The 1,048,204-nt window shown below is 40.3% G+C and overlaps 8 protein-coding genes, 2 long non-coding RNA genes and 2 pseudogenes across 27 annotated transcripts; 6 read left to right on the top strand and 6 right to left on the bottom strand.

The window, feature by feature from the left end:
• Nucleotides 1-2,827: 2,827 nt before the first annotated feature.
• Nucleotides 2,828-5,835, top strand: LOC100739080 (mast cell protease 3). The gene is made up of 5 exons (XM_003482253.5): nucleotides 2,828-2,907; nucleotides 4,032-4,179; nucleotides 4,647-4,782; nucleotides 4,970-5,224; nucleotides 5,558-5,835. The coding sequence occupies exons 1-5, from the start codon at nucleotides 2,853-2,855 to the stop codon at nucleotides 5,717-5,719; spliced, it is 756 nt and encodes a 251-aa protein (XP_003482301.3). The 5' UTR covers nucleotides 2,828-2,852; the 3' UTR covers nucleotides 5,720-5,835.
• An 11,065-nt stretch (nucleotides 5,836-16,900) lies between these two features.
• Nucleotides 16,901-19,577, top strand: LOC100154047 (cathepsin G). Its single transcript, XM_001926764.5, has 5 exons — nucleotides 16,901-16,985; nucleotides 17,711-17,858; nucleotides 18,326-18,461; nucleotides 18,624-18,878; nucleotides 19,325-19,577. Exons 1-5 carry the CDS (start codon nucleotides 16,931-16,933, stop codon nucleotides 19,496-19,498), a joined length of 768 nt encoding a protein of 255 aa, XP_001926799.3. The 5' UTR covers nucleotides 16,901-16,930; the 3' UTR covers nucleotides 19,499-19,577.
• Nucleotides 19,578-24,768: 5,191 nt separating this feature from the next.
• Nucleotides 24,769-34,509, top strand: LOC110261589 (uncharacterized). Of its 2 annotated transcripts, none has more exons than XR_014809246.1 (4): nucleotides 24,769-24,863; nucleotides 25,331-25,448; nucleotides 26,623-26,770; nucleotides 33,779-34,509. It is a non-coding gene; the product is annotated as an uncharacterized LOC110261589 (long non-coding RNA). The 2 variants fall into 2 exon arrangements; XR_014809247.1 differs by lacking the exon at nucleotides 33,779-34,509 and adding an exon at nucleotides 27,404-29,858 and having other exon boundaries at nucleotides 26,623-27,106.
• On the bottom strand, nucleotides 30,684-33,350 carry LOC106504460 (cathepsin G-like; annotated as a pseudogene). Its single transcript, XR_014809245.1, has 5 exons — nucleotides 33,266-33,350; nucleotides 32,394-32,541; nucleotides 31,806-31,940; nucleotides 31,389-31,643; nucleotides 30,684-30,940 (listed from the first exon to the last, which is right to left on the bottom strand). The product of XR_014809245.1 is annotated as a cathepsin G-like (transcript).
• Nucleotides 34,510-53,786: 19,277 nt separating the features above from the next.
• On the bottom strand, nucleotides 53,787-61,177 carry GZMH (granzyme H (cathepsin G-like 2, protein h-CCPX)). Of its 3 annotated transcripts, XM_084966084.1 has the most exons (6): nucleotides 60,945-61,177; nucleotides 57,260-57,516; nucleotides 55,720-55,880; nucleotides 55,063-55,198; nucleotides 54,599-54,859; nucleotides 53,787-54,057 (listed from the first exon to the last, which is right to left on the bottom strand). In XM_084966084.1, exons 2-6 carry the CDS (start codon nucleotides 57,311-57,313, stop codon nucleotides 53,914-53,916), a joined length of 756 nt encoding a protein of 251 aa, XP_084822210.1. In that variant the 5' UTR covers nucleotides 57,314-57,516; nucleotides 60,945-61,177; the 3' UTR covers nucleotides 53,787-53,913. The 3 variants fall into 3 exon arrangements, with proteins under 3 accessions (XP_084822210.1, XP_084822211.1, NP_001137165.1); XM_084966085.1 differs by lacking the exon at nucleotides 60,945-61,177 and having other exon boundaries at nucleotides 54,779-54,859; nucleotides 57,260-57,606; NM_001143693.1 differs by lacking the exon at nucleotides 60,945-61,177 and having other exon boundaries at nucleotides 53,832-54,057; nucleotides 57,260-57,467.
• An 11,338-nt stretch (nucleotides 61,178-72,515) lies between these two features.
• GZMB (granzyme B (granzyme 2, cytotoxic T-lymphocyte-associated serine esterase 1)) lies at nucleotides 72,516-75,806 on the bottom strand. Its single transcript, NM_001143710.1, is given in 5 exon segments — nucleotides 72,516-72,740; nucleotides 73,626-73,883; nucleotides 74,087-74,222; nucleotides 74,689-74,836; nucleotides 75,684-75,806. Coding segments are annotated over 5 exon segments (747 nt in total). The 5' UTR covers nucleotides 75,745-75,806; the 3' UTR covers nucleotides 72,516-72,596.
• Nucleotides 75,807-127,240: 51,434 nt separating this feature from the next.
• On the bottom strand, nucleotides 127,241-127,395 carry LOC146401693 (large ribosomal subunit protein eL39 pseudogene; annotated as a pseudogene).
• Nucleotides 127,396-230,818: 103,423 nt separating this feature from the next.
• On the bottom strand, nucleotides 230,819-487,235 carry STXBP6 (syntaxin binding protein 6). Of its 11 annotated transcripts, none has more exons than XM_084966582.1 (8): nucleotides 487,074-487,235; nucleotides 459,527-459,658; nucleotides 457,793-457,847; nucleotides 416,151-416,339; nucleotides 285,093-285,223; nucleotides 283,996-284,161; nucleotides 239,113-239,270; nucleotides 230,819-233,827 (listed from the first exon to the last, which is right to left on the bottom strand). In XM_084966582.1, exons 4-8 carry the CDS (start codon nucleotides 416,302-416,304, stop codon nucleotides 233,804-233,806), a joined length of 633 nt encoding a protein of 210 aa, XP_084822708.1. In that variant the 5' UTR covers nucleotides 416,305-416,339; nucleotides 457,793-457,847; nucleotides 459,527-459,658; nucleotides 487,074-487,235; the 3' UTR covers nucleotides 230,819-233,803.
• LOC102166701 (uncharacterized) lies at nucleotides 239,201-250,639 on the top strand. 2 transcript variants are annotated; one of them, XR_014809242.1, is made up of 5 exons: nucleotides 239,201-239,337; nucleotides 240,375-240,467; nucleotides 240,817-240,901; nucleotides 244,101-244,234; nucleotides 249,069-250,639. XR_014809242.1 is itself a non-coding variant. In XM_084966984.1 (5 exons), exons 2-5 carry the CDS (start codon nucleotides 240,417-240,419, stop codon nucleotides 245,705-245,707), a joined length of 351 nt encoding a protein of 116 aa, XP_084823110.1. In that variant the 5' UTR covers nucleotides 239,201-239,337; nucleotides 240,375-240,416; the 3' UTR covers nucleotides 245,708-248,846. The 2 variants fall into 2 exon arrangements, 1 of the variants encoding a protein (XP_084823110.1); XM_084966984.1 differs by lacking the exons at nucleotides 240,817-240,901; nucleotides 249,069-250,639 and adding exons at nucleotides 240,930-241,040; nucleotides 245,653-248,846.
• Nucleotides 267,078-276,263, top strand: LOC146401692 (uncharacterized). 2 transcript variants are annotated; one of them, XR_014809244.1, is made up of 4 exons: nucleotides 267,078-272,313; nucleotides 273,158-273,204; nucleotides 275,628-275,739; nucleotides 276,077-276,263. It is a non-coding gene; the product is annotated as an uncharacterized LOC146401692 (long non-coding RNA). The 2 variants fall into 2 exon arrangements; XR_014809243.1 differs by lacking the exon at nucleotides 267,078-272,313 and having other exon boundaries at nucleotides 273,124-273,204.
• A 2,872-nt stretch (nucleotides 487,236-490,107) lies between the features above and the next one.
• LOC110261585 (uncharacterized) lies at nucleotides 490,108-974,841 on the top strand. Its single transcript, XM_084966983.1, has 5 exons — nucleotides 490,108-490,318; nucleotides 491,420-491,459; nucleotides 639,643-639,899; nucleotides 970,561-970,651; nucleotides 972,406-974,841. The coding sequence occupies exons 3-5, from the start codon at nucleotides 639,709-639,711 to the stop codon at nucleotides 972,529-972,531; spliced, it is 408 nt and encodes a 135-aa protein (XP_084823109.1). The 5' UTR covers nucleotides 490,108-490,318; nucleotides 491,420-491,459; nucleotides 639,643-639,708; the 3' UTR covers nucleotides 972,532-974,841.
• LOC146401691 (uncharacterized) lies at nucleotides 524,234-532,362 on the bottom strand. 2 transcript variants are annotated; one of them, XM_084970409.1, is made up of 2 exons: nucleotides 532,225-532,362; nucleotides 524,234-524,807 (listed from the first exon to the last, which is right to left on the bottom strand). In XM_084970409.1, exons 1-2 carry the CDS (start codon nucleotides 532,303-532,305, stop codon nucleotides 524,520-524,522), a joined length of 369 nt encoding a protein of 122 aa, XP_084826535.1. In that variant the 5' UTR covers nucleotides 532,306-532,362; the 3' UTR covers nucleotides 524,234-524,519. The 2 variants fall into 2 exon arrangements, with proteins under 2 accessions (XP_084826535.1, XP_084826536.1); XM_084970410.1 differs by lacking the exon at nucleotides 532,225-532,362 and adding an exon at nucleotides 531,625-531,817.
• Nucleotides 974,842-1,048,204: the final 73,363 nt, after the last annotated feature.

The raw sequence follows: 1,048,204 nt of genomic DNA, 5'->3' as shown, positions 1-1,048,204 counted from the left end.
GTCTTGCTCCCTTCCCTGCTGCACCTGAGTCCACCTGTGTGGCCAGATGTCTGTGGGAAGTCATAGGGATAAAGCATTGGCGTGCATATTTACTGCTGGTTACCCTCTGTGGAGGTGTTATTACACGTGGCTTCAGAATAGCAGTCGTTTGGTTTCTAGACATGAAGATACCGCTCTGCTCACTCTGCTCACATCCTTGTCCCCTGGAGGGAGGGGGAGGGCAGGGAGGGCAGCCTTGTTTCATTTACTCCAAAACTAGCAGGTGTGTGTGTGTGGGGGGTGGTCCATTGGAGGATAGAATTAACACGTCCACACTACTATATATACAATAGATAACTAACACGGACCTGCTGCCCAGCACAGGGAGGTCGACTCAATGTCCTGTAATAACCTGCATGGGGAAAAAGAACGGATATATGTGTATCTATAGCTGATTCTCCGTGCTGTAAACCTGAAGCGAATAAGACATTGTATATATTCCCCAGGAAATGTTGAAAAAGAAAAAGAAAAATCACAAAAGTAGCAGGTGTAAATGTCATTGCATAGATTCAAATGGTAGGAAAACCCATACGACATGTTTGCTGGAAGGCCATGAGAATCTGTCTCTCAACAGCCATCTGGGAGGATGCTCCAGAAACATGATCCCTGTCATTAGTGCAGGTCCCTGTTCAGAATCAGTCTTGAATCGGGGAGGCCAACGTGTCTGGAAAGATGGAGAAACCTCTCTGCTCTTTAGGCCACTGGGGTCACTGCATCCAAACAGTCCAAGACGACCTCGACTTTTCAGCCTTGGGAAGTTCTTGGCTTGGAGGCCACTTAATGAGTATGTGATTTTGCTGAGCAAGGATCTCCCTGGGCTGGACTCGCCTCTCTAGACACTGTCAGCAGCCATCTCTCCAAGGTCTCGAACTACTGTAGCACACTGCCTGAGAGCTGAGCTTGCGTTCCAGCTCTGCATTGGTTTTGTCCTGCCTCCAGCATACCACTATGCTGGCATGGGGTCAATACTCTTGGATCGCATAACCCTCAAAGGCATGCCTTTTCACATCCTGTGCATGAAGCATGCAGCAAAACAATCTCTTAATGATCTTGAGCACTGTATAAGGCAAGAGCAATGACGTCCCAGAGCTTCTGATTTAGAGCAGGAAAATTATCCTGTATCTAAGACATACTGAGGACCTAGCTTCTTGATTGAGAAACACAAAAAGGAAAATGCAGAAAGTAAAACAAAAGTAGTATTTAAAAAGGTTGGCCAGACACATACATATTCAGCTTGAGTATAACAATTACTATGAGAAAATGGTCCTGAGGTTTAAAACAAGTTTGGGAGTCTTTGCTGCAAACCCTCATCCTCCTTTGACAGATGCGGGAGACAAGGTCTCAGAGGGGGAGTGACTCACCGGAGGCACCACGAGGTTAGGACAGAGCCTGGACTGAGCCAGGCCAGCAGAAGTCTTCCATGTTTTCTGACCCCACCGTGGGATGACTTCCTGGCATCCCTGGACAAGACGGCAGCCTCGGCTCAGACACCTACCTCCCTGGAAAGCAAGCCTCTGGCTCCCCCAGCAGCCATTCCCTGACAAGTATTCACGGCGCCTTCCTGGTGAGCTGGCCTGTCTGCTCACGGGCACATTCGGACAGAGGTGGCCAGCACCTTAAACATGGCCATTCCTTCACATCTTCTTGTCTATGGAAGTATCCTCTGTCCCCACCTTCAAGGAAATAATCTTCCCCTGGCTTCAAGATCTCTGTAATGGAAATAAAAAATTAAAAAAAAAAAAAGAATATTTGTCTGTAATGACCTCCAAGGAAATGCCTCTACTCACCAAATGCCTCTTCCCCATCCCATCCCCCTCCCTCTTTCCCCTCAGACCCACTAGAAGAGTCAGGTCGCAGTGTGGCTGGGGAGGGCCAAGCATCTTACATTTTGTTTCGCTACTATAAGAAATTTTCTTTTTAATCATGTCTTTAAACTGGTTGTTGTTTATATATGTGAAGGCTATGGGTTTCCTTTTAATTTAATTTTTTTTTTGCTTGCAAAATTTTCTTGGGCCAGGGATCAAACCCAGCTTCTGCCTGGCTCGCTTTTTAGGAGAGTCTCACTCTGGGGAAGCTGACTGCCATGTTTTAAGGGAGCCAAACAACCCCACAGACTGAGAATACTTGAGGGGCCTCCATGCAAAGAACCGTCGTGCCCAGTGGACAGCCAGCACCAACCATGGGTGTGTGTGAGTGAGTCTGCAGGTGATTCAGCCTCCAGGCGTCAAGCCTCTCTGACACCGGTGAGGGTAGAGGGGAGCTATCCACACTGTACCCTGACCACAATGCAGGTTCACAGGTAAAAGCAATGTTGTTTTGAACCACTCAGTTCTTTAGGAGCTGGAAACTCTTCAGCATCATTCTCACACCATTCCGTCCATCCCACACTAGGGATCTTACCATCCGTGTCTGATCACTGATGGTTTTGTCTCCACCAGAATCAAGGCATCTCATCTCCAGTGTCTCCCACAGTCTCCCAGAACAAGGGGCCTCCCTAAACTATCACCCTGGCGATGTAAAGAGAACCACGGAAATGAGGATGTTCTTTGATCTCTCATCATGAGATCCAGGTTTTTGGGGGTAAGGGACCTGAGCCTGGCTGATGAAACATCCCCAACCACCCCACTGATAACTTATCAGAAGCTTTTGTTAGCATCTTACTCAACTCAGACCTAAGAAATTGATCAAAAAGTGCTGTGAGGCTTTCAGAGAAGTCTCATGTGATAAAGATCACAACACAGGAGGAGACACTCAGGGTTAAAAGACCAGAAGGAAGCACCAGCAGCTCAGATCTGGGCAGCCTTCCTGGAGAGATGTTCCTCCTCTTGCTCCTAGTGGCCCTTCTTCCACCGCCCCCTGGGGAGGCAGGTGAGTGACTGTCCCCACCATCGGAGGCCCAGTCCCATTCCCCACTGGCACAGACCTGCTCAGATGCCACACTCTTAAACGTGCTGGCCCTGGTCCAACCCCAGGAACTGTCTGAACTCAGGCCAACTCCCTTTTTGACCAGCTAATCTGATGCTGGATGAAAACTCAGCAGGAATGGAAGGTAGATGCTCTTCTCCTTAAGGTTCTGTGGGTATTATTCTCTACTGCCCTATCATTTGGAGAGAGAATTCTTACAAAGGCATCTGGAAGGAAGATGGAAACTAGGAAGGAGATGTAATTAATTCTCAGGTCAGGGCAACTTGGAGAAAGGGGCTGGCTTCTATACTCAAAGTAAGGCCCACTCCCTTTCTAACTCCATGCCATACAACATACCCTCAATCTTCACTCTCTTCTCTAAGGTCTGTCATTCCCTTGATGCCCAGGAAAGAAGCCGAGAATCCAGGTGATCACAGAGTAGTTGGTGGCATCCTGGTGCACTTAACATTCATGCATGGATGGTTCAATCTCAAGTTCTCTAGGGTAATATTTCAGTACAATGGGCACAATGGCTCTGGCCAGTTACATCCTCTCTGCTGAACCCCAACCAGAACTCCAACCCTCATCCAGAGGCCAGTTTGGAACTATTCATTCATGCAGCCAAGACATTTCCTGGACATCTATTATGTGTCAGGTGCTAGAGGATAGAGATCAAACACAACCCAGCATCTTCAGCTCATGTCCTGAAAATTAAAAACCTGCATCAGCTCAGTGAATTTTTAGAAACAAGAAAGGAGAGAGAACCAAGGGGTCGTCAAGGAAAGGATTTTCCAGGATGTACAGGGACTTCGCTGCTTGGTCCCAACACAAATCCTACCTGCTGACATGTGTGTGCAGGAGGATGAAGGAACAAGGACTGCTGTTCTCTTTGTCAGAAGCAGATCTAGCCTGTGGGTCACTGGGCCAGATATACTGCCCTAGGACCTCCTGCTTGGTTGCTGCTGGCAAATTACAGACCCAGTGTCTGCCACCCTTGTCCTTCCTTCCCTGCTGTAGTTTGTCCCTGCCTTCCCTCTCCAGCCTTTGGCTCCATGAGCACTGGGCAGGCTGGAATCTTTTTCTTTCAGGGAAAATCATTGGAGGCCATGAAGTCACACCTCATTCTCGTCCCTACATGGCATATTCTGTGTCCAAGACTTCAGGGAGGACATCAGTCTGTGGGGGTTTCCTTGTGAGCACAAACTTCGTTCTGACAGCAGCCCATTGTTGGGGAAGGTGAGGAGAAGCACTGGGCCTCCACCCCCTGTGGACATCTCCCAGGGAAACTGCTTCTCAGGGGCTGCAGACCTTGGCCACCTAATAATATAGAAGAGCCTTGCAGAGGACAGGTAAGCTTGGGGGAGAGAGGGACAGGTCAATGTGAGTGGCCCATGGAGAGAAGGAACCGATCAAAGGTGGGATGGAAGGAAGCCGAGGTTGTGCCCCGGAGCGCAGAGTGCAACTGTGAAAAAGCCACGGTTCTGCTTAGAGAGAGTCAACCTCTGTGCAGGACTGAACACTCTAAATGGGCTTCAGGAACTGTCACCCAGCCCAGGTGGCCAGGAAGCAGACAGCAGGGATGCTCAGCGCCAGGACCCCATCTCCTGGAATTCTTTCCCTCCAGCCCTGAGCTGTGCTCTTTCCTTCACGGCTCTTGGGCTGTAACCCCTGTGACTCCACTTCCTCCTCTGCTGTCTGTGCAGCTCAATCAAAGTCACCCTGGGAGGCCACAACATCCAAGAGAAGGAGGAGACCCAGCAGGTGATCCCGGTGAAAAATGCCATCTGCCACCCAGACTATGATAGTAAAATCTGTGCTAACGACATCATGTTACTGCAGGTAGGGCACATGCTAGTCCTTGCACACTCTAATCCCAGGGTTTTGCATCCCCCATGACCTCGTTCCTATCCCTGCTTCCAGTATGACCCTTTCAGTTGTCCCAGAACTGAGAAGAGGGCAACCCCATGATGGTCCCTGGAGTCTTCACGGAATGTCAGTAAGTCAGAATTCTTTCTTCTTCTTTCAGCTGATGTGGGCGGCCAAGCTGGGTCCTGCTGTGGGATTACTTAAGCTGCCCAGGTACAGGGAACTGGTGATGCCAGGGACAGTTTGCAGCGTGGCTGGCTGGGGCCGCCTCGGCGTCAACAGCCCCTCTGCAACAACACTGCGGGAGACAGACGTTGAAGTCCAAAGGGATGAGCAATGCAGTGGCCGCTTCAAGTATAACTCCACTATCCAGATATGTGCCGGGAGCCCAACAAAGATGAATAATTCTTTTTTGGTGAGATTCCCCAGCATTATGCAGGCAAAGTCCTGGGCACAGCCAAGCTGTGAGGATCTGGGGCAGTGGGCTGTGTCCTAGCCTTTCCACATATCCAGTCTCCGGTCCTGTCTCCCTGGGGGGTTGGAGACTGTCCCACAGCCACACATGGGTGGCTTCCTGGGGAGGAGAAGGGGGTTTGTCAAGGCCTGGCTGAAACCTCAGGACCATCAAGGCCTTGATCTCAGCTAGGGCTTCCTAGCTGAGACCACCTACCCCCTCGCTGGCAGGGAGGGCCAGACCAGAAGAAGGTCCAGCTTAGCCCTTCCTCTCTCTTCCTCTCTCTGCCCTCAGGGTGACTCTGGCGGTCCCCTTGTGTGCAAAGGTGTGGCCCAGGGCATTGTCTCCTTTGGAAAAAAGGATGGAAGTCCTCCAAGTGTCTACACCAAAATTTCGAGCTTTCTGCCCTGGATAAAAAAAACAATGAGAAACCATACACAGCAGGGGCCAGACTGAGGTGCCCCCAGGATGGGTCCTTCTGTCTTCTCTGGGGCAGAGGCCAGAATGGCACTGGGCAAGGGCGGTGGGGGGGCTGACTCGGACTTAATAAAGTTTCATCTCTGGAGCAGAAATCACTGATTCTTCCTTCTTCAACTTAACACAGTGGTTAAGTACCTACTGGGTCTGGCAACCCTCTGTTCACATTTCTGGTCTGTTACGGGCTTCCCCTCCAGCATACCCGACTTTCCACATCTGGAATTAAAAAAAAAAATCAAGCTGCATTGACAGCCAGCTCCCTCCAGTCACTCGTTCCCAGTGCCCGCTCCTGCTGCCTGGCTGACTGTGAGCGTCGTCAGAAAAGGGAGACGCCTCCTCGGGGAAAATGACCGTCTTCGAGAGGACCCTCTTACCTGCACAGCACCCTCCTCCTGGTCCACACCCCCACCCCCACCCCACCCCATCCAGTGCCCATAGGGCGACAGACGAGAACCCACACCGGGAAGGAGGATCACCTGAGAAGATCTGGGGTTTTGGGGGGCACTTCTCCACCCTAACAGAAATGGGGGGAGGGTTTGGAAAGATGTAGCTCACCCCACACAGCCCTCCCTCCCCACATCAGAGCAGCCAGAGCTCGGAAGCCTGAGCGAGGTTCAGGGGGTCCTTCAGTATTCCCGGGCTCCGCTCGAGGGCCTGTCCCAGTTCTGTCTTGGAGTCTAAGGCCCAGGGGCCTGTGCAGCCTCTGGTGACCTGACAGCACATCTTCCTTCAGCCCAAGTGACCTTGAGGGTGCTCTTGATCTTGGTCTGAGCCAGCCTCTCCCCACCTCCACTGTTCCCTTGCGTGTGTGTGTGTGTGTGTGTGTGTGTGTGTGTGTGTCTGTATCTGCATTAGTGTGTGTGTAAATATATTTATCTTCAAAGGAAACTCATTGTAATGAAAAGTATTGGTCTCAAAGCTATCCTAATATTTCTTTTTTTCCCTTTTTTTAGGGTCACACCCATGGCATATGGAAGTTCCCAGGCTAGGGGTCAATCGGAGCTATAGCTGCCGGCCTACACCACAGTCACAGCAATGTGGGATCTGAGCCACGTCTTCAGCCTACATCACAGCTCACGGCAACGCCGGATCCTTAATCCACTGAGCAAGGCCTGGGATAAAACCAGCATCCTCATGGATACTAATTGGATTCATTTCCACTGTGCCACAATAGGAACTCCTTATCTTAATATTTCAAAATGTCTTTTAGCCTATAGCTTATTTTTTAATTTTTTTTATTTTTGTCTTTTGGTATTTCTTTGGGCCGCTCCCGCGGCATATGGAGGTTCCCAGGCTAGGGGTCGAATTGGAGCTGTAGCCACTGGCCTACGCCAGAGCCACAGAACTCAGGATCCGAGCCGCGTCTGCAACCTACACCACAGCTCACGGCAACGCAGGATCGATAACCCACTGAGCAGGGGCAGGGACCGAACCCGCAACCTCATGGTTCCTAGTCGGATTCGTTAACCACTGCGCCACGACGGGAACTCCCGGCCTATAGCTTATTGAGTAAACATTTTACTTCTATTTTTCAACAGTCTCTGAATTTTTAAAATATGAGAATGTATTCTGAAAAGTAACCTCATTTTAAAAACATGAACTTTGGAGAAGGCTAGGCTGAAGAAAAGGAGTGGTTTGCAGAATGTTTGCATTTGATGAATGAGCTTCAACTATGGGAAAGTGAGTTTGGGTTATAAAAGTAACACATATTCCTCATAGAAAGATGGCTAAATAGTATATAGAAATAAAAAAATTAAAGCTGCCAAGAATTCCACCACCCTGAGATCATTATCATTAATGCTTAAGCATGTTTCCTTCTACTCTTTTTCTATTTATTCATGAGATGCTGTTTCTTCAGCTGCACTGGGATCGGGTTGTTTAGAACTCCTCCTGCCTTCCCTTCCCTCCCTTTCCTCTGTCCTCACCCTGGTGACAGTGTTGGGATAATCTGCAAATGTGTATGCCTGCTGGGCCCAGCGACACCAGACATGTGGCTCTCTGGACACTGGACAGAGAAGACTCAGGGCAGAGTCACTGGTAGGATGATGGGCCTCTGTTTCCCCCAATACTGCACCAGACTGAGCAGCACTGCTTGAGGGGAAGCCCCTCCCCAGTCAGGGGCACCAGGATTTGGGTGGGAGAGCCCCCACCTCAGCTCCAGGGGTGCTAAATACCTCAGCACAGCAGAGCCAGGCCTCTCCATTGATGGTTTGTTTTGGTCCAGTGAAAATAAGTCCAGGACTTTTGTTCAAAATTGTGGGATAAGAGGAGATCCCGTTGTGGAGTGGAAATGAACCCGACTAGTATCCATGAGGACGCAGGTTCAATCCCTGGCCTCACTCAGTGCGTCAGGGATCCGGCTTTGCCGTGAGCTGTGGTATAGGTCTCAGATGTGGCTCAGACCCTGTGATGCTGTGGCTGTGGTATAGGCCAGAGGCTGTAGCTCTGATTTGACCCCTAGCCTGGGAACTTCCATATCCCTCCAGTGTGGCCCTAAAAAAACAAAAAACAAAACAAAACGAAAAACTGTGGGATAAGAAAAACTCTGTAAAGAGGCAATTCTAAATATTCCAAAAATATGAGGCTGGATTGGTGGCAAGACAGGCAACGGAGTTGCTGTTCGGAGTATGCTGTTGGGGGCTGCGTCCAGTCTGCCTACTCCTAAAGCAAGTCCACCTCTAAGGGCACCAAGTAGGGCCCCTCGCCTTCATCCTTACGTTCTTGTCCTCTAACCACAGATGCCAGGTCTGATCCAGCTGACCATCAACTTCTCAGGCTGTGTCTCTCATATCCCTGAACCTAGCCGATGAAATAGTTATTCATGATTCCATCAGAATTGAAAAAGGGCCAGGAGTGGAGAAATGGAGATATTCTTAATTTAGTCATGGAGGGGGCTGCTGGGGATCCAAGCCCCTCTGCTGGTGTGATTGGGAAGAACATTTTTATGCTCTTAGAACTTAATCACTAAAGGAGTGTTGCCTGTAAGTTTTAATTATACATAATGGCCCACCTCTGGGAACCCTGCCTCCCAAGTAATACGCCTTGAGCTAAAATACCTGTGTTTAGCTTGCAGGAAACTTCCTGATGGGGTCCACCTGTGAGGGACTTCAGGGAGGGAGAAATTAACACCCCCCCACCCCCACCCCCAAGGCTGGTGGGAACCAGGAAATGCTTGACTTTATGCCCTCTCCTTTTAGTATGAAAGAAGCCTGAATTCTGATGCAGGCAAGATGGTTCTTTGGGGCACCAGTCTCTCATCTTCTTGGGCTGCTGGCTTTCCCGATTCTTTGCCCCAACAATGCATCTCTCAACCTGCCTGTCCTGCAGGGAGCAGTATGAGCTTGGACTTGGTAACACTGGCTGCACCACAGCCCTCGCCTTCAGGTTCTTTTCTTCTTGCTTTGTGACAGCAGTGGGAGTGCCAGTGCGGTGACAGTGCTGTTCTCACCTAACCCACGGCAGAGAAGGGAACAACCACGTTGCACGCAGACACCCTCCTCAGGGGAGCACAGGGCTGGGAGGCACCCAGTCTCTCCTCCTTCGTTCCCCTGGGCTCCGTGTCTTCGAGGAAGCAACACCAGTAGCTCGGACCTGGGCGGACTTTCAGGGAACATGCAGCCAGTCCTGCTCTCATTGGCCTTTCTTCTGTCCCCTAGGCTGGGATGGGTAAGTGACAATCCCCATTCCTGAGGCCTGAGCCCCTCTCACCAACCCCCCTGTACTCCTGACCCCTCTGCTCCACTCCGATTTCTGCCCCCAGCTCCCATCCCAAACCCCAAGTTCCAAGCTGCAGAGACACTCAGCGGGGAGGGATGGCAGGAAGGACAGGGCTTCACCAGCGCTTTGGTGGCTCTTAGCCTGGGACCTCTGGGAAGGTGGGCTGTGTGCTTGGCAGAGGATGGGAAGCTACCGAAACAAGCTACTAAAACCCCTCCTTCCAACCCAGGAAAGGGCAGCTCAGGTGGACCCACTTCAGTGTGGGGGTTGTCAGTGGACCGAGCTCAAGCACCGGTGGCATTTCTCCATGTCCTCTACTCCTCAGTGCTGCCCAGGAGAGGAGCCCAGGGCCTGGGGTGCTGCTCAGAAGAGGCTAGATGACAGCACCCAAAGCTCTCCGGGTGCCTTGGCTCTGCCCCCAGGCCCCAAGTAGCCCACTTTCAGCGCCACTGGCCCTGCCTCCCAGGCCCTCAGCTGCCCCACTGTCTCTGGCAGTGCCCTTCCCCATGCCCGTGGTCTTGAATCCCACCAGTGCCATCCTCACCAAACCTCAGCGCAAAGCGAATCAGAGGCCATTCACTCATGCACCAAAAGATGTTACCTGAAATCCTAGGATGTGTTAGGCCCTGGGAGGGGAGGATTTTAGAAAACCCAACTCCATAAGCTCACAATGCAAACTCAGTTAATTTCACGTATTGCCTGAGAAAGCTCCCAGAAGCCCTTCCCTCAGTCATTGAGAAGTACAGGCCACAGAGTCACTCAGCCCCAGGACCATCTGTCACCTCAATTTCCCCTCAGCTGCAGCCCTGCCCTGTGTCACCTGCCCTTCACAGCTCCTGGGCTGTATCTCCTGCGACTCCATGCTCCCCACACCCGCCTCTGCTCTCTGCAGCTCAATCAACTTCACCCTGGGGGCCCACAACATCAAGAAGCTGGAGAGAACACAGCAGGGTCAAGATTATTTTCCACGTAGGAGGTCTGTGTCATTATAGGACATCGTAGACACATTATTCTAGCACCACTTATTGAGAAAAAAAGAGAATCATTTTTTCCCCCACTCTCTGCCATGAAACCTCCATCATAAATCAAGTGATCACTATGTGCCTATCAGTGTCCAAATGTGTGTGGGATCTTCTGTGTCTGGTCCACTAGTGTGTGTCTCTATGCCCCCATCAGCACCACACTATCTTCATTATAATTACTAACTTCATTTGCTAAAGCAAGACCTCCCACTTTATTCCTGTTCTTCAAGACTGTCTTGGCTATGGTTCGCCACTGGTTTTTCCATGTCTATTTAGAATCTCAAGTTCTATGAAACACCTCTTGGGTGCAATGAATCTATAGATCATTTTTTGGAGAATTGACATTTACAAATTTTTTTCTCTTCCAAACACCAGCATGAAATATCTATTTATGTTTAGGTCTTAAATGTTTCTTAATACCATGTTGTAACTTTTGTTATTAAAAAAAAAAAGATGTGCAAAAAGATGTCTTGCACATCTTTTTTTAAGACTTTTATTTAGTTATTTGGTTAATACGACTAATGTTTATTTTTTTATTTTTTGTCTTTTTGCCTTTTCTAGGGCCACTCCTGCAGCATATGGAGGTTCCCAGGCTAGGGGTCTAATTGGAACTGTTGTTGCTGGCCTGCACCACAGCTCACAGCAACGCCAGATCCTTAACACACTGAGCAAGGCCAGGGATTGAACATGCAACCTCATGGTTCCTGTTAACCACTGAGCCACTAAGGGAACCCCATCCTAACATGACTAATGTTTAAATTGATGTTATGCCCAGCAAATTGTCAAACTGTCTTGTTGGTTGTAGAAATTTATCTGCAGGTTTTAGGCATTCTCTATGGACACTATGGTATCTCAAATATTCACAGTTTTATTTCCACTTTCTCTGTCCTTATACCTCTTTCTTCTATTTCCTTCTTAACTGTACTGGTGAAAATCTTCAGTATAATGTTAAAGAGAAATGATGATTTTGTTTATCCATATGGCCTTGTGTTCTTTTACTCTCAAACAAAAAAACATTCTACATTTCATCATTAAGTATGATGATTGCTGTGGGATATTTGCAGAGACCTTTTATCAGAACAAAGGCACTCTTTTCTACTCCTTGTTTGCTAATAATTTTTTTGAAATGAATGAGGGTAAATTTTGACATATGCTTTTTTTTTGCTTTAATTGAATTATCATACAGAGTTTCTTCTTTCATCGGTATGTTGTATTATAACAATTGAGTTTTGAATGAAAAACCATCCATCCTAGGATAAACACAAATTAGAAATAATGTAATATTTTTGTTTATTGACTGATTTGGCTTACATCAATATTCAAATAATATTAGCCTGCAATGTTCTTTTCCCATATTGTCTTCATTGGGTTTAGCATCAAATTTCTCTAGTCTCATAAAGGAGTTGGGTAGCATCTGTTCTCCAGGAGAAATCATATAGTGTTCGTTTTTTTTTTTTCTTTTTAGGGCCACACCTACAGCATATGGAAGTTCCCAGGCTAGGAGTTGAATCCTAGCTGTAGCTGCAGGCCTACACTACAGCCACAGCAGTGCCAGATCCAAGCTGTGTCTGCAATCTACAATGTAGCTGTGGCAATGCTGGATCCTTTACCCACTGAGCAAGGCCAGGTATTGAACCCGCATCCTCACAGACTCTATGTCAGATTCTTAATCCACTGATCCACAACAGGAACTCCCATATGTTCTTTGAATATTTTTACAGATTTCCAGTGAAGCCATATAAGCTTATACCTATCCTTGATGGAATATTTTTGAAAACTGAATCAATTTAATGTTTATAGGAAAATTCAAACTATGTTTCATTGTTATATTTTCTAGGGATTTGTCATATCCATGTAGATTTTCAAAATATTGTCTTCCTGGTGACCTATAATATAGATATTCCAGATATAAACATATATTCTCCAGATATAAACCCTTTCCTAGTTATTGTAAATGTCTCCAACCCTGTGGTTTTACATTTAACTATCTCAGTAGTGCCTTTGGTAATTAGAATTTTTATCTTTATATATACCCAACAAATTTTTACTGTAGATAAATTTATCCATTATTATTGATGGTCAGTGTTTTTATTTTTTCATATTTTTTCCCATTATGGTCTATTGTAGGATATTGAAGATAGTTTCCTGTGGTTAGTGCTTTTTATATCTTGTATAAAATTGTTTTCCCAAAGTTAAGTGTATAAAGAAATTGTGTCTTCAAAATTTTGGATTTTTACCTTTATATTAATTTGGGGTCTAGTATTAAATGGTTGTTTCATCTTTATTCGTATATACACAAAAATTATTTTTTTGGCTGTGCCAACAGCATGCAGAATTCCTGGGCCAGGGATGAAACCCAAGCCACACTAGTGACAATGCTGGCTCCTTAACTGCTAGGTCACCAGGGAGCTCCTACACAACAAATTTTACTATAAATTATTTTCCATCATTATTAAACATTTTGAATTCATTTTTTATTTCCATTATGATCTTACTCATGATTTACAGTTGACCCTTGAATAGCATGGGGCTAGGGGCATTGACTATCCACCTAGTGGAAAGTCCATGTATAGCTTAGAGTCAGCCCTTTCGTTCTGCAACCAGCCATGGATAGTGTAGTATTGTAGTGCTTACTACTGAAAAAAAAAAAAAATCTGTGTGTAAGTGGATTGTCCACTTCAAAATGCGGTTGCCTGTCTCTCTTTCTTTCTCTCTTTATCTCTTTCTTTCTCTTCCTCTTTTGCAACACCCACAGCATACAGAAGTTCCCAGGCCAGGGATTGAATTTGTGCCACAGCAGCCATCCAAGCTGCTGCAGTGACAGCACAGGATCCTTAACCTGATGAGTCACCAGGGAACTCCTATTTCTTTAATTTTAAAAATATAAGGATAGGAGTTCCTGTTGTGGCTCAGTGAAAACAAATCTGACTGGTATACATGAGGATGCAGGTTCAGTCCCTTGCCTCACTCAGTGGGTTAAGGATCCTGCATTGCCGTGAGCTGTGGTATAGGTTGCAGATCCAGCTCTGCAGCTCGGATCTGGCGTTGCTGTGGTGTAGGCCAGTGGCTACAGCTCCGATTCGACCCCTAGCCTGGGAACCTCCATATGCTGCAGGTGTAGCCCTAAAAAAAAAAAAATATATATATATATATACACACACACACACACATATATATACATATACATATATATGGATATTCTGCTCATATTCTTGTTATGACATTCTAGTTGGAACTCAATGTGTCATATAACAAATGATGTATCATTTTAATCCTTTAAATATTTTTTTTTGTCTTTTTACCATTTCTTGGACCGCTTCCCGCGGCATATGGGGGTTCCCAGGCTAGGGGTCGAATCGGAGCTGTAGCCGCCAGCCTACGCCACAGCCACAGCAATGCAGGATCTGAGCCATGTCTGCAACCTACACCACAGCTTATGGCAACGCAGGATCCTTAACCCACTGAGCAAGGCCAGGGATCAAACCCTCAACCTCATGGTTCCTAGTCGGATTCGTTAACCACTGAGCCACGACGGGAACTCCCGCCTTTAAACATTTTTGAGACCTAACGTAAAACCTAATCTATGGCCAACATCTATAGGTGCTTGTAAAAATATGTATTCTGCATTTGTTGGGTAAGCTGTTCTATATATGTTCATTTTTTTCATCAGCTATTCATAACTTCTATACCAGTACTAATCAATTTATAAATGTGATTTAAAATCTTCCCAAATGACTTATAAAGATGTTTCTTCCTTTCACTGCTGCAGCATTCCATTCACTGCTGCTGTTGAGAATCCAGCCTTGGATCTGCCATTCATTTGAAAGTAATCTTTCTTTCTCTAGGTGCTCTTAAGGTTTCTGTCACTTATGAAATGGATTTCTCACTGTGGATTTCCTTTTATTATTTTGCTTGAGATTTGTTGGCTTTTCAAATCTCTACCATTATTTTTGCCATCAATTTTAAAAAACAAAAATCTCAGCCACTACCTTAATATATATTACCTTTTCCCCCAGTTTCTCTCGCTCATCTTCTAGAACTTTAATTCAACATATGTTCAACTTTCTAATTCTACTTTTTTCTATGTTTTTATCTTTATGCCTGTCTGTGCTTCCTGCATGACACTTCTTTCTGAGCTATTTCAGGTTAGAAATTCTCTTTTCATCTTTTTCTAATCTGTTATTAACTATTTGATTTTGGATTTTCATATTTTTTAATTTTAGAAGTTGTATTTAGCACTTTTTCAGATGTTATGTCACTTTTTTAAAGGTTCATATCTCTGGTGCTCCTTTAAATCTTGTTTTAATTTCAGCATTATTGTTTTATAATCTGTATTTCATTATACTAATAATATTATCCCAATAGCTAAAGTCTTTTCTCCATGTGTATGATGTATTTTTTTCTCAGTCATGGAGTCTTATATCTTTGTTTGCATGTTGATCTGTTTATATTTGATTATGAGCTTGTCATTATACTTGAAAAAGAATATCTGGATGTAATTCAAATTCTGGAGTTAAGTGAATTTCCTCGAGATTTGCATTTGATTCTGCCAGGTACTTTGGGAAACAGTCCATAATCACATTAGTGGAAGTTCAAGGTATGAGAGTCCATAAAAAGACCAGGTAATTACAGTCTTTCATCAACTTATTTGCAAGAATTCGCCCAATACCTCTTTGGTGTTATGCTGAGGGTGTAGACTCTGCAGTTCCCAGCTGATTGTGGGGAGGGCCTGTGGCACCTGCTTGTGTGGCGCCTGGTCTTTGACTTCTCCACCCACATCTTCTCTGCTCATCCAAACAGAAGCGTGCATTTTGTGTGTTCAGCAAACTCCCTCCGAAAAATAGTTCTGTGCATCTGGATTCCCACAAGTCCTCCCATTTTTTTTTTTTTATCAGATCACCTCTCCTGCATTGGCAGTTCATCAAAGCTTTCAAGGTTTTCAGACATTCTAAACAGGTTTCTTTTGATCCTTTTTAGTGGGACGATTGGAACGAAATCTAGTCACTGTTCATGAAAGCCCCTCTCCACGTCTCTATTAGGATCACTGGGGGCCTATAGCTTATTCCAATTTTTTCTATATGGACAGTCTGTTTTTTATGCTTTCCCCTTTGTTTAAGTGAGAGTAACATTTTAAAAACAAAATAAAGGTTTAAAAATTTAAGGAACAATAAATTGCCATTATCCAAATGCCCAGGCACTGGTACAGCGGTTACACTATTTTCTCCTCCCCCCCCCCGCCCCGTTTTCTGCATATTACTTCTCAAGTGCACGAAGACCTGTCATGACGATGCAATCACAAAGCACACAGTAGAGAAAGGAACTGAGCTCCTTGCAGCTCTGAAAATAAGCGGTACCCTGTGTATGTTTAAGCACAGGGAGATGATCCTTAACTGTCACTAGAATCTCAGGTGGGTTATCACACCCATAAAAGATTGAGAATTGTATTCATTCTCAAGTCGGACATTTCCGCAAAAGTCTGACTGCACTGTCATGCTTTCTGGGCCAACACTAGTCCCACAGGTATTTCTAAGCGCGTCTACCAGCCCGGTGCTGCTCTGCAGGACTCTGCCTGCGTTTCCCTCAGTGACTAACGCAGCTCCCCTTCCTCACGGGTCACAGGCAGCACAGCAGTGATGTGCCTCCTTCTTGGCCCCCACGCCCGGGGCAGAGGTGGGGTTAGGTTGACGGGTCTCACACATCACAGATGCATAGGGTCTGTGGTGTCTGGCCACCAGGGTCTCACTGCTCTCCACAAAAGCAAGTCCCTGGGCCTTTTCTCCACGCAGGGCCGCTCCTGGGACCCAAAGGTCTTCGCCTTGAGTAGGAAGCAGGACCCTAGAAGTCATCCATCTCGTTGTGATCTCCACTGAGAGTTTGTTGGGGCTCACGAGGGAGAGTAACAGGCGGTGGCAGAGCTGTGTTCCTCCCTCGACCTTCTCTGGCCGTGCCCTCCACCCACGCAAGAGAGAGCCGCTCAGTCCACTTGACAACTTCTAGAAAGAAGTGGGAGCAGCAAGGGTCTCAGCCGAGGGCCAGGGGCCACAGGGCGGGGACGGGCAGGCTCCCACCTCGCAGGGAGAAGAGATGAGGAAGTAGCTGCCAGCTTGGATGCTTGTAGGGATATTATTGAACCTGGTGGGACAGGTTTCGGGGACACAGCGCCCCAGCCCCCGGCCCTGCTGCCGGGGCCCCCTTTTCTGCTGCACACTGACTCAGCAGCAGTGCGGGCTGTTGAACGGATGGCTTGGGTGCCTCTCTTTCCCGGATCACTGGCAGTTGGTGGGGAAGCCTCTTGGGCAGCCGTGGGTGATGAAACCTATCGCAGCAGCAGGAGAATGGGACCGCGAACTCTCCAGCCCCCCACGCCCTCCCCTTCCTTCCTCTCCCAGGGCCTCAAAGGCTGGCAGGAGGAAGCACAGGCAGCAACCGACTGGGCAGCCCTCCCGGGAACATGCAGCCACTCCTGCTCCTGGTGGCCTTGCTCCTGCCACCTGGGGCTCGGGCAGGTGAGTGACCGTCCCCACCCTCTCAGGCCCACCCCATCCCTGAGCCTCTGGAGCCAGACCGCCCACGCACTTCAGGCGTCACTGAGCAGCTCCTAGGAGTCCCCAGTTCTCAGCTTTCTCATCTATAAAGCAGGAATGATATCAGTGCCTTCCTCATGGCCTCGAGATGGGACTTCAGTTACTTAGTGCCCATACAACTCCTGGACCTGCCCGGCAGGGAGCACTTCTCCATAAACGTGCTCTCTCAGCACCTTCTGCAGCTCACGTGGCAGGGCCTAGGAGGTGAAGATGCAGCAGTAGCTGCCCCATCTGCTCAGCCCTAGACCCGTAAGGGTCATGCACTGGCCATGGCTGGACTCAGAGGGGCCGGGACAGTGGCTGAGAAAGAAAGCACATGGGGCTTCAGGGAGGGGCCCCTGCAGAGGGCTCAGGATTGCCATCCCCACAGCAGAGACAGCCTCCTCCTTATGGAGGCTGCAGCTGGCCTTGCCTTTTGGGGGTGGGGGGGGGAAGCGGAGGCTGGGATGGGGAGCTGGCGGCGCATCCTGCCGAACCAGGGAGCCCTCTCCCAGGGCTGGGGCCCTGTGGACCTGGCTCTCACCGCCAGCTTTTCCTGGCCCTGCATCATCTCTCCTGCCTCCCCAGCTTCCAGCCTTTCTGGTGGCACCCAGCTGATGCCCACATCCCCGCCAGGGCTGAGCTAAGTGCCTGATGCTTGCTTCCAGGGGAGATCATCGGAGGCCAAGAGGCCAGGCCCCATTCCCGCCCCTACATGGCGTATATGCATTTCCAAAGTGCACAGGGTCAAAAAACTTGTGGAGGGTTCCTGGTGCGAAAAGACTTTGTGATGACAGCAGCTCACTGCTTCGGAAGGTGAGAAACCAAGGAGCTTCTGGGCACCACTAGAGCAGGATCAGCATCAGCAGTAAACCAGGTTTCTGAGAGGATCCATGTGATAGCAGGGTGCTAAGCAATGAAGGGGAGAGAAAGGACCAGGTAGGCCCGGGGGGTGGGCAGGGGACAGGACAGTGTAAATGAGGAGTAAGGAGGATGTGATCAAATCAGGGGAGATGGAAGGCTCACACTGGGGCTCAAGATGTGTCTCCAAGGCCTTTCTCAATTTCTTCCCGGGGGGCGGGGGGGCAGTTAAGTCACCATGTCCCCCACCACTCTCTGCTCAAGGCAGGGTAGATGGAGGACACAACTCAGCCCCAGAGCCCTCTCATCCCTCAGAGGCCCCAGCAGCAGTCCTGCTGCCCTGGGCTGTCCCTCTGACCTGCAGACCTGGGGACCACAGATCCTGTAGCTCATACTACCTCCAGGCTCCCTCTCCTTTGCAGGCAAACAGTTGTCATCTTGGGAGCCCATAACATCAGGAGGTTTGAACGGACCCAGCAGCGTATATCTGTGCTCAGAGCCATCCCCCACCCCAGATACAATCCGTACAATCACCTGAACGATATCATGTTACTTCAGGTACCGACCCTGTGGGTCTTCAGCCCAGGCGGCTCCCTCCCAGCTTGAGGGTCAGTATCTGGGCCCAGGAGGAGAGAGCTGGGGGACTCCTAGGGTGCTGGGGGGCTGGGTGGAGGTGAGCAGAGCACAGACAGTCCCTGAGGCCTGCACACTCCCCACCAGCTGGCAAACAGAACCAGACAAAATCGATTCGTCAGGCCAGTGGCTCTGCCTCGGACCCAAGCCAGGCTGAGTCCTGGGGCCCGGTGCACTGTGGCCGGCTGGGGCCTGGTGAGCCTGAGCAGGAGAACAGACACACTCCAGGAAGTGCAGCTCACAGTGCAGAGGGATGGGGAGTGCCACCGACGCTTCGATCACTACAACGGCCGGATACAGATGTGTGTGGGGGATCCAAGGGAGAGAAAGTCCGCCTTCTTGGTAAGACCACGGGCATCTACCAACTTTCCCGAGACAGAGGGGCCTGATAGGCGGGGCAGTACACACAGACCGCATCTCCATTGCCTCAGTCTGGGTCCAGGACCAGAGTGAGTGGGACTTTTCCCCACCCATCCATTCTCTGGGGGAGCAGAGGGAGCAGCAGACCCCCGTGACATGCCTGGGCAGTGTTTTCCGGGGGAAGGTGAAGGCACCTTGAGCTGGGTGGGGCTGCACAAGCACCCATAGCCAGGGCTGGAGCCCAGTGATGGAACAATCCAGAAGCTTGACTTCTGCACCCTCTCCCACCCTCCCATCCCTCATACCCCCACCAGTAGAAGGGCACCCCAACCCTGCCTTCTCTGAGGGCCAGGCCTTAGGGCAGCAGGAGTGGGGAGGCCTGGAGAAGGGAGGCCTGGCTTAGTGTCCCTTCCTCTGTCTGCCCACAGGGGGACTCCGGAGGGCCCCTCGTGTGTGGCCGGGTGGCCCAGGGCATTGTCTCCTATGGAAACAGACAGGGGACACCCCCAGCAGTCTTCACCAGGGTTTCCAGCTTCCTGCCCTGGATAAGGAGAACAATGAGTCGCTTTCAACAGCGGGGCCAGGCTGAGATCCCCCTGTGATTGACTGTCCTTCTCTGGGGCAGAGGCCAGCTCCAGGGCACTTCCAGAGGCTTAATAAATGTCCACATCTAGAGTGGAATATCTGATCTCTCATTTGTTCATTAAACATGATTCGGTACACAACCAGTGTATGCCAGGCCACGTGTGAGCTCCTCCAGGGAAATGGGGTCACTTCCCCAGGACAAGGAAACCCCTGTCCCCACCGTCTTGGGGGTTAGAATGAGCTTCTTTCCTCCTCTGAGCCATCCCTGCTTTGTTCCCCCTCCACCCACAGGCTGGAGAGTGATGGAAAGACAGCTCCTCCCCAGAGCAAAGCACCTCACTCTCCACTCCTCCAGAGACTCTGCGCTAGGTATTAAAATGCACCCCAAAACCGGGTGCCATTGGCATGGGTAGGACAGACAGCCCAAAGGGACAGAACTGACATACCATATGAGACCCAATTCAATAGATGGTAAAGAGGCAATTTGAATCACTGGGAGACAGTGGACTTTTAACACCTGCCCTTGAAACAAATGGTCATTTGGGGAACAAAAATAAAGTTGGATCCAGGCTTCTTATCATCATCCAAAATAACACTCAAATGGGGTCAAAGATGTAAATGTAAAAAATCATGTCATACAAGTACTAGAAGAAAAAAAGAGAAGTATTTAATTTCTTAAAAACATCCAACAAAACCCTTACTGAAAGCTGTGCTGTTTACAGTGGCCCAGAAATGGGAGCAACCCACATGTCCATGTACAGCCAGAGTCTTTCTCCTGAACCCGTACGCATGAGCATCTCACTCTAGTATAGACAAATGGTCTCATGTTCTCTCTCTCTTTTTTTTTTTTGTACTCACATCAGAAGGAATTGAATCTGAGCCACAGCTGTGACCTATGCCACAGCTGCAGAAATGTCAGGTCCTTAACCCACTGCACCACATCAGGAACTCCCCACTGTTCTCATTTTCGATATGACAAGGGTCTCCTTCTGGTTTTGCTATCCTGAAATTAGAAAAAACTCCACAGAATATGTTAGCTAAAATAACATGATTTTTACACTAAAGATTAGCACATGACTAATACATCCATATTATATTCAAATAAAATTTCTGAAGTCACATCATTTAAAACTGTTAAAACACCTAAGGTAACAGTGAAGAATCAGCTGAGAGGTTCTTCTACATCCATCAAAATGTGAACTACTCACAGTGACTTTTTTTTTTTTTTTTTTTTTTTTTTTTTGTCTTTTTGCCTTTTCTAGGGCCGCTCCTGTGGCATATGGAGGTTCCCAGGCTAGGAGTCGAATTGGAGCTGTAGCTTCCGGCCTACACCAGAGCCACAGCAACACGGGATCTGAGCTGCATCTGCAACCTATACCACAGCTCACAGCAATGCCAGATCCTTAACCTACTGAGTAAGGCCAAGGATTGAACCCGCAACCTCATGGTTCCTAGTCGGATTCGTTAACCACTGAGCCACCACGGAAACTCCCTCACAGTGACTTTTACCACCTGAATTTTTACAGTTTTCACAATCTTCAATAGAAATATCCACAAACACATAGAAAATCCAACTGGCTATACACAGATATGCCTTGGTAAGTTTGTCCCTGACTTTATGGGTACTTGTTGTCAGGAAGTCTTTTGCCTAATATTCATTATAAGGATTTTGCAACACTGTTTTACTCAACAATAAATCTTTGATAATACTCGTAATTTCTTCCTACCACCTACCCATAGGAACTATCTCTTACTCATATGCTTGCAGGGATAACAGGCTCATTATTTTTTTATTTGTCTTTTTTTTTAGGGCCACACCCTCGGCATATGGAGGTTCCCAGGCTAGGGGTCTAATTGGAGCTGTAGCCGCCGGCCTGCGCCACAGCCTCAGCAATGCCAGATCTGAGCCATGTCTACAAACTACACCACAGGTTGCAGCAGTAGCCCCCGGCCACAGGGGCTACAGCTCGGATTTGACCCCTAGCCTGGGAACCTCCACATGCTTCAGGTGGGCCCCTAAAAAGACAAACAAACACGCATTTTGCACCCTGAAAACTAGCACAAAGGGATACAATTCCTCTCACTTGCTTTCTCTACTTTCAACCTCTGTGCTTTGGAAGCTCTGCTGACTTGACCGGAAAATCATAAAACCGTGACAAGCTCATGGACAGAAACCCCACCAGGGACTTCCCTCCTGGCCCAGTAGCCAGTAGCTAAGGCAGGCTTCCCATCCACAGAAGCCTGGTGCCTGTGCCCTGGGGCAGAGCATGGAGTCAGGAGGAGCTAGACACTGGCGATTCATCCTAACTAGAGCAGAATCACTGAAGGGAGGGCTGGTGACCCCGATAACAGTGGTCTGAGTTTGTCTGGGAAAAGCGGGTGTCCCAGGAGAAAGCCACCTCCACCCTGAGATACAGAAGAGGGGGGCAGCCCAGGGCTAGTCCCAAGAGCTCAAAGGAAATGTCTTCTTACACACACGTGAAACACTCTCCGAAATCCACAAAATCTGCCAAGTACATTTGGAATCATTTCAAGATTTTAGGTGGCATAACCCCCAGAACAAAATTCAGGTGGGTTTATTTGTGATGACTTGTCCCCTCCCCAGCCAGCCCTTCATCCCTCCCACTTTTCTTACAGTCTCTCTTTGCTGGGGTTTGCCTCCTTATTAAGGTAAGTAAAAAATGAGGTATAAGGCTGAAGAAACGACCATGCTTCAGGCTTTTGCATTTATGTAAGGATCTCTTGCAAATTCTCAGACACAAAGTATGATGGTGACTCCTCAGGGCTAGAGGAAAGGGGTAATTAGGAGGTACTGTTTAATGAGTTCAGAGTTTCAATTTGGGAAGATGAAAATTTAAGGTGGAAAAGAGCACAACAGTGTGAATGGACTTAAGGCCACTGAACTGTACATTTAAAATTGTTTCATAGGTAAAATTTTACATTATGTATATTCTTACCACAATTTAAAACCTAATTGAAAAAAGAGTCGCTTGTTGGAGTTTCCACCCTGGACTGGTGGGTTAAGAGTCTGACTGCAGCAGTTCTGGTCCCTGAGGAGGTGCAGGTTTTATCCCTGGCCCAGCACAGTGAGATAAAGGATCTGGCGTTGCCAAAGCTGTGGCTAGAATTCATTCCCTGGCCCGGGAACTTCCATATGCCATATGCCACAAGTGTGGCCATCAAGTTCAAAAAAAAAAAAAAAAAAAAAAAGAGAATCCCTTACAATGCAATAAAAAAAAAAAGCTCTCATGTAGATGATGTTATTTGGAGAAGGTGGGCAGCTACCTCCCGTGCACACGTGCAGCAGTGTTGGCATTACTTTGCCTTTTCGAGCACTTAGGTTTCTAGGTTAAAAAAAAAGAAGCATCATGTCTCAATGATGTCATAGACCCCAGAAGTAGTTCCATCTCAGCACTTCCCACTTGTGAACATAACACAGAAGATTTTGTGGGAGAGAACGAACCAGGGGTGCTATTTGAAGAGAGGCTGGGCTGGCAATGAGATGATGAGATCTAGGATGGAAGGGAAGGAGGCATAGGGGAAATCTTGCCCATTCAGCTATGATACTTTCTCCTACTTGGAGTTCACTGAGCTTCTTGGTTTTGGGATTAATGGTCTGGGTTTTTATCCATATTTTGAACTTTTCACCTGTTATTTAATCAAATATTTTTTGACTTCTTTCTCTGTCTGCCCTCCTTCTGGGTCTCCCCTTACAGGTGTGTTGAATGTAGTGTTCCACACAATTCTAACACCCTTTTCATTTTCCGTCTTCCTTTTTAATTTCTAGTCACTGAAAATCCTAAAGCAATGGCAATTTTTTCTTCTTCTTAGGGATATACCCACGGCCCTAAATTCCCAGGCTAGGGGTCGAAACAGAGCTGCCGTCCTACACCACAGCCACAGCAACACCAGATCTGAGCCTCGTCTGTGGCCTACACCACAGCTCACAGCAACGCCGGATCCTTAACCTACTGAGCTAGGTCAGGGTTCAAACCCACACCCTCATGCATAGTAGTCGGGTTCTTTATTGCTGAGCCACAATGGGAACTCCTGTAATGACAAATTTTTTAGTGATAACTTCACAAAACAAGCTAGCTGCTCTCCTGGGACAATGGCTAAGCTAAGGCACAGGTGTCTTCTGTCCTTGGTCAGAGCAGCAGAGCTAGATGTGGTTCATGTGAGACAGGAGGCAGAGGGGAGTGGAAGGAGAGCCAGAGACATGTCTGTGTTATCTGGATCTGGGGGAATCTTGGGAGAAGGGAGCCCTGAGCCATGTGTAGGATCCAAGTAGAGTCCAAACAGCTCAGAGGAAAACTATCTGTCAGAAAGATGCGATAGTATTGCCAAATGCACATGAAACCAGCTACAGAAATTGTGAAAACTCTTGTGATCCTGTGTGACAAGATTCATTAAAATGATAAACACCTGCTTTGGGCTAAAATTAGAGTCAATCATCTTTGATTTGCTACAGTTCCAAAACATTATAAATAATATTTTGTAGGTACATTTAAGCCCAATGTATCAACATGAATGTTTAATAAATTACTACAATATTGCTGAACGTATTTGTGGTTTGCAGATTGGGGTTGGGGAGGAGAGGTAAATCATCAAAAATAAGAGGCAATAGATCCCCTTAAAGGAACTGTCATGCCCAGGGCAGAGAATGAAAATGAGACGACACTTTGCATGTTCCACCTTGTGGGTAATCCAACAGATGCAAAAGCAGCATACACATTATGTCCTGTTCATGATAAGGGTCCAGAAATCTTCTCAGGTCTAGATTAAACTATAAAAGAACAGATGGAAGTCATCCAAATTGGCAGGCTGATCGCCTGTATTCTAAGTAGAATCATAACTTGGAATTTGCCCTTCCAAAGGCTGACAACCCACTTGTGTGCAGAGAACTGCATGAGAAAATATGCCTGGTTCCTCACCAGGGACAAGGAGCCTCCGGGGGCAGAAACTTTGCCCACATCATGGTCTTCCCTGGGGCCCAGATTACTTGGGCCAGGTAGGACAGGAATGACTTGGAAAACTTAGAATGAGTGGCAAAGATATGCTTATCCTCTTTCAGTCTCTACCTGCATGCCTCTGAACTGCTTTAATATTGGGGCCTTTTAAATCTTTGAAATATCCACAAGTTGAGAATAATATTGGCTCTATAAGGGCTGCAGGGGACTGGGCCACACAATAAATGCAGGTGTATTTGTTTGTCAAATCACTCTTCTTAAATTCCCCTATTCTTTCCTTACCTTACCTTCCTGTTACTCTCATCAACACCCTGTCTCCACTTCTCCTACCTCTGTTCCTCCGCCCCATTCTTCAGCGTTTGCAGCTGCATGAAATGACCGAAAAGTTGATGGATGACTAGACTCCTGGCTAGTGAGTTTTAGGAAAGATTGGTGCTTGCTGCTCTTGCATTTATAATAACAACAAAAAACCTCTCAGCTATTCCCACCCACCTGCCACCAAAAAGAAGCTCTGCAGAAACTATAATCCAATGGATGCATTTTTTTTTTTTAAGGAAGTAGACAGTTACCTAATGACAAATTCAAGCATGGTGGGGTCATATTTATGGTCTTGGAGGATCAGACTTAGGGGAAGGGGGACACCATTTCTGGCTAATGCCAAAACCCACAAAGCCCCTTCCTCCATTCGGCGAGTCCAGGGTTTTCTCTAGGTGAATGTGGTCATGCGAACTACTGGTGGCCTAAGAACGTGGTTCTTGCAACACCCTCACCGTACAGACCTTTCTGTGTGAGGAGAAGAGGGATGCGATGAAAGCTCCTTCCTTGAGAATCAATAGAAGCAGGAGTAAATTGGTCTCTGAACCCGCCCTTTCAACACAGGATTGAAAAAGCCTGGAAGGAGACACCACCCACCACTTCAGACCTGGTCAGCTTTACAGAGAAGATGCCGCTGCTCCCGTTCTTATCGGCCAATCTCTCACCTCCAGGGCTGAGGGAGGTAAGTGACTGTCCCTTTCCTTAGAGGCCTGGCTTACCCCAGCAGTGACACTTTCACAGTGCCCCCATGAGATTATCACTGTGATCATTCCTTGTCTCAGTCCATTCCCAGCAATGTGCTAAACCCCAGGTCCGTCTCCGGATACGTAATTGTGCAGATCACAGAAACCTTCTCTCATGGAGAGCTGGTGGGTCTGCTCCCTTCCATAGGTTACACCTTTGCACGTGGAAAGTTATTTATAATGAGGATGGCCCAGGATCCTGGTGGAGAGGGCAAGCTGAAAATGAGGGGTCTAACTTCCCATTCTCCACAGCTAAGAGTGGGTTGCTCTGTTCTAAGAGTTGTGGTCTAGACCAGGAATGAAAGCTTATCTTACACTCAGCTTCGGAGATGTAACCCTCTCGCTGTCCCTGCCTTCTTGAGCCACTCTGCTGAAAATCTAAGGGAGCATCTCAGTGTCGCCTCACCACTGATCCCGTGGCCCTAAGAGACTGGCTCCCACCCAGGCCCCCTCCTCCCGTTTCTCCATCGCACTCTGATTTCTAATCCTTTGCACTTGTCTGTCTTTACCTTGATGGCTAAATTCCTTACAAAGCTACGTCTGTGCTGCGGTTCAGACTGCTTGAGGACTGCTCCTCCCCAGCGACTGAGCAAAGCCATTTGGGGGGCTGTTCATTCTCATATGAACAGGCATCTGTGGGACATTTACTATGTGCCTGACTCATGATGGGAGAGAAAGGAGCCAGAGTATTCTGTTCTAGGAACTCAGGAATCTCAGGCCTTAGAAAACAGCCTCCTCCTGGAAGTAAGTGGGACACAGAGGCTCTGAAAAGCTCAGAGGTAAAGAGGTAACCAGGGCAGATAAGAGGAAGTAATTTCCAGCTCTTCTAGATGGTATATCCTGAAGACAGACCCCTTCCCCTTGACATATATTTGAAGTTCTCCAGAACAAGGGCTGAGCTCATCTCTATTGTGAGATCAGAGCTAAGCAAGGAAACAGGTCCTGCTGCAAGCCCACCAGGCTGCCCAGGGAAGCCTGGCGCCCCATCTCATCGTGCAGGGTGAGCACTGCAGACTCCCCCTCCTCTGAACATCCCATTGTTTTAGGCCACTAGGCTGTGCCCATCCTCTGTTTCTTATGAATACAGAGATCCAGAGAAATTGTTTCTTTCAGGGGCATCAAATGCAACGGAGTCCAGACTACACTGTAGGCCCTACAGGACATCTGTATGTTGCCCTGAAAACACACAAGGCTGGAGTGCGTGCAGGAGATTCCTGGTAGGAGACAACTTCATGTTGACGGTGGCTTACTGTGATGGAAGGTGAGGAGCAAAAAGAGTCTTGTCTTTCTGGGAACCCCTAATACTATCTCAGGGCTTGTAACTCAGGACGGTTCCTGAGAGCCAATGGCTAATCAGAGGAACCATCTGATCTGCTTGGGCCAGAGCACAGTGAGTATGGGATTCTGGAGTGGAGTGTGTGGGGAGATGCCTGTTAAATTTCCAGATGTTGAAATGGTTTGTTCATTTTCTGTACAACAGAACAAAAAAGTAATGTGCAAAAAAATGAAAGTAATTGCCCATGGAATTTGCTGTGGGTATTCTCCTACTCCGTGCTGTTTTGGGCACCGTGGTGGACGCGTCTTCATGGTAGAAAAGGTGAGGTGGCTGCAATTCATCCTGGATTTTATTAGTCATTCTGGTCCCTCCTTGCCTCGGGAATTTCTTTCACTTTCCAGTGTGACTACCGGAAGATGAGGTCATTAAGGCTGTATCAGAGCTTGACTACCACTGAACCCATTCTAACAGTCAGCATAGTAATTGCATATTCAAACACTAACAAGGCGAAATTTGTGGATGGTTGAAATGATACAGTACTTTGCTATACACAAAACATTGACTCATAATGTACCTTGGGAAAATTAAACTTCTTTCTTTCCTTTCCTTTTTTTTTAGGCCGTACCCACCGCATATGGAGGTTCCCAGGCTAGGAGTTGAATGGGAGCTACAGCTGCCAGCCTACAGCACAGGCACAGCAACTCAGGATCCCAGCGGCATCTGCAACCTACATACACCAGAGCTCATGGCAACACTGGATCCTTAACCCACTGAGTGAGGCCAGGGATCGAACCCACAACCTCATGGTACCTAGTCAGATTCGTTTCTGCTGCACCACAACAGGAACTCCAGAAAATTGAACTTCTGAAAATTCAGTGAAAAATGGAAAGCGTAAGCATGATAGGGTATCAATCTAATAGAGCTTGTAGTTGTTCTGGGGGTTATGCCACCTAAAATCTTGAAATGATTCCAAATGTACTTGGCAGATTTTGTGGACTTCAGAGAGTGTTTCACGTGTGTGTAAGAAGACATTTCCTTTGAGCTCTTGGGACTGGCCCTGGGCTGCCCCCCCTCTTCTGTATCTCAGGGTGGAGGTGGCTTTCTCCTGGGACACCCGCTTTTCCCAGACAAACTCAGACCACTGTTATCGGGGTCACCAGCCCTCCCTTCAGTGATTCTGCTCTAGTTAGGATGAATCACCAGTGTCTAGCTCCTCCTGACTCCATGCTCTGCCCCAGGGCACAGGCACCAGGCTTCTGTGGATGGGAAGCCTGCCTTAGCTACTGGCTACTGGGCCAGGAGGGAAGTCCCTGGTGGGGTTTCTGTCCATGAGCTTGTCACGGTTTTATGACTTTCCGGTCAAGTCAGCAGAGCTTCCAAAGCACAGAGGTTGAAAGTAGAGAAAGCAAGTGAGAGGAATTGTATCCCTTTGTGCTAGTTTTCAGGGTGCAAAATGCGTGTTTGTTTGTTTTGCCTTTTTAGGGGCCCACCTGAAGCATGTGGAGGTTCCCAGGCTAAGGGTCAAATCCGAGCTGTAGCTGCCTTCCTACACCACAGCCACAGCAATGCAGGATCCGAGCCACATCTTCGACCTACACCACAGCTTTGCAGCAATGCTGGATCCTTTAGCCCAGTGAGTGAGGCCAGGGATCAAACCTGCATCCCCATGGATACTTAGTCGGGTTCATAACCCCCTGAGCCACAGTGGGAACTCCCTGCAAACTGCTTTCTTGCCAAAGCTCTTCTGCTTCATAGGGAAGGGTGCCGAGCTGTGAGAGGTGTTGGCCAGGCTCCTGGGATGGTCATGAAGGGCACTGTGCTCTGGCGGTGAGCAGGTGAGGTCTGTAGGAACCTTCCCAGCAGGGCCACTGGAGGCAGAGAGCTGCCTTGGACGTGCTGAGTGGCAGGGAACGATGTGGAGGAGAGATGGGTCTGTCCCAGGCGTTTCCTGGGACCGTGTCCTGACCTGGGTGGTGCTCTGGGCTCTAAGGAAATGTCACAGAGATGAAGGGCTGGATGGGGGCTCCTCCATGCTCTCTCCTCCCCCTTCCGCCTTCAAGCGTTCTGTCCATCGTCTAGTGCAAACATTTAATAATGAGACTGTTATCCCTGTGAGCGTATGAGTAAGAGATAGTTCCTATGGGCAGGTGGTAGCAAATACAGGAAGGAATTACTGAGTATTGTCACAGATTTATTGTTGAGTAAAAGAGTGTTGCAAAATCCTTATAATGAATATTGGGCAAAAGACTTCCTGACAAGTACCCATAAAATCAGGGACAAACTCCCAAAGCATGTGTGTGTATAGCCAGTTGGATTTGTTCTGTGTTTATGGATCATTCCATTGAAGATTGTGAAAACTATAAAAATTCAGGTGATAAAAGTCACTGTGGGTAGTTAGCATTTTGATGGATATAGAAGAACCTCCCAGCTGATTCTTCACAGTTACCTTGAAGTGTTAAAAGCATGGTTTTAAATGATGTGACTTCAGAAATATTTTATTTTTTAAATATTTTTTTAGGGCTGCACCCGTGGCATATGGAGGTTCCCAGGCTAGGGGTCAAATCACAGCTATAGCTGCTGGTCCACACCACAGCCACAGCAACTCCGGGTCTGAGCCACGTCTGCAAGGTGCACCACAGCTCTCCACAATGCTGCATCCTTAACCCACTGAGCAAGGCCAGGGATTGAACTGACATTTTCATGGATTCTTGTTGGGTTCGTTAACTGCTGAGCCATGAAGGGAACTCCAGAAATCTTTTATTTGAATATAATATTGATATATTTATTCATAGGCTAATCTTTAGTGTAAAAGTCAAGTTATTTTATCTAACATGTCATGTGGAGTTTTGTATAATTTTAATGTAACAAAGCCAGAAGGAAATCCTCATTGCATTGATAATGAGAATATTGGTTTTTATACAGTGAGTGTTGTTGTGGGTAAGGGTTTAGGAGAAAGACTCTGACTGTAAATAGATAATTGGGTTGTTCCCATTTCTGGGCCATTGAGTATAGCATGGCTTTCAACACAAGTTTTGTCAGTTGTTTTAAAGAAAGTATATCTCCTTTTCCCCTTCTTCTTGTATGGTTTGATTTTTTTACATTTACATCTTTGACCCCATTTGAGTGTTATTTTGGATGATGATGAGAAGCCTGGATCCAACCTTATCTTTTTTTTCCCAAATGACCATTTGTTTCAATGGCAGGTGTTAAAAGTCCATGGTCTCCCATGATTCGAATTGCCTCTTTACCATCTATTAAGTTGGGTCTCATACAGTATGTCAATTCTGTCCCTTTGGACTGACTGTCCTACCCATTGTCACCCGGTTTTGGGGTGCAATTTAATACCTAGCGAGGAGGAGTTCCCATCGTGGCGCAATGGGAATGAATACGACTGGGAACCATGAGGTTGGGGGTTTGATCCCTGGCCTTGCTCAGTGGGTTAAGGATGCGGTGTTGCCGTGAGCCATGGTGTATGTTGCAGGCACAGCTTGGATCTGGCGTTGCTATGGCTGTGGTGTAGGTCAGCAGCTGTAGCTCCGATTAGACCCCTAGCCTGGGAACCTCCATATGCCGAGGGTGTGTGGACCTAAAAAGACAAAAGAAATACCAAAAAAACCAAAAAAACAAAAAACCTAGCGAGGAGTTTCTGGAAGAGTGGAGAATAAGATGCTTTACTCTGTGGAGGAGCTGTCCTTCCATCACTCTCCAGCCTGTGGGTGGAGGGGGAACAAAGCAGGGATGGCTCAGAGGAGGGAAGCTCATTCTAACCCCCAAGACGGTGGGGACAGGGGTTTCCTTGTCCTGGGGAAGTGATCCCATTTCCCTGGAGGGGTTCACACGTGGCCTGGCATACACTGGTTGTGTACCAAATCATGTTTAATGAACAAATGAGAGATCAGATATTCCACTCTAGATGTGGACATTTATTAAGCCTCTGGAAGTGCCCTGGAGCCGGCCTGTGCCCCAGAGAAGGACAGTCAATCACAGGGGGATCTCAGCCTGGCCCCACTGTTGAAAGCGACTCATTGTTCTCCTTATCCAGGGCAGGAAGCTGGAAACCCTGGTGAAGACTGCTGGGGGTGTCCCCTGTCTGTTTCCATAGGAGACAATGCCCTGGGCCACCCGGCCACACACGAGGGGCCCTCCGGAGTCCCCCTGTGGGCAGACAGAGGAAGGGACACTAAGCCAGGCCTCCCTTCTCCAGGCCTCCCCACTCCTGCTGCCCTAAGGCCTGGCCCTCAGAGAAGGCAGGGTTGGGGTGCCCTTCTATTGGTGGGGGTATGAGGGATGGGAGGGTGGGAGAGGGTGCAGAAAAGTCAAGCTTCTGGATTGTTCCATCACTGGGCTCCAGCCCTGGCTATGGGTGCTTGTGCAGCCCCACCCAGCTCAAGGTGCCTTCACCTTCCCCCAGAAAACACTGCCCAGGCATGTCACGGGGGTCTGCTGCTCCCTCTGCTCCCCCAGAGAATGGATGGGTGGGGAAAAGTCCCACTCACTCTGGTCCTGGACCCAGACTGAGGCAATGGAGATGCGGTCTGTGTGTACTGCCCCGCCTATCAGGCCCCTCTGTCTCGGGAAAGTTGGTAGATGCCCGTGGTCTTACCAAGAAGGCGGACTTTCTCTCCCTTGGATCTCCCACACACATCTCTATCCGGCCGTTGTAGAATCTGAAGCGTCGGTGGCACTCCCCATCCCTCTGCACTGTGAGCTGCACTTCCTGGAGTGTGTCTGTTCTCCTGCTCAGGCTCACCAGGCCCCAGCCGGCCACAGTGCACCAGGCCCCAGGACTCAGCCTGGCTTGGGTCCGAGGCAGAGCCACTGGCCTGACGAATCGATTTTGTCTGGCTCTGTTTGCCAGCTGGTGGGGAGTGTGCAGGCCTCAGGGACTGTCTGTGCTCTGCTCACCCCCACCCAGCCCCCCAGCACCCTAGGAGTCCCCCAGCTCTCTCCTCCTGGGCCCAGATACTGACCCTCAAGCTGGGAGGGAGCCGCCTGGGCTGAAGACCCACAGGGTCGGTACCTGAAGTAACATGATATCGTTCAGGTTTTTCTGCTGATCGAATCTGGGGTGGGGATGGCTCTGAGCACAGATATGTGCTGCTGGGTCCGTTCAAACCTCCTGATGTTATGGGCTCCCAAGATGACAACTGTTTGCCTGCAAAGGAGAGGGAGCCTGGAGGTAGTATGAGCTACAGGATCTGTGGTCCCCAGGTCTGCAGGTCAGAGGGACAGCCCAGGGCAGCAGGACTGCTGCTGGGGCCTCTGAGGGATGAGAGGGCTCTGGGGCTGAGCTGTGTCCTCCATCTACCCTGCCTTGAGCAGAGAGTTGGGGGGGACATGGTGACCTTAGCTGTTGCCCCCCACCCCGGAAGAAATTGAGAAAAGCCTTGGAGACACATCTTGAGCCCCAGTGTGAGCCTTCCATCTCCCCTGATTTGATGACATCCTCCTTACTCCTCATTTACACTGTCCTGTCCCCTGCCCACCCCCCGGGCCTACCTGGTCCTTTCTTTCCCCGTCATTGCTAGCACCCTGTGTTCAGATGGCTGCTTTGGTAAACTCTGCTGATCCTGCTCTAGTGGTGACCAGAAGCTCCTTGGTTTTTCACCTTCTGAAGCAGCGAGCTGCTGTCATCACAAAGTCTTTTCGCACCAGGAACCCTCCACAAATGGTCATACCCACGGGAGTATGAATCTGAACATATGCCATGTAGGGGCGGGAATGGGGCCTGGCCTCTTGGCCTCCGATGATCTCCCCTGGAAGCAAGCATCAGGCACTTAGCTCAGCCCTGGCGGGGATGTGGGCATCAGCTGGGTGCCACCAGAAAGGCTGGAAGCTGGGGAGGCAGGAGAGATGATGCAGGGCCAGGAAAAGCTGGCGGTGAGAGCCAGGTCCACAGGGCCCCAGCCCTGGGAGAGGGCTCCCTGGTTCGGCAGGATGCGCCGCCAGCTCCCCATCCCAGCCTCCGCTTCCCCCCCCACCCCCAAAAGGCAAGGCCAGCTGCAGCCTCCATAAGGAGGAGGCTGTCTCTGCTGTGGGGATGGCAATCCTGAGCCCTCTGCAGGGGCCCCTCCCTGAAGCCCCATGTGCTTTCTTTCTCAGCCACTGTCCCGGCCCCTCTGAGTCCAGCCATGGCCAGTGCATGACCCTTACGGGTCTAGGGCTGAGCAGATGGGGCAGCTACTGCTGCATCTTCACCTCCTAGGCCCTGCCACGTGAGCTGCAGAAGGTGCTGAGAGAGCACGTTTATGGAGAAGTGCTCCCTGCCGGGCAGGTCCAGGAGTTGTATGGGCACTAAGTAACTGAAGTCCCATCTCGAGGCCATGAGGAAGGCACTGATATCATTCCTGCTTTATAGATGAGAAAGCTGAGAACTGGGGACTCCTAGGAGCTGCTCAGTGACGCCTGAAGTGCGTGGGTGGTCTGGCTCCAGAGGCTCAGGGATGGGGTGGGCCTGAGAGGGTGGGGACGGTCACTCACCTGCCCGAGCCCCGGGTGGCAGGAGCAAGGCCACCAGGAGCAGGAGTGGCTGCATGTTCCCGGGAGGGCTGCCCAGTCGGTTGCTGCCTGTGCTTCCTCCTGCCAGCCTTTGAGGCCCTGGGAGAGGAAGGAAGGGGAGGGCGTGGGGGGCTGGAGAGTTCGCGGTCCCATTCTCCTGCTGCTGCGATAGGTTTCATCACCCACGGCTGCCCAAGAGGCTTCCCCACCAACTGCCAGTGATCCGGGAAAGAGAGGCACCCAAGCCATCCGTTCAACAGCCCGCACTGCTGCTGAGTCAGTGTGCAGCAGAAAAGGGGGCCCCGGCAGCAGGGCCGGGGGCTGGGGCGCTGTGTCCCTGAAACCTGTCCCACCAGGTTCAATAATATCCCTACAAGCATCCAAGCTGGCAGCTACTTCCTCATCTCTTCTCCCTGCGAGGTGGGAGCCTGCCCGTCCCCGCCCTGTGGCCCCTGGCCCTCGGCTGAGACCCTTGCTGCTCCCACTTCTTTCTAGAAGTTGTCAAGTGGACTGAGCGGCTCTCTCTTGCGTGGGTGGAGGGCACGGCCAGAGAAGGTCGAGGGAGGAACACAGCTCTGCCACCGCCTGTTACTCTCCCTCGTGAGCCCCAACAAACTCTCAGTGGAGATCACAACGAGATGGATGACTTCTAGGGTCCTGCTTCCTACTCAAGGCGAAGACCTTTGGGTCCCAGGAGCGGCCCTGCGTGGAGAAAAGGCCCAGGGACTTGCTTTTGTGGAGAGCAGTGAGACCCTGGTGGCCAGACACCACAGACCCTATGCATCTGTGATGTGTGAGACCCGTCAACCTAACCCCACCTCTGCCCCGGGCGTGGGGGCCAAGAAGGAGGCACATCACTGCTGTGCTGCCTGTGACCCGTGAGGGAGGGGAGCTGCGTTAGTCACTGAGGGAAACGCAGGCAGAGTCCTGCAGAGCAGCACCGGGCTGGTAGACGCGCTTAGAAATACCTGTGGGGGAGTTCCCGTCGTGGCACAGTGGTTAACGAATCCGACTACGAACCATGAGGTTGCGGGTTCGGTCCCTGCCCTTGCTCAGTGGGTTATCGATCCGGCGTTGCTGTGAGCTGTGGTGTAGGTTGAAAGACACGGCTTGGATCCCGCGTTGCTGTGGCTCTGGCGTAGGCCCGGTGGCTACAGCTCCGATTCAACCCCTAGCCTGGGAACCTCCATATGCCGCGGGAGCAGCCCAAGAAATAGCAACAACAACAAAAAAAGACAAAAAAAAAAAAAAAAAAAAAAAAAAAAGAAAAGAAATACCTGTGGGACTAGTGTTGGCCCAGAAAGCATGACAGTGCAGTCAGACTTTTGCGGAAATGTCCGACTTGAGAACGAATACAATTCTCAATCTTTTATGGGTGTGATAACCCACCTGAAATTCTAGTGACAGTTAAGGATCATCTCCCTGTGCTTAAACATACACAGGGTACCGCTTATTTTCAGAGCTGCAAGGAGCTCAGTTCCTTTCTCTACTGTGTGCTTTGTGATTGCATCGTCATGACAGGTCTTCGTGCACTTGAGAAGTAATATGCAGAAAACGGGGCGGGGGGGGGGGGGAGGAGAAAATAGTGTAACCTCTGTACCAGTGCCTGGGCATTTGGATAATGGCAATTTATTGTTCCTTAAATTTTTAAACCTTTATTTTGTTTTTAAAATGTTACTCTCACTTAAACAAAGGGGAAAGCATAAAAAACAGAGTGTCCATATAGAAAAAATTGGAATAAGATATAGGCCCCCAGTGATCCTAATAGAGACGTGGAGAGGGGCTTTCATTAACTAGATTAATCTAGTGACTAGATTTCGTTCCAATCGTCCCACTAAAAAGGATCAAAAGAAACCTGTTTAGAATGTCTGAAAACCTTGAAAGCTTTGATGAACTGCCAATGCAGGAGAGGTGATCTGATAAAAAAAAAAAAAAAAATGGGAGGACTTGTGGGAATCCAGATGCACAGAACTATTTTTCGGAGGGAGTTTGCTGAACACACAAAATGCACGCTTCTGTTTGGATGAGCAGAGAAGATGTGGGTGGAGAAGTCAAAGACCAGGCGCCACACAAGCAGGTGCCACAGGCCCTCCCCACAATCAGCTGGGAACTGCAGAGTCTACACCCTCAGCATAACACCAAAGAGGTATTGGGCGAATTCTTGCAAATAAGTTGATGAAAGACTGTAATTACCTGGTCTTTTTATGGACTCTCATACCTTGAACTTCCACTAATGTGATTATGGACTGTTTCCCAAAGTACCTGGAAGAATCAAATGCAAATCTCGAGGAAATTCACTTAACTCCAGAATTTGAATTACATCCAGATATTCTTTTTCAAGTATAATGATGAGCATATAATCGTATATAAACAGTTCAACATGCAAAGACATGGCACCATGACTAAGAAACAAATTGATGAGATTAAAAACCTTTAACTATTAGTATAGTATTAATAAAATATAGATTGTAAAACAATTATAACAATAATAAAAACATACCTTAAAAGTACACCAGGGTGCATGAACCTTAAAAAAATGACATAACTTTTGAAAGAGAACTAAAACAACTTCTGAAAGTGAAAAATACGGAAAAACCAAAATTAAAGTCTCAGTAAATGGAATTAATAATAAATTAGAAAAAGATGAAAAGAGAATTTCTAACCTGAAATAGCTCAGAAAGAAGTGTCAAGGATGGAGTACAGACAGGCATAAAAACAGAAAATTGTAGAATTAGAAGGTTGAACATATGTTGAGTTAAAATTCTAGAAGAGAGGGAATGAGAAAAAGACAATGTATTGGAGATAGTGGCTGAGATTTTTGCATAACTGATGAAAAACATTTAATCAGAAGTTAAAAATTAGGGAGTACCCTTCGTGGTTAAGTGGTTAATGAACCCGACTAGGATCCATAAGGTTGCTGGTTTGATCCCCAGCCTCGCTCAGTGGGTTAAGGATCCGGCATTGCCGTGAGCTGTGGTGTAGGTCGCAGATGCAGCTCAGATCTGGCGTTGCTGTGGTGTAGGCCTGCAGCTGTAGCTCCAATTCAACCCCTAGCCTGGGAACTCTGATGTGCTACAGGTGCGGCCCTAAAAAGCAAAAAGCAAAAAAAAAAAAAAAAAAAAATCTCAAGCAAAATGATAGAAGGAAATCCATAGTGAGAAATCAAAAGTCCATAGCCAGAAAAGTTATGAGCACCTTCAGAAAGAAGGATTACTTTCAAATGAACAGCAGATCCAAGGCTGAATTCTGAACAGCAGCAGTGAGTGGATGCTACCCAGGAAGAAATATCTTCATTATCATTTGGGAAGATTTTAAAACACGTCTTATAAATTGATTTGTACTCAGTGGGAAAATAAAATAAAAAACAAAATAAATTAAGAAATATAAAAATAAATTGATTTGTACTGACATAGAAGTTAGGCATAGCTGATGGAAAAAGGGAACATAAATAGAACATCTTGGCTAACAAAGGTAGATTACACATTTTACAAGAACATGTGGATGCTAACTACAGATGAAGTCATGTATTGGGTGTCAGAAATATTTAAAGGATTAAAATGATGCATTATTTTTTGTAGGCCACAGTGAGTTTAAGCTAGAAACTCATCAAAAGAATATGAGCAGAATATCCTTATATTTTTAAAACTTCAGAAATAGACTCCTAAATACAAGTGACCCTTGAATGACATGAGTTTGAACTGCAAGGGTCCACTTATAGGCAGTCTTTTTTCAATAGTAAGTTCTATGGTACTAAACTCTCCGTGGTTGGTTGCAAAACCACAGAACAGGAGGACTAATTCTATGTTTTCCTTGGATTTTCTACTAAGTAAAGGATTGATGCTCTTAACGTTGCATTGTTCAAGGCTCAACTGTAAATAATGAGTCAAAATAAAAGTCATAATGGAAATAAAAATTGAGTTCAAAGTTAATATAACTTTTAATAATATAACTTTTCATAACATTTGTTGGGTAAATATGAATAAAGATGAAATGATTATTTAATGCTATAACTCAATTAAAGGAAGAAATCAGAAGATGGGAATATCTTTATAAAATTACCATTGGGAAAAAATTTTGATATAAAAGTACTAACCATCAAAAATTACAAAGGCACTCTCAAAATCAAGTCTAACCCTGTTTCTCCAGTACTTAGAATCTTCACATGGAAGTGGGCTTAGCCAGAAAGACCAGGTGGGACAGAGGAAAGGTATTCCCAGTCCAGACACAGCTGGAGCAAAGGTCTGGAAGCGACAGAGGAAGGCTGCAGAGGTCCTGGTTTGGGGAGAAAAATCCTACACATGCCACAGGACAAATGGACATTATGCAGCCACAGGCAAGAAAGAGCCTGAGTTTCCTCATCTCTCAAGTGGAGATAAGAGCTGTCCTGAGGAGTCACTGGCTTCTTGCAGGACACAGCTGCATCCTCAATAGAGCTTCTAGGATTAATTTTCAGCATTTTAACAAAATGTTAAAAGAGGAGTTCCCGTTATGGCTCAGTAGGTTAAGGACCTGATGTTTCTGTGAGGATATGGGTTCCATCCCTGGCGTCGCTCAGTGGGTTAAGCATGGGGTGTTGCTGTGGCTGTGGTGCAGATTGCAGCTGCAGCTCCAATCTGACCCCTGGCCCAGGAACTTGCATAAGCCACATGTGTGGCCATTAAAAGGAAAAGCATACATATTTTTAAAAAATTATGGTTGATTTATAATGTGCCAATTTCTGCTGAACAGCAAAGTGACACAGTCATAAATATACACACATTCCCTTTCTTATATTATCTTCCATCACGGTCTATCCCAAGAGACTGGACATAGTTCCCTGTGCTATACAATAGGACCTCATTGCTTATCCATTCTAAATGTAATAGTTTGTATCTACTAACCTCAAACTCTCCATCCATCCCACTCCCTCCCCCTCCCCTTTGGCACTGTGAGTCTGCTGTTTATGTGTGTGAGTCTGTTTCTGTTCTGTAGATAGGTTCATCTGTGCCCTATTTTAGATTCCAGATGTAAGTGATATCATATGGTATCTGTTTTTCTCTTTCTGACTTACTTCACTCAGTATGAGAATCTCTAATTCCTGCAAATGGCATTATTTTCCCCTTTTTATGGCTGAGTAGTATTCCATTGTGTATATGTACCACATCTTCTTAATCCATTCATCTGTCGATGGACATTTAGGTTATTTCCATGCCTTGGCTATTGTGAATAGTGCTCCAATGAACATAGGTATGCATGCATCTTTCTGAGTTATAGTTCTTTCCAGATATATGCCCAGTAGTGGGATTACTGAATCATATGGTAGTTGTACATACTGTTTAAAAAATACTGGAAGACAAATGAGACCTAGAAGGACACATCAAACTGTAGACTGCTTGTGATTATGGATAACTTTTAAAAAAATTTTATTGGAGTAGAGTTGATGTAAAATGTGTTGGTTTTGAGTGTACAGCAAGGTGAATCTCATGTATATATGTATATAGATATAGATATCTATCTCCATTCTTTTTCAGATTCTTTTCCCATATAGTTTATTATAGAATATTGAGTAAAGTTCCTTGTGCTATACATATCCTTGTTAGTTATCTGCTTTTTGTGTAGTAGTTTGTATGTTTCATCCCAAACTCCTGATTTGCCCCTTCCCTCCACATTTCCCCTTTGATAACTGTAAGTTTGATTTAGAGATCTGTGAACCTGTTTTTGTTTTGTAAATAAGTTCATTTGTATCATTTTTATTAGATTCCACATATAAGTGATATGATATGGTATTTGTCTTTCTCTGTCTGGCTTACTTCACTTAGTATGAAGTATGATCATCTCTAAGTCTGTCCTTACTGCTGCAAATGTCATTGTTTTGTTCTTTTTGTGGCTGAGTAGTATTCCATTGCATATATGTACAGCATCTTTGCCCATTCCTCTACTGGTGGACATTTGGGTTGTGTCCATGTCTTGGCTATGGTAAATAGCACAACTATTAACATATGGGTGTGTGTATCTTTTAAAATTATTGTTTTCTCTGGATATATGCCCAGAGTGAGATTTCTGGGTCATATGGTAGTTCTATATCTAGTTTTTCAGGGAACCTCCATGCTGTTCTCCATGGCGGTTGTACAAATTTACATTTCTACCAACTGCTTGGGAGAGTTCCCTATTCCCCACACCCTCTCCAGCATTTGTTATTTGTAGACATTAATGATGGCCACTCTGACAGGTGTGAGGTGGTACTTCATTGTAGTTTTGATTTACATTTTTCTAATAATTAGTGATATTGAGCATTTTTTCATGTGCCTGTTGCCCATCTGTATGTCTTTGGAGAAATGTCTATTCAGGTCTTTTGCCCATTTTTCAATTAGGTTGTTGTTTTTTTGCTGTTGAGTTGTAAGTGTTGTTTGTATGTTTTGGAGATTAAGCCCTTGTCGGTTGCATCATTTGCAACTATTTTCTCCCATTCCTTAGGTTGTCTTTTTGGTTTTATTACAGTTTTCTTTGCTGTACAAAAGCTTTTAAGTTTGGTTAGGTCCCATTGGTTTATTTTGTTTTTATTTCTATTACTTTAGGAGACCTAAGAAAACATTTGTACTGTTGATATCAGAGAATGTTTTGCTTATGTTCTCTTCTGGGAGTTTTATGGTGTCTTTTCTTATGTTTAAGTCTTTAAGCCATTTTGATTTTATTTTTGTGCGTGGTGTGAGGGTATGTTCTAGTTTCATTGATTTACATGTACCTGTCCGGTTTTCCCAGCACCATTTGCTGAAGAGACTGTCTTTTTTCCACTTTATATTCTTACCTCCTTTGTTGAAGATTAATTGACCAGAAGTGTCTGGGTTTACTTCTGGGTTCTCTTCTGTTCCACTGGTCTGCATGTCTGTTTTGGTACCAGTACCACACTGTCTTGATTACTGTAGCTTTGTAATATTGTTTGAAGTCTGGGAGATTTATGCCTCTGCTTGGCCTTTTTTCCCCCAAGACTGCTTTGGCAATTCTGGGTCTTTTGTGGTTCTACTTTTTGGATTGTTCTAGTTCTGTGAAAAATGTCATGGGTAATTTGATAGGGATTGCATTGAATCTGTAGATTGCTTCGGGTAGTATGGCCATTATAACTATATTAGTTCTTCCAATCCAGGAGCATGGAATATCTTTCCACTTATTTGAATCCTCTTTAATTTCCTTGATTAATGTTTTATAGTTCTCAGCATATATGTCTTTCACTGCTTTGGTCAGGTTTATTCCCAGGTATTTAATTTTTTGGGGGGTGATTTTAAAAGGTATCATATTTTATATTCCTTCTCTAATGTTTCATTATTAGTATACAGAAATGCCACCAATTTCTGAATGTTAATCTTGTATCCTGCTACTTTGCTAAGTTCATTGATCAGTTCGAGTTTTTGGGGTGAGTCCTTAGGGTTTTCTATATATAGTATCATGTCATCTGCGTAGAGTGACAAATTTACCTCTTATCTTCCAATTTGGATGTCTTTTATTTCTTTTGCTTGTCTGATTGCTGTGGCTAGGACTTCCAATACTATGTTCAATAAAAGTGGTGAAAGTGGGCATCCTTGTCTTGTTCCAGATTTTAGTGGGAAGGCCTTCAGCTTTTCTCTGTTGAGTATTATATTGGCCGTGGGTTTGTCATAAATGGCTTTTATGATGTTAAGGTATGTTCACTCTGTACCTACTTCTGTGAGAGTTTTGATCATGAATGGATGTTGGATTTGTCAAATGCTTTTTCTGCATCTATTGAGATGATCATGTGGTTTTTTTACTTTTCTTTTTGTTAGTATGGTGTATGATGTTGATTAATTTGCATATGTTGAACCATCCTTGTGAATCTGGGATGAATCCCACTTGGTTGTGGTATATGATCTTTTTTTCTTTTTGCCTTTTCTAGGACGCACCTGCAGCATATGGAGATTCCCAGGCTAGGGGTCTAATTGGAGCTATAGCTGCCAAGCCTATGCCAGAGCCACAGCAATGTGGGATTCAAGCTGCATCTGCAACCTACACCACAGCTCATGCCAACATCGGATCCTTAACCCACTGAGCAAGGCCAGGGATCACAACTTCATGGTTCTTAGTCGGATTCATTAACCACTGAGCCATGATGGGAACTCCCAATATATGATCTTTTTTATATGTTGTTGGATTCGGTTGGCTGAAATTTTGTCACGAATTTTTACATCTATATTCATTAAAGATATTGGCCTATAATTTTATTTTTTTGGTGGTATCTTTGTCTGATTTTGGTATTAGGGGGTATTAGAATGTCTTTGGGATCATTCCTTTTTCTTTAACCTTTTGGAAAAGTTTAAGAAGGATAGGTATAAGTTCTTCTTTGTATGTACCTGTGAAGCCATCTGGTCCTGGACTTTTGTTTGTAGGTGGTGTTTTTATTACATGTTCAATTTCATTTCTAGTGATCGGTCTGTTCAGTTGATCTATTTCTTCTTGATTCAGTTTTAGCATGCTATATATCTCTAGAGCATTTCTTCTAGGTTGTCCAATTTGTTGGCATGTAATTGAGATTTATCCTTTTTTATTTCTTATTTTCTTTTCTTGAGTGTTTTTTTTTCTCCTCTTGGTGAGTCTGGCCAGAGGTTCGTCAATTTTGTTTACCCTTTTAAAGAACAAGCTCTTGGTTTTTTTCTATTGTTTTTTTAATCTCTATTTTACTGATTTTTCTCTCTGATCTTTATGATTTCTTTCCTTTTGCTGACTTTGCATTTTGTTTGTTCTTCTTTTTCCAATTCTTTTAGGTGGTAGGTGAAGTTGTTGATTTGAGAGTTTTCTTCTTTTCTGAGAAAGGCGTGTATTGCTATGAACTTCCTTCTAAGAACTGCTTTTGCTGCATCCATAGATTTTGAATGGTTGTGTTTTCATGATCATTTGCCTCATTTTAATTTCCCTTTTGATTTCCTCATTGACCCACTGAGTTTTAGTAGCATGTTATTTAGTCTCCATGTAGTCAGTTCTTTCTCATTTCTTTTCCTGTGGTTGATTTCCAGTTTCATGCCATTGTGGTCAGAGAAGATACTTGAAATAATTTCTATATTCTTAAATTTGTTGAGGTTAGTTTTGTGGCCCAGTATGTGGTCAATCCTTGAGAATGTTCCATGTGCACTTGAAAAGAATGAATATTCTGTTTTTTTTTAATGTAATGTTCTGAAAATGTCCAGTCTAAGTTTTCTATTGTGTCATTTAGGATCTCTGTTGCCTTAATGATTTTCTGTCTGGAGGATCTGCCCATTGATGTGACTGTGATGTTAGAGTCTCCTACTATTATTGTATTCCAATCAATTTCTTCTTTTATGTCTGATAATATTTGTTGTATGTAGTTTGGTATTCCTGTATTAGGGGCAGGTTATATTGATGAGTGTAATATGCTCTTCTTGAATTAATCCTTTTATCAGTAAATAGTGTCCTTATTTGTCTTTCTTTATGGCCTTTGTTTTAAAGTCTATTTTGTCTGATATGAATATTGCAACTCCTGTCTTCACATGAATTATCTTTTTCCATCACCTCACTTTCAATTCATACATGTCCTTTGCCCTAAGATGAGTCTCTTGTAGGCAGCATATTGTAGACTCTTGTTTTTGTTTTTTTATCTAGTCTGCCACTCTATATCTTTTGATTGGAGCATTCCATCCATTGACATTTAAGGTAATTATTGATAAATATGTATTTATTGCCATTTTAAACCTTGTTTTCTAGTTGATTCCATGTTTCTCTTTTGTTCCTAACTTTTTTTAGTTGGATAATTTCCTTTTATTTTATGCCTGTATCATCTTCCTTTTAGTTTTTGTGAATGTATTGTTTGGTTTTGATTTGTGGTTGTCCTGTTTTTCAAGTATGTTAACCGCCTCCTATATGTGCTTGCTTTAGCTTGTGTTTATCACAGCTTTTACAATAGGTCCCCCCACCCCCCGCTTTTAGATCTGTATACTGGCTTATTTAAGTGTTTGATTTCCAATAGTGATTTCCTTCATCCTGTTTCTCCTTACTTCTTTCCTTATTTAGAGGAGCCCTTTCAGTATTTCCTTTAGAATGGATTTAGTGTTGCTGTACTCTTTCAGGTTTTGTTTGTTGGAGAAATTCTTTATTTCCACTTCTATTTTAAATGATATTCTTGCCAGGTTGTTTCCCTTTTAGAACTTTGAATATAACTTGAATATACTCTCTTCTGACTATAGTGTTTCTGTAGGAAAAAAAAGCTGATAGTCTTATGGGGGTCCCCTTAGAATTAACTCTTTGTTTTTCTCTTGCTGCCTTTAGAATCCTCCCTTTTTCTTTAACTTTTGCCATTTTTATTATAATATGTCCTGGTATAGGCCTGCTTGGGTTCAACTTGTTTGGGGCCCTCTGTGCTTCCTGTATCTTGATATCTGTTTCCTTTAGATTTGGAAAGTTTTCAGCCATAATTTCTTCAAACATATTTTCAAGCCCCCTTTCTTCTCCTTCTGGAATCTCTATTATGTGTAGATTGGCCCATTTTATATTATCCCATAGATTTCTCATATTGCTTTCATGTTTTTTTCATTTGGCTTTCTGTCTGCTGTCCTGATTGGATGATTTCCATATTCTATCCCCCCAGTCACTAATTCGTTCCTCTGCATTATTCATTCTGCTCTTCAGTACCTTTACTCAGCTTGCATCTCTGAAAATGTATTTTCTAATTTTTCTTGGTTCCTCCTTATATTTTCTATTTCCTTTCTAAAGTAATATGCATTACTGTTCATATTTGCTTTTAATTCCATCAGTATTTTCACTATCCCCTTTTTGAATTCAGTGTCTGTTAGACTGCAGAGGTCTCTTTCATTGTTCCTTCAAGGGAATTCTCCTGTTCTTCTAACTTGGAATGGTTCTTGAGCTTCTTCATTTTGCTTATATTTTTCTTATTCTGTGAGTTTAGGTAAAACCAACTACTGTAGTCTTGGAGGGCTATGTGTATGCAAAAGCACCCCTGGGTATTTTGTGAGGGCTTACTCTTTATTTTTGGCTTGAGGGCTGCTTTTGGTTTGGATGCTTTGTGTCTCTTTCCTCAGTGTGTGAAGTCTGTTATTTCCTTGATAGTGTATTGCACGTGCTTTCAGGGAGATGGAGGCAATGGGCAGGGCTAGTAGCCAGCATCTGGTTGGCAGGCCCTTGACAGTGGCAAGCACCTGTGGGAAGGTGGCACAGGCTTCTCCTAGTTGCAGGCCCCTGGGAAGTGCCGGTGACCTTCAGACAGGTGTAGGTGGCACCTGAAATGTTTGGCAGTGGCAGGGCATGTGTCTTCCCAGGGGGAAGAGTGGTGGTGGCCATTCTGACAAGTGTGAGGTAATAGCTCATTGTAGTTTTGATTTGCATTTCCCTGGATGACTTTGTTTTTTGCTGTGTTTACTTGTGTGTTTTTCTATTTCCTATTATGTGTATGTTAACTTTTAAGAAATAAATGTTACTTTAAAAATATAAAAAAGTAATTACAAAGAAAAAATAGATACATTGACCTACATTAAAAATTTGTTGGGTATATATGAATAAAGATGAAATTATGATTATCAAAGACATTACTGAGGCAGTGAACTGTAAAGTCACAGATTAGGACAAGATATTTGCAATAACTGAGGAATGTTTTTCTATTTGGGAGATATAGGTATATAAAAATCATATCTATATTATCTTTTGTGTCACTGGGAAGCAATAATTTTGAAATGCATGAAATTGACAAATCCCTACAAAATATAACTTAATGAAATATACCCAGAATTTAAAAAATTCCTATAAATATTAAGTACTGATTTAATTTTCAAAAATATTCCATCAAGGACAGCCACAGACTCATAAAACTTCACTGAAAATGTCTACAAAATATTGAAGGAACACTATAAAATGACTCCTAGAGAGCAGATGCTACCTATTTCCTTTATGAGACTAGCAAAACCTCAATGTCAAACCCAATGAAGGCAAGATGGGGAAGGAACATTACAGGCTAATATTATTTGAATATTGATGTAAGCCAAATCAGTCAATAAGCAAAAATATCATATCATGACTAATTTGGGTTTATCTTAGGATTGAGTGGCTTTTCATTCAGAACCCATTTGCTCTAAGACAACACATTGACTGATGAAAGAAGAAACACCATATGATTATTCAATTGAAACAAAATAAGCATTTGCTAAAATTCACTCTCATTAATTAAAAAATTCTAGCAAACTAGAAATAATAACATCTTTCATCTGATAAAAGGTCTCCATAAAATCCCCGGCAATCATTGAACTAATAGTGAAATGTACAGTTTTTTTTTTCTTTTACAGTGTTTTTGTTTGAGAACAAAACAGTACAAGGATATGTGGAAAGCGATAATCACCATTTCTCTTCAACATTATACTGGAGACTTTTATCCAGTGCAGTTAGGTAGGAAATAGGATTTAAGATATAAGTATAGGAAAAGAGGGAATAAAACTGAATATTTGAGACACCATAGCATACGTAGAGAATGCCCAAGAACCTGCAGATTAATTACCACTATTAATAAGATAGTTTGGGAGTTCCGGTCATGGCTCAGCAGAAACGAATCTGACTAGTATCCATAAGGATGCAGGTTTGATCTCTGGCATCACTCAGTGGGTTAAGGATCCATGTTGCCATGAGCTGGGTGTAGTTGCAGACATGGCTAGGATCTGGTGTTGCTGTGGCTGTGGCACAGGCCATTTGCTACAGCTCCGATTTAACCCTTAGCCTGTGAACCTCCATATGCTGCAAGTGCAGCCATAAAAAGATCAAAAAAAAAAAAAAAAGAAAAAGAAAAGAAAAGAAAAAAGAAAGAAAGAAAGATAGTTTGACAAATTTGCTGGGCACAAAATGAATTTAAACATTAATCATATTTCTATATATGTACCAATAGTGCTAGAAAATAAAAGTTTTTAAAAGTTAATATTTAAATCATAAAAATGATTAAATAAATAAGTATAAACTAAAAGAAGATGTGCAAGATCTCTTTGGTGAAAATCATAAAATGGTATTAAGAAAATTTAAGAAGACCTAAACATAGAGATATAGAGATATTCCATGTTAGTTTTTGGAAGAGAAAATATTTTTTAAATGTCAGTTCTCCAAAAAGTGATCTATAGATTCATTGTACCTAAGAGGTATTTCATAGAACTTGATTCTAAATAGATGTGGGTGGAGTTCCCGTCGTGGCGCAGTGGTTAACGAATCCGACTGGGAACCATGAGGTTGCGGGTTCGGTCCCTGCCCTTGCTCAGTGGGTTAACGATCCGGCGTTGCCGTGAGCTGTGGTGTAGGTCGCAGACATGGCTCAGATCCTGCATTTCTGTGGCTCTGGCGTAGGCCGGCGGCTACAGCTCCGACTGGACCCCTAGCCTGGGAACCTCCATATGCCGCAGGAGTGGCCCAAGAAATAGCAACAAAAAGACAAAAAAAAAAAAAAAAAAAAAAAAAAAAGATGTGGGTAAAACCAATGGCCAACCGTAGCCAAGACAGTCTTGAAGAATGGGAGTAAGGTGGGAGGTCTTCCTTTAGCAAATAAAGTCCCAGTAATGAAGATAGTGTGGTGCTGATGGGGGCATAGAGACACAGACCAGTGGACCAGGTATAGAGGATCCCAAACACATTTGGACACTGATATATACGTACTGATCACTTGATTTATGATGAAACCTCTTTCATGGCAGAGTGGGTAAAAGACTGTATTCTTTTTTCTTATCAGTATGTGATGCTAGGTTAACAAATGTGTCTATGGTACCCAATAAGGATACATATTTCTACATGGAAAAAAAAATCTTGACCCTTATTTCACACCATTTCCAATAATCCATTTTAGGTGGATTATGGATCCAAGTGTAAATGAAGATTTGAAAATAATGTAATAATATCGTTATGATAGGTAAGTATTTTAAATACTGTACATAAAAGTACTTATCATTATGAAAATGATTGATGAATTTGACATTAAAATAAAAAGAAACAAAAGCCTGAAGGTGGGAATTAGAACATTTGGATGGAGGCATTCCCGTTGTGGCACAGCAGAAATGAATCTGACTGGGGACCATGAGGTTGCAGGTTTGATCCCTGGCCTCGCTCAGTAGGTTAAGGATCCAGTGTTGCTGTGAGTTGTGGTATAGGTTGCAGATGTGGCTCGGATCTGGCATTGCTGTGGCATAGGCTGGCAGCTGTAGCTCTGATTGGACCTCTAGCCTGGGAATATCCATATACATGGTGGGTACGGCCCTAAAAAGACAAAAGACAAAAAAAAAAAAAAAAAAAAGAACATTTGGATGGAGAGGGGATATATGACAGTAGAGAAAGGTACGTATGTTTTTATTTTCAATTTTAATGAAAAAAGTGTGATATTTGAACAAATACAACTGTGATATGTTTCACAATATCCATAACTAGTTACATCTACTTTGGACTGTTTTATTACATTTCCGTCAGTTACAATTTTTTTCTTCTCTAGGATGTTGAGACATTAGGTTGGGAGTTGGGCACCTCCTCCCTGGGCTCTAAATGCTGCCAACAATGCAAGTCTTCAGGGCAGGCAGTTGCCAGGTGGTGCTGGGTCACATCCTCCTCTCTCCTTCTGATGTTACGGTGGTCAGAAACCAGCCTAATTGGTCTTGGCTTCTTAGGAGACGAGTGTACTCCCGAGGCATTCTGGACATCCTCAGGGCTGCCTTAACACCTCTCCTAGAAGGATGTTTTGGAAGCTCCTTGGGTGGTTTCTAGTGAGGAGTTTGTGATGCTCTGTCATTGTCTTCCCACCACATGTGAAATGAAGATGAATGAAATTGAAACACAACACTCCAGAATCTATGGGATGCAGCAAAAGCAGTTCTAGGAGGAAATTTTAATCCATATAGGCATTCCTCAAGAAAAAAGAAAACTCCAAATAAGCAAACTCACATTTTACGTAAAGTCATTTGAAAAAGAAGAACAAACAAAGCCCAAAGTCAGGAGAAGGAAGGAAATACTAAATATCAGAGAGGAAATAAATAAAATGGAGTTAAAAAAAAAACAATAGAAAGGATCAATGAAACCAAGAGCTAGTTTTTTGAAACAATAAACAAAATGGACAAACCTTTAGCCAGGCTTACCATGAAGCAAAGTGAGAGGATTAAAATAAACAAAATAGAAATGGAAGAGGAGAAATAACAAATGATATCACAGAGATTAAAAAAAACCCCAACTATGTCTAGTCATGTATGATGAAGCATGATAATATGGGAAAAAAGAATCCATATGTATGTGTAACTGGGTCACCATGCTGTACAGTAGCAAGTTGACAAATCTCTGTAAACCAGCTATAATGAAAAAAATAAAAATCATTATTAACAAAAAAACCCCATAAGAGAATACTATGAAGAGTTGTACGCCAAACATTGGTCAAGCTGGAAGAAATAGACAAATTCCTAGAAAGACAGCCTGCCAAGACTGAATCAAGAAGAAACAGATTATTTTGAACAGATTTATCATTCGCAGTGAAATTGAATTTCTAATTAAAAAAAAAAAAGTCCAAGCAAACTAAAGTCCAGAACCAGACAGCTTCATGGAGAAATTCTACCCAACATATAAATAAAAGCTAATCCTTGTCCTTCTCAAACTACTACAAAAAATTAAAAAGGATGGAACACCCCCAAATTCATCATATTAAGCTATCATTACCATGACACCAAAACCAGAGATACCACAAAAAAAGAAAATTACAGGCTAGTATCAGTGATGAATTTAGGTGCCAAATTGCTCAACAAAATTCTAGCAAACTGAGGAGTTCCCGCTGTGGCTCAGTGGAAGCGAAACTGACTGGTATCCATGAGGACATGGGTTTGATCCTTGGCCCCGCTCAGTGGGTTAAGGAGCTGGCATTGCCTGAGCTGCAGTGCAGTTTGCAGATGCAGCTCAGATCTGGTGTGGATGTGGCATAGGTCAGCAGCTGTAGCTCCAATGTGACCCCTAGCCTGGGAACTTCCATATGTTGCAGGTGCAGCCCTAAACAGAAAAAACAAAACAAAACAAAACAAAAAAAACCACTAGCAAACCGAATCCAACAATACATTAAAAGGACCATATACCATAATCAAGTGGGATTTATTCCAGGGATGCAAGGATTTTTCAATATCCACAAATCAGTCACTGTGGTAGACCACATTAACAAATTGCAAAATAAAAAACCATGATCATCTCAACGGATGCTGAAAAAGGTTTTGACAAGATTAAACATCCACTCATGATAAAAACTCTCAGCAATGAGAGTATACAGGAGCGTATCTCAGCATAACAGAAGCCATTAGTGACAAGCTCATAGCTGACATCATACTCAAAGGTAGAAGCTGAGATCTTTCCCTCTCCGTTCAGGAACAAGTCAAGATACTCACTTGGCTGTAGTAATTTCCCTCTCAATTCAGGGACACGTCATGGATACTAGTCAGGTCCTTATCCTGCTGCACTACAGTGGGAACTCTTGGAAATGCTTTTAGGGCACTGAGCCTGGGTCCCTTATCTTCTAATGTATTCCCCAAACTGAGGCAGTGGAGAGAGAGAAAGGGGGCGCTGCTCACCAGGAATACTCACTTTGGACCGTGCCTGAGCAAGAAATAGGTTTCTACTGTGCTAGACATGAAATGCTAAAGTTGATGTGTTAGAATAGTTAAGATTACCTTAACTTGACACTTGTGCCAACTTCTTTAAGCCTGCCTCTCTCTGACATGAACTATTTAAAAAGCAATCTTAATAATGATACAATTTAAGATAGCAAATAAATTAAAAAAGAAGAAAAAAACGTTGGCCTTCGTTTCCTATCCAACGGACCACTATTGACAGATGCATTTCCACCCGGATTTTTTTCTCGTTTAAGTGATTTTTATTTTTTCCATCATAGCTGGTTTACCATGTTCTGCCAATTTTCTACTGTACAGCCAAGCGACCCAGTCACACTTACATGTATACATTCTTTGGGGTTTTTTCTATGTGTATTTTTCTAGAGGTGTGATTCAAATGAAAAGATGCTCAACATCACTAATTATTAGAGAAATGCAGATGTAAACACCAGTGAGATACCAGCTCATATCGGTTTTGAATCCTATCATTCATTCAACAGAAACTTTTCCTTCATTTTACTAAAAATATGTTAGTGAAGATCCTTTTAGAGTCTTATTCATACTTAATAAACAGGCTTTCAAGGTATTAAGCAATGCATAAAATTTGTAGACAAATTAGGAAAATGGATGGGTGGGAAAAAAAAATAGCCTCAAAGGAAAATGAATGTGTCAAGGAAAACTGACTGTAGTATATGCTGCTTTTAACCTGTTTTGACTTAAATGTAGTGAATATTCTTCCTTGTGGCAAATGTGATTCTGTCTTGTAACTTTCAAGTTCCCAGAACGGTCGAAGCCATGAAACTTGAAGAGAAGCTCATTCCTAAACCAGTGCTGGATGAGGTGACATTTCTAAGATTTGGCTTGTATACCATTTTAGATATTACCTTCTCCACCTTACTGTGTATTTGACAGCTCCTTTAAGACTCCTTGTTACCTTCTTTTTGTTTCAAAGGACATTTGTGTGCAAGGTGTGAAAGTGCGGTTTTCTTGGTGTCCATTAGGAATCTCATCATCCTTTTTGTCCACCTTTCTCAATCAGAGAAGCAAAACAATTATTTCTGTTTGCATTGACTAATGAGTGAGCTTTTACGTTTTCCCAAATGTTTATTCAGGTTTTTAAAAAAGTAACTTGCCCGTTAATGTTCTTAGCCTAGTTTACTTTCTTTTGTTTCCTCAACCTAGTTTTGGGGAGGCACAGCATAGGGGGGTTCCCAGGCTAGGGGTCCAATCGGAGCTGCAGCTGCAGGCCTGCGCCATAGCCACAGCCACGCCGGATCCTTAACCCACTGAGCGAGGCTAGGGATTGAACCTGCAACCTCATGGTTCCTGATTGGATTCATTTCCCCTGCACCATGGCAGGAATGTATCTCCCTCTTTTGGGCACTAATACTGATTCCAGTTTGAGGTCTGTTATTAAATCTGCGATGAATATCTACATGAATAATCCCCCCCCACATATTTTAGACCTTATGTAGGATAAAGTACTAGAAACAAAAATCACTGAATCAAAAAGAGAAATGATGTAAACATACTTAGAAATCATTTCAAGGAAACATGTACCAGCAAGGGCAGTCCGGTGTTCATGATGCTGCCGTCGTCGTAACGTCATGGTTTTTCTTCCCAATGTACCTCATGCTATGTCAAGGGCTTCTATCAGGTGTAAGTGGGAAGACGGACCCATCAGGCACGGTGGTTCAAAGCCACCCTTGCCCCAGTGGCAGATTTCCCTGGCCACTCGACTGCTGGCTTTGGCTTACACCCTGGGGTTCTGTGCAGCTCTTCACAGCCCGCTTTCTGGGGTCTCTACATTCCTTTTGTGTGATGGCTTTTCCTAAGAGTGTCCTCATTTACTGCTGGGACCTGAAGTTGCCCCCTGGCTTGTGCACATCTTACCTTTGGCTGGCGTACATTCAACTCTTGTCTCACCTGTACCTTGATGGCACTGTGAGCTCCAGGAAAGACTTGATAAATGGACAGAGGGACACAGAGTCTTGTGTGAAAAATCAACTTTTGTTTGCTTTCTGCCTTAGTTCGTGCGGAATTTGCTTTTCACCTTCATGCTGCTTATTTGTCATTCTCTTTAGTGAAGTTCCTTCTCTTTTCTTCGATGTTGATCTCAGCGTTTGCGAAGTTGTTGTGTTTTGTCACATATAACTCACTGGTGGTGCTGATGAAAGGATGCTGGATGTCTAGGTCACAGTGAACAGTCTTGCCCTTTAAATGTGGCATTTCGTGTGTTTGTGGACTGAGCTTCATGCTTCCCCATGTAAGATAAATAAAGATCTGGCTGCCCCATCTGCCTCTTTCTTTCCTCCTTCCCTCACCTCTGGACATGGACTCCACAGAGACCAGGTTAGAAGCCTTGGGACCTGTGGGTCTCCAAGCCTCTTCCAATTTCACACTGCCTTTCTGGAATCAGACAGGATCATGCACGTGAAACTCTAATGTGCAACCCAGCTAAACTACAAAGAATCTAATTATTTTTAAGACACAATTTCTTGCAGATCCATCTGTGTCCAACTAAGCTTCTTGGTGGAAAGAGAGGCAAGGGGGGCAAGAGGAGATCTTTCATCACTGTGTTTCCCATGGCAGGGACAGTGCTGGCACAAAGAGAGAGAGAGATCAACATCTGATCTGCGGATGGCTGTTTTGGCGCCCAGCATTCCCGGAGTGCTCTGGCTCACAAGACTCATAATCCAGGTTGCCAGCAGGGGAAGTCTGGAGTCCGAGCCCAGGCCAGGCTGAAAGGGCTAGGTTGCTGAATGAGTCCATAGGCTTTGGTAACAGCTGAGCTCCTGGGGGATGCTGGGCTGCACCCAGGGCCAGAGCTGGTTCTACCCAGGTGGAGGTGGGTATGGCTCCTCTGATAAGCATTAGGTGGGCTGGCAGCTCAGGTATGGCGGGGATGGGCAAAGGAGAATCTTTTTTTTTTTTTTGTCTTTTGAAGGCTGCACCTGTACCATACAGAAGTTCCCAGGCTAGGAGTAGAATTGGAGGTGTAGCTGCTGGCCTACTACAGCAGCTACAGCAACGCGGGGTCCCAGCCATGTCTGTGACCTACATCAAGCTCATGGCAATGCAGGATCCTTACCCCACTGAGTGGGGCAAGGGATGGAAACTGCATCCTCATGGATGCTAGTTGTGTGTGTGTGTGTTTTACCACTGAATCACGATGGGAACTCCTAAAGGAGGAGAATTCACATGGGGCACTGAGAACTCTGTTAGGGAGACGAGAGGGCGGATGGCTCAAAAGGGGGTGAGCTAGAAGGGAAAGGAGCTGGTGTCCAGGGCACTCGAACGGAAAACAGGGGCTGGTATGGGATGGCTACGGAGCAAGGTTGACTGAGCTCAGTTCTAGACCTGGGCTGGGTGGGGAGATGAGACCCAGGTGAGGCTGAGGGCCATCGTGGGAACATGTCAGCCTCCTAAGCCTGTTTGTGACAGTCCTGGTTATGGGAGGAGCCTGCTCTCACTAGAGACAGAGGCCCTGGCAACAGGAATCTGAGTGCCCGTGGCATGGTGCCCTGACCTCCTGCATGCCTGGAGTTACTCTCCTTCCATTGACCCGCTCTTTGCCAATTTGTTGGGGGCTTGGTGACAGTGTTTGGCTTGGAGAAGGTAAGAAATGTCTAAGTCCCTGAGAGGACCATTTGGAAGAGAGAAGAGTGTCCTTGTATAATGGACAGCCTTTTAGACCCTTTTAGACTCAGCCCTTGCAGAAGGCTCCACACCACAGAGGTGTGATTGAGAAATCAATGAGCCTCTATACGGACAACATGGGATTTAGGGATGTCGGGATGTAGGGAGGAGTGAGTGGGGAGAAAGGTGGCTGCAAAACCCGGACCGGACAGCAGAGGGCGGCAGGGAGTAGTGCTGGTGCATAGCGAAGTGGTTCTACAAGTAAACAGGAATTCTGTGATAATCACCCTGGAGATCCATTTATTATGGCCCTGTGATCCCAGTGCCAATCCCCATGGGAGTCTCGCCGCTGCTCCGGAACAGTGTCAGCACGGAAAAAGGTGATTCTCCAGCTAGCTGTTAGAGGGGCTTCATTGTTTTCTTTATCCAGGGCAGGAAGTGTGAGACCTTGGTAAAGACTCCGGGAGGGGTCCCATCCATTTTTCCATAGGAGAAAATACCCTGGACCACATTTTTGCACACGAGGGGCCCACCGGAGTCGCCCTGTGGGCAGAGAGAGGAAGGGCTGAGCGGTCCCCTCACAGGCCTGCTGTCCCTGCTGTCCCTGGCTGGGTGGGCTGGGCGTGGGCTGGGGATGTCTGTGGGGAAGATCCGGACCAGAGCAGACCCGGTCCCCTCCCTCCATCGCAGAGCTCCAGCCTGGCTCTGACTGCCGTTTTTTTTTTTTTTTTCCTTTTTTTAAAATTACTCAAATGAATTTATCCCATCTGTAGTTCTATAATGATCGTAACAATCTGATTTCACAGGATTTCCATCCCACAGTCCAGGCACATCCCCCCACCCTCTGACTGTTGATTACTGCTTGGCTTGGGCCAACCTTTCTCTCAGTCTTCCTGGAAACTGATGGTAATGTAGCTGCTGAATGGCCAGTCCTTCCTCCCCCTCCCTCCTGACGCACTCAGGAGAAAACTGAAGCTTGGACTCATAGATCAGGTGCCCGAGCACTCAGGCTGAGGCATGAAAGCATGGCCTCTCCCCTCCCCAGACCTCCCTGAGTCCCTCTCCCCAGGGCAGGAAACCTGACCTTGAAGCTGGTCTTCATGTCCCTCGGGTTCCCCACACAAATCTGGGAGGCCCGGTGGTAATAGCCGCTGGGGAAGGGGAATTCGCACGCCACATCGTCCTGCACCCTCAGCTTTGCCTCCTGCAGGGTGGAGGTCTGAATGCCCCTTGCCACCTGCCCCCAGCCGGCCACACTGCACACCTGTCCCGGCTTCACCCTGGCCTTGGCCCCGGGCAGGCCGAGGGTCTTCACAGCCTTAGTCAGCTTGGCCTTTCTCTCCAGCTGGTGGGAAAAGGCAAGAGAGTCCGCCTCAGCCAGTGGCCTCAGGCCCAGACGTGGCGCCGAGGCTGCACTGATCTCCCTCTGCCCCGAGCCACTGGGACTGGTCAGGTGGCCAGGACAGGAGGGAGGAAAGGGACAGGTGCCAGTGGGAGGGGAAACCACCTGTCCCCAGGAGAGCAAGAGAGGCAGGGAGGTTTCCTTGCCTGCAGTAACATGATGTCATTGGAGATGCGCTTCTCGTTATAGTCTGGGTGACGGATGGCCTTTCTCACTGGGATCACCTGCTGGGTCTCCTCCTGTTTCTTGATGTTGTGGGCCCCCAGGGTGACGTTGATTGAGCTGCAGAGAGAGCAGAGCGGGGGGTGTGGGGAGCACGGAGTCACAGGAGATTCAGCCTAGGAGCCGTGAAGGGCAGGTGACACAGGGCAGGGCTGCAGCAGAGGGGAAACTGAGGCAACAGATGGTCCTGGGAGCGAGTGACTCTGCGCCCCCGTGCTTCTGAGTGACAAAGGGCAGGGCTTCTCGGAGCTTTCTCAGGCAATATGTGAAATTATATCCAAGTGTGTGTTTTGACACTCAGGGCATGCTTTCATCCTCCACTGATGCTCTCCTTGGCCAGTGGGGGCCCTGGCTTCTCCCCATGCCTCTTGCTCTCACCTCTGAGTCTCAGACCTCAAAACTTACCTGTCCTGTGTCTCAGCTTTATGGCACCTTAGTCCTGCTCTCAGAGGGCTCCTCTGATGAGCCGTCATGATCCTGAGTTCCCAGGTGCTCAGGGGCCTTCCTGGCACTGATCCCCTGGGGAGAGGATGGGGTTCCCTCAGGACTTGGGGAGGGGGTAGGCTGGCTGCTGCCCTCACCTTCCCCTGCAGTGAGCAGCTGTCAGAACAAAGTCCTTCCGCACGAGGACTCCGCCACACCTCTTCACACTCTCCTTGTCCAGAAACCGAACGAAGGCCATGTAGGGGCGGGAGTGGGGCTTGGCCTCATGGCCCCCTATGATCTCCTCTGCAAGAAAAGGCTGGAAGATGGGGTGACGAGAGGCTCAGGGACGTGGCGGTTAAGGGGGGTCGACAGCACCCTGAAGTGGGATAACCTTTTTTGAACCTCGAGCCTCAGTAGCCCCCGCTGAGAAAGGGGTTAGTGCTTGTCCCCCACATCCTCCCTCTGACGCGCACATGGAGGGGCAGGGTCTGCCTTCAGGACGGTGGAGCCGGAGGACCGGGGATAGGAGCCCGCATTGAGCCCTCCCTCCCTCTCAGTCTCCCTCCCGCTTTGGAACTCTGCTAACATCCTGATTGGTGTCATTTTCTTTCTTTCCTTCTTTCCCTCTTTCTTTCTTTCTTTCCCTCTTTCTTTCTTCCTTCCTTCCTTCCTTCCCTCCTTCCTTTCTTTGTCTTTTCTAGGGCCACTCCCTTGGCATATGGAGGTTCCCAGGCTAGGGGTCTAATTGGAGCTGTAGCCACCGGCCTACACCAGAGCCACAGCCACAGTCACAGCCACAGCAACTCGGGATCCGAGCCGTGTCTGTGACCTACACCACAGTTCACAAAAACGCTGGATCCTTAACCCACTGAGCAAGGCCAGGGATTGAACCTGCAACCTTATGCTTCCTAGTTGGATTCATTAACCACTGTGCCGCGACGGGAATTCCTGGTGTCATTTTCTAAGAATCTACGTATGAACGTATAGAGTTGGGTTTTCTAAAATCCTCCCCTCCTAGGGCCTAATACATCCTAGGATTTCAGGTAACATCTTTTGGTGCATGAGTGAATGGCCTCTGATTCGCTTTGCGCTGAGGTTTGGTGAGGATGGCACTGGTGGGATTCAAGACCACGGGCATGGGGGAGGGCACTGCCAGAGACAGTGGAGCAGCTGAGGGCCTGGGAGGCAGGGCCAGTGGCACTGAAAGTGGGCTACTTGGGGTCTGGGGGCAGAGCCGAGGCACCCGGAGAGCTTTGGGTGCTGTCATCTAGCCTCTTCTGAGCAGCACCCCAGGCCCTGGGCTCCTCTCCTGGGCAGCACTGAGGGGTAGAGGACATGGAGAAATGCCACTGGTGCTTGAGCTCGGTCCACTGACAACCCCCACACTGAAGTGGGTCCACCTGAGCTGCCCTTTCCTGGGTTGGAAGGAGGGGTTTTAGTAGCTTGTTCTGGTAGCTTCCCATCCTCTGCCAAGCACACAGCCCACCTTCCCAGAGGTCCCAGGCTAAGAGCCACCAAAGCACTGGTGAAGCCCTGTCCTTCCTGCCATCCATCCCCGCTGAGTGTCTCTGCAGCTTGGAACTTGGGGTTTGGGATGGGAGCTGGGGGCAGAAATCGGAGTGGAGCAGAGGGGTCAGGAGTACAGGGGGGTTGGTGAGAGGGGCTCAGGCCTCAGGAATGGGGATTGTCACTTACCCATCCCAGCCCAGGGGACAGAAGAAAGGCCAATGAGAGCAGGACTGGCTGCATGTTCCCTGAAGGTCCGCCCAGGTCTGAGCTGCTGGTGTTGCTTCCTCGCAGACACGGAGCCCAGGGGAACGAAAGAGGGGAGGCCGGGTGCCTCCCAGCCCTGTGCTCCCCTCGAGGAGGGTGTCCGCGTGCAACGTGGTTGTTCCCTTCTCTGCCGTGGGTTAGGTGAGAACAGCACTGTCACCGCACTGGCACTCCCACTGCTGTCACAAAGCAAGAAGAAAAGAACCTGAAGGCGAGGGCTGTGGTGCAGCCAGCAGAGGGGCTGGATCTCCAGCAGCCCCTCCGTGACTAAATCGAGACTATCTCCCTTTCTCACCTCTTGGGCCTTCTTCTTTTTTTCTTTTTAGGGCCACACCCATGGCACATGGAAGTTCCTGGGCTAGGGGTTGAATCGGAGCTGCAGCTGAGGCCTGTGCCTCAGCCAGAGCAACACTGGATGCAAGCCGCATTTGTGACCTATGCCAGAGCTCATGGCAATTCTGGGTCCTTAACCCACTGAGTGAGGCCAGGGATTGAACCTGCGTCCTCATGGGTACTAGTCGGGTTCATTTCCACTCCACAACGGGATCTCCTCTTAGCCCACAATTTTGAACAAAAGTCCTGGACTTATTTTCACTGGACCAAAACAAACCATCAATGGAGAGGCCTGGCTGTGCTGTGCTGAGGTATTTAGCACCCCTGGAGCTGAGGTGGGGGCTCTCCCACCCAAATCCTGGTGCCCCTGACTGGGGAGGGGCTTCCCCTCAAGCAGTGCTGCTCAGTCTGGTGCAGAATTGGGGGAAACAGAGGCCCATTATCCTACCAGTGACTCTGCCCTGAGTCTTCTCTGTCCAGTGTCCAGAGAGCCACATGTCTGGTGTTGCTGGGCCCAGCAGGCATACACGTTTGCAGATTATCCCAACACTGTCACCAGGGTGAGGACAGAGGAAAGGGAGGGAAGGGAAGGCAGGAGGAGTTCTAAACCTGATCCCAGTGCAGCTGAAGAAACAACATCTTTTTTTCTTCATTTATAAAAGTTTTATTGAAGTACAGTGGATTTACAGTGTTGTGCCGACTTCTGCAAAGGGACCCAGTCGTACATACACATACAGGCCCTTTTTTTCTTTTTTTTTTTGTCTTTTTGCCATTTGTGGGGCCACTCCTGTGGCATATGGAGGTTCCCAGGCTAGGGGTCTCATCGGAGCCATAGCCACCGGCCTACACCAGAGCCACAGCAACACAGGGTCTGAGCCATGTCTGCGACCTACACCACAGCTCACGAAAACGCCATATCTTTAACCCTCTGAGGAAGGGCAGGGATGGAACCCGCAACCTCATGGTTCCTAGTCGGATTCGTTAACCACTGCGTCCTGACGGGAACTCCCATCCAGTCCCTTTCTTAAGGTATCTTCCATCTTGGTCTCTCCCGCGTGTAACTGAATATGGTTCCCGTGGTCTAGAATAGGCCCACATTAGGAACAGCATCTTATGAGCAAATAGAAAACGAGTGGAAGGAAACATGTGTAAGCATTAATGATGATGATCTGAGGGTGGCGGAATGCTTGGCAGCTTTAATTTTTTGTATTTCTTGCCGAGTCCAGCGCTGCAGGGCAACGGGAGATCCTGAAAGAGGGAGGCCGTGGTGTATCGAAACACACAACTCTCACATTTAGAAAGTGGGGCACCAGGAGGCACTCTGTTCTGCACAACAAAGGCGCCTAGGCTTTAGCCCACATGCCACCCCCCTTTTTCTTGTCTTTTGTCCTTTTAGGGCCGCACTGGGGGCATATGGAGTTTCCCAGGCTAGGGGTTGAATTGGAGCGGTACACACCAGCCTATGCCAGAGCCACAGCAACGCCAGATGTGAGCCGCGTCTGTGACCTACACCACAGCTCATGGCAATGCCGGATCCTTAACCCAGAACCCGCAACCTCCGGGTTTCTAGTCGGATTCGTTTCCTCTGTGCCACGACAGGAACTCCCCCATGTGCCTTTTATTAAGGAAGGTGCCCTGTGTAGGTTAGTGAGCAGGAACAGGCACAGGCAATGACAAAGCTCCCTCTTAGCGAATAACAATGGAAACTATTAGCACTGGTGCATCCGTCTAGGGCATAGTGAGCTGCTTCTAGAAGGGCATGGTTTCTGCATGACTCCCTTATCTTTTCTTTGAGAGACCCTGTGCTTGAGAACTCTGCATCAGCAGATATTTGCCTTCTGGAGAGGTCAGCCGTTCAGTGGGCTCCAACAATTTCTATGTTCTGTATTTAGCTGTCTTTCTCTGAGGACTGTGTGTTACTTTTATGGCCCAACTCATTTTCCCATAGTCGAGGCTCATTTATCAAATGCAAACATTTGGAAAAAAAAAAAAAAACTATTTAGTAAATTGGTGCAACCACTGTGGAAAACAGTATGGAGATGCCTCAGAAAACTAAACATAGAACTACCCTTTGATCCAGCAATCCCACTCCTGGGCATCTATCCTGGGAAAACCATGACTCTCAAAGACACGTGTACTCCAGTGTTCATTGCAGCTATTGGCTACAGGACATCTTTGGAACAAAAGGATAACGTTGAGACCAATACTTTCAGGTAAAATAAGTTTCCTTTGGATGGAAATATATTTATTTACACACACACACACACACACACACACACACACACACACACAAGGGAACAGTGGAGGTGGGGAGAGGCTGGCTCAGACCAAGATCAAGAGCACCCTCAAGGTCACTTGGGCTGAAGGAGGATGTGCTGTCAGGTCACCAGAGGCTGCACAGGCCCCTGGGCCTTAGACTCCAAGACAGAGCTGGGACAGGCCCTTGGGCTGGGCCCGGGAATACTGAAGGACCCCCTGAACCTCGCTCAGGATTCCGAGCTCTGGCTGCTCTGATGTGGGGAGGGAGGGCTGCGTGGGGTGAGCTACATCGTTCCAAACCCTCCCCCATTTCTGTTAGGGTGGAGAAGTGCCCCCCAAAACCCCAGAGCTTCTCAGGTGATCCTCCTTCCTGGTGTGGGTTCTCGTCTGTCGCCCTATGGGCACTGGATGGGGTGGGGTGGGGGTGGGGGTGTGGACCAGGAGGAGGGTGCTGTGCAGGTAAGAGGGTCCTCTCGAAGACGGTCATTTTCCCTGAGGAGGCGTCTCCCTTTTCTGATGACGCTCACAGTCAGCCTGGCAGCAGGAGCGGGCACTGGGGACGAGTGACTGGAGGGAGCTGGCTGTCAATGCAGCTTGATTTTTTTTTTAAATTCCAGATGTGGAAAGTGGGGTATGCTGGAGGGGAAGCCCGTAACAGACCAGAAATGTGAACAGAGGGTTGCCAGACCCAGTAGGTACCTAACCCCTGTGTTAGGGTGAAGAAGGAGGAATCAGTGACTTCTGTCCCAGAGATGGAAGTTTATTAAGTCCCTGGAAGGCTGCCCCTCCCCAAACACACCCAGTGCCCTTTTGGCCTCTTCCTGCTGTGCTCCTGGAACCAAGGCCTGGAGAAGGGAGATGGGACCATAGTTGGTGGTCTTTGAGAGAGTTGGACCTGGGCTCAGAAATTCCTGGGGTTGGACCAGGGCCAGGGCGTGTGTGAGTGTGGCATCTGAGCAGGTCTGTGCCAGTGGGGCATGAGACTGGGCCTCTGATGGTGGGGACAGTCACTCACCTGCCTCCCCAGGTAAGGACAGAGGAAGGGCCGCCAGGAGCAGGTGCAGAGCATCTCTCCAGGAAGGCTGCCCAGATCTGAGCTGCTGGTGGTTCCTCTGGTCTTTTAACCCTGAGTGTCTCCTCCAGTGATCCTTTATCATCCAAGGCTCCTCTGAAAGCCTCACACTATTGTCTCATCACATCCTCTAGTCTAAGTGGCGTACAAAGTTATCAGTCCCTGCAGAAGCACATGCAGCTCTTGGCTCAGTGCCATCACAGCAGCATAAACAGGAAATGAAGCTACAAGTAGGGGTGGCTGGATGGTGTAGCAGCAGGTCCCTAGACTCAGCAACCGGGGTCTCATGATGAGAGATCAAAGAACCTCCTCATTTCCGTGGTTCTCTTTACATCGCCAGGGTGAATGTTTATTGAGGCCCCTTGTTCTGGGAGACTGTGGGAGACATTGGCGATGAGAGGCTTTGCTTCTGGTGGAGACAAATCCCTCAGTGACCGGACGAGGATGGTGAGGTCCAAGGTATGGGATGGACTGGACAGAACAGTCTGAGAGTGATGCTGAGGAGGGCTTGTTCCAGCTCCTAAAGAACTGAGTGGTTCAAAACAGCAACCTTGCTTTTACCTGTGGATGTGCATTGTGGTCAGGGCACAGCGTGGAGAGCTCCCCTCTGTCCCTGATGGTGTCAGGGAGGCTTGATGCCTGGAGGCCTGAAGACTCTCTCACACATGTCCCATGGTTGGTGCCGGCTGTCTGCTGGGCACGTTGGTTCCTTCCATGAGGGCCCCTCAAGTGGTCTCAGCCTGTGGGGTTGTTTGGCTCCCTTGCAACACGGGGGTCAGCTTCCCCAGAAGGAGCCTCTCCTAAAAATCGAGCCGTGCACAGGTGGCGTTCTTTGAATTACCTAGACTTGAGTGTCACGTGGCATCTATTCTGCTAGAGTCCACTGTTTGGGGCAATCAAGAACTCCTACCGGATTAAAAAGGAAAGGCCAACTATCATTTAAAATAAGTAAATCTTAAAGAAAAAATAAACAGGAGAGGCCGTAGACCCCACCGCACTGGGGGAATGTGGCGGTCACGTCCGAAGTGCCGGTGGGATGGGAGATACTAGCGGCAGCCACAGCAAACACACTCTGCCACCCGGGTCTGTGGTGCCTGTGGAGCTGTCTGAGCCTAGGTTGAGGCTTTGTTGGGGTCTGCTCCGTGCAGCCTATGTGTACTGAGAATGGATGGTTGTTGTCTGTCCCCAGTGTTACTCTAGTTGATGAATTACCGATACCACGTGAGGTGGGAACAGATGCCAGGGAGCCAAGCAGAATTCCCTCACTGCTGTCTGGGAATTGCATTCGAATACCCTTGTATCATTTGCTAAACAAATCATCTGGATCACGTCCTCATAATGAAAAAGGAGGAGGGAGTCGTGGAATTAAAACTACCATTTGTTCTAAACATCTGGATCCCAAGTCTTTTATTTTTTTAATTTTTAAATTTTTTATTATAGTTGATTTACAACCTTCTGTCAATTTCTGCTGTACAGCAAAGTGACTGGTTTTATATATATATATATATCTCCAGGTTTCTCACTGAGGATTGGTTTGGATTGAATATATATATATATATATATATTCTCTTTCTGACTTTATCTTCCATCAGGTTCCATCATAAGTGATTGGATATAGTTCCCTGTGCTCTTAAGCAGCATCTCAATGCTTATCTACTCCAAATGCAATAGTTTGCATCTAACCCCAGCTCCCACCAAGTCTTTTCAAAAGCAACCACATCTTAATTAAAAGAAAAAGGACACTGTCAGTAGTGATTCTGACAGGGGAGCCACCGCAAACCAGAGCAGAGTGTCCAGGCCAAGCCTGTGAGGGGTGAGGAAGGCACTCAGGCCAGGCCTCTCTCGTATGTGGATCCACTCTTCACCCCACAAGGGTTTGGACACCCTGCCCTGGGCAGCCTGCTGAGGCATCAGAATACTTGTGAGGCAGGGAGTAGATGCCCAAGAGGGGTGAGGAAGTATTCACACCCCTGGTAGGTGGTGTCCAAGTTCGAGGGAGACCTAAGGGCCTCCACAGAGGGGCAGCTTGATGCAGTTTGTCAGAGGAGGCCACATAGGATGAGGGGGCATTAGTAGGAAGGGGCTGCCTGATGAGAATCACCAAAGCCTGGGTGGGGGGAGCAGGGAACACACTTGGGAAAGATGGGTGAGAGATCTGTATGTGACCCTCTGAGGGGACTAGTCAAATAGGTAAACATGTTTAGGCCAATGGGCCAGGTTTCTCAGTGAGGACTGGATAGTATTGATGACATCAATGCTAATTTCCTGAATTTGACGGTTGGATTTCACTAGGGACATTATGATATTCAATCCAGCCCCTATCAGTAGTTGCCTTAAATATAAGTAATACCCTGAAGGGCAGAGATAGTCTGGATAAAAAATGCAAGGGTCAATTCTGTGCTGTTTACAGGAGAAACATTTTGACTAGGAAGACCTGGATAGAAGGAAAGTAAAACTATAGGGGGTAAAAAGATAGATCCTGCACATCAATCAAAGTAAACAGCCTTGGAGTTCCCGTCGTGGCACAGCGGAAACGAATCCTACTAGGAACCATGAGGTTGCGGGTTTGATCCCTGTTCTCGCTCAGTGGGTTAAGAATCTGGCGTTGCCGTGAGCTGTGGTGCGGGTTGCAGACGTGGCTCGGATCCTGCATTGCTGTGGCTGTGGTGTAGGCTGGCAGCTGTAGCTCCGATTGGACCCCTAGCCTGGGAACCTCTGTATGCTGCGGGTGTGGCCCTAAAAAGCAAAAAAAAAAAAAAAAAAAAAAAAAAATAAACAGCCTTGCCCAAGGCCTATACCGTTTAATATTTGGTTTTGGCCATCCGTGAGATGAGATAGAGTACAACAATTATTTCCTTTCCCGCATATCTTATTTCCATTTATCTTACTAAAAGTGAAGTGGAGAATCTTTCCATTATTTTATGTATATATTTGTATAAATTTATATTAATACTGTTACTGGTCAGGTCTTTTGCCCAGTCTTCTATCAGGTTTTTGGTCTGTTTCTTCTGGACTTAGGGATCTTAATATATTAGATTAGTTCTTTAATCGTGACATGTGCTGCAATAATTTTTCCAAGAGCGTGGAATTACTTCTATGCATGGATTTACTTCTGGGTTCTCTTCTCTGTTCCACTGATTTAAGTGTCTGTTCTGGTGCCAGTGTCATACTGTGGATTATTTTACTGTGACTGCAGTGTGGTCTGAAGTCACAAAGTGTGATATCTTCAGCTTTGTTCTCTTTTCTCAGGATGACTTTGTCTATTCAGGATCTTTGGTTGTTCCATATGAATATTAGGAGTATTTTTTCTAGTTCTGTGAAAAATGTCCTGGGTATTTCGATAGGGATTGCATTAAATCCATGGATTGTTTTGGGTAGTGTGGCAATTTTAACAGTATTAATTCTTTCAGTCTTTCTTGAGCGGAAAGCAGGCAGGTCTGTGTGCACACTCTTCAAGAGTCAAGTCTAAGATTCTTAGACACCTCGAGTAAGCCCCATGGTTTTCAAACCAGCTGAAACATCTCATCTTAAAATGTCTCATCAGGGCTGGGCTACCTAAGACGGGGCTCAAATCCCTCTCTTCACAAGGAGGATCCCTGAGTCTGTGATATCCCCCTCCTTTTTGGGGTCATTGCTGGGTGTGGGGTGTGGGTCTTGCCTGGATATTTCTACCAGATTCCTTGTGGCTCTTTCTTTGTAGCCTTGGTTGTAGCAGAACCATTCTGTTAGTGTTCAGGTCACTCTCAGCAAGTGTTGCTGTATATGTAATTGCAGTTTTTTTTTTAATATATATATTTTTTATTTTCCCACTGTACAGCAAGGGGGTCAGGTTATCCTTACATGTATACATTACAATTACATTTTTCCCCCACCCTTTCTCCTGTTGCAACATGAGTATCTAGACAAAGTTCTCAATGCTATTCAGCAGGATCTCCTTGTAAATCTATTCTAAGTTGTGTCTGATAAGCCCAAGCTCCCGATCCCTCCCACTCCCTCCCCCTCCCATCAGGCAGCCACAGGTCTCTTCTCCAAGTCCATGATTTTCTTTTCTGAGGAGATGTTCATTTGTGCTGGATATTAGATTCCAGTTCTAAGTGATATCATATGGTATTTGTCTTTGTCTTTCTGGCTCATTTCACTCAGGATGAGATTCTCTAGTTCCATCCATGTTGCTGCAAATGGCATTATGTCATTCTTTTTTTATGGCTGAGTAGTATTCCATTGTGTATATATACCACATCTTCCAAATCCAATCATCTGTCGATGGACATTTGGGTTGTTTCCACGTCCTGGCTATTGTGAATAATGCTGCAATGAACATGCGGGTGCATGTGTCTCTTTTAAGTAGAGCTTTGTCCGGATAGATGCCCAAGAGTGGGATTGCAGGGTCATATGGAAGTTCTATGTATAGATTTCTAAGGTATCTCCAAACTGTTCTCCCTAGTGGCTGTACCAGTTTACATTCCCACCAACAGTGCAGGAGGGTTCCCTTTTCTCCACAGCCCCTCCAGCACTTGTTATGTAATTGTAGTTTTTAATGTGTTCTTGGTGGAGGGTGAGCTCAGGGTCTTCCTACTCCACCGTCTTGATCCTACATTTTACACTTTTATTTCTCCTTCCCTCCCCTGCTTACAAATGCAGGGTCAGTTCCCTTTGGCCTGAAGAACTTGTTTTATTATTTCTTTTTTTTTGACATTTTATTTATTTGTTTTTACAGGATAAAATACATATATTTAAACCCAATTACATTCACACAGATTGTTATATCATGGATCTTAAGAAAGAGATTAAGTGACTCCCTTTGGAGAAGTGGAATGGAAAATATGCTGAGACAAATAGGAAATGTATTCTGTACTTTATCCCATTTTGCATGGCTTTCATCTTTACTATTTAGTATTTTCTATTACATTTCAATTTTTCTTTAAAAATTAGCATTATATTAAAAGTGTGTATATTATGCAACTAAAATTTTTAAGGAAGAAAGCTTTATGTACCATTAAATATTTTATATCACATAATAAAAAGACTAACAACTGGTAAGAATAACAAAAATAATACACCCTCTGAAAATAAGTAAAATATAAAATGCATAAATTGGTTAGAAAACAGTGTAACTATATAACTATGTCCTTACAGTTTGTTACATCATATTGAGTCTTCAATATAGGCATTACGCCATTCGAGGTGATGCGATAAACAAGACGTTATAGACCTTACATTGTACCATGGAGAGAAATGGTTATTAATAATACAATTGTAGAACTGTATTATTTAATTGTACAGTGGCATTATTTAATTATAATTATCATAAATTCTTTGGAGAGGAAATCAGAATCAGATCAAAGAAGACTTCAGCCTTCCAAGAAGGATGTCAAATGACCCCCTTCATGGTGGATTATGCACTTATTTACTATGAGATATATTTCTTCTCCAGAGATTCCTTGTTTGTGTATCAATTGTAGATTTTTGGTTTGCAGTTATTCTGAAGTTTTGATATAAGAGTCTATATGTATGTGAGATTGTTTTAAGTTGTTGTTCTCTTAATTGCAAGTTCATCTCCAGTGTCCTGCATTTGTACCCACCTCTTCTCATGATTCCTGATTTTGATGGTGTAATTGTGCATGGATGATTTCGTATCTTTATTGTATATATACCTTTCCTGGTGAGCCTTGTCATTTGCGGAATTTTTGTTTCCTGTTTCTGTCTTTTCCGCCTAGAGAAGTTCCTTTAGTATTTGTTGTAAGGCTTGTTTGGTGTTGCCGAATTCTCTCAACTTTTGCTTATGTGTGAAGGTTTTGATTTCTCCTTCAAATCTGAAGGAGAGCCTTGCTGGGTAGAGTATTGCCTTTCATCCCGTTAAGTATATCATGCCACTCCCTTCTGGCCTGCAGAGTTTCTGCTGACAAATCTGCCGATCACCTTATTGGGGTTCCCTTGCATGATACTTGTTTCTTTTCCCTAGCTGCTTTCAAGATTTCCTCTTTGTCTTTAATTTTGGTCAGTTTGATTAATATGTGCCTCGGTGTATTCCTCCTTGGGTTTATTTTATATGGTACTCATTGTGCTTCCTGGATTTGAGTGGGTGGTTAGAATCTCCTCGTCACTTAGCTTATTTTCTGGGGTTTTTCCTCTCTGTCTCATCTGAGTTATAGTTCTCTGTCTTTTCAATTTTTATAGGTTTTTGGTGTGGTGACCTTTTTACAGATACTAGAGTTGTAGCCTCTCTTACTTCTGGTGTCTGCCCCCCTTGTGGCTGAAGTCTGTATGGGGGCTTGCTGTAGGCTTCCTGATGGGAGGGGCTGATGCCTGCCAACTGGTAGGTGGAGCCGATTCTAATCCCTCTGGTGGGTGGGGCTTATTTAGTCTCTGGATGGGATTAGAGGCAGCTGTGTGCCTGAGGGGTCTTTAGGTAGCCTGTTTACTGAGGGGCGGGGCTGTGATCCCACCTGGATTGTTGTTTGCCCTGGAGCTTCTCAGCAGCTGACTGATGGGTGGGGCCAGATTTTCCCAAAATGGCCACCTCCAGAGAAAGGCAGCTGCTGAATATTCCCAAGAGCTTTGCTTTCAATGTCCCTCCCTCACAACAAGCCACCTTCACCCCTGTTTTCCCAGGATGTCCTCCAAGAACTGCAGTCAGGTTTGACCCAGATTCCTATGGAAGCCCTCGCTCTGCCCTGGGACCCAGTGTGTGTGAAAGTCCATGTGCGCCTTTCAAGAATGGGGTCTCCGTGTCCCCCAGTCCCGTGGAGCTCCTTTGCACAAGCCCCACTGGCCTTCAACGCCAGATGCTCCAGGGGCTCTTTCTTCCAGTGCCAGATCCCCGCACGTGAGGGTTTGATGTGGGGCTCAGAACTCTCACTCCTGTAGGTGAGTCTCTGTGAACCAGTTAGTTTTCAGTCTGTGGAGCTTCCCACCTGGGAGGTATGGGGTTGTTTATATCACGAAATCGCCCCTCCTACCTCTTGATGTGTCCTCCTCTTTTTCTTCTGGAGTAGGGTATATTTCTAAGGTTTCTGGTCCACTTGGGTGGAGATTGCTCAGCCTTTAGTTGTGAATTTTGCTGTTTCTAGGAGAGAAGTTGAGCTCCAGTCCTTCCATTCTGCCATCTTCTGTTTTATTATTTCTTATAGTGCAGGTCTGATGGCAATAAGTTCTCCTGCCTTTGTTTTTCTGAACATGTCCATTTTGTTTTCATTGTTGGACAATATTTTCACCGGACAAGGAATTCCAGGTTGAATTCTGGAAATAGGTTGCCTATTTTTTTCCTCTCAATCACTAAAAAATGTCATTTCCCAGCCTTCGGACTTCCATTGTTCCTGATGAGAAGCTCATTGTGATTGTCATCCATCCTGGAGTAAGGTGTCTTCTTTTCCCCTCTGCCTGTGTTCTCCTTTTCTCTCTTTGTCTTTGATCTTCACTCATGTGATTCTTCCGTGCTTTGATGTGATTTTGTTTGTCTCACCCAAGTAAGGCAAGTTCACTGAGCCTCCTGACTCTGAATGAGAAATGTAGTCAAGCAATACGCCTATGAAACAAAAAACACACCTGGTGCTGAACTTTTTTCATGGTGAAATGTGTTTGTTGGTCCCAAGCAGGACTGTGTGGGATAACAAGACAGGAACTCCCTGAGAGCTTTGCAAGTCTACAGAGGGAGGCGTCTGCAGAAGTAGGTAGAGGGTAGAGAAGGCAGAGCCATCCTAATACATGGTCCCAAAACAAATTAGTAGTCTTGAACCCCTTTAGGTCCATTACCACCCAAAGCTGGCTTGGCCCTCCCCAGCCACGCTGGGACCTAACTGTTCGAGTGGTTCTGGGGGGAAGGAGAGGCTTTTGATGAGTAGAGGCATTTCCTTGGAGGTCATTACAGAGAAATTTTATTTTAGCTCATTTGTTATTTCCATTACAGAGATTTTTTTTTTGTTTTGGCCGTACCCTCTGCGTATGGAGTTTCCCAAGCCCAGGGTCCAATTGGAGCTGTAGCTGCTGGTCTATGTCACAGCCACAGCAATGCCAGATCTGAGCTGTGTCTTTGACCTACACCACAGCTCTCGGCAACGCCGGATCCGTAACCCACTGAGCAAGGCCAGGGATCAAACCCGCAACCTCATGGTTCCTAGTCAGATTTGTTTCTGCTGCGCCACGACGGAAACTCCTCCATTACAGAGATCTTGAAGCCAGGGGAAGATTCTTTCCTTGAAGGTGGGGACAGAGGATACTTCCACAGACAACAAGACGTGAAGGAATGGCCATGTTTAAGGTGCTGGCCACCTCCATCCTCATATGCCAGACAGGCCAGCTCACCAGGAAGGTGCCGTGAATACTTGCCAGGGAATGACTGCTGGGGGAGCCAGAGGCTTGCTTTCCAGGGAGGTAGGTGTCTGAGCCGAGGCTGCCGTCTTGTCCAGGGATGCCAGGAAGTCATCCCACGGTGGGGTCAGAAAACATGGAAGACTTCTGCTGGCCTGGCTCAGTCCAGGCTCTGTCCTAACCTCGTGGTGCCTCCGGTGAGTCACTCCCCCTCTGAGACCTCGTCTCCTGCATCTGTCAAAGGAGGATGAGGGTTTGCAGCAAAGACTCCCAAACTTGTTTTAAACCTCAGGACTGTTTTCTCAAAGTCAGTGTTATACTTGCTCTGAATGTGTGTATGGCTGGGTGACTTTTTTCTGCCACGCCCACTGTATGTGGAACTTGCACCAGGGATCTGAGCGACAGCTGCTGAATTCCCAGCCTTTATGCCATCAAGAGCTCTGGTGGGTGACTTTTTTTCCCTCCGATTTTGGCCGTGTTCACAGCATATGGAAGTTCCGAGACCAGGGATCCAATCCGAGCCACAGTTGCAACCTACACAACAGCAGAAGCAACACAGGATCAGTAAACTGCTGCCCTGGACCAGGGATCAAGCCGGCGCTGTAGCACTTGGATCCTTAACCTGATGTGCCACAGTGGGAACTCCCAATGAGCAACTTTTTAAAGTGCCATTTTTGTTCTGGTTTCTGCATTTTGCTTTTTGTCTTTTTCCATGAAGGAGTCAGGTCCTTGGAATTCCTTGGTAGCTCAGTGGGTTAAGGATTGATGCTATCACTGCTGTGGCTCCGGTTACTGCTGGGGCATGTGTTCTGTCTCTGGTCTGGGAACTTCTGCATGTCACAGGCATGCCCTCCCCCCCCCCAAAAAAAAAACGAGGAACCAGGTCCTCAGCATGTTTTAGACACAGGGTGTTTTTAGCTCTACATGGAAAGCTCTTTGACGTCATTGCTCTTCTCTTGCAAGAATGCTGAGAATCACTAGGAGGTTGTGCTGCTGCATGCTTTGTGCACAAGATGTGAAAAGGTGTGCCTTAGGGGGGTTACATGATCCCAGGGTATTGACCCCATGCCACATTAAAAACATAGCAGCCTGTGTATGGGCCCAGTATAGCACCAGTGCAGAGCTGGAACTCAAGCTCAGCTCCCAGGCAATGCCCCACAGTAGTTCAAGACCTTGGAGAGATGGCTGCTGACAGTGTCTAGAGAGGCGAGTCCAGCCCAGGGAGATCCTTGCTGAACTAAAATCCCATACTCTTCACTGGCCTCCCAGCCAAGAACTTCCTAAGGCTGAAAAGTCGAGGTCGTCTTGGACTGTTTGGATGCAGTGACCCTAGTGGCCTAAAGAGCAGAGAGGTTTCTCCATCTTTCCAGACACATTGGCCTCCCCGATTCAAGACTGATTCTGAACAGGGACCTGCACTAATGACAGGGATCATGTTTCTGGAGCATCCTCCCAGATGGGTGTTGAGAGACAGATTCTCATGGCCTTCCAGCAAACATGTCGTATGGGTTTTCCTACCATTTGAATCTATGCAATGACATTTACACCTGCTACTTTTGTGATTTTTCTTTTTCTTTTTCAACATTTCCTGGGGTATGGTTGATTTACAATGTCTTATTCGTTTTGGGTTTACAGCATGGAGAATCAGCTATAGATACACATATATCCGTTGTTTTTCCCCATGTAGGTTATTACAGGACATTGAGTCGACCTCCCTGTGCTGGGCAGCAGGTCCGTGTTAGTTATCTATTGTATATACAGTAGTGTGGACGTGTTAATTCTATCCTCCAATGGACACACACACACACACCTGCTAGTTTTGGAGTAAATGAAACAAGGCTGCCCTCCCTGCCTTCCCCCTCCCTCCAGGGGACAAGGATGTGAGCAGAGCGGTATCTTCATGTCTAGAAACCGAACGACTGCTATTCTGAAGCCACGTGTAATAACACCTCCACAGAGGGTAACCAGCAGTAAATATGCACACCAATGCTTTATCCCTATGACTTCCCACAGACATCTGGCCACACAGGTGGACTCAGGTGCAGCAGGGAAGGGAGCAAGACCATTTGGATAAAAGTCGACACTGTCCGTTTCACCTGGATTCAGACGATGCCACCTGCCTTGTGCCCACTGTCCAACCTCAATGCGACCCTTGGTAGGTGCTCCATGGGCTCTTGTGTAGACTGATGCAAAGGCTGTGCTCTTCAGTCCTCCTGGAGAGAGGAGCCCTTTTTAATGCAAAAGGCCCCGGGTGGCCAGCCAGGAGGCTTAGCCTAGAGGCCAGCAGTGACGGAAGGGACAAGCTGAAAGGGCCTCAGGCGACTGAGTGACCAGGTGGTCAATGGAGCCTGAGCACATGGGGGACCCTGGGCCAGATGGGAGGGGTTGAGCTGCCCCTGCCCAGGTGAGAGATGGGACCAAGGGATCCAGAGAGACAGCCATCCATGGGCCCCCCCTGGTGCCAGCACAGGCCTGGTTCCTCGGATTCCCCTGCTGCCAGGACAAGAGCGGGGCTGGCATCTCGGTGGGGAGTCCCTGTGGGAACCACATGGGGCGGGGGGAGTCCTGGGTGGGGGGATCTGAGGCGGTGGTCAGCTCAGAGTCCTGTGGTCTGGAGGGGGCTGGGGTTGGTGGCCTCTGAGCCGCGCAGCAGTGCACAGAGATGGAGGAGGAAGGGCAGCCAGGACCCTGGAGGCAGAGCTGAGCTCTGAGTGTGGAGGAGGGCAGGGAAGGACCCTCAGCCTAGGTGAGATATGGGGCTTCTCATCTCAGGAGACCCCCCTGTCCTGTGCCAGCTTCCCAGCTGTGCAAGAGAAAAAGTCGGCTCAGGAAGGCCCTGCCCTGCCCAGCTGCCAGGGGGTGGGACTCTGTCCTGAGCTGCCACCCAGCCTGTGCCTGCTTGGTGTCCAGGTCCCATGTGTGATCCCATCACCGTCATATAACACGGGGCAAGGAGGGGAGAAGCTCCCCTGAGCCCAGGACCAGAGAGGCACCTGTTTTCTCCCGATGGTGCTCCGCTTCAGGCGTGGGTAACAGGGACGTGGGGAATGGCTCTGCAGGAGGTTTAGGGGACGAGATGGAGGGAGGGGGAAGAGGAGGAAGCAGAAAACAGCAGAAAGGTGTCGTTGGCTGTCCAGGCACAGAGAGGGTGCCTGCCAGTGAGGGTCAATGAATAACAAGAAAGCAACGCTTCGTGCTCAGCTAAGAGACATTTATTCAGCAGCCGGCACCCCAAGCCCCCGAGTGTGACTCTGGATCAGCTCCAGGCAGGACAGCTGGTCCCTGAAGTTAGAGGCTTTTCATGATTTTCTTTATCCAGGGCAGGAAACTTGAGACTTTGGTGCAGGCTCGTGGAGGTGTTCCATCCTTTTTTCCATAGGAGACAATGCCCTGGGCCACATTGTTACACACGAGGGGCCCTCCAGAGTCCCCCTGAGGACAGAGAAGGGGAAGGACTGAGCCAGCTTTTTTTTTTTTTTCTTTTTAGGGCTGCACCCTCTGCATATGGAGGTTCCCAGGCTAGGGTCCAATTGGAGATGTAGCTGCCAGCCTATACCACATCCACAGACGCCAGATCCGAGCCACCTCTGTGACCTACACCACAGCTCAGGGCAACGCTGGATCCTTAACCCACTGATTGAGGCCATGGATTGAACCTGCGTCTTCGTGGATTCTAGTCTGGTTTGTTAGCCACCATGGGAACTCCCAAACCATCTCTCCTCTTAATCCTGCCATGTCCCGCCCCCCATCAACCGCGCCTCCACCATGCTAAGCTGCAATGGAGGAGGCCACTCTGCATGGGGATCTGAGGACAGGGCAGGCCCCTGTGGGCCCCGTGGCTCCCAAGCCCTGACCCAGACATTGTTAAGGCTTCACTTCACCTCAGTGGCAACTCCCCTTCCTCCCCCATCAGCCTACGAAGGGGCTGTGAAGCTGTTGGCGCTAGGCTACTGCTCAGGAAGACAGAAGTAGGTGTGTGGGGCTGACACTCAGCCTGGAGGACGAGCCCATGAACCAAGGAAGGTCCAGTTCTGCAGAGCCACCTGGTTTTAACTACCACACACTCAGGAAGCACAGCTTTCTAACCGCGTGGCCTCAGTGTGTTGCGAATTCCCCCTTGTGGAGGAGCATCATGTTTGGGTTCACTCTAGGTCACTGGAGGCTTGCAGAGCCCTGTGCCCTCCCCCTTCACTTCCTGGAGAGAAAGATCCCAGTCTAGAGGGTGAGCCCCTCCCCCACTGGCTGGGTCCCCAGGTCCCAGATCTTCCACAAACACCCCTCTGCCCAGAGCCAGGCAAAGTGGATGGGCATTCTCACCTTAAAGGTAGCTTGCTTTTTCTTTGGGTCTCCTACACACAGCTGGGTGTTACCGTTGTAATAATTAGGCAAGTAGGAGTCACACTCTTGATCCTTCTGCAAGGTCAGCTTTACTTCCTGCAGTGTGTCTGTGTAAATGCCCCTCTCCACTTGCCCCCAGCCGGCCACACTGCACACCTGTCCTGGCTTCACCCTGGCCTTGGCCCCGGGCAGGCCGAGGGTCTTCACAGCCTTAGTCAGCTTGGCCTTTCTCTCCAGCTGGTGGGAAAAGGCAAGAGAGTCCGCCTCAGCCAGTGGCCTCAGGCCCGGACGTGGCACCGAGGCTGCACTGATCTCCCTCTGCCCCGAGCCACTGGGACTGGTCAGGTGGCCAGGACAGGAGGGAGGAAAGGGACAGGTGCCAGTGGGAGGGGAAACCACCTGTCCCCAGGAGAGCAAGAGAGGCAGGGAGGTTTCCTTGCCTGCAGTAACATGATGTCATTGGAGATGCGCTTCTCGTTATAGTCTGGGTGACGGATGGCCTTTCTCACTGGGATCACCTGCTGAGTCTCCTCCTGTTTCTTGATGTTGTGGGCCCCCAGGGTGACGTTGATTGAGCTGCAGAGAGAGCAGATCGGGGGATGTGGAGAGCATGGAGTCACAGGAGATTCAGCCTAGGAGCCGTGAAGGGCAGATGACACAGGGCAAGGCTGCAGCTGAGGGGAAACTGAGGCCACAGGAGGGCCGGGGGGCTGAGCTGTCTGTGCCCTTGGCTTCTTGACAGCCAAGGTCTAATTCTGGAGCCACTGGGAAAGGCACGGTGGTTCTCAAGGGACCGTTAGGCCCAGGGACACAGGTGAAAGGGCACAGTTTGCATTCTGATACCCAGGCTTGCCCTACTTCTAATCTTAGCTCAGCAGGGTCCCGGGCACTGACCTGCCCCCCTCCGCACCGCCCGCTTTCTCACCCTCTCAGGAGCCCTCCTGGCTCATGTGTTCCCAGGAGCCTGGGTTGCTCCTGGAAAAGAAGGCAGAGCTCCTGTGAGGGGTTTTCAGAAGGGTGGGTGCTACTTGCTGCTTCTCACCTTCCCCAGCAGTGAGCGGCTGTTAGCACAAAGTCTTCTCGGATCAGGAACCCACCGCACCGACTTCGATTATCCTGGTCCTGGATCTGAAGATACGCCATGTAGGGGCGGGAGTGGGGCTTGGCCTCATGGCCCCCGATGATCTCCCCTGAAGAAAAGGGCTGTTCAGCTTGTGTGCACCCACCAAGTGTCCCAGGCAGCCATGGGCTTGATGCTCAGAACAGTGGGCCACTGGGGGTCCAGCCCAGCCTGGAGTTGGGAGGGGTGGGGAGAGCGTCAACTTCCTCTTCTCCTGACTGCGCTTTGTTTCAAGTGAGGTCCTAGGGGCCCCATCATCCCGTGAGCTCTGGGACAGCCCTGCTTTCCGGGGCACAGGACTTCAGTGTAGGAATCTAGCCACGCCAGAGCCTTCCCCAGGGCTGACGCCTAGTAAGTGCCCAGTAAGTGCTTGTTGACTGCATGAAGGACTGAGCCCCCAGTGGGCCTCTGGATGAGGGTTGCTGGTAGGGCCAGTGCTGGTGGGATTCTGGAAAGCAGAGAAGTTCAGGTCTGCCAAACGGTGGCTTCCTCCTTGAAAGGGGCAACCCCCAGTGGCTGAGGAAGGCAAGCAGAGTTGGAGAACAGGACTGCAGGGCCTTGGCATTGACCAAAGGCAATGGCGCCAAGTCCAGGATCGGCTGAGCAGGTGCTGAGGGGAGCATCTCTCTCATACTAGGCTCCCCCTGCCCTCTGCTGGAAAATTTTAGGATTTTCTGTTTTCCAGGTAGGGCCCAAGGAGGAGATGGTAGCCATGGGCTCCTCTTGAGAAGAGCCTATGCTCTGCCACACCTTCTGGAAGTGTTTCCAGCATCATATCCAGGGGTATGAGGTAGGGCAGGAGCTGGTGTTCAGAACAGTCCCGGGGGTGGATGGCTCAGGGATGTGCCGAAGGGGCAGGAGATCTGTGCCGACCGGGGGCTGGGGCTGGGCCTCTGAGGGTGGGGATGGTCACTCACCTGCCTCTGCCCTGGGGGGCAGTAAAAAGGCCAGTGAGAGCAGGAGCAGGAGCGGCTGCATCTTCCCAGGAAGGCGGCCCAGGCTGGAGCTGCTGGCGCTCCCCACTTGCTCTCTTTTAGTTCCCGGGGAGGAAGGAGGCACAGGTGGGCTCAGGGACCTCGGGTTGCCCTCTGGTTTTGTGGTGCTTCATCCGAGAAGGCTTTCTATGAGTGTTGTCCCGCCCCCAGTCCATCTGCCTGATGACGTTGGCTGGGTGGTTGTGTGAGAATCAGGCAGTGACCACACGGGTACCCGCAGATGATGACTCAGGGCAGACCACTTGTTCAGCCCAGAAATGAAACCCAAGCCTACAAGGTGGGGACCATAGGAAGTGCTATCAACCAGTAAAGGTCCTGGAGCCCAGAAACCTGAGTCCTCATGGTGGAACCACCATTGCCTTATTTCCTGGCTGCCAAGTCCCTCAGGATAAACGCAGAGGTACGCCTAGGCTCTTCTCTATGTGTGATCAGACACACTGGAGTGGTGTCTCCTTCCCTTAGAGAGCTGAGCGTCTGATAGAGAAGAAGGAAACATCAGTGACCAGAATGCAGCGCAGGAGGGGCCAAGGTTGAGTGAGACGCAGGCCAATCACAGACCATGGCTGTCATATAAATCCATGCAGTCACCCATTCATCATCTTAGCTTCCTTTCCAGGGGATGTTTAACACCTTCTAAAAAACTACAAATGCTCAGAGTGATACAGTCCACTTCTCTCATCAATGTCTTTGACAAAAGTCCTGCATTTGACATTTATTGGCTTAAATTAACAAGTTGTTATGACCCTAGAAAATGAAGTCATGGATTGACTTAAGCCTAGGTCATTCCTACTGTGGGTGGGTTGAGATTGGTCTCACCTAAACCACATGACCTAAGACAGGGGAAGGACTGGTTTGCCAAAGGAAGTTAAGGGTACTAAATTACCCATATCATGTGAAGGGGGAAAGCATGCTGGGTGATCCAAAACCAATAATTGTCCTTCTGATATTCTCTATACACTGTCCAGAGAGCCACCCTTCAGGTATAGCAGCCCTGGCACATGGTAGGCTCACATTTGCCAAAGGAACTCTGCTGATGATCTCGTTTTAATGGAAGTGAAGGGCCATTGCTTCTAAATAGCCCAAGCCTAGTTCTGTTGAGGAACAATAAGAATCTGGGAGAGATTTAAGTTTCTTTACATTTTTTGTACTTTTCACTTTTTCTATGAGGATCTCTGTGTTTCTAAAGACATGATGATTCCAGTGTAAATATCCTCCTTATCAAACCAAAGGCATTTATCAAACCTCTACTTTTTTGACTTTAGCTTGCCCAGCAGTAGACATTTAAAAAATAAAACTAGCTTTTTGATTTAAGTGGTAATATACATTCATTAAAAAACTAAATATATAACTGTCATATGACCCAGCTGGTCATATATCCAGAGAAAACCATAATTTGCAAAGATATGTGCACCCCAGTGTTCCCTGAAGCACTATATTTACAATGGCCAAGACATGGAAGCATCTTAAATGTTCACTGACTGGAAAATTGATAAAGATGGGGTACATATATCCAATGAAATACTACTCAGTCGTAAAAGCATGAACTAATGCCATTTGCAGCAACATAGATGAACCTAGAAATTCTCACGCTAAGTGAAATAAGTCAGACAGAGAAAGGCAAACATCATATGAGATCACTAGTATGTGGAATTGAATAGAAATGGTACAATTGAACTTACACAATAGAAACAGACCAAACATGTTTACCAAAGGGGAAACAAGGGGAGAGGGAGGGATACAGGGTTGGGGACTGATACATATGGACTATTATATATGGAATAGACAGATAAAGGGAACCTATTGTATAGCACAGTAACATTTACTCACTCTTGTGTGGTAGCTTGTTTGGGAAGAAAACATGAAAAGGAATGGACATAGGTGTATGTATAACTGATTTACTTTGCTGTGTGCCTGAGATTAACACAACTTTGTGAGTCAACTGTATTCCAATAAATTTTTTTTAAAAAGAGAAAATTTGGAAGGTAGAAAGGAAGAATATCACGTGATTGCCTAGGTCCCACAGACAAACTGTTACCATAAACAGTGCATTTTCAGTATTTGGGATCATATCATATATGCAATAAAATTTTCTTTTATCCTCACTTAACCCTGCAACTGAAGCATTTTCCCCTGCTCTTAAATATCTATTAGTCACTGTCCCTAAAGTCTCTTTTCCCTCGTTATAAGAGTTTTAGCACATAATTAATTTCTAAAATAGTTGGGTATTTAAAGAAATAATTTAAGCAAAGAGAAAATAATTAAAATTACCTGATTTCTTATCACTTTTTTTTTTTAACATCTTGTAGCGCCCCTCCCGTGGCATATGGAGGTTCCCAGGCTAGGGGTCTAATCTGAGATGTCGCTGCCCATTAGACCCCTAGTAACACAGCAACGCGGGATCCGAGCCGCGTCTGCGACCTGCACCACAGCTCAGGGCAACACCGGATCCTTTAACCCACTGAGCAAGTCCAGGGATCGAACCCCGAAACCTCATGGTTCCTAGTCCGATTCGTTAACCACTGAGCCACGACAGGAACTCCCTCTCACCACTTCTTGATAATCATCTTTTAATGTCTTCAAGTGTCATCTAACATATTTCTCTCATGTAAATCTGCACTTTTTAACATTTAAAGGGGATGTGCTAAATATAAGGCTGGTACCCTTTATTAAAAATTGAGGTGGGAGTTCCTGCTGTGGTACAACAGGATTGGTGGTGTTTTGGGAGGCCTGGGACACAGGTTTGATCCCTGGCTGGGTACAGTGGTATTGAGTGGTACTGAACATCAGTGGTAAGGGACTGGTGTTGCTGAAGCCGAGGCTTATGTTGCCACTGTGCTCAGGTCTGATCCCTAGCCCAGGAACTCCATATGCCATGGAGCAGCCAAAAAAGAAAGGGGGAGGGGAGAAGAAAGAAAAATTGAGATGAAACTCTCATAACACACCATTAACTACTTTCGAGTATACAATTTAGTGGCATTTAGTGGATTGAAAAGTTGTGTAACCACTGCCTCTCTATAGTTTCAAAACTTTTTCACAGCCCCAGAAGAGCATCCTATCCACAGGTCGACAGCTTGGTTATGGTGTGTAAACCTTTTACTGAGCTGTTGGATTCAATTTGATAGTATCTGGTTGAGAATACATTTTCATAAGGAATATTGGTCCATAATTTTCTTTTCTTTTGGTATCTGGGTACTGCTGGCCTTACAAAATGTGTTTGAAAGTATTCCCTCCTTTTTAATTTTTGGGGATGCGTCTGGGTAAGATTCATTTTACCTCATCTTTACATGTTTTGTAGAACCCACCAGTGAAGGCATCTGGTCCCGGGATTTTTCTTTATTAGGAGATTTTTGATGATTGCTTCAATTTCTTTACTTGTTCTAAGTCTGGTTAGATTTCCAGTTTCTTCTCTAGTCAGTTTTGGTAATGTCTGTGTTTCCAGGCATTTGTCTATTTCATCTCATCTAATCTGTCGGTGTACAAATGTTAATTGTATTCTCTACTAATTATTTAAAAATCTCTGAGGTTTGTAGTAATGTCCCCCTCTTTCAGTTTCGATTTTTAGTAGTGTGAGTCTTCTCGCTCGCTCGCTCCCTTTTTTTTGTTGGTCTAGCTAAACATTTGTCAGTTTTGTTGATCTTTTCAAACCAACTTTGGGTGTTGTTTATTCTTTCTATTTGAATTGTTTTGATCTCTCTAATTTTCATTGTTTCCTTCCTTTGAGTGGCTTGGGTTGTTTGATCTATTTTTAGTTTCATGAGGCTTAAATTCTGTTGTTGACTAGAAGTGTTTCTTATTCACTGTGGTCATTTAAGGCTCTATGCTTTCCTCTGAGCATTGCTTTTACTGCATTTTATACATTTTGGTATGCTGTATTTTCATTTTCACTTGTCTCAAAATATTTTCTGATTTCTCCTGGGATTTCTTCTTAGACCCCCTGGTTACTTAAAACTGTGTTAAGTTCTGTGTATTTCCATGTTTGTGAAAGTTCCAGTTTTCCTTCTGCAGTTGATTTCTAGCTTCACTCCATTGTGGTCAAAGAAGATAACTTGTATTATTTCAACCTTTTAAAATGTATGGAGGAAATGTTTGTAAAATGTATCCTATTGGTGCTCAGTAAACAAATATTGAGAGAATTGAGGAGAGAAATAATTTCATTAAAAAAAAAACAAAACCAAAAAACAGTTGGAGGAGTTCCCATCGTGGCTTGGTGGAAACAAATCTGACCAGCATCCGAGAGGACACAGGTTAGCTCCCTGGTATTGCTCAGTGGGTGAAGGACCCAGTGTTGCTGTAAAGTATGGTGTAGGCTGGCAGCTGCAGTTCAGATTCGACCCCCTAGCCTGGGAACCTCCATATGCCTTGGGTGCGTCTCTAAAGAGACAAAAAAAAAAAAAAAAAAAAGTTGGAGATTTCAATACCTTGCTTTCCATGGTGGATAGAACAGAAGATCAATAAGGATATAGAGAACTTAAAACAACAAAATAAACCAATTAGACCAAAGAGACAAATACGAAACACTCTGACAACGGTAGGATACACAGGCCTCTCAAGTGCATTGGAAGAATTCTCTAGGATAGACCATAGGTTAGGCCCTAAAACACTTCTTAAAACATTCCTTTTTGTTTTCCTCTTAGGGCTGGACCCGGGGCATACGGAAATTCCCAGGATAGGGCTGAATTAGAGCCACAGCTTCTAGCCTATACCACAGCCATAGCAATGCCTGATCCAAGCCACATCTGCAATCTACACTGCAGTTTGTGGCAATGCTGGATCTTTAACCCACTGAGGGAGGCCAAGGATGGTACCCACATCCTCATAAATATTATATTGCATTCTTAATCCACTGAGCTATAAGGGGAACTCCAGATCATATTTTTAAATTCATTCTTTCACCTTTTGTCTTTTAATTGGTTAGTTTAATCCATTTACAATAAAATGATTACTGATAGTGAAGAACTTTTGCCTTCTTGCTATTTGCTTCTTATATGTTTCATGTATTTTTTTGTCTCAGTTCCTTCAGTCTTGCTTTCCTTTGTGTTTGGTTTCTTTTTTTTTCCCTAGGGTACTATTTTGAATCCCTCTTCATTTCCTTTTCTGTATATTTTTAAGTTACTTTCTTAATGGTTATTATGATGAACACCCTAAATTTATATCAATATAGTTTGACTATATACCAATTTAGCCTCAACAACATGTATTAACTCTGCTCTTATCCAGCTCTGCTCCCCATGTTGTTGTTGTCCAAATTATATCTTTATACATGTGTGTCCATCAACATAGGCTGTAATTATTGTTTTACACATTTTTCTTTTAAATCATACAAGAAACACAGAGAAGTTACAAGCCTAAAATACAATTCTACTAGCTTTTATATTTATTTATATAGTTTTTTTTTAAACCAGATATCTATTTTTCTACATTTGGGTTCAAGTTGCCAACTGGTGTTCTTATGTTTCAGGCTGTAGGAATCCTTTTAGTATTTCTTGTAGGGCAGGTCTACCAATGATTAATTCTCTTCACTTTTGCTTATGTGGGACAACTTTATCTTTCCTTTTTTGAAGGGCAGTTTTTCTTTATCTTTTTTTTTTTTTCTTTTAGGGCCACACCTGTAGCATATGGAAATTCCCAGGCTAGGGGTTGATTTGGAGCTGCAGCTGAAGGCCTATGCCACAGCCACAGCCACACTGGCTCTGAGCCACATCTGTGACCTACTGCAACCTATGCCTCAGCTTTCGGCAGTGTTGGATCCTTAACCCACTGAGTGAGGCCAAGGATCAAACCTGCATTCTCATGGACACTATGTCGGGTTCTTAACCCACTGAGCCCCAGTGGGAACTGCCTGAAGGACAGTTTTTCCAGATATAGAATTCTTGGGAGTTTCCTGGTGGCTGTGCAGGTTAAGGATCTGGCACTGTCACTGCGGAGGCCCTGGTTACTACTGTGGTGTGGGCAGGTTTGATCCCTGGCCCAGGAAATTTCGCATGCCATGGGTATAGCCAAAGAAAAAAGAAAAAAAGAAAACGGAACAAAGAAACAAAAACACACACACCAAAACAAACAAACAAAAAATCCTAGAAAGCCAACAAAACAAACAAACAAAAATAGTTCTTGGTTGACAGTTTTTATTTCCTTTAGCACTTTATACATACTATCCCACTGCCTTGGGCCTCTGTGGTTTCTGATGAGAGATTGAAAATCACTTGTCCATGGTAAGTCACCTCTCTCTTGCTGCTGTCTAGACTTTCTCTTTGTCTTTGGCTCTTGACAGTTGGTTATCTTTGAGAGTATCCAGCTTGGAGTTTGTTGAGCTTCTTCAACATGTATTTCTTGTGTATTGCCACACTTGGGATATTTTTGGATATTATTTCTTCAAGTATTTTCTCTGACCCCTATTCCTTCTCCTCCCGGGGCTCCCATAATACAGATGTTGGTACTTTTGATAGTGTCTTATTGGTCCTTTCAGGCTCTGTTCATTTTTCTTCATTCTTTGTTCCTTTCTGCTCTTCAGACTGGGTTATTTTATTTTCCCTGAAGGTTCACTGATACTTTCCTCTGCCTGGTCATAGCTACTGTTGAAATTCTCTATTGAATCTTTCATTTCAGGTATTGAAAATTTCAGTTCCAGAGTTATCGCTTCTATCTCTTTATGGGCAGTCTCTACATTTTCCTGTATTGTTGCTGACTTGCTTTATTTCCTTTCATGGTTTCCTTCAACTCTTTGAGTCTTTTTAAGATGGTCAATTTAAAATGTTTGTCTACTCTAGTAAATCAACTATACTCCAATATAAAATTAAGATTAAATTGAAAAATAAAATCAAAATCTTTGTCTAGCATAAACAATATCCAGTTTCCCTCAAAAACTGTTTTCTGTCCAATGTTTTTCCCCTTTGTGAATGGTCCATACAGTTTTATTTCTTTGCATTTGCATATTTTCATCGAAAACTGGATATTCTGAATGCAGTGCTGTGCTATGGGAGTTACAATGTCCTCATCCCCTAGGGATTGCTTGTATTGTTTGTGGAGTGGTGCAGTTATCCATTTGTCTAGTGACTTTTCCAAACTGTTTTTGCAAGGACTATAGTCCTTCTTTGTGTGGTCACTGAAGACTCTGTTATCTTATGTCCATCAAGTTGTGCCTGGGAAGGCTGGCTTAATGTCTGTAAGTACAGAAACCAGAGAAATATTTCAGAATATTGTTCATGGCTTTAGGTGTTGTCTGAGGACTGAAGTAACAGGTCAGTTCCTTGACAAGACAAGGAGTGACAGAGTCCCCACAGCACAGCTCTGTGCAACTTTTATTTGTTCTACATGTGTGTGTGTGTGTGTGTGTGTGTGTGATTTTGCCGTCTTTATGCTAGAGAAAATTTCAGGGTTTTGTGCCCATCCTTGCCCAGGCTGACTTTCCCCTGAATTGCTAGAGGTCCCACAATTTCACTAGCTACTTGCTTTATTATCTTTGGAAAGGACCACCTCCTCATGCAGGAAGGAGATATTAGAGGAGGACATTAAACTTCAGGGTCTCAGGTCCTGATCTTTCCTGCCACCCTCATTTCTGCCCCCCACCCAGGTGGACTGGTCAATAAAGAGTGGGGCTGAGGTCCTAACCATAGCCATGCTGCCCTGATGTGCTGATTAGGCGGAAGAGGGAGAAGGATGGGGATTACCAGAAATATTTTCTTTAAATGCCAGTGGCTAGTCAAATGGCCAAGGTTGTGTAGGAAAGGCCTCTCATGTCCAGAAGCAATAATACAAATTTAAGGCACATGAAAGCTGACTGAGCTGGCACACATGTGGAAAAGAGCATTATACAGCATTCCCACATGGAAAAAGCCTCAGTGGGGAGACTAAATTTCTTCTCGATGTGACTGAAGGGAGCCACACTAAGAGAGTGAAAACCATCTGTGACTTGTAATTTTAAGAATCTGTGTGTAAGTAAAAATAAAAAAACAATAAATTTTTTTTCTGGAAAAGGAGAAATGATTAATCAGTTTGTGGAACCAATGAGAAAACAATCTCCAACATTATAATGCTGGTTGATATTTGTTGATCACGGACCATAGATCCTCATTCCACCCTCCGAGGTAGCTACTGATATTTCTTCCATTTCACATGAGAAAACTGAGACCTGAGAAGGTAAGGAACTTGTCCCACCTCACTTAGCTTACAACAGTGGAAAGATCTGATGCAAATCTCTAAACTTATCCACAGCTTGACAAATTTGATCATTTCGTATATTGCTTCCCCCCACCCCCCTATTTTGTTCCCTCTATATGAGGGGGAATAGTTAAAGGGGTGCCAAATAATAACAATTTCTGTCTCTATCTGTAATGTGTGACTCTGGTTCTCTTAGAAATGAAAGGCTACCATATTGTGGTGGGTTGCAAAATTCATTCAATTCACACATTCTCTTTGATTTTATCCTTTCTACCCTGATGTTTCTCCCCATTGTGCACGATTATGTCATGCCTGGCTCATAATGGGCAATCGTAATCCCTTGGGCCATAGCCTTTCAGTGGCAGTTGGCAGGGCCATTTGTTATAGGCAGTGACTCTGGCACCATGACAGGACATTGCCACACTCTCACCTTCCCCCACTCATGAGTGAGTGGCACTTGAGTCTTGCTACAAGTCAATTTCCCGGAGCCTGATCATTCTCTAAGTTATGCCTAAAATTGGAACCTATAGGCAAAGGGGTCAGAAGTTGGCCCCAGCTGGTTGACCATGAGACTCAGCCACGTCGTTGAGGAGAGATTCCTAGTCAGTTAGGAGTTATCTCTGCAGGGCTATTGAGAGTCTAGGATGATAGTCAGAATTTCTGGGGTGCTTACGTGACATCAAGATGAGTTTTGAGGGAGGGAGCTGTCAGGGAAGGAGCACCTAGGCCATGTGATAGAGTGGGGCAGGGGTACTTGGCATTTTGTGTCTGTGGCAGTAGTGATGGCATGAGAGGGCAGGGGCGTGAAGATGAAAATGTCTATGGGATAGTTGGACATCTATAGGATTTTGAGAATTTTGGTAAATACGAGAATACCCTTTAATTGTGTCTTGTTGCCTACTCTTATCATTACCCAGCCACCAGAGAGGAAGGTCTGGATGTCGGACTGGGGATAATGCAGTAAAACTCTTACTTTTTCTTTTTAGGTCCATACCCATGGCATATGGAAGTTCCCAGGCTAGGGGTTGAATCGGAGCCACAGCTGCCAGCCTACATCTCAGCCACAGCAGCGCAGGATCCACACGTCTTCAATCCATACCACGGCTCATTGCAATGCTGGATTCTTAACCTACTGAGGGAGGCCAGGGATCAAAGCCACTTCCTCGTGGATACTAATCATGTTCGTTTCTGCTGTGCCTCAATGGGAACTCATGGTAAAACTCTTAAGTGGTTAGATATCTGTGTTGATGAGTAGGGAGAAGATTACAGAGGAAAGGGGAGCAGAAGTGGGCTTGAGTGAGAACAGCAAACTGAGGGCAGACAAAAATGTAGAATCTGAAATATCAATTGGTGTGGACTACACTTCTGGGCGGGAGTGTGTTAGAAGGGAGTCGTGTTCTGGGTTGTGATGTTGCCTTTGATGTGACCTTGGATCCCACTTAAGACCCTCCGCCCCTCCACTGCCCACCTGAGAATTTTTATCTCCCCAAGATCTTGACCACCCGGCCATTTCCTTTCCCCAAAGCGCTTTGTTCCCACAGGGTCTAATGGTCTCACCTTAACCTCCTGGAGTGAACGGGTTCTTTCTCGTCCCACCTTGCTCAGGGTCTAGTGCCGTGTCCGCTCTTACCCTGTCTGTACGGGATGTGGTGAATGGTTTGGTTTGGGGTAAAGGTAAGAGGGATGCTGCTGAATCATTTAGCAGACCCTCCAGCATTTGACTGCAAAACTGTTCAGTCTCTTTCTCTAAATCTAAGAGTTTTTGTGTTGCACCACCTATCTGTCTCCTGGTCTTGGTCTTGTCATCTCCTTGTTGTTGTTCCCCCACCCTCACGATTTTGTTCCTCTGCCTTTGACTAAGTACTAGGAAGCATACATATGAACAACGCAGGAGATCTGAACCCTTCCAGCCAGTGCTTCCAAGTCTGCCCAGGAGAAACCAGGCAGTTCAGAAACCTGCTAGGCCAGCAGGAGCATTTTAGCAATGGCGCTTGGCAGGACAATGTCCTCTGATACCAGAAACCATGTTAGTGTCTCTGTATTCTCTTATCATTCACTTGCCAGAACTTCCAGGATATGACTACAGAGTTCCAGACAATTGTTTTATGTTCCTCTACCTCAGGTGTCTAAACCTGGAAGACTGAGGCTTGACCTGTTGCTGGACCATGCTTAATTCACTAAGGCATTGAACTCTACCTTTGAGTCTTTCCAGCCCCCTTTGGCATCACATGCTAAGATTTTTGGCTGTGCAGCTACAAGCATCTTAAATACCTTCACTTTATTGATTGATTGATTGATTGTCTTTTCTTGGGCAGCTCCCACAGCATATGGAGGTTCCCAGGCTAAGTGTCTAATCAGAGCTGTAGCCGCCAGCCTACGCCAGAGCCACAGCAATGTGGGATTAGAGCTGTGTCTGCGATCCACCACAGCTCACGGCAGTGCTGGATCCTTAATCCGCTGATCAAGGCCAGGGATGGAACCTGCAACCTCATGGCTCCTAGTAGGATTTGTTAACCACTGAGCCACGACAGGAACTCTACCTTCACGTAGATATGTATAAGTTAAGTTGGTAACTTCTTTTTTTTTTTTTTTTTTGTCTTTTGTCTTTTTGTCTGTTGTTGTTGTTGTTGCTGTTGTTGCTATTTCTTGGGCCGCTCCCGCGGCATATGGAGGTTCCCAGGCTAGGGGTTGAATCGGAGCTGTAGCCACTGGCCTATGCCAGAGCCACAGCAACGTGGGATCCGAGCCGCGTCTGCGACCTACACCACAGCTCACGGCAACGCCGGATCGTTAACCCACTGAGCAAGGGCAGGGACCGAACCCGCAACCTCATGGTTTCTAGTCAGATTCGTTAACCACTGCGCCACGACGGGAACTCCTAAGTTGGTAACTTCTGAGAAGAGAATGTGGATCAGAATCAGCAGAATTAGCATTGGCTTGTGTCCTGTGTCTGGGCCCCTTTCTCCTAGAAAACTCGTCCTTGCTAGTGTCTTACAGAGCCAGGGAGATCAAATCTTTTTCTTGACTCCATAGAAAAAAGGAGAGGAAAGCCATGTCCTGAATGGGTGTCTACCCTGAGCTCTGCTCAGTGTCCACAGGAGGGGATCTTCACTGATAAGGTAACTCCCAGCTGACTCATGTAGGGAAAAATGGACTGAGGGATGGGTGCATAGCATAGCTATCTTCACATATTTTGAGGCTGTCATTTAGTGATTTTTTTAAAACAAAAATATAGCGTAGGAGAAGTCAGGGGAGAGAGAAGGCAAAGGGCATTAATATTAATCCATACCTGAGTATGTTCCAAAGCATGTATAATACATATTTTCTATCTCCTTGAATTCTCTACCTTCTATCTGGATATTACTAATAATCACATTTTAAAATGAAACAGACTGAGAGATATTAACTGATGTGCCCAAGGTTACATGGTTACAGAAAGTGTACACACACACATACACACACAAACACACACACGAGAATGCATACCCGCCAAGCTGCAAATTTTACTCTATACCACTCTTAGAAGTGGTGGAAGTCGCAGTAGAGATTTCAGCTCAGCAAAGGAGAATGTTGGACAGAGTTCGCATGGAATGACTGCTCAGGTGCTTCCTCTGCAGAGATTGTTGTAGCAGAGACTGAAAAACGCCTTAGTCAGGAGGTTATTATGGGCATGGGAATAATCACTTTTAAGACCTTTTGCAGCTCTAAGCCTTTATCTCTCAGTAGGAAGATATCTTACTTAGGGTTTAGGAGCCTTGGTCCCAGTTCAGTTATGTGGCTCAGGTGCCAATTTCTGAGCCTCATTGTCTTCAATTCACAAAAGAGGATTGATCAATGGCGTAGGCTTTTTCAACATTGTTAACCATAGAAACTGTTCTTCAGATGGATTATATACATGCCAAGGTAGCTTTTTGAAATCATGTACCTACATTTATACTTTTATCTTATATCTATATATGTTTATACCCATGTATCTAGACACTTGAACACATTTTTGTTTTTTCCTTTTTTAGGGCCACACCTGTGGCATATGGAAGTTCCCAGACTAGGGGTTGAATCAGAGCTGGAGCTGCCAGCCTATGCCATAGCCACAGCCAGGCCAGATTCAAGCCATATCTGTGATCTACCCTGCAACTTGTGGCAATGCTGGATCCTTAACCCACTAAGTGAGGCCAGAGATCGAAAGCACATCCTCATGGATACTAGTTGGGTTTTGAACCTGCTGAGCCACAAAGGGAACTCTTAATACATATTGTTATATATGCACATTTTTCTATGATCACACACACATATATGTGTACATGCATTATTTGCGAGTGCTTGTGTGTATAGTTGTTTTTGTTTCCTTCATTTTCCCTCAGTGAGCATAATCTTGGGGCATTAAAAAATTATTAATAAGGTGTAATCTACAATATAAACAAATTAAAATTTCACAAACTGAATACACCCATGTAACCAGCATCCAGACCAATAAACCCAACATTACCAGCCCCCTACATTCCTGTTACTTTGTGCTTCATTCCAATCACTGTCTCCCAACCCAAAGTATTAACTTGTCTTCAAGTGACATGGATTAGTTTTACCTATTTTTGTTAAGTAAATGGAATCAACCAGTATGTATTCTTCTGGTCTGGTTTATGTCACTTACATTTTTGAAGTTCATTCACATTGTTGCATTTAGCTGGAGATATTATGGACTAAAGGTCTGTTTGTACCCCTAAAATTCATCCATTGAACCCCTAACTCACGGGGCTGGGTTTGGATACAGGGCCTCCAAAGAAGCAACTAAAGCTAAATGAGGTCTTAAGGGTTGGGCCCCACCTAATTGGATTAGGGTCCTTAGGAGAAGAGACATCAGAAACCTTGCTCTCTCTTCCCCCTTAGACAGTCACCAAGGAAAGGCCATGTACAGGCATAGCAGCTGTCCATAGGCCAGGTAGAGACCGCACCAGAAATCAAATCAGAAGAAATACAAATTTATTTTCTCAGTTCAATAGGCTGCAGGTCCAGCATCATGTTGCCAGCAGGACTGGTTCCTTCAGAGGTCTCTGTCTCCTCTTTGCTTGCAGAAGGCAGTTTTCTCCCTGTACCTTCCAGGATCTTCCTTCTGTATATAGATCTGTATCCAAATTTCCTCTTTTTATGACATCAGTCAGACTGCATCAGGGCCCACACTAATCATCTCATTTTAACTTAGTTATCTCTCTAAAAGCTCCATCTCTATACAAATCCACATTCTGAGGTACTAAGGGGTAAGGACTTCAACACATGCATGAATCCTGGGGCTGGGCAGGGTTGGGAGGGTGGGGCTACACACAATGCAGCCTCTGGCAGATGAGAACAGCCTAAAGATCTCACATAGGTCCAATTATCCGTCTGCTTCTTTATTGAAATGTTTGAAGTCTTCTCTGAAAAAATGTTCGAGGTATTGTTCTGATTTTGGATAATGAAGATCTTAGGCATCTACCGTCAGTCTGACAATAATAGTGCCAGCAGACCCACAAAGGTACAGCTTCTCAAACACTGTAAAAGTTTCTTCTTTAATCCTGTAACAGTTTAGGAAAGATACAAATGATGGGCAGGGTGGCTTTCTTCACAGCAGTCAATCTGATGGAAGCCCTGCCATCTTCAAAACATGGCTTTCCAAGTTACCCTAGGTGTTTTCTAACCTAGTCCACTGGAAGGGAGAAAAGAGCATGGCAGTGTGAGAGGGACCAAGCCAAGATATGACACACATCATTTGTACTCACATTCCATTGATTAGAACCACATCGAACAGCACAAGCTGTGAAATGTAGTCTAGCTGTGTCCCCAGGGAGAAGAAAAACAACATTTTTGATAAACTGGTAGCAATCTGCAATAAGATTCAAAATGCACTGCTGATAAAAAGATGGATATATTCAACTACATTAATATTAGGAAAAGACAAAAACAGGCACAGTCATGTAGATGAAAATATACTTATATTGGTAATAAGAGAAATGAAGATTAAGCCACAGTTAGATAATGTTTCACATCTTACAGATTATCAAATCTTTCAAAATCTGTCCTTACTAAATCTGCCAACAGTTAGGGAAAACAGTTGGCATCACTTCTTAAAATTAAAAATATATATATATCTTATCTCTAGGTCTTTTCATAGGAAACCAAGAAGCATAGTTTTAGGCAAACTGTATTTTTTCCCTTACTGACCCCATGTCCCATTAAGACTAAAGACTTTAGCAAGTGACTGCTGTCTTCTTGTGAGAAGGCTTGAGAAGGAGGGCAAAGAAGCAATTCATCCACCTACTTCAACAAAGTAGACCCTCCAGAGAATTGTATATCAACCAGATCCATCTTCAGGATTTGTGAGCAATAAGGCCTCTCAGCAAAAACCTGAGGCGTTACTGTCCAGGTGAATTGTTTTTCTTCCCACCTGAAGGAAAAAGGTGTTAGCTAGCTTTATCAACTGGAATACTGAAGGACGCACTGCCTAAGGCACTCACAGCAGAGAATTTGCTTTCAGTGGAAATGGATGTTACCAGCTTATGAGGGCTGGGAACAACAGAGTGTCAAGAGATAACAACTTTATTGCCTGGAGGTCCCGCAAACCATCCTCCACCCTGGTGTTCTCACCCATGAAACAGGAGTGTTGGAGTTCCTGTCGTGACGCAGTGGTTAATGAATCTGACTAGGAACCATGAGGTTGCTGGTTTGATCCCTGCCCTTGCTCAGTGGGTTAACGATCCGGCGTTGCCGTGAGCTGTGATGTAGGTCGCAGACGTGGCTCAGATTGGATCCCGCATTGCTGTGGCTCTGGCGTAGGCTGGCGGCTACAGCTCCAATTTGACCCCCTAGTCTGGGAACCTCCATATACTGTGGGAGCAGCCCTAGAAAAGGCAAAAAAAAAAAAAAAAAAAAAAAAAAAAAAAAAAAAAAAAGGAGTGTTACAGGAACTAGTACATGGGATAATGAGACCTTGAACTGTGTAATCTTCTATTATGGGCTTTTGCCTTGAATGACTTCATTGCTTACATGGTATTAATTAATTCTGGGGAGAGGTTTGAAGGGATCCATTTGAATCATGATGGGAGGTGTGCTGTGAATTTTGCCAATATCAGTTGGAAGTTTTGCCCATAAGGAGGGTAGTAGCAGATTCAATAAGGACAAATGATCAGTGTTTCCAAGAATCAGCTCTAGTACCATCAGAGATGGAGCAAATAAAAATGTCAAATGGTCACTTAATTCACCTGATGTTGAATTGTCAAATTCTAGACTTATTTACCCCTTTTGGGAGAAAAAAATTCTGACATGATAATTCTCAAAGAAATCTCAGCCTGATATAGGGATGGGGTAGATAAGCTAAGGAGAAAAGGGGTGTGTGTCTCTTAAAGGGCCTCAATAAAAGGTAATAAGTTCAGAGACAGGAATCTTTTAAGGTTTATTAGAGATTCCCATCACTTGAATTGTTTTGGTGCTCCGAGGCAAGGAGTATTTTTTATAGTGCTGGGGTTGAGCACCAGGAGTGTGGCTCTAGTGTCAGTTAGAACTGGAAGAGATTTATCCCCAGTCTGGAGAAATATTTTTCCAAACCAATTAAGAGAGAGGTCGGAAGAGCTGCTGTAGTTCCTTGGAGCCCCATCATTGAGAATTGGGAAGACCTTTGAAATGCTGGTTAGTGCGCTGCAGGTGTCTGAAGCACTTACATTTGTAACAATTTCTTTTCCAATGTCTTGTCTTTTTACTATAACAGCAGAAGCTAGGAGGGTTTGGTTCTGATTAGGGGCCTTCGTTTGCTGGAGTTGAAGATTAAGAATTTTAGCTATCTTCTTTTTAGATGACTCATCTAGAGTGTAAGGGAGCTGGTTTGACAGATTAACGAAATCTGGAGTGTGTAAAGTTATCCGCTGAATCCTGGTCCTTTTTACCTGAAGGGAATGGTTCCAGTTCAGTGCATTAATAAACATGGAGTTAAAGTCCACCAGGGTGGAATCACCATCTGAAGGGAAACCAGAATTTTCTTTAAAAATAATCTGAAGTCAATTGTAATAGTCATGAACGGGTACTTTATATTTTTGTGTGCAAGCCTGAATTTTGTTCCACTCAACAGTCTTTGGGAAAGCCCTGGGAATTGCCTGATAAAACTGCCTAACAATTTCCTGACTCTGAACATAAATCAGGTTGTTGGGCTAGTTTCTCAGTTGTAATTCTAGAGACTTTTCAGGATTTTCCCAAGTAGCAGTTTTTATCAAATGACTGGGCCTGGCATTCACTGACCTGCTCTATCCCCTATGAATGAGCTGATGATATAAGCCAGAGATACCAGCCTGATAAGTTTGAATAACTATATTAAATTTCTCAGCAAATCTGTGAGGCTCTTTGGTTAATTCGGGAAAAGCTTGACCATGTTTCACAGTTCAGCTTTAGTCCAGGGAATATAAGAAAGTAGGGATTTAGCTGCTGGATCCTCAGAAAGGTTCATTTTAAAGGGACGGGTTCTGATAGGTTCCAGGGAAATCAGAGTGGGGAGAGTTGCAGGGAAAAGGGGAGGTGCAGAGAGAGAATTAATATGGGGGAACTGAGGGTACAGAGGAGGTATAGGTGGTTTAGAAGAGAAGGAGGATGCTGGTGCTGGAAGTGGGGCCTGAGTACAAGGAACCAGGGAAGAGAAACAAGATGATGCCAGAGGTGGCACCTGAGACAAAGCCAGGGGAGACACCATCCTATCTTTCTTTAACTGTTGTTTATATTAGTTATTCTTAAAACCTTATTTTGCAGAGAAGTAATTTTAGGCTCCCAGTAACTTTAGGAAGCCTTGAAATACCAATCAAGAGAGGAGTCCCATTCAGTTTTGGAAATTTCCATAGGGAGGTTTTAATACAGCAAAGGTCAATTATTTGAAAAGTTTAATAAATTTGACAAACCTCTGGAGAAACTCATCAAGGAAAAAAGAGAGAAGGTGCAAATATTTAGTATCAGGAATTAAAAAGGGAATATTTTAGCCAATGCTGCAGACTATAAAAAGTAAGCCAAGAATATTATAAAAAAAATTCTGCTAATAAATTTGAAATTTTAGGAGGTCCCGTTGTGTGTAGCAGAAATGAATTCAATTGGGAACCATGAGGTTGCGGGTTTGATCCCTGGCCTCGCTCAGTGGGTTAAGGATCTGGCGTTGCCGTGAGCTGTGGTGTAGGCTGAAGCGGCTCGGATCTGGCATGGTGTGGCTGTGGTGGAGGCCAGTGGCTATAGCTCTGATTAGACTCCTAGCCTGAGAACCTCCATGTGCTGCGGGTGTGGCCCTAAAAAGACAAAAGACAAAAAAAAAAAAAAAAAAAGAAATTTTAGACAACATAAAAATATGAGTGTCTAAGACCTACTGAAGAAGAAATTGCATACTTAGGTAATACTAGAACTATTAAAGAATTGGATCAACAATCGGAAATTTTCCAAGTGACCTGGATGGCTTTACTGTATATTTCTACTGAAATTCAAGGAAAGAAAATTTTAATCTATAGACTCTTCCAGAAAAGAGTATAAGAAGGAATACCACCCTTCTCACCTTGTAAGGCTCGTTTAGTCCTGAACAAGTAACAAAATAAGGGAGATTTATAGGTTAATATCATACATAATTCACAGACACAAAAGGCCTATCCAAGTATTAACTCTCAAAATTAGTCCAACAATACATAAAAAGGTTAATACACCATGAGCAAGTTAGGTTCACACTAATATAGATCTCATTTAACCTTAGATCAATTAACAGAATTTGCCATACAGATATAAGATAAATCATATTATTGTCTTAATAAACAGAAAAGCATTTGATAAAATTCAACATCCACTCTTAATAACAAAGATAACATTTTAGCAGAACAAAATGAAATTTCCTTAATCTAACAATATATTTAAAACCCACAGAAACCATTTAATCCACAGCTTATCTAGTAAAAAAAAAAAAAAAAAATGGAGGGGTGTGGGGCTTCTCTTTCCCAAAAGCATGCAAGAAAGCCCTTCTCTTCAGGCTGCTTTGCACACATAATGTGTGATACTGGTATTCTTTTTCCCAGATCTTTCCCTTGGGAGGCTTGAGTTTAGAAAATATCCCAAGTGGGATCCTTTTGCTGCTGGAACTTGGCCTCTGTCATCAGTGTGGAATAGAAACTCAGAGATAGAGTTTGGGGCGAAGGAGAAAAAATAGCTTTATTGCTTTGTTAGGCAAAGGAGGGTCACAATAGGCTAGTGCCTTAAATACTGTGCCCCTCTTAGGAGAGATTGGGAGGTGGTTTTAGAGTTTTGGGAGTGAAAAATAGGGCTGCAGATAAGGATCAAGGTAGAGGCAAGCTTGCGTTGTTTTCAAAGCTGGGGTTCAGAGGTCTAGTGGTCTTCTTTCCGGAATAAAGAATGCTTCATTAACATCTTCCATTTGTTGGGGGTTTACTTCTGTAGAAGAACTCAAAGATATTGCTATCCATATTCCTTGAGGAGGGACAAAGACCCCGCCCCCAAAGCTGCACTATTGTTTCTTTTTTTCTTTCTTTTTGCCTTTTTTTCTAGGGCTGCTCCTGCCACATACAGAGGTTCCCAGGCTAAGGGCTGAATCGGAGCTGTAGCCACCAGCCTTTGCCAGAGCCACAGCAACGCGGGATCCAAGCCGTGTCTTCCACCTACACCACAGCTCACAGCAATGCCAGATCCTTAACCCACTGAGCAAGACCAGGGATCAAACCTGCAACCTCATGGTTCCTAGTCGGATTTGTTAACCACTGAGCCACGAAGGGAACTCCTGTACTATTGTTTCTTGATTGCTCCTCTCCCCTTCCCTTCTCTGCATCCCCTGCCTTGCCTGATTAGCAACCGTTTGAGCCTGCCTTTGGATCCCTGGGAAGGCCATGGAGGCTGAAGTTTATTCCCTAAAAACAAGCAGTGGGGGACACAGAAAGGTGTGTGTGCCTAGGAGCCCCACAGGGCACTAGCTTGGTTATACTTTCAGGGGACATCTATAGAGAAAAAAAGAGGAAGAATGTAAAAATTAGATCCAAGGGATAAAGCAGGGCTGAAACAGAGAAGGGGACAGTTTGAAGACCTATGGGCTCTTTTTCTTTAAATCCAGTTCCCTAGACCTGGTGATACCAGAATCCAGGTTCTTACTCACGGCAGTCAAAGAATGAACTCTGCAACCACACAGGCAGCAGGCAAGCAAAGTCTTTATTAAAGAAAAGCAAATAGCTCCCAGGGCTGCTGGGAGAAGGGAGAAGAGCCCCCTTCTTTTTTGTCCTATAGAGGTTTTTATTCCTTAAAGATGGGAAGGGGCACCAATGTGGGGTCCAGAAAGATGTGGTTTTCTCCCATTGGCTCTGCTCAATTACCTACATCAGTCCTTGTCCCATAGGGCTTTTAGGGGTGGAAATGTCCCCATAAGTTGGTGACTTCTTTCTCCTTCTCTTCCCTTAGACTAGGTCACCATTCCACTCCTTCCTTTTCTATCAGTTGAGGAGTAGGTTAGAGATTATGGTCTATCTGGGGGAAGGCACATTTTCTATAATAAAACAAGACCTGTGGGGGTGTTACTCCCTGGAGCCCTTAAGCCATAAATGTAAATCAATAGCCATATCAAAGAATGTATTGGAGCCCATGCTCCTACACTAACTACCTGAGTTGTTATTCTGTCTCACTGGTGCTCTGACTCTGATGTAGCTCTCTGTGTTTGGTGCTCTGAGGTTCTTGTTTAGGGGTGATCATCAGGGCACAGAGGCCAAGCTCCACTTCTGCTCTGATAGGACTCACCTGCAAATTACTGTTGGGTAGTGGGTCTAGGTGTGGTAAGCTTCTGGTGACAGCGGTCATTGTGATGCTCCCTCTCTGAGCTGAACAGAGAAAAAGCTTTGCTGCTTCTGCACGTTTGGACAATGAGAATCAGACATGAGGGTAGCAGTTTGGGTCCAAGGGATGTGTTCATTTTTGAAGAAAAACTGCAAAGGAAGGATTGACAGTCCCAGTTATTCTGAGACTCTATTCCCTGTGGATAACCCCTTCTTGGAATTCTCTCCAGGAAAAGTTTGTGCCTTAGTCCTTATTATCCAGGGCCAGGCTTTCTAATTCACCTCCTAGCTTCCTGATAAAGCCTCCTTTCCAGACCAAACAAGTTGTGTTCTCTCTCTCTCTCTCTCTCCTTCCACTCTCAGCTGACGCCCCATCTATACTAGCTGTCCCTCCATTTTGGACTTGCATTAAATAGCACGCTATGAGGCATAGAACTTGGCTTTCTGAGTGGCAACTAAGGGGCCAGATAACCCCAGCCAACCAGCTACAACCTCATCCCAACATCCATCCTCCCATAGCTGAGAGCCAGCCAGTCCCCAAACATGCCCATTTCTGAAAGTCCACTAATTTCTGGAGTCCACATTTCTCAAATTCTATGTCAGATTAGCTCTTGCTTGGTTCAGAGACACTGTTCTTTACAAGTATAATTTCCCTTGCCTTGCAAGCAATAATTCAGATTTTTGTTTCAGACATTGAATGCTACTTCCTTCTTGTGACACTCCTTGCAATTAATTGTTCTGGAGAAGTCCCAGGTGCTGAGTGACCAAGCTTGTTGAGCCATTGCCTTGTCTCTTAGCAACTTGTTGTGAAGTAGTGGCTGGCTGCAGTAATATCACATATCACATTACGCTGCCTTTTTCCTTGACAGCCATTCTTTTCCTCACTGTCACTGCCCTGGGTTTGTACCTCCCAAAGAAGTTGTTATTCCTGTAATCCTTGCTTCAGGCTGTTTTCTCTAAGAGTCAGGATAATCAGACAAAATGGTAAAGTACAATCTGTGGCTTTTTTTTTTTTTTTTTTCCTGGTACCTCAGGCTGGAAGTTAAGGGAGTCTTCTCATAAGTTCCAAAGAAGATACGTCCTGGGAAATCCTTCCATTGACATCTTTCTTCCTGGCAGTCTTTGGCTATTTCTCCCCTCTGTTTAATCAAAATTTATGATAGAAGGCTTCTTCTTATTCCTTTTTTATAACCTGTTTCTGGGGGACTAAGCAGGGATTTCACCTAAATACTTTCTATTGGTAAAGCCAGCACTGCAGCCCTGTAAAGCACATTCCAAGATTCTCAGCCCCACTGAGGGCAAGAAGCGTATCCTGTGCCTTCTAAAGGTAAAGCATCTCATGGGGAAGATGAGAGGTCTATATCGGCAAATACTTAGTCATAAAGGAGGAGTCAGGGCTCAGTGCTACAAAGTCACCAGCAAAAACTGCTGGGCTCGAAAGAGGTTGTATTTTCCGTCACTCTCCTATATTCTCCATTCTTCCTGTTTTATAACTGTGTGATTATCCAACCAGACGGTGACACAAAACAGGCAAAGAAAAACTGAATGTGCACTCTGGTTATGCTCAGTGACAGCCTTGGTGACAATCCACATGTACAGCTTTACTTAATGCCATCAGGAAACAATGGTGATGATAAAAACGAGACAAAACAGAAAAGACGTGAACTTTAAGGCTTGGGATGAAGCTGGAGCAATAAGGAGAGGGATGGTGAGAAATAAGCTGAGAGTTCATAGATTTTATAGTAGAATCTCAGGAAACTGTTAAAGAATCAGTGATAGAAAAAGACAATGACTTTCCAGGAGCTTCTTGGCACCTCCAGGGAATCAGGCTTGGCAGACTCTTTTTGAATTAATTCATTGTCTCCAAGCCCTCTTTTTTTGCATTTTTTTCAATCCATACAACGAAAACTTCATCTCTTACTTTTCCAGACTCTCTGTAGGTTGCTTCATTTCTGGCATTTGATCTCATCCTCTTTGCCTTTTTTGGATTGCTTTTAAATGGTGGGCTGTGCCTGCCCTTTCCTGCGTATCATGACTTTCCACCCTTAAGTTTCCTTTCTAGGAGGATGACATTCTAAAAGTAGAGACCAATTGTGTAGCCTCGTTTTCCCTTCTTTATATAAAATGACTGTACATCACATACCTGATGTTCCACATCAATTACCTTCTAACTTCTTGCTCTCAACCCAAACTCTGGCCAGACTGAGGGAAGGAGGGGTGTGATATACTGTGACAGGCCGACAATGAATGTTACGGGTGCGGTCCATATTTGACAATCCTGTGCTATAGCATCCAAATGGAAGGTAAATATTCAAACTTGACCTAACTGGTCATAATATAACCTTGACCTTCCTTTCATTGCCCTAAACTTAATAAAAAAATAATATAATCTCTTGAAAATGTGTCATAATACAAATAAAAAAATGCTCGGCGGGTGAGTTAAAGCTGAGAACTCCTTTTGATGAGTCAATACCTGCAAATCTGCAAGTACCTGCTGTCACCACAGATCTGCCTTCTAGGGTTTATTATGTTGAAAGCATTGATGATGACTCATTACAGCCATTGTAGCCACAGTGGGAACCTCATAAAGAGATCCTTAGATGGAAGGTAGAGATGCTGTTTTCTGCAAACTCTGAGCCTTTCCCCAGCTTGAACTGACAAGGGGAAGCCAAATCCTGGGAAGCCTGGAGGAGAAGTCCTTAAGGGAAGAGTTTTAATATAATATAGATGAAGATGGAATGCCCAAGCCTGGGCAATTCTTTCATTCAAAATTGTGTTTTAAGTACATTTTCTGTGTGTGGCACTCTACAAGTCATTGGGAATCAGATGGTGAACAATAACAGAGAAGAATTTCTAATCTTGAGGCGTGAGACATCCATTAGCCCCATAAACACACATGTATGTGATTATGAATGGTGGCAAATACTCAGAAGGAAAAAAAAATCACTGGAAAATGTGACAGGCTAATTTGACCTTTTATAGAGGTTGGGAGAGACCTTCCTGAGGAGGTATTACACAAACATGCAGTTGAAGATGGGAAGTATGCTCTGATATGTTCACGTAATTATCTTGAGGTGACCACACACTCAGAGGTTCTGGAATGCCTGGGCATTATGAGAAATAAGGAGGAATTTTACCAAAAATTAATTGCTTCTATTTTCCAGAAAATATGTGCAATTTAAAAACACTGGACATAAATAAATAAATTGGGGTTTTGAAAACTTCAATCTTCTGTTTAACCAAAGGCATCATAATACACACAAAAAAAAACCCTGCTTTGGATTGAAGGATGATATTTACAATATTTGTTGAAAAACTGATATCTAGCACAAACTATCTCATTTAAAATGGATAAGCAATGAGGTCCTACTGTACAGCATAGGAAACTATATCCAATCTCCTGGGATAGAACATGATGGAAGATAATATGAGAAAAAGAATGTATGTATATGTATGACTGGGTCACTTTGCTGTACAGCAGAAATGGGCATGGCATTGAAAGCCAACTACACTTCAATAAACAAAGAAAAATTGATACCTAGAATATCTAAAGGAGACATTAAAATCCTTAAGGAAAACAAAAACCTCAAATGTACATGTGCAAGGTATATGACAGACAATTCACAGAAGAGCAAACTCAAATGACTGATAAATATTTGAGGAGAAAATGAAACTTACCAGTAGTCAGGGAAATGGTAATAAAAATCACTATAATTTACTGTTTCACACCTAGTAACCTGACAAATATGATTAAGCTTTACCAATGATTAAACAATACCAAGTATTGTTGGGAGTTATCACTTGGAACAATAACTTTGTGAAGCCATTGGGCAATTGTCAAAGACAAGTGAAGGTACATATGTATACTCTATAACCTGGCCATTCCACAGTAAGGATATACCCTAGAGAAATTTTTGCACATGTAAACTTAGAGCCATGGTGAAGAATGCTCATTGCAACTTTTTTTATTAGCAAATATTGGAAACAACCTAAATTTCCTAAGAAGGGGTAAATAAGTTGTGTTGTTTGCACATATTTGAATATTATGCATTCATTAAAATTGTACTTACATGGATCAACATGGATAAATCTCAAAACTATATCACTGATTTGTTTCTCTCAAGGGAGGGAAACAGGATGACTAGGACTCAGAGGTGAGAAGAGTATTTTTACTTTTTTATGCTTTTAGAAGCTAAACTTGGTACCAAGTAAGCATAGTTCTTTAAAAAAAATTACAATAAATTCAATTATTCAGTAAATTCACTTGAATTATATAAAGGATGTAGAAGGCTGGTCGAGGACAAATCATTTTTTTAAAGTTTAAAAAGCAGACACAATGAAGAGCAACCAGCTCTCCTCTGCTCCCCTCATGGTTTTGACAAACCAGACTGTTCAGAGTTTAACTCAGAGGCCAGACTCCCGCACTTGTTTCTAAACCTGAGCCACTGCATTGGCTGGAAACCAAAGCTCTTGCTTTTCTTTCATTTTTGCTTCTGGCAATAAAGACAACAGGGGAAGAAAAATCTAGCGAAGACCAGGGAGAGATGAGAACCAGTGAGAGATGAGCTGGCAGAGGCTGGGCCCTTGGAGTCCTTTCATGGCTGAAGGCAAACAGCTTGTGTGCCAGCAGCTCCTGCTCTCGGCAGCTTCTCTGGAAACTCCAGCAACCTGCCGCTGAGCTGATCTTATCAGCTGTTCTCCTTAAGCTTGTTTACTTCCTTCTGTCAGAAAACTTGCACAATATGCTGGCTGAGTTAGAACAAGGCACTTTGCTGAAATGTTTATACATTGTCATAATAAATCTGCTGATGTCTACACTGTGACCTGCTCAGATCTCTAAGCCCTGGTGTTTCTGAGTTCAGCTCTGTAGGTGATGTGTCTTGAGCCCTTCCAATGGGAGGATAAGGGCTGAGCTTGAATGCTTAGTCAACCGGCCCTCAGATGGCTAGCTCAATCTCTTCTCTCATTAGTAAGTCCCTCTTCTTTGCCTCCCACTAGCTGAGATTTTTGCTTCCCACTGGAGGCTCAGCTAGGCTTCAGATTTCTTAGAGAAGTTCATGGAGAATTAAATCCTCCTTTTCTTACTCCATTGAATGTCTACTGAATATCCTAACCTCGTGCTGGTATCTCGTGATCTCTAAGGCCTAGAGTCACTCTATCTATACCCCTAAGGTCAGGACAAGGTGGCCCCCCCGGGCCTGCTCACAGTTCCAACCTGTGCAGGAGCCGGCTCTTGCTTCTATCAAGGCCCATGTGCCTTCTAATTGGGTTGGTGTTCTTGTTTCCTGAGTGTCTGAGCGCTGGAGGTGATCTTGAACCTGAGACAGAGAAAGTTGAATGTCTCAGGAAGGAGATGTCAAAAAACTCCAGGTGACCTTGAAATGTCTCCACCCCATTTTCCTCCCTCATTCCATTTAAAATCTTTGTCATTGTCATTCTTGGAGTTCATGGCATTGGAGGTAGGCAGGATCCTAAAGTAAACCCCAGCGACTCTCACTCTTACATAATCTCTTCCCCTCCGAATGCAGTTGGATCTGTGATTGTTATGTTATGTGGCAAAAAGGAGATGATCCAGGTGGGCTTAATTAATCACATGAGCTCCTCAAAAGCAGAGAGTTTTTTTCCAGCTGGCTGCAGAGGACAAAGTTATAGAAATCCTAAACATACATAGGGTTGATGTACAATTGCTGGCTTGACAATGGAGGGGGCCACGTGGCAAGGAATGAGGAAAACCTCTAGAAACTGAGCAGTGTCATCCCTCTCCCACCTGCTGCTGCTGAGAGCCAGCACGGAGATGGCACTTCAGTCCTACAGCTACCAGGAGCTGAGTCCTACTGACATTCTGAATGAGCTTGGCAGCTAATGCTTCCCCAGAGCCTCCAGTTGTGAGCAAGCCCAGACTGGCTGACACCGTGATTTGGCCTTCAGAGACCTGGATCAGAAGACCCAGTTCAGCCCGCCCAAACTTCTGACCTACAGAACTGTGAAATCATACATGAGTGTTATGTTAAGCTGCTAAATTTGTGGTGTCTTGTTACACAGCAGGAGAAAATCTTCCTCTCGCTTTATGGTGCATTTCAGCTTTCCTTTCTTAGAGAAGCTCTGGGGGGAGCAGCAACCCAGAGGGGTGTGAGCTGTGAGCTCTGATAGCCTCTCTAAGGAAGAATGCGATAATGACGAGCAGATAATACTTACTGAGCACCTCTTCTGCCGCAGGTATTATTTCAAGCACTTTGGATTCCTTTAATCCAACCACAATCCCATGAGGTTGTATGATTGTTATCACCATTTTACAGTTGAGAAAACTGAGGCACAGCCAGGTGAGGCTGCTTTTCTGAGGTTGTGGATTTAGGCAGTGGTGGAGCCAGAATTCCCACTTCAGCGGTCTGGCTGGAGGGTGTGGACACTTAAACTCTACCCAGAAAATCTTTATCCGAGTCAAAATTCCTTTTGGGGAGTTCCCATGGTGGCTCAGCAGGTTACGAACTCAACTGGTATCCATGAGGATGTGGGTTCAATCCCTGGCCTTGCTTAGTGGGTTAAGGATCCGGTGTTGCCATAAGCTGCAGTGTAGTTTGCTGATGCAGCTCAGATCTGGCGTTGCTGTGGCTGTGGTGTAGCCCAGCAGCTACAGCTCCAATTCAACCCCTAGCCTGGGAACTTCCATATGCCCCAGGTACAGCCCTAAAAGGGAAAAAAATTCCTTTTGAGAAAACTTAATAGAGTGCATGCATCCTTATGAATCCCAGGCCTCCTGAACATGCTCTCTACCACCTGCATAGCGACTGACCCCCGGTCTTCTTAGAGCTGCCCTGATCTCCAGAAAAAGTTTGGGTCTCCTGCACCTCCAACAGTGGTAGAGAGAGAGTCTTAAGTGATTTTCTTGTGTCAGGAGTATCCTTGAGCAGCTTTCTGTGTTAAATTGAGAGAGAAAAGTCTCAGAAGTTTTACAGCTCACGCAGACTCCCAAGGGCAGCTAGGCTAGCCCAGGAAGGAGAAACAATTGGTCAAGGAACAAAGGAGAAAGTGAGAAAGTAGTGGGATTGGAGGATCTCAGAAGCTTGCCACTGCTCGGACCTGCATCTTGAGATTCTGAGGGACACCACTCCCACTGCCCAGGTGGGGAGAGCCAACTCTGCCCAGGCCAGTGGTCCAAAGTAAGAAACCTCCTTGAGGTCCCAGAGCAGGGTTCCTATCTCTGGCTGGAGAGACACCCTAAGACCGTAGATGTTTAGACATGATAGTGCAGGAGCAAAATGACAGGCCGTGGCTTTTCCCACTAACTCTTCAGCTGCCACCACCCAAGGACTTGGTGGGGCAGGGTTGTTAGATTACTTCCTGTGAACAACCTCAGGTCTAGTTGCATGAGTCTCCTTCCTGGTGAGAGAGCAACCACATCAAAACATCTCTTGTAGCTCCAGGCTCTAGCAGTGTTTCGTTATATACAGGTGGCAAATTTGAGGTTCAGTTTCATTTCAGAGTCCATTCATGCCTGCCATAGGAGGTAAGTTTTATTAAGATTCCCTCAAGCAGCCCAAAGATGTCCTTGCTTCTGTTTGTGGATAAGGCTTTAAGAGCCATTTTAAAAATGGAGAATACTCTTTGTGGCTGGCGTTGGGAGTTGCCTGCCCCGTGTCCATTCTTGCTTCTTCCCCACTAAAGGACCCCACTTTTGTTCAGAACAGTAATGCACCCAGCTAAGTGTATGCACCCTCCTAGATTCCTTTGCTCATAGGGGTTTATGTGTGACACCGTTTTGGACCATGAAAGTCACTGAACAGGGCTTCTGGGAGAGATGGTTAAAAGGGGATCTTGTCTTCAGCCTTCTGTCCCTTCCTTTCATGCCTGAGAAGGAGTACTGCTTATGATGCCTGATGGTGAGGTGACAAGATAGAGGACTTCTCCCTCCCTCTCTCTCTCTTTTCTCTGCTCTCTCCTTTCCTCTCTGTCACAATGTCTTGTTTCCATTGTACGTTTTCTGCCCATGAAATAGCTGCTGATGCTTATGGAGAAAACGCTGGGATTCACCCTCCTATTACACCTTCCAGACTGTCACTTAAAGAGCATGAATGCTGAAGAGAGCCACAAGATCGAAGGAGACTCTGCAGAGAGGGCAGATGTGGCAGCATGAATGACTGCTGATGACACGTGACCAGAGAGAGATCCGGTCCTGGGCCTGGCCATGTTGAAGACCCTGGAAATAAGACATGACCTTCACATGAAGTTAGTCCCAGGAATAGCTAACTAAGGTTAAATTCTCTGTGAGCTCAAATCAAAATTACATCAATTTATAGAAAATAGGAGAGCTGATAGACTTCAGATGCTGCAGCTTTAAAATTGTACACTTGTATAGCCATATTTTGAGTGCCTGGTATGCAGTATATCAATGCAATACTTATTAGTGAAAAAAAAATCACTGGACAATCTAATAGGATCTACAAACCAATAAAAGTTCAGCAAGATTGCTCATACCGGGATAGAACATGATGGAAGATAATATGAGAAAAAGAACATATATATATATTATATATATATAATATGCATGACTGGGTCATTTGCTGTGCAGCAGAAATTGGCACAACATCATACATCAATTATATTTTAATAAAAAGATTTCTGGGTACAAGATGAATATAGAAAAATCAGTTGGGTTCTAGACACCTACAACAAACAGTCATAAAAATTATTTTTAGAAAATATATTATTTATGATAGGAACAAATTCTCTAAGTTATCTTGGAAAAAATAAAAAGTACGTGAGACTTTAATGGAGAAGGCTATCTTTTCTTTCTTTCTTTTTTTTTTTTTTTTTAAGGGCAGCACCCATGGCGTATGGAGGTTCTCAGGCTAGGGGTTGAATTAAAGCTAGAGTCACTGGCCTGCACCACAACCACATGCATGACAGATCCAAGCCGCATCTGCGACCCACACCACAGCACATGGCAACGCTGGATCCTTATCCCACTGAGCGAGGCCAGGGATCAAACCTGCGTCCTCATGGATACTAGTCGGATTTATTTCTGCTGAGCCATGACAGCAACTCTGAGAAGACTATTTTTTAAAAAAGAAAACTATATTGTGAAACATACCTTGTCCTTGAATAAGAAGATTCAGTATTCCTAAAGATGTCAATTCTCCCCAAATTAACTCACAGATACAATAACATTATTTTTATTTTATTTTATTTTTTTTATTTTCCCACTGTACAGCAAGGGGGTCAGGTTATCCTTAGATGTATACATTGCAGTTACAATTTTTTCCCCCACCCTTTCTTCTGTTGCGACATGAGTATCTAGACATAGTGCTCAATGCTATTCAGCAGGATCTCCTTGTAAATCTATTCTAGGTTGTGTCTGATAAGCCCAAGCTCCCGATCCCTCCCACTCCCTCCCCCTCCCATCAGGCAACCACAAGTCTCTTCTCCAAGTCCATGATTTTCTTTTCTGAGGAGATGTTCATTTGTGCTGGATATTAGATTCCAGTTCTAAGTGATATCATATGGTATTTGTCTTTGTCTTTCTGGCTCATTTCACTCAGGATGAGATTCTCTAGTTCCATCCATGTTGCTGCAAATGGCATGATGTCATCCTTTTTTATGGCTGAGTAGTATTCCATTGTGTATATATACCACATCTTCCGAATCCAGTCATATGTCGATGGACATTTGGGTTGTTTCCACGTCCTGGCTATTGTGAATAGTGCTGCAATGAACATGCGGGTGCACGTGTCTCTTTTAAGTAGAGCTTTGTCCGGATAGATGCCCAAGAGTGGGATTGCAGGGTCATATGGAAGTTCTATGTATAGATTTCTAAGGTATCTCCAAACTGTTCTCCATAGTGGCTGTACACAATAACATTCTTATCAAAAGCCCAATTGAGTTTTTCAAGCAACTTAACAAATTGTTTTTAAAATTTAAATATAAAAGTAAAAGGCCTAGAATAACCAAGAAAAAATTTGAGAAGAATAACATGGGGGCTTACTTTACCAAATATCAATATTCGTTACAAGGCTAGAGTTATTAAGACAATGCAGTATTTATATAGGAATTTTAAAAAAAGGACCAGTGGAAGAAGGTTGAAAGTTCAGAAACAGATTGCCTCCCATTTAAACGCCAAAGATGACAGGGGCACGAAAAATTAGTGGAGGAAAAATGGACTCTGATCAACGGCGCTGGACAATTGGTTATGCATGGGCAGTGGGAATTAAATTATATCCCCAATTCATGCCATCACCAAAAAGACATGAAAGATTGTTAGAGACATGAATATAAGAAACAAACGTTTACAAGTCTTAAAGAAAATATAGACTATATTTGTGGCTTTGGGGTAGAGAAGTTTCTTGAACAAGATAGAAAAAGCCCAAATCATAAAGGAAAAGACTAATATATTTGCTTAAGTGAAAAAAAAATCTACACACCAAAGAAACCATAAGGACTGGCCTGCTCAGGCTGGATGCCACCCTGGCCATGGTACTCAAAGGCAATGTCAGGAGGGCCACAGGCAGGTGCTGTCGGCAAGGCCTGTCTCAGGACCAGCATCCTACAGATGAGGCTGCCCTGGAATGCATAACAGAGTGGAAGAGAGCAGCCTGCTCTCTGGGAAGCTCAGCTTATAGGTCGGGGAGGTAGCCCTTCTCTATGCGAAATGTAGCTATGTGATTGAATGCCCCCCCCCATATTATTTGCAGAGATATAGAAAAGTTAATTTTATCACTTTGGGCTACAGAATGCCTCCGATTTCAAAGTTCTTACCCAAGCCAGATTTCACCTTCGTCTTTTATGGACCCAAGGGATAGTCGCTAACCACCTTCCTACCCCACATTATTTATTGTAACCTAAGGCATTGTGTGTTTATTTTTTATTTTTTAAATGAATTTTATTACATTTATAGTTGTACAACGATCATCGCAACCCTCCTGGCATCGTGTGTTTATTCGGAACAGGAACTATCCCCAAACTGATCCATCATGCAGGCACTAGTCATGTCTGAAACTTCCTATCTTAGCGCCTGGAATAAAACTTAAGTTTAATACACCTGTGTGAAATCTAAATGACTATCGTATTAAAGAGTCTGTTAAAAAGTTCTTATAGGAGTTCCCGTCGTGGTGCGGTGGAAAGGAATTTGACTAGTATCCATGGGGACGTGGGTTCCATCTCTGGCCTCACTCGGTGGGTTAAGGATCCAGCATTGTTGTGAGCTGTGACATAGTTCGCAGATGCAGCTCAGATCTGGCATTGCTGTGGCTGTGGTGTAGGCCTGTAGCTGTAGTTCCGATTTGACTCCTAGCCTGATAACTTCTATATGCCATGGGTGCAGCCCTAAAGAGCAAAAAAAAAAAAAAAAAAAAAAGTTACATTTTCAATATGTAAAATGTGGAGAAAATGGCACAATAAATACCCATACCCTTCCCACGCAGATCAAACAATTATCAAGTTTACCGCATTTTCTTTTTAAAATGTGACTCTAAATACTATTTGTGTCCTGAAATTTTGTTCCAGTTCAAACATCAGAAAAAAATTGAGAAAAATGTATGAGCCAGCTCTGTCAGCCACAGCATCACTTCCCACATCAGTGGGCTCTCCAGTAAGCGCACCACCAACACCTGGGATCAAGTGCTGGGAAAGGCGAGGGAGGACCCCTGTCACACTTCATGGGGTACAGAGATAAAAGCTGAGAAGGAGGTGCCTGTGGTCAGTTTCAATGATGTGCCAAACCCACGTCACATTTTTCACTATGCTGGTACGTCAGAGAAAGCCAACCACAACAGGGCAAACGCTTTTCTGCAAGGTGAAAATTGACATACCACACTCCACTTTCATTTAAAACAATGAGTGAGTATAAAGCCAGCACCACTGATGAAGCTTTTCAAGGAAGAATGATTCAGGGCCAACGATGGGATGTCTTCCCCTGGGGCCTATAGTCTACTCCATTTGTGCTCAGGGCTCTGGAGGGCACACAGGCTTAAAGATTCAACCTCCACCTCTAGCCTGATGATCCTCAAATCTAGAGCTGCAGTCCAGATGGGTGATCTTAGCTGACTTCTAGCACCTTCACCTGGATGCCCTAAGGATGCGTCAAACTCAGAGGCCCAAACCTGCAGTAATTATTTCCACTTCCTCTCCAGAGTTCTCTTGAAAACCCAGTGTTTTCAGATTAACTTTCACAAATGACTCCTAAATGGTGATGAAAATCTCTGACATTTTTTTTAATTGAGGCAAAACTCACGTAATGTAAAATTAACCATTAAAGATTTTAAAGTGTAAAACATGATGGCTTTTAGTACATTCCCTGTGTTGTGCAGCCATTACTTCTATCTAGTTCCAAGATGTTTTCATCACCCAAAAAGAAATCCCACACCCATTAAGCAATAACTCCCCATTTCCTCTTCCCTCAGCCCCTGCAAAATCCTAGTCAGCTTCCTGTCTTTATGGATTTGCCTATTCTGGATGTTTAATGTAAACAGAATCACGTGATATGTGATATTTTGAGTCTGGATTCAACTCAGTAAAATACTTCAAGGCTCATTTGTGTTGTAGCATTAGGACTTCATTCCTTTTTTGTGGCTGAATAATATTCCACTGTATGGGTAGACAGCAGTTTTATCCATCAGTCTGTTGGTAAACATTTGGATTCCCCACTCCACATTTTTGGCTTCTGTGTGTAGCAATATTTGTTGGAGTACTTATTTTCAATAATTTTGGGTTTATACCTATGAGTGGAACTGCTGGGTCATATGATAGTTTTATGTTTAACTTGTCCAGCAACTGCCACACTGTTTTCTGTGGCAGCTGCACCATTTTACATTCACATTGTACATTTTGCACTCCCATAGCAATGTACCAGGGTACTAATTTTTACACATCCTTGCCAACACTTATTTTCCTTAAAAAGAAAACAAACTTCTAGCCATCCTGGTAGGTATGAAGTAGTATTTCATGGTGGCTTCTTTTTTCTTCCTTTTATGGCTGCATCTATTGCATATGGAAATTCCCAGGCTAGGGGTTGAATCGGAACTGCAGCTGCAGGCCTATACCACAGCCGTGGCAACACCAGATCTCAGCCGCATCTTTGACCTACCTGGATCCTTAACCCACTGTGCAAGGCTAGGGACCAAACCTGCATCTTCTGGACACTATGTGGTGTTCTTAATTCACTGAGCCGCAAAAGAGACTTCTTTCATGGTGGTTTTGATTTACATTTTGCCTAATTACTAATGTCATTGTTTGCCATTTGAATATCTTTTCTGTATTCAACTCCTTTGCTCTGTTTTTAAAAAGTCTCTGACTTTTTATTGAGATCAGAATTTTAAAAAATATTTATTTTATTGAAGTATGGTTGATTTAAAATGTGTTAATTACAGCAGAGTGGTTTGGATTTATATATATATATATATATACACATATATATATTCTTTTTTATATTATGGTTTGTCACAGGATATTGAATATAGTTCCCTGTGCTGTACAGTAAGTCCATGTTGTTCCCTTTTCCCCCACATCCTCTCTGGCAATTAGTCTTATCTCTCAGCTATCTAGCTATACTATTTAAAAATTTTTTTACTTTAAAATTTGAAAAATTTCAGTTCTTTTTTTAAATTGAAGTATATTTGATTGACAACATTATGTTAATTTCAGGTGTACAGCAAAGTGATTCAGATATATATATCTGACACACTTACTTTCAGATTATTTTCCATTATAGGTTATTACAAGATATTGAATATAGCTCCCTGTGCTATACAGTAAATCCTTGTTGTTTATCTATTTTATATACAGTACTGGGTATGTGTTAATCCCATACTCCTAATTTATCCTCCTCTTTCCCCTTTAGTAACCATAGGTTTGTCTTCTATATTTATGATTCTGTTTCTGTTTTGTAGATAAGTTCATTTGTGTCATATATTAGATTCCACATGTAAATGATATCATATGGTATTGGTCTTTGTCTGACTTACATCACTTGCTATGATAATCTCTAGGTCCATCCATGTTGCTGCAAATGGCATTACTTCATTCTTTTTTATGGCTAAATAATACTCCATTGTGTATATGTACAACATTGTCTTTATTCATTCAACAGTCAATGGACACTCAGGTTGCTTCCATGTCTTGGCTGTTGTAAACAGTGCTGCTATGAATATTGGGTGCATGTATCTTTTCAAACTAGAGTTTTCCTCTTTTCTGGATATATGCCTGGAGCAAGATCACTGGATCATATGGTAATTCTATTTTTAGTTTTTTGAGAACTCTCCATACTGTATTTCAGAGTATGGAATTTACATTCCCACCAACAGTGTGGGAGGGTCCCTTTCTCCACATCCTCTCCAGCATTTATTAAACTATTTTTAAATGGAATTTTATTGGAAGTTCTTTTCTATAACCTACAATTCTAGTCTAACAATAGATCATGACCCTTTCTCCTTATGATTTACTAGACTTGCACGGCTGTAAGTTTTTATGGTGCTGAATATACCATTATTTATTCAACCAGTTACTTATTTAGGGATAAATTATTGGCATTTTTCACTGCTTTATTAGTATTTGTGCTAAAAACATCCTTGGACTTACAGTTTTGCCCTTATCCATGACTAAATGTTTCTTGATTGTACCCAAATGGGTGGTACGTGTGATGCTTGATAAATGTTGCTTGATAAATGTTCCTCTGATCATTGAATGGAAGAAGGAAAGTGCAGAGGCTACAGGAAGGCTCTTCAGAAGCCGTATTGGGGCCTGAAAGAGCTGGTTTGAGACAATTTAAGGTTTCCTAGGACAAGAAATGGAAGTGGAATGTGTGAGGGGGCTAGATTCAAATTCTGTAAAATTGAGGTGAGAAGCCAAATGAGGTTACGCACTTGGGCCCAGCCAGGGTGGTGTCTTCCTTCTCTAGAAACTAGATGAGGGACTAAAGCAACCCCTTTTATTGAAAGCTTCGATGTGGAGCACCAGGCTTCAGTTAAAGGAGGAGGACTATTGCAAGGAGAGAGAGAGAAGGACAGGGGACAGCACAGGGTCTCTGCCTCAGCTCAGCCAGAGGAAGAGAGAGGTCTGAGGAAAACCAAAAGCATTCTTGCCCCTAAAATTTTTTGAGAGACACCGAGGCCCAATCAGAATTGCTTTGCTGCTGGAATATCAAAGTCCTTTACCAAGGAAGAGGGGAGGAGATGCTGACATCACAGAGGCAGGTGACACAGTGGGGTTTGGGTGCTTTGAGGACTTCAAAGAAAACACAGCCTTCTTTTGGTCTCAATGGTCCATGTCACACATAAGACATTAAAGAAGATGAGGGCTCCGTGGTGACACCACAGAGGGCTGAGGTGCTTTCTCGGGTTGTCAGGCTCGGCAAGGAAAAAGAAGGCAGTGCTGGGAGAAGAGGACAATTGGAGCTCCATGGTAGATTAGCAAAGTGCTAGTTCGTGAGCCCTTGCGATATAATTCCTTTCAGGGACTTCCAGGGAATTATGGGGCCAGAGGAAGAGGTGAGGATGTGAGTGAGGTACTTGGAACATGACAGTTCTGTGTTAGAAGCCACAAAACACAGATAACACAGATAACTCATGGACCTGAGCTCCAGGGGCTGGGGCCCAATCACAAGCCTGTGGAGCAGAGGGTGTTCCCGGAAAAGGTGGCTCACCTCCGTGTGGTGCACCATCACAGCAGTGGTTGGGGGAGAGGCACCTGGTGAATCACTTATCAGAAGCCCCCCACGAATAACCAGAATCTGGTGGTTATTTCTGGGGAAACTCAGCCTCTTTTCTCATTTCGAAGTGAGTGAGGGAAGCCAATTTTCTCCTCCACCCCCATTCCCACTGCCTCCCACCCTAAGCACACTGAGGTAGATTCTTGCCCCTGACTTTGAATCAGCTCTAAGGAAGCCCACTCAGCATCCTCCTCCATGTCTATTCAGTGTGAAGGGGGAGGGTGGGGAGGGGGAGGGGAAACTGGGGCCCAGACCTCTGCTGAGGAGCATGTCTCCAGAGTCTAAATAAATGCAAAGGGGAGCTCATGGGGGTGATTGCGGTGTCAGGAGGGGGACAAATGCAACAAGTAAAGCAAACAGCTTCTAGGTGTCTGGGTTGGTCCCAGAAAAAGCCTTAAAAAGCCAAGAAACGGATGTGGTAGCTTCCTGTTTGACATTTCACATAGCTCCACACAGAACAGCAAGTTTTATTGCTCACAACTGTTTGCCTGAATTTATAAATTAATTTGTGGACACCTGCCCTCTTTAAAACATTGTTCCGAGCTGCAACATTTAGCAATATTTTTGGGTTCAAGGAAGAAAAGCCTGATTGACTGTAGTGCAAACAATAACGGTTTATGTTTCCCATACGACAAGCAGTCTGGAGGTGAGTGGTCCAGGGCCACTGCAGTGACTGCACGATATTTCTCATAAGTAGAGAAGAAGTCTTTCACCTCCTCTCTCTTTACATGTTGATTGTTCATCCTTATGTTTATTGTTGCCATGTCACAAAATGGCAGCAGCCATTCCAGGCATCATATCTGATTTCTATCAAGAAAAAGGAAGAAGAAAGAGGAGTGATGTCTATGCCAAGAAAGCAAAAGAGACAAACAACAAAAACAGCAAAACTATTTCAGACATCTGTTTGCCTCTCATTGCCTAGGATTTGGTCAAAAATTTTTATCTGCAAGAAACTTTAGCAAGACACAATCCTATCCCTCTATCTACCCATTTCTGGTTTTGTTAGCAAAAAAGAAGGTGGTGAATAGATTTCAAACAGGTAATCTGTAGATTTTTTGCTACAGCAGATCCACCAACAATTATATTTTTAGAATTTATTCAGTCCTCTTTTATGTTCTTCATCAGCTTTTATTATTTTGACCTGCACATGTTTTACATATCTTTGTAGGATTTGTTCCTAGGAAGCCTATAATTTTATTGCCATTGTTTTTTTTTTAAATACATATTCTAATTGGTGGTTGTATAGGAATTGATTTTTGTATATCGATTTCATTGAGTCTAATTAGTTCTATTAGTGTGCAGATTCTCTTGTGTCGCCTAAAGTGAGGTAGACCGTCATATCATTTCTGAAACTTGATTATTTTATTTCCTTTTCCAATCTTTATAATATTTACTCCCTTTTCTTGTCTTACTAAGTCAGGACTTCAGGAGTTCCCATCGTGGCTCAGTGGTTAACGAACCTGACTAGTATCCATGAGGACGTGGGTTCGATCCCTGGCCTTGCTGGGTGGATCAGAGGTCCAGCGTTTCCGTGAGCTATGGTGTAGGTTGCAGACTCTGCTCAGATCCTGAGTTGCTGTGGTTGTGGTGTAGGCTGGCAGCTACAGCTCCGATGTGACCCTTAGCCTGGGAACCTCCATGTGCTTTGGGTGTGGCCCTAAAAAAGACCAAAAAAAAAAAAAGTTAGGACTTCAAGTACAATTTTTTAAGAGTACCAGCCAGGGTACCCTACAGAACTTATTCATAGTTTTCCAATTATTTCATTAATGTCCTTTATAGCCAAAAAAAAAAAAAATCTAAGATTATGACTTGTATTCATCTTGTCTCTAGTTTCCTTTAATCGGGAGCAGTTTCTGGATCTGTCTTTATACTTCATGACCTTGACAATTTTTTAAGAGTACCAGCCAGGGGAGTTCCCATCCTGGCTCAGCGGAAACCAATCTGACTATCATCCATGAGGACGCAGGTTCAATCCCTGGCCTCACTCAGTGGGTTAAGAATCTGGTGTTGCCATGAGCTGTGGTGTATGTTACAGACACGGCTCGGATCCTGCGTTGCTGTGGCTCTGGCGTAGGCCAGCAGCTGCAGCTCCAATTCAACCCCCAGCCTGGAAACCTCCATATGCTGTGGGTGCAGCCCTTAGAAAAAAAAAAAAAAAAAAAAGGGTACCAGTCAGTTACTTTGTAGAAAAGGCCTCCGTTTGGGTGTGATGTTTCTTCATGATTAGATCCAGGTTATGGACCCCTTGCCAAGATATCATGGTGAGACGCTGAGTTCTTTTCAGTGCATTACATCAGGAGGTACTTGCTGTCAATTAGTCCCATTACTGGTGATGTTACATTTGATTATTTGATTAAAGTCAGACCTGCCAAATTTCTCCAGTAAAATACTAAAGTTGCTCTTTTATCTCTTGTAGTGTATAGGTTTCTTGTACGGAGATACTTTGAAACCCTGTAATATCCCATTATTCTTCAAATGTTCACTTACCAGTTGTGATGGGTTTTGCCTAAAAAAATCATTAGGATGGCTGCCAAGTGGTGATTTTACAATTCTATCATTTCTTCTACATTTGTTAGTTGACTTTCTTATGTAAGAAAACATCTTCTCTTAGCTCCTGTTTATTTATTTCCATATACATTCATTTATCTACATCACTGTGGACTTGTGAAGTTTTACTTTATCCAGTCCTTTACTGTCATTTGTTTTGATGCTCAAATTTTCCCATATTTGGAAAAGGAGTTGATTCTAATGACTAGGTGTTTGAATTAAACAACTGACAGGTAAGTCCAAATTTAATTGAAACCAAGGAGGAGGAAAAAAATGTTTCCCATTGTTTCCCATCTTTAATTTGCAGCCTCTTTATTTTATTTACATCTATTTACCCCCTTTGGTGAAGTGTCTGTTCATACCTCATCATTTTCATCACACTGATGACCTGGTAGCACTCTAGCCTGGTACATCACAGAGCATTTGGGACTCTGCAAAAGTCACATACAATATAGGTCTCTGCTTGTGTTTGGGCTTGTTGAGGATAAAATGACATCCAGCAGGCACCTGACAAGCTTCAGACACTTCACGAAAATAACATGGGGGAGAATGAAGAACACTGGGTAAGAAAAGCAGCCTGGGAAGGCATTGAACTCTCACTTCAGGAAGCCCACTAGTCTCTTTACTTGGGACACAGAAGGTTCAAACAGATGGTCTCTGAGGCCCCTTCTGGTTCTGAATTTCTGGAATTCTCCCACTCCCCATAGCAGGCACCTCTTGGTTTACCTTTTACTTATTTTTTCCCTCTTTTTCTCCTTTATGTTCTTCTTCTTCTTCTTTTTTTTCTTTTTAGGGCCACACCCACAGCATAGGGAAGTTCCCAGACTAGGGGTTGAATCAGAGCTGTAGCTACTGGCCTGTATCACAGCCACAGCAATGCTGGATCCTTAACCCAGTGAGCCACTGAGCGAGGCCAGGGATCAAACTCGCATCCTCATGGACCCTAGTCGGGTTGGTTACTGCTGAGCAACTGCAGGAACTCCTTTATGTTTTTATTTTCCTTTTTCTTCTCTAGTGAACATGAGCGTTGCCAAGGACTTGCTCTAGAAAAACCCTGTCTGGCCCTGTTAGGCCCTGCCCGAATTGGTCACACGCCAATGGCCTGGGGACTGCCTTCCTTGATTCATGGTCCTAAGAGCCCTGATTTACAAATTAGCAGAGAGCGAAAGGAAGGAATCTTTCTCAATCGCCGCCTTTTCAGTTCCCGCGCGCACTGACTGTCTACATGGCGCCCTCTCGTGTCCAGATCGAGTTCCTTCACGTCTAGTCCAGAACAGATTTTTTCCCCTCACACGAGGGAGCTATTCAGGCAAATGAAAACTACTAGCAGAAGATTTACTAATAGTAGTTTTACTGAATTTTAAGAGAGATGTGCATTTTTAAAACTTCGATTACCCAATTTATTGACTAGAAGATCAATTAGAACGTGAGAAGAAAGTTTTAGTTACTAAAATATTATGAACACAATGTAGCAACTGAGAGGAAGCATCCAGCTCTTTATTCCTCATGTTCACACAGCTTTTTAGACATCCCCATGTGTGTGCAAGCGTTTTTAATCTCAGTTCAGCCCCAAATAGCTGGAGATACTATCTCTGACTTTGATCTTTCCTCTACACTCCGATTGGTCTGTCCAAACTCCCCAAATATATCTGGGAGGTATATAGCACATGCAACTGTGTGCAGAGCAAAACTTCTGATTCATCCTCACCCTCCCAAACCTATTCCTCCCTCTACTCGTCCTTCTTTGGCACCACAATCCTCTTAGCTACACAGTCCTGTGGGTTGCCTTTTTTTTTTTTTTTTTTTGCCAGGGGCCGGGGGCCGGGGAGGCTGCACCCAAGGCATATGGAAGTTCCCAGGCTAGAGATCCAGTCAGGGCTGTAAGTACTGGCCTACACCACAGCCACAGCAACTCAGGGTCCTGAACCCACTGAGCGAGGCCAGGAATCGAACCTGCATCCTCATTCCTCCTAGTCAGGTTCATTACTGCTAAGCCACACTGGAACTCTTCACATCCTACTTCTAATTCACTAGTAATTCCTGTTAGGTCCATCTTCAAAATATATTCCAAATATAACTCCTTCTTACCATTGACATGGCCGCTATCTTGGTTCAAGCCACCGCTGTCTCCCTCCTGATGACAGCAGTAATGTTTTAAGTGGTTTTCCTCCCTCTCCTTCCTCTGCTCCCCACCCTGCCATCGTCTCCAACAACCAGGGTGATCTCGTAAAACACGCAGTTCGATCATGTCTGGCCTCTGTTTGAAATTCTCCAGGGACTTGCCATGTAACTTAGAATTGAACTCAAAAACCCTTCCTCTCTGACCTTCTCCTCCTCCATCCTCCCCATCCCACCCTCTCTTCCGGCTACACTGACTCCCTGCTGTTCCCTGGGCCTTTGCCCCTGCTCTTTCCTCTTTCTGGAATGGTCCATATTCAGAACTTTGTTCCCTGCTTCCATCAGGTCTCTATTTAATTGTCACCTCCTCAACAAAGGCTTTCCCAACCATCTGGACAAATACTCTCTATTTCTTTGCCTTGACTTTTGCTTTTTTTTTTTTTTTTTTTTTTTTAATAGCCACACCAGCAACATATGGAAATTCACAGGCCAGGGAGTGAATCTGAGCTGCAGCTGTGGCAATGCCAGATCCTTGAACCCACTGCACTGGACTGGGAATCAAACCCAAGCCTCTGCAGCAACCTGAGCTGCTGCAGTTGGATCTACTGCACCACAGCAGGAACTCATCCTTTGCCTTGATTTTCCTTTTTAACGCTTATCACCTGGTGATAGATTACATCTCTCTCTCTGTGTTATTTATCTACCCTACCCTATAAGATTCATGGCCAGAAACTTTGTTTTATGCCTTTCTGAACAAAATTCTCATCTCTAAACACATAATTTACACACAGTGATGAATAAAGGATTGAATTAATCATTAGTTTGAATTATGTGAAATTGCTGACATTCTAAAAATGCTGGCAGGCAAAAGTAGCAATCGAAGTAGTTCACCTTCAAACATAATATTATTACCACCTTAAAGATAGTGAAACTGAAGCTCGATAAAGTAAATTGACTTCCCCAACAGTGATGTTGTGATATACTAAGAGAGAGATGTATTTGGTCTTCATCTTCTGTTTCTGGCACAGAACTTCTAAAACCCTTGAAACTTCCTGAGTGGTGGGATCGTTTTTTGCCATTCAATAACAAACCTCTTTCAACCATCCCTGAGCTTATATTAATGAAATAACTGGTGGCTGGAAACCCCTAGATAGCTTTGGGATGGGGAGATGGTTGCCAGGGAAACCAACCATGTGATTAGAGGGTTGGAACTTTCAGTTTCACCCCCCTGACCTCTGGAGAGGCGAGAAGGTATTGCGTCCATCATCAATTGGCCATGATTTAATCAATCATGCCTACGTAATGGAACATTCATAAAAACCCCAAGTGAAGGTGTCTGAAGAGCTTCCATGTATCCATGTGCCAGGAAGATGGTGCAACCCAAACTCCATGGAGACAGAAGCGCCTATACTCAGGGACACTTTAGACTTCACCCCAGTACCCGTTCATCTGGCTTTTTATTTGTATCCCTTACAATATCCTTTAAAATAAAAATGATAATGGAAAGTAAAGTGTTTCCCTGGGTTCGGTATGCTGTTATAGAAATTATTGAACCTGATAAGGAGGTCATGGGAACCCCTGACCTGGTAGCCAAATCAGACAGAAATGTGGGTAACCTTGTATCCACTAGCAATTGGAATCTGAAGTGGGGGACAGTCTTGGGCTGAGCCCTTAACCTGTGAGGTCTCATTAACTATGGGTTGTTAGTGTCAAACTGAATGCCATTGAGACAAAGGTCTTGCCCTGCCTACCTCCAACTCATGTTCATTGCCTTTGTGTCTTTAGGGTCTCCCATCTGCTCCAACTGGCACGGCTGGGTGGGGCAATGCCGCGGCTCTGCAGAAGGGCTAGTGCAGGCCAGTGTGCACTGCTTCCCATTGCCTCTGGGACTCCTGTAGCTCAGGGGATCTGCCTGCGGTGGCCTTGATTTCCTTCCTTCTGGTCCTGGAGGACATGTGGACTGCCCTCCCGTAGTGTTGGCTTTCTGTCCATCCCCAGCATCCTCTTCAACACCGTGAGGCTAGGAAGGCCCACACATGTCACCCTGTGCATTTCTGATCCATCCTAAGAGGCTCTGGATGGGAAGCCACATTGATTCTCCCAGTTCTTCATGCTCAATAAACCATACATGCATTGGGAAGGGCATTTAGAAGTGGGGAGGGGAGAAGGCTGACCTGCATCACCTTAACAGCAAAGGATGATTTGAGTCAGGAGTCATGTACAGGGCTGATGTGCATGAAGAGTTCCCGTTGTACCTCAGTGGGTTAAGAACCCAACATAGTGTCCATGAAGATGTGAGTTCAACCCTTGGCCTCGATCACTGGATTCAGGATCTGGTGTTGCTGCAAGTTGCAGTGTAGGCCACAGAGACGGCTTGGATCTGTCACTGCTGTGGCTGTGGTGTAGGCTGGCAGCTGCAGCTCTGATTCAACCCCTAACTTGGGAACTTCCATATGCTGCAGGTGCTGCCCTAAGAAGAAAAAAGAAACCAAAAACCAAAACAAAACAAAATGTTCACAAAACTTTTCTCCTCCAGACTGCTACCCATCTAAGTCACCGAGGGGAGAGTGTGTGAGAGAAGGAGAGAACGGAATGAAAAAGCCACATCATAGCCTCTTCCTTTTAACCCTTTTCCAAGCTCTCTATAAATGTTCAGCTTCTCTCCTTAGTCATTTTCCCTGTCTAATGTTTTTTATTCAGAATTAGCTAGAAAAGTTCTGGTTTTCCTTTTAAACCAGCAATTTGCTTATCCTATAGTTTATTGAGCTCAAGGGAATTTATGCCCTATAAATAAATAAAATATTATTATAATGTAGCTCTATTCAGAGCATTAGTTGAAAGGGAGAAGTGACATTTTTCTTTATTTGCTTAAAAATGTGTTGCAGTCACAATAGCTCTCCTCCTGCCTTGGATTAATGGTGTAATTATTCACACTGGGCAACAGAGATGGAATGGGTTTGAACTTGGCATGAATTAATACCCTAAAATATGCCTCCTGTTCTCTCTTATTGCCTAATTAATTCTGAATTATGAAATCCTCTTGGAGCTACCCAAAAAGCATGGTCACTGGATTCGGGTGTAATTATGCTTTCTTTGCAATAAAAATCAAGTGATTTGATAATTATGGGCTATTTGGAAAGAGAATGTTTATTTGAGCATCCTGGGGGGGAGAGAGGAAACATCATAAGGGACTTTCTGGAGGTTTTATGGTGAAGAGCCTATACATGGTGGGTGCATAAGGGTCCCAAAGGAAACCGAATTTTGCAGGAGTGAGATATATGGTGAGGGAAGATGGAGGGCTTCGGAGCATCACCCCAAGTCTTTCTGCCAGTCTTGTGCCTCCACATCTGAAATTTCCACTAGGAAGGACATGCATTTGGATTAGGACAGGGTCTGCAGAAGTTCCTAGTTGAATGTGAACAGGTTGCTCATGGAGAATAGCCCAATGATTCACCTACACAGGGCGAGGAGAACTTGCCATGTCAGGACCAACTCTGCCTACATCCTTGTAGCTACCTCTTTAAGAGAAGAAGAATCACTAGTGTGAATTCTTGGAACTCAAGTCATTGACAAGTCCTTAATAGGTTATGGGTGGGGCATTGTGACATGAGAAGTACAGACATAGCCCCTTTCCCCTTGCTCTCTCTTCCATGTGGGGGGAGATGGGGCAGGCAGAGGTAGGGAAGCTCTGAGGCCACTGGGAGGCAGACCCCTCACACCCCGTCTCGGTGCCACTCTGCCATTTGGCTCACTCTCCTGCTGTACCGTGCAGTGTCACCATGTCGCTACGGTCACTTGTGTAAGTGGATTCAAGACCTTGGATTCTGACCACTCACTTTGATTGACTTTCTTCCTGAAGTTTTCTAGAGAGATTAAGATACCAAAAATGAGATTCAGGACTTGAAGGAGAGGCCTGAGCTGTAAGGTCTTAGTCAACCATTATTGGGACTTTGGTGTATTGGGCGCTTAAACAACCATTTAAATTATTTGTTATTCTTTGTCTGTGGGTTTCTTAGGATTCTCAGGAAACTGGTGGGAAGAGAATAACTGGCATTGCAGGATTTTAATATTTTTCTTTGGATTCCTGGCAATGGTATGTTTAAATGACATCAATATAAAAACTAGAATGGTGGAGTTCCCTGGTGGTGAAGGGCCCACCACTGCTGTGGCTTGACTTGCTGCGGTGACATGGGTTTGACCCCTGGTCTGGGAACTTCCTCCTCAGGCCATGGTGGAGCTAACCCCTACTCCAAAGCTCCCCCAGACTGAAATAGAAAATCTAGTAATATTCATCACTCATTTAATTAGTTTATCATATTACCTTGAAATGATAGCTTTCTGCTGGATTTTCCCCATCAACATGTAAACATTCTGTATTATTTTCATCCGGAAAACAAAACAAAAGTCCCAGAATTGCCTAAACCTCTCAACTCTTTCCAGTTACCTCTGCTTCCGTTTATGAAAAATTTACTTTAGAAATGTCACTTGTACTTATTACCCCCTGTTCTGACCTCATATTCTATCCATTTTTTGCCAATTAACTTTTTCCGCAATTCACTGAGATCATCTTTGTCAAACGCATCGATGTTCTCCTCTTGCTAAATTTAAGGTCATGTCTTATGCCTTTTTCTTTCCTGTACCCTCAGGTCTATTTGATATGGACTTCCCTCCTGAATTCATCACATTCTTGCCTGTTTTCATAGAGCATTTTTTTTCTAAATTTGGCCCCTAGGATAGCTCTCTTGTGACTTGCCTCTTATATTTTTGTCCATGGCGATTAAGTCTGTTTTCCCGGTCTCTCCTCTTTCCAGAGCTCAGATTTTTCTTTATATGTACTCCCCAGATGATGTCATTGAGGACTACGGCCTGAAATACATTGATGACACCTGTATTATCAACTCTTTATACAGCAGCAGAGAACTCCAAAATCTCAATGCCTTACAATAAACATGCTTTTCTTGTTAATGTTACATGAATGTTGTTGGTCAAGTGCGGCTCTGCTTGAGGTGGCTGGACTTGGTGTGACTTGTTATTCTAGACAAAGTAGACTTTCTCTGGACTGTGTTGTTCTGTATTGTGGAGGGCAGAGCCACAGAGTGCAACACTATGTAGTCACATCTAAAGCTTTTGTTCAGACATGCACATGCCCTCACATTTCCTTGACAAAATCCTATCTGTATCCATATACAGGGATGTATTTTCCCTATAGAGGGTGCAACAATAACTCACATGGCATAAAATGAGTGAGGATAAACCATCCTACTAGAAGGCAGGAGCCAGTAACTGAGAACAGAAGTTCCATCTACCACGATCCATTGTTGATCACATATATTTACTGCCCTCCTGAATTCAGCACATTCTTGCCCATAGAAAAATTAGCCTAAGTGTTGTTTTGTATTTCAAATGTTGCTGTAGGATAGCAGCATTTTTTTTTCAATTTTTTTTTTTTTAGGGCTGCACCTGCAGCATATGGAAGTTCCCTGGGCTAGGGGTCAACATTGAGCTGCAGCTGCCGACATACATACACCACCACTCACTGCAATGCGGATTCTTAACCCACTGATCAAGGCCAGGGATCAAACCCACATCCTCATGGGTACTAGTTGGGTTCATAGCCACAAGGGGAACTCCTGGTAGAATTTTGACAATATAATTCTCACGGGCATTTTGTTGTGGTGGCATTGTTTTAATCTATTTTTTTTTTTTTTTTCTGGTTAGGCCTATGTTCTAGTAGACACGGTCACTATTTTCTTCAAGACATACTTCTTTCTGGACTTGATTACTTGATTACAGGTACCTTGATCATAAAATGCTTCCACGGGAACATACTGTTGATCTCTTTTCCCTGAACCATTTTTTCCAATGGGAAAAATTACTGGGAGCCACGTTAATCCCGTCAACCTAACATAGGTCCGCTGGCAACACCCTTGGTTTGGTCTTTGCTCTGAGATGTGGTGTTAAAAAAAGCTTTTTCTATTTTGATGCAATTTTCAGTTTTATCTTTTACAGGTGGGAAGTGAGCATGGTTTCACTGTTCAGCTTTGAGGACCCAGAATTTCTGAGCTCTCTACTTTATTTTCCATCCATTGAAATGGGCAAATTCTCTTTGAGCCCACCTCTTGCTCATATTACCAAAACTCACTCTTTCAATTTGTTTGCACATGCACAATAAATTCATTAGAAACATTACCAAACCATTCACTGCTGTACATCTTGATTTTTGTTCTTCCCAGACTGGGTCCTCGTGGATGCATCCCTCACTTTCCCTTCATTTCAAACAGTAGGACCTGAGAAGTCTATCCATGAAGCGCTGAAGGGCTCTGTCAGCTTTATTTTCAGACCTTCTCAATTAGAACTCCCAGCCTGATCCTCTAGGCAGCAGCTCCTCCCTGCCTTCCAGAACAGGAACCCAAGCAAGTACTTGAAGCTTAATTGATCTGGATGTTTGGAATCAAACTTCATTAGCTCAAATTACTTCCGTTTGCCTAATTTGTTTCTCCATGTGAGCTCTGATAAGCTTGGTTTAACATCTTCTAAACTGTGGTGTTTATCATCATCAGTGCCTGCTCAAATTACCCCTGCAGAGTCATGGACCAGGAGAGAAATGGTTTAAAAGGTATAGCTCCATTGTGTGGCTGTTTCTACACCCATGCACAGAATGTGGACTCCAAGTCACTACAGAAGTGAATTTCTTTCTTCCTTCCTTCCTTCCTTTTTTTCTTTCTTCCTTCCTTCCTTTTGCTTTTTAGGGCTGTACCTTTGGCATATGGAAGTTCCCAGTCTAGGGGTCAAATCAGACACAGCAACAAAAACGTGGGATCTAAGCCTCGTCTGCAAACTACCACAGCTCATTGCAATGCCGGATCCTTAACCCATTGAAGTGAGGCCAGGGATCAAACCTGTGTCCTCAGGGATCCTAGTCAGATTTGCTTCCGCTGAGCCATAATGGGAATTCCTACATCATGGATTTTTAAATAGTAAAAATATATGTAGTAAAATTTTCCATTTCAAGAAGTTTTAAGTGTATGTTTCAGTGGCATTAATTACATTGAAAATTTTCTGCAACTGTCACCACGATCCATTTCTAAAACTTTTAAATACCCCCCCATAAGAAACTCTTAACTATTAAAAAATAGCTCCCTATTTCTCCCTCCCGTAGTCCCTGGTAACCTCTAATCTGCTTTCTGTTTCTATGGATCTGCCTATTCTGGATATTTTGTATAAGTGGAATTATATGATATTTATCTTTTTGTGCCTGGGTTCTTTCATTTAGCATGATACTTTCAAGGTTCATGTATTTTCTAACATGTGCCAGAACTTCATTCCTCTTTATCACTGAATGATATTCCATTGTATGGGCATATCACATTTTGTTTGTCCATTCATCTTCTGATGGACACTTATGTTGTTTCTACCCCTTGGTTATTGTGAGTAATGCTGCTTTGACCATTGGTACCAAGTATCTGTTGAGTCCTTGCTTTCAATTCCTCTGGGTATATGCTTAGGATTATATGCTAAATCATGTGGTTATTCTTTATTTAGCTTTTTGAGGAACTGCCAGTTTTCCCCAGCAGTTCCACTACTGTACCAGCAATGCAAGAGGGTCAATACTTTTGCTTTTATGCAAATGGTACCCCCACCCCTACCCCAAGGCAGGCAAATTCCGATAGGTCTCCTTGGAAGAGGCAGCTTCAGACGACAGTCACTAGTCCACTGGCATTTGTTTCACTGGTGGATGTTCAGAGGCGCCCAGTGCCTCATTGTAATCTGGCTTCTTTTTTCATCTTTTCTAGGGCTGCACCTGTGGCATATGGAGGTTCCCAGGCTAGGGGTCTAATCGGAGCTACAGCTGCCATCCTACGCCACAGCCACAGCAACGTGGGATCCAAGCCATGTCTGTGACCTATACCACAGCTCACAGCAATGTCGGATCCTTAACCCACTCAGTGAGGCCAGGGATCAAACCCAAAATCTCATGGTTCCTAGTCAGATTCTTTAACCACTGAGCCATGACGGGAACTCCTAAGCTGGCTTCTTTTTATTCCTCCAGTCTGGTCTGTTGTGCCTGACCCCTAGCCATTGATAACTCTTTGGTTCTAGTCCCAGAAATCCCTTAAGCCTTAATGCAAATCAGTCAATAAACAAAGACCCTACAGGAGAACACCATTGCCAGCCCTATACCCAAATCTCCACATGGGTTCTGTTGGCAACACCTTGTAGAAGTGTTTCCACACAGAGACTGCTTGATGGCTCTAACTGAATGAGCTGAACAATGAGAAACAGCCAGTCATTCATTCATCTAGAGATGGTTCACAGTGGCATTGCCTCCAGGAAGCAGGCATCTAGATGGGATGTTTAGGGAAATACCTGCGAGGAAGGGAGGAAGATGTTGCTGAAATATTGGTTGCCTCTGTACACCAATGCCAAATAGAAATGTGGAGACAGGGTTGGAGGAAACAGAAAAAGTAGCTTTAACTGCCAAGCAAAGAGGAGAACCCAGCAGGCTTGTGCCTCAAGGACTGTTCCCTCTGCCCTGCAGAGGGAGTAGGGAGGGATCTTAGAGTTTTTGAGGACAGGGCCTGATCAGCTTGTGGACATTTTCCTGATTGGTGGGTGGTGAGGTAATTGGGAGTCGGTGTCATCAACCTTCTGGTTCCAACTGGTCTTGGGTCCATGTGCTTGTAGGCAGTATTCAGTTGACTTCTTCCACTCGGTGGGAGTTTCAGCACCAGCAAAACTGCTCCAAGGACATGGCTCAGAATATTATCTATAATCTTTGAAGAACTAACTAAAGGTCTTGGACTTTGTTGAATGGCTAAACTATTATTATTTTGTCTTGCTTGACTGTTTTCCATTTTCTCTGTATTTTCTCAGTTATCTGATTGAATTGATTCTTTGATTAATTTCTTTTTTTTTTTTTTTTTTTTTTTTTTTTTTTTTTTTTTTTAGGGCTGCACCTGAGGCATATGGAGGTTCCCAGTTTAGGGGTGAAATCGGAGCTGCAGTGGCTGGTCTACACCACAGCCACAGCAACGCAGGCTCTGAGCCACATCTGCGACCTATATATACCACACCTTATGGCAATGCTGGATCCTTAACCCACTGAGTGAGGCCAGGGATCGAACCTGTCCTCATGGATGCTAGTCAGATTTGTTAACCACTGAGCCATGATGGGAACTCCTGATTAAAGTTTTTCTATAGATAAAAAGGCAGGTGGAGGACATGAATAGGGGTTCACTCTGGGGAGGCCTCATCGGGTCTTGCTTGGTTACAAGGGGACTCAGGAGATGCTGCGAGAGCTATCAGTCTGAGATGCAGTTGACCCCTGTGGAGGGAGGAAAGGAAGGTTGATGGAAGCTGGAGTAGACTGCTGTGCAGTTAGGGAAATCTGGTGAGGCTGTCGGCTGTTCTCGAGTCAAAATCAGCCATTAGAGGAGTCCCACATTTTCTAGAAAGGCCTGCCACAGTATACCTGTCATGTTCTGTTGTGGCTGAAAGCAGCTGGGGGAGGTGTGGCCTCCACACAACTCAGTGATGGATTTCAGAGCACCCCTTAGGGATGCATTCAGAGGGAGCTCTGAGAGGCACAATTCCTAAGAAATGATCAAGTGGGTTTATGTGTGGTGACATTTAGAATGATTCTTAGGAGGTTTGTGAGAAAGACATTCTCCTAGGAGGATCTATTGCCATTTCCTGTTAGAAGTCTCCTCTCCAGGACATTCATGCTGTAAAACATTTACTTATCACAGCCATCGGGGGTCTGGGGACTGCTGTGCATGAACCTTCTTGATCAGGGTGGGAAATGCCAACCATGCCAGCTTTAACAGAAAATCCCTCAGCCCTGTGACTACTGAGTACCTGCAACACTGGAAATGCTTTAACAACTCTGCAGTCTCTTCATTCTGCTTCCCCAGAGGTCAGACCTGGAGCCCAGGGCTGCTGACTCCTAATTCATCAGTCAATATCTTTGGATGACATTTCACCATCCTCTTCAGTTCTCATTGTTTGGTGGTGGTTCGTACCCCTGAAGACCTCAACCTGGCTTGTGATTTCACTCCAGAACCCATGAGTGTGCATCCAAAAGGAATCTTGGCCCCATGTGTGGGATGATCTGTCCACACTCTCTCCCCTTGTCTCTGCATACTTCTCATTAAAAATCTTCACCCAAATTCTCCTTTGCCCCCAGCATCCTGTCTTGATTCTAATGATGCACCTTGGCCACATCATTGCTGTTGCATTAGGCTCTCCTCTCTTCCCTCAGAGCCCCACTGAGCAGATCAACCAGGAGCTCAGCCTCGGCCTGCCCATCCTTGTGTGAGGGGACCTCATCTAGGAAGGTCAAGACCTTCAGCTTGGCCATGTATTGAGGACAGAATCATGGATGTGCATGGAACTGGCTTTTGGGCTCAGTGGCCCTAAGACATCTTCCAGCCTTTAGAATCCATAAACCTTTAGAGCTCTATTCATAGCAGAAATATACACTTCCATGTGGCACTGAACTAAATTAGAGATAATCCATTGGCTGTGGACAGGCCTGGAAGTAGTTTGATTAATTAGGGGCCAATATCATGCAGGCAGTGTACCTTCACTGCTCCTGCTGTGGCTGTACATTAGCATTCAGCTGTGGCAGAGATTTGAATAGTACCTGTTTCCCTGAAGGAAAACTTCAAGGTCTATTCATTTGCTAAGGGCTAATATTTTTCCCAGGGGATAAAGTGCTAGGCCATTAGCCCTGGACTTGGAGAGACTGTGTTCACACAGTATAAGGAGAGCCTAAGGGGATTTCCTCGCCCCTCCCTGCTTTCTCTGCACCCTCCTGGGAAGGAGTTTTGTGCTTCCCATGCTGCCTCTCTTTGGTGGGAGTGAGGGTGATGTAGTCTTTGCTCTTATGGGAAAACTTCTTCCCTATGAGACAATGAAACATCCAGCTGTAATTCAATCTTGCTCTTGCTAAAAAAAGATCAGATTATTGAGACTTTTTTTTTCTTTTTGGCCTTCACATATTTATTCTTGAGGCAAAGCACTATACAGAAACAACAACATAAAGAGAACCCATTTCCTGATACATCCAGCTGTGGCTGTGCTGTTTTCAGTGCGATATGGGAAGATGCAAGGACGTGACCGCCATGCAGCACAAACACATGCACCACCTCATGTGCGGAGGCTCCTTACAAACCCAGCTTCGTTCTTCTCCAATGGCTTCTGTTCGAGTTGTGCCTGATTTTATTACCAGTTTTCATTCAAATCCATTGGGGATGGGACGATTCTGCTTTTGCTTCTTGGCCAGGAATCGCTTGATCTTGAAAGTCTCGTGAGAAGACATGGCAAAGAACTAATTCAACTGCACATAGGATGGCGGAGAAGAGAAGAGAGCTATCGAGACTTTTTTTGGTCAAGCAAGTTAAGGATTAGGACTGGAAAGGGTAAACAGCAATGACAGGACTCTATGTTTGTAGAACTGAGCACAAGTTAGAGCCTTTTCCCACTCAGTAATTTATTGATTTTTTGTTCTCAAGTTCTTTTTGTGATTTCTTATTTTTACAGATTATACTCTATTTAAAGTCATTACAAAGTATAGGCTATATTCCATGTGCTGTACAATATATCCTGGTAGCTTATTTACTTTATTCATAGTCGTTTGTAGGTCTTAATCCCATAGCCTGATCTTGCCCCTCCCCCTTCTCTCTCCCCATTGGTCTCATCTAGTTTATTCCCTAGACATGTGAGTCTGTTTCTGTTTTGTTATATGCATTTGTTTGCCTTTTTTAAAAATTTTAGATTCTACATATAAGTGATAGAGTATTTGCCTTTGTCTGACTTATTTCACTAAACATAATACCTTTTAGGCCCATCCATGTTTTTTCAAATAGCAATTTCATCCTTTTTTTTATGGCCAACAGTCCATTGTGTATACATACCATGTTTTCTTCATCCAATCTCCTCTTGATGAACACTTCGTTTGCTTCCATATCTTGGCTATTGTAAATAATGCTGCTGTGAACACTGGGGTGCACATATTAGTGTTTCAAATTAGTGTTTTTGTTTACTTCGGATCCCTGGCCTTACTCAGTGAGTTAAGAATCCGGAGTTGCTGTGAGCTGTGGTGTGGGTCACAGATGCAGCTCAGATCCAGTGTTGCTGTGGCTGTGGCATAGGCTGGTGGCTACAGCTCCGAATGGACCCTTATGTATGATAAGAATGCAAGGTGAGGTGGCTTAAGATGTTGCCCACGCAGAGCCTCCCTTTTTTGCTTCGGATTTTGAGCCTCCCTTTTAATTCCATCATTTCTTCAGAAGGAAGGAGTACAGTCTTCCACACTTGCAGAAGCCTTGGCAATGTTCTTTCTGGGGGGCAGGGAATCCTCTAAGTGTCTGGGGGCCACAGTAAAAAGTGAAGAAGCTTTCTAACTCTGTATTGGCATGCGTGTCTCCGAGTGTGTGTACAGATGTGTTTGAGGCCAGTTGGCAAAAATCAGATCACAAAACTCCTGGGAAAAGTCCCAGGTAGTGTTTCTAGGATGTTTCAACAGCCCATATGAAAGGAAAAAAAATCACTCTCTATATATCTATATCCTTACCTAAATTTAAAGGATATGCTTTAAAAAAATTACTTGAATTTACGAGATACTTTGCCATTGGGTAGATATATTCTGGTCTAAATTTTGCCCTAACTTGGCACCTATTGACTGCTCTGACCTTCAATGTTATCATATCCTGGTTAGTGGTAAGTGGATCATCATCTATAGTTTTCCAGTAGCTTCACATTTGAGGTTGTTTTGAGCATTTCCTTCTAAACAGGAAAAAGTCCTTGGTTGCAGGTCCTAGAACTATCTTGCCTCTGTCCTCTCCTTGTGGAAGTGATAATAGCTGTGGAATAGAGCTGACAAATCCTGCTAGGAGATGCTGCCAGGTTCCAACGAAACCCACCTAAGTTCGAAGCTTTTGGTTTGCAAAGTACCTACGTATTTGATAAACCAGAAAGGGAGGCAAGCCATTGACTTAAAAGTACAAATGGCTATCAGGGTCTTTGTTACCAAGCTATTGCCTCTTGAATGGTATTGTCCCCAAGTGTGAGAGCAACTGATCCAGGAGGCAAGGGGAGTAGCCTTAAACCTCACTGCATTAGGCTGCTAGACAGAATTCGATGAGGCTCCAAGATATGCAAACACATTGCATAGCCCATAGGGCCATCTGACTCCTTGAAAACACTTTATTGAAAGAATCCTTCATTGTAAAATTTCTCCAAGAAATGTGGTCTTCTCAATTCCTTAATACATCATCGTGTTCTTTCTCAGTGGACAATGTGGACAGTATTTACTTGATTTGAATAAATGACTAGCGAATGCATAAGGAAGCTCCTTGTTAAAATGCATCAATTGATTAATGACTTGGGCAAGAATCACGTTACGGCTCTTTGCTGCATTATTAGTCATTTTACAATAATGGCTTCCTGTCACTTTAAAAGGCAATTTTCTTTATGGAAACTCAGTTATAATCACATGTGTTTGGAAAGGTTAGTTAGTTAGTGAATATGTGACTATCCTTGCCCTGTGACCATTCAGTGACTTTGGCTTTGCAGGAAAAATTTATGAAGTTTTTGAACAGGATGCCCTTGAAGAGGAATGCCTAGCAATATGTAGAATCATAGAGCTGGATGAGCCCTTAGATATTCTCCTGCCAAAACCCTTAATGTTATAAAGGAGGAAACTGAGGTACAGAGGTGACGTCATGGCTGCTCACTCTATATCAGCATGTGTTTCTCGGACACCTCTGCTGTGCCTTGTACAGCACTAGGTGCTGGGGGAAAGGCACGGCTTTGGTCTCGTTTCCCCTGTAGGTGCAAAGATTAAGCTGCACATACAAGCATTTTAAGATAGCATATGGCAATATATCAAGTGTGAGCAAGTGTGGTGCAGGCTGAGTTTTATAGCCAAGCTCCACACTGGGATCATTCCCTGTGCCAGGGTGGAAAATGGAGCGGGCTTTGAGACAGAGCAGAGCAGTGGGAACGTCATCCTGTGGTGCAACATAAAGCTGGACTGTGTGCAGCTTCCGTCCAGGTCATGTATGCAAAACTCTTGGGAGGGTCAGAAAGTCACACTTAGAACTACTGTGCCTATAAGATGAGAAAAGCCTGAAGTTCCTTCCCCATGGGATCTCCTTCCTCCTCACTCTGGCAGTGTCTTTACACATGGGAGGTCAGTACAGCATAGCAGTTAAGAGCACTGGTTCGATAACCAGATGGACTCAGATATGGGTCCCGACCTTGCCACTTTGTCATGGGATGACTTTGAGCAAATTATCTCACTTGAGTTTCATTTCCTCATCTGTAAAATGAGAATAATAATGAATGACTGCCTCACACAATTCTGTGAAGATCAATTGAGATAATGCACGAAAGTAAAACACACAGCCCGGTGTCTGACACAGAGCTATGCTTATTATGAGGATCCATTATTAATAGACCCAAATCAACTATGCTGTTAGCACATTTGCTGCTAGCAATGAGAGAGAGAGAGAATGTGTGTATGTGCTTTTATACACCATGTTCTGGCTATTTCAACCACCAAAGAGAGATCTGGGTTATGGAATCCAATTGGTTGGACAATGAATAGCTCTTTAAATGGCCCCAAGCAGCAAATGGTGTAAGGTGGAAACAAAGTACATCTCCTTTGTAAGTGGTCCTGTCATGTGTTAGCTGTTTGCCAATCCATTTCTTTTTTTCTAGGCACAAAGGAAGACTACATTTCCCAGACTCTCTCACAGGTTGGTTCAGACCCTGTGACAGCAATCTGGCCAATAAGATGTGGGAAGGAGTGATGTGCTCTACTTCTGAGTTGCACATAAATATGCCTGTGTGGTCCCCACCCTCTCCATTCTTCTGTCTTCCTCCATGGTCACATGTCCAGATGGTATAACTACTGTATAACCACAAAATGGAAAGAACATGCACCCCTGGGTCACTGCTTCCAGTAGAGTCTCCCCTTCACAACCATGCTAATGTTCAGTGAACTATTACATTACTGGAGGAACTTAGAATACATCCCTTAGATTATGTATTTGCAACAAACCATTCGTGGTCATTTCAGTGGCATTCTTCATATTTTTGCTAGCTTTTTACCTATTTGTGGCTGCCAAAGGACATTTGAACTCCTCTCTTCTGTATTTACTCAAAATTGTTGAAGAACGATGCTAACTAAATATTTTTAGCAGGGTTAAATAGCGATCTTTTGTGGTTATCTGTTTACTCCTGAACTCATATTAGATTTAGGAATGATTAGAATTGATGTTGAAGATGGTTTTATCTTATCCCCCAAACCCACATGCCTGTATCATGTAAATGAGAAAACTGCAGTTGTGGTGAGTTGCCTAGGAGAACCTGGATCACTGGTAGAAGCATTGGGAGGTGACTTTTCATTCAGCGCTCTTTCCACTGCCAAGTGCTGCCTCCAGTTATCTAATGGGGTCAGGAGGAAAGTGGGACTCAAAATAGTGAAGTTCTGTAAGGGATGTTAGAGAAAAGTAGAATCTGGGTTGTGGAAGAATTTGAGGGTAAAGGCAACAAACAGGAGGAGAGTCATGGGACTAGGTCTGTAGGAGTGGAGAGGCAACTTTGTCTAACTTCACACTGAGGTCCAAACTGGTTATGGCAGATGGCACATTCCAAAGACATATTGCATGTCTCACAAGCTCTTCTACAGGATGACCTTATCATCTCCCCATCCATCAAGCAGTAGGTGTCTAATTCCTCTCCTTTGAATTCGACTGGCCAATAACTTTCTAGTGATGAATTGAATGTGTCTGAAGTGATGTGTGTGACTTCCAAGGTTAAGTACAAAGAGGCTCTGCAGGAGTTCCCGTCATGGCTCAGTGGTTAACGAATCCGACTAGGAACCATGAGGTTGCGGGTTTGATCCCTGGCCTTACTCAGTGGGTTAAGGATCTGGTGTTGCCGTGGGCTGCAGACAAGGCTCAGGTCCTGCATTGTGGTGGCTGAGGCCTAGGCCAGTGGCTACAGCATCGATTAGACCCCTAGACTGGGAACCTCCATGTGCTGAGGGAGTGGCCCTAGAAAAGGCAAAAAAAAAAAAAAAAAAAAAAAAAAAAAAAGGCTCTGCAGTTTTTGTCTGATTCTCTTGGAACACCCACTAATGGACTATCCAGCCTCCATCTAAGAAGTACAGCTACTCTGAGCCCATCATGCTTGTGAGGCTGCATGTAGGACTCCAAAGTAGATAGTCCCAACAGAGCCCAGCCTTCCAGCCAGACATGTGAGTGACCACCTCCCCTCCCCCTGCTCCTTGGAGTCTCTAAACCATTACGTCTGCAAGCTGAATATCACTGAGTAACCTCAATGATGCCACAGGAAGCAGAAGGGTTGCCCAGTCAAACTTGATTGAATTCTTGATTGATGTAACCTGTAAGATATTATGAAATGGGTGTGGCCACAAAGTTTTGGGGAAGTTTGTTACACAGCAACAGTAAGTGGAACACTAGCTTCTCCTATGTTTATAAACATATCACTCAGGTGTGAGAGACTCATTTGCTTTGCTCTGGGGATATAAGTGCAAAGTTGCATGCCCAAGTTTTAAACAGGCTTGGACCCTGGAAGACTCGTGGATGTCACTGAGCCCCCCCAAAAGGCCAGTGAGCTTCTGTTTGCAAGTGAGTCCTTTTTGTTTTTGGCCACACTTGTGGAATGTGGAAGTTCCCAGGCCAGAGATCAGAACTGGGCCACAGCATCCACCCAAGCTGATTCAGTGACGACGCTGGATCCTTAACCTGCTGCATTGTAGGAGAACTGCAGGTGAGCCATTATAAGGCATGGCATAACTCAATGGTAAAACCATTTTCAATTCAGAATACAAATAGGAATTGATTCTAATCTGAAAAGGGAAACTAAAAACACCCCACACATTGCCACAGTGCAAAGAAGAAAGCTGATTGTGGAAGAGAGAGTAAAATACCAAGGAGCACTGACTTAGAATGTTCAGCCCAGAGAGGGAAAGAATGATACTGTCTTGCAGCCATGAATTAATCAGGCAGCATGCTCCACAAAGTCTAATAAAACAGGCTTTCTAGGAGTTCTCATTGTGGTGCAGCGAAAAGGAATCCGACTAGTATCCATGAGGATGTGGTTGGATCCCTGGCCTTGCTCAGTGGGTTAAGGAACTGGCATCGCCATGAGCTGTGGTGTAGGTTACAGTCAAGTCTCAGTTCCCGAGTTGCTGTGGATGTGTCATGGGCTGGAAGGTGCAGATATGATTTGACCCCTATATGTTAAAGGTATGGCCCTAAAGAGCAAAAAACTAACAAACAAACAAATAAAACAAAACAGGCTTTCTATCTAGAATCCCTTCCAGGTATAGAAAGTTCCACAGCTTTTATGCTTGTGCTGAAGTTCTGGAAGTTAGGGCTGGGGCTGGGCACGGCATGGATTTGTGGAACGTTGTATCTCCAGAGATGACTGCAGTGGCTACTTTTGGTTCTCAGCAACTCTCCCATCAAGAAGGGAAATCTTTTTCTTCTCCCTTTTTGAATCTGCACTGACCTTGTGACTCCTTTGACAGACACAGCTTTGTGATGTTTTGGGACTTCTAAACCCAGGCATTAAGAGGGCCTAGCAGTTTCTACTTTTGCTCCCTGGAAGGAACTGGCTTTCATGAAAGAAGTCCAGCTATGCTACTCACAGGGCCATGCCAGGAGAAACTCAACTTTGCCATCCAGAGAGGCCACATGGAGGAGAACCCAAGGCCCTGGCTGACAGCCCCACCTGAATCCCAGCTGCCAGCCAATGCCAACTTTCCAGCTGTATGAGTAAAGCCATCTTCAAAATGGACTTACCAATGGCAGTCAAGTTGCCACAGCTGCCAGCCCATGGACCAGCTTACCTGCGAGATCTGCTCAAATTGAGGAATCATGAACAGATAAATGCTATTGTGGCACCATGAACTTTTGAGGGGGGTTGTTAGGTTGAGAACGATAACCAAAATAGTAGGAAGAAGGCATAGGCTGGCCTGTGCCTTGAGGGCATGGACCAGTGGAGTTCTAAAAGCAAGTGCCAGGGCAAAAGTTTAGGAGTCCAGGGACAGGCCACAGCATCGGGTTCAAAAGGGGTGGCTGAGAGACACAAAACAGATCCCAAAAGGAGAGTCTGAATCAGAAATGAGACACAGTGGAAGAACAGGGGGAAGGGCCAAGGAGAACAGGCCCAAAACCATGGTGAATGAAGCAGGTTTGGGGCTTTTTACTTGTCAGAACAAGAAGAATTTTCAGGTTTTTTTTTTTTTTAATAACCCCTTTATAAAAGTTGTTTAAAGAATACAACTAAAGTGGGTACAAAAGCAGGCATTTCTGAAATATCTGTGAGTTACACAGGGCCTTGAAGCAAATGACCATCCCCAAGTCCGGTGGCGGGGGCAAGAGTGGTCTAAAGTACAACAGAGAAAGGTCAACCATTGTAGAACATTGGTTGTGCAGGGTAGGGTTCCCATGGAAGTTTTTTTTTTTTTTTTTTTTTTTTTTTGCTTTTTTTTTTAGGGTCGCACCTGAGGCATACGGAGGTTCCCGGGCTAGGGGTTGAATCGGAGCTACAGCTGCTGGACTATGCCACAGCAACTTGGGATCTGAGCCGCATCTGCGACCTACACCATAGCTCACAGCAACCAGATCCTTAACCCACTGAGCAAAGCCAGGGATTGAACCTGCATCCTTTCTAACCTGCTGAGCCGCAATGGAAACTGCCCCTGTGGAGTCTTAACAGCAGAGGCAGAACAGATGATGGGGTCATACTCTACCAAGCTGTTGTTTATACAGTAAATTATGTGTGGGTGTGTGGGTCTAATTTTTTGCAAGGGCCTATCAATCCTTTGTTATCTTCATAAAGGTTTGAGTTAAAGAATCCCTCTAGGGGAGTTCCCACTGTGGCACAGCAGATTAAAGATCTGGTACTGCTGCAGCTGTGGCTCAGATTTGATCCCTGGCCCAGGAACTTCCATGTGCCATGGGTGCAGCCAAAAAAGGAAAAAAAAAAAAAAAGAATCCCTCTAGGTACTGCTATATAGAGACATAGTCAGGAGGGATCCTACTAAGGTGAAATTTATAATACTCAGTATTTGTAAAAAGCCAGGCAAGCATCACCTTTTCCAGAATTTTATCTTAATTGTGTTTATTTCCAGCTAGGTATACAATGTGGTACATTAGCATAATTGAAGTGCTCCCACCTTAAAGAAGTTGGCTTCTACCCATCTCTTGCTTCCATCACACAGTTGCCAATGTTTAAATACCATCTATTTGCATTGCTATATTCATTAAGAATGTTTTACATTTCTAGTGTCTTGCAAAAGCTGTGCTCAGGATAATGCTGGCTCTGTTCCTAAACAGAGCTGAGCCTAAGATGAAGTGTGGAATGTCCCCAGGGTGTTTCCTCTTTCTGCACCCCTCTTTATAACATTGCCCTTTTCCCGAGACATAAGAACAGCACCTCCCCCCATAATTAACCCTAGTTCTCTGATGCCCTTAGAGGTCTGCTCCCTCTGAGGACCTTAGAACACTAGCTCATCCTGATGATGAAATGTTATGTGATATACATATCTGAGTAATTTTTATTGACATAATGAAATGCTCACAATATCATATTTATTTATTTATTTATTTATTTTAGGGCTGCACCCACAGCATATGGAGGTTCCCAGGCTAGGGGTCTAATTGGAGCTGTAGCTGCCAGCCTGTGCCACAGCCACAGCAACATCCTACACAAACTGCATCTGCGACCTACACCACAGCTCACGGCAATACTGGTTTTTTAACCCACTGAGCAAGGCCAGAGAGCAAACCTGAGTCCTCATGGATGCTAGTTGGGTTCGTTAACCGCAGAGCCATGACAGAAACTTCCAATATCATTTATTTTTAAAAGAGTCTAAAACCATGCAATAGCCACTGTATCAAAAAATGTACTAGTGCACGTTATCTTGTGGCTCAGCCAATTAAGGCTCCATCATTGTCACTGCAGCAGCTCGGGTTGCTGCTGGGGCGCAGGTTTGATCCCTGGCCTGGGAATTTCCTCATGCCATGGGTGTGGCCAGAAAAAATGTAATGGGATGGAAGTTTTATTATCTTAACTGCCGACAGTAACATTCCTCTTGGGGGGAAAGTATCTGTGCTTTAGAAAATACTCTGATATAAGCCCTTGAGTTAGAGGGAAGGCCTGAGGGTAGGAGAGGTTATAGAAGCTCTAGCAACAGCAGGAAATGGCTGAACTGCTCTGGAGGAGGCCAGGAGCAGGGAAAGTGAGCAGGGAGTTACAAGGACAGCAGGGCAGATGGTGGCTGGTGGGAATTCTCTGGCAGAGAACTCTAAGAGGGCCTGACTGATGTCTTCTTTGAAGCTACTTGCTGCAGTGTGCAACTTTCCTCCTCAGGCTTCAGCTTGCAACAGGCAGAAGGTTTGATGTGAGTGGGTTTGTGTGTGTGTGCGTGCATGTGAGCAAATTCACACATGCATGGGTGTGTATGTTGGGGGGCAGGAGGCAGACCAAGTAAAGAGCAGAGATAGCATTTGTTGAGGTAAAATCTGGAACTGACTATGAAAAATAAACCCCTCAATCTAGAAATCTGAGGGATGGCTTTGAACTTCTACAACGACTGAAATGAGTCCTAGACTCATTTAACCTAGACTTCAAGATCTACAATTATACGGCTGGAAGGAAAAAATCAAATTTCTGATGAGTTATCTCAGGGTTGGGATAATTTCCTTCTCTATTATTTTCTCTACTATTATTATAGAATCTTCTCTATTATCCATGTTTTCTACAATGAGGATTTATTAGTTTTAAAGTCAGAAAAGTTATTTTTTAAAAATGTGCTCATTCTGAGCCTCCCTGGCATCAGCCATCAAGTTAGGAAGGATTTAACAAATCAATCTCACAGTGAGTGTTATGACTAATAAGGAATGAGGCTACATGAGCAGGAACACACACATTTTTTTTGCTGCGGACTCTTGGAGATGGTAGTTCCATAAGACAAAGGAATATAATTTCCAGGAGAGTAAGACAAGTATGACACAAACCAAGCAGCTCCTTATCCTACCCACCTGAAGACTGTTTCCCTTTAGCCAAAAATACGGATAAACCCTTGAAATTGAAGGAGGAACATTGTCTTTCATGAATGATGTCCAAGGAAAGAAGAGCTCTCCAAGGCCTGCAGACACTCACCTGTGGAAACTCTGGTTCTGTTTGGAAGAATTGGCACTGATATTTCCTATTGGGTCTTGAACTATCACAAATTGTTTTGTCTTGGAATTTTTTTTTATCAGTTGTTGGGAACATTACTCTTTTTTGCCCTCCAGTATGGATAAAATCCCAAATATCTTGAAGCCCAGGATTTGGGGATGTACTTTTCATGAGGGCAAGAGACCATGTTTATCTTCCCCAGCTGCATCCCTAGGACCGAGGATGAAGCCTGAGACATAGAAAAAGATGTAATAATGACTAATCATAACTACTGTTGTATTTACAAGAACAGGTCTTGTTCTAGATAATTTATTTTTTAAAACATTTTTTTGAGTGAAAATTTAAATTCTACTCTCTTAGAGAGTAGAGGCAAAGAGGGAGTGAAACAGGGGGCTCCTGTTTGGACTTGCTTAGTTCTGTAAATTATTTTTCTTCTCCTACCACGAGGATGTGGTAGAAGTCAGTAATTCCTTCAGAATTCACCTGGGAACCCCTTGGAAATGAACTATAGAGATATTTGTGCTTCTCTGCATGTGAATAAAGGTTTGGATCTCTGGAATCCCTATTCCAACTTCACACATAAGATGGATTATTTGGATCAGCTTTGGTTTGGGATTTGTTTGGAAGCATAACCGCTAAGAGGCTGGGAGGCTGAGCAGGTTCCTGAAGAGGTTGCTCCCATCCCTCAACACAAGAGGGCAGTGTTTCAACAGGCCTGAGCTTTTGAACACATCATAAAGTGTGCTTCCACTATCTTCAGCAAAAAGCCTGTTGGACTGATTATTTCAGCTCAAGAATTTAGAGTCCAGGGGAGGATGCATTTTAATGACTCCAGGGAACAGATCAAATTAAACACATTATCCCGGATTTTCTTCCCTCGCCTCCTTTCACCTGCCTTCTCTGCGGAGTCTGTCTGCGCAGTGTGGGTCTCGGCCCCTGTCCTGAATCAGCCCCTCTGCAGAGCCACAGCCTTTGCTAAGGAAGGAAGGGCCAGAAGAGATTTCCACAGCTTGTTTTGGTGTACTTTCTCCAAGGTCACCTTCCAGCAAGATAACCTTAGGAACCGCTGAAAGTTGCCTGATCAGCGGGCATGTCTACAGCTGGATAGGGAAAACCAAACCCAGACCCGAAGCTGGCCCATCCTGCTGTGGGCTACCTACCTTTCCAAGGCTTTACATAGATCATCTCTAATCTTCCTAACAGTCTTGCAAGAAAAATAGCATTGCCATGAGGCAAATGAGGAAACAAAGATATAGAGGTTAAAAAAACCTTCCCAAGGTCATGAACTATTAAGTGCTGAGCTGGGACTCAGACCAGGATGTCTGGTTCCAAAGCCTGGAAGATACATTACATTTCCCTCAAGCTAGGTCCCTACTTCCCTTATCCCTGTAAGTAGCCCGGGACACTTGACTAGAACATGAAGTGCACACACTAAATTTCCCTATTTGGGGGCAAAAGCTTAGGCTGCTCCTTTGGGCACCTTGAGTGTCAACTTCAAGTTCTTTTTAAAATTTTAATGATTTTTATTTTTTCCATTATAGTTGATTTACAGCATTCTGTCAATTTTCTACTGTATAGCAAAAAGTGACCCAGTCACACATACATATACATATATATACATTCCTTTTCTCACATTATCCTCCACCATGCTCCATCACAAGTGACTAGATATAGTTCCCTGTGCCTATACAGCAGGATCTCATTGCTTATCCATTCCAAATGTAATATTCTGCCTCTATTAATTCCAGATTCCCAGTCCATCCCACTCCCTCTCCCTCCCCCTTGGCAACCACAAGTCTCTTCTCCAAGTTCATGAGTTTCTTTGCTGTGGAAGGTTCATTTGTGCCATATATTAGATTCTAGATATAAGGGATATCATATGGTATTTGTCTTTCTCTTTCTGACTTACTTCGCTTAGTATGGAAATCTCTAGTTCCATCCATTCAATTTGAAGTTCTATTCACCCTCCATCTTCTGCAGCTCCTGGAATAATCTGGCATTTAATGGGTGCTCAATTCTGTGCAGATTGACTAACTTGCATTTCTGTGATCCCTTGGGTTATTTGACAGATTTACTCCTGATGCAAACATTTTTGTTTCCATCTCACCTGTTTATAGAAGTTGTTTCTGCCCAGCTTCTCATTGAAACACTCTCAGAAACTTACAAGGAAGTGTTGTATTTGCTTTCTCAACTTTATTTTCACAGATAAAATTTACAAGTGATTTTTTTTAAAAAGAGGCCGAACTAACTAATCAATCAAAACAAACAGCTGTAATCTGATTTTAGAGCAATCTGCATGATAAGAACTGACCAAGGGGAAATAATTTCCTATCACAGTGGGATAACATGCAAATGGAATTTAAACTCCAGGCTCTCTCACCTCACAGAATGTCAGAGAAGTGCCAAGCAGAATGTGTTTATGAATGGAAAAGTCAATGGTGTTATATTTTCTCTTAGGGTCGTCTCAATCTTATTTTTTGTAAAGGACAAAATAGCTCTAAACATCTCTAAATATTTCACTCCATATGGCCTGAATCCCAAACTTAAAAATATCTACCAACTGCCCACAGAGAAGGTTTTTAAAAGAAAGAAGCCATTTTATTGGACTCTCTCCTCAGAAAAATTTTCCCCTGGGTAAAATACAGGCTCCTTGCAATGTCGCTGAATCTTGCAAAGGCTGGATGCTTGTTAGCTAGCTGTGTTATGGAAGGTGTCCCACTAGGTGGAAAGTTGGACCAGAGGACCCCTGGGGAAGGTTCGGAGATTCTTGTGCATGAAGCACATGAATGGTGATTGCCTGCAGTCTTAACGTCTATAATAGTATCTTGCGAAGCACCAGGACCAGTGACCTGACCTGCTTGCCCTGTATCCGAGGGCTCTTCAACTTTCCCCACACCCACTTTCCAACTCCTACAAATCCAGAGAGGCCACAGGCTGTGAACAACACTTCAAAGGAAAATGAGAAACACTACAATCATTCAAAATGGGTTGCCACTGAGAGAAATGGGTTAGGAAACCGTAGCTGTGCCTAAAAACGAGAAAGCTCCATGGCTCTCTTCGCTATCTCAAAAACCAGCTGGTACACGACAGATGCAATTTTCAGCCCAAGTCCTATAATTCTTTTCAACCTGTAGCCTGCACATCGAACACCTAGCAAAGGAACAGCCAGGCTGATCCACTGATGCCTTCCTCCAAAGCCTGCAGAACACTGCACATTTGTGGTCACTCACAGGTGGGTAGAGCGGTGGCCCCCACATCAAGTGGCGCTGGACATTTCATCCACTGTCATGCTTTCCTTCACCTGTTATATTTCTTGAGCCTCTGTTGATGTGCCAGGCACTGTTGTAGGTGCTTGGGATACAGCTATGAACAAGGAAGGGAAGATTCTTACATTCTAATAGGAGAGAGAAACAGTAAAATAATGAAAAAAAAATTAAAAGCCAATAGTAATAATTTCAATGAAGAAAATAAAACATGGAAGTGGGAAAGAGAGGTTCAGGATAGCTTCTTTAGTGTGGCCAGTGAGGGAAACTTCTATGAGGAGTGGACTGGATGAGAAGAAGCCAGCCACTGCTTCATTAGCACCTTATTCAGGGTACCAGTTAGGACACAGCTATAGTCATGGTTGACACGAATGGCCAAGATCCCCTCGGAATGATCCCTCGCATGTGAGCCTGGAATCTAAAAAGTCATCTGGGGGAGGAAAAAAAAAAAGTGCTCTTGTCTTTCACCAACTTTGAAAAACCCATCAAGCAGCCATTTGCTCTGGGATTGCAAGTGCAAGGCCAGTATTTCAAAATCTCCCAAGCACTGGTAATTTTTCCGATTATATCTCTAAAACCCATCTGAGGGTTTTCCTCAGAGGCCAATCAAAAAAACACTCTCTGCTGATCTGAACATTTGAAAACATCGTATTATTACAGCTAACGAAAGAACAGGCCAGAAGGGGAATGACATTAGTGGTGGGATTTTAGTAACTGCCACAGCCTCAGACTCTGCCAAATGCAACTCCACCTTCTCAGCATAGGCATTCTCCTCACTGCCAATTGTTTATATTACACTGTATCCTATTCATAAAAGTAGGTGGAAAATTCTTAGTCTTGGAACATAGCTCTGAAGGAGAAACAATCAAAAGGCATCTAAAGAGAGCCCCCCTGAGACCTGGTGCTTTAGAAGAGTGACCTGCTCACCCACACATAGAGCAAAGCAGGCCTACATTCCTCTTGACCTCTCTCTTCCATCTTCTCCCTGCAGCCCTTTCATTTTAGAAGGATGCATGATCCCTGCTTTGACCTCTGCCCTGAGGTCAGTGCTCTGAGCTGGCTGCCAACCAAGCCTGTAAAGTCACCCCAAGCGATGGTTCAGCCGCCTGGAATTGAATCCTAGCCCTGCTTCTAACTAGCAGTGTGTCTAGGACCTGTAGCTTAACCTCTCCCAGCCGTAGTACCTTTGTTTTGTAAGACCTGACTTAACTGCCAGCACTCTTTGGACTGGGCTCACTGGTGAATGGTTTTCCTTGCGTTATCCAACGTTAATGGAATGGGTGTTGAGAGGGATTGTGAATCCTTTTGGGATAGTGTGGGCCAGCCTGTGTACTGACCCAGGATTCTGAAATATTCATCTCTGTGCTCTCTGTACTTTGTCATATGTCTGGACCCTTCTTCGCATTCGAATGGAAAGAGAAAGAAATGGTTAATAATCAGTTTTGTCTTTTTTTAGGGCCGCACCTGCAGCATATGAAAGTTTGAGGGCTAGGGGTTGAATTTGAGCTGCAGCTGCTAGCATCCTCATGGATACTAGTTAGGTTCTTAACCTGCTGTGACACAACAGGATTTCTGGTTAATATTCATTTTTGTTTGACTTCCAGATGAGGCTCTTAAGAATTGAAAGGAAAGTCTTTGAGGGGAGCAGAGCATAGTGTGTGCCACCACAAAGATTAGTAAGAGAGGGAGGGTGGGGCTGACGGCCATGCCTTCCTCTCCAGGAGAGAGTGTGAGGGTTGTTTGGGGTGGGGAGGGTGCAGAAATCAGAAGGTGATCCTGGACACAACTGTGAGGCAGCTGGAGGTGGTGTTAAGAAGTAGCTGACTGAGGTGAGGGCCCCCACAGATAAGAGCAATTACTGCAGACACAGAGCAGAGCACCGCCTGCTGCTTTGCTCTGCCTGTGGCTCAAACAGCAGAGGGACACCCACTGGGATCCTTGATGAGGCCAAGCCTCCACCAAACTGTCCGGTGTGGGACATCTCCCACCCTTGAGACCATTTTGTAACACTAGTAAGCTCCTCCTTTATGAGACAGAACAAGGGATTGTGACTACAGAGGGGGGAATGGTGTAGAAAAAAAATACTGAGACCTGTGTGGGGCTGGGTTGAGGGGAAAACAGGCCTGTCTACTTTTGTGTAATCAATTATGATGATTGGCATTGGACCAGGAGGATGACAGTTTGAAGGAATCCAAACTTTCCCCCCAGTATTTGGAGCATAATCCAGGCAGCTTGAGAGGCAGGCAAGCAGTTGAATTTGGGGACCCAGAAACATGAGACTTTGATTAAGTGGCTTTAGGCCTTAGGTTGAATAAACATGAGTCTGTTTTTCTTTTTTTTTTTTTTTTTAAACTTTGGGAGTTCATAGGGCGTTGTTGTGATGCATGGCTGGTTTTCACAGTTATGTGATGGTCTTTTGACCATTGGGGTTGGACTAGCAGCTTAAGGCTTCAGACTTTAGTAAGCACAGTCCAATGGGATTTTGACCTAGCGGTTAATGGCAACTCAGGCAAGTAGCTGTTTTTAAACAGGCAGGGCAGCAAGGGCCAGCCTTACAAATATGCAAGAGACCCACAGGCTTCAGTAAACACAAGATGCTGAGGCGAGTTTTTGATTAGAGGGAAAAGAAAATGATTTCTTGAGTCAGCTTTTAGGTATAGGGAATGAAACAACTTCTGTTGTTGTTGTTGCTTGGCTGCAAATCTACAATCCAAGACTTGAAAAAGCAAAAGAAGGTAATTTCAACTGTCTTAAAACCATTTATGTGTCTCACTTTAAAACGATGTGCCAGATATCAATAAGCAAGGCTAATTAGGCCGCACAACGTCCCATCCTGTTGTATTTTGAAAATTAGAGGGACATTATATAATGATCATGTGGTCACTCTACCACAAGCCTGTATCCCTTTTTAATGGCTATGAACCTAATAACTGAGATTCACACCCTGGAGGATAAGCTCTCAGGTACAGGCCGTGGGTGGGGCTGCTTGACAGCACTCTCCCCCCACCCCCTCCCCGGGGAGGGGGAGAGGGAGGGGGGTGGAGGTCTCCTGAGGCCGCGCAGGCGTGCTGCTCACGCCCCATATTGCAGTGCGAAGCCCAGCGTCTCTGCACACGGGCCCCCGCGGCCATGTTGGATTGGAGTGCGGGGAGCTGGGGTGCCGGGCTTCTGCATCCACTCCCGGTAGCTGAGGTGTCCCCCGGAGTCCTCTGACAGGAAGAAGGCTGGTCTGAGGCTTCTGCCGGCAGCGTCCCGTGTTCAGGTCAAACTAGAGGAAGCACAAAGGAAAAATAAAAGGTTAGAGTGTATTTCTCTACTCAGATTCAATTTTTATTTCCCAGGTATTGTTAATGAGCTTTGCTGGTGACAGCAGCTTTTCAAACAATAATCTAATTCCTTTTATAGACATAGGTTATCTATTGTTTTAGGTTATCTAGTTCTTTTGAATAAATGATGGTAATTTGAGTCTTCAAGAAAGTGAGCGTTCATTTTAAGCTGTGGAATTTATTGACTATGCTATTCATTCTTTTCTTTAATTATCCTTTAATATCCCCCTTTTTGGTTTCTGATAGTGGTCGTTTGCTTTTTCTCTCTTGTTTTGCAGGTAAGTCTGACTAGAGGTTTGCTTATTATATAAAAATCTATGAAGATCTTTGAAAGGGTTTGTTAGTTTCCTATTGCTGTTAGAATAAATTACCACAAACGTAGTAGCTTAAAACAACCTAAGTTTATTACCTTACGTTTCTGGAAGTCAGGAGTTCAAAATCACTCCCTTTGAGCTGTAGTTAAGGCGCTGGCAGGGTCAATTGCTTCTGGAGGTTCTGAGGGGAACATCCATTTTCTTGCCTTTTTCAATTTCTAAAGGCCACCTGCATCTTTCAACTTCTTGCTTCTGTTATCACATCTCTAACTGTGATCCACCTGCCCTCTAATAAAGATGCTTGTGATTCCATTCGGCCCATCCAGGTAATCCAGGGAAATCTCTCAGGCTTACAATGATCTTTAAGTAATCACACCTGTAAAAATCTTATTACCATGTAAAGTAGCTGTTCTCAGGCATCATTACTCAGCTTATTACAATCAGCTTTTAATTTCATTGCTTTTCCCAACTGTATGTCCACTTCCTATTTTACTAAATTCCAATGTTATCTCATTTCCTTCTTTTTGCTTTAGGTTAACTTGCCCTCTTTTTTCCTAGTTTCTTAAGGTGTAAGTTTAGATTTTTTTATTTGAGGTAGTTTTTCTGTATTAAAAGCATTTAATGCTACACATTTCCCTCTAAACACTGCTTTAGGTACAGCTCAAAAATTTTGATATGTTGTATTTTCAGTTTCATTGAGTTCAAAAACATTAGGTCTTTGACCCGTGTGTTATTTTTAAAATGTTTTAATTTGGAGTTTTCTAGATTTATTTCTCTTGTTTATTTCTAATTAATTTTATGTGTGCTAATTTAATCCTCGTATGAATTTGAGCCTTTTAAATTTAGAGACTTATGACTCAGAGTTTTGATGGATATTCTACCTTTGAAAATGTGTGTTTTGCTGTTTTAAAAAAAGAATGTTCTGCTGTTTTGGAGTGAAGTAGTCTATCAGTATCAATTAGGTCAATCTGACTGATAATGATTTTTATCAGCCTTACTAATTTTCTGTTAACATTTTCTTTCAGTCATTGGGGCAGGCATATTCAAATCTTCAACAATAATTGTGGATTTCTCCTTTCTTTTAGTTTTGTAAGTCTTTATGGATTTTGAATCTCCATTTTTCATTCTTGGAGATGTGACCACATTAGTCATTATGTAATGTCCCTCTCTATCCCTGGTTATAGTCCGGTTAATTTTCCAAAATAGTATACAGTAGGACCAGAAGCTGTGTGGCTGATCTAGCCCTGCCGATATAACGTAACTTCATTTGCTTTTTAATGCCTTAGGTTGCAGATTTGCAACCAAGCAACAACAACAACAACAACAACAAATAGATTGTTTCACCCCTATACTTAAAAGCTGTGGCATAGGACTGAAAATGCCCCTTCACAGGATGGTGGATACTGAGTCACTGGGCAGAACCCCCATTCACTTCAGCAGTGGGATGCCAGAAACACAGGGCTCCAAAGGCAAATGGAAATTAGGATGTTTTCAGTATGTTAGATTGGAAATAAAATAAGATGTAGTGCCTGGAACTGCTGCCTTGACAGGGTTTTTAAGTTTTTTAAAAAGGAGGCATGTCTCAAATTCTACCCTCTAATTGCTGAGATGGTGTGCATAAATGACTTTCCCATCCCTTCCCCATGACATGGTGAAAATGGGGCCATAAAGGTCATGTTCTTCCAACAAAGACATAGAATGCCAGCATCATGGCAAAGCTGCAGTCAAAAAATCTCTCCCATTCTATTTGCCCTCTCTCAGATATCACTGAATCTCTGCGATGGTCTTTTGGCAATAGTAAGTAGAGGGTCTGGGATATGATTTTGTCTGGGATATCTGCTAACTGCCAAAGATTAAAGGGGTTTCTAAAACAAGTGGATGAGAGACTGATAAGCTTTGGTGTTCTCTTTGGTCTCCTCAAAAGTGAGGTGCATGTGCGTACAGTTGGACTTTTAAGATCCTAAGAGAACTACACCTATGCCAGTGGAAGAGAATTCACCTGCTGCTGCTAAAAGACTCACAGTCCTCCCCAAACAGGGATATATTTCTCTAGAAGGACTCAAAAGAATAAGAAATAAGGAGGATAGAATTTGGGACTAATTTCTTTTGGCTTTTAACACAAAGAAAGATAATTTGATTTTAGACTTTAATATTTAGGGAATTTAATTTTGGAGTTGTAATTTCAACCTGGGAAATTCATGATTTGGAATATTTTTATTATTGGCATTTTATTAGAATATCTTAATGTTGTCATTTAATTTCACTGAAGAATCTCCAGTGAGCTCTTTTGGATAATGTGGCTGGACTGAATTTTGGATAGGAGATAGAATAGGGAGTGCTTGTGGCTAGTATGACTTTGAGTTTTAAAATTTATGACCAGAGTTCCTGTCGTGGCTCAGTGGTTAATGAATCCGACTAGGAACCATGAAGTTGTGGATTCGATCCCTGGCTTTGCTCAGTGGGTTAAGGATCCAGCATTGCTGTGAGCTGTGGTGTAGGTTGCAGACACAGCTCGGATCCCAAGTTGCTGTGGCTGTGGCGTAGGCTGGCAGCTACAGCTCTGATTAGACCCCTAGGCTGGGAACCTCCACGTGTGCCTTGAGTGCGGTCATAAAAAGACAAAAAAAAAAAAAAAAAAAAAAAAGAAAAAAATTATGACCCGTTACATAGATTTCTGGGGCAAAAATCATCAGTGTGCATAAACAGTGCCATGAAAGAATAGTGGTCAGTATTGAGGGAGAAGCCTCATGAACTGGGAGCGATGCTGTTCCAATAGACTGCTGATTTCTTTCCCTGTTGGAGTGCCACATCTCTGCTAGACCATAAAATTAGCGGTTAAACCAGATGGGTTAAGAGGGGGAAAAAAAGCTGAGGAATGATAGGAGGAAACATTGCTTTCTCTGATCCCATTGCTTGTCAAGGTTGAGAACCATTGCATTAGAGCAGTGACTCATTACCTCGGAACTTGTTAGAAATGCAGATTCTCTGGTCTCACCCATCCCCACTAAATCGGAAACTCTTAAGTGGGCCCAGTGATCTGTGTTTTTATAACAAGCCCTCCAGGTGATTCTGATACATGCTCAAGTTTGTGAACCACTGCAGTAGAGTAACTCAGCTAGTCTTATGCCACCTTCTTGCCTATTCCTAGTGACTGGGAGGAAGGCAGGAGAGAACTTTCAGATTAATATATTTGAGAGGAGAAAGTGGGCATGTGAGACACTTCTGGCACTTCTTTCTTTAGTCCCTTTCAGTTTCTCTTTCTTTGGCAACTGCATGCCTATGGAGAATAGGCTGTTTTGGGGATCCACTGTGTGGCAAGCCTGAAGGGCAGATGCTGCCCCTTGATCAGAGAGGCTTGAGACTTGGCACGTTTAATTTAGGCAACACTAATAAGTCCATTTGCCTTTCATGCCCAACCAGGTTCCCAAGACCTGTATCATTAATTGTTGATTTCATTCTCTTTGATACCTGTGTCTTTGATTATCTTTCAGTTGGTTCTGAACTTTGGCAGGGAAGAGGGATGATATTTATTGGGTCCCCTCAGTTCTTACCTAGGAGGGAGATGTGCCATCCTTCACTTAAGATGTTTTGAACCCTATTAAACACCCTGCTCTGTGAAGGTGCTTGGGTATATGGATAAGGAATGGGAAGCAGACAGAAATCACTTGCTGTGTCCTGTCAGAGCATTCCTAAACATCTCCACTACCATGAATTCACTTGTTGAAACAGAGTCAAGAAGAATATTATTTGCATTATAGGCTGGAGGTTCTCTGTTAGAAATTGGTCAACAACAAGTCACAAAGACTCAATCAGTTCATTATGTTGTCTGTTAGACCCAGATGTGCTTTCAAAAGTAGCTTGTGTCACCTTTTGGATTCTCTCTGGAATGTGCTACTACTATCCATTTGTGATCACAGATAAGGAAGGGTCAGTCAAACTTGGGAGAGATCTAAAATGAAAGACATTTCCAAAATTGGATAGAAGCAAGAGCTCAAAAACTTCTTCAGCCTGATTTCCATGTTTTATGATTGCGAACATGTAAATTTCCCTTTCCATGACAATGTTTTGTGATTAACTATGCAGTTTCTTTTCTTTTTATAGCCTCTGGGTATCTTAGATTAAATTAGCTACATGTCGATTAACTCTATGCTTTCATTATTTCAACAAACTGTGCCACTTCCTAAGATTCATTGTTGAAGTTCAGGTGAGGACACAGCTTCTGGGAGGAAGAAAAAATATTATGGAGGTTAAGTGCAGGTTTTTGTGTCTCACTGAATCTTCTTTCAGGGGATTGGTCTCCTAACTTTTTGCCAAAGTAAGATTTGGTCAGAATCAGGCATTCAGGTTATTAACGTTCAGAGCCTAGAAATATAATCTTTCATAACTGCCCACCAGGATTCTGTGTAAATAGGCACAGCACTAAGGCTCACCTTTAGGATGGATTAAATTAAGTAAGAAGGTCAAAGTGATGGCAAGACTCACCAAGCGTTGACATCTAGAGAGAAAATCAGATCAAAAGCTTACTACAGTATGTTCTTGGCTTGTGAACATGCTATGCTGATTGTGCTCCAAATCTTTATTTATTGTCAGTTGTTTTCGAACCTAAAATGCTTGAAAGTATCTTATCTGCAGATATTAGGGCCCTTGTCTAGTCTACATTTTTTTTTTTTTTTTGGTCTTTTTAGGGCTGCACCCATGGCATGTGGATGTTCCCAGGCTAGGGGTCAAATCGGAGCTGTAGCTGCCGGCCTACGCCGTAGCAACATGGGATCTGAGCCGCATCTGTGACCTACACTACGGCTCAAAGCAACGCCAGATCCTTAACTCACTGAGCGAGGCCAGAGATTGAACCTGCGTCCTCATGGATGCTAGTCAGGCTCATTAGCCTCTGAGCCATGAAGGGAACTCCTAGTCTACATTTAATCCATAATTTGACTGCATCTTTATAATGAAATACTATACACTTGCAATAAAATGGTTATTTCTATAGCTAGTAATTCAGCAAAACAAAAGAAATAATGAACGTAAAATAGCTGCTGTTTATTTTGAATGTTTTGGAGGATAAAGAGAAGAATGATTTTGATAAAATTCTGAACAAAATTTCTGTGCACTTTCAAATGTTCTGGAATTTGATGACATGGATACCTTCAGGGTAGTTTTCTTTTACCTAAAAATTCCAGAGAACTTAAAAGTTTGCTTTTCATTTTTCAAGACAAAATGCCTTTTAAGGGGGTGAAAAATATTTCCTTAAGGTAACCAGGCCAGAGCTGAAAGAGAGAGCATAAGGAGGAATTGGGTTAAGTGCGTTGAAGAATCATGACAAGTAGAGAGGCTTAGAATTAACTGAGTCTGAAAGCTGGTAAGTCTAAAGAAAAGTGAGAAGAGTAGTATGGGCAGTCTGCTACAGGCAATTTATAAAAGAAGAGAAAGATGAGTTCCCATTGTGGCTCAGTGGTAATGATCCCAACTAGTATCCATGAGGATTTGGGTTTGATCCCTGGCCTCCTCAGGTTAAGGATCGAGGTTGCTATGAGCCATGGTGTAGGTTGCAGAGGAGACTTGGATCTGTCGTTGCTGTGACTGTGGTGTAGGCCGGCAGCTGTAGCTCTGATTCAACCCCTAGCCTGGGAACTTCCATATGCCTTGGGTGTGGCCCTAAAAAAATAGGAAGAGAAAGAACACCTGATTGAACGAACAAGATATATAGTTTATTGAATTGCCCCTAGATGGTGTTCATCCATTTACTGCATCACTTCTTGCTTTGGGTAGTTTCTGGGTAGCTAGGTAGTAGGTGTCTTGCAAATGTCCATTTGTGCATATGGGAGTTCCTATGGTGAAAGTTCATAACTAGGAGGATACAAGCAAATTAATTTGCATATCAGCTAGACCAGCTAAGTTTGAGGTACGCCAGTTCTTTTTATCCTTTGGTATTATAAGGAGACAGATTAGAAGCTTCTAGATCCTTATGGTGCCTTGAAGCCACCACTGAATTCTTGGCCTGTATTGATTTCCCCCTTTCTGTATGGGCTCAGCCAGCATCTCGGTGGCAGGGCAGTTAGAGCACCAAGGGGAAGAACTCTTTCCTTTTTATACATTGCTCATGAATTTTCAAGTGTGCCTGTTGGCCGCTGATAGTGGCAGCTTCCTTAGACCTCCTACAGGATAATGTTTTTGGATACGGTTGCTGGAGAGGCAGCAAATGAACTGAGCTCCTTGTCCAGCTCATCAGATCAAAAGCAAACGGGCCGGACTGTGCCAGGTTTAATTCACAAAAGTGGCCCCAAGGAAATGAATGCATATGTAAACCCAGCTTCTCTCTGTAAGGAAAGGCAGTCCCTATATGCTTTGTGATGACATCTGCTGAGCACATTGTTTTGGAATTGAAAACCAATTTGAGGAAAGGCAGATACCTTGGGGTTAGCACTCAGATAGGAACTCTCTGTTGTAGTAGAGCGTGAGAGAGGCCCTCAGCTGACAGGAGACCAGAATACTGAAAGATTCATTTCTGAATTGCGAAGAGATGAGTATACATGCATATATTTTTTACGGACTCATAACTTGAAAACAAATTCTTTTTGTAAACATGACATTCTTCTTTGCATTGTTTTAAGTGCCTTTTGATAACCAAGTCTAATAGAGTGAGTTAATTCTCAGTCACTCTTCCAAATGAGTTTTGAGTCTTTCGGAGGAAGGCCCTGAATCCAGCTGAAAGAGGGACAGTTGCATTTAAATGGAAAATCTGATGCTCCTATCTGAGAGCATCTGGCATTTCCACTTTGGCTTACTTATTTGCAAATTAAACTTTACAGAAATCTCATGGAGAAACTCAGTGATAAGGTTTTGTTCTTTTCCTATGAATATCAGCAATGGCCTTATCCCAAAATTAATAAAGAGGAACTGTTCTGATTAATAACCTTAAGTACTCACAAAGCCCCCAAAAAGTTCAGGAAATTTTGTGATGACACAAGCATAAATACAGAGTGCTTTTTACTACATTGTGGTTCTAATCTGCCCTATTGGAGTCAGGGCTCTGGGACACTATGTGCCATTTTTACCAAGGTAAAATTGTTAGCAGTTCCTTGGCATGGGGGGTTAGCAATTATTCTGAGCTTTTTCCATTTCTTCTTCTCTCCACCTTTTGAATTATTATTCTGCCTTCTTTCTCATTCTTAGGAAGCAGCTTCCAAATCACTTCAATGATGAGTTGCTAATTGATGGGACCTGTCTCTTTGAGGATGATTTTACCTTCTTTCTTTCCATGAAGTCCCCTTAGATTTCAAGTCATTGGCTTAGGGGTAATTTTCCTACTGTCCTTTATCCCCTCTGGACATCTTTGGCATCTAGCTTTGTACAAAAGCTACCTCAAAAAATTAGCCCAATCACTTTGTGAAACCTTTTGGAACTATCTTAGAAAGCTGATCATACACACATCCTGTGACCTGGCAGTTCTACCACTTGGCTTGTACAACCAAAACAATGGGTATACATAAGGGAAATGTATATGAATGCTCATACCAGCACTATTCAGAATGGTAAAACTGGAATCAACCCATCATAAGTAATCATAAAAATTGTATATTTATAAATGAAATACAGAAATAAGAATGAACAAACAGTAACAACATGAATTAACATCACAAAAATAATGTTGAGCAAAAGTAGCCAGTGGCAAGAGTGCAGTTTGTGAGTGTACTTGAAAATGACAAAACCAATCTGGGGTGTTAGAAGTCAAAATGGTAGGGATAGGGGTCAGACAGGAGACACCAGTAGGGCTGCTGGGGTAATAAGATGATCTGTTTCTGGATCTAAGTGCTGGATATACAGTTGCATTCACTTTGTATACTTTTTCATTTGCATGTTATATTATGATAAAATATGTCTTTAAAAAAGTTAAACACTGAAGATCATTCTGAGATACATTCATCTTTTCTCCCAAATACAACCATTTCTGTGCAAAACTTAACCAAACAGGAAGCTCAATTCCACCACTGAGGAAGCTACCCTTGGCTGTTACCTTAACAGTCATAGTTATTAGTGTCAGTGGTAAGTCTTTGCACCTAGCTGAAAGCATTTCTAGGATCAGTGAACATAATATCTACAAAAATACAACAAATATTTGGGAGCCTGTTGTGTACCAGGCATTGTGTCAGGTACTGGAGTTAGAACAAGGGACAAGACCCTGCGCTGCCTTCGAGGACTCCTTTTCTATTCTACTTCTAAACTTTCCTACTCTCCTTCTTTGCTCCACCCAGGCCCCACCCCACACACTGCTGAGCCTGCCATGTTTCTCTATCTTCCTCTTCTTTTTCCTCCTGTGACTACATCAACTTTACTCTCATGGAGCCATGTTGCATTGGAGTTGAAATTGCTAGGGCGCTGGAGCAAGAAGCCAACTGAGAACTGGTTTTCAGGTATCACCAGTACTGTACTACTTCTTCCTCTCAGATGCATGGATCTCAACCACCACAACCCCTATTTAGCTCCTCATTGTTAGAAGCCAATACCTTAAAAACTCAGCTCTGATGTTTATGATTCTGGATGGTGTGTTAACTTTTTAGCCCACTATATGACAGGTTATCACACCAAAGTAATTTGAAGAATTATAACCAAGTGGCAGAAAACACACAGCATCATTCACAAGTGCTTACTAATAAAGTGAAAATTTCTCAGAAATTTGCTTATTGTTTAGATACTGAGGACTTCTAACTCTGTGATCCTAAATATGGGGCCCTTGGATCTCTAGGTAGGAACCAGGTCCTTCAGTTATTTGTAGTATGTTAAAAGGCCTCACAGAAATTGCGTCCTCCCACACAGTAAGGTTTATAGGCTGGGTAAAGGTAAAATTTTATGTTAGATTAGAAATAAATAATCTTTGTAAAAGGAGACTTGATTATTGAACGTTGATCACAAGTTCAAATTGGCAGTTTTCTATTACTTTGATAAATGCAAATTGGTAAAAAAGAATTAATAATTGTCGATCTTGAAAGATAAATTTCAAAATGTGAGGTCCCTGAAATGAATGAAATAATAAAATGGCTTTGTGATAATGAAAAGTTTGGCCAACTGCTGATCTAGTGAAAGTGTCTTGCTTGCCCTTTTGTAGAACCAGCAGAGGGCGCAAGAATTAAATCTTTCCCTAGAGCCATTCTTGTTTTCAAGAGCACAAGATAACAAAGGGAGAGGCCCCTGCAGAGTGGAGAGTGACCACACTGAGGTGGCAGCTCCATTTCATGTAAGAGTTTTTTAAATAGTGGGAGATGTTACATTCAGCAAAGAAAGAACAGTTGTTTTTGTGGTGGTACTTTTTTTTTTATTATGGTCTATAATTGCCCATAGTTGTTCAGAAATAGGCCATCCTTAGTGTTTGTCCATTTAGGGCATAGCCTCATGGAAAAGTCCACTTCTGAGCTCCTGAAGTGTCATTATCATCAAAAGGAATAGTTCTGAGCTTTTAAAATAGTGCAGTTGTCTTGGCATTTCTGGGCTTTGTTCCTCCTCCTCCTGTCTTTCTCTCCAGGGATGACCCTGGCAAAATTATTCTAGGCAAAAATAAGTAGGAAACCGAGACTTTTTTTTTGGTTGGGTATAAATCTTCCACTTCTTCCTGCCCAAAATGTATAAGGAAGGTGCAACCTGCCATGTCATCTGGAAGGAGGCTTTGCTGCAGGGAACACTTGTAGTCAGGATGATCTGGACTCCATCGTTTCATTTCCTCTGCGTGACTGATTATCTCTTTTTGGAGAAACTGAGCGTAGGTCATCTTGTCTCACAGCTTTTTATAACTACGCATTCTATTAATTACTACTCTGCAGTTTCACATTGCGTTTCATTAAGGCACTTAACCTACTTAATTATAAGAATTCTTGTACTCATCATTTCTTCACATTTTAAATGTTCCTACAGTGCTCAAATTTGTTTACTCAAGCTGGATACTTGACTTCCAAACTAATTTTCTGTATTTGAACTTCTTAAAATGTGATTTTCTTTTCTCCTTCTATTTTTAATAAGTGCTACATGATGGGAAATGTAACCCTCATGTTCTGAGTCCATGTAAGAGAACCTGAATGGGCAGCCCCTTCTATAGCATCCCTCATGGCTCAGTCATCTTCACATTTGAATATTTCCAATGATGGGGGCAGGGGAAGATGCTCCAATAGGGCAAAATTTCTCATCATCTTGTGTTAAATAGAAGTCTCCTTCTTTGAATTATCCAACAGTAGACATAACTTCTGATCTTCCTCTCATTTACCCTTCAAATCTTTGGAAGGCACTATCCAATTCTCCCTCCAATTTTCTCTTCCTGAAGACTGAACATGTCTAAGATCCTTAATAATGTCTTATGTGACATGAGCTTCTCTTCTCTCCTTTGTCATCATGATCAAAAATTTTCTGTTTGTCAGTATCTCTTAAACTCTGTCCATACTTTTCTACCAGCTAAGCAGATGACTAGATTTTGGGGGAATTCAAGGAACTTAGTCTGGTATGGAGTTGAGTCTGGGCTGATTAGGGGGTGGCAGAGTTTGTAGCAAATAGAAAGCCAGAAGTTAGCAACCTTATGCAAAGTTGCATAAGGCAAGCTGATAATTCAAGTACAGCATATGAATCTAAGGTAGCTGGACCAAGAAGCAGAAACCAGCTAAGAGATGGGTTCAGAGCAATGCAGAGAATCCTTGACAGCCCCTATTGTATCACACTAGGGTGAGGAAAGGGTTCTGTGTGCTTAAGTAGTACCTGTCACTGTGTCCACAAGGGTTTGATGGACTCAGCTGGAGCTGAGATGGTCCTCTTTTAAAGACACAACCAATAGTTGCTGATGATTAGTGATGAGCAGCAGGTGATAAAGGTTTGCTTTTAATGGTAAGGGTTTTTTTTGAGCTCAGTAAAGATTTTGTGGGTTTTCTGTCACACAGGGATGTGCATGGTGGTTTTTCTGACATCAGTTCTGACATGAAATATGTATTTTATTTATACACTAATCCTTCAATTCTCTGACACCAACTTGCTGTTCAACAATGCAATACAATTTTGACACCATCCAGAGTTACCAAAGACCCAACAGATTGAGGGTTCTGTCCCAGAAGACTGCCCCCACTTCAGACATCACCTGCATGTGGGGTGCTGGCTATTCACACTTCTGTCTGGCTGAATACAAATTTGGGGGTTCCCATGAACCATGCTTGGGATTGATAATTTGCTAGAATGGCTAACAGAACTCAGGACAATAATTTACCTAATGTTTACCAGTTTATTATAAAGGATACAGCTCAGGAACAGTCAAATGGAAAAGATAGGGCGAGGTATGCAGGGAGGAGCACCAAGCTATCATGCCCTCCCAGGGTGTTCCACCTTTCCAGCACATCAGTGTGTTCACCAAGCCTGAAGCTGTCTGAATCTCTTTGCTCTAACAAACTTGAGAGCAATAGATCATGTTTAGAGGGAATCAGGTGCCAGACAAAGGCCACTGACTAGAAATGGATGAAGGTCAGGTTCTCACCTGGCCAAGATGAATGGGCATTCCCTGGAGGCTATAGGGCCAGTGAAGAGAGGGACTCACTCCAAAGTGTGACTTGAAAACTAGTGTCAAGAGCCTGGGGGTGGGGACTCAGTTCTGGCCTTGGATGCCAAGTGTTTGACTTTGGGCCATGACTTAGTTTGGCTGAACCTTAGCTCCCTCATAAATAAAGGAGATTAGAAGAACTCCCTCCTGCCTCACAGGAATTTTATGGTGATCAGGAGATAATGTGCCTGGAAGTGCTTTGTAAATTGAAAATCACTAATCAGATAGCAGAGACTGTCACCCTTGTTCTTCCATTAATATTCTCAGCCTCTGCTTGCTTTGCCTGCTTTTCCTTCTCTTATACGCCTTAGGTGATGTGATGTTCTTTAGATACAGGCAGAGATTATAGTGGTAAGCTCTTGCATTTAATAGTGCTTTCACATGTACAGTCCTACCCTGTATACCTCATTACCAGTCTCGCAGTAGAAATTTCTCTCTTCGTTTTAATAACCCAGACCTCACAAAACATGCATATTTCTTAAAATATTTTTTTTTTGTTTGTCTTTTTGCCATTTCTTGGGCCGCTCCCACGGCATATGGGAGGTTCCCGGGCTAGGGGTCTAATCGGAGCTGTAGCCGCCAGCCTATGCCAGAGCCACAGCAATGCTGGATCCAAGCCGAGTCTGCGACCTACACCACAGCTCATGGCAACACTGGATCGTTAACCCACTGAGCAAGGGCAGGGATCGAACCCGCAACCTCATGGTTCCTAGTCAGATTCGTTAACCACTGCGCCACGTGGGGAACTCCCTCTTAAAATATTTTTGACTGATGTTTACATTTTGAAAATTTATATTACCCCCCCATCAGTACATCGCATTTAACAAAATGACATGAAGGAAAAGTATTGACTGCCAAATATAATTAGCAGAGCACCAGAATCTCATGTTTTGGAAAGCACATGCAGTGCCATCGTAGCCTTGCTGGCCCTGAGGGGCTGAGTGACTGGTTATATAAACCACCATTTGTCAGCAACCTTATTAGTTGTTTGGTGATGGTGGAGTGATGTCTCCAGTGTTTTCCATTCAAACGTGAGAGAATATTACTTATATTTAGGTGTTTTAGTTTGGCTTTAGGAAAGTGAAAGGACGTTTTGGTTTCAGGTATATTGCTAACTTTTCCATTTAAAATTATAAAAAAGAGGCTCTGCATTAGTGTTTTCTTACATAAAAGTCCCAAATACATTACTGATTTTAAGCATGAGAAATATGCATTATTATTTGATTTTGATCCTCCTTGTTTGTAAAGTTGAAAAGTATGAGGCTCATGGGAATTCAGAATTTTTCCCAGAGTCCCACAGCTTCTTGTGAAGAAAGTCTTAGCCAACTGTGACACGTCTGTGCTAATACCTTGGCCTGCTGTCCCTCCAGTTCCTTCTGGGAAGGACCTGTGTTCTCCTGGCAGACTCTGTTGGGGACTGTGTCTTTGTGCAGAGGCAGCTCTGCAGAACCAAACTTGATCCCCTCCTCCTCAGCCTTGAGAGAGCTCAGGTGTCTGAAGAATGATCTCTCAAATGATGTAGATAGGACATTCGGTGTCTTAGCTTGGGCTGCTGTAACAAATTCCCATGGACTTGGTGGCTTAAACAACATCTATTTGTCACAGTTCTAGAGGCTAGAAATCCAAGGTCAGGGTGCCAGCTTTGTTGGGTTCTTGATGAGGGCTTTCTCCCTGGTGTGCATTGTGTCTTCACATAAAGAAAGGGTAAGGTCTAGTCTCTTCTTATAAGCACACTAGTCTCATCTTGGGGACACCACTTTCATGACTTCTAAGCCTAATACCTCCCAATACTATCATACTGAAAGTTAAGGTTTGCATATATGAATTTTGGGGGAGACATAAAGTCCATCACATCCTGAGACAGATTTTTATCTACATAGATACCAGCTAAATTCTCTTTAATAGCATTTTCTTTGGCCTTTATCCTGTATTTAAGCCTGAGGTTTCAGATTGATTAGCCATTGGGGGATAGTAGAAATTGCTAAAAAATCACATTAGCCAGAACAGTGAAATATATTTTAGATTGTTGCATTGTGGGAAAAACTGAATTAACTGATTTAAACAAACAAGCAAAAAAGAGATAACGTGATAGCTACAGAGCCCATGGACTAGAAGTCCAACCGGGGCTCTTGAAGTAGGATCAGTTGGCCAGGCAGCAGTTGCCATCTCTTTTCCTTTGCAGCCACAGTCTCTCACATCTGTGTGCCTTTGGGCAAGTGTTCCTTTTATCTCTCTTTTTGCCACCACCTTTCTCTGCTCCATTTGAACTCAGGTTGAGGGTGGCTTCTCCAGCCCTAGTTCTAAAAGTTCCCAAAAGAGAGTAGTAATGGCCTTTGTGCACCAATTCCAAATTCTTGGGAGGCAGAAGCTGTCTGATGTTACTTGAGTCATACAGTCACCCTGATGATCAGTTATCACAGTAGAAGGGATTATGGATATTCATGTCTGCAGAGGTCCACTCCTACCAGGAGGTAGGGATAGATACCTGGGAGCTAGAGATTTGTCTGAACAGACAATCCCCCAAACAGATAACAGTTACAGACACATTTCAGATTCCTCTCTTGGTGCTAAGGGGAGATGGGGAGATAGAAAAAGGAAAAACAGGAGAAAAAAAAGACAGACACGGCCTTTAATCATATGTATATGTATGAAGATATGTATATAACTTGCACACATGCATATATCTCTCTAGAATTTTGGGATTGTGGGTTTTATTTATTTATTTTTTGTCTTTTGTCTTTTTAGGGCTGCACTTGTGGCATATGGAGGTTCCCAGGCTAGGAACCTCCTACACAGCAGCCACAGCAATGCCAGATCTGAGCTGCATCTGTGACCTATACCACAGCTCACAACAATGCCAGATCCTTAACATACTGAGCGAGGCCAGGAATCAAATCTGGGTCCTCACGGGTGCTAGTTGGGTTGGTTTCTGTGAGCCATGACGGGAACTCCGGGATTGTGTTCTTAGTAAAGTAAATCCTCTCCACCCCTCCTTGCTGCCCTTTCTTTTTTTTTTTTTTTTTGTCTTTTTTTTTTGCTATTTCTTGGGCCGCTCCCGCGGCATATGGAGGTTCCCAGGCTAGGGGTCTAATCGGAGCTGTAGCTGCCAGCCTGTGCCAGAGCCACAGCAACGCGGGATCCGAGCCGCGTCTGCAACCTACACCACAGCTCACGGCAACGCCGGATCGTTAACCCACTGAGCAAGGGCAGGGACCGAACCCGCAACCTCATGGTTCCTAGCGGGATTCGTTAACCACTGCACCACGATGGGAACTCCTGCCCTTTCTTTATACCAGTTTTATTGCCTTGGGTAGAGGTCTCCTTCAGGGCCAAGGTCAACAGGATAGATGGCAGTTTCTTGGGGTGCAAGTGACCTAGATGAAGGGAGTGCACAGAACCAAGGTGAAGCAGAGTATGGGGTGACATTTGAAGGACAGTGTCTTGTCTTGGTCACTGCACTACTTTCTCAGTCCCCAGTACCAGAACTAGGCCTGGCAGATAGCAGGCACTCAGTCATTTTTAAGGAGTGAATGACTGGAGCCTGAACAGTTCACCACATTGAAGTAGATAACCAGAAATAAAATCAGAACACCAGGCCAGAGAGCCCACAGAGTGATGAGAAAGTAATCCAGGAACAGGCTAGCAGTCACCCAAAGCTGCCTGTATGCTCCCTTCCTGACACATTTGAGGGTACAGTGAAGGAGGAGTGAGGACAGATTGCATTGAAAGAGACATGGACAGGGCAGAAATGATGACGAAATCTTTAATCTTGTCTTAAAGTTGCTTTTTGCAAGCTTCTTGAGGGCCAGAGTGGTACCTGATTTATAAATCTATCCTCCTAGCTCCAAATAATAATATATACACAGCTGGCTTTCAATAAATATTAGTTGAATGAATTAATTAAAATTTTAGGAAACTAAAAAAAAAATTCTCAGTTGATTTGATACAGCATTTTTAGTATAGAAAGTGAACTTTAATGTATTTGTCCTCAAGAACTCAAATATTTGTCAACAATGTAAGAATGTTGGGGGATAATTATTTTTGTTTACTTAAAAAAATCGTCTGTAGACAGATGACTGTTTTGCTTGAAATGTGATATACAACTGATTTCAGCACTTCATGTTGAATGAGAGCGTCCTCCTAGCTTAATTTCCACTTGTCATACTAACTGTATGTTTTGTGTACTGTACATTTAGTCAAACAACATGGAGACTATCTAAATGATACTGTTTCTAAATAAGCTTTGGTTGTAGCCATTACACAAAATAAGCTGCATCTAATATTAGCTGAAGCAGTTTACTTTTTATATTGAACTTGTATCCTATAAACTTGCCAAACTCATTTAGTAGTTCTAGTAGCTTTTCAAAATAGCTTCCTTAATATTTTCTATATATGAGCATGTCTTCTGTGAATATGGAAAATTTTACTTAACTCTCATCCAGAAAAAGGCAAACAATTCTTTAGAGGAGTGCAACAAATCTAGCACTCAACAGCATAAACTTACCAGTGTTCAGCACCCAATTAAAAGTTATTAGATACTAAAAGAAACAGTAATGTAACACATAACCAGTGGAAGAATCAGTCAATAGAAATAGACCCAGAAATAACACAACTGTTTGAATAAACCAATAAGGACTTCAGCTATTATGTATCCTCAAGGATTTTAAGGAAAACCTTTACACAGTGAGGAAAAACATGGAAGATATTTATAAAAGAACCAAATGAAACTTTTTGAGATTAAAAGTACACTAGCTCACATTTAGAAATAAATACTGGGAGTTCCCTTCATGGCTCAGTGGTTAACGAATCCCGCTAGGAACCATGAGGTTGCGGGTTCGATCCCTGGCCTTGCTCAGTGGGTTAAGGATCAGGTGTTGTCGTGAGCTGTGGTGTAGGTCACAGATGTGGCTCGGATCCCGTGTTGCTGTGGCTCTGGTGTAGGCCGGCGGCTACAGCTCCGATTAGACCCCTAGCCTGGGAACCTCCATATGCCTTGGGTGCGGCCCTCGAAAAGGCAAAAAGAATAAAAAAAAAGAAAAAAAAATAGAAATACTGTATGGGATTAACATTGATATTCTGCTGGCCTCTGTTCCTCTAGGACTTTAGTCCACTTTCTGTCATTTGAATTCCCTCTACTCCTCTGAACCAAAACAGGCTCAGGCATGACTCCCCTCCCCACTGGAGTTTGGAAGGCAAAGTCTGAGGAGGCAGGGCTGCCGCCAGCCCCACCATCTACAGAGCTCTGTGATCATCTTATTCTGCAACATTCGGGGTAGCTTATGCCCCACTCTGTATTTGAGACAGGAGGTTTAAGGGAGGAGGCTTAGATGATTATTTCTATAATTTGTTTTGATTTGATTCTTTTTCTTGATACCATTTATTTATAGCGGTTTCCAGTGTTGTTAAGTAACTATTTCGTTGTCCTCAGTCTCTCCCCTGTTATAAGATGGTAGATTTACAGGCAGGATCTTTGTGAGGAGTCCTGGTCTCTGGCTGGGGGTTGCTCAAATTTTCTTCATAAATTTTTATGTTAAATATAACCATTTGGCCTCTGCTCTTAGAACTAGGGCAATCAGAATCTTGATTATGGACACAATTGTTAAAAATGACCTTGGAATATCCTACTTTTACAGGTATATCCAGAAGAGATGAGAATTAGACCATAAAATCTATTTCCCAATTTTCAAAAAATTTCTTCCAGCATCTCTGTAAAGAGCTTGTGTGACTAATAGGCTATAAATAAATATAACTTTGATGCATTATGCAGCATGTAGTCTGACTGGAACTGAGACAAATGAGGCAAATAGATGCTCTATTCAGAATCATCAGAATCTTTAATGATAAAAGTTCAGCTAAAGTATATGTGATTTTTTTTTCCCCAGGCCTGAGCATATGTGAAGGAAGTACTTTTGGATAACTCTGATGTGCAGATGTTAAAGTCCATGTATTTTTATTTCTCCTTTTTGTAAGATAGAGAAAAATTGCAAATTTATAAAAAACATCTAAGAAATTTGGTAAGCATTTCCCAAAATGTGTTATTGGGAAGTGGTTCCTTTTGAGTTTCCCATACCTGTCTTGTTTTTATTTTTCATTATTGTTTTAATTTAGTTTTAATAGGTAATATGTTTACATGGTTCAGAAATAATATATAATTGTATACATGTGTTTGTGTGTGCATATATGTATATGTGCATGCATGGGTATACAATAAAGTGTCTCTCTCTCAACGCGTTTCCCATCTGCTCAGACCTGTACCACCAGTGGCACCACGGTTATTGCTTGTTTAGCCATCTAGCACATCTTTCTTCAGATTCAAGCTGATACCAACATGTATTCTTATTTTTCCACTTTTTACCCAAAAAAATAATGTACTGTTACACTATTCTGTACCAGTAGCATGCCAAAGGCAAGGTGGTGGAAGCATCTCCTGTAGACTTAAGAGAAACATCAATAGTTGTCTAGAACTTAGATCAATAAAAGAGTTCTGGAAGAAGGAGTGTTTTCCTGTATTGCTTAGAATTATTAGCACATCGTATTTTTTTTTTAAAGATCAATCTTTAGTCAGTTTTTAAAACTTTAAATTTCTACAGACAGTGAAGCTTGGATAACCTGCATCAGTGGCCAGGTGCTCTCCCCACTCTGTTCTTAGTATATCAGTTTTCTCAATAATCTACAGATCTTTCCATATTAGTAGAGAGAGGACTCTGTTTTTAGAGCTGCATAATATTCCATTATGTGGAGGGGCAACAGTTTATTTACCTAGTCCATCTAGGACATTTGATGATCTTTTAGGGTTTCTTACAGTCTTTTGTTTTTACAAAGTATGCTGCAGTGAACAACTCATGTAATTTTGCATGCATGCAAAGTATCTGTAGGATAAATTCCCAGTGATGGAAAGCTGGGACAAAAGATACATACATCTGTAATTTCAATGGAAATTGATAAATTTCTTTCTGTAGGAGAGAGTCAGTTTACTCTCCCACTGACAATGTGCAAGACTGCCTGTTTTCCTCATGCCCCACCAAGAGAAGATGTTATCAAAATTGCTTTATATTTGTTAACCTGATGAGTGAAAAAAGATGTATTTCAGTGTATTTAATTTTTTTTAAATTGAAATATAATTGATTTACAGTGCTGTGCAAATTTCTGCTGAACAGTGACTCATTTATATGTACTTTCTTTTTTTATATTTTATTCCATCAAGGTCTATCCCAGGTATCTCAATGTATTTTTAATTAAGATTTTTATTATGATTTAGTTTGGACATCATTTCATTTCTTAAAGGTGGCATTTTATTTATATTCGGCTTTCTGTGAACTCTTTGTATATTTTACTGATTTTTCTGTTGGCTGATTATTCTGTTTTTTCCATCTCTAGGAGTTCTTTACATACTAGGGAGATCAGCTCTTTGTGATATGTGTTGCAACTTTTTATCTGGCTTATCATTTGTATTTTAACCTTGCTTATGGTATTTTTGATCATGCAGAAGTTTGTGTGTGTGTTTTGAGGGGGGCAGTTCAGTGTTGTGCAATGTTGAAGTTATCAATATTTTCATTATGAATTTGGAGTTTGAATCCTGCCTTTCTCCTATGATCTCAGGGTACCTTAGGGCAACCAAGTAGTTGCTGATGGGAAATTTTTCTTTATGGAAGTACTCCACCTAAAAAGTGGAAAAGAATGACAGTATCACTGTCTGCAAGCCCTAGTGGGTTAATGAATCTGGGCACTGATAATCAATGACTGCTAATATCACAAATAGGGAGAGAAGCAGGCATCATTGCCTTCTAGTAGAAATGATAGTCTCTGATGAAGTGGTCTTGGCAAAATAGTGAATCTGAATCCAATCAAGCCTGTAGATCTAACTATTAATTTAAAGAAAATATAGATGAGAGTAAAGGATCAGCAAAAACATTTATTCTTCTCCCTGGAAGATCAGTACTTGGTTTAACTCTGTTTCCTTGAAAAAGAGTTTGTTCTACCATAAGTCTAAGAGGCCAGATCTTAAGCTAACTCTATCTTGGAAAGATCAGATTAGCCAATTGTTGAGTCGTCAGAACATTTTAGTTCTTCCTTGTTAATAACAAATACAAGCCTTGTGCCTCCATGGGGAAAAGAAATATCCATTTCAGGGACTCATGGGAAAACATTGTGTAATGGAATTGCATGGGCCCTGTGAGCTCAAAGTCTTTTTCTGAAACCCTTTCCCTCTGTGCCCATAAAGTCTTTAGAGTAAATCCTTATTAAACTGATTGCTATTATTCAAAATAGCTCACATTTCAGAGCAATTGCTATTCCCCAGCCAACTAAATGCCCAATTAGTCTTTAATAATAACAGCACCTAGCACAGTGCCCAGCAGAGAAAGGGTATTTAACAAATCCTTTATTGCCCAATTCATTTAACTTGGGTGACCTACATAAAATTTATACAATTTTTTTTTCTAAAATAAATAATACCCATGAGTTGACTATAATGGAATTATCTTAAGTCCTTTGTTAAAAAGAAAACTAATCTGCGACTGGAAAGACATAAGCATTATTCCTTTTGTCCTCACATTATCCCTGGCAAGAATAGGAGAACTGGTCATCAATATCATTTTAGCATAGATTCATTTTAGGGCAACAGTTGTGCAAGTTTCCTTTCTTGGTTCCAGCTCCCACTCTCCCTCTCTCAAAGGTGTACCATAGTGCAGACAGTCAGGGGTAACTGTCCTCACTTGAGCATCAGCAGCAGGAACATTGGATTGGTAAACTTCATGGGGACACTAACACTATTGTATTGGGCTTTTAAAAATAGATTTATAACCAAGAGGGTTTCTTTTGAAGTGAAATATCAAAATGGATATTCTTTAATGGATTCCTCAAATCAGCATTTCAACAATTTTGAACTTAATTTGACCAGCAATTCTTCCTGCCAGAGAGCTGGCAGATGCTCTTTATTAGGAGGGTCCTGGTATAGTGTCCATGTCTTACATCTCTATCATTATGTGTTAATATGTTTTAAAATTTGCGGAGGACTCAGAAGATTCCCTCCTCAAGGTATTCAACGTACAACTCTTTGGTTAAGAGAGATTTGCTATGCTTGCTGTAAATTCTTATAAGGGAATTTTCCCCCTGCACATGGCAATAAACATGCTGCTTTCCTCTTTTACTTTCTGCCTTGAGCTTGTGCACAGGGCTCTCTGATGTGCTGCTTACCCTTACCACAGTCTCACTCCTACCATGTGCTGCCTTTTTGTGCATTTGCAGCAGAACAGTCTCTTCAGTCTGTTGTTCATTCTGAGCTGACTTGACCTTTGATGGGGGCAAGCACTCTTTTTTTTTTTTTTTTTCCGGAGACATAGCATGCTGTTTTGGAATGAGCATGGAACCTGGGATTGAAAGACCTGAGTTCAAATCCCAGTTCTGTTGCTTACTAGACATATGACTGAACAATTAATGTTATGGGCTCCACTTCCCAAATCTCTTAAATAGGAATATCACCAACCTTGTTCAATCTTGTGATGATTAAGTGAGATTATATGTAATCGTTCTAATATATAGTCCATGCTTAATACTCTACTTCATTGATTATAAACAAACCGTTATGGGTTGAAAATATTTTCTGAGAGTAGGATTTAACATCAGAAGTATATGTACCAGAAAATCCTGTGCATTGAAAGAAAGCTGGTGACTTGGAAAAGTAGACAAAGGACAAAACTGGGAGTGTAGAGGGTTCCAAGGAAAAGTTTTACCTAGTTTTGCCTGGCCTAGGAGATAGAAGACAGTCTGAAATTTACAGTTCTTTTGAACCATGTTTTGGTTTCCTGCAATTCCTGGCTGCATTACATAGGACTATTTTGACTACAAAACAAAACAAAACAAAAAACCCAAGAGATTTCAAGGGTTTTTGTGTAATTCACAAAGTCCAAGGTGAGGTGTGATGGCCTGAGATTACTATCTTCATCTAGGATATCTACATGGTTGGCTTCCTACAATCTCTTCTCCAGACATTGCGGCAAATGTGCTCTCTCTGCGCTTCATCCCTGCAGCAGTAGCTTCTTCTTTTTGTCCTTTTAGGGCCACACCCATGGCATATAGAAGTTCCCAGGCTAGGGGTTGAATCAGAGCTACAGCTGCTGGCCTACAACTAGCTCACGGCAGTGCTGGATCCTTAACCCACTGAGCAAGGCCAGGGATAGAACCCAGGACCTCGTAGATACTAGTTGGGTTCATTAACCACTGAGCCCCAACAGGAACTCCAGTAGATTCTTGTTCACATGTAGAGGAGGGGGAACAAGGGGGCTGAGATTTGAGTGTGGGGCCTAGGGGAAAAGGAACATGGTAGCCTTTTTTTCTGCTTTGATTCAGGCTTTAGATTTGTCTCTAATCTACACAGAGATTCCCTGGTCACAAAGAGACAACTTGGGCTTGGAGGCAGCCCACTGAATATAACATTTAAGGACTCAGGATCCTGTTTCCTGATCTTTTTCTTTTCTTTTCTTTCTTTTTTTGCTTTTTAGGGCTCCACCCATGGCATATGGAGGTTCCCAGGCTAGGGGTCAAATCAGAGCTACAGCTGCCAGCCTACGTCACAGTCATAGCAACGCCAGATCTGAACCGTGTCTGCGACCTACACTACAGCTCATGGCAACGCTGGATCCTTAACCCACTGAGTGAGGCCAGGAATTGAACCCGCAACCTCATGGTTCCTAGTTGGATTCGTTTCTGCTGTGCCACGGATGGGAACTCTTCCTGACCTTTTTCAGTGCCTTCCTCTTGGCAGCATCTGGTGTACCTCCATGAAGGAAAAGACAGAGTGGTGTGAATCAAAAAGAATCAAATTAGTACTTTTAATGGTTGAAAGGACAGATAGAGGATCTTTTAATTCAGAGGCATCGAGAACATCTGTGATAAGTAAATGCTGTGTCCTAGTTACACTTAGAAGACACTCTGCCCTGCTTTCTTTCTTGGCTTCTCCTTTTCTATCACTCTAGCACTACTTCCACTTACTCTAATTCTTGAAACATTCAAGGAAGTTTCAGATTGTCTGAGAGAGATTCTAGGTATAGCTTCTTTTCCATCTTCGGTAGAACAAATGATATCAGGAGTTTGCCAAGAGAATCTTTGAGCTTAGCATCCGTCAGACTATTTATATCCATCAAAAAATGCATCATGTTATTTCCACATCCATCAAACCATTTACCATGAGGCAGTCTGTGGCTTCCCTCACCAGGGGGAGGACCTCAGTCAAGAAGAGGGAAGAGGGATGAGTGAGGGCCAGGGCTATTCAGTATTGCCTCAAGATAGCAGTTTTGAAGAAGTAGTAGCTTCTTACCTCACAAGGAAAGGTATCTAGTGGGGCTGCATTCAGGAGGGATGGAAACAGGTAGTAAATAAAACAGACCAGAATACATAAGCTACATAAGCTTAGGCCTGGGCAAAGGGTTTCACATCTTAAAGGTCAGAATGACATAAGAATAAGGTCTTTGCCTTTGTAAGGCTAAGCTTAACTAGCTGTATCCAGAAGCCAGGGACTCCCAATGGGTATGAGATTCTTTGGGAAGAAATAAAATGATTTCTCTGTCTTTTGCTCTAAGCTCTGAAATCTCCCAGCCTGCTCACCAAACTGCTGCATTTTGTGTTTGCTGACGCAGAAGAATAGCACTTCCCTATAGCATACCACCAGATGGTAATTGGATTCTATTAATGGAACAAAATACAGAGAATTCCCACTGCTTGGCTAGGTTTTAACTGATGTGACAGCAGAGAGCCAGTGTGTGCCTGTGTGGGGAATCAGCTGTGAATATTTTGGCCTGTTAAACCCTCTTAGAGGAACTAGGTTGGTGGAGGAGTCACACACTTACTGGTTGGGGTGGCCCCGGGGGCTCTAGCTTTCTCTTTTCTTTTTTGAAAAAATTTTGTTATAGCTGATTTACAATATTCTCTTAATTTCTGCTGTATAGCAAAGTGACCCAATTAAATATATATTAAACACACATATATATTAAACACACACACACACACTCTTTTTCTCACATTGCCCTCTATCATGTTCCATCACAAGTGATTAGATATAGTTCCTTGTGCTATACAGCAGGATCTCATTACTTATCCACTTCAAATGCAGTAGTTTGCACCTGCTAACCCCAAACTTCCAGTCCATCCCACTCCTTCCCCCTCCCCCTTGGCAACCACAAGTGTGCTCTCCATGTCCATAAGATTATTTCTTTTCTGTAGATAAGTTATTTGTGCCATATATTATATTCCAGGTGTAAGTGATAATCCTATGGTAGTTGCTGTTCTCTTTCTGACTTCACTTAGAATTAGTCTCTAGTTCCATTAGTATTGCTGCAAATGGCATTATTTTGTTCTTTTTATGGCTGAGCAGTATTCCATTGTGTACCATACCTTTTTAATCCATTCATCTGTTGATGGACATTTAGGTTGTTTGTTTCCATGTCTTGGCTGTTGTGAATAGTACTGCGATGAACATACGGGTTTGCAGGTATCTTTTTCAATTAAAGTTTTATCTGGATATATGCCCAGGAGTGGGATTGCTAGATCATAAGGTAGTTCTATATTTAGTTTTCTGAGGTACCTCCATCCTGTTTTCCATAATGGTTGTACCAATCTACATTCCCACCAACAGTGTGTGGGGGAGTTCCCTTTTCTCCACATCCTCTCCAGCATTTGTTATTTGGAGACTTACTAATGATGGCCATTCTGACCAGTGTGAAGTGGTACCTCACTGTGGTTTTGATTTGCATTTCTCTAATAATTAGTGATGTTGAGCATTTTTTCAATGGCCTGTTGGCCATCTGTATGTGTTCTTTGGAGAAATGTCTGTTCAGGTTGTCTGCCCATTTTTCGGTTGGGTTGTTTGATTTTTTGCTGTTGAGTTGTGTGAGCTGTTTATTTTAGAGATTAAGCCTTTGTTGTTGGTTGCTTCGTTTGAAACTATTTTCTCCCATTCTTTAGGTTGTCTTTTTTTTTTTTTTTTTAAATAATGGTTTCCTTTGCTGTGCAAAAGGTTGTAAGTTTGATTAGGTCCCATTGGTTTATTTTTGGTTTTATTTCTATTGCTTTGGGAGACTGACCTAAGAAAACATTTGTGCAGTTGATGTCAGAGAATGTTTTTCTTATGTTCTCTTATGGGGTTTTGTGGTATCTTGTCTTATGTTTGAGTCTTTAAGCCATTTTGACTTTATTTTTGTGCATGGTTGTGAGGGTGTGTTTTGGATTCATTGATTTACATGTAGCTGTTCAGTTTTGTCAGCACCACTTGCTGAAGAGACTTTTTCCCATTTTTATATTCTTGCCTCCTTTGTCAAAGATAAATTGACCATAGGCGTCTGGGTTTATTTCTGGGTTCTCTGTTCCATTCCATTGGTCTCTGTGTCTGTTTTGGTACCAGTAACACACTGTCTTGATTACTGTAGCTTTGTTAGCTTTCTCTTTCTAGTTTGTCTGTAGATTACTGTCTGCTTCTTGTATTTTCAGAAATGCCCATGCAGGTTTGGGCTTCTGCATTTGAAGCCAGCTCTTTTCTCTTCTCTGCAGTCTCAGTAGGGGGGCAATTTTCTGAAGCTAGTGATTCAGCCTCAGGAAAGAATCCAATTTCTTGTTTCACCATCATCCTCAGACAATATCCTAAGGATGTGGTTCTTCCCAGGAAAGCCTCTGACACAAAACATAAAAAAAAAACCTGTTTTTTTCCCCCCCAGTCTTGATTAGAATTTTTGGAAAAAATGGGAATTGTGCAGCTTGTGTATGGAAATAAGCAGCCTGTAGCACATCTCAATTTATCTATGCTACCTAGAGGTCATTTTCTCAGGGAAGCTGATCAGGATGAGTAAGTCTTAAGAAACTTGGACTCCTCTGAAAAAAGAGGGCCAGCCAATCAATGCTGTCTCTGTTTACCAGAACTCATTTCTGAAAATATACCCATGATGGCAACTCACTAGATCAGGGCCCACCTACTAAACAATTAGGACTGCAGAGGCACCTAAAATAATCACTGATTTCTTAATTCATCTAACAATGTAAAGCCACTAGTATTTGCTCACAGTGCTGTAGAAACTACTCTCCCTCCCCCCCAAAAAAAAAATCAGGGCATAAAGTCTGTGACCTAAAGGAATTTACAGCCTGAATCATAGACTAAGCCTCAGAAACCACACAGACCACGTTTCTTTTTTTGTGGTAGAGGAAAATGTGGATCAGATAAGTAAAGTGACTGGTTCACTCATGAAACTAAGTCATAAAAGAGCCAGGATTGGCATGTAATTTACAGCTCATAACTGTAATTGCAGTGCAAATCTAAACTATGTGTGCATGGAATAAACTGGAAAGGAAAGGGGGATGTGAGCGCAGGGGGAAGGCCAGAAGGAAAGTGTCTTCATGTCTGACCTCTGTGGTTATCCTTGGGTGTGACTGTGGACAGCCTAACAGATGGTTTGGAGAACCTGAGTGCAGACACTCACAGAGAAAGGAAACGAACCCTACATGTGTGTGGCCTTTATAACCTCTTTGCTCTGTAGGATCAGAGAGATCATTTTAAGCTGAATAATGAGAGGAGACTCCTGGAGGTAGGAACGTTCGAACTAAGCTTTGAAGGTTGACTACAGTTAAGATGAAGAGCAAGATTAGGACCAGCAGGCCTATTCTGGGCCAAAACATGAGTCCTAGACATTTGTAGAAGGGCTATGGTTAATACGAAGTCTGGTGCACTTTTTGTTTGTTGTTTGTTTGTTTTTTTTTTTAGGGCTGCACCGTGGTGTATGGAGGTTCCCAGGCTAGAGGTTGAATCAGGGCTATAGCCGCTGGCCTGTGCCATAGCCACAGCATTGCTGAATCCAAGCCGTGTCTGCAACCTACACCACAGCTCATGGCAACACTGGATCATTAACCCACTGTATGAGGCCGGGGATCAAACCTGTGTTCTCATGATATTAGTCAGATTCGTTTCCCCTGAGCCATGACGGGAGCTCCTGGTGCCCTTTTAAATGTAACCAGAGAGAGAGCTAAATTGCCTTATTCAAGAAAAACATTAAAGGTGCTAAAATCTATAGGTATTAAACATTAGTGTCAAGAATGAGAAAGTCTGTTATCTGAGGCAGTGGTAGGAAGGACTCAAAAATGTTGTCATTTAGAAGTTCAGTTTGGCTCTGAATCTGAGTATTTACATGTATGCAACTGTATTTCAGCATCCATTTCTGCAGGAGACCAGACAGTTTAAAGATTGATATAATAATAGAATTCCTGTGTTGATTTTGGAGATTGAATATGAGCCGGAAGGAAATATCTAGTGAAGAGCAGAGGTTAGCACTCATGGAGCTAGATATCCGTTGGAGATTTGTGTTAGTGAATAAATTACTTCGGAAATTACATATACAGATGTTTCCTGCCTAATATGACCTAATATGAGGTACTGGCTGTCTTCCTTGAACCAGCCCCAAAGATGTCACATAAACAAGTTGATGCATCTAATAACATGGGAAGGAATGCATGAATAAAAGATCCTGGGGAGGCAGAACATGATTGGGTTGCAGAGTGTGTGGCAGGGGAAAGGGTGGTGATGGGGACAGGAAGGATGAGGCGAGTGAGTGTGAAGAGGGAGAAAGGATCTGGTACCATATTGGAAGCAGATTATAGAAGTTTTCCAGTTGTATCCTGTTCATTTTCTTGCATTGCTGGGGCAGAAAATTGCTTGCCAGGCAGAAAAACAGCTTTGTTGGCCCAGTACCAGTTAGAAGCATCAGGGTGACATCAGGGAAGTGCTGGAGCCCACTTGGGTGGAAAGCAGATTATAAATGGGACAACAGAAGGCCTGGGACAGGAATGTCATATAAAAGTAAATGCGTAGTATAAAAGCTAAGAGCATGGGTTTTAAAGCCAAATGGTCCAGATTTTAATCTTGTCTCCACCACCACTGCTGTGACATTAGCAGAGTTACTTGCTTTCTATCTTTGTTTTCTCATCTCTAAAATGGGCATTGTAACCCTGTCTAACTCTTACTGTGACTTAAAAGATGCAGTATAGATGAAAGTGCTTAAAGCTGGACTGGTGTGTACCAAGCACTCAAGAAATTTAGCCATTATTTTGAAAAGTGGTTTAACTTGCCTCAAGGGGTAATGTCTGTTGTTTTTCTGGCAGGGAGTTTGTAGTGAATAGGGAATGGTGGAGTCCAGAAGTACATTTTTGTCGGTTTCCTAGGCTCACCAGAAAAGGCATAGGCAAGGACCTGAGCTTTCACCCTTTATTCTAGATACTCACTGTCAGCCAAGGCACAGTCCATACTCCCAGAGTAATTTGAGTCCCAGGAAAAAGGTGACAATATATTTATACTCTCAAAGAAAAACTACAAATGGAAAACATATAGCAAAGGATATAGAATTAATAAACCAGACAGAATCAAATTTAAAAATAAGTGTAGAAAATACCCTCAATAGGATAAGGGAGGATTTTGGAAAACATGAAGCAGGAACAAAGAATGAATGAACATGCTAAGAGTGAAAAATATAATTGTTTAAATAAGGAACTCAGTGGATTATTTGGATAACAGAATGGCCATTGCTACAAAAATGAACAAATGAAATGAAGACTCAGCTCAAGAACTCTCCTGGAAGATTTTAAGAAAGATCAAAACAGTTGAAACTATAAAAATGAAAGTTAGAATAAATGAAAGAGAAAAATAGAAGTTAACATCTGTGTGTTAGGGATCTCAGGAGAGAGCAAAAATAAATAGGGAAAAAATAATCAAGACGTTTCCAGAATTAAAGGAGAATATGCTAGATTTTGCAGTGACGGTCCCCAGGTCATTTCAGCTCCCTATGTCCATGACTGGTAGTAGTCCCCTCCACACTGACTCTAGGCTTGGCCAAGGTGACTTGTTTTAGCTAGTGGGGCAAGAGAAAAATTGATAAAAGCAGAGACTCTAAAAGTGCTGCATACTGGAACTTAAGAACTTCTGTTGTTTTTAGAAGACCAAGCTACTATATTAACAAGCCTAGGATACCAGATGGGTAAGGAAAGACATATGGCCTGTGTGACCTGTACTCCTGCTGACATCTAGCTGATAGCAAGAAGAAGAACCATTTAGCTGATTAGCAGCTCACTACAGAGAAAAGACCATCAGAATCCAGCCCAGATTGCCAGCCTATAGAATATAAGTTGATAAAAGTTTATGCTTTAAGCTGCTATGTTTTGGTGTGTTTATTACATAGCAATAGGAAGCCGATGTAGAGTATATTCATAGCTCAAGATTGAAAAGGCTCCTAATGGATTATGTAGGATACACACACACTCTCAGAACAAAAACATAAAAGGCAAAGGGAAAATTTTAAAACAGATCATTTTCAAAGGAAAAGGAATCAGTTTAGCATCAAAATCTTAACAGTCCTGGATATAACAAATTGATTATTTATTTATTTTTGGTCTTTTGTCTTTTTAGGGCTGCACCTGCGGCATATGGAGGTTTCCAGGCTACGGGTCAAATCAGAGTTGTATGCCAGCCTGTGCCACAGCCACAGAAATGTGGGATCTGAGCCACATCTGCAGCCTATACCAAAATTCATGGCAACACCAGATCCTTAACCCGCTGAGCAAGGCCAGGGATGGAACCTGTGTCCTCATGGATACTAGGTTGGGTTTGTTAACCACTGACCCACAACGGGAACTCCTGATAATTTATTTTTAATTTTGCCTTTTTAGGGCCACACCTGTGACATATGAAAGTTTCCAGGCTAGGGGGTGAATTGGAACTGCCGTCACTGGCCTACACACAGCCACAGCAACACCGTATCTGAGCCACATCTGTGACCTGTGCTGCAACTTATGGCAAAGCTGGATCCTTAACCCACTTAGCCAGTTCAGAGATCAAACCAGCATCCTCATGGATACTTGTCAGTTTCTTAACCTGCTGAGCCCCAGTGAGAACTCCAATATTTTAAAGTATTAAAAAAAGAGGAGTTCCTGTCGTGGCGCAGTGGAAACAAATCCTACTAGCAACCATGAAGTTGGGGGTTCGATCCCTGGCCTCGCTCAGTGGGTTAAGGATCTGGCATTGCCGTGAGCTGTGGCGTAGATCACAGATGCTGCTCAGATATGGTGTTGTGGTGGCTCTGGCGTAGGCCGGCAGCTGTAGCTCTGATTTGTCCCCTAGCCTGGGAACCTCAATATACCACAGGTACGGCCCTAAAAAGACAAAAAGACAAACACACACACACAAAAAAAGACCTTCAAATCCAGAATTTTACATCTAACTGGTCATCAAAATATGAGGGTAAAATGAAGATATTCTCAGACATCCCAAGATGTCTGAAGATTTAACATACATAAACTGCTTGATAAAATCACTAAAAGAATTATTTGAACAAGAGGAACAATTAAAATCAAAGGCTATGGATGTGGGAGTTAGAAAATAAAACAAATTTGTTTTGTTTGAATAAACACTGAAGAAAGGGAGAAAGAATGAAAAGGAAGAATAAAGGGAGGGAAGAGTGGGCATATTCTTAATAATCCAGAAGTAAAATTTTGGGTGATAGTAGAAGGAAAAGACTGAATGATATAGTAAAGAAGTTGGACTCTAGAACCAGATGATCTGGGTCTAAATCCTGCCTTGGCTGTTCTAGCTGTGTGACTTTAGGTGAGTTCCTTAACTTCTCTGGGTCTCAGTTGCCTCATTTGTAAAATAGGATTAATAAAACAGAACCTATATCATAGAATTATCTTGATAATTAAAATAGCCTCGATTAAAAATCCTTGGATTCATACTTGGTTTATAGTAAGCTTTCAATATATGTTTGATGGGGAGGGGGCTAGAGAAATATGGGGAATATTTAAAATAAATGATCCGAATGAACCATATTAATTTACCTAGAGAAAATCACTTTGAAGAAAATGACTTGAATAATATGCGGATTATGGGTACAAAGTACCAGGGACAGAACACCACTGCCTTAACACATTCCTGGGAAGGCCAAGTCGTCAGTGAGGAATGACTCATGCTTTCCAGAGAAGTACTGCCACAGAGAGAGCACTCAAAGGTGTAAAGATTCCTGAGCCTATGTGTGGTACAGTTGCAGCAGAGCCTAATTTCCAAGCCATGTGACCTTGCAAGATGATGGTCAGCAGTGACCCAGGGTTAGTTGCCAGAGAGGCCTTCCTGAATAGCCTGCTCTGAAAAGAACTTGTGGGTTTCACATGTCCCTGGGGGTAGGGCAGGAGGAGAGAGAACCCTAGCAATGACTAAAATTGAATTTCCCACCAGTTCAGAGGGATGGGGACCCTAAAGTCAGCTTCATTAAAGAAAATGTCACATTTGTTGCATGTTCTAGTTTGTGCAGTAGGTTTCAGATGTCAGCTACAGAGACAATTCTTTAACTTCCTTGTTTATTCTACTTTTCTTCCTCTCTCTTCAACCCAACCCAGTAATAGTCATATTTGAAGTTATCTCTAGGAAGGAATGCATATTATTTTGACTGGATCCAGGAAATGGTGTTAATTACTAAAATACCTTGTGACCACAGCTGACTTTTTTAATCATGCTGATGTCTCATGGGCTCCTGTTCCGCTAATATCATGAGGCTCAAAACAGTCTCTCTTTAGAGTGAAGAAATCTTTCTGAAACTTATATTGAAAGTCAAGTAAGAAGCTACTCTAGGTCTCTATTCAGTAGGAAAGGTGACAGAGCTTCTTGAAGAGGTGATCATGGCCACCAGCAGCAGCATTGTTCTCCTGGCCCCACTTCTGATTCAAAAACCGGTTCTGATTTTTTTTTTTTTTCTTTTTGCCATTTCTAGGGCCGCTCCTGAAGCACTTGGAGGTTCCCAGGCTAGGGGTCGAATTGGAGCTGTAGCCGCTGGCCTACGCCAGAGCCACAGCATGCGGGATCCGAGCCGTGTCTGCAACCTACACCACAGCTCACGGCAACGCCGCATCGTTAACCCACTGAGCAAGGGCAGGGATTGAACCCGCAACCTCATGGTTCCTAGTTGGATTCGTTAACCACTGAGCCACGACGGGAACTCCCCGGTTCTGATTTTTAAGTAATGCCTATTGGCACCAAACACTTATACCGCCTGTGTTCCTAATTTCACCAGTGACTTCTGGTCTCTGACCACTCTAGTGTCAATGTTGGTTTTTTTTAGAGCTTAGCTCAGTCAGAATTGGCCACATTATTTGGGAAATGCTTACTTAAATCTTCCATTGGATTTTCAAAATGTATCATTGAAAAAATGTTATCCACCTGGCTAATTTTGTAGGGATATTATAGCTCCAAAAGTCTATGGCTCTGCATATTTTATTGTGTGATTTTAGGGAAATTAACCTCTCTAAATTCAGTTTATTTGTAAAATGGAAGAAGTAACAGGATTCATATTATAAGATTTATGATGAGATTAATACATGTAAAGCACTTAGTAAAGTGACCGATTCATACTAGCTTAAAGTAAATGCTTAACAAATTTTCGTTGCACACGGCATTGGTGGAAAGGGAAAGATTTGTATCAGACAGGGCCCAATAGGGAAAACAGAAGTCATGTTATACATTCTGGGAATTACAGGTCTTAATATAGAGAATTAAGGGCTTATAAAACCACTGGAATTTTGAGGGGAGCCAAAGGTCAGAGAAGCCTTTCCTCAAATCTCAGCCTGAAGCATTCAAGTGTATACTTCTCAGAAGCTCACCAGAAACCATGGCACTTCTCAACAATTTCTGGGGCATCCCCACCAGTGATCTCATCTGAGTCCTGATGAACATACAGACACCAAGAGCTCGCTGGGAAGCTGCTGAGAATCCCAGATCTGCCAAGTCTGGTTGCCACTCCCTGCAGACAGTAAGGCCTGATCTTTTCTCCCACCTGTCTCAGGTGAGAGCCTCTCAGAGGTAGACTCCAGCCAGGAACTAGAGGGTAGTTCCAATGCTTTGTTTGCATCCATTCCAAAGCATGAACCAGAATATTTCTCAATAGTCAACATTAAGTGGTTATATTTTCTCTTTTAATATATCTACTTCACATAGAGCAGAGTCCAGAATCAAAATATCTGAGAATAACTGAGGTTTCACTGTAATCTGCCTAGACTTTTTTTTTTCTTCAGAAAGAACTCTTCTTATGACTTAGGAGTGTATTATTAAAATAATGATTCCTTGTATTTATAGATCAGCTTTCACTTTGTGAAGAATTTCCGAGATTGTCATTGTTTTTACCCTCACAACAAACCAATGAGATAGATTTATTTTAATTGAAGTGTATTTGAGGAGTTCCAGTCGTGTTTCAGCAGTTAACGAACCTGACTAGTATCCATGAGGACATGGGTTCTATCCCTGCCCTCAGTGCATTAAGGATCTGGTGGTGTAGGTTGTAGACGTGGCTCGGATCCTGCATTGCTGTGGCTGTGGTGGGGGCTGATAGCTGTAGCTCTGATTCAACCCCTAGCCTGGAAACCTTCATATGCTGTGGGTGTGGCCCTAAAAAAAAAAAGACAAAAAAAAGATAAAAATAAATAAATAAAATGAAGTATATTCGATTTACAATGTTTTTTTTTTTTTATGGTGTACAACAAAGTGATTCAGTTGTTAATACATATGTACCTATTCTTTTTCATATTCTTTTCCATTATGGTATGTTATACCATATAGTTATAATACATATAATTATATGGTATAATAGCTATATGTTATGTATGATATATATTTTATAAGTATTTCATAATATAGTTCCCTATACTATACTGTAGGAACTTGTTATCTATCTTATATATAGTAATTTGTGTCTGCTGGTCCCAAACTTAATTTATCCCCCCCACTTCAGTAACCATAAATTTGTTTTTTGTGTCTGTGAGTCTGTTTCTCTTTGTAAATAAGTTCATTTGTATATTTTTTTTTAGATTCCACGTATAAGTGACATCATATTTGTTTTTCTCTGACTTAACTTAGTATGGTAATCTCTGTATCCATCCATGCTGCTGCAAATGGCATTCATTCTTTTTAATGGTGAAGTAGTATTCCGTTGTGTAGTTATACCAGTATTCTTTAAACCTTCATCTTCTTTTTTTTTTATTTTTATTTTCCCACTGTACAGCAAGGGGATCAAGTTATCCTTACATGTATACATTACAATTACATTCCCCCCCCACCCTTTGTTCTGTTGCAACATGAGTATCTAGACAAAGTTCTCAATGCTACTCAGCAAGATCTCCTTGTAAATCTATTCTAAGTTGTGTCTGATAAGCCCAAGCTCCCGATCCCTCCCACTCCCTCCCCCTCCCATCAGGCAGCCACAAGTCTTTTCTCTAAGTCCATGCTTTTCTTTTCTGAGGAGATGTTCATTTGTGCTGGATATTAGATTCCAGTTATAAGTGATATCATATGGTATTTGTCTTTGTCTTTCTGGCTCATTTCACTCAGGATGAGATTCTCTAGTTCTATCCATGTTCCTGCAGATGGTATTATTTCATTCTTTTTTATGGCTGAGTAGTATTCCATTGTGTCTATATACCACATCTTCCGAATCCAATCATCTGTCAATGGACATTTAGGTTGTTTCCATGTCCTGGCTATTGTGAATAGTGTTGCAATGAATATGCGGGTGCATGTGTCTCTTTTAAGTAGAGTTTTGTCTGGATATATGTCCAAGAGTGGGATTGCAGGGTCATATGGAAGTTCTATGTTTAGATTTCTAAGGTATCTCCAAACTGTTCTCCATAGTGGCTGTACCAGTTTACATTCCCATCAGCAGTGCAGGAGGGTTCCCTTTTCTCCACAGCCCCTCCAGCACTTGTTATTTGTGGACTTATGAATGATGGCCATTCTGACTGGTGTGAGGTGGTACCTCGTGGTAGTTTTGATTTGCATTTCTCTAATACTCAGGGATGTTGAGCATCATTTTTTCATGTGCTTGCTGGCCATCTGTATATCTTCCTTGGAGAAATGCGTATTCAGGTGTTTTGCCCATTTTTCCATTGGTTGATTGGCTTTTTTGCTGTTGGGTTGTATAAGTTGTTTATATATTCTAGAGATTAAGCCCTTGTCCGTTGCATCATTTGAAACTGTTTTCTCCCATTCTGGAAGTTGTCTTTTTGGTTTCCTTTGCTGTGCAAAAGCTTTTCAGTTTGATGAGGTCCCATGGGTTTATTTTTGCTCTAATTTCTATTGCTTTGGGAGACTGACCTGAGAAAATATTCATGATGTTGATGTCAGAGAGTGTTTTGCCTATGTTTTCTTCTAGGAGTTTGATGGTGTCCTGTCGTATATTTAAGTCTTTCAGCCATTTGGAGTTTATTTTTGTGCATGGTGTGAGGGTGTGTTCTAGTTTCATTGCTTTGCATACAGCTGTCCAGGTTTCCCAGCAATGCTGCTGAATAGACTTTCTTTTTCCCATTTGATGTTCTTGCCTCCCTTGTCAAAGATTAATTGACCATAGGTGTCAGGGTTTATTTCCGGATTCTCTATTCTCTTCCATTGGTCTGTCTGTCTGTTTTGATACCAGTACCACACTGTTTTGATGACTGTGGCTTTGTAGTATTTCTTGAAGTCTGGGAGAGTTATGCCTCCTGCTTGGTTTGTGTTTCTCAGGATTGCTTTGGCGATTCTGGGTCTTTTGTGGTTCCATATAAATGTTTGGATGGTTTGTTCTAGTTCTGTGAACAATGTCCTGGGTAATTTGATAGGGATTGCATTGAATCTGTAGATTGCTTTGGGTAGTATGGCCATTTTTACAAGGTTGATTTTTCCAATCCAGGAACATGGAATATCTTTCCATTTCTTTACATCTTCTTTGATTTCTTTGATTAAAGTTTTATAGTTCTCGGCGTATAGGTCCTTTACCTCTTTGGTCAGGTGTATTCCGAGGTATTTGATTTTGTGAGGTGCAATTTTAAAAGGTATCGTATTTTTGTATTCCTTTTCTAATATTTCATTGCTGGTATACAGAAATGCAACTGACTCCTTAATGTTAATCTTATATCCTGCTACTTTGCTGAATTTATTAATCAGTTCAAGTAGTTTTGGGGTTGAGTCCTTAGGGTTCTCTATGTATAGTATCATGTCATCTGCATACAGTGACAGTTTTATCTCTTGTCTTCCTATATGGATGCCTTTTATTTCTTTTTTTTGTCTAATTGCTGTGGCTAGGACTTCCAAAACTATGTTGAAGAGCAGTGGTGAGAGTGGGCATCCCTGTCTTGTTCCAGATTTGAGTGAGAAGGCTTTCAGTTTTTCCCCATTGAGGATTATATTTGCTGTGGGTTTATCATAAATGGCTTTGATTATTAAGGAATGTTCCCTCTCTACCCACTTTGGCGAGGGTCTTGATCATGAATGGATGTTGGACTTTGTCAAATGCTTTTTCTGCGTCTATTGAGATGACCATATGATTTTTGACTTTTTTTTTGTTAATGTGGTGTATGATGCTGATTGATTTGCGTATGTTGAACCATCCTTGTGAACCTGGGATGAACCCTACTTGGTCATGGCGTATGATTTTTTTGATATGTTGTTGGATTTGGTTGGCTAAGATTTTGTTGAGAATTTTTGCATCTATATTCATCAATGATATTGGCCAATAGTTTTCTTTTTTGGTGGTATCTCTGTCTGGTTTTGGAATGAGGGTGATGGTGGCATCATAGAATGTCTTTGGGAGTATTCCTTCTTCTTCAACCTTTTGAAAGAGTTTCAGGAGGATGGGCACCAATTCCTCTTTATATGTTTGATAGAATTCGCCTGTGAAGCCATCTGGTCCTGGACTTTTATTTGTAGGGAGTGATTTTATTAACTCTTCAATTTCATTTCTAGTGATTGGTCTGTTCAGTTGGTCTGTTTCTTCTTGATTCAGTTTTGGCAGGCTGTAAGATTCTAGAAAATTGTCCATTTCTTCCAGATTGTCAAACTTGTTGCCATACAGTTGTTCATAGTATTCTCTTATGGTTTTTTTGTATTTCTGCAGTCTCCGTTGTGATTTCTTTTTCATTTATAATTTTGTTTATTTGGGTTCTTTCTCTCCTCTTTTTAGTGAGTCTGGCCAGGGGTTTGTCAATTTTGTTTACCTTTTCAAAGAACCAGCTCTTGGTTTTATTAATTTTCTCTATTGTTTTTTGAGTCTCTATTTTATTGATTTCTTCTTTGATCTTTATAATTTCCTTCCTTCTGCTGACTTTAGGTCTTTTTTGTTCTTCTTTTTCTAATTCATTTAGGTGGAGGGTTAATTTGTCAATTTGGGATCTTTCTTCTTTTTTGAGAAAGGCCTGTATTGCTATAAATTTCCCTCTGAGCCCTGCTTTCGCAGCATCTCATAGATGTTGAGAGGTAGTGTCTTCATTATCATTTGTTTCAAGGTAGTTTTTAATTTCCTTCTTGATTTCCTCATTGACCCATTGGTTTTTTAGTAGCATGTTGTTTGATCTCCATGTAGTAGGTTTTTTCTCTTTGCTTTTCCCATGGTTTATTTCTAATTTCATGGCATTGTGGTCAGAGAAGATACTTGAGATAATTTCTATGCTCCTAAATTTATTGAGATTCGCGTTGTGTCCCAATATGTGGTTGATTCTTGAGAATGTTCCATGAGCATTTGAGAAGAATGTGTATTCTGCTTTTTTTGGATGTAGTGTCCTGAAGATATCAATTAAGTCTAACTTTTCTATTGTTTCCTTTAGGATCTCTGTTGCTTTATTGGTTTTCTGTCCAGAGGATCTGTCCATTGATGTGAGTGGGGTATTAAGGTCTCCTACTATGATTGTATTCCCATGAATTTCTCCTTTTATGTCTATTAATATTTGTTGTATGTATCTGGGTGCTCCTATATATGGGGCATATATGTTGATGATAGTAACATCATCTCCTTGGATGGATTCCTTAATCATTAAGTAGTGTCCTTCTTTGTCTTTCTTTATGTCTTTTGTTTTAAAGTCTATTTTGTCTGATTTGAGTGTTGCGACTCTGCTTTTCTGTCCTGTCTATTGGCTTGAAATATTTTTCCCCACCCTTTCACTTTCAGTCTATATGTATCCTTTGTCCTAAGGTGAGTTTCTTGTAGGCAGCATATTGGAGGTTTTTGCCTTTTTATCCACTCAGCCACTCTGTGTCTTTTGATTGGGGCATTCAGTCCATTGACATTTAAGGTGATAATTGATAGATGATTATTTATTGACATTTTGAACCTCGTGTTCCCATTGATTCTATGGTTCTGTATTCTTTTTTTTTGGTTGGATGGTCTCCTGTTATTATCTGCTTGAGTGGTTTTTTTTTTTTTTTCATTTTTTGCAAATGCAATATTTGGTTTTGGCTTGTGGTTGCCCTGTTTTTTAAGTATGCTAACCCCTTCCTATAATTGTGTGTTTTAGCCTGATGGTCCTGTAAGTTCAAACACTTCATTACTATATTAAAATTAAGAAGAGAAACATACAAACAAACGAAAAGGGTTATTTATTTTCTAACATCCCTTGCCCACATTTTATGATTTTGATGACTCTTTTTTATTTTTTTCTTTTTAATTTTATTTTGTTTGAAGCATGTAAATGGTTAAATCTGTATGCTGGCTTATTTGAGTGACTGCTCTCTGATTGTGGTTTCCTCAGTCCTAATTCTTCCTCTTCTTCTTCTTCTTTTTTTTTTTCTTTTCTTCCCTTTCCTTCCTTTCTTTTTGGTTTAGAGAAGCCCTTTCAGTATTTCTTTTAGCCTGGGTTTTGTGTTGCTGTATTCTTTTAATTTTTGTTTGTTGGAAAAAATTTTTATTTCCCCTTCTATTTTATTTATTTATTTATTTATTTTTTGTCTTTTGTCTTTGTTGTTGTTGTTGTTGCTATTTCTTGGGCCGCTCCCGCGGCATATGGAGGTTCCCAGGCTAGGGGTCGAATCGGAGCTGTAGCCATCGGCCTACGCCAGAGCCACAGCAACGCGGGATCCGAGCCGCGTCTGCAACCTACATCACAGCTCACAGCAACGCCGGATCGTTAACCCACTGAGCACGGGCAGGGATCGAACCCGCAACCTCACGGTTCCTAGTCGGATTCGTTAACCACTGCGCCACGACGGGAACTCCTCCCCTTCTATTTTAAATGATATTCTTGCTGGATAGAGTATTCTAGGTTGCATATTTTTTCTTTTAGCACTTTAAATATCTCTTGCCATTCCCTCCTGGCCTGTAGTGTTTCTGTAGAGAAGTCAGCTGATAATCTTATGGGGTAAACCTTCATCTTCTGATGGACATGTAGGTTCCTTCCATATCTTGGCTATTGTAATGAGTGCTGCCATAAACATTAGGATTCATGTATCTTTTTGAATTAGAGTTTTCTCTGGTTATCTGAGGAGTGGGATTGCAGAATTATATGGGAACTCTGTTTTTAGCTTTTTAAGGAACTGCCATACTGTTCTCCAATTTACAGTCCCACCAACAGTGTAGGAACAGTCCCTTTTCTCCACACCCTGTCCAGCATTTATTATTTGTAAACTTTTTTTTTTTTTTGTCTTTTTGCCATTTCTTGGGCCGCTCCCATGGCATATGGAGGTTCCCAGGCTAGGGGTCGAATTGGAGCTGTAGCTGCTGGCCTACGCCAGAGCCACAGCAACACGGCATCCAAGCTGCATCTGCAACCTACACCATGTGGCTCACGGCAACGCCGGATCATTAACCCACTGAGCAAGGGCAGGGATTGAACCCGCAACCTCGTGGTTCCTAGTTGGATTCGTTAACCACTGAGCCACAATGGGAACTCCTGTTATTTGTAAATTTTTTAATGATGGCTAGTCTGACTGGTATGAGCTGATAGCTCATTTTAGTTTTGGTTTGCATGTTTCTAATAATTAACAGTGTTGAGCATCTTTTCATGTGCTCTTGGCCATCTGTATGTCTTTTTTGGACAAATGTCTGTTAGATCTTCTGCCCATTTTTTAAACTGAGTTCTTTAATTGTTACTGAGTTGTGTGAATTATCTATGTATTTTTGGAATTGATTGCATCATTTGTGAATATTTTCTACCATATTATAGTTATCTTTTAATTTTTGTTTATGATTTCTTTGCTGTGCAAAAGCTTTAGAAGTTTGATTAGGTCTGATTTGTTTATTTTTGCTTTTATTTCTATTGCCTTGGGAGACTAATTTAAGAAAACATTGGTACATTTATGTCAGAGAAAGTTTTGCCATGGTGTCATGTCTTATATTTAAGTTTTTAAACCATTTTGAGTTTGTTTTTGTGTATGTTGTGAGGGAGTGTTCTAACTTTATTGATTTGCATGTGGCTCTCCAACTTTCCCAGCACCACTTGCTAAAGAAACTGTCTTTTTTCCATTGTATATTCTTGGCTCTTTTGTTGAAGATTGATGATAGGTACATGGGTTTATTTCTGGGCTTTCTCTCCTGTTCCATTGACCTATATTTCTTTTCTTATGTGCCAGTGTCATGCTGTATTGATGATTGTAGCTTTCTAGTATTGTCTGAAGTCTGAGAGGGTTATGCCTCCAGCTTTGTTATTTTCCCTCAGGATTGCTTTGGCCATTCTGGATCTTTTATAGTTCTAAATAAATTTTAGGATTTTCTGTTCTAGTTCTGTGAAAAATGTTCTGAGTAATTTAATAGGGATCACATTAAATATGTAGATTCTTTGGATAGGATGCCTATGTTAACAATACTAATTCTTCAAATCCAAGAGCATGAGATGTCTTTCCATTTCTTTGAATCATTTTCAGTTTCGTTTATCAGTGTTTTATAGTTCTGAGCATGTAAGTTTTTCACTTTGGGGTTGGATTATTCCTAAGTGTTTTTTTTTTTTTTTTGATGGAGTTTCAAAAGTTTTTTTTTTAATTTCCCTTTCTGATATTTCCTTGTTACTGTAAAGAAATACACCAGATTTCTCTATGTTAATCTTATATCCTGCTACCTTTCTGAATTCGTTTATCATTTCTAGTAGTTTTTGTGTGTAGTCTTTAGGGTTTCCTATATGTAATCTCACATAATCTGCATATAATGATAATTACCTCCTCTCTTCCAAATTGGATACTTTTTATTTCTTTTTCTTGTCTGTTTGCTTTGGCTAGGATTTCCAATACTATGTTGAAAAGAACTGGGAGAGTGGGCATCTTTGTCGTGTGACAGATCTCATTGGGAGGCTTTTAGCTTTTCACCATTGAGTATTACATTGGCTGTGGGTTTGTCATAAATAGCTTTTATCGTGTTGAGATATGTTCACTTTTTACACACTTTCATAAGTTTTTTTTTTTTTTTTTTTTTACTATGAATGGGTGTTGAATTTTATCAAATGCCTTTTCTATATCTGTTGGGATGATCATGTTGTTTATATTTTTTCTTTTGTTGTTGTGGTGTATACCATTGATTTGCCTATGTTAAACCATCCTTGTGACAAATTTATCATGGTCTGTGCTCTTTTTTAATGTGTTGAATTTGATTTGCTAATATTTTGTTGAGCATTTTGTATCTATATTTGTCAAACATACTGGCCTGTAATTTTTTCTTATTTGGTAGTATCTTTTTCTGGTTTTGGTGTCAGGCTGATGATGGCTTCATAGAATGTCTTTGGAAGTGTTCCCTCCTATTGAGTCTTTTGGACAAGTTTGAGAAGGATTGGTATAAATTGTTCTTATGTTTGGTAGAGTTCTGCAGTGAAGCTATCTAGTTCTAGACTTTTGTTTGCAGGGAGTTTTTTTTTTTTCTTTAAACATTTTATTTCACCTTTAGTGATAGCTCTGTTCAAACTGTTTATTTCTTCTTGATTCAGTATTGGTGGGCTGTATGTTTCCATAAACTTGTCCATTTATTTAGGTTGTCCAATTTGATGGCATATAATTGTTCATAGTATTCTCTTGTGTTTTTTGTATTTCTACAGGATTGGTAGTTATTTCTTCTCTTTAATTTCTTATTTTTTTTTGGGGGGGGGTCCTCTTTTCTTCTTCGTGAACCTGGCCAAAAGTTTGTTGATTTTGTTTACCCTTTCAAAAAACAAGCTTTTGGTTTTACTGACTTTTTCTATTGTATTTAAATTTTTTTGATTTTATTTATTTCTTCTCTGATCTTTATTATTCCTTCTGCTGACTTTAGGTTTTGTTTGTTTTCCTAATTGTTTTAAGTGGTAGGTTAGGTTGTTTATTTGATTTCTTTCTTTCTTTCAAGACCTGTATTGCTATGAACTATCATCTTAGGACTGCCTTTGCTGCATCCTATAGATATTATATGGTTGTGTTTTCATTATTGTTTGTCTCAAGTTGTTTTTTAAATTTCCTTATTGACACTTTGATTTTTTTTTGGTAAAATGTTTGTCTCCATGTAGTAGGTTTTTTCTCATTTCTTTTGCTGTGGTTGATTTTTGATTTCATGCCTTTGTGGTCAGAAAAGATGCTTGAAATAATTTTTATGCTCTTAGATTTGTTGAGGTTAGTTTTGTGTGCCCTAGTATGGGATCAATCCTAGAGAATGTTCCATATGCCCTTGAAAAGAATGTATATTCTGTTTTTTTTTGGATGTAATTTCCTGAAAATATCAAGTGTAACTTTTCTATTGTGTAATTTAGGATCTTTTTTGCCTTATTGATTTTATGTCTAAAAGATATGTCCATTGATGTGAGTGGGATGTCGAAATCTCCTACTATTATTGTCTTCCCATTAATTTCACCTTTTATGACTGTTAGTATTTGTTTTAATATTTGGGTGCTCTTATAGTAGTTGCATATATGTTAATGAGTGTAATCTCTTCTTTAATTGATCCTTTTATCATTAAATAGTGTCCTTTTCTATCTTTTTTTAAATGCCTCTGTTTTAAAGTATTTTGCCTGATAGGAGTATTGTGACCCCTCCTTTCTTTTCATTTCCATTTGCATGAAATATCTTTTTCTATCCCCTAACTTTCAATCTATGTGTGTCCTTTGCCCTAATGTGGGTCTAAATTGTAGGCAGTATGTTGTAAGACTCCTGGGGTTTTTTTAATCCAGTCAAGCTACTCTTTGTCTTCTCTCTTTGTTTTTTGATGGGAACATTTGTCCATTGACATTTAAGGTTGTTGTTATTATTGTTAATTTTATAGGACTACACCCACATCATATGGATGTTCCCAGGCTAGGGGTTCAATTAGAGCTGCAGCTGCTGGCCACGGCCACAGCCCTAGCCACAGCAGTGCCAGATCTGAGCCACGTCTGTGAGCTACATTGCACCTCATGGCAATGTTTGGGATTGGACCCTCATCCTCTTGGATACTAGCTGGGTTTGTTACCACTGAGCCACGTTGGAAACTCCTGACATTTAAGGTAATTATTGTTACGTATGTATTCATTGCAGTTTTAAACCTTGTTTTCCAGTTGATTCTATGTTTTCTTCTTTGTTCCTCTCCTTTTCTTTTTGGAAGTTTGATGATTTCCTTTTTTTTATGCTCGTGTCATCTTCTTTTTGGTTTTTTTTTAATCCATTGTTTGTTTTTGATTTGTGGATGCCCTTTAGTTATGTTAAGCCCTTCCTATATCTATTTGCTTTAGACTGGTAGCCATATAGTCAAACACATTCTAAGAAATAGTCTAGATTATTGTATTTCCCCTATTTTTATTATTTTGATATCTTTTTTTTTTAAACTTTTTTGCATTTACCCTTTGGCTGGTACTTGTATTAAGCATCACGTTGACAAATAGGTTTTTATCTTTTTGGTCTATGTACAATTTACTTAAGTGATTGCTTTCCAATTATGATTTCATCCATCATATATCTTCTTAATTTTCTGTTTAGAGGAGTCTTTTCAATATATCTTTTAGAATAGGTTTAGTATTGCTGTATTCTTAGTTTTTGCTTGTCTAAGATATTTTTTATTTTTTCTCTCCTTTTTAAGTTTTATCCAAGTGTAATTTACAATGTTGTGGTAATTTCTGCTGACAACAAAGTGATTCTTTTATACATATATGCACATCTATTTTTTTTCAGATTCTTTTCAAATATGGATTATCACAGAATATTGGATAGAGTTCCCTGTGCTCTGCAGAAGTTCCCCATTGGCCAGTCATTCCATATACCACAGTGTGTATATGCCAATCCCAAACTCTCACTGCATTCCTCTATCCCACCTGTCCCCTTTGGTGACTGTAAGTTTGTTTTCAAAGACTGTGAATCTGTTTCTCTTATGCAAATAAGTTCACTTGTATTTTTTTTTCAGATGCCACATGTAAGTCATATCGTAGGATAACTTTGACTTAATTCACTTACTATGACAATCTCTAGGTCCATCCATGTTGCTACAAATGACATTATTTCATTCTTTTTATATATAATGATATTTATATTTTTTTCATTATACCTGGTTTACACTGCTCTGTCAGTTTTCTACTGTATGGCATGGTGACCCAGTTAAACATATAACTGTACAATTGTTTTTCTTACATTACCATGCTCCATAATAACTGATTATATATAGTTCCCAGTGCTACACAGCAGGATCTTATTGCTTATCCATTCCAAAGGCAATAGTTTGATTCTATTAACCCCAAATTCCCAATCCATCTCTCTCCCTCTCCCACGCCCTTGGAAACCACGAATCTATTTGCTAAGTCTATGATTTCCTTTTCTATGGAAAGGTTCATGTGTGCAGTATATTAGATTTCAGATATAAGTGGTATCATATACTATTTGTCTCTCTCTTTCTGACTGACTTCGCTCAGTGTGAGTCTCTAGTTCCATCCATGTTCCTGCAGATGGTATTATTTCATTCTTTTTTATGGCTGAGTAGTATTCCATTGTGTATATGTACCACATCTTCCTAATCCAATCATCCGTCAATGGACATTTGGGTTGTTTCCATGTCTTGGCTGTTGTGAATAGTGCTGCAATGAACATGTGGGTGCATGTGTCTTTTTCAAGGAAAGTTTTGTCCGGATATATGCCCAAGAGTGGGATTGCTGGGTCATATGGTAGTTCTATGTATCGTTTTCTAAGGTACCTCCATACTATTCTCCATAGTGGCTGTACCAGCTTACATTCCCACCAATAGCGCAAGAGGGTTCCCTTTTCTCCACACGCTCTCCAGCGCTTGTTATTTGTGAACTTATTAATGATGGCCCTTCTGACTGGTGTGAGGTGGTATCTCGTGGTAGTTTTGATTTGCATTTCTCTAATACTCAGGGATGTTGAGCATCATTTTTTCATGTGCTTGCTGGCCATCTGTATATCTTCCTTGGAGAAATGCGTATTCAGGTGTTTTGCCCATTTTTCCACTGGGTTGTTGTCTTTTTTTGCTGTTGAGTTGTATAAGTTGCTTGTATATTCTAGAGATTAAGCCCTTGTCCGTTGCATCATTTGACACTATTTTCTCCCCCTCTGTAAGTTGTCTTTTTGTTTTCTTTTTGGGTTCCTTTGTGGTGAAAAGCCTGTCAGGTTGACCAGGTCCCATTGGTTTATTTTTGCTTTTTATTTCTGTTGCTTTGGGAGACTGACCTGAGAAAACGTTGGTAAGGTTGATGTCAGAGAATGTTTTGCCTGTGTTCTCTTCCAGGAGTTTGATGGTGTCTTGTCTTATGTTTCAGGCTTTCAGCCGTTTTGAGTTAATTTTGGTGCATGGTGTGAGGGTGTGTTCTAGTGTCATGGATGTGCATGCGGCTGTCCAGGTTTCCCAGCAATGCTTGCTGAATGGACTGTCTTCTTCCCATTTTATGTTCTTGCCTCCTTTGTCAAAGACTAATTGACCGTAGGTGTCTGGGTTTATTTCTGGGTTCTCCATTCAGTTCCATGGGTCTGTGTGTCTGTTTTGGTGCCAGTACCACACTGTCTTGATGACTGTGGCTTTGTAATATTGCCCGAAGTCTGGGAGAGTTATGCCTTCTGCTTGGCTTTTGTTTCTCAGGATTGCTTTGGCAATTCTGGGTCTTTTGTGGTTCCGTATAAAATTTTTGGACGGTTTGTCCTAGTGCTGTGAAAAATGTCATGGGTAGTTTGATAGGGCTTGCACTGAATCCGTAGATAGCTTTGGGTAGTAGTATGGCCGTTTTTACACTATTGATTTTTCCAGCCCAGGAGCATTGGATATCTTTCCATTTCTTTGTATCTTCTTTGATGTCCTTGGTGAATGTTTCATAGTTCTCAGCATGTAAGTCCTTTACCTCCTTGGTCAGGTGTATTCCCAGGTATTGGATTTTTGGGGGTGCAATTTTAAAAGGTATTGTATTTTTTGTATTCCTTTTCTAAAGTTTCATTGTTAGTATACAGAAAGGTGATGGATTTCTGAATGCTAATCTTGTATCCTGCTACTTTGCTGAATTTGTTGATCAGTTCAGGTAGTTTTTGTGTGGAGTCCTTAGGGTTTTCTATGTATAGTATCATGTCGTCTGCATACAGTGACAGTTTTGCCTCTTTTCCTCCTATTTGGATGCCTTTTATTTCTTTTGTTTGTCTAATTGCTGTAGCTAGGACTTCGATTACTATGTTGAGTAGCAGTGGTGAGAGTGGGCATCTGTGTCGTGTTCCAGATTTCAGTGAGGCGGCTTGCAGTTTTTCTCCATTGAGTATTATGTTTGCTGTGGGTTTGTCGTCAGTGGCTTTGACGATGTTAAGGAATGTTCCCTCTGTACCCACTTTTGTGAGAGTTTTGATCATGAATGGATGTTGGACTTTGTCAAAAGCCTTTTCTGCATCAGTTGAGGTGATCATGTGGTTTTTGACTTTTCTTTTCTTTGTGTATGTTGAACCATCCTTGTGAACCTGGGATGAATCCCACCAGTCATGGTGTACAATCTTTTTGTTGACGAATTTGGTTGGCTAAAATTTTGTTGAGAATTTTTGCTTCTGTATTGTTCAAATATATCGGCAGATAGTTTCCCTTTTTTTGGTGTTATCTTTGTCTGGTTTTGGAATTAGGGTAATGGGGGCATCCTGGAATGTCTTTGGGAGTGTTGCTTCTTCTTCAACCTTTCCAAAAAGTTTAAGGAGGATGGGCACCAGATCGTCTTTGTATGTTTGGTTGAATTCGCCTGTGAAGCCATCTGGCCCTGGACTTTTATCTGTAGGGAGTGTTTTTACGACATAATCAGTTTCATTTCTAGTGATCGGTTTGTTCAGTTGGTCTGTTTCTTCTTGATTCAGTTTTGCCAGGCTGTATCTAGTAAGTTGTCCTTTCCTTCTAGGTTGTCGAGTTTATTGGCGTACAATTGTGCATAGTATTCTCATATGGTTTTTTGTGTTTTTGCAGTATCCACTGTGATTTCTCCTTTTTCATCTCTCATGTTGTTTATGTGGGTTTTTTCTCTCCTCTTCTTGTTGAGCTGGCCAGAGGTTTGTCAATTTTGTTTACCTTTTCAAAGAACCAGCTCTTGGTTTTTATCATTTTTTTCTCTTGTTTTTTGAATCTCTATTTTATTGGTTTCCTCTTTGATCTTTATCATTTCCTTCCTTCTGCTGAGGTTAGGTTGGTTCTTTTTCTAATTCATTTAGGTGGTGGGTTAAGTTGCCAGTTTGAGATCTTTCTTCTTTTTTGAGGAAGGCCTGTATTGGTATGAATTGCCCTCTGAGCACTGCTTTTGCTGCGTCCCATAGATTTGGGAGCGGTTGTGTCTTCATTATCATTTGCCTCGAGGTATTTTTAAGTTTCCTTCTTGATTTCCTCATTGACCCATTGGTTTTTTAGTAGCATGTTGTTTGGTCTCCATGTAGTAGGTTTTTTCCTCATTTCTTTTCCTGTGGTTGATTTCTAGTTTCATGCCATTGTGGTCAGAGAAGATAGGTGACATAATTTCTGTACTCTTAAATTTGTTGAGGTTAGCTTTGTGCCCCAGTGTGTGGTCAATTCTTGAGAATGTTCCACACGCACTTGAGAGGAATGTGTACTGTGGTTTTTTTGGAAGTAATGTCCTGAAAATGTGAAAATGTCGATTAGGTCTAACCGTTCTATTGTGTCCTTTAGGATCTCTGTTGCCTTATTGATTTTCTTTCTAGAGGATCTATCCGTTGATGTGAGTGGGGTGTTAAAGACTCCTGCTATGATTGTATTCCCATGAATTTCTCCTTTTATGTCTGTTAATATTTGTTGTAGGTATCTGGGTGCTCCTATATTAGGGGCATATGTACTGATGATTGTAATATCCTCTTCTTGAATGGATCCTTTTACCATTAAATATCATCCTTCTTTGTCTTTCTTCATGGCCTTTGTTTTAAAGTCTATTTTGTCTGACATGAGTATTGGAACTCCTGCTTTCCTATCCTGTCCATTGGCTTAAAGTATCTTTTCCCATTCCCTCACTTTCAATCGGTATGTGTCCTTTTTCCTAAGGTGAGTCTCTTGTAGAGAGCAGATTGTAGGTTTTTGCTTTTTTATCCAATCTTCCACTCTGTGTGTTTTGATTCGAGCATTCAGCCCATAGACATTTAAGGTAATTATTGATAGATATTGATAAATTACATATTGATAAGTATGTATTTATTGCCATCTTAGATCTTGTTTTCCAGCTGATTCGTTGTTTCTCCATTCTTCCGGTTTTTTTTTTTTTTTTTTTGGTTGGATGGTCTCCATTTATTTTATGCTGAAGTACTTTTGATTTTTTTTTTTTTTTGTCTTTGCTATTTGTTGGGCCACTTCTGCGGCATATAGAGATTCCCAAGCTAGGGGTCTAATCGGAGCCGTAGCCACCAGCCTACACCAGAGCCATAGCAACGCGGGATCCGAGCCACATCTGCAACCTGCATCACAGCTCACAGCAACGCTGGATCATCCACCCACTGAGCAAGGGCAGGGACCGAACCCGCAACCTCATGGTTCCTAGTCGGATTTGTTAACTACTGCGCCACGATGGGAATTCCGTACTTTTCATTTTTTTGTGAATGTAATGTTTGGTTTTGATTTGTGGTTGCCCTGTTTTTTAAGTATGGTTAACCCCTTCCTATAATTGTGTGTTTTAGCCTGATAGTCCTGTAGGTTCAAACACTTCATTATCATAATGAAGTTAAAAAAAAAAGAAGAGAGAAGAATCTATTTCCTTACTTCTCTTGCTCACATTCTATGATTTTGATGTCTCCTTTGTTTAAATTTTATTTTATTTTAAACATTTTTCATGATTAGATCTATGCTGGATTGTTTGAGTGCCTGCTGTCTGTGGTTTCCTCCATCCTAGTTCTTCCTCTTTTTTTTTTTTTTCCTTAATTTTGAGAAGCCCTTTCAGTATTTCTTTTAGAATGGGTTTTGTATTGCTGTAGTCTTTTAGTTTTTGTTTGTTGGAAAAATTTTTAATTTCCCCTTCTATTTTAAATGATTTTCTTGCTGGATAGAGTATTCTAGGTTGCAGATTGTTTCCTTTCAGAGCTTTAAATATCTCTTGCCATTCCCTCCTGGCTTGTAGAGTTTCTGTAGAGAAATCAGCTGATAGCCTTATGGGGCTTCCCTTATAATTGACACTTTGCTTTTCTCTTGCTGCCTTTAGAATCCTCTCTTTATCATTAACTTTTGCCATTTTTATTATATTAGATCTTGGTGTGGGTCTCTTTGGGTTCAACTTGTTTTGGGGCCCTCTGTGCTTCCTGTATCTTGAAATCAGTATCCTTTAGAATTGGAAAGTTTCCAGTGATAATTTCTTCAAATATATTTTCAACCCCCTTTTCTTTTTCTTCTCCTTCTGGAATTCCTGTTATGTGTAGATTGGCCCGCTGAAATTATCCCATAGATCTCTTACATTGCTTTCATGTTTTTTCATTTGATTTTCTGTCTGCCATTCTGTTTGGGTGATTTTCATTCTGTCTTCTACATGACTAATTTGTTCCTCTGCGCTATTCATTCTGGTTTTTATTGCCCTTAGCTCAGTTTGTATCTCTGCAAATGAATTTTCTGGTTTTTCTTGGCTTCTCCTTATATTTTCTAATTTCTTTCTGAGGGAGTCTGCATTACCGTTCATATCATCTCTTAATTCCTTCAGTATTTTCACTATCTCCCTTTTGAACTCCAAGTCTGTCAGACTGTTTCATTGTTGACTGCTTTAGGTGAATTCTCCTGTTGCTTTAGCTAGGAATCGTTTCTGTGCTTCTTCATCTTGCTTGTGTGTTTCTTATTTGGAGCCTAGGTCTCAGCGCCCAGCCCTCACCCAAGCATCTGTCTTTGGTGTCTGTGCCAGTGGTTCAGATGGTCTCTACCGCTCTCACTCTGCTTTTCAGTTCTCAGACACGCTACTGCGCTTTCCCCAGCATATTGGAGATCCCTCCAACCCGGCTGATCTTTCACTTGGTTAGGTGGCTTCCCAGGGTGTGGGTTCCCTTTCTCCTTCACAGCTCCCTCTTGGGAGTGCTAGTACCATCCTGATTCCCATTCTCTCTCTCTCCTCTTTTCTTTTGTTTTACCCAGTTATGTCAAGAGATTCTTGCCATTTTTGGAGGTTTAAGTTCTTCTGCCAGCATTCAGTTGATGTTCTGTGTAAGTCATTTTATGTGTAGGTATTTTTTTTTTGTTGTGTTTGTGGGAGAGGGCGAGTGCATTCCCCTACCCTTCCGCCATCTTGCCTCTCCTCCAGTCGAATATGATATTCATGAAGCTAGGGACAGTATATTTCAGTGCTGTATCTCCATGGTGGTAGTTTCTAGTGCCTGAAAAATAGTGGCTACTCAATAAATACTGGTTAACAAAATGAATAAATGAGTGAGTGAGAAGAGAGCTGTAGTAAAGTCTCCTGCAGAGAAGCTTGAGAGCCCTGCCAGGAAAAGTGTTTCCTACCCCTGTGAGATCATTTGGGGTAAGAAACTTAAGATATTTGAAGGGAATATGACTCTGCTGCCTGCTAAAACCCAATGAAGTCCTTCCAGGTTGCTGACACCTAAGAATAGTTGGGCATACTCTCAGGCCCTAAAACCATGATTATTAAGAAAGACATGGAGTTAAATCTGGCAAGAAGTCAAAAGAAGAGTTCAGACGGCTATCAGTGCATCCTCCTTCTGCAACGTCATCAGCACTGTCAGTGGTCTTGGCAGCAGCGGCAATACAACCAGACAAAATGAATTAAAAATTCACACACAGAAGTGTCCTGCTGAGTACTGCAGAAGGAAAAAGTGATTGACACTACAGTCTCAACTTCTGGAAGCTTATAGAGCCCTTCTGTAATTCCAGTTGATGTGGTTCACAGACTCACAGCTAATAGCCATGTCTTCACTTCCTCTTCCCCATTAAGAAATACTGCCAGCCTTTCCCTTTCTAAGATCCTAATTAAATCATAAGTTGATTCAGACAAAATTAATAACTAAATAAATAGAATTTATATGAATAAAAACAATGTAAGTATATAAACATAAGGGAGACAAACATATAAATACATATAGTTTTGTATTCAGGTAAACTGAAGTATTTTCCAACAGCAGAAGTAGGAGAAAGAGGTAACTTAAGAGAGTGGAGGAGGGGAATGAAAGAAAAGGGTTTAATAGAGTAGGAGGTAGGAAACCCAGCACTGAATAAAACTCGCCCAGTCATAAAATTCCCTCAAGCTGGGTTCTTTGAAATATCCCCATTAACGAAGATAAAGCACCCACAGATGTTCAACCAGTCTAAGCAGTTGATTAGCAGAACATCTAAATGTCTCCATTATGAAAAGAGATACTTGCTCATTCAGAAGCAATAATTAGCTGTTTCCTATTGATTCCAGTGAGAGGGAGGCTAGGGAACTTCAGTAATTTCTTTCCTCTATGATATTATTGTGATTGTAAAGTTAGAAGTTAAATGTTAATGTTAAGAGTTAAAGAGAACCCTCCCCACCCTGACCTACACAATCACGCCATGGATGTGGTGATTTTTGTGCCTACCTCCCATAAATTCTCACTTCCATAAATTTCTCACTTTATTGTAATCTGATTTATTTTCCCCAGTCCCATCACTGAACAATTTTTAAGAAATACTAAACTTGGAGTTCCCATCATGACTCAGTGGTTAATGAATCCGACTAGGAACCATGAGGTCGATCCCTGGCCTTGCTCAGTGGGTTATGAATCCAGCATTGTCGTGAGCTGTGGTGTAGGTTGCAGACATGGCTCGGATCCTGCGTTCCTGTGGCTCTGGCGTAGGCTGGCGGCTACAGCTCCAATTGGACCCCTAGCCTGGGAACTTCCATATGCTGTGGGAGTGGCCTAAGAAATGGCAAAAGGACAAAAAAAAAAAAAAGAAATACTAAACTATTTTAAGAGCACAATGACCCTAAAATTCAGCAGATACAAACCCCCCACATTTTTCTTTCCGAACCTTTCTGCCCACTTACATTCCTCTTTTCTTGGCTTTCTCAAATCCCTTCTCTTGCTACCTAGGATAATTTCTTATGTCTCCTTTCAGAAGATCTGTCTCCTTTGATGACTTTATTATTATTATTTTTTAATGGCCGTACCTGTGGCATATGGAAGTTACTGGTCTAGGGGTTGAATTCGAGCTGCAGCTGCTGGCCTACACCACAGCTATGGCAACACCAGATCCGAGCAGCATCCACAACCTATGCCACTACGGTGGCAATGCCAGATCCTTAACCCACTGAGTGAGGCCAGGGATTGAATGCAAATCCTCATGGAGACTATGTCGTGTCCTTAACCTGCTAAGCCACAATGGGAACTTCCCTTTACTTACTTTAAATGTTGTTGTTCCCTGGTGCCATCCTTGGCCTCTTATCTCACTCACTGTCCCAAGTGCTCTCATTGAGTCATCCAATCCTAGGCTAGGCTGCTTCCCCCAACTTCATTATCGTAAACCCAACTCCCTACGGGGATTTTCACCTCAAACTCAGGCTAAAAATGTGCCTTCCTCCTTTTTCTCAAAATGGTTCTCTTTCAAAATTCTCCCTTAATTTTTTTTTTTTCTTTAGCCTCCATCCATCCAGGCATCCAAACTAGAATTCTAGTAGACAAACTTTGGTGCTCTCTCTCTCACTCCTCATATCTTTTAATTTTTTTCTCCTAATATTTCTCTAATCTGTCTCTAAAGGGCCATCTTAAGTTTCAGAGCCCTCATGGGACTAAACTCAACCCTCCTGCCCTCACTTACTTACAGGTACTGTTTCTGAGCAAGAGGAATGTAAAATCTCTTTCCTGCATGTAAATATCCATTTCAGAGTTGGTCTTCTGGCAATCCTGTTTGTGAAAATTGGTGCCCTGAGTGATCAAAGGAGATGGACTCTTTTTGTTCCTGAGACACTTCCAAGTAAACCCTCTATACACAGATAGCTGCTTCTGTTGTCAAATCTTCCCACGAAACCCTTTCCATGACAAACACCGAACCACTTGCATCATGCAGCATGCGTGTTTCTTTCTTCATTGCTTTTGTCTGGGTAGAAAACCCTTCTCTCTTTGTGGTGGTTGCTTCAGGCATGAGGGGCTCCTTTCCCCATCACCTGGAATTGCTGTTGGGAAATAGCCATCTTTTAAAGAAAATTACTCATCCTAAGTCACACCTTCTTGTGGGGACAGTTTTCATCCAATGACTGATCCACATGATGGTCCACACTCCTACTTGGAAAAGCTCTGAAGTTTCCACATCTATTCTAGAGTTCCATGGGGCTGACTGAAGACTTTGTCTGGATTGTACCACTGCTCAACTCCTCCCTCTCCCCAGTCCTATGCCCTTCTGATCCCAAGCTTTCTCTAATATCTCATGTGCTAATCCCTACCTTAGAATCTGCTTCCTGGTGAACCCAGCCTGTAATGTCCCTCTTTTCTGAGGTAATTTTTACTCATCCTATAAGAACTCAGATCAGAGGTCCCTGTATCTAAAACCTCCCCCATCTGTACCCATACAATCTCCCCTTCTAGACTGAGTTAGTTTTCTTCTGTTAGTGTTTCCGTCACATCCTGTATATGCTTCCATCACCTCCATCACAGAAATTCTCTCTCATTCTCTCTCTCAATATTTACCTACTTATGTGTTTTTTTTCCTTGAACTGAACTGAGTGGTTTTTACTGATTATCTGAGGAGCAGAAGAAAGAGCACTAATGTGTGCATCAGATATCTGAATTCTAGTCTTTCCTCTCCTGGTAAATTTTCTATTTGCCCTTATCTCTGTGTCAATTTGCATAACAATTAAATGGAACCAGTAATCTCCATCCTTCTGCCCTTACTCAGTGAGTTTAAAATCTGTCATTATAGTTGTGATTGGGGAAACTCCTAGCAGGACTCCCTCAAGGGTGATTAAATGTACTCTACGCTTAAGATAATGTCCATCCATCTCACCTTCCACAGGGTCAGTGTGAGAGCTAGCTGTTTGCTAGGAGACAGGTGCAGAGCACCAGGCCAGGAATATGCTTAATATCAGCATAAGTCTGGGACTTTCTGGGGGCAGCTCCAATTTAATTTTTAATCCAGATCATTAGTTAAGCATATTTAAGTATAATTAACACATGCTTTTGTATCACTTTGCATATAAACACATTCCTAAACCACAAGACAAAATCCTTTATTAGACTGTGCAACCCAATTTAGATTTGAAAAATTATTATTCTATGTACACATTAAATTAAGGTAGTAAATTGGCATATTGATTTATATAACTGCCCTTTATGCATTTGATTAGCATGGATCCATTCTCTAGACACTTGTGTAATAATATTTAGTTGTTAAATTTTCAAGGTGGAGGCTCTGACTTCTTGGAGTGCCCAGCAATGTGAAGTCACTTCCTTAAAGCCCTGATTAAAATGATAATATGTAGTGATCTTTTATTGAGCTCCCAATGTGGGTTAGGCTCTGCCTTGGTCATTTTGCCATTATTGCTTCAATCTCTATAATGACCCTGCAAAATATCATATCCCTTTCATACAGATGGTGAAACTGGTGTTTACCTTTGTTACTGAGCTGGATGTCAGCTTATACAGGCTATGAGAGCCAATAGGACTAACTCTTCCCAGATTTGCGTTTAGTCACAACACATCGGTAGCTTAAAATCAGCCATGATGGAAGTATTTACACCACAAAAATTGGCACATATTACAAACTAAGGCCTTACGTATTTACTGTAAGAATCTGTTGTTAAACATTTACCAGCACACCACAGCTAATAACCAGCTGAGTCAAGATTCAAACTCATACCTCTCAGTCTCCAAACTCTTGCGCTGTTCCCTAGTGTTAAGAGAAGCCACAGGCTGCTGTCTGTACCCAGCACTTACCTATGGCCCTGAAGCTCTCTCTTCTGACCATCCCCACCCCCCACTTCCCAACAAACTCTGCCAACTCAAAATAGGAAAGAAAGTTCAACCAGGGGCTATCCAGAATTCCCTTTATTCTGTTTAAACTCTTGCCAAAAAGGAAAGTCCATTGGCGAAACTGTAAGGGAAAAACTGAAGAGACAAAGGCAATTTGATCTTGTTTGTTCAGTTATCTGTGAATAAATGCAAAGGAGGAACTGAGTTAAACATTAGTTCCCAAATGCTTTGAGGAGCCCCCCTGGAGAGCTCTTTTACTTGGCAGTGAGGAGAAGGACCCCATGGAAGCCTTAATCAACACCATCTAATTAAGGAGATAGAGTTTAATCTCTGGGCCAACTATCCATCTGCTTCCCATTTCCAATCATTTAGCACACATTAAAAGTGAACACAGCATAAACTCAGAACAACCTCGGTGATGCATTATATTTCCAACACAGGAGTAAGACAAGAAACCAACTTCAAAAAAGATATCAACAGGATGGGCCAAATGCTCTGTTAAAGTTTGGCAGGGACTGAATTCAGATAATCAAGAAAATGATTTTTAATAAATAATTTTGTTTTTAATGACACTGGACTCTCCATTGGTTGAGATGATATATCAATCTCAAGACAACATTTCATAACCTTGCATAATCATTTTGCATGTATGTTATAGTGTTTTGTTAGTTCAATCTTTGGTTTTAAATTGTTAATTCTTGGAGGATAGACCATATCTGTTAAGTCTTTATTTTTTCTTTTTTTTTGTCTTCTGTCTTTTTAGGGGCACACCTGTGGCACACAGAGGCTTCCAAGCTAGGGGTCGAATTGAAGCCATAGCCGCCGGCCTACACCATAGCCACAGCAACGCCAGATCTGAGCCTCCTCTGCATTCTACACCATAGCCCAGGCCCAGAAGGAAGTGCTGAAAGACAGCAGAGGAAGGCTGTTTTTCCAACAAACCCAGGGAAATGTGGTCCAGGGGAAGCAGTGAGCATGTTAAAATCTGCATAATTAGGATTTTGAAATAACTTCAGTTATGGGGGAGAATGGAAAACAACTTTATTCTCTTTTCCACCATGCACACCTGCTCTCTGATATAGTTTTCTCTCACTCCTTAGATAAAATTTACAGCAGATCTCTGGTTTCCATCCAGGTCATTCTCAGATAAGGAAAAGTCCTGTGGCCACTATACAGTACAAAATAGCAGTGACTAATCTCAGTAACTGAAGTCTTCAGCCTTGTTTAAGAGTCAGAACTCCAATCTTCATTTTTTTTTTTTAATTTTTTTTTTGTCTTTTTGCTATTTCTTTGGGCCGCTCCTGCGGCATATGGAGGTTTCCAGGCTAGGGGTCTTATCGGAGCTGTAGCCACTGGCCTACGCCAGAGCCACAGCAACGCAGGATCCGAGCTGCGTCTGCAACCTACACCATAGCTCACGGCAACGCCGGATCCTTTAACCCACTGAGCAAGGGCAGGGACCGAACCCTCAACCTCATGGTTCCTAGTTGGATTCATTAACCACTGTGCCACGACGGGAACTCCCTCCAATCTTCATTTAAAAGTCAATGCTTAGGAGTTCCCATGGTGGTGCAGTGGTTAACAAATCCGACTAGGAACCATGAGGTTGTGGGTTTGATCCCTGCCCTTGCTCAGTGGGTTAACGATCCAGCGTTGCCGTGAGCTGTGGTGTAGGTCGCAGACTTGGCTCGGATCCTGCGTTGCTGTGGCTCTGGCGTAGGCTGGCAGCTACAGCTCCGTTTAGACCCCTAGCCTGGGAACCTCCATATGCCGTGGGAGCGGCCCTAGAAAGGGCAAAAAGACTAAAAAAAAAATAATAATAATAATAATCAATGTTTAAAGTTCTTCCCTCCCCCATTTTGGCATTGCTGATGATAGAACACTTTCAATGGAAAGGAACATGGGGTGGGAGAGGCTGGATGATTGGTTTCTTCTTTCTTGATTCTGCCGTTCTCCCCACTTGCTAGTAAGGACTTCTGTTCCTCTTCAGTGCTGGAGTGGTAGGGAGGGACAAGAAGTTAGGAAGGTCTTAGCTGGCACTGCTATCTCTGGGTTTGGCAAACGTTCAGTGATCTCTTGCTTAATTGCACTAGTGAGAACTTCCAGAAAGTACAGTGTTGCTCATTTTTAATCTCAGGATTTTGGGGGAGGGGGTTGAAGACACCATATTTATACAGTTTGCTAAAAGCTTTTTTTTTTTTTAACTGAATGACTGTTGAATTTTATAAAATTTTTCTAAATTTCTTGTAATGATCAGATGGTCTTTTTTTCTTTATTCTGATACTATGTGAATTACCATGATTGATTTTTAAAATGTTAAAATTTGCACCCTCGGATTAAGCTCCACTTAGGATGTTATTATCCTTCCCTAAATTATTGGATTCGATCTGCTAACATTGTGTTTAACATTTTGCATCTATACTTTCGAGGAAGGCTGACATTTTTCTTTCTTGCAGTGGCTCTATGAGGTTTTGTTAGCATAGTTATGATGAATTCATAATATGAGCTGAGAAGTACATACTTTTTTTCTGTTTTCTGGAAGAGTTTCTATAAGATTATTATTTCCTCCTTTAAAAGTTGGGTAGATTTCTCCAGTGAAAACATTAATCCCAGAGATTTCTTTGTGGGATGAGTCTGTTTCTTCTAGATGGGCTCTGTGGGTTCTTTGGAGATTGCCTCACCACTAGGTACTATTCACCTATGAGCCTCTGCCTGAGAGAATGCACTTTTTAGCTGGCTGCCCAAGACCCCGGTATAGACACTGTCATAATGAAATATCACAGACTGAGTGGCTGAAATAACAGACATTTATTTTGTCACAGTTCTGGAGACTGGAAGTTCAAGACCAAGGTGCCAGCAGGTGAAGGTTCTCTTCCTTCCTTGTAGATGATCACCTTCTCACTGTGTCCTCAAATGGCCTTTCTTCTGTGACCATGAGGGAAGAGAAAGAGCTCTCTGGTCTCTTCCTCTTTCTTTAAGGACAGCAGTCCTAGCTGATTGGAGCCTCACTCTTATGCCCTCATTTAACCTTAATTAGCCCCTTCAAGGCCCTATCTCCATATATAGACACATTGAGCTTCAACATATGAATTTTAGGGGACACAATTCAGTCCGTAATGACCCTGATTCTCCATAACTGCCTCCATATGGAATATCCCTAGCTCTTTTCCTACTGTTCCTCCAAATGGGCTCTTGGGCAAAGTCCCTCTGAGATCATCCTAGTTGCTCTTACTCTCTGTCTGACCTTTTACCTCTGTGCACAGAAAATATCTTTCATCTTAAATCCTTCAGCAGAGGGAAGGAAAATTACTCCCAAGCAGAGAATTCTACACTGTTGCTTCGTGATGCTTCTGCTAGCTTCTAGCCCCTTCAGATTTCTTATCTGTGAGTCAAACTCCAGAGAACTCTTCCCTAGGAGGCTCATCTTGAAGCTCTCTTCAGGCCTGAAATAAGGCATCAGCCTGCCTCATGGAAGGGGTAGAGAGGTTCATAGCCCACTTACCGCTAGATCAAAGCCTCTCTCCAGTTCCCATCTTTCCTTCTGTCTCTTTAACCTCTTTATAGGCTGGAGATGAATAATGGGTTAAGGGTCACAAAAACTGGCTTTCAGATACCTTCATTTTCCAGTTCTGCTTAAGGGGTCTAGCAGCACCCATAATCTTGAAGTCTCTGCTGGCATTGAGACTGTGTCCCATTTTAATCTGCTGTTCCCTTAGCTAGTATGCTGTGAGAGTCTCTATATCAACAAATTGTGTAGACAAGGACACAGAGATTGACAAACATTTCATACTGAGACAATTTCTAAGTAATGCACATCAACAATTTAAAAATAATACTCTACAAAATGTAAAAGTCTATCCTTCTTTCTGATAATTTCCCGAGTTTATCTCAGAACTTAAAAAAAAAAATGCCGCCAGCTCTCAAAGTAAGCAATTTTGCATCTTAGGGTGCCAGACCCCATTTAAGTCTCCCTTTGAAAATGCGAACATAGGAGACTGCATTCCTGCTTTGGCATCTTTTGCTCAGCTCCCAAGTCCACTGCATCAGTATTAGAAAGAGACTGCTGTGTTTTTTGTTTGTTTGTTTTAAACCAAGCCCTTTACTCATGGTTGCCTGAGAGGGTTTAGACACTGTGCAGAGGAAATAGATGAGAGCTATAAGGAATGAATGTAGTCAGAGCCTTTAAAAATGATGGACTAGAAGTTCCCATCATGGCTCAGCAGAAACGAATCTGAAGGGAACCCTCCTGCACTGCTGGTGGGAATGTAAACTGGTACAGCCACTATGGAGAACAGTTTGGAGATACCTTAGAAATCTATACATAGAACTTCCATATGACCCTGCAATCCCACTCTTGGGCATCTATCCGGACAAAGCTCTACTTAAAAGAGACACATGCACCCGCATGTTCATTGCAGCCCTATTCACAATAGCCAGGACATGGAAACAATCCAAATGTCCATCGACGGATGATTGGATTCGGAAGATGTGGTATATATACACAATGGAATACTACTCAGCCATAAAAAAGGATGACATAATGCCATTTGCAGCAACATGGATGGAACTAGAGAATCTCATACTGAGTGAAATGAGCCAGAAAGACAAAGACAAATACCATATGATATCACTTATAACTGGAATCTAATATCCAGCACAAATGAACATCTCCTCAGAAAAGAAAATCATGGACTTGGAGAAGAGACTTGTGGTTGCCTGATGGGAGGGGGAGGGAGTGGGAGGGATAGGGAGCTTGGGCTTATCAGACACAACCTAGAATAGATTTATAAGGAGATCCTGCTGAATAGCATTGAGAACTATGTCTAGATACTCATGTCGCAACAGAAGAAAGGGTGGGGGAAAAAACTGTAACTGCAATGTATACATCTAAGGATGACCTGACCCCCTTGCTGTACAGTGGGAAAATAAAAATAAAAAAAATAAATAAAATAAAAAAATAAAATAAAATATACTATAAAATGCCAAAAAAAAAAAAAATCCTACGTGCAAATACTAGTGAAATAGAAACACTGTAGGTAATTACATTGTAACAATGTTGATTTGCTGCTTTTGACAATGTACCATGATTTTATAGGATGTTATTACTGGGAGAAGCTGGGTGAATGGTAAACAGATTATCTGTAGTAGTTTTCAACTTCTTATGCATAACTAAAATGCATCGAAATAAAAATACAAATAAAAAATTTTAAATAAAGAAAAAAAAAAAAAAAAAAAGAAACGAATCTGACTAGGAACCATGAGGATGCAGATTCGATCCCTGGCCACGCTTAGTAGGTTAAGGATCTGGCGTTGCCATGAGCTGTGGTGTAGGTTGCAGATGCAGCTCAGATATGGCATTGCTGTGGCTGTAGTGTAGGCCAGCAGCTACAGCCCCGATTTGACCCCTAGCCTGGAAACTTCCATATCCCCTGGGTGTGGCCCTAAAAAGACAAAAAAAGAAAAAAAGAAAATGAATGATGGAGCAGAAATGAGACTCTAACTTGAGTTTGGAGAGATGGAGAAAGGCATTCCAGTGCCTCAGCTAGAGGGGGAGCAAAGGGAGGGACCTCCGTGGCTGGGCACAGAAGGCAATATCCAGTAGAGGGAAGTGTCAGGACAGGAAAATTGATGGGATAGAAATTTATAATTATCCATCTGCTTCTGAACTTTGACCTACCCAGCTTTGAGACTGCTTTGCAAAAGTCTGTTGAAAGACTATTATGGACACACTTGGTTTTAAAACTCTAAAACTTCTTGTTATGCTTGGGTGGTCTGGTATTGAGAGAAATGTTAACAGCCGCCAGAAGTTTCCTATAAATTCCAGTTTAGTGACAGTAAATCTATGGCTGATGAGTCCATTTCCATAGTTTCATGTGGAGAAGCAGCCACAGTGGGTATAGGATGTATGTAGATTACAATTTTGAAAGACTCAAATTATTGAGAAGGGGTTGCATTGCTAAGAACTAGCTTTTCTTTACCTTAAAATGGTCTCAAGTTCTCCCACACACTTGTTCAGAATTTGGGTGCTATACCCCAGTAACCACTATGAGTGAGATATTAAGTTGGCCCCAAATAGATGGTGTTACTTATGGAAAGAACAGCTATCTTAGGAAACAGTTGAAATAATCATATATATGATAGGAGGTAGTCATAGTGTACTTTTGCAAAAGTAAATTTATTACTTTTTTCAAATAGATTTGTGCTTCTAGCTGTAGCTTTAAAGAAGGAATGATAGCATAGGCAGTTGCTCAGGTGATGATGGGATGATTATGAGACTATTGGGCCAGTGGAAGCAAGCTAGGATCTTTTGGCTTTTGGGGATTAGTGGATGAGAGAAAGGGTAAGCGGTCAGGAAGGAGGTGAAGGAAGACAGGGAGGACAGTTCCTTGTCCTCACTGTTGCCTACACTGCTTTCAATTTTCAATCCTTAGTGAAAGAAGTTGCCCTGAAATGAAGAGAGTTTAGCAGACAATTTTGGTGCTTTATTTGTGTGCTAGGGCCACTGTAATAAAAGAACCACAGGCTTGGGGCCTCAAACAACAAGAATTTGTTTCATTTCTAGAGGCCAGAGGTCAAGATGTCTGCTGGATTGGTTCCTCTGAGGGCTGTGAGGGAAGGACCTGTTTCAGGTCTGTCTCTTTGGCTTGGGGATGGCCATCTTCCTGTGTCTCTTCACATCACCTTCCCTCTCTGTGTGTCTCTGAATCCAAATATCCACTTTTTGTAAGGACACAGTCATATTGGATTAAGGTGTACTCTAATGACCTCATTTTAACTTGATTGCCTCTGTAAAGACCCTGTCACCAAATGCAGTCATATTCTGAAATATTGTGGGTTAAGACTTTAACATATGAATTTTGGGGATGGGGTCACAGCTGAATCCATACATAACAGTACTATCAGTGGAGGATGCTGGTTCATCCTTGAGGCCCCAGCTTTGGATTATATACCTTAATCTTGTTCACAGAAGAAAGGGCCGTGGAAAACATGAGTCAGGCCACTTGGCTCTACTCCTTGTTTTGTTCCCTACTATTCATACGGCCCTGGGCAAGTCCCTTCTCTTCTCTCAGCCTCTGCTTTGTAATATAGAAAATGAAGGTATTGGACTAAAGCCCCTGAAGTCCTGACCTTCTGTACAGCACAGGGAACTCTACCCAATAGTCTATGATAATCTATATGGGGAAAGAATCTGAAACACACACACACACATATACTGAATCACTTTGTTGTATGGCAGAAGTTATCACAGCATTGTAAATCAACTATATTTAAAATTTTTAAAAAGAAAAGAAAAAGAAAAAAAAAACTGCAAGAAAGAGCCAGGAATCAGGATATCAGCTGCTTTTACTGGCCATTGGATCTCAGAGACACCCTTTTGTCAGGTTGCACAAAACCACTGCTCCTGTCCAGGCAGAGACTTAAAGCCAATTAACACCAGGCTCAGGGTGAGTGTATTTTTTGAGTGTTAAATACATTTTCAGGTGGTCCAGTTCTCTTGGAATACAAACTATATATTTTCCTTGGCTGACTTTCTTCCTCTTGTAAGCTGATGAGAGGATTAATGCTGAGAGGCTTTATTTCTGATCTTTGGGAAAGCACAGGAAAGGTAAACAAGAGGAAAGCATAGATTCAGCATGATTTCCGTTCATAAGGACTTAGAATCACAAGGCCTTAAAGCTGGAGCCCTCAATGCCTTCCAGACCAAGTTCCTTGTTTTATAGCTAGAGGTACTAAGACCTAGCGAAGTTCTTCAGTGTCACTCACACCACCGGTTAGAGGGAGCATCAGGATTAGAATTCAGTGGCTTGGGGCACAGTGCTCCATTTCCCCTATGGAAAAAAGAGTACGTTCTAGTGTCTGTGGAAATTAAGATTTGAAAAATCACCCCCTCTTTTTTGGATAAACAGCTTTGGGAATGTCTGCCATGCTCAAGAACCAACTCTTCTTCCACTTTTCCTGAGAGTAGCAATGTGGTGGTAGGGCTGGAGGTGGGTCAACCATGGTAACCATCCTGACCATTTTCCCTGGAGACTGGAAATTGGGATTAGCAGTTCTTGTCCACCCTGAGCTCCCCTTCAACCCTACAACTATGCTGTGGCTGTCTTCTGTCTCTGAGTGGGCTGACTGGCACACAAGAATGGTTGTTGTGGGAAGAAGAGGTGGGAGGTGGAGGACCACACTCTCTGGGCCCAGGGGCTTTCATATGCCAGTGCCATCCTCTCAGAGGCTCTGCTGCATTCCTGTCTCTAGGGTATGTGAAACACCTGCATCTCGGTATGAAGCATCTTCCTCTCACTACCCCCCCCAACTCCCTTAAACTGGTTTGAATTGAATTAGTGCTGTTACTTCCCACCAGGAATGTTAACTAACATGGTGCCTTCTTAGCTTGGGGAAAGAGTTAAAACATTTATTTCCATTTAGTGTCTTTATTTATTTAAACAAAAAATTTTTTGGCTGTGTCCATGGCATGTGAATGTTCTTAGGCCAGGGATTGAACCTGTGCCACAGCAGTGACAATGCTGGATCCTTAACCCGCTGTGCCATAAGAGAACTCTTATTTCCATTTAGTTTAATGGACATGCTATCACAGAGGACCAGTGTTCTGTTCAGCTCCTTCTGGAAGCCAAAATAATAGCCATCTTTCTCATCCAGTCAGTTGCTACATCTGGTCAGTTTTTCTTTCATAAAGACTCTCATATCTATTGCTCTTATCCATAACTAATGCCACTAAATTTAGGACCTTATTTCTTCATGCTGGTCATTTGCAATAATCTCCCAACTGGTTGACTTGACTCTCATCTCTCATTTTCAATTTACTGTCCCTTTAAGTACAGCTCCGGAAATTCATTTATTATGACCCTATCTCTAAGTGTTAAAGTGACAGAACTTAAGCCACCTAACAGGAGAGTGCTAAGAAGGGGCAAAATAGTGTATTACTTTGTTATTGCTACACAAGAAACGACCATACACTTAGAAGCTTAAAACTACATCCATTTAGAATCTCACGGTTCTGTAGGTCAGACATCCAGCTGGCTTGTCTTCAGTTCTATGCTCACAGTCTCCAAAGGCCAAAATCAAGATGTTAGCCAGACTAGGCTCTTACATAGGCTCTAGGAAAGAATCTTCTAAGCCATCTGGCTGTTGGCAGAATTCATTGCCTTTGCGGCTTTGCCCGAGGTCTCAATCTCCTTGCTGGCTGTCAGCTGGGGTCACTCTGTTCCAAGAAGCTACTCACTTTCTTTCCCACATGGCTCTCCATCTTCAAAGCCCATCAAGGCACGAAGTTCTTCTCATGCTTCCTTCTCTGACCTGCCCTTCTGCTACCAGCTGGAGAAAACTGTGCTTTTAAAGTGCTCATGTGGCCATATTAGGCCCACTCTTGCTTATTAGTAACCTTAATCATATCTGCAGGATCCCTTTTGCCATATGACATAGCATAATCATAGGAATGGTATCTCATCATATTCACAGGTTCCACTCATGCTCTCATTGGAGACATTATACAAAGCCAAGGGTCACTTCGGTCGTTTTTAGAATTCTGCCTACCACTGGCAGGGTAATGAGTGGGATTGCTCACCTAAGCAATTTAGGAAAGGTCAGAGGTATGAATTCAGATATGTGCAGTGCAGTGGACTGAAAGCAGGTCAGTGACTGGAGTCTGAGGGAGGTCAAGGCAGTAGTCGGGCCAGAACTGGAGACAACAGCTACTACACTTTTTCTTCTGTATGTTTGTGGGTGGCAGAGGCAGTGTAAGCAAGGAGAGTGGTGGGAGGGAGACATGCCACAAGGGGAAGGTGGTGGAGAGTTATTTGTTATGTAAGTCTCATGAACAAATGACCCAATGGGTCTAGAAAGAGTATTTATTTGGCTGGGGGGGGGGCAGTAGTCGGAGCTCTAGCAGTCACCCTCCTGAATAAGTTTTTCAAGAGTTTCCCCACATTCCTTAGCCAGGCATTCAAAGCCTTCCCTTTTATAGGCTCCTAGTTACATTCTGGCTTTATTTGTCACAAATCCATCTAATGCATTATCTGCTGGGGTTTCAGTAGAACTGGTACATAGTGAAATTTCTAATGTAGTGAAGGGATTGATGCCAGCCAGTTGTTTGCCAAGAAGAATCACAAGTAGTACTGTTTGCTGAATTGACAGTGTTCTGGGGTCTATCTTGAGTCTTTAGACACATACGTGATTTTGTCAGCACCCCATAAGCAGGCCATGCCTGGGGTACTGCTCACATAGACACTACATATGCCATCTATGTCTCCCTTGCCACGTGAACTGATCATGGCCTTTCCTCCACTGGCTTACCAGAGAGTTTTCAGCCTCTCAGCTTTGGCTCAGGAGGTGCTCCTTCCTGCGTCCTAGCCAAATGATCCCTTTTTCCAACAATTATAATCAATTTTGGTGGGGCCACTGGAAAAATTAAAATGTGAAGTTCTTGCTCAAAATGATTAAGAATTTCAAGGTGGTAACTGCAGAGTGTTAAAGCGAATACAGGGTCATGTCACTGCGCAGGTCAAAGGTTAATAAGCTGTCCTCACTTGTAAGGCTTCCTAGCTTCTTTCCATCCTCATTCCTGTTCAGATCCATTTAGGTTCTCAGAATTGCTTTTGAATGACAGCTAAGGATTGTAGAGGTGCTGGAATGACACGAAACTTTTGAAAGTTCATAGTTTGCAACTGAGGCTTCCATCTGATCTCTGGCCTGAGAACTCCATATACTGTGGAGTGGCCGAAAAAGGAGAAGAGAAAAATAAGGTAACAGATTTGTCTGATACTTTAAGTAGAAAATACAACTCAGAATAGGATAAGTCATCCAGACTTTAAAGTATGAAATATGGATGGGTCAGATCATGGAAGCAGCAAATAGTAGAGAAGGCAAGGGACCTACTTTTGGAGCTGCAAGACCCACTTGGGAAGGAGGGCAGAGTGAACAAATTGAAAAAATACCCCCCATCTAGCAAACATGCAGGCTTTTAGGCTTTGGAGACCTGCTTTTTCTAAGGGTGCCAAAGGTATTCTCAAAAACATCTCAGAATAAGGTTGGCACAGTAGGGCTGGGTAGAGGAGCAGAACAGGTGGGACAGAAGTCTGTCTTTGAAACAATTATCTAATGAGCTTGGATAATTAGCAAGGCTGCATTGTACCTTCTCCTCCTGGGCCTGACAGGACAGTGAGAATTATGAAATGGCCTCTGGCAGATGAATGGGCATTGCCTCTGCCATCTGTCTTCCAAATGATCCTGTAGGTACAGCTATTATTTCAGTCAGACACTGGCAGGCAAGCAATTGTTCACAGCCTCTGTGAAGAATAGCAGCTGTCAAGGGTTTGCTAGGTGTTACGACTTCCCACAGACCCGTTTTCAGCCTGATGCATTAAAACATGGAGGGGGCACACGGCCTGTGACTGACCAGGAAATTTTAGTGGTCTTTTCCCCTCTCTTTGGCCACTCTACCCTCTTCTTGTGTTTCCTTCCTTCACACTCTCCTCATCCCTTCTCTTTTCTCTTCCTCTCATAAAACCTTACAAATATCTTTGGAGGAAATTACTGTTGCCGTCAGGAGGAGAGAAGGAAGTATTGAGGTAGAATGTGCAAAAGAGGCTAGACTAAAACCTCTGCAAACTCAGACAGAGGTCAGCTCTGGAATCCTTGGTGGTGTTATTCCCAGGGAAGAGGTGATAAAAAGAGTTCTAAAATACAAAGAAGCAAACCTCCCAGAAGACATACAGTGTAAAATACTGCATAAATTGTGGTTAATAAGTTGGCTAGAAGACATGAAGTCTTATAAAAATCTTTCAAAGGTAGACATGAACTTGATTGAGCACAATATTTTTATGTAATTTTTATTTTTTCCATTATAGCTGATTTTATAGTGTTGTGTCAATTTTCTGCTGTACAGCATGGTGACATGGTTACAAATACATATATAGATTCTTCACAAGTGATTAGACATAATTCCTAGTGAAATACAGCAGGATCTCATTGCCTATCCATTCCAAATGCAATAGTTTGATTCTATTAACCCCAAATTCCCAATCCATCCCTCTCCCTCTCCCACACCCTTGGAAACCACAAGACTGTTCTCCAAGTCCATGATTTTCTTTACTGTGGGAAGGTTCGTTTGTGCTGTATGTTAGATTTCAGATATAAGTGGTATCATATACTATTTGTCTTTCTCTTTCTGACTGACTTTGCTCAGTGTGAGAGTCTCTAGTTCCATCCATGTTCCTGCAGATGGTATTATTTCATTCTTTTTTATGGCTGAGTAGTATTCCATTGTGTATATGTACCACATCTTCCTAATCCAGTCATCCATCAATGGACATTTGGGTTGTTCCATGTCTTGGCTGTTGTGAATAGTGCTGCAATGAACATGTGGGTGCATGTGTCTTTTTCAAGGAAAGTTTTGTCCGGATATATGCCCAAGAGTGGGATTGCTGGGTCATATGGTAGTTCTATGTATCGTTTTCTAAGGTACCTCCATACTATTCTCCATAGTGGCTGTACCAGCTTACATTCCCACCAATAGCGCAAGAGGGTTCCCTTTTCTCCACACGCTCTCCAGCGCTTGTTATTTGTGAACTTATTAATGATGGCCCTTCTGACTGGTGTGAGGTGGTATCTCGTGGTAGTTTTGATTTGCATTTCTCTAATACTCAGGGATGTTGAGCATCATTTTTTCATGTGCTTGCTGGCCATCTGTATATCTTCCTTGGAGAAATGCGTATTCAGGTGTTTTGCCCATTTTTCCACTGGGTTGTTGTCTTTTTTTGCTGTTGAGTTGTATAAGTTGCTTGTATATTCTAGAGATTAAGCCCTTGTCCGTTGCATCATTTGACACTATTTTCTCCCCCTCTGTAAGTTGTCTTTTTGTTTTCTTTTTGGGTTCCTTTGTGGTGAAAAGCCTGTCAGGTTGACCAGGTCCCATTGGTTTATTTTTGCTTTTTATTTCTGTTGCTTTGGGAGACTGACCTGAGAAAACGTTGGTAAGGTTGATGTCAGAGAATGTTTTGCCTGTGTTCTCTTCCAGGAGTTTGATGGTGTCTTGTCTTATGTTTCAGGCTTTCAGCCGTTTTGAGTTAATTTTGGTGCATGGTGTGAGGGTGTGTTCTAGTGTCATGGATGTGCATGCGGCTGTCCAGGTTTCCCAGCAATGCTTGCTGAATGGACTGTCTTCTTCCCATTTTATGTTCTTGCCTCCTTTGTCAAAGACTAATTGACCGTAGGTGTCTGGGTTTATTTCTGGGTTCTCCATTCAGTTCCATGGGTCTGTGTGTCTGTTTTGGTGCCAGTACCACACTGTCTTGATGACTGTGGCTTTGTAATATTGCCCGAAGTCTGGGAGAGTTATGCCTTCTGCTTGGCTTTTGTTTCTCAGGATTGCTTTGGCAATTCTGGGTCTTTTGTGGTTCCGTATAAAATTTTTGGACGGTTTGTCCTAGTGCTGTGAAAAATGTCATGGGTAGTTTGATAGGGCTTGCACTGAATCCGTAGATAGCTTTGGGTAGTAGTATGGCCGTTTTTACACTATTGATTTTTCCAGCCCAGGAGCATTGGATATCTTTCCATTTCTTTGTATCTTCTTTGATGTCCTTGGTGAATGTTTCATAGTTCTCAGCATGTAAGTCCTTTACCTCCTTGGTCAGGTGTATTCCCAGGTATTGGATTTTTGGGGGTGCAATTTTAAAAGGTATTGTATTTTTTGTATTCCTTTTCTAAAGTTTCATTGTTAGTATACAGAAAGGTGATGGATTTCTGAATGCTAATCTTGTATCCTGCTACTTTGCTGAATTTGTTGATCAGTTCAGGTAGTTTTTGTGTGGAGTCCTTAGGGTTTTCTATGTATAGTATCATGTCGTCTGCATACAGTGACAGTTTTGCCTCTTTTCCTCCTATTTGGATGCCTTTTATTTCTTTTGTTTGTCTAATTGCTGTAGCTAGGACTTCGATTACTATGTTGAGTAGCAGTGGTGAGAGTGGGCATCTGTGTCGTGTTCCAGATTTCAGTGAGGCGGCTTGCAGTTTTTCTCCATTGAGTATTATGTTTGCTGTGGGTTTGTCGTCAGTGGCTTTGACGATGTTAAGGAATGTTCCCTCTGTACCCACTTTTGTGAGAGTTTTGATCATGAATGGATGTTGGACTTTGTCAAAAGCCTTTTCTGCATCAGTTGAGGTGATCATGTGGTTTTTGACTTTTCTTTTCTTTGTGTATGTTGAACCATCCTTGTGAACCTGGGATGAATCCCACCAGTCATGGTGTACAATCTTTTTGTTGACGAATTTGGTTGGCTAAAATTTTGTTGAGAATTTTTGCTTCTGTATTGTTCAAATATATCGGCAGATAGTTTCCCTTTTTTTGGTGTTATCTTTGTCTGGTTTTGGAATTAGGGTAATGGGGGCATCCTGGAATGTCTTTGGGAGTGTTGCTTCTTCTTCAACCTTTCCAAAAAGTTTAAGGAGGATGGGCACCAGATCGTCTTTGTATGTTTGGTTGAATTCGCCTGTGAAGCCATCTGGCCCTGGACTTTTATCTGTAGGGAGTGTTTTTACGACATAATCAGTTTCATTTCTAGTGATCGGTTTGTTCAGTTGGTCTGTTTCTTCTTGATTCAGTTTTGCCAGGCTGTATCTAGTAAGTTGTCCTTTCCTTCTAGGTTGTCGAGTTTATTGGCGTACAATTGTGCATAGTATTCTCATATGGTTTTTTGTGTTTTTGCAGTATCCACTGTGATTTCTCCTTTTTCATCTCTCATGTTGTTTATGTGGGTTTTTTCTCTCCTCTTCTTGTTGAGCTGGCCAGAGGTTTGTCAATTTTGTTTACCTTTTCAAAGAACCAGCTCTTGGTTTTTATCATTTTTTTCTCTTGTTTTTTGAATCTCTATTTTATTGGTTTCCTCTTTGATCTTTATCATTTCCTTCCTTCTGCTGAGGTTAGGTTGGTTCTTTTTCTAATTCATTTAGGTGGTGGGTTAAGTTGCCAGTTTGAGATCTTTCTTCTTTTTTGAGGAAGGCCTGTATTGGTATGAATTGCCCTCTGAGCACTGCTTTTGCTGCGTCCCATAGATTTGGGAGCGGTTGTGTCTTCATTATCATTTGCCTCGAGGTATTTTTAAGTTTCCTTCTTGATTTCCTCATTGACCCATTGGTTTTTTAGTAGCATGTTGTTTGGTCTCCATGTAGTAGGTTTTTTCCTCATTTCTTTTCCTGTGGTTGATTTCTAGTTTCATGCCATTGTGGTCAGAGAAGATAGGTGACATAATTTCTGTACTCTTAAATTTGTTGAGGTTAGCTTTGTGCCCCAGTGTGTGGTCAATTCTTGAGAATGTTCCACACGCACTTGAGAGGAATGTGTACTGTGGTTTTTTTGGAAGTAATGTCCTGAAAATGTGAAAATGTCGATTAGGTCTAACCGTTCTATTGTGTCCTTTAGGATCTCTGTTGCCTTATTGATTTTCTTTCTAGAGGATCTATCCGTTGATGTGAGTGGGGTGTTAAAGACTCCTGCTATGATTGTATTCCCATGAATTTCTCCTTTTATGTCTGTTAATATTTGTTGTAGGTATCTGGGTGCTCCTATATTAGGGGCATATGTACTGATGATTGTAATATCCTCTTCTTGAATGGATCCTTTTACCATTAAATATCATCCTTCTTTGTCTTTCTTCATGGCCTTTGTTTTAAAGTCTATTTTGTCTGACATGAGTATTGGAACTCCTGCTTTCCTATCCTGTCCATTGGCTTAAAGTATCTTTTCCCATTCCCTCACTTTCAATCGGTATGTGTCCTTTTTCCTAAGGTGAGTCTCTTGTAGAGAGCAGATTGTAGGTTTTTGCTTTTTTATCCAATCTTCCACTCTGTGTGTTTTGATTCGAGCATTCAGCCCATAGACATTTAAGGTAATTATTGATAGATATTGATAAATTACATATTGATAAGTATGTATTTATTGCCATCTTAGATCTTGTTTTCCAGCTGATTCGTTGTTTGTCTTTCATTTTTTGGTTGGATTTTTTCCATTTAATTAATGCTTGAGTGCTTTTCTTTTCAGTTTTTGTGAAAAGGATGTTCCATTTTGATTTTTAGTTGCCCTGTTTTTTAGGTATCTTAACCCCTTTGTGTATCTGCTTGCTTTAGCCTGTCATATAGGCTCAAACACATAATTACAAAAAATTTAAAAAAAAGAATCTATATTTTCTTGTTTTCCCTCCCCATATTGTATGATTTTTTAATTTATTTTTTTTGAAAACGTCTTCATGTTTAGATCTGTATGCTGGCTTATTTGAGTGATTGCTTTCCAATTGTGGTTTCCTCCATTGTGTTTCTTCTTAATTTAAAAAAAAATTTTTTTTAACTTAGAGGAGCCCTTTCAGTATTTCTTTTAGAAAGGGGTTCGTATTGCTGTACTCTTTTAGCTTTTGTTGGAGAAATTCTTTATTTCCCCTTCTATTTTAAATGATTTTCTTGCTGGATAGAGTATTCTAGGCTGCAAATTTTTTTCCTTTCAATACTTTAAATATATCTTGCCACTCCCTTATGTCCTGTTGTGTTTCTGTAGAGAAATCAGCTGATAGCCTTATGGAGGTTCCCTTATAATTAACGCTTTACTTTTCTCTTGCTGCCTTTAGAATCCTCTCTATAATTTTTGCCATTTTTATTATAATATGTCTTGGGGTGGGTGGCCCTGTTTGGGTTCAACTTGTTTTGGGGCCTTCTGTGCTTCCTGTATCTTGATGTCAGATTCCTTTAGATTTGGAAAGTTTTTAGACAATAATTTCTTCAAATATATTTTCAATCCCCTTTTCTTTTTCTTCTCCTTCTGGAATTCCTATTACGTGTAGATTGGCCTGCTGAAATTATCCCATAGATCTGTTACATTGCTTTCATGTTTTTTCTTTTGGTTTTCTGTCTGCTGTTCTTATTGGGTGATTGCCGTTATTCTGTCTTCAGTTTTGTTACTTTGTTCCTCTGCATTATTCAATCTGCTCTTTATTGCCTTTAGCTCAGTTTGCATCTCTGCAAATGAGTTTTTTAGCTTTTCTTTGCTCCTACTTATATTTTCTTCTTCCTTTCTAAGGGAATCTGCATTACTGTTCATGTCTTCTCTTAATTCCTTGATATTCACCCTTAATTATTCCAATATTTTGACTGTCTCCCTTTTGAACTCAATGTCTGTCAGACTGCAGAGGTCTTTTTCATTACTGACTGCTTTAGGTGAATTCTCCTGTTCCTTTCACTGTGAATGGTTTCTGAGCTTCTTCATCTTGCTTATGTTTTTCTTTTTCTGTGAGTTTGGGGAAGGCAAACTGTAGTCTTGTAAGGATACTTCTAGACAAGAGCACCCCTTTGTATTTTTTGGTGGGGTTACTATTTGTTTTTCATGTGGAAGTTTGAACATTTGGTGTCTCTTTCTTAGGTGTGAGCAGGCTGTTATCTCCCGGGTGCTCAGTGTATTTTCCGGGAGAAGGAGGCAATGGGTAGGGCCAGCAGTCAGTGCTTGGTCTCTGGGCTCTCAACCCCAGCAAGGACCTGCAGGAAGGTAGCACTGGCTACTCCTAGTTGCAGGGCCCTGGAAAATGGTAATGAGCTCCAGGCAGATCTACAAGGTGTCCAGAGCATTTGGCAGTAGTAGCAGCAGGGTGTGTGAGTTCCCAGGGGAGTGAGAGCCACAATGGCTAGTGTTTAATTGCAGTGCCCTCCTCTGAGGTGATTGGAACTGCAGGTGGTGCCTGTTCAGGGAAACCTAGTGGTAGTGGTCCATGACCATCTTTAGAGTCAGTGATAACTGTGGTGGTTTGCCCCTGCTTCCTGTAGACCATTCATGAAGCGATCCATCTCACATAGGAGGTGCCGCACAGGCTGTTCCTAGTTGCAGGATCCTGGGAAGTGACAGAGATCAGGCATATGGGTACTGTCTGGAACATTCAGCGGTGGCAGCAGCAGGGGTGGTGTGTTCCCAGGGTGCAAGAGCACCAACAGGTGGTGTTCAGTCAATGCCGTCCTCTCTGGTGCCTTTGACGTGATTGGGGCTGCAAGTGGTGCCTGTTCATGGACCACTAGTGGCGGGCCACTGTCACCTCTGGAGCCAGAGATAACTGTGGTGGGTTGCCTTCACCACCTGTAGACCATGCAAGAAGCACCTCATCCTGCTTAGCCCCCACAGGATATGCTGCACAAGGTGCTCTTAGTTGCAGGTTCCTGGGAAGGAACAGTGATCAAGCATCTGGGCACTGCCCAGAGTGTTTGGCAGTGGTAGCAGAAGGGTGGGTGTGCTCATAGGTGGAGCGAGAGCAACAATAGGTCGTGTTCAGTTGCAATGTCCTTCTGTGTGGTGCCCTCTGAGATGGTTGGGCCTGCAAGTGATTTTTGTTCAGGTATCCCCAGTGCTGCTGGGCCAGGCCCACCTCTGGAGTCAGGGATAACTGCAGTGGTTTTCCCACCACCTACAACCATGCAAGAAGCACCCTGTCCCACTTAGACCACACAGGGGCTGCTGCACAAGTTGCTCCTAGTTTTAGGGTTCTGGGAAGGGACAGTGACCAAGTGTCTCAGTGCCGCCCAGAGCGTTTAGCAGTGGCAGCTGCAGGGCGGGTGTGTTCCCAGGGGAGGGAGAGCAACAGCATATGGTGCTTCATAGGCACCATGTCGTGCTTAGCCCCCCGATGCCCTTAGCCCACACTAGAGGTGCCTGGCCACCAGTAGCCTGCTCAAGAAGCACCCATTCTCCCCTGTACGAGCAAGAGGTTTCTCTCCGTGGGCAGCCTTCCCTGGAAACGTCTGGTCTGCTGCGGGCTGCCAAGTGCCTTCTGGCCTCCGGTGGCCTGCGCCAGAGATGCCCAGTCCGTGGCCGGCCAACAAGCGGCGTCTGGCCGTGGGAGGCCTGTGCTAGAGTTGCCCAGTCCACCACTGGCTAACAAGCGGCTTCTGGTTTTTGGAGGCTGTACCAGAAACATCTGGTCTGCCACAGGCTAGCAAGCAGCTTCTGGATGTGCTTGGGCTGTTCTAGCCCCGCTCTGCCCTCTGCAAGCCTGTGGGCAGGCACGCATACTCAGGTACAAGGAGTTTCCTATGGCGGTCCCGCCCCTCCTCCTCTTGTCCTTCCCAACAATGGCGCCTTGCCTCTCCTGTGGGTCCAGGCCTTCTCCCAGGTTCCCTCTGCTGTGGCTTTCCTCTCCCCAGCCTTTAGCTACTGCTCCCCCACCTGTGGCACTCTGCTCCTTAGCCCCTTAGGCTGTCTCCACACCGCCAACCCCAGTCCTCTCTCAGGGAGTGATCTCCGGAGCCTAAGTCTCAGTGCCCAGCCCCGACCCGAGTGTCTCAGGCTGTGGTGTCTGTACAGGTGATTCAGATGATCTGTGCAGCTTTCACTCAGCTTTTCCTTTCTCAGACCTGCTCCTGTGCTTTTCTCGGTGACTTTAAGGTACCTCCAGCTCAGTTGATCTTTCTGTCATTAGGTGGCTTTCCAGGGTGTGGGTTCCCTTTCTCCTTCACAACTCCCTCTCTGGAATGTTAGTCCTGTCCTGATTCCTTTTCTCTCTCTCTCTCTCTCTCTTTTTTTTTTTTTTTTCTTTTCTTCTCTTTTGTTCTACTCAGTTATGTCAGGAGTTTCTTGCCCTTTTTGGAAGTTTAAGTTCTTCTGTCAGCATTCAGTTGATGTTCTGTGCCAGTAGTTTTACATGTAGATGTGTTTTTTTGATGTGTTTGTGGGGTAGTGTGAGTGCGACCTCTTATTCCTCTGCCATCTTGATCTGCCTCCACAGTATTTAAAAAAAAAATTTTTTTTAAACTTTGTCTTTTTTTTGCTTTTTAGGGCTGCACCTGCGGCATGTGGAGGTTCCCAGGCTAGGGGTCTCATCGGAGCTGCAGCTGCCGGCCTATGCCACAGTAGTGCCAGATCTGAGCTACTTCTGCCACCTACCCACAGCTCACAGCAATGCCAGATCATTAACCCAGTTAGCGAGGCCAGGGATCGAACACGCAACCTCATGGTTCCTAGTTGGATTCTGCTGCGCCACAATAGGAACTCTGAACTTGAGCACAATAAATAGCTTCCTTTAGTGTGATAAATGTGGGCCTTAATCAGCATTTTAATTTTCATCCTTTTATGAACCAAATTGAATGACATGATTTGGCCCACACCTGGTTTGATGTGGCAGGTGGATGCGAAGCCCCATACATAGTTCTCACCTCCGCATTCCAAAGCACCCTCCTGACACAGACTCAGAGGTGAGTGGGGCCCCACTGTCCATCCTCCCATCTAGAACGGGAATTGTCTTTAAAAGGATAATACCTTGAGGATCAAAATCAAGGGTGGAGTCAAATGATCGTTCTTTAAGCCTGGTAAATATGGCAAGAAACCTGGAACTTGCTGTCTTTTCCCTTCAGTGTTGTTATAGTCTTATAATCTCCCTCTCCAACTTTCACTCTTCTTCCTTTTCCCAACTCCCCACCCACTACCACCATGCTGCTCTCATAGTATTGCTTCAAAACAAAACGAAAGAGAACAAAACAAAAATCCTTCTCAGCTGCTTCAGTTGCAGGATGTGTCATACATTAAAATCACCATATTTCATTAGACAATGTAATTAAGTTTCCTCACTTCAACTTTGCCAGGAAGAGAATCTGAGTACTGTATGTCAGGTATTATTGAAATGTCTGTTTTACTTGCAGTCAGTCAACCAAAAGTTCTCAACTAAGTGGCATAATAACTTGGGGATCAGTTTTTAATTTTGCACTGAGCTTCAAGTTCGCAGCTGTTTCCAACAGAGTCCAGTGGCTTCCTGTCTGGTGCCCTGTCGTTAGAATGCCCGTGTAGTTTATCATGATGCTGGACACTTTTGAGAATGAAAGGAGTCCCTACTCATGATTATATTAGGATGGCAATTATAAAGTTGGACCGTCCTGGACAAACCTGGGTGTACAACCTCCTACCTATGCTGGAAATGCTGAATAGGAGAAGCATTTCCTTGCAAACAAGGATGATTACTTCCTATGAATGCCTAAAGCCTTAGCTGAACTTATCCATCTGGCACTTAGTATATTCTGCCTTAAAATTTCATTTTCTTTGTATAGATCTGTGCTTGATGTTGGGGTCTGAATTCATATTTCCATCCCCTAGGAGAGATACAGAAGCCTCAAGGAATGCTTGTTGATTATGACCAAGTTTGACATGAGAAGACTTATTGATTGACTCTCCCTGGTTTCAGAGGGACACTCAACCCCCACTTCTTGGGCGATCCCTCCTGAGAGATCACTTACCTCCCCTTAGGCTTAAGGACTATATTAATTTCCTTTTGCTTCTGTTAACAAATGACCACAAACTTAGTGGCTTAAGCCAGTGTAAATTTATCATTTTATAGTTCTGGAGGTCAGAAGTCCTTGAATCAAGGTATTGGCAAGGCTGTGTTTCTTCTGGAAGTTCATGGAAGAATCTGTTTCCTCGCCTTCTCTAGCTTCTAGAGGCATTCTGCATTTCATGGTTTCTGCCCCTTCCTCCAACTTCAGAGCCACTAGTTTAGCATCTTCCAGTCTCCTCCTCTCCCTCCCTCCCCGTCTCTACCCCTCCTCTTCTCATCACATTGCTTTTTTTTCTAACTCATACTCACTTGCTTCTATCTTATAAGGACCCTTATGACTACATCGGGGTCACCTGGATAATCTGCTTAGTTCAAGATCCTTAATTTAGTCACTTCTGCAAAAATCCCTTTTTTCCATGTAAAGTAACATACAGGTTTTAGGGGTTGGGGCATGGAAACTTTTGGGAGGGCATTATATTCAGCTTATGAGGGCCCTGTCAAACCAGACCTTCATTGTCTGGTCAAGTACTTTGTTACTGAAAGGGCACAGCCATCATTAGTGTTCCCAAAGGTTTTTTTTCCTGGTCTGTCTGAATAGAGGAATCTACTCCTTGTAAACTATCCAGAGGAGTGAAGAACTCTGGTATGTAGGTAGGCTACAGAAGTGCCATCAAGTTGATCAAAGAAGAGAAGAGAAATTCTTCCCTCGGTGGCTTAGGCCTTCACCTGCTGGGGCTGAGCACATATTCTCGAGGTCTCTTCTGTCTCTTTGTTTGTACATCTTGGTGTATCTACAGGCGTGATCTACATATGTACGTCTCCTGAGAAGGGTCTAAGAGGAAACATTCAGAAAACAGTAGAGATCTGGAATGTGAGATCATCAGCAGCACTCTCTCCCCAGGCATAAGCCTCCTTAGGAAGGACCAGGTCTGTTCCTCCCATTCTCTGTCCCACTCTCACCCCTGACTTCACGGGAAAAACCAGCTGTGCTGCTGGCATCTGTATTTCAGAGAAAACAATATACCACACTCCCCCCACCCACTACCACACAGAATTTCATTTGTCACCTGTTGATGTCACCTCTTTCTTAGGCTCTCACTCTTGCCTTCCATTTCAGGGATGTTAATGCTGTCATCTTCTTTCTTCTGCATGATGTAGGTCTTTGGACAATGTGTATTGGCACACGTTGCCTGTGGTTTCAGTAGTCTTTTAGATCTGTTATATAAGGAAGCCTGTGGTTTCAGTAGTCTTTTAGATCTGTTATATAAGGAAGACCTCAGCTTTCTCATAGCCAAACATACATACAACCACCACCACAATAGAGTTAACATGCATCAACTGCCTACAGTTGCAAATTGCTATACATGTACTATCTCATTTAATTTTGACAACGCCCCTGTGAAATGAGTATTATTTTCTAATATTACAAATGAAGAAACTAAGGTTTAGAAAAGTGATTTGTTCAATGCGTGTGTGTACATACACCATACACATGTGCATGCACACACACACAATATTCTAGTGAAGTTTAGGTTCAAGGAAAAAATATCCAAAAATTAATATATAAGTTGAAGTAGTAAAAAAGTAACAAAGAGGAGTTCCCGTCGTGGTGCAGGTTAACGAATCTGACTAGGAACCATGAGATTGCGGGTTCGATCCCTGCCCCTGCTCAGTGGGTTAACGATCCGGCGTTGCCGTGAGCTGTGGTGTAGGTTGCAGATGCGGCTAGGATCCCGCGTTGCTGTGGCTCTGGCGTAGGCCAGGGCTACAGCTCCGATTCGACCCCTAGCCTGGGAACCTCCATATGCCACAGGAGTGGCCCAAAAAAATAGCAAAAAGACAAAAAAAAAAAAAAGTAACAAAGAGAAAAATACTTTAGGTTGGTCTTTTTTATAGGGGAGAATGCATGGTAAAGCATTATAGTAACATGTTGTCATTTGTGTATACTATGGACTGGATGTTTGTATCCCCCAAATTCATGTATTGAAGCCCAAATCCCCAAAATGATGGCCTTTAAGAGGTAATTATAATTCGATTAGCTCATGAAGGCGTATGCTCATCACTTTCAGTTTGCCACAGTCCACACCACTCCTTATTGCCTTCTACAAATCTGTTTCATTCCATTTTATTCCCTGCTTGGCTTCTGTTGGCATATGAATTTTTGAGCCCTGACATAAATGACCAGATCTGGTTTCCACTGAGTCTAACAGTACTTACAGGTGGATTTGAATAAGGGAGACAGGAAAATGCTATTGCAATCCCTAATCTCTGGTACAGCCCTCAGTTCACTTTGGGCTATGTTCCATTTGTTTCCTTTCCTACTGGAGTAGAAAGTAGACCTATATGAAGCTGAGTACGAATTGCCTTATTATGCAAAACACATTACATATGGTAGACTATTGATAACTGTTGATCGGTTTGAATAGTTTAGGTAAGCATTGGTGAAAGTCAGAGGCAGTGATGGAAAAACTTATGCAGGAATGGCTGTGTATAAGAAATATGATTTCCAGAATTCAATTAATTGAAGGGAGCATAGTAATAAAATTATTAACTTTCCTAACGGTTTTACAAAAAAATTTTATCCCCACACAGTCCCATGAGATATGCACTATTATTGCTAGTTTATGACTGAGAAAAGAGAAGGAAAACCATGGACAAATAGGTGTTACGCATGAGTAGAATGTTAAAGGAAGGAGAACAATCTTGTAAGGAGAGAAGATGAATTCAAATTTGGATCACTGTGGAATGTGGAACTTTGTGCTATGTGGAAATTTCTAGCAGGAGGTCAGAAATTCAGTTCTGGAGTTCAGGAAAAAGGTCAAGGCTAGAGTAGTAGTATTGCATACAAATAAAAAAATTAATGTGTGGAATGAATACATTGACTGGGAAAATGTATGTAAAAAGAGAGGGGAAGGACCAAATTTTTGGAAAAATATGCTGTTAGGGGCGGGAAAAAGGCACGTCAGAAAGCTAGGAAGTGGGAGACTCCAGCGCGACTGCAGAGAAGTGGTTATTGGGTTTGGGGTTGGGACATTGCTGAGAGAGCAGTTCCAGCAGAGTGATGGGAAAAGAAACCAGACTTGTAGGGGCTAGTGAGTTGAGACCACTCACTCATGAAGTTTGCTTTTCAGGAGTGACAAGAAGGTGGTATCTTAATGGGGAACAAGGGCAAGAAAAAGTTTTTAACAGGTGTCATGATAGAAGAAGCAAACATGTGCCCTCCAAGAGAAGGAAAAGTGAAGCAGGAAAGACTAAAGATATAAGAAAAGGAGCCTGTTGTCGATAGATGGAGTAAGATCTTTGAAGAAGCAGAAGAAAGTGTGTGGATCAAGGGCTCCGGAAGAGGGGCCCTCATTAAGCAGGCATTGAGGTATTAAAGTTGGGAGTGCAGGAGATGCAGCAGAACTTAGATCAGGAGGTGGGAGAAGTGAGATTATTTTAAATAGAGCAGTCCTGATCTTAGCAAAGTAGGAAATTAGATCATTCACCAGAAACAAGGGATTTGCCAAAAGTGACTTGGGGAGAATGGTTACAGGCTAGAACAGATGCTGTGCCAAGTTGCCTGAGAATCCTCTGAGATGTAACATCAGGCAGGGTTCAGGCAGAAAAAAGAAACCATGCCAGTATTGGGACAGGCAGAATTTAACATAAATAATTGTTAATTAGTTAAAAGTAGTTAACTGCTAAGGGGTCCAAACGCAGCAGGTGCAGTGTTGGCAGAGTCCAGCTCCAGCATCATAAAGCAGAGTCAAAGAGTGTGGATTCGGAACTGAGAGACAGTTAACTGATAACTGGCGGAAATGAGTAAATGGTTGCCCAGTACAGTAGTTAAATAATTGTATAGCTTAGAAAAGCATTATTTCTTCTTTCCTTTCCAAATTCAGAATCCCAGAGAATGGGAAGGTACTAGAGTCAAGGAAAGTGCATCACCGCAGAAGGAGGATGGGAGCAGTGGAAATACCTGACAGTATCAAATGTAAAATGGGAACATAAAAAGCAAAGTGTTTTTATTTTCTTTGTTTTGGGAGAATTAACTGACCCCTGATAACTACTGTCTTCCTGCCAGAGCTAGAGCAACTTACTGTAAATCAGCTGCTCTGATGAGGGCGCGCTAAGAAAGAGCGATCTGAGTTTTAATAGAGCGTGGGGTGGTTGCGAGAGGCTTGTGGTTGAAGAGCAGCAGAACATGAACCTGGGGGTGGGGCTGAATTAGGGAGGCAGGTACAAGCGATTTGAATCTTGATAAATGTCGACAATTTGCCTTCAAAATATGATCTCAGTGTACACTCTGATTCAATAATACTTGATTTTCAAGTGTTAGCAAGTCTCTGAACGCCACCTTTTAAAAATTTTGTGTTTCTCTAACTGTGACCAAGGCTAACATCTTTTCATATGTTTAGCTATTTGGACTTTTTTTCTCTGTGAATTCCTCTCACTAGTCCTGCCTGGGGGTTGTAAGTGGAGGACAGGTTCCTTTATGTAATAAGAGTGTGCTGAGTGCCTGGTAGGTAAATCTTAGGTCCTGATGCAACTTGGTGAACTAAATAGACATGGTTCCTGACCTCTCTGAACTAGGTGTGGGCGAGATAGTGAAGAAGAAAACGAATGTATAAATATAGATCTCCATCAGTTCTATGAAAGGAAAGAAGGGATGCTGTGAGTGGGAAAAGATAGAGGATCTCCTTTAGATGCAGTGGTCAAGGAAGGTTTTTCTGAGGGAGACATTTAAATGGAGGTTTGGTGGATGAGAGATAATTGGCCACGAAGGGAGTTGTGGAAAGGAATATTCTTGGCATTAGAGCACATGAAGGTTTTCAGATGCAAAAGAATATGGCATGTTTGGAGAAGTGAAAGATGGCCAGGCCAGTGAAAGCATAGTGAGTAATAGGTGGGCTTTATTCTTGGTCCTGACTGAATTCAGGGGGATACATCTCTGCAGGTCTAAGCAGATCTGAGCACTGTATTCAAGGCTTCCTTTCTTAGATTAAAAACTCTACATTGAAATCTTAGGCCAGTGTGTGTTTACTTGTGGAATTAAGGCTCCGAAGCTGATACCTGCTGATAGGCAAGGCTACTGTTGGATCATTCCTCACAGAGAAAATCGATTTGAATGGCTTCTGAAAGAAGAGTCAGTGCTTTCCCCTAATTGCCCCTTCCTGTCACTCATACACTGTAAGGATGGTATTTGGTAGCATTAACTGCTGTCCTTCCTGTGGGAACATCAGCCTCCTTTTGCCTTTCATCAATCTCATACACCTTGGGGAGGAGGAACTGAGCAGGCAGAAAACTGAACAGGGACCCGAAGGACACCTGATGGGAGTCTGTGGGGTTGACTGTGGTTTACACTCCTTTGTCCCTTATGGGGTCCTCAAGCTCTCTTATCTAATGTAACTGATCAGTGGCATGTGCATGAGGGAAGCTGTGTGTATGTGGGGTGAGGGGGGGGGGACACACAGTGGAGAATTTGGTGGAGCCCAGAGGAACAAAAGCATGAGTAGGTGGCTTAGACCAGCTCAGCATTAGGCTTAGAAGGAGACAGTTATGCCCATGTCCAGCCCTTTATTCTACTGTTTTTAAAGGGAAAGCAAGGCCAGATGAGGCACCCCCAAAGCGGAGTACACAGCTGGCTGCCCTGGTCTGCCCTAGTCAGGATAATAGTGCTGCTCTCGGGGAGTGGAGCTGAGGCATGTCTAGCCTTTCCTGTGTCTGAAGAAATGTCCTCAGATCTCATCCTTTAATCAGTATCCTGTCTCTAGAATGACTAAGTGTCATTGCTTTCACCTTTACTCACTGAATTCTTAAGACTTTGGCCATTTCTGTGGCCCTCTCCATGTCAATCTTTTATCAGGACCCTCAGACACAGTAAGGACATGAATATGCCTCCATCCATTCCCTGTACATGAGGAGAATATGTCTGACCTTCCTGACTGGTTTCTGAAATATTTGTCTTCAGTGAGTCTTCAGGTGGGTGGAGACCAATTTCTATACCAGGATATCTGAGTGAGTTGTGTCCAGGTGACCTGCCTAGGACAGTGCTCTCCCTGAGCCTCTGTCATGCTCTGAATCCTTTCCCTCAGGGTTGCCTCTAAGCCCAGCTGTCCCCTCCCCTGAGTAGTTTGGGTCTGTCTCTTACTCCTCCTTTTGTTCTACTTTCCAGATGGCAAGTAGCCTCCAGCTGTCTGTGGGGAATCCTTTTTCTTGGGAAAGAGGAAAGAGGAGTGATGATACCGTCTAGTACTGCAAGGATGCACCTGTAGAAGAAAGTGACATGGTATATAAAGGAACCCCTTAGGGTGGGAACAGTTGAAGATCAAGGTTTTAGTGGGTAGCCCACACTTCTTTAGCACTTTGTATTTCCCAGAGCTCTCTGGCGTGCCACACATTGCACTTTGCTCACTAGGACTCTGACGCAGACAGGGTGTTTTTTCCTTTGAAACATGAAGAACCAGATGCAGAAAAATTATATAATTTGCCTTAGAACAAAAAGCTAATGACAAAGCTAGGAGGCCCTCTGCTAGGAAAGGTTTTTATAAAGAAATTTGTATGGCTTGCAGTTTGTTAATTATGTATAGTGCAGTTTTTTTAGAAAAGTAGAGTTTAGGATTTGAGGTGGAATAGATCCACTGTTAAAACTAGCCTGATCCTTCTTTCCTGGACAGTCCTTTACAAGTGACCTATTTCCTAAATCATGTTGGGTTTACTTGGACATCATAAATAAAAGCACCCTAAGGACTATGGGAAAACAGTATGCTGACATCATAGTTTTTTCTGGGGCCTTCTTCTTTTAGCTAAATGTCTGAAGATGTTTCCAGAAAAGAAATGCCATGTATATGTAGGCCAAACTTGAACTTCTTTTAAAGAGTGTGAATTACTGCCCAAAGGACACATCAGATCATCTCCCAGACCATAAAATCACTCATTTTCATTCCTGCAGTTGATGCTGCAGACACTAAAGCCAATTTATCTTAGTCCTCTTTCTTGCGAATTTAGTCTTTTTGGAAATTTCATCCAGAAAATGGACACCCTTGGGTGCCTATAGGCTGGAGGCCTCTCCTTTATCCCAGGACTCGGACATATGAAGTATCAAGGGATCTATTTCCATAGATCATAAAAATGTGCCCAAGTGGCCTGGAATGTCTGTCCACGTGATCTGCACCAACATAGATTTAAGGCAAACATGTGCATTGTTCTAGCCAGCACGGTCTGGCAGCATTGTAAGCCTGCAGAGTCTGCTACTTTACTTTAGATCCATCACAAAGAATAGCCCACAGCTGAGCTCACAGATGTAGAGCCTTATGTGCCAAGCATGGGGCTAGAGGCTTTACGTTCATTATTTTATTTGATCCTTATGATAACTGGTAAAATAGCCACTTCCATTTTAAAGGTAAGAAAGCAGGCACAGAATGAGTCAATTACTTGCCCAAGTCTTCCCACCTGATAAGCCAGAACTCCAAGCAGGGCAAGACTACAGGGCAATGCTGCCTCCAATAAACCACCATGTCCACCCCAGTTAAAGATGTGTTTTATTTCTCCTCGGGTATGGGGTGGGACACCATTCATTCATTCTTCCACAGTTTCTTTCTGTCCAAATGTTGAGGCTATTTCAGTATTGGAAAGTTTCAGAGCATTGTAAATGTATCCACCAGTATTGGTCACTGATTCTAGATCTAAGAAAACTCCTTGAAGACGGCCACTGTACTATGAATAAAAAAGCATGTTTGATAGTAGGAATCAGATTTTCTTTCCTGGGGCAGTAAAAGAAAGGATTGATTTTAAGAAAAGCTTACAGAAAGATTCAGGTTTCAGTTACCAAGGATGTGGTATTAAACAGCATTTGGTGCACATGGTCAAAGCTATAACAGGAATTTTCTTCAGAGTCTTGAATCATTGAAGCCATGTTTTTGATCTCAGGGTAAAGCTGAGAATTCATGGGATCATTTTCCTTCTTTCTCTGTCATCTGACGAATAATCAGTGTGGCAAAGCAATTGGGATATTATGCAATAGGACAGAGGCTGGTATCTTTATTTTTTCTTTTTAAGGCTGCACCTGTGGCATATGGACGTTCCTGGGCTAGGCGTTGAATTGGAACTGCAGCTGCAGGCCTGTGTCACAGCAACATGGATCCAAGCCCCATCTTTGACCTATGCCACAGCTTGTGGCAATGTTGGATCCTTAACCCATTGAGCAAGGCCAGGGATTGAATCAACATCTTCATTGACACTATGTCAGGTTCTTAACCCTCTGAGTGTTTTTTTTTTTTTTTTTTTTTTTTTTCTTTTAAAGGCTGGTGTGTTATGTTGACAAGTGACACCTGGCACTTGCAGGAATGGTGATTTCTGTCTAGCTTCCGGCAAATCTAGGTATGAATGTCTGATGGGGCCAGGCCCCATTAAAACAGGCATCATTGAGCTGGTTGAGCACATAAAGACAGGAAAAAAAATGTATGTTCTATAAAACCATCTCCACTTCATCCAAGAGAATCAATAGCATTTAAAATGTCTAGTGGACAAAATGTGAGTACAGTACACCTCAGCAGTCAACCCAGAATCTCTTAGGTCTGTCTACTGATTCCTATGGGGCTGAAGGAAGCAAGCAAGGTGGCTTTGTCCCACCAGCCTTTATCCAGTAAGTAACCAATGGGATGGACTGCTGAAGCAGCCCCCCAACCGAAGGCCTGAAATGCCCAGGACCATGACTCATCAGCAGAAAGAATAAAATGTGGCAGAAAATGTTAGGGGTGGGAGGGGGCTGGGAAGTGAAAATACGATTCAGGAAATCCTGAGGCTCTAGATGAAGCTCAAGGGAGAACATATAATAGGGGTCAGTGCAGAAGGTTACACTCTAGCAGTCATCAAGCTTAAATGCACATTATGTTTAATTTCCTTGAAGCTTTAATCTGCTGCTTTAAGTCTAGTGAGTATCTGGGGAAGCCAGATGCCCCACCATCCAGGCCCAATGGAACTATTTTCTTTGTAAAAGACAAGGTGACCTGGGGCACCAAGAAGGCAAATTTGGGAATAATGTGTGCCTTTTCCAAAAGGTCCCCAAGTAACTGTGACATGCAGCTTGGGTGGAGAAACTGCCCCAAGCCAATATAAACCAGCACTGTAGTACAGGTAAACCTTAAAGAGGGATGATCTTAAAGCAGAATTAAGAAAGGCTGAAAAGCGAGGAGAAGCGCATGGAGGGGAGAAAGGTGAGTGGGAAGATGTATAAATAAAGATCAATTTTGTATCATATTGGCTCTGGCTCCATGAAGTCATTTTAGGTATATGCAATTTCTGGATTTTCAAAAAGCAAAGCACAAGGAAATCCATCTTTTGCACCATCTTGTTAAAAGAGGGCTGTTAGCACACTCATGTTTAGAGAAAAAGAGATCTGCCTTGTGGGTGGGATGTGTTCTTTTTCCATATCTCAAGCCTTTATATTTCTCATGCGCTGATCATGGCCCACCTGAGGCACTGAGGGTTTCATTGACCCCTGGAAATACTATCTCCTGCCTATCCATGTGCAGATGGGCAAGACGAGGTCACTAAGGGAGTTCAGGGGAATCCAGGAGTGGAGGTCAGCCTTCTTGATGCAGTTGTGTGCATGGATGTGCATGCATATGTCCAGCTACCACTCAGGTTTGCCCATGCCAGGGGAAGAGGCACACAGAACAGATAATCAGGAAACAACACGGAAACTTTTGCATTTGTTTGAAGTTTATTTCTGGTATTTTTTTCCTTCCTCTTCTCTACCTCATTTTGCCCTCAGTCTGCCTCCCCTCCCCCTAAACAACAGAGAATAACTTTACAGTTGGTTCCCCACGTTTGGTTGGTTGAATGCAGATTCAACCAACTGTGGATCTTGTAGTAGAGAAGCATGCATCTATTGAAAAAAACCTTGGGCAGTTCAAGCCTATGTTTTTCTTAGGCAGATTCTAATTGACAGCAAGGAGGAAAGGCATCAATGATTTAAAAAAAGTACTTGTATTAATTTTCCCATAAAATCTGAGTTGGTTGTGGTATAATTGCTAACAAAAATTATATTAAGAAAAAATAATCTTTGCAAGTCAGTAGGTTTATAATTAGTTCATAAGAACAATGCTTTAAAATACCTAATTAACTCTTAAAGGCCAGGTCCTCATCCAATCAAACCATCTCTCTATCCTTTCTTCTCTGGAAAGTGGAGGTGGTAGCCTCTTGCTTTCACCTGCAGTCCTCCCAGGAAATATTTCAGAGTGCTGCCTGCTTTACTGAGTGTCTGGGCTAACCCAGGCTGTTCTGCTACAGCCATCACCCAAGTCACTTCTCTTGAGAACAAATGGGGCAATGCAATAAGTTGCATTTGCTCTTCCGTAAAAATAAATCAGCCTAATTTGATCAAGTCTTCTTTCCACTTTAAAAGGACATGAAAGTAGTCTGCTGAAGGAGGGCATATGTGGTAATAAGTACTTGAGTTGAGCACATCACTAATATCAGCAGAAAGGTAACTATTAATCAGCTCAACTGCTTTACCCATGAGAAAAAAATACCCTTAACTCTTGCTAGATAGAAACTTATTGTCTAAATTAAGGTTAGTTAGCTCTTCAGTCTTTTTTTTTACATTTCAAGTTCTCCTGTAGGCGTAAAGATCTTCCCATTAGCATCAAAAGTGTGATGATGCCTGCTTACCAGGTAGTGTTTTACAGATTTCACAAATAACAGAGAAATGAGCTTTCATCACAGAGTTAAAATATTTAATGACAAAATTAGAGTTTGCTGTAATAGTGAATCACAGAGCAGGTGTTACTTGTCTCTGAAAGGAAGAAAAATTATATTTGACATCTTAGAGAACTTCTGAAGAATTAATAACTGTATAACAACATCAGCATTGTTACAGTTCTAAAGATTAAAAGCAAAATCTCTCTTTAGTATCCTTTATTGAGGGCATTCTGTAAATATTTTTACATAAATGCACAACCTTTGTTAGCCACAAAAGTAGTATTAAGACATTTCACTGTAATTTTAAATCTAACACATAATCTTTAATTTTTTCAGAGCTTAAAAAAAGTTAACTACTCATCTTGTTACATTTTACAAATACATTCTTTAATATGAAATGTTAACCCGAATCACTGTCTACTTCCTGTACACAGGTATCTAATAGTACTAGTGAAGAATACTACAGCTACAGTTCAGGAAGAAGTGAGAACACTGGGAAGTCTCTTTTCCTTATGAATTGTCAATACAACATAAGAGATCCTTCACAGAAATAGTCTTTCCAAAGCTCAAGAGTGAAGTGTGGAAGTGAAACAAAGTGAAATTAAATGTTTTTAAGCAAGCCACTGAATTGGTCCCAAATGAATTGGTCCCAAATAATGTGAGTCATTTCAGCAATTTTCTCTAGGTTAGATTGCAGTAATATTTTGTATTGTGACATCTACAAAAGATAGCAAAGAACCTCACGTGTGTCAGCACAGGGCTCACGCCTCTGTAAGAAGTCTGGAGGAACTGGGGTTGCTGTTTGGTTTCTCTGCTGGGTAGAGGCCTAGGTGGGACTGGGTCACAGGGAGGTCAAAGGCATGACCATAGCCTGGACCAGAACAATAGAGGAAGCTAATAAATATGCAGATAGGCTTTCTTCTAATCCAGGCTCTTTCTAAAAAGACCTAAGTCTAAAAGGATAAACAGGGAGTGAGCAAAGAGGGCAAGATGTGGAATACTTAATATATGAAGAGTAACTATCACAATTCTACCAGGGAGGAAAAATCTCAAATTTCACAGTATGCTTATGACCCTACCCTTTGCTACTTTAGAAGCAGCTTCACAAACACTGTTGTTATATAGTTGGCAACAAATTTTATTTTTGAGTTTGGCTGATTGTCAGGGGGGTTTTAGATTTACCCTTTTAATTATTTATACCAAATATCTATCTCTGAAACTAGAATCCAATTTGGGAAGATGAATATCTCTGTGTGTGTGCGTGCACATTTTCTGAACCTACTTGGTGTGATATTTTCAGCTTTTCTTGGAAATTATAAATAAATGCTTCTGATGGTACTCACCAGCTATCAAGTCCCTTGCTTCTTTAAACTTTTGAAGAACTGAAAGAAAAGTGCAAGTATTCTAATAAACTTACATAGTTTACCTTATAAACTTTATAGTTTTCTTGAAATGGATCATCTCTCTAAGAGGATTTAGAAATTTATCTATGGCAAATCCCATCTCCCTTTTGACATGTACAGACTAAGATCATTTTTTTCACTCCCCAACAGTCTAATTTTCCTTATCCTTGGGAATGCTTTATCAGGAGAATTTAAGCTATTTAAATCAGCATAAATAATCCCAGAGTCATCATAGGCTGCTATGTAATAGGCTCAATGGGCGGGACGGAATTAAAGGGGTCCTAAAGATTCAGGCAGCTTAAAAATCAATGCATCAAAGCGGGAGGCTGAGAATGTATCTGGGATGTCAGGCTTGCCTCCTGGTTTCAGGAAGACAAAGCATAGCTTTTATATTTAGCATATTAACCCTCTAAGAAACCAGACTCCTAGACTGAATATACAGGCCTGTGCCGAGTAATACAAAATCAGGAGGTGTGTAAAGCAATTTCATTCAATCTGACTGCAATGTAAAGGTTTCATTGACTGTGCTCTTTTATGTCAGAACAGGCAAGTTTCAATTGCCATGAAATGCAGTTTGTCAAGAAACTCACACTTTAAATTACATTAAATAAATAGCAATAACAGCATCAAAACCTCCAAGAATCAGATACCAAGAAACTGAAGGCCATTTCCCAAGGACATCATGAGGGTGTCTCTAATAAAACAGGCATGGCTTTGTAAAAATAAAAGGAAAAAGATTTTAGATGTGTGGTATCTTTTCACATTATCATTTATACAGACCTTATCTGAACAAATCAATTCTTGATAAAAATCCAAGCACTTTTCAAGACCAGCTACCATAATTTGGGGGCAATGACAAACATTTGTGAATGCACAAAGGTTTTTAAATAGGCCTTTAATCTCAATTTATTATCCTTCATATGATTATTCTAAATAATCAGCCTGGAAATAGGTAGTGGGAGTATTTAAACTGTAGTTCAGAACATAGATTTCTATCTGTGATTCACATTTGTTTATTTGAATGCTGGTGATGGCTCATGCAAACGATCACTGCATAAAAAGCAAAATCCAAGACTGCTGTTTCCCTTGATAATACAGATTTATGTCTCAGGATATAGAATCTTAACCTTCAGATTAAGAGTAGCTAGGAGACTGAGTGAAACCAATCACTGCTTGACTTTTATTTCCAACCAGGAACAATAACATCTGATGTCACCACATTAAAATGTCTTCCTGCTTAATATCAGGGGAAAAAATACATGTTGCCAGTTTATACATAGCTCAGTAAATCATTTGGTCCGAATTTCATATTCAAACTACCAAAAAAAAAAAAAAAAACCAAACCTAAAATAAAACACACACAGACAATGGAAAAAAATGAAGTTGATGCTATGCAGCATTTCTTAGCAGGATTATGAAGGAAATGTATAAACACAATATTTTTTCTTTCATATTAACATCTGAAAAGGAAAAAAAACCTAAATGTCCATATTTTGGAAAAAAAAAAAAAAAAGCAAGCGGAGGTCTGAAATTCTTGTAAAAACTGCTGAACAAACTTCAACTTCTCTTAAGAGGTCACCAGGAGAGGCAGTTTCTCAACATTTGTGCTTCATGGCAAGCTAAGGAGACAAAGAGACAAAAGTAGGATGTTAGCGGAAGCAGAGAGAGTTGACTGGCTGCCCCTTCCCCGCATCCATGCTGAGAAGCTGCCCCGAGATTCTACTTGCCGTGGCAGATCATCATCACCATTCACACTGGCACCTAGGAAATGTGCAGCATCTCCCCAAACAGTCCACCAGGCACTGCATGTGTTACTCCTTCTCGCAGTGATGTTGGTGTGTGTGTGCCCAAGGGGGGATGCCAATGTGAAGTTCCTTCGGTGGCATGGAAGGCTACTGAAGGCAAAGTATAAGAATGAGTGAGCTACCCCAGAAATAAAGGCCTTGGGGCTCCCAGGTTACTAGTTATCCAGGAAGACCAACACTCCTCAAAGTATTTACTGATATAAAGTATTAAGAATCACCAACTGTAGAGAAACAATCTGCAATAATCCACGTAATATCCTGGAGATTCAGTGAAGTCCAAAGCACTTGACAATTAGACTGTGTTATGGACCAGGGTTGAACAATAGACCAAATTCAGACCTTGATTTACTGCTCCCACTGGTATTTGAAAAATGTGGTTTATTGAAATGTTAGATCTTTATAAATGGGAACACCAAATACCACTGTATCATTCAATAGCTTCCCAAGCCTAGCTGGAGCCCATGACGATATATTAAAGGAAATGTATGCAGGTGCAAAACAAAAAATTAAATCTGACATTGTCTTCCTCAGCCAGATCCAGATCCTTTCCAAGGAGCCCGTACACTGATGTGAAGCATAGGCGGGGCTGAAGCTGAATTGTGATTCCTCATAGGTCCAGAATCTGACATTAGGGATTAATCCCTGAAGTTGGAGCTGGACTGACTGGGGGTAGTTGTGTCGCTAAATTAATCTCTTTGGGAATCCTCAGCTGAAAGAGCTCTGGGGGTCTCTGCCTGGTAAAGCCACCCTAAGCAAAGATTCCCATGGACCTTCTGCCTTGCTGATGGCAGCAGCCCGTCAACTGTCAGATGGTGTTTGTGAAACCCTGAGTGTGCCCAGGATGCTGGGCTAAGTGCTGTGGGTTTTTGCCAAGAAGGATGGAGGGGACTACAGCTCCTAACCTCGAAGAGTTTGTGGTCCAGGAAACATAGTGGAAGGAAATGGCTGAGCCAGGGCTCTCCCTCATATCTGTCCCTTCCCCAGCCACACTGAGCTCCTCCACTGTATGGCCTCCACTTCTTGATCTGTCTCTAGTTTTTATACATTATTTAGCAACATGGATCATTCAGATCAACACAGAGCTGTTAAGTGTTGTGCATAATGAATAGCAACTGTAAATATTTGATTGGTACTGCTGTCCTGTTATTCACTGAGCTGTTAACCTTCAGCTAATGGGCTTGTGCCAATTTACCCACAGTCATTAATCCTCAGCAGCAATTGTGCTGCTGCTTACACCAGGCCTTGGTTACCACTCCCATGCAGGTAGGACTGGTGCTGAGGGGAGCCCCAGCTGGGCGAGGCAGTGCCAGCTCAGCTTCGCAGAGAGAGATAGGGCTGGATTGGACATTTTGTAGGAAATGGCGTCATTTGCATGCTACCTAGTTTTGTTTTTCCTTAATTTCCTGGGAGTTAGAAGCTTTAAAATATGGAAGGGAGTGTGCTATTGCTTCACCGCTGCACATTTGCTGTATGACATTGAGCTCTACAGTCACAGCTGCTCTGTGCCTCAGTTTCCTCATGTCTGTAAATATCATCTCCAACTCAAATGCTAATGGATTAAATGTCAGCACTTCTACAGAAGAGAAGTAGATTTTCTTTCTGCTCTATTTTGTTAATATCTCTTAAAAAGCTTTCAGAGTTATGTAAATATAACTCCATCTCAACAACAACAGAAAAAATTATTACTCATACTGAGGTTATTCTTTAAGAGGCCTTGACTCTTGAGGTGTCCCTCCTTGCTCAGAGACCCACGGGGAGCAGATGATGGTAGTAGGGACAGAGACAGCCATTCCCTGCCAGTAAGGGAAATGCCACTTACCACTCTCTCCCCAACAAATTCGGGCTTGTGAAAAACAGGGCAGATCACTGTTCTCTTCTGTGGGAAATGTCATTAGAGGGTGCTTAGGTATGGGTATCCCCTCACTCCTTGCTGAGTCACCAGCCGAGGTGGGCGTCAAAGCACTGTACATACTGCAACGTTGTGCTTTTTGAAGCAAAGGAGAGTAAGCAGGCCTGCTCTGGCTGAACTGGACTTTGCTGAGGTCTGAGACTGTGCCAAGTTCACAGCTCAGGAAGGAACCACGCTTCCCCAAGCCACGATGAACGGAACTGGGGGAGAGGGGAGGCAGAAGCATTTCTATTGGCTCTGCAGGAGACAAGTACTCCATATCTTGATGGCAGGGTCCTACAAAGGTGATCCACTCACTAATGTACCTGGGTCACTGCAGGAGTCCTGGGAAAAGCGAGAGAGCCAGAGATCCTCTTCTATTGCAATCTAGAAGGTATACCCTACTCTCCAGCTGAGGCTGTGTTCCCTCGTTCAACCAGGAAGCCCAGAGGAACTGTCACCCTGAACTGTCAGGGCTCTAAGATGTGCACTGTGTCTCAGTTTCTAAACACAGCCCACTCTTACTGAGTCAGCCCAGCCACGACTGCGGGGGAGGAAGGCCTGGGTCCATCTCTGAACTCTCTCCTTTCCTCACCAGCAGGCCTGGCGGGGGCTCAGCCAGTGGACATCTTGCTGGTCAGCCTATACCAGTGGGACAAATCAGGAGTCCTAGTCCCTGGGAAAATAGCCACACCTTATCTAAAGAGGTCAGCCTCCTCATTAGGAATACTGCCAGTGCTGGTGATTCATAAACACACACCCCAGTTTTAGAAAACGGCAAGTCTGGTTATAATAGTGTCTCTCTCACACTCCCGCAAACACACTAACAGACACCAGCAGCCCCTCCCCCCACCCTTCCAACACCCACAGGAGAGGAAATCAAAGTAAGTAGAGACTGCCCTACCTTGTCCATCTCTGCTGAAATAGGTGCCTGGCTGCCACCACTCCTCCCAGTGGTCAAAGCCAGAGGCCCCTGTGCCTTTGGGGACCTAATCCGTTTCTGCTCTGACAGGTCCTGTTTTCAAGGGCTGCTCTGTGCTTAGAAAGTGTCAGCATTCAGCAGGAGGCCCTCCCACCCCACATGGGAGAGCACAAAATCTTCACTGTCAGTCCCTCCCCATCTCTGTGCTAGGATCCTTGGTCACATTTCTCCACCCTCCTACAGAGCTCATCGCGTAATGGATTAGGGAAGGCTCAGCAGATACCACTTTTATGGAAATAATTACAACTCATAGTGAGATATGTACCAGGCATTGTGATAACCGATTTATAGGTTTGAATGCATTCAGTTCTCTCAATACCCTAGAAGAAAGGTACTATTAGCCCTATTTTCCTGATAAGGAAACTGAGGCTTAGAGACATCGAGCCCTTGTCTAAGGTCACTGAGGTGGTAAGTCAGACACCAGATGTTAACTCCCAAACCATACTGCCTTCCCAACTCCCTAGCAAACTTGGCTACAGTATCAGGGAAACAGGGTGACCAGGGCCAAGAATTCTGGCCATCTGGTTAGGTTATCCAACCCAGTGTTTGTATGACCTCCTCTGAGGTAGACACTGACATGGATGACCTCCAGGTATTGTCTACTCATTAGGAAGAGTGATTTCACAGACTTCCTTGGTAACCCGATTCATGATTTAATCATTAACCTAAACTCTTGTTTTAGCAGAATGTTATCAGACACTCAACACATGTTGAGTGTTCTGTATGACAAGACACGAAAGGGAACTGCCTGCATTATCGCCCTCCCCAGACTTGAAGACAATTAAAAAAATTAATCCCCTTTAGCCTTCTTTTCTCCAAATCAACACTTGAAATGTTTCCCCAGACTTCCACTGCCCATCCCCCTTTGAATCACTACAGTTGCTGTTGCTGTAAATGAAGCTGGGTGGGAATTCTAGCATCTTCACTCCATCAGTTTCTATATCACGAAGGCTGCGGAAAGGATAAGGGAAATTGTAATCCTGAGCTCACTCCCTCTGAAGCAACTGCTGCAAGCGAGGCTCTGGCCCCCAGCAGGACTGCCTGCTTTCTTAGCTAGGTCTGAATTCCAAATGGGCCCCCAAGGCAGCAGTTCAGTAAAACACTGCCACGATAGGGGGCTGATGGCAAAACAAGACAGGGTTTCTTCAAAGGGGAGGCAGGAAGGGAAGGCAAGATGTGTCTACTCAGATCTGGATCTACAGTTGGGCCTGGGCTTGAGCCTCAGACAAAGGCCAGCCCAGCTCAGCTGGGGAGATTTTTCCCATTACTTTTCAAGTTGTCCATTCTTGTTTCCTCAGCAGAAGCAGAGTTTTCTGTTAAAGCAAATTAATTTCTTCCCCAAAGGTCACCTAAAAAGCATATCTTGAAAGGCCAGATCATGAGTCTCACGGCCAACAATTATCAGAAGTTGTTTCTGGAAACCTAAATTTGAATCACTAGCCAGAAAAGAAATGCTTTTTGATCTGAAGCACAAGAACAGTAATAAATCCTCTTTATCACCTGACCGACAAGGCCTCTCTTTTCCTTTGGTTTGTGACTGCCTTAGATAGCTGGCTTCCAATAAAAACTCCCCCTTCCCTTTCTGAAAGGCACTTTTTCAGTGAGTGTGTGAATGTGTGTGTGTGCACCTGGGGTGTGTGGCAAACACCATTCTCTGGACCCAGAGGCACATGGGAATCCTGCAGGCATCGCCGTGTGTCAAGGCAGCCTTAGAGATCCATGGCCCATCCAAAGAGGAAACTTGCCCAGAAGTACCCTGGGACTGGAGTTTGCTTTTCATATGGTAAAGGGATAACACAGGATGCTAGGCTCAGGACCAGAAGGGGACAGCATGGAAAAGTAAGCACAAACAGCCCACAGCCCTCCTTTAAGCATTAGCCAAGGCAGGAGGGCTATTTTTAGACCCCTCACCCTCCATCCTGTTCTCTGAAACGTGAGCCTCAAAATACTGGGCAGGAACTAAAAATGGTCTGTATCCCAAAGATACGGGGTCAAAGGCAGAGATGAAGACGTCAGAAAGGAGATAATCAGAGAAACAGGTCCAAGAAGAATCCTTCCATGACTCTGGTGCTCACTAAGCAGAAGGAAAGTGTATACAGGGGCCACACACACACACAGCCTTTATTTTGTATTTCCTGTCATGGGAAACACACTGAAATAAAGTAGTGTTGGGCACCGGAGCTCCCTGACAACCAAGAGCTAAGCCCTCAGCCGTGCTGTGGGACCTACCTTGTGTGCAGTTTCTGCAAACTGCTGGGCGCTGTTCTTCATGTCTTCTGTCTTCTCCTCTGCACGGCCCAACCGCTCCCCGCGCTCGTTCAAGGCCTGGCTCGCTTTCTGTACTGCGCTGGTCACGCTATCAGCTGCTGAATGGAGGATGCTGTTTCCTGAAGGAGGACAGCAAGAGCATTAGAAGCTAGTTCCGCTGAACTACAGTGACAGCCCCCTGCAGGGGTGAGTACCCTGAACAAGCAAGGCAGGTCACACTCTGGAACAGCTTTGAGTGTCTGGGAAATGAGTCAACTTTTCTTCTGACCTGGTCTGACTGACGCATTTGTAGGAAGGATACCTGCTGGCAGGACCTAGGGATGTGGTGAAGGCTCCCTGCCCTGCCCCTGCCACGAGTCTTTGGTGAGGCTCAGGAGGGCGGGGTGCATTTGGATTTGCAAAGGTAGATGGAAATGCGCAAGTTCAGTGAGATATACTTGGATTTTATGAGCATTTCCTCTTAACCTAGGGTTTAGTTGAATAACCCCTGGAAGAGTGGGGGCACAGAACTTCTCCAGATATGATGCTCTGTATTTCTTGCAACTCTTCCCTAAAGATAGGGCTCCATGTAAGAAGCTGTGGCTCAGTCTCAAAGTTGAGAGGAGATACATTTTTCCCAACTTTGAATCCCAAGCCATGGCCTAGTTGGTTGGGCCTTTTTGCCTTTGATCTCTAGTTATGAAACATGGGGCCTCAGCCCTGCACTTAGCCAGGAGGTGGAAGACGGAAACCCAACCTAGAAGAAACTTAGCACTCCCAGATTCATGAGTGATTATACTGAGAAAGTTGAAAAGCATCACATTTCAAATAGTTTTGCATCCCTGACATCCCATTTACTAGGACTGGAAAAGAAAATTCAACAGTGAAGAACTGGCAGAGGCATAACCCACTGAGACCTAGCAACTTGCAAAATTACAATCAGAGGAAATTTATAGCCGTATTTTGTTAACATTGAGTGGAAGGTATTTAAATGGCATTTTATGCAATAGCTTTATGTCTTTGGATAAGTTTATTACATCATTTAACTTTGTACCTGGGATGGATCCATCTAGCCACAGACAGCTTTTAATAGAACTGTAATTTCCACTGGTCTCAGCTGCAAAGGCTTCCTGATTTCTCCTCTGTGGGAACAGTCTGTGGTTTGTAGAACAGAATCTCAGGCAAAGAAAGTGCCTAGCTGAGAGGAAGCACTTTATAAATTGTTTTCCATTTTTCATCTTTAGGAATGGATTTTACGGGCTTCCCTATGCACTAAGAGGAGGCAGATGGACTTAACTTACTATTGCTCAGTTGCATCAAGCACTACAGGAGCCAAGGTAAGTCAGCACAGATGAATACGGACAGAAATGTGGCTCTGTAGGAACCCTGTTGAATGCAAGGGTTGGAATGGAAGATTTAGGTATTTAGAACAAATCTGGGTTCCTCTGCTTTCACAGTATGGCTATGATGATAACCTCGCACCCTTGCCTAACATTTGAATAACATTTTGTAGTCATAAAGCATCTTTACAAATAGTACCTCATTTGATTGTCACAAAAATTCTACTGAGAAGACTGAGACTAGTTGAGGTTCAGTGGCTTCATAAGATCATGTCACTACAAAAGTGACATGGCATTGGGAAACCAGAGCTAGCTTTTTCCTTATTCTGTACCTTCCTCTTTGCAGGTGTGGGTTGGTCATGGAAAGTAATCACTGTGACAGAATTGTGAGCAGACTAGCATGAACAGGGCTTTACAAGTTATTTCCCAAGGTAACACCTGACTGTTTCTGTCCTCAAGATATTCCTCTTGGTAAATGAAGAGTTATTGCCTAAGCTGCATTCAAGTCAGGTGCTCCCAAGAAGGAACAGGCCAAAGGGAAGGAATGGGAAGAGGGTGAAAGGACTGAAGGTAAAGGCCGGGGTGGGGGGTGGCGCACAAGAAAATATCCTACTCCTCCAGCTCCTTAGACATACTACCCACAGCTTAGCCACCAGAGGTTAGAGAAAAGAAGGGGTAGGGCATTTGAAACTCCATAGCCAGGAGTATCTGCATCAAACCAGGGGGATTTTAGAACTAGCTACCAGTATATAGCCAGGATTGTTTTTTCTCCCCATCAGAACTGACCCTCACGATGCCCTCAAAGTTAGACACATTTGTGTTTCTAGAATGAATCTGCTTTGCATGAGCCATACTGCTTTCCTGTCATGACTTAAAAGTTAATCTTGTACAAGACGTCAGATCAGCACGGCACCCAGTTTTATATGATACTGTTTAGCCAAAGGTTGTTATGAAGGAGGTAAAAGATCTATACATTGAAAACTGTAAGACACTGCTGAAAGAAACTGAAAGACAGAAAGACATAGAAGGATATTCCATACTCATGGATTGGAGGAATTAACATTGGTAAAATGGCCATACTACCGAAGGGAATTTATAGGTTAAATGCAATCCTTATCAAAATCCCAATGATGTTTTTCACAGAAATAGAACAAAAATTCTAAAATTCAGGAGTTCCCGTCATGGCTCAGTGGTCAAGAGGCACATGAAAAGATGTTCAGTATCACAACTTATTAGGAAAGTTTTACTTTTTAAAATGAGGCTGCAGTTACTGTCTTGCATTTATATGCACATACGATCTTTGTCTGCATTTCTGATATTTCCTAGAGATTAAACTGCTGGTTCAAAGGACACACACTTTTTGGAGGCTGTTGGTACATGCTGAAAATTGCTTCCTTGGAAGTCTCATTCAGTGTTTCCAGACTGTTCTTTTGAGTGCATGCTATGTGCCAGTCACTGTTATGTGGACAAACTGGCAGAATGACTTTGAGGAAGGATGTATTTTAACTTTTCTGACCGTCAGTTTCCTCATCTGTAACATTTGCCTCATGTGGCTGTTGTGGAAATGAAGATGACAATATATACAAAATGCCTGCAGCTGCTCAGTGGACGTTTGTCCCTGCCCCTCCCTAAGGCCGTGTGTGTTCTGGGGAGTTCTGGGAAAATTGCACAGACCCACTCAGCTCCTTGGCATGTCTCCCTTTCTTCTGTCTTGGGGCTAAGTGTCTTGAAGCTCCCGGGAGACAGATCTTTGCATACTTGCTGTGTGCAGCTCAATATGCTGCTCAGAGAGAGTTGAACACATCCTCATTGAACCAAGGCATGTTTTGTAAAGTAAGATGCCTAACTCAAAAGTTGGGGTGCATCATATTGTGCTAAGTTAAATATGGAAATAAAACAGTCTCCTGAAGCAGAGAGAACAGTAATTCTCTCTAAATAGGCAGGAAGCATATTAGCACCCAAATTTATTCAAGCAGTCTGAGAAGAGGCTGTCAACCACTGCAAATAAAGTCAGCTACCTTTTGAATTAGAATAGGTTTGAGAATAGATCTTTGAGAATAGATCAGAGACAAGTCTTACTTCATTGATGTTGAATTTGCATCAGTTCCACTTAGTATGTGCTTTTAAAAAATACTGTGCTAGCATCTTTTATGTTAAGAGATTGAGAAGACCTTCCTGAGAGCAATTTGAGATAGAGCTATACATTGTTTTCAATCATTGTTTGGAAAAACAAAGGAAATTTAAATGTGTAGGAAAAATGAGAGAGAAAAATAAGGTTATATTAAAAAGTAAGGAGAAAAGAGAAAGAAGAGGAGGAAAGATTTTTTAAAAGCACACAAACCATACCAATAACTATAAAGCTAATTTCCTTATATTATCCTAAACTTCAGGTTATATCTGATAATAAAAATTCTTAATGCTGTAACTAGTAAAGAGGCAATTTAAATAGATTTTTCATCAGCTATTTCCTACATCAAATACATATATAGATATTTGAAATGCGAAATACTCATCCAGTTTAGGATTTTAGGAAAATCATCTAAAAAATAAATGGTCGAATAAACTTACATCAGTCTATACTCAGAATTGAATAAACCTGGTCATCTCCGGATACTGTTTTAAAACTGAAATCTGGTGATAGTTTTGTGTGGATTACTTGTATCGTATAATCAATGTAACCATTTAGGAATAACTGTACAATAAAGCCCCATTTATCCAAACTAACTTAAAGGAAAACCAATTACGGTGAAAAAAATAAAACAGATTTGAGTTTTAATACAAAAAACTCAACAAAATTGGCAGGGAGATCACTCATATGAAACCTGTTAATAGGCCAGGACCATTAGTAACTCTCATATCATATACCCAAAGTGTTCAATAATTTATTCCTTGAGTAGATTAAATTCCTGTTCTCATCTTGTCTATAGTATTCATTTTTTTCTTTTTTTCTTTAGCAAAACTATTTTCATGAGTAGACGTAAGGGTCACTTGAATCTGGTCCAGTGTTAGTAACATTCAGATTAATTTTACTGGAAAAAATCTATGGGATTCACCCAAGATGTTTTTTCTTTCCTTTTTCTAAACTTCCAATCTTTACCACTCAGCATCTCTACCACTAGAAGCCATATTAGCAAAAGAAAAGTCACATGGAAACTTGGTTCTGTGACCAGAGGGTCCCTTTTCTGTCCTAAAGGGGCTCTGAACCACTTACATGCATTTTGCTTCCTGAGATGAGCACGCACTTCCACCCCCACTGGTGGTAATTCAGTTACATGGTAATGCTTCTGAGGAGGTTCTGCTTAGGACTGTGACTTGCATTAAGCATTTTATAAATGTGTGGTCATTTAAAAATGATGATATCACCTTTACAAACAGTGATTAAATGCAAAGGCCTACCTGGTGAAACAAGTCGGTTCTTAATCACAGACTCCATTAATTATCCGAGAGCTTAAGTAAATTACCAAGTTCTTTCCCATTACATTGACTAATCAATATCAATCACACAGTTGCATCTCAATGTTGGACAGCCTCTAGGATCCCCTTTTAAGATGGGAGATTCTTCCAAAAGGTTAAATTTCATTGGTCCTTTTGTGGTAGTGACTAATCAGATAAATTCTGTTACAAATTTAGGTCGTGTTACATCAAGCCTTTGCAAAAGGAGGAGTTGTTAGCCCATGCTGGGCACAGATGCAGTGTGAACCTCAGCCAGACACTCACAGAAACATCTACAGTTCACTGAATGGTGACTATGTGCAGGTGCTATGGTAAATTGTCAACTGTCAAATTCTTCAAAGGAATGTATTTTTATCCTATTTTAGAATTAAGGAGAGGAATGTGCTCAGGGAATAGAGAGAGCTTGCCTAAGGTCACCCAGATCTTGACCCTGAAGCTTTTTTTTTTTTTTTTTTTTTGCTTTTTAGAGCCTCACCCGTGGCATATTGAAGGTTCCCAGGCTAGGGGTCAAATTGGAGCTGTAGCTGCCGGCCTACACCACAGCCACAGCAATGCAGGATCTGAACCATGTCTGTGACCTACACCACAGCTCATGGAAATGCCAGATCCTCAACCCACTGAGTGAGGCCAGGGATCGAACCCACGTCCTCATGGGTGCTAGTTGGATTCCTTAATCACTGAGCCACGAAGGGAACTTCCCCAAAACTATTTTTTTTTTAAATCGTGAAGATAGTGTGAGAAAAAGAATGTGTATGTATGTATGAATGGGTCTCTGTGTTTTACAGCAGAAATTGACACAATACTATAAGTCAATTATACTTTAATAAAAAAATCACTTAAAAATAAGAATCATGTATATTTAAGGTGTACAATGTGAAATAACTACAGTCAAGTTAGCATAGCCATCTCCTCACATAGTTATCATTTTTTCCTTTTTTTGTGTGTTGAGAGCACCTGAAATTCCTCTTTCAGCAAACTTCCAGTATTGCAGTGTAGGCATCGTGCTATGCATTACTTTAGATCTCTAGACTTATTCGTTCTGTATGACTTCAACTTTATACCTTTGGACCAACACCTTCCCATTTCCCTCACCTTCCTGCCTGTGGTAGCAAGACACAGAAAAAAAAAAAAAAAAAAAAACAAAACCCTGTGTGATCTCACTTATATATATGAAATCTAAAAAAGTGGAATACATAGAACCTGAGAGTTGACCTCAAAGCTATGAATGACTATGTTAGCATTTCCCATGGTGGTTCTGTGGTTTAAAAAGTGCCACACAGAAAACTCAATGCTTTGGTAAATGGCTTTATAAAATGCCAGTCTAATCCTTTATTGCAGAACTTTGAGAAACATTTAATATGCTGATGTAAATTGTTAATCAAATAGAGGTATGGGTAGGGGTAGGAAAGATTTGCTAGCAAATGTATTTACTCACCGGGTCCTTTTGCACAGATTATCTTAGTAAGGGGTAGATTTCTGCAGAATCCATTTTGGGAAATGCTACAATAAACTATCCTGACTCCTGAGTTAAAAGAGGAAAAATAAATAAATTCAGGCTGTCCTCATCAATTTGGCAATAGACAGACAAGTCATGTAATTACATTAAAAAGGCTTGCTTTATAGAGGCAGCAGAACAGATATAGCATGCTGAGTGGCAGTTCCAGAATTATCTTTTGTCTTAAGTTGGTGGCTAATTTCAGGGACCATGAAATTTGTTTGTTGCCTACAGCTGGATGACAAAGAAAAATGGACTCAGCATTCAGGAATACGTTGTAAACCCATAAACTCAGAGGTCTACTTGAAGGAGACCTTGGAGTTATCTATTGCTGGCATTACCAAAAGAAGAAAACGGACCATTCTATCAGGCAGTTCTCTTCTGCTGCTGATGTTAAAGTAATTTAGTGGAACCTCAGCCTATTCCCTAATCACAGGCATTCCCCAAAGCCAAGGACTCAGGAGAAAGCCCTGTGGCTCCTCCTATGCTATACAAGGTATGGGTCCATACTCCTTGGAAGAACATGGTAGTGAACTCCCAGTTCACTATCCCAGTATTTTCAATGGCAAGGGTCAAGCATTTAGGATTTCATTCATGTCTTTTAAACATTTAAACTCAGGATATGGGAAGTTCCCATTGTGGTGCAACGAAAACAAATCTGACTAGGAACCACGAGGTTGTGGGTTCAATCCCTGGCCTTGCTCGGTGGGTTAAGGATCCAGTATTGCTGTGAGCTGTTGTGTAGGTTGCAGACACGGCTCGGATCCCATGTTGCTGTGGCTGAGGTGTAGGCCGGCAGCTGTAGCTCTGATTGGACCCCTAGCCTGGGAACCTCCGTAAGCTGTGGGTGCAGCCCTAAAAATAAATAAATAAATTCAGGATGTGTAGGGAAATCCACTAGTCCTTTTAGTATTCATTTACACTTGGGCCTTATGAACAAACATGTTCTTCCAAGGGTTATAGGGCATCAGGAGAGGGAATTCAACTTCTTTTGGTTCCTCTTTTTTCAGAGAATATCAGGCTCTCAGAAAGGTGGCTGAAAGGCAATTCAAAGGGGGAATCCTGAGTTCTTCCCTTGTGGCACAGTGGGTTAAGGATCTGGTGGTGTCATTGCAGCAGCTTGGGTCGCTGCTGTGGGGCAGGTTGGAACCTTGGCCAGGGAACTTCCACACGCTGTGTGGCTGCAGCCAAAAAACAACAGCCACAAGAAAGAGGGAATGCTTGTTCTGGGCTTAACAACCTACAGTGGCTCTAAATTTGGTAAAATTGATTTTGTTCTTTGTCTTTGGTGTGTATAGCAACAAACCAGCTATGATCTGCAGCTCTCTGCTTTTATTAAAGGTGGAAGCAGTGCCTTATACTTTAATAACATAATTTCAAGTCCTGATAGATGCAGTTTGAAAACTCTACAGTGCTACTGGCTAAAACAAGTTCTGTTCAACATTTGTAGCCTGGTACTTGGTAGCTCTGTGGCCTTGAACAAACACCTCATCCTCTGGGCTTCAGTCTGTTTCCTCACCTGCTATGGCAGTTGGGTTAGGACCGACCTCATAAGATTGATGTGAAGAATAAATGAGGTTGTACAAGTGGGGCACTTAGAATAGTATGGACATTATAATAGTGTGTGACTCTCAACTTTAGCCATTGCTCAAGAGAGAAACTTCAGTTATCTGTCACTAAAGAGTCTTTCTGACAAGCTTTCCACTTTAGCTCTTTCCTTCCCTACTCTTACCGTGAACATTCTTGAAGGAAGCATCTGCTGCCACCATGATCTCTCCTACTCCCAGGCACGTTGAACTTGGAGTGAAATGGCTTCCACCACACTCTCCTAACTCTTGTCTCTCAAACCCTCCAATGACCTGTCAACTCTACTGCCTATTTTAAGTTTCTTCCATTTAGCCACTGGACCACACGTGGACTGACTTAAAAGCTGCTCTTCCCTGGGTTTCTGTAACATACTATTTCTTGATTCCCTCCACCTCCCCATCACTTTGATTCTTCCTTGTCAGTTTCACTCCTTTCTTGGTTAGAGGTATGAAGTCAGATAGGTCTGGGTTTGAGTCTGTCTTTGCCACATGCTAGCACTATGACCTCAGGTCAGTTACTTACTCTCTGTGAGCCTGTGTTTTCTCACGAGCACGATGGCAATAAAGACAGTACCTCTTTTCCACAGTTTGTTTTGAGAAGTAAAATTATACTTAGCATATATAGTAGTATATGCATATATATATACACACACACACACTATATATATATATATAGTACCATATGAACTGAATATACACTGTGGTATTAGTAATATCTGATTCATTCATCACAGTCATCGTAGAATAAACATGGGCCAGACACAATCTGTACTTGTCTGCTTCTCAAATTTTATCATAATATCAGCCCATTTTTTCCCTCCTCACCCTGCATCTGACCTCCTCCTCCTCATGAATTCACTATGTTAGTTAATGGCCCGCCTGTCCACTCAGAATCCTACACTCAGTTCACCTTGAACTCTAACTCTCCGCCATACCCATAACCAAGTGCATGAAGAAACGGGTATTTATCTTACAAGGGCCCTGCACCCTGCCCAACACTCTATTTCTAGTCCTCATCAGGTCATGCTGGGTGCACCACAGAGGCCTGGGTGCTCTTCCTGACACATTCCATTCTGCTGACCTGATGGTGCTCCTTCCTTGTCTCAGGCCTTTGTTGGCCTGCTCACAATACACTACAGTCATCTAAAGCTGTCCTTCCTGATCACCTGCCACCCCCAACACACACCAGTCTCTATCTACTGCCCCATTTTTTCTTGACAAATTTTAGAAAATCAAGTTTTATCAGTTTCTTATTATAGGTGGATTATGTAATAAATGAACTTGGAAAAGATCAATGTAAATAACAAGGAACACTGTGTCCAGCTCTGTCCCAAAGGGTGTCCAAACACTGATAGTAGCACAGCACTTCCCCCCCCCCCCAACACTGGTACATAAATGCAATCCTGGCACTTAAGAGTTTGGTGGCTAATGCTATTTTCTGCTAGAAGAAAGCAGAGTTCTTTGCAAAGTAGCAGATTTCATGCCTAGGGGCAAGGAAAACTCAGATAGGCCTGAAATATCTTATTGTCAGACAACAAGGTTACCTTCAAAGATGGTAGAGGTAATGCCAAAAGGGAAGAGAAGCTGGTTTAAGCAGGTCCAACTAGACTGGGTGTGATATCAGTTGTGATGTTAGAACATCAGTCGCAATAAAAGTTATGACAATGAAGAGGATAATAATTATAATGATTTTGCATAGCTTTTCAATGTTAAGTTAATATAAAATGTACAAAAATGCAGTTGAAATCCAAAACAAGATTATATAATTGGATACTTAATTTGCTTTATTGATTTTAGTAAGGATTATTAAAATACCTGAATATTTTGTTTCTTCTACATACATATCTATGTATAAAAGTATCATTTCTGTCTGTGCCAGAAACAGTGGGTAAATACAGGAAACTATGAGTTCCATAGTTCTGGGACTATGGAAACCGTTCCAGAAAGGACTGATGAGTGTCAGTGGTCAATACATTCTCCTCTTTAGAAATTTGGTTATCTGTACAGACTAGATAACTTGAAAAATTATGGTAAGATAATAATAAGGCATCTGTATGTTTCCAGTAATGCTAACAAGCCAGAACAATGTATAATAATGATGTGGTGGAGGATTATGTAATGCCAGCCAAGCAAAGCAACGAATAGACTGATCGGGGAGAAAATCCATCACCCTCCAGATGTACTCAGGTAAAAACCATGGGCTTAACAGTGCTGTGGATGTGAAACATAAAGTTCAAGTATAAAAAGGGACCCAGTGAGATATCTAGGGACTCATGTTTGAGTCACTTAGGGAGAAATCAGGCTGTGCTCCCCTCAAAGCTCAATTGTTTGGCAACCTAATTCCTCTAGACTCAGGAAACATGAAAAGAAGCATTTCAGTTACATTTGGAAGATCTATGAAGAAGTATGGAACTAATGAAGACATATATTAAACTCATGGTATTGCTAGTTCATAACAGGCTTAAATATAATGCTCTTTTAAGTATTATAATTGTTATTTTTACATTTGTTTTACCAGTTTAGAGTATATAAAGTATTGAAAATAATTGGTCCTACTAAATTGTGAAAAACAATGTTTAAAAGCTTAAGAAAATTTGATTTCCAAGTTTTGTTTAGTAGAAATATTTAATAAATTAAGCAGGAAACAAAGTGAAAATAAAATATTATCTCCCCATGCACAAAATCCCATCAGCCTTTATTATAACGTCTTCAAATATACCAGTAATCTGTCTCTTGCCTCTGAGCCTTTGTACACTCTGGTTACTAGTCAGCCTGTCATGACCTTTCTTTCCTTAGCCACCTGGTAATTTACACTCATCAGATGTCAACCCATCTTTTCCCAAATTTCCTAGTTTGTTTATTCATTGAAATGTTTTTCTGGTCATCTTTTATTTGCCACAGACACAGCAGCAGGCTGGGAACACAGTCCTAGGTAAAATAGACAAGCTCCTGCAACACACTGTCCTCACCCTTAGGTGGACAAAGAGCTTGTCTAGAAGCAAGAAGCGAATTATGTATAGGTTAAGACAGTATATGTGTAGGTGTATATATAATATGTGTACACATACACACAATTTGAAAACTGCCAGGAAGTTAACAAACAATATACTGTAATTAGTGAATTCAAGGCAAGGAGGACTGACTTAGCATCAGTGTGAAAGACCTGTCTGAAGAGCTAATGTTTAAGCTGTGATGTGAAATAGAACAAGGCGGGGCAAAATCCCTGAGCAAAAGCTTGAAAGGGTAAAAACTTATCTGTCTTATGAACCAAAAGACTGGTGTGTTCATAAAAAGGGGAGCATGGTTTGAGATAAACCTAGAGAGAGAAGCAGGAGTTAGATTATGTAGGGGCTTATAGACCACAGTAATGAAGTGGATATTAAGTATAACTAGTAGCCACTGTAGGGTTTTAAAATAGGGCTAACCTGGATTGAAGTCATTTTTAAAAATCTTGCTCTGGCTATAGTTTGGGAACAGGAGCAAGAGAGAAAATGGAATGAACAGTTAAGGACCTATTGCAGTGACTCCCGTAAGAGAGAACGGTGGCCTGTACTGGAATGATGTCAGTGGAGATGAGTGCAGTGGGCAGATTTAAGACATATCCTGAGGGACTGCTATAGGAGATGAAAGAAAAAGAAGAACAATGAGTGAATCCCAGGTTTCTTACTTGAGCAGGTGGGTATAGAGTGGTATAATTTACAAGACAGAAAAAGCAGTTGGAAAGACAAATTTCCTTGGAGCATGAGCAGATACGAGAATCAAGTATTTCATTTTGGATAATGTTATGCTTAAGTTGTCTTTGAAATATCCAACTGAAGTCAATAAAAATATTTTATAAAGTCCTGCAAAGAAGTCTGGGATGGAGACAAAATTTTAAGTCATCAGCATGGAAAGAAAATGGGAATGGGTAAGCTTACCTAGGATGTGACACTAGAGAGCGAAGGGAAGGGGTCCCCAACCATACCTTTAAGAATTTTAACATTTAGAGTAAGGTGAGGATAAAAGTGCCCGCAAAGGACACTGAGAAGAAGCAGCCTGACAGGTAGGAGAAAAAACAAAGTGAATTTGGCATAGTGGACTCTAAGTTAGGACAGTACATCAAAGAGGTACTGCAATAGTGCCTAGATAATTCAATGGGGAAAAAACAGCCTTCAACTGGATATCCACATGCATAAGAATGAAGTTGGACCTTACCATATGCCATATACAGATTTAACTCAAAACGGATCAAAGACCTAAACATAACAGCTGAACTGTGAAACTCTTAGAGAAAACAGACACACATCTTCATGACCTGAGATTAGGCAAGATTTCTTAGATATGACACCAAAAGCACAAACAACCAAACAGTAAATTTGACTTCATCAAAATTAGAAAGTTGTGTTCCCTCTTTCAAGTTTCCCTAGCATTTTATTCATGCCTCCATTAGTCTTTTTAACACATATTATAATTATCAGTTTAAGTGTCTGTTTAGCCAGTTAGACTGTGAACTTCCTACATTTTTCTTGAGAAGCAGGAGTTAGATTATGTAGGGGCTATTTGCATATTTGGTGCCAAGGACAGTACCAGACCATACATCCTGTGCATTATGTGGCTGGTACTACTATATGGAATAAACTCGTTTTTACAAATAGAAAATAAGGATACAAAAGGAGGGAAAGATAGAGAAACCTCACCAAGGAGAAGGAATTCACCAAGCCTAATATATTAACATGGCATAGGAAGGTACATGGTCTTGGATTAAACAATAAAAGGTTCATTGGTTTGAGGAAAGCAAAGTCTGAGGTTGACTATCCTTTATTGTCATCAAAACTGAATTTACTGTGTCCTTTGACTTAAGAAAATCTGTATGCCGTATTTAGTATATGTCCAATCCAAACTTTCTTAGAGATGTTTATCTCAAACTAATTCAAAATGTGGGAGTTCCCGTCGTGGCGCAGTGGTTAACGAATCCGACTAGGAACCATGAGGTTGAGGGTTCGGTCCCTGCCCTTGCTCAGTGGGTTGACGATCCGGCGTTGCCGTGAGCTGTGGTGTAGGTCGCAGACGCGGCTCGGATCCTGCGTTGCTGTGGCTCTGGCGTAGGCCGGTGGCTACAGCTCCAATTCAACCCCTAGCCTGGGAACCTCCATATGCCGCGGGTGTGGCCCAAGAAATAGCAAACAACAACAACAACAACAAAAAAAGACAAAAAGGCAAAAAAAAAAAAAAATGTGTCTCAATCCTATTGCCATTAAGTGATTAGGTCTCTGGGAATTTAGCGTGACTTCTTCATGTAAAACAAGCTAACACCTCTTTGCTTTACTTTGGAAGGCAACTTAGGGATCATCTCATTCCTCAGAAAACTGGTCAGAGAGGTAAGTGAAAGGATTTGCTCAAAGCACATCCTAGGTGATAGCAGAGCTGACACTAGAAGCCATGTTTTCTGGCTTGGAGCTCAGTGAGGTTTTCAGCTCACTCATGGTCTTAAATATTTAAGAAAAACACACGAAGAAGCTTGAGAATCTGGCAATTGATTTCCTTAAGACAATTCACACGGGGTTCCCATTTGGAAAGTGTAACCCTTACCTTTTGGAGAACTTCTCCCCAGTGAATAAATACCCATATACCAGTTTGTGATTTCAATATATGATACTACCCAACTCTAGTTTCATGATCATAAAAACGAAAGGAAAAACCATACACTCTAAGGAAAAGTGTATTCATACATTCCACCAGGGATATCTTATTACATGGTCAATTTATGTGGTCCAAAGGACTGAAGAATTGTGAAGAAAACTTTCAATTACTGAAAGCTCTTCTACCTGACAGTTCAGCCCTAGATCTGGCAGTGTGACAAGAATCAAACAATGCACCATGGGAAACCTCTTATCTTGAACAGAAGAAATGAGACAGATGAACTTTCATAGATGAAGATAACCTTGCTGCTAAATTTCAGGTGAAATATGCTGAATATAGCAAAAATCTTCTATTGTAGCCACAAGGGTTACTTTGCTACTGGATTAGGGCATTACTGCTGTAGTTAAATCCTATTATTCAGGACATATGAGAATCAAGCCAACCTGCAGCCTTCACCTATTTCCTTTTATGACATTGGCATCTGAAAATTTCAAAGTTTGGGTCAGTTATACTTTAGCCATTATCATAAAGGGCAACAGTTCAGAAGACAGTTCACTGAACTTCAGCTTGTCTTTCTGACTCTGTCCTGTACCAGCACCCATGTGAACCTGAGAGTCATTTAATTTCTTGTTTTAATATGGTAAATGCAAAACTGGGGATCTCACCTCACAAATTGGAAGATGGCAATGAGTGAGCAACTGTGCTAACATGTTAAGTACAATGTCTGTCCAGGCTGATAGTTGTGGGGTGATTTTTTACCATCTCTCTGGTATCAGACTTAATTTTGAAACTGATATAAAATTCCAGTGGGTTTCATTACTATTTATTAGTTATTCTACAGTCTGAATGTATCTTGTTTAATTACTAGTGAATTCCTGTGACACATTTTACTTCCTAAGAAGAATACTCTGAAAACTCCTGCCAACTGGTCATTAAAATCCACTACAATTACCATCAGCTGAATCAAATTACTCTCAATTACATAGAGAAGTTAATCCATACTGCATCATTTTAAACACAAATATTTTTAATTCATATTAACAAGATACAAACTGAAGGCAAGAATGCTTAAGCAACTGTAGACCTGGAAGTCTGTTAGGAAAGTTGCAAATGTAACCCATTTTCATTTCTATTATTATTAGGGACTGTGACTTGCTAAGGGTCTGCTGTGTGCTGGGAATTGTGCTAAATGCTTTACATCCACTACTCTACAAATAAACCTTAACGGCTACCCTTTCAGATAGATACTCTCATGCTCCTGTTAAAACTACTGAAACTCAGAAATTCATCTAAGATTATACTGTTAGTGAGTGATAGAATCTTGAATCAAACTCAAGTCTGGTTGATTTTTTTGGCTGCACCTGCAGCATATGCAAGTTCCCAGGCTAATCGGCCAATTGAAGCTGTAGCCACCTTCAGGGCCTGTGCCACAGCCAGATCTGATGCTGCATCTGCAACCTCCGCTGCAGCTCACAGCAAGCCAGATCCTTAACCCACTGAGTGGGGCCTGGGATTGAACCCACATCCTCATGGATACTCGTTGGGTTTGTTACCACTGAGCCACAACAGGAACTCCGAGTCTGGTTGATTCCAGTGTCAGTATTTAGTTCATAAGAGTTTCCAAAGCTTCTTAAGATGAAATCTTAAAAGTACCAAGGGTAGATTTTCATTTTTCCTGGCCCCATGACATACACTCTACTTAGGATATGAGCATGGCCTTCACATGTTGCTTTCTTCCAGAAAAAAAAGGACAAGGGCCTGAGCTATAATGGTAAAAGAAATGAAAAAGTACATTTTTTTTAAAGAGACAGAGAGGGAGCACCCAGGGTGAGGGAAAATAGCTTGTTAAAGATGACTTGTTTGCAGATGGCGTATCAGGGATTTCTAAAGGAAAAAGCAGAGTCTTTGGGCTGATAACTTACTCTAAGATCAGTTCAAGTTACCTGATTGTACATTAAGAATCTCAAAAAGTGCTTCTCCATGATACACACAGAGGATTTAGTAGAAATAATGGTAGGTGTTTCATTTTCTTTCTTCCTGAATACATAGAAAGTATATGTTTTCAGTCTCTGCAGTTAGATTGGCTGTAAGTGGAAGCAAGAGTGTCACTTCTGGGCTGAGGTCATGAGAGGTCCACAGTGGCCTTGGAGCTCTCCTTTCCCCCATGGAATCTGAAGGTACTTGCTGAGATGGTGAATCAATAAGATGCAAGAAGACTGGATCCTTGAGTCACCACTTAGAAGTTGCCCTCATAGGAATTAAATTCACAGGACTCAGAATAAGAAATAATGTCTTATTTGTTAAGCCACTGAGGTTCTGAGGGATGTTTCTGACTGTAGCAGTGTTGTTCTGACCAATACAAGGAATGATGTTCACATTTTCAATACATTCTGAGGAGAGGACCCAGGTTTAGAAGACCTCCTTAAAAATGTTTTATTTGGAGAGAGGACAAGATGGCGGAGGAGTAGGAAGACACGCTCACCCTCTCCCACAAACACAACAAAAAAAGCACATCTACAGAATAAATGACTCGCACAGAACAGCAACCAATCGCTGGCAGAGGAACCTAAACTCCAGAACAGGAGAAAAGAGGAGAGTGAGAGGAAAGGGAAGAAAAAAGAAAAGAAAAAAAAAAAAAGAAGAAGAAGAAGAGGAAGAACTAGGACTGAGGAAACTGCAATCAGAGAGCAGTCACTCAAATAAGCCAGCATACAGATTTAATCATGAACATGCTTCAATCAAAATAAAATTAAAAAGAAAAAAATAAAAAAGAGTCATCAAAACCATAAAATGTGGGCAAGGGATGTCAGGAGGTAAATAACCCTTTTTGTTTATATGTATGTCTCTCTTCTTAATTTTAATATAGTAATGAAGTGTTTGAACTTACAGGACCATCAGGCTAAAACACACATTTATGGGAAGGGGTTAGCATACTTAAAAAACAGGCCAATCACAAGCCAAAACCAAATATTGCATTTGCAAAAAATGAAAAAAAAAAACCACTCAAGCAGATAATAACAGGAGACCATCCAACCAAAAAAAAAAAAAAAAAAAAAAAATGGAGAACCATAGAATCAACTGGAACACGAGGTTCAAATGGCAATAAATAATCATCTATCAATTATCACCTTAAATGTCAATGGACTGAATGCCCCAATCAAAAGACACAGAGTGGCTGAGTGGATAAAAAGGCAAAAACCTTCAATATGCTGCCTACAAGAAACTCACCTTAAGACAAAAGATACATATAGATTGAAAGTGAAAGGGTGGGGAAAAATATTTCACGCCAATAGACATGACAGAAAAGCAGGAGTTGCAACGCTCATATCAGACAAAATAGACTTTAAAACAAAAGACATAAAGAAAGACAAAGAAGGACACTATTTAATGATTAAGGGATCCATCCAAGGAGAGGATGTTACTATTGTCAACATATATGCCCCAAATACAGGAGCACCCAGATACACACAACAAATATTAACAGACATAAAGGGAGATATTGATGAGAATACAATCATAGTAGGAGACCTTAATACCCCACTCACACCAATGGACAGATCCTCTAGACAGAAAACCAATAAAGCAACAGAGATCCTAAAGGAAACAATAGAAAAGTTAGACTTAATTGATATCTTCAGGACACTACATCCAAAAAAATCAGAATACACATTCTTCTCAAATGCTCATGGAACATTCTCAAGAATCGACCACATATTGGGACACAAAGCGAATCTCAATAAATTTAGGAGCGTAGAAATTATCTCAAGTATCTTCTCTGACCACAATGCCATAAAATTAGAAATCAACCATGGGAAAAGCAAAGAGAAAAAACCTACTCCATGGAGACTAAACAACATGCTACTAAAAAACCAATGGGTCAATGAGAAAATCAAGAAGGAAATTAAAAACTACCTTGAAACAAATGATAATGAAGACACAACTTCTCAAAATCTATGGGATGCTGCGAAAGCAGTGCTCAGAGGGAAATTTATAGCAATCCAGGCCTTTCTCAAAAAAGAAGAAAGATCCCAAATTGACAACTTAACCCTCCACCTAAACGAATTAGAAAAAGAAGAACAAAAAAGTCCTAAAGTCAGCAGAAGGAAGGAAATTATAAAGATCAAAGAAGAAATCAATAAAATAGAGACTCAAAAAACAATAGAGAAAATTAATAAAACCAAGAGTTGGTTCTTTGAAAAGGTGAACAAAATTGACAAACCCCTGGCCAGACTCACTAAAAAGAGGAGAGAAAGAACCCAAATAACCAAAATTATAAATGAAAAAGGAGAAATCACAACGGATACAGCAGAAATACAAAAAACCATAAGAGAATACTATGAACAACTGTATGGCAACAAGTTTGACAATCTGGAAGAAATGGACAATTTTCTAGAATCTTACAGCTTGCCAAAACTGAATCAAGCAGAAACAGACCAACCGAACAGACCGATCACTAGAAATGAAATTGAAGAGGTCATAAAATCACTCCCTACAAATAAAAGTCCAGGACCAGATGGCTTCACAGGTGAATTCTATCAAACATATAAAGAGGAATTGGTGCCCATCCTCCTGAAACTCTTTCAAAAGGTTGAAGAAGGACTACTCCCAAAGACATTCTATGAGGCCACCATCACCCTCATTCCAAAACCAGACAGAGATACCACCAAAAAAGAAAACTATCGGCCAATATCATTGATGAATATAGATGCAAAAATTCTCAACAAAATCTTAGCCAACCGAATCCAACATATCAAAAAAAGTATACACCATGACCAGGTTGGGTTCATCCCAGGTTCACAAGGATGGTTCAACATACGCAAATCAATCAACATCATACACCACATTAACAAAAAAAAGGTCAAAAATCATATGATCATCTCAATAGACGCAGAAAAAGCATTCGACAAAGTTCAACATCCATTCATGATCAAGACCCTCGCCAAAGTGGGTATAGAGGGAACATTCCTGAATATAATCAAAGCCATTTATGAGAAACCCACAGCAAATATAATCCTCAATGGGGAAAAACTGAAAGCCTTCTCACTCAAATCTGGAACAAGACAGGGATGCCCACTCTCACCACTGCTCTTCAACATAGTTTTGGAAGTCTTAGCCACAGCAATTAGACAAACAAAAGAAATAAAAGGCATCCATATAGGAAGAGAAGAGATCAAACTGTCACTGTATGCAGATGATATGATACTATACCTAGAAAACCCTAAGGACTCAACCCCAAAACTCCTTGAACTGATTAATAAATTCAGCAAAGTGGCAGGATATAAGATTAACATTCAGAAGTCAGTTGCATTTCTGTATACCAGCAATGAAACATTAGAAAAGGAATACAAAAAAATGATACCTTTTAAAATTGCACCTCACAAAATCAAATACCTCGGAATACACCTGACCAAAGAGGTAAAGGACCTATACGCCGAGAACTATAAAACTTTAATCAAAGAAATCAAAGAAGATGTAAAGAAATGGAAAGATATTCCATGTTCCTGGATTGGAAAAATCAACCTTGTAAAAATGGCCATACTACCCAAAGCAATCTACAGATTCAATGCAATCCCTATCAAATTACCCATGACATTGTTCACAGAACTAGAACAAACAATCCAAACATTTATATGGAACCACAAAAGACCCAGAATCGCCAAAGCAATCCTGAGAAACACAAACCAAGCAGGAGGCATCACTCTCCCAGACTTCAAGAAATACTACAAAGCCACAGTCATCAAAACAGTGTGGTACTGGTATCAAAACAGACAGACAGACCAATGGAACAGAATAGAGAATCCGGAAATAAACCCTGACACCTATGGTCAATTAATCTTTGACAAGGGAGGCAGGAACATCAAATGGGAAAAAGAAAGTCTATTCAGCAAGCATTGCTGGGAAACCTGGACAGCTGTATGCAAAGCAATGAAACTAGAACACACCCTCACACCATGCACAAAAATAAACTCCAAATGGCTGAAAGACTTAAATATACGACAGGACACCATCAAACTCCTAGAAGAAAACATAGGCAAAAAACACTCTCTGACGTCAACATCATGAATATTTTCTCAGGTCAGTCTCCCAAAGCAATAGAAATTAGAGCAAAAATAAACCCATGGGACCTCATCAAACTGAAAAGCTTTTGCACAGCAAAGGAAACCAAAAAGAAAACAAAAAGACAACTTACAGAATGGGAGAAAATAGTTTCAAATGATGCAACTGACAAGGGCTTAATCTCTAGAATATACAAGCAACTTATACAACTCAACAGCAAAAAAGCCAACCAATCAATGGAAAAATGGGCAAAAGACCTGAATAGACTGTTCTCCAAGGAAGATATACAGATGGCCAACAAACACATGAAAAAATGCTCAACATCGCTGATTATAAGAGAAATGCAAATCAAAACTACCATGAGATACCACCTCACACCAGTCAGAATGGCCATCATTAATAAATCCACAAATAACAAGTGCTGGAGGGGCTGTGGAGAAAAGGGAACCCTCCTGCACTGCTGGTGGGAATGTAAACTGGTACAGCCACTATGGAGAACAGTTTGGAGATACCTTAGAAATCTATACATAGAACTTCCATATGACCCTGCAATCCCACTCTTGGGCATCTATCCGGACAAAGCTCTACTTAAAAGAGACACATGCACCCGCATGTTCATTGCAGCCCTATTCACAATAGCCAGGACATGGAAACAATCCAAATGTCCATCGACAGATGATTGGATTCGGAAGATGTGGTATATAGACACAATGGAATACTACTCAGCCATAAAAAAGGATGACATAATGCCATTTGCAGCAACATGGATGGAATTAGAGAATCTCATACTGAGTGAAATGAGCCAGAAAGACAAAGACAAATACCATATGATATCACTTATAACTGGAATCTAATATCCAGCACAAATGAACATCTCCTCAGAAAAGAAAATCATGGACTTGGAGAAGAGACCTGTGGCTGCCTGATGGGAGGGGGAGGGAGTGGGAGGGATCGGGAGCTTGGGCTTATCAGACACAACCTAGAATAGATTTATAAGGAGATCCTGCTGAATAGCATTGAGAACTATGTCTAGATACTCATGTCGCAACAGAAGAAAGGGTGGGGGAAAAAACTGTAACTGCAATGTATACATCTAAGGATGACCTTACCCCCTTGCTGTACAGTGGGAAAATAATAAAAAAAAAAAAAAAAAAAAAGCTGCAAAAAAAAAAAAATGTTTTATTTAACTAAATGAAGGTTCTCTCCTTGGGTTATAGATGGCCATCTTCTTGCTCTGTCCTCACATAGTGCAGAGAGGAAGCAAGCTCCCTTCTAATAACAGTGCTGTTTCATCTTGAGGGCTCCACTCTCGTGACCTAATTGCCTCCCAATGGCACCACCTCCTAATACCATCCCATTGGAGGTTGGGGTTTTAATGTACGAATTATGGGGGAGGGGATAAACATGTAGTCCATAACATTAACCAATTAAAAACACTGTTTTTTAGAAACTTCTCTTTTTCTCACTTCTATACTCTAAGGACAGGGAGTTCCCATTGTGGCTCAGTGGTAACCCAACTAGTATCCATAAGGATGCGGATTCAGTCCCTGGCCTTGCTGTGGCTGTGGTGTTGGCCAGCAGCTACAGCTCTGATTCGACCCCTAGGCTGGGAACCTCCATATGCTGTGGGTGCAGCCCTAAAAAAAAAAAAAAAAATATATATATATATATATATATATATATATATATATATATGTGTGTGTGTGTGTGTGTGTGTATACACACACATATATATGACAAAAAAGATAAAATATACTCTAAGAAAAAAGTAGGTGCTGTTGAAAGATAGGCATTAACCTAATTTTTATGGGTTTGAAATATAAAAGCAGACTTTATAATTAATACACTAATATAAATATTGTCAAAATATCATTTCCTGCTTTGACTCTGTAGCTGTAGCTATTCTTAGTAACAATGTTCAAAATACCATTTTCTCTTGTGCAATGTAGATGCAAATACTTAGTATCTACTTGCCTTCAAAAATGTACTCTTGGGAAGCTAAAAGGAAAAATGGCAGCGAGGTAAGAAATACTGTTCTGTACAAGTGAGACCACATATTGCAGTCACCATGACCATTAGGGGGACTAGAAACAGAAGCAGAGAGAAGTGGGGTGCTGCTGTCACTCCATTCTTCACTGCCACTCAAGAAAGCGAGGATCAATAGTCTCACCTTTTAGTGAGTGAAACCCCTGAAATCGTACTGAAACTTTGGTACTTGATTTTTTTTTTTTTTTGTCTTCTTTTTAAGGGCGCACCCACGGCATATGAAAGTTCCCAGGCTAGGGGGTCAAATCAGAGCTGCAGCTGCTGGCCTACTCCTCAGCCACAGCAACTTGGGATCCAAGCCATGTGGCTTACACCACAGCTCATGGCAATGCCGAATCCCTAACCCACTGAGTGAGGCCAGGGATTGAACCTGAGTCTTCATGTATACTAGTTGGGTTTGTTACTGTGAGCCACAATGGGAATCCTTGAGTGGTTTTTAATAAGATGACTGCCAACATGCAAACTGGTACCACTCAATTCAGTACAGAAAGGGACTTTGTAAGTATAAAATACTTATTTTGCACTCAAGACCTGGTTCACATACTGAAGACAAATGGCATGTGAAAACTCACAATGCTGAAGTAAAAATCAATAACCAGTCAAGACAGCATTAATCGACAGACTAAAATTTCCTTATGTTAATTCTTCTGTAGGGAGAGACTAAGATGGAAGTACGGATGGTACGGATCATGGTCAACAAGTGAAAGAGGAAGATGAATAGGAAAAGTTATCTTAATTCTTTAAATCTTCAGAAAAAAATTAGCTTCAAGTAAAATCTTACATGAGTTTAATTAAGCACTTACTGCAGGATGAAGCTATAATTAAAGCTTTCCCTTATATGGCTTACTAACTTGCAGCTGCAAGCAGAATGTTTTAACATATCATCATATTGACATTAGTCTGACAAAATGCAGTAATCATTTCCTTTTGTGAACCAGAAGACATCAAGAACATGCATATTTTAATTCACATGTTGGTTGATACAGATGTAATTATTAGAAGTTACAGGGAATCTATGGCATTGCAATTTTTTTTCCTATTCTCTTTTTAGGTAATTGAATGCTTTGTTTATTTTGAATAAATGTAACTTGATACAAATAATCTAAAGCAAGGAGTTGAAATAGCAGGGAAGATAGAAGAAAATAGGACAAATTCCTAAGCTCTTTAGAACACAGGAAAATTAGTATTCCTAAAGACGAAAAAGAGTCTGAGAACTATGCAAACTTGATGGGCCACCAGGCAGTTATTTCCATGAAAATATTTAAATTTATACTTTTATAAGAAGCTGGACTACTATCTTTCTTGGCTTGAGTTCAAGAATAGAAGCAGATCCATCATTAGTGATCTGATGATTTACTGCCACCTAACTATACTCTCAAGTGGCATGATCACATGTTAAGTTTTTCCACTCATACACTTTAGTCAAAAAGAAAAAGAGGCAACAAAAAAGGTTGTTCTGTGGCTTTTGGGGAGGTAGGCAAGAGAACTATGTGAACAGGTTGCAACTGATAGTCCTCAGAACTTTGGGCTGAGTCCAGGTAGGGCACCTGCCAGCATGGTCACCCAGAGCTCTGCTACAAAGGGACTTGGACTTATTTCAGCGAGGGCTGGGACAGACGTGTCAGTAAAAGTAAATACAAAGGCAACAAATAAGGAGCATAATACTGTTGTTACTCAAAGAGGTCTAGGCTAGTGCTCTGAGCTGACTAACTATAGATGAGCATCTTTATTTTGGACTTTCCCACCCTAAGGGAGGGCTGCCAGAAGGACTAGGTCATCTCTAGGGAGGGAAAGTTTCAGGAGATGCTGGTGAGCTGAGGGTGGCTAGAAATAGGAACTAGGAAGGAAGAACAACAGCTAATGACCTCTTGGAGTCTGACAGCCAAAAGAATCTTTTCCTTTTTGTTAAATTCTGATGGAGGATCTGGATTCAGTTCTCCAACTGAGAGCTTTGCTGGCTTTTAAATGAGCAACAGATGTATTTGTTGTGGTCTGTTGTCATGCAACTGGGCAGATGTCTGCAAGATTGGTGACTGGTTGCTTCCAGACTGTTCCTCACTGCCCGGGAGGCACATACACCCAGGAAGCCCCGCTCCTGCAAGGAGAGGTCATAATGTCTGAAGCTGCCATCTCCTCTTTTGCCATCACTCTCTGGCAGATGGCTACCCAGGAGGTTCCTTACTCAGGGGTGTGTCACTATGTGCTCCATGCTATAATAGACTATGGTCTCCGTCCCTCTCTCTCAGAAACTGCAGTCACAGACTCTGTCCCCAGGAAAAGACTTGAGAAGAGCATCCATTGCTGCTGGAAGGCCAGTGCTTGGCAGCAGCCAAGTATGGAACTTCTGCTTGACCTTAACTCTTTAAAAGCTGAATTTGGCTGACTCAACCTGTATCACGATAACCTTTTGTCTTTGTTTCTATTCATTTTTAAAGAAGTGAAGATGCAGAAAAAAACATTTAAAACATAGAATTTTAGAAAATAAAGTTACTAAAATGTGCACGCACACACACACACACACACACACACACACACACACACACACACACACACAAAATGACCAGTATACTTGAGGGCCCTTCTGAGTTTTATAAGTACTTGGCATCTAATTCTTTTTAGAATTGTACTGAGGGGGACCAAGTGTATTTGAGCACAAACACCTATATGCATGAACAACTTAAATGCCTCCTCTTATTTAATTCCTACTTCCTACCCATTTAAACATTCCCAACAGATTTAGTGGTATTTTCTATAAAATGAGATTAAAAAGTCAATCAGTTGAGGAAAACAAAACAAAGCAAAAAAAAAAAAAAAATCTAAACCATTAAAAAGAGAAGAAAGAAAGAGAAAAGGAGAGAGAAGGCTAGTCCGGATCATCCAAGTCCATCAGAGTTCCCCCTTCTCAACTGGAAACCCAGCCAAGCAACTCCACAGGGACTTGAGTTGTGTGATTATGAGTGAAAAGTTGCATTGTCTGTCCCTGTCTGCCCTCCTTCTGTTCTCTTCTCTAATTTTAGACATATTGGCCTTGACAGTGTCCCTTAACAAAAAGATCAGCAGCAGGCTCTCAGGTCCCAAATCTGATGATTTCTCACACCAAGAGAAAAGAGCTAGATTCCCTGCTGTCTTACAGGTTGACAGCTTTTATGTAATCACAAAAAAAGACATTATGGGGGACTAGAATCATATCACTACCCAACTTCCTTATAATTATACTGCACTTTATATTTTCACAGTACACTAAAGCCTATAATCAAAGGCGTCCAAAAATGCTGTTTTTGACTAGCTAAAAATTTACTGACAATTACTACCAACTATAGGCCTCAGGCCAGATCTACCCTGTTTTTGGAAATGAAATTTTATTGAAATACACTACACCCATTAATTTACATATCTGATTTTGACTGTTTTCACACAACACCCCCAGAGTTGAGTAGTGGTGCCAGAAAGTTATGGTCTTCAAAGCCTAAATATATACTATTTGACCCTATACAGAAAACGTTTGCTGACTCCTGCAGGCTAGATCTAGTCTGAGGCCTGGAGTTTGTGGACCTCTGCTCTTGGGTGATAACTAGTAAGTTATTTAACTGGGTGGTACCAGCACACAACTGATTTATTCAACACATGGTGTTGATCTGCCTTAAACAATAACAAACCATAGGCAAAAGAGGATTTTGCTTATGATCTAAATAAACCAAAATCTGAAATACATGATCTAGCAGTAGGGTATTACTCCCTGAAAAAAATTCAGTCAATTCTGTGTTTAAAGATTCCCATTTCCCAAGAAGGTGACTGTCCTTAAATACCTAAGAAGTATGGTAACTGTATCTATGGTGTGATTTGTAATTCTTGAAAACTAAAAGTACTAATAACATGTACTGAACTACTCTCCCTCAGAAACTATTATTCAGAATGCTCTACCGTAATTAACTCATTTGATCCTGACAGCAGCTTTGTGAGGTAAGTACCATTATTATTCTCACTTTATAGATGGGAAAACTGAGGGCCAGATAAACAATTTGGCCAAGCTTATAAGGCTGGCTGGTGAAAGAGGTAGGACTCAAACTCATGCCTCCTTACTCCTGAATCTGTGATCTAAATCACAACTCTTCAGAAAGAGGAAAAGGGAGGCAAGTCAATCCTTAGCCTTGTGAATTCTACCTCATAAATAGATGCTTGGTCCTCTCTGTGGATCAACAAATATTCACTGACTTTTAATCATGTGTTAGATAGCATGCCTAGTATTTTACATATATTACTTAATTCTACTCACAGTGCTATACGGGAGGGACTGTTACCCTATTTTAACAAAAACTGTGGCTTGGGAAGGTTGTGACTTGTGTTAAGGACACAGCTAATAAGTGATGAAACCACGCATGCTGGCTTGTTGGGATGACCATGTTGAAAATAAGATGATCATTTTCTCAACAACTGTTTGCAGGAGGTTCATGCTACTGAAGAGGGAGGAAGAGCCATTCCAGACTAGCAGGTGTTCTCTTATGACCCAGGGCTATGTATGTGACAAAGGCCTCCTGAACCTTTATTTTCCGAACAAGATCTGTACCACAGGGTTGCAGAGAATTCAGATTCCTTCCTCTTCTGTCAGCAGATTGACTCCTACAAATATGGCTTTGACTGTGTGTTCAGCCCTTCTTTCTTTGCTTGTCCAGGCACTGTGCTAAGCTGAGTCCATCAAACTCACTGAGCTTTCTTGGCATCTGCTCACTGTTCAAAACAGGACTGTTAGCATACACATTGGACCATTTCATTCTGCTGGTTTTAGACTCTGAGGCTATAGCTATGAAAGCTCTCTGTGGGGGTCTGCCTTGACCTTTACTGTCAGCTCTTCCTCATATAGGGGTTTGTAATTAGAGATGGCTCCTCATCTCATCAGAGAGAGTTGGCATTCTTATATTTTCTTAGTTGATTTGGATAAGGTTCAAGAGAAGAGAGGAAAATCCTTTTTTTATTCATTCTATAATTTTAAAACCAGAAGTCTAACAGATGCAACTATGACATTTTTCCCTATCAAAGTCAAATTAATTCAGTAATTCTGTCATTCTCAGCCCAGACTTCAGCATGGATTAATTATCCACTGAACAAAGAACATAGATTCCTTGTTAATTATATCTAGAATTTTAGCTCAGTTTCTTTTACAAAAACATCCAAAATAATTTTAAAATAATCATTAGGCAATTAGGTTTGGTGATATGTTTGTGCTCTATTTGTCTTTTTGCCTTTTTTTTTTTTTAACTCTATTTGTGATCACTATTGCTTCTAACATCCTGTTCTTTCCCTTTGGGTTCACTTTGCTTCATGGCAAAGAACATCATTTAGTAGTTCTTTCAGCAAGGGGGGGAAGGGGCATATAATTTTTGGTTGGCTGAAAATATCTGTTTTTCTCTCACTTCTAAATTATAATTTAGCTGGGTGTGGAGTTCTAGACTGACAGTTATTTCTGGAGATTGACTGACTTCTGGCATCTCTTGGTGCTGATAACGGCCATCAGTTTGTCCTTCCACTGTAGGAAACTTTATTTTTTAAGATTTTCTTTTTGTCCTCAGTGTTTTACTCCTTCATTATGTTTTCATCTAGGTATAGCTTTGAGTAAACTTCCAAGGGTGGCACTTGGTGTTATTCTCAACCCTAGTCTTCAGTTCTGGAAAACGTTTAGCCATTATCTTTTGGAGTATGGCTTTTTCACCATGCTTGTATCTTCTTCAGAAATTCCTATGAGATGAAGGGTAGAGACTCTTCTGTCTTCCCCATGCACACCTCCTCCTAGGTGAAAGCATCCTTATTTTGCAATTCATTAATTCTTTGACTATAGTCAGTCTAGAGTTTATTCTAACAACTGGGCGTTATCTCGGACTCTGTTGTTTCATTTCCAGAATTCTTTCCTCTCCATACTACCTCATCTTTTGGTTTGTTTGGTGACATCCTGTTCTTTTTTTCCTAATTTCTGTATCTTTTCAGTATCATAAGCATACTTTAAAGTCATTTTCAGATTTCTCTGTTATTTTCATTTTATTTGGAGTAAATTCAGTTTCTGTTTTTTTTTTCCTTGATTTATCATACATTGTAGGATTTTAGTTAGTACAGTCTTCTTGAGTGGGAAATGTTAATTTCTCCCCTCTTCTCTCCACTACCTTGGTTCTTTCTCCCCTATGTGCAGTTTTATTGATTCTGGTTCTGGACCCTATAAAAACCAGGATTTAAAGTGATGGTCTGAGGCTCCTGTTCTGGGTGCTGTTGTGGATATCACAGCACCAGTGGTAAGTCAGTGGGCAGCTGGTGTTGGGTGGGAGACTATGTCTCCTTTCTGTTGCCTCCCAGGAATGCAAATAATTATAAGCCACTGCCCCACAGAGAAGTCGGTCAGGGCTTGTTTGTAGATTCCTTGTTTGGACAGAGAAGCCTTGATTCTAAGCCTCAGATGGGGCTTGGATCTCCTGCTTTGCTTGGGGTACTTTTAGTCACTGTTATAGCACAGAATTCAAACTACCTCTTTCTATACCTGCAGCACAATAGTCAAGCAGCTTCATTCCTGCTAACTGCTTTGTGACTCTGTTCTGGTTCTGGTTTATGCAGTCTTAACTTTTTTCTGAAAGTGATGATTTCTTTTCCTTTATTCTGTATGTGGTGGTGCTGAAGAAGTCTCAATGTGAATTTACAATGTCAAACTCCTCTAATATTCAACTTTTATTTTTTATTTTTCTATATACACTGATGTTTACTAAATATTTTTTCCATTATAGTTTATTACAATATTCTGTCACTTTCTGCCAGAATATTGTAATAAAACTATACACACACACACATTCTTTTTCTCCCATTATTCTCCATCATGTTCCATCACAAGGGACTAGATACAGTTCCCTGTACTATACAGCAGGATCTCATTGCTTATCCACTCCAAATGCAATAATTTGCATCTATTAACCTCAAACTCTCAGTCCATCCCACTCCCTCCCCCTTGGCAACCACAAGTCTATTCTCCAAGTGCATGAGCTTCTTTTCTATAGAAAGGTTCATTTGTGCCATATATTAGATTCCAAATATAAGTGATATCATAAGGTATTTGTCTTTTTCTTTCTGACTTCACTTAGTATGAGAGTCTCTAGTTCCATTCATGTTGCTGCAAATGGCATTATTTTGTTATTTTTTTATGGCTGAGTAATATTCCATTGTGTGTGTGTATACACTACATCTTGATTCATTCAATTTTTAAAACATTCATTTTTATCTATATAATGATCCAGAAATTCTACAGTGCTCAGCAGTGATAATATTTTTCCATTTGTTCTCATCAGCCAACAAAGAAAAAGCTGATTATATCTTACTGACAGATTCTCTTATTTACCTAGGTCTGGTTAATTGGAAATAGATGGACCCAAATGATGAATTTCAATTTATTTTTTTTAAACAGAGTTCAGAAGCAGCAACAACTCATTGATCCTGTTCATTATTATCTGTATTAGAACTTAAAACTTCACAGCTTTTTTACCTAATCTTAATCAGAGAAAAATCAAGCTATTGTGCATATGTTTACTCAGCTTTTAAGGGATGGAGCTAAGTAGTATAGCAGTCCAAAAGAGGGAATCATACTTTTGGAATTTTTTTAATCATCACTGAAGAAAGCTTTACCACATTGATCCAAGTCTTTTATTTCCCAAAAGAAGATTCATACATAACCCATTTTCAAAGGCTGCCTTTCCTAGGACTCCATCTTAGTTACCCATGCATGCTGCTAGCCTATAAATGTTATTATGCACAGGAGTTGAATATAAATGCACCATACTTTATATAGCTATAAAATTTGTGTATATCTTAAAATTCTACAAATAAAACTGATATCCTTTTAAAGTGTAATGTAATTTCAAAGATGTGTTCCTAGCAGAAAAGAAAATATGATCTGAAAAATCGTAGGAATGGGTAGCATGAAGAGAGTAAACCTCGTCAAATGCTTAACTGGAAAATAATAATGATAAAGCAATGAATGTTTTAATTTAAATGTTATGCTAAAAATACAACACTGACCAATGTCAAGACCCAGTTTCTTCACCTGTAAATAGGGATAACAACAGTTACTTTCCAGGATTAATGTAAACTAAAAAAATTTGCCTGGCATATAATAGGAACTCAATATGATGACTATCAGTGTTACCATCATTAGCTAGCCTTTTTCCGAGAAGATAAGAAAAGTGCAAATACAAATACATATGACTGCATCTGAGGTACGGGACACTCTGAAAGCTATGGATCTCTGTATCTCCCCTCCCTCCTCTGTGCCTGACTGGAATTCAGATTACATATTAATAGAACAGGAGGGAAGGCAGGCCAACAGCAGAATTTAAAGAAAAAAATTAACTCTAATAATATTAATATAATAATGAAAACAGCTACCACTACATTCCACAGTATTCCCTATGCACCATCTAAATGCTCATACTTGGCCTCATTTAAAAATCTTACATCAGTCATAAGCACTATTATTCTGTTTAAGAAGTCAAGCTTACAGATTAAGTAACTGATCCACAGATAGTAAATGATAGATCAAAAATTCAAACCAGATGTGTGCAAAGTCTTTTTCTTTCTATTTAATTTTTAATTTTTTTTTTTGTCTTTTGCCTCTTTAGGGCCCACCTGCGGCATATGGAGGTTCCCAGGCTGGGGGGTCTAAATGGAGCTATTGCTGCTGGCCTACGCCAGAGCCACAGGAATGCCAGATCCGAGCCGCATCTGTGACCTACACCACAGCTCATGGCAACGCTGGATCCTTAACCCACTGAGCGAGGCCAGGGATCAAACCTGCAACCTCATGGTTCCTAGTCAGATTCTTTCTGCTGCTCCATGATGGGAACTCTGTCTTTTTCTTTCTAATGTGCAACATACCATCCCGGGAAGACAAGGTTTAAGAAATACCACCAGAGGGAAGGAAGTACACGCCCTGCCCAAGCAATACAGAAAGCGGTTGAATTAACATGCTAATTGCATTTTAGGTGTGCATGTTGGGTCACTTCTAAACATATACTGAATTAAAGAGATAAATCCAACCAGCTAAAGTGAACTTTTCTGATGAGGATATGTTAAATACAGTTGACCTTGACATTTTATATTAAAGCTGAAGAGGAATTGTCAGTCCCAAGAGGAACACTACCAAGGTATTTACAAGTAGGGTATTAGGATCATTTTCTGAGGATGCAGGAAGGGAAATACCAAGGAAAAGGATGATTTTTTAACAAAACCAAATTGCCCACAACATATTCATCAAAAGCTTTAAATACAAAGACTTCCTAGAAATTTGTGAAGAACCTGTGTAATTAAGGAAAGTCAATTCTTTAAGTGAAGAGAAAGGGCCAAAGTATAAATATCTCAGTCCATAAAGTAAGGAACTTTTGGAAAATGTAGCACATGGTAAGCTCTTCCCCACTTAAGTACTGAGTCATCCTAAAAACTTTAGATATTTCTAAAATTTTTTTTGGTTTTTTGTTTCTTGAGGGCCGCTCCCACGGCATGTTGAGGTTTCCAGGCTAGGGGAAGAACTGGAGCTGTAGCCAGTGGCCTACACCTCAGTCACAGCAACGCGGGATCCGAGCCACGTCTGCCACCTACACCATAGCTCACAGCAATGCTGGATCCTTAACCCATTGAGTGAGGCCAGGGATCAAACCTGTGTCCTCATGGATACTACTCAGATTTATTTCCGCTGAGCCATGATGGGAACTCCTGGTATTTCTAAATTTAAATGTCTCCAAGTATAATAGATTAGTACAAGTAATTAGTACAAGTCTATAGGAGGTGTTTAAAAGTGCATCTTATAAAAGGAAAATTAAATGTAGGATGATATTACACAATAGTGTTTATTATGGCTCTTAGAAAAATGGTATGGTGGGCAGAACACTAGCTTCTCAAAGATGCCCACATCCTAATTCCTAGAACCTGTGAATATGTTACCTTGCATGGTAATAGGGACTTTGCAGCTATGCTTAATTTAAGGATCTTCAGATGGGAAGATTGTCTTGAATTACCCAGGTCAACCCAATGTAAGCACAGGGGTCCTTATAAGAGGTAGGCAGGAGTGGAAAAGCCAGAGAGAGAGAGATTTGAAGATGCTACAGTGGGAACTCTGAAGATGGAGAACAGGACCACAAACCACACAATACTAGTGGCCCTCTAGAAGGTGGATAAGACAAGGAAACAAATTTTTCCTTAGAGCCTCCAAAAGGAACACAGCCTAATGACCCATTCTAGACTTCTGACCACCAGAACTGTAAGATAAAAACCCATGTTGTTTTAAGCCACTAAGTTTGTGGTAATTTGTTACAGCATCATTAGAAAACTAGTACAAAAGGCCATGATGGTAAACTTATTGTGGAGAGAAGATTAAAATACATATTATCTCTAAGACGTGCACCTGCATTTACATAATGTAAACCTTTAAACAAGTACAGTATATTCTATCTTATTCAAGTTTGAAAGTCAAAGGCATAAAGAAAATATACAAGGACTGTATATTTATACCATAAAGACTTTCTTAAAACCTCAAATGTTTTTCCTGTCTTTTACTTGGTATCTAAAAAACCTAAAATTCCTAGAAGCCAACCATCAGGACACGCTTCTGGCTTTCATCATAGATGTGTGAATCTGCTCTGACCTTGGGAGAAACACCTCCCACCCCGCAACCCATTAAGTCTCAATCTCTTATAATGTGAACTGGAAAGACGATCAATAAAAGCAACCAACTGTGAAAATAAGGTCCTTAGGATTAGTAAAACACTGATAGAGGGAATAATATGTAATAGTATAAATAATCACAAGGAGATTAGATCTTGTGCAGTATTTATGTGTGAAGCATAGAATGCCCCTGACTTTGACCCATTACACTCTGTCCTGTTTCATTCTCTGAGTTATAAGGGACACGAAGCTGATCCTGATCAGAATGTTGTCAGTCAGTTCCAGTGAGGGGGATATTGATTCCACTTGAAGGTTATTTTCTACAGGGCATAGGATTTTAAGTAATTATGACAATTTACATTTTCCCAAAGTAAAAATATTCAGTTTCTGCTTATGTATATAAACTCAAAGAATACTCTCAGTCTTTCTTACTACTGTCTTTTTGGCATGGACTACAAATTTAAATAAATGAAAAACAAATAGTTGCCTTCCCACTAATAGCATCCACCTTGTTTAAAAGGCATTCATCATTTCACAGTTTCACCACTCAAAAGTTGGACAAAGAAAATAAGTCCCTTAGCCAGTGAAGACATGTCTCTCATTCTTTTCCTAAAGTGTATATTTTATCTCAGTGTAATGATATTCTTTATTAGTTTCTGCCACTTGAAATCTTGCGATTGAAATGTTTATGCTCATTGTGCTCTCACAGTTTGAAAATATTAAAGCTGTTCTTCCCCCTTCAGAGGTATGACCCACTGAATGGTTCACAGAACCTATCGTAGCCTCACCTTTGGATGTTATATGAAGCTAGAACAAAACCCAAATTCAACCAACCAACCAAAAGCTAAGCCAGGGTTACTTTCCATTGACAATGAGAGGAGGCTACAGATGGACAGTGTGATGGAGAAAGGTGAGCCAGAGCTTGCAAATGAGCTGAAGGGTTTGACAAGGCATCCTTGCTAGACCAGCCACTTCTATCACTTAGAAAACCATCATTACAGAGGAGGCTATATTTTTTTTTTTTTTTTTTTTTTTAAGTGGCAGCTTGCTCTCGCTCTCAAGACCCTAGAGCTTTTATTCTTTCTTCATAAATGAGAGCCTTTGGTCTGCTGGTGTCTCCAAGAGTCAATGGCAGGCTCCTTTCATTGGTCTTGCAGTAAACTAGCTCCTCAAAACCAAGGCGAAGGCATTCCGACTCAAGATTAAGCTTTCTTCCCTGTGCAAAACTAACCAGGAGTCTCATGTTTGGTTACAAAAGCGCTTTGGTGGAATTTCTATATTATTAGTTTAATTTGCATCTAACAGCATTTTCCTATATGGAAGAGCCACAGTAAGGCAATCCTTTCAGTTCTTCTCATAGTCCTTTAGCAGTCTGTCACATATTTTTCTCTGTATCTTTGAATGGCTGACCTAACATTGTGCCTGGGAGATTTCCTTCTGACATCTTAAAGCCCTAATGAGTGGCCATCAAAAAGTTTGTTTATTTACATAACGATAAATTTATTTCATTTTCCACATTTGCTATGGTTGCTAGAAATGGGATACCCATGATGGTTGCCAGATAAAATATAGTACACTCAGTAATATTTGAATTTCAGACAAACAATGGATAATTTTTTAGTTGTCCCAAATAGTGCATGGAATATAGTCATACTAAAAACTTATCCATTGTTTATCTGAAATTCACAGTGTATTGTGCATCTTCTACCTTTGCTTCCTAAATTTGGTAATCCTAATGCTCTTGCTTCTTGCAGGACACCTGAGGCACCCAACTGTGGGTAGGCATAGTGCAAGCAGAAGGGTGAGAAATGTTTGGTCTTGATAATTCTCCGACTTCAGATGTGCATCACTATCCAAATTTCAAGTAACTGCTTGTGATAAATTTAGTGACTTAGTTCTTTCTATTTTAATGATCAGATACAAGGCGGAATTTTTTAAAAGCTCAGGCTATAATGCAAAAAAAAATTTTTATTTACCCCTTGACTAAAAGTTTTAGAAATCTCATATACCCAGTTAGTTTCTCAGGTACTATGCACAAGTTTCTTACCTCTGGTCCAGGTAAGGAATAGGGCTATGGCTTTCAACCCTGAAGATTATCTGGTCTGTTGTCCAAAAGGTGTGTGTTCTGAGGGGGTATTCCCAGAAGTGGGAATCGATTTGACAAAACACTAAATGACCATTTTTAGAACCAGTTATTGTTCTTGAGAATTTACAACTTCTCTTCACTAAAATTCCAAGTAATTTTTAGTCCTTGATGCTACAGCACAGCAACAACTTTTAAATGCCAGCTGATGATGGGGTTTTTATTGGTCTCTGTGAACTAAGAAAAACAAGGACCAGATATAGTAAGTTTTTCATAAAAGTAAATGTTTCCAATTTAAGGAACAGCCCTTTATTCTCAGAGATTATGTCCTTATTATCTTTTGGTATTAAAGTAAACTTTCTTTTGTGAAATTATGGTGATATCAGATACAAAGATTTTTTAAAAAAATCTTACATAGAAAACTGGTTGGCAGACTTATGGCTCCCAAATTCTTTAAGAAATTGTACTTGTCTGTAAACTGAAAAGTATGGGCATCATGCAGCATGCCTATTATGTCCATTTCAGAATACCACTTCATATCTAACAATATTAAACAATGTTATCTCTGATGCATGTGTCTCTTTTTGGCTGTGTAAAGAGAACTGGACTCAAAGAAATACTGTAGGTTGAAGATACGTTGGTGGAAAAAGAACATTGCTACTCTCTTATGAAGTTCAGAAAACATATATTAGGTTTTTTATTTCCTACAAGAAGAACTGAGTTATGTGTCCTGACCTCTGGCACAATGTCACTCAATATATTTTAAACATCGTTGTTTTGGTGAAGTCAGCAGTAACATATGCATTCTCTAAATGTCAAACATAAAATGCAACACATTCAGCATTCTATAGACCATGGCAAACAACCGCATTCTGGGCATTTGAAATGTCTGTAATATAGCTCAGTTCATTCCCACTTGGAAAAAAGAAATTACTCTTTTTTTTTTTTTGCAATTCTTATGGCCAACGTGGATTAGGAAAGCTCAAGAATATTTTCTCACTTCTTTCATAAGAAAGGGCTTTTGATAAATATCCTGGAAGAAATCATGTAACATTATGTTTAGGCATATTATAATTTCCATATTTTTAAATAGGATATTCAGACATGTGCTGGCATTTTGCAAAGATCCCATCTGATTGAATGTTTAAAATTCACTTTAATCCCCACACCCTTCCTTCAAGGTATATGTTGATATCCAGGATACTGAAAAGCATAGAGAGGCTGAGTGTTAAGTGAAGCAGCTTAGAGGAAGTTACAAAGCTAATGAGTGATGTCATCAAAGGCAGGGTTAAGTGAATCTAGTCTGTGTTCTTTTCACTATATCAAATTGTGTGATTATGTGTTCTGGGTTGATTCTGAACATGGAAATGCTTCTCATCTACTGCAGATTATTTAGCCGTGGGATAGACAAAATATGTTCATGATCATTGTCGTGCCAGTAAATGATGCCTCGGAAGCACCCTCATGTAGCTTTGGTTTGGCTTAATATTTTGATGTAGAGAGATGATTCAAACGGCATTTAATGCACAAAGTCACTTTGGGCTCAGGATGACTAACCATAACCCACCAGCTGTTTCACAGCATGCATTTCAGTGTAGCTTACAGTCAATGAGCAATGAAAAAGAGAAAATCACATCTGTGACCCAATTTTTCTTTAGTTACTAGTCATTTATATTATGCACAGAATTGGAGGGAACCTAAGGAACGAGTCCTGGGTTACTTCCATTTTCTTACTGAAAATAAAAGCATCTGTTTTTGATTTACCTTGTGTGAATAAGATAAAGTAGAATGACTAAATCGGAAGATATGAGAGAGAACACAAAATGCCCAACATAATGATTGGTAATGTTGTCCTAAATTTTAAAAAATACAGAAAAGATTCATATCGAGGAACATTTCATAGCTTCTGCTACAGTGTCCTGCTCCTAAGAGCACTGAGCCAGTGTCAGATGGTTATGTTAACAGTCCAAGTAGCACCGTAAACATCAAACTTGGGTTTGATGCAGTAGTTACACTGGTGGGATCCCAATAACCATAACCAAAAAGTCCTCTAAACTGGGCTTTTCCAATTGTATACTGTAAATATATAAACCATTATTTTTTATTGATTCGTAATTTTTGCTTTCTATTCTATTTCTTAGTCTCTCCAAGAAGTTCCTCTAAAGCAAGTCTTAAATAAAATATCTTGCTGTGCAGGAAAAGATGATGTTGGCTGCAACGAAGAGGATGGAGTGATGGGAGAGTGGTTGCTAAGTATGTGGACATGATTAAAATCATTAACAGACATTTCTAGAGATCTTCCAAAAAGAATTTTTAATTTGAGCTTCGTAAACATCTTGTGAATTTGGTGTTATCGCCTCTTCTGCTTGGCTGAATCACTATAAGGAAAAGAAGACCTATGCTTATTGAGGGAACTTGGAAGTCTGGGTCTCCACTCAGTGGATGGGGAATAAGAAAGAAGCCTTGGCTAGGGTACCAGCATCAGCCCTTATTAGCTGTAGAGTCTCAGCTGAGTTCCTCATAAGTCACTTCCCTTGTTTGTACCATGGTAGAGGATAACTGAAGTTTGTTACTTTGTTATTTCCTCAAGAGTAACAAAAACTCACTGGAGGAACTATGACATGGATTCTTCTAGATTTAAAGAAATATCAGAAACACTTCCTGACTCTCTCACAACAGTGAAGCAGCTAAGCAGCCTGGCCTTGACCCCGGCTCTGCTCTACATGTTATCAAGAAGCAACAATACAGTGGTTTTAATACAATTTAATTGGGTCTGTGAATCATAATCTCTAGTGTGTGTCTCTGCACCTGTGCACACATCCCTGAGTATATTCAAGTATGAGAAGTAGGGGCAAAATTACACATGAATTTATTCTCTCTCTCTTTTTGGCCATGTCCAAGTTTTTGGCATGTGAAAGTTCCCAGGCTAGGGATCGAATCCTGCCACAGAAGTGACCCAAGCCACTGCAGTGATAATACTCGATTCTTACCCAATGAATTTATTCTTAAGAAATAAGCGACTCTAGGAGTTCCCATTGTGACTCAGTGGTTAATGAACCTGACTAGTAACCATGAGGTTGTGGGTTCGATCCCTGGCCTTGCTCAGTGGGTTAAGGATCTGGTGTTGCCGTGTGCTGTGGTGTAGGTTGCAGAGGTGGCTTGGATCCCACATTGCTGTGGCTGTGGTGCAGGCCAGAACTTGTAGCTCTGATTCGACCCCTAGAACCTCTGATTCGCCTGGAAACCTCCATATGCCGCTGGTGGGGCCCTAAAAAGACAAAAAACAAACAAACAAACAAACAAAAAAATAAAAGAAATAAGCAACTCTTTTCATTGTGCTCATGGTCAGAGCATGTGTTGGAGTGTGAGGTTCACATCCCACAAAACCATTATTCATTGACAGAAAACATTAAAACAGGAGGAAGACATAAAAATTGTGGCAAGTGTTAACAGATTCTGTTCGAGAACTGTATTAATATATCTGAATTAAGACCAACCACGTCTACCACTTTTTTTTCCCCATAAGAACCCTGTTAGGATGCGTACAAGTGCTCTTTGTGCCAACATTTGTTACCTTACCTTGCCCATGCCCAGACCCTGGACCCTCACAAGGTGAAATATTCTCATACCTCATCCAGCGACGCCCCCTGTGTTGTCTGAGAGAAAAGTACCATACCAAGTCACAGTCTGACCCCAGAGGTTCTGTTCCACCCCAGGGGAATCCAGAGTAGAGCCATTCAGATCTCCTTTAGCATATCAGTCAGCTGGGGCAAATGAGGGCCAGCCTGCTACAAAGGAGACATCAGGGACATCCGTGTCCCTGGAATTCTAATAGAGCTCAGAAATCTGGGCATCGTACCATCACCTGAAGGTCTGCACATAGACTGACAATGCTTAAGAAACACCCTTTGATGATAAAAATACATAGCACTCCAAAATAGGCTGCTTTGTGGAAAAACAACCTGCCACACTCCAAATTCTGAATACAGCTAACATTGAAATGAAACGGTCCGGATTAGCTATTGCAATAAGAACTTATTTCTTCCTGCCCTTGTATGTCTGTCAGTTGTTAACCATCTTTAAAACACAGCTCAGCCATCACCCTGGTGCACTGCACTGTCTTATACCTGTTCACACTTGATGTCCCTCCAGGAAGGGAAGTAAAATTGGCAAGAGTGCCACCTCGGTTGTTGGATGACCACATGTAGCTTGGGACCTGACAAGGTGCTGAGCAAATGCTTGTGGAACCAGCTGGGCTTCAAACAATCTAGGTGGAGCCCACCAGGCAATAACTCACCTAGAACGGATGAAAGAGAGAGGCAGCTGAATGAGGAAGTCTAGGGTGTTGGGGCTCCGAATTCGAGAAAAGTGCTAGGCCATGCTTCACTTTAAATAGAACCTTGCCTTCAAGAATAAATCATTTTTTTTTGCAAGTAATTTATAATACTTATTAAAAAAGAAAATAAGTTTACAAAACATCTGTTTTGTGGGGCTAACACAGAAATCACCAACACCGTGAAAGATTTCCTTAGTTCAGCCTATTAGGCATCAAAATCATAGGCAAACAGTCATCACTACAGAAGGTCAGTGTAAATAAAATAGCATCAGGGAGCTACATGGGATTTGCTCACAGTTTATTAAGAAGCATGAAGAAAGCAAAGCAAGGTCCCCCTTGGGACTTTGACTTAATGACAGGTCTGTTCTAACTAAATGCTACTGTTTGGGGCAGACCATGATTTTTTAAAAAAAATAGTTCTTAAAATATGTTAGTTGAAAGCAAGTCTCTCTTCTGGAGTCTAAGTTCTACATGTGTGATTAACTCCTTCCAGGCATCTTTGAAGGAGTTCCCTGGTGCCCTAATGGTTGAAGATTTGGTGTTGTCACTGCCGTGGCCTGGGTTTGATCCCTGGGCCTGGGAACTTCTGTGTGCCATGGGCGTGGCCAAAAAAGTCATCTCTGAAGTATAAATGTTCTATCATATGTATAATAGTATATCATCATCTCTGCCTGTAATAAACAGAAAAAAGGTACTCTCTCTGAAGAAGTAAATAGGACCCACATGAACCCAAAACTTCATCTTTGGGGCCCCGTCACTTATAATACCATGTGACATTCCAGCAGTCAGACTGGCTCCACACCTCTGCCTTCCATCTCTATGGGGTGCTTGGTAGCTTAGGGACCCCACAATTGAATGAATGGTTTTGTATTTTTCAAGACGATTGACCTTTAATGAACTAGAAGAGAGGTAGGGTGGAGGTCAGGAATGCTCAAGGGGCTTGAGGACAAAGTTCTCTGACCACCCAGAGAAGAGAAGATGCCTGCAAAGATGCTGACTAAGGCAGAAGAAACCAGTGTGTCTCCCCTTCACACCTGCTTAGAGCACCCTGCCCTCTTTCAGTTTATGAGAGTCTTCACGTCTGTAGACTCTGGACATGTCTCCTGGATCCTTTAACCAGCACTAGAGGATCAAAGCTCCCTAGTCTGTCCTTTGGAGATAAGGAAATATCATGTTCAGAGGAGAGAATTTTTATACAAGCCAAGGAAATTATTTCTGTGTGACTGACTTTCCCCAAGGGAAGAAGAAAAACATGGTCATATGGGATATACACAATCAGTAAATGTAAGAAAAGAACTGTACAGAATTAAAGATGCTTAAATGATAATCCTATTTGAATTGGTATTAAAGAAAATGTGGTTCATGGTATCTGGCCTTATATTTAGGTCCTTAATCCAGTTGGAGTTTATTTTTGTATATGGTGTTAGAAAGCATTCTATTTTCTTTTTTTACATGTGGCTGTCCAGTTTGCCCAGCACCATTTATTGAAGGCCAGATACTGTAAAACTCCTAGAGGAAAACATAGGCAGAACGCTCTTTGACATAAATCACGGCAACATCTTGTTTGACCCATCTCCTAGAATATGACGATAAAGACACAAATAAAACCAATGGGACCTAATTTAACTCAAAAGCTTTTTGCACAGCAAAGGAAGTCATTAAAAAAAGGAAGAGACAACCCACAAAATGGGAGAAAATCTTTAAAACAATGCAACAGACAAGGGCCTAATCTCCAAAATATATAGACAACTCATACAGCTCAATAACAACCAAAAAAACCCAGCCCAATTAAAAATGGGCATAAGACCTATATAGAACATTCTTTAAAGAAGACATAGCTCATGAAAAAATGTTCAGCATCACCAATTATTAGAGAAATGCAAGTCAAAACTACAGTGAGGTACCACTTCACACTGGTAAGAATGGCTATCATTAACAAGTCAACAAATAACAAATGCTGGAGAGGGTGTGGAGAAAAGGGTACCCTCCTTCATTGTTGGTGGGAATGTATATTGGTACAGTATGGAGGTACCTCAGAAAACTAAATATAGAATTACCATATCACCCTGCGATCCTACTGTCAGGCATCTATCCCAAGAAAATTTTCATTGAAAAAGATAGACACACCCCAGTGGGCACTGCAGCACTATTCGTGATAGCCAAGACATGGAAACAACCTAAATGTCCATCGACAGATGAATGGATTAAAAAGACGTGGTCCATGTATGCAAGGGAATACTACTCAGTCATAAAAAGACAAACTAATGCCATTTTCAGCAACATGGATGGAACTAGAGATTCTCATACTAAGTGAAATAAGCCAGAAAGAAAAAGACAAATACCATATGGTATCACTTATTTGTGGAATCTAAAATCATGGCACAGATGATCCTGTCTACAAAACAGAAGGAGATCATGGCCAAGGAGAGCAGACTTGTGGTTTCCAAGGGGGACGGGGGAGGGAGGAGATGGGTGGGCAGTTCGAGGTTTTTGGATGCAAACTGTTACATTTGGAATGGATGTGCAATGGGGAACTGTGCATTATTGGGTCACTCTGCTGTACAACAGAAACATGAAGAAACATTTAAATCAACTATACTTTAATAATAAAAAAAGAAAAGCGTGGTTCAGTGGCAGTCAGGCGGATGTCCTTCAAAATCACTGGGCTTCACTTTTCCCAGTGATGGGGTTAGACCAGAAATACAGTTATCGAAGAGGCTTAGTGAGTGGCCAGGGCTCCAGCATCTCCCTCATTCCCTCCCTTCCTCTCATCTCTTTAACATTTTCAAGTTCTGATGATCAAAAACAAGCAAACAAAAAGCAAGATGACTTTAAAGCTCCCGGATGATTCCAGCATTCGTAGGACACAAAAAATTGCTTAAGTATTATTATCTTAATGATATACCTGTGATAATTAAAAGTAGGTAAAAAGTTAAAACTGCCCATAATCTCTGGCCTTCTCCTCTTGGCTCCCTTTTTAAATACCTAATAATGTGCAGGCTAAAAAAGTTCCAAAAATCCCTGCACAACTCCAGGGGGCAACATTCCTACTAAAGACAATGTTATCGGTGTTCCCTGGAGCGTCCCACACAGCGGCTGCAAAGAAGATGCTTTTAGAGTGGAGAGAGGCTGTGTTTGAATCTGAGCTCTGCCACCTGAGGACAAAGACAATATATATGCCCCTTGGCAGGCTGTTTAATAATCTCTCTGCCTCTATTTCCTTATCTGTAAAATGGAGATAATAAATTGCATTTCTCAAGGCTGCTGTAAAAACTGAGATAATGGACTTAATGAACCTGGTGGAGGACAGCACACCAACATCAACATTAGTTCTCCAACATCACAAGACCTATCACATTTCCCACATAGAAAACATCTCTGTCTAGCACTTGTGGCCCATACCGTAAGGACAGATCAAAAGACACTGCGAAATCTGGAACAGATCTCATCTGCTGAAGATGGGGTAGGTACCCTAAAAGTTAAAGGGTCAGAATGTAATCACCCGAAAATTATGCAGTCTTTAAGTCTCTGAATTGGGATAACTGGCTGAAAGGAAGACTAATCAGCATGTTAATTAAGTAGGGTGTGTTGCTACAACTGCTATCAAGGATAAGCAACTGTTTAAATAAGACAGGCTGTACTCATTAAGGACTTATGTGCTGCCAACAAATTACAATGTGCTTAATTCAAACATTTTTGCCTCCCTTGGGAATCCAGAACTAGTCAGTATTTCACTGCACTAACTCTTTCATTTGATTCTTAAGAAATGATTAACCTACACAAGACAGCTGTAGCTTAGGAATTAGAGATTCTCCAGTGATAGTGCTGAGAGGGATTTTAGACATGATTTAGTCTAACCTCCATATGTTACCCACCAGGGAAAACTGAGGTCTAAAGAAGATGAGAGCCACACCTACGGTCATGAAAGGCAGGGTCAATTCTGGCACTTGGTCTCATTAACTTAATCATTTTCTTACAACAGGAAATCAAATTTTAGATTTATGCAATACACATACCAACAACTTAACATTGCTTATATGGTTTCCTATCTCAACTCATAATTTGGGGTTTAAAGAGCAGCAGAGGTATCAAAAGATTGGGTCAATGACAGAAGCAGCTGGGTAGGAATGGGTGGGAAGGTCTGAGGATACTTGAGAAGGTAATGCATATGGAAAGGTTCTTAGGGACCTGCCAGTCTTGGGTTTGGGCAGTGACAATTAGGGTCTACTAAGAGTCCAACTATAGAATAATTTTCTGCATCCAAGACATAGCAAAGTGACGAGCTCACAGTAGGTACTTGGTACTTACAGGTATATGACTGGATGATGAGCCAAGAATGAATGAAGGCATGAAAGAGCCTATTTGTTCTGAGAGAAGAAACGACAGCTTCAGAGGTGACAGAGAAGAGGGCTCCCTAGCACCACCCCAAAGGAAGGAGGAGAAGCATCTGGAAGCTCTCCCTACACTCCACAGGAAGGAGGTGGCTTGCTTCCCTCGCAGGGACAGTGGAGTGCGTCTGTGCCCCCCTTGCTTCCCCCTCGCATCTCCTCTCCATTCTGAGGAAATGCAGTCGTCCCCATGGAAGTGCTTCTGCTTCCAATGCTCTCTGCTCCCAGGATGGAACCTGGAGGAGTGGGATGCTCAAGGGAAGTCTATGTCCCAGGGGAACAGAGATTTCAAATCCACATGTCACACTGTTTCTAGGAGACTTGGCTGAAATGCCAGCCAGGCGAGCTACTGACCATACTGATACCGACGGAGAAAATATTTCATAGCAAGGACTTAAGATCAGGGAATACATTTGATTCTAGCAGAGCAGAGAAAATCCCAAGGAAGAATGAGGGAAAGCTGGGATTTCCTGGCCAGTTTTCCAGTCCCTGAAAATGTGGCCATCTGTGGTCCTCAGCAGGGTGCTCTGACCTTCGGACCAGTCTGTTAGGGCTGGACCTTTGAAGCAGGATTCGTCTGAACAGCCGATGGCAGCACAGACATGATGGAAAGTTTTATCTCATTATAGTTCCCAAACAGTAAGAAGTTTGTTTGATAGTTCCTCTCCTTTCCACATCCATGTCTAATCTTTTTTTTCACTTCTGTACCATAGGATGTGGCTACTCCAAACAAAACATGCACTTATTATTTATTATATTGTCCTAGAACTACACAGAGAAGCTGTAACACAAGCGTCTGCATCAGTGTCTGCGAGAGACCTTTCAAGGTTCACCTCATGTGAGCCTGTTCCTTTTTAAGAGGAACATGGACATTTCAGTGGACAGTAAAGAGGTACTGACAGTGTCTTCTCCACACAACACCGAGCAGACCGATGGAAAAATGACAGTGTGCACAGTGTCGCTGGGTCGGAATAATGGATTCTGCCTCATGTTCATGTGAAAGATACATACAGCTCAAGGGGATGATTCAGTGTCCCTCATGTGACCTTCGCTTGACATTTGATTAAGACAAGTTGGTACATTTTTGAAAAGGTGCTTCCAAAACCAGGAGAACAGGTCCGTGAAAAGACCAGTGATACAAACACTCTTCCTCAACTCAGAGTGATGGGCAAGGCTTCTATATTTTTAGCATAGTTTCAATTCTCAAAACAGAAATGCCACCTAAAGCAGTGCGCTAAGCACCCTCTAAATGTTTCTCATTACACTGCCAAAGCTGGTACTTGCCCTGTTAGGCTGGCTCCCTCATCGCAACTCAGCTCTGCCTGTGGCTCAAGGAAGAAACGTGAGACTAGTTGCTGTCGGAAAGAAAGGGACTACATCTGTTGGAACGGTCATGTTAATATTTGTGAAATATCTTGAGAAATACTAGGAATTCTGTTTTTAGCACAGGAAGCAGGGTTCTGTGATGAAATTACAGAAATGGTAGCGAAGAAACCAAATGGAAAGGCTTTTCTAATCAAAAGGGATGAGTTTGTTTTCATAGTACAAATAATCTTAACCAAGCAGTGAATTCCTCTAAAAAGATCAGCTTTTGGAAATGAATGAAAACAGCACCGCGGCTGGATGAGCATGCATGAACTCCTCCGAATGACCCTCATGCAGTCTAGCTCTGAGCACCTTGATTTTTTTTTTTTTTCTGGTCTTGAGGCTGTCGAACCCCTAACTCTTAAGTAAAAGTGAGTCTAAGGAAACAGGATGACTAAAGCCAAATAAACGCCCACTCACCTCCCATGATTTTGGACTGGCAGTTGATAAACTCCGGCTTCCTGTCTGTGAGGTAGCGCTGGCAGGTGTGGTGGAGGATCTGGAAGAAGGTGCATTTTTCCGAGGCTGTGCTGGCTACCCACTGGTCAAAAGCATTTTCAAACAACAAATCAAACTCGGCAGAATCCTGGAGAAGACAGTGAAATAATGACTGATCTATAAAACCTGCTGCTTCCAGTTGACCACATCAAGAGACTTGTAAAGGCTAAAATGCTTTGCAAAGACTTTTGGTCCTAATCACAAGACTCACTGTTATGAGCACCTCGGTGTGTTGAGAGGACACCTTTCTCTGTTTATCAAGCAAACCTCAAATCTCACAGTATTTTTAGATGTCCCCAGGAAGCTAAGAGCTCAGAAGTCCCTTTAGTTTAACTGCCCATCAGCTTGTGTCAGAATTCACACGACATATTGTCTTCCCAATTACTTGGAAAAGGTTTCCTTCAGGTTCTTGGCACTGAACAGTATTAATCTTGTCCTCAATATTTGGGAGTGAAAGATTACCCTGTACCATTTCAGTGTACAGTTACCTTTTACATTTTATTTTTCCTCCTTATTGATGTCTTTTACGGTGAATGCGTGTGAGCAAAGGGAATGTACTTGGCAGAGATAACGCAGCCATGAAAGAGTTCTCTCATTTGGTCTGAGAGAATCCTAATATATCATTCTTTAGGGTGCTCGTCACTTATCTGACTTTGGTAAATAAACCTCTTCACTGGTGGCCTTTGGAGATAAATGGAGCATTGATGACATGGTTTTTCATATTGACAATCATAGACATGATTATATGAACTCTGCTCTTTGCACTTGGCTGCTGAGCGTATGACTGGAGGCAGCATTTCTTCAGTATGCATCCCCTTAGGTGCCTCCATCAAACATGGTGAAAAGATTTATAATTTCCCAGAAGAAGGGCACAGGACTCAGAAAGTCTTAGCCACGTAACGGAAATGGAGAAATAGCCGTGTGAAAAATGACTCAGACAACCACCACCCTGCCAAGGTCGATGAGAGAGTCATTGTGTGAAAAGAACACCTTCGCTCAGCACTGGACAGTTCACTCACCCGATTAGGATCGATGCCATTAACCTGGCGAAGCTGCTCAAGCATCCACTGTGATCTCCGTACAAACGACGTGGAGCCTTCAAACTGTTTGACCTTCGTGATGGATGCCTGCGTGGGTTTCTTGTTTGTCACTGCCGAGAAAAGACCACTCAGATTAGTGGGTGTGCAGGGTGCTCCTTCAGGGGTATTTCTATCTTCTATCTATATGCATATGTGCAATGAGAGAAAGATTTTATATATATATATATCTTTGTGTGTGTGTATGTGTGTGTGTAGAGAGAGAGAGAAATATATACATCTGTGTGTATATACATGCGTGTGAGTATGGGGTGGGGGAGAGGAGTGGGGAGGGAGAAGGAGAGAGAAATACAGAGAGAGAAAGAGAGAGAAAATTCAAAGGAATGAACATGTGTGTCTTTAGTGAGAGATGGACTCCAAAGAAATAGAAGTTATCATCTGCACCCTCAAGCAGCTACAACATAATTATAACTGTACGGGCAGCTTCATTTCTGGCTTCATCCACTCACAAGGAACACGCGCAGGAAGGATTAACACCAAGCGCCTCTAAGGGAGGCTACAAATGCACAATGATGGCCAGCAGGGAAGGCAGCACATAGGGGTGATAGGCATTGGGGGTGGGGTGGGAAAGGCTGCGTTTTAAAGAGAGTGCAGGTTATGATTTGCCTGCGGAACTGCAATGCATATTTCTAATTTTATAGTCCAGTGTAAATATTCCAGGCTTTAGTGATAAGAAGTAATATCTCACACACAGAAAAAAAGAGAACTATTTGGCTTTAAGGTAGAGTCGGGTTTGTATCTCGTTTGCATCTGATTATAGCTGTATTTGACATTCTGGGAACTGCACTCCCACCCCTGCCCATCCCCCACCCCATATGAATTCCTGAGGTCACCACACCTGCAGGGCCAAGACAGTCCTCTCAGCCTTAGTCAGTTCTCCGTTCCATGCTGAGGATGGACCTTGTCACCTCTCAGACAGAGGTCAAGCACTAGTCACCAGGAGAGTCACTGTGAATACTTTCTCTGCCGGCTAACTTTGTGACTTAGAGCCTCAAGGGAGAGGACATAGTTGAGCATTTTAAAAGGGTTTTCCTAAAAGCTCCTCCTGAGCCCTGGCTGTAGGAATTGTAAGACTAAATAGAAACATGCTATTCAAGGAATGAGGAAAGGCCTAAAGCACCCCTCATAGTAATGAATGCAATCCTAGTGAGACTGTGCAACAGTGGCAACTCTTAGTTTCAAATAAGATCCCACACTTTCAAATGCCCATGCAAATGCTCAACAGATGGCAAAAAAGAAGGCTTGTGGGATGAGAGACAGAAAACACCTATTCCAGTCACGGCTGGTGTAAGAAGGCTCTCCTTCATGTATACGAGAGTTTAACCCAGCTCATTTCCTGGCTTAAAGCAGGAAAGCAGCCGCCAAAGAGGAAAGAAATGCGGGCACGGTGCCTCTAGTTCTGGTGAGCACCCTATGTTTCCAGGACTGGGCTGCTTTTAGGGTCTCAGGATAATCTCCTCCCTTTGCTCCTAACCAGATTTTAGCAAACGTTAAAAAAAAAAACAAAAAACAAAAAACAAATAATGCTGGGGTTTACTGCCCATTACTTCAGTTATATTTGGCTAAAAGCTTATGAAACATTTCACAGCAATTACATTTCCTTTCATGGTTAGAAAGTCATCATTCCCTTAACACCCACAATCAAGGAAATTTTATAGTCTTCCATTCACAAATGGCCTGTCTGGCCTACAGCTCCATGTATAAGCTTATTTAAGTCCCATTAGGAACAACCGTTCCCCTAACTAAATTCAGGCACAATTACCAGTCTGCCCAAGGCTGTCTATCCACTTAAGTTCATTCATTTATTTTGTGTGTCTATACCACACCAAAGGAAGACCTAATATGTTTCTCTGATACTCATGCCTTCCCCTGCTGTTTTAATGTTAAAGGAAACAACACACCTGGAATATATGTGGGTCCTAAAATGTGCTTAAAAGATTAAAGAATGCTTTTCAATAACAGGAAAACATGGGTTCCTGTATTAGACACACACCCCTAAACACACAAAGAGGATTTCCTCTTTTGTTTATGTAAATCACGCGACATTTAGGCATCCTGGGAAACATGAAGGCTTTCCTTCTAACTTCAGTTAAAGTTGTTGTGAACTCCTATTTTTATTTCTGGTCCTGTCATTTCCAAGTAGTTTACAGCATTATAAAAGTTCAAACAGAATGTAAGATTGCTGTAATTATTGGCATGTTTTAGAATTGACATTTTAGGAAAGCAAGTTCCATTAGAAGCATGTCACTGAAATCAGAACGGCAGGAACTCCACCCACCCACCCACCCAGTGAATGCCCCGCAGAATTGTTCAATAGCGATCACACTGCAGAATGGGCTCCCCCTACCCCCCCTTTTAAAGCTGCACCTGTGGCAAATGGAAGTTCCCAGGCTAGGGGTCAAATCGGAGCTGCAGCTGCCAGCCTACGCCACAGCCATAGCAACACCAGATCCAAGCTGTGTCTGCAACCTACATGGCAGCTCACAGCAGCACCAGATCCTTAACCCACTGAGTGAAGCAAGGGATCGAACTCCACATCCTCATGGCTACTAGTTGGGTTTGTTACTGTTGAGCCACAACGGGAACTTCCAGAGTGGTCATTTTTAATGAAGGAAGTTACAACTTAATTCATTCCTGTTTTCTTTCCCTCTATTAGTTTATTCCTTGCCCAGTTCTTGGAATCTGACAGTCTTCCTGGGCACTGAGCCCGGTTTGGTTTAATTTTTGTTTATTGTTATTATCTCCAACATCCCAGTTTCTATTTTGAAGCAGGTGCCTTAAAATTATATTATTATATACACATTATATAGAATTAAATAAAGACTTTCCCCTTCTGAAATCAAAACACTTGCACAATGACACCATTGCCAGACTTTCTGAGTTCTGTGCTAGAAGGAGCCTTCTTTTAACCCCTTCCCGTTCTGCTGTTTTCAGGGTTCATACTGTTAAAAATACGTCAGTCAGGAGGTCCCGTCATGGCGCAGTGGAAACAAATCTGACTAGGAACCATGAAGTTTCGGATTCGAACCCTAGCCTTGCTCAGTGGGTTAAGGATCCAGCGTTGCCATGAGCTGTGGTGTAGGTCACAGATGCAGCTCAGATCTGGTGTTGCTGTGGCTCTGGCATAGGCTGGCAGCTGTAGCTCCAATTAGACCCCTAGCCTGGGAACCTCCATATATGTGGTTGTGGCCCTAAAAGGACAAAAAAAAAAAAAAATAGTCAAATTCCGGATGTCTAATGACAAACAGTAATTTACCTTCTCCCTCCTAAAGAAAGCTAATTAATAGCATCTCTTCCAACCAAATGACCTGGATCAGTAACATCATAGTGCTGTATGTTCACCTGCTCCCATATGATAGATTCCATATTCATTATTTTGAAGAGCTTTAAATAGCTATTATTTTTATAGCTTTGAATAGCTTTAATGATGAAGTAATCAGGGCATTTCTGTTATGTCTTCAGCATTCATGAGGAAAAGGTAAATATATAAGCATTTAAAGGGGTTATGATACTCCCGGGTAAGACCCCTCAGAATCAGCCCAGTCCCCCGGTATTTTACTCCAACCTGCACATCAGAATCACCTGGAAGTTTTATAACAAAAATGCCAAACACTGTGAAACAGAATCCTTTGGGGGTGTGGCCCTGGCATCCATATTTCAAATGTCTCACGCTGACCCTGAGGCTCTTTAACTGCTGAGAACCACTGAACTGTGTATTTACTCATTTAACAAATGGTTATAGAACATTTATTATATGGAAGACAGGAAGTAAGTTTTGTTGGCAATTCATATATTGAATAAAATGTGGTTCTGAATCAAGAACTTTGGTGGAGAGGAGATAAGAATGACGGAAAAGACTATTAAATTGTAATAGGATAAATGACATAGGAGTCATCTGAAGTGCAGGGGAAAGAGGGGCCTTTAAGGACCAAAGTAGAGTTGAGGAAAGTCAGAGAGGTTTCATGAAGCAGCCACATTCCAGGCAGTATAACATTAGCCCTCACCTGAATGTCTGTGACTTTCCCCAAAAGACTTTCTGACCAGCTTGGCCATTCAAACTGAAATACAGGACACTGGACCATCTTTAAAAACTCCTTGACAGGAGTTCCCGTTGTGGCGCAGTGGTTAACGAATCCGACTAGGAACCATGAGGTTGCGGGTTCGGTCCCTGCCCTTGCTCAGTGGGTTAACGATCCGGCGTTGCCGTGAGCTGTGGGGTAGGTTGCAGACGCGGCTCGGATCCCGCGTTGCTGTGGCTCTGGCCTAGGCTGGTGGCTACAGCTCCGATTCAACCCCTAGCCTGGGAACCTCCATATGCCGCAGGAGCGGCCCAAGAAATAGCAACAATAACAACAACAACAACAACAAAAAGACAAACAAACAAACAAGCAAACAAACAAACAAACAAAAAACTCCTTGACAAAGCAATCTTGAGAAAGAACAAGCTAGAGGTAGTATGTGCCCTGATGTCAAACTGTACTGCAAAGCTACAATAATAAAAACAGTGTGGTGCTGGTACAAAATCAAAGATCAGTGGAACAGCATAGACACCGCAGAAATAAGTCCATGCATATATGATCAATTAATTTCAACAAGGGATCCAAAAATATACACTGGGGAAAAGGCAGTCTCTTCAATAAATGGTGTTGGGAAAACTGAGCAGCTACATGCAAAAGAATAGGACTTACATCATTTACAAAAATAAACTAAAAATGAATTAAAGACTTAAATGTAAGACCTGAGGCTATAAAAATCCTAGAGGAAAATATAGGCAGTATGCTCTTTGACATTGGTCTTAGAAATTTTTTTTTGAATGTGTCTCCTCAGGCAAGGGCAGCAAAAGCAAAAATAAATGAATGGGACTGTATCAAATGAAAGAGCTTTGCACGGTGAAGGAAAGCATCAACGAAATGAAAAGGCAACCTACTGAATGGGAGAAGATAATTGCAAATGATGTATCTGATAAAGGGTCGATATCCAAAATATATAAGGATTCACACAACTCAGTGTCAGAAAAAAAAAGCTAAACAATCCAATTAAGAAATGGGCAGAGGAGTTCCCGTCGTGGAGCAGTGGTTAACGAATCCGACTAGGAACCATGAGGTTGCGGGTTCGGTCCCTGCCCTTGCTCAGTGGGTTAACGATCCAGCGTTGCCGTGAGCTGTGGTGTAGGTTGCAGACGCGGCTCGGATCCCGCGTTGCTGTGGCTCTGGCGTAGGCCAGTGGCTACAGCTCCGATTCCACCCCTAGCCTGGGAACCTCCATATGCCGCGGGAGCGGCCCAAAGAAATAGCAAAAAGACAAAAAAAAAAAAAAAAAAAAAAAAAATGGGCAGAGGGCCTGAATCGACATTTCCCCCAGGAAGACATACAGATGGCCAACAGACCCATGAAAAGATGTTCAACATCACTAATCATTAGGGAAATGCAAATCAAAACCACATGAGATATCACTTCACACTGTCAGAATGATTGTTAACAAAAAGATAACAAATGTGAGTGAGGAAGTGCAGAAAAGGGAGCAATAGGTGAGAGTGTAAATTGGTGCAACCACTATTGAAAACAGTATGGAGGATCCTCAAAAAATTAAAAATAGAATTATAACATAATCCAGCAATTCCACTTCTGGGTATTTATCCAAAGAAAAGAAAAACACTAGTTTGAAAGATATATGCCCCCCCATGTTCATTCCAGCATTATTTACAACAGCCAAGATACTGAAGCAACCTAAGTGTTCATCAATAAATGGGAAGACAAAGAAGATGCGGTACATGAATACAGTGGAATATTACTCAGCCATAAAAGGAACTTTTGCTCTTTGTGATAACATGAATGGACCTATAAGATATTATGATAAGCCAAATAAGTAAGACAAAGAAAGACATATCCTGTATTATTTCACTTACAGGTGGAATCTAAATCAAACGAATAATCAAAACAAAACAGGAAAAGACTCATAGATACAGAAAACAAAACTAGTGGAGTTCCTGTCGTGGCTCAGTGGTTAACGAATCCGACTGGGAACCATGAGGTTGTGGGTTCAATCCCTGCCCTTGCTCAGCGGGTTAACGATCCGGCATTGCCGTGAGCTGTGGTGTGGGTTATAGACACGGCTCGGATCCCGAGTTGCTGTGGCTCTGGTGTAGGCCGGTGGCTACAGCTCCGATTAGACCCCTAGCCTGGGAACCTCCATATGCCACAGGAGCGGCCCAAGAAATGGCAAAAAGACAAAACAAACAAACAAACAAAAAACTAGTGGTCATCAATGGGCAGGTGGGGAGGGGGTGGGATGAAACAGGTGAAGGGGATTACGAGGCACAAACTTGCAGTTACAGGTCATGGGGATGTCATATACAGCATAGGGAACACAGTCAATAACACTGCAATAACTTTGTATGGCCGTAGGGGTTATTGTTATGATTAAACTGTAATGTATATAAATGTTGAAACACTATATTGTACAACTGAAACTGATATAAACTGAATGTCAACTATACGTCAATAGAAATAAAATAAATAAAGGTAAAAACTTCTCAAGGGCACCACAAAGCACTCAGAATAAAACCCAAGCCCCTGGATGATCTGGCCCTTGAGTACCTCTTCATTCTCTTCTCACTCCATTTTCCCTTCCGTCCACCAGGTTACAGCCATTTATTGCTCCCTGGAAACCACCTCTTTCAACCCTTCGCACATGCTGTTCCCTTCGTAGAAAAACCCTTTCCCTGTTTTTTGTTTTTTTTTTTTTTTTTTTTTTTAAATAGTTGTCTCTTGAAATTCACATTTCAGCTTACAAGTCAATTCCATTGAAAAACCTTCTGTGATCTTTTTATCTAAGTAGGTTCCTCCACTGTGTTTTTCTTTCACTGAACTCTGTTCATTTCAAGACAGGTTCACTTCAAGCCTGGGTAAAATATTCAACATTTGCTTCTCTGACATATTTGTGAAGAATGGAAACCAGAATTGCTGTCATATCCATCTAGTTCTGAAATACGGAAGATGTGGATAAAGCCCGACACAGATCTAAGCTACCTCCTACCAGGGTATGCTATAGGAGCCTATAAATTGACATATGTATTTCCATAGCATTTAAAAATTTTAGAATATTTTAAATACAGCTTCTGCTTTTTTCTCCTGTGCTTGACAACATCTCTGTGATCGAGGCAAGGTTATTGCTCTTATTCCCTATTGTATTTATAGACAATGAAACTGAGGCACAGAAAGAGTTGACTTGCAAAAGCAATACTGTTAATGAATGGAAAAACTGGCATAAACAGTGAAAGTGTACTGCTCTTGCCACTACAGATTTTGGCTGCAATGTCAAATGTCACATTTTATTGGGTGTTAAAGAATATCACAACATAGATGTTCTCCTTGATGTAATCAAAAACTTAACTGGAAATGGCTTCTCTAAGGCAATTGGAAGGCAATACATTTGGGGGTTATCTAAGCCTAATGTTCTTTTCACTTATTCCCACCCCTGGAACCCACTGCTGTCTATGGTGGTATCAGAGGAAGACAGAAGCATGGGGCAAACCAAATTCAGGTCCCTCTGCTACCAGTTCTGATAAAAAGAATGTGGTTTTCAGGGCTGCATATCTCCTCTTTAGCCTTCCTGTAGGCTTCCTTGATCTATATCTCAGCTGTAGTTAAGAAGCAGTGTTAGAAATTATGCCTAAAATATCGCCATCATTACATAAGTGGTGTAGCATTTCTAGCTCATAAACTAATGGCCAAAAGATTTAAAAAAAAATGGCCCAGCCATGAGACATTGTCCAAAAATAGGACACTTAGCCATAGTCCAAGAGGGGAGACACCCAGCCTTACTTTTGTCCATATCAGAAGATTCTATTTATTTTTTTAAATTAAAAAAAATTTTTTTTTTGCCTTTTATGGCCGGCATATCGGAGCTACAGCTGCCAGCCTGTGACACAGCCACAGCAACATCGGATCTGAGCCTCGTCTGTGACCTACACCACAGCTCACAGCAACACCATATCCTTAACCCACTGAGTGAGGCCAGGGATCGAGCCCACAACCTTATGGTTCCTAGTTGGATTCATTTCCCCTGTGCCATGGGACAGGAACTCCCCAGATGATTCTTTTTAATTAAAACCAATAAGCCAGCCAGTAGGGAAGCACCATCTAGTCAGATCAAATCTAGTGCTGTGTCAAGTCAGGAATGGCTGGTGGAGGGGACCAAGGCTGACGAGGAAGAGAAGTACAGCCATGCGGGTTACTTGCATGTGATGCAAAACTGCAGAAGACGTGTTCTGCTAGGGATGAAGAGGCTGATCCTCCATTTCAAGGTCCAATGATTGGGAGACTTTTTTTCTTTTTTCTAAGTTACACTCCTTCCTCTACAATCTCATTATTCACAGCATCATTTCTCAATCATCCCAACTAGGAAAATCGATTCTGCCTAAATACAGGATAGCTCGTCTCAAATTTAAGATCTCGTTTTAAAGAAAACAAGTAATCAGCATTTATAAAATGATGACTCGCCACCTCTACATCCCCGACCATCTCATTTCCCACAAATACTGTATATTACTAACCTTTGCACACACATTTCTTTTACACATTAAAGTTAAATTGCATCGTTATAACTTGATGTGGTCATTTCTAAAAAAAAAAAAAGGTACTGAAAAATAAATTGTATCTACAACATAGTTTGATATTAAAGCTAGGCAGCTAAAGTGCAGAATTTACCACACCTGTACCTAAGATACATTAAAATTTCATCATTCTTCGTCCTCTCATGATCTCACAGTTGGGTGAAGGCCAGCGTTTTGTGGCATGCCTTAGCCCTCTGCTCTGCTGGAGTTTAATGGCCAGACATTTTTGATTCTGACGACACTGTTGATGATAAATAAACAATTTGGGGCAAGGAAAAAAGTGATGTTCACATATATTCTCCTCAGAGTTGCTCTCTGGCTGTGTCAGAGGTGACTGACATAGGGGAAAAAAGAAATCTTCTGAGATGTGATTCGGGAAGTAAAAGCAAGTTGGAGTGTGCCCTCTGGGTGCTGATGTGGTGAAGAAATGGGCTAAGAGGAAAGGTGAGAATTGTTATTCTTGCTGCTCTTCCAAAACTCTAAAGTATGCGAATTCCAGGTGGATTTCACAGAATCTGTGGAGAAATAAATTTCCGGTCTGAGGTTGTATCAGCAATTTTAACCAGTGAAATGGCTGAATGTCTACAAAGTTTAGAAGCAAGTATATCTAGATTTTTACCTCAAATATTTTCAGAACAAGTCCCATCATCATTGCTCTCGTTGGTGGGGAATGGAGCATGGTGCTCTCACACGGGGTGATCATATGCTTCTGACACTGTTTCGCAAAGTTTGTCATAATTTAGGGACATTGTTTTTTAGACTCCACAGGCTCCCAGACTGGACCAATTCATGAAATGCCCAAGCTAGTCTTTAGGGCTCTATTCTTCTCCTCCCATCTTAGGTCTTGGGGGCTTGCTGGCCAATTCCTGGCAGGATCTAAATGGGCCTGCAAAAGCATTCTTGAATCTGCATGTTTTTAGGAAGAAAATTTTAATGCAAATAAACAATAGCCACCACAACCAAAATGGTGGACTTTCAGTCATGACCACCGTGCCAGGGAGGAAAACCACTGTTTGTCCTTTCACAGTCTCTGCTCTCCTCATCCTAAACAGGAGGGAAGGGGATAGTCAGTGCACAGGGCTTTAGGGTTTGTTTCTTAAAGGCAGACTTCTATGGTCTATGGGAGAGATAATCACCAAGAAAGGAGCTTTCCACACAAACAACTCCTTCATCGATATTACTAGTTCTCAGGGCTGTACCTACAACACATTCTCACCCCCAAACTGGAGGAGGAAAAAGAAGAGATTCAAAGTCTAGGAACTTTCTCTGAAGGGATACCCCCAAATTTTTTTGTATTGGAAACTTCTTTTTTGTAAATAAGTTTGGATGAGTCCTTCAGTGGAAAGAGAAGAATAAGAAACATCCTGTAGCAAGCATTCTTCAAGAAGGATGCTTTTAATATGAAGGTCCAGCATCACATCCAGAGTAGCCAACCACAACTACATTTGCAGAGCAAGCAACCCCCTACACCAACTCTGTAGTGAGTACCAGCTGGTTTTCCTATTTCCAACTTACCAACAAGGAGACAGTGTTACTTTTGGAATGTACAACTTCAGGGTCTCATGCCAACATGAGCTCCAGCTGGCACTTTTAAAATCAGGTTCCTTCCAATTTTAGTGCCCTAACCCTGTTCAAAATTTTACTGTCACTGTAAAAATATATAGACTTTTATTTTCAAAGGGTTTTCTACTCTTCAAGTCAATGGCAGGCTCGGGTCCACCATAGCTAGTTCTGGGCTGTTAAATCTTTAGCTCGAAACCAGGAAGCTTAATCCTCAGAAGGTTGAGTTCCCCATCACGAGATGGGTGCTGCCCCCTCTAGACTTACCATGATGCCCTCTCTGTTATAAACAAATTCACAGTGCCGGTCTGTGTACACATACACACATAGTACCAATCCATGTATACACACAGAAATGAATGAGCCCATCCACAAAGGGCTCCGCCAACAAAAGGAAGGAGAGTAATGGAGTTCCCATCATGACTCAGTGGTAAGGAACCCAACTAGTATCCATGAGGTTGCAAGTTTGATCCCTGGCCTCGCTCAGTGGGTTAAGGCTCTGGCGTTGCTGTGAGCTGTGGCTGTGGCCAGCAGCTGCAGCTCTGATTGGTCCCCTAGCCTGGGAACTTCCATGTGTCATGGGTAGCCCTAAAAAGCAAAAAAAAAAAAAAAAACAAAAAAACGAAAAACGGAAGGAAGGAGAGTAAGAACACTTGAAACCATGAATGAGCCAATAACTTATTTCAGGTTCAACTGTTCTGTTTCAAGATGGAGCCGTAGTTGTAAAGGATTCAAACTATTTCCTTATTAGAAAAGAAGGGTATCCTGGGAACCAAAGGCAAAGAAAATGGTAAAAATGAAGAAGTTATACAAATATTAGGAAACCAGAGGAAGAAAAATTTGTGGCTTAAGGCCTTTTTAAAGCAATATTTTTTTGCCTATCTTTTTTATTTGAGCAGCACTTCTCTTAAGCATTTCTGCTTGTCCCAGCCTCCCAGAAAACACAATTTCAGGCCTGAGATTCAGCAACCCAAGGTTTCCCATTGTGCTTAGGTTTTTAGCTTCCTTAGACTTTTCCCATAGACCTATGGATAACATCGATTTGCATGAATTTGGGGTTAAAGGGTAAACATACAAGGAATTCTAAAACCTTGTTGCTATTACTTACCGTAACTTCATATTTTATATGTAAAGGGTAAAACATGTCTGATTAACATAGAGTAGGGGCAAAACAAACAACTGAACAGGCCCAAACCAGGGAAGTAAACACCTTGTTCTGTGAGAACTGGGATGGCTTCTGAAAGAGATTTAATCTCATACCAAATCTATAACACACAATGAAGGTAGCAGAAGGGGTTAACTGCAGTCCTAAAGCCTCATTCTGCTCTTACTTCCTCAATTCGGGAAACAGATATACACATCATTTTTGATCTATTCTTAGGAGAGATTTACAAACAGAGATCTAAAGACAAAGGCATCAAAGAAGCAGCTACCTGACTCAAGAAAAAATTAAATTATTCTACAAGTACCTCAAAGCCTGGGAATAAAACCCTGAAAAATTCCTTTAACATGACGCTTTCCTTTCACATTATTCGTTATACACCAAATAGGACAGGCCAAGGAGCAACTCTCTTCAGGGAAATGTCATACTTGGTAGAAATTCAATGCATAGTTTACCAGTGAGAGCTGCTAAAAAGCATTAGAGCTCAAATGACCCTTATAGTGGGAAGCGATGGAATCATTTCTTTTCTTTCTGTCTTTTCTTTAGGGCTGCACCTGCGGCATATGGAAGTTCCCAGGCTAGGGGTCCGATCAGACTACAGCTGCCGGCCTACACCACAGCCACAGCAACACCAGATCCTTAACCCACTGAGCGAAGTTAGGGTTTGAACTCTCAACCTCATGGATGCTAGTCGGGTTTGTTGCTGCTGAGCCATAACAGGAACTCTGATGGAATCATTTCTGCAATCTCTACTTCCTCATCTCTCAGTCTCTGCAATGGGGGCTCTTATTCCCCACTATGTGGGGGATGGGCCTGATGCTCTGCTCCCCAACACCATGCACCCCAATGCTGAGCATAATCTTTTTTTTTTTTTTTTGCCTTTTTAGGGCTGCACCTGTGGCATATGGAAGTTCCCAGGCTAGGGGGTGAATCAGAGCTGCAGCTGCCAGCCTATACCACAGCCATAGCAACGTGGGGTCTGAGCTGCATCTGTGACCTATACCACAGCTCACGGCAATGCCAGATCCTTAAACCTACCGGGCAAGGCCAGGGACTGAACCTGTGTCCTCATGGATACTGGTTGGGTTCGTTACCACTGAGCCACCATGGGAACTCCCTGAGTATTATCTTTTACTTGAATATTTAGTCTAAAAGAACCATGAAAGGATGTTACGTGGATATGGGCCATCTCCCTTCCTCCCCCTACAAAGTGAGACTAAGACTTGAAAGACAGAGCAACAGAGCATTTGCTCATGGGCCAGGTTTACATATAATAACAACACATAATATCTCTCGGTTTCTGGAAAAATCAAAGCTGCTATTACTTAGCAAACATATGCTGTCAAATATACAGACAACCATCAGTCAAGGAAAGACAGATTTATCTTCTCTCTCTATTCCCCCCTCCTCACCACCACCACTTACTCAGTACTTTCCATCATATATTTAACGTGAGGGTGGATATCACTGAAGTTCTAAAGAAAGTAAATGATGTCACTAGGAACTTGTCACCTTCACTCTATATTGTGTTAAATTGGGGAATAAGATCTTGCAACATGTTCCAGGTAAAATGAAGGCCAACTGTATTAGTGAAAATTATCTGCAATTAAAATTAGCTGGATTTATTTTGATAAACTCTAAGTGAAATCCACTAAAGTTAAACATACACATACTCCCTCAATCTTCATCTTGTGTCTATGCAACAGAAGTGAGTGCTCCATCCATCCTCTGGCCTGAAGCAACTCCAAAAGGACAAAGTCTATGAAGCTGGGAATGAGCGTGATCCCTGAGAGATTGGGAGTGGATGAGGTGAGCCCCATGACTGCCCTAGTTTCCTGGTATGAGAGAGTTTTCCAGGCTCTCGTTCAAGGAGGAGGAAACCAGGCAGAGACTGTCAGACCCCCTGCCTGCATGGATGCAGCTGAGGGCCCCAGGATACCAAGGTCATTACAATTCTCAGCACAGAGTAACGAAGAAAGTCAACTGCACACAGAGAACTCCAGAGATCTGCAGAGACTTGGCCTTGAGTATTTAGCTGAGTATTGCTCATGACAAGTATGAGAGGAAACTACCTGAGGCCAGAGAAAGATTTGTTCAAAATGAATAGCGGAAACTGTATGGCATGCTCCCACTGGGCTGGGGAGAGTTCCTGTTCCCACCAACCAGATGGGAAAACCTCAAGATTCAGGGGGCACTGAGAATACACAGAAGGGTCTCGCCCCATAAGTGAGGATTTATTGACGCCAGACTGAACAATGCTCTATCTTGTGTACACATGACAGTGGTATACAGAGTTTGTAACACATGAAAAAGTAAAACATATGACAACAAGAGCAACACAGTCAGGATGGGAGAAAGGGAAGTGAATTATTGGAAGGCTCTCATATGGCACATGAATGAGTATAATATCAGTTGAAGGCTGAGCATGCTAAGTTGTACACCGTGAACTCTAAAGCAATCACCATGGTGAGAAAACAGAGTCATAGACAGCTGTGTTGGTTAATTTTAGGTGTCAGTTTGGCTCTGGCTAGGCCATGGCACCCAAGAATTTGGTCAAACATGCTTTTTGATATTTCTGTGAGACTGTCTTTGGATAAGATTAACATTCAAATGGGTGGACTCTAAGTGAAAAAGACTGCACTCCATCAGGTGGGTGGGCTTCATCCCATCCGTTGAAGGCCAGAATCAAACAGCACACTGACTTCCCCAAGGCAAGAAGGAACTTGAAGTTCCCTTAGTGGCTCAGCGGTTAATGAACCTGACTAGGATCCATGAGGATGCGGGTTTGATCCCTGGCCTCACTCAGTGGGTTAAGGATCCAGTGTTTCCATGAGCTGTGGTGTAGGGTGCAGATGCAGCCGGGATCCCACATTGCTGTGGCTGTAGTGTAGGCTGGTAGCTACACCTCTGATTCAATCCCTAGCCTAGGAACCTCCATATGCTGAGGGTGCGGCCCTAAAATAGCCCAAAAAAAAAAAAAAAAAAAAAAGAAGGAATCTTGCCTGCAGGTGGTTTTCAGAATTGAATTGCAACATTATTTCTTTCCTGGGTTTCCAGCCTGCTAGCTCATCTATAGATTTTGGACTTTACAGACTCTATAACAGCATGAGAGAATTCCATATATAAATATAAACATATACGTGTCTGATTTTTTTCTATTTCCTTGAAGAATCCTAACACAATAGCTAATAAGCGAACAAAGAAAACAATTCCATTTATAGCAACATCTAAAAGAATAAAATACTTAGAATATATTTAACTGAAAGAGTACAAGGCTTGGATACTCAGAACCACAAGACATTGTTGAGGGAAATTCAAGACTTACATAAATATACTAACATCTTGTGTTCGAAGATTAGAAAACTAAATATTGTTAAGGATGGCAACAATCCCCAAATTGATCTACAGATTCAAACAGACACTATTTGGTGTGGTCATGGTTTAGAAGAATCAATAATATTAAGATATCAGGAGGCAAGAACATACAAAAGAGAAAAGATAAGCAGTGCTGGGAAAACTGGACAGCTACATGTAAAAGAATGAAGTCAGAACATTCTCTAATACCATATACAAAAATAAACTCAAAATGGATTAAAGACCTAAATATAAGATTTGAAACCATAAACCTCTTAGAATACTCTGACATAAATCATAGCAATATTTTTTTGGATCTGTCTCCTAAGGCGAAGAAATAAAAGCAAAAATAAATAAATGGAACCTAATTAAACTTAAAAGCTTCTGTAGAGCAAAGGAAACCATCAACAAAATAAAAAGACAATCTACTCAATGAGAGAAAATATTTGGCCAATGAAGGGGTTAATATTTAAAATATATAAAGAAGTCACACAACTTAATATAAAAAAACCCAGCTTGGGAGTTCCCATCGTGGTGCAGTGGTTAATGAATCCGACTAGGAACCATGGGGTTGCAGGTTCGATCCCTGGCCTTGCTCAGTGGGTTAATGATCCTGCGTTGCCGCGAGCTGTGATGTAGGTCGCAGACACGGCTCGGATCCCGTGTTGCTGCGGCTCTGGTGTAGGCTGGCAGCTGTAGCTCCGATTGGACCTCTAGCCTGGGAACCTCCATGTGCCGCGGGAGCGGCCCAAGAAATGGCAAAAAGACAAAAACAAAACAAAACAAAACAAAACAAAACCCAGCTTGATTTAAAAATGGGCAGAAAATCTGAAAATCTGAATAGACTTTTTTTTTTTTTTACAAAGACGACATACAGATGGCCAATAGGTACATGAAAAGATACTTAACATTGTTAATTTTTAGAGAAATGCAAATCAAAACCACAATGAGGTGCCACCTCATACATGTCAGAATGGCTAACGTCAAGAACTCTATAAATTACAAATGTTGGAGAGGATGTGGAGAAAAGGGAACCCTTGTACATGGTTGGTGAGAATATAAGCTGGTACAGCCACTATGGAAAACAGTATGGAGGTTTCTCAAAATACTAAAAGTAGAACTACCATATGATCAAGCAGTTCCACTCCTGGGTATACATCTGGAAAAAAACAAAACAAAACGAAAAACGAAAACCCTAGTCTGAAAAGATACATGCACTCACAGCATCATTATTTACAATAGCCAAGATATGGAAGCAATGCAAGTGTCTACCAACAGATAAATGGATAGAGGATATATAATATATATATACACATATATATGTATATGAAGATGGAAGTCATATATCTATCTATCTCTATCTACCTGTCTGTCTGTCTGTCTGTCTGTCTATCTATCTATCTATCTACCTATATGACTGTTACTCAGCCATTCTAAAAAAGAATGAAATTCCACCATATGGAACAATGTGGATGGACCTTGAAAGTATTATGCTTAGTGAAATAGGATAAGGCAGAGAAAGACAAATACTGTGTGCTATCATTTATATGTGAAATCTAAAGAATAAAACTAAATGAATGTACGTAACAAAATAAACAGACTCACAGAGAAAACAAAATAGTGGATAATAGCTGGGAAAAGGAAGGGGGAGAGGCAAAACAGGGGTATAGGATTAAGAGATACAAACCACCATATATAAAAGACAAAAGCAACAAGGACACACTGTATAGTGGAGGGAAATAGTCATCATTTTGTAATAACTTTAAATGAAGTATAATCTATAAAATATTGTATCACTGTGTTGTACACACCTGAAACTAATACAATATTGTAAATCCACTATTCTTCAATTTTAAAAAAGCCCCCACAAAAGAATGTACATTCTTGCCAACATAATTTATAGATTTAATGCCATCTCAATCAAAATTCCAGCAGGATTTTTTGGAAGAATATGACAAATTGATTACACAAATTTATATGGAAATGCAAGTGATCTTTTTTTGTTTTTGTTTTGTCCTTTTAGGGCTGCACCCACGGCATATGGAGGTTCCCAGGCTAGGGGTCAAACTGGAGCTGTAGCTGCTGGCCTAGGCCAGAGTTATAGCAACACCAGATCCGGGCTGCATCTGTGACCTACACTGCAGCTCACAGCAAGCCAGATCCTTAACACACTGAGCGAGGCCAGGGATTGAACCTACATCCTCGTGGATGCTGGTCAGATTCGTTTCCTCTGAGCCAGGATGGACACAACAAACCTTTTGGGTACAACAGTTGATGTCAAAGCTCAAAGGCAGAAAAGAGCTGGACATGCTCAAGGGAGAGAAAGACCAGGGTGGCAAAAGAATGAGGAAAGTAATGAATGAGGGAGGTCACGGACACGGGCATCAGGTCAGGAAGGCCCTGGTGTATAAGGCTCTGTAAACATAAAGCAGGAGAGCAATGGAATATGATTTACATTTAAAAAAAATACTTACTGTTGTAGGGCAAATTGGCCATGGCAAGAGTCTGCATGAACGCAAGGAAACTACTTAGGAACTTTTATTGCGGTAGTCCAAGAGACAGGTGACAGTGGCCAGGAACAGATGGCAGTAGGGCAGATAGAAAAGGTGATGGTCTCCAGAGCTGCTGACCCCCAGGAGGAAATCCTCAAGGTCATTCACCGAGCCCCAGTCACCTTCCTACTCTAATGCTTTGTATACTGCGAGGCATTGTTTATTAAACATCACACCTTGTAACCAGTCAGAATAAAGATCACTTTCTGATTTGTATTTCTATTTATCTGCATGGGCTATCTCATCTACCCCATTATAAATACCCTAAGAATAACAGATGATGTTTTGCATACTTCAGAGCACATGGGAGGGTGCCCTGCCCAGAGTCCTGATTCAATTAGGCGTCATAGGAAATATCTCCCTTTCCATCATCAATAATCAGGTGTCTGTGGTAGGGACTGACGACTGTGGTTAGCAACATCCTACCTACCCTACTCTTTTTTTGGTCATATCTCTGTTTTTTCTTTTTCTGTTTGGAGTCATTTAAGGTGATGTCGGGGAAGGAAAGGAAAAAAAGAATAACCAGGCACACCTGATGACCAATTCTGACCCATGGTAAAGAGCTGCTTCTCTGCACAGAAACCCAGCACCTCCATGACTTCTGCTGCAAATTTCAAGGTGGAACAGATTGGTGAGGACTTCATTAGTATTTATGGAACAGCCTAGGAATCATTTCCGAAATAAACGATGCCACTTGTGTTAAATGAGCCCGGCGTAAGAACAATCCCAGGGGAACTTTCAATAGCGCAGCCTTGATGAAGATTCAGAACAAAAGGAGTAAAACACCTGACCCTCTGGCGCTGCATGAGTAGTGATGCGCCCAGCTCTCTCTATCAACTCCCCTCTGACGATCTCCACATAAATCAGAACATAATTGGAGGACAAACGGTCTTAGGGAGACGAGCACAGCTGTGGGTACTGCAGCTCTTCTCCAAGCGCAGCTGTCTCGAGGTCCGCAGGCCTCCACTTGCTCATCCCTTTCTGCTCCCTCGGATGTAGGGCCTAGATCAGGGGCTATTCTCATTAAGGCCAATCAGAACCAGAGAGCAGTCACCACAATGGGCCACTACCCTGTGCCAGAGAGAGAAGGGCTGCACTCAGTACGTGCTGAATGTGGTCACAAACTTGGTGCCCAGGTGCTCAGGGGTTCAGCTGAGTGCTTACATGATCCTTCAGTGTATACACTATGGAGGGCAGCCCCTCGTTTTACTTGATGTGACTGTGTATCTTCACTATGAAATTAAAGGCATTATGTTAAAAAATGAAGAGCAGGCATAATGTCATGCAGAGATTATTACTAAAGGATCATGCATGCTGGGAAGCGGACCTACTGACTTTGAATTCTCAAACCCTTTGCACGAAATTCACTGGGTACTGAAACCTCAGTCTACTTGGACAGAGATTTGGGGCAGAGATTACCAGTTTTGCACTTCCTGATTATCTCTGCAAACATCCTAAGGGAGGACTTCCTGGACTACGTACAAATTTGTACCAATTTTTTCCCCATCTGACTCTACAAGCCAAAATCTCCACGGCCAGTAGAGCCATTTCCCAATTAGCCTTTGCTGAGCCTTCAGCACACCTTACCACCGATGGGTACTGGCACTTCCGTGAAGATGGAAAACTCTCCAGAGAACGAGCAATATCGAACAGAGAAACTAAACTATGCCAAGATTCCCACAAAGATTCATGTCTTCAAACTCAAATTTTAGTCTGTCAACAAATCCACAGACTACTGGACACTCTCAGCTGCTTTAATTTCATACCTGTGGTCACTGATAATAGCCAATGGCAGGTGTGCACATCTTGGAGTTCAAATCACTTGTGACCCTGTATAGACAGATCACACAAACCATCACGAAACTGTAACCACTAGCAAAACTGTGCCAATTCCATGCAAACTTTGAGGAAGTGACTAATGCATGTCACAAAGACCCCTTTAGGGTCTGAGGTTGTTACAAGAATAGAATGAAAGCTTCTCTCCAATGTGCCTCCTCTGTTAAGGAGGTTAATGATGTCACTGATGGTTCTCTGGGGAGAAGCCAGTGTCCACCCCAGATGTATCACCAAGGCTGCCCTCTTAATGCCAGGCCACCACCTCTAGATCCTCACAGCTGAAAAGAAGCCTGTGCAAATGGCACAGGGTAGATGAGTCTTTCACGGCTGTCACATGTAGAAGGTGCTTTCCTTCTGTAGATGGGTAAGCTATTCCAAAGCTCTGATAATTCAAGTTTGAATGGTGGAACTTATTTTCGGAAAAATAAATGCTCAGTCCTTTAAGTAATACAAGGCCATGGATCATAAGTTTCCCCGGGTACTGAATGCTCGGCTGGTCCCCACCTATCCAGCCTCACTTCGCTAAGACCGACTCCACCAGGGACTCGGCACCACAAAGCACCAGGCTCCTCCCAGGGCCTTAAGCAAGACTCAGCATCCCCCCCGCCCTGAGATGCCCTCCCCCCTGATCCTTGTGATTCCTTGGCATGGGAGGCATTTAGGTCACCTTGCACAAGCCTCAGTTGCACCCATACTTCACAGGCCAAGTTCAGAGCCTCCCTCAGCCACAGGACCCTCCTTGGCAGCCTCACTCCCTCCCCTTCCCCAAACTGTTTCTCTGTAATACTCATTTTAGGGCTTTGCTGTACTTAAGCTAATTCAGGAACACAAAGTGCATATGCTGTTTGCAAGCAAATGATTAGTTGTAAACTACCAGGTTTTTAAAAAATTTAGTAGATGAAACCCTTTTTTGTACATATCATTCTACTCATTTGCTCAAGGAGCATTTTTCTCCAACAGGTAGTACAAAGAGAAGCTCCGGCCAAGCTTGTGACAAATTATCAAGCATTCAAAATTCAGAACACAGGAGGCTCCCTCCAATGAAAATGTATTCCCTGATAATAATGCAGTAGGATCTTGTTGCTGTTAATTAATTGGTTTTTGGCACTCTAGGCAAAATAGGAAATAGTTCCTGCTTCTCAAGGGTTTTCAGGTTACATTTAGATTAAAAAAAAAAAAAAAAGAAAGAATCAAGAAGAAATGGTAGTTATATTTCAGTGCCCACAGAGGGTTCAACAGGCCAGAAGAGCCAGGCGTGTTCTAAAGGGAGACATGAAGAAAGAGAAGCAGTGGAATTCCTGAGAAGGAGGAGGTGGGGTACACCTGCAGGAGAGTCACTTTCTCAAGTGCAAGTGCAATGGTGAACAGGCCACATTCAGGAGGGAAGGGAGTAAGGATGGAAAGGGCCACTGCGTGGCTGGTTTGGGGTTCTGGTGAAATGGACAGATGAGAACAGTGACACCTGCTTCTGGACTGGAGCCCTCATGGCATCGCCATAGAAGGAAGCAGAGGAAAGGTCACTGCCATCTGCATGCCCTGCTTGTTTTCCTTCCTTTGTGCTGGACCACGATGGTTAACTTTCTCCCTTCTCCTGAGGGCTCCTTTGGAAGGAGGTTTATGCTGCAGACAAAAGCCCATCTTGGAGTTCCCGCTGTGGCACAGTGCATGCAGAATCCAAAAGCAGAGACTTGGGTTGCTGTGGGGGTGCAGGTTTGATCCCCAGCCTGGCACAAAGGATCTGACATTGCTACTTGTATTCAGTCCCTGGCCTGGGAACTTCTACATGCACCATGGCCATAAAATGAAAAAAAAAAAAAAGAAGTCCATTTCACTCTTTCCTGACTACTGGGAACAATGAAGGTGGGGGGAAGAACTCAAGGGATGAGGTCCAACTCAGCAGATACAGCTGCTTCTGCCTGGACTCCTGTGCGCCCTCTGTTCCTAGGACAACACGTCTAGCAATCCGTGGACCACTGCGAGCCCCCTGGAGGGCCAAGGGGCTTGTTCCTGCTGACATGCAGATGCCAGAGCTCTCCACAGTCAACTATGCCGCCCTCTAAATGAGTTAAGGGAAGCATTTGTAGGATCACAACCTAAAATTAGCATATACTGAGCCCTCTGAATGGGAACTTCACATCTTAAGTAATGGCAATTTTTAATAGAGGGGGGCAGGAGGTATGGCACCTGCTTTGTCCTTGGTAAAATGCTCCTCTCTCCTCCTTTGGAGGAAGGGAGATTCACTGGCTGGTGGTCTGAACTGAGAGGGGTGGGCTCAGGTGTCTATCAAAGCCAGAGGAGATGAGAGGAATAGTCTCTCAATTCCGATGTCCAGTGCTTATGCTCTGATATCCGAATTGTGTTAAAATGGGATTTGTTACACTGATAGCCTCTGTTCCAACTGTTCAGGCATGTGCAAACAAGGACTGTAGAAAGACCCTGGCCCCAGTTCCACCCAGGTTCATGCCATGTTATGGCACAGGCTCTATCCCATGCAGGTCACCTTGGCCACCATGCATGGACACCTTCTGAGAAACACAGCTGGAGCCCACATTAGCTTCTAATGTAAACACACTTTGGGAGTTCCCGTAGTGGCTCAGCTGTTAGCAAACCTGACTAGCATCCATGAGGATGCAGGTTCGCCCCCTGGCCTTGCTCAGTGGGTTAAGGATCCTGCGTTGCCATGAACTGTGGTGTAGGTCGCAGATTCGGCTCGGATCCCACCTTGCTGTGGCTGTGGTTGGTATACGCCAGTGGCTATAGCTCCTATTGGACCCCTAGCCTGGGAACCTCCATATGCTGCAGGTGTGGTCCTAAAAGACAAAAAGACCAAAAAGAACCCCCCCGCCCCCAAAAAACAAAACATGCTTTGTTCACCAAATGTAAGCCAAGCACAAAGCTGGTATGGTTCGTGCATTGCCATGGGTGGAAGGTCATATTAATTGAAAGAGTAAAGCTAATTAAATTGCTATTTTTTTTCAGGTATAAGAGAATAGTTAGCTGTTTGCTGAGTCAAAGAAGTAAAAGGCAATTTATGCGAGACTACAAAACATGTTTCCTGCTGGGAGCCTCAGAAAAGTTCTCTTGAAAGAAACACGTCTTAACCTACTGCCTCCTGAGGGGGAGGGGACAGGCTCCTTCCTGACACTTTGTCAGAGGACATGCTCATTAAATGCTTAGCTCTCCAGCGGAGGCCAACGTTTCTGGTATGAAATCACCTGCAGTTCCTTACCTGCTGCTCCATCACGGACAAAGACAGCCTTCCAGGCTTGGGATTGGACCTAGACACTGAGCGATCCCCTCTGTGAAGGAGGCGGCTCTGCATGGGGAATGACCCTGCAACCATTAGCCCTGGACTGGAGCTCACTGAATCCCAGCACTGCTTCTAAGGCGCGGGTGGGGGTGGGAGGAGGGAAGCTTCAGCAAGAAAGAGCACTGGCCGGGCAGTCAGGGAGCTCTGGGTCCCGTCCCCTCTGCCTACCCATTTTCAGGCATGTTAGACACATACGTTGTCTTGACTGTGTGGGTGTCAATTCTAGGATGAAGCCACATCAGAAGGATGCTGTGCGCCTCTCCCAGCTTTAACATTCTTTGGCTCTGAGTCAATATCTGCACCTTTCAATGCCCATTCTCTCAAGTGTGGCTAACTCACTGATATGGAAAACAAAATCAGAAAACCATTATACAGGTCAAAATAGTAAGGTTGACCTTTCTATAAATAGAATTAATTAATTAATAAAAGCAGTAAACATAAACTATTCATTTGTCTTAACATGTCAAGGAGTCCCCTGGTGACTTGGTGGGTTAAGGATCCAGCATTGTCACTGCTGTGGCGAGGGTTCAATCCCTGGCCTGGGAACGTCCACATGCCCTGGGCGTGGCCAAAAATAAAATAAAATATCAGACACACAAAGGATATCTTAAATTCCCTCTACCCGGTCATTGTTCTAGACTCATCTGAGATTCTTCATCAAACAGTATCAGCCCCACTGTTGCCCTGGGTAGGGCTGATGAACTGTGGGGATGAGGCGTGGCGAAGGGAGGTCTCTTGGTTGAAAGGGAGCGTCGTGGCATGAGAAAAATATTCTTTTGGGAGTGGCAAAATGTTATGCTCCAAACATTCCTAAATTCCCCAAGAGGGATCATAGCTGAATGAGTTATGTAAATTTTCTGTTTCGCTTAAGAATTTAAACTGCCAACACTTGGATCAGAAAGTAGTGTGACTATTCTATTCTTCTGGGAAAATCTGAAAGCACAAGTAACGTTCATTCAACAAATATTTATTTTGTGCACAACTGAAGGCTAAGTGATGGGCCAGGGGTGAGGTGGGGGCGGGAGATGAACTGAGGCAGGGAGATAAGGACAAGGTGATTCAAGGACAGCTCTGCTCCTCGGGGAGTTTGCATTTCAGAAGAGAAATGACAAGTCCCTAAGTGCTAAAATACAAGGTAGGGTGCGATAAATACCACGGTGTATATTTCTTATCACCAGTAGGCCTGTAATTAGGCATCTGGAAGAGGGAAAAGAACACATACTGAATGGAGTGGGGAGAGTGGGGGGAGAGGTGGGTTCCGGTAGATCTAGGACCGAAAGAAGTGTCATCTGAGCTGTAGCCAGCAGGATGCATAAGGCTTTCGAGGATCAATGCAAGAGAAGCAAAGCATATCTGATTTATCCCTCAGACCATCCTCGTGCTTCCAGTTTCTAGGCCAACTTGAAAGATGGGCCCTACTGACTGGGAACCAGAAATAAGACCACCCAGTGTGCAGCTGATTTCTTTTAGATTACCCTGACCTGGGATGAATCTTAAAACAACCCATTTCCTGGCCAAGAATCCCGAACACTCCTCGGTGCTCAAACTCAATGTTTAGGAAGTAATTCTGTTAAATACATATTTATACTCAAAAGCAGAACTCCAAGCTTCCTGGTCTTGTTTCCTGGCCTCTACACAAAGGCACTATTATTTTCTTGAAAAGGAAATTATTCCAGTGCCCGGCCCAGACTCCAGTGAGCCTGCTTGCCCTCAATTTTCTTCCTCTTCTAGAAAGGGCACCGGCCATTATCACGCCCACTAGTTCAGGACAAACCACACAGGGTTTGATGGAGGAGCAGTAACGGTGTGCCGGTGCCACTGTTTAAACGGTGGGGACAACGATTCTGAGGGAGATCACTTAAAATCCTACTTGCCTTGAGATCTGCCATCCCTTAACAATTCTGCGGCAGAGCTAGGTTCATCTCATTTTAAAATGAAAGTCAAGTGCCCACGATTGGTAATTGGGCATTTAATTGGGACTGCGAAGGCAGTTACTGGATTTTAACAGCTTCAACAGATAATGTTTAAGAACATTAAAAATGAAAGCAATGATGAGTCAGATGCAAATGGAAAGTGAATGAATTTTGGCAAGATAATTTAGCAGACAGCTAACTAGTGTTTTGCGCTGAAGATGTTGAGCTTGGTTGGTTTCTTCAATTTTCTTATATGCCAGGGATTATCAAAATATTTCATTTTTAAGCTTGGCTTCCCCTCTCACAAAACTCCACCTTAAAAATGTTCGGTTGAATTCAGCAGGTATATATTTGGCCTAACACGCAAGTAAGTGGGATCGCTTACACCTACAGAGAATGCCAAGGAGTCCAAGCACTATGAACGAGGCTAGGATCAACTGCAAAAAGCACAGCGGAACCTGGCCTCTCACTGGGGCAACCAGGAGACAGTCTGTCAGATGGCTGTCAATCAAGTGGAATGGCCCTTCATGATGATCTTGACCAAAGACCTTAATGCCATTTCCAAACTAGTGGGTGTAAGGTGGGCTCAAGGATATATCGTACAATGCAAGGAATAGAGATAATTTTTTATAATAACTTAACGTGGGGTCTAACTTTTAAAAACTGTACTAAAAAACATCTTAACGTAGTGGTTAAAACAAACAAAAAACAAAAGTAATGTCCTGAGACGTCTTACGTCCACTTCTGTGTCCATCTTCTTCACTCCTTCCATGCTCCCTTGCCTTCCTGCCTGACTCAAAGTACCTTAGGAGGTACTTGGATATCTGCTGGAAGATACTTATAGGCACAATGTAATAGTAAGGGAGCTATTTTCATCCTTATTGAAATGAAACTATGAGCAAGATAGGACAACTATAAAAAAGTACACAGCACGTAAGTTCTCGTTCTACCATGTTTGAGCGGGACCACCACAGGCTTTGATGCTCAAATTGACAAACATGAGGGAGCTCCCACTGTGGCTCAGCAGTAATGAACCCCACCTGTATCCAGGAGGATGTGGTTCAATCCCTGGTCCCGCTCAGTGGGTTAAGGATCCTGCATTGCTTCGAGCTGTGATGTAGGTTTCAGGTGCGACTCGGATTCCGGGGTTGCTGCGGCTGTAGCTCTGATTTGACTGTTAGCCTGGGAACTTCCATGTGCTACAGGTGAAGCCCTAAAAAGAAAAAAAAATTGACAAACATGAGAAGACTACTGAGAGTCTCTAAAAGAACCAACATATGTGAAGTCTAAAAAAAGAAAAGAATGAAAAATTAATGGCTGAGTAAATTTACACCATAGGAGCCGCGCCGCTGAAGTAGGTTAGAGAACAGCTTTCTCCTAAAGAAAAGGAAGGACATTTCCACCCATCCAGTCCATCACCCCTGTGAAGTAATTAGTAATTAAACGCTACATAGAAAATAATATGCACGACTGGGTTCATTATGGCCATTTATATCTTCTCTATAGCCTTTACATGTAATGTGAATAGACGTTTTCCTTCTTAAAAGTAAGAAGAAAAGAAAGAACAAGAGCAAGAGTAAAGAGCAAGAGTAAAAGAGCAGGAGTAAAACGTTCTGTACCCGAAGGCTTTTCCTGTAATCCATTTTGATATTGGGATAAATGCTTAGTATCAAGATAGCATCGATCCAACACACACACAAACACACATACACACACACAGAGCTCTTGCCCGCTTCCCTCTGTCAGGCTGGGTCTCAACTCTGGATCAATATTTCTTTTCATTCTCACTCCACGACCTCATTTGGTACATTTTTACTTACTTGCCTCCATCCAAGATAACAGACTCTCTGGGTTTGCTTGAAGGCAATTCTATTATAGTCCTAAACCAATTATTGTAAGAAGAGATGAGGAAGAAAGGAGAGGAACTGTACAAACAACTTGACAGAATCCATTTTCTTCCTCTCCTTTTACTGTTTCTTGCCTCTCCACAGAGCCTTTCTTTCTTTGAGCTCCCAGCACCCTTTTTTACAAAACAGAAACAGGACCCTGGTTGGCAGGAGCTGCCCTGGGAACCATGAAAAGCCCAGCAGAGACACTTATTCCCGAACAACTGGAGGCAGCTCCTGAGGGGCCCTGGAGGGTCCTTGCTGGGCATCTGCCTGCCATGCTCCCAGCCCTCTACTGGCCCGGGGTCAACACCTACATGATCTGGTTCCAGTCCCTTTTTATCCTCCCTGGATGCACCCATTAAGCAGTGACTGTTTCTATACTAGGCTTGACAGCCATGTGCTCTGAGAAGGGTGTGGTTGCATTTGTGAGCCAAAGACTAAGAAATGATATGATGAAACTGACAGCTGCCTTTTCTCCTCACCATGTCCAACTTGTCTTGTGCTTAAGGGTACTGGGGAAACACTATAAACCCCACACCCCAGACTTACTAATTTGCTATATTGTTTAGACTATTGCCTAGGGAAACCAGCACAATGCTCCTGAGCGAGGGACCACTAGAAATTCGCTTCTGATCTTGGGGAGAAGAAGAAGAAGAAAAAAAAACCCCAAAAAACAGTGGTAAGGAACAAGATCAAAGATTTTGAACATTTCCCAGAGAATGTAACATATTCTTAACTCCTTGGGGCACAATAATGCTTTGTTCACATCCATGCTTTTCCTCTACCACAGGTAAGATTTTTAGGTCTGTCCTATCAAAGGCTTTATGTTCAAGTTGTACAGAGGAGAACCTCAGAAAGACGACACAGCCTCCGAAGGTCAGAGCTGGGAAACATGATAGGATGCAATAGGACCATGTACCTAGAGCTGGGACCTGCAGTGGAGCTGTGACTCACCGCTTCCTGCCGTCTGGTGCTGGGGATTTGGGCCCTGGTGTGAAGACATGAGAGGGAAAGGTAGACATGAGGGCAAAAAATCTGGAAACAGTACAGTCCCTATTAATAGAAGAAGTACTTATTGAAAATGACCAAATGCATGAAAATGGGTCATGGATTAATGATGAGGACACGTAATGAGCTAGCAGTTATGATGAACCTCCTTCTGAACACCCCAGGCTTGCAAAGAACAGAGCGGGTGCAAGGATGGATAGCGGGCAGAGGAGAGGACTCAGCAGACTAGAATGTGGGCAGTGCCTGTTTCTGGAAGGGTAGATGAGTCACATTTCATAAGCTTTCCACATTCATCCACTAAAAGGGTGTTTTCTCATTGCTTTGAGAATCCCCAAACAAGGGAGACTGTTTAGCTACTATTCTATGTTCTGAGACCACCATTTTCACTTTCTTTTCCTTCCGTTTGCTTCCCACACACCTAACTTAGCAGGTGAGGTTCCCACCAGGGGGCCCTCCAGAGATTTGCTCCCCATCTGGATTTTTCTGCAAATCTGAAGAGAAGAGCAAGCATTCTGGGGAAAGAGGCTCAGGCTGCATTCAGGGTCTGTGGGCCGTTAATTCAGAAGCAGTGCTCTCTCTACTGTCCTTTGCGCTCTCTGACCTGAACCTCCTCATTTCTGCAGGCTGTGGCGGGTGGCCGGTGCACAGCCAGCAGCTGATGTTTACACTGGAATATGCCAGAAGTTATGGCAGGAAAGCAAGGCCTGACGGGGGAGCCAACTTTAGAAATGAATTCCAGTCAATATTTGAGCCTCCTATCAAAATATCACTAAAAGGGATCTAAACTTGACAGCAGGAAAATGCTTGCAACAAGACAAAATATTAAGAACGGCAAGTCAAGGTAAGACAGCAGAGATGACCCTCCTATTGAGCATCTCTGATTACAGAGTCACAGCTTACACTGCTGTCCATTTACAGCCACCCATGACGTGGAGGCATCTATCTAGGCTCCGCTGGCATTTCCCCCAAGCTCCTCGAAGGCCTGGGACAGACCAGGAAACTACTGGGGGGCTGTTCCTCGTGCTGACAGGGATACATTTTTGAAAGCTGATGATCTGAGCTGGCACTTTTGGGCAGGATAACTGCAATGTAGGAGCCAGGAGAGTCCAGTCACCACCCTGGAGTGCAGCTACCAAACGGGGGGGAGGGGGCGGGGGGAGGCTCTGAGCCTACAGGGAGTAGTGATCAGCTGGAGGGATGGTGCACAATGCAGGTAGTTGAGTATCTCCATTGATTTGCTCCTTTAATAGGAACGGTTCATCCTAATTGGCTGCTGGTAGTCTATAGATGAAAAGGTGCAAATCAGGATGTCAGCTTTCTCCTCCCCATACCTTGGCAGGATGCTCCTCTCTGTATCTGACACATTGGTTTTTCTTTTTTTTTTCCAGGGCCGCACCCGCAGCATATAGAGGTTCCCAGGCTAGGGGTCTAATCAGAGCTATATCCGCTGGCCTACACTAGAGCCACAGCAACACCAGATCCGAGCCACATCTGTGACCTACACCACAGCTCATGGCAATGCCAGATCCTTAACCCACTGAACGAGGCCAGGAATCGAACCCACAACCTCATGGTTCCTAGTCGGATTCGTTTCCGCTACACCACAACGGGAACTCCTGTCTAACACATCTTAACCTGAACTCCTGTCTGACACACCTTAACCTATCTCAAGACAGTTCCTACCTAAAGCAGCCACTGTCCAGCAATGCCTACCCTTCTTCCCTCTTCTGGGTGATGGAGCATAATAGGGAGCCTTCTCATGCAAAGTAGACCTGGTCCTGCCTAACTAACCCTGAGGTGCCTGACCCTCATGCCTTTGGGAGCTGCTAGGACCAGCAGTGGACAAGCACCCACCCCCTACCATAGCCCACCCCACCTGTCTCTAGAACTCTACTTCTTGCCCAGCCTGTGCTGACCAGCTTCTGCTCAGGTCTCTTTCACATGCCTCAATGGGGCTTTATTTATTTAGTCAGTCTCTTCCAGTTTCCTACCCCACCCACAGTTGTCCTCAGTAAAGCCACAAAAATAACTAAATGGGAGTTCTCTGTGGCTCAGCAGGTTAAGGATCCAGCATTGTCACTGCTGTGCCTCCCATTGCTGCTGTGGTAAGGGCTCGATCCCTGGCCCCGGGAACTTCTGCATGCTGTGGGTAAAGACAAATAAAAAAAGAAATAGGATTTCCCACTGTGGCACAACAGGATCAACAGCATCTTGGGAGTGCTGGGACACAGGTTCAATCCCTGGTCCTGCATAGCAGGTTAAGGATCAGGCATTGCCACAGCTGTGGCTTAGGTCGCAACTGTAGCTCAGATCTGATCCCTGTCCTGGGAATTCCACATGCTGTGGGGCAGCCAAAAAAGAAAAAAGAAAGAAAGAAATATAACCCTTACATCAGATCTTGCTCAATTCTCTAGCTACCTCGTTCTGGTCCCTTACCTCTCCACCATGAATTCAATTGTTCACATGCTTCCTCATATATAATCAGCTCCGCTTGATATCTAATTCAAATTTATGTTCCAAAAAGCTGTGTGTAGTTTTGAAACGTGCATGTTCTTTGAAGCGGTAATACCATTTCTAGACACTGCTCCTGAGGAAATAACAGTGAATGTGAACAAAGTTTCAGTTACATGGCCAAGTCAGGGCGTTGTTTCTAATAATGAGGCATGGGTAATAACTTCAATTTCCAATAAGCAGGGATTGGTTAAATACATGTTTTCTTATAATGGAGTATTATATGCAACAACTGTAATGCTATAACACATTTAATGACATGGAAAGATGTACATTAGAGAAGGAAATTATGAAATCATATGACTATACCTCAGAAAAGCATAGTTAACTATATGTGAAAGTATACAAAAATACAGTATTCCTCTGAATGTTAGAACTGCAAGCCAATTTTTTTAACTTCTCTGTACTTTCCAAATTTTCTATAAGTGTCTATTATTTGTAATTAACTTTTTCCTTTAGAACAGGTTTAAATTTACAGAAAAGTTGTGAAGATAATACACACAATTCTTTTGTACCCCAAACCCTGTTTTCCCTGTTGTTAACATCTTACATTAGGAGGTACATTTGTCAAAACTAATAAATCCATACTGATACATTATTAAGTTCATAGTTTATTCAGATTCCCTTAGTTTTTACCTAATGCTCCTTATATCTTCCAGAATCTATCCAAGATACCCCGCCCCCCAAACTGATGTCAGGGACCCAGAGGATGGTGATGAAATCTTTTTCTTTTTTTTTTTTTTTTTGTCTATTTGCTATTTCTTTGGGCCGCTCCGGCGGCATATGAAGGTTCCCAGGCTAGGGGTCGAATCGGAGCTGTAGCCGCTGGCCTACGCCAGAGCCACAGCAACGCGGGATCCGAGCCGCGTCTGCAACCTACACCACGGCTCACAGCAACGCCGGATCCTTAACTCACTGAGCGAGGCCAGGGACTGAACCCGCAACCTCATGGTTCCTAGTCGGATTCATTAACCACTGCGCCATGACGGGAACTCCTGGTGATGAAATCTTAAACACCTGACACCTGCTAATGTGTCTGCTTTAAGCCAGTCGTCTGGACGTGGGAACTCCTTACCCCCCAAAGTCTCCAAGGTGAATTGAATACTTTTAAAGCATTAAATTTTAAGCAGTGTCTAGTGTCTGCTATTAGACATTTGGAAAATCTTCCAGAACATTCTGGATATTACATAAAAATGACCCATGGCTGTCACTGGCCTGGAATCAGCCTGTGCAATCTCCACCATGCTGTTTTGGTTTGGGGAGTTGACTCTCTGGCCAGTTATTTGTTCTTCCATAGTGCCTACATACCCCTGGGATTCTTCTGCAAAAGCAAATGGAAACGTCAGAATATCCTGCTCAGGAAGAGTGCCTTTTAAAAATATTTTGAATTGGAACTTTCCCACAACACAAGCTCTTTAATAACTGGCAAATGAAAGAACAAAATAACAAGCTATACTTAAAAGGAGGGGGAAAACTCAAACAAAACTAAAAATTCTGTTTTATTAAAGGCAGTATGCCTTCTTTAAGACACTGTGATATATGGAATGACTAGCCAATGGGGACCTGCTGTACAGCACAGGGAAATCTACCCAATATTCTGTGTTAATGTATGTGGGAAAGGAATCTGAAAAAGAATGGATGTGTGTACATGTATAACTGAATCACTTTGCTGTACAGCAGAAATGATCACAACATGTAAATCAACTAAACTGCAATAAAACTTTAAAAAATGGGAAAAAAAAGACAGTCAAAGTCATTTTTTAGCATCTGACTGACTCTTTGCAAACAGGCTATTTCTTATGCAGACAAAAAAGAAAAAGAAGGCTTCAGTAAGTCATTGAAATTCAAGGGATCCATCAACCACTTACATTCTGTGCAGTGAGGCTGGTTGCAGACTAATCTACTCCTTTAAAGGTATACTCGAAAAAACCCAGAACCATTTCCTCATGTCAAAACATATTTATATCTTCAAGCATAATTTTAAATAATTTTGGCTAAGTGATCTGAAGGAATGGCTGCAAACAGCTTCTGATTTCCATCTTCCATTCATAATGGAGATACAGGAACAGAAGGTGCCTGCATCTCCATTTCCGAATCAACAAGTTTTCACTTTAAATTTCGCTGACATACTGAAGAATCCTATTTTGACCTGTTTCCCAAAGGATGGTGATTCTCATATAGCTCCCCTTTCCAGAAGCAAGAAAAGAAGCTTTGCCTACTTGATGCAGGAGTCAATAAGGGATGGGGAAGGGAGGCACCTGCTGACATGGCATTTCAAACACTCCATCTCTCTGTCTTTTCCCCAAACATCCACCCAGAATGCTTTGGCATCAAAGGAGTTCTGGTAAATTACAATTCAGTATCAGCTTTCCAAAAATATGCATGTGTTCAGTAAAGCATGTAGATCTGTATTATTTATTTATTTGCTTGGCCATGCCAGAGCTGTAACCAGCACCATGGCAGTGACAATGCTGAATCCTTAATCCACTGGGCCATCATGGAACTCTTATTTATTTATTTTTTTGTCTTTTTTTGTCTTTTCTATAGCTGTACCTATGGCATATGGAGATTCCCAGGCTAGAGGTCGAATCGGAGCTATAGCCGCTGGCCTACGCCAGAGCCACAGCAACAGGAGATCCGAGCAGTGTCTGTGACCTACACCACAGCCCAAGGCAATGCCGGATCCTTAACCCACTGAGTGAGGCCAGGGATTGAACCCGCAAACTCATGGTTCCTAGTCGGATTCGTTAAGCACTGAGCCACGATGGAAATTCCTCTTATTTTTAATATTACTTGTAAACCCTCCATTTTCATATTTTTGCCCCATGAGAGGTACACTCAAAAGTGATATGCTGAATTTTAAAGCTCCTTACTGTGTACCTTAATGTGGCTTTTGCCTTTGTGGCAAAAGTCACATGAAAAAAATGGTTTTTTTAAGTTCTGTAGGGAAAAAAATCATAAAGAAGCATGTCTTGTACTGTTTTGTCAATAATGCAAATAAAGAAGCTACCTTCCTAGGTTTTCCAAGATTGACTTCACTGCTTTCTACATCAGTGCTCTGCTTTGGCCCAGCCATGGAAAATCAAAAAGCAGGAACACTGTACCCATTTGGAAGGAAAAGTCTCAAGGCTCCAACCTGCTAGTTGGGCAAAATAAAACTCTGTGTGGTAGCCCTGAAAATCTGGAGGACCACAAGGCTCTGTGATTATTTCCATTCTTCACTTTGATGCAGAGTACTGCTTTAAAAAAAAATTTATGTCTTTGAATGGAGAGGTTCTCTGAGCTGTTTGTCATCTCTTCCAGATGCTGCTTAAAAAAGGCTAGTCTTTGTGAGTCTCTCCACCTCCAAAATAAGTGTTCTGAGAAGAGAAGTTGTTTTCTGTACGCAAGACCTGGCATATCCAAAGGCCACAGGGAGACGGCTAAGGCTGGGCAGACTTGCTGCAGGAGAAGTGCCTGGGATGGACAGGCTTTAGACCACCCTTCTGTGAATGAAAAATACTGCCTACCATACCGGCAAACAAAGGATGTTGCAGCCATGAAGCCACCACTTTACAGCCGCCCTGACAGTGGCCTTGAAAGAACTTAGGATGGAGGCAGGATGTCCCCCATCTAGCAGTCAGCTTCTGCTGTCACCCCTGATAGGAGACTCATGGTGAGAAGGCACAGTATACTGGCCCCAGAAAGCTGAGGTGCATATGAATGCAATGATTTCAGTGAGCCCAGACTTGCATCTTCCTATACACAGAAAAGTGCTAAACTTCTTAACTTGAGATGTCTGGTTTTCCTCCATTAACAGTAATCTTTTGATGTTCCCACTACCTGGTCTTTGTTGTAAAAACTCCTATATATCCGGGCTCCTCCCTGGCCTCTTCGGGGCCGTCTCCCAGAGTCATGTGAGAGGCCGTGTCCTGGACTTCAGTCTTCAGTTTTATCTGCTGCGTAACACATTACTCTCAACATTTTTTGGTCGACAACCCCAGTCCTCCACCATCATAGTGGGGGGTGCCACAAGGGCCAGAGAACAGATGGCCTGCCCAAGACGGTGACCGCTAGGACAGTTCTGGTTCTCCTAGTTTCTCAACTTGTGAAAGCAGTTTGGCCTGTTAACCCACAAAGGAAGGACAGTTATTCTCTCAGATATTAGCTTAAGGTTTGCTATCTCCCCAAATCCTCCCAATTCATCCATTTAGTCCAAACTGATCTTCTCTAAATATCTTTGGCCTGTAAGTAATTTTAGGCTGAAGAGCCCCAGCTGTGTGGACTCCCTCTAGGACATCTGCGTCACTTGAACTTCTCTAGTAAAAAGAAAACTTGTTACCTCTTATGGATGGATGCTCATTCATTCCATGTACAGAAAGATATGAACGTGCTTCTTGAGTCCCAGAAAATAAATCTGGCTTGCCTTTCATTTACGGTCCTTAGATAGTTGAAATGAATCTTCATAAAGTTGTCTTTTTTAGGGCAAATATGCCTAGCTTCTTCGTCTATGATCATGCTTTGCCTTGTCTCCTTAATCAAACTGCTCTCATCTCCGACCTCCTCAATCAGACTAGAATCTCCTATGGGATAGCTGTCTGACAAACACTTTTCGTATATAATTTACTGCATCTTCTACTTGCCCCAATAGCTGAGAGTTCATAGCCATAAGAAAAGAAGCATTAGCTGTTTCTGACATTCTACTCTTTGATGCACTCATCAGTTGGTGCCAGTTTTTGACATGGAGCACAGTGGGTAAAAACATTTTGCTGTGGAGTCAAACAGATCCAGCTCTAGGGCCCTGATCTGCCCCTTAACTGTATGGCCCTGGTTGAGATACTTTACCTACAAAACAGGGATGATAATAGCAGCTGTAAATCTGAGTTGTTATGAGGCTCATAAATAAGCTAATGCATTTAATGACCTTCAGTACAAGGCCTGATGTGTATTAAACACTCGATAAATTCTGGTTATCATAACAATCATCTCTGGGAAATCCTGGATACCGAGAACTCATCAACGATTCAGATTAGATGTTCTCACTATTTTCACTGCTCTGTGGAATATCAACAATTGAGTTCACCGTTATGATTTGTTACTTAGCTTTAACCTTTAAATATTTATGCTTTGTCCAGCACTTCATAAAGACTGAACTTATATACCTGATTTATTTTGAATTTCAAGGTAACACTACCATGATTCTTTATCACTTATTCTTATACCACATGCCCCTAGTTAACTCAGAGTTTTAAAAAATTACCAACAAAACAATTGAGAAGGACTTGCTTCAGGTCATGCAACAAATTAGTAGATAAATTTGGATTAAAACCCAAGTTTCCCAACTCTTAGTAAAAAATACCTTGCCATTTTGTGAATCCAAATAAGTACTGACCTATATCTTCTATTCCCTAAATCCGCCCAAAAGAGGTAGCCGAAAATGTTCAGTGAAAAGATGAAACCCCTTACACCATGTTGCTAAACAAATAACATGAACTATGGACTCTAGTTCATCTAGTTTCTACCATACCCTAAGTGATAGCAGGGTCTAAGTATAAAAGAACGCATTTTGGCAGAAATGGGATCCTGCTTCCACAAATTTATGTGCACTTGACAGTCAAGGCCACTATGAAAAACCCTCTAAACTATTATCCTAGACATACCTTTTACTTACCCTTCAGTGCTTTGTTTCATAGTAGATTTTTTTAAAAGTGTACCTTTTGCAAATGAACCTATCTTTAGAACAGAAACTCATGGACATGGAGAACAGACTTGTGGTTGCCATGGCGGTAGGGGGAGGGAGAGGGATGGACTGGGAGTTTGGGGTTAGTAGAAGCAAACTATTGCATTTGAAGTAGATAAAAAACGAGGTCCTGCTATACAGCACAGGGAACTATATCCAATCACTTGTGATGGAACATGATGGAAGATACTATAAGAAAAAGAATGTATATATATATGTATAACTGGGTCACTTTGCTGTATAGCAGAAATTGACAAAATATCATAAATTGACTACAATAAAAAACTTTTTAAAGTGTACCTTTTGTTAAAATGTAAGTCATATACCCTGATTTTTTTCCCTCAAAATCAGCAAAATGCCGAATCTGTTCATTTATTATTACTAGGAACCAAGAAATTCCAAACAAAAACCATTCTTGTTACAACACATGGCTGAAGTTAATTTTTCTCTTCCAAGGTTCAATTTTAATCTCTTTCTTCATAGGCCAAATGAAAAGGTTTATGTTTTAGAGGAAACTCACTCTCCTCATGTGAGTTGAGCCCTCCTTTCTAAAATCTATATTTGGATTCAACAGTCAGTGGACTGAAACATTAATGGGCCTTCCATTGAGCCATTCCCCTTTTTCCTTTTTTGTTTTGCAAACAGGGCTTATTAAATCTTTGCTGTAGGCACCGGGAATGAAGAACACTGAGAATGTGCTGATGTGAAAGGTTTCACTGAACTCAAGCAAATCACTTCTGATTTGCCACAACTCCCCAGCAGTAAATGCCCAAAAAGCATGCTGTTTGGATGGCAAATATAAATTCCCGTCGCATAAAACCTCATAAAAGAAAGCCCCAAACTCACTCCTTTCCCTGCACTAGGGGTTTAAGGCAGAGAAGCAGACTGCAGATGCTTCCCATTGACTACATTCAAACTATTGGGAAGAACAGATCTTTGGTACTAGCGCAGCTTGAAACAGGCTCTGCTTGCAGTGAAGGTAAGAAATTGGTGTGTATTTTAGCACACATAGCATTTCTTTCTTTTAGCTATTCTCCATTCTATCTTAAGCTTAGACACATATGGTACTCAATAATGTCTAATAACACAGTTTAAAGGCACACATTACACAATTACATTTAATAACTAATCAAGTGAAGATATGGAAAGCAATCAATAAATATCCTTCTATTCCTCATGAGTCACAGAAAGGTTAACCATGTCCCAGGTCAAAATCATGGGTCTGCACACACACCTTTAATAACAGTGTCTCTTTAATTTGCCTAAAATGAAAGCAGCAGAATTTTGTTTTAGGAGCATAAACACACAGGAGTTCCCATCATGGCTCAGTGGTTAACAAACCCAACTAGCATCCATGAGGATTCAGGTTCAATCCCTGGCCTTGCTCAGTGGGTTAAGGATCCAGCATTGCTCTGAGTTGTGGTGTAGGTAGCAGATGCAGCCTGGATCCCATGTTGCTGTGGCTGTGGTGTAGGCCGGCAGCTACAGCTCCATTTGGACCCCTAGCCTGGGAACCTCCATATGCTGTGGGTGCAGCCCTAAAAAGACAAAAAAAAAAAAAAAAAAAAAAGAAGAAGAGAAGAAGAAGAAGAAGCATAAACACACAAAGACACAGAAAATGGAAGCGAATACACCTGAAAAACTTGGCAAGCTACAGATCAAATTGCTAGGTGGTTAGTGACCCAAGCAGAACCAAGAAACCCTGCTGTTTGGATGGCAAATATAAGCTGGCAGTGGAGAATGTAAAAAAACCAACAAACAAATAAAAAATACCAATACATGGTTGAGGACAGCCCCAAAGCCAAGAGTTTTAAGGCATCGGGCACCTTTGAAAGTAGGGGTAAAAATGGAGCTAAAATAGAAAGGCTGTTCTAGAAGCACTTAGATGGGCCCATCCCCTTTTCTGTTCTTACTGATGTATACCTGACTTTTCCAGCCCTCTCTGTACTGGACACAGTTTAGGGTGAGACAGTGTACTAAAAACTGTTGTTGCTTTTTTCTTTAGAGAGAATATTCACATACTTATGCTTAGACCCCCAATACTGTTTTTCATACTCGGCATCCAGGATCCTGATAGCCAGCCCAGACTTTGCAGGCAGACTTTTAGAAAATCCTTCTCTGGGGAATCTAACCTGGACAAGAAGTAAACCATAAAGATGCTGATATTTGGGGCTCTCAACTGAAAAGAGCATAGCTAGACCATCTTAAAGGGAAGCCCACAGGTAACAACACCCACTCATATGCTTAGGGCTTCTAACCAGGCTTTCAGGCCCTACTGTCAAATGCGAGCAGATATCAAGGATCACTGAGCCAAGACTTTAGTATCAAAGTTAGAAACTCAGACAGACAATCAAAAGCAGCTTGGAGAAAACACTGACAATGCCAAAAGAAGTAAACTGAAAGGAAAAAAATATCATTAACATCCCCAGAAAGATAATAGAAGATGATATATTGATAAAATAAGAAGAAGGCACTATAAAGTACATTCAGAGAAGGGAAAATATATACTTAGATATTATATGTATATATAAATTTTAAAAACTCAATTACTCAACTATAAGGTTAGAGGCTAAGGTTAAGGAAATCTCCCCCAGCCCCAAAGAAAGCTAGAAGACAGAAAAAAGTTAAAAAGAAATTAGAGGAACAGGAGTTCCCGTCATGGTGCAGCAGAAACAAATCCGACTAGGAACCATGAGATTGTGGGTTTGATCCCTGGCCTTACTCAGTGGGTTAAGGATCCAGTGTTGCTGTGAGCTGTGGTGTAGGTTACAGATGCTGTTCGGATCTGGCATTGCTGTGGCTCTGGTGTAGGCTGGCGGCAACAGCTCCAATTGGACCCCTAGTCTGGGAACCTCCATATGTCAGGGGTGTGGCCCTAAAAAGACAAAAAAAGAAGAAATTAGAGAAACAAATCCAGGAGTGTCATCTGAACAGGGTTCTCTTGAGACAGCAAATCCATGCTTGTTAATTTCCACAGAATTATTTCTTTCAATACATTAAATGACATAATCACTGGAAGGGCTAAAGAAATAGATTTGGGGTTGATCTTTTAGTAGAACTTCTAAACTAACCAAAGAACTGAGCCACAAAGGGAGCGGCCACCACTTGTAACATCAGGAGACTGCCTCCTGAAGTGGCAGACTGCCACATAAAGCTGCTAAATCCAGAAGCATGTTATTGTTGCCAAGATCAAAATGTCACAGCTATTGCTCTTGGCTCCAAAGCCAGGCTGTGCCTGCCACAATCCATACAAGCAAAATGAATGGTAAGCAGCCTGCTTCTTGATCCTCACAGTGCTAGTGACCAAACACTGGGATTAATGCTGTTTCAGGGTAAAAAGCTTTCATGACCATCTTTGCCAACAGAATAGGAGGAAGTACAGTAGAATCTAAATCACATCCAAAACATAGCTGCAAGGGAATCTGGAAATATATAGCATTTAGCTTTCCAGCTACTGCAGTACCCAAAGATAAACTGGAAGAAAACTGGAATGGATGCGAGATAATTCACCCTATCTATCACAATGTCCTCTACATATGAATAGCAAAGTGTCAGAAAAAAAAAAAAAAGAGTGAGGGGAGAAATGGGTCATGAACAAAATGATTCAAGAAATTTGAAAGAAATGAATTTTAACACTAAAGGAGACCACTGAGTTCAAGTATGACAGATGAAAAGGGACCCCACCTAGATAAATTATTGTGAAATTTTCATAACACTAGGGATCAAAAGGAGATCTGACAAGCTTTCAGAGAAAAAGAAAATAGACATGATATTAAAAAAGATAAATAATTTGGAAACAGACTTCTCAACAGCAATACTGGAAGCTATGATGCAATGGAGTTATGTATTCAAAAATTTCAAAGGAAAATCATTCGCATTTGGAATTTTATACCTAGCTAAGCTATCAATCAAGCATCAGCATACATTCACAACATTTGCAGGCAGGCAAGTTGTTCATGCCTAGTGTGCTGCGATCATAAGGCCTCCATATTGATCCTTACTTTTGGATTTCTCTTTACCTCGCTCCTGTGTTAAATCCTCCTTCTATCTCATGTTTTCCTCTTACTCAGTTATACCCTTGTTCTCAGGGAGTTTCCAACTTCCCTGTTCATAGATACTTTTTGGCAGTGTATTAATTGGGTCCAAATAAGGCCTAAAAACATGGAGAGAAGTCTGCCTCCACCAATCATGGAGTCCTTCTAATAAGCTTATGAACATTTCATTTTTAGGCAAAAATGTGCTCAATTTAAAAGAAGGATAGGACAACTGAATCACTTTGTTGTACAGGAGAAATCATCACAATCTTGTAAATTAACTATACTTCAACTATACTAAACTTAAAAGGGGGGGGGTGATCAACTGGTAGTTTGAGTCTGTCGCTCCCAGAGTTTCTCCCTCTGAACTAGAAACTGTATCTTGAATTACCCTATTTATATACCTTTGTGATGTGTGTCTTGTATGTCAAAAGACAAATAAAATGTTTCTGAGGTTACAAAAAGATCACAAATCTCATGTCACACTAAAGCCTCACTATTAATTCATCCCCCCCCTTCCATTCCATTTGATAAAGAAAGAAAAATTCCAGGAGACCCCCCCAAGAAGTTTACTTAGAATCCTTTTGAATACTCTATCTTATTTAAATAAATAGAGGAAAACTGATATTCCTTTTGCCATTCACCAGTGAGGGGACCTCTATCTCCTTAACAACTTAGAAAATGTTATCTGAAAAAATATTTAGGTATATATATAATCTCCATCCCAAATTAAAAGATAACTTTAATGGAACATTAATCCTTCTCTTATGACATTTGCATCATAAAAATTCTAATGTCTTGAACATATACTGCTTTTTCCATCTCTGACTTTTTTTTTTTTTTTGGGCCACATCCATGGCATGTGGAGGTTCCCAGGCTAGGGGTCTAATCAGAGCTATAGCTGCCAGCCTATGCCACAGCAATGCAGGATCCGAGCCCCGTCTGTGACCTATACCACAGCTCATGGCAACGCTGGATCCTTAACCCACTGAGTGAGGCCAGGGATTGAACCCGCAACCTCATGTTTCCTAGTCAGATTCATTTCTGCTGTGCCATAATGGGAACTTCTTCTCTGACCTTTAATTATGCATTTTTCTCTTCCTGGAATGGTCTTCCTGTCCTTGCACTCTTTTGTTAACTCTGATTAATCCATCTAGGACAGCTCAAAAGTCACATCCTCTGGACAGCTTTTGCACAACTCCCAAACAAGACTGATTAGGCACCCTTTATAAATGCTCATGGCTTTTAGCACTTTTCTTTCTTGGTACCTATCTCAGTGTATAATAACATATTTCTGAGATTATTTGACTGTGTCTCCCCCCCATACACACTAGGTCTTTATGACTATACAGTAATGTCTCTTTGCTCACCCACGTATTTACAGTGTCTAGCATGATGCAGGCAAGGCAATGAACACTTCATGCATAAATGATTTAATAAAAAAGAAGGAACAAAGTGTGTAGGCAGAGAAAAAGGAAGAGAGGGAGAATGAGAGGAAAGAAAAAGAAAGAAAAGTTCTAGGTACAATTCCTGAATTTAGGGCATAGTATTTCTTTTTTAAATTAACTTTTTGACATTTATTTGTGTGTCTGTTCACTTTGCTTTAGAAATTACAGAGGTTGCTAGAGGACTTGCAAAATGAGCCAAATGCTCCTATACTCTAAGGGAAAGTTCCGAGAGGTAAGAAAACATGGGGCTGCATCCTGAGAAGGTGATCCTGAGACTGCAGCAGCCACACCTTTCTGATGACAGTCCCTCTTTCTGGAAGAGTCCTGCCAAGGGCAGGGCCTGTTCCTCCTCTAAGCTGTCCTCTAAGTGTTTGGAGCAAACCGCCTGAGCAGGTGTCTGACCTTGCACTTGGGCCCAGGTGTCGTGCTGACAGCACTGAGTGACTCCCACACTGCTCCATCTGGCCTGCAGCCCCAAGAGCTGCTGAGCCTCAGCAGGCCACTGGGGAGGATTATCAAATGTGAGGCATGCTGCCAATATGTCACCAAGCAGTGCCTTGGAGGGAACCATGGAAGAGCTGAGTAGTGGACCCTGCACATTCTCAACTATCAATTACTGCACATAGAACTCCCACAGTCTGGAAATGGAGCAGAATGATGAGTCTCCTTCTCCACATCCCCGCTCTGAGAAACTCTTTGGGGAGAAGGCCTAGAGGATGGCACTTTCAACAGCCAGGCTACAAGGGGCGTCATGATGACAGCCTCCAGGTTATGGTGTGGTGCAGCCCAGCTGCTCAGACGTCCAGAGATGCTGGCTGTCCCGACATGATTAATTTTGATCAAATGGTAACAAAGGGAAGCTGACCTTGTACATGATTAAATATGGCTTAACAAATACACACACACACACACACACACACACACACATATTCTTTTTCAGATTCTTTTCCACTATAGGCTATTATAAGATATATTCAGAGTTCCCTGTGCTATATAGTACGTCCCTATTGTGTATTGGTTTTACATATAGCAGTATGAATCTGTTAATTCCAAATTCCTAATTTATCCCTCCCCCCTTTCCCCTTTGATAACCGTAAGTTTGAAAAACTTACCATTATTAAATCCCCTTTATAGATGGAGAAATAAAGGTACACAGAAATTCAGGAATGTGCCCAAGATCACACAGCTGGTAGGTGGCAGAACTATGATGAAAACACAGCCATTTGGCTTCAGAGTCTGTGCTGTGACCCGCCTGCTGCCTCCTAGGTTGGGGCTCTCAAATACTTAAGTGTCAGCATGAACAGTATGTAATAACAGCAGCAGCAGCAGCAGCAACAACAATGACAACAACAAAGCCCTATCTGCAAAAGGCAGGGTATTAAGAGGGATCTGTGATTTCCTTTTATGACTAATACCTTGTGAGTAATCACCAACAGAGAATCCTAATAAATAGCAATTGGGGCTGGTGGGGATACTCACTAATCAGTTACTGTTCTTCCCTCGGTTCAAATTGGAATAAAATATGTGCCCTCCTCCATAATATTTTTTTAAGAAATCCGAAATTAGAGACTAGACCTCCCTAATGACATCAAGTATAAGATCACAAATCTCAGTTAATGAACAGCTGGCTTTACAGTAAAATCTGAGTTTGCACTTCAATCCAGTCATTTCTCTTTTGGGCAAATGACATCTTACAAAAAAGACCATAAAATATAAAATATTGATAAAATGTAAATACGAATAAAAATCACAGCCAAAGAATATAAAAATGCGCGTACAGCATCGAACCAGAGAAAAGCAAAGAACACATGATATATAGGCTCTATGGTAAATACAGCATGGGACCTGACTAACCATGTGGTGGAATTTGGTTTCTATTTCAGAAATTAAGCAGGAATACTATAATCAGGTTTGCATTTGAGAAATAAAAACATTCTGGCAGAGGTGAGGATTTTCTGAAAGAAGAGGGACAGAAAAGACAAAGGTCAATTTGGAAAGACTGTTGGTGTTTTGCAGCAGAGGAGAGGCAGGTCTGAAATAAACAATGCAAAATGATGAGGATTTGGTAATGCACTGAAATGTAAAAGGTGAAAAAAAAAAAACACCTAGGAGACCAAGTTCAATTCTAAAGTTTCTAGCTCAAGGGAAGTGATAGAGGCCGATACAGTTAGTCATTCGCAGGAGGGAGACCAGGAGGTTCTGTGTGGCGCCTGGATTCAGGTCAGGTGGAAATATTTAATAGGAGGCCTGGCAGGATGGAGTGGGCAGAGGACCTGAGCCAGGCTAGTTAACTGGAGGAGAACCAGGGCAGGCTTGTCTCCTAGGAGCAGGATGTTAAGCTAGTTAGAAGAGCTCCAAATAGATTCCACATCACTAAATTCAAAGAGCACACTGCATTTTCTTTTGACTATATTCATAGTCTGAGAGTTGGCTTTGCCCACATGTGTATGTTTTATGGGGTGCTTACCCACACCTCTCAGCTCTGCTCATGCTTGAATAACTTCCCTATAGGCCAGTGGGGCAGGGGACACTCCCCCCCACCCACAACCCTGCCTAAGGAACTCTTGCATTGCCCTACAAAGTGGCACTGCCAAGTAGATAGAAGGCTGATGGAAAAGGCGGCTTTCTGCTTGCATAACTTCCTTGAAATTTAGAAGTTTTCCATTCTAATGCTTTTCTTTCTTTCTCCTTTTTCAAAAAATTAATGCTCAGGAAAATTTCTCCAACTCCTTTGTCATATCCTGATAGCTTTATGACATTTGCCTTGAGCCTGTCTGAGGATTTTTCTCTCCTCTCAGGTATCAGTTCTGACCTTTAAAATAAGATTCTAAGTAAATAATGTCAAGTCAATATCTCTTTCCATCTCAATTCCAACCCTGGTAAATGTGTTAAATAAGCACCTCAAAGCTTTCCTCACTGAAATCAGTCTAATTTATAGTTGGTCCAAATGGTGGCATTTTCCAATATCAATGCAAAGAAGCAAGGTACGGAACATCAAAATGTCCAGATTCTTTACTTTTGAAATGACTGACTACAACCAAGAAAATAATCAAAGTCACAGGGAATGTGACTTCCCACAAGTTATGCTGTTTATCTCCTTCTATGTGTCCCATTAAGAGCAATTAGAAGTGATTTAAATGTAATGTGCCTACGCGCTTCACGGCGAGTCAGTGCCATTCTTCTACTCTGACCTAAACCGCAGTCTAGACACACTGGCTGTTCATGCTCAGGGCAAGTGCAACCAGGAATGGCCCCTAACTTCTCTAAAGAGCTGCAGTAGCACCTAGCCACACCCGGTGACATGTCCTTGTGTTGGGCAAGTTGCCCATACGCCAAACAATGCTTCGTATCAATCCAGATACACACAGAATTGAAGTCATACTCATTCATACACTACACAAAGATACACTTGAAAAAATAAATGCTCTCAAATGCACAAGAGGTAAAGCAGAGTTCCAATTACAAGTAAGTCAGGACACTGAGATCTTCAAAAGTGGCAGCTGGAACAATTATAGAGCATGGGCTCTCGGGTCAGCTGATAAGGGCTGACATCCTTGCCCCAATTCTCATTAGCTGTTACCCCAGGCACACTCCCTAACCTCTCTGAGAGGCACCCGGGTCCTCACTAGTAAATGAATACACTTTCTATTGGGGCTGTCTTGAGGATTAAATGAGATAATTTCTATAAGGTGATTTATGTAAAGTGTAATTTATGTACAGTTCTAGCACACAGAGCTCACTAAACATCAGCTACATTAATGGTTATGTTCATTGACATCCTTCTTATTGGAAACCAGAAGAGAAGCATGTGGGTTATTTTTGGTAGGGCTGGGGTATGGGCTACCGCTAGGCTCTCTCCAACCTCTGAAATCTAAATGCAGAATAGAAGGCAGAACTTCCGAAATGTCTGTTTTAGGTAGAGGCTGTCCCAGATGAATTATTTAGTCCTACAAGTCCATAATCCACTAGTCTCAGCTTGATTACCAACATGTCAGTCTGCTGGCACTGAGCTGGTTTTGCATTGACCATGGCTATTTTCCACACTTTGATGCTCCTTAAGGCATGGCTGACTCCACTTTTCTTCTACCAAGAAATCTCCTATACATCTGTTCTAGAGACTATCCCATAATCAGCATCATCTGTTATGGATTTAATTTCTAATGGAGTTACAGAAAGGAGAGGAGATAAGAAAAACAAAGGCAGCACTTGTGTGTAGATTGAAGTTGAGGCCACAGTTTGGTTTTGGGACCTGATTCTAGAGTCCTGAGACAGCTTGTAGTTTCAAGAACAGAATCTGCTGTCAAGCTCCTCATAATCAAGGCAGAAGAATTTATAATACTAGAGGGTTATTAACATATAGTTACCTGGGTCCCACTCCAACCTACTGAAAAAGAATCTCCTAGGAGGGGGAAGGGGGAACCCAGGACTTTGAATTATAACAAGCAGTGTTTTATGCATATTAAGGTTCAAGAACCACGATTCTAGAGGTTCATGATTTAGTAGAGGATACACACATACAAGCTATTCTAATACCTGGCAGTCTTTGGTAGGTGCCACAGTAAAGGTATGGAGTATAGAGGTTGAACAAAAAGAGGCAATGCAAACAGGGAAATCTAGGTGAACCTCCCGGAGGGGAGCTTGGAAGGCAGGCAGGATGAACAGCAGGAAAAAAGCTGGGCTCTGAACAAGGAGCAACAGATGACAAGAGTGTCACCAGGTAGAGGAAACCAGCTAAAAAGAAGTCCCAGGAGGAAGCAAGTCTGGAATACATCAGAACAGGTATGGTGCAGCCCAACTGAGTGGCTCATGGGAAGAGGCTTACTGGATGAGAGCCGGGATGGGAGGCTTTAATGTCAGATAGGACCTAGGTTCCAGTGTCTCTTTGCCAGGAACTGCTGTGGAAGGTTTCTGCAGAGGGGTCATGGACAGATCTAAGCTTTCGGAAGATAAGTCTGGTCTGGTGAACTGGAAAGGGTTACTCAGACCCACAATCCCATATCTATTTTTCAAATTCCACGAAGTCACAGAAACAAAAAGCTGTTTCTATAACTCTGGTAGTGGTAAAACCTAGTGCCATGAAATGAAGTGGGGTTCCCTATAGTCATTATTTATCCAACTTACTGTGAATCTTCATGCATTCTGCTGCAAAAATATTAATGTTTGATTAGGGATGCTGCCCCAAGCCTGATTTGGGAATGCTATAAAATTTAGTTCATGTGCCACAAATAACATTTCTCAACTTGGAAAAAATCTGAATTTGAAAACACACTTGGGACTAAGGTTTTGATAGGGAATTGTGGATCTTTACCAAGAACAGGGAGGTTTAGTGGCCTTGATGCCTTAAGAGACCAAGGAAACCTTTTAAGAAGTGATATGTAAGTGTGAGTAATCAGTGCCATCTTTCCTAGCAGCCAGTTTTCCAGGACCACTTAACTGCTGTGCAGGTTTGTCTAAGGGGGGAGGTGCCTTTGGACTGTCTAAGTGGTTTGGCCCTTATAACTCTTCCTCATTATTCTTAGCAGTCCTTCCCTTCCTGTCTCTCCAATTGTAAACAAGTGAAGCCTAGGAGGCTGCAAAACGGAAACTAGATGGTGAACCAATGTAGACAATGGCCATTTCACCTTTACACAGCTCTCTGTGTACAGGTGCATCTCTACAGAAAATGCAACAGCCCCAGGGCTGCAGGACTCCTTAGAAATCCTTTAGTTCAACTGGTTCATTTCACAGATGAGGAAACTGAAGGCACAGCAGGAATGTCATTTGTTAGATCTCTCATGTCAGGGGCTTGCTCAGTTGGCATTTACTGAGTATCCCGTTTCCACCTCTGACTACAGTCTCTTCTAGAGCAAAGAGTCCATCTATTGTGACTAGACACTGCCTCGTACCGGGAGCAATTAACAAATACTCCTTGACAGTGATCCTCATTAGTATAATTGCACCACTGGGGAATATTACTGAAGCCACTGAAACCATAGGCTTTCTAACTAAGTATTGAAATGTCCAGGGATTTAGGTTTGAGTCCAGGCTACATCAATGGCTCAGACAAACAAAGAAAACTAAGGCAATAAATCAGAGGAATTATTTTTAAGCATAGAAGTTTCTAAAATGCCATTAAGTGTACATATAGATGGACACAGGCAAATATACAAACTCTTAGAAAACCCAGAGGGACACAGAACTGAATAATTACCTAACTTCCACAAAGTGAAGAACTTTTAAGCTTAGAAACTATAGAAGGATGATGGGTATTTTTATTATTTTTTTAAGTTTTTTTAATTGTTATTTCCCCAATATAATTTTTTTTCTACTGTGCAGCATGGTGACCCAGTTACACACACATGTATACATTCTTTTATCTCACACTATAAAAAAAAGGAAACTATAGAAGAATGGTAATAGAGAAGATCTACAGATTCAACCATATATACTCTCATTTATTTTGGCATGATTTTGAAAGATCATAACCAAAGTAAGAGGCAAAAATACAAGAGGGAATATTCTTAGCAAAGATTTCACATATAGGCTGCGCTCTTTTCTGTAAAAGAACTCACAAATATTAGTGAGAAAGATACCCACACTCCTAAAAATCAGGTTAAGGACAAAAAGAGACATTTCCCGAAAGAACAAACACCTTTACTAAGCAAATCCATGATCAAATGGTTAGGAACCCTACAGTGAAAAACAAATTAAAAATAGTAGTAGTGCTACAGAGGTTGCTTACAAATTGGCACAAATTAGAAAAACGATAATAATCAATGCTGCTTATGCTGAATATGATGAAACAGACATCTCAATATATTACTATTAGCGACAATTTGGGAAAAATACTTGGCACACTCAAGTTCTTCAAAATATTTACATCCTTTGACCCAATAATTCCACCTTTAGAAATCTACACTAAAAGATGAAAGCCATACAAAATGGGATAAAGTATAGAATAAATTTCCTATTTGTCTCAGCATATTTTCCATTCCACTTCTTCAGAGGGAGTCACTTAATCTGTTTCTTAAGATCCATGATATAATAATCTGTGTGAATGTAATTGTGTTTAAATATATATTTTTTATTCTGTAAAAAAAATAAAAATAAAATTTCAAAACAAAACAAAACGAAAAAGAAACCTACACTAAAGAAATAACAAACCCGGAGTTCCCATCATGGTGCAATGGAAACGAATCCGACTAGGAACCATGAAGTTGCGGGTTCGATCCCTGGCCTCGCTAAGTAGGTTAAGGATCTGGCATCGCTGTGAGCTGTGGTGTAGGTAGCAGATGCAGCTCGGATCTGGCATTGCTGTGGCTCTGGCATAGGCCAGCAACTACAGCTCCAATTAGACCCCTAGTCTGGGAACCTCCATATGCTGTGAGTGCCACCCTAAAAAGATCAAAAAAAAAAAAAAAAGAACCCTGTAAAGTTGAGTCTGAACATGATATTTAGTGCACCATTATTTACAGCACTGAAAAAATCATAAGCAACCATGATATGCAACAATCTGGCAAAAGATCAATAAAGCAAAAAGTACTCAAAATGATTATGCAACCAGTAAGGTGATGTTTAATTAGTCCTAGGTAACAACAGGAAATGCTTATGACTGGTGATTAATGAACAGATTAGGAATCAAAATGCTTTATAAAGAATGATTATAATTTGAAAAATAAATGAAGTTAACCTATGAATAGAAAAATAATCAAAGCTCGATTGGAAATAAAACAAAATGATTATATCTGGCTGGCAAGCATGAAAGTCATTATTTTCTTCTTACTAGTTTGTTTATTCTAAAATATCTTTGGATATATTATATTATTTGATTTTGAAATTTATTTCAATGGAATTAAAGCACTGTATTAAATAAAAAGTGATTTGAGGAGTTCCCGTCATGGCTCAGTGGTGAACGAATCTGACTAGTATCTATGAGGATGTGGGTCTTGCTCAGTGGGTTAAGGATCTGGCGTTTCCGTGAGCTGTGGTGTAGGCCAGCAGCTGTAGCTCTGATTGGACCCCTAGCCTGGGAACCTCCATATGCCTTGGATGTGGCACTAAAAAGACCAAAAAAAAAAAAAAGATTTGACTTCTTTCATATTCCAGTAAGAATGTCAAAAGAGACTTTTTAGGAAATGATTTAAAAAGTTCAAGTTAGCATGGATATTACAAGGATATTTTACTTAAGTCTTCAGAGAAATTACTCCGTGCCAGGAGGAATCTGAAATGCTTTCTGCCTCACTGAATCATGATAACAACCTAGAGAGTGGAGGTGCTGTAATTATCATCATCTTACATGGAGCACCAAGAAAGTAACTAACGCTGATATCATGCATCTACTAAGAATCCTGAGTGATGCTCTTAGACACCATGCTATGCAGCCACTTGTTGACCTCCGACCTGAGAGGATCCTTGGATATCATCAGAATCAACTCTCAGAAAACAAGAAGTACAGAGAGGTTAAAGGACTTGCTAAATGACACACGACACAACATCCAATAGTTAAACAGAGCCTTATATCTTACGGATTATAATTTAAACACTAGGAAAGATGAGAATAAATACGAACAGTCATAGTTCATCTACTCCATTTTCTTCCAAATATAAACATTTTTCTTTTTTCCATCTTCTTAGGACCTATCTTAAGGGAAAGACACATTTCTATTGTCTGTACAGGAAGAAAGAACTTACATATATCCCTGAAGTCTTAAGGCCAGCACATCTCAAGTTCTTTCCTCTGAGTTCTATTGGAAAGGTACATTTCAACCCCAGTGGGATAATCTTATCACCAAAGCCTCTTTATCAAAGAACCTACTGGGTGTGGTCCTATCCTTGGCTCTGTAGAACAACAGACCCCAACAGAACTCTGAACTACAGGAGAGCAGAAGAGTCAAAACAAAATATAATCATTTGCCAATAGCAAGAAAGAAACTGTGTGTATGCTAATTTTCGAGTCTATCATGAAGTCCAAAATCAACTCCAGGCTTCCCCCTCACATCTGATATGCATTAAGAGACTCAGACCTCAGTCGGGAAAGCAATGTTGGAAGAGCTTTACACCAAAAAACTGGGCCAAATGACAAGAGAAAAGTTTTGCAAAATTGTTCCCTTGAGCTACTGTGGCTTAGTCATGCCTTATTTTTTCAGTGTGCTATTTAGAGGTTTCTGGACCCATCTTCATGAGATCGAAAAAGAAAGAAATGAAGTCCATATCAGAACTGTGAAAATGATAGAATCCAATGATGTTGCCATAAAAATCATAAAAATGAATTATCTCCCCATCCAAAACTGAAGCATCAGCCTGTTCTATAAGGCGAGTGCAGTATCTGGCTTCTCTAAAGGAACCCAGACTCCCAACAGTCCAGCTCTGACTAAATATCAGGCATAAATGATGGCCAACTAAAGCAGAAATGAAGGCAATAAAAACTGGCTTGTCTGCTTAATTGGGAGAAGGAGCAATTCTCAACTACAGGAGAGCAGAAGGCAGCATAAACTGTATTATCCCAGGACAGACCAGGATAACTTAAAGCAAAACATTTATATTTAAAAGCCAAACCTTGAAACTAAGAATCTAATTACTATTCTTATTTTAAATAAATAGAGGAAAAAGTATTTAATTAGCATGGATAGACTTTTTTTTTTTTTTTTTGGCTTTTTTGGCTTTTTTACCTATTAAAAGTGAGGTTAAGGAGTTCCCGTCGTGGCTCAGCAGTTAATGAACCCAGCTAGGGTCCATGAGGATGTGGGTTCGATCCCTGGCCTCGCTCAGTGGGTTAAGGATCCGGCATTGCCGTGAGCTGTGGTATAGGTCACAGACCTGGCTCAGATCCCAAGTTGCTGTAGCTGTGATGTAGGCTGGTAGGTGTAGTAGCTCTGCTCCAACCCCTAGCCTAGGAACTTCCATATGCCAAGGGTACAGTCCTTAAAAAAAAAGAAAAAAAATCAAAATGAGGTTATGTTTTCTTTCATTATATAAAATCAAAATGTACTCAAATCCAGCAATTTGGGATCATTTTAGGCACACACACTTTTTTTAGATTAAAAAAAAAAATGAATACCACAACATACCCTCCATGACGGCATGCATGCAATAATGAATGAATAAATAAGACTGGCAATACCAAATGAAGGCTAGGATTTGGAACCACAAGAATATTTACACTTAGAGTGCAAAGTGTTACAAGCACTTGGAAAACTGTTGGCAGTTTCTGATAAAATTGAGAATATCCTCCGATGACCCAGCAATTCTGCTCCAAGTTCCACTCCAAATTCTATTCTATTCGTAGAAGAGAATGTACAAAGCAACTGTATTAATAATGACCCCAAACTGGAGGAGGAGGATAAACAAAGCAGAGCATGTCTATATCACAGAAGGCTTCTCAGCAATCAAAAGGAATTACAGCCATATAAGCAACAACATGGATGAATCTCAAAAGCATAATGAATGAAAGAAAACAGACCTAGAGGAGTAAATACACACAGCCTGATTCCACTTATACAAAGCTGATGAACAGGCAAACCTAATTTATGGGTCTAAGAGTCAGAAGAGTGGTTATCTCTGAGGACTGGAACTTTCAGCTAGAAAGAGGAACGAGCAGCTTTCTGAGATGCAGAAATGTCCTATATCTTAATGAAATGGGTGTTCACACATGTAAAATATGAGCAAGTGGTGCACTTTAGATATATGTATTTCACTGCATATGTGTTACACATCAATAAAATAATGAACAACATCGAAGACTTCGGGTTTTTTTTCCTCTTTATTGCAATGAAGAGAAATCTTTGAAAGATCATTTAAATTCTATAATGCTTTATAATATTCAAAAGTTTCACACATATGATTTTTTTAATCCCCTACTCTGATACTGCCCCTTCCCCCTTTCTAATCCCCACTGGTAACCATTAATTCATTCCCTATATCTGTGAGTCTGCTTCTTTTTTGTGATATTCACTAGCCTGTTATTTCTTTTTAGATTCATATATGTGATACCATACAGTATTTGTCTTTCTCTGATTTATTTCACTTAGCATAATGTCCTCTAAGTCCATCCATCTTTCTGCAAATGGCAAACTTTTTAATGGTTGAGTAATATTTCATTGTATAAGTGTGTACAAACACCCACAACATCTTCTTTATCCATTCATCTATTGACAGACATTTAGGTTGCTTCTATACCTTGGCAACTGTAAATAATGCTGCTAGAACCTTGGGGTGCATGGATCTTTTTGGATTAGGGTTTTTGTTTTTTTCTGGATATCTGCCATGAGTGGACTTACTGGGTCATATGGTTGTTCTACTTTTAGTTTTTTGAGAACCCTCCAGTAGTGGCTGACTAATTTAGATTCCCACCAATGTAGGGTTCTCTCTTCTCCTCATCCTCACCAACATTTGTTATTTGTGTTCTTTTAGATGATAAGCATTCTGACAGGTGTGAGATGATATCTCATTGAGGTTTTGATTTGCATTTTCCTGATGATTAATGATGTTGAGCATCTTTTCATGTGCCTGTTGGCCTGTCCTCTTTAGAAAAATGTCTATTCTCAAGGGAGGCAAGAACATAAAATGGGAAAAAGAAAGTCTATTCAGCAAGCACTGCTGGGAAACCTGCATGCAAAGCAATGAAATTAGAACACACCTCATACCACGCACAAAAATAAACTCAAAATGGCTGAAAGACTTAAATATACGACAGGACACCATCAAACTCCTAGAAGAGAACATAGGCAAAACACTCTCTGACATCAACATCATGAATATTTTCTCAGGTCAGTCTCCCAAAGCAATAGACATTAGAGCAAAAACAAACCCATGGGACCTCATCAAACTGAAAAGCTTTTGCACAGCAAAGGAAACCCAAAAAAAAACCAAAAAGACAACTTCCAGAATGGGAGAAAATAGTTTCAAACGATGCAGCGGACAAGGGCTTAATCTCTAGAATATATAAACAACTTATACAACTCAACAGCAAAAAAGCCAATCAATCAATGGAAAAATGGGCAAAACACCTGAATACGCATTTCTCCAAGGAAGATATACAGATGGCCAACAAGCACATGAAAAAATGCTCAACATCGCTGATTATAAGAGAAATGCAAATCAAAACTACCATGAGGTACCACCTCACACCAGTCAGAATGGCCATCATTCATAAGTCCACAAATAACAAGTGCTGGAGGGGCTGTGGAGAAAAGGGAACCCTCCTGCACTGCTGATGGGAATGTAAACTGGTACAGCCACTATGGAGAACAGTTTGGAGATACCTTAGAAATCTATATATAGAACTTCCATATGACCCCGCAATCCCACTCTTGGGCATCTATCCGGACAAAGCTCTACTTAAAAGAGACACATGCACCCGCATGTTCATTGCAGCACTATTCACAATAGCCAGGACATGGAAACAACCCAAATGTCCATCGACAGATGATTGGATTCGGAAGATGTGGTATATAGACACAATGGAATACTACTCAGCCATAAAAAAGAATGACATCATGCCATTTGCAGCAACATGGATGGAACTAGAGAATCTCATCCTGAGTGAAATGAGCCAGAAAGACAAAGACAAATACCATATATCACTTATAACTGGAATCTAATATCCAGCACAATTGAACATCTCCACAGAAAAGAAAATCATGGACTTGGAGAATAGACTTGTGGCTACCCGATGGGAGAGGGAGGGAGTGGGAGGGATCGGGAGCTTGGGGTTATCAGATACAACTTAGAATAGATTTACAAGGAGATCCTTCTGAGTAGCATTGAGAACTATGTCTAGATACTCATATTGCAACAGAACAAAGGGTGGGAAAAAACGTATACATGTAAGGATAACTTGGTCCCCTTCCTGTACAGTGGGAAAAAATAAATTAAAAAAAAAAACAAAAAAAGAAAAATTTCTATTCAAGTCTTCTGCTCATTTTCTAATAGGGTTGTTTGTTTTTTTGATGTTAAGCTGTATGAACTGTTTATATATTTTGGATATTAACCCCTTATCAGACATTATCATTTACAAATATCTTCTTCCATTCAGTAGGTTGTCTTTTGTTTTGTAGACGGTTTCCTTGGCTGTGCAAAAGCTTTTAAGTTTAATTAGGTCCCATTTGTTTATTTATGCTTTTGTTTCCTGTGCTTTGGCAGATCCCAAAAAAATGAAAGTTTTAAACAAATAATTTGATACTTGTGCATCTAAAAGACAACCAAAAATCTGATCATGGGTAAAGCATATTAAAAATACATATTTTCTAGCAGTGAAAGGATAAGTGCAATGCTTTAGCTACAACAGTGTTCATTGTAAAATTCTTTTTTTTTTTTTTTGAGCAAAATCTCAAGCAGATTTCCTACACATAAAACAGGTAAGAACAGAGTCACTCTCATAGGAGGAAGGAGAGGATGCTGAAGTATCAGGGATAGTGCTTTGCTATTCCCTGACATAGCTCCAAGTCACAAATGACACAGTGTGAAAAACAACAAATTCAAACTTCAAGTGTTAAATGTTCCACATCTTAAATCTAACATGAAGGCTTCTTTCCTCTCTTAATCTATGAACACTGTCTTATGCAAACCTTTACTTTTTTTTTTTTTTTTTTTTTTTTTTTTGCCAGACTGGCCCGTTATTGATCCTAAGGATGCCCTGAATAACCCTGATTCTGCTTTTATCCTGGCATGCTCTGGTGCTCCCTGTTTACTATATTACTGCTCATCTTGATAAATTTCCTCACCCGCTGTTATATCTTTCTAAGTAACACCTACCTGGTGAAAACTCCCAGAAATAACTGTACCATTCACTTGGCTAATTAACTTTTAAAATTCTCCATTAGTTATCTATTGCTGCTGTGATAAATTACATTTCGCTTAGTGTCTAGAAACCACATATATTTATTATCTTATGATTGGTTAAAAGTCTGACACAGTGGGCCCCAAATCAAGGCATTGGCATTCTTTCTGGAAGATGTTTCCTTGACTTTTTTCGGCTTCAAGAGGCAGCCCATACTCTTTGGCTCATGGTCCTTCTCTACTTTCAAAGCCAGAAAAGGTTCTTCACTTTTAGGGAGTATGATTAGGTTGTCTCGCCCCACCCCCCAGATAATCTTGAATAATCTCCTCATCTCAAGGTCCTTAACCTTAGTGACACCTGCAAAGTCCCTTTTGTGACGAAAGTAACACAGTCATTCTGGGGACAAGGGCTTGGATGTCTTTGGTGGGGCCATTATTCTGGCATCCGCCTATCACAGATGCCTCTCTAAGCATCCTTAGAGTGAAGACCACTCCCTTATCCTTTGGGTAGCTTCAAAGACAGCTGACAACTGATTATCACATATTCACTAACACAGTTTGGTGAAGTACTGGATTACATACACTACTTGCCTATCTGTCCCAACTAGTTTTGTTGGAACCTTGGCTGAGTTCAACCAGGCCTCCTTCCAATCAAGAGAGAAAAATATGAGAAATTTCATTAAGAGATAAGATCTGATATCGTCTAAGGTGAGGGAGCCTGACGAGAAGGGTATAGCAGAATTTCTGGGAAATTCTGCTTCATTTAGACCTTTTTCTCTTTGTAGGTGATTCTGTAGGCCCCTTGTATAAATACTCAGGACTGTGGCAGGTCTAAATTCAACCAGGTGACCCATCCTGGAATTTTCACCAAAGATCACACTGAGTTTGAGTAAGCAAAATATTTTGTAATTCATTTATCCTTGAATAAGCTTTTGCAGTTAATTTGAACTGTGGTCTATCTATTAAACATGGCTAATAACCACACTGAAAAGTGGCTTCTAGCAAGCAACTTGTAATCATTTTATCAGATGATATTTTATTAACCAAGTTTTTTTTAATTGAATTCCCCTGAATTATCACATGTGCCTGTGGCCTTCCTATAAAATATTCAGATCTGTTAGAACTCTCATTTTGCATCTGCATTGGATTTGGTTCTTCTCTGCTTCTATTGTCTTGACAGTGCTGAGCATGGATTGGATGACCAGCTCAGATGCTCAAGCTAACAGAGTCTTTGATAGACACTTTGGTATTTGGGCTTCTGTCTAAAAGCTCTCCTATAACTGCCCAAGTGCCTGGACAGTGTCTCTCTAGTGGCCCTTGCCATTTACATTATGCTTTTTAAATTTTACATTTTACCTTCTATACTGTATAACTTGGGGATAAAATATTGAATTTGATTTTCTGCAGTGCTTATCACAGTCCATTTATCAAATTTTTCCATATTTTTTTTCCTCAAAGTTTTACTGGAATATAATTGACATACAACATTGTATAAAGTTAAGGTGTATAGCCTAATGATCTGACCTGTATATATCATGAAATGATTATCACAATAAGTATAATGAACATCCATCAACTCATAAAGATACAAAATTAAAGAAACAGAAAAAATACTTTCCTTGTGATGAGAACTCTTAGGATTTACTCTTAACAGCTTTCAGCACATAAAACAATATTAGTTATATTTATCACATTGTATGTTACATCTCTAGCACTTATTTATCTTAAAATGGGAAGTTTGTACCTTTTAACCACCTTTCTCCAATTCCTCCTTCCCCCACTCCCTGCCTCTGGTAACCACAAATATGATCTTTTTCTATGAGTGTGCTTGTTTATTTGTTTTTGAAGTATAACTGACCTCCCACACTATGTTAGTTCCTGGTATACCACATAGTGATTTGATATTTCCATACATTGCAAAATGACCACCATGATAAATCTAGATACTTACTGGCTGGCACCATACAAAGGTAATACATAATTACTCATTATACTCCCCACATTGTACATTTCATACCTGTGACTCATTTAACTTTGTACCTCAGTCTCCCTCACTTATCTCTCTCTCCTCCATCCATCCCACTAACTTCTCTAAAAATGTTTGAGGGAGATATTACAATTGGTACATAAATGAAACTTCAACATTTAATATGCCTAAAAGTTCAATCAGAAATGACCAGAGTAACCAGTGTGAAATCTCTCTATTGTTAAAAAGAATCTACAAAATAAGAATGCTTTATTTTGTTATCTGTACCTTAGGAATATAACACAAGGGTAAAAAATGGTATGAACTTCAAAGTTAAAAACCCATGTTTAAAACAAAGCGTCATCATTCACTCCACTTATAAAAGTGGACAAGCTATATCACACCATTGAGGTTCAGTGCTCCAGCTATAAAACTGGGGTGTTGCCAGAACATTTTCTAGGCTTAAATGAGGATTTGTTTTAAAGGGCTGTATACATATAGACTAGCTTTATCTTTTGGTTTCTGCTTCCTTCTCTGTCCCAATTTGGTTTTGATGTAGTCCCTTTGAGCAAGAGCTATGTCATTCAGCCACACAACTCAAGGGCTGGCCTCAGGGCATTGGCAAAGGATGTCAGTGGCTTAGTACCAGGCACATCATGCTTGTGAGTGACCTTGTCACTACCTCCTACTAGAATACACAGTTAAGGAATCAAAAGAGCATTTGTCCCCCAAATCTCAACCCAAACACAGACACTCTCCCCCACACCAGTCATTGAGCTGGTTTTACAAAATAATACGGGTGAGTGTACCTGCTACCACGTCATTCCTACACGGTTAGGTCAAGCATCCCATCCAGGTGACAAGGGCTCAGTGCTCCAATACTCCCTTGATTCATCCAAAGCAGAACTATCTGCCTAGAGCCAGATGCTGGAAAGTTAGTTACCACGTCATTTAAGTACTGGTTATTAAGAGGATGTTGAAAGACTCTAGCCTGAGGGTTTTGAGTCCTGGCTTTGTCATGAGTAGCGATGTGGCTGCGGGTAAATCACTCATCTTCTCTGTGCCTCTGTTCCCCAAATATAAAGCTATCCTAGCTATCCTTTCCAAGCAGAGAACTCTGTGATTACTGGAATTTGCCATAGTTTGTATGGCTTTTTAAATTGAGATCAGAAGAGGGACAGATGAATGGAATCTAAAAACTTGAACTAGTGAGTGTAACAAAAAAGTAGACTCAGAGAAAATAAACTAGTGGTTACCGATGGGGAAAATGAAGGGGGAGGGGCCAGAGAAGGGTAAAGGATTGAGAGTACAAACTATCAGGTATAAAATAAGCTATGAGGGAGTTTCTGTCGTGGCACAGTGGTTAACGAATCCGACTAGGAACCATGAGGTTGCGGGTTCGGTCCCTGCCCTTGCTCAGTGGGTTAACGATCCGGCGTTGCTGTGAGCTGTGATGTAGGTTGCAGATGTGGCTCGGATCCAGCGTTGCTGTGGCTCTGGTGTAGGCTGGTGGCTGCAGCTCCGATTCAACCCCTAGCCTGGGAACCTCCATATGCCGAGGGAGTGGCCCAAGAAATAGCAAAAAGACAAAAAAAAAAAAAAAAAAAAAAAAAAAAAAAAAGCTATGAGGATATATTAAACAACATGAGGAATATACCAATATTTCATACCTATAAATGGGCTATAACCTTTAAAAACTGTGAATCACTATGTCGTACACCTGTAACTTACATATTGTATACCAACTGTACTTCAATAAAAAATACAATTAAGAAAATGAGGTACAAACTAGCAGTTATATAATTACTAAGTCACAGGGATGTAATATACAGCACAGGGAATATAGTCCATATTTTCTAAACTCTGCATGGTGCATAATCTATAAAAATACAAAAATCACTATGTTGTATACTTGAAATTAATAAAGTATTGTGAGTCAACTATATTTCAATAAAAGGAGAAAAGGGACAGGTGAGAAAGCATCTCAAACAGGATTCAGACTTAACATTTACTCTTTGGGGAGTTCCCGTCGTGGCGCAGTGGTTAACGAATCTGACTAGGAACCATGAGGTTGCGGGTTCGGTCCCTGCCCTTGTTCAGTGGGTTAACGATCCGGCGTTGCCGTGAGCTGTGGTGTAGGTTGCAGACGTGGATCGGATCCCGAGTTGCTGTGGCTCTGGCGTAGGCCGGTGGCTACAGCTCCAATTCGACCCCTAGCCTGGGAACCTCCATATGCCGCGGGAGTGGCCCAAAGAAATAGCAAAAGACAAAAAAAAAAAAAAAACCCAAAAAACATTTATTCTTTGGGGCTAATTATTTGACAGTCCCTATGGAGGCTTAAAATGTCTGGAGGCTTGAGTTCAAATTTCAGCCTTGCTTTTACACGAGGTAGCCTGAGTCAAGTTATTGACATTTTCCAAACGTCAGTCTCCTCATCGGTAAAATGGGCTAATGATATCTATGTAGAGAAGTGCCATCTAATACAAGGAACACAGGACAGTGATAGCAAAGTACCAGGGGTACAGCCAACATGCGGTACATGTTGTTGAATCTGAACTTGCTGTGCATTCCCCACCCTCCTCCAATTCTGGTCTTTGGCTCTTCTGGCCCAGTCGGTCTAAGGGAGAAAACCTTGAGAACCTACAGGACGCCTGCTGTTCTGATCTACTAACGACATGGAACCTCTGACTCTTTGAGCAAGAAAGCAAAACTGCCAAAGGAGGAAGACAATCCAAGAGGCTAGTTGCCTCAATCCAGTTCCTCAGGTTGTACAATCCTCTCCCAGCTGGAATCACGTTTGTTTCTAGAACATGGTTTTTCACTTATTCCAACAAATAAATACTTAAGGTTTTTCATGTGTCAGTTCCTAAACAAAACCTTGGAAGAACAACAGAGGGTCTGCTTGGAGTCGAAGCTCACGTGGAGTTTGGCTCCCACACCTGTGCACACGCCCTTTGTAAAAGATGGTGCCATTGTGCAATGGGAGATAAACTGTGGGCCACAGAAATCCTCCCATCCTCTGTAGCAAGCAGTGGTTATGGAAACCTGAGAGTGAAAACTCTGAAAGAGAGATAAGGTACGGACACATACACACAGAACATTCATCGACAATTTCTAGTGATCATTTCTTAATCATAAATTTCTCTAAAAGGGTGAATGCATCTTGATTAAAGATATATTTGCACTGTTCCAAATAATCAGATTTTCTTTAAAAACATCCATGAGTGACAATTCTATTATCCCATTATTTAGTGATCTGAGAAGGGTCTCCACTCTTCTCAATTCCAACCTTACTACTATAAAATGAATGTTATATTACTTTTCAATTTTCACATAAATTGTCCCATTAGACCAAAAATACACAGGGTTGGAGTTCCCACTGTGGCTCAGCGGAAATGAATCTGACTAGTATCCATGAGGATGAAGGTTCAATCCCTGGCCTCGCTCAGTGGGTTAAGGATCCGGCGTTGCTGTGAGCTGTGGTGTAGGTCGCAGATGTGGCTCCGATCCCCTCTTGCTGTGGCTGTCGTATAGGCCAGTGGTCACAGCTCTGATTCAACACCTAGCCTGGGAACCTCCATATACTGCGGGTGTGGACTTAAAAGACCAAAAAAAACAACAAAAAAAAAAACAACAAAAAAACAACAACAACAACAAAAAAAACACAGGGTTAAAGACATATTAATGATATTCTACAGTAAATTTTTAAAAATCAGGTGTACATATATATATGTAGGTGTACATTTTACTCAGTCTTTTTTATGAGGCCATTTTAATGATTTTTATGCACAGCAATCCAGTCAACAGGTCAGAAAGAGCCACTGTCTCAATTGCCATTAATTATGACATTTTGTGTGCAGAAGGTATATTTTGGCTTTCTTCCTTGGAGAATTCCAAATTCAGAATGTTGTATACTTCAATATTTCCCTTTTTATTGGCTTTTTTTTTTTTTTTTTTTTTTTGTCTTTTTGTTGTTGTTGTTGCTATTTCTTGGGCCGTTCCCTCGGCATATGGAGGTTCCCAGGCTAGGGGTTGAATTGGAGCTGTAGCCACCGGCCTACGCCAGAGCCACAGCAACTCGGGATCTGAGCCGCGTCTGCAACCTACACCACAGCTCACGGCAACGCCGGGTCCTTCATCCACTGAGCAAGGGCAGGGACCAAACCCGCAACCTCATGGTTCCTAGTCGGATTCGTTAACCACTGCGCCACGAAGGGAACTCCTGGCTTTTTTTTTTTTTTTTTAAGGGCCACGCCTGCAGCATATGGAGGTTCCCAGGCAGGGGTCCAATCAGAGCAGCAGCTGCTGACCTACACCACACCAAGCAGGATCCGAGCCACGTCTGTGACCTACACCACAGCTCATGGCAATGCCAGATCGAACCCACTGAGCGAGGCCAGGGATCGACCCTTCATCCTCATGGATGTTAGTTAGATTGGTTAACTACTGAGCTCACGACAGGAACTCTGGTCATTTTAAGTCACTGGATTTGGGTATTTTAAAGGACTGTTTGTTATAAAATCTAACCTGAGAATAGAGCGTTCGTGATAAGTTTTAATTTAAGGACTACAGGAAAATGAAGGACAGCACTGAATCACCAGGTGTTCATACCCTCGCTATAGGGGATCTTGGTGAGCCAAATTTCTAAGAAGGCAGTTTGACTGACTCTTTACTTTTTCTGTGCAGTAAACTGATACAGTAGGGAAGTGTTAGGTCAAGGAAATGAGCTGTCTACTTCATTTTTCCTCCCAAGAGCAAAAACAAATCAGGAACTGCTCAAGAAGAGCAAAGATACAGATTTGGACACATTCAAAAAAAAAATAAGTTTAAAAATACATATGCATGAGTTCCTGTCGTGGCGCAGCAGAAACGAATCCGGCTAGGAACCATGAGGTTGCAGTTTGATCCCTGGCCTCGCTCAGTGGGTTAAGGATCTGTCGTTGCCGTGAGCTGTCACAGGTGCAGCTCAGATCTGGTGTTCCTGTGGCTCTGGCTTAGGCCGGTGGCTACAGCTCCGATTAGACCCCTAGCCTGGGAACCTCCATATGCTGTGGATGTGGCCCTAAAAGGACAAAAGCCAAAAAATATATATATACATACATATGCAGGAATCAGAGTTCCCTGGTGGGTTAAGGATCTGGCCTTACCACTGCTGTGGCTTGGGTCACTGCTTATGGCCCTGGTTCAGTCCCTAGCTCAGGAACTTCTGCATGCCTCCGGATGCAGTCAAAAAAAGAAAAGCAAGAACTAAACTTTTATTTAACAATGTATAACATGAGGAACTGCCTTCGTTATAACATAGTATGTAAAGAGCATCATATTCAGCTATATAAATCTATGCACTAGCATCTTAATTATAAAAAAATACCTTGGAAGCATTAGGAATGATTGGAAAAACATACCAAAATGTTGGCATTTGAAACTGGAATTTCCAAATTTTAACTGATTTCTCTTCTTCTCTCTCTCTCTCTCTCTCTCTCTTTTTTTTTTTTTTTGCTTTTTAGGGCCACACACACGGCATATGGAAGTTTCTAGGCTAGGGGTCCAAATGGAGCTGCAGCTGCCAGCCTACACCACAGACATAGCAACTCGGGATCTGAGCCATGTCTGTGACCTATACCACAACTTACGGTAACACCAGATCCTTAACCCATTAAGCAAGGCCAGGGATTGAACCCATGTCCTCACTGGTCAGATTCGTTTCTACTGCACCACAACGGGAACTCCTCTTCACTTTTATTTTTAGTGTTTTTAAGCATGAAAATGCAAAGCATTTTAACTTAATTAATTTTTAATTAAAAATTTTTAATTTTAAATGAAGTTAATTAAAATTTTAATTTAAAAAACCAAAACAAGATAGTCGCCATGAACTGTTTTTATACTTACAAGAAATTGTATCAATAATATTCTTCCCATGAAAAAGATTATGATATTATTCCCTCTTTTGAAAAAATTAACCAATTTTTTTTTTCATTTCTTTTCGAGTGTGCTCCCTTCTGCTCCCACTTCTGACTCCTCCTGCTCCTCTGTTAGATCTCTAAATGCTGGAGTGTTCCAGGTCTCTGTCTTGGCCGTACTCTTGTCCTAGGTGATCTCAACCATGGACATATTGCTTCTAGCATCACTTCAACGGTAAGGCACCCCGGGTCTCCTTGCTGAGCTCCAGACTGCAACCCCCACTTTACACCCCCCCGGGGGTTCTGCCATAGGGAGCAAACATAATGTTGCCAAACAACATCAGTGATTTGCAACTCTTCCCTTTCCCAGTCTTTCCTAATCCACATGTCCTACAGTCTTTCACCTTGACAGTAGATGGTATTACTAATTTACTCAGTCGCTTATAACAAAACACTAGGAATTTAACTTTTTTTTGCTTTTTAGGGCTGCACCTGCCGCATATGGAGGTTCCCAGGCCAGGGGTCCAATCAGAGCTGTAGCCACCGGCCTACGACAGCCACAGCAACTCCAGATCTGAGCCTCGTCTGTGACCTACACTACAGCTCATGGCTACACCAGGTCCTTAGCCCACTAAGCGAGGCCAGGGATTGAACCTGCAACCTCATGGCTCTTAGTCAGATTCATTTCTGCTGTTCTATGATGAGAACTCCCTAGGAATTATCTTGATTCCCTTCTTTTTAAGAAAAGTTTAAAATTTTTACCACCACACCTGCGGCAAATGGAAGTTTCTGGGCTAGGGATCAAACTGGAGCTGCAGCTGCAGGCCTATACCACAGCCTCAGCAACACCAGATCCAAGCTGCGTCTTTGAGCTATGCTGCAGCTCATAGCAACACTGGATACTTAACCCACTGAGCAAGGCCAGGGATCAAATCCAAATCCTCATAGATACTTGTCAGGCTCTTAACCCACTGAGCCACAATAGGAACTCCTCGATTCCCTTCTTTTTCAAATCATCTCACCCAAGTCAAGACTTCTTAGTGCCACCTCAACACATATCCCAAGTCCAACACTGCCCACCACTTCTGTGGGCTCCACTTGGCCATTACCAATCGTATCTCAGCTAGATCTCCGCACCAGCCGCCTAAGCAGTGTGCACTGTGAGCCTGTTTGTCTTGAAGACACATCGGGTCCTATCCTTGCTTAAAAACTGTCCCCCAATAAAAAGAATTAAAAAAAAAAAAAACTGTCCCCCATATCCCACCATCCATATGATAAAATCTCAACTCCCTTCTTTGGCTGACAAGGCCTTATGGGCTCTGGACCCGCCTAACACTTCAATCTCATTTCTTCTCCACTCCCTCCACGCTGACCCTGAACTGCACTGCTTGTTGTCCCTTCTGCCTAGAAAGCTCTTTCCTGAGTCTGCCTTGACAAACGGTCCTCAGACCAGACAGACCTGAAATTTCCTCATAAGACCAGGTTGTGCCAGGAGTGCCAGGCCAGCAGTTGTCTTGAGGAGATTCAGCAGCCCTGGAGGAGTCAGAGGCAGGGCTGAGCTGAAGTGCTGGCTGAAAGGAGCTCTAGGCCATCAGGTTTCACTTCAGGCAAAACCCATCACCCCTAGGAGCTAACTCTAGATTACACAGCTCAAGGCCAAGTTAATGGGATTTGGCAGAACATAAAAGGAAACAAGACCTTACAAAGGAAAAGGGCACTTAAAATAGAAACAGGTAAAATACACAGTAGTAGAATCTGTGCCAGCTAAATGCATCAAACCGTATTTACATTGCTGTATTATCTTTAGGGAGGAGCAGGAAAAAGATGCAGAGTCACTGAAGTATTTCCGATGTTAGAATCTGCATTGATGCTTACTCTACAATTCCTGAAAAATCAGAACTTGGGACATCGCTAAGGACCAAAAATGCTATGTGCTGGCTGATTACATATGTTTGGCCTCAAATGAGGTCAATTTACAAACTCCAGGCCTGTGCATCACGAATCCGGCCACAGGCACTGTCCAGCTCCAGAGGACACCATGAGCTGAGCACTGAAGTCTGCAGGGCCTCATCGCTTGCATCCTGGTTGGACGTTGCAACAACCCTGAAACTTATTTCCATTGTTTTATAGATGCGGGAACTGATGTCCAGGGGTTTTATGCAATCTGACCAAAGAATGGGTTATAACGATAAGACCAGACTATGTCTTAGTCCATTACAAAGTGAAGTTGTGGTACAGGAAAGGGTGTCCCCTGGATTCCTGTGTTTTGGAATCCAGGAGACGGACTAGTGCCCATCTTGGCATCAATCAGCAAGTGTGACCTTGAGCGAGTCACCTATTTAGGCCTTAGTTTCCTCATGTGTAAAAATGGGTATAATAACTACGTTAGCTCTCTCACAGGACCGTTTTGAGGAGCAACTGTGACCTCTAAGCACAACTCTTACAGCTGAATCTCAGCTCACACCACCCATGCATACTGCCTCACAGCTCTCCCCGCACAAAGCACATTCTCCTTAAACCTCCCTCCGCTTCGATTCCTTGATACGCATAGCTTGTCCCTTGCTCCTTGAAAAAGGCTACTGCTCACATGTCCCCATATCAGAAAGGCCTTTACCGGCCATCCGAAACAAAACAGTGGCCCCTGTCCTCAAATTACACTGCTTTTTCCCCTACCCTGTTTTATAGTTCTCCATAGAACCTATTTCTTCTCTCTCTCTCTTTTTTTTTTTTTTTTTTTCCTGTCCTCTCATCACTAGACTGTCAACTTGATGAAAACAGGGGTTTCTGTCTATGCTGTCTGTCCCTGAAGCCTAGTACAGTGGTTGGCACAAAGTATGCCTTTTCCCTCCCTTCCTTCCTTTCATCTTTTCAGGGCTGCACGGGTGGCATATGAAGTTCCCAGGCTAGGGGTGGAATCAGAGATGTAGCTGCCAGCCTATGCCACAGCCACAGCAATGTCAGATCTAAGCCACATCTGTAACGTACACCACAATTCATGGCAATGCCAGATCCTTAACCCACTGGGTAAGGCCAGGGATTGAACTGTCGTCCTCATGGATACTAGTCGGGTTCGTTACCACCGATGGTAACTCCCGGGTGTGCCCTTTTGAACAGTGATCTAATAAGTGAGGGAAAAAAGTGAAAAAAAAATTGTATGAATGAATGTATTATGCTTATCATCTTCTAGTCCCTTCTAGGTCTGCCTACCATAAAACAGGTGCCGAAAGAATTGTTATCAATCTTGAATCAGTGTAAACTTTGCAACTGACAATTCTGTGTATGTTAGTAGACCACAGAACTAGAAAACACATCTATATGATAATTAGTTACTAGAAGCTGATTTAAACAACATAAATGTTAGCAAAGCCGTCAAACCTACTTCTGTCTATATTGCCTATACTAGAGATGTTAAAAAAACACCCATCACCACTCAGAATTGCCTTGGCTGTTTGAAAGTCAAAAAGTAAAAGCAAAACTCCTCACAACAGAGGACTCTCCCAACAGACAAAGAGTTCCTGAACAATTCAGTGGCCATCTTTGAGATGGAAAGAAGAGGAAAGAAGCGAAAATAATGAAATGGTGGTGATAAGCCTTTAGCTGTATCTATAACATAAAGAGAAAAAGAAAGAGATGGAGAAAATATGGCAAAATATTAAATTTGCTATAGGTTTAAGCTATTTTGGGGAGGGGGGAAGGAAGGGGGAGAAGGAAGGAAAGTATAGGGTATCTCTGTCACTGACAACAGAATCTGCTATAGCAGGGGAATCCTTCTCCAACAGCCCAGCAATCAGTCATGCATCTGACAGTGTTGCCTGGCAATCCTTCTTCCATTGGCAAGGCCTCCTATGTCTCAGAGTGATTGTTCCAAACTTTTATTCTATTTTCGTGCTCCTCCTAGGAGCCTCATGTGCAGCACAGGATCTCACATAGCTGAGAAAGACCAGAAAGCTCTCCAGTTCTCCTGGTCTCCCTCTAATTGCTTGGAAATCCTTCATTTAAATGAAATCAGCCTCTCCGTTGATTTCTACCCATAGGTCTGTGTACCCTCCAGGCACAGAGAGCTACTCAACCTTCCTGTCCACAGGGCGACCCCCCAAATATTGCGAGACAGCAAGCGCACCTCCTTGAGCTCCTTCCCTGTTAAACTTTACTACCTTGTGCACTGGGAAGACAGACGCTCACCTCACTGCCCATGGCAGGTGGTATCTCTTTGGTATTGCAAGGTCCATCAAGCTGGTATACTGTATAAGTAATGTTATATTTCTAAGCACCCAATCTTAACAAGAATTCATGAAACTCAAACATTTTTTTAACTGCTTGAGATAAGAGCGAGATTAGGATTTGATGTGATTTTTTTTATAGCTTTAAAAGTAATTTTTTAACAAAACTAAGGTTGCTGATAAGCTTTTTTCTGTTAAATAATTCAAGATCTTAAAAACTATGTTAAGATACGGAAGGTATCTGGATGAATGTTACTGAATATCATTTGGTATTGTAATAGGCAGAAGTGGCTGGGTGAGATTTATAAGGGGTGATAGGAATGGAAGCCAAAGAAATGTGAAATGCAGCAACTAGCATTTGCCAAATAATTGTTAAAAATCTTCTATGACTAACAATGTATTCAAGTTTGCAATTTAGATGTGCTTCCATCTATTTAAAAGTCACACAGCCTTGTCTGAAGTGCAATACTTTATTTAAAAGTTTAAACGACAATTTATTAAAAGAATTAGGTGACTTGGAATGGTAATAGGTACAAGCAAGTGAATGGGAACGTGCTACATTAGAGCTACTCAAAGTGTGGGCCACACCCTGTGTTATCCGGTCCTGTCTTGTAGTAAGAGAAGAAATTGAAAAAGAGTATTTAGAAATTTTTGTAGAACTTGGACAGAGTAATTTTATGACAGCTGACTCTAATAACACTTTAAAAAACTGTGGACACGTCTGCATTTCATTTTTCTACCAATTCATTTTTACTCTATTTACTAAAGCAATAGTCTGACCAGACTGGGAATAAAAATGGGTCCTTCAGCACACAGCTATTTTAAGCAGCCGGCACTAAATTAATTGGAATTTGAATGCTTTTTCTTATTTAGACAATTTTTTCTTTGCAGACCTGTGTTATGTGCCCAGCCTTAAAGCTGCAAACACCTACACTGCCAAGACATGAGTGTAATGAAGGAGTAACTTGCAGAGTCCTTAAAGGGTAGGAAACTCAAAGTAGCTTAAAATATGCTGAACAGAACTTCCATTGAGGGGATTCCACAAAGAGAAGTAGCTTAGCTGTTATGGTTGCTCACTCTTTCACTGACTACAGGGAAATGATTCCCTCCTTGCTCAGAGGCCACAGTCCTGGAAGCAGGAGATGAGGATACTTAATAAAGAAGTTCGTATCTGGGCATGTCCTGGGCTACTGTCAGAAGAGAATGACTGCAGCCTTGTTTAGAACCCTAGGCAGACAAAGACAAATATTATAGGATATTGCTTATATGTGCAATCTAAAAAAGATTGATCACAAGAGCTTATATAATAAAACAGAAATAGACTCACAGATATAGAAAACAAATTTATGGTTACCAAGGGGGAAAGGGGGGGAGGGATAATTTACGAATTTGGGATTAACATACATACACTACTATATATAAAAGAGATAACCAACAAGGGCCTACTGTGTAGCACAGGGAACTATACTTAATATTTTGTAATAACCTTTAAGGGAAAAGAATCTTAAAAAGAATATGTGTGTATATATATACACACACACATACAAAGAATATATAATAGGAGTTCCTGTCGTGGCTCAGTTGTTAACAAATCCAACCAGGAACCATGGGGTTATGGGTTTGATCCCTGGCCTCGTTCAGTGGGTTAAGGATCTGGTGTTGCTGTGAGCTGTGGTGTAGGTCACAGATGCGGCTCAGATCCCACATTGCTGTGGCTCTGGCGTAGGCCGGTGGCTACAGCTCCAATTAGACCCCTAGTCTAGGAACCTCCATATGCTGTGGGTGCAGCCCTAGAAAAGACCAAAAAAAAAAAAAAAAAAAGAATATATAATAAAGAAAAATATAAAAAAAAGAATGCATAATGTAGACATAGTCACAGTATACATTATATATATGTGCATGTTTGTGTATATAAATGAATCACCTTGTACACTTGAAACTAACATATTATAAATAAATTATATTTACTTTGATTAAAAAAAAACAAACAAAAATAGGAGTTCCTGTCATGGCTCAGTGGTTAACGAACCTGATTAGTATCCATGAGGATAAGGGTTCAATCCATGGCCTTAGTAGGCTAAGGATCCGCGTTGCTGTGGCTGTGGCGTAGGCCGGCAGCTACAACTCTGATTTGACCTCTAACCTGGGAGCCTCCATATGCCTCAGGTGTGGCCCTAAAAAGACAGCAAAAAAAAAAAAAAAAATTGAACCCTGGATCACAGTACGCTGATAGGAAGGGGAAGAAAGTCCATAAAGCAATTAGTCTTCATTGAAAAAATTTTAAATGGTTAATTTGAAAAGTGAATTGCTTTGCTGTAGTCTGTAATTTCCATGTTTAACTTTGTGTTTTAAAGGCATCAACTAAAAATAATGAGCAATGAAATCTTTTCGGTCTGAAAAAACTATACTGTCTTGCTTCACATCTTACCCATCTCAAAAAAGCACCACCAAGGAAGTGGAAATGGGATACAGATGCCTCCAGGACATGGCTTTGAGGATGCAGCTAAGGATTCAACAAACAGTGCAGCAAAGAGGCAGCATGGCCTTTCCCTTTCCTCTGCTGGGCCCTGTGCTTTTGATGTCAACATGTCATTCTTTCTCTAGCTGCTCAAGGTTCTTGGGATTTACTGAGCCTTAAATTATGCATCATACTTCACTGTCATTTGGCAACAGATAGTAAAGCTGGTATCAGAAGATATGCCACTGTGATGCCAACAATGAAGGTATTTAAAATTAATTTCTCATGGATTTTATCTTACAGATACCTTAATTTCTGGTGGCTGGGGTCAATATTTTTCTAACTAATCATTTGTCATTCCAGGACTATTTTATCAGTTTGGGTCACAAGATTATAGCATTTTCCTTGATTCTTCTTTTATTTTTCAGTACAACAGATCAGTGCCACTTTATTATTAATAAGCATAGCACCATTTAATACTCTCCAGACTGAGTGTGAAATTTACATCTTAATAGGATAGTCAAGTGCCCAGATTTTTCTTTTCCTTTGTTTTTTAACAACGTCCAAATCCCAGGTGACCTGATGATTTCTTGTCCCATCCTTGCTAAGTGAATGGAAGACAAATCTACGAACTCATGACAATTACACATCTTCAACCACCATCTGATTGTACCGTCCTCCCCCTTCCTTTCTCTCCTCACTCAAAAGACCACATGGGACTCGGACACGTGCCAGGGCCTCGGTCCCTCGCGGCTCTGGCGTGGACCCAGCTGGCTCTCTGCAGATGTCTATCTCTAACATCATCTTGTATGAATTGTCACGGAGACGCTTCCTTTATCTTTTTGCATTTAAAGTGTACAAAGTGTACATCTGAAGGATGGCCTTGCAGGAGTCTCTGATGGAGATCTGCAATGAGGGAGCAAGATTTATGAGCTTGCTTTGGCATATTTCAGCATCTGCTTTTGCGTTTCGGTCCTTCACTCAGCCATTTTCAAGGCATGTAGCTCTCAGCTTAAGGGTTTTGGCTCATTTTCAGAAAATTATTTCCTCACCTGTTTCAAACATAAGTACCAGGCAGCAGGATGGCTGCGAAGTAAAACATGGCTCTCCCTCAGCTTTCACCATTCTTACCAGAAGTTATTTATCACAATGCTTGGGTCGACACTGTCTTTTTCAAAGAAGAGAAAGGGATGAGGGAGGGCAATGTGTCATGTTTCTCAGAGCTTAGCCAAAGTATACAGTTGCATTGCACGTCATTCCTGCCTGCAGAGGTCAGGCTTGGCGCTCCCAGCATCCCTGTAAATACTTCAGCACTGAGATGGAACAGAAACAACTATATTGAGATAAGAGCACAAATGATAGGGCTTTACGAATTCTTTCAGCTATGGTTTAGAACCACACTCTGATATAATTCCCTCAGGTGGGAGAAGTGAGCCAAGGACAAGGAGATGGTCCACAGAGTTACCTGGACATTACACACATATTGGGGATTGTGTTCTTTTACAGCTAAAACTATGGAAAGACAACTACTATCCCCACTGGGATTGCTATTACATTTAGGATTGCTATGACTATGACAGTTGTATTTCATCCCAAGCCAGCCACCATAAGGCACTGATTCGTTCTTTCCAAAAACACCACAGTAGGTAAATCATTTGGACTTTTAAATAGAGTCCAGTAAGGGGGACATACAAGTTTTTAACTTTGCTTCATCCTTCTAGCAAGAAGCTAAGTTATGAAGACATTTTTTCTTCCAAGTTAGAGAAATTAGCATAAACTATGAAGTCTTGACATAGTTATACAAATAAACTGTCTTCCTATCTTTTTCCTCCTTTTTTTCACTCAATATTCACACCCACAACCACACACAAGTACCGTCTGCCCTCCACATCCACTGTTGTGAAACCCACGAATACGGAGGGCTGACTGTATTCATTGCACTTTGCCATTTGATATAAGGGATGTGAGCATCCACATATTTTGGTATCTACTGAGGGTAGGGGAGGCTCCTGGAACCAACTGCCCTCAGATAACAAGGGATGACTGTAGTTCCCATCTAGCTCCAAGATAAATAATTCAGGTGAAGGTGGAATAACAAATGAGTCAATCAATCAATCAATCTCTGCTCTCCTCCCCTCCTTTTCCTCCCTGGTCTAAGTTTCACATAACAAAAATAAACTGTGAACCAAAAAGAAAATTTCAATCATTTTATATGTGCTTTATACTTTCAGAAATTCACTGACATTTCAATACTGGTTTCTTAATGGCATTTTTTAAAAAAATCACTGTGTTTTAACTCTGATAGTTAATGAAGTTATAACTTTGATTTTTGAAGTAACTACTGGCAAAACTAAAAGACTCTAATAGCTTAGCTATACACCCTGGTCAGCACCTAGCCTTTCACAGTGTGAATTAAGGTAAAAATCATTCCCCAAAAATGCAGCATATAAGAAAGGTCTTCGACCCCTGGATTTTGGGGATGTGAGTTTCATAATAAAGGAATCAGATCCTGTGGCTTAAATTGCAATGAAAGCTTAACTGAACCTAGAGGAAAGTAAAACTGATCCATTATAGGGGTCCAACTCTTATTCCTTCATTCGTGAATCACTTAGGGAAATCTACCACTACAGCAGCATCACTCTTCTCAAAGCACAAACAGCATCACACCTTTCTGAGGCACGATGTGGTAATTCACCAAAATATCAGCGACGTCACCCTGTCAACTCCGGGAACATAAACATCCAAACTCTGCAACTATGTAAGTAGCCACAGCTACATTTCTGATTATTCTAAAGGCAACCTTTCATCTCTTTAGAAACTGAATCTCTACCTGACTGCAACTGCTGGCGTGTATCCTGAACAGACTTCTTTTGAAGGGTGTGGGAGGAGAATTTTGCCTCATTAAAAACAAAACAAAACAAAACAAAAAACTTGTTTTGGTTCCCAGAAAAATTTAAGGGAAAACTCAGGATAAAATGCTTCCACACTTTACCAGTTTCTGAATTCCCCTTAGAATCTGTGATCTCAGGGGCCCTTGCTTCTCAAAATGTGGTCCACGGGCCACTAACATCAGCGCCCCTGGGAGATTCTGCATGGACCAAATTCAGAATCCCAGACTCTACCTGGACATACTGAAGTAGAATTTTTTTTTTTTTTTTTTTTTTTTTTTTTGCTTCTTAAGGCTGTACCTGTGCATTTGGAATTCCAGGCTAGGGGCTGAATCGGAGCTGTAGCTGCCAGCCTACACCACAGCCACAGCAACACCGGATCTGAGCCACGTCTGTGACACCATCCTTAACCCACTGAGTGATGCCAGGGATTGAACCCAATCCTCACGGACACTAGTCGGGTTCGTTACCACTAAGCCACAATGGGAACTCACTAGAATTCATTTTTAATAAGGTCCCCAGGAGACCTATATACATATTCAGGTTTGGGAAGCCTGGGTTTAGTGAACCAGTCCTTGCCAGAGTAAAGATCTCTCCAGCTTAGGAATTAGAGACACAAATATGACCATTCCTAGACCATAATTACTTTTCCAGGGACATACTATCATAAGAAATTAGGGGTGGCACATAGCAATTCTACGATTTAGGAAAATTTGGCTCTGCATAGGATGCAGAGCATAAGAAAACCAGAGGAGGAGGGAAAAAATGCGTTTCGGCCTCTGGTGTACTTGAACATGTCCAGGGGGTTAAGGAGTTGAGCAACCATAAATTGGTGAGGAAAAGGCAATACTGAAATTCTTTTTTTTTTTTTTAATAGGCTTCCAGATCATGGCAACTCATGCAATGATTTTGTAGAAAAAACCCAGTGCTATCAAAAATGAAACAAAAAACTAGAAGAAAAGGTGAAAGGATGAGGTAGCCAAAAGTGTGTTTGATTTTTGGTACTTTGCACATATTTGCTGAGGTATTGCAACCCATCTGGGAACAGAAGGCTCATTACATGTTCTTCACTGAAGCCTATGGGAAAAGGCTGTCACCAGCATATCAAGTTCCAAACGTGGAACATAGCAGCAGCCCTTTCCAAGCACCAGCAGCATCATAAACACCCAGAGATTACCAAAGGGGTTAACATTCCCAATTAAAAATTAACTGCATCTAAGCCCTGGAAAAAACTGGATATCCACATGCAAAAGAATGAAGCTGGATACCTGTCCTACACTTCACACAAAAATTAACTCAAAAGGGATCACAGACTGCAATGTAAGAAGTAATACATTTAAATAAATACAAAGATTATTTTAAATCTTTGTGATGTTGGCTAGATAAGACATTAAAAGCATAAGACATTAAAAAATACATTAGACTTCATCACAATGAAAACACTGTGTGCTCAAAAGGACACTATCAATAACGTGAGAGGATGTCGTACAGACTGGGAGGAAATATCTACTAACCGTATATCCAGTAAGGGGCTTGTATCCAGAATATAAAAAACAACTAAACACTAAAAAGACAACACAATTTTTAAAATGAACAAAAGATGTGAACAGACATTTCTATAAAGATATGCAAATGGCTAATGAGCATATGAAAAGACATTCAACATTATTAGCCATGAGGAAAACACAATTTGAAACCATCATGAGATGCCACCTGGCATCTACTAGGGTAACTAAAATCAAAAGGACAGATAATAAGAAGTGTTAGCAAGAAAGTAGAGAAATGCAAACATTTGCTGACGGGAAAATAAAATGGAGCAGCCACTTTGGAAAAGTGTCTGGGAACCTCCATATGCCATGGGTGCAGCCCTAAAAAGACAAAAAAGAGAAGAAAAGAGTCTGGCAGCGCCTTGAAATGTTATACACACAGTTGTCATGTGACCCAGCAGTTCCACTCCTAGGTCGATAACCAAGAAAAATCAAGAACTGTGCCTTCACAAATACTTGTACACTAACGTTCCCAGCACTGGGAATGAAAGCCCCAAAGTGGAAACAACTGTGTATTAATTTTCTACAACAAATTGCCACAAACTTAATGGTTTACAACAACACAAATTTGTTATATTAAAGTCTACAGGTCTCACTTCTTTCTGGAAGCATTTGGGAAGAATCCATTTCCTTGCTTCTAGAATTTACTCACATTGACTGGCTCATGGCATTTTCCTTCCTCTGTCTTCACAGGCAGCAGTATCACATCTCTTTTTTTTTTTTTTTTTTTTTGTCTTTTTGCTATTTCTTGGGCCACTCCCACGGCATGTGGAGGTTCCCAGGCTAGGGGTCGAATCGGAGCTGTAGCCACCGGCCTACACCAGAGCCACAGCAACGTGGGATCCGAGCCACGTCTGCAACCTACACCACAGCTCATGGCAACGCCGGATCGTTAACCCACTGAGCAAGGGCAGGGACCGAACCCGCAACCTCATGGTTCCTAGTCGGATTGTTAACCACTGCGCGCCACGACGGGAACTCCACCATCTCTTTTTTGACTCTTGTATCAGTCACACCTTCTTTGACCAAAGACATGAAAGGCTCTCCACTTTGAAGGACTCATGTGATTAGATTAGGTCCACCAACTAATCCAGAATATAATCTCATCTCAAAAGTCCCTCCCCTTAACCACATGTGCAAAGTCCCTTTTCCCATCCCACAAGTCTGGGAATAAGGACACTATTACTCAAAAGTAATAGGATACTATTACTCTGGTTATCACTGACTCCAACATCCATCAGTTCATGAATTAATAGACAAATGGAAGTATATTCGCACAATGGAGTATTACTCAGCAATAAAAATGAAATACTGGCATATGCTACAACATGGAGCAACTTTTAAAACATCTTGGTAAATGAAAGCAGCAAGTCAAAAAAGACTGTAACATTCCATTTACATGAAATGTCCAATATAGGTAAATTCAGAGACAGAAAGTAAATTACTGGTTAGCAGAGCTGGGGGGAGTGGGAAGGGAGGAGTGTCTACTAAGGGGTATGGTTTTTTGGGGGGAAGAGTGTATGATAAAAGGAGTTATGAAGAGATAGTGATATTTTCATGTCTGTAAATATAAAATAAAACTGAATTATACACTCTAAATAGGTGAACTCCATGAACTATGACTTATGTATTAATAAAGCTATTCTTTAAAAAGAAAAAAAAAAAGGTAGGTAGCTATTAGGGACCAAAGGAATAACCTCTGATGGCTTTTTAAGAATTGTGTCAAAGCTAACTTACAATTGCTATCAAAAGAGATGGAATATGGGCTATTCCTGATGTGAGGAAGCCACAGATGGTCCTAAGAAGCATAAAAACAATTCATTTATCAAAATAGTGTTGATTATTTCTTAAAAAAAAAGACCAAACAAAAAATTAATCACAACAATAGATGTCTAACCAATAAGAAATCTTACTTGTTGGTGAAACAAAAGAAAGGAAAACAGTTTCACTTAATGAAATAGTCTAGAATTGGTGGTCTGTCCAATTGATTAAGAATAAGGATTTGTCTATTCAATACAAATGTTTTACTATAACGTAGAAACTGAATCATGCATCATTCTAGCATGTCTGCTTCCCTGGGCCAGCACATTCTTACCCTAGAACACCACAAATGTGACAGATCAAATACGGGGAAGCAAAACCGTAACATCTCATATGGGAATATTCATTGGCAAATACTTGGTCTAAACATTGTTTCAATTTTATTTTAAACTAAGAGTTTGAAAGGAAGGTACTCTCCCCCAAACCATGCTATGAAAAACTGCATGCTTTCCAACTTCAAGGCCATTGGGTCAAGCTCCCACTTGGGAGAAAAGCAGGTGCTCTGAATCTAAGTCTGTGTTCCTGCTCTGGGGAGGAGAAGCCTGCTGTTTCCATGACAGAGGCGGGGCTGCACACCTGGCCTGACTCTCTCCTTCCAAAGGCCCGCTGTTCTGCTGGGGTGAGGTGTGTCACTCCCTGTGTTATCTGCTTTTTACTTATGCAACCGACACACTTGGAAGTCAAGTACTTTCAGGGCAATTTCTGCCTCCGATGCTTAAAATAACCTCATTATCAAATCTCATTCTGACATGAGTGCCTGATACAGTAACTAGTAGATCATACTAAAGGGTAGAAAGGTTTCTAGGAAAAGAAAAACTACTGCACAACATAGACAGAAATGGGTGGTGTTTCATTTCCTAGTTCTTCACAGACACTTTGAATGTTTTAACAACTAATGAATAAATACCAACCCCCCCCCAAAAAAAATTTTAAGTTACTTTTAGGGCTCATTAGATTCCTTTAAAGAAGAATTGTGTCTTTTCAGAAAGAATAGGCAGGAATTTTTTTTAAAAAAACCAAACTGCCCTCAAGTCGCCTAGCACTTAAAACTCTGCTTCTATTTGGGAACTAAAAGGAGTGATTTTATCTGATCCGCAATGACTTTCACTAACCTGTGAATATGCTTCACACCTACGACTCTACCTAATCCTCTTCATTTTCTTGGTGTAAAATAACGGTTTGGTTAAATAAACGTATCCTTGTTAGGAAAAACAGTAGTGGGGAAAGGGGCGTGGTGCGCCGATGCGTGGTTCTGCACGTACGCATATGCATTTGCAGTTAAGGATGTGGTGGGTGGGTGAGAGCGGGGTTCATTTCTTCTAAATCTTAACTTGCTTGCAGTGCCCAAGAGGTGAAATTTTCAAAGTATGCTTGTAATAAGAAGAAAAATAGCTACTCTGGTGACAAGATCTAAGGGAGACAAGTTAATTCAAATTGACTCTACGGAAGCTTCGTTTGTGTCCTATTGATGAAATCAAAGTAAAATGAGATAAAAGGTTAGTAGCTTTCCAGGGATTTTGATACCTAGAACCTTTAAAACTTCTTTTGTGTAGCTCTTGGTCTTCCCAACTTCAGGGGACATTAAACAGCAGCCAGGTGAGTTCCCGTCGTGGTGCAGCAGAAACGAAACTGACCAGGAACCTTGAAGTTTGCACATTTGATCCCTGGCTGCTCAGTGGGTTAAGGATCTGGTGTTGCCGTGAGCTGTGGGGTGGGGTGCAGACGCGGCTTGGATCATGCTTGCTGTGGCTCTGGCATAGTCCGGCAGCTGTAGCTCTGATAAGACCCCTGGCCTAGGAACCTCCATATGCTGCCGGTGCGGCCCTAAAAAGCAAAAACAAAACAAAAGGAAACAACAAAAAACCCCAAAAAACCGCAGCAGCCAGGTGTCAAAAAGCACTACAAACTTACCATGAAACTCACAGGTTGGAGTTCCCACCGTGGCTCTGTGGTTAACGAATCCGACTAGGAACTATGAGGTTGTGGGTTTGATCCCTGGCCTCACTCAGTGGGTTAAGGATAGGGCATTGCTGTGAGCTGTGGTGTAGGCTGCAGACGAGGCTCGGATCTGGCCTGGCTGTGGCTTAGGCTGACAGCAACAGCTCCGATTGGACCCCTACCCTGGGAACCTCCACTGGCCATGGGTGTGGCCCTAAAAAGACAAAAAAGAAAAAAAGAAAGAAAGAAAGAAAAGAAACTCCCAGGGGCGCACTTGCTTCTGGTACTCAGCAAGTGAAGAATTAGGACCTCAATACCCAAAACACACTGGAGGAAGGATGGAAATGTCTGCTGTTTATAGACTAAATTAGGTCTTAAAGGAGGTATGTTAAATGTGACCATTTTTAGAAAAATAACGACTCTCATTTACAATTCATCTTTAATTTTTTAACAGTTTAAAAACATTTGCTCATTAAAATCTTCGACAATTTTTAATGTTTGATAACGCTACTTAACACTTTTTCTTTATTGCTTCCAAAGAGATGAGGTGATTCCTCAGGGGTTGTGCTACATACTTCCTTGCTGGTAATAGTTTATCCTTTTTCTAGTTTAATTAGAATGAAGCTCAAGGCTCCTGACTAAGTGCACATTTCTAGCTATTCTTTCTTTTTTTTTTTTTTCAATTTTAATAAAAGTCACCATAAGGGATGATTGATCTCATGGGCTTGACTGGGCTAAGGGATGGATGCCCAAGTGGCTGGTAAAACACTGTGTGTGTGTGTGTGTGTGTGTGTGTGTGTGTGTGTGTGTGTGAGTGAGTGAGTGAGAGAGAGAGAGAGAGAGAGAGAGAGAGAGAGAGAGAGAGTCTCAGAGTCTTGAGAAGAGATAAGCATTGAAGGAGCAGACTGCGTGCGTGAAGCAGACTGCCCTCACAAATGCAGTGGGTGTCATCCAATCTGTTGAGGGCCTGAACAGAACCAAAAGATGGAGGAAGGCTGAATTTGCTGTCTGCCTGAGCTGGGACAGCCATCCTTTCCTGCCCTCAGACAGATATCAATGCTCCTGGCCCTCAGGCCTTTTCTCAGGTTTGAACTGGAACCTATCAACTGCTTCCTGGGGCCTCCACCTTGCAAATAACAGATCATGGGACTTCTCAGCCTTCATACTTAGCTCCATAAAGGAGCCAATCCTTTATAATAAATCTCTTCCTATCTATCTATCTATCTATCTATCTATCTATCTAAAGCCAATATCCTATTGGTTCTGTTTCTCTGGAGAACCCTAATACACCATACCTTATCTGAATTGGGAAGATCCTGTTAACAAGCCGTTTGCCCCCATCGAGTCATACTGCTCTGGGGACCCCGACAAGCTGGGTCTCCATCTTCTTCACCTGCCAATCAACCCCAAACCCTCCTGAAGCCCCATCCTCCAAGCCCTGACCACCTCACATTTTCTTACCTTCAGTGTCAAATGCCCTAAGACATCTAACTTTTGACAGTAAAGAATTTGCCAAGCAACACTTGTTAGTAATTGGAGACTGTCTTTTTCCACCAACGTGGTTGGTTTCACTCATGTCTGGGAAACAGGAAAACAGGCTCAGCAGAGCAGCACAGGCCGTGACCACCAGGGATGAAGCAAACACAGGATCTAGAAATCTGGCATGTGGGATACATTGCTGATGGCACAACAGAGGCGATCTGGACCATCTCTTTAAGCCCCACTTTTCCTATCTGTAAAATGGCAACAGCACCACTTACCTCACCAAGAGGTGGAAAGGATTCAAAGAAATATTTGTTAAGTGCTTAATTAATACAAGCGGTACATACCAGCTCTCAGTGCCAGGTAACAATTACTACTGTTCTCATCCCATTGAACAAAGAAAACCTGGTGTGAAGTGTATATTCCCCTCCACCAGGAATCTATTTGATGGCCCTTTAACAGTTTAATTATGTGCTTAGAGCAGACTGTGATCTTCATGAAGGAATTTATAGTTATGGCCTAAGAAGTGTAATTTCACTAAAATTTTCCAATATTTGCAAACACATGCCAACAAGCATTGGCTTAATTCAATCCATATACTATCCTTTCTTGCTGGATCTCAAGCAGTGTCCTAAGTTTTTCCTTTTTGTTGAAATACAATTTCATTGTAAGACGGTAGGCGGCTAGACCAATTCAAGGTTTACAATTGCCTGGCATTAAAATAAAAGGAGTTTGTTATCCCTTTTTGCTACCAGCTGAAGGCCTGTCCCTGTTCCTCCAGAACAAAGATTCATGATGCCTGGGCACATGCAGAGCCCCCAGCAGCTCACAAAGTTAGGCAGCAAATTACAGTCATTTTCTCATAGGAAGAAAATCGCCCCCATTTGCCTATTTTAACCTATTTTATTGACTACTGCCCTTCCTACTATATTTTAAAATAAGAACATGGCTCAAAAGCTCCAACCCTTCCTTTTACATCTCAGCTATTTCTTATTTCAAAGTCAGCGCCCACTTCCCACACTCTCTGTCCCTGGGTCCCCGTGCTCCTTCCTGCTGCCCCTCTAGCATCACCCTTACTTGGTAAGACACCCAGTGGACCCCCACATTCCTTAACCTCCGTCCTGTTTCTTCAGAACACCATGCGTCATGTTCCAGGTCATGCCAAGACTCCTTTCATCCTTCAGGTGTTCCTCTGGGTCTTCCTTTTTACAACTGGACTTCTTGGGTTTCTTCCTTTAGTCTGGCAGCAGTCATCTCACCAGAATGAGTCACCTCCAACCCCTCTATGAGGTCCTCTGTCCTTTTTTCACCTCTTTCTGCCTTCTCCCCTCAACTATGCCCCCCTCACTCTTCCCTTTCTCCAGATGGAAAATTAACAAAGAATTTCAGACCTGAAGGTCACCTTAGAGCTCATCAAAAGCAATTCCCTAACTTATCTTCAAGATAAGAAAAATGAGGCTCAGAGGAACTACGTGACATCTGCAAAGCTGCATAGTCAGTGTGTGGGGAAGCCAGGAGCAGACCTGATCACCTTTTGATTCCTAGTCAAATGTGCTCTCTGGGCGGAGATTTAAAATAAAAGGATGTGTCAGGTGGAAACACTGCATTTATCTGGCGTCCAAAAAGGGCAGCATTCCTACAGACTTCAGGGAATTAGAAGGCAGTAGATAAAGATGCATTCCTGGAAGAATATTAGAAACAAGCAGAATTCCAGCCACTAAGATTTAGTAAGGGGAAGGTCAGATGGAAGAAAGAGAAAGCGATTCTCTTTATAGAGATGATACTGTGGCAAGAGGAAAACAGGCCCTTGGCGATGTATTTTAAACAAAGGAAAAATAATGGCATTGATAGCTCTGATAGATGAGAAGCAACTGCAGTGCTGAGAGCACCTTTGAGTAATGAACATGTACTTTATTATTTCTTTTTTTTAATTGAAGTATAGTTGATTTATAATGTGTTAGTTTCAGGTGTACAGCTAAGTGATATGGATATATATTTTTTTTCAGATTCTTTTCCTTATAGGTTATTATAAAACATTGAATAGAGCTTCCTGTGCTATAGAGTAAGTCCTTGTTAGTTACCTATTTTTTATATAGTAGTGTGTATATATGTTAATCCCCAATTCCTAATTTATTCTTCTCCTCCTTTCCTCTTTGGTAACCATAAGTTTTCTATGTCTGTGGGTCTATTTCTGTTTTGTGTATAAGTTCCTTTGCACCATTTCTTTTTTTTAGATTCCACATATAAGCGATATAATGATATTTGTCTTTCCCTGACTGACTTACATCACTTAGTACAGTCATCTCCAGAACCATCCACTCCTGCAAATGGCATTAGTTTTTTTTTGTTTTTTGTTTTTGCTTTTTTTAGGGCCGTGGCATATGGAAGTTCCCAGGCTAGGGGTCAAATCAGAGCTACAGCTGCCAGCCTACACCACAGCCACAGCAACACAGGATCTGAGCCATGTCTGTGACCAGCTCATAGCAACACCAGATCCTTAACCCACTAAACGAGGCCAGGGATCAAGCCTGTGTCCTCATGGATATTAGTTGGATTCATTTCCACTGCACCACAATGGGACTGCTCTTATTCCTTTAGGTGAGTAATATTCTATTGTATATATATTACACACACACACCCCCCCCCACATCTTCTTTATCCATTCTTCTATCAGTGGACATTTAGGTTGCTTCCATGTGTTGGCTACTGTAAATAGTGCTGCAATGAACACTGGGGTGCGTGTATCTTTTTGAATTATGGTTTTTGCTGGATATATGCACAGGAATCGGATTTCTGGATCATATGGTGGCTCTATTTTTATTTTATTTTTTTAAGGAGCTTTCATACTGTTCTCAGTGGCTGTACCAACTTACATTCTCACCAACAGGGTGTGAGAGTTCCTTTTTCTCCATATCCTCTCTGGCATTTATTGTTTATAGAGTTTTTGATGATGGCCATTCTGACCAGTGTCAGATGATCAATGCAATCATTGTAGCTTTGATTGCATTTATAGCCCAAGCAATCTTGAGAGAGAAAAATAAAGCTGGAGGAATCAGGCACCTTGACTTCAGACTATACTACAAAGGTACAGTAATCAAAATGGTATAATACTGGCACAAAAACAGAAGTATAGCTCAGTGGAACAGGACAGAAAGCCAGAAATAAACCCATGCACCTACGGTCAATTAATCTATGACAAAGGAGGCAAGTATATATAATAGAGAAGACAGTCTCTTCAATAAGTGTAAACTTTATATACATGGCAGCACTGGAAATATTTCTCTCCACAACTGTCTATTTTTGCTCACGATTCTGTTGGGAAAATTGGACAGCTACATGTAAAAGAATGAGATTTGAACATTCTCTAAAACTATACACAAAAATATCTCAAAATGGCTTAAAGGCTGAAATGTAAGCCTGGATACTGTAAAACTCTAGAGGAAAACAGAACACTCTTTGACATAAATCACAGCAATATCTTTTTAGATATGTCTCCTAGACTTAGTTTAACAAAAATAAACAAGTGGGACATAATTAAACTTAAAAGCTTTTGCACAGCAAAGGAACCATAAAAAAAAAAAAATGAAAAGACAACCTACAGAACAAGAGAAAATATTTGCAGACGATGTGATCAACAAAGGATTAATCTCTAAAATATACAAATAACACATATAGTTTAATATAAAAAACCCAAACAACCCAACCAAAAAATGGGCAGAAGATATAAATGGACGTTTCTCCAAAGAAGACATACAGATGTGCAAAAGGCACATAAAAAGATACTCAATAAACATGTACTTTTGATGGAGAAGTAGATTCTGACCATTAATGAATTTAAATGAAACTTGCGTGTCCGGTCAATGGACTTATTTATGCCAACAGATTTGAGCCAATTTGAATTCAGTATTCTAATCTTTAATTTCTATTTCTTAGCTAAGAAATATTCCTTCTTTTTGCTTGCATTTTAATATGAAATATATCTGACACTCAGTATAAGAACTAACCCATAGTAAGCACTTCATGTACCTATTCCTAATCACATGTCCCTTGCCACCAGCAAAGGTGACCAAAAACCAGCCAGTGGTGTTAACATCTCTGCATGGTATTATACTCATATGTTATTAACCCGACACTGTATGTAACATGTTCATGTTTGTAAACTTTATATAAATGGCAGCACAGGAAGTATTTCCTTCCACAGCTATTTTTGCTCAGTATTATGTTTGTGAAATTTATTCATGTTGATTTCCTGTCATGTTATTGTCACTGCTGTATAGTATCCCATCCTATTAAAACAGCACACTGTATTCACCCATTTGCGTATGTTCAATTTCTCAATATTATAAACAGTACTGCCCTGAAAATTCTTTTTCTTGTGTCCTTATGAAATGTTGGTTTCTCTAGGGTATAGCTAGAAGCTGAGACCTATAAATACATTTTACGCTTTAGGACCTTTTGCCAAATGGTTCTCCAAGGTGGTTATACAGATTAGCATTTGATTATACTGATTTACATTTTCATTCACATGTGTTAGAGCTCCCATTGCTCTGTGTCTTCACCAATGCTTGTATTACCAAATTTCAAAACTTTTTTCTAACTTGATGAGTGTGAAACAGCATTTCACTTTGCTGATTACTAGTGAGGCTGAGCATCCTTCATGCTTATTGCTTATTTGCATTTTCTCTTCTTTGACCAACCTGTCCCAGCCTTCATCCACTCACTTTCTACTGGGGTATTCTTACTGATTTGTGGAGACTCTTCTTCTAGTCTAATCCTTTGTCAGTTACACAAAGTTGCAAATATTTTTGCCTTGAATGCAGCGATCTTTTCACTTTGTTGATGGTGCTTTTCCGTGTACAAAAGATTTTCATGTTAATATAGTCAAATTAGTCCTTTCCCCTATGATTTTTCCCTTCTGCAGTTGTTTAAGAAATCCTTCTTACGCTGAATTCCTACATATTTTCTACTGAAAGCTTTTTTTTTCTTTTTGGCTACACTCATGGCATATAGAAATTCCCAGGCCAGGGATTGAACCTGAGCTTCAGCAGTGACCCTGAGCTGCTGCTGTGACAATGCTGGATCCTTAACCTGCTGCACCACAAGGGAACTCCTCAACTAAAAGCTTTAAGTTTTGACTTTTTACATTTACATCTTTAGGCTACCTGGAATTGATTTTTGGTTTTTGTGCAAGCTAGTGGTCCACTATCTTCTTCCCATTACACATAATAAAATGTCAGGGTTCCAATTATTAAATAATCAGCCCATCCTTGTCCCACTGACCTGCAGTACCACCTGCCAAATATTAAGTTCCCATCTGTGTGTGGACCATCAATTTATTTTATCTCTTCACTCTGCCACATTAGCTGTCTGCATTATGGGGGAAATGGCCCAGAAAAGTTCTTATTCTGGGATAAACAGTGATGAAAACTGTACTGAAATGGAGCTGCTGAATAGTTGACAGGCACACTCACAATGAGCAAAGTGACTCATTTCTAACCCAGTAACGCAATTATTCCTCAAAAAAATTTAAACATTAGTACAGACCATTAAGCTCACTTAGAAATAGATAAAATCTCACACTCTAAGGGGGTAGTTAGAAGAAAGTAAGTGTGGCAATGGTCATGACCTGCTTTTAGTCTTCTTCATCAACTTTGTTCTCTATTTGGTATTTCTGCATTCTTACTAGCAATGTCTTGACCTGTCTATTTTTTTTTTTCATGGAATTCAGTAAGACAAGCATGTGTTACCTTCTATATATTCACCATCGTGCTGGTGTTAGGGGACACCAACCCAAGTCTCTGAGTCCTGGAGGCACTCACACTCACTGGGGACACAGGCAGGGTCATGGCTGAGCATATGTTAGATTATGACAGGTGACAAGCTAGAGATGTATACTTATCAGAAGGAAGAATTCATTCCACAAACAGGGAAGTTCAGGAGATTATCAAAAGGAAATGATACCTATTGAACTCCTTTGTCTCCTAAAAATTTTTCCAGAAAAGCTACAGCTTTTAAGAAACAGCTACCATAAAAAGTGGATACTATTGTGCCAAGATACTTCTGCCCATACAGTTAGCATGTTTTTTCAGTACAGTTCTGCATTCAGGGTATTGCCCTCAATTTGAGAGACAACTTACAGGCACAAAGGCACCCATTTCATAACACATGACTTGAAGAGACAGAGAATTACATGGGGTAAGACTTGACCTTAAAGGTGAATTCACAATAGAATATCATTAAGTGGTGAATTCCTCTAAAAGCATTTTCATTTAATTATTCACAAAATGTGGTTTAACATCAATCTCAAGAGTCCTTCCCTGCTCACTACAAAACACAGCTAGATGAAGAAGACAGCCAGTGCCTGGGAGTCAGCATCACAAGAAGCACATTGCACTCAGCTGAACACAAAGCTCCTGGGTACCCGAAGATCAGAACATTTCCTGCCATCAGCGAACAATTTATACAACTAATTCCATTCCAGGTACAAGCAATTACAGAAGCAAAACAACTAAGGTAACATTGGCCAGAAAACACTGTAAGATAATATCACAGCTACTCAGGTATTTGTCCTCTGAATGTAAAATAAAAATAAATAAATGTGAAACTACAATTGCATCGGGAGAAGAAGAGAAGCTTCTGGTTCAGTCCTGGGAGCTGCCTGTCCCACAGGAGACACCAAGGAGAGGGCCCTTGGCATTTCTCCATCCTCAGATAGAGATCCTTCCCAACTTCCTAGAATCTTTGAGTCATTTCTCAGAAATTAGCAATTCCATTTTTAAAGTTTAACAGGTGCATAGATGCGGGTCAAGCAAAACAGCAGTAATTATTTAATTAGGTGACTTTAGAAACATTGAATAAGTTTGTATAACAGGTTTTTAAAGTATTTCATAATCTGGAAATACCCTCCCCCAAAGTAAATCTTATTATTTCCATCCTTTCTCTCTACATTAAAGAGGGAAAGGGAGAAGAATTCAACTAAAGAACACCTCTCTGACTTGTTTGGAAGTTACCTCACAACACAAAGAAAGCAGCATTTCACTTTGTCCCCGCCAGAAGCCTCCTTACTGTGTCACCTAGAAAACTGGTGAGGGGCCAGTGTTTCCAAGTGGCTTAGATGTAAAACAAAGATGCAACAGTACTGTTACAACGGAGACAGTTCAGGGAAGGCTCTGACATGTTCTCAAATATTTCTGCTCTGCTGCCTGCCTAATTTTATTCACTTTTGGGCAAGGAATTTTTAATGCTTGTTTCTTCTTTCCACTTTTCTTCTCTGGATAAACAAACAAGCAAGCAAGCATTTATTTGATTTCCCACCAGTCTAGCAAAGTCCCGAGGAAAAAAGGGAGAAAAAAATTTCTTGCTGAAACGAAGCAGAACACAATGAGAATTGCGAGTGGGTGGTAAAAATGAGGAGAAGTGAGGGACTAATAGGGGAGATTAAACCCGCTTTCTGAAATTGCTTCTCTAGCTGTCGTTGGGTTGGGTTCACATCGCTGCTCTGCCTAGTCAGGTGGATACCTCTCCCTCAGGTAGGAACCACGGGGTTAGTCTATCTCACAGCCTTTCATTTGGGCAAGTAACAGTTTACGCTAGACACATTAAAGAGGTGAGATTGCACATATTTTACCCCCTGTGATCACGGAGAAAAACATATAGGCTAAGGAACTCTTAGTACACTGATGCTATTTTTATTTTTATTTTTTTTGCTTTTTTAGGGCTGCACCCATGGCATATGGAAGTTCCCAGGCTAGGGGTCCAATCAGAGCTACAGCTGCAGGCCTATGCCACAACCACGGCAACTCGGGATCCAAGCTGCCCCTGAGACCTGCATCACAGCTCACTGCAACGCCGGATTCCAGACCCACTGAGCAAGGCCAGGGATCGAATCCACATCCTCATGGATACTAGTCGGATTCGTTTCTGCTGTGCCACAACGGGAACACCCTATTTTTTAATGCTTGTATGTATAGCTGGAGAGTAGAGTTTTAAATAAACAAAGGATAAATTAAGATTTAAAAAAGTATTTCCAAACTTATGGTTGCCGAAGGGGGAAGGGGAGGAGGGGATAAATTAGGAGTTTTGGATTAACATATACACACTATCATATATAAAATAGATAAATACCAAGGACCTACCGTATAACATAGGGAACTGTACTCACTATCTTGTAATAACCTATAATGGGAAAGAATCGGAAAAAGAATCCACATATAATAAAATTTTTATATATTATATATATAATTTATATTTTATATATCATATATGTAACTGAATCACTTTGCTATACACCTGAAACTAACACAACATTGTAAATCAACTCTTTTTCAATACAAATTAAAAACCAAATTATTTCTGACGTAGGAGGCATTGGAGGGAGATAAGGAGAGGCCAGCACAATGCTTAAGAACACAGACTGTGAGGAGTTCCTCTACTGGCTCAGCAGTAACGAACCTAACTAATCCATGAGGACATAGGTTCAATCCCTAGCCTTGCTCTGTAGGTTAAGGATCCAGTGTCACTGTGAGCTGTGGCATAGGCCGGGGACCTTCGACTCCTAGCGTGGGAACTTCCAGATGCTGCAGGTATGGCTCTAAAAAAAGACCAAAAAAAACAAAGAACACAGACTGCAAGACTTGGCTGCCCAGTTCCTCTTCCAGCCCTATGTTAACTCGCTGCATAAATGTGGGTAAGTTACTTCACCTTTCTACACCTGGCTCCTCATCTTTAAAAGGAGGGTACTAATCAGAACCATGCCATAGAGGTGTTTTGCAGATCGAATGAATTAATACACATGCAACACTTGGACTATGACCCGGAATAGAGCTAGTGTGTGCTCTGCAAATGTCTGCTGTTTTTTTAAAAATAAAGTTTCCAAGTGCTACAGTAGCCAAGGTTGGTTCCCTAATTTAAAAAAAAAAAAGGAGAAATTCAAAGATTTTGGTGCACAAAAACAAGTAAAATCTTTTGCCTTTTTTTTTTTTTTTTTTTTTTTTTTAGGGCCACACTTGTGGCATATGGAGGTTCCCAGGCAAGTTGCTCAATGGGAGCTACAGCTGCCAGCCTATCCCACAGCCACGGCAACATCAGATCCGAGCTGCGTCTGCGACCTACACCAAAGCTCACAGCAATGCCAGATCCTTAACCCACTAAGCGAAACCAGAGAGCGAACCTGCAACCTCATGGTTTCTTGTCGGATTCGTTTCCACTGCGCCACAATGGGAACTCCAAAAACAAGCAAAATCTTGTGTGTGGAATGCTATAACTGCAAAGTAGAGGTCCAAGGAAACCATAATGGCTGAATTGCCAGTGTTCTTCTCTGGCTATGAGTATGAAATTCAGGCACTGCATGAAGAATTAGGTGCTTGTGAGCCATTATTGAAGAAGAACGTTTGACCGCAGGACTGATGTGTGTGAGTGATGGAGGCCACCTTGAGGGTTTGCACCTTCCACACCCGCTCTGTTCCCGCGTGCCCTTGGAGGCTCCTTCTGCCCCCACCCTCCTGGCTGCACAATCCATCTTCCCCCAAATGTTAATCTTTGCTTCCCAGGGGCTGAGGGTGTTTCCTTCTAGACTCTGAGCTGTGTTAACATCCTTCAGAAATAGAGTGGAACAAGCAATACTATTTTTCATGTTATCTATGATTGCCAAAGGCAGGAGCGTATTAAACTCAAAATCCTTTAAGAACCCTACGAGTGTTATCACTCATATCTTGATTTGAGGAGAAAGTTTTTATAACTATCATACTTTGTAATAACGTTTTCTCTAAAGACATCTTCAAAGAACCGTTTATTTATTTTCCTAAAGCACTCCTGACGTCCTTTTCCCTGCTTCTATGCTGCAACAGACCCGTGGTCCCTCTTTGTCCAAGGGATGGATTACAGTAGTTTCCTTGGGGTGACATTAGCAGAAATGTCAACCAGATATGTTTGGGGCTTATTTTTCTTTATTATAGTTTCCCTCCCTTCAGTGTGCTGTATTAACATTTAAAATGATATATTCCCAAATCTTTATATTTGTAACTTAAGAAAAAGTCCTTTTGCTCTACTTTTGCAGAGCTATAATTAGTCTGGGATTTAATTCTCATTAATCTTTGTTTACAGCACAGACAGCTTTGAATTGCGATCCAACGCTGTTACACCTCTGCACAACTGAGTGGAGGGAGGGGCGTGGAGAAAGTAGAAAATTGAATCACAGAGGTGCCCTGAGATGCTCTGCCTGTTGCAAAATAGTCTCCCTGAATTTAGGATAATCAGCCCCTAAATGGATTGATCTGTTAGCACTCTATAGACATTTCACTTTGCTTAGAAAAACAGGTCTAATCCATAAAAAAGCACATCAACAACTGGAAAATTTTAAACTGTGTACAATTATATAGGGGAGCAAGAGTTCAACCCCAACCCCACAACAGAAATGATGGGAAGTGGGAGAGAATGTTCTGGAGCATAGAGATTCCAGCGCACCCCATTAGCCTTGCTCCCTGTCAATGTTTCTAAACAAACCAGGGGTTGTTGGGGTTTGTTTTGTGTTTTGTTTTTTTCCCCGAATTTCTGTTTTATTCTCATCACAGCCATATGCTAAGTTGTTCATTTACCATTTTAACAGTGTCTCTAGCTCATAAACTCATTATTTCTCTTCTTACTAGCTTATTAGTCTATTAACAACATCACACTGTGAACACAAATTAGAACTGGATAACCTATCCAGCTTTTGACACCACTTCCCAGCTTTTTAGCAATCACTTCAGATACTGATAAATCTATATATAGAAACAAGGAACATAGAGCTGAAATAATTAGTATCTTAGTGATTAAAGCAAAAATGCAATCACTAACTCACAGCTTCCAAGCCAGCCTTACAGCCTTCATATCTGATCATTGCTTATCTGTTTTATTGTTTATTTTTTTACTAAAGTATAATTGATTTACAATGTGTTAGTTTCAAGTATACAGCAAAGTAATTCAGATATACAGACATGCATATAAATGTGTGTATATATATATATTCTTTTGCCTTACAGATTATTACATACTATTGCGTATTGTTCCCTGAGCTACATAGTAGGTCCTTGTTCCAACTAATTTAATTTTTTTTTAATTATTTTTATTTTTTTACAGAATAAAATACATACATTTATACACAATTACATTCACACAGATTATTATAACATGGATCTTAAGAAACAGATTAAGTGACTCCCACTGGAAAAGTGGAATGGAAAATATGCTGAGACAAATACGAAATTTATTCTGTACTTTATCCCAATTTTATGGCTTTCATCTTTACTACTTAGTTTTATCTATTACATTTCAATTTTTCCTTAAAAATTAGCATTATATTAAATTGTTATATTACGCAACTAAAATTTATAAAGAAGAAAGCCTTATATACCATTAAATATTTTATATAGCATAGTAAAAAGAATAACTTAACTGGTAAGCATAACAAAAATAATACACCCTCTGAAAATAAGTAAAATACAAAATGCATAAATTGGTTAAAAAACAGTGTAACTATATAAATATGTCCTCACAATTTGTTCCATCTCATTGATTCTTCAATAAAGGCATTACACCATTCTAGGTGATGTGATAAACAAGACATTATAGACTTTACATTGTATCATGGAGAGAAATGGTTATTAATAATACTATTGTAGAACTGTATTATTTAATTGTACGGTGACATTTTTTAATTATAATTATCATAAGTTCTTTGATGGAGAGGAAATCAGAATCAGATCGAAGACTTCAGCATTCCAAGAAGGATGTCAAACAACCCCCTTCATGGTGGATTATGCACTTATTTACTACGAGATATATTTCTTCTCCAGAGATTCCTTGTTTGGGTATCAATTGTAGATTTTTGGTTTGCAGTTATTCTGAAGTTTTGATGTAAGAGTCTATATGTATATGAGATTGTTTTAAGTTGTTGTTCTCTTAATTGCAAGTTCATCTCCAGTGTCCTGCATTTGTACCCACCTCTTCTCATGATTTCTGATTTTGATGGTATAACTGTGCATGGATGATTTCGTACCTTTACTGTATATATACCTTTACTGGTGAGCCTTGTCATTTGTGGAATTTTTGTTTCCTGTTGCTGATCTTTTCTTTCCTGCCTCCAACTAATTTATTATTTTATTTTATTCATTTTGAAGGCGTTTGAGACCATGCACTCCCAGATTTTTAAACATTTCTAATATTCTGGTGCATGGGTATTAAGAAGGGAGGAGAGTTTTTAAGTGTTCTTTAAATTTATTGTAAAAATGAAAGCGCTCAATATCAATGCAGGTATTTCCCTTGGGTTGGAAATGAAAACACAGGCACCAGATTTAAAAAAAAAAAAAAAAGTGTGACATTCTACAAGCCCAATGAATAACAGAAGACGGCAGGTAAAATATCAGCAGAACAATAAAGGGAAATCCACACTGCAGGTTTTCAAACCTCACCCTGAAACCCAGCGGAAAACAAGAATAGGTTCTTAGACAGTGAACACAGGCCTCCCCCTAAAAAAAAAAAAAAAAAAAAAACCTCCTACTCTTCACAAATCTAATCTTCACCACCCCCAAGTAAAGAGTGGTTATTTGAATAAAATCTCTAAGTTTTCGGGAAATTATTCTCTTTGGTAAGTCATAGCAATTTCAGATGAAAAGTTCCAAAATCAAAGCGTTCTGGGAAGCCTTTCAACTTTCCCATTCCTGGGACACAGATAACACTGCAATGGCAAACATCTTCCATTCCTTCTTCCCACCCGCCTGCAGAGAGCTAAGGCCATTTTCCCCCCAACATCACTCTAAGGTGTGAGGCACTCAGACCAAAGGCTGGATTTCTGGTCCCCTTAAGACAACATTTAGTCCAAACCATCCCTTTTCTGGGACAGCAGATTATTTTGTCTCTTACCAGAGACTGCAGAGATTTCAAGTAGTTGCTCGCAGCTCTAAAAAGCATTTGTGCCCACAGCAGCAGTTTCAGGAAATTTTACTGTTGAACTTCCAAGGAAGTTGATAAACATCTGTCTGATTTCTCATTTAGATTTTCAGGACTAGGAGAATACATAGCATATGTAGAATTTCTTCAAATTAGATATGTATACCAGCCACAAAACATTATAGACTATACCAGCTTTAAAAGGCTTACAGGGAGGGAGTTCCCGTCGTGGCTCAGTGGTTGACGAGTCTGACTAGGAACCATGAGGTTGTGGGTTTGTCCCCTGGCCTTGCTCAGTGAGTTAAGGATCCCACGTTGCTGTAGCTGTGGTGTAGGCTGGTGGCTGCAGCTCCAATTGGACCACCAGCCTGGGAACCTCCATATGCCATATGCTGCAGGAGTGGCCCAAGAAATGGCCAAAAAAAAAAAAAAAAAAAAAAAAAAAGATAAAAGGCTTACGGGGAGAAAAATTTCCCACAAAGGATGAGAGAGTGACCTCTCTTTCACCCTGGGCATCACTGAATAAGCTGGAGTGACTACTCTCAGGAAAACACGTTCCACTTAACTTCTTTTCCCTTCTTCTTCTTCTTGGATCCCAGCCCTTAGAAAAGTGTAGTCTGCAAAATTGCTAGCAGCGTCACACCTAAAGGGCTTTGAGAGATGCTGGAAGAGACCCAGCCTCCTCCTCACAAAGCAGCACTTCATTACTACACAAAAAAGAAATGGCTGTGTCTTCCAGGTGCGAGGCTGACCTTTTACTTACAAATATCCCCTAGACCATAGGTATAGAAATAGCGTTAGGTGTCTTCAAGACCTGCTCTGCTTCCGCTAGCACAGAACTAATCCCCTTTTGAAATCAGATCCACTTTTGGCTGTGGGACACATTCCTCCAGATGCCTAATCACACCGTTTGGGTAGAGCAGGCATGACATAGCCTGCACTGGTCTCAGATCTCACCACACCTGCATTTCCCTGAAATTGTGGGAAGCATTTTAATGTAACTTTCATTTGCCCATTGAACTTGCAGTTTCTGAAGAAAAGCCACCTTTCCTTTTTAAAAAAAATCATGCATATCCTTTATGATGAAACTTTGATGACACGTTTTTGAGACTAGCATTCGGCTAGTTACAACCCCGATTCTATGAACAACACTTGTACCTGTGCAGAGTATTCTTGAGTTCTTTCATGATGACTGTTAGGGGAAGAAGAGCTCTGTGCCTTATTCTCTGTGAACTAAATACACCCCTTCGTGATTCTGGTGCTCACACCCAGAACAGCTCTCGTCACAGTTAACCAGGAACAAAGAACAGAATACTTCTTGAGACATTCTACTCAGAGACAAGAGTTGGCTTACTAAAATCACAACTGTATGAAAGAATGTGGACAAGGTTGAAAAGTGTGTATTTGACTACCGGGATTAAGGATTTTGGCTCTTTCACAAGAAAATTTCGAAATGGTTATTACACTGCCATTTTAATAAAAATAATTGAAAGAAATTACTCGAATGCATACCTTCTTGTTTAAGCATAGTGTGCATCCTTAGTAAGCTATTGTTTAACCCTTCCACGACGAAAAAGTCAGAGGTAGAAAGTTATTGCCCATTTTCTCCCTCATTCCTCAGGGCGTCCACAAAACTTTTCTTGGTAGAATTAGGCTTCTTTCTCTCTTTTAAAAAAAAATTTTGAAAGACAGACGTATTCATTCAACCATATTTACAGAGTACTGGCTATGTGTCAGGTTCTGGAGTAAGTTGAGCAGGATAGTGAGATGAGTGGAAGAGGGCACCCCTAAAAGAAAGGATGGAAGACCTCTCTAGGGGACAGCTTCCCAGAGACAAATTCTGCACCATCTAGAGCTATATTTTATAAAAATTGATATTCAAATTCGGCATTAAATAAAACTCAGCAAATACAAAAAAGTAGAAAGGGCAAATGTAGGATTTTTAGGCGCACATAATTTCTCAAAGCATTAAGCCATTTTAGCATAAGCATAATGGATCCTGCAGAGCCTCTCCACTGGAGATAAGATATTGTTGGACAATGCTGATAACATAGGAATCTCCGATTAAGGAAATAAATGAAGAAAAAGGTACAAAATGTAGAAAGATAGAAGATAAAGTTGAAAATGAAGTGAAGGTAAAATGTAAAAAAACAAACAAACAAAACAGATGAAAAACTAAATCCGAAAAAAAAATCCATATGTATGATTCATGTGAAAAAGAGCTCATGGACAAATAAAAGCCAAACTAAAGCAAAGTGCAGACAATCTGAATTTTAATAGGAAAAAGAAAGCTGTAGAAGTATACGTGGCAAAAGAATTGTGAAATTTAAGATAATGGACAGAGGAATAGGTTAAGAAGATGTGGTACATATACACAGTGGAATACTACTCAAGCATAAAAAGGAAATAGTGCCATTTGCAGCAACATGGATGCAACTAGAGATTATCACACTAAATGAAAGTCAGAAACAGGCAAATACCATATGTTATCACTTACATGTGGAATCTAAAGTATGGCACAAATGAACCTATCTACAAAACAGAAACAGACTCACAGACATACAGAATAGACTTGTGCTTGCCAAGGGAAAGGGGGAAAGGAGTGGGATGAACTGGGAGTTTAGGGTTAGTAGATGCAAACTCTTACATTTAGAATGGAAAAGCAAAGAGGTCCTACTGTATATGCAATCTCTTGGGATAGACCATGATGGAAGATAACATAAGAAAAGGAATGTATGGAGTTCCTATCGTGGCTCAGTGGTTAATGAATCCGACTAGGAACCATGAGGTTGAGGGTTTGATCCCCGGCCTTGCTCAGTGGTTAAGGATCCGGCATCGCTGTGAACTGTAGTGTAGGTTGCAGATGCGGCTTGGATCCCTCATTGCTGTGGCTCTGGCGTAGGCCGGCAGCTAAAGCTCTGATTAGACCCCTGGCCTGGGAACCTCCATATGCCGTGGGAGCGGCCCTAGAAAATACAAAAAAAAAAAAAAAAAGACAAAAAATGAAAAAGAAAAGGAATGTATGTAACTGTGTATATATACATGATAGGTCACTTTGCTGTACAGCAGAAATTGGCACAACATTGTAAATCAACTATACTTTAATATAAAAATAAATTTAAAAATAAAGAAAAAAGATTTTAAAAAAGATAATCCAATATGAAGTTGGATGGGCACTGCATACAAAAAACCAATATTTTCTAAAAACATAAGAATAAATACATCCACAAGGAATATAAAATAATGTTTAGAATATACCATTATGGAATAATAATTAACTTGGAATTTAAAAATTACATTACTGGAATTATAGAATTAGAATAAAATGGAATAGTATTATACTAGCTATTTTTTTGTTGATGTTTTTTCTTGAAACCCAAGATTAACCACCATATCTCCACCTAGAAAGATTAACCACCATATCTTCCCATTTTTAAACATTTTATTGAAGTAAATTTATAATGTTGTGTTAATTTCTGCTGTACAACAAAGAGATTTAACTACACATATCCACATATCCATTCTTTTTCAGATTCATTTCCCACATAGGTTATCACAGAATATTGAGTAGGGTTCTCTGTGCTATATAATAGGTCCCCACTGACCATTCATTTCATATGCAGAAGTATGCATATGCCAAATTCCAAACTCCCAATCCACCCCTCTTCCCCATCTGAACCTTTGGTAACGGTAAATTTATTTTCAAAGTCTGTGAGTTTGTTTCTGTTTTGTAAATAGGTTCATTTGTGTCATTTTTAAAGATTCCACATATGTGATATTGTATGATACATTTTTTCTCTATCTGACTTACTTCACTTAGTATGATTATCTCCAGGTCCGTGCATGTTGCTGCACATGACATTATTTTGTTCTTTTTATGGCTAAGTAATATTCCATTGTATATATGTATATCACCTTTATCCATTCTTCTGTGAACGGACAATTTAGGTTGCTTCCATGCCTTGGTTACTGTAAATAGTGCTCCAATGGACACTGAGGTGCATGTATTTTTCAAATTATGGTTTTCTCCAGATAAACGTCCAGGCATGGGATTGCTGTTTCATATGGTAGTTCTATTTTTAGTTTTTTGAGGAACCTCCATACTGTTTTCCACAGCAGTTATACTAATTTACATTCCAACCAAAAAATGAAAAAGGAAAGGAATGTATGTGTAGGAAAAGGTTCCTTTTCCCTGCACCCTCTCCAGCATTTATTGTTTGTAGAGTTTTTGACAATGGCCATTCTGACTGGTATGAGGTGATATCTCATTGCAGTTTTCATTTGAATTAGAGAGGCTTTCTTCTCAAATACTGTATTAGCCTTGGCAATTAACAGTCTTTTCCTGATGAATACATACCACAAAACAACTTAGCCTCCATGCATAGACCAGACAGAAATAACTTGGCAACTGTCATTCACATATACTTTCCGAGGAGAGATCTAGCCCTGGGATCCAAAGCAAAGAGAGAATAGCAGAATGTGACAATGTGTGTTGAGTCACAAAGCACACGTGAGGCTTCCTTTGGTTTACAATGTAAATAACTTTCAGACTTAGACTTGTTATATATCATGTTACTCTGTTCCTGAACCTTTACATATACACCGAACAGCATAACCTTTTTGAAGGCAGCTTACAGGGCAATTAATCCCATCTACCTTAACCAAGTGATGATGATATGGGCAGTTATGCCCAGTCTGCACAGCAATCACAGTTGCATTATGACTGTCACTTGGTTGATAACAATTTAAAGATTGTAAGATGCAACCCAATTGCAGAAGCAGTAAAGTGTGAAAAAAATATACATCTTAGAAATATAGGAAACATAGTAATTTACACTACCATTTCTGACCATAGCTGATGTGTTTTAAATATGTGAACATACAGAAACATGATAATAACAAAGCAATTATTTTCCTGGCTATAAGTTTTGTTTTTAAATATTACCATCTGACATTAGGCTTTATCGTCCGTGTGTGTGTGTGTGTGTGTGTGTGTGCGCGCGCGCGCGCATGCACGTACATGCATAGCCATTTGACTGAAATAAAAGAATACTGCCTGTGTGCATTCAGGTTTTCAGAGGTTTGGGTAATCATTTTGCTCCAGTATTCTGGGCTTTATGGATGGAAGGCATTTAAAACTACCAGGCAAAAATCACTTAATACTTTACCACTTTACAAATGCAGCAGCATGTTAATTAGGTACAAAATTATACTAAAAAATTTCTGCCTAGCCTTATGTGGGCAAGAAAATAATTCATCATGTTTATCTCTGATGCACACATTGTACCAGGCAATGGAAATGAAATAAAACTTTAAATCACATAAAGCTTTATAGGAGAACATAAGGCTAGATCCTCATATTTAGCTGTTGGAAAGACAACACAAAATTATTCAGGGACTGTGACAATCTTAACACTTTTTTTAAAAAATGGAAGAGTGATATTAACCACAGTGTGTAAACAGATAATTGCAGAAGAGCAGCTTCATTAGGTGCTGTGCCCTTGACCGAAGCTGAGGATCACTCGTCTCCTAATCTCTCTCTAATAGCTAACACAGTCATGAAAATGCTTAGTTTTTCAAAAGTTTCTATCTACTTCTCAGAGTTCTTTTGCAGTGCAGTGAGTTAAGTATCCAGTGTTGACACTGCTGCAGTTTGGTTTGATCCCTGGCCCAGGAACTTCCACACGTCCTAGTTATAGCCAAAAAAAAAAAAAAAAAAAAAAAAAAAAAGAACCCACTTCTCTCTTTGATGATTTTATAATTGTAATACTTAACTATATGTCACACTTTATCTTTGATTAAAAAAAAAAAAACCACAAGAGCCCTGTCCACTTTACACTGCTCATCCCTTTCTAATGCATATAAAAATCAATATCTACACCAAATCCTGTTCTAGATTCTAAGGCCCAGAGGAAGTCACTTTTTCAAATTTTAATAAGGAAAAGGAAACAAACAAACAAAAGCCAAAGTTAGCTCATTATACCAGTACTAAAATGTATTATAAGGAATTATGTTTCAATTTCTCTTTCTTTCTTTTTTTTTGCTTTTTAGGGCCCCTCCTATGGCATATGGAAGTCAAATCAGAGGTGCAGCTGCCAGCCTACACACAACTCACGGCAATGCCAGATCCTTAACCCACTGAGCGAGGCCAGGGATAGAACCCACATCCTCATGGATACCAGTCGGGTTCGTTTCTGCTAGACCACAATGGGAACTCCACATTTCTATCTTTAAATATTGTTTATTTAGCCCTTAGTGAGGGCAAGTCAGGCCTGGCCTTCCTGGAAACAGGAGAAAGCATCTATCTCCATGGTGACCCACATCCAAAAGCTTTCACAAGACCCCTAAACATCCAGTCCTCTCTCCATTAGCCAGACATTCCTTTTAGAAAAGTCATCTTGCTGGTTGAAGACTTGGTGTAGCCCAGTTTCTACATAAACACTGTTTAACATGTTCAAATGAGCCCCGTTGGTGAACTAACAAAGGTGGGAGGTGTGGATGCCTACAGGGAAGAAATAGCATTCAAGTGGTCAACTCCAGGCAGCCAGAAAGAGCCTTAAACTCAGAATTGAAAAAGTTAGGTGAGCACAAGGGATTAAAAATCAAACAATTAGTTATTTCTCAACACTATACAAAAAGAAATTCACTACTTCGTACTATTTGCCTTTGTCTAAAGAGGTACAGTTGGTTTAGATCAAGCTAAATGCCAAGATGTTTTCTGCATTTGCCTAATAACATTTACATCCCCTTGTGGTGATCTGGTGGCCAAGGCAACAGAGATACTGCATCAGCAGACCATATGGACGAACGTAATTCTGGCTCTTGGTGTCTGAGTATCTTCCTGACTTCTATTCTAGTTTGGGAAGTCTTGATTGCCACCCTAGATGCTCTGTCAGGCAATTGAAAAGCAATGGTTTCCTCTGGCAACAACAGAGATAAATGAAAGATTTTAGCAAAAGGTTCAATTAGAGGAGGTTACCCCATGCCAAGTATATGTATCCTTGGAGTTACAGCTTTGCTGGGCTAATCTGAGAGGTGAAAATGGGGCATTTTCTGTTGTTCTGCAGCTGGACATGGCTATTTTCTCTGAGTCAAAGCTATCGAGATATGTTTACTGAATTCCTACTTGTACAGTGCATGTGTACTGTATTGTGATGTTACAACACTAGATCTGTACTATGCAATACAAATAAAATGTGGACAACATTCATTTTCTAACACCTATATTAAAGAAGTAAAAAGAAACAGAGGACATTAATCATTTACTTAATTTAACCCAACATGCGATATATATATATAAAAAGATGGTTGAGTTATATATTTTTCTTTTGTACTGAATCTTCAAAGTCTGGTGTATATTTTAGACTCACAGCTTAACTGGGACTATTTTTGTTACAAGTGTTCAATAGCAACATACAGCTTGTGGCTGCCATACTGGACAGCACATACTAAGGCTTTTATAGAATACAGGAAACTGAGGCCCCATCCACATCCTTTACATAGAGGTTCTGTTGCCTGTTTGCCCTGTATCTTAACCTCCTGCAGTTCAATCCCCACATATTGCTCTCTTTTTGAGATAGTCATGTTTTTATAAAGCTGAGAGAGTGAGGTAAACCCTAGAGATAAACTTTGGAGGATGACCTGCCTGTCTATTCAATTGGTACCTAAAGAAGAAGAACCCCCAACTGGGGTTAAAAAGGATGACTTTCGGAGTTCCTGTCATGGCGCAGCAGAAACTAGGAACCATGAGGTTGCGGGTTCAATCCCTGGCCTCACTCGGTGGATTACGGATCTGGCATTGCCGTGAGCTATGGTGTAGGTCGCAGACGGGGCTCAGATCTGGCATTGCTGTGGTTCTGTCATAGGCTGGCAGCAATAGCTCCGATTAGACCCCTAGCCTGGTAACCTCCATATGCCGCTGGTGCGGCCCTGAAAGGACAAAAGACAAAAAAAAAAAACAACAACAAGGATGGCTTTCACTAGGACGGTTCCAAATATAAGACGAAATGACAAGACCTGGTATTTAGAAGGAATGGATAAGGGTAGTTCCAGTTCTAAAACTCTCACTTTCACATAGGCACCAGGAACCTTAGTGGGAAATATGATTGCTAAAAGGGACAAGGCAAACAAACTGCAGCTCAGAATTGTGACTATGGAATATCAACATTCATATTGAAAGTATTCAGCCAGATGGTGGGTCCAAGGGTGAGAAATGCATGAAGTGCATGAATAGTCTGTGGTTAAGATGATGTTCCTCTTTATCCTGAATCTGTCATCGGCTTCTTTTCATTATTGCTCTGCTGGCTGATGCTCAATGCCTCCTTTTTGACCTTTCAGTAAATAGGCTGACTGCAGAATGATAAGGATTGCAAGTCTGTTTTTATGCTGGTACATGTCATAGACCCGTTGACCTGAAAGCAAACCTTTTTCTGAAATCAATACTCTTCTCTCTTGCCACAGCAACTCCCCCGACTCTACTCCGCCTTACCGCAAACCCAAACAGACATTCAAACTAAGTAATTATAAGAGGGCTTGGCAAGTGGGGTCTATGATGTCAACTGGAGAGATGAAAAATGCAGCTATGACATCAGACAATAGAGCCAGTTCCCTGGGTTTTATCCACTAATTTCAGCTAACAGTATTGAGCACATACATTCTGTCAGACACCAGGTTAGATGCTGTGTTTAAGACGCTGAGTAACACATGGTCACTAGCCTCCAAGTCCCTCCATCTAGGAGGAAAGAAGACAAGCAAACCTAAACCACAGGACAATGTGACAAGGATGCCCAAGGACTCTATGGGAGTATAGACAAGGGGCATCCACTCAGGCTGGGGGGCTCAAGCAGGCATCTGGGAGACTCGATTTGTGAGGGCAGGTTGGAAGGACTCATCAAATTCGACTGAGTAAAGAAATAGGAAATGCAATTAACAGAAGATGAAAGAATATGAAAGTTCATCAGATTAATTGATATGGCTGATGAGAATGTGTGTGTGGGGGGGGGGTGGGAAATGGTGAGTAATAACAAAATAAGCAAACACCAGAGCATTACAAGCTGAAAATTCTAAGTGGAGTTTCAACTCTTGTCCTGGGGCCATGAGAGAGCAAGCTCTATATCCACCAGCTACTTCAGGTTCACTGTCATGAATACAGAGCCCAGCAATGGGTTCTCCCCTCAAGTGTCAGGCCAGGAGCCCTCCACCTGACAATGCACATCCCTACTCCTAAGTGTCTGCCCTGCTCTGCCTCAGTCCTCCTTCTTCCTTGGCTCCTTCCTCTGCTTGAGCAAGTGCTGTCCTGCATGCTTAACGGAGGGACCACCAGTGTGAAAGCATCTCAGAGACTAGTACAAATCAACGAATGAGGTGATGCCTTCCTCCAGCTTCTGAGACCCCTTGAGTACAGGTGCAGGTGCTGCCAGTTGAATGCTAACAGGCTGCCGTGATGTACACCTGCATGAGTTCTTTCTCGGCACATCTGTCTGGGGGACAGGCTTATTTCAATTCATCCTGTGTTTGAGAAACTTGAGATTATGAAGAGACTGACTGCTGAGAAGAGGAGAGAATGAAAATCTGGGGTTGCGAACACAGTCAACTTGGAAAGAGCAATGATTCAATGAAACTGTTAGATGGATTCCTTAAAGAAAATGGAGAGAAGGAGAGTAGGCAGAAGAAGACCAGAAACCAACTCTTCAAACTGGTCTTGAACCATTTTTTTATCCCATCGGTGGAGGTCTTAACAGTGAAAATGAGACCAAAGGCTTACGAATGGTGCCATTTGAACCTCATTTTTATAGGAGAAAATTGGAGCCATATTTCAAAGCATACTGGATAACCAAATGCACAGTCAACAACTCCATCCCCAGGAGGCAGAAGGGGGAGACCAGAAGACCATAAGGAGGAAACAGATCACACTCAGTGAGTAAAGACGGGAAGGGGGAGTTGAGTGTGTGAGAAAATTCCCCAGTGGTTACAGTGGTATCCACCTCAGAGACAGTCCTACCCCTGAAGGGACAGGGTCAACCTCAGGGGCTACGCTGGGTGGGAGGCGGTGTGTTCTTCAGGAAACCAACATCACAATGCATGAACAGAATTCTCTCACCTTCGTCCCAAGAACAATGAAATGGCCAGAACCCAATGGCCAGTTATCTTGTCTTCATGCTTTTATCACTGACAGTTTTATTTTTATTCAGCATTTATTGAACATAGTCACCTTTGATCTGAGGGCAGGAGTGCTGTGAAGACCATGAAAAGAGCAAATCAATTACTCACAAATGGCATGAATCTCCACAAAAGATAATGGGGTGCTGTGTGCCCTTTTGGCCTCTTCCCAATGCCAATTCCACAGACCAATATCTACGTGCATATTTAATTGTTTTCAAACCGATTGCTATGAAGCAGAAAAGGAAGATGGGTGCACTTACCACTAAAGAGGAAAGTGATATAGCTCAGAGAAGAAAAAAAGTGAAAGACGGGTATGAGAAAAATCTTAATTAGAAACAGTTCTTTAAGGTGAAAACATTTTCGAAAAGTGCGTGCCTTCATTCTCCAGGGCTGACAAGGTTAGCAGCCTACTCAACATCCATTTTCTTTCTTCCTTTTTTTTTTCTTTTTAGGGCCACACCCAGAGCATATGGAAGTGCCCAGGCTAGGGGCTGAATCAGAGCTGTAGCTGCCCGCCTATACCCCAGCCACAGCAATAGCAGATCCAGGCTGTGTCTGTGACCTACACTGCAGCTCATAGCAATGCTGGAGCATCTTAACCCACTGAACAGGGCCAGGGATCGCATCTGTGTCCTCATGGATGCTAGTTGGGTTTGTTACTGCAGAGCGTGACGGGAACTCCCTAACATCCATTTCCATCTTAACAGAACCCTGATTTTGGTGGTGGGAAGGTAGCACTGAGTTTTCAACCTCACTCAAGGCAGAATGTGGCCAAGTGACTGAGTCTTGACCAACAAAATGCATTTGCTGTCACCTGGGTTTCTGGGAGCCCTCTTCAAAAGCTGGCTTGGCCCTCTGCCTCCTGGCTTGCCCCTCTGCCTTTTAAAATGACAAGCAAGACTCTTGTAACCACAAGGCAATTCGAGCCAAGTAATGCAGACAGAGCTGAAAGGCAGCAGAGCAGTGACACCCACCCTGGACTGCCACGTGGAAAAATGCATTCCCAATTTACTGAAGCCACTGTTCATTCAGGTTTTTCATTATGGGCAGCTGTATGGAATTTTAAGTGATAAATCCTTTATTCTAAAAGTTCCATCAGAACCAAAACCTTAGATTTTTACATCTCTCAGTTTTATATTCCTATGACGTGCGGTAATTAAATTCTGAACTCTTTTTTTAAAAGGTACATTCAATGAAAACTTCAAGGTTTCATTCTGAAGTAAAGAAGGACATTTGAAAACTTAATGGCTATGGATAATAAAAAAGCAGTTTTCTCTTCAGTATCATGCTGAATACATTTCATAAAACGTACTACTATACAAACACATTGTAAGATTTAGAAAAGAATAAAAGTTGGTTTCACTGGCTAATAAAATATCTCTCTTAACCTTTAAATAAATCATTAAATTTTTGAACAATAAGTGCTCCAGCTTTGACTCTAAAATATCAAAGAAGTGGAATGAATACATATTTTTGTATTTAAGAAAATGTTTAGTGATTCAAAATAGTTACCTATATAGTCACTGAAATTCATTTGTTGCTTTTTTGTATTAAGCAGCATTAATTTCTTACATGTTTCGTTTTCCCTCCCAAAAATAGGTTTAACAGAAATTAGGGCTTTTTTTTTTCCTGCGGCCTTTCTCCACCTTTCCTTAGCCAGTCAAAATGTAGCTTCCTTTCTATGAAAAGGCCCAGAGTATGCAACAAAAGGCTGTAGATTCAGATGCAGCCATTCTGGAGAACAGCATAGAGGCTCCTTAAAAAAACAAAAATAAATTTACCACATGATCTAGCAATTCCACTGCTGGGCATATATCCAGATAAAACTCTAACTCTAATAAAAGGTACATGCACCTCGATATACATAGCAGCACTATTCACAATAGCCAAGACATGGAAGCAACCTAAATGTCCATTGAGATGAATGGATAAAGAAGATGTGGTATAAATATACAATGGAATATTACTCGGCCATAAAAAAGAATGAAGTAATGCCATTTACAGCAACATGGATGGACCTAGAGATTATCATGCTAAGTGAGGTAAATCAGGGAGAGAAAGACAAATATCATGACATCACCTGCATGTGCACTCTAAAATATGATGCAAATGAACTTGTTTGCAAAACAGAAACAGACTCACAGACCCTGAAAACAAATGTATGGTTACTGAAGGAAAAGGGTGGGTGGAGAAGGAGAAATTAGAATTCTGGGATTAACATATGCACATTACTACATATAAAATAGATAAGCAAAAAGGTCCTACTGTATAGCACTACAGGAGCTATATTCAATATCTTATAATAAACTATAATGGAAAAGAAATGAACACGAATATGCATGTATACAGAAGGTCTTGTCACTTCATCAACTTTGGGCATGCTGACCACCACCAAGAGCAAAAAAGGTATAACCACCTCCAACAGGGGTGGGCAGGCTTGTTCTCAGGCATAAATAGATAAACACAGCTGCTTATCTATTTATGCCTGCTTTAAAGCCTCCAATAAAAAAGTTCTAATTAAAGTTACTTTAAAGCACATCATGGTCACAGAGCTCTCACGCCATCAATCATGTTCAGGAATTTGTAGGGAGTGCACTGGGGATATGGGGAGGATTACCTTTGGAGCCCATGGTTTTCTCAGTGGAAATCCGAGGGTGCCTTCAATGAAACATAATGCACTGAGCATTTTGTCACAATCAGATCAAAGCTAGAGATGCTGAACTAGAAAGAGCTTAGGACTCTAGTCCAGGAGCCTGGGTTGCTGAAAAGTTCGAAACTGGGTCTTCAATCCAGGGCTCTCATCACTACACTGGACTATGAACGCTTTGAGCATGAAATGTAAACACATACCCATTAGAGTCCTATTCCAGTGTTTCCTACCTGCTCTCTATATTTACATATAAACTCCTTTCGTGTTTCCTCCAAACCCTCCTGTCATCAAAACCTGTGGTCTCACAAAATCCTAACCATCTTCCTGGGTTCTACTTTTGCTTTTCTCTCGGTCACTCATTGTCTCCTCTTATCTTCTTCTCCTACAGTATCTGTTTTCCCCTAGGAGAGTCCCTTCACTGCCTTCTGGAAGGCACATTGGAAAAATCTCTGAATCATTATGTGGGCAGGGGGAGTTTGTGTAGAAAGTAGGAAGAGAACAGAACTGGAAGCCAAGAAGCCTGAGTTTCAGGCCAGATTCTACCACTAAGCAAACGATGCTATTATCTTGAGGAAACGGAGTCTCACCAGGCTTCTGTTTCCCATTGGAAACACGAGAGCAATGGACCCAGTGCTCCCTAAGGTCCATAACTCCACAAACCGCTTATTAAGTAACTATTCCATGGATGATGTTTCAAAAAATATGGTACCTCCAAGGACTCACAATTTATTGGGCATAAAAATAATTCTCAAACTTGACCTTGTATAAGAAACAACCAGGAAAATTTGTTTTAACGTGCATATTTTTGGTTCCTGCTTCCACAGATCTTAGTGTGGTTAAGGCTGCTTTCGTGGAGCCCAGGAATCTATTTTCTGCATACCTCACATTGTCCTGAACTGGTCAGCCTTTGAACAACACTTAAAAACACTACCCTACAAAGAAGGAAGTCAGATCATCACTGCCACCTTGTCCATAAACAGATAGATATGACCCTCCTTGAAGGAGTTTCCTCCGTTGCTGAATAATAAGAATTTTATTTTATTTATTTATTTATTTATTTATTTATTTATTTTGGTCTTTTTGCCATTTCTTGGGCCACTCCCGTGGCATATGGAGGTTCCCAGGCTAGGGGTCCAAACAGAGCTACAGCTGTCAGCCTACACCACAGCCACAGCAACGCGGGATCCGAGCCGAGTCTGCAACCTACACCACAGCTCATGGCAATGCCAGATTGTTAACCCACTGAGCAAGGGCAGGGACCGAACCTGCAACCTCATGGTTCCTAGTCGGATTCGTTAACCACTGCACCACCACGGGAACTCCCAAGAATTTTAAAAATAATTAAAAATAGCAGCTGGTATTTACCAAACAGTGACTAGGTGCCAGGCATTGTTCTAAGGGCTTTATATATATTAGAAAATATACTAACTCACTGAACCCTTCTCAAAAGCAGCTTAATTAAAAACATAATTTAATAATGTTTCCCCTAGAATTGGTAACTAGGTGACTTTCAGGGATACACATTGGATTTGGGAACAATTAAAATGGGTGAAGTCAAGAGAGTAGACCAATAAAGATAGATGGGCCAAAAAATAAATAAATAAAAGATCTTCAAATGTCTACCCCAGTATCTGGTGCACTGGATGAATGTCTTCTTAGAGAGAATGTGTGGCAACCAACACCAAATAAAAAAACAAGACACTGAATGTCTGAAATCAAAGATAAATTCAATTATTCTTTCTTCTAAAAAATAGTTGAGGCGGTTCTATATATAAATTTACGAGAGAAACAAAGCTGAAAAGGTATATAACCACAGCACTATTTATGGAATATTATCTAGGTGGCTTAGGTAAATTCTTATTGTCATAAATACACTACAAACTAAATATAGTAGTATTAGAAAAAAGATTGCTAACATGTACTGATCAGAACACCAAGAATATAGAGAAAGAGAGGAAGTATAGGGAAGAGGACCCCAGGACAGAGCCCAGGGGTCTCCAAATTTAGGAATTAAGGCACAGGAGATCTGCGATGGAGACAAAAATAAAAGCGATCAGGTGGAAGGATCACAGAGAGAGTGTGGTATGTCTGATACCAAGGGAGAAACGATTTTAAGGCAGAGAGCAGTCAACTGTGCTGAAAGTTACTAAGAGATGAGGTGGAGAAGAGGAGGAGGGTGGCCTTGGGGTTAGATAGCACCAGGATCCCCGTAACCCTGTCAGAAGCAGAGGTCAAGGAAGGCGACACTCAAGAGGGCTAAGGGTGAAGAAAGGATTAGCAAGCACCCACACCAAGCGCACATATCCCTCCACAGAAGTGAAGCCAAGAGGTGAGGTTGGCAGAAGGTCTGGAGTCATGAAAGGATTTTTTTTTTTTTTGTCTTTTTTTTTTTGCTATTTCTTGGGCCACTCCCACGGCATATGGAGGTTCCCAGGCTAGGGGTCCAATCGGAGCCGTAGCCACCGGCCTACGCCAGAGCCGCAGCAACGCGGGATCCGAGCCGCGTCTGCAATCTACACCACAGCTCACGGCAACGCCGGATCGTTAACCCACTGAGCAAGGGCAGGGACCAAACCCGCAACCTCATGGTTCCTAGTCGGATTCGTTAACCACTGCGCCACCACGGGAACTCCGGATTTTTTTTTTTTTAAATGGAAGATATGATCCATTTAGGGTACTTAGGAGAACAAATTTCCTAGATTGCAGGAAAACTGTAGGAAAACTGTCCTAAACCAACAATTTCCTAGTTGGAGAGAAGACAGCCAGAAGAGCATAGTCCTTGAGAAAGAAAGAGGGTAGGAGATACAGATGACACACAAGGAAGGGCTAGCCTTTGCAAAGAGGCAAGGAGAACAAGGATGAACAGGGCCAGAATTTTTAGTAGTTGGATTAAGAGATGAAACCCTGTAATTTAAGAAGTTACATAATATGAGTAACTGAGAAATTGCTCATAAGTAACCACCTCAGAAAGTACAGAAGTCACAGCAGATTACTACCAAAGTCAAGTGCTTATTAACTACGGAATGGAAAGTAGCTCCATCTATCAGTAAAAGTCTCCCCAAATAATCTAATCTTGATGAACAAAGGGAAACATGTCTTCTGAAATAGAGAGGGGAAAAGCAGTATTAATAATATAGAACTTCATATGTGAAAGGAAAGCAAAACAATTCACAGTTTTCTGACTCTCTGGGACCAAACTGGTTTGAACAAGAAGCTGTGGCTCTGCTCAGACAGGAGTGACAGCCAATGATGGGAACAGCTCACAGAAGGGAACACAGATGGGTCTTTGAAGAAAATAGGGACAGAGAAGCATGACGTGGTGACAGAGACAGCAATGGGGAAGTAATGAGAAAATCCAGAACAATTCTGATAGAATGCCAAGGAGGCACAGTGTACCCTTGCCTAAGAATGACACGCAAAGACCAATTACCAACAAGAAAAGTCATTGCCAACTATAGCGGGAAGAAGCCAAATTGGGAGGAAAAATATTATTCATGCATCAGCTGCACAAAACAGAGATGTTTCCACAAACAAAACTTTCATTCTTAGACTGTGAGTGTTCTTTACACGTGGAGGAAACTGATTAAATATGAAGACTGGGGAGTGGGCTGTTTGACATAAGAGTAAATAGGCAGTGATAAGCATGTATACTATTATAGCTCAAGTTTAATGGCCAAAATAAAGTCCAAATCCACAAACTGCCCAATTAGAGGATGACAGCATCACTTCCAAACAGGCTTCTTCAAAGGGAACACCTTCTCCCCTCATGCCACTTCGCAAGATGTACTTTGATTTAAAAGGATCCATGATCAGAAGTACCATCTTGTTGAATAAGCTCATATTTCTACACAGATTGATTTCTGCCTTTAAGAAGATCACTCAGATTTTCACTAATGACTAACAGCTTCTTAGGTCGGCTCAGTTTCCAATCTGTAAACAAGCCTTAGTTTAATATGAAAAATCAGTCTCTAAATGCAGTATTTTTGCCCCAGTCTAAACAGAAGGCACACAGCGCTACATTTCTGGGAGTGGGAGTGAGAAAAGGTGTCAGATCCCACTTCCTCTGGAGATAGCAAAAAGGCCTGAAAAGCACTCACACTTTGAAAAAGTCCTGAAATGTGTGAGGATTCAGGTTTGAACAGAGTGGGGCCTGATAAAAGGGCAGGGCTTTGTTGAGACTCCTAGGTAACGACTCAGCCATGTACCTGGACCCAAAGACACGCTGAGGGGAAACTAATGATTATGACAAGCCTTGCCCTTTCATGAAACTTTATGTCTGCTTCTCAAAGTCTGGGGTTCGGATGCTTCACAAAGAATCTTTGGGAAGGGCCAAGAGCTCAGGCTCAGGGGCAGGCACTTAGAACCCTGTGCCACTGAAGTGTCTTACAGTCAGTACCAGGCTCTCTCTTACTGGCCCACAGAGGGACCACCTGATGTGACTCTCAAGCAGTAGGTTTTCTGAGCTTAGGGAACTCTCTTGAAATAGAAAAAAAACAAAAACAAATGAGAGCTGCCTTTTGCCCATTAGCACCTAGAGAGCATGGTCAATGATTCCTAACTACCAATTTTCTTCTTTCGCTGCCACTTTGGCGGGGGCTCTCCTGCATTAACCTGAGACCACTAAGGTGTACAGTTTATCCTAAACAAGATTTTCAAAAACTAATAGAAGTGACAGAGGAAAAAGCCCTGTGTCAGAGTGTAAGAAAACAGTGCTACTGCATTCTGTCACACATAACAATTGCAAATGCGATTGGTTATTAATTAGTCAAAAAGACCACACAGACCCCTAAGTGCTGAAGGAGATGGGTCTTTGCCATGTTACAGGAACCTGTTCCATTGCACAAAGTGGAGAACAAGATCGAGCGGTCATCCTAAAACAGGTCCTAACTTCTTCCTGCCACCTCGAGGCAGGTCTTGGTGCAGAGTCCAATGCCAAGAACATCAGTGAGAAAGTGCACATAGAGTAAATGGAAAGATGAGGAAAGAACTAAAAATAACCATGAGGGAAAGGCATGAATCCATCTGAATTGGGACTAAATTCAAAAGAGAAGAGCACAGAGGAAGCATTAGAGGGAACATATTTTAGCTACAGGCAAAAGCTGGTTACATACAGCTGGATATATCTCACCACACAATGCCATTATTTTGACATCTAATATCTTGTATTTAAAAACGCTAATAGAAGTATAAAATGTGTGGGCCAGAAGGTAAGATCTTCCTCCGAACAATGATTTTTTTCTCCCTAAGTTTAAAGTGTTCTTTAATTGTCACAGTTTCAGAGAAATGCAGAAGCTAAAAAGGATTCCACAAGAGAGTAAAATAGACAACTAAAGCGATGGAAAGGGGGTTTACTTGGGTTAAGCACTAGGTGACCCTGAAAAGAAAAGACAGAGTCACCGGCTTTCCAAGAGGTCGTCCTAAAGGAATCACGGCAAATAATTTTCCATTTTCATCACAGTGAGAGAGACACCCATGGAAGATGGTTATAAACAAACAGTTGGATACTTTATAAATGGGAAATATTTTTCAGACATAGCATGAATAAGAAAATTGCCTTTAATGTGGCCAAAACCCATTTCCTTAAAATTTCAGATTAATAAAAACAGCAACGTTTTCTAAGCTCTGCATCTAAGGTCTAGAAGAAATGGCTTTCTTACATCTTTCACCTTTTCACTGCAAAAATTCATTTAGTAACCCTCCCTCCCCAGTAAGCAACTTATAATTAATTATGACCCCACATGTAGAGAGACTGGCCCTCTATACACTGCTGGTGAGAGTGTAAAATGGTATTACCTCTTGGAAAACTGTTTAGCGGTATATTCTGAAGCTGAAGTACATACTTTTCCACATAGTAATTGTATTTCTGGTACATACCTAACAGAAATATGTACGTGCACAGTCACTAAAAGGTATACGCGAGAATGTTCATAGCAGCACTATTTGTAAAAACGAAAAACCTGGAAAGTGTTGATCAAAAATAGAATGAAAAACTGCAGTAAGGTTTTTACAACAGAATCCTATTCAGTAATGAGAATGACATGGCTACATGCAACTGCATGGGTGATTCCATCTCACAATATTGAGAGGAAGAAGCCAAGAGCTAAGTAGCATACACTCTAGGATTCCATACATTCACAGACAGGCAAATATAAATTGTGGTGCTAGAAATCGAAAGCATGGTTATCTTGTGGGAAGAAGGTATTGATGGGAGGGACACAGGGAGCTTATGAGGAGTTGGTGGGTTCTTGACCTGGGTGCTGGTGAGAGAGAAGGGTTCCCTTTGTGAAAATTCATTGGGCTGTACACTTAAAATCTGTATACTTTTGGAGTTCCCATTGTGGCTCAATGGCTTAAGAACCTGATGTCATGTCCGTGAAGATGCAGGTTTGATCCCTGGCCTTGTTCAGTGGGTTAAGGATCTGGCGTTGCCATGACTGTGGCTTAGGTAGGCTGGAAGCTGCAGCTCTGATTCAACCTCTAGCCCAATAACTTCTATATGCCACAGGTGCAACCATAAAAAAGAAAAAAAAATGTATTCTTTTTTGTGTGTGAATGTAATTTTAAGAAATTAAAAGAAATGTACTGTCTAGGCCTTATCTGGAATCTAATTAGACTTATACATAGACACATACGTATACGGGTGAGAGATAAGAAATACTTTTTAGAGTTCATTCAAATTTCTACACTTTATCTGAATCTATATATATATGAGAGATAAATCTATATGGGGCAATGGCAAATGTTGAACACTGGATCTTTAATGATATTAAAGAATTCATTATTATGATATCGGTATTTTGACTATGATTTTTAAAGGTCTCTGTCTTTTGAATATACACATAAGGGAATATTTAAGAGTGAAATGATTTACATAAAAATTCTTCAGTAAGGGTAAGTAGATGGGGAATAAATGCAATGTGACTGCCTAGAAGAGTTAATTGCTAAAACTGGATGGTGGGCACATAGGGCTTCATCATTCTCTTCTCTCTGCTGTTGTATATTTATAATTTGCCATAAAAATTTTTTTAAATATTTAAGAAATCCCATTCAGAAAAGTAATATGCTTATTTCAAGCTTATAGACCAGGTGGCCTATTTATGTAAATGTGTATAAATAATTACATGTCAGCATAGTTATCATGTATTATATTCACATTATATTCACCTATTAACAGCATAACCTTTTCCCCCAAATGTTTTCTAAACTTCCATGACATTCATTCCTAACATTTTGTACAACCAAAGGCCAATCTGAACGTTTTACTTGGTTAAACCCAAATATAATTTTATATTTTTCTTTTCGAGTTATTCTAGACAGAACTGAATTTCTGAAATGGCAGGATTGTGACTATTCATGCTTGGCAGGCAGCATTTAATGTTCTGAAACATAAAAATCTCACCCCAACCCCACAATTAAAACTCCTTTTATCGTTAGAATAAAATTCTGGGTTGAAAGATTTTGAAGAATTGTAATTCAAGGAAAATATACTGAGAAACAGAAAAGCACATCATCTCACTAAGCATAGGTAGAAAAAGGTATTATTTTACCTCTTGGTTTGTTTAATGCTATCAACAAATTCTGTCAACAAGCAAAACAAGAAAAGCTATCACCAAATGACATTCTAGCTCAGAGGAGAAAGCCACATCGAGAGTCTAAGAGTTAAGAGATATCCCCAAACACACTTTATCTCTTCATATATTTGTGAGCACATGCAAAATACTCAATGGATAGACCTGTTCCTGCTTACATTTCTATTAAATTTCTGACAGCATGAAGGTAAAAATAATGTCTTTGGCAACTCTGATAGCACCCTTTTGTGTCTAAAGGATGGGCCTTGTCTAAATGTCTAAAATCCTGAGTGCTGATAATATAGAATGTTAGAGGGCAATAGCCTGCAGCTGTCACAATAAGTTACCACAAACTGTGTGGCTTAAAACAAAAGTATGTTTATTCTCTCATGGTTCTGGTAGCCAGAAATCCAAAGTTGAGGTGTGAGCATGCCATGCCTCTTGCCAAAGGTCCTTGGGAAAAACATGTTCCTTGGCTCTTTCAGCTCCTGAGGCTGCCAACAGTCCTTGACTTGTGGCCCCCGTCATCCAGCCTCCACTTCTGTCTTCACCTCGCCTTCTCCTCTGTGTGTCTGACCTCCCTTTGCTGCTTCTCAAAAAGATGCATGAGGTAGTGTTTAAGCCTCACCAAGATAATCCTGGGTTATCACCTCATCTCCAAATGCTTAAGTACATCTGCAAAGACCCTTTTTTCCATACAAGGTAAAATTCACAGGCTTCTGGCATGAGGATGGGGACCTACCTTTGGGAGCCACTACTGCTCCTGCTGGCCCATCACTCTCCCTCTGTTTGCTCTGCTGTAGTCATAGTGACCTTCGTTCTGTGTCTCAAGGTTAGCCTGCTCCCATGTGTCACAGAGAGAAGAGTATTTGCTTGTAGCCCTGTGGTTCTCACCCCTTCCCAAGGCCCCTAAGTAAACTCTTCTAACCTTCACATCCCAGCTACTGGCCACTGATCCCCATGTACATCCAAAAGCACATGCAAAAGTTTAATTTCCAACTGGCAAACAACTGCGTAACTGAACATGAAGAAACATTGCCTACCAGGTATTTGGTCATGCAGGTCAGTGGAGTTAGGAAAAAAAAAAAAAATCACTGTACTTTTGAATAGACTGGAGTTACATAGAAAACAACAGGCCCCAGTAAGGAAGTAGGACCAAGTTAGAGAGGCTGGCCCACACACAGCAGAGGGCTCTGCCACTGCCTGCAGGAATGAAGGGGGCCATATCTGGTCAGGGGCACAGCTGAAACACCACAGTCCAAGTCCTCAGAGGCAGGCTTTGGCTCTCAAAGCTCTTAATGGTAGAAGAAAATCCCAATGAATGGCATTAGTTTGCATAAAAACGAACATGGAGAAAATACAGTCATAAACCAGACATTGCTTTTCAGAGGTTTCTTTTTTATCCTTAAAGCATGTTATCAAACTGCAGGGAATCCAAGCTCTTTGGGGACTGGGTGCCCAGCTTAAAGCCCTGGCTGGGTACAGACTTGTGAAGGCGCCAGCTGCTTGTGGGGTTTAAGGCTCTCCACCCAAACAATGACGTTTTAAGAAGAAGAAAATAAAAATAGACAGTATGTCAGCTTGGGGGAAAAAAAAAAAAAAAAAAACCCTCATGCTAAAGGACCAGCAAGTGTCTGTGTGCTTTGTTTTTGAAACACATTGATTGACCATACCTTCCAAACAAGACACTGGAACGTAGCTCTTAATAGGACCAGCACTCATGCTGAGGCCAGAGCCATGGCACTTGGTGTCAACAAGCAGCATAAAGCAGTCAGGGCTGGGTCCCACTGTGTTCTTTCCTTGAACGTCCTGCTGTTTAAGCATTCAGTGTATTCTCAGGGTTTGTAAATTCTCTAAGGATGGAGCTGCACTTTGCAAATTCTGCATGCACAAAGACACACACACACACACACACACACACACACACACACACACACACACACACACACACACACAGTTTAGCATGCTGTTAACTAGCATTTACTGAGGTCTTTGGTGTGCCAGGCTCTTGGCAAGTAACCTTGTTTAACTTTCACACCAAGCCCATGAGGTATGAATGGTCCCCACTGTCTGGGTGAGAAATATGTTCACAGGGCCGAGGTATGTTCTGCAGTCACAGCTGAGGTCTGAACAGAGCTGAGCCTGAGCCCTCTTGTGCTTTCACCACACCAAACCTTTCAGTGTTCTTAACATAGTATCCGGCCTCCACGCTTTAAACTGAAATTTGTCATTGTCACTCACATGCTCTTCAGAAAAGATAATTTCCATCTTCAGAATAGAAACTTTGGTAGAGGCCAATAAGGCAGTGACAAAACCTGTGGTCAGGCTCCTAATGTGTGTCAAGCTCCTTGGACTAGAAACCCTCTTTGGCTCTTCCCCAAGATTTCGATCCTGTTGGAGGAATGTGCAAAGTCACCAGCTGCTTTCTTGCCTTTTCTAGTTCAGTCTCTGACAGATGACTGGGGATTCTTACTCCTTGTCACCAAAAAAAGAATGCTGTCAAATGTCAGATGAGGATGACGAAGAAACAAACATTTATTAAGCTTTTATTATATCTAGGGCCGAGCAAGGTGGCTTATATAAATATATCATCTCATACAATTTTTAAGTTTTCATAATAGTCCAAGATAGCTATTTTTAATCACCATTTCACATAGGTGGGAAGTGAGGCTCCGACGGGCCAAGTGATTCTCTCCAGGTTACACGGGTTATACAACTAATCCATAGTAGAACCAAGATTCAAATCCATATTTTTTGTCTCCAAAACCTTTGCCCTTATGCAGGGCTACTTCTGGCAGCATTGATGCTGGAAATGGACAAGAAAGATTATGCATACAGAACCATCACTTGATCAGCCGATTCTGGGCCCTGAGTTTTCCTTACTCGTTACTCTATGGGTGACAAAAAGCCTCAACTCAGACAGGTGTCTACAGCTTCTCACCGATACGGTGTATCTGACTTGTCAACATACACAGAAAACTTTTATCTTTCCAAGACCCATTAGAGACTGAGGAAAATAATGCTCTCCAGAGCACCTCTCATAAAAGCAAAACTTGAAACGTTCTAATTGGACTCAATGTGGTTAGGCTAAAATTAGAGTAATCCATATCTGAGTAAATCATTCCACTCCAAATCTTGTTTTTAATACCGCAGACAACGTATTTATGATACTAACTACACTGTATAACGCCAAGTGCTGTATCCTCAAAAGACTTTAAGTACCACCATTCCTATTCTTACCTCCAGGCAAAAATTACACTGGTCACGGGGAAATTCAAATTCGTTCCTACAAAACTCTCCCCCTGGCTTGTGACCTGTAACGTATTTCCAGACCCGATTCAAAGAGCTCGTTTCATGGGGGAAAAGATTCCTTTCTTCCTCTGACCTCCACATTCACAGAGCTGTACTGTAGCTCAAAATAAAAGTAGATTTTGGAAGGAAATGAGTTTGAAATATTATGTAGAAAAACCTTGGCAACAAGATCCCTATCATATCACAGTCTTAAAGCCAGAAAATTTTATCTGGAAGGCTGGCTAACAGTGATTTTTAAAAACAACACAGTTTTTGAAACTGAAGGAGGCATTTATAATCCCAAGTGCCTTTGGTTAGTAAGCTAATTTATGAAAATGAGTGATGCAAAGCTCCTGAGTATCAAGCTGCATTTTTGTTTTGCTTTTCTGCAACACTCTTTGTTAAAACTAACACCAACAGCAGCCAAATTCAATGAAATCAAAGTCCATTTAACAGGCTGTCTTCTAAAATTCAAGTTAAGGAGTTCTCATTGTGGCTTAGTGGTAACAAACTTGACTAGTATCCATGAAGTCAATGGTTTGATCCCTGGCCTCACTCAGTGGGCTAACGATCTGGTGTTGCTGTGAGATATGGTGTAGGTCACAGATGTGGCTGGGATCCAGCGTTGCTGTGGCTGTTGTGTAGGCTGGCAGCTGCAGCTCCGATTCGAATCCCTAGCCTAGGAACCTCCATATGCCACAGGTGCAGCCCCCAAAAGCAAATAATAATAATAATAATAATAATAATAATAATAATGAAGTTAAAAACTATCACCCTACCCAAAGGTTCCAAGCAAGAGTCCTTAAGTATTAACACTGAACAAATACATGCTTCCAACAGAGATATAAAGAAATAAGCACTGTGGAATAATGATCAAGAGAGGACCCCCACATATGTGTAAATCAACCTCAGAGAGAATGATCTAAGAAGGGATAAAACAGGGTAGATAGTAGTTACTCAATAAATGCTCTCTGTATTACCACCCCTGCTATCACCATTTGACTTAGGGGGGTTGCCATGCTTTGCAAATCCAAATGCCCTCAGGGAAGGTATTTGGGCTACATCGGTCTGCAAAGGTTTTTGTAAATTATATTACTTCTCTCCTAATATCTCAGCTCAGTCACTGTGGGGGGACCGTGTTTTTAATAGTGTGGGTGAGGTAAGAGAGAGTAATTTCAGAGTGAGGGAACAGTGGCCAAGCATGATGGGTTGCAAAGAGAGGCTCAGGGAAGCAGCGGGTGTTAATAACTAAGAGTAGCTGAGCCGGACACTAGAAGTGAGGAGCAATAAAGAAAGGGGAACGGAGAGTAAAGACCATCTCTGAAACACACAGTCACACAAAGTCAAATCCAATCTCAGGGCTACGCTATTTCTGTAAACAAAAGTGATACTTTTAATAGTTCCAAATTCCATGGAAAGAGGAATAGTCTGACCTATGTTTATCTTTATGAAAGCTATGGCACAACTGAATGTCATTGGAGACCTAGGATTTGAATTTAAGTCCAAAAAATTTCTTTTCCAAAGAAGGGTGACAGAGCCATGCTCTAAGAAAATGGTCTCTACAACCCCTACATAGGAAGTGCGACAACTGACAAGTAAAGAAAAATAATTATGTACAAAAAAAGAAAGGCACAAACAAACACAACTGCTCATACGGGAACCAAGGACATTGCTCTATCAGCAAAGAATGAGGCTCCCCTGGATGAATCAATAAACGTCAGGTCCAAAAAGGAAATGTAGGTTTCCCTTTTTTAAACAGTACAAAAGGCCAAGAAGCTTCAGAACTAAATCAACCAGGCGGGACCTGATGACCGTGTACAAAAAGCAAAGCCATAGTTGTTTACAGTCAGTTCATATCAAACCTAACATTACAACTGAAATGGATAGCTGTTTCACCCAGATCTCAGATTCCAAAAGGAGAGCCATCATTTGCTACTACCGAGTGCTAAGCACTGTGCCAGCCCCCTCACCTGTGTTAGGACACTCAGTTCACACAGCAGCTGGCTCTCTGCCTTCTAGAAAGCCATGGATCACTGGAGGTGGGCAGGAATGGGCTGGGCTGATTCCCAAGGGCAGTTATGGGCTCACTGCTTTGGCCAACCACCTCTGAAAGGCAGAGATTTTCCAAGAGTAGGTTACAGTTCACCAGCCAGAAGTTGTTGTTACCGTAGCAAAAGCTTCCATTCCCCCATGACTCTGGCTAGGGCTCGCCAACCATTTTTTACTATGCATTAAAAAACTATGTGTATTAAGTGCCAATGTATCCATACTTATAAATTAAAGACTTGGACTACAGCTCTAAAATGTCATGGAGGTTATAAAGCATACCTGAAAGACATAACCTAGAAAACAATAACATTTCAAATAGAAGCCCTAACATTTTCTTCTCTCAACCCAATGGATCAGGCAGGGCACCACATTTAGAGACAATAACATCTTGGCTTTTCCTCTCTTAAACACTCTCACTGGGCACTCTCTACTTTATGGATTCCCCAAGCCCAGGAGGCAGCAATCGAGAAGTGGGAGAAGCCTACACACTTGGCCATTGCAGGTAACCCATGACCAATTTCTTACAATACCCAGACCCTAGGAGGGACAGGGCCACCACCTCCTGGATGAGAGGCTCTTCCCAAGAGCGAGTGGTACATACTGCTCCTGCACACTGCTGTGAAAAGGAATGGCACGGAGCTGCATCCTCCATGCAGCTCTGCCATGAATCCTATGTCTTCCTCCTCTAACCCCACTTCAACCAGAGTCACTCCCAAGGTCGAAAACCAGCCTGACAAGAAGATCTGGGCATGTTTTCTTCCTCCTTCTGCCTGACTGTAGAGGTTCTGTGATGTCAGCCAAGGCATCCAACCCCTCTGGGCCTTTTTTTTTTTTTACATAAACGTTGGTGTTATATTTGAAAATGACTGAGGATACCCTTAGTTATAAAAATCTAGAGTTCTTAAAGAAAATTCCTAAGAAGTTAATTTCCCTCACCCTATTTGCTCTGTAGCTTCAAACGTCGGATATGATACAATGTCAGATGTGAATCATTAATGAAATGCACTGACCTAGGGGAAAAAAGCATCATATGTTTGGTTGACCTTTACCACTTCCCCCATCCCTCGTCTAACAATAGAGAAGATATTGAGTGAATTACTATGGGAATCAGACCAAAAAGACAAGGCAAAGAGCCATTCCTTTAAAGGCACATGAGGGCTGATTCTAGGTAAGACATATACCTTCTCTTTTTCTGCAAATGCACACACTAAGATATACCTGCAAATGCACAGGAAAATCACCTAATACGTTAACCCTAAAAGGAACATGCATAATATGCACATCAGAGAGAAACTGATCTAGAACTAGGTTAAATATCATGGAAATGATTAACACACAAAGCACACAAAGTCAATAGGATATTTTACTTCCAAGGAATTCTGGTAGATGTGGGTTTTGAAATAAGTTCATTTTAGTCCATGGTAGGGCACAGAGTAAAGTACAGAACACTGAGGTTCTAGTCGCTTCTACCACTCAGGACCAGCTTGGATGTTTTCCTCTCAGAAGTTATCTGTGTGTGCCTCAACTTCCTCATCTATAAGATGGGTATTTTCAAAAAAAGGTCCTTATTTCTCATTGTGAAAATCAAAAAACCAAAACATCCAGCAATAGATAAATGGTTAAATACTCTATAGTATTCAAGAAGCCATTGCAATTACCCTTATAAAGACTGTAAAAAATTTTAAATTTTGTTACCCTGTAAATGAAAAAAGACAAAATTGCACCTAGACTATTACACAGGGGGAGAGGTATTAGACAACCTGAAACCTAAAAAGCCAAGGTCATTATTTTTTACTTGATTTTTCCTACCTTTTTTTTTTGTGGCACTTTACGTTTTTGATAAAGAATACATTTACATTTATAGGGAGAAACAGAGTTGAAAAATTCAAGGATCCAAAAACAGTTGCTTCTTATCTACCCACAAGGTAGAAAGGATTCTAACCTGAGGAAAAAAATTATATGACTGCTGCTTCCTCATATTAGCTGGAAAATCAAAGAGGAAAACTCTCAATTCTATTGTTTCCTCTTATGAAAATGGAAACTCCGGGAATCAAGGATGGATCTATTCTGCAGCTTCTCAGAGCAGCGTAATTTGCTAAACTGATGCCAACATCAAAATGTAGTTGGGCATGAGGTCTACAGCCTATGATTACATGGAAGCCACATGCGGTGGATAACAATTTGTGTTAAAAGAGTGTGTTGGGGGAGGGGAGATAGTATGAATATCTCCAGAGACATTTTTAATAAAAATGGAGTTTCCATTTTCCCCTTGAAAGCCAACATTAAGGAAATGTAGAACTAAAAACAATTACTGTGAGAAAAGGCATTCAGGGATAGAGTTTTGACATATTCAATGCTCATTAAATGATCATTTATTCCCTTGTAAAATGAACTCTTTCTTCAGGAGAAACACTCAGGTGCTTCAAAAATTTGAGATAACAGCTTCCCACTGCAGGTTACAAGGGAAGCATTTATAAATTGCTCATTTTTGATGATTCTTCAAGTCTGAATAAATCAGAGAAATCTACATTTCTTCTTGCTAACTGAGCCCTTAGGTAGAAAAACTCCTCAGTAACCTGATGAATTCCAAGGGAATTCAAAGACCACCCAGGAGCATTTTAGTCTGAATAACACCAAGGTTGGGGAAAAAACAAAAAACAAAAAAAAAAAAAACTAGAGTTTCGTCATGGCTCAGCAGAAACAAATCTGACTAGAATCCATGAGGACACAGGTTCAATCCCTGGCCTCGATCAGTGGGTTAAGGATCCGACGTTGCCATGAGCTGTGGTGTAGGTCACAGAGGTGGTTGCTGTGGCTGTGGTGTAGATCAGTGGCTATAGTTCTGAGCTCTGATTTGACCCCTAGCCTGGGAAACTCCATATGCCACAGGTGTGGCCCTAAAAAGACAAAAACAAACAAACCAAAAAAAAAAAAAAAAACCACTCTAGTTCACAGACGAAAGCTCCAGCCCAGAAAGTGATCCCAGACCAGCAGTCTCTGCAGAAGTGGGACTTTGCCTGATTCCCCCACCTCCCTCCGGGCACTTCATTTGTCCCACAAGGGACAAGGTACACACAACGTGGTCCCTACCCTCCAGGGACTGGCAGACCAGGGAGGTAAACAGAAAGCAAACTGAGGAATACAACCCGGCAGAGGCTAAGGGCATCACAGAGATCACACAGGAGGCCAGAGAGAAATGTGAGCGGGTTCAGAGCACAGCAACTAGCTTGTCATCTAGTCTCAAGCAACCTCACCGGCCTTGTCGTCATTTATTCCATATTCTGGAAAATTCTGCATATGCTCTAGCATGACTATAACTGGCACAGAAATATCACTCATATTCATTTTCTCTCTCTAAAGGAAGGGTAACAGGAAAGAGCTGGGCAAATAAGAACCTGATCTGGGCTGAAAAGCTGGGTCCACAGGCGTTTGTACCAGCCTCTCCCATTTCTGCTGTTTGCTTAACAGTGCACTTGATGGATGCCAGAGAATGTTTTGTTTTATTTTGTTTCAAATTGTCTTTTGATCCAGTGAAGATAGGCATAGGACAATAACATCTCCTATTTCAGGGACAGGAACTCGATTGACTGAGCCAGTTCTAACTCCCTGCAAAAGGGCCTGCACCCAAGGACTTCAGCACCCAATGTACCTAAGACTGTGCAAATCTTCATGACACAGAGCCTTCAAACTCTCAGAAATAGATTGGTAGTGGGATGCCCTCTAGCATGCCAGCTTAGAGGTGGGGAGGGATAATTAGGAACAGAGAATTAAGAGAATCTAGGTTTAGAAACAGGCAGTCAGAATGACCTTGAGATCTCTGGCAGGGGTGGGACATAAAGGGGAGGGGAAAGTTGAACTTGAGAGGGAAAGGAACAAAAGTTTGAAAGGAGAGGTAGGAAGCTCCCATGACAAATCTGGGCTTTCATGGGATTTTTGTCTCACATGACAATGGACCACAGAGGCCTACTGCAGACACACATTAAAATGTTCTCTAAAAACTGAATTAGCTTTGTACAGTAAGAAGAGCTGGCTGCCCCATTTAATGACTAGATAATACTGCTCATAAAGCTCAGTGCCTTCTAGGTATCAGGCCTCATATACATACATCCCTATGTAGTTTCATTAATCCTGAAAATGCCCCTGGGATATGGACAATTATTCCCATTTTATAGGTGTGAAAATTGAGGCTCAAAGACATAAAAGAACCTAGTGCAGTCAGTATTTTACCCCAAGTCAGTCTTACGCCTAAGCCCGTGTTCTCCATAGCTGGGTTCGGGGAAGTCACGGAGCCATGGGCACTCATGGCAGCCCTGAGTGCCTGCGACTACAACTTAGCGACAAATGAGACCCTGATGAAGTTTGACTCAAAATACAACAGCAAAGAGCACGAACATCTAAAAGTGGTAACTTAGAAAAACACCACCACCGAAGAATGCATCTGCATGGATTAAAACCCTCCCTGCTCCTCTGCTCGGCTGCTGTGTAGGATGCCGGCCAGGTTCACGGCGCCTTGCCAGCCACCTTCCAGAAGGAGGGCTGCCTTAGTTTGCAATCTCCCGAACCACCGCTTGCTCTACCTTTGTGATTAGTCAAAACTAATCAAAACGAACATAAGTGAATCAGCTGTGAAATTCCTGTTCTTCACAGTGGGCTGTGTGGTGGGAGAGCACAGATGGAGTTTCCTTTTTAAATGAAATGTTTTGGCACTAGCCTCTGTTACGAGTTTTCCCTCGTTTCCATCTGGTTTTAGTATTGGAACATGCACTTGAGAGAATGGAAAAAGAAAATTCTGTTGGCGTGCTAAACCACTAGAAAAGCTCAAGTGGTCAACAGCACACCCTCTAAATCCTTGGAGATTAAATCGCTTTGCTCAAGGAATGTTGCCACATTGTTTTTAAGGAAGGGGAGAGTTCATGCATTTTTTGAAGTTGCATACTTGGGTGTGAAAGGGACCCAGATTTGAGTCTCAGCCTTTTCACCGTCTAGCTGCCTGCCCCTGGACAGTGTACTTGCCCACTTTACACCTTGGCTATTTCATCTGTGAAGTAACAACTACAACAGAAAGCATGGCCCAAGGCTGCTATGAAGATTAAATGAGATGACACTTGTTAAGTGCTTAGTTCTCCATTTTTGGACACCCCTATTCACAAGGCTTTAGAAAAGATAAATATTATTCCTATCAGTTTTCACAGTAAGAGATCTAGAACCATCAAGGAAACTTTAAAAAAAAAAAAAAAGTTTTTGAGGCATCTACTTTTTTTTTTTTTTTTAGCTATTTCTTTGGGCTGCTCCCGCGGCATATGGAGGTTCCCAGGCTAGGGGTCCAATCGGAGCTGTAGCCACCGGCCTACGCCAGAGCCACAGTAACGCGGGATCAGAGCCGCATCTGCAACCTACACCACAGCTCATGGCAACGCCGGATCGTTAACCCACTGAGCAAGGGCAGGGACCGAACCCGCAACCTCAAGGTTCCTAGTCGGATTCGTTAACCACTGCGCCACGACGGGAACTCCGAGGCATCTACTTTTTAAAAAATTGCATAATTGAAGGAAACAAGTTCATATATGGCAGTGTCCCTGTCAGGAAACTCTCAGGATTTCTGTGGGGAATTACTTTTCTCTAAGATAAAAATATATCTGCTGACACCATCATTCCACCGTGGGGCTTCCTGAACAGCCCAGCTACTGGTGTACAAGACTGTCTTCATCCCGCCCAAACCACCCAAAGCCTGAACTGGTAGGAGAGTGAAGTGATCTTGAGACATGATTCTCTCTAAATCCATGTGAAGGAGCGAGAGAGAAGATGTTTGGTTTGGGAAATCCTCTCTCATATGACGCTTCTGCCTAAGAGACAGACAGAGGAGCACAGTGTCTAAGAGAATACAGACCTAGAATCAAACCACCTGGGTTTCTATCTCTTATTTGTAACTCACAAACTGATGATCTTGGGCCAGCCAATTTACTTCTGCTTGCTTGGTGTCCTCATCCATAAAATGAGAACAGTACTGTTATCTACCTCATGCATTGTTATAAGGATTAAATGAGTTACTATATGTAAAGGGCATAGAACCATGCGCCGTAGAGAAACCCAATAAGTACCATTACTACTAATGTTAGTATTATTATTATTTCTAAATCAAAGTGGGGACGGGTGCTGCCCTAATCTTGCTGAGTGCTGAAGCATGTGGTGGGTGCATGGCAGGTGCTACACTGAAGGTCATTTACAAATGACACCTGGTGACAAAATCTGCTGAGCCAGAAAACATTTCAGAAAAAGACTCTCTTCTTTAACTTCATGTAGCCAAGGATATTATCATTGCAAATGTTTTACTCAAACACGTCTTTGTACAGATCACAAAAGAGCCAAATTCTCACCATAAAGTATGAGAAGATAATATATTTTTATAAAATAAAAATGTTGTAGAAAGAATCATATAATCAAGACACTGGAATGTTTTTTGTTTTTTACTGCAGTCTTCTAGAGCTACTTAAAGTTTTACGGCTGGATTTACATACCAAATCTCTCTAATAAAGAGATAAAAGGCTTACCCTGATGTATATTCCCGATGTATATTCCAAATGGAGGAGAGTTTACTATCCAATAACCTCAGAAATAAGATAGAATACACACTGTAGGTCAAAAACTGTTCAACGTCTTTATCAATCTTGAAGAGTTGGAGAGAAATATGCTCCTTAAAACATGACCCTCTCTACACTGCACCCCCTCCTGACCTGTGTTAGAAAAGATGAGGTGCTACAGCAATATAAGCATGGCCACTGGGGCCACAGCACTGTGTGGATTTCTGAGTCTATCACTTCTAAAATGGTGTTCCCGTCATGGTGCAGTGGAAATGAATCCGACTAGGAACCATTAAATTGTGGGTTCGATCCCTGGCCTCTCTCAGGGGATCCGGTGTTGCCGTGAGCTGTGGTGTAGGTTGCAGACGCAGCTCAGATCTGGCCTTGCTGTGGCTATGGTGTGGCTGGTGGCTGTAGCTCCAATTAGACCCCTAGCCTGGGAACCTCCACATGCCTCGGGTGCAGCCCGAAAAAAAAAGACAAAAGACAAAAAAAAAGAAAAAAAAGGTGACCCTGGGACATCAGGACCTCTCTGATGAATGCTCATCTCCTCCTCTGGAAAAAGAAGAACATACCACCTAATTGCTAGGGATGTTGTGAGGATGAACTTGATTAAAACAAATCATAAACCATACACAGGATGATTCTTTTTTTCTTCTACATAATACCTGAAAGATTGCTATTTTCAGCAATACTTTCTACTTCTGTAATAAAGAACAATAAATAGCATTATTGTTTTCTTCTCTCACTGCTAATACCCTGTACACCTCTGAGTTCAGTATGGATTTTGTTATTTCTCTGGGATAAAACTCTTGGAAAGGGTTCCCTGCTGCTCTATCCAATATTCTGTGATAATCTATGTGGGAAAAGAATCTTAAAAAGAATGGATGTTTGTATATGTATAACTGAATCACTTTGTTGTATAGCTAAAATTATCACAATATTGTAAATCAACTATACTTCAATAAACCTTTAAAAAATGAAAAAAACAAAACTCTTGGAAAGTCAGCTCACCACTCCTGAATAAACCACTTCTATCAAGGTCAAATTTTATCTGTCTTGTATTCTTCTTTTCTCTCCTAATACTTACAGACTTTGAGACAAGATCAAGCCTGAATTAGAAAGTAGATTTAAAATTTTTTCTTATGCCAGATCTCTGACAATTAACTTTAGTTACCCTAATTCCAATAACAACTTAATATGTAAGAGAATGTATGAATCATAAAATGAAAGTTTCTTTGTGCTCCCTTCCATGGGGACCATGAATAGCAGCCAAGGAAAGATTTTTATCCCTTTTTATCCCTTTATGGATATGGAAGGTAGCATTATACATTAGGCATACTGAATTATAACAGGATCAGGACAATGGATTTTAAACATGAAATTATGGAATGTTCAGTGGGTAACTGGCCTCTAACAATAACTTGTTTTTAACTTCTTAGCATGCTTCTAGTCGAGTTTTACAGACCCATATATCAATGCAGGGGAACCAACTATAGAAATAGTTGTAGGCAGAGCTTGCCTTACTGTTTGAATGAGTTAATAGCTCTAAGTCAGAAATAAAGTCCATACTGTAACCAGGTGTGCAGTAACTCATACATTTCAGTGGCATCTATTATATCTACAGTTGGCAATATGCCAGGTGCTATAAGGAACTTAGAACATGTTGGCACGTGGATCAGATAATGAAAGCATAGGTTTACATGATACATAGCTGCTTCTGTGTGAAGGCTCAAAAAGCCATCTAGGATAATGCTTCATACCTACAAAGGAGAGGGTTAGTTTCTGTCTAGCTTACAAGGCGCATTAAGAAGGGTAATTAATCCTTACAATCGTCCCACCCACTGGTGACTCTTTAAAACATTTTTTTCGAATCAATTTTACCAAGATTCATTTACATATAATGAAATGCACTCATTTTAAGTGTGTAGCTTGATGAGCTGTGAAAAATGCGTACACTCAAGTAAACACCGCTACAATCAACACATAGAATGCTTACACCATTGCAAGAGATCCCGTCATGTTCCTTTGCAGTCAATCACCAACTCCACTGCCTGGCAGCTACCTATGAGCTTTCTGTCACTATAGCTTAAGTTCTACCCATTCTAGAATTTCATATAAATAGAATCATACATCTGAGTTTTAGTTATGATAAATAAGACTGCTATAAACCTCTATGTACATGTCTTTATGTGGACATGTTTTTATTTCTCTTGGGTAAATGCCTAGGAACAGTTAAGTCATATAAATGCAAGTTTGACTTCATAAAAAAACTGTCATATTGTTTACCAAAGCAATTCTATCACTTTTACATTCCTACCAGCAAATCATGAGAGCTTAAATTATTCCACATGCTTGTCAACACTTGGAATTGTCAGTCTTTTTAATTTTAGCCCTTGCTGAAAAGAAAAAGAGCAAAACGATGCTTTAAGAACGCCAATCCAAGAGGCATCAGTATGTATGTATGTATTAGCATACCATTTAAAGAAGCCCATGAGAAACACTCAAATTCTATCCCAAAGCTCCACAAATGAACTGGACAGATTTCTCTCCTTACACAACTATAGCCGAATAATCTGAGACCCTATTTTCCTTGCTCCAGCATCTTTATGGATTCTTCCAGTGGACATACAACTCACTGTGAAAATAAACTGTCTTATGATCACAGGCCTCTGCCTCTCAGATTACAAATTCTGCCAAACACTGGTGGAAAAAAAATTCACACAAAGGAACATTAGTAAAAGATATTAGATATGTAAAATACCCATGCTTATATGTATATGCCGGCAAGCTTTTAAAGCTTTGATATTCTTTTTTTCTAAAAAGAAGATAACCATTTATGCTGTTTGAAAGGTGGTTAAAATCATTTGCAGACACTGCCCTATTTTGGACAGATGTTGCCGATTCAAAACAGATAGCTGGTTTTCATCATCCAAACCACAAGAGTTGATGGGCTTGGACTCCCAGAAAGTATAGGAGGTTCACACTGATAGCAGGAAGGACCGACCACCTATCATTCTAAGGCTTTGTTCCCACTGCACAGCTGAGCTACAAAGACTAAATAGGTCTGAACAGGAGACAAGGAGGAATTCAGAATCCAGCTCATCTTTCAATGGAGCCACACTTCCCTAGGCTTGGAATGCTCCCCACACCCACACCGTCTCTTTTTAGAACCAGTGAGGCCCTACTTTTCTTGTAGCTCTGGGTTATCCCAACCAGGCCAAATCCTCCTAATACATGCTCTCATATCACTCTATTTTTCCTCTAACCTTCTCATAGTTAATAACTGTTTATTTAGTGAGTAAAATATTAATGTCTACTGCTCTTTCCCCACCAATGTAAAATTCATGCATTTCTCTCCTAACTGAACCCCGAACACCAAGAGTGCTTAGCACAAAGTATTTAATAAATAATTGCATAATTAATTACTTGTTAACTAAAACAATACCTTATCAGAGATGTGACTGATAGGCCTCTATGCTTCACATAATTCAGAAAATAAAGGTGGCGGAGTTCCTATTGTGGCTCAGCAGTAATAAACCCAACTAGAATCCATGAGGATTCAGGTCCAATCCCTGGCCTTGCTCAGTGGGTTAAGAGTGCTGCTGTAGGCTGGATCTGGCATTGCCCTGAACAGTGGTGTAAGTCAAGAATGTGGCTCGGATCTGGCTTTGCTGCGGCTGTGGTGTAGGCCGGCAGCTGCAGCTCTGATTCGACCCCTAGCCTGAGAACTTCCATATGCTGCAAGTGGGCCCTAAAAAGCCAAAAAGAAAAAAAGAAAAAAGAAAAACAAAGTAAAGGTGGCTGCTCCTTTCTCAATTATAAGAAAAATCAAACTTCAAAGAAACGTGGGCGTCCAAGCTGCCTGGCCTTCTCCTGCCCCGGTTTCCATTAAACCAGCTGCTTAAATGTCAGAGCGGCTTTATCAACCTCTCCTCTCAAAATTCAAATCCATGAGAAGAATGAAGACTTTCAGAACTAAAGACTCTCCTCCGTGAGAATGCCACAAAAAAGCAACCCTCATAGTTTCAAACTTTAAACCTGAAGGTCTTGGTAATCTATAAAGGAAACACAGTTATCCAGGAAGTCCCAGGTCATTACCTCCAATGGCAGGGGAAATGGTCACAATATTAGGGGCCCCATGTCAGTCTTGCAGACTTCATGATTAGAAAGAGGCTGACCAATAAAAAAGAATGACATAATGCCATTTGCAGCAACATGGATGGAACTAGAGAATCTCATCCTGAGTGAAATGAGCCAGAAAGACAAAGACAAATACCATATGATATCACTTATAACTGGACTCTAATATCCAGCACAAATGAACATCTCCTCAGAAAAGAAAATCATGGACTTGGAAAATAGACTTGTGGCTGCCTGATGAGAGGAGGAGGGAGTGGGAGGGATCGGGAGCTTGGACTTATCAGACACAACTTAGAATAGATTTACAAGGAGATCTTGCTGAGTAGCATTGAGAACTTTGTCTAGATACTCACGTTGCAACAGAACAAAGGGTAGGGAAAAAAATGTAATTGTAATGTCTACATGTAAGGATAACTTGATCCCCTTGCTGTACAGTGGGAGAATAAAATAAATAAACAATTTAAAAAATTAAAAAAAAAAAAAAAGAAAGAGGCTGACCATAACATGTTCCTAAAAAGGAAATAAGACTGCTCTCTTTTTTATCCACCTTTTCTCATTATCTGGGACTAACTCATTAACTGTGATTAAGAAAGAGAGACCAAGAGTTCCCATCATGGCTCAGGGGAAACGTATTCATGAAGATGCAGGTTCAGTCCCTGGCATCGTTCGGTGGGTTAAGACCTTGCTGTGAGCTATGGTGTAGGTCACAGATGCAGCTCGGATCTGGCTGGTTGCTGTGGCTGTAGCGTAGGTTGGTGGCTACAGCTCTGATTTGACCCCTAGCCTGGGAACTTCCATATGCCACAGGTATAGCCCTAAAAAGACAAAAGAAAAAAAAAAAAAGAAAAAAAAGGAGAGAGAGACCAATATTTCAAGGTGAATTCTCATTCTAACCATTGTAAAGGCATTCTAACCAAAGGGCTACATTTCCATTTATTTTCATTTTTAAATGATAGATTTATTTATTTACTGTGCATGCTGTGCCTGCAGCATGCAGAAGTTCCTGGGCCACAACAATGACAAGGCTGAATCTTTAACTGCTGGGCTACCAGGGAACTCCATCCGTTTCATTTTTTTTTTTTTTTTTTTTTTTGTCTTTTGTTTTTTTTTGTTGTTGTTGTTGTTGTTGTTGCTATTTCTTGGGCCGCTCCCGGGGCATATGGAGGTTCCCAGGCTAGGGGTTGAATCGGAGCTGTAGCCACCGGCCTACGCCAGAGCCACAGCAACGCAGGATCCGAGCCGCGTCTGCAGCCTACACCACAGGTCACGGCAACGCCGGACCGTTAACCCACTAAGCAAGGGCAGGGACCGAACCCGCAACCTCATGGTTCCTAGTCGGATTCGTTAACCACTGCGCCACGACGGGAACTCCCCGTTTCATTTTAAACTAAGATACACTCCTATTATTATCTTTACATGCTCTTTCTGAAAAAAAGCTGTCTCCATCCTGAAGTAAATTCTGATAAATATAAATGATCAAAGGCTTGATTTTTTTGAAAAAAGCTAAAAACAGGTACAAAAATAAAGTTTAATTCCCAAGCCACAATGGAAGAAAATTGGAAAAAGATGAATTAAGGTAAACCTAGTTCTTCCATAGCTCAGTTATAAGAAATACCAGAAATATTACAAATGCCCCAGGTGCTGAGATTAGCATCACCCACAACTCCATGGAAAATGTATCCAAATTTTATCTCCAAAAACTTGGTATGACTCCACAGTAAATCCCACAGATCTCCTATAATCACAAACAGAAAGGGAAAAAAAATAATCCCACAAAATTCTAAGCTTAATAGAACAGATGCCTCTTCCTGACAAGGAACAGCTGTCAGGCAAAGCTGTGATTTATGAGCGGCATCTACTTTCTCACATTCCATAAGGTGTCGATATTTATCTTGAGACCAACTATTACTGATTATTGGCAACTGTTAAGAAAAAGTCAATGAAACTCAGGCTGCTGGTAGTAACAATTATGCAAATACCAAGAATTGTTCTCAGATATCTCAGGGGATAGCCCACTTTCAGTCAAGGCCCTAGTGAAGGAAAAGTATGGACAAACGGATGTGGCTGCCAAACCCTTTACAGACGCTCCTCATGAAACAGAAAACACATTAAAATTACACTGCTTGGAGTTCCCGTCGTGGCTCAGCGGTTAGCAAACCTGACTAGCATCCATAAGTACACAGGTTCGATCCCAGTGGGTTAAGGATCAGTGGGTTAAGGATCCTGCGTTGCTGTGGCTGTGGTGTAGGCCAGCAGTTACAGCTTTACAGACGCTCCTCATGAAACAGAAAACACATTAAAATTACACTGCTTGGAGTTCCCGTCGTGGCTCAGCGGTTAGCAAACCTGACTAGCATCCATAAGTACACAGGTTCGATCCCAGTGGGTTAAGGATCAGTGGGTTAAGGATCCTGCGTTGCTGTGGCTGTGGTGTAGGCCAGCAGTTACAGCTCCGATTGGACCCCTAGCCTGGGAACCTCCATATGCTGCAGGTGCAGTCCTAAAAAGACAAAAAGACAAACAAATAAAATAAAATAAAATTGCACTTCTTTATCTTCCCATATGAGGCAAACTCACCAAGATGCCATGCATGAGTAAATAAGAATCAGAGAAGACGACAGAGGGACAGGAAAGAAACAGAGGAGCAGCCATGTTCAAACCACCTGGATACCTTAGAATTGACTGCTTTAAAATAGAAGTTGTTTTAATAATATCCATATCTGACTTTCATTACCTGACAGGCAGATGTAAGTTAAATATTCGCCTTGGCCCCCAGTTGCCAAGAAAGGAATCTTTTTCTTTGTCCTTCTCTTGACTTGGACAGCTCCCAGCATCCTTTCATCAAGAGGTGCAAAAATTTCCTTGCTGATGGCAGATTTGGCACTCATTGTCGACCAAGCAAGCAGGGCACGCAGTGAGTTCTCTAGACAAGAAAAAGAAAAAGCGAGTTGGAATTGGCAATACACTAAAGGCCTGTAGAAGAATGAGCAGCAGGTGGATCTGCAGGTGAAGTAATTTTCAATTTGTGGTTTAACCTCGTGCTTGTTCAAAATGCATTACAGCATCATTAAAAAGCAAGGCCTTCACATGTGTAATAACTTTGAAAAAACACAAATAAAAAGCAGATGCAGATTTACTCGCTGAAAATGACAAACGCAGTGTGAGACGAGCAGCATAAAATGGGATCTAGAAAGTGTGTCAGTCTTTACCCCAACGGCTCTTGACTCTAACTGGCAAGTGGTACCCACCCCATCCCCGTTCTGCAAGGACCACGATTTCACATTTCTAGCCGAGAAGTCTTTCCACTGTCTAACAATCTTTAAAGTCAAGAGGTTCTTTATGCAACTTCAAAATCTCTTTTAACTCTAATGTAAATCCATTTCCCTAATTCTATTCATAGTGGAAATAATATCATCTTTCACATAATAACTATATATGCGACAGAAGACCATTAATTTAATCATCCTTCAGCTGCTTTGGGTCAGGCCAACTAATTAATCCTTATTTATTAGCCTCTTTCAATGGGGTCCTATTTTCCAGTGCTCTTCTGCCTCTAGTTGCCATACTCTGGACTCTGACCAAACTCTTGCCAGTTTCCTTCAGTGGAAATGGACACAGAATTCTAAAAAAAAAAAAAAAAAAAAAAAAAGTCTGACTAATGCCAAATATTTTGGAAATGCTACCCAGCAGGTCCCACTTGTCATGCTCCTGTGGTTAACCAGCGGTGTGTGCCCAATAATTAAGAAAATAAAGCAGCATGTTGCTGACTCACAATGAGCCCCCCCAACCCTTCAAACTTACATATACACAGTCCCCATGTTATATTTAGTTTTCCAAAGTTGTACTTCCCTGAAGGTCTTAATTCCGCTTATCTGTGTCTATGATAGTCAAAGTCAATGTGTATTTTAATCCTATCATCCAAAAACTCAACTGCAACTTGAGTAAATGTTTTCTCTTCTATCATCCTAGTCATAGTCCATGTCTTAATAAGTAACCAACATTCGTTCAAGCAATTAATAAATCAGAACTAAAGGTGCAGAGAGGGCCAAAATATTCGTCATGCAGGTTGTACACAGTATTCTGAGATCCTGCAGAGGGATCAATAGCACAGCTATATATGCTAACAGTATCTCAAGGAGCTGATCAATTTGCTGAAGAACTGAGCCAATGGGTAAACAAATACCTATTATGTGCCACCTCAATGCTCAGAATTGGAAATATAAGAAATAACTATAAGCTCTGGTCCCTGTTCTCCAGGAGTTGACTACTGATCACATCAAAGTTTTCCCTTAAATCCAAATGATTTATAGTGGGAGATCATGGACCATCCTTCCCAGGGCAAGGTTCACAAATGCTACCAACACAGCTGTCTACCTGTAACTTGTCCACACCTATAACCTCATGGTAAGAAAGAGATATATTAAAAAAAAAAATTCCTCTGGTTATAGAAATTTCTCCTAGTTTCTGCAGGAGAAACTACAGATTTGTGTAATAGCACAGGTTTTCTTAGTGGCGCCAACAATAAAGAATAAAAAGTGTTGCTTTTTATTCTCTATCTATACCTCTCTACATATTATAGATCTATGCCCAGATCTATGTGCTCTGATAGTGATATTTTACCATTGCTGCCAGGTTCTTCATACTGGTTGAGAACAAAATGATGACAGTGATGGGGGACCTGTTTCTCAACATGCTGACCTCTAACTGACACCCTGTGATTTCCTATAAGTTAGCAAACAGAATTTCCCCTGCCGGGATTTATCCAATGACTTTCCAAGACAGGGTGCTATAATTTACAGGGAATTTTTTTTAAGAGACAAACACATACTAGTTCTTTTCTAGCTCCAAGGCCTCTCACCTATCATCCTGTGGGAACGTGTGAAATAGAAAGCCAGTGGTAGCACAGTGGCTTCAAGTGTTCCGTAAGCAATGGAGAAAGGAAGTCACCTTCCCAAACCCATTAGGCATTCTCTGACCACTGCTTTCCCAATGGTGGCACGGCTTTTGCTTTTCCAACTCAGATTCTAAAATTGTGATTAAAAGAAATAGAAAGTATCACTTTACTATGCAAAATCTGTCAGAGTGGGGAAAAAAAGGAATACGCATGTATTACCAAAGTCTTAGGTAATCCTGTTCTTCTTTTGAAAAACTGGTAAGATATGGAAATGACCTGTTGTTGTTTTTAATATACTGATATTCAGCAGTCAAGAATAAAGGGGGGGGGTGGAGTTCCCGTCGTGGCGCAGTGGTTAACGAATCCGACTAGGAACCATGAGGTTGCGGGTTCGGTCCCTGCCCTTGCTCAGTGGGTTAACGATCCGGCGTTGCCGTGAGCTGTGGTGTAGGTCGCAGACGCGGCTCGGATCCCGCGTTGCTGTGGCTCTGGCGTAGGCCGGTGGCTACAGCTCCGATTCAACCCCTAGCCTGGGAACCTCCATATGCCGCGGGAGCGGCCCAAGAAATAGCAACAACAACAACAAAAAGACAAAAGACAAAAAAAAAAAAAAAAAAAAAAGAATAAAGGGGGGGGAATAAAGTCATTAACTTCACTGAGCACAAGTTGTGGAATCAAGCAAACTTGGGTTCCCATTTCATTAACAAAATGTAAGACTTACATGTGATTGGGTAAAGCTCTTAAAATTCCAGACCCTCAATTTATTTACTGCAACATGGAGAAATCTTCACTTAATTCATGAAAATGTTGGAAGAAGTAGATGAAACATGCATGCAAATCACTTATTCTAGTATCTGAATCATAATGAATGCTTAAAATGGAAAATCTGTATTAACTCTCCTAAGATATGAAAAATAAAAGATACTCTGAACTTGCAGAAACTGAGTAAATGTAGCCAGCCATACCAGAAGGTATTTGTAAAAGGAAAACTCAACTTTACCAAAGCCTTGCTTTTCTCATTCATGGGTATGAAATCCTCTAAATACAGATAAATGGTCTAATAGATAGAAGGCACTGAATAAAGTTTATTAGGATGAGGAATTTATAGACCTCACCCTCAGGAAACTCACCAGTAGGAGACTATCAAGCTCATTTTTATGGGAAACGGTCTAAAGCTTTTGTTCAGGACAAGGATACTATCAAGCCTATGGGACTGTGAGCCTGAGTGTATATATAAATGCACTCCCTGGAAATGGGAATGGACAGTGGATCAGAAGGGCAAGAATCAGAAAGTCGAGGGGGTGCCTGCTGTAGCTTCGTGGAAATACTCTATGAGTATTTCTCCCAAACATGTCTCCTGAACATGACTTCACATCTGAACTCAAAAATGCAGACCCCTGCCTTCCCTTCACCCTGACCAAATCAGAATCTTGGGATCTGTATTTTAAACAACTCTAACTGGTTCTCCTGCAGCCAGCCCAATGCCTAACTGAGAAGCTGAGAGCCTAAGGAGGAACTCTGGGGATGGAAAGAAAGGGGTGTGTTCTCAGGAGAGAATACAGGAAGAGAAAGCACAGGATTTGTCCTCTCCATTCAAGGAAGCAGCTTTCTCAGGTCTTACATCTTCCTGCAGATAAATTAATGTCCAGTGCACAGCTGGGCCCCTTTGTAAAGAAAACAAGATGAATACACAGCAATGGTGCACCACAGACCACTGTTACTCCAATCAACATCACCCTGAAGGGGAGCACCGCACACCACCTCAAAATATGCTGCTTTGGTATACTGACTGCTTTGAGCTGAAGGCAGGTGAATAACAGCAAATGCAGGAGAGACTTTCTCTCAATCCCCTTTATCTGTCTTAAGACCGATCTTCCAAGGGAACTCAGTTGTCAGAAATCCTCTCTCCAGGGGTTTCATCCACCAGGGAACACAGACTCTTGTTCTCCTCAAGAGAGGAGACTAAAAGTCGATACCACAGCCAGACACACTTGGTCACAAACCGTCATACTTCCCTTCTGGTCTTCTAGGAGCCCATGCATCTTTCCAAAAAGTCATCCTCTCCCCCCTAAGAGGTCAGCAACTCCCTCTCCCCCTTCTCTACTAGGATGGTATTTAATCCAGCATTCTAAGCCACCTGGAGAACTACTCATTTTTCCCAGGGTAACTCCCATATATACACGAAGCATGCAAGGTCATAAACTTCTGATTGGTTTTCTCTTGTTAATTCATCTCTTATTACAGGGGTCTCAGCTAAAAACTCAGGAGAGTAAGGGTAAAATTATTTTCCTCCCCTACAACCCCATGGAAGTTTCCTCTCTTCCTTGTCCACAGCTTCTCTAAGCTATAATTACAAAGCTTTCCCATCCAAAAAACCAACCTACAATATGATTTGCAAGTCAAAGCAGCTGGCTGCCTTAAGTGGTAGTTGTAGAAACTAACCACAGTTAGCTTTCATCTCCCTCAAGCCTTTTCATCTATCGTCTTCTCATTTTAAGCCCTCTAACCCATAACTACTTCCGTCAGCACATGGTTACTATAGTGAGATGGTCCTCCATCGCCCATCCCCACTCCCAGTAACCAGGAAATCCTCCTTTCCAGCAAGAGTTGTAAACTCCAGGCTCTTCACAGATGAGGAAGACGAAGGACATAAATTATGGGGTAGAGAGGGAAGATGTCTTTGTATTCCAACACTAACGTTTTTGGTTTCCAGTTCTTGAACTGACACTTGTCCTCTGTGGCAGAGACAAGAAGGAGTGCAGATGCCCTATGGCGGTACACTCATTATTCTGCATGTGGGTCTAAGGTGGTGCAGCCTACAGGGCTTAAACGTTTCTCACCTGAGAGGCAAGAGCCAGCTCGGGTGAAACAGAGGCACTGACTATTTAGCTTATTAATATTAGATGACCGATTCATCTAACCTCTCTGACTTGCCATGCTTAATGTGCAATCTTCTGATCATGGTTTTGCATTGGCTATGCCAACACAAGTAACCTGGACAAGGTTATTTCCATTTCCAATGAGTAACCAGAATCCCTGGTTTTAGACATCACCCTCTTAAACTAGTTAAAACCAAAACCAGCTGATGTCAACTTTCAGAGTTCTCCAAGTTAAGAGCAAACAGGATGTCATCCTCGAAGACTTTTGGTGAGAATCAACTGGTCTCCCCTAGTGCATGGAAACTCTAGTGAACTCACCTCCAATGACTTAGAAATAAGGTCATTCTCTATGATAGGACTGCTCTACAATGCTATTTAGTTTTTGAAATTCTACAAATGCAATTTTGACTCCCACCTTCAATCTGCTGATGCTGATCATGCACCCAGCTCCCAGTGCCTTCCTGGATTTAAAGCCATGTATCTAGCTGCCAACTGAACGTTTCCAGCAAGAGTTAATTTAGACTCGAGTCTTATCCTGCAAACCCCTCAAGCCCCCATAACAACTAAGCAATCACCAAGTTCTATGGATCTGATAAAATATTTCTGGACTCCACCAAATCCTCTTTATCCTTACATCCTCTGCCTTGATTTGGATCCCCATCACCCCACGTTTGAATGATTTGGGTGCCTCCTAAAAAGGCTCTAGTATCATCCCCATTTTGCTCACAACTGTCCCTCTACACTGTCCAATGTAATATTCTAGAAGATGCATATGATTCAAGCTTGACTGTATTCAATTGTTTTTTCTCCATGCCTCAGGTCCAGACACAGAAACACAATTACAATCACCTTGACAAGGAACTGGGGAATGTTACAAACATTGAAACCAAAGTAGAAAAACATTAAACTGATTTCCTTAAACTCCTCAGTGTATAAGTACTAAATGTTACAAGTCAGATGTTATTACACAATCACTGAACTTAGATTTAATCTAAAAATGTTACCTTTATCCCAAATCCAAAAACTTCACCTGGTAGAAAATATACAACTTGTTATGTAATAAAAATTAATCTTGGAGTTCCCATTGCGGTGCAACAGAAACAAATCTGACTAGGAAATATAAGGTCGTGGGTTCGATCCTCAGTTCAGTGGGTTAAGGATCTGGCGTTGCCATGAGCTGTGGTATAGGTCACAGACGTGGCTTGTATCTGGCATTGCTGTGGCTATGGCATAGGCCAGCAGCTGTAGCTTCGATTCAACCTCTAGTCTGAGAACCTCCATATCCCGTGGGGGCAGCCCTAAAAAGCAAAAAATAATAATAATAAATCAATTTTATTTTTTCCAGTTTCATAAATTAAGACCAATGAGTTAATCTGAGGTCAATTTAGCTATTTAATACTCAAGTAAGGGTCACTGATTATTATAAATATGCAAATTTTCTACTGAGACAACTTTACTCTTAGATAGTTCTCAAGATGAAAATTTTGTGTTTCCATAGAAGGTTAAGTGTGAAGATAAATTAAGTAAAATAGACAAAAATTTAAATCCACCAGCTAATTTTCCCATGTAGTTCAACTACTGCTCTGTGATGAAAATTCTTGTAAGTAGAATCTAAAAAGAGAGTCAGATACGCCACTAGAAGAGAATGGTAACTTTAATCTGGTGATAACATTCGAAGTTGAAAACTGCAATCATTTTAAGTTCATCATTCTTTTTGGTAGAAACAATAAGGGCTAAGGAATGGGTTTGCCAACGTATAAAACCAGATGGGGATGGCAGACCAAAAACTCATACTTAAGACTTGACACAATTTACAGCAAAATGATATAAGAATATATACACTTATATATGACTGGGTCCTAGGCTGTACAGCCGGAATTGACACAACACTAAATCAACTATACCCTAATAAAAAAAAAAATAGAAATAAGTAAAAATAATAATAGAACTAAATCCCTGCTAAAAATACCTTAATAAAAACATTTAAGGAGTTCCTGTCATGGCTCAGTGGTTAACGAATCCGACTAGGAACCATGAGGTTGCAGATTCGAACCCTGGCCTTGCTCAGTGGGTTAAGGATCCGGTGTTGCCGTGAGCTGTGGTGGAGGTCACAGACATGGCTCGGATCCTGTGTTGCTGTGGCTCTGGTGTAGGCTGGCGGCTGTGGCTCCGATTTGACCCCTAGCCTGGGAACCTCCATATGCTGTGGGAGTGGCCCTAGAAATGGCAAAAAGAAAGGGGAAAAAAAATTTTTTAATAAAAATAAAGAGACTTGACAAGATTTACATAGATTGAGACTAAATCAATAAGTCACACAGAAAAAAAATGCTAAAAATATTCTAGAAGGAGCCAGAAAATTCCAAATAGGAAAAACAAGAATTTTAAGTATATGGGAGAAAAAAAGCCCCAAATACTCTCTATTCTGCTAGAAAAAATATTTGGAGATAGACCAAAAAATAACCTTAAAGGAAGAATTCCAAACAAAGACAGTGTACATCCCAAATGAACTGGGGTGGCTAGGTCCTGCTCATACAGATTCAGGGGACCTGGTGGGGCAGGGCCTGGGACTTATGGATATCTTTGATTTATTATACTATACAACCAGGTCCAGAACCAATGTCTTCAGGTTTTTTTTTTTTTCCCCACCCCTGTATTGAATGAATTATTTATAAAATAAACAAAAAGACTCTATAAACTTTTTTTTGAGAGTACATGGCAGATGCTTTGTAAAGCTCTAGTAATGAGTCACTGAGGTTTGTACAGCACTTCATGATTTACAAAACACCTCCACGCAATTCCAAGTATACAATCAAGACTGAGGCTGAATGTATCTTCCAAAGTTTACTCTTTATGTAAACTAGAATCTTTAGGTACGTGCACTTATGAATGGCAAACTACGTCATTTTTAACCCACCCTTATTGGTCCAAGGATTTTGAAGAAGTTATAATTCCTCTCTTACAGAGATTTACTATTTGAAACCAAAACCTTTTGAATCAGTAATTCTACTACTAGAGAAAAAGGGAATGCTGTGTGTATTGTACATGATGCATGCTTACTTCAGATCCATTTTTAAGAGCAAAACATTATAAACAATCTAAATATCCATCCATATCTAATCTTCATTGGTAAAATACAGCACAGCCCTTTCACTCAATGGAATATCACATAGCCTTTTAAAATCATGGCATAGATCCATAAATACTGACTTGAAAAAAAATGACTGACATAATAGAACGAAAACAAGGAAGTTACACAACAGGAAATAAGCTCATGAATGGAAAAGATATGAGTATTGATAGGCATAAAGAGATTTCTAGAAAAAAGTCTTCCAGAATGTTAATATGATTATCTCTGGATTCTAAAACCGAAAAAAAAAAAAAATAGGTCTGAGATTCCACAGGGCAGTATTCTTACTCCACTGTAACTTGACTATTCCTTAAACATTTTTGATTTTGAGGGACAGTCTTTCTCCCCAAACCAGAAGACATATCAAAATGGATTTAACTGAGATCCAATTGTCAGTCTGCTGTATTCTCTTTTCAGCTGCAGTCCAGGCATGGTGTTGGAAATCCCAAAGGTGAAAGTGGATGAAGTCCCACCTTCAAAGTGTTGTGAGAAAGGAAAGCAAAAGCTCTGAGCAATAATGGCAAGGCCTGGAAGTGATTGTGGTGAGAAGAGAGGGCATCTTTACCTCCGAGCAAGTGCAGCACCATGCGGAGGCCCACAACCTGGTAAACAGAACACCAGGCAGATGTCAGCCTGCACCTGTTCCCTTGGACACAGACTGCCGAGGCAGTGTGAAAACAGCACCACCACACACAGCAACGCTGGTCACCATGCTCGGCTCTTTAAGGAAGAAAATGAAAAACCTCTTTTCTACCATCCAGGTACCAAATACCTTAGGAGCTGGTTGGCTTTCTCTTCCATGTATATACTACCCCTCCTTTTAGAGGAGACAGTATGTTCACAGGATCTTCCAAGCCAGTGACTCATGTCGGCTTCAATTATAGACCTAGACCATTGTCATCTCCTCTTCCCTTGTTTATATGTTCAGTAAGCACATGCTTCTTGTAGGTTTAATATCCCAAGAACACACCATGCTCTGTCCCCAGACCACAAGATCTGTGTTTACACAAGTTTATTTATGTGCTGGATGGACTTTTGAAGCTGCCTTGTCGATCGCTTCCTAACTTTAACAAATGATGTGACAAAGCCAAAAAATAACATCACCACCACCAACAATAGCAACAAAAAGCTGCAGGAACATGCCATTTGGAGGATTCACTAAGGTGAGACGAAGATTTCACAAGCATCACTCATTTTGAGGGATTCATTCTATAATAGAACCTGCACATTCACAACTTTAAACTTCGAGGACCAGCTATGTTTGTTCTACAGTATTCATACACCGATTCTACAGTAATGGGGTGGAAAAAAGTACCAAAGGGCAGGGTGGGCTGGGGTACACTCATTGGATTATGACAGCATTATCGATCCAAAGTATGAGAGAAGCATTAAAAACGAATTTAGCCGCAGCAAAGAAAGAACAAACGGTTGTAAAAGAAAACAAACCAAAAGGAGCTGGAATTGCTAGCATTTCCCAATTTTTGAAGACTCATGTCATTGTGGTGTCAAACAGCTAGTCAGGAAACTGAGCAAATATGTTGGCTTGAGAGCACTGTTTACAGACAACACGCCTAATAGACAAATCTATTCCAACCATGTATGGACAAAACCATCCAAGGGTTGACAACACGAAAATGAAACAGTGTAATTGTGTGCTGTGTTCCATACTGCTTGCTGAATCAGCATGCTTCTTTCACCTACACTGACAATAGAACCCACTCATCAAAGGAAGTGGAAGACTTAGGTAGTGTGGTTCAGGCGTGAGGGGTGTGATTTATACAGAAGTTGGCAACAAAAGTTTTGGATTGAAAAAAAAAATAACTGAACATATTAACTACTAAAAACAAAGGAACAAATAAATGAGCACATCCTCTGGCAACCATAAAATGAGCCTTTTATATCATATATTTGTTTTCCCAAATCTTAGGTAAATTATACGTCCTCTTGATTTAGCTCTTTCAATTTTAGAACAGACTTAGAATTTAACATTAAAAAGGTAATACATCTTTCAAAAGACCATTTTTTAAGTGTATGAAACCTACAAAAACTGAAAATACAGTTGAAACAAAATTCACATATTTTCCATAAATCTAAAAATGAGAGCAAATCTCAAAATATTCTCTAAGTCATCAATCTGAAGAGTTGTCCTACTTGAATCCCTTATATCACTACTTGATAATTTCTTGAGAGAGTGTCAGTTTTCTTTGCTTTTTAGGGCAGCGCTGGTGGCATATGGAGGTCAAACCAGAGGCCAGCTGCCTGCCTACACCAGAGCCACAGCAATGCAGGATCTGAGCTGCGTCTGCGACTTACACCTCAGCTCAGAACAACACCAGATCCTTAACCCATCGAGCAAGGCCAGGGATCGAAACTGCATCCCCATGGATGCTAGTCAGACTCGTTAACTGCTGAGCCACAATAGGAACTCCTCATTTGGTTTTCTATAATTGATACTTTATCAGTGTTACACCCTGACATGAAGCCCTTCACAGCAATGAGGTGAAGAGAAGAAACCTAAAACATCCAGGAGCCACTTTACATGTATTTACCTTGTCAACCTAAAAGATAAGGCACTCTGTCCTTCAATGGCTCAGTTTCACAAATGAGGTTTTCAATAAGGTCATTAAAATCTTCTCATACGGATATAGCCAAGGACTGTCATTTCAACTTTAAACAGTGTCTCCAACAGTTGGCTTCATGATTTTGTGCCTATGCAGTGTAATTCGAACGGTGCTGGGGAGATTCCCTTCCAGCCTCCAAAAGCTTTTCCCATCAGCACCTCAAATTCCTAAATGAGATGCATATACTTAATGGGACTTGGGTATGTCACAGTCCTTATTAATACGTTTATATGTGGGGGGGGTGCGAATCCACTTTACAGATAAGGAAACTAAGGCTCAGATAGTTAAGTAAGTTGCTCTAGATCACACAGCTCTTAAAGGACAGATCAGGGATTTGAACCTAGCTCTTAAAGGACAGATCAGGGATTTGAACCTATGAAGCATGATTCTAGCAGTCTTTGCTCTCTCATTATCTTCTACTGAAGAAATGAAAAGAATAGGAAAAGATGAGGTAGAAATGCATTCCAGGTAAACCAAGACAAATTTCATCTGCTTCACAGTTTTGCCTCTACTCAGCCTTGCCTCTGAGTGGACCAAACATCATGCCTGCCCAGCAACTACAAAGATAATGAATCAGGCTATAGTTTGAAGTCGTTCTTTCCAGCTATCTGTGCATCTTGGGTGGGCAGGTCATGCTATGTTGGTTGGCAAAGAAGACCATGTGATCTAGTTAGAAGAGAGCTTGTTTGGATCCCACAAATAAAAAACTGGGGAGCTGAGAACATGTTAGCAGGGAGAGTCTATGAGAAATCCCTATCTCCATAAACAGGACAATGCCCACTGAAGCCTCATCACAGCTGTTCACCACCCTCCTTTGGAGACCAGCCGTTTACAACAGGAGTCAGCTCCTGAGAGGATCTTGGATGGCTGCCACCAGGCAGTTTTATGAACCCTGTGGGCTATTTTCCAAACCGGAAAAGGCTTAAAAATGAAAGGCACATATTTCAAAGGTTTCTGCTGGTTCTCAGGGGAAACTCCTCTTTCCACTTCCTTTGCTGTATTACCCCCCTCTGGTATTTCAAAAGCACAACTTGGACCCTCCTTGGTACCTCCTGCCCCACACTCTTTCTGCACCTTCTATTTTCCTCTGCCAGTGCTTCAAGCAACCTTAGTTGCTTCCCCTGCAGCAATGCTCATGGCTTCACACGTCTGAAAGGTTTGGAATTCAAGAGGAATTCCAGCCGCTTGACTTTACTGAGTAGGATCTCAGCAAGACCTTCCAAATGAGCCAGCCAACAACCGTTCCTTGACATCTTTTGGGGCCCTACCCACCAGCAGCTTATAATTCAGTTGAAAGATGTGGGGCAAGTTAGTATGCTGGCATCCTTAAGCTTACACTTTTTTTATATAATGATTTTTGTTTTTTTTCCATTATAGCTGGTTTACAGTGTTCTGTCAATTTTCAACTGTACAGCACAGTGACTCAGTCACACATGCACGTATACATTCTTTTTTCTCACATCATCAACATGGATGGAACTAGAGTGAAGTAAGTCTGAAAGAGAAAGACAAATACCATATATTACTCATATGTGGAATCTAAGCGTACACATTTAATGGCTGGAAGTGATTTGGTGATTGTCCAGCTCATCCAATTCTCTTCCTTAAAATCCTAAGAAAACTGAAGCCCAGAGGGTAATTCCCAAATCATACAACCAAAGGGGAGTAAGGCCAACATTAGGGCTAGCTTTTGTTTTCCACTCTACTGCAATGCTCTTTCAGGTAGAGGTTGTTATAGATAGTAATCCCAAGTTCATGGAAGGTAAGAATAGGTGGTATGTCAGCACAGAGGGAAAAAAAAGAGAGAAAACAACATTTATTGCAGTGGGGACTCTTCTCAGATTCATCTTTTTTCTTCTGAATTAGCATGAAATTAAATGCTGGACTAGAATATCACCAGCCCATAGATTTCTAAACCTCATTTGGCTATTACCTTCTATTCCCTTGAATGTTCACAGTTTATGTTTTCTCATTTGGCTGTCGAGGCCAAAAGCAATGATGGTCTGCCCAAGTGGAACAGCTTGAGACAGTCCAAGAAGCACAGAATTGTTTTGGCTAAGTCCCAAGCCACAGGGCTCTGTGTTGACCCCAACTAACAGGAGCCCCTCCTCAGTCTCGGTGCTCTGAGGCACTGGAAGGAGAACATGCCCTGAGCAAAGGCACAAGTCCATTACCACTCTGGGAATTTGATGCTCTGGATTGGGGGGTCTCTTGCAAACACATGCTAACCATGCCAAGAATCTGGATGAGCTGTTGTAAGGGTTTCTTGGTACCTATTCCAGGCCCTGGGAAACAACCGGGTAGGAAAATAGGAATCTGTCAAGCCTAGTTTTTGTCTTTGGAACTGCACCCTTCAGCCTCAGTACAAAACTACCACCAGGTGCCTGCAATCTGTAATCAGTGCTCTATTAAAATGCTCTCAGAAATGCCGGAATTATCCTGATTTCCACACACAGCTGCACAAGGTCTCGTTGGGTAACGGAAGAGTCTCTACAGGTTCAATGGAGACTCCCCAGAAGCAACAAACCAGAATGCCTTGGTTAGGATGCAGCATCCAATCAACAGTGAAATCTCCACGTGAGAGGGATGGGGGGGTAGGCGGGCATCCCTGTTCTATGGACTGGGGATGCCACAGCATAGCCTACAAATCCAGGTCAGACTCAAGGTCCATATGCAAATGTAGATTCTGCCCCATTCAATCAGCGCTTCTGTCATTCAATGTCAACCCCTTTCTCAATCAGCATGTTCCAGAAAATAACTAACTTTTGACCTAACCAGTTGTGCAGCATTTGATAGGGAAGAAAATTCCATCAATTGAATACTACTCTAATTAATACTAACTCAGGCTAACACTAGTACAAGTTTATGCTATCACACATTAACAAATTACAGAGATGTTCAAGCACATGTGATCCAGCTCCCCATCCAGAATCAGGGACCAAGGTTCAGTGGTCACTTCCCTCCTGTCTCAGTCTTACAGATGGAGGCTAAATTAGTCATTAGATAATCAGGTCTGAGCTTTGCCTTTACTTGACAAATAATTGTGAGTAAAATTCTTTATTTCTGAGAGCTGTATCTTTAAGATGGAATAATGCCTCACACTTTGCAAGAATGTTGTAAAGGATGAAGGAAGAGGTTACAGAAATTGGCTCCCTGGGTCTCAGCCTGCTCCCATCTGGTCCTTAAAAGGCAGACAAGTATGGCAGCTTATATCTGCACAGGTATATACACATCACAGTGTATTTTACAAAGCTTTCCTCAAGTGTCATCCTATTTCATCTTCCCAACTTGTGAGGTTAATAGCCTCATCTCCCCTGGACAGGTAAAGAGAATGAGGCTCAGAAAAGCAACCTACCTTGATGATGCTGCTAGGTTCAGCCAGGAAAGAGGTGGGTTTTGCTCCTATAACCCTGTCCTGTTTCCATTGCACCTTTTTGCTTCACCATATGGAACTGCCAGCTTAAGCAAGAAAATAATAACAGAGCCAACTTGTCTACCCCAATGTGGATAAAGTGTTTTTCCCCAAGGGAGATGCAGGGTTGTGTAGACACAAAAATAAAAAATAAATAAAAAATAAATTTTAAAAAAAGGCAAAGTGAGAAAAGAAAATGCACACACAAGGAGCTGGGGAAAGACACAGCCTACTTCATTCAATATGCAGCACTGTCCTAGGCACTGAGGGGAACGAGATCATGGCAGTCCTTTCTCTCACAGAGCTGACGTTGCAGTGGAGAACAATCAATAAGCAAGCAATTCAATGCAGTAGTTGAAATCAATTTAGACCTGTCCTGTGGGTTCAGCCATTAAGCAAGGGGGATGAAGAATAACAGTCACTATCATTCACAACTCACATCAGACAGGGAAATCACATCATGTGGAACCAAAGCTCCCCAAGCCTTCTAAGGGGACAGTCACCTGGCTCTGATGAATAATTCAGCTCCACACACATTGTTCTTTATTATCAGAAGTCACAAAGAAATTGCACCTCAGGACAGGACCTCTCCTTCTTCCTTTGACAAACATTTACTGAGTAATTATCATGACTGGGCTCTGCACAAGGAATGGAAATTAGAGACAAGTCAGGTTCATCCAATGGCAAGTGTCCAGTTGAGGAGAAAGACAATAAAAACAGGCCACCCTGGACCAAAATGAAAAGTCTGAAGAGGCAGGTACGTTAATTCTTCAAAGGCTGGTGATCAGTAGCTACTTACCCTGTTAACCCTGTCCTTGAGATGTAATTAAAGAATTTAATTAGGTCAACCTGTAAGGATTACACACAGTGAGCCAGTTTGATGGAAAACCATGGAAGCTATTAACTCTGAGTGACCTGGACATATGCCCAAGCTTCCACCTGGGATCTGTGCCAGGGGCGTGCCCTGGATGCTTCAGGAGAGACGGACACAGCCGGACCTAGGTGAGTGTGGAACACTCCCCACGGGGCACAATTCTGCACAGACCCTACACACTTTCAGAAGAGCAGGGGAAACTCTGGTTACATGGATGGCAAAAAATGGTCACAGAGAAGCTTCTCTAGGAAAAAGATGTCTGAGACAAAGATAAACTCCTCAGATGTCCATTTAGGATCAAGTATTATAGGGAGAAGGGAGAGAAGATGAAAGATGATTCTTTTTTTTTTTTTTTACAGCTGCACCTTAAGGATATACATACCCTAAGGATGTACCCTAGAGCAATTCTTGCACATGTAAACTTAGAGCCATGGTGAAGAATGCTCATTGCAACTTTTTATTAGCAAATATTGGAAACAACCTAAATTTCCTAAGAATGGGTAAATAAGTTGTGTTATTTGCATATATTGTAATATTATGCATTCATTAAAATGAATGAACTAGACTTACATGGATCAACATGGATAAATCTCAAAAATGCATCTTTTTTTTTTTTCTTTTTATGGTTGTATCCACAGCACATAGAAGTTCCTGGACTAGGAGGTCGAATAAGAGCTGCAGCTGCCAGACTATACCACAGCCACAGCAACGCCAGATCTGTGCTGCGTCTGTGACCTACATGGAACACCAGGTCCTTAACTTGAGAGAGTCCATGGATTGAACCCACATCCTCATGGATGCTAATCAGGTTCTTAACCTGCTGAGCCACAATGGGAACTCCAAAGATTAACTTTTAAAATGTTCAGCCCCACCTGTTTACTAAAGTGGGGGTGAACAGACCTGAGGTCATCAATGGGTAGTCTTGCAAATTTTCTTGGCCCGTGTGCATTTTATTTTTTTTTTTTTAGTTTTTATTTTTTGTCTTTTTGCCATTTCTTGGGCCGCTCCCGCGGCATATTGAGGTCCCCAGGCTAGGGGTCGAATCAGAGCTGTAGCCTCTGGCCTACACCAGAGCCACAGCAACTCGGGATCCGAGCCGCGTCTGCAACCTACACCACAGCTCACGGCAACACCGGATCCTTAACCCACTGAGCAAGGGCAGGGACCGAACCTGCAACCTCACGGTTCCTAGTCAGATTCGTTAACCACTGCGCCATAACAGGAGCTCCCCATGTGCATTTTAAAAGTCCATATTTTATGTTAAATAGATTTCTAGTTTCACCTGAAAACTGGAAGCCTCCAGCAACAGTCGGCCCATGGCTGCCCACCCACCCCCACCACATCTACAGTCTCAAATTCACCATGCCCGCCACTCTCTGTTTTATTGCCCAAAGTGAGGCTTAATGTCAACCGACCATCATCCAAGTTGCCCTGCTTTCTTGTATCTGGCCTGTTGGCTAATTCCCTTCTGTCTGGTTACTAAGTATGAACAACCTGATGTAGATACTAAATTAATTAGCATGATTGGGAAAGTTGTAAGAATACATAAGAAAGAAAGAGCACAGTTTAACAAAAGAGTTACTGCCCAATGGGAAAGTAAAGGTGAGATCAAGAAATCATCACATGAATTTGGGGGAATTAAACCAAGGGTACCAAAATAAGCAAAAACAAGCTAAATATTCAAATCCCATTGTCATCTTAGATGTTTATAAACACTTTCTATTCTCACACCCCGCAAAAGTCAACTTCTCTGAGGACGTGCCACCAAGCAGGCTCTGGAGTCACAAATACAAGTGGGATGAAATATGGAGGGTGGGGACTCCTGCAGCTTCATACACAGCCAACTGGGAGACAGTTTTCAGACACTGTACCAAAAGCTCTGAAAACTGGTAAATCATCAATTCTACCCCTAAGAATTTATCCTAAGGAAATCATCAAACAAGTGGGCAAAGATGCATATTCATGTATTTGATTGGTTTTCTTAAAATACCAGCCTGGTAGTCTTTTTTTCACTGATGTCCTATTTAATCTCAACATAAACTGCAAAGAGTCAGTGTCCCACAGAAATCTGAAGGCCCAAACCTTCGAATCTACCATGTTTTCATCTTTTTGAGCAGGCATTTCACCGAGTGTCTAATACTTTCCAAGTCTGTGCGAGACTCAAGACACGCACATGAGAGGTATAGTGGGGCAGGCAAGGGCAGGAGACTTTGCAGGAGGGAGCCTGGAGCCGCAGGAGGCTCTCAATAACTGCTGCTGTCCAAAGGACCCCTGGCTTTATGCAGAAAGCATAATCACAATATATACGCATTTGGGGTTTTTTGGGGTTTTTTTTGTTTGTTTGTTCTTGTCTTTTTGCCATTTCTAGGGCCATTCCCATGGCATATGGAGGTTCCCAGGCTAGGGGTCGAATCAGAGCTGTAGCCGCCGGCCTACGCCAGAGCCACAGCAATGCGGGATCCAAGCCGTGTCTGCAACCTACACCACAGCTCATGGCAATGCCAGATCCTTAACCCACTGAGCAAGGCCAGGGATCAAACCCGTAACCTCATGGTTCCTAGTTGGATTGGTTAACCACTGAGCCACAACAGGAACTCCCGCATTTTGTTTTTTTTTTAAAGAACCTTTTGCTCACAGCCCATGTAGCAGATTTTGCTCACAGCCCATGTAGCAGATTTTGCTCACAGCCCATGTAGCAGATTTTTTTTTTTTTTTTGGTCTTTTTAGGGCCTCACCCACAGCATCCGGAGGTTCCCAGGCTCGGGGTCAAATAGGAGCTGTAGGTGCTGGCCTACACCACAGCCACAGCAATGTCAGATCCGAGCCACATCTGCAACCTACACCACAGCTCATGGTAACGCAGGGTCCTTAACCCACTGAAAGAGGCCAGGGATTGAACCTGCTAGGCATGAATGCTAGGCAGATTCATTTCTGCTGAGCCACGATGGCAACACCCCAGCAGACTTCATAGATGTCTGTGTTCACCTCAAAAATACCTAAAGAGCAGCAAGTGACACAATACCAAACCATCATTCCCATGATGATCATCGTTTGTTTTATACTCTGTATGAAATAACTAACACTATACAACTTTACAGACTTGGTCTGCTAATTCTCTCTGCATGCTCACCTATAACACAGAAATCCCCCAGCAGCTCTGTTTAGCTGTATCCACTTCTCACTGGCAAGCCCGACCCAACTCAGCAAAAGCTGGGAAGCTCTGAAGAGAAAGAAGACAGGGTTGGGAACAGGAACTTTCACTCGCTAAATTAAGACTAGATAAATAACATATGTTAAAAAAAATACTCCAATGCCTTAATTAGTTGGAAGTTATTTGGTGTTGGTTGACGGCTGCAGCGTTCCTTGATGCCTAGTTATTTACAAAATGACTATGCTGATTTCCTCTATTCTAATTCTAACCCTAATTTATCATATAGTCCTGAGTGGTATGTAAATATAAAGACAGTTCACTGTACTTACTGAGATAGAAGAAATGCAAATGATTAAATGCAAATGTAAAAGTCATGTCAATACAGTGCTGAAAACGAAATTTTTCTTTTTCTTTTTCTATGCAATTAACTCAGAAACCACATGGAAATTAGCCAAGAAAGAAAGCTCAGAAATAAACAAGCTTGATTACAGAATCCCAGCTCCATAGATACCTACTCTATCTATTACAAAATCAGCGTGCTCTAAACTCTTAACGGGAGTTGAAGGGGAAAAAATCCAAAAAGATTCTGGTTTGAGACACAACCACTGAGCTGATAGTTCTATGTCACAATTAACTACTGAAGAACTCACAAAGCAAAACAAAACAAAACCCTCCACAATGAGATTTTAACAAGCAAAGGCACAGGAAGAAAATAGAAGATTTCGTGGTACTTCCAAAGACCCAGGTCAATCAACAGCCTAAAGACAACTCTAAAGAAGTTGTTTACACGAAACTCATTTCAAGGGATAAGAGGAAAGGCAGCAAGCCAAGGGCTTAGCAGCCAGGGTTCTTCCAATAAACCTTACTCTGTCCAAACATATGGCCTCAGGGTGCCAGGAGGAGGTTGCCCATTCTGGATATGGACTCTATTCTACCAGACAGGCTAGCTGTCTATATATGGCCTGAGCTACATAGGCTGAGCTGCTGACCAATATATGATGATGTGGCTTTATCGCACCTAATTTAAGAGGTGGAAATTTCTTTTCTATTTTTAAAAAATGAACATTAAGATAGCCTCCACTACTGCACACAGGGTGTGTCGGTGTTATACATAACATTTAGTCCATGGGTTCCAGAATAGCTAGACTGTGCCGTGAGACAACCAGGTTGAAATGGACATCACTGAGAGTTGTGTGTTTAGACTACCTGATGGGGTCCCATGACTGCTTCTCAATGTAGCAGCAGCTGACTCTGACTTTGGGGTGCTTCTTGTTGGGAAAGGATAAATGAATGTGTGGTTCTTACCTATGAGGATTGGATTACACTAGAAGAGGGTATCTTTGGAACTATGTGTAGGAAGAAAGTTATACACCAGGCAGGGAAGGTATGTACTGGACAGGCCATAACTCAGGATACCTTGCTTCTCACTTTATGGTCCTCAGGGGAGCTGCCCAACCACCTGCTTTTATGAACCACGTAGATACACCTTCCCAGTAAAAGCTGGGTGGAACAGAAGAGACCCCTTAACCCAGGAAGAGTCAAACCAGCTACAATACAGCCTTGCTTACAAAGAGAAGCTGAGCCAATCATATTCTGAAAGAAAACAGCTAATGACCCATATAGCAATGGGAGCTGAAGCTTTAAGTGTCATTTATGATGCAGAGAGAGGTTAAGAGAAGACAGATTACATATACAGCAAAGTTACAGAAAAAAAACTGATCTGTAGATTAAGGAAAGGATGGTGCAGATATGGGAAGAGATGGAGAGACAGAGAAAAGGAAAGGAAACACTCAGAGCTTCCTGGGTACACCCAGATTTACAGTTCATAGACAGGGTTATGAAAAACTCCTATTTTCCTGAAGTAATGGGAATGAGTTGCTCTTGCATGCAAACCAAAGAACTTACTGCAAGCAATGATCGTTGGCAAGTAACTTAAAATCTAAGTATGTATCTCACTTTTGTGATTCATATATTAGGCATACCTAACAGCTGCCCAATCAGTTCACACAGGTCACTGGGGGAGTGGGATCAGACTAATATGAATGTGTAATTTGTTGCTACTGAGGGGTGTGGAAAGTCAAAGTGACAGCAAGTTCAGAGTTCTAAATAAACAGAAACCTTTCCTTGCTTATGTTAGATGCTCAGCTCACTGAGCCTTTATTATCCCTAAAGGCAAGATAAATCCAGTCAAAAGACATATTAATGCAAGATGACTTTTGTACTTTATGTAAGGGGAAAAAAAAAAATCACCCAATTCAAGGTTATGGTTCCCACGAATGCAAACCACACTAAACATGTCATCTGAAAAAGAAAAAGAAAAAGAAAAAGAAAAAAAAAAAAAAAAAAAAAGAATGCCTGGAAGACAAATGTTGGTGACAGACAAGTAGACCTCTGAGAACTGCCTTTTCTCCATAACTGCGCAGCCTCAAGGGCCCTCCTTCTCACACAGGACTTCTGACTCCAGAGCTGGTAGACCTCCCTGCCCAGCCTCCTCTCCTCCACACCCACTCCCAGCTCCCACCTGGCTGGGACATGGTCATCTCTGAGGACCAGGGAGCCTCCTCCCATGATGGCCATTCTTTCTCCCATTGCTTCTCCCCAGGGCTGGCTGCTCCTCTTTTGTACCATATATGCAGTTTTATCACAGTGCCTGGCATATTATAAGCAACTCTTAAATTTCTGCTTGGGGGTCCTGTGTTCCTATCCCAGTAAGCCTCACCACCTACCCCCTAAGTCAGAAACACAGGCTGTCGCCTTACCTCCCCTTCCCTCTGGTCTGCGCCCTCACGATACATCAGTCATCAACTTCTGTTCACTTCTACATTCTAAATCACTCTGCAGCTACCCATTTCTCTTCCCCTCTCTGCCCTTGCCCTCAACCAGGCTGCCATCATCTCCTGTCTAGACAACAAACTCTGAACGGATCAACCAGTACCCAGGTTTGCCTCGCTCCAATCAATCCACTTCCCACAGCAGAGCTGGAGTTATTTTCTAAAATACCTAGGGCAGATTATTTACCAGCTGTATCTCAGCCCAAGCCCACCCTTTTGTATTCCACTTTACGGTGCTGAAACTGGAAGTCTGCAAATCCTGTTTTCCAGACTCCCTTGCAACTGGTTTCTTATTCAGTTCTGCCAGTGGGACCCACTGTTCCTATTTTCCAGCCCCTGTCAGAATTCACAGTGGCAGCTGCTCCAGTTCCCCATGCTTTTATTTTTTTAATTGTTCTAAATTTTTTTAAACTTATTAAAGCATGGTTGATTTACAATGTTGTGCTAATTTCTGCTGTAGAGAAAAGTGACCAAGCCATACATATATATACTTTCTTTTTCTAATATTACCTTCCATCATGGTCTATCCCAGGAGATTGGATATAGTTCCCTGCACTATACAGTAGGACCTCATTGTTTATCCATTCTAAATGTAATAGTTTGCATCTACCAATTCCAAACTCCCCATCTATCCTACTCCCTTCCCCCCTCCCCTGGCAGCCATAAGTCTGTTCTCCATGTCTGAGTCTGTTTCTGTTCTGTATATAGGTTCACTTGTGCCATATTTTAGATCCCACATATTAGTGATCTCATATGACATGTCTTTCTCTTTCTGACTTACATCACTTAGAACGAGAATCTTTAATTGTATCCATGTTGCTTCAAACGGTATTATTTCATTCTTTGGAGGCACAGATCGGGAAGTTACAAGAAATGTTTAAAAATCAGTTCCCCGTGTTTTTAGCACTCAATATCCACGCCGCCCCCCCCAACCAAAAGGTGGGAGCACCAGTTATAAGGTAATCCCACCCCGTCAGTTCAATGGTGGCCCCTCTCTGAGTTTCTAGGTCTAGTTAACCATGTCACCCCCTTTTGATCTCTCCAGCCCTAGGCATGGCAACTGCTTCCTGAAGTTACTAATCTCCAGCTTACCTCTGTTTCCACTAGTTATTCATTCATCCCTCTGGTACCTTATGTCTCTAATTCCCCATGTGAAATCACCTCTATCTGAAATATTAGTCTGGCATCTATTTTCTGACTGGAACCTGGCTGATGCAGTACTTGGAACTAAAACTGGTTCATAGGAAATAACTACTTCTGGAAGTGAGTTGCCTACCTCTTTGACCCTGAACAGTGCCTCATGCCTCCCCTGATACTTTCCCCACACAGCAGCCAGTATGATTTTCACAGAGCAGCTTCCATCACCTCTGATGTTCTCAGGGTCTAGAGCTATTGTTTTTCCAGCTTCTCTTCTTGCCAGCCCTTCCTCCTCTTGATGCTCCAACCACTCTGACCTTCCCATTTCAGAACCACTCTTCTTCACTCCCTTCTCAAAGCTGTTTCCCCAGTCTCGTATATGGCACCCCTAATCCTCTCCGGTCACCCGGTTAACTCCTACTTAGCTGAGATGACACCTTCTCCAGGAAGTCTTCCCAGATCTGCGTGTAGCCTAACTTCACCTATTACAGCAGTAATGACACAGCCTGTTAACTCCTTAGTTACTCTATATTCCTACAAAACCATCAATTCTGGGAAGACAGGTACTGTATCTTGCTCACAGTTTTAATCCTACACAGTAGGTTTTTCAATAATAGTTTGTTGAATGAATGAAGAAATCTATAAATGAGATGGTGCAGATTAATTCCTACCAGTGAGATTCGGAAATGTTTCTTAAAGAAGGTAGGATTTTGTCCTGGGCTGCTAGACCCAATCTCTAGCGCTCTGGAAAGTTTATAGCAGATATTACCCTTCGCTTCCATGGACTCCCTAATAAAGTAAGTAAAAAGATTTCTTTTTCTTTTAGGGGTATCCAAATTATCAGGGAACTCTTGAAAAAAAGCTTCTTGGGCATAAAACTTATATCTTTGGGATTTATCCACAGGCAACCACCTGGATAAAACTACCTAAGAAATATAGTGACTAAACTCCCACAGATGTTTATTGACCCATACTTTTCCCTTTTAAAAGGTCTGCTTGGTTTCCAGCATCTGTTCTAAAGTAGAATGTGTATGAGATCCCAATAAACTTACTTTATGCTTTCCTTTTCAAAAGCCTCACACACAAGGTTTCCAAAACTGCTTTAAACCAAGTATGTCATAAATCAGAACATTACTTTCAGAACTCAGTAAATGGAAAAAGAATGCTTCACTGAGGTTAAAAAAAAAAAAAAACTCTCTATTGATCTCTCCATATAGCTTTACTATATACATTGGAGATGTGCTTCCATATTTGGAATTCTTTCTTCCCTCCACCCCAAATAGATGAAACAATAAGACAAATGGCTAAGTTTTCCCATAGTTTTGTAATCTTACATGTAAAAGTAACAGATCTATATGAATTTTACTTCTCAAAACTTATCTTTCACACTTTAAATTTACATATGATGAAAGAAGTCAAACGTTGTCCAAAAGCTTCTAGGTTAATTTTTTTAATGCCTCTTAGCCACTTGGTAGGCTTCTTTCTGCTAAGCAAACATCATAATATTTTGCAGTTCAAAGGTTTTCGGCTTTAGGAATTTGGTTAATCATCTACTTTTCCCCTTGATTTCTTGGTAGCAACAGTATCCTTGGCACAGATCAAAGATGGCACACATTCCTCCTTACTTATTTTCAGGTAATAATATACACTAAAACTACTCCTGGCCCAAAGTTAAAATCACACAGCAACACAACAAGAGAAATCATTCCCTAAAAGTTGTTCAGCTCTTCAAAATAGGAAGTTGTCCTTACGTTCCATCCTTACTCCATTCTCTCTTGACTCTGATAAGGACAAGTCCTGGCCCTGCCTTCCTTCCTCACAGCAAATTCCTTGGTCAGCTTGCACCATCAACCAAAATGGTCCTCTACACCTGAATCTCTCAGCCTTATTTCCCTCTGTGCCATGCCAAGACACCCACTCCAAACAGCAATCCCCAAATCACTTCTCTTGTGAGTTTCAGCTAAACCTGAACTGTCTCATTCTTGACATCACATAGGGTTTCTTTACTTCTCTCTTTTCAAAAAAGGGAAGGAAGGGGAAGAGGGAAGGGGAGGAGCATAGACACAGCTCCAGAGCTACAATGACCTGAATGAGTGGGAACACACCCTTCCTGAGAACTGAGAGCTGAAAAAGTGAAAGTAAAATAGTTTGGGCCCCAGTTAAGTAGAAGGACTCTAACGCCTGCCGGCCTATGCTCCTGTCACAATCCAACCCTTTTCTCTCTGATCTTATCACATCATTTGCCTCTTTCTGCCTGCTCAAGTCTCCTTGTCTATAAAATGATGATATTAACACCTGCCTCACGACGTGTCAGGAGGATGAAATGAGATAATTTACACCAGCTGTTTAGAGCAGCATCCACTGTGGTCACTCAATACATGTTACCTCTCATACTTTTCTGGGCATCCTAAAAAGGCCAGTCTACTCACACAAATTAAAGTGGGAAAAATTCATATGAAAGTAGAGAGATGAGAGCAGAAAGATGGCAAGACAAGCATAAAGAAAAGAAGCCCTTAGGTACAATGAGAAATGACACTGAGCATGGATGCACACAGAATGTTAGGTATGGAGGGAATTAGACAAAAGAGAGACAAATCTAAAGGAGAAGAAACACGGTCATCACAACAGCATAGTGGCTCAGATGTAGGCTTCACACCTGAAAGGGCTCTCCTACTAGCCTGGGGTTTTCCACCAGGGCTCCCCTCACACCCTGGGGGTCCTATAGAGTTCCCCTAGGAGACTCCTTGAGGATGGGGAGGGGAAAGCATCAGCATCACCTTCCCCCCATAAAGTATAACAGCTCAGATACAACAGCCCCACTCTTATCTGCTTTATTTGCTTCCAATTTAATGTATACATTGCTTTGACTAAAAGCTCTATTTCTAAAGAAAGAAAGGGAAGGGAGTTCTCTGGTAGCCTAGAGGGTTAAGGCTCTGGCATTGTCACTGCTATGGCTTGGGTTGCTGCTGTGGTGTGGTTTTCATCCCTGACCCAGGAAATTCCACGAGCTGCGGGTGTGACAAAAAGAACCTGAAATAAATGCTGCAAGCATCTATATTTTTTTTTTAAAGAGGAGTACCCGTTGTGGCTCAGCAGGTTAAGGACCCAACCATTGTCTCTGTGAGAATTTGGGTTCAATACCTGGCCTCACTCAATAGGTTAAGGATCTGGCATTGCCACAAGCTGCAGCAGAGGTCATAGATGTGGCTCCGAATGGGTGTGGGTTTGGCTGTGGCATGGGCAGCTCCAATTTGACACCTAGCCCGAGAACTTCATATGCCCCAGATGTGGCTCTAAAAAGAAAAAACAAAAAAAAACCTGAAAACAATTCAATTCAGAAAACTTCCAGGTTGGTGACCATAGAAAGATGCTAGGAGGGTAACATGCCCAGGGAGGGCACAGAAGCTCTGTGCCCCATTGCTGCCCTCCACATCCTCGCCCTGTGCATTTCTTCCATTTGGCTATTCCTGAGCTGTATCCTTTATAATAAACTAGTAAGAGTAAACAAAGCAATTTTCCTAAGTTCTGTGTGCTGTTTTAGTGAATTATCCAACCCCAGGAGGTTGGGGTTGTGGGGACCCAGAACTTGTAGCTGGCTGGGTAGAAATGTGGGTAACCTAAGCACCCTATTTGTGGCTGGCACCTTAAGTGGGTGTGGGCTTGTGGGACTGAGCCCTTAACCTGTAGGGTCTGTGCTAACTCCAAGAACTAGTGTCAGAACAGAACTGAATTGCTGGCCACCCAATTGGTATCAGAGAACTGGAGAATTGGTGTGGGGAAAAAAAGCATATATTTGGCCTGGGGGTGGGGAGAATACCTCAGGTATTTGTCTCAAGCCTCCTGGATGTGTGGTTTGGTGTCTGTCATTAGTTTTGGAAAGTTATTAGCCATGACTTCAAATATTTCTTCCATTCCTTTTGCTTATCCTTCTGACATCTTAATAGCATCTTTTTATATGGTTCCACTGACTTTGTACGTTCTGTTCTTTTTCTTAATTTATTTTTCTTTCTCTTTGCATTACAGTTTGGAAAGTTTCTATTGATCTATCTTCAAGCTCACTGATTCTTTCTTTGTCAGTGTCAAGTCTACTAATGAGTTCGTCCAAGTTACCTTTCATTTCTGTCACTGTTTTTGCTTTCTAGCATTTTCTTTTAATTAGTTCTCTGAGTTTCAATCTTTCTGCTTACATCACTCATCTTTTCTTGCATAGTGTCTGCTTTTTCCATCAGCGCTCTTAATGTTTCATAGTTCATTTAATGTCCTTGTCTGATAGTATTAATGTTTGTGTGCTATCAGAATCTGGTTTTTGCTTGTTACTTTGTCTCTCCAGATTGTGCTTTTACTTAACCTGTTGGCACACCATGTAATTTTTTTGCTGAATGTGGGACAGGGTGCATCCGTTGATAGAAAGTGAGGTAACTATTCACAATAGCCAGGACATGGAAACAACCCAAATGTCCATCGACAGATGATTGGATTCGGAAGGTGTGGTATATATACACAATGGAATACTACTCAGCCATAAAAAAGAATGACATCATGCCATTTGCAGCAACATGGATGGAACTAGAGAATCTCATCCTGAGTGAAATGAGCCAGAAAGACAAAGACAAATACCATATGATATCACTTATAACTGGAATCTAATATCCAGCTCAAATGAACATCTCCTCAGAAAAGAAAATCATGGACTTGGAGAAAAGACTTTTGGCTGCCTGATGGGAGGGAGAGGGAGTGGGAGGGATCGGGAGCTTGGGCTTATCAGACACAACTTAGAATAGATTTACAAGGAGATCCTGCTGAGTAGCATTGAGAACTTTGTCTAGATACTCATGTTGCAACAGAACAAAGGGGTGGGGGAAAAAATGTAATTGTAATGTCTACATGTAAGGATAACTTGATCCCCTTGCTGTACAGTGGGAAAATAAAATAAAAAAATAAATAAAAAATAAAAAAATTTTAAAAATAAAAAAAAAAAAGAAAGTGAGGTAAGCAGGACTTGAGGGTGGTGATTTGTTATTTTTCTATCGTAGTGAGTATAATGAAGGCAGAAGGTAGCATTATCTTCCACAATAAAGCATATTCTTAAACTTATTAATAATTATTTCATGTTCACACATGTACCTTCTGCTAGGTCTCGGGTCTCAAATATACATGTAGACTCACTGAGCCGTTTCTCAAGCTACTACTAAAAACAACACCGTTTAAGCCACCATGAAAGGTAGGGTCACACCACCAGTCAACATTAAAGAAAGCACTAATTTATCCACATCGCAAACTAGCTGCTTTGCTTATAACCCAACACATAGATGCCTGGTGAAAGCATTCTCAAAAATGAATTCCTATGAGTAGATGAGACTGAACCAATATTTTCAGGCCACTGTAATGTCATTTAGGTCAATGAACTGAAATGTAGGAAAAATTTAACCCCTTCACTATTAACATCACAGAATATTTTGAGAGAAGGTAATAAGCTCTATATCTCCAACATAAACATTTACCATGTTTTAAAGTAATTTATGACAGGGAAGCCTATACAATTGACTTCTTATGACTTCCTAAGTCCTGCTATAAGAAACAATGGTTTCTCTGTCTTTGCCAAGCCAGCCGAAGTTAAGCAACAAGTAAGTCGGCACTGAAATGTTCACATCACAGATTCTTGAATGTAAAGGTCAAACAATCAAAGATGTGAAGATGATCTTTTGCTTCACTGACTTTTGGCAAAACGATCACAAACCAACACAAGAAGTGAGAGGGGCAAGATCAGAGCTCTGGCCGGCTTCTTTCAAAGTCACCTCTCAGCTGGAGAGGAAGGAAGAACCAGTGAAGAAAGACACAGAAGGTAATTCTATCATTGCTCAAGGGAAGACATGCTGATGAAACCCCTTACTTCTTGCCTTACCATTAGTGTCCTCAATCCTGTTAAGTCACCTTTCTGTTGTGGTACCACTATTAAAATGTGCTCTTAAGAAGGAACACAAATCCCTGAGGGAAGGATTTTGGTTGTAGTTTTATCTGGGCAAACAAGCCTAAATGCATGTGCATGAATCTCTCTTCAGAGAATTCTCTAGAACCTTTGCTGAAGAAGACCCAAGATACAAAACTAGTTACCGCGCAGATAAAGACTAAGCTGTTGTTCTTTTATTAAGCAGAGTGGTAAAGCCCACATAATGTGAAGAGGACTCTTTTGCCAAGAAAAGCATAGGAATGTGGTTTCATATCATCTGCCAGACATGAGCCCTGCAAGTACGTTTTGAACCAGGTCAAGACCCATCTGACTACACTCACACAGCAACCACTTAGCACAGTGAGTACTTTCCCTTCTAAACCTCGTGCTGGGTGACTCCTGTTATTGGCTAAGGCCAGCATCATGAAGAAACATCACACAAATTCACGCCAACACAATGGCAGTGGGAAGTGATGTTCGCCATGCAAAGAACGATTCAGCAAGCCTGACACTAGCTCGAGAAACTCTTCCAGCATTAGAGATTGAAGTAATCAATTCATCAACTATTTATTTAGCCGTCCCTAATATATAAAGCACCATGCTCTGCTCTGGGGTACAGGACTAGGGAAAAGGACACAAAGATAGCTGAGGTGTGGTGGTTTTAGGATGACGCCCTGACTGGATTAAGCACCTGAAGGCAAACGTGCTGCTCAGCTCTTGATAAAATCACTAATTGTTTAAACACATTTTTTCCCCGCACAAGGCATCCACTTGATTTTTTTTCTTCCAGTTTTGTTGAGATAGAATTGACGTGTAGCACTGTGTAAGTTTAAGGTGTACAGCACAATGATTTGACTTACATTATGAAATGATTTTCACAGTAAGTTTAGAGAACATCCCTTCTCTCATACAGATAGAAAATTAAAGAAGTAGAAAAAAATTTTTCTTGTGATGAGAACTCTTAGGATTTACTCTCTTTAATACACAACAGAGAGTGGTGTTAATGATATTTAGCATGTCTACATTGCATCCCTAGTATTTATCGGTCCTAAACTGCCTTCTTCTTATTCTCCTCCGCCAGTCTCCGCCTCTGGTAACCACAAATCTGATTTCTTTTTCTGTGAGTTTGTTTTTGAAGTGTAATTGACCTAAAATACCATGTCTGTTACACAGCATAGTGATTTGATATTTTTATACATTTCAAAGTGATTACTACAATGTCTAGTTACACGCTATGTCACCATACAAACACATTACATAGTTACTGACTATACTCATATTACTGACTATACTCTCCACGCTGTACGGTTCACACCTGTGACCTACATTTTGCAACTGCAAGTTTGTACCTCAATCTCCCTCACCCATTTCCTCCTTCTTCCCACCCACCCCCTCCTCTCTGGCAACCCTCTGTTCTCTTTGACCTGAGTTTGTTACCTCCAGCTCAGAGTCCTATTTGAGGTGGTCTGGTCAACTAAATTATTTGTGGAGAAGAGGGAAAATTCAGGGTCAGCTAGCACTCCCTGGACTCTACCTTCAGCCACTGGGGGTACAGGAGGAGCACAGATGTCTGCAAGTAAGGAACAGAGGGCACAGTAATAAATGCACAGCCTCAACCTATGAGTACAATAACCACCCCCATTCAGGAGAGCCGATTCTGGTTCAGGTGGGAGCGACTGGGTCCAGTGTCCCAACAAAGACATACTAAGGCCTCTCTCATTTACCACGCAGAGTGTCAATATTAACTAGGGAAGGTTAGTCACTGCTGAAATAGACCCCAACATAAATAATGGCTCAGACATTGCAGAACGTTGTGGCTGGGGAATGGGTGAAGGTGGCCTTCTTCTTCCTCACACTGAAACGGGGATTCAGGCTGCCACGTGCTGCTGTCTTTATCAGGGTCACTCTATTGGCCAGAGCTCGGTCACATGTCACACAGAAGTGCTAGGGAACTTGGAAAGTGCATTCTGGCTGTGGGCTCAGGAAGAAGAAAATGTGGATTCTGGTGAGTAGCAAACAACCTCTGCCACTGTATCTTATGGTTTTTCCTTCCCCTTCTAAGCTTTCCTTGCCCTCTGTGTATATGTATGGATGGACGAATGCCTGTACGTGTGTGTGTGTGCGCGTGTGTATAACTGAGTTTTTATACAGTAAACTTTTGATCCCAGCTGTATAATAAATGCCAGGGATCTTCATACAAAGATGGCTGACCTTTAATTTCTGAAGGAAAAGGAATAATCTTATATTAGGACCAAGATGAAGTAGCACATGAAAAAGCTTTGCTTAGCTTCCTCCAAGAGTCAGCTATAGACAAGTGGGAAAAACCTCCCAGGGCCACACTTTCCTTAGGGACCTTATCAAGATCCATCCCAATAATATACCCACAAGGGACTCATTTCCAAGCTGGCAAAATACTGGTAGAGTATATGATTTCTCCTCAAAAAGGGAGCAAAATGCTAAGTATCCCCTTGAGATGCTCAACGATTACATTTCCTGGCTAAGAACACATTTTAGAACCAGCACTTTCATCACCGGCACTAGAAATTGGCTTTTTTCTTAGTGCAATCTTTCACAAAGAAAGCGTGTTTCACTTCAAAGATATTTTACACGCTAAGCCATGGGTAGAAACAGCACTGCCCTAGAAAACGGACACCAGATAACTGCTAACCCAACTAACCCACCATTCCTAGGTTAGTTACCCCATACCCACCCCCCAAAGCAACTGACAACCGCACCTCAGCAAAAGGACAAGATCAGCATACCTCATGGACTTTTCATAGTCTGTCTTGAATGTTAAATCGCTGACAGGCAAGTTATCTAGTATATACAAATATACCTCTCTATACACTCTTGGCCAGGTAGATACACAATCTATTATTCTCCATAATGCCTCGTATATATGCCATCATTCGGTAAACATTTGCTGAATGAAAGTAGCCATTCTTTGAATTTGTCATCTGCAAGTCCTGTATGTGCGTCCACACAAGGGCTGTCAGTCGTGAGGGCTCATGTGTATGACTCATTCTGTACACAACCTTGCTAATAGGTGTGAGATAATGCTTGCTGACTTGTGTCAGTGACAATGATGGTGGTGATATGACAGCAGAGACAGCCACGACATGTAAAGGGCTGCGCTGCTTCATGCCTGGGGGGTCTAATCAGTCGCTGGAAGTAGTGCAAGACCCCAGGTCTTAAAATGGTTCCCTCAATCCTATTCTTACATTCTATGCCTGTTTCAATTTTTTCCAGAGCTCTGTCACATTCTGACATGTTTATTTGCATGCCTTTCTCCCTACTAGAAGCTCTTAAGGACAAGGCATTATGTCCATGTTGTCCAGCACCTAGAACAGTGCCTGGCACACCAGAAGTACTCAGTAAACATTTGTGGAAGTAATGGATGAAATAAAGAAAACACTTGGATTCTTTCCCCCAAATCTGAAGATTTTAGCCACAAAAAGGATTATCCCTGCAATGCTCCAGCATAGTTAGATTCTTTTCTTTTTTTTTTTTTTTGTCTTTTGTCTTTTTTTTTGTCTTTTGTTGTTGTTGTTGTTGCTATTTCTTGGGCCGCTCCCGCGGCATATGGAGTTTCCCAGGCTAGGGGTCGAATCAGAGCTGTAGCCACCGGCCTACGCCAGAGCCACAGCAACGCAGGATCCGAGCCGCGTCCGCAACCTACACCACAGCTCACGGCAACGCCGGATCGTTAACCCACTGAGCAAGGGCAGGGACCGAACCCGCAACCTCATGGTTCCTAGTCAGATTCGTTAACCACTGCGCCACGACGGGAACTCCAGATTCTTTTCTTGTTGTTGTTGATTGTTTTGTTTTTTGGGGAGGTGCTGCACCTGTGGCATATGGAAGTTCCCAGACTAGGGGTTGAATCTAGGTTTACACCACAGCCACAGCAAGGCCAGGAATCAAACCTGCATCCTCATGGATACTAGTCAGGTTCATAATCCGCTGAGCCACAACGGGGACTCCCTTAGATTCTTTTGACATAGTTATAGAACATCTTAAAAAGAGATCTCAGACAACTCATTTGTTAGGTCTTAAAGCAGGGTTTCTAGAAACCCAAGTTCTTATCATGCCACCCTAAAGTCCCCACATAAACTGAGCATGGACAGAATCTCTAGGATTGGAGACACTTTGGGTAATCTTTTACCAAACATGAACTCCATGTGCAGGCCTTGCCCTGTCTCCACTCCAGAGACCCACCCGTGGAGTCAGCACCAGGACCTGAAGCCTGAAACCAGACAGGAGGACGGGAAATTCCTTCCAAGAGCTTTAGAAACAAATTTTCCTGAGTCTCACATGAGCAAAATGATCAGATCCTAGACCCAGATCCACCCATAAGAAGTAGCCATCATTCATTTAAAGCAAAAAAGTATGATTCAAGTTTCAATTCTCAGGTTTCCAAACAGAGCCATGTGCTTGGTGAGATAAATTCCATTAGGTTGTTAAGCAATCACTGACGGTTATTATTAACTTGCCAAACTGTTGCCTGATGGAACTTTAAAATTCATATTTTATTTAATTTTTAGCTTATGGAGAACAGTATCTTTTAGCAACAATGATCCTTGTTCATTCATTCTTCTGTCCACTCTCAAGGAGTAATAATACAAAGTAACAGTGAAAGAGAGTACCAGCTTGAAAATGTGTAACACAAATGATATTTTACACACCAAAAGTTTTTATACATTTAACACATCCAAAGGTTTTAGAATTTACATTCTAAAGACATTAGGACCTTGGAGTTCCCGTCGTGGCGCAGTGGTTAACGAATCCGACTAGGAACCATGAGGTTGCGGGTTCGGTCCCTGCCCTTGCTCAGTGGGTTAACGATCCGGCGTTGCCGTGAGCTGTAGTGTAGGTTGCAGACGCGGCTCGGATCCCGAGTTGCTGTGGCTCTGGCGTAGGCCGGTGGCTACGACTCCAATTAGACCCCTAGCCTGGGAACCTCCATATGCCGCAGGAGCGGCCCAAGAAATAGCAAAAAGACAAAAAAAAAAAAAAAAAAAAAAAAAGACATTAGGACCTAGCAATTCATTGAAGAATGGCAATTTTTAAATCCCCGAAAGAGAACTGCTCTTACACCCTCAACTGTACTTTTCAAACTTTGCATCAAGACTCCATTCAAATACACTCTCGCCAAAAGGTTTGTGTCAGGGTTTTGTTTTCTTTCTGTCTTTTTTTGGGGGTGGGGGGAGGGTGCACCCAAGGCATATGGAGGTTCCCAGGTTAGGGGCTGAATCAGAGTTGTGGCTGCTGGGCACAGCCACAGCCATGCCCGATCGAAGCCACATCTGTGAACTATATACCACAGCTCATATCAATGCTGGATCCTTAACCCACCGAGCGAGGACAGGGATCAAACCCGAGTCTTCGTGGATCCTAGTCAGGTTTAACTGCTGAGCCACGACAGGAACTCCTGTTTTTTGTTTTTTAAGTTAAGTACTAAAAAAGTAAAAAGTCAGTCCACAAGCCAGTATGGATTATGTGTTGAACTCAATGCTAGGCACAGAGAATGCTGCTACTCAGATGTGACTTCCATCGTGAGTTACTGATTCATCAGCAAAATACACAGGATAGACTGGATGACAGATCATTAGGTCATTTCTAACTAGTTCTGTTTTGACTTCAGAACAACTTCAGACAATTATAAAACTTTACAAAAACACCAACTTAAGGCAGGCAGCAATAGAAGTGAAATTTCCAAATTAGAAGTTTGGGATTATATATAAAATAGATAAACTATTATATATAAAATAGATAAACAAAGTTCTACTGTATAGCACAGGGAACTATATTCAATACCCTGTAATACACCATAATTGAAAACAATATTAAAAGATAAATATACATATCTATATAAAACAATCACTTTGCCACTAAACCAGAAACTAACATAGCATTGTATATCAACTATATTTCAATTAAAAAAAAATTGTAAGTGAAATTTCAAAATAGTTTGGTAAGTAGAGAATTCCTGATTACTGGGTTTTAATGTTTGATGTTCTAAAACTAAACCATACATCTTCCTATCTTATCTCCTAGAGACTTTTTCCTCTTAATCTCATTTGCAGATCACCTGAGCTCTTTGCTTTTCCATTTCCCTACTTGCTTTTCAAAGCAAAAGAGAGAAAAATCACAGTAATTATACAAAATACGCAGTAAATAATTAAACCGTACTCTCCCCAGACCTAAGCTCCCAGAGGTCATGCTCCACATATCATGTAGTATAACCAAATGCACAGAAAAGCTCCCTTCCCTTACAAGCCCAGTCCCACTCACTAAGGAATGTGGCATGGCTCAATGTCACATATTCTTTGAGAACTCACTCCAACTTGGCACTGACCCTCAACTAAACAGTGCAGCTTTCCGAGTCCCGCCGGCTTCTGTTACTGGGCTCCAAAGCACCCACATGTGGCCTCTTCATGCAAAATGACATCACACACACACACAAATGTGCATTTAGAACCAAACCAAAATACCACACGTTTGTACACAACATGGTTCTAAATTTAAGCAACAGTTTCTGCCACTGTATGAGTTACAAATTGCTCAATGCAATTATTTTATCTTTTCTAGAAAGAGTGGCACTTTCCAGAGAGAAATCCTATTCTAACAGGCTCTCCCCAGTTTCCATGCCGTCTAACTTCAGCTGTTATTTAACTCTAAAACTCCTGAAGGATAGAAAACACAACTGCTCCCAACAGCCGCTCACTGAGCTTCAGGGGAAGAGGGAATAGGTCTTCAGAGTTTCCAAGGCACACTGGGAGATTCTAAAATAGCCTCATTTTCCTCGTGGGAATCATCCATTTAATCAATTCCACCCTCAAATGCACTCCTGGAATTCTGAGTTCTCACCATAGAGATTTTTAGCCACAGCAGTTGCAACCCGGAGTGGGTGCATGATGGCTCACTCCATGATGGATAATCTCCTTTAGGTTTGGAAAGAGTTTTGTGGACCACTCCAGACCTGCCTGGAATTAAACACAGAGCAAGAACAAAAATACTCTGGCCCTTACTTTCACTTTAGTAAAATTATTTTCCAGTAAACTTGTTCAGGCCATTAAAATCAATTTCAATTTTCACTTCCTAAGGCTTTCGATTCTCAGCTCTTAAGAAAAAAGAAGGGCAGTAAGTCAACAAAACATGAATTTTTAAATCTGACTTCAAACTGCCTGGAGCTACTTCGTACTTAAGTAAATAAATAAGTGTGGCATAAACTAATAAATATCTCATATATATGGAAACCTTTTTTTTTTTTTTAGAAAGCATTCACCTACCTTTAACCGGCATTTTAGTTCGGACCACACTTTATGGAAAACTCCACACACACAGCATCTTTCCTCCTAGTACCTCAAGGTCCTTATGAAGGAATGGAACTTTCTAAACAGGAAATCAAACTGCGGTAAGGCGGGGCCATGTTCCTCAGTGACACCAGAACCCCAAATTCCTGACATTCCCCAGCCATAAGTTCAAGGCTTGCTTTGTCATACACCAAATGGTCTCCATATAGAGATGGGTCTGTTCCTGAATTTGACATGAAACTTAAAAAATTTTGGGGGGGGCAATTTGGTCGAAAAGACAAATAAGAAAGAAAATAAAATTTTGATAAGACCCATGGCAGTGCCCATCCCCTCGAAATACTACCTTTCTACTTCACACTCTGACTTGCATGTATTCTAAAACTATCTTCAGTGGTGTCAATGAGATGATTTGCTAGAAAAGCCCAGGCACCTGGCTTTCCAAGTCATGAATCTAAATGCAACATGTCACCTAAAGCAGATATTGAAATCGCTGCACTATGACACATTTAATGCTGAGAAAAATAACAAGGCTCCAAGTGGAAAATGAGTTTGCTCATAAAGACAAAAACTTACTTAGTATCCCAAATCTACTTTCCAACAAAGAAATCTCTAGTTTACCAAGAGCCCTGAAGCTCTGGACAAATGCTTTGCCTCACGCCCCCCTTGAAGCACAAAGTAATCATGAAGCTCCTGAATGGTGATCTGAGTGCTGATCCAAGCTTTCTCTACGATGACATTTTTCCACCTGAGGCTGTCAGGTGCTTCTTACTTTGGTAAATACTCAAGGACATTACGTAAGGCTGCTCCTCTCCTGTACACACACACAACTTCAGAAAGCTGTTTTGAAGGCATACTTCCTTTTCTTATGATGGGAACTCTCCCGTGTGCCTGGGAAATAAGAGTCAACATTATTTATTATCCAGGAGAGGCCGCAGTTACTGGGAATGGTAAACAAAGGACAAGTTACTGAGTTCAGCTCAATAGAATGAGACAAAGTAGATTCCTCCAGGGACCCAGGACTGTAAAATCCAATGTTTTTAAGTAGCCATCTTTTAGAGATCGCACCCTATTCAGCGATGAAAAATTAGAGCCCTAAGCTTAAGGCACCACTGTTCAGCTTTGAAAACTGCAGGATGCTTTCAACTAAATACAAAGTGGAAAAAAAAAAAAAAAAAAAAGTATTTCTAAGCTACATGGTCAAGCAATCAATCAGATGCTGGGTTCAGAAATGAGTGGGAAATGATGAGCCATTACTGAAATCCACAGGCCAAGCAGGCTTGTCTCCAGATGACTGAAATCTTCAAGAGTTAATAGGCTAATGAGTTACTACTGCATTATGAATTTCCCTACTGTGACCAGAAAAGCAATATATTCAGTGCACCATTTTTCATCATAGCATGGAGCTATAGCAACCACTCATCCTGCCTTGACATCTGTTTTTCCTTTTTGAGGGCCATTCCACTGGAGAAAAAGAACTGCTAATTTTGCTTGGTGGCCCCTAAAGTATACATGTCTGGCATTTGGGGCAGTGTTTATAGCATTTAAGCTTTAATTAATCATACATTTTGGACAGCAGTGATTGTTTTATGGGGAAAAAAAACTACTGCATAAACATTCAGGCTTAAACTCCGACTGTGTTATTTATTCGCTTTGGAATTGGAGTGGATCACTCACACACAAAGTTGACAAAAAAGGGGAGCTGATTTACAAGGTCATGAGTGTTCCATGTACGTGGCAAGAAATGCTAAAAGAGGAGCCTAGCGCAGAAGTTCAAGTATTTTGGTCTTAGGACCCCTTTACATTTTTAGAGATTACTGAAGACTCCAAAGCGCTTACCTTAGGAAATTTTAGAACACTTCAGAGTATATACACACATTCCAAGAGCCAGTATGTAGCCTCTTGAAAATGCCACTAAACACATAAGAAAGCAAGAGTAAAAGAGGTAAATAACGTCTTAGTACTACAATGAAAATTGTCTTGGCTTCACAGACCCCCTTCACTGGGTCGTGAGAACCCTTAGGCATCCTCAGATCACACTCAGAACCACTGGCCTCGGACATCTTTACACACAGAAAGCAGGGTAGCTGTTGACGACCACTATGACCAAATCGAAAGGATCCAGGAGCCAGCACAAAGGGACTCCCACTAGCCAAAGATGAGACAACTTTAGTGCCAAGAGGAAATGCCATGGATTAAAACACCAATATGCTTTAATGTATGAATTCTTCATTAATCCCATTCTTTTTCTTTGCCTCTCTCAATGGTTAATTTCTGAGGACATTACTCATTAGTTGGCTAATGGAGCCAACCACAGTTGACCCTTGAACAACATGGGTTTGAACTGTGCAGGTCCACTTATGCGGGGATTTCTTTCAATAGTAAATATAACAATACTAAGCAAATGCTGTTGGTTGAATCCACCGATGGGTAGGGCCACACTATAAGTTATACATAAATTTTCAGCTTCATGAAACGTTGGCATCCCTACCCGCCCCCCCCAATGCTGTCAAGGGGCAACTGTAATTCATTTAAAAACTAGTAAATAAAGGGAAAGAATAAGGTGTATTTTCTCCTTTCCCATGTAAACTGTATCTCAGGAGAACCAAGTAGCTGATGAGCAGAAGTTTCTCTTCACCGAAGTTCCCACTGTGGTTCAATGGGTTAAGAACCCAACACTGTCTCTGTGAGGATGCAGATTGGATCCCTGGCCTTGCTCAGTGGGTCAAGGATCTGACATTGAAGCAAACTGAGGCATTGGTCCCAGATAAGGCTTGGATCCAGTGTGGCTGTGGCTGTGGCATAAGCCTACAGCTGTGGCTCTGATTCAAGCCCTGGCCCAGAAACTTCCGTAAGCCACACGTATGGTTATTTAAAATAAAATAATTAAAAATACATGGAGCTCCCGTCGTGGCACAGTGGTTAACGAATCCGACTAGGAACCATGAGGTTGTGGGTTCAATCCCTGGCCTTGCTCAGTGGGTTGGGGACCTGGCATTGCCGTGAGCTGTGGTGTAGGTTGCAGACGCGGCTCGGATCCCGTGTTGCTGTGGCTGTGGCGTAGGCCGGTGGCTACAGCTCCAATTAGACCCTTAGCTTGGGAACCTCCATATGCCGCGGGATCGCCCTAGAAAAGGCAGAAAGACAAAAAAAAAAAAAAAAACCAAAAAACAAAAAAACATAAATGGGAGTTGCTGTCATGGCGCAGTGGCTAAAGAATCCAACTAGGAACCATGAGGTTGCGGGTTCCATCCCTGGCCTCACTCAGTGGGTTAAGGATCCAGCATTACCTTGAGCTGTGGTGTAGGTTGAAGACACGGCTGGATCTGGCGTTGCTGTGGCTGTGGTGTAGGCCGGCAGCTACAGCTCCGATTAGACCCCTAGCTTGGGAAACTCCATATGCCACAGAAGCGGCCCTAGAAAAGGCAAAAAGACAAAAAAATAAATAAATATTGGGGGGGTGGGGGGATGTGCTTGGGTTGTGGGATGGAAATCCTATGAAATTGGATTGTGATGATCATTATACAACTACAGATGTGATAAATTCATTTGAGTAATTAAAAAATTAAAAAATTAAAATAAATAAAATACATAAATGAAGAAATGATGGAAACGAAGATTTTGAAATCCCTAATGACTTGATTAGATAGGAAGGATCATCATTAACTATTCACATTTCTCTCTCACACACACAAGGGACTGATGTTGAGTGCCTCCTGATGAAAGAACACAACACATTCAGAGTATTCTTGACAGAAAATGGAAATAGAATTTGATCCAGTCTGTAGATGTGACTCCCAATTCCCAAGAAATACAGCAGCTAGAGGAATATGTTAAACAGAGAAACATTTAACTCCATGGATGTAACTGGCAAAATCTAGCTGATAGACCAGAATAAATGGTCTTGTTTGGAAAAAAAATAAATTGCAAGGAAAAGATTGTGAAGGGTGGACCTACAGATTCAAAGGGTCTGAAGAGGCATGTCAATCAATTGCAATGTACTGACATTTTTTGGATCCTGATGCAAACAAACTGAAAAGAAAAACAATGAGGAACACAGATAAATCTCAACATTGACTAGATATTCCATATTTGATTATACCACAGAAGCTCTTAAAGTATGATAATGATATTATAGTATTAAAAGGGGAAAAAAAGAGTCCTTGTGTTTCAGAGATGTGTGCAGAAATACTTACTAATGAAATAATAGGATGCCAGGGATCTGCTGCAAAATAGTCCAGGGTGGGGGAAAAGAGATTTGGGTCTAAATGAAGCAAGATGGCTATAAACCGACCATTGTTGGAGCTGGGAGAAAGGCACATAGGGTCCATTGTAATATTCTATTTCTGTATATGTTTGAAATTTTCCACACACACACACACGCACACGCACCAAAAAAAAAAGTGGCCATGAAAAGATCCGCTTGTCTTCTCTAACAACTTTGTGAGCTGGGAAGGCAGGACCACTCTGCCACCCAGCACTCACAAGTGTGAAGCAGAGAGCACATGTTTCAGGGCATCCCATGACCCAGGCTGCCAGCTGACCTGTGACAGGGGAGGTTCAGCAAGGAAGTCCTGTGCTCACTGTATCTGAACTTGAGACATCTCTCCAATAGGGCAGGAAACAACACTGCCTTTACAGTATGATCATAGCCAAGAAATATGAACAAAAACCCAACACAGAAAAAGGTATAAAAACTCTTCACAAGTAAAGAACACAATTGAAAACAGTAAGGTGTTTTGTTTTTTCTCTCAGGTTTAGGGACTATGCGTGTTTGCTTTTTTTTTTTGCTTCTATTTCTCTGAATTTTCTAAATTCTCCACAAATGCCATATTATTTTAAATGTGGGAGGAAATCTAATTAATGATTTTTAAATTATTTATAATATCAAAACTCTACAGATAGCTATTTTAAAGTAGTAGGACTATTTCGTTATAGTTCTGTGAACCTTTCTATGGCTCCAATAAAGGAAGGCTATAAATATAATGAAGAAAATACTAAAAACTACCCTTGAGGGATTTTTAATGAAATTATGAAATCAATAGAAAAACACCCTTTTTAAATTTGAGAAGGGGAAGATACCCCCTTTTCCTCTAAAAAATAGAGATGCAATTTAAAAAAAAAGAAAATCACATCGTGATAACCTAGCTCAAGAAAATTTCTTAAGGTTCTCCTAAAATCTGTTTCAGCATAGGAAGCTGGGAGCAAACAGGGGTGTCTGAGAGCTAATTCAAGGACAGATACTGGACAGATCTGGAGATGTACATCTATATACATTTATGGATCTACATATCTCCAGATACTCTGTCCACCACCACCCCTTCCTCCCCTCCTGCTCCGTTTCATCAGCTCAAGGAAGGGAAAGGGAAATTCAATTTAAAGCCAAGATGCCACACCTGGTAACACCATATTCTCCAAGGGAAGCTGTGTCCCATGAGCAAAAACAGATTTTTTTCTTTTTTAGAGAAAATGTTCCTTTCAGATAAAGATTCTTAAAGAACTAGGCAACAGCTTTGAATCCAGGCTCGCTTCAGTCATTTCACTTAGAAAATAAATGAAAGAATGTGTGCACCAGTATCTATTAATAATTGAACTTGAAAAAAGAAAAATGTTGGAAATTTGGCATAGATAATTGTTATGTTTTCCACACGGGTCTAATTAAACTTGATTTAGACTGCACACTGCCTGTTTTTTAACCCTGTTATTAAATAAACAAACAACAACAAGGAAAAAAAGCTGAAACTGCCACTTCTCTTGTGCTTTATATATACTGTGGGAGGCTGTACTCAAAGTGAGGGGAAAAGTTAAAATGACTCAATACATGGCATGGTAACCTTGGAGTTAAAGAATGTGAACCATCAACCAGATTGCCAAGGTGGAAAGCATCAATCTGCCGTTTATTAGCTGTGTGACTTTGAGCAAGCTGTTGAGCCTCTCTGTGCAGCATGGGTTCCTCCTGGGTAAAATAAAAGAGTGGAGTGTCATAGAGCTGTTGTGATAATTGAGATAAGAAATGGAAAAAGGCTTAGGACAATGCCTAACACATACATGCTCTATAAATGCTATACCTACTATTATTATAATCTATACACCTTTTTTCTACTCTCTCCTCCCCTCTTACCCCTTTTTCATCCAAGAAACAAATATTTCACAAACTTCTAATTCTTTAGCCTCATCAGTGAACACTTACAAGCTATTTTAAACTTGGACTCTTCTATTTCCCGGGAGCAGAAATTAACTTTTACCTAGGGGAAAAAAATAAAAAAAAACAAAACAAAGATTTAGATTTCCCTTTACCTGGTACCAGTCGTGAATGGTAGCAGCTTTCAACTCTCTGAACCTAGAATCTCATGATTTCTGGGAGCCTAGGCAATCCTCAGAATTAAAGAGAGTAATTCCCCAACCTCTGACAAACCCTTTGACTTGGAGATCTAGTATCCAATTCCATTAATTCTCTCATGGCTCTCTTGAGAAAAAAAGTCATTCAGGAGTTCCCGTCGTGGCGCAGTGGTTAACGAATCCGACTAGGAACCATGAGGTTGCGGGTTTGGTCCCTGCCCTTGCTCAGTGGGTTAACGATCCGGCGTTGCCGTGAGCTGTGGTGTAGGTTGCAGACGCGGCTCGGATCCCGCATTGCTGTGGCTCTGGCGTAGGCCGGTGGCTACAGCTCCGATTCAACCCCTAGCCTGGGAACCTCCATATGCTGCGGGAGCGGCCCAAGAAATAGCAACAACAACAACAACAACAACAACAAAAGACAAAAGACAAAAAGACAAAAAAAAAAAAAAAAAAGTCATTCATGCGATCTATGCCAATAAAGATGAGGGGGGGAGAAATTTACATGATTCTAGAGAAAGGAACACAAGTCTTAAGAATATTTTCATGTCATACACAATTTTTGCTCAAAAGAAAATTCTAGGTGTGTTGTATCATCAGGGAGATTCCTGGATTGTGAAATAGGACATCTAAAAAAAACAAAAAACAAAAAACCCAACAACCAAGATCATTATATTCCAGGCTACAAAGAGTGGGGAAAGGGAGATGGAATGAGATACACACATTTCAGGCTCTCAAAATATGGGAACTGGTATGAGAACTAAAGGCAAAATTAATAAGTCTTGCATTGCAGAGAAGTTGGCTGATAAAGGAGATAAAGAAATTTGAGGTGAGTGAGTGCTGTCCAGATGCACAGTGTAGAGCGCTGAGTAAGCAGTAAAATGTTTATTAGCAATTAACATGAAATCGTCCAGTACTGGCACAGACCAATGGTGCTAGCCAACTAGATGTCAGGCATCTCTGATTATATTTGCACCCAAGTTGAAAAGCATGTAATGGGACAAATCTTTTATTCACCAGTATTGTGAGAAAATTGGCAGTATTTATTTGTGCTCGTTGGTAAGGTATAAAGTGAGGATTTCCCCTTGTCCTACAGCTGCCCCAATGTGGGTAGAACTTTGATATTTGAGTGAGAAAGAAAATGACATATGGGTTGAATCAGTAAAACTGGGGAAAGATCACACATGCCAAACTGTGACCCTTCAAGTCTTCACAGAATCCTCTCTGATGGGACACGGTTTCCCATGGAAACTGGTGTGGGAAGAAATGCTGTACTCAGAACTCATGTGAGTGACGTAGAGACGGTGTGTTTGGACACAGAGGTGGCGGGGGTAGTGGGGGTGGGAGACAAGAGCAGAAAGACACAGGAACAGGTGGAATCACGAGAAGGCCCTGGGTTGAGCCAAGTTTAACTAGGAACTTCCAAAGGGCAGAGAAAACGAGCTGATACTCAGTTACCAAGATAAAAGGTTAACGGTGTAAGGAAAGGATGCAAAAGTATAAAAAGATGAAGATTCCATGGGAATCTAAAAATCATGGTCATTTGACTAAGGGTGGCCCTGGGTCACCACGCATCTCAATGACTTACCAGGCTTTAAGGAATCCCCAGGAGATGGCAGGGAGCATGAAGACTTCCTGGACCTGGAGGCTCCTCCCAGGGTTTGGACTACAGGGGGCAGCCGAGCAGACAGACAGACAGCACAGCGGATGAGATGTCCCACTGTGAAACCAAATGGCTGAGTTTGAGCCTCAGCTTGCCATTCACTAGCTCAAACTCAGCCCTCCATCCCTGAGCTTTCCCTGTCTAAACTCTCTTGGTTGTGGGTCACTACCATGTCTTCTTTCAAGGGAAGAAACACAGGAGTTCTCAACAACCTACAATCCAATTATCCTCTGCTCCCGACAGCAGCAGTTTTAGAAAACATTCTTCCTTTGATCTTCGGATGTATTCCTTTCTGTTCTGTCCTCATGGTGCTACATTACTTCTTTTTCTTTCTTTTTTTTTTTTTTTTAATCACTTCTTTATTCTCTCATCCTTCCTGCAGTGCACACAAGCAGGACTGCCAGAAACTCTCCATACATCTCAGACCTCAGCCACTGCCAGGGGCTTCTCACTTGCCTGCAACTCAGTCCTCACACAGCTAAATGCTGAGCACCTCCCAGGCCTCGGCAGCAATGCACTCAAAGCCAATCCACAAGGCCAGGCGGCTTCCCTGAGCCCAGGCTCCTCTGTCCCCCTCTTTTCCAGACGCAGCCTCAAAATTGTGACCTTTAATATTATGGGAGGTTATAATTATCCCTAACATCCCAGACTCTCCTGGTTTTGCAAAGTGCCGACCCAGAATTCAATTAAAAAGGAACAAACACAGAGTCTGACCATCTGAGAGGAGTAATGTGGTGAAATATCAGGGGCCAAAGCTCTAAATGTATGCTATTCTTTGTCATCACCACCCAGGGCTAGGGTGCCCTGCAGACTCTATCCCTTTCCACATGAATCCCTCAAGAGTCACTTTTCAGAGTCACACACTTGATCTGGTAGGAAAATTCTGGTTCCACGCCCAGAGAGCTGCATCCTGGTCCTAATCTACCAATATAAACAGTATGGGCTGGGGACCGTCATCAAACTTCTCCAGGCCTCAGCTTCCTTCTCTGTAACGTTTTAGATGCTGAGATCTATTTCCTTCCAGCTGTTAACACTCTATGACCCCAAGAGTGTTTATGCTTTAGCCTCAGTATAGAGAACTCCTCTGACATGAAAATCCTGAAAACTCATATAGAAGTTCTTTTTTTTTTTTTTTTCTTTTTTCTTTTTAGGGCCACACCTGCAGCATATGAAAGTTCCCAGGCTAGGGGTCGAATTGGAGCTTCAGTTGCCAGCTTACGCCACAGCCACGGCAATGCAGGATCTGAGCCACATCTTCGACCTACACTGCAGCTCATGGCAACACCGGATGCTTAACCCACTGACCAAGGCCAGGGATGGAATCCACATCCTCATGGGTACTCGTCGGGCTCCTTACCACTGAGCCACGACGGGAACTTCCTAGGAGGTAAGTTCTTAATTGATCAGCTTTAATGTGGGATCTTTCTAACCAGCCACCCAGGCCCAGTAATAACAGCGACCTACTGTCCTGGCCTACTCCATGCCAGGCAATGCTCTTGGCAGTCTTCAAACTCAACTGAGGCTTCTCAAAGGACCGTAAGGAAGACAAGGCTCCCTGGCTACAAATTAACTCGGCCTCTGTTGCCACCCCCACCCCTGCCCCCGCTCTGTTGAGCCCAAGAAGCAAGGCTTGGTGGACTTACACTCACCATCCACCTTACCATAAGCTTTACAATACCTAGCAAAGATGTCCACAGAAACACAGGAGGAATTTATGAGCCACAGAAAGACTTATGTTGAGAATGAACTAAGGCTTTCAAAAAAAAAGAAAAAATTCTAATAACAAAACAGGTGGTTTAGTTATTCTGAGAGCAAGAAAAAAATGATCAAGGCAGGGCCGAAATTATTGCTTTGGTAAAACAGTACAAAACAGCAGATGTCAAGGACATGCAGTGCCTCATCAGCAACACTTTGTTCTCTTTATTGAAGAAAAACGAATCAATTCTTAAAGGCCCCAAGGCCCAGACAGGAGAAGCCAAGCCTCCAGACTCCTGAATGTACCAGGGTGTAAAGGAACTTACAGATTATTAAGCCTTGAGTTGGGTAAAGTGATTCTTGTTCTGCAAATAGTTTGAGAAAGAAAGAAATCCAAGGCTTCTCACAAACTTAACAATTGATAAATAACTGGAAGAGCTAACTTACTAAGGTACATGAACAATAGACTCAAAGGAGTCAGAGAAAGGAAAGATCTAACATCATCTTGGACTTGGCTTTGGTGTTACTGGGCAGGGACAAATGGATGAGATAAGGAGAAAGGGGGAGAGAGGCACTGGGAGGGGGCAAAGTACAGGCAAAAGTAGGGATAAAAAAACAGGTTCCCTGGGGGGAAATAAGGAAATAGACCGACAGAGAGCAGAATGCGCTGCTCTGGGATTTAAGACACATCATTCCATGGCAGATCTCTGAGTGCAGGCGGGGTGGGAGTGGGGGCTTCTCCCATTGTCTTCCCTCATCATCCTCAGTCTGCAGACATGGACACCTCTGCCCCTGCTCTGTGGTTTACCTAATCGTTTCAGCATCAGTAATGAATAGATGCTATATCTGAAAGCCTCTGTGCCCTTTTTTTTTTTTTTTTTTTAAGATTCTAGACTTCTGCATCCTGATTACTTGGTGAGGATTTTTATCACAACCTTCGGATGTTTTGAGATGATCAGATTTGGCATCTTATTAAACTCAAAACCCAAGTGCTTTTTTTTTTTCTTGGTGAGCCTTCCAAACCCTTTTCCCCTCTCAAGTATAAGCCACACTGGCTCTTATGCTGTACCATTCAGAGAAGTATTTTTTTGAGCTCTCAGATGACTGCTTATAAACTGCAGAGGGGTGGGCCTGCTCAGCTTCGGTTACTGCCAAAGCACGACACACATCACAAATGACAACAGATGCTCCCAACATAGCTTCCTATCTACCCTCCCTTCAAAGCTCATCACAGTGCGAGCCACATGGGATTTGGCTCAACCTGGTCTCCTCTTCAAGGTTTTGATTACACCATCAGTCCCCTTCAGAAGCAACAAGATCATGTACGCAAAAGAGCACCAAATCATTCCAGCAATGGAAGAGGCTATGAACCCAAGAGGTTTAAATGAGGTGCTTTTTCTGTAGTAGCACAAAGCGATCAAAGACACAGTTTTCCTGATATCACTCTCAGGAAATTCTGCAAAAACAGAGGGGGGCCCCAAACCACTTAAATACACTCTTCCAGCTGAATTTCCATTGCAATCAAAAGGAAGGCGGTTAAGAGGAAATGGATAACCTGTTCTTATTCAACAGCCAGTCCAACTACAAATGAGGCTGAACCCTGGCCAAAATCTTCCTTTCTGCTCTTCATCCTGTAGTGAGCAAGGGTGATCTGGATATCCAAAACCCACGGACACTCTGGTCTCTGTTCCCTTGCCTGCCTCACCTCCAACAAAACCTCTCCTGTACTCCACCTGAGCCCAACCACCCAGAAAGCCTTAATTCTTTGCTGCCTTCACAGGAAAAATAAAATGGTCCTCCTTGGGTATCTCCCATTTTTTCCATCTCCTATTCATTTTTCAACCCACTCCAACCTGGCCTGGCTCCATCACTCCCTGAAACGTCCCTCCTCTGACTACAATAACCTCAGCTTTGCCCTCCTTGTTAAAATCCCCTCCTCTGGGATCAACCATGTGGACCTCATCGGAAGTTTCATTTCACATCCTTTCTTACTCAGCTTCCTTTCTAAAGGCCAACATTTTCAAAGCACGCTTTCCATAACCCCCTTGCCAAATGCCCTCAACCTGCCTTGCTTATCTTTTTGTCCTTCCTCTTCTGCCAACCTTCAGCCATGGCAAAATCCTACAGTGGCTCTGTCAATGCCCACAACCGAGCACCTGGGCACTCTTCCTTCATGGACACCAACTACAAATGAGTCCTCTGCAGTGCTGGGCGATCCCACCACGCATATCTCTCACTCATTCTCCCACTCTCCTCAATTCTTCCACCCCTTCTGACATCCACACTGCCACCATCATCCCTATTCTCAGGTGACCTTGCCTCCTAACAGAGAAATGGAACCCATCACATGGCAACTTCCAGTTACCAGACTAGCTTACTACCAGTCTTCAGCTTCTGCCTTCCTGTTCCCTCCTCTCATCCAAGGTCACCCTCTCCACTGGGCTTTAGATCCCACTTCATCCCACCTTCGCAGACTTGTGTAATCAATTATGCCTTGTCTCGTCTCTCCTGTTTATATAATCAATGTCTCCCTTTCAACTAGAGCCTTCCCATCAACACTTCAACTTCCCCGAGTCCTATTTTTAAAGCATTCCACCCTTAACCTCACTGGTCCCTAGCTAGTGCCTTCTTTCTTTGCTTCCTTCACAGGAAAAATAAAAACAGTCTTCCTTGGGTATCTCCCACCTTTCCATCTCCCATTTGTTTTTCAACCCATTCCAGTCTGGCTTGGCTCCATCATTCCCTGAAACTGCTCTAGCTCAGATCATTAATGATCTCTTTGTTGCCAAATTCAGGTCAGAGTTTTTTTTTTTTTTTTTTTCATCCTTTACCTTATTTCACATCCTGACAGTATTTGGCCATGTTGCTCAATCTCCCCCTGAAACACTCCTTACTTTGGCCTCTACAGCCAATGTTCCTCTTCCAGCCACCATGGCTCCCTTCTCTTTGCAGGCTTGTCCTCCTCTGCCTAGTCTTTTAGGTGTCAATGCTTAAGCCTAGGTCTCCTTCTCTTTTCACCCTATATCAGCAGTCAAAAGCCCACTACCCATAGGGACCAGCAAGGAATACAATGAAATAAAACAAAGTTGACTTTCATTTTCCTCTCAGGCCTATAATTGAAAACCCAGCAGAATGGACAGGTTAAATGGTAACAGACCTGAGGCTTCAGGGTCAGGTGACAGTAGGGAGCGGTACAGACTATAATAAAATGCAGAATAGATGCTCCTACTGAAACAACAATCATTTCACTCAAGCCAGAAGTCCTTACTTGAAATGAAAACTCATGGTTTTTTAAATCTTGGCAATTAAGATTTCCTTCTGGTGCAAATAAAATAAATCCTGAGTTATACCAAAAGGAGAATTTATTGGCTCATTAAACTGCAAAGCCTAGAGATACAGCTTGACACTAGGTTTAATCAACATGATCAGGACCAGTTCCTCTATCTGGATTTTTCATGTCCCTAGTTCTCAGATAAGATCTACCCTATGGCAGCAAGGCCGCTGCCAGATCTCCTCCCAGGTTTGAGCAGAAACAAGAAAGATTCTCTACCTGAAGCACCCCCATCCCCAAATCGAAATTCCCTCCGATTGGACCAGTCTGGATGACAAGGCCATTCTTGAACCAACCATTGTGGCTGGGTGACTTGGGAACAATTGGTCAGCCCTGAGTTACACATTTCATCCAGAGTCAGGGGAATAACGTTATCTAAGCTGAAGGTCTGAGATTGGAGGAGAGGGAATTTCTTCAGAGGAAATTAGGGTGCTGCCATCAAAAGAGAAAGTGTATTTGGGCAGCCAAAAAACCATAAACATGCTACAGCAACTTGTTCAAATATTTTAAAAACACTTCGCAGGCCAAATAAAACAGGTTTGCTGGCTGAAGTTGGCTTGTCAACCTCCAGTTCCAATCCTCCTTTCTCGTTTCCTAGGTGATCTCATCCAAGATCAAGCCTTCATCTACCATCTCTGTACCCCAAATGCCACATTTTTATCTCTGACTCACAAATTCAACTGCCTACTCAACATCTCCACTTGGATGCCTCAAACTCATCTCAAATTCAATTTGCCCAAAATGACGTTAATGATCTTACCACCCCACACTTCTCTCCCATCCAAAGCTGGCCTTTCTCAGTGCTCTTATTTGAGGCAGGGGGTGGAAGGGGATGTCTGGGGGAATCAAACTAACACAACTGGGGTATTGTTTGAAAGAAAAATAAAATCTTTCAGTGGATCCAAACTGAAGTCAACTACAACTCTTTTGTTACTTCAAATATTTAAGAAAGACATTTGATATCTTAATTCATTTAAATTTAAAATTTTCATTTCCCATATCTTCCTAATTTATTTTTAAGACATATAGAAATAAAGTATCATCATAACTACCAAAGGCAGAAAAATCACCAAGGGAGCTTGAAAGGTGCTTTTGCTTTCATGTTTGTTAACAACACAGCTGTAGTTTTCTAGCAAACATCTGATGTGATTCTGACGACAACCCAGGAGGTTGGTAAGGCAAATTATTACCACATTGCTTCAAATCTAATAAATCACTGATTGTAAGATGCACCATCATTTTACACACCACTATATTTTTTTAGAAAAACACAAATTAAACCACAACATATGATGCACTATAAAATACATGTTGGAGTTCCCATCGTGGCGCAGTGGTTAACGAATCCGACTAGGAACCGTGAGGTTGCAGGTTCAGTCCCTGCCCTTGCTCAGTGGGTTAACGATCTGGCGTTGCCGTGAGCTGTGGTGTAGGTTGCAGACGTGGCTCAGATCCTGCGTTGCTGTGGCTCTGGCGTAGGCTGGTGGCTACGGCTCCGATTAGACCCCTAGCCTGGGAACCTCCATATGCCGCGGGAGCGGCCCAAGAAATAGCAACAACAACAACAACAACAAAAGACAAAAAGACAAAAAGACAAAAAAATAAAAAATAAAAAAAAATAAAATAAAATACATGTTGTTTTCATATAAAAATGGATGTCTTAGCCTCTTTGAAAAACATTATGATAAGCCTCACTTTTTTGATAAGGAGCCAGAGGTTCAGACACTTGCCCAAAGTTACAATTAATAAGATGGAGAATGGACTTAAACCCACAGGAATCAGTCTCCTAATCTGTTTTTCCTGCAATCTAGCTCCTAGGTCTGAATGATCTCTTGGATTTCTTCTGGGGGCCCCCCAAAACTTTTCTGATATGAACATGGTAAAGGAAAGCAGAACTTAGTCAACTCGATAAATGCTTTTAAATTGTCACGGATTCTAAGACAGAATAATGTAGACCTTTTTTCTCTAACTCCTGGACAGCCTAGAAAATACTGCTAGCAGAAACAGTGGTATACATTAGGCATGTAAGAAAAAGACTGCATCATTAATTTCACTGCCAACTCAGTAGGGTTGACACAAAACTTAGAAGTAACCATTAATTTTAAATATGAATCACGTGAAGTTTTCACTTCTGAGGCAACGTTACTGAGTATTGAGTCAAGGTAAAACTTTCATCCTTTTATAATAAAATATGCCTATTTAAAGACTTTGTTTGCTGCTTTCACTGTTTCAAAAATAACCATTTGGAAAGGTGCCATGTTATACCTAATTACCGCAAAGCAAATGTGTGAGCCTAATAGTTCTAATCAGCCTGTGCAAGGAGCCTTTTGATTTCAACACCTAGCATCCTTTAAAAAGAAAATTTGCTACAAAAAGCCAGGAAATTTGGTATGGGAACTGAATAAGATAGAATAGACTAAATTTGTGAGAGGTTTTTAAAAAAATTTAAATCTAATTATTTCGCATTTTGTACTCCCCACAGCACCTAGCACTGTGTCCTAAACATAGGAACCGTCTAATAAGTAAGCACACATGATGAGAGACAGTCCCTCTGTTTTCATAAGGGTTCCTTCTTCCTAGGAATGTGCTGGCTCTGGAGGAGATAGCAAGTAAGTCCTTCCTTTCACCAAGAAAGTAAATTCCTGATGGTGCCTATGGTGAGCCTATCTCTGTGCCAAAGGTACATCAAATTTAATACTGGAAGTCCTTAAGAACTGACAGTCCAATCAAGTACAAATATAAAAGATATGCAGGTGGCAGATTACCTTTAAGCATGCTCAGTAACTGGACAATATATATCAAAATTTTTGTTATAATATCACGTTCAAGCAGGAACAGATAGAGAATTAGGAGCGCTGGTGCAGCCAGTGCTGCATATGACCTTGGGCAAGTCATTTCTTGAAACGTTTCCTTAGTAATAATCTACCCATCCCTCAAGGCTACTATAAAAGAAATTAAGGCTGGAGAAAATTTTATGCAAAGCTTATAGCTCTATAAAATTTACATAGGACTAGCAAAATGTCCTACAGCCTAGAATATGTCAATGACTCCTTTTGGGGGTCCATTAAGACAATGTCAAAGGGCTCTTCCCAAAATGCAAACCCAATCATTCATCTCAAGATGTAAAGACTCACTGCCAAAGGATACATTTTTAACTGTTTAGCTTAGTAGATGACACTCTTTAAAAAGAGTGTATGGAGTTCCCATTGTGGCTCAGTGGAAACAAATCTGACTGGTATCCATGAGGTCCCAGGTTGGATCCCTGACCTTGCTCAGTGAGTTAAGGATTCAGCATTGCCGTGAGCTGTGGTATAGGTCAAAGATGCAGCTCAGATCTGGTGTGGCTGTGGCTGTGGGTAGCTTAGGCCAGCGGCTACAGCTCTGATTCAAGCCCTAGCCTGGGAACCTCCATACGCCTAGGTTTTAGCCCCTAAAAGACACACACACAAAAAGAATGTGTATATTTATGTGTGTATGTGTGTGTATGTGTATATGGGCCTGGATCACTTTGCTGTACAGCAGAAATTGGCACAATATTGTAAATCAACTATACTTTAATTAAAAGTAAATAAGTTAATTAAATAAACCTGACAATATGTATGATACCCTAAAAAAATAAAGCGGTTCCTCTGCAGCCCCATTTCTGGCTTTACTTTTCAAACATCACAGCAAATACGCAACTGCCTCTGATCACATCCTCTTCCACATTTCTCTACCTTTGCAATGTTGGTGAAATTTCTGTCTGTGATTATTCTACAACACTCTGGAGCCCACAGACTGGCTAGTATAGCGCCTGTCTCATTGTTATGAGTCTCAGCTTCTCCAGGGCAAGGAGACCCAGTGCCTTACTCTTCCCCATTCCTAGTACAGAGCTCAGTAAATACCGCTTGAGTGACAGGCCAGGGACATACTTGTTTGCATACCACACAAAGGTGGTGCTAAGCAGAGAATCTCAAGGGAATGTTGTCAACTAAAAAAAAAAAGGCTTAGAGGAGATCCTGTCCTGGCTCAGTGGTAATGAACCTGACTAGAATCCATGAGGTTGCGGGTTCAATTCCTGGCCTCACTCAGTGGGTTAAATGATCCAGTGCTGCTGTGATCTGTGGTGTAGGTCACAGATGTGGCTCTGATCTGGTATTTCTGTGGTTATAGCGTAGGCCAGCAGCTGCAGCTCTGATTGGACCCCTAGCCTGGGAACTTCCATATGTTGCAGGTGCGGCCCTAAAAAGACCGGGGGTGGGGGGTGGGGGAGGGGAAGGCTACAGGTCCACATCTCTTTCTCAAATCCCATACAGCCAGATGCACTTGGGAATGCAAAAATTTTGACATTTTTGAAATGTAATATATACCTATGCCACCAGTAGAGTGTAGGTCAATGCCCCATACTCCGAACACAGTAACACTGCTGCATCAAAACTTACCAATAACCACACTAAACGAGATAAATGAAGAATATAAATGGATACTCATTCAGGGAGATCTTGTCATCAAATAGGTTACAAAAGCTTTTGGAGCATTTTGGATTTGGGAATTAGACAGAAAGGGTGGGGATCCATATCACCTGATTGTGTCCATGGCTCCTTCATCTCCATTTTCTCATTTGCTCAGAAATTCACTGTGGAAGAAATGACCTACATTCAGGCAACAAAAAAAGTGGCCACATACTCAAACAGCAACAGATAGGCTATAAAATATTCTGAGAAGAGGTTCAGAGGCATATGCAAGTAGTCTTTATCACTGGCTGCTGTAGTAGTTGCTTAGAATGTAAAGGAACAAAAATAATAACAGTCAGATCCAGCACTGAAGGACCAGGTGAGGAAAGGAGTGATATGCAGAGCAGGAAATGAATGTATGAATGATTGTGTAAATAAATACTGTTAGGAATTCCTACCACTGATTTCTAAATGTATCTCCAATTATGGGGGCAGAAATGTACACATAAAAACAATGGCATTCATAAGCCAGAATCAAGCTGTCCAGACCAACACAACTTGTTTCCTTATCAAAACAGAGCAATGTATGCCACCTGATCCCCAGAACTGCAAGGAAGGGGAGAAATACAATTTTTGCAAATAATATATATATATATAACATATATTTTTTTAAACAACTAGAAAGACTCCTATTAATGCCTTGCATGAAAAATTTGGTTTAGAACTAAACAATTTCCTTTCCAAAAAGAAGTCCTAAATAAGTAGGAGGAGGAAAGTTTACATAATCCCATTTCCAATGAATTCTAATACCTGGACATACATTCTGTGGTTACCTATGAATCTAAATTTTGTATTTCAGGGCATGGCGGAATGGCTGCCTCAGAACCTTAATAAAATGCACCCCAATTCTATCACACACCAGAAGCCAATGGTTGGCAAGAGCTACCATTTAGCCTATTGAGCCCTCACTACATACAAGGCAGGAAACTGAGCCTTTTGAAAGTCTCAAACCTTGCATCTACCTTATAGGCTATCATTTCATTTTACACATAGAAACTGCATCTTCCAATCAAGATGTAAGAAGTAAGGCCAAATGACTGAAACGTTATCTCTTGCCGATTTCTAAAAAGAATGTCACAGCTCAATTCCATAGCACATACTTCCATCCTTTACCATATATACTTTTATATATATATATATATATATATATATATATATATATATATATATAAGTATGTAGCAAAAACAACTCTCTTGTCCACTCCTAAAGCTTTTCCCAGGTATCCCAGCTAAAAATGTGTTCCTTCTCCCTTCTCAGAAGTTCTCTTTGAATGTGCCCCATTCAGCCACCTATCTATCCCCTTTGGGGTACATAGCACATACCAGGCACCATGCTGAAGATACAAGATATACAAGTCACAGTCCCAACCCTCTGTTCAGTCTAGACATGCAGGCAAATAATCATACTTGAGCATAAGTTATATATGGCATTGGAGTAACAGAGACCAACTCTATCTCAGGGTAAAAGTTCGGTGGTTCAGAAGGTTTCAAAGAGGTGGCGTCTGAAGAATGACTGCAAAGATATAAGATGGACAGGAGAAGAAAGGCACTTCATGGGCAAAAGAATGAAAATGAATGATGCTATTAAGGTACTTCATGCCATTCATAATACGGGATTATGGAAAGAGAAAGCTGGGAAAGAAGGATGGAGCCAGCCAATAGAGAAACCCAATTGAGAAACAAAGGTCAACACCCCCTAGTCCCCAAAGACCAGTCATCTGTGCCTATCTGAGCTTAGCACCCAAGACAGCACCCTGCCCTATAGGGGCAGGGAAAAAGAAGGACAGTCCTATGGGCGAAAGAAGCCAAGTTATTTGGCAATTCACAAGAAGAGCCTGGCCACCTCTTCTGAACATGCTTTCTGGCTCTCCCCTCAGTACATTTACTCTCACCCCCATAAGTCCTAAGGATTCTAAGCACTAGTGTCTTGCCTTTTTTTTTTGAAGCGAATAGCTGCCAGTTAATCAAGACTGTGAGACTTTGAGTTCAGGATAAGATGCTGTTCCATCAAAGGTTCTCCATCCTTAGGGTTGGCTCCGAGGACAGCAGAGGAAAAAGAAAAAAAAAAGAAAAAGAAAAGAAATGCCCCCTGAGCTGGACAGGGGGAGAGAGAAGTGATTTTAAATAGACAGGTTTTAAAGGGAAATAGCTAGATCACAGACGACCAGTTACAGAGCACATCAGTATCCACCTACACACCACAGCACAGTGAAGACTGACAGAGTTGGGTTCTTATTCGCTCCTCCTGGGCCTTTAAAGCAGCAATCCTCATGTGTCCTATGGGGTCTAAAACTGCTCATCTGCTCCGATCTCCTCTTTAAAAGAAAAAAAAAAAAATCTGTTGCTATATTACATGTTCTCTAATTAAAGTGGTTTCAAATGAACTGTGAGCAGAATTTCTGACAGCCCCTATGATAATTAGACACATCCTGGTTTCCTCCATAAACTCAGAGTGAAAAATCATGAGTTTGGAGTTCCCGTTGTGGCTCAGTGGAAACAAATCCAACTAGTATCCATGAGGACAATCCCTGGCCTCGTTCAGTGGGTTAAGGATCCAGCGTTGCCGTGAGCTGTGGTGTAGGTCGCAGACGTGGCTCAGATCTGGTGTGGCTGTGGCTGCGGCCGGCGGCTGTGGCTCCGATTTGACCCCTAGCCTGGAAACTTCCATATGCCGCAGGGGTAGCCCTAAAAGGCCCCCCAAAAAAGAGAAAAATCATGAGTCTGAGAATTCACCCTTCACCAAGACCAAGGTGACAGAGAAAGGGCAGTGAGCTTCAACACAAAGACAGTCTCCTCTAAGTGGAAACTTGGCCACATCAGACATAAAATATTGGAGCACTTCAGAGTTATTTACTCAAACATACAAATAATACTGTCAAATTCAGTATATATTATTTATAGAGCTATAAATTTAATATTACTTTTAGAACAAGACAAAGTCATTGCACGGTTCTCTCCTTGGACTGGACCAATTTAATTAAAGCTTTGGTTACCGCAAAGCAAGGAAAAAAGACAGAATGACCTTAAACTGAAAGTTAGATTTTAAAACAGAGAATCTTAGAAATATTTCAAAATTTCAGAAAATCACAACGAAATGAGGAACAAAAGGCTGGAATGAGGAGCCCCTGATTTACCACTGATTCACGGCAGAACCGTACTGCCTCGGGGTCCTCATTTGTAGCCTAAGAGTATTAAGCAAGCACTGGGGATTGACTGATGTGAGGCTCCTTATTCCCAAAGCAAGAGGAAAAGCAAAACCAATCAAAAAAACTTCGAGGAAAATGTCTCAGGATATAAAGAACTTTAGAGGCTTGCACCTGTAAGATAACACAGGTGAGAATGTTTACTGTTGCTCTGCTGGAGATGACGGCGGGACCGTGACCCACATCCTAGTTACACATCCAGGAACCAGTCATTTACTTACACCCACTCGAAATAAAGATGTGGCGGACCTTTTTCTTCCTCCCTTCACAACATGTAACTTGTGTTTACTCAGTGTGCTGTAAAATTCAGAACACAAAGCACTACTTATAAGGTTCTTTCTTTTGGCAGGAGGTGAATAATAAGCGCAGACGTCCCCCCAGCTGAGTCCAAACCCAAGGTGTTCGGCCTGCAGGCGTGCACAGGATCGTGTAATCTGCTAAGAAAACAGGTCAAGGGGCCACATCAGTATTCACAGTCACTGGGGGACAAGTGCTCCTTAGCAACACCTGGCTCTTCACACCTGCTCTAGAATACTCTACAGGAATTAAATGTGATAGGAAACGAGTGTCTTACCAGCAGAGGTTTTCATTAAAATATCCTCACTTTTTTTTTTTTTAATCTGCCATCTCATTTTATCCAGGGAAAACTGTGTGACTGTGAATGAAATAAAACTCTAATCTGTTTAGGAAACAGTTTGGTTATCTGGTTACCCACAGCCCAGGGCTTTGCCTTGAAAACTGAAGCTGTACAGGATGCAAGGTGCTAACAATAAGTAAACCATCAAACGAAGAAACTTATACTGTGCAGTCAGAGAGGTCCAGAGGTGTCTTTGCTACTGCTTTGAGCCAGAAAAATAGGCTGTAGCTTCTGCATTCCATGTACTCAGCTTTTAGACAGCATCCCCAAGGGCCATGGAAAGGGCTGCCTTGATGTGGTCCATGAGCCAGGAAGGGCGAGAACAAGCCTGTGGGACCTCCCAGTGTATTTCTGGGTCTCTTCCAGGCCCTTCACATCTCAGGGCTAGCTGGATGCTCCAGGGTCCATCTGAGAGCAATCCACCCAAGGCACTTCTTTCAGGAATAACTTTGGCAGATCTTTATTACACACCAAAGCCATTCGGCTGTTTCAGGGAAAACTAATGGGTAATTTTCTCTTAAGATCAGGAATGAATGCATATTAAAGAACTCAGTAATATTTTTCCTCTTCTGGTCAGATCTATACACGTGCCCCTTGGGAAAAAGATTTTTTACATAGAATAAAGTTTCCAACGGTGACAATATTCATGAACATATCTTAGAGTACTCCTTGGACAGCTAATGGCCAGCCAAGAGGAAGAGCAAGCAGAGTAAAGCCTACGGGTCAGGCTACTGGTCCCGGCAGAGAAGGAAGTGGGGCAAGGACACTGGAAAGCCCTGAGCTGCTTCCCTGAATAGCAGGGCCTCTAAAATCATGTTTGGAAAGAACAAGTGCCCTGAAGACTGACCCCAAATTCTTTTTTCCCCCCACACTCCCACTCAGCAGAGGACCCACCCAGATCCTAGGGTCTATCCTAGGATGGGAAATCAGACCTTCGCCATCAGCCCATGGTCTTCTGGCTGCAACAATTTTATGATTCCTTTAACACTTGTCAGGGGTGAAGCAGGATGGGGAAAAAGAAAGGGCACAAGTGGCCCTTGGGTAAGACAGAGCTAGGTCTGACTCCTCCATCATGCTCTCTTTCCCTTTCCATGTCTGACTTTTCATCTACAAAGTGGAAATACTCACATCAGTTAGTACTTCACAGGTTACCGTAAAGATGAAAAGAGATCAGGAAAATCAAGCACTTGGTGCTGTGCCTTCTTGCTTTCTGCTCATCTTCCATCCCCCTATAGGCAGATCCTATAAAGAATGTTTTATTTTTTTTAAGTCACCCATGAGGCACCCTCCTTATTCACTGGACTGGGTTCTGAGATGTCGTCCGCTATTTCCCCAAATCAAATACATGCTCAAAGGGCATTTGGAAAGTAACTAAAAATATCCAAAACAATATACTCAAAGCGATTCCTAAAATATTTTTAGCAATACTTTTGGAGCTGGTCTACAATCTCCCAGAGTGACAGTCCATAAAAGGCAAACATTGAAGTGAGCTGCTTTCAAGCTTTCAGGTGATCTCAAGACTTTGCAATTGCCCTGAACCACAGACCCTGGAGCTCCCCAACTTTTTAGGACATCCCCTGCTACGGGTTTTATGCCTCTGCCTATCCTCAGCCCACCTCATTCTGCTGTGCCTCCTGCAGGAGGGGATCTCCAGAAATTATGTCTGAGAATACAATCCAATCTCACTGATGAGTGACGGGTGACTCACTATAAATTTCAAGGATTTTTCATAGATGCTTTCGCTGTGTTTTAAAAGGCAAAACAAACCAACACAATTGAAAAATAGGCAAGAGACTTGAACAGGCACTTTACAAAAGATTTCTAAATGCCAAATACACAGGCAAAGACACTATGCTTCAAACAGTGATCAGAGAAACACAAATTAAAACCAGAATTAGAGACTTCTCCACAACACTGGAAGGGGTAAAATGAAAATGACAACCAAACTAAGTATTAGCAAGAATGTGGAGTAATGGGAACTCTCACTTACAGCAGATAGGGATACAAGCTGGAGTGGCCATAGTGGAAAACTCTGGCTATATCTACTAGGGCTGAACATACTCACACCGAAGGACCCCAGATTTACACACACAGCCACGTACACACACACCAGAAATGCATATCCTGAAAAATATACACATGAATGTTCACAGTGGCATCATTCGTGACAGCCAAAAACTAGAAACAATTCAAAGGTCCATAAGCAGTCATCGTGGCATGTTTATACAATGGGATATAATCCAGCTACCTCTGCAAGCCTGACAGGGATGAATCTCACAGTGTCGAGGGGAAGGGTGAGACATACCAGAATACAAAAAGATGAGGGTATTTATATAAAACTCAAAAACAGGCAAAGGTGAGCCATAGTCTTAGAAGTCAGGGCAGTGCTCCCGCAGAGGAGGAAATAACGGGAAGGGACAGGCACAAGGAGAGATTCTGGGATGCTTATGGTCATCCTTAAAAGGGTGTGCTGCTCAGACAACAGAGACCCGCTACACTGCACCCATGTAATCTGTGCATGTTTCTGTATGAAAGCTAAACTTCAAGTAAAAAATCCACCTAGATGCCTCCTCCTGTGCAAAGCCAAACAGAGCAAACCAATTTAATGATCTCGGGGCATAAATTTACTTAAGCAGCCAGGCCAGGTAAGAAGAGCAAGAGGCACCAGGTCACACTCCCACAGCGTGCCTGCTCCCAGCTCCTTCACAGGTGAGCCTGTGCTTCTGAAGGAGTCTGACTCCCAGGTCTCACGACTCATCTGTACCAACAGCTGGGTAATTATGAGATTCAGATGAGACACAACGAGATCACATCATATTTCTATGTACAACTGGCATCCCCACATTGCTTCCTATGACTGTTGGCACAGAGGGCAGCAAACACAGGTGGAAAGCAGGGAGAACCTGCGGAGACGCAGATTTTGAGGAACTTCGGAAGATTACTTTCAAGTCTTGGGGGCCAGTGGCATAGGTTAGTTGTGAAATTTCAACTCAAAGAGGAGTTATTGCACTTGGCAATCTCATAGCTGGATCACTGGGGCTGCTCTGGAATAAGTTTTTCAGCTCACCTCTGGCAATGATGTGCACATGTAATTCTGGAAGCATCAAATTTCTTTTTACTCTGTTACGCTCTCACTCTCTCTTAAGCTTCTGTCTTTCTGAGACTTCTAGTCTCGGTGGGTCCCTCTCTAGCTGTCCAAGGTCTCCTCTAGGACCTACGTTAGGGATTAGGCCTGTGCAGGCCAGACAGTGCCTGAAATGGTAGGCTCAGCCTTGCAGGAACTCAGGGCTCCTTCAGGGCCTTGGGCCAAGGCAGCCTGGGCATTTCTGGAAGCCCATGAGCAGAGCAGACCCCCAGGCCCCACCTCAGACCCAGCAAATCAGAATTTGTGCCTTAACAGGATGCCCAGGGGATTCACGTGCCCTGAAAGGTTTGAGAGGCACTGAGCGAGGTCACCTGATAAACTGAGAGGTCACAGCCTTGCCCAAGTGACGGAGTTCATTTTGAACAACCCCTGTGTGAATGGCCTTCCCCCAAGTGCAGATGAAGTGGGCCATGGGGCTGTACCTCTTACTCTATTTCCCAAACTCAAGGTCACATCTTCCCGGAACTCAGGACTGGGGCAGAAAAGGGCAGAGAATGATGGAGGCAGGGAGAAGAGAAGATGGAAAGGCGTGTCTGCCCTCACATCTCTGCAGCTCTGGAGAAAGCCAGGTGTCAGGAAGGAGGGGAGCACTGGAGCACTGAGCAGGGCGGAGCGCAAGTCTACTGAGGCTCAGGTGAGCTGTTTTGTCCATGAGAGTGGGGATCCTGAACCCCGAGTACCTGGGTCACTCCCAGCTCTGCTATGGGGCAGCTGTGGGATCTTATACAAGTCACACGACCTCTGTCTCAGTCGAAAAAAACTGTGAAATAGGGAATAACAGTGACCCCGCTGAGAAGTGTTGGAGGGGATGAAAGGAATCAGCATCTATAAAGCACTTAGAACCACGTGCTGTGGGAGCTCAGGGTTGTCTCTAGGGAAATGCTGTTCAAAAAGTATATGGAGGAGTTTTTGTCGCAGCGCAGTGGTTAACGAATCTGACTAGGAGCCATGAGGTTGTGGGTTCGATCCCTGGCCTTGCTCAGTGGATGAAGGACCCGGTGTTGCCGTGAGCTGTGGTGTAGGTTGCAGATGCAGCTCAGATCTCGTGTCGCTGTGGCTCTGGTGTAGGCTGGCGGCTACAGCTCCAATTAGACCCCTAGCCTGGGAATCTCCATATGCCACGGGAGCACCCTAGAAAAGGCACAGACAAAAAAAAAAAAAAAAAAAAAAAAAAGTATATGGCCAGAAAAATTAATAGACTAGACGGGATGGGGGACTTCCAGAAGAAAGCAGAGGTCCAACTCAACATATTTTTACTGATTCTCTCCTATATACCAGGCACGCGGCCTCAGGGACCCCGGCCTTTGAAGGAAACCATGGTCTAGTGAGGTTTGAGACCAAGGCGAGGTGTCCGAGTTCAGCATTCACTGTTCCATTTTTAAAAAATCGACCACCAGATAGACCAGGGGTTGTGTGGCTGACAGTCAGAAAAGGATATGATTCAAAGGAAAATGTCTTGGGAGTTCCCATCGTGGCTTAGAGGAAATGAATCTGACTGGCATCCATGAGGATGCAAGTTTGATCCCTGGCCTCACTCAGTGGGTTAAGGATCCAGCATTGCCGTGAGCCATGGTGTAGATCGCAGACACAGTGCAGCTCGGATCTGGTGTTGCTGTGGCTGCAGCTCTGATTTGACCCCTAGGCTGGGAACTTCCATATGCCTTGGGTGTGGCCCTAAAAGGACAAAAAACAAAGGAAAATGTCCATTTTCCAGTGGATGAAACTGAGCGATATGTTTTATTTGCTTTGATTTCCTTATATAAGCACCAAATTCTACCTTAAACTCACTTAAAAAACAAAACGCAAACCAAAAACTATTGTTACCATTGTATAAGGATTTAATTTTAAAAGGACTTACATCAGGAACACCTAGCTTTCTCCACCTAGCTCCTTCTCAGCAGCAGGGCAGCTTCCTTATTGCTACTTAATGAGAGAGTAGATTAAATTCTTTAAGAATAATATTAACTTCTCAACCATTAGATCCTGCTGACTGTCACCTTAGACTGGGTGAAGCAAGATATTCCCAAGCAGTGTACAAAGACCAGCTTGCTGATCTATAACCTCTCTGACCAACCGTGGTTATGAAGGGTGACCATAGTACAACACTGCTCAGATCATTCCTGCGTCCACCTTCAGGAAGGGCAGTATCATGAGGCTCAGTGTGTTTGGCTTCGACCTGAGTATCTTGTCCTCAAGTACCTGTTTAAAGGCTCAGCCTCGGCACTGTAACTAAGTGAACAATCCCCTTCTCTTCAGAGCCATCAGGCACCTGCCCGGGCACAAAACGGTCCAACAAAGTGAAACAGGGCCTCACAGTGTGATATTACCAACCTTAGGAAAGCAGTGAATTTCAGGCTGTGATGATCAGAAACTAGTTTGATTCACCACACTTGTGGTTCTGTTAAAATCTTTTTTTTTTTTTCTTTTTAAGATTTTTATTTTTTCTATTATAATTGATTGACAATGTCCTGTCAATTTCTGCTGTACAGCAAAGTGACCCGGTCATACATATATACTCTTTTTCTCACATTATCCTCCATCATGTTCCATCACAAGTTTTGTTAAAATCTTACAAACAATTGGTGTGTAGTTTTTTTCCAAGAGGAAAGTGGAAAGAATCCACCAAGGTGAAATGTAAACACGATCATTACATCCTCGCCTTTCGGATCATGACAAAGGAAACAGAAACAGGACTGAGGTTATTAGGCCACCGCTCACCTCGTGTGACCTGAGAGGAAGCCCTTATCCAAGCTGGCTCTGGTGGGTGACAGCCCACACTTTCCAAAGGTCCATCCTCTTAAACCACAAATGCCCTCACAGGAGCTGATCACGAGAACTCCAAATCCAGCCCGTGAGGCAGGCTGGCCGGCAGGGGCTGGTCCCGAAGAGCAACACAGGAAACTGAGGCTGGGTGAGGGCAGTGCTCCAGGGTCCACATAGGAGAACTACAGCCAGTGCCAGGATTTAGTTTCCAATTCTTCCTCTTCAGTTGATCCCCATTCAACTTAACTAATTCAACTTAACTTTTGGCCTAATTCAACTTAACTTTTCAGAGTTTAGCACACTCACAGAAGGTGAACTAATGAAATGCCCAGATTTTCTAAAGCCAACAATGGAGCAAATATTTTCAACCTGATCCCGAGAGAGAGTCACTCATTCTGTGAATGAAACCAAACGGTGTATGTTTTAGATCCCTTTATTTTCTGCCATCTTCATAAGAGATGAACATCAGCAAGTGAGGGAGAGGAAGGCAGCCAGGCAGGGATGGGCCGAGACCACCATACCAAGGAACCTTAGCACCAACCGAGCAGCCAAGGGCTGCCCTTCTGGCCAAAAAGAAACCAACTCTGTGAAAGCACAATCAAGACCCAACAGCTTGACTGAAAGTTATCCAGACTCATCTGAGACTAGCTCAGTGTCTTTACCAAAGCTATAGTAATATGAGAACCAATAGCAAATAGATGTTGTTCTGAGGACTAGGATTCATACCCTTTCTCCTACTTCAGCTCCTCCCCCACTTCTCCAACCCCACCATACAAATCAAAAACCACTTCGAAGCCCTTGGCTTTCTTACATAAAATTTTTCCTTAGTCCTAACCATGGAATTCTTAGCCCTTGTGGAAAGGAGAGAGCGAAGAATATTTAACACACCAGTTACATTGTGTTAGGCACTTTTCTAGGCGCTAGGTCTCACTCTGATCTTAGATGAGAAAACAGTGGCTCAGATGTTACTTACCTCGCCTGGGTTCCCACAGCAAATTCATGGTGGAGCTACATTTCACCTTCAGCTTGGTCCTACTCCAAGGCCAACTTCTCCTCCCTCTAACAGCTTCTACTCAGAGACTGACCCACGGAACGCATCAGTGGGAGCTTGTTACATGTGCACCATTCCAGACCCCAACCCAGGTCTAGTGAATCAGGGTCAGCACCTAACAAGGATCCCCAGGTGCTTCCTGTCCATGAGCTGGACAAGCACAGCTAAGCTATGCCACACAGAGAGGGTAGAAACAGTCTCAACAGAGAGGAACAACTGCCCCAGGTCCAGCGTGTTAAACCTCATTTAGCATCATGACTCTTGGACCCAAATACTGTGATGCTCCTGTGGTGCCAAGTACCACATGAACCCTGTTTAATACAGTCAGAGACTTTCTTATAAAGGGTGGTCTGGACACAGTTCCACAAATAACTTAGAAGATGACACTAAAACATCTACCACAGCCAAATCTGGAGGGAGAAGCTAAACATAAGCTGCCCAGTCAGTACTGCCCATTTCCCTCTGGTGGATCACAAGGAAGCCTAAATACAGAATTAAACTCCAGAGGGAAGCCCAGAGAAACACACGCCAATTGCAAGTTCACAGGGTATTCGCCATGAAAACAGTCCCACTGACTCAGGAACAACTTGGAACTCAAACCTTTTAATTCAGAGGAAGGACTTAGGGATGGAAGAGTAGCAGAAAAATCCTAGAAGGTCCAAAGACGGGAATTATTTAGATTCTCCCCGCTCCCCCAAGAGCAGAAAATTTGGCCTGAAGCTGACAGCCTATTCCTGCATCTCTCAAACCACTTTCTCCTTATTACTTCTCCCTTCACTATACCCACAGTGGCATTCTTGCTTTTTTAAAATTGAGAGAGTCATATACTTTAACATTCACCCTTTTAAAGTGTAAAATTCAGTAGTGTTGATGTATTGTGCAACCATTCCAGAATATTTTCATCACCCCCAAAAGAAACCCCATACCCATATCAGTTTCTCCCATTCATCTCTCCCCAGCCCCTGGCAACCACTGATGAATATTTTGTCACTATGGATTTGCCTATTCTGGATATTTCATAATGGAATTATACAATATGTGGCCTTATGTGTCTGGCTTTTTTCATGTAGTAAGTTTTCTTTTTTTTTTTTTTTTTTTTTTTTGTCTTTTTGCCCTAAGGCCGCTTCCCATGGCATATGGAGGTTCCCAGGCTAGGGGTCTAATCAGAGCTGTAGCCACCAGCCTACGCCAGAGCCATAGCAACGCGAGGACCCCAGCCGTGTTTGCAACCTACACCACAGCTCACCGCAACACCAGGTCCTTAACCCACTGAGCAAGGTCAGGGATCGAACCTACAATCTCATGGTTCCTAGTCGGATTCGACAACCACTGCGCCACGACGGGAACTCCCCTATAGTAGGTTTTCAGGGTTGATCTGTATTGGAGCATGAATCGAATTTCATTCCTTTTTATGGCTAAAGGATATTCCGCTGTGTGGCTATGCACTTTGTTTATCCATTCATCAGTTGGTAGACATTTAGGCTGTCTCCATTTTTTGACTATTGTGAACAACGCTACCATGAACATTTGTGTCCAAGTGTCTGCACGAACGTGTTTTCTATTCTCTTGGGAATACACCAAGGAGTGGAATTGCTCATGAGGTACCCTGATGTCTAACAAGTTTTGAGGAACTGCCTGTTTTCCACGGCAGCTGCACTGTTTTCCATTCCCATGGACAATGTGACGAAGGAGGGTTCTGATTTCTCCACATCCTCACCAACACTTGTTATTATATGTCTTTTCGATTATAGCCATCCTGATAGGTGTAAAGTGGTATCTCGCTGAGGTTTTGAACCATATTTCCCCAAGAACTAAGGATGCTGAGCACCTTTTCATTTCCTTATTGACCATTTGTATATCTTATCTGAAAAAAAAAATGTATATTTAAATCCTTTGCTCATCTACATTGGGTTATTTGCTTTTTTATTGTTGCGTTATAAGAGTTCTTTCTCCTTATTTCTGAAACTTCAGTCAAGGTTCCCTTTTCCTAGAAAGCCCATCCAATACTCTTCAACTGGACTCATGTTGAAATTAAGCCCTCTGTACCTGGAACTATCCTCTAAAAGCCTAGGAACACTTCCCTCTGCCTTTCTGGTCCCATGCAAACGTCCCTGCTTTCAGCCTGTGTTGTATTCCCCCCATTCTTTATCCACTGCAAGCTCTCCTGTGGTCATAAGAATTCATCTGTTACTTCAGTGGCTTTCTACAATCAAGGGAGAACTTAATGACAGGTTCTCTGGCCCGTGGCACAGATTCACTCTAGCTCTGTGCTAGGCACAGTCCGTTTCTTAGGTGCTCTGAAAAGCATTTCTATGCAGGCACAGGTACGACTCTACACTCCCGCTCCCTAACACCACCAATCTAAAACGCCTCTTCTCCTCTCTACAAAAGGCCTACCCATCATTTCTAACATTTCCGTAGTCTAGCCCCTGCTTGGAGACGTCCTCAGCCGCCTGAGCTTAAAATGGCTTCTCTCAACTCGGAAATAAATAGTAATCATTTGTACAGTTGTGAATCAATTATGTACATATTTTATGATGTCCCTCTAGTTTAAGGAGAGACCAGGTGAAACCACCCCACCTGATGGTATTAAACAATATAGTAGAACTGCTCGGATATGCTGGTGCAGTAAAGGAGTCCTGGAAGATAAGACGCCTCATCTCAAAAATGGTCTGGGAAATGCCTGCTTGAATAAATATAACCAAGTTTTCAGTTGTTGATATTGTCAACTGTAGTACTTCTCGGAGTCTCTGATATGATTCTACACCTGTTGAGAATCCCCAGGAGAGGACAAAATAAGATGCAGCGCTTCCAAATTGATTTGCCCTTTAGGAGAGCACACCTATTAGCATTCACCCAATGGTATCCTTCCGCAAGCTCTGGGGACTGCTGAGCTATTGCAATGACTGCTCAATTCTACCAGCTGGACAGCAGAAACCACATTTTCTACCCAGAAAATGAACCAAACTTGCTTTGTTTTAGGATGCTGTTCACTAGAAGTCACTATTAACACTCCAGGTTACAGGAAGAGAAGAAACCATACATTAAATGTGTTAATATTTATAAGACCCACCTGGATTTCTGAAATTGGAAAATGATGAAACGTGAAAAGGAAAAAAAAAAAATGGATCTTAGAATTGAACTAGTGCACTACAAACAGAGTGTTAGTTTAAAAGCGCCTTCTAGGAAGGTTGAGGCAAACCGCCTTCCGGGCATGGACCATAACTCTCTGTGACCCCAGAACAACAGCTCTGATGATCAAAATGACAGTCTCACGACAGACTTAGCCAAGATAACAAGTGGTCATGTACTGAGAAAGTGAAGTGAAAGGAAGCTTCCCCCACACTGGAAAAAGTCCTCCCAGCAAAAAGCAGGGGGAACACCCAAAATATAAACATCAAGTTATGGAAAAGAATTTTAAAATAAAAATGTTCCCTACTTGTTTTAAGTAGGAGAAGCCATTTATGTTACCTAGTGAAGCTTAAGACTTACAAGCCCAAGGGCTGTTTCTTTACTGAGCGCTAATTCCGGCCAGGAAGACAGGCATGGGCCTTGCCGTTTTAGCTACTAAAACACTAAGTGGTACACTTGAGTTTTTGAATAGGTTTCTGATTTACTGATAGGTCTCTCTAGTGCTAATCATTTTAAAACTAAAACAAAACACAAATGGAAAGCTGAGATAAAGCCTAACAGTCAGCTGGGACTCCATTTGGCACAGCAATAGAAGAAAGACCTCAAGGACCAACACCCTCAGACACAGAGTCTCTTTGGGTGCTACCTAAACCTTATTCCTCAGTTGTCATCTGGGGAATCCTCCTGACTCCAGCAGGTTCCCAAAGCCTCTGGGATACAAAGCAGCTGGAATTCAAGGCCACAACCTGGGCCATCTTAAATCATTGTGAGCTGTCTAAGCCTAGGACCACAGCTTAGAGGGTAAGGAGAAGAGCTTAAGATAGAGTTGTGCCCAAATCATGCTTGATTAGAAGCTCAGTTACATAGGGCAGAACTAGTACTGTACAAGGATCCCTGAAAGTTAGCCTTTCCCCCCTTTGGAGAGTGAAAAAGGATCTCCTTCCGTCACTGCCAACACCACTATCCTCCAGAAAGAATGGAAGGCCTTCACCGGGCCTCCCCACCACAGGACACCTGGCACCTCCCTCCAAGGCCAGGCTAAGCTGTCCCTTCAGAGAAAACAAAACATTGCAAATTCTTTTTAAGCTTGCTCACAAGTGATTCACCTGTTCTCCAATCTTAAGGATCAAGCTACCAGAATATTCTGCAACCTCCTCTCCACAAATGTCTAACATCTCCAAAGAAAGGAAACAGGGTAGTTACTGGATTTATCAATATCAAGGTCACCAATCTCAGTCCATCCCAGAATGACGTGGAAACCAGAGGTTTAGTATTTTACAGTAGGAATAGAAGGCGGAAATATTTTCGTGTAAAATTCACTCATTTGAAGAGCAATCAGAATGATCTAACCTGAACAAGGAGAAGTGGCACAACCATCACAAACATAAAATGCTTTGGGCAAGTTCCTAAAATGCCCTGAAGAAACCCCATCTCTATTATATGAGGTATTAAAATAATGACGTCTTAGGAACAAACCTCATCTCTCTCACTTTTTCTCCTCCTCTAAGTCAGTGATTCTTTTTTTTTAAATATATATAATGATTTTTATTTTTTTCCATTATTGTTGGTTTACACTGTAAGCCAGTGATTCTATAGGCTGCTCCCTGGACCAGCAGCACTGGCATCAAATTAGAGATGCAAATTCTTGGACCCCGCAATCCCCGAGCCTAGACCCACAGAATCTGAGGCTTTGGCAGTGCAGCCCAGGTATCTGTAGTTTAACAAAGCCTTCAGGGGATTCTGATGCTCCTGTTTGAGACACTGCTGCAGGATTAGGGAAGATGCGGTACCTGGGGGGGGGGGGGGTCAGGAGCCTAATTAAACCCACATTAACTGAGTGAGAGGCAGTCTCACCTGTTCTTGCCTTTGATCAGCACTGACCCTCAATCGCACAGACTGATTCCACTGATGAGGGGTTGAGTCCTTAGTTCAAGGTCACTGTTGGAGACCAAGCCAGAGCTCCAGTCCAGGGTCTACTGACTCCTTCATTACCCTTGGATCTCAAACTGGGGCCTTGCTAACACGTCAATGCTGGGGCCGAGGACTCTAAACACTGATAAGGCATCCCCACCCCATCTCCTAATCTACACCACACTGCTTCCTTCAGATAAACATGAGGACTGGAGCCTCAACCCTTAAAATCAAAAGAGAGATGGATTTAAGGGAAGAGAAAAAAGAAAATAAAGAACTAATTCCAAAGACTTGAGAAATGAAACATTCCAATAAGGAGTGGATAGAGGGTAGAAGACTTAGGTGGCTTGTTATAATTAAAAGAATTAATTTAAAAAAATTGAGTAAAGAGCACAGTCACAATAAGACATGAATGGTGTTTTAAAGTTTTCTTAGCACAATCCATGTCCATTTTCTCTCCCAAGTCTCCCAACGACCCTGCAATGAAAGGAAGCCATTATTATCCCCATTTGACAGAAGGGAAAACTGAAGTTCAAAGTGTCTAACAATTTGTTCATCAGCATAGTAATCAAGCTGTAAATCTAAAACTCGACCTCAAGTCTATCTCACTCTAGAAACTGTGTACCAATGCCAGGTGATTTCCACACTTGGAAATATACCCTCAAACAGATTTCTCTCCCCTCACCCCCTCACCCCGGGAAAAATCAAAGAGAAAAGCATGTAGCAGACATGACGAGCCCCTAAAACATGGCTTGAGCACTGTGTGGGTTCTCCTTTAAGAACTTAACACACAAACCCAACAGCCAAGGTGTTCAGCCAAAAGTGGAAAAAAAAAAAGGAGAGAGAGAGAGGCATATTTCTAGCCTCCATAATCATTTCTGGACAAATTCCCACTAGCAGCCTCGGAGGCGAACAGCGGCTCACTGCCAGGCTGAAGCTCCTCCACCCCCCAGGTTATGACAGAGCAGCTCTGACTCGTGTGTAGGCAAAACCCCAAAACTCAAAACAAGAAGTGAAAAAAGTAGAGCTAGGAGAAACTGTCAGCATCCTCCACACCGGTAACCTACACAATGTCAGCTCCGGGGTCCCGGGATCGCCCAGAACACAATCTTAGGAGATGGTAGGATGAAATGTACATTCTTGGGCACCCACCACCCCTATGTCTTCCCCTCCACCCCGTCCCTGAGAAGAATAACAGAAAGGGGAGAGGGTTTGTTATGAAGTCCTGGGGCTGAAGCCCAAGCCAGACAGAACTCGGGCATCCTCTCCTGAGGCACTATGTTAACCCAAACTCCCTGCCTGGCCCTTCCCTCCAGGTCCAGTCTTCCGCGAAGATAAACCGGGTGGGATTGCTGGGGTGTTGAAAAACTGAGAAAAGGCTGAAGGAAAAATCGGGCCATCCACCTACCCCACGTTCCCCGCCATGTGTGTCAGGCTCCATTCCGCCGCGCACCATAAGCGCTTACTGGGAACCCGGCGCCCTTGACCACGGCTGAGGTTGGGGAGGGGGCGTCTCCCAGCTAAGCGTCCCGGAGGCAGGGAGCCATGCCCGCCCAGAGAACATACCTCAGTTTTGGCAGGAATAATTTTCCTAGAAGACGCCAGAGAAGCGAAGATCTGGGTAATTTGTGTATTTTAGCCGGGGGTGGAGGAACTCAGCTCAGGGGCGCAGTGACCCACTCAGCTCCTCCACACTGGGAGCCACGGGGTGGTACCTTGGCGACCCACCCTATCTCGGGGACAGTGAGGAAAGAAGGGCTCCATCCCCAACTTTCTCGGAGGAAACTGCTCCGCTCTGCGGCTCGCCCAGCCCGGCCCGCACACTGGGTCCCAGGCTTAGAGAGAACGAGGGACCCCAGTCTCTCATCGCGCGCACGAAAGCAGCCGCGCCGGGACGCGCAGCCCCTATCCTGCAGCCCGCAATCCTGAAAGTATCTCTCTGGGCGCCTGCTTACTCTCCCCGCCCAGTAGCGGGGTCCCTGATCCGGTCACCAGCATCAGAGCGCCAGACGCCCCAATCGTCGTGGCTGCTGCAGTCGCATCCCCCCCCCGCCCCGGCCCCCGGCCTGGGCTCTGCCTCACCCGCCTGACTCCCCATGCCCCAGCCCTACCGTGCAGCCCAGTTTGTGCCGCGGGAGTACCAGTGCGTGGCACGCGTCCCAGACGGCGAGGCTCCTCCCCAGGAGCTGCCCCGCGCGGGGCTCCGGGCTCTGGACAAGGATCGGCCGGCCCGGGTGCTGGCTGGCCGCCGCTCGCGCCTCCCGCGCCGGCTCCCGCCGCCGCGCGCGAGGAGGGAGGGATTGGGCGCGGGAGGGGGGGAAACTCCCGGCAACTCCAACTACCGGCGCTGGAGCTCCAGCTGCAGCCGCGCGCCCGCCCGCCGCCGAGTGCGAGCGCCTGCGAGCGCCTGCGAGGCAAAGCTGCCCCCGCGGCCGCCTCTGAGCATGCCCAGTGCCGCCGTGGGCGAGCCCCAGCGCCCCGGCCCGGGGCAGATCGCTTAGCTGGGGGCCGCTTACCCGCCCCAGGCTCCGGAGCGGCTCGGGTGGGGGAGGGGAGGGCGGGTCCCAGGAAGAAGACCCTGGAGCCAAGGGCGGGGGGAGGAACAGAGTGCGGAGGGCCTTGCAAGTTTCACGGGTTGTCGGAAGTTTGCGGGTTAGAAAGGTGAGCTGCTACCGTGAACCTCTCTGCAAGCCTGGAAAAGACTACGAGGAAACATTTATTCTCCCAGAGGGACAAACAGATGGCTTTTATCCTGTGCACGCTTTTCTTCACGCCTAGGGTTGCAAACTCAAAGCGCTAATAGGGCCTGGCCGGCAATGTGAGTGAAACGGGTAGGAGGTGGCAAACTGCAGAGAACTATGAAGGCAGAGCCCCTGGGCTCCAAACTCCCTTTCCTGGAAGAATCTGGCCTGCTTTGTCTAGATTTTCTGATTTTTTCAAGAATTGACAGAAATTTCGATTTTTTTCATGTAAATTATACTCATTTTAAAATCTTGACAACAAATTCAGTTTTTTAAAAACACTCTGAGCCAAAGAAAACATATCTGAGTTCCCCTTCTCTGCTCAACTCACAGCCAGCCAATTTGAGAATTGTGACTTGTGCATTCTTTTAACAAAGAGGAGCTGAGTGCCCACTGTGGTTTGGGAAGACATTGGAGAGTATCCAAGATGATTCAGATTGCGATCAAAGTATGACCAGTTACTAAGGGAAGTAGGTTTTCCAGGCAAAAGAGGGCTGCAGATAAATGCTGAAGCATTCAAGAAGAGAAGTAAGTTACTGATGCAGAAAGGGTGTGAGAAGTAACCCTTGGGAAACCATTAATAAAAATAACCAGGTGGGATCTGTAACAGTACTCTACTGAGGCATTGTGGAGTTTGGAAAAAAGGGAAAACTAGTAATAAGACCCTGTCTTCATTTTAAATTTGGATTTTTTTTTTTTTTTTTTTTGGCATTTTTGCATGAACTTTTTAAAATGTTGTGTGGAAACATTTACCTTGATTATTGAGTTCTTTGATGTCCTGTTGGGGCTCACCTCATCCTAACCTAGCCCTTGCTGGGATGTTAGATGGTGGTACTGGTCTGCTTGATTAGAGAGTAAGGGGCAGGAAATAGCTGTACTGAAATGGGAAAGAGGGTTGGAGTAGTGGATGGGAGCCAAGGCGGAGGCCTTGGTTGCCAATTTGTGGAGCCTGAAGTTCATTTTGTAGGCTGTGTGAAGCTAGCAGAGATGCTGGAGTAATAACTGAACTCTAGGAAAATGAGTTCCACTGCAGAGCCAGAAAGATGGTTTGGAGGGAAAAAGAGTGGGAGAAATGGGGAAATTTAGGGCATATTCACTGTTGTGCTTTTTGAAAATCAGAGGGCTTTTCCTAATAAATTCTCATGCGCTCTGCTTATTTCTGGAGAGGCTCATGGAAGGGCTAGCTTAGTGCCAACAGGTAGGGCTTTTGGGTCTAAGCCTCAGTTATTTTCTACCAGGTTTCTATGGGCAAGTCGCTCCCCTCCTAAACTGTACTTTCTTCATCTGTGAAATGGAAAACAATTCTCGCAGCATTTTTGTGAGCATTCAGAGAAGTAATGTATGTGTAAGGGCTTTGAAAACTGAGAATTTAAGCAAATATAAGGCATTGTTCTTATCTACACATCATTATATGAAATCTGAATTTAAACAAGGAAGTTCTACATTTTTATAAATCCTGTCTGAAGTAGCCAAGTGTCTTTGATTTAGCAAGCTCTCTCATGTTCGGGATTCTGTTTACAAATCTTCGGAATTTGGGTAATTCAACAGTTTTGTGAATTGAGATGTTCCTGTACAGAAAGAAATAGGAGAGGGAGATTAAGAGGTACAGACTTCAAGTTGCAAGATAAATGAGTCACAGGTATGAAATGTACAGTGTGGGGAATATAGTTAGTAACTATGTAATATCTTAGTATGGTGACAGATGGTAACCAGACTTATCATGGTGATCACTTTGAAATGTATAGAAATATTGAATCACCATGTTGTATAACAGGAACTAACATAGTGTTGTAGATCCATTGGACCTCAAAAACAAACAAACTCACAGAAAAAGAGATCGGATTTGTGGTTACCAAAGGCCAGCCGTTTTGGCTGAAAGCAGTCAAAAGGTACAGACTTCCAGTTATAAGATAAATAAGTGCTAGGTATGTAATGTAAAACATGATAAATATAATTAACACTACTATATAGTACATATGAAAATTGTTAAGAGAGAAAATCCTACGAGTTCTTATCACAAGGGATTTTGTATCTGTATGAAATGATGGATGTTCACTAAATTTATTGTGATAATTATTTCATGATGTATGTAAGTCAAATAAGCTATGCTGTACACCTTGAACTTACTTATACAGTGCTGTATGTCAATTATATCAGTAAAAGTGAAAGGAAAAAAAAAAATGCTTCTGTACTAGTTTCTATTGCTACCACCCTTCCACCATGTCCCTTTCTTTTAATCTTCCTTTTTATGTTCTCAGTATTTATCTTTTATCTAGCTCAAAATAACCTCTACACCCCGCACAACTACCCTCTCTCACCTGCAGGTAATCAGTGTAGTCTCTGCCTCAACCTGACACCTGGGACGTCCCTCAGTTCCCTGCAGGTGAGCTCAATTTTTGCAGGGAGGGAGCAGGGCACGTCCAGGGCGTATGGCAGGTGAGCTCACTGGTTGCTGGATTTCTGAAGAACAGACCACCACTTATCTATGGGAAATATTTTAACCATGCAGAACTCTCAAAGGAAGGGGGAAAAAAATGCAGAGTGTTTACACAAGGAAACCCTCTAGAAGTTAGAGAAAGGAAGAAGTGCCTAGCCCAGGACCTATCGCATAACAGGTAATTATAAATATCTGTAGAATAAATAGCAATTTCCATCATCAAAATCTTCTGTATCTCTGTTCCACCTCCTATAGTTCCTTAGACTTTTTAAAAATCGCAACAATGATAAGTTTGTACAGAAGAGCAAGAGGAAGAGGAAGCAAACATTTATAAAGGGAGGGGCTCTGCTTTTACAAGTAAAATGTTTTGTCTACTTAAATCTTAAACTAATTTGTATTTGTTTTTTAATTATTTTTATTATTAGTAGTAAATAGTACATGTTATTAAAAAGAAGCTCAATGCAAGAAAAGCTCAGTAAAGAGAAAAAATGTTTCTCTCCCCAAAAATTATTGTTGCCAGTCTCTTGCATATAGTTACATAAATAGCCTACAAGCATGAGAATAAGCATAGTTGATGTTTTCCTTAAAGTCTAATCAAACTGTAGAAGTGAAAAATACCTTATATAGTTCATCTAGATGCCAAATTACAGACTTTTAAATGACTATTCTGGAATAGAAAAGGAAACCATGAAATTAGAGAAATCTTACGGCACAAGTCAACTCATGGCAATAACAATACCACATCACATGGTAAAACCCTCCTTCTGAGCATGGAGGGGGTACAAGAAAAAAATTGAGTGCACCTAGAGTTCTCCTGAAACCCGTAATACCCATTATCAACCTCAACCTAAAACACCAAGAGATTTAGGTGTCCTAGGTTGTCCAGGGCTGTAGAAGGAGGATTTAATACCCCTACCTCACCCAGCTTGGCTGTTGCTTTCTAGTCTTGACAATCAGCGTTCCTTCAGCACACTGCAAGTTAGAACTGAATAAAGTAACGATTAATTCACTCATCTGTGGAAAAAAACTATCAACTTTTCAAGATATATGCAATTTTAAGAGTGTTTTGAGGTCTCAAAGAAATATTTCTATAATAGCATTCTGGAGTATGAAAAGTGACAAGAGAAACAATTCTGGCTGTGAGGGATAGAAACACTATATTAAGGAAGAGGAACTTTTAGTTCCATTCCCTATCATTCTATAGTTTATAATTTCTTTCCATCCTCTTTGAAAACTATGGGTTCTTTTGAAGTTTTGTGTTTCTTTTTCCTTTCCACAGTGGTTCCCTTGGCAATAGCTTCAACCATCCCCAGGCTGAGGTAGGTCTGTGGCTCATGCATGTAGGTACTATCATTTGTAGACTGAGAATGAAGCCTCCCGTTTTTCATGATGTGGATGCAGTGGGGTCTGGGAGACTGGCTGAATTCAATGGGTTTATGGAGCTTATGCTTGGGACCCTATTCTGTTTCCTATACAATTAGTCTTGGTCTGTCGTTTTACTTTTTAAGGATTCTAGCTGGTTTATGACTGAGTCCATCTTCTTTTTTGACCGAGTTGCCATGGGACAACATCCTGTTCCTGACTTACTAAGCTTCTAGTTTCTTTTTCTCCTCTGCCTTTATGACCTAGGGTAAACATTAATTATGGACATGAAATTTATGGTGGGGCGGAGTCCATTATAAGAGAACATTACTGAGAGTCATAGAAAATTGCTGTTCTCATTCTTCTCTTTCATCTTTATTGGTCTTCCATTTTTCTCAAAGCTTCTTTCTGTTTTTCTAACGATATTACTTTATTCCCTAAGCTGCTTCAGCTTTAATATACCAACATATAGATAAGACATAGACGAAAACAAGAAACGGTTCTTTGAAAAGAATGAAACCAAAGAAGTTTTAGTCTTGCAAAGACTTGATTACATCCTGGACTTAGTTGTCTGTTATTAAACTATTGTTTAATATGTCTATGCTGTTGTAGAAGGGACATGAATTTTATTTTAGACAGCTTAGATGTGAACTTCTGCTTCAACTCCTTGTATTTATTTATTTAATTTATTTTTGGCTGTACCTCTGGCTCCTTCTTGTTTATAACATTAGGCAAAACTTAAATACCTTATCTCCAACATAATGCATATTACTGTATACTTATGATTTTAACTGAAGGATTAAAAGGGAACACACATGGAATATACCTACCACAGAACCTGGTCCATGGCAAGTGCTAAATCACCCATGACCACCCATCTTGGTAGCTCCCAGAAAAATGAAAGGGGGAAATCAATACTGTATTTTGGATTTTCGATCTGAGCTGTTTATAAGAAGCTCTGCCTCTGCTATAGTAATCATATTTTACCTTCACAGATGCAGTGCAATATAGCATTCCTATTTTCAAACAATTTTACCTATATAGAAAGTGCTTTTTACAAAATTTCTACTTTTCCTATTCAGATGTTCTAGTGTCTCACCTATTTCCAAAGAAATTTTTTTTTTTTTTTTTTTTTTTTTTTTTTTTGCTATTTCTTGGGCCGCCCCTGCGGCATATGGAGGTTCCCAGGCTAGGGGTCCAATCGGAGCCACAGCCACCAGCCTACGCCAGAGCCACAGCAACGCGGGATCCGAGCCGCGTCTGCAACCTATACCACAGCTCACGGCAACGCCAGATCGTTAACCCACTGAGCAAGGGCAGGGACCGAACCCGCAACCTCATGGTTCCTAGTCGGATTCGTTCACCACTGCGCCACGACGGCAACTCCCAAAGAAAAATTTTTAAGTGTTTGAGGGGGATGGGGATTGGTGATTGATGGTTTAGAGGTTTCAACATTTGTACTTATTAAGACTTAAGACCAAACTGTCCTAATTCCTCCTTCCTTTATCTCAGAAATATTTTTGAAAGACTTTCTTTTGTTTTAAAATGACGTTCTCCACCAAGATCCAGAAAAGCTGCTAGGCTTTGAACTAACAAAGAATGCCTTATTCTGCCTGGACACACAGAGCTGCTCTCTCTCCCAGAGTCTCTGTGCTGCTGGTTTAGAGGATAGAATGATGCAATCCATTCACAATGTGAGGACAGGTCATTCTGTTGCAGCGGCGAGCGCTTTCTCTTCTGTTTGTTATGGCCCCTGAGCCATTCCTGAGACTACCAGTGAAAAGAAACTCCTACTGCTGTGTCTTCAGAAGCTCTTCAGACCAAATGGACCTGCCCAGATGTAGGTGGCCCTTTAATTCCCCACTGCTGTTGTTCTCGTCTTGGAAACTTGTGGCTTAGGACTTTGCTAGTCAAAGTGCACTTTTCAGACCAGCAGCTTCAGCAGTTAGAAATGCAGATTTCTGTTTACCCAGAGCTAGTGAATCCAAATCTGCATTTTCACCAGACTCTCAGGTAATTCACTTGGACATTAAAGTTTAAGAAGCACTGCCCCAGGGCAGCAAGTTAAGAAAGACAAGGAGAAAATAAAAAGCACTTTAATGGTGAACTCTATTTCCTTTGCCCTGGACGCCTTTTCTGACCCCAGTCTGCAGGCCTCATCTTTGCCTATTGAAATCCTAACCGGTCTTTCTCAGAGCTGTCTGAAATGCCTGCTCTGTGGAAATCTTTACCGATTGTGTCAGTCAGAGGCATCGCTCACTCATTTACCCGGATCTTACCTTTGGCTCTTACTTGTATCTGTTTACACTGTGCAAGTGTGTTTGCACAAGTCTAATCCATCCTGCTTGAGGCTTAAGATTTGCCAGAACCTTCTTTAGAATGTCCAGAACAGTGGGCCCTGGCAAAAAGAAACCCTTATTTATTAATTGAAAGGAAGGAAGGGAGAATGGGAAGAAAGAACTCCATTAGTGAAGTAAATATTTCTGGAAAAAGTGAGTCGAGCCCTGGGGTGGACTTGAGCCTATTTGAAACAGGAACCCAGGGACACATCAGGTCCATCCCCAAAGAGCTCAAATGCATTGAGTGGAACTGTCATTGTCCCAGAGCTAACTGGACCAGATCAAATTCAAATCCACCCCATCACAGCACTGACCATCCAGAATTAGCCCAAAGCAGGGTTTTTTTCTGCAATAGAATCATAATTCTGTCTGCTAGGGCCTTGACCCCTGGCTTTAAAAACCATGCTGTGAGGGGAGTTCCCGCTGTGGCTCAGTGGGTTAAATCCCAACATAGTATCCGTGAGGATGCAGGTTCAATCCCTGGCCTTACTCAGTGGATTAAGGATCCAGCATTGCGGCAAGCTGTGGCATAGGCAACATATACAGTTCAGATCTGGAGTTGCCGTGGTATAGGCTGGCAACTGCAGCTCCTATTCAATCCCTAGCCTGGGGAATTTCCATATGCAGCAGGTGTGGCCCTAAAAAGACCAAAAAAAAAAAAAAAAAATTCTGTGAGTTCTGAAAGGAATACCTCCTCACCCATTTGCTGACCTATGTCAATTCCCACTTGAAAGTGAATATATTCTTTTTTTTTTCTTTAAAAGGGGTATTTTAAAAACATCTTTCAGATTCTAGTATCTTTGCTTTAAGAATAAATCTTATTGAATGGTATTTAGTGTTCTTAATTCAAGTTTTTGTAATGCATCCTTGAGTAAAGGCAAAGTTTCTGAGTGCAAGTTACAAGTTAAAAGAACAAGTCATTTTATTACTCTTGATAGCTGAATCAATTAAAAACCTTTGCTCTAGATCATATTTACGATGTCATATTCACAATGAGATATCTTCCCAACAGACATCCTTGTATCATTACAATTTTACCACACATAAAATATAATGGGAAATGTTCCTAGGACTTCAGGACTTACAAGAAATTAGACTTTACAAGTGTCAATACTGTTACGACTCATAAAATGGGTAGATGATCCACATGGGGAGACTGTTGTAGGAGTGAAGTTCACACAGATTAAGCATGTTTTCTTTGATAAGTATTTAAAAAGTTTGACTGAATTATTCAAGGTCAGTCATTTGGGAGGTACTGGCAGGTGTTATAAACTTTCAAAGAACAACAGGTGATCCTATGAGGGAAAATAATCAGAAATTGTAACCCTGTGTTTCCCGCCTCTGTGAGTTTCTCAAGGAAACAGCTCTATTATAATAGCCTAATTAAAATAGCCAAAATAGGTAACACTTATCAGATAACAGGGAATAATTAAGCGCATTTTGTCTTATTTATTTGATGAAATATTATGTATCTTTTATAAACAATAACTGGGATAACAAACTGGTTATGAAACCAGCTTAATTTTGTAAAAAGTTCTGTACATGAAATTGTATAAATGTATTATTGCAACTAATCAGACATCCAATATTAAAATATTACACTGGGGGTTCCCACTGTGGCTCAGTGGGTTAAGAACCCGACTAGTATCCATGAGGATGCAGGTTCAATCCCTGGCCGCACTAGTAGGTTAATGATGCCATTATTAAGTGAAAGGGTATTGCTGTGGTTGTGGCATAGGCCAGCAGCTGCAGCTCTGATTTGACCCCTAGTTTGGGAACTTCCATATGCCGCAGATGTAGCCATAAAAAGAAAAAAAAAAATCAATCTGTAAAGCAGAAATTCACACACCATCATAAATCAACTAATTTCAATGCATTTTTTTTTTTTAAATAAAAATTTACCGTGGACTAGGCCCTGTGGTAGACACTGGGGATACAGCAGTGAAAAAGACAAATAGGAATCCTGACATAGGGACTTCACAGTCTGATGCAGAATAAAGCTGTACAATAAGTAGATACACAGTATAAACTATGACTCATGCTATGAGGTAAGGGTATTATGTATAATAGGGGCCCTAAGCTGGTTTGGGGAAGAGGGTGTTCATCAGGGAAACCTCTGTAAGGAAGTGAAGGAAGAATCAGAGATAGACAAGGGAAGTCTTAGGGACAGCATTCCAGACAGAAAGGCCAAGAACAGAGGAGCAGAAACTCAGAGAAGTGAAAAGGTTTGATGCCATTGCAGAAGTGGGGGAAGGACCAGGAGCACAATGAAATGAGAATGGAACCAGATCATATGATGCCTTTAGGATTTATTGTTTTATTTTTATGCGAAGTCATTGAAGCTTCTTAAACAGAGGAATGGGAGGAAACTGTTTACATTTTAAGAACTTTTTGTGCTATGTGGGAAATGGGTTAAAATAAATAAGAGTGGGAGAAGGAAAACCATGTTGGAGACTATTGCAGAAGTCCATGTGAGAGGTGGAAGTGGTTTAGATGAGACTTAAAACGAGGGAGGTGAAGAGGACAGGTAGAGCTATTATCTGGAGGTTAAAAAAAAAAAAATCTACTAGTGGGTTTGGAAAAAGAATGGAAACATTAACTACAACCTTGACACTACTTTCTTAAACCGCTAGATAAATGGTGATGTCATTGACATATTTGGTGTAGTTAGAAATTTAGGAAGGAAAGCTTAAAAATCCATTTGGAAATAAAGTTGAAATCTTGTCAGAGGACTAAGTGAAAGAGTCAGATAAACAGTTGAATATACAGTTTTGGAACTCAGGAAACAGATCTGGTTGGAAATCACATATTTGGCAGTCATTAGCATTTAGATGGCATTTGGTGCTCTTGTATAGAGTAAGTATAGAATGACTAGAGGAAAAGCTCATTTTCAGTGCCGAGGAATTATGGAGGAGGAGGAGGAGCTATCAAAGGTGACTACCAGGCTGGAGAGATGTTGAGTAATGCTGGAACAAAGAAAATAGTATTTCAAGAAGGAAGGTATGGTCAGCATTGTTGAATATTGCTGAGAGAGCAAACAAGATGATGTACCCCCCTGGATAAAAAAATATTTGTCTTATTAGGGTGGTGATTTTAGAAGTATATTTTAAAATGTTTAGGCTTCAATAATGAAACCTAATTAACATCTAGTTATTTTTTTGATAATTTTAGCAGCATACTAGTGTAATGTAGTTACTTCATCTTAATCCCCAAACTCTTTGTTAATCATTACTTTTTACATCTCTCTATTCATTGTCATTTCATGTATTAAACAGTTTACTCTCTGGAGTTCCCATCATGGCTCAGTGGTTAACGAATCTGACTAGGAACCATGAGGTTTCGGGTTCGATCCCTGGCCTCGCTCAGTGGGTTAAGGACCTGGCGTTGCCATGAGCTGTGGTGTACTTTGCAGACATGGCTCAGATCCCACATTGCTGTGGCTGTGGCGTAGGCCAGAGGCTACAGCTCCAATTAGACCCCCGGCCTGGGAACCTCCATATGCCGTGGGTGTGGTTCTAAAAAAAACAAAAACAAAACAGTTTACTCTCTTACTTCCTGTCTAGTATTAAATCTTCAAAAATTTTAAACCTGACCAACCCTCCAGCCTAATATCGTAACTGCTAAATACATAAAGTCCCTGCCTTATAGATATCACACAGAATGTTCAGTTTGCTACATATACGTTTTTAAACAATCTCTAACAAATGATCTATGTTCTGTCTTCAAATTCATAGCATTTTGCCAAAAATGCCTCTTTTTCTTGAAAAATAAATCTACTTTATTTGGGTAAATTCTGGTCTTAATTTGACAGATGATGCATTAGGCAAAGATGACTGAAAGTATAGTGTTTTTTTCTTTTCACATTCTGAAAACTCTATATTTGAAACTGAAGATGGGAAGTTCCATGATTGGGACAGGAACTAGTGTCTTCAGTTTGAGTGGGTGAGGAGTGGAGGTGAGGCAAGCCTTCTGATGGCCCCCCTCCCCCCACTTAAATCCTTGACTATTTGCTTTCTTTGGAATGACTCAGAGCATCATCACCCCGTGGGGTCCTCATGAATAGAAAACAAGAAAGAGGAAGAAGCCTCCAAAAGGTCTGGTTTCAGCAAAACTAGCAGGGCTCCATTCACTTCCCTTAACTTTCCTCTGTAGGCTTAAATTATGCCATTGGGTGGTATTCTTACCTCAAGGACAAATTCTTCTTGGCAAGAGTTCAAATTTGTGAAAATTGTCTTCTGTAAATCTCAACAACTCTTTTATGCTTCCCGGAACCAGCCCAAAGTCACTCTGTGCTGAATGTCTCATGAGACATTCTAGATCTCCATGTCCCTTGCTTGTATTTTTCCTTCCTACTTCTCTTATCTGTATCAATGGGCATATTCAAATAGCTATCAAGAAAATATGTCCCCCCCCCCAAAAAAAAGACAATATATTTCCCTTCCTCTCTGTGTGGTGGATGACAAAACATAACCTACACCTCACTGGAGATAAAAAGGAGTAAAAGCTGGAGAACTCTGGCAGCTGGATGGGTAAGATCAAGCGAGGCATGTTGGAAGTTTTCACACGGCAGATGCTGTGGTGCCAGAAAGGAGAGCTCTTAGGGAAGGATGATTGCATTTTTCAGTGACATTCTTGACTCTTAGTTTTCACCTGGAGAGAATTAAATATAGCCATGTTTACCTTTCATTTTTCCTTTTATCTATCAGAGGATAGAGGTCACAGAGGGCAAATACGCCTTTCTTCAACTAGCTTCACTTTTACTGTAAACCAGCTTCTCTATTTGGAGAAATAGTCAACTGATTTTGGTTGTTCTTAGAGAAGACTTCCTGTGAAGTTGTCCAATTAAATGAGTGGATATTTTTCAGCCTTTGGAAAACTATGTCAATACACAAGAGGTCCTGTTAGTGCAGGATAGTGCTGACTAAGTGAGATAGATTTAGTGAGATATGAAAAGTAAAAAGGTAGATCAAATACTAAAGCAAAAACAAAATGTGGAAATGCCCAGTCAAGAATTGACTTGGGGTTTCTCTCAAGCCCCAAACTGAAATCTCCTGGTACAGAGTTTTCTGTGTGATGGCTTATGGTTTACCTCTTAGCCACTGATTCACTTACGTGATAATTAGGAGTATTATTTAACCAAGATTCAATTGCTTTCCTTTCTCTTTGTGACAGAATATTCTTCCCTAACTCTTTGATTCTGTTTGGCCATGTGACTTGCATTGGCTAGGGAAGTGAGAAGAGGCTATAAATGAAATGTATTTGTATAATTCTATTTGATTTTTGTGCTCTTGTGATCTTCCATGAGAAGGACATGACCTATATAGCTGATGCTACTTTATCCTGAACCCTGAAACAAACACAAAGTAGATTCTGAACCCAATCCTAAGTGTGGACTCAAGTCTAGCCATCCTGGTTTCTAAAGCATAACTTCTCAGCTAAACCAGCAAAGATCAGCTGAGCCATAGCCTCTAACAGATCCATGATCACTGAATGTGGGTACTTGTAGCAACGAAATTTTAGGGTAGTTTGTTATGTAGCATTATTGTAGCAATATCTGACTAATACATATACTTGGAAGAATTCTAGCATAAACATAAGCACAGAAAAACTACTTTTGCTTAATAATTTTCCAATCCAAGCATAAAGGGGAAAGCATCAAAATTACTTGATCACATCATTTAGCTGGAAAAAAATTGGTCTCACTACATATCTTTTATAAAATGGAACTTACATAAATACAAGTCAATCCAAGCACCTGTGGTCAACTAATCTATGAAAAAGGAGGCAAGAATATACAATGGAGGAAAGAAAGTCTCTTCAATAAATGGTGCTGGGAAAACTGGACAGCTACATGTAAAAGAATGAGGTTAGAACATTCTCTAACACCATACAGAAAAGTAAACTCGAAATAGATCAAGGACCTAAATGTAAGGCCGAATATTATAAAAATTCCTAGAGGAAAGCATAGGCAGAATACTCTTTGACATAAATGCAGCAATACCTTGTTTGATCCACCTCCTAGAGTAATGAAAATAAAAACAAAAATAACCAAACTAGACTTAATTAAACTTAAAATCTTTTGCACAGCAAAGGAAACCATAAAAATAATGAAAAGACAACCAACAGAATGGGAGAATATCTTTGCAAAGATTAGTCCCACCAACAAGGGATTGATCTCCAAAATATACAAACAACTCATACAGCTTTATGTAAAAAAAAAAAAAAAAAAATACAACCTCATCAAAAAATGGGCAAAAGATCTAAATAGGGATTTCTCCAAAGAATAGAGAAAGCCAAAAGATGCTCAACATCAGTAATTATTAGAGAAATGCAAATCAAAAGTGTATCAAAGTATTACCTTTCAACAGTCAGAATGGCCATCATCAAAAAAGTCTACAAACAGAAATTCCCTTATGGTGCAGTTGGTTAAGGATCCAGTGTTGTCACTGCATTAGCTTGAGTTGTTGCTTTGGCATAGGTTCACTTCCTGTCCTGGGAATCTTCACATGCCTCTGGTGCAGCCCAAACAAACAAACAAATAAAACATACAAAAAAGTCTACAAACAATAAATGCTAGAGAGAGTGTGGAGAAAAGGGAACCCTCTACACTGTTGGTGGGAATGTAAATTGGTGTGACCACTATGGAGAACAGTATGGAGATTTCTTAAAAAAAACTAAATATAGAACTACCATGTAATCCAGCAATCCCACTCTGGGGCATCTATCCAGAGAAAACCCTAACTGAAAAAAGATACATGCACCCCAATATTCAGGGCACCACTATTTACAATAGCCAAGACATGGAAGCAACCTAAGTGTCCATCAACAGAGGACTGGATAAAGAAGATGTGGTACTAATATGCAATGAAATACTACTCAGCCATAAAAAGAATAAAATAATGCCATTTGTCACAACATGGATGGAACTAGAGATTAACATTCTGAGTGAAGTTAAGTCAGACAGAGAAAGACAAAATCCTATGATATCACTTATATGTGGCATCTAAAAAAAAATGATATAGGGGAACTTGTTTTAAAGAAAGAAAATAAATAAACATCATTCACACTGAATAAAGTCATTTTGCTTTCAAATATACCTAGCAGGAGAGCTCCCCAATACATTCTTAAATAAGGTGGTTTTATATAAGTAGCAGAGCTGCAATAAAGCTATCTTTCATGATAATTTCTCCATCCATCCATCAATCTATCCATATTCATTATTTTTGCAGTTCACATGGTCATCTAGGAACAATGCAGTAGGTTATAGGCAATTTACGTAAGAATTTAGGATTAGAAAAAACTAAGTTTCATGCATTTAAATTACACAAGCAATCTATGATAACTGTAGCCAAATTAGAAAATACAGATAAACGCACAAAGGAAAAAAAATCCCATGTAAATACACCACCTAGAGTTACCCTTTCTTAAAATGTCATTGTATATCTTTACAAAACTTATTTTCTGTGTGTATATTTATATATATATTTAATTACAATGTACTCATACTGTTCTTTAAATTGCCTTTATCGCTAAGTGCTATGTTGTAACTTCTCTCCATGATAGTAGTATAGAGCTACGTAATCATTCTTAATAACGTCTAGAATTTAATAGAAAACATGCTCTATTATTTGTTTTCATTCTTTCTTTTCTTTCTTTTTAGGGCCACACCCTTGGCACATGGAAGTTCCCCGACTAGGTGTTGAATAGGAGCCACAGGTGCCAACCTACACCACAGCCACAACAATGCTGGATCCTTAACCCACTGAGTGGGGCCAGGGATTGAACCTAAATCCTCATGGATACTAATCAGGTTCTTTACCTCTGAGCCACAGTAGGCACTCCCTATTATTTGTTAACTAGTCCCCTATCTTTGGATGTCTAAGTTGTTTCTAGGTTAGTTTGGGGGGTTTTTTCCATTATAAATGACGCTTGAACATTCTTGTTCATGTATTTTTCTCACTTTTCAAATTCTTTCCCTAGGTTGAATTCCTAGATATGATATTGCTAAAATATAGAATATGTACATGTTTAAGACCCTTGTCAAGATAAGTCCCAGAAAGGCACTTATTTACATTCCTTCTAGCACTAAGACTTTTACCATATCTTCCAATCAACTCTTAATCCTGCAGACTTTTGAAAGATTCCCCTGCTCATGTTTTTCCTTTTATGTATCTACTACCTACTCTACTTCCACTTAGAACAACTTGAGAAATTCCATCATTCCATTTTTTCCCTATTATATACGAAGAAATAAAACATAACTCAAGAAATGTCTTGTGGAGTTCCTGTTGTGGCTCAGTGGAAACAAATCTGACTAGTATCCATGAGGATGCAGGTTTGAGCCCTGGCCTCAATCAGTGGGTTAAGGATCCTGTGTTGCCATGAGCTGTGGTATAGGTCGCAGATGAGGCTCGGATGTGTTGCTGTGGCCTTGGTGCAGGCCAGTAGCTACAGCTCTGGTTTGACCCCTAGCCTGGGACCCTCCATATGCTGCTGGTGTGGGCCTAAAAAGACAAAAAAAAAAAAAAGAGAGAGAGAGAGAGAGAGCGAGAGAAAGAAATAAAAATAAATGTGACAGCAAAGTAGTCTTCTTTTTCATCAAAAAGATGCTTTTAATTTTGGCCTCCAGATTATTTGGAATAACAGTTAACTAAATCATAACCCTTTACAATTTCATGATATTAAATAGGGCTTGTTGGAAATGAGTCATTTTGTAGACATTGAAAGTTTTATGGTTAGTTTAATGTCACTGAATTTAATTAACTTAAATTGTCAACTGCACATCATGGTGTCACTATATTTTGGAAAACCCTCTACAGTCAGAGAGCTCTTAACACTGAACAAAAAATGCAGTTTCCTAAGTTATAAGATCTATTTAGCCAATTTGTTGAGTAAGGCATAAAGGAGTGAATTCCCCAGCAGCAGGAATAAAAAAATATAAAATTGTGAAAGTATGGAGGCTCCTATGGAGGAAGAGAAAAATTAAGATAAAGGAACATTTCCATGTGTCAAATTCAGTTTTTTTGCAACCATTAATAGATGAGATTACAAACTGGTGCCAGAATTTTAAATGAGGTTCTTGCTTGGAAATGACAACTGGCATGGATACTCACCCTTGTGCATCTTCCAATTCCCAGAAATCACACAAACATATAAAAAAGAAATCTTCCTTTCTTGAATGGTTTTAAAAAGGCAAAATTAAAAATAACAGTATTTTGAATATTACAAAATAAGCTATTTTGTATGAGAATATTATAAAATAAGCAGTGAAGACTATATGGAAAAACTAAAATTTCTCTTTTTTTCCCCTGCTTTGAAGTTCCCAAGCTAAGGATCAAATCAGAGCTGCAGCTGCTGGCTTACACCATGGCCACAGCAATGTAGGATCCAAGCCACATCTGTGACTTATACTACAGCTCATAGCAACTCTGGATACTTAACCCACTGAGCAAGGCCAGGGATCAAACCCACATCCTCACGGTTACTAGTTGGGTTTCTTGCCACTGAGCCACAACGGGAACTCTGTAATATCTCTTTAAAACCAATTCCTGGAGTTCTCTGGTGGTGCAGCAGGTTAAGGATCTGGCCTTGTCACTGCTGTGGTGCAGGTTGCTGCTGTGGCAAGAGATCAATCCCTGGCCAGGGGCAATGCCAAAAACAAAAACGAAAAACAAAACCTAAAACTCCTAAGTTTTTTGTGGGTTTTTTTTTTGTCATCTTAATCATTCATGTGTATTTTGAGAGAAATTAGGGAATTCTAACTGCAAAATTAGAATTTAAAAGACTTTCTTCCAAAATATTTTGCACAGCTAATTTCTGATTTGTTTTTTTTTGCTCATTTTTAGCATTTACATAGGACTTTATATTTCAAAGTACTTCCTTGACAAAATCACTAACATTCTTCTATACACTGTTATGCTAAGAAAAAATATCCTTTAAAATTTTTCACTTAAAAAAATAGATCTCTCATGCTATTTATTTCTCTTGCATCATGTGTATTTTCTGGGAGTGTCTCTTCATTCAAATTTAGTTTAGCAAATATTTGCTGAATAACCACTTGGTATAAGACTTTGTGTCAGAGTTTTGAAAGATCTAAAAGGGTAGAGACAAAAAGCAGCTTAGTGGTTGCCAGGGGCTTGTGGGGAGAGGATGGGGCATGACTGCTTAATGGGTATGGAGTTTCCTTTTTGGTTTTTGGGGGTTCTGTTTTGTTTTGCTTTGCTTTTTAGGACTGCACCTGCAGGATATGGAAGGTCCCAGTCTAGGGGTCAAATCAGAGCTGCAGCTGCCTGCCTACACCACAGCCACAGGCAGGCAGATCTGAGTGATGTCTGTGACCTACAGCACAGCTCATGCTATGCCAGATCCTTAACCTGCTGAGTGAGGCCAGGGATCAAACCCACATCCTCATGGATACTAGTTGGGTTCGTAACTCCCTGAGCCACAACAGGAACTTTTGGGGTTTCCTTTTTGAATGATGAAAAAGTTCTGGGATTACCTAGTGGTGATGATTGTTCAACATCATGAATTTATTAAATGCAACTGTACACTTTAACATGGTTAAAATGGTAGAGGCTATGTATTATACAGTAATTTGAAGAATCAGGCAAAAAAAAAAAAGAATTAATAGGGTCAATGAAGGAGGCACAAATAATCCACTTCAGAAGTGCATTTAATCAGAAATTATATTTAAATTGTCCTTCCAATATTACTATTGATTTCATGCAGTAACTATGGCAAATCCAATTTAATAAGCATGTATTATTAAGGCTGTCATCATCAGTCATACTTAAAACTGAACAGAAATGCTAAAATGAGCAATAGAGGTCCCTTGCCTTCAAGTAGCTTTCAACTTTATAGGGAATAAAGATAGCTATTTAAAATGTCTACTAAAAGACAGAATGTCAAAAAAAAAAAAAAAAAGCTATACAAGAGAGGTGAACATAGTGCCAAGGAAATGAAAAGGATAATTAGTTATTGGAGAAAGCATCAAGGATGTTGATGCTTTGTACTTGATCTTCAAGGTTTGGCAGGGCGTGATTTTGCCAGCCATGTAAGATGGTCATTCTAAGAGAGAAAAAGAAGATGAGAAAACGTATAGAGCCAAGAAATGGAAGGTGGGTATGGGTAACAGGGAGTAGCCACATTGGCTGGGGGCATGGTTTAGTAGACAAACAGTGGAAGTTAAAGTTGAGGGGATAGAACCAAAATAGTCAGAGTTTGAAGGTGATTTAGTCGTGGTTTCTTCCAACGTTTTGCCTACAAAAGGAGTCTTTCCTATAGCACCTGACAAGTGGCCCTTTCAGCTGTCTTTGGAATTCCTCTAGTGACTCAGAAGCTAGCACCTCTAAGACAGCCTGAACTGCAGTTAGATGACTAAAATTACTAGAGTTCTTATATTGATCAAAAATCCACCTCCCCCCATTTTCTATCCTTTTATTTTATTTTATTTTATTTGCTTTTTTTTTGCATCTACAGCATATGGAGGTTCCCAGGCTAGGGGTCTAATCGGAGCTATGACTGCCGGCCTACACCACAGCTGAAGCAACCTCAGATCCGAGCTGTGCCTGCGACCTACACCACAGCTCACAGCAACGCTGGATCCTTAACCCACTGAGTGAGGCCAGGGGTCGAACCCTCAACCTCATTGTTCCTAGTTGTTTTCAGTGCACCACAACAGGAACTCCTCTATCCATTTATTTTAGATCTCCCTTCTGAAACCACACAAAATAAAATGACTTTTTTTTTTCCATAACAGCTCTTCTAGTATTTAAGCCAGGAAATATGTTCTCCTTTTTTCCTCTTTTTTTTTTTTTTTCTCAGTTAGATATTCCTGGGAGCTTTAATAACTTCTCTTATGATATGTTTTTTTCAGACTCTTGCACTTCTTGTTCATCTGTTCTCTGTAAATTCCTGCATTCCTATTTCAATGTAGCAACCAGTACTGGATTTGTTTCTCTAGGTCTGGTCTGAGTACCATCACTACTGCTTCTAATATAGCTTGAGGCTCTATGCAAGATTCTGGCAGACACCTCACTGGGTTGACATACATTAAGTGTAGGGTCAACTAACACCTGCCTAAAATTGTGTTTTGGAGTACAAACGTTAAGTCAGTTTTCCCAGTCCAGTACTCAAGTGCTGAATTAATTTATCAGTTAAAAATTTTATCGTGTTAGAGTCGACCTGTAATTGTATACTATGAGAACTCTTAGGAACCTAATTCTCTTGTCTTGTATAGTGGCCCTGCTACTATCTTCTTGCCATTCATTCATTTGGTCAGCAGACTTTTAATGTTGATATTAAGGCTTTTAATGTCAATATTCATTTAATGTTAATAAAACATGTTAGAGAAATTTGTGTAATACATAATTTTAAGCCAACCACTCTATTTTCTCCTGCAGGTAGACTTCAGTCATCAGTTAGTCATCCTTAATTAGAAAGAAATGGTCATTGAACTAATTATGGATACAGTCAGTTATATTTTCATGTGCCAATATTATAGTATTTTTGTTTACAGATTTTATGAAGTTTATTTTGCTAAAATGGATGTAGTAGCTTGTAGCTCAGGCTTTGAAGTTATACTTTTGCAACTGGCATCCAACACAGCCAGCTACTAGCTGTGATCTTGGGAAAATTACTTAATTTCTCTGCGTTTGTTCCATAATCTATACAATGTGTGTAAAAGTGCTACCTACTTTTTTTTTTTTTTTTTTTTTTTGTCTTTTTGCTATTTCTTTGGGCCGCTCCCGCGGCATATGGAGGTTCCCAGGCTAGGGGTCGAATCGGAGCTGTTGCCACCGGCCTACGCCAGAGCCACAGCAACGCGGGATCCGAGCCATGTCTGCAACCTACACCACAGCTCACGGCAACGCCGGATCGTTAACCCACTGAGCAGGGGCAGGGACCGAACCCGCAACCTCATGGTTCCTAGTCGGATTCGTTAACCACTGCGCCACGACGGGAACTCCCCTACCTACTTTTTTTTGGCATAAAATGCACTATTGTTTAGCAGTAGAAAAATTTTTTATTGTTATTACTACTATTATTATTGTGGTGGCTTTAAAATATGTCCACAAATTCTTTTATATTCCTCCCTTCAAGAGATGAAACAAATTTTTTCTCTCCTTGAGGGTAGGTGGGGCTTAGTGACTTAGTGACTTCTGACAAATAGACTGTACTTGGAGTTCCCGTCGTGGCGCAGTGGTTAACGAATCCGACTAGGAACCATGAGGTTGCGGGTTCGGTCCCTGCCCTTGCTCAGTGGGTTAACGATCCGGCGTTGCTGTGAGCTGTGGTGTAGGTTGCAGACGCGGCTCGGATCCCGCGTTGTTGTGGCCCTGGCGTAGGCCAGTGGCTACAGCTCCGATTCAACCCCTAGCCTGGGAACCTCCATATGCTGCGGGAGCGGCCCAAGAAATAGCAACAACAACAACAAAAGACAAAAAAGACCAAAAAAAATTAAAAAAAAAAAAAAATAGACTGTACCTTGTTTTCCCACAGAAAGGCCCTGTTGCTTCTTCTTTGCTGTCTCTTGGATTTCTCACTCTAGGGGATGTTAGCTGCCGTGTGATGAAGACTGTTTTAGTTTTTTATTTATATGTAACAAATCACCACAAATCTTGCCACTTAAACAGCACCCATTTATTAGCTCATAGCTCTGTAGGTCAGGAAACCCACACAGCCTGGCTAAGTCTTCTCAGGGCTATTAAGTTTTTCTGAACAAGGATATTATATGATTGCAAAAGGCAACTTGAGCAAAAAAAAAAAAAAAAATCCACAGAGAGAAACTGGAAGAAAGGATAGTATTTAGATTGCTGTCCAACAGCTCAGGGTGCAAATGTGATTGTTCCCAAATTCCAAATGTGACAGTAGGACTGGATAAAGAGATTGGGAGGGAAAACTACTGAGGGAGGAAATAGAACCTACTAGATTTAGTAAGGTGAATTACTATTGGGCATTAATGTGAATGAAGTCCTGGGACTTTAGGAGTAGAGAGATATAAATGTGGGAGAAACAGAGGTAAACAGGTGACCCTTGAAAAATTGGGGGGTTAGGAACACTGACCCAGCATACTCGAAAATCCACATATAACTTTATAGTTGGCTCTCTGAATCCATTGCACCCACAGATTCAACTAACTTCATATATATATTGAAAAATCCACATGCACATAGACCCAGGCAGTGCAAACACATATTGTGCAAAGGTCAACTGTACATGGGGAATTATTCAATGGTGGTAATTGTTCAAGTTCTGTGTGGATGACAACCCATGAGAAGATTTAAGAAAAAAATAGAGCGGAAATAAGAATGTTAGAAGGTATTTAAATTTAGAAGTGCTGTACATATAAAGTCATAGAAATGAGGCATTTTAAAAAGTAGGAGGAGGAAGAGTTCAGCAGGAGACAAGCATTTCAAGAAGGAAGGAGGTAGGTACTATAAATTTATCCCCTATCTTAAGGTTAGAGATGATGAGGACCAAGAAGTTAGACTAAAATGAATTTAAAAGTGTATTGTATTCTTATAGAAATGTTATGATTTCAGGCCTTTAAGTCTTTAATCTATTTTGAATTTATTTTTGAATACAGTGTGAGAAAGTTGTCCAGTTTGATTCTTTTGCATGTGATTGTCCCATTTTCCTAGCACCATTTATTGAAGAGGCTGGCATTTCCCCATTGTACATTCTTATCTCCTTTGTTGTAAATCAAATATTCATATAAGTGTGGATATATTTCTAGCTATTTTGTTCCATTGATCTATGTATCTGTTTTTGCGCCAGTAACTGTTTTGATTACTGCAGCTCTGTAGTATAGTTTGAAATCAGGGCACATGATACCTTCAGCTTTGTTCTTCTCTCAAGATGGTCAATTTGAGGTCTTTTTCATTTTCATACAAATTTTAGAGTTATTTGTTTTAATTCTGTGAAAAAATGCCAGTGGTATTTGGATGAGGATAGCATTGAATCTGTAGATTGCCTTGGGTAGTGCAGTCATTTTAAGAATATTAATTCTTTCAACACAAGGATATGGTACATCTTTCCATCTGTTTATGTCCCCTTCAATTTCTTTCATCAGTGTCTTCTTGTTTTTGGAGTATAGGTCTTTTACCTCCTTAGTTAGATTTATTTTAGGTACTTTATTCTTTTCAATGATATTGTAAGTGGGATTGTTTTCTTAATTTCTCTTTCTCATAGAGTTTGTTGCTCACGTATAGAAAGGCAACAAATTTATGTAGATTAATTTTGTATTCTGCAAATTTACCAAATTCTTTGATTGAGTTTGAGTATCTTTCTGGTGGTGTCTTAGGATTTTCTGTGTATGGTATCGTGACATCTGCAAAGAGTGACAGTTTTACTTCTTCCTTTCCAATTCAGGTTTCTTTTCTTTTCTCTTTTCTTTTCTTTTCTATCTAATTGCTGTGGTTAGGACTTTCAATACTATGGAGAATAAAAGTGGCAAGAGTGGACATTCTTGTCTTGTTCCTGATCTTCAAGGAAATGCTTTCAGATTTTTACCATGGAGTATGATGTTAGCTATGGGCTTATCATCACTGGCCTTTATTATGTTGAGATATGTTCCCCCATATCCATTTTGTTGAAAGTTTTTAATCCATAAAACTTCTAGAAGAAAACATAGGCAGTATGCTCTTTGACATCAATCTTAGCAATATTTGGTGGGGGGGCATTATCTCCTCAAGCAAGGGAAACAAATGTAAAAGTAAACAAATGGGACTACATCAAACTACAAAGCTTTTACTCAGTGAAGAAAACTATTAGCAAAATGAAAAGGCCACCTATTGAATGGGAGAAGACATTTGTAAATGATATATCCAATGAGCAGTTAATACTCAAAATACACAAAAAAGCATACAACTCAACATAAAAAAAATCTCAAACAATCTGATTAAAAAATGATCAGAGCATCTGAACAGATATTTTTCCAAATAGGACATACAGATAGATGGCCAACAGGTACAAGAAGAAGCTCAACATCACTAATCACCAGGAAAATGCAAATCAAAACCACAAGGAGATATGACTTCATACCTGTCAGAATGGCTATCATCAAAAAAAAAAAAAAAAAAAAGACAGCAAATAACAGGTGTTGGTGAGGATGTGGTGAAAAAGGAACCCTAGTACAGTGTTCGTGGGAACGTAAATTGGTTTATCCACTACAAAAAAGAATATGGAGATTTTTCACAAAATTAAAAATAGAACTACCATATGATCCAGCAATTCCATTCCTGGGTATTCATCTGAAGAAGACACAAACACTAATTCAAAAAGATATATGAACCCCTATGTTTATAGCAGCATTATTTACAATAGCCAAGAAGACATGAAAACAACCTAAGTCCCTACTATCAATAGATGAATGGATAAAGATGAACATGGTATGTGTATGTGTGTGTGTGTATATATATATTAAAATGAATATTACTTAGCCGTAAAAAAGAATGAAATCTTGCCATTTGGAACAGCATGGATGGATCTAGTTAAGTGAAGTAAGTCATACAAAGGAAGAAAAATACTGTATGATTTTCTTATATTTATGTGGAGTATAAAAAACAAAATGAACAAACCTAACAAAACAGAAACAGAGTCATAAATGCAGAGAATAGAGGGGAAAGGGATGAAGGGAGCAAAGAAATAGGTGAGGGAGATAAAGAGGTGCAAACTTCCACCGCAAAATAAATGTCACATGTGTGAAATATACAGTGTGGGGAATATAGTCAATAATTATGTATTACCTTTGTGTGGTGATAGACGTAACTGGACTTATTGTGGCGATCATTTTGAAACCTAAAGAAATATTGAATTGGTCTGTTGTATAACAAACTAAGACAGTGTTGCGGGTCAATTACATTTCAAAAACAAAGAAAGAAATAAGCAAACTTATAGAAAAGGAGATCAGATTTGTGGTTGCCAGAGGCCAGGGATTGAGGCGGGGTAATTGGCTGAAAGTAATCAAAAGGTACAAATTTCCAGTTATAAATAAGTACCGAGGTATAATGTACAACATGATAAAAAATAATGAACACTGCTGTATGTTATATCCAAAAGTTGAGAGCAAATCCTGAGTTCTCATCACAAGATAAATACTTTAATTTTATTTCATTTTATTAATTATTTTATTTTTTGATTTTAGGGCTGCAAGTGCAGCATATGGAAGTTTCCAGGCTAGGGGTCAAATCAGAGCTACAGTTGCTGGTCTATGCCACAGCCACAGTGGGATCCAAGCTGTATCAGTGACCTACACTGCAGCTCATGACAATGCCAGATCCTTAACTCACTGAGGGAGACCAGGGATTGAATCATGTCCTCATGGATACTAGTCAGGCTCATTACTGCTGGGCCACAACGGGAACTTCCGGAAAAATGTTTTTAAATTTTTCTTCAATTTTACGTGAGATGATGGTTGTTCTCTAAACTTATTGATGAAAGTTTCATGATGTATGTGAGTCAACTCATTATGCTGTACACCCTAAACTTACATACTGCAGTAGGTCAATTATATCTCGATAAGACTGGAAGGGGGAAAAAAGGTCTTTAAAGAGGTTATTAAGTTTAAATGAGGCCATTCTTCTAATCCATAAGAAGAGAGACACAGGATTCACACGCACAAAGAAAAAGTCATGAGAGGACTCAGCAAGAAGGCAGCCCAATTACCTCAGAAAAATCAAACTCTCAACCCTTCTTTCTTTCTCTCTGTCCATTTCCCCATTTTTTTACATTAGCTCAAGAAAGCAGCCTTAATCAATTCTGATAAATGTAAAAGAACATTAATTATACACCTCTATCAAGAACATTAACTTTATACACTTTGAAGTTAAATGAGGCGCTGTAAAGAACTGATGCCATTAATTTCCAAAGTCCATGAAAAGGAGAAACTATTGCTCGGAAACATGCACAAAACTCCCCTGTTCGTTATCACAGTCCTTTAGAACATGTTTTTCCTGGAGTAGCAATATTCTGATTCTGTCCGTGTATTCAACTGCTGACATTGTAGAAGTTTGATTTTCTATTATTTTTCATTGCTAACATCTAAGAATTCAGATGTGTTAGGAGAAAAGTAGGATTGTGTATAGTCCAGAAATTCAGCCACTATCATTAGTCTTGTTTCTAGACGAAAATGCATTCTACCTTCCTAACAAGTGACTGCCAAGTTTAGAGCCTAATTCATTTGAAAGTTGGTGACTGATCGTATATATGTACCCAAAATATAGTTAGATATCTTTTCTTTAAATTAACCAATCTGAATTCTCTGTTATTACTCGGTTCAAGTTATTTTGCTGTAGGTATCACCACAAGCCCTCTGTTCAGTATTTAGGAAAGTGGGAAAGCAGCCTGGGCACCCTCATGCTCTTGGGAGTCAGATGGAACTATGTTCTGATCCTGATTCCATCACTTGCATGCTCTATGGCTCTGGGGAAATTATTTAACTGCTTTTAACCTTAGTTTCCTATTCTGTGAAATATGAATGATATAAGTACCTATCTCTTAGAATTATGGTGAAGATTAGGTGAAATCGATATGATAAGCTTTTGTCATCTAGCAGATATACAACAATGACCATTTCTAGGAAGTAGGATGGTGGTCTTATTTTTATTTTTTATTTTTTGGCCACGTCTGCAGCATGTGGAATTTCCTGGGGGAGGGATACAACCCATACCAGCAGCGACCTGGGCCACAGCAGTGACAATTCTGGATCCTTAACACACCGAGCCACGAAAGAACCCCTTTTCTTTTTTTTTTTTTTAATGCACCTATATCAGTAAAAATATTTTTGTCATATAGCCCTTAATTATTTATGCATAAACTATCTACATGTCCCTTTTTGAATGACATACCGTGGGTGTAAAACATACATAAAGGTAAAATTTAAAAATAATGTGACAAAAAGATAAAATAAACACTACTTACATAAAAATATAAGGTATAAATGTGATGTTCATTGCCTTTTAAGCTTTTCAAACATTTCCAAACTCCAGTGCAACTCCAGATTTGCTAATGTGTTAGAAAATTGTTTCCAGATTAAAAATGTTTAATGGCTGACACATAATTTTCAAACAAAATCACACCATGAGATAAACATTTACAAACTCCCATTTTCAGAAGACTGTTTTCATAGTACTCAGAAAGAAGCAGTTACTTTCTTACTCATTGCTAAAATGTAACCTTTACTTTGATGGTACAGATTCATTTTGTTTTGTTTTAATATTTGTAGGAGGCTTACTAGGAACAATCACTTGTTATCACAGAAACGATCAGCACATTTTCTTTGTTTTCGTGTCTGCTGGGGACTTAATATTGATCATGCACAGTATTGATTTGGCACATTGGTCTTGATTATTTTCTGCCTCTTGCCTTTGAGTGTCCTGTCTGGATGGGCAATTGAGGTTTCTCTACTTGTCTCCTACAGAGCATCACGGAAGAGATCAGCAAATTTAGAACACATTTCTCCTCTCTAAAAGAAAACTATATAATTCACCTTTAAGTTTGATAAGAGCTTGAAATGTTTTGCTACAAAATAACCAGTGAACCTCTCTGCAGCACAACTTATTTTCACAAATACTTTCATCTCATGAGTACATATTTATTTCACAAGAGATTTATACAGAGCTTACTATTGGCCAGCCACTGTTTTAAACACTTTCCAAATATTAACTCATTTAGTCTCATAATTACATTATCAGTTCCTTTTCATTACCGTTTTACAGATTAAATTAACTAAGGCAGAGACAAGTTAACAAGAAGCCTATTCAAAGTCAGGCAGGATCTGAACTTAGTCATTTTGGCTTTAGAGACTCTCCTTTTAACGACTAGACTCTGGTGCCTAGGATTCTACTAATGAAAGTCAAATACCTTTGATTACACTTAACACTTGTAAACTACAACGTATTGAAGTTGTCAAGAAGCAGAAATTGGGTGAGCTTGCCAGTAACAATCCAGTATTGTGACACGCTTCCACTTCTCTCTGGAGACCCCGTCCTGCACTCAAGGGACCATCTAATGAGTGAACCCAGTAAGGGACCTTGTATGGAGAATATTAGTAGCCTTAATGTTTCTTATTTTTTTGTATCTGTACAAGTAGATGTTCTAATAGTTTCTTTTCATACAGTCCTCAGAGGTATGTGCATCTATCTTTGGAGATAGCTACTGTCATCTGGATGTATGTGGAAAAGGGGCTGAAAGGATTTGCTTGCGACTACTTCCAAAGCTGGAATCTACGTTAAGTATAAATGGATAGGGAGTGGCCCCTCTGGACTTGTGAATATCCATATCTTTATATATGGAAATTATGTTAGTTTATAACCTATTTGTAGAAAGGTGTTGGCACCATATTTAACAGTATGTTTTGGAGTCTGTCATGAATGTGTCACAGAAAACTTCCAAGGATTTTCCCAGCGATAATGGAGAGCATTAAAATTAATTTATTGGGAGTTTCCGTTGTGGCTCAGTGGTTAACGAATCCAACTAGGAACCATAAGGTTGCGAGTTCTATCCCTGGCCTCGCTCAGTGGGTAAGGATCCAGCCTTGCAATGAGCTGTGGTGTAGGTTGCAGACTCATCTCGGATCCCTCATTGCTGTGGCTCTGGTGTAGCCCGGTGGCTACAGCTCTGATTAGACCCATAGCCTGGGAACCTCCATATGCCGCGGGAGAGGCCCTAGAAAAGGCAAAAAGACAAAAACGAAAAACAAAAACAAAACAAACAAACAAAAAATTAATTTATTGATTTATTCTTCACTACTTCCAAGCACTGAAAGAAATTATTGGGTGAAAATGCTTACAAGTAGTTAGTGCTTGAGTTGATGGGAGGAAGTTAACTTTAGGAGGGTTAAACAAATCTTTTGCTCATGTTTCAGTCTGAATGCCATCTTTTTATTTTTAATTCATAGAAATATTAAGAATAATTCAAGGGAGTTCCTATTGTGGGTTGAGAACCTGATGTAGTGTCCTTGAAGATGTGTGTTTGACCCCTGGCCTCACTCGGTGTGTTAAGGGTCTGGCATTGCCACACCCTGTGGCACAGGTCATAGATGCAGCTCGGATCTGGCATTGCTGTGTCTGTGGTGTAGGCCAGAAGTGGCAGCTCCAATTCGACCCCTAGCTTGGGAACTTCTGTATGCCACAGGTGCAGCTGTACAAAGAAAAAAAAAAAAGAATAATTCAATGTTCTATTTTTCTGGAGAAGATCTCCATCACTGGTTGTGGTTCTCCTTGATACATTGGCTTTTATATTGCTCTTCAGAAAAAGAGTATCTGATATTTGATTTCCATGTGACTTTTGAATCTTCTGGATGTTTAAGGATGGCTTCCATGTTTATTTTTCATAGAAATATCACCATAATTATCATAATGTTAATATTATTGCGTTAAATGATTTCTTAGTCTGTTTTTATTCAATACTATAATAATATAAAATAGTTAAATGAATAGAAATTTCTGGAATATTTAGATGTGGTATGCCACCCTAAAAATTAAGAGCATCATCTAATGCTAAGATGAGCTATATTTTGTCGCTTCAGGTTCACAATGAGTCTGATGGATTAGTATCACTGAATAGATTGTAATTCCTAGAAGGTAGTGTTTATGCTCTTCTGTTTTCATATATCTAGGATAAGGTTGCTAAGCAGGGCCCCAGTAAATATTGCTGAATAAGTGAATGTTTTTCTGTCTGGGAGGTCTGATTTCCTTTAAGAATGCCACAGGACCTGGACTCTGGTATACCTGGGAGGTTACATTTCCTGTGACATCTTTCTCCATATTCCAAAGGACATTTTTGATGATCTCTCTCAGCTTTCAAGTTTTTTTTTTTTTGTTTCCCTCTGATTTCATGTGTAGGGATCAAGAGGGCTTTCATGATGGAGAAGAGTCTATTTTAGAAGGGTGAGGAAAATATCAATGTAGCTATGAATGCCTTTAAATATACAATCTAGTTCAACATCATGCATCTGATCCTTGCTTATCTTATCTGCTTGTTCATCCATCTGAATTTTGCAGTCTGTGGTCCAAAATGGAGGAACACAGTGTCAGACAACAAAGAGTCTAGGTTCAATGACATTCTTCTCTAGAGCTGGGATTCTCAAAGTGTGAGTCCTTTGGACTGTGATCCAGTCTAAGACAAAGCCCAACTGTCCTTCAGCTTTTCCAGGTGGATGATACAGTTTATCTGGGTGGTAAATTTGTATTCAATTTGACTGTCCTCTAAAGTGAGTGCTAAAATTTTGTAATTATAAACTAAAATAGTATATACGTTCTGCTGTGAAGTCTGGCTGCCATGCATTTTTAGCAGTAGTCTACTGAGCATGCCTGTGAGTGATAATTACTTCACAGGATAGTTGCTTCAATACGGATAAAGTGTAGACTTGGCATTCATTTCAATCTGTCTCTCTCTCTTTTTTTTAAAGCATAAATTGTGGTTAGTTAAATTTCATCATTATGCATTTATTTTCATTTAAGATCGCTTAGTTAATCCTACGATTATCATGATGCATATTTGCATTGATGGTATTCGGCCATTTTCTTCTATAACTAGATTTTTAAATAATCTGTCCCTCTATTGTTGAAATAGATACATGCATAATCTTTCCCATAATTTGCTTGTATAATCACTCTTCACTGTTAAATTACTGAATTCTTTTTCTGGTTGAGACTGGGATGGACCAAGGAGGACTTTACCCAGTTTCTAGACTATCCTGGTTTCACATACTCAGATTATGTGCTGTTCTGACTGATTCCAATAAAGAAAACAGTTATACAACTCTGTGTCAAGACTGCCAATAAAATTTAAGGAAAGAAGAATGACTTAATCCCAGGTAGCAGGGACAGCAATATTTTGCATAAAGAGAGGTAATGGAAAGAATGTTTGGAATTGAAGAGCCCAAGATCTTTTTTTTAAATATTTAGGGTCTTATTTTTTATTTTTATTTTTTTGTCTTTTTAGGACTGCACCCACAGCATATGGAGGTTCCCAGGCTAGGGGTCCAATCAGAGCTATAGCCACTTTCCTATGCCACAGCCACAGCAATGCTAGATTTTAGCCACATCTGTGACCTACGTCATAGCTCACAGAAATCCTGGATCCTTAACCCACTGAGCAAGGCCAGGTATCAAACCTGCATTCTCATGAATACTAGTCAGATTTGTTTCCACTGAGCCATGATGGCAACACCATTTAAGGTCTTTTTTGTTTTTGCTTTTTAGGGCTGCACCCACGGCAGGTGGAGGTTCCCAGGCCAGCAGTCGAATTGGAGCTGTAGCTGCTGGCCTACACCACAGCCACAGCAATGCAGGATCTGAGCTGTGTCTGCGACTTACAGCACAGCTCACAGCAACACCAGATCCTTAACCCACTGAGTGAGGCCAGTGATCGAACCCGCAACCTCATCCTTCCTAGTTGGATTTGCTTCCACTGCGCCACAATGGGAACGGCTGAAGTCTTTTCTTTTCTTTTTTTTTAATATTTAAAGTTTATCCCTACATTGTTCAACCTTCTAGCTACTATCCACCTGTAGCTATTTAAATTTCAATTTAGATGAATTAAAATGAAATAAAATGAAAAATCCAGTCCCATAGAGTCACTGTTCATATTTCAAGGGCTCCATAGCCTCCTATGACCAGTGCCTTCTGATCAGACCACATAGATTTAGAACATTTCTATCATCACAGAAAGTTCTACTGGAAGCACCTGTTTAGATCATAAAACATTTGAGCAAATTTTACTCAAGAACTAGCAGTGGTAGTTGGCAGAATGATACACAACACTCCCCAACTGTTCAATTTGAAGAAGGAAGAAGAAATCAGACTATTATTCAGTCCAAGATAAATAATGGAACCCACAAAATGGATGAAATTGTCAACTAATTTGTAGGCCTGGAAAAGGGTAATATATTTTGTGGAACCTAAGCCTAATCCTTTATTTACTTTTTTTTTTTTTTTTTTTTTTTTTTTTTTTTTTTAGGGCTGCTCCCACTGCATATGGAGGGTCCCAGGCTAGGGGTTGAATTGGAGCTGCAGCTGCCAGCCTGTACCACACCCACAGCAACACCAGGTGGGCCAGCTCGAAGCTTCGTCTGTGTCCTACACCACAGCTCACGGTAACGCTGGATCCTTAACCCACTGAGCAAGGCCAGGGATTGAACCTGCGTCCTCATGGATACTAATTGGATTCGTTTCCGCTGTGCCATGATAAACTCCCTAACCCTTTATTTAAAACAATGTCACATCCTAGTTGCAATCAAAACTTGTGATAGCTTTTGTTTGCTATAGGAAAGGGTCTCAGACCTTAGCTTCTGAAGTCTGAACTGTTCCTTTTTTTTTAATTCAATGAATTTTATTACACTTATAGTTGTGCAATGATCATCACAACCCAATTTTTTGTGTTATTCCTTTCTAAGTTTGGATATTCTGTTGGTGCTTTTCTGAATAGGCATTGACAAGATAAGTGAAGCTATACACATCATGTGTAGGGCTGCCCATCATAGCTTAAATGCTTTCTATATTTGGAATTTCCCACATCAAGGGCCCCACTTCTTCAGTTCTGACTTTGAAGATAAAATTCAAATGTCTCAGTCTCCCTTGCAACTGAAACTCAAGCAAGTGGCTTAGGCTCCACAAGATATACCCTCACAAGCTACACCCACTGATGCCGGAAAACAAAGGAAACAGGCTCTTTGTGTGACTGTAGTTGCTGCTGCTGCAGGTGGTGCCCAGTTTTGACAGTGGTGGCAGCAGCACTGTTGGCCAGGCAGAATACCTGACACAGAAGTGGCCCTGGTGTGAGCTGAAGCACTCATTTCAGCCGGGTTCCAAGGTTTAATACTTAGCATTGGAGGAAGTGGTGGCTGTTTCCTCCTCGGATCAGTTCTGTGGTTTGGTCATGACCATTACTCCTGAAATTTAGCCTCCAGTCATTTTACAGCTCTTTTTTTTTTTTTTAAGCTATCTGATACCCTTTAATAAATCCTTTTTCTGCATAAGCTAGCTGGAATGGATCTGTGGTTGCAGCTAAGAACTCTGGTGATATAGGCAATGATGCCAATTCATGTTTCGGCTTCACAGATATAAGTAGTTTGCTCATTATGCATATTATCGTATGCTTGCCAGGCTCTGAGTTAGGACCTCACTGAGGTTCCCAGCAACAGTAGCTTTGTGAGTGGTGGTAGCTGGGAGACATGAAATACAGGAGGTGAGAATGGTGTTAGACATGCTGGGGTTAAGAAAGCCCTTCTTTTCTGCCATCCTGAATCCAGTCTGTTGCCAAATCCTCACAATTTATCTCAAACATCTTTCCCATACCTGCTCTCTACCTACACAGTCTTTCATTTATTTGGCAAGCATTCAACTCAGGCACTTATTATTTTTCACTTAAATTATTGACGTAGCCAATGACAACAGTTACGCCATGCAACTCCTCACCATGCTGCTACTTTTTAATGCATCTTTGCTTCTGTCATTGAGAAGCTAGGAAACCCTGCCCTTCTTCTTATCTGTGTAGATACCTCCTATTTATACTTCAAGACATAAATAGATGATTCCTTTCCTAGTTCACCTACTGCATTCTATGATAATTATGCGGTTGTTTCTTTGACTTATACAACTGGACTGTGAACTCCTTAGGGCACGTACCATGTTTTATTTACTGTTATTTCTCTATACCTTGTCTCAGTTCCTACCTAGCATGTAATAGGTATACAATCCATACTTAGTGAAAAAACAAGTGACTTGTGAGTTATTAATTTTTAAAAAGTTTTATTGACATATATTTGATGTACAATGTTGTGTTGATCTCTGCTGTAGAGCAAAGTGACTGTTATTCTTTTACATATTCTTTTCCACTATGGTTTATCACAGGATATTGAATATAGTTTCCTGCGCTATAAGTATGACCTTGTCATTTATCCATCCCATATATAATAATAGTCTGCCTCTGCTAATCTCAAACCCTCAACCTTTCCCTCCTTCTCCCACCTCCCCCTTGGCAACCACAAGTCTGTTCTCTATATCTGTCAGTCTGTTTCTGTTGTGATTTATTTTTTACGTGTTTATTCCCTTCTCCAGTCTACTAGCTTCTTCAGAAGAGTACAACGTCTGGTGTATAATAGGGACTCAATAATGATTTATTGTGCACGTTAATGAGGTTTGTATGGGGCATATGTTGATGATAATTGGTGGTGATCAAAATTATGATTCTATTGCTTAGAATAGAAGCCAGGACTGGAGATTAGGGTTTGCAAATTGTCAGGTGGTGGTTTGTGGCAGCTGTGCAATGCTTTCCTTACATCCCTGACTATAGGAAGTGTAATTGACCAATGGCTCCAGCTGCTACAACTTGAAATCCTTTCCGTATTTGCACCAAGGCCAACCTTCGCTCAGGCTGCACTCAGGCAATGGGTGAGTGCAGAAGGGAAGCAGGGGCTCCTCTGACGAGTGACTGGTTTGCAGACTCTCTGGTGACCTTGGCAAGAACTCAGAGTTACACAGGATGCTTTCACTTGACTTTCCCACCCTTTCTGTGCCTGCTTAGGTTCAGACTGGCATCGCAGTCTGATGATTTTTCAGCCTCCCCTGGCTCCCTTCTCTCTTTCCTTTGTATCTTGCCTTCTGTTTCTCAGAGGACCCAGACTAACACCCCACTGGAGCAATGAGAGTAGATCAGTTATTCAAGGAGAGTCACAGACTGAGAAGAGGTAAGAGCCAAAGAGAGGTGTTTACAGGGCATGAATATTTAGGGAGTGTGAAAGAGAGTACTGACAGAGAAAGCTAAAAAGAGTGGTCAGATAAGCAGGCAGACAACCAAGGAGAGTGGTGTTCCGGAACGGCCGTCACTGAGTGTATTTCATTCCAGAGCTTTTTCCAGGTATGATAAAAGTTAAAAATTTACCAAGGAGAAACAAGAAGGTTTCTGAAGGTAGGGAAATAAAAAAGAGAGAGCAGCTGAGGTCGAGAACTGTTCAATTAGCTTTTAAAAATTCCATATTTAAGACAAGATAAACAGATAACTACTTAAAATAGTAATATCATAATATATACATTATCAAATCATTACATTGTACATCCAAAACTTATACAATGTTAAATGTCAACTGTATCTCAATAAACCTGGAAAAATGTTCAGGTAGAGAAAAGTATGTGCAAAGGCCTTGGACAATAACTTTGCTTTGAGTAATACAGTAAATTTACAAAAAATAGATGTACTAGACTAAATATATTTTTACCTGTTCATATTCATAGCAAAAAAAAAAACATTAAAAAAAACCTGATTTAGGAGTTCCTGTTGTGGCTCAGCTGGTTAAGAACCCAACATAGTGTCTGGGAGGATGTGGGTTTGATCCCTGGGCTCGCTCAGTTGGTTAAGATCTGGCATCGCCACAGCTGTGACATAGGTCACAGATGTGGCTCAGCTCCTGCATTGCTGCAGCTATAGTGTAGGATGGCAGCTGTAGCTCTGATTTGACCCCTAGCCCAGGAATTTCCATATGCTGCAGGTGTGGCCATAAAAAGAAAAGAAAAGAAAACAAAACTGATTTACAGCTAAAGAAGGGCACTTCTATTTTCACACATATGTTACCTCCTCTGTCTTCTATATATCCTTTCCCTTATTGTCCTTACTATATTATAATAATATACATATTATCAATAATAGTAAATATAATTATTATATTGTTTGGCATAACAAATAGAAGTATTATGAGAGTGTGGATTGTGGATAATATGCTTCCTCTAATCATGGGGATGATGTAGAGATGGTTAACCTAAAAAAATAAATCTATGCAACATGCACAGGAGTAGAGTTATTGAAAGTTACTTTAAAGAGAGAGAAAAAGGCTTTTGGATCATCTAAAGAAAGGATATGTCAAACAAAAACACAGCCAGAAAGAGCCAGAATGAGAAGAAAGGCAGAGTCCAATTCTTCTAGTGCAAATTCAAGGAACAACCATCAGAGAGGGGTCTGTGATGGCTAATTTTATGTGTCTACTTGCTGGGGCCACGGGGTACACATATCTGGTCAAATATTATTCTCAATGGGTCTGGGAGGGTGTTTTGTTTTTTTTTTTTGTTTTTTTTTGTTTTTTTTTTTTTAACTTCCCCTTTTTGCCTTTCCTAGGGACACTCCCTCGGCATATGGAGGTTCCCAGGCTAGGGGTCGAACTGGAGCTACTGCTGCTGGCCTATGCCAGAACCACAACAAAGCGAGGACCCAAGCTGTGTCTGCAACCTACACCACAGTTCACGGCAACGCCAGATCCTTAACCCACTGAGCAAGGCCAAGGATTGAACCCTCAACCTCATGGTTCCTAGTTGGATTCGTTAACCACTGAGCCATGACAGGAACTCAAGGGAGGGTGTTTTTGAATGAGATGAATATTCAAATCTGTACAGAGAGTAAAGGGGATTGTTCTCTGTATATCCAGTTGGAGGCATGAAAAGAATGAAAGGCACCTTCTCTTGCGCAAAAGGGAACTAACTCCTCTTGCCTGACTACCTTGAGCTGGGGCTTCAGTCTTTTCCTACCTTAAGTCTGAGTCTTGATCTTGCCTGCTTTTAAACTGGATTATACTATCAACTCTCCAGTACTCAGTCCTTCAGACTTGGATAAAACATATACAATTTTTTCTCCCGAGCCTCCGTGTGCTCACTACAAATTTTAGGAGTTTTAAGCCTCCATAGTTGCATAATTGTGTGAACCAATTCCTTATAATAAAAATCTGTTCTCTCTCTCTTTCTCTCTCTTTTTCTCCTGTCCTCCCTCCATTTATCTATCTACTGATCAACAGAAGCAGAGAGAGGATGTTGTAACACAGTTTTGACACATCTTTTGTACACACACATACCTTATTAGTTCTATGTCTTTGGAGAACCCTGACTAAAAAGAGTCTTTGCCAAAGAACCTTAGAGTGAGCAACTCCATGTGGGCATTATTGGTCCATATGGGAATAATGGCCTATTAAAAGACTTCCTCTTATCTTACTGATTCTGTCCATTAAATATTTCTTAAACATATTTTTTCCTTTTCGTTCCACTACTTTATGGCCTTAATGATTTTTTTTGCTTTTACAATCTAAATCCCTGCTTAACAGGAGATAGTGCTTTGAGAAAGATCTCCAGCATCCTCCTTACTTTCTGCAAGAAGTAAATCCTTCCTTCTGCTCTTTGGCTTGGTTGTGTCTTTTGGCTTGACACTCACTAAAGATGAACCCAGTTTTTGCATAGACAAATTTTGGTGACTCTGGTGGGAGCTCATGCCTAAACTTTTTGAGTTCTCTCAGTTCCCAGCAGTGGGCTGCAGCAACTCACCTGGGAAAATTTATCTATGTTGCTGGGGAATTTTTGGAAATGAGCAGAGGAGAACCCCTCTTTATACCTGATTTGTTGGGTGCATATTCCCCAACTTGATGAATGAGCTCAGCAGCTCAGATATCTGATGATGGCTCAGACGTCTTGATCTGTAGAGTCCCTTCAGAGAGGTGAGTGACATTTATCCCACAAATCAGCTTCAAGCTTCAGGGCTCTATCTCCATTTCAAGGGGGAAGAGGGATAATTTAGGAACTGTGGGGGGGGGGGGAAATCCCTGCCAAACAATTTCTTCATTCAATGTACCAGAAAGATCTTTCAATGTGCAAGTCTGATAATGTATTTACATTGCTTCAGATCTTTCCATTGTTTCTGGTAGTGTTTTCCTTCTAAATCTAGGCTACACAGGTATATTTGCTTTGTGAAAATTCATTGAACTGTGGATGCATGCCTTGTGTACCTTTGTGTATGTGTGATTTAAACAAAATGTTATTTTTAAAAATATCCCCATATCCTCCCAGCGTCCCAGGATTTAGTCAAACCCTTAGCTTGATTTTTAAAGCCTTTGGTGAGTCTTGTCTTTCCAAATTCCTGTTACTTCCCAAGTTTACCCACACCTCATTACTTGTGTCCTACAGATAAACTATATTTTTTTCTTAACTATTCCTCTTTGCTTTGGAATGCCCTTCCTTTTTTTTTTTTTTTTTTAAATGGCTGAACCTGTGGCCATGGAAGTTCCCAAGCTTGGGGTCAAATCAAAACCTCAGCAGTTGGCCTACACCATAGCCATAGCAATGCCAGATCTGAACCAAATTTGCGACCTATGCCACAGGTTGTGGCAATGCGGGACCTTAACTCATTGAGCAAGGCCAGGGATCAAACCCACATTCTCACAGACACTATGTTGGGTTCTAAACCTACTGAGCCACAAAGAGAACACCTGTCCACCCTCTTAACTATTATTCCTCCTTTAAGAATAAACCCAGGTAGTGTCTCTGGGAAAATTTTTAATCTCTTAAGGCCATTCTTCCTCGTTTGCCCAAGGTACAGTGCACACATCTCTCTTTTTGTCTCACACACATGCACTCATCACATTGGTATACCTATTTATTTTTATTTTTGACTCTTCCATTAGATGATAAATCCTTTTGTGGCCTGGAATATTTCATACATATTTTTCTCCAGTATCTAACATTGTGTTTGGTATATAGTCTATAGCCATAAACATGTTTTAAATACATGAATGATGGAGACAGATTGAGGAAATGTAATAAACGAGCCATGCTTTGAAATAAATTACAATCTAGTTGAGTACATGAAATACAGACACATTAAAAGTTAAATGAAGGTAGGTTGCTGGCGCAGTTGCCGAGGGCGGCGTCACTGAGCCGCACCAGCGGAGCCGGGTGCAGCCCGGCTCCTCTCGCCTGCCTTCTCGGGGGCTCGCTTCTTCACCCTGCGTCCGTGGAGCCTTTTCCATGTCCCCAGTGGACGCAGCCCTCCGCAGCCTCCAAGCCCATGGCCACTAGCCTGAGGAGGCCCTCTTTCACCGCCTGTTCTTCCTCCCCTACGGACGCGGACGACGAGGGCGTGCGGGGCACTTGCGAAGATGCTTCTCTGTGATCTTTTGCTCGTGTCTACGGCGTCAGTCAGCTTATGAAGGCGTTTCTACGGAAGACAGGATGCAACTGTCAAATTCTAAACCTTGGGGCTGGGATGGATACCACCTTCTGGAGGTTATAGGATGAGGATCTTCTACCAAGTACATCTTGGAAAGTCGACGTTGCAGGGATCGTCTGGAGGAAGCTGCACAGCATCAAAACCATTGTGACCAGACATCTACATGGACAGCTGCAAGAACAAAGGATTCTGCAACCAAGAATTTGGCCACAACCAGCCACACCTTTACTCCTTTTAGTAGAAAGTCTTTGGGACCCTTGTTCACCGGCTTGGTCTGCTAGCTTTCTGAATAAAGCTGCTATTTCTTTAGCCAAAAAAATAAAAAAATAAAAAATAAATAAAAAACAAACAAACAAAAACACACAAAAAAACAAAGTTAAATCAAGGAGTTCTGTTGTGGCTCAATGGTAACAAACCTGACTACTATCCATGAGGATACAGGTTTGATCCCAGGGATCAAAAACTCAGTGAATTAAGGATCTGGCATTGCTATAAATTGTGCTGTAGGTCACAGACACAGCTTGGATCTGGTGTTGCTATGGCATAAGGCTGGCAGCTGCAGCTCTGATTCGACCGCTAGCCTGGGAACTTCCATATGCTGTGGGTGTGGCCCTAAAAAAATGTTAAATGAAAATATGATACCCAAATAAATGAGTCATGAGTAATAAACTGATAAATGTTCAATCAAGGGAATGGATCCTAAATGATACAAATGTCAGAGGAGAGAAGTGGTCAGTAGGAACTTGACGCCCAGATTTGAAAAGTTACACAACATCTGGATTGCTGGAAAGAAAGAAGAAAGATATTCCCTTAATGAGAATCACTTAAAATATCTATGAAAAAACAGTTGAGTAAATAGAACAATCCCACTAGATTTTTTTTTTAATATGGAAGAAAATTGATAAAACAGGAGATTCAGGCAAGAAAAAGAAATTTATAGGGAAGATGGGATGCTACATTTTGGGCATGTTGAATTTGAGATGCCTGCAAAAGACCAAACAGAGCTATCTGGAAAGTGGTTAGAAATCCAATCTGTATTTCAAGAGAGAAGTAAGAGACACACATTAAATAGCTGGTCACATGTGAGCTCATGAATTGACCTGTAAAAGAATATACAGAGAGAAGGGAAGGGGTTAAAAATGGGGCCTTGGGGAAAATCTATATTTAAGGGAGAGAAAGAGGAAGAGAAACCATAAAGGGAAACCTGATATGTGTCAAGAAAATAGAAAGGAACTCAGAGAGTTGGAGAGCCCCAGAGCCAAAGGAGAGTAGGATTTTAAGAATCAGGGGGTTGTTGGAGGTGGCAAATGTATTTGAGAAGCCAAAAATGCTAAGAACTACAATGAGGCTATTGGATTTGTTTTGGGAGTTAAATGTTGATCTTTAAGACAGCTATTTCAGTAGAGTGCTAAAAACTGAAAATAGTACAGTGGGTTGAGGAATTAGTGGGAAGTTAGGAGGGAAGGCAAACCTCTCTCAAGAAGAATGGCATGAGTGAAGAGGAGATTGGCCTGGTAGCTTGATAAATTAGCAGAGCTTAAAAAGGCCTTTTTTCACAGATGATGTATGGGAATACTGTGGGTACAGGCAAAGTCGATTTTTTTTTTTTCAGAAAGAAATGGAAGATGCCATGGATAGGTAGGGATAGTCAACTGATGGGCCAAGATCCAAGGTTAAGATAAAGGCAAAGAACCAATGCCAGCTGGAAAACATGTGGGAGGATTATTTGAGTACTCTGGGAAATTTTGAGGTTTTTATGAAGGGGCATAGGGAGAACATAACTTTTGCAAGTCTTCCATGTTCTTAGCCAAATCAAAAGTGAGGTTTTGAGGGCAGGTGAGATGAGCTTAGGAATGAATTCGTGATGGACACAAAGCTTAATATTGAGATTAGACACAGACAGACACAAGATACAGGTATGTAGGGAAATGTATTGTCTACATGCATATTGGAGATACAGTGTGTGTTTAATTATGATTAACATATATCTATTGTAAAATCTCACCATCCATCAATAAACATTGTTAGATGATACTACAACAGAAAAATCTAGAAAAGTTGGTGTTTAACTGGATAACTGGATAGCAGGGCATAGGTGTGATATAATTAGCTGAATGAGTCAGGAAGGATACAAATTCTCTGCCAGAACTACAGCAGTCACAAGGACACCAGGTTTGGGATAGAAGATGATATGTATGTTTTAGTCATTAGATTTGATATGGAAAATCATGAAATTCAAGAGATGGATTTCCATAACTTTACGTAGATGGAGGTCTTGATGTGAACTAATGATCAGAGCAAAATTGTAGGTAACAGCGATGAGAGAGAGAAGGCCGGAAAGGAATAAGGCAAGTACTATGACCAGAGGCTCAGGGGGCAAAGATTTTCAGCTGTTTAGTGGGACAAAGAAGGCAAGGAGAAAGAGAACAAGGAATACATGAGTTCCATGATTCGCTAGCTGGGTAACTATCCATTGGTTTTCTTTACATTATGGCCTTGCTTTCACTATTAATTTTTAAATGGATTATCCACAATATACAAATTATTGCTCAAATTTTCCTCTGAAGAGTTCCTTATGATAGAGAGAGACTATTTTTTTTCCCCCAGCTTTCAGGATTGGAGTCTATGCAGGACTCAAAAATTTTCAAAAAAAACCCGAATTTTCTTTGGAAGTCTTTATACAGTGCATCTTTACTTTCATTGTTTTGGTTTGCCACATTGGATTTACTTCACTGTTTTTCCCTGGACAGTTTCTGCAGGCTTCTAAGGTGATTCCAAGATGATTTTCCTTCCTAGACATGCTTCCTGCCAATATATATAGGAACAATATTTTTTAGTTCAATATCCACCGAGAGACATTTTTGAGGAGAGACATTAAACTAGAAAGAGGGTGACTAACAGCAGCTCAATAGAACAATATTCTTGAACGGATTGTATCTAAGTCTTGGTTTCTTTATTTTGAAGCTCTATATTTTTAATGGAGGCTTTTACTTTTCTTGCCTTCGATGTATAAAACAAGCTACTGACAGAAAGAATTATAGCAACTTTTATGCATAAATTAAATGTTCTGGGATGATTATTAGAGTTTATTTTCTAAGGACTCTTCCTTCCTGGGCTCTATGTATGACTAAAGACAAATAATAAACATTACACGCTAAAATGCTCTTGTCCAATTTACATTTACAGAATAATGCAGGCATATAGATGAGAATTCCTTAGATGCAACTGAAATTTGTATTAATGACAGCTGTTATATATGATGAGTAATGTATCACAAAGAAAGTGACATTTTAGTATTTTGTTTCACATATTAATGCTGCTAAAATGAAATTCTTTATCAGTTCTATCCCAAATTACTCTTGCGACCACTTAGAGCTTTCTTTCTCTGAAATATTTTCCCTGCCTCTCAGTCATGCATAACAGAAAATTATTCTGCATCCCATCCAAGCTCAAAAAAATTCCAGTTTTAAGTGCATGCTAAAATAGTGCCAAGAGAAAACTCAAAATAGAAGCCTCAGGACAGAGAGAGATCATTTTGTTCAGTAAGTTTAAATGTAATAGTAGAGGTTAAAATAAGCCCAGTTGATTATCCAGGTTAGTATTCAGAATTTCATGTTGAAATTTTCAAGGGCGCCGTAAGAAGGAAGGAGTAAATAGTGCCACAGGAATTTTCTGGGTCAGTGTCTTCTGAAGACACTCACATATGGATCCTAAGTGTGTGGGCAGGCAGTGTTGCTAGGTGGGTTTGACTTAAATTTACTTTTTTTAAATTTGTAACTGATACTTTTCTCATCAAACAAAAAAAATAATTATTGAACTACTACTAACACACATGGCATTGTGTGTTAGTGTAGCTGGAAGCTAAGACGATGCAGTCCATGCTTCCATTCCCTGAAACACAAAGTGATACAAGTAAGCTTTCCTTCGCTTTAACAGAACAGTTACCAGAGTGATGCAGATTCACACACAGCAGTTCCCTGGCAGGCTTCTTGGTCTACTAGCCATCTGCCTTTAGAGACGGAGCTGGTGATGGCAAATCTCTATGTTGATATCTCTGAGATGTGCTTCAAATTGACAGAGACCTAAACCAAGCTATCTATCCTTGCTAGGATGAAAAAGAAAAATCACAGAATGGTTTAGAAGTCTATTTACCTGAAAAGTCCATATTTATCTGAAAATAATCTTAGGCAGCCAATATCAAGGACTTTTAATGTTAAGGCTAATTTTCACTTCTGTTTGGCTATAATGACAAAATATAGTAAATACTCTTTAAGTTCTGAGAAAGAACAAATTGGCTATAGATTAACAGTATATATCTATGAGTTAAAGATAGAAAGTTATATATTGAATAACTTTATTCTCACACTGATGAAACTCACTTCTTTGGAGGGTATTTTTCCTATTCTCTTTCTAATTTCATCATTATCAGTGAAAATGCATTTCTGTACCATGATTCAGAAAAGAAAACCTTCTTGGATCATAGAGTTAAAAGTAACTTATCCTAAGCGTCTATGCAAAGCATTTTCCAGTTTAGCAAAAGAATGAAAAATGTTTTTTTGCAGCTCTATGTTTTGTGTGTCTGCATATCCTAATATTGTTTTTTCCTTTTTTTTTTAACATAGTAAAATTTCCCTTTGGATGTCTTCAAGTTACCCAGAGTTTAACTCTGCAATTGAACCCTTTATATCTCTTCTCCAAACATGCTCTTTCTTCTGCAGGAAATATCTTAGGTAGTGGTTCATGCTCCTTGGCAAACTTCTACTCATCCTTCATGGCCTTAGCCTAAATATCACCTCCTCTCTTGTGTATTTCCAGCTCTTCCAAGTGACATTGGGTGTTTTTTTTTTTTTTTTTTTTTTTTTTTGTCTTTTTTTTTGCCATTTCTTGGGCCGCTCCCGCGGCATATGGAGGTTCCCAGGCTAGGGGTCCAATCGGAGCTGTAGCCACCGGCCTACACCAGAGCCACAGCAACGCAGGATCCGAACCGCATCTGCAACCTACACCACAGCTCATGGCAACGCCGGATTGTTAACCCACTGAGCAAGGGCAGGGACTGAACCCATAACCTCAGGGTTCCTAGTCGGATTCGTTAACCACTGCGCCACGATGGGAACTCTGACATTGGGTGTTTTTGTTCCTATTTTCTTATGCAACTTTTTCTCACTTTCACTTTTATTTACATATGATGTCATGATTGTGAGCTCCTCAAAAGCAAGAATTCTTCCAGGTTCTTTGTATCCTTGCGGCTATATCGAGGCATGTCATAGTTTACACACTGAAAATGTTTGTTGAATCAGTTTATATGCATCTGCTACTGTCTCCATGCTTGATCTTCATGCATACATTTATCAAGGGCAAGGCATTTTGTTTCACCGTGTACGAATGTCATTTACAAGCTGTTTGATCTCTTAACCACTTGGTTTCCTCATTTATAAAACATAGAAGAGATACGATTTCTTCCGTTGATAAGGACAATATTATCCTTATCCCACTGAACAAGGCCAGGGATCAAACCCACATCCTCAGGGATACTGGTCAGGTTCATTAACCACTGAGCCATGATGGGAACACCATGGATTCCCAAGTTTATGAGACTTGCTGACTTTGACAGCTTACAGGAACCTTGGAAGGCTGACACTCAGAGCCCAGGTTTTATAAAGTAGCAGCATAAGTTGGTATGGAGTTTACATTGTCACATTTGTTCAGTCAATTTCTTCTGAACATAAGACACTTTAACATGAGATGCTTCTAGAAGCAGCATTTCCCGCCCCCCCCAGGCAACTAGGTTATTCTCAGGGAGTTACATATAACATCTTGTAGTCGTAAATATAGAAAACTGCCTGTGTTCCACCCAAGGCTACTATAAAGACATAACAAAAGTTTTGAATTAAAATTCTCAATAACTATTATGTATTATTAAAGTGACCTACTTTATGAAAATAAGGAACTTGTCATGCTACATGGCATACCTGTGTTATAAAACCAATTAAGGGTAGTCATAAACTGAGATGTATATGTCTATATAGGTATCAAATACCTGAAAAATTAGGAATGTAGATTCATTTCTGGAATCAAAGAGCAAAACACTGCAAGTGAATTACTTCCCCCCACCCCAAATAATATTAAAATTGAACGTACAAACTTAGAGTGCTGTTCTCTCATCCTATCTATTGGTTTGAGAAGAACTTTCACAAACTCTTTCCAGAGATTAGACTAATGACCCCAGTAAAATCCCCCAAATCTCATTGAAGCCTGAGGCATTGCAATTTATTGTCTTCCTGATGTGTATCTCCTGGCAGCACAACCACAGGACTAAAGGGTAATGCTTTGCAAGAGTCACCTAGAAATCCCCAGGGTTCAGTCTGTCGCCCTAGTGAGAACTTTCTGGAAGGCTCTCAATCTTAACTCCTTAGCTAAACTTGGGATAACTCTCGTGGTCTTCAGAAGTCTTAAGGTTCCACTGGGTGAACAGAGCATAATATTTTGTTTTCCTCAGAAATGAAATTCAAAGGAAAGAAGTAGTTTTAGGTCTAGTAACTCATACCCTGTAAAAGAATAATGTCCTTGTTGAGGTTATCCCTACCCATGTGAAACAGATTTTTAAAGGGAATTTTCTGGGTAATTGAGGTAATTAATCAGATCAAAATTGCCTTTGACCTGAAATCCTCAGATTAGTGAGGGAAGAGTTGGTGTGTGAGTATTGTTTCCCTGTCTCTGTGGCAGGTGGGAATGGTTTTTGTAGTAATTGTTTGACTGCTCCATTCCCTGCCTCTGTGTGCAAACAGCCTAAGCCCCCTTGGCTTACCTTAATGGTCTCTGTTTCTCTTCCAAAGAATATAAATGATTTGAACTCTCTTATAAGAGTCCTTCCTTTGGACATGGCAGTTGAAGGAATTCCACGTTGAAGATGGAGAAATTGACCCGGATCGTGACTATATAATTGTTGTCAGTGGAGGCGCCACCAGACCTGAGTCTTGTGACTCACAGTCAGGCACCCTCCCTCCCACGCGGCATTGTGGAATGTGTTCCTTGTTGCCTAAAATTACCCTGAAACCACTCAAAGCTGGCAGGACCAGTTCTCCTTGTAAAATCATCCCTTCTTACTGATGGAGGTCCAAGAAGCCTAAGATAAAATTATCTTGAAGGCAAACCACTGAACTATCTCAAGGCGGAAGGAGGGAGGTCTGCCTGTTGTACTAGCCCTTTGAAATATCCACTTCTACCGACAATTTATCTGTTCCTACTTTTCTCTAAAGCACCCCTTTCCTGCTATCTCAGTCAGAATTATTTGTGAAGCACTGTCACGGCTCCCCCTCCCCTCCTGCAACCACATTCCCAAATTGGCTGAACGGCATTAATCAGAAGCTGCCCTGGTCACTATGTAAGGTAAAATAGATGAACTTACCAGCTTGGTGTGAGAAAAATATCTGCTGGTTTCTCTCTGCAGTATACCTAGAAGGAGGCCAGGGCCTGGCAGATAATCCATACCTATTAGGGCAAAAATCAATGTTCCCAATCAGGTAATGCCCTGATTGGATTTTCTCTACAGCAGAGCAGGAATCATTGTATGACAGCTTCCTCCTTCAAATATGAGGGCCTGGCTGCAGGGACAGCCTGTTGCCACCTTGATCCCTGGAGAGCATACAGCACGAGCTCTTTTGTTCTCGATGTCCTCACTGTCGTGAATTTAGACTTTGAACTGCATCTGCAGGGGTCCTCAGTTTTCACTTTCATTATGTTTGTATGACATTCTGAGGTCAGACATAAAATGGAAAGTGGGGTTGATAAATCAACTAGATAAGAGGACTGACAGTATAATTTTGGCAGATTAGCTGTGCCATTTGTAATACTGAATTAACTTCATTAAGCTGCACAGACTTCACCTAATATCATATAAATGTGTATTAGTCATTACAGTTGTAGATGAAAAGTTCAGTAAAAATGTATCCGGCCTACACTAAATATAAAGCACTCAGATGAATTCTGCACAGTTGTTTCACTTCTGAAATTTTCCTCTTCATGTACATTACTGAGGTTCTAGCAAACATTTACTAAAGAACAAAGATTTGACTTTATGGAGTTGTATTCACTTTGTACTTGATTCTCTTTTAATTTTGACTGTTATTTATGCTGTGTGATAAATCATTTTAGAAAATAATATATAGTGATGATAGCCATGTTTTTATCTGCATTTTCTGATATAAGTGTTGTCTTTCATTTAAAGAAATAAGAGTTGGGGGTAGATGTTGCCTATCTTTCAAAAAGAATTATGACTTATCAATTAAAAAAAGAAATGATGAGGAGATTTAAGCATCTTGCCATGGCTTACAGATACAATTTAGAAAGGCTCCCAGAGCCCACATATTTAGGCAGCAATTGGTGATTCCAGACTTCAGGCCATATTCACCTTTGTCTTCTCTTGAGAATTTACTACCACTCCTTCTGGTTATATAATCTCCAGATCGAGGGGAATTTGAGAGGTCAGGCAAGGATTGCTTTGTCATGGAGATTGGGCAGAATTGAATTAATTTCCTTAAGTGTGGATGCTAGGGTAGGTGGGAGACAATTTATGACTGAATCCTTTCCCCTCCCTGAAATAATAAATATTCTTCCCTGAGAGAAACCTTGTACATTCAAAATCTTTTCTGTGAGTGCTTTGAACATGACTGCAGTTAGTGGAAACATTTTCTTAATAATATTGAATATTCCTTCCCCTCAGAGGAAGGCGCACACGCATGGATGCGTATAAATGGCTAAGAGAGAGATTAATTCAGACCACTCCCTCCAGCCTGCCAGTCCTCTTCTCTGGTATGAAACCCCTTTCCTTTCTGACATTTTATATGCTGTTACTTATTGACAAATGGAGCTGCAGGAGAACCGAATGCATTTATGGTACTTCCTATTATTCCTTGGGGCATGGTCAGGCATGAGCTGATTAACCACCTTGGGATGGGGAAACACACCGAGACGTAAAAACCTCGAACACACCCACCAGCCTGGGAGGCTGGAGAGAGTGTGCAGGCTGTTAGGCAGAGCACAGTTTCCAGAGGCCAAGGAGACAGGCAGTGGGGTCATCTGGTGAAGCCATGAGCAAGAGGGAGGTCACCACAAGAATAACATGGGTCTGATGGGATAATGGAGCCAGCACTGTGGTCCTTTCCTCTTGAAACCAGGGGTACAGCAGATGCGGAGGGCCCAGAAGCCAGCATCCGCCAAGCACAGCCTCAAGTGACAGAGCGCCACCTGGAGTTGAGTGGAAGAATTTCAACTCCTAGGGAAGCTTCCCAACCAGAATGTGGAGGTCGGAAGTAACTGGAAGGGCTCTTGGGAGGGAAATCAGGAAAGGGATCCACAGGTGGGTTGAACTGCTGGAAACAGAATCAAAGTGAAAGATCAAATCCTAGAAAAAGTCAGAGGCAGCACCTAGAGGACAGATGTGTTCGTGTTTTGGGGGCAGTGACATCTACCACTGACTCTCTGTATAGCCTTAAGCAAATCATTTTCTTTCGTTGGATGTCCATGGTCTCTCTTTTCATTCTGTTTAAAATAATAGTGGTATCACAGGTTACTTTAATGAAAAAATGAGGCAACATCTAGGTGCATAATATTGCTTATAAACTCTCTGCGGACAGGAACCAGTTCTTATTCTGATTTTTCCTCCTAGTGCCTAATGCAGAGACCAGCACACAGTCAACACTTTATAAATGTTTGTTAAACTGTGTCACATCACCTTCCAGGTGAATGACATACAGATATACTTATATAGATAGCTAAATTGATCTATCTAGATACATAAATCTGTGCAAATGTGTATAATTATATAAACTAATCTATATATTTATCTATTATCTTTTGTTTTTGAAACTGAGTATAAGGTCAGGGCCAGAGTACCAGAAGTGGTGACAGTCCTCAGTCAGAGAGTGAATCTGGGACTCTTAAATTCCTCCTGGCAAGGCAGGGGCCACAGAAGTGGGTGAGGAGGCCCTCATGCAGGCAGAGAGGAAAGGTTCCAAGATCAGAATTGGGCAGACTTTAGCTTCTTGTTCCTAAAACACCATCTCCTCTGAGATGGAGTAAAAGCAAAAGTGTAGAGTGCTTTTCCTAAAGCATTTAATACTAGTTGTTTTCATGCTTCTGTTTAAAAAAACAAAACAATAACAACAACCAATGAGGCTCAGCTCCTGTCTTCCTGGGAAAAGACTCCCATTAAATATTCAGTAAGCCTCACCATTTTCCTCTTTGCCCTGGAGGCAACTTTTGCAAGGGATAATCAAGGATTCTCACTGATTCTCTACTTGGCTTCCAGACTGTGATGGACTTAAATCAATTTTTTGGTGTTACTTTGATCCCATGAAGCCTAGAGCTGCCCCGCACTTTGTGGGGTTTAAGTTCAGCCATGAGCGACAGATGGCTTGGTCAACAGCAGAAAGCCCAGCATCGGCTGGAAGCAAGAGCTGAGTGCCTGTCATGGCTCTGATGTTTACTAAATGCGTGATCGTGCAAGTGCTATTTCTCTTCCTTGAAGCCTCAGTTTACTCGCTGGTGAAAGGGTTGCAATAACAGCATCTACCTAATAGAGTTAATGTGGTCCTTGAAAGAAATAGTACCGGTAAAGTATTCAGTGCAGTGCCTAGAGCCATATATATGTGTAATACATTTTTGGTATCTTTTTTATATAAGGGAGGGGGAAGGGAAAGGCGCGCAGGTGAGGACAACCATTCAGATGGTGGTGAGGATGAGGAGGAAGCTGGGGTCCCTCTGGGTTGGTTTGTACAGAGTGTGAGGCTCAGAGGACGGGTGAGAAATACGGTTGGTACACAGGTATGATTGGTTAACAGAAGGCTTTTAAAGCTAGATAGGGAGGTTAACTGGATATAGAAAGTCCTGATATGTTTTTGAACCTACTGTCTTGCAAAATAGCACCACATAAATTAAGGATTTCCGTTTAGAAGCTATAGAGATTCCTTTTTAGACTATACTGCCATGTGCTAGCCTCTCCAAACTCTGTGGATTAAGAATTTTTCCACAATTTTTCTTTTAAAGATAATGAGGTTGTGGTCCAGAGAGATTAAAAATTGGCCCATAGTCACCTTGTACATTCAGCTCACCTATTAAGCAGGGATCAAATCAGCATGTGTTAGGGTAATGCAGGAGGGGATGTGAGCCTGTAAAAAGTGCTTTCCAGAGAGAAGCTATTCAGCCAATACAAATCCCCCTTGGTTCTTTGTGTTAAAGACTGGGTTTCTGCCCTGTTCTCATGACCAAGCCCCAGCTTTGCCCATATCCTTAGTTTCTTTGGTCCTTCCATGTCTGTGTGGATAACCTCCTCAGGGCTCTTCCAGACTGAGTATCTATCTCTGAACCTAGCCTGTGGCTATGACTGCTCCTTATTCCAAACTTTTAGATGGAGCTGCTAGCCTCTGCCAGCCTGCTTGTCTACTTGGATGTGTACATGTTACCATGCCCTAGCCTTTTGCTTGGATTCCCAGTCTGATAGCTCCTTGAGGTGACTTCCTGCCTGGAAATTCACCCAAGTACCTGCATCCGGGTAGCTATCAGTCTGATCCGTCACTGTCTTTCCAAGTTGCTTTTCCAATAAAGGAGATTGTTGAAGACGGAGATGCTTGGGTCTCATCATAGACCACTGAATCAGGAGCCCCTAAGGTATGGCCTGGGCATCTGTAGTTTTAAAATGCCGCCCCCCCCTCCAGGATGACCTTGATCCAGTTGTTTTGCAGACTGGCCTCTGGGAAACACTGATGTAGGTACTTTGCTACATGGCCTCTAAGGCCCATTGCAACTCAGTGAGACTTTGGTTCGCTCACAGTTAGGTCAAGTGCATCAATTCAATTCAGGTTAGCAAACTTCCTTTCCTACGAGTTTCTCAAGCTACTTTTTCAACAGAGAAATTATTTAACGTCCCCTTCATATCTCCTTCTGGTTGAACCCATCTTATCGATCTCTACATGGGATTAGATGTCCTGTAGAATAGCTCGGAAGTGCTCCTGCTTCTGCAACCAGCATTTTAACTTGTTCTCACTCTAAGGCACCTGTGAGGGAGGGCTCTTGCCAAGTTTAAAGCCTGACCTTGCTTACAGGCTCCTGGACCTGTGTTTGCTCTTTGCTGTCACCACCTCAACCTAGTTTTGAGTTTCCTCTTAGAAATGATCATCTGTCCACATTCAAAGCAATCTTTATCAAAGCCATTTCTTTGAACTCTTCTAAAGAATAATCTGGGAACATCAGAGATTTAACATCTTTTCAAATACTGCAGGAAAAAAAATAGTTCTGCCTAGATAGAATCCTTCAGATTCCTTAGTTACAGGGCCAGGTCTTACTGAGGTACTAAAAGTTTTGCTGATGTACTAAGATAAGAATTTTAAAAAATTGGTTTTATAAACTGAGAACTTTGGAAGCTTTTAAACATCTTCCTGTGAAATTGTTGTGAATATTAATATATTTGTACATCATTCTATTTCAACTTTATATATGCCAGGAAGTACAGTGTATCAATACTAGTGATTTTATTCTTTTAGAGCATCTGTATACTACAGAGTGATCCTGTAGCAATGAAGAGTAGTTTTTTTAGAGAACAGTTTATCCCTTGAATGTTTTCATGCTATTCAGAACAAGATAGGTTTTGTAAGTTCTGGTTTCACAGATGTGCAAGTTCCTAACATTTTATGGATCATAGAAATCAAATATGCCTGAAAGCATAATGATAAAAAGAATATTTTAGATTCCTAGTATAACCAAGAATATCCTTGCATGAAGTATCAGGTCATCAGTTTGTGAAGAACATTAAGAAGGGCTGAGATGGGATTATATATAAACACTCAAATAATAGTTGGACAAAGGACTCAGAGAGAGATATAGTTTGTCATCATAAACCTGACCAGGGATATTTTGGTTAGCTTGCCACACCAGTGCCCTATTGATCATAGTAAATATTCTTCCCCACTTATTTATTCTCAGGCCACTCTCTTCCAGCTCCCCAGCTGTTGAGCCCAACCAGATCTGGAAGAACTAGGTTGGCTTCGATTCCAGGCATGCTGGATGTTGGCTGCAGTAGACAGCCTCATCGAATGAGTGTTTAGGACTTAGTAACATGGCAGGACACACAAAGGATTTGGTTATGTGGCCAAAAGCTGACTCTCTTTGCAGCGAATCTCCAAACCAGTAAAAATGTAGCTGGTGAGACTCTAAAGTAACAGAGTCTTGAGTTTGTAGAGTTATTTATTTATTTATTATTTATTTATTTATTGCTTTTTAGGGCCACGTCCATGCCATATGGAAGTTCCCGGGCTAGGGGTGGAATCGGAGCTACAGCTGTCGGCTTTTGCCGCAGCCACAGCAACGCGGGATCCCATCTGCATCTGTGACCTACACTACAGCTCACGGCAACACTGGATCCCCAACCCACTGATGGAGGCCAGGGATCGAACCCGCATCCTCATGGATCCTAGTCAGATACATTAACCACTGAACCATGAAGGGAACTCCAGTAGAGCCTTTTAAATAGAACAATGAGAAAAGAAGGCATTTTCCCTTGCTTCGAAATGCAAAGATCTGGGCTCGAGGGTAGTCAGAATACAATTTTTTTTTTTTTTTTGTCTTTTTGTCTTTTGTCTTTTTGTTGTTGTTGCTATTTCTTGGGCCGCTCCTGCGGCATATGGAGGTTCTCAGGCCAGGGGTTGAATCGGAGCTGTAGCCACCGGCCTACGCCAGAGCCACAGCAACGAGGGATCCGAGCCGCGTCTGCGACCTACACCACAGCTCACAGCAACGCCGGATCGTTAACCCACTGAGCAAGGGCAGGGATCGAACCCGCAACCTCATGGTTCCTAGTCGGATTCGTTAACCACTGCGCCACGACGGGAACTCCAGAATACAATTTTGATGTAAGTTTACTAGACTGGACTTCCCTTCAATTCACAAAGTAGGCCGAGTAGTTGCAGGAAGAGTAGCAGAAGCTGGGAGATGCTTAGCATTTGGGAGAACAGAGGTGTGCTTTCCCTGGGCACTTTAGAAGATAATTCATATTTTCACTAGTGAATATTCACCCTAAGCTCCAAAAATAATTTATATGTTTCCTCTTCTTTTTAATTTGTCAAATTATTAAAGTTAATTCCTGAATTATTGGGCCTCAAAAATGGTTACTCTTCTAACTATAGACCATAGTAGTATATTATTTAAAGTGGAATTAATTTTCAAATATTAAAGTATATCTGAAACCACTTGTAATAATAATTTTGAGACAATGAAAGCAAAATAGGAAAAAATGTCCAACAAGATGTTTAATACCTGTCTCTTATTCCAGGATGAAAAAGTGGATTTGAAATTAGACATTAGCTAGACTTCCAGTTTAATATGAGCCTGCTATAGGTACCTTACTGGTCTTCTCCAAACATTCCATGAAAATCCCTTTGAAAATGTACAAGTACTTTTTAATTTTTAATTGCAGCAATTCTGATAATCAGGATACAGGAAAAACATATATTGGACTCAGGGAGGATTTCCACAAACTGCCACATCAGTGGTGTTAGATTGAGAAGCATAGTCGTAGACCCTACTCCACCCTCTGTCTTGGAAAAGTACACATCATCTGGCAGAAGAGAGGAAAAAGCTCTCTGTTACTGTCACAGCCTGTTCCTAGCTCAGGGCTTCTAACCAGAAAGTCAGGCAACCACATTCCTTTCTGCATGAGGACAGTATTTTTTAGGCAGCCAGATCAGGGCTCGCCTCCTCTTTTCTTTCTTCTCTCTTCAGTCTTGATTAGAGACTGTAGGTCTTAGTAGAAATGGTGCCAGATGTGTGATGCAGAGCAGGGAACGTTCAAACATAATTGGTGGTGGTGCGTGGAATTGGGATTATGTGACAGAGGGAGGCAGAGACCAGAGCCTGGAAGCATGAGAGAGTATGTATAGGCAGGAGGGGGTGTGCGGGGGCTTCAAGGCTTGTCTTTGGAAAGAGGTAATTGCAGACTGTGCCTAAGTATTTAACACAGTCAGGAGGTTCTGGCAGTGAGAGAAGGAGTTTCATTTATTTATCCAGCAAGTATTTATTGAGTACCTACTACATGCCAGATGCTGTTTTGGTGGCAGACCAGTGAAAAAGAGAAACTCAGGCTCGGCTTTTCCAGGAGGGTGTGGGGTGTGGAGCAGCACGTTGGTGGAGAGAGAGGCAAAACATAAGCAGACCATTGGAAAAAGTAACTTTTGGTTATTATCATGCTGTGAACAAAATAAGATGGAGTGGTGTGTCAGAATGAATAGGGGTCCTCAGACCAATCTGTTATGGCCCCAACATAAACCAGACACAAAGCTGCAGGGCTTATCCGGAAGAAACCAGAACAAATGGGGTAGAAGAAAAAAAGATTGATTCTCACCATACTCTATTATGCAGGTACTATTACTCTCTTGTTTTATAGTTGGAAAAATCACCTGAGACAATGCATGACAGAGAAAAAATTTTAAGAGAAGACATATAAGCAGTTAATAAATATTTAGAACTTGTTAACATTCACAAGTAATGAAATAAATACACTAACGATTAGAGAAATGAAATTTAAAATTATAATTAAATGCCATTTTCAGTCAATATTTGTGAAGATTTTTTTAAAATGATGAAATTACAGCTAGTGATAGTGGCATAAATTTGACCCTTTCATTTATTGCTGGGAAGAAGGTTAATTGGTACAACTTTTAAGTAAAACTATCCTACTTATAAGAATAAATCCCAAGGTAATTACCATACAAGCAAATGAGATTAATATACCAGATGTTAATTGCCATATTATTATTATTATTTCTTTTTTCATTACTCAATGATTTTATTACATTTATAGTTGTACAATGATCATCACAACCCAAATTTATAGGATTTCCATCCCACAACCCCAGCATATCCCCCCACCTTCCTCCTTTGGAAACCATAAGTTTTTCAAAGTCTGTGAGTCAGTATCTGTTCTGCAAAGAAGTTCATTCTGTCCTTTTTTCAGATTCCACATGTAAGTGACAGCATTTGATGTTGGTGTCTCATTGTCTGACTGACTTCACTTAGCATGATATTTCTAGGTCCATCCATGTTGCTAAAAATGCCAATATTTCATTCCTTTTAATGGCTGTGTAATATTCCATTGTGTATATGTACCACATTTTCTTGATCCACTCCTCTGTCGATGCACATTTAGGTGTTTCCATGTCTTTGCTATTAAAAATAGTGCTGCAGTGAACATTGGAGTACATGTATCTTTTCTTTTCTTTTCTTTTTTTTTTTTTTTTTTGGTCTTTTTGCCATTTCTTGGGCTGCTCCCACAGCATATGGAGGTTCCCAGGCTAGGGGTTTAGTCGGAGCTGTAGCCGCCGGCCTACACCACAGCCCATAGCAACGCCGGATCCCTAACCCACTGAGGAAGGCCTGGGATCGAACCCGTAACCTCATGGTTCCTAATAGGATTCGTTAACCACTGAGCCACAACGGGAATTCCTATGTATCTTTTCAAGTCATGATTTTCTCTGGATAGATGCCCAGGAGTGGGATTGCTGGATCAAATGGTAGTTCTATTTTACCATGTTAGTTTTAAAATCCCCAAATTGAAAACTACATATGTGTCTGACAGTAGGAAAAATACTTCATATATAGAACCATTGTATAATTGTTAAAGATGACGTTCGTGAAAATTCATTAATGCCAATATTGTTAAATATTGGATGAAAAGGTAAGCTAAAAGTTGTATACATGGTATGGTGGAATTTTGGTACCAGAACCACCTGAGTTCTAAGTGGATACATAACTGTTCAACTAGAAATGACATTTCCAGTTTCCCCTAGCAAGGTGTGGTCACACAAGCAAGTTCTGGCCAATGCATGTGAGCAGAAGTGATGTATTTCCACTTCCAGAACAGGTTCCCAAAAGAAAGATGCTTGCTCTCCATGTCCTCTTTCTTTTTTTTCCATGGGCTGATATATGGGTGCGGTAGTAGGTGAGCTGACTTTGACCATAAGGACAAGAACAACACCCTAAGGAATGACAGACAGGAATAAGACAGGAGCCTTGGTCTCTGGATGATCTTATGGATTACAACTTCTCCCTGCTGAACATATCAGATGGAACTATAATGAGATAAATTCCCTTCTTTCTTGTTTTCAGCTGTTTAAGCAGCTGAGCCAGTATCTTAACTAACACAGATAGCAACTGTGTAAAATATATTAAAATTTTCACTCCTTGTAATTATTTAAAACAAAGATATTAATAGTCTTTGTAATAAAACTACCAGGAAGTGCTGATAAGGGTTTCATTAATAAATGCAGAATGCTTAATATTGTGCCTCTGCTATTCTGGTAATCAGATATACATATGTTTCAGAAAAGCAACAGATGTAATTATAAAAAGGTGAAAGCTTTGCTTAGTTCTGTAAGTTAAAACTTGGTTTCAAGACTATAGAGTATTTGTTATAGTTTTTGTGTTCCATGCCCGTCCATTACATTCAGCATGGGATATTGTGGGCTAGTTTATCCAGTTGACTCTGTCTGGTATTTATCCCTATATATCGATAAATTGTTCTAATTTGGGAAGAAGGGGGAGCTTCTTATACTGCCAGTGGTTATATGAAAGCCAATAGGTAAGAAAGAAACAGATGAGTGAGAGGCGTGTCTTTCTCTTACGGCAGCTTTACTTCTTTTCATCAGCATCACTTGCTAGAACCTAGATACACTGTTAGCCTTTGCCTATGGGAGGCTGTTAGAGACTACTTTGCAATGTCTTATTCTAGCAAAGGAAAACTATGGTAGGTTAGAAACAGAAGGTGAGAGTGGCTAAAGACATAGAGATATAAATGGAGACTGAATTATGAGATGGTGAAGGTGCCTAATAGAAGGTAAAGTCCAAGTCCAAGTCCAAGCTTGGGAAAGGCAATTCTGTGTCAGTGTCAGGCGACTTTGAAATCCAGAGGAAGGGGATGAGGCTTTTCGACTATAGGGAAAAGATGATGGGAATATGAGGAAGAACAGTGTATTTCAAGAAAATCTTTCTCAATATAAGGCGAAGAAAGAGCAAGGACAAAAGTCCAACCTTTGGAAAAATCATCTGTCTGAATAGAGACCAAAAAGCAAGCCCTAGTCCATGACTCAAGCAGAGAGTAAGCCTGTGCCAGGTGGCACTGGTGCACTGTGGGTAGAGGGACAGACCCCAGGGATTCAAAGAGCCTGGCAGAGGAGATTAGACAAGCTAAGGAATACTCACATTTATTGAGCATATAATATGCTTGGATTCCTATAGCAATCCTGGGAGTACTCTTCACAAAAAAAGTTTAGTGATTTGATTAAAATCATAACTTTATTAGCAGATTTAGGTTTGACTGACTCTCAAGCCATATACCTTCCTTTATACCATTTTGAGAATCCTTTAGGGATTATTGTCCAGTAGCCTTTCCAAAAGGTGAGTGTTGGAAAAATCTAAGGTATTTCCCAATCTTGATGACTTCCATAGTGAGAACTATCAATGCACTCTGTAAGCCTTGTGTTGGTTCACTGAGTGGGGAGAGGAAGCCTATAGATAGAAAAGGAGCTGCCTACAAGTGATTCTAAAGGACAGCTCATTCCTAGTTCTCTAGAATCTTAGCTTTCTAAGTCCCAGATTAACTCCAGGTTGCCTTATACTGTCTGTCAATGACCCTAGCCATCTTTCAAAGGACCCTCAGGACCATAATAGTCTTTAAAGGAAACTATGATAAAATATGAGAAGATGTTTACTCTTACAGCAGATCAGGTAAAAGCAAATCAAAGGAATCCATTAGATACCATTTGCATGCCATCAGATAGGGGAAAATTATAAGTATTTTAATATCCAGTGTCGTAGAGAGTATAGAGAAAATGGATCTCTAATTTGTTGTTGGTAGGCATGTAAATTGGCAACACCAACTAAAATTTACCCAGAAATCTCGCCTTTGGAATGTTTTTTACAGACATAATTATATAACTGTGCAAGAATATGAGTACAATATTATTGATTCCAATACTATTTAAAAATAAAAACTGAAACCAAGTAAATATCTATTCGTCAAGAAAGAGTGAAACAATTATGGTGCATTTCTCCCTATGGAGTACAATGAAGCCATTTAAAAATGTGGTTGAACTGGTTGAACAGTATACACTTACAGGGAAGGATATCCAAGGTATGTTAGGTTAATGAGAACAACAACAACAAAAATGGTATATACAGATATATATGAGGAAAGGTCAGGGAGGACACATACCATCATTTAGTGTTTAGTGTTTTTTTTTTTTTTTGTCCTGCCCGTGGCATGTGGAAGATCTTGGGCTAGGGGGTGAACCTGCACCACAGCAGTGATCTGAGCCACAGCAGGACAGCACTGGATCCTTCACTTGCTGAGCCACCAGGGAACTCCTTTAGTGGTTATTTTTGGAGTAGAGAAGGTAGAATGGAGAAAGTATGGATGCAGTGACCTTCACTCTTGATGCATTTCCTCATGACTTGAATTTGGGGGGGAAGATATATCAAGCATTTATTCTTTTTTTTTTTTTTGCTTTTTAGGGCTCACCTGCAGCATATCGAGGTTCTCAGGCTAGGGGTCTAATCAGAGCTACAGCTATCACCTACACCATAGCCACAGCAATGCAGGATCCAAGCCGCATCTGCAAATTACACCATAGCTCATGGCAACGCTTGATCCTTAACCTGCTGAGTGAGGCCAAGGGTCAAACCCACACTCTCATGGTTTCTAGTAGGATTTGTTTCCACCGAGCCACGAGGGGAACTCCCGCATTTGTTATTCTTACGATTTAAAATAAACTCATAAATTAAAAGTGAAGAACAGTCAATAGTAGACAATTATCTTTCTGGAGGCAGAGAAAAGTGAATTGAGGTCAAGGGTGATTCTGGACCAGTGTCTGCCATGGAAATACAGACACAAGCTGAAATCTGCTCCACTTAAGAGAGCCACAAAAATCTTCCACGGGCAGAACTGAAGCTGGTAAAACAAGAATCCAATTTCTTCTATACACCAGTGTACTCCAGCCAGTGTTCCTAGTAGGATTTTTATCTATTCCTCAGCAATTCCTTCAACATTAAACTTCAAAATGGTCTCTTGTTTTTCCCCTGAAGCAATTTTCTACCGTCTCTTCCCCTCAAATTTACATTTTAATGCTTAGTGGGTTCACGGCACTGCAAAATTCTTTATAATAGGTGCTAAAATACATGTAAAGCTTTTGTGGAATTTTTTTATAGATGAATAAGAGGCAATGTATCTGAGGAGATGTCATTGGCAAATAACATATGTATGAAATTAAATTCGGAAAACAATGACACTGTTGTTCGTTTTCTTCCGGTTGTGCACCGTTGACTTCCTTTCATTTATCTTTTTTTAAAAAGTAATCTTGAAAGGAAGATATGGAGAAAATCAATTTGTGGGAATTTGCTACATCAGAAAGAAGCTAATACACCCTGGTTACATCACTGTACATTATCCTCTTGGTCTGACCCACTGCCCTTCAGACCCCCTAACTTCATACATTCCCCTCTGGGGCACTAAAAAGGAGGTTCTGAATATGGCCAGGAAAGTGGACTTCCTTGTTCAACGTGACATTTTGACCTACCCATCTGTTCCCCTTCAGCTCCATCTGTCTCTTCACTCACCTTTCCAACAAAGAGCTCCTTCTCAGCACTGTCTCAAGAGTTAAACAGAATGGCTGGGTCTATAGATGAGATAATAAGGCATCTACTTGAGATAGGACTGGTTTTTAGGATGGTGTCAGAACTGGATGCTTAAGGCCATGTAAGTTCATTGGGAACTGCTTAGTCAAAGCTTGTGATTGATTATTTATGGCCATTGGAAGTTAGATTGCTGTTCTGTGCTTATAGCCAAGTAGGACTATATTATGCCAAGTATAGGCTAATGGATATCAGTGTAAATGACACTTGGGACTCATGTTCCACTTTCTAAATGTGAAAGAAGTCATAGGCAGATAAATTAGATGAATAAATATTCATGATAAAAGCTACCTGTCCTGGTAGATTAGTCATTTACAAACTTTAAAATACATAAAAGTCACCTGGGGACCTTGTTAAAAAATGTAAATTTCTAGCTCTGCTCCCAGTAAGTCTGATTGAGTAGGCCTGGGATGTACTTCTGACGTGTGCCCCGAGTGATTCTTATGCAAGCAGTCAGTGGAGTACCCAATAAGAAAGCATGGAATTGAATAGCAGAGACTGCTTGGGACAGAGAGAGATGCCTTTCAGAACTTCCACAGTTTTGACAGAAAGGGCTACCTGTGATTTACAAACATTTTTTTTTTCTGCTTTGATCCTTTTCACATTTATATGTTATTTCACAATTACCTCTTTAGATAGGAATTTGAAAACTATAATGGGGGGAGCAGGGAGTGGGAAAATATGTGCACCCATGGGGGAGGGGTCACACATCCTAGTCTCCAGATGGGCATCTGTAAGGCCTTCCCAAATTCTGGTAATATTTCCTACTTCTCACTGTGATTCTTTGCTTGGAAAATAGCAAATATTTCTTGGGGAATTTCTGGATGTGAGGAGGCTTTTGCTAACACTCAAGGCACCAAGGGACTTGCATTGTGGGTGAGTAGCAGACAAGGCTTTGACTTTGGGATGGTTCCTTCCCTTTGAGGGTGGGGAAAGATAATCTGGTCCCTTCTCCATGAGGCTCCCCCTCCAAAGTCTAGTCTTCCTTTGATCTGGGCTGGGGGTTGAAAGATGAGGTCTCTGCCTACAGTATGCAGGCTGCAGGAGCATTCCCAAAGGGTGAGTGTGGCTGGAATAAAGGCCAGATCCCACTCACCAAGCTGGAGTTAGAGCAAGGGCAAGAGCTTGCAACTGAACAGTACCTTTGAGTTGTCCTGCAGAAACTGAGACCCCCATCCTGGTGGAGGATGGTGACTACATGCTGACCACGATTGAGTAGACTCTAGACTGGTTGGAACCAGGTTAATGATTAAGATTCCTGAAACATCACTTTGTTACCTCATCACCAACCAATCAGAAGAAAGCATGTCCTCTATAACCCTCATCCCGAATGTTACCTTTAAAAACTCCTCTCAAAGGTAAATGGGGAGCTCATATATTTTGAACATTAGCTGCCTGTAATCATTACTGGGCCCTGCAATAAACACTGTATTTTCCTTCCTCACAATCCAATGCCAGTAGATCAGCTTTGTTGCCTGGTTTGCAAGTGGATCCAAGTTTGATTTGATAATAGGCTCTACTTAGCCAGAGAAATGGGCATCTTAAAAAATCTGCACAGGGCCTCTGCTTATTATGACTTTGCCAGGTGGCACACCCAAGGGTCTCTAAGTCTTAATGCCCTCTTTGACTTTAGTAAACTATATCTTAGGGTGATTGAAAGAAGGAAAACAGAATGAAATTTAGGAAGAACTCTGTTTACTGCTGCATTTTCCAAAAGCTGGCAGTCCCTACTTTCCTGATAATAATGGAGCCTCATGAAGATCCCACCCAGATGACCTCCTCTAGGCTATATCATCTATTCTTTGGAAAAACAAATTCCTAAGTGAGTGACACATTATCCCCTTGTGTCCTGTCAATCCTCTTGTTTGCCACTTTCCAGCCTGTCAGCTAGACTAATGCCTGAGGCCAAGGTACTGCAGTATCTCTTAATTAACTAGTTGCAGACAGCTAATTAGTTTACTGCAGTATCTCATCCGTATACGAATATATTGACTCCAAGTTGGAATTGCCTTTGAGGCATTATGAAACATCTAATACCAGTGAGGCCTTCTTAAATACTACACATCTCAGAACTCAGAAGAAGGAGGGTAAGGGAGAAGTTAGAAGGAAAAAGCTTGAAGGAGGCATGTTTCACTGTTCACTCCAACCCCATCCCTTCCATATTTCCCACATCAAAGTTTTCTCTCAAGAGAGTTTGTAGAAGTATTTGCCTTTTCACAACCCACTCCACTTTCTTGATGGTGAAAATAGTTCTTGACATAGCACCTCCCACCCTTTCTGATTAGGCTTACATCACTAACTCTTGACTATAGCAAGATTTAGAGAGCTGTTTGCTGCTGCCCATCCTACAGGCCATCCAAACTGCATGATTTTCTGATTCACGGTTTCAGTGCTTGGCTTTTGAGCACTTGCTGACCGGCCGGCTTGGTCCAGATCCTGCCTTTCCTCCAATCTTGCTGGCTGAAATATCTGTGACTTCCTGTAGAATGTCAGACAGGAGTTCCCATCGTGGCTCAGTTAAGGTTCCAACTAGCATCCATGAGGACATGAGGACACAGGTTTGATCCCTGGCCTCACTCAGTGGGTTAAGGATCCAGCATTGCTGTGAGCTGTGGTGTAGGTTGCAGATGTGGTTCCGATCTCATGTTGCTGTGGCTCTGGCGTAGGCCTGTGGCTACAGCTCTGTTTGGACCCCTAGCCTGGGAACCTCCATGTGCTGAAGGTGCAGCCCTAAAAATACAAAAAAAAAAAAAAAAAAGTCAGATATACTCTGTTAAAGTGAAATTAGCAGGTGCTTAGGAGGGTACTACAGGGCTATAGATAGTTAGCTGCCTAAAGTTTTGGGATTTTTTTTTTTTTTTGATCTTTTTAGGGCCACACCTATGACATATGGAGGTTCCCAGGCTAGGGGTTGAATCAGAGATACAGCTGCCGGCCTATGCCACAGCCAGAGCGACATGGGATCCAAGCCTTGACTGTGACCTACACCTCAGCTCATGGCAATGCAGGATCCTTAACCCACTGCGAGGCTAGGGACTGAACTTGCATCCTCATGGGTACTAGTTGGGTTTGTTAACCAATGGGAACTCCTGCCTAAAATTCTTAATTGAGAAGTTCTCCCAGGTCGACCATTCATGGTGCTTTCACTTTATGGCCAGGTACTCCCTGGGCATGTTGTATAGAATCCTACTCCTTCTCCTCACTAGGGAATAGTGGAGCTAGGGAATGTCTCCATTTTCAGGTGAGAAACTTGAGGTACAGTGAATTGGAATAACTTGTCTAAAGGCACACATCTTATTAAAAAAACAAACTAAACACATAAACATAAAAAGGTAGAGGAGGGGAGTTCCTTGGTGGCACAGTCGGTTAAGGTTTTGTTCAGTGGTAGTTCAGTGTCATCAGTGTAGGGGCTGTGGCCATTGGTTCGATCCCTGGCTCAGGAACTTCTGCATACCACTGGCCCAGCCAAAAAAGAACAAAAAGTAGTGGAGAAAAAGTGCTTTAGAGGGAAAGAGGGCAGCAGTGAAGCACTTCATTCTGAGAACAAACACTCATTTGGGAAGACTGTATTTTTCTGTCTGACTCCTCTGCTGGGTCAGCAGACTGGTGCTGCAGTGATATTAGCTGGGTTTAAACATGATTTTTATTTTGTCTGTCTCCCTTTATTCTTCGATCTTTACAACTTGAAGTCATACTTGGCCAAAATGTAAACTTTAGGCATAAATTTATTTCCATTTTTTCTTCTCTCTGTCAGTTTAATAAATATTATGGTGACTACTCTTTTTCTTTCTAGAAGTACATACCTTGTAAACGAGCAAGAGACAAGAGAAAACGCCAACGATCAACAAAAGTCAGAACGTTTTGACGCTGGCTCTGCTCGAGAATCACAGGGGGAGACTTAAAACATCCCGACATCACAGCCACAGCCCAAGCTGCTAAATTAGCAATTCTGGGGGAGGAGGCCAGTCACCAATATCAGTATCTCTGGGTGTGTGGACCAGAAGTCAGTGCTTTTTTTTTTTTTTTTTTAAGCTTCCTGATATTTCTGATGTGCATCCCATGGAGAACCTCTGCTCTAGCAGTGCTTCTCCAACTTCTCACACGCACAGAAAACACCTGGGGGCCTCGTTAAAATGCAGACTCTGATTCAGCAAGCCTGTGTGGGTGCTGAGAGTCTCATTTCTAACAAGTTTCCAGGTGGGGCTGCTGCCACTGCTCTCCACATTTTGGGGAACAAAAGCTCTAGCTCAGTGGTTCTCAAAGTGTGGTTCTTGGATCTGCAGCATCAGCATCACTAGGGAACTTGTTAGACATGCACACTTCTGGGCCCTAACCCAGGCCTAGCGAATCAGGGGGTGGAGCTCAGCAACCCTGCTTAACAAGCCCTGCAGGTGATTCTGATGTACCCTAAAGTCTGAGACCTACTGCTAGATAATAGTGGCAGGTTTGCTTCAGTGTTAGGCTTTCAAGAAGCAAGAGAGATTCCTCCAGCTCATCCAAGGCAAAGGAGAAGGCTTATTACAAGAATATCTGTGGGAATAAGAACTCAGGCTTCATGGGAACCCAGGAAAATTTGAGCAACCAGGATACATGTGACCAACTACCATGGCACAGCAAAGCATCCAGGAATTGGGATGTGATCTGGGAGCATGGAGTGTGACTCAGGATCTGGAAAGATTGACCAGGCTGACTCATTGCTTGCCCAGCTGCAGGAGCTCATGGTTTCTTCTGCTAGTCCTCAGTACACGCATGACTCAGTGATTCTTTCTGTCTCTGTTTATAGCAGAGTGGCTTAGCTGAAGTCCTGGACTATGGCTGCTTGAGTTAGGATTCTGGTTGATTCTCTGTATGACCTTGGGCACTTTACCTAACCTCTCTGGGCCTCAATTTTCTTGTCTGTAAAGTGAGGATACAAATTGTATCGATCTCATAGACTTGCTGGAGGATTAAATGAGATAATAGGTGTAACCAGTTACGGGACATGGCGGGTCCTAATAACTGCTCAAAAAATAAAGCTATCGTTCTTGCCTTCCTGTGTTTTTATACTTCTAGTTACATCTAACGCAGCTGACTCTCAATGTCAACTTGATTTCAAATATTTGAGAAAGAGAACCAGATTGCTGTCATGAGTCACTATGATGGTTACAGGGCCAAGTTTGCCCACAAAATATCTGCAGACATCCTATGTATTTGCTTTTTGGGGTTAGATGCTCTCCTCTGGTCCATAATACTTCACTTATTTGAAAAGGTCCATTCATGCTTTAACTAAAAGGAAAAATAAAGTGTGTGTGATATAGCACCACCAGCAGGCCACTCTGGGGCTAGTCCACGGCAGCCAACCCTTCACCTATGACATTCTGGGTCTGACTCTACAATTTGGAAACGTATTTTTACTTGAATGAACCAGATTTTAACTTAGCATACAGGTTACAGAAGTGAAGACCCTGCCACATTATTACTGTCACTTCTGTACATTCTGTTTGGAGTGATATGATCACCAAAATGGAATTTAAATGAAAAGAGGATGAGATGCTGATGGAGGCAAAGGGGATGCTGACCTTAGAGTAAATACTATGCATTAAAAAACAAAAAAACCTCTTTACCACCCCTTTGTCATTGTTTTGGCTTGGAGAAAACAGAAGCTGATACCATGATTTAGAGACACTTTTCAGCCAGTTTCCTGCAACAAAGCCATTGGGTTAATATACTTAGATGTATAGACTTTGTCATTCACAGATATTATGAGCAGTTTTGTGATGAATCCTCCACAGGTAAGATAGTCTTTATTTGACTACTCTGTAACTTCTGCCTCTTTCCCTACTTACTGATTTCTGAGTGATGAGATAATATGCCAAGTGTGATGCTTCCCGTTATAGTTTTGAATTTGTATAATGGCATTCCATTCTTGATCATCTAGTGTATCTCTGCTGACTTTTCTTAATCTTTATGGAAAATCAAAGAGAAAATTGTACAATAATTACAGTGAAAAGTCTTCTAATGATCTGAGGTCACCTCATGGTTCCTCTCCTTCCCACCTACACCCTGGAATCATTAGTTTCTTATCAAAAAACTTAAGACCTAGAAGATCTGTCTGATTCAATGTCTTATCTGAGTAATCTTGTGCTCAAACAGATCTCTTTGAAGGGAAATAAAATCTTATAGACTTAACAGCATTATCTCATATCACTCTTTCTTATAAAGTTTATTAAATATGTAAAACTATACATATATACTTTTCTAGAAGTCATGAAAACAAAAAGATTACAATTTAAATAGAAACAAAACTACAATCAAATATTTCAAATTAATGACATTAAAGAGAAGATATTTGTTAAATTTAAATTGCCAGTCTTGGGTATATTAATCAAAAGTTGTGTTGGTATAATTATGTGTTTTTCCAGATTATATTCCATTGTAGGTTATTACATCAAATATAACTCCCTGTGCTATACAGTAAATTCTTGTTTCTTATCTATTTTATGCATAATAGTTTGTATTTATTAATCCCATTCTCCTATTTTGTCCTTCCCTCCTTCCCTCTCCCCTTTGGTAAATTAGTTTATCTCTGAGTCTGTTTCTGTTTTGTACATAGATTAATTTGTATTATTTTTATTTTATTTTATTTTTGTATTTATTTTTTGGGGTCATGCCAGGCCAGGGATTGAACTCACGCCACAGGAGTGACGCAAGGTGCTGCAGTGACAATGCCAGATCCTTAACCCACTATGCCACACGAGAATGCCTGTATTATTTTTAGATTCCAAATATAAGTAATGTCATATAGTATTTGTCTTGGTCTGACTCACTTCACTAAGTGTAATATTCAAGGGTCCATCAATGTCGCTGTAAATATTTCATTACATTTTATGGCTGAGTAATAGTCCATTGTGCATACAAATCATATCTTAAGCCAATTGTCTATTCATGGGCCCTTGGGTTGTTTTCATGTTCTGGCTATTGTAAATAGTGCTGCTGTGAGCACTGGGGTGCATGGATCTTTTTGAATTAGGGATTTTACTTTTTCTGGATATATACACAGGATTGGAATTGCTGGATCATATGGTATCTCTATTTTTAGTATTTTAAGGAAATTTCATACTGTTTTCCATAGTGGCTGCTCTGATTTCCATTCCACCAACAGTGCAGGAAAGTTCCCTTTTCTCCACACCCTCTCCAACATTATTTGTAGACTTTTGGATAATAGCCATTCAGACCAATGTGAGGTGATACCTCATTGTTGTTTTCATTTACATTTCTGTAAAAATTAGCAATATTGAGCATTTTTTTCATGTGCCTGTTGGCCATCTCTATGTTTTCTTTGGAAAAATGTCTGCTTAGGTCTTCTCATTGTTTTGATGACATTGTTTATTTTTTTAATTCTAACTCCCTCCAAATTGAGCTCTTTTGTCCACCTAGGTTGTTTGATTTTATTGTTACTGAGTTGTATGAACAGTTTGTACATTTTGGGTATTAACCCCTTGTTAGTAGAATCATTTGCAAATATTTTATCCTATTCCATAAGTTTTCTTTTTGTTTTATGGGTTTTTTTTGCTGTGCAAAAGATTTTAGGTTTGATTAGGTCTCATTATTTTTTTGCTTTTATTTCTTTTGCCTTGGGAGACTAATCTAAGAAATATTGCTATGATTTACTTGAGAGAATGTTTTGCCTATGTTCTCTTCTAGGAGTTTTATGTATAATGTCATATTTAACTCTTTAAGCCATTTTGAGTTTGTATCTGTGTATGATATGAAGGAATGTTGTAATTTCACTGATTTACATGTAGCTGTCTAGCTTTCCCAACATCACTTTCTGAAGGGACTGTCTTTTCTCCATTGTATATTTTTGTCTGCTTTGTTGTAGATTAATTGACTGTAGGTGCCTGGGTTTGTTTCTGGGCTTTCTATACTGTTTCACTGATCTGTTTTTGTGTCAGTACCGTGTGGTTTTGATTACTGTAGCTTTGTAGTATTGTCTGAAATTTGGGAGAGTTATGCCTCCAGCTTTGTTATTTTTCCTCAGGACTGCTTTGGCAATTATGGGTCTGCTATAGTTCCATATAAATTTTAGGTTTGTTCCAGCTCTGTGAAACATGTCATGAATAATTTGATAGGGATCACATTAATCCTGTAGTTTTCTTTGGGCAGTAGGTCTATTTTATCAATATTAATTCTTCTAATCCAAGAGCATGGGTCATCTTTCCATTTCTTTGGATCATTTTCAATTTCCTTTATCAATGTTTTATAGTTCTCAGTGTATGAGTCAATGCAACAAATTTCTGTATTTAATCTTGTATCCTGCTACCTTGCTGAATTCATTTATCAGTTCTAGTAGGGTTTTTTTTTTTGTTTGTTTGTTTGTTTGTTTTTGTCTTTTTGCCATTCTTGGGTTGCTCCCGTGGCATATGGAGGTTCCCAGGCTAGGGGTTGAATTGGAGCTACAGCTGCTGGCCTATGCCACAGCCACAACAATATGGGATCTGAGCCGCGTCTGTGACCTACACCACAGTTCATGGCAACGCTGGATCCTTAACCCACTGAGCAAGCCCAGGGATTGAACCTGCAACCTCATGGTTCCTAGTTGGATTCGTTAATCACTGAGCTACGATGGGAACTCCAGTTCTACTAGTTTTTGTGTGAAGCCTTTAGGGTTTTCTATGTATAGCATCATGTCATCTGCATATAATGATAATTTTAATTCTTCTCTTCCAATTTGGATATCTTTTATTTCTTTTTCTTGTCTGATTGCTGTAACTAGAACTTCCAATGCCCATGAGAGTGGGCATCCTTGTCTTTTTCCTGAATTAATGCGAAGGCTTTCAGCTTTTCACCCATTGAGTATCATGTTGGCTGTGAGTTTGTCATAAATGCCTGTATCATGTTGAGATATGTTGCTTCAGCACCCACTTTGGTGAGAGTTCTTATCATGAATGGATGTTGAATTTATCAAATGCTTTTTCAGCATCTATCCTAGATCATCATGAGGTTTTTGTCTTTTGTTGATGTGATGTATCACATTGATTGATTTGTGTATGTAGAACCATCCTTGTGACCCTGAATTGAATCCAACTTGATCATGGCGTATGCTTTTTTTGTATCGTTGAATTTGGTTTGCTAATATTTTGTGGAGAATTTTTGCTTCTGTATTCATCAAAGATATTGGCCTGTAATTTCTTTCTTTCTCTTTCCATCCCTCCCTCTCTTCTTCCTTCCTTCCTTCTTCCCCCTCCCCATTTCTTTTTTCTGTCTCCTTCCTTCCTTCCTCCTCCTTCCTCCTCCTTCCTTCCTTCCTTCCTTCCTTCCTTCCTTTCTTTCTTTCTTTCTTTCTTTCTTTCTTTCTTTCTTTCTTTCTTTCTTTCTTTCTTTCCTTCCTTCCTTCCTTCCTTCCTTCCTTCCTTCCTTCCTTCCTTCCTTCCTTCCTTCCTTCCTTCTTGTGCCTTTGTCTAGTTTGGGTATCAGGATGACGGTGGCTTCATAGAATGAATTTGGGAGTGTTCCTTTCTCTTAAATTTTTTGGAATAGATTGAGAAGGATAGGTGTGAGTTCTTCTTTGTATGTTTGGTAGAATTCCCTAGTGAAGCTGTCTGGTCCTGGACTTTTGTTTGCAAGTAGTTTTGGGTGGTTTTTTTTTTTTTTGTTTGTTTGTTTTTAATAACACTATTTCACTTAGTGATTGGTCTGTTCAAATTATGTTTTTCTGGACTCAGTTTAGGCAGGCCATATGGTCCTATAAATGTGTTCATTTTTCCTAGGTTGTCCTATTTTTTGGGATATAACTGTTCATAGTATCCTATTATGATTTTTTTTTGTAGTTCTGTGATATTATTATTTCTCCTCTTTTATTTCTTATTTTGTTTATTAGGTCCTTTCTCTTTTCTTCTTAGTGAGCCTCTAAAGGATTGTTGATTTTGTTTATCTTTTTAAAAAATAGCTTTTGGTTTTATTGATCTTTTCTATTCTCTTTTACCTCTGTTTTATTTATTTCTTCTCTGATCTTTCTTATTTCCTTCATTCTTCTGACTTTGGGTTTTGTTTGTTCTTCATTTCCTAGTTATTTTAGGTGGTAGTTTAGGGTTTTTTTTTTTTTTTTTTTGTATTTTTGCTATTTCTTGGGCCACTCCAACGGCATATGGAGGCTCCCAGGCTAGGGGTCCAATCAGAGCTGTAGCCACCAGCCTATACCAGAGCCACAGCAATGCAGGATCTGAGCCACGTCTGCAACCTACACCACAGCTTGTGGCAATGCCAGATCCTTAACCCACTAAGCAAGGGCAGGGACTGAACCCTCAACCTCATGGTTCCTAGTCTGATTCATTAACCACTGCGCCACAACAGGAACTCCATAGGTTGTTTATTTGAGATTTTCCCTGTTTCTTGAGGAAGGCCTGTATAAATATGAACACCCCTCTTAAAACTGCTTTTGCTGCACCCTATGGATTTTGTAAGGTTTTATTTGTTTTTCTGTATCATTTAGTCTTCTTTTACCAGGAAAAATAGACAATTGAATTGCCAAGATAAAAATCAATTGTCTCTGGACTGATTTTTATCTTGGCAATTCAATAGTCTATTTTTCCGTGGTTTATCTTTATAATTTCTGGTTCATTGTTACAGTGACCTGAATTTCTATTGATAATTTTTCTTAATACAGTTAGTATTTTTATTTTACCTCCTTTTCCAATTTGAAGTTGAGTAGACCGGTGAGGTCTGTTTCATTTTTTGTTCTTTCAGGAGATTTTTCATTTTCTTTTAATTGGGAGTAGTTCTTCTACTTTTTTTATTTTACTTCAATTTTTCTGGCTCTATGAATTTAGGACAGTTATCTACTGTGGTCTTGAAGGGGTATTTTTATGTGGCAGCATGCCTATGTAAACTGTGTGTGTCCAATGCTTTTGGTATGAGGGCTGGTTTCAGTATGGACACCAACCATGTCTTTCCTAAGGGTGTGCTGGACATTCACCCTTTGATGGGGATGTGGCTTGTGTTGTAGTATCTACAGTCTGTCCAGGACTTCCCCCCCTGCTCAGTTGCTGTAACCACTCTTTTAGGAGTGAAGCCTGCTTCCCGGTTGATGGAATAGAAGCCTTGAGGGCTGGGTTAAATCAGGCTCCATTGCCCTTGAGTGTGTGCCCTGCTCCAAAGGAGGTGACAACTGAAGCAAGTGAGGCTTGTGTGGTTACAGAGGATCTATGCATTGTCTGTGTAGCCATTTGTGTTTCCACTCAGAAGCAGCCCAAGGTTGTGTCCTTTTCCCTGTTGTGTTTGTCCCGGATCTAGTGTGAAGCTGTGGTGTGGAGTAGGTTGGGGCTGGAGTTTGGGGCATTGTGACCACAGGAATTGAGTTGGCTTCTCTGTTGCCTGAGATATGGGCTGCCTCTATGGTACTCTTCTCCTGGGACCTCTCTGCCCCAGACCTTGCTGTGGTGTGGGGTGAGCAGAATTGGAGTACTTTTGCTTGGAGACTAACCACTATGTCCTCCTGAGTGCACTGACGGTGGCCATTGCTACCTCACTTGACCACACCCTAGGCTCTCTTGGCTGTCTCTGGGTAGCTAGATGAGTCCTCTCTAGGGCCTGTCTGCCTAGATCCTGTGCTTAGCTACTGTGCACTCTCGTGGTGCTGCCCATGGTGGGCAATGACAATGGCCTCTGTGGTTCCACCTGGTCACACCCTGGGCACCCTGGTATGTTTGCTTAGCTAGATAGTATCCTCTCCCAGGACCTGTCTGCCCAAGATTCAGTACTTACTCCTTGTTTGTTCCTGTGATGCTTCCCCTGCGTGTAAACTGACAATGGCCTCTGCAGCTATACCCAGATCACACTCTTGGAGTGTGACAGTGTGTGTGTGGAGTGTGACAGAACTTGATCTGTCTCTGTAGCACTATACCAAGTCTCTGTCCAGATCTTGCTGTGATGTGGAATGAGCAGGGCTGGGTGTTCACATCTTTGGATTGAGAAGTGTGGTGAGGCAGCAACTGCCACTCCAAGACTCTTTGCCCTGATTGTTAGCAAGCCAGCATGTATGTACTCCTTGCGAGTAGAGTCCAGGCTTCTCCAAGCCCTTTTGTCTGTCTCAGCAGATTTCCCAGCAGGCAGGGTGGCTCTCTCCTCTGTGCCTGGCGTAGGACTGGGATGCCAAGCCTTGTGGCTCCACCTGCTCACTCCCCAGGTGAAGCTGTCCTTGGGGACCTTCTCCTCCTTACTCCTTACTCCCAAGGGTGCAGATCCTGACCCAACTACATTTTTTTCTGTCCTCTCTGGTTATGTGGAGATTTTTCTTGCAGGTTTGGTTGTCTAGTTCTCCTGCCTGTTTCCACTTAGTTTTCCATGAGAATTGTTCCACAGTAGATGTATTTTTTGATGTGTTTGTAGGGGGAGATGATCTCCACATCCTCCTACTCCGTCATCCACACATCCCCTCTGCCAGCACAATTATGATTTACTCATGACTATTTTCTCTTTTATTTTAATGACTGCCAGTTAGGAGTCATTTTCATTATCATTCTTTTGCTGTTTTAACAATAAAGTCACATTAAATATGAATGCGTTGGTTAAAAATGCACACTCCCCACACTGAAAAACAGAAAGTATCCTTTAACAAAAGAATGCTGACTGCTTAATTATTGGCAATGTAAATACGGTACTGGACTGCAACAGCACAGGTACTTGGATGTTTAGCTTTTCAGCAGCCACATGCCACAAAATAACTCAATTCTCCCATGACTTGTCTCCGTTCAAATTGCTCCAAAAAGTCTTGCGTAATGTATGGTAACATCATTTGTCCTTGGCTTGGCCTGATTTTAGAAAGAAATACACAGGCAACCCTTGGAACTTAATATTCATCCAGAAGATCTGAGCTATGTTTGCATTACTGTTCATATTTAGATTATAATCAAAATGAAAGGAGTTCCCGTCGTGGCGCAGTGGTTAACGAATCCGACTAGGAACCATGAGGTTGCGGGTTCGGTCCCTGCCCTTGCTCAGTGGGTTAACGATCCGGCGTTGCCGTGAGCTGTGGTGTAGGTTGCAGATGCGGCTCGGATCCCGCGTTGCTGTGGCTCTGGCGTAGGCCGGTGGCTACAGCTCCGATTCAACCCCTAGCCTGGGAACCTCCATATGCCATGGGAGCGGCCCAAAGAAATAGCAAAAAGACCAAAAAAAAAAAAAATTACTTATAGATTTTTTGGATTTTAGGAAAACCTGAAGGCCTTCAGGGGCACAGGACTCTATGTTAAGAAACAGTGGTTGATTTGCTACCTAAGTTTCACTTTAATTCTCAAACAAAACCCCTACAAGATAGACATTGGCATCAACCCAGTTTCATGGATGAGGCATAACAAGGTTAAGGAATTTGCCCAGCATCATGGAAGCAGTGAGGGAAACACTAGGATTCCATCCCAGGTCTGTCTCCAAAGCCTCTCTCCTTGGACTCTCTCAAAATCCAGTTCCAGAAAATCTGCCTTTAATCAGCAGAGAACTACATAGGAGTGCTTATTGGGCAAATAGGCCTCATACCTATCCTTCTTACAGTTTCTTGAGGAAATTCAAGGAAAAGGTGGCAACCATCAAGCTGAACTAATACAATGCCTGTTTTGCAGGGTAAAAGTCTCCATTTTAATTAGAACTAATTTACCCCATATGTAATTTCTCCCAGAATTAGTTCTAAAGCCATTCAGGCCTGATGTGGACATTTTAGGCCATACTTGAGGCCATGCTAAACTATATCGTTGGTTGGTTATAAAGTCTGGCAGTTTGTTCATTCAATCGTTTATTCATTGCACAGAATACCTGGCTATAAGAAAGGACCTCACAAGTTCTGATCTTGTCATTTGTAGAACCAGCCTTTACTCGTGTTTCTCAAACCATTGGGCATGGATGCCTCCTTCTTTAATCCTGTGGAGTGCATGGATTTCTGAAGAGTGGTTAAAAAAGCACTGACTAATTTTAGCATCAGAAATTTTGAGTGGAAGTCCTGCTTCTGTTGCTAAAACCTCTGAAACGCTGGGCAAGCCACCTCCTTCCTCTGAGCACTTTTCCCATCTTTAGAGTGAGAGTATTGAGAACGAATTTACAGGTTTATTGTGAGGGGTCCAGGAGACATGTGTATAACAACATTACGGACATTGAAGCCTTTTCAACAACAGACCTGGTTATTCATTGCATCCCCAAACACTTATAGAGTACCTTGTAAGTGTCAAGATCTGTGTTTGCACCGGAAATACAAAGATTAGGCATGGTCCCTGATCTTAATGCATTTATAATCTAGTAAGGGAGGCTGACATTTTTAAAGAAAATTGGGATGTAATAAGATAATATGTGTAATTGCAGAAAAATGTGCAACAAAGAGAGGCCCTGATCAAAGTGGCTTGGGTGAATTAGTCGTGTAGAGCAGGGACATGAGCTTATCCAGAAACTACCAATAAAAGTCATAGACACACAGCAACGTGGTATGCCTGGGAGGCAGGTCAGTGAGATGGGGCAGCCTATGACACAAGGATCACTTGGTCACAGAGACCCAAGGCTCTAGCCTTGCTTTACTTTTGCTGCGCCCGTGATTAGATACAGTTAATGCCCACCCATGCTATTTCCTTTCTACCCAGATATGGAGAAAGTAATTACTTTGTGCTGGTTTGAAATGCATCTTGAGGACGAAAAATGTCAAACATGGTCTTCTCCATGTAATTGTCTTTTCCAACTGTTTTTGCATTTGGGCGGCGTGCAGGGCCAGCTCTGAGACATGTAGGGGCACCTGGACATGGCGTTTCTTCCTGCTCTCCCAGAGAGGGCTCCTTTCCCTTTGCCAGGCCCTGGATTTCCTCTAAGTGGACCGCTGGCCCCTGCATTGTTGCTCTTTTGATGGCCCATTTAAGCCCCCTGAGCTAGAATCCACATGGCCAAATTCACCGTAAACAACAGGAGATTTTAGCCATGCAGTTCTTTGGGAAAAAAAAGGTAACTTGACTGTTCTGTCTGCTGAGGTCAATGCCTGCAGCACTGTATAAATCTGTCTGTTTGCCTGATTGAATTGGACAGAATATTTGGCATCCTTCACTCCCACCCCTGTTGTCCTTATCGCCTTGTGCCTTTTGTGACGAACACAGTCCCTGTTCCGTTATTCTATAAATTCAATCAAATGATGACTCAGGCAGTGTTGATATCTTCTGAATGACATTTTCAACAAAGGCTCCTAACTATGTGGATGGGACAGCATCACCCACAGGGCTAATGAAGTGCTGCTGGAGCCTATTTTATTTGTAGTCCATTGCCTCAAACCTCAGGGAACAATTAAATACCTGTGTATACCAGATGATGAAAAGAGAAAGTGAGAATCATCAACTCTGTGAGCCCTTTTCATTTGGTTTGGCTCTAACATGATTTCACAGCCTACTTCATAGCCAAAGGCCCTTCTTACAAATAACTTTCCCCATTGGAATTTGAAAATGTGTGGGTAGTTTTTTCAAAGTGTGGTTTAGATCAGAGGTCTCTCAAGAGGGATGATCACACTCACAGGACAATCCGTTGGCATGCCAGAAAAAGATATTAGAATTCATGTACTTATTTCCTATAGAAAAGAGAATGAATTGGAGTTTCACTCTAGGTAGTAAAGAACTTAGTATTGCCTTCGTTGGGTCTGAATGTCAACTGGTCAGAGTACCCTGAGGGAAGGGTGGGGGCTACCCAGCACTGGTACATTCACTAGTTTTCTTCTTGCATCTTTTGCAATGTCTGTGAGCTTGGTTAAGTGATAAACGGTCTTCTGTTTATAGAGAACAAACTAATGGTTACTGGTGGGGAAGGGATGATGTAGAGGTAGGGGTTGGAGGTACGGACTATTGGATGTAAGAAAGACTCAAGGATGTACTGTACAACCTGGAGAATATAGCTAATGTAACTATAAGTGGAAAGTAACCTTTATACATTCTTTTTTTTTTAAATATAATTTTCCATCATAGTCTATCCCAGGAGATTGGATATACTTCCCTGTGCTATACATTAGAATTTTGTTGTCTATCCATTCTAAATACAATAGTTTCCATTTATTAACCGCAAACTCCCTGTCCATCACACTCCCTTCCCCCTCCCTGCTCCGCCTCAGCAACCACAATTCTGTTCTCTATGTCTGTGAGTCTGTTTCTGTTTTGTAGATAGGTTCATTTGTGCCATATTTTATATTTCACATATAAGTGATATCATATGGTATTTGTCTTTCTCTTTCTGGTTTATTTCACTTAGTATGAAAATTTCTACTTGCATCCACGTTGTGCAGGTGGCATTATTTTATTCTTTTTTATGGTTGAGTAACAGTCCATTGTATATAAGTACAATATCTTCTTAATCCATTCATTTTTTTTTATTTTCCCACTGTACAGCAAGGGGGTCAGGTTATCCTTACATGTATACATTACGATTACATTTTTTCCCCCACCCTTTGTTCTGTTGCAACATGAGTATCTAGACATAGTTCTCAATGCTATTCAGCAGGATCTCCTTGTAACATTCATTTGTTGATGTGCATTTAAGTTGTTTCCATGTCTTGGCTATTGTGAATAGTGCTGCTATAAACATAGGGGTGCATTTATCTTTTTGAATTACAGTTTTGTTTGGCTATATGCCCAGGAGTGGGATTGCTGGATCATATGGTAGTTCCATATTTAGTTTTCTGAAGAAATTCCATACTGTTTTCTAGAGTAGTTGTACCAATTTACATGAAGGTAAGCTTTAAAATTGTCTAAAAATAAAAAATTAAGCTAAAAAAAGACTTCTGGGAGTTCCCATTGAGGCTTGGTGGTTAACAAACCTGACTAGTATCCATGAGGACGTGGGTTTGATCCCTGGCCTCTCTCAGTGGGTTAAGGATCTGGTGTTGCTGTGAGCTGTGGTGTAGGTCACAGATGCGGCTTGGATTCCACATTGCTGTGGCTGTGGCGTAGTTCAGAAGCTGTAGCTCTGATTGGATGCCTAGCCTGGGAACCTCCATATGCCATGGGTTGACCCTAAAAACACAAAAGACAAAAAAAAAAAAAGGACTTCTGTTATGAACCATGTAATAAAGGTAATACTAGGTAACGATGCAATGTCAGTGGCAGAGGTGATTACATCTGACACAAAGGTGACCCCAATCTTCAAAATTATGAGCAAAACTATTTGAAACATCGATTTTGTTATAGGCTGAATTGTGTCCTTCCTATCCTCCCAACCCTCCCCCATGCATATGTTGAACTCCTAAACCCTAATACCTAAGAACATGACCTTATTTGGAGATAGATTCTTTACAAAGGTCATTAAATTACAATGAGCCAGAGTTCCCGTCATGGCGCAGTGGTTAACAAATTCGACTAGGAACCATGAGGTTGAGGGTTCGATCCCTGGCCTTGCTCAGTGGGTTAAGGATCCAGCGTTGCTGTGAGCTGTGGTGTAGGTTGCAGACGTGGCTCGGATTCTGCATTGCTGTGGCTCTGGTGAAGGCTGGAGGCTACAGTTCCGATTAGACCCCTAGCCTGGGAACCTCCATATGCTGTGGGAAGTGGCCCTAGAAAAGAAAAAAAAAAATTACAATGAGCCCATCAGGGCTGGCTCTGATTCAGTGTGACTGCAATCTGTATAAGAAGGAAATGTGGGCACAGGAAAGCCATGTGAGGACAAGGCAGAAGTGGCCATCTCCCAGCCTAGGCGAGAGGCCTGGAACTGTCCCTCCCTCTTCCTCTGAGAAGGAAGCAACCCACTGGCACCTTGATCTCGGACTTCGAGCTTTGAGAACTGTGAGAAAATGAATGTCTGTTGTTTAAGCCACCCAGTCTATGGTACTTTATTATGGCAGCCCTAGAAAATGAACCCAGATTCATATTCAGTTAAGATGAGGTGATGGGTCTCAGTTATTATGAATTATGCCCCAAGATACTACTTAATGATAGTGTGAAGCCATTGAGACTAAAAATGCATTTGCCACTAAGCTTTTAGCCCATGAAGACAACCCAAAAGTTCACAAACAGTAAAATGTATCCAATCTCTGCTGCTACTAAAAATATTACCATTGGATTTTTAAGGAAAGACAGAAAGGCTTTTGGGGAGCATTAATAAAGAAAATAATTTAAAAATAGTGATGCTTATTTTAATTGTCCATAAAATTTTAATCTCTGCTTTATTATATAGTTAATATGATAGCCTATAGTGTATATATATATACATAAAACTTACAAAAAACAAATATATGTAAATATGGTCAAATGTGTTTTATTGGTGCATGGGGTATGTAATAAGAAATGTTTGGTGCTCACTGGCCACATGATTGTAGCTTAGATTCCTCTTTTCTAAACCTGGATACTTACTAGAACTGGGTAGGGAGAGAACTTCAGACACATCATGTACCTACACACACACACACACACACACACACACACACAGAAGCACACATACACACACACACAGGCACACACACACACACACCTCAGACATACACACATTCCCACGTATGCACACACACACCAGTGTCTATGTATCCTAGGGCAAAGATTTGCCTGGCTTTTTAGCAGAGATCTAGTTACTCCTTCCACAATGGAAGAATACGTAGTCATCAGAATTCCCTGTGTATTGGCTTCAAACTAGCAGTGGTACAACAAATGAGCATGAAGGGCTATTGCATTTTTGATTCTCTTCTGTCTTTGAAAGGGCCCCGAAGGAGAGTAAGCAAACAGTAACTTGTCTTATGAGGTTTGAGGCTGTCTGTGGGGTTTTCTGATCACCATCAAGAAAAGCACAAAGGGAGGTATTGGTTCAGGGTGATTCCTTAGGTCTCTCAAGCAAACATGCACTTGATTTTATTTACAAGTCTTGCAACTCATCACATGTCCCAGGAGGCACCTACCTGCAAAGTTCTGGTTCTAGTCACTCACCACTACCTGTCACTCATAGTCTGCAAATTTCTGTCACTGTCAGAAATTGGAAATATGTTATGATGGTTGAGTGGCATTGACTAGTGCCTATCTCTGCCCTTCCTTAGCCAGATCCTGTGGATTAGAAATTGCTCAGGTGGCAAAATTCACCCTCCTATGGCAGAGGTATATAAAGAGAATAATGGAAGAGGTGAGACACATCCTGGGGCATCCGAGCATTGAGAAATTGAGGAGAGGGGGCTGGGCCAGTGAGGTATCAGGAAAGCAAAATCAGCACAGTGCACACTGAGCTGGCATCATGGTACCCAAGGGAAGAGCAGCTCCCCATTTTTGCTTTCCACATTCCCTTCTTGCCCTTTTCAGCTGTAGGGATGGATGGTTTTCTTCTCTGCCTCAGATTATTGAACTTGTTGGTAGACATTTGCTCTCAGTTCTTAGAATTGTTTTGGACTTTTTGCTACGTATAAAAAAAATTCCCTCAATATCATCCTTTACTTTCTGTTTTGTATTTCCTTTTTTTTTTTTTTGTATCAAATCATCCTGGGGTCAGAATACACTCAGAGACCAAATTTAGATTGGAGGGAGAATTTTGCTCAACATTTAAGGATGCTTTTGGCAATGAAATTCCACTCAATGTGTATTTACTAAATGTTTATTAAGTATAATACGCTATTCTAGATGCTGCAGGGAATAAAAAATTAAACTGGTGTGTTTGCTGAGGTCAAGATGTCCTCCAGTGACTGCAAAGTAGGAATGAAATCTCTCTAAGAAAATTATGCATAAAATGCTATGGAGCTCAAAGGAGCAAGGGACCACAGTCAGTGGGAAATAACCAAAGGAGGAATTAATGTGTAGATTGGACGTTAAAGAATGATTAGGGTTTCAAAAGGCAGAAATGAAATAAAGGGCGATTTAGGAAAATGGAAGCAATGTGAACAAAGGCACAGAGATGGAGAAAAGATATTAGTTAAAGTTAGCTGGAGAGTAAAGACATGCATGTCAAAAAAAAAAAAAAAAGCATGGAAGAGAAGGGTGAATGTCAGAGTGTCAGGTAGCTTCTATCTAGTGATGGAGCTGAAATCAAGGCTCCCCCAACACCAGCTCTGTCTTGTGAGTTAAGTCAAATCACCTCTCTGAACCTATGTAAAAGGCATTTGTATACTTAATCTAAAAAAAAACCCACGAACACTAAACTGTATCAAACCATGATGTTGGCCTTGAGACATCAATACAAAGTTAACTTAATGTTTGGTGTGTCTTGTCTAAGAAGTCAGGGAGGTGAGTGGGAGTTAAGTTAGGGTACTTAAAATTCACTGAGATTAGCTTTCCTATGGAAAATTAGTGCAGACTGTGCAAGAAAGAGGGGCATATAAGATGTGTCATCTTCTGAGGATTTAAAGGATAACTGTACACCCTTCCTTGGGAGTAAAGAGAGGGAAGGATTCTGGTTCTGCCACATGGTGGATGTTGGAATTAGTCCCAGACAGCATCCCTGGGGGCTGGCCTGCTCTCTGGGAAGTGACTGTGTGTGACAAGAAAGAGCAAGGAACAAAGAACTTCAACCATGTGGCTGAGCTCAGCTCTGGGAGATGGGTGTCTTTTTCAGGGAACCACAGAAATCTTTACAGGGGTCTAGACCTCAAAAGCTCCTTGCAGCAGTCGGCCCGCTTTTGCAAGGGAGAACCAGTTCTCAACAGTGCCACCATGTGGTGGAGAGGAGCAGCGGCACTTATAATCCAATGTGATTCTGGACAGGGAAAACTGAGCGGCATTTTATCTAGAGTGTGGAAGCCCAGCACTTGGGGACAGTGTTTATGTGGGGAGGAGACTTAAGGAGGGTGATGCCTTGCCTCCTGTTGTTAGGGAATATATGACTTTGAGGAACTACATATGACTATAAGTAACTATAATTCAAGTTCGTAGAGCAGTTCTAAGTACTTATGAATGATTAGGATAAAAAAGGAAAAGAATATGGAATCTCAGTTCCCAGACCAGGGATTGAACCCAGGCTGCAGTGGTGAAAACACTGAGTCCTAAACATTAGACTACCACCTGCTGTATATCAGAAGGGACTCTACCCAATATTCCGTAATGACTTCTATGGGAAGAAATCTGAAAAAGAATGGATGTATGTATACGTATAACTGAATCACTTTGTTGTACAGCAGAAATTAACACGACATTGTAAATCACCTATACTATAAAACTTACAAAAATGAAAAAAGAAAAAGAAAAAAGAAAAATATATAGTTCTAAAGCATTGACTTTTGTCTCTAGAAAATTAGCTATCCAGAAATTCCCATTCCCTAAGGTTCTGGATTGAGTAGATTTGGTTTTGGGTTTTTTTCTATCATGGAATGAAGTAAAATGATAGCATTTTCACTTTGAATTTAACTCAGATTCCTTAAATCCCTGAAGAAGCAAGTCTCTAATGATCTTAGATGTTTTGTCTATACCTTTTAACATCTCTGCATTTACTCCTTGGGTTTCTGTGGATAAGGAAAGATATTGAAAAGGAGATGATGAGAAAAGCATCCATCATGTTAATTACTAATTGAATTACATCTGTCCCTGGTCAATTGTCATTAGACTAAACTCCAAATTTTAATCAGAGTCTGGGATAATTGTGCTCTGGGTCTGATAAGGAGTCATTGAAGAGTGAGCAATGGAGGCAATGAAAGCTAGGCATTTCTTCTTTTTCTTCTTTTTAAAAAATTATCATTGATTTACAGTGTTGTGCCAGTTTTTGCTTGCTGTACAGCAAAATGACTCAGTCATACATACATATATATATATATATATACATATATATATATATATACACACACATTATCTTTTCTATTATTTTCTCTCATGGTCTGTCCTAGGAGAGTGCATATAGTTCCTGTGTTATACAGTAGGACCTCATTGCTTTATCCATTCTAAATGTGGTAGTTTGCATCTACCAACCCCAAACTCCTAGTCCATTCCATTCCCTCCCCCTTCCCCCTTGGCAACCACAAGTCTGTTCTCTGTTTGTGAGTCTGTTTCTGTTTCATATAAGGTTCATTTGTGCCATATTTTAGAGTCCATATGTAAGTGAAACCATGTGGTATTTGTCTTTTTCTTTCTGACTACTTCAATTACTTCTACTTATAGAATCTCTATATGCATCCGTGGTGCTGCAAATAGCAGTGTTTCGTTCTTTTTATGGCTGTGTAGTATTCCATTGTATATATGTACCACATCTTTTTTGTTTCCGTTTTTTAAAGTTTTATTGAAGAATAATTGATTTACAATGTTGCGATAATTTCTGCTATACAACAAAATGATTAAAATATATGTGTACACATATCCATTCTCTTTCAGATTCTTTTCCCAAATAGGTTAGCACAGAATGCTAGGTAGAGTTCTCTGTGCTATATAGCAGGTCCCTTTTGGCTAGTCATTCCATATATCACAGTGTGCATATGCCAGTCCTAAACCCCCAGTCCATCCCTCTTCTCCAACCACCTGTCCCCTTTGCTATCCATAAGTTTGTTTTCAAAGTCTGTGAGTCTGCTTTGTTCTGCAAATAAGTTCATGTCTATCTTTTTTTTTTTTTTTAGTTTCCACATATAATGATATCATATGACATATGTCTTTCACTGCCTAACTTCACTTAATATGATAATCTCTAGGCCTATCCATGACGCCGCAAATGGCATTATATCATTCTTTTTTCAGTGGCTGAAAAATATTCCATTGTATGTATGTACCACATCTTCTTTATCCATTCTTCTGTCGAAGGACAATTATGTTACTTCCATGCCTTGGCTATTGTAAACAGTCCTGCAACAAACACTGGGGTACATGTGTGTTTTTGAATTATGATTTTCTCAGGATAGATGCTCAGGAGTGGGATTGCTGGATCATATAGTAGCTCTATTTTTAGTTTTTTGAGGAACCTCCATACTGTTTTCCAGTGGTTGTATCAACTTGCATTCCCACCAACAGTGTAAGAGGGTTCCCTTTTCTCCGCATCCTCTCCAGCACTTATTTTTTGTAAACCTTTTGATGATGGCCATTCTGGCTGGTATAAGGTGGTACCTCATAGTAGTTTTGGTTTGCATTTCTCTAATAATTAGCAATGTTGAACATCTTTATATGTGTTTTTTTTTTCCTTCCATCTGTATGTCTTTGGAGAAGTATCTATTTAGATCTTCTGCCCATTTTTTTCATTGGGTTGAGGTTTTTTGCCACATCGTCTTTATCCATTCCTCTGTCAATGGACATTTAGGTTGTTTCTATGTCTTGGCTATTGTGAATAGTGCTGCTATGAACATAGGGGTCCATGTATCTTTCTGACTCATAGTTTTATCTGTATATATGCCCAGGAGTGTGATTGCTGGATCATATGGTAGTTCTATATTTAGTTTTCTGAGGAAACTCCATACCATTTCCCATAGAGGTTGTACCAAATTACATTACCACCAATAGTTTAGGAGGGTTCCCTTTTCTCCACAGTCTCTATAGCTTTTGTTATTTGTAGTCTTATTAATGATGGCCATTCTGACTAGTATAAGGTGGTACCTCATTGTAGTTTTGATTTGCATTTCTCTAATAATTAGTGATGTTGAGCATCTTTTCATGTGCCTACTGGTCATCTGTCTTCTTTGGAGAAATATCTATTTAGGCCTTCTGCTCATTTTTCAGTTGGGTTGTTTTTGTTGTTATTGAGTTGTATGAGTTGTTTGTTTATTTTGGAGATTAAGCCCTTGTCAGTTGCATCATTTGCAAATATTTTCTCCCATTCCGTAGGTTGTATTTTTGTTTTTTTTATGGTTTCCTTTGCTGTGCAAAAGCTTGCAAGTTTTGATTAGGTCCCATTTGTTTATTTTTATTTTTATTTCTATTGCCCTGAGAGATTGACCTAAGAAAATATTTTATATATGTCAGAGAATGTTTTTCCTATGTTCTCTTCTAGGAGTTTATGCTGTCATGCCTTACATTTAAGTCTTTAAGCCATTTTGAGTTTTTTTTTGTGCATGGTGTGAAGGTATGTTTTAATTTCATTGATTTACATGCAGCTGTCCAATTTCCCTAGCACCACTTGCTAAAGAGACTATTTTTTCCCCATTTCATATTCTTGCCTCCTTTGTCAAATATCCATTGATTGTAGGTGTCTGGGTTTATTTCCATGCTTTCCATTATATTCCATTGATCCATGTGTCTGTTTTTGTACCAGTACCACAGTGTTTTGATTACTGTAGCTTTGTAGTATTTTCTGAAGTCTGGGAGAGTTATGCTTCCTCACTTGTTTTTTCCCCTAAGATTGCTTTGGCAATTCTGGGTCTTTTATGGCTCCATATAAATTTTTGGACTATTTGTTCTAGTTCTGTGAAAAATGTCATGGGTAATTTGATAGGGATCACATTAAATCTGTACATTCTGGAGTTCCCATTGTGGAACAGTGGAAATGAATCCATGTAGGAACCATGAAGTTGTGGGTTCAATCCCTGGCCTCGCTCAGTGGGTTAAGGATCTGGTGTTATTGTGAGTTGTGGTGTAGATCACAGATGTGGCTCATATATGGCATTGCTGTGGCTGTGGTGTAGGCTGGCAGCTGTAGCTCTGATTGGACCCCTAGCCTGGGAACCTCCATATGCCACAGGTGTGGTCCTAAAAAGAAAAAAAAATAATAATAAAAAAATAAAAAATAAATAAAAAAATTCTGCGCATCCCTTTGGTTAGTATGGCTATTTTAACAAAATCTAGGAGCATGAGATGTCTTTCCATTTTGAATCTTTTTAATTTCTCTTATTAACGTTTTATAGTTCTCAGTGAATAAATCTTTCACCTCTTTGATCAGGTTTATTCATAAGTATTTTACTATTTTTGGTGCGATTTTAAAAGGTGTTGTTTTTTTTACATTCCTTTTCTGATATTTCATTGTAAGTATACAAAAATATAACCAATATCTGAATGTTAATCTTGTATTCTGCTACTTGCTGAATTTGTTTTTCATTTTGAGTGGTTTTTATGTGGAGTCCTTAGGGTTTTCTATACAGAGTATCATGTCTTTTGCATATAGTGACAATATAACTTCTTCCCTTCCAATTCGGATACCTTTTAGGCATTTCTTCTTTGTTAACTATTTTATCATTAATCATTGGTTTAGTATTTATCAGGTTTTGGAAATAAATCAAAATCTTAGATCTGGAAGGTCATTCAGTTCAATTTTTCACCCCACTCAGAACTTTCTGCAAAATCTTTGACTTTTTATGACATAAGGTCAATGAATGCAGGATCTACTAAAATCTCTAGAGACGTTAAACCCAGTACTTTGTGAAGCAGACCATCCCCTAAATATTCTAAGTTGTCATCTGGGGAGTTGCATCAGGGCAACACATGGGAGTTAGTTAGAAATACTGAATCTGAGCCCTCACCCCAGGGCTGTTCAATCAGAATCTTTATTTGACAAGATTCCCAAGTGTTTGAACACACTTAATGTTTGAGAAGCACTGGATTTTTCCCATTATTGGGTGGTTATGTGTATTAGAACATAACACCTCACTAAGACCTGCTGTACTGGTGCATCTGTGGACCAACCTATGTCCACTCAGCCTTGTCTATTCCCAGCTCTTGGCTACCAGCCCCACTTCCTGCCACTACTGCAGTTATAAAGGCTTGGCTGCTGCCACCATTGTGGTTACTCTATCTTCTTACCCTAGAGTTATCTCTGACCTTCCTTGGGGTAAGGACTGGGCTTTGGCCCAGCCGTTGTCATGTTCACTATGGCAGAAGCTGGTGCTCTGGCCCGATCCCAGAGACCTATAGAAGCTTTGGTTCTCAGTGCTCCTGAGAAGCAGAGGAAGGTAAGGGGTATTTATGCCATGTGGGGATAGATAAGAGATTGGAAGGATATAGAAGATAAATGTCTGTCTTTCCCTCCTACATTACACTCCAGAGTGCATTGGCCCACCCACCTCCCCAGAACTATCCCATGTGACCAGATGTGCTTTTGGGAAGTTCTGGGAAACGTGGTAACATATTATCTTATATTCGCTCTCCCTCCTGCCCTGCCTCACGTCTCTTTTCCTTTCCTTTTTTTCTCTGAAAATTTTCACTGCAATAGCAGTCAGACCTAAGCTTTGCCTTAAGGTCTGTTTTCTAAGGAACCCAGACTAAGACATCTGCCTTGTATGAGCTTCATGCACTGCCTCTAATTCTACCATCTGATTAGCTCTGAAATGGTCACCAGCATTCATACACCTTCTTCCTTCAAATTACAAAAGATAGCTCCTTTCCTTCTCTCTTCTTGGCTGAACAGTCTCAGTTCCTTAAGGATTCCTCAAAATGCAGTTTTTGGGTCTCTCACGATTGTCTGTCTTGTCTTTTTATTTATTTATTTATTTTTGGCCATGCCTGTGGCATGCAGAAGTTCCAGGGCCAGAGATGGAACCCGAGCCACAGCTGTAACCAGAGCCACAGCAGAGACAATGCCAGATCCTTAACCCACTGAGCCAGCAGACAACTGTCCTGTCTTTTCAAACTGGAACTCCTTGGGGGCCATCCCAGCGTGGTCAGTGGAGGGCTGAGCTTGTTTGGGGGGGTGTCATTTATTTATTTTTTTTTAATGGGCCTTGTATCACCATGGACACAGCTGCCTGAGCTGACCCTGCTTCTCTGAGGGAAACCTGGCTATCCAAGTTGTGGTCATCGACAGTTGAAACGAGTTTAGGGAAATTAGGTAGGAGTGAGCCAGGCAGCTCTGGTTTGGCCTTCTGTGTCAGCTTCTGAAGGAGGGTCGGGTCCTCTGCTGGGCCTGGAATTCCTCTGGGGTGTCTCTTCCCTTAAAAACCATCTGGGGGAGTTCCCGTCGTGGCGCAGTGGCTAACGAATCCGACTAGGAACCATGAGGTTGTGGGTTCGGTCCCTGCCCTTGCTCAGTGGGTTAAAGGATCCGGCGTTGCCGTGAAGTGTGGTGTAGGTTGCAGATGCGGCTCGGATCCAGCGTTGCTGTGGCTCTGGCGTAGGCCAGTGGCTGCAGCTCCGATTCAGCCCCTAGCCTGGCTGCAGCTCCGATTCAGCCCCTAGCCTGGGAACCTCCATATGCCGCGGGAGCGGCCCAAGAAATAGCAAAAAAAGACAAAAACAAAAAACAAAACAAAAAAAACCCAAAAAACAAACCATTTGGGCTGACCCCATGCAGTGTGTGATGGCACAAAATGTTCAAGCTGCTTCCCAGGGGCTGCCCCATCCTCAAGATTAGGGCTTCATCTTCCAACATCTGGACAACCCAGAGCTGGAGTTTGGGAACAGATTCCTAAAAAACATGAACCACTCCACTCCATTTAGGTTTTCTGCCTCAGAATGTGAGTGTAAGAGGATGATCTAATAATCAAGGAAGGTTTCTAAGGTCCAGAACATCTTGTTTTTCTCTGGGTGCCTTTTTTTAAACCTTTACTTCCTCTCCTACCTCCAACCTTTAGGAACTGTTATGATGTATCAAGTTCGGCACCAGTTTTATGGGGAACACAGACAAGGATAAGATAAAGGTCTGCCCACAAACGCAGGCAAATCACAAACAAGACACAAGACACCATCAGGAGTGAATGACTGCTGATGTGTTCAGAGGACAGAAGGACCCTGTGGCTTGAAGCAGCCAGAGGGGCTCCATGGAAATTTCAGAGAAGAGACCTTCATATTTGCTTAGGACACTTTCCTTTAATCTTTGCAGCAAAAAGTGATAGAGACTCAATTCTTTGGGTCACTGGAAACTGTATCGGTATTTCTTTTATTCCTGAAGGCAAAGGATGTGCCCTACGCTGATATTTATAGAATGCTCTAAAAGCATATGGTGCAATACTTGTCAGGGTCAGAAAAATAACAACATCTTTATCTTTAGTTTAAAAGACTGGTGAATAATCCATATCCCCTAAACATTATTTCTCTTTTCAAGATAAATACTTTCAGTTTAATATCAGACTCCTGTGCCCTGGAGATGGAGGAAAGTAGACTCAATTATCGCTGGCATGTTTGCTAAGCTATTTTTAGTACTACAGAGGGGCCACAGTAAAGACCAGACAGGGAAAGTCAACCTCAGAGATCTGGAGAGGTATTTCATCTCTGGCCAGTTTGGAACAGTTTGTTCTGCATGATTCATGGTGAGGCAACACCACTATATTCGTTTCCTTCTGCTCCCAGCACACTCCTCTGGACACTCGCCTTTTTTTAATGAATACGTGGGTGCACAGAGAATCCAGATTGGTTTTTAGCATTTTGAGGCTAACTTCACCATGACTCCTGAGGTTCCTGTGCCTTCTGGAGGGATGGGAGAGAAGACAAGAAGAGCAGTGTGAACAAGAGCAGGTGTTTGAAGCCAGGAAGCCTCTGCAAATTGTTAAACAAAACCCTGAAGCCGTCTCTAATGTTTATGGCAATGGTGCCATGTCTTAAAGCTATGGTTCTCCACCTGGGGGCGCTCTACAAACACCCTGAAATTGTATTAACATATTGTGTGCCTTCAAGTGTCACTAAAAGACACTTCCCTTTGTCTTCATGTATCCTCTTCCTATGCCAAATTTCTCTGCAACCACTGTTATTCATGGATAGCTGTTCCTGCTCTTTTATTTTTATTATTTATTTTATTTTATTTTATTTTATTTTATTTTATTTTATTGCTTTGTAGGGATGTACCTGCAGCATATGGAGGTTCCCAGGCTAGGAGTCCAATCAGAGCTACAGCTGCTGGCCTACACGACAGCCACAGCAACATCAGATCCAAGCCGCATCTGCAACCTACACCACAGCTCATGGCAACACCAGATCATTAACCCACTGAGTGAGGCCAGGGATTGAACCTGCAACCTCATGGTTCCTAGTCGGATTCGTTTCTGCTGTGCTATGATGGGAACTCCTGTTCCTGCTCTTTTAACACTTACAATTCCAGGCCTGGGCACTCTCATTTCTCATTTTATTCTTCTTTATCCACAGACTTTCACTCTTGCTGCTCCAATCCGTTCTGCTCCCAGTGGTTGGTGAACTTAAAAAAAGAAAAATCTTGTTCTGTAGCTATACACGGTGGGAGGTGCTGTGACAAGACCAAACCAAAATCAAATGCCTTTTTGGTTCTCCCCTTTTGCACTTAGAATGAAACCCTGAAGCCTAATCTAGTGCACACCCTTTCCCCCAAATACAGTGTTCCTTCAGTTCTGGCTTCCTTTAGGTTCCACAAACGTTGTCCTCTCCCTGGTTCTATGCCCCCTGACTGCACTGCTCTCTGCTCTCTTTGCCTGGCTAACTTCAACCCATACTCAAGCTCAGCTGCACAATTGTGAAAATATATTACTGGATTCTTTTAGCTAAACTGAAATTTCCTATTGTGTTTGTATGCATAGCATCTCTTATTCTAGAGGTTCTTATATTTTAAAACTATATGATTATCTTTGTATTTATTTACAGCTGTATTTATTTACAGCATGTTTTTTTCCTCATAAACTCAAATTGCCATGAGGTCAGATGCCTTTTTAATTTTTCACTGATTATTGTATCCCCTGCACCTGGTTGAGTTCCTGCTAGCTTGAAATATTGTAGATTCTTAGTACCTATTTATTAAAAGAATAAATGAACATCACTGGCATGTAAATTAAGGAGGGCAATTCTTTTTTTTTTTTTTAATCAGTTGACTTTTCTTTTTTTTTTTTTTTTTTTATTTTCCCACTGTACAGCAAGGGGGTCAGGTTATCCTTAGATGTATACATTGCAGTTACAGTTTTTTCCCCCACCCTTTCTTCTGTTGCAACATGAGTATCTAGACATAGTTCTCAATGCTATTCAGCAGGATCTCCTTGTAAATCTATTCTAGGTTGTGTCTGATAAGCCCAAGCTCCCAATCCCTCCCACTCCCTCCCCCTCCCATCAGGCAGCCGCAAGTCTCTTCTCCAAGTCCATGATTTTCTTTTCTGAGGAGATGTTCATTTGTGCTGGATATTAGAATCCAGTTATGAGTGATATCATATGGTATTTGCCTTTGTCTTTCTGGCTCATTTCACTCAGTATGAGATTCTCTAGTTCCATCCATGTTGCTGCAAATGGCATGATGTCATCCTTTTTTATGGCTGAGTAGTATTCCATTGTGTATATATACCACATCTTCCAAATCCAATCCTCTGTAGATGGACATTTGGGTTGTTTCCATGTCCTGGCTATTGTGAATAGGGCTGCAATGAACATGCGGGTGCATGTGTCTCTTTTAAGTAGAGCTTTGTCCGGATAGATGCCCAAGAGTGGGATTGCAGGGTCATATGGAAGTTCTATGCATAGATTTCTAAGGTATCTCCAAACTGTTCTCCATAGTGGCTGTACCAGTTTACATTCCCACCAGCAGTGCAGGAGGGTTCCCTTTTCTCCACAGCCCCTCCAGCACTTGTTATTTGTCGATTTATTAATGATGGCCATTCTGACTGGTGTGAGGGGATATCTCATGGTAGTTTTGATTTGCATTTCTGTTATAACCAGCGATGTTGAGCATTTTTTCATGTGTTTGTTGGCCATCTGTATATCTTCTTTGGAGAAATGTCTTTTCAGGTCTTTTGCCCATTTTTCCATTGATTGATTGGCTTTTTTGCTGTTGGGTTGTATAAGTTGTTTATATATTCTAGAGATTAAGCCCTTGTCAGTTGCATCATTTGAAACTATTTTCTCCCATTCTGTAAGTTGTCTTTTTGTTTTCTTTTTGGTTTCCTTTGCTGTGCAAAAGCTTTTCAGTTTGATGAGGTCCCATGGGTTTATTTTTGCTCTTGTTTCTATTGCTTTGGGAGACTGACCTGAGAAAATATTCACGATGTTGATGTCAGAGAGTGTTTTGCCTATGTTTTCTTCTAGGAGTTTGATGGTGTCCTGTCGTATATTTAAGTCTTTCAGCCATTTGGAGTTTATTTTTGTGCATGGTGTGAGGGTGTGTTCTAGTTTCATTGCTTTGCATGCAGCTGTCCAGGTTTCCCAGCAATGCTTGCTGAATAGACTTTCCTTTTCCCATTTTATGTTCTTGCCTCCCTTGTCAAAGAGTAATTGACCATAGGTGTCAGGGTTTATTTCCGGATTCTCTATTCTGTTCCATTGGTCTGTCTGTCTGTTTTGGTACCAGTACCACACTGTTTTGATGACTGTGGCTTTGTAGTATTTCTTGAAGTCTGGGAGAGTGATGCCTCCTGCTTGGTTTGTGTTTCTCAGGATTGCTTTGGCGATTCTGGGTCTTTTGTGGTTCCATATAAATGTTTGGATTGTTTGTTCTAGTTCGGTGAAAAATGTCATGGGTAATTTGATAGGGATTGCATTGAATCTGTAGATTGCTTTGGGTAGTATGGCCATTTTCACAATATTGATTTTTCCAATCCAGGAACATGGAATATCTTTCCATTTCTTTACATCTTCTTTGATTTCTTTGATTAAAGTTTTATAGTTCTCGGCGTATAGGTCCTTTACCTCTTTGGTCAGGTGTATTCCGAGGTATTTGATTTTGTGAGGTACAATTTTAAAAGGTATCATATTTTTGTATTCCTTTTCTAATGTTTCATTGCTGGTATACAGAAATGCCACTGACTTCTGAATGTTAATCTTATATCCTGCCACTTTGCTGAATTTATTAATCAGTTCAAGGAGTTTTGGGGTTGAGTCCTTAGGGTTTTCTAAGTATAGTATCATATCATCTGCATACAGTGACAGTTTGATCTCTTCTCCTCCTATATGGATGCCTTTTATTTCTTTTGTTTGTCTAATTGCTGTGGCTAAGACTTCCAAAACGATGTTGAAGAGCAGTGGTGAGAGTGGGCATCCCTGTCTTGTTCCAGATTTGAGTGAGAAGGCTTTCAGTTTTAAGGAGGGCAATTCTATAACATGAGTGCTAGAATAGAAGTCAGCCATTAGAAATTATTTCGATAATATATATTTATGAGCATGGAAAGACACCCTGGTATTTTTAGTTGGAAAAAAAGTCACAAAATATTGTGTATTGTTTTAATATTTTATATTCACGAGAAAACTAAAGCTGTTGTTACATGAATACACTGCAAAATGTAAATAGTTCTTTGGGTGGCAGATTTTAGTTCTATTCGTTTTTACTTGTGTTTTCTTGCATTTATTTTTTTTCGCTTTAATGTTATAAATCAATTAATTAATTATTAATTCATTTGACAACAATTTATTGAGCATCTATCTTTGTCAAGTATTATTCCAGAAATGGGGGTTTTGTGCTGGTTATAAAATTCAAGTGCAGGTCCTCTTATGTACACCTTCTTTTTAATATTCCTTTCCAGTTCACCATTTCAACAATTTAGGCAGATGCTTTTGGATCTTTTTTTATATATTTGATAATATTTAGATAAATTTTATTTCTTTACACATATTTATGGATTTAAAAAATCACCTGCTATGCCACCAAGGGAACTCCTGTGACTTCTTTTTTTATAAGTTAATAACTAGGGAGTTCCCGTTGTGGTGCAGTGGTTAACGAATCCGACTAGGAACCATGAGGTTGTGGGTTTGATCCCTGCCCTTGCTCAGTGGGTTAACAATCCTGCGTTGCCGTGAGCTGTGGTGTAGGTCGCAGACGCGGCTCGGATCCTGTGTTGCTGTGGCTCTGTCGTAGGCCAGTGGCTACAGCTCCGATTAGACCCCTAGCCTAGGAACCTCCATATGCCTTGGGAAGTGGCCCTAGAAAAGGCAAAAAGACCAAAAAACAAAAAAAAGAAGAAATTCTTAAACTGAGTCATTTCTAACGTGTTGCCCAGCACCTTCTGTGGTAGGCAGTATTTTATGAGCAGATTAAACTATTCACATCATTGAAGCCATTCGGATAATTAAGTAGATGAAAAATATTTAAGGTTAGTCTTTTTCCAAAAGGAGACTACTTCCCTTCAATGAGCTATTTTATGTAAGTGATGCTTGTTGGTAACAATATGTGGTGAGAGAAAAGTCCCTCAGAATCTGTCACACTGTAGTTAATATTTTAAAGTTTTTCCTCCTTTTTAAAAAATTGAAGTATGGTTGATTTACAATGTTGTGTTAGTTTCAGGTGTGCAACACAGTGATTCAAACATATATATACACACACTCACACACTGTAAGTTCAGGAAAACCCTCAGCACAAGGCAGCCTTGCTTGACTAGTGGAGGTGCGAGAATTGCCTCAGGTTGTTGGGTTTGGGGTGGGATGAAGCCTGCATTCAGATTCAGACCAAGGGCAGGAGTTTGAGGACCACCCTTCAGCTGATTTGAATACAAACCTTAATGGCTATTACATTACTACATTACAGGTTACATTACTACATTACATTACTACATTACAGGTTACATTACTACATTACAGGTTATATATCGAATATAGTTTCCTGTGCTATACAGTAGGTCCTTGTTATTTACCTATTTTATATATAGTAGAGTTAATTCCAAACTCCTAATTTATCCCTTCCTTCTACCCCCTTTCCCTTTCGGTAGCTGTAAGTTTGTTTTCTATGTCTGTGATTTTATTTCTGTTTTGTAAGTAAGATTTTAAGATTTTTTGTTACCAGAGTTTGAGATCCTAAAGGAAGAAATATATAACTAAATAACTGTGTATAAAGATAAGAACAGTATTGCTTAGAACAGGGATGTGAAATTAGCTCCATTCCTGACTTGCCCTCCCCTAGGGCCATTGCTTTTTGATTGTTTATTCCTCTACATCTTTATTTTTTCATTTGCCTAGTTTTATTTATTTATTTTTTTCTCTTTTGATTATTGACATCATTTTGGTTACTTCATCTAGGAGTGGACTCAGCTGGGACCTAAGTTTACGAAATTTGTGGCCCTTGTTAAAACACAGTTAGGTTTTAAAATGTATATTTATTTAGAACGAGGTTAGAATTCCAATTCCAATTCCAAATTCCAATCTAAAAATGTCAACAAATGCCCAAACACCACAATGTCCAATTTTATTAATGGATTGTCACACATACATGAAACTCTTCCTCGATACTTTCTTGACTGTGTATTTTTGATCACCTTTCTGTATGACAATAATTTTGTAATTTTTATTATAAAATAAGAAATAATAAAAATTACCTGGTTGATTTAAAGATTTAAACTTAGTTGAAATGCACAAAACCTGCAACTTCATACACAAATATTTTCAATATTTTAAAATACATTTATAGGTTTGCATTTAAAAAAAATATAAGAATTATAATAAATCATAGGTCAAGTGACTTCCACCAGAAAGGAAAAAAATTGTATTAATTGTACACTTCTAATTTCTACACTGCATATGACTACATTCTTGAGAAGGCATTTCTGTTTTGACTAGTTGTTGATGACAACTGAATCTTCTATGGCCAAATTTATACATGTGGTGATTGGAAGAATTTTTTATAGGCTAGTTTCTACCTTGATATATTTCTAGCTCCTTCTTCCTCCTCTACCCGCAGACTTCTGGTGCAGGTGCTGGCTGCCTCAGAACACCCTCATATTGCAATATGATCTCTGGTCCTGAATCTCTGAGTTGAGGGCAAGTTGGTAAGGTGGGCAGAAGAAATATTCCAGGGAGTCATTCCCACACGAGATGGCTAGCATCAACTATGTTATAAATCTACCACACAATATCCTAAATAAGTCTATCCCCAACTCAACATAGCTGAATCTCCAGAATGTCTGCAACTACTCCCACCAACTCGATACAGAGGGAAGTGTGATAGAAGGAAAAGGCAAAATGGAAACAGAGATAGTAGTTTTAACCCATTGTACTTAATATTTTACTTTTTACAAAATTTTATAAAAATAGTTGACTCTGTGAATGCATTGTTAGGGCTCTTTCCTGAGCTTTATGGAAGTTCATGCAGTGAGGGCTTTTGAATGTAGGTCTTATTAATTTTATAATAAATTTGCTTCTGAGGGCTTTTCAAATCATTTTCTTTTTTATTTTTTAAATTATTTTTTATTTTTTTCATTATAGCTGGTTTACAGTGTTCTGTCAATTTTCTACTGTACAGGAAAGTGACCCAGTCACACATACATATATACATTCTTTTTCTCACATTATCCTTCATTATGCGCCATCATAAGTGACCAGATATAGTTCCCAGTGCTATACAGCAGGATCTCATTGCTTATCCATTCCAAAGGCAATAGTTTGCATTCTATTATGAAAGTTAGAGAAAGAGGGAGAAGAAAGCAAGAAAGAAAAGAAAGAAAGAAAGAAAAGAAAGAAAGAAAGAAAAGAAAGAAAGAAAGAAAATGAAAGAAAGAAAGAAAAAGGAAGGAAGGAAAGAGAGATGGAGGAGGAGGGAGGGGAGGTCAAACTTGAGTTACTAACATGCAGTTCATTTGAAAGCTATGCCTTCCTTACATATTTGAAAAATGCTCAGGCTTCTAACACTAACACTTACTAGGTCAACATATGTGCCACATCATGTTAAAATATATATAAAATTATCAAGAGCATTTTGGTGCTTGCCTTTAAAAGTTTAGAATCTACAATTTCAGAGGTTACGCTAGAGGATTTTTTTTCCTCTCACTTACTCTTTAAATTTTAAAGTAAAATTTACATAAAGTGAAATGCAAACATTAGGAATGCAGATCAATGAAAATTTGACAAATATGTGTCTCTGTAACCCTTTCCCCAATCAAGATATATTTCTGTCACTCCCCAAATTTCTTTCTGCCCTTTTCTTTCTTTTTTTTTTAAATTTATTTATTTTTTTTTATTTTCCCACTGTACAGCAAGGGGATCAAGTTATCCCTACATGTATACATTACAATTACATTTTTTTCCCCACCCTTTGTTCTGTTGCGACATGAGTGTCTGGACATAGTTCTCAATGCTATTCAGGAGGATCTCCTTGTAAATCTATTCTAAGTTGTGTCTGATAAGCCCAAGCTCCCGATCTCTCCCACTCCCTCCCCCTCCTATCAGGCAGCCACAAGTCTTTTCTCCAAGTCCATGATTTTCTTTTCTGAGGAGATGTTCATTTGTGCTGGATATTAGATTCCAGTTATGAGTGATATCATATGGTATTTGCCTTTGTCTTCCTGGCTCATTTCACTCAGTATGAGATTCTCTAGTTCCATCCATGTTGCTGCAAATTTTCTGCCCTTTTCTAGTCAATATTCTTCTCCTGCTCCAAGGCGGCCATTATTCTCATTTCCGTCATTGTAGATTAGACTTACCTGGTCTTAGACTTCATATAAACAAAAGCATATTTACTGTTTTCTGTCTCATCCCTTTTACTCAACGTAATGTTTATGAGACTTTACCATGTGTTCCGTGTTTCTGTATCTTATTCCTTTTTATTGGTGAGTAGTATTTCATTATATGGTATACCTGTAATGGTTTATCCACTACCCTGTTAGTGGATATTTGTGTTGACAGATTTTGGCTTTTCTGAGTAAGACCTCTGTAAACATTTTGTACAAGTCTTTTTATTTATTTATTTTTATTTTTTGGTGAACGTATGTTTTTGTTTTCCTTGGGTAAATACCTAGAAATGGAATTGCTGGGTTGAAGGGTAGGTGCTTATTAAACTTTATAAGATGCTGGCAGCTTTGATCCTACTTCAGGGTAATGTGGTATGAATTCCTCAGTTCTTCCGAAGCGCTTGGGGATCCTCAGAGAAGCAAGTCTATTAAGTGAGAATGATTATTAATTAAAAAGTTGGTGACAAAGTATGCAATTTTTATGTCAGAAATTCCAACTCTGCAGAGTAATTTTAATCACCTGCAATTAAAATTAACAATTACCAAGACAGGCAAAAAGCCTTGAAGGTCAGTCACACTTCATAAAAAACCTTAAGGAGTTTTAAAAAAAGAAAATTTTATCAGTCTGTGTCCAGTCAGAAGACAGAAATCACACCATTATTTTAACAAAAGAGGAGATAGTACAAATTCTTGTTAACTAGATATAAAGTTGGTAACTAGATAACCGAAGGGGAAAAAGACAACAGTAAGGTATAATGGAAGTAGCAATTGCAGTATCTACCTTTCCCTATGAGTGGAGGAAAAAGGGAAAGAGGTTGGAATTACTAAAATTTAGGAGTGTGGAGCTAAAACTTAGACCTGGGAGGCATGACTTGGCTGGTGTTGGTGTCCCTGGGTTGGGGAGGCTCTATAACAGGGGTCTGCAAACTATGGCCCTTCTGCCAAAACCGGCTCACTGATATTTTGGTATGGCCTGTGAATTAAGATTTTTTTGTCTTTTTTTTTTTTTTTTAAGGGCCTCACCCACAGCATACGGAAGTTCCCAGGCTGGGGGGCAAATCGGTGCTGTAGCTGCTGGCCTACACCACAGCCACAGCAACACAGGGTCCAAGCTGCATCCACAGCGTAGGGCCACACTAGATTCTTAACCCACTGAGCAAGGCCCGGGATCAAACCTGTATCCTCATGGATGCTAGTCAGATTCATTTCCGCTGAGCCATGTCTGGAACCCCAAGATTTATTTATATATATAATATATGTATTTTAAATAGTTGGAGAAAAATCAAAAGAGTAATTGTATTATCTCCCTAAGGCCACTGTAATAAACTTCCACAAACTAGGTGGCTCAAAATAACAGAAATTTACTCTTCCGCAGTTCTGGAGGCTAGAAATTCCAAGTCAAGTTGTCAGCAGGACTGTCCTGCCTCTGTGACTCTAGGCAGAACACTTCCTCGACTCTTTGCAGTCCTCGATGCTGTCAGTCCCTGGCAGTGGTCCTGGCCTTGCTGTTGCTTAACTCCAGCCTCTGCCTCCATCTGCTCAAAGTGTTCTCCTCTCACTGTGTCTGTGTCGTCACGTGATGTTTTCCTCTTTTATAAGGATGCCAGTTCATACTGGATTTGCACCCATCCTAATGACCTCATCTTATCTTGATCATATCTGCTAAGACCTTATTTCCAAATAAGAACGTGTTCACAGGATCAAGGGGTTAGGACTTCAGTATTTATTTGGGAGAGGGATATTGTTTCACCAGTAACAATAATAACATTTTGTGCGACCTGAAAAATTATATAAAATTCAGGAGCTCTCTTCATGGCTCATCGGTTAACAAACCTGAGTAGGATCTATGAGGATGCGGGTGTCATCCCTGGCCTTGCTCAGTGGGTTAAGGATCTGGCGTTGCCATGAGCTGTGGCATAGGTTGCAGACACGGCTTGGATCCTGAGTTGTGTGGCTGTGGTGTAGGCTGGTAGCTGTAGCTCCGATTCCAGCTGCAGGTTTGGCCCTAAAAAGCAAAAAAAAAAAAAAAAAATTAAAATTCAGACTTCAGTGTCTACAAATCGTTACACTTACTGTAATTATTCATTTATTGTCTCTGGCTGCTGTCATGCTACAATGGAGCAGGTGAGTAGTTGCTACAGAGGCTGTTAGGCCAGCTGAGTCTCAAATATTTACTATCTGGCCCTTAACAGCCCAAGTTTGCTGACATCTGTTCTATGTGCCTGGTTTTGAATGTGTTGAGAAAATGCAAATTGGATTCAACTGCTGCTCCTGGAGGTCTCTGCTCTTCTTAGGTGAAGAAGATGTGTTATTGTGTCATGTGCAGCGGAACATAGAGAGGAAGCCCAGGGGAAGCAGATGAGAAGGAGGGTCTATTTATTCCCCTCCAGGCTTTTCTTCTCTCTCTGTTACCCCCTATTGGTGGCTTAAGAAGGAAAAAGCTAAAAATATGGAAATGTGATCTACAGAGTTCCGGTTCTAGAAACACAAAGCAGAGACAAGAGTAGATTTAAAACTTACAGACAATAGCTCAATAACTTGCACACGTGTGCACACACACACACACGCGCGCGCGCGCGCACACACACACACACACACACACACACACACACATACATATAGATATATAACTTGTGAGGAAAAAGTGTACATAGCTGTTACTGACCTTGTTTCTGTACCTGAACTTGAGGACATAGTTTGGATGTGTTATATACATATATTTACTAAACTAAATTTATCATTTTGGAGTTCCCATTGTGGCTCAGTAGAAATGAATCTGACTAGCGTCCATGAGGATGCAGGTTTGATCCCTGGCCTTGCTTGGTGGGTTAAGGATCCAGCTTTGTTGTGAGCCATGGTGCAGCTGCAGACACAGCTTGGATCTGATGTTGCTGTGGCTGTGGTGTAGGCCAACAGCTGTAGCTCCAAATCGACCCTTAGCCTGGGAACTTCCATATGCTGCGGGTGCAGCCCTAAAAAGACAAAAAAATAAAAAAAAATAAATAAATTTATCATTTTCATATTGTCATAGATTCATATGCAGTTGCAAGAAATAAAGTAGGTATTCATCGTCTCCCAATGTTAACTGTGCCGCATATGTTGCAGAACTGTAGTACAATATTATGACTAAGACATTGACGTGGATACAATGAGATATAGTTTCATCACCACAGGATCCTTGAGTTGCCCTTTTATCGCCATCCTTCCTTTGTTCTCCCTCACTTCCCCAACCTATTCCTAGTCTCTGTTCTCTCTTTTATAACTTTTTCATTTAAAGAACTTTATATAGGAGTTCCCATTGTGGCTTAGCAGGTTAAGAACCTGACTAGGATCCATAAGGATGCAGGATCAATCCCTGGCCTCACTCAATGTGTTAAGGATCTGGCCTTGCCACCAGCTGTGGTGTAGTCTGCAGATGTGGCTCAGATCTGGTGTGGCTGTGGCTGTGGTGTATTTGCTTTAGAATACTTGGTCATTAAAAAACGTAAATAAATTCAGGTTTGACTTTTTATTACTCGAACTCAGTATGACAATGGAAATGATCTATGATCTCAGTTTTTTTCCACTTTTGTAACAATGGAAGTTTATAATAATGTATATTGACAGTCAAAACCTTCCTTTTTAAATCTTTGACGCATTTTCCCCTTACTTTCTTATCTTCTATATAAATAAATATGATTCCAAATAATAATAATAATCTGTTTAATTTTAGGGCTTGAAGTTTCTTTTAAAATCATATAACCTTACTTTTTTTTCTCAGTGAATTTTATTACATCTATGGTTGTACAACGATCATCACAACCCAGTTTTATAGCATTTCCTTCCCAAACCCCAGCCCATCCCCCACCTGTCTCCTTTTGAAACCATGTTCGTCAAAGTCAGTATCTGTTATGCAAGTAAGTTCATTGTGTTCTTTTTTTAGATTCCACATGTAAGTGATAGCATGTGATATTGGTGTCTCATTGTCTGACTGACTTCACTTAGCATGATAATTTCTAGGTCCATCCATGTTGCTAAGGATGCCTGTATTTCGTTCCTTTTAATGGCTGAATAATATTCCATTGTGTATATGTACCACATCTTGATCCACTTCTCTGTTGATGGACATCTAGATTGTCTCCATGTCTTGGCTATTGTATATAGTGCTGCAATGAACATTGGAGTACAAGTATCTTTTCCAGTCATGGTTTTCTCTGAATAGATGCCCAGGAGTAGTACTGCTGGATCAAATGGTAATTCTATTTTTAGTTTTCTGAGGAATCTCCATACTGTTTTCCATAGTGGTTGCACCAATTTACATTCCCACCAACGGTGTAATAGGGTTCCCTTTTCCCCACACCCTCTCCAGAATTTATTGTTTGTAGACTTTTTGATGATGGCCATTCTGGTGGTGTATGGTGGCAACTCATAGTGGTTTTGATTTGCATTTCTCTAATAATTAGTGATGTTGAATGTCTTTTGATGTGTTTTTTGGCCAACTGTATTTCTTCTTTGGAGAATTGTCTGTTTATATCTTCTTCCCATTTTTTGATGGGTTTTTTGGAGGTTTTTTTTTTTTTTTTTTTTTTTTTGCTATTGAGCTGCAGGAGGTGTTTATTAATTTTGGAAATTAATCCCTTATCAGTCGCTTCATTTGCAAATATTTTCTCCCATTCTGTGGGCTGTCCTTTTGTTTTGTTTATGGTTTTCTTTGCTGTGCTGAAACCTTTAAGTTTACTTAGGTCCCGTTTGTTTATTTTTGTTTTTATTGTCATTACTCTAGGAGGTGGATCTGAGAAGATATTGCTGTGGTTTATGTCAGTATAACCTTACTTCTTCAGAAGATGTAAGTGAGGTCAAGAGAAGACAAGTTGCTTGTTCAAGGCCACAGGGTCAGTTTGTAGATGACTTGGGAGGGGAACAGAGGCTGGTCTTGGACTGCCCTCTGCCCATATCCCTGGATGCTTCCATTGCTGTAGAAGCGTCAGATTTATTATTACCATGGCTGAAGCCCATTGGAAAAATGTCTCTGCCATCCATCTCAATCCTCTGCTAGTCAGGCAGTTCATCCTTTAAAAATGAGGATTCCTTCTTTTTTGCTGACATGTTTTATAATTTTAGTTTTTTCTGTTCTCTTAGCATTTGCCCAGTTCAGTGATTAATTCTCCAATCTGAACCCATTTAGATTGGAATAAGATCTTGCCGACTAGAAAGAGCAAGTGAATAATTGAAATTTTTATTAAGGATGAAGCTTCTTTATTATATAATATATATTATATATGATAGTTTCAACTTTCTGAGTCTCTTTTGTCAAATGCATTCTTCCTCATTATCTTTTTTATGTAATGTTTAATTTAAATGACCAGTCTTCCATTCTTTTGCAGAAAAGTAAGTTGGCACAACCCTCAACCAATTAATGCTACTTCTCAAGTTGGGATTAGTTTATATTAATGTAGTAGTCTGACCCCTAGTGGTTATAAGAAACATCTGCACTCTAATTGTAGCAGCGAAGTTTGACCTGATTTTATGAAAAGTGAATATGAGCCAATGAATTCCTCCTTGAAAATGAAAAATAAAAATGAGAGATGAAATGTGAATTCAGAGGATAAATTATAAAAAAGGAAGATTCAGGCAGCATTGTTCTTCTATGAAAATAATTTCCAAGTCTGTATTTTTTTGTTGTTTTTAGTTGCATAGATCAGGCTTCACTTAGAAATAGGTTTATGTTCCAGAAATCCATTTTAAGCTATTTATTGGAAATCAAAACTTGTTTTACCTCCACAGTTAATGTTTTGTTTTCATTCCAGCATGGCCCTTTATAGTGTGTTTTCTATAGAGTTGGAATCAAACTCAGAGCTGGATCAGATGCTTGTGGAGACCTCAGAAGGGTTAGTGACTTTTATGGAGTCACAAAGTGAACAGTCGCCAGATCTAGGGGGAAATCTAGGAGGGCCTCATCACAGGGGAGGTTTTGGGGAGCTGAGGGGGGCAGTGTTGTGCTACAGAGGAGGAGAAGGTTCTCAAGAGTTTCATTTCAGGAAGAAACTAACTGTAAAAGTTATATGTATAGTATATGCTCACCATAAAATATCCAAACAGAGAGAGGTTAAGTAAAAACTCTACCATCCTTACCATCCTGGGCTCCCTCAAACCTACAGCCTATAAATATCTACTTTTATGTGCAACCATCAGATTTTTTTGTGGTGCACACACGCAGACAGTTTTTTTTTTAAAACACAATACATATTATTCTATAATTTGATTTGGTTACTTAATAAAATATCTTGGCAATCTGTCCCAGTCAGTACTTTTCAAATTGAAATATAGCTGATTTATAATATTATATTAGTTTCAGATATACAACTTTGTGATTAGATATTTTTGTGGATTATACTCCATTTAAAGTCATTATAAAATATTAGCTATATTCCCTGTGCTGTGTATTACATCTTTGTATCATACTTTTATATACCTAGTAGTTCGTTCCTCTTAATCCCCTTCCTTCACCTTATTCCTCCCCCCACTCTTCTTCCCACTGGTAATCACTAGTTTGTTTTCTGTAACTATGAGCCATTTTCTGTTTTGTTATATTCACTTTCTTGCTTTATTTTTTAGATTCCATGTATAAGTAAAAACAGAGTATTTGTCTTTGTCTGACTCACTTCACTAAGAATAGTACCCTCTGTATCCATCCATGTTGCTTCAAATGGCATTATTTCATTCTTTTTAATGGCTGAGTAATATTCCACATATTCCATTCATATTCCATATATTCCATTCATCTGTTTATGTAAACTTAGGCTGTGTCCATGTATGGACTATTATAAATTGTGCTGCTATGAACATTGGGGTGCATGTGTCTTTTTGAATTAGTATTTTTGTTTTCTTTGGATATATACCCAGGAGTAAAATTGCTGGTTATATGGTAGTTCTATTTTTAATTTTTTTCAAGTCTGTACATTCATATTGTCTGCTGCTTTGTGTTTTGATGTAAAGATGTGGCCAAATTTATCAACTCCTCTCAATTAATTTACATATAGTAATTTTAAAAATTTTAAAGATTTATTGAAGTATAGTTGATTTACAATGTTGTGATAATTTATGCTATACAACAAAGTGAGTCAGTTTATACATATATGCACATCTATTCTTTTTCAGATTCTCTTCCCATATAGCTTATTACAGAATATTGGGTAGAGTTCCCTGTGCTCTATAGCAGGTTCCCATTGACCATCCATTCCATATACAATAGCGTGCATATGCCAGTCCCAAACCCCCAATCCATCCCTCCCTCCACCCTTTCCCCTTTAGTAACCATAAGTTTGTTTCTGAAGTCTGTGAGTCTGTTTCTGTTCTATAAGTAAGTTCATTTGCATTTTTTTAGATTTCACATATAACTCATATTGCATGTTTGACTCTGTCTGCATTATTGCATTATTTCACTCAGTATGCTCACTTCTAGGTCCACCCATGTTGCTGCAAATGATATTGTTTTGTTCTTTATTGTGGCTGAGTACTATTCCATTGTAAATATGTACCACCTCTTTTTTACCCACTCTTCTGTTGATGGATATTTAGGTTGCTTCCATGTCTTGGTTATTGTAAATAGTACTGCTATAAACATTGGGGTGCATATCTCTTTTTGAATTATGGTTTTCTCCCAATAGATGCTCAGGAGTGGGATTGCTTGATCATACAGTAGTTCTATTTTTAGTTTTTTGAGGAACCTCCATACTGTTTTCCATAGTGGTTGGACCAATGTACATTCCCACTACTATAAACAATGGCATAACAAACATCCATGTACATAAAACTACAGACTTATGCAAATATATCTATGAGGTAAATTCTTTTAAAATTAAATTTTAGGACAAAGCTTATGTATCATTATACTTTTGACACTTAATAAAAGCACATTTTTGAAACTAATATTGTCCCACCTCCATTCTTCACGTTTCTCTGTCCTTGGGGCCCCTCCCAGGTCAGTGACTTCGTGGTTTTCTTTCCCTTAGGTAACCCTGCCATCTGCCATTTCCACACATTTAAATTTTTTTTTTTTTTTTTAAAGAATGCAGTCTCCTGCTATGAACTGCCCCAGCCTTCTTTTCTCCCAGAAAACTTGGCTGACATTTTCTCCCCTTTTATCTTCCTACCTTTCAGGCAGCTGAGGAAAAAGCATCTTTTTTTCCTCTGTCTGCTCACTCTGCCCCTTTTTACACTTTCTGGACCTTCTCCCATTAGGTACCCCTGTATCTAGGGCTTTCGTAACTTCTCCCCTTTTCACTTGGCATATAAAATTCTCTCCCCTTTCATTTAAACGCTGTTTGCCAAAGTTGAGCTATCTAAACCTCATTTTGAATGGTCCATAGTAGACAAAAGAACCACTTTTCAAATAACTTTGAGAGTCCTAAGTACTGTTACTTCCCTCTGGAATACTTAGAACTCAACTGTAGTTTATTAAATGCTCTGAAAAGTTGTGTGATGCTGGAAAGAAATCCGTTTACCACTGCTCACTTGGAATATCCCCAAATTGTTTTACCATAAACTCCACCATTTCTCCTTTGTTTTCTTCTGTAGTGTTTATTAACATCTGGAAACACCCTTGAAGAAATTCTGCGTTGACTTCTCCTTTGACTCTGACTCAGCCAAACCGTTCCTTGCCCCCTTTCTAAGATGGAAATTCTGCAGAGAGTATATCACTTATTTACTCATCTTTTACTTTAAACTGCTGGTTAGACTCTACCCTGGCCATTCTCTAGAGCCTACTGAGCTTCCTCTTAGAGATAAGAAATAAGTTCCCCAACTCAGGAGCTTTCTCTCAGTCCTCATCCAGTTTCATCTTGAAGCAGGAAGTTATACTGCAGACCACTTTGTCCTTCCAATTCATTCTTTCCTTGCTTACAGAGACATTCCATTGCTTGGTTCCTTTTGGATCCCGCCCCCAACCCTTTTCTGTCTTTTTAGGGCCACACCCATGGCATTTAGAAGTTCCCAGGCTAGGAGTTGAATCAGAGCTGCAGTTGCCAGCCTACACCACAGCCACAGCAATGCCAGATCTGTCTCCTTCCCTTTTTAATTTTTGCCCCAATTAGCTTCATTTAGTCATTATGTTACCAAACCACACTTGTGTCCACTTGTCCAAGCGCAGTAAAGCTAGTCTACTGTCACCTGGTTGTGGGGAAGGAAAGTACTCCTTGCAGGTGTCAAGCAAGGAGTCCAGGCAGCTAGTGCTTAAATGACCTGAATTCCTTGAAGTCTTTCAGGGAAAGCTTTATAAAGACCGGGTGGTGGAGGGGGTTTGTGAGGAATGTGATCAGCTTAGGGAGAGTCTTCTGATTTGTTGGTGGTGAGGTAATTGGGAGTCAACATCATCAACTGTCTGGTTTCGACTGGTCTGGGCAGTGCTTGTGGGCAGCATACGCTTTACTGCTTCTACCTTGTGGGGGTTTCAGTATCTGTAAAACAACTCAAAGGACATGGTTCAGAATATCATCTATAGTCCTTGAGGAAGAACTAGAAGTCCTTGACTTTGTTTAATGGCTAAAGTATTATTATTTTGTTTCGTTAGGCTGTTTTCCTTTCTGCATTTTCTCATTTCTTGGATTACATTTATTCTTTGGCTAAAGTTTTTCCACAGACAAAAGGCAGGTGGAAGACACGGGTGGGGGTCTGTTCTGGCAAGGCCTCGTAGGATCCTGCGTGGCTGCAATTCAATGACATTTAAATGGCTCTGTAAGCTGTAGGAGACATGGGGGGTTACATTAGTGACCAAGACACAGTCTGCCCTGAAGGAACTTCTCTACAGTGGGATACATATGGGGAGACCATAACCTTTCTTGTAAATATGAGCATCCTCTAGGCTTCCATGCATGGTCCCCCTTCCCCACCATTTCCCTCCTTTCTTTTCTTTCTTCTGCAATCTCTCCCTGGTTACTTCATCCATTCCCTAGGCTTCAACTACACTGTGGATATAGACATACCTCCCACTTCTAACTACCTGTCTTCCAAACTGCAGACTCACATTTCCAAACACCTGACTGATTTTTTTTTTAAATGCATCTGCCCAGAAACACATTAGAAGTCAACACTTTGGCAATGAAAATTCTCTCCACACTTCTCTGCAGCTCCATACAATGATGTTGCTCCTGACCTTGCTGTCCCATTAATGGCAAGGCTGGCTCGGCCACAGTCACCAAGGCCACAATCTCTGGCTTCCCTTTTTCTCTTTCCTGCACAGCCCTTCAGGGCCAGGGCCCAAGGGTCTGTCTCCCTATTGTCTGGTCTCACTGTTAGAAGGTCAGCTCCTTGCTCTCCTCTCTGGATTACTTCAGTCTCCTAAGTGGACCTCTTGAATGTGCTATCCTCAGTTCACTCTTCATTCCAAATTAATCGCTTTTTGGCAGAACTTTTTGTTATGTCTTTTATCATCAGCAGATTGTAATGCTTTATTTTTGTGCCTTTATAAGTTTATCTTCCGTGGTCTAATGTCCAAGGGTTTGTATCATGCCCCTCCGGCTTCAGCTCACATTTCTATTCTACTCTCACCTTCAAGTCCAACCCAGAGGCTGCCTGCTACAGATGCCCTCCTACTTTTCCCAACCAGCTCTGCACTCTCTTCTCTGAAGGCCTGTTGGCCCCTCTTCTCCTATGACCTGTACTAGAGTAATCTGGGGCACTAATCTAATCCAGCCCATTCTTTCTCTTCTATTCCTTTCTTCATCCCTACTTAGGTATTAATTCACTCTCTTAGAATACCACAAATGATTGGATGTTCACTGCTCTTCACACCTGTGTGTCAAGAGCCTTAAGAATCAGAGACCAATGACCTCCCTTTGCCCCTCAGCGTACTGCCTGGGTAAGAGGTCACCCTGTTGGGAGAGAGTCACTGTGCACAGACTTGACCTGGGACACTGCTTAGACACAGTGATGAGGAACTAACTGGGGGGAAGCATCTCACAATTCTAGCAGCATCCAAAGAGAACACCTGGATCCTTGATGAAATCACTGATCACTTGGACCAATCTTGAGGCCATTTACCTTTGGAATTCTTGGTAAGAAACCCACAAACATCTTATTACTGAGGTTTTGTGTTTATTTGAAAGTGAACTTTTCTAAATGATACCCACAGCTCTGGAAACTTCTTAAATCCTGTCCCTTACTTCTGCACCCAGGAGCACCAATACACTACAACTCTGCCCTCACAGTGGCAGTTGGAATCAGGTGGTTCAGGACCCTGTGGATTGAGATGAGCTCTAGCAGGAAGGGAAGGGAGCAAGAAGCGTGGACAGTGGAAGAGGCAGAGATTTCTTTGTAAGTGGAGGATTGCTATATGGTTCTCCTAAAAAAAGTGCAGAACTCAAATAGTAGTTCAAGAAGCTTCCATCTAACTGGAATATCCAGGCATTGGATGGAGTAGTGGTAGTGGGTACCAAAATACCCAAATATTTATTTTTCAATGCCTCTTATAGTCAGACATTTTCCAAAGCTACTTTTTGGAGGAATAGCTGAGTTATTAGTTCTGGGTTTGGGGCTGGGTTTTATTCTTAGAATAACATTAGTTTTGAGTTGATATGTTGTCATCATTTGCCAGCTCTTACAGACTCCTGCTTTTCTAAAAATATTTCTGACCCCTCTATGTTTGTTCCAATGAATGTTTTCATCATAACCCATGGATATGGGAGTAAAAGCACAATCGACTTAGGCTGCTTATTCATGAGAACAAGGTCTTCAGGACAGAAAGGGTCAGTCATCAGATGTCAGAGGGAGCATGAGAAAGATGTGATCTAGGAGAGGGAATTGAAGGCCAGAGGAATCCTGCATCAAAGGTGGAAACCAAGTAGAAGTGGAAAGGAAAGTCGGTTGTAAAGGCAGCTGTGGAAGGGCAATGTCTGGATTCATATTCAGTAGAATTGAGCCAGGGCCAGTCTCTCACATGGAAGGTAATCAGTTGGTCCTTCCCCTGCTTTCTTCTGGACTGGAGAGAACACTTTATCATGCTTATCCCCAAGAGGATTGAAGATTGTTTTCTGAAAATGTTGAATGATTTCATAATTCCTTTGAGATAACCCTCATTTAAAAATTTTCTGTATTTTTAAAAAAATCACTTCCCAACTCTGTTCCATTAAATCACCAGTAGATATCCTTGGAGCAGGGCGCTGACTTATAGTCAGCTGCTATCTTTCTCTCCATTTTATATCCACACAAGTGAAGTGAGCACACCTGACAGGGCATATTAGTACCTGATTTGGGAATGGGGTTGGTTCCTGGGATGACTGGGTCAGATACCCAGCACTCAACAGCAGTGGATGAAAAACCTGACTCCTTTTAAAAAAATTGTTAATGATTTTTATTTTTTCCATTATAGCTGGTTTACAGCATTCTGTCAATTTTCTACTGTGCAGCAAAGTGAACCAGTCACACACACACACACACACACTTTCCCTCACATTATCCTTCATTGTGTTCCTTCCCAAGTGACTAGATATAGTTCCCTGCGCCTCACAGCCAGATCTCATTGCTTATCCACTCCAAATGCAACAGTTTGCATCTATTAACCCTAGTCCATTCCACTCTCTTCCACTCCCCCTTGCCAACCACAAGTCTGCTCTGTAAGTCCATGCATTTCTTTTCTGTGGAAAGGTTTATTTGTGCTATATATTAGATTCCAGACATAAGTGATATCATATGGTATTTGCCTTTCTCTTTTGGACTTACTTCATTTTGAGGGTCTCTAGCTCCATGAATGTTGCTGCAAATAGCTTTTTTTTTTTTTTTTTTGTCTTTTGTCTTTTTAGGGCTGCCCCAGCAGCATGTGGAGGTTCCCAGGCTAGGAGTCCAATTGGAGCTGCAGCAACAGCACGGCCATAGCAAGGCAGGATCTGAGCTGTGTCAGCGACCTACGCCACAGCTCTTGGCAACGCCAGATCCTCAACCCACTGAGTGAGGCCAGGGATTGAACGTAAAACCTCATTGTCTCTAGTCAGATTCGTTTCCTCTGTGCCATGACAGGAACTCCTGATGTTGAGAATTTTTTTCACGTGCTTGTTGGCTATCTGTATATCTTCTTTGGAGAAATGTCTAGTCGGGTCTTTTGCCAATTTTTCAATTGGGTTGTTGGTTTTTTTGCTGTTGAATTGTATAAGTTGTTTGTATATTTTAGAGATTAAGCCCTTGAAATCTGCCTCTTAATCCTATTATGTGGAGAAGTTTTCTCCTACAAAAGAATCATGGAGCTGTGCCAGAGAGAAGCCAATGAAAATTCATTTTTCTTTTTTCTCCTCAGCCCCTCCACCTTCCCTAGAATGGTTGCCTATTCTGAAACCAGAGTTATGGAAAAATCAATCCCATTACCTGACTGCCTGGTAGTATGGGACATCCAGCATTAAGAAAAATGTCATGAAAGAGAATGGTGGCCTTTAAAGGGCTTTTTATTGATTTTCAATGGGTTTAACTGTTATCCCCAGGCTTTCAGACAACACTACCTCTTCGTATTGAAAATTGATTGTGCTTTTTGTTTTTAAGCGTGGGGAACTTGCCTAATGTGGGGAGACTAGCAGAGTCAGTCTTGATGTATCAGATTAGAGACAAGACTGTGAGAGTCATACTTTGGGGGCACTTTGGGTACCTGTAAGGATCAGAAGAAGCCACAGGAAGAGGTAGAGGAAGAAAATGGGAACAAAGACAAGGTAATTATAACAAGAGCAATGAATTATTAACAGGTACGGAGAGGACTACGTGGCTGGGACTCTGAGAGTGCCTATGCCGTAAGACCCTGTCTGCCACTTCTAAGATTCTCTAGGTGCTCAAGGAAGATGACCCTGCACAAGTGCTCATGAGCTATGGGAAGGAGAAATGGCTGTTGTCTGGGTTCAGAACAGCTCCACTCAGAGATCATCTTTGAAGACGTGAACGAGAAAATGGAAAGATTTTCTCTACTATCTGGAGAGAATAATAATCCACAAACATCTGAGGGTTACTGGTCCCAAAAGAGTAGGATGGCAGAAGTCCGAGGCCAGCATCCGTAGTGAACCATGGAACAGAGGGCATGGCTGAGGGTAAGTCGTGGCTCTGATGGCTTTTGATAAACTCTTCCCTCACTGCACACCCCCTACCGTCCCCTCCTACCCTTGGGGACACTGAGAAAGTGATTTCATCAAAAGCTTAGGGGGCATTTAAATGCTACATGTGGGCATTTTTGAAAATTTTGCACTATTTAGGGAGAGGACATCCTATATAAAAAAACCTGACACTTTCTGCTCTTTATATGGGTGAGGACTTGGAGCAGTGAACTTAGGGTTATTCTTATACATATCATCCTATTATATTTTTTGCTTATACAGCCTGAATCCCAAGACGGGTGGAACAGAATTATCCCTTAGTCCCTCTGGTCACAACCTTTACTTTATTTTTCCTAAGGATACCCTTGATGCTTATTTTAACTGTATTGCATCTTAAAAGAATATTAAGAGAAAATGTTTACCTACTATTCCACTTTCCAGCCCAATGTTTTTCCCACTTAAGAACTGAGAAAATTCTGTGGAGTAACATTGAAGTGCTCCCCAAACTATTATCCTACATTTTAAACCCCTTTTGAATATCTTTACTTAGCTGCACCATTGTCACTTTAAATTAAATTTGTCCAAAATGGGCCACCCACCCGCATCTCTTTTCTTCTCAAACAAACTTCTCCTCCTGGCTCCTCATCACTGTTAATGACCTGATTATTCCATTGGTCTCCAGTCTTGGAACCTCTGTGAGTACCAATATGTTATTATTATGTATCTAAAATGTGCAGATCACTGGGTTAAAATCAGTGGGGGATACATAAATGTGCAGACACATTGGTTTCATAATTTTGATGATAAAATTGGGCAGATACATCTAAGTGACATGACCAGCTTCATAAGCATCAGTGGTGTGGGTGTGGATGGAAAGGATGCTGTGGAGCCCTACCCAGATCCCCTTCAGAAACAGGCCATTCAGGAGTTCCCACCATGGCACAGCAGAAACGAATCCGACTAGGAACCATGAGGTTGTGGGTTCGATCCCTGGCCTCACTCAGTGGGTTAAGGATCCAGCATTGGAGTGAGCCGTGGTGTAGATCGGATCTGGTGTTGCTAGGCTGTGGCCTAGGCTGGCACTGTAGCTGCGATTGGACCCCTAGCCTGGGAACCTCCATGTGCTGCAGGTGTGACACTAAAAAGAAAAAAAAAAAAAAAAAAAGGAAAAAAGAAACAAACATTCATACTCCCAGATACCTGGTGTGTCTCCTGCTGATGGCTCCCACCTGAGTCGTTTTCTGAGCCTCGCCCTCTACCAGCAGAGGGCGCTGCCTTGCCCAAGAGTACACAACCCACCCCAATAACTGGCCAGCTAGAGGGGACAAAGGCATGGCCCCCTTGGTTCAATTGGAACAACTTTGCAGGGCCAGCCCAGCTCCATAATTTTCATAGTGTTGGTATCCCAGCTCAGCCTCCCCCTCTGCCCAGTTCTTCAGCCCTCATTCCACACAGGTGTTTCCAGGAGACTCTCCAATAAAACAACCTCACTCAGAGATTTTTCTCCTAAGGCAAATCATATCTCATTGTCCCCTCACCGTCCACCCACAATATGTCAGACTGGTTCAAATAATTACAATTAAGACACATTAAAACTGTCTTAAGCCCTCCTGGCCTATTGCAGTGTGGGTGTCACCATGATCTTGCCTTTTCTCCTGTGTTGAGAACCCAGAGGGGCTTTTTGAATCTAAGCAAGAGTTCCACTTTCAAGTGTGTAAAACCCCCGAAGTTGCTGTTGCTGGCTACCACTCTTGTGCTGTTGGAGTCTGGCTCTCTATCTCTCCAGGTGGATCAGCCTGCTGCAGTGAAGTTTGTGATGAAGCAGGTTCAGTCCCTGCTGGGTCCAGCCTGGTCTGGGAATGACTCCTTTCTCAACAAAGGTGCTGGAACTCTTTGTACCAATTCCATTCAGTCATCCCCAGAGACTGTCCACTGGAAACCCAGTGACCCAGAGGTTCTGAACCTACCGAGTTGTAGCCTACTCTTAACCCAAGCCAAAGTGGACTTGTTTTTTTTTTTTTTTTTTTTGAGAGATTACATTAAATTTACAAATATACTTTATATTCCTTCCTGCCTCCCTTCCTTCCTTCCTACTTACCTAATGGCCACACCTGAGGCACATGGAAGTTTCCCAGGCCAGGGACTGAATCTAAGCCACAGTTACAACCTGTGCCACAACTGTGGCAATGCCAGATCCTCTATTCCACTGATCTGGGTCAGGGATCAAATCCATGTCTCCTCAGTGACCCAAGCTTATGCAGCTGGATTATTAACACACTACACCATAGCAGGAACTCTTAATAATATATTAATCTGTAAAGAAGATGATACATTCATGATGACACATCCGAGAACACAGAATGAATATGTTTGTTCAATTCTATTTATGTGTCCTTTAGGAGTCTTTAAACATTTTTCTCATATAGGTTTGAATATATTTTGCTTAGTTCATGCCTAAATATTTTATTTTATTGCACAATATTTTGCTGTTTAAATTGTGTTGTCTACATTTATTTTCTATCTGATATTTGTTGGATATATTGATTTTTTTTTCTATTTAGCAATTTAAAAACTCATATGTATCTTATATCATCTCATCTTTTCTCCTCCAATTCAAATTCCACCAGTCCCTCAGGATAGTAAAAATGGCCTTGTAAAATAATTTTCCTACTTGAATAAAATATTTTCTCATTTCTAATCTGCATTAACCTATGTTTGTACCTTTTTGTGGGCACTCATCATAGTCTATCATATATTATAACTATTTATATATTTTTCTTAATTCTTATTTTTCACCTTTTTAAGGAGAGTGACATGGAAATTCCCTTGCAGCACAGTAGGTCAAGGATCCAGTGCTGTCCTGCAGTGGCTAGGGTTGCTGCTGGGGTGCAGGTTTGAGCCCTGGCCTGGGAACTTCCAAGTGCCATGAGTGAGGGGAAAAAAAAGACAGCAACTTATCTCTTATTGCTAAATTTTTTTTCTCTGTCACGGTAACTTCTTTCCTCCCATGTGGTAGAAAATAATAAAGATTTTTGGAGTTCCCGTCGTGGCGCAGTGGTTAACGAATCTGACTAGGAAACATGAGGTTGCAGGCTCGATCCCTGGCCTTGCTCAGTGGGTTAAGGATCCAGCATTGCCAGGAGCTGTGGTGTAGGTTGCAGACTCTGTTTGGACCTGGCATTGCTGTGGCTCTGGTGTAGGCTGGCGATTGCAGCTCCAATTAGACCCCTAGCCTGGGAACCTCCATATGCCACAGGAGCGGCCCTAGAAAAGGCAAAAAGGCAAAAAAAAAAAAAAAAATTGTCAAAGAAAAGTGATGATGAAATCAGAGATATAGTTTCCTGGGTGGGTATTTATTTATTTATTTATTTATTCAACAAAAGGTTACTGAGCATATTCTATGGGCAGAACATGAACAGGCACTGTTCTGTTAGACAGCAAAGTCTAAAACCTTTTATGGAAATAGCTTTTCCCTTGAAAATCAAAATTCATTGACTTGGGTCTGGTCATAGATGAAAGAATATGCAATATTTCTTTTTTTCCTTTTTTCATTATAGCTGGTTTACAGTGTTCTGTCAACTTTCTACTGTACAAGGTGACCCAGTTACAAATACATGTATACATTCTTTTTTTGCACATTATCATGCTCCATCATAAGTTAGCAGACATAGTTTCCAACGCTATACAGCAGGATCTCACTGCCTATCCATTCCAAAGGCAATAGTCTGCATCTCTTAACTCCAAGTTTCCCATCCATCTCACTCCCTCCCCCTTCCCCTTGGCAACTGCAAGTCTACTTTCCAAGTTCATGATTTGCTTTCCTGTGGAAAGTTTCATTTATGCTATATATTACATTCCATACATAAGTCATATCATATGTATTTGTCTTTCTCTTTCTGAATTACTTCACTCAGGATGAGAGTCTCTACTTCCATCCATGTTGCTGCAAATGGCATTATTTTGTTCTTTTTGATGGCTGAGTAGTATTCCATTGTATATATATATACACCACATCTTCCTAATCCAATCATCTGTTGATGGACATTTGGGTTGTTTCCATGTCTTGGCTATTGTGAATAGTACTGCAATGAACATGCAGGTGCATGTGTCTTTTTCGAGGAAAGTTTTGTCTGGATATATGCCCAAGAGCAGGATTGCTGAGTCATATGGTAGTTCTACTTATTTTCTAAGGTACCTCCATACTGTTCTCCATAGTCTGCATCTATTAACCCCAGATGTAAGTGGTTGTACCAGCTTACATTCCCACCAAGAGTGCAGGAGTGTTCCCTTTTCTCCACACCCCCTCCAGCATTTGTTATTTGTGGACTTATTAGTGATGGCCATCCTGACTGGTATGAGGTAGTATCTCATGGTACTTTTGATTTGCATTGCTCTAATAATCAATGATATTGAGCATTGTTTCATGTGCTTGTTGGCCATCTGTATAGTTTCCTTGGAGATATGTCTATTCAGGTCTTTTTCCCATTTTTCAGTTGAGTTGTTGGCCTTTTTGCTGTTGAGTTGTATAAGTTGTTTGTATATTTTAGAGAGGGAGCCCTTGTCAGGTGCATCATTGGACACTATTTTCTCCATTCTGTAAGCTGTCTTTTTGTTTTCAAAAAAGGTGTCTTTTTGTTTTTCCTTTGTTGTGCAAGATCTTGTGAGTTTGATTAAGTCCCATTAGTTTATTTTTGCTTTTATTTCTGTTGCTTTGGGAGACTGACCTGAGAAAACATTTGTAAGGTTGATGTCAGAGAATGTTTTGCCTATGTTCTCCTCCAGGAGAATTTGATGGTGTCTTGTCTTGTATTTAAGTCTTTAAGTAATTTTTGAGTTTATTTTTGTGCATGGTGTGAGGGTGTATTCTAGTTTTGTTGATGTGCATGTAGCTGTCCGGGTTTCCCAGCAATGCTTGCTGAATAGACTGTGTTTTCCCCATTTTGTGCTCTTGCCTCCTTTGTCAAAGATTAATTGACTGTAGGTAACTGGGTTTATTTCTGGGTTCTATATTCTCTTCCATTGTTCTGTATGTCTGTTTTGGTACCATTACCACATTGTCCTGATTACTATGGCTTTATAGTAATAAAGCCATAGTCTGGAAGAGTTATGCCTCCTGCCTGGTTTTTGTTCCTTGGGATTGCTTTGGCAATTCCGGATCTTTTGCGGTTCCATAAAATTTTTGGATTGTTTGTTCTAGTTCTGTGAAAAATGTCCTGGGTAATTTGATAGGGATTGCATTGAATCTGTAGATCACTTTGGGTAGTATGGACATTTTTACAATATTAATTTTTCTGACCCATGACCATGGAGTATCTTTCCATTTCTTGGTATCTTCTTTAATTTCCTTGATTAATGTTTAAAAATTAAAAAAAGAAATTATTTCTTGAAAAAATAGTCTAGAGGAACAATTATATTGCTTCAAAATATTAAATTAGAAACCTCATGGGAAACACATGTATAATAAGCTCAAGGACAGGGGTTTTATTTTTCCACTGATTTCTATTGTATATATAGAAAATTGTTTAGGCTGATAAAAAATTAAATCTCTCAGAAGATTGAGTTGAGGAAAGGTTTAAGATATTTTATAGCCATGTAGCATTCTTTCTACCAATATACTATGCTTTACTCATGTCTGGTGAGTTATACAAGATATGTATCAGCTGATTTTAATTTATTATTTACCACCCTTTAATGACTTTTACACATTTCCTTCAGCACTATAGGGATTTGCTCTGCTTTTGGGAATTCCTTGTCTCCAAATTTTCAGTTGTTCAATATTTTCCCCCGTTTTCTCCCTTTGCTTACATATTTATGGTGATTAATTTAGTTCACAAAGTTTTATTTTATCAGAGATGTTGTCATTTCACAGACCAAACCTCTATTTCAATAGGTAAGATTATTCAAAATTAGTTAACTTCACTATTTTTAAAATGAATTGAAGCTGAGAGTGAGAATCTTTATTGTAAGAAAATGCCTTTTAATGTTTGTGAAGATCTTAAAAATGCATTTAAAGCATGTAATATTGTAATTTATCTCTTTCTACTGTTTTAGTAGCTAATTTATTCTCCTCAGGTGATTTATTAGTATAAATTTTTTATTAAGGTCATTGTTAGAAATAGAAAATTTGTTTACTTCATTGGAAAATAAAAATATTAAAAGGTCTTGATGAAGCAATTAATATTTTCATCTAGAACTACTAAGATGACGAAGGCTCCATCTGTACCCACTGGAAGCAGGTATTACTCAAGTGAATCACCCAATTCTGTTTGCCTTTAAAGGAGAGGATAAATGTTTCCCAGAGTGTGTTCCATGGATCAGAACATCTTGCATGAGGACTAAGAAAGATGCACTACAGGTGATTCTATTGCACACAAAAGGGTATTATTGAGCTATGGTTGGTCAGACCCAACCTGAGGACCATTGGGCATCACTTTCTCAATTGCTGTTTTTAAAGAACTGTTTGAAGGACCTGCTCACTTTTCATTCATAAAAGCATCAACTGGAGTTCCTTGTCATGGCTCAGTGGTTAATGCACCCGACTAGAATTCATGAGGATGCAGGTTCAATCTCTGGCCCCACTCAGTGGGTTAAGGATCCAGCATGGCCATGAGCTGTGGTGTAGGTTGCAGATGTGGCTTAGATTCTGTGTTGCTATGGCAGTGGAAGGCAGGGGCAGCTGTAGCTCCTATTGGACCTCTAGCCCAGGAACCTCCATATGCCATGGGGCAGCCTTAAAAAGACACACACACACACACACACACACACACACACAAAGCAACAACTTAGAGTACAGGGACCTTAGGGATCATCTAGTTCAGGAACATTATTTTATAGGCAACACTCAAGGTTCACAGAACACAATGACCTGGTCCAATTTCATATGTTCTTGTGGAAGACTGAGAGAAATGGGTTTGAATTGGAGTAATTGGGCATCCCCAGTGCACGATAAGAGCAGTAATTGAAAGTGTGGGTAATCATTAGTCAAATCCATTTCACATGCCTTCACTAATCAAGGTCCTCTACGAAAATTTGCATCTCCTTCAAGTAGCATGGAGCCTAAACAAGATTTTTGCCCAAGTTGGGAGTCAGCTATGTCTAGGTGGAGTTGAGCTGGTTAAGATTGGATAGGACCACTGACCTGACCCTCCAACTGGGCATGTAAGAGTGTCCTCCGTGATTTTTTTGAAGCTTGAGGGCCAAAACTCCACCCTTAGTTCCAGTAAGGCACCTCCAGTTTGCAAGTGGTGGGGCCTGTAGCTTAGTTACACCTGTGCAGAATGAGGATTATGCACCTTTTTTCAATCACCTTTTCCCAAGCTCCCTATACTCCCCACACCTTGGACCACCTGGTACTTTATTCTCCATCCAATAAATACCCTGAGCCCCTTGCCTTCTGGGAAGTAGATTTAAGGTTTGTTTTTCCGTTTCCTCACTTGGCGCTTGACGGCCTTGGGATTAGACCGCTTTGCTGCCAACCTCGGTATCTCAGCCTTCTGGCTTGCTGTGCCTAGGAAAAATGAACCTGATAAGGTAACATGATTCTGTCCACTGAGTGGATTTAAGACCACTGATTTTCCATTGTTTTTTCTTTTCTCTTGTTCACACTTCCTTAACAGAGTTGAGCAACTACGTGAATATTCTGTCCTATGCCAGTTTCTAGTGAAGCATATGAGAGGCTCTGGCTTTAATTCTTTTTTTCTTCCTGGTAACCTAGTAGCTTAGTTACTTTGTCTCAGGGATGCTAGAGAGGTATGTTATGTCCAGAGACAATGGTGTGGGATTTGTAGTCTGGGACCTGTGTTTACGTCCTGGTTAAGAATCGGCAAATGTGATTAGGTGTTGCTACTGTCCTATTGTTAATAATAACTGACTGTGCAACCTTGGGAGAGTTGTGTCTCTAGATTTTAATTGCTCATCCATTAAAAAAAAATTCCTGCTCTCGAATTTAATGTAAGTATCATTCAAAAAAATAATGAAATACTTAGAAAACTTAAAGTCACTGTATAAATGTTATTATTACCAGCTAATTATTCCTAAATGTAGTATATACTATCACTACTTTTTAAAGAATAAATCATTGATTTCATGCTTTTTTTCCCCCCAAAAAGGATCTGTGGTAGCTTCAAAGAGAATAATAAAATAGAATAGGAAAATATCAGGACCAAAGAAAAAACGAGAATATAAAAGTCAACAGAGATACCTTTGCTCATAGAAGAGGACTTACAGACATGTGGGCATTGCATCCATTAAACCCTTCGATGATCCTTTAAACAGCTGCCACCTGAAGATACGTCTATCTCTACAGCACTTAAAAAATTCTTTTTGAGATGCTTAGATGAGGGCACTTGACTGTAACTGGGGAGAACCCTGCTGTATACCAAGACTGGGGGTCTCATGGCTTTGGTTTGTTCATGCTCTTTTATGTCTCTGGGTGGAGGCACAGTGTTAGATGACATTCGAATGAGTATCATCATATCAAAATCACATTTTCAAAAGTCTTTAAGAGATAAGGAAAATACAAGAAGAATATCTTGAAAAATCTGTCAGGGCATGCACAGTAGGGGGCAGATAAACACAAGTTGGTGAACATTTACATAAATTAGAAGTTGGTAAAAGGAAACGAGGGGTGGGAGGTTGGTTCATGCTGAGTTCACTTCTTCAAACCCGACATTCTGTGACTACAGTGACAGCCAATTAAAAACAGATGAAACAATAATACCTGTCTTTAGCACAAGATAATTAGACGGAATCTCTAGGATATATACCCACAGCTCATCCAAGCTCAGCTTTCATTTTCCTAGTGGAAAGAAATGAAAACAGATAGTGTGGGGTTTAGGCAGAAGCAAAGATAATTTGACATTGAAGTGAGGTAGGATAGAGGGTGAGAACTACTATGAAAAAAATGAGAGCTGATTGGCTACTAAGTGGAAGAGAAAAAGTGTTAGAGAGTGAGGGTTTGTGTCTCCTGAAACTTGTGTGTGAAATCCTTACCCACAAGATGATTAGGTTAGGAGGGTGGAGGGTGGGTGATTAGGTTAGGGGGTGGAGCCCTCATGAATCGGGTTGGTGCCCTTATTAAAAAACTCCAGGGAGAGCACGTACCCCTTCTGACACAGTCAATGAGAAGGTGGATCCTCCTCAGTAGCACTCAATCTGTCAGCATCTTGATCTTGGACTTCCCAGCCTCCAGAACTGTGAGAAATAGATTTCTCTAAAAGCCAGGCAGTGTAAGACATTCTGGCTAAAGCAGCCTGAAGGGACTAACATAGGGAATGAGAAATGAGAAGAAAGTCCTGGGATTTAGGCTGGATTAAATTAAAAGGTTGCATGTCCTTACCGGGAATGCGGACAGACATGTACTGGGACTCTTCATCCCGCTTCCCACCTGGGTTTGATAGTCCTTAGTTAACTGTTAATGGCTGGAGGTTAACTACTTGGGGGCTGGATTTTTGTATCTTTGGCTGGAGTTACGTATCTTTGATCTGTAGGTGGAAAATCCACTACCAGCCTTAGTGTGATGTTGGTGATCCTCTTGGTAATAAGACCAAATGTTGAATTTGTTAAGTATCTTCATTATCACCTGAAGATACTTAACATTAATAGAAGAGAAGGGGAAAAGCAGAGATTCAAGGAAGGTGGGAAGAAAAGGAAAGCCTGAAGGTACAAGGGGAGAGAGCATCTCACCTGATATGTTTTTGCTGCTATAGGGCAATGATTCTCACACTTAGAGCATGTAGTTCTGTTTGTCTGTAGGGACCTTGAAATTTGCATTTGTAACAGATTCTCAGATGATATTGATGGAGCTGATCTGAGCGAATGATATCTACTGCTATCAGACTTTAAATTTATCATTTGTAGGAAAGAGACTATTAGTGTTTTCTGGTGTGAACACCAATTTTTTTCCAGTTTGACCCCATTGAAAAATTTTTAGGCCAAAGGCTTTAAACTACAAGCAGAGTATCTCTAAGACACACAGGGAGGATTAGCCATTGTCATACATACAGAGTCTGAGCAATCATTAGAATGGATAACTGCCCTGCTCTATAACAGGACTGTGCAGAGTAATAAGATTGTGGGTAACCTAGTGCAAGTGACTTCTCATGTGATTCCTAATAGAATGCAAGGTGTGGGAAAGAAAAAATTTGACATGAATTCCACAATGGCTTTCCATATTCTTCCTATTGAAACATTCATTTCCTGTCAAAATTGAAAGCACCATCTTCTCCCTATCCTGGTGGAGCAGAATTAATTACAAATGCCTTCAGCTGTGAGAAATTGTGACCAACAGTGGGCTCATAAAAAGACCTTTGGTTTTGTCTCATCATGAGAAATCTGGAAGTAGGTGCCTGCTGAGGTTGGTTCAGTGCTCAGTGATGTCAGTTACTTCCTAGACAGTTCTCTGGCTCTTTACCTTGTAACACCCCTTTTCAAGGGGGGTGGCACCAGCCATAGCTGACTCCTTTATTAAGAAGACTTGCCCTTACACTTCAGGAACAGTTGCAGATGGAGCATTTGACTCCTTGAGCTTCTACAGGGTGCTGGGCAAAGTAAAATGAAATGGCTAAGAGTGTGTTGGTCAACATGTTATGTGCAAAAGAAAGGGACTCAGATCTCTTCACACTGAAATTTACTCACCAGAGACAAGCTTGTCTGTCAGTGTCTCCAAGAAAGGCTTTCCTGTCCATTAAAACTCTTGCCCCAGGTTGTGGAAGTTCACTCCCACTTCTCTGTTTAGAAGGTACCAGGAAGGGTATTGGCAGTGCCCCGGAAAATCATGGCAAATTAGGTTGGCCTCCCACATGGTACTGCAGCCTCCCAGGGACCCCTGGGAGCCTAACAGCCAGGATGTGCTGGGGCTCTCCAAAGAGCAGTTGTTTTTTGCTTAAGGCCATTCTGCTTTTCTGTTAGGAATGACAGAGTTTTTCCTCCCCTAGTATAAGCTCATGCAATCCTTACCTGTGCTTGAACATTATTTTTTTTCCTATGGAGGGACTAAATTTGATAGGCGAGTAAACTTCACCATATTCCTTTAAATTTACTACTTTTCACATGAGTTTCACCTATAGAAGACATACGTGGTGATCATGATTTTCTCCAGCAGCTATTTTGAAAGGACTCATGGATGGCTTCACCAGCAGCTGAAAAACTAGGTCGTTACAACCTTTGCCTTGGAAATGCTGTGCTTACACAAGTGGGTGCTGAACATGGAGCTCAGTGGTTCTCCAGTGTGTCGCCAATACCTTGTTGAGTGCATCAGATAAACTTACCTCCCAAGAACCAGGGCCCCCCAGGCAACACAAACTATATTGACAAGTGCACTATTTGATACCTGATAAGGGACTTTTAATGTCTCTTCCATATGGAGTTTTCACCATCTGAGAGGAGTGAGTATATTCTTAACAGCCTGGGTATAATTAAGTTTCCTGAGTTTGGGAAGGATAGCAAATTCACACATTCTGTTTCTGTGTTAACCTAAGAGCCAGAACAATAGTAGAGCCAGAACAATAGCAGAACTCTCCCAACTGTAAACACCTGGTCTTTCTCTTGGATAGGTGCCTCAGGAAGTAATTTTCAGAAGATAATTGTTGGCAACTTTTTTCTTTTTCTCTCTTCTCTCCTTTTGTTTTTTAGGGCTGCACTTACGGCATATGGAGGTTCCCAGGCTAGGGGTAAAATCAGAGCTATAGCTGCTGGCCTCCACCACAGCCGTAGCAGCATGGGATCTGAGCCATGCCTGCAACCTACACCACAGCTCACAGCAATGCCAGATCCTTAACCCACTGAGTGAGGCCGGGGATTGAACCTGCAACCTCATGATTCCTAGTCAGATTCCTTTGTGCTGTTTCGCAATGGGAACTCCAGCAACTTTTTTCAATTAGACTGGTCTAGAACATGTAAGAGACATAGTTAGAAAAGGAAGGAATTGATAATCTAGGTGAGGAGGTAGGACATACATTCCGAAGGGATGTCGTTGAGAAAAGAATTGGGTGGGTGGATATATGAGCAAGCAAGTCATTGCTTCAGGCTCTTGATGTGCTTACTGGGAATTAGTCAATTTTTTTTTCTTAGTAGATTTTTTTTTTTCATTTGCTGTTTGTGCCTTTAGGACAATTTCCAGAGATTAAATTTTCAGCAGCTGAATGGTTGTATCCCTGACAGGAAGGTCCATGGTCCCTACACTACCATTATGGAATTTGATCAATATATGTATATTTTTAATTGTACAAGTATCGTCCAGTCTTTTAAGTAGAGCTAGATTAGTGAAATCACAGCATTTGGGTTAATTATGTTGGTTGTAGAGAAGAATCAGCTTTCCATGATAAACAAAAAAAAATTTAACAAAATATAAAAAAGGTTATAAGCCAACAGCCCTGCAATTGTCAAAAGGAATCTTTCAATTTCTTTTCCTTTCAGTAGATAGATGCAGACAAAATCAACTTTATGGTCACAAGAGACTGAATAAGCATAACTTAAATTTCGTGGCAATTAATATGGAAATGCCACTAACATCATCATTTTTCATTTTCAACAAAGGTGATCATTTACTCCATATTCTCAACACATAATAGCTCTTTAAGTTTTCCATTAGTTGCTACTGAAACATATGAAATATGAATAAAAATCTGGAGTCGTTATTTTTGAGCTGGTTTTGGAGCAGGTGAATGACATAAAGCAACAAATTTGATTGTAGTTCTTGTGACAATTTTGTTTGACACTGAATTTTCTACACCTCTCTCCTGCATGAGGTTTCACAGAGAATTCAGCTGTGACCCATAGATGTGCTACAGCCAAAACCCAAGCAGGGCTTATGTCACCTGGGACATGGAGATGACTAGTTTTAGCAATCTGGCAGCTGTCATGTAGGCTTGATGGATGACTCTGATCAGAGAGGGAGATGAACAAACACAACTTTTACTGCTTGGAGAGAACTAAACTCACAGGTTTGGTGCAAGGTAGAATACTCCAAAACACCAAGTTTACGTGTTGTATTACATCTGTGCTCGACAGCCCATGTCCACCCCTAACACTCCTGTTCCTGGGAAACTTTCTTTTCATGAATAGGCTGACCTTGAGAGAACTATATTGCATAGGTTTTAGGCAACTTTTTGGTCACTACAGAAAGAGAATGGGATCAGACTAACAGTTATAAACAAAACAGCACATAGTGTCACACTTGCTCTATCTGAACAGAGTCTCTAATGAAGCAAAAATGGGGCTTAAACAATATAGTAATCACTGGGTTAACAAGAGTTTCCTTCTTGGGTTTTGTTTGTTTGCTTTTCCTCTTCAGGGCCACAGCCGCAACATATGGAAGTTCCCAGGCTAGGGGTCGAATTGGAGCTGCAACTGCCCGTGTACACCACAGCCATGGCAATTCAGGACCCACTGAGTGAGGCCAAGAATTGGACCCACATCCTCATGGATAATAGGTTATTAGCCCACTGAGCCACAATGGGAACTCTGCCATTTCATTCTTGACAGTAGAGCTAGTGTAGTTTTCATAAGCAATAAAAACCGTTGGCTCTGCACGTAGAGGAGGTGGAGAAGAATTAGATGATGGCCACTTGTTTTCTGTCTTTGTTCTTTGACTGCTTTCTAGTATAGTCAGAGCTTCAAAAGAAGCCCACCTTCCCTGCATTTATTAGCATCATTTGTCTAAACATCTGCTAAGTGTCAATAGGACCAGATTTGCCTTTGCTGAGAAAAGCACCATCACCCTACACCTTGGTGACCTTAATCCATATTTCAGTGGCTACTGCCTTTGTAGATGGTTTCATGTTAATTTTCAGTGACTGATATCACTGCTACTCCCCTCTGATGCTGAAAACCCTTAGCATTTCCACATCTTTCTTTAAAGTCATAAACTGATAGGCTGGCACATTCAAATTTCAATTAAATGAGAGGGCTGGGATATCCATGTCACTGGGTCATAGTGAGGCAAGGCATACACCTTAACTTTCCCACCTCAGTATATACACTTCCCACGTAGACATTTTCCCAGGAAGTGAGGATGGGGTGGGCCACTCTTTATTCCTCCCCTTTGTTGGGGAATATCAACCCCTGCATCTGTCATTGCTAAAAGTCTTTCTGCCAGGAGGCATAGCAGGTGTGCATGCAGATGGAATGACAGGACCTCTGTCTCCCTGCCAGACCAGGCTCTCCACTCCAGACTTGGGTTAAGCTGTGAATATAAGTACCACCATAAAAGTCTCACTGTCTTGCAAGTTCAGAGGTTACTTTTAAGCAGGAGAAGGAGGAAGTTTCGTAGAGTCACACCTAATTTGTATGGTCACCTTGAGTGGGATTTTTGACATGATGTGATGTAGCAAAAAATTTTAGAGAGGCAACAGTGGTCACAAAAACAAGGAAGGGAGAAAGTGTGGAGCTGGAGAGTAAGAAGTGGCCTGTTTCAGCAAGGGGGATTCGGAATGTGAAGGAATTGGTATTTCATTATGAGGAATAATTGGAGGATTTGAGGGAGTAAATGTGATGAATACTGGGGGTTTCCATCAGCTTACAGCATTTGTTTCTCAGGCTACAGCTTCTGAACTATGTCAGAGTTTTGATTCCTTCTTTGAACATCAAGCTCCTTTCAGGTTTCTTTGTGCCTCTTACCTGGGGAAATTGTGAAGGGCTGAGAAATGTCCTGGGGCTTGGGTTCTGTCAGCTCTTGTCTGAGATCTCGACTGTCACTATCAGATGTTTGATTTTCCTGGGTTATGGCAGTCCATGCTCTTAGTGGGCCCAGTGCAAGCCTGGTAAGAGGATTCCCGCAAACAAGCACTTGTGCATACACACACATACATTCTTCAGTTTAGTCTGCTTTAAACTTTAAAATGGAGACGTAATCCATGCTCTCTTCTATGATTTGCATCTTTTACTCAGTGTTATATTTTGGGGATTCTTTCATTGTCTGGTTTTTGCTATATTTGCTTGCATTGTTTCATTTGTTGTCATTGCTTTATAGTTTTCCTTTGTTTATACCATGGTTTGTGCTTTCTACTGCTTCCACTTTTGGGATTTTGAAAAATGTTGACATGCATATTCATGAACAGATCTTCTGATACACACGTGCTATTTCCAGGAGTGTAATTGTTTGGATCAAGGGAATGTACAAGCCAAACTGTTCTAAGTAACTGCAAATAGATGAGGGTCCCTGTTGCACCATGTCTTATTGTTCAGTTTTTACATTTTTGCCAAACTGGTGGCTATGAACTTGAGTCTTGGCTATGGCTTTATCTGGTATCTCCCCCTACCCCTCCCCATTACCAATCAGCTTGTGCATTTACTTTTGTTTGGAGGTCATTCTTACTTTCCCTTCCTATCAGCAGGAAACATGTTAAAAAAATGATTTCAATATATATTTATATATTTATATTGAAATATATATTGAAATCATTTTATTAGATGAATACAAATGTAAGATTACTGTAATTCCTGGTGATTTAAAACGTGTCACTATGTTTATCTCATAATTTTTTTCTTCATTTTAAAATAATTTTTATTTTTTCTATTATAGCTGGTTTACAGTGTCCTGTTTATTTTCTACTGTACAGCATGGGGACACAGTTACACATAGATGTATACATTTTTTTTCTCAGATTATCATGCTCCATCATAAGTGACTAGATATAGTTCCCAGTGCTGTACAGCAGGATCTCATTACTCCACTCTGCTCAACATTACTCCACTCTGCTCGACATTACTCCACTCTGCTCGACATTACTCCACTCTGCTCGACATTACTCCACTCTGCTCGACATTACTCCACTCTGCTCGACATTACTCCACTCTGCTCGACATTACTCCACTCTGCTCGACATTACTCCACTCTGCTCGACATTACTCCACTCTGCTCGACATTACTCCACTCTGCTCGACATTACTCCACTTCACTCTACTTCACTTCACTTTACTTTACTCCATACCCTTGGCATATGGAGGTTCCCAGGCTAGGGATCAAATCAGAGCTATGCCACAGCAACGCAGGATCTGAGGCATGTCTGCGACCTATACCACAGCTCATGGCAATGCCGGATCTTTAAACCACTGAGAGAGGCCAGGGATTGAACCCACAACCTCATGTTCCTAGTCGGTTTTGTTTCCTCTCTGTTACATGCTATTTTATTATATATTTACATTCTACATTAAAAGAATCCTAAAAGACTTTAGTGCTTTATACAATGTTCATCTAGATTGGCCTCCATATTCGACGCTTTTTTCTCTTCATTACTTCCTGAATCTTGTATCTTTTTTTATCTGGGATAATTTCCCATCTGTTTTTGGTAGAATTACTTTAGAATTTAGTGCATGTTTGTAGAAGCAAATTCAATTTTTTTTCATCTTGAGACATGCTTATTTTTGCCTTCAACATTAAAGGGTTTTGTCAATGGTTAAGGAATTCTACATCCGGAGTTTTTTGCTTGTTTGTTTTCTAGCACATTGGACCTCTTTGGTTTCTAGATTCGTTGTTGCTAGGAAACAGTCAGAGTCATCTATTTTATCTCCTTAGGTGATTGTTAAGATCTCTTGATCGTGGGTGTCCTGTAGTTTGCCAAAATGATGTACTTAATGGCATAGGTTTATACACAATATATTTAACATATTTACAAACATATAAATGTATTTATAAGCATAAAATATTAGCATGCATTTTCTTTGGCCTGCTTGGTATTTGTTGGACTTTTCTAATGTTTGAAGACTGAAAAATTGTAGAAAATTCTCATCTGTTATCTATTTTACTCTTCTTCTTCTGAATTCTTCCTATTACTCTTATCTTTTTTTTCTGGAACTTCCATTTAGGCTCGTGTTATATTTTTCAATCTTTTTTCCATTTCCTTAATCTTTGTACAAATGTTCATATCTTTGTCTTTCATGCCATGTTCTGAATAATTCATTTGGATTCACCTTCCAGTTCATTATTTCTCTCTGGCTCTGTCTAGTATGCTGTTTAATCTATCCATTGAGCATCACGTTTTAATTATTGTTTCATTTCTAGAAATTGATTTTCCTATTTTGTCATTCCTTATAATTTCCAGGCTCATATTTTCAGCATTCCCTTTATTTCTGTATACATATTGTAATAGTTATTATTGTGTGTAGGATATTAGTATTCTAAGAATTTCAAAACCTCAGTTTCTTTGCAGACTTGATCCTAATATCTGCTATTTTTTAGGTTTTGCCTATAGTGTTATTTCCTTGTATGCTTTGTGATTTTTGACTCAAGCTGCTAGTAGGCATTTGACTTTTATCTTAAGGAATGCTTTTGAAGTCTCCAAAGGTAATTTGTGTTTGCATCTGCTAGTTCTACTAGGTAACTGCCAATGCAGAATCATTGAATTCTCAAGTTTTTGTGGGTCACGCAGGTTGATTGGTTAGGCTTGCTAACTTCTATGAAATCTGGATTATGGTTACAAGTTATCAAAGAAACTCTACCCCACCTGCAATTTTCCAGTGCTCAGGTTGAAACTGTTTTTATGCCTAAGGTATTTCTTTTTTACCTTACATTGGGGTAAAACCTACTGGAATTTCAGTCTTATGGAGGAGAATTGATAAAATTCCTTACTTGCACTCTCTTTGTCTTATGCAAACTTCAAAGCAGAAAAACAAGGGCTTTAGGTCTGCAGAAAACCTTTGTAAAAACAAAGCTGACTGAGGCTGTTACCTCTCCGCTTTCAGGCTTCCAAAATACTCCTTTTTTTTTTGGTGGCTACTTCTTTTTGAAAGAAGAATGAAGAAGCACATGGCTTCCAAGTGAAAACTGGCCCTATCTTTTAGATTGTTGGCACTAAATCAAACCAAACCCGTAGCTATTTTGAACTTAATTTCTAAATAATTTGGCTTATCTAGGTTATCTTCTTTTCCTAAAACACTGATATTCAAACTTTTGAGTCTTCTCTGTTCACATCCTTCATTTTGAGTTTTCATTCAGTTCATTTGGAGAAATCACTCCAAAAAATAATGCATTACTTCTTTTGTCTTCCTGATGCATGACTTTGAAAATTCCTTATAAGTAATCTGAGAATCAGCAGATTCATTCATAAAATCATCTAGAGAAAATTGTAAAAAAGTACAGAAGGAATAATGGATGGCAAATATGTCACTAAAAACACTTCTGTGGAAATAACCCTAATATGTTCTTCTAATACCTAATTTTGAAATATAACTATAGGCTAAATACTCAGTAAGGTTGGGGGTTGATTTTTTTTTTTCCTTGCCCTGGGAATATAGAATTATTTGAAGTGACACTTGCATAAATATATCTTGGAAACACCATCTATATTAACCTTATCCTTTCACCCATATAGTTGGAAGAAGTAGAAACTAAATGGAAAATTGTAGACGTACTCTGAAAGAATCAAATAATCCTGAAAAATTGTTTAGGAGGAAGTGTTTCTTACTGTAACCTATTTCCACCCAATATTTTAAGAACTTATTTTTATCCCCTCTTACACCTATTTGACTCCTCCTTTAATTTTTTTTTTTTTTTTTTTTTTGTCTCTCAACAAGGGCGAACTTTGAGTGTGACTTAAAAATCATTGAAATTATGTTTGAGGTGATCTTTTCATTAACACTTGAAAAAAGCAGTTCACCATTTCCATCTGAGTAGGTGGCAATTATGAAAATAATCTTCAATTTCCCACTGTCACATTAGTAACTCAGGATTACACTGGTAGGAGGGCAGCACTGGTTATACTAATGCTATTAATTTCTTAGAGATGAGTGACAGCAAGATATCGCTGAGATGGTATGAACACCAAGTGAATACAAGATTCTTGTGTTTTTAGGAACAGGTAGAATGAAGAGATTTTGCTGTGGTGCTGTGTAGCCCCAGTATTGCAGGATGGTGGACATGCAGTTAGGAATGTGCATTGATTAAATTTTGAGAACAGAGATGCATTTCAAGTTTAAATATAAAGCCATTGTTGGACAAACCTGTTATATAAAATGTTCACCTCCCTCAACATGAATATTAAAAAGATAAAAAGAATTTGGTAACTGTGTTTTAGCACAATGTTGTGGCTCCATTCCTCATTTTATGAAAAAACGATGACCCCAGTTGCTTTTCATATGTGACCGTGAGAGCCTTAATGTCCCTTTCAGCTTGGCTAAACTTGAGGCAGCTTTCTTCCTGACTCCAGGCACTGATCCCTTTTTGTATATCATTCATTTTAGAAAACTGGAAATTGTCAATTCTTTTTCTGCCCCTTTGAAATGTAATAACAATAACAAAAAACTTGCTAGTTTTACAACCCAGGATGGGTGGATATATCCAAATCATCTAAAATAGAAGCTTCCAAGTTCTCGTAACTTGGTCTCAATGCAGGTTGACAACTTTATTTTCTAGATATCTTCAAGATTTTCCAAATGTGACATTCTAGATTTTCCAAATGTGACAGTTCTCTGCCTTTTTTTTCTTTTTGGTGGGCGTTTGGGGCTTAGCTTATGTGATTCTATCTTCCTCCATTTGAGCTTCCTCTCCCCTATAGCCACTATCAAAATTCTACCTATGCTTGGGACCCAGGTGCATGCCATGCCATAATCACCTTTCTAAATGCCCACAGAGGAAGTACTTTTTTCAGTCCATTGTATTTTTTTTTTTTTAAGTATACACTGTGCTTATCATTGAATTTGAATTTGTATTGTGAATTATTCTGGTATCTATCATGTGTTCTTATCACCTCATATAATCGTTGAAGGTGAGTCTATGCCTAATATATTTTGGTGTCTTTGAAATCACCTAACACAGATTTTATACCTATAGAAAGTATTTTTTTAAATCATGTTAGATGAGTGAAACCAACACATTAGCAGATACAAAGTGGTGCTCTTGGTTCCTCTCCCATTTCAGACAAAGCTGCATCTTAAGTGATACCTTTAACTGCAGGCCCCTCTTCAATATTATGTGTGAAATCTCAGAGATAGCAGAACTGCCAATTGCTCTTGCTGGTTAGAGTTGGAGACACAGTAGAATGAATCTCATTCCTAGATCGGGAAACAGTAAATAGAGTTAGAGTATAACAGAAAATCCCTGCGATGATGATGACTTTGGGATCCTACACTACGTTATTTTATCTCTAATGAAACTCTTGTTGGACTTGAACAGGAAGCGAATGTAATATTGTGTGCGAGGTAGCAGATCTGAAATATTTGTTCCTTCAACATATGGACATTGAGGAAAATGACAGTATTTATTTTCACTGGTTGAACTTTAGAGTGAAAGGCCTTTTAAAGATGGTGGAGAAGGAACTCCATTTGCTGATGTTCGTGTACTTAGGTTCCTGTTATGTGTTAAAAATGCAAACCTGGTAACTACACTGGACATGCCTAGAAAACACAAGGCAGGTCAAAGTACTGGGGCAGACTTGGCCCCTAAATGTCTTCCTCCATCTTCCATATTTTCTCAGTTCATTTGTCAGTGAGTTGAATGCAGAGGATCCAACAGATAATTGCAAGGAAACATCAATGGATATTAGAACCATATCACAGAGAAGCAAGATTCCCTGAAACACACAGAAAAGGTCATCTGCCAGACATCTGATTATGAGCCAGCAATGCACTTCTTACTGTTAAACCCCTGAGATTGGGGGTCATTTGTTAGAATAGCCAGCATTTAAAAACTCCAGCTAAAGCACTACCCATTGGGAGAATGTCTGAGATACTTCCTATAGCAATTAGAATGTTTTTGCCTACAAGCAACAGAAAACTCCAAGTGTAAATCCACTGAAACAAGGATGTTTAGTATCTTACAATCCAAGGATAGGGCAGGGCCAGCACTGGTGAATTTAATGGATGAATCACATCATTAAGGATCCATGCTCTTCTTTCTTCCCTGCCATGTTCAGTCTCTTGGATTTGTCCTCAGACATGTTCCCCTCATAATTATAAGAGGGCTGCAACAGGTCTGAGGTCATAGCCAGATAGGACCACATTTCCAAGAGACCATCTTTTCTCAGGTGTATCTGAAGAATGAAGAAGCCTTTTCAAGGAAGCTGACAGCAGACATCTCATGTTTCATAGGACACAAGTGCCTTATCTGTCCATGCTAAACCAGTCACTGGAAAGGGGACTGGGACCTCCATGTTTGATTTATGTCTATCAGTATTTGTCCTCTGGGGCTACTGATGGTTCTAGCCTTCCTTAAAGCACATGGATGCCCAGAGGAGAGAATCTCTTGTGTAAAATGGAAATTCTATCAGTAAAGTAAAAGGGGATGGGAGTTGATGTAGGCAGGCACCCTGCAGTACCTGCCACACCTCCCATGAGAGAATCCTATCCTGGGAACCGTGACATCAGCCCAGTGACAAAGATTCAGCCATTGGAGGAGGTTTGGGATCTCAAGTACAACACAGTGATGGATGAAGGAGGATGCTCCCGGTCCATCTCTTGGAGGAAGATTTGTTTCACAGAGATAAGGAGCTTTAAGTGAGCATTCAGACCTGCTGTAGCTTTTTCCCTGGGTGGCTTTCCCTCTGTGTGTCTCTCAAGGGATGTCTCCCCCATCTCTCCTGCTCCTCCTCATCTGTGATGGCTGCCTCTTCCTGCTTCAGGAGGACCTGTAGTGCCTTGGATTTGTGTCCTCCCTCCCTACCCGCAGCCTGCTCTCAGCCCCAGGCCCCCGTGCCTCAGCAGGTGGTGGGAGGGCTTGCTGAGCTCCTCCCTCTCCCCGACCTCTGGACGCTGCTGGTCATAAAGCCCTGACTGCCTCAGAGGGCTTTCCCTCAGTCCTTCTACATACACTTTTATCCCTTGTCTGGAGGCAGCCTGGACCACGGGTCAGAGCATGTCATCAGCAAAGCAAGTGGGGTCCCCTCCCTTCACTCTGAATACTCCCATGGGTGGTCAGGCTATCTGAGAATTGTTAGAAAATTATGGCTCACCAATACTCCTCAAACAAAATAGCAAAGGAGGGATAAAAGTAAAAATAGGCATTTAATATATATAAGTGTATGTATAATGAAAATGTGCATAGCTGCTGCAGTCTGCATCTCAGTAGCTGATCATGAGGCCATAGCTGACCTTGATCATTTTCTTCCATTATCCATCCCATGTTCTCCTACAGGCAGGCACACACCCCATCTTGGCTCTTTGCTTGGTGGAGTGATATGAACCTTTCTTCCAGAATTGTGTGAGTCTTTAGCAGTCCTGCCTTGATTGGGTCATTGCAATCTTCCGTTGACATCTATTGGGTGTGGAAGTACTGCACAGTGTCCTGGTGCACTTCTGGGTCCTGATAGTCTTCTCTGTCCCTGTTGTGGAGTAGCAATGCAATTTCCCTTCAACAGATTGAATAAATCATCACTACTACTACAGTAACTCCTTTGCCTGTTAAATCAATGGCATGGGGAATCCAAAATGGGCAGATGGCAGTTTTAACTTATTTAATGGGGTGATTGTGCACCTTTCACTGGAAAGTTTCTTCCCTTGGGAACAAAGATCTATAAACCATCAGAATGCAAAGTTGCAATGATGGACTATGATATGTAATGGTAATACTGCCATCTTTTAATTTCAGGCCTATGTGTAACTAGCAATGGACACTTTTATTGGTCCCTGGTTTAAAACCTATTACATCTTGGAGACCAGCACACCAACCTCAGTGAGTCTTCTATTAGGCCAGCACCTTCTCACTCATAGGCTGTGTAAGATGAGGGAATAACCTGGATGAAAGCTCATTTCTGAAACTTGCATCCTTTTTTTTTTTTACTCTGAAATGGCAATGGGGGCCCAAGAGGTTTTGGGGATTGAAGATTTCTTTGGTTTTATTTGAGACATTTAAATGTGCCCTTCCCAGATCTCATTGTCACGCTTTTCTGAAAAATGCCCTAACTTCAAATTCAGGGCTTGTGTGTGCTTGCATTGAACCATGGTGGGAAGCTGGAGCCCTTGGGAGAGAAGCCCCTGCTGGGGATAACTCTGGAGCCAGGGGGAGAGGGAAAGAAATATTCTGGCTTCTATGATCTTAGACGGAGTCCTCCTGGGGCAGGGATTTGTCTAAAAAATTATAGGAGTACTTCTGGGGAGGGAAGAGGGAGAGCAGGATAAGAGGGGTGAATGCCAGACAGAGTTCATCAAGGGGTGACAATAGCTGGATGCTTCAGGAAACATCTGAAATATCAGCTGTGCAAAAGAGCTTCCTCCCAGCCATCTCAGTCATTGGTTAAGGGTGACACCCTCTCCCTGCACCCAGAGGTCAATTCCTGGGCATTCCCACCTCTTTGCTCCAAAGGCAAAGTGGGCTCTAAGAATTAAAACAGTTTTGCAGAAATTAACTACAGGGCCTCCCTTGAAATGAAGTAGCATGAAAGCCAGCAGAAGTTGGGTGAGGTGCACGCACATAAGACACAGTGAAAAAGGGGTCCCGGGTGATCTGAGTGCAGTAGTGATCTGTCGGCTGTGCCCATACTCAGTGTCTGCTGATGCCTTTGATTGTCTGGAAATACTGGGTGCAACAGAGAGGAAAGCCAGTTCCCTGTGAGATGGGACAAAGCAGAGCAATATGGGGAATTATCTGAGAACAAACAGGCAATTGACCCCTCCTCTCCTTTATACAACAGTATGTCATCAACATTTTCTCCTGATGTTAAACTTTTTTCTACAGTGATTTTAATGATCATATAATATATCAATACACAGATGTACATGGTCATTTAGGCAGTCCCCTTTTGGTCAGAAATAAACTCTTCCCTATTATAAAGGCTATTATGAAACAACTCTGCAATTAGAGTTTTTCTCAAATTTTTTCCTTAGAACAAACTGTAGGTACTTTAATTGGGCTTCATTGAAGATGAGGATAGGTAGAGCATTACTCACATATTGTAAGTGGATACAACATATGAAATTCCTGCCATGAATGTTCATCAGTAGGCAACTTTTAAACATGGTCTGGAGTCCAGAGTCAGTTGTTTATGATTCAGTGCTGAATTGAAGTGATGTTATAATTGATAGTTGGGTTCCCAATATATCTCATGAGACTTCATTTAGCTTGTGAGATTTATTGGCAACCTAAATACCAATTATAACATCACTTCAGTGTATATGTGATACATATAAACATAGAGCTGAGCTCCGAGTTACAGTATGAATAATACAGTCCTTTCCTTTTTTCTTTTTCTCACTTCAAATGCATGGCTTCATGAAAGACCACTACCAAGCTGTGGGAATAAAACAACTCCTGTAGGTCACTTAGGCTTGAGTAGAAATTTAGGTTTATTATGAATCAGAATTTTCAATTAAATCTCTGTAGTTATGCAATACTTTATACCCTGGGAAGGGATTTGCAGGTACCATATATAGAAAGAATTTTTTAAAAGAGAAAGTAACTTTTAACTTTGAATTCATACCTTATTAATCCTGCATACTTTATTTTTGCTGTGAGCCAAGGTCAGTGCTTTGTATTTACCAGGAACAGTAATAGTGGCTTCCATTTGGGAACATTTATTTGCTAGAAAAATTGACACATAGAAGGTGCAAGTCAGATGTGATGTGGAAGATTGTGTAGATATAGGTGCATTGTTATTCATTAGTTTGTTAACCTATAATCCTTTGTCTCTGAGCTGCTATCTTGCTCTGGAAATATGAGTACTTTATAATTAGCTTCCATAGATATACTCCAATAATCACTACTGATTTAGCATCGTCTGGCTTAAGATATGTGTTGCTTTGCTTTTCAGAAAAGTTTAACTCATTGAAATAACATAAACACTTTGTGTTTGCTTGTTTTGTTTTTTTTAAGAGCTGTAGCCACAGCATATGGAAGTTCCCACACCAGGGGATAAATCAGAGCTGCAGTTGCTGGCCAACGCCAGATCTAAGCAGCATCTGTGGCCTACACCACAGCTCAAGGCAATGCCAGATCCTTAACCCACTGAATGAGGCCAGGGATCCAACCTTCATCCCCATGGATACTAGTTGGGTTTGTTATAACTGAGCCATGATGGGAACGCCAACATTTTGTATTTTAGAATTGATTTACATTTACAGGAAAACTGCAAAGATACAGAGTTGCCATATATGTTACTCCCAGTTCCACCTATTATGAGCATTTATGGTAAATTTTATTAACTAAAACTCAACACTTTAGAATTTATCTAATGTTATTTTTTTCTGTTCCAGGATCCTATCCAGGATGTTGTATTACACTTAGTCCTCATGTCTCACTGGGCTTCTTTTGGCTATGACAAATTGATCTGACCTGACTTTTTTTTTTTTTAAATTTTTTCCCACTGTATAGCAAGGGGATCAAGTTATCCTTACATGTATACATTTCCCCCCCCACCCTTTGTTCTGTTGCAATGAGTATCTAGACATAGTTCTCAATGCTACTCAGCAGGATCTCCTTGTAAATCTATTCCAAGTTGTATCTGATACACCCAAGCTCCTGATCCCTCCTACTCCCTCCCTCTCCCATTGGGCAGCCACAAGTCTATTTTCCAAGTCCATGATTTTCTTTTCTGTGAAAAGGTTCATTTGTGCTGGATATTAGATTCCAGTTATAAGTGATATCATGTGGTCTTTGTCTTTCTGGCTCATTTCACTCAGTATGAGAGTCTCTAATTCCATCCATGTTGCTGCAAATGGCATGATGTCATTCTTTTTTTATGGCTGAGTAGTATTCCATTGTGTCTATATACCACATCTTCTGAATCCAATCATCTGTTGATGGACATTTGGGTTGTTTCCATGTCCTGGCTATTGTGAATAGTGTTGCAATGAACATGCAGGTGCATATGTCTCTTTTAAGTAGAGTTTTGTCCAGATATGTGCCCAAGAGTGGGATTGCGGGGTCATATGGAAGTTCTGTGTATAGATTTCTAAGGTATCTCCAAACTGTTCTCCATAGTGGCTGTACCAGTTTACATTCCCACCAACAGTGCAGGAGGGTTCCCTTTTCTCCACAACCCCTCCAACGTTTGTTATTTGCGGACTTATGAATGATGGCCATTCTGACTGGTGTGAGGTGGTACCTCATGGTAGTTTTGATCTGCATTTCTCTTATAATCAGCGATGTTGAGCATTTTCTCATGTGTTTGCTGGCCATCTGTATATCTTCCTTGGAGAACAGTCTATTCATGAGCTGACTTTTTTTTTTGTCTTTCAGGAGTGTAGTTTAATTTCCTTATTCACATGTAAATCAGAACGCCTCTAATGATTATTCTGTGAACACCATATGATAAGTCTTGCTTTCCACTAGATTATTTAACTTTCATTTTACTTGAATTTTTGGGGGGGGGTCTTTTGTCTTTTAGAGCCGCACCCACGGCATATGGAGGTTTGCAGGTAGGGGTCGAATTGGAGCTGTAGCTGCCAGCCTATGCCACAGCAACATGGGATCCAAGCTGCATCTGTGATGTATAGCACAGCTCATGGCAACGCTAGATCCTTAACCCACTGAGTAAGGCTATGGATCAAACCTGCATCTTTATGGATGCTAGTTGGGTTCATTAACCACTGCCACGGTGGGAATACCTTACTTGAATTTTTAATATACAGGATAAGAAATATTTCTTTTTATATTTATCTCTTTTTTTTTTTGGTGAAAACACACGTTCGAGTCTCTTAGCAAATTTCAGTTACACAATTCAGTGTCATCAACTATAGTCATCATGTTATCCACTAAATCCTCAGCCCTCATCTTATAAATGAAAGTTTGTGCCCTTTTACTAACCTCTAGATTTGCCTTGTTTTTGAGGACCCTGATAGTTTTGGGGGAGTTCTGCTCAGGTATTTTGTAGATGGTATTTGATTGGGGTTAGTCTGAAGTTTTCTTCATTAGACTGGGGTTGTGGATTTTGGGGAGGAGGACCCCAGAAGTAAAAGTGCCATTCTCATCATGTCATATCAAGAGACCATGACTTAGCACTGGTGACATAAGCCTTGATCACTTGACTGAAGTAGTGTTTGCCTGGTTTCTCACTTGAATTTTCCCCCTCTTCCTATACATCCTCTTGAGAAGAAAGTCATAATACGCAACCTGCATCTTAGAAGTGGGTGGTTATGTTTCAAAAATTATTTGGCTTTAAATAGTTTTTGTCTTAAAAATGTGTATTTTTTTTTAAATTGTAGGTTTGGTTCTAAAAAACATAGGTTCAAAAATAAGGAAAATAATTTCCTATAACCATTTTTTAAACTAAATTGAAACTTTTTGTCATAGCACCAAACCTTAGGTCACTTTCAAGGACACATTTTAATATCTGGAAGACATTGATTTGAAAACAGTTCAACAATAAATTTATTCTGTGGAGAGTGAACCACTTTTTCCATGCTAATCTGGTAGAGATTTAATAATCTGGATTGTTTAGTATAATATAGAAATTTCCAATTAGATTGAGTGCAGAGAGAATATTTACACAGAAAAAGATTCTTTTCCTTTACTCTGGCAGAGTTGTGTGTTGTATGTCTTCATTACTTCTGCCGAGAAGAGATTAACTTTTCACTGTTGATCTATACTGAGTTTTATATGGAACAGACCTCTCAGGTAGAAAAGTGATTTTACTTTTCAACTTGAAGAGCTTTTGATATCCATCATAATTCCTGTCATATCTGTGGATATTACTTTGACCACTGCAGCCAGAAATCCTGATGTAATCAGCTCAGTCTTCAGGGAGTTCTTTGACTCAAGACCATTAGGAGATTCTAACTGAGCCCCTCTAGCAGGTCTGGCTGGGTTGTGCTCACAGGTGAGTTTCCATCAGTAATTAGATCTTTCATTCTTGGCATTTGAGCAAGTGCTACCTTTCATTTGGGACACTGCAAGGTTTGGAGCTCATTTGTGAAATAAAGAAAATGCAGATTTGACTGTGGCAGTAAAGATGCTTGAAATTTTAAGCTTTTTAATTTGCTGGATAGCTCATTGAATTTTTGCATCTATAAGTTTAAAGAGAAGACCATCAATTCATTTTTTGTCAGTGTAAAAAACAATTTTTTTTCATTTGCCTTAAATGCTTATCCTATTACAAATGGAGAGGTTTTAGTAGACTGCATTTTTTTGGAGGGTGTAGTATAACTGTGTTTACCTTGTTTTTGGATATGCTGTCTCTTATCAGTCATTAATCTGTAAAATGCATTGATACAATGGTGATATGTAGGATTGAAAGAAATGAGAGGGCTTATTAAAGACAGAGGATTGAATGAGAGTAAGATGGGGGCATGATTAATAACTCTTAAGAGTCCAAAGTTCTGATCCTAGTGTTTTTTATTTATGCCCAGCTCTAACACTTGGTCTGTTGTACTCTTTTTTTTTTTTTTTTTTTTTTTTGTCTTAGGGAAGATGCATGCTTGCTTTTTAGGAGGTATTGGGAAAAAAATACCAACAGATACCTTTCTCAACCAGAAAATTATTTTGAGTGTAGTCTTTATTTTAAACAGATAATTCTGTTGCAAGTGCTCTGAGAATAACACTTTTAACAATTGTACAATGTATTTCATGGTATTTATAAATCTGGGGCCAGGATTTTCCTTTTTTTTTTTTTTTTTTTGAAATTGCCACAAAATCACCTTTTGAGGAGGTTCTGTAATGTACAACCAGTGGAAACACTGTCTTTTGTAGCCTTCCCAATTTTCACAAGAGGATCTTGGCTTCCACCTCTTTCTTTCACAGCTCTGTCAGTTGTTCAAGCACATGGTGTCGAAAATTGTGAAGACTCAGATTTTATGTGGTTTTTAAGCTAACCAGTTAGCCTGCCATAGTTTCATAGGTGCTGGTAGAAGACATGAGACTCTTGGGTTAGAGACAAAGAACTTGAGTACTCATGGCACAGCAAGCATCATGAGCTTTATGTTTATACTGGTTCCCTTTGCCCCTTAAGTCCCTCAAAGGCAATGAAGAGAAATAAAGGCAGATGCTGTGCTGAGTAGATTTTTGTCCAAGAAACCTTGAATTTAGGAAAACTTCAACTGTATAAGAGGGCCGTTAGCAAAGGGGCCAAACATTTACTCCAGAGGAAGTCATTATATTTATTATCCTGATCAGGAAACAAATCTTCCCCCTGCCTTAGAAGGAGAAAACCCCCTGTCTTCCAAGGTTGCGTTCTATGTAGACATCCCTGTAGGGACTTCCAGAACAAAGCTGTTGATGCCTTTTTCTTGGAAGACTGGCTGAAACACAAGAGACCAGTAGAGTATGTCTGCCAATACATGACTCTCCACATCAAATGGAGAAAAACAGAATACCTGAACTCTAATATTCACTTTTTATTTCTTCATTTAATTATCCATTACATATTCATTGAAATATTTTAGTGCTTCTGAAATCCTAGGCACTGTGCCTGGTACTATCTATGCTAGGTAAAAAATACAGCAGTGAGCTAGAAAGATGCAGTTCTCTACCTTATGAAGCTTACAGTCCACGGGGTGGAGAGATTTTTAACAATGTAATTACCCAGATAACTAATTATAGTGTGACAAATGCAAATAGGGTGCTATGAAAATGAATAATGGGAGACTTTGAGGTTCTCATGGAGGAAAGCGTAAAGTACTTATTGGAGCTACCCAAAGACCTGTGTGCCTGGAGTAAAGAGTGAGGAGAGTAGCTGTGAAAATGACTGGGGACAGTCAGGAAACAGTCAGGGACCAGTCAATGTAAGAGCTGGTCTGCAGTTTTAAGAATGACTTGGGAAGTTCCTGTTGTGGCTCAGCAGTTAATGAACCTGACCTTCATGAGGACATGGGTTCCATCCCTGGTCTCATTCAGTGGGTTAAGGATCTGGTGTTTCAGTGAGCTGTGGTGTAGGTCACAGACAGGGCTTGGATCCTGCATTGTTGTGGCTGTGGTGTAGGTGGGTGGCTACAGCTCTGACTCAACCCCTAGCCTGGGAACCTCCATATGCGACAGGTATGACCCTAAAGAGACAAAAAAAAAAAAAAAAAAAAAAAAAAAAAAGATTTGGAATTTTAATCTGAGGGAACTAGGGCAATCCTGGAAGGTTTTCAGCAGGAGAGTAATGTCATCAGAGTTGTGTTTGGAAAGGTCACAGGGTCTCTGTCTGGACCATGACTGGAAGGGCATAAGATTAGAGGTATAAAATCCTGTGGTAGGTGGAATCATAATAGCTTGGTGGAGAAATTCTGGATGTAGGGAATTGGTTGGTTCTGAGATGTTTGGGAGGGAAAATGAATAAAACTTGCTGACTAATTGTTGGGGAGAGAGTGGGAGGCTTGAGGAATGCTCTTAGATTTTGCTTGAATGTTGAGTGAATGAGCAAAAGACCCACAATTGAAAGAGCGCACAGTGAAGATGATGCAGGCTAAGCATTTTCAAATTCAGCACTCAGTGTTCAGCACCATTATGTCTGAGAAAAATGTTATTTATTGAGATTTTCCTTAGGCATATATGGTCCAGTTAGTCCTCTCTGTTCTCTAGATTCTGCCCCTGCATTGAATTGTGCCTTAAACATCTCAGTCCTCCAAAGAATCCCTTTTATGGAGCTGTTCTTTGGTGTGATGCCATCATTTTACATGGAGAGATATTACCAAAAAGAACCATATGTGGAGTACCTGTCGTGGCTCAGTGGTTAATGAATCCGACTAGGAACCATGAGGTTGCAGGTTCGATCCCTGGCCTTGCTCAGTGGGTTAAGGATCCAGCATTGCCATGAGCTCTGGTGTAGGTTGCAGATGTGGCTTGGGTCCCACGTTGCTGTGGCTCTGGCGTAGGCTGGCAGCTACAGCTCCAAATAGACCCCTAGCCTGGGAACCTCCATATGCCACAGGAGCAGCCCTAGAAAAGGCAAAAAAGACCAAAAAAAAAAAAAAACCAACCCCCCAAAAGAACCATATGCTACTTTAGCCTTTTCAGTGAAGTCTAGGGCTTTCCCTATGAGAATATATGGGAGAATTTGTCCAGGGTTCTTAGTATGGGATTAATAATTTTCTGAGCAACTGGTCTTAAATGAGAGATAACAAACCTTGAAATGGATTGAGGCCCTGTCTTTATAGTAGTGGGTGTCGGAAAACTTATAACCAAGCTTAGAACCAGTGTATAGGGCTTTACGTTGTTCTGAACTCATTCTTGCCATTTCTCTTTAATCTTACTAAACATTTATTTCCTCTTGTTGAAATGAATATGGTATGAATGTGGTTTTTTTGCTTAGCCACTGTAAGTATTTTCTGAAACAAGTTGGAGTATAAATGAATACAATTTAAAATTAAATCACTAGTGACTTTGGCCAAATCAGTCTATTAGGCTTTGGTATTTCATCCACAAAGTGAGATATTTGAACCAGGTAAACCTTTTTTTTTTTTTTTTTTAAGTTCCCACAGTGTCTCTTTCTAAGGAAAATAAATGCTGTTTTCAAGTTGGAGCCATCATTGGCAATACATATTTCAAATACATAAAAGTGACTGATAAACCAGCATCTCTCGACTCATGGAATTGCTGGTTATCCAGAGTAGCCCTGTTCTTGAGAATGACCTGTGAGGTGCTATGGTCAGATATATTCTTTCTCTGTGTTCGCTACAGTACTATATACAGGGTTGTAAAGGAAGAAAGTATTTCTCTTGTTCCTCTCGCTCTTACTGAAGTTCAGCACATTTACAGCAATTTTGAAAGATACTCCAGAGTTCCTATCGTGGTGCAGTGGAAATGAATCTGACTAGGAACCATGAGGTTGTGGCTTCAGTCCCTGGCGTTGCTCAGTGGGTTAAGGATCCTGCATTGCCGTGAGCTGTGGTGTAGGTCGCAGATGTGGTTCGGATTCCTTGTTGCTATGGCTGTGGTGTAGAATGGCAGCTACAAGCTCTGATTCGACCTCTAGCCTGGGAACCATATGCCACAGATGTGATCCTAAAAAGCAAAAACAAAACTTTGTTTTGCTTACTTAGTTTTGCACATGCATCTCCTGGTCTGGACCCATTCTAAGAATGACTCATTGATAAGCAGGTCTCAAATGTATCATCGCACAAGCTCCTCAGACAAGAAGCTATTCCTCAAAGGGATGATCCAGGGTTCATGGTTCCTTGGGAATGAAGCCAGAGGATCTCACCCCGAGGTGAGAGCTGAGGTCTGCTTAAATTGGCCCACCTGAAAGAAAGCAAGGTACTCCAATGCCAGTTCTCATAGGCTTTAAGGTACTTTACTGTGGACTGAGTTTGCTGGTTGGCATTACCATCTTCCATTACTCAAGGCTAAGATAACCTTTCTCACTCTATCATCAGTTTGGATAGCAATCCATTTGATGCATGAGTGTTATAATTGCATCAATTTATAAACCACCTCTGTTCATATTTTCTATATATAGGGTTTCCATATGTTACATTGTTTATGCAAATGGACACATAAGTTTTTAGGTACATTTTCAAAAGAAAACATTTGTTGCTTACCTTTAGTGGACCATGCCCTATGCTGTATCACTTCATAGAAACAAATGATCCAGCCCTACTTAACATCTGATTGGTGTCTACATGGGAAGACAGGTGAATAGGTACAGTACAGGAGGGTAAGATGCTCATCAAGCTGTATGTAATGAGGGATGAGATGTTATTAGTGTCCAGGGGCAGAGGATGGGGCAGGAGTGTTGAAGGATTATCTGGAAATTAGTTCATGGAAGAAGACAAGACATGAACTGGGCTTCCTTTTAGACTATACAGTTTTGTCTCTTGCAGCAAACATCTACTGCAGTAAAATGACGTGACAAATCATGGATTTTTTTTTCTGGGACAAAAGATTGCCTTACTTGTGGGTCTTTTCTAAATCAACCCAGTGTTTCGGTGGAGGGTGAAAGGAGGACAAACCTGGAGGAAGGATGAAGCTCTTTGTAGAGCTGATCACACGACACAGCACCCCGGGTATGGCTTTGAGAGGCTGACTTTGATTGCTCTGGGTCAAAAGCTGTAAAAAGATAGACTCTAGTTATATGCTATCTCTCAAATACGTGACAAGGGTCAAACTAGAAAAAAGTAAGTTCCCAGGGAGAGAGGTAGGCAACATATCAGATCATTTCATGCAAGGTCATCAAGGATACAGAAAGTCCAGGGATGGTCCTGTTTGCTCATCTAAAACCCCAGAAGATAACAAGGTTCCTTTCTCTGCATTGGTAGTGATTTATTCTGATGTTCCCCAAGGTCTAGGTACAATAGTGAACATAAGCCTTGATACTGATATTTAAAACTTAAAATTCTCATTCTGCCGAGTTCAAGGATAGGGGAAAAAAATTCTCATTCTGCCAAGTTCAAGGATAGGGGAAAAATCAGAAGATAATTGAAAGATGACTTTCTTCTCGCTTGGAACAAAATGACTCCCTGGGGAGTGAGTGGAATGGTCACATGTTCTAAGGGAGCGACAGAGAAGTGAAATAGCTGGTACAGGAGCACACAGATGTTAATGAGAACACACAGGGCATTGAGAATTCTTCTTTGGAAAGATGAACACTTGAGACTATTGGAGAGTAACAGTAGCTCCCATTGTGGAGCACTTCTTGAGTACCAGGCATAATACTAGACCTACTGTATCATTTAATATTTACTTTAGGTTTATACTTGATGATGGGGAAACCAAGGCTCTGAGATACTCAACAACTTTCCATTGAGGAGCAGGGTTAGGAAATGAAAGTGACCTAATCACTATAACAGTGTTGAACATAAAACAAAGTAGAAAGCTAATGCTGATTGATCACTTACTGTTTGGGGGTCAAAAAGATTATTGGGAGGTAGATGTAAATATTTTCACTTAGGACCTTCTTTGAGTCTCAATTTCTCCCTTGTCAGTTGCTGCACAGCTATTAAATGGTATGGTTGGAGTTCAAACCCATGTCTTCTTATCCCAAAGTCCATGTAATTTGTTTACCGTCATGCAGTTAGGTGGAATTTGAGGACAACTGTATTTTGTCTTGATCATCTTCTTGATCCCTTTTCTTCCACCCTGAGACTCTGTACAAACCTAGAGCCTAATTTGAACTCTCTGCTGTTAGGTTGTTAAATAGTCTTTGTCAAATATAAGGTGATAATTAATGGTGAAAAATAAGTTAATGTGTTGATCAGAATAGACTTTCTGATTTTGATAGAAAAGGAGAGTCTTCCTGCTTAAGTATTAGAGAAGAGGTTGTAAAAGACTAACTGATTGATTCTCCAAGTTCCTGGTGTGTCTTGTTCTACTGGGCAGCCCCTTAAGAGGAAAGTGGGTAACTTTGAGTCTAACCAAGATAGAAATTTGCCTCTCATTCTTGAAAGCTGGCTACAATTGTATTCTTTTTGATTGTTGAAGGGTTTCTCAATCTTAACACTTTGACATTGACACTGGATAATTCTTTGCTGTGGGAGGCTGCCCTGCGCATTGTCTCATGTTGGGCAGCATCCTTGGCCTTTACCCACTAGATGCCAGTAGAACCCTCTCAGTTATGATCATGAAAATAGCTCTTTGAGGACAAAACTGCCCATGATTGAGAACGCATGATTTAAAGCGACTGAGCTTTTTCATAATGACCACTTTACCAAGTCTATTTCATTTAAACCATTGTCATGCAGATTGTTCGGTATGAAATGAGAAGATCTAAGCTGGAGAAATCTCCCTGTGCCCCTGTAATTAGCATGAGTCTATTTTCCTGCTTGGTAGAAACATTTAAAACGAAATTTCTCTTTGAAAGAGAGAAGCCAAGAAGCTGAAAATATAGACTGGTAGAAAAATAGTCCTTTAATGAAAATCCAGACTCTAGGAAATAATCCATAAATGATTCCTTTTGGGGTTATTCAGTTTCCCTGGATGATATGCACAAAATTGGTAGAGAATATTGTTGGCTGATTTTTTCATTTACTTTTCTTAGAGTCTCCATAGAAGTTCACTTTTCTTAGTGCCTGCTTTAGTATTCAGACTCTTATTCAGTGACCTCGGAAGAGCTCCAATTGTTCCCCACCACAGCTGGGACCAGACTGCTATGCAGTAGCCTCCTTTTAATTAATTGTCAGCTTCTGGATTCCTTCACCCTCCTTAGCCGAGTAGTGCGGTGATGGTTCAGAACTGTCTTTGGTCAGGTATCCTAGGCAATAATGCTGGGAGAAGCACAGACAGAAGACCAACTTGTAACAGTTCAGTAAGTAAACAAGTCCAGCAGCCCTCCTCAGAATTAGGACAGCAGTTTAAATATCAGGAATTCTCTTTTGTACTAGTGCCTCTTTCATACAGCTCTGGTTTTAAAAACGTTGACTATTTTGCCTATGTTCTAAAAGAACTATATGCTTATTGTGGGGAAAGTAGAAAATATGTTATGAAAAAATAATAGTTGCCCATAATCACATCATTAAGAGATGCTTGTGATAAAAATTTGAGATTGTTTTCTTCTAGGATTTTACTATGGCACTTTTACACTGATAGTTCCACACTATAAAATAAAATTAAGGATTCTGTTAGTTAATACTTTAAAACTTGAAATCATAAGCTTGTTTCCTTGACATTTACTATTCTTAAAACTTAGTTTTTAGAAAGCAGTATTAAATTAATCATCACAAAAATTCTTTGGCTATAGGTTAAAAAATTCAGCATGATTCCCTTTTTATGGAAGGGAAGTTAAAGCACAGAGGTAAAGTAATTTTCTTTACCTGGTACCCAATTTAATTATTGATGCTAAGGAAGGAATTTGAATCTAAGATATTTACGTGACTAGCTTTATTTCAGAAGGGTCCTCTGACAATGAGGTAGAGCAGTGGCAGGTTGGCACAAGGAGATGTTAGGAAATTGGTACCAAAACATGGGTGGGAAAAGTTGAAGACCTGAAAGGCAGATTGAATAGGGGACGGAAGGCAAATGGTGGATAGAAAGATGTCCAGGGGGTACAAGTACCTTAGCATTAGGTTAGTGATTATGTGGAAAGTGAGAGAAAGGGAGGAATCCAGGCTCTTCTTGGGTATTAATAGAGACATTATATTCCCCAAGAGAGAGAGTAGAATGTGGAACATTTGGGGATAAAGGTGATGGTCGGTTCTATCTTGGATGTAGTGAAATGGAGATTCCCATAGGACAAGCAGTTGTAAGTACCTTACAGGCTGGGGGAATACTGACTGGCCAGAAGCTGGGGAGGGATGGGAGGGGAGGAGCGGGGGAGTGTCTGGGCATGCCTGATAGACTAGGGGGGAGATCATCATCTAGGTGGTGATTGACATCATAGAAATGAAGAGACCACCTAGGGAAAGCCTCAGGGTGGGAGAGCCTCCAGTAGAGCCTTTCTCTGCCTCTCATTTGCTTCTTTTTTTTTTTTTTTTTTTTTTTTTGAGTTGATCTCTTGGTTAATCTGGTATCACTTGAGGCCTCAATTCTTCACTGAGATGGTTTTTTGCCACCTAACAGAACTGTTTTCTTCTAATCTTACAGGACCTTGCTGCAGCATTTGACAGTAATGCTGCCTTTCTGAAGCTCCCTCCTCTTCCACATAGGGCTGTTGCTCTCTCTCCCTGCTTTTGTGAAAGTGCCTTTGTTGTCCCATCCTATAGAAGTAGGTTAGCCACCTCAGACTAATCCCAGCAGATAAGCGGATTCCCAGCTTCCTCAGCTCCCTCCTCTCTTGACACTCTTCTGAGCATCTCTCTGTGTCGTCTTAATCTGGTTTCTCCTCTTCCCCAAATCCCAGCCGAACTGAGAAAAATAGTTGGCACCCGGGGGACTGTGGTACCCTTTCCAACTTACCTTGATGTATTTATTCAACATCTATTTTCATGGAGGGTAGAGTGAAACCACTTTTCTGTTAATATAAATGTAGTATGCTTCTATATTTATGATTCATTTGTTATTTAGCCTCTTCCCCCCACCCCTTTTTGAATTCCCTTAAAACAAAAGTGTACTTGTCTAAGGGCATTCATGAGCAAAGTAGAATTTAATAAAAATACTTGATAGGAGAGATAAAGGAGGATGTTTACTTCCTGACATACATAGCATTTCCAGAAATTCCCACTGGGTATCTATATCACTACTTGCAATTCATTCTCTTCTTGACTCTACAACCTTACATATTCTACTTTCCCTCTCTCTACCCCTGACAATTAGTAATTCTGATATACTTTTTTTTTTCTAAATCCTCTCCTGCCCTTTCTTTGTTGCTCTTTTTATTCAGAGCATTTTTTCTCTTGCTGGCTTCTATCTCCCAGCTTTTATGCCACCATCCACTACTTAATACTGAATTCAAGTTTAATGCCTTGAAAACCATTAAAAGAAGGATAAAAAATTTAATTGTTCTCGGAGGAAGAAAAGGATGCTCCTATCAAAGTCTATCCCCCTCTGTGAAGGTGGCAGGAGATTACATATAGCAAATATTTAACTGTTAATATTAAAATTCAAAATATGTCCAAATTTTAATGCATATGCATTACAGCCATTTACACTTCGCCAACTGAGTATGGAAATATGTCCCTTTTGTTTCCTAGATATATTTTAGCACTTAGAGTTCATTATCCAGTGCAACTGAACAGATGATCTGCTCTTTAATCTGGGTCTACTGCACCTTTCTCTCTTCCAATGGAGAGAGAAAGGGTAGCTGTTGCAGGGGTGGGAGGCATGGGATCGAGGGGCATTAAAAGGGATGCACACACTTGGCACACATTCACCTCCACACAGCTGGCAATGTGATCGCTTAGTTGAACATTATTTCATTAACAACCACACTGAATTAAGTATCATTCCCATCTTAGAGATGAGGAAAGCAAGGACTGGAATGGTTAACTACCATTCTGAGCAGAGGTGGCCAGGCCATGGCTTGACAGGGCATGCTCCTACCAGTGCACACAGTGCCCTCAGAACAGCCTGGAGCACCTGCTGGCACAGGGCCATATGCATTTTTTTTAAGCCTCAAAAAAGAAAATTGTTTCATTGCTATCTTTTTTGTTTGTTTTGTTTTCTTTTTTTGGCCACTCATGGCATATGAAGTTCCTTGGCCAGGGATCAGATCCAAGCCACAGTTATGACCTATGCTGCAGTAGTGCTGGATCTTTTAACACACTGTGCCAGGTGGGGATGGAACCTGTGACTGCCTCTGTAGAGATACCAACAACCTCAATGTGTACCATACTGAGAACTTTGTATCTTCTTGAGTAGCTTATTTTAGATTCTCTTTACTGGGTAGGAGAGCTGAACTTTCCATGTGTAGAGACTAAAGACTGGTCTGAAATACAGGCAGCCAAGTAGAGGAGAGAGTTTTAAGTATATTTTCACAGATGAGGAATCTGCTCTAGGTGAGCAGAGAGTGGTTTCCCAAACCTGTTCTTTTGGGAATTTGCAAAACTGTGCTTGTGCCATTTGTGACAAGCCTATATAACCCCTAAGCTTGTGATTTAACAGCTGGCATTTTTAATTGGCCTTGGGCTGTTTGGGAGAAGGGTGCATATACAGTTTGGTAGATAAGTCTCAGACACCACTCTTGGGAGACAGGGACACTGGCAGATGTTCACCACGTTCGGTCCCAGATGGTATAATCTTTGTCCTCAAGTGAACTTTGAAGACTGCCATATTATCCCAATAATTCTCAGAACTTCTCTATGTAAGAAGGTCAGTTTCTATTTCCATTCTATATTTTGTCTCTGAGCTGGACCCTCTTCACTACCTTGTGAATGTGAATGCTTTCTGATTACTAATGTTAGTATCCATGAAGCACGTTATGGGGCAAATCTTGGTCAATTCACAGAAATGTAGGAATAGAATACAAAATAGCAAGATGCTAATCATAAGGGCTCTTTTCCAGTTAAATAAGAATAACATCCCCAAATTAAGATGTATTAGGGCAGCGATGGTGAATAAATACTGAGTGCTTTCAGCTTTTCTTTTTTCCTCTTCTCTGGTACTGGGAAGTGGGAGTATGTTTCTGGTGGTTAGGCAATATTTCAGGAGTTGGGACTGATGCTCAAAGAAGCAAACTTTTTGGGATGATGCAACCAGAGGCACCTTATACAGCTCCTGGGCACTGACATCTCCTTACTCATGACGGTGAGCCTTGTCCTTTCCTTGCTCAAATAATGCAATAATGACTCCCTTTTCATTTCAATTCTTTTAATAATTTGAAAGCTACTCTGCTGGAGATGTAAAGAATGCAGAACGAATAGGACATTTTCCTTAATTTTTAGTTAGTTTTGTAATCCAGGGAAGTGATAATGCAGGTAACTTAAAGTCAGGGTAGACTGCAATAAGGAAAGGTCCATTAATATCATAGACATAGCCCATTTGGAGAATAAGGGAAAGAAATATCGATTCCCCCCCTGCAGAAAATCTGGGGCGGAGATGAAATCTGAGTTAGTCTTTGAAGTATGCATAAGACTTCGTGCTGCATAGAGGAGGGAGAGGGAACATTTAGGGCAGATGGAATTGGATGATCAAAAACAAGGGAGTGAGAATTGTACTGTCTGCAATTGTATAGTTGGAGATAAGTTTGGATAGAAATCTAGGATTGTTAAAAGTATTGCATAAACAAGATAATGCTAGACTACAATTTGAGATGGTTTTCAAAGTGGCATTTTCTTATTTTTGAGAATGTAAGTATTTAATAATTTCTACTCCAGTGTTTTCAATAGTTCTTCAGTAAGAGATTTTACATCCTAATACATACCTTTTTTTAAGGGTTCCCCCCACCCCACCCACTACCCTTCCTCCTAATTTATGCCCAGTCAGTTCCCACTTTTCAAAGTACATTGTATCTGGCTTCCCTCAATTGCATTCTTGCCCTCTCACCTATTCTCCATACAGTGTTGTAGAGCTCATTTAAAAATGTAAACAGAGTCTTCTACTCTTCTGCTTGAAATCCTTCAATGGGTTCCCAATACACTTTAATGAGAATTCCCATCATGGCTTAGTGGTAACAACCCTAACTAATGTCCATGAGGACTCAGGTTTGATCCCTGGCTTCACTCAGGGTTAAGGATCCAGCATTGCTGTGAAGTGTGGTGTAGGTTGCAGATGCAGCTTGGATCCCCTGTTGCTGTGGCTATGGATGGCAGGCAGCTGTAGCTCAGATTGGACCCCTAGCCTGGGAACTTCCCTATGCCAAGGACTTGGCCCTTAAAAGACAATAAATAAATAAATAAATAAATAAATAAATAAAATAAAAAACAAAAAAACTTTGGACATCTTGAAGACTTTTAGAAAGTAAGCTATTTGTGATATATAAGGACAAAGAGTCATGACACATGCATAAAAACAAAAAACCCCACAAATTTTCTTTGGACAGAGCATGGCAGAGCAAGCCTTTCTGTCAAGGGTTCAGGTATATTATATATAATAATAGCTCACTATTGCCAGGCTCTATGCCAAAGACATACATATACACATAACTGTGCCTTCTGTACATAATACTTAAAAAGGTTATCTCCATGTTATAGATGAGAAAACAGGCACAGAGAAAGTTTGAGTTTAAAAACTCAGCCCTGGAGTTCCCATCATTGCTCAGTGGTTAACGAACCCAATAGCATCCATGAGGTTGTGGGTTCGATCCCTGGCCTTGCTCAGTGGGTTAAGGATCTGGCATTGCTGTGAGCTGTGGTGTAGGTTGCAGACGTGGCTCAGATCCCCCATTGCTGTGGCTCTGGTCTAGGCCAGTGGCTACAGCTCCGATTGGACCCCTAGCATGGGAACCTCCACATGCCATGGACATGGCCCTAAAAGACAAAGACAAAAAGCAAAACAAAAACCTCAGCCCAGTAAACTTAAATCCTCATCTAATTTGGTCCCCAAATACTTGACCGCAGGTCAGTGGTGTCTGTAACACATTTTCTACTGGTCATTGCCACTTCTTCTTTTCTACTAGATTCAATTTCATTTTTATTTAAGTCTATCCACAGTGAAGATCACTGGTTGGTAACTTTAATATTTATCTAAAAATGTCTTTTATTTTGTCTATTTTTTTGAATGGGGGTTTAATAGAATATGGAGTTAGAGATTGCTGCTTTTTTCTTGGCACACTGTAATAATATTACTTTGGAGGCTAGAAGCTTCTATTGTTGTTGTCAAAAAATCTATTGTCATTCTAATTGCTGTCCCTGTTTCTCCTCTCTCGTTGTCTTTATTAATAAAATTTTATCAGTATATAAAATACTCCTAGTAAGTGCACAAATTGTAAGTGTGAAGCTTGGCCGATTATTATATAAATGTACATTCATGTAAATTCATTTAACTATCACTCAGATCAAAATTTAAGACATTTCTAGAATTCTTGCTGTGGCACAGTAGGTTGAGAATCAGACTGAAGCTGCTTGGGTCGCTGCAGAAGTGCAGATAAGATCCCTGGCCCAAGGCAGTGGGTTAAAGGATCTGGTGTTGCCTTCCCAAACCTGTGGCATAGGTAGCAGTTGCAGTTTGGATTCAATTCCTGGCCCAGAAACTTCCATGTGCCTCGGGTTCACTCCCTCCCCCCTCCAAAAAAAAAAAAAAGGGGGGGGGGAGAGATTCCAGCCCCCAATATGTTCCCATATGCCCCTTCTCAGTCTATAGTCAGTCTTTTACCCCCTGGTACCCAGTACTCTCCCTTTATCCTAAGCTCAGATCTGCACTTAGTTTTGGAAAAAAAATTGCCAGTATATCCAGCATTTCTGGATGTTTGTAGCTGGAAGTTTTTCCAACTTATCCTCCTTTATCTATGACCTTAAATGGAAGTCATAGGACAATGTTATTCCCCAATTACACCTAAAAGACAATCCCGCTCCTTAGACCTGGCCAACACTGCTCTCTGTGAACTGGCTCCAGAGAACCTTTTTGAATTTTACCTCCTACCACCCCCTCCCTCCCTCAAACCATTTCAGCCTCCTTTCCTTTGTGTTGAGCCTGGCAGGTCATCTCCAGACTCCAGGATCTTCCCCTGCTTGGAATTTTTTTCTCTTCTTTATATGGCTGGTTTATCCTTCAAGTCAAGGCTTCAATGTCAGCTCCTCAGAGCCTTCTTCAGAGTGGCCTCTGTTATTCTTTGTTTTTATCATAGCATTTAGCACAGTCCATAGATAATCTTTTTTTTTTTTTTTTTTTTTAATTGGATTAGTCTCTCTAACTCAAATAGCTCTCTGAAGTCAGGAACCTTCAATGACTTATTCATCACCACTGTATGCTTGGGAATTAGTGGAGTGGGCACTCAAGTAATGTTTGCTAAATAAATGAATGAAATAACCCTTGTAGCTATCAAATCTTTAACCTCAAAGAGGAGCATATATGTTACACATGCTCTATCAGTAGAGCACTTTAAAAGTCCTTTTTCACAGCGTGAGCCAGACTTCTCTGGTACTTAAAGCACTGCTCACTGGCAGAGTGAGGCAACCTCTGGAATCTGGGCTGGTTCTTGCAAGTCAATCATAGACTATTGATACATCAACAAGGAAACTTAATTGCATCTCAAGAGACCTCAGAAAGGCAATATTTGTGTGTCTCATAGAGCATCTAAAGCCCATTGATACTGGGTCCCAGTGCCCTTTCTCTTCTTGTTGTCTCATCCCCAATCTGTCCAGTTCTAAAACTAAGCTCCATTTCCCTTATCACTCTCTTCCTCATAAAATCAACCAGCCCATTCCATGCTATCAAGCTTTTAAACTATTGCTAGAGAGTCCAAAACTCCTACTCTAAGTCAGAAGGGATATTGGCCATTTGCTAAGCAACTGATTTATGAGAATAGGATATATAAATGTGCCAGACCCTTAGACAGATTATTATATATTTAAGCTTATATTTTCTTGCCTCAGGAAAACTGTTTAAAAGCAAAATTACAATTCCAACAGCATACTGAAGTGACTGCATTGAACGTAGATTTTTTTCACTGTTCCATCTCTCATTGTGGCAAAGCCATTTGTGAGAGCAAAGATAGAATGGAAGGCTTTTTAATAAATGTTCATCCAGTGAACAGATGAATAAATATTATGCTATTTTAATCCAGGCAAGATTCTTTCATTTTTCTTCCTGTTCTCTCATGGCTCTCTTGTGGAGTCAGTGATTGATTAATGGATCAATATTCTTAATATTTATTGCACTTTATCCTGTGTTTAGCACTAGGATAGGTCTATTATGAGTAGGGAGAGGGCAGTGGAGTTAGGAGGTAAAGAAAAAACTTTAAGACGTATTGGTACATAAAGATTAGGGGAAAATAGTACCCATTGGACAAATATTTAGTAAGTACCTATATATGTTAGTTGCTATTTTAGATACTGGTGATAAATCCTCATTTTTCATTTCCAGTGGAACTTTACATTCAACTGAAACTAGGCATTAGACAAAATACATCAGTAAACTAGAAGGTATATTATTGTGATAAGTATTATGGAGTAAAATAAAGGAGGGAGGAATTAGAGGATGCTCAAAGGGTCAAAGTCTACAGTTTAAATGGGGTGGTCCGGGAAATCCTGCAGTGAGAAGACCATAGTTGAGCAAAGACTTGAGGAAGTGTACAAGAGATATGGTTATCAGAAGAGTTTATGGTTTAAGGAAAAGTACAAGATTAGGCATATTATTTCTACTAGCTTCTAAACTCCAAATTCATTTCAAGATGAGCATGTGTCATTTTAACTAGTCTTGAGACCACCAAGACTCTAAAATCAGCCTGCTTAATTGCACATAAGTCTCCTCTGATGTGCCTTTTTTTCCCATCCTGTTCTCTCATCCAGCTGAGGTGAATGTGTGGCTGAGCAGATGAGAATGGTAATAAGCTTGAGTTCTATTGTGCCATTGGAATCTTTATCTAGGCAGTGTTAGATATGTCACAAGCGAGTCATGAACTAGATGAGGCAGGTGGCACCTGTTGCTCTTGGATTAGAGAGCATCTTATGCAGACATAGGGAGGGGCAGTCAGCCAGTGCAAGTGGGGGTGGGGGGAAACCAAATATCCAGAGAATTTCCACTGGGAATCTTCTTTCGTGGCAGAAAAGTGGAAAATTGAACACCTGTGTTTCCTCTTTTCTGAAGAGAATCCCCAGAGTTCTACAATCTCCTAAGTTACAGGCTTTGAGAAATAACTTCTTCAAAACATTTCCCTAAAGAAGAAATTTTTGTGCTGTTTGAGTGATTCAGGTGTGAGTTTCCAAATTTCAACTGAATTCTGCTCTTTTCTCCTCCGTACAGAAAAGGGCAGGCCTTCTTGGTGACGTCCCAGTTCTTGGCCTTGTGAGCCTCTTCCTGGGGTTTCTCATGATGTGGCAGCTGGCTTCCCTCAGACTGTGTGACACAAGACAGAGCATGACCAAGCTGGAAGCAGGGCGTCTTCTACAATCTGACGGTGGAGGTGATGTGCCATCACTCTCCTGTATTCTGTTGGTCAGCATGGGAAGGACTCTACAGCAGTGTGAACACCAGGAGGCTGTCTGGGAACCATCTTGGAGGTAGGCTGTTAATACTTTGAACAACTTTAACTTTTTTTAGCTGAAAAATTGGGAAAAGTCTTCCATGAATTTGTTGATGGTGTTTACCCCCTTTTTTTATCATAAATATTTAAAGATTGTATAATTTGACCATTCTCACAAGTTTTCTATCAAATAGATGTGCTGGAAGGAAATTTTACCATTTCTTTTTAGAGCTACTCAGGCTGTATATACTTACATTCTTTGTGGAAAGAGGGATACAGGATTCTGAATCCTGTGTCTTATTTTTAATATGAACCCTAACTCCAGACCTTGGCATTTATGCTAGTAAATTGTCTCAATAGTTAAAAGAATCTACTAATAGCTGTTGAGATTCAGGGCCATCTTTCCAAAGTAAATTTTCTATTATTCTTTGACTGTAGTAAATTTTCTTTTATGTCCAACCATTTCAGAGTTGAAGCTGGGAAGGGAAGTGTCCACATTCCTCCACAGTGCAAAAACTCAACTATTGATACTATATGCATTAGGTTGTATGAACATTCATCTACAGGTTTTGTGTACCATGTATGTTCTGTCTTGATCTGTCTCCCCAAACCCCAGTACTTCAACATGTGACTCTATTTGTACATCAGACTCTTAAAGAGGTGATGAAGTTAAAATGATGCCTTTAGCGTGGGCCCTATCCAATCTGACGAGTGTCCTTACAAGGGGCGATTAGAGTAGACAAAGAGACATGAGGGTGTGCATGCACAGATGGGACAACCATCTCGGGGGGTGGGGCGGGTAACCATCTGCAACCCAATGACAGAGGTCTCAGGGGAATCCAGCCCCACTGGCATGTTGGTCGTGGACTTCCAGAACTATGAGAATTTGTTTCTTTTATGCTTCCCAGTCTGTGGTATTTTGTTATAGCAGCCCTAGCAAAGGAATATAGGTATAAAGCTAAGAATAGAACTGCTTGGTCATATGGTAACTATTTTTTTTTTTTTTTGCCATCTCTTGGGCCGCTCTCACGGCATATGGAGGTTCCCAGGCTAGGGGTCGAATCGGAGCTGTAGCTGCCAGCCTGCACCACAGCTCATGGCAATGCTGGATCCTTAACCCACTGAGCAAGGCTAGGGATTGAACCTGCAACCTCATGGTTCCTAGTCGGATTCGTTAACCACTGAGCCACGACTGGAATTCCATGGTAACTCTAATTTTAACATTTTAAGGAACTTCCACACTGTTTCCAAAATGGCCCCACAATTTTACAATCCAACTTCTCTACCTACTTGTTATTGTCTGTTGTTTTGACTTTAGTCATCCTAGTGGGTGTGAAGTGGTACGTCATTGAGGTTTTGATTTGCATTTCCCTAATGACTCATAATGTTGAGCATTTTTTTTATGACACATCTTGTGTTTTAAAAACAAGATTCATAAGTATTTTTCATACTAAAATTTGAGAAAGGCTGTAGATGTACTATAATTTGAAGTGGTTACTCAGCCTAAACATTTGCTGGCGACCTTAGTTATCTACCTTAAACTGGCCTATGCCAGAGTATAATAATTTGATTAGGCCAACAGTCTTTACAAGGATATGTGACCTGAGATACCCTTATTTGCTGGTTTCCCAGCCTGTGAGGCTGCAGTATCCAACCACTGAGAGAAGTAAGTGGCAAAGTCAGCTTTGTCTCCAGAGCTAGTGGGTGGGAAAGAAAATCATCTTTGATATCCTGGGTGTGCCCCGTGGAACTGCTAGCGACCTGGGCTCTTGTTCTGCTGCCCCTCTTGTGGATTAGCTGGGGGGCAGCTCAGCCTCTGACAGAAGATGAGCATCTTCTGGTTTGGACTTGCTATCTTACCTCAAGTCCTGCTTTTGGCCTTACTCACTCTCTGAATTTGCTACTGTTTGATTCATTCCTGAGAAATGTGGGCGTTTTTAGATGAATACTCGCCAAGTATGACTGAGGGTTGACTTCATCTGGCTCTGAAACCTTTAGACAGTTGACAAGTGAAATTTGGTGACTTTTTTATTTTTATTTTTTGGTCTTTTAGGGCTGTGCCCATGGCATATGGAGGTTCCCAGCCTTAGGAGTTGAATTGGAGCCACAGCTGCTGGCCTACACCACAGCCACAGCAACAAAAGATCTGAGCTATGTCTGTGACCTACATCACAGCTCATGGCAATGACAGATCCTTAACCCACTGAGCAGAGCCAGGGGTTGAACCTGCATCCTCAAGGATACTGGTTGGATGCATTACTGCTGAGCCATAATGGGAACTCAAAATTTGGTGATCTTTTTGAGGATGTGTTGGGAATGAGTTTTTGTTTGTGGTTCTACAATAAAATTATAAGGGGGCAAGAACAACTCTTTAGAGTCAAGGATTGTATAAGGAAATGGGGTTAAATGTGTCACATCATTTCTTAGCATTGCTAGATTGGAATGTCACTTACCTGCACATTGGGACCTTGAAGTGCTGTGAGATCAGTTTTGCTTTCTCCCCATCAACTTTCTGGTCAGCAGGCTGCTGGTGTTAATAGCAGCAATCCTAACCCCTGAAGGTTCAACTGTTTGAAACTTCCAAGATAGGGTTTTAAAGAGACTGAAGGAATCCTGACAATTTCTACACATTTGTATCATCTTCATTGTTGTTGGTTCTCACTCCTGCTAGTTGAAATGAGGGTAGGTAGTAAAAGGAGGATGTTACATCTTTGCATTTCAAAAGTCAGCTCAACAAAGCTGGTGAAGTTCCATAATAGCACGGAAGGGAACTGTCGGTCACCTTTCAGCAAAACCTGTCCCCTTTTGATGATACATTTTGGTGATGACTTAAAATTTCATTATAAAGCCTGAAAATTAATTTTACAGCAATGAAAACAAAGTAGAACATAAAAGCCTGATACATGTTGGAATGGTTAGATTCCCATTTCCACCTTCCTTTCTGTTTGGGGGGAATTCTTCATTCTCCCTTGAATGAAGCTGCAAAGGTCCCTTAGGCCTTTTTTCCAACAGTCTGGCATGCAGGGTAAGCGAGGTTTTAAGACTCTACCACTGTCCTCCCTCCCCAGGAGCGACCACGTTAGATTTGATGAGCTTAAAGGACCTCCAAGCGTGGGGAATATTCAACAAACAGTTCAACACATGGACAACATATATATTCTACAAAGCTGGACAATAAAAACAATCTAATTCAATGTTTGTTTTAGTAGCAAAATATAAGCATTGTCATAAAATATATGAAGTAATATAGAAGTAACTTTATAGCTAATTTATGCATAAGGTCCTGATAATGTCTAAAAGTGGTAACATCAATTCAAATAATGGAATTGTCATAATGGTTTGGTTATATGGAAAAATTCTATTAACATTTTTTTTGGTCACCACTGATGATCTTGTATTAGATTTATGTTTAACAGTGATTAAGTGCCATGATGTGTTTCTAGCAGAATAGAATAATGGCTCAGATTGTCCCCCCGACCCCCGTGATCTTATAATCTTGCCTTATGCACATGAATTTTCTGCTTTATTTCTTTAGTATAAACTGCAGAATAGTTTGCATTATTATTGCTCATAAATTCTGCCCAGATGAGATTAGTTTTATAGATGTAGGATCAATAATACTTGAACACATTTGCAGCTGTGTACTGCCCAATATTGCTCATTAATGGCTTTAAAAGAATCAGTGCATTTTGCTAGAAGCAAAGATAATGAGCCATTGATTATCCTTGCATAGCACAATTTACGGCCTATTTTATTTTTAATGCAACGTTAAATTAATTTATAAAAGATCAGAAGCATTGCTTTATTTCCAAGCTCTGATTAAACACTTATTGAACTTTTCATAGAGAGCATTAATCAATTCTCATCTTTTCTGATCTCCCAGAGTGCTTTGGAAATAAAGATGAATAGCTTGTGATCACCTGCACTGCTTGTGAGCCAGCAAACCCAGAGAAAACATCCTTATGGGACCCAGCTCTATGAGATGGGATATGTCAGGAAGTGTCCTAGTCTGTGACATTTTTTCTCAAGATCAGATTGTGGATATATTCTGGATCACTGAGCAGGGATGGAAGTTTTACTAGAGTGTTAAGCGAAAGCACCTGGAAGAGTATAAAGATACAGAGTGTAAGGCATACATAATCTATACTGTTTTGCTTTGGATGGGTGTGGCATTTGTCTATGGTCACCTACCCTTATACTTCAGAGTAACTTTCTGAATAAACCTCTAAGATCACTTTTTAAAAATTAACATACTTTGTTATCTTTATATACCCCTTCCTTAGCACTTCTTAGCAATCTTCGTTATTCGCCAGGGCTGGCTGAATTGGATACGAGTTGTTCATAAGGACTAACAACATTGTGGTCAAGTGCCGAGGCCACTAGAATAGTCCTCAGAGTCACTGACTTCAGAAGCAAAGGACTGATTGCTATTATCAGTAATTGATAGTAGAGCATTTGGAAGATAACAGGAAAATGAGGTGAATAGAGTCAAAGACGATGATATATGTATGAATTTTTATGCCCTGGTCTTCAATTAGATGGTAGTGGATCTCTGACAGGGAAGCTAAGACTCTTCTCTCTGGAGTGAACAGAAGGTAGGGCTTCTTTCATCTCAGTGAGAGGAACAAGTTTAGAGGGACCAAGAATAGCAGGGGACTTATCTATTCTGTGAAGGGCAAGTTCAAGAATGGTTGGGGTGAAAAACCTACCTTTTAGGGGTTGGAAGGTCCAAACAGAGCTTAGTCCAAAAGGTAGTGTGAGTCAGGCATACATTTGCAGTTAGGGGGCATAGAAAGAGGCAGTGGGGGTCCACACTGCTGGGCAAAGTTCAGGAACTGAGGATCCAAAGATAAGTCACTCTCAGAAGCCCAAGAGGACAGTTAGGTGTGGATCGGAATCCTTAGATCACCATTTCTCCCTGTCTCTATGTAATAGCAGTCCTGCTTAAAGTTAAAATGGATGTGGTGGTGACGGTCACTCCACATCAGGTAATTTCTACACCTGCTTCTGGAGGTCTGACTTGTTGAGCTAGATAACAGGGATGTAGGGGGAATGAAGGGCCTAGAGGTGAGCCCTGGTTTGTGAGATGTCTTCAAATGATGCTAAAGAGCATGGATGCAAGCTTGCTGTGTCTGGACCTGTAAAGAGGTGGGTTGGCAGTGCTCTGGAGATGCTGTTTGATGGTTGATGGAAGGCTCACCTCCAAAATGGCTATGGATTGACCTGCTGTCTTGTTTGGTATTTTCAGACCTGTTTTCTTTTCTTCCCCTCCCTAAGGGGTATTTAATGCTTATATGATTGCCTGTGATAGATAGCTTGCTTGAGTAAAAGTTCTTGATCTTGCTGTTGACATGCTTGAGTTTATCAGGGCCCAAGGCACAGAGAGGCGGGACACAAAACAGATCTACTTTTTGTAGAGTTGGCATGAAAAAGACAAGGATCAGGGATTCTGATACCTACAGATTGCAGGGCTGGATTAGGGGCCATGACGGGGCTGACAGCTGGGGAACTGAAAGGTTGTTGGTACTTTGGGAAGTGGGAAACATTCAAATCAAGGAAAGCAGGAATTCAGCAAAAGCCAAAGGCACCTGCCTCAGAATATTGTCCAAGACCAACCAGTTCTGTACAGCAATAATTCATGAGGTTAAGCAAGTTTTATTAATAAAGATGAATCATTGTGTGTGTGTGGGGAGATGTTAAGGTACATGGCAAATGCATAAATGATATTAGACTGAAATCTACAAATGGCAGGGCATAATGAACAGAGAGAGATGACCTACGGGGAAGATGAGGACTCTTGGGGTAGGGACACTGAATCATAAACCTGTAGCGTCTGAAAGAAAGGAAACACATAATTACATAATTAGACACTAAAAGGGAAATGAGTGGGAAAGTTAACAGGATTCATATGTTAAAAGGATATAATGGTGCTCATAGTAGTCTCAAAGTGTCAGAAGCCTGCTCCACCTATGCCTCAGCTGTCCACATTGCCTGTGGTCAAATGACAGAGCTGTCTTAAGGAAGACTCATTTCTGCAACCACATGGCCTTTCTAAAAATAGAATTCATTTCTTTCTACCATGTGACATTCATCTAAGCATTTCTGTGGGCTGTAAAGGATTCATAAAATTCTTGATTCTGGCATATTTTTAGCTTCATTTGGAATCAGATTATTGTTTGAACTACTGCGGAGCTTTGCATAGGATTTTGATTTATTTGTCTTCTACCTTAACTGAAATAAACTTTGTATTAGACTTTTGCTCAAGGTAGCTGAATTAATTCTGCTTTAATTCAAGTTCATCTCCACAGTGGAAAATGACAGGCATTATTGAGTTCTGTTACACATTTAATAAGGAATGTATACTTCTCATCCTTGTGGGAGCAATTTAATACACTGCTGAGCCTGTCAAAATTCAATTCAAGGTTGAATGACTAATGCATAAAAGTCAATTCTGTATCCTATCAGAGATAAAGCCAGTTATTTCTTTTTATCAAGTAGATAGGGGTGCTATTTGGGTCTCTGGTTCCAGAGGCTTGAAACTTCAGGCTTTGCAAAGTTAGAGGGCTGTGTGTGTGTGTGTGTGTGTGTGTGTGTGTGTGTGTGTAAATAAAACTCCTGTATTTCAGGAGTGGAGTTTGCTTTAAAGAAATGTATCAACAAAGAGAATTTGACTTGGTCATATTGTCCCTCATGCAGAACAATTTCCAAAGCCTTTGAAGTAAGCCATGAACAGTACAAAACCAAGAGCAGGAGGAAAGTAGGTTTTTGAAACTTCTACCCTTCAGTCACTGCTGCTATAATCACAATTTATGTGTGTGCATGCCTGTCAGTTGGTATGTGTGTGTGGGCACATGCACATAAGGGTGTGTGCAAATGCATAAGCATAGGCACAGATCCTGACACCTCAGGCAACATCTATTCAACTATTTATCCAGCACCTGCCAGACATTGTTTTGGATGCAGAGGGTACAGGAGTGGAGAAAACATAAAAATCCCTACCCTGTGGACCTTATATTTTAGGGGAGGGAGAAAGACAGTAAAAAAAAAAACAACTATGTTGTATGTCATATACTGGCAAGTACTGTACAGAAAAATAAAACAAGCATAGGAGTTCCCATTGTGGCTCAGCAGGTTAAGAACCTAACACTATCTCTGTGAGGATGCAGGTTAGATTTCCTGGCCTTACTCAGTGGGTTAAGTATCCAGTGTTGGTGTGAGCTATGGCATAGGTAGCAGATGTGGCTCAGATCCCACGTTGCTGTGGCTGTGGTATAAGCCAGCAGCTGCAGTTCCAATTTGACCCCTAGTCTGGAAACTGGCATATGCTACAGGTGCATCCCTAAAAAACAAAACAAAATAAACAAAAAAACCAAAAATGGGTATAAGAAAAGGAATATTGTGGGAAGTACAACTTGGTTAAATAGAATGAACAGAGAAGGCCAAAGTCACCCATGTTGAAATGACTAATTAGGGAGAAAAGCGTTTTAAGCAGAGTCAACAGCAATGACAGAAGCCTGGAGGCTGCCTGTGTTGGAGGAACGCCAAGGAGGTCAGGGTGGTTGGAGCAGAAGGAGTTGGGGCGGTGGAGGGGCTACTGGTGTAGGAGATGAGATGAGAGAAATAAGAAGGGTCCAGATCCTGTAAGACCGTGGAGGTGATTATAAGGACTTTGTCCTGTGTTCTGAGTGAGATGGAGTCACTGGGGGTTTTGATCTAGCCTCTGTTTTATCCCTTGGCTGCTGTGTTCAAAATAGACCATAGAGGAGCCAAAGAGGAAGCAGAGAGATCAAAGTGGGGGCCACCATAGGACAGTGGAGTGGCCTGTGTTGGTGATGACAATGCTGAGGGATGGCCTTGGGAATGAGTGGCAGAAGTATGGGGGACAAGATAGCTGGAGGAAAGGAGGCCAGGTTATCAGCAGGATGATCTATGTGTCTGAGGCTGAGTGTTACCTATTGAGGAGCCTGGCTGTGTGAGACCTGAGGCTATCCAACTGCTAAAATCGAATGTCTGTTGCCATTGTGCCTACTGGAAACACCAAGAGCACTTGCTAGAAAAGACTAGAGTGGGCTGACGGCTCTTATTTCCTCTTTGACTTGTGTCTGCAGTCCTTTGTGTTAGCTAGTTGGCCAGGTGGCTAGGTAATGCCTATGGCGAGAGTTAATACACTGCCTATATATTTATTGTGAGCTGTCCTCTTCCATCAATATTTTCCATCTTGATCTGTCCACTCAATTTTCTAGTTCTCTTAGCTTGTGTATTTAATTCTTTGGGTGGAAAATCCATTGTTTTAATAAAGAAAGCAAGCCTGAAGTAGGCATATTTTTTATGTCATTCATCCATCATTTTAGTAGGATATCAGCTCCAGGAGGCAGGGTTTTCATTGGTTTAGTCTTTTCTAGTACCCAGAAAATTGTATGCACATAGTGTATGTTCAGCCAGCACTTGCTAGATGGATAGTTGGATGGATGGCAATGGCAGACCAACAAGGGGAAGAAAGTTGTAGTCAGGGTATGCAATTAAACCCACCTGGACTTTCAGAATCTGGCATCCTTCTCCACTATCCCCTGATAACTACCCTCCACTGTGGAGCACATTTTTGCTATTGCAATTACTGCAAAGTACTAGCCAGCAAACAACCCATGCTGGGGCACTTGCCAAACTCAACAAATGCTATTTAGAAACAAAACGAGTTTCTAATGGAGACATCAGCCATTTGTTAAACAAACCATTAGTTTGGTGGCAGAAGCTGCACATGTGATGAATCTACTAATTTACAGATCATTATTGGACATTAGTTAATTGCCAGACAACTCCATGTCCTAGGAAGCACTGGGGAAGCCTCTATTACAAGAGAGATTGGATATCTAGGCCCTTAATAATTATGGAGCTTATATTTGAGAGTGAGTGAGTCCTAGATCTTAGTGTTCCATTGCTACTTCCAGAATTTTTCTGAGCTTTCGTTTTAAAATAAAAGTTACACATACATGCTGATATTTAAATGGAACAGAAAGAAAAAAATTAGGCTAAGTTTCTCTACCTAGTCATCTTCCAAATGCATTTTTAGGCAATTCTCCCAAAATATTATGACATATTCCAGCTATATATGGTCATATCTGTCTATATATACATTAGAAACATGTGCTATAGATAATATATATAGTGTTTATACTACATAATATATTCTGATTATACTATATATAATATTATATGCTGTAATACAGTATATATCTATAGTTAGTAGCTAAAATAAATACCTTGATACTATACAGATGAGAAGAGGAATATGCCTATAAATATACCATAACATAATTTTGTGAGTATATCTCTAAGGCATATTCCTAGTAGAGGAAATTCTGAGAAAGAGAATACAGGTATTAAAAATATGAAGCTGCCGTATTTATTTCCTGAATAAAAGGATAGGAAGTGCCTATTTCCCTTCACTTTTGCTAATCTTTTACACTTTAAAAATTTTTCATCTGTGTCAATCTGAAGGTTAAAAACATTATGCCTAATTTTTAAAATTTGCATTTCTTTAATTCTGAGTAAGGTTGAATATATTTTTTCTTATATACCAATGTCTTGTATTCGTGCATGTGTGTGAAGTAGAGGTTAACCTGTCCTTCAAAAGCTGTACCTTTTTAAAGAGTGTGGTTGGATTTTCCTTATGTAGCTCTCTAAATTGGACTTACTGTGATCCATTCTCTTCATCCATTGCCTTATAACTTCATAACAAAAGGACAAAGCCTTATGTACCTGACCATTCCTGTTATTTATCCCAAGTTTGGTAGATGGTTTTTCTTAAGTATGTGAATCTTGTGAAAAAATGTCAGGCCTTGGGATAGTAAAGCTAATGGACAAAGTTGCAAAATATAGGATATACTGGTTAACAATTGGATAGAAAAATTATGAAGGGAATTAAGCTTTAAGGATATTTGGAACTAGTTAAAACAGGCAATTTGCTAAAAACTCAATGCATATAAATAACCATATTGGTACAGTTTCTTATGCTGCATGACACTTTGACTTTCATTTGTGACATTTGTAGTAAAATAATAAATATTTTACATACTTGTTATTCATTTGAGATCTTTTATTTTGGTTACTTGTTATTCATTTTAGATCTTTTATTTTGGTTATTATTACTCTACCAATGTTATTATCTTTGTAGAGAGTTAGCTCAAGTGTAATTTTTTTTTTTAATATCCAGGCACCCCCCCTTTTCCCCTTCCCTTGGAACAAATATTTGATTTTATGAAAACTTCAAAAAAATAGAAATTATATACTAGAATTTCACTTAATTTGCTAGGAAAATGTTTTTCAATACAAAGTGATGCAATCCTTAAATTAGATAAACTTAATGTTTAGGATGATTTTTCAGATCAAATGTCACATAGGAATTAAGTATATTGTACATATCAGATATTAAAGTCTGCTTAAAGTTTTCACTGCTAGAAAAGCATTGTCTATATCATTTGAATGAATATGCGTATTTCAATTTTTATCTCCATCTTAAAAGTGAGAGATTGTTAGGCTCCATGACCAATTGTTGTAAAATCATGATTGCTTCCACTTTTGTTGGTAGTTTTAAAGTATAAATCTGTAGAATACTCATGAATATAAAGATGATTTATTTACATAAGGGGTATATGTAGTCCTTAAAGGGATATATTAGAGCATCAAAGGAAAAAGAGTAACATAATATTGAGTTCTTAGGTGTTGGAGGAAAGTAAGCCCGGGAATGAGGTGGTAATGTATCAGAATATATGAGGAAGGAAAAAAGAAATTGCATTGGGCCAAGAGAACAATCAGAGCAATTTCCATGTTTTTTTCTGGCAACAGTCTTTTTGAATGGAAAAAAATAGACTACATAGCTGTGGAAGTATAGCTTTTTTAGGTTGGAGGTGAAAGTTAGCAAACAAAACCAAAATGCCCAGTAGGCAGGCCATTCAAGTTTGACTTGTCTGTAGTAAATCTAATTTTTAACTTTATAGTCTTTCCTAAATTGTTAAACTCTCTCTTTGTTTCATGAGCTGGAAAAGCAAAGTGACTGTTTTTTAAAACTGGAAACAATTCATTTCTTGAATATGGCAAGTTTAACCAAAAAGTTGTGAGACTCCAAAAATGATGGAAATTAATGAGAGCATGGAGAATGAATTGGAACAATTCTAAAATGTGACTTGGAGTTTATTTATGCAGGTGTGATATAAGCCCATGAGATCATTATTTGATTTTAATTACATGTTGTCATTTAACAAATAGTTGTCATTTAACAAACTAAGAAAATTAATATCCTACAAAATAAGAAACTTTTTTTTTTTTTTTTTTTGGCCTGAAAAAAAGAGATTTAGAAAAAGACGGCAAATGTCCTGGTTTTAATCTTTGTATATGTATTGTGAAGGAAGGCAGTCAATGTTTGTTTCTCTGGAGTAGAGTGAAACAAGTAACAGCATCAAACAATGGGGAGAGAAGGGATCACAAGTGAGGCAGAGTGGGGATACTTGGTATGGGAATTCAGAGGCTGGATGGAAGACAAGAGATGGTGGAAGGAAAAAAAGAAGCTGAAAGTTCCATTTCTAGTGATAGGTATTTTGGATAGTGGAATTAAACCTAGGCACTAGTAGCTTAAATTTAATACATGCAAAAAAACATTTTAACTCCAGAATGAAAATGAATTGCTTGCAGAAAATTGAGATAGAAATTCATCCTCTTCTCTCTAAAAGTAGTTGTAAAGTGAGATACACTTGAATGTGGCTTATAGCAATGGAAATGAAAGAAAACTAATGTGGTTTATTTTTATTTTTATTTTTATTTTCCTTTTCTTGAGCTGCTCCCACGGCATATGGAGGTTCCCAGGCTAGGGGTCTAGTCGGAGCTGTAGCCACCGGCCTATGCCAGAGCCACAGCAACATGGGATTTGAGCCTCATCTGCAACCCACACCACAGCCCACAGCAACACCAGATCCTAAACTCACTGAGCCAGGCCAGGGAACGAACCCAAAACCTCATGGTTCCTCATGGTCGGATTTGTTAACCACTGCGCCACGATGGGAACTCCAGAAAACTAATGGTATGGAAAAAAATGAAGACTTATTTTTTGGAATCCCATAATACCCCCAGAAAGTTACAACAAATAATTTCAACTAGTCTGATAGAGACCTAAAATTTGGACAAAACCTTTCTTAAGCCGTGGCAAATACTGCACAATAAGTTACAATATGCTAAAATGAATAAGGATAATTGAAATCACATTTCTCAGTTGAGAGTAATGCTGCATAATGAGGATACAAAGAAAAATACATAAAAAGAAAAAACCTTTTTCATGTTTGTTTACCTTCTAGTTTTAATGAGATGACTCACTTGCTTATTTGCTTTTAATTTTGTTTAATGAGATGTCTGTAAAGAGAAGGCCTTACTTCACCTAAGTAAATTTGGGACCTAAAAATGCTAGTGACATCATTTCTGAGTCTTAATTTAAGAAAATAAGATTTAGCACCTCTGTATGTAAAAGGAAAATAAATGAGTCAGGAAATCATTTGAAATTATTAAAAGAGGTACTTTTTTTTTTTTTAAGAGAAATGAGAGTTGTATCTACTGAGAAGAGAGACCAAGGAGAACTAAAATGTTCTGCATGAAACAGAGCTGGAAGAATTGGGCAGGGAGGATGAATGGCATTGCTTCTTAGGTCTCAGGAGGCAGAAAAAGGTGCACAGAATCATGTGAGGAAGAGGCGAAGAAGGTCAGTGGCAGCCAGGAAGGAAAGCTGGAGACTGGAGTGTCCTGATTATCTAATATTGTGTGCGAATCACCCCCAAATTGAGTCACGTAAAACAATCATTGTTTATGCTCACATATTCTGAGAGTTGCATTTGGTTGGGCAGTTGTCACTTTGGGTCTCATGTGGTTGTAGTCACATGCTAGCTGGAGCTGAGGTCACCTGGAAACTTGACTGGGTCGGAGGACCTGACAGTATAGTCAGTAAATTAGTGCTGTTGGCTGGAGACCTCAGTCCCCATGTGGGCCACTCCAAGGAGCTGCCTGAGTGTTTGTGTAGTGACATAGTAGCTGGCTTTCCCCTGAGTAAGCAGTTCTAGAAGCACAGTGGACCTATAATGTCTTTTATGACAACCTCAGAAGTAGCACATCGTCACTCATGCTACTAATCACTTGGTAGTGATGGGAGTGAGGAGAATACACTAGGGCATAGAGGCCAGAAAATATGGATCATTGAGAATTACCTTGGAGGTTGGTGACCTACAGAGATAGTCCATAATTGATACCATAGTTGATAGCCCATAGAATACCATCACCATGTTCCTGAGACTCCTTGCCCAGTTTTCAGTAAATCTAAACCACTCAATAATGGTTCATTAAATTGGATTTGCTTTTGAGGATGGCTTTAAGTGGCTTGAGATAAAAAGTGAGGCTGTGCACCATTTTGGGCACATCTCAGTTACGTATATCTATTCTGACATTTTTCCTTACATGTAGTGGTAAGGCTGAATTATAGAAACTCCTGTAAAAGTGGTGGGAATTCAAGACTTTTCTTTCTCATCCTCTTCTGTGTTAGATTGCTCTCAAGGTGTTGACTAAGATTAAAGTGAGAACATCTAATTAATTTCTTTTTTCCTGAGTAATGTACATCTAAAGGTGAAAAGATACCTTTCTTCTATAGTTGACATTTATATTGAAACCAGGAAACCAGGATGGGGAAATTTGTCTAGCCCCATTTTGCTCATATTGACATCCTCAGAGGACCTTTTCTTCCACACAAGAACACTTTGTCTTCCTTCTTTTTCCCCTGATACCTGGAGGAGGAGACGCAAGAGCCTTGAGGAATTAGAACAAGAACTTGGAAGAGTGAAGAGGGCCGTGTCTCACTCCACAGTGCTCTGCATGGGTGGAACTTCTTTCTCCAGTTGTTTATATTCTGTTTCATGGGAAGATGACTAGTTCTGGAGAATGAGTTACTCATCAAAAATCAAGTAAAGACAAAAGTAGAGGAAACAAGCTTGGCCCACTATGAAAAGGGCTGAAGATCAGCCATCACTATTTCAGGTTTAGTCAAGCAGTGTATTGGCTTTTGTAAATGTACTTTGTGGCACAAGACTCCATGAATATTCTCTCATAAAACTTAACTGTGAATTGATGAAATGTTCAATAGCATTTCCCTTTGGAACCCATTTAAAAAGAGCTATTATTGTGAGGAGAATATTCTAAACACATAGACTATTATCCATTTGATTTTCTGCTGTGGAGAATTACTGCAAAGGTACCAGAGCAGTTTGATCATCACAGGGAGACTTATTTTCAGCTTTGTCAAGCTGTGTATTGAGTTGCTTTGCCTTCATTTAAACATTAAGTTGTGAAATTAATTTACAATACATCTAGGGAAAAGACTCCTTGGTGTAAAGCAAAAAGCTACAAAAATGTGATAAATTTCGTTCCCTCAAAGACTTCAAATTAAATTTAAATTCAATTCAATTAACATTTATTGAATGTCTGCAGGGAGCATGGCACTATATAGGTACTAGAATTCGAAATATGCAGAGATTCAACAGGGTTTTCAAGTTAATTTCATGAGTTTAGGTAGCGAAAACTCAAACTTTTAGATTTCACTCTTAAGAATATATTTCATTTGATAATCTCCCCAGATACTCTTCAATATGATTGAACTCCCTGGGAATGGGGTGAGGAGGGCCTTAAGTATGGAATCAAGGAATTTTTCATACTGCTTCAATAAATGGTTTAAATACTAGAAAAAATAGTTAAAAACAAAATCAAGCAAATGGTAGTGTTGCATTCAGAAAGAAACAAAGATGATTGCTGCTGTACACAGAAGTTAATATTTCAGATTCATAACATGTTTACCCTTTACATGCAATTCTAAAAAAAAAATAATTGAATAAAGGGTATTTCTTCTTGTATCACAAGACCCAGGAATGCTTTAGGAGGAGAGTGAAATAAGTCTTAGAACTGTTAAAACTGACCAAAAGACATGCCAAAATTTAGCAATATATGTCCACCCAAATACCTCCAGAGCCTCCTTACCTGAAAATATTTTATACATCTGCAGGTCCCTTTTCTGCAAAAATCAAAGACAGGCTTAAATAGAAAGTGGACGCAATGAGTTCCTTTCTTAGAATCTAAAACCACACCTTGTCTGTGGTTGATGATAGCGGTTGTCCATAGCAGGTCCCCAGACAGTGAGCACTGTTTCTTTGTCTTTGTTCCATTCTCAGTTTGTCCTGTTTATCCTGTGGGATTGTTTTATTTAAAAATCTTCATATATCATCTTTATTTAAAAAATTTTTCTGGAGTACAATTTCTTTACAATGTTGTGTTAGTTTCAGGTGGACAGCAAAGTGATTCAGTTATACATATACATATATTCATTCTTTTTCAGATTTTTTTTCCATATAGGATATTACAGAATATTGAGTAGAATTTCCTGTGCTATACAGCAGGTCCTTGATTTTTACCTTTTTTATATATAGTAATGTATATATGTTAATCCCAAACTACTAATTTTTCCTTCCCCACCCATGTTTCTCCTTTGGTAGATGATAAGTTTGTTTTCAAAGTCTGTAAATCTATTTCTGTTTTGTAAATAAGTCCATCATTTTAATCAGATTCCACATATACTTGATATCATATATTTGTCCTTTTCTAACTTTACTTTGTATGATAATCTCTAGGTCCATTCATGTTGCTGCAAATGGCATTATTTCATTCTTTTTATGGCCAAGTAATATTGCATTGTATATATGTATCCACATCTTCATCCATTCCTCTGTGGATGGACATTTATGTTGCTTCCATGTCTTGGCTAATGTAAATTGTGCTACAATGAACATTGAGGTGCATGTGTCTTCTCAAATTAAGGTTTTCTCTAGATACATACCTAGGAGTGGGATTGCTAGATCATAAGATAACTACTATTTTTATTTTTTGAGGAACCTCCCTACTGTTTTCCAGAGTGGTTGTACCAATTTATATTCTCACCAACAGTGTAGGCAGGTTCCCTTTTCTCCACACCCTCTCCAGCATTTGCTATTTGTGGACTTTTTCATTATGGCTATTCTGATGATATGACGTGATCCCTCACTGTAGTTTTGATTTGCATTTCTTTAATAGTGATGTTAATCATCTCTTAGAAGGTTTTAAATTAATTTTAGCTGACTGTATTTTTGAGTCTGTATCTGGACTATACTTTGTTTCATTTTTCTGTTTGTCTATCCTTGTATCATCTTACACTATCTTAATTACTGTGACTTCATACTAATCCTTGCTATCTGAAAGTCTTCTAACTTAATTTTTCTCCAAAGTTATTTTGAATATTCTTAGGCCTTTTTATGTCCCTACAGGTTTTAGAATCAACTTAACAATCTCATTGACAACAAAGCCTTGATGGGATTTTAGTTGGAACTAAACATTTAATCTATAGAAAAATTTGAGGAGATCTTAAACTATACAATATTGAGTTTTCCAATCCATACACATGGTACATTTTACCAATATTTAAGTAGTTTTAATATCTTTCATAAATACTTTCTAAGTAGAAGTCCTGCATAATTTAGATTTATTCCTAGTACTTTAGGTTTTTTCATGTTACTTTCCTAAAGGGTATAATTAAAAAAACTTATTTTCCAATTGTTACTCAGAAATAGAAGTAAAAAAAAATTTATATATTGTTCTATCTAGAGATATTCCTAAAGTTCCTTGTTAACTTTAATATTTTGCATCTAGATGTTTTTTGATTTTCTATTACAAAACAGTGTTACCTGCCAGTGATGGCAATAATGTTTTTCCCTTCTGATCTTGATACCTTTTTATCTCTTTTCCTTGCAATACTACACTAGCTAGGATCTCTAGTTCAAAACTGAATAGGTGAGGTGGTTGTAAACATCTGTCTCATTACTGATTTCAAGGATAATTATCTTAATATTTTACCATAAAGTATGATGTTTACTGTAATTTTAGTAGATAAAGGGATAATTTTTAGGATATTTATTTCAAGGACAGCATAATCATTCCTTTCTGTAGTTAGTCAAACCATTTCAGTTTTTTTTTCTTTAGCCTACTTTTCTTCAATTTAATAGTGGATTTCATGGATCCTATACTAACAACAGTTCTGTAAAATGCCTCTCAATACAATTTTCCATGTGATCAAATTTGTCAGTGATTCAGCTCCATTTTTTTTTTTCCCTGGAGACTTTTTCATTCCTGCTGGATACTTCTGGTCCTATCATTTGCCATCATTCTGGGAATTCTAATTGCCTTCTGGTTTCCAGATGTTGTGTCTGGTTCCTGGTTTCTGTGGAGGAACAACTTTAGCAGTTGCCTGTGGGCACCTCGAGCTCACTACACAGCTGGCACCAGGGCAGGTCTATGGGAACCTTGTTGGAGAAAGCTGAGGCTTGCTTGAGCTGAGGGCTTTAGGACAGAAAGAGTGGAGGGGAGAAATAGGAAGAAACTGAAGAAAAATTGAAGCTGCCATGCATCAATTCATGATACTTATGAGACTGTTTTAATTAATACAAAATTTGGTCAATACCATATTTGAGTGTATTTTCCATATCATTTTTTTTTTAAATGGCAGATGCATATTTTAAAAAAGAAATTTAAATAAAACATTTCTGGAGTTTCTGGAAATCATTATGATTTATTAAACTTTGAAGTGGATTACTAAAGATCCTAATGACCTAATTAATGAATATTCATTCAATATATATTTAGTCTTGTGTATGCCAGACATCAGTGAACAAAATGAACATAAATCTCTGCCTTCATGGAGCAAGACTGACAATAAATACATTAATTCTATAGAATGATGGAAGGTGATAAGAGATACAGGTTATGTGTGATGAGAATTCCCAGGCAGGATGCAAATGGCAAGTGCAATCTTAAATAAAGTGGTCAGGGTAGACTTCACTGAGAAGATGATATTTGAACAAAGATTTAAGGTGGTGAGAGACTTAGATATGGACCTATCTGGGAGAGGAGGGGAAGCAGGCAGGGGAAGCATGTCTGGCATGTTGAACAGAGGGAGCAAGTGTACCTTAAGCTGAGTGGGCACAGTCATCCAAGATCTAGGACCATCTCCACAGATGCTCAAGTCCATTATATAAAATAGTGTAGTCCAGTCGACCCTCTGTATCTGTGGGTTCTACATCCTAGAGATTAGATTAGAGAGGTGTTGGGGCCATACCGGACATTGTAGGTATGTGGGCTTTCACTCTGAGTGAAAACAGGTGCCATTGGTAGATTTGGAGTAGAGATGTAACATGGTCTGGCTTGTATTTTAAGGGGATAACTTTTGGGTGCTATTAAGAGACTTGATGGGGAGTTCCTGACATGGCTCAGCATTTAATGAACCTGACTACTACACATGAGGACATGGGTTTGATCCTTGAGCTTGCTTAGTGGGTTAAGGATCCAGAGTTGCTAAGAGCCGTGTAGATGCAGCTCAGATCTCGCATGGCTGTGGCATAGGCCAGCAGCTGCAGCTCCGTTTCAACCCCTAGCCTGGGAACCTCCATATGCCATGAGTGCAGCCCTAAAAAAAGAGAGAGAAAGAATTTATGGGCCAAGGGCACGGAGATAGGTAGGCCAGGTAAGAAACTACTGAAGTAATTCTAGTTGGTGGTTCCAATCAATACGGCAGCAGTGCAGGTGTTGAGAAGTGGTGGTAACATGCCCCCAAACTTGATGGCTTAAAATAATTTATTATAATTTTGTGGATTGGCTGGTTGGTTTGTCTGATAGTTTCTTCTGGATTCAGCCATGTGATTGTATTCACTAGAAGACTGGCTGGGTCAAAAATCCAAGACAGTCTACTTTACATGCCAGGGATTGTTGGTTTTCCTCTACTCAGCCTTTCATCCTCCAGTACTAGACCACACTCTTATGTGGGGGCTTCAGGGAAGTGTTCCAGGAGGGAATATGGTGCTGCAAGTCACCCACTTTAAACCAAATATCATTTCTGCCACATTCTGTTTTTCAAAGCAAGTCGCAAGGGCAGTCGGGATATAACTGGTGGAAAGACAGATGCATTTCCTAACGGGAAGAGCAACAAAGTCACATAGCAAAGGGACCTACCTAGCAGGATAGAATTTGTAACATATTTTCAATCCACCAAAATGTGTTTAGTATTTTAGAGAGTACAGGTTGGATACGTGATGTGAGAGAGACAGGATGGATGACTCTGAGATTTTTGGTTTCAACAACAGGGAAAAGGAGTTGCCAGAGCACCAAGACTGGGAAAACTGGGTAGATGAGAAAAGCAGGGTCCAGGGTGGAACCCTAACGGTAAGCTCTGTGCATCAGTACTCAACTTTCAGCTTAGTATTAAGTCAGTCTGTCTGGGGCAGGATCTCCTGTCCTAGGCCAGGACTAGCCTTTGAGATCGGAGGCCTAAGCAAGCGGAGCATGATGACAGGTGGGTCCAGCTGGTTCAGTAGAAGGAGGGAAGAGAAGGCCTCTGCCAAAAAGTGAATCTAGATATAGACATGGCTTCCTGGGTGTGGACAGGGAGAAGCAAATCATGCCACAGGCAGATTCCAAGATGAAGGTTTGCAAGACCATCTATAGGTACAGGGCTGCAGAAATGGACAGAAAAGGCTTGAGGAAGCAGTGAAGGAATCTCTTAAATAACTATAGTTCCATCGTGGATCTAAGGTCTTTAACAAAAAAAGACATAAACAAAAGCATGGTAGGTTGAAAAAAAAAAAATCTCACTGCCAAGCCAAGGTCTATAGAAAAATTTCTTCTGAATTTTATAAATGTGGACTAGGACCCATATTTAAAATTAACTTTCTTTTCCTCCTTCCTTTCTTTTCCTCCTTCCTTTCTTTTCCTCCTTCCTTTCTTTTCCTCCTTCCTTTCTTTTCCTCCTTCCTTTCTTTTCCTCCTTCCTTTCTTTTCCTCCTTCCTTTCTTTTCCTCCTTCCTTTCTTTTCCTCCTTCCTTTCTTTTCCTCCTTCCTTTCTTTCCTTCCTTCCTTTCTTTTCCTCTGTCCTTTCCTTCCTTCCTTTTTTCTTTCCTTCCTTCCTTCCTTTTTGAGAGAAATCTCAGAGGAACATCTGATTCTGCTCTAGGCATAGAGAAATCATCAATTGCAGTCAAGAAGAGAATCTTTGGGAGGAGTATACTCCATGTGATGCGCATCTTTTTTTTTTTTGCAAACTGTGTATGTGAAGGGGGGCACATAGGCCTGGGTGTATTTGTGAGTATGTTTATATATTCAGTACTGGCAACAGCTATGGTTAATCTTTCTTTAGTTCAAGAACTGAAATGGTGGAGAGAGAGAAATGGGTTGATCTTCAGGTTGGTGCACATTTTTGGCTACATTTTACAGCACTCTAAGCTGTGAAAGATGGAATATACTCTCCTCTAGGTAGTTTGACAGTCCAGTCAAGAGTAGAGGGGATGAATTCTATGACCTTTTAAAGTCACTTTTCATCCCAAGATTTTATATTCCAATTAGGTCTGATAGACTATTTAAATAAATGATGGTTTTTCTATTAGGAAAGAAATTGACTGGAATTCATTCTATTTGAGCTGCAAAAATTTGAAAATAGGTCAGCTCTTAATTATCCAGGGTAATAGGGAACATCTTGGATGGATTATCCTAAACCACAGGTAATTAACAAAATGTGCAAATTAGGCACTGATTCATAGCCTTCATTAAAATTTACATTTAAACTACTACTTAAGCAGCATACATTTGTAGATGAGCAAATCAACATAGTGAACATAATTTTAAGACACAGACCTTTTTAAAAAAGGTAGAGTTGAAAGTATTGCTGACATATCAGACAAACTGAAATATTTTGTGATCTAAAATTCAAAACATTTTATCTAGAGCTCCAGAGGATGCTTGGTAGGTTTTATGGTCTCATATTTATAAAAGCAAGGGGAGGGATCAATAGACGTTTTCCACCCCCTGGAAATTCTGCCTGGTGGCCCAATGCTTTGGAACCCTGTTCTGTGTGTTGGTGATCTGGCCTGAGAGGCCATCTCTTTGTTCCCACAACAATTCTAGAGAAGAGTTATTAGCAGCACAAAGGCTAGGGCAAGTGAGGAAGTGAGACAGAGAAACTAGAGACAATAACAATGGGACAACCCTTAACTGGTCATGAATACCAAAATTTTAGTGCTGGTGTTATGCAATCCAAGCTCAAATGGCTCGCCACACAATAGGCCAGTAAATCAAGATTGAGTTGTTGGGGTGAGAAATAATGACTTTATTCAGAAATCTAGCAGACTGAGAAGATGGGGAACTAGTGTCCCAAAGAATATCTTCCCTGGGTTAGGATTCAGGCTTCTTTTGTACTAAAAGGGGGAGGGGATATGGTTGGTTGCTGAAAACTTCTTGCAGCCAGAATTCTTTGTTCTTCCAGCTGTTCACAAGATCTGGTCATAATGTTCCTATAAACTGCTGACAAGACAAATGCTGTGCTGTGTTCCACAACTTTTTAGCTCTACACAAATGGAAAAGTGTTACACCTTTAAAGGTCAGAACCTTGAGAATGTGCTATTATGTATATATATCAGGCTATAGGCAACATTCTTAATTTATAGCAAAAGCAATAGAATACAAAGATGAAGGTAAAAGAAACAGATTCAATATGGGAGTCAGATTTGTTCTTCCCTGTTACACCAGTCCTGTATTATCCCTAATTTTTCAAAGAACCACCTGATCTAGAAAGATCTATTATTCTGCCAAATTATGGTTAAGTCTATTAAATTGGTTTTTGTTCTAAAATTATTTGAACTGATCTAGGATATTAGTGGTTTTGCCTATACTGATGATGTTTCAATAACTGGGCTCTTTGCTAATGTTATCTCCTCCCTTACTTCTTACAACAGCCCAGTGCAGTGAGAATTACTCTCATTTTAGAGCTGATAAGCAGAGACATTCATGATAGCACATGGTGGAGCTGGTGTTTAAGGCCAGGCCTTACTGACTCACTGATGTTGAAGCCCATGCTCTTTCTATTAGGCCTGTGGCTTTCAAAGTGTGCCTCCCTTTTCACAGATGCCAAGCCCACATTTTCCCCTGTCAAAGTGTGTGCCTACTTGGAACTGGTTGAAAATTTAGTCTTAGGCCTAATCCTAGACATACTGAATCAGACTCTGTGGTTGGGGCCTAGCAATCTGTGTTTCATGAATCATCTTCATAGGAAATTTCAATGCATGCTCAAATTTGAGAAGCACTGTACTATACCATGTGTCCTTATTATACCTTCATTATTTTTAACTAGAGAAGTGGAAGCAATCACAACTGTTACAGGAAGAGGGAAGTCAGTGGTCTAATTGAATTGACCTTAACTGGACTTGGTTTCCAATTTCTTTCACTGTCAGTTTTCTTACTTGAAGCAGCAGAGAGAAACTTCCAAATCAAAATCATTCAAGAGGAATCTTGTATAAATCAGTGGTCTCCGAAGTGAACTATATGCAACCCAGGGGGGTAGGCAAGACCATTTATTGGGCAGTAGGAAGAAAAGTTGAAGACTTTTATTTATATTAATTTTTCCCTAAAAATAAGAAAAAAACCAACCACTAATATTCAGTATGGGTTTATAAATTCATAAATTCATATATGAAGGCACATACAATAGTTACTGTTAGAGGGCCTCCCTTGTATCATGACTCACACACTCTTGCCCACCTATGCACTCCAGCTGTTGTATGGCAACCAGCTATGCACAGATACAACCTGTCAACCTCATGCATCAGCCACGTTTCCGTCACCTGTAGTTCCAGACCTTTTCTACTTCTGTGCACCCATTCTCATGGATGCACAAACTGGGAAGTATAAGAGAACTGACTCTTAGTGTGAGCCAGGAGCCAGTGTATAGATGCTTGTCTTTCCCATGTCCCAGATGGACAATTCTGAAATGCATTCTTGTTTGTTTGTTTTTTTGCTTTATTTTTAGGGCTGCACCTGTGGCATATGGAAGTCTGGCTAGGGGTCTAATTGGAACTGCAGCTGCCAACCACAGCCAAGTCGAATCTGAGCCGAGTCTGCGATCTACACCACAGTTCATGGCAATGCCAACGCCTTAACCCACTGTGTGAGGCTGGGGATCAAACCTGCATCCTCATGGATACTAGGTGGTCATGTTACCATTAAACCACAATGAAAACTTTCTGAAGTGTACTCTAGGTGGCTCCTTACCAGGCCCCCACATAGCTGACCTCATTGATGCTTAATAGTAATGGCCCAATTGTGCACCTTTGATCTGGCTTTTGACCCCTCCCCATTTTCCTTTTTCCAGCACTCACTCTTTTTCCCTTTGGTGGGATCACTTCTGAAGACAAACTTCCTGTACAGATGCCATTGCCAAAGACTGTTTTGGGGAAGAATCCAGGCTAAATAGGGCACATGCTAAAACATCTTAATGAAAGGAAATAAGACAAACCTGTTGGAGATTACTGGTTTAAAGCATTAATTATCATTTTTTTTTTAATTTTGAAGAAATGAGCCTAACAGATACTCTAATGCTTGTATATGTATTATGTCTCTATCAATACGTGTTGCTTTCATTGACATATTATTTACAAGTCCACCTAACCTTTCCACACTCCAGGAAGCATATTAGATGCCAGTCAGTAAGGGTATGTACTTATTATGTGATATTCTTAAATTTACCCCAGTTTATACAGCCAATCATGTGTAGGCTTTAGTACTTTATCATTAATAGCAAATATCTTTTAACACTTCAAGAATTGATTATAGTGCATAGATGTGTTATAATCCTCTGACTGGAGGCAGTCAGACCTAGGTTTAGAACTTACAATTTCATACTAAAATTTATTTTTCATCTTTAAAAAATTTCTTTTTTTTTTTTTTGGTCTTGTTGCTATTTCTTGGGCCGCTCCCGCGGCATATGGAGGTTTCCAGGCTAGGGGTCGAATCAGAGCTGTAGCCGCCAGCCTACGCCAGAGCCACAGAAACACGGGATCCGAGCCGCGTCTGCAACCTGCACCACAGCTCACGGCAACGCCGGATCATTAACCCACTGAGCAAGGGTAGGGACCGAACCCGCAACCTCTTGGTTCCTAGTCGGAGTCGTTAACCACTGCGCCACGACGGGAACTCCATAAACAATTTCTTAACTCATTCATTTATAAGCTATTGTGCCTTTGTGCTGGAGGATAAGGTAAGAATTTTTTACTATTTTATTTCTTGCTCAAAAAGAATTCAGGGATGTTATGACAAGGACACCTTAGCTCTACAGTATTTTCCCACACAACTCATAAGCTTTAGATTAATGAGAAGAAAAATGCAAGATAACCCAAATGAGGGACATTCTACAAAATACCTATCTGGTACTCTTCAAAAGAGTTAAGGATCCTAAAGAACCAGAAAAGACAGGGAACTTGTCTAAATGCACTGTGGTATTCTAGATTGGATCTTAGAACAGGCAAAGACCATTAGCCGGAAGACTGGTGAAATAGGAACAAAATCTGTAGTTAATGGCATTCTGACAATATTTCTTAATTTTCACAAATATACCTTGGTTTTGTAAGATTATATTAGGGGAATGTAGATGAGGGGTAATGGGGATACTCTGTACTATCCTTATAACTTTTCTGTAAATCTAAAATTGTTTAAAATAAAGTTTAAAATAAACAACTTGAGTAAAGTTAATTCTGGCTCCTGTGGGCAGGAACTTGCCTGTAGGGCACAGAGAGGGAATCCTTAAGGAAATATGGTCTGTGTAAGTTGATGTGTATGTATAGAGAAGTGATACTACACAGGCAAATGAAAGTACTCACCTAGGATTTTGTTTACACTCTAAAGAACCTCTTTGTACTGTGAAGACCCAGAGCCTCCTTTTTACTCCCACCCCCCATTTAGATACATTGTGGTACAGAATTATCAAATTACCTCAAGATGCCACTTGGCATTGCCTATAAATCTAGCTCTGTTTCTCCAGGGGATAAAATGGTGGGTTCATCATCTTTTTAATTATTTTTCTATTAGCAACTCACAGCAAATACTTCTGCTGTTGCCCTTGGGATGCCAACCCCTTAAGAGATGAAGCCCCAACTCTAAAGATGGAAGACCTATTTTTGAACCAGGCATTTAATGAGTAAGAATTCAGCAAAGCTGCAGAATCTGCCCTTGAGAACCCCTGACAACTAAATATGCTGTGGTTTCAACGGATAATCATGCTGTCAGTTAAGCATTTCGCATTTTAAAAACAGCTGAATGTATTTTTTTCCTCTATGAATTTCTGTAAAAGAGTTTGATGCAGAAACTTTAAAAAAAGTTGGCTTGCCATGTGCCAGGAGGCATCAACAATCACCAAGCTGTTGTACAGTAACTACCTGTCCTGCCTGAATTGAAGGGTGTATGTGTCTCATGTGAAGCAGGACATCTATCGTGAACTCTGACAGCTGTATTTTTTGACTCATTTCCATATTAAACTCTAATATATGCTTAAAAATCTTTTTTGGGGTCATTCATAATAATCACAAAAAGCATGAATCATGAAATTAGGTATAATTGGAGATTAACCTTGGTTCCAATGAAATGTGTTTTCCATTTTTACCCTTCTTTTAGAAACCTGCTGTGATAAATGCCAAGCCAATCTTTGCCAGCTCACAGCAGTAAGAGCAGAGGTTCGGGTTAGTGTCACATGACTAGACATGTGTAAACAGATCCATCAAAATCTGCCCATCTTTAAGTAGGTGACAAGACTAGGTGCTAGGTGATCTTTTTCCCCACTTTCTCCATCACCAAATGGAAATGAAAGTTTGAATGGAACTCGATTGTGGACAAATTTTTAAAAATGGAGTTATGGAGAAGAAAAATCTTTTAGTCAGAATTCAGATTTATTTCAGACTCAAAACTGAACTAGGAAAAACTATAAAATCTTGCCTATTGTAACTTGTATTTTTTAATATTTAGTGAACCATTGGAATCCACAAATTGAAATTTGTTCTTTTGACTAATGAAACTCAAGCATGGAGCTGCTGTGCTGCATATATAATGAGAATGGCAACCCAGAATTGCACAACACAGCCGGATACTCTGAGGCCTGTGTGTCTTATATTTTATCTTTGTGCTGAAGGGCAGACAGGAGTCCTGGGTGCAGTGGTGTGCAAGTGAGACTCCTTGTTCACAACCCAGTAACCATGTCTCAGATGAGTTGTTACCTGTGTAGCCCCACTCAAGTAATTGTAAAAGTATATATAAAAAGAATCACAATTTCAGGCTCCAGTGACGAAGAAGTTTAAAAGTTAAGACTTAAATATAAGACAGGACACCACCAAACTCCTAGAAGAAAACATAGGCAAAACATTCTCTGACATCAACATCATGAATATTTTCTCAGGTCAGTCTCCCAAAACAATAGAAATAAGAGCAAAAATAAACCAATGGGACCTCATCAAACTGAAAAGCTTTGGCACAGCAAAGGAAACCAAAAAGAAAACAAAAAGACAACTTACAGAATGGGAGAAAATAGTGTCAAATGATGCAACGGACAAGGGCTTAATCTCTAGAATACACAAACAACTTATACAACTCAACAGCAAAAAAGCCAATCAATCAATGGAAAAATGGGCAAAAGACCTGAATAGACTGTTCTCCAAGGAAGATATACAGATGGCCAGCAAACACATGAGAAAATGCTCAACATCGCTGATTATAAGAGAAATGCAAATCAAAACAATCATGAGATACCACCTCACACCAGTCAGAATGGCCATCATTCATAAGTCCACAAATAACAAGTGCTGGAGGGGTTGTGGAGAAAAGAGAACCCTCCTGCACTGTTGGTGGGAATGTAAACTGGTACAGCCACTATGGAGAACAGTTTGGAGATACCTTAGAAATCTATACACAGAACTTCCATATGACCCCGCAATCCCACTCTTGGGCATATATCTGGACAAAACTCTACTTAAGAGACACATGCACCCGCATGTTCATTGCAGCAATATTCACAATAGCCAGGACATGGAAAAAACCCAAATGTCCATCGACAGATGATTGGATTAGGAAGAAGTGGTATATATACACAATGAAATACTACTTAGCCATAAAAAAGAATGACATCATGCCATTTGCAGCAACATGGATGGAACTAGAGACTCTCATACTGAGTGAAATGAGCCAGAAAGACAAAGACCACATGATATCACTTATAACTGGAATCTAATATCCAGCACAAATGAACATCTCCACAGGAAAGAAAATCATGGACTTGGAGAAGAGACTTGTGGCTGCCTGATGGGAGTGGGAGGGACGGGAGCTTGGGCTTATCAGATACAACTTAGAATAGATTTACAAGGAGATCCTTCTGAGTAGCATTGAGAACTATGTCTAGATACTCATGTTGCAACAGAACAAAGGGTGGGGAAAAAATGTATTATATGTGCAAGGATAACTTGATCCCCTTGCTGTACAGTCAGAAAATAAAATAAAAAAATAAATATATAACTGTTCCTATTAAAAATAAATAAATAAAAAAATAAAAGTTAAAGGAAAGCAACTATAAAAAGGAGTTTGGCAGGTTGTGAAGATCTCAGGTTTCATCCCTGACAAACGTCAAGAACTAGCTCTTCAGAGCACAGAATGGTGGCACAGAATTTCCTTTCTTATCTAAGAAGACCATCATTCAGCATATATTGAACACTCATTATGTTTTGAGCAGGTTCTAGGTAAGAAGGATCAAGGGAAAGAATGACCAGAGGGGCCAGAGGTGGCATCAATCATTAAAGGCCTTCAGGCTTTTTTAGGAAGGCCAAAGTAACCTAGAGGAGACAATTTAGGTTTAATAACTGTGCTATTATAAAAGGCCAACAAGAAAGGAAAAAGAAAAAACAAAACAAAACAAAAAAAAAAAACAAAGCAAAGCAAAACAAACCACTTAATCAGGAGTTAGGAGAGGTGAATTCCAGTTCTACACCTTAAAATGATCCCTATTCAGAACCCTCCTGCACTGTTGGTAGGAATGTAAGATGGTACAACAACTATGGAAAACAGTATGGAGGTACCTTAGAAATCTATGCATAGAACTACCATATGACCCAGCAATCCAGACAAAACTTTCCTTGGGCGTATATCTGGACAAAACTTTGCTTGAAAAAGACACATGTACCCGCATGTTCAATGCAGCACTGTTTGAAATAGCCAAGACATGGAAACAACCCAAATGTCCATCAACAGATGATTGGATTAGGAAGATGTGGTGTATATACACACAATGGAATACTACTCAGCCATCAAAAAGAACAAAATAATGCCATTTGCAGCAACATGGGTGGAACTAGAGACTCTCATCCTGAGTGAAGTAAGTCAGAAAGAGAAAGACAAATAACATATGCTATCACTTATATCTGGAACCTAATATATGGCACAAATGAACCTTTCCACAGAAAAGAAAATCATGGACTTGGAGAATAGACTTGTGGTTGCCAAGGGGGGGAAAGAGGGAAGGGGAGGTAGTGGGATGGATTGGGAGCTTGGGGTTAATAGATGCAGACTATTGCCTTTGGAATAAATTAGGAGTGAGATCCTACAGTGTAGCACTAGGAACCATGTCTAGCCACTTAGAATGAATCATGATAATGTGAGAAAAAAGAATGTATACATGGGAGTTCCCGTCATGGCGCAGTGGTTAACGAATCTGACTAGGAACCATGAGGTTGCGGGTTCGGTCCCTGCCCTTGCTCAGTGGGTTAATGATCCGGTGTTGCCGTGAGCTGTGGTGTACGTTGCAGACGCGGCTCGGATCCCGCGTTGCTGTGGCTCTGGTGTAGGCCGGTGGCTATGGCTCCGATTGGACCCCTAGCCTGGGAACCTCCATATGCCGCGGGAGTGGCCCAAGAAATAGTAAAAGAGAGACAAAAAAAAAAAAAGAATGTATACATGTATGTGTAACTGGGTCACCATGCTGTATAGCAGAAAAAAAAATAATGTATTGGGGAAATAAAAAAAGATCCCTATTCAATACCTTCAAGAGGCTAAAGAGCTCCAGCAACATGGACCCCTGCTTAAACCCAAGACCCTCATACATGAAGTGACTGTAATTTATTGACTAGACTAGGATACCTCTCAGAGTGTAAGGGGGCTTTGTGAATAAATTCTAGAACAACTAGAACAATTGGGACTGTCCTGGTAGACCAGGTGGCAAAGTCATTCTAACTCCTATACTTCTAGGCATCTGGCTGATCTTTCTACAGATGTACTCCCCAATGAAAATTTTTTGTCCTTGTAGCACATGTGGGCGTCTCTTGAGGATATATAGGTATATGCATTTCTTGTTTATTTGCAAGGAAATAAAGTATCCTATGTTACTTGAGAATTCTGGAATTTATGTCCTTATTTTGGTATCTCAATACATTAATGGGAAAATTTAGACTGGAAAGAAGAAAACCTATATACCCAAAGAAGAAGCTTTTGATCCAAGCAAAGTCTTCTGGTTACTTTCAAATGCCCCTGCCTAGGCAGCATCAGAACAGCTCACTTTAAATTACCACTGATGTACATTCTAATAAAACGAGTTCACGGAACTTGCTTTTTAGCTTTTAAGTTGATGACAGGACACTCATGTGTAAATACCTATGTGCTTTGCACAGGGGTTATGCTATATGTGCAGCATGCATATGGCTTATGCATGAGCAATGAGAATACGAAACTTGGTCTTTAAAAGATAAGTAACATGGAGGACCATACACTAAGTGTTGGTTAGAGAACCCAAGAAACGTAGTAACTGGAAAAAAAGGGAGGTCACTTGAACTTTACCTGGTCAAAGAAGGTAGATAGGATTTACACAGGGTGGGTTTTGTGTGTGTGTATGTGTGTAGGGGGGGTGTTGGGATTGGGGGAGGGCAACCAGATTGTCTATTTTTCAGATAATACATGAGGACATGAAAAATTCTGTTCTCTAATTTTGGCTTGCCAAATTGTATAAAATTTGAATCCTATTTTACTTTGTACTACCTCAAACTGAAAGTTCAGTCTACAAGACATATGTTACTAAAACTCCATGCAGTGCATGTATGTGTTTCTTATTTTTGAAGGAAGAGCGCTCTAAGACAGTAAGAAATGCCTTTGTCTAAATGGTGCTCAGGCATAGCATAGTGGCCTTGATGATGTACTTTATATGGAGGTAGATTTGTAGAGAAGCATCTTGTGTGAATGTGTTGTGTAGTAAATCCACAGCCAACCATAGATTTATGGGCATCGTTATCCTGTTGTACAAATAGCACCTCCATTGAATTTAATGAGCTGAAATAGGTGAATAGTTCATTGTAATCTGTTGGTGTCTGGGACTCCTGTAGTCCCTGGAATTGTAGAACATATGTCCTTCTCTTGTTTTAAAAACCAAAGGTGCCTTTCTGATAAACAAACCTCTCTTGAGGGTAATGACGTAGGAAGTCATTTTAAAGATGTTTCCTTCGGTACATAAATTGAATGCTACCCTGAGGCAGCTACTTGTTGCAAAGCTGAGAGGTGATTTGTCAAATCCAAGATTCATGGCAGATTTACCTTAATTGATTCTTGTTCCTTTGCATGAGTTTAATACCTTGAATGCCTTAGATTCTCTCACCCACATTTACTTTACCATCAGAAACAAACATTGGCTAAAAACCTCACTCCTATAGTTCTTTGCATGATAGCTTTGAACTGATTCTACTCTTTGTTCAAAATTACATAAAATGTTTATGAAAGACATGTCAAAAACCTAACCAGAAGTTACCATATTTTTAAACCACTAATAAATTCAGGTCAAGAAATATGGAGAATAGAACTTTCATGGTCTATATTAAAAGCTTTGAAATTCCATAGGACTTTATTTATAAATGAGAAGTATATTGGTGAAGTAAAATAATTCGTATATCTCTACAGTGATGCTCCTGGCATTTTGAGTGGCAGTGTCTATGTGTGTGTGCACAAACACATGTCTGTCTAGCTTATTGCAGGACTTTTCGAATCACTGGTCTCCACACCCAAGATGCTAGGAGCATACTTGTTACTGCAATGGCTGAAACATCCCAACACAATTCGCTAAACAACTCTTAAGGTATAATTCATTGGAGATGGTAAAAAGTAAATACTACCTAGATTGAATTAATTTCCTACTGAAAAAGTTTATTTTCAAAGGTGACTTCGATGGGCTTAAATGTAGAACACACTTTTCTATAATTTATGTAGAATTATAATAATCCTATAGTTGATGTAATGAAGGATCTAAATAATGACTATGTCCCTAGGCTGTTGATACCCTTCTTGGCTTCCTGGACCCCTAGATATAACTGCTACCCCAAGGTCTTAGACTAAAGCTATTTCATTCTAACATTTAATCTATTTTCCTCTTCCTTAAATTAGATTCTAAAGTTAGTTTCCTTTATCAGAGACTTTAAGAAGAATCTAAGACATATTTCAGGAGCCTATGGATTTAGAGCTAGGTTTAGGCTCTACCAGAGCTTGTTACTAGCTCCTATGATCTAGCTCTTTCTGTTTCTTCTAGTTACTGATGTGATCCCTATCTGGTCCTCATGTACTGTCCATCCTGCCATACTTGATTATTTGCTGCCACTGCCAGACTCCTGCCCAGATGCAGGTTCCCACTGGCCCATGGGGCCATTTGTTTGATGCTCATTGTGGAGCCTTTTACCATCAAACATTACCTGGACATGGGGGGTTATCCCTACTTTGAGGCTGAAGATACCACGTCCACTGCTTATGATTGCTTCCTCTGTTACCTCCATTGCCTGGGCAGGTCTCTGGTTCCCATCTATTCCAGGATGGCCTTGCCTGAGCATCTCTCTCAGCAACTGTCCCATACCATAGATGTGATGCAGCCAGGCTCAGGGATCTGTATATAAGAAACAGGGAAATGAGACTGTGGTAGGACAGTAATTAAACACAACTAAAAACAAATTGATAAGAAATAGTTGCTTAATCTTTAAAGCTGGTGCTTAAAGCAGTCTTAATTAGAGGCAAAGAGGAGAGACATGAAAATTATTTTAAAAATTTGAATTATCTGAGCCTTGAAGGCAAGTTCTTAAATGATGGCAGTGACTATTATGGTTAATTTCCCTTCAGAACTTAATGGATTTACTCTTCTTCGATATGGAAATATCATTAGCACTACTCTCAGGCTGATCAACCATAATTAGGATAATTTTTTGCCTTACAAATGAAAAGATTTTTTTCCCCCAAAATAATTGGGCAAAAGAAATGAATAGTGAGAGGAGTGAAGAAAAGCATTAAAAAATGTGTGTGAGTAAGCAAAACTGTAAGAGCTTGATGGGACTAGCAGATAATGCAGCGTAATGTGGTTGTTGCTATTCGGGGGAAGGAAACATTTTGTTTTATTCACTTAATATATGTTCATGTTACAGAAATCAAAAGGAGACAATATGTAAATAATGCAAAGGGACTTAGCCTTGCACATTTTTACTCCTGCTGACCCATTCATCTTCCGCAGAAACAACACATTAGGTTTCTTGTATTACCTTTTAAGACAAACTCTATTGGAGTTCCCGTCGTGGCGCAGTGGTTAACGAATCCGACTAGGAACCATGAGGTTGCGGGTTCGATCCCTGGCCTCGTACAGTAGGTTGCAGACGCGGCTCGGATCCCATGTTGCTGTGGCTCTGGCGTAGGCCGGTGGCTACAGCTCCGATTGGACCCCTAGCCTGGGAACCTCCATATGCCGCGGGAGCGGCCCAAGAAATAGCAAAAAGAAAAAAAAACAAAAACAAAAAAAACACAACTCTATGCATGTACTAGCATTTGTGGGTGTGAGGGCATTCATACACGCATATACATATACAGTCTGAATTAGGTATGTGGGTAGATTTGTGTTCAATGTGTATTAAAGTCTCGAGGGACTGGGGGCTCTTATTAAGATATTTAGTTTAAAAAAAAAAAAAAGTGATGTTAGGCTTCATTGCAAACTTTGCTAGAAACCTACTTCTTGATAGTCTTTTCTTTCAGTTTTAGTTCCAGGCCATCGTTATTGTGGATAACATCAGTAAAATGATGGCTTAGTTAAACTTACTTATGCCTGCCTGTTCCCTCTCAAGGGACAGAGGGATATGGTATGGCGCTTGTACTTGTGTCCTTGTCCTTCTGTCCTTGGCCCCACATTTTTCTGTCGAGTTTGATTTAAACCAGTTTCCATCTATACTTGCAGTATAGCAGTTATCCTGGGATTCTTCCTCCCTCATCACTCTGGAAGTTCTCTCCACTGATCTCTCAGGTTGGATATGTTATTTCTCATCTTTTGTCTGTTCCTCTTAGTTTTTCTTCCTCATTTTGGTGGAATACAACTGCCAGTGATTTCCTGAAGTGGGGTCTATGACAGATAATTTTGAGATTTTGTATCTAGGTATGTCTGTAGTATGTTTTTCCACTTGGCTCCTATAAACTGTTAGAAATTACTTCCTTCAGAATTTTGAAGGTGGTATTCTATTATCTTCCATCTTCCAGTGTTTCTGGTAAGCCAGAGGCCATTCTGATGCTTATTATTATTTGTATGTGACCTGTCTTTTAACTCCAGGAAGCCTTTAAGATCTCTGTGTCCTCTGTTTTTGAAAGTTTATAGTGATGTGCCTTAGTGTGGGTCTATTTCCATCTGCTATGTTGAGGATTTGATGATTCATTTCAACCTGGAAACCCAGGTCTGTTAGTTCTGGGGAATTTTCTTGAATGACTTCATCTATGATTTTTTTCTCTTTGAAGCTCTTAATCAGATTGTGCTAATATTTTGATATCATATCAACTACGTTTATTCTTCACTTTTAAAATACCTATTTCCCATCTCTTTATTTTTCTACTTTACTTTGTGATTTTCTCCAGTATCTCTTCTAATTATCCTAATGACTTAAAAACCTTTTGTTATGTTTTTAATTTCCAAGTGCATGATACTTCATGGATGTAGTCTCCTACAGTTCTGAGGATATTAACCATAGGTTGTTTTTAAGCCTTTTTTCTCTCTGAACAATCTCTATTCTCAAGCTATTTTTTTTTTCCAATTTGTTTATTATCCTTGTTAACTGACCACATTAAATGTTCATTGGTCCTTGGTTTTCTGCTCAGAATTCAAAGTGATCCTACAACTCTTACTAAATGAATGGGGCTTTGAGTTTCAGTGTACGGTGATTGGATGCTTGTGTTCTAGTGACTTGTTCTCTGAGGTTACCCGGAGAAGTTGCCCCTGCTTGGCTCTTGCCTGGGCAGTAAAGATCTGGCTCCCAAAGTTGTGGGAAAGTAGGCCCGGGGGGCTGAGGTCTTGGCACTTATAACAAAGCCTATGCTTTTGTTACCTTCATTACCCTTTTTAAATGGTACCCAATGCCTCAATTTTGCCTCTGTCATTCTGAGGTTCAGAAACTGTTTTCTCCTGAAGATGAAACTCTAGGATTCCATTGGTATTAAGAAGAGGCAATCATTTGTCAGTGGGCTGTGGGGAAAAGGGTCTTATTGCTTCTCAAAGAACTGTAATAAAATTTTCCTTATTTTAGCCTCTGTTGTCCATTGCTCACTCACAGTTCCAGCAAAGTAGCTGGAATTTACAGTGCAAATTAGGTTGTTTATTAGCTTTTGCCACTGTTGACTTCAGATTCCCCTGCCTTGGACCTATAAGTCAGTTTTCTCTCATGATCTGTTTCCTGTCTTCTATGTACATTATATTACATTCCATTCTTGTGGACTTATTATCTTAAACAAACAAAAAAATCCCATCCCTTTATTGTAGTTTACTGGAGTTGGATGAGGAAGTGAAATTATATGCATGTATTAAAACTTCCATTTTAACAGGGAAGCCCATTGGTTGTTATTTGGGATGGTGGGTTTTTGTTTGATTTCATTTCAATTTGCATATTTTGTATTCTGAATCTCCTATACTTGTTGATGTTTTACCTTAGTATAAAACAAAACACAATTCAATAATAGTTATTTTGAAAATTAAAACATTTTTATCCTCCCAAAGATAGAAATTACTTGAGGTATAATAGAGTTACATGTAATGAAAGAGTGGAATCACTAAATGATCCCCGTATGGTTTCCTGAGGAAGAAATGGGATGATTTAGGGCAGTCTTTGTGGCAACCACTAGATGGTGCCATTGACCAAGGTAGCTTGGTTGTGGTTTAGGTTTCCGGGAGAGGAAAGGGGTGGTGCTTTGAGGTCAGGTAGAGTTGAGGGGCATCCCATATCCACAAGCTTTCTAGGTATGGTTTTTATGTGAGTTTGACACACTTTTATTTTGGTATATTTGGTCTGTCCATTCTCAGATACAGAATAAGTTTTGGTGGCAGTTTTCTTGTTACTTGTATCAGCTGCTCTGGAATTTTGCCTTGAGGGTAAAGGGGTCTAGTTTATTTAAATGACATATTATATTCAGCAGGAACTCTCTCAAATATGTCAAAATCTTTTGATTTATCATGGTAATAGTGACTGTAGGAGAAAAAGCTAATATAAATCTATCCACAATTAAATTCTCATTGGTTAAAGTCTGGTCTGCCCTTCCTTCCTTCCTTCCTTCCTTCCTTCCATCTTTCTTTCTTTTTCTGTCTTTCTTTCCTTCTTTTTCCTTTTTCTTTTTAGGGCCCCACCTGTACCATATGCAAGTTCCCAGTTGCATAGGGATCAAATTGGAGCTGCAGCCACAGCAACACAGGATCTGAGGCATGTCTGAGATCTATACCACAGCTCATGGTAATGCTGGATCCTTAACCTTCTGAGTGAAGTTAGGAATAGAACCCACATCCTCATGGGTTCTAGTCAGGTTTGTAACCTGCTGAGCCACAATGTGAATTCCTGGTGTTTTCTTGATTTTTTTTTTTTTTCAATTCACCTCTGCTAAAGATAACAGGTAGCTTTTGAATTGCACATTATTTGAAAAATACAGCAGATGAATGAAAAAAGTGCTCCTTGCTGGTGTTAAATATGACCTGAGGCTTATATCCTTAAGATAATATCCCAGGGTTTAGAGTCCAACTGCTCACTATCTTTGAAGATATTTTAAGCTTATTTTTATTAAAAAAATTAAGATAGCACTTGGTATTTAACTAATTTTCATCTGGTTAAATGCTGGTTTAATTAAAAGTAACTAATAAAATTCACATAAATCTATACAGGGTCCTGGAAGGGTCTCAATATCTGTATAAAAAGGAATGGGAACAATATATTTGGTCTCTTGTGTTATAGGCAGTTTATTTGAAGATTATGCAGTTTCAGTTCAAGGTGCAAAATTTTATTCCCCAAAATACCACTACTGCTTGGCAGATATGCTTTGTCTGAGTTCTTTAACTTTTTTCTTACATTGTCCATCTTTTTCTTTTTAACCTTTTTCTTCTACTGTACAGCATGGTGACTCAGTTACACATACATGTATACATTCTTTTTTCTCACATTATCATGCTCCCTCATAAATGACTAGACATAGTTCCCAATGCTACACAGCAGGATCTCATTGCTAATTCATTCAAAGGCAATAGTCTGCATCTGTTAACCCCAAGCTCCCAATCCATCCCACTACCTCCCCCTCCCCTTTGGCAACCACAAGTCCATTCTCCAAGTCCATGATTTTCTTTTCTGTGAAAAGGTTCATTTGTGCCATATATTAGGTTCCAGATATAAGTGATAGCATATGTTATTTGTCTTTCTCTTTCTGACTTACTTCACTCAGGATGAGAGTTTCTAGTTCCACCCATGTTGCTGCAAATGGCATTATTTTGTTCTTTTTGATGGCTGAGTAGTATTCCATTGTGTGTATATACACCACATCTTCCTTATCCAATCATCTGCTTATGGACATTTGGGTGGTTTCCATGTCTTGGCTATTGCGAATAGTGCTGCAATGGACATGCGGGTACGTGTGTCTTTTTCAAGGAAAGTTTTGTCCGGATATATGCCCAAGAGTGGGATTGCTAGGTCATAGGGTAGTTCTACATACAGTTTTCTAAGGTACCTCCGTACCATTTTCCATAGTGGTTGCACCAATTTACCTTCCCACCAAGAGTGCAGGAGGGTTCCCTTTTCTCCACACTCTCTCCAGCATTTTTTATTTGTGGACTTATTAATGGTGGCTATTATGACTGGTGTGAGGTGGTATCTTGTGGTGGTTTTGATTTGAATTTCTCTTATAATCAGTGATGTTGAGCATTTTTTCATGTGCTTGTTGGCCATCTATATATCTTCCTTGGAGATATGTCTATTCAGGTCTTTTGCCCATTTTTCAGTTGAGTTGTTGGCTTTTTTTTGCTGTTGAATTGTGTAAATTGTTTGTATATTTTAGAGATTAAGTCCTTGTCAGTTGCATCATTTGAAACTATTTTCTTCCATTCTGTAAGTTGTCTTTTTGTTTTCTTTTTGGTTTCCTTTGCTGTGCAAAAGCTTTTCAGTTTGATTAGTCCCATTGGTTTATTTTTGTTTTTATTTTTGTTGCTTTGGGAGACTGAACTGAGAAAACAGATGTCAGAGAATGTTTTGCCTATGTTCTCTTCCAGGAGTATGATAGTGTCTTGTCTTATATTTAAGTCTTTCAGCCATTTTGAATGTATTTTGGTGCATGGTGTGAGGGCGTATTCTAGTTTCATGGATTTGCATGCAGCTGTCCAGGCTTCCCGGCAATACTTGCTGAAAAGACTTTGTTTTTCCCATTTTAAGTTTTTGCCTCCTTTGTCAAAGACTAATTGACCATAGGTGTCTGGGTTTATTTCTGGTTTCTCTATCCTGTACCATTGGTCTGTATGTATGTTTTGGCACCAGTACCACACTGTCTTAATGACTGTGGCTTTGTAATACTGCCTGAAGTCTAGGAGAGTTATGCCTCCTGCTTGGTTTTTGTTCCTCAGAATTGCTTTGGCAATTCTGGGTCTTTTGTGGTTCCATATAACTTTTGGATTGTTTGTTCTAGTTCTGTGAAAAGTGTCATGGGTAATTTGATAGGGATTGCACTGAATCTTGTAGATAGCTTTGGGTGGTATGGCCATTTTTACAATGTTAATTTTCTAATCCAGGAGCATGGAATATCTTTCCATTTCTTTACATCTTCTTTAATTTACTTTATTAATATTTAATAGTTCTCAGCACATAAGTCCTTTACTTCCTTGGTCAGGTGTATTCCCAGGTATTTGATTTTTGGGTGTACAATTTTAAAAGGTATTTTTGTGTTCCTTTTCTAATATTTCATTGTTATTATACAGAAATGTGACTTACTTTTGAATGTTAATCTTATATCCTATTTTGCTGAATTTTTTGATCAGTTCAAGTATTTTTTGAATTGAGTCCTTGGGGTTTTCTATATATGGTATCATGTCATCTGCATACAGTGACCGTTTTACCTCTTCTCTTCCTATGTGGATGCCTTTTATTTCTTTTGTTTGTCTGATTGCTGTAGCTAGGACTTCCAGTACTATGCTGAATAACAGTGGTGAGAGTGGGCATTCTTGTCTTGTTCCAGATTGTATATTTGCTAGAATTCACCTGTGAAGCCATCTGGTCCTGGACTTTTATTTGTAGGGAGTGTTTTTATGACATCCATTTCATTTCTAGCGATTGGTCTGTTCAGTTGGTCTATTTGTTCTTGATTCAGTTTTGGCAGGCCGTAAGTCTCTAGTAAGTTGTCCATTTCTTCTAGGTTGTCAAATTTGTTGGCATACAACTGTTGATAGTATTCTCTCATGGTTTTTTGCATTTCTGTAGAATCTTTTGTGACTTCTCCCTTCTCCTTTTTCATTTCTTACTTTGTTTATTTGTTTTTTTTCCTCTTCTCTTTTTGGTGAGTCTGGCCAGAGGTTTGTCAATTTTGTTTCCTTTTTCGAATAACCAGCTCTTGCTTTTATTGATTCTCTCTCTCTCTCTCTTTTTTTTTTTTTTTTGTGGGGGGTGCTTTGTCTTTTTAGGACCACACCTGCGGCGTATGGAGGTTCCCAGGCTAGGGGTCCAATTGGAGCTACAGCTGCTGGCCCACACCACAGCCACAGCAATGCCAGATCCAAGCCACATCTGCAACCTACACCATAGCTCACAGCAACACCAGATCCTTAACCCACTGAGTGAGGCCAGACGGAAACTCCTCTTTTGTTTTTTGAATCTCTATTTAACTGATTTCCTCTCTGATCTTTATGATTTCCTTCCTTCTGCTGACTTTAGGTTTTGTTTGTTCTTCTTTTTCTAATCTATTTAAGTGGTGGGTTAAGTTGTCCATTTCAGATTTTCTTTCTTTTTTGAGGAAGGCCTGCACTGCTATGAACTTCCCTCTGGGCACTGCTTTTGCAGCATCCCATAGATTTTGAGTGTTTGTGTATTCATTATCAATTGTCTTGAGGTATTTTTTAAATTTCCTTCATGATTTCCTCATTGACCCATTGGTTTTTTAGTAGCTTGTTTTTTAGTCTCTATGTAGTAGGTTTTTTCTCATTTCTTTTCCTGTGATTGATTTCTAGTTTCACACCATTGTGGTTAGAGAAGATACTTGAAATAATTTCTATAGTCTCAGATTTGTTGAGGTTAGCTTTGTGCCCCAATATGTGATCAATTCTTGAGAATGTTCCATGTGCACTTGAGAAGAATGCATATTCTGATTTTTTTGGATGTAATGTCCTGAAAATGTTAAGTCTAACTTTTCTGTTGTTTCCTTTAGGATCTCTGTTGCCTTATTGATTTTATGTCTAGAGGATCTATCCATTGATGTTAGCTGGGTGTTAAAATCTCCTGCTATGATTGTATTCCCATCAATTTCTCCTTTTATGTCTGTTAGTACTTGTTGTAGGTATTTGGGTGCTCCTATATTAGGGGCATATATATTGACGATTGTAATATCCTCTTCTTGAATGGATTCTTTAACCATTAAATAGTGTCCTTCTTTGTCTTTCTTTATGGCCTTCATTTTAAAGCCTATTTTGCCTGATATGAGTATAGCAACTCTTGCTTTCCTGTCTTGTCCATTGGCATGAAATATCTTTTCCCATCCCCTCACTTTCAATCTCTATGTGTCCTGTGCTCTAAGGTGAGTTTCTTGCAGGGAGCAGATTGAAGGTTTTTGCTTTTTTATCCAGTCTGCCACTCTGTATCTTTTGATTGGAGCATTCAGTCCATTGACATTTAAGGTGATTATTGATAGATATGTATTTCTCACTATTTTAGACCTTGTTGTCCAGTTCATTCTATGTTTCTTTTCTTCTTTTTTTGGTTGAATGGTTTCCATTTATTTTACACTTGAGTACTTTTCAGTTTTTGTGAACAGTAATGTTTCGTTTTGATTTGTGGTTGCCCTGTTTAAGTATGTTAATCCCTTCCTGTATCTGCTTGCTTTAGCCTGATAGTCATATAGGCTCAAACACATCATCAAAATAAAAAAAAAGAATATATTTTTTCTAAGTCTCTTCCCCACATGGTATGATTTTGATGTCTGGATCTGTATGCTGGCTTATTTAAATAACTGCTTTCCAATTGTGGTTTCCTCCATCCTAGTTCTTCTTCTTCTTCTTTTTTTTTTTTTAAATTTAGAGAAGCCCTTTCATTATTTCCTTTAGAATGGGTTTCATATTGCTGTACTCTTCTAGCTTTTGTTTGTTGGAGAAATTCTTTATTTCCCCTTCTATTTTAAATGATACTCTTGCTTGATAGAGTATTCTAGGTTGCAGATTTTTTCCTTTCAGCACTTTATATCTTGCCATTCCCTTCTGCCCTGTAGTGTTTCTGTAGAAAAATCAGCTGATAGCCTTATGGAGGTTCCCTTATAATTAACACTTTGCTTTTCTCTTGCTTCCTTAGAATCCTCTCTTTAGCTTTTGCTAATCTTATTATAACATATCTTGGTGTGGGCCTGTTTGTGTTCAACTTGTTTGGGGCCTTCTGTGCTTCCTGTATCTTGATACCAGTATCCTTTATATTTGGGAAAGTTTTCAGACATAATTTCTTCAAATATATTTTCAATCCCCTCCTTTTTTTTCTTCTTCTGGAATTCCTATTATTCATAGGTCGGCCTGCTTTATATTATCCCATATTGCTTTCATGTTTTTTCATTTGGTCTTCTGTCTGCTGTCCTGTTTGGGTGGTTTCCATTATTCTATCTTCCACATCACTAATTTGCTCGCTCCTCTACATTGTTCAATCTACTCTTTATTGCCTTCAGCTCAGTTTGTATCTGTGCAAATGAATTTTCTAGTTTTTCCTGGCTCCTCCTTATATTTTCTAGTTCCTTTCTAAAGGAATCTGCGTTATTGGTCATATCCTCTCTTAATTCCTTCAGTGTTTTCACTGTCTTCCTTTTGAATTCAAAGTCTGTCAGACTGCAGAACTCTGTTTCATTGTTGACTGCTTTAGGTGAATTCTCCTGTTGCTTTTACTGGGAATGTTTTTGAGTTTTTTCATTTTGCTCGTGTTTTTTTCTTTTTCTGTGAATTTGGGGAAGCCAAACTGTAGTCTTGTAAGGCTATCTCTATGCAAGAATACCCCTTTGTATTTTTTTTTGGGGGGGTGTTACTATTTGTTTTTGGTATGGGAGTTTGAATATTTGCTGTCTCTTTCTTCGGTGTGAGCAGACTACTATCCCCGGGATGCTCAGTGTGTTTTCAGGGAGAGGGAGGCAATGGGTAGGGCCAGCAGTTAGTGCATGGTTGTCAAGTTCTCAACAGAAGCAAAGACCTGTAGGAAGGTAGCACAGGCTACTCCTATTTGCAGGGCCCTGAGAAGTGGTAATGAGCTCTAGGCAGATCTGCAAGGTGACCAGAGCATTTTGCAGTAGCAGCAGCAGCAGCAGGGTATGTGAGTTCCCAGGGGGTGAGAGCAACAAGAGCTTATGTTTGATTGCAGTGCCCTCCTCTGAGGTGATTGGAACCATATGTGGTGCCTGTTCAGGGACCCCTAGTGGAAGTGGGCCATGACTGTCTCTAGCATTAGTGATAACTGTGGTGGTTTGCCTCTGCCACCTGTAGACCATGCATGAAATGATCCGTCTCACTTAGCCCACATAGGAGGTGCTGCACAGGTTGCTCCTAGTTGCAGGATCCTGGGAAGTGTCAGAGATCTGGCATATGGGTACTGCCTGGAACATTCAGCAGTGGCAGCAGCAGGGCTGATGTGTTCCCAAGGGTGCAAGAGCACCAACAGGTGGTGTTCAGTCACAATGCCCTCCTCTCTGGTGCCCTTGAAGTGACTGGGGCTGCAAGTGGTGCCTGTTCACCAACCCCTAGTGGTGTCAGACCACTGCAACCTCTTGAGCCAGATATAACTGTGGTGGTTTGCCCCTGCTGCCTGTAGACCAGGGGAGAAACACCTTGTCTTGCTTAGCCCTCACAGGATGTGCTCTACAAGGCATCTTAGTTGTAGGTTCCTGGGAGGGTACAGTGATCAAGTGTCTGGGCACTGCCCAGAGCATTTGGCAGTGGCAGCTGCAGGGAAGGTGTCCTCCCAGGGGAGTGAGAGCAACATCAAGTGGTGGGTGGTGTTCCGTCATAGTATCTCTCTCTGTGTTACCCTCTGAGGTGGTTACCCACATGCTACAAGTGATTTTTGTTCAGGCATCCCCAGCGGCGGTGGGCCACACCCACCTCTGGAGTCAGGGATAACTGCGTGGTTTGCTCCCGCCACTTGCAGGCCTAGTCTGCTTCAGGCTAGCAAGCAGCTTCCTGTGGCTGGAGACACCCAGTCTGCTGGGGGCTAGCAAGCAGCTTCTGGCCGAAGGGGGCTATGCGGGGGAAGCACCTTCCTCTGTGAGCCAGTGGGCATATGCACACGCTTGGGCACAAGGAGTTTCCTATGGTGGCTCGCCCCTCCTCCTCCCGTCCCTCCCAACAATGGCGCCTTGCCTCTCCTGCAGTCTGGACCTTCTCCCAGATTCCCTCTGCCATGACTTTCAGCTCCCCAGCCCTTAGTGTACCACTCCCCGGCCAGTGGTACCCTGCTCCTTAGCCCCTTAGTCTGTCTCCACACCACCAACCCCAGTCCTCTCCCAGGGACTGACCTCCAGAGCCTAAGTCTCAGTGCCCAGCCCCCACCCGAGTGTCTCAGGCTGTGGTGTCTGTGCCGGTGATTCAGATGACCTGTGCATCTCTCACTCTGCTTTTCCATTCTCAGACCTGCTGCTGCACTTTTCTTGGTGACTTTGAGGTCCCTTAAATTCGGCTGATCTGTCTGTTAGGTGGCTTCCCAGGGTGTAGGTTCCTTTTCTCCTTCACAGCTCCCTCTCTGGAATGCTAGTGCGGTCCTGAATTCATTTTTCTCTCTCTCTTTTTTCTTTTGTTTTACCCAGTTATGTCAAGAGTTTCTTGCCCTTTTTGGAGATTTAAGTTCTGCCAGCATTCAGTTGATGTTCTGTGTGTGTCGTTTTGCAAGAAGATGTGAGTTTTTGATATGTTTGTGGGAGAGGGTGAGTGCAACCTCTTACTCTTTGGCCATCTTGCTCTGCCCCCATCTTTTTATCTTATTCTACTTTCCGGAAGAGTATTTTTTAACCAGTCTAATTTTTTTCAACCAGTCTATTTTCCAACCAGTCTATGGAAATTGTCACTTCTCCTATGTTTTTAATTATTATGAGCTGTTCCCTCATTCCTTCCCCCCTTCCCCATTAGCATACTCTTTCTCATTTCATCTAAGGATGTTAAAAGGGCTTTTTGAAATTTGTCTTCTGACCCCTACATAATCTCTTTTTTCATCTAAATTTTGTGGGGGGGGAGAGGGGAAGAGAGAGAGAGAGATTTGGACTTTTGTCTTTTCTCACCGTATTGATGATTCTGCCTTTTTTTTTTTTTTTTTTCCTCCCTCAGGGCTGCACCCATGGCACATGGAAGTTCCCAGGCTAGGGGTTAAGTTGGAGCTACACCTTCTGGCCTTGCCCCAGCGACACCAAATCCAAGCTGCATCTGCAACCTCAGTTCATGACAATGCGGGATCCTTAACCCACTGAGCAAGGCCAGGGATCAAACTTGCATGCTCATGGATACTGGTCAGATTGATTTCTGTTGTGCCACAGTGGGAACTCCTATTGATGGTTCTGAAATATTTGTATCCAGAATCTCATTTAATCTTTACAGCAACCTTGTGAAAGTAAAAATCTTACCATTCTGTTTAACAGATAAAAATAGTGAACTGAAGAAAGGCCCATTAGCCTGTTGACAGTCACACACTTAGTAAATGCTGGAGTCTGTTGTGAACTCAGGCTGCCAGTCTTGAACATCTTGAGTCTTGTCTGCCCATGAATATTTAAGTGCAGAGTCCTTAATATTCGCACTTTAGCTGGGGCCTCTCAGCTGCTGATCTTCTCTGTTGGGGTGTAGGGCAGGAACCAGATAATTTGCTGGAAGGTCCTATACTGGCATCTGTAGATGTCCTCTCAGAGTGAAACCCCCAGTCACTTATGGGATTGTGGGTTTGGGAAAAGCATTCTTGTCTCTACTGTTCAGTATGCAGATTGTTTTCAGCCCAGCGGCTTATCCCTTCCTGTCACTGTGCCTGGTTTTCCCAAATTTGGAGACTCCCGTATCTAATTTTTCTCTAACATAAAACATTGTGCCTCTGTGGTGATGGGGCAAGGGTTGTCACCAGGCTACACAGGGTGAGAAGGAGAAATGGGGGGTCTACATCTTCCATATGTAGACTTTCAATGGACCCCATTTCCTGCTTATCCCTTACCCCATCTTCCCAGGTGTCTGCAGCTCTTAATCCCAGAATATACCCTAAATTCTGAGGTGAGAATTGATGAATTAGTTTCCTATTGCTACTGTAACAAATTACCACAAACTTAGTGGCTTTAAAAAGATACAAATTTATTATCATACCATTCTGGAGGTTGGAAGTCCAAAGTGAGTCTTAATGGGACTAAAATCAAGGTGCTGGCTGGGTTGCATTCCTTCTGGTGGCTCCAGGGATGGAGAGAATAAATTTCCTTACCTTTTTTTGGTGTACAGAGGCTGCTTTGCATTCCTTGGCTTATGGCCCCTCAACACTCCAACCCCTGCTTTCCTCATCACATGTCCCACTCCAACTCTGCCTCTCTGCCTCCCTCTATCTAAGGACTCTTGGGATTACACTGGGCCCTCCTGGATACATCAGGCTACTCTCTCTGTCTCAAGAACCTTAATTATACTGTAAAGTGCCACGGAAGTTAACACAAAGTTCTGGGCATTAGAATGTGGATGGGGGAGATTTAGTTTCCCACAAGCCACTGGCTCCTTACTGACTTTCTCCTCTGCAGCCAATATGGTTGCAATTTTGCCTCTCTGCAGTCAGTTACCACTCATCAATCAGATTTTCATCTTCTGCAGTGTTGTTGACATGTCCGTTCTGCTGTTGTCTCCTCTTCCATACTCTGTTTTTATGGATTTATACCTTTTACAATCTTCTATTGTCATTTTCCAGGCGTGTCAAATTTTTAACTGGAAATCCTCTTTCACTTTGCAGATAAGAAATTTCATTGCAGAGACATTACATGACTTGCCTGAAGTCATAAAGATAATTAGTGGCAGAAGTGAACCTTTGTTTAAGGACAGAAATAATTCTAGTAATACAAAGAAAATGGAACTTCAAAGTTGAAATAGCCCGCTGGAAAGAAACCACCTTAGATCTTGTTGATAGATTTAGGGTGTTATTTTCCCAATCGAGATTTTTAGAGCTGACTTTTGTTGTCATTTCAAAGATAGGGATGTGGCTCATGTCTCAGAGAACTGTTGTGAGAATGACTGATAAAAGTTTCTTGGAAAGGCTTAGAGCGCTTTTATATAAATATAATCGAGTATTGTTATTTAGTGAAAGCTAGCAATATATTCTCAATATTTATTTTTAAAAAATCTGAAAAATGCAAGTGGTATATGGACAAGAAGTAACTTGGAATTTAATTACTGGGACGTGACTCAGAGGACTGTGATCTACATTTTCAATCCCAGAATTGACCAAATTCTCTGTTCCATAATTCAATAAATAAGCTTTCACTTGAGAGAAAGAAAGCTGTAAAGGCAGTGGAGAAAACAACAAAAAGTATTTCTAGGCATCTGTTCACTTTGGTGTGTTTTAAAATAGAATTTCCAAGCAGACTATGCAATTATAATTGGTAAGGGTATGTAGAACCTTGTACTAAAGAATGCTAACTAGCTTCCTCTCTCACACAATTTTCAGTCTTCCTAGGAAGTGAGAAAAATGAAAGACTCCTGTCTTTATCTGCCTAGGGATTTGCAAAGAAGGGAAAATGAAGTCAAACATAGAAGTAGTTCACCTATCTCAAGAGGGGGAGAGAGAATAGAAGTGGGAAGAGGTGGAGAGGTAGCTATTGAAAATACCTGTGTGAATGAAAGAAGAGTTCGTTAACTTGCTCTTAAAATTAGCCTTTGCTTTTGAAAGTCTCTCTCACTGTCTAAATTAATGATTCCTTCACAAAAAGGTTCATCCCCTCTTCCTTTCCCTTCTCCAGTGGGCATTCTCACATTCTATAACCCGTTTTTCTGCAGTTGAGAGCACAGCTAATCACTCCCTGCAGGAAGGATAAAGCACAGGAGTCCTGGGGCGAAGGAAAGGTGCCTACAAAGTCGACAGCTGTTTAAGTGTCTTGCTGCATGCATATTCCATGGCTATTAGGATGTGGCTATAGATTATTACTAGTCACCTAACTCCTGTTATATTCCAAAAGGAATTAGTACTAACAATGACCCTCGGATTCAAACATTTTTAAATTGAGACTCTGCTCTGCTATTTTGTTTAACTGTAGCCTACAGTTCTTGTGCTGAACTGACAGATGAGGAAAAGAGAATACTGCCAAGCTGAGAGAGGAAGGAACATAAATTCACCAAAATCTCCTTGTTGTCTTTACTCTAAGTCCACATAGACATGAAGGTAGAAACCAGGGCTGGTCTGGGTTTCTCTTGGAGAGAGTTAAGTGGTGGACTGTGCTCAGCTGAGAACTGGCATGCGATGGAGTTGAAGACATGCTACCCTAAAATATGGCACCTTGGCATGTGGGATATTTTTAGTACTAATGTCTTTTGGGATATGGAAGGAGTTAGGTGACTAGTAATAACCTACAGCCACATCCTAAGAGCCATGGAATATGCACACGGCAAGACGCTTGAACAACTGTCGACTCTGAAAGCACCTTTCCTTCCCCGCCGAAGGAGTTTGGAAAAAATGGTGGAAGTGGGAAGGTCACCTTGACCTTCTCATCATTCTCCCCTGAAACAGGTAATAAAACCCTCACGTGAGAGCTGCCCTCCCTATACCTAGAGGAAAAGAACATCCTTATCTCTGAAGATGAAGGGGACACTGAGAAGAACCTGAAAAAACAGGCCTTTGCTAAATTTCCATGCTATTTGAGGTATCATATTTATATACCACTATCCACACTTTATTAACCTTGCATAAACAGTCTCAGGTTTACCTGTTCTTTCAGCTCATTTCCTCATGAAAACTTGATGCCATGTGAAACACATGGAATACAGTTGTATGCTCTTCTTCCATCAATCTGTCTTTGTCGATTTAATTTGCAAACCCAGCCAGGGCCTTAAGAAGGTCAAGGAAAACTTTTTCTCTCCCTATTGGTGAATATTTGAGTTGGGGCATATCAGGGATTTTCAAAGATACAAATGTTTCTGGCGATAGAAGAAAACAAACACAGAAAAAGAAGGCCCAACTTTCAACACTTCTCTGTGGAACTAGCCCTTCTTTGATGTGCCTTGTTGCATTGACAGACCGAGCAATTACAAAAAGTTGATGTCCTTGTAGTTGAACAGAATGATCAGAAGAACTATTTTATCTTACATACGTTTTAAGAGCAGGAATGCAAGAAGGTCAGGTTATTTAATGGTTTGTCTTTAACTTCTGCTCCCCTATCCCCTTTCGGCCAGGTTTTCCATGCATAAGCTAAACTAGTTTGATACTACTGGGAGAAAAGATGAGAAATTTTCCTTATGGCCTATCATGTCTGCAGTCACTCTAGGTAAGAGAGCTAATAGCTAATAACAGAGTCCTCCTCATGGGTTATGGATGTTTCTAAGGTCTCTGTTTCCTGTGACAACTCTGTAAAATGTGTAATCCCCATTTTACAGAGAGAAAATGCAAAGACAGTTTATTCACTTGCTCCAGGTCACACAGCAAGGATGTAGGAGAGAGCAGATCTGAAGCCAAGCATTCTGGCTCCAGGAACTTTGCTTTTGAGAAGTATCCATACAGACTTGTTAACAGATGAAAATGTGCAATGTTCTTTCCTATATCTGATGCTTTAGTCAAGCTGGATTGGATGTTCTTCCTGTATAGATCTTATAATTTCTCAACTCTAAATTTATTCAGGTTTGTCTAAGTTCAAAATGCCTTTTAAACTATATCTCTTTCTGTTCTGTTAACTACCCTCTACCCTAACTCAAAAAACCATCCAGTCCGAGAGTTTTCTAAGCCCATTAGTAGGAATTAATCCCCTTTTTGAACTTAGGAGGCATTTTATCTTTTCCTCTTTAGTCGCACTTATTAGTCTCTGCTTTTTTTTTTTTTTTTTTGATCATCCCCATTAAATTGTAAATTACTTACTTTTTCCACTTACTTTTTCCATCACTTTTTATTCCTGGCATAGACTGTGCCCATGGTAGATGCTTAAAATTTTCTTTTTGTAAATATTGCCAGTACACATTTCCAAATTGTGCATACCTTGCTTTAGGGAAAATTGAAGCCATAGGCAGTGACTCACATACACTTTTGCTGAGTGTCTAGACATGATTGCTTCCTGTATAGTTGTCTCCTTGGGTCAGTGATATGATTTTCAGAAAGTGTCCGTGGATAGTTTTAGGACTGAAGTTTACTTAATGGCAAAACAATTTTCTGAGAGGACTGTCTAAGGCAAGGGATTAGACAGAGATAGGGCTTCCCCAGTCTTCCAAAATTCCCTGCAGGGATTGGCACGGATCTTACAGAGCACAGAGGAGGTGGAAGAAGAGGCTCAGAGGGACTCCTCACTCGCTTGCTTGTGCTGTTCCATGGAGTGTTGCCAATTAAAGCAAGGGAGCAAATTTTAGCCAAATGCTGAAACACTGGTGAGAATGAGCCCTGGCCTGTTCACTTGTGTGCTTCCTTTCCCTCAACCCCTGTTTTTATCTGAATAGTCTTTTTTATTTGCATTCCCCTTTCCATTCTACTCCTCTCCCTCCCATTTCCTTATAAATATTTTATTTTCATGCTGATGAACTTTCCTCCACATCCCCAGTGTTTATTCAAAGGTCTGCTGCTCTTAGCACTGTTTTGTCTTTCCAACGTCCTGGGGATAGTTTCACTCCTGGGTTTTTCTCCTGCTTCACTTAGCCTTTTGTTGCTCCCATTTCATTTTTGTGTAGATTGTAGCCAGAGTCAGTAATGGAAACACTTTATTCTTTGCAGCTTTCCCACTTCCACTAGAGAAACAGCTCCTGGTTTGAATATGAACAGGGTCTGCAAAGAAAAACCTGTAATTTCTAAACATTCTGGAAGTGAGTAGGGGAGAGCTGGAAGTTGGTGATCAGGAAGGCAAAGTCGACAAATCATTCTGAAAAACCTTCAATAATCTGGGAGCAAGTGCCTATTTTGTGACAAATGACACTGAAGGAATTAGTAGAGAGGGAACTTAGCTCTTAAGATATTGCCTTATCTCTTTCTAGACCATTAGAAATAATGATAGACAATACAGTCTTGTCTGCAGAAAAAAAGATGCTTTTGTTGCACAATGCAATGTATTTTTGTCAAGTGCTCTAAGCCTTCTATGATTTTTAAAATGAATTGCTGCTTTGGGGAAATTTGTTTTGAATGGTTGTACTAAAAAAAGAATTCATGTAGCCAGTTTCTTCTTTAATCAGGTCACTTTTCTACCATGACGAAAGTGTGTAAGTTTCACTGCCTAGCACGCATACTTAATTTTCCAAAATGGTAGAATGTTTTATGACTTGGTTTAGTGTATGAAATGGGCTACAGTATAGGTCAAAACACCTCCCTAGAATAAATCCACCACAAATAATAAAAGGCTGATGTCCTATGACTGGCTTTTAATTATGTTTTGTATTAGAATTCATTATACAAAGCTATTTGTGTAGAGTCAGGGATTTGCGCTTTAGACTCAGGCTTTTTTTTAAAAAATATTTTATTAGAGTATAGTTGATTTACAGTGTTGTGCCAATTTCTGCTGTACAGCATAGTGATCCAGTCATACGTATATATGCATTCTTTCTTGCATAGTATCTTCCATCATGTTCTATTCCAGAAGATGGAATGTCGTTTCCTGTGCTGTACAGTAGGACCTCAGGCTTTGGCCATTTTTCAGTGCCTTAACTCTTGGCTGTGCTGATACATAGGAGCACACAGAAGTCATGCCAAACATGATCAGTGTGGCTGGAGAAGGAAGGAAACATCCTTCATCCTTTCCAAATACTCGAGAAAAGTGGGCAAGTGTAATATCTTTACACATGCCACTTGGAATTGCTAGCTCTATTTTAAAATACACAAGCTAGTAAACTGTTACTAAGAAAGGGATTTCTTATATTTCAGTGTGTATGCTTTGGTATACACTAGGAGTTTATGCTAGAAATGAGAAATCTCTTTTCCTGGTAATGGACCCTCTGCCAGAAGGGGTATAATGCAAATTGGGAGGAATAAAGTAGAGTGGCTGAAGAGTAGAGTGAGACTGGTTAGCATAGTGAGACAGATGTTTGCAATTGGGTGTGAGAGTCACAAGACTGGAAGTAATTTTTTCAGGTCAGCCAATGAGGCCAATGACTGGGGTAAGCTCAGATGGAGCTGATGAGGGGAAGTGGCTGTGCAGGGCTTTGAACTTTTGGGTGTCTGGCTAATCTTATTAGAGAGTAAGATAATCAACAAATGCTGGATTCAGAATCAGATTTCCATAAGGCTAATTGGAAATTTTACCATGGTCCAGGAATCATTGAACTCCTTTGTAATAAGACTTAAACACATTTACTTCCAATGTAACTGAAGTTAAAGGTTACTTTGTGGGATAAAACTCTACTGAATAAAAATAGACTCACAAGGTGCTCTTAGTGAGTAGTTCTTATTTTTAAAATTTGTCCATTTTAAGGATTTTATTTCATCATGCATGTTATAGAATTTGGAGAATCTTATCATCCAGGTATTTTATTTTTAATAAATTTTTGTCTTTTCAGGGCCACACCTGTGGCAAATGAAAATTCCTAGGCTAGGGGTCTAATCAGAGCTGCAGCTGCTGGCCTATACCACAGCCATAGCAACATGGGATCTGAGCCGCATCTGTGATGCACACCACAGCTCACAGGCAATATTGGATCCTTAACCCACATCCTCATGGATACTAGTCAGGTTCATTACTACTGAGCAATATGGGAACTACCCATCCATATATTTTAAAAAAATTCCCTTTCTAGCATTTAAATATTTTTCTTCTGTGTATGTGTATGTAGATATTTTACATATTTTATCAATTATTCTTTAAATCCTACTATATGCAGATATTTAAGTTGATTTTCTACTTTTAAGAATTAAAAATAAGCTGGCATGAATAACTTTTTGCATAAAACTGTTTCTTTAGGTAGGATAACTATAAATAGAATTAAAGATTTAAAAGCTATAAGCAATTTCAGGTTCTTGATGTATATTGCTGTTTTTTCTTTCCCAGAAAGGGTAAATTAAGGTACATTTCTATCAATCAAAGAGAATTTCCTGCTTCACTGTACCCTTATCAGCACTGGGCATTATCTTCTTTTAAAATCTGTGTTAATTTATTATCCTTTTAATTTGTTCTTACTTAGAGTGGACATTTTAATATGTTTATTGTCCATTTAAATTTTTTAAAAAATTATACTCCCTATTGGAATGTCAAAAAAATGTCCTGGTACATTTCATCTGCTCATTAAAGTTTCTTGGTTTTTTTTTTTTTTTTTAAGAATAGGAAGACTAGTTATTAAAATAATTCTGCAGATTTTCATATGAATGAGGGTTATAGATTTCTTAAATTCTGATTTAGGTTCTCTTAATTCTCACAACAACTAAAACCTATCTGCAGGATGATCAAAAGCATGTAGTAGATGGCTGCCTTCATAGAGTGTTGTGTGAGGGGCAAAAATAAAAGCAGTTTATCCAGCCCCATGTCTTGCCAGTTCCCAACCTTGGCCCTTGTTGAAATAATAGCTGCTGAATTACTGCATTCATTTTGAAAACTAGTTATTCAGTGTCCAGTATCTGGAGATATTAAGGAGTACTTTGGTCACCTTGAGTTTGAAATGGCTTTAAATTCTTCCCTCATTTCCCCCAACCACTTTCCAGCTTTGCCACCCAACACTGTGTGTACCCTGATAGGCAGGTGCAAACTGAAAACCATCTCCAGGCATCTGCAATTTCGTGTCAATCACCCTCCCACTTAAAGATATGTTATTCACCATCCGGAATGAATAAGGAAGAAGAACTTTAAATAAAAGAATTCTATGTTTCAACTTGGACGCTTCCCACCTAAACATTCCTCAGTCATGCAGGGATGAATACCTCTTTGGATGAGGAGAACATTCCTAGGTTCCAGCCCCTTGACTTTGGGCTGCGAGCTGCTTCAACCTTGAACTGAAAACTCCTCTAGGTATTTGGCTAGTGACTGTCTTTCCAAAGCCATCCAAGCAGCGCTGCCACATGGGAGCTATTTTAAGTTCTCTCCTGGAGCCCAAGATGTATTTCTGTGCTTTAGCAGACACTCTCAAGGCCTCTGTGTTTGTGGCTGGACAGGTTACTATGTGCCTGGGATCCCATACTGTTAATGAAGCAGATGGAGACACTGACCACCTGGGGTGGGCATGCCAGGGCTGCCACCCTGACAGAGACCTACTGAGCCAGATGGCACTGTGCCTTGACCCTTGTGACTGCATGACTTCAGCCATATCCCTTAGCCTCAACTTCTTTACCTGCAAAATAAGGGAGCAGGAGCAGATGGAGCGAAGATCTCTCCCATCTGTACAGATGAATATATCTGACTCTTCTAGCCTTCCTAAATTTACTGGTTTTTTTTCTTTTACCTCCAATACTAATCAATTATTTTAATAGACATTTTAGATTTCCTACTGTGGTCAGGTAAAAACACCAGTCAGGAATTCATTTTGTCTTCTGCAGGAGCAAATAAAAAGCTCCCTTAAAATAGGTAAAGAATCAAAAAGAGGCTCAGCAACCATGTTGTAAAGTCAGAGTTTTCAGCTCTGGGCTGTGAGGCCATAAACCTAGATGGCAGTGGAGCAATGACAGTAGATTCAGGTAGAGGACATTAAGGTCTGAAGGGCCCTCAGCTGTCGTAGAGAAAGCGTTGGAGGAGGTCACTGAGAGGATGTGACTGATGGTTGACCCTTGACCTGGGCTCAGGTGATCAGAGATTTCTCACCCTTGCTCCTGTCCTTGGGATGTACTTTCTGCTCACTGCTCCCACACAAGCAGCTGTGACTTTGAGAGACTTGTTGAGGTTGCTTGTTGAGACATTCTTGTCTGAATAGCTGACTGAACCCAGTTAAGGCCTTGGTATGGACTTTGAAGATTCTGGCAGGCGGGTGATGAGGTCTACTTGTCTTGTCACACAAAACAAGCCTCTTAAGTAACTTGCTTTGCTTATTAAGTCTACCACGTACCCATCTGGAGTACTCTGCCTCTTTCTTCAATCTCCCCTTCCCTTCTTGGTATGAGGACCAGTTTACAAATCAACAGCAGTTCTGTGGGAACTCTTTTCTTCATTAAGACAAGACACTCTTGTATTATAAGACATTTTGCTGAAGTGCAGGGCAGGGAGCTTTTCTCCACAAAGGTATGGAGAAAATAGACACAGGCTACAGATGACGCATTGGAAACTAGAACTGCACTAGGAAACAGAGCTGGTGCCTGGCTGACAGAACTCTACTGTTTATTCTGAGTGAAGCATGACATTATTTGAAACGTAGAGGTGTTCAACAAATTTGTAACTAATTTATCTAGGTTTCTTCATTTATAAACTGTCAATGGTAGAGTTCTATTTATATTTCTCAGCTCCAGCTATATTTAAATATAGAACCAATGACATGTCTGGTTAGTATGCGAAGTTCCAATTGTGACCTATAGACATACTAGGTTTATCTTGTCAAGGCAATATTTGGTCAAGCATGAATGGGAATCCAAAGTGTAAAATACCTGGTGGATATGCACCTATTTTCTTATCTGTACTTTATTTATGTATCTGTTGTCAAGATAGTGAACTAGCATGGACCGTGGTCTCTTTGCATTGGAATCATTTCTGAGGAATCTATAGATGTGTGAGAGAAATGGAGAGTTCAAAAACTAAGAAAATAAACATGAGAAAAGCTTAGAGAGACATAAGTCTGTATTAAGCTGGTACAAGTGCAGAGAGCTCCTGAGGGTGGAGGGTTGCAGAGGGCAGGAAGAGCATGGGCAGGAGGAAGCTTTGTAAGTGCTTCTTTGCCTTTTCCCTGCTTTTTGTTGAGAGCAAGGATACTCCTTCACAGAAATCGGTGACTCCAACCAGAAACTGATGGCCTGTGTGCCCAGTGTAGTATCTGGACAAGCACAGGCCCTGCTCATTGATGAGCTGATGAGAGCACCTTCTGGGAGCTTCTCAAGACTCCTTTGCTCACATGTCTGATGGTTGATGCTGGCTGTCAGCTGGGACTGTTCACTGGAACATCAACATGGAGCCTGGGCTTCCTCAAAACATGGTGACTGGGTTCTAAGAGAGACAAGATCCAGGCAGAAAGCATATTGCCTCTTTGGGAAATCAGACTTCCTGCTCCATTCTATTTGCTAAGATGCGCGCCAAGTTTTGCCCAGGTTCAATAAGTTCGAGATAGATTCCACCTCTTGACGCAAAGGTGACTGCATTTCAGAAAATGCAGGACTGGAAATACTACTGTAGACATTTTGGGAAAATAAACTTGCCACGTGAAATTACTTCTAAATAAGGACCAGAAACTAGACAATGTCATCTATATTAGGGGGTAGAACTAATAGAAGAAGAATTTAAATTCAGGGGCAGCAGCCCACCAGGAGTCTATTGTAGGCAAGGAATTCAGACAGCTCCTAGGAGAGAACCCATTGCAAGGGGATAATATCAGGCAGACAGACTGCTTAGGAATACACTACTCACCAGTGATGAGGAACTGATTTGGAACACAGTTTTGTCGATTGTTCTTGTCAAGGATGACTCAGGGAAAAAGCATTTAGAAAAGGAAAAAAAAAGTGTACTTGATTGCAAGAAAGACCAGGCTTTCAAAGGACTGGCTTACAAACTTAAGAACACAGTGGGTATTTAAAGAAAAAAATTTCCCACAAGGTCACCAAGGTGACCGTGTTTATCAGTCAACTCTTGTCAATATTTTGTGTTATAAACTACTATGAATCCCAATGGCTTAACAAGCATAAAAGCTAGTCAGCTGGGGCTTGTTGTGGTTTGGATTTGGCTGGTGGCTCCAAGTTTCAATACGGGCTCAAGTCTGCTCCAAGTGTCTTTCATCTTATTCTCCTTGGTCCAGTGGGCTAGCCGTGGCATGTTTTTCTCAGAACATGACAGAGGCTCATGGGTGATGAGTGAGTAAGGGGCATGTCTCTAAAGGACTGGGATCTAAATTGGAAAACTGTCACTTTCAACTCATTGGTCAAAACAAGGCATGTCCCTATTCCCAACATCAACAGTGCAGGAATTGAATAGAAATTGCAAAGCCACATATCAAAAAAGCAAGGATAGAGGGAAGGTTGAAGAGCTAAAAACAGAAGTGCATTTACCACACTGAAGAGCAATTTTTTCACTTGATTTCATACCCACAAACATTGTGGTACACACACACACACAGTTTCCAGCCATCAGCATTGCAAAAATAATAATAAAAAAAACTGTTTTTGTTAGTGAATCAGCATTTTATGGGAAAGGCTCAAGGTTTTACCTATTTTAGAGTCCAGAAGTAGACAAGGGAAATCCTTTTCAAATGTTCTGCTTTTGGTTTATTTGGGAAGTTATTGTTTGTTTTTCTTGACTATAAGACATGATAGTCATGCTTGTCCATAAAGGTAGCAGGTACCCTCTGTTCCAAACATAGAATGCCTGTCTAAATCTGACATGGGGGCTAGGGGCAGTATAACACAGCAGGTCTGGAAAAAAGTTGGCTGGGATCAGGTTGTAAATTGTATATGTATCAGGCTAACTTTTGAGAAGTTATCAAATGTGAATATATTAGGTTTAGTTTTAGAAATCTGACCCTAATGGCATTTGAAGAAAGACCAAATGTAGCTTGATGCAAGGTAGATGGTGGTGATTGTGCTAAAAGAGAAATACAGCAATGGGAGAATAGAGAGATTAATCCCAACTGGGAGATTTTGGGAAGACTACTAAATAAGAAATAATCAAAGGACTTTGATAGATTGAAGAGAAATGATGGGAGAGGGAAGGCAAAGAAGGCAGAAGGCCAAGCATTCATTTTTTAGCAAACATTCTGAGTGCTACTAGATTCTGGGAACTGTGTTAGATATTGGGGATGTAATTATGGACAAAACCCAAAATATTTTCTGCCATTAAGTTTTACATCTAGTGGAGAGTTAGACATTAATCAGACATTAGCACAAACTTAAAAACTGCAGCTGTTAACAAGCCCTTTTATGGACAGAAACGCAGTGCTAAGGGACTCTTTACAAGGAGTTTGCCCTGGTTAGGTTAGGGAGATCAGGGAATTCTCTTCTTAGGAAGCAACAGAAAAGCCAAGATCTGAAGGATTAGTAGGGGTTGACTAGGGAGAGAGAGGAGAGATGACATCTGGCAACACTGAGGGCTCACCCTGTGCCAGATGTTTCCTAAATGCTTTACTTGTATCAAATCTTGTCATTTTCAGAATAACTCTGATATAGACTATTATTATTTATCCCCATAATACAGGTGCTGAAACTGCAATTTCCAGAGGGTTTAAGGCTATGCAGTTACTATATGTCCACATGGTTTATGAACCCTCACCATTGTTCCAATGCTCCAGATCCCTCTGTTCTCATTCACACCACCTCCTTACCTAAGGAAGAGAATTCAGGCAGAAGAAATGACTCGTTCAAGTCTCTGGGGGAGGCATGGCTGTCTGGAGTGAGGAGCTGAGCCTAGACCATGTGACCACAAGTAAAGGTAGCAAAAAAAATCGAGTGAGAGAGGAAAGGTTGAAAAAAGCTACTGACTATAAATTTAGGGCTGTGGAGTACACGTGAAGGACTTGTGTTTTTTGAGCAATTGTAAGATACTGAAGCATTTTAAGCAGCAAAGTCATATTTTTAGGTTTTCATTTTTAAAATAGAGGGGATAGGGGAACAAAGAAGACCTAAATGGACCAGTTTGGTGGCTGCTGCCATTTGTTGAGCGGGAGGTGATGGTAGTTGAGAAAAAGCTGCTGTTGCAAAAGGTAGGCAGCTGTTGGGTGGATCTTAGCTTTTTAGCAGATAATATTGCTTGGGCTCTGTGAATTGAATATCTGAGGGATATAGGGTAAGGGGGGAAAAGGTGTGAATAATGATTTTTTGTTTATGGCTTGTACAACTGGGCACCTGGCACCAATGAGGACAGGCTCGCCTAATGGATTATTTTGAGGACTGGGGGGAAGGTCAGCTCAGGAATGTGTGGGGCTGGTATATAGGGAAATGAGAAGCAGTCTAGGATGACTGTAGCAGGGAATGCTTGTCTATGGCTTTTCCTCTTATTGCTGCAGATTGGCAATTGACAGTTGCCACAAAAATAAAGAAGCAACTAAAAATAGGAACAGAATCTGCCTTCTGGCAGATAATATTAGATATAGAGACAAGAATCACTTTGTTAAGCTCAGGTTTATTTCTAGATACATTAGATTTTCTGGTCTTGGCAAGGTAATCCGAAGAGTAGAAAAGCCATAATGCTGAATAATGTCAAGTAATTTTGATTCAAATGTGAGTTAGATGTTTTCATAATCTAGAGCTTGCTGAAATAAAGGGTTCTAGGATTAGATGGTATCTCAAAAGATTAAACATTCTTTTTCTCCAAGCTCAAATGCATTCATATTGCCACAAACTATCTTATTTTTCGCTTAAAAATAACCATGGGAAGCCATCAATAATTTTCCATCACTTATTTATAGGCAAATAGTATTTGCCTTCCAAAAATGAGAAAATAAGTTAATAAATTTTGAAAGCTCTTTTTTTTTTTTCTGGTATGAAAATCATTGATTGGAAGAAATGCCTTGCCTTAAAGGGCAGACTTGCTGTTGCAAAAATTTAATTAAGCTTTAAGGTGCCATGAAATGCAATTGAACATTTCAAGCAAGTAGATTGGAAGAGAAGCTTCAGGTAATAAACAGGATGCTAAATGTATTTCAAAGTAAACCCAGAGATAAAAGAAACTGCCCTACTAGAAACTATTTTTAATTAGGCTTTACTTTTGATTCTCTTGTAAACTCGTTAATAAGGGTACTTAAACCCATAAATTTAATTTTGCTTTTGTGCCCTATTCTAGAGACAGCAAATTATCATGAACTGTAAACACATGGAAGGTTATTTTCTAACTCTGGACTACGTTCACTGTAAGAACTTTTCAGTTCTATCAAAATCGTCGTCTAAGCAGTTTTCCAGTGAATTTGGGTCACACGGACAACCAAGATGATGTAGGCCATTGGTTCCATCAATACCATTATGACCTCCTAGGGGTTTCTTTTTTTAATTGAGGAAACATTTTAGGTTGTTGCAAGGGCTGTGGGAACTTACTGGTGTTTGATGGGTGGGGCCAAGATGTGCACTATTCTGCCAAGTCCAGGACAGTTTTATAAACATATAATCTCTGCATCTTTCACACTGCACAACCACTGAATATTCTATTAGTCATTCACATAGGTGTGAGCCTCCTTTATAATCATCTGAGCCTCGAATGTCACTCAGCGGTATCAACACAAAATTAGATTTTTTTTTTCTTTTCAGAGCTTTAATACAAACTGAATTTTCCAGAAATGCTATTATAATGTATGTTAAAGAAAAATTGCACACTCTTATATTTCATTTTACAGAGATGTGATTTCCACTTTGATAAATCATGTCATCAGTGGACATGCTGCTTATAGTAAGTAGTTAAATTAGAGTGATGTGCTTTAACTCATCCCTATGCACTTAGGGCTGCTCCCATTCATGGTGCTTCTCTGTACAGATGTAAGAATCTGACTTCATTACATCTTCCTGGGCAGTTGAAATGTTGCAATGTAGTTGTGATTGAGAACTTGTATTTTGAAATATGAATTTCTTAGATGTTCTCTTTTTATGTGTTTGTGTTTACATATATGTGTGTGTGTGTGTGTATACGCACATGCACACACACATATATAACGTAATGATGGGTGTATGGGTATATGCAAGTTACAGTCCCTATGAGAGTGTTCATAACAAATTTACGTTACAAGGGAAATTTTAGTTCTAATAGTATTCCTTGAGTTTGCACATCACACAAGCAAGTATGCAAATTATATTGTTTTTAAAAGGTCAAGAAGAGACATTTGAACTCATTGTAGTTAGGGATTGGGTAACAGTGCAAAGAAAAAACTGAGATTTGAATAAGTTGAAATAGCATAATCAAGTAAAAAGTAGCAGTGTTTTACATTATATCATACATATATAGATCAGAATACTTTAAAGATGTGACAGTATTTGGCAAATAATTCATAAATCTACAAGCACTCGAGTTGCTATCATTAAGTTTAATATATAAATTTGGTTTGTACACTTTGGGTTACTTTTAAAGAAGTGAAAGTTGAAGTAAAATTGATTTTTAAAAACTTAGTGTTTTTACATATAATATTGAAAATGTTAATAATTATTTCAAATATATATTATTGAGCACTTGGAGCATTTTGATTGATATAAATGTCAAACCACACCAAAGACTTTGGGGGACCAGTTTTTTAGCTACATTGTCCAAGTTACATCATGACTTCATGACTTCTTATATGTGTTATATGTAATAGAACATAGGCAATATAGGCAATATATTTGGAATACTTAAGACAAAATCTCTGTTTCTTGTGCCAGAGTTTTCTTTATTAAATTAACCTCACTAGTAACCTCAATGTACAGTTTGCTTTCCTGGAAGATTCAGGTACCCATCCACTAGGTAAGACAAATGTGTTCTGAAATTGAAGAGCTGAATTATATGAAATTCTACTAAAGCTAATATTCAGAGTGATAAAAAGTAACTCTTTGTAAAGTAGTATGTTATATTTAAGAAAATATGTAGTTCCTAAATCTTAAATAGTCAGCATTCGTATAATTAATGTTGATATAAACAACATAACACCCCTAAACTTCCTTTCCTACATTAAATTCACACTTTATATATGACAGCTGTACAATGAATTTTGCAAAATGTGACAGAGAGGTGACCAGTAATTATGCCATCTTTCTAAGTGGTTCATCTGCTTACTTGCTGTGAAATCATATGTGATTTCCTCGAAGATTCAGTTTCAGGTGGAATAATTACAGCATCTCACAGTACTGCAGTGTTAAATGAATTAATGCATACAAAGATTTTAGACAGTCATAAGTTCTCATAAAATAGAATCTGAATATTATTAGCAATAGCAAAGGTCATAATTATTTGGAAATTTCATTTTAATTTTGCCCTCATTTTAAAAAAAGAAGTAACATAATGTTCATATTTGTGCTAAAATGCTTAGTCTCACAAAATTGAAATGAATCAGACAAAACTGGAAATTATTAGCTTAAGAATTTTAAGATGCTGTGTCTTTAGCTTTAAGCTCACATTATTTAAATACAAGCTCCAATCCATACATACTGAGTTCATATGTTCAATATGAGAGGTCATATATAAAATACCGAGGCTATATAGTTAAAGATTATTTTTGAAAGGTAAAGTATAATTTGATTATAGAATACTTTTTAGCTCTTAGAATGAAATTTTTCTCCATATAAAATCTATTAAACTTTTAAAGACTCTTTTTCATGTTTCAAAGAATATATAACATGTTAAAACCAGGAACATCTTATAAACTTTAATGACTGATTTTCCTTTTCATTTTTAACTCATGATTGTTCTAACAATCAAATTCTGCTGCTATTAGATTTGAATATACAAAAGGTACTGAGATAACATGGGCAAAATGGTAAAAATGGGGGGGGGGAACCACTATCTATGTAACTATCTTATTTATTAATTTCCCTCCCAGATGATGCTACATAGGAGACCCTGTTTCTCATAATCTTGGAGCATATTATTCTCAAATTCTATATTTTATATAATGTGAAGCTCTCAAATAGTTTTTTTTTTTAAAAAGTCTATTTCTTAATTTGCTTGTATCTTCCTGAGGGATAAAGGTGGAATTACCATTATAATTCAAAGCAGTACATTATTCCCTAGGAGTCTGGTTCTATTTGGTTTCCAATGTGTCAAATTTTGCTTTATATTTGCATGAACAAAGATTCTGTTGAAAATCTATTGAATCCTTTTCATATAATGACCCTGGGAATATTCTGATTCTTCCAGTCAAAATTCTTATGTGGCAATTTAAAAAATTGCTGAGAAGGATAATAAGCAATTATGTATTAGCTACTGATTCTTTATTAAATTTTTTTATTAAACTATAATTGATTTACAATGTTACTTCAATTTCTGTTGTATAGCAAAGTGACCCAATCACACACAGTGCAAGGATACAATCAATGTGACATACGGTCCTGTTGGAAATACTTATTTTGACAGAAGAATTAAATGGTCAAGGTTTAATCAGTGAGCCTATTTCTAATGGCTATAAGCAAATAGACTGACTTAAAATATGGGCTATCTAACAGAGGTAGAACAAAAGTCAGAGACATTACCTATCCTTGGTGGATGAATAGCAGTTTATAGTGAGTCTGTCATTGACAACATAGTTGTCAATGTACAGAAATGAGAAAAATCTATTGCACTGGATTTGGTATCAGAAAGTAATTTCTAGGGCTAATATTTTAAAGTGTAATTGATTGAGACAATGCTATACAATGTAGTATTTGTAAACCATTGATATTTTGGTAATAACTAAATTTTCTTAAAGAGGATCTATTCCAAGTTTTACCGACTTTTTCTCCATCCATATGTAGATGCTAGAAGCCAGTGTGAGGATTCTTCCAAGAGTTAGGCATGTCTACTTTCAGTTGCATTTTCAGGAACTGGGGATGAACCACAGGGTCATCCATGGACCCACTGGACCCATTGCAAAAAGAATTTGAGGCAAAACTCCAGGTACCCCTGACTGATATCAGCCCCAACTTCAGCTGGTAGATGGAGTGATGCTTTGGATCCTAGGAAACAGTGCTAACTCAGAGCCTTGTGTCTAGAAACCCCTGAAGAGCCTTGGTATTTCCCTTCCTCTGATAATGTGCTCACTTTAGAAGATGGCCTGCAGTTATCTTAGGGAGAGACTAAGTTTTTCAGTGCATGTTTGTGCAATGTTATATGGTCCTTCCTCAAGGGGACCTAATTTTTTCCTCAATCAAAATGCTTAAAGTCTGTGAGCTAGTTCCACTGTAGAAGCTGGATGAGAGGTCTTGATTCTCCGTTGTATGGACCTTTGAGTTTGGTTTCTGGCTTGAGTTTTTCCTTATACAGATCAGGTAATATTTTAGAAGCAAATTGTCCATCTATTTCATTCCTAGGGAAACCATAATATATGAGCCACTGTTATATCCATTAGGATCAAAACATGTCTATTTTCTGTTGTCCATTATGGAAATTAAGTCCTCGCTTCTGGTAGTTAAGCATTGCCACTTGGCTTTTGCCTCTCCAGGATCCCATTATCTCATCTAAAATCAAGGCAGACATTTCAATACTGGCATATGCCACCTTAATCCTGACCTATGTGGACAAGTCCTACAGAACTTTTTTTCCCTATGTTTAAAAAGTTGTATTGAAGTACAGTTGATTTACAATGTTGTGTTAATTTCTGCTGTACAACAAAGTGATTCAGTTACACATAACACATATCCATTCTTTCTCTGATTCTCTTCCTATATAAGTTATCACAGAATATTAAGTAGAGTTCCTTGTGCTATATAGCAGGTCCCTGTTGACCATATATTCCATATACAATAGTTATCCCATCAGTGATGTATTTCTCAATGTATTAATGAAGGAAGTATCCTTTGACTGTTCCAGAAAGATACAGTGGTCTTGGGAGGTGTTCAAGTCTCAAAAGAGAAAATTATTGTAGCATCCCTATATTCTATCTATCTATCTATCTATCTATCTATCTATCTATCTATTTTTTCCACTGTACAGCATGGGGACCAAGTTACACATACATGTATACATACTTTTTCCTCCCATTGCTGTGTTGTGATATAAGTATCTAGACACAGTTCTCAATGCTACACAGCAGGATCTCAGTGTAAATCCATTCCAAGAGCAATAGTTTGCATCTGTTAACCCCAAGCTCCTGATTCCTTGCACTCCCTTCCTCTCCCCCTGGGCAGCCACAAGTCTATTCTCCAAGTCTATGATTTTCTTTTCTGTGGAAACATTCATTTATGCTGCATAACTTCTGGTTTCCTTCTTTTACATAATTCTAAGGAAGTTCTGGTCTCTCAATTCCACTAAGTAAACTGCCACAGACACTTCTAGCCATTAGCACTAGCACATAGAATCCAGAATCTCTGGTAAAACACTCATATCAGTAAACTCAACCTGATCTAAAGTTAAATTCCATTCTCACTGATTTAACACTCTCAGAATACATTCCCTTGTATATCCTCAGGTTTCTGTCAGTATAAATTGCAGTTCCTGGTCTGACTGTACTTATTGATCCAGTAGCCATGACAAATGGCGAGAGCCTTGAGAAGAACAGGCATCCTTTTCCTAGGATGGGGCTGGAAAGTTAGGATCATGACTACATGTAGAATAAGAGCTGTCATCTTTTCCTGGCAGCTTTTTCCTCATTCTGGGCAGGGATCCTGAGCCTCTTGAGATCATTTAGGTACTCCTGGACCACAGAAAGAGAGTCTTAGAGCTTTGAGGTTCCAGAGGATTATCTAGATTAATAGTGACACAAATCTTTTGAAACAAAATCTAAAAGGCCGACTCTACTGGCATTGTCAAAGAATATTTGTTCTTACCTGCAAATAATTGGCTTTTAAATAGCTGTGTGTGTTAAATTCACTTACAGCTCTATTAAAGACAGGACATGCTGAATCAAGGAATTTTAAAATAATAAAAATGTAAAGGATGTCATTAGGGAAGGCTAATATAATTATCATCAACTAATGTTCATAGCACCCAGGAAATTTAAAGCACGGAGGTAGATTTGCAGGAATATTTCAAAGTTGCCTGTGTCAGACACTGGCTAGCTGTGACTTTGGGCAAGTCATTTACTCCAAGTCTTAAGCTGTTTTTTTTTTTTTTCCTTCATGTTAGATGCATAAGTAATGCCACTTGACAACCCAGAAGGCAATTATAAGGATAAATTAAGTAGGGAGTTAGCTTAAGTGGTACACAGCACAGGGGAGGAGTTTAAGGGTGAAAAAAATGTGAACATCTACAGATAAGAACAGTTCTTATTTTATGATGCAGAAGGGGAATGAGGTTGATATATGACTGCAGTAGCCATGTACTGATTTTATTTTATTTAAAAAAATACAGCTGTTTGCTGAAGCTTATGGGAGTTTGTTAGAATTCTCTCTGCTTTTGCTTATGTGTGAATTTTACATGACAAAATGTTAACAAATTCTTTAAAATACAGGTTCCTAATTTAGAGAATTTTGTGTTTGGAATAGCGTTAAAAGAGAAGCCTGAAGTTCCTGCTGTGGCACAATGGGTTGAGGATCTGGCTTTGTCAAAGTTATGGAGTAGGTTGAAGGTGCAGCTGGAATTTTATCCCTAGCCTGGAAACTTCCATATGCTGTGATGCTGATGTTTCAGACCCATGTCCCAGTGGCCTACTGAATATATCCTCTAAGAGTCCTACAGCCCTTTACACTGACAATGTCCAAAGCAGTGATGATGTCAGCATTGTAGCTCATCCTGTCTAGGCTTAGGTGCTTTTCAAGTTAAGTTCTAGAATTCTTTTTCAAAGGAGAATAAAGCAGCTGTGGCAAGTTTTTTGTTTAGCAAGTTGGCTATGCTCCTTCTCTGTACTTTTTCTGATTGGAGTATATCTGACCTCACAAGCAAAAGTCAGCAAGCAGTGGAATTTATGGGCCATGAACTGTGGTGTCTATTTTATGAGGTACTCACATGGTGAAGGTATATGAAAAAGAGCTATTTTCCTGTAGTAGCTTTAATGTATGTGCACGTGAAAGGTATTTCCTCATCTTCAGGATGGAGCACTTGGATTGATAAACTGATGCTGCTTGGTTTGAATAATTGTCCTCTGCGAACAGATCACACCATACCTTTAGCAAGAACAATTGTGGGAAGCTGGAGCTTTTCTTTAAGAAATATGTTTTCTAGCTGAGTAGTTTTCAAAATAGGATTATTTGATTCACCAAAGACTTTCTTCATAAAAATTAGACTATAGAACATGTAGTACATGCTAATATTTCAGTTGATGTGGTCTTGCTTATTGGAAATACCTAGCTAAAATTTACCATAAAGAGTAATCTTGTAAAACATTTTGAATTGGAAAATATAGAAATGTTTGAAAGTGTCAGAGAGCAAGATGCTCTCTAGCCCAGACTGTAGATGAAGATCCAGCCTTCATGTTTTTTTTTTGTTTTGTTTTTAAGACAGCTTTTTATAGTCTTCATGTTTATTTAAAGACATTTTTAGCAAACAGGGCTTTAAGGAGGCAGAGGAGAAATGTGGAAGAAAAAATTGTTAGGAGTTTTTTTTCTAACTAATAGATGGTGGTATTAACAAGTGAAAATGCCAAGAAGATATTACTTATGAGTCCAATCCAAAGAAAAGGATAAGAATTCACAGTGCATACTCAAGTAATGTTCAGTCTTTTCCAAGGAAGGCATTTTGACTCAGTCCCACAGAACTTGTAATAAAAGCTCAGTTTTATTAACTTCTCTGGTGTTAAGGATGACTTTTCAGAGAAATGGGAGAGCAGGATACTAGACACAAGCAGAATCAGGATGGGTGAGCATGGCCCTTGAGATACACAGCAAGAACAAACTGACAGATGCTGGGGGAAAACCTAGAGAATGTACTATAGTAAGTATAGCCTAGACATTAGTCTGCAAGAGTTAGGCTAATTGGATATCAAATTTGATTTTTAAATCTGGAGGAAAAAGAGAAAATGGCAAAGAAGTAAGATGTGGTGTTGACCTTCTCTCACAAACATATTAGAAAAAAAAAACCATCTACATGTAGACCCATTCACACAGAATATCTGTGCACTGGCAGAAGGTCTTAAAGCTCCAAAAAGGCTAAGAAACCCTCCACATAACTGGATAGAACAGAAATAGAGAGAAAGGAATCAGGATGGGACCAGTACTCCTGAGAGGGAGCTGTGAAAGAGAAGAGGAACCTGCACTTTGGGAACCCATCTAGCTGACAGGGAGATCAGCCAAGATGGAGGGACCTCAAAGCTTCAGAGAAAAGCACCAGCAGCTAGACTGAGGAGAGAAAAGCAAAGAAAGAATAGCACAGACCATCAGTACCACCTGCTGGGACACCACAGCCTGAGATGCTTGGAAGGGGGCTGGGCACTGTGAGTCAGGCTCTGGAGGTCAGTTCCTCAGAGAGGACTAAGGTTGACTCTGTGTAGACAGCCTGAGGTGCTAGGGCACAGTGCACCAAGGGCTGGGGTGTGGATAACCACAGAAAATGGAACCTGGGAAGAGTTCTGGGCCTGTGGGAGAAGGCACATTGTTGGGGAGGGCAAAAGGGGAGGAGTGGACCACAATAGGTCTCTGCACACACATGAACTCTCAGAGGGCAGGTCTATGGGTGGCAAGGTGCCTCTTGAGCATATTAATGTGACAGGCTCCCCTTTGTGAGCTATGGGTGGTGGCACCTCCTGCATGGGCTAAGCATGATGGAGCACTTCTTGCATGGTCTACAGGCAACTGGAGCAAACCACCGCAGTCATCTCAGATTCCAGAGGTGTGTGTGGCCTGCCACCACTAGGGGTCTGTGAACAGGTACCACCTGCAGCCCCAGTCACCTCAGAGGTAGGCACAGAGGAGGGCACAGCAACTGAGCACCACCCATTGTTCCTCTCATTACCCTGGGAAAGCACATGTCCTGACACTGCCGAATGTTCTGGCTGCTGCCTATAACTTCCTGAGGGTCACTGACACTTCCCAGGGCCCTGCAACTAGGAGCAGGCTGTGCCACCTTCCCATAGGTCCTTGCCACTGTCAAGGGCCGTAACCAGGCACTGGCTATTAACCCTGTCCATTGCCTCCATCTCCCTGGAAGCAAGTGCAGAACCCTATCGAGGGGATAACAACTTGCACACACTGAGGGAAGAGACAAAAGCATCCAAAACACAAGAAACCCTCACAAAAAACCCAGGGGCACTCTTACATGTAAATAGTTCTCTAAGACTACCATAGTTGTTCTCCCTAAACTCACAGAATAAGAAAAATATAAGTGAAATGAAGAAGCTCAGGAACAATTCCCAGTTAAAAGAACAGGTAAATTCCCCCGAAGGAGCAAACTATGAAACAGATCTCTGCAGTCTAGTAGACACTGACTGAGTTAAAAAAGGAGATGGTGAAAATAGAGAATTAAGAGTGAATATGAATTGAGTGGATACAAACAGTAATGGAGATTACTTTAGAAAGGAATTAGAAAATATAAGAAGGAGCAAAGAAAAATTAGTAAAGTCATTTGCAGAGATGCAAGCTGGGTTAAAGGCACTGAAGAGCAGAATGAATAATGCAGAGGAATAAATTATTGACTTGGAAAATAGAATAATTGAAATCACCCAATCAGGACAGCAGACAGAAAACCAAATGAAGAAACATGAAAGCAATATAAGAAATTTATAGTATAATATAAAGTGGGCCAATGTATGCATAATAGGAATTTCAGAAAGAAAAGGAAAAGGGAATCGGAAATATATTTGAAGAAATTATGAAGGAAACCTTTGCAAATCTAAAGGAAACAGATATCAAGATACAGGAATCACAGAGGGCCCCAAACAAGTTGAAAATAAACAGGCCCACACCAAGACATAATAAAAATGCCAAAGTTAAAGAGAGGATTCTAAAGGCAGCAAGAGAAAAATTTATAAGGGGAGCCCCATAAGTCTATCAGCTGATTTCTCTACAGAAACACTACAGGCCAGAAGAGAGTGGCAAGATACATTCAAAGTTCTAAAAGGAAAAAAAATTGCTGCCTAGACATATTCTACCCAGCAAGAAAATCATGTAAAATATAAGAAAGAAAGAATTTTTCTAACACAAATTAAAAGAATACAGCAATACTAAAGCCATTTTAAAATAAATACTGAAAGGGCTCCTCTAAATAAAGGAGAGGAAACAGGATGGAGGAAATCACAACTGGAAATTGATCGCTTAAATAAGCTAGTATACAGATCCAAAAAGAAAAAAAAAACCTATAGTAAAAGCAACTATAAACACAACAGTAAAAGGATAAACATGAAGATGTTAAAAAAAACATCAAAATCATAAAATTTGTGGAAGGAAAGTAAAATCTAGGCAATTTCTTTTTAATGTGTTTGAGCCTATGTGACTATCAGGCTAAAGCAAACAGAGGAAGGGGTTAACATGCTAGAAAAACAGGGCAACAACAAATCAAAACCAAATACATTCACAAAAACTAAAGAGGACACAAACATAAAATAAAAGGAAATCATCCAACCAAAAAAAGAAACAAAGGAGAAAGGTAAAATCAATTGGAAAACAAGGTTTAAAATGGCAATAAAGACATATTTATCAATAATTACCTTTAATGTCAATGGACTGAATGCTCCAATCAAAAGACACAGAATGGCAGATTGAATAAAAAGCAAGAGCCTACAATATGCTGTCTACAAGAGACTCACCTTAGGGCAAAAGACTCATATAAATTGAAAGTGAGGGGATGGGAAAAGATATTTTACATGAATGGACAAGACAGGAAAGCAGGAGTTGCAATACTCATATCAGACAAAATAGACTTTAAAATGAAGGGCATAAAGACAAAGAAGGACACGAATTAATGATAAAAGGATCCATTCAAGAAGAGGATATTACACACATCAATATATATGCCCGTAATATAGGAGGACCCAAATACAACAAATACTAACAGACATAAAAGGAGAAATTGACGGAAACACAATAATAGCAGAGGAATTTAACACCCCATTCACAACACCCAATTCACATCAATGGACAGCTACTCTAGACAGAAAATCAATAAGGCTGCAGAGATCCTAAATGACACAATAGAAAACTTAGACTTAATTGACATTTTCAGGACGTTACATCAAAAAAAAAAAAATCAGAATATACATTCTTTTCAAGTGAACATCGAACATTCTCAAGGATTGACCACATACTGGGGCTCAAAAGTAACCTCAACAAATTTAAGAGTATAGAAATTATTTCAGGCATTTTCTCTGATCGCAATGGCATGAAACCAGAAATCAACCACAGGAAAAGAAATGAGAAAAAACTGACTACATGGAGACTAAACGACATGCTACTAAAAAACCAATGGGTGGTACATATATACAATGGAATACTACTCTGAGAAAAAAGAACAAGATAATGCCATGTACAGCAACACGGTTGTGACTAGAGATTCTCATACTAAGTGAAGTAAGTCAGGAAGAGAATGACAAATAGTGTACGATATTTATATGTGGAATCTAAAATGTATCACAAGTGATCCTATCTACAAAACAAAAACAGATTCACAGACATAGAGAACAGACTTCGGTTGCCAAGGGGGAGGAGGGAAGAAATGGGATGGCCTGAGGGTTTGGGGTTAGTAGATGCAAACTATTACATTTAAAATAGATAAACAATGAAGCCCTACTGTACAGCCCAGGGAACTATATCCAAGATCCTGGGCAGAATATGATGGAAGAGAGTTTGAGAAAAAGAATGTATATGTACAATATGACTGGGTCATTATGCTGTACAGCAGAAATTGACACAACACCTTAAATCAGCTATATTCCAATACAAATAAAATTAAAAAAAGAGCCAGTTGTCTCAGATAAAGTGAACTGGGTGGGGGTGAGGTTGAACAGAAAGCTGTAGGCCAGATCATATCAGACCTTGCAGGACATGGTTCAAGAGTTCTTATTTTGGGCAGTGGAAACCACTGAAGGATTTTAGTGAGAACTTAGGTAATAGACCGTGAAATTGTGGTACTCATCAGTGAATCTATGGGGTGTGGGACATGGTACATTTCTGAAGAATTTTATACAAAACTTGGGTTGGAGAGGGGGCGTGAGTGTGGGGCTGCACCAACCTTGCTTCTGTGTTGGGATCCTGTGTGTAGCATCTGAGATTCTTTCATCTACAGACTCCATGTCTCTGCCACTGAATATTTGTTGTTGCTGCTGCTTATACTGTTATGTTGATTTTGCATGGTTCCTGTTGTAACGCTTCAGAGAACGATTTTAATACTGAACACTGTTTTAGGGATCAGCTAGGCCAGTGTCTTTATTTCACAGGTGTGAAGACAGGGACCCAAAAGAGAAACTTTACAGCGCCCTTGACATTCTCCTGTGCAGCTTCTCATTAGTGTGCTCCTCAGTCCTTTTGGAGTTTTGTTCTTCTGTTTATGATCTTTTCAGCCCTTCCCTGGCTTTTCTATATCCCCTGGGACAGGTATGCTGAATACAGATTCTTTCAGGTATTTTGCAAACTCAATTCCTATTTTCAAATGGGATTACCAGAGCAGTTGCTCCCTGAACAATTTACTTGCTTCTGTTGCAGCTGCTGCTGCTCAAGTTCAGCCAGTTTTCTTATGATTGGTAAAATTCCCAGTGCCTCGAGGCTGCCCCTTTCTTCCCTGCTCTCCTGCAGGGTACTGCTGCTCAGTGAAGGCAAAGCTCATTTTTGTAGAGGCCTGTGAGGTTTATCAACTTTCTGTGGGAAAGTTTCTATTCACTTTGCTCTTCTTGTCTGAGCTATAAGTTGGCATAAATATCTAAGGTCTCTGACTCAGATGGTGAAAAATAAAGCATCTCTTCTCAGCCTGACTCCAGTGGTTAGCAGATTCTAAGTGAAACATTGCTTAGCTTTTGTTTCTTGTTTCTAGTTGGCTTTTTTCTTTTTTTTCTTTTTTGGCACTGCCCTAAAGGCATAGTCCAGGCAGGCTTTTTTCCATTATCATTCTTTCCTGGGTTTTACCTTGTGTTGAATGGAAGTTGACATTGACTCCAGCAGAATGTCCTGCAAATGGACTGTTGCCTGGAAACTGTTTCTTCTGTGTCATGCTGGATTGGTTCTACCTGAGGAACTTTCTTAAGCTATGTGCTTCATCCTCATGCTTGTTCAAGTAACTGGTTCTGAACCCAATGTTTATGGATTTCTAAAAATGAGTAAAGATCTTGGTCATCACTTGATATCTAGTTCACTTAATTTTATCAGAAGTGAAATATTATAGAAAAACTGCAAGAAAATGAAATGATGTGGGTTAGGGGAGATGTGATGGGCCCACATAAGAAAAAAAACCTGATTTGGCTGCTCCTTCTCAAAACATGTTTCAACTCCTCCTTGCATCTTGCCTCTGCATCTTTTGTTTCAGTGCCTATAGGAGTTAGAATGTGAAGTGTTTAAGCAGTTAATTAGGATTGAAATGTTAACTTATCAGATAATCTTTTTTCTTTTCTCTGAGTTTTTTCCATTCTGCAAAGCCTGTGAAAAGAGTTGCTGCTTCTATAGAACTTTTCATAACTCCTCTGGTGCTTATGCATGGTTATTGTTGTCTTTGATTCATTACATAGAGAAGTTTTTTTTTTTTTTTTTTTTTAAATGAACAAGCCTCTCTGTCCAAATAAAATCTAAGTTTCTATAGGGCATATACATGAAGGAATCATAACTTAATGCCTCAGGTGTATGAGGTCCTAATTTAAATGGTGCTCAATAATGCTTATTTGAGGTGAAAAGAGAATATAAATAAAACAAGTGAACAAAATAAAAACTGTACCAAGCGAATTCTGGGGATAAACAGGAATTTGAGACATGCATTGGGCATTAGTGGAGTGTACTGTTAAAGAAACATTCAATTAAAGAAAGGAATGGAGAGAACTTGGACCAACTTGATCATAGCTGGGTTAGCTCATCTCTGGCTAACATGTGGTGAGTACCAAGATATTATAGGAATTTGGAAGTATAAGTTGTTCCCTGTGCTGGGAATTCTATATAAAGAATTCTTATTTTGGAATGAAATTGGATTCAGTGACAGTCCTTTTAACTTCTTAATATCAATTGTTTTACAAATAAACCTACCTCTAGTTTTAAAACACTGTCTGAATATAATTTTAAGAACTCTGCAAGTTCCTTTTGTGGATCAGTGGGTTATGAATCTGACTAGTATCCATGAAAATTCGGGTTCGATCCTTGACCTTGCTCAGTGGGTTAAAGTTCTGGTGTTGCTGTGAGCTGTGCTGTGGGTCATAGATTTGACTTGGATCCCATGCGGCTGTGGCTGTGGCTGGAAGCTGTAGCTCTGGTTCAACCCCTAGCCTGGGAACTTCCATATGCCGCACCATGTGGCAAACAGGGGAAAACAAACAAAACAAACAAACAAACAAAACCTCTGGCTTGAAACTCAAGTTTTTGAATATCAGTTGCTCTTTTTTTAAATACTGCTTTCTTCTGGAGTCTGTCATGATCATCTCATATGACTTAAGCTGTGTTAATTATTGCAGTAGATATTATGTAGTCATTTAAATGCTTGACTTCTCCATCCTTCTGAATAAGGCACTTAAGACAAAGGATTTGGTCCTACTCTGGACCAAATTGAGAGCATAGAGTATGAGGTTAGACAGAACTGAGTTTGAATATAGCTTCATCATCATCATTTACTGCTATATATATATAACCTAGGCAAGCAACTGAAGTTATTTGTTACCTAGTTTTTTTTTTTTTCTTAATCTTTTTATAAGGATTAATGAGAAAGAGAAAGAGAGGGGGGAGAGGAAGGGAAAGAGAGAGCTGTCCGTACTAAAGATTCTCAATAAGGTATTTATAAAAAATATTTTATACCTTACATTTGGCTTGATTATTTTTTGGTAAATGAGTTGAACTGAATTTTCTTCTAATAGAAAGTATATCTTGCATAGTATTGATTTTCATTGTTAGAACAAATATGTGCCTGACCTAATTTCATTTTTATAAACTCAAATATAATACCAAATTACTAGACAAGATGTTTTACTTGGGGGCTTTAATTATCTACACTGCCAACTCTGAAATATTCTCTTTAGATTAATTCATAAGAAATCAAATTTCCTCTTCAAAATTAGAGAAACACAGACAGTAGATGCCTTTTTCAGGCCTCCATTCTCAAATCTGTTTTCATTTAAAGAGAAGGAAAAGGGCATGATAACAAAGGTTAGATATTTTTTTGTGTTTGTTTTTGTCTTGTTTGTTTTTAGCTTTAGCCTAAGTTTCTTTCTCTAACCTAAGTTTCTTCCCATAAGAACCTTAATACAGAGCCTTGCTCTTCCATTCATCCTCTCTGGCTGGCTAGGGCATCTGTTTCAGTTATGAAAGAACCGTATTCCCCTCCTATGTTCTCTGAATTGCGGTATAACTTCAAATGTGTTCCTCTAGTGGTCTTTTCTGTGATTCTATTTTCTTACTCCTAAAATTCTCAAATCCTTCAAATACTTACCCTCATGTTGACCCAAAATGACTTTTATAAAAATGTCAATAAGTTCAGCAGCTATATAATGACTACCTGTTGAGTGTGTACTTAGTGAAAGTCTTTAGGATATAACAGTATGGTTAAACATTATAATTTGGAGGGAATTAAAAAACACCTTGTAAGCCACATTGATGTCTTAGAGATTTCTTGCAAATTTTAACCATTTTCTCTTATGTTAGAGAAATACAATTAGGGATTTTTCTATGTGTGATTTTTTAGCCTGAGTACCAAAATCAAAGGGGAGGGGAAACTTGGCACTCAATAGCAAATTTTATTGATATCAACAGAAAATTTGGATTATTTTGAGCTTAAAAAAAAAAAAAAGGAAAATTAAGTCCTCTGTTGGGCTGACGTACCTGACTGATCAATGGAAAAAGCAATCTTTACTTTCCAGAGAGCCCACTTAAGCTAGTTCCTAATAAAGAATCATGTGGTCCTTAAGTTGAATTAACTGCCTAGAATATCACTGGCCTAACTGGTGAGAAGAGTTTCTTCCTCACCTAATTCGTCTTTAAGCACATTCTTTAAAAAGCTAAGGAGGCTATGGATTGCTGGTAGGAGCTTTGCTATTGTCTTTTTTCCCCCTTCTGTTTTTGGAATATCTGTGGCCCCATTTCTAGAAAGAAGAAGAATAAGAATAAGGTGGGATTTTTTTTCTTATATGAGTATTTCTTTTTGTGTATATATTGTATAGCTACATGTGGCTTAATACATAGTTTGAATAGTCACAAGAGTCACCTTTTGTGTGTGCTTGTGTATTTATAAACTAGACATTACTTCAAATGCTCTCTCTGTGTGTTCTATTTCCTTCCTTCCTTTCATATAAGGAAGATGTTATTATATCCATTTTAAAGATAAGGAAGCTGAAGGATAGACTGATTAACTAGTTTGCTTAGGATCACATATCTCAGCTTGGCTGGATCACTTCAATACCTGTGCTCTGAATTTTAGATAATTTTTGGACTCTAATGTTTGCTGTTCTAAACACCTGTTTGACTGCTTGTATGCAGATTAAGAGCTCTACTGAAACTCCATGACCTGAGAAATGTTAAGGTTTGTCTTTATGTCAGTCATGTATCTATTCATGTGGTTTCAGTTTAAACTTGGCCCTAATGTCATTTCTAAGGTCAGAGATTGAATTGGAATGACTCCTTTCCCATAAAGGAATCTGAAGCAAGAAAATTAGTGCCTTTCAGACATGACCTTTGTTTTATCTGCCCTAGGGAAGATGTATTAAGCTGGAGTTTTTCTTTTGCAGAGGAATTCACTTTTAAATGATCTGCTCATCACTGAGCTACAGTGACAAACGCAGCAACAATGACAAACTCAAAACCACCACATGCATTTGGCAAATGCCCATGGACTTCACTTTCTCATCTAGGCTTACTCAAATTTCAAATAATATTTAAGTAAAGAATTTTTATTCCAACTACAAGGATTCTGAGCCATAACATCAGTAGAACTGGGAAACTGCCAAAGAAAGCTTCTCTGTTTTATCAAAACTCTTCATTTGCCTGAAATTTAGCAGTATATTGCTATATCAGGTTCAGGCTAGGATCAGAGTTTATAATCGGAATTAATACACCTAATATTTCTGAAATAAAAATTCCACATAAGTCAACCTGATTTATCAATAGTCTGTTATTTATAAGACAACCCTACCATGAATGTCATCTAAGAGTTTAGGGGACCAATTACTCTTCAGAGATAGTCACTTGTTTTTCTACTGTGTGCCTTGCAGTAACGTTTGGGTGAGAATAATTTGTGAGTCAATATAAAGAGTCAATATAAATGTAGTAGTATGGGTGAACCAGAGAGGGAAAATTTCGGAATAAAGGGGAAAAATATAGTCCACAGTAAATGGCTATGATGTAAGACTGAAAGAGAGTCAACCGGAAGATTGGGGGTAGAATAGTATATTGAAATTATATAGAAAATTGTGAGTATATGAAGGCAAGGATCAAACACAAAATCTTGGAAAAGTATTGAAAAACATAAAGCCATAGAAATAAAATGACAATCAAAGAATAAGAACATAAGTGTATTTCAGCCCTGGTTACACTTTAGTATCACTTAAGGAGCTTTAAAAAATATTAATTAATCTGAGGCAAGATCTGAGCACAGTCTTTGAAATCTCCTAGGTGATTCGAATATTCATCTAGAGTCAAAAAACAAACAATGCTTTGAAGGCTATTTACAGGTATCTCACTTTTGAAAGATCAAAAATGTGGGCTATAAATAGAGATTTCTGTTGAATTTTATCTTAGTAACATTTCAAACATTTTTGTTTTCTGAGAAAGTCCTTAAGAAGATAACTAACTTATAACAATAAGAACCCCCAATGTTTTCTATTGGGCTAATTCAGATTTTTAAATGTTCTTACTGGGGTGATAGATGTTTTAAAATCCACAATTACCCTTGCTTACTCATATTTATGAAAGAGATTAAAAGAAAAATATAATTCTTATTTTAAAAAGAACTCTTAAAATTCTGTAGCTACATTTCTTCATGTTAAACAGCAGCTGCCTTGCTTTTTGTTTTCCTTTCTAGAGAAGTTAAAAATCCTCTTTACTATTTATAGGATGTGAAAACATCTATTTTGTGCAGAAAAAAAAATCATCTTCAATTTTCTTCCTCAGAAATTTTTTAGTCTGTCACAAATACCAGGTAGCCTCTCCACTCTGCCCTGTTTAAAGGAAAAGGCAGATTTTGCCTGTATACATGACAGCTAATGCAATAAAGAAGATCCCAGGTTTGTAGGAAAAGGAATACTTCCCTTCAGAGTACAGCCGATAAAATTTCATGCAAGTTCTAAGAAGCCAAGCAGTAACAGGAGCTGCTACTTGGCTAGTGTTGGTCAGTTCATGGCTTTTATAATGGAAACAGTTCAGTTAATCAAAATGAGGTTAACTCTGGATAGAAGTCATGCAGAAGCTAAAAAAATAGAAGCAAGAACCATTGAGCTTCAAGTTGCTAAGATATGATCTGGGAAAGTAATAATCCAAGGAAATAGGGTGACTTTAAAAAGACTTCGGACTTTTATTTATTTTTTTTTTCAAAAAAATTTTTTTTTCCAGCATCAGTAAGGGTCTGACCCTTGGTTTCAGAAGATACTATTTCTAGTACATCAGAGACAAGTGGGCGGGCTGAGTCATTCTCATTCCCTTCCAATACACGCTCCACTCTCCAACCTCCCCCAACACCCAGAAGCAATCTGCTACTTTCTGCCCTGCAGAGCTCTTCTGAAGACAAAGTTGGAAATCTAACCAGGCATATGAATCAGTTGCAAATCAGAATTTATTAATTTGCCTTAAGTTTGCATCTGTAGACTCTGCTCCTTCTATTACTTTAAGCTGGGATGTCAAGGAAAGTTTAGGTACAGTGACAATAAAAGTAGCAGCCCATCTTTAAATTCTGCTGTAGGATAAGGAAAATGAATAAATAAACAGATCAAATGGTGCTGGTAGATACTTTTTGATTGGCACTGATGGTTTTCTTTTTTGCATTTTCAGGAATGGGATGTAATTCTGAGAGATCATCTATAAGTCTTTGCATCTGCAAATCATACCTCCTCAGCAACCCAGAAAGCCCCAGGGTCCTTTTAAAAATACTTGTAGGATGCCCCCAGGAAATTCTCTAGACTGACAAGGCCATGGTCAGAGACCACAATTTGCTGTCACTGTTTTGCCTTCTCTGCATCTAGAAGTTATGCTCCTTGGGTAGCCTTTGTGTCAATTAATTAGATATTAATAGCTGAACATATGTGCCACTCTCTCCTACTGCCTCTTGGCTTTTAACCAAACTGCTGAGGGTTGAGGGGAGAGATGAGCTGCTGGTATGTATGTGAAGACTTCAGAAGGCTGTGCAAGGAGAAGCACATCATACTTCCAATATGGCGTTTGACTGCCCATTCCCAACTCCTTCTGCTCTGCTGAGCCAGATGAAGGTCGCTTCTCGACCCTGCCTTTCATCATTTTTGTCCTTGAAACTCCCAGAAATAGCTCATTGTGTGGCTTCCCAGAGGCCTGCCTCTTATGACCTCCTTGGGGATAAATGTGTAGGGTAAACCAGCAAGAAAGCTGTTAAGACCTTGTTTTCAGGAGTTGAGTTGGGGAAACTAAAGTGTGCCTTAATATGTGACTGATAATGGAGTTCATATTCCGTTCTTGTACCACTCTTATATTTGTATGCCAGATATAGTTCCCTAAACACAGCCTCCTACGCAGAGTTTTGAAGTGGAGGGTCTTTTAGGAAGACCTAAATGCACTTTTCACTTGTTCCTTGACAATCCCAAGTCTGCTTATCCAGAAGTCTAGTTACAGTCAAACTACTCGCTATTAACTGCCTATGCTTTACCTTGCCCTTTCCAACCAATGACAAATTCATATACTAAGTCAGCTACTCATGGAGATTGGGAATTCTCCCTATCATCACAAACACATACATACTTGGAGTACATTTGCCCAAATGAGCCCTGCCCCAGTCTTATCTGAGTGGTAAAGGGATGAGAGCACTGGGCCTAGGTCTGGGGCAGGGTTGTTTGCTTCCACTTGTACAATGCCTTCATGAGCTATGTGGGCAAGTCAGATCTGATCTAAGTCTTATGATCTAGTATATAATTGGGTTGGACCAAATGATGTTTCAGGTCCCTTCTCAAGTAGCCTGCTCTGATCACTTTATGAAAGGGAACGCTGAGATTCGGAAAATGTAGGTGGTTGTTCAAGGCCTTGAGACTATTAAGTGATTGAGCTGGGACTAACACCACTTTTCTCTCCCTTGAAATCTGGTACTCTTTCCATCTCACCATAGGAAAGAGTACAAACCAGAATGCATCATCCAGATGGTGTAGACTGTGTTCCATGTGTATCTTCTGTAAAGGATGTAGCCAGTAGGTAGGCCAAAATTATATTTTCTCTTAAAAGTATGTGAAAAGTCAATACTGCTGCCATGGTGAGGATTTCTCCATTACATCTACTCTTAAAGTACCACAGCCAGCAAATATTTGCTTTGTTTTCATGAACTAGACTTCATAGTAAGGTTGAGTGTTTCCCCATTTTGAGTCCCCCACCACCCCACAACTGACCTCCATCTGTATGTCATTTCCTTCTTTTGGTGCTTGAAATAAATGACTAGTAACTTTGGGGAGAGAATGTTGATAGCTGAAAAAGCCGCAAATTGATTTCTCTCTCATTATTTTGGGGTTATCTCTGTAAGAAATCTTATCTACAGCACTCTTTTTTTTTTTGCACCAGAAAATGAACCCTGGGAAACATATGAAATCAGACTGGCTAGATTACTTTTTAAGTTCCATCAAAGACCATAGGTACGGAGTCTCTTAAATTAGGATGACTAAGATTACTAGCTACTAGAGGGCAGGGGTCAATTTATAGTTTTATTGTTTTTCTTATTAGAATTGACTTCTAATATGATCTCTTCTGTGTATGTTTTGTAAATTTTAATTGAATTAAATTTCACCAAATGAAGGGCAGTAGCATTTGAGGTCTATAGAATTGTTGAATACATTGGGGGTGGGAAAGGAGAGACAAGAACAATAGAGAGTCCAATTAATTTCTTCCTAGTGAACTTCCCGTGAACCTTCCACAGTTAGCAGAGCAAATTGCACTCAAAACCTCATTGTCCAGGAAAGAAGCCTTTGTTTAAAGAACTAAAGTAAATTTCAAGGCTTCAGCTTCTTGAATTTAGTTCAATGGCTTGTGGCCAAAAATTTAATGAGGGCCGAAACGACTGATATCTCCCACCATTCAACTCTACCACTGGGACTGCAGTTGATGAGAGAAAGAGTTGTCTTAAAGTTCAAAACAGAGTTAATATATTCTGTCCATTTGCAACTTTCATCAAAATGAAGTCACCTTCATAATAATGACTTATAGCAGGATTTTGTCCTCATTTGCCATTTTTAGATGGAATTTGAGGGAAAATAAAGGAAAATAAATCACTGTGTCCTTCTCTTTCTCCTTTTACTTTACAGAGTCAGAGAGCCCTTCCAAACTTCAGAGTAGCAAGGATGAGAGCAAAGGAGAGAAGATCATTTTAGGAGTCTGCAAAGTTAGAGTGATTTGCTTTGTGGATGCTAGAAGGGTAAACTTAGAATTCTTAGTCTCACTGAATATTAATGAATAATTGTGAGTGAGCCAAACCACGGGAAAGGATGAAAAATGAGAAGGCAAAGGCCACATAGTTCTTCCTTAGATGCCTCTGTCTCCTGTAAACAATAGACTGTTTTCAATTTTTTTCTGCATCTTTACCACTTATTGAATATCAGAAGATAAAGGCAGTAGAGTGGTATGACTAGGGTCTCTGAAAGACAAATATGTGACTCTAACTCCTTTCTATGTGAAACAGATACAGCTGTATAAGGAGATTTAGGGTATCATAGCCACTGTGTGAATGTGTACATATGAGCCTCTGTGTGGGTTTAGGTTTGTGTATTTGTATGTATTTTCCTTCTGAGATCTTGAGAAATATCTTAGATGTTAAAAATTCTAAGACTTTTCTTGGTATCAAAAATGAGTAGAGGAATTTCCTGGGTGGTGTAGCAAGTTAAGGATTTGGTGTTGCTGCAGCTGTGGCACTGGTGCAACTGCAGTACAGGTTTGACCCAAGAACTTCCACATGCTGTGGGTGAGACAAAAAAAAAAAAAAAAAAAAATGAGCAGAACTATAAGAAATAAATGTCAAACTCATGGATTTTTAGTTTTATTTTTTTGTATAAGAACAAGCAGGAAGCTACATTCCTTGCTCAGTGTCTTACAGAGACTGGGTAGAATGAAAAACTGGCAGAAAAAAAAATAAATATGAGATGAACCTGGACCAGAATGTTGTTTGGAATTGTCTAGCTTTTGGCCTAGAGATGTATTTTTCATGCCTAGCATACAACAGAAACTCTAGGCAAATTAATACTAGCTTTTAATCTGAGTTGAAACTCTAGACATGATAGCTCTATTATTCACATGTCGTCTACCTGAACCTCAGGCACTGCTGCTTCACAAACAACATAGTTCAGCTGAAATAGACTTTTACTGTATATTAGCAGGCAGGTGAAATTTAATGTGAGACTCATTTCCATAATTAGGGCTATTGAGAGTGTCACTATAATTATGGTTACTTAAAAAAAAAGTTCCTTCCTAATTATCATCTGAGGGGTGTGCTCTCAGTGGATTAATGATAGCATTACCCACTGCTGAGCCAGACTCAGGATTAAATAGACCAAACATCTGCTGCTGTGACATCTACCCAACATGCTTTATGGTGATATATTATGTCAGGGCTGTACGGATTTATCTATAAAAGCTATGCTTGCCTCAATTAGTTAAAAAGTTGTAGTAAAAGTGGACTTAAAGCCTGAGTTAGTGGAAAAAAGTTCCTTCAATTTCCTACTTTATTTTTTGCAAGTAGAAATGGAATTCCTATGTGTGGCACAAAGTAAATGCTAAATGTTAACTTAGTATGGATTTTATTTTAACTTCAGGCATTTTTTTCTTGAACATTTTAAAGTAAAATTGGCTGGGACAAGAATGGATTGTTTAAGCTTCTAAATTTTCATTGTGGAAAAATATGAACTTATCTAGGGGAAATAGGAGTTCCTTGGGGAAAGGAAGTGGCGTTTTTGGTCTTTAAATCATAGACTAAGGCTGTTAGGAAGGGAGGTGAGTTCTTTCTGTGCCCATAGATGCTGTGTGTCATCTTGATTAGAAACATTCATTTTTATAGGATGGGTCTGAGGTGGATAGCATCCTTAGAATAATTACCTATTAGTATACAAATCTGTTTTTATTAGGCAATTAAAAAGCTATAGGATATTCACTATGTATTTTTAAATTATTTATTTCATAAATGATTATGCTCCTTCCAAACAGCCAAGCTTAGACTTGACTTTCTTTTTTTTTTTTGGTCTTTTTTTTTTTTTTTTGCTATTTCTTGGGCCGCGCCCATGGCATATGGAGGTTCCCAGGCTAGGGGTCCAATCAGAGCTGTAGCCACTGGCCTACGCCAGAGCCACAGCAACGCAGGATCCGAGCCGCGTCTGCAACCTACATTATAGCTCACGGCAATGCCGGATCGTCAACCCACTGAGCAACGGCAGGGACTGAACCCGCAACCTCGTGGTTCCTAGTCGGATTCATTAACCACTGCGCCACGACAGGAACTCCGAGACTTGACTTTCTACCATATGTTTGTGTGTGTGTGGATATGGTAGAAATACATATATCCAATACATATTATAAATATATATTTAATAATATAATATTATATATTATTTATTTAAATATGGTTGGCTCTAATATCCTACTGAGGTAAGTATTACAAGGGATGTTCTAGTTTATGGCAAGGTAACCAGCTAGTGGAACCTTTATGGCATTTTATGTGTTGAAAAATTTTTTTCATTCTAGCTTGCAAGAAGCTTCGAAGTTGTTACTCCATTCTAAAATAAAAAGCTAAACTGAGAGTTCCTGCTGTGGCATTACAGGTTCTGTGGTGTCTCTAGAGCAGTGGGACGCTGGTTTGATCCCCAGCTAGTATAGGTCGCAACTGTGGCTTAGATCTGATCCCTGGCCCCAGGAACTCCATACGCCACGGAATGGGCAATAAAAGAAAAAACAAGCTAAGCTGAAAAAATTTACAACCTCCCCCCCTCTTTTTTACTTTTTAATATTGAGTTAAATGGTGTACAAGTCATAGGTATACGACATAGTAATTCACAATTTTTAAAGGTTATACTCCATTTGTAATTATTATAAAATATCGGCTATATTCCCTTTATTAGACAATATATCCTTGTAGCTTATTTATTTTACATGTGGTAGTTTGTATCTCTTAATCTCCTACCTCTATGTTGCCCCTCCCCCATATTTCTCCCCACTGGGGACCACTAGTTCTCCAAATCTGTGAATCTGTTCTCTTTTTGTTATATACACTAGTTTGTTTTAGATTCCACATGTAAGTGAAAATATACAGTATTTTTCTTTGTTTGACTAATTTCACTTAGCATAATATCCTCTAGTTTCATCCATGTTGTTCCAAATGGCAAAAAGTCCTTTTTACAGCTGAGAATCTTTAACCATTCATCTGCTGATGGACGCTTAGGTTACTTCCTTATCTTGGCAATTATAAACAATGCCACTATGATCACTGGGTTGCATATATATCTTTTAGAATTAGTGGTTTGGGTTTTTTTGGATATATACCCAGGAGTGGAATGCTGGGTCATATGATAGTTGTAGTTTTAATTTTTTGAGAAACTTCTATACTGTTTTCTACAATGGCTCTACCAATTTACATCACCATCAAGAGTATACAAGGGTTTCCTTTTCTCCACATCCTTGCCAACAGTTGTTATTTGTAGACTTTTTGATGGTAGGCATCTGACAGTTATGAGGTGATATCTCCTTGTGGTTTTGATTTGCATTTCCTTAATGATTAGTTATATTAAGCATCTTTTCATGTACCTCTTGGCCTTCTCTATGCCTTTGGAGAAAAGTTTATTCAGTTCTTCTGCCCATTTAAAAAAAAATCAGGTTTTTTTTTTTTAGATGTTGTGTTGTATGAGCTATTTATATATGTTGGATATTAATTCTTTGTTGGTCATGTAATTTGCAAATATTTTCTACAATACAGTAAGGGTTGTCTTTTCTTTTTATTAATGATTTCCTTTACTGTGCCAAAGCTTTCAAGTTCAGTTAGGTCACGTTTGTTTACTTTTGCTTTTATTTCCTTTTCTTTAGGAGATATATCAAAAAATATTTATTTGATTTATGTCAGTGAGTGTGCATATGTTTTTCTCTAGGAGTTTCATATTAGCTCTTACATTTGGGTATTTAATCTATTTTGAATTTATTTTTGTATATGGTGTAAGAGAATGTTCTAATTTCATTATTTTACATGTAGTTGTCCAGTTTTCCTAGCACCATGTATTGAAGAGACTATCTTTTCTCCAGGGTGTATTCTTGCCTCCCTTATTGTAGATTAATTGACCATATACGTGTGTGTTTATTTCTGGGATCTGTATCCTGCTCCATTGAAACTATGTGTCTGTTTTTATGCGACTACCATAGTCTTTTGATGACCATAACTTTGTAGTAAACTCTAAAGTTAAGGAGCCTGATTCCTCCAGAACATTCTTCTTTCTCAATATTGTTTTGGCTCTTTGGGTTTTTTTTTTTTTTTTTGTGAGTTTTAATTCAAATTTTAAAATGGATTCCATGAAAAATGCCACTAATATTTTGATAGGGATTGCTTTGAATCTGTAAATTGCCCTGAGTAGTATGGTAATTTTAACAATATTATAATTCTCCTAGTCCAAGGACATGATATATCTTTTCATCTGTTTGTGCCATATCAGTTTCTTTTATCAATATTTTTGAAGTATAGATCTCATACCTCCTTAAATAAGCTTATTCCTAGGTGTTTTTTTTTGTTTTTTGTTTTTTTTTTTTGGTATGGTGCTAAATGGGATTGTTTCCTTACTTTCTCTTTTCAATATTTTATTGTCAGTGTATAGAAATGCAACCAATTTCTGTATACTAATTTTGTATCCTTTGCTGAATACATTGATCAGCCCGTGTAGTTTTCTGGTGGTGTCTTTAGGATTTTTCTGTTTAGTATCATGTCATATGAAAACAGTGATGGTTTTACTTCTTCCTTTCCAATTTGGATTCCTTTTATTTCTTTTTCTTCTCTGATTGGCATACTTCTTTTTTATACTTACAACCCTCAAGCCTTTCCAGAATTCATGTCTATTGTCTATACACTTTAGTATATTTCCAATCTATTTATGCATATTATATCCTTTAACTGTGCATGTAAATGGTCCTTAACTTTGGCTTCATATTGGCATCATCTGTGAGCTGTAAAAATATTGATGTCTGTGTCTCACTACAGATTCTGTTTAATTGGATGAGGTAGAACTTTAGCATGAGTGATTTTAAATTACTCCAGTTTGTTTCAATATGTAACTAAGCTTGAGAACTACTGAGATAGCACATATTTTGATGAAAGATGACTAGTTTTCTGGGATTTTTTTTGGCCACACCTGCAGCATATGGAAGTTCCTGGGCCAGGGATTGAATCTGAGCCACAGCAGTGACCTACTCCATAGCTGGGGCAATGCTGGGGATCCTTACCCCACTGCACCACAGTGGGGACTCCTTGTTTGGATTCTTTACTGCCCCTAAGCAGATGCTGAAGTTCTCAGAGTATTCCAAGCTCACAAGAGGAAGGATTTAAAAAGCTCACCCTAGCAGCAGATAGTGCCATTTTCCCCAATATTCCTGATATTTCTCTGCATATAATCTCCTTCTATACCATACAGCTAGTCATCTGTGCTATTGTCACCTTTTTTTCCAACTCACTCTTCTCTGTTTCCCTTCAGGAAAGCATTGCTATTCCTTTCACTGGTAATAATATACTTAGGTCTTCACTTTGAAACCATACTTGTCTGTCTCGTGCCTTGACAACCTGTCTTTGTTATGTGTACACTGAATGAGTAACCATCTCTCCTTTAACTGTTTTGCATACAGATTCTGAAGCAGTGATCTGGGGCTCTCTGAAAACCTGTCTAGTAACTATTTTGATTTACTTAGTCTTTGCCACTAAGCTAAATCATCTACCAACTTCACTGATCAATACTTGGGATGAGAATGCACTTTATAGTGGACAGAGCCATACCAACTAGTGAGAAGAGATACGCCCCATTACAACTTGTTAAATTAGGATTGGACTCCCTTGTTATGATGAAAGGCAATAAGATGTGTTGAGTCTGATCTACTCTGGAACAATTAATAGAGTGTATCTCCATTTCAGAAAACCTAAGTAATAGGAAAAGCCCATTGGAATTTTCCAAGATGATGGTTTGTGTCAGCTTGACTGGACCATGGTGTCCATATATTTGGTCAAATATTATATTGAATTCTTCTGGGAAGATTTTTTTCTTCCCATTGAGATTAACATTTAAGTCAAATGGTCTTTGAGTAAAGCAGACAATCCTTCATAATGTGGTAATCACTTTTTTTTTTACTATAGTAAATAAACAATAAGTGGTGGTATTATTTAAAAAACAAGTCCTCATTGACTCAATCAAGTACCTTAATAGAACAAAGCCTGACCTCCCCTGAGCAGGCAGGAATTCTGTCAGAAGATTGCCTTTGGACTTGAGCTGCAACTCTTCCCTGGGTTTCTAGCCTGCTGGCCTATTGTGGACTTACCAAGCTTCTACAACTGTGTGAATCAATTCCTGAAAATAAATCTCTCTCTCCCTCTCTGTCTCTCAAAAAAAAAAAAAAAAAAACCCAAACAACAAAACAAAGTCTTTTGGGAGAGTCTTCACAAGAAGAAATGAAGAAGTAGTAAAAACAAGGCTTTTGGAAGAAAAAATGAATACCCCACTTCTGATAAAAATCTACAACTTCCATCTCTATGAAATGTAAAGTGAAGCCACGTGAAATAAAGCTAACTTACTTGCACTACCTCCCTGTGAATGAAGGTGCACCATCACACTGAATAGCTCCACAAATGCAGGGTTGCTTTTTTGGCTCCAGTCTCCACAATAAGTGAAACCTTTGGGCATTTACGGTAAGTTACTGACTTCCCAATGAAGTCAACTGTGTCCCTCACTTTTACAATATCTCTACATGACAACCCTTACTTACATGACTGAAAATCATGTGAGGAAACTTTCTCATCATGAAGAGCCTCTCTGCGATCTTGTAAACTTAGTAACCTTATAAAATTTTCCCTTTTAAACATCCATTTAATTACTTGAATCTGGTCAGTTTTCCTAAAGCTTGGACTTGACTATAAACCATTTTATAAGTAAGCTTATTTTTTAAATGTTCATCTTTCAGTGTTTCTTTCATTACTGAACTTGATTTCTATTTCTGAAAGTTACCACCCAGTATTACTTGTCAAACTTATTAAAACACACACACGTGCACACACACATATATAAAATTTTAAATCTTATAAAAATACTGAGATATCTCACCACTTCATTGGCTGGCAAATTGAAGATAAAGCTAGAGTTTTGATTGTTAATGATTTGCTCTAAAGGTATTTGACCATTGGAAGAATGAGGGTGGAGTAAAAGAAGAATTAGAAATACAAGGGGAAACAGGGCCTATGAGGAAGAAAAAAGGAGGAAAGAAAAGATGTATTCTGAGCAAAACAAAGAGTGTGCAAAGGCACTTTTACCTTTGGGGAAAAAAAAGTTGCTGAGAGAGGAGTTGTGGTGGCCTGGGGAGCCTATTCTCAGATGTTTGCTTGGGAAGCATCTTAAGATTAAGTCTTCTAGAAGCAGAACCTGCTTCTAGAGGGAGATGTTGCAGGTGAAGCCTATAAGGAAGTGAGGAAAGTAGAATAGGGCAGGGAACGATAAGCAAAGATGTGGGCTCAGATCAAGTATCTCCTCAGATGTTGGAAATGAATCTTAGAGCTTGTTGTGGCCAGAAGCACCACATTAACCACTGGCTCTTAGCTTTTGGGGGTGGTGTGTTACTTCCCAGATCACTCCATTAGCATTTGACACCCACAGCCCAGGCCTAGGAAAGGGATCTTTTTGAGATCTGTTATGGAAGAGAGAGCAGCTGCTCCTAGGGAAGAGACAAGTAGGTAAACCTGAAGAGGACCACCAGGCCCTAGGGACATCTGACAAGTGAGTAGGGCTGTAGAGGAGCTAGATCTTCACTTGCAGATGACTCAGCTTTTATTTAATGCATCTCCTGTTTCCTGCACCCAGGACTTATTTCAGCTCTTGCTCCTATCCTGTGGGGTAGGATTGCATTCAGCTCCATCTAGAACTTCACCTGTTGGTGGACCAGCAGGGCAAATAGTCTGTCCCATAAGAATACACAGTTCTAGAGGAGACAAGATGGTGGAAGAGTAGGGGGACACACTCGCAGTCTCCCACAAACACAACAAAAAAAGCACATCTACAGGATAAATGACTCCCACAGAACAGCAACCAATCGCTGGCAGAAGAACTTAAACTCCAATAATGGCAAGAAGTTTGTGACATTACTATGTAAAACAAGAGAAGAGGAGAGTGAGAGAAGGTGAATCCAAGCTGGACGGGTGCTCCTGAAAGGGAACTGAGGAGGAGAAAGGGATCCTGCACCCTGGAAATTTACCTACTTGGGGGAAAGATCAAATGAACCGGAGGAATCTCCAGATGCAGAGAAGAGTGTAGCAGTAAGTTGGAGTACTGAAAAGCAGATCAAGAACCAAATGGACAATCTGAACTACGGGCACAGTCACCAAAAATTGAGATGCCTGGGTGGGGGCTGGGCACCGAGTCCTCGGCTCCAGAGGTTAGTCCCAGGGAAAGGGCTGGGAGGGGGGTCAGGGCGGAGTGGAGACTGCTTGGGAGGTCTAGAAACCGGTCTGTCAAGTTTGACGGGGCAGAGACTGTCTGGGAGAGTAGAAAACAAAGCTGTCGCAGAGGAAGGGAGCAAAACTCTAGGGGCGGGAAAGTGGAAAGCCACATCAGAGGGAACCTGGGAGAAGAGCCTGGTCTGCACCCATGCTGGGGAGGGGAGAGAAGGGGTGGGTCCCCATAGAATACTCCCCATGCCACAGCAAGCTTACAGGCCCGCTAGCTAGCAGAAAGCTGTGCATCCCAGTGCATCCCCTCCCTCCACCCCCACCACCCCCTATGCACTCGCCCGACCTGGGGCTGCCTGCCATCCAGGAGGGCTGGCCTCAACAATTGCCTGAAGCCTACCACTGCAGGGGCTGTCCCTGCACAGGCCTGCTTGCCCTTTGGAGGGGCTACACTTCCGCAGAGCAGCACCAAACACCACCAGCCCCCAAGAAAAGGCCTGCAGCCCAGAAAAGCTAGAACAAGCCTAGCCAGGCCGTGAAAAGATCTGCCTAATTCTCTGACGGTCTTTCTGAGTTGGGCTGCCCTGGGGAGGAGCCTCTTGGGTTGGCAGCGGCCCACCTATCTACAAAGCCCTCAGGGGGTGCCGCACTCTTGCAGAACAGCTGCAAAGGATTGCCAGCTCGCTGCAGGATACCCCTGCAGCCCAGAAAAGCTACACCAAGCTTGGCCAGACTGTGAAAATATCTGCCTACAGTCTCAGGCCATCCTTCTGAGTTAGGCTGCCCTAGGGAAGAGCCTCTTAGGTTCTCAGTGACCCAGATAGCTGCTCCAGCCCCCAGGGGGTGATGCACCCCTGAAGAGCAGCTGCCCAACACCGCCAACCCCCTGCAAGAACCCCACAGCCTAAAAACACCAGAGCAAGCTCTGCATGGCCAAGTGAAATCTGCTACCATCGTGGTGTGGACCTCCCAGTCCTGTCTGCCCTCAGGAAGTCCTCCTTTGCTTCAAAGAGACCCTGTTAGCCCCATCAACACTCCAGAAAAGCCACACTGCCTCAAAAAAGACTGACCAACAACACCAGCCCACAGAAAACATTCCACAGCAGTGACAAGGCAAACACTGCCCAACCACGGAGAGTACAACTCCCTCAGGAGAAAGAAAACAACAAGCAAGATGAAGAAGCTGAGAAACCACCCCCAGTCAAACCAACAGGAGAACTCACCTAAAACAGTCAACAATGAAACAGATCTCTGCAGTCTGACAGACCTGGAGTTCAAAAGAGAAATAATGAAAATACTGAAGGAATTAAGAGAAGATATGAACAGTAATGCAGATACCCTCAGAAAGGAACTAGAAAATATAAGGAGGAGCCAAGAAAAACTAAACATTCATTGGCAGAGATGCAAACTGAACTAAGGGCAGTAAAAACCAGAATGAATAATGCAGAAGAACGAATCAGTGATGTGGAAGATAGAATAGTGGAAATCACACAATCAGGTCAGCAGATAGAAAACCGAATCAAAAAACAGGAAAGCAATATAAGAAACCTATGGGATAATATAAAGCAGACCAATCTACGCATAATAGGAATTCCAGAAGGAGTAGAAAAAGATAAGGGGATGGAAAATATATTTGAAGAAATTATCGATGGAAACTTCCCAAATCTAAAGGATACTGGGTTCAAGATACAGGAAGCACAGAGGGCCCCAAACAAATTGAACCCAAATAGACCCACACCAAGACACATCATAATAAAAATGGCAAGAGTTAGTGATAAAGAGAGGATCCTAAAGGCAGCAAGAGGAAAGCAGAATGTTACCTAAAAGGGAACCCCCATATGATTATCAGCTGATTTCTCTACAGGAACACTACAGGCCAGGAGGGAATGGCAAGAGATATTTAAAGTGCTCAAAGGAAAAAATATGCAACCTAGAATACTCTATCCAGCAAGAATATCATTTAAAATAGAAGGGGAAATAAAATTTTTTTTCCAACAAACAAAATCTAAAAGAATACAGCAACGCAAAACCCAGGTTAAAAGAAATACTGAAAGGGCTTCTCTAAACCAAAAAGAAGGGAAGGAAAGGGAAGAAAAAAGAAAAGAAAAAAAAAAAAAAAGAGGAAGAACTAGGACTGAGGAAACCACAATCAGAGAGCAGTCACTCAAATAAGCCAGCATAGAGATTTAATCATGAACATGCTTCAAACAAAATAAAATTAAAAAGAAAAAATAAAAAAGTCATCAAAATGATATAATGTGGGCAAGGGATGTTAGGAAATAACCCTTTTCGTTTGTTTGTTTGTATGTTTCTCTTCTTAATTTTAATGTAGTAATGAAGTGTTTGAACCTACAGGACCATCAGGCTAAAACACACAATTATAGGAAGGGGTTAGCATACTTAAAAAACAGGGCAACCAAAAGCCAAAACCAAATATTGCATTTGCAAAAAATGAAAAAAAAAAAAAAACCACTCAAGCAGATACTAACAGGAGACCAACCAAAAAAAGAAAGGAAGAATGGAGAACCATAGAATCAACTGGAACACAAGGTTCAAAATGGCAATAAATAATCATCTATCAATTATCACCTTAAATGTCAATGGACTGAATGCCCCAATCAAAAGACACAGAGTGGCTGAGTGGATAAAAAGGCAAAAACCTTCAATATGCTGCCTACAAGAAACTCACCTTAGGACAAAGGATACATATAGATTGAAAGTGAAAGGGTAGGGAAAAATATTTCATGCCAATAGACAGGACAGAAAAGCAGGAGTCGCAACACTCATATCAGACAAAATAGACTTTAAAACAAAAGACAAAGAAAGACAAAGAAGGACACTACTTAATGATTAAGGGATCCATCCAAGGAGAGGATGTTACTATCGTCAACATATATGCCCCAAATATAGGAGCACCCAGATACATACAACAAATATTAACAGACATAAAGGGAGATATTGATGAGAATACAATCATAGTAGGAGACCTTAATACCCCCCTCACATCAATGGACAGATCCTCTAGACAGAAAACCAATAAAACAACAGAGATCCTAAAGGAAACAATAGAAGAGTTAGACTTAATTGATATCTTCAGGACACTACATCCAAAAAAAGCAGAATACACATTCTTCTCAAATGCTCATGGAACATTCTCAAGAATCGACCACATATTGGAACACAAAGCTAACCTCAATAAATTTAGGAGCATAGAAATTATCTCAAGTATCATCTCTGACCACAATGCCATGAAATTAGAAATCAACCATGGGAAAAGGAAAGAGAAAAAACCTACTACATGGAGACTAAACAACATGCTACTAAAAAACCAATGGGTCAATGAGGAAATCAAGAAGGAAATAAAAAAATACCTTGAAACAAACAATAATGAAAACACAACCTCTCAACATCTATGAGATGCTGCGAAAGCAGGGCTCAGAGGGAAATTTATAGCAATACAGGCCTTTCTCAAAAAAGAAGAAAGATCCCAAATTGACAACTTAACCCTCCACCTAAACGAACTAGAAAAAGAAGAACAAAAAAGACCTAAAGTCAACAGAAGGGAGGAAATTATAAAGATCAAAGAAGAAATCAATAAAATAGAGACTCAAAAAACAATAGAGAAAATTAATAAAACCAAGAGCTGGTTCTTTGAAAAGGTGAACAAAATTGACAAACCCCTGGCCAGACTCACTAAAAAGAGGAGAGAAAGAACCCAAATAAACAAAATTATAAATGAAAAAGAAATCACAACGGAGACTGCAGAAATACAAAAAAACCATAAGAGAATACTATGAACAACTATATGGCAACAAGTTTGACAATCTGGAAGAAATGGACAATTTTCTAGAATCTTACAGCCTGCCAAAACTGAATCAAGAAGAAACAGACCAATTGAACAGACCCATCACTAGAAATGAAATTGAAGAGGTCATAAAACACTCCCTACAAATAAAAGTCCAGGACCAGATGGCTTCACAGGTGAATTTTACCAAACATATAAAGAGGAATTGGTGCCCATCCTCCTTAAACTCTTTCAAAAGGTTGAAGAAGAAGGAATACTCCCAAAGACATTCTATGAGGCCACCATCACCCTCATTCCAAAACCAGACAGAGATACCACCAAAAAAGAAAACTATCGGCCAATATCATTGATGAATATAGATGCAAAAATTCTCAACAAAATCTTAGCCAACCGAATCCAACAACATATCAAAAAAATTATACACCATGACCAGGTTGGGTTCATCCCAGGTTCACAAGGATGGTTCAACATACGCAAATCAATCAGCATCATACACCACATTAACCAAAAAAAGGTCAAAAATCATATGATCATCTCAATAGACGCAGAAAAAGCATTTGACAAAGTTCAACATCCATTCATGATCAAGACCCTCGCCAAAGTGGGTATAGAGGGAACATTCCTGAATATAATCAAAGCCATTTATGATAACCCCACAGCAAATATAATCCTCAATGGGGAAAAACTGAAAGCCTTCTCACTCAAATCTGGAACAAGACAGGGATGCCCACTCTCACCACTGCTCTTCAACATCGTTTTGGAAGTCTTAGCCACAGCAATTAGACAAACAAAAGAAATCAAAGGCATCCATATAGGAAGACAAGAGATCAAACTGTCACTGTATGCAGAAGACATGATACTATACTAGAAAACCCTAAGGACTCAACCCCAAAACTCCTTGAACTGATTTATAAATTCAGCAAAGTGGCAGGATATAAGATTAACATTCAGAAGTCAGTTGCATTTCTGTATACCAGCAATGAAACATTAGAAAAGGAATACAAAAAAATGATACCTTTTAAAATTGTACCTCACAAAATCAAATACCTCAGAATACACCTGACCAAAGAGGTAAAGGACCTATATGCTGAGAACTATAAAACTTTAATCAAAGAAATCAAAGAAGATGTAAAGAAATGGAAAGATATTCCATGTTCCTGGATTGGAAAAATCAATATTGTGAAAATGGCCATCCTACCCAAAGCAATCTACAGATTCAACGCAATCCCTATCAAATTACCCCTGACATTTTTCACAGAACTAGAACAAACAATCCAAACATTTATATGGAACCACAAAAGACCCAGAATCGCCAAAGCAATCCTGAGAAACAAAAGCCAAGCAGGAGGCATAACTCTCCCAGACTTCAAGAAATACTACAAAGCCACAGTCATCAAAACAGTGTGGTACTGGTATCAAAACAGACAGACAGACCAATGGAACAGAATAGAGTAGCCAGAAATAAACCCTGACACCTATGGTCAATTAATCTTTGACAAGGGAGGCAAGAACATAAAATGGGAAAAAGAAAGTCTATTCAGCAAGCATTGCTGGGAAACCTGGACAGCTGCATGCAAAGCAATGAAACTAGGACACACCCTCACACCATGCACCAAAATAAACTCCAAATGGCTGAAAGACTTAAATATACGACAGGACACCATCAAACTCCTAGAAGAAAACATAGGCAAAACACTCTCTGACATCAACATCATGAATATTTTCTCAGGTCAGTCTCCCAAAGCAATAGAAATTAGAGCAAAAATAAACCCATGGGACCTCATCAAACTGAAAAGCCTTTGCACAGCAAAGGAAACCAAAAAGAAACCAAAAAGACAACATACAGAATGGGAGAAAATAGTTTCAAATGATGCAACTGACAAGGGCTTAATCTCTAGAATATATTAACAACTTATACAACCCAACAGCAAAAAAGCCAATCAACTAATGGAAAAATGGCCAAAAGACCTGAACAGACATTTCTCCAAAGAAGATATACAGATGGCCAACAAACACATGAAAAAATGCTCAACATCGCTGATTATAAGAGAAATGCAAATCAAAACTACCATGAGATACCACCTCACACCAGTCAGAATGGCCATCATTAATAAATCCACAAATAACAAGTGCTGGAGGGGCTGTGGAGAAAAGGGAACCCTCCTGCACTGTTGGTGGGAATGTAAACTGGTACAGTCACTATGGAGAACAGTTTGGATATACCTTAGAAATTTATACACAGAACTTCCATATGACCCCGCAATCCCACTCTTGGGCATCTACCTGGACAAAACTCTACTTAAAAGAAACACGTGCACCCGCATGTTCACTGCAGCACTATTCACAATAGCCAGGAGATGGAAACAACCCAAAGGTCCATCCACAGATGATTGGATTTGGAAGATGTGGTATATATACACAATGGAATACTACTCAGCCATAAAGAAGAATGACATAATGCCATTTGCAGCCACATGGATGGAACTAGAGACTCTCATACTGAGCGAAATGAGCCAGAAAGAGAAAGACAAATACCATATGATATCACTTAGAACTGGAATCTAATATCCAGCACAAATGAACATCTCCTCAGAAAAGAAAATCATGGACTTGGAGGAAAGACTTGTGGCTGCCTGATTGGAGCGGGAGGGAGTGGGAGGGATTGGGAGCTTGGGCTTATCAGACACAACTTAGAATAGATTTACAAGGAGATCCTGCTGAGTAGCATTGAGAACTTTGTCTAGATACTCATGTTGCAACAGAACAAGGGGTGGGCGAAAAAAAATGTAATTGTAACGTATACATGTAAGGATAACTTGATCCCCTTGCTGTACAGTGGGGAAAAAAAAAATGTCAGGGAATATGGAAGAAAAAAAAAAAAGAATACACAGTTCTCATCTATTAACCCCACGCTCCCAATCCATCCCACTCCATCCCCATCCCCCTTGACAACCACAAGTCTGTTCTGCAAGTCCAGAATTTTCTTTTCTGTGGAAAGGTTCATTTGTGTCATATATTGACTCCAGATATAAGTGATATCATATGGTATTTGTCTTTCTCTTTCTGACCACTAAGTTCACTCTCTAGTTCCATCCATGTTGCTGCAAATGGCATTATTTCATTCTTTTCTATGACTGAGTAATATTCCTTCTAGTCACTTATGATGGAGCATGATAATGTGAGAAAAGAGAATGTATATATATATATGTGTGTGTGTGTGTGTGTTTGTGTGTGTGTGTGTAACTGGGTCACCATGCTGTATAGTAAAAAAAAAATGACAGAATTCTGTAAACCAGCTATAATGGAAAAAAATAAAAACCATTACATATATAAAAAAAGAAGTCAACAGTGGGAGTTCCCATTGTGGCTCAGCATTAGCAAAACTAATATCCATGAGGATGTGGGTTCAATTCCTGGCCACGCTCAGTGGCTTAAGGACCCGGCGTTTCTGTGAGCTGTGGTGTAGGTCGCAGATGTGGCTTGGATCCCACGCTGCTCTGTCTGTAGCATAGGCTGGCGGCTATAGCTCCGATTAGACCCCTAGCCTGGGAACCTCCATATGCTGAGGGTGTGGCCCTAGAAAAGGCAAATAAAGAATACACAGTTCTCATCACATTACCCAGTGACAATACCTCTATACTTAATGTCTGAGAAAAATGGAGAATTGATAACTGGTGGTGTGGTAATAGGCAGACTCCTTGTATTTGTAACTGGGGGAGGGGTGCTGAATTAAAGCAGCTCAGACAACCTTGACATTGGAGAGTGATCAACATCTCCCTTAGGTTATTAACAGCTGGTCATGTAACTCACTCTCTTAGAAATGCAATGCCTCTGGTAAACTGCGTTGGAGAACATGGCTTAGGCTTGAGGCCCCAGGAGGCCTCTTTTTCTCACATTTAATTTAAATCCTAGAGCCCACACACTGGGACTTACTGCTTAGAATGTCAGATAGTTAAAACTAGGTTGAAGAAGAGATGCCAATAAGTTTACCAACCAGCTCCATGCTGCTAACAGCAGGCCTGTCTCACCACTTTGCACAGATGGCATAAGAGAAGATGCCTATTTTCCAACACTGCTGAGGAGGGAGATGGGCTTGGATGAAGCTGTTTTTTCCCAGTAGACCAACACACAAACCAAAAGAGAGGGCGAGAAAGTTGTTTCCTTCACAGCTCATAGGGCAATGTAACAGAAATTCAGTATAATGATATACCGATGGTAATCAGGTTTCTCTTTTTCTGTGACCTAAGTAAAGAAGGCAACATAACCTTGGAAATAGAGCTCATTAGACTGACTGGTAGGAAACCTACTTTCTGTCTGTGGTTTTGTCCTTATGTGACCTTAAGGAAGTCATTGCACTTCATACTTCTCCTTCTCCATTGTAACAATGTGACTACTTGCTCTCATCTGCCTAAATGAGGCATCAGATGTGACAATTTACAGCCCAGTTGTTTCACCAATGATAAATGAGCTTGGAATAAGCTCAAAACAAACCATTCTGGTGACCCTGATCAAGGTGTTGTCATAATGCAGGGTTGTTATTAGAAGTGGTGAGGAAAAGATTGTGTCAAGTTACTCAAATGGTCAATCTTGTAAAATAATTCAGTTCATTGAATGGAGAAAAGAAAACAGTCACCTAAGTTACTATCCTATAGACAAATATGTTTCAAATTGTTTAGCTGGATTTTTTTTTTTTTTACTAATTTAATTTGCATCAAGTAAACTTCTTGGAAAATATTTCAAATGCGTTTTTATAATTTTTGCGTTTTTAACTCTTCATTTTATAATCAAATATATAAAGTAATTATATATGTGCTCCATATACTTGATAACAACTATATAACTTTAAATTTCCAAATTGCATCTATTATTTAATTTGATCTCAGAATTTTACTTTTAAAAAAATCAGTATGCAAGTGGGTTTGTGTTTTCTGAGGCATGGAATTATAAGCATTAAGAATACGTGGTAAGATTTGCTCTCACATTATCTCACTGCTTAACAGGAGTTGCACACACTGTACTTTGTCTTTTTTGGGGAGGGGTTCTTTTCATTAATCTATCCCATTTCTGTAAACATTGAGGAAATGTGAACTTGAGAGAAAAAAATAAGCAAAGGCTTATTACCAGTTTTTTTGGATTTAGTTATTTTCTTTTTTCTTTTTTTGTCTTTTGTCTTTTTTCTTTTCAGGGCCGCACCCGAAGCCTATGGAGGTTCCCAGGCTAGGGATCTAATTGGGGCTAGAGCTGCTGGCCTACGCCACACCAGGGCCACAGCAACGCCAGATCCGAGCCGCATCTGTAACCTACACCACCAGCTCACGGCAACGCCAGATCCCCAACCCACTGACTGAGGCCAGGGATCTAAACTGCATCCTCATAGATACTAGTCGGGTTCGTTAACACTGAGCCATAATGGGAACTCCCCTATTTATATTTTTTCTTAAAGTTTTAAAAATCATGTGTGTAGGTATTCCTCCATAATGCATTGTTTAGTTTCACTTTTAAAAATGGTAGTACCTCCTACAGTCTTATATGATTTGCTTTTTTCATTAAACTTTGTTTAAAGATTCATTTTGGTTGTATCATTTTGATGTAGTTTTTTTTTGCATAATGAGACTTTATTGAACAAAGGATCAGCAAACAGAAATGTAGACTCAAAGCAAAACAGAACAACAAAAAAGGGTGGGAATGGGTGTGTCAGAAGGACTGGGAAGGGGGAGTGAGAGAGAGGAAAGGGGAGGAGGAAGTTTTTTTTTCTTCCTATTAAAAAAAAAGTAGAACTATAAATAGGGCAGAATCAAATGCTCTTCTCTCTTTCATAGGCACTTTAGACACTTCTGTGAATTTTCTTATTTGTTTATCCATATCCTTCAATGAACATTTGGACATTTGCTTTGTTCTGTTCTTCTCATGTATGAACACTGCTACTGTGAACTTAGGCTTGTATGCAAGGGCTTCTCTGCAGTCTTCTAAGAGCAGTCATGTGATATGCATATATTCACTTTAGCCAGTAATGGCTTAGTGCTTCCCCAAGTGGCTGCAATAATTTACACTCCTACCAAAAGTTTAAAAGAGTTGATCAACATCACTAGCATCTTTTGATATCATACTTTAACTTTTTTTTTCTTCATTCTTGTGGCTGTATATGGCGCTTTGTCTTGAAATTTAAGTCTTTCCTTAAATAGAAGCAGGCTTCATTTCTTTTGCTCCCAGCCCAAAGTTGCTAACCCTTTCAATCCATTTGTTTAAGTAATTGGAGGCTGCCTCACTGTGAGAATAAACTGTAGAATTTGATGCCTGACAGAGGAAACTTGGAACTATTCTAGGGTCTAGTTTCCTCATGGACAATGTGCTTCCCTTCAAGCACAGGGAGATGACATGATTCCTTAGGACCTGGACTCTTGCTTCTCCCACTCTGGGCTCTCTGAACACAGGGGGCCCTGCCTACTCAGATTGCAAAAAAAAAAACAGGGGGTGAGTGATGTAGATCCAGTTTTCCTTCCTCTTGATCTACCGCAAGCGTGCCTGCTCTGCTGAGAGTATTACAGCTTGAAGCTGCGTGGCTGGTGATATATTGAGGGAAAGAGTTCTCCATATAGGTTGAATGGAGGTGGGGTGTGAATGATGGATCTTCTGTAGCAGCAGGGTTACATGTGCCCCTCAGCAATGCAGGCCTCTCTAAAGGGCTGAGACAGAAGAAACATGAGCTTGGAGTGAGGAAGCACATGATAGAAATGTGGGTAAACTCAAAAGAACATGAACGTTAAGGATGGAAGCTGTATGTGAACTCCACTCAGATGTCCACATGTCCGGTAGCAATATCTTCATAGACATGAACAAGCCCTAGACATGTCTGGTTAGACACTCTTCAGCCCTAGAGAAAATCAGTCGCTATTCTGAGGCCTAGACTGGTGAGTGCCTTGCTTAGGCTTACACAGCGAATTATTATCCGACCTAGCCTGGAGTCTGGGTATTCAGAACTCTACTCGAGAGCACTCTCTCCATGAAAACACAAACTGTATTACTGCTTCAACCCTGCTCTCCAGTTTTCCTTTTCTGGATGAAATTAAAAGCTGCAGTATGCATATACCCCAGAAATAAATAAAATCTATATTGTTTACTGTTAGGAAGTGTTAAACATATTATTGTCCATTAAAATATGATTTGTCAAAGAATTCATATTTAAACTCTTAAAACCAAAGTGTGGGGGGAAATTGACTTCTGTCTTTCTCAGAGGAAAACTGTAACATGGATATTTCTGTAAATATGATTGATTGATTAGGATACAGTCCCAGAATAAGACTGGCTAAAGGAGTTCCCGTCATGGCGCAGTGGTTAACGAATCCGACTAGGAACCATGAGGTTGCCGGTTCGGTCCCTGCCCTTGCTCAGTGGGTTAACGATCCGGCGTTGCCGTGAGCTGTGGTGTAGGTTGCAGACGCGGCTCGGATCCTGCGTTGCTGTGGCTCTGGCGTAGGCCGGTGGCTATAGCTCCGATTGGACCCCTAGCCTGGGAACCTCCATATGCCGCGGGAGCGGCCCAAGAAATAGCAACAACAACAACAACAACAACAAAAAGACAAAAGACAAAAGACAAAAAAAAAAAAAAAAAAAAAGACTGGCTAAAGGCTTGGGGGATGCTCCAAGGAAAGAAAGGAGGCCGCTTAACAAGGGCCACAGAGGACTGGTCCAGTCCCCTGGGGGTTTTTGAAGACAGTGTAGGTCACATCTCAAAGTTGTTTCCATGTGGGAGCAAGGATGCTGGGGCATCCATCCGCACTTGCATGTCAGTCTTTGATTTAGAGCCATCACTGGGGTGAGGAGGGTGAGTCCCCAAGTGCTTTTTACCTTTCTTTAAGCACAGAGTTCAGCAGCCTAAAGGAGGCCCAACACAGACTCATGACTGGCTGAAAAGCTTTTAGTAGCTGGTCCTGCATGAATGTGGTAAAAGGATCTAAGAGGACAGGGCAAAGCACTCATTGCTTCCGCTGCTTTTAAACTGGATCATCCCTAAAAGAACTCCTCTGAAGCAGTGATGGATCAGTGGAACTCTGCGATATGATGTCCACGGGCTGTCTCTTAGGCGGCAGATAAACTAAGTCATACGACTCTTTGGAGGGTGATTTGGCAATATCTATCAAAAGTCTTAAACGTAGAACTTTTCTGATAGAAATAATAGGCATTACTTATTAAGTGCTTATTATATTGCATCTGTCTTGCTGTGAACTTGAATTATCTCATCTCAGCCTCCCAGCAATCTGTTGAGCTAAGTACTGTTAACTATCCTCATTTTATAGATGAGGAAACTGAGACTTACTGAGTTGCCCAAGTCACAGAGCTGTAAATGGTACAACTAGAATTTGAATCAGGTCTGCTAGACCCCAGACTGAAGTTGATCCCAGCACCATTAATGTGAGATAGTTAAGGATGGGTGCAAATTTTGATCCATAGTAATGTCTTTTGAGTTTTTGAGTTTTTGTTTATAATTTTTATTTTTTCCATTATTGTTGATTTACTGTCTTCCATCAATTTCTACTGTATGGCAATGTGACTCATTCATTCATATATATATATATATATATATATATATATATATTCTTTTTTTTTTTATTTTCCCACTGTACAGCAAGGGGGTCAGGTTATCCTTACATGTATACATTACAATTACAGTTTTTCCCCCACCATTTCTTCTGTTGCAACATGAGTATTTAGACGTAGTTCTCAATGCTATTCAGCAGGATCTCCTTGTAAATCTATTCCAAGTTGTGTCTGATATATATATTCTTTTTCTCACATTATCCTCCATTATGTTCAATCAAAGCCCTGTGCTATACAGCAGGATTATTTTTGGTTTTTAAAATGGAAACAATATACGTGTCCAACAATTGAAACCTGGCCAAAGAATTTGTGTTTGGATTCTATGATGGGATGATTTTTAACAATTAAAAGTATTATTGAAAATCCATATTTTGGTTGACGTGGAAAGATCTTCAGCATCTAACATTAAATTTTAAAAATCAGATTCACAACAGCTATAGTGTATGTTTGTATGTTTGCATTTTTGTGAAAACCAAAACCAACCACACCCCCCAAAAAACCAAAAACAACACAAAAAACCCAACCCCAAACCTAACAAACAAAACCCCCCAAACTATACCTGAGCAGTCAGTCGGTCAGACCCAAGCCTGGACAGCTTTGCTGACCATCCTTCTCAGGGCCTGTGAAACCCACTTACCTCTTATTCATCTTGGAGGTGCCCCCTCAAAGTGATGGGAACCTACATTTGTTTCATGGTTTGTTGAAGTTGAACTGCACTTGGAAGAGGAGGGCCTTCCTAAAATCTTGTCCCGAAGACAATTTAACCGTCTTTCACACCTCCTTCCTTCACAGGGTCTGTGCACTGTGACCCTGTGCCCTCTCTCTGGATGTTTTTTCTCCCTCAAATCAAATGGTTAATTCCTCTCTCAGCCCCGATGTGGTTTCCCCATGGAAACCTTGCTTTGCTAAGTCCAGTTCTTATTTTGTTTTCTCCCAGGATCATGTCTTATTCTTCACAGGTCTAAACACAGTGACAAATTGACATTATTTCTGTGGCTACCTTATTAAGGCCAGTCTCTCCAGTTAGGTGGTAACATCTATGATTGCAGGGACCATACTGTTGATCATAGCTTCTAGGGGAAAGTGTTGTAGAACATGGTAGTTGTACATTAAATAACTTTGGATTAGTGATTGACTATGAGAAAGATTGAAGTGTAGGGGTGTTTGCTTCCTAGTCCAGTGGGAGAGGAGGGAGACCACCCCGATTAAAACAACTGTGAACTAGAAATTCAGGGGAACCTAACCTTTTCTGTCAATCTACTCATCTGTAGCTCTGATCCATTAGATTTTGTTCACAAAAGCCAGTTGGCACAAAGTTGGGTAATGCCAGATAATCTTCATTTTTTCTCTTCCCATGTTGTTTCCTCACATTTTTTCTTTTAATCACCTCCTTTCTTTATTTCTCATCTATGTCTCCATTCTTTTCTTTTTTTTATCCCTTTCCCCCAATTTTTGGAAATTCATTTACTCAACAAACTTTGAGTATCTGCTATACACTAAGCAGTGTGCTGGGTGTGGGGAATATGAACATTAAACCAACATAGTTCTTATCTGTCAGTTAGAGGGAGACAGAAGTATAACCAGAGCATTGAGATATGATGTGATTTGCACTGTATCCAAAGTGAAGAGAGGGGAGATGGGTGCTACACAGAGGGAGTGGTCAAGTTTACCTCTTTGGAGGAGAAAAGGTTTTTAAAAAGTTCTCATAGAGGAGGTGATTGAATTGAGTTTTCTCTTTTTTTTTTAGCCTCAAGAAAGGGTAGGTATTTCAAGGGACTCCCCCATTCCTTCTTTTCCAGCATTTCTTCTCCCATTTAATAAAATATGTGGATACCAGACACTATGCTGGGCACCAGACAGGACACTAGTTAAGAAATTTAAATGAATTTAAATTGGACCTGAGTGCATGGTGTGTTCAAAATATTTGGGCAATATGAGTCATGTGGCTGAATGGAAAGACTCAAGATGAGATTTTCCCAAGGGTTATTACGAAGTGTGAGGGAAGAGACATGCATGGCATGGGTTGTCATATATGCCCATTTTGAAGTGATTTTCAAGCTACCATAATAACAACTAAGATCTATGAAATCTGTGAGGGCCTTATATGGTTTAAAACCCTTCAGAAATATTACTTCAGAAATAACAGGATGTTTGAGGGAAGATATCCAAAAGATAAAGATGTTTGCTGTTGTTACCTATATCTCCACAACTAAAACCTATGGCTGTTGAGCATAAGGTGTTAAGTGTGTATGAGTGTTTTTCTTGAGCATGTTGTTTAATGAGGAAGGACCCTATTACTTTGCTGGGTGGAGGAAATTCCTCTGGGTAGCGTTACTTAACTTTAGTTCACTTGGCAGGTGAGCAGTGACGTACATCACTCTGGGTATAACTCACATACCCGTCCTAAAGTGTGATACAGGACAGCAGAAGGATAAATGGAACTTTTATAGAGAACTTGATGTTATTCTAATAAGTTATAAATGTGACTGAGTAGGAGGCTCTGAAAGCTGATGTTCAGAAGAAAATCATAAATCAAAATTTCTTCCACTTTGAAAAGTTGTCTGGAGGAAATACATAATATAATTCATCTTTATTCATTTTTAAAGGACAGAAGGGGCAGCAGCAATTTACAGAAGCCGCAAATATCATTTTGCTCTTGTTTCCGTGCTGGGATCTATTCAGATTCTGCTAGTGTCACAGTTCGGTAATTCTTGGAGAAGATCCAGGAGAACCTGGGAGAATGACAAAACTACATTTGTTTTGAAGATGAAAATGGAAATGATATATCAAAGTTGAGCTGCAGGAATAGAATTCATCATGAGAGAGTTATGCAGAAGTACCGAATCCATTAATAGAATGCTCTTTAAGGATAAAAATGATTTTAGTAGGCATGTAATGATTTAATTAAAGATTGATTTTTTTTGACACAGAAATGGTGGCACATATGTGGTGCACCCCTGCCATTTGAAGTTTTTTTTTTTTTTTCTTTCAACATCATATTGCCCACTTTGGCAAATACAAAGTCAATTAAAATGCATTTAGGGAGTTCCTGTTGTGGCTCAGCGGAAATGAATCTGACTACCATCCATGAGGATGCAGATTCAATCCCTGGCCTCGCTCAGTGGGTTAAGGATACGGCATTGCCATGAGCTGTGGTGTAGGTTGCAGGCATGGCTCGGATCCCGCATTGCTGTGGCTGTGGTGTAGGCCGGCAGCTATAGCTCTGATTGGACCCCTAGCCTGGAAACCTCCAAATGGCACAGGTGTGGCCCTAAAAAGACAAAAAACCAATGCATTTATACTGGCAACATCTATACTTTGCAAACTTTCCATGATGAAGAACTAAGGAAAGAGTGATAAGAACATTTTCCTGGATGTTAGGAATCTAAAATTCCAGGTCGAGCTCCATCCCTAATAAGCTCTGTGACCTTAGGTAAGTCACATAATTTTATTAATCTTCAGTTTCCTCATCTATGAAATGAAGTCGGACCATATGATTTTGAAAGTCCCTTCCTCTCAACAATTACATTGTACTGTCAGCTCTCATTTTTACCAATTTGGAGGATTAATGAGCTGCTGCTATGACACAGTAGATTAATCCTCAGTGTTTCTACCTAATTGGCATGGGAAGTGACAGAAACTAGGGTAAGAGGCAGGGATGCAAGTGAGGGAGCTGCCAGTGGGCACAGGCTGATAGGTCTCTGCACCCTGACTGCCTTCCTATTGTACCTGAGCCTGCCCAGATGCTCTTGACCACATATTAGACATGCCATCTGACCTTGGACTCTAGTGACTTTCAGTGATGCCTTTGGGTTAATGATTGTTAACCTGAAAATTTTTCTTAAATATATACAAATTGCAATATTTAATTGTGGGAAAGTATTCACTATTATGGACAAGGAATGAGTTGTTTAAGGGTGCGTTATCTATTACACATTGCAGAGTTATGGATTCAAAGTTTGCGCAATGAACCTCTTTGGCAGTCTAGGGGAACCTCTGGGACCACGTGTCAGGGTAAGGTTTTTAAGTACATAAAACATACAGGATTACAAATAAACCAATTAAGTTGAAATATAATTCGATCCATAAATATGAGGTTAAGATCACTCTAAACATCATTTTCCACCTAGACTGCAAGCTTCCTGAAATCAGGGGCTAGATTTCTTGTTCATTGATGTGCCCTAGGTGCCTGACCCAGTGACTGGCTCAGACAGGACACTCCATAAATGCTTGCCTACTCATTTAACCATGCTCTCTTGATAATCTCCCTTCTTTGAAAAAGTCTGTTTCTCCATCAGAATGTAAGTTCCTTGGAAATAAGGGCTGAGGCATATCTACTATTACCTTTCCAGGTCTTGGGTCGTGTTTCACACAGTCACTTCTCACATAATATTTCTTGAGAAGTGACTGTGTGACTTGATTGGGTGCATGGATGAGCTGGCTCTGCACATTTTTCACTATCTCCCAGCAAATTTGCATCATGGGTTATTGGCTTATTGTTGGTGATTCTGTTCTCTGGAGGTGCAGGTTGGCCTGTAGTCTTGAAGAACAGAAGGGAAAGGTCAGTATGATAGTTAATTTTGTGTCAACTTGACATTTGGATTAATGGGCACAGTACACTCCTCAGTGTGGGTGGGCATCGGCCAATCTATTGAGAGCCTGAATAGAAGAAAAGAACAAAAGGTAGAGGGAAGGGCCATTCACCCTTTTCTCCCCAGCTTTACTGCTTGAGCTGGGACCTCTCATCTTCTCTAGCCCTCAGACTGGGATGAACATCCCTGGTTCCTCTGGTTCTCAGGCCTTTGGATTCAAATTGATTGCACCACCAGTTTGCAGACAGAAGCTCATGGGATTTCTCAGCCTCTATCATTACATGCATTAATCCCTCATAATAAATTAAGTACATAAATATCCCCTCCCACTAAATCAATATATATAACAAATAAATATGTTTCCCCCACCAACTGCCAGCATCTTTTGATATGGGGGAGTTGGCCCCTACATCAGGAAATGTTCTCCTTTTTTGAACACCATGGAGGATACCTGCAGGTCATGTCCTGATTTGGGTGGATGAAGTATAGGGCTTCCCAGGAAGATAAGCAGGGCACACCTGGAGCCCTCAGTGTATGTGTTGTGGCCCTGCGTGTGTGAGGGAGAGTAAATGCAGGGTCTGATGAAGGGCAGAGAGTAGATGGGCTGGGATGTGCTGAGGGTCAGGGCCTGCTGAGAGGACAGTAGAATCAGACTTGGGGCTCTGTTGCTGTATCCACTCTTCCCAGAGGAAGCCCGGTCTTACAGGATTTCTAGGAAGCAGGCATGCAGGTTCTGAAATGAGAAAAACTTGGGCACCCTGAGTGTTGGAGGCAGCTCATTCCAGGTTTGTGGGGAATCTGGCTCACACCACCTATCAAGCAAACTGTAGTCCTTCTGGACACTTCCCTGGACACCACAGTCAGAATCACAGTGAACTTCCCCAGAGGCATGGCCATGTGTGGGGGACTTGACTTTGGACCAAAGGCTGTGCAGAGGAAGGGCCAATCCAAGGCTGAACTAGTGAGTGAACTGTGCACGTGCATGGTGGCACCAAGTCTATTTCCTCTGAGAGGCCGTGGGCCCTCGGCACTGATGAAACTTAGGGGTATGACGTTGTCCCCTGGTGCCCCAATACGACACCTGCCAAGGTCTAGAACTGCAATAACCTGAACACACTGTTCAATTACATATCCTTAGGGCCAACTGCTCCTTCTGGCAGTAGGGAGCTCTTTAGAATTGGTCGATGATGCCTGTCCCTGAAGATGTACGTATTATCTCCTATTGGTTCTCCTTCCCTAATGAAGAACCCTGACTAATACAGTCAGTGTTGTTCAGTAGAATGTGCAGGGGATACCAAGAACAGAAAACCCCAGTTCGAATTCTGTCTCTGCCATGAACTAGCCAGGGACCAAAAGGATGCCTCTTGTTTTTTCCATGTGCATTGGATGAGGTTATCAGAAGATTCCTCCAACATTCAAATTATTTGCACCTGTGTGAAGGTCCAGTGAACCTGAGTGGAACAAACTTGCTGCTTAAACTACAAATGGTTGTTCAGAATATTAAGTATAATTTCTCAAAATACTGCACAGTGAACTTCGCTCTTGATAAGAGGTTCCCTACATTTTTCAGTGAAATTTAATATACAGGAGATGTTAACAAATTTATGCCAAGATGATGGCTCAGAAATCTCTATAGTTTCCTGGAAAATGAAATGGCTTGTGTTTATAGCTGGGATTAGCCGTGCATGACAACTGAAGAGAACAATCTCTTTTATTCCTTGAAGTTTGCTTTTTCAGATCATCTCAGGATCAAATTGATTTTTTTCCTTTTCAAATGGAACTAGGTAATAAAATTCTACTTCTATAGTGTGTTTTTGAACTAAATGTACACTTAGGGAGCCAATCAACAAATAGGAGTAGAAAAATGCTCATTAGGGGAGTTCCCGTCGTGGCGCAGTGGTTAACGAATCCGACTAGGAACCATGAGGTTGCGGGTTCGGTCTCTGGCCTTGCTCAGTGGGTTAAACGATCTGGCATTGCCGTGAGCTGTGGTGTAGGTTGCAGACACGGCTCGGATCTGGCGTTGCTGTGGCTCTGGCATAGGCTGGTGGCTACAGCTCCGATTCGATCCCTAGCCTGGGAACCTCCATATGCCGTGGGAGCGGCCCAAGAAATAGCAAAAAAAAGAAAAATGCTCATTAGACATTAATATGATAACCACTTCAACATTTTTCTTAAATGTTTATTTCTGTCCATACACTTTCCTCTGATTTCTGTTGTGTTTTAAAGTTCTTTACAGAAGGATTATGCAAGCTGAACTAACTGATAAGCAGTACTTTGCTGAGAACTTCAATACATTAATGCTTGATTAGAACCAGTGTTTTCTTTTCGTCAGAAAGACAAAGACTGACAAATCTTACTCACTAATGTTTGCAGAGTTTTGATGACTGTTACTGTTGAAAAAAGGCAGGCATTTGATTAGGATTCATAAATCTCATAAGTAGCAGAAGCTTTTCAGTTGACTTATTTGGGCTGTTAATTTCACAGAATTCTAGAACTGAAAGGGCCTTGAGTGATAGTGTAATCCAGCCTTGATAGTATAATCCAATTTTCACACATTACAATGCTCACCGATTCTCTATGGCTTAAAATTTTTCTATTAGTTCTGGTTATTACTGATTCACTCATTGCTCATTTATTTGTTCATGTATTTATTCATCATCTGATCAATGAGGCAGTATAATACAGTGGATGATACCATGTACTCAGATTAAAATCCTGGTCCCTTCATTATTAACTGCGTGACCTTACTCAGTAAGCTTCACCATCTTCATCTTTAAGATGGGGCTAATTAAACTGCCTATTTCAAAAAAATTTTAAATGATTAAATGAGATAGAAGGTGTAAAAATCTTACACCATACAGTAAAAGTGTACTGGTCACATATAAATGACTCAATAAATGTCAGCTTCTCATAAACACCCCATGAGGTTGTTATGAGGATTAAATAGATGATGACTATAAAGCTTTCAGCTAAATTTCTGGCACACAGAATCCTTCAATAAAGGTAATATTATTAGGAAATATATGTATGTAGACTCTGGGGACAAAAAGATGGATAAGAGTCACTGAGATTTTTTTTTAAGGTTTTATCTTCCTTTACATCTTATTTCTTTTGGGAGTGAAACTAGATGAGGAAAACACAACTTAGATTCCCTCCAGGTGCAGAATGTAGCTAGAAAATACTAAACAGAAAAAGAACCAGAAGAACTGAGCAGAGCCCACTGCATTTCTTCCAGATCCACTGTTCAGTAACTTGACCTATAGATGATGAAAGAATGAACTCATTTTAATTTAGATGTTTCAGCCTAAGGAAAATAAAATGATGAGGGAGATTGTGTAGAGGTAGAGAAACAGTCTTTGAAGAGAGACTTAAAAAATTGTTTCTTGTAGAAAGGTGAATACCTAGAAGGGGAATCGACTTGAATATTCCATTAATGAACAGGAGACTAAGGGGAGATAAGAAACAGTAATTCTACCTAAGTCACTCATACTAGGAAGAGGGGAGGTACTTGTTGAAGTCTCATGGATTTAGATGTGAGAAAATTAAGAGGATAACTTCCCATAACTTCATCTCCACATTACTATGGAATGCATCATTTCAAGAAGTAGTACAGTTACAAAAGACTCTGGGGAGATGATGAGAAGGTCTCAAATGGTTTTTAAGAGTAGCTGGATAAAGAGTAATATGGAGGAGAGTCATATTCTTAGAATGTTTTCTGTGGGACTTTTGGCAACAGAGTCTACATTGAATAGACAGAAATTCTAATCCAATAAGGCCTTACTTAGGCTCCTGTTTTGTGTTTTATTTTTTTCCCTTCCTGCTCCTGAGTGGGTGAGTCATTGGTTACTATTGTGCTAAACCCACAAGCTTTTTCTTATTTTTTACAATTTGGAAAACTTACAAAAAGGAAAATTCTACTGCATTCTTCCCTTTAGCAACTCAGTGTGTGATCTCTCATTTGTGGAAATTTGTGTTTAGGATAAATCCAAAGTCATCATAATACAGCTGAAGCCATGTTTAGCTTTCCTCTTACAGGATGTTAAATTCAGTGTTTCCCTCTAGTTAACTGATTCCCTTAATGAACAAAGAAATCAAATCAATTTTTTTTTCAGTTTTTTTGCAGAGATGTTATTCCCCATATCTTTAATTAACTAGGTGACTGTCAAAATTTTCAATAGTTTGCAAATTGTGGAACATCCCATAGAGGTCTGACCTGTAGGTTTACATGATCATTAAATCTTGTAAAGAAGTACATATGATTTTACTAATATCCTGAATTGCTAAGCATTTATCTACAAGAATCTATATCCCTCCAGAAATATTTTTTACACATTTTATTCTTTGAACAAATGCATTTCTTAAAATTTGTCTTTATTTACCTCTAGTGTCCTCACAAATTTACTCATATCGCTGCAATTTTTAAAAATTTAAGTGTGGTTGCCTTACAATAACGTATTAGTTTTAGGTGTACAACACAGTGATTCGGTATTTTAATAGATTGTATACCATACAAAGTTGTTATAAAATATTGATTATATTCTCTATGCTGTACATTACATCTCTATAATTTATTTTATAAGTGGCATTTTGTATTTTTTAATCATCATTCACCTATTTTTCTCCTTCCTCAACCCTCTCTTCCTTCTGGTAACCACTAGTTCTATGTCTGAGTCTGTTTCTGTTTTGTTATATATATTCCACATATAGCATATAAGCGAAAATATATAGTTTTTGTCTTTTTCTGACATTTCACCAGACATAATATCCTCCATAAATCATGTTGTTAAATGGCAATACTTCATTATTTTTCTTATGGCTGAGTGATATTCCACTGTTTGTGTGTGTGTTTGCATGTGCATGTGCTGGCATATTGTTTAATCCATTCATCGTTTAAGTTGCTTAAGTTGCTTCCATATCTCGGCTGTTGTAAATAATGCTGCTATGAACATTAGTGTTGCATATGTCTTTTTGAATTAGTGTTTTAGTTTTCTTCAGATAAACACTCAAGTGGAAGTGCTGGATCCCGTGGTAAGCCTATTTTTAATTTTTTGAGGACCCTCCATACTGTTTCCCACAGTGGCTTCACCAATCTACATTCCCACTGACAATGTACTAGAGCTCCCTTCTCTCCACATCTTCACCAACATTTGTTTATCTGTTTGTTGATAGCCATTCTGACAGGTGTGAGGTGATATCTCATTGTGGTTTTGATTTGCATTTCCCTGATGGTTAGTGGTATTGAGCCTCTTCATTGCACCTTATTTTACTTTTCCCGCATATGTGTTGGTCTTCACTTCCAGTTAGCTGTTTCATTACACTTTCTCACTACCATGTTCTCCTTGATTAGTTTTGGATTTCTCCCTGAGGAGAAAGAGAAGCATGTCTGCTTTTCCCCCACTCTTCGATGTGACTTCAGTAAGGTTTTCTAATTTTTTTGTAGCCATGTTTGTGCGGTCACTAACTGGAAGGATCTCTAGGGTCTAGTCTAGAAAGTTTTTTTTTTTTCCAGTGAATTTTCAGCTGTGGCTCTTTCCTATCCTTTGAATAAATGGTTTACCATCTAAGGAAAATGCTATTGAATACTATTTATTCAAAACCCTCACAGACTTTATTCTAGTTTCTTTTGGGAGGGTGTTTCCTACATATTTTAAGTTACCTTATAGTCTAGCATTATTGAGGTAATAAAAATGACGAAATAGGCTGTCCATGTAGACTTCACTTTGTGTAATCTGTGTATAAAGAAAAAGAAATTAAAGACTAGCTCCTATTTTCTTTGAGCATATAGTTGATTTACAGTGTTGTATCAATTTTTGCTGTACAGCATAATGACCCAGTATACACACATTCTTTTTCTCATACTATCTTCGATAATGTTCTACCCCCAAGAGACTGGACTGTAAGGTAGGACCTGTTGTTTATCCATTTCAAATTCAACAGTTTGCATCTACCAACTGCAAATTCCCAGTCCATCCTACTTTCTCCCCTCTCCCCCTGGCAACCACCAGTCTGCTCTCCCTGTCTGTGATCTGTTTTTGTTTTGTAGATATGATCATTTCACAACATTTCTAACTGATTCTGTATTTCAGTTTGTCAGCCATGTATTGTGTCCTAAACAGTCTATCTCAGGGCAAACACTTTTGCAGTGTTATCTATTGAGATTCTTCTCAGAAGCAGGCGTCTGATGTCCATGTTTCCTAGTAAGAGTTTATATATGTAGAATAAGCAAGCATGAATGGGGTGATGCTGCCCACATTTGTTTCCTGTGTGAGCCACTGTTACTTGAAATTCTTGGAGTTCCCATCATGGTGCAGTGGTTAACGAATCCGACTAGGAACCATGAGGTTTCAGGTTCGATCCCTGACCTTGCTTAGTGGGTTAAGGATCCAGTGTTGCTGTGAGCTGTGGTGCAGTTTGCAGACCCGGCTTGGATCTGGCATTGCTGTGGCTGTGGTGAAGACCGGCAGCTATAGCTCCGATTAGACCCCTAGCCTGGGAACCTCCAAATGCCGCGGGAGTGGCCTAAGAAATGTCAAAAAGACAAAAAAAAAAAAATCTCAAAAGTACAGTTATTGGAAAAATATTTTCTCATGGCATTGGTTCATGTTCAGATAACAATGAACATAAAATTAAGTTGATTTAAAACGATGTCTGGCTATCAACAGTTTGTTGGTGCAGTTTCCCAACTTCCTTTGAAAATGACTCTTTTCATTTAAAAAATTATTTTATTCATTCAATAAATACTTATATGACATGGGCCACAGCTCTGTGATTTCTGCCCAAATTGAAAAGAAGATGAAATTTATACCATCACTCTAACAGACACTGAGAGTCAGTCTACTGGCAGGGAATGGAAGAATTTTCCATTATTTGGAAGGGCAATAAAGTTACATGCAAACACTTAGTGGCTGGCACCTGCTACAATCTCTAAATTGAAACAGCCTTGTCAATCTAAAATAAACCTGAAAATTATTTGTTTTTCATGCCATGTCTGCCTTTGAATCAGGTTTAATAAACTATCCTAAAGTTGGGCATGCATCCATTGTCAGTAAGGTACTTAGGGGTTCAGAGATAGAATGAAACTCAGAGCTGATGGATGTTGAATCCTGTGAGGTGAAGGTCCACCCCCTGGCTATAGACAGAATTGGAAAACAAAAGACTCTGTGGGTTACTCGCTGGAGATTATGATTTTGAATGCACTCAGGTTGCATCAATGAATCAGAGGACCCTGTGGTGGGCTGGAGGAGCCTTCTTTCCAGCAAAGAGGCTCTGGGTAAATGCCCAGTGGGTACCAGAGGCTAGCCTGGGAGCCTGGAGGTAACTTCTGTTGATTTTGTAATTCTGAACATGTCTGCTTGCCTTTTAATTAATTAATCATACTAAGCACAGTTGTTGTGGAATCTGTGTCTGATAATTCCAGTATTCTGACATTTGTGTCTGTTTCTGTTCATCTTCTTTTCTGCTGGTTCTTACATGGTATCTTGCTTCCTTTTGTGTCTCATTGTCATTCACTGTATTTTGCTCAGTGTCCTGAAAAATAACTCTTGGTGATCCTCCATGACCTAGGATGACGGTGTCTTCCTTTGGACAGGACATGAGTCTGGTTCCTGCCAGGTTCTGGGGGCATTTCTAGTCAGGATCCTCTTCAAACCAAGTTCACACCTGAAGTTTCCTGGGCCAGGGAGAGTATGTTTAAATGAGCTGGAACCCTGGGTGGGGTTTGGACTATGACCACTGTTTTCCAGGGATGGATTTTTTTTTTTTTCCTTATTGCATCAGCGACACAGCTATTTTTCCTGAGTCTCTGTGGTGAGACATGGGGTATTTGATTCTGGTTCACTCTTAGCCACTGGCTTCATCTGCTCTCTTTTCTCTCCATGTGCTCTTCTTGGAAAATTTTATCCAATTGTTGTGACAACTAGCTATCAGTGACACTCAAATCTAAATCTAGCTTTCTTCTGTGTGCCAGGCCAACATTTCTGACTGTTTCTGGACATGTCCATCTTGAGTTCAGTGCTTACCTGTATTATCAACTTGCTTACCACCCTCAGTATCCAGGCGTTACTAAATTTTGTAACTGTAATATTTCTTTTTTTGTGTATGTGTGTTTCTTTTTGTCTTTTTAGGGCCACACCCATGGCATATGGAGGTTCCCAGGCTAGGGGTTGAATTGGTGCTGTAGCTGTCGGCCTATACCACAGGTGCATGGGATCTGAGCTACGTCTGTGACCTACACCACAGCTCACGGTTACACCGGATCCTTAACCGGTGTTAAGGGCCAAGGATCAAACCCTCATCCTCATGGATGCTAGTCGGGTTCTTTAACCACTGAGCAATGAGGGGAACTCCTGTATTTCTTGAATTTTCCCCTTTGATGCATTTGAGCTGCTATTGTCTTAATTTAGCTTCTCATATATTGCTCATTGTAGAACGAATCTGTTGTATAGTTGCCATTTACCACCCTCGCCGGCCAACCATGTTCCTTCCTTATATATAATTCTGTTGTTCTCTTTCTGCCCAGGTGACTGACCTTAATGGTTAGCACTCATAGGCCGCCTTGGCCTCTAATTTCTTCTTGGCTCAGTCAAGGGGAGGCCCTGGCAGAAGATGGGGGTATAGGAAGAGAGTGAAGGCAAGTTATTTTCTTATTGTTCCCCTCGAGGTCACTCCAGGTTGCCTGTAGCCGTCTCCTGAAGACCACAGCTCCTATTGGGTGATGCCTTTCTTGCAGCTAGTCCTCTCTTACCCACAGCTGCCCTGAAAGTGGAGTGCTGCTCCAGGTGCCCACCCTTCTGGCCTATTTGAGTGCGTCTCTTCCCTTGCCTCTTTAATCTCAGAGGTGGGAGAACTCCCAGTGATTGCTTTTCCTAGATTATTCCACTATCCTTTTTGGATTAGCTTAAACATTCTCACACATTTGTAAACAATTCCTTTATTTATTTTTGGCCATGCCCATGGCATGTGGAAGATCCTGGGCTAGGGATTGAACCCATGGCACAGCAGTGACAACACAGGATCCTTAAGCACTAGGCCACTAGGGAGCTCCAACAATTCCTTTATTTAACTCCTCTCAATAATTTCATTTAATTGGACATTTACATGACCCTGGCTGATGCTGTGACACACAAAGCCGTCTGTGTCTGATCTCATTTTTCATCTGCACGCCTCACTAACCTTTCACTAACTTCGCTGTCTACCTGTCCAGCTACACTGGACTATGCCTCATGTTCCTGAGACATGAAGTGTTTTTTCATAATTCATTGCCATTTCATGTGATTTCCCTGTTTCTTGAAATGTTCTTTTTCTTTCTTCTTCCCCTTGTATTTCCCTACCTGAAAGAGTCGCTTCCACCCTTTTAGACCAAGATCAACCATTACCACCCTATGGTAAGGTGAATTATTGTCAGAATAATTCCTGCTCTTCTGTCCAGGACAATCCCTACAGGTCCATCCCTGGTAGGACCTCCCTTCCCATTGGTTTAAAGCTTGTCTATATGACCTACTTTAGTTGACAGACCAAACCTTCAATAGACTGTTTCATTTTATTTATTTTGCTTTTTAGTGCCACACCTGGGGCATATGGAAATTCCCAGGCTAGGTGTTGAATTGGAGCTGCAGCTGCTGGCCTATACCACAGACACAGCAATGCAGGATCCTTAACCCACTGAGCAGGGCCAGGGATACTAGTTAATAGTTGGGTTTGTTATTGCTTAGCCACAATAGAACTCATTACTTTATTTTTTAGCGTGCTGTATTTAATTGATTTTTAAAATTGAAGTATAGTTGCTGCACATTATATGTTACAAAAAGCACAATATAGTGATTCACATTTTTTAAGGTTATGCTTGATTTACATTATTATAAAATATTGGCTATATTCACCACATTGCACAATACATCCTTGTAGCTTATTTTATACTTAGCAGTTGTACCTCTTACTCCCCTCTCCTTTCGTTGCCCCTCTCCCTTCCCTCTGCCCCCTGGTAACCACTAATTTGTTCTCTGTATCTGTGAGTCTGCTTTTTTTTTGTAGTTTCACAACCTTGACTTTTGTAAACCACTGGTTTTGCTGTTGTTAACTATGGTGTAACTTGGGCTGAGCTATTTTGCTTCCTCCATAATGATAGAGTTACACAAAGATTTTTCTTCAAGAATTTTCACCTATCACTATTATATAATAGTGTTAAAGGGTTTTAAGTTAACAAGTGATTTAAAATATCATCAACAGGATAGAACACTAAACATTCATTAAAATTATATTTGAAGAATATTTAATTATAGAGGCAGTGATTTGTTATCAATAGAAAAAAAAACTTTACTAAATAATATGTGTCATATGATTCTATCAGTGTAAAAAAATATAATGTACATTTCCTCTTTATAGTTTTCTACAGTTCCAAGTATTATGCTGCTTAGTCATATATCACTTTTATATTCAGAAATAAAATGCTATTTAAATATTACTTTCTAACACCATCCCTTTTTTTCTAGGTGAAACTTAATTTTCTTTTCTTTCTGAATATATGCTGTTTAGTGATATTATATTTTAAATCTATAAATCTCTTTCCTTAAACAATAAAAAACATACCTGTCTCAAATTTTTTTTTTTGGCCATACCCACAGCATATGGAAGTTCCTGGACCAGGGATCGAGTTCCAGCTGTAAGGGCAACCTATGCCACAGCTGCGGCAGTGCAGTATCCTTTAACCCACTGTGCCACAGCAGGAACTCACCTGTCTCATAATGTTATTGGGGAGAATAAAGATATAATTTATGTAAAGCAATTAGTGCAGTGTCTTGCGTATAGTAAACACTCAGTGAGCCCTATCTGTTTTATGATCCTATTTTGTTTGATGATCCTGTTTTGAAAATTTTTAGAAAGTGCTTTTTGGAGAGAACAAGTTGAGTGGCAGAATGACTTTGGGGGTAGTGGCTTAGTTCCATTTCCCTTAGTTAGAAGGTTGTCATCTCTTTCATGTGAGTGCCATCTTCATGTGGGGGGCTAAGGCTGTGCCCAGGAGATCTGAAGAATGGAAGGGGTTGGAAAAGCTTTTTAAAAAGAGGGTAGGCATCCTCGCTGTGATGCAGTGGGTTAAGAATTTGCAGTGGCTCCAGTTGCTGGGGAGGTGTGGGTACAATTCCTGGTCTGGTGCCGTGAGTAGGTTGAAAGGATCTGGCATTGCTGCAGCTGTGGTGGCATAGGTCACAGCTGTGGCTCAGATTCAATTCCTGGCCTGGGAACTTCCATATACCATGGGTGCAGCCATTAAAAAAAAGTATATATATTCCTTGGAATGCCTTAAGAGTTTCAGGGTCCAGATTCTTAATCACATACCTATATTCCTCTTTCCCAAAGTGCTCCAGTGGAAGATGCTATATACAATTCGTGAGAGATTAATCAAAACCAATTCATTTTTGTCTTCAGCTATCTCTTGAAAATTTATTCAGAGAAGGTAGCTTTTTTCCTGCCACTGGATTACTTTACTTCTCACTCATAAATAATGGATATTTTAAGTATAAAAGCACATTTTCAATGCAGAAACTTTCAGTGCCCATTTCAAGACATTAATCAACCCTTCATTCTTCACTCAAAGGGTGGCTTCTCCATGGCCTCTCCCAGTTAACACTTCAGACCTGACCTGGAAGATGGCCCAATTTTGGGGAAGTGGCTGTGCTCATCTCCTCTCACTTCTGCACATGCTCACTTGTTAGTTTGTTTGTTTGTTTTTTTTTTTTTTGGTTACCTTTTAGACATCACCAGGACTGGGGAGTGGGAGGAAAGAAGAGATCAAGGGATAGCCAAGGGATAGCTTAGAAAAGTTCCTACTGTGTTGGTATGCTATTGTTTAGCATTGAGAAAGTACTATTTAATCTGAATTTTTTTTATAATTTTCATACAATTTTTAAATTTTACTTCCCATTTACAGTTACTTCAAAATGTTGACTATCTTCTCTGTGTTGTACAATACATCCCTGAACCTATCTACACACAACAGTCTGTCCCTCCCCCTTCCCTGCTGGTAATCACTAGTTGTTCTCTATAGCTTCTTTTTTTGTTATATTCACTAGTTGGTTATATTTTTTAGATTCCACATATGTGATATCACACAATGTCTTTCTTTGTCTTACTTATGTCACTTAGCAAAATAGCCTCCAATTCCACCCATGTTGTTGTAATTGGCAAATTTTCATTCTTTTTCATGGATGAGTAGTATTGCACTGTATATATGTACCACAGCTTCTTTATCCATTCCTCTGTTGGCTATAACTTGGACGAGACTTTTGACTAAGGCATCTGCTTCTCCCCACTCTCTGCATTTTTGTGTTCCACCCCATGCTCAGGCTCTTGGTGGTAGAATCCCTTCACCTTCCCAGGTATCCTCTTGGGCCAGGCTTACTCCCCACATGGCTCATGGGGAAGACCCATACACTACTGACTTCAACATGGGTGACAGCATGGTTATTTAAGAAGCACCTGTCCTCAGTGTCCCCTGACTGACTATATCAGGTTTTGATAGTCAGTGAAAGCTCTCTCCTCACTAGGTTTGAAGTGAGGGACAAGGAAGCCCCCAGCTTTCCCTATTCCAGGGGTTTTGTTTCACAGCTTAGATTTCTCCAGTGATCTCCTCTTAAAAACTCCTCTTTGCTTTCTAACTCCATTTTAGATTCTTGACCTGAGGGGTCCCAAAGTGGTAGAGAGATTTGTTGAAAGTTTGCATACCAATTCTGCCCTTTGCCTGGCACCTAGCTTTGGTATGCCAGGATAATTATGTGTTGGTGACTGGGTGGACACTTCAGGGCTGAGGTATTATTGTAGTAACTTCCGAAAATGATGGAGAATGGCAGTAGGACAAGAGCTGAGAGGAGAAACACTCTGACAGAGCTTGGGAAGCCAATGGCCAGGGGCAGGGGGAGATAATTGGAGGCAAAATTCAGAACCCAGATAAGCATGAATTTGTATCTTTGCCATGCAACTGACAAGCTGTAAGACTGGTCAAGTAAATCATCCTCAGATATTTCATCTGTAAAAATGGGATAGTAATAGTACCTGTCTTATAGGCTGTTGTGAGGATTAAATGAGATAAAGTACATAAAGAACTTAGCACAGTGTCTGGCATGTGGCATAGTTTTAGGCCAATGAGTAAATATCAAAGTGTCATGATCTTGCCCATGTGGCTTTGTGACTTGAAAGCTGTTTCAGGTCATATTTCAAAGGCTCCCTGCCTCTGAAAACTACCCTCTCTTTTGGCATTATCACCTGTACTTCCCATTACACAGAGTGAAATTCTCTAACCAGTTTTCAGCCTGAGGGAACACCTGGGAAGTGATGCAGGCAGAGTCTGATTTATTATCTCAAGACCATAATCTCCATGTGAACACAAATTTCTGTGTGAGTATGCTCCCTGGCTATAATCTGTGTAATTTCTTCCTTAGCCTTGATGCTAAAATGACCTTGGATAACTTCTCCACTCTGAATTTTTTTTGCATTCTGTCTCACTGTCTAATTCGATGCCACATTGATTAGACTAAGATGACAGCTTTGTCATTCGGAGAAAAAATTTTACATGTTTCCATGATGCTCTTTCTAAAGCACAAAGCAATTTTGTCATTAAATCCTGAATGCTCTCTTTAGTTCCATTTCAAGATGGTTTTCCCAGAGCCAGATGAAAGTCTTCGAAATGACTTCTGACAGCTATCAAATGACAATGGCATTCTTGCCACCATGTTGTTTCAACTCTATAAGAAAAGGGAGACAGGCATTAAAGAGAGAACATAACCAGTTTGACTAGAGAATTTCTAATTTTGTAAGATTATAAAAAAAAAAAACCCACCCCAAATTAGCATTTTAAATTCTTTCTTTTAAGATTTTCACTAACTTCTCTAACACATCCTTGCGGGGCAGGGATTATATTGGTTTGTCATCTCCAAATAATCAAGGCTCAATATCTGCTGAGACTAAATTGGACCACTCTGTATTTGATTCAGTGGTATACTAGAGTAGCTCATTTTTTCTATTTAAAAAACTATCTGATAGTTAATGGATGCGATGGTTTGTCTTTTTCTTAAATATCTGAGAAAATGCTTTTAAGCTTCTGCTCCCCTTCAACTTTAGCTGATAGCAATGTGCATTTAAATTTTTTACTTGAGTATTTAAAAGATACATTTAAGATTAGTATCCAGGAGTTCCCGTCATGGCGCAGTGGTTAACGAATCCGACTAGGAACCATGAGGTTGCGGGTTCGGTCCCTGCCCTTGCTCAGTGGGTTAACGATCCGGCGTTGCCGTGAGCTGTGGTGTAGGTTGCTGATGCGGCTCGGATCCCGCGTTGCTGTGGCTCTGGCGTAGGCCGGTGGCTACAGCTCCGATTCAACCCCTAGCCTGGGAACCTCCATATGCCGTGGGGGCAGCCCAAGAAATAGCAACAACAACAAAAGACAAAAAAAAAAAAAAAAAAAAAAGATTAGTATCCATATAATAGCCCAAGCTATTTCAAAATTTTCAAGGGTTTTCTCCATTATTTCATAGCTACTGTAAAGAAAGAACCTGGGTATCTGTGTGCACTGACTTTGTCTCTTTTATCTGGATCAGTGTCATCTGATTATGAAAAGCTAGGCCATCAAGACACCACCATCCTCACAGGATTTCATAGCAGAGGATTAATAGTATTTATGAAATCTTACCATCTTGTATATGTGAATTTTTTAAATAAATGAGTGATATTTATTCATCTTAAAAAAGGCTTACTTCCATGTTGCATTAATAGTGTGAGGACTAATATTCCAAAGTCCCTAATGTTTGTAATCTGGTTTTATCAAGTGAGGAACTCTTAAGGTTCTACCCTATACCTGTGCTTCTTGTGCAAGAGAGTTTCTGTAAATAGAGGAAAACAATGGGCTGCAAAATTGAGTGGGAGGTAAAAAACACTTAGCACCTTTTCTTTCAAGACAGAAATATGAGAATGAATCAATTTTTTTACTCTATGGTGTTTTAAAGCATTTTTACGATGGTATTGCCTAGGTGTGATTTTTGTTGCATTTATCCTATTTGAGTTTTATGGCACTTCCAAAATTAGTGTCTTGAAGTGTTTTAAAGCATTTTTACCATGGTATTGCCTAGGTGTAATTTTTGTTGCATTTACCCTATTTGAGCTTTATGGCACTTCCTAAATTAGTGTCTTGAAGTTTTTCTCATTTTAGAAAAATTCTTGGACAGTGTCTCCTCAAATGTTGCTTCCGTACCCTTTTTGGTATCTATGCCTCCTAGGACTCCAGTGCTATGTCCACACATCAGGTTTTTTTTTTAATGGCTGCACTCCTGGCATGTAAAAGTTCCCAAGCCAGGGACTGAATCTGAGCCTCAGCTGTGACAGTATTGGATCCTTTAACCAATTGCACTGGGCCTGGGATGGAACCTGCATTTCTGCAGTGACCTGCGCTGCTGCAGTTGGATTCTTAACCCACTGGGCCACTATGAGAACTCCCATGCATTACCATTTTATTGTGCTCTTAGTTCTCTTACACTTTATTCTATAATTTCCAACCCCTTTTCTCTGTGTGCTTTAATGTATATATCACAAGTCTTTTCTTCAGCTATATTCAATTTGATGGAAAGGATGCTTTTCTGAACATTTGTTTCTTGAGCAAATATTGAGGAACTACCTTACAACAGGCACTATTCCATGCGTTGGGGGTGTAATAGTGAATGAGATGGAAAAAAATCCTACCCTTGTGAAACTTAAATTCTTGGGGAAGGAAGAGACCATAAACAAAAAATATGATAAATAACCATAGTACATAGTATTTTTAAAATGTGTTAAGAATTATGGAAAAAAATAGAGCAGAGTAACTGCAGCAGTTTAGGTGTCATTGAAGAAAGTGACATCTGAGCAGAGGCTTTGTGGAGGTGAGAGAGTGAGTGACAAGGGCACAGCCAGGGCAAAGACTCTGTTTTACTGGCATCATTCTGGGTGCTACTGAGAATATATTATAAGAAGAAAAACTGGGAAAGATAGGCTAATTAGGGGATAATGAAATCATCCTGGCTCTGACCAAGGTGGAAGTAGAGGAGGAGATGGTGAGAAGGGACCGAATTCTGGAAATGTTTTGATTGTAGGATGGAGAGGATGTGCCAATGGACCGGATGTATAACATGAGGAAAAAAAGACGTCAGGTTTGACTCCAAGCTTTGCTGCCAGAGATGGGGCCAAGTGTGAAGGAAAGTCAGGAGTTCAGTTTGAGACACATTCAAGTGCTTATACAATTAGGCAAGCCACTGCACTCTAAACCACTTTACCCAGTTTTCATTACTCATTGATCTTAGCATTTTTTCTCACTTATTGCTATTACCTGTTTCTCCTACTAGAATAGGAGCTCCAAGAGAGAAGGCCTCTTTTTCAACTTACATATCATTGAGTCCTAGAGCATTTCTTGGCAAAAAGCATGTACTTTATAGATATTTATTGAATGAATTAATGAATGCATATAGTTTTCCAAATTTGCCAAGTGAGTAGATTGAAATTTGCAATGCCAAGTTCTTCAGGGTAGTTGTGAGGGTTAGATATTACATAAGAACACATAGATTTTCAAGCATAACGTAGACTAAAGTGCCTCTCTATATATGTGACTTTTCAAATTAACACTGTATATGTTATATATAACATCTATATGACTTGGGAAGAGCACGGTGATTAAAAGCCTGGGCTTTGGTGTCAGTGAGACTTCGGTTTGAATCTCAGCAGAGCTATTTTCTAGCTGAATGACTTTGGGAAAATTATTTCATTTCTCTGTGCCTCCATTTCCTCTGCAACTTGGGAATAATAATATTATCCTTATAGGTTTGTTGTGACTATTCAATAAAATTACACTCATAAAGGGTGTGGGAGACAGAGTAAGTGCTCCAAAGTCAAAGTTGTTATTACTATTCCGTCTCCTGGTTGCTATATCTGACTGAATATTCATAATGTTTTAACACGTCCCTATTATATCTTTTCCTTTTTTATGTTTTCTGTGCAGACCTCATGCCCTCTCTATTGCATTTTGTTTTTTTTTTCCCATTCACCAGGCCTTCCCTTTGATCAGCTTTTTCTTGCCAAAATTAACTCCATACTGTACATTTTAGATGGTGATTTTTTCCCCAAGGACTAAGGATTCATGAAAAGGATATTTGGTGGGGAGGGAGGGAGTAGCCAGATATATTTAAGCAATAAAATTGAGCAACAAGCAATTATCTGGCTTTAAACTCAGGATTAGGGGCTTTTCGTTCCAAAACTGGTAAACATGCTGGGATTTTTATCTTTAGGATAGAGAAGTCCTGAAGGTGAAGTTCTATCCTCTTGCTTCACTCAGTCACAGATGGGAAAATCAATAAGGCACTACAGTGACACAGAAGGAATGAATGCAACATGAATATTGTCACTGTGATTGTAGAACTTGTGACCTCCCTCATGCTCGCCCTCAGAAGGCCAGCTCATTAACTTTGTCTTACAAATCTGTAATGAGTGAGTGAGGGGAAGTGAAAGCAGAAGGAGGAGGAGAGTAGGATGTGAAGGTTGATACACCATCAAAGATTAACCCTGCTCTGAGCCTGGCTCCTCTCCATTGGGAGCCTGCCTGGAAATGCACATTAGATCTTTTTCTGGAGGGTAAGCTATAAACCAGCAGTTACATACAGCTGCATCAAATGACTAAGAACTACCTCCAATGACACTCTGTCCTTTTGTGGGATTTTTTTTTTTTTTTTTTGCTTTAAAATTTGGGGTAGTAAAAATCATACACAATATACTGTGTAAATGAAGTAGTCAAGCTAACTTCGAGTACAACAGCTGGGTGGAAAATGATGACTATCACACATGATATGCAGCATATTTAAAGCTCTCTTTCATAGAGCTTTGGAGTTTCAACCCAATGTGTTCTGTCCTTGTAAATGGTATTTTGGGGAACTCCCTAAGCGGGATTCTAAACATTTCTCAGGTGCCAGGAGATATAGAATCTGGGGGCTGGGATGGCACACACAACTGTGTGATCGGCTCCTAGTTGAGACTGGCTCTGTGGCTCCTGGGTCTGCCTGTCCATCATGTCCTGGATGCTAATGAAGTTGCCTGGACACAATGAGGTCAGCTAAGGTTTGTGAGTTTTTTGTTGTTTTTTTTTAACAGTGCTGCAGAGTGATAACAACAGATGGTGTTATGCCAAAGGACAAAGTTCCTACCCTGAGGCACCACTGCCCTGGGAGGGAAGCACAGGGAACAGAACAAACGCCAGCTTGCCCTGTGCTCATTAAAGTTAAAAATCTTGACAGGGAATGTAGAGATACAAGGTGATACAAGGAGAGAATTTTACCTTCAGCTCTGAATTTCTTGAGTTCTTTTGTCTTGGAACAGGCACTCTATGTTACCTGCATAAAACAGGTAAACGAATATGAGTGCTCTGTTTAGCTATACAATGGGCACTGTAGTTCAAGACCTCCCTGACCCTTACCCCCTGCCACTTTTTCTTTCCTTCCCCTGACCCCAACCTACCCATTTTACAAAGACAAGGGTAAATTATCTATAGGTCCATTAATCTGGACACAGAGGTAGTTGGCATTTCTGCCATTTACTCAGGACAGCGGTGAGTGACTCTGGGGAGTTTCTGAGCCCATATTGTTTGGATGGAAGGAGATGATGGCCATTATGCTCACTCCTTCTAAAGACCCACATGTGGTCCACTTGGGATCAAGGACCCATGGATGTACTTAGAGTTCCTTGAACCCCCTAGAAGAGCACATGATATTTCAATATATGGGTGTATTCAAAGTTCTCTGTGGGATTTTCAGCTTTCAGCATATTTTCTTTTTTTAATTTTTTTTTTTCATTTTATGGCCTCACCTGCATCATATGGAAATTCCCAGGCTAGGGGTCAAATTGGAGCTGCAGCTAAGGCCTACACCACAGCCATAGCAATGCCAGATCTAAGCTGCCTCCACAACCTACGCCACAGCTAGGCCAGATCCTTAACCCACTAAGTGGGGCCAGCGGTCAAATCTGCATCCTCACAGAGACAACACTGGGTCCTTAACCAGCTAAGCCATAATGGAAACTGCCATTTTCAGCATATTTTCACATGTGCCTATAAATCTATCAGTATGAATGACTCTGGCTTGCATACCTCTACACAGCTCTTTCTGCATATTCAAATCCTATCCATTTCCAAAAAGAGATTTCACTGTTCGTACACCTTCCTTAACTGTTCCTGCTCCTGCTCATAGCCAATACTCCCATCTCAGAACATCAATGAGAAAAAATTACAGTTGCGTTAAGGGCTTCCAAAGAGAGTATTTGATGTGTTAGGGGCATGAAAGGGGGATGCTATGTGTTTGTGGGGGTCGTGAGAGTCTCCTGGAGGAGTGATGCTGGAGCTGAGGTCTGGAGGAGGGGCAGCTGGGAATGAGGCAAAGAGGGAGGATCAAGAATAGATGCTTCATGAATATTTTAAAATAATGAGTGAAGATGATTTGGTTATGGTTGTTCGAAGAAATCCTCAGGTAGTTTTCATGATAATGTCATTTTCCTTGGGCATTTAATAACTAGTGCAGGGGACTGTGGCTACAGCAAGAGACCCCTGCCTGGAATTCTGTGTGGATTCTGCCAACTCAGGATAACGTCAATGAAACTGGGACTACTTGGAGACTGTGTTTTCTCTGTAGGTCTGTAGATTCATTTATGTAAACATCCAAGCCCCACTCCTGAGATTCTGAATTATTTCAGTAGATGCGACCCAGGCATTGGTACTTTCAAAAAAGCTCCTCAAGGGAGTTACTATTGTGGCTCAACTGGTTAAGGACCCAATCTGTGAGGATGTGGATTTGATCCCTGGCCTTGCTCAGTGGGTTAAGTATCTTGTGTTGTTCCAAGCTGCAGTCTAGGTCACAGGTGCCGTTTGGATCCTGTGCTGCTGTAGCTGTGGCCTAGGCTGGCAGCTGTAGGTCCAATTTGGCCCTGAGCCTAGGAACTACCATATGTTGCAGGTACAGCCCTAAAAAGAAAAAAGAAAAAAAAAAGAAAAAAAAATGACAATTTTAATGTGAATATTAGTAAAGGAACGTAGGTATTTTTAGAAGGACCAATGTGTTCCGTAATCAGGCATACCTTAAAGGACAGTATGAAAGAGAAATCCCAGCTGGACTGAATACCAGACAACCTGGGAGCTTCATAAACTTGCCAATCTTGTTTACCTTGTATAGTACATTTCCCAGCAGCTTTGATGTAGGCAATAACTAACATTTTGGGCAATTCCCAGAAGAGTTTGGCCTTTTAGCATCTCAGTGGTCTTAGTTATTGTTCCTTCATTTTCCTAAGTCTGTCATATTTTCTGATATAGTTACAGAGAATCTAAGCCAATGTGAGTTTTATTTTAGGGAGTTGAGGGAGAGTAAGTCCTGGGTGTCTTTGCCTTGCAAGGATGAATTAGGTTGTGGTTCAGAGCTCAAAGATGCCTATACCATCAGGCCTCATGGCTCACTCAAAAGCCATCCAGGACCCAAGGCAGCTAGAGTGGGGACACCTCCCCTAGAAACAGGTGTCTGTGCTCCACCTGCAGATTATGTCATGGCCACTCATATTCTGCCAAGGCTACTATGCATTCACTCCATCCTTTAAATCATGTGGCTTCTGCTGACCTATTTCTTCTTTTCCCCATGGCTTCCCGTGCTCCAATTTGCTTCTGTTCTCTCTTTTCTCTCCTTTTATCCTGCTCCTTCTGCTCTTTCTACTGAATCTCTCTTTCGAACTTTAGTACTGAATGCTGGGCCCAGTCATCCTGCTAGATGCCCTCATATATCTAACACTCACATAGAAGCATCTGCCTTTGGGTCAGGCATTTGTCCATCATCCTATCCTCTGTGATTAGGGCAGTGAGACATGTATTAGAGGGCATGGACTATGGTGGGGAAAGCACAGATTCATCCATTCATTCATGCCTTCATTTATTCATTGAAGTGCTATTGAGCAGTTGCTGTGTGCCAAGTACTGTGCTGTCCTCTCTGAAGCAGCTGTGGTGGTGGCAGATCCCCAGAGCATTCTAGAACTTTCTCTGCTATTTTCTTGTATCCAGGTTCATCATTTAGATGTGAGTGGGACTGGCTTATGGACTCAAGAAGGAAGTGGTCACTGAGAAGAATCAAAGTTCTCTTTGGAAATCTTTCCTCCCTCTTTGTTCAGTCTGGTCAACTGATTCTTCCTGAGGGGAAGCCATCAAGCAACTTCCTGTTCATTTCACAGTGGCCTAGCTCCATCCTGGGAGCAAACACTTTTGTGTGTGTTTCCTGCCATCCTGCATTTCAGTGATTTGATTATGGAGTAATTAAAGGATTTCTCCCCTCTTGCCTTCCTATTTATTATATTTTAATATCATAATGCAAATAACCTTTTTAGAAATTTATGTTTATTTTTATATCTGCACTTGCAACATATGGAAGTTCCTAGACTAAGGGTTGAATTGGAACTGCAGCTGCTAGTCTATGGCACAGCAACAGCCATGCCAGGTCTGAGCTGCATCTGCAACCTATGTTTCAGCTTGTAGCAATGCTGGATCCTTAACCCACTGAGCGAGGTCAGAGATTGAACCCCCATCCTCATGGACACTGAGACACAATGGGAACAGCAGTAATGCAAATAATCTTGATTGCACATTTCTGTTCTAGCATGGCCCTTATCGGTTGGAGAGCTGAGGCACTTTTCTTCCTTTGGGGCTGTGAGTGTTGTTGACAACAGCTTGAGGATGGCATGCGACAGTCTGCTGAAGTGAGAGGCCAGCCACCCAGATGAGGGAACTCCCTGTGGAAAATAACCACCCCTGCCCTCTCTCTGCCCTTCCTTTTTCTTGCAGGGTGTTTGTGTAGGCCTCATAAACCTGATTTCTTCTTTGGGACAGTGATACCCTCTTCACAGCGTAGAAGTTGGAGGCTCAGAGAATTAAGGCCTCTTTGCCAACTCTCAGTCTAGAACTTGTGCTTTTTGACCTTGAAGCTTAGATTTTTATTAGAGCTGGGCTTGTTGATGCTCAGGGAATGGAGCCCATGGAAGTCACCTTTCTTCTCTGATTGTTATCGCCTTCGACTGTGGCCCAAGCAGCCTCAGAAGACCCCTTTCAAGAAGCCAAGGCCATGGAGTTCCCATTGAGCCTCAGCAGGTTACAAACCTGACTAGTATCCATGAGGATGCAGGTTGGAGCCCTGGCCTCATTCGGTGAGTTAAGGACACAGTGTTGCCATGAGCTCAGACTCAGCTCAGATCCCATGTTGTTGTTGCTGTTGGCAACTGCAGCTCCGATGCAACCCCTAGCCTGGCAACTTCCATATGCCATGGCTGTGCCTCCCCCCCCCCCCAAAAAAAAAAAGGGAAAGAAGAAGAAGCCAAGATCAGATTCCTTTTGTGGGAAAACAGAACCTGAATGCTTTCTTCTCAGTTCCCTTCCTGACTGGGAAAAACCTCTGGTCCATGTTCAGGTAGTTGCTTCCCTGAGAGATGTGCAGCCAGGCACAAAGCTGAAAGGAGTTACCAGAAGTTGTTCTGAAGAGAGACTCCAGGAAGCAGGCAGAGGAAAAAACATTCCTTCATCTGACCCTAGAAAAGGGCAGGTGTTCAGTGGGAACAGTATCAGTGCTGGTCTGACAGTTCCAGATTCTGTCCAGATTTGTCCATTTATTTACTACCTAGTGAGCTGAAGCACGTTACTTAACCCATCTGAGCCCCAGTTGCTTCATCTGTTAAATGGGAACCACAATAATAATGTTATTAACTCCTTTTATTGTGGTAAGAATTGTCTACTACATTTCCTAGCAGAGAGCAGACATGAAATAAATGTTAGCTATTTTATTACACATAGCAATATGTTATAATTCTTACTATCAATCATCTTTGTGGTTGCTACTTGCAGTGGGCCAATTTAGGGACCTTATTACTGTCTAATTAATTTTATCCAGTGCTTCCAAATATCCTCTGTGTTTATAGGTTCTATCTTCAAATAAATAGCACTTATTAAATATAGCGAATGCTGGTCACTGAATCTTAACTGTCTCCAGCTACTTCTTTGTCTTTTTTTCAAGAGGACTTAGAAGCACTGAACACATTTTAATTTTATTTGTTTATTGATTGACTGTTTTCCCACATTAGAAGCATGCTCTGAGGGAAGTAGCTGTATAGCTCTTAGACTGTTATACTGATGAATAATAAACTGTTCAATTTGTGTTGAAGGATGAATGAATGGATAAAAAAAATGAAAAAGAACCAAAAAATGAATGATTAGTGCAAGGTCTTCATTGAAATGCCATGGATAAACAAACATAAATTTGACTGGCTTCAAGGATCTTGAAGTCTAGACATATGAGAATAAATAAAAGACTAATAGAAGGGAATATGTGCCAAGTGCTGAAAAGGAGGGAAAAATAAATTTCTGTGGAAGATCAAGAGAGCATAAGATGACTTTCATCCAGAGGATCAGAGACTGCCTCTTGGAGAGAAGGGGTCTTTGTCCTTAGATTTGAAGTGGGTGGGGAGCTGTGGACATGAAGAGATGAAAGGCATTCCAGGTGGAGGGACAGCAGGAGCGAAGCCAGGCGAGGGAGATTTGAAGGACACTCACGTGTAGCAAAGGAAACATGTCTTTATTAACGTAACCCTGCCCCATGCTCACTCCTAGTTTCATCCTTCTTTAAAGCATGCATTATTCTTACTGCAGGCTTACCTGCAATTCTGTTTTTCCTTTGAAGCTTTTCAAGACCTCCTTAGCCTACCTAAGGTTTACCTACTGTGAATTTTTATTGTTTCATCATTCATTTGGGGCTCACATTGTATCTGTATTATTGTCAGTTCTTCTCTGATGGTATGTCTTATCAAAATAGACAGCTGACAAGTTCTTTGAAGGGTAGGGGACATGAATCTCTTGTGAATTAAAGCTGTGTATGTTTGCATATAATCATTACTCAATAGATCCTGGTTGGTTGACCGAACTAGGAAAGTAACTGAAAAAAAATTTTTTTTGCAAGAAGGCTTCCTTTTCAACTTCTGGGCAGAACTTCTGCCTCAAATGCTATCCCACAAAAGTTTAGGTGGGCCTTGAAAAGAAATTTCCTTAGAAATAGGATAAGAAGCTTCACTTGTACAAGGATTCATTTTATAGATCATGAAACTGAAGGCCAAAGAATTTGTGGCATACCCCATGTCCTGGACCTAGAGCTTCATGATGATATTTTGGGCTTGAAAGATCAAAAAGGATTCTAAGACTTGATGCTTTACATTAACCCATGGAAATCTCCTGCTGGAAAGCCGAAATACAAAGCCTTTCAGAACCTCTTGTGCATAAAGAATATACTTACAGACCCTCCAAACAATGAATATTACTGAAAATGAGCCTTTTGACTAATAGAGGACCACTTTTGGAACTTGGATCAGGGAAATGAGTCATTCCCTGTTATTCTGGTTAATTACCACAACCCTACTTGAGGGAAACTGACTATTGCTAAGCAATAAAAATAGATAAGGCCCACAAAGGAAAATGGGTACTCGTTATGGAACCTGAAGGTATTTTAGGAAGACAGGACAAGCTGGAAAAGAAAATATTACAGAAAAGAAAATTTAGCAAGAAATGAAAATATACTGATTTTTTTTTTAAAGCCTGTACCTAGGAATTAATCAAAACAAGTAATTGCAATTCAAACATTTATTGCAATTTGATTTATTTTGATTTAAATAGCTTACAAGTAAATATCTATTTGAAGGTTTTTCTTTAAAAAATTGCAAAATCATGACATTTTTACGTGGAGTAGTCCAATCTACATTAAAAGGAACAAACTCAGACCTGCAAATTCTCTTCCACAAAGTAGCAATTATGACGGCAGCAATTATGGACCTACCAATTGGACCTTCAAAGTGAAAAATCATCAGGTCAGAGGATAAAACAAGAATTATAGCATTGTGAATAATGGTTAATTTAGGTACAGTTAGTCTATTCTGAGCAATAGGAGTAAACTGAACTGTAGACTCTTGCACGAACACTTCAAATTGTTGAGTTTTCTTTTTTTTTTCACTTTCTTCCTCATGTCCTTTTTCACTCTCTTGTTTTGCTTTACTTCTTTCTTGCTCTAGCTTCACCTGAACCTTTGTATGTTTTTATTTTTTCCCTTCTATTTTCCCTCTCTACTTGTTTTTTCTACTTGTTGTTTGTTCTTAAGTTTTCTTTGATTCTCTCACATCATTCTTTATTCTTTTCTCTACTTGCAAAATTAAATGGCCATAATAAAACATATTTGGGTAATAACTATTATTTATTTAATGTGGGATAATTTTCCATACTTTAAATTTTTAAATAAGATTAGTTTAAATTTATATATGCTGTTTATTCTTGGCCCTTGAATTTGTTGACTCATGACATTATTCCTGTCCAGGAACTTTATGAGCAATTACCACATCCCAGGGGTTGCAAGTGGTGGAACTAAGATACATACTTCATTTTCCTTGGCCTTGAATGGCCTTTAGGGTATTGGGAGAATTAGACTTGTGAGCAGATATGACAGTGCAAGAATATCAAGTACTGTAATACAGATAGGAACTCTGGCTGCAGGAAAGAAGAAAATGCAGAATTAACTCTCTCTGGGGATGGTGAGGAAAGTTCCCTAGAAAAGAGGCTAGCAGTGCTGGGGGAGGGAGTGTCTGAAAACAAGGTTAGGGCTGCAGGTGGAAAAGAGAAGAGGGTATTGGGTTTTACTTCAATTTGACCTTCAACAGATTTTCCTCAGTGGCCTTAGTGAAAAGCCATTCTAAGTGATAAGTAGCTGAGACCTGTAGGTCTTTTTCAGATTGTGCCTTCTGGGAGAAAAGACATGCAGATTACTTCTGCCAGGAGTTCTGTTGGGGGTTGCCTGGCAGCTGCATGTCATCATGAGGAGACAGAAAATGCTCGCAATTTCCACTAAAGCAGAATTTCTCAAACGTTCAGAGAGATGGTAATATATGTCAAATAGGGAAATAGTGAGTTTTTGTTAAAATGCATGGGGTATTCAGGGCTGTTCTAACATCCCAATATTTACTAAAAGTCTTCCAAAAGGGATACATTAAGAAATAGTTTCAAACTGATTTGACCTTGGGCTTTTTTGTCCCCCCATGGATTGGAACTGGGCATTCCTGACACAAAGCCCTTGATTTTCCCTGTGAACCAAGTCACCAGCACTCTTCTAACTGCAGAAGATAGAGATGTCCTCCCAATCTTCTTCCTGGAGCTACTGCTCCCAGAAAATGGTACTAACTTTTTGGGCTGCATGTCTGCCTGCTTGCCTGTCTGCCAGCCCACAGCATAGAAAACAGAGAACAGAGACCCACCCGGCTTCCTGGCTCCTTCCAAAGGGTCAATCCTAGGCACTACATGGATTTAGCCACTTAGAAGCTGCGTAACCTTAGGCAAGCCTCATAACTCCTCTGAACTGTGACCGTGAACTCTGAACTGGCACTTCATTCAAGGAAGTTAGGGGAATGAAGATGTTGCTAATAAGCTCTGGAGATTATACATTTTCCAGGCACATTTGGTTTTGGTTTGGGAGCTAGAAAACTAAGTCTTTCAGAGCCAAAAAAAAAAAAAAAAAAAAAAAGCATCTAAAGGTAAACTTTGAGGCAATTTGTTGGGGAGGGGAAAGCTTGTTTGGAAATAAATGGGTTAACGGTTGGGCCCCAAGTTCCCTTAGGTCAATACCACACGGTCTGTTTCATCTGTCTACCTTTCTGCTGGGGCTGTGTGCAAACTTTGGTTTCCCAGACTCCGCTCCAGAAAGGGATGCTCAGGGTGGACCAGAGATGCAAACAAGAAAAGGAAACCCAATTAGTACTCACTCTTCAGAGAAAGGCCATCTGGAGGCTTAATCTTGTGTCTTACAAAAATTGGCAGCTTTCTTCCTAGAAAACTACATTTGTTAGTGTTTACAGAATTCATCCAATGCAGTTTGAGTTTTATGGAGCTCTAAACATTTAAGCGATATTCAGGAAAATGGCAGGCTTAAACTGTTTCTGCATAAACCTGCAGCTGTAGTTGTTTTCTTTCCATTCCCAAGTCCTAAAGGGAGTCTTCTAGTAAACATGGAAGGAGAAATGAACTAAACAAAGTAAGACCTTTGGCTTTATGGAAAAAATCCAGGGTTAGTTAAATGATCCATTTGAATTATTTAATACAATTTATATAACTAGATTTTTATGTATAGCACCTATGACCTTTGTTGCATAATGTCTCAGCAAGATAAGCTATTAGAAAAATAACTCAGTGAGGAGAGAATGCTTATAAGAATTCTTAATTGCAAAGATGCGCAAGTGTCTTTGCAGTGAGGACAAAGGGTTAATGAGAGATTGTTCTGTGTTTTTTTTAAGAGTCTTAAAAGTCAACCTGTGTTGTATTTGTTGTAGTTGTCAGCACTTCCTAGTCATCTAGAGCTCAATCTGCAAACCCATGGTTAGGTCCAGCTCTGAAAAATGGAAAGCCCATTATCAGGACCAGTGAGTTGGAGATGAAATAAGGTAAAATGAAAGAAAATATATTTGAAAACATGTTTTAACTCTTTGTCATTCTCTGAAATATATACTTTTACACAAAAATATGAATTCTTGAGAACCCCCAGATGTTAGAAAAATGTGTTCACTAAATATCATTCTAAGCATGAAAGAAAGGAATTCCATCAACTTCCTTCAGTTTTCTACTCTACAGCCTACCTTCAAAACTTCTACATTTCTTGCTTACCATAACACTATCCAGATTGTTCCCAGACCAACAGAGCTGAAATGTGTTTCCCTGTAATGCATGACTAAGGTACATTATTTTCCGAAAATGCTGTGCATATATTGGGGGATAAATAGAGGGAGGGGGAGGAGTAGTATTTAGGGAGCATTGCCTGTTCATTTATGGGATATTGAGTGTGGTGGAAGAGCTACAGTGACCTTAAGGCTAGTTGTGAACTTCATAGAAGCATCCTTAATGCCTTTAGTGACATAGGGAGATAAGGGAGGTTTGAGGCCACCAACTCAATAGTTACAGACATAATCCTGTGTTGGTGGGAAACCCAGCTCCCTTTCACCTGTGTGCAGCTTCTAACTGCAGATACTGTGACCTCAACATCCACACAGCCACAGCTGAGTGGTAAGGAGTGTAAGGAACAAGTCTTTGTAGGGACTGCAGAGGCTGACTTCCCTCCTCTTTCATTACCTTAATGACATTGGAAGTAAAGTCCAAAGTCAGAGGTAGGAACCATGCAGATCTGTTGCTCTTTTTTCTTCCCTTCTTCTCTTGTTCTCTCCTTTTGTGGTTTGATGACTATCTTTAGTGTTGTATTTGAGTTGATTTTTCTTATTTGTGTATCAATTGTAGATTTTTGGTTTGCAGTTGCCCTGAAGTTTTCATATAGGAGTCTATATATATATGAGACGGTTTTAAGTTATTGGTCTCTTAATTGCAAGTGCCTTGCCAGTGTCCTGCATTTGTACCCTCCTCATGATTTCTGATTTTGGTGGCATGATTGTGTGTGGATGATTTCGTATCTTTAGCTTTATTGGCAAGACTTGTCATTTGTGGTATTTTTGTTTCTGGTTGTGGCCTTTTCTTTTCTGCCTAGAGAAGTTCCTTTAGTAATTTTTATAAAGCTGGTTTAGTGTTACTGAATTCTCTTGGAGCTTTTGCTCATTTGTAAAGCTTTTGATTTCTCCTTCAAATCTGAATGAGAGCCTTGCAGGGTAAAGTAGTCTTGGTTGGAGGTTTTTTCCTTTCATTACATTAAGTATATCATGCTACTCCCTTCTGGCTTGCAGAATTTCTGCTGAAAAATCTGCTGGTAAACCTTATTGGGGTTCCCTTGTGTATGTTATTTGTTTCTTTTCCCTAGCTGCTTTCAATATTTTTTTCTTTGTCTTTAATTTTGGTCAGTTTGATTAATATGTGTCTTGGAGTGTTCTTCCTTGGGTTTATTTTATATGGTACTCATTGCACTTCCTGGATTTGAGTGAGTGGTTCCTTTCCTATGTTAGGGAAGTTTTTGGCTATTATCTCTTCGAATATTTTTTTCTGTCCCTTTTTCTCTCTCTCTCCTTCTTGGCACCCCTATAATATGGATGTTGGTGCATTTCATGTTGTCCCAGAGTTCTCTGAGACTCTCTTCATTTCTTTTCAATCTTTTTTTCTCTTTTTTGTTCCACATCAGTGATTTCCACTGGTCTGTCCTCCATCTCACTTATTCATTCTTCTGCCTCCTATATTCTGCTGTTGGTTGCTTCTAATGAATTTTTTATTTCAGTTATTATATTTTGCATCTCTGCTTGCTTAAGATTTAAATCTTGTATTTCTTTGCTCAGTGTTTCCTGTAAATTATCAATCTTTGCCTCCAGTTTATTTCCAATGTCTTGCATCATCTTTAGCATCAACCATCTAATGTCTTTTTCCTGGAGGCTGAGAATCTCCTGATCACTTAGCTGTTTTTCTGGGTTTTTTTCTTTCTCACTTATCTGAGTTATAATTCTGTCTTTTCATTTTTATAGGTTTTTGGTGTGGTGATCTTTTTGCAGACAATAGAGTTTTGTAGCCTCTCTTACTTCTGGTGTCTGACCCCCTGTGGCTGAAGTTGGTATGGGGACTTGATGTAGGCTTCCTGATAGGAGAGATTGGTGCCTGCCCACTTGTAGGTGGGTCTGATTCCTATCCCTCGGGCGGGTGGGGCTTTTTCTCTGGGTGAGATTAGAGGCAGCTGTGTGCCTGGGAGGTCTTTAGACAGCCTGTTTACTGATAGTTGGGGGTTGTGATCCCACCTGGATTATTGTTTGGTCTGGGGCTTCTTAGCCCTGATGGGTGGGGCCAGATTTTCCCAAAATGGCCACCTCCAGAGAAGGCACGCTGCTGAATATTCCTGAGAGCTTTGCCTCCATTGTTCTTCCCCCACAATGAGCCACAGTCACCCCCTGTTTTCCAAGCAGATCCTCTAAGAACTGCAGTCAGTCAGAAGACATTGGAAATAAACTGGAGGCAAAGATTGATAATTTACAGGAAACACTGAGCAAAGACCCAGATTCCTATGGAGCCTTTGCTTTGCCCTGGGACCCAGTGCACATGAAAGCCTGTGTGTGCCTTTCAAGAATGGGGTCTCTGTTTCCCCCAGTCCTGTGGAGCACCTATGCACAAGCCCCACTGGCCTTCAATGCCAGATGCTTTGGGGGCTCTTTCTCTCTCTCTCCAATGCCAGATCCCCAGGCGTGGGGATTTGACATGGGGCTCAGAACTCTCACTCCTGTAGGTGAATCTATGCAGTATGGTTACTTTTGAGTCTGTGGGCTTCCCACCTGCAGGGTATGGGGTTGCTTATATCATGTAATTGCCCCTCCTACCTCTTGATGTGGCCTCCTGTTTGTCTTCTGGATAGGATATCTTTTTGAAAATTTCCAGTCCATTTGGTTGAAGGTTGTTCGGTATTTGGCTGTAATTTCATTGTTTTTATGAGAGAAGTTGAGCCCAGTCCTTCTATTCCACCATCTTAATCCTGTCCCAACCATGCCAATCTGAATGAACACTTCCACATAGTGGAATACTGGCTGAGTGGGGTTCAATCAGAACCACACCGAACTGAAGGACTAGGGTAATATAGGCCTTTTTTTTTTTTTTTTTTTTTTTTTTTTGAGTCAAGAGCACAACTTCTTGTTGGTAAACTTTAAGAGATGTGTTATGTAAGCATCCAGCTTTCTACTAAGATGCAATTGTATCAAAATACAAGACAAGAGGACCAATTTTAATCCTTTGTTGTGAAGATAGGAAAGAAAATTGTTCACCTTGACTACTGATAAGAAAGAGTGCCATCTAGAGGCTCTGCTTAGAAATCCACTTCAGAATCAATAATCATCCTATGCGACCTTGAGCTGTGTTACTCCCTAATTGCAGTGCTCCTGATTGATAATAAGGCAGAGGGAGCAATAGGCATAGCCATATAGTAATGGAGTCAGGTGTCATGAGGACTAAATTGTGTTGACACAGAGTGAGGACCCAGACCTTATTAATTCCTAAATCCCTTTATCTTTTTCCAGGGGTGCTTCCAGTTGAGAGGGTTTTTTTTTTTTTTTTTTTCTGTTGTTTGTTTGTTTTTTAACTCCAGTGGTCTGCTTCTAGGCTTTGGACTTTGAAGTCTCTGTGTTGTTTTTTTTTTTTAACAGAAATAAAATGCTTAGAAATTATATTCTTTTATGTTAGGAAAATTACATTATTGAGGTGACATATGTTGTTAAAATTTGCTTGACTCTTTAATTGGATTAATGGGCCACATTCCTAAGGATTAGTTTCTTTTCCCATCTCAATGCAAACTGTTCAATAGTATCAAAGTACTTTCCAACTTGGTGCTAATGTTCATCCTCCAGTCTCAGGCCCGCAAAGAACCACAGATTTTGATAAGAGATTAAAAAGAAGTTTGAAGTACCAGCGAGGAAAGGAGAGGATAAAGTAGGTGTTTGGAATTAATAGATAAACACTACAAGGACCTACTATGTAGCACAGAGAAATCTACTCTATATCTTCTAATAACTTACAGTGAAAAAGAATCTAAAAAAGAATATGTATATATCTCTATCACTGAATCACTTTTCTGTACACCTGAAACTAACACAACATTGTAAATCAACTACATTTCAATAAAATGTTTAAAAAATTATTTTAGAAATAAAGGTTTGAAAGCAACAGGACATACCACCATTATGCTATGATGTGTGATAGGATTTTCTTAGATCCTGTCATTATGAGTAATGATTTCACCATCACTGGTAATGTGAAGAGTAAGAACACATGAGATAGTGACCAAAGTGAAAATTAACCCCAAAGAAACACAAATGAAGATGGAATCTGGAGTCCCTGGCTAAGAAACTCTTCTAAAATAAATTGCTTCTCCTACAACAGAGAAAACCGGCAGATGGCTGTCTGTAGTGATGCATTTTTCTGTTGTGACTTTTACATAAGAAATTTGTTCTTCAGAAAAAGTCTGGCTCTTACAGTGGGTGTTTCTGGATTCTGTTATAGTAGGTGAGCTACAGAGAAGCAGGGCAAATGCCAAAATCTTTGATGATACTATTTTTAGAATTCGCTAGGATAATCTACGCCCCTTGAGATGATGATTAGTGATATTCAGCTTACCAATAGCACACAAACTTGAGTAACCAGTTGTAAAAGCTCAGCATTTGCTTGCCTCATTCTTTCAGTTAATTAAAAAGATTTTGTTATAGCCTCAAGTGTAGTGTAATTTATAAGCAACCTTTCTCCCTCCTTTTTTAATTATCATTTTTGCATGGTGATGTTGAACCTTTTGCCTTTTATGAACTACTTATGCACGGTTTCCTGAGACCAGCCCTATAGCTGTTAATTAGAAAATAAAGAAGTTTCATGTACTTTAGTCATCTGCAGCTAGGCAGATGAATGGAATTGCCTGATTTATTTCTCCTTTTTTCTCCAGTGAAAAGGAACATCTTCCTGACCAAATAACAGTTTCCTTTTCAAAGCATGTTATATTGTGAAATGTTAGGAAGACTGAAATGAGAGCCCAAACCTGAGTTAAAAATCTTCTGTCACTCTGGTTATTACATGGAGAAGGCAGAAACTTTCAGGGTTTTACAGTACTATGCACAAAGCTCTTGATATTTCCAATTCATTGAATAAATAAATGAATACACTACTTTGCTTGCTGATCAGTATAATGAGAAGAACTAATAACAACATAACTCATGGAGGATGGAGAAAAGAAAAGAAAAACATTAGACATTTTGGAAATATAGAATTTCAGATAATAGAAACACAGGGGTAAATTTCGTGCTGTCAGTTTTACTCAAAGAGCATTGAACAGGTGTGTGCAAACGGTAGAAGTGGCCACTGCCACACCTGGTGCCGTTGGCTTCCCTATTAGCTTCAAGTTTAGTGATGGAGCTGGGAAAAGGTTTCAGAAAAGAAAAAATAACAGCACAGTCAGCTTGGTATATGAGAATGCAATAATTTAATTTACATGTTTTCTTCTTTATTGCTTCCTTCCCTTAAAAATGAAGGAAAAAACCAAAATGGCAGAGGAATTTGCTCTGAATCCTCCCAGCAATACCCCAAAGCACTCATAAATAAGAAAGTATATATAAATCTTCAAGTAATAAATGCATCTGATTAGTTTTTCATTTAAAAATTAGAGTATTGTTGCTTGACTTGTAAATTACTCTGAGGATCAAGGAGAAAGATTATATTTTAATTATCACAATATGCAGATATAATTACTTCCAATTTATAGATAAAAAATTACTCAATAAGTGACATAATTAAAAGTCAAATCAAGGACTTTTCTTTCTCCTGATTGATGACTGACAGGACAGTTGTGAGGAAATCTGGATCAGTTTCATTTTCTACTTCCTGGGGAGGTAAAATCAAGCAGACTTCACCTTGCCTGAGCTTTGCCAATAGATTCACTAATGTGAATCCACAGATAAGGAGTGGAGCTGTTTGGAACCCTGGAGATGGAGCTGGGTGGTTTAGAGTTATTTGCCCATGCAGACTTGGTCCCCAGGCACAGCAGCGTCCTCCAATATAGGAAGAGTTGTTCGTCTCTCTTCCATTTCCAGCAAATCTTGAGGCCACATGTATGCTCTGAGGCAGTCTTGACTCTCGCTTGCCTTCAAATGGGAAGTGAGTTTTCTTCTCTACAGTTTTACGAATAAAGTTTTTATCTTCATGTTTCTCTCATGCTATATTCTCTCATCATGGTACTCACCCTCCATTGTTATCCTCTGTGGTTCTGACATCAAAGAAAATATATCTAAAATCTGTTGCTGTACGCTTAGATTTTAGGAAGATGCACTAAGAGTTTTAGTCTGTACACAATAAATGCATGGTCTTGATAGAAAGAACTACTGGTGATAGAGTTTTTGTCTTGCCCTAGATTACAACATTCTTGAACATGAGTTTTAGGATCAGCTTGTCAATTTCTGCCCAAAAAAGCCAGCTGGGATTTTGATAAGGATTGCACTGGATCTTTAGTTCTACTTGGAAAATACTGTTATTCTAATGTTTTTTGACGCATGAACATTGGATGTCTTTTCATTTAGTTACGTCTTTTAAAATTTCCTTTAGCAATACTTTGCTTTTTGGTGTCTAAGTCTTTCACTTCTTTTGTTAATTTTATACCAAAGTATTCTTTTAGATACTGCTATGAATGAAATTACTTTCTTAATTTCATTTTGGATTGTTCATTGTTACTCTGTAAAACAAGTGATTTTTATATATTGATCATGTACTTTGGATCCATGTTGAACTTATGTGGTAGTCCTAATCGTTTTTTGTAGGTTCTTTAGGATTTTGCATATCAAAGACTATGTCACCTATTAATAGCGATAGTTTTACTCCTTTCTTTCCACTGCGGATAGTTTTTATTTTTCTTGCCTAATTTTTTGGCTAATACCTCAAATATAAGGTTGAATATAAGTGATGAGAGAGGACATTCTTGTCTTCTTCCTGATTTTAGGGCAAAGCTTCCAGTCCTTTACCATTAAGTATGTTAGCTATGGGTTTATCATGGAGGCTTTTTATCAGGTTGAGGAATTTACTATTTATTATTCTCTGTTGAGTGTTTTTTAATCATGAAATGATAAAATTCAAAAGTAGATTTTTGTCAATCTTTTTTTTTTTCTGAGTTTTTAAAGATGTTCACAATGTTTTGTGGTCCTTAATTCTATTGCTATGTTGTATTGAATTGATTTTTCATATGTTAAAACAACCTTGCATTCCTGGAATAAATTCCATTTGATCTTTTTTTCTTCTTCTTTTTTTTTCTTCACTGTATTGGGTTTGTTTTTTATTTATTTTTAATTTTTTTAGTCTTAACTATGATCAATTGTTATTTCCCCAATACATTTTTTTCCTACTCTACAGTATGGTGACCCAGTTACCATCAATGAAACCATTGGGAGGAAGGAGGAATTGGGAGGGTAGGAATAACAAATATATTATACTGCATAAATTAGATGATTACCAAGAACCTACTGTAGAGCACAGGGAAATCTACTCAATAGTTTGTAATAACCTATATGGGGAAAAAGAGTGGATATATGTATAACTGATTCACTTTGCTGTACACCTGATACTAACACAACATTGTAAGTCAACTATACTCCAATAAAATTTTAAAAAAATAAAAGTCAGAAAACTAAAAAAAGTATATTTATATTTTAAAAAATTCCATTTGATCTTGATGTATATAATCTTTTTCTATGTTGCTGGATTTAGTTTTGGTAGTATTTTGTTGAGAATTTTGGTGTTTATACTCATAAGGGATATTTTCTGTAATTTTTCTTGGGATGTCTTTGATTTTTAGTATCGTAGTAAAATCAGCCCATAACCCTTCAGTTAATGAGGGTTCCCTCTTCCACTTTGGGGGAAGAGTTTGTGTAGTATTAATGTTACTTTAAATATTTGGTAGATTTCATTAGTAAAGCCATTCGGGCCTTTTTTTTTTTTTTTTTTTGATTATCAGTTCACTCTGATTACTTGTAATAGTCCCTTCAGATTTACTCTTTCTCCTTCAGTCAGATTTGGCAGTTTATGTATTTCCAGGAATGTATCCATTTCATCCAGGTTATCTAATTTGTTGTCATATGATTATTCATAGTTTTACCTTTTGATCATTTTTATTTCTGAAAGATCAGAAGTGAGGTCTGCCCTTTCATTCCTCATTTTTGTAATTTGAGTCTTTCTCTTTCTTCTTGGTCACTGTATGCTAAACTGATTTTACAAGCCTTGAGCGGGTTTCATTCCGTAGTTTGAAAAACACAACCTTGGGCACATTAAGAAGCCTCCTTGGCCCTCTATAACAAGAGAACCTCCTAAGGGCCTTTCAAGTTCTAACAATTTAAGATTCTATGGATTGTATTCTAGAGAATTGTGAGTTTCTAGTTACACTTTTCCCAAGATGGAGTCCTTATTTAGGTGACTGGTACATCCACAACAGTGATTCTCATAATGTAATTCCCTGCCAGCAACTTCAGCACCACCTGGGAACTTGTTAGAAATGCTAATTCTTATTCTTACACAATCAGAAACCCTGGGGTGGAACGCATCCATCAATTTGTGTTTTTCCAACCCTCTGGCTGATGCTGATAGATGCTAAATCCTAAAAACCATTGGTCTAGAACAACTATCTTCTCTCATACTGGCTCTTGACATCTCTAGTCTTTTGATTTGAGTGTTTCTACCTCCACAACTCTTCCTTTCATTTCCGCCCCCGCCCCCCAATTTTAATTGGGGAAAATCAGTTACATGGGATCTCTGGGTACCAGGATAGTTCAGCAGGGCACTTGAGATACACGAAAAAAGCAACCCCAGTCATTCCCGGGCTAATGTGTGCAGAGTTCCTGCAGTTATATCACAAGGGACTTGGGAAGGGAGCAAGTCCAGTTTAGAGAGGAATTTTTGTGCCCTCTAGTGGGAAAGGCCACAGTTCCTCTTTTCTCAGTTCTTGCTCACACCTTGTGCCCTGATGAATGCTTTGGAATACTGGGCTGTTCGGTTGCTGTTTTTATAGATATATGTGTACAAATTGCTGCCTGTTTTTTTTTCATAACATTCTTCAGTTTTTCCCTCTTAGGTTTTGCCAGCATAGAGATAACCCCTTCCCTGGGTCAGAAAAACCCCCTTAAGATATAATGTAAGTGGGGTCCTCTAGACTAGCAAACACTTGTAATGAAGCTCTGTAGAATGAGGTGTCGCTAAGATGCATTTACCCTTCTCCGTGTTTACCCCCATTTTACTTCCTTGCTTGACATATTATATAGATAAATTGAAATTTTTATATCGAATTGTTGAACAGTCCTAAATAGATAAAGGAAATGGATGATATTTAGCTCATATTCTTTTTTTTTTTCCTGCTCAAAAAAAAAAAGAGGAAGCTTACTGTGTTCTGTGAATTTAGACATTTTGATTTGTTAAAGCTAGTTTTCTGTTTTCACAGCCATATATATTGCGTAGTTGAAAAGTCAAGAGATCTAGACTCTAATCTGAAAACTAGAAAATGGTAAATTAATTAACCATTAATTTGCACTCTTGAACAAATCATGTATCATCACTGATTCTCAATTTCTTTATCTATGCCATATAGATAATGCCTTCTCAAACCTACTCACAGCATTGTTGGAATTAATTAACAGGTTCAACTTACACAGTGCCTCTTATATGTTAGGCAACAGGAATAAAAAAAATAGGGGTAAAAGTGTGGAGGATCCCTGTCCTATTGTGGCATATATTCTTATTGGCAATGGACAATCAAAAAAATAGCAAGTGGAAAAAAAAAGAATTCCAAGTAGAGGGAAGAGTAAGTCCCAAGTTGTGAGGTAGGAGTAGAGTACCTGGATTGGAGGTAAGGGGAGGAAATAGCAGGAAGTGAGGTCAAAGAGGTGACAGGTTTGGGTGGGGGGAGATATACTGGGGGTTGAGGCCTTTGTTGAGGTCTTTGGCTTCTCCTCTGAGTGAGCTGAGAGCCATTACAAGTTTTTGAACAGAGAAGTGACATGATCTGATTAATTTTTAAAAGAATTATTCTGACTTCTTTGATAAACAACAAATCATTGGGGTACAAGGTGGAAGAGAACAGTTATAAGGATGAGAGCAGTTTTCCTGCAGAAATGTTGCCAAGATGATGGTGAGGAGAAGTCAGAATCTGGATATAACTTCGAAGATAGGTTCAACAGGTATGGCTGATGGATTAGAGGGTAGTTTGGGAGAAGGACATGAGTTAAGAATGATACCAACCCATCTAAAGTGAGGGATGGATGAATAGAGTTGTCTCTCCATATCTGCTTTCTCCTTTAATCCCTACAAGGTAGAACAGATATCGGTAGATGTCTTCTTTAAAAATGACAAACTCTGTCACTTGCTTCGGGCCACCTGCAGTCTCAGAGGGCTTTTTCCAAAAGCTCCGCTATAGAAAGTAGTTCAGTAGGTAGCGAAGTAAGTTTGGGAAATGCTCATTAGACATCTCCTGCACAGACTTACTATCAAGGCTCTAAGAAGATCTGCAAAAAAGACATCCATTTTACTTTAATTTAGGATGGGCTTCCTTTACTGTACTTCGATACATCTTTATTAATTCACCTTTTACTTACAATTCAAAGAACATGCTAAGATACATTGTGGGCAATGGAGAACTAGACCCCCTTCCCTCCCAGGATATCCACCAAGCTTCTTCTTAATTGTTGTTGCATAATTTTCTCACAACACACTTTTGCCATGTCATTCCTTTCTCAAAAGTCACATGCAGATCACCACACTCAACTTTGCCCCAATTTCGCCCTTGTGACTCTGGTTTTTAGGTGCTTTCAGTGGCTTCTAACTCCATTGGATACATTCTGGTCCTTAAAAGCAAGGTTTATCTCTTGGAGTTCCCTGGTGGCCTATCAGTTAAGGTTTTGTTGTTGTCACTGCTATGGCACAGATTTGATTCCTGGCCTGGCCTGGGGAAATTTTATGTTCCATGAGCACAGCCAAAGAAATAAAAAAAGGATTATCTCTTGTTCTTGTTCTTCTTACTGTCCTTCATGACAGCTTACCTAACAACTTGTTTAAATAGTGTGTTTATAGACATGTTTATAAATATTTCCTGAATTCAAGTGAGGTTGAATATGTTGTAAGAGTACAGTAAGAGGATTTTCTGTTTTCTAGCTTTATTGTAGCTTGGATTTTCCACATCCTGACTCATATCCTTCTATTCCATATACCCAGGTGAGGGGTATTACATGTATTGTGGTGGGTGCCTTTCTTCACATGGTGTGCTGGTGATGACAAGACCGGTGCAGGTTCAGGTGTGAGGAATGTCAGGTGGTAGGAACTAAGAAAAGTTGCAACCAGGAAAGAACAGATAGCTGGGAAAAATGAGGCAATTGTACACCTGGTCTCTTTGGAAAGAGCAGCCAGATGTTGTGTGTATGGTGTCTACGGGGCTTGACACATATGGGCTTGATTCCACCAGCAGTTGTGCATTTGAGGGTGGTGGATCACTGGAGCGGGTACAACAGTGAGTGATTCTTGAGGTCAGGCGAGCTGCCATATCATGGCCTGAAGGATCCAGCTGTCACAGCAGTGCACATGCCAGGACCAAAGGGTACAGGAAACAGGATTCACAGCTTCCCAGAGAGAGGCTTGCAGGTGTTACACAAGGCATCTCAGATAAGCAGACCAGTCATCTGTGCTATTGAGGACCTGGATGCTGGGCAGCACACTTGGATACACATACTGGGCCATTTGCAGCAATTAAAGCCAGAGGCTGGCTGGATGTGCCCAGAGTGCATCACAGCAAGCAATTCATTTCCTAGCCTTTGGAGGCACCCAGGGAAGTGAGCCACTTAAACCTTTACCTCCTGAAGACTCAGTTTCCTCCTTTGTAAATTAGGGAACTTAATGCCTACCTTGGAATGCTGTTACCACAGTTACATGAGATCATGTACATAATGTGCCTTATTTAGCACTAGGCATATAGTGGGTCCTCAAGAAATGTTTCTGTCCATTTCAACATCTGCCAGTGGGTCACTGAAGCTCTTGCTATGATCAATATTAGCTCAAAAAATGGATAGACTGAGCATGTAGGTGAACTTGTCAGTAACAACAAGAGCTGTACAGGGCTGGGGATGGTTGGGCAGAGAGGTAAGACAGCTAGTTAGATAGCAGCTCTAGACTCAGCATGATCACCATACCCTTTAAGACCAAAAAAAAAAAAAAAATGAAATAGAGTATGCTGAAAGAGCAGCCAGAGGAGAGTAATAATAAATGAGACAAATGCCACACATTTTAGTGCTTACTAAGAACAGGAAAAGTGCTCTTGGTACTTTTCTTTCCCCAACAAATCTACAGGGTAATGACTGTCATAATCCCATTTATTCATGTGCAGCTGAGGTGTTTGGAACCTCAGGTATGCAGCTAATAAACAGAAGAGTGTTGTGGACTCTGACCAGAAAGGAGAATTCCATGATGGTTTGGGATTTTGGACATGAGAATGGGTGACGAGAGTAGATGCTTGAAGCCTTTAGAGTCAGAAAAGACTTGTAGTCCTGGGAGTTGAAGCACAGCCCTGCCTAAAGACAAGGCATCCTTTGGTCTAGGTGAGTCTGGCAGCATCAGGATCATCCAGAAATCATTTTAGAAATACCTTTTCTCAAGCCTTTTCCCTGGGAGGCTGTAACTCAGAATGCCCTGGTGGTCCCAGGGATCAGTGTTCTGAAAAGCAGCTGCTCTTGTGAGCCCTGTGGCCAGGTGGCTTTTCAAGGTAGAGGCCAGGTCCCAGGCTCCAGAATGCTTCCTTTATCCTAATTTTGCAATTTAGACAAAGGAAGCTGTACAGTTGAGAGGGTCTCAGGTTGGCATAGTGATTTCTTTTGGCCCCAGTTTCTTTTGGAATTCAGAGCCTGCGAACTGTATTCTAGGGCTTTCTGTGGAGGTGCCGGCTGAGCATCACCCAGGCAGCAGGGCCGCTGGCTGACCACTGGATGGCATCCCTGTCCTTCCTTTTCTGGTCAGATTTCTGTTGAGCAGTCACAGCTCTGGCTGGAGTGCCCCTGTGGCCACTTGCCTGTGCCTCATCCTGACAATGGTGACATACAGTCACTGGTGCCCATCGAACCCCTTGGCTGGCAGGGGTGGGATCACAGACCCAGGCAGGCCCTGGGTGAGGGGACAGAATGGGTGGTGGTGAAGGTGAAGAAAGGTTTTTTATTTCATAGAAACACTCTGGGATATGTTTATAGGTCATGCTGCCAGTGACAGAACGAGAAAGTTAAAAGAGAAAGCCAGGAGTGATCATATCATCATTTTTAGCACTGATCCTCTCTGAGCCTATAATGCAGGTTAATGGGAAAATAAAATGTGTTTGCATCCAGATTTTTAGAAGAAATTGTGTTCAGTGAACAGGTTGTTTGTTTGTTTTATTTACCGCCCTCTGGTGGAAACACATTAGAAATTTAATTTTCTTAATAGATCCAAGATAAAGGGGAACAAAGGGTGCAGTCACATTTTTAAGGCTCAGGGAGTTTGAGAAAGTTAAACACATTTCTTATTTGGAAAAGTACTTCAAAAGGGGGTCAGTTGCTTTGCTGACACAAACAGGAAGCAAAATCTGTCAGCTGGCTTAAATTTCTACACCATTCATATAATCAGAGGTGACATGAAAGCTTGATATCAGAAAAATTGGACACTGAAATGTGTTTGAGCCATGCATTCTTGCTTTCCAGATTTTTTTTCTTTTATTTAAATATGTGCTAAGTGAAAATGTAGGGTTTTAAAAAGCGTTTTATATTTCTGACCTTTGGTTTTTTTCCCCTTTGGTCTTCTCCTATCTCATTAAATTTTTGGCTTTCTTACAAAGTCAAAAATAGCATTTCCTGGACATCCTTGCTTTGCTGGAAGATACTGTGATCATGCTGGTCTGTCTTTGAGTTTGTCTTGCTGACAGGCTGTAGTTCTTTCTGGAGTCATGTTAATGCACTAGGAGGAAGGCCAATCCTGATTCCTGGAATTGAACCTCAGCCTTGCCATGGAGACACATGGCCAAATCCGGGATTTAGAGGAAATCTCAGCTCTGGGAACTGTGTGGCATTTGGTGAGAACAGAGAGAGAGTGCTGGACAGCTCCCAGACCTGCTATCTATGTAGCATTTTACAGTTGGCCGTTTCTTGGGTTGGTGTTTTCAGCTCCAGAATAGCAACAGAGAGAATGCCTAGCAACCAAGGGGAAATACTTAATCTCTCGTCTTTTCCCTTCCTTAAAAATAATATTGAATTCCCTTGCCTTTCCTCTCCCCTCTCTCTCATTGCCTGTTAAGTTTACTCATTGCATTAGGCTGCATACACATGCAGGCTATAAGCCTGATCTGATTTATTGTCCCTTAAAAAAATTTAATCCTCAATCACTTTGCAATACCTAGCACCATCAAATCAGAATCCATCTCTTAGAGGTCATAGAGGACAGAGAGTCATCAGTTGTTGGTGGGTCTATTTCCCGGCTGTGTATTGTAAGCTCCTTGAAAAAGGAAACAGTCTCATTTCATCTCCGTGAGAGAACCAGCTCACCTCATATAAAGTTTAGAGATGGCCGTTTGGATTGTTCCTCTCTGGAGTCTTATAGATTTGTGATTTTTTTTGTGTTTGTGTGTGGCTCTCAGATAACTCCAGGAAAAACCAGAACCGATCTCTTTTCATAAAGTGTGTTATCCATGTGCCACTTCCTTGAGGTCTCAGAAACTAGAGTATCAGGTAAACAGAATGCTTTTGGAACTTCTCATGCCCTGCGAGGTGTCACATCAGAGACCTTGTGTAAGATGATGACTTAGAATAATTGAGCATTTGTTAGGATCTGGGTCACTCTTGCCATTTGATTCTTACCACCAATCTGTAAGGTGAGTATGTTGAATGCTGTTTTCTAACCTTTGCAGGGGTCGAAGACGGCATAAAGACATAAAGAAGCAAATCTATCTTGCACGTGGAAAGACACCTAGCCTTTTTGTAACGTGCCCATAGGGTGCCATTTATCTTAGAGAGTTTGTTGGGGTCCAGGCTCTGCTCCTCTAGTCTGCAGGCCTCGGCATTTTGAACAAGATGTCCACAGAGGGGGGAGCTGAAGTGGACATGTGTTAACTAGGTTTGGTTACACCCACAAGCACAGGCACACACAATGATCATTTGTTTCCAACCCACCCAGCACCTTCCTTAAAGCAAACTATGTGATAAATTCGTGTGGGGAGTCTGAAATTGGATCCAGGGTGAGTTTGATGATGTCAGAATTTTAAGGAGGTTTTGGGTCCTCTCATCTGGCGTATGTGGGTCTGGCTAAACTCTTTGTCTCTCTCAGGTGATGCTTGGATGAGCACTAGCAGTGTCTGTCTCTCTTACTCTCCTTTTAATTTCTGTTATTTCTTATAAACCTCCTGCTGTTCCCATGATTTTGCTTCAAACATGGCTTAATGAAATTGCTTAGATTTGTGCTGAACTAAATTACTATCTTATTTCAGCCTCACTTCACCTCCTTGAAATTCTCTCTAGTGGCCTTGGTTGGAGTTTGGGATAGTCCTGACTCCCTACCACGCACTTAGGCAATTTTTGCGTCTGTTCCCCTGGATGGCTGATCTTTACTGTGGTAGGAGTACTTGACCACCTTTACTCTCAGGACACAGTGCTATTGCAAAGTTTTTGCAAACAACGCATGGTATTCCCTGTGCACAAACAACGGTATTACCATGATATGTACCCTCTTATGTTCTGATTAAAAGGCAGAGGCCTCTTTAAAAAAGAACGGTCTGTATTCAGAGCAGGTTAATCCTGCTAGGTTCTGGAAACCTGGCAGAATCATTAATAAGGGAACCAGTTGTGTGTAGATTTAAATTAATCAGCAAGCATCCAGCAGCTAGAAACCTAAGGGGAGGGAAGACTCTTTCTCCTTGAAAAGAGAAAATATACTCCCCTCTCATTGGGAAAACGCACGCGCTCATGCACACACATGCACACACACACGCGTGCGCACACACACACACATACACATACACAGAGTCATGGAGAAGCAGGCATATGGTGTGGCAGTAATCTTTTTTTCTCTTGTGGTTTCTCTCAAGCTGCATGAAAGAAAAAGGTTCAAATCTGAAAAATGAGCTGCACTCCCAGGAGAATGTCTTCAGATTCTAAAGGCTGGAGAGACTCAGGTGGATTATGTTCACCATTGTGAAGAGAGCTGTTTGGACTTTAGTGCCAAGAGCTCAAGGAACCATGTTCAAGGTTCCCTAGCAAATTAGGTGAGAGCAGAGCTGCCGAAGTAGAGAAGAGAGAATGGAGCAGGCTGTAGGGAAACTGGGGTTTTCCTGTCACCAATAGTATTGGCCAGGCCCTTTCTAGGAATGCAGACTGATGACAGCTGAGATTAATTCTAACTTAGTAGCATTGTTTTCTCTCTGTAGTTAAGGCAAATGGAAACTGGGAGCAATGAAAAAATGTGGGAGTTTGACACTTGAGAAAGTTGTTTAGGATCCTGGATACTCAAACAAGTTCCCAATAAGCAAAAATAAATAAATGAATAAATAAATAAACAAATAAAAATCAATTAGATAGATGTTTATTTTGAACTAAGCTGTGATTGAGATTTGCTAAGACACCCAATTTACCTCTTTGCATTGTTATACATTATTTAATCCTAGAACTCCTTAATATCCATGCTTAAGTGCTAATATTAACTACTCCTGTTTTCATTTTAAAGGCAGAAGTTAGTTGAAAATCAAGTGGTAGTTTGAGTTATTTGATATTTATGGAAAAAATGTCCATATGACTCATAAAGATGCAGAGTGGATAAAACTTTGACCAATGTGCTGGAGGACAGGCCATTCTAACCCTACATCCACCTCTTATAGGAAAGTTCACTTGGGACAAATCTTTTACCTCTATGAGCCTCAATTTCTCATGTTTAAGCTTGGGATAAGAAAAGATTTATCTTGACTGAGCCACAGTGTGATTGTGACAGTCAAATGAAATAAAGTCAAATCAGTTTAGCCAGTGCTCAGAAACTTAGAAATTACCGTAAAAATGCAATTTTTATATTTTGACAAAAAATGCATTTTATAAGATAGATTCACAGTTCTGCCACCATCTCCGTGGTCTTGGAGAAGTTGCTTCGCTTCCAAGGACCTCAGTTCCTTCACCTATCCAATAAGAGGAGAGCACACCCCAGCCCCTCAGTGAACTCTGTCTGTTACAAGGCATGGGCAGTGCTCACTGGAAGGTCTGCATTGCCCTCCATTGCAGCCCCTTGCTCAGTGCCAGCCTGGGGAAGATGCTGGTCTCTCAGTGCCCCAGCATATCTCCACTTTTGTCTGATTTAATGAATCCTCTAATAAAGTTTTCTCTATTGAAAGGATTCTGCAGCTAACCTGGAAAATCATGCTGGGAAACCATTGGATTAGATCATTTGTGATTTCCTTTCCAAAGTCCACAATTGTATTTCTATTATTGTTTTTGCCATTGTTGTTTATATTACAGGAGAGGCACCACCCCTACAGGTGGCAGCACATTTAAAAGGCAGGCAGAGAATTAGAAAACGGTCAGCTCTTAGAAAACTGCCTCTCTCTGCAAATGTAAATGAGTGCAGGGGTGGAGAACCTATGAAGCCTTTATTGAGGGCAGGCTAACTGGCTAGTGAAGGTGGATCACTACTTAAGTACGAAAGTGTGAGTGAACCTTCATGGTCCATAACCAACAGCATCCTATTAAAGGAAACAGTGTTTCCATCCAGGTGCTTCCTTCCTGAAGAGACCCCAGCACTCATTGCCTGAGGCCAGTCCTCTTTGGGCCTCTGCAGGATGCCAGTTTTCTATTGCTTCATCTTACAAACTAACAAGACATCTTCCAATCTTTTAAAAAGATGCTTTACTTACATGTGTCCCTTTTATAAAATTGAGAGAAACTAAGTGTGGATGAAAGATCCCACAAATAAGTGACAAGTCTGGTGGTAAGAGTAGGTGGAAATGTGACAAGAGGAATATCTCTATCAGAGCCTGTGTAATGTACATGATTAATCTCATACAAACATAATGACCTCAAATACTGGGCTAAGATAAAGGCCTCAAGTTTGTAAGGCCAGACAAAAGAAAAGCTCCATCTATCTATCTATGGATCAATCAACCAATAGGTATGGCTTAGGTTGAAATAGCAGCAAATGGTTAGAAGTTGAAATTTATCTGCATATATAAGGAGATGGTAAAACAATACAGGTTTAAATAGGAAAATTGAAGATATTGTTACTAATTTTAGCCAATCACAGATTATTAATATATAGACATGGAATTTACCATTAGGGCACCTCACTGAATTGAACGGCTTAGTACTGATTTAATAGTGTCTTCAGAGTCTTCCAAAATCCTCCAAGAAATTTCTAGTTTTTTCTCCCCTAAAAGGAATTTACCCACGTGTGACATACCTTGTGGTTTCTCCTGCAGTTTGTATTTCATCATATTTGCTGCTTCTGGTCCTCTAATTCCACAGATTCCTCAGGCTATTGTAGACAAAAATGACAAGCTTGATGCTAGTTTTATTGGGAAATGGTTTAGATATTGTGTTAATCTGAGCCACAATGTCCATAAAAATAATCGATCATTTGAAATATTTTTGATACTTTCTTTAACATTATTCAGGATCATAACAACTATATTGAAACTCTTTAATATAGTCTTCACACAAAAAGATGTTAATCATTTGGATTAAAATAATGGCAAAGCAGTTAGGAGTTGAAATTTTCCTGTTTATTAATATTATGTTCTTATCTCTTTCCTCCAGTCCAGCGCGAACTATAAGGCTGACATGGTTGTTATTTTAAATTGCTTCTTAGTGGCTCTTGCTCTAAGACTAGAAATATCTATTAAAAATCTTAATGAGAGGGATTACAAACCTTCTTCGCAACGATAAACAACATAAATGTTTTGATTAAAATGGATAAACTGAAATGGGATTTGAAGCTGCCAGCAGGACAGAGATTTATTTCCACTTGAGGACAAACTTCTCCCATTTCAATATGGAGTCTGGAAGTCTGGCCCTAAACTCCTAGAAAAAGTGGGCCAGTTTTGTTGCATGGAGAAAGTTATTGGCATATCTATCACTTTAAGGAGAAGCATGTCCTATGTGCTCTGGGTGTGAGGACATTTCACATTAAAATTTTCTTGTTTATTTTGTTGCTGAGATTTCGAGATCTAATGCACTATTGTTTTTTTATAGTACTTGGGAAGCTTATAAAGAAAGCTAATTATTGTTCAATCATTTTTTATTTTCCTGTTGGTTTTTAAGAAATGAGCTACATAACATGAAAAACAGGGTAGGCACAAAGAAAGGCCTCCTGAATGGAACTAGTTTGGTTTAATGTGCATGTGTGTGTGAACAAATACACATATACAATATACATACATGAATAATTGAATAATAGAGTCATATGTAACATCTTGTCTTATAATTTGATTTTTATCATTGTTTTATTGAATCTTCATGTTACTAATAAAAGTATTGTTTCTTCTTTGCCTCTTACATGAATCTTTTTAAAATAAATTTTTAATGGCTATGAAAGGCAGGATATATATTCAATAGACTTCATGATTCAGGCATTGTTATACCTTAAAAAAAGCAAGGAGGAGAGTGGAATATGTGATCCCCAATATTCTAGAATGTAGGTTTCTTAAAACTTTGATGTATATAAAATGTATAAATATATTTATAACTTTATATATATCATAAGATTCTTCCAAATCTTCGAAGCACTTGTCAGTATTCTTTCATATTCATGGCTATTTGGAATCTATTTTCTTCTGCAAACCTTGTGGTTAAGCAATTGGAGGGACATCAGAAGATCCAGGATAGGGTTCTAGTGGTATTTTTGGCAATTAGCCAATCAATAAATCAAGCTGTATGTTATTCTGATCTCAGCACTTGTTAAGTATTAAAGGAGATATTGAAATGGTAAGAGATGTGATTGGGACCCTCTTGGTTGATCTGTTCATGGCTCTCAGTGTTACCCATTTTTCAGGGCTTAGTTCAAGTCATATGTTTTGACCCCATTGATCCTATTTCTTCCCCTGGGGCTTGAATCCAACAATTGTTGCTCTCCTCCCTCCTCTCCACAACTTCACAATTTGGCTCTTGCCTCATCAACCTCATATAACCTGTGCTTCAACTACTTAAATCTACATATCGTCTTTTAAAACTCGATGTTCTCTCTAAGTATTTTCTCCTTTCTTTCTTTATATTTATTAATTTATTTATTTTTTCTTTTTTTATGGTTGCACCTGTAGCATATGGAAGTTCCTGGGCTAGGGGTCAAATTGAAGGTGCAGCTGCAGGCCTATGCCACAGCCACAGCAACATAGGATCCAAGCTGCATCTGTGACCTATGATGCAGCTTGCAGCAAAGCCAGATACTTAACCCCCTGAGCGAGGCCAGGGATCGAACCCACATACTCATAGACAGCATTTTGGGTTCTTAAGCCACTGAGCTGCAATGGGAACTCCAGGATTTTTTTTTTTTTTTCTTCAATGACTTGTCTAACTCCATTCTGTTTTTGGTGAACTCTCAATTATGTTTCGAAGATCGGCTAAACATCATCTCCTCTGGAAAGCCTTCTAGGGACCTCTCTAGGTAAAGCTAATCATTCCCTCCTCAGTGCTTCTATATCATTGGTGTATGCCTCTATTTAAAAACAAAAAACAAAAAAACCTATTATCATAGCGCTGTGATTATTGTTTGTGCTTGTCTCCCAAGGTAGAATTTATCTGTCTGTGGCCCTGAGCATAACTTCTGACAAATATGAAACTCATAGTACAACCAGCTCATGATGGGTCCTCTGTGAAGAACCTCCACCCTTGAGCCAGAGGACAAACTCTTCATTCATGAAATCTTAGAAAACAAATCTAACTTCAGAAAGCACTAGTGGTAATAGAAATTTTATTAAAGATGTTGGGGAGGAAAGACAACTAAGGCTTCACATCAAACAACTGGATTAAGAATCTGTAGCTTTTTGCTTCCTCTTTCTTTCTGTCAGATGTCTCTTCTGCATTCTCTGAGCAGAGGGAACACATCAGAATCTTTGTGCAGATATATAATTGTGTCAGTGGCTGGTGAATATAGGTTATATATGAAAGGGAAACAGAATTGAAAAACTTAAACTGTTTGTAGATGATCCTTTGATAATTATGCATATTATCCGAGACCCTCTGTGACCTTGCCCCTCAGCTCTCCAGCCCCATCTTTTGGAGTTCCCGTCCTTGCCTGTTAAGCTTATAGTATGTAGTGCATAATAGGATGTTTCATGACACCGTTTCCACACTCATATGCTTTCCTTTTTCAGGAGTGCAGTGTCTCCCATCTGTGGGGTCAGGCCACCCAAGATGGTTGTCCTCTTGCTCTCTGTCCATTCCCTGCTCGCTAGTCCTGCTTCATCTATCCCCAACTCACCTGACTGATCTTCCTACGTACTTGCCGCAGGCCCCAGCTAATGATTGTTCTAGCTCAGAACACCTCCACCAGGAGAGTTTAGCAAAGAATGGTAAGGGCATGCCCCTCTGCTGGCTTCTCTAGTAACCAATGAACCAATCTGATGTCAATTCCCCCTGTAACTGGTAACCTTCCTCTGCCCAGGAGAGTGAAGTCTGCCTCCAAAGCCTGCCCCACAGGTGCTCGTTGCACACAATGGGATGTTGCTCTAGGACCTTGCTTCAGATGTGTAAGACCCCCCTTATCCATTAAAGCTTTGATGTTTCTGTTGCTGACTCCTATGTTTTTCTTTGGTTTTGAAGCTGGGCAAGTACAGGCCTACAGGGTACAGCCAGACACCATCTTTGCCTGAATAATCTCGATTTGTTCTTTAAGTCCTCTAAAAATCTTATCTAAAATATGCTAATATATAAAAATGCTCCTTTTCTGTGCATTTACATATAATGTTGCATGAGCAGGAGAAACTGCTCTACAGGAAAAGAGAAGAGCATGAGCAAAAAATCAGAAGAGTAACATGTTTTGTGCTGCATGCTAGAGAGAAAACCTGCTGGGGAGGGAAGCAGAGATAATACATGCTTTGCTTCAGAGTCCTACTGGTCTGTGAGCTTCTCAGAAGGGGACAGTACCTTGTGTATTTTTGCCAGGTATATAACAACTCTTAGTAAGTGTGCATTAAAATGAACTACAATCTGTCCCAAGTAGCATATACACTTTTCAGGAGTTACTGTTGTGGCTCAGGGGTTTACGAGCCTGACTAGTAGTATACATGAGGATGTGGGTTCGATCCCTGGCCTTGTTCAGTGGGTTAAGGATCCAGTGTTGCTGTGAGCTGTGGTATAGATCAAAGATGTGGCACAGATCCTGCGTTGTTATGGCTGTCTCTGGCACTTGCAGCTGCATTTTGACCCTTAGCCTGGGAACTTCTATCTTCCATATGCCACATGTGGAGCTCTTAAAAAAAAAAAATGTAAACTTTTCAGAGGCCACAGCTTCTGTTGACTCTTAATGCTTCATATTTGCGCTACTGGCTGCAGGTTCATTACTCAACAAACGCTTGCTGATTGATTTTTACAATTTCTCTCCTTCCCTCTCTTTTTTTCTTACCAAAAATTGCAAATCACACCTATAGAGAGATACATTTCTTTCTTTTTTTTTTTGTCTTTTTTTGTGTGTGTGTTTTTAGGGCCGCACCTTCGACATATGGAGGTTCCCAGGCTAGGGGTCTAATCGGAGCTGTAGCTGCTGGCCTACACCACAGCCACAGCAATGCCAGATCCAAGCTGCATCTGCGACCTACTCCACAGCTAACGGCAACACCAGATCCTTAACCCACTGAGTGAGGCCAAGGATCAAACCTGAAACCTCGTGGTTCCTAGTTGGATTTGTTTCTGCTGCTCCAAGATGGGAACTCCATTTTTTTTTTTTTTTTTTTTTTGTCTGAGAGATAAATTTCTAAATTGAGTTTTGGTAATGCAAAATTTCTTTGAATAGTTCACAAGAAATGTAACTGTGATGGGTCAATTCCAAATTTGCAGCTTGTTAAGATTAATTCTACTTTGTCTTGATTTATTTTTAGGTTATTATATGGGGATTTGTAGGTGATCAGGATATTCAACTTGGCACACATAGAAAAGTTTGTCATTGTTTAAACAAATAAGAGAGCTGTTTACTTTGTGTGGTTATGGGAAAATCCTTTAATCACTTTTAAACTCATATAATAAGTATAAAACTGGAGATTATACCTTTATAACTTCCTGAAACATATGACTCATGTTCCATTTAGTTCTAAATATTTGATTCAGCTCCCCTGATTATCTACATTAGGGATTGGAAAACTGTAGCCAATAGACTAAATTAGGACTGCCACCTGTTTCTGAAAATTCGTTTTTTTTTTTTTTTTTTGGTAACAGAAACACTTTACATATTGCCTATGGCTGCTTTCAATGGCAAAGTTGAATAGCTGCCAGAGATACTTAGAGACTGTGTGGGTCTCTGACTGTATACAGAAAGAAATTCGGCCAACTTCTACTTACATCCCATTTTTATTGATCCTCATCGATCAAATATATAGATCAAATAGATGAGGCTATAGATTGAATACATGTGTTTTTCCCCTCCTTCTAGGCCCCCAAATTATATATTAAAATCTAATCCCCAAGGTCATGGTATTTAAAGATAGGGCCCTTCTAAAAGACCTCAGAACCTCCCTTGCCCCTCCCTTGCAAAAAGACAGTTGTCAACGAATCAGGAGGCAAGCTTTTATTGGGCGGCTGCCTTATAAAGTCTGCTAGCACCTTGATCTTGGACTTCCCAGCCTCCAGAAGTATGAGTAATTCATTTCTGTTGCTTATAAGTCACCCAGTCTATGGTATTTTGTTATAATAGCCCAAACAGACTAAGGCAGTTTCCAAATATCCACGTGGGTTTTTATACCTTTCCCCTCTAGTCCACAACTGAAACTGACTCTAATAAAGCAAAATAAAATTACTTAGTCCCAAATGTTTAATCTACATAATACTGATTATTTCAGCATTTTTGATGACCAAACCTTTAATTTCTATCTGGATGTTGGTGTGCAAATGTCTCTGGGATGCTATGACTTGGTGATTTTTTTGTAAAATTTGAAGGTCTAGTAATAATGTTCCTTGCCATTACAAGTGAAGTTGAATGGCATCTTGTCTCTCCTCTTATACACAAGAGCCATGACCTTACAACATCCCTAGCTTCTGTTGAGATCTCAGTTGCTCTGGCGTTAGGCATGGACTATGCCATAGCTAAACCAACAAAACCAGGAGATCCTTCTCTATGTTTCATTAGAAATTGGGTATTGAAGATATCATTTGTGCCTTTTACTCAAAATAAAGATGAATAATATAGAGGAAACTATAAGAAAATCTAATCCTGGGAAAATAGGTGATACTTCTATCCCCAACCAATGCGATCAGTCCACTAAAATTATAAATCCATAGTTGAACAACAAATGTCTGCTATGAGTTATCTTTCTTGGCAGAAGCATTAGGAGCTATTTAAGAACTTTCACTCAAATGCGTAATTTGTATATCTTTGAGAAAGTATAATATTTTTCATTGTATTCTGACAACCCACCCATGTGATTATGCATTATGATTATTCTCCTCTTCAGAGCCCTTAACACATTTTACAAAATTAATGCAATTTATTCTCTATTTTCTAGAATTTGAACATTTTCAATCTGCAGACCTAACCAAAACAAATAACCTATATTCTCCACATTTTTTTTCTACGTTGGCAGAATTACATGTTTTTTTTTTTTCTTTTGATTTAAACAGATAACAAAGGAAAAGAAAAAGGAAATGGAAAAAAATAATTTGTCAGCAAGAATAAGTGGGGTGTCAAAAAGAAAATCTTTCTGATATTAGTAACCACTATGGCAACACTGAGGGGTGTTTAATTTAGAAGTCAGGCATTTTGAAATGGAAAATCTCAGCACTTTGTGGAGGTCACATTTGCCTTGATGTTTTCCATTCTCCTTCACCCTTGTATTCGAGTCACAGAAGAATTCCCTGCGTTAGCATGTATTCCCTTTTGTGGCTTCCCCCGCCTCAATAATCAATTTGCTTTTTTTTTTTTTTATCCTGGGCAAATGGTTCTGAGAAATGAGAGGGTCTGAGAAAAGAAATATTAAATCCAAGAAAAAATACTGTAAAGAACAGTGTTAATATTGGAAATGCATTGAAAGTACAATTTGGAATTGGTCTTAATCCTCCTGTTTTCTCTGATTCAGCTCTACCTGAGCAGGTTGGCCTTTGTTTGTTTAGAGGCCGGCGTGATGGATGAGCTGGTACCCAGCCAATGTGTTTAAGTAAAACCTGGGATTCCTGCGTTAGCAGAACACAATTTGTGTAAAGCCTTGGGACCATCCAGCAGCTGTATTGCTCTGTGCACCATCACGGAAACTGATGGGCTCAAATCACATCCCGCTTTTGTTTTCAAGAGGGAAAAGGACATAATTTGAGAGCACTCTCCCAAACTTTGAACCCAATTCTTATTCAAGCAGAAAACTTTGAATCTCCTTCTGAAAAACAGCAACAGGAACACATGGAGAATTTATAGTGAAGAATACTCTAGGCTCCAGACTCATTACAGACTTTCCCATCTGGCCTGAGATGGCAAAAAGAATTACCTTCATTTCACAGGCAAGAAAATAGAGGTAGAGAGAGAATAAATGATTTCGGCAAATTGGAAAGGGAGGAAAGTGAGCTTTAATCTCCTGGCATTCATTTATCTATCCTAGATTAGTAAACTTTTAGCCTGGGAAGATTTTGTTTTGTCGTTACTCTGTTTTTGTTTACACAGTCCAGATGTCATTGAATGCATGGATTTTATAACACTCTCACTTGGGCATTTGGTCCTTGATTGAAAAAGCTATGGTGGGGCAACCTGTTCAATTTTTGCATATTTATATTATTAGAAATTCACCTTTAGACTAACAAAAATCTCTCTTCTTAGCTTCCTTTCAATAGTTCTAATAATTCTACTCCTTGGAGCCATATGGAACAAATTTAATATGTGTCACAGCCAAGCCGTGAGAGTATTTGAAGATGGTGATCATGTTCTCTTTGTGTTAAAATGTCCTATGTCCTTCAATGTTTCCTCAGTCAGTATGGGGCCAAGGCTTATCCTTATTGTTTTATCTTCCTAAGTGATTTGTAACTAAAATCTTTAAAGAAGGCAAAGTCCAAAAGAAAATGCACTTTCTAGGAATTGTCTGAACATGGAAGTGTAGGTTTATAAACTTTTTTTATTCTAGATCATATGCTGAAATATCCCCTTGAATTAAAAACCTCAGTCCCCCCCGTGTTTCTCCTTTACTCTCACATAACTACAATACTCACAATACTTCTGACACTATATAAATACACACACACACACACCTCCCAAACTATATATATATATATGTGTGTGTGTGTGGTGTGTGTGTGTGTGTGTGTATGTGTGTGTTCTTTATAGCCATCCTGTGGTATAAGGATATTCCCAGGCTAGGGGTCAAATCAGAGCTGCAGCTGCAGGCCTATTCCACAACCACAGCAATGCCAAGCTGCATCTGTAACCTACACCACAGCTTATGGCAACACCAGGTCCTTAACCCACTGAGCAAGGCCAGGGATTGAACCCCGCATCCTCACAGATACTACGCTGTGTTCTTAACCTACTGAACTGCAACAGGAACTTCAAGGGTATGTTTTTCTTTCCCCTACACTAAAAAATTCTGAGACTGGGTGTCCTTACCATTTAACTTAATTCTGACACCACCTACTTAGAGATAGTGTCAGATCCCATAGGGTAAGTGCTCAGTCCCACAAGACTGCCCCTCCCTTGAGATACTCATCTCAAGTAGTAGGTCCCCAGGTTACCTGCAACTTCTGTTCAGTTTGGCTACAAATCGGAGGTTCCCATGACCCCCTTCCATCCTTGGACGTGATTAGTTTGCTAGAAAAGGTCCCAGAATTCAGGCAAACATTTATGTTTATAACTTCATTGAAGGAAATGGTAAAGGATACAGATGAATAACCAGATGAAGAGATACACAGGGTGAAAAATGGGAGGGTTTTGAGTGCAGTAGTTTCTGTTCCTATGGAATTGGGGTACATCATCCTCCTGGTACAAGGCTGTGTTCCTCAACCTGGAAGCTCCCTGAACCCTGTACTTTGGCGATTTTTTTTTTTTTTTTTTTTTTTGCTTTATAGGGCTGCACCTGCGGCATATGGAAGTTTCCAGGCTAGGGGTAGAATTGGAGCTACAGCTGTCAGCCTACACCACAGCAAGAGCAGATCCTTAACCCACTGAGTGAAGTCAGGGATCAAACACGCAACCTCATGGAAACTTGTCGGGTTCTTTACCACTGAGCCATGATGGGACTCCCACTTTTGGGATTTTTATGGAGGCTTTGTAGGTAGGAATGATCAATCATTAACTCCGTTTACAACTCCTGTCTCTACTCTGGAGAATGGGGTTGGGGCTAAACATTTCAAGCTTCTTATAATAGCCTCATCTTTCTGGTGACAGTCCCCATCCAGGATACATCCCAGAGCCCATGCGAGTCACCTCTTCACAACAAAAGTTGCTGCTAATGCTCTTACTGCTCAGGAGCTCAGGATTTAACAATGATTTTAGGAGCTCTGCACCAGGAACAGGGGGGAAGAGATCACATATATATTTATTATTATAAGTCACAGTATCACACACCTAGTTTTCCTTTCTGCTTTCCTTCCTTCTTCTTCTTCTTCTTTTTTTTTTTTTTTTGAGAGGTCACATTACTCTTTTTGCTCGAATTCAATTTATTGTCCACTAACATCCCTGAGACCTTATCACATCTTGTGCTGCTGTGTTACATCATTACCTCATATTTCCAGGCGTGCTTGCTTTTCTGGTCTAAAATGCATGTACATTGGGAGTTCCTGTCATGGTGCAGTGGTTAATGAATCCGACTAGGGACAATGAGGTTGCGGGTTCGATCCCTGGCCTTGCTCAGCGGGTTAAGGATCCAGCGTTGCTGTGAGCTGTGGTGTAGGTTGCAGACGTGGCTCAGATCCCACGTGGCTCAGATCCCGAGTTGCTGCGGCTCTGATGTAGGCCAGCGGCTACAGATCCCATTAGACCCCTAGCCTGGGAACATCCATGTGTTGCGGAAGTGGCTCTAGAAAAGGCAAAAAGACAAAAATAAAATAAAATAAATAAAATGCACTTACATTTATCTCTGTTGAACTTTATCTTATAAAGCCCAATTCCAACAAATATTTTGGAGCTTAATACTAATACTCAGCATGGTTGTTAGCCATTTTGAGCTTTATGTTACCTGAAAATGTGATGGGTTACCATCCCAGACTTAGCAGACCGTTTTAATAACTAATACCAGAACTAAAGGGAAGAAGGCTTTCTTCTTTATTGTATCCATTGCTTGTTACTATTTGTGTCTGGACATTTTGACATTAGAATCTTTCATCTAAAATGTTTCTGTTTTCACTTCAATGTACCAGGTTTTTATTAAGACCATGGTGACTAATGTCATTAAATCCCTTGCTAATGTCCAGGCATTCCATATCCACGTTTTTCTCTGCTTCCTGTATGATAAAGCTATGTAATCTAATAACCCTTTTGAATAAAGAAATTAGATCCAGTGTCGGTAACTTGTTGCTAACGAGCCTAAACTGAGTCCAGTAGCTCTAACTCTAGTGAAATTCTATGGAGAGTGCCATGTAGTTGAAAGACTGGATAACATTTATTAATTATGGTTCAAATATTATCTGAAGTTTGGGGGTTTTAAGGATTATTCAACCTGCTACTGACATTTTCTATTTTACATGCTTTTTTTTTTTTTCCCCTTTTCAGGGCCACATCTGTGGCATATGGAAGTTCCCAGGCCAGGGGCCAAATCAGACCTGTAGCTGCTGGCCTACACCACAGCTGCAGCAACACCAGATCTGAGCTGTGTCTTCAACCTACACCACAGCTTGTGTATCCTTAACCCACTGAGTGAGGTCAGGAATTGAACCCACATCCCTCACGGATGCTTGTCAGGTTCTTAACCTGCTAAGCCACAACAGGAACTACAATTTTACATGTTTTGATTCAGGAAGCAATTAAGTACACAGAAAGCTGGTATTGCAACTGTTTTTAAAACAATTCCAGTGAAGAGTTCACAAATTTTCTGAATATTGAAAAGCTATATCTCTAACAGCCAGAAATACAAACATCTTGATCAGAACTTGTATGTACCAAGAAAACAGACAGATGAAATCTATCTGAACGACAGGAAACTTGTCAAAGACTTTTTAGTAAAAGTAAGAGAAAACGTTTTCAATTAGCCCAAGAAACATGCTTCTTTACATTTCAAAGGGAGTAGTGCGGATTACCTGCCTTATATTTTTTTCTCTGCCCTTTTCCCCCTGGCTCAGCAGATGATTACTTTGTTCTAGTGGACATGTTATGGAAGATAGAATGAGTCTGAAACTATGAAAAACAAAAACCAAAGAGCCATCTAATCTTTGGAAGATGGCTTAGCTGTCTCGAAGTCCAAGTTTCAAACAAGGTCATAATTCTCTTTGATATTCCTGACAGATAGCTATCCGATCTCTCCCTGAATATCTCATGTAACAGGGAACTCATTATTAGTAAAGGAACTATGCCATTTTTATTAAGTTCTAAGTGTTAAAAAGCTCTTTTTGATGATGAATGGAAATTTGCCTCCCTGTAGCTTTCACCCTCTACTTCTGGTTCTATCTTTTGTGTGAAGATAAATGTAATGTTTCCTTTACCTGGCAGCTCTTTAGATTTTAAAGGTGACAATCTAAAATTTTTAAGGGTGGCTATTTCAGTGTGGGACCACAGATCTCTTCCCTCTGCCTGTGTCCAGAAAAAGTGTGGTGGAGGGCACACAACTTCCAGGGAGAAAGCATCATAGTACAACAGTTGGACTCAAGATCAGTGGACTTGAACTTTACTCCCAATTCATCCATTACATGTGATTTGGAGTTTTGCATCCCTATGCCTCAACTTTACCATCTGTAAAATGAAACTCAGGTCTCTCTTCTCATTGTTTCAGAAGACTATTATTGGGATGTAATGAGAGACTGAATGATAAATATCTTTTTAAAAGTCCCCTCTCCTTGCGTTTTCCTAGATCTCAACCAGGAGATCTAAAGCCCTTCTTTTAACCTTGCAGTACTCCTGTTCATCTCCAATCAGTTGTCACAGTTCCAGTAGGAAAAAACTTTCAAAATTTCAAATCATAGCTCCTATTCTGTTCAGTCCATCCTGCTTCATTATAATTTCAGTGTTCACAAATATATATAATCTCTAATTAAAGTGAAGTAAAATATGAGCTTCTTTGGGGTTGGCCACATGTCACCTTATTCTTCCTTCTCCTCCTCAAACTGCTTACCTCTGCTCTACAATCCTTGCTCCAAATCCTGCTTTTATATTCCAAGAAAAAAAAATCAAATACTTATGCCTTCTCCTACTAAGACCTATTTCTAGTTTTTTAGCCTCTGTAACTGCTCAATACCTAGTTCTATTTCCAGTTTAATTCAGTCTTTCTATAAGAATAATGCCATGCTAGTCTTTTAATCTGCATGCTGTGAATATAACCAAAAAGGTCTAATATAAATAAAAACCAAAGAACTTTTAGAATTGGAGAGACGTGACTGTATATTGAGGATTCTGAATCCTTTTTTTTTTTTTAAGAAGTGCCAAATCTGGGCACCAGGGTGAAATGTTTAGGATGAGCCCAAGTTTATCCAGGTCTTAGTCACCGTGATCACTTCTAAGGAACAAAGAAAGCCAAGGCAAAAAGGAGAATGTGTGTTCCTACAGACAGTTATGTTTTTTCTTCCCATAATATCATTACTGGTGATGGTAATCACATTGCTCTGAAAAGAAAACAGATTTCCATTTTATTTCATGGTCCTAATGAATAGATCTCCATTTATGCTACTACAAACTCATTTCAGAGTATGGGCTCTTCTCTTTCAGAGTAGTTAGAATAATGGATGGTCTTTTCTGCAATTACTTGGGTATAATTAAATCTGTGGACTTTGCTGACGACTCTAACAGTCGGGCACTCAAGCTTGTTCTTGGAGGTTTGTTATATCAATTGCATGGCAGCTCTCCTGCCTAACTCTGCTCCTATCAATGGGTTTATGGATGTATGGGGTACAGTGCCATTCTCAGAACATCCTGGGTATAGCTGAGAAGAGTTAGGGAGGAAAAGGGAGGCATATTTTTCCTGGGATGTAATCTCGTTTTAATTATGTCTAAGAAAATCAGAGAACCAAAGACATATGAGATAAATCTGCTTCGCTAGGCAGTAAGTATCTAAGGGGAAAAGAACATCTGGCCATAAGCCCTAGGCTGACCAGAAGCAACTGAGGGCAGGGCTGATGTCCTATTCATGTTTGTAACACTGATACCTGGTGAGTGGCATATGGAAGTTTCTCAATGAGTGATCACTGAACTGATGTAGGCCTGGGAAAAATCACATGGAACCCAGGCATCTTGGTTCAGTTCTCAATTTCTGTTTTCCTAGCATCAGAGGATTAGAAGATTTCCTGGCCATAGGAATATGGGTCTTTGTACATGCATGCAGATCAAGTTGTTTACTCCAGTCTTAAAGGGATTCTTTGCACTGCTACCCTCAGCAGCAGTAAATATTTTGAATAGTTATTCCAAATACCTAACCCAAATCTGCCAATACACATCAAAGTTATTCTTTTTGTTTGTTTGTTTTCTTCTTCTCTCAGTGGAAAATCTTTTACTTCTATTACAATACCTATAAAGTTCCTTTACTAGAAAATAAACTACTGTCTAAAAGCCTTCTCACTTCTCTCCCCAGCTTTTTGGAAAATAACGACAATCAAAAAGTAGAAGAGGGGACAATTAGAGAAAACAGGAAGAGGAGACAGCATGGCTTCCAGGGGACTTTTTCTCCCTTGGCATGAAATGAAAAGGAACTCCTTCTAACATACTTAGCATGTGGTGCTTTTGTCTCTGCTCGCTTAGTCTGGCTCTATGCTTCTTGTTAAGAATGCTGATTATCCTAGGTGCCCAGTCTCTGTTTCAAAGGCAACAGAATATCAGTTCCTTTATCAAATCCCATCATTGTCTTTCCTTTTATCTTGACCAATGCCAGTCTCTGCACATCTTACCTAAATAATCTAAAATAGGACAGAGTATACAGAGTATACTTCTGCATCACTGCAACATATACATTTGACCCACTGACTTTTCCCCACCTATTACCTTGCCAATTTCTCATCATGTGACTGATGTTTCATTAGAGTGTGATGCTCAGTTGGCAAAGGTGACTCTTTTTCAATTTGATTCATAAAATTAATTTTTCACTTCTTTCCACCTTTTTGCCATGATGAGCTCAGAATGCAGGCAAATGAATTTGCTCTCTCCAAAGCTGGGTTTCCATGAGAAAGCCAACTGTTTTCTCTTTTGTCTGGACTTGATGTCTCTGTGTAGATCACATTTAAAAGAAGGAAGGAAAGTAAGGAGTCTGGGTGAGATCCTTCCTTGGCTTCTCTAAGATTGTTATATTTGGGTGAGTGCCTAGGAACACAGAAAAAGAATTATATTAGGAGTTCCCGTTGTGGTGCAGTGGTTAACGAATCTGACTAGGAACCATAAGTTTGCGGGTTCGATCCCTGCCCTTGCTCAATGGGTTAAGGATCCGGCATTGCCATGAGCTGTGGTGTAGCCTGCAGACATGGCTTGGATCCCACGTTGCTGTGGCTCTGGTGTAGGTTGGTGGCTACAGCTCCGATTAGACCCCTAGCCTGGGAACCTCCATATGCCGCGGGAGCGGCCCAAGAAATGGCAAAAAGACCAAAAAAAAAAAAAATGATATTAAAAAATTAGGTATTGGGGAAAGAAACTTCTTGCTTGATAACAGTTTACTGCTTTGTCTTATTTCCTCACTTCTAGAAGGCTTGAGTTTGAGCAATTATTTGGTAAGATCATTCTTTTAGTTCGAAACTTAAGGAAGTAGTCATAAATATCCCAAGGGGAATATGAAGCACTTCCAAAAAAGGAGTGCTATAAAATTAACAATGATGCAGCCAAGTGAGGATATTCTAGACTATTTGAGGATGATATTATATGTATAAATTTTCCTGGCGACCAAGCCTGGTCTCTGGAGCAGAGGTTCTCAACTGTAGTTCTTAGGCCAGCAGCATCAGCAATTCAGGAAATTGTTTGAAATGCAAATTCTTGGTCCTACACTAGAACTACTGAGTCAGAAACTGAGGGTAGACTGTTTCTGACATGAACTCAAATCTGAGAACTGCTGATCTAGTGTAAGAACTTTTGCATCATGTAGACCTGGAGATTTAATAACACCTCTCTCACTTGCAGTCTCTACACTTTGCGGAAATTTTATTAAGGGGTCTTCCTAGAGCCTTACTTTTCTTATCAATAAGAAAGACTCTTCCTTCCTGGGATTGTGGTGGTATTATATAGCTGGATAAAGTTTACATTGGTGTGTATCAAGCTCTGTTCAAAGGGCTGTGAATGTAGTGACTCATTTATTTCTCATGACAAGCTGATGAGATACGACATTTTATAGATGAAGAAATAGAGCTAGAGAGAGGCTAAATAACTTGCCCAAGTTCACATAACTAGGAAAAGGTGGAGACAGATTTGAGCCAGTCAGAATCCAGAGTCTTTGTTCTTAACCAACTCCCATTTCTAAGGTGCCCGACACATAGTAGGTACCTAATGTGTTAATTCTCTTTCCTACTTTACCCTCCTGGGATGCCATTGTAATTAACTACAGATAATTCATTAATTGCATGTTCAGTCTGGTTATATTAATAGGAAAAATTTAACTGAAATTGAGTGTAAAGTGAAAACCCAATCAGTGGAGATTCAAATTAATGCTTATAATATGAGTTATTCCTGAGTGTGTGAGGAAGCTGGTATAAAAAACCCTTGACCTTTCCTCTCTCTCTTCTCTGTGCTTTGATTTTAACATGAAAGAATTAATTGGTAGCTACATTAGTGGTTTTCAAACTTTTTTTGGCTCCAGTTCCCCTTTATACTATTATAAATTGTTGAAAATCCTCAAGAACTTTTTATATTGGTTTTACTAATCAATGTTTACTATATTAGAAATTAAAATAGAAAAATAGAAATTGTTAAAATGTTTATTAAATTTAGTTGAAACAACAGTTACCTGTTAAGATATGTAACATATATTAATGAAAGATAACCATATTTGCAAAAGAAAAACATTAGTGAAGAGTGGTATTTTTCTGAATTATCCCAAATTTCTTTAATGTCTAGCCTCATGGGAGATAACTAGATTCTCATATCTGTTTCTGCATTCAGTTGGTTACAATATCACACATCAGGTGGCCTCTGGGAAAAACTCCCCCATACACTTGTAGGGTAAATAATTTCTTAGTTGTTTTTTGCTTTTTAGGGCTGCACCTGCAATATATGGAAGTTCCCAGGCTAGGAGTTGAATAGGAGCCACAGCTGCTGGCCTACACCACAGCCACAGAACGTGGGATTCAAGCTGCCTTTGTGACCTACACCACAGCTCATGGCAATGCCAGATCCTTAATCCACTGAGTGAGACCAGGGATCAGACCTGCATCCTCATGAATCCTAGCTGGGTTCATTAACTGCTGAGCCACGAAGGAACCTCCCAATTTTATAAAATTTTAAAAAATATTTTATAAAATACTAAGTGTTTTCTTAAATTTTTTTAAATTTAAAAAAAATTTTATAAAATACTAAGTTTTCTTAAATGTCTTATTATAAAAGTAATTCCTTAGTAAATAAATGTTTGTATTATTAGAGATAATATGTTATTATTATAAAAACAATAATTTTCTTAATTTTTAAAAATCACTTCTTAGTATTATTATAAAAAATAGTCTTGACATCACAGGTCCCCTGAAAGGGTCATGAGACTACCAGGGGTCATTGAATCATACTTTGAGAACTCTCTGGGCTAGTTGATAGTTGGATGAAAGTGCAGAGTTAATCCAGAATACTCATAAGTCTTTCTTTTTCCTCATAGTAACAATTTGGGGCCACTGGTTTATCAGCTAAGAAATAACCAAAGTGAATTAATTTATATGAAACTATGTCAGGAATCTCAAAGTGTAAGACTTGCTATAATGTAGCACAACTGCAAATTATGAACACATTTTATTTTATATTAAAGTATAATAAAAACATTTATTAAAGTATATATGAAACACTTAACAATATTTCTTCAGTTTCAGTTGTACAGCAAAGTGACCCAATCACACACAGTTACCTGTGCTGTACAGTAGGGCCCCATTGCCTGCTAGTCACAATAACCGAGACATGGAATGAACCCATTTTATTTTGATTAGCTTATCATTATTAACTTTGACAGCTGAATAAAACCATTTGCAGCATCAATGGGAATGAAGTAGCCATAAGGTAGAAACAGGTAGGTAAGTGTCTATGACAAAAAACAGGCTTGTGTGTTTGTGTGTGTGCAAGCATACTCATTGCTCATAAACATTTCAGAATGCCTGAAAAATACAGTGCTACATCTACTCGTGTTAGGGGATGTGCAGAAGTTTAGCATTTCTGTCTCTTCATTAACAATGTGTATTGGAAATTGACTGTAAAGAACATCTGAAGTTTATTACTAGTAACATAGATATATTCCAACAAGTATTATTTAGGTGCCAATCTTTGTGCAAGAAAATGGATAGGCAGAGAGTTCCCACTGTGGCACAGTGGGTTAAGGATCTGACATTGCTACAGATGTGTTATAGGTTGCAACTGCAGCTCAGATTCAATCCCTGGATTGGAAACTTCCATATGCCATGAGTGTGGAGAAAAAAATGAATATACAGCCCCCTTTAACCTTTTGGAAGCTTATTTTTCATCAACAGGGATGATGTGAAGTGAGGATGACATGATGGAGTGAAGGGAATGTCTGCCAACATTTGCTTTATATCCAGGCAGTCTACAGACAGATTTAAGGCAGTGATTATTTATTGTTTTACCCATTGCTTCAAGCAATTGAAAACTGCGCTAATGTCAAGGGAACATTTTCAAAAAATTCACCATACCATCTTTATTATTTCATATACTGAATTTCTTAAACTTCATATTTCATGTGTAAATGGCACATGCTTATCAACCAGTTTTGCTGTTCTTAAGGCAAATAAAACATAGTTCTACATAAACATAGAAAAAGTTCAGATACTTTGTACTATATGTATATATGGTATCCCAATGAAACTTCAGGGCCACTGTTGAGTCTGGTAAAATTACAATAGGTTAAACAGGATAACTCATGCTATAATAATGCACAGTTTAGCCAGAAGTAGAACATAAAATATATACAATAAACATAATGTTTAGTATAGTATATATTATTTTTGACATGTTTGGTAGGTATTTTATAAGCACATCTGAAATTTTATATCATCTCCAACAGATGGGAAATAAACAGTAGCAGAAGCTGTTAATTTTTTTTATTATACATTGGGAGAAAAAGGAGTAATAATGTTAGGAAAAACATATTGAGGTTAAAAAACAATATAAAATGTTTTAAAAACCCTTTTTAAAATCTTGAAAAAGAAATAAAAAGTAAGTTGAAATGTTTCAACATCTGTTATCAGTAATGGAAGCCCTAAAAAAATCAGTTGCTGTTAGGTAAGAAAAATATTTTCTGGTTAAAATATAGCCAGCTGGTTTTTGAGATGCTGGGAGCAAGTATTTGCTAAGTAGATCAAGTGGAAGAAAACTTTAAAAACTCAAGTGTGAGGCAAATTAAGACAAAGTTCATGTCTCCAATACTAGTTTAGATTTGAATACAATTGGGAAAATTTGAGACTTTAAAGGGAGGGATGGCAGTTCACATAGAGATGGAAAAAACACACCCCACTTTGTCAGAAGGTCATTTTGCTGCAACTTTGGGTGCTGTCTTGAACCCCAATGGAATCATGTGAGGACAGCTTTTCATCCTGTCACCTTTGTTCAAAAGTGTATTTCAAGTTCAACCTTCTCTCCCTGAAGTTTGCTGCTTGCAGCCTCCAAACTGTAAGAAACAAAACTTTTCAAGCTGTGCTCATCTCTTTGTATTTCTTCCATGGTAATGTTACCAAATTGGTGAACTTGACCAGCACTGTGGTCCTAACCTGGGCCAAGAAGCCCTAACTCAACCAGGGAGATTCTTTTTCCAATCAGATTCACGAGCCAATAAGAAAACCGATACTGAGACTGGAAAATCACATGCTTTATTCAATGGCCAAAGGATGGAGAAGCAGGAACCTTGTTTGCAAGTCAGCTTCTCAATCCAATTCTGACAGAGACCAAATATGTAAGAGAGTTGAGGTAAAAGGGAGGGATTTAGAAAGAGTAGGAGGAATATTTATGAGTTATGCAAGTACAGGTGTATGGTTTGGACCTAAAACTGAGGCAACTCTCCTTTTCAGTCCTTGTGTGGGCTTTTCCAGTGGCTGTCATGGCAATTGTCAACTGTCCTGTTGCTGGTAGGTGTGTCATTTAGCTAAAAGCTAATCTGTTACAATGAGCAAATAATGAGGCTCAAGTCTCCTGGAAATCTGACATCTTAGGCATAGTTGATTCTAACCAGTTCTTGTTTTTTTTTTTTCTCTTTGCAGCTTCCTCCTAAAACTTAAATAAGAGTAATTGGTTTCCATTCAAGAGTGGGATGGGGTATAATTCTGGGGCAACAATCTTGCTAACAGTTATCCTCTTAAAAGTAGCTTTGGTCTTGCTGTTGTCACGTGCCTGGGCTTTGCTGGCTCTGGTTGCCTCAGCATGCCCTGTAAGACTCTTCTTCCTCTGACCAGCACCCTCCTCCAACCTCATCTTTGATCCCCACATTTTCACTCTTTCCCATACACTGAACACCTTTAAGTTCCTCTTTGTACATTCCCTTCGTCCAGTCTGGAGAATGTGCTTCTCCATGAACTACTCCATATTTTGTAGGGAAACAAAACTTGCTGCTCTAAAATGTGTCTGTTCGGCATGGGGATTCATTTAGGCTGATGATTTTTAAGAAACAAAAGATTCAGGAAGTTTTTCTTGTTACCTTCCCCTTAACTGCCTGAAAGAATTTAGAGCAAGGGCCTGTTCCCAGAAGAGAGCTTTTACCAGAGATGATCTGCAAAGAACATGGGCTACGTGTGGCAGGGGGAACTCTGCCAGACCTAGAGAGCGGAGTCCACTCCATGTCCCACTGTCTCTGCATGGCCCCCCACAAACACTTGTTTACCAAACATTTACTCTTATATCTCTATATGAATTGCCTTCTTCCCTTTAGGTCTCAAAACCCACTATGCTAAACATCTTTTTTTTTTTAATTGACATATAGTTGCTGTACAATATTATATAAGTTGCAGGTGTACAATAGAGTGATTCACAATTTTTAAAGGTTATACTCTGTTTATAGTTATTACAAATTATAGGCCATATTCCCCATGTTTTATAATATATCCTTATAGCTTATTTGATTCCTAATAGTTGGTACCTTCTACTCCCCATCCCTATTTTGCACCTCCCCTCTTCAGTCTCCCTACTGGTAAATGTTAGTTTGTTCTCTATATCTGTGAGTTTGCTTCTTTTTTGTTATATTCACTAGTTTCCCAATATCCTCGTTGTCTTTAGCTGAAGATGGTATTTAAGGTGAGGGCTTTGGCCTTTTGGGTAAGTTACTCTGTTCTCCTGAGTCTCTCCCATGTATATATGTTAGTAAACTTTTGTTTGATCTCCTGTTAACCTGTCTCATATCAGTTTAATTCCTAGACCAGTCAGAAGAATTTAGAAGGGTAGAGGAACATTTCTTCATCCCCAACTCTGTGAAGGTCTTGCTTACCTCATAAGATATCAGCCACAAGTTCCCATCATGGCGCAGTGGAAATGAATCCCACTAGGAACCATGAGGTTGCAGGTTCAATCCCTGGCCTCTCTCAGTGGGTTAAGGATCTGGCGTTTCCGTGAGCTGTGGTCTAGGTTGTGGTTACAGCTCGGATCTGATGGTGCTGCGGCTGTGGCACAGGCAGCTGTAGCCCTGATTGGACCCCTAGCCTGGGAACCTCCAGATCTCTTGGACAGGGTCTGTCTGTTTCTATAGGTCCTCTTGACAAAGAGAGTCTACTCGCAACTTTATGGAAATGTTTTATCACATGGCATATTCATTACAGTTTTGTTAGAAGATAAATTGAGGCATACTAAATTTTTTTAGTTTATTTGAAGAAAAATTGATTCTAATCAGGCTGCGCCGAAGCAGAAGTGGTTAGGAGTTCTTCACTTGCAGGAGCTCAGCAAGAGACTTTTATCTGGAAAAGGCAGAAGCAAAGTAAGGAAATTACTGACTGGCTATAGCTTAGGGCTTAGTTAGCTTTTTGTGATTTGTTGTCCTTTGGTTTCAGTTTTTTGACTTTGAGACATTCGCATACTTAGATTTTGTGCTGCTTACATAAGCTGTCCCTCACCAGAGCTACCTCACTCTGATGGCCTCCTTGTTTAATTAATAGTTACTCTTGACTTACAGGCTCATTCTGGATGGACCCTTGTATGTTTATCTCTGAAACCCCTCCCCCCAAAAAAACCGCTTTCTTGATAATCAAGAAACTTTTGCTTATTGAATGATTAACTGGTGAGAATCTCTGAAATGTCTTTAGTAGTCATGGAAGCTTGTCATTCCAGAATGAGAAATGAGGCTAGGCTTGTATACATCCATGAGAAAATAATTGAGGTGGTGGTAGTGGGTGGATTAAGTTGAAAGCAAAGGCCAAATGCCCTTCTCCTAAGAACAGGAGTCAGAAAGGCCAAGGGGACAAGGGATCTGTGAGAAAGGGAGATAGCAGAATGGGGGAAATTCCACAGAAAAGGGAGATTAAGGACAAGCAAAGGAAGAGAAGGGCCTCTTTATACTGAATTTCCTTCCCTGAAGGACAATCTGATAGAGGCCTTTAGAATTAGAGGGAGAACATTTCATTTGTAAATTGTGCTTAAAATTGCTCAGTGCTTTGTTTTTGTAAAAGGTGATAGACCTGGCAAAGAGTTAATGCCATTTTAGAGAAAGGTGATAAGAACAGATAACTCTAATGTAATTTTTCATCAGGAGAACAAAGCCCAGAGAGGGTTATGGGAGGACACCCATGTCCCCTCTGGATGCTCCTTTGCCTTAGTCAGTTGCTCGCATGTGGCCCCTTGGTCAAAGACAATATCTACTTACCATTTGGGACTTCAAAAAGCAAAGGACCTGCTCTTGAAAAGGCCTGGCCATCTCTCACTTTCAAGGCTGGCTAGTTAAACCCTTGGTTACCTCTCTGCAGGGTCTTCCATTCCCTCCAGGCTTTCCAGCTCACCCTCCTGGACTTTGACCTTCAGCCTCCCTTGATCTCTCTCTGCCTCCCAGGTAAGAATGCACCTGAGCAAGCCAATCAGCTAAACTGTGAGAGTCTGAGTGTGTTAAACCTCTTTCCCCTCAAACCACTCAATCTTTCTCAAAGAAGATGCTTTGGGAAGGAAACTGTTAGCCGAGAGGAATGAAGTAGTCCATAATGGACTTTCAGGCCTTCCTTGAGGGAAGGCTTTGCCCTCTAATTATGCAGTGTGGCTAGTGGCTTAGTTTGTCAGTGCATCAGGCTGACCTTGCCCATTATCTTTACATTATCTCTGTGTATAGTTCATAATGAAAGCCTAAAAACAAACAAACAAATATGTTCACACACGGGGAAAATACTGAACAGACAGAGTTCAGATGAAATGTAATCCAGTCTTATTTATCTGGCTAATGAAATTCAAATTAACTAGGGTAAAAAGTGAGACCACGCGACCGGCTCAAGTCAATGGTGGGGGGATGGAAGGAGGCTGACCTTTGCATATGTGAGAGGCTCCCTGAGCAGCCAGGGGGATAGACCGGCTTTTGCCCACAGCCCTCTTCTTACTCAGGCTGTAATGAAGCTCAGAGGAGTTCAGCTCTGCACCACCAATTGAGCTGTGCCTCTCCTACCACTAATTCCTGTGAATCTAGAAATGGTAGCTGGGGAAGCAATTAGAGAAGAGAAATTTTTTTTGGTCTTGTTGCCTTTTGTAGAAAATCAGGGTTGTGCTGGTTCTGTTGTTGATGTTGTTTTTTCCCAGCACAGAGACAAAGGAAATAAAGCAGTCCAAGACCTTAACATCAAATTTCTGCTTTCAAATTGCTAGAGGAGGAAATAAAATTTAGATGAAAGAGCTTCCACACCTATACTCCAGACACGTATTTTTCAAATGATAAATCTTCATACCTATACATCTTGGGTTTTTTTTTCGTGTCCTGTTAATTCATGTTAATGTAATAAATATTGATCATATTCTATTTGCAAAACCCTGAGTAATAGGTGTGTTGATTTCTCAATGTCTCTTAAAGTAGGAAGAAATTTTATCACTCTCATTTTACAAATAAAGAAACAAGTTTAAAAATTTCCAGTAACTTGTCCAATGTCATACTCCTGGTGACAGTGGCAATATTTAAATTTTGTTTACTGTCTAAACTCTTAGAGCAATAATGAAAAGCTTAAAGGTGCATGGTTAGTGTGGTGGGCATTGTGGTGCCTTCTCCTCTTCTCTGTGCACAGCCATGTGGTTTGGATGGGTTTGGCCTTGGGCCTCTTTCCCAGCTTCAGGGAACCTGATTCATCTCACTATTCTTGCCATAACGATTGCTTCGTTTATGTCAGGCCTCCTCGCATAGAACACAGCCTTTCCCAGGTCACAGCGCTGGCTTCATGAATGAACACATGATCCAAGATGCTTCCCTGGAGGTCGCTAACTGAACCACTTTACATCGTAGCTGTCAGAGCCCAATCTTTGGGCCTGTGCTCTACCTGCATTCAGTTAGCTGGTGACCTCATCTAGTCTTGTGATTAAATACCATTTATACTCCCAAACCCCTAGCTGTTTATGTCTCTCTTAGACCTCTTCTCAAAACTCTAGACATAATTTGTACATCACTACCCCTTGGGCATTTCCACTCGGATGTCTAATGGACAAGTACAAGTTAACAGGTCCAAGAGCGAACTCCAGATCCCCTTCTTTCTTTTCTCAGTCAATGCCAGCTCCGGCTGCCAACTGCTCAGGCCAAAACTTTGGCAGTATCTCTGACTTTTCCCTTTTGCTCACACATACAATTATTCATCAATACCTAACTGGCTCTACATTTAAAGTGACGGTGATCTGACGGTAACTCTGTATTGTGCTACCAAGTCACTCACTTTTGCTTGGGTTCTTGTCCACCTGGCTCCTCTGCTCTTGCACAGCCTATCTCCTAGCACTTTCCTGATTTGATGCTTTTATTTAACCTTTGAAAAATGCTTCCATCACTCATACAGTATTAAGTGGTTATGAATTCAAGGCTGAGGATGGATATACATCTTAGTTATGCCCTTGGGAAAATAATTTTTTGGTGAGATACCCTGGAGGCTTACAGAGCAGTATTTTAAATAACATCTGTGACAGGGAAGGGGAAATTGTTCCTTTCTTTTCTTTTCTTTTTTTTTTTTCCACTAGGGCTGCACCCCAGCACATAGAAGGGCCCAGGCTAGAGATTGAATTGGAGCTGGAGCTGCAGCTTCTGGCCTATGCCACAGCCATAGCCATGCCAGATCTGAGCCACACCCGAGACCTATGTAGCAGTTTGCAGCAATGCCAGATCCTTAACCCACTGAGTGAGGCTAGGTATCGAACCTGCATCCTCAAGGATATTTGTTGGGTTCTTAACCCACTGAGCCACAACAGGAACTCCAGTTATTCCTTTCTTGAACTGACTCACATCCTGAGAGATCAAATCATTGTGTGGGACAATTTTTATATGTTTACCTATAACTTGGATACCTTGATATAAGGAAAGGGCTCCAGGCCAGGAATTACAAGGGCTGTTATTAGTTGTACCTGGTTGACTTTTCCCCTTAGATAAGTCACTTATGTTTCTGACTTATTCAATTTCCCCATGTGTAAAATGGGATAAGTACTACCCACTTCTATACCTCACAAAGCTGTTGTCTGTTTGAAACGATAATATTTATAAACAATAGGCTTTCAACTGGTTCCCATGAAATTCGGCTGAAAGATATGAGGTAATTCCTATGTCCCCTGAATTATAGGAAAAAATCAAATCTGTGTATGTGCCTAATGCACTTTTTATTTTCTCTGGAAGTAGAGTCCATAGTTTTCATCACCTTCTCAAGGTGACTCAACAAAGATCAAGATAATCTGGTAGAGGCGCTTTGTAAACTGTGAAATATTATTCACGTAAGAGTACCATTTTCTGGGCTCCTTAAATTGTCCTGATAACCTTGTTGTGTATGGAGGCAGGGACTCTTTACTGAGAAATTGTGACTTTGGCTTTTAAATCAAATGAATCAATAAGCTTTACATGCCCACAGCTGGTCAGCAAGGTTGGTAAACATGGCTTCACAGAAAATTATCCAGCATGTACAGTTCAACAATTCTGATATCATTCTAATCCAGACCTGACCATGAGGTTCTGAAGGCCATTGAGACACCTGCCACTAAAATATCTGAATAGCTTTCTTTCTGTACTTGTCCAGGCACAAAGGATGCTAAGTTGGTTGTTAATTTCCCGTTTAGTCCCTCCCTCCCTCCCTTCCTTCCTTCTTTCCCTATTCCTTTCTCCCCTCCTTCTTCCCTCCCTCCTTCCCTTCCCTTCCCTCCTTCCTTCCTTTCTTCTTTTTTCCCCAGGTGTTTATTGAATGCCCAGCAGGCCTTGAACATCACCATGCTGGTATCATCTTCTGTAGGACTAGAGGCGCCCTGTCTTGGGAGTGTGGGAAGGTACACCCTGGTTTCAGGAAATAAATGCAGCACTGGGAAGCTGAGGCCTGTCTGAGAGCCCAGCTCTGCTATTCAAATCACTCTGTGACCCTCTGTTGGTCACTTAACCTGCTGTGCTGCTATTTTCTCATCTGTAAAATTGCTCTCCCTCTTGGGCTCGTTGTGAGGATAAAAGAAAATAATAGGTGGCAAAGTGCACTGAATGATAAAAGTCTAATACTAAATCAAAGTATTATCATTTTAGAAGTTTATCCCTAAGTAGTGCTGACACTGACATACGGAAGTTAAAGCTGCAATTAGAGGTCTGCTTCATCTTTAATCCACCAATAATAAAGCTTTCTCCAAGCAGTGACCCAATTTCAGGTGCCCTATGGTTATTTGCAACTTTTCTTCTTATTCTTGGTATAAGTATAGCAACTTAGAATTTTTGAGGACAATTCCAGTATCAACCAGTCTGTAGTCTTGGTTCTTTCAATGCAGGTTCAGAGAACTTATTGTTAAAGCTATTAGGAGCTTTATCAATGGATGCAAGTCTTGTGTGATGATTTTGTTTAGTTCAACAGATCTTGCCTGAAACCTGCTATGGGACAAACCTTGGGGACAGAGGGTTGGAAATTATATATCCTAGACCTTCTCTTGTAAGAAGAGACATTCTAAAAACATGTTCAAAGTGATGAGAGTATAATTATAACAGATCTCCTTTAGTGAACATACACTATGTGCTAGGCACATCACTAAATCTTTTCTTATCAATATTAATCCTCCCAAAGACACAAAGAGGTAGGTAATTTTATGCTGATTTGAGAAGGGGCACTTGATCCTCAGAAATGTTAAGTCAGGAATTCCTGTTGTAGCTCAGTGCGTTAAGAACCTGAGACAGTCTCCATAATGATGTAGGTTTGATCCCTGGCTTTTCTCAGTGGGTTGAGGATCTGGTGTTGCCGCAAGCTGCTGCATAGGTTGTGGAGGCAGCTGGGATGTGGCATTGCTTGGTTGTGGTGTAGGCCAGCAGCTGTAGTTCCAATTCAACCTTGAGCCTGGGAACTTCAATATGCTACAGATATAGCCATAAAAAGGAAAAAAAAAAAAAAAGCCAAGACATAAGATTGGGTCTGTTTTATTTATAGATGCTATAAGGAAACAAAACAATTTGCAGAGAGGACCAGAAAAGCAACTAAAGAATTGCATGGGAGACTAAATTGTGCCATGTGCCTATCTAGTGCTGGAGGATGGGATATGTTGCCTTCAGTGCAGTTGGATTTTGGAAAACTGGCTAAATGTTTATCAAAGAAGTTCTATGCTCACTTGGATAATTCCAAGATACAAACAGGTATAGGTAAGCCGAACATTTTTATCATCCAAATCTCATATATCTTTAATAAAAAATAAAATGCCTTTTCTCAAGAAAGCTATACATTTCCTAAACCAAGCTGATAAAGTATTAGCTTCATTAGTAATAACTAGCTATTCTACTCGACTCTGACAATACAATTAACAAAGGCCAGGTTAGGCCAGGGGTTTTATTTGCTCATTTCTTGCATTTGCAATATTATTTGATAATGATGTTTCCTTATTCTTCTGGTAATTACTCATTCCCAAAGTTCCACTATGAGAGTTTTATTTCTCTCTCCAAGAACTTTGGACTCTATTAGGTCATAAATGCATTATGAGAATAGTAACCTTTTAAGTCAGAAATAGGCAAAGAAGGACCCATGGGCAAAACCTGGAGAGTGACCTGTTTTTGCATAGCTTACAAGAACTAAGGATGGTTTTTATATTTTTAAAATATTGTTTAAAAAGAAAAGAATGTGTAACAGAGACCATGAGTGGCACACAAAAGCCTAAAATACTTACTCTCTGGTCCTTTGAGAAGAAATTGGCTGACCCCTGCTTTAAATTATAATGGCTGGTTTATTTCCTCAGCGAAGGGTACATTCTCAGGGAGAAAGGAGAGAGAAGGGCCTTAGGGGTCCTGAGTATGTTTCTCACCCATTGGGGGATTATGGGAGCAGGGAGACGCCCCCTGAGATTTCCCTTCAAAAGAACTCTCTCTGCTTGCTCTCCAGAAAAACAGTCCATCCATCTGTGACCCCTGCCAGGATCCACCTCAGCTTTTGGGCCCAGGCCAAGTTCTTTCTGGCAGTGATGGGTCCCTGAATTCACCACCTCAAAACAGGCCTCTTTGGCATCTGGATTATTTTGTGCTAAAGGCTATTGAGAACCAGCTCCAAATGAGGGTACATGGTTTCCTTTTGCAAAGGAAATTTACATTTATAAAGGAAATTTTCATTTGTAAATGCCATCTCCCTGTCTTGAGGGTTCTTAAGTTACCAAGGGAGAAGGCAGGAACTTAAATCTGCCTAAGAATCTTTATTAAACAACTCTTGCTTATCATATGCATCCTGGACAGCTTCCTGTAACTTGCCTCCAAATGCAGAATCCCAAATGCCCCTTTCCTTGGATCAGCCTAATGTGATAAGTCCAAGTTCTACCCACCTCTTTGGGTTACTCATCACTGGTCTACCTGTGTGATGCAGCTGTTAATAAACTTTGTTTTCCTTTTTTTTAATCTGTCTTTTGCCTGCCTGACATACAGGGCCACCCCAGCTGGATAATTCAAATAGGTAGAGGAAAAAGGTCCACCCCCCCCCCCACAGCAGCCTCAGTCAATGTCTGAAAATGACAGGTGTCAAATGGGTTATCCAGGGATAAACAGTTTTACTTACCATTTATCATTGGCCTGGACCTGGGAGGTGAGCAATAAAGGAAAGAAGATATCCAGATAAGACAGTTTTGAGATAGGGAAACACAATTTTACTTGAATGTTGTATGAGAGTCAATTGCTTAAGCCAAAGAGGTTATAGATAGGGTTGCCAATGGAAATATGGTAGCTTTAGCAAATGGAAATGTAGGATATCCATTAAAATTGCATTTCAGATATAAGCAACAGATCTTTTAGTGTGTGTATATTCCTTACGATAAGTATTTCTCAAATGGGAGTAGATTGCCTGTTAGAGGGTGAAGAAAAAGAATATGTGTTTTGGCATTGAGTATGGCCCAAAGATTGCATGAGATATATTAATGAAAACCTATTCACTGTTGGCTTGAAATTTGGATCTAACTGCACGTTCTTCATTTTGTCTGGCTTCTAGTTATATTATCTGCTTTAAACAAATCTGCTTAGACACATCATGGCTTAATTCATCAGAAAAACTAGTTTTTAAGGTTAGATTGGAATTTGAGAGTCCTCAGCCTAACTGGTTTGTTTTTAGTTGAGGGTAGGAAGTGTCCTGTTCCAGGGCAGGGAGCCAGTAGCCTCAGAACTACATCTAAGCCTTGAGCTCTCTGACTCCCAGTTCAGATCTTTCTACTCCATTACTCAGCCTCCTTCCAGAAAGGACACATTTCTGGCACCTGTGACTCAGCACTCTCCTTTTAACTTTCATGGAATTCCTTGTCATTTTTTTCTCCTTTCTTCTGCAGTAGGCCTTATCATGAAATGACTTTTTAAAGTTTTTGTTGACACATAATCTGAGTATTTCGTAGACCTAGTAGATGTATCAAGATGTTAAACCTATCTGCCTAGATCCATATATCTCTATTTCTATCTTCAAGATTAAAACAGCTATTGTAGGAGTTCCTGTTTTGGCTCAGCACGTTAAGAACCCAACTAGTATCCTTGAGGATGAAGGTTCGATCCCTGGCCTTGCTCAGTGGGTTAAGGATCCAGTGTTGCTGTGAGCTGTGGTATAGTTTGCAGACATGGCTTCGATCTGGTGTTGCTGTGGCTGTGGTGTAGGCCAGCAGCTGCAGCTCCAATTCAACCCCTAGCCTGGGAACTTCGATGTGCTGCAGGTGTGGTCCTAAAAAGAAAAAAAAAAGTTACTGTAGAAAATTAGGAAAGTATAAAATAGTGCTAAGAAAAAAATACAAATTACCCACAATTTTCCAGGTTTGTAGATAGGTACTACAATTATTTTGGTGGGATACTTATTTTTCTATTTCTCTATACAGAGTTTCCACCGTGGCGCAGTGGTTAACGAATCTGACTAGTAACCATGAGGTTGCAGGTTGGATCCCCAGCCTTGCTCAGTGGGTTAAGGATCCGGCATTGCCGTGAGCTGTGGTGTAGGTCGGAGACGCAGCTTGGATCCGGCGTTGCTGTGGCTGTGGTGTAGGCCGGTGGCTACAGCTCCCATTAGACCCCTAGCCTGGGAACCTCCACATGCCATGGGTGCGGCCCTAGGAAAAGCAAAAGGACAAAAAAAAAAAAAAAATCGAACTACAAAATTATATGTTAATTATATACATAATTATAACATACACATCTTTATATCTATTAACTATATAAAATAAATGTTTTATAATTTTATGTTTATTTTAATGTATTTTAGTTTCTAATATATTAACTCATAATTTGTTATAATTGTAACTTATAAATTTATATTTATGTATTCATAACATTCTATATTTTAATATTTCTAATATATGCATGTAAACCTGTATATATATTTTATAACCTGCATATATAAATTAATAATATTCATATGTATTTTTTATTAATAATTTCTACCAAAGAATACTTGATGCCTGAATAGGAATCTACTGTATAAATATAGTAGGTTTTATTCCATCACTTTCCTATTGAAATTTGTTGAGTCTCTTTTTTTCCTTACTGATAGTAATTGATGCTCTGATGAACATTACTGTAGATAAAACTTTTCACACTTTACTGATTGTTTCCATGTATAAAGGGTAGGCATGAATTGCTGAGGTGTAGGAGCTCATTTTAGAGGTTACTGATTTATATTACCAGAGTTTTCTGTAGAAAAATTGGACAAGTAAATAGCTGATAAGCACATTTCTTGCACCTTTATCAACCCATGGTTATTGGCAAATTAAAAAAAAAAAAGTGTCCCCAAGAGAAGTAAAACTATAATATAAAGTTAGTTCATTTTGTTTTTAAAATTTTTTTAATTTTTTAATTTTCAAAACATAGTTGTTGATTACAATGTGCAAATTTCTGCTGCACAGCAAAATGACTCAGTCATATATATATAATATACACACACACACATATATATCTATATATATATACTTCATTTTTTTAATATTATCTTCCAGGATGGTCTATCTCAGGTGATTGGCTATACAGTACAACCTCATTGCTTATCTATTCTAAATGTAGTAGTTTGCATCTACTAATCCCAAACCCCATCCATCTCACTTCCTCCCTCCTCCCCCTTGGCAACCACAAGTCTGTTTCCTATGCCCATGTATCTGTTTCTGTTTTGTAGACAAAAAAATTTGAAGAAAAATACAGATGAGTATTTCTATCTTGCAAATGGAAGAGAGTCTTTTTCAGCATAACTGCAAAGACTATGAAGAAAAATTGATTGAATTAATTTGTGCCATATTTTAGATTCTACATAGAAGTGATAACATATGGTAAAAGTTAATGTCTATTTTGATAACAAAAAAGAGGTTGAAATCTTTTATACATTTATAGGTTGTACTTTTTCTAAAGTGATTTGTTCATTTTTCTTTTTGCTTGTGTGTATTAATTCTCCATCAGAAACTAATTGATATTTTGAAAATATATGTTAAGATTCTTATTATTTTTTTCTTTCTTTCTTTTTAGGGCTGCACCTTCAGCATATGGAAATTTCTGGGCTAGGGGTTGAATAGGAGCTGCAGCTGCCAGCCTATGCCACAGCCATAGCAATACCAGATCTGAATTGCCTCTGTGACCTATGCCACAGCTTGAAGCAACACTGGATCCTGAACCCCCATTCTCACGGAGAGTATGTTGGGTTCTTAACCCTCTGAGCCACAACTGGAGCGCCAATCTTTTGTTTTATTGTATGTCACAAGTACTTTTTTTTTTTTTTTTGTCTTTTTGCCTTTTATAGGGCCGCTCCCGCAGCATATGGAGGTTCCCAGGCTAGGCTTCTAATCGGAGCTATAGCCACTGGCCTACGCCAGAGCCACAGCAACATGGGATCCGAGCCACATCTGTGACCTACACCACAGCTCACGGCAATGCCAGATCCTTAACCCACTGAGCAAGGCCAGGGACCGAACCCGCAACCTCGGATTCGTTAACCACTGCGCCATGACGGGAACGCCCATAAGTACTTTCTTAAGTGTATCATTACCTTTTAAAATTTTATTTGTGAATGTTTTTATTATGTAAAAGTTCTGAGTTTGTATGTTATAATTCAATCAGAGAGTTCCTTCTGTGGCACAGTGGGTTGATGATAGGCTCGTCTCTGTGGAGACACCAGTTCTATGCCCAGCCCTGGTGCAGTGGGTTAAAGATCCGGTGTTGCTGCGGCTGTGGCATTGTTCACAGCTTTAGCTTGGATTTGATTTCTGGTTGGGGAACTTCCATATGCCTTGGGTGCAGCCAAAAAGGAAAAAAAAAAAAAAAGAATTCAATCAATTTTTCTTCATAGTCTTTGAAGCAATGCTGAGAAAGACTCACTTTCATTTGCAAAATATAAATACTCATCTGTGTTTTTTTTCAATTTTTTTAATGAACAAATTGAGCTCTTTGCATTTGACTCTTTAATCCAGCCTGAATTTTTTGGTGTTCAATTTCTTCTTGATTCTTGCAATCTGGGCATTTTAAACACATTGGAAGAAAAAAAAAATCTGTAATGAAAACAGTTTTTCATATATAGTCATTTCTCTCATTTCTGCGGAGAAGGAGTACATATGCAAAGACTGTGTAAATGTTATGACCCCCCAGGGAGATCTCAGGAGAGAACACTCCTTTAATGTCTTAATGCTTCAAAGGACCTGCGAACAAAGAAGGTTTTTCTTTTTCTATTGACCTATTATATTTGCATAATCTTTTCTGATGTCACATCGAAGAAGAGAGAAGACTTGTCATGGCATCAGAAGGCGGAACTAGGGTGGATGGGTGAAAGTTACACAGAGACTCAGCTCAGAGTAGGGAAGACAGTCTGCCTGGAGGTCATTGTTCTGACCTTCCAGCCTAAGGCTCTGCCCAGAGTGTGTCTTTTCTTAGGATGCTTTATGATGAGACTTCATGGGCAGGTATCCCATCATCATGAGAATACTGTGTTTCAGTGAAACAATGTAAACCTCATTGCTCTATTTACAGTTATTATCCCCAAGCTAGGAACTTAAAACAACCCCTTTATTTTGCTCATGATTTTGTGGGTCAGGAAGTAGGGTTAATTCTGGCTCGGGATCTCTCATGAGGTTGTGGTTGGCTGCTGGCTGGGAGGCGTTAGCCTCAGGCTCTCCTGGGCTGGATGTTCCAGATGGTTCCGTCACATGGCTGGCTGAAGAGGCTAGATGTTGGCTGAGAGCTCAGTGACCTGTTGACTTGAAATCCTACACATGGTTTCTCAAGCTTGGTGGCCTCAGAGTAATGAGACTTACACAGCACCTGGCTTCCTTCTGAGCAAGTATCCCATGAGAAGCAGGTGGAATCTGAATGCTCTTTTCTCATGTAGTCTTGGAAGTCATGTAGTGCCACTTCTGTTGTACTCTGTTGTGTGGGGCTGTCACAAGCCCATCCAGTTTCAAGAAGAGGGGATATGCACTACACTTCTTATTGGGAGAGTGTAAAAACATGGAGACTGTTTTTAGAAACTGCCACATCTATTGACACATGTTTCCTCTAACCCTGCCTCCTCTTTACCCGTGGTTATGTGTCATGGCTCCACTTTGCTTTGCCCCAATGCAGAGAGAGAGTTGGGCATGGAAGTTTGCCAAAGAGAGGCATAGGAGCTCTGTCTGTTTATAAGAGCTCTCAAGCAGACCATTTGGAGATTTTTTTTAATTTCAATGTTGTACTGAGTTACTTGCTTCAGATTTGTCAAACACCAAACAATCATACAATCATACTCTAATTTCATTACATGTTCATTTATTTCCAGACAAACTCCAACTTAGCTAGGGAGAGGTGGTGCAAATACATGACATTGTCCCTGGGCTCCATTTAAAATTTCTATGCCAAAGTTCTAAGGTTGACCTTGGTTGCTGGGCCATAACTCTCTGGCATGACAGGATGACTCTGTTACTCCTTCATGGATTTCTGGGATTGACCGTCTGTGACCCCAGGCTTGATTCAGCCTTTGGTCAGCATCCCTGGTAAGCAGGCTACATGATATAAAGAATGCTATGTAGAATTACTTCCCTGGGTGGAATGTCCTCTAAAATTCCACCTTCCTTTTCTTTACACTCTGTAGAGGCTAGATATGCTAAAAAGGCAAAAGCCCCATTGCTTAAAGTGGAGAACACTGAGTTACACATGAGTTCATGTAATTCAAACAGCACTGTCATAACCTGAAAGCTGAGGAGTTAGACAGGCAGCCACTGCATTTGCTGTCTGGCTGCATCTGCAAGAGCTGTTGCGTCAGCTTTAATTAGGGCATGTTTACAATTCCAGGAGGGTAGGAATGCAGCATCTATTTGTTGGTTTATGTCCCAATAACATCACAATGGCCTAGGGTATATTTGCATCAACTGCTCTGGTGCGTGGATGGCTTTTTGATGGTTACTCTGGCTCCATGCAGCCTGTCAGGGACCACAGCAGTGGAGAGGGAAAGGAGTGAAGTTGTATAACAGCAGCTGCAGTGCTGAGCTTTGCTGCATCTTTTAAGGGGTTGGTAACCAAGACCACAGGATTTGGCCTAATGAAATAGTGAGGACTGGATGTGGTGAGTTGAATCTCCCTTTTTGACCTAGAAGCCTTCCTGCTGTTCAAATTAAAAAAAAAAAAAAAAAAAAGAGTAAATGGACTGGGCAGAAACCTCTAGCTATAAAATACATTGTAGATTCAATGAAATATTTTGAAGTTTCATTTGTTTCAATGAAACATATGTTCACTAAATTTGTGTTCTACCATATGTGGTCACCATCTAGGGATCAGACTTTGTAAGGAAGAACTCTCCTATGTACCCTTTTGCTTCTTAATCTTTCCTTTTGTTCTCACATAATATCATACCTAACCTCCAGGCTACCTAAGCTTGGAGAATATATCCTGTCCTAAAAAGAAAAGATACCAAACACTCTGGCATTAGCAAATGCCATCCAACATCAAGGCCCTTCTCTTGAAGACCTATCATGTGTTCGTGGATCACAGCTATCCAGATTCCCTCCTCAGTTTCAGATCTTGATCCTGCATTGTCAGCTTAAGCCTGCTCAGTGCTCTTGCCTTTGCCTTCTTTGTCTTGAGTTCAGAATCTATCACCTCTTGTGTCTCAGGGTGACACCCAGAGATGTAGCCAATGGACATTGTTCAGCTGTCAGAATATATTTGTTTAGCATGCAGACATTCAAGAATATCTTCCCACTAAAGTAATGAAGAAGACAGTGTATTTATCAATAGAAGCAGGGGCTTGAGCAGGATTATGCTTTACAGCCTGTTGAGATCATTAGTTCATTCAACACATATTTACTGAGTGCTCAAAATGTGCAAGGTGCTGAAACACTGCGGGAAAATTTGACATCAGAAAAAAGTCTATGAAGAAAATTTAAGCAAAATAATGTGATAGAGCATGATTAAGGGCCAGGCATTGAGAAACATTTAAAATTTGGTGGCCAGAAATGTCATCTCTAAGAGAATGGAGACCCAAATAACACGAAAGACTAGCCAGGCAAAGATTTGAGGGAAAGACACTCAGGCAGATGACATTTGCAAAGATCCTAAGGAAGGAAGGAAAGATCGAACAAGTGCTCATGAGTAGAGGTGAAGTGAAATGAGGTGCAGAGGCTAAGGAGAGGACTTCAGGTTGTGTCCTTAATGGTTATGGCAAGGTGTTGGAGGAGCTATAAGCAGGATAATGGTACACTGAATTTTTGTTAGGGCTAAGACTGGAAGCACAGACACCAGCTAAAAGGCTAGCACCATTTTCAGGTAAGAGATAACTGTGAAATACATGAGAGTATAGTACTCCTGCTAGAAAGGGTTGGTCAAAGAATGGATAGGACTTGATGGATTCAGCTAGAGATAAAAAAGAACAAGGTCAAGGATAGCCTCTCTCAGTTTTCAGCCTGAGCAGTTGAATAGGTGGTGTCATTTACTGAGATGGGTAAGGCTAGAGGTGAAGCAAATTTGCAAGAAATGAATACTTGTATTTGGAGTCCAGAGGAAAGGACTATCTAAATACTTTGGACAAGATGCAAGTAGTTCTTTAAAGTATTATCAAGAAAAACCCAAAAGACAAGGGTAAAGGAATAATTTCTTAGCTCAAAAAACAGGAGTTTGAGAAGTGGTTCAATGCTTCTATTGTACAGAAGAGCAAGAAAATTAAAATGGACTCTGGCTAAAGTGGAAGGGATTTACTGGAGCTAAACAGACACATAAACCAAGCTGAACACCTGAAGGGAATCTGAAATGAACTCCATCATTACTTTTTAAAATAATTAACATACATATAGCTAAATGCATATATCATATGTATATTCCTCATTGTGTTTTCACAAAATAATATCTATGTGACTAGCACCTGGATCAAGAATAGCATTACTAATACCATAGAAAACTTGTCATGTTCTTCACGATTAGAAAAGTGACTTCTGGGAGTTCCTGTTGTGGCACAGCGGAAATGAGTCTGACTAGTATCCATGAAGATGTGAGTTCAATCCCTGCCCTCCCTCAGTGGGTCAGGGATTTGGCATTGCTGTGAGCTGAGGTGTAAGTCGCAGGTGCAGTCTTGATCCTGTGTTACTGTGGCTGTGGTGTAGCCTGGCAGCTGTATCTCCAATTTGACCCCTAGCCTTCCATATGCCACGGGTGTGGCTCAAAAAGCAAAAAAATAAAAATAAAAGTGACTTCTGATAGCACAGATTAATTTTTCCTCCTTTAGAACTTTACATGAATGGGATCATACAGTATATATTATTTTATACCTGTCTTTTTTTTTTTTTTTTTTTTTTTTTTTTTGTCTTTTTGCCTTTTCTAGGGCCGCTACCTCATCATAGGGAGGTTCCCAGGCTAGGGGTCTAATCAGAGCTGTAGCCCCCGGCCTATGCCAGAGCCACAGCAATGTGGGATCCGAGCCTCGTCTGTGACCTACACCACAGCTCACGGCAACGCCAGATCCTTAACCCACTGAGCAAGGCCAGGGATTGAACCCTCAACCTCATGGTTCCTAGTCGGATTCGTTAACCACTGCGCCACGACGGGAACTCCATGTACCTGTCTATTTTTATTCAACATCAGGTTTGTGATATTTAGTCATATTGTTTCAGGTCTATTCTGATGAACAATATCCTATCATGTGAAGATACTAGAATTTGTTTAACCATTCAACTCTTGATGGACATTTGAGTAGTTTCTAGTTGTAAGCTAATACGAATAATGCTATCATGACCTTCCAGTATATTTCTTTGATGAACATCAATCTACTGGGTATATAACTAGCAATGAGATTGCTCAATCATAGTATATGCTAATGTTTAGCCCTAGTAGGTACTGCTAAACATTTTCCAAAGTGGCTGTAGCAATTTATACTTGCATTAGCAGTATATGAGAGTTAAGGTTGTTCCAAAGCTTTGACAACACTTGGTATTATTGGTCTTTTACATGTATCAATTTTGATTGGTGTCTGAGTCCTATCATTGTAGTTTTAATTTGCACTTCCCTAATGACTAATATATTTGAACACATTTTCATATTTTATTGCCCACTTGAATATTCTCTTTTGTGAACTATCATTTCAAGCCTCTGAATCATTTTTCTATTGCATTTTCTTTGTCTTACTGGATTATAGGAGTACTTTATTCTAAGTGTCTTCTCAGATATGTGTGTTATGAATATCCTCTTTTTCATGTTACCTTTTCACGAAATGGTGTTTTGTGATACACAGAAGTGATTCATATTAATACAGTCTAAGTTTTGTTTTTTCCTCTCATAGTTAACTTCTTAAATGTCTAAAAAAATCTTTGACTATCTCAAGGTCACACATTTTTTTCTCACATATTTTTCTATAAAATATATTTTGTCACATTTAGATGTATACTGAATTCAGAATTGGGGTGTGTGTGTTTGGTGTGAGACATGGATCCAGATATTTTATTTTTTTCCTCTGTGAATATTCAATTGACCTAACATCAGTTTTTGAAAAGCCCATTTTTCCCCCACTGCAGCAAAGGGTTGCCTATGTCATTAATCAGGTAACTGTAAATGTGTGGGTTCATAAATGTTTTCGACATTGAATTGAACTTCCCCTTCCTCCACCAAATGATAACCATAAAAAAACCAATACTTAAAGTTGAAATTTAACTTAAGGTCTTCTAGTCCAGTGGTTCTCAAAATGCAGTCCTGGGCAGCAACAGAACTAGTTGGTAACTTGTTAAAAATGCAAATTTCAAGGCTTCATCCCAGAACTATTGAATTAGAAACTCTAAAAGTGGAGTGAGGAAATCCACGTTTCCACAAACCCTCCAGGTAATTCAAATTCAATTTAGAGAAAAACAATCCTATTACATCTTCTTGTCATAGATGAAGGTACTGTGGGCAAACTAAACAAGAGATATTTTTATATGAGTCAACCAGTTAAAATTCATGATGACAGTATAGTAGTTTTACTGATATGGAGCACATTTGAGAACTTAAAAATATTTAACATTTCTAACCTGCACAAAATAGTGAGTATATTTATTAGTTTAATAGTAATCTCCTGTGAATGGAGATTTTTAGAGGATGGTGACTGGAAAGGTTTAGAATCTCTCCCATGCCACTGCATGGCCCCAAATACTGGTGGGCCAACAGAGGAAATACCCCAGACCTGAAAATGGATGGGCTAAGGGATTTCTCCAAGAGAATTTTTTATGAAATGTACCTACCTCTTTGAAAGTTTTCCAGGCCTATTTTTGGTCTCAAGCAAAATTTCATTGGTTGAGGATAGTTTTATTATCCTTCTCTACATATCTTACTCTTTATGTAAGTATAGCCCTTGTCCCAGAGCCACAGAGATGGAGGCAACTCTGTGGTCCCAGGCTCTGTGAGTTGGTCACTTCTAAGCACCGTCTTTGTGGAGTCTCGTCCTCTTGCTACTAAGTAGCCCTTCTCAGGCTCACTACCTGCATGATTACCTCCTTCAGTTTCTGGAATAAGCCATTACCCCAGGGGTGTCTATTCATTCCTCATTACAAGAGGAGATTTAGCAGATGTCCAGAAAAAGTTGATATGAATTGTTGCCCAGCAGTACTTCTCTTCTTGAAAACACATGGTAAGACAGGTGTGTGCTGCATAGAGCCTGCTTTCTGGAATGTAGATGAGATCTGGGAATTGCCTCCAAAATATGTGAGAACTTCCACTGATTAGAATAAGCAGAGAAAAGAGCAGAGAGAGGCACTCAAGGCTTTTCACACTAATCCAACTTCTGCGTCTCTGCTGCTAGCCAGTTGATATTTTGCCACTCATCTGCCTTACTCCAAAGATGCATCTTCAAAGAAGGCAATCTAGGAAATAAGCAAATCAATTCATAAGGGTTGGTTTTCTTGCTCCTTCTGTTCTAGAATTTAGGGCAAGCATTCCAATTGTCTTGCTTTCTTGTTCTAGACTCTAGATATTTCGTCTTAGAAACTTTGCTTTGTAGAATGTTCTAATGATAAATGTATCAGCATTTCCAAGACCACAAATGAAAAGGAGATCCTAAACTATCAGGTGTTATTAGTATTGTTGTTATTAAGTTTTATCTTCTTTGGGAAAGTGCCTTTTCCTGTTTGCTTCTGTTTTAGTATGTGAGCTTTTCATGATCTTTACATGACCTGTTTGCAGAGTGAGTTAATGCTCCACATTTAACGTATGACTTCTCATCTTTAAAGAACTCTTCAAATAACCTAATTGAAAGGAAGCTACAGAAGAGCGCAAAGTTAATATTAAAAAAAAGCCTCTAAACATGGACCTGGAAAGATAATGGCAAAAAGCAAGTCAATCAAAAACATATTTATGAGAATACATTGAAGGTCTGGAGCCAAGTCTGGATGGAGGTCAGGCACCAGTATTCCTGGGGACGTGTGCCTGTATGCTCTCTTGCTATGTATCAGTCAGGGTGTCCAAGCTTTGAAAAACTCTTGCCTGTACTAATTCTCAATTGAAAGACCAACCCATTGCCATTTTCTCACCCTTGTGCTACTTGTAGCCACAACTGGAGAAATAGAATTCAAGGTTAGAGGTAGATGAGTGAAGAATCTCCAAACTCTAATTCTAGGGAAATCTGGGACTCCATTTGGGTGAGCAATTGATCTGGCCTTTGCTATTGTCCTTGGACTTTTTTATTTGCTGATTTGATTCTGTTGACACCATGCCTAGGTGTTTTCTCAGCTTATAGCAGAAGGAAATAGCATATTTGAGTTGGAGAGCTCCAAAGATCTGTATAATGTGAGGCCAGGTATTTTCACTGCTCTACCACAATATTTAACATAATCCCTGGCCCAGGGAATACATTCACTTAATATTGGTAGGGTGAATAAATCAATTAATGAATCATCTTGGGCCCCCTGTGAAATTCTTGGAAGATGAAAGTCCACCTGAACGTGATCCTGTGCCTGCTTGACCTTCTCTTTTTATGAGTGACTTTTAGAAAATATAGAGCATTTAGGAGCCAGATTTCTTCCTCTAGGGTAGAGGGTATTGTGAATAATTCAAGTTCATTCAAGTTCCTCATTGCCTTGATGCTTTCTGACATATACATGAAATTTTTCTCCATCATGAGCTGAGGAGAAGACTTGCATTTGCTGTCATTTACTTCATGACAGCAAATACAAAGCACCAAACTACATTACAAAGTCCAGGTGTGCTGCTGACCCTTATGAAATATTGCTTTCTATGGAAATCTCAATCCCAAGCTGTGAAACTTGGCCATAGTGCCTCATATGATAAAAGTAACATTTTATTGTTAATAAAACCTAGACTCTCAATATTTGGTAATAGAGGGAAATGGAGAAGATCTTTGAGGCTCTAATTTTTGTCTCCTGAATTTCACCTGATTCTTGGGAATCTCCAGTCACTTATGTCCACCACCCCCATATAGACCTTCCATATACTTTCTCTTTCTCTAACATTCTGGCCATGTGTGGACACCTTATTTGCTATTATTCTATAGCAGAGCTGAGATAAGGCCAACAGAGAAGGGGTTGTTTTCTTCTTTGCGATAAGGCAAGTGGTCAATGGTTGCATCAGACAGACTTTGACTGAAGTCTCTGTCTGCCAATTTTTAACAGTCTGACTCTGAGGAGGTCACTACCTGCTCACTACCTCTGAATCTCACTTTCTTCCTCTATGGAATTAGAGATGCATGTAATACTCATTCCTGGGATTACTGTCAGCACAGCATTAGATAATTCCAAGAAATTGTAGCATAGTCTCTGGCATATAGTAAATGTTCAGTAAATGTCAGCTTCATTTTTATAACAAAATGCTGCTATAGATCAGGAGATGGCAAAAGAGAAAGATAATACACACACAAAAAGAATAGAAATCCACATAATTGGGTTTACAGGAGATGGCTTACTTCCTGGGCTTCCTGGATTTGACCTACTCCAACTACTGTTATGCCTTAATGGTTGGGCTACCATCTTGGAACACAGCATCAAGAAGCCTAGGCCTAGACCCAAGGGTGTGGAATCAGTGCATGACAGGATTTTTTTCTCCATTCTGCCTTAGATTCTCCTTACCAGTTTCATTTTCCTGACGGAGAAGCCATCTCTTGTTAGGTAATAGAAACCAGAAATGATTTGCCCTCTGAGGAAAGGCCCCTGCTGATGCAGGAGAGGAAAGGGTGGCCTCCGCAGGGAAATAATTGAATAGAGCAAAACATTTCTAGCACACGTATAAGAGACACACATAAATAGCAGCAATAGAACCTTCCACTATATCTCAAACTTTTTCTCATTATTCCGTGATTTCCCTATTCAAATGTGTTCTCCCACACACAATTAAAAGTTATTTTGTGTTCCATTCTTTTCCTTAAATTCCATCTGGACAGCATCTTCCCTGGAGGAATAGCTCTTCACTCTCAAGCAATAACAAAAAACCTGGCGACAGACAGTGGTGACTCACAGCAAGGGGGCCTCCGTGGCCTGCAGGATGGAAGGAGGTTGATAGCACACAACTGAGCCGTCCTGATCAGGGCCAAACCTGATGCAGGGGAGCACTAAAGAAGAGGAAGGTATTTCCCCTTGGTAGAGCAGATCCTGTGAAGATCATCAGAAATTCTCATGCCACAGCCTTATTCAGGAAAGGTCAGAAGTATCACTTGGAAAACTTTTTTGGGGCTTATTTCAGGGAGGACAATGGAAATAAGAAATTGAAAAACAAAAAACAAAAAACATCCTTGACTCTTTGAGAGTTGCTCCATATGGTCAGGGCCCACTGAAAAGAGGAACTTATGGAGAGTCAGATTCCAAAGAGGTTAGGGCAGAGACAGGCTTTCAATTTCTTTACATCCAGAACGTGCCTCTTAGTAGCCATGTGACCTTGGGCACTTTCTTTAACCTCCATAAGCTGTAGTCTTTAAAAGGGTAATAGGAATGGCATCTACCTTACAGTATAACATTACCTACCTTATAGATATCTACCTTTAATGTAATAGCATCTACCTTATACTAAATACTATAAGGTAGTACTTAATGGTATCTACCTTATAATTTGATAGAGATTAAAGAAAATAATGTGTATAAAGCACAAGGCATCTTATACTGCTCATTAATAGTAGTAATTCCTTTTCACTTTCTGAGACCCAGAGGAGCTCCTCCCAGGGAGCAGGGGTCTTTGTAAGCTCAGGCAGATGTAAGGGGACCAAGTAACAGTTTTAACTTGAAAGTAATAGCCCCAGCTAGTGACAGATACTGTTCTCTAAATCCATCCCCATGCTGGTAACAAAGGCACATGACTTTTTCCCTTTCCAACTCTTCCCCTCTTTGTGGCATAATAATCTTGAAGTAACTTCATCTCAAAAATATATCTCAAGGGCAAATATTTCACAGGTGGTGTGAAGGTTAATTTTGTGTCAGCTTGACAGGGCTAGGGGATGCCCAAATAGCTAGCAAAACATTATTTCCAGGTGCTTCTGTGAGGGTGTTTCTGGAAGAGAATTAGCATTTGGATCAGTAGACCGAGTAAACAAGAGCCTTCTCTCTCTCATCAAGGCAGGTAGGCATTATCAAATCCACTGTGGGGTCTGAACAGAACAAAAAGGCAAAGAACAGATAAATTGTCTCTACTTGAGCTGGGATGTCAATTTTCTCCCACCTCTCATTGCTCCTTGTTCTTGGGCTTTTAGAGTTGGACCAGGACACATCGTTGACCCTCTCTGATCCTGTTCAGGCTCAAACTGGATCTTAACAACATTGGCTCCCCTGGTTCTCAGGCCTTTGGGTGTGGACTAGAATCATTGGTTTTCCTTGGCCTCCAGCTTTTAGATGGCAGATTGTGGGACTTCTCAGCCCCCATAATCATATGAGCAAATCCCTCCTCATAAATATCTTTATCTATCTATCTATCTATCTATCTATCTATCTATCTATCTATCCATCCATCGGAGTGGACACTGGAATAATTTTGCAGAAGAACCTGCCATTTCCATGGCCTTGTTGCCCCAAAGAACTTGCTTCTGTCTTTCAAATCTCATCCAAATGCATCTAATATGTGGACTCTAATTCTTCTCCAGCTCTGTGGTTTCATGGGAGACTGGAAAATGTAGTTTTCAGCTTTACTGCCTCTGCACTATAGGAAGGCTCCCTGAAGGAAATCTGGAAGGCAATTAGCTAAACCCAGAGAGGAAGATGGAAGATTCAGGTGGACCAGGGGTTGAGTTCAGGTTCATCAGCTAAAGATGTAGAGTAGAATGGTTACCAGGGATCCAGAGGTGAGGGAGTCAGTCAATTGAGGTGAATAAACAGCTCTGGGAAACTGAGTGGCAGAAGGTTGTGAACTTAGGTAAAGAGTACAGTCAAAAGCTGTCATAATTTAAACAAGGGTCGGGGAGTAGAAGATGGGTAGACCCAGCAACAGAAATGGAAATTGAACACAGACGACTGCTTTTGGAGTTGTGGGCTTCTAGTGCTTGCCTTGTCGAGAGCCTCAGCTTACCTACAGCAAGCAGTCCTGAAGCTGCAGATGGAGATACACAGGCTCATTCTCTGGAACAGGGAAGGGGAAAGGCAGAGAGGAGAGCAGCCTGGAACCAAGTCCCAGGTCTCACCTGACCCTCAGAACCTTCCTGCCCCCACCTGCTCCTCCACTGGCCAGATTAAGTTGGTACCTATAGCCACCCCTATCCTTCCTACCTTCTGCAGTTCTTTCTTCAGGCTGAAAACTTCTAAATATACTATATTGTGAGTGCATAATTTTATAAAAGCAGTATAGCTGTGTTTTGAGTTTATTGAGAGAAGGTACTAAAAACAGGATTATATAGGTATCTGACTCTGATAACACTCCTTTTTAAATATAAACTGAATCCTTATCACTAAAAACAAAATACTTAGAACCTTTAAGATGCAAAATGATGTAAGCATTTCCAAAGCAGTCGAAATAATTTATATCAACAGCAAAATGATAGTAAATAATGAAAACACGGGAGATAGTAAGAATTCATGTGTACATAGATAGATACATACATACACATACAAGTGCATGTATGCACATGCATATACACAGAAATCACCTTAAATTAAGACAAGAAACCCCCCCCCAAAAAAAAATCCCATAACATGAATTCTTAGGACTTAAAAAGTAAAAAGTAGCGAGCAGTACTCACATGCTAAAAATGGCTTCCTTGCCAAAATAAGGTCTTTTGTGAAAGAAGTTTTTCAGCAAACACTTTTTGACAATCGACACCCCATGAGCACCATTTGTGAAAAACATTTTTTTTTTTTTTGCTGTAATTTGATGAAGCAGGAAGTGGAAATCAATAGGACGTTGCCAAATGCGTTCTTTGCCGATGCCCAGTCTTTCTCTCCTTTGCTCCTGTTCTGTAGTAGATAAGAGATAGGAGGAGCTCAGAACAAGATATGGATTTTTTTTTTTTTAACTAGCACAATAAAGGCAGCTACAGAACACTTTTAACTCCAGAGATGATTTTAGTAGCATGTTGCAGATTTGCCAGGTAGCTAAACAGGCTGATTTCAAGCCCAAAGGTGGGTTGGGAGTTTATATGATCCCCCAGAACTTGAGGGAGAACCTTCCTCACTGGAGCACTCATCTCTCCCTCTCAGGGCTGCTGGTTTCCATGACAACCAGGCCAATGTCTAGCTCAGTTTTGCAAATGCCTCCTAAAGCCCATTAGGCCTAAAATCTTCTCTATAGACTCTCAAATCTACCTTTTTTCATCCAATTTTCCTACTGCAGCCACTCCCCTTTAATCTTCCTCAACTTGTGAGGTGAGAAATGCAAGATTCCATAGCAGCAAATTTACCTAATTGTCACACAGAGATAGATGCTAGAGAAAACCAAGGAAAGGGGGCTATAGCAGTGCCAAGGGTACCTTTAGGTCAGCTACCTGATTGTCACTCAGTTTCTCATTTTGTTTTAGACTCTGGGATAATGGTCCTATGGATATTTGTTAGAGTCTTCTTTCCTCTGCTTGCTTGCTTCTTTCTTTCTCCCTTTCTTTGGCCACACCCACATGTGGAAGTTTCTGGGCCAGGGATGGAACAGAAGACATGGCAGTGACTCAAGCCACATCAGTGACAATAAAGGATCCCTAACCTGCTGAGCCACCAGGGAACTCCTGCTTGACTCTTCCAAGTGGATAAGCTCTAAGTGGGTAAAATAGAAAGGGATGATGCAACACAGTAGCAGAAATACAGTTCTAGGAGTAAAGACCTGAGCTCTGACCTTGAGCTTCTAACTCTGTGACCTTGAACTACTAAAAGGACTAATGGAATAGGGGATCTCTGGAGGAACTTCCTAGTTTTGTCATTCTATTACCTAATGTGAGCAGGACTAGTCTATCCACTTTGAAATAAATTGGTATTTTCCTAATAAAATATTATTCCCACAGGTTGGTGATTAAACAGACCAATCCTGATCTTGCCTGAAGAATAAGATAGAGAAAACAATCTACCACTGTTTAGAGAGAGCGTTTCTAAGTATTACATCAAAAAGGCACATTGTGTTCCACTTTTCACAGAGCAGGAATGGAACTTTTAGGAACATCTCTAAAGATACAATATTTATCTTTCATTAAGTCTGTGCTCAGACACATGCTGGCATTTATCACTGATTTAAATGTTTTAAAATCACTTTTTTAATCTATTAACTAAACTGTTCATGAAAAACCTTATTAGAAAAAACTTTGTAAAATAAAGCCATGTTAAGGAGTAGTTGGTCCAAAGTAAAGATATGTTTATTTTTCCTGTAATTCTGCTCACTGCCAGACATGTCAAACCTCTTAATTATCTTCAGCCACCCACCAAACTAAACACAAGTCTAGTCTAGCAAATGGACTCCTTGAGGGTCGTTTATATGTGAACCTCATTTATAAATTATATTGGTCATTTATATACGATGCACATGTTTTTCGGAGCACTATTATCATTTTCTTAATATCACATCAGATATCTAATTTTCTTACAGAAACTCCACATGAAAGACAATTTCATGGTAGACCTTATAGAGATTAAACCTGAGGGGTCTGGAAGAAGAAATGCTGTAGTGAGGGAAATTGCAGCCTTGAGTTTGTGGGGTCCCTGGTGGGGGTAGGCCGTCTTATTACTGAGATCTTATTTGCCCTACTCATCACAGTGAAGTGCCACTTATTATTTTCCTTGGAGTTAAGGAAACTTGCTTTTTTAAAAAAAATTTTGTGACTTCTGACTTACTAGTTTTGGTGTATTGTGAGTATCAAAAGAGGTATTAGGAAAAAGGCAAATCATACATATGTGTTTTCTAAAAACCTACTGACTATAGTGCTTGCAGGATTTTGTCTCAGGAAGGCTTGGACCAGTTCCTTTTTCTAAATCTAGGTAACCCACACCTCTTGATATAGTTAATTTGATTGGATTAAAGGTAGAGTCCTACACCAGCTTGATGGGACATATTCAATTGTTTCTGTAAAGGGTCACATTTCACTGTGGAACTGTTAGGTTGTTGAGAGTGAATAAAGGTCACTAGATATAGAAAAAGTATGGCCTTTGGAATCTTGGTGATAAATGGACATCTTTTCATTTTCTTAAGGTTACCTGAGAAGTAGAAGATGTTTTTGTATGGAAGATGAAGGATTTTCCTGAATGTTTTGCTTTTTCACTGTACTGGGTCCTAGGAACAGCCATTTGATTACATTCAATTCAATTTCTGTCAGCTTTGTTTAAAACACACTCATGCACTCATACAGTCCCTCTAAAAATACAAAGCCTGCAGAGCATTCTTCCAAAGGAAAATGAGATCTTTAAAAAATAAGCTAAAGGCTCAATAACTAATCAGTTTTCAAACAACTGCATTAATCCAGGAAAGAAGCCTTTTCATCCCTAATGTCCCCAAAGGGCTTGGGATATTCAACATTCTGTCGCCATCTTGCAGAACTTTGCCTTGGAAGGTCCTTTCACAGTATTGCTCAACATATTTGGAGAAAATTCAGAAAAAGGCTTACACATCAAAGTGCAGGAAAGCCAACTTAAGCTGTAGAATAAATTCCCAAATCTCTTATCTTTTCATATTAGTTATTTGCAGTAATCCTTGCAAAGCAACCTCTAATAGTGAGGGGAGGGGCTGGGAAATGAGGAGGAAGGGAGACGACTGGGTTTGCATATCTGATTGAAAACAAACAAAAATGAAAATTCCAACATTCTTACAATGTGAATTGAAGAGGAGAGTATAGAGAGGGAGAAATAAGAGTGTTCACAATCTTTAAAGTTTTCCTACAATAAGAACATGTCCCCCCAGTGAGAATAATTTTTCACAAAGATTTACTGTAGTCTCATGGGTTCTGATAAACATCCAGGAGAAAGAGAGATTAAATCTTTGTCACTACAACTTCATGTTTGTAAGACAGAGAAACAAAGAGTAGCTACAACATGAATTTGGCTTTTCTTTATGGTACAGATTAGATTTGGTTAACACATGGAAAATGATTAGAATGGTACCTGGTACATTGTGTCATATAAGAGTTTGTCTCTATGATTGTTATTTCCAGTAATAATGGTAAGTAACATTGAACGACCCTTTGATGCAGGGTTTCTCAGCCTTGGCACTACGGATGCTTTGGGATGGATAATATTTTACCAAGGGGGCTGTCATGTGCATAGCAGCATATTGAGCAGCATCCCTGGATTCTACTCATTGGATGTCAGTAGTTCCCTTGTCCCATCCAGTTCTAACAACCAGACAAGTCTCCAAACTGTCAAATGTCCCTGCAGGAGCAAAGTCAAACATTTCGGAAACACACTGCCTTAGTTTATCCCTGGCACTATTCCCAGTGCCTTATTTGTGTTATGCATTTAACAGGTACTATTTTAATCCCCATTTTATAGATGCACTAACTGAGGTATTGAAAAGTTAGATCTTTGCCAGAGTCACATAGTTAAAAATGGTAATGCCACGATTCAGATTTCATAGTCTTCCATGATCCACTATATTATCATGTGTGTGTGAAGCTTTTAGCAGAACAAACTGCCCTAATTATTTATTATTATTTGAAAGTTTGTTTCTTCTTGCTGGTTGGGATATTGATGATGCAGTTAGTTGATTTCTAGAAACAAAGACTGTTTCATGCCCTACCTCTCATTACCAAGAGGTTCAACTAAAATATTTTACTAGGAAAATAATGATATATTGGAGTTCCCTGAGTTTTCTGTTTATTTCAGCTATCAAAATAATGTCTTTTTGTCACAATTAAGGAAATACTAATTGAGCATCTAAACACATAAGACACTGCTACAACGTTATTTAAAAAACTGAGAGAGACTGATTCTCCTGTGAAAGGTTGTCTCTCTCTCATCTTTGTCTTTAACAGGGGAGCTCACCTCTTGGAAACCCTGGTCCCAGATCAGGGCAATGAGCCTGCCACCTAGGAACTTAAATCTTAGGTTATCAGAGAGACTGTGTTCGCCCTCTTCTAGGGATAAATTATGAGATATAACCTTTGGGAGTTGGTGCTGATAAGGTTTCTACCATGTGGAGAGAGACCATCTGCCATGGTAGATAACCCCAGTATTCAAAGTTGAGAGACAGAGTCTTGGAAGTCTTCAGTTCCCTGGATTCTGTTTTTCCTAAGATTGAGCTGCACTCCTGAGCCTGAAGTAGCTGGATGTTCAGCCTATCCTCAGAAACCTGTGCTGATGAAGTTCCTTTGGACTGCCAGCCAAAATATCCTGTCTTTTGCAACCAAGAGACTTTTAATTAACATTTCATCTATTATTAAGAAGCTTACAAGGTTCAAGAGTTATTTGGTGGCACAGATCATGAAGACTTTTGCATGACTACCACATTTAAGACCTATGGTATCCATTCATGGAGCTTGGATTATCCTCGAAGTATTAGGAAGGCTGGATTGGTGAGATAATAGATTGGGTACTAAGAGACCTCTTGGGAGCTATTGCAGAAGTTCGAGGAGAAGGAAATGGACTGTCAAAGTATAGGTAAGATCAAGAAGAACTGAGATAAATTGGAGAAGAGCAGATGTTAAATAAGAATCTCTAAGTACAGAGCATGATGTAGGAATAAGAGTTAATGTTGATAGCTGTGTTCCTTTGGGAAATTGGGGCTAAATTAGAAGCCAGTAATTCCTACTCTGGCTCTAAGTAACTAGGGAGATTTTATCATACTTGGGTAGACAGAGCCACACTGGAGATGAGCAATGCACTGATTCGCTCAACAAATTTTGACTAAGAGCTTACCACTTGCAGATGCTTTTCCAGGTGCTTGGGAAGAACAGAGGACCACAAAGACAAAAATCTGTGTCTCCTGGGCCTTCCATTCTAACAGAAGGAGAGGTGGATAAAATGTGTATACTTGAAAGTGTCAGAATGAGGTCGGGGAAACGTGTAATTTAAAATCAGAGAGGTCCCTTTGAAAAGATAACATGTATTTGTCTCAAAGATGCATTTTAAACCAAGATTTTTGTAGACATCAGGAAACCTCTATCCTCAGCATAGAATTCACAATTTTCTCACAATTTCATCCTTCTCTAAACATAGCATAAGCATCCATTTTGTGTCTAAAAGGGAGAGAGATGCATGATGGGTACAGATGGGAGGTGGTGGCTGAGCACTGCAATCTCTGCCCTTGGTCCTGAAAATTCTCCATCTTTGTGTGTCTTCCTGTCAATTGTCCACACACACAGAAGATATCTATCTTTATCACCTATCCTGGAACATGGGACCGCTCCCAGATTTAGATTCAGTAGGTACTAATGGCCAGAATTACATAGATCCCACATAACTAGCAGGAGAAAGGGGAAAGGCATTAAAAGATAATGCTGTTAACTCAAGCTGTCACCAAGTATCTTGGTTTAATACACATAAGATACAAGCAGAGGCTCAGATATTACTGTAGACCAGCACAGTTCAACAGAATTCTCTGCCATGAAGGAGATACATCTCTTTGTTCTGTCCAATACAGTAGCTACTATTCATAATCTGTTGAGAAGTTGAAATGTGGCTAGAGTGACAAAGAAACTACACTTTAATTTCATTTAATTAGCCACAGGAGACTAGGGAGTATTGAATTGGCCAGTGCAGCCTAGGCCCTTGATTTTTACATGAGGAGTCCAGAAAAATCTTCTGAATCCTAACCGAATCCACTGTAACATCATTTGCTATTCATTTTAAGATTAAAACGTCTAGCAGCTGAATTATACTTTTAGGCAACTAGAAGCCTCTCTCAGCAAATATGGGCTCTACTGTTAGGCTTCTGGATTGAGTGCCAAGAGAGAAATTGTGTCCCCCAGTTTATGCAGCTGCTAGCAAAGGAGGCATGTTTAGCAGTTTTACTAACAGCAAAATTGCACTCTCTCTCCAGAACCCACTGCAAGGAGCAAATAGGTTCTTGGTTCCACTTCTGGTGAGACCACGCTATGACCCTTCCGAGGGTTCCTGTCTGGAGAGTCACCAAGTGTGAGAGATACATGCGGATGGCTAAAAAGCAGGGTCTGTTTTTCTTCTCCTGTTAAGCTGCCAAAGGCCTCTCCCAGTGCTTACAGTAGATTCCCCTACCTCTTCTTTCCTCTCTCTTCTTCCCCCAGGAGAGATAATTGGACTGTGTGATTTCCATTAAATGTAATGTACCACATGCAGATGAAACACAATAGCAAAATGCATTAAGATAGAATCTCTTGAAAAAAAAATGGTCTGGGTGTTTTTCCATTTGTTAAAATTAGCTACCAAATAATTTTTGTTTTTGCACAATTAAATGCAAAGTTTTCATGTACTCTTTTTAAAGGTTATTTGCATTTCATACTCTTGTGAAAAATAATCTTGTTTTTATAAGAGAAACATCATAATCATTTTTTGTTTTGTCACATATATGTATATAGTAACACATATATAGTTATATATATATATTTATATTTGAAAAATAGATACACATATTCACATACTCACCAACAGACCACATAGTGGTGCTCTAAACCTGCTAAAATCACACAGAAGAACCTGCAGTTGTTAGATGAAAATGCGGTGAGCCTGACTGCAGTTAGAATTCTTTCTGAAATGGACAACTGATAAGTTTCCATTTAAAAATGTCTTCCAGCATTCATCATTTTGCAAGATAGATCCTTTGTACACACTCTAAAATGACGAGTTGAACAAACAGCACTAAAGGAGAAAAAGCCATTTGAGAAAGCCCTGTCTCATCCATAAACCTGAAGTAACCATTTCTTTTTCCTTCCATAATTATCATATTATTAGGTTTTAATTAAGTTCATGCCACAGCTCAGTGGCCAGGTTAGGAATCACATGCTCTGGACAAAAGACAAAATGAGTTCAACAGTATCTATTTCAGGCTTCTTATTTAATTAATCTCCCTGCCCCATCCCCAAACCGTTTTGGCTGACGGTTGTTCTTGGTCGGCCTTGAATCAGTTCAGAAGGTCAGGGTCAGAGTGTTCTAGTACCAACATGTGCTATCAGGAACTAAACAATAGACTTTATTCTTTGAAGGTGCTTGGATTTTACAATTAGATGAAGGAAACATGAACAGAGAAACCTATAACATAATACACATGTAAAAACATCAGTTTTTTTTTCAGCCAGACTGAATCGTGCTGGGGACCACCGTGTGCTTCAAAGCCAATTGTCTTTTTTCCCCATGACTGGCCTTAGCTGTGACTGCTACCTCTGTGTGGGGCACTGGAATTTACATGTAATTTAATTTAATTTCAAATTTTGGGAATGTGTGATTGGGAATGACCAGAGGAAACACTCTGTTTTCTTCTGGTGATTTAGGAAATGTGTGGATATTATACTTCAGTAGACATTTATGAAAGGTTTTGTCTCATACTTAGGATGTTTATAAATCAGTTGGTCTATGTATGTCGTCTATCCTCATGCTAACACTGTGTAACAAATAACAAAACTCTCTCACTAGGGCTCCTTCCTGTGACTGCATTAGATATAAGTCTGCTGGATGCAGGCCGCCCTAGAATGGGGCAGTTGAATTCTCCTCCATGTGGTCTCACATCCTCCAGCAGGCTTGTTCTCATGGATGGAGCTGGGTTCCTAGAGAGGGAGAGAGCAGAAGCACCCTAAGTCCCTGGAGGCGGAGGCTCAGAGCTTGCACACTGTTACTTCTGCCACATTCCACTCACCAGAGTAAGTCACATTCCAGACTCAAGGAATGGGAGACTTCATCTCTTGATGGAAAGGGAATCAAGGCCATTCAGTCAGGAGAATCATACCCTTGGTGATGAATCTACCATAATCTGTGCGCTTTTCCAAAGGTAATAGAAGTGAACTCTAAAACCTATGTTGGTACCAAGCTTATGATAAGTCTAACTTAATTTGAGATTTAAACCCTGCCCACTGCTATCAGAGTATGTGAGATAGTTAAAAAATAAAGATGCATAATCTAAAGAAAAACAGTAGTAAAACTTCACGTTTATGCTATTGCACACTTCATTTATTGAACTAGAGCAATGTTTGTCCTATCTACATTAGATTTCATGCCATACACACCCTAACTCAAAACTCCAGGGAAACCAAAGTATTGTCTGTCCACTGAAGATAAGAATCCACATGATCAATTAAAGCTATATAGTCATAATGTGATATTTTTGTGACTTGGACAAAGCAAAAACAGAAAACCATTAAGCTAGAACATTGACAGCGGAGTTCTTCATAGAGAAAATTTTAGAATTCCTTTGCCTCAAGCTTTGTATAACGCAAAGATTCACATCATAACCCTCGTTAGCCTGCATGGCAGGTGTCAGTTGTATTTGCCAGTGGATAGAATTCATTATTATATTCATTTCTCTTCTATTCTGAACATAAAACTATTCAAATCCCAACACAGGAGTGAAAAACAAAAATTATATCTCTAGCAAACCTTTGTTATTTCTATTAGATCACAATTCTCCACATATAAGCTGCTCCATGCTGATAGGTACACCTGTGAGCTTCTACCTTTTTGCTGTAATTGTGAGTTGTCTAAAATGGGGATTAACTTTGGGATGATCCCTTTGGTAATTGGTATTCAAAATTGGTAGCAAATTAGAATCATTGGAGAATATTTTAAAATATTCATTCTTTTCCTTACTGAAGATGAACTAAAATCTGAATCTCTGGTGAGAAGGGCATCAGTATTTTTTAAAATTTCCCTGATGATTCTAATGTTTAATTAAGGTAGAGAATCACAATTTAAGTGAATAATCAAAGGATGCTGTATTAATTTAAGAGTCATACCTACTCATGTACCTGTTGCTTTATTCTTTTATTTGTCTGTAAATGTACAATATTACTTGAACATTTAAATTAAAAGTTAAAAACCAAATCAATTATCTTTATATACAATTGATTATTTTTACCTGAATGCTTAAGCCTTTGGAGACAGATGTCTAAGTATATCTAGTGTCTCTGGCAACTTATGAGTTCTTATTGGGAAGAATTTAGGAAGATTTGCTCTTCGACAACCTCTTTTCAAGCATAGCTGAAATCCCAAGTTATGATCTTAGGCTACATAAACCTAGTCTGATGGGCCTGAAGGTAATATGAGTTCTACCTTATTACTTCTTAACAATCCTGAGGAAAGAAATGCCAACCACAAAATCTCCCTTTTCAGCAGCCTCAGACCAGAGATGAAAAAAAGAGCAGAAAGTGTGAGGAAAAGTTTTCCCTTCTTTGTTTTGATAATTTTTAAAAGTTTACCCTAAAATATTCTCTTTTCTCTTTCAGTCTACAGTTAAGGAAGGAAAAATGTGTCAGTATAAGTTTCATTGTCATTTTACAAATTTAGGAAAGAGAAAACTCTGCTTAACCACATGGCAGCTCCTTAAGGCTGGGACCAATGGCCAGCCTGGTAGGATGTGAGGTCTATTGCCCTCCAAGTAGCAGGGATAGACTAACATCCACTGCTCATGTGTGACATTGAATGAACCAGACAGTGTCTTACAGATTTATTCATCAGACACTTCAGTCTCATAAACGGATACCCAAGTGTCATATCCCAGGATTGTTCCTCCTTTCCAACTACTGGTCATTTCTAAGTTGTTCAATATATTGTTGCATATCAATGGAAATAGAAGTTAATAGAATGATTACTGAGAGCCCTGGATTGAGACTGTGCTAGGCACTTTTTCATACATTACCTTATTTAATTCTTACAACAGTCCTACAAAATAGATGCTGTTATTATCCACCTTTTGGAGATGTAGAAATGAACAATTAAGACCAAATAACTCTCCCAAGGTTATTTAACAACTCAGCTGGCTGGTGGAATCTGTATTATTTAAAATCATTATGCAATGTATCAGGTATACAAATAGAAGCTTGTTCTATTTAAAATCCAAGAAAACTTTAGCTAATGTTGTGACTTCCTATTGTGGCAGTGAATCTACAACACATGCATGCATGCACATGCACACACACAATTACATTGCATCTGTCTTTCAGTTTATTACTTTCTTCCTTATGACCAGAAATGTTAAGTGAAATTGAATTTTTACACACTTCCAACCTCTCCATTATTTTTGTTCTCTCCAACAACAGACTGTATTTTTCTTCAGGTGAATTCTGTTCCTTTTACTGTCTTTGCCTTTGAGAACTGAGAAGTTTGAGAAAAGTTGCTTTAAATATATGCTGTAAAACTTCAAAGTCTATTTCTAGACTTGGGAACACTGAAGAGGTTTGGGTAATTAATTTGGTTTGGTATCCTCTCTCTCTCTTTAAAGCAAAACTGGTCTCCAGTGAGATGACCTTGCTCCATTTTCCCTGTAGTTCCAGGACACTGAGAAATTCCTTTCAGTGAATGGTACTTTTTCTCAGTTCTAAGGAAGACACTTTTTTTCTGGATCTCCCTTGTGGTTTCACCTAGGCCAGGTTGGATGGCCCGCCATGCTGAGTTGAAGCTTCTGGAACAGAATTTGCTCAATGAGCTGTCATCTCTCTGAAAATTTGGATGTGTTTTCAAAATAGAAAATGTGCATTTTGGGAGCCAAATTTTTGAAAGGTCAAAACATTGCATTTTCAAAATCTGGACTAGATGTTTGTTCTGAAACACTTGTTCTGGCACATTTATTTATCAATTATTAGTTATAAGTAACTGGCATAGTTAATTATCTCTAAGGGCAGGCAAAGAGGTTAGTCATCTCACATTAAATTGTGTACACAGATACACACACACACACACACACATATATATATATATATGCCAAGATATATCTAGAAAACAGTACATAAACTTTTTAAAAGAACAAGTATCAAACTAAATTGTGCAATAGCCAGTCTTTATTTAAAGTTGGACAATAACTAGCCTCTGCTAGTGAGGCACGGTTGGTACACATAGCTTGGTGGTTTAGGAACTAGCCTTATTGTCTATAGACAGTTGTTGGATTGACTGCATATCAAACTCAGTTTGGTTTTCTTCAACAATCAGAATGTAGTTGCTCTATTGTATTGTAAGCTACTTTAACTTGACTACACTAAGATCTATTAAAGAAAATGATTACATCAACATGCATCATTTGGTACAACAGAAATGAACTACTGTATTAGAACATTTTCTTACAATCAATGTTTCTCAATTTGCCTCGACATTTACTTTCAATAAGTGTCTAGCTTCACCTTGGCATTTATCTAGCAACAGAGAACTATTATCTTATGACAGTGTTCCAGCCGAATGACATTATCTCTCATATGTATATTTTGAAAAATATGTGCAGTAATGAGAAGCATATATTAGGAAGAGGTAAAAAAAAAAAAAAGAAATGAGCTAGCTAGGTAAATGACAGTATTATTAAGATTAATATTCAGTAAGGTAAAAACCAAGTAAAAACATAAAATGTATTTTGAAATTTACACTGATAACTTTTCCCAGACGGCTCCAATATCTCTTATTTGGGTCAAATATTCTCTTGTCATTATCCTTTCTTCTGCCTTTTTCTTGGGTGCCAACAATGAGAGCTATAGAAGTTTTGATTAAAATCCTTAAACAGTTTATGATAAAATCCTGAAAATTTATGCTTCATCTTATACTAGATACATTGTACAAGAATATATACACATATAACTATGTATTTATTCTGGGGGGAAAGTATTAAAAGTTGGCTTGTTTCCAGTGGTAAAATCTATAAAAGTTTCAAGGGCTAGTAAACAGGAAAGAAGACAAGCATCTGCACGTGGATGGAGACACTTAAAGAGCATTAATAGTAGGATTACTCTTGCTTACTCCATCCCTCTGGCCAATTTTATCTCTTTTTAAAAAATTATACTTTCTGTTTTTTTTTTTTTTTTGAGGATGACAGTTTTCCTTTAACATATTCACAGTGCATATATAAGTAGATATGTAATTGTGTCCCCAGATAAACCACCCAACTTTGGAGGAATAGTCAGTCAGTAGATTCTGAGGAGATGCGAATTTTAATCCACATTTTGCTACTGCTATTTACCCATGGAGATTTTTGGACAAGGCACTGCAACCCTTCGTGTTTTATTTTCCTTTTCTACAAAATGGAGATCCCTAGTCTACTTGGTATCTCAAGTCTGTCCAGTGTTATCACTCTATTAAAGCATCGTAAACACACTGAAATTGTAGTGAGTCAACACCACTGACATTCTAGTAAGTTAAATTGTTATTTGCGTGCCCTTCCTTGCATTCCGTTACCTTTCAAAATAGTTCTGTGCATTGTCTCATTCAGTAATACTATTGGAGTCAGACCTAAGTATTGTTGCTATGCCAAGTGTTTGCTTTCCATTTCCCAGGTAAATAAAATCTCTATATACAGTTTTCTTTTGCTCTGAGGGTCATGCTCCAGGTTTTGGTGGTCAGGTTGCTGTATTCCCTATCCTGTGAATTTTGATAGCTAGGTGTGTCTCCACCTGAGGAATAGGAACACATTTTTGTAGGTAAGTGGCAATCCATATTTGAAGAATAGAATCAAGCTCAGGGTTTTTGAAACCTTCTCATTTTTCATGTAGATGCTTGATCATTGCTGTCAGATGTGATAATCTGCCAAGTTGAAATAACAGTGCAGGTAATATTGATGGGGCTATGATATGATTAATATCACCCAAGGTATCATTATAAAATAAAGAGAAAGAAGCCTTTTGAGGTAGGTCAAACTTTTCATATGTATTCCTTTTAGAGGATTACACTTTGAACCTTGGGCCTCTTTTAGTAGAGAGGAGTGTTTTACCAGATGACCTGACCATGGCTTGTTAACAAACTTTGGAGGAACTATTGCTCGAATCAGTGAAATTAATATGAATATACATTTTGTTTTTTTTTAAAATGGAAATATTATGATAAATTAGAAGCATTTTTTTTAGCAGCATCTCCTGTTTTAGAATTTTAAAAAACTCAATTCTTAAGAATAAAGATAAGCAGGGTAAAGAGAATCAATTAATCCTCATTTTATTAAGACAAAATAATGTGTCACTTCTGTACTCCTATCTCTAGAGCATGTAATTCCATTGTATTTATATTATCAAACACACTTATTGAGTTATATACTTTGAAAGTTTCACAATTTATTACCTCAGAGATAAAAACAATTAGAGTATGTTAATTAGAGAGACCAAACTATTTGTGTTTAATTATATAAGAAAACTGAATTTACCCTGATTTCAAATCTCCTATTTGTTTCATCATCACCAACAGAATAAATTCTGTAAAATCATTCTGTGAATAATGACTTTGGGGAAAATTTGAGGTGAATCACCTAATAGCTTTGTTACGTCAAACAACTGGCTAAAATTCTCCCACATTCAGATCCCAAGACTTTCCGTTCCTTATACACTAATCCTGAAAGCAGTCACAATTTCCCATAAATCCCAAAATACAGTCTTAAAAATGATTTAGTTCATTTTTTAAGATAACTTGTTAACCACAGTCAAATCAACAATTATCTCTTTTAGACTAAGCAGTGTTATTAGGAGCAAAGACAACAAACAAAAACCAGTCCTGGAGTTCCTGTCGTGGCTCAGTGGTTAACGAATCTGACTAGGAACCATGAGGTTGCAGGTTCGATCCCTGGTCTTGCTCAGTGGGTTAAGGATCCAGCATTGCAGTGAGCTGTGGTGTAGGTTGCAGATGCGGCTCGGATCCCGTGTTGCTGTGGCTCTGGTGTAGGCCGGCGGCTACAGCTCCGATTAGACCCCTAGCCTGGGAACCTCCATATGCTGCAGGAATGGCCCAAGAAAATGGCAAAAAGACAAAACAAAAACAAAAACAAAAACAAAAAAACAAAAACCAGTCCTATCTCATCATATTGACCTGCCAACTGATCCGTGGCATGTCTGTTCACCTAGGATCTAAGGCTGTTGAAAGAGGAGCATAGGTAATCTGCTGATAAAGAATATGGTTCTTTTGGCTGAATTTAGCTGATATTATAACTATGTTTAGGGCTGTAAGAGACAGAAAGACTCTAGAACCTATAAATTCTAGAACCTATCCTTTAAGAATCATAATCAGTTTGAAGGGATATGTGTGTATATATACATTTGTAAACATACATACACACACATACATACACATACATACATATACACATAATGATAATTCAAAGGAAAAATGTAAATGCTATAAGAATGATAAATATGAAACAAGATTTCTAAGGAAGGAATAATGCCTTTTAGTTGGACAGATCAGAAACATTTCAGGGACTGATAGGACAGGCAGAAGTAGGGGAAAATAACATTAGCAACGCCATAAATGGTGTGGATCAAATGTGGGGAGCAGATTATTATTCCCATTTGGCAATAGTCTAGAGCAGACCTTGGCAAACATTGTCCATAAAGGGCCAGATAGTAAATATTTTGGGATTTGTGGGGCACATGATCTCTGTTAGAATGACTCAACCCTGCCTTTGTGGTGTGAAAGCAGCTGTAGACAATACACAGAGATGAGAGTGTGTGCATTAGCAGTAGACATACATGATAATATAGAAGGATAAGTCTGGAACTGACAAAACATAAATGAATGTGTTTGGCTCTGTTCCAATACAACTTTATGTACAAACGCAGTGGGAGTCTAGATGTGGCCTGCAGGGTGGGTTGTATGTGGTTGGCCATTGCCTAGTTTAGAGGCTTAAAATATGTGTCAGTGGGAGACAAAATAATATGGGCCATATTGCTAAGGTATATTGTTTACATCCCCTGGGGAGGAATTTGTTCTAAGTCAGTGGGAGAGAACCACTGTTAGTGAGTGAGCAGAATCAAACAAACATAAAACTAACATTTATTTCGTACTAATTATATACTAGGTATTGTGATATGTATTTTCTAAGGATGGAATTCGAGACACAGTTGACTGACTAGTGGGGGCATTTTCCTTCAGTTGGCATCCTTCTAAATAACTCATGTCACAGAACAGGAACAAAAGCCTTGGATACTGGTGCTGAAGACTATTTCTAAATCTGCTGGGAGAAACTTGTAGGTCACTAACACAAAACAAATCAATTAAATGAGTATTTGTGATATTTCTATTATGTATGTGCTGAACGCTATGTATGCAGAGATGAGTGAGGCATTAGGACATACATCTGCGGGGCTCACAGTTTAGCAGAGCATAAAGATATGTAAATAAATTATTAGTGCTAACTAACATATAGCAAGATGTACAATCTAAAATTGTACTAATTATACGGGACTGATTCTATTTAAGGAGTTCAAGAATCACAGAAGAAATAACATGTAGGATAGGTGTTATAAAGACTTTTTAAGCATATGTCTCCAGAGAAAAAATGAGAATATTCCAGGAAAGTATATGAAAACACCAAGATGTCAAAGCGGATTAAATGTGGCTAATAGGTCATTGTATGTTTTAGTTTAATGTAAGTATGTTTAACTAGGCATAAAGTTGTTAGCTAGCTAACAAAAGGCAAAAAATAAAAAGAACAATAACTTATTACAGAGTAGCAATCACAGCAGTCAAGGCTAGGGGAACACTGGGAAGAAATTGGAATTATTAAAACCTAGAAATCTGGAAAAGAGGCTATGTGGGGCTGGGCTCAGACCTCTGAGGAAGGAGAGCTAGCTGCCTGCTACTGGTGTCTCTGAGGGGTCCACTACAAGGCTGGTTCCACAAATGATAAAAAAAAAAAAATTGCAAACAGAATTCAGCTGCTTATATGGGAAGAAACGGCTACTTCTGAGCCAAAGAAGCATTGTTAGGATGATGTTCACAGTAACAGGAAGTAAACAGGACATAGCAGGAAACAAACAGGAAGGAATAATTCCTTTTGTCCTCCAGACTTTCAGCCTCCATCTATCAAAAATAGGGAGATGCTAGCAAGGCAGAAATGCTATTTGCGAAGGCTCAGCTTCAGCATCATAAAGCCAAGTATATAGGAGATTGGGTTTGGAGCTGAGAGACAAAAGTGTGGTAACTGGTACCTGGAGTATATCTAGTCTATAAGGTACGTGTTTGAAAATTAGGCAGGATGTGTAGTTTCATACCAAATGAGGGGTCTGGACTTTAAATGGATGGAAGAATAGACACACACACTTTATATATTTGTGTAGTTTTTTGTCCCCCCCCCAATACAACCCTTGTCCTTCTATTTGTAAATTGAAGCTACTTTTGTTTACTTGTTTTAGAAAATTGAGCTGAGTATTCTCTGTGCAGGGTGCTAAATGCTCAGGTTAGGTTGTGAATTCTCTATACCAGGCTGATGAATTATAAGAACAAAGGAAAGGACTGGTGAGCAAGCCATGAGCAGGGGGCTGGGCAGAACAGAGATGGGTGGTCAGTGAGCATCCAAGAGGATGAACACTTTTGTTTGACTTCTCTAAATATGTTATGCTGTTGGATGAAGAAAGACTAAGAAACAGTGAAAAGTGTTCAGAATTGAGCAGAAATATAATGCTAGACCAAGACAGGCTAAAAAAGACTTAAAAGAGTTAAGAATGAGGGGTGGGAGAACTTGAAGGGGGAGCTGTTCTACATAATTCAGTGGATAGAGATAAATCCCATTCTCACTCATTAACTTGATTTTTTTTTAATACCTTAAGGTCTTCATATAATTTTAATAGGGGCATTTAAAATGTGATGGACTAGAGGAAGATTGAAACTAATAAGTAAATTCAGAATTGTTAACATAGACATACTGATGGGCTTTGTTAGTCTCAAATGTTTGCCCTATCCTTTTCTGTGACAAATCTTTTAAAATAATTATTAATGCTTCCAAATAATTTTAAAAGAACTAAAAAAAAAAAAACTGAAGCAGAATTATTTCTTCAGTATGGAATATTTTTCTATGCCTAGTGTGTCATCATTTAATGGACTTGATATTAATAAATTATTGCAATAGAATCTAATAACACTGGATTCTTATGTGACAAGAACAAATTTTCATTGAAAGTGAGAACATATATTATGATCAGAGAAAGGTGGTTTGAATTGAAGATCACTACTCTATAAAAATATAAAATAATGAAAATTATATTAGAAAAGAAAAACATGTCAAGTGGAAGTATGCTATAAAGTATAGATTTTCAAAATTTTTTTATATTAACTCTTCATGCTATTAGGGATTCAATATGCTAATGTTTACCCTTAAAAAGTATGTTATAGCTTGTTAGGTGATCTGTCTTGAAATTACAAATAATTTGGCTTGCTTTGATTTGAAGTCTTTGATAAGAAACCCATAGATTTATTATAAACCAATAAATACCCTAAACTATAATAAACCCTAGTGCTCACTTCAGCAGCACATATACCAAACTATAAATCCTAATTAAAATACACAGGTAATAACCACAATATTAAGCTATAATGTGAGAGGTTGGTAGATAAGAGACACACCACTAGCCTCTGGAATTTAAAAAGCTAATAAGATAGCAGTGTACTGGAACCCAGGAGGCATTTGTCCATAATGGTGGTATCCTCTTTCAGAGACTGACCCAGAGTCAGGTGGGATATTTGAAGCATATATTTGAAACTCCAGGAAGCACTGGGTGAAGACTGGAACATGGACGTGGAGGGGCTGCATCTGCACAAGGGCTCCACAGCTGTTTCAGTGCAAGCATCCACATTCCTGATGCTGTTCCCTTGATGCTGTGGTCTAAAGGTTTGTGTCCCTCTCCTAAATTCATATGTTGAAATCCTGTTGTCCAATGGTGGTATTAGGAGGTAGGGGTTTGAGAGGTGCTTAGGTCATGAGGGTGGAGCCCTCATGGATAGGATTAGTGATCTCATAAAGGAGACCTCATAGAGATCCCTCGCCCACCCACCCTGTGAGAATACAGTAAGAAATCTGCAGTCTGGTAGAGGGTCCTCACCTGACCTGCTGGCACCCTGATCTCAGATTTTCAGCCTCCAGAACTCTAAGAAATAAATTTCTGTTGTTTATAAACTTCCCAGTCTGTGGTCTATTGTTAGAGTAGCCCAAATGGCCTAAGACACTTATATTTAATGCTGTGTAGAGGGAGATATTGATGATTACTCAGTATTAGTTACATAGCATGAAAAGCAAGACTGGTTAAATAATTGGAGGTCCTGGTGCAAAGTGAGGAAGGGGACCCTTTGTTCAACAATTATCAAGATTTGAAGATGATGACCACAGAGCATTAAATCAGCATGGGGTCCGTCTATGTTTGGAGTTCTGAGAAACTGCACGCACCCATAAAGCTGGCCCTCCTGGGGATGGTGGTAGGGTTTGTCCATTTATTTTGTTAATTTACACATTTTTAGGAAATATTTAGCATCTACTCTGTTATGGCTTTGTGATCAGTGTTAGGGATATGGTAGGGAACAAAACAGACCAGTGTCCTATTCTTAGGAAATTTGCGTTTTGTGTATGTGGTTGTAGATATTGGGAAGAATGGATGGCAGGGTTCTGGTCTTTCTCTAAACATTTTCAAATCCTCTTTCAGTCATCTTTCAGAAGTCTTGAGATTACTAGAGTCAACCCAGGGTAAGAAACTTGAGGCATTATTATATATGTGAATAATACTGTCTGCTCTGGCATTTTTTCCTCCGCAACTTCCTAGAAATTTGTCATCCTAGCAAAAGAAAAATCTCAAACCATTTTTAGTCTCTTGAGCCTATGTACCTTTACTTACTTATACATTTGATGTATGATCATAGGTTCCTCTGTTTCATTAAGCATCCCTTTTACAGCATAGCATGAGAAATATCAGACATTCAGAGTTCCCTGGTGGCTCAGTGGGTCAAGGGTCCAGCCTTGCCACTGCAGCTGTTGGGTTGCTGCTGTGGTGCAAGTCTATACCTGGCGCAGGAATTTCCACATGCTGCAGATGTGGAAGGAAGGAGGGAGGAAGGAAGGAAGAAACTGTTCACTTAAGTTTTAGTTCTCAGGTCCCTAGGAATATTAACTGATCAATCAACAGGGATTTTCTGAGTACCTATTCTGTGTCTGAAACAGAGGACAAGATCAGAAGCCCAAAGGGGCAACACTTATTAATGTTGTAAGTAAGGGCAATGATGCCCTTATTGACTATTGACCTCATGCCAAGCTGGATCTTAACTACTGTCACCTATATTCAGATATTCAATCTGCAATTCAGTACGGTATTTGGTTATTACTAAAGATCAGAGAGAAAAGTAACTTCTCAAGATGAGAGAATGAACATGTGTCAAAGTAAGTGGCATATATTTAAATGCTAAATGGAACATCTTTCTGAACTAGTTTAGTTGAGAAAATTTTCATGTATGAGGTGTCACCGACATTGAAGGATGTTTCCTCCATATGTCCCTTGTTTGAGAACTGCCTGTGCCCCACCTGCCCCTCAGTGTGTGGGTCCGTGTTTATAGTAGGAGACTCCATGTGCCCCCATGACCTTAGCTGTTTGAATTAGATGTTATACCTGGATCCATTAAGTGCTCTCTTGGGAGCCTAAAATCTGGACTCAATTTAATTATCCTTTGTTCCCTGGGAAGTAATGTAAATAAGGCCTGAGGCTTTCTTGTTTGCTTTTGTGCATTTGGAGACAGAAAAGTCAGTCTGACTAGGGACAAAGAAGAAGGGGAGAGGCAGAGCCTTGTTAAGACAGAAAGAGGGAAGGAAGGAAAGAGCAAGAGACAGAGAGACATGGGTACACATATACACACAGAAAGGCAGAGAAAAGTCAGGATCACATGCAGACTTGCATGCATGCAGGGGAAGCGAAAGATTGAGACAGAGAGAGACAAAAAGACAGAAGGGAGTTCCCTTTTGGAGCAGCAGGTTAAGGATCTAGCATTGCCACTGCAGTGGCTTGGGTTGCTATTGTACTGTGCGTTCCACCCCTGGTCTGAGAACTTCCACATGACTCTTGCACAGCCAAAAAAGAAAAGAAAAAATACACTAAGAAATAGGAGAGAGGATGATTGATTGAGAGAGTGAGCTAAGAAGTAGAAGTGGCCCTTTCATTGGTACAGACCGTGTGACTATATAGTCAGCTCTCTGGATGATGACCAAGACAAGATTCCAGCGTGGAAATAAGGAGTTGTGTATTTCCCTATCCTTCTAACCCCACAACCCATCACTCCTACTTTCTAATCATATGGATTCCTTTTACCCTAACAATGCAGCAGTGCCTTCTTTTTCTTCTTTCCATATTTTCTCTCTTCCTAGATAAACCTGCACAGCTGGTATTTATTTGGGTTTCTTTTTATAGCTTGAAAAATATTTAGGCATGTTTACCACAAGTGGGAATCTGCAAGCAGTTTATGTATACATTCATATTGGCACATTTCTGTTTTGAAACGGGCTGATGATAAACACATTAATTTTAAAAATATCAGCTGATTAATAGACTATAGCGGTTTACTGTAACTCCTTTCTTCCTGTCAGGTTCTTCCTGCTTCCAGCTCCCAGTCTTTGAAAACCAATGCTGGTTTTTGAAAATAACATTTAGGAGGATGTGATTAAGCAATCAAATGCCGAATTTCTCTGCAAACTCTTTAGTTTCTATGGAAATAACTAAGTAAAATTTAATTCCCTTATCAGGCACTAAAAGCTTAAAATGATTCCTATTAAATTGACAAATGCAGTAGTGGGTGCCTTTTATCAGAAGAGAGCATCGTCTTGCTTGCAGTTTCATTGTCAGAATCATTCTGCTTTGCTGTATGAGTGTGTTCCCTGGAATCCAGGGCCAGAGCTCTTTATCACTCTTCCTGGCCTGGAGGATGGGGAGGCATTTTCATGGCTCCTTAGCTAGTGGGATGTTGCCAGTATAGCTTCCTAAAGACAAATGAGCACAGGTCTCAGAACAGTGGTGTGCCAACGCAGACTGTAATTTTGCATCCTCATATGTTATTTGTAGGGACCTTACTTTTACTCCTTGCTTGGTAAATATTTTGTTTTTTATGTCATTATTGGGAATGCTCTGCTCTGATCTGTGGGTCTGATTTATATACAACATATCATCAAAACTTTTCAGGTGGAATCCAGTGAAAAGATCCAGGGTTTCTAAAACAGCAGGCAGGTCCAGCTCTACAGGGAACCAAACATTGTTGTGGCTGACAGGGAACCCTAGAAATCAGGGTGTCATATCTTGAAACAGACTGAAGTCACTGATGGTATATAACTCCAAACCAGGTGAACTATCTCCAGGTAGGTTGTCAAAGGACAAATCCAAATAACTCCAAGGAGACATGGGGAACAGAGATGTAGTTAGACAGTTGACTCTTGAACAACACAGCTTTGAACTACAACTGTCCACTTAGAAGCGGATTTTTTTTTTTTAAATAAATACTACAATACTACATGACCTGAGTTTGGTTGAATCCATAGATGCAGAATTGCACATCTGAAGGGATGACCCTGGGACTTGAACATCATGGATTTTGTTCTCCTTGGTGGGTCCTGGAACCAGTCACATGAGGATACTGTCTATGGATTTGATATGAAGGTTCAAGAGTCTCAGAAGTGTTCTTAACACCTAATCCCAAACAGCTCTTCCAGATTCATTGCTGTTTGTAATGTCATCATCTGGATTTCAAGAGTTTACGATGCACTTTGGATAAGCTTGAAGACACTGTGTATTTGAGATCTGTTACACATTCAGCTAATATTATGTTTTTAGAATTTGCCTTTCCCTCTTTAATTATTAGAACCACTGTATTTTTAGAATAAGAGCCAGTTTGCTGAATTATATCTCCCTTCTCAACTGATATAAAATGTGTTTAAAATGTTCAGAATCCACCCGTTTCTCGTGATGTTTTTCTTTTTTTTTGACATCACAAGCTCTCCTCCCCAACCAGATGGCTTAGCTACACTCAAAAGTAACATGAAACATACATAAAATCCAGGTTTATGAAGTCATGTGATGAAGAAAGAGAGGTGCATTGATGACAGAAAGCCTGGTCACATCACTTTGACAGGTGTCTATGCATATTGCAACAAACAATTTTTAAAAATTGAAGAGGACTTAATATTTCTTGTGTGGCAACACCATCATCACTCGTGTCTCCATAACTTTAGATATGCTCTTCCTACTGTCGAAAATTCTCATCCTCATATGATTGCCCTGTTTAACTCCTATTTATTCTACAAAACCCATATCAATTGCTAATTTCCTCTGTGAAGCTTTCCCTGAACTCTCTACAAAGTGGCAGCACTGTCTTCTGGGACGAGCAACCAATTACATACACTGTTACAAATTATTTAGGCACCATAGTGATCACTTTACTCTTTGAAGTCAGGGGATGTTCCTTTCCTGCCTTAGCACCTATAACAGTGGGTCATATGATAGATGCTCAATATATATTTGTTGAATAAATACAAAAGGGGTTCACTAGGGGAGTTCCCTTCGTGACTTAGCTGTTAACAATCCTGACTAGAATCCATGAGGATGCAGGTTTAATCCCTGGCCTCACTCAGTGGGTTAAGGATCTGGCATTGCCATGAGCTGTGGTGTAGGTCACAGATGTGTCTTGGATCCTACATTGATGTGGCTATGGCTGTGGCTGGCAGCCACAGCTCCATTTCAGTGCCTACACTGGGAACTTCCATAGGCTATGGGTACGGCCCTAAAAAAAGCCAAAAAAAAAAAAAAGTTTACTAAATAAATGATAATTTGGATATTAATATAAAACTTCACAGGTATTGAGAATCATGGGAAATACATTTCTAGTATAATATCAAGTGGTTACAAAACATTATTTGCAATATAATCCCATATATGTTCATATATACATATAAATGGACAGAATAGGATCCTAGAAAGATGTAATAATGCTAAAATATTGCACTATTCATTTTTGGTAGTAGTATTACAGATAATTTCCTTCTTTTCTGAATTTCTGCACTGAGCATGCATTTTATAATTTAGGAAAAAATTAATTATAAATGGAAACTGGAGCCATTTAAAAGCTTCTTCTGACTTGTTTGACAGAGGTTTCTTCCATACTCTTAATCGACTGTCACTTTTAATCCCATGTAGCATTTTTCTTTTCTTGATGGCCCAGTAGTTGGGTAAAAGGACTGCCTCTACTAGCAGCCAGTTGTACATGTAAAAATCCACGCTAAATTCTTTCTAGTTTACAAATAGTTTTGAATGTAAACATAAATTAGGATTGGGCATATGGGTATCCTGCCTACAAGACCAGTTTTATTTGGGGGATAACACAAGTGAAGGCTCAAACAGAGGGAGATTACGAGATCATGGCATCACTCAGGTATTTTAATGCTTCTTGGGTATTTTAGTTTTCAGCTTTCCTATGGAAAAAAAAATCCTAAAAGTAAAAGCAACTGTCTCTCCACTTTTGTATTTTGTGCTCTTGTGTTGCTGTTTTTATAAAAATTACATTCTCACCATTTCTGAGAAGGATTTATACCCCCAAATCTCATTATTGTACAATTGTCCCCTCGTGGTTACTTTGTTTCCACATTGTAATTATGGATAGCATTAATTGTTCATGAAACTATCATTTTTCCTCTTTGTTTTTTGTGTATATTTCAAATATGGATGATAACTTCTCCATCTTGTGTATAGTGACTCCATTTCATGGTAGTATGACAATGCATTTATCTTTTGCACTGCCCTGCACAGGGATGGTGCAATTTGTAAGGAATTCACATTATTATTTTGGACCAGAGCTGAATGTTGAGTTCAGTGTAAATCTCCTCAAAGCACTTCTTGCCATAATAGCAACATTTTTTTTTTTTTTCCAGCGATGCCATAATTCTGGGGGTTGCATTTGCTGCTTCCTTTGGCAACCAAATGTCCCATCATTGCAAATTGATGGCAGTAAAATTGACCTTTATTATGGCCTTTTTATTCGCTTAACTCAGAAGGATTTACAGCATTATATTTTGTTACCACATTGACTGTTAATGGGAGCTATAAAAGAATGAATTCTACATATCCTTTTTATTTTCTAATAGCCTTGGCATTATTTACCAACTAGGCTTTCAGATTTTTCAGATTTCTCTCTTGGACAATTCAGGAAGGGTTTCGTAAAACCAAATCTGCTTCCTTGTGTGAGATGCACATTTTGCTGTATACTGTCAAAATAATTAAATGCTTGTTATAAATTTGGGCACTTAAAATGACAAAACCATTGCATGTAGAATAATGGAAGAAACAATTCTGGGAAAAAAAAAAAAAAACAAACCCACAACCCCAAACACCTACGAGGTAATTCAAACTGCTTCATCTGTAAATAATGAGAATTTAATGAGGCTTATATTCCAAAATTTCTCTTTTCTAAGTGGATAATACATTTATTAGCATATAAGTTTTCTTTCTCATTGTGTCCTTAGAACACATAGTGGTCACAGAGAATAGATTACCTTCTTTGGCTTCAAAGTTATGGCCTATGGAGGCCCAGCTCAGAGCTGCTCAGGACTCCTTTCAAAAGGAAAGGAGGCTGGAGTTCCCATCGTGGCGCGCAGCAGAAACGAATCTGCCTAGGAGCCATGAGGTTGTGGGTTCGATCCCTGACAGTGGGTTAGGGATCTGGTGTTGCCCTGAGCTGCAGCTGTAGCTTTGATTGGACCCCTAGCCTGGGGATCTCTGTATGTCATTGGTGTGGCCCTAAAAAACAATAAATAAATAAATAAATAAATAAATAAATAAATAAGTAAAGGGAAAGGAGGTGCCTCTGGATTTGAAAGCCTGGGCTATGAGGGCTTCATGTGTGGTTGGTTATCAGAGAAAAGGAGGATAATGGTTCTGGAAGGCATGGGAGTGATGTGAGGGCCTGGATAGCTGTAGGCTTTGCTCCTCTGGTTAGAGAGGCCTGAGTGTGAGACGTTGCCCACAGGAAGGAAAACCATGCAGACTGAGTCTACAAGTGCTCTGCTAATAAATCTGTTTCTCTCATCTTGCTGCCATCCAAACCAGTAACTCCTTCTCCAGTTTCCAAAGAGGCAGTTTTTTTTTTTAAATTTTTTAAAATGATTTTTATTTTTTCCTTTATATCTAGTCTTTGTGATGGAGTATGATGGAGGATAATGTGAGAAAAAAATGTAAATATATATGTAGGCAAATGTTTTAAAAACTATCCACTCTCTTTTCCTCCACAATGGCATGTCATTGACTGAAAGTTTTTGTTTTAAAACAGAATCTGAAATGCTACTAGATTGATGATGGTTTGTGCTTTTTAATTGGTTGGCACTTTTTAATTTGATTTTTTAGTTTGGAAAAAGTGAAACAATTGCGTAGTTTTATTTATTTATTTATTTATTTAAAAAAAAAAAAAACAAAAAACCAGCCTGGCCTGAATTCTTCAAAAAGTCAATACGAAAATTTGTAAAAGTCTCAAAACACTTAAATAAAAATAAAAATCCAAGTAAATGATACTAAAAAATGATCAAGGCAGTATTACAGGAGAAGCATTATTCTCATCTCTACCCTTTCTATTTCATTTTCCAGCCCCAAACACCCTAGAGATAATCAGTAGTTTGTATTTGTTCATGTGTATGCACCACAGTTAATTTAACTAGCTCCAGACTGAAAAACACTTTGGCAATTTCCAAATGTTTGTGATTATAACCAGTACCGCAGGAAATATGTTTGAATATACATCATTTGTTATGTGTGCTGTGGTATCTGTAAGATGAATTTCCATGATTAGAATTGCTGGGTCAAATGCTAAATATATTTATCATTTTGTTAAATATGCCGAAAACTTGCCCTCGAGAGGGCATTCCCACCAGCAATTCAGGGGAATGGCCTTTTCCCTATAGCCTTACCAGTAAAGCATTTGTCAACAAGTTGGTTTTGCAAAATTGATAGGTAAAAATGGTATGCCAGGGTAATTTTAATTTTGTACCCTCTTACTGTGAATAAGGTTGGATATCTTTTCATACGTGTAAGTTTTGTTTATATGTCTTTTTTTGGCTTTTGTTAACTCTTCATGACTTTTGTCCATATTTTTGTTGGGCTGCTGGTCCATTTCTTAATGATTTCTAGGGTCTCTTTAAATATTGGGAATATTTTCCCTTTTAATATCATATGAGTTTGCATTTTTCCACACAGCCTTAAGGATCTGGTGTTGTCTCTGCGGCAGTGTGAGTTTGATTCCTGGCCTGGCACAGTGGGTTAAGAATTTGGTGTTGGAATTCCCATTGTGGTACAGTGGAAATGAATCTGACTAGGAACCCTGAGGTTGCGGGTTCGATCCTTGGCCTTGCAGTGGGTTAAGGATCTAGTGTTGTTGCCATGAGCTGTTCTGTAGGTCACAGATGTGGCTTGGATATGGCGTTGCTGTGGCTGTGGTGTATGCCAGAGGCTGCAGCTCCAATTCGACCCCTAGCCTGAGAACCTCTATATGCCACCAGTGTGGTGCCAAAAAGGCAAAAAAAAGAAAAAAAAAAAAAGAATTTGGTGTTGCGGCACGTGCTGCATAGGTCATAGCTGTGGCTCAGATTCAGTCCCTGGTCAGAGAACTTACATATGCCACAGGTGCACCAAAAATAAATAAGTGAATAAATAAAAAAGAACCTGAATCTTGGAACTGTTGAGATTCAGTGTACTACTATATGTAAATGCTTAGATTCGTGCCCAGCACATAGCATTTGCTCATTGCTCTGCAATGCTGAGCAAATGTAAATGAGTCCCATGGTTTCCTTCTGCCCTGCGTTGGTTGGCTGTCACTGATCACAGCACCTCTGCCTGGCCAAGGAGAATCCTGAGCTTCCTTGCTTCTTCACACTGTTGCAGGATACAGTCCTTGCCCACCAAAAGTAGCATCCCTTTTAGAAGGTATTTTTGAAGATTCTCTCAGATACCTGCCCCCAGTGGATGTGTCCTGGATTTTTCTTCCCTGTTTCCTTCCCTGAGAGTGTCCTGTGCAACCTCAATTCTTCTCACAGCAGCCCTGCTCAGGGGAGACCCTCTCCTTCTGAGAGATGCCTTTTGCTAGAACTTTCTGACCTCTACCACTGCTAGACCTCCTCCAAACTCCTTTTTTTTTTTTTTGCCCCTCGATAACACTCACCTTCTGGCATAGGCTTACTGATCAGATAAAACTTGAGCAGTACCAATTTACAACCTGGAGTTTGTGGATTTTATCTGAATCCCAGCTTCACTGAAAATTTTTAGTTTCTCCATTATCTTTATTTCTCTGGATGATATTTCCAAGGAGAAGAAAGTGGGAGATTCCAAACTAAGCTTCCACTATATGGAATTGGTTTTAGTTGATTGGTTCCCCCCTCCCTACCCCCTCCCACCATGTATTTCTTTCAAGAACCAGGATTAGAGTTTAGATTTTTGGCATTTCCAACAGCATCCAATAGTGTAAAATGAATCAGTGATTGAATGAAAGATTTCTCATGAAAATTTCTAACTGAGAACATGTCCTCCTCCAAGTTCAGATTTTCAGCAGCACAGAATTCCAAGGGTCTGGGCCCCCAACACTTTGCAGGGCATCCTCTCTGAACTTCATGTGCAAGAAGTCCTCTCCCCATGTGGCTCCCACAGAGCAGGAGCTCATGACCTGGAAGTGACCAGACATTTTCTCTCTCTGTGATTTATTCCAGTTTGGGGAAGGAGGGACTCCCAGGGCATTGTCTCATCTGGGAATTCAAATCAGGGTTTACATTTTTCATTTGTCTTTTTTCCCATCTAAAATTTTTGACTATTTACATTTTTCTAGGCACTAGGCTGAAGGGCTGAACCCTTTACATCATTAAACTGTTCTCTTCACAGCTGTCCTCTGAGAGGCAGCTATGGTTATACCCATTTTATAGGTGAGGAAATTGGCACACAGAAAATTCATACACCTTTCCCAAAGACATATGGCTAACATTGCAAAACTGGGATCTCATCTTTGGCAGACTGACTCTAGAGGTGTGTGACCCACAGATGTTTTATTCTTCAGTATTATTGTTTGGACACTTAAGGGAACTTGGACTGTATGAATAATCTTGAAATTGCAATTTGCTTTGGACAAGTGGATAGGAGGGCAAGTAGGATTCTAGAAATCTCCAGAAAGTTCCATTTGACTTTGGAACAGCTGAGGTAAATGTCAGTTGGTGTGTAGTCAGGAAATCTGGGTTGGCAGTGGACCTGGACTCAGTGATAATAATAACTAATAGATTGTAAGGGCTTACTACATGCTTGGTACTTTTCTAAGCATTCATGCATTTCCTAACTTCACCCTGACAATACCTGTGCAGAATGGGCCATGCTATTTTGGCCTCATCAGATGAGAAATCTGAGGTCTGAGAGAGCAAGCACCTTGCCCAAGGGCACATGGTAATAAGTGGCAGAGCTCAGAGAATGACCCGGACCACAGGACTCTGGAGGGCACATGCACCTTGCCCTATGAGGGCAGATGAATGTGAATGAGTCCTTGAACCCAGTACTCCCCATCAACCCACAGTGGACTCTTACTGACTACAAGATCTGATTCATAGCCTTGACTGGGAAAAAAACCACTCTTTTTTTTTTTTTTTGGCTCAAAAGAGAATTATAAACACTTAGAAAATCACAACCTGGAAATGTGTGTATTTTTATAGAGCATGAAGTAATCCTCAGGGGAATAGTATGACCATGATTTCAACTGGAGTTGTTTAGAAACTGCTTTCATTAAAGAGCATCTTCAACTTTCAAAGAGAGTTACACATGTAGACGGCAGAGACACAGCCACTCATGGCACGATACATTATATACAAATATTTTTATGATCTTCAAATGTCCATGACCTTTACCTCTAAAGCATATTCTCAGGCTTTCAACCAGTAATGATTTTCTGTTTCCACAGCAATCATTTCAGAAAAAACAATATGCTTCCAGTAGGTGAGGTCAAGGATTATTAGTTTATTTTCACTTCAGTCTTATTCTTTGTTGGTTTAGTTTCTAGTGATTTGTCCACAATAACAACACGTGTAACTTGGGGAGTATCTGAGGAAGAAAAGAACCTGAAGATGGTTAATTACGAAAACAACCTGTTTCTTTCCACATCGAAGAATTGTCACCTAGTGCAGGATAGCGAAGATTAGAAAAAAAAAAAAAAAACTATGAAGGCTGAACACATCTGTTTCTTTGTTTGCTTTAAGAATAGAAGCCTCTCGTTTGTCTGTGTGTGTGTGTGTGTGTGAGTGTGTGTGTTTTCTGTTGATTTCGCGAGGTAAGGCAGTGAAGGAGGAGACCTGGAGAGGCTTCATAAAGTAATTCAAAATACAACACATTTCCTCCCCATCCACTGTTGTTTTGTTCTCTATTCAGCCTGCAACAATTAGAAAGAGCCTTTTATGTGATGAGCCCTCGGCTTGGCCTTTATAGCTCTACATGAGAAATGAGGACTCTGTCCTAGAAGGCTTACTGTCCAAAGCTGTAAAAAGTTATATTATACTCAACCTGATTGAAATGAAAAAAAATTCAAAATACATCTTATAATTTTTGTTTGCGGAACAACCATCTTGGTGTGAAATTAAATTGGCTGATTTAAGCACAACAGGTATGCATATATATCTCTATGTATGTTGTATATTACTGAGCTGTCTAGCATATTATATAGGCTATGGTTCCAGGGGAATCAATTTTGGGAAAAATATAATACTTGCATCATTATGTCTAATTTTTTTTTTTTTTTTTTGGCATTTCTTGAGCCGCTCCCACGGCATATGGAGGTTCCCAGGCTAGGGGTCTAATTGGAGCTGTAGCCACCAGCCTATGCCAGAGCCACAGCAACGCAGGATCCGAGCCGCGTCTGCAACCTACACCACAGCTCACGGCAACGCCGGATCGTTAACCCACTGAGCAAGGGCAGGGATCGAACCCGCAACCTCATGGTTCCTAGTCGGATTCGTTAACCACTGCGCCACGACGGGAACTCCATTATGTCTAATTTTTTAAACTACATTAATAGTTGCAAAGTGGTTATCTTTTACTTTGGCTGATATATAGAGTATAAGGGAGGGGGTATTTAATTGACAGAGGTTCACATAAACTGAGTTAAATCAAGTTAGATCTTGAATTTTGTATATAGTGTATTTTCTTTTTGGCGTGTTTGCTATAAATTATCCCTTTTTATCTGCAACCCTGTTGTAATGTTTAGGTAGGCTAGGCATTGATAAGCTTTTCCAATTTGTTTTAAGTATGTAGTACACTTAGGAATTTGCTGGAAGATTCCACTTGGCTGCCAACTAGTGGAGCCATCTATGTATTCACATCTCTGACTGTCAATCATGTTATTTACACATTGAGGCCTCTCCCTCCTCCTTTTCAGTGCCCTTATTTTCTCCACTCCAGTTCAGAGTCTGAAGATGGCAACTAATGAAAATATTTGAGGAAAATCTCACCAACAAACTAACCCTAGGCTTACTCAAATAGTGGGGTATTAGGTACTACTGATACCACAGAGAAAATATGTGTAGACTTTTCCTGCTAAAAAATACCTAAACAAACAAAAGTAGTTGGAGAAACAATACTCTTTGCAGGTGAACAGGAGCCAGCAATCAAGATAAAGCTACAAAGTGCCAACTGAGGTATAGACAAGGTGTGGGTGGGATCTATTCAGAGGGGGCCAGAGCTCTGTGGATAGGGGACAGAAGGCCAGGGAGAGCTGCTCAGAGTAAGAGGGGCTCACACTGGGTCCCGAAGGAAGAGTGAGATTTCCATGAGAATCATTTTCATTTCATTTAGCCAAAAGATTAATTTATGATTTATACTTGTAGTCTTTTCCATCTCAATACAATTTCCAGTTCTTTAGAAGTTCATTTTCATTCCTGGTCCAGCCACACCAGCCTCCAAACAATATTGAATCAAAAGAAAGTTTCAATCTTTCTGCTCTTGCATTATTGAACACTCTGAATATTCCCCAGGCCTGCTCTTTCTGAAAACACTTTCCTACCATATGCAACTGTCTGAGAAAATCTACTTGTATGCAGTAGATTGCTGTTATTCATTATTCATTACAACATTATTTAGTTGAACAACCTACCAAAGAAAACTTGGTTCTGTAGGGGGAAATGTACAAACTCAGAGAACTAAATTATTTTACTATAAATGCTTTAAAAAGAGCAAGCTTTATGGTCCTCATTATTTGGTCTGTGCTGAGGAAAACAAGTTTTCTCCAATGGAAAATAAGCCATAAAGGACAGAAGCTATGTGATCCAGTGTATTCAATAAAAGTTGCAGATGTAGCTTCTGCCAGCGACACACTAAATGAACAAAGATCATGAAAGTGTTTACCATCCTCAATCAAGTGATAAGAGTTTTGGGGGTAGCCATTTTGTGCCGAAGACTTTTCATTTCAGGAAATACATTTTACGAGCCTGGTTGTCATAGTGCATTGACTCTGACATTCCCTAGCTTGTCGGCATGAATGGATTTCTTGGTAATGACTGACCCTGAAAATTTGCTGTGGTTTGTTTTTCCTTACTTCACGAGGAAATCATGAGCTTTTGTAGTTAGTCTCTGGTAGTAAAATGCCCAGTTCTGTCTCTTACTCAAACTCTAAGCCATCAGCTCAAATAAAATGTCTCTTCTCCCTCAGCTCTCATCACTCTTTCTCTTACCCTATCTTCTCTTCCACTTCCTGTGGTCTCTCTAAGTTGGGTACCTTGGGAAGTCTACTGTTCTCTAAGATGCCCCAGTCTGACCCATGGGAAATTCACCATCCTTTGCATGGACAACTCAGAATGTCCATGGTCAGGACATCTCAAAGAAATCACTTTTCTTTGTTGTAACATCTGAGCATCTTGAATATGTAAGCACCAGTTCCCATGTTCCTCAAAGCCCTGGGGACCCATGTAAAGAGCTCTGAGGAGTTCTGCTGAAACATCCTCATTTGCCTTAAGAGCATCCCCTTTACTTTGCCCGGTGGTAGGGGACAGAGACTCGTGAAACACTATCACTTCTTCCCGCAGACATCTCTTCTACTAGCCTCTTAGTTTCCCTCAAAACCTTTTTATCTTCCCTTATACGGTCCAATAGTAGGTAATGAACTGAGTGTTAGAGTTGGCTTCAGATCTCTTAGTGTGTATTTTATAAATGAGCTGGTACCTCAATTTAAGATCTGAGCGGTTTGGGGGATGTACTTTATTATTCTTGGTCTTCAGCACAGAATGCCAGTTTTGCATTTTCCTCTTAGATTAATGGATACTGTCTTAAAAGCTAACTCTTTATGATTCTTTGTTAATGAGATGGGGAAGAACCATGAAAATTTTGCACCAATGTTGACTCTTAGTCTTATAAAAAATACTTAAGTGTTGTATGTTAGGCAGTTTTCCATTAGTACAAAGAGAAATATAGACCATATTGGTTATTGTTTGTGAAAAGTATCTGTCAGTAATTTATTACCCAGCAGATATTTTAAAAAAATTAGACAAACTCAATGTGTTTTCATGTTAAAAGTGACATGGTAACAATTACTAAGAAATTAACACTTTTGAAAGAAATCGAAGCTGTGGAAAGAACACTGGATATGACTTTTTTTCATTATGTTTTCATTTTTATTTGGTAATCATGTATAATATTTTGTCAGAAGCAATATGTGTGCCATATTTAACAATTTTTGTATCTATTTTAGAAATAGAATTTTCTAACTTGTTCTGAAAATCTTACAAAGAAATAGATTTTTGTGTGTGTCTGAATACCTTGGCTAAAAATGTACAAATGCTCTATCTTCTGATCAGTTTTCCAGTACAACTGGGTGACATTAGGGAAGAAAATTTACAAACTGAATTTCACAATAGGAAATAGGTGGTTGGGCTTGAAAAGTGATTGTATGATTCATTAAGCAGAGCCCAAGGTGGGCTTGTGTCTTGGCTCCATGTGTCTTTGTGAGGTTAAGAACCATTGTAGCTAAGCATCCAATTAGAGTGAATTTCAAGTCAGACCTTGGAATTACTGCCTCCCAAAATGTTAAACTAATATTTTCAAATTAATAAAATATTGAATCACATATTTTCATTAAAATAATATTATTAATGATAATTTTTAAGTAGCTGCAAAGAGTTGTTTGATAATGAAATAACTTATTTAAAATGATAATTAATGGTATATCATTATTTTTAAAACTTTTAAATGTGTTTTTACATTGGCATATTATGGGTAGAGCCAATCGTGGATAAAATAAGTGTATGAGTAAATAAATGTATATGTAAGCACCAGTATGTCCCCTATTGTCACTGATGTGGCCGATAATAAGACAATGTTTGGAGATCCCTGGTCTCCATTAGCTGCAGAGACTGCTCTGAAATGTAAGCACGTCTCTCCACGTCACTGGTGACTTCTAACCCTTTGCGGTTCACCACTGCTTACAGGAGAGATTCCAGTTCTTTAACAGGGACTTTCGTGGTCTGAATTTGCTTATTTTCTCCACTCTTGTCTCTGGCCATGTTCTCCCTGTACCCTTCCTTCTGGATACACTAGGGAACGAATTGGTAGTTCCCTAACTGGACAACACTCTCATATCTCTAGTCTCCACAGTTCTGCAAATGTCACCATATCAGCCTGGAACTTATACTGGTACCTTACCAGTACTTCCTTTCACCCGGGTCTCTTTCTGAATCTAATGGACTTTGACATATTCCTCAATATATGGCTCACATAATATGCTGTGTCTCTGTACCTCTGGGAGCTTGCCTACATATATCAATACTTTATCGCAATAATAAAACATTTGCTGACTATTTACTATGGGCCAGGTACCTGACACAGGTTAGTTCATAAGTCTCACAATAGCTTTAAGACAAACATATTGTTAGTAATCCCATTTCACAGATGGGGAAACAGAGGCCCAGGAGGGATAAATAACTTACCCAGGGAAATAGTGATATTAAGTAGCAGAAGTGGGGATTTATTTGGGCAGTTTAACTCTAGAATCATATGTTTATTAAGTCCAAGTGTAGTGGGCTGAATAGTTTCCTCAAAAAGATCTTGTCTAAGCCCCAAGCCTTCATACCTGTGGATGTGACCTTCTTTGGAAATAGGGTCTCTGCAGATATAATTAATGTAAGGATCTGATACCGTTGTGCATTTTGGTTACCATCCTGGGTTATGGTGGGCCATAAACCTAATGATGGATGTCCTTAGACAAAAAGAAAGATATATATATAGAGAGAGAGACAGAGGGAAGAAGTCCATGTGAAGAGAGAGGTAGAGTCTGGAGCTATGCTTACAGAAGGCAAGGAACACCAGTAGTCATCAGAAGCTGGAAAAGGCAAGGAAAAAGTTCCCCTTGGATCTTCAGAGGGAGCATGGCTCTGCCAACACCTTGATTTCAGATATCTGGCCTCCATAATTCTGAAAGAATAATTTTCTGTTGTTTTAAGCCACTAAGTTTGTGAGAATTGATGGTAACCATAGGAAACCAGGAGACCAATCTATTTTGCTTTTTAGAACTATTCAGTAAATAGTTTTGAATGAATGAATGCGTTTATTGAACGTCTGTGTTCTTGGCACTGGGCTGAACCCTGGGAATAGGGAGATTATTAAAACCTACTTGCTTGTCCTCAAAGATCTCACCATCCAGTATCTTCAAAGTCTCTCTCTGACTATTGCTTCTCACCTGGTTGAGGTCTGTGAGCTTTTGCCTTGTCTAATACAAGAGCCTGCTAACATCTCTTTGTCTTTTCTTCTCTTCAAATTACCTTCAACATTTCTGCCAGAGTTCCTTTCCTAAAAATATTTAAACTTTGTAGAAAAAAAAAACACAAAACAACTATTAAATACCTAAACTCTATAGTTTCTTTCCATTCTTCAGGAAATAAAGTCGAAACTTCTTAGCATATCATTCAAAGCCTCCTTCATCTGGCTGTTTTCATGACCTCTCTTTGGGCATCCTTTAGTGTAACTACATGAATCTAGGGCTCATCTGGTCTAAGCCACCCTCACCTTCACCCTGGACCTGGGAAACCACTGCCTCCTAGTAGAACTCCTGCCACGTGATGACTACCTCAGGACAGGTTACTCAAGAGTAGAGCTCCAGTCCTTTTTATGGCCTATAAATGCCCACTCCCACACAATCCCTTAGTTCCCTCTGCCCCTGTGCCCTGGCCCCCAGAGAGGTCACGTGACATTGTGGAGACCATGCTACCTTGGGGCCTTTTCACTTACTGTCTCATTGCCTGAATTGAGTTTCCTGAGAAAGCCCCCTGGTAACTTGCTTTTGTCCTTAGTGTCTTTACTCACATTTCACCATATTGGGGGGGTTCTCCCGCCACCACCCACCCCATCCCCTGGCAGTTTATGTCCCCTGCCTCTGCTTATTTTTTTCTCCTTATCACCTGCCACTATCCAATACACTATGCGTTTTCCTTACTAATTGTTTTTGTTGTCTGTCTCTCCCACTAAAATGTCAGCTCCATAAGGGAGGGATATGTATCTGTTTTGTTCTTGGTTGTCTCCCCAAAGCCCAAAATAGGACCTGGCACATGGCAGGGTGCAATGCATCTTTATTGGATGACTTAGGTTCTTGATGTTTGGTAGATCAAGGTTCATGGCACCTCAGAGAATAGCTCAGCACAGCTCTGTGAACAAGAGCAGAATGGATCAAAAGAGGAAAGAGCTGAGTCCTAGGAATGGAGGTCCCCAGCAGGATTGGTCTACTCTGCTGGGATGGACTTGCTGTAGATGCTGAGGAGATTGAGACTGATGGATGGGACTCTTCACCCAAGCATCCACCAAGAAACAAAAGGAGGCAGTCCTGGCAAGTGGTGGTAGGAAGTCCTGATGCCTGCTGAAGTACAGTGGCATTGTTGAGAAATTGAAGAGACTTACAGGCAGTTGGCATCAGGGAAATCTGTCAGCAGGTGGCAGCATTCACTTCATTAGACTGGGGCTCAAGCAGATCCTCAGGCTGTAGGTGGAGAAGAGAAAAACAGAAGGCAAAACACTAGGGTCTAGGGTCTGAAGACTTTGTGTAACTGTGTGGTCTGGACTGGATGACTGGATTGTTACAAACCTCAGCATTAGTAATGCATTAGAAATTCTGTTCTGGAGTTCCTATTGTGGCTCAATGGGTTAAGAATCTGACATGCAGTTTTGATTCCTGGCCTTGCTCGGTGGGTTAAGGATCTGGCATTACTGTGAGCTGTGGTCTAGGTCACAGATGCAGCTCATATCCTGTGTTGCTGTGGCTGTCATGTAGGCATGTGGCTGTGGCTCCAATTGGATCCCTAGCCTGGGAACTTCAGTATGCCACAGGTGCAGCTGTAAAAAGAAAAATAAATAAATAAATAAATTCTGTTCTAAAGTCTGCATTACTTTGAGGGGGGAATAGGTTTTTGAGGGGGAAATGGTCTTTTCCTAGGGGAGCCAGGCCAGAGCTAATACGAAAGAAATCTGAATGATGGGTCCCAGGAATGGGAGGCTAAATTCTTCTAAATACCCATGACCTAGATCACAGAAGTTATTAGATTAAGATGAAAAGTGGGCTCAGAGAGGAAGGCTGGCTGTCAGAGAGCAGACATCTCCTCAGTGCTTGCCTCACTCTGCTTCTTTCTCCTGCAATGCTGTCTGATGCTTTCTCAATCATTCTGTTTCCAACTAACGAAAGTGTATGTGACCAAGGAAAGCCAAATCAGACCCACAGCTATATTTTGATTTGTCAAGGAAGTTTTTAAATTGACTTTGAAATCTTTTCAGTGGGGCATTGATGGTACAGTTTTGCCGCAGGCTCTAACCCTCTAGTGTTCTTCAGATTTATGTTACCTGGCTGGCCCTGAAGGCATTTCTTTTTGCTACCTCTAATTGTTTTCCTTACCCTACAAGGGCTAGCCCAAGCCTTTTCTGACTTCCTTCCTCTCACAATTAGTTGCTCCCATTACTTATTATTGTGACTCTATTTCACATGTTGTGGGGTTGTTTTTTTTTGTTTTTTGTTTTTTTTTTCATTATGAATACCTGTTTACATAGAAATTTTCTGTTTAAGATCCCAAACTTGAGGCCAGGATCTAGGTCTGAGTCATTGTGTGCTGCTTCAGTGCCTAATAGAGCAGCTTGAACTTAGAAAAATTTGATAAATATTTCAATTGGATTTATTACTCTGAGTAGACTTTGCTCATCTTGGAAAATAAGAATTTTTCAGAAAGTCACTGGTTTATCCATTTTTGTATCACATTTCTTATTTATGTCATCGTTAAAGTTAATCACAGAGAAAAAGATCAATTTGCAAATGCACAATCCTATCTGGCTGCTTCATGATTCAAATAACTGAATCATGCTGGTTAAGGTCAAATGATGAAACTAATTGGATTGAATGGCCAGTCTTAAGTGAGCAATCCCTTTCTCACCAGCCCTGTTTGAGTAGCTGATGCAATCAGTTGTGTATACATGCAACATCATATGACTTCAAAATTCAGTGGTATTTTCAGACTTGTGTAGACAAAGTTCCAGATTTCTTTGTTATTTTCTGTTTTTTAAGGGGTTAGGTATATACAGTAAGGGTGAAAAAGAAAGGCATATTGGCAAAAAAGCTAGAAGCTATGTCCTGGTCCTGGATATCTTCTACCCAGTGCCAGAATGAGTATAAGAGAAGTTTTGAGAAAAAAAACAAAAACAAAACCAATCTGTCTGCATCTGTCTGCACTGATAACAAGGTAAACCTGTAAATCAGAAGGAATGCCCAAAGGCAGTTTTGACCTGCTTTCTGATCTCCAACTGGGTAGGGATGACATGGGCTGTGCTCCTGAGTCTTGCACTTACTGCTGCTTCGTTCTCTAAATATAGTCTTTACACCCACCCATATTATTCTGGTGACAACCGAATGGGCCACTCTATTAACAGCGAGAGTTAGTTACATGGAGGCAGAGGCTAACTTATTAGTTAGTATGATGGGGAACAGTGGTTAAATGTCATACAGTTACCTTCCAGATCCTTCGAGTTTAATTGCACCATGAATGACTCCTCTCCACCCCTCATTGGCTTCTTGAAGGAGAAAAAAAAAAAAATGAAACACCTTTATAAATGTGAGGTCATTGCACATAATATTTCATAGGACAAACTCTCAATTATTCATCCAAAGAATGGATATATTTCAAACATTTTTATTTTGGAGGGAAATGAATCATACCTTTTCTTGATGAAAGTTTTTCTATGTTTGGCTTAGAGTGGTGACCAAATCAAATTTCCTGAGATCATCCCAGTGGATGACGGTTGAAGACAATCTGACCATCATGTGCTCGGTGACAGGGGAACCAGCTTGGGTTAACATAAGGTGGAGAAGATCCCATAATAAAGTATAGGTAGTTGGTTTTGTGTGTTTCCTATTCAAATATGAATGGTGAGCTCTAATTTTTTTTTCCTGTTCATATGTTTTATTGCTGTGGTGTTTCCGTACAAGGTTCAGTGTGAAGGCTTTCTTTATTCAGTGGGGGAAAACTGTAGCTGCTCATTTAATTGACCTCTTGAAACATAAATTTTACTTTCCTGGCAAAAGCAAAAAAGGGCAACATATTCCATTTCACTTATTTCCTTTGGATTTATTGGCTCCCTTTTCTGCCTTCAGGGGTCTGCCTGAAACCTAGGCAACTGTAGTTATTACAAGACTTTGGGGAGAAATCAGCAGTTGCAATGGTGATAATCATACAGTAAATAAAAGTAGGTTTTGCCTTTTATGTAGATTTTTGATTGGTTGTGAATGAACAAAGCTTGAAGTAAGAGCCAAGATAGAAATCACTTTCAAGGTGACAGAAGCTACTGAGTCTTTTATTTTACTGGGGGTTAATTCCATGTCTTTTGTACCAAGTGTGTCGAAAATTGACGAAACACTACAAAAGTGTGCTCTTTTCGTGTGTGTGTGTGTGGGGGGGAATCTTCAGAATTTAAAGCTGTAACAAATTTTTAAAAATTTTTATTGAAGTATAGTTGATTTACAATGCTGTGTTAATTTCTGTTGTGCAGAAAAGTGATTCGGTTATACATATATAAATATTCTTTTTCCATTATGGTTTATCACAGGATACTGACTATCATTCCCTTTGCTATACAGTAGAACCCTGTTGTTAATGAAGTTACAATATATCTTAAAGATTGTCTGATCCAAGTAAAAATGTGTTTAAAATGACACTCAAAGTTGTTTCCCAAAGCTACATTCATTAGAGTGTCAAGACAACACTGGATGTCTTGACAACGAGTCCAGTTCTATTTCTTCCAGGCGATGTTTAGATATCCTGCTATATTTCTCCTCAAGGAGAAACTCATAGGATCCCAAAGTGGGTCACCTTTGAATAAGCAGCTATTAGAAGGGTGAAATGAAACACGTGATGCCAGGAAACCAAGTGGTGAACTCAGAAGACCAGTCTGGCACACAATCCCTATCCATCCTTCACTCCCATCACTGTATCCCACGGCACTTAGCATCTTTCTGTGAGGCTAGTAATTTTCTTTCTCAGTGCAATAGAGGGTAGGTCCCTGTGCTCATGAACCTTCCCTTGAGGGAACTCTGTCCTGAGGAAGAAGATGGGGATACCAGGGAGGGAGTGGAGATGTTGCTAGTCTCGCAAACCTGGAGATCCTACGCTGGCCGTTGCTGTGGCCATACTTTCTGCCATGCAGTCTCCTATGCCTATGGAATTAACATTATAAAACATTCACTTCTAAGAGTTTTAGAGATAGTATCTGGAAGGTTTGCAAACCTTCTCCTTCTGGACTGCTTATTCTGCCAACTTCCCTTAACTCTTTTGGCTGGTGTAGCCATTTGACTTTTCTGCTGGGCAGGTAGTAGTAATTTGGGGGGTCCCTAATTAGATTCCAGCAGCTCAATTCCCTGGTTCATTTACCCTGAACCACCTTCAAATTGAATTGGTATTTTCTCACCGCCAACCCAAGCAGGAGAGGATCCTAGGGAGTTACACAGAAATACCAGCCTCCTTCTCCCCTTCCCCAGCCTCTGACTCATCCGCCTGCCCTTTTGTGCCTGTCTTCCATTATGCCTTCACAACCACATGCTCTGCGCCTTCTGCTTAAGCTGTCTGAGCTCGTTTCCTCCATGAACCATCGTGATGTACAACACGTACAGTCCCAGGGCCAGATGAATGGTTTTCCATTAGAAGTACACTGTGCCATCTGGGGCACCTGGGAAGATAATGCCACAAAGACGCCCCCATCTTTCAAACACTCGGAAGGGAAGATTTGTACCGCTCTGCCTAGCTCGCCTTGACTGCTGCAGTATAACGTGCTGCTCCTCTGTTCTGAAACCTGCATTTTTTTCTCTCCCATCCTCTTTGCAGTATCTCACTGCACCGTGTGGCTTGGGGCGGGTGGTTTTAGAATGCAATTCTGGGTGCACCAAAAAATAAAACACAATGACGATGTGAACTGTCAACACAGATAAAAGGATTCCCTCCATTAAAGCAATCAGGTGAAATACTTGCTTTTAAAAAGGAACTTAAAGAACAAGAGGACTCTTTTGTTTTAGAAGAGCCAGGCCCTTCACTGGGCCACGAAATTAGTGTTCTCTCTCTTTTTTTTTTTTTTATCATGTTTGTTAGTTCTTCTGTTATTGAAAGGGATTGGTGGGGAGAAATCTTGGTTGCAACATAAGCATCCTTTGCTGATTTTTTGTATGTGTGTGTGCCAGTGCACACACACACCTCTCTTTCTTTAAAACCTGTTAAGACAATGCAGTTGCCTTAAAAAAAAAAAAAAAAGAAAAAACACCCTGATTAGTATTCTGCATAAGGTACAGTCTTCATTGCAGTAGATATATAAAATCTATCTTCACTTTCACCACCTGTCACCTTAGAATTTTAGAATGATCTAGCTTTGAGATTGCAGGAAGCAGCCTTTTTGATTCTCATCTTTACTCGCCACCTCCCCCCACCTCTGTCATTGGCACTGCATCTATGGTGAACTCCAGTCCATTTTTATTCCTTTGTCAAATGCTTTTATTCATGGGAAACTGAAGGCACATGTTTACTAGGGGATAGAAATAGAAACACAATAAAAACCAGTTTGATAGATGATCTAGCCTATTCTTCACACTTCCCTGTTGTTTTATTGATTTACAGAACACAAAGACTAATCCGAATTTACATTGCTTGTATTTCCCCTGATCTCAGAGGACTTGTTCCCCTTTGCTCAGATTAACCAAGCCAATTTTTTTCTTTGTATCCAGTAGCCTCTGTGACAGTCAAATAGCCTGTCAACTAATCAATTTATGCGGCAAAAACTAATTTTTACTTTAAACAAACATCTGAACATTGTGTTGACACAATTAAATGATTTCTGCGTTCTACCATATATCTGACACATACCCCAGGGAGCAGGTAAGAGCTACAGCTGAAATCACGCACACGTGCTCCTGCATCAAATTAAATATTTTCCCCTTAATCCTACTACCAGCAGCTGTTAGGTACCGTGGCTTATTGCATATGGCCTACATAATGAGACCGATCCAGGCAGTTCCAGCTTCTCCACTGAATACTGAGTAGCTCTTTTCCCCCTAAGGACAGGAAGAGTTACTGGTATCGAAAGAAGTTCTCATGCCGGCGAAGAGGCTCGGCATACATGTTTGGAGATGAGGGAAGAAAGCATTTAAAGCCAGAGCATCCACCTTGATTAAAATAAAAGGGACTGGCACCCTGCAAGGACTTGAATGAAACTGGCAAAGTCCCCAGAGTCACAGCAGGATGAGGAGGGAGATGGGGTAGGTAAGGTGAGCGAGGCAATCTTCGCTCTTTTGGAAACTTGTCAAAAAATTAGGTCAACATGATTTTGGATTTTAATGAAATAACTTAAGGGTAAGCCTGAGACTTGGAGGCTGCTAAGACTTTTATGCTAGAGTGGCTTGTCATGCTTGACGTAATGTCTGGCTCTGTAGGAGAGGTATCGAAGCTAATGTTCTCCATGGCTAATCGGTCTTTAACTGCTCCTGTCCTTTTAAATTCTCAGTAGCTGGAGCGTCAATATGGATGCGCCTATCTCTAACAGTATAAACACGGGGTAGGCTGCACATCATCATTTCAATTGTCAAAATAGATGAAAGGATTTCTGATACTCCAATTAAACTAACCTGGAAAAATCATTTTAAAATATGCTCCATAAAATAACCTGAATGTTAAAACACCAGAACCTTCCAACTGTTTCCTCAGGCTGCGTCATTAGCTCCCTCCCCCTACCCAACACACACATACACACAGTTCTTATCTGATTTGATTACTTTTAGAATGAATTTGGTTTTGAACATGAAAGCTGAGGAAGCTAAATTGGAAGAATAATGGCTTGGCATTTTATGTCATTTGGTTGAAATTGCAGGTGTGGGAGTCAGGCCTGCTCCTCCAACTCGTGCTTGGCTATTTCCCCCTTAATTTACCGAATTTAAAATGGATTGCTGGTTCCAAATTACACTACACTTAAGGGACTTGCAAAGAATGCCTGTGATTTAGGATCCTACATTATTGCCTTGATGAAAAATTATGCAGACACACTCACAGCCCTACAAGAAAACTATTTCTTGTAAAACAAGAGTATTTGACAAACACCAGGAAGCTGAAGATGATAAAACACATTCTAAGCTCCTTTTCTTATTAATCGAGAGGAGATACTGCGTTAATGGCAGCCTGAGGTACTGAATGGGAGAGAATCAGTGCAAGAGGGTATATGACAGAGGATCAAGGTGGTCAGAAAGAGTAATAATTGTGGTCTGGACGACTATATTAAAATTCTCTCATTTGAAGCCACATAGATTAAGGGATGCTTTTCGAAATGCCAGGATTGCAATTGCTTTCAAGTTTCCAAAGTAATTTTCATTATGACTAACAGTAGTATTTCCAAGTGGGAGGGGCATCTTCAATGAATGAGCAGCACTCAATCTCTATCAGTATTACTTGCTTAAAAGAGATAATATTGATTCCAAAATTTTGCATTTTACTCTGGCTTTAGCTCATCCTTTTTTCTTCTTTTTCTTTTTTTTTTGTCTTTTGTACTTTTAGGGCTGCACCCGTGGCACATGGAGGTTCCCAGGCCAGGGGTCTAATTGGAGCTGTGGCCGCCGGCCTACATCACAGCCACAGCAACACCAGATCAGAGCCGTGTCTGCGACCTATACCACAGCTCACAGCAATGCCTGATTCTTAACCCACCGAGCGAGGCCAAGGCTCAAACCTGCAACCTCATGATTCCTAGTCAGATTCGTTTCTGCTGTGCCATGATGGGAACTCCAGCTCATCTATTTTAATACTAATTTGTACCTGTTAGACTGATACACTAGAAATGTTATATATTTTAGATAGTTCAGAGACAAATGTGAGGTTGAATTTTTTTGTTTCAAATTACTAACTTAATCTTGAGCATCCTCTTTAAAGCAGCCATGCTCACCCCTGCCACACATTATGTGCCAGAAACACACCAAAGAGAGAGGAAAATAAATTATGTTGTTTAACTTCCAAATAGGAAAATAAATTATGTTGTTTAACTTCCAGAATATGGTCTATCTTGCTGATATGCCAGATACCTGAAAAGAGAGAATCTTTTATGGTTTGTGGGTAAAGTGTTCCATAAAGTTCACTAGGTTAAGTTTGACAATGTTTCTCTAGTCTCCTGTGGCTTAGCTGATTATTGACCTACTTGAAGTAACAGTTAGTATAAAACAACTCTTTAGATTTATAAGTAGAGAGTTGTGACATTATCTATTTTAATGCTATCAGTTTCTGCTTTATGTATTCTGAGCTCTTATTGGTAGGTGTGTACACATTTAGGTTTGTTAGGTCTTCTTAGTGAATTGATTCTTTTTTTTTTTTTTTTTTTTTGCTTCTTTAGGGCTGCACCTGCAGTGTATGGAAGTTCCCAGGCTAGAGGTCAAATTGGAGCTACAACTGCTGGCCTACACCACAGCCACAGCAAGATAGGATCCATGCCGCTTCTGTGACCTACACCACAGTTCATGACAACGCCAGATGCTTAACCCACTGAGGAAGGCTAAGGGTCAAACCCGCAACCTCATGGTTCCTAGTTGGATTCGTTTTGGCTGCAACATGATGGGAACTCCTGAACTGACTCTTTTATTAGTATGTAACGTACCACTTTACTCCTGACAATCTTCCTCATTTTGAAATCTACATTTTCTCATATGTATACAGCCAATGCAGCTTAAAAAAAAAAAATCAGTGTTTGAATGATATTTCTTCTATATTTTAGTTTTACTATATCTTTATAAATAAAGTGGGTTTTTGTACATAGCATATGCATAGTTTTATCTTTTAAATCTAATCTGACAACCTCTATGTTTGAATTGGTGCCTTTGGTTCATTTATAATCAAAGTAGTTACTGATATCAGTATTCTTTTATTATTTTTTGGTTTATTCCCTCTGAATTTTTTTTTTTCTGTTCTCTCTTTTACACTCTCTTTTAAGTTACTGGAAAAATTTTAATATCCCATTTAATTCACTCATTAACATTTTGACTATCTGTTTGTATTAAGTTTTATTTGTTGCTCTAGGGATTATAATACACATACCTAGTTTTCTAGTCTACTTATAACTCATATTTTATCATTTCAAGTAAAATGTAGAAGAAGGCATACAATGATATATGCCCCATCTACCCTTTATGTTGTACTTTTCGCTCATGTTACATCATCTGCATACATTAAACTTTCCCCCCAGATAATGTAATATATTTTTTCAAGAGTAACACATATCGTAAAGAACAAAGTAGGATAAAAATAGTCTTTATACAAATATTAATATTTCTGTTGCTCTTTCTTTACTCTTAAAGTTCCAGGTTTTCCCTCTGATACCATTTCTCTTCAATCTGACAAAGTTCCTCTAGCATTTCTTTTATAGCAGGTTTGATGTGAAAATTATTCATTTTACGTTGTCTGAGAATGTTTTAATTTCTCCTTTACCCCTATACTCCTGAAGGATATTTTCATGGGATATGGAATTCTGGATTGATAGTTTTTTTGTCTACTTTTTGGGTTTAGCACTTGAAAGGTATTATTTCTACTGTTTTCTAGCCCCCTGGTTTCCGATGAGGAATCTGAAATTATTTCTATGTATATGTGTTGTTTCCTGTGGCTGCTTTCAGGATATTTTCTTATATTTGGTTGTCCTCAGGTTGATTATGATGTGTTTGAATATGATTTTCTTGTGTTTATCCTGTTTGGAGTTCATCTTTTTTTCTTTTTTCTTTTCTTTTTAGGGCCATACCTGTGGTATATGGAAGTTCCTAGGCTAGGGGTCAAATCAGAGCTATAGCTTCCAGCCTACACCACAGCTAACTGCAATGCCAGATCCTTAACCCACTGAATGAGGCCAGGGATTTGAACCTGCATCCTCATGGATACTAGTTGGATTCTTAACCCACTGAGCCACAACAGGAACTCCAGTGTTCGTCTTTCTGTTAATCCTGTATGGGCTTTATTGAATTTCTTGAATCTGTAGGTTTGTAACAGCAATTAACCTTCATATGACTCACTGGGAAACATTACCTTTACAAATGCTATAGGTTTTCAAGTCAGGGAGGAAGACAGTGTGTTTCAATATTAAATTTTAAAAAGTGGCATAGGTGAAAGCTATATTGAGGATGAGAGGTATAGTTTTCAATTTTTAAAAGATAAAGCAAGGTAAGAAGAAAGTATATAAACAAAATAATATGTCTTCAGTCTTAGATGAGTTTAAAAAACATGCTATAATGAAGATATTAGATATAGAGTTAAAAGGACCAACATGACTAGCATGAATTCACTGTGGAAAAATCATATCAGCTATATCCAGTTTCTTTTTTAGATAGACTTTATTAGGCTGTAAATTGGGGAATTGATTACAAGTAACATATTTTTCAGTAGCAGGGCAGTAGGTCAGATTTTCCATGCTATTCCTTTGGGCAAAAGGGAGAAATTTGGAGAGAGTATTACCATCATTAAAAGTATCATAACTGGTTTGGCAGGGTACTAATTAATTTGGTTTCATCCCTAAAAATCTGTTTCTTATGCATCTGTCATGACTTCTATTTTAAATGTGATTTGGTGAAACTTTTGAAGCCAGAAATTATAGGAAATATTTTGGATGACTGAGTCAAGATTTAAAAATAATAACATTTACCATTTAATTGGGGCCTATAACACACCAGGCAGTGTTCTAGGTGCTGAAGGCTGGAACTAATATATAAATTCTCAAATTACCCAACTTCTTAGCCAGGTTCAAGAGAGTATAGCAGCAATCAATTTTTCTTTCTTAAGACTCACTTCCAGGAAATTCCCCTCAGGATTTCCCTCCTATCCCTTTGATCACTCTTTTTTTGGCCTCCATTACTGTTTTTTCACAATATTGGAGGAACTAAGGACATTCTTTTTTATTCTTATGACCTAGGAAAATTTCCAGGTTCCATGACTTATATACATCTATAGCTTGAGCTTCCAAAGTTAAATTACCAGTCTAGACCTTTCTCCTGAACTCCTGGCATCTTTTTTTACTGCCTACTTGACATCACCATTTCAATGTCTAATAGGCACTCCAACTTAACACATCTAAAACAGAATCCGAATGCCAAGCTTCTGCTTATTATCAAATTTCTCCTCCTGCCGTCTTCCTAATTCACTAAGTGGTACCTCCATTCTTTTAACTGTCCTTCAAAAGATAATTCCTAAATAATAGACACTCCATCCCCTATTAACAAAGGAAAGTGAGACTCAGAGAAGTGAAAGGTCTTTGTCATGATTACATAGCCGTTAATAAGAAGTGTCAGGGTCAAACATGAGCTGATCTGATGCTCACTGTAACCAGATGTTTCCAGTCTTTAATAAGATTACATTGAAATTTTGTGCTTGTGTCAACACAGTAATTTTTAAAAAAAATCTACAAGCGTAATTCTGAAAATCATAGGTCTGTGGCAGAAGCCCCTGGTAAAGGACTTGGTTAAATATCAATGTTTTTCTGTAGGAGGTAGCTGCTGACACAGAATACTTTAATTCTGTGCTGTATTTTTTGAAGAATAGCCTTTAGGTTGATGGGGTTGCCATGTTTGCAAGAACAGATTTGCAATATTTGTATTATTCTGGAGACAACATAACTAAAGATAAATAAAAGTCACTCAGTGAGAAGGGATCAATATGATAGGGAAATTCAAAATCATGACTAAAGAGCAATTCTTCACTTTCTGGAGAGAATATGGACTGGGAGACTCTATTTTTAGATCTGCATTTCAGTTCTATTCAATAAATACTGAATAGAATCCTACTATGTTTCAATTGGGCACTGTTACGAGAACTAAAGATACAAAGATTGAAAAGCATGGCCCTTGCTTTCCATTATCAAAGAATAGGTGTAGAAATTACAGAGAGATAGAAAGATTTGTCCTTTAGATTGAGCCAAAATCTAATGGAATTATTCAAGGATGAAATGAGCTAGCCTTTCGCCATCACTAAAGATATTCAAGCACATGCTGGAAGTCTACTTGGTGTGGGAAGAAGGCTAAAGAATTAAATTAACCATCATATGAGTGATTGAACTACAGGACCTTTAAGCACTTCCAACCCTGAGGTGCAATGATTCTTTCATCTGTGCTACCCCTGTCCTTTAATACCATAAATAATTGAGACATTACTGCAAAAAATTGCATTTACATGGCAAATGTAAATCATCCACTTGCTTGGGTAAGGCTTGTCCTTCCTATTTCAAGCTAAGATTTCTCCGTGGATCTTTCTTCTGTTCTAGAGAAAAGTATAGGAAACATAGGCACACCTATCAAAGTTATGAATGAAAAGGTTTCAAACTTATGAATGTCTGTATATGTATATGTTTATTTTTGTATTCTAATTGTAGCTAGTAGAACCAGATTTAAAAAATACATAGGGAAAAGATAAGACCAAGGTCCTCAGAAACTATCTTTTTTTAAATAATAATTTTTATTTTTTCCATTATAGCTGATTTAGAGTGTTCTTTCAATTTTCTACTGTACAGCAAGGTGATCCAGTCACACATATATGCATACATTCTTTTTTCTCACATTCTCATCCTCCATCATAAGTGACTAGATATAGGTCCCAGTGCTATACAGCAGGATCTCATTGCTTATCCATTCCAAAAGCAGTAGTTTGCATCTATTAACCCCAGATTCCCAATCATGGACATGGAGAACAGAAACTATCTTTTTTTTTTTTTTAGGTTTATGTGACAGTAAACTAGGGACCAGTATAATTTTAGCATTTAATTTCATGCCACTGAATGTTCACTTTGCTTTGATCATAGCCATCTCTAATGTTGTTATCACTTTAGCATCAGGTGAGTCCACTTCTTTTTATGAATTTTATAAGTTAAGACATTCTGTAAGTCAGTTTTAGCAGGTGGGAAAAAAGCGTAACAGTGAACTGACAGAAGAGTTTTGAAAATAGTGTGGCAGAATTTGATCAGTTCCCATGGTTTTGCAAGTACAAAGGTAAATGCTCAGATTTGGAGTTTTGAGAAAAATGATAAAGGCAAGAAGAGAAGGGCAAAGACTTAGTAATTTGAGGTTTATCTTGAACTCTTTTGAATATGATCATTCTAATAAGCCACATATGTAGTTTCATATCCTAGCATGCATTGTTTCACAAGGCATTTTACAACAGCTGCATTACTTTTTAAATGGTCTCTTAGTTGAGGGAGATGACGTAGCTTCAATATAGATTCAGGCTGAGCTTCTTGAACAGTGATTCAAAATTGATCAATAGCCAATATAAGTACACACACTCACATTATTGAGCAACTTCTATATGCTGCTATTTGCAGTTTCATAGAATGCCAAGAATTATTCTTGGAAGTTAGTATTGCGATGGCAGTTTTTACACGTGAAAACATGTAATCTTAGATAGCAAGCCAAGCCTAGGTTTTCTGGTTCCAAGTCTGCTGCTCATTCCACAGAATCTGTGAATGCAAATTATGGCATAGACTGAGAGTCAGTTTAATTTAGTGCTTATAAGATTACTGGGGCATTTTACTGCTTCTGATAACATAAGCAAATGAAACTGACAGTATTCCTGGAAATATATAAAACAAATAAAAAAGTAACTAACAAGTCAAATTGCCTGTCCCTGAAGGAAATGTAAAGGGTCCGATGTGTGATCTGGATTTCAGTTGACACGCTAACACTATACCTGGATTTGGGGTGGGGAGGTTTGGTTATTACACAGGGGTATGAGCTAGTTTGGACTAGTGAGGAACAGGTTGCAACTAAACTGAGAGCTCCTTCAGAAAATCCAAAATTAGATTTGGATTCAGGCCAAAACGGACAAACCAGGATAGCTGCATACTTTTCAGAGCCCAGTGAAAATGAAAATGCAGGGTCCCTTGTTAAAAAATCAGGAAGAAGAGCTATTAAAAGAATTAAATACAAAGATTTGCTCCTTTCTTCTGTGGTCAATCTCTGGACTTGTTGTGGTATTTTTTATTAGCTATTTAATGTCATTCTGAGTTTTAAAAAATTAAAATGGTAAATGGTAGAATTCATACTAATAATTTATATTGTGCAATGACAGTTTTAAATGCAACTATAAGGGCATTTAATGCATATGCAGAATTACTGAAATTATACAGTTCATATATGCATGTCTATTTTGTTCTTATCAGAATAGTAGAAACAAATTCACCTGTTCTTATTTCACTTCTTTCTTTGCTCACCTTCTCCTACTCTCTAGTTTTCCCCCCTGATGAGTACGGACTGAAGGGAAAAGGAGCTATTTTATAAAGGAAATGTTATCTTCCCCTTTTCTTCTAGGTCATCACTTTCAGTGTAAATTGTTGGCTAAGACAGGGACGTAACATGAGTAAGAAGGATATGATATGTTTCTTTGGTCTTCTGTGTTTCTTAAAACACAACTATCTTCTATTTAAAGCAAGTTCTGGTTCTAATGGCAAGTATGGCTTCTTGGAGATGTCAGCACCCCTGCTTACTCAGCTGTAGATATAACATACTTACCTTGTACTTGCTTTTTTTTTTGTCTTTTTGGGGCTAAACCTGGTGGCATATGGAGGTTCCCAGGCTAGGGGTCGAATCAGAGCTGTAGCTGCTGGCCTATGCCACAGCCACAGCAACTTGGGATCCAAGCTGTGTCTGTGATTTATACCATAGTTCACGGCAATGCCGGATCCTCAACCCACTGATCGAGGCCAGGGATTGAACCTGCATCCTCAGGGATGCTAGTTGGGTTCATTAACCACTGAGCCACAGTGGGAACTCCTGTACTTGCTTTGAGAGTCACTGGATTCCCATGCATTGTGGCTCTTCTGGAATCGTGTGCTCATGGAACATCATGAATGCTACATGCTAATGGAGGCAGTGAGCAAGTGGAATCCACACACATATGGTGCAGATCTCCTCTATTCACGGATGTGCTCCATTATCCCATCAAACTTCCCTCATACACATTCAAAGATGAAATCATTAAGATTTCAAGAAGGCAACAAGAGCTCATTAACTCACAGATAGAGCCCTTCTAGGCACTGAGGTCCATGTGACTGCTCTGATGGCACAGTTAGGAAGCTGGCCTTTCTTGCTGAAAAGGTATAGAAAAAACTCTCAGGTTTCTGGTGCCTGCCAAGATGGTGAGGGCCTGGAAAGTCTACCTCTTCCAGTGACCATATCTAAAGATTGGTTGAAATACCAATGCTAACTTCCTAAGAACAGAAATGTAAACAATAGCAGGTAGACTAAGGAGGAAAGCCAAACGAAGAATAACTGGGAAGGTAGCTTGCCCTCCATCACCAAGTCCTTTATTTCCCAGCTTTCCCAAGAGAAGCCAAATCAGGGAACTGTGTAGTGCATGCTGGCAGCAAAATCTCAAGAGAAGCCAGTCTTTCTGACAAGAGGGCTGGCACAAAGGGCGCCTGTCCTGACAGCCTGGGTGATGGAGATCTATTTTTTCCCTCCTTTTTTCCTCTCCTGGGCCAGCCCCCATTCTACTGCAGCCACAGATCTGCACTGCTGTGGTGGCACCTAAAACCTGAAGGAATGCCCATCCTTCTGGATTGATTTAACTAGGAGAATGTACATTTTCAAATGAGGGTTTGTAGGAAATATACACCAAAGTATTTGAGGGTGACAGAGCATCATGTTGGCTGTGACTCAGTTTGTGTTTCTTTCTACATTTATCTATGTACTTGGAAAGTCTAAGTTCACATGGATGCATACAATTCCAATCCAATACTCTATGACAACTGCCCTCTCAAAACTTCCCCTTTCTCATTCTAAAATCCCAGCTCTGGGAAATTGGGGCTCCCCCAACCACTAGCATGGCTGTTTCCACCAAATGGATTTTGGATTACATTTTCAAAATGGAGGAAACAGAAAGAAGTATTTTAATTTTTCAAATGCCCTAGCTTTCTTTCTGTCCCCAGGATATATCCTCACAAGCGTATAATTTCTCTAGTTCCTTTATATAGTCTCATTGTATTTACTGCCATATCCCAAGTACCTAGCAAAAGGGCTGAACATGCAGGGCACTCAAAAACAGTTGAGGATTCAGTCAATGTGGCCATGACCTGACTTTCATGTTAGTCTCTGTTTTGTGTTTAAACATCTAAGCTGTGTGATCTGTGCTGGTGGATAGCACTGATAGGAAATACATAGCTTGCTATGTGCCCTATATTCTCCTAAGCTCTCCATGAGTTAATTTATTTAATCCACACAACAATCTATGAGATATGGACTGTTAATATCCCTATTTTACAAATGAATTTGCAAGGCAAAGAGATGTTACATAAACTGCCCAATATTACCTATCTAGTAATTAGTGGGGCTAAAATTTTAACCCAGTCTGTCATAAGAATCTCTGTTCTTAACTAGTATGAGTATAATTATGGCTTTAGTTCTCCCTTTCACCACAAGTTGCTCCACTACTCTTTCTATTTACACAATATCTTTGGAATATTTATGTAAATCATGTAGTTGTTGATACTGGATATGAATTTCACATGGCTTTAGAATCATGATCTTCTCGTCTGCGCTCAGGACCTAATGATGATACATTCTCTCTGGTTTGGTTAAAACCCTGGGACCAGTACTAGGTTTGCTGGGATGGCAGAATGCTTCTCACCAGCAATTTTTACTTACCCTGTCAACCCCTCTAGTAGCTACTAGAGAAGTGGGGTGGAGTATATATCCCTTTTAGGACAATATTCAATAGGAATTACTAATACTTTCTTCTAATGGGTTTATTTATAATCAGTAGGGTGCACATTTCAAACTAGTGCTTTAACTACGAGTATCAGATCATCCAATCTTTGTGATATCTATTGTTCCTTTCTATTTATTGTCTCAATTTTGTCTTATATAACATTAATTGGGACTTCAGTATTGGTTGCAACTCCCTTTTCAGTATTTTTTTCATCTGAAATGATTGAATGTTTTAACTCTATTGATCTCATTGGGACGCCATGCATAACCCCTTCCACAGTAACAGGTACATAGGAAAATCTGGGAGTATTCCTCTCTATTTATCTTCAAGTTGGTTTGATTAGCTCAACTGAGAATTCCCATTCTCATATGAGATATAACCTCCTTAGCCCCAAACCTATTATTTATAATATGTTTATTCTTCTTTCAGTCAAAACTGCAGACATCATTTGGAATTAGGAATGAATGGAACTCTTATTCCTCTAAGACTTTCATTTTCATGCCCAATACTTCCAAGTTCCTAGGTACTCATCCTATATCTTCCTTGGAAGTGTTCATTTCCATATAGCGTTTAGTACTGAACACATAGTGGAATATATCTCACAAAATTCTTTATTACATGCCAGATGTCTGTATAGGCACTTAGTAAACCATCATATTCCTCAAAACTCAGTTTTCTTTAACAACTACCACAAGTTACTTCCATCTAGAGTTTCGAGTCATTTTGTCTTGTCACCCTTGAGAATTCTTATTGTTAGGAGCATCTTCTCTTACACATGAAAATATGCTTGTAGAGACACTCCTCTCTGCCCTGGGCCTGGTCTGGATGCAGTACATGAGAGTTCTCATCAAGTGTGAGCACATGGCCTAGAGGAGGGGAGCTGAGCGACAGCATCTTGTAGAGATGAAATAAAAAGCGAAGGAGACCATCAGATGGATTTGTCAGCAGGAAAGGGATAGACAGGATGGAGAAAGCCAGAGCCCAGCTGAGAGGAGCAGAGGGTGGGAGGAATTGTCTACATCCCATCCCCCCAACTCGACAGGGTTTTTATCAGGAGCTGACAGGCTCTTCAGAGGAAGACAGGACAGCTGCTGTTAAAGCTGCTGACCCAGTGTGGGCACTCATCATGTAGCTTCTGGGGTACTGAGTTTTTTCCTCTTTTCTTTCTGTACCCATGCCACTACTCCCCAGGCTCAGGGCTAACTTCTCTCCCTTTCTTCATTGTGGCATCTTGGAACATGGGTGCTTAAAGGAAACCTTAATATTTTCTTCTACCTTCAAAGAGTCCCTGCTGCTTAATCCTGATCAGCTCCTTTAAGAATTCAAACGGCCCCCTCTCTGCACAGGACACAGCTATTGAAGGTCTGCCCTCTGACTCCCTTCCTTCACCACAGCCTGTGTCCTAAATCACTTGTCCTGACCCATTTCACACTGTTTCCCATCTTCTGATGTTATTATTTTCCACTTCTGACCTTGTTTCTCCCCCGGGCCTCAGAACTGTCCTTTGAGCTACAAACTCCACTTCTTTTCTTGATTATGATTTAGTTTTGTTTGCTCCAATGTCACTGCCTCCAGCAGTAAGCAGCCATCCTGGTTAGCCCAACCCCAGAAACCATCCACTGGCACAGCTCCCATTGTCTCTGTGTCCAGGGAACACTCTTGAGCCCTCCAAGTGGATCCCAGCCACCTCTCTCCTATTGAGAAATCTGCCATCCTCTCACATTAGCAGGAGTGATGAGAGAGCTCTTCCATGGGGTCAGCTATAGCATTTACCACTCTCATGGCGGCTGATTAACAGCCTCTGGCAAGAAGACAAACATAGACACCCTTCCTCGGAAGGGCACCAGAATGGACTCCTTCAGCTTCTGTACCTTCGTGTTGTCACGTGCAACTACTGTTCTTATGGTTTTCCTTGCTGGGTCCCTTAGTAGACTAGCCATATAATACAATGCTCCTGCATCCTTGCTCTCACAAAGTTAGCTTTAAAAATTTTTTCTTCTTCATGGTGTCTCTCATTCCTTTCTCTATTGTTCAGGGACAATGTAAGGGGAAAAATATCAGCAAATTTCCACAATTATCTTTAGCCTGATAGTGCATTTCAGCAGATCATACATTGTCAACAATGCAAAGAGCCCAAATAATCTTGGAAATGCATAGGTAATCCACAATCTTTATCTTCCCTTTAATGTCAGCATTTTTTTTAACTCACTTCCCATCTTAATGGTTAACAGGAAACAAAGAGGACGTACTTGACTTTCATTTGCTTCCTGTCTCATTTATAATTGTAGATAGCTAAAGAGATGAGAAGGATGTGTGAATTTATTCAAGAAAATATAGTGTCTCTCCTACATACAAGACACAAGGCTAATAGGTAGCTTCACGGAGTTGAGAGAATAATACCTGTTTTCCAGATCATGGCCCAGTGGGGGATGGGGAACTACAGTACAATAAAATATGACATAATATTGAGAGAAGAGTACTTTAAGGGCATATGAAGAACATTTAAAGCTACTTGAGGGAGAAGAGGGCTTAGGGAAAGCTTCTAAGAGGTGATAATACTTGTGCTGAGTCATTTAAGGATTATTAGGGATTGACCAGTTAGAGAAAGATGTTGAGTTTAGACAGAGGTAATAGCACTGACAAGGGTTGGAAGCAAGAAAAACTGAGGACTATGTTGGGATTGCAGGAAATTTGATGTGTGTCTGGAGAATGGGGAATGTGGAAGCACTGAAAAGGAGTGAGAATAGGAAGAGAGTTTAGGGCTGGATCATGGGAGGCCTTACCTGTCTTCTTAAGGAATCCGGGCTATAATAGATGGGCTGGGATGCCATGGATGGAATCCAAGCAGGAGAAGGGCATTGTGACGTTTACACTTTCAAAGGGAATTGCAGCTTCAATGTGGCCGATGCTTTAGAATGGGGCAGGTCTTGAGATAGGGAGATGATTGTTTAAGTTCAAAGGGGGAAAAGTTAGAAGGGTCTGAACTAAGGCAGAGCAATGAAAATGGAAAGATCTGAGGAAGGTTAAGGGGTTATGCCTGAAAGACTATGGTCCTATTCTGCCTGTGTGAGGGTGACAGAGATGGAGAAATAGAGAATAATTCCCAGATTTATCTCTTTTCTGCTTAAGTAACTGGATGGGCTTTATAATAATAAAGGGATTGTGTTGCAAAAAAAAATAGCTGACATTTATTGAGTACTTTCTATGGGCTAAGAAGTTTAGGTATATTGCCTCACTTTATCTTTAAAATAATATGTCAGAGTAGATACTATTAAGCACATTTTACAAATAGGAAAATGGAGTCCTGGAAAAGGCAAGTTATCTTTCCCAGGATCACACAATAGGGGGCCCAAGTGGGAGTTGAATGCAAGTGTGGATATCTCCAGAATTTGGTGTTGTAGCCTTATCCTATTTTGTGTACAGGAGATGGATTCTGTTCAGGGAAGAGGTGATGTGTCCTGTTTGGGATGTGCAGGTGGATTTCTAGCAGGCAGTTGTGATGCAGGTCTGAAGGTCAAGTGAGTGATTTGGTCTGGAGACAAAGTTATCTAGGGAAGGAGCCAGAAGGACAACCAGGAGTCCACTGAATTATCCCAAACTGTGACCTGACCTGCTCCTTAGTTTCCTATCTTTTGTTATTCCTGGAAAGAAGGAAACCATGAGCATCTTCAGCAGGGTCAGACCACACTGTCACAGCCTGCCCCTTAGCCTCAGCCCAGCTCATTACCATGCCTCTGTGACAGGAGTGGGTTAAGTTTGCTCCATTTTCTCTTTTCCTTATGATGATTCTTATCATGAGAACATTAATCTTGTGCTATTTTCTGTTTTCATTACAATCTTTGTCACACAAGTGGAGCCTCGGAATGTTAATGCCTCATATCTTCTGTGAAGGATAGTAGAATTCTCCATTGCTTTGACCTTTCCAATGTTCTGTATTTCGATTGGGTCTGGAAGTTGATGATTAATGATAATTACAATAATTACACCAAGGGACTCGAAATATAAATTACCAAATGTTCAAAGGAAGCCACTTGAAACCTTTAATAGAATCTTGAACAATCTCTGTCCAAATGTTCCCACTTCCTCCATCAGACATCCCTCGGTGAGTAGGGTAGGAGAGATTCAGCCTAGGTTACAGCCAGAAGAATAAAAGAGCTGTGATTTGTGAGCCATGTTTTAGTTATATGAAGGGGGAAAAAAAAGAAATCAATTTTTAAATCAATAGAATGGTCCTTCCCCCAAACAGCTTTGCTTAACAAAGAGTGAGCATTCCATAAAACAAGACTTTGCTTTCGCTTCAGATCATTAACTACGATTCCCATTAGGCAGGAGGTGCCACGGGGAAAGGGGATATTTACTTGTCTCCTCTGCTCTGGTTTCTTAGCTTTAATTTTAGGGAGGTATAGCTTTCTAGTATGGAGAGGTTAATGCACAGTCTTTGCACCTTTGCCCACAGATGACACTCAAATCCAGCCCAATATTAATACAATCATATTCTAGGTGAGCCTTTGCAGGGGGCAAGATGCAGATGGCCTGTGGCTTTTATTTTTAAAATGAGTAGTAACAAGCACTGGAATGAGGTTTCATTTTGAGGCCCTTAGTCCTTTTCTTCCTGGTGCAATAAACTTAATCTTATGTTGTGGTAATGTCACAGCATATATAGGCAATCCCAACCTCTATGCAGGAGGTTGGAGAAGGTGCCATCATGCCAGGCAGGCTTCCAAAGGGAAGAATTTACAATGACAAGACATCTATTGGTGGGTTGCTATGGTGATTGTTTTTATATGATGATAGGATGCAAAGAACCACCTCGTGCTGCAATTTTGACACACCTGAATACAGGCAGCCTGTTGACTTTTGACTATGTCGGTGTGTCATGTATACACTAATTCTGACTAACATCAGCCAGATTCTTAGCATTTAGAAGTCTATGTGTTGAGACCAATGTGGGAGAGTGATGGGAAGTCTTCTTGGTGGATCTCCAGACATATATTGGACACTTAGAATTTTCATTGAGGTCGTGATTGACTGAAGCTGAGTGTTAATGTGAAAGGCTTTGCAAAAGGCAAGGTGCAGATATCTTGAATTTTGTTTTGTTGAACTTTGAAAAATAATAGGAAGAGTTATGCATGCAGCCCAGGGTGGGCTTTCTGGCCGGTAGACAGCAGCTCTTCCTCTTGGCTTTGCTCTGGGATCTCTAGGCACCTGGGAGCACCACCTGTATTTCCAGAAGCATATGCCTCCATGGCTGGGAGGATTCTCAAGTCCAGGTAAGCTGGCCCCTAGTTCAACAAATGGCTTTGGTATTTTGGGATGTGATTCCTTTTTTCCAGATGATCCTATCCGATCCCAGAGGTTTTTTAATGAATCAGTCTGGGCAATTTCAAGTAATACTTAACTTTTAAGAGTATTTATATACCTGAAAACCATGGTGCTGGATGTGTCTGTGCATATGTTGCATAGATATTTCTATTCATCTTAAAATTCCCCCTTTGAGAGGTGCCACACTTATTTTTAGCTTACATTATATCCTAGACGATATAGGTATGAGATCAGAGTTTTAATCCATGATGTTAACTGGAACATGTCCATTTGAATCAAGTTTTGTCACCTTTTTTGGGACACTTCTGTCCTGTACTTGACTTTGGTAGCAGAAACAGAGCCTTAGAAGAATAATTTCAACCTAACTTGGATGCCTAACCAATTAATAAATCAGTCCAAAAGCATCTGGTAAGTTCCTCTGTTCAAGTGAGGTATGCTTTTTTTTTTTTTTTGAACTTCTTGTTTTGCAGTTATTCAGAACTTGTAAACATGAACTCAAGAAAATTCAGACTGTGACAGTTGATCTTATAACCTGGGCAGTTACTACTATATTAAATTGCATCCTGATTATTTGGAAAGCACAGTGCTTTTCATCAGCTATTGAGGTCATGTTTGTGGGGTCAAGTATCTCATTACACTTGTATTTTCTTTCAAATGAATTTGTACCTTTATTTTAGTCTGCTGGTTGTTTTTCTGCCCTGTTATTACAGCCTATTATTGCAGCCTTAAAAATTACTCCTATTTCTACTCCCAGAAGTTAAAAGCAATATTCCTAAATATATATATATATATATATAATATTGATCTAATGAAAAAGAATACTAGTTTCCCATTTTTCACGAATATGGGGGGGGGCAGTGTGCACATGCACATACCTGTTTATGAGGGAGAAAGAAGAGAGTTATGACATATATGTACTTGAACTCAGGGTGATTGAAGACAGATTCTCTTGTCTTCTCTCCACAAGAGTGGGAAGAAAGAGGGGTCATAAGCAAAAGGAATGACTAGGTGCTTATAATCAGGAAACAGAATAGCCTCATGTTCTAAGTGAGGGACAAACAGCCCAGCCTGGATGTTCTTGGCCTGTTTTGAGGTCAGTTTTGGCATTCTTAAGAGATTCCATGGCTCCTTCTGCCCCACCTATGTGAAAGTTGGTGCGGGCAGTGTTTAGATGTGGCCACAGTCCCCTGCTGGGCATAAGCTAAGCTAAATGGGGCAAGAGGATGAACTAGTTTCCAATACTGACTCTCTGCCTTCACTCTTTCCTGCCCAGATCCTACAGGGTGTAATAATCACTGCGGATCGATTCCGCATCTTTTGGGGCTGAGTGAAAGCAACTGTAATCAATTAAGGTCACGAGGATTTTATTTGTGTTTTTTTGCAGCAGCCTCTAAATGATACCCTACCGTGAAATAGTTAATTCAGCTGTCAAAATGGCCCCCCTTAAACTGAGATAAACTGACTCATCGTGTTTCCTGTTTTTTTCTTTCACCTGCCCTGTTAGATCAATCATCCTGAAGTCTTTTTTCAAATGATCACCATATGTCAGTGCCAGCATCATATTTGTACATGTGATAGACACATTTACCTGTCGTGACGTTTACAGTGTTACAGAAGTTATGCCACGTGTGTACTTTGTGTAATGATTGTGGTTTTTGGACCTATAAGAAATAGGAAATAATCACCATCACTAGTGAATCCTCCAGACCCAAGTTTGTAAATGTGGCATTGACCTTCCAGAGTTATGTATTTTATTCATTTATTGAGCTCCCAATAGCGTCCTTCTTCCAAGGCACGCTTTAGTAACAACATTCACCCTGTGATTCCTCTGAAGGCTGAAAACTCGAAACATTGAGCAAACTGAGAAGTCAAAGTAAAAGCCCCTGGTCCTCTTGATCATTAATCACTGGCTGGGGGTGTGTGTCAGAACTCAGTGCTGCTCTGATTTTGCTCCTGTGCCCTTGGGGCAGAAACCTCGTCTTATTTGTGTCTTCCGGAGCACCCAGTATACTGCCGGAGCTCCATAAATAATTAATCTCACCAATAGTAATGGGAAGCAGAGGCTTCCAAGAGCCTTCCTTTCCCCTGTTCTGTGAAACGGGTGTTACGGTATTTTGACTATCAAAACAATGATTAAGCAGCTTTGGCACATTTTATGTTTGGGCTAAATGAGATTTTGCTAATGCACCATCTCATTCCTCCCTCCCCCAACACTCGTATTTTAATGATTTCTAATTAATATTGTAATATTTCTTGAATAATTCATGTTTTTAAACAAGAAAGGCTGGCATAAATTTATGTCAATCTGTTTGTGTATTGCAGCACTGTGCATAACAAACAAACACAGTCTGCTTTCCTTGGAGACTGGGCTGGGGTAGGAGGAGGCACTGAGGAGCAGCATCTGAACAGGGAGCTGGGACTTACCCCCACCCAGGTTGCCTTCTGAGGGTCCCAGAAAAACACCCTTGTCTTTGCTATCCCCCCTTATCATGTCATTTTTTTCCTGACAGGTGCCTGAGGTCCTGGAGCTGCCCTTCATTACCCTGAGCCCTCCTCTCCTCCTCCCCCGCTGCTCCCCCAATTCCAAGTCCCTTCACCTCCAGCCCCACCTCAAGCTTGTCTTCTTGGCACCACTCTGGGCACTGCTCAGGGGTAGGCACAGACTGCAGTAAGATTGGCTAGTCAGGGCTAAGGGAATAACAACTGGGGGTGGGCTTATTCATTTAGCTGACGAGTATTTAATGAGCACCTGCTACCTGCTTGGAACTGTACAAAGCTTGAGAGCACCAGACGGATTAGTAATTGGGTCATCTTAGCTGAGTAACTCAATGCTTCTTTCTAGGAGCTCCTGGAGAATCCATCCTGGATGCTCTGGAAGACTAAGGGGGTTTCTTTGGAAAAAAGGTCCACTCTGTACAGCTATACTGATTCTCCCTGCACACAGCCCAGGCCATGGTTGTGATATAGTAGAAAGCCATAAGTAGATTTTGCGCCTTTTTTTTCTTTGCTTTTTTTTTAAGGCTACACCTGTGGCATATGGAAGTCCCAGGATCGGGGTCGACTTGGAGCTTCAGCTGCCGGCCTACACCACAGCCACAGCCACAGCAATATGGGATCAGAGCCGAGTTTGTGACCTACACCACAGCTCATGAAAACACTGGATCCTTAACCCACTGAGCAAGGCCAGGGATTAAACCCGATACTAGTCGGGTTCTTAACCCACTGAGCCACAATGGGACCTCGCTAGATTTTGTACCTTTAATTTGCATTTTGATCTGCAGGAAGAGGCAACCTAGAGACTAGAGGAAAGATTTTAGAGTAAAAGCTTGGTCCCACCCTGCCCCTGCCAACCCTCCTCCAAACTCCATGTGGCGGTGATCTCCTTTACTTTGTTCAGGAATAAGTTCACATTCTATTCAATTGAAACATAAAATTGCTTAGCATCCAGAAGCAGGATCTCACTTTCATACAGCACTTTCTCCCACTCTCAGCTTTTAGGAAGCCTGCTGCTTTAGAGTGTTGATTCCATGGGACCTCTGCTGTCATATGACTTTCATTTCCCCCCTTCTTCCTTGGGACTGGAGAAAAGACTTTAATATCCATCATTTCTGCCTGTGTTACAGCACAACGACTGCTGTGTTGACCCTGCTGCTGGGGCCATTAATGTGTGTCACTGTTAATTAGCAGCCAATGGAATACCCAACCCAGTGACATGGTTCACTGAGATGGATGTGGTTGTTTTGACTGCATTGCTATTGCTAGGCGAACCATCATTTGTACTAATGGTTTCCAAGTAGGTAGCAAAAGCGTAGGAGGGAAATGACTTAATTTGATCCCCCCCCCCCCATAGCTTCTGAATTCATTGTGGTTTTTACAAAGACAGATTGTTATTAACTGACCATATCAAGATATGGAGTGTTGGTGGGGATGTATCTGGTATCATCTCCGGGAAGAGAGATAAATACCTGCCCTCTAGAGGGAGGACTGCAAATAGCCTCTGAGGACACAATCATCCTGCACACTGGAGGGGTGCCCACTGCTGCTGCTTGTCCTAATGACACTACAAAGTGGAAAGCAGAGTTGAAAGTAAAGGCAAAACAGTAGGAATATGTTGCAGGTACGAAGAAGAGAAATTTGGCTTGTCTCTGCCCAAAGGGCATAAGAAGTCAGGATGGAATTTATAGGAGATGATTAAATCTTCTGAGCATCTCAGTAACTTTGAAAATTTTCAGAATGCATATTTTCCTTCTTGTCTGCTCCAAGGTTCCCTTGACACTTGGGCATAATGTTGTATCCAACCCCTAGGGCTAGGATTAAGAATGGGCATTTTGCTAAAACTAGACTAGAACCAGAACTCATGTGTCTAAGCTCAGTTATCCTTCAACATGAATGGCAATTTTGGTATGTGTCCCTATCCGTGCAGTTGCTGTGATTGGGCTCTGCACACAGGGACACTTCCATGCTTCTGTCCTCAAACTCTTCATTTAGCTCCTCTCACTTTTGGCATTTAGCTGCCTGGTAAGAAGACTGTATAGAAATATCAAAATTTGCATCCATCTTCCATCTATTCAAGACTCACTGTCTCCTGGGTTTGAGAATTCTCACTTAGCTCCTTTAGGCTATGCTCCTTTTGCCATTTCTCTCCCTAGTGGGTCTTCAACCTTGCCAGTTTTATTGGTCTCTCTCATTTCTCTCATTATAAAGGAAAAACCTGAATTTTACCTGCTGTGTTTCTTGAGCTAGAAATGTCTATTTCCCCATTCCCTTCCTAGGAAAGTTTTTTGAAATAACAATCTGTAGTGAATATCTCCACTTCTCACTCTACATTTGTGCTTCCAACAACTAGTGCTAGGCTTCAGCCTCCGGCTCTGTCACTCCAGCAAAGTCTACAAAGAGATTTTTCATAGCCACAGTCAGTGATGGATGTTCAGTTCTTATCCAACCTGGCTTCTCAGTGGACTCTGACCAAGCTGGCTACTCCCAGTTCCATGAAGTTCTTTCCTTACTTGGTTTCCACGACACTTCTCTCTCCAGAGTGGTTATCTTATACCTCTGGTGCCTCTTCTCACCTTGTCTGTGGGATGTTCATTCTATACCCATCACGAAGATGTTGAAGCCCGTGACGGTTCTTCCTCCTGCTCTCTTGTATTTCTCACCCTTGGGGTCTTTCAGAGAAATCTTATTCAAGGTTTTAGTTACCACAATACAAGTTGGCATTGCCTTCTTGCTGCTTCCCTAACCTTTTAAAAATCTTTGACTCTTTTCTTAACATTTCGTCTAAAAGCATAAGACCGTTTCATCAGGACCCCAGATCTTTTCCTCTGACTTGTTATATTCAACACCAAATAATCATTCTTTTCTCTGAGCCTAAAATCTGATCTCCCTTCTATATTTCCCGTCCAAGGACTGACAATCACCTTCCCAGCTGTTCCAACTAGAAACCTGGTCTTATCTCATCTCTTGTCCTCATTCATCACACCCAGAACATAACTAAATCCTCTTGACTCTGTACTTCATCATCATCTTCACTGTCACAGCTCTAATATGCATCCTCCTTGTTGTAAAATAATTTTTCTAACATATATGTATATAATTTTCCTGCTCAGAATTCATTAATTTCTCACAAGATGAGCAGCTGTTTTGGTCCTTTTTGGCTCTCCAACCTCATTGCCACCATTCCTTTTCCCATCGTGTATGCCCCACCAAGCTACTTGGTAATTCCTAGATGGTGCCAGAGCCTTTCATTCCTCCAGGCCTTTGGCCATGTTGGATCCTCTGCCTGACTGGCCTTTCTTTTCCTGGCCAGCTCCTGTCATTCCATGTCCCAGCTAAAAAGCTACCTCATCTACCAAGCTTTCCCAGGGAAGACTGAAGGCTCTTTATGTGTTTTATTCTCCTTAGATGCTGGGGTTATTGTTTTTGTTTTGTTTTCGGCCTCTTCTTACCTACTGGACTTAAAGCATTTTGAAGGAATGAATCTTTCTTTTTATATGTGTAACACTTGCTCACTGCCTAACACAGTATAAATCCTAAATAAATGTTTATTAAAGTTACATAACTATTCCAATCACCCCCCAGGTCATGCTGTGTTTTCATCAGCTCTGAATTCACAGTTTATTAAGATAAGTACAAAATCACCTACAATTCCCAGATAAAGAAAGCTGGGTTGTGGTTATGTCCTTGTCACTTAAAAGGTATGTTACCTGGGATAAAACATTTGATCTTTCTGGTCCTCAGATGGGGGATAGCATATGATCAAGGTTTCCTCCTGAGGAGACCAGGATTTCTTGAAGGCAAGACTGAGGGTGAGGATGAGGGACTCTGGGCCCTTCTTACTTCTTTGTTTCAAAGAGCAGCTCCACTTTCATCAATTTTATATATTACGATCCCATGCAGAATTTTCTTTAAACCAAAGATTCCACTGCTAAAATATAATTTTGAAACCACTTCACAGGGTTATCTCTAATTCTCCTCTAGGTGAAAAAATGTCTGTGATTTTGTGAGCTGCATAGTAATATTGGCCTGACAAAGCACATCTTCCAGCAGCACAAAGGAAAGGCATTACATAATCTTTGTATAAACATTCAATTTTACACACTCCACATAAAAGAGGGAGGAAAAAGTGTAGGGGTAGAAGGATAGAAAGGGGACAAAAAGGGGGAAAGGGGAGTTAGGAGGGCTGTGGAAGGGGAGGCAAAGAGAGAGAAAAGGGGAGTTAACTGGAGGCAGAGGATTTCAGGCTCTTGCACTCCATAAGCATCTGACCAGGAGAGAGCATGTATCTCAGAGCACAAATGAGCCGGGAGAAGAGCACCTGCTATTCCCGGATGCCTTCCAGAGCCTGAGCATCTCACGGTGCTGAGTGTCAGTCTAGTGTTCAAAGATACACATTTTTTTCATGCAGCACAGACCCCAAATGCAAGCCAGCAACTTCATTTAGTGTTCAGTCAAAGAAAAGGTGGTTCTGTTCCAGAGTTGGAGGACAGACTGCCTTGGATTTCAAAAGACATTTCCTGGGCTCTAAAATGATGTCTTATGAGCTGTGTTTTATGTGTGGTTAAAGAAGTATTCAATTTTCTGCATAGAACTGAACATAATACAAGTCCACTCTATGACATGTCTGATAATCTGGAATTGTGTGGTTTTTCTGTGTTATTGTAAATTACCAGAAATCTTTTCTATGTGGAAGCTGCTTTACATGTAAACTAGAGCAACATTTATTTCCTTAGTGTAATAGTGATTAGGATAAACTATGTAGAATGTGCTGGAATCTGTGGAGGAGGTGCATGAATATGGGACCAAGGGAAAGCTGCAGATGGCTCTCAGTGTCAGCTCTGATTTACACTGTTACATTTAAATGCAAGAAGGAATGTTGACTCTAAAGAAAATCAAATACATTAAAACAAAGCCCTTTGCATTTTTAGAGCCATAGACAAAACATGCCTGAAATCTATATCCTGTTTAAATGTCCTTGATAGAAAAGATAATAATTCTGCTCAATCATGGAATTGAGGGGAAAACAAATCTAGATACCAACAAGGACAGAAAAGGAAATGCTAAGTAATAATTTCATAATATAGAAATGTTTTTACTCAAGAAGTATATTTTAAAATCACATTGAAAATGCCGTAGTAAGTTGAATTGCCCCAGACTTTGAAAAGTAATATGAAGATTGACTGTAATTTCAGTATGGGGGATAGGTAGCATGTTTTTCAGCTACCCAATTTTATAGCAAACTCTATTATACACCTTGTGAGGTATCTACCATACTTTAAGGAACTTACATGTTGTCAGTTTCAGTCAGGACACTACCCATCAACACTGGCCTTGGAAGATCCAGAATAGTTAAACAATAGCAGATTTGAAATTTAGTATTTTGCTCTGTAACACTTGCCAGCTGAGAAAGTGATTTAGTGTAAAGTTTTGTTAGAGCAATTTATGTTTATCATTCGAAAGTCTTTACAATGTGAGCATGCCCCAAGCTGGCAGGTAAATCAAGGGAAGGTCTTTCAGAAGAAGCAAAATAATGGGTTTTTGTTTGTTTGTTTGTTTGTTTGTTTGTTTTTTCAATGCATAAATCCAACTTCCCTTGAAAACATCACAAAACACTGGAAAATCATTCCCTTAATTTTTTTTTTTAATTGGAAGAAGCTACATTTCAGAACCTTGATTTGCTGAGACAAAGCTAATATGGCACAAACAATCCAATCTGGGGAGCACAGGAGAACTCATGTAGGTGAGAGGAAGTCCATGCTGTAGTTGGTTCCTGCAAGTCCAGCACACCTGGCTCCTTATGATGAAGAAGGCCAAAGTTTCTCCTGAGTAGAGAGACCCTTTCCTAAGTAAGCTCAGTTCCTCCTGGGAACTGAAGTCAAGGCATGTCTTCCTTCCTCCTTCCTCCTTCCTCCATGATCTTGCATGTGCTGTCACTCCATTTAGAATCTCACCTCTCTTCTGTTTGCACAAACCTCACCTTTGCTGTCTTCAAAATTCTAATAAGGACCCAGATTGTTGGAAACCTTTCCAAATTATATTTCAGGTTATATTTCTTCTTCCTGGTCAACTGTACTTTGCTGCTTTCTTAGCATGTGGGTTTCTTTGTAAAATAATCACTGTTGGATAGTTTCTCTCTAAAGGGTATACACTGATGGTTTTGTTCCTTAATATATATGTTATTATTATGTTTGTGATGGAAATTCCACTGTTTGAAAAACTTTGCCAGGACAGGCATCTTCTCTTTCCTTTAGCAAGGCAGAGTATATAATGGATAGAGGGTGAGATTAGGGTTCCAATCATCCTAATTCAACTTCTTAGTCATGACTCAGATCAGAAATCTCTACCCTTTCAGAAAGTACTCCTCCATCTAGAAGAGGTCCATTTTATGCTCTCTCAAGTACTTGGTATTTTCCTTTAAAGCATTTGTGTGACTTTTTATTTACTTGCATAATTACTGAGCAATTTCTGTCTTTCCTCCTAGACTCTTACCACCATAAAAGACCATGACTGGCCACTTTAATCCATTCTATATCACAGACCCTGGCACGTAGTAAGTGTAAAATAAAGTTTTAAATGTGAACTACATAAAGATTTTGCTTACCACTCATCCTTTCCTATAACTTTAGGATGCAGTCAAGGCTATTTGGTAAAATAATTCTGAACAAATATCAGAGTCTTTTAAAATAGTTTCAGGATGGAAGATTACCACAGAGAATGAATTTAGAGATTTCCATTTTAAATTTTTAGGCAGTTCACAATACATGGAGCCCTTAGGGAGATGAGACAGGTCCAAGGAACAAGGTGCAGCAGTAAGAGAGAGTCGGTGGGACTAGGAGGGGTGAAGAATGGGGTGTGATGTGCAGGCATCACTCCTGCCCAAGAGGGATGGCAATCTCAGATCACATAGGCAATATCATCTTTAATTGTGAGTGTTAGGCTCTAAAAGGGATGTTGAAGACCTACAGTATAATCTGGAGACAGTAAAATCTGGTAATGTCATTGAATAATGTTTGGAAAGAACTCTTTTAAAAGAATTAGGGTTGGGGAACAGGTGCATTTTTTCCAACCATTGAAAGAGTTAATATAAAAGAAGGGTTAGCCTGTTGTATGGTCCCTAAAGCAGAATAAGAAACAACCCATGACAGTTATACTGAGTCTCAATTCAGAATTGTTTGGGGATGGAAGTGAAAGTTGGTAAACAGTGAACTTATTCTGCTGGTGTTTACTAAGGGTCTGGGGGAACATCTGCCATTGCACTGGGGGCAGTGCCGGCCTAGATGGGAGGCACTGGGAAGAGACCTGCTTTTGGTATTAGACACCTTGGATGGCAGTCATTGAACCTGCTAATCCTCAGTTTTTGCTTACCTGTAAAATGGAGAAAAAAGTACCACCTATGTCACAAAGCTCTGTGAAGATATGATAATTTAAAGAAAATTGAAAGCATTTCATGAGTTTAAAAACTGTACTGGATTAAATAAACACTAGACATTATTAAATGAAGATAAATCTATAATTTTTCCTTGATTTCAAATTTTGACTTATATACATACAAGCCAGGGATGTCCTTTTCTCCTTCCAAATGCCTTTGACTCAGTCCCTTCCATCTACACCCTAACCCACCATGTACACCCAGACAACTGGAAGAAATGCGTTTTTTTTTTTTTTTTTAATACTGCATTTGGTACTCCAAATGCACAAAATATCATCATGTGTGCCCCCCCCCCCAAAAAAAAAGCATTATGTGTTTTCCAAATCCATTTCCTAGTCCCTTTTCTGGGCATAGAGGCAGATTTGGAGTTAGGTGGTTGTTATTTGATTAAGTTTTGGTCAATGGAATATGAATGGAAATAATGCACACCTGTTTCTGGGCCTGTTTATAAACCTTGCTCATTATTCATGCTTTATGTTTCTTTTTTGGGGGAACTCTTGGAGTCTGGATGTTTAAAATGTTAGTCCAGCAATGTGGAAAGAGACGAGATCTCTGATCACCATTTGGAGGACCATCACCCCAGAGGGCAACCTGACACATCAGACTATGACTTGAACAAGAACTAAAGTTTTGCTGTATTAAGCCTCTGGAATTTCAGTTTTATGTATTTATTTGCCAGAGAACAACCTACTTTATCTTGACTAATACCGAACTTAGTACCAAAAAAGAACAGGAGCTAAGACAAAAACTTAAAACATAAGATACTGGTTTAGTGTTGGAAGGTAGTGGCCTTGATATGAGAATTGATCTTTCTTATAAACTATTCCATGCTTAGGCCTTAATCCTAAGTCACATTATCATTTTAAGACCCTCAACTATTATTGAGGTTAAAGGGAGACTAAAATTAATGATAAAAACAGCATTTATTGAACCCATAGTATGTGCCAGGCACTGGACTACAGTGCATGCATTAGCTTAATTAATCCTCACAACAACTTTGCACTGGAGACACTGTTATTTTCCCTTGTTACAGATAAAGAAATTGAAAACTAGAGAAGCCCAAATCTACAATGGTGTACCTGGAAAGTTGAGTTTTCTTCATTCTAAATTGTCTGGGGATAGGCAAGAAAAATATCCTAAGAGAAAGTGCTTATTAACCCCAGTTACAACTTAATCTAGTAAATTGGAAAGGAGCAGAACTCACTGGGGATAGTTAATACCTTAGCAAAACCATAGGTACAGTAGTTGGATATGCTTCAAATTGGAGAAAAATAAATCTCACACACACAGACACCCACATAAGAACAAATTAAAATTAATTATGCATCAGAACAAAAGTAGTTAAGATTTATGGGCTCTCAAATAGAACATATAGGACTTAAGGAAGATGGGCTTAGCTACAATCCTGGCCTTTGGGTAGAACTGTACCACCCAGTATCATAACCACTTCTATGTATGCCTCCAGAGCACCGAAATGTGTCTAGTTATAATTGTGAAAATATACACCAGATGTCGAAGACTTGTGAAAACTATGTCATTTAATGTTTTTATATTGATTAAATAGTAATAGTGTCTTTGATATATTGGGTTAAATTATAGTTAATTGTACCTGTTTATTTTTATCCCTTTAACATGGATAATAGAAAATTTAAAATTACGGCTGTGGCTTACATTTTATTTCTGTTGTACAGTCTGGGCTAGAGCTTCAGGACTTGGGCAAGCCAAAGTAACCTGTAGAGTGTTTCTGTTCTAGAAACAGTTCAGATTCTAGTGATGGTGATGCTTTGTATCAATCTTAGATGTTTCTGATATCCTTAGTTGGTGTCTGGGTCTGTTCTTCTTAGGTACCTCTCCTGGTCTCCAGACATACAGACTTTCTCAGACCTTCTGATAAATAATGCACTTGCTTTATATGGAACACTCCATCAAAAAGTAGCTATGGCCAGACCAGTGCTCCTGAAATTTTTAAGTGCCAGGAAATCATGGGGATGGGCAGAGGTCTTTTTAAATGTGGCGTTAGTTCTGGAAGGGGCCTGAAATGATGCCAGGTTTCAGGTCTGAAGACCACACATGAAGAAGCAAGAGGCTAGGACACAGACCCAAAAGACTCAAAATCTGGGAATGAAGAAGAGGGGCAAGGTGATTGTCATAAAGTCAGAAAGAACCCTGTATCCTCAATTAACTTACTCTTCTTTCACCTCTTGGATTGAGCTGTATCTAGAGAAGGTGAAATGAACAGGCCACAGCACAACTAATCTGCTCAATTCTACTGTTTCAAAGATTGATGGAGACCATTGCGCAATCAATTTGGTCATGACACTGGGTATCAGTCACAAGCATGACTGAAATGAATGGAATCACTTTACTCCAATCTGGTTTTCTCTCATTGTGTAAACTTAGCTAATCCTGAGGGCTTGGGGTCAGGGAAATCAGTGCTACACCCAAGTCTACTAACCTTCCTGAGATAATTTATTAACAAAAAAAGTCAGCATATTCATGCATATTAATTATTATGAGACAATCAATCAGTTTGCCTGCCTTACTTCTGTTCTCTAATTTACTATTGAAGTAAGAATCACAATTTCATATTTGTAAAAATGAAATTTTGTTATAATACAATGAAGATTAGTCCTCAGATTAATTTATGAAATAAGCAAAAAAAAATAACTTCTTATGGAAAGTCAAGGAAAGTTGTTTGGAGCAATTACATAATATTTAGTATGAGTTAATAATCTCCTAATATGGCTACGTGGAAGCCCTAGATGGTTTTGCAATTTTTAAAAGATTTTAAAATAATCTCATTACTTAAGTTTCAGTTTATTCTTCTTCAGAATGTCAGTGCCATGTGGATATAGAGGCATAGTCAATCATGTCATATCTAAGAAATAAATTTTACATGACACTTGGGGTTTTTTTGAAGTTCTCTGGATAGAAATTTTAAATTCCTATGACCTTGAGTCTCATTTTCCGTCACTCATAACGTCAAATTACTTTACTGTTGATTCTTTTTCTTGTTATTCCTGCAGTGGCCTCCTTATTTGAATTCAGATCTGGTTCAAAACATTGGCTGCTACTTTGACCTACACTGACATTTCAAAGGCTGAAGAATAATTAGTGAAATAAAAACCTCATAATTACTTTCTAACACACACCCACACAAAGCCTTTTGTTGAGCTGGCAGAATGGATTGGGATTTTTGTTGTGTTGTGTTTTGTTCTAAATGATTGAGCATGGAACTAAAGTGAAGTGACAGACATTTCTTGAATGCACAAAATGATCTGAAAGCTAAGATACTCAATGGTTCACCTAACAGTATTGAAATCTTAAGAATCAACTTCACTTAATATCTGATTTTAAACTTAAGCTCTAACAAAAAGTAGTCTCTGGAAATAACTTTAAGATAGCATATGATACCACGTTAACAACAACAATCTGGTTAAGTTCTTTTGTTGGCTTTTGGGTATGTTTGAGATGACTTGGCAGCGTTTTGTTCTGATTCAGATATTTAGCTCCAGCTACTAGTTCAGTTAGCCTAGGAAAATGTTTGCTACAGTATAAACATGATGATTATCTTTTTCTTTTTTCTTTTTCCTTGTCTTTTGTCTTTTCAGGGCTGCACCTATGGCATACGGAGGTTCCCAGGCTAGGCGATGAACCAGAGCTGTAGCCGTGGGCCTACACCACAGCCACAGCAATGTGGGATCCAGCTGTGTCTGCAACCTACACCATAGCTCATGGCAACCTGGATCCTTAACATGCTGAGTGAGCTCAGGGATCGAACCTGCATTCTCATGGTTGCTAGTCAGGTTCATTAACCACTGAGCCATAATGGGAACTCCTATGTTTGAGTTGTACTTGCCCTTTTCTTGGTGGTTGTGCTTGTGGGTGCCGGTCTGTCCATATTTGTGGTAAGAGAATGAGATCTTGCTTGTATCTAGCTTCCTCAGTCAAAAGAAGAGACACTCAGAGATGTACTGCCTATTGTGGGTTGGGTCCCATGTGAAAGATTCATCATTGGGTCTTTGTGGTACACATGTTGTTTCTATAGAAAAAAAATACAGGTTTGAATGCTAGCGATTATCTCATTATAAGACCTTCTAGAGTCTTACTTATCTCTAAGTCAGGCAATCTGTCCTGAGATTCTTTGTAGCACAGGTTTTGCTTTTTTTGTTTCTGATTATGTTTTATTTCTGTTATGTGTACTATCTGCATAGTGTCTTTATAATAATAGCTAATGAAACAAATATGTTGAACAAATAGATTCTTTTGTAAACAAAACACAATCCGAAGTGGTATTTCTTATGGCCTTCTATATTGATACAATGACTCAGAACCCCAAAATGCTTCTTGTATGTGTGTTATATCTATTGATTTAGAAATTAAAATTGAGGAATTTAGAATGGCACAGAAACATGGTAACAAATGTTTAAAATATTTTTCAATAGTAAATGGTAAGATACTTTTGAAGAAAAAGTGAAAAGAGTGTCATTGTTTTACATGTTTGCAAATTTCTTTAATGTCTGACTTGATAGAAGACAGCAGGAAGATATCATAGGTCTAGCCTCCGGAAAATTCAACTGCAAGGGATAATGAGACAGAAAAAGACAAAATGTGTCTTAGTGTTATTATGAAAATGGTTTTGACCTTGCGGACTCTGTGAAAGTGTCTTGGAGGACCCCAGGTGTCCTTGGATCACACTTTGATAACTACTGAACTGAAGATGAAACTTCATGCTCCTATGACTGAAAAACTCTATTAAAAGCCTCAGGAAGATTTAAAGTCCTGCCTCAAACAAACAACAACAACTACAACAAAAACCCAAAAAACTGCTTTAAGAATTTTAAGAATGTGCTTATGGGGAGTTACCATTGAGGCTTAGAGGTAATGAATCTGACTAGTATGCATGAGGATGTGAGTGATCCCTGGCCTCATTCAGTGGGTCAAGGATACAGCGTTGAGCTGCGATGTAGGTCACAGAAGTGGCTCGGATCTGGCGTTGCTATGGCTGTGGCATAGGCCAGGGGCTACAGCTCCAATTGATTTTACCCCTAGCCTGGGAACTTCCATATGCTGTGGGTGCAGCCCTGAAAAAAAAAAAAAATAAAAAGATAGAAAAAATGTGCTCATGTGCTTCACAGTTCCTCTCATTTAACTGTAGGTCTCCTATGAATATTAATGTGTTAGCCTACAGGACAACCTCAAGGTACAAAAGGCCTGATTGTGTGGATTTTGTTTAGTGGAATGAAACCAACCACTTTATAGGAAGCCCATCAGTTTTTAAGAGAATTACACGATAGTAAAGATTGTCACCTCGAAGTAAAAGGGTCAGAGAACACAAAATGAAGGGGCCTGTAAGGTTCTCAACTCCTATAGGCAGGAAACAGGCTGAGAATAATACTCATGTACAAACACAGACCATATATCATGAAACATGAAGGAAGACTCAGTGGGGAAAAAAAGAGCCCAGACGGCAGAGCTATGGAGATCATTCCCAGAGAATAAGGTCCAGCTCTAGTCAGGAAACTGCCAATACCTGCCTGGCTGGATTTCAGAATTACTGTTTTCTCCCTTTTCGACTAGTTCTACAGCTGTCATCTTATGTCTCTCCCACTGTGGTATGGTGCTTGTGTGTTTGCAGATATCTTGTCTCTTTAGTTCATAGGGCTTGAGCTTGAGGAAGACTCTATGTGAGGAGTAAAGGAAACATAGCTAAGGAGACTTGTCTGTCTCTCAACATTTATATAAAGAGAAACTGGAAAGCTTTGCTATGAATAGAGTAAGACTGTTAAGGGAGTACATCAGTATATTTTTCATGTGGGAGTGGCATGAATTGTTTAAGACCATGAGGCAGGCTGTGGTAGGCAACCTCCAAGTTTGTTCTCAATAATCATTGCCTCTTGGTGTTCTTGCCTTTGTGCAGTCTGCTCCCTCATTTATTAGAGCTGGTTCTGTATGGCCAATAGAATATGGTGGGAGAGGCAGTATGTTTTCTGAGGCTAGGTTATTAAAGGAATTGAAGTTTCATCCTTGGTGATTCTTGGATCTCTCACTTTGGGTGAAGCCGGCTACCCTGTAGATGGCCTGTGTGAGAGGAACCAAGGCTCTGAGTGGTAACCAGCAGCAATCAGCTAGTCCTATGAGCAAAGTAGAAGTGGATTATCCACCTTAAATTTTCAACTGATTGCAGTTCAAGCCAACATCTTACTGCACTTCCTAAGCCAACCACCCCCCAGTTGAGCTGTTTACAAATTTCTTAAAGACAGTGAATAATTATTGTTATTTTGAACAGTATGTTTTGGTGTGTAATGGGTAATTTATACATGGGTCAGGCATGAAGGATTTTTATGTAATGTGCAACATGAAGCAGGAGTATTGACTACAAGTCAGGCTTCAGGCAAAGTAACACAAACTTTGAAGGAAACATCTTGTATCTTTACAGAGAATCAAAGCTCTGGCTCTATTCCACAAATACACAGGGTTAGGAGTCTTCCCAAGCCTTTTAGACTTTCTGGGACTTAATTTATTAATCTTGAAAATAGAAGACATTAATTACACTATCTCAAAAGATCCTTCATAATTTGGAAATATTAGATTTAGTAAATCTATTTCAACACAACAAAAATACCTCTTAGAACATCTCTGGCATTTCCCTGCCCCCCGTCCTTGGGGAATTTAGCATAATTTCTACTAACTTGAATGAGCTGCCATACTTATGCCATCTTTTCATCTTTACCAGTTGAAACCTCACACCTAAATCCAATATAAGTATAGATATTTTTGCCCCAGTTAAGGATTAAAAATACAATATGTCACAAAATTTGTTTTTAATTGAAAAAATACAGTTTATGTTTCAGTTGCACCATTCTTCACTAGACTTGGATTTGGTTGTTATTGTTTGAAAATATATTACAAGCCAACCAAATGTAGAGTAACATTTAACAGTATTTGTAATAAATGGAATAAGAATGGTTGGAAGAATGTGGTTAATTCTATCATCATCATACTACTATTTATAAGTACATTATAAATTAATATATTATCCATCACATGTAATATATCAATTTGAAATAAATCAGCAGATTTATTTCAAATTATTCAGAGTGTTTATTATGTATGTTAAGTTTTTACTCAGTAAATGATAGATCTTGAAGGTAATTTGAGCATTTAAAAAATTTCTGTCTTTATACAGCAAGGAAAGGTAATGAAGAGGAACTACTGTCCTTTCATATTAGGATCTCTTTAATTCAGCAATAAATATTCACCAAAGTGCATGTTATCTTGAGATAAGGTCACTTTGACCATCTATTCCATTAAAAATATGTTTATTTTACTTACAGGTGTCATCCATTAGGACAGGCAATTGACGTTTCAACTAGCGGCCTTTGTCAAGGAAATAAAACCTACTTTTAATGGAATGGAAGTTTCTAAATGACCTGATCTCAAAGAGCCTGCACTTTAGTGGATTTTTATTTATTATAAGCTAGTCAGCTGAAAATGCAATTTGTTCTGTAGAAGATCATCTGGTTATTTATGAACACCATTATATTAGTTGTGTTTATCTAATTAGGAAAAAAAAAACTAGGGTACTTAAAAAATCATGCAGGCATTCAACAGTTTCTTTAATTTTCTTTCTTAGTTTTTGTCCCTCCTTAAAGCTCTTTTTATACTTTTGTCTTTTCCGCTCTTCCTGTTTATTTTGTCTTTTGCCTCTTATTTTGTCTCTATTTCTCCATCTCCTCCTTCTTTATTAAATTTAAATTATTTTTCCTTCCAGGAAGAATTCAAGAGGTTATAGTATGCATACCTTTCCCTTGTACCTCTATCTCTTCTTTTCCCTTTTCTTCTTCCTCCTCCAGCATCTCCTTTCCATTTACCTCTCCATGTCAGACAAACATCTTATACAGTTGCTCCTGAGAGGCAGAATGACCACATGTTTTCAAGAGTGAGCTAGCTCTAAGTCCAAAGAAATACAGAGACAAGTTATCAGCAAAAGAATAAGGAAAAACTAAATATTATTCTACAACCCTTAGATCATCGAGCAATATTTAATCTTAATATTTCACATTCCATTGATTTTGATGACAATATAATATCCAGAGTTAGATTTCTCCATGCTGCTTAAAATCAAACTAATAGCTGACTTTACTTTTTTTTTTTTGTATTAATAGCAATTGGTTAGCAATCTCATCACATACTTGGACTAGCTGATGAATTAGTTACCAATGGCTACTTCTGATTTGTTTAAAACCCTAAAATGGACTTGCTCTAGTGAGACTATGGTAACATAAGCCCATGGAAACTAATAATTCCAAAATCTCAATGGCATAACACAATGAGAACCTATTCTTTATTAACACAATACGTATCTCTTTCTTTCTCACTGTGGGTTGGCTGGAGGCTTTGGCCATTATAGATACTCAGGGACTCAGGTTCACAGAAGCTCCTTCTCAACATGTACTTCCATTGGTTTCTGGGGTACATAGTATGCTTGCTCTTACATCTTTCATCCAAGGGTAACACACGTTTACTTCTGTTCATATTTCATTGGCCAAAGGGAGTCACATGCCCTCACCTAAATTCACATGGATTGCAAAGTACAGTCTTTTTTTTTTTTTTTTTTTTTTTTTTTGGCTTTTTCAGGGCCACACTCATGGCATGTGGAGATTCCCGGTATAGGGGTCAAATCAGAGCTAAAGCTGCTGGCCTACACCAGAGCCACAGCAATGCCAGAGCTGAGCCATGTCTGCGACCCTATACCACAGTTCATGGCAACACTGGATCCTTAACCCACTGAATGAGGCCAGGGATTGAACATGTAACCTCATGGTTCCTAGTTGGATCCTTTTTGGCTGCACCACGACGGGAACTCCAAGGGAAGTATGGTCTCATTAAGAGCCTCAAAATAGCTGAGAACAGAAGCATTTATACATTGGCCTTATTCATGACACAGGAGTCTAACGAACTCATGGAATCACTAGCACTGAGGACTATGTGTTACCACACCATCACAAGGACCCACCCTTTGACGTAGGTGCACTTTGGGTTATGGATGCTGAATTGTATGCCTTTAAGTAGCATTGCCTGGAAGAGGACACCTAGGGGTGGTTCAAAGTGAGACACTGGCATCTGCAAACTCTCCTTAAGCTGGGGCTCACCTTGCCCACATACATGATGGTTTTTATGCTGTCATCTATATGTTTCGGATCAAATTAACATAACTCGTCTTGTTTAAGTGCCAGGTTCTCGGAGTTATTCCTTTTGTTTTTGGTAATGCCATGAGAACAGCAAATTGGTATGGTCTGAATGGTAAATGGTTCAGATAGAAACCTAATCTCCTAGTAGCTTTATAATTACCAGATACAAAGGTACTTCACATTCCCTATTAAAATTATTTCCAATACTTTTATATTTTAAATTATATAAAATGGATTTTTTCCCATTATTTATTTGGATTGGATAGTGCTGGAATACAGTGAGCATATTCATGTATCTTTATATTGCAGCACCAATCATGATATGTAAAGCTTTATTGCTTAGGTTTTCAACACAGAAAATTACATCACTTGAAAAACAGCAATTTTCATACTTTCTGATATCTATCCTTATACTTTTTGTTTCAGCTCATTACATTGGCCCAAATTTCCAAAACTATGTTAAATAAAGATCAACTACTAAACATGTTTACCTTGTTCCTGATTTTAATTAAAATGTTGTTAACATTTCTCCAAAATGAGTGTGGTAGGGTTTTTTTTTCTTACTTACCAACATTTTTGAATTCTTTTATCACAACTTTCACTAAATGTTTTTGTACAAGTTTTTAAACCTAAATGTATTTATACAAAAAGTAAATTAATTTATGAAACCCTTTTATAAGGCATTTGATTTGTCTTATTTTGACCATGGATTTGATATATAATACCTTTTTATTCCTTATCAAACATTTTTGTTTTCTTTTTCTTATAAAAATCTTATTCTGTTTTGCTTTCATTTAGGATTAGACTATTGAATATTTTGAATCAGAATTTAATTTACTCACATTTAATATAGGATATTTACTTATGTGTTATTGCAATATTTTGATAAGACTGTAGTACTGTCTTTGATAACTTGTGAGGAGCAATATATTCTGTAAGGCCAGTGGATTAATGCAGTTTTTGTCATGTAGAGAAATATAAAATAGAGACAAGAAGCTTAAGGGTAGTTTTTTTGTACAACCAGGTAGATTCTAGATCCTCACAATGTCTTTCCTAATTGAATGTAACATAATCCTAACATTAAAATACATCTTAGAGTTTCTGTTGTGGCTCAGTGGGTTAAGGACCCACCTATTATCCATGAGGATGTTGGCTCAATCTCTGGCCTCAATCAGTGGGTTAAGGTCACAGATGCATCTCAGATCTGGTGTTGTTGTGGTTGTGGTGTATGTCGGCAGCTGCAGCTCTGATACGACCTATAGCCCGTGAACTTCCATGTGCCACAGGTATGGCCATAAAAAGGAAAACAAAAAAAAAACAAAAGCAAAACACATCTTCACCTTTATAATTAGCCTAAAGTGATGCTTGGAACTGAGTAGGCAGAAGCCTTCCAAAAGTATTTACATCTCCTAGTAAACATCATTTTCTTAGTTTAGGTTGGGAATCTCTAGAGGAATATGCCACAGTTTTACTTTACTTCTGATTCTTGTAGAACTAGTAAGTATACCCATGCTGATTAGTTTGCCTACTTAAAAATCTGCTTTTGGCAATAGTCATGGCTAGGGTTTGTTCAATCACCATGTACTCGGGGAGCTTTGGGTATCAGCAGGATGGTACGTGCTGCGTAGGGAATAGAGGCCGATGAAAAAAAGTCATTCCTCACTCCAATCATGAAATCCCCTAGAGGACCAGACCCTTCTGAGAAAGAATGGGGGCTGCTCTCAATTTAGTCAAAGTTCTGCTCTAGAGTAATTAGGAAGAAAGACTGGTTCCAAAGGAGACCACCATGCTGAGAATCCTTAGAAAGACTAGGCCTATATAAATCCGTTTTAAGATAACTCTGTCTCAAACAAACAACAGACAGGAGAGGCAGAGGGCCCTCTGAATGGAAAGGGCAGAGCTTCCTCAGTTTATTGTGCATTAGTATCTGCTGAGGGCCTTGTAAAGCTTCTGATGCCTAGACCAAGTCAATTAATTTAGAATCGCTATTGTGGGTACCCAGGCATCAATAGTTTTTAAAGCTCCTCAGTTTATTCCAGTGTGCAAGCAAGTTTGAAAACCACTCCTCTAGGTTCTTTTTCAGATTTCCCACATCACCTTGAAGGTAGAAAGGGGTTGCTTTTACAAAAAGTATCCTTGTCTTGTTCTCATCCAAGACCTTATGAATCAGAGTCCCTAGATCTGTACCTGAACCCCTCAAAAAATCAGTTTGAATAGTTAAAACAGCAGATTTGCTATCTAGAAACCACACAGCAAGTACATTTGTAATTAACTGAGGTCCTTATGGGAGTTAACTTTTCTGATAAATGTTGAGAAATAATGATAAATTCCTCTCTTAGGGTTGTATTCAATATTGTGTATAATATATTTTCACATGGATGATATTATGTGATGCTGACAATGTTTTCTGAAATAGTCACAAGGATTATTAGTGCCATTTGCACAGGTGATTAAAAAAAATCCAGACAGAAGTGAAACAACTTATCTAAAAATCACTCAACTTTAGAGACTGATACTAAGGTTTTCTATATCACTACCATACCACTTTTATGCATGTATGAGTGTGTAATTTCTGGATTTTTGTCCTATGATAGGATGGTAACCTACCATTTATGTATGCTAAGGTCTGTAAGGCAAACTTGTGCTTAGGTACAATATTTCTTGATGATCACCTAGAGAAATTATGTATTTACATTTAACCCTTCTGTTGCCTGAGGATTAGTTGATATGCAGTAGTAATTTCAAAAGGAAATAAACTTGATGTGACATATAAGGACCAAAATAAAGATATTAGTAATATTGATAACTTTTTGAGAAGTCACTCTATGAAAGTGATTGGGTTAAGACTTTTCTTTGTACTAAGCTTACTTATTCCAAATAATAATATGAGCAAGTATCATTACCCAGTTTTACAGGTGAGGAAATTGATGCTCAGAGAGATAGTGTATCCTTCGCTGGATCATCAGACATTGGTAGAAAGGAGATTCAAACCCAGATTTAGCTGATGCCAAAGCTTGTGCTCCAACCACTAAGCAAATAACTTCAAGGTACTACTAATAGTTAGATAAGCAGGACAACTCACCGGAAAAAGTACCAGCATATATTTTTCTAGTAGCTAAGGGGAAAGCAGCCATGACAACTGAATTGTTTAAAATTTCATGATTGGGACCCATGTCTTTATGTGTCATTATGTATACTCACAGAGAACGTGATACAGTGAATGACCAATAAGGCAGTACCCCAAGTTTGGTGTGTTGCAGAATCACCTGGAGAGCTAATAACACAAAATCCAGGCTTGTTGAAACAGGATAAAGCCAAGGTCTTTGCATTTTCATCAGGTTCTTCAGGTGACTCTGCTACCCGCCCCCGCTTCAGAGTTTAAAACTACTGAGATAAGGTATTAATCCATGAATCACTTATGCAAGTCTCAATTCTAGAAAGCTATCCAGGACTGCAAGTAAAATAAGTAGTGGTAAATAAAGAACTGTATATAGATGTGAATATATAAAAGATTACATTGCAGACTTTAAGTTGTGCTCTATGGGACAGAGGTTTTAGGAGCAGTTAATATCCGGTCTCTGGCTAAAATGTGTGTCTGATCCTTTTGAGATATGCTACAGGCCAGATCTTTTTTATGCATATGCAGGGTTATATGCTGCATATGCAGCATATAAAGACGCTTCAAGAAATACTGAAATAAAAAAAAGTAAGTTTAAGAGTTCCCATTAGAAGTTCCCATCCTCATGGAGACTATTTAGAGTGGGTTAAGGACTCTATGTGGTCTCCATGAGGATGCAGGTTCTATCCCTGGCCTAGCACTAGGTTAAGGATCCAGCACTGCTGCAAAGTAGGACATAGATTCCAGATACAGCTCAGATCTGGTGTTTCTGTGGCTATAGTGTAGATCTGTAGCTGCTGCTCCAATCTGATCCCTAACCTGGGAAATTCATATGCTGCAAGGTGCAGCAATTAAAAAAAAATACATTTAATTAGTTTTTATTAACCCATGTAAACTTATAAACTTATTATTAACCCAAAGTTATTTGAACTTACTTTTAACTGCATATCTAATAACATCCTCAGGGCACCAGTTTGAGATGCATAAGTGTAATAATAATAAAATAAAGACATATGAAATACTATTTAAGAAAACGCCTTGGAGTTCCTGTCGTGGTACAGTGGTTAACGAATCCGACTGGGAAAAATGAGGTTGAGGGTTTGGTCCCTGGCCTTGCTCAGTGGGTTAAAGGATCTGGCGTTGCCCTGAGCTGTGGTGTAGGTTGCAGACACGGCTTGGATCCCACATTGCTGTGGCTCTGGTGTAGGCTGGTGGCTACAGCTCTGATTAGACCCCTAGCCTGGGAACCTCCATATGCCGCAGGAGCGGCCCAAGAAATGGCAAAAAGACAAAAAAAAAAAGAAAAGAAAATGCCTTTTTTGAAAGACTTGTAGTCATTCTTGTTATACGTTGCAATTAAAAATGTACTGAAGTACTGAAATATTAGCAAATAAGAAAGTTTATAACAAAGGGAAATATTAAACTAATAAAATATTTTAATGAGATGTGTAGTTGTGATGTGGTGACAGGATGCATAAGAGAGGAGGAGAGTGAGATACATACCTTCTGAGATTTTAATGAGATTCATGAAGAGTTCCATGTAATAAGATGTATATGTTAAAAAGCTGTAATGAAGTGAATACGTGGGGTGGTTTAATGAGCTGTCTCAGGACGTGTTCTGTAAGATGGGCATCCTTCAGGGCTGAAATGAGATGGGTGAAAGGAAAAGTGTAATGAGCGGGTCACATAAAGGAGAGGCCATATAATTAGATGCATAAAAGAAGGGAGAGTATATAAATTTTCCAAATATGTAAGATATAATGGGAGCTAGGTTTTAATGTAATAAGATGCAGAAATGAAATGACAATGAGATACAAAAATGGAATCGTGTAATGAGATATGTAAGGACTGTGTAATGAGATGTGCATGTTTAAGGGCTGTGATGAGATGCAAGATGGGAAAGGTGTAATGAGATGAGCACGTTAAATAATCTAATGAGGGGCATGAAGGAAATGATGTCATGTCACATGAAAATTGAAGAAAGTAATGAGATGTGCATTTTAAAGACTGTAATAAAATGGATAAAAGAAACTAAGGAGAATGAAAAGATGCAGAAATCAAATCTTATTATTAGAATGTGAAAAGGGAAGAAAAAGTAATAAGAGGTGTTCCACAGCCACCATTTCCAAGACCATACTCTTCCCTAAATTATTTTGACTTGACAAATATTTTTGCTGTTCAACTACATTCTAAACATTTTATATGGGAATATAAAAATAGGTATGATTCCTGTCCTCAAGGACCCACAAGTACATATGGGTATCTAAAAATAAGGCAATGTGTCACTCTTTTTAATCAGATATTACAAAAGTTAATAGAAGAGAAATTATTTTGGATCAAGATATTTTACATATCTCCTGAATCAAATGTCCCTTTGCCTGCTTTTCAAGTTTTATAATTCTACTCATTCATTTCCCCATTCCTTTGACCCCTAGGTTTCCCCCCATACTATCTATTCTTACATAAGTAGATCCTAACTTTTTTTTTTTTTGGTCCATTTATATATCCCATCCTCAAAGTGGCCTATTCTAATCTCTCCTCAGCTTAAAAACAAAATGGAACTTTTATAATACTTTATGCTTTTCTATGGACTATATCACAATATAGCTTAATCTGGTGAGTAACAGGTATTAATTATCTTCCTGTCTATGTGCTCCTCCTTGTCAAAGCTAAATCTACATCAGTTTTATTTTACCCACAGAAACTAAAACTTTGATGCTTTTTCTGTGATCCTTGAATGAATGCATAATTAGGTAAGATATATACCCTGGCAGACTCTATTCATGAATCTACAAACAATAGATTCTTAAGGTTGGTCCAGTTACATTAGATAGAAGTTATGATCAACCCACTTGGAGAGAAGGCTCTCTCACAAAATCAGAATTATTCAACATGAAAGCAATGTTTTCATTCATGAGTTTGCTGAAGGGATTTGTTTTTGCTGTAAAGACACTGACCGCTGAATGAGCATGCCCTGTCTTGTTTTTCACCAGATATCTTTTTTTGCTTCATTTATAAGCACTTCAGTATTTTCAGAAGCTCAAGTACTATTTTAATCAGTCTTGGAAGGAAATAACAGAGCGATTCATTACTGAACTCATCAACCTGAGGAACTATTGTTTCAGATGTCATCCTTGAGTATTCTTCATTACAAGCAGGACTTCACATGATAACAAGCCCAGATGGAACTACAGCGATCTAACTTTTTATTTGATTTTAATGTGTACTATATCTAATTCACCTGGGAGGTTGGCTGTGGCATGAAAATCTTGTTCAATTATTTACAAACTTCATGCAGCTGTGAGGTGCATGGTGCAGTAATCCCAATCATTTATATAGGATTTCTTCCCCCACAGGTCATGCATATGATGAAATAACATTCATAACTGATCAAAGCCCCAGAGACAGCCAGAGATCACAACACATGAAGCATATATTTGTTGTCAGATGATTGAAAAAATTCATCTTCACTCCATCAGTACATCGACCTTCTGTTTTCTCTTGCTGGTTTTCTCTTGCTGTTTTTCTCAGCAAAAAACAAAACAAAACAAAAAACAAACAAAAAACAAAAACAAACAAACAAAAAAAACCATGCTGACCAGCCTTGGTATTCATGGCTTCAGAATCCCTCTAAAAATCTAGATATTACTTTTCCAAACTTTTCCCACTTTTCCCCCCTCTACACTTATTCTCTCTTACCTTTGTGTTAATAACTGATGAAAACTGTCAAATGCTTCTCCAACCAACATTTTCCCACATAAGCCATTTCTCTCTTTCTCTGGACAGATTCCACTCCCATGGGGTGGTTTATTTCCACCCATCACACTGAATAGCAGCTACAGCACTGAAAGTTCTGTGAACTAACTATACTTTCCTTCCCATGCTCATTTTGCTCTCTCTGTACAGTCTTAAATTCTCATCTACTAGAGACATCCGTGGAGGTGGTATACTCTGACTACTGCAGTACTTCATGTAAATAGCATGTGCAAGGAAGACTCTGGAATTCTTGGCCAAGGGTCATGTCCACTACTAATATGTATTATATTCCATCTCTTCACTTGTAAACAATCAATGGGCCTGACCCATGTAGATAAGGAGCTACTCTTGCTGACTTGCCCTCCAAACCCTAATCTATTAGTTTGTGGGTTTTAGAAAAAGATTTTATTCTACAAGTAGAGTGGGCCAGTTAATTCTGACTCCTGCCACACTTGTGTCTCTAGGTGCTGGTCATCATCTCATTTTCCATATAGGACAGTCATGGAACACTAATCCATCCTTTATTGATTTATTTAAGATTTTGACCACACCTGTGGCATGTGGAAGTTCCCAAGCCAGGGGTCAAATCCATGCTATAGCAGTGGTGACACCGGGTCCTTAACCTGCTATACCACAAGAGAACGCCTAGTCCCATCCTGAAGCTAGTGCAATATTTAGCTTTCTGATTAAATTTTAAACTTTGGCCTGTATATTAATGATATCATTTCTGCCAAAATTTCAATGTGCTATCCCTGATTTTACCTCAGCTTTAATGACTGATTCTTATATATCCTTTGCACAATCATTACTTAAATGATTTGCCTACTAGCTCAGTTCTTCAAGGAAAGAGCTCTGATCTTGACCCCTAGAATTCGTTGAAAACACTTCTCTCTCTCTGTCTCATGCTCTCTCTCTCTTTATATATATATATATATATAGCTATTTGCTATATATTTTAAATACCACAGTGTTATATGCTCCTGTGTCAACCCTTTGATATCTTGTTCTCCCTAGAAATTATAAAAAAAATTTAAAAATATTATCAGAGAATTGTAGTTTAAGAAAATCATTTTAGGAGTTCCTGTTGTGGCTCAGTGGTAATGAACGTGACTAGTATCCATGAAGACTTGGGTTTGATCCCTGGCCACACTCAATGGGCTAAAGATCTGGCATTGCCATGAGCTGTGGTGTAGGTTGCAATGTGGCTTGGATCCAGCTTTGCTGTGGCTGTGGTGTAGGCAGGCACCTGCAGCTCCAATTCAACCCCTAGCCCAGAAACTTCCATATGCCATAGTACAGCCCTAAAAAGAAAAGCAGATTTAAACTTTCATCTTCATTTAAGTGCTACAAATTCTTAAGAAAGGGGCAGAACAGAGGATTTTACATTGATTACAAAACTTTCTATTATATGGTACTTAACATATAACAAAAGAACTGGTGCTGTACACTGTTTGTAATCAGATGCCTATGGCTAGCATGCACAAGGTCCATGCTGATCCTCGATCCATATTTCTAGGGGAGTACTCTCACATTGAGATGGACCCCTATTTTCATTGGAGTGTGGATAAAGTTTCTTTCTGTGGCTCAGTATCATGAAACTCTCTTGCCTGCAGATTTAAGCCACATTCTTGAATATGTCATTTTTTCCCCATATGTTTGAATCCTTGCTTATCTTTTAATTAGTTCAGAGTCTGAACAAGTAGATGTGATTATTTATCAGATCTTTTGTTAGAGAAAGACAATATGTGGGCAATTCTAAACCAATGTGACATGTAAACAACAATGGCAATAGTAATATCTATTTTTTTCTAATTAGAAAAGATAGAATTAAAATATTAGAAAAAATTGGAGTTCCCTGGTGGTGCAGCAGGTTAAGGATCCAGCTTTGTCACTGCTGTGACTTCAGTTGCAGCTACGGTGCAGGTTTGATTCCTGGTTCTGGAACTTCTCCATGCCTGGAACTGCTCCATGGGTGCAGCTAAAAAAAAAAAAAAAAAAAAAAGAAAAAGAATATTAGGAAAAATAGCAAGTACTTTATGAAAGTAGTCACTGTTATAACTGTATAATCTAATTGCATTATTTGGGAGGGGGTAATATACTGTTTAAATCTAGAAAGTTGGCATGTTAAAATGTAAAGGTAAATACCTAAAGAAAAGAGAAGAAGAATATTTAATTTCCAAACCAGTATTGGAATATTTTGAGGTGAAAACAACAAAGACATTTGATTTATTGAAAAGAATTCGAGAAATGAGAGAAAAATATAGAGAAAATAAGAAAAATAACATGGTAGAAATTAATCCAAGCAAATAGGTCATCCCAGTAAATATACAAACTTTCCACATAAAAAAGAATTTTCATGGTGAATAAAAACCCTACAAAATCTATCTAATGCTATTTATAAGGCATCAACTTAAAAAAGAATAACATAGAAATATTGAAATATATGAGTTGTAAAAAATATGTGCTATTCAAAGAAAGCTGATATGCCCATGTTAGTCTCAGATAGACTCCAGGGCAAAAAAAAAAAAATATATATATATATATATATATATATATATAATTGGAGGTAAATAGGATCACTACATATTGATGAAATATTCATTTACTGGGAAGATACAGTGACCCCAAAATCGCTTATACCCAGTGACTTAAAAATACAAAAATTTAACAAAATTATAAGAAAACAATAAATCTACCATTGTAGTAATGATTATAACATTTCTCTCTCAATAACTGGTGAGTAGAACAGCCCTAAATCAGTAAAAGGAAAGATGATTTAAACTACAAAATTATTAAGGGCATTGACAGCTGCTAGTATTGTGTCCTATACAACTTTGATGACAAGGTTTCAGTGGAAATTAAACCCAGATCTTTGAGCCCTATGTACTCTGATGGCTCTGAGTCCCCTTATATCCTAGGTTACCTGTCTTTTAAAGTATGTGTGTGTGTGTGTGTGTGTGTGTGATTTTGCATGTTTATTTTGTAATCAGCATTCATTCCAACTCTTTTATTTTTTTCTCCTGGTTCTCAAGGACAGGAAATGTGGCAAGTATATTTTCTTAACTCCTTTGCCTTAAGATTTCTAGCTTAGATTCTACCAAGAGAATCATCCTGTGACATTTTGAAGATACTTGAAATAGAAGCCTTCACTGGTCTGAAGATGATGTTGTGTGGGCTCTGATAGAGAATAGAGGTAAAAAAAGGAAAACACGGAGTTCCCGTCATGGCGCAGTGGTTAACGAATCCGACTAGGAACCATGAGGTTGCGGGTTCGATCCCTGCCCTTGCTCAGTGGGTTAATGATCTGGCGTTGCCGTGAGCTGTGGTGTAGGTTGCAGATGCGGCTCGGATCCCGCGTTGCTGTGGCTCTGGTGTAGGCCAGTAGCTACAGCTCCTATTAGACCCCTAGCCTGGGAACCTCCATATGCCGCGGGAGCGGCCCAAAGAAATAGCACAAAAAAAAAAAAAAAAATAAGAGCAACCAGAACTTAATAGTAAGCAAACAATAAAGAATTAAACAATAAAAATAAAAAAAATAAAAAAAAAAGGAAAACACTTTGGGAAAATTCCTCTATTTACTTATCAAATTACTGATTTATTATAAAATGATGTAAGTAAGGAACAGTCAGAGGAAATGCATAGGGCAAGGTATGGGAAAATACTAGCCTCATAAGGAGTCTTCATTACATAGACTCGAGTGGTGAAATTATGTGATTGAACTTAATCCCTCAGCCTCTCTCCCCTCCTGGGAGGTTGGTAGTGCTAAAAGTTCCAACCCTCTAACCAGGAGATTAGTTCCTCTGGTTTAGGGGCTTTCCAAAATTCACCTCACTGTTAAAAACTCAGGTGTGGTTGAAAGGAGCTTGTTAGGAATAACAAAAGATATCTTCGACACTATTATCACTTAGGAAGTTCCAAAGGTTTTAAGAGCTCTTTGCCAGGAATTGGGACAAAATATATATTTTGGGGGGTATCTAGGTCTTCTGGGAATCAGTTACCACAGGGATGCAGGAAACTGAAACCATGATTTCAGTCATTCTTCAACATCTGGATTTCCTAAAAACTTGCAATAATTTTCTTCTTTGACCTTTGATCTATCAGGTTGTCTAGTTGTTTTGGAGAAACCTAATTCACCACATTAGATTTCTTCCTGCCTGAAATTCCTAGGAAATACCAAAAAGAGCAGTTCTTTTTTTTTTTTTTTTTATTATTATTATTTTCCCACTGTACAGCAAGGGGGTCAGGTCATCCTTAGATGTATACATTGCAGTTACAGTTTTTTCCCCCACCCTTTCTTCTGTTGCGACATGAGTATCTAGACATAGTTCTCAATGCTATTCAGCAGGATCTCCTTGTAAATCTATTCTAGGTTGTGTCTGATAAGCCCAAGCTCCCGATCCCTCCCATTCCCTCCCCCTCCCATCAGGCAACCACAAGTCTCTTCTCCAAGTCCATGATTTTCTTTTCTGAGGAGATGTTCATTTGTGCTGGATATTAGATTCCAGTTCTAAGTGATATCATATGGTATTTGTCTTTGTCTTTCTGGCTCATTTCACTCAGTATGAGATTCTCTAGTTCCATCCATGTTGCTGCAAATGGCATTATGTCATCCTTTTTTATGGCTGAGTAGTATTCCATTGTGTCTATATACCACATCTTCCGAATCCAATCATCTGTCGATGGACATTTGGGTTGTTTCCATGTCCTGGCTATTGTGAATAGGGCTGCAATGAACATGCAGGTGCATGTGTCTCTTTTAAGTAGAGCTTTGTCCGGATAGATGCCCAAGAGTGGGATAAGAGCAGTTCTTTTAATTGATCCAGAGAGGGGGACTCCTTTAGTAATTTGTCTTCCTTGAAATCCATAGTTATTATTTGTACTGCCAACAAAAGAGTGTCACTTGCCATCTGTTCTACAGTCACTAGCCCCTGGAGTTGCTGACCTTCAACACACCCTGAAAAGAATTCAGGGGGAAATGGGGAATCAAGAACTCTGTGCTCTGAGAAAACTGGCAGAACAGACCTTTAGATAGATATTTTCAAGAGAAAATTTAATGAACCCTAGTTCCTGCAACTTCCCATACTTAGAAAAGCACTAAAACCATTAGCTAAGATATCTGTTCCTTGTGGCTAGCAACAACCAACAGCCTTCTACCAAGATGTGTGCTTGGTTGCCCATACCCCTTTTGTCAAAATCACATAATTGACTGACCCTCTCCCCTTACCTCCTTGGAACACTTTATCAGAGCTATCTGAGACGCTATCTCCTGGGCTACATATAGTCTTCAGTAAGACACTGAGTAAACTTGCCTCATAGCTTTACTGTTGTGTGTTCTATTTTGGGTGTTTTTTTCCTTTTTCTTTTTTTTTTTTAAATTTTACAGCTGAATCTGTGGCATATGGAAGTTCCTGAGATAGGGGCAGAATTGGAGCTGTGGCAGCTGGCCTATACCACGGCCACGGCAATGCAGGATCTGAGCCACACCTGCAACTCATGCCACAGCTTGTGGCAACACTGGATCCTTAACCAATTGAATGAGGACAGAGATTCAACCCACATCCTCATGGAGACTATGTCAGGTCCTTAACCCACTGAGCCACAGTGGGAACTCCTGTGTTTGTTTGTTTGCTTGTTTGGGTTTTTTGTGGTCAACAGTTTTGGTAACCATGAAGGAACCCAGACCAGACTTCTCTTCTTCACCAGAACCCTATAAGGATCTGGAACCTTGGTACTACCAAGGCCCCTTATGCCCAATAGCCTCCTTGGTAAGCCTTGCCTGGTACTGGATTTCCCAATTTTGGTTGAAGATTCTGAGTTAATTCAGAGGCTGTTAAGCTGCTCTCTATGAGGGGTAGGTTATCTTCGAACTTGGGTTCAAGAAGAGGAACCTATATGTTGTTATGTGAAAGACACTGAGGTTACCTCCAGTTGAAAAACAACTGGGATTATTTTGGTCTGCTTTATAGTACAAAGGAGGCTTGGGCTGGGTGACTAGGCAGGAGGCTGACCTGATGTCTTTCCTCAGTGTATCTACCTAAACAGAATTTGTCAGGATAAAAGTGAAGATACCATGTGAGAGCTTTACTCCAAAGAAGTAAAGACAAGCATCCCCCTCATCTGTTACCCCTTTCTCAGGCAACCAAAAAATTTATGAGCGTGGTGGAGACACAGTCCTCATACCATGCAACGATCCCATAGGGAAAACCACTCGTTAATTAAAAACTGCTTGTCTGGGGACCATATCTGAGTTGGCTCAGGAACCCCAGTGACCAAAGAGAGAAATTGAGAACACACATAAGAGATGAAACAACTCCATGGTGACACCTAGAGGAGTTAAGCTCAAAAGTAGAACATTGGCCCACCATACAATTTCACTGGTAAATTTTACCCCAAACAAACTCTACTTTAAAATTGGAAAAAAGTGACTAGTCACTTATGATGGGGCATGATAATGTGAGAAAAAAGAATGTATACATGTATGTGTAACTGGGTCAGCATGCTGTATAGTAGAAAATTGACAGAACACTGTAAACCAGCTATAATGGAAAAAAATAAAAATCATTATTTAAAAAATTGAAACATATAAAATTGGGAAAAAAATTTCTCAAATAGAAGAGGTGTATCAGAAAGCCTTCCTCCAACTAACATCTCATCCACGTTTACATATGTATGGAAATTATACTGGAAATTACGTAATCGTAAATTAAAGGAAATCTTACTCTTGAAATGGTCAAGATGGGGCTCTTTTTTTGAAATTGACTGGTTTAGCTGACTTGATAAAACATCTTTTCAGAATTCTCCCCTCCCTCATATTCTCTGAGCTGTACAATATATCCTTGTAGTTTATTTATTTTATATTTAATGTTTTGTAGCTCCCAACCTTGTGACACCTATCTTGCCCTTCTACCCTCCCATCATTTCACTGGTAACCACTAGTTTGTTCTCTATATCTGTGAGTCTGATGCTGTTTTGTTATATTCATTTGCTTATTTTATTTTTTAGATTCCACATATAAATATTAAACAGTATTTGTCTTTCTCTGACTTATTTCACTACACATAATATACTGCAGGTCCATTCATATTGTTGCAAATGGCAAAATTTCATTATTTAATGGTTCAGTAATATTTCACTGTGTGTGTGTGTGTGTGTACCAATACTGCTTTATCCATTCATCTGTTGATGAATACTTCTGTTGCTTCCATATCTTGGCTGTTGTAAATAGCATTACTGTGGACACTGGGGTGCATATATCTTTTTGAATTAGTGTTTTTTTTTTTGGTTTGTTTGTTCCCCCAGATATATAGCCAGGAGTGAAATTGCTGGGTCATATAGTAGTCCTATTTTTAGTTTTTTTTGAGAAACAATACCATTTTCCACAGTGGCTGCACCAATTTATATTACCTCCAACAGTATACTAGGGTTTCCCTTTCTCTATATTCCTTGCCAGCATTTGTTATTTGTGTTCTTTTTGGTGATAGTCATTTTGACAGGTGTAAGGTAATATATTCTTCTAGTTTTGATCTTCATTTCCCTGATGATTAGCAATGTTGAGCATCTTTTCATGTGCCTATTGGCCATCTGCATTTCCTCTTTGGAAAAATGTCTATTCAGGTCTTCTGCCCATTTTTTAATCAAAAATTTTTTGATCTTGAATTGTATGAGCTGTTTATATGTTTTGGATGTTAAACCCTTATAAGTTGTGTCATTTGCAAATACTTTCTTCTAGTCCATATGTTGTCTTTTCTTTTCTTTCTTTTTTTTTTTTTTTTTTTGGTTTCCTTTCCTGTGAAAAATCTTTTAAGTTTAATTAGGTCCTATTTGTTTGTTTTTGCTTTTATCTCCTATGCTTTGGGAGAAAAATCCAAAAATATATTGCAACAATTTCTGTCAAGGAATGTCCTGTGTATGTTTTTCTCTAGTTTTATAGTATTCAGTCTTACATTTAGGTGTTTAATCCATTTTGAGTTTATTTTTGTGTATGATGTTAGAGAATATTCTAGTTTTACTCTTTTACAAGAAGTTATCCAGTTTGCCCAGCACCACTTATTGAAGAGCCTGTCTATTTCCCATTGCATAATCTTGCCTCATTTATCATAATTTAGTTGACCATAACTGCATGGCTTTATTTTCGGGCTCTCTGTTCTGTTTCATTTATCTATGCGTCTGTTTTGTGTCAGTACCACCTGTTTTGATTATTGTAGCTTTCTAGTGTAGTCTGAGGTCAGGGACCATGATTCTTCCAGCTCTGTTCTGCTTTCCCATTACAATTTTGTCTATTTGGAATTTTTTGTTTCCATATGAATTTTAAAATTATTTGTTGTAATTCTGTTAAAAATTCCATTGGTATTTTGCTAGGGATTGCATTTGTAGACTGACATGGGAAGTATGGACATTTTAACTATTCATTTTTCCACTCACTGAACATGCTATATCTTTCCATTTGTATGTCTCCAATTTCTATCATCAATGTCTGATTATTTTCCAAGTACAAGTCTTTTACTCCTGAGTTATATTTATTTCTAGGTATTTTATTCTTTTTGATGTGATGGCAAAAGGAACTGTTTCCTTAATTTATATTTCTGATCATTTGTTGGTATATAGAAAGTAACAGAGTTCTATATACTAATTGTGTATCCTGTCCTAACTTTATGAAATTTATTGATGGGCTGTAGTAGTTTTTATAGTGGAATCTTTAGGATTTTCTATTTATAGTATCATGTCATTTGCAAACACTGAAAGTTTTACATCTTCTTTTCCAAGTCGGATTCCTTTTACTTGTTTATTTATGTTTTATGCTATGGCTAAGAATTCTAATACTCTATTGAATAAAAGTGATGAGAGCAAGCATCCTTTTATTGATCCTGATCTTAAGAGAAAATGTTTTTAGCTTTTCAACATAGAGTATCATGTTAGCTCTGGGTTTATCATATATGGACTTTAATATGTTGGGGTATGGTCCCTCTGCACCCATTTTGTGAGAGTTTTAACCATAAAAGGATGCTGACTTTTGTCAAAAGTTTTTTTATGCATCTATTGAGATAATTAAATGTTTTTATTTTTCAATTTTTTAATGTATTGTATCATATTGATTGATTTGTGGATATTGGGCCATTTTTGTGTCAGTTGTAACTTTTCCTTATTCATTTCTGATTTTACTGAGATGTGCCTTTTTTTTTTTAATTTATTAGCCTGGCTAAAGGATAATTGATATTGTTTATGTTTTCAAAGAACCAACTCTTAATTTCATTGATCATTTCTATTGTTTTTTTTAGTATCTATTTCATTTATTTTTGCTTTGATGTTTATGACCTCTTTGCTCCTAAATTTAGATTTTGTTTTTTCTTCTTCCAGTTCCTTTGGGTGTAAGGATATGTTTGAGATTTTTGTTTGCCTAGATAGGCTTATATTCCTATAAACATCCCTTTTAGAACTGCTTTTGCCATGTCCCATAGATTTTTGGATCATTGCATTGTTGTTTTTCCATTTGCTTCTAGGTTTTTTTTTTATTATTATTATTTCTTTGATTTCTTGAATGATGCATTGGTTGTTTAGTACCATATTGTTTGGCCTCCACATCTTAGTGATTTTCCTGTTTTTGAAGTTTTTTTTCTTGCAGTTGATTTTTGGTGTCAGTGTTGTGGTCAGAAAAAATGTGAGGGAGTTCCCGTCATGGTGCAGTGGTTAACAAATCTGACTAGGAACCATGAGGTGGTGGGTTTGATTCCTGGCTTTGCTCAGTGGGTTAAGGATCCAGTGTTGCTGTGAGTTGTGGTAGGTCACAGACATAGCTCAGATCCTGAGTTGCTGTGGCTGTGGCATAGGCCAGTGGCTATAGACCCCTAGCCTGGGAACTTCCATATGCCACAGGAGCGGCCCTAGAAAAGGCAAAAAAAAAAAAAAAAGACAAAAAAAACCCAAAAATGTGAGATGATTTCATTTTTCTTAAGTTTACTGAGGCTTGTTATGTGGCCTAGCATGTGTTCCGTCCTGAAGAATATTCCAAGTGACCGTGAAAAGGATGAGTATATGCTGTTTTTGGATGGAATGTGCTGTATATATTAATTTCATTTTGTCTAATGTGTCATTTAAGGCCATTGTTTCCTTCCTTACTTTCTCTTTGGATGATCTATTTGATGAAAGTGGGGTTTTAAGTCCCCTACTATTACTGTGACACTATCAATATCTCTTTTTATGTCTTAATATTTGCTTTATATATTTAGGTGTCATTATTTTGGGTGTATATATATTTACAACAGTAATATCTTCTTGGATTTATCCCTTGATCATTATGTAATACCCTTTTTGTCTTTTGTTACAGCTTTTGTTTTAAATTGGGGAGTTCCCGTTGTGGCTCAATGGTTAACATGGTTAACATGGTTCCAACTAGGAACCATGAGGTTGTGGGTTTGATCCCTGGCCATGCTCAGTGGGTTAGGGATGCGGTGTTGCCATGAGCTGTGGTGTAGCTCACAGATGTGACTCAGATCTGGTGTTGCTGTGGCTCTTGTGTAGGTCAGCAGCTACAGCTCCGATTAGACCCCTAGCCTAGGAACCTCCATATACTGCAGGAGAAGCCCTAGAAAAAAGGCAAAAAGACAAAATAAAATAAATTCTATTTTGTCTGATATAAGTTTTGTTACTTTAGTTTTCTTTTAATTTCCATTTGCATTTAATACTTTTTCCATCCCCTCACTTTCAGTCTGTGTGTTTTTACATCTGAAGTAAATCTTTGTAGGAGCATGTATATAAGTCTGGTTTTTATATCCATTCAGCCACTCTATATTTTTTGAATCAAGCATTTAGCCCATTTACATTTAAAGTAATTTTTGATAGGTTTATACATATTGCCATTTTGTTAATTTTTTAGGGTTTTTGGGTTATTCTTCTTTTGTTCTCTTCCCTTGTGATTTGATGACTATCTTCAGTGTTATGTTTAGATTCATTTCTCTTTTTTTTTGTGTGTGTGGCTGTTACTTTTTTTGTTTGTGGAGTCCCCATTGTGGCACAGCAGAAACAAATCTGACTAGTATGCATAATGATGAAGATTCAACCCCTGGCCTCGCTCAGTAGGCTAGGGATCTGTCATTGCCATGAGTCGTGATGTAGGTCACAGACACAGCTATCCCACGTTGCTGTGGGTGTGGTGTAGGACAGCAGTTTTAGCTCTGATTTGACTCCGAGTCTGGGAACTTCCACATCCATGGGCTATGGAATTTCCAAAAAAAAAAAAAAAAAAGCAAGATTTTTGTTTTGTGGTTACCATGTGGTTTCTATATAGCTCTCCTGCCTCCCTCCTTCCTTCTTTCTCAAAATAATAATGATTAAGTTGTTGGTATCTTATTAAGTTCAAATTCATTGTAACAATCACACATTTTTACTACCTTCTCACTGAAATTACTGTTTCTGACATCATATTTTACACATTTTGTTTTATATATTCCTTAAATACTTATTGCAGATACAGAAGACTTTACTACTTTTGTCTTTGAACCTTCCTACTGTCTTTATAAATGGTTGATTTACTACTTTTACTGTATATTTTCCTTTACCAATGACCTTTTTCCTTTTATAATTTCCATGTTTCTAGCTGTGGCCTTTTCTTTTTTGCTTAGAATTGTCCCTTTAATATTTTTTGTAAATCTCATTTTATAGTGCTCAACTCCTTTAGTTTTTGCTTGTCTGTAAAGTTTTTGAACTCTCCATCAAATTTTCCAAGCAGAATATTCTTGGTTCTTATTCTTTTCCATTTCATCATTTTAAGTAAATTTTGCCAGTCCCTTCTGGCTTGCAAAATTTCTAAGTCAGTTCATAGCCGTATGGGAGTTCCCTTGCATGTAACTTGTTGCTTTTCCTTTGTTACTTTTAATATCCTCTCTTTAATTTTTGCCCTTTTAATTACACTGCATCTTGGTATGGTCTCTTTTTGGATTGACACTGTCTGGGACTCTTCTTGATTCCTGGGCCTGGATGTCTGTTTCCTTTCCCAGATTGGGGAAGTTTTTAGCTATTACATCTTTAAATTTATTTTCTGCCCCTTCTTTGTCTCTTTTCCTTCTGGGAGCCCTGTAATATGAATGTTAGTATGCTTGGTGTTGTCCTAGAGATCTCTTAAACTCTCTTCATTTCTTTTTTGTTCTGTTCGGCTTCAGTGATTTCTAATACTCTGTCTTCCAGATTTCTAATCTGTTCCTTTGTATCATTTAATCTGCTATTGATTCCTTCTAGTGTATTTTTCAATACAGTTATTGTTTTTTTTTTTTTTTTTTTTTTTTTTTTTTTTTTTTTTTTTTTTTTTGCTTTTTAGGGCTGCACTCATTGCAAATGGAGATTTCCAGGCTAGTGGCCTAATCAGAGCTGGAGACACTGACCTATGCCACAGCCACAGCCACGCCAGATCCAAGCCATGTCTTCAACCTACACCTCATGGCAACACTAGATCCTTAACTGCCTGAGTGAGGCCAGGGATTGAACCTGCATCCTCATGGATATTAGTTTGGTTTGTTTCCACTGAACCACAATGGGAACTTCAGTTATTGTGTTCTTTTTTTCTGGTTCTCTTTTATATTATCTCTTTGTTAATAACTTCTCACTCTGTTCATCTATTTTTCTCCTGAGTTACTTGATCATCTTTATAATCTTTGAATGCTTTCTCAGGAAGATTCCTTCTTATTGGGGTTTTATCTTATTCCTTTGGTGGGAATATGTTTTTCTGTAATCTCATTTTACTGATTTGCTGATTTCATTTCTATGTATCTGGTAGGTTGATTATGTTTCCCATCTTTGGAGATGTGGCCTTTTGTAGGAGACATCCCATGTCAGCAGCATACTCCCATCTGGTCAACAGAGCTATATGCTCTAGGGATGACCCCTATGTGTGCTGAGTGGGTCCTCCTGTTGTAGCAGGCTGACTTCTGTGGGTATCTGATAAGCATGGAAGATACCGTCTGGTTTGATTCTAGGCTCTGCACTGTGCAGAGGCTGCCAGCTGCTGGTTGGCTGGGGCTGATTATGAGGTGGCTGGCTGCAGAGACCTGGTGCTCACAGGGCTATTTCTGGCTCACTAGTGGGCACAGTTGGGGTCTGGGGTAGGTGGTTATATGGCCAGTGTCCAGATTTAATTTTAACCTGGTGGCAGGTGGGGCTTGTTCCCTGCTAGTTGGTTGGCTTGAGGCATCCCAATACTGGTGCCTACAAGCTTGTGGGCAGGATTGGGTCCAATGGCACTTGCCAGTACTTATCCTGATGATAGAATTAGCTCCCCCAAAAGACAACCAGTGTCCCCTAGGTGAACTCCAGTTGCCTTCTGCCTCTCCAGTAGACACTCCAAGATCAGAAGGTGGGTTTGACCCAAGCTCCTTTCAAGTTACTTCTTCTGTTCTGGGTCCCAGAACATGTGATATTTGGTGTGCACCCTTTAAGAGTGGAGTCTCTATTTCCACAACTCTGTGGCTCTCCTAAAAGTAAGTTCTGCTGGCCTTGAAAGCCTAACATTCTAGGTACTCATCTAACTGGTATGGGACCCTGGGGCTGGAGAGCCTGATGTGTGGCTTAGGGTATTGTTCTTAACTATGACAAAACTCTACCTCCCCTCCCTATTTCCTTGTGGTTCCTTATTTATATATTTAATTGTAGAAAATATTTTCTGGTAAATTCCACTTTTTCTCATTAATTGCTGCTCTATAAATGGATGTAATTTTGGTGTGTCTGTGAAAGAAGGTAAACTCAGAGTCTTTCTATTCTACCATCTTGGTAAGTCTTCTGAGTTTTTTAACATCACTGACTCAACTCAGCTAAGGAGTCATTTCTATATTTCATAGAAATTTCACATTTCATGATTGTTCTTTTCAGAGCCTAGCTCCTCATCCTCCAGGTCTCAGGGCTTGTGAACTGGGCTTTAATAGACTTGATATGCAGTGCTTGGTCCTTTCTGACACATTTTAATAACAGCCATTTTCACCCAGGAGAGTGGTAAAAACCAAATGAAGGATGCAGGCACCCCTAACAGGATCCAGCAGCCTTTAGGGTTTTGGCAACCTCCCAAAAAACCAGGTTGATAGAGTGAGGAAAACCACACCTAGAGTGTCAGAGATGGAAAGAAAGCTAGGGAGAGCCAGAGAAAGGCTTTCTTTTCAGAATTTTGATGTAAGGGAATAAGTCCTATTAAGAGGAATTTGCATTTCTCTCCCTATGCCTTGACATGTAAATGTTCTACCAGGACTCTCAAGAATTCTTATCTTATTTAGACAATCTTCAATGCAAGACTAAGGGGGGGGAAGAAGAAATGACAGTTTTTTAAACTCAAGTGAGTAAACTTGACTTATTCCAAATATTAATTATAAAATAATGAGTTTTATATTGTAATACCTGATTCATGACTAAATTTTAAAATAAAACTGAGATGTCTCTTTGTATACATTATAGATATGATATGTCTTTATGAGTTTATACAAAATTGTTAATGAGCTATATTTAATTGGCTTAAATGTAATTAAGCACTTACATAAATTCTCAGAAATGTAAAAGAAAGCAACCCAAAGGAATTTAAGGTTCATGTGGCCTGGGTAATAGTCAGTGTTTAATTAATAGTTGATATAAAACTAAGTTTTTGGTTTAATTAATTAAGACATATCTTTAGACCCATCAACATTAAGTATAATACTATTATTGTACCTAGGTTTACTAGAAGTCAAATAAGATATTAAATCTGTTGCAAAATTTGTCAGCAAGAAAATACCTTGCCGTGATTAATTTTTCATAAGTAAATTAAATGTAAATGAGATGAGAGTTCTTAGGTAAACTCTTTAGGAATAATTATGTTTTAGGAGTGGCCACTTAAAAATAGTTTCTCTAGATTTTTGGTAACAAAACTTTAGAGTTTTGCTAAAATTAAAGTCAATGATAGGAGTTTTTGAATATCTAGATAATTCCCAAATAAAATAAAATACTGAAATGTTAATTAATAGACATTGTCTTCCTTTTACACATGGACTGCAGATATTTAATAAAAGTATATTGTACAACAGGGAGACATTTTCTATAAGAAAGCACATCTTTTTAGAAATTATAAACATTTATGTTTGCCAGTCTACAAAATGCTTATGTAAAAGACAGTTCATTATTGCTTACTTCTTAGTCTTTACTAGAAATTAAGTTTTTTAAGACTTGAGAATTCTAATTAAAATATTTTAATTAAAACTACTAAAAATGAATAAGGAAAACATCTTTGTATGCAAGAAAAAAGAAGGTGTAAGAAATGGAAATGCATTTTATTAAGGGAAAGAAAGTAATTTGGTCCTAAAACTAGTTATTTCTAAATGGGAAAAAAATAAGGGACAAATTAATATGAATATAAAAAGTTGTAGGAGATTTGTGCACACACAAAAAAAAAACTTTTAGAAGGCAGTTCTGTTGGAGTCAGGACTAAGATTAGAATAATTAGTAAATGAATTTTAATATTAAAGCTAAAGTGGTATAAAACCTGAATTCGGTTCTCTAAGAGAATAAACCTTTCTTAAAGTTTTGATAACAGATTGTAAAGTTTCTTTATCTTTTAAGTAATCTGTTGTAACTTTCTATATTTGCCTTTGAAATTTATTATCATTTCAGATGAGTGAATTAGTATTGTTTCACAGTGACCTATGATCCTATTTGGCCAAATGTTTTAAAAACTTTTTGGTATTTTGTACATACTTCCCAAAGATTAAATTCTAAATGAAGTTTGACTTGTAGTAAACTTTGAGGTTTCCCAAAAGACCCCTGGAACACCTCAAAAGATTTGTCTTCTCTCCTTATCAGAAAGAGATATTAAACTAATTGGTCATATTTGGTATGTTAAGTTACATGGGAAGCATTGTCAAATGAGTGGTGATAAACCTCTTTAGGTTATATTACATAGATAAACGTCTTTAATATAGACATTTTTGAAATTATATGGAGTTCCTAAAAATATGGTATGTCCTGGTAGAATGTTGTATCATAATTCTAGTTATTAGCTTAAAATATTGTGGGTCATAGTAGTAACCAGGTCACAGTAGTAACCAGGTCAATTGCATTGTAATCAGGTCTTTAACCATGACTTTTAAAATATTTTGTCACTCATAGACAGTTATTGCTTTGCTCTGATGCCTTTGCAAAAAAGATTGATAAGAAGGACTTTTTAAAAATTCCAGATCATATCCCTGAATTGGGTAAGAAATTAAATCATTCTAATGGAAACACTGATGGCTTTATAAAACTGTTAACAAAGATCAAGGATTAGTTACATAAGACTGAATGAATATTTGAGTATAGTTATAATTTTTATGTTTTTTTCTGAAAAATATTACTGGCTTTTAATATGTTTTCTGGATATAAGGAAATGTTTCCATTTAAGCTAATTATTAACAACAATTTGGTAAGCAAAATTGAAACATTTATCATATCTCTTTACCTGATCCCTCCATAAACTGGAAACTTGTAGGTTCCCAAGCTGCCTTATCAGGTGAATAAGGGAGGTCACCTCCTGCCAGGTATAGCAATCCCATGATATTTTGAGGACCTCAAGAAGAGAGGAATTCACCCAAATCTATAGATATTGTAGAAGGAATCTAAAGGCAAACCCTTGACATGGCTTTCCCGGCCTTGGGAAGCCTTCTAAAAGTTCAATCTGAAATTTCTTATGAAAAGTTGAGGCAAAGCCAATTTTAAAAAGTGTGTATGATCAATTACAAGTATGTAAATAATTTGGCCAAGTTTATTGAACCAGACATATTGTAAACTAACTAGTCTTAATTTGACTATATTTTGTAGAATTGAGGGTTATTTTAGAGAGAAAAATATGTTTCAATGGATGTTTACTGACTAAGGTTCACTTCCCAGGTAATTCCTTGTTGCTATGCTACATTATTGTAAAGTTTAATTGAGTTATTTAAAAGGACTTCTAAGCTTGTTGCTGAAGCTTATCACAATTATCTATCTTTAAATGAAGATCAGATGTCTCATGACCTACAACCAGGAAATTATGTATGCTGGAAAAGACATCGTTAAATGATTCACGCCAGCATAGGTGGAAAGGCCTTCCCAAGTACTCTTAATTAACTCATGTACAACAAAACTAAGAAAATAACCCTTGGATACATATTTCCTACTTAAAAAGGGCCCTCACACCAGACTGGTCTATAGAGAGGACTGCTGACCTCAAAATCACCTTGAAACAGTGTTCTAATACAAAAGAAACTACACCCACACTAAGATGAAAAAGATGTTAACACCAGAAGTAGACAGCCATTCCAAGATGCTAGACCTGACACACATGATTATTTACAGTATATTCTTGATTTCTTGTACTTTTTTGCATAGATCAAATGATTTTTTTGTCATAAGCATGATCATATGTAGAGTCTTGAAATCAATGCAGTTGTTGGGTTTGTGGTCAATTATCTAAATCCAGTACTTCTGGGCTACCTTAGGAAATTTCTCCACTACAAGGCCCTAATTTGGAGGACCCTTAGAAAATTTATTCTAGAAGAAAGAAGTTATATTTATGTACAGGTCACATTTGATATTATTAGATAAGATCCTCTCACTTGGCAAATAAATCATACTTGCTCTGACCATGGCCATAAGTTATGCAAGTTCAATCAGAGAAATGAGCTAAATTTTAGTCAAAAATAGTATAACCTCCCTTAGTTATGGGATGGATTTATATGACTAAAAATGGGCAATGATCATTTAATTTTAAAAGCACTTATGTTGGGAACAATTAAACCATACTAGGGATAACCAGCCTAATAACACTAGGAAACTGGGCTTGCTGCCTTTTGAAAAATGCCAATATATTATTATCTTTAAAGAAAGGGATTGGTACAGAACAGGCTAGATCATATGATCTGGGGATATATGAAGCCATGCCTAATGGAAGTCATTGGCTTAAATTCTTATAACCTTATTAATTCTATTAGCTGTATTAATTGTGGTCTAGAGGGTTATGGCCACTGTTAATAGGACCAAGTCCAGCAATAGCACAATGGGTAGCTTATCAATGAAATCCTGACTTAGTAATAAGCATTGCTAGCACCAAAATGGTTGTGAATGCCTTGCAAACCTTGGTTGAATTTATGAATATTAGGGGGCTCTGCCAACGAAAGAATGTCACTCACCACCCATTTCTACAAGAAATTAAGCCATTAACCACAGCAGTTACTTACTTTTGACACACCCTGAAGGGAATTCAGCATGGAAGTCAGGAATGAGGTAGTCTGTGCTCTAGGAAAATTGGCAGAACAGGACTTTAGAGAGTTATTTTCAGGAGAAAATTTAATGAACCCTAATCCTTGCATTTTCCCATACTTAGAAAAGCACTAAAACTATTAACTAAGATATCTGTTCCTCATTGACTAGCAGCGATGTTTTACTGGGATGTGTGCTTGGTTGCACATAGCCTTAGCGAAAATGACATGGATACTAAACTCCACATACTTCTTCAGAACAGCTTTTCAGAGATACCCAAAAAGGCTGCCTCCTGAGCTATAATCCTCAGGAAGTCACTGAATAGAATCAATTAGGGCTATTACACTGTATGGTTTTTAAATCTGACAGTACTTACATACAACTGCAAATAATAATTTCACAATACACATACTTTTTTTATAAACATACCTGCATCATCATTGGAAACTAAACATATACTAGGCCTGGAAATAAGTCTCAAAAATATCAGAGTTTTAATATCATTTATCTGCTCTCTGACCACAAGGTACCTAGGTTAATTTATGGTAATTTATGGTGGGAACCCTCTCAATATCCAAGTTCCTAACTACTAGTCAGGGACCAACATTGTAAGAAAGCATTTCAAAAAAATAGCACTTGGGTTTGCCTTTTTTCACCCCAACTACTTAACTGGAAAATATGTCATCTTAAATGATGACATTAAATGTTTACATTAAAAGAAAAGTAATCCAAAAGAAGAAATTGGAATAATGGTAGAATTAACCTTAGAAATACATGGAATGATACAGTGAAAAAGGAGATGAGATTAATAAAATAGTGCAATTGTCATAGAATCAACTAAGCTTAAATTTGATTTCATGAAGAGTATAGATAAAAATTAACTGGAAATACAGAAAAAAGGAGGGAGGTGGAAAAACAAACAATAGTAAAAAATGCAAATGGAAATGCAAGGGTAGACAGGAATAATTTTATATACATAAACTGTAGTGATAAAAACAACTATTCCTTGACATGAGATCCATGTCTATTGTCCTTCATTCTGGAAGGGCCCTATGATAATATGACCAATAGAATATGGAGAAATGATAGTGTGCTCCTTTTCTTCATGCAGGCTTTAGGAGACTGATGGCTTCCATTTCCTGTTTCTTGGAACATTCGTGTCTGGAACTAATCCACCTTGTTTTACTGAATCCAAAAAATTCTGCAGTAATACCCACATGGAGAAAAACAGAGGCCTGAGTCAAAAAGCCCTGGCTCAGGTCCTGCGAGCTTACCAGCCACAGGAGTGACCCATCTTGGAAGTGGACCATCCAGCTTCATTTAGTTTCCCCAGCTAATGACATGTGGAGCAGAAACAAGTCATTCAACTAAACCCTACCCAAATTGCAGATTAGTGAGCACAATAAATTCTCATGTTATTTTAATCCATTAGGTTTTAGAATGGCTTATTACATAGCAGTTAAGGAAGTGTACAAAATTCGAAGAAACTGATGATTACGTAGAAAAATAAAAATTTCAAAATTTACTCAAGATAAAGTAGAAAGCTAGAATAGTCCCAATGATATCAAATAAATCATATCAGAAGCTAAAATTTCCCATAAAGAACAAAAGAAATTCATATAGTTGTAGAGATGTCTTCTGCCAAATAGTGGCCAAATCTTTCCTATTTTAAACCAACTCCCAAAGAACAGAAAAAAAAAAAAAAGATTTGTTTTCTACTTATATTATTAGGCCAGTATAACTTTTATACTAAGCCAATACTCATGAATAAAAATCAGACCAGAGGGAACTGGATCAAGATGGCAGAGTAGTAGGATATGGAGTTCACCTTCTCCCAAAAGTACATCAAAAAGAAAGAAAGAAAGAAAGAAAAATTGACATGGAGAATGATTCTCACAGAACACTGGCAGAAGACCTCAGACTTCCAAAGGAGATGGTTCTTTGAAAGGGTAAACAAAATGGACAGACCTCTGGCCAGGCTCACCCTCACCAGGAAGAAAAGAGAGAACCCAAATAAAATAAAAAAGGAGAAATCTCAACTGTTACCACAGAAATACAAATAACCATAAAAGAATACTATAAATAATTATATGCCAACAAATTTGTTAACCTATAAGAAATGAACAACTTTCTAGAAACATGCAGCCCATCAAAACTGAAACAAGAAGAAATAGATAATTTGAACATAGTGATCACTGGAACTGAAACAGAACATGTAATTTTAAAAAGCAAACAAATAAAAACAACAACAAAAACCCTCTTTAAGAACAAAAGCCCAGGACCAGATGGCTTCACAGGCAAATTCTACCAAACATACAAAGAAGAATTTATACCAACCCTTCTCAAATTCCTCTAAAATTTCAAAAAGGAGTGAACACTCTTGAAGACATTCTATGATGCGATCATTACCCTAATAACAAAACTAGACAAAGATACCACCTTTGATTAACATACATGCAAAAATTCTCGAAAAAAATTTAGCAAACCAAATCCAACAACATATCAAAAAGATCATACACCATGACCAAGTGGGATTCATCTGAAATTCACAAGGATGGTTCAACTTATGCAAATAAATCAATATGATACACACATAAATAAAAGACAAAAACCGCATGATCATCTCGATAGATGCATTTAAAGCATTTGACAAAAATTCAACATCCATTCATGACAAAAACACTTACCAAAGTGGGTATAGAGGGAACATAACTCAACATAATCAAAGTCACAGCCAGTACTCAACAGAGAAAAGGTGAAAGCCTTCCCAGTAATCTGGAACAAGACAAGGATGCCCACTCTTGACACTTTTATTCAGTGTAGTATTGGAAGTCTTGGGCACAGAAATCACCCAAAAATAATAATGACAATAATAATTATAATAGATGTTACAAATTAGAAGTGGTAAAACTGTCACTATATGCAGTTCACATGCTACTCTATATAGAAAACCCTAATCTCATAAATGAATTCATCAAAGTATCAAGACAGAAGGTTAACTTTCAGAAATCATTTGCATTTCTGTATACTAACAAGGAAATATCAGAAAGGAAATATACAAAAAAAAATACCTTTTAAAATTTCATCCCAACAAAATATATGGGAATAAACATGACCAAAGAGGTGAAAGACTTATTCACTGAGAACTATAAAACTTAAAAAAAAAAGAAATTCAAAGAAATGTAAAGATATCCCAGGCTCTTGGATTGGAAGAATTAGTATTATAAAAATGCCAATACTACCTAAAATGATCTACAAATTTAATCCTATTCCTATCAAATTACCCATGATATTTGTCACAGAACTAGAAATACATGATCCAACAATTTATATGGAAACATAAAAGACCCAGAATTGCCAAAGCAATCCTAAAATAAAAACAAACAAACAAAAACAAAGCAGGAGGCATAACTCTCCCAGAGCTCAGAAAATACTACAAAGCTACAGTAATCAAAACAGTATGGTACTGGTATAAAAACAGAAATAGGGGATCAATGGATCAGAACAGACAGCCCAGAAATAAATCCAGACACCTTTAGTAAATTAATCTTTGACAAAGGAGACAAGAATATACAATAACAAAAAGATAATCTCTTCAAGAGGTGCTGGGCAATCTGCACAGCTGCATGTAAATCAATGAAATTAGAACACATCCTCACGTCATACACAAAAATTAACTCAAAGTGGCTTAAAAACTTAAAATACATCACACCATAAAACTCCTAGAGGAGAACATAGGCAAAACATTCTACGATGTAAATCATACAAATGTTTTATTAGATCAGTCTCACATCTAATAGAGGGTAAAAACAAAGGTAAACATATGAGACCTAATCAAAGTTACAACCTTTTGCACAGCAGAGGAAAACATAAAAAAAGAGACAACCTATAGAATAGGAGAAAACATTTGCAAATGATGCAATTGACAAGGGCTTAATCTCCAAAATATATAAACAACTTGTACAACTCAACAACAACAAAACAACCCAATCAATAAATGGGCAATAGAATAATGGGCAATAGAATAGAATACAATAGAATACAATAGAATAGAATGCAATAAATGGGCAATAAATGGGCAATAAATGGGCAATAGAATAGAATACAGAAGGTCAGTAGGCACATGAAAAAATGTTTAACATCATTATTAAAAAAATGCAAATCAAGAGTACAATAAGGTACTACCTCACACCAGTCAGAATTGCCATCATTAAAAATCTATAATAAATGCTGGAGTGGGTGTGGAGAAAATAGAACCCTCATACACTGTTAGTGGGAATGTAAGTTGGTGAAACCATTATGGAAAACAGTATGGACGTTCCTCAGAAAACTAAAAATAGAATTACCCTATGATCCAGCAGTCCCACTCCTGCGAATGTATTTGTACAAAAGTATAATTCAAAAAGATACATGCACCCCTATGTTCATTGAAGCACTTTTCACAATAGCCAGGACATGGAAAAAAACCTAAATGTCCAACAAAGGAATGGAATAAGATGTGGTACATATATACAATGGAATACTCCTAAACAATAAAAAAAGAAAAAATGCCATTTGCAGTAACATGGATAGAACTAGAGATGATCATGCCAAGTAAGTCAGAAAAAGGAAGACAAATACTTTATGATATTATATGTGGAATCTAAAATATGGCACTAATGATCTTATCTACAAAACGGAAACAGATGCATGGACATAGAGAACAGACTTGTGGTTGCCAAGGGGGAAGAAGGAGGGAGGGAGAGGGGTGAACCTGGAATTTGGGATTAGTAAAGGCAAACTACTACATTTAGAATAGATAAACAACAAAGTCTTACTGCATGGCCCAGGGAACTATATCCAGTCTCCTCAGAAAGACCATGATGGAAAAGAATATTAAAAAGAATGTTTATATATTATATATATTATATATATACATATATATATAAAACTGAGTCACTTCTGAGTGTATAAAGAATGTGTATATATGTATAACTCAGTCACTTCTGAGTCAGCAGAAATTGGCACAACATTGTAAATTGACTCTATTTTAATAAAATTTAAATCATAGACCAATGTCCCTCATGATCATTGACATCTATTTTTGGAGAAAGTATGTGCAAACTGACGAAGTTCATTAAAATGCTAGTAAAGTAAACCATGAACAAGTTTTATTTATTCCAGGGAGGAAAGAATGGTTTAGAAAAGAAAATCTATAAATATCATTCACCACATGGGATATACTAAAGTCAGTTTGCTTGATCTTGAGCAAAACAAAAACAATTCTGAAAATTGTTGAGCATCCCTTAAAAAAGAAACAAATCCCCAGTAATCCAAGCAGAGAAAGGATATATTTAACTTGAGAAAGGGTATTTGTGAAATATCTAATAATTTATCATTTCAATTTTAATTTTTAAAACATTATTACATTTGTTTAAATTAATTGCTACCTTTGAGATCAAACTATAATTTTCTAAATCATTTCTCTGTTCTTGAATACCACTATGAATAATCCCAATAATTAGAAATTTTATCTTTATCATGTATGAAGTCTTTTTGTGAATTGCATATTCTTGGTACTTTCTAAATTTTTAAGTTTATTGATTATTACGTTTTTTTATACATATATAAAGAATTTTAAAAATTTAAAAAATTCTTTATATATGCACACACACATATATATACACACACATGTATATTTAAATTTTATTATAAACTTTAGAATTAGATTTTCCAGTACACAAATAAAACACCTTTGTTGCTATTGGGCCATAATAAATTTTATACACTAAATTGGAAAAAAATTGATACTTTTATGGGAGTCTTTCCAACAAAGAATATGTATGCTTTTTCATACATTTATTTTTTATATTTCTTAGAAGTAATGTAATTTATTCAAATTCACCATGCCCATCTTTTGGGCCAAATTTTCTGATATTATTCAGTCTACCTCTAGTTTTCTCAATCCACCCTACTTAGACTGGTAGAGAAAATGTGTATCTGTTTTCTGTAAGCAAACGTATGCTTAATGGAATAAACAGAACGTGCACAAATCAATATTTCTCTCATTAAAACTACAAATTCATCTAGTCTTTTCATGTTTACTTTTCCATTTTTCTGAGTATCATGATAGATGGCTTTTACCAAACACAATCTGTTCCAGCCAACCAGAATTTTTATTTTCCTTTTTATGCTCATGTTGTTATAATTGGCCAGTGCAGACCACTTTAGACATTCCTCTTTGTTTCCAGCACTACCTCAGGCATTTTAAAAGCGTCCTTGTTTTCTAACAACAGCTTTTCCCAAGCCCATCTTGATTTCTGTCCTGCCCCAAAGAATAGGGTTGCATCTAATGAAAAGTACTAAGATCAAAACCTAAGTGCTAGAGGAATAAAGCAGCTTGATCCACATGAGTATTTTGGTAGGTAGCATGACTTCTTTTATAGACCAAATAGAAAAAGAGCATGAAACATCTTTTTTAAAAGTATTTTTTTTGGCCTATGATGCATGCCATTTAACTCTAGTATTGCTAAATCCTCTTACATATAATTCTAAGGTAAAAATATGTATATATTTGTCATAAAATTTGTTACATATTTAGCTCCTCATTCAAGTGACTTATACGCTGCCTTCCATAATGCTTTACATTAAACTGACCACAATAAGACAATAAAGTGAAAGTAAATTTCAATAACTACTATGAAAAAGAGAGATACAATTATCTTTTATCCTACTGATATTATTGGATATCTTTATTTTTGGCCATGCCCATGGCATGTGGAAGTTCCCGGGCTAGGGATCAAACTTGGCCACAGTAATGATAGTGCCAATTCCTTAACTTGCTAGGCCATGAGGGAACCTCTAATAGTTGGATATCTTAAAAATTCAACACTCTAGCTAAAAAAACAAAACATCTCCTCAGAAAAGAAAATCATGGACTTGGAGAAGAGACTTGTGGTTGCCTGATGGGAGGGGGAGGGAGTGGGAGGGATCGGGAGCTTGGGCTTATCAGACACAACCTAGAATAGATTTATAAGGAGATCCTGCTGAATAGCATTGAGAACTATGTCTAGATACTCATGTCGCAACAGAAGAAAGGGTGGGGGAAAAAACTGTAACTGCAATGTATACATCTAAGGATGACCTGACCCCCTTGCTGTACAGTGGGAAAATAAAAACAAACAAACAAACAAACAAACAAAAAAACAAAACAAAACAAAACAAAAAAACAAAACAAAAACACAAAACTACTAGAATAATTGAGGAAATATATACATATATTTTTTGTCTTTTCTAGGGCCACTCCCGCGATATGTGGAGGTTCCCAGGCTGGGGGTCTCATCAGAGCTGTAGCTGCCAGCCTACACCACAGCCACAGCAACGCGGGATCCAAGCCACATCTGCGACCTACACCACAGCTCACAGCAATGCCGGATCCTTAACCCACTGAGCGAGGCCAGGGATCGAACCTGCAACCTAACAGTTCCTAGTCGGATTCGTTAACCACTGAGCCACGACAGGAACTCCAAGGAAATAATTTCTAATAGACACACTATCTGATAAAAGGTTTACTTCAAGAAAATTGTAAAATTACATTTCAGAATATAAAAAGATCTGAATAATATGGAAAGATGTGATATAAATAGCAAATTAATTTTATGGTTTTTCTTTTTTCATGTTATTTTAAATTTTCTATGAAATTTTATATATCTGAGTACAGCTAAAAACATGTGTTCCCTTGCTAGATATTAGGTCATACTATATTTATACTAAATCGATATTTTGTTGCCATAATGACGTATCACATAACAACATAGAACTCGGTGGCTTATGGCAATAAGTTTTCTTCTGTGTCTACAGGTTGGCTGAGATGGCTTTGCTTGATCTTTGTATTGGCTATGCTGGAATTCAGGTTTCCTGGTTTCAGGTCTGCTCTGTATGTCGTCACATTTCTCATGGTGGTTCATAGCAGGACAAAAGCCTTGGCTTGAAATTAGCACACTGTCATTTCTCCCTGCATTCTGTTGGCCAAAACAAGTCACAGAGCCAGGCCCCACACCAATAAAATGTAGGAAAGAATATTCTACCTACTTCTCTGAACTGCAGAGTCATACGACAAGAGAGACTGAGTGACTAAATAGTCAAACTGCCTCTAGTCAATATAATAAAAACTGTATCGTAGGAGATTAGCTTTATAGTAATCATGCAAATTTAATATACTACGAATCTGGACAATATGATAGGAAGATAATAGTTCAATTTGTAAATGATATTCGTCCAAATGGCTAACCAACTGAAAAGAAACACATTTGAATTCCTATTTAACACTATATTCAAATAAATTTTAGCATAAATATTATAAATTTAAATATCAAAAAACAAGTTATATCTATAAAAAATTTAGAGGATTTTGGGTAGAGCTGTTTAAATAGAAAGGCAATTCTGAAGCTTTAAAAGAAAATATGGACATATTTATGTAGATTTAAATTTTTTGCATGTGGCAAAAAGTAACACCAGTAAACAACATTATTTGGGGAAAATATTTTTGAAATATATGTGGCAGTATATATAGTTTATGATGACCAAATATAGTATAGTAAAAGTTCTTACATACTGATAAAGAACAAATTCACCCAATAGGGAAATGAAGTTTATAAAAAGACGTTTCATAGGAGAGTAAATTCCTATCACAAATACATGTATCAAAATAAGCTGAGCCTACTTTTGTACCCAATTTTCAGAGAAATCAAAGAAATCAGGAGTTCCTGTTGCAGCGCAGTGGTTAACGAATCAGACTAGGAACCACGAGGTTGCGGGTTTGATCCCTGCCCTCGCTCAGTGGGTTGACGATCTGGCGTTGCCGTGAGCTGTGGTGTAGGTTGTAGATGCGGCTTGGACCCTGTGTTGCTGTGGCTGTGGTGTAGGCCGGCGGCTACAGGTCCGATTAGACCCCTAGCCTGGGAACCTCCATATGGCGCAGGAGCAGCCCAAGAAATGGCAAAAAGACAAAAAAAAAAAAAAAAAAAAAAAGAAAGAAATCAAAGTTCTCAGTAAATTCTGAGAACTTATTTTATACTCATTATATTGGCAAAAATTACAAAAAGCATGATAACACCTACTGCTGGTGGGGATCATATAAAGACACTTTAAAGTATTAATGGTGGAAACATGCATCATTGCAGGCTCTTGTGGAAATCAATCTGGCAGAGTTATTAAAATGAAAATCACGTTATTCAACCAGAAATAGCATACTATGTGACCCTATCCTATAGAAATAAAAATATGAACACATAAATATATATATGTAAGTTAACTGTTTATTTCTTTATTATTCAAAGAAATAAAACTTGGGAACCAGATAAGAATTTATAAGTAGGAATGTGCATAAATCATGGCATATTTTTACAAAATTATTTTCATGGTATAATTATACAGCATTATTTTTATATAGCTATTAGTAAGGAAGACTTAAGAGGTAACAAGAATAGTGAGAGGACATGGAAGGGAAGTAAGCATCCAAACACTGAGAACATACCAGAGACAAAGATTCAGAGCATTTGGGATTCAACAAGTCTTGGTTGGGTGTTCATTGTAACATAGGAAACTAATTACCATCGTAACTGGGAAACTCATTCTAAATCCACATACCTGACTTGGAGAGAATGCTTAGAGACCCATGTGTTTAGAACCTGGCTGGCTATCGGCTTATTCCCTACTTGTAGGTTCTGTGAGACCTTAGAGGGGTGGGGCTGGGGCAGAGATCAGGAAGCTGGAGTGTGTAGTAATTACTGGAAACCTCAACCAACCCCTGTGTCTGGGTTTGACACTCTTATTATACCTAAAAGAAAATCATATGATTTTAAAGTTGACTTCATTTTACTGAAGAAGCAACCAGAGTCCATATATTGAATAATTTATTTGTGTTCACCATTTTGAGGCAGATCCAGAAGTCAAGTTCTCATCTCTCTACACTTTGACCCTATATTTATATTGATTTAATGAATTTCTGAGCATTCTTTAATTTTTCTTATTTTGAATCTTATTTGTTTCTCACTACTAATCACCTTCTCTTTCAAAGCAGCTTAAGGTTCCAATTTATTGAGTAGCTATCTTGTGCCAGATTCTTTGCATACTTTGTCATTAATCCTTGCAACGACACTCTAAATTTGGACAACAGTATAACAATTTTAACTTTGATGAAACAGCCAAAGAAAGATAAATAATTTGCCCACAGTAAGGAAATTATGCAGAGGGGATCAGAACTGATAACAGAGCCTAAGTTCTCTCTACTTCATCACACTGCCTTCACTTCACCTCCACCTCCACCAATTCTAGTTGGTGCCTCCTTGGGGTGATATTTCCCCTGTCTTTTCTTCTACAGCAGTAGTTCTCAACTTATGTGACTATGAGGAATATTTTCTAACACCAAACATTTTCTCAGACCAGTATCTCAGAGTAGTTATATTTAATTATTTGCAATTACTGATATAATACATAATGAAAATAAACGTATGAATTTAATAAACACATCTTTTAGATTAATTTACATTTGATTCATCTTACAGTATTGACAGAAATTTGAAAAGAATAGTGATATATGCAATCATATTATCTCATCATTTGAAAATGCCTGAAATGTATACAAATCTCAACATTCCTAATTATATTTCAGGGGCTCCCCAGAGATCCACAATTCTATGGCTGGAAGACAGTGTTCTGTAAGTTTTCAGCATCTGTTCCTTCTGCTCCCTTAAGTTACCAGCCTGCAGTTTGCACGGGCTGGCTTTTATCTAGAGTAATTTTTGACTTCCTTCTGCATTCACTGCATGATCAGTGGCCTTATAATTGGTCTGCTCAAAATGATGAAACAAGGTGATATTGGACCAGCTTCTTGCTCCTAATCGCTTCTTGGTCCTAGAGTAAACATTGAAGGTAGAACCTCATTTCTCCTCTACCTCCCAGCTTTGAGGCAACACTGAATCCTTCCACCCACCCAACCTCTTGTCAATTCATTTCAGAGTTGTCATCTCTCTGTATCACTCACCTATCACTAACCCCTGACTTATTTACTTGGTACATGACATTTACCTACCTACCACCACCATCCTGCCCAGCTCAATTCTAACATAAGTGGGCCTTTTGATTGTTTAATCTATGATCTACATCGGTGTTTATTCGTGCTATAATTTGGGCTTTTGGTAGAGGCAAGAAGTGGTATGGAGTTCTGACCTAGTGTTTGCTAAGTTTTGGTATGGAACCATGCTTCTTGTTTGTCTGATCTGCAATTCTAATGCAAGTAATGACTTCAAGGTTCTTGTTCAGTTCTATAATTTCAAGACTTTCTGAGTCACAGAATATTCCCTTAGGAACCCATTCATATAAGAGTCCCCATGTCAGAATTCCTGAATCCAGGTACTACCATCTTTCCCACCTATACCATCATACAATAGTGTGATCCAACTTAACGACACCAGTATTCTGCTCTGGTCTCATTCTAATTTAGTTTGAGAAGCCAACCTATTTTACTTCCTCTCACTATCCCATACACTCACATACTTTGCCAGCCTTGTTTTGCCCTTGCTAGTCTTCTCCAGCTGCTGGATTATAGGTTTGTAACATATATTTACTTATCAGGAAAGCTGTGCTGTTTCATTTTAGACCTTCATTCTACTTGCCCAAAGTGTGAATGAATTTGGCCACAATCTTAGAAAAATCATGCCCAGTATTTCAATTTGAGGAAACAACTCGGTAAAGCCACAATTTTCAACAGTGGGTTAGGGTAGGATTTTCTCTACACATAGTCTATATAGGTCAATGGAGAGAAGGTGATGAACACTGAATTCTTAAGAAACTTGGGTCTAAGTTGGGGAACTGAACAAGATATAGTCAGTAAATCAAGAGTGGGTCAAAAAAGATATAAAGCAAAATATAAACAAGCAATAAAAATCCAGGTTTTTAAATTCAAGGGGCTCAGATAAAATAAGTGAAATTCAGACATAAATATGGAGCAAAGGAACACTCAAACATTGCTGGTTGCTGGTTGGAAATGTAAAATGGCACAGCTACTCTGGCAGTTTCTTGAAAAACTAAAATACTGTTACCATCCGACTCAGCAATCTCTCTCTTGATATTGCCTCTGAGGAATTCAACACATTAAGTCCACACAAAAACCTGCACACAAATGTTTTTAAAATGCCCAAACTTGGAAGCAACCATAATATCTTCAGTAGCTGAATGATAAATTATTGTACATTCATCTAATGGGATATTATTCAGTGCTAAATAGAAATGAGATATCAAGCTATGAAAAGACGCGGGGGAAACATTAAATGCATTTTACTAAGTGAGAGCGCAAGTCAATCTGAGAAGGCTACATACTGCATGACTGCAACTATGTGATATCCTAGGAAAAGCAAAGATGTGGAAACAAAAAGATCAGTGATTGCAAAGGGTGGGATGATGAAGAAATGAAAAGGTGAATGGGCAGAGAAAACAGAAGTTTTTAGGGCAGTGAAAATACTCTGTATGATATTACAATTATGGATATGTGTCATTGTGTTTTTTTCCAAACCCACAGAATGTTCTACATTAAGAGTAAACCTTAAGATAAACTATGGACTTTGAGTGATTATGATACATTAATGCAGGTTCATCCTTGGTAAAAAAAAATATATATACATATATCATTTTAATGAGGAATATTGATAATAAGGAAGGCTATGCATATGTGGTGGCTGTGGCTACATGGGAAAATCTCAATATCTTCCTCTCCATTTTATTGTAAATCTAAAACTATTCCTCTAAAAAAATAGTCTTTTAAAAAAGTTACATTGCATGGGCTCCTTTCCCAGTTTTACTTTAAAAAACACTAAGGCTCAGGCCTCTCCATGGACATTAGAGCAAAGTTACCTGAGTGATCCTAATATACAATCAATGTTGAAAAACCTACATATTTAGGTTTAAAAGCACAGTAAAAATGTGTGCATTTTGAAATAAAACTAAATCAAATTTTTAAAAATTGGTGTATAACTTACTTGGACTAAAGGAAATATATTTGTACAGATGAAAACTGCTTCTCTTACCATTTTCTCACAAATACCACTTCCAAAGCATCTTTCTTTTATGTGCTGATTTCCTTCATTAGATTGTTATAGTTCATATCTGAATCTTGCATTTTTTTTCAGTGACTTGTGCTTTCAAATTTAAGATGAATGTTTAATCTACTTAACTTGCAATGATTTTAAATATTCTGAATTAAGTACTATCACTTCTAAGCTACTATTACAATTATTAAGAGTTATAATTTTAGTTTATGAGTTATCAACTTCAAAACAATTGGCTGTTACTACTTTGGGTATTTTAGGGAAATGAAGCCAGCCTCCCACAATTACTCTAGAGTATCTTGTTCCTTTAACTCCTATTGATAATTTCTTTTGTAGATGAAGAAGTGACATGAGCATTAGTGAAGAATGATTAAGATCTGGCTTAATATTTGATTAAAGTGTGTTAATTGATGTTGTTATCAATTTAAGCAAAGGTTCCTAATATTTCATTAAAAGACCTGTAGTTAATCCTAGTCAGAGTAACTTAGTCCCAGTTAATTTACTGATTGAATATATAGATGATATGTGAAAGTATTAGATGAGATAGAACTGGCAATAATTTCTAAAGTTTTGAACAGCATAATTAATATTTCAAAGTATGATTGGTGGACTTAAAACTTATGAGTGATAAATATAAAGTGCTATGTTTAGGTTTAACCAACAAAAGCCCTTAACACTGAATTTGAATTCCACTGGTAGTTATGACGTAAGAAATAGTGGCAAGCCACAACTGAGAAAGAATAAGTGGCAAGCCATAACTAAGAAAGAATGAATAAATAAATATATATATACATATATATGTATATATGTATGTGTGTGTGTGTGTATATATATATATATATATACATATATATATATATATATATATTTTTAGGCCACTCCTGTGGCATCTGGAAGTTCCTGGGCTAAAGGTTGAATTGGAGCTGCAGCTGCAGGCCTATGCCACAGCCACAGTAACACAAGATCTGAGCTGCATCTGTGATCTACACTGCAGCTTGTGGCAATGCCAGATCCTTAACCCACTGAACAGGCCAGGGATCAAACTGCATCCTCACAGACACTATGTCAGGTTCCTAACCAGGTGGGCCATGGGAACTCCAGAACCAATATTCTTAACATTTATATTTTTACAGACATAGGAGAGCTTCAGAAGAAACATGAACAAGTAAACTAAAGTTTTAGAAACAGAGGCTTGGTGAATTTAGCTCACAAGATATTTTCTACCGTGGTTGCACTTGCCATGCTTAGAGATGGAATAAGAATGTGCTTGCCACAGAGAGGAGGATTCAACTAGGGGAAAGAGAAACCAGCAGAGTTATTGATGGGCACACTAGCTAGTATGAAAGACTGGCATCTAGAGGCATCTCAGACTCCTGACATGTTTTTCCCCACAGGATATCTGAGTAATAGGGTCGTATGTACACCTTAGAAAGACAGCAAAATCCCCCACAGTCTCATGGCACTTTGAAGGAAAAGTCCCACTACACGGAGGGGCCTGAAACTTACAGATGACAGGTATCCTCCTGGATATACTTGAAACTAGAGGTAAAGTGATTCTCGTTAAAGCCAAAACCCAGGTTTGACTTAACTTAGTTCCTGATAGGACTGTTGTGATCACCCTCACAATTCACCTGTACAACACAGGAAAGGGTAGAGAAAATTAGATCAATTTTAGACTATAATGTCTAGTACATAATAAAAACTTAAATGACTTGTGAAGAAGTGAGAAAATGTATCTAATTAGGGAAAAACACCATCAAGAGAAGCAGATACACTTCTATATTGAATTGATAAAGACTATAAAATAACTAGCCTAAAGAAATAGGAGAAAATGGTGACAAAAAGGATGAAAAGAGGATTGTATTAAATAATTGGAAAATATACAAAAGAATAAATATTCTGAAACCAAAGTATTCAAGATTTTAAATGAATTTTAACATTATCATAAACAGGGAAAAATATATGACTATGGAAATCAGGGGCCATTCAATAAAATACTCAGACTGAAGCACAGAAGGAAAGCAACTAAAAAGAACAACAAAAATAAAGCATAAGGGACATAAGAGATACAGCTATATGGTTTAGTATGTGTATAACTGAGGTATCAGAAAGATATGAGAGAGAATGAAGAAGCAATGTTTAAAAAGATAATGGCTAAGAATTTTCTAATATAGATTAAAAAATTAGCCTACAGATTCAAGGATCACAGTGAACAGAACACCAAAAAAGATAAATACAAGGAAAACTGCTAAGTACAGCTATTGATAAGTGAATGTGCAGTTCACATTTCACTGTCCAGAGCTGATCAAATGACCATACATAACTACAGGGGTGTGAAAAGAAAGAAAAGAACAGGATACCGACGGCAGCAATGAACCTCAACATGTCTACACATGCATTACTATTCTACATTTTTAATTTAATCTAATTAAGTCTCTCTTACATATATAATTCACTTGTCTCTTTAGGAAATTTTTTTTTAATCGTCATCTAGTTCAACTTCTGTGCTTGAAAATAAAAGAAATATAAATTTGGTACATTTCTCAGATAGGGATATTTCTATTGCCTTTACTTCCCTAGCACCTATATTTGGCCATGTCACTGCAGGCATTTGGTCAGTTACTTCTAGCATCGTTGGACTCACTTTTTCTACTTTCTGAATCTCCTGTGGTGCTGCCATTTGGAAAATTAAGTAATAATCTGTGCCACTATATGTTCTTTTGATCATTTAATACATACATATATGTGAATATATTCAACATATTTTTATTGAGCACCTACTAATTTTTGTGCTCTGGTTTAGGTTCTTGGGATAAAATGATTAATACAGAAAAAAATTTTACCCATGTGGACCTTATGTTATTTTGGGGGGAGACAAGCGGCAAACAAAATATAAGTAAAATATATATTATTGAATAATAATATAAAGCTGGAAAGGAAAATGGAGAGTTGCAGTGTAAAGATGATAGCCACGTAGACATCATTGAGAAGGTGACATCTGAGGAAAGCAGGGAGTAAATAAGGGAGTTTTCGACAGGAAAAAAAAATTGAGGAGTAAGTAGAAAATCTCAGAGGTAAGTGCATGTGTATTTGGTGTGCTCAAGGAGAAGTAAACCAGCAAATGTGGCAGAAGAGGAATCAGTGTGTATTGGGGCAGAGGTATTGTAGATGATGTCAGAGAGGCAATTCAGGCCTGATGCCAAGGGGAGGCTGGTGTGATATCACCATCACTGACTTTTTCTCTGGTTCAGATAGGAACCCAGTGGGAAGTTTGAGACAGGTGACATAATCTGACTTGAATGTGAAAAAGACCAATCTGACTTCTGTGGAAAATAGTTTGGAGGGGGATCAGAATAGAAATAAACTCAACATTTAGGAAGCAATTGAAATAATAGATGGGAGTTCCCTTCGTGGCTCAGTGGTTAATGAATCTGACTAGGAACCATAAGGTTGTGGGTTCAATACCTGGCCTCGCTCAGTGGGTTAAGGATCCGGCGTTGCCATGAGCTGTGGTGTAGATTGAAGATGCAGCTCAGGTCCTGCGTTGCTGTGGCTCTGGCATAGGCCAGCAGCTACAGTTCTGATTAGACCCCTAGCCTGGGAACCTCCATATGCCACAGGTGCAGCCCTAGAAAAAGGTAAAAAGAAAAAAAAAGAAATAATAGATGAATGACAATGTTGCTTTGGACAAAGTATGAATAGCAGAGTTAGTAAGCACTGTTGAATTCTTTTGATATTTGAAAGTTGTGCTAATGAATATGTTTATAGAGAGATGTGGGGGTATGAGACAAAGAAGGAATTCTATAATTCTAAGGTTTTTTGGTCTGAGTAATCAGAATGATGGGAATACTATGTTGGACATAGAGAAGTGATTGGAAACTCAGTTTTGGTGTCATTAACTTTGAGATGCCTATTAGATACCCAAGGGGAAATGGACAGTTGGATATAGGAATTCATGGGTTGGGGTCTTACAAGGAATGCTGATAGGAGTTATTCAAGAATTTTCAGTAAAAAACTAACAAGGGACAAAGAAGGTCATATAATACAAAGAGGTTAATTCATCAAGAGGATTTAACAATCATAAACATACATATATGCTAAATATATGCACCCAACATATGAGCAAATACTTATAGAACTGTAGGGAGAAATAGACAACAAGACATTAACAGTAGAGATTTTAACATCCCTCTTTCAATAATGGATGGATATCCAGACAAAAAATCAATAAGGAAACATTGGACTTGAAATATATTTTAGATCAAATAAACCTAACCAACATGTACAAAACATTCCATCCCAACAGCAATATACATATTCCTCTCAAGTGTACGTGAAACATTCTCCAGTATAGGTCATATAATAGGTCACAAAATAAGTCCAAGAAAATTTAAGAATTGAAATAATACTGAGTGTCTTTTCTGACCACAATGATATGAAACTAAAAATCAGTAACAAGAGGAAAGCTGGGAAAATTCACACCAAAAAAAACCCCCACATTCCTAAACAACCATATGGGAAAAAACTCCTTGACAGTAGTCAATTTTTTTCTTTTTTTTTTGGATATGACACCAAAACACAAGCAACTAAAACAAAATTAAATAAATGGGACTACATCAAACTAAAATATTCATACAGAAAAAGAATAAACAAAAAAATGAATAAGCAACCTGTGGAATGGGAGAAAATATTTGCAAACCATGTATCTGATAAGAGGTGTTACCCAAAATATATACAGAACTCGTACAACTCAATAGCAAAAAACCACATGTAATCCAATTTAAAGATGGAATTGAATGACATTTTTTGAAAGAAGACACACAAATAGCCAAAAGGTACTCAGTATCACTAATCATTAGGGAAATGCAAATCAAACCAAAATGAGATGTTACCTTACACCTACCTGTCAGAATGGCTATTATCAAAAGAGAAGAGATAACAAGTGTTGGTAAAGATGTGAAGAGGTTTGAAACCTTATGCACTGTTGGAGGAAATGTAAACTAGTGCAACTACTATGGATTATGGAGGTTCCTCAAAAAATTAAAAACAATTATCATATGATCTGGCAATCCCACTTTTGGGTATATATCCAAAGTAAATCAGTATCTTGAAAAGATATCTAAATCCCCTTATTTATTTCACCATTACTCATAATAGCCAAGACATGGAAACAACTTAAGTGTCCTTTGACAAGAAATGGCAACAGGCATGGGGGATGTGCTGGTTATGCCTTGTACAATGGTGTCTGTTCAAGTGGGTGAGTTGTCCTGAAATACTGCGTCTGTTACAACTATGTGAAGGGCACAGCTATTTATAATGCATCCATCCAGAGGGGTGACATTTTATAATTTGCACAAAGGCATAGCATTTACTAGCTGATTCCCTGTTGACAAAGGCAGTTTCTGGGCCAATTCCTGTTTGGAATGTGCAAGAGAAAATGAGAGGGGAGAAACTGGAGACTGCACAAGACAACATTTACCTGTAGCGCAGTCAATCAACAGTAGAAGAAAAATAAAATGGTAACTGGAGAGAGGTATGTAATCAAAGAAATATTATTTTAAAAATGAGAGATTTTCTAGTATGTTTGAATGCTAATAGGAAAGATTCAGTACAGAAGGGTGCTGTGTGCTTGCTTTATACCAGACACTATATGTGATCTCATTAACTTCTTTCTATTGAAAACGTAAGAAAATGGGGACACAAAGATTAAAACACCACATCCAAGGCTACATACTGGTTTACTGCTGTTCTCCTGTTTAGAAAATGTCCAACACATATTAGGCAGTCAATTAATACTTGCTGATTATTAACCAACATTTGAAGTCAGATTATCTAATTCCCAATCCTGAACTTTTAATGACTGGGCTTTGGTACCTTTTAGCAGTTTATATAATAGCAGTTTATTTGGGATGTTTTGTGGAGAGATGGAGGAAAAGAGGTTTTCATTCACAAGACTAATCTCCCTGCAGCCCAAGAGCATGCCTGTCCATTTCTGTATGTGACTTAGGATAATATTTGGCACAATTATTCAGTATAATCAAGGATTTGTACACTCAAAAGCCACTTGATTATGTGAGTTGAATTAACACTGATTATTTTACCAAATAATTCATCCAATAAATTTAAATTTAAAATGTGTTTTAAATTCTGATGTTTTACTGATTATAATGTATGCTCATTGTAGAAAATAAAGAAAATGCAGAAAAGTAGAAAGAAGGAAATCAGTTCACCTGTAATCCTAATATCAAGAGACAACTGTTTTTGATCAATTTGGCTCATTTTCTTCTGTCCAATAATTTTAAGTTCATGGTTGGAGAAGTCATTGTAATAATAGTAACAACTCCATTGCTTGTGCACACGTGGGGTACATTACCTCACTTAAGCTTCACTACCAGCCTATGAAGAAGGAATTAGTTCTGTAACATTTTATAAATGAGAAAAATGAGGCTCAGAGAGACCAAGCCACCTTGTCAAGACTGCCAGTGCAGCCATGCTAATGCCCTTTCATTCACCCCTCTGATTTCAAGTGCTATTAAATGTAATTTTCTCTCATATTGATAAGGGTCTGTTCTACTTTTAAGTTTCTGTCATGCGTTTTAACAAACATTCTCCTTGAAAACCTTCGTTGATTGAGGCTCCTTGAAGATTCCAGGCCTTCCTTTGCCTCTGCTCTCTGATCTAAGCAGCTTGCTTTAAAAACATACAGTTGCGGGGAGTTCCCGTCGTGGCGCAGTGGTTAACGAATCCGACTAGGAACCATGAGGTTGCGGGTTTGGTCCCTGCCCTTGCTCAGTGGGTTAACGATCCGGCGTTGCCGTGAGCTGTGGTGTAGGTCGCAGACGCGGCTCGGATCCCGCGTTGCTGTGGCTCTGGCGTAGGCTGGCGGCTACAGCTCTGATTCGACCCCTAGCCTGGGAACCTCCCATATGCCGCAGGAGCGGCCCAAGAAATGGCAAAAAGACAAAACAAAAACAAAAAACAAAACAAAAAAAACCATACAGTTGCAGAGTTCCTGTCGCGGCTCAGTGGTGAATGAATCCAACTAGGAACCATGAAGTTGCGGGTTCAATATGCGGTCTTACTCAGTGGGTTAAGGAGCCGGCGTTGCCGTGAGCTGTGGTGTGGTTGTAGACACGGCTCAGATCCCACGTTGCTGTGGCTCTTGTGTAGGCTGGTGGCTACAGCTGATTCGACCCCTAGCCTGGGAACCTCCATATGCTGCGGGAGCGGCCCAAGAAATGGCAAAAAGACAAAACAAACAAACAAAAAAACATACAGTTACTTCATGGCCTGTTGTTCTCTTCAACAATTCTCAAGCTCAAGAAAAAAATGTTTATTCAGATTTATGCACACACACACACAAACACACACACACACCTGCACAGAACCTTATATAAATTATTGGCACAAGGAAGTGCTAAATAAAAATAATTGTTGAATTGGTAAGTTCTTCCATATCTATAACCTAATCTTCATGGTACATTTTTGGATTGCTTACTCTCTTTGTGGCATGAGGCGTCAGCATAGGATGAGGTGACAGAATAGTAGAGGACTTTCCGCTCTGTTTAATAATCACTTTTATGATTTTATGGGAAAAAAGAAGCAGCACTTTTAATGCAGAAGGCTGAGGTAGAAGGCTCTTGTTAGGCACGATTTGGGCATTTGATGCATTGTGTGGATAATGACGATGGTCAGTTTTTAACAGCATCAGTGGTTCCCACATTGGAGCATTGTTAAGCTTATTTGCTATAAGTGATCCCTGCTGTGTTAAAAGGGGAAATAAATATCCCGGTTTCATTTTCATATTATTTTTGCTAGGGAGAAGAGAGTCATTTTTTCAGATGCTCAGCTTTTTAGCAGGCTGCCAAAGTTACTATTACCATCATTTGTTACACTGGCTTTAGGAAACAAAACAAAAAAATTCCTATATTTGGTATGTCTGTTCAGAACGTATTTTATTTTTAACATTCAGTCATGCCTCTTTGCTGATCTCTTGTACTGCTGCTGTGTTGGCATTAGCTTTGCTATTTATGATTTCTGCCTTTCTATTATGACTCTCACGTGTTCTTTATTTCATGCAAAAATATATTTGACCTATCCTAAAAAACACAAAAACACAACAGAAATCCCTGTTTACTTAAATCTAGATCCTTCTGTATTTATTTCTGCGCATGTCTTCCAAAAGTTGGTGATCAAATCAAGAACTGAGAAGAGAGGAGTTTCTACCTCATTTCTATTCCACTGGAGTGGAGTATTGATCATTCCTTCTCAGGTCTCCAGGAGGGCAAGGATCAATTTTGAGGAATTTATTTAACCACCGTTCATCTTCATGAAACAGTGAAATCAATTTGCATTTTAGGTGAGAATACTGAAGCATATTTCCTGCCCATTTTGGATATGCCTTCAAATTGGCCAGCTTCAGTGATGTTTATGTTGAGGAATCCATGCAGTCCTCTATTTGATTAAGGATAAGGACCAGAGTTCCAAGTTTGACGCTATGCTGACTAGCTTGGATTGCTATTGTAAAGGGAAGTCACATTCATGATTCAATCCTACTTTGATTCCTCATGGAGCCCTTCCTTCCCCGCCCCCCACCGACTCCCAACATTTCAGCTATTGCCTTGGTCCTATCTTTAGCCACTGTACCTCTCTCTTCTCAAGGCTAAATATAAGATTATATGTTATGTTGCACCCTTTCCTGCCATTACTTTTCAGCCCTGAAAAGCAATGTATATTCTCGTTCCACATGCTTTTATGTGCCCTGATATGTATTAGGCCAGTAGTTTCCAACCAGACTGATTTTTTCTATGAAGGGATGGTGGCAATATCTGGAAGCATTCTTGATTGTCATGACTGAAGTGGAGGGAGTGCTAGCTAGTGGCAGAGGCAAAGGATGCAACTAACCATCTGACAGTGCACAGGAGAACCACCTCCCAACAAGGAATTATCTGGTCTAAAATGTCAGTGGTATCAAGATTGAAATATCCTGTGTTGGGTCCTGAATATAAAAGTGGATAAATCACAAGACATTTATTCATATAAAGTAAAAACATTCTATAGGTGCTATAGTATAAGACGATACTGGTTAGGTTCAGAAGACATGAGTTATAGGAAAACTGGACTGAGGAGAGATGTCAGAAAATTTTCATTGAAGAGTCCAAGACTTGAAAAATAATTGGGGATTCTTCTTGGTGTGTAGGAACAAGGTGAAGAGTGCATTTTATGTTGAAGAGTAGAATGAAGTAAAGCTGGAGGGCAAACTACCTCATCAAATTTATAAAATAATGTATGGCAAAGTCATGGCATGAACAGCTGTGAGAAATCCTGTATGCAGGGTCTCACACACAATTCTAAATCATTGGTCCTTTTGTTCTTTTCCCCAGAAAACATATTTAGCAGCAACATGGGGAGAAGTGTCTGCATTGAATATTTGGAGACTTGAGCCAGGAAGCCAGTTAGGAGCTATTTTAATAGTCTGATAAGAAATGATGGGATTTCTCTCAGATAATGGAAATCCAGAGTGACTGTCCAAGGGTATGGCTAATTTCTTTGTAACCCTCCCTTCATAGACTATCTGGGAGACATGCCAGGTTACTACAGGCAAAATTAACTAGATCATGTCCTCTTGAGTCAAAGAAATATTTATTAGAAGGATGTTGTAAAAGAAGTAGGGAGGGCAGGGTTTACTGTGGATCTGAAAGTTTATTGTTCTTTGCCCATCATATTCTAGGTGAACTTCCCAGTTTGGGGCAAAGGGGTAAGTAAATGACAGCTTTGTTCAAAAAGGAGGTGAACACAGGTCATGGGAAGACTTGGGGAAATATAACATGATCACCGAGATTCCTGTGGGACATTTAGGAGGAGATACTTGCAGAAAGAGTTTGTGTCACTGATATTGGATTTGGAAACCATCAATTTCAAATAGTAACTTAGTAAGTAAATGTAAGATCAGCAAGAAGACGGTATAGAGCAATTTAAGAAAAGGATTTAGTACAGAATACTGAAGAGCCCAGCAGAATCAGAATTTCCAGTGAGGAATGTGGAAAAGGCTGTTAAGCAATAAGAAAAGAGTTATGTCAAGGAAAACACAGATGAGTCTCTTAACCACTCTTTTCAAGGATGCAGACTTTCGGTGGGGTGGGTTATTACACTTTAAAATACACTTCTATGGGAGAAAATAGTTTCAAATGATGCAACTGATAAGGGCTTAATCTCTAGAATATATAAGCAACTTATACAACCCAACAGCAAAAAAGCCAATCAATTAATGGAAAAATGGGCAAAAGACCTGAATAGACATTTCTCCAAAGAAGATATACAGATGGCCAACAAACACATGAAAAAATGCTCAACATCACTGATTACAAGAGAAATGCAAATCAAAACTACCATGAGATATCACCTCACACCAGTCAGAATGGCCATCATTAATAAATCCACAAATAACAAGTGCTGGAGGGGCTGTGGAGAAAAGGGAACCCTCCTGCACTGCTGGTGGGAATGTAAACTGGTACAACCACTATGGAGAACACTTTGGAGATACCTTAGAAATCTATACATAGAACTTCCATATGACCCTGCAATCCCACTCTTGGGCATCTACCTGGACAAAACTCTACTTAAAAGAGACACGTGCACCCGCGTGTTCATTGCAGCCCTATTCACAATAGCCAAGACATGGAAACAACCCAAATGTCCATCGACAGAGGATTGGATTCGGAAGATGTGGTATATATACACAATGGAATACTACTCAGCCATAAAAAAGAATGACATAATGCCATTTGCAGCAACCTGGATGGAGCTAGAGACTCTCATCCTGAGTGAAATGAGCCAGAAAGACAAAGACAAATACCATATGATATCACTTATAACTGGAATCTAATATCCAGCACAAATGAACATCTCCTTAGAAAAGAAAATCATGGACTTGGAGAAGAGACTTGTGGCTGCCTGATGGGAGGGGGAGGGAGTGGGAGGGATCGGGAGCTTGGGCTTATCAGACACAACTTAGAATAGATTTACAAGGAGATCCTGCTGAGTAGCATTGAGAACTTTGTCTAGATACTCATGTTGCAACAGAAGAAAGGCTGGGGGAAAAATGTAATGTATACATGTAAGGATAACCTGACCCCCTTGCTGTATAGTGGGAAAAAAAAAATACACTTCTATTTGACTTGTTACAGTGAATATGTATCTTTTAAAAAAATATTCTAGGAGTTCCTGTCATGGCCCTATGGTAATGAACCCGATTAGTATCCATGAGGATGTGTGTTTGATCCCTGGCCTCACTTGGGTTAAGGATCCAGTGCTGCCATGAGCTGTGGTGTAGGTCACAGACTTGGCTTGGATCCAGCGTTGCTATGGCTGTGGTGTAGGCCGGCAGCTGTAGCTCTGATTCAACCCCTAGCCTGGGAACTTCCAATATGCCTAGTGTATGGCCCTAAAAAGACAAAAAAAAAAAAAAAATCTGATTTTAACTTATTTGATTATAATTTACATATAATAACATGTGATTTCTTTAAGTGAATAGTTTGATACTCTTCAGTGATTATTTTCACCCGTGGAATCCCTAATCAAAGTTTAAAATATTCTATTATCCTAACCTCAATTCCCTTGTGAATCATTTGCCACCAAGGCTGCAGCATAAGCCTTTGCCTAAGTCTCCAGCCTGCTAGCTTGCCCTACAGGTTCCAGCCTTGCAGCCTCCCCAATCCACAATCATGGATATATATATTTTTTATTTTTTACATATATTTATTTTTATTTTTTTCCATTATAGCTAGTTTACAGTGTTCTGCCAATTTTCTACCGTACAGCATGGTGACCCAGTTACACATACATGTATACATTATTTTTTCTCACATTATCAGGCTCCATCATAGGTGATTAGACATAGTTCCGAGTACTGCACAGCAGGATCTCATTGCTAATCCATTCCAAAGGCAATAGTTTGCATCTATTAACCCCAAGCTCCCAATACACCCCACTCCCTCCCCCTTCCCCCTGGCAACCACAAGTCTATTCTCCAAGTTCATGATTTTCTTTTCTGTGGAAGCGTTCATTTGAGCCATATATTAGATTCTAGATGTAAGTGATATCATATGGTACTTGTCTTTCTCTTTCTGACTTTACTTAATATGAGAGTCTTTAGTTCCATTCATGTTGCTGCAAATGGCATGATTTTGTCCTCTTTTATGGCTGACTGGTAGTCCATTGTGTATTTATACCACATCTTCCTAATCCAATCATCTGTGATGGACACTTGGGTTCTTTCCATGTCTTGGCTGTTGTGAACAGTGCTGCGATGAATACGCAGTTGCATCTGTCTTTTTCAAGGAAAGTTTTGTCTGGATATATGCCCAAGAGTGGGATTGCTGGGTCATATGGTAGTTCTATGCATAGTTTTCTAAGGTACCTCCATACTGTTCTCCATAGTGGTTGTACCAGCTTACATAGCCACCAACAGTGCAGGAGGTTTCCCCCTCTAGCATTTGTTATTTGCGGCCTTTTTAACGATGGCCCTTCTGACTGGTGTGAGGTGGTATCTCATGGCAGTTTTGATTTGCATTTCTCTAACAATCAGTGATGTTGAGCATTTTTTCATGTGCTTGTTGATCATCTGTATATTTTCTTTGGAGAAATGTCTATTCAGGTCTTTTGACCATTTTTCCATTGGGTTGTTGGCTTTTTTGCTGATGAGTTGTATAAGTTGCTTGTATATTCTAGAGATTAGGCCCTTGTCAGTTGCATTATTTGACACTCTTTTCTCCCATTCTATAAGTTGTCTTTTTGTTTTCTTTTTGGTTTCCTTTTCTGTGCAAAAGCTTGTCAGTTTGATTAGGTCCCAGTGGTTTATTTTTGCTCTTATTTCTGTTGGTTTGGGAGACTGACCTGAGAAAATATTTGTAAGGTTGATGTCAGAGAGTGTTTTGCCTATGTTCTCTTCAGGAGTTTGATGGTGTCTTCTCTTGTATTTAAGTCTTTCAGCCATTTTTGAGTTTATTTTTGTGCATGGTGTGAGGGTGTGTTCTGGTTTCATTGATTTGCATGCAGCTGTCCAGGCTTCCCAGCAATACTTGCTGAAAAGACTGTCTTTTTTCCCATTTTATATTCTTGCCTCCTTTGTCAAAGATTAATTGACGATAGGTGTCTGGGTTTATTTCTGAGTTCTCTACTCTGTTCCATTTGTCTATATGTCTGTTTTGGCACCAGTACCACACTGTCTTAATGACTGTGGTTTTGTAATAGTGCCTGAAGTCTGGGAGAGTTATGCCTCCTGTTTGGTTTTTGTTCCTCAGAATTGCTTTGGCAATTCTGGGTCTTTTGTGGTTCCATATAACTTTTTGGATTGTTTGTTCTAGTTCTGTGAAAAATGTCATGGGTAATTTGATAGGGATTGCATGGAATCTGTAGATTGCTTTGGGTAGTATGGCCATTTTTACAATATTAATTTTTCCCACACAGGAGCATGGAGTATCTTTCCATTTCTTCACATCTTCTTTAATTTCCTTGATTAATATTTCATAGTTCTCAGCATATAAGTCCTTTACCTCCTTGGTCAGATGTATTCCCAGGTATTTGATTTTTTGGGGATGAAATTTTAAAAGGTATTGTATTTTTGTATTCCTTTTCTAGTATTTCATGGTTAGTATACCAAAATGTTAATGTTATATCCTGCTACTTTGCTGAATTCCTTGATCAGTTGAAGTAGTCTGTGTGTTGAGTCCTTAGGGTTTTCTATATATAGTATCATGTCACCTGCATATGGTGACAGCTTACCTCTTCTCTTCCTATGTGGATGCATTTTATTTCTTTTATTTGTCTGATTGCTGTGGCTAGGACTTCCAATACTATGTTGAATAACAGTGGTGAGAGTGGGCATCCTTGTCTTGTTCCATATTTTAGTGGGAAGGCTTTCAGCTTTTCTTCATTGAGTATTATATTTGCAAATAATTTTATATATGCAATTAATATAGATATCTGATATGATCAGAATAAAAGTTTCAAATGCTGCTTCATGTACCCCAAATAACTTGCATTCACTAATTTACATTAGGATGCAAGTTCTCACGAGATGAAAGACTTGGACCTGAGCACCAATGATGTTGAAGGATATACTCATATATCAAATGAATCATTGTAACTCCATAATGGAGTCTTTTTAGGAAAGGGAATAGGACCCTTGAGAGATATTTCATGATAAAAGAAGACTACTGAAATAGTGAGCCAGCAGAGTGGGCTGAGGGGAGAAAGGGCAGATTGACACTAATATAGTTAGCTAGCTGATACCAGAACTCACCCTTACTCAACAATACATGGGATGAATGAGAGTCAGGGGTGTAGTGGGGACGAACTGAATGTAGCTACATGCATGTACAAATTGAACAAACTGAACTGGGAATATCTTTGCTGGGGACACAGTCTAAGGGAACATAAAAGAGAGCAATTGTAAGATTTCTCACCATCTCATCTTGCCCAGGTGAATGAGTGGAGACCTGCATTACAATGTACAATAGGCAGCTTGATCAAGAAGCACTTCTTCATATCAAATGAACCCAGGGACTGTAAGTTAACAAGTAAGGCTCATAATAATGCTGGTGGTGTAACTGGCTCACCAGCTCCAATCACTATCATGATGGCAGTGTCAGGAATAGTGCTGGAGGGATCAGTTGACAGCAGCAATAGCATTTGAGACAATCAGGCACCTAAAAGCAGTAGCAAGACCAGATGGCTAGATATGAGTGGCATATCTATGGGTTTAACAGAACCTGGGCTGCAAAGCCATGGTTTTACTAGCTATGACAGTGAGTCAAAGCTATTGATAGCTTCCATAAAGCTTTGCAATTCTGTATTCTAATTAAAGGGCTCATTCCCACCCCCGCCTCCCTCCCATCATTTAAGTATAATGCAGAAAAAGGTTTCTCCTTCTCACTTCAGAAATCAATGAGAAAGATTTCTGATATTCTAGTTATGGCAGTGGCAGCAACTGAATTAGTAATAGAATACCAGACTTGAATGCCTCCTTAGTAGGATGGTAGTATCTAGGCAGTGTGACCCTTACTAGGAAGCAGCTGCATGCAGGGACCATCAAGACAGACTCATGGACATATGTCAGCACTGTTGGAGATTCTCAGCAATATTGGAATAAGGAAAGTCTGAAATGCTCCTACCTCCTTCAAGAGGTAGGGGTTTGGGACTTGTTATTTGAATGCAAAAATGAATGGCAATTAATATATATTCACTATCTAGACAAAGCTCAATCCTTGAGCTATACTACTTAATATATAATTATATAATTTAATAAATTAGATAAATCTTGACAGAGACCTGCTTTATGTGAAGCATTGCAACAGGTCCTGATTAATGCTCTCTGTCTGAAAATAACTTATAATGTCATAGAAAGCACTAGATGAATGTACAGTATCTATGGTATAACGTCCAGTAGAAAAGTAAATCAGTACAGTTTTTCTGGATACTAAGACCAAGAATTTATTTAAATACTTAGGATATAGTTTCATCAAGACATGCAGTGTGAGAAGTACAAAGTCCCAAGGAAGAAGCAATTCAATCTATCCATCTGATTCTAGAAAACTTTTGAGAGGAGTTGGGATTGGAGCTAGCACTTGAATAGTGGATAGTATTTTGAATAGCACACCTGAGGAAATAGGAGCATTTTAAGGAGAGGAAACCGTGAAGGCACAGAGTAGAAATATGAGGGCATTTTGAGGGTTGGATGGATTACTAGGTACATGTAGAGAAGTTGCTTAAGGCAAGGCTAGAAATATAAGTTAAAGGACCCTGTGCAGATTTCATTGACAATTAAAGGCAATACAAAGCCAATGAGTATTTTTGGGCAGAGAAATAATGTTTATCAGCCTCTGCATTATTTCCCTCGTTCCAGAAGACTGGACTTACTTAACTCCTCCATCAAAACACAATCCTACCAAGTTCTCATACCAGACTAAAAAAAAAAAAAGCAGGGAATTTCATAATACAATCATCATCTTTACCCCTAAGTCCAGTGGAACTTAGCCTTGGCCAACTTCTGTGATCCCTAGAGTTACCTATCAACTCCCATTTTTATTTTGACTGGGAACCTGATTTTTCCTCTTGGAAACTGTGGTTCTGTTTGTGCCTACTGACTGAGACTACCATGCCCTTCGAATACTATGGAGACTGTGAATCTCTGCATAGCTTTGGTGTTTTGTCTTGCATTGCATGACCAGCCTCATGCCAGTTTCCATTTTTTTCTTCCTCTTTTGTCCATCTTATTTTGTAAAGAGTCATTCCTCTTTGGGTCAGATTCACAAAATGTAAACATGCTAACAAGTATTAATTTGGCAGCAGTATAGGCAATAGTCTGATATAAAGCAAAACAGTGGGGCAACAATAAGGGCCTGAACTGCAGTAGCATCTGGAGGAAGAATACACTGGGAAGGAACAGGTAGTAGAGTGTGGCACATAGAAAGCACTTCCTGTTGCTACATCAATAAACAGAAACAAGAAATTTATGCAGCAAGGGCAATTCAGGACTTGGTAACAAAGAGCAGGGGATGGTGGGAGAGGAATCCCAAGTGACCTGAATGAAGTTCTCCACCTGGGTGACTGGGAGAAGAATGAGGTGAGCAGTCAGAGCACAGCTCCACTCCATTGGAGATGCCTAGCTCAGAAAAAATGAATCCGAGAGCCATGTAATAGGGCTTGGGTTGAACTATCCTTTCTTTGAGTAAAGTTAGAAACTGGAGAGGTTGGAATGGGACATGTTGAGCTTAATGATAACATTGTTAAAAAAAAAAAGAAATGCAGGTCTATCTATATATTTGAAGAAGATATGTGGCATACATGCTGATTTGGGAATCTCACACCTTAGTGTGATAAAGTCGCTGTGGTATAAGATGAGTTGTATAGAAAGGAAATGAAGCATCTGAAGGCAAAATATAAAAGAAAAAAAAAGCACACACACAGGGTTAGTCATGTATGTGACAGAGCTGCAGTGATTGGGACGAGGCAGTGACAAGGGTGGCTGGGTGAGAACAGCAGGATCTTAAGTAAGAGCAGCATGTTTGCTAAACAAATGAAGTTTCACTATAAGTTCCTTATATATCTCTGCCATCCTCCACCAGAATAACACTTCTATGTCTTTCTTATATAGAAATTTGGAGCCATCGCTGGCTGGCTTCCCAAGTCCCCAGAGTGTATCATTCTATTAAACAACACAAAAATCGCCATTTTAGGAGGTGAAAAATGGTTGAACGATTGGAATTTTATGTGGTTCAACCTAATAAAGCAGTGAGTGTCCAATGGTGATATACAGAGAAAGTAAACACTGTCTGTTCTCAAACCCCAATTGGCTCTTCTATCCTGACAAATGGGCTGCACTGTCTGTGGAGTCTAAGATTTTCTTTTCTTTGGACGGAGAAAGCACTGCCTTAGGTTCAAATAGGTTTCTACCTGGTTCCATTCATTGCTGCTTTCCTCTGTGTTGTGACTTCAGGCTTCTTGTGAGCCCTCAGGTGATAAGGGTCCTAGTGGTGTGTATGGAGAATGGCGGGGTCCTCACAGATGAAGTCGAATGGAGACCCAGCCCATTTGTGGTTCTGGATGAGCCTCACAATAGCTGGGCCATCCCTGGGCAAGTTATTGCTTAGAAATAAAGAGAAATTCTCTCCAGAAATTACAGAAAAAAGTATTCCAGGATGACACCTAGTGCATGGGATGGCTGAGTGGTCTGCTGTGTTGATCTAGTTCCCAAACAACTTCTGCATGCCCAAACAGTGTCTGTCAGAAAGATGCAAATTCTCCCTACAGGTCATGCTTGTAAAACAGGCATCAAGCCAGGCTGCCTTTTTTTCTAGATATATCACAACAGCCCTTCCTCACTCTCTCTCTTTTCCTTTCCTTGGGCAGGCAGAATCTCTGTCTAAGATTGACAGGGAAACACATTTCCTCTCTGCTTTTGTCCAAGATATTTTGTAAGTACCTTGATTCTTTCCTTTTCTTTTTTTTTGCCTTCTCCATAACAGCTCACCATTCCTTTGCAACAGATCTATTTGAACCCTTATAACTAAGGTTAATCAATCAAGAAATAAATTTGTTTCCTTGAAGACAAGGAACTCTTAATTTTAAACAAACTTCTGCAAAGAAGGAAGGAAAAAAAGTAATTTCTGTATCAAAACCACCTTGAATATTCACAACCTGCCACAACAGGTTGTCCTAAAAATGGTTAATAGCAATAATTTCTCTTCATACTCTGTGGAAAAGGGTGCTTTTGGTAATGGGTTCTCTTTCACACATAAGCTGCATAGCTAGAAAAGTTTTCTATAGGGGTTTGCTAAACTGACTAAGGAGCACAAGGACAATGAAATTTTCCCTGTTGTAAACTGTGTTTATCATGTAAAGTTTGGAAAGATTCTGATCTGTTTATTGAAGGGTTTTGTCATTCTTCTTGCTTCTTTTGTCTGATTGGCCACTAGATGATGTCTTCTGTAATAAATGGAAATTTTCAAAATCATAGTACTTAAAAAATTTGCCTTTTTAAATAGCAAAACTGGTAAAACATGAGGCCATTGTATAAGCATGGAATCTAGGAGGAAATGTACGAGCCTGAGGATTGGGGCTTCAGGGGCTCCATTGCCCTAAATTTAAACACGCCTACCATGATGTGTTTCCTTTAGAGGAAAGAAAGTGTGGCATTTTATTTCTAGCTAGTTATCAGAAAGGAAAGGCAGGATTTTTAATGGAGGGAGATAATGTCTGCTTTACACATTATAAAAAATGGAGATTTAAGCAGTTTAGCTACACTGCTTGTTGTCTGGGGCAGAGAATGGATAGCTGAAGTTTGGACAAAAGAAAGGTGGTCCCCATCTCTTGCCATTCTCCATCTGACTTGCTTGTTCCTCTAAAACACATACATATATGTCACTAGGACACATGTCTTTCAGCCAGGCAATAGACTTTAGTGCCTTTTGTGCAAAGTCAGATATGCAGTGTTTATTATTATTGGCTGAAGCAATTGATTCTGATCCACTGGAGCAAACTTGTAGGAAATTGGCTGACTTCAGAGCAGCTGGTTGCTGGGCTCAGACCCTGGCATGGCACTACATTTTCCCCACCACCTTTTTGTGACTGATAACTAGTGTGGTCACACCCTGAGCCCCCTTCCCCCAATATTTTCTGTGCCACTGAAAGTTATAGTCCTTCTTCTCAATAATGCTTCCGCTTCTCTTTTTTTTTGGTCCTTAAATATTTCATCTTCTGGGAGGAAGGAAGGGAAAAGGGGGGTTGGGCTTTAGTTGGAGAAGACAGAATTGAGAATGGTATTTTACCACCTCTGGAGCTCAAAACTTCACAAAGCCTAGGGTTCCTGTAATACCAGTCAAGTTTTGTAGCTTCAACAGGCCATAGAAATCCAATAAACTATATTAAGGTCATCGTGGGGAGAGATTTCTGAAATAGATGTTTCTGGAGGAAGGAAGATCTATGATCAATTACCTCTCCATCTCTCAAGCAAAATATTTGCTCTCTGAAGCAGGAAACTGGCTTTTTTTCTCCTAACATTCCCATATACTCACAGGTGGCTGAATTCCAAATACCCTGCCATTATCCTTGAGTTTACAAAAAGACCTTTTGAAGGTCAACTAAATAATCCTTTTGAAGCTAAAGAAACCAGCAAACTGTAGAATCTTTTGCTGTAAAAGATTCTTCAGCCAAATTAAATGACCCTGTGTGAGGGGAGGTATATTAGATCCATTCAGCTTGTGCCATCGTCATCCAGCGAAAGCAACCTGGCAATGTCTCAGATGATGCTCTACTTTGGCAGGCATCCCTCTGGACCCTCCTGATGTGCCCTCTCCACTACATGGAGTTTAGGAATTATTTGCAGAGCTAAATTTTAATCTTACAATGAAAAAGCCATCTTAGGATGCTCCTATACTCCTAAGAATTGCTGACTTTGCTCTCATCTTAAAATTTTCTCTTTCAAACAGAATGGTTGGCAGCAGGGGTGGTGGGCATGCACGTGTCTAAGCCCATGTTGGAGAGGGGAAAGATAATAACTGGAAAAGTAGTCCCTTTCTTTCTTTTTTTTTTTTTTCAAGATGTTGACAGTGACTGGTTATTCATTCCTAAATAATGTGGTTCCTGAGAAAGATTTTGAAAATAGAAAAAAGGAGTTTTAGAAGGTACTATAAAAAGTTGAGCCAAGCAAGGGAACCAAAGAAGTTAGGAGTTTTTCCTGATGTCCTGCCTCTTTTTCATAACAGAATCACTACAAGAACAGCAGTCTGTTTTCTCCAGGATGATGTGTGTGTGTGTGTGTGTGTGTGTGTGTGTGTGTGTGTGTGTGTGTGTGTATAACTAAAATAGCCTAGCTAGATAAAGGTAGGAAAATTAGAGTTAGCTCCACCACTGTGAATGAAATGATTTCAGGCAAAACAAGTAGCTTCTCTGAGCTTGCATTTCTATCTATAAGATGGAAATCATAATGGCAATTTTGGTGAACTCTTGCCACTGATACGACGATCAAAAGACATGGTGTGAGTACAAGCTTTTTTGAAGAATTTGAAAATGCTGTATGCATATTACAATCCCTTGCTTTAATTAAACCTTTTTGTATCCTGTATTTTGGAGGTCGGGTGATGACTCTGAGCTTTTGAAACTCAGATTGAAAGAATCCTTGACAACACAGATAAGAAGCACCAATGCTGAATGGTTGTCCCAGGTAATATTTCACACTGTTTGTGTGTGTGTGTGTGTGTGTGTGCGTGCACAGGGTTGGAAGTCTCAATTCAGCCCCGCTATAACACAAAAATGGGCATTCAGGGCGAGATGTGTCGCTAAAGTGACAAACATACTTAAAAACATAGGGTGAAGGGAAACACAGTTCTCTGTTCTTTTTTGTCTGAATAGGCTGAGTGTTCTCTTGGTCTGTGGGTTTCCTTGGAGCCATGTCTCTTAATGGCCATCAGCATAGCAGAAGCCAGCTGTGAGAGCAGACACTGGTGGGTTCCAGATGCAGAATGCTAGACAGAAGCACCAGAGGGCATGTTTTAAGAGCTAGAGAAAGAAATGAAGTAAAAAAAAAAAAAAAAAGATTTGAAAATCTTTTAATCTGCTCAGTTTCATCTCAAGCATTTCAAGCGTTCTCTACCTGCCTAGAGATTCAAAACCCTGGAATGCGAAGTCCCATTCCCAACTCTAAGTCAATATGAAGATGCACAGCAAAGCAAACGCTCAGGGTTCACAGTGACTAAAAGAACAAAGGGAAAAAGGAGGGAGAGCAGGGCATTTTGCAAGCAAATAGCTTTTATCCCTTTTGCAGCAACTGTCTTACATGAAGATCTTGGGATATATGCTATTTGTTTATACTGAAACCAGCAGGGCATTCCATCTATGAAATGTTCTGGTGATGAATTATAAACAGGAATGGAAAGGCCAATGGAACTCTTTAGTTGCCATCCTGACAATATAAAAAATATTTCCAGATATCAGTTCTCTTGGACAGTCTCAAATTTGGAAAATTATTTATTGGGGAGAGATGGATACTATTAGAAACAAATAGAGTTAGGAAAACTGTGGAGTGGGAATGAATAATATTAGCATCAAATTGAGTCAGGAAAACGATATTACGATGTTTTTCCTCTGAAATTTAAACTATGGTGTCTGAATACAAGCAGAAAACAGAAAAGACAGCATGCAGAAAGCAGGCATTCGCCCTACCACCCTGATCCATTCGCTGTGAGAAAGCAGCGGCTCAGTGCCATAAGATCTAATTACCCAGAATTGCCTTTCCTGCCCCACAGCAATCATTTTGATGACAGGCTTCTCTGCACTGTAAAGCAAGATGGGGAACCTGTGCTGTATAAACTGACTTGCGCTTCCTTTCCTTCCTCTGCTATCGGCCTCCCCATCTCATTTATTTTCCACACATTAATGGTAGCAGTCACCTTGAGCTGGTGATGCAGAGTAATTTTCACAGAAACCTTGATCAGAAACCATAAATCAGCCTGATGTGCTTTTATGGTCTAATAACGTACCGGTTGCTCCTACAGGCCTGTATGTAAAACTGCAAACTGCATTGCAGTGAGTCCTTTGGATGCTTTTTCTCCCCCCATTCATACAGTGCACATGCCTGCGCGCTCCAGCTCTCCCCACCCCCACCCCTCCGCCTTCTCTTCTCCCTCTCTAGGTATAGTATTTATAGATACACATGTGTGCATGTGCACTTAGGTCACGTGGACACCGTTCATTTCTAACAAAACCAGATTTAAATGGCATTATATATGCTCCTCATGGTGGCAGGGGAGGCAGATTCCTTCAGGAGCATAAAATGATGTATTTGTTGGATTCTCAGTGGCGCATCTTAACAAATGAACTCTCTCAGACCCCAAAATAAAATGACGTAACTGTTTTAGGGGCCATTCGGTCTCTTAAATGATTCAATTTCTTTTTTTTTTTTTTTTCTTTTCTCATCAGGACAACTGGATGCTGCACCTTTGTAGACTCTTGACTACCCAGTTCCTCAGGGCTACATGGCTTGAAACTGAGTCGTATCTGACTCTGTACCATGGCCCATGGTCTGCTGTGCCACTGACTACCTGATGGACTTGGGCCTCCTCTGCTCCCTAGGAGGCTGAAATAATGTGGAGCAATGGGATTAGCGCAGAGGCAGGAAGCCGATTAGTAGGTTTGTGGTAGGGGGTGGGGTGCTGGGGGAATGTTGCAGGGAAGCAGGAGTTGGGTTGGCAACTCAAGGGGCTCTGCTGAAAGAGGGGGTGCTGGGCCTGTTACCAGGAGCTGACAGTAACACTGGTGCTGGCAAAGAAGCTCCAGGTGTCTAACTGGACTGATGCAGGGATTAGCAATAGAATTAGCAATGCATCTGAGTTAACCACATCGGGGTGACTGCACTTGAACCTGCCCCAGTATAACCAGATCTGTGAACTAACAGTAATAGCAAAACCAAATCAGCTCAGGCCTAATACACACCTCCTTCACTCACTTGAGAGCCTGCCAGCTAGACCTCCCCTGGGTGTGTGCCTGTCTGGAGCATGCAGCAATCTTTGGTTTAAAATAGTTCAAAACTACAGCCTCTCATAGCTGTTTTTTTCTCAGAATGGAAATATCTGCAACAGCAGCCAGTGTCACTCCTGCATTGCCACTTGGTGAATTAGTGCAAGAAATTAACAAAGACGATTTGACTCAATCTGAGAGAATGTTTAGCCTTGCTTTGGAAGTGAGGCAAGCTGGCAACGATCTCTGATTTTTCACTGCTAATGCATTGAGTGATAATTACTCCCCAGTAGACCTACATAAATTCCAACATTCTTAACTGGTGCTTCATGAATACACCAAGGGGGAAAAAGTACCCTCGGGCATTAATCAAATTTACCAAGCTACTACTCCTTGCTGCTTAAAAGATACATCTGCAATTATTTATACATAGATCTATTTTTATATGTCTACTAACACTGCTCATGCGTGCGCTCACCCACACATTTGGCATAACAACATGGCAAGCATTTGTAAGTATGCTCCAAATGTCAGTGTGGGGGTAATTGCAGAACATGGATCTCGCCTTCATCTGTAGGGCTCTTTGTTTTCAACTGTAAATCATGATGTTTAATTCTCCCACTTCACACCTGGGTAGGCAGTGGCCACAGCATGTGTTAAAATTTATTTTCTATAGATTTAAATTTTTTTTTTAACCACCAATACCTCAGGGACCTGCAACCAGTCTTGCACCTCAAATCTTCAGTAAAAGCTCAGTACTGAATCTTCAGAAATTGACAGGCAATTTCTACTTTTGCAATGGCCTGAGCTTTGCAGGACTGCAGTAGCAAAGGCTAAATGTGAAAAGGAAATGGGTGTGAGCAAAAGCCCTTTCTCTCCACAGTGTCCACTGCCCTTCGATTAAGAGACCAGCATTTGTTGTCTGTGTAGGAGCTATTTCTAAACTCTCTTAGCTGGAGGCAATGTACACCAGACCAGTGGGGTGGGAGCAATAAAGAAGAAATGCAGTAAAGAACAAATTCTTTTCAGATTAGCTGATTGGCAGTTGTAAATAATGCAGCTCTAGCACTAAAGTAAGAAAGAGCAGCTTCAACCTTGGCACTCATTATTTTGCTGTAAGCCTTTTTTCCTAGGAATGTTTTTCTCTTTCAAGACTTAAACTATGTTAACTCCTTATGATCCAGTCATTTGTCCAAAAGGGTGAACTGTAAAAACCCTTTGTTGAAACCTCAAAGTTGTGGATGTGAAATGATAGCGAGAAACAATGGTATTCTCAAACACTCTTCCCACTTACACCGAAATTATGACAGAAAACATGTACACTTTGGGTTAAATACCATTCATTCTGCATAAGACCTAACAAGCATTTTGAAAAAAATGTTAAAGAAATTAGGCACATGATTTATATGCATGGCTACATGAAGAACTCAGATTGTTAAAAATGGGAAGAGCATATATGAAATGGTCATTTAGTGATTCTAAAGATATTTTCATTCTCGGCAGTCATGAGGATACAGTCAACCAGACTGACCTTTAAATCCTCTGACCTAGTTCTGAAAGTAAATTATCAGACCAATTATAGGCTGGATTTATTTCAAACTGTTATAAACAAAAAATAAGTCTTTTTCCTTAATTATTTTCAATTTAACAATACATTTGTGTTCAATTATGACATTTATTGTGAGAGACGGAATTTTTTTTATAAAATCGTTTGTCCCTCCAAGTATTTCCATTGGTATTTTATTAAAATATTTCTTTCCAAATTGTTTATTTTTATCCTTTAGATCTAATCGACTACATTATAAATTTAAAATAGTGTTGCTATTTTTCTTATTGTAAAATCAATAAATGTTCTAATAAAATATGAAATGGCTAAATATATAATTTGTCTAAAAGAAACTTTGATCTCTCAGACCCTTCAATTATTAAAAATAAGGGATTACTTAGTTTCAATGCTATTTGTGGCACTATTTTTGGAAAGAATGGATGTCTCCTTAGTAAGAAATGTTCCATGACTTTTTATTTTTGCATCCTAAATTGTGAAACTTTACAAGCAGGAATCTTCTCTCAGTTATCTTCACAATCACCTCAATCTTGTTAGAGCCTGAATGATATTTGGCACTCAATATGCATGTTTTGAATAAACACATACATAAGTAACAGCGCATCAGGTTGGACAAAGAAGACATCTGTTCTTCAAGGATAAATTATTTACCAAGGACCTATTTTGGTGATTAGATAGTCTATATATACCTGTACCTTTAACTATCATAAGTCTCTGGAGGTAAGAGGCTATCTAATAGAAGGAGGCATGCTGGTAATTCTAGGCAATTACAATTCAATGCTAATATTAAGGTGCATGGTCTTTTATGGGAACCCATAGAGGGACATCTATTGGGTTTTAATGTATTCCCCACTTCCTATTTCCAAACCCTCTAAAAATGCTTCAGGCATGTGAAAACAGAGTGGAAGAGAATTTTGAAAAATTTAAAAAATAAAGGAAATAATAAAAGGAACATGAGTGGTTGAAAAGGACCCGGGAGAGACTTGCATAAATAAAGTGTGTACATGAGGGAGCAAGGGAGCCCCAACTACCAAAAGGCAAACCTCTATGTCAGATTGTGCAGAAGGCACCCTAAGAGAAGGCTCCTCTCTCCAAACTCAGCAAGAACAGGGGAGCAGAACAGCTCCTGCACTGTGATTTTGCATCCCCAGTGTCAATATTTTCATCATTTGCCAATAACAATTTGGAGTTGTGCAGTCTATTCCCCGTGAAGAGTTCACATGAAATTAAAGAGCATTTTTAGTTTCCAAAGCCTTTCAACTTCTACCTAAAAAAAAAAAAAAAAAAAGTATTCCCTTCATTTTGTGGATGATTATCACCTATTATGTGTGGTGTTTTGTTTAATTTCCAAGCAGCCATAGCAAATCCAGCCCCATGCCCAATGATTTGCTCATAATGTCACTTAAGAGATACTTGCTGAAAAATGAATAAACGAATATAAAGCTGAGACGTGTTAGCCTATGAAAGGGAGTGATCAATATATTTTCCAACTCTGGACAGTTCAAGTTAGAGGATAAAGGAATTCAGTGTTCTTTATAATTCACCTGGCAGTCATTATGATCCTAGGCAAGTGGGCATATGGCCATTTCTCAGGATGAATCAGGCCACATTTTAATAGTTCCGGCAGTTCAAAGTGGAATGGATTTATTTCAAGAGGCTCAAGAAAACCTCATTTTGAAGGCTCTAATGAAAAGTAAGGATGATAAAGAACACTGTTTTTCATGATAAGGAAAATTCTGCCTTTCAAGAGAGACATAATAATTTCTTCTAATTATGAGAAAAATGTTGCTGCCTTGAGTGCTCTTATTCATGTGTACAGCCAATGGGATTTTCTGCATAAAAGAATAATTAGCTTCTATCCCTTCATACTAAAAAAAAAATCATCCATCTTTCTTTTCTTTTATACCTTTCTCCCCCTTATATTCTTTGACCTCTACTCTGCTGAATCTTTTATATGTCATGGAAGGAAGATTTAGAGGGGCTTTGATTTCTCCAGTTCCTTTGGTGGCTGGCAGTGTTTGCTGTGCTGAATTTGGAAGTGCCTAATTTGGGAGTTCTGCTCATGTAGGGTTGTAAACTGATCAGATTTCATTTTATGTGTGAAGATCATTTTCAGCCCGTGGATTTAAACATTTTATTTGCCTGAAATACAGAGTACATAATGCACTGTGGGCTTCTACTTAGGAAAGCTCCTCAACAACTTAGTTTTTAAGACAAAGGACATTATGGGGAGCTTGATCCTTTAACCATCTGAACAGTTACAGAGAGGCTGGGGTCGACCAACAGTTCTGAGAGGGTGACAGCAATCACGTCTGGAGTTGCTGGCTTATAAAGGAAGCTGTATAAGGAAGACAGCTGAGCCCAATTAGAACTTTTCATTGACCTGGTTTGTGTGGTCCATAATTCTCAGTTGTGTAGATAACTGCTGTGAGAAGAAAGATGTTCAGCTATAATGGAATTAATTCAACACCCAAATGTCAGCAAAGTAGAAAGAAGACCTGCTCAAATTCATAGTGAATGATAATATTGTTTGAACCTTCTGAGAGATTAGAATTTGTTCGCCTTCAAAATGGAATATGATCTTTGGCTTTAAAATAGAAAAATCAATGATAAATATAGACAGGAAAAGAAGTCTTAGGGATTAGATTTTTCTAAGAAAGTTTAGTGGCTTATTGAAATAGCAATGATAATAGCCACCATTTCCTGAGTGCTGATTCTGGGACAGACCTGGTTCTAGGGTTTTAAGAACATTATCTCTACTCCATATAGCAGCCCTGGACAAAGGAGAAACTGAGAGGTGGACAATGGCTTGGCCAAGATCACATGGTCAGAAACGAGGGGTCAGACTTCACCTTCGAGTAGTTTTACATCAATACGTTATCTAAACTTGCACTGAAAAAAAAAAACAAAAACAAAAACAGTACTGCATTTTGTTCCTTATACAGTTTTAGCACATGAGCTAGACTCTACCACATAGATAGGCAGAAACAGGTTTATTTTGGGTTATTAAAGTCTCTTTGAAATAATAACTACCTAAGATTGTAGATTAGGTCCCATCTAGTTCAGTCATGAAGACAACCTGTGCATTTGCTTGGAGAGGCATGACTTTCAATTAATTGGGAGGGGATATCCTTCTTTTCATAGCTACCCTTTAAAAAGTTTTATTCTTCCACTTCACTAATTTTTTTCTTATTAAGCAAACCATTGTCTGTAGAGTTTCAGGGGCTATTCCTAGCATATCAGAAGAAGGAAATGAAATCATTTTGCACACAAAAACACAACATTCACTTAGGCAGAGAAGTCATAGCCTTAATACACCTGCGTGTTGTGCTTAGTGAGGCAGCACAGCGTGGCCATTGAGAGCAGGGACTTGAGTGCCAGAACAGCCCAGGCTGCCAGTTATATACATGTGTGACTTTGGACAAGTTGTTTAATTTCCTTGTGCTTCAGTTTCTTCACCTGTAAAATGGGGATGATGAAAAAAGTAGAGCCTACATCAGAAGCTTTTTAGGAGGATTAAATGAGTTCATATATGTAAAGTGATGAGAACATCAAAGGCACATAGTACAATGTCAGAATAAATATGATATAATTGTGGACCAAGTATTACAGTATATTCCTTTCAATGAATCCTTACCATATTCCTGTAGGATGGTTATGTTGTATTTATTTAACAGATTAGTAAATGAGTCTCATAAAGATTAACTAACTGGTCCATGGTGATTCAACTTGTAAATATTCAAACCTAGGTTAAGTTGGGGTGCTGAGCCAACCAGGGATATGAACCCAGGGTTTGTCATATGTGATTTTATTCTTTATATTTCTGGTTGAGGAGAATTCTACCTTTATGTTTTTAAAATGGCCAATATTAAGTATATTAATATAGCACATATATGATATGAGATACGGTTTGTGATATTGTAGACTAACCCTACAGCAGGAAAGAGTGTCAGCTTTAGAAAATGTCACCAAGTCTCTGGTCCTATTATCTACACCTTTCATAGTAGGGTGACAAAGTACAAGCTCCCTGGTCCCAGACTGCGTGGATTTGAATCCTTGCTCTTCCACTTACTCTCCTTATTTTGGGAAAGTCATTTAACATCCCCATGTTAAATGACTTTCCCATGCTCTGGGTCTCTTTATATTAAAATAGAGACAGTACGAATAATTTTTGTCATAGAAAGTGATCATTAAATGTGTCTATGTATTTAAAGAACTTGAACTTGACTCATAATAAATGATACATAATGTGTATTATTATTATTATTATCATATTGCTACTATTATTATTCTTGAACAATTTCAGATTAGGATAATTTTCCTTGGATGACTATGCTGAGACCTCTAAAACAATAACAACAGGAAAATGAGACTTAAACAACATTCCGTGGCTGATATTTAGAACACTATAGGAGTTCCTGTTGTGGCTCAGTGGGAATGAATCTGACTAGTGTGCATGAGGATACAGGTTTGATCCCTGGCCTTCCTCAGTGGGTTAAGGATCTGGTGTTGCTGTGAGCTGTGTGTAAGCCATAGACACGGCTTGGATATTATGTTGCTGTGGCTGTGGTATAGGCTAGCGGCTACAGCTCCAATTCAACCCCTAGCCTGGGAACATCCATATGCTATGCGTGCGGCCCTGAAAGGACAAAAGAAAAAAAAAAGATTATAAAAGAAGGGAGACTTAATCCTGACAAGGCTAGGATAAATAGCTTGTTCATAGGATTATTTTATGGCTAAGAATTATCATTCAGTTTCTTTTAAGAGCCTGGGGTTTCTTCCCTTTACCAGAATGATTGAATTGAATGACTGAATTGAATCAATATATTTTGGAGGAATTTTTCTGGACTTTTATCAAATGTATTTAAGGGGAACTTCAGATACTCCACAGCTAACAAATGAGGTGGTTATAAGTTGGAAGATGACAGAGAAAAGGGACAATTGTGTATCTAATAGAAAGGTATAATGTTGTCCTTGGAGTTTCCTAGTTATGATAAAGATTGTCTTCTGGACTTGGCTATATACCCACTTTAGATGTGTGAAGCTAAATATATTCTGTGTTCTTCCTTTCACCTCTTCTACATAGCAATATAGGTTTTTTAATTTTTTTCCCTACCCAGCAATATTGGCTTTTTTCCTACACTTTAGCTTTTTGACTAGCCTAATTCTCTTATATGAATCAGAAGATTAGAATATATTCTTATTTTTTCTTCCCTTCATTTGCCATTTACTGTCAGTTATCAAGTCTTCTCCAACAAAGCTTTACTCTGTATAGGCCCTCCTACCTACCATCATTTCATTAGCTTAGTGCCTGGTTATATCTCATCTGGTCAGTGCAATAATCCCTCCTCCCCTACTACTCTTGCTGACCCAGTGTTGCTCTACTCCAAAGGATGTACAAAGTAAATTTTATCCTCATCACATGGAACCTAGTAGTTAAAATAGTTCCATGACAAGGCTTCCATCTATGGCTCAATCTCTGAACTTACTCTTGCTTCTTTTTCTCTCTTTCTCATCATTCTCCATCCCCAAACAAATGAAAACCAATTGTATTAAAATACTGGTGATTTTTCAAATGGGTCAATACCTTTGTTTTTGCCATTGCTGCTCCTTCTGGCTGGAATGCCCTCAAGAACCTCCACTTCTACTCATAAATGGCCACCTCACTCCTCTTATTCATACTTAAAACCCCACATGCCATCACTTCCTCTAAGAAGAGTTCCCTAATCCCTTCAGCCACCACCAGGTACAGCTACTAAATCTTAAAACCTTATCAGTCCATATAGTAATTATTTGACCATATTCTTTCTAGGATGCAAACTTCTGAAAGTCAGGTATTAGATATTTCCTCTCTATATTCTCAGGACAAAGCACAGTTTCTTTCACTGAATACGTGCTCAGTGAATGTCCATACACTCACTAAGTCTTATAATAATACAATTTTTAATATTGAGTCTCTTTGCAAGTGAGGCTATTGTAGACAATTCAAATAATAGCCTGAATTAATATTTTCTTGTCACAAGTTTGCAATGTATAACGTGTTCATATATCAATATCAAAAATAAAAGTTTGTTAATATCTCTTATGAGCAAAGCATAGTGCTTAATATTTTATATTTGTAAAGAACTTTTTTGTCTTCTAAGTGCTGTGACATACATTATCTTTGAGGTTCATGACAACTGTGAAGTAAATAACACAGGTATTATCCTCATTTTACAAATGAGAAAACTGAAGCTCAGAAAGAGAACTGGCATACATAAAATCACTCACACTGAAGTAAAGTAATTTGAAACCCATTTTAGGATTCTAAAAATATAAACATTTAAGCCTTTACTACATGCATTTGTTATCTCCACTGTGTCATACTGCTCTCACATTACTTACAATCAAACTGGGAAAAATACAGAAGGAGGTACAATGTACTAATTTATAAAGAAGTTTCAGGAACTTTATATATATGTTCTCATCTAGTCCTTGAAATATCCCTGGCAGATAGGAAGTATTAATCCATTTTACAGATACAGAAAGTGAAGTCAGAAAAGAGAACTTTCTAACGGTCCAAAGTTATTAAGTAGTAAAGTCAGATTTTAAACTGAGATTTATCTAACTCCCAAATTCAAATGTGCTTAATACAACGAAGAGGTAGACAAGAGGTCAAGAAAGCATGAGTCGAGTTTAACATGGAATGGTATTCCTATCCAATGAGTCTGATCTGGCATGTGGAAAGGACCACATCCTAGGAGTATTTGGAGAGAGCTTGAAAGTAACTTCATCCCAGGAGAAATTGACTGGCTTGTAGCAGGACTCCAGTCATTAGCTGGTGAGGAAGAAGAGTTCCCAGTGCCCAGTCTTTTCTAAAAGGGGGCTTGTTAAGTCAGGGCTTAATGAATTTTTGGGCACCAAACAAGTGATCTTAGGCTTTAGAGCAGGGCTACTTTCTGAGCAGGGAACTAGAATGGGAATCAGGATCTAGAACAGAAGACCAATCATCCAGCAAAGGCACATAGGGAAGAGGAGTAGAGGAAGATGCAGAGAGACTTTTGCTCTGTACATCCTTCATGTGTTCTTCTCTCTTTATTCTCAATCCTCATGACTTCATTCACCAACTCTCTGTTGACAACCCCCAAATGTCATTGCTAAGATCTATTTGAGTTCCAGACCTCCGGAACCACTGAATGATGGACAGCTCCACTTGGATGTCTGTAGACACATTACGCTAAATGTATACAAAGTTGAACTTACCATGCACTGCCTTCACAAAACCTACTTTTCATGTAATCGCTACTTTAGCAAAATGTAGTACCATTTATCCAGGTTAGAAACTTGTTATTCTTATACATCTTGTTAATTTTCCCCTGTCCTTATCTGTCAATCCCTTAATCTTATGATTCTGTCTCCCTAATATCACCTGAATCTGTCCTATCTCTTCTACTACCCCCGGATTTTGACACCTCTAGACTAGATGGTTGTCTTCAGCCTTGCTCATCTCCACACCATGCTCCACAGTGAACTCAGTGTTATTTCTGATATGCCCATCTGGTCATGCCATTTCTGTGCCTTAAGCCTCCAGTGTATTTCCTGATGCTCTGAGGATGAAATCTGACCTCTTTAGTTTGGGATATAAGGGCTTCCTGATTTGGCCTCTGCCAACCTTTTTCACCTCACAGCTTATTTCCCCCTCCCATAGTTTAGCCACACCCTCCATGTTGCAGTGAATCATTTTAAAGTCCCTGAAAATCTTACCTCTCCCCCTTGCAACTGTATTTGGTATCCTTCCTTTGTATTCCTAAGGCATCCTTTGTCACATTTGCCTCTAACGGAGTACTTACCATATTTTATTTATTTATTTTACATTTTTATCTGCTCAGTAAACTGTAAACTCTTTAAAAGAAAGAAGGATATGTTTTTCACTGCTTTTTCCCCAGAACATCTCAAGGCAATTGGCACATAAAAGTGATCAACCAATATCAGCTGGATGAATGAAATGAGTTCTAGGGGCATCACCCTAGCTGGAGATCATGGGCTGATTCCAAACTCACTGTTGGTAGTAAGATAATGAGTCTAATGACAGACATGGTTCTCATTGACTCTGGACCTTAGACTAAATCTGTAACTAGGAGATGTTCAATTCCAGCAGCTGGCCAAAGATACACAGGCAGGCACAGCTGATTTTTGACCCAAAGCTGGTATCTATGACCTAACTTCAGCTTTGCTTCCTTTGTGTTCATCCCTAGAAAAACTAACACAGAGCCTTGCCCCTTCTTTGGGTCCTGGTCTGTGCAGAACCTTACAAGCTTGTCTGGACTACCTTCCCTTGGTTGTCTCACCATTTGTAAGCCCCGTCTGTAATGGATAATTTCATAGGCTGAAATAAAGGAAGAGAAGATGCTATCATATAAAATTATACAAATTTATAGATCTCATAGAATTTACTTTGAGTAACTTTCATATTTCTGTTTAGATGGATTCTCAAATAATAAATTAGTAGTCTCACTTAAAGGTTCATATTTCTACTTTATTAGTAGTCCACATATCCAAAAACTTGCTTTAGTACAGATAAAAGCATCGTGGAGAAAATCCATCCATTGGCACTGGGTGGCTTCTGAGTTTCCTTTTTTGCTACATAATCCCTTGGCTGTTTCTTTGATCAGCAGTGCAAATCCTAATTAAGGTTTCATCTGATAATTTGATTTCATGATAAAGATCTATTCTCAGTCAGGAGCTTTGCCTCCTTAAATTCCCTAGGTTAATGAAAATCACTAATCCAATGGATAAACAGGCAATGGGAAAGTCAAATCATAACTTTCATGTTTTCAAAAATACTGTGACTTAAGGGTTTTTGGAGGCTCTTACAATGAAGAGAGATTGAGATGCAAATTTCACTGAGAGGGAAGAGAAAACTTCCTAAGTGGGAAAGGAAATTATGTAAATGACATTGCTGTTTTAAAAGTACAGTGCCTTCTAGTGCCACAAATCTCACAGGTGTTGAGGTAGTTAGCTCCCTTTCTAAATGACAGGAGAGGACAAGAAGGTGAAGTTGAACCTTGCAGAATAAAAACATTGCAATGGAGTCTGAAAATGAACACTAGATTCTTCCTTCATTTGACTTGTCATGTGGCCCCTGAGTTTCTGGGTAGGCCCCTCAACTCTGAATCTAATCAATGTCAAGTTCATCAAGAAAAGGTCATTTCTTTCATCAAGAAATCAACAACGAACAAACTTGGGGAGTAAATTGATGGATTTTTCTTTTCAGAATCCTATTAGTTCTGGGAAAATTCCGAAAGACTTTTACAACATTCCCCAAATGGCCTGAGCTAATAGCAGAGTTCAACATATTAACATTCAGCAGGATGAATCCATATTTATTTCATGAAATTTAATTATACACTAGAAGAAAAAAAGAACCAAGAGAGACATAGAGGAGATAATGCCACTGTACTGAGAACATAGGAAAAGGAGAACAGTTGCATATATAGCTGAGAGACAGTTACAAAGAATAAAACAAAAGCAAAATTTAAATATGCCTATGGCCACTTATTTTTGAACACTGCTATGAAATACTGGAAATCACCTCCTGAATTTAAGGAAAATCTGTTCTATGTTTGCTTTATATCATCTAATTATAACAAACCATCTGTGAAGGAAAACACACATACAACACACATGCACAACCATACCTTCAATTTCTAGATTATAAATTAAGTCTGTGTTTGTACACTTTGCCCAGAAGGTCATTGGTTCTAATTTTTCTAATCTTCTCTTATAATAAGAATGTACAGAGATATTCCCAAATCATTTATGGGATTTTTTTGTTTGTTTGTTTTTAGCAGAAGGGCTGGGAAATAGGATATAAAGTACAGTGTCTATTTAGAATTATAGAAAGATCAGTGATGATGGCAAAACAGCTGCCTACTGCAAGCCCTCAGGTGTGCTTTGTGAAAGAAGTTCCTGGCTTTAGGCTATTTTGAAGCAAATACAAATCATCAGTCATTGAAAAATCTAATACTAATTGAGTCTCTTGTCAAAATGTACAGGTAAGAATCTCACTGCTTTCTTATTCACAAACAGTGGCTCTCTCCTAGCTAGGTAAAGGAGGAAGAATATCATGAGGGTATGACATGACCTAATAATGAAAAGGAATTTATTCTCATTGTTATCCTTCTCCAAGCTGAAAAACAGCTTTTACTATGACCTTGAACTGGAAAACAAGTTGTGTGTGTGTGTGTGTGTGTGTGTGTGTGTGTGTGTGGGGTGTGTTTGGAGGGTTGAGGGGAGGGTGTATATGTATACATACACTTTTTTGAGCCAAGAACTTAGGGTTTTGTTTTTCATGGAAAGAAAGCCACAATGACTTTTGTTCACATAATACATCCATACAACTCTCTTTTTAAAAGGTGGTTGTATTTGTCTTTCTCTATCAGATACAGTCCAAAACCCATCTAAACTTAAATGACTTAAATCATGTACAGTCGACTCTAAATAAAGTAAATCTAAATGCAAAGTGGTTACAGGAATAGAACAATTGGGTTGTATAATAGATTCTTCATTGCAATCCAGAAATCAACTGTGTAAACACTGCCTCTGTGAGAAGCATCCCCCCACTCCTCAGTAAAAACTGCTTACACTTTAGATGCAAGAATATTTGCAGTTTGAAGAACTCTTATGAAGTCCAAATTACCAATAAAATTACCTGTGTCTGGGTATCAGATTGGAGTGGAATAATGAACACCCACTGAGATTTTTCTATAGCCAAAGCACGCTACTAGGGTGGGATAAGAAGTGTCTGCAATGTCAGTCCTCTAATGAGAAGAGAGTCTGTTCTGAAGCAAACACTGTTCCAGTTACTCTAACAACTATATAAATAAAAGCAAAAAAATATTGCAGATAGCACACCTGTAACAAGTATACTCACATACATATACACAAGCTATGTAACTGAGAGGCACAGCCACGAGCCAACTGCCTCCATTTGAATCACAGCTTTACAGCTTCATAACTAGGTAATTTATGGCAAGTTATTGAATTTTTAAGCATGTCTGTTTGCTCATTGATAAATCAGACACAATAATAATATCTATAACACAAGAGTGTTGGGATGCATCAATGAGTTAATCCATGTGAAGTGCTTATCTCTGTGCCTGGCATTTGTAAGTGCTCTGTGAGTGTCTGCCAATGCTACAATTATAAACCTGCAGCAAATACTGCACACAAATGCATGGATAATATACATAATGTACCATACACAAAAGCATTTAGGACAGGATACCTGTTTTCTAGAAGTTAAATCTAGTTGGAAAAGAGATGCTGTAAGGACAAAGGCATTAAGAAGAGAAATCTAATTTTTAAAATAAATAACATCAACAAAGACGGTGGACTGAATTCTTGCATTTATTTCTATACCCTTCCCAAAATCCATTAAAAGGAATATAAAGTATTTCTAAAAAAATATTAACAAGGACAAAGAGAAATGGAAGAGACAAGGTGTCTGTGTAAGTGGAAACCAACAGAGAGCAAGCCAGCTAATGCTGTAGAACTCCAGAAAAATTCCAGAGTTGAGAACACTAAAGGGAATGGCTAAACATTTGTTTAAGGAGCAACAGGAGCCCACTTTGTCCTCCACAATACTACAAACAGGAGGCTAGCCTGGAAAGTGGAGCTAGAGAAGTTGTGGACTTAGAACATCAAACCTACTGCAGGGCAGATGAAATAACTGAAATTATCAAATCAAATTATTCTACATATTGAATTAGGAGTAGCCTAGGTCCCTATACACAATCTCACCCTCATCACCCAGAATCCTGCCCCCAGGCTATAAGCAAGCAGGAGGTTTTAGGATTCCTCATTTATAAAATGGAATTGAAGAGATGCTGTTAAGAAGTCCTCCAATGAAATGGGTAAGTTCAGTTGGTGGAAAGCTCTAAGGACACACAGGGAACTTCACCTCTTTACCACCTCACTTTCAAATAGAAATGGGGATCGAGGCTTTACTAGTTAGTTGGATAAACACCTCTATCAGGTATGAGACAACCATCATCAAGAAACTTGAATAAAATAAAGCCAATGCAGGAAGTGGGAAAAACTTTAGAGAAAGTGTAAATGTTCTCAGAGGATAAGAAAAGATTTGTTATTTTTGAAACAGTAATTGGAATTTGGATACATGGAAGATAAAACAAAAAAACAAACTCAAAACAAGGGAATTATGAAGTTGGAATCTGAGAATTAGTAGGTAAATATATTCAGCTGGCACTTCCTCCTGGGATACCAAAAGCACTGCCAACCAAATGCATATCCTTTCCTTCTCCCCAACCCCATGCACAGAGCTAAAACATTGAGAATGCAGAGATCTAAATCATCATATCTTTCCTAAAGTTTCTGGAGAGCCAGAAGACTTTTACTGGTACCTCTAAACAAAGGGCTTGCATCCTAAGGCAGGGGTAGAAATACATTTCAAATAATGAGAATATTAATAGAACTCCTTTCTTTGCAAAGGACAGAAACTAAACTCTTTAAGCAAAGGGTGGAATGTTTTAGGAATTAAGCAAAGGGATATTGCATGATATGAACCTGCCAGCTTCCATTAGCCCATGTGCATAGCTGTTCCTAGAAAATGGGTAGCAGGCAATCTTAGGTATTTATTTCAATGACAGTAAAGGAGGGTATACTCTTCTGTTTAAAACATGATCATGACTGTGTCAAAGTGAGAGCTAACACATCACAGTATGTGATACAGGAGTTGTTAAAAAAATAACTAAAACTGCTATACTTATCTTTGCTTAATTACTTTATACTTGGGAAAAACTTGACTTCAATCAATTAATTTTTTTTTCCATATAAACTTGTAAAAGAAATACTGCCCTGGACAAGAAGACTTTATTCAAGACTGTTGCAACATGGGAGAGAGAGTAGTGCTATAGGGGAAACAGGTTGAACTCAACTCCACTAACACAAAAGGCAGGAGTTTTTAAGTGCTAGGGTAAGGGGGTGGAAAAGTACTGGAGGACATTAGCAGGGAAGTTAGTCAAAGCATTTAGTAGCAGGCACTTAGTGAAGTTAGGCTCCTACCCTCCCACAGAGATTGGGAGAGGAGGCATTATCTTTTTTGATTACATTTCAAAGGGATGGCTCCCAGGTCTTTGAAAATGACATTTCTGGATGATAAAACTGACAAGAGACTAGGACAAGACTTACATCTCAAGGGGTCAGAAAAAGAATTCATAATTGTAAGTTTTCTAAAGTAAATGATATAAGGAAAGGGAAGTCTGGCCTAAAGTAAGAAAGAGTCTATTTGAAATTTAATCAAACTGAGGAAAACATCAAAGCTGTCTTGGTTAATCTTAAGTATGAAACTTGATAACCCCCTTTATTGTAATAATGTGGGAAGAGAACAGTATTTGGAGTATAGAAGACAAGGGATTCAAATTCCAGATCGTTATCACACCAGTTATGTGAATTCCCATTCAGTTACAGTGAAAACAAATATGGTAAATTAAATTAGATAATATGTAGTGGTTTAGCTCAGATTTAGACACAGAGTAAGAATTCATTGAATGCTAGGCCTTGTTACTATTAAGTGAAACAATTTAGATCCAGCAAAAGTTTCTGATGTCTCCTGATAATGATGCACTGAAAAGAACACAATTCACCCCTGATTGTTTGTTCTAGTTCTGTGAAAAACTTCATGCAACTGGAAAGGGCTTAATCTCTAAAAGATACAAACAACTTACATAACTCAACAGCAAAAAAGCCAACAACCCAATGGAAAAATGGACAAATGACCTGAATAGACATTTCTCCAAAGAAGACACACAGATGGCCAATGAGCACATGAAAAAATGCTCAACATCACTGATTATGAGAGAAATGCAAATCAAAATGACCATGAGGTACCACCTCTCGCCAGTCAGAATGGCCATCATTAATAAGTCCACAAATAACAAGTGCTGGAGGGGGTGAGGAGAAAAGGGAACCCTCCTGCACTGCTGCTGTGAATGTAAATTGGTACAACCACTATGGAGAACAGTATGGAGGTTCCTTAGAAATCTATACATAGAACTACCATATGACCCCGCAATCCTACTCTTGCGCATATATCTGGACAAAACTTTCCTCGAAAAAGACACATGCACCTGCATGTTCATTGCAGCACTGTTCATAGTAGCCAAGACATGGAAACAACCCAAATGTCCATCAACAAATGAATGGGTTAAGAAGGTGTGGTATATATACACAATGGACTACCAGTCAGCCATAAAAGAGGACAAAATCATGCCATTTGCAGCAACATGGATGGAACTAGAGACTCTCATATTAAGTAAAGTCAGAAAGAGAAAGACAAATACCATATGATATCACTTACATCTAGAATCTAATATATGACACAAATGAAATTTTCCACAGAAAAGAAAATCATAGACTTGGAGAACAGACTTATGATTGCCAAGGGGTGGGGGAAGGGAGTGCGGTGGATTGGGAATTTGGGGCTAATAGATGGAAACTATTGCCTTTGGAATGAATAAGTAATGAGATCTTGCTGTATAGCACTGAGAACTATATCTAGTCACTTATGATGAAGCATGGTAATGTGAGAAAAAGGAATTGTACATGTATGTATGACTGGTTACCTTGCTGTACAGTAGAAAATTGGCAGAACACTGTAAACCACCTATAGTGGAAAAAAAATCATTATAAAAGAAAAAACAATTCACCTCTGAGATATTTCTGCCAAAACTGTGTAACCTAAATCCCTAAATCTAATCATGAAAAAACATAAAAACAAACTCACATTAACAGACATTTTCAGAGTTCTGTTGTAGCTTAGTGGGTTTAAAACTCTACTGGCATCCATGAGGTTGCAGTTTCAATCTCTGACCTCACTCAGTGGGTTAAAGATCTGGCGTTGCTGCAAGCTGCAATGTAGGTCATAGATGCAGCTTGGATCCTGCATTGGTGTGGCTGTGGCATAGGCCAGCAGCTGCAGTTCTGATTTGACCCCCTAGCCTGGGAACTTCCATATGCTGCAAGTGTAGCCATGAAAAGAAAATAAATAAATTAGTAGATAAATAAATACAAATAAAATTATCCATGTCATTAAAGAAAGAATGAGAAACTGTTTCAGATCAAAGAAGTCTAAAGAGACATGACAGACAGCAAATGCAGCCTATGATCTGAGATTTTCTTTTACTATAAAGGGCATTATTGTGACAATTGGCAAAATTTGAAACAGACCTGTAGATTAGCTAATAGTATTTTTCTGATGTTAATTTTCTGATTTGGGTAAATTTTATGGTGATTATATAAGAGAACGAGCTTGTTTGTAGGAAACACACTGAGTGTTTAGGGGTAAAGAGACATCATTGCTGCAACATATTCTCAAAAGATTCAGAAAGAAATATGTGTGTGTAGGGAGAGAGAAAGGAAGAGAAATATATAGAACATGTGGTAAAATGTTAACATCTGCGGACTCCAGATGAAGAATATACAAGAATTCTTTACAGAGTTTGTGGTAGCAGACTAATGCCCCCTTCCTCAACAAGATGTCCATGTCTTAATCCTACTGTGTGATTACATTAACTAACATGGCAAACAGGACACTGCAGGTATGAAAGTAAAGGACCTTGAGATAGGAAGATCATCCTAAATTATACAGGTAAGGCCAATATAATCACTAACATCCTTACAAGTGAAAGAGGGAGGCAGGCCTGTCAGAGTTAGAGATTTGAAGATGCTGTACTACAGTCTTTGAAGATGTACAAGGGGCCATGAGCCAAGGCATGTAGGTGGCCTCAAGTGCCTGGAAAAGGAAGGAAAAAGATTCTTCTTTAGGTCTCCAGGATCAGTCCAACATTGCTGACACCTTAGTTTTAGCCCGAGACTAAATTTGTGGGGTTTTTCTGCTATAGTGATAGTAGGAAGTGAATACAACCTTTCTGTAAGCTAGAATTACTTTAAAATAAAATTTTAAAAGCTTCTGGTGGATAGTTCTCAAAAAGAGAGTGTAATCTTTCAGCTCTTTTAGTCTAAATGTTCAGAAGTGGGATCTGAGTTAAAAATCATGGACTAGCCACAAAAAGGAAAAGGTAATTACACAAGAATCTCAGTAGGCTACTCAATAAAAGTCTACATTGACATGTAGCACTAAGCACACTTCACAACTATTTTTTAAAATTATTGTAATATAAGCCAGCATGCCTAAGATTATGCCATTCTAATTAGCATATCAGGATTATTTATAACTATAAATATTATAACTATAAATTTATAACTATAAATATCAGGAGTATTTATAACTATCTCATTATATGTTTTCTAGTTCTTTCCAAAGAAATTATTTGGGATAAATTTCCATTTTATGATTACCAAATTTCTTCTCTCTCTTCTCCAAACCAAAACTATTTTTTTTAAATATCAAAGCTGTTCTTTTTAGCAATTTAAAATGAAGAGCAATTTCTTACCCTCTATCTTCAGCCAAACAGGGGAGATGAGATAAAACTACACAGATGAATACTAAAGAGATAAACAGAAACAAGGGTAAAATAATTGTTTGTGTTAAAAATGTATAATGACTCAGAAGTCAAGAGTAAATTCTTGCTATTAACAGGGCATGTTTTTTTAAAAATGTTAGCTTTGACTGGTGACCTTAAAGAGATGAAGAGTGTGGTTTAGCATCTAATAAGATGGTAAATTGGTAAAATTTATATAGGTCTGGAAAAAGGCTGAGAGGTGGCTGAAAGAATTGAGTTTAGGAAAAGACAAGGTTAGCTGATTCGAGGGTTTTACAGGCATATATTCAAAGATAAAAGCAAATATGGGGTGGGATTAATGCCAAAAGAGACTTAAAAGTTAGAAGTCAGGATTGATTTAGAGGTCAATGGGAATTTAAATCCTAGAGATTATTTTAGCTTCTGAAATCATATTGAAATATTGACTGCTCTGGGCAATTTCATTTGTAGTAAAAGTCTAAGAGGTTTATTTGTCATTTTGCTGCTACTTCCTAGGGCCACAGCTAATTATCTATTAATTACAGGAGACTGAAATGAAAGTATTTACCAAATTGGTTTGTGCAGAGTAGCAGGCCAGAGAAACAGACTACGTCTTTCTTCATGTGTATTTAAGCTCTATCATGTTGAAACCTGGTTGGCTTCTCAACAGTGCCAGTGATCTCTGAAACTAACCTTGGCACTGAAGAGCAAATGTGAGCAGGAACATTTCAGCTTTCTATAGGGATGTCTGTCTGCATCTTTGTTGGTTTAGGCTAGACCCTTGATATTATTTAACATAGTTTATTGTACATAATTAGATTCTAATTTCTGGAGAGAGAGACATTTATTTTCAGCACTGAATTGGTAATTCGAGTGAGGGTTGTTTTAAATCCAGTGTGAACGTTATTCATGATGTATACTAACATGCTTTAGAGGTAATTGTTTCTACTGCTTTTTAGGACACAGCTTGATGAATAAAATAAATTTGGAAAAGGAGAGACACAAAATGCAGAAATATAGACCATTAAAAAGCTTATAAACCCACAACAAATACTTTAATTACATTGGATGAATGTAAATCATGAATGCTGAGCAGCTGGATGCTATGAAAATGTAAATGCAAACTAATCAGTGGAAGTCGGATAAAGCTGAAAGTGGTATAAATCAATACATCCACTGGGGAAAGCAGAGGGGCTGTCATCAGGCATTTTTATATAACCACGTACTGGACATTCCAGCATATAGACACACACATATAAGATAATAGCAAGATTTTGGATTGAGCATCCACCTTAAAATGGCTCTGTGGATTCTTATTTCCATAATGAGCTTACTCAAAATGTGTGCCTGATTTAATTTTTATGAAGCTACTGAGCCACCCTAGCTATTTTAATGATTTGGCTGGACCTGAAATTTAAAAATTGACTTTTCCTCGTGGTACACTGAGCTGCGTGAAGTGAACAAAGGAAGAAAGGGGGAGGATTTCAGGATATAGGTATATTTTTTAATCTCATTAGCACACCTATAGTAAATGCTAGTCATAAGGGAAATCTAAATAAATATGAAGGTTGCCAAAATTCTTATTAGTCTCTTCTTTGTCATTTTATCATTTTATTTTAACCGGGAAAACAACTTCAGTTCTTCAAAACTAAAATATGACCTTTACTATGTGCCCCTCTCTCCAAAATCTTGCCTCTCCTTCACTTTTCAAATGTAAACCTTCACCTCCCCAGCAGCATAGAAATCCATTTTCTTCTTTTCCTGGTGCAACCAAAGCAGACCTTTCCCCCTAGCAGTCCCTCAGCCCTGACTGAAAGATATAATGAGTGAGAATAAAAACAAACAGCAAAACCTGTTAGATTTCTGCCTTAAAACATTCGGTGCAGCAAAAATCTTTCCCTCTACATTTCTGCAGTCCTTGCACTGCATAGTGACTCCCAAACCTGCCTGGACATTAGAGTTATCTGGGGAAAATTTAAAACTATGGATATTTGGACACCTCCCATTAGAGATTTTATCAGCTGGCCTATTGCAGGGCTTAGAAATCAGACATACATTTTTAAAAATTTCTCTATGTGATTGTAACATAGCTGAGTTGAGAAAACTGCTTTGGGTCTTGTGTCTTATAGTCACGATTGTGAAGAGTATATATCTGAAGAGCATTCCAGAGAAAAGAAACTTCGTCTTCCTTCTGATTTCCTATTCCCAGGAAAGAAATCTCTGTCTCTGTTGAAGACCCAATCCTTTATCTTTGCTTGTGATTCTGGCATACAAGCTGGGACTCCTACTCCTAAAATGACTGCCTTCTTTTTTTATTTTTTTGCTAAGCTCCTCAGTAGCCCAGTATCTAGAGACCCAGCCATAGAAGCTTTGATATCTAACTATCACAATTATACATACTAAATGCATTTCAGTACCTGTAGACACCTATTACCACCGTGGCCTTGGAGGTCTTGCTTCCCCTGAATCGCTTCGTTCATAAATGCTGGTAATGAGATACAATTTTAGGAGGTCTTTCATCTTTCCTCCCTTTTAGAGCTCTGGCCATGAGACTCACAAAATTTTTATTAATAAGCAGGTGGAATGCCTCATAACTCCCTAAATGCAGCACTTCTGTTAAATTTTGTTGGGCCAAGAAGCTTGATCCTAAAGTTTTTATGTGGACTTGCCCTTATCATTTTGAATCTAAGTGTCCATTTAACATTGGAATATGCAGTAATAGGGACCACACATCTCAAGCATGCAGACTCAGGAGGATAAAACGTGGACATAGGTACCTGGGCACAGGAGGTAAGAGAGCAGGCAAGCACTCCCATTGGCTTTTAAAGTGGGGACCATGAGCACTGGTGAAATATGGTTCAGAGAGTACCCCAGCCTGTGACCACTCAGACCATTTGTTCCTCCTTTAGGAAGGAGCCTTTAAGGGCCAGATGTGATAGCAGAAGTTTCTTCCTCTGTGGGCTAAGATGAAAAGGGGACAGAAAGAAGAACTTTCTATCATATGGTGGAAAGACAGGGTATCCATTTCGAATCATAATAAAACTTTGGCACACTCCTAATACGTGTTTCTTGCAAAGAACATAGAGGAGTTGATAAAACAGGGGAAAGAATCCCTTAAGCCCAAGATATGAGACTTAAAAGTCATAATAAAAGAGGAAAACATAGGCAGGAGACTCTTTGACATAAATTATAGCAATATGTTTTTGAATCCACCTCCTGGAGTAATGAAAATAAAAACAAAAATAAACAAATGGGACCTAATTAAACTTAAAAGCTTTGGCTCAGCAAAGGAAACCATAAACAAAATGAAAAGATAAGCCACAGAATGGGAGAAAATATTTGCAAACAAAGTGACTGACAAGGGATTAACCTCCAAAATATACAAATAGCTCATGCAGCTCAATATCAAAAAAACCCAAACAACACAATCAAAAAATGGGCAGATCTAAATAGACATTTCTCCAGAGAAGACAGAGTCGGCTAAAAGGCACATGAAAATAAGCTCAACATTTCTAATTATTAGAGAAATGCAAATCAAAATGATAATGAAGTATCACCTCACATTGGTCAGATTGGTCATCATCAAAAAGTCTATAAACAATAAGTGGTGCAGAGAGGGTGGAGAAAAAGAAAACTGTTGGTGGGAATGTAAATTGGTACAACTACTATGGAGAACAGTATGGAGTTTCCGCAAAAAACTTAGAAACTATCACATGATCCAGCGATCCCACTCTTGGGCATCTATCTGGAGGAAACCATAATTTGAAAAGGCACATGCACTGCAATGTGCATAGTAGCACTATTTACAATAGCCAAGACATGGAAGCAACCTAAATATCTGTTGACAGAGGACTGGATAAAGAAGGTGTGGTACATATATATAGCGGAGTATTACTCAGACATAAAAACAGTGAAATAATGCCATTTGCAGCAACATAGATGGATCTACAGATTACCAAACTAAGTGAAGTCAGATAGAGAAAGATAAATATCATGATATCATTATATGTGGAATTTAAAAAAAATAGTACAATGAACTAATTTGCAAATAGCAATAGACTCACAGACTTCAGACACACATTTATGGTCACCAAAGTGGAAAGGTGGTGGTAGGGATAAATAAGGAGTCTGGGATTAACATATACACATCACTATATATAAAATAGATAGCCCACAACGACCTACTATATAGCACAGGGAACTATAGTATTCTGTAATAATCTATATGGGAAAAGAGTCTGAAAAAGAATGGATATATGTATACATATAACTGAATTGCTTTGTTGTATATCTGAAACTAACACAACATTGTAAATCAACTATACTCCAATATAAAATAAAAATAAATTAAATGAGCACCTCATCTCTGATAAATACATAAATTAATACATGAATAAATATTTTGAGAACAACAAAAGTAGTGTTGAAAGTCTTTAATATTACCTGTTTTAGTGATATTTCAATCTGATCTACTAAGCTCTAGAGATTCCATGAAACACATCCTGGGATCAGTGTCCGAGGGACCACAGAGAAGGGATGGATGTGGTTCTAGGCCCTCTAATCCTTTGTTTTAATTAAAGTTTCTACAACTTTAACTTCACTTGTTTCTGTTCTAAACAGGGAGGCATTGCAGCACTATTCACTATAGCCAAGACATGGAAATAACTCAAATATCCATCGACAGATAATTGGATTAGGAAGATGTGTTATATATACACAATGGAATACTACTCAGCCATAAAAAAGAATGACATAATGCCATTTACAGCAACATGGATGGAACTAGAGACTCTCATACTGAGTGAAATAAGTCAGAAAGACAAAGACAAATACCATATGATATCACTTATAACTGGAATCTAATATCCAACACAAATGAACCTTTCCACGAAAATAAAATCATGGACTTGGAGAATACACTTGTGGCTGCCCAGGAGGAAAGGGAGGGTATGGGAGGGATCAGGAGCGTGGGGTTAAGGATGCAAACAATTGCTCTTAGAATGGATTTACAATGAGATCCTGCTGTGTAACATTGAGAACTATGTCTAGATACGTATATTGCAACAGAACAAAGGGAGGAAAAAAATGTATACATGTAAGTATAACTTAGTCCCCATGCTGTACAACAGAAAAAATAAATAGAATAAAATAAAATAAATAAAAAATAAAAGGAATTGGGAAGACCTCTGTTGAAGAAGGCCAAGCTAACTACTAAAGAAATTAGAAGATAAATTACTATACCAGGTACTATCGAAGGCCTTGAGGGAATAAGCAGTCCATGCCAGACATCGTTCAATATTAAAATACTGTCGTATTACCCTGCTTTGATGAGGAGAGCACTACTTGTCCACTTTTGTCAGGGGACAGTAAATAGCAAGAGAGAAAGAAGGTCTCTGGATTTGCCAGATCCTCATTATTTCCTGATTGAGGGATCAATCAAAGGGACTTTACCTCAATTAAATCACAGGAGGGTCTGATTTATAGCTCTGTTAATGCAAAGAAATCTTAGCGAACAAAGCTCTCTCTCCATCTAGAAACACTTTCTTCCTTTGGTTTACAGGAACTATACCATCTTGGCGCTTATTCTTTCTTGCTACTTTAGGATATGAGGTTTCTAAGTGATGCTTGCGGGATGTTGTCTATACAAAGGATAGCAAACTTTTTCTATAAAAGGTCAAAAGCAAGCATTTGAGCTTTGCCGGCCATATGGTCTCTATAGCAACTACTCAATTCTACTGGAGTGGAGAGATGTGTAAGAAAATGGACATGGCCTGTTCACATGTAAAAGAGTGGACACAGCAGAATTTGGCCTAAGGCCTGTAGTTTGCTGACCTCTCTCATGTACAGAAGACAGCTGTTTTGTTCATTAAACTTTTCCATTTTATGCGTGAATAGTTACACAACTGGTACCAATATGTTATAGAAAGACATTTTTCATAAATCCAGATTTCTGACTGGCTCAGCATTAGCAAACCTAGACATGCCAGGTATGTGCCACTTACCGCAGACCAAAGATAAAGACTCCTCATTACTAAATACCATCAGAAAACCTAATTAGCATATTTACAAAAATATTTAGCCATATCACTTCTTTGTGTTTCTTTTCGCTCCTCCATCCTTTCTCTTTTCTCCCTCCCCAGTTTGTCCCTAGAGTAAGAAGAATGAATTACAGACCAGTTACTAACACCTTCCTTCCTATTCTGCTGTAATGTGAGCTCTGTGAGGTCAAGCATTTTTAATTTAACTTTTTACTGATGTGACATTAGCTAAGGCTTGTGGATAGGAAATGCGAATTCATACCTGAAATATGTGTCACTTCTATTCAGTATGTGTCACTGCCTCTTCCAGAGTAAAAGAGGTATAATATAATTATATAATATATAACTTTCTAACAAGTAGCTGGTGGCCTCCTTGATGGATGGTACCATATTGGGAGATAAATGTCAGATTCTGTCGTTGGCATGTTGGATATTTGGCAGTTGGAATAGCTAAGTCATCCTTGGTGAGTGGGAACCCATGCTGTTTGGCCAGTGGCATCTCCAGTCATGCATCCAATTTGTTAGTACTGGAGTGGCAAATAGTGTCTCCCTGACAACAAGTGGTCAAGCCATTCTTTTGACAACTTGTTTGGTGCCTTTTCCATAGTAATATTAAATTCTATGTAATGGAAGAGTGCTTTGCTGTTAAACTCTCCTTTATCCAATTTTATATTCTGCCCATGTTGATACAGCAATCTCAGATTCAATCCCACATCTGGATGTATCTAGAGCTCCCAATGAAAAAGAAGCAAGTGCTACATATTGCAGTGCATGGCCAGTAAATTTACAGCATACACATTTAAGATCATATAAATTTGCTCTTTCTCTTCCTTCTCTTCCCTTTATGGGCAATTCAATCTTGAAGGCATTCAAGTGGGGTGAAGGATGTTGGGCCTCCTTGCCTGGGCAGGAAGCAGGTATGGTAGACTAGAGTGCAGTCTGAAAACTGAGCAAGGGGAGGAGAATGTAGTCCTAGGAAGGCAGTACAGTGCAGAGTGTCAGATCCCAACCAGGGTGACATGGGGGAAGGGCTGCTTGGGTGATGACTTGTTGTAGGGTGGTAACCCAAGCAGAATGAAGAGACATCCATGCATGGGGTTGGGTTCCACATGGAGTATTAGAAACCAAACAGGGTAAAGAGGGCACCCTTCTTCATGGAAAATAGTTTTAATTATAAAATACACAGTAATATGTTTGTGTGTGTGAAGGCATTCATCATGTTTCTCTTTCATGTCACATTTGACAGTACTGATAACTGTCATACCTGAAACATCTTCTCAGCTTGCCTTCTAGGACAGCTTTCCTCCTAAATGCTTTTCCTACTTCTTTCACAGCCCTGAAGGTTACCATTCTACTACTCTTCTTTACATGGTGGTTTCACTCTCAGCCTTTTATTTTTCTCATTCTACCTACCCTCCCTGAGTGATCCTAACTACCACCCAGAAGAATCAACTATTTACAAATCCTGTATATACTAATTAACAGCTCCCTGAAACAGGTTGGAACTAAGGATTGTTTAAAATCAGTATAAAAAATTCTTTCCTGATTTCTAGACCCAGATATCTCAAGTATTTCAAGAATCTTGCTGGGAGAATACTACCAAGATTGTCCAACTCATCATTGTTAACTCCAAGCTGCTACTTCTTAATTTTTGCCCTTTTAAATTCTGTTAGGTGGCACAAATCCCCTTTCAACTCTCAAAGCCAGAAGCTATGGAAATAATAGCTATGCCCTCTCCCTTCCTCTCACACTTAGTCAATCAGCAAGTCCTGTTGATTCCACTGTGTGTATCTTTCTTGAGCCTCTTTCTGTCTCTTTCCCATTCCTATTATTCTACCTCAATACAGATTATTTTCCTTTTTTTTAAATAAAATGACAGTGATATCTTGGTCTCCCATCTTGTTTTATCCAATTCATTCTCCATCTTTTTAACTAAAAATAGTATCACGCCATTCCCTTGCTTAAAATTCTTCAAAAGGTTCCCATTACCTAAGCAAAACATCCAAATTCCCTGGCATTGCCTGCATGGTTTTTTTATCATCTTCTCCTGATGCTTTTACGTGCAACTCCAATAACAATAACATTCTACATGCTTGGATTTGAATGTGATGACTTGAAACAAGTTTTTACTGAAGTATATCTGTGTTCTGCCAGTTTTTGAAGATAATTAATTGTCTTCATTTGTCTGTAAGAAAATTTGCCCTTGAAACAAACGTGAAAAGTGCACAGAACATTTATATCCTATGGTCAATGAGTTTCTGAAATAATCAGAATTGTATTCTAGAGGAGATGAAACATAGCACTATGACTGCAAACATACCAATCTCCTGAAATTTAATTTTGTGAATTTGATTCTATAAATAAGAAAGCAAAAGCCTTTCAAATCATTTTTAGAAAAGAAAATATTTTCTTCTGCAGTTAAAAAAAAAATCACAGTGGGGAGGAATAGGAAGATGTGATTGAGGCATTTCTCTGGTCCTCTTTATGGCCGAGATGAATTCTAAAATCCCAAATACCTTCCTTTGAATATTACCTCCTCCTCTGGGATGTGTTCTGCCCCTAAATGTATGACATAGCTCAAAGTGAAAAGAATCAATGAGCCAGTCTTATGTCCTATAGGCATGGTAGGCAGAAACTAAATTGGAAGTTTGTACCCATTTTAAACATTATTAAAATTTCATTAAAGTCTTGGCCATTAGATGACATTAGCAGTATTCTAGTAAAAAGCATTAGGACAATAAATTCGTTTCTGAGTTTTTATTTTCATGAGGCTATACCTCATGTTTCTCGGTAGATTACTACCCTAACCACTTCTGCTTGTCTAAATATAGTAGGGCCCAGGAGGTAGAATTTGAGGATCTAAGTGTACTCTCCATGAGTTCCAGGCACATTTTTACAGTCTTTGAATCCATTTTTATAAAATTATATTCATTTTTCTTAAATGGTGAGATATTAATATACATTGAAAGCTACTTGCCAATCAGGACTATAGGTTCACATCACTCTGTCCTCTATAGAATATATGCCATTGCCTTGAGCATAGTACATGTTCAATAAACAATAAACACTTATGGATTCAAGTTTAATCATTTTTCATGTTGTTTTATAGAAGAGGTTTAACATTTCCAGTTTTGTGCAAAGCTAATTCTTTCATCAGTGCACTTCTGTTTTTTTCTCTGTGGATGCACAAAAAATATAACAGCATATTTGATATCTTTACAAGTTTTCTTTAAACATTAGAGTTCACTAACTGTATTCCAAAAAATAGTTCTCTCTCCTCCAGAAAAAAAAAAGAAGAAGAAAAAGAAGAACCATATTTCTACTTTATTGATAACTTGACAAGCTGCATGAAATCAAAGAAATAGATCTAGGCAATGGGATTTGAAGGAGCCCACTCAAAGAAAATTTCTATTCAAACAAGCATCCCGATTACCTAAGCAAGGGTACTGAAATAGTGCATATACTTATATAACAAGCCACAGATGATGAAAATTGAAGACCAGTGGTTCAGGAGAATGTGTCTGACCGTTCTGTGCCCATAGATATATCCAAGGTGCTGATTAGGCTTCATGAAAGACAGCCATTCTCCTTGAATCTTTTTTTTAACCTTAATTATGCTCCTTCAACTTGCATTTTCACTGTATTTGACTAGACAGTGACAATCTAAGCACATTTCCACAGAATGTGCAATTTCCATAGGAATGGAAAGTGCACTTGTAAATTCAAAGTTCAGCTTCTTGCTGATCATTTGATACTTTATTTCCCACATGGACTTAAAGTGCCCCACTTGCTGAGGGAGCTGGGAATGAGTATACTGAGACCAAAATTCCTCTCTTATCATTATAAGAAAGTGCCCAGTTACTAGGAAAAATACCATTAAAACTTTTACGTCTTTTTGTTCTTTTATTTAAATGACCTCTGTGATGGTGAGTTTTTCCATCTTAAGGTTTATGATCTGTACTTTGAAGGAGTCTGTGTAATTATTTAAGACTAAATTAACACATGACAGGATTTTTAAAAGAACACAGCTTATTAAGGTCATTTGTTTAAAAAATCATATTTCAGAGAACTTAGATATGAATACTGAATTCTCTAGAATGATTGTCTAAGAAAAAATGAGGTCTAAGCTTCCGGGTTTTTTGTAAATTATTTTGCCTATAAACACAGCCATTCTCTTCTACCATGACCTCACCACTCCCTGTTCTTCCATCCTCTCCTTACTGGAACATATCTGGTTTAAGATAAAAAAATGTGTATTAGCACAAGAAATTTGTACTTTACCCTAATAAGGTAAATCTAGGCAGTAACTATCATTGACTATAATGTGAAACCTGAAATACAGTTACCTTAGAAAACATACTGTTATGTTTCACATAACATTGGGCATTTTAAGAATGGTGCAAGGGCAACTCTCTAACATAATTCTAAGAAGAACATTCAGTTGTTTAGGAAGTGTTGACTAAGCATGTATTCTATATCAGGTACCATTTGCAGAATTGGATAAGACAAGCATGGATATTTATGTTTAATTAAGGGTGGTAGCTAGAAGGAAAGAGATGATAAACATGACCTTTGCAGGTTGAGATATATTATAAAATGGGAAATCAATAGGATGATGTGTTAGAGGATATTCCAGTTCTGTATTGCTACACCAACAAAACAAAACAGTGAGAATAACAATAACCTTTTATTTTGCTGACCAATTGCAGTTTGGTCAGGGCTTATCTTGGACAGCTCATTCCAACTCCAATTATAGAAGGTGAGATGAGTTTCCTCACAAAGATTTCAATGTGGTATGGCCCTTAGCTGTTCTGTATGTGGTCCTCTTCATAGCACTTCTTTGGCTTCTTCACACCATGGCAGCTGGGATCTAAGAACACATGTCCCAATAATCAGGGAGAAGTAGTTACCAGTCTCTGATACCCTGAGCTCTGATACCTAGAAAGCATCATTTATGCTGTGTTCCATTAAGCAGTCATGAATCAAGGGAAAGGGTTTATACGTACTTCTTGGTAGTTTTTGTTTGTTTGTTTGTTTGTTTATTTCCTTTTTTTGGCCACCCCACATCATATGGAGTTCCTGGGCCAGAGATCAGATCAGAGCCACACTTGCAACCTAAGCCACAGCTGTAGCAATGCTGGATTCTTAACCCACTGTGCCCGGCCTGGGATCAAACCTGTGTCCCACTGCTCCCAAGATGTTGCTGATCCTGTTATACCACAGGAGGAACTCTATACCCACTTCTAATGGAAGGAATGGTAAATAATTTAACAATTTTTAAATGGAGAGAATGTTCAGAAAAGAACTCTGAGGAACTGACATTTAGGTTGAGACCGGGTGGGTGAAAAGAAGACTTAAGAGAAGGCCCTTTTAACATTCATTCGCCAATAGCTATTGAATATCTCTCACTCACAGGGTACTTTTACAGACACCAGATATAAAAGCATGAACAAGGTATTGTATTGTCATTGAATAGTTTTATTCAAATGACAGAGTAAAATATGTAAAAGAATAATGATAAGGCAATGGGTAAGTGCTTCAAAGCATGAGTATATGGGTGTGGGATTGCAAAGGAAGAAATTATTGAATCTCTGATGAAGAATTCAGAGATGGCTTCTCAGAGGAGGCAAAATCTGAGCTGAGTATTGAAAGGCAAGTCTCTCAGACAAGGAAGAGAGAAAGTGAGGACTGTGGGAAGTACAAGCAAGGAACAAATATTTGCAGATATGAGGAGGCCTCAGGAAAGACGACAACTGCAAGTGGGCTGAAATAGAGGCTTGTTTGTAAAGACTGACTGAAGCTGGGGCTCAAAATGGAGGGTGTGCCTGTTAGAGTTAGGAATTTATCTTGCTAGGTAATGAAAAGCCATATGATGTTCTAGTGCTGTTATGTCACTGGCAATCCATATAGCTAACAGAATTATTCCAAATATATAACATGTCTGTCCTTTTTGACATGTGGAATGCTCAATTGAGATCACAGCTCCTGGAACTAAAATGATTGAGTTAAAATTCTGGTACTATGACTTTCTCAATATGCCCTTGGGTCAGTTACTTAATCTGTGTCTCCATTTTCTCCTCTGTAAAAGAGGAATAATAATAATCCCACTTCTCACTGATTTCTTGTGGCGAATTTAAGGAAATCATTTGATGTACACACTGAGAGAAAATAGTACCTGGCATGTAGTAAGGACTCAGTGCTTTTATTTATTGTTATAATTCTATCCTAGTGTCTGAGACTGTGCCACGCCATCTCCTGACCCCTCCTCTGAGTTAATGCACAGCCTGCTGGAGCGCCCACACTGCTGAAACAGTCACCCCATGCTCCTGGCATTAAAATTTGCTGTTGTAAAGAGTCAATTATAAATATAAATTAGAACATTTATCTATCTCTCCCACATTTAACATAAACAAAGATAGTGTTCTGCCCATTAGAAAACCTTCTGGGATGAATTACACTCTTCCAAACTCTAAGTCAATTTAAGCACAGTTGGTACAATAGACAAAGAAGCAACTCCCCCCCCCAAAGTCTTCTTCCCCCTCATTCTGCCCTCTGAATACTTTTCTATGAATCCAAGTCATAATCCACCTTTTCTTTCCTTCCCTCTCCGCCCCCTCCCTAGACTCCTTTACTTCCTCTCCCCTAAATATGCATTTCCTTTTCTTATATCTATTTAAAAAAACCCTATTAATAGCTTCAATTAGAAAAAGATGCCCACTAGCCTTGTAGTTAGTTAGCTTCTGATTGACAGAAACTATTTTAATTTGAAGCTAAACTGCTCTCTCTCAGTTGTCAAGTGGCACTCTAAATAAGAAGAAATCCTTCTTATGAAAGAAAATAACTGATTTTAAAGAAAAATAAAGGCATCATAAATCCTTTTCAACCAACCATTTTGAGCAAATGCTGATCAGTAGGCTGAACTTGTGGTTAGCTCGCTGGTCACTGTTGGTGACCAGAAAGGGACAAAAAAAAATTCATGATTTCTCCATTACAACACCCTTTAGTACACTTTTGTGCTCAGGTGGGTGGCATAGGAGCCAGAGGTGATGGTGTGCATCAAGCGGCTAGGTAAGAGCTGCTCTTTTGAGGGCAGTGGCTTTTTATCATTGTTCTGTGTACTGGCATGCACGTATGCAGGCATGCATTTTCTCATCTCCCAGAGCCCGATGCCGCCTGACCCTGGTGGCAGCTGATTAGGATGGTTAGCTAGTAGCAGCTGCTTTGTGGTGTGTATGATGCATAACAGCCAGCAGGAGACAGACAATGTTGGGAGAGGAAAAAGGCATCAAAAATCAGGGCCATTAATATGGAGATTCAAAACAGCAATTTCTACCTCACTTTTTGAAATTAGAGGCTCTATATGGTGTTATTATTGTTATTTAACGTTTATTGAATGCCAACTGTGAAGTAGGCTCTGAATGGAATATTAAGAAGCTACAATCTCTACCCAGTGGGTTGGCAATTAAGTAAGACAAACAACATAACAAGCAGTGGGAGGAGGGGTCTGGCTCCCACCTATAGAAGGTAGGGATACAGATTCCTCTTTTCTCCACGAGTCTGAATTTTTCAGACTATTCTCCTTCCAGCCTCCATCAGTCACCTTTGTGATACGTGCATGCACCCCAACATCACTCCTTGTACATCAGCCATAATGAACAAGTGCTTTGGAGGAAAGTGGAACTGTTCAATGCTGCTGGGTCTGGAAGTGCTGACATTGGCTTTCTAGGGAACACATTCTGTATTGATAAATGTCAGGACCCAAAGAACAAATTTAATTCCAGGTAAGTCCAAATTCGACTTCCTCAGATAATGGCACAACACCCATCCTCACTGAAGAGTGTATAAATGGAGCCTCATTGTGAGTCTGGGTGTCTAAGCATCTTGAAATGATTCAAAGGCCATCCACTCCTTGCTCATCATTAGCCACTCTGGGATTTTTATTGTTCGTCCTTAGTTGACTCTTCCTTCATGTTTGATTTATCCGCTTGAATTTGAGATATATGTTTAAGCAGAAATGGCACATTCATTTAATGTAAAACAAACTGACTCATATTTATTATTTAGATCAATAAATGGACATCCTATACACTCTTTGCCAAAGGGCACAGGTACAAATTTTAAAATACTAGAGTCAGCAGCATTATAAAAATCCTATTTTAAAAGCAATTTCCTCAAAATAGCCCCTTCTCAAGGATCACCAGATTAGAAAGTTATGTCCTGGGCTCTGCACTTGACCAAGGCTTCACCCACAAAAACTGAAAGGAAATTCTGTGAACAAGTGGAAGTGTAAGATATAAAGTCAGAGTGGTTGCTTGAAAATGAATATTTAATACTTCCCAGATATATGGGTACTAATGCTATGTTATATATTGAAACGAAGCTTTCTAAACTGTTATCTGTAAAACTAAGCAACTTCCTGAAGCTGGCCTGTAGACTCCTGATGGTGCTGTTGATGGTGGGAACTTGTAAATTGTGCCAAATGAGCTTAACAAATGTCTGTTACATCAAATTAGAGACTTCTTCTGAGGTGTGAAAAATTAACATAGAAACACATTGTATCTAAATCACAAAAGTAGCCAACACTTTTCAAAAAGGGAAGGGAATATAGCAGGGAGTCTCTGCAGATATTCTCACAGGAAAGTTGAATTATGATCATCGGTTCCTTTACCATACCTCAGGCATAGAGGTCACACCTAGGAGTTAGAAGCAATGGCTTTGTGGGTGACTCACTCCATCCCTCATATTGTCAGTTTTCTGCTCCTCATTTCCTTGGCTATACTGTGGCTCCTTTCTTCTGACTTGAAAGAGAATTCCACAGAACCAGAGCTGCTTCATCCTTACTATTAAACCCCATTCTCTCCTTTCAGCTTAATATCTATCACCCCATCTGCAACCTATACCACAGCTCATGGCAACACCGGATCCTTAACCGACTCAGCAAGGCCAGGGATGGAACCCACAACCTCATGGTTCCTAGTCAGATTCATTAACCACTGCACCACGACGGGAGCTCCGTATCCCCTTACTTCTAATGAGGATTCAGTCTTAGCCTCATCAAGACCCCTATTTCTTTGACTCTTGCTTGTTCTGTTAAATTACTTGCCTGCAAAGCTGCTCACTTTCTGTTGATTTTTCTCCTTCTGCATTTAAACACAAACTTCTTTCATTTCATAAATAAAAAGAAAGTATTCCTCAATCTTATGCCCCTCCTCAAGTGCTATCTACATTTTCCCTCTTCCCAAACTAGCATCTTAAAAGAATCATCTACATGTAAGATCTCTACAATTTCATCTCTTTAACCCACTGCCATGGTTCCACTGGAATTGTTCTGGCCAAGGTCACTGATTTCCTTTTAGGGACTCATTTAAAAGTTAAATCTAAAAAGTTTCTGTCTTCCACTGATGGCTCTGCTGGTGCATTTTCCAGCCTCCTCACCATCCATGGAGGTGGTTAGTAGCCCCTAATAAAAGGAGACCTGATTATATATACTAGGTCCACCAATAGTTCCCCCCTTTAGAGATGGCCTTCCCTCAGCAGCTCATTTTGCTCTGTGCTATGTTTGTACAGGTCCCAGCCTTCCTTTACACCCTTAGCATTTAACACACATTCGTCCCCTCAGGACTCCCTCTTCCCTTAACTTCCATTGACCTATTTTAATTTTGGTTTTCCTCATTCTTCTCTGGTTGCATCTCCTCAAGAGAATAATTTTTAAAAGCAATGTATATAGAAAAACTTGTATATAGTATAAACAATTGTCCTTGATAATTCCTCCAATGAGGTATAAATTTGTCAAGATCTTCACATCATCAGAGTGACATAGGAATTGAAACCTACTGAGAGAATATTTTCATGTTTTTCAGCTCATGCTCATTGACGGCTAAGTCTATTTAGTGACAACACCCACATTCTTTATGTTTTTTTCCTCTTCTTTTTTTTCTGTCTATGCACAGAGTGAAATTTTTATATTTTCATAATAATCAAAATGATCTAAAACTTACAGAGAAATTACAAGTACAGTGTAAATTTTTTTCCTCAGTGATTACAGAGTAAGTTGCCCACATGCTCATGATTAGCAGCCCTCATCATTCTAATCCTTTAGTGTGTTTTCAATGAGCCAATGCATTCACCTATATAATCACAATGTGCCCATCAATATCAGGAAATTGTGGTAGCATCATATGTTAGTTTCTGAGTATATCTCAGTTTCCCCATATGGTCAATTGTATATTACTCTTGGTTGAAACCTAAATTATTATTACAGTCAGTAATAATCATCAGAATTCATCATAATTGGGGTAATGAACAAGGCTTAGGCAAAGGATGAAAACTGATTCCACAGAGGAAAATAAGTTGATCTAAATTTTTTGTTTAATTGTCAGAGTTCTTCTGTGGTACAGGAGGTTAAGGATCTGGCATTGTCACTGCAGTGGCTTAGGTCACTACTGTGGCACAGGTTCGATCCCTGGCCTGGGAACTTCCACATGCTTCAGGCATGGCCAACAACAACAACAACAACAAAAAGAAGGGAGTTCCCCTCATGGCTCAGTGGAAACAAATCTGACTAGTATCCATGAGGATACGGGTTTGATTCCTGGTCTTGCTCTGTGGGTTAAGGATCTGGCATTGCCATGAGCTGTGGTGTAGGTTGCAGATGTAGCTCAGATCGGGCATGGCTGTGGCTGTTGCCTAGGCCAGTGGCTATAGCTCCAATTCAACAATTCTACCCTTAGCCTGGGAAACTCCATAGGCCACAGGTGCAGCCAAAAAAAAAAAAAAAAAAAGAAAAGAAAAGAAGAAAACCTTAAAAAAAGAAAAAGAAAATTTTCAATGTGATTCATGTGATTCTAGGCACTAGCTTTCTACATATTGGCCAATTTTTCAGTCCTTTGTGACCGCTACAGAAGCTTTAATTGAGCTTTTGTATTTTAGGCCATTTTCTAAGATTTGAAAAATTTTAAATTCTCATTTGTTTTTTTCCATCAAATATGCCTGCTTTGCTTGTTTGGCCTATAATTATGAATTTAAAATTTTTGTCTTTACTTTAAATTGAGTGCTTTAAACTAGTAGTTCTCAACTAGGGTCAATTTTGCCCCCAAGGATTCCAGTCATTTGGCAATGTCTGAAGACATTTTTGGTTGTTACAACTGGGAGGTGGGCTGCTCCTTGTTTCTAGTGGTTAGATATAAGAGATACTGCTAAACACCTTCCAATGCCCAGGACCATCCTCCACAACAAAGAATTATCCAGTACACACTGTGGAGTGCTGAGGTTGAGAAATTTTGCTCGAAAGCAAATTGATTCAAATGGAAGATCTTTCAACTGCAATTCAACATATTGATAACTTAATATGCCTCTATAGCACATTTCCCAATGTGTTTTATTGCTTTCTAAATTATCATTATTTTTAAAAATTTGCTTCGTGTTCAGGTTCCATATGGCTTATGTTGGCCACACTTGAGAACTCACAGGTGGGGGTCCATGTGAGAGGGCAGGAGTCTATAGCCAGTTCCAGTAAGACTTGGTAGGACTTATATCTATTTTTGGTCTATGTAAAAGATAAAAATAGTGTAGCTATTCAAATCAAGGTTGCGGCCAATCCTCAAAGTAAACTGTGCTTCTATTGAGGAAGTTTCTAAATTTGTGCCTGTACTGGAGGCAAGAGACTGTTAGGTGGTAAGACATTGTCACTCACAAAGTCTATCAAACTGTTATGTTTCTGTAAAGACAAAGACCCCAAATACCCAGAACAAACATTTCCCCATTGAGTGGTTACCATTAGCAACTACATCCCATTGCTAGGCAAGTTCAGGTCAGCTCTGAGAGTGAGTGAGCTGCCTCCAGCCAGGGAGACATGGCAATGAAAGTTGCACATCTCCCGTGACCTGTGAGGCATATTTCAATGGTTGAGGGTAATATGAGCTGGCTTGGAGGACATCTAAATTTTTATACAAAGTTTTTTGTTTAATAAAACTAAATTTTAGTGCTACATTTAATGCTGTAATGAGAAACCATTTTTCATGTATCAAATAGGATGTATTTTAAAAAAACATGGAAAAGCTTGAGAAGTCAGCATGGAAAAAGAGTATGAAACATCACCTCCAGTATTATCATTTCTAGGGCAAAATGTGATTTAGATCATCAATAATAGTTTAACTGGGAAAAAATAATATTTCAACAGCAGGGTAAAAGCTGAGGGTAAGCCTGTATATGACATTATCTATCTTGATGTTTCTAATGGAGAAGCTATTTGAAATAACATGGTAGGCCAGGCCACACTATCAAATGGCCAACATGACTGATTGATTTTCATTATTCACTTCCCCCATAAAATCTAAGGTTTAGCATAGCAGAGTATAAAAACTCCCAGGATATACCATATGCTATCATACCTCTGTAGTTTTGTACATAGTGTATCTCCTTGTATTTGGCTGACCAGTTCCATTTATTCTTTACAGTACGTTTTAGGTCATAATTTCAAAGAACCATCGTCACTTTTACCATGAAGTAATCCCTGACTATCCTGGGTAGTTAATCCTTCTTTTTTGTTCCAATATAGTTACCTCCAGTGTAACCTACAATGATGATGTATATCTCTGAATTTTCTGAAAAATTTCTAATCGGTGCCTCAAATAAATCTGGATACGGAGTTCTGATTTAATATATATTGGCTGTATTAGTGACTAGGCAAATGCATAATTATTCATAGCACCTTTCAAAGTCTCTGTGATATTTATCCTTCCAAAATATTCCACATACTGTATTCCTTTATGTACTACTTGGGACGAAAACTAAAGGTTGGAGAGATTCATCTAGGTATTTCTTATAGAATTGATGGGCAGTTGGTGCACTTATTATGCCTATTGTTTTCATCAATATCCTGGGTGTTCCATGCAGGGTAAATACTAAGCAAATATACGAAAATGGTAAAGTTTGTTTTCAATACCCTTCCTGTTGTCTGTGCCCTTTTGCTACCTTACCATTCTCTGGAACTCAAATAGCTACAAAGCTTATATTTTTCTCCTTGTATTTGAGTTATCTAGAATTGAATTAATCCTAAATTTATGACATACCTTCATCCTTGACCCATATATGCCATGTATTCAGTATTTAGATGCAATACTTATTTTTAACACTGCAGTCAGCATCCATCAACTCACCACACAAAAAAGGTAGGACCTGATAATAACTCACATGTTAGCATATACTTCCTCCAATTCTGCTCTATTGCCTCCCCACCACCACCTGAAAAAAATTATCAGCCTGAATCTCGCCTTTGTCATTTCCCTGTTTCCCTTTTATGCAGTGCTTTATTTCATTGCGTTTACTTGTATTCCTAAAAACAGAATCTTATTTCAGCTGTTTTTATCTTCATATAAAGGATATCATGCTTTATTGCAGTAGGTCATTCTTTTGGTTCCTATTGATACGCAATTTTGTTTTATTCACACTCTTGCTATTGTAAACAGTGCTGCTATGAATATTCTTGTGCATATCTCCTATGGTGCATGGGCACAGTGCTATCTATATACCCAGGAGTAGAGTTGTTAAGTTCTAAGATACATGAATGGTCTACTTTTATTTTCCAAAGTGGTTTCCTCAACTTACAAGTCAATGATCAGTGTATAAGAGATTGTGTGCATCCACAACCTCTGACATAGAATTATCAAACTTATAAACGTCTGTTAAATAAATAGGTTCAAAATGGGAAAATTTATCTTGAATAAAAATGGAAATAGTGGGCTTCTTTGCCTCATTCCTTATTATGAAGGCAGTACTTCTAACATCTTCATTTAAGCTGATGTTTAAAGATGTTCTGTCTTTTCTTAATAATACTCTATCAAGTTAAAGGAATTTCCTCTAATTTACTAAGGTCTTTATTTTTCTTTATCTTGAATAAGCGTTTAATTAAAAAAATGACAGTCCTGAATCTATAAGATGATAACATGTTTTTCCTAATATTAAACCAGCCTTGTGTGTCCTGGGTAGACACCACTTGGTTAGGGTATAGTGACTTTATTGTTTTTGATTTTATCAACTAAAATGTTATCTTTATATTTTTTTAAATATAAAATTTTAAAACATTGGAATACGGTTGTTAACACTCTCTAATCTCTGCTTTATATGTAATTACTACAGTCAGCTTCTCAATTTGGAGTATTTATGACTATACATTTCCCTTGAAATAGCTCCTATTGCATTCCATACATAACACATGGAATATATTAAACTGTTTTGGTTTCTATTTGTGGTTTTCATATTAACTTGAAACTTAATTGTTAAAGACTATACAAATCTATTAGATTCCTTTCTTCCCTACCCACACATCATGGATGATACATATATACACATATCAATATGATTCTTTTGGAGTTCCCTTCATGGCTAAAGGAATATTCTGTAGCTATCAGAATAGGGATGGCTAGGATGCATGTTTATGTGTGTTCAATCCCTGAACTCACTCAATGGGTTAAGGATCTGGCATTGTGATGAGCTGTGGTGTGGGTCTCAGATGTGGCTCAGATCCTGCATTGCTGTGGCTGTGGAGTAGGCTGGCAGCTGCAGCTCTGATTTGACCCCTAGTTTGGGAAGCTCCATATGCTGTAGGTGTGACCCTAAAAAAATAATATGATTCTTTTCCCATACAGATTATCAAAGGATATTGGGTAGTGTTCCCTGTGCTATATATACATATGATGCATTTTGCTCAGAACTTTATATGTCAATTAGATCAGGTTGTGATGTTTAGATATTCCATATTCCTAGTAATTTTGTCTGCTTGGTCTATCAATAATCAAGAGAAGTGTGTTGATATCAATTTAATGCTTATAAAGGCTCTGCAAATTTACCCTGTTTATATTTAAGACTATTTTATTGGCTGTAAACATGTTTAAAATTGCTATTCTTTTTGGTAAATTGAAATTTTACCAAGATGGCATGCCCCTTTGCAAGCATAATTATGTTTGTTCGAAACCTATTTTATCTGATATTAAAGGTTGCAGCAGCTTGTTTAGGTTAGCATCTGTCTGGTATGTTGTTTTCTATCCTTTTGTGTGTGTGCGTGTCCTTAGATTTTAAATATGCTTCATATACACAGCTGTATCAGCTAAGTTTAATTCATTGATATTTACTGTAATTTATATAACAATTAACTAGCCTTTAGGGTGTAGATGCTCAAGTTGGACAATCCCCATTCATTTTTCTCAGCTTCCTCTGCCCTGATTCTGCTTTTGAGGGTAGAGGTCACCAAGCTCTTCTTTGTCCTAAAGTAAGGATGAAGGAGAAGCCTGGGATGAACTTTCCTGGTATCCCCACATCTTGGCCTTGCTGCCTCTTGCCTCAGGTCAAAGCTTCATCCTTCCAACAGCAGCTCAGAAAAGCCCCATCTTCCCCCATGGGTTTCTCACAGTTGTGTGTTATGTGTGTTCCTCAACTTAGTCTTGAAGGAGGGAGGCAGTCATTCTTCTACTTCACCATCATGGCACATTATTAAAACATGTGTTCAGTCTCATGAGCAATAAAAAAATTGAATTAAAAAATAATAGAGCATCATTATTATCTACCATCCTGGCAAACATTATTTCCAAGTAAAAATTCCCAGAGTCAACAGAGATTTGACTAAATGGGTATTTTTGCACACTGCTGGTGAGTTCTAAGGCAATACCACCTATTTTGTAATATGTATTAACGACTTTGTAGTGCATCAGTTTTTTTCACACAGCAACTCCACATTTATGTTTAGCTACAAAAATATCTATTGATGTTTTATTTATGATAATTAAAAAATTGAAAGAAATGTAAAGTTTTGATACTTGGGATTTGTTACCTATGTATGGTATATCCAGAAAAGGAATATTCTGTAGCCATCAGAAAGAATTTATATATGGGTGATGGAATCATGAATTATCCTTCACAAGCCACCCAGGTTTATCCCTTGAAAATGCAAATCTGATCCTATTACTCCTCAGTTTAAAGTCCTTTAATGACTACTCCTTGACTTAAGATAAAATACAAATTACTTAATTTGTCTTACAAAACTTGGCCTCCAAGATCTAACTTTTCTCTGCATTTCCACTGTCAATTTACCCATACTAGATTTCCTATTTAATTCCTGAAGTATACTCTGCTCCTGTGGTCTTAATACTTTTCTGGCTGGTGATGGCTTATTGGGTGAGAAGAGCTATAGTTGAGGTCCATATCAACTATGAGAGTACAGAGAAGGGGGATGAGAGGCTGTGCATGCAGAAGCTGAGAAACAAATCACAAAACAGGTAACACTTTAGAGGCTCTTAAGGACCTGTAAGCACTGTACCTAATTCAATGCCAACACTTATGTAGAAATTCACAGACTGGCAATTAAATAACATATCTTTCAACTCCTTTTTATATAACATAAGGAACTAGGGTCAGTATTGTCAGGAATACTTTCATCCAGTCAATATGCATTTAACAAATAGTTATCAAGTGCTGCTAAAAATGCCAGATACTCTTGTAGGTCATGGAGATATAATGAAATATTGAATAGAGAGTAGCCCTCAACCTCACATACCCAATATTCTCAAATAGAGACAAACAATAAATAAACAGGTAGCATAAGTCAAGCAGTAAATTGCTAAGAAGAAAAATCAAATAGTGTTATAGTAATACACATGTTTCAAGAGTTGCTGTTTTATACAGGATGTAAGGAAAGGTGCCTGTGAGAGGTCATGTTTGAAGGAAATCTGAATGAAGAGAAGGATGGGGCCCTGAAGCTCTCTGGGAGGAATGTTGAAGGCCAGGGAGACTTTAGCTACAATGATCCTGAGCCTGCTTGGCAGGTTGAAGAGCAGATAGGAGAACAGGGAGTAAAGAGAGAGGTGGCTGGGGTCTGATCTACTCTAGGGCCATTAGTAGACCTTAGTAAGGATTTTAGATTTTATTCTGATAATGATATAAAGCCCGAAGAGCATTTCAGGATGTGGTGTATCTTGACCTGACTTCTGAATACAGTTTATAAATGACAGACCTTGGGGCAAAACTAGGATGAGTGTATATCCAGGTTTTCCAGGACAGTCCTGGTTTTTATATATTGTCTTGACATAATTAGTAACATCACTGCCTTCACTCTCAGTGGTGCTCTAATATGGGCTATACATTATATGTTTCCCTGACTAGCAAGCACCCAGGTCTCCCTTTCCCTGACTAATTAATCACTCTTCTCCTACACTGTGCAGTGCATAGTAGTCTATTTGGCTCCAAAATTTTAATCTATTCTCTTTTTTAAATAAGGAAATTTCTAAGTATACAATATAAAATTAAGAGTATAGCTATAATTAATACAGAAATATAAGACTATGATAATACAACCTACTACATAGAGAATAGAATTTATGGTTCACTTGGATTAACTATGTCTCTTCTCTATAGTGAGGGATACTGACCGGGCACAGATCAACTCCACAGACCTCTTGGTCAGGCAGTTTACCTACATCATGCCTTCAATGGAGGCTTTGGTCTGCTGGAGCCAGTCTTTTAGATCATGGCCTGATTGGATCAAGATGGTAGAGGAGCAGGACATGGAGCTCACCTTCTCCCACAAATAATAATAATAATAATAATAATAATAATAATAATAATAATTAAACATATACATGTAGAAGGTTTCTACAGAACATCTACTGAATGTTGGAAGAAGACCTAAGACTTCAAAAAGAGCAAGAAAATAACCCACTGTCTGGGTAGGACAAAAGGCAGGAAAAAAAGGGAAGAGAGAAAAAAGAAAAGCAATCAGGAGAGGACTAGCATCTGTGGGAGGAAACTATGAAGGAGAAAAGTTATCTTCAAACTGGGAGGCCCCCTGACTGGCAAGGAGATAAGCCAAGGTAGAGGAGGATTTTCAGAGTCTCTGAGAAAAGCACAGCAGTAGGTATGAGGAAGGCAAAACCAAGAGAGAGCCATACAGTCAGTGCCTCCATCCAGTGCACCCCAGCCTGAGACACTCATCCACTGGGGAAGGTGGGACCTTGGTGTTGAGGCTCAGTCTTCAGAGGTCAGGCCCAGAGATAGGACTAGGGTTGGCTGTGTGGAAACAGCCTGAGGGGGCTAGGGTATTCTGCACCACAGCCAAGGGAGTGTGGGATGAGGCTGAGGCCCTCTAAAGAAGAAAGGCACCATTGTTGGGGACTTCTAGGGAAAAGGGGGCACAGGACTGCCTTAGGAACTTCCCTCTCTGTGCATGTGGGCTCTCAGGCAACAGGGCACTACTTGCATGGGATACGGGGACAGCTTCCAGATATGGGTGTGGACTGTCACTGCCAAGGGTCCCGTGGCCAGGCATTGCCTGCTGCCACTGGCTGCCAAGAGTCACTGCTACTGGTAAGAGACCCACAACTAGGTGCTGCCCAACTACACTGCCTCCCCAAGAGCATGTGTAGCCCACTGCTGCCCACATGGGCCCATGATTAGGGACTGTACTGCCCATCAAACATACCTCCCCCGGAGTTTGCCTGGGCCCTTCACCTGTATACATCCTATCAAGGGGTTAATGGCCTGCACACAGTGAGGAAAGGGATAGCAAAAGTCCAAACCAAAAGCAGCCCTCATGCAAAAAAAAAAAAAGAAAAAAAAAAAGAAAAAAGAAAAAAAAAGTAAAAAAGTAAACCCACAGAGCTACCAATGGAGTCTCCCACATATAAATACCAACAAAGACTACAGTAGATAATTGTTTCCCCTAAACTAACAGAGTAAGAAAAATATAAACAAAATTAAGTTGCAGAGGAACCATTCCCAGTTTAAAGAACAGAAAAATTCTCATGAAGGAGCAAACAGTGAAACAGAGCTCTTCAGTCTATAGTCACTGAATTTAAAAAGGGGGGTAATGAAAATGCTGAAGGAATTAAGAAAGGCTATTGGCAGAAATGCAGATTACAATTAAAAGGAATTAGAAACTATAAAGAGGAGCCAAGAAAAATTAGAAAATTCATTTGCAGAGATAAAAGCTGAGCTAAAAGTAATGAATAGCAGAATAGATGATGCAGAGGAATGAATAAGTGACTTGGAAGATAGAATAATGGAAATCACTCATCAGGACAGAAAACAAATTCATCTTGAAAAAAAATGAAAGCAATATAAAATATCTAGGGGATAATATAAAGTATGTCATTCTGCATATAATAGGGATCCCAGAGGAGAAGAGAGGAAAAGGGATTGAGAATGTATTTGAAGAAATTATGGCTGAAAACTTTCCAAATATAAAAAAGGAAACAGATATCTGGATATAGGAAGCACAGATGGTTCCAATGAAGATGATCCCAAGCAGAACTATACCAAGACATATTATACTATAAATGGCAAAAGTTAAAGATAAAGAGAGTATTCTAAAGGAAGCAAGAGGAAAACAAAGAGTTAGTAACAAGGGAACCCAATAAGGCTATCAGCTGATTTCTCCACAGAAATGATGTAGGGAAAAATCTGTAGCCTAGAATACTCTACTCAGCAAGATTATCATTTAGGATAGGAGGAGAAATAAAGAATTTCTCAGACAAGCAAAAACTAAATGAATGCAGCAACACTGTATCTATCCTAAAAGAAATACTAAAAGTTCTCCTATAAAGAGAAAAGAAGCAAGAAGATCTAGGGTGGGGGAAGTAACAATTGGAAGTAATCACTTAAATCAGTATACAGAACAAAAAGGAAAAAAGAAACCTACTTGTGAAAGTGATGAAACACAAGAAACAACAAAAGGATAAACATGAAGATGTAAAAAAAAGACATCAAAATCATAAAATATAGGGAAGGAGAGTAAGAAAATGTATATTTTCTTAAGAATGTGTTTGAGGAGCTCCCATCATGGTGCACCATCTGATTAAGAACCATGAGGTTGTGTGATTAAGAACCATGAGGTTGCTTGGTGGGTTAAGGATCCAGTGTTGCTGTGAGCTGTGGTGTAGGCCACAGATGCAGCTCGGATCCTGAGTTGTTGTGGCTGTGGTATTGGCCAGCAGCTGTAGCTCCGATTAGACCACTACCTGGGAATCTCCATATGCTGCAGGTGTGGCCCTAAAAAGTCAAAAAAGGAAAAAAAAGAATGTGTTTTAACCTACATGACTATCAGTCTAAAGCAAGCAGATATAGGAAGGGGTTAACAAATGTGAAAAACAGGGCAACCACAAATCAAAAACAAACAATAGATTAACAAAACCAAAAAGAAGATAACACAAACGTAAAACAGAAGGAAATAATCAAACAATAAAAAGAAAAAAGGGACAAAGAATAAAAATAGAATCAACTGGGAAAAAAGGTTTAAAAAGGCAAGAAATATATATGTATCAATAATTACCTTGAATGTCAATGGACTGAATGCTCCAATCAAAAGACAAAGAGTGACAGACTGGATACAAAAAAAAAAAAAAAAGAGCCCATAATATGCTTCCTACCAGAGACCCATTTAGGGCAAAGGACACATAAACTGAAAGTGAGAGAGTAGAAAAACATATTTCATGAAAATGGAAATGACAAGAAAGTGGGAGTCACAATACTCCTATCAGAAAAGATACATTTTAAAACAAGGCCATAAGAAAAAATAAACAAGGATACTACTTAATGATAAAGGTATCAACCCAAGAAAAGGATCTGACACTCATTAACATATAGGCATGTAACATAGGAAGACCAAAACATTAATACAATTAGTAATAGAAATCAGGGGGGAAATTGATAGGAATACAATAATAGGAGAATTTAACACCCCACTCCCATTAGTAGACAGATCTTCTAGAAAGAAAATTAGTAAGGCGATAGAGATCCTAAATGATACAATAGAACTGTTAGTCTTAATTAACATTTTCAGGACATTACAACCCCCACCCCACAACGCAAAAAAAAAAAAAAAAAAAAAAAAAACCCAAACCCAGAATATACACTCTTTTCAAGTGTATACGGAACATTCTCTAGCACTGACAATATAGGACACAAAACTAACCTCAACATATTTAAGAGTATAGAAATTATTTCAAGTGTCTTCTCTGACCACAATGGCATGAAATTAGAAATCAATCATGGGATGAGAAATGAGGAAAAAAAATACTACATGGATACTAAACAAAATGATACTAGGAAAAAAAAATGGGTCAGGAGGACATCAAAATGGAAATTTAAAAATCCCTTGAGACAAATAACAATGAAAACACAACCATACTGGATTTCCTTGGGTGCAGCAGGTTAAGGATCCAGTGTTCTCACAGCAGCAGCTTGGGCAACTGCTGTGATGTGGGTTCAATCCCTGGCACAGGAACTTCCTCATACCATGGGTGTGGCCAAACAAAACAAAACAAAAACTCCACAACCATACAAAATCTATAGGTTGTAGTATAAGCAGTTCATAGAGGGAAGTTCATAGTGATATGTCTTCTTCAAAAAACAAGAAAAATCTCAAACAACACAACATACCACCTGAAAGAATTAGAAAAAGAAGAACAAATAAAACCTAAAGTCAGCAGAAGAAAAAAAAAAAAGAGGAAATCAATAAAATGTATTTTAAAAATAGAAAAAAAGTCAGTAAAACCAAGAGCTGGTTCTTTGAAGAGTAGACAGCTGACAAACTTCTGGCCAGGCTCAGCAAGAAGAAAGGGATAGAACCCAAATAAACTAAATAAGAAATGAAAAAGGAGAAATCTCATCTAGTACTATACAAATACACGAAACCCTAAGAGAATACTAGGAACAAGTATATGCCAACAAATTTGATACCCTGGAATAAGTGGACCTTTCTAGAAACATTCAGCCCACCAAAAAAAAAAAAAAAACAAAATCAAGAAGAGAAAGATAATTTGAACAGACTGATCACTAGAAGTGAATTAAAATCTCTAATTAAAAAAAATTAAAAACTCCCTAAAAACAAAAGTCCATGACCAGATGGTTTCACAGGCAAATTCTACGAAACATACAAAGAAGAATTTATTCCAATCCTCTCAAACTCCTTCAAAAGATTAAGAGGAGGGAACACTCTCGAAGACGTTCTATAAATACACCACACCTCATCAAAATCAGACAAAGATACCACCAAAAAAGAAAATTATAGGCTGGTATCTTTGATGAATATAGATGCAAAAATTCTCAACAAAATTTTAGCAAACTGAATCCAACAACACATAAAAAAAGTTCATACACTACAACCAAGTGGGATTTATCTGAAGTTCACAAGAATGGTTCAACATATGCAAATCAATCGATATAATACACTGCATTAACAAAAGAAAGGTAAAAAAAAAAAACACATGAATCATCTCAATAGATTCCTAAAAAGCATTTGACAAAATTCAGCAATCATTCAGATTGAAAAATTTTACTAAAGTAGACACAGAGGGAACATAGCTCAACATAATAAAAGCTATTTATGACAAATCCATGGCCAATATAATACTCAGTGGAGAAATGCTGAAAGCCATCCCACTAAAATCTTGAAAAAAGCAAGGATGCTCACTCTCACCACCTCTATTTGATATAGAATTGGAAGTACTATCCATAGCAATTGGATAAGAAAAGAAATAAAATGTATCCAGAGGTCCTCACTGTGGCACAGTGGGTTAAGAATTCAACTGTAGCAGTTTGGGTCACTCTGGATGTGCAGGTTCAGTCTCTGGCCAGGTACAGTGGGTTAAAGGATTTGACATTGCTGCAGCTGTGGTGGTGTAGGTCACATCTGCAGCTTGGATTCAATTCCTGGACCAGAAACTTCCATATTCTATGGGTGTGGCCATACATAAACAAACAAAAAACCTACATATACAAATTGGAGGGTAAGGGGTAAAACGGTCACTGTATGCATATGACATCATATTATGTATAGTAAACCCTAAGGACTTTACATAAAAACTATTTGATCTAATCAATGAATTCATCAAAGTAGCAGGATACAAGGTTAACACTCAGAAATCTGTTGCATTTCTGTATACTAAAAATGAAATATCAGAGAGAAAATTTTAAAAAATGCCTTTTAAAAATTGCACACACACAAAAAAACCTAGGAATAAATCTGACTAAGTATGTGAGAGACATATACACTAAGAACTAAAAAACTTTAATAAAGGAAATTTAAGAGGATTCAAAGAAATGGAAAGATTTCCCGGGCTCTTGGATTGAAACAACCAATATTATTAAAATGCCATACTACCCAAAGCAATCTACAGATTTAATGAAACCCTCATTAAATTACCCAAGACATTTTTCACAGAACCAGAACATATAGTCCAAAAATGTATATGGAAAAATAAAAGACCCAGAATTACAATCCTGAGGCAGGGGTGGGAGTGAATAGGAGACAAAACTCTCCCAGACTTTAGACAATACTATAAAGCTACAGTAATCAAAACAGTGTTGTATTGGTACAAAGACATGTGGATTGATGGAACAGAATAGAGAGCCTAGAAATAAACCCACATACATATGATAAATGAATCTTCAACAAAGTAGGCAAGGATATAAAATGGAAAAAAAAGTCCCTTCAGCAAGTGCTGCTGAGAAAGTTGGATAGTCATATGTAAATCATTGAAATTAGAACACACCTTCACACCATGCACAAAAATAAACTCAAAATGGCTTAAAGACTTAAGCATAAGACATGCAATCATAAAACTCCTGGAAGAAAACATAGATAAAACATTCTCAGACATAAATTGTTCAAATGTTTTATGAGATCAGTCTCCCAAGGCAAGAGAAATGAAAACAAAAATAATCCAATGGTACATAATCAAACTTACAAGGTTTTACACAGCAAAGGAAACCATAAAAATAATGAAAGACAACCAACAGAATGAGAGAAAACAGCTGCAAAGGATTCAAACAACAAGAGCTTAATCTCCAAAATACACAAATAGCTCACATAACTCAACAAAAAAAATAGACCCAAATGAAAAATGGGCAGAAGACCTAAATAGATATTTCTCCAAAGAAGATATACAGATGGCCAGCAGGCACATGAAAAGAAGCTTGAGGTCACAAATTATTAGAGAAATGCAAGTCAAAACTACAATGATGTACTACCTCACACTGGTCAGAATGGCCATTATTACTAAGTCTACAAATGACAAAATGCTGGAAAGGATGTGGAGAAATGCAAACACTCCTACATTGTTGATGGGAATGTAAGTTGGTGCTTCCACTACAGAAAACAGTACGGAGGTTCCTCAGAAAAATAAAAATACAATTACTGTATGATCCAGTAATTTCACTCATGGGAATATATCTGGACAAAAGTGTAATTCAAAAGATACATGCAACCCTATGTTCATTGCAGCACTATTCACATTAGCCAAGACATGGAAACAACCTAAATGTCCATTAGCAGAGAAATGGATAAAGATGTGGTACATATATTCAATGGAACACTACTCAGCTACAAAAAGAATGAAGTAATGCCATTTCCAACAACATGGATCCAACTATATATTCTCATATGAAGTGAAATAAGTCAGAAAGAGAAAGACAAATACCATATGATATCACTTATACGAGGAATCTAAAATACGGCACAAATGAACCGACCTACAAAAATAGAAACAGACTCAGACATAGAGAACAGACTTGTTGCCATGAAGAATGGGGAGGAAGAGAGATGGACTGGAATTTAGGGTTAGTAGGTGCAAACTATTACATTTAGAATGAATAAACAAGAAGTTCCTATTGCATAGCACAAGGACCCATATCCGATCTCCTGGGATAGACTATGATGGCAAATGATATAAAAAAGAATGTATATATATTTATTACTGAGTCAATATTTGATGTACAGCAGAAACTGGTATAACATTGTAAATCAGCTATACTTTAATAAAAAGTAATGTTTAAGGATCAGCAGAAAGAATTGACTATACATTACCACGTGTGAGGACCTCATCCAATGCATTTTTTGTCCCCCAGAACCAGGCACATTGCTAGACACATAGCAGATCCTCACTCAATATTTTTCAACTAACAGTTAAAAACTCTGAATAATAGTAGCCTCTGAAATTTAAAAATATGGTATATGGTTTCACCATTAAATTTTTTTGGCTGACACAGTAAAATAACTAGAGGGTTGATATGTAGCATAAAATACTTTATTGCATTCTATCATTTTAATGAAGTATGACATATTACATTGTTTTCATACCTGGTCATTTTGTCCTTAAAGGTGACTAATCTTTCAATTAATAATTAATAATAGTTAATGAACCACATCTCTTAGCCATAGGGCTAACTGGTATAGTTATAAAATTACTTAGATGATATTTTGTTATGTGAAGTTATTATAGCACTGTGATTTCTCTCCTTATTGTTACCTGTATATGCCCACATGCAATAGTTGGTCATATTAAGTAGAATAATAGTATACAAAGACATCTGAATGGTCATTTATGCTCTCTGTTGTCAAAACTTAGTCAAATGTTAAACATAAAAGCCATGAGTTTTTACAGATAGCCTTCAAAATGCAATTATGTTTCCTCATATTGGTAGTTCCTGTCTGTTCTTAGACTGTAAACTTTCATTGAAGTTTGTTGAAATGGAAAGGTGCTTCTTAGATAAAGTGCTTAAGGTATTACACAATCAGTTGCAACTTAACACAGCACAGTAGTTTTCTTTCTCCAGTAGTTTTTCTTCATTAACGTCACTGACACTTTTTCAGAAGGAAACATGGCTCTTTGCAAAGACTCAAGATGAATAGAAAATCAAGAATAATAAGAGGCTGGGTTAATTTATCCTTTGTAACACCTCTAAGTTAAGATACTTATCCATATCATTGGACTTAGAAACTGTGCTGGAATGACTTTTCTTTTTGATGAAACTGTCACCCTCTCCAAAGACACAGTTTCACACTCACAAGTGCTTATAAGCAGTCAGGGCTGTTTTGTTTAGTGGATACAATTCAACATGTTTCTCTGAGCTTCTAAATGTAGTAAGTTTGTTTTGAGAAAATGGAAGGAACGGCTGGTGCCCATAGTGGACTCTCTGGTGCTGCTTCAGGGTATGGCTGAAAGAGCCCTGACCTGTGGGCTGAAGTCAGAAGCCTGGGGTACCAGTTTGACTCTCCACCTTGCTGGCTGTGTGACTTTCAGTGAGCCATCTGAGTTCTCAAATTGTGTCAATTCCCTCACTTCTGAAATAAAAAGGATTGCCATGGATGGTCTGTAAGGTCTTTTCTAGCTCTGACAAATTTTAATGCTCTATTTAGTTTAGAAATAGAGGTCTTCCCTGTGGCTTTCTTATGACCTGGTGCTTTAAACCTTTTTGCCTTGCAGCTGATTCTCTATAAAGTTAAATGTTCATTCTTGCGTATGCCATGGTTTATTAGAAATGAGTGTCAGGAAATGTGGAGAATCCTATATTTAACCACTCAGAACTGGATACTAGTTTGATATAAATAGCAAGTTGTTATCTGAGTAGATTACAATGGATTTACTATCAAGCAAATTAAATCACTGGGGACAGATGTGTTTTTAGAATTGTCTGAGACAATCAATCTGTGAGTAGAAAATTTTTGGTAGCTGCCAAGCTGTCCTGTATAATTCAAAGATATGTCACCCAGGCACTTCCTTTTCTGTGGCCAATAGAGAGTGTTAGCAGAAAAGGAATGATCAGAGAGGGGCAGGTGTATGCTATTCTAAATTGTATACTACAGGCTTCCTGGAAATTGTGAGGCATTTGAAACAATAAGTGATAGAGAGTAGAAAAGTTAAACAGGAAACAACATGATGGATAACTAAAGATGCACAAAGGAGATGAAGGAGAGGCAAATAATTTAAAGTCATGCCATGCAGTCCATGAAATATCTTGATTTTTATACAAAGAGAAAACAGAAGTAAATGGTAGGATGGCCCTCACCAAGATCATGAGCAAGAAAGATGATCTGAATGAATTAGAATGGAAGGAAAATAGTAGGGTTCAGAAGGCCCATGATTAAAATGTGGTAACTGCACACATGTAAGAGGGATTAAGAATACATATGAAATACAGTAAATGGAAAAACACAGATACCTTTTTCAAAATGCTTTCCCAGTGAGACTGACAACATTGGCATTTCATATTAGTATTGCAGTAATCAAATTTTCAGTGAATGTTTAGTTGATTTTTCTCCTTCAGAGAAAAGTGATGTTTAAATAAAAATGCTTTATAAAAATGTACTTTTGTATTATAGATCTAAACATGAAAAAGAATACTTTAAGAATATTAGAAGTAATTACAAGAAAATATTATGATGATAGGAAGGGTAATAACTTCTTAATACTCAAAATTCTTCCATCAAAACAATTATAAACTTATCTGTATAAAAATACACTCTTAAACATGAAAAGACAAGAAAAAGAATTGTTACTTCGAATATGTATAACAGATAACCAGTATCCAGAATATATATATAAACCTTCCCTACAAATCAATGAGATAAAGCCCCAAATTTTTAAAGATCAATATAAAACTAAGGAGAAGATATCAACAAAATATTTTTTAAATGTTTTTTCCATGAGATTTGAGTAATTATCACTAATGGAAACATTCAGGTCTTTATAGATAAAAGACAGGGCCGTCTTAGGCCAAGTGGAACCATGTTTGTTCACTGGCCCAGAGAATAAGATTCTGTCATTAATCAGAGCCATTTGTGTCTTTGGCAGAAATGGATTTAGCAAACTTACTCTTAAGGTCTACACAGAAATATTTTAGGCTTTAGAGTTAATGGCCTTAGTTTCTTAGGATCAAGGTGTTGGCAAAGCTGTGCTCCTTTTAGAGGCTCTTGGGGAGAAACTTTCCTTACATTTTCCAGCCCCAAGACTACCTACATTCCTTATATTGTAGCCCCCTCTCCCCTCTTCCAAGCCGACAGCATAGCATCTTTAACTTTCCTCTCTTTTCCTGACCCTGCCATTTGGGCTCATCCAGATAAATCAGTGATAATTTTCCCCTCTTAAATCCTTAATTTAGTCACATCTGCAAAATCACTTTTGCCATATAAATCAATGTTCACAAATTCCTAGAATTGGGACCTCTTTAGAGGCCATTAGTCTGTCTACCATATGGGTCCTCTGGTCTCTCGTTGCAACTATTCAACTCTGACACTACAGAGGAAAAATAGCCACAGACAATATGTAAATCAGCAGGTATGGCTGGGTCTTTATAAATCTGCATTTACAAAAACAGACTGTGACTCAGAATTCAGGATTCAGAATTGTCCCATGGGTTCTTGTTTGCCATCCCCTAGGGTAGATATTTGAAAAAACAAGAGCAAATTTAATACAGAAAATTAGAGACTCTCACAAGCATTAGAAGAGCTAAAGTGAAGAAAGAAAGCAGGGCTCTGAAGGCTTTCAGAGTATCCAGAAGGGCAGAAGACCCAAGGAAACAAGCAACTCTGGTTGCCTATAGCATTGGCTTGTCTTGTATTCAGAAAGAAGCCCAGAAGCCTTGCAAGTTCAGCCTTTACTCATAGCTGCCCTCAGTTTTACTGAGTCTAGGGAATGTAATTTCCTGGGTATTAGCTCCTTCATGGCAAGCTTATTAGAAGGCTGTGGATGGCACTCACTAGGAACAGATGATATCTGACAAAGACGGTGAACCCCGCTTTTAAAAAATAATAATTCCAAATGAGCATGGAGAAATGCAATAAAATGGAAGATATTCTAGAGAAATAATTCTAGAAAATCAATGGGATTCTTTTGGCCAGACTATATTTCCCAGTTCTACAGTTTGGCTGATTATATTATAAGCATGTGAGTTATACCTGTTTTTGTTTTCACCTACTATGCAATCTGCTAGGACATTTGAGATCAGCCACAGCTAGACCTAAATCCTGTCTCTACCTCTTTCCATCTATATGATCTTGGTCCCTCCCTTGGTGTCAGGTTCCTCATCAGTAAAATATTTGTGACAGTATCTAGCATATGATTTGGATAGGAAGAGAATCAGATAGTATATGTAAAGTGCCTGGTATAAAGTTGATACTAAGTAACTTATTTACTCTTCCTTATTAACTCATGAGACTGAGTATCTCTGATAGTTTTAAATAAAGTATGGGTTCTCTATTTAATGTTATTACTGGTGAAAATGCCCAAATTGTCCAAGAACAGCTCTGACACCAACTGTGCCAAGCAAAAGCATCATACCTATTACTGTGGAAGGTGATAATGTAAGGCATACCATTTGCCACCTATCCCTATATCTCTGGCTGAGATACGACACTTAGTGTTCTTAGAAGTTCTGGTGGAAGAAGCGTCCACATTTTCTTCTTCCTTATACCCTCACAGACTCCCCTTTCCCTTACCTGTTTTATCCTGGCCTGTAGAAGAAGCCACCTCTCCTAAAGTACAGTGGCTCACCTATCTCGTCTGATCTGATATCCAGGTAGCTCTGATAGCCAACTAATACCAGATTGACTAACTCTGTGGACATGGCCATCCTTGAAAGAGATGAACATCTAATTTTGGTCTCAACTTCCTGATACATTGTTCAATCACGTTTTACCATCAGTGAGCCTGAAGTCTGATCCAAATTTGACTCCGTTTTCTGGTATAGACCCTGAGATGAAGGCTTAAACTATGGGGGAGAGGTAAGTGGTAGGATTTATGTACCAAACCCTACTTTGCACCTTGAAAAATTGGCTTGAGACATTTTCTTTCTATTTTTATTTTTGGTTAATAATGACTTTCATTTAAAAGTTTATTAACATAAACCTAAAAAAGCATGCTTTATTTTCTTATTATTCAAAGATACATTAAAAACTTCACCAAAAATAATTGTTGTTTGCTTATGTTGTGCTGTACTAGTTTCTTCTTTAAGAAGGTGTGTGCTTTTATAATATAATAATTTGGTGAAATGGTTTAGTAGAGAATTGCAATGGCTTATGAGAAAGAAGAGTTAGCATGCAAGAATATGAATTTATATATTTTACTTTTCTGGAACATTACATATTTTGTATCAACTGAAGTTTGTACTTTTATTATTTTCCTTGTAGACAAGAAAAACAGTAGATGCATAACTTGCCCAAGGGTCATACAATTGATTGTTAACAGCGTGCTAAGAACAAGCCTGAGATAAACTGAACAAATACTCAGCTTTGCTCTTTATGGTTCTCATCCTACCTCCAGCTCTTTATCATCATTTCTGGGTGAGGCACAGAGAGGTCCCTCACATACCCGGCTCAGAAGCTCCCCACAGCTCATGTGCAAAGGAGCTCTGCAGTGAGTTGGAAATCAGAAGTACAGCTAAGCTGAGAGATCTTCCACTGCCAATCATCCCAGAGGCAAGAGCAAGTGAAGAGTATGTTGTCAGCTCCTGGCGTTTCCCCCATAGAGGAAACTGTGTGCTGGCTAAAAGAGGGCAGAGGTCTCTGCAGCCTTGGGATGAATTCAGGGGGTTGATCATTGAGCAGTAGAAATGAAAGGACTTAGCCTAAGGGAGGCTAGTAAAACCTCTCCTATAGAGCAGAAAATCAGCTGGAACAACCCACTCATAAGTAATAAGCTGGCATTGATAACTTAGCCCAGCTGACTCTGAATTACTGTGTACATTTTTTTTAAGCCAGTAGAAAGATGAGCTTATCTATGGGACTGTCTGCTGCCTATAGGAGGATATTTACAAGATACCTTTACTCATTTACTTACCTTTAATATGTGGCTAAGTTTCAGTAAGAACCACAACAACAATGTTGAGAAAAAATAAAATTTATGGTGTTGGGCATTTACAAAATTTTACTTTCTCTCCCAAAGACTGAGGTGAAGATATAGGAGCAGGAGTTCTTTCACAAAACTTACAATATTTAAGCTTGGGGCAGCATATTTCAACCAGTTAGAACACCAAATTGGGCATCAGCAAGTATGAATTCTAGAATCCTAAAGCTGGAACTATGCACTAGCTTTCTGTAAATTAATTTCCAAGCCTCGAGTTCCTCATGAGAAATATAGAACCTGTCTGCTTTATAAAGTCACTGGTTGTTGAAAAGGTCAAATGATAAAGTAATTGCAAGAACATTTAGAGAATCTCAAAAGTGATAGGAAAAAGTAGGTTTCATCATTATAGAAATCTGCATTAAACTGATGTGCATACAGCATTGGGCTGGGTTGGTAATGTGCAGGCAAAGCAATCTACAGATGAATTAATTCTTCTCAGGGAAACTTCCAATTCCATTTACAAACCCAAATATGATTCAAGAAGAACTCTCTATATGGATTGAGAGTATTATGAAAGACCATGAGCAGATATAAAAGCAAACTGCATTTGAGTTCATTTAAAGGGAAGAGGCTACAGGGTGCCACACATTATAACGTTAAGCTTGATTTTATTCAACATCTTTATTAATCATCTAGAAGATGAGCAAAACACCACGTTAATTAAATCTGAAGATGGTGCTAAACAGAGAGACATTTCCAAGTCCATTGTGGGCTAAGCAACAATATAAAAAGACTCGATTTAAAAGCATGCAGAGCAAAACAGTAATGAGTATTTGCATTGGTACAATAAAGGCTCAAAACACACCCAGAGTAGAGCATGAAATGCTGCAAAAGGTCTTGAACAAGGTGACAACAATTAGCAATGATAAGAATACAAATTAAAATATTATTGGCAGCAAAAAAGAGCTGTGCCACTAAAATTCCCGTTTTTTTTTTTTAATGTAATGTTATCCCTTTTCATGTCATGCTATCCCTGACATCCAGACAGATTCACTTCTTAGATGAGGCATGCCAGACAAGATCAGAGTGCACATCGTAATGTGGGACTAGGAAGGTAAAGGGACCATGCCTAGATAAACCCTTAAATATGTGCTCTAAGATGGATTTCACCAAGCCAGCTCTGACCAGCCTGCTAGGTCTTGGACTTGGTCCTTCCAGGACCTTGATCCACAGTTTATCCTACATAAAGCTACCAGAATCATCTTCCTCTAACACTATTCAACATGCCAATTCTCTGTTGGATAAGTGAACAAATATCTCTGAATTAATAGCTGTATCATTCTTTTTTCTTTTTTCCCCACTTAAAAAAAAATTAAGGTGGTTGTCAAGTTCTAAACACAAACTATTCATTGTTCCTCTAGATCTTTAAAACCCTTATATGCCCTTTTATCTAATTTTCCTTTCATCCTTCTCCATTCATATCAGGCAAGGTCCCAATAAGATTTCGTTGCCACACTCAAAACAGAATACTTCAAAGAAGATTTAATTACAAAGGGAACCATGTATCTGTTATTAAACCCAAAGCTTAATACAAGGTTAGACCCTCCAGGTCTGAAGGGAAGAGGACTTTATCAGAAGTCATGTAAGTTGGCAGGCTTGAGAGAAGTAGCAAAATGTAAACCAGGGCATCAGCCAGCTGAAGACAATTTTGATGGAAAGAATGAAAGGTATTATGAATACCTCGATTTCACTATTGTTCCTCCATTCAATCAGCTTTTAGGGCTCTCCATCAGCCAGAACCAACCAGAAGTCAAAGGAAATGGAAAGCATTCATGTAGTCCCTATAGGTCACCCTCCCATGAGAGGGAGCAAAGCAGAGAAGGGTGGATGAGCAAGGGGAAGATACCTGGCATGATATCCTCACCTAGCACTTTGAGAAAATGAGGGGTTTGGAATGTGGCTTCAGGTAAATGGGCTACCCTAAGTGAATCCTAGCTTCCTCTTGCCTGAGACTATAATCAACAGGACATTTAAGTAGTAATCAATTGTTATAACAAAACATGATATTTGGCCTAACTTAAGACCAAATGGTGTTACTACATATATATATATAAGTAATATATAAGAGAATATATGAAATGCTTAGGTAAGTTATATGTGCAATAATTAGGTAAGTTATAAAGAATTTCAAATGGACATCTTGCACCCATAATATCTTAAATAGACCATTATTCTTTAGTGAAGTCTCCCTGATAACATTTCCCAACCCACTCCAGAGACAAACACTGATCTAAGTTATGTTTCATTCCCTTGCTTTTATCCATATATTTTAACTTAACCCTCAATAACATATGTTTTGATATTGGTGGGTTTGAACTTTTTAAAAATGGCATTGTACTGTATGTGCCCTAGTGTGACATGCTTTTTAATCACCATTCTGAGATTTATCCATTCTGTTGCACAAAACTGTTCATTTATTTTCACTGTCATAGTGTTCTATCATATGAATGCTTCACAATTATTTATCTTCCTCTGATGAACACGGGTTGTTTATAGTTGGTTGCTGTTGAAAATAAAGTCATGAATATTCTCATTCATGTCTCAAGGTATACATGTACAAAATTTTCTCTAAGATATATTATATAGAACTGGTAATACTGGGCCAGAGGGTATGTTTTTTTCAACTTTGTTAGATAACGCCATAGTTCTGCATTAATGTACTCTCCAAGAGCAGTGTTTGAGATTCTGTTGCTTCTCATCCTCACAAACTCTTAGCCATGTCATATATTTAATAATTTGTGGGCCCAGAACATGTGATAAGGTGTCCCACTGTGTTTTAGTTTTCAGGTCTATGATTGCTAATGAGTTTGAGCATCTTTTCTTTCTTGTATCCTCCTGTGTGAAATGTTTTCTCCTGTTTTGTTCATTTGGGGGGTATTGTTTCATTTTTTTCCATTCTCTTAATTTATGGGAGTTGTTTGTATGTTCTAGACATAAACATTTTGGTGGCTGTGTTATAAACACCTTCTAGGTTCTAACACTGAGAGAGGCCAGGTATTGAACCTGTGTCCTCATGGATCCTAGTCGGGTTTATAAACTGCTGAACTGAGGGAACTCCCTGTGGCTCACATTGTCATTGAATAAATCTGCCCCTTTTGCATAAGCATAAAAATAATATTCTTTATTGTTTCAAAATTGAGTTTTGTCTTTATATTTAAGTCTTTAATGTATTATATGCATCCTCTTCACTAATAATTTTATATGGAAGAAAGACGGCCAAGAAAATTTTTAAATTTTTGTTGAGATTATGACTGAAACTGCATTGAATATTTAGATAGCTTTGTGAAAAAATGATATCTTTAGAGTATTTAGTCTGTTTATCCATGGAAAAATTATATTTTCTAGATCTATTTTGGTTGATAGAAATACAATTGACTTTTTGATACTTATTGATTTTTCATTCAGCAAAATTGTCAGTCTCTTAATTCAGTTAATTTATCTGTAGAAAATTGGAGGGCTTAATGTAGGTAAGACATTTATGAAAAAGTTTTGTTTCTTTCACTCCAACCCTTATATTTTTATTACTTTTTTTTGTCTTAGCATGCCATCTAGGAGTTTCAGTATGTTGAACTAGATGAAGCACAGACATCCTCATCTTGTTCCTGAAGATAATGCTTCAAACATTTTATCACTGGGTAGTATTTTTAATGTAAATAAGCATAATATTTTGAAACTGGATTTTTGTAACTCACCTATATCATTTTCACATAAATTTAGAAATTATTTTTATTGAGAAATACTGACAGTGTTTCAGAAGTTGGTGCTACATAGGTTTAAATTTAAGCTTATGCATATCTGCCTAATATTCAAACAAATTTAGAAGAAAACTAGAACAGAATATTTCAGTCTTTTCTCTTCTCAACCCTCCCTCTCCACATCCTCCAGGGCACCAATCCACTTCAGTCCATTATTATCACTCAACTTGAAAAATAGACTTACAATTGTTTGATATGGTAAAGATTGTGTGAGAAATGGATTTGAGGGTAGAACATCAGGAGATCTTTTTTTATTTAATCAAAATTTCCTATTAAATATTTAACTGGTAATGTCAAATAGGCAGCTAACTGCTGACTCTGGAGTTCACAGAGTAGAAGTCCAGGATAATGTAGATATCTGGGAGAAATTAAGTTCTTTTTTTCTTTTTTTTTTTTGTCTTTTTGCCATTTCTTGGGCCACTCCCATGGCATATGGAGGTTCCCAGGCTAGGGGTCCAATCGGAGCTGTAGCCACCGGCCTATGCCAGAGCCACAGCAACACGGGATCCGAGCCGCGTCTGCGACCTACACCACAGCTCACGGCAACGCCGGATCGTTAACCCACTGAGCAAGGGCAGGGATCGAACCCACAACCTCATGGTTCCTAGTCTGATTCGTTAACCACTGCGCCACGACGGGAACTCCTCTTTTTTTTTTTTTTTTTTTTAAAGCCATAAAGACTGGATGGAATAACCTGGGGATGGGTAAAAACAGTAGAAAGAATCAAGGATTGAGGATTTGGAACTCATATTTTAGGATTTGACATAGGAAGTAAAATTAACAAAAGAGAGTAAGGAAGAGACATCTGTGAAGAAAGATAACCAAGAGCACAAGGTTCTCCTGAAGCCTAGTTCTGAATCTGTTTCAAGGGGGAGGATACGGTTATTTATGTCAAATGATGATCATAGGTCAAGCAAGAAGATGCTCAAGAATTGAGCCCTGAACTTTACAACACAGAGGTTGTTAGTAACCTTCATATCATTTGGTGAAATGGTTGATGAAAAGCTCAAAAGAACATGGGAATATATGACATCATTACATGTGTGATTGTATGACCTAAAATTTTCACTTAGTATATTAAAAATAGTTTTTCCCTCCTGCACTGCTGGTGGGAATGTGAACTGGTACAGCCACTATGGAGAATAGTTTGGAGATACCTTAGAAATCTATACATAGAACTACCATATGACCCAGCAATCCCACTCTTGGGCATATATCCAGACAAAAGTTTCCTTGAAAAAGATACATGCACCCACATGTTCATTGAAGCACTATTCACAATAGCCAAGACATGGAAACAACCCAAATGTCCATCGACAGATGATTGGATTAGGAAGATGTGGTGTATATACACAATGGAATACTACTCAGCCATAAAAAAGAATGACATAATGCCATTTACAGCAACATGGATGGAACTAGAGAATCTCATACTGAGTGAAATAAGAAAGACAAAGACAAATACCATATGATATCACTTATAACTGGAATCTAATATCCAGCACAAATGAACCTTTCCACAGAAAATAAAATCATGGACTTGGAGAATAGACTTGAGGCTGCCTGGGGGGAGAGGGAGGGAGTGGGAAGGATCAGGAGCTTGGGGTTATTGGATGCAAACTATTGCTCTTGGAATGGATTTACAATGAGATCCTGCTGTGTAACATTGAGAACTATGTCTAGATACTTATGTTGCAACAGAACAAAGGGTGGGAAAAAAATGTATACATGTAAGTGTAACTTGGTCCCCATGCTGTACAGTGGAAAAAAAATAAATTAAAAAATAAATAAATAAAAATAGTTTCTGTGTGAGGAATGGATAAAGACATGGTAAACATATAAAATGGAATATTACTCAGCCATTAAAAAGAAAACAATGCAGCAACATGGATGGACTTAGAGATTATCATATTAAGTGAAGTAAGGCAGACAGAAAGACAAAGAGCTTATGATATCACTTATACGTGGAATCTAATTTAAAATGGCACAAAATAGGGAGTTCCCATTGTGGCTCAGCAGTAATGAACTCGTCTAGTATCTGTGAGGACATAGGTTCAATTCCTGGTCTCGCTTAATGAGTTAAGGATCTGGTGTGGCCGTGAGCTACAGTGTAGGTCACAGATGTGGTTCAGACCCTGTGTGCTGTGGCTGTGGTATAGGCCAGCAGCTACAGCTCTGACAGACCCCTAGCCTAAATTCCATGTGCTGCAGGTACTGCCCTAAAGAGAGAAGGAGAGAGAGAGAGGGACAAAAAAATGATATAAAATAACTTCCTTAAAAAAATATAAACAAACTCACAGATTTTGAAATAAAACTTAGAGTTACCAAAGGGGAAAACATAGTGGGGAAGCATAAATTAGGAGGATGGGATAAGACATACATACTTATATATATAAAATATATAACTAAGGAGGACCTACTGTATAGCACAAGGAGGTCTAATCAATATTCTGTAATAACTTATATGGGAAAAATTATATATATATATATATACATACACACACACACACACACACACACACACACACAGCTGATTCACCTTGTTGTAAACCTGAAGCTAATATAGCATTGTAAATCAACTATACCACAATAATTTTCTTTTAAAAAGAAGACAAATGAGTAGTATTCTATAGTGTATACTTACCATATCTTTGTGGTATGGTGTACACACACACACACACACACACACACACACACACACACACACAATGGAATATTATTCACCCATAAAAATAATGAGATAATGCCATCTGAGGCAAGATGGATGGACCTAGAGACTACATACTAAGTGAAGTAAGCCAAAGACAAACATCATGTAATATCGCTTATATGTGGAATCTAAAAAAATGATAAAAATGAACTTATTTATAAAACAGAAATATACTCATGGACATAGAAAACAAAATTATAGTTACCAAAGGGGAGGAGATAGAGATAAATTAGGAATTTGGGATTAAAATACTAGAGACTCTCACACTGAGTGAAGTCAGTCAGAAAGAGAAAGACAAATACCATATGACATCACTTATATCTATATCTAATATATGGCACAAATGAACCTTTCCACAGAAAAGAGAATCATGGACATGGAAAACAGACTTGTGGTTGCCAAGGGGGGAGGGGAGGGAGTGGGATGGATTGGGAGCTTGGGGTTAATAGATGCAAACTATTGCTTTTGGAATGGATTAGCAATTAGATCCTGCTGTGTAACACTGGAAACTGTGTCTAGCCACTTATGATGGAGCATGATAACGTGAGAAAAAAAGAATGTATACATGTATGTGTAACTGAGTCACCATACTGTATGAAAAAAAAACTGTATCGGGAAAATAATAAAAAATGTGGAAATAAAAATATGTCTTATATATATATATAATATATAACCAACCCAAGGACCTACTGTACAGAACAGTGAACTATACTCACTATCTTGAAAAAAACCTATAATGGAAGAAAACATAAAAGAATACATATGCATGTATAACTGAATCATTTTGCTATACACCTGAAACTAATACAACATTGCAATTCAAATATATTTCAATAAAATTTTTTTAAAACTAAAAAATAGTTTCTGTGTGCTCAATACTCTTTTTAATATCATCACTTTCAATGGCTGAACAGTACTCAAGAGTAGATGTGCTATAGTGTATTTAATTAATTTCATATGCTTGGATATATGAATTGTCCCCTCTTCTTTTTCTTTGTAAAACCACCCTGGAATATATATTCAAAAATACATTTTCTATTTCTGAAATTCTATGTCTCTTTCCTAAGGTTAAATTACCACAAGCAAATTTGTTGGCTTCAAGAATACATGTAATATATGTCACAACATATTAAAGCATACCACACTGTGATATTTCACAAAAGAATAAACATGGCTAATAATGAAGTAGAAACCAGGTTTATCTACTATCAATCCAATATATGCAAACTAAATCTGCTGAGAAAAAGTTTCATCAGGATTTTGAGAGCTGTTATAAGTCTCCCTGCTTGGGAGTTCCCACCATGGCTCATCATGGTTAACAAACCTGGTTAGGATCCATGAGGATACGGGTTAAATCCCCAGCCTCGCTCAGTGGGTTAAGGAGCCAGCATTGCCATTGCCTTGAGCTATGGTGTAGGTCACAGATGCAGCTCAGATGGATCTGGCATTGCTGTGGCTGTGGTGTAATCCAGTGGCTGTAGCTCTGATTCAACCCCTAGCCTGGGAACTTCCATATGCCATAGGTGTGACCCTAAAAAGCAAAAAACAAAATAAAACAAAACAAAAAAAGACTCTGCTGAAGTGAAAGCAGTTGAGAGTTAAATCTGGTTTATATATATGTTTTTTCTTTAACTCTTTAATTCACCATTTTTTGAGTGACTACAGTATGCTTGACCCTGGGGAGACAATAAAATAAACATAATCCTTCTGAATTATTTAGCCTTACATCATCCTCCATTTCCTTAGCTAGCAAACAGTGTATCAAATAATTTTACCTTCATCTCTTTTGCCAGTGGATAAGTAGAATTTATGTAGTTTTTGGTGTTTAACAGATCCTTGATGCTAGATAAGGACCATTTAGACCAGTGATTCAAATAGAACCTTGACTGAGCCCCCAATTTTGAGGTCAAGTAGTCTCATCCCTTCCATTACTCCTAATCATCACCTTGCCATTTATCATGGGATATGGATTTTTATATTCTGGGGGCAGGGCATAAGGGATAAAGGTCCAAAAAAATTTAAAAAAAGGCTCTAATATGAGGGGTTTGGCTTTTATATTTAGTTGTTGGTGATTAGGGATTGGTAGAGTAGGATTTGTTTATTAACTTAAGATGTGGTTAAATAAAGATAAGGTAAGCCCTTTGGGAAATGCTTGAAATGTACAGAGCCTACTCCCATAAGGCTAAAAGACAGGTCAATAAAAACCTTTCAAGATTCTTCAAGGCAAATGGGTTTCTGTCCTCTTTGTTACTAACACAAAGAGCTTAATGGATTAAATATGGAGAGGTGCTTGGTCGTTGTCACAGAAACAAACGAGACCCCATTACACCAGTAAAGAAAGAGGGAGAGAGAGATTATACTGTGTATATTTGGAAGGGTGCAAGGGTAGAACTCTTCATACACAGCTAGTGGAAACATCAACTGGTACTTCTCTAGAGAGTAATTCAAGTAAGCTTCTAGAGCCTTAAAATGTTCTCCTTCCAGTAATTTACCCTAGGAAAATATTTATAGGTGTTCTCAAAGATTTATGTATTATGATGTTTACTACAGTGCTAATATATAAGAGTAAAGAGTTGAAAACAATATAAATGTCCATCGATAGGCACTTGGTAGAATAAATTAAGGTATACTCATGTGATTTATTACTGTGCAGCAGTTTATAATAATATTTTCAAGACCATTTGATAGCATGGAGAAATATTCACAGTATAATGCTAAATTAAAACTGTCAGGTACAAACAGACAGTGGTACAAATAGCTACCACTTACTGAACATTAATTTTGTTCTAGGATATGTATTCAGGGATTTAGAAACACCTCACTTACTAATCCTCTAACAAATCTATAAGAAAGCTATTGCTATTCTCAATTTATAGATTATGAATCTAAGATCAGAGAGTTAAATTGCATCTCAGTCCTATGAAATGGAGCATCTTCAAATATGCAGAAGCACTGGAGGGAAAAAAAAAGCCTCTCTTAAAAATCAGAGAAATTTTATTTGTTTTAAGCTCAAGGGAGAAAGTGGCAGATTCATCTGAAATAAAGTTAGAATATGCAGTGTTATATCCTTTGTTATAGTCTAAATTAATCTGGTAGGTGATTAAGATACCTTCAAAATTGTCAAAGAAGGGAGTGAAATTCTCTGATTTGCTCTACAATGATAAGTGAAGAAATATACCAGGGATGGAATTCTAAGAGAAAACTTATTAATTGTTTAAATACCAATTGGTAAAGGTTTTGTCTCTAGGGAGTGATACTGGAGATGGAGAACAGGGGACAGATTAGAGACACACGGTAGGTAAAGAGCTAACTGGCCCCTGAGACAGATAAGATGTTAAGTTCTGAGACAGAGAAAAGGGAAGTGACAATAATGCCTCTAAGTTTCCAATATATATGGAGAGCAATATCGAGTGAAATAGAAACCCCAGAGAAAGTTCAACATATAAGACAGGTGACCTGGGTTTGTTTTTGAGGTTTTATTTGAGGAACCATTTTAAAGGAGTCAATTCAGAAGCAAAAGGTTTTGGATTTCAAGGGAGAAAACTATGTTAGAGTATAGATTTGAGGATTATTTGCATGTTAAAGTTATTTGAAGTCATGGGAGTAAATGAGATTTCTAACAGAAAGTATAAACAGAGCTTCCTGAACGGGCATGGATAAGGTATCAAAATTGCCTGGAGAGGTTTTCCAAACTACATCTTGTCCACCAGAGAGATTCTGTTAGGTCTCCCCCCTTTTATTGATGGTGGGAGACTCTGGTTTTAAAATATAAGCAGAGCTGAGCTTTTGCGTTTTTTTTGTTGTTGTTGTTTGTTTTTAACTGGCAGCCATATTGATGGATGCTTAATAGACACTTGATAAATGAAGAATTGGTGGACACAATTAGAATTCTTGAAGCCATACTCCCTGAATGAAGTGTTGGGATTAATATAACTGATCATGTCCCTAACTGGTGATGGGATATAACAAGAGAGCTGTTTCCTTTGTAAGAGCAATAGTGCCTGAAAGAAATCACTTAGCATGCCTGAACTTACATGTGGTTTGCATTTAAACACTGTATTTGTAATTAGATATCAAATCTTTGAATGCATTTTCCCACAGGAATAATTTCCAGGCAAACTCCTAAAAGCCCATTTCATCCCAATATATACAAAATAGTGTTGATTTTTCAAAGATAACTGGTATCAAATCATATTTTTTTTTGTAATTTTGGTACAGCTTATTAAAATAGAGGAACCATCAAAATAAAACAGAATGGATTGAATATACAAAGTGATAAGCTGAGCCAAAAATATGAGGAATAGAGAAAAATGGAAGAGTCATCATGGGGGAGCTATTAATTAAGAGAAAGTGATGGGAGTGATACTGGAAATCTCCAGTGGTCCACAAGGAAATGATTCCAGCCTAGGACATTTTAGGTGCTTGCCAGAGACATCAGCTATGATTATGAAGGAATCAGCTATTGACACCAGTCATCTCTTGATTTGGAATGTTTGAAGATATGCCCCTTAATTCACAGAGGCTTTTACTAAAATTATAAAAGAAAAACTTCTGTGCAGATACAAAGGAACCAGAAGAGAAGCATCAAAAATTATCAGAAAGTACATAGAAACTCATTATCCTCCACATCTTGCCCATTTAAGCTCTTCTGGGTTTTAATGTGACATGATATTAATAGTCACGTATTTTCTGTGCTGTATGTTTATTAGAGAGCTATAGTAAATTACAAGAGCTATAGTTTCCTTGCTTTATAGCTTCTAAATATTCCTCCCAGGGAAGAAAAGAATTTGGATGGTAATTCAGTAAACTTTTGGGGTGTTACTATATTGTCTGTATTATTTTAAAAAAGGATTACATTAAACTGTGTTAGAAAAAAAAAGAGAGTTTTGCATTCAGATTTTTAAATCCATCTTAAATAACCCAGACTGAAAATAAATAACAGTACAATACAGTTTGTACTTGAGTCAGTTAGAGGGGACACTGTGTTTATCCATCTAGGACACTATCAGCTCAGAAAGTCAGATTCTAGACTAGGAAACAAACTGCTAAGGGAACTGTTACATTTCAAGTACCAGCGGACAGGTGAGGATCTGGACTTCAACTCTCCAACTCCATTATCAAAGTTGAAGACATGGAAAACAGTTGAGGAATAGAATTAACTAGACTCAGGGACACTCCTCCCACAGAGGGGTTTAGAAACATACACACCCACCACTCAGCCCTTGCTTTTCTTTCATGTGTGCATCAGAACCAGCTTATCCTCAGGTTTGCTGCACAGAGGGTCTTAGAAACTCAGATATGTTTCAAAGGCAAACAGCAGTTCTCACAATTGGTCCTCCGATCTGAACTCTCCCTCTGATCTGAACTCCCATGAGGGCTCAGTTCTGAAGGTGGATATAGCATAGCTGCCAGTCTGCTGCCGAGAAGAACAGAAGGTCAATCTCCTTTGTGTTAGTTGGGACAAGAAATGTAAAGCCAGGGCTCACTGGAAGGAGAAAGCACATGTTGGAAAAATCTTTGGAATAGAGGCTATCATTTTGCAAGGCTCCTAATAGCATTTATTCTTTTATTTTCTAGTACTGGGGAGGTGAACTTTATGAAATCAAAGGTAATTTTTTATGGCAGAGAGAGAAGGAGGAAGGGAGAAAGAGAAGGAAATCTTCTAGGTGCTGTTATAAGAAGGCATGGTCGCTTTACAGGTGCTCATGACCTTGCCCAAAATAGGAAGGAGCTGTTGCAATGCAGAGACAAGGCACATGACTTAAAAAAGAAAGCCTAGTGGGCAACTTAGCTTTAGGTGACAATTAAAAATGCAGGCTAAATATGACTAAGAGTGATATTAAATTTTCTTTTCCTTAAATCTCTCAAATGGAGAAGGAAAAAAAAATCTCTAGACTATACTAAAAAGAAAAAGTACTCTTAGAGGTACAAAGATTATCTAGGGGACATATATAATTTTTAAAAATGTTTGGAAAAGTATTTTTTTCAGCCATGGATATGCTGTAACAGCTTTGATGATTAAAAACAGGAGAACACAAACTTTAAAAATATCCTTGAGAATATAATTTCTGGGTAGGAATATACTGTCAATGTCATCTTCACTAAAACTTTCAACTTCTTAAACATAGCTTGAATCTTTCAGATTTGGCCTTTTGCTCTAGTTTTTTTTTTTTAACTGAAGTATAGTTGACTTACAATGTTGTATTAGTTTAAACTGTACAGCAAAGTGATTCAGTTATACATAAATATCTATTTTTTCAGAATTCTTCCCATGTAAGTTATTAAAAGATGTTGAGTATAGTTCCCTGTGCTATACAGTAGGTCTTTGTTGGTTATCTATATATCTATATCTATCTATCTATCTATCTATCTATCTATCTATCTATCTATCTATATATATATATATAGTAGTCTGTATCTGTTAATCTCAAACTGCAAATTTATCTCTTCCCACCAATTTTCTCCTTGGGTAACCATAAGTTTGTTTTCTATATCTGTGATTTTATTTCTGTTTTATAAATAAGTTCACTTGTATTATATTTTTAGATTCCACATATAAATGATATCATATGTTATTTGTCTTTCTCTTTCTGGCTATTTCACTTAGTATGATAATCTATAAGTCCATCCATGTTGCTGCAAATGGCAATAGTTCATTCCTTTTTATGGCTAATATTCCATTGTCTATGTACACCACAACTTCTTTATCCATTGATCTTGATGGACATTTAGGTTGCCTCCATGTCTTGGCTATTGTGAATAGTGCTGCAATGAACATTGGGGTGAATGTATCTTTTTAAATTATTTTTCTCTGGATACTTCTGCTCTAGTTCTGAAAGCCAAGGGCTTTTTTTCCCTATTATATACCACATCCTATTCATTATTACATCCTATTCATTATTACAACACATATACACAATGAATTTCATTGTTGCAAACTACCAATGCTTTCAGCAGTTACTGGGCATAAAATAGAACTTTGAGTAGCAAGGAATTAGACTACGTTTGCTATATAAACTATGCTCAGATAAAAGGTATATTCTGCAATATGTTACCATAAATACACACCAGACCTCCTGCCCAATCATTAGTGTGGTCCCCCTATTATTTTCAGGAGTTTAGAAGGAAGTCTGTGCCCATTAGAGAAATGTGAGTATGGGAAGAACCTGAAAGTAAGTGAAGATGTGTTAATAAGGAGCAGTGCAGTATGATTAGTTTCTCTCAATGGGAAAATTTCAGGACAAAGAGAATTTTTGTGGGTTTGATCTTTAGAAGCTCTGAAAAAGCTATTACAGTCATCAAGAGGTCTTACTTGTTGTCCCACCTGAAAGGGGAAAAAAGCATTTTCTTTTCCTTCCAAAGCATAATGTCACCACAATTCTTAAGTATCTGAGAGTATCTTTGCATAAGCAAAGAATTGAGATTCCCAGGAGGCTGGTACTGTGGACCTCAGTGCCCTTTCTCCAAGGATATCAATATCCTCTACAAATCCTAGCTGAATCATCGTCATTATAGCCCAGACAATAGGTATCTGTAGATCTCACAGCATCTTTTCAGTGTATAAAGGAGAATTTAAATTGGGATGAGTGTATCATGATAGGGGGCAATAAAGCTTTTTCAAAAGGGAACACTGAACCCAATATCTAAGACAACACAGGAGTTGGAAAAGTAGTTTTCTCTTCAACTTGTCCAAAGGTTCTTTACTGGTTGACAGAGGAAGTGAAAATTCCTACACAGTATCAAACATGACTCAGCCTCAAGGTGCAGGACTTCACAGAAAAATGGATGGGAGAGCTAAGGCTTGTGTACCTCAGCATGCTGCTCTCCCAATGGATTTTCATTTTTTCCTGTGTTTTGCCCTCAGAAAATTTAGTCTGAATTCCTTAAGTAGACCTGACATTCACTTTAAGAGTCTAGTTCTCTTGCAGAATAGGATCTCCAATTCCAGACAATAATTATTTCCTTGAATACACTATATACTTGAATTTAGCAACATGTGCTGCAGGGAACAAAGATTCTCTCTCCTTTAAGCACTAAAAGACACCATGTTGAACTATCCAGAGGACAAGCTGTTTATGTGTTATCTCAACATGTTTTGTCATCTCTGCTAACCTCGTGCATGTTTTCTGTCAATAGATTGTACATTTTAAGAGGTGAGAAAGAGGTGTTTATAACTGTACTTTGAATCCAGAATGAGTTCAAATGTATAATATGACATTGATGATCACCAACATTAAGGACATTTGGAGAAGCTGATCTCGGGTTCATGAATAATGAGTTATCTTGGTTTTAATAATTTACTTAAAAAATCCTTTCCCTCTATTCTTTATCTGTGGAGTTGTAAGAGCTTTCTACCTCACCTTAGATGATTACTAGTTACTTTCCTAGAGGGCAGATATAAGTTAATGAGCAACAAGGGAGGGGACAAGGAAGCAAGAACAAAAACAGCATATTGCCTTCAAGACTATTAATGTCCCTATGTGGAGGATGGCAACAGCTAATGTCTGGCAAGAGCAGTGGAGGAAGAAATTGCTGCAGGTTCAGGTGGGAGAGGGAGTCACCTTGAGGCTGGCACTGCTGATGAGGTTTGGAGAATAATCTTTCCATTAGGAGTGGGTCCTCCTTTGAGGATGGGGGTAGTATTATTAATGTCCAGTACTTGAAATGTTTGATTTACTTCCTGTGTACTGCACGGGAACAAAGCATTAAAGCCCCACATATCACAGATCCATGAGGGTTTCCGCAAAGGCATTTATTCTCAAAGATATTAGGAGATTTCAGAGTTTGGAGCATTTCTTTTGGTGCGTGGGCATATATATCACAGCAGAGAGATGCAAGTTATTTGAATGGAGAGATAAATAGGTAGGTGGGTAAATATACAGGTAGGTGAGTTGAAAGATATACGGCATCACTTAGGATTTTTAGTAGAAACATATCACCATGTTTCACCTGTCTATACTGGGCCTCTTTGTAAAATTCCTTTTTATGGAAAAATTATTAAATTTAGATATCAAAATAGTTAAGTCATTTCTAACATCCTCACAACCACAGAAAGTTTCTAGCAGATTTTACTAATAATAAGAGTGATTTTCATAGAGCTGGATTTGGAATTGTGTGCCTGCCTTAAATGTCAAGTCATTGTAATGAGGTATTAGCTTGCTTTGGCTTAAATTTGTGTATTTTATTCTTACTCACTTTTAAATACCTTTTCTTAATCCCTTATTTTTGGCTCATTTGGTATGATTATCATTCCAATTTCTTGCCTCCTGAATAATAGATTCTAAATCATTCTCATTTTGGTCTTTGATTCCTTATTAAAAATCCTGAAGCCTAACAGCTAATGATGCTATTGATGCATGGCAATGCTGCATTTAATCAAGGGTTTTTTTTTTCTTTCATTATTATACCACATCCTCCTTACCCTATCAATGATAATTTTTGTGTTTTTCCATTTCCTCTTGTTATTTAAGTTGGAACAGACATTTAAAGTCAGTGAACCCCCAAATGACCTTATACCTAAAAGTGTTTTCACTTCTAATCCATATAATTTCATGGTTGACACTTTTTTGAGGCGGTATTGGGTACTTCTGCTATAAAATACAGCCATTTTATGTCCTTCTATTTCAGTCCACAGGCATTTTATTTTATTTTTTTAAAGGAAAAACTTTACGTATAGGAGGCAAGTCCTATCAGACACAAGCTATTAAATGCTCTTAAGAAATGTAAGAATTGTGTGTGTTTATTGATACTTATTTTTTCAGACAGCTAATCATTTAAAAGATGCCAGATTCCTTATCATAAGATAAGTGCCTTTTGGTTTTAAATTAGTCATATGGGTTTCATATTAGTCTTATTATACCTGTTACCATAGTTGGACAATAGTTTGAAGAAAACCAGTGGCCAGTTGGCTAGCTTAGTTGTATAAGCAAAAATTGCAACTTGTATGGAATTTTGACTTTCTAACATTATTTCATAAGAATTTATTTCCCCCAAATGCTCTATACACAACAAAGGTTTTTCAATAAATATTACAATGTGTGGAATTCGTGGCATTATGTGTAGTTAACTGAAAAAAATATCCTTATCAGTTCTGATGAAGTCCTGAGCTATCAATGCTAATGAGACCAACTGTATTGTTTCAAACTGGGTGCAGAATTTCTCAGCTACGGAATGCACAACTGTGTGCTGGGGTCACCAGAAGTACCATGTCACAGTGTGAATGGGGAAGGAAATTCCATTTTATTGCTGGGATAGAAAAAAAAAAAATCAACAAAATCACATTTTCTACTTATTGTCAAATAGGAATTATACCAGCTTATGAAGAAAATTAAACTGACATATGATAATATTAAGTAGGTATAAATTATGGCAGAGGCAAGAAATAATTTCCAGCTGACTGAACCTCATCCTGAGCCTTGTTGATACATTTGTAGAGGGACAAGGATTAAAAATGGGGCAAAATAATTAAACAAATATCCCCTCTTAGATTAAATTCCCAATGTGCTTTTCTCTCTAATGATTTAATAAAATTCAGTAGAAAGTTAATGAGATTAGGTAAATGCAAAAGTGATTTTATTATTATTATTATTATTATTACTACAAAAAAGTCATTTTAAATTGAACTGCTCCAAGAGCAAGACTTGCTGATAGTCATGGTGATGATATCACACACGTAAAGAGTATGTACAATACATAAGCAGGCTGGTGCACATAGGATGTGAACTGCTACAAGTACCCATGTGGATTTGATGTATATACTCACTATATGGGGAAGAACAACAGTGACTCAGGCCATAAGGGAGGAGTACTAGGCAGGGTGGGTTATTTGACTTTTTTTTGGTCCAGTAAAAATATCTATTAAAATACTTGACCTCTCTACTCTCTGATTTCAGCTCCACCAGTCAACCTACTGCTTATTAATAGACTTTCCAAGTTCTTAAGTACTGGGATAGGAGTGCTCTGGCAAAGAACAATTTTAAAAAGATTTCTGATTAAAAATAAATTATGTCTTCATTGGTTTATTTTTGCTTTTATTTCTGCTGCTTTGTGAGACTGACCTGAGAAAATATTCATAAGGTTGATGTCAGAGAATGTTTTGCCTATGTTATCTTCAGGAGTTTGATGGGGTCTTGCCTTATATTTAAGTCTTTCAGCCATTTTGAATTTATTTTTGTGCGTGGTGTGAGGGTATGTTCTAGTTTCACTGATGTTCATGCAACTGTCCAGGCTTCCCAGCAATACTTGCTGAAAAGACTGTCTTTTTCCCATTTTATGTTCTTGCCTCCTTTGTCAAAGATTAATTGACGATAGGTGTCTGGGTTTATTTCTGAGTTCTCTACTCTGTTCCATTGGTGTGTCTGTCTGTTTTGGTACCAGTACCACACTGTCTTGATGATTGTGGTTTTGTAATAGTGCCTGAAGTCTGGGAGAGTTATGCCTCCTGCTTGGTTTTTGTTCCTCAGAATTGCTTTGGCAATTCTGGGTCTTTTGTGGTTCCATATAACTGGATGGTTTGTTCTAGTTCTGTGAAAAATGTCATGGGTAATTTGATAAGGATTGCATGGAATCTGTAGATTGCTTTGGGTAGTATGGCCATTTTTACAATATTAATTTTTCCCACACAGGAGCATGGAATATCTTTCCATTTCTTCACATCTTCTTTAATTTTGTTGATTAATATTTCATAGTTCTCAGCATATAAGTTCTTTACCTCCTTGGTCAGGTGTATTCCCAGGTATTTGATTTTTTTGCGGTGCAATTTTAAAAGGTATTGTATTTTTGTATTCCTTTTCTAGTATTTCATGGTTAGTATACCAAAATGTGACTGATTTCTGAATGTTAATCTTATATTATGCTACTTTGCTGAATTTGTTGATAAGTTTCAAGCAAAAATAAACCAATGGGACCTAATCAAACTGGCAAGCTTTTGCACAGCAAAGGAAACCAAAAAGAAAACAAAAAGACAAATTACAGAATGGGAGAAAATAGTTTCAAATAATGCAACTGACAAGAGCCTAATCTCTAGAAAATACAAGCAACTTATACAACTCATCAGCAAAAAAGCCAACAACCCAATGGAAAAAATGGGCAAAAGACCTGAATAGACATTTCTCCAAGGAAGGTATACACATGGCCAACAAGCACTTGAAACAATGCTCAGCATCACTGATTATGAGAGAAATGCAAATCAAAACAATCATGAGATACCACTTCACACCAGTCAGAATGGCCATCATTAATAAGTCCACAAATAACAAACGCTGGAGGGCATGTGGAGAAAAGGGAACCCTCCTGCACTGCTGCTGTGAATGTAAACTGGTACAACCACTATGGAGAACAGTATGGAGGTACCTTAGAAATATATACATAGAACTACCATATGACCCAGCAATCCCACTCTTGGGCATATATCTGGACAAAACTTTCCTCGAAAAAGACACATGCACCTGCATGTTCATTGCAGCACTGTTCATAGTAGCCAAGACATGGAAACAACCCAAATGTCCATTGACAGACAATTGGATTAGGAAGATGTGGTACATATACACAATGGAATACTACTCAGCCATTAAAAAGAATGAAATAATGCCATTTGCAACAACATGGATGGAACTAGAGATTCTCATACTGAGTGAAGTCAGAAAGAGAAAGACAAATACCATATGATATCACTTACATCTGGAATCTAATATATGGCACAAATGAGCATTTCCACAGAAAATAAAATCAGGGACTTGAAGAATAGACTTATGCTTGCCAAGGGGGAAGGGGAGGGAATGGGATGGATTGGCAGCTTGGGGTTAATGGATGCAAACTATTACCTTTGGAACGGATCAGCAATGAGATCCTTCTGTGGGGCACTGTGAACTATGTCTAGTCACTTATGATGGAGCATGATAATGTGAGAAAATAGAATGTGTACATGTGTGTGTAACTGGGTCACCATGCTGTATAGTAGGAAAAAAATTGTATTGGGAAAATAATTAACAAAATAAAATGAGTTAAAAAATTAATAAATTGAAATTCTAGTTTAAAGTTCAATCTCTTAGAATACTGTTTTCCTTCTTCCACTGAACAATGTAAGAACTATGCATCAGACATTTTTACTAGTTGAAGAAATAACAGTAAGCAAAAAAGGAATACAGTCACTATTGACTTTCTGGTAGGTAATAGATCTAGCTTTCTCTTTCTCTGCATTGCCCCTGCCAATACTGCATCAAGAATTCTGTTATCTTGGAGTTCCCTTCATGGCTCAGTGGTAATGAACCCAACTAGTATCCACAAGGACTTGGCCTTGCTCAGTGGGTTAAGGATCTGTTATTGCCTTGAGCTGTGGTGTAGGTCATAGATGTGGCTTGGATTTCTCATTGCTGTGGCTGTGGTGTAAGTGGGAAGCTGCAGTTCAGATTCAACCCCTAGCCTACATGGCCTGTTCTCAACAGAGAAAGAGTGCTGCTTTCAGAATGCATGTCAGACTATGTTATTTCTCTGCCCCAAATCCTGCAATGGCTCCATTTCACAGATAGCAGAAGCTGGAGTCCTTGAACTGGCTCTAAGTGCCCAGGCTACCACCTCCCCAACCTTGACTGCTCAATCTTTCTCCTGCTCACTCTATTCTAGCCACATTGGCTTCCCTGCCCTTGCAGAGACCACACATACCCAGACCTCAGAATGTCTGCAGTAGTCCTGCCATGAGAACAATCCTTATCTAGGAGTTCTAAATTTTTATTCAAATGTCACATTTTCTATGAGGCCTCCTATTATCAACCAAAAGTTATAAACCACTCTGTAAGTGCTCCCAATGCACCTCATCCTGCTCTATTTTCCCCCATTTAAAAAAAATCATTTCCTCATATGCTCTATAATGTTCTAATTATTTGTGTTGTTTTCTTTCTCTCTCACTAGAATAGAAGCCCCTTGAATGGGGAGATTTTGTTCACTGGTATATCCTATAGCCAGCTTGGCACATAGAAGACATTTAATAAATTTTGAATGTTTAATGAATAAGCCAAGTAAAAATAAACAAATAATTTTCAATTATGATAATAGCTG

This window comes from Sus scrofa, chromosome 7 (assembly GCF_054392235.1).
Source record: "Sus scrofa isolate SSC_HxYL_T2T_F1_AM1 chromosome 7, Sscrofa_HxYL_maternal_Yorkshire_Landrace_v2.0, whole genome shotgun sequence".
Classification (NCBI taxonomy): Eukaryota; Metazoa; Chordata; class Mammalia; order Artiodactyla; family Suidae; genus Sus; species Sus scrofa.
This window is presented reverse-complemented; position numbering and strand designations above follow the sequence as displayed.

Coding starts and splice junctions, on each gene's coding strand:
- LOC100739080 (XM_003482253.5), top strand. CDS start 2,853: ATGTTCCTCCTCTTGCTCCTAGTGGCCCTTCTTCCACCGCCCCCTGGG. Junction 2,908..4,031: donor ACCGCCCCCTGGGGAGGCAG/GTGAGTGACTGT, acceptor TTTTTCTTTCAG/GGAAAATCATTGGAGGCCAT. Junction 4,180..4,646: donor GCAGCCCATTGTTGGGGAAG/GTGAGGAGAAGC, acceptor CTGTCTGTGCAG/CTCAATCAAAGTCACCCTGG.
- LOC100154047 (XM_001926764.5), top strand. CDS start 16,931: ATGCAGCCACTCCTGCTCCTGGTGGCCTTGCTCCTGCCACCTGGGGCT. Junction 16,986..17,710: donor GCCACCTGGGGCTCGGGCAG/GTGAGTGACCGT, acceptor GCTTGCTTCCAG/GGGAGATCATCGGAGGCCAA. Junction 18,462..18,623: donor ACGATATCATGTTACTTCAG/GTACCGACCCTG, acceptor ACTCCCCACCAG/CTGGCAAACAGAACCAGACA.
- GZMH (XM_084966084.1), bottom strand. CDS start 57,313: ATGCAGCCAGTCCTGCTCTCATTGGCCTTTCTTCTGTCCCCTGGGCTG. Junction 55,881..57,259: donor TGTCCCCTGGGCTGGGATGG/GTAAGTGACAAT, acceptor CCCATCTTCCAG/CCTTTTCTTGCAGAGGAGAT. Junction 55,199..55,719: donor GCTGCTCACTGCAGGGGAAG/GTGAGGGCAGCA, acceptor CTCTCTCTGCAG/CTCAATCAACGTCACCCTGG.
- LOC102166701 (XM_084966984.1), top strand. CDS start 240,417: ATGGACTTAACTTACTATTGCTCAGTTGCATCAAGCACTACAGGAGCC. Junction 240,468..240,929: donor CAAGCACTACAGGAGCCAAG/GTAAGTCAGCAC, acceptor TCTGTCCTCAAG/ATATTCCTCTTGGTAAATGA. Junction 244,235..245,652: donor GACTATGTGCAGGTGCTATG/GTAAATTGTCAA, acceptor TGTTGCCTACAG/CTGGATGACAAAGAAAAATG.
- STXBP6 (XM_084966580.1), bottom strand. CDS start 440,190: ATGGTGCAAGCTGACCAAGGAATTTGCTGTGAGGAAGGAAGGCAGGGC. Junction 284,162..285,092: donor ATGGCATCGATCCTAATCGG/GTGAGTGAACTG, acceptor TGTCTTCTCCAG/GATTCTGCCGAGTTTGATTT. Junction 233,828..239,112: donor TTGCAGAAACTGCACACAAG/GTAGGTCCCACA, acceptor TTGTCTCCTTAG/CTTGCCATGAAGCACAAATG.
- LOC146401691 (XM_084970409.1), bottom strand. CDS start 532,305: ATGGATTATCTGCCAGGCCCTGGCCTCCTTCTAGGTATACTGCAGAGA. Junction 524,808..532,224: donor ATTTTTCTCACACCAAGCTG/GTAAGTTCATCT, acceptor TGTCTTCCGTAG/AAACGCCTTCATAAGCTGAC.
- LOC110261585 (XM_084966983.1), top strand. CDS start 639,709: ATGATGTGGCAGCTGGCTTCCCTCAGACTGTGTGACACAAGACAGAGC. Junction 639,900..970,560: donor GTCTGGGAACCATCTTGGAG/GTAGGCTGTTAA, acceptor TGTATTTTGGAG/GTCGGGTGATGACTCTGAGC. Junction 970,652..972,405: donor ATGCTGAATGGTTGTCCCAG/GTAATATTTCAC, acceptor TTTTCTCATCAG/GACAACTGGATGCTGCACCT.